This window comes from Erinaceus europaeus, chromosome X (assembly GCF_950295315.1).
Source record: "Erinaceus europaeus chromosome X, mEriEur2.1, whole genome shotgun sequence".
In the NCBI taxonomy this organism is placed as follows: domain Eukaryota; kingdom Metazoa; phylum Chordata; class Mammalia; order Eulipotyphla; family Erinaceidae; genus Erinaceus; species Erinaceus europaeus.
In genome coordinates this window covers 117,481,717-118,635,149 of record NC_080185.1, presented here as the reverse complement: position 1 = coordinate 118,635,149, position 1,153,433 = coordinate 117,481,717, and the positions used below count along the sequence as shown (strand labels likewise).

General features: G+C 42.6%; 7 protein-coding genes, 1 long non-coding RNA gene, 2 other non-coding genes and 2 pseudogenes across 31 annotated transcripts in view; 5 read left to right on the top strand and 7 right to left on the bottom strand.

Moving 5' to 3' along the window:
- The window catches only part of PHKA2 (phosphorylase kinase regulatory subunit alpha 2), a 61,466-nt gene extending 7,537 nt beyond the window's left edge, over positions 1-53,929 (bottom strand). For 2 of the 3 annotated variants that reach the window (XM_016195147.2, XM_016195151.2), the window contains exons 1-29: positions 53,828-53,929; positions 53,247-53,569; positions 41,044-41,202; positions 36,584-36,631; positions 36,251-36,419; positions 34,513-34,595; positions 32,229-32,309; positions 30,426-30,524; positions 29,825-29,971; positions 28,269-28,322; positions 27,375-27,497; positions 24,829-24,924; positions 22,203-22,310; positions 20,689-20,767; positions 17,415-17,549; positions 16,073-16,182; positions 14,763-14,907; positions 14,242-14,320; positions 10,776-10,954; positions 10,481-10,639; positions 8,672-8,760; positions 7,051-7,184; positions 6,513-6,669; positions 5,744-5,823; positions 5,133-5,211; positions 4,917-5,046; positions 4,255-4,356; positions 1,151-1,269; positions 86-115 (exon numbers count right to left, since the gene is read on the bottom strand). In XM_016195147.2, the coding sequence (XP_016050633.1) occupies positions 86-115; positions 1,151-1,269; positions 4,255-4,356; positions 4,917-5,046; positions 5,133-5,211; positions 5,744-5,823; positions 6,513-6,669; positions 7,051-7,184; positions 8,672-8,760; positions 10,481-10,639; positions 10,776-10,954; positions 14,242-14,320; positions 14,763-14,907; positions 16,073-16,182; positions 17,415-17,549; positions 20,689-20,767; positions 22,203-22,310; positions 24,829-24,924; positions 27,375-27,497; positions 28,269-28,322; positions 29,825-29,971; positions 30,426-30,524; positions 32,229-32,309; positions 34,513-34,595; positions 36,251-36,419; positions 36,584-36,631; positions 41,044-41,202; positions 53,247-53,324 (3,051 nt within the window). In that variant the 5' untranslated portion in view covers positions 53,325-53,569; positions 53,828-53,929. The remainder of the gene's footprint in view (positions 1-85; positions 116-1,150; positions 1,270-4,254; positions 4,357-4,916; positions 5,047-5,132; positions 5,212-5,743; positions 5,824-6,512; positions 6,670-7,050; positions 7,185-8,671; positions 8,761-10,480; positions 10,640-10,775; positions 10,955-14,241; positions 14,321-14,762; positions 14,908-16,072; positions 16,183-17,414; positions 17,550-20,688; positions 20,768-22,202; positions 22,311-24,828; positions 24,925-27,374; positions 27,498-28,268; positions 28,323-29,824; positions 29,972-30,425; positions 30,525-32,228; positions 32,310-34,512; positions 34,596-36,250; positions 36,420-36,583; positions 36,632-41,043; positions 41,203-53,246; positions 53,570-53,827) is intronic. The other variant, XM_060182941.1, reaches the window with a different exon arrangement.
- On the top strand, positions 53,846-399,024 carry LOC132535790 (uncharacterized). 3 transcript variants are annotated; one of them, XR_009547499.1, is made up of 5 exons: positions 53,871-53,978; positions 275,932-276,062; positions 290,658-290,795; positions 334,132-334,225; positions 398,915-399,024. It is a non-coding gene; the product is annotated as an uncharacterized LOC132535790 (long non-coding RNA). The 3 variants fall into 3 exon arrangements; XR_009547498.1 differs by lacking the exon at positions 275,932-276,062 and having other exon boundaries at positions 53,846-53,978; XR_009547500.1 differs by lacking the exons at positions 53,871-53,978; positions 275,932-276,062 and adding an exon at positions 290,350-290,495.
- Positions 55,300-195,646, bottom strand: ADGRG2 (adhesion G protein-coupled receptor G2). 11 transcript variants are annotated; one of them, XM_060182942.1, is made up of 30 exons: positions 195,513-195,646; positions 194,750-194,883; positions 146,323-146,370; positions 135,400-135,518; positions 105,998-106,033; positions 103,337-103,384; positions 103,205-103,228; positions 101,187-101,225; positions 98,371-98,412; positions 95,771-95,824; positions 91,651-91,706; positions 89,978-90,033; positions 86,968-87,007; positions 86,482-86,519; positions 85,440-85,534; positions 83,074-83,140; positions 78,806-79,188; positions 75,565-75,733; positions 75,230-75,386; positions 74,120-74,263; positions 73,375-73,515; positions 72,491-72,536; positions 72,263-72,366; positions 71,107-71,228; positions 69,520-69,788; positions 66,197-66,296; positions 65,427-65,710; positions 62,356-62,457; positions 61,026-61,178; positions 55,300-57,023 (listed from the first exon to the last, which is right to left on the bottom strand). In XM_060182942.1, the coding sequence occupies exons 4-30, from the start codon at positions 135,515-135,517 to the stop codon at positions 56,839-56,841; spliced, it is 3,072 nt and encodes a 1,023-aa protein (XP_060038925.1). In that variant the 5' UTR covers position 135,518; positions 146,323-146,370; positions 194,750-194,883; positions 195,513-195,646; the 3' UTR covers positions 55,300-56,838. The 11 variants fall into 11 exon arrangements, with proteins under 11 accessions (XP_060038925.1, XP_060038929.1, XP_060038936.1 ...); XM_060182946.1 differs by having other exon boundaries at positions 103,346-103,384; XM_060182953.1 differs by lacking the exon at positions 61,026-61,178.
- Positions 160,941-161,067, top strand: LOC132536060 (small nucleolar RNA SNORA3/SNORA45 family). Its single transcript, XR_009547743.1, has one exon. It is a non-coding gene; the product is annotated as a small nucleolar RNA SNORA3/SNORA45 family (small nucleolar RNA).
- Positions 170,644-172,738, top strand: LOC103128311 (elongin-C-like; annotated as a pseudogene).
- Positions 280,130-280,578, bottom strand: LOC103127934 (small ribosomal subunit protein eS12-like; annotated as a pseudogene).
- Positions 399,025-421,895: 22,871 nt separating the features above from the next.
- On the top strand, positions 421,896-435,603 carry PDHA1 (pyruvate dehydrogenase E1 subunit alpha 1). Of its 2 annotated transcripts, XM_060182932.1 has the most exons (12): positions 421,976-422,057; positions 427,025-427,084; positions 427,242-427,342; positions 427,834-428,007; positions 429,102-429,228; positions 430,257-430,348; positions 431,111-431,203; positions 431,662-431,817; positions 432,220-432,291; positions 433,210-433,277; positions 433,715-433,823; positions 434,118-435,603. In XM_060182932.1, exons 4-12 carry the CDS (start codon positions 427,915-427,917, stop codon positions 434,280-434,282), a joined length of 975 nt encoding a protein of 324 aa, XP_060038915.1. In that variant the 5' UTR covers positions 421,976-422,057; positions 427,025-427,084; positions 427,242-427,342; positions 427,834-427,914; the 3' UTR covers positions 434,283-435,603. The 2 variants fall into 2 exon arrangements, with proteins under 2 accessions (XP_007538894.1, XP_060038915.1); XM_007538832.3 differs by lacking the exon at positions 427,242-427,342 and having other exon boundaries at positions 421,896-422,057.
- A 436-nt stretch (positions 435,604-436,039) lies between these two features.
- Positions 436,040-555,793, bottom strand: MAP3K15 (mitogen-activated protein kinase kinase kinase 15). Its single transcript, XM_060182930.1, has 26 exons — positions 555,379-555,793; positions 532,488-532,627; positions 523,527-523,550; positions 503,542-503,735; positions 500,552-500,720; positions 498,259-498,365; positions 479,613-479,783; positions 476,657-476,769; positions 475,742-475,901; positions 471,687-471,837; positions 470,065-470,172; positions 465,239-465,288; positions 462,719-462,814; positions 458,644-458,725; positions 456,036-456,169; positions 453,485-453,612; positions 450,989-451,119; positions 450,392-450,497; positions 445,131-445,288; positions 442,115-442,295; positions 441,547-441,706; positions 441,059-441,233; positions 439,778-439,963; positions 439,185-439,290; positions 438,450-438,651; positions 436,040-436,212 (listed from the first exon to the last, which is right to left on the bottom strand). The coding sequence occupies exons 1-26, from the start codon at positions 555,704-555,706 to the stop codon at positions 436,095-436,097; spliced, it is 3,678 nt and encodes a 1,225-aa protein (XP_060038913.1). The 5' UTR covers positions 555,707-555,793; the 3' UTR covers positions 436,040-436,094.
- EDDM13 (epididymal protein 13) lies at positions 546,388-548,037 on the top strand. The gene is given in 3 exon segments (XM_060183420.1): positions 546,388-546,450; positions 547,719-547,882; positions 547,884-548,037. Coding segments are annotated over 3 exon segments (381 nt in total).
- Positions 555,794-574,617: 18,824 nt separating the features above from the next.
- SH3KBP1 (SH3 domain containing kinase binding protein 1) lies at positions 574,618-1,022,252 on the bottom strand. 5 transcript variants are annotated; one of them, XM_016195163.2, is made up of 20 exons: positions 1,021,874-1,022,252; positions 942,258-942,415; positions 830,002-830,125; positions 774,652-774,755; positions 754,752-754,881; positions 754,197-754,256; positions 744,140-744,226; positions 739,944-740,149; positions 690,918-690,993; positions 676,440-676,534; positions 652,202-652,309; positions 640,109-640,160; positions 635,764-635,844; positions 633,037-633,196; positions 618,157-618,242; positions 589,010-589,119; positions 587,743-587,871; positions 577,776-578,044; positions 576,863-576,926; positions 574,618-575,684 (listed from the first exon to the last, which is right to left on the bottom strand). In XM_016195163.2, exons 1-20 carry the CDS (start codon positions 1,021,875-1,021,877, stop codon positions 575,643-575,645), a joined length of 2,145 nt encoding a protein of 714 aa, XP_016050649.1. In that variant the 5' UTR covers positions 1,021,878-1,022,252; the 3' UTR covers positions 574,618-575,642. The 5 variants fall into 5 exon arrangements, with proteins under 5 accessions (XP_016050649.1, XP_007538913.1, XP_007538920.1 ...); XM_007538851.3 differs by lacking the exons at positions 744,140-744,226; positions 754,197-754,256 and having other exon boundaries at positions 1,021,874-1,022,249; XM_007538858.3 differs by lacking the exons at positions 744,140-744,226; positions 754,197-754,256; positions 942,258-942,415; positions 1,021,874-1,022,252 and adding an exon at positions 898,663-898,817.
- Positions 811,119-811,244, bottom strand: LOC132536062 (small nucleolar RNA SNORA3/SNORA45 family). The gene has a single exon (XR_009547745.1). It is a non-coding gene; the product is annotated as a small nucleolar RNA SNORA3/SNORA45 family (small nucleolar RNA).
- A 34,715-nt stretch (positions 1,022,253-1,056,967) lies between the features above and the next one.
- BCLAF3 (BCLAF1 and THRAP3 family member 3) lies at positions 1,056,968-1,136,903 on the bottom strand. Of its 3 annotated transcripts, none has more exons than XM_060182925.1 (11): positions 1,136,522-1,136,903; positions 1,117,381-1,117,452; positions 1,101,688-1,102,260; positions 1,100,659-1,101,324; positions 1,087,323-1,087,435; positions 1,085,141-1,085,255; positions 1,084,418-1,084,493; positions 1,082,865-1,082,980; positions 1,069,280-1,069,394; positions 1,063,415-1,063,564; positions 1,056,968-1,058,015 (listed from the first exon to the last, which is right to left on the bottom strand). In XM_060182925.1, the coding sequence occupies exons 2-11, from the start codon at positions 1,117,419-1,117,421 to the stop codon at positions 1,057,986-1,057,988; spliced, it is 1,995 nt and encodes a 664-aa protein (XP_060038908.1). In that variant the 5' UTR covers positions 1,117,422-1,117,452; positions 1,136,522-1,136,903; the 3' UTR covers positions 1,056,968-1,057,985. The 3 variants fall into 3 exon arrangements, with proteins under 3 accessions (XP_060038908.1, XP_060038910.1, XP_060038909.1); XM_060182927.1 differs by having other exon boundaries at positions 1,087,323-1,087,432; positions 1,136,522-1,136,901; XM_060182926.1 differs by lacking the exon at positions 1,136,522-1,136,903 and adding an exon at positions 1,136,157-1,136,351.
- Positions 1,136,904-1,153,433: the final 16,530 nt, after the last annotated feature.

Here is a 1,153,433-nt window from a genome sequence, read left to right as displayed (position 1 = left end):
ACACACACATCCCTGCTTTCCACATCTAACCAGAATGACATGAAACACATGCAGTAAAGAATGAGGCAAAGCAAAGCTGTTTCACCTGCTCATCAGCACTGAACCGCCTCGTCATCTGAAAGAAAAGAAAAATAGTTCAGGAAATAAAACCTAGCTTTGCAATCGCCCACAACCTCTCCAACATTTGTTGTTACAATCCTTTCTGATATGTGACATTCTCACAGTAGTGAAGTGGTATCTCATTGTTTGCTGTGTTTGCAAAGGACTTTGGGGATGAAGAGGGAGAGGGCTGGGGGAGGGGGGACTGAGGTCCTGGTGCATAGTGATGAAAAAGGACCTAAGTTGGCAGTGACAGTGTTTTGCAGACATCTGTCATGGCGAGATGAGAAATTATACCTATGTGCCAACAACTGTACTGTGATCTATTAACCCCTCCTCCCAATGAATTTTTTTTTTTAAAAGCCCTAGTTTTGGATCAAGAATGTCCTCCTACTTCTTCTACAGCCTCTAGATGTGCATGACGTGTTGGTCCAGCTGACCCACTGGTGCCTCACAGACTCACTCTGCTGAGCCATCATTTGAAATGGACAAGAAAACCCAAGTCCAATTCTCACTGCGGGTCATGGCCAGAAGGAAACTTATTTCCTACTGCAGATCATGGTCAAGTTCGCACACAGCAGATGGCACATTAGGACTAAAACGCCGTCGGCTTGCAGTCTTATGGGGTGAGTTCCAAAGAAATTTCTTGTGAATTAAATAAAGGTGGGCAAAGGAGAGAGAGGCCTGTGAGGAAGCAGCTATCAGGAGCACTGAATTTGGCTTTCAGCTTCTCTCCCTCTGGCGAGCTGGTTGGCTACTGTGTTGCATGGCTCTAATTTTGACATGGCTATTGCTCACTCCAAAGAATGGCTCTTGGCAACAGAAGTAAATATGGGGAAAGGCATTTTCCAGAATGTTCACATGAAATGCTGAGGTTAAGGATGAGCATGTGGATGGCTCTATGATATCTGGGTCCGGGGATGTGTTCAGATGCCAGGCCAGGAGGGGCCTCTTGTCCCCACAAACAGTGGGCTGCACCTGCGTAGTCCAGGTTTCTATCGCTTCTGGCATAAGCTCTGGCCCCCTCGCCTACACCCTTGCTGACTCTTACCTGTTGCATCTCACTCCTCAGTCTGCTGATGCCACTCCTCTCGGTTTTGGTGACACCAGTATGGCCCACCTCATGAATGGATATGGCAGGGCTGGATGTAGAGGAATGGATAGGTCGCACTAAAAGGGAAACACACACACAGATGTGGTTCTTAGAAACCGTTTGGCATCCACCTGGAGGGAGGACAAGCCACACGCTTGTTTTTATCAGTGTCCCTGGCCCTCCGCTCTATTGCCAACTCCCTTAGAGGGGGCCAGTGCCCCATGCCCCGCACCCAGAACAGGACCTGCTATGTAGCCCAGGCTCAGTCTGCAGATGAAAGAGCAGAGGTCACTGAGGTTGTCTGCAGAAATCAGAGTGACCAGAACCCCTGGGATGAAGTAAGTATATTCTCTGATAGTTTCTGCTATTCCAAAAGCAAACATTCTTTGTAGAAAACTGACACCACTCAATTAATTAAGGAAGTCAGAGTAATATTTTAACGGTCACTCTTCCAGGGTGTCTTTTACAACTGTACATTCTTTTACCTTATAAACAGAGTTGCTATGTGTGCAACAAATGAACAACCTAAGTGTTTGGTTCTGTAACCTGCCTTTCTTTTTTTAAAACCGTCTCCTATGGCATTAGTCTATCCAATCAAGCTTAATGACTGCATGGCGCTCGAGTTCCTGAATGGCTAGCAATAGGCCCGATCTTATTTTTATTTTTCCACAGGTTTTGTTAGACCTACTGTGTGGAGCTCACAGCTGACCTTGCTAGCTGTGTCCCCAGTCAGTGTGACCAGCACATCATCGTGGGGAAATAGCAGAACCGCTGCAGCTCACTAATGGGGTGCGGGGGGTGGTTGGCAGCCCCTGAGTCTGTGGTCACTGGTTGATGACCCGGGAAAGTTTTCCTGTGCCACCCATCTGAGTGCCAAGTGTGAGCCCTAATGCCAGGCTCCTTGTTCTCAAAAGAGCAGAAGCAGGTCCTGAGGAGTGCCCCCACTGGGCCTACGGCTAAGGGAAGTGAAAGGGAGCCCAGCACAGCAGGTAGCACAGCAGGACTGAGTCCAGTAGGTTGAGAGGCATCCTGGGAGAACAGCACAGCAAGAACTGGCACGCTGATGCATGCTTATACAGGGGTCCTCCATCACCTACTTCTGTGCCTGGTCCCTCTATCACTGCCACCCTCTGAGGGCAGACACAACAATTACTTTACAAGGAATTACTGCCCATTCCTGATCCTTCCATGCCTAACTCTTGTCTTCAGGATAAAGCCTCATGAACCCTCCCTGAAGCCCACAAAGCTCCGCCATCCTCTTCCCTCCACTCCAGCCTGCCCTGGCACTGAGCACTGCCCCTGCTGCTCCTGCGGCCCACCTGCTCCTTCCACCACCAGAAGGAGGCGCCAACTTTAAAAAGTCACTTGGGGGGGGTCAGGCGGTAGCACAGCGGGTTAAGCGCACGTGGCGTGAAGCACAAGGACCAGTATAAGGATCCTAGTTCAAGCCCCCAGCTCCCCACCTGCAGGGGAGTCACTTCACAAGCGGTGAAGCAGGTCTGCAGGTGTCTCTCTTTCTCTTCCCCTCTCTGTCTCCCCCTCCTCTCTCCATTTCTCTCTGTCCTATCCAACAATGATGCCATCAACAACAGTAACAATAATAACTATAACAATGAAACAACAAGGGCAACAAAAGCGAAAATAAATAATAATAATAATAAAAGTTATTTGGTCCAGGAGTGTCCCCCACACCACACCTTCTCACCCAACTCACCACTGAAACCAGGGGAGTGAAAGATACTGTCTGGAGCAAATATGGATCCAGGGAACAGCAACATATAAAGGACAGCAGGGAGGGAGGAGCACCAGGAAAGTGGACAGCAGAAGCCCAAGAGATCTGGGAGGTGGCAGTGAGGGCTGTGTGCAGAGAGCACAGCTGGAAAGATTCCTCTCCCCCAACATCTCAGAAGTGAAACAGGATCTAAGATTGTGTAGTTTCCCAATCAATAACAACTGAACAAGGACAATCAACGAGTGACATCCTATCTGAAGACAGGAGCTCTTCTGGCCTTGCTGGCAAGCGGACAGATTTAGGGCTCTCAAGTGACGTCATTCTGCTCCCAATTCCCCAAGCACCCATAGCTTTACATCAGATCACCCATTTTTCATAATTATCTGTGTCAAACCGCGTACCCTATTCTGAGGAGCAGAGTACATTAAATATTCAGCTTGTATATTTACATTTCAGGGACCGAGCATTTGAAAGCACTGCAAAGTACTTCTGGAAAAGGATCTTGAGCAGTCTTCCCTCAGCAAAGGAGCGGAGCCGCCAGAACACATCTGATCGCTTGCCGCCGTCTTTGTTTGCTGGCTGGCGCACATGCTGGGGAACAAACACTAAGTACCCAGTGTCCTTCTTACTAAAGAAGAAGAATGGCAGCCCACACTGCATTTCTCTGGCTTGATGAAATAAATTCACAAATGTGTCTGCGAATCTGTTAGCTTTATTATGAGGAGGAGAGATGGCTAATGGCTTCAATTATAATTAGAGAGCATTTGAAAACGGAATTCCACCAGGACCTGAGTGATTCAATTTGCTAGCACTGCAAAGGGGGTGCCGGCAAAAACTACAAACTGAGCAAGTTAGATGGGGCTAAAGTCAGCTCGCTCATCGTCTAGAAGGTGTTTTGGGGCTGTGTGGGGCTTTGCTCCTTGCCCGTGCCAGAACAGGCGAGGAGGGTCTGGCTGAGAAAGCTCCTGCCCAAACTAAAGGACAGCTGCTTCATCCTGACACCTGGGGCACCTTACCCCTCCAAACACCTGTGCACAAGTGGCAGCACCTACATCCACAGTCAGAAGAGAAAGTCAGCACGTCTGAGTGCACGTGTGCAAGCCAAGCCCACTCGACCCCCCAGCATGCCTAGGTGGCACCCGAACCCTGAATCTGAAACTAATCTGGGTCAAGTAGGAACCTCCCACTCATATGTTCAGTTCTGAATAGCAATTACTGATGTCAACTTGTCCCTAAACAGAGCAGCTCCAGGCAGCACTGGACAGTTAGTTTAGTCAGACCTTCGGAGGTCCCCACCCACCCAGTAGAGGTAAAAGGAACATTTACTTACTGCTTCTTTCAACACCAAACTCTTTCCCACTTAGAATATGGTGCAGGAGACTTTTCATATCGAAAGGGCTGAGGTTCATGAGACTTTCAGAAGCTTCTTCTCCTAAAAAGAAACATCTTACAAGTGTCTTGAGACACAAGGCTGGCAGTAGTGATGGTGGTGGTGAGGGGGAGAGTGATGAGGGGTGCTGGGATTGGGGGTCCTCCTCTTCAGGACCACCTCACCACTACTTTGGGGCTCAAATGTACTGATCCTGGGTGATTCTCTGTGCTGTTGTCTACAGTGTGATTTTCTTAATTTCGAGATGCATGCTTTTCCACACTGTAATGATCCCCAATGTTGAAATGCATCTTGCTGTTGATTTATGGATGTAAAAGGGTAGGAAACCTCCCTTTGGAAGTGCTGTTAAATGGGGAAAGGCATCTTGCAGCAAGGAAGCACAGTAACGAAAGGAGATGTTAGGAGCAGGGCAGAATATTCTAGTGCCTCCCTTCTGCACAATGAGATTCAACATCCTTAGCTGGGTGGCTTGGCAGAAGGTTCTCTAAATGAGCTAAGGTACTAAAGCAAGAGCAGGCACCAAGGATTCGAAGCCCTGGTTCTGGAAGGCTAGGCCAGGGTCCCTCTGGGTGGGAGTCCTTCCCTATGCATGTGTGCCGCACCTGAACAGTTGAGGCTCTGCGCCAGCTCTGTGGCCATCACCTGAATGATCAGCCCGATCCGGAGTCGGAGCATCTCCACAAAGAGGCCGGGCTGAGACCTGACATACATTGCCAGGTAAACCACAATCTCCTGGTGGGGACACAGGAGAGGCAGTGTTTCAGAGACCAGGGGTGGCGGCCCTGAGGAGGGACTGCCCTGCTGCCCCACCTGCTGACCTGTGTGAGGACAGCTATGCTGATGTCCTCTCCACTGGCTTCATAGATGAGTTTGGTGAGCTCTTCAGGCGGGAGGGGCCTAGGAAGGAACAGCAGAACAGAGATAATGAGAGCTGCTGTGGAGTGGCAGCACCCTGGCCCTCCCAGATGAATGAAGCCTAGTTTTCTGTGCTAGAAGCTCCCAAGCAACAGTGTCTTTAAAAAGACCCTCTTCAGCAAGAGAGGTGGCTCAGTGGGTAGAGTGCCTGACTTCCACACATGAGGGTCTGGGCTCCATCCCAGGCACCACAAGAACTGGAACTCCATGGCCATAAAGTAGTGCTTTGGTGTCTCACCCCAAGCTCCCCCTTTCTCACACAAAATTATGAAATAAAAACAGGGCTAGGGAGGTGGTTCAGCAGTAGAATATATGTGTAAGGCCCTGGGTTTGATTGTTGGCACAATATGAAAAAAAGAAGAAGAGAGGAGAGGAGAGGAGAGGAGAGGAGAGGAGAGGAGAGGAGAGGAGAGGAGAGGAGAGGAGAGGAGAGCCCTCCTGCTGAGTGTGGGTGGTACTGATGGCTTCCTCCCATGGTCTCCAATAGCTCGGCGGCACCAGGTCAGTGGCTTACGCAGAGATCGTCTTCTCCCGGGGCTCAGGTGGCAGGCCCACTGTGAGCTGCTTCTGGTGTGACAGCAGGTCTGTGCAGGCCTACCCAGCCAGAAAAACAGAGAGAAGTTAACAGAGAAAGTGGGGAGTGGTCACCACTAATAAAATCATAGCTTTATCATCTATGTGGCCCTTTATCGAAAACATATGTGGCCCCAGGCTTGTTTCTGCCCACTGGTGGGTGTTTAATTCCCACTCACTGTAGCAAACACATTGCATTGCCTGAAACGTCACCAGGGGATGGGCTGTCCTGAGTCTTAGGTAGTGATATAAAGGGCTAACAATCAGATCCTAGCCCTAGGGTACCAGCTTCTCCACTATTCACATATTACAGATACCGTTGTTTACCCATAATACTGAGCTGGAATGCTTTGGAAAGCAGTTGTGGGGCATGCAGGGTGTCAGGGTTGGAAGTATTAATGACGATTGTACTCTGGATATACAGAAATGAGAAGGAGCTGCGAGGGTGCCAGGCCACAGAATATTTCGCATTCCATTTCTTGGTAAACCTTTTTCTGCAGCTGAGGAGGAACGAAACTAATCAACTTGAATTTAATTTCCTCTCCTGGCCTTCCAAGAGCAGCAGGAGGTCAGGCGAGGCCGCCTGCTCCATCTAGCTAGTAAGTAACCAGTTCCCTCTACAAGTAAGAGGTGTTTGATCCTGCTTTTCCACCAAGGAGAAGGAATGGGGCTAGACAGGACAGACAAACAAAGCACCCAGTCCCTCTCACCTCAGCCAGAACCTCCACTTTCTTCCTGAGCAGACCCGAGATGTAGCGGATCAAACCCCACTCCTGGTTCAAGCCTGCTTTCCCGTAGAGTTCGCTGAGGAGGCTGTGAACAGTGACCCCGTGCTGGCCGGAGAGATTTGTGTCCCAGCTGGGCCCCCTGTCAAGAGACAGAAAACCGCAGAAGCATGGTGTTCAAGGATTGGATTCTCTCATAACAGAGCAAGCCTGGCTGGGAGGGGAATGAATTACTGTGACTTCCACCAAGTGTTCAGGCCCTCCCAGCACCCTGGATCTCTACCAAAGCAGTCCCCTCTTCAGTTGACACAGAAGTCTCACAGGAAGCTGAGAAATCCTGGCCTCATCCAGTCTTCTTGTCCTGGGAGGCCAGCATTACCAGGTGCATAGAGAGAGAAAGGAGTGGAGATGCCACTCATGGTGATGTGGGTAACTACTACCATTACCCAGGCTTCCTGGAAGGCCAGGAAGACTAGGATAAGGGAACAGAGAAAGTCCAACCAAGGAAAGGCCACTGACTTACTTTAATACATACAGAATGTAGAGAATGTCTGCTTGGTCCTGTAGGTTAGAACAGTCTTTCAACTGCTCAACCAGCTTTTCACAGTCCAAGTCACCATGGTCATCTGTGGGCCACTGGATGTCATCTTCTGGAGGCTGGCCACACAAAAGCCAAGAAAGTAAAGGGGTGAGGTTGAGCATGTGAACTTTCAGATCTAGAAGTGATGCACTGACCTGGTCTTGAAACTCTGCCACTGGCCTGTGCTCCAGGTTTTCATAAGCCCTTTCTTTCATAAATGTTTATTTACTTTATTATTTTTGATCAGTGAATCATTATGTCAGATTGTTGATGTTTGCAAGAGACTAAACATTAAAATGAGAGTAACTTTTATTTCTGTAGAAGTGAAAAACAGGTACACTAAGCCTTTATTTTAGGTGTTAGAAATCATGTTAGCAGCTACCTTTGGAGTGGAGGAGCATGAGGGGATCAAGGGGCTGCAGGACATTCCCACTGGTCTCTCAGCTTGGTGAAAATTCATTGAGCTCTATACTTACATGTGGTATAACTTATGTTGTACCTCAATAAAATGTTTTTGAAAGCAAAACAAGGGGTGAATGTAGATAGCATAATGGTTCGGCAAAAAGACGCTCATGCCTGAGGCTCCAAAGCCCCAGGTTCAATCCCCGCCCTACCATAAGCCAGAGCAGAGCAGTACTCTGGTAAAAGAAAAAAAGGAAGGAAGAAAGAAAGGAAGAAAAAAAGAGTTTACACAACCTAAAATTGAGGCTAAATTAGAATATTCTTCAATAGACACTGAATCTACTGTGTGATAAAGTCAAGGGGAAACTTCTGGAGAAAATAACACATTATAGCAACAAGTGGGGAATACTCTAAGATTTTTTTTTCCTCCTAAGGAGTCTTTCTCCAGTTTTGTATCACGCCCTGCAAGTAGCCCCACCCCTCTGGCCCCCAGGTATCTGGCACAGACAGGACAGGGAGAGAGAGTGGGCTGGTTCATCTCTTCTAGTGCGATACAGATTCTGATGAGTGAGCAGACAGCCAGTGACCTTTTCTTACATGGGAAATATAAAGGTTTGTGTCAAACCAATGTGCATACTGACATAGCAGATTCCAGACAGCTAAATGGGCCAGTTCATATAAAAACCCAGAACTTCTGATCCCTGAAGTCCTGCGTTAATAAGGACTTCCCTGGACAGACGACCCCACCAATGTGTCATGGAGCCCTGCTTCCCCAGAACCCCGCCCCAGTAGGGAAAGAGAGAGACAGGTTGGGAGTATGGATCGACCTGACAATGCCCACGTTCAGTGGGGAAACAATTACAGAAGCCAGACCTTCTACCTTCTGCATCCCATAATGACCCTGGGTCCACACTCCCAGAGGGATAAAAAATAGGAAAGCTATCAGGGGAGTGGATGGGATACTGAGTTCTGGTGGTGGGAATTGTGTGGAGTTGTACCCCTCTTATCCTATGGTTTTTGTCAGTGTTTCCTTTTTATAAATAAAAATTAAAAAAAAATAACTACACTCATTCTTTTGAGTGAAGCCATTTCAAAGAGTTCTATAACATTATAGTTTGCATGACATCACACTTTTTAAAATGAGTAGTTCTAAATATTTTACCTTGTTCAGAAGATGCTGAGTAGAATCAACAAGATTCAGTGATTTACGGTGGGCACTGAGCATACTGACTGGCAGAGTCATGGGAACAACTGGAAAACAAAAGAATCAAGAGCTCTTCTAAAGGGCAGGAAGGAGAAAATACTACTTTTTAGAGGTACAGCGGACACTTATTTAATGCAAACTAATGAAAAGGATGATGACTTATTTAGTTTGATTAACTTCAACAAGAAGTTGCCATGTAGTCAGCATCGTGTTCCAAAAGTGGGAACAAAGAAATCAGCAGAACATGGGTTTTGATCTAGGAGCAAAATTTCACTCTTCCCTCCTGAAACCTCGGGAGATCTACCTGGCATCTTAGAATGTGAAGGAGCCTTAGAAACAGCGTAGGGTGACATCTTTTTCTTTCAAACGAGGAAACTGAGAACCAGAGAGGTGACCATCTGTCCAAGCTCAGTGGCCTTCTTGGAATCAAGGCGTGTCTCAGTTTCCTGCCCAGCGTGCACTTCACCTTGGCACTGCCAGGTGTCAGGCTATTTGTTTTCTAATGGCTTTTGGGTGTTATCATTATTCATATTTATTCAGTAAGCCATCTCTGCCTTTCAGGTGATAACTTTTCATTTGGGGAGCACAGGAAAATTTTAAGGTAAAGACGATGCCTATTTAGAAAGTATTTATAGACCTCCAGGCTACACCAGTGAATTGAACACACATTTTAATTTTACCTCCTCACCCACCCCCCACTAACACTACAGAAACTATTCTTTGCGGAGGGCAGGAAAGCAAAAAAAAAAAAAAAAAAGAGAGAGAGAGAGAAGACAGAAAGGTAGCAGAGCAGGGAGGGCTAGGAGACCAGTCTATCTGAGTCCACGTGCCCACGCACATGCTTGGAAATTCTCATGCACAGCAGACCTACAAGTAACACCCGGCAGCAGAGAAAGGACTCTAATGTAGAAGACAGAAATCAAAGCAACAGGAGAACAGTGACTTGAAGGAAGTGGAAATCCCTTCAGGGAGAGGAAACTATAAAAACATAGAAAACCAAAAAGCTCCGCTGTTTATATTCTTAGAGTATAAGAAATTAAACTGCAAGGCCAGTGATGGCGCACCTGGTTAAGCACACACATTACGGTGTACAAGGATCCAGGTTTAAGCCCCTGCTGCCCCACCTGCAGAGTGGTGAAGCAGGGCTGTAGGTGTCTCTTTGTCTCCTTCACTCTCTATCTCCTCCACCTCTCAATTTCTCTCTGTCTCTAGCCAATAATAAAAATATACATACATTTTTAAAAAAGAAATTAAACTATACACACGAAACCAGAGGAGATGCATTCAAAGAACAAAGATTTAAAATATGGTAACAAAAGCAAAAGTACTTGACTGAGTGAAAGTATTAGCCCTCAGAACAGGGCAAGAGACAGAGACAGGAGACCTCAGGAGGTCAACACTGGTATAACAGGGCACCCAAGAGAGAACAGAGACCCCAGTTCTGCTAAATAAATAAAGTGGTCTAGTTCTCATTTGAGTAAGAAGTCAACAGATACTGAACAGTTAGTGCACCAAAAGATGGCGGTATACACATGATTTTAGAAATATGGTGCTCGGCAAGTGCCAGAAGAACCAAGGAAAAGACTTGAAAGTAGCTGCCTCTGAGAAAGACTGAGGGCGGTGGGGAGGAGTGGAAGAGGAAACACCTCCATCTGTTGTCTTCTAGGACTCCCTGGCATTTTGATGGTGGCCAGGCTTTGCTCTGACCAAGGGAGCTGCTCTCACGGGCAGACAAACGACTAACTAACATACAGGGGATTTCCAGACCTTTTGCTTTTGCCATCATGGAGAGTATATCCCGGGTGCAGTGAATGGTGCTGAAGACATGGGTGTCTTCCGTCTTCTTCCGTAGAGACGGCAGGTAGCACTTCAAGGATGTGCTCTGCAGGAGGTGGTTGATATACTGGTCCAGTTCATCCTGGCTTTCTGATATCGGACAAGCAAAAAAAAAAAAAAATCCAATGAGTATGAGCTGCAGAAATGTTCTGAATGTGCATGTTACCTACACACACACACACACACACACACACACACACACACACACGGGCATCCCAAGCCTCACCTTGATTACCCTGATTATATATGTCTTCCAAATAGGCACCCAAATCTGACTCGCTGTCGGGACTTAAGCTCCGTTCACTAACATCCTCGAACAATTTCTCATCACAATCTGGGTCCAGGAAGGTCAGGTACGTGTAGAAAGACGTGGTGAGAAATTCCGAAAGGTTTCCTAATTTTACTCTGCCAAGGAGACATTATGTTAGAGTCACAAGATGTGTGTGGACAAGCTTCCACTATGAATCACAAGAAGGATACGGAAACACACAGCCCAACACAAAAGCATCTAGAGTGTTAGCTCAGGGCTGGGTGGTGGCGCACCTGATTGAGCACACATGTCACAATGAGCAAGGACCCGGCCCCCACCTGCAGAGAGAAAGCTTTGCGAGTGGTGAAGCTGTGCTGCAGGTTCTGTCTCTCTCCCTCTACCCTCTCAATTTCTCTTTCTTTCTTTCTTTCTTTCTTTCTTTCTTTCTTTCTTTCTTTCTTTCTTTCTTTTTTTTTTTTTTGCCTCCGGGGTAATCTCTGGGGCTTGCTGCCTGCACTACAGATCCACTGCTCCTGGTGGCTATTTTTTTCACTGTTGTTGTTGTTATTATTGTTGTTGTTGCTGTTGTCGGATAGGGCAGAGAGAAATTGAAAGAGGAAGGGAAGATAGAGATGGGGAGAGAAAGATAAACACTTGCAGACCTGCTTCACCACTTGTGAAGCGACCCTCCTGCAGGTGGGGAGCCGGGGGCTCGAACCGGAATCCTCGTGTGGGTCCTTATGCTTCGCACTATGTGTACTTAACCCAGTGTGCTACTGCCTGGTCCCCACCCTCTCAATTTCTGGCTGTCTCTATCCAATAAATAAAATATAATAAAATTTTTTTTAGAATATTAGCTCAGGAGGCAGGAAAGGTCTCCCAGAGCTACCAGCAGCAGCTCAGGTTTCAGGACACTGAAGCCGCGATGCAGACGAATTCTCATAGGTGCTTGTGCTCCAAACGGTCAATGGGCTGCCTCGTAAAACATGAGGGAAGGAAGGTCAGCCCTGAATAAAGTCAAAACCACCTCCCAGAGGCCAGTGGTAGTGACCGAGCTTGGAGAACAGGAGGGGGTGGGGGGTGGTTAGAAAAAGGCCCTTGAAAAGTTTCTCCATGATGAAGATTAAAGGAGTCAGGTTGAAGGCAGAAAGGCAGAGATGTTAAAAAGTTTCAGGCAGATGAACTCAGGGGGTAGTATGGAGTGTGTGGTGATTCAGCTTTTTTTTCTTTTTGGCGGTGCCAGGGATCAAACCCAGAACCTCAGACATGAAATGCATGTCCTCTACCACTGAACTACATCCCTGAGTTCAGCATTTTAAGGGCCCTTAGATTAAGGGAAAGGCTAAAGTGAGGCTGTGTGGTGTATTGCACCAAAGCAAAGGATTCTGGTGAGGAAGAGAGTGGATAGGAAGACAATTCTGAAGGCCTATTATATAATGAAATGTATGCATACATCAGTGATTGCACTATAAAGCATTAACCCCCTCACTAGAAAGAAAGAAAGAGAGAAAAGAAAGAAAAGAAAGAGAGAAAGAGAGAGAGAGATAGAGAGAGAGAGAGAGATAGTCTGGGTCTTAGCCATTAAGAACTTAGTAGGAAAGGTTGCAGTGAAGCCAAAGAATTTGCTCTGGTTTCTTGTCACATGTCAAGTGACAGTGGAGACTAAGTGAGGCCACACGTATGAAGCACCCCAGAACACATGGCAAGTTCTCCATGAACTGCAGGTGGTCTCTTTCTGACAAGGTTTAGACTGCAATTACAGAATGCCCTCTGGAAAGCATTTGATTGTGGGCATGCAGTATTTTCTTGTTTGACGCCATGTACCTGTGGAGGCCTCCCCAAGCTGGAGGTAAGAAGTACGGAAGTGGGTGCCCATTGCAGTTAAGGCACCACCCTGGGGACAGTCTCAGTGACACCAAGACTGAGAGGGGCCAGGAGAAGCTTGGAGGGAGGGTCACGTCAAGTCTACAGCAGCCCCGGTGTTAGGTAGCCCGGCAGATGTCCGCTAAGTGAAGTAAGCCAGCTCCAAAGTGACAGGTACTGAACCCACTGACATGAATTGTTAAAGACTGACAGACAGACAGACAGGCAGGCAGGCAGATGCCAGGATTGGGTGTGGTGAGGAAAGAAGAGTTGCTCGATGGAGCTGGAATTTCTGTTTTGCAAGGTGTAAAGGTTCTAGAGATAGTCTGCACAACAAGGTGAGTATACTTCACTCTGGACACTGAAAGGGTCCAGGTGGAAAACTGTATGTCATGTGTATGTCCCCACCTTTCAACAAAAGTGACGATGGCAGCAGTGTCCATGGTGTGAGGGGATGTGAGGAGAAGGGCTGACTTCAACTTCCAAATGCTTTTAGCAAGTAGCATTCCGTCAGGGAACAAAGGGATGGGTCACTGAGCCAGGGAAAAGCCACAGCTCACTCAGGACAGCTGCACTGTGAGTCTCCTTGGGGCCCTTCTGGAGTAACTGCAGAGGCTCAGAGACCAGGGCTCAGGTGCTACCAAGAAAACCTCTGCCTTGTGCCAGTCAGCAGGTGTAACAACAAAAGGCCATTTGCTAGGAGTTGAGCCCCTGCTAGGGAGCATCCACCTAGCCGAGGCCTGCAAGGGGACGAAGACCAGTTCATGAGAGTGTTGGTCTAGGCAGGTAGGTTCAGGTGCTGTGCTCTGAGGGTTGCCAAAGCACAGCTTGCTTTGAGGCATAGGGGACTTTCTTCTGCACCACTCAGGAGAGACAGATACAGTATCCCACACATGCATTCTCAAAACTCCATTTCAGAGACTGGTCACAGTTACTTCTCTATGCCCCAGGCTTCCCAGCTACTGCAGAGCTTAACAAATGCCCACCCAACGCTGCTCTAGAGATAGTTGCAGTTTCACATGGGTGACTGGCTCATATAACTTCTGATTTCTTCCTTCCTTCCTTCCTTCCTTCCTTCCTTCCTTCCTTCCTTCCTTCCTTCCTTCCTTCCTTTCGCCTCCAGGGTTATTGCTGGGGCTTGGTGCCTGCACCACGAATCCACTGCTCCTGGAGGCTATTTTTCCCCTTTTGTTACTCTTATTGTTTTATCATTGTGGTTATTATTATTGTTGTTATTGATGTCATTGTTGTTGGATAGGACAGAGAGAAATGGAGAGAGGAGGGGAAGACAGAGAGGGGGAGAGAAAGACAGACACCTGCAGACCTGCTTCACAGCTCGTGAAGTGACCCTTCTGCAGGTGGGGAGCCAGGGGCTCGAACTGGGTTCCTTATGCTGGTCCTTGTGTGTTGTGCCATTGAGCTTAACCCGCTGCACTATTGCCCGACCCCCCTGACTTCTTTCTTACACTAAAGCTTCATGTTTCTGTGTTCTGCAATTGATAGGGAAATGGGACAAGGGAAGGGAAAAACTTCAAGAAAGATCAACATCACTTTTCTTTTTAAAAAAATCACAAATTACCTAGCTCCTCCAAAATATCCATCCTCGAGTTTTCTAATTGTAGACAGGACTGCGGAGTGAATGTCTGTGCCATCATTTGCTAAGGGTGGGGGAGAGGGAGAGAACAATGATTTCCTTTACTTAATGTGGTGCCATGCAAAGAACCCAGGGCCTCACACTCGAATGGTACTATCTCCTCCCCAGACCTATTTTTTTGGCCATCAGGGTTATGACTGGGGCTCCATGCCTACATGATTCCTCTGCTCCTGGTGAGCTCTCCCTCCCTCCTTCTTTTCCTTTCCTTCTTTCCTTTCCTTTCCTCTCCTCTCCTCTCCTCTCCTCTCCTCTCCTCTCCTTTCTTCCCTTCCCTCCTTCCCCTCCCCTTCCCTTCCCTTTCCTCCCTCCCTCACTTCCTTTTTTTTTTCCTCCCTTCCTTTTGTGAGAGGAAGACTTCAGGACTTCACTCTGTCCACAAAAACCACTTGACACATTTGGGAAAGGGCCCAAACCAACAGAAGGGAGGGAGTCGGCTGATACGCTACTGAGCATGGTGTGGGTAATGGGGAAGGTGAGTGTAGGTCTCCCCGTCATCCTCCAGCAGGTGCAGAGGTGGGCCAGCTCTATCCTCAGCATCTCCACCATCATCTCGTTGTCCAGGGCCAGGTAGAAGTGATGCTGGTCGGTGAACTGCAAGTCAGAGCAGGTCAAAGGCTGGCCTTCGCTTCTCGCCCCACAGCCATCCCTCATGGCACCACTAATCCTGCATTTTGTCTCCAGGGAAGAGGCTCCAACCTAGCAGTGAGCCACCACCCCCCAGGGTCTCCCCTGCCATCAGACATGTCTGTGTGTGGCCTGCCAGGGACTGTGTGACATCGGCGAGGAATGAGAAGAGGCACGGCTCCATCTACCCACAGCTGCTCAGGTGGGGATTTAAGCAGCTCTGCTCTCTCTGAAAGGAAGTCAGTCCTTGAGGGCTGCTGGGTGCTGGGTGCAGTGAGATGGGGAGACTCCCTCTGGCTAGCAGAGAGCCTGCTGAGTGTGGACTAAAGGTGCTACTGCTTTCTTACCAGTGGAAATAACTCTTGAGACTTAAGTGAACAGCATGGGACAGGGTGAAAAGGAGTATTTGGGGGCTACTGACTTGATGGCCAAGTGTGTTTAGGAAGTGGCCCTACTGCTGGCCCTTCTAGCTGCTCACACAGGTGATATTTTATAACTTCTTTTTAATATTTTAAAAATATTTTTATTATATTTCATTTATTCATTTATTTATTGGATAGAGACAGAGAAGTGAGACTAAAGGGGAAGACAGAGAGGGAGAAAGAGACAGAGAGACTTGCAGCACTGCTTCACCGATTGTGAAGCTTTTCTCGTGCAAGTGGGGACTGGAGGCTTGAACCAGGTCCTTGTGCTTTGTAGCATGTATACCCAACCAGGTGCACAACCACCCAGCACCCTGGGATGCATTTTTCCCCCTGTGGATTCTAGAGGACTAGTTTCCTTTAGAAAGAAAGTCTCTTAAGTTCCATAACGTGTGTGTTAAGGATCCTGCCAAGACAGCTAGGGGCACCGGGGCTGTGAATCAAAGACGTCACTAGCAAATCGGTGAAGTGGTACGAATGTCATGACTGCTCATGATGGGGAGTGAGGACAGAGTTGGTCTGCTCAATTCATGCTTCCTGAGTACTTCTAGGAGGAAAGAATGCGCGGGGCCCTTGCTGTCACCTGCTGTGTCTCTATTTGAACACATTCATGCAGAATCCTGCTACATTAGTAGCACCCACACAGAAGAGAGAACGGGAGGAAAAAAAAAGGTTAGAGGATGTTTGTTGGTTTGCTAGTGCTTGCTCACCTGGGGTGTGAAAGTAAATATCTGGTTTCGAATCACATACAGTTTAGATGTTCCAAGGACACCAATGTGCCGATATGGTCGCCCACTCAACTTCATGTTTTTATTTCGTCCTATTTGAACAAGAAAAGAAAAACTGGAGTTAGAACAAATACAGCGACATCTAATCCAAGTGACTCTGGCTAACGCTGGATTTATTTTTATGTTAAGCAACCCACTTTGGGGTTTGGTTTTTAGTGCTGTTACCTTTCTATAAAATGGAACAAGGAGGGTTGGGAGAGAGCTTACCCAGCAGAGCACATGTCTTGGTGTGTGTGGAGCCTTGGGTTTGAGCCCTAGCACTAAATGGGAGCACCCTGGACTACCAAGAGGACTCCATGGGTGTTGAGGTGGTGCTTTGGTGTCTCTCTGATTCCTTCTCTACTTCCCACCCTCTCAAAAAAAAAGATAAAAAATTAGAATGAAGAGGCTGCTTATTGGTGTCTCAAATGTGAAGCCCTGGGTTCATTCCCTGGCACCACCTAAAAATAAACAGATAAATAAAATGGGACAAGGATGAATTAAAAACAAGCCCCCTCCCCTTTTTCATTCCTGCATATGAACAGTACCTGGTTAAACACCTATATGAAGTAAATTTATGAAAAGGACTTTATTACTATTCACTTTTAGTATTAAGCAATAATGCTGAATAAAAGTCATATTTTTAAAAAGTGAAAAGGTGTGCTGACATATTACATGTGTGAGGACCAGGGTTCAAGGCCCCAGTCCCCACCTGCAGGGGGAAGCTTCATGAACTGCAGTACTGACTGCACATATCTTTTTTTTTCTGTCCCTCTCTCCCCCTCCCTCTTTCTTTTTTTCTGTCGTATACTTAGAAAGGAAGAAAAAATAAGGGAAAGGAAGGAAGGGAGGGAAGAGAGGAGGAAGGAAAAAAATGGCTTCCAGGAGTGGTGGAGTCATTATGCAGGCACTGAGCCCTAGCAAAACCCTGTATAATTGAAGGAAAGAATCCTCTCCCATCATACTGGATAAATGAGCGTTTTGTGAGTATGCAGACTAAAGTCAGAAACAGTCTCAAGTTAAAAGTGACTGATGCAGTTGAACTTATCAAAGCAACAACAAAGCTGGTGAGTTATTTAGCCCACCTGTGGTGACACCCACCGAAAGGAATGAGAAGCCTTGCCTGGTCTCCCCTGCCCAGCATCGAAGCAGTCTAGCCAGCTGCTTCAATGTTTAGTAGCCCCATTCTTCAGAATTGACACCTATCACAGTCTCCCCCAGACCCTATACCTAGAACGGACATGCCCCCTTGGCTAAAAACACCCTGCAATTTCCCCAAACCTACCAAGTTTGGCATACAGATGACTAAGGATGCGGCCTGGCTGCACTCGGATTGGATGGATGTCAGCAATACTCTGGACATTTATCCCGTGTTTCCTTAACAGCTGTTTAATGTGGCTGTTTTCTGCCAGAACAGTAACTGTGAATAAAAAAACATATTTGGCATTAGCTTGCAACCCCAGCTTCCTCGGAGGGACATCCATCACTAACTGATCTCTGTGGTCCACGAGACACACCTCAGCAGGCTCTCCATGTGCTGGGGGACTGAAAATGACAGTCTGCGCTCTGTTGCTCTTCCTGGTTCTCTCTAGTCTCCCCTCCTCTCTCTTCTCCACTCATGACACATACTTAGCAAATACTTTTAGTGTTCAGGAGAGTCTAATAGAGAGTTCTAGAAATGGTCTTCAACAAGTCTTGAGCCAAATAAACCCATCTCAAAGAACTGCTTTTGAACATTATTAATTCATGTGCGTGTGCGTGTGTGTGTGTGAGAGAGAGAGAGAGAGAGAGAGAGAGAGAGAGACTGAGACAAGAGCACCACTCAACTCTGGTATACAGTGGTGCCAGATCAAACTTGGGACTTTAGGGCTCTGGGACCTCAGGCTCAAATAATGTCTTGTCTCCCTCTGAGCCTGCAATTTTCTGTATCTGTCCTGTGTTCCTTTCACACACACACAAAAAAAAAAAAGAAAGAAAAGAAAAGAAAAAAGAAAGAAAGAAAGAAAGAAAGAAAGAGAAAAAAGAAAAAGAAAGATGTCAGTAGTAACCTGTATGCCGCTCCTAGAGCACAGCAAAGAAGAGTGTCATGGTGGCATGTATTAGCAGGGCTGCTCTGTGTAACACTCTATTGGATGTTTGTGGGGCCACCTGTCCTGCCCAGGACCACAGCACAGGCTCCCCCCCACCCAATGGCAGAGAAGAGGCACCTCAGAGCTGACCCTGTGCCCTCAATGGTCCAGCCAGGGCCCCATCTCCAGTGGGTGAGGCTGGGCATCTGGCTCTCTGTCGGGCAGAGAGTTCAGATTGCCTGGGATGTAAGGTCCCAGTATGTGCTCAGGTCTCCAAATCTGACACACCAGTATAGCTGGTCTTTATGAGAAGGGACAACTCTGCAATAAAGGGCAGAAGTTCAGAGTAATGGCCACAGAAGTGTTATTTCCAGCTGCAGAGAGTCTGCTGGGAGCTTGAGGAGACTTTGGGTCATTCTCAAGCCAGGGGAAGAATTATGGGCCCCACCAACGTACCCACAGGCTGGAGGCACCTGAGCATACTACACATATAAGCGCCAGAGACTTGAAGGCCACCTCCTCCTATTTACATTCAAGCTTCACAAGTAGGCCCTGAGAGAGGCCTTGCTTATATAGCTGGACCACTGTGACCCCCCCCCAGCCTCCCAGTAAATGGGAGTACCAGTTGGGCAGTATTGGGCTTGTGGTTTCTCCTAACACCGTAACACCTGTCTCTTCTGACATGCCTGACATCACACAGAGATCTGTGAAGCCCGGAGTGTGCAGTGGCCACGCTCTGAGGAAGTGACTCTTCCAGATGACTCCTTGTACTGGGACCTGAGCCTCATGATCAGAGACAGCTGTGTCTGGAGAAGTTTCTGAAGCTGAGCTTCCCCTTCTGCCAGGTCAGTCCCTTTGAGATTTTCTACTCTGTTCTTTTCTATTACACTAAATATATATATTGCTCAGGACCTGCCACCCCATTCCAGCCTGCTGTTGGAAAGTGGCTTGTGGATTCAGGAGGTGTTTTGTGATATCAGCTTGTGTTCTGCTTAAGGACAGGAGACTATGGAGTCAGGCTAGTGCAGTCTGTCTGAGTTCATACCTCTGCCTGTTAGTGCTGGGTCCTTGGGGTCCTTGAGTAGGCTAACTTTTAAACCATGTGTAGAATGGGGATACCAATTATAATCATAATTATGATCTTTGTAGTGCTCAGTGGCCATGGAGGTGGCTCAGTGGTAGAGTAGGTGCCATGCATGCAGAGGCCCTGGGTTCAATCCCTAGCACTGCATAAAATGGTGAAGCCGTGTTCTGGTCTTGCTCTCTCTTACTCTCACACAGTTAAAAATAAAGAAAAAGATACAATCTAGTGGTCCGGGAGGTGGGGCAGTGGATAAAGCACTGGACTCTCAAGCATGAGGTTCTGAGTTCAATCCCTGGCAGCAAATGTACCAGAGTTATGTCTGTTTTTTTTTTTCTCTCTCTCCTCCTCCTATCTTTCTCATTAATAAATAAATAAAATATTTTTTAAAAAAATGATACAATCTGTACAGGTCAGAGTATTGTGACTGCTTCGTGTGTGTCTCATGGGAAGCCTGTCTGGTGCATAGTAATGACTGAGGAACAGCCAGCCAGCAGATGCAAAAAAGCAAGTCTGTGACCACAAAGAGGGTCACATTTGTTCAATAATTACTTTGATCATATTAAGCACATGTGTTTTAATCGATAGAGAAGCTACAAGAATGAGACTCAGGGTGTTGTCCTTGAGAAATACAGTGTAATTTGGAGGAAGTCAGGTGCCTACATAGCATGCTATGAAATCAGGTGGTATATAAATTGCCTATGAGGCATGTGGCATGTGACAGAGTCCCCTCCCCAGGTGTCCTCCCTAGGAGGGAAAGGAGAGAGAGAGTTGCAAGTCACATGCTTGCCAGGCAAGACACTGGGCTTGGGCTCTGCCTATTGCAAAGAGAATACCTGCTTCTGTCTCAGGCTCTGCAAGACTTGCTGTGGGAGTGGAGGGGAGGCAAGTATAGATGTCTCTGCAGCCCTGGAAAGAGGTCATATCCCTGAGGGAGGAATGGAAGGCCACGCTGTCTCTCCTTGGACTCCGAGTTTGCATCCAAGACTTGCTCAGTGAATCACTTGTGGCCCAGTTAAAAAGGGTGAGGCTCAGGGAAATAACTGCTTTGCAGAAAGTAACTGCAGGGCTAGGGAGATAGCATAATGGTTGTGCAAAAAGACTTTCATGCCTAACCTAAGGCCTCAGCCTTAGGTTCAATCCTCTGCAGCACCATAAGCCACAGCTGAGCAGTGCTCTGGTAAATGATGATGATGAAATTAAAGAAAAAGAAAAAGAGACTGTGGTTAGAAAGACTATTGTTGCCTTTGAGAACTACTGAGTTACTGAAAGTATTTCAAGAACTTAAAATGTCATACATACATACATACACACTTAAAAAATTTAAAAAGAGATCAGGGAACAAACTGCATCCAAAATAATATTGGTTTTTATAAAGTTAAGTGTGAATAGTATACACGATCACTGACCTTGCACTACGACATCAGGTTTGACGGAAGTGGAAAATCTCCTATTTAAGGGGTCAATTTCACCAGTGGCGAGGAATCCCTAGGACAAGAAGAACATTAGCGCTGTGCAACACTGATCAAAACTTCACCTTAAACCGAAGAACATTAGCGCTGTGCAACACTGATCAAACTTCACCTTAAACTGAAGAACATTAGCGCTGTGCAACACTGATCAAACTTCACCTTAAACCGAAGAACATTAGCGCTGTGCAACACTGATCAAACTTCACCTTAAACCGAAGTCTGAAAACAAATCATTTGGGGACCTAAGCCATTCAGTATTTTAAATAAATAAATCTAAAAAAAAAAAAAAAGAATTCAAGAGTTGTGGAGAAGTTATAAGGCTGGCTTGAGTTTACAAGGCTGGCTAGTCAGAGGAAGGGCTGGCTTTTCAAGGGAGATAAAATGTGCATCGAAAGGCAGAGGTGCAAGGCGCATCCTCCACCCTGAGATAATGCATGACCATGAAGTTGGGGGAGACTATGAAACTATGAAACACCTGCCCTGTGGGCAACTATAACTCCCAAGGGCCATCTTCACTTTCAGACTCTCTTTATACACCGGGAACCCCAGTGCTATTCTGACACACTGCTCAGTCCCCAATTTCTAGAGCTGGACATAATACACCGGACTAGACCAGGGTAAAAGACTGAAGCTCCAGGCCCTCCTGCTTGGGTGCTTTCTCCACTGCTCTCTCCAAGGTCACCTCCCAGAGAGTTCAGTTGGATAGGACCCTCCTACCCCCCCAAAAAAAAGATGATCCCATCTGATAAAGCCACTCACACCTGGAACTGGCAGGGACTTGTTCTTGAGCTGGCGTGAAAGCATCTACATTTATTATCTTATCTTTTTTTTGAATAGATAAACAAATATAGAGACAGACAGACAGACAGACACACCACAGCACTGAAGCTTCCTTCAATGTGGTGGGGGCTAGGCTTGAATCTGGGTCACACACATGACAAAGCAGCGCACTAAGTGAGCTATTTTGCAGACCCAGAAAGCATCTACATTTAAAAAGACTTGAACCTTTTGTGAGACAGAATGAGTGAGAAGCAGCAGGCCTTCAGCCTATGTGGGGCTGTGGTGGGCTGAGGAGACAACACGTGACTGAGCATGCCCCTGCTTCCAGTGCTGGCTCAGGACTGTGCCAGGAATGGCGGAAGCAGACTGAGTAGTTTTTCAGCCCCTCTATCTTGCACACATGCTGATCCCAGCTTCTGGCCTCCTGCTGCCCGTTCACACTGCCAGGTCCCACTGCAGACAAGTGATGGAGAGTGCCAAAGCATGTGGCCTGCAGCCTACCCTGAAGTGGGTCCCAGGTATCAAGCCTCAGAGCCCAGCCAAGGACTTTAAAGTCATAAAGATGTACAAGACATTCACAACCACTGAGGGCAATGAGGCCCTCCCCTGTGCTTCTCTGGGTGCCATCTCTCAAATATGGCGGCTTTGGCCCACAGCGCTTAGGCACCTACCTCTGCCAGCAGTGAGCCAAGGATGTACAGGGACTGACCCCACAGATGGGGCAGCTTCCCCAGAGGAACTCTGTCCACTGTGTGAGGATTCTTATACTCTTCGTCTACCTGCAAGGAGAGAAAAGCCAAAGTCAGTGTGTCAGGGTGGGGAAAGGCCGCCATCACAGTACATAGGGAGAATACTGAGGCTTTATAAAGATGTGCCAGGCTGTTTCTGAGTGAGAGCTGAGAGCCGGGGGCCCAGGAAGCTAAGATCTCTGCAAGGAGGAGTCACGTCCACTAAAAGCAAGAGGTAGCAATAGGATCTAGGCCTGGCTCCAGGCCAGAGCTCTTTCCACAAACACAGGGATGGCTCCGGGGTCCTGGCCTGCCTTCTTGGTGCACAGCTCTGGGCAGCAAAAAGTTTCCCAGTGTGTCCTGCATACAGAGGATCACAACAGCTGGCAGTGGACAGCGCAATACTGGATGCTAAGCTTCTGTCTCGTTCCTCCAAGGGTTCAGACACCGCTTTAGTGCCAGAAGGTGGCACTATTTATTGAGGAAAAGCAAGGGTACTACTAGATTTTCTACCAGAGCCTCAAAAAGGCTGAACCCACATAGGACTTCTGACTCATTGAAATGAGCTACTGCTCTTTCTGATGTATTGCACTGGCTACATGTTGGCGTTAGTCTGCTACTTTCTCTGCTGTAAAGTCTATGCTGACCTCTAGGTTTTTTTCTTAAATAGTTATTACATTTTTATTTCGGGGGGGGGGGTTAAGTAACTACTTTTTTTTTCTCTATAAAATACAAGCCAATCAAAGGAAATAGGAAATATTTATCCTTTTCCAAAGGAGAAAACCACACCCACAGGGAGTCCTCTGCTTGTGGATTAACCAGTAATAGTATTCATTGATTAGGGAGCATTTTACATTTTACAGTAGCAAATGTTCAGAAACCTGGGGCCGGGTGGTGGCACACCTGATTAGTGCACACATTGTCATGCGCAAAGACCTGGGTGCAGGCTCCCACTCCCCCGCTGAGGGACAGCTTCACGAGTAGTGAAGCCAGTCTATAGCTGTCTGTCTCTCTTTCCCTCTCTTTTTAAAAACAAACTTATTTAAGACAGAAACTGAGACGAGAGGGGGAGATAGACAGATAGCTAGAGAGAGAGACAGAGAGACACCTGCAGCCCTACTTCACCATTCATGAAGCTTCTCCCCTGCAGGTGGGGATCAGGGGCTTGAACCCAGGTCCTCGCGCATTGTAATGTGTGTGCTTAACCAGGTGTGCCACTGCCTGGCCCCCTCTCTCTTCCTCTCTATCTCCCCCTTCCCTCTCAGTTTCTCTCTGTCCTATCATATGAAAAAAAAAACAAAACTGTTACCAGCTGACCACCGGGAGTGGTGGATTAGTCATATAGGCACTGAGTCCCAGCAACGACCCTAGTGGTACATACATACATGGGTGTGTGATTTTTTTAAAAAAGTTTATTTATTATTAGAGACAGAAACTGAGAGGGAGAGAGAGGGAGACAGAGAGATGCCTGCAGCCCTGCTTCACCACTCGTGAAGCTTTCCCTCTGCAGGCGGGGTGTGATTGCTTTTTTAATGTTAAGAAAATCTTGGGGGCAGAGAACTAGCTCCATTAGTAGCGCACCGACTTTACCGTGCTCTCACATGCCCAAGCATCTGGGTCTGAGCCCCGGACGCCACACAGGAGCACTGTGCAAAGGGGCACTTCATGGGGTGAGGAGTCTTGCCTTCTTTCTCTGTCTCTCCCTCTTTCTCTCACCCTCTGTCTAGAAAAAAAGTCTACTAGGAGCAGTGGAATCACACAGGCGTGAAGCCTTGGTGACTAAGATAGAAAAAAAAAAAAAAAGGAAAAAAGCCTTAAACATGTAAAGTGGACAGAATTAACCATCACTTGTAATGAAACAGGGTAACAGCATGGATGGCACAGTGGTTATTTTTGGATAGTAAGATTACAGAGAAATATATCTTCTCTCTACAGACTCCTGGATATTTTGCAGTGTGTCGGATAGCCAAAGGTCAGTGTGAAGTTCAGGAAAGAGAAAGTTGTAGAGTAATGTTTTGCAGCATGTGATCAGTGGGGGTTCCTTAAAGAAAAGCACAACATCTAGCATTTACCACTGTCAGGGAAATGTGCCTTTTAGTGAAACACAGATGGATGGTTCTTCTCATTACACTGCAGGTAAAATACCCCTGAAGTTACTTCGTTTCCTTTGCTCTGTTTTTAGGTTTCAAATGACCTCCCATTACGAATTTTGTTTCACCGCCTATGAAGTGACTCCTCTGCAGGTGGGGAGCCGGGGCCTCAAACCAGGATCTTAATCTGGTCCTTGTGCTTTGTGCCGTGTTTTGCGTTTTTTAGGGCTCATCCAGTTTAGGCTTTGGGGAGGGGCAGACACTCTTGGAAGGTCCTCTACAAACACCTACTGAGGGCACCCCTCATCAAGCCTAGTTCCCAAACCAGAGCTTCTGGGATAGACCGGAACAACTACTCAGGCTTTAGAAACCACTTCTCTTGGGAAAAATGAATGCGGTAGCTTGGAGGGTGGGGTGGGGTATAAAACAAAAAGTTCAAGTACCCACACACTTCCCTCCAGAAGGGCAGCACAAGTTACCTTGTGAGGCGGGATGGCATAGAGTTCTGGCACCAGGTTGATTCCATTCGTGCTTCTGATTAATATTCCCTCCAGGGCCTCTCGGTATTCTTGGACCTGGAAAACAACCCCACCTTGGGGTTAGTAATGCTGCGATGGCAGAGAAACGTAGAAAAATAGCTCTCCCGGTAACACAGAGATTAGACGTCGGGCACACGGCCAAGAAATGCACACAGCCCTCCTGGTAGAAGACTGCACAACTCCCGCTCACTGCAAACTTTAGGGGGAGCCTGATGTCTGATGTACATTTTCTCTCACTGACTAGATCAGAAGCTCCTGGGAATAGAGGCCAAATCTTTTTATTTATTTATTTATATATTCTCTTTTGTTGCCCTTGTTGTTTTACTGTTATAGTTCTTATTGTTACTGATGTCATCGTTGTTGGATAGAACAGAGAGAAAATGGAGAGAGGAGGGGGAAGACAGAGAGGGGGAGAGAAAGATAGACACCTGCAGACCTGCTTCACTGCTTGTGAAGCGACTCCCTTGCAGGTGGGGAGCTGGGGGCTCGAACCGGGATCCTTTTGCCAGTCCTTGTGCTTTGCGCCATGTGCACTTAACCCACTGCGCTACCGCCCGACTCCCTGGAGGCCAAATCTTAAGCAGCATGGTTCATTTCCACCTGTTGGGAGTTTTCTAACCCAAAGGCCTTCATTTAACCATTTAGTGAAATCTGCTAATTTTTAAGAAAAATCTGCTAAAGGGATCTGAGATGAGGAAAAGGAAGTACAGCCACTATGATCCATGTACCTGATTCTTAGGATGTTGCACACAAAGAAAGCTGATGATGCAAACACTTCCATTAAATTAAAAGGGCAGTGATAGAAGCCTTTTTGTTAAAAGGGAAAAGGGAGGGGGACCCTTGACCTGTCATTCAGATAGTTAACAAACACATTTTCATCTTTGGAGAACCCAGTCAAACCCCTTCCAGATCCCATCTGCTTTTCTTCTGAAATGTGGGGATGGCAAAGCATGTCTGGGGACAGAGAATCATCTTGTAAGTGTCAGTGGGCAGCAAGTGGAAGACAGCCTAGGCGGAGAACAGAGGGCTCTGTGAGACCTAGAAACTGAGGCACTGTGATTATACAGTCTTTTATCTCCTTAGCTTCTTTGCTTATTTCAGATTAATAGTCAAGCCTGTTCACAACTGAAATTCACACCCAATTTTCTTGAGATCTCCCAGTTCTGAGGTACAAAGACAGAAAACATAAAGAGCTAATATAGTCATGGAAGCATAAGAGAAGGAGTAAAAAAAAACGAGTGCATTAACATTTCAAACTTACTGCCTCTTTCAAAAGCCGAACTACTTCAGGTAGAGCTGAACTATACCCCAGAACCTATGATCCAAACAGGTTTTAAAAAGCGAAGCATTTGAACTTGTCAGCCAGTCACATAAGCTTCAGTAGGACAGATTTGTTCTGCCCAGCAGAATATGCTCAGGGCTCAGTACAAGGTGTGGCAGCAAATGTTAAAGACACTGGTGCTAAACACCAAACACTACACGGACCAACCAGTATTTCCTGAGCTCTTCTGTGCGCCTGGCCTGGGGACCAGATCAATGACGTGGATAGACTACCACCAGCAGGGTTCTCTGGCTGCTAAGTGAGAATTTCAAAACAGTGTGCCCCGGTCTGGAACTAGTGCTGTGGGGCTGATGACAGGGACACCTGACCCAGCTTCGAGGGTCAGAGGTTTTCTGAAAGAAGAGACACTTGCAGTGGCTCAAGCAAAGCAGGGAAGGACATCTGTGAGACCCAAGAGTGTCCTGGGCATTTGACCTACTTACTGAACCATCTCTCTGGCCTGTGTTGGGCATTAGAGGAGATGGAAAAGGAGGCATGGTCTGTTCAAAGGACTGTACTCAAGAAAGGAAGGAAATGGTAAGATACGAAGCTACAGTGGTGAAAACGAGAACCAGACCTTGTGGGACACAACAAAACACATGAAGAGTTTGTTCTTCATCCTGAAAGCAATTAGGAAGCCATGCAGAGCTTTATAGCAAGGCAGTGGCATAATCTAATTTGCCTTTTAATAAGATCATTCTAGCAGTTGGAGAATGGAAACAGCAGGGAACTGGGAGACCAGTTAGGAGACTGTGGTATTAAATAAGACATGAGTAGAGAGCACCCTAAAACTAGAGCTAGAAACAGCAAAACTACAGGCTGCTCTGAAAAGAACAGCAGCAACAACAGTCTACCTGCGATAGACTGCTTTATAGTGGCCCTCGATGGTCGCACCTCCCTGCAGTCAAGCCTTTGAGTAGTCCCCTTGCCAGTGGAGAAGCAAACACAGCCAGGTCTCTCACTACTGAGCCTTGGCCAAGTTGTAGGATCATGAGCAAATAAACAAAACAGTTGTTACCTTAATTCACTGAGTTTTGGGTTAAGTGCCAACAGAGAATCCGAATGGTGCCCTTACTTCCTACCAAATCTTATGTGTTGATAATAACCAGCGTGGGAGGGGGAGGAAAAACACAGACTATTGACAGGATGCCTTGCATTTTCTCACCTGAACGGTGTCGTTGTTGAAAACCCCGTCAATTATGAAGTATGTCCAGAACACAGGCCATTCACATTCAATATTCTCAAACAGCTTGAGTTCAGCAGGATCATAATGCAATCGGTTTGGGTCCTGGAATCCAATAGGGCAGAACTTCTAAGAGGTGATGTCAGATTATATGCATAATACCACTATCCCTCACTGGGAAATCTCTTACTTATCTGATTCAATACAATTGTGAGGCTGGGATAATAAGGGCTGTACTATAATGAGATGCTATTTCTAGCAGTTTTCCATGGTGAAATTTCAGAAAAGTAAATCAGAAACATACACAAACCCTTGGGAAGCTTATTCTATTAGTCTTTTTTAAAAAAATTATTTATTTATTTATTCCCTTTTGTTGCCCTTGTTATTTATTAGTCTTCTATACCGTTAACAAATAAACCACAATTTGCCTATCGCAGTGTCTGACAGATTGTTTGAGCAAAAGCAGGGTCCCTACCAGTCACTGTGGCAGAGAAACCCCAGGAAAAGGTCTGTAAATGTGTGAGCTGCCGAACTGTCCTTATCCACATGCTGATTTCTAATTTTATTTTACCAGAATAATGCTCAGTTCTGGCTTGAACCTGGGACTTCAGAGCATCAGGCATGAAAATATTTTTGGATAACCATTATGCTAATGCCTCAGCCCCACAAGCTGGTTTTAAACCACCAGTTTACTGTATCTGTGGATGCTTTTACTATTTTACTGCTTAATTAACTCCAGGCTTGCCGATTCCAGAATTAAGACTTCCCTTTCCAATATAACAACATGTAATGACAACCAATAGAGGGAGAAGAACATAGTGGCAGCTGAGATACGAAGCAATTAATAAATCAGGAGAAACATTATGTAAATACAACCTCTCTCGGAGTTTTATATCCGTCTCGAAGGAAGCGGCAACATCCATAACGACCCTGGAAGGTAAAGACAAAGAAGTGTGTTTGATGAAATCTGAAGGGCTTCTTTGCTTTTTGATTTTGATTAAAGTCACCCCTCCCCACCACTCCCCATGAATCTTTTAGCATGTACTTTATGCTATCAGTACAAAAAAGTCTTTAAGTAGCAGTCATTGTGAAGTTCAGGTTTAATCAGTGTTTGGAAAGCAATGCCAGCGCTTCCCCTTGCCATCTTAGGACAATGTGCAGCATGACTGGGAGTTTGGTCAATGGCTGTTCCTTCATTCTGGCTGGCTGTGTCACGACAAGATGCAAAGGGACTCTTATAGCTTGGAGATGCCTCCAAGGTGGATACTTAAATGGACTATTCCCACTTGAAAGACTGGAAAGCTGAAAGGGCAGTCCCCAAATGCCTTGCAACTAAACCTCCGAAGGCAAAGGACTCTGCATCCTGCAAGGTTAGGGCAGCACAGCGAGACGGGGGCTTTGTGTGCTTTGGGGTCGTCACTGCTGGTTTCCCTACTACAGACTCCAGTCTGGCTCTCTCAATGCATCCATAACCTCTTTAGTGCAGTTCTGGGTGTCCATTTCCCAGTTACTTGGGTGTCTGGGGGCTGTTTCACTGCTGGCTGCCTGAAGAGGCAGACACGCCCCTAGTAGCCAGTTCCAGAATGTTCTGGAAGTACCAGCTTGGAACCTGCCCCTCAGTCAATACTTTCATTTTCTGCATAGTCTTCCTGCCATGTTCAGATCTGCAGAGGTTCCTACTTCTCCCAAGAAACCTGACGGAGAAGCCAACTTTGTTAGTCTGTTAGGAATACAGTTGGAAACTCTTCTTCTCCTTCTCCTTCTCTACTCAACTCTGACTCTTGGTGATGTGAGGAATTGAACCTGGGACCTTGTAGCCTCAAGCCTGAGAGTCGGTTTACATAACCATTACGCTTTCTAGCCCTGCCAGTTGGAGACTTTTCAACTCCTTTGTTTTCCAGAGTTAAAAGCACTTTTTGGCCTTTCTCTCCCCCCCCCAATCTAAATGGTATCATCAGTATTCAGATTTTGTTTAAGAAATGGAATACTAATGATTTTATAGCTAACTTCAGTTGACTAGAGTCAACTGCTTTAGTGTGCATTTTACCTCAGAACAGGGTTATTTCACTTTGAGATCTCCAATCCCCTGTGTGTAAAGTTTGAGGGTATTAGAATATGTGGACTTTTTTTTTTTCAGGTAGGGACTTTAGAACTTTGAAGAAATTCTCAAAGGAGTCTGCTGGTGCTGTCTAAAGGGTTGAGAGTTCTGGCTCAGGGGTAAGCTCAGACTTAGAGGCACAATGATAAGAAACGGGGTTCAGAAGTTCAAGTTATACCACTTAGGATGTGAGACAAGTCACTTTAGCCTCGGCTGTGGACACCTCATTCTAACCCACTTAGAGAAAGTGAGACATGGCTGGGCAGCTCCATGCCATCCTGTGAAAGTGACATTGAACACAAGACAGACTGGTGCCAGGTTGACCAATACTTACCTGGAGCTTGGAGATAATTTCATTTTTGGTCACATTCACAATATTCACATCTTCCACTGCAAAAGCCGGGAAAGAAATGATGGATAGAAGTCCAGCATCGATCTCTTTAGATGTTGATGCTCTTGGGAGCATGGAGAACAGGATAGACTGAGTGAAAAACAAAGAGATGACATTAACCTGGGGTGCATGAATAAATACTATATCAAGAAACCATGACCACAGTCCCAAGGGAATAGACATTCAAGTTTGCCTATCTTGAGTAGAGATTTGTCCAACCAACAGGGCCCCTGTTGAACATCCCTTCCTACCCAGTCACTGACTCCTGCTCTCCAGAGGAATGGAAGGGCCCAGAAGAGCACAGATAATGAGAATGGCTGGTCTCCCTTCCTTCCACGCCTCCTGCTGGGTTTACTGGGCCTCTAGCACATGTAAGGGAGAGACTATAGATTGCCCATTTTGTGGATGGGGAAGCTGCAGCCCAAAGAAGCCAAGTACCAGCCACCCACTGGGAAGATGAGGAACTATAGACTGGGTCTGGCGCTGGGTCTGGCGCTCTAGGAGTTTTCTTCCCCATTCTGTGAAGAGGAAGGCCAAGTATTACCTGGCAGTGCTGGACCTCATCGGGCAGAACATGAATCACTGACTTGCGTCCTCCATGGACTCCAAAAAGATCCAGCTCATCAATGGCTTCAAGTGCTGCCTGTGAACACAGGTACGACTCACTTTCTCTTTCTAGGGAACAGACACTCCCCTATGTGGCACCCCTTTCTCAGTAAGCAGTCTAGCACACGTTCTCCCAGAGAGGATGAAGCACATCTTTAAGATTGTCCAGCTAAAGAATCCTCTAGTCATGCCCTGTCCTGGTTTTCAGTGGATTAGAGCTTTCCTGTATGTTGCTGCTCATTGAAGGAACAAAAGAAAACAGAAAAACATTTGCCCAAGTGAAATTAGTATTCTAGTGATAAGGGAAATAATCATAGGTTCATAATGTTTTGTGTGCCTGTGGAGGAAGGATATTAAGTTCATTGTCAGTTTTTCAGCTTTCCTTTTACCCTTGGCGATGAACATCTCAGGTGCTTCTAACGGTAGTATATCTGGCACTTAAGAAGCTAATTATTTTCATCTAAGAAATATGCCTTCTGTCAGTTGACCTTAACAATGTATATATATTGTTGCATTTAAAAAATTAGCTCTAGAGTCATGAGCAGAAGGACAAGAGCAGAAGGACAAGGAGGAAGACATGCTGAATGCCTAGACAAGAGAGCTAAACTGATGGCCAGTAGATGGACTCCAGCTCAATCATGGATTTTGTTTGGCCCAAGGAGTTTTTTAAAAAAATATTTATTTATTTATTCCCTTCTGTTGCCCTTGTTGTTTTATTGTTGTAGTTATTATTGTTGTTATTGATGTCATCATTGTTGGATAGACAGAGAGAAATGGAGAGAGGAGGGCAAGACAGAGAGGGGGAGAGAAAGATAGATACCTGCAGACCTGCTTCACCACCAGTGAAATGACTCCCCTGCAGGTGGGGAGCTCAGGGCTCGAACCCAGGGAAGTTTTTTGAATGAATCTTAGTTGTGATTTCTTTAGAGAAAGTTCCCAGTGTCCTATACCCCTGATATTTTCAATATGACTGATGCCATTTGTTTGTTATTTGTCTGGCCCTACAGACTTTTGAACTTGGGAGCCCTGTCCTACAAAGTGGTCATATTCTTCAGTCCTATTTATGATTGATTAAAAAAGACTGGATAGCATACGCCCAGCTTCTTAAGAGTTTGAACACACTGATGAGAACAGTGGGCAGTGGAAGGAATACACAGATTTTAAGGCACATACAGATTTCATTCTTAGCCTAAAATTTCAGTTGGTTGAAGAGAAAGCATAATGGTTATGCTTTCAAGCCTGGGACTCTGAGCTCCCATATTCAATCCCCAGTACCATCATAAGCCAGAGTTGAGCCGTGCTCTAGTTTTTTAAATAATTAATTAATTAATTTTAATATTTATTTATTTCCTTTTTGTTGCCATTGTTTTTTATTGTTGTTGTTACTGATGTCGTTGTTGTTGGCTAGGACATTGAGAAATAGAGAGAGAAGGGGAAGACAGAGAGGGGGAGAGAAAGACAGACACCTGCAGACCTGCTTCACCGCCTGTGAAGCAACCCCCCCTCCCCCGGCAGGTGGGGAGCCAGGGGCTCGAATTGGGATCCTTACGCCGGTCCTTGCCCTTAGTGCCACCTGTGCTTAATCCACTGCACTCCCTAGTGCTCTAGCTTTTTTTTTTTTTTTTTAAATCTAATCAGATTAGATCCCAACTGCTAAAAAAAATTGTGATCCCAATTGCGAAAAGCAATCCAAAGCTGTAAAAACACACAGAAGAAAGAGTAAATAAGACAAGACCATCACCTTGGCCATTCCTACGGAGCTTGCATTCAATTCAGGAATGCCCTGATTTGTCTTATCACCACGTTCCCACATTCCATAATCCTGTGGACAAAAAGAGAGAGCAATCAGAGTAGAAGGAAGGGGCAAAGACAAAGTGCTATGAAAAAGGATGCCTTTATGTCATGGCAGGCATAATGAAACATGAGTAACCTTGAAGGCTACCAGTTTCATAGCTTTCCATACTCAGGTGGCACTCTTCCTTGGCTTCAGTTCATGCAACCTCTGTGCAAACTTGTGGAAGCAAATACCCCAATGGAAGCAAAAATGCTCTCCATTTTCTTGTTCCGAAAAGTCATTACTTTTCTTGATTTATAGAGAACAAAATAATTCATTTACCTTAAAATCAAATAAAGCACTGGCCCTCTATTTAGCTAATAATCCCTTTGAACTTATATTGAATCCTGTGATGGGATAAGTAAAGTTTAACAAATGGGTTATGGCTAGTTGATGCCAACCAAACCATTTGAGACCATTCAATATCCATTTCTAGCATTACCTCTTGGGAAGGAATTGTTCAGCAAGTAGTGGGAGCCAAAGTCAAAACTGAGGCACAGAACACTAGACTTTACTTGGCATTTTAGAACTGGTGAATATGAATCACCTCAGAACACTCAGTCCACAAAGAACTTGATACATACATACCAAACTTCTATAACAATCCATATTCTCATTTATAAGCCCAAACACTAGGTTAACTGTTTTTGCAATGCTACGTGTGTTATTGAGAGTGTGATCTGACTAGAACAGAATCAGTGCCAAAATCTCAGTGTTTATTTTTTCATCTCTACAGATAAACATTTTCAAAACATGAAAAGTGAGTCTTCCCTGCCTTAGCAGAACCCCAGGACTTTGCCTTCAGTGCTCCTCACATTCCAGCCTTTATTAATCCAACCTTTCTTCACTCCAATCCCAAAGCCAAGTGGCTCATTCTCAAACCCTGCTTTGATGAATTCATGCCCTGCGTCAGTCTGAAATGAGTGCGTATTCCCTAGTGAAGAGTGTGCTCAAATTTCCCTGGGTGGCTACATCTCCACTGTCTGCCCTCTGCCCTCTGTACATTCACATGCTGGCTTTCTCCTCTACAGTCTCCCATGCTCACCTTTCACCCCAAGCCTACTTTGTTCTGCAACCCCTTCCCCAAGGACCCCGCTTCCCTACCTACTACACACATGCACATGCACACGTACACACAGTCTGTACCTGCTTCTGTGACTGCTCCTGCTCTTCTTGTCCCCAAATGGCATCCTTTGCTCCCTCTTGCTTATCTAAACCCAGCAAGTCCTCCAAGACCCAATGAGAGCTCCACCCTTTTCACCAAGGTTTCTCAAGTTTCTCTAGGCAAGGGTTTGAGCAGCTCATTCTAGGCTATAGGGCTGCCCTGTGTTCTGCAGGAGGCTCAGCGGCGAGCTCAGCTTTTTCACCCCAACCAGACAACCAGAGTTGCCTCCAGATACTGCCAAATGTCCCAGTGGAAGGAAAGACTGCTCCTGGTGTCAATAGACTGTGGCCCTTGGACCACATCTAGTTTGCCACGTTTGGGCAAAAACAGACTATCTGGGGGACAGCCAGGCTCCTGTGCTCACCAACTATCTAAGGCGGCCATCCTGCTACCAGGCTGAAGTAGCAACAACAGAGGTTGTGGGGTCCCAAAGCTGGAAATATTTACAGGCCCTTTACAGAAAAGCTTTGCTGATCCTTGTTTTAGGCCATACTGGCTCCTTTTATTCATTCATTCATTTTAAAACCAAACACTACCCTTCCTTTATTGCCATTATAATTAGTGATGCAATTTAGCTGTTCTCTACATATATGTGAGATCCCACCATCCACACCAGACAAACTTCAGAGGAAGTAGATTTTATATTCATTTAGACCTGGGTATACCTGGTCCTGGGTAGGACTCAGTGCTGTCTGGATACCTGACTTGGACCCCTTCACCTGTGGGTCTTCTGAGTCAGATTAAAATAAGCCCAAAGGATAAAACAAAGCATACAGTGTGTTCTAGAAACAGAAACTCCCCAACAATATCCTAGGACAAAAAAGTTTGTCTTATGGTTCTAATCTTGCTAACCTTCTAGTGAGTCCCAAATAGCTTGACCTTCAGAAAACCACTTAAAGAAATCACCAAACTGGGAAATGTTATGCATGTACAAACTATTGTATTTACTGTCGAATATAAACATTAATTCCCCAATAAAGAAATTTAAAAAATTAAAAAGAAATAATCACCAGGGTCAATACTTACAGCGACTTTATATGCAGCCTCTATGTAAAAGACAAGATTCTGTATGAAGGCTACCTCATCCAAGGTGAATATAATTCTTAAGCCTAGTAAACAAACAAAATGAACAAAACTATGATGTTATGTCAAAGAGAGTTACCAATCTCAAAGAACTAGTAAATAAACCCTTCTAGCCCCATTTTAGTTTTTCTTAGGCATCAAAACTTTCATCTGAGGTTAAGTCGCAACAGTTAATATCTAAACTCAGAAAGTGGAAGGAAAGGAGGGAAATAGGAAGGGGGAGGGAGGACTGGTTCCACTTCCCTGTGTGTGTGTGTTCCTGTGACTAGAGAGGACCTAAAGAGTAAGTGAGGGTCCTCTAGAACATAGAAAGCTCCAACAAAGCAAGGATCTCAGCCCAGAGCAATCAGACATAATCTCTCTGCTTAAGTGAACCAAAGGGTGGGTATTTATCCTCAGTGACAGACAGAGAAAGTACAGACCATACAGACCGTTCCCCCCTCCCCTCCAAGAGATGTCTCCACCTCATGGGAAGGCCCTGGAGGCAAAAATAAAAATAAAATAAAAAATTCGTATATCACTAGAGGTAACTTAACTAGTCAGCTGTTCTGAGAACAAGTTGGCAGTAAGTAAGTAGCTCTTAAGCTAGAGGAAAGAAGCAAATAGAGATGGGGTTAAAGCTGGTATTGCAATATTAGTTATAATAGCAAAATAAACAGCATGGAAGGATCTGGGCTGTGGCATACCAGGTAGGGTATACACATTAAATGCACAAGGGGCAATGTTTAAGCCCCCAGTCACTTACAGGTGAAGCAGGACTGCAAGGTTTCTCTCTCTCTCTCTATCTCTCCTTCCCTTGCTATCTCTCCTTCCTCTCTCAATTAATTCCTCTCTGTCCTATCAGGTAAATAAATACAATTAAAAAATAAAGACAATAGTCAATTCATTGTTAAATTAACCATAATCTATGTATTGACAAAGTCACTAAAATTATATTTATGAAGCACTTGTAAAATCATGGGGAAAATGCTTAAGGTATAATGCTATGTAATAAAAAGACTATTTGTATGCATACAGATATGTTTAAATATGTTAAAACACACACACATACACACATACAGAGAGAGAGAGACTAGAGGAAACATACAGGTGAAGAATGGCAATAAGGTTTTTCTCTTCATATTTTGTTACTTTTTCTAATATATCTAGAGTTCAATATTCATATTCGCAAATATTTTTTAAAGAAATACCTACTTTATTCACAATGCCATCACTATCACTTACTGATTTTCCTGTTTTTAGAGATTCACATCTACAGTCTGGGATAAATGAGAAGCCTCTAACTCAGGAGTGTCCACTCACTGAACCTGTGAAGAATTCTCAAACACAGCAGCTACATGACCTCAGCCTCGGTGGAGCCTCGAAGTTGACTCCACTACGAATCCTGGAGCAGGAAACTCCAAGAGGAGGTACGACACTTGTCTGTACATATCTGAACTGCCAAGGGTGGGGCTGATCTACATTGCTCCACTAACTAGGTGACAGTGGCAGCAAGGAAAACTCTGGGATCAACCAGAGAGATGCTAGTCAAGCTGGTTTGGCAGCTCTGGCCCTGCAGGCGAGGCTAAGTCTGGGCATCCTTTTTCCAGAAACAGCTTAGTTTGAACACTAATCAATGCCCCTCCCCACCCCAACACACACCCCAGTGTCACTTCCATGGGTTTAAGTGGCCCTGGCTCACCAGAGGCAGTCATCTGGGCTAGGAACAGGAGGAAGAGGGAGGTGGCGTCCACCTGGAGGTGTCCCCACTGGTCATCACCCACCACAGTGCTACAGGTGGCAGTGTTGTACTTGGCATGCAGGCTGTCCTTGGTACTCTGGGTGTGCTTGAATTTCTCCACTTTGTTCACCTGTGAGAGAAGGCATGTTAGCACCCTACAGATAAGGGGTTCATGGTGGGCAGGCCATGCCCTGAGCCAATCTTTGGCTCCAGATGTACCAGAAAGATAGAAAGTGATCAATGGTCACCAGTGAGACCACACGGGGGATGGGGGAATGGCCACTTTGCACTTACCTGTCTCATCATGCATTGAAGCAGGCCCCGCATCAGTTTCACCACGTTCTGTTGAAACAAAGAGAATGAGCAACAGGCTGGCTTCCCACTCCCTGAAAAGCATCTCTACACACATTTGGCTGGGCAGCCCTGAGCAGTCACAGGGATGCGGACTGTTTCCATGAGTTGTTTTAGGAAGATAATTTTGGAATCCTAGTAACTTGGTTTTATTTTATTTTTTAATTGCCACTGGAGTCATTGCCTACACAATGAAATCTACTAATCCTGGTGCCCCCCCCCCGTTCTTTTTGATAGGACAAAGAAAAATTGAGAGGGGAGGAGGTGAGACAGGTAGAGACAGAGAGATACCCACAGCACTGAATCACTGCCCATGAAGTTTCTCCCCTACAGGTAGGGACCAGGGGCTTACACCCACAGCCTCAAGCATGGTAACGTGTACGTTCTACCAGGTGTGGCATTACCTAGCCCTATAATATGGGGCTTTATGTCACGATTCTTGTTAACTTATTTTTGTCTCCCATCCAAGTACTAACCAGACCTGAGCCTGCTTAGCTTCGGAGATCAGATGAGATAGGGTGGGTTCAGGGTGGTATGGCCGTAGACCTTAACTTATTTTTGTCAGGCTAAAGTCCAACCAACCATTTGTGACACTGTTACTGGACAGCTGAGTGAAGTTTTTATAAAATGCAAGAAACTGCTAAGGCCTCTTACTAGCAATTGATCGCAACCAATTCTTACGATGATGATGATTGTGATAAATAATAACAATAGTACTGTAATAATCAGACACACTATGGGCACTGTCCAAAACATTACACGAGGATTCTCTAGAATCTCATAAAGATTATGAGTTGGGTCTGCCATTGCCCTACTTTATAGACGGGGAAGCTAAGGCTGAGAGAGATGAAGCCACACTGCTCAAGTCTTCCAGCCAGCAAGAGTGAAACAAAGGCAGAATCCGGGCCACCTGACTCCAGAGTTGGAGTTCTTAGCACATTATGCTCGGTGGAGGGTTGCTGGGGCTTTGGAGATGGGTGTGGTGTGGTAATATAATTCTAAAGAGCTGTGAAACTGGACTCCTAAAAGATACTCCGTCTTGCAAACTTCACTTATGTAAATTCCATTATGATGCCTCCCACTTCCACAATTCAGACCCACTAAAAACTACTCTAATTATGTACTTTTCCCACTACCACAAACCCACACCACTAGTGGCAGGAAAATGAGACATTTTCCTGTAGGTCAGAGTAGCCTAGCTGAAAGAAACATCCTCTCTTTACAGAGAGGAAGGCAGCTGGCAAGGGTGTAGTGAAGAGTCATGAAAGTTAATTTCCAGTATTCCAAGAGGTGGTGCAGTGCATGAAGCACTGGACTGTCAAGCATGAGGTCCCAAGTTCAATCCCCAGCAGCACATGTACCAGTGTGATGTCTGGTTCTTTCTCTCTCTCCTCCCATATCTCTCATTAATTAATAAATAAAATCTTATTTTATTTAAATTATTTATTTTTTAACTAGAGCACTGCTCAGCTCTGGCTTCTTGTGGTGAGGAAGATTCAACCTTGGACCTTGGAGGCTCAGGCATAACAGTCTGTTTGCATAACCATTATGCTAACTTACCCCCCCATAAACAAATCTTTAAAAAAAAGTTAATTTTCAGAGAAAAGTATGGAATGGATCAACCTTCAGAACCTTCTACCTCTAAAACCCTAGAATTCTAGACTATAGCCTTACTTTGTATCATAAAATTATTTTATTATTATTTTTTATTGCTATCAGGGTTATCATTGGGGCTCGAGAGTGCTGGCACTACAAATCCACAGCTCCCAGTGGCCATTTTGCCATGCTTATACTTCTATATTTTTATTGGGTAAGACAAAGACATTGAGAGGGGAGAGGGAGGTAGAGAGGGAGAGAGAAAGACAGACACTGGCTGCTCTGCTTTACTACTTACTCATGAAGTTTCTCTCCTATAGGTGGGGAGCAGGGTATGAACCCAGGGCCTTGCATATGGTAATATGTGCACTCAACCTGGTGTGGCACCACTGCCTAGCCCCCTCAGAAACTTTTTTGAGGCAGAAAAGTATACCTTGTAACTAAAAGCCAGAATTAGGTTTTCCTATTATGCATAACAAACATTTTCATTTGACGTCCCCACACAAAAAGAAAAGTGATTTTTTTCCAATATGGAGAAGTGCTAGGGTACCCAACATGGCGTGACATTGCCTTTGGCAGTGCAGGGCAGGAGGCATTTTTTGTTGCTGTTGTCATCATGATTCGGGTGGGGGTGCTGGCATTTAGTGAGGAAGGACCAAGGACCCCAAGTGTTCTGCATCCTGCAATGCATGCTACAGTCTCACTCAATGAACATCTGGGCCTCCCAAGTCCAAAAATCAAAGAATTTCCCTGTGGAGAATCATGGGAAGATCCCACGTTATTTTCCACAGTCACGGGAGTTATCTCCTTTGGTTGTTAACCAAACTCAACAAGTAACAAAAGGCCTGGGGAATAACGTGGCCTACCTAACCTTGCCACTTTTCTAACACAGTAGCAACTATAACTTGGGCTAGAAATAACTTACAAGGGAGAGGCAGAAGGGTGTGTGTGTGTGTTTCTTTTATTTTTTTTTATTGCCACTGTGTGTGTTTCATTTATTTATTTATTTATTTATTTGTTTATTGCCACTAGGTTTATCATTGGGGCTTGGTGCTGGTACTATGAATCCACTGCTCCTGTGAGCCATTCTCTTCACCTAGATTTTTTTTTTCCTTTTGACTTTATTGGATAGGACAGAGAAGAATTGAGAGAGGAAGGGGAGACAGAGAGAGAACGATAGATATCTGCAGACTTGCTTCATCACTTGTGAAGCGCCCCCGCAGATGTGCCACACTTGACCCCTTAATAAATTCTAATTAAGACAAAACAAAGCTACCTTCCCTCTAACACTGGTTGATTTCATCGCTACACACTCAGCATGTCCTGTCAAATTCAAACTGCTGTCCCCCTGCTCCCACAAATGGACTTCTCTGACCTCCCTCACAGCTGTCTGGGCTGCCTGGTACTCACGCTCACTTTAGTTGCTATAAATAAGCACAGACTGGGCCAAGACAACTCTTCTTGAGCAGGCCATCCACTGGCTGTGATGATCAACTAGCAATGAATTAATTCAAAATAAATCCCAAAGACTCTCACACCAAAAGAGTTAGAATTTTATATGCCGGTACTCCCTGCTTTGACGCCATCACTCAAAGTACTCTAAAAATATTTCCTTTCCCGGGGCAGATTATTTTCTTCCATACTCACTGATGGTGAATCTTTTATTTCGTGGGCATTTTGGTTTCTGATTTTAGGAAACCATAAGGGACTTCATTGTGCCATGTAAACATAGGTATGAATACTAGAGAATACAGATATGGTTCAAAAATGAAATAGTGACTATAAACTATTACTAAGACTGCTTTGCAAAGGCTCAGACTAGAAAGGCATTTTCCAGAGACATTCCAAACATGCATTAAGCAATGGCAGTATTCTGGATAAATATCCCTTCAGCGTGACTGCTCAGAATACACTTTGGAATGTGTATTCTGGGGTTGCTGACATTTTAAAAGCAATTGTATGCCCTTATAATGATACCTCACATGGGAGTCGGGCAGTAGCGCAGCGGGTTAAGTGCAGGTGGCGCAAAGCACAAGGACTGCCATAATGATCCCAGTTTGAGCCCCTGGTTCCCCACCTGCAGGAGAGTCATTTCACAGGCGGTGAAGCAGGTCTGTCTATCTTTCTGTCCCCCTCTCTGTCTTCCCCTCCTCTCTCCATTTCTCTCTGTCCTATCCAACAATGACGACATCAATAACAATAATAACTACAACAACAATGAAAAACAACAAGGGCAACAAAAGGGAAAATAAATATAAAAAAATTAAAACTTTAAAAAATAATGATACCTCACATATAAATATACAGATAATGAACAGGGTGTCTGTAAGAGCAATGTAGCAAATTTGAAATTTGAGTGTTTTCTTTTCCTACTGAGTGGGATTTTTGTTGTTTTCTATAGATGGAACAGTTCTAAGCAATTTCATCTTTCTCCTTTTTTTCCTTCCTCCCTTCCTCCCTTCCTTCCTTGCTTATTTCTGACACAGAGAGGTAGAGAGGTAAAGAGGCAAATAGAGAAAGTGAAAGAGACCACAGCATCAAAGCTTCCTTCAATGTGGTGGGGGCCAGGCTGGAACCTGGGTCATGGACATGACAAAGCAGGATACTATCCAAGTGAGCTATTTAGCCAATCCTCTAAGTAACTTCTAAAACCTCTAAGATGAAGTCAAATGAGCTATTGAGATCAACTAAGTGCCTTTCCCCTGTATTCCATAGCAGAAACAAGAGGTGGCTCTGCACCAAACTGCTTGGCACACACAGCTACTTCCCTGTAGGCTTTTTTGGTTTATGGGAAAGGGCCCAAGTACCTGCTCCAGCTCATAAGCCTTGGCCTTGTCCTCATCACGGTCGGCATTCTTACGGTAGGCCATACCTAGGCCCCAGACGGCCAGGATGCTGTAGATGTTATCCCGCACCCAGGCATCTTTCTGCTCATGACTGGCTGACAGCAGCCCAGTGACAGGATTCTGTTAGAGAAGAAACACAAAATCACTTAGACCCACCATTCACCCAGCTCCTGGACACTGGATGCCTGCCGTATAGAGGATACAAGAAGGGCTGAGAGGAGGAGTAAAGAGCCCTTATTCCAATCCTTGTTTTGCACCAACACTGAGTTTTTTTTTTTTTTAGTTTGCTTTTGTTTTCTAATCCCAAACTTAACTACTGATAGCCCGTAGTTGACTTGAAGTCTTACCAGTAACATAAACAGTTGATTGACACATATTGTTATATGCTGACTTCTTACAATAACTAGAGAAAATATTCTATTAAGAAAATGACAAGGGGGAGTCGGGCAGTGGTGCAGCAGGTTAAGCACAGGCGGCGCAAAGTGCAAGGACCAGCGTAAGGATCCCGGTTCGAGCCCCCGGCTCCCCACCTGCACTTTAAACCTGTGTCGCTCAAGGGCTGCTATAGTTTTCAATTTTGATAAAACCCAATCTGCCTATTTTCTCCTGTTGTCACCTGAGCTTCTATTATTGCACTAGGTTATAATTTGTATAATGATAGGGAAGCTTTGATTACTCAAAACCAGAGCCCACTGTTAGTTAAATTTTGTCTATAGTGTACAGTGTATAGTGTAGTGTATTCTTCTGTTTCAGTACTATTTATTGGAAAAAACTTATTTTCTCTATTGAAGTGTTTTGGCACTTTGGAAATCAACTGACCAGAAATGTAATGGTTTATTTACTATCTGTCAACTGTTTCATTCTGCTCCATTGATCTATCTGTATCTCTACCCTTCTGCCAACACCTGTCCTCATTACTATTAGCTTTCAGGTAAATCTTGAAATCAGGAAGCATCAATCCTCCAATTTTGTTCTTTTTCACGATTCTGGTCCCTTCCACTTCCATATGAATTTTTAGATCAGCTTGTCAATTTCTACAACAAGGCAGCCTGGAATTTGACAGGACTGTGCTGAACCTGTAGATGAGTTTGGTGAGTAGTGACATATCAGTCATACTGAATCTTCCATTCCACGAATGTGGTGAAATCTTAAGCATTGTTTCCATGCTTTAAGCTTCCTAAGGGCAAAGTGTGCTTTTTTTTAAAAACTTCTATTATTTTTTTTATTTACTACTCGACTCAAGGTCCTGGTTAGTGAGGTGCTAAGCAAGTAACTGAACATATGTATCATAAAGGTATATTTTTCTTGACTGCTAGTTGAAATATCTTTTTAAAAATACTTAAAAGTACTGTGTAGATATTGCCTGTTAATACATCTGTATTTACATTATGCACAGCCACACAAATAATTTTCCCTTTAAGAGTAAATGTTTTCTCAGTATGCACTTTCTTTTGTTCAGTCTTTGCTCAGGAAACTCTAAAGAAGCAAGTTGGGCATGCACAACATGAAGCTTGAGAATGACTCAAGCAGGAGAGAAAGCCTCACTAGCAGGGAGCTGCTTTGAACACAGGAAACAGCTTACTGCTCGACTCAGCAATGAGGAGTGGAACTGAGCGTAGGAGCCACCCAGGACAGAAGTGAAGCTGCAGGCAGCAAAGGTGAGGGCACTGGATCTCAGTGGGGGGCTCCTTGGGGTGGTATGTGCCTTTAAAAAATAACAGATAATATATCATCTATATTCATATTCAATGTGATATTTAGCTACTTGAAAAAAATTAAAGCACCCCCAGGCGGTGGCGTGCCAGATTAATCACACATAGTATGAAACACAAGGACGAGCACAAGGATCCTGGTTTGAGCCCCCGGCTTCCCACCTGCAGGGGGGTTGCTTCACAAGCAGTGAAGCAGGTCTGTAGGTATCTATCTTTCTCACTCCCTTTCTATCTCCCCTCCCCTCTTAATTCTCTCTGTCCTATCTAATAAAAAATGGGGGGGAAATGGCTGCCAGGAGCAGTGGATTTGTAATGCTGGCACTGAGCCCCAGCGATAATCCTAGAGAAAAAAAATTAAAGCAGGAAAAGCTAAAGTCTTCATCATACCAGTTTAAGAAACAACACTTACACAATTTTTGGGGCTGGTGGCAACACAAAGACGGTTCTCAGAGGGAGCAGGGGCTGGGCAGATTTTCACAACGGCAGAGAGCTGAGGTGTTGAAATGGTGACACCCCCTGCTTCTCAGAGTGTGTGTGCAAGTGTGTGTGTGTGTGTGTGTGTGTGTGTGTGTGTGTGTGTGCGCGCGCGCATGCGCGCGCAGGTAAGGGCTGTCAGATAGACACTGAGCCACTATTAGAAAAGCAGAAAATTGAAGAATTTGAACAAAAGGCTGAACCAAACTAGAAAAAACACAACAAAGATTTATTGATGGAGCTCACGTGTTTAATTAAAAAAAAAAAAAAGAGCTCACCTACATTTATTAGTTGTAACTCCCACACAGTTGCGCTGAATTGGCTCCCTTTACACAATCACTCCCACCCTCAGAGCTCATACCTTTAAATCTTTAGACAGAATCTCTTCTATTGTCCAAAATCATCCCGCATCTCCTGCCCCAGTAGCTGCCACTGATCTAGCCACTTCTTGCCCCATTGTTCAGGCACAAGGAATTTCAACTCTATACCACACTGACTGAAGTTCTAACAGCAACCCGCTGACAACATGTAAGCAGGATAACAAAAAGCCAATGCTGTGTTAATGGAAGTGGCTTCCAGAACAAAGGAAATGAAACTCTCATTGAACTGCAGAGCACATTGGGCATACTTTGTCTCTGTCAAAAACAGTGTTTCAAAAGGACTGTTTGCCACTAGGACCCACCTAGAGGATGATCAGAGCAGCCCCTACCTACAGTGGAGAAGCTTCAGTAGTGATGCTGAGTAATTCCGTAGATGCACAACTGCTTGTTCACGATTTTGTTCCAAAGCATATGCTCAGAATGGTGGCTAAGTTGTTTTTAATGTACTATTACAATAGCAAGAATTGCCTGAAAGTCCAACAACAGAGTTTACAAAATAGATACACTAATAGAGATCTAATCAAGAAGAATGCTTTATTTCTGTGTGCACATCCAGGCTCAAGTCTGGCGCCACATGGCTTGTGCTGTGGCAGTGGAAGGTGCTTCAGTGCAATGGTCTCCCCTTCTTTCTTTTATATATATATATATGTATTTAAAATTTTTAAATTATCTTTATTTATTGGATAGAGACAGCCAGAAATTGAGAGGAGGAGGGGAGATAGACAGGGAGAGAGCCAGAGAGACACCTGCAGCACTGCTTCACCACTTGCAAAGCTTTCCCCCTGTAGGTGGGGACCAGGGGCTCGAACCCGGGTCCTTGTGCACTGTAACATGTGCGCTTAACCAGGTGCACCACCACCCGGCCCCACCGTTCTGTCTTTCTATCTCTGTCTCTTTGAGAATGAAAAAGCATGACCTAAAGCAGGCCTCGTTACACACACACACACACACACACACACACACACACACACACACACACACACACACGTTGAAATACCATGGATATCCAAGACGTAAAATGTCTCTATCTTCAAAGTGGATAGGATTGCTAGAGGACATTTATAGTGAGTTTGCTTCATTTGAATGTAAATTTCCCCAAATTAATATTTATTTCAGGACATGTATGCTTATGTATTCACTGCATACATGTAACTATGCATGTATGTTAGAAAGTCATTGTCAAGGATTTTTTATTTAATTAAAAAACTCACTATAATTCATGAAAAAAAAATCCTTATTACAGACACTGGTTCATTTCATAAATTGTACTAGAATTTTGTTCTGGCAACTACTGCTTAGAATATTAAAAGGAGTGGAAAGGTAATTTCTGACCTTGAAATTTTGGGGGGAGTTGGGAGGTAGCATAGCGGGTTAAGCGCAGGTGGCGCGAAGTGCAAGGACTGAAGTAAGGGTCCCGGTTTGAGTCACCCGGCTCCCCACCTGTAAGGGAGTCACTTCACAGGCGGTGAAGCAGGTCTGTAGGTGTCTATCTTTCTCTCCCCCTCTCTGTCTTCCCCTCCTCTCTCCATTTCTCTCTGTCCTATCCAGCAACAACGACATCAATAACAGCAACAATAATAACTACAACAATAAAACAAGGGCAACAAAAGGGAAAATAAATTAAAAAAAGATTTTTGGGGGGTAGGGGCGACTGCCCAGGGATGGAACTCAAGGCAAAACTGAGCTACATCCCTGGTCTCATGAGACTTTTTAAAAATTTATTGTAACCATGGTTACTGTTGGGGCTCCATGCCTGTACTAGTCCACTGCTCCAGGCAGACTATTTTTAAAGATAGGTGGTTAGAAACAGGGGGGAGGAAAAGGGGGTTGGGAGGGAGAGACAGAGGGGGGAGACAACAGAGCACCTCCCCACCACTTATTTGTGAGGCTTCCCCCATGAAGGTGCTGTGGCAGGGAGCTCAAACCCGGGCCATCGAGAACGGTAAAGTGTGCACTCTGCCAGGTGAGCCATCCCTCAGCCCCTAAGACCATTCTTAAAAGTGGGAACTATAACATTTTCTTTAAGTGATTGGAATTACTACAGCCTCTGTCTTTAAACGACTGCACCTGTAACTGAGCTTTGTCGGCATGCTCTGTAAACCTCAGGTGTGCAGAGAATAACGTTGAAAACAAGTCCTAACAGGCATCAGCTTCCTGCTGTACCTTAGGAGACCACGAGTGTGTAATTCTCACTTCTGAATGTTTTTTTTCTAAATTGCTGCTTATTCGATTTGTCCCTTCTGGGTTTTCAAATATTGCAGCAGCTGCCAGCTGGCCCGGGTCTAGGCACCTGCACCATCTCCCAGGACTGAATAGTGGCTTAGAGGGGGAATAAATGAGATTGGGAGCCAAGCATTCCAGACACCCACTTCTTCCCAGCATTGTCTCAGCTTCATTCCAGACCCCCACGGCTCATCTGAAAGCATCCAAAGCTCACAGAAGCCATTCTGGGTGCCCGTAGCTACAGGCAAAGGTGCAAATGGCTTTACCATTCATTCTCCTAGGAGATTTTCTTTGCCTTTATCCCCAACAGGATGGGGATACTTTAATTGTCGGTGTTTTGGAGATGTAGGGAACATAGCCCAGTTCAGGTGCTCCAGGCGCCTGAGGGTTTTGATATCTTGAGTGTTACGGAGTGTTGTGCTAGTGATATTTCATCTGAACAGGAGAACTGCGGGTGGGTGTCACTATCTGACAACTTGAAGTCTAGGACTGACTTTAATTCCACTCACATTTGAGTTCTGAGCACAAGATGTTATACATCTCACTCCACATCTAGGCTCTCCTGACCTTGGTCAAGATTGCAGTCATCTAGGTGCTTAACTAGGACTGGTGTGCTGACTTCCAAGATGAGCTTCAGAACTTTTCTCCAGCTGCTGGGGAGGTGACTCAGTAGGTAGAGTGCAGGGATTGCATGTATGAGGCCCTGGGTTGCATCCCCCCGCTGCATATTGTCAGAGTAGTGTTCTAGTCTCTCTCATTCAACAAACCTTAAAAAATATTTCCCACTCAGTAGCTTGTCCTTTAGCCTTGTATATTAAGCTTCTTGTCATATACACAGGGTTCTGGTTTTGCATGTACTTAACTTTATCCGTAAAAATCATTTGTCTATGCAACAAGGGCAACAAAAGGGAAAAAATAAATAAAATAAAATATAAAAAAATCATTTGTCTATGCAGGTCTTCTATTTTATAATTTCTGATTTTATATAATTTTCAATTTTTTCCCTATCTTAATCATAGAAACCTTTCAAGTTTTATGACTTTGTTTTTCATAGCTAGGTCTTTATTCCTTCTAGAATTTATTCTTGTATCTGTCCTGAATGATATTTCTGTTTTTCTGTGTTGACAGGCAACACAGCATTTTTTAATTGAATAACTCTATCTTTTCTATTTTTAAATTATTTATTTATTCCTTTTGTTGCCCCTGTTGTTTTATTGTTGTAGTTATTATTGATGTCTTCATTGTTGGATAGGACAGAGAGAAATAGAGAGAGGAGGGGAAGACAGAAAGGGGGAGAGAAAGACAGACACCTGCAGACCTGCTTTACTGCCTGTGAAGCAACTCCCCTGCAGGTGGGGAGCCAGGGGCACGAACCCGGATCCTTATGCCTGTCCTTACACTTTGCGCCACCGTGCGCTTAACCCACTGCACTACCGCCTGACTCCCTATCCTTTCTATTTATGGGCTCTTTATTTCTTCCTACTGGTCTATTTATTTACTGCTGTGTCAATAACCCATGATTTTAATTATCACAGACTTACAAGAATTGAAATCTGGTAAAATATTTCTTCCCCTTTTCCTTACTTAAAATATGTCTCAACTTTTGCAACAGCTTATGAATTTTAGGATCAATTTCCTTGAAGTCACTTTTGGATTGATTTACCAATCCACTAGATTTGCAATTTGAGGAGAATATACCTTTCCAGTACTGAACATTCCCACACAAAACACAGTGTTAAGTCCTCTTTTATACAGAACTTTAATAAGTTACACATTTATAACTACACACACACACACACACACAAACACACACACACACACACACACACACACACACGAGATGTATTTAGAAGTGGGCTTAGTAAGATCCTAAACACAGGGAGCGACTTTAGCAGTTGTTTGCTATTGCTTCCTAATTTTCTTGTATTTTTGGCCAAAAAGAAAAGGGGAGTGGGGAGGGGTGGCATGAATGAAGTGGACTCCAGGTTTTTTTTGGTTTTTTTTTTTTGAGATCTCCCTTATAAAGTCATTTGTCATCAGTTTTTGGAGAATATATTTTGCAAGGCTGAAACATATTTTCTATAGGTTGGGTGCAGAGTTCTGTATATATGTACATTTAACCAAATCTGTCTTGTGGAGCTCAAATCCATATGTCCTATCTATACCTCTACTTCATCTACTGGTATCTGAAAGAAGGGATTTCAAACCTCCTATTATGATTATAGATTTGTTAATGTCTCCTAAATTAGGCAGTTAGGTCCAAGTATACTTGATACATTCTGAAGCCAGAGCGTTAGTTTTCTGTGGGTGTATAGTTTGCATTGATAGTGAATTGTCTTTTTGTTATCTAGTAATAACATTTTTTTCCACCAGGGTGTTACTGGGGTTCAGTGCTCGTATGACTCCATCATTCCTGGCAGTCATTTCCCCCTTCCTTTTCTTTCTTTTCTAAAAATATTTATTTTCCCTTTTGTTGCCCTTGTTGCTTTTTTATTGTTGTTGTAGTTATTACTGTTGTTGTTATTGTCATTGTTGGATAGGACAGAAAGAAATGGAGAGAGGAGAGGAAGACAGAGAGAGGGAGAGAAAGAGAGACACCTGCAGACCTGCTTCACCGCCTGTGAAGCGACTCCCCTGCAGGTGGGGAGCCGGGGGCTCGAACTGGGATCCTTATGCCAGTCCTTGTGCTTTGCACCACGTGCACTTAGCTTGCTGCACTACCGCCTGACTCCCTCTCCTCCTTTTTCTTTTTCTCCTTTCTGGAAAGGATGAGAGACTAGAAAAGGAGCAAGAGAGAGGAAAGATAGGTGTGACACTATTCCAACACCTGTAAAGCTTTCCCTCTGCTGGTGGGGGCATGATAATGTGTGTGTCCTACTGGGGGAGCTACCAGCAAGCTCCAGTAATAACATTCTTAATCCCTAATAACATAATTTTTAGAAGTATGGTGCTAATATTGCTATGCCAACTTCTTTTTGGTTAACATTTGTCTACTACTATATTTCATTCCAACACATTACTTTCGACCTTTCAGTAGCCTCTGTTTGGGGTTTTCTCTCTTATAAACCACATAACCTTTTTTTTTTTTAACACAGAGAAGTTAAGAGAGGATGGGGGAGACAGAGGTGGGGTGGGGCAGGGAGGGAGAAAGCGAGACACCTGCAGACCTGCTTCACTGATTATGAAGTGTACTCCCTGTAGGTGGGGAGCACGGGCTTGACCCAGGTCTTTGCTCTTGGTAATATGGCTGCTTAACAGGGTGCACCACTCACTGTCCACCCCCCCCCAACATAAACATTTTTTTTGCCTCCAGGGTTATCGCTGGGGCTTTCCCCCCATTTTTCTTGCCTTTGTTGCAGAAGGATTCTTTTATAAACATAGTTGTTTCCTTCTTTGCCTCAAAGACTCAGGGGATATTTATTAGCATATACATTTGGCAAATGACTGATGGGAAGAGTTTTACTCTTTCATAGACACAAGAACAGGAGTTGGTTGATATGCTAGTCTGTCTGCAAAACTGTTGCCTCTAACAGAAGAATGATTATGACCTTGACATCTTTAACACTGAATGGTTTCTGACAAGTGAAATCTATGTAAGTAGACTGACACTGGTTTGAAAAGCAAATCAGAAACAGAGATAAGAGCTTGTACTGGTTGACATTGAAAAATGCCTCACCAGGAGACAAAGCACAAACATTAGAAACCACTAAGCCAGTGCATCCACTTTTTATTGTGGCAAAATAGGCAGAATGTAAAGTTGCTCAAGCACTTTCACAGAGTGTCTAGGTGACCTGACAAAGATCACTTAGAGATGAGGCACTCAAAGGGCCAAGGCTCTACAACTGTGAGGGCAGGGCAGGATGCGTGTGTGTGGGTGCGAGTCACGGGGCTCCCCGGGAATCATGCTGGGAGCGCACTGCTTACCCAGAAGAGCTTGAGGGTGCACTCAGGATGGTTACAGAGGGCAACCCTCGGAGTTGCACAACCCCCAACCCCCAAAATAAACACAACTAAAAGCCCAGACATTTTTTTTTTAATCATTAAAATGTTGGAGAGGAAAGTCCAATGCTGCAAGTGTGCTTTCATGAAAAGACAGGCTCTTCCGCTCCTGGGGGAAGGCAGGCCTGGCTCAGTGGCTGGTCATTAGGTTGGCTCAGAGTTTGCAGGAAATATTCACTAACAAGGACTTAAAGTTGCATGCACGCATGCATCAAGCCATGCACCTGGGGCACTGCTTGATGTAACGGCTGAAAGTGACGAGATCTCACCACACCGATGGGAGAATGGGTTTGTGGAGAGACCTGAGTGCAGTTGGTATTGGGATCTGGGCCAGGGTGTGAGGCAAGGGCATGTGTGTGTGGACCAGGTGTGCGTAACTTCAAAGTTGCAATGCCACTGACATCACTCACTAGCTATTTACTGACTGCCTTCTTGGCACTGATTTTGTCTTCAAATACCTCAGTGCACTGTCTTCACTTTACAGAGGAGGGCACAGACTCAGAGAGGTTGAGCAAAGTTGGCCTATATTCTTGAAGGCACAGCCAGGAACTCAAGCCTAGAGTGACACAAGAACTAAGCTTCGTCTCTTTTCATAAAACCCTTCCACCACAACAGTGAAGGGAAAAGCCTTTCAACTCGGACTTTTACATATTTAATACTTTGTACATGTAATCATGATCTGTTCCAAAGAAGGCAAACAACAACAACAACAAAACAAAAAACCTCCATGTGTCTGCCTACTGCTGCTTCAGTTCTTGACCTGAACACCATTTTTTCCAGGACTCTGAATTGCAAACTGGGTCAGACTCCCTAAAATAATGACCACAATTTTAAGTGCACAATTTCAAAAGCCAGTAAGCTCTGAGAATGTAAATTTTTCTTGTAGGTTTGCAGCAAGTCTGTCTGATGGCAAACCATGACTTGAACCTGTGAAGCTGTTTTCAGTCCTTACTGTTGCTACTCAGTGTGAATGTGTGTATTGTGACAGGAAAATAAGTGTCTGGTTAAAGAGCATTTCAGTCATTATGGAATATGGAGTATTTATAGCTTACCTCTCTAAAATCCAAATGTTTCTCACCTACAAACCACACAAAGGGTTTCACACAGGTGACACTGGACCTTTACGTGTAGATCTCACTGGAGGATGTGTACCTATTATTATTATTTTTTAAATTTCTTTATTGGGGTATTAATGTTTTACATTCGACAGTAAATACAATAGTTTGTACATGCATAAGATTTCCCAGTTTTCCACATAATAATACAACCCTCACTAGGTCCTCTGTATTATTTTCTTTTTTATTGTTTTTTATTATATTTATTCATTTATTGGATAGAGACTGCCAGAAATTGAAGGAAGGGGGTGATAGAGAGGGAGAGAGACAGAGAGACACCTGCCACACTGCTTCACCACTCGCAAAGCTTTCCCCCTGCTGGTGGGGTCTGGGGGCTTGAACCGGGGTCCTTGAGCATTGCAACATATGCACTCAACCAGGTCTGCCACCACCACCCCCCATTATTTTCCATAAGCCCAACACCACAGCACTCCCTGCACATAGCAAGCACACAATAAACAGCCCCTGAGTGGGGAAACAAGGCTGAGAAACAGGTTAGCAAGGGGACCTGGGCAGTGACTTGGGGGTACCCATGGTTCCCAACTTTCAGGACAAGCCTCTTATCATGGGATGCCATTTCCGTCTTGGACATGGAGATCCTATAAATAGTGGCTGTTGATTGAGGGCCAGACAGCAGCAGCACTGCTCTCTTCACTAGGAACAAAAATAGATCAGTGGTCTTACATGATGAGCCCACAAAGAACTATAGTCCCATTATACAAAGCAGTGAGCACAGGCAGACTTCAAGACCACACTGGCAACTTCACTGCTCCCCTTGAACTTGGGAGCAGAAAGACCAGCAGTACAACTCACCTGGGAAGGTACATGCATTGCCTTACAGGCAACCCAAGTTCAAACCCAACCCCCAGGACGCTTGAGTGTTGTGGAGTTTTTCCTGCTCTTCCTCTTTTTTTAAAATTTTTTAAATTTTTTATTATTTATTTTCCCTTTTGTTGCCCTTTTAAAAAAAAACAAAAAAAAAACCCTCTTGTTGCAGTTATTATTGTTGCCGTCATTGATAGAACAGAGAGAAATGGAGAGAGGAGGGGAAGACAGAGAGGGGGAGAGAAAGATAGACACCTGCAGACCTGCTTCACCGCCTGTGAAGTGACTTCCCTGCAGGTGGGGAGCCGGGGGCTCGAACCAGGATCCTTAAGCTGGTCCTTGTGCTTTGCGCCACGTGCGCTTAACCCACTGCGCTACCCGACTCCCCGCTTTTCTTTTTTAAACCTTTAAAAATATTTCTGTCTTTAATAAATAAAATAATTTTAAAAGTTTAAAAAAGGAGAGAAATTGAGAGGGGAGGAGGGATAGAGAAGGAAAGAGACATACACAGCCCGGCTTCACCACCTACAAGCTTTCCCCCTACAGGTGGGGACCAGAGGCTTGAACCTGGGTCCTTGCACACTGTAATGTATGCTTAACCAGATGCACCACCACCTAGCCCCTATTTAAAATTTTTTAATTAAAAAATTTATTGTCTTTATTTATTAGATAAGGACATCCAGAAATTGAGAGGGGAAGGGATGATAGAGAGGGAGAGAGACAAAAAAACACCTGCTTTCCCCTGCAGGTGGGGACTGGGGGCTGGACCTTGGGTCTCTGTGCATTGTAACATGTGCGCTCAACTAGGTGAGCCACCAACCGGCCCCTTCCTCTCTATCTTTCATATTAGTTTGTTTAGTTTTTAGGAGAGATATATATAGAGAGAGACCAGAGCACTGCTCAACTGACATATAGTAGTGCTGGGGATTGAACCTCTCTCTCTTTATCTGAAAAAAAAAAAAAATCAGCCAAGAGCAGGGAAGTCCTGGAAACGATTAAGTAAATATTTACAATGAAGCCTTAAAAAAACATTTTTTTTTTCAATGAACTTGGGAGAAGACCAGCGATGGGTTCTTACCTTAATATCCACACACATCTTTTTGGAAAACAGTCTTCCCATCTGATTGCAAAACCTTAACCAAAATAAGTCCTGATGCCCTCGGGGGTGGGTGTCTGACAAGGTAACTGGAGGGAGCCGCAGCAGTGGGCCCCCACACTTGGGAGTGGGGTACAACCCTGGTTACTGTCCTCGGTGGTGGGGTGTGCTCTCTAAGTTACTGGCACCTCCTGTGCCCCCCGTCCCAGGGGGCTTTCTGCCTTCCAGCCCCGGCAATGGTCAAAGAGCCCACGGAGAGGAAGTGGGGACATCTCACGTGTAGTGTTGGGAGGCCTGAGTGGAGAGTGGGGGGTGCAGAGAGAGGGTGGTCCCGCTTTACCTGGTAACACAAGATGGTCTGCTGCACCAGCCGAGCATAGCCGTCCAGGCGGACTCCGGAGTTGCTTCTGCTCCTCATGGCCGCGATGTACCCCCGATCTGCTCCCGGGAAGTGGGCCACCACGGCTGCAGCCGTTAGCGGGTCTGGCTGTCAAACGCTCCGGGGCCCCGCCGCTTCTCGGGCTGGAGCTGGGCAGGAGCGGGCGGGGTTTTTCAACCGAGCGCGAGTCCGATCTCGAAGCCGGCCGACCGGAGTGGGACCGGGCCAGAAGGGGCAGGCGCGGGCGCGGGGCCACCTGGACTCGATGTTCACGGGGGCGGGTCCTGAGGAGAAGCGGGGAGAGGGGTTCCGGGAGTAGATCGACGACGCCCCCAGAGTCGCTTTCGTCGCGGGGCTGTGGTGAGGCGGCCCGGGGGCCGGCCACGACCTCCCCCCAGCTCCGCCCCGCGCCCCGCCCCCGCGCGGAACTGAACCCTCCCGAGCCGCAGTCCGAGGGGGAAGGCAAAAAGGGGCGGCCCGCGGCGCACGGTCCAACTCGGCCCCTGGGCGGGGGGCGCCGGTTTCCGTCCAGAACACCTTACCTGTCTGCGGGACGCCTGCCGAGCACTGGAATAGAGGCTGAGGCGACAAGATCTCCCACTCAGGCCAGCTGGATGTCCTGAACCCGCCCCGAGCCCGCCCCCGACCCGCCCCCTGCGCTTCAGGAACCGCGGAGCCCGCCTGCCGAACTCGGTAAGGGGAGCGCGGGGCCCCAGCTCCGTCATCAGAGCGGCGGCCCCGCCCCTCTCAGTGAGCTCACAGACGCGCCGCTTGGCCAGCCCCAGGGCGGAGGTCGCGTTAGGCGTGCTCCCGCCTAGCCACTTGCCACCCCGGCGTCGGGAGTGGGGGCTTTAGGGCACCGGGCCCACCCTCAGCGGCCGGGGAGAGGGCACCCGGCTGCGCGCTGAGTCCCGTCGAGGCTCCGCCCCACTTCCCCTGCAGCCCGGCGCTGGGCCGCTATCTTCCCGCCCCGCGCTCCGGTCCCACCTGAGCTGGTGCCCTGGGCGCGAGTCCTTCCCGCAAGAGCCTTGCCAGCTTGCTGGGGGCGCCGGGCCCGCCTGGCTCGGACCATGGGTCCTAAGAGCCCAAGTTTTGGAATCGGTTGACATTGAGTTCCATAGTGGGGTGGTTTTGCCATTTCCAAGCAGTGTGAGGTTTGGCATCCTTGTTCTGCCCTGTCAAATGGGGATGACAACGGCACCAACCTCCCAGGGTGGCTATGAGTCAACCGGGTGACTGTAAAACACTCAGCACTGTGTCTGGGCTGTGAACACTTGCGTGAAATGGCAGAGCTGGTCTCATCACTTGACAGTGACTTACTGCTTTAGATTTGTTGTTTTTGTGTGAAACGGCATTTTCCTAACTGGACTCTAAGTGCTCATGGAAACAGTTTTCTTTCCCTTACCAGGCCTAGTTCAGCTTGAGCATGTAGTTGTGGCTTAAGGAAGGAAGGAATGGATGACTGGATGGAGGGACGGATGGACAGATGGATGAATGAATAAAAATCAGTCTTGCTCACCTAGGTGTCCCTATGTAAACTTCTTAACCAAGTTCATTTAGTCGTTGTTTAAAACGGTGTCATTCAACTAAAGCATCTTGGCATTTCACATGCTTTTTATTTTACTATTTATGCGTCAGTAGTGCAGTGATCCATGCAGTCTAGTTCCTTGCAGAATTTTCAGTGGCCTTACGGTAAATAAAACTAGATGTGAAATGACTATCACCGAGCCTCCTTGGAATCTGAATATTCTAACTAGAACCCTCATGTATTCTGCTGCTGCATCCCAAAGCTGAAGTCATTACTGTACTTTCAGGACTGCTTTTGTTTACATTGCTTGGTCCCTCCAGCGTTCATGAGGCAGAGCAAGGCTGGCTTCTTTTCACAGCCATGATGTGCCTGTTATTTGCCAAAGCTACCACTGCTGGGTTTGAGGTCCAACCCCCCTACCACCTCCATGGCACACCATCAGGGAAAGCTATCACGAATCGTCTCTCTTTGTGACAGTTCTCAAACTTAAAAGCTTTAACTGCAAATTTATTTTGTTGATTTTAACATGTAAATACAAGACAAATAAGTAGAAGAAATATTGCAAAGACAAATTAGCACTCACAGAAATGCACTACATTGTTACTGTGGTTAGTCTGGTATACAACATTCACTTGAAATATCACTATATGCAAGGGAAATTTACTTAAAGACCTAACTAGAGGCTTTGAAAATGCTCCAAAGACATACTTGAAGTGCTGCTCAAGTAGTTGGAAATGGGAAGCAAGCTAGACTCTCTAATTAGAAGCAGTCAGGGTTTGAGACTTCTGGAAACAATGGCAGGATAGTTCACCATTCCCGACAGCCGTTCCCCCGCTCCCTTGTCACTCACTCTGCACTATTCAAGATTTGACACCTTTGAAAAATTAAGTGTAGCTCTGGCCAGGCCAGAGTGTACCAGTCAAAACAGTCATAGTACCATGCATTTACCTTTTAAATAACAGCAATAGGATTTCCCCCTCCCCTTTATATACATCTAAAAAAATTTAAAAACCTATTCTTCCCATTTCTGACCTGTTCCAGGGATTTGAGAAGTGGCAGTGTTTGTCTCTCCTGCACAGTCACAATTTTCCTGACATATGGTCTACAGGTCTAGCCCTCTGAACCAACATATCAGGTCACTCATCTTAGCACAGATTCCATAATCTGGTGGGTAGGGATGAGGTCAAGAGATGGATAGGTAGCAGATGCCATGTATGACTGTACAGGTTGTGCCCTGCATAGGGGGTACACCCAAGAGGGCAAGTGGGACTGAAATAGGACCTTCATTCTATTTGTCAACTGACGAGCCCATGGGGGTGTGTCTGCCCACCAGGGGCATCTTCTTGCTAACTTGCTCAAAGGCACTGTATGTGCTAATTGTGGCACTGTCTGCTTCCATTTTCCCAATCTGGCTGACATAATCATTTCTTGATTTCAGTGAAGTTTCTGTATTCTGCATCTCATATAATCTCCAAGAGGAGTTTTAGAGTTCACTGAACCAGCAAGGATTTTCCGAATTATCACATTAGACACAACAACACAACCACAGTTCTACAAAGAAATAAATGTACACAGTAGAAAATAAATACAAAAAACATAGAATTAAGATTTTTGACATATGGGCCACTAGAATTTAGCTTATTTACAACAAAGGCATGCACAACTAAACTCACCAAGACTAAAGTCAGCAGCTGCTTTACATGATGTTATCACAGAGAACCTCCTCAAAAGTGTGGCAGTAATGGAACTACTTTTATTCTTAATGTCTGAGTCTTATTCTTAGTGTGTTGTTTAAAACCAATCTTCTTTTAAAATGAAGGATAAGACACCAAATCACAAATGTCTACAAACCATGGCAAAATGTCTTAGTTTCCTTTTCCAATAGTAACTACTGCCCTCAGATAGCTTATGCTTCTCCAGAGGTTGCTGAGTATAAACTTGTTGATTTTCATATATCTCACATTGTGTAAAAGGTAAAACTGGACTTTTTCACACTGTCAAGCATCATGATTTCAGAAATAGGAATCACATTTGTTCAATAAAGTGTAAGCTTCCCCGCTTTGAAGTCCTTCTGAGAGCAATTCGACTTTTACCATTGCAGGAATCTTCTTTCTCATTAAATATGTGCTGTTTTCCAGTAAAATCATGAAGACACACATCCCCATTCTGAACACTGAAAGAAACACCATTCTTCTCGGTAGAAGCATTCCCTGTATAAGGGAAAACAGTATAGTGTCAGGCAGTATCTACAGAAGGCATTCAAAAATAAGCAAGAATGTTATACTTAAGAATACACAGGTTGGGAAAGATGGCATAACGGTTATGCAAAGAGACTCTCATGCCTGAGACTTTGAATACCCCTGTTCAATCCCCCTGCACCACAAGAAACCAGAGCTGGACAGTGCTCTGGTAAAAGAAACAAAACAAAACCAACAATAACAAAAACAAATAAATCAGATAGGACATGTAAAATATTTATGATTGGGGAGAGATAGTGTAGTGGTTATATAGAATGTCTTTCATGCCTGAGGCACCAAAGGTCCCCGGTTCAGTCCCCTGTACCACACTGTAAGCCAGAACCTCAGAGGTGGTCAGATAGTAAATACAGTATTCATGTTATATTATCAGATTTTATTTACTTTTAATTTCTTCCCCAAGGCCACTCAAAGTAAGCAAAAAATGGAGACTGATTCAGAAACCAATTATCTATGGCAGCTTTTTAAAAATAAAATTATCAAAATAAAGCTAATGTATATCTATATGTGTGTGTGTATATATATATATATATATATATATATTTTTTTTTTTTTTTTTGCCTCCAAGGTTATCGCTGGGGCTTGGTGCCTGCAATATGAATCCACTTCTCCTGGAGACCATTTTTTCCATTTTGTTGCCCTTGTTGTTGTTATTGTTATTGCTGATGTTGTTGTTGGATAGGACAGAGAGAAATTGAGAGAGGAGGGGAAGACAGAGAGGGGGAGAGAAAGACACCTCCAGACCTGCTTTACCACCTGTGAAGAAACCCCCCTGCAGATGGGGAGCCAGGGGCTTGAACCAGGATCCTTAAGCCAGTCCTTGTGCTTTGCACCATGTGCGCTTAACCTACTGAGCTACTGCCCACCTCCCTGAAGCTAATGTATTTTAATATTAAAATATTTCTTAATATTTTACATTAAGAGGTCCATTTCCTAATTCAGGCTGAACATATATTGATGTCAAGTAGCAGAACATATGTAATACAATGTAATGCAATAGTCTGGTCTCCTTGAAAGGTTAAGGTCAACAGAAATCCCCGCTAAAAGGTTCTGGGTTCCCAATGACTCCTAATACATACTTTTTTTTTTTTTTTGCGGGGAGGATGGTACAAAGGTAACCCACTACGATAATCATGGAAAGAAGAAATCATCTCTGGTTAGCCTCTCTGACTAAGTCAGGACTGATTCCTAAGAGGAAACCACCAGTTCCAACCTAAGAGTTCACCCCGGGGAACAGCTGGCATTCTAGAGCAATTATAGTTTGGACCGGAGCAGATCCTGAATTTATGGTGGTGATAGTGGTGTGCATGTGAGTGCATGCTTGCATGGTGGTGGTGATAGTATTTGTGGGGGTTCATGGCTACAAAGACCCTTGGTTAATTGCCACCATCTTTCTGGCCATTGTACTGTTGGGAGACAGTAGAGAAAGCTGAATAATCCATTTGTTAGTTAATGCCGTAATTATAATGATGATAATAACAGTGCTGAGAACTTTTGAAGCATTAACTCATTTAGAGCCCTACAGGATGGCTGCTATTATTATCCCCATTCCAGACATTAGTTTCAGATACTAAGAGCTTTGCTCTAGGTCATGTGGCTCAGAAGTGTGGAGTCAATGGGCTGTTATTTCATTCATACCATGAGCTTGTGGCTGGTTCAGTGCATCAAGCAAGAAGGCTGCTGGTACGCAAGCCTCGAGGGCAGCTCCTAATTGAAATAAGGAGTATTCACACAAATGAGGTGATGGGCATGGTTTAGGAAGCTCCCTCTCTGACACAGCTCAAATAAGGTATGTGACTATCTGCAGCAGCTGTTATAACGTAGGCATTGTGATTTGAGGATGGTGTTGTCTAAGAACAGTTTGAAACTTCCAGATTCCTTATCCAGTTTGCCTCGTCCATCCCTGGCCCACCCCAGGGATCCTATCCCAGATCCTGGTATGGATTGAGGAGTCAGGAATGTTTAACTGTGTTGTGCTGTTATACACCAGAACATTTTGATAACCTAAAATGCATCTTCACTGGCAGTCAGCAGAAATAGTGGTGTCCAGTTAGCTTTAAGAAACCAGTCATGTGGCTTACCCAAGGATTGCAGCTTACTGACAGACTAGGCAAGTAAGGCTTCCTTTCTGAGCTCTTCCTAGAAATATGGAAGACTCCAGGCTTAAGAGCACAGCCGCTTCTAAGTGAGTAGACTTTACTGATTGATAAACGGTGGTTCTGAGCATTGCTGGTAACTCACCTCACATGTCCGATTTCTCTACTTTGGACTTGCTTTCTCACACTACCCGATTAACCAGTCTCGATCGCCACTGCCTCTGCTCTTTACCTACTGAGTCACTTTTGACATAGCCATTTGGTATAGAGCCCAGAGCTCTACCCTGGCATCTGGAAGGAGCTTCAGCTGTACAGCAGCTGCTTCTCATCTTATACAGCTATGGCTCTCAGTGAAGGGGTGGGGCTCACATACCCACCAGGGGACATTTCAAAATGAAGACATTTGTATTGTTACAAGTGGGGGGAAGTGGTGAGTGCTTACAGATTGGTGGGCAAAGACCAGGGGTGTTGCTGAATGTGTGCAAATGCACACCCCCCATAATAAAGAACTGCCTAGCCCCAAATATCAACTGTGCTGAGGCTGAGAACCTGTGACCCAGAGGCACCCCACTGGAGCTCATAAGCTGTGCAAACCAGCAGGGGCCTCTCAGCTTTGAGAGGCTGGAAACTGTTTGGCTGGTGTGTGACTCTTCTTGCAAATTTATCATGAATATAACTAATATCCTGAAAAGATGGTTAAAAGAACATTCTCCAGAGAAGGAGAAAATGTATTAGCCAACATGACATTTTTATAAACATGCAAAGGATGCATTAAGAAATCAGAAAATATAGAGGTTTTTTAGATAAGCTTTTGAGTAGTGAACAGCCAAGTCTTATAAAAGAAAGAAAATGTGATGAAAGTTTTAGCCAGAAATGTCAGGATTAATGAGCAAAAGGAGGGCGGCAGCCACACTCTGTTCATATCTCAGTGACATCTGTCACTGCCAATAGTGGTCACAATTCATCTTGTGCTGTCTGACACTGTGGGGATTTGGGCACTGTCACAAGGCAGCCACACTGTGGAAAGCATATACAAACATCACAAGGAAAAAAAAAGTTTAATTTAAAAGTGTCTTTTTATTTATTTATTTATTTATATTTATATTTATTTATTTATTTATTTTAGCCTCCAGGGTTATTGCTGGGGCTCAGTGCCTGCACCATGAATCCACTGCTCCTGGAGGCCATTCCCCCCCCTTGTTGCCCTTGTTGTTGTAGCCTTGTTGTGGTTATTATTGTTGTTGTTGATGTCATTCATTGTTGGATAGGACAGAGAGAAATGGAGAGAGGAGGGGAAGACAGAGGGGGAGAGAAAGATAGACACCTGCAAACCTGCTTCACTGCCTGTGAAGCAACTTCCCTGCAGGTTGGGAGCTGGGGGCTCGAACCGGGATGCTTATGCCGGTCCTTGTGCTTTGCGCCACATGCGCTTAATCTGCTGTGCTACTACCCGACCCCCTAAAAATGTCTTAAGATGCGCATGACTATAGATGAATGCAAAATCAAAATCAATATAGTATTATCAACTATTTTAAGTACTGCTTGTACAGAAATAGCACAGCACTGATGTCTTTAGCAATAACTTCTATCAGAATTTGCAACATTACAACTTTTAGTGCATCATCAATCCCTACCATGAAAAAACTAAATCCTAAAAAAAAAAACTTAAAAAAAATAGTTTCTCGCATTTGGCCTAAAGTGCATTAATTGGAGTTCACAAACTTCCTCGTCAATAAGAGAATCATGCTGATCCACTGATCGTATGATTTAATCACTTTTCTGAGCACAAGTGCCACTAAAGGATAGAGCTACTTTCATGAAACACACTAGCATGAGAAATACTGGGTGGAGATGTACATACCATTCCCGCTTGTGAGTCCTGAGCAATCATTATTCACTAGCAGCGTGCTGGAGTGGGTGGAGTTACTGTTTGACTGTAAGGAATTTGAAGAGCTGGACACTCCTTGGTTTACTGTGTGCTTCTTTAAGCCATTAGTAGCGGTTTTACTCCAGTCTACAGCAGAATAAGCATTATAGAGAAACAGGGCAGTATGTTGGAGCTCAAATGCAAGAGACAGATCCCAGTGTGCCCTGCTCTAGCAACTCAACTCTCAGGCTCACAGAGGGGTCTCACATTTTCCAAGCTGGTGTGACTAAAGTGTATTTCCACTCAAGGCTGTGTACATGTGCCTTTTAAGTAACCATCTGGTTGGAAGTAACCCATATTTTCTGGGAATACTACAAACCAAATGTATTTGAGGGTGCCTGTAAATGGATACAGATTTAGATAGTACTTGAGAACCAAGGACCGTCTTAAGAATAAATTGGCAGTGATGTGATTGATGACTGATGGTTCCTAAATCCATGGGAGTGACTGAACTATACGTATTGCTGTTTGCTGCGTGCAGACCTTATGCAACGAGATTTCTGTAACACTACAGAGGTTGTATTCACTGACGGTACTCATGCAACAGAAATTGAGTTTTTCAAAAAAGTATTCCACTTTCCTTATTTTCGTAAAAGTGAGCTACTTGCTCTATCGGCCAGCAGGGCATACATGCAGGTAACTAAATGTACATTATGAACAAGTAATCAAATGCTGAGTACAGCTTGTGTCAAGTCGGGCGCACTAACAAATTAAGAAGCCAACGTCCAGGACCTGGGGAGAAAGGGTTAGACTTAAAAATTATTTGGGGTAAACGGGAAACATGAGTATAAAGTAAAGAAATTCTAAAAATTTTCACAACTGCTTTACTCAAAATGTGAAGTTATTTTTTAGTTTACTAGATCCCCCCCCCCCGAATGTTCACAATCAGCACTTCCTGTGCAGTGGGCTCCATTCATTGATATCCAGGATCCAGTTGTCCCTTGGCATTGATTGCTTTAGATCTTTTTAAAATTATTATTATTGTAGTTATTCTTGTTGTCGTCGTTGTTGCATAGAACAGAGAGAAATGCAGAGAGGAGGGAAGACAGAGAGAGGGGAGAGAAAGACAGACACCTGCAGACCTGCTTCACCGCCTGTGAAGCGACCCCCCTGCAGGTGGGGAGCCGGGGGCTTGAACGCCGGTCCTTGTGCTTTGTGCCACCTGTGCTTAACCCGCTGCGCTACCGCCCGACTCCCGATTGCTTTAGATCTTAACTTAAACAATTTTCCCCCTAACGTTTAAGAGGAAAAGAGAAATCTTTACCAGAATTTTCAGCCAGCCGGAGCTTTCCACAACACAGATACCGTCTCCATTGCTTTCTGACATTCTCTTTTGCTACACAGTAAAAGATGAATATGAAAAATCCTATGGAGGAAAAAAAACAAAATCAAATCTATACATAATGAATTTCAAACTAAGTCTCGATCTTATGAACTTACTTTGCACAAAAAAAAAAAATTGACAGCTTTACACAAAGTGAAACTCTAAAAATTGAAAAAAAATTACAAGTTGTCAAAAAGATTGCTATAGAAGGGGCCGGGCAGTGGCACTTCTGGTTGAGTACACATACATATTGCGATGAGCAAAAACCTGGGTTCAAGCCCCTAGTCCCCATCTGCAGGGGCGAAACTTTGAAAGTAGTGAAGTGGTGTCTCTTTTTCTCTCCCCACCCCCTTTTTCTCTTGATTTCTCTCTGTGTCTATCCAATAAATAAATAAAATATTAAAAAAGAAAGTTTCAAAAGCCATTATAAAAAAGATTGATATATAAAAAAGCACCCTAAAGGAACTCTCTTTGTAAGATAAAAATACCTAGAAAAGGAATGAGAAGTCCATAGTTCCAAGATGAAACTCTCCTCTCACACCCTGTCATTGGTCTTCCCTGTCTTTGGAAGTGTAAGTGCTCCCCACTACCCCAGACCAGCTCAGACTGAGGCTCCTAAGGAGCCCCATCACTACCACCCTGTCCCTCTGCATTTCGAATCTAAGTACTATAGAAGGCATCCTCTCAGTCAGTTTCACACCACCCTCCTTTCCTTCTCTCCAGCCCACCACCTTGGTCCTTAGCTGGCCCTTGCCCCTTCCTCTGAGGCCTGGGGCACTACAGTGACACTCTTCCAGCCTCCCTTTAACCCTCCCTTGCGTGGTATCCTGGTCACCAAAAGAGCAACATAATATGCTTGAAGTGACTCTCAGACTCTAGGCCCTGCCTCCTACCCACCTTCCCCAAGTTAGGCAGGCACAGGGCTCCCCACACCCCCCCACACACACACCAGGGCCCCACTGCTGCTACTTCTTAAGTCTTTTGCCAATAGCATTTGCTGAATTAATTGATGAATTCTGGGAATCATACCACCTGCCAAGCTTGACCCAAGAAGAAGTAGCAAGCTTCAACAGGCCAATCACTAGTTTAGAAAGTGAAACTAATAAAAAAAAATCTCCCCGAGAATAAAAGCACTGGTCCAGATGGCTTTACTAACAAATTCTCTGGTATCTCTTCCCTTCTCTCTCTCTCTCTCTCTCTCTCTCTCTCTCTCTCCATGAAAAAATGAACGTGGGTGTGGTGAAACTGTGTATACTCAAGACACAGACTCTGCATGTGTGTGTATGCACACGTACTAAAATCCCAAGCCAGAGCTGAACACATCTTTCCTAGTAGACATTAGTTGCCTTTTATAAATGAGACAGTAAATTTCTCCTCACCATTCACATGCTGATGAGAAGTCACTGAGGAAATGAAAAGAGGTAGGATCATTTCCCACATTAAATATGTGAGGGTAGGTTTATGAGCAGTGTGATTTGAGCAAGCAGTTTTTTCTCTTAAAAGTTAATGTCTCCTTTCTTAAATAAAAAAAAAGTGGGGAGTCGGGCTGTAGCGCAGTGGGTTAAGCGCAGGTGGCGCTAAGCTCAAGGACCGGCGTCAGGATCCCGATTCGAGCCCCCGGCTCCCCACCTGCAGGGGAGTCGCTTCACAGGCGGTGAAGCAGGTCTGCAGGTGTCTGTCTTTCTCTCCCCCTCTCTGTCTTCCCCTCCTCTCTCCATTTCTCTCTGTCCTATCCAACAACGACATCAATAATAACTACAACAATAAAACAACAAGGGCAACAAAAGGGAATAAATAAATAAAATAAAATAAAAAATTTAAAAAAAGAAACAAGAAAAAATAAGCAACCCCAAAATAAAAAAGTGTTTCTTATTTTAACATGCCACTAGTGGTTGGCAAATAAAACTTTCTATTTAATACGATGTAGTACAAAGCCCAGATAGAGCAATTCAGGAGCAGGGATATTGTATCAATATATCAATAGGTAAGACTGAGCAACTGTATGTAACCAACAAGCATATTACTGATTTCCTCCAAAGCAAACAAGCACTCACAGCCAAACTGGACATGGGAGTCCAATCTCAGGTTGGGGTTTCTTTGAAAACCAGTAAATTGATTGTAGAGCCTGATAGGATTACAGGAGGATGCTGTGGGCGTTAAAAGCATCAGGGAACCCTTGGCAGGTAGAATGCAATGTAGATGTATCCCAAAAAAGGAAACCAAGGGACATAGATTACTGTTATTGTAGTATAAACCTATTAGCCTGTTCGGCTTCTAATGCCAAAGCACTCCCATTAAAAATTAATCACAGCTGACTAGACTTTTTTTATAACATTGATTTAAAAGCATTAGGAACTCTAAAGAGAGTTTGAGAGGACTGCAGCTAGCTTTCATGAGCCATCGGGAAGCTCCCAAGTAGACATGCAGAGCTGTCCCTTTCCAACTGTGTATCCCAGCAGAGCAACTTCTGGGGATTAGTCACTGCATCAGGCTACTGTCACTGGGCTCTCTCTGGGGATGTCACACTTACCACTTCTCCAAATCCAGCAGGGACCCAGGTGGTCGGAGCAGTTTATATGCCCTCACAGGCATATTTATGGTATGTGAGACTTCCTATGTGCATGTCTACTTCAGTAAAAAAAGGTGCAAAAGAGAAAAGGAACAAAGTAATGGAAAGCAATTGATGGGTGAGGGTAGATAGCATAGTCGTTATGCAAACAGACTCGCATGCCTGAGGCTCTGAAGTCCCAGGTTCAATCCCCAGCACCCCTATAAGCCAGAGCTGAGCAGTGCTCTGGTAAAAAGCAAACAAATAAAAACACTTAAGTTTTCCAGAAGGAGCTCCTGGCAGGTGCCATTTCTTAAATTCAGTGAAAGCCTTTCTTCCAAGATCTCAAGTCTGGTTTTCAGTCAATAGCTCTTAAGGTACTGAATAATCTGCTTGGTATATGCTGTCTTAGTATATATTCTAAGTTCATGTGTGATCATTCAGTGCTCTAGATAGCTCTTACCTTGTAATGTATTGAAGATGGCAAAGAGATACATGAAGGTGATGTTAACTGGCCCCCAGGCAAAGAAGGCAAAGCCCCAAGTGATTCCCAGCAAAAATGTAAGGCCGGCAACACTCCTGAGGTCTTGAATACTGGTTTTTCTCTGGGCCCCCAGTTGCTTCTTCTTTTTAATTCGACAGAGTTGAACCAGGACCACGATGAACATGCTAATGTTCAGCAAAAATATCACACAGAAATATCCCACAACCGTAATGTAGAATACAGCATTGCTGTTAATCCAGCAACTGGAATGGGGCGGGGGGGGGGGAGGGGAGAAAACATTAGTGATGAAATACAGCTCAAAATGGTGAAATGCTTCTGTAAAGTTTTACTGAAACCTTTCCTACAAGCACAAAAAGAAGAAAAATAAAACCTCTATAGGGAAAAAAAATCTAAGGATTAATTGTAGTGTACTTGGTGATTAAACGTATTTAAGAACATTTAGGCTTCAAATATTAATGACTATTCTGTGACTCCACTAGTATAATGTAATTAGTACTGCACTTTTATCAGAGGCTTACTGAAGTATTTCAAAATACTTCTCACTTTTTTTAAGTGGTAGAAGTGGCATTTCCAGCTAGGTTATCCCACCACACATATATAACTGCAAAGGCTGAAGTAAATATTGCCGAACTTTAATAGAAGCAGAGCCAAAGTTAATTTTCTGATTAGATCCTGAAGAAGTCTGTTTTCCAGTTCACTTAGCACTCCGTCTGGAGGTTTGTACTCACAAGTCATCAGGTGAGCCATTGGGAAATTTCCCATAAGATCCAAGGCCGTAGTTCTCTGGAGATATAGTCAGGACAATGATCACCACCACGGCTGGCACTCCTGGGAGAAGGGAAACTCTGGTCAGCTACGGCTGTAATAGTCAAAGACGGTGACGGCGGCGGCGGCAGGAAGAACAGATATGGCAGCAGATACTCCTAAGCCTGTCACCGAGCCTGTTTTCTTTGCCTCCTTGGCACATGACTGGCCACCTCCCAGTCTCTCTTGCAGCTAGGTGTATTGGTGACCACATGACTAGGTCTTAGCCAATGGGATATGGGTAGAAGGGATTTGCTCCATCTCTAGGCCTGTTCCATAAAAACCTCCGGAACCCTTGGATAGGGCCCACTTTCCCGTATGCCTCTCCCAATCCATATCAAATAATATTGCATCCGCCGATCACAACCTAACCAAAGCAACGATTGCCACCTCAACATGCTTCACCTCAGACTATCCAGAGACTTCATGTGTGGAATGACAACCCTTCAGCTTCATTACTCGGGTGAGACCTTTCCTTTTATAGTACACTCTAATTTCATCTCAGGTAGTTCACTTTCTAACAAAGTCCCATAACCTAGATATACACCAGTTTCTGTGAGAGAGAGCTTATGTGCACACGTATCCATAAACTACTGCAAAATATATACCTGAAAGCAGAAGTACACTAGAGTTTGCAGTCAGTACCCCCCTAACACTTCCTCTCCACTATTCCAAGCTTGGGATCCATGATTGCTCAACAAATTGTTTGGCTTCATATGTTAACTCTCTTTTCAATCACCAGGTTCCAGATGCCACCAGGATGCTGGCTAGGCTTCCCTGGACTGAAGACCCCACCAATGTGTCCTGGAGCTCAGCTTCCCCAGAGACACACCTTACTAGAGAAAGAGAGAGGCAGACTGGGAGTATGGACCGACCAGTCAACGCCCATGTTCAGCGGGGAAGCAATTACAGAAGCCAGACCTTCTACCTTCTGCAACCCTCAACAACCCTGGGTCCATGCTCCCAGAGGGCTAGAGAATGGGAAAGCTATCATGGGAGGGGGTGGGTTATGGGGTGGGTGGTGGGAATTGTGTGGAGTTGTACCCCTCCTACCTTATGTTTTTGTTCATTAATCCTTTCTTAAATAAAAAATTAAAAAAAAAAAAGAATATGACCACCACCAAAAAAAAAAAAAAAAAAAAACCTCCTGTGGATCCTTTTCGATCAGATTAAGGGTGACCTTAATGCCTGTCTTGAAGCAGACTCAATCACTTAGCCCTTTAAATAATCTGCAAGACCCAGACCACTCCCCCCTGAACTGGACTGTACATGAATCAGCTATTTTCTTCTGAGACGTCAGGGTCTGTTTGCTATGCAGCTAATGTAACCCTTAACTCGTGCTTATCTGAATGTTTAAGGAACAGGTGTTAGGTTAAAAAAAAAAAAAAGACTGAATGTGAACCATGTGAGGCACGGGGAACCTTTTAGTGTTACCATCAACTCCTGGCAAATGTTTCATCACAAGCCCCAGTGTTCTTGACTGATAATCTGGAATCCATTGAGGGATGGAAGAGCCTTCCTTGGGATTGGTGACTGCCACTGTGCTACCTTTGGCATGGGCTCATGTGCACTTCTGCTAAAGAGAAGGCACAGTGAGAAAGCTCCTCCCAGTTTAAGATACGGTTTTTTAAAAATTTTATTTATTTATTTAGTTTTAGATAGACACAGAAAGAAGTTGAGATAGAAAGGGAGAGGTAGAGAGGGTGAGAGACAGAGAGACACCTGTAGCCCTACTTCACTCGTGAAGCTTTCCCCCTGCAGGTGGGGACCAAGGGCTTGAACCTGGGTCCTTGTGCACTATAATGTGTGTGCCTAAGCAGGTGTGCCACCACCTGGCCCCAAGATATGTTTTTTCTGGGAAGGAGTCCTTACCATGCCACCTCACCTCTCTACTACTCCTTCACACCTAGATTCCCCACACCATGCTCAGATACCAGCCTGACAGCCAATCCTAAGGCTCTTGTAAATAAAAAGAAATTCTTTATCATACACAGGCTGGAGTGTTACCATCCAACATAGTATTTCATTTAATTCCTTTATATCTGGATCTTTGGGAGACACTGACTTATGATGCCATCCTAAGAGAAGCATTTTACTAATGGTACAGAGCTTGTGCTTAACACAGGAATATAGTCTTTCAGCCTTTACAAAAAAATTGGAGTTCATGGTCACTGTCAACGGCATTCTGGAAAGGGGGGGGGGGAGACATCGTTCTGTTGTTCTTCATAAAGTTGTGAAGAACAGATGGGAGAATATTTTGTTGTGTAGGAACTATTCGAACCAGTGGAAGGAGCAGGTGCTTAAGAAGTCAGAAAGCCAGGCTTGCCCCAGGCTGTGTGAATTGAGAGAAAGCACATTATCACTCTAGTCCGTTCACCCTGGTTAGCAATACCTGGTTGCTAACCTCACTGGCCTGTTTGTCACAGGGTTACTTGTGTTAAGATGCATTGAAAAATAGTGCAGTATGAATGGCTTATACAGTACTTGTAGGTTATCAAAAGGACTCTTTGGTAGAAGAGGTATTAGCTTATCATATTTGGCCTGAAAGAGAAAAATGCAGACCATTTGCCAAGTGCCACCAAAGAGCCAACTGATTTTAGCAGAAAATGAAACCATAGAGCTCCAGAAAATCATTACTGGCTGCCTTGCAAGTTAATGAACATCCAGTAACGGAAGTGTTCATGAAGAAGTTAGGTTCTCTTTAGCCAGGAGAAAATGACGTAGAGTTGAGGACGTACCTGCATTTATGTGGGGGCAGAGAGATCTTTGGGGTGTCTGAGTGGCATGATCTGAAACACTGTGCTGGTCTCCTCTGTACATCCTCTCACTCTGCCCATCTAAGCACACTGTTACACATGTGAGATGGACAGGGCACAGACAGACGGGACCTAGCTGGGAGCCCAGGGCTCACTGCCTGCACTATCACCAAGTGAGTTGCTTTTTTAAAATTTAGCAAGTATGCTATATGTGCCAGTCCTAATTCTAGATGTTAGAGATACAAAGAAGATTCCTAGGCCTAACCAATGATAGTTCATATTCATAACCAATCTGGGGGAATACATAGGTGTTCTAGCAAGAAACTTGTCAAAGTTTTCTTTGGGGGGTGTGGGGGGAGCAATGCAACACATAAGCAAAATAACCCGTCAGGTGTGGCTGGCTCCATCACTGCCTCTACCTCGTTCAGAACCAAACTCCCGGAGAAAGGAAAGAGAAAGCCCACGCAACATGCAAGCAAAATTATACATACCCCAGCCAACAACGCAGAACTTCACGATGTATTTTCGGATGTAAGTATTAAACACTTTAACCAGGGCCAGGTACATATGGAATGCTTCCAGGCCCATCCACGTGAAAGAGACCAAGAGAAAATAGTGCAGAAGTATAGCCACTGAGATGCACAGGCCTCGAATGTCATACAAAGCAATCCACGAGTCCAAGAGGAACACCAGGTTGAGCAGGAGCAGAGCCGCACACAGCTGGATGAGAATTTTGGAAGGGTAGTCCCTCCGGATCTTTCTAATGGGAAAGGATGTGACAAGAATCAGCATCACATCTTGCTAAGCTTTCTATGAGCATATCTGCTGGGGCTGCTCCTGAGTTCTAAGCAGTCTTTTTATTCTTTGGTAAATGTCTGTATGCATAATTCTTCTCTGTGTATGCCAACGTCAGAGCCAACAACAATAAAAACCCAGACAGAATCATCCATGACAAACATGTTTATATGAAATATGAAAATCGACATTCATATCTCTGTAGAACCTTTTATATGCTGTTGACCTGTCCTTTGAAATAGTCTGTAGTGGACTCTATTGGCCACTTCTCCTAAACTATTTCTAGAAACACTGCTGCTTTTCATACAATGGACTGCTTATCTTCAGATCTTCAAACTATAGCCCGATTCCCCTATTACAGTATGTTATTAAGATGAGGTCATAAGAGGAAGTTTAAGCTATAGCTAAATGTAACAGACATAGGAAAATATAGCTAAATGATGACGTGTTCATGGCGCGCGCGCGCGCGCGCGTGTGTGTGTGTGTGTGTGTGTGTGTGTGTGTGTGTGTGTAATTAGATCTAGTGAAATCATTCTGAGTAATGGCTGGCCTTATGGTAATTTAGTCTCATTAATACTATTTTCAAAATCCCATTAAAAGATCTGTAGTGACAGCTGGACCCCAAGTTTGGTACTGAAAGCAAATTTGTACATTTCTTGATCAGTGTCCCAAATCTAAATCCCAGAACCTACATATCGTTTCATTGAGCCAATGTAATAAAATATACCCATTTTCTTCTTTTCCAACAGAATTTTTGGAACCCCTCAGCCCCTTGCCCCAGCCAAAAATGACCACAGAGCCCCTGTCAGTAAGCCAAGGAGATACTTGGACGTACAAAACCTTGCTCAACAAGTGTTTTGTTTGTTTGTTTTCAGCAAGGCTTTATACCCTTTAGACTTCTTCATCTCCACACTTAAAGTATTTAATCCTTTGTGTTTGTTCAGTATACATTAGAAACGTCATATATTAAACATGGAACTATGGTCTCTTTTTGATTGTGATTTCTTGAGTTTCACAGTCTGCATCCATCTTTCATTTCATACTTAATGCTGACTCGGTACTAGGCATTGTTTTGGCATACAGAGATGTCTGAGATAGCAGCCTGCCATCAGTGAGTGCACAGACCATGGAAAGAGCAAAGTATTCGGTGAAGTTTTACATGTAGGTGGCCCCACTGCCTGGTTTACAGGGTAAGGCGGGCTGAGAACAGTGCTGAATCAGAGTTTGCTAATGGCAGTGAGCACTGCCTACTGTCATCCAAGTGACCAGTTGTGGATACTCACTCAAAGGCTATGTAGGTCACAAGAGTAACTGACAGGAAGATTGATGAAAACCCGCAGCCAATATATGTGATAAACGTCAGGGCCATCATCTGAGCAGGTGGTAAGGATGTTCGAGAGAGGTCCTGAAAAATACATTACTTTGAAGATCATGTGTTTTTAAGTGATATATATTTATTGAGTGTACTGAATGCCCATTCATAGTCTGCTTAAATAAACCTATAAGGAAGGCACAATTACAAAATAAAGATAATGAAGCCGAGAACCAGAAGGGTCAATACTTTGTCCAAGGTTAAACAGCTAAAAAGTGGAAGAGCCAGGATCTACATTCAGGTCTTGATGGCTCTAACACATTGGGGTGATCTGGAAAAGCACTGGGCTAGGAGTTCAAAGACTAGAATTTTGCCCCTGACTCTATGTTTCTTATTCTGTGACTACAGACAATTACCTAACAAATAAATCTGAATTCTGACCTCATTTAAAAGAACAGTAACGGGAGTCAGGCGGTAGCACAGCGGGTTAAGGACCAGCATAAGGATCCCGGTTCGAGCCCCCGGTTCCCCACCTGCAGGGGAGTCGCTTCACAAGTGGTGAAGCAGGTCTGCAGGTGTCTATCTTTCTCCCCCCCTCTGTCTTCCCCTCCTCTCTCCATTTCTCTCTGTCCTATCTAACAATGACGACATCAGTAACAACAACAATAACTACAACAACAATAAAAATCAAGGGCAACAAAAGGGAAAATAAATATATATATAAAAAGAACAGTAACAACATCATATTACTCTTTTTATTTTATTTTATTTTATTTTATTTATTCTGTCTATCTTACAAGGATGATAGGCAGATTAAGTAAAATCATTTATGTCAAAGGATTTGTAAAAACTTTGGAGTGTATTATAAATTTAGCTATTCTGATTAACCTTTTTAATCTGAATTCTCAACTAAAAGAGAAAAATGTAAATTTAAAAGTTAAATGGGAAAAATAGTTCCACATTCACTTATTTTCCTTCAAATACATTTGTTTCTTGGAAGGCCCATTTCAATGGTCTATAACTTTGCTGCAATATAATGATAATGTCTAACAAATTGGACATCATGGTCTGATGCCCAGCTATCCCTCAGACCCAGAATCTAAGACCACACAGTACGGGCTTATTACCAGGAGAACGCCAAAACTTGTAAGGTGGCTGCAGGTACAGATGGTCTCATTCAGCCTCCTGTCTTGGACGGAGCAGCCATTGGATGACCAGCCTCCTCTGCCACCTGTTGGCATCAGGAAGAGCATATGCCTATCAGCAAAGCCACAGCACCATGTACTACACTTCCCTGCCCACTCTTCCTCCCTCTGACCACTCAATACTTTGAAAAACGTATGGCAAGAACCTACCATTTCTGCCCAGATCCCAAAATACACATCTCACTGTTAAGCCATCCTGCAGGAGAAATGTACATTAAAATGATTAAATTGCTGAGCTAAAAAAGGCATTTGGAAAAAACATTGAGTTAACAATTTAGAATATCATTTTTGATTTTTGGAGAGGTATTATTTTATGCTGGTCCCTAGAAGTGAGTATTGTATAGGTCATTATTTTTTAAATTTAGCAACTGTACATGGAAATCATCTAGGGGCCATTTTAGAATACACATACTGATTCAGTGGGGCTGAGGCAGGGTCTGAGAGTCTGCATTTCTTACAAGATCCCAGACTAGGCATTGGGTGGCAAGATCATAGGTGACATTCTTTGTCATGTCATTGAGCTGACCTGAGATCTCTTTGGAAGTGAAAATCATACCTGTAGGGCAGGTGGTGATGCACCCAGTTGAGGCCACACTTCACCATGTGCAAGGACCTTGGTTCAAGACCCTGGTCCCCATCTGCAGGAGGGAAAGCTTTACCAGAGGTAAAGCAGTGCTTAAAGTGTCTGTTTTTCTCTCTCCCTATCCCTCTCAGTCTCTCTCTGTCCTAGCAAATAGGAAAGTGAGAGAGCGAAGAGAAGAGAAAAGGAGAGAGAGAGAGAGAGAGAGAGAGAGAGAGGAAATTCTCTTTGGCCACAGATCTAAAAGCACTGAAATATGGCCATTGAGAAGAGATTGCTTTTGACTTCCTTCTGGGAAATGAGGTGGTCTACTATTAAGTATGCTAAAATACAATGGACTGACTGTGTATTTCTAGTCTTGTGATAAGTGAGCTTAAGGCTCTGCTGGATCTGTCTTTCAGGTCAAGTCTTAGGGGCCTTGTTTTCAGAAGGTGTTTCTGGTCAATATACATACCAGATTGGCATCTCTCGCCGGGCTTGGATTGATGTGCTTTAATGTAACTGTCACATTTTGGGTCAAATTCTTGATGGTTAGGTTTGCAACACTTGATGATATGACATAGCTAATCAGAGAGAGGTTCTCCAAGGCAGGATCCTAGCACATCAGAGAGTCAACGAGATGACAGGGAAAATGAAATGTTACCATTTTTATAGCTAGAAGGGACTTGAAGTACTAGTCTGCATTATGTATTTTATAGCCTACATCTGAAACTGAGAGTTGAGGAATAAAGTGGCTTTCCCAAGGACCAGATAGAAGCAGGACTTGTTCCACTACATAGGGCACTGGAAAATGAGTTAAACCCCACATTTTGACAAAGTGGGACCCCCATGAATCTTAAAGATAACATATCATTAAACCAGTTAAGCTATGTATTTGAGCACGTGACTTAATCTCTCTGTAACTGCCATGCCCTCATCTGTAAACTGGGGATAATATTTAATAGTTTATCACAGGGTAGCTGAGAGGACTAAGTTAACATGTAAATGCTTAGGATATTGCTTTGTAATTGGTAATTATTATATAATTGTCAGTTATTGCTCTTTATCAGCCTCCGTAGATCCTGTTAAAAAAATAAACTTCAGATTTTTGGCAGTTCATTTAACTTACAACAGGTTTAAAAGTATGTGAGGATCAAAAGAAAAAAAATTCTCCCATTCCCAAAGAAAAACAAACCAAGAAAAAGTTGTGATGATTTTACCTGAAACAGGGCAGGTGTTTCAAAAAAGTTGAACTGAACCCTGGAAGCTAGCTCCACATCATGAGCTGGTAAATTACTCATCAGCGAAGAAGGTAGAGTAATAATGCCAATACTATTCTCAGGAGCCTGGGTTTCCAAAGAAACCTGGAAATCAAATAAAAGATAATAAAAATGTCTGTGCAAGTATAATGGGGAAATGGGAAACACAGAAACTAATTAAGCCAGAGTCCTATGAGGGCATTTATCTGTGACGCCTCTATGTAAAACCCACTCTTCTATTTCTCTGATTACTATGAGATTAAAGAGCGTACAGTAGGGAGATATGGGCCTCCGAGAACAGTGGGAATCATTGTTAAGGAGACACAGGAACAGTCAGAGATATGATATGTCAATTATATCTCAGTAAACTGGGGGGTAAAAGTATAGGATAACTGTAGACCCAGGGAGAACATAGCAGCTGACACACATGCACATGTTATGATTAAATTAAGAGGCAAGGCTCCCTTTTACTAGGGTGTTTCTAATTACTGATCCCTCTAATAGGTGGATAGAGAACACCAGAAGCAGGACTGGAATTCAGCACCACTATTCACACTAGTGAAGTCATAACACTTGCTAAAATACAGGCCTTTCCCCACTATACAAAAATAGAATGTTCCTATTTGGTAGGTTAATTTTTGTGTTTAGGAATGCTGTTCTCTTTAACTTACATGGAGACATTTGTAAGAATCCCCAAACCCAGACAATAAAATGCCAAATAGGAATATTTTACTTTCAAATGATGGAAGAAGCTTGTATTAGAATGGGCTAATATGTAGCTGATGTCCCTCCCTGCACTTTTCCAACTGCTTAGGACCATCCGTCTGTTGGATACTCCCACCCCACCCCCAAACTCCCATATCTTGCTGCTAAAGGGTACAACAAAGACTTCTAAGCTCACACTCCAGGGAAGAACCTCTTTTTCTCATTCTGTGGTTCCCAGTGTTCTCGGTGTTACATATTTTTATCACTACCCTTTTCTGTAAGCACTAATGCCTCAGTCATAAAGTACACAAGGACTGCAATCACACACAGGAAAAAGATTGTTTTCTACAAAAATTCATGATGTACCTGAAGATTTTCAGGGTCTTGGGCAGCAAAGGTAGTTGTGTCAAAATTACTGGCATTCACGCTGATCACAGCCAAAGCCAGAGAAGGGGAGGTCAAACTTATGTTCTTGCTTGAAAATTTCAGCTGTAAGCCAATGTCATCTACAATTTTCAGCAACCTGTAAAGATTAGGTGGCAGCTCAAATTCAGAACTCTTGCTGCATAATCCTCATTCTAAGCAGAATCCAGAGTAGCAACTTGAAAAGACATTAGGAACCCCAGGTGAGGGGGAAAATATTTGGCTATGATTAGAGGATCCCCTCCCATAGTCACTTCGTTTGGCTTAGTCAGTCATACCTCTGGGCCAGAGGGGCCAGCAAAACTGGTGGGGACCGGAGGAGTCTGCTGACTTGATTGATCATATTTTCTGCAAGGTTAGGCTCCAGGCTGCCCAGGGATAGAGTCTTCTCCATCTGAGATACCTGGTCCTCAAGATCCAAAATATTGATGTCCGTGTAAACAATTTCTGTAGCAGAGAGCCAAATCACTTTATAAATGCGTGGAAAGTCACTGATAAAGAACTGCAGATCAATTCTGTGACCCTGCAGGTCCACTCCTAGCCATTCACTCCAGAGAAATGAAAATATACCTTTAGAACACTTGTTTGTGGGGGTGGGTGCTGGCTAACTCCACAGAGCACACACACACTTTACCACACACAAGGTTCACCTGCAGAGGAGAAGCTTCACAAGCAGTGAAGCAGTGCTGCAGGAGTCTCTCCTCTCTGTCTCTTTCTGTCTCTGTCTTTCTCTCTCTGCCTCTCTCTCTTTCTCTCTCTCTCTCTGTCTGTCTCTTGCCTCTATCCAAAAAAAAAGAAGAAGTGTTATAAATGTCATGGTAACCTTTTTCCTAACAGTCCCAAACTGGAAATAACTTACTAGAGAATGGACAAACTGGTTAACCCAGACAGTGGACTGTTGTTCAGTAATTGAGTTGCTAATTCATGTAACAGCAGAGATGCTTCTCCTTCCAGTTCTCCAATGGACTGTGCTAAATGGGAGAAGCCAGACTCAGAAGCTGCATACGGTACATTCTCTTCATGTTACATTCTAGAAAATCTGCAGCTATGGGTAAAGGAACAGACCAGTGGTGGTCAGGGGCTGGGAGTCATGGGTAGGAGTTGACCACAAAAGGACACGAGGGGACTTTGGAGTTAGTGGAAATGCCACAACCGTGTAGGTGGTTATGTGACCATGTTTATCCAGTCTCACAGAACTGGGGAAAAATTCTCTTATCCATAAAATGATGAATTTTGCTATAGGTAATTATATTTCAAGAAAACTAACTTTAAAAATGTAGGACCAGAGAGAGAGCTCATCAAATAGGGTGTGAGCCCCAACACCACAGAGGAGGCGCCATGGTGGTGGAAGAAGCCACAGTGCTGTGCTGTCTCTCTCCTTAACCCCATCTCTGGGTATCTCTATCTGAATGGAAAAAGGAGTCCAGGGGTGATGATATGGTGCGTGTACCAGGCCCTGACACTGCAGAAAAAACAATATAATAAAATACAGGGCTAATAGTGGTGCACTTGATTCAGAGCACAAAGAACACTATGCAAGGACCTGGGTTCAAGTCCCCAGTCACCACCTGCAGAAAGGAAGTTTCACAAGTGGTGAAACAATGCTGTAGGTGATTCTCTCTCTCTAACCTCCTTCTCCTTTCAATTTATTGCTGTATCTGTCCAAAATAAAATTTAAAAAATAAAAAAGTAAAATCACATCAATGCACTTAGTCTATGTTCAAGTAAGCACAAATGCACTTGCACTGAGTTTGATAGGATTTTATCTGGGTCAGTAGAATCTCATTGTGGAAATTAAAATGTAAAAATAATGGCTGGACTAGCAGCTGTATTGTTTTCAAAGGGAGAACAATGACATAAACCTAACAATAAAACTTTCTCAATTCTACCACCAACACCCTATTTCTGGCTTTGTATATTCCCTTCTAATCTTTTATCCCTTCTTATAAAAGAATTAATTAGTGTACTATGTAAACTACTTATTGCTGTGTTATTTTCACTTCATACAAGAGTTGAAAAATGCCCCCCAAGTTTCTGTGTAGCTGTTGTTGTGCATGGCTGCATAATGGTCATTGTGTTGAGGAAGCTGGTTAAGTTAGACCTGCAGACTACCAAGTAATCGCCCAACACAGTATGCACATGTCACTTTGCATCTCGTGTCTCCTTGACTAAAACGAACATCCTGGAAGCAGGAGCACAGGTACACACAGGAGCCCACCAGGGTGGCTGTTCTGTGTGTCCTGATAACCCGATTCTCAGGATTGATGGGAGGAGTTTGAGATAGGTGACTACTTGGGCCCAGGCTAATGAATTTCAGGTTTCCTTTCGTCTCCATCAGCCATTGAACATGCTTTGATAATCTGGTCTAAATTGCCTATTATTTATTTTTAGAAATTACTGAAGAGATAAAAGTGTGAGTGTAAAGAACTACAGAGTGGGTTGAGAAAAGCTCCAGACTGCCTGGGGTTGCTGACATTGTAAAGGGGGAGACGGCCCCACAGCTTGCACTCCACTTCGTGTCCCCAGGGACTTGCCTTGCTGCCTACTCTCCAAGTCCTAAAGGGAGGCCCGCTTCCCATTCACTGGATGGAAACTCTGATTCTGCTGCATTCCTTCTTCCCCTTGGCCAACTTTGTGTCTAGGGAGTCCTTTGCCGTTTCCAATGGTATTTATTGTCTCACACACCATCATGTGCGTCTAGTACATCTGTGGTTTGTCCATCTTTATATGAAGCCATCTTTAAATGGAGCCAAGTCAGGAGGAACAAAAGACTCAACCAAGCTCTTGCTAACTGGGAGGATCTGTGTAGAACCCCCTTCCTAGGGGTTTCCCCTCCTTCTGGCTACCTTGGTTCAGTCCCACTCCTCCAACTCTATGACTGACTTTCTCTCTCTCCAGGGTTATTTCTGGGCTTGGTGCCTGCATGATAAATCTCCTGCTTCTGGTGGTCCCCCCTCTCTGTCTTTGATAGGCAGAGAAACTTGGGGGGGTGGAGAGGGAGAGAGAAAGAGAGATACCTGTAACACTACTTCACTGCTGGTGAAGTTTCCCCCACTGCAAGTTGGGGCCAAGGACTTCAGCTTGGCCTCTTGCACATGGCAATGTGTGTGCTCTATTGGGTACACCACACTAGGCCCTAATTCTGTGAGTTTCAACAGCAACTTTTTTTTTTTATCTACCATGTAATATTGTCACTGTACTTGATAGTTCAAAAAAATTGTCTTCTGGATATTGTGAACAGTTCCCAACAATCATTTGTAGGAAACAGAAACCTATAAAATCACTCATCTGGATGAAATGTGATTTGTGCTTGCCTCAGAGCTATTTCTCTACTCTCTTGGTCAAAACCATCAACCATATCTGCTCCATGAATGTCTGAAAGCAATTTCTCAAAATCAAGCAAATATGGTAAAAAGAAAGTTTCAATGCAGCCTTAGTAGATATCTCTCAATAGGCAGGCTGACAGTTTCAGGTTGCTGGGAGCTACAAGCATAGGAGCAGCGGGTTCCTTATATTTACCTGTCTTGTCAGGAGATGTGCCGATTGTGATGGCATTCACAGGGGCAGATGTGGTGGGAGAAGTTAGCGAGGGTTTCATAGATGGCTGGATGTTGGAGAGACCAGTTTGGGGGACAGGAGAAGAGAGAGTTCCATACTGGGGGGGTATATGAATGATGGGGCTGGAAGATAGAGAAACTGAAGGCGGGGGAGAAGAAAGGTGAATCCCCCCTGTTGGAGAAGGGCTCTGGGTGACAGGTGTACGATCTGGAGGATCAACTAAAGAGAAGGCACTGGAGACCTGGGAAGAAATGGTGACTTGAGGAGCAACTGAGATGGAAGTTCCGGAAGAAAATGGTGAGCCATGTGGATAGCCAACACAGATAATGGGGTCCTGCAGGTCACTACAGGGAAAATCAGAGAGATGCATGTTAGGGACAAAGGAGCTGTAGAGGTGAATCCTATCCTCTGATAGCACACAGTGATGTCGCTCCATCGAGGCCTGCCACACCCAGCCTCTCCACTGCACAACTGCTGTGCACCTACCACTGGTCCCCACCCCTGCCCACTTCCATCACTTCTTCTGAATGAGGAGATAGCCGGGCAGATGCTCTCTTCTAGATTCCTCGTTCTGGCTCACAACCCCATTGTTGCTCTAAGGTTCTCTTCCTTTCCACTCACCCTCAGAGGAAGCGATCACATAGCACTTTCACATGCTTCCAGGACGGAGCTATAAAAGCCCTGTGACCCAACTAGTACTTTTCGTGTTATAGGAATTCGGCTTTCTTTTCTTTTTCTTTTTTCAGATTTTACAAAATTTACTTCAAAAAGGTAGAATTACATAACCAACTGGTTGCTTATGTACTTAAAAGTCTTCTAAGATCTTAATAAAACATCAAAATATATTCCTGGGCAAAGGGCGGTGGGGCAGCAGGTTAAGCGCACATGGCGTGAAGTTCAGGGACCAGTGTAAGGATCCTGGTTCGAGCCTCCGGTTCCCCACCTGCAGGGGATCCCTTCACAAGTGGTGAAGCAGGTCTGCAAGTGTCTGTCTTTCTCTCTCCCTCTCTATCTTCCTGTCCTCTCTCCATTTCTCTCTGTCCTATCCAACAACAATAATGATAACAGCAATGATAAACAACAAGGGCAAAAAAGGGAAAAAAATAGCCTCCAGAAGCAGTGGATTCATGGTGCAGGTACCCTGCTCCAGCAATAACCCTGGAGGCAAAGAAAATAAACAAACAAAAAAACCCCAATAAAATATCTTCCTTTAATATTAAAATCCACATTACTGATTTTAGATCAAGTCAAATCCAATTCAAAACTTCATCATTTTTATAATTGATCTGAAGTTAAAGCATATCCACTTCAAAATTCTTTCTGTTCATAATAGTTTTACTAAAAATGTATATCAATAAAGTATAACATTTGGGTTCAAAATGGTATGGGTACAAGATGAAAAGCAGTTCTAAACTTAACAATAACATAAACGCTCCATGACTATATGAAAAAGAAGTGCTTGGTCTTATAAGACTGAGGAAAACAACATTGAGATGCTTTTTTTTTTTTTTTAACTAGAGCACTGCTCAGCTCTATCATATGGTGACACAGGGGATTAGAGATGCTATTTTGTATCTACCACACTGGGAAAAGAACCTTTTAAAATATGGCACAGTTGATGAGACTGTATGGAGCCAGAATTTTGTAAAATTATTATTGATTTAACATTGGTTTTCAAAATTATAAAAGATTTCAGGAGTAGTTCCACACCTGTATGTATATGTAAGTATGACTCATGCACCCAACACTGAAGTGCCTGTGGGCTCCTTTCCCCAACCACCTGAGTTTTCATAGAGACTGTTAGGTTGCTATTCTTTTTGGCAAGCTTGTTTGCTTCAGTTATCTATATTTCCCAAGAGTGAAACTATCTTATTTCACTGAGCATTGGGGTCCTGGCACACAACACAATGGTGGAGAAGCACCTAAGTTGGAAGTGTCACTTTTTTCTCCTTCTGAAATTCCCATTATCCTTATTTTCTTCTCCAAGGGGTCTGACATTTCTCATAGAACTGCTTCATTTATCTTAAACTTTATTTCTAAAATTCTTCAATATTAGAGCTTGTGATCATTTTTTTTTCTCTAATACTGATATTTTCTCCTCCTGACTGAGTGTACACTGGCTGCCTGCCTGCTTTCTGTTCTTTTCTCTCTTTCTTTCTTCCTTCCTTCCTTTCTTTTAATATTTATTCCCTTTTGTTGCCCTTGTTGTTTTATTGTTGTAGTTATTATTGTTGTTGTTATTGATGTCATTGTTGTTGGCTAGAACAGAGAGAAATGGAGAGAGGAGAGGAAGACAGAGGGAGAGAAAGATAGACACCTACAGACCTGCTTCACCGCTTGTGAAGTGACTCCCCTGCAGGTGGGGAGCCGGGGGCTCGAACTGGGATCCTTACACCAGTCCTTGTGCTTTGCACCACCTGCGCTTAACCCGCTATGCTACTGCCCGACTCCCATCTTCCTTCCTTTCTTCCTTCCTTCCTTCCTTCCTTCTTTCCTTCCTTTCTTTCATTGCCACCAGGATTATCACTGGGGCTCAGTGAGGGCACTATAAACCCACTGCCTCAGAGACCATTTTTTCCAGTTTTTTTTTTCTTTCCTATTTTATTTCTAATAAGACAGAGAGAAACTGAAAGGGGAGAGGGATATGGAGAGAGAAAGATAGACACCTGTAGGCCTGTTTCACCTCTCATGAAGCTTCTCTGCAGGTGGGGAGTGGGAGCTCAAACCTGGGTCTTTGTGCATCATAGTGCGTATGTTCAACCGGATGTGTCATCAGCCAACCCCGTAAGTTTTCTAATTGAACCTGAATTCCATTCAAAGCACTCATCATCCTGAATGTGTTGGTAATTTTACCTGCAAACCTTCACTCTGTTTGGTGAATAATCCTTAGTGTTCCTATAGCACTTTAGTGGTCTGCATCTGTGCTCTAAATTAAGGCTTTGATGTCTTTAACAGTCCTCAGGATGACTGTTCTAAATTCATTCTCTGACAAGCCCTCCAATTCTGTATCTTTATGGATTTCTACTATTAACTCACTTTCTGTAGGAATTTTATCAGTGGATCCCTGAGGCTTTCATGTGTTTGTGCACTTAGTTTGTCTTCTGTTGCTGATCATCAGGTGGCCCTGTGGCTGTAGTTTAGGGGTTCTGCTTTGTGAAGTGTAGTGGGAATGGAAGCTAAAAGCTATGTAGGAGCGATAAACCTTAGTAGTGTCTGGTTCAAGAGGTCTACAGCTGAGTAGAAGGGCTCCAGGTTGCACCCAGGCTAAGCCACAGTCATTAGCTATTCTCCTGTCCACCTTATCCACTCCCCAAGTCTGCGGCAGCTCATCAGCTAGCTCATAGTTCTTCCTGTGGCTATTTGCATCCAAGCAGTTTTGCCTTGGGGGCAAGGAGCTGGGTAGGACTGACTACAAGGCTCAGCTGCCATTTGTCAGATGGGTATCTTTTCTGATACAAAGGTGAATTATTCTGGGAAGTTCAGTATCTTGGCTCCCTCTGGAAATTCCATGTGCTCAAGGCTTAAAAGCAGGTAGGTATTCTGTCCCACCACTCTGGGACAGTTTAAACAATGGTGGCTGCTTCAGTTTGGATAACGGTGACTAGAAAACACCAAATCTTCGACCCTCAGCTGTCTCTCCCCTTCTCCACCAGCCATCCACATATTCACCCCAGCTCCAGAGAATTGTTTCTTTCAGGCTGTCCCAGCTGTACTCTAGTGACGTTTTCAGTGGAAATCTGCTATATATGTGGTTTTCTTAGGGCAGGGGTGGGGGACCTTTTTTTCTGCCAAAGGCCATTGGAAATTTATGACATTCACAGGCCATACAAAATTATCAACTGAAAAATTAGCACTGATTGAATTTCATGTCCTACCTAACATTGCCTTGGCAGGGTCAAACCAAATGATCTTGTTGGTCACACATGGCCTGTGAGTTGGACAACACCCTCCCCCCCCCGTATTAGGGAAAGCAGTTTGCTAGCATCTATTCCTTCATGGCTCACCTATGGAAGCTGGAGTCAGAATGATTTTAATGTTTCCTCAGGTGACTTAGATACACAACTAGGATTGCAAACCATTAGTTTAAGGCAATGGCCCTAATAAAAATACCATGAAACAGGGACCTACATTATCTCCGTGCCTCTAAAGCACATCACTGTTAAAATTGCAAAATTCCTTAGCCAGTTCAGTGATTACATACTGTTATTTTAGAAAAAGGGTTACCATACCACTGCAGTTTTTCTAACTCTTCTGGGGAGGAAGGGCAGGGTATCTTGACGGAACAGCAGCACTGTTCTGGAGGAGACAAAAAGAAAAGAAAGAAGAGAATGCATAGTCAAAAAATAAGGTATGGCAGAAGCACAGTTCTATCAAGTATTCCATTCTAACACTGAATTTTAAATAGCATTGGTCTCAAACAGATGATAGAACTAATGGGGGGTGGGTGTCGGGAGGTAGCACACCGGGTTAAAAGCACGTGGCGCAAAGCACAAGGACTGGCATAAGGATCCCTGTTCGAGCCCCGGGCTCCCCACCTACAGGGAGGTCACTTCACAAGCGGTGAAGCAGGTCTACAGGTGTCTATCTTTCTTTTTTTTATATATATATATTTATTTTATTTATTTATTCCCTTTTGTTGCCCTTGTTGTTTTATTGTTGTAGTTATTATTGTTGTTGTCGTTGTTGGATAGGACAGAGAAATGGAGAGAGAGAGGGGAAGACAGAGAGGAGGAGAGAAAGATAGACACCTGCAGACCTGCTTCACCGCCTGTGAAGTGACTCCGCTGCAGGTGGGGAGCCGGGGTTCGAACCGGGATCCTTATGCCGGTCTTTGTGCTTTGCGCCACCTGCGCTTAGCCCGCTGCACTACAGCCCGACTCCCAGGTGTCTATCTTTCTCTCCCCCTCTCTGTCTTCCCCTCTTTCTCAATTTCTCTCTGTCCTATCCAACAACAATGATAGCAATGACAACAACAATAATAATAACAATTGCAACAAAAAGGAAAATAAATAGCCTCCAGGAGCAGTGGATTTGTAGTGCAGGTACCGAGCCCTAGCAATGACCCTGGAGGGAAAAAAAAAAAAACCTTATGGGGGGGGGGTCAGGGAAATAGCATAGTGGTTTAAACAACAGACTTTCATACCTGAGGCACCAGGGATCCCAGGTTCAATCACTGGTACCACCAGCTGAGCAACAGCTGAGCAGAAAACTACATATACATAGTATACACATGGTATATACCTACATATAGTATGCAAAAAGTATGTAACTGAATAACTATATACATTGAATAAGACAATAAAGACTAAAATAAAGTAGAGCATTAGAATAAGAATGGTGTAGGGGGCCAGGCGGTAGCGCACTTAGTTGAGTGCACACTTTACCAAACACAAGGATCTGGGTTCGAACACCCACTCCCCACTTAGAGGAGGGAAGTTTCAAAAGTGGTGAAGCAGGTCTGCTGGCATCTATCTTTCTCTCTCCCTTTCCCCTCTCAATATTTCTTTTTTTTCCCTCAATATTTCTATGTCCTATCAGTAAAATAGAAAGGAAAAATAAAAGTGGTGGGTGAAATGCTGCTGGGAGCAGTGATTTCTAATGCTAGCACCAAGCCCCAGTGATAACTCTGGTGGAAATAAAAAAAAAGAGAGAGAGAGAGAAAAAAGAACAGTGTTTTAAAAGTCTAATATTTTCCACATTATTTTATGGTTTTTTTAAAGTTACTATTGGTGATTTATCAGTGGTCTAGAAAATCCGAAGATTTCAAGGATATGGTTTCTCGCTTATATGGATATATATCAGCCACTACACCCTCACCAAAGTCCTGTGTTCACCCACCTCCACCCCCAAGAACCACTATAGTTCTCACAAAATCTAAGAGGTTGGTTATTGTTTTTCACAAGTTTTCTTGCTTTAGTTATCTATATTCCACATGTGGGTATGCAAAAAAAATATTGAGTGACTCATTTTGGAGGTTTTTTTTTTTAATTTATTTTTTTTTATTAAAAGTCTGTATTTTAAGAAGTTCTAGACATATGATCAATTTTTCGCCTCTCATATTAATTAAATAGTGGTTTATATGTTTACACTTTCATAGGATTGTACATAAACACCACTCCCACCACCAAAAGACTGTGTCCCATCCCCTCAATCCACCCCTGCCCCCCCACCCTCCGCCGTGCTGGGAAGCCCAATGACCACCCTCCCCTTCACCACAGTGTTTTTACATTGGTGCCCTGCCATTGGTGCCATTGGAGGTTTTTATGCATGCAGTTATCAGGTGCTCTTCAGAAACTCTAAAGAGGAATTCCAAAATAAATATTAATATACCCCAGGAGCAGTTGATCCAACATTCCAAGTAGACTTCTTCCTCTCAAAAAGTCTGTCATGTTTTCAAATAGAGTATACTGAAACCTTATTAAGAAAGTGCGTGTGGGAAGGGGTCATCTTTTAGAATGCCCTAAAAAAACTATCTGAGGATGACAGAGTCAAAACAAAAAGCTATAGCCTCGAAATGTATCATGTTCTTAATTTTTAAAAAGTACATCAAAGCCATGTAAAAATTACTATAGCAATGAAGATAGAGAATACTTACCCATTGGTCGAATCTTTACTGTTTTCAGAGCAACGATCATAGTACATATGTTCATTGTCTTACTCAGTTTTACTGTGAATGTACAGTTTAATGTGCTATAAAAAGAAAGATATACAATCAAAATGTTATTAAATTGGAAATCAGAATTGCTTTTACAAGATTAGGGTGAGGAAAGGGGAGATTAATGCTGTTAACTTGTGATACTGTACCAACAAGCACAAACATCTGCCACTGGTCTGAACTTTATCAAAGACTTCATGTGAGGAGACAGTTCTAGAAGTTTACAGTCATAGAAGCTGCAAACCAGAGACTGTCTAAACACACACAACTGTAGTTTTACCTACCTGCACATACAGTTTAGGTTAGCATCAAAGTTGCTTTAATCCAGAAACCTCTCTGGTAGTTCAGTCTAGATTATCAGATAACTAAGAATTTTTAGACATTCTCTTATTTCTTGGTTTACCTTAGTCTTGGTTTAGGTGAAAGAATCTTAATGTCACAAATAATCAAAAGAGGCAAGTGAAATAAACTAAATACATATTGGGTAGGAATTCAATCTGCAATTCCATGAAAGCCTTGCGTACCAATGAATAGTTGCATGAGTAGAAGCTGTCAGTTTCTAGAGCTTTACTGTCTTGGAAGGCCAGGATTCATGTAGTGAGGTAACTGCCCTGGAGAGCCAATGAACACAATTTTGAATGATAATCTGTCTAAACTCAGATATTTGGCAGGCCATTTCTGATTTGTTCCTGCATTCACTTTGAAATAAATAGTCTCTTTCCTTTCTTTCCAATATTTTCCTTCCCTCTCAAGCCCCGTATTTGCTCTTTTTTCTCCATCTGGTCTTCACCTTCTCTGAACCATTGTGGGCCATAGTGGTGGCCTGGGGACCAAGAACACCAATAATCCTTAGTCTTCCCTCTGTACTTCATAAACAAACCAGATGGATGTGACTGAGTGAAGAGCATTTGGGAAAACTACAACTTACATATTCCTCGTGAATAGAGAAATGATATTTAGACAAATATTTAAAAAGACTGACCTTTGAGCCTCTGCTGTAGCACACACTATAAAATAAGTCTGAAACAAAAAATATATATACATTATTTTCACAGTTGAAAATGTCAAGCAAGACATCTCAGAAGTAACGACAGAATCTTGAAGATCATCCAATCCCCATTCCTACCAGATCCCTAATGTATCGTTAGAGTTACTCCAGTACTCAAGCTGCACGTGCTGTGCTCTGATACCTCCAATGCCAGGAAGCTCGCTACCACCAAAGGGAGTTCACTCTCCTAGAGCCCTAGTTTTCAGAAACTTTTGGTTTTACATGAAAAAAGAAACGACCTCCATGTAACAATCACTAGTAGTGCCCAGTTCTGATTTTTGAAGTAATGGAACCAGTCCAATCATTCTTTAACACTACAGATCTAGGGGTATTTGAATACATATCACCTCAGGCTTACAGTACTCTCAGCTTTCCCTCAAATAATGACACTAATTATAAACAAGGGCATATTATGATTACCTCACTCAGGGCTTGCAGGGTCTTGTTGAGCTCTGATCGTCTGGTAATGAAAGAAATTGACATCCAAATCATTAACAATGTTACTTTCAAAACAATTAAGATTTTTAGCCGCCAAACTAAATATATTATTTATTGCTTGCAGTGTTCACTCTGAAGAAACACTAAATATAGGAAGAGATTCCTTGGTGGGGAAAATTAATTATTTATATGGTAAGAGAAACTAACCAGACAGATATTATATTGGTTCCATGCAACACAAGACAGAATTCTGGTTGAGCTATTTTGCTGTTCGTTAGGCTACTGCAACCTCAGATGGCTTCCTCTAGCAGAGGGCCAGAGGGCCACAGGAAGAACTGGCCCCTGGCAAAATTTCTGACAGCTTGAGGCACTCACCCTGGGAGTCCAGTGTCTCTTGATTTCTTCCTTTTTCCTCTCTCACTGACACCTGCCCACCCTCTGGCACTTGTCAGCCTTGCCTTCCCCTCCTCAAAATTCCTTTTTAGGAATCCCCACTCTCTGCCGCCTAGCCCATTCCAGTCACACTTTAATTTCTTCAGTGTGGCACAGCTTCACTTGAACCTAAGATGAAAGAAATCTAGTAGGGGCCTGGTGGTGGTGCACTGGTCGAGTGCACACATTATAGTGCACAAAGACCTGGGTTCAACCCCCAGCCTCCACCTGCGGGGGGGCTTCAAGAGCAGTGAAGCAGAGCTTGTGGCTCACTCCTCCCCTCTCAATTCCTTTGTCTTTACCCAAAATAAATAAAAGAAATATTTTTAAAAAGAAAGAAATCTAGTCAAACAGTTCACTCTAAAGCAGTGGCTCTGAACTGGGGAAGGGAGTTCTGTCTTCCAGGGACATCTGGCAACATCTGGAAACGTTTTTGATAGTCACACTTGGGGTATGTGTTTTTGGCATTTAGTGGGTAGACAGTGGGAACATCCTACAGTGCACAGAACAGCCCCACATAGCAAAGAACTATCCTACCCAAACTCACTAGTGCTGAGGTTGAGAACTCTGTTCCAAGGAATGGGCAAGAAAAAATTCTGAGTGGCTCCAGAGATGGGCTGGAGGACAGAAGGATGGTGACAACAGTATCACCATCTGCAACCAGCAGGAGACGCCTCTCCATAACTGTTCTCAGAAGACACCTTATTTGGGGAACAGGGGATCCAGGCATCTCTAACCACTTCCCTGCTCTACACTCATCCTTTGGTATCCAGGACACGTCTCCTTCATTGTAGGGACTGTACCATATTGTCATCATTTGGGTGTGTTCTACATCTTTCCAACAAGACTCTAGACTCCTGGTTCTCCGAACTGACTTGATATATGGAGAGGAGGAACATTCCAAATTACTAACTGCTATCTGTGTTTCGATCCCCAGATGTTGATTTCACTGATAGGGAGTGTGCCTGGGCATCAGGACTGTTAAAAGCATCCCAAGTGGCAGCAGATATGTATCCAGGGTTGAGAGCCACTGCTCCAGTATCAGTTTTCCATTTCAGAGAATTGGTTTTATTGCTTTTTGTACCTCCACCCAGCACACATAAGATACTCAACAAACGGTTGGTGCTTTTGAATGAATTCATCTATAGTTCAAGACTAGTAATTATGATGAAGTACTAAGATGTATGCTCAGTTGTGTTCTCTTCATAAATTTGGGAATTAAAAAAGATGTTTTCTATCATTCTTATTGCTTATTAAAGTACAAATTCCTCTCAGGACACTGGTGTCTGCTGTGATGTATTTCACACATATACTTTTGACAATTAGAAAAGCTCGGTTTTCATCAGGTCAAAAATTAGGCATAAAGAACATGCACAGGGCAGGGATAGATAGCATAATGGTTATGCAAAGAGACTCTCATGTCTAAGGCTCTGAAGTTCCAGGTTCAATCCCCTGCATCACCATAAGCCAAAATTGATCAGTGCTCTGGTAAAAAAAAAATATATATATATACACACACACACACACACACACACACACACACACATGGTGAGGGAGAAAGCATAAAGGTTATGCAAACAGACATTCATGCCTGAGGTTACAAGGTCCCAGGTTCAATTCTGTGCACCACCATAAGCCAGAGCTAAGCAGTGTTCTGGTAAAAAAATAAAAAAGAAGAAGGAAGAGGAGAAGAAGAAGGAGAAGGAGAAGAAGCACAACACCCATCCCTCCATTCCTGCTCATCCCAACTCCAACTCACACTAGTTTTAATTTTTTGCCACTATAAAGTCCATAGAGCTCTAGGGATGTTTGCTGCCCAACAGATGGAATCATGATGTTTTTCCAGGCAGTGCTGAATCATCAGAAGTAACCAAGTCAAAATGCTGATTTAAAAAGGAAGGCCATTAAGAGCTTTGTTTTGATCTAGTATTTTTCTCTTCATTGTCACCAAAGTTATCTCCCCAAGCTTTTGAATTTATTTTAAATGTTCACAAAAATAAACCCTCACTTTGAGAGGCAGTAGCAGGGTGGAGAGCAGATGACTTTCATCTCTGATGCCACAAGGGTAAGGACATGGCTTCCCTTCCCAATACAGTCAGGGTAAGACTGTCATGGTCTAGGCCAACCTGCTAGCTAGCCTGTGAATTCTCATCTAATTGGTGGCATCTATTTGCAATAGATTGCTTGTTGTCTAAGTCTGTCCTTCAAAGCTCAGACTTCTCTTAGACTTATGAATCACTGGTGTTTCATGAAAGACTAAGCATGTGGGATACAGTCCTACCTTAAACTCTTCTGTCAGCCTGCTGTCTACCAAATCATATGAGAACACAGATATTAATTCAATGAGTTATTACTTAAATTCCTACCCTCAAATAGAATAGCCTTAGGGGGTTTAGTTGATGGTAGATGGCTGTAGTTAATTTGTGAAGAACCCAAGGGCCAGTTCTCTAAATCCTTTGGATCTGTCTCTTTCCTGCTTTTGGATGCCAAAACCAAAGGCAATTCAAGTGTCTTTCCGTAGTTGAAGTCTTAAATTTTAAGTCAAAAGCAGGTTACTTACTTCAGTTCACTTAGAGACAGGACTTTAGTCAAGGTGCCATTAGCCATGTTTTGATTCTGTTAGAAGCACAAAGTCATTAAGAATAAATAAATAGTTTCCATTTTTAGACATTCCATTACAAAAAATGCTTTTAATAGCTACCCAAAGACTATGAATTCTAATTGTGTAGAATACTGTCTAGCAAGTCATCACACCTATACTGACTGAGCCTGTTTTTGCTTGTATGTTTTCTTTAAAAGTATTCTGGGGCAGGGGAGACAGCATAATGGTTATGCAAAAAGACTTCCATGCCTGAGGCTCAAAAATCCCAGGTTCAGTCCCATGCACCACCATAAGCCAGAGCTGAGTAGTGCTCTGGTGGTGTCCTTTTGCTCTCATTAAAGTAAAATAATTATATTATAATATATATAGTCTGAATCAGCTTTGGTGGCGGTGAGATTTACACAAGTATACAACTGTGATGTACTTTCAAATTTTTATAGTACTGCAAACGAATGCTAACTTGATAGAAAAGCAATTAAACATTTTTGTTTGTTTTTTGCCTCCAGAGTTATTGCTGGGACTCTATGCCTGCACTATGAATCCACTGCTCCTGGAGGCTATTTTTTTGCCCTTTTGTTGCCCTTGCTGTTTATCATTGTTGTTGCTGTTATTGCTGTTGGATAGGACAGAGAGAAATCGAGGAGGGGAAGACAGAGGGGGAGAGAAAGATAGACATCTGCAGACCTGCTTCACCACCTATGAAGCAACCCCCTGCAGGTGGGGAGCCAGGGGCTTGAACCAGGATCCTTATACAGGTCCTTGCGCTTTGTCTCATGTGCACTTAACCTGCTGCGCTACTGTCTGGCTCCCAATTGTTTTTTTTAACTTTAGAGCTTAATTGAGTAATGGTTTATAGTATAGTCTTTTTTCCCTCAAGACTCTCAGTGATCTTAAAATTTTGAATCAAGTCGGATGTGCTATTCTCTATCTTTCAACATTCAAGAGGTCTCCCTGTCCCCCCCCCCAAAAAAAAAGTATCTTTAAGTTCTCTAAATGAAAGGTCCTCAATTTAAGGAGCAACCACCTATCTGAAAGGAGACACTGGCTAGAAGTCACTACTGCATTTCCAGCACTCAGCTTGGTATATGGCACATAGTGGGTAGTTGGGAAATATGTGCTGGATAAACATACCATTTTATTATGATATCAATCTAGGGTGGGCGGGTGGCTGGTATTACAGTATAAAATCCCCCATAGGGTGAACAGGGTAAGACTCAGATGACTATTCTAAATTAATATATTATATTTCTTACTGAAAATAGTTTCTAATATAATTAAAAATTTTACTGGCAATAGAATTGTATCATAATTAACATTCTCATTCAATAGCAAACTTAGTGAAAGCTAGCATTTGAGTTGTTGGAAAAGTAATGACACATTTTTGCATAGAAGAATATATAAAAATCCATCATGTCTTTTTCAACAACTCAATACAATTATCAGCAGAACACCATGATCACTATGAAGTCAAACCCTGCTGACAAAGTTAGGAATTTGACAACATTTACTCTATTCAAATTTGATTTTAGAAGTAAATATGCCAAAATCAACAAGTAATCTGAACCGTAAAATGTTAAATACAACTGAATTCACTTTTTGAGATTGCAATAAGAAATACCTTTAAAACATACCTGGGTAACATTGCTTTCTTCGTCATACTGAAAGATTATCTCACCTCTAAAAAACACTAAAAACAAATTTTCAAAAACAAATTTGAGACTTGTATCTTTAGAGGTCAGGATTAATACAACATAGAAAAAGATTATCAAATCATCAATCACCCTATGAAACAGTCCCATCAAATTCTTTTATTAACATTTACTCTTTTTTCTTACTGTGGCATCTCTTTTTAAAAAAATATTTTTATTATCTTTATTTATTGGATAGTGACAGCCAGAAATCGAGAGGGTAGTGGAGATACAGAGGGAGAGAGAGAGGGCAGGGGTAGATAGCATAATGGTTATGCAAAGAGACTCTCCTGCCTGAGGTTCCAAAGTCTAGGTTCAATCCCCCGCACCACCATAAACCAGAGCTGAGCAGTGATCTGGTAATAAAAAAAATTAAAATAAAACAAAGAGAGGGAGAGAGACAGAGAGACACCTGCAGCACTGCCTCACCAATTGCGAGGTTTTCTCCTGGCAGGTGGGGACCAGGGGCTTGAACCCAGCTCCTTGCACATTATAACATGTGCGCTCAACCAGGTGTGCCATCACCTGGCACCAACATTTAATCTTTTCTGTCAGATGTTTACTCAGTGGTTACCAATATAATTCTCAGAAAATATAAATTATACATTTTACATGGGGATTCAGAAATAGAAAACTTGTCCCTATGCCAGGAAATTTTATCTCTACATGCTGCTCTCATATCCTTTTCTCTTCAGAGACCAGCTGGGCATGACTGGGGACAGAAAGCAAGGCACTGGAGTAGCACGCTTAGGCCCAGTTAACATCTCCAGGCACTGCAGATGATAGATAGAGTGGTGCTCTGAAGCCCTCTCCCTTTCATAAAGTTAAAAAAAATTAAGATGATAAAATAGGGAACCTATGACTTTAGCCAGTGACACTAAAAGTCTTAGGGCTGAAGGTGACTCACTTGGATAGTGTGCATGCTTTGTCAAGGGCACAACCCAGGTTCAAGCCCAGCCTCCCCCCCTACCACCACCGCACTGAAGGAAGAAGCGTCAATGTTGTGATTTCTTTATCGATTTCTGTCTAGTTTCTATCTGAAAACGTTGGCCTGGAGCTGTCAAGCCCAAGTGACCACAACAACCTTCTAAAGCTATTGAGGGGCCAGGCGGCGGCACAGCACCTCTCCCTTCCTATCGCCCTCTTCCCTCTCAGTTTCTCTGCCTCTATCCAATAAATAAATTTAAAAAATTTAAATGGTCAAGAAATCCATTAGAACAATGCTGAGCATGTGTGGGGTCTCATAAATGGGCTGGGAGCACAGCAGCAGCAGAGCAACCAGGAAAGCACCCTCCTGACTCTCAGTCTAACTGCTTGATCAGTTCCCAGTTTCTTCACTGGCCTCAACAGACCCAGATTGGAACCTGCAAGGAGTGAAGGTTTCGAGTTTCTGGCAGCATATCATGGAATTTCTGGTGCCAAAAGAGTTGGTCCTCTGATGAAGTTGTTTTCACTAGACACTAAAACAAATGGTCAATTCAGCCACTTAATTAGGGAAAACATTACTCCAACCAGCTTCCTGGCATCTGTTATTCAAAATGACCAGGTATTTTTTTAAACTAAATGTTCAATTTTCAAATAGTTATCAAACATCATGTAGACATAACACTAAAGTAGACATTAGTCACCAATCCAAAACAAAGATGAAGCACAAACATAACAAAATTATGGAGAATTTTGCAGAGAAGGGTAGGAAAGGAAGAAAGGAAGAAGAAAGAGCAAAGAGAGTTACATAATAAATGAAAGCAATGTATCCAAAAAGGCTGGGCTTTTTCTTTAATCAATACCAGCTAATTTGTTCTTACAATGTTCTATCTGGAGCATAATATAAGCAGAAAGTTCATTTGTGAGCATGGAAGCTAGGATGTTTATGCAGAGACTTTCATGCCCTGAGGCTCCAGGTCCCAGGTTTAGTCCCCACAAGTCAGAGCTGAGCACTGCTGTAGTATAAAGAAAGAGGGGAAGGGTCAAGCAGTGGCACACCTGGTTAAGCACTCCTGTTACAGTACACAAGGACCCAAGTTCAAGCCCCTGGTCCCTACCTGCAGGGGGAAAGCTTCACAAGTGGTGAAGCAGGGCTGCAGGTGTCTCTCCATCTCTCTCCGTCTCTCTCCATATCTCCCCTCCCCTCTCAATTTCTGTCTCTATCCAATAATAAATAAATGAAAATATTAAAAGGGGAGGGAGAAAGCTCATTTGTAAGCAAATCTCACATCCAAATAAAGACAAAGTATTGGTGGAACATTCTTTTAAATGAAAGTTTTTTTTTAATATTTTAAAAAATATTTATTTATTTTCCCTTTTTGTTGTTTAACATTGTTGTGGTTATTGATGTCATTGTTGTTGGATAGGACAGAGAGAAATCAAGAGAGGAGGGGAAGACAGAGAGGGGGAGAGAAAGACAGACGCCTGCAGACCTGCTTCACCGCCTGTGAAGCGACTCCCCTGCAGGTGGGGAGCCGGGGGCTGGAACCGGGATCCTTAAGCCGGTCCTTGCGCTTTGCACCACGTGCGCTTAACCCACTGCACCACCGCCCGACTCCCTAAATGAAAGTTTTCTTAACTATCTGGCCTTAACTTATTTTACTTGAAATGTTTCCTTGTGGTTTTCAAACTCAGTGGTAGAATGCAGGACTCGCACATGCCAGGTGCTGAATCTAATCTCTAGCTCTGGATATGCTAGCACTGAGCTGTCTTTGGGTATATCTCTCTCATTAAGAAAAGAACAGAGATAAAGATAGTGAAAGAGGCTACAGCCTCAAAGCTTCCTTCAGTACAGTAGGGGCTGGGCCTGAGCCTGCGCCGTATACATGGTAAAGCAGCAAACCATTCAAATGAGCTGTTTTGCTGACCCTAATAAATCATTGGGAAAGGAAAGTATTTCTATAGTGACGTTTCTATTCATGGAGTCATATTAAGACATATTATAAAGTACCTGCTTACATTCCTCTTCTTTTAGCCTATCATCTCCTGGCCATTCCAGACCTGCCACACCATGTTTTTCTGTTTTTAACATCTGCTTTCATTAGTTTTAATAAGGACAGGAGACCAGAGAGCCAAAACAACGTGAGAAAAGTAGTTTTTTCATTCCTTCTGTCCCATGACAGAAGGGAAAATATTCCCATTTAAAAATGGCATGTTCTCAAGAGATTTCCATCTCAATTTTAAAAAAGAGTGGACAGTTTTAGTTAAACAGGGGGAAAATGAACTATTGACACTCCTAGAATGTCCAGTTAAACTGGATACGTGAGATTTTCAACATTCTAGTAGAGTGGTTTTTTTTTTTTTTTTTTTTTTAGCAATAATATAAAACCCTATTTCTAAGCTAGAGCCACTTAAATTTCTATGGAAAATCTTGAAGGATTTATATACAAGAAGTATCTTTCAATAATTAAGTTTATTATTTATAAGTTCATGAATCAACTCTAAATAAAATTTTATGTACTTAAAGCTATGATGAAAAATGAATTGGTGGGGGCCAGGTGGTGATGCGCCTGGTTAAGCACACATGTTACAGTGTGAAAGGACCCAGGTTTGATCCCCCGGTCCCCACCTTCAGGGGGAAAGCTTCACAAGTGGTGAAGCTGCAGGTGTCTCTCTGTCTCTCTCCGTCTCTATTACCCCCTTCCCTCTCAATTTCTGACTGTCTCTCTCCAACAAATAAATATTTTTAAAAAGTTAAAAAAAAATAAAAATGAATTGGTGTAGAATTTCATGTTCTCATATTCATGAAGTTAACCATCATCTTACTAGAGTGCATAAGTTACCATGCACAAGGACCCTGGTTTAAGCCCCTGGACCCTATGTGCTGGGAGGAAGCTTCAGGAGTGGTGAAGCAGGTTTGTAGGAGTCTCTCTCTCTCTCCTTTATTTTCTTCTTCCCTCTCAATTTCTCTGTCTCTATCCAAAATAAAATAAGAATAAAATATTTTTAAAATAATAATTTAAAAAAGTTAGTATGAAAAGAGATCAGAGGCACCCCTCACATACTCAGAGAAAATCCAACCCTTTTTAATCTATGGAGTTAGTTTATCTAGTAATGTGTAATGCACATAAAAACTAACCTGAGTCATTGCAAATAGATGACAAATTGCAGAAACTTCCCTGGGGTTTGACTCCTACAAAGAAAATACAACCCAGTTGATTAAGCATGTCAACACCGACACTTAAATACTGTATTGTCAAGAAAACGTATACATTTAAGCTCAAACATGGACCATGAATATGATAAGTTAGGTATACTTGACTTGGTGAATATGATAAGTTGGATATACTTGGCTTGGTGAATTCCAGACTAAAGTAATGAGTTTTCATTTCTTAGTTTGTTATCTATGGAATCTTTACTTTTCTTCAGTTATATCATTGTCTGATCCTCAACTCCTTCCCTACAATTCATTAAATCCATTCCCCAGTAATCCCTGTTCTGTCCAATGTAAACACAACAGCATGAATATAGTCTCAGTCTAGAAACTTTGAATAGAACAGCTCACTCATAGATCTTCCTTCCTTTCCTGGGAGGGGAGTACATGAACACGCAGACCTGACCTTGTATAAATGTATATAAGAAGTAACAGTGTCATACTATCATTTCAAATGTGAAAAAAATATGGCTCTAAAAATATTTGCTGAGCAACTAAGATATTCTATAAGCTTTGGGAATTTTCTGGCACAGGTCCTGCCCTCAATGAGCTTACAATCTACTTGGTGATGTGCACCAGTAAAAATAGATATAATAAGGCAAAATGGAGTGATGTCTAAGACAGCAGAGGACACGGGCATAATAAGAGGTAGAGATGAATGGGAGATGAAGCAGGCCATGTCAGAACAAAAGCCACCATGGGTATTGACTTGAGAGACACTTTCTCCTTTGGTGAAAGGTAAACTTACTTCTTTGACTTGATAAGAGCTCCTATTTTTAAAAGTTCTCTAAGACTCTTTCCTTCACTAAATTGCTTTTGAGTAAGTCTAAGAAATGTATAGTTAAAGAGAAGGGCCAGTTCTATTGATAAGCAAACTATCAAGAGGCAAATAGATACTAAGAAATATTTTGATCTCTTTAATTTGGTTTGGTCAGAATTATGTATGCAATATTTGATTGCTATTTTATTTCCAATTATACTTTCACTAAGAGAACGAGTTTGGACAATCCAACTTGAGTGTATGTGGGGTCATTTCTGCCAGAATAGCTTAGTTGATGTCTGATGCAGAGGCATCATGTTTCAGCTAAGAGTTTTCACACTAATCACACTGAATTTAGTTGCCCAAATTTACCTAGCACGTAGGCTTCCATACTGTTCTATAGCAATGTTACTCACAGCAAAGAAGAAAGACTTCATGTTAAATAGACTTGCTTCTGCTTATAACTCAATAGAAATTTGCACCATGTAAATATTAAAGGATATAGAAGTATTGAGTTGTTCTTTACAACTAAGCTTTAAGCAATTCTATAATCACTTATCTGTCTCTAAATTTTATTTTTCTTTTTTTTTTTTCTTTTTTTTTTATTAAAGAAAGGATTAATTAACAAAATCTGTCTCTAAATTTTAGCAGCACTTTAATTCCAGTCATGCACGACTTTTGCTGCTCATTCATATTGAGAATTTTCTCCCCTATTGCAAGAGCTGTGGGTTGTAATATCCCCACATATGTGACAATTAGACATCCTTCAATTCCAAGTGAAAAAACTTTGTAAAGGTTCAACTAAGTAATACTTTAGGCTTTGTGGGTCATACGGTTTTGGTGGTAACTATTCATCTCTACTGTTTGTTGTACTGGAAAGGTAGCCATTGACAATATGTAAGCAGATAGGCATGGCAGCATTTTATTTATTAATGAGAAAGATAGGAGGAGAGAGAGAAAGAACCAGACATCACTCTGGCACATGTGCTGCCGGGGATCAAACTCAGGACCTCATGCTTGAGAGTCCAATGCTCTATCCACTGCGCCACCTCCTGGACCACAGCATGGCAACATTTTAATAAAACTTTATTTATAAAAAGTAGGTGGTGAGTCATATTTGGCCTGCAGACCAGTTTCCTAGCCCCCTGCTTTAAATCAACTAGACACTGAGCATAGTGTATATCCCTACTTCTACACTAAGGACTTAAAATTACAGCCATTTTCTATTTTAAAAAGAATCTGAAGACTGGGAAGATAGCATCAATGGTAGCACAACAGAATTTCATGCCTGAGGCATCTGAGGTCCCAGGTTCAATGCCCAATACCACCAGAGAGTTGAGCAGTGCTGTGGCTGAAAGAAAAAGTCTGAGGTGCACTCCTCTAAAAAACTTGCCATCATTAATTATATCCTGTTGTAAACCGATTAGCACCAGTCCTTTTCTCTCCTATGCCTTATCGCCAGGTCAGAAGCGCTTGTGCAAGCACTGCCTTTATTAGGATGCATGTCCATGCTAGTTATCTATCTGCTTGCCTTGTCTCTCCATAGCCTAGATTCTTGAAGCTGTGCATCATGTTTGGTCATTATTATCGAGTCCCAATTACAGTACAACTTCAGGTACCCAGTGCATCAATATTTGTTCATTAGGAACAAATTTTATTTCTTTACAGAGCAAGGGGAAAAAGAGGGGGAAAACATGAAACACCAGCCATTTGTTTAATTTATTTCAGTTATAAAGAAGAAAGTCTTGATATTGATAAATCATACCTGATACATTGAAGGTTTTTACTATAGTGATTTTAGCTTTTTCTGCAAAGAAGCAATTTAAATATTAGAGCAGAATTGTTGCTTGTTTTTAAAAAAACAGTTTGCCATGAGCATCATCTTAGAGAGTGCTAAGAAAACCACACTGTTGACACCTTTAAGACATCTTAGCAGCAGAATGAACGGGATTCGTATGGCTATCAGACAGCATTTAGTATAGGATGGGTGTGGGAGCTGGCTTCTCGAGTGTATACTCACTTAGGTCACAGGCATTACACTCCCCACTGCTTGTTCAGTTCTACTTCTATTTTCATGTACTGCTGCTTGACAAATGTGGACTTACACTCAGAATTAAGTACTATCAAGATCTTCAAGTGATAGGTTGTAAAGAACACATGACTCAGAATAAAAAGGAAATAGTAAATATGGGATCTCATATATTTCTACCCAGGGCCAGGCGGTGGCACACTTGGTTAGTGCACACATTACAGTGTGTAAGGACCTGGGTTCAAGCCCCTGGTCCCTACCTGCAGGGGGAAAGCTTCACAAGTGGTGAAGTAGGGCTGCAGCTATCTCTCTGTCTCTTTCCCTCTCATCTCCCCCTCCCTTTTCAATTTCTCTCTGTCTCTATCTAATAAAGAAAGAATATATATATATATATATATATATATATATATATCTTTAAATCATCATTAATGTGCCCTGCTATTTTCTTTAGAAGTTAAAACAGTATTATTCTCCATTGAATGCATAAAGTATTCTCAGAGAGGTTCAAACTATCAGATTAGAGTCATACAACAAATGCACAGCAGAACCATGCAGGCAAATATCAGCACACTCTGAAGAAACAAACCTTAGAAAATACCTCCCTAACATTTTGGGAACCGAGCACATAGTTCATTTCTCAGATAATGGAGACTCGGGTTCAGAAATCATAGTCTCCTAGGGTGGATGGACAACTTCTGAAGGTAACAGAAACCTCAGATTTTCAAGAAGCACATAGGAACAGTGACAGTATACTGACAGTTTCATTGTATCCGTTACTGATGAGTTTCTATTTCAATGTGTGACTGATCCCTGAGCAGTGATTGGTGGCAATTACAGAGGCTGATAGTATTTTGCGTTATCATTAGTACCCTTTAATATTGCTTGTCTGGAAATGTTCCTTTTAAAGCAAGAAAAAGGTGCAGGGGTAGACAGCATAATGGTTATGCAAAGAGACTCATGCCTGAGGCTCCAAAGTCCCAGGTTCACCCCTCTGTACCACCATAAGCCAGAGATGAGCAGTGCTCTGGTTTAAAAAAAAATAAAGCAAGAAAAACACAACTGTGAGATGAACTTCTTGTTCTGGTGTTTTTAGGGGGAAATGTTCATCTTCACTAATAATCCAGAATACAAAGAGAATTAATAACATATGATATAGTCTTAGCTCTCAGCAAAATGACCATGTCCCATACATTCTTATCCACTGCTAGAAGAAAGGCTGTGGGGTAAAACCTTTGCAAAAGATAACTGGGAAGAAGTTATCAAAGGCCTAGAATTATTCACAGTGCTGACCCATTAAGCCCAGTTCTTTTTTTTAAATATTTTATTTTATTTATTTATTCCCTTTTGTTGCCCTTGTTGTTTTATTGTTGTAGTTATTATTGTTGTTGTCGTCATTGTTAGATAGGACAGAGAGAAACGGAGAGAGGAGGGGAAGACAAAGAGGGGGAGAGAAAGATAGACACCTGCAGACCTGCTTCACCGCCTGTGAAGCGACTCCCCTGCAGGTGGGGAGCTGGGGTTCGAACCGGGATTCTTATGCCGGTCCTTGTGCTTTGCGCCACCTGCGCTTAACCCGCTGCGCTACAGCCCGACTCCCCATAAGCCCAGTTCTTGTGAGTGCATCCTATAAAAATCAGGGGTGAGTGCAAAGATGTTGGCACAAGGTTGTTCATTGCACCAACTTCTAATAAAAAGTAAAAATTACCTTAATGTTCAATATATGATAGCCTTTGGATTTTATTAAGCCATTAATAGTTAGGAGATTGGAAAATACTATTATAAGTTAAAAGGGCAAGATAGAAAAATCTGTACAAACCAAAACTATTTGTAGGTGTGTATGGAGAGGGGGTGCGTGATGTACTGAATGGAAATATACCAAATTATTAACAGTAACAATGTTAGAAGGTAACTTTAAAGGTAATTTTATTTTATTTTTTCTACAATTGTTTTTTTGCTTTTCTAGACTTCATTTTTATGAGCTGCCATGTATTTCTGTTAGAGTGAAAAAAATTAAACATTGTTTTATATGAAGTACTAAGACCATAACAGTCTGTCTGTTTCAAGAATGTAGTGGCACTAGATTTATCTTAGGTTGTCAGAAAAGTCATGATGTGTTTTTTTCTGTTCTTCTATGTGAAAATGTGCCCTGGCTTTCCCTACAACCCAGTATTTCAATGTCGAAGTAAAATGGATAACAAATCAACAATTAAAGACACAGAAAGTAGAGAAGGAGATACCCTTTACTAACCCAGTAAACTACACAAGTAAGAAACTCAAGAAGGGGGCCAGGTGGTGGCACACCTGGTTGAGCACACATGTTACAATGCACAAGGACCTGAGTTCAAGACTTTGGTCCCCACCTGCAGGGGGAAGCTTCACAAGTGGTGAAGCAGGGCTGCAGGTCTCTCTCTCCCTCGCTACTTATCCCTTCCTCTCAATTTCTGGCTGTCTCTATCCAATAAATAAATAAAGGTAATAAAATGTTTTTTTTTAAATAAAGAAACTCAAGAAGTAAAGACAAGCTATTATACTTATACATAACTTGATATTACCTGTTCTGTTTAAAGTAGTTAGTACACTGGAAGTAGCATCTGAAATAAAATGAGAAAAATTAATCTAATAACATGGCTAAGCACATGTGTCTTCCTAAATTCCTTAAAATGTCTCACTTATCCCCAAACCCCAGATATGTTAGCTTTGCGAAAGCCAGCTGACACTATTAGATGTGTTTATTACACCCACACCGCTATCCACTATTCTCCAACCTCCAGAGACAAGTCTGAGCAAGTGTTTATCTACTTAGAATGTACTTCCTGAACATGAGTCCAGAAAAGTTTTAAACGGATAACAAGTTTATCTGTTTAGACTACAAGTTATGAGTCGGAGGAAAAGCAGTAATACTCCTAAACATGATAGATTTAAATAAGGTCACTCATGCCAATTAATATTCCCCTCTGTTTCTAATATAAGGAAAGTATCTAACGATTATAGCCCTGTGGATACTTAATATACTTAACCGAATGACACACTCTTAGAACAACATCTTTAAGTAATTCTGGTTTAAATTTGGTGTTCTTGAACACTGTCTTCAAATAACTTTTGCTAAATCTCATTTTCACTTTGCTTCATTTAAGACTATCTTATTGATATTCCTTTAAGTGATAAATCATTCTTGAATTTACTATACTGGAAGAAACTTTAGGTATAAAAAATGATGTATTACATATCACACTTTAAAAAATACATACAATTGTATCCAAGGACCACTGCCAAAGCTATTTTGAAAATGTTCTTTCATTGTAGAAAGTAACTGCACATAAAAATAATCATTTTTGGCCCTTCTCACTAAACCAAATATGAATTTAAACCAGTTTTGATCAGTGTGAGCTGCATCTATGATTGTTCAGCTTCTTTTTTTTATTGTTGTTCTTATTGGTGTCATCATTGTTGGATAGGACAGAGAGAATTGGAGAGAGGAGGGGAAGACAGAGAGGGGGAGAGAAAGATAGACACCTGCAGACCTGTTTCACCGCCTGTGAAGCGACCCCCCTGAGGTGGGGAGCCAGGGGCTCGAACCGCTTAACCCGCTGCGCTACCGCCTGACTCCCGATTGTTCAGCTTCTTAAGCATCAACTCCGTGGTGAGGTTTTATTTTAATGGGGTCGGTAGAGGACGCTATGAGAAGTGTTGGTTTGGGACTGTACTATGGGTTGGCTACCCAGAGAGGGGAAGGAATAGAATGTCTTATTCTACCTACCATCCCTGACTATAGTGCTGTTCTCTGCCTTCCCCAGCATGAAGAAACCAGTTTCTTTTTATACTATTTAAAATGATATAACCATCTACAAAAGGGGTCATTGAACATTGTATACCTCCAAATCATACTGAAGTCACTGGACATGCTTGTCACATTCACATAATCTGTCATGTAAAATGTATTGTGTTGGAGAACAAGTAAAACAGGATATCCAATATGTGATGTCTATATCTGTGCATCTGTCTCTCTACCTATCTGAGACAGAGTGGTGGAAGATTGTCCTTCTGTGATAAGAATTTTATGGGCTGGAAAAATAGTTCACCTGGATAATGAGCTACTTTGCCGTATACATGACCCAGGTTTGAACCCAACTGCCACCACACTGGAGGAAACTTCAGTGCTATTCTCTCTCCCTCTCTCTCTCTCTACCTCCAATATTTATCATTCATTCATTCATTCATTCATTCATTCATTCATTCATTCAAAGAGGGAGAGAGAACCAGAGCATCACTCTGGCATATATGGTGCTGGGGCTCAAACTCAGGAGCTCATGATTACAAATCTAATACTTTGTATACTGTACTACCTCCCCAGTTGCTGTCTTTCTTTGTATCTGAAAAAGTCACCCAGGAGTGTGGAGCCTTATGATGACCAAATAAATAAGAATTTTGCCATTTAGTCTAAAAGTTAAGGTCACTCCTTAGGATTGACTTTTTAAAAAAATCTGAATATGGAAACCTTCAACCCCACTCATTATATATATTTTCATATTAAGGGACATCAATTTTCACTTGCTTCAAAAAAAATCCTTACCATTGAGACTTGTAGTTTCAACCTCTTTTGTCCCAAGGGAGAAGGGAAGGGAACAATACAAAGGTATAATTAAATCAGAAGCTTAACAAATTGGGTTAAATCTAGGTTTAAATTTTTTTTTCAAAATCTTGCCTGGAATACCATTGGAGTAGGGAACAAAACCAACAATAGGCGATTTAGCTGTAGGAGAGAAAAAAATTATACAAATTAATTTTTGAAAATTTCTATTTATCATATTAAACAGAAGATGTGCTCTCAGGCCAATATGTAGTCTAATCTATGGGCCCCATATCACTTAGTAAGTATATGTTTAATCGGAGAACTGTCGAGAAGAGCCCCAGAGATAAAATAAGTGCAGGGCCAAGAACTGAGATTCATGGTCACGAAGCCTGCTCCTACCTATGGAATATTATGCCAACCAGCTAATGAGCACACCAAAATATAAGGCACACTGCTTTCAAAATTTTAGACAGCCAGTTCCTCAAAGCATTTTATACTTGAAGTAATTTGTTGAACTACAGCTATGAAATATACTGGCACATCAGCTCTCTTCCGCTATAAGGGCACTTGGCAACTCTCCCCACGATGGGTTTAGGGCTAAAAGAGGGGGGAAAATTGCTACCATTCAGTACTGTATTACCTAACACAATTTACAATTTCCTGGTAAGTTATTTTTAAAATATGACTGTTATTAAGACAATCAATCAAGTTGTAAATTTCTCATGGGAAAATTCCACTTACACTAAGAGGTCAGTCGACTACACACATTTTACATGTTTAAATATTAAAAGATGCAATGACTTGACCTCCAGGTAAACACAAGAAAAGTAAGCTCAAATGTTTGATGACTAAAACAAGTTTTGCAGGAGGGAACCTGGTATTCAGCCTGTAAGGACATTTGGGTGTGTCGACTTGCTTGGCTGGCCAGTCTGTTTTAAACCACTCATGCACTGGCTGAAACACACACCCTGTCTGTCTTACATTACTGCTTCCATATTTTCTCATTTACTGAATCTTTTAATTACCAAGGATGTTTCTTGAGAACATAGTTCCTGATTTAAAGGGTGAATATGGAATCCTTTGCTCTTGGGGCAAAACAAACTGAATGGCCAAAGCTGGTTCGAATTAATGACTCTCAAATGTACTAAATGTTGATGTCACTGAAGAAGAGGCCTGTGGGCACAGCTACCCGTCTGACCCAGGATGTACTTTCTAGTTTGTGCAGCTCTACCCTCCCTAGGACACCCCCAAACCCAGCCTATAACTGGAGCCAGTGTGTGCTCACCAGAGTCTAATTCCCCATTCCACAACAGCAGGATTTTTGCAAAGAAATGCCCATGATTAAGTATGATAAAGGCTCTTAAACCAGAAGAAAAAGCCAAAGGTCCATTTTACTCCACCCCCACCCCCCCAATTTTACAGGAGTTTAACTGCGACAGGGCAAATTGGCATAGTAAAAAGAGCTTGGGCTTTGGAGTTTGAATCTTTGCCCTGTTACTTATTAACTCATAATAGTGATTATTATTGAGAGTTTTCTCTGTGTCAGGCACATATGTCATCCTATTTCATCTTCACAATTAGCCCATAAACCAGGTACTCTTCTGATTCTCAGTTTAGAGATGAGGCATACGAAGAGTTAGGAACTTGCTCAAAGTCACATATGCTATAGCATTCGGGGTAGGAAAGTGGTGACCAAGTTCAAATCCAAGTAGTCTGGTTCTAGAGAGTGTGTGAACATGAGTAAGTCTGATCGATCACCTTTGAGCCTCAGTTTCCTCATGATAAGCATAAGAATTCCTCTGCAGCAGGACTCTCAGGCAGGTAGCATGTGTGTGAGGAGTGCTAAAGATAGAATGTAAACTGACTCTCTCCAATGCAGGTTCTGTTCCTGGTTCCTGCCAAGTGGGTCCCAGCAATACATTTCTTTTTAACTTATTTGCCTTCTCATTCACATGAGTGCTAAGCAGTGAGAAGTCTTTTGAACAATATTCATTGAAGAGGGGTGGGAGATAGCCCACCCAATAGAGTGTACGAGTTACTGTGCATGAGGCCTGGGTTTGAACCTCACCACCACATGGGAGCACCTTAGACAGCTTAAGGAGAGCTCCATAGATTGTGACACAGTACTATGGAGTCAGTCTCAGTCAGTCTCTCTCTCTCTCTCTCTCTCCCTCCTTTTCACTTCAAAAAGATATATAAACAAAAATATGGGCCAGGCACAACCTCTTATCTCCCCTTGAGTGTAAGTACGGGACTAGAAGAAGAATGTAAGAAAAAAATGGGTCAGGAAAGCTATCAGAGGTATCTCACATGCATGAGGCTCTGGATTCATTCCCTTGCAGGGGGAGAGCAAGGGGAGGGGGATTTGTTCAATAAAGTTCTCGAGTATATTTAAGAGAATGTCTCATCCCACAAATAGAAGATCCTTTGCATTTTTATGTTACTGAAACAAGAAAACCTGTGAACTAGAATAAAAAAATAACACTGAAGAATGTAAGCAGTTAGTGTAATGAAGACTCCCAATTTACTACCTGGCTTTGTCAGGCAATATGAGGGATTATTATGCCTGTCTTCCTGGCTGTGTCTATTGACTTTTCAGTTGCAGATTTAATACCAGATTTAAACTAAGCTTTGTGGAACAAAATGATTCTGTTGTATCTAACTACATGTCAGACCTGTGAGAGAGCTCAGCTTATTAGAGGATGGACTTTGTATGCCTGAGACCTGACTACATGTCATATAGTACATAGAGAACTTTTAGAACCTTTTCCTGATACTCCCCCCAAATCTTACCAGATGGTAGTGACACACTGGAATTATCAGCATTGTCTGTTGAGAACAAAAGATATTGTAAGTTAGTTAAGTTTATGAATGAATTTGTATATTAACATCTGTAGTGGGAGAAGGTAAAATAAGTTTTGCAAAGTCACCAAAAGAGGGCAGTATGTCAATTTGCTGTTATTTTCAACAACCAAATCAGTACTTTTTAATTCTCTATAAAGACATAGATCTCAGGTAAAATAATTCTTTCAACTTTCTTTTTTGGTCGTTGCCAGGGCTTTACCATTCCTGATTGGCTTTTTCTGATGGAGAAAACCAGAGACAGAGAGTCAGGAGCGGGTGTTGGGGTGAGGGGGAGACATCACAACACAAACAGCTCCCCCAGTGCTGTGGGGTCACACACATGACGAAACAGACACCTTCCCTGGGGAGTTATCTTCCTGGCCTCCTTCCAACTTCTAGCTGTTGACAGTGCTCTGTATATTTTGTTATACAATGGTTTAAGCATATTTTAAACTAAAAAAAAAAAAAAAGGATGACTAAGACTTTTAGCTGGTGACTAGCAGTTATCAGAATTTGTAGAAATAAATGTACACATCAGTAGGGATCTGGCTCACCTGATGCTCCTGAAATAAATGTATACGTAAGTGGTGCTGTACCTGTTTGAGCACACAATGCCATGCACGAGGACCTGGGTTCGAGTCCCCACCTGCAGAGGGATGGGGGGAAGCTCCACAAGCAGTGAAGCAATGCTGCAAGTCTGATTTTCTCTCTCTCTCTCTGTCCCTCAATTTCTCTCAGTCCTATCAAATAAAATTATGCTTCCCTTTACACCATATTAGCACAGATTTTTATACCTATGAAGTTGCTTCTTTCTTATGACTTAAACTAGATCATTTGCCTTTGGGTATATAAACTACAAAAACTGCTGTACTGTTTATCTTGGGAGGCTTCTTAGATTCCTTAAAAGAAAAGTAATTCTGTTTTTGTTTTTTCTTTCTCTGTGAAAAATAATACACACTGGAGAAACTTCAGGAATTAAAGATGAGTGAGAGAGAAAGGAACATTAAAACCACCTATAATTTACCTCCCAGACAGAAGTAACATTTTAGTAAATATTTTCTTTCTCTCTGTATATACATATATGTGTATATATTACTTACATGAATGATTAACAAGGATGATGTCATATACTCCACATAAACTACTTATAACTGAGTTCTCCTCATGACATTATATTCTGAACATTATGTCATTAAACAATTTTCCACAACATCATTTGTAATGACTGCACAGCATTTTATACATTGGTGATACCATTAATCTATATAATGGATCTATTTCTGATTTGGTATATAAAATTTTTCATAATTATAAGAAGTGCTGCACTAAAGCTTTTTTCAATAAGATTTTACCTCCTTACTTAGCTATTTCCTTCAGAAATTCTGTGGTTTGACTTTCAAAATATCATGCAGAAAATCTAAAACAGTTAGTACCAGCCTTACATTATATGAGAATGTTATTTCCACAAGCTCTCATCCATATGATGTGCTAGTCTGTAAATTATATTTTTAACTACAAAGAGATTATTGTTTACATAATGGTATCTTGAGATGCAGTTATAAGGAAAAAGTAAGTATGCCTGGAAACGAAGATTGCACAGCGAAACATACTTGGTAGCTTCTAGGAACCTATTTTCCTGAAATGGTGGGAGGGTAGTGATTATTCGGGGAAATAATTAAAACATAGTTTTGCTTGAAAGCAGGACTGAATGAATAATTCATTTTTCAGTTACCCTGCAGGCAACAACCCGTGTCCTGCCTTGATCCTCTAATTTAATTGAAATAGCCTCTTCCTTAGTTTCTGTCCTTCTATGGATCCTTTAGTGATCCATCAACCAAAAAGGTTTGCTGAGTTAGCAGAAGTTTAATTTTTAAATACTCCTGGGAAAGCTAAGAAGCAATCAGTCATTCACACCTAAGCATGAACTAATTCTAGTTTAGGCAGAATTCCTCTGCTTATTTAGCAAAGACCTACTCTTGCTGGACCATCAGTCTTCACTGTGGGCTGCTCTGAGAAAGACACTTATCACTAGGGGCAGAGAAGGTGTTGTGTAGTGGGATCATGGCACAGGCAGGGAATTGTATGAAGGCAGTGCAGAAGATGAATGGAGGTATGGACACTGATGGTGAAAGGCAACAGAGGCTAATAATACTGCTTCCTTTAGAGTTTTTCCCAGTGGTTGACTGTAGCCAGCAATGGTTCCAACCTTCTCCACCACTATACAAACCCATCCTTGAGCACAGAAATATGGCCACAGCGTTTCACCGTTTTTTCTGAGATATCAGTAGAAATGGACCACCAAGGGTAATAGGAGAGCCAGAGAAGTTTTCTGGGAACCCTACACAAAACTGGTCAGCTGTCTCTGGGTAGAGAGGTTTGGTAGGCATGAGCTCACAATCAAGAGGGAGAATGTGATCAACATGTAGATCAAGGGCTAGATCAGGCCAGCCTGTAGGCATAACTGGCCTCTTCCATCATGGAGCCCACAGCACTGTCAGCAGTGATGAAAGCAGGAGATCTAATAAATCAAAGCTAGAGATTTAAAAATTGCTTTTGTCCACTTTTTTCTTTTGGCATTTTTTTTTCTTCCAAGGGCCTGATTGCTCAGTAACTTTTTCTGTCTCTCATTACATTGCTCCATTCACTCATGGTCCACCTTAGAGATGTTCCCACAGGCCTTGCTTTTTCCTGAGTATCAGTCTGTTTCTCTTGGTCTCTCTCCTAACTCAGATCCCATTTGTTACATTCAAAGAAGTGGTCGTCATTTCCAATGAGTCATATATCTAAGCTCCATGCTGCTCTTAGGAAACAAAACATTTCCATTGTTAAAAAGATTCATAAACAAAGAAAGGAAGAACATTTAAGTTTTTCAGATTTTCCTTTGGAAACCTACAAATAACACATTTTAAAGCATTATTCATGTGCTGAAGTCTTGATTTAAGTCAATAAATGAAATTATTGTGATCTGTTTATAAAATTTACTCAGTATGACTCCCTAGTGATTTTTTAAAAGTCCATATATTCCCATCATGATGAGCAGGGGTTTGGCTTGCATATCCTCAGGATGGAAGCCAAAGAGAACTAGAAACTTCAACAAACTGAGCTCTTCAATGGACTTTATTTCCCCACATTGCTTCCCAGGCGCTTTCTTTCCAACTTAGTGCCACCACCTCCCAAACTCCAGTCCCACAGGGCCAAGTGTGGTCCAAGCATCGCCCTGTGAATGCTCTTCATGCTCTTCATGTACTCTGTTGCTCCGAACACTCAAGAGCCTATCCCTCTGCACCCTTCCCCTTCTATTTTTTTTCCTTTTCCCTTTCTTTCTTCCTTCCTTCATTCCTTCCTTCTTTCCTTCCTTCCTTCCTTCCTTCCTTCCTTCCTTCCTTCCTTCCTCCCTCCCTCCCTCCCTCCCTCCCTCCCTCTCTCTCTTTCTTTCTTTCTTTCTTTCTTTCTTTCTTTCTTTCTTTCTTTCTTTCTTTCCTACCAGGGTTATCTCTGGGACTCAGTGTTTGCACAATGAATCCACCACTCCTGGTAGCCATTTTTTTCCTTTTATTCATAGGACAGAGAGAAATTAAGAGGAGAGGGAGAGATCCAGTGGAAGAGAGGGAGAGGGAGAGAGACCTGCAGCTCTGCTTCACTACTTGTGAGGTTTCCCCCCTGCAGGTGGGGAGTACCCGGATCTTTGCACACGGTAATGTGTGTGAGGTTTCCCCCCTGCAGGTGGGGAGTACCCCGGATCTTTGCACACGGTAATGTGTGTGAGGTTTCCCCCCTGCAGGTGGGGAGTACCCGGATCTTTGCACACGGTAATGTGTGTGAGGTTTCCCCCCTGCAGGTGGGGAGTACTCCGGATCTTTGCACACGGTAATGTGTGTGAGGTTTCCCCCCTGCAGGTGGGGAGTACCCGGATCTTTGCACACGGTAATGTGTGTGCTCAACTATGTGTACTACTACCACCTGGCCTCCCACACCTATTTTTAAGAACTTCTTAAGCACTCATATGATTAGGCCAGGTGCACTCAGGTACCCATGTGATCTCCATGATAATCTCCCCATCTTGTAGTTCTTAAGATCAATCTCTCTTACTGTCCTTTCCTCTAAGTAAAGTAGCATATTTACAGATTCCAGGAGTTAGATTGTGGGCATATTTGGGGACCACTGTTTGCACTACTATACTTAGAAATCCAGATTATTTTTAAAATTATAAAGACTATGATTTGGGGGGTGAGTGGTGGGGCACCTGGTTGAATGCACATACTACAGTGCACAGGGACTGGGGTTCCAGCTCCTAGTCTCCACCTGCAGTGGGAAAGCTTTGTGAGTGCGGAAGCAGTGTTGCAGCGCTCTCTCTCTCTCCCTCTCTGTCACCCACTACCCTTTTGATTTCTGGCTGTCCCTACTCAATAAAGAAAATACAAAAAAAATTCAAGAAAAGACTAAGTTGCAAAGAACCACTCTTTTTTTTTAATTTATAAAAAGGAAACATTGACAAAACCATAGGATAAGAGGGGTACAACTCCACACAATTCCCACCACCAGAACTCTGTATCCCCTCCGCTCCCCTGATAGCTTTCCTATTCTTTAACCCTCTGGGAATATGGACCCAAGGTCATTGTGGGATGCAGAAGGTGGAAGGTCTGGCTTCTGTAATTGCTTCCCCGCTAGAACCACTCTTTATGAAGAAAAATTTCACAGGAGTTAAATTAAAGGCCCACAATAAGAACAGAAGAGGAAACACAAAGCAGAACTTGGACTGGATTTGGTATATTTCATCAAAATAATAGACTCTGGGTGGGAGCAGGGTGAGTGTTCAGGTCTAGAACATGATGGCAGAGGAGGACCTGGGGGGTGTTACATTGTTATGTGGGAAACTGAGAAATGTTACACATGTATAAACTACTGTATTTCACTATCAACTATAAACCATTATTCCCCCCACCCCATAAAGGAAAAAAAAGGGGGGCTAGGGAGATAGCATAATGGTTATGCAAAAAGACTTTTATACCTAAGGAACCAAAGGTCCCAGGTTTAGTCCCCCACACATCACCATAAGCCAGAGCTCAGTAGTGCTCTGGTTAAAAACAAACAACAACGACAACAACAACAAAAAAAACCCAAAAACCAGAAAGTAAGTTAGTTTTAGCAGCAGAGCTGAGTGTACAAACCAAATGATCACTCTGTCCACTGCTCCTGCTTCCTTCCATCCACCATTACCTACCTCCATAGCTAGTCAGACACCCACCCAGCATCAGGAGGGACAATGAATGTGTAATAATAGTAATAGCAAACAGTGTTTGATACTTCTTGTAAGCCAGGCTTAACACACTAAGGGCTTCATATATTATTGAATCAGTCAACAGTTCTTTTAATTTATTAGCATCAATGCTTTCTGGTGCTTGATAAACTGGATGTTTGGAAACACTTAGTGCCTTATTCAAGATCTTACTGGTCATTACTGGTAATCATAGTGTTGATATTTCAAGCCAACCAGTCTGACTACAGAGCCTATTTTGTGATCCTTTGTTCTGTATTGCTCTGAAGGACAAACTATAGAGGCTATAAATGTGTAAGTCTGTAAGTGTACGGTACTATTATTGTTATAGTCCCTCCCCTCATTTCACTCTCATCTTTCCCTTCTATGGTCACTGCCCCCATCTAAGGCCAGGTCTTGATAACCTCATGTATGAGTAAAATATTAGCAGCCTGTAATCTTTGAAACACAATGGATCTGGACTTTTGCCTTTGTCTTCCACAATGCAGTAAGCCATTGTCAAATGCACACCACTAGCTTACTGTCATAGTTCTACCTTTTACACACAGTGGAAATCACTCTAAAGTTTTTAAAAGTGTGAATTATTAGGGCAGATGAGATGGTACAGTGATAGTATATAAGATTTGTATGCGGGAGTCAGGCAGTAGCTCAGCGGGTTAAGCTCATGTGGCATTAAGAGCAAGGACTGACGTAAGAATCCCAGTTTGAGCCCCCGGCTCATCACCTGCAGAAGGGTTGCTTCACAAGTGGTGAAGCAGGTCTGCAGGTGTCTGTCTTTCTCTCCCCTCTTTGTCTTCCCCTCCTCCCTCCATTTCTCTCTGTCCTATCTAACAATGATGACAACAATAATAACTACAACGATAAAAGAACAAGGGCAACAAAAGGGAATAAATAAATATTTTTTAAAAAGATTCGTTAGCCTGAGACCCCAGAGATCCCAGATTAAAAACTGAGCAGTGCTCTAATCTATGTCTCTCTCAAGAATATAAACAAATAAACAAACATGTATGAGTCACTAATTAAAAAGATAGCAGGCTTTACATGAGATTCTTAATTTTCACCCTTCCAAAATTAGATTTTTTTTTCAACCCTGGCTATACCCTTCCCTGACATTTGGGCATATACTGTTAGGAAAGTTCTTTAACTTTCCACTGTATTCTTGTTTTCGCAATTAATTTGCTTTGAGCTTTACGTTTTCTGCTCTAGGAATCCAACCTAGTGTCTTGTATCTGGTAGATGTTCCAAACTATTTTTTGGATTGATGGATGACATCATTACAGAGTCTCAGTCAAGGATAAGTCAGGAGCAGGAATTTAATATAGATATTACAAGGAGTCAGGCCTTGTGATTCAAAGCAGAGCAGGGGAAAGATGGGGAACCAAGTAAGGAAGTCTCTGAAAGAACAATGAGAATGCTTCTCCAACAGCTATTATTAGGTTGTGACATTTAATGTTGTACTTAGAAGTAACGCTCATGTTCAGCCGGGAAGCAATTACAGAAGCCAGACCTTCCACCTTCTGCACCCCATAATGACCCTGGGCCCATACTCCCAGAGAATTAAAGAATAGGAAAGCTATCAGGGGATGGGATGTGGAGTTCTGGTGGTGGGAACTGTACCCCTCTTATCCTATGTTCTTATCAGTGTTTCCATTTAATTAATTAATAATTAAAACAAAGAAGTGCCAGTTGAAGATGCATCACACTTCCAGATCCCAAATTGTATTTTAGGGCCATTGTCATCAAAACTGCTTGGTACTGGAACATGAATAGACACACTGACCAGTGGAATAGAATTGAGAGCCCAGAAGTAAGCCCCCACACCTATGGACATAACTAATCTTTGAAAAAGGTTCCCAGACTATTAAATGGGGAGAAGGGAGTCTCTTCAACAGATGGTGTTGGAAAAAACAGGTTGAAACATGAAGAAGAATGAAACTGAACCACTATATTTCACCAAACACAAAAGTAAATACCAAGTGGATCAAGGACTTGGATATTAGACCAGAAACTATCAGATACTTAGAGGAAAATATTGGCAGAACTCTTTTCCATATAAATTTTAAAGACATCTTCAGTGAAACGAATCCAATCACAAAGAAGACTAAAACAAATATAAACCAACGGTACTACATCAAATCAAAAAGCTTCTGCACAGCAAAAGAAACCACTATCCAAACAAAGAGACCCCGTATAGAATGGGGGAAGATCTTTACATGCCATACATCAGACTAGAGGCTAATAACTAAAATATTAAAAAGCTCACCAAACTCAACAACAAGAAAACAAATGACCCCATCCAAACATGGAGAGAGGATATGGACAGAATATTCATTACAGAAGAGATCTTAAAAGCTGATAAACATGAAAAAATGCTCCAAGTCATTGGTTGTCAGAGAAATGCAAATCAAGACAACAATGAGATACCACTTCACTCCTATGAGAATGTCATACATCAGAAAAGGTAACAGTGATTCGACTTCCGGAGGCGGAGCTACAAGCAGCAGATCGCTTTCTCTCCTCTCCTCTCCTCTCCTCTCCTCTCCTCTCCTCTCCTCTCCTCTCCTCTCCTCTCCTCTCCTCTCCCGGATCAACTAGGAATACCAAAGGAAACCACCCGGACCGAAACAAGACAGGAATAGAATGACCACAGGAACCCAGCAAATCACCCGTGAGTACAAACACGCGTGGCTGGTGACAGAGAGGAGAGAGGGGCCTAAGGAGAGATTAAGTGACTGCTAACAGTTCAACAGTTTATCAGTGGAGACACCACCTCCAGTCTGCTCCACAACAAGGGGACAGCTGAAGGGAGGAAAGGACTCCCCAGAGACTCACCAAGTGCAACTCTGAGTCTCCATTGCTACTACCCTCAGAATCTGGAGCAGCAACAGGGAGGGACACCAGGGGACACCAGGGGACAGAGATCTAACCGGGAAACTCAGGAGAAGACCTATACCTTGGTGGCATAGCTGAGGGGCTGTGAAAGTCTCTTTGCATAACCACTGGATTATCTCTGCCACACCCTGCTTTATCTCTTGGTCAGGAATCAGTGATTAAGCTAAGAAGCCTATTGATAGTTTAAAAGCCCTCAGGCTCCCATAGCCTACAGGGAAGAAAAAAAAAAGAGGCTTTTACACCACTGAGCTCCAACTCAGGGATTGAAAAAACTGTTAACTTCCACCATGGTAAACCCTTTAATTAAATTACTTAGACACAAGTCAATCCAGGCAATAGTAATCAATAATTTGAAAAGTACTGATAAAGGGAACTCATAACATAATATATAAAATGGTTAAAACAACAAGAAAAAATATTGGAGACTCGAACCAGGACAAGAGTCCAGCTAAAAGTCCTCCAGAGGGTGAAGCACAAAACAACGAGTTCAACATCCAAACATTAGCTAAGGAAATAATAACAGGAGTGAGTAAAGAATTTGAAAAAATTGTAATCAGAAATGCAGGAACAACAAATGAGAATATGGAAGAAAATACTAATTATCTCATGGTTATTAGAGAGCTGAAAGCTGAAATCGCTGAGCTAAGAAGGCAACTAGCTAAACAAGCTAAAACAGTATCAGAGCAGGGCAACAAAATAGATGAACTCCAGAAAGCAGTAGAGGGCTGAGAGAATAGAATCTATGAGGCTGAAAACAGAATTAGCAAGATTGAAGATGAATTAGAGACAACTAAAAAAGAAGTAAGAGATCTCAAAAAGACATTAAGAGATGCTGAAAACAACAACAGAGTCCTATGGGATGACTTCAAAAGAAACAATATACGCATTATTGGCTTACCAGAGGAAGAAAGAGAAGGAGAGGAAGAAAGCATTCTCCAGGCCATAATAGCTGAAAATTTCTCTAGTCTCGACAACACCAAAGACATAAAGATTCAAGAAGCCCAGAGGGTCCCAAACAGAATTAACCCAGACCTAAAGACACCAAGACATGTCATACTTAGAATGGAAAGGAATAAGGATAAAGAAAGGATCCTCAAGGCTGCAAGAGAAAAACAAAGAGTCACCTACAAAGGAAAACCCATAAGATTAGCAGCAGACTTCTCCATACAAACACTACAGGCCAGAAGAGAATGGCAAGATATCTATCGAGTGCTCAATGAGAAAGGCTTTCAGCCAAGAATACTATATCCTGCTAGACTGTCATTCAGACTAGATGGAAGCATCAAAACCTTCTCAGACAAGCAACAGTTGAAGGAAGCAACCATCACCAAGCCTGCCCTGAAAGAAGTTCTGAAAGGTCTCCTATAAACAACCAGACCACCAAATTGGACAAATATCAAAACACTCTAAAACTCTTCAAGAATGGCGTTAAAATATCTTCAATCTTTGATATCAATAAATGTCAATGGCCTGAATTCACCTATTAAAAGACACAGAGTAGGAAGATGGATCAGAAAACACAACCCAACAATATGTTGTCTACAGGAAACTCACCTAACTCAACAAGACAAACACAGACTTAAAGTGAAAGGATGGAAAACTATCAAAAAAGCCAATGGCCCACAAAAAAGGGAAGGAACAGCTATTCTCATATCTGACATGATAGACTTTAAAATAGATAAGATTAAAAAAGATAGGAATGGACTTAATGCTCAGAGGATCAGTCAATCAAGAGGACTTAACAATTATTAATATCTATGCACCCAATGAGAAGCCATCTAAATACATCAAACTTGTACTGAAAGACCTACAGCAATATATTAACAGTAACACAATCATAGTAGGGGACTTCAACACCCCACTCTCTCAACTTGACAGATCATCCAGGAAGAAAATCAGTAAAGACATAATGGAGCTAAATGAAGAGATAGATAAACTAGAACTATTGGACATTTTCAGAGTCATTCATCCCAAGAAACTGGAATACACATTTTACTCAAATCCACATGGATCATTCTCAAGGATAGACCATATGTTAGGCCACAAAGACAGCATCAGCCAATTCAAGAGCACTGAAATCATCCCAAGCATCTTCTCAGACCACAGTGGAATTAAACTAACACTTAACAATCAACAAAAGATTAGTAACAGTCCCAAAATGTGGAAGCTCAACAGTACACTTCTTAACAACTTCTGGGTCAAAGAGGAAATCAAGGAAGAAATCAAAATGTTTTGAGAGTTCAATGAAAATGAAGACACAAACTATCAAAATATTTGGGACACAGCTAAAGCAGTCCTAAGAGGGAAGTTCATAGCTATACAAGCACACATTAGGAAACAAGAAAAGGCACAAATAAACAGCCTGATTGTACATCTTAAAGACCTAGATGAGGTCCGGGAGGTGGTGCAGTAGCTAAGGCACTAGACTCTCAAGACCTAGAAGAACAACAAGAAAGGAATCCCAAAGCAACCAGAAGGACAGAAATCACTAAAGTTAGGGCAGAAATAAATAACATTGAGATTGTATTGCTAAATGGGAATCTGGGGAATGTTATGCATGTAAAAAAAAAAAAGAAGTAGAAACGCAAAGCAGAAATTGACTGAGTTTGGAGTATGGCACCAAAGTAAGAAAGCAGAAGTATACTAGAGTTTGCAGTGAGTACCTCCCTAATACTTCCTCTCCACTTTTCCAAGCTTTGGGTCCATGATTGCTCAACAATTTGTTTGGCTTTGTATGTTAACTCTCTTTTCAGTCACCAGGTTCCAGGTGTCATCAGGATGCCAGCCAGACTTCCCTGGATTGAAGACACCACCAATGTGTCTTGGAGCTCAGCTTCCCCAGAGACCCATCCTACTAGGGAAAGAGAGAGGCAGACTGGGAGTATGGACCGACCAGTCAACGCCCATGTTCAGCGAGGAAGCAATTACAGAAGCCAGACCTTCTACCTTCTGCAACCCTCAATGACCCTGGGTCCATGCTCCCAGAGGGATAGAGAATGGGAAAGGTATCGGGGGAGGGGGTGGGATATGGAGATTGGGCGGTGGGAATTGTGTGGAGTTGTACCCCTCCTACCCTATGGTTTTGTTAATTAATCCTTTCTTTAATAAAAAATAAAAATAAAAAAAATAACATTGAGAATAGGAAAACCATACAAAAGATCAATGAAAGTAAATGTTGGTTCTTCGAAAGAGTAAACAAAAATCGACAAACCTTTAGCCAGACTCACAAAACAAAAAAGGGAGAAGACCCAAATAAATCGGATAGTAAATGAAAGAGGAGATATCACAACAGACACTGCAGAAATTCAACATATCATGCAAGGCTTCTATGAACAACTATATGCCACCAAGCTAGAGAATCTGGAAGAAATGAATGATTTCCTAGATACCTACCAACTTCCAAAACTAAGTAAAGAGGAAGTGGATAACATGAATAGGCCGATCACAGCTAATGAAATTGAAACAGTTATCAAAAATCTTCCCAAAAATAAAAGTCCTGGACCAGATGGTTTTACAAATGAATTCTACAAAATTTTCAAAGAAGAACTAATACCTCTACTTTTAAAAGTCTTCCAGAAGATTAAGACACTGGAATACTCCCTGCCAGCTTCTATGAAGCCAACATCACCCTGATACCAAAAGCAGACAGGGACACAACCGAAAAAGAAAACTGCAGACCAATATCTCTGATGAACGTAGATGCTAAAATATTGAACAAAATTCTAGCCAACTGGATACAGCAGTATATCAAAAAGATTGTTCATCATGACCAAGTGGGGTTTATCCCAGGCATGCAAGGTTGGTTTAATATACGTAAATCAATCAATATGATCCACCACATCAACAAAATCAAGACCAAAAACCACATGGTCATATCAATAGATGCAGAGAAAGCCTTTGACAAAATACAACATTCCTTTATGATCAAAACACTACAAAAAATGGGAATAGATGGAAAATTCCTGAAGATAGTGGAGTCTATATATAGCAAACCTACAGCCAACATCATACTCAATGGTGAAAAACTGGAAGCATTTCCCCTCAGATCAGGTACTAGACAGGGCTGCCCACTATCACCATTATTATTCAACATAGTGTTGGAAGTTCTTGCCATAGCAATCAGGCAGGAGCAAGGAATTAAAGGCATACAGATTGGAAGAGAAGAAGTCAAACTCTCCTTATTTGCAGATGACATGATAGTATACATGGAAAAACCTAAGGAATTCAGCAAGAAGCTTTTGGAAATCATCAGGCAATACAGTAAGGTGTCAGGCTACAAAATTAACATTCAAAAGTCAGTGGCATTCCCCTATGCAAACACTAAGTTAGAAGAAATTGAAATCCAGAAATCAATTCCTTTTACTATATCAACAAAAAGAGTAAAATATCTAGGAGTAAACTTAACCAAAGAAGTGAAAGACTTGTATACTGAAAATTATGAGTCACTACTCAAAGAAATTGAAAAAGACACAAAGAAGTGGAAAGATATTCCATGTTCATGGGTTGGAAGAATTAACATCATCAAAATGAATATATTACCCAGAGCCATCTACAAATTTAATGCTATCACCATCAAGATACCAAGCACATTTTTGAGGAGAATAGAAAAAATGCTACAAATGTTTATCTGGAACCAGAAAAGACCTAGAATTGCCAAAACAATCTTGAGAAAAAAGAACAGAACTGGAGGCATCCCACTCCCAGATCTCAAACTGTATTATAGGGCCATTGTCATCAAAACTGCTTGGTACTGGAACATGAACAGACACACTGACCAGTGGAATAGAATAGAGAGCCCAGAAATGAGGCCCCACACGTATGGACATCTAATCTTTGACAAAGGGGCCCAGACTATTAAATGGGGAAAGCAGAGTCTCTTCAACAAATGGTGTTGGAAACAATGGGTTGAAACATGCAGAAGAATGGAACTGAATCACTGTATTTCACCAAATACAAAAGTAAATTCCAAGTGGATCAAGGACTGGGATGTTAGACCAGAAACTATCAGATACTTAGAGGAAAATATTGGCAGAACTCTTTTCTGCATAAATTTTAAAGACATTTTCAATGAAACGAATCCAATTACAAGGAAGACTAAGGCAAGTATAAACCTATGGGACTACATCAAATTAAAAAGCTTCTTCACAGCAAAAGAAACCACTACCCAAACCAAGAGACCCCTCACAGAATGGGAGAAGATCTTTACATGCCATACATCAGATAAGAGTTTAATAACCAACATATATAAAGAGCTTGCCAAACTCAACAACAAGACAACAAATAACCCCATCCAAAAATGGGGGGAGGACTTGGACAGACTATTCACCACAGAAGAGATCCAAAAGGCCGAGAAACACATGAAAAAATGCTCCCAGTCTCTGATTGTCAGAGAAATGCAAATCAAGACAACAATGAGATATCACTTCACTCCTGTGAGAATGTCATATATCAGAAAAGGGAACAGCAGCAAATGCTGGAGAGGGTGTGGGGTCAAAGGAACACTCCTGCACTGCTGGTGGGAATGTCAATTGGTCCAGCCTCTGTGGAGAACAGTCTGGAGAACTCTCAGAAGGCTAGAAATGGACCTACCCTATGACCCTGCAATTCCTCTCCTGGGGATATATCCTAAGGAACCCAACACATCCATCCAAAAAGATCTGTGTACACATATGTTCTTGGCAGCACAATTTGTAATAGCCAAAACCTGGAAGCAACCCAGGTGTCCAACAACAGATGAGTGGCTGAGCAAGTTGTGGTATATATACACAATGGAATACTACTCAGCTGTAAAAAATGGTGACTTCACCGTTTTCAGCCGATCTTGGATGGACCTTGAAAAAATCATGTTGAGTGAACTAAGTCAGAAACAGAAGGATGAATATGGGATGATCTCACTCTCAGGCCGAAGTTGAAAAACAAGATTAGAAAAGAAAACACAAGTTGAACCTGAAATGGAATTGGAGTATTACACCAAAGTAAAAGACTCTGGGGTGGGTGGGTGGGTGGGGAGAATACAGGTCCATGAAAGATGATGAATGACATAGTGGGCGTTGTATTGTTAAATGGGAATCTGGGGAATGTTATGCATGTACAAACTATTGTATTTACTGTTGAATGTAAAGCATTAATTCCCCAATAAAGAAATAAATTATTTTTAAAAAAAAGAAAAGGTAACAGCAGCAACAGATGCTGGAGAGGGTGTGGGGTCAAAGGAACCCTCCTGCACTGCTGGTGGGAATGTCAATTGGTCCAACCTCTGTGGAGAGCAGTCTGGAGAACTCTCAGAAGGCTAGAAATGGACCTACCCAATGACCCTGCAATTCCTCTCCTGGGGATATATCCTAAGGAACCAAACACACCCATCCAAAAACATCTGTGCACATAGTATGTTCTTAGCAGCACAATTTGTAATAGCCAAAACCTGGAAGCAACCCAGGTGTCCAACAACAGATGAGTGGCTGAGCAAGTTGTGGTCTATATACACAATGGAATACTACTCAGCTATTAAAATGGTGATTTTCCCATTTTCAGCCCATTTTTGAATGGAGCTTGAAGGAATCATGTGAAGTGAGATAAGTCAGAAAGAAAAGGATGAATATGGGATGATCTCATTCACAGGCAGAAGTTGAAAAACAAGATCAGAAGAGAAAACACTAAGCAGAACCTGGAGTGGAGTTCGTGTATTGCACCAAAGTAAAAGACCTGGGGTGGGTGGGGAGGAGGGTTCAGGTCCTGGAACATGATAGCAGAGGACCTAGTGGGGGTTATTTTGTTATATGGGAAACTGGGGAATGTTATGCATGTACAAACTATTGTATTTACTGTTGAATATAAAACATTAATCCCCCAGTGAAGAAATTAAAAAAAAAAAAAAGGGTATAAACCTTTAGACAAAAGAAAAAAGTGTTAGTAATGTCCCAGAAGGTGGCACTGTAGGTAATGCTTTGGACTTTCAATGATGAGATCTTCGGTTGGAGTCCCAGTATCACATGCACCAGAGTGATGCTCTGGTTCTCTTTCCTCTCCCTTTCTTGCACTGATGAATAAATCAAGAGAGAGAGAGAGAGAGAACTGCCAATTACAGCAGACTGCAGACTTTCCAAATGTATGCTAAAATGCCCATTCAAATACCTATCACAGACAACATAAACATTCAACAGTCCTGAGCCCCACAGCAGTGACCTTAGTAATCTGTCCTGTATTCACTTCCTCTTTTCCAAGTACCTTCTCTTTGTCTCCTCACCTCAGATTCCTGGGATCACCTCCCAAACAAACTACTTGTGTACAAATCAAACAAGGTCATGTTGGGGTATTTGTGGTGTTTCCACTTTGTTCCCCTGTCAATTGACAGACACTGTGGGGTGTGTGTGTGATGCTTAAATATGAGATAGCTGCTGCTCTGAAACCCGTGACTGTGGGCATACTAACGAGTGTTTGCTTCCAGTGCATTCACTCACCTTCTAGCTGGATGGGCAAGCTAAAGGAGCGGGTCTAGAAAGGATAATGCTAGCCCTGCTGCTTTTGTAGGAATGTTTTAGACCAACTGTAATTTGTAATCTGGTGGCAGTGCTCCTCTGGATTGAATTACTGTCCCATAGAGAGATGATTCAAAACAAGGTGCCACGCCTAGGCACTCTTATATGGGAACCCCAAACAAAATAAGATTGTTTTGTTGTTATATTGGCACTTCAGGGCTTGAGACAACAGACACTCTTCCAAGAACTGTATTTTCAGACTTCACTATATTACCAACAAAATGAATGAAAACATTTCTGCTCTGGCACAGCTGAAATGTGTTTACTTGAACTGGGGCCATCTCCTGTCACACTGCTTAATAAGTACTCTGACATAACGTTTCTGTTAAACAACTAATAATGCTGTCATTCATCTCCTAGCTGGTGGAACTTCCCAAAAGTGCAAACGACTACAAGTCTAGGTTAGTCATGGACACAAGGAGGAGAACGTGAAATTGTTCATTCAACCATAATAGGCTATATAATGAAACTAAAATGGGATGCTTGCTTTATTTAGAAATGTAACATACCAATATTCTACTGCTGATAACAAACACTGAATAAAGACATATATTTTTTTCAGCACAAAAATAGATAAAATCACTTAAGTAAATCAGTTGAAAGACAGTATGGTATTTTTTAGGACTTGGACTTCACTGGAAGAATCACAGAGTAGATTATAAGTAGACAGAACACTTGATATCAAATTAAGCCAACCCCCTCAGCCTTCCAGTGAGAAGGAAAACTCAGAAATATGGAGGGATGTGCCCAAAGTGTACTCGTTTGTCCATTTTTGAAGGTGAATTATATGTACAAGCTGGGGTTATAGCAGAAAATCAAACAAGGCCCATGGTTACAAAACAAGATTTACATTCTAGACATACCATGCAACTCACTTGAAAATTTCAAAATTGCACTTTGGAAATGTCCTATAACTGAAAATTCTTCACCAATTCAAAGTAACTCCCTCCTACCTGTATATCCTAATCTTGAATGCATTCAGTTTTACTTGGCATTCAAATCAGTGTAATAACAAATAATTTTTTGTATTTAGGAACAAGGCAAAGCTGTCTGTGAGAAGTGAAACACAATACAGCTATGTGTGTAGTTCTTTCTCAGTCAATCAGAGTTTTCTGAGCATATCTAATTTACTCTCCAGAGCAAGATGACTGCCCATTTTACATTTCTCTCTTCTTTATACAGAACACTGTAGCTATGGGAGAGTAACTTCTTCATATTGTGTGCATTTCAAAAAGAAAGCAGAGGAGATAAAACACCAATGTTAAGGACTAATCAATGTGGCAGCATCCTGAGTTTATCTTTGAGTTCTTGTGATCCTCTGAACACAAGCCTTCTCACCAATATCAGTGTGCTGCTTGTTATTTCTTTGAAGTAAAGATACACCATCAAGGTGCATTACAAAGGTTCCTCTTAGATCATTAGCTTACTCCCTAATAGATTAAACCAGTGAAACGATGACTATCATCCTTCATATCTTTCTCAATCTTCATTTAGTCCGGGGGGGGGGGTACAAATCCATTCTAGAATGAATAAATGTGGCAAAGCTCTGGTCCAACCAAATTAAAAGTAATCTTCTTCCTTCCATCCTTCTTTCCTTCCTTCCTTCCTCCCTTTCTTTCTTTCTTTCTTTCTTTCTTTCTTTCTTTCTTCCTTCCTTCCTTCCTTCCTTCCTTCCTTCCTTCCTTCCTTTCTTTCTTTCTTTCTTTCTTTCTTTCATTGCCACCAGGGTTATCACTGGGACCCAGTGCCTACATGATGAACCCACTGTTCCTAGTGGCCATTTGTTCCTTTTCTTTTTTTAAATGTTATTTGATAGGACAGAGAGAAATTGAGAAGGGAATATAAGGAGAAAGAAAGAGAGACACCTGCAGCTTGTGAAGCTCCCCCTGTAGGTGGAGACCAGGGCTTGAACCCAGAGAGAGAAAGAGAGACACTCGCAGCTTGTGAAGCTGCCACTACAGGTGGGGACTGGATCCTTGCACACAGTAGCCTTTGTTCTCAACTGGGTGCAACACTGCCTAGCCACTAAAAGTCATTTTCAATTATTTCATGGACTGATACTTAAGAAGTGGTTACAGTGGTCCAGGAGGTGGCACAGTGGATAAGGCACTGGACTCTCAAGCATGAAGTCCTGAGTTCAATCCCTGGCAGCACATGTACCAGAGTGATGTCTGGTTCTTTCTCTCTCCTATCATTTCTCATGAATAAATAAATAAAATCTTTAAAAAAAGAAGTGGTTACAAACACAAGTTCTAGAATCCTGCCTCCTCCAATTTCTGGCTGTGTAAACTTGGAAGTGACTCACAGTGTTCAATGCTCAATTCCCCATCTAGAAAATGAGAGGTTAACAAGAGAAAGAAGAGGAACTGTGTGCTCTAGAGTGTCACCTTATGTATAGGAAAACTTGACCTAGAAGTCCTCTGGCAGATTCTCCTATGTAACTCAGGGGTCAAAAGTGGATAATGATAACTAAAACAAACTTGCTTTCAAAATAATAATTATAACCAAACTGACTCTTAGGCTCTGTGAAAGTATGGTGGATACCAGAGGGAATAAAGGGTTGAGGGGTCTCAGGGATGTGATAGTACTGGAACATTGGTGGAGGGAGTGGAGAGTGTGTGCATGTGAAAACCTCAAAGTATTGATACTATAAACCAGTGTTGAATCAGCTTTTTTAAAATTGTGAAAAATAAAAGTGGGTTGCATATATACTCCTAAATCAAATACTGGCAAGGAACAGCATTTCCATGATTGGCTTAGAATAATCAGCATCTGTTTCTGAGTCATGTGGAAAGGGGTGAATGCCTCATGAAGTCAGGGCTGAGCCAGTAAATAAGAAAGGAATGGTTGTCATATAAATGCTCAGCAGCAGAACTACTTTGGGAACCCACCAAATCACCGATGAGTGCAAACATGTGTGGCTCATGGACAGAGAGGAGCCTAAGGAGAGACTCCAGGGGCTACTGCCTTCAGAGACTGGAGCAGCAGCAGGAGGGAGATCCTGTGCTGACATCAGGGGGCAGAGAACTGACCAGGAAACTCAGGATATCTACACCCCAGTGGTCTAGCAGTGGGGCTGTATAGTGGGAGCCTTTCCACATTATTCTCCTGATGAATTGGCGAGACATGGTGAATAACTGCCACAGAACCCACAGAGTATCAACAGGACTTGTTTGAAAACTCACAGGGTCAAGTAGTACTTCCAGCTTGGCTTTGGCTGCTGGAAGAGCAGCTGAATTGAGCCCAGAGCTTTGGATCCTCAGCGCATGGGAGTCTCTGTGAATAACCACTGTGCTATCTCTCCCCCATCCTGATTTATCTCTTGGTCAGGAGTGAGTGATTAAGCTAAAAAGCCTACTTATAGTTAAAAAGCCCTAAAGTTCCAATAGCCTACAGGGAAGAAAAAGAACAAAAGAGGCTTTAAAAGCCACTGTGCTTCAACTCAGGGATTGAGATAACATTGAAACAACTTTTGGTTTCCACAACTATGAACTCTTTAAGTACCTTACGTAGACACAAGTCAATCCAGGCAAGAATGATCAGTAGTTTGAAAAGTACTGAGAGAGGGATCTCATAACATACTATATACAATGGTTAAACCAAGAAGGAACATTGGAGAAATGAACCAGGACACAAGCTCAGCTAAAAGCCCCACAAAGGTAGAAACACAGAAGAATAAGATAAACATACACATACTAACTGAGGAATTAGTCACAGGAGTGAGGAAAGAGTTTTCAAGTAAAGTCAGCAAAAATGGGAAAACAATAAATGAGACTCTGAAAGAAAACACGAACTGTCTCAAGGTAATCAGAGAACTGAAAGCTGAAATAGCTGAGCTAAGAGCACAACTAGCTAAATAAGCTAATACAATATCAGAACAAGGTAACAAAATAGCTGAACTACAGAAAACAGCAGAGGGGAGAGAAAATAGAATAAATGAGACAGAAAACAGAATTAGCAAGATCAGAGACGGATTAGAGAAAACTAAGAAAGAAGTAAGAGATCTCAAAAAGAGATTAAGAGATACTGAAAACAACAGCAGAGGCATGTGGGATGACTTCAAAAGAAATAATATACACATTATTGGCTTACCAGAGGAAGAAAGACAGGGAGAGGAAGAAAGCACTCTACAGGACTACTAGATGAGAACTTCTCTAGTCTAGATAATATAAAAGACATGAAGGTTCAAGAAGCCTAGAGGGTCCCAAACAGAATTAACCCAGACTTAAAGACACCAAGACACATTATATTTATAATGGAAAGGAATAAGGATAAAGAAAGGATCCTGAAGGCTACACGAGAAAAACAAAGGGTCACCTACAGAGGAAAACCCATTAGATTAGCAGCAGATTTCTTCACACAAACACTAAAGGCCAAAAGGGAATGACAGGGGCTTTCAACCAACACTACTTTATCCTGCTAGACTATAATTCACACTAGATGGAGGCATAAAAACCTCAGACAAGCAACAGTTGAAAGAATCATCACCAAGCCTGCCCTGAAAGAAGTTCTGAAAGGTCTCCTATCAACAGTCAGACCACCATAAATATGCCATATATCAGAACACTCTAAAAATCTACAATAGTGGCATTGAAATATCTTCAGTCTTTGATATCAATAAATGCCAATGGCCTGAATTCACCTATTAAAAGGCACAGAGTAGGAAGATGGATCAGAAAACACAACCCAACTATATGTTGTCTGCAGAAAATCCATCTAACTCAACAAGACAAACCAGACTCAAAGTGAAAGGATGGAAAAATACTATACAAGCCAATGGACCACAAAAAAATGGCAGGGACAGCTATTCTCAATCTGACATGACAGACTTTAAAATAAATAGAATTTAAAAAGATAGGGATGGACATTAATTCTCAGAGGATCAGTCAATCAAGAGGACTTAACAATTATTAACATCTGTGCACCCAATGAGAAGTCATCTAAATACATCAAACATCTCCTGAAAGTGCTACAGCAATATATTAACAGCAATACACTAATAGTATGGGACTTGAACACCTCACTCTCTCAACTTGACAGATCATTCCGGCAGCAAATCAATAAAGAAATGAGGGAGCTAAATGAACAGATAGTTAAACTACAACTATTGGACATTTTCAGAGCCATTCACCCCAAGAAACTGGAATGCAAATTCTAATCAAGTAGACATGGGTCATTCTTTTTTTTTAAAATTTTTTAGTATTTATTAATTTTCCCTTTTGTTGCCCTTTTTATTGTTGTTGTAATTATTATTGTTGGTGTTATTGATGTTGTTGTTGTTAGATATGACAGAGAGAAAGGGAGAAAGGGGAAGACAGAGGGGGAGAGAAAGATAGACACCTGCAGACCTGTTTCACCGCCTGTGAAGCAACTCCCTTACAGGTGAGGAGCTGGGGTCTTGAACCAGGATCCTTATGCCGGTCCTTGCACTTCACGCCACCTGTGCTTAACCCTCTGTGCTACTGCCCAACTCACCACATGGGTCATTTTAAAGGATAGACCATATGTTAGGCCACGAAGAGAGCATCAGCAAATTCAAGAGCATTGAAATCATCTCAAGTATCTTCTCAGACCACAGTGGAATTAAACTAACACTTAACAATAAACAAAAGATTAGTAATAGTCCCAAAATGTGGAAACTCAACAGTATAATACTTAACAACTACTGGGTCAAAGAGGAAATTAAGGAAGAAATCAAAATGTTTTGAGAGTTCAATGAAAATGAAGACACAAGCTATCAAAATATTTGGGACACAGCTAAGGGAGTTCTGAGAGGGAAGTTCATAGCCATACAAGCACACATTAGGAAACAAGAAAAAGCACAAATAAAAAACCTGATTGCACACCTTAAAAACCTAGAAGAACAAAGGAACCCTAAAGCAACAAGGACTGATCACTAAAGTTAGGGCAGAAATAAATAACACTGAAAATAAGAAAACCATACCAAAGATCAATGAAGCTAAATATTGGTTCTTCAAAAAAGTAAACAAAATTGACAAACCTTTATCCAGAATCACAAAACAAAAAAGGGAGAAGACCCAAATAAATCGGATTGTAAATGAAAGAGGAAATATCACAACAGACACCACAGAAATTCAACATATCATACTGAGGCTTCTATGAACAATGATATGCCACCAAGCTAGAGAGCCTGGAAGAAATGGAGAAGTTCCTAGATAACAACAAACTTCCAAAATTAAATAAAGAGAAACTAGAAAATATGAACAGGCCAATCACAGCCAATAAAAGTTCTGGACCAGATGGTTTTACAAATGAATTCTACAAAACCTTCAAGGAAGAGTTAATACCTCTGCTTTTAAAAGTCTTCCAGAAGATTGAAGACACTGGACTACTCCCTTCCAGCTTCTATGAAGCCAACATCACTCTGATATCAAAAGCAGACAGGGATACAACCAAAAAAGAAAACTACAGACCGATATCTCTGATTAACACAAGTGCTAAAATGTTGAACAAAATTCTAGCCAACTGGATACAGCAGTATATTAAAAAGATTGTTCATCATGACCAAGTGGGGTTTATCCCAGGCATGCAAGGTTGGTTTAATATATGTAAATCAATCAACATGATCCACCACATCAATAAATGCAAGACCAAAAACCACATGGTCATATCAATAGATGCAGAGAAAGCCTTTGACAAAATACAACATCCCTTTATGATCAAAACACTACAAAAAATGGGAATAGATGGAAAATTCCTGAAGATAGTGGAGTCCATCTATAGCAAACCTACAGCCAACATCATACTCAGTGGTGAAAAACTGGAAGCATTTCCCCTCAGATCAGGTACTAGACAGGGCTGCCCACTATCACCATTATTATTCAACATAGTGTTGGAAGTTCTTGCCATAGCAATCAGGCAGGAGCCAGGAATTAATGGCATACAGATTAGAAGAGAAGTCAACCTATCCCTATTTGCAAATGATGTGATACATAGAAAACACAAAGAATCCAGTAAGAAGCTTTTGGAAATTATCAGGCAATACAGTAAAGTGTCAGGCCCCAAATTAACATACAAAAGTCAGTGGCATTTCTGTATGCGAATACTAAGAAGAAGAAATCCAGAAATCAATTACTTTTACTATATCAACAAAAAGAATAAAATATCTAGGAGTAAACCTAACCAAAGAACTGAAAGACTTGTATACTGAAAATTATGAGTCATTATTCAAGAAAATAGAAAAAGGCAGAAAGAAGTGGAAAGATATTCTATGTTCATGGGTTGGAAGAATTAACATCATCAAAATGAATATACTACCCAGAGGAATATACAAATTTAACGCTATCCCCATCAAGATCCCAAACACATTTTTTAGGAGAATAGAACAAATGCTACAAATGTTTATCTGGAACCATAAAAGACCTAGAATTGCAAAAACGATCTTGAAAAGAAAGAACAGAACTGGAGGCATCACACTCCCAGATCCCAAATTGTATTTTAGGGCCATTGTCATCAAAACTGCTTGGTACTGGAACATGAATAGACAAACTGACCAGTGGAATAGAATTGAGAGCCCAGAAGTAAGCCCCCACACCTATGGACATAACTAATCTTTGAAAAAGGTTCCCAGACTATTAAATGGGGAGAGGGGAGTCTCTTCAATAGATGGTGTTTGAAAAAATGGGTTGAAACATGAAGAAGAATGAAACTGAACCACTATATTTCACCAAACACAAAAGTAAATACCAAGTGGATCAAGGACTTGGATATTAGACCAGAAACTATCAGATACTTAGAGGAAAATATTGGCAGAACTCTTTTCCATATAAATTTTAAAGACATCTTCAGTGAAACGAATCCAATCACAAAGAAGACTAAAACAAATATAAACCAACGGTACTACATCAAATCAAAAAGCTTCTGCACAGCAAAAGAAACCACTATCCAAACAAAGAGACCCCGTGTAGAATGGGGGAAGATCTTTACATGCCATACATCAGACTAGAGGCTAATAACTAAAATATTAAAAAGCTCACCAAACTCAACAACAAGAAAACAAATGACCCCATCCAAACATGGAGAGAGGATATGGACAGAATATTCATTACAGAAGAGATCTTAAAGGCTGATAAACATGAAAAAATGCTTCAAGTCATTGGTTGTCAGAGAAATGCAAATCAAGACAACAATGAGATACCACTTCACTCCTATGAGAATGTCATACATCAGAAAAGGTAACAGCAGCAACAGATGCTGGAGAGGTTGTGGGGTCAAAGGAACACTCCTGCATTGCTGGTGGGAATGTAAATTGGTCCAACCCCTGTGGAGAGCAGTCTGGAGAACTCTCAGAAGGCTAGAAATGGACCTACCCTATGACCCTGCAATTCCTCTCCTGGGGATATATCCTAAGGAACCCAACACATCCATCCAAAAACATCTGTGCACACATTATTTTCTTAGCAGCACAATTTGTAATAGCCAAAACCTGGAAGCAATCCAGGTGTCCAACAACAGATGAGTGGCTGAGCAAGTTGTGGTCTATATACACAATGGAATACTACTCAGCTATTAAAATGGTGATTTCCCCATTTTCAGCCCATTTTGGAATGGAGCTTGAAGGAATCATGTGAAGTGAGATAAGTCAGAAAGAAAAGGATGAATATGGGATGATCTCATTCACAGGCAGAAGTTGAAAAACAAGACCAGAAGAGAAAACACTAAGCAGAACCTGGAGTGGAATTTGTGTATTGCACCAAAGTAAAAGACTCTGCGGTGGGGTGGGGGGAGAGTACAGGTCCTGGAAAAGATGACGGAGGACCTAGTCGGGGGTTATTGTTATGTGGAAAACTGAGAAATGTTATGCATGTACACACTATTGTATTTGCTGTCGACTGTAAAACATTAATCTGTAAAACATAAAAATTTATGTAAAATATAAATTAAAAAAAATAAAGTGGGTTGCTGCTGCCCTTGCTACTTTAAATGTTTAGTGTTAAGAGCTCTTGCTATTTGGGACTTTCCTAACAATAGTGAGACAAAGATCGCACCACATCTTGGGGATTTACCACTCAGCAAAAGTCACTCCTGGAGTTTTGATCAACACTGAACCACCATCTCTCTTCTCCACCGCTGCCTTGTTGATTTACAGGCTCCTGTGAGGCATTCTCACCAGGAGTTCCCAGTAGAAAGTGGGACACAAGGTCCTCTTCTTTTATTTGTTTCCCTCAACCTAGCTAGAGTCTCTACCACTTCTAAAGGCTGTCACAGAAAGAGTCAGGGCCCTACAGAGGTAACTTCATGCCTCTTTCGGGGGAAGTGTGAAGAGACATTGAACTTCAGACCAATGCCATGATAAGCATTTGTAGATTCATTTTTACAAATGGGAACTGAGAGAAGAGACAAGCACTGAGTTTGGCATTGGAGGCTACCATCAAACAAGATAAGTTCCTGGTCTTTCAGGAACATATCACCTACCTCCTACAACTCTAGCATTTGCTGCATAAGGAAGAACAAAGACTTGGATGGACAAAGCTTAAGAGTGAAATAGGAAATAAGGCAGTGAGGATTCAGAAAAGGAGAAATAGAGAGGAATTATCACTGGAAATGCCTGTAGCAAAGAAGGATCTAGGTCCAGCCAAGAGAGAGGAGGGGGTGGGGGGAGCACAAGTTGGGAATTATAACTCATGAGATCACCAAACTGGCTCAAATGTGTAATTGTTTCCAAATGGGGACGACAACTCTGCAAGAATGAAATTATAACCATCTTCCACTATTATGTCATCTCACCCTCACCCTCACCCTCTGGAAAATAGAATCGTTGTACCTAAAAGAAGACCTCCTTGGAAGACAAAAAAAGAAAAAAGAAAAGAAAGAAAGAACAGAAAAGAAAAAGGAATAATACAAAGGTATTGGCACAGCCCAGGAGAATTAGAGATTAGGGCAAAATCAGTTACCTGGCAAAGTTCATTGAGTCATCTCTCAAGCTTCCAGAGCAAAGCTGCTGTCTCTGCAGTCCACCTCCCCCAGAGTCCAGCAATGACTGCTCTTAGTGGCAGACCCCAGGCTCCTCCTTCATCTTCTCCCAGTGACTTATTTTTTCAATTTTCAAATATGTACTGGGCAGCCTGGATGGTACAGGTTACATACAGACCCCACAGGGGCCTCCTCTGATCTGTATGACTATGGAAAAATGGCTTCATTTCCTTGACACTCACTGTTTCTATGAAAACTGAGCCTAAATATATCTATCATGAAGATGTTCTGTGAGAGGGGCCAGCAGTCAACTCACTCTGCAGGATGCATGCCTTTTGCAGGGGGCTCTAGGTTTGATCCTCAGCATTACTTGGAAGCACCATGGACAGCACCAGGGGAAGCTCCATGATTGGTGGACTGGAAGCGAGGTTTCATTCTTCTGAAGAGTCCAAGGCAGGTTTCTTATAAGTAATGATATTAGGCTGGCTCTTGGCATCTAAGTGTTTTCATATGGGGATCACCCCAGGAAATAGAGAGAAGGAGCAGGGAAGGGAATAAAGCAGCAGGGGCCAGGCAGTGGTACATCTGGTTAAGCGCACACACTACAGTGCACAAGGACCCAGTTTCAAGCCCTTGGTGCCCACCTGCAGGGGCAAGCTTCATGAGTGGTGAGGTAGGGTTGCAGGTGTCTCTCTGTCTCTTTTCCTCTTTATCTTCCTCTCCCCTCTCAATTTCTCTCTCTGTCTCTATCCAAAAGTAAATAAAGAAACATACATTTTAAAAAGTTTTTTAAAAAGCAGCAAAGAAGGAAGGATATAAATGATAACGGGAACATTAATGAGCTTTTGAAAGAGCTCCAACCTGGGAACCACTAAGAATTAGTTCCTCCCTGAGCCAGAGCACAAAGGCCATTCAACACTGTAGACAGCCACTCTGGCTTGCCTCAGAGCCCAGCACTTTCCTCTTTACCTGACGCCCACCCCTCATCATTTTGTAATATCCTTTTTTGAAAAACATTTTTTTCTGCCAAACAGCTTTCATTTTGATTTTTACCCCTCATATGTTCCACTTTCCTACCCCATCTACACTGTGGTGGAAAAAGCATGGAAACGTGAGACTGAAGATCTAGTATCTAGTCTGGGTTCCACCATTTGCTAACCAGTAGCCTCTCTGGGAACATTTACTCATCAGTTAAGTGGGGACATTTGATTTGTGCCCTGCCAATCCCACAGTGATGTTTTAATACTCCACGGAGATGATGTGTGTGAGCATAGTTTACATGGCGTGTGGCCACAACAACACAATGCATCCCATGATAGCTATCTGGAATGTTCTTTCCCTACTTACATCTTCTGCCCGTTGTGTAAACAGGGTTTCTCGAAGGGTGGTATCTGAACCAACTGCACTGACATCAACCAGGGAGCTTGTAAGAAGTGTCCATTCTCAGTTGAACCACCACCACCCAGACCTACTAAGTCAAACAATCTGGGACAGGTCCAGCTTTCCAGGGGATTCTGATGAATGCTGAAGTTTGAGAACTATGGTCCTGTAGTTACATACTCAGAACTGGGTACAAATCCCAGCCTGGCCACTTCCTAGGTACTAATGATCTTGAGTAAGTTTCTTAATCTCTTAGAGCTTTGGCTGCTGGATCTGGAAAATGGGGCTAAGATGAGGATCTTCCCTCCATAGATTTGGTTGAGAAGCTTAAGAGAGTAGATGTATGGAGAGTGAGGGTCTTGGCACATTATAAGCATTATGTTCCTTTTACTCTTTTAATTTCTTTTTGTAAAGTACCGAGGCTTCTCGACAGTTTACCCTAGTGCCTATTTGTATGAACAGCTGTCAACTATGTTTTAGCTGCAAAGTTTTCCATCGTGTCAGAGGCAAGGGGGAGTTATGTGTATATGTCTGTTTCCATATATTATTGCTTGCTACTAGTAGACATATGCTTTATCAAATGAAGATTTCTTTGCCATCGTCTTCTAAATAAGAAAAATGTTTCTGTGAGTCCTTAGTAATGTCTTAACATCCCCGATGAGATTCCTTCTTTGACAGTTACACCCATAGACAGGACAGCTTAAAGACTGTTGGCCTTTACTGCCTCCTCGGGGTACCGTTCCTTCTGTATTTCATAAGCTTCTGAAAATTTTCTTTTCTTAAAACCATGCTGCTTCATTTGAATGTCTCTCTCCTTTAAATTTTTCAAAGAATGAACATGTGGCCTGGGAGCTAGTGTAGTGGGAGAAGTGTTGAGCCCTTGAGCAGGAGTTCCTGAGTTCAGTCACTGGAAATGTATGTGCCAGAGTGATTTTCTGGTTCCCTCTCTTTCTTTTCTCCCCCCCTTTATAAAATAAAATGATTAGTAAGCACCTGAAAAGACAATCAGCCTCACAGATCACTAAGAAAATGCAGATCAAAAACCACAAGGAAGTGGTACTTCACATTCATTATCAAAACAACAGAAAAATAACAGTTGCTGATGAGGGTGTAGAAAAACTGAAATTTCTGTGACTTGCTGGTGGGAATATAAAATAGTGGAGCCACTGTGGGGAAGAGTTTGGTATATCCTCCTCTAAAAGTTCAATGGAATTACCATGAGACTCAGCAATAGTCCATTCCTAGGTATTTCTCCCCAAAGAACTGAAAGTGGGGATTCATGCAGGATACTTATACACCGTGTTCATGGTAGCAACATCTACCATAATGAGAAGGTAGAAATAACCCAAATGTCCATCAGTGATGAATGGTAAACAGGAGGTGGTAGATACATACATTGATATCTTCCAAAGGAATACAAATTTGAACACATGTTACAGCATGGATGAACCTTGAAAAGATTGCACTATGTGACCTAATCTGTATACAGAAGGACAAATAATGTATTTCATTTACATGAGATGAGAAATATGTTAAAGATCAATACTAGTGAGGGCAGGGGTGGATATCATAATGGTTATGCAAAGAGACTCTCATGCCTGAGGCTCCAAAGTCCCAGGTTCAATCCCCTGCACCACCATCAGCCAGAGCTGAGCAGTGCTCTGGTAAACAAAAAAAAAAAGAAGGAAAAAGTGTGTGTGTGTGTGTGTGTGTGTGTGTGTGTGTGTGTGTGTGTGTGTGTGTGTGTGTGTATTTATAATTTCTCTATTGGGGGATTAATGGTTTACAGTTGACAGTAAAATACAATAGTTTGTACATGCATAACATTTCCCAGTTTTCCACATAACAGTTCAACCCCCACTAGGTCCTCCTCTGCCATCATGTTCTAGGATCTGAACCTTCTCCCCCACCCCAGAGTCTTTTACTTTGGTGCAATACACCAACTCTAGTTGTGGATATATTTAATGCCAGTGAACCGTTCACTTCAAGTGGTTTAAATAAGTTATTTTTAATTCTTTTTAAAACTATATTTATTGGATAGAGATAGCCAGGAATCGAGAGGGAAGGGGGTGACAGAAGAGAGAGACAGAGAGACACCTGCAGCCCTGCTTTACCACTTGCAAAGCTTTCCCCCTGCAGATGGGGACCGGGGGCTCTAACCTGGGTCCTTGCACATTGTAACACGTGCACTCAACCAAGAACGCCACCACCCAGTCCTTAAATGATAAGTTTTATGTTATGTTTACTTTACCATGTTAAGGAAAATCCTAAATAAACATGGGGTTGTGTGTGGGAAGGAGAGAGAGAAACAGAATGTAGGAGAATAGGTACCTTACCTTCCAGGGATGTAACCAAAACGACATGGAGACAAATAATGACAAGAAATATCTTGAATGTCAGTAAAAACTCTTCAGGTCTGGCAGCATGGCCACACTGCCCACCAGAGAAAAACATCCTGGAACAAAATAAGGGAAAAACAGGTCATCACAGCTTGCCATAATCCTGGCAAAGATACAGCGATAGCCAAAAGAACAGGTCCACAAGTAAGGCAACCTGCAGTCCTGATTCCTGTAAATTACTCTGGTTCCAGAAAATCAGCCAGGCAATGTCAGCTGGACACTGGGCACACAAAGCAATGGTTATTATGGGTGGAACATACAGTGGGACTGGTTATATTATGCTGTATACTATATTACATTAATTATACATCACATTATAGTTGATTTTATTAAAAATGACAAGTAAATTGGGAACGTAGCTCAATGGTAAAGAACTTGTTTCACATGTGAAAGGTCCTGCGTTCAATCCCCCAAACCTCTTCCCAAAATGTAAAAATGGCAAGTAAGGTATGGAAGACATCAACATATACAAAATAGAGAGAAATAAAAAGCACAAAACACTATATATATATCACCCTCTAGCTGGGCAGTGTCACACCTGGCTGAGTGCACCCATTACCATGTGCAAGGACCCGGGTTTAAGCTCCCATTCCCTGCTTAAAGGGGGGAAGAAAGTTCATGAATGGTGAAGATGCTGCAGGCGTCGCTCTTTCTCTCCCTATCTGTCTTTTCTTCTCTCAATTTCTATCTGTCCTATCAAATAAATATTTTTTTAGAGTATCACCCTATATAATGGCTATATTATATAGAGACTATGCTAAGAATTAGAATGAGTCATAAGATTTCATAATTATTCCTATTTATGTCTTATACTGTAAAAGGTTGGGCACATTGCATTTCCTTTTCAAATTTATTATCACTGCTTCCATTTGTTAGTAATCAAGAGGTAGAAATAACATTTTTAAAAAAGCAATCTTAGTGGCCTGGGAGGTATTCCACTAGTTAGAGTATTAAACCTAAAAGCATAAGGTCCTGAGTTCAATCCTCTGGCATTGCATGTGCTAGATTAGTGCTCTGGCATTCTCTCTCTCTCTCTCTCTCTCACACACACATACACACACAAATAAATAAATGAATAGATATTTTTTAACAGTATTTATATCAGAAGTGAATTTAGGCTCAGGAAATAGCTCAGGACTCCGGCAGAACACAAGACTTGCATGCCTGAGGTCCATCCCTCAAACCATCTTATGCCAGAGTTGAGCAATGTTCCTCTCTCTCTCATAAAAATAAATAAATATATCTGAACCAGAAAAGACGTAGAATTGCCAAAACAGTCTTGAGAAAAAAGAACAGAACCGGAGGCATCACACTCCCAGATCTCAAACTGTATTATAGGGCCATTGTCATCAAAACTGCTTGGTACTGGAACATGAGTAGACACACTAACCAGTGGAATAGAATCGAGAGCCCAGAAGTGAGCCCCCACACCTATGGACATCTAATCTTTGACAAAGGGGCCCAGACTATTAAATGGGGAAAGCAGAGTCTCTTCAACAAATGGTGTTGGAAACAATGGGTTGAAACATGCAGAAGAATGAAACTGAACCACTGTATTTCACCAAATACAAAAGTAAATTCCAAGTGGATCAAGGACTTGGATGTTAGACCACAAACTATCAGATACTTAGAGGAAAATATTGGCAGAACTCTTTTCCGCATAAATTTTAAAGACATCTTCAATGAAATGAATCCAATTACAAGGAAGACTAAGACAAGTATAAACCTATGGGACTACATCAAATTAAAAAGCTTCTTCACAGCAGAAGAAACCACTCTCCAGACCAAGAGACCCCTCACAGAATGGGAGAAGATCTTTACATGCCATACATCAAACAAGAGGCTAATAGCCAGAATATATAAAGAACTTGCAAATCTCAACAACAAGATAACAAATAACCCCATCCAAAAAATGGGGGAGGTAATGGAGAGAATATTCACCACAGAAGAGATCCAAAAGGCAGAGAAACACATGAAAAAAATGCTCCAAGTCTCTGATTGTCAGAGAAATGCAAATCAAGACAACAATGAGATACCACTTCACTCCTGTGAGAATGTCATACATCAGAAAAGGTAACAGCAGCAAATGCTGGAGAGGGTGTGGGGTCAAAGGAACACTCCTGCACTGCTGGTGGGAATGTAAATTGGTCCAACCCCTGTGGAGAACAGTCTGGAGAACTCTCAGAAGGCTAGAAATGGACCTACCCTATGACCCTACAATTCCTCTCCTGGGGATATATCCTAAGGAACCAAACACACCCATCCAAAAAGATCTGTGTACACATATATTCTTGGCATCACAATTTTAATAGCCAAAACCTGGAAGCAATCCAGGTGTCCAACAACAGATGAGTGGCTGAGCAAGTTGTGGTCTATATACACAATGGAATACTACTCAGCTATTAAAATGGTGATTTCCCCATTTTCAGCCCATTTTGGAATGGAGCTTGAAGGAATCATGTGAAGTGAGATAAGTCAGAAAGAAAAGGATGAATATGGGATGATCTCATTCACAGGCAGAAGTTGAAAAACAAGATCAGAAGAGAAAACACTAAGCAGAACTTTGACTGGTGTTGTATTGCACCAAAGTAAAAGACTCTGGGGTGGGTGGGTGGGGAGAATACAGGTCCAAGAAGGATGACAGAGGACCTAGTGGGGGTTGTATTGTTATATGGGAAACTGGGGAATGTTATGCATGTACAAACTATTGTACTTACTGTAGAATGTAAAACATTAATTCCTCAATTAAAAAAAAATCAGTCAAAAAAAAAAGAAAAAAACATTAATTCCCCAATAAAGAAAGAAAGAAATCTTTTTAAAAAATCTAAACAACCAAGTTTGAAAGCACCATTTATCCTTCGTGTATTCATTCATCCAACAAATAATTATTTTCATTTATTGTTTTTAATTATATTTATTTATTGGATAGTGACAGTCAGAAATCCAGAGGGTAAGGGGAGATAGAGAGGGAGAGAGAGAGAGAGACACCTGTAGCACTGCTTCTTCACTCGTAAAGCTTTCCCCCTGCAGGTGGGGACCAGAACTCGAACCTGGGTCCTTACACGTTATAACATGTGCACTCAACCAGGTGTGCCACCACCCAGCCCCCCAACAAATAATTCTTCAGGACAGCTATATGCCAGGCAAGCTCTGAAGGCTGAAGAGGAGCTAAGTGGGGGAAATGTGTGAGGAGACAGACAGGGACTGGGGGAGGGTGACAAGTGTTGATTGTCCACCCACAATGAGGAGCTGGCCAACAGAACTTCATAACAGACAGCAGCACCAGCAGCCAAGAGAGAACCCTGAACAGGCCCCCTCTACGCACCCACAGGGGAACTGACTGGGACACTTCAAGGTGTGCTCAGTTGGCAGAGCTCCTGGCCATGAGGTGCCCCCCAAACACAGCCATCACTATGTTCTGCTAGCCCAAGGGAGACAAGGCATAGTCACCAGTGGAGATGACTAAAGGTCATGGGTTCAAATCCTGGCTTTGAGCAGCCTTGGACAAGTTATTTCTGATGGTTAAGCTTCCCCATCTGGTGTTGTACGAATGAGTATGAAATCTTCATGCTGTGAATGCACTGCAAGTGCCGGCAGTACTCTTCACCCTTTACTAAACAAATATCTATCCAGAATGTGCAGGGAGTCAACACGCAGGGATCACAGGGACAAAAGTGTGGAAAGATGGCGACCAACCCCCATTTCTCAGTCTCAAGGCAGAATGGGCAATCTTGAAGAATCCTGTCATTTAATAGCCATCACCAGTAAGGGGGTGGGATGGGGGTGAGTCTTTCTTTGGACAGGATCTGATGACGTCTTAGACTAGGGACTGACTCTTCCTTTCAAAGGGGACTTAGGTTTGTTTGAATCAGTAAGTTGAATTAGGTATCAGAAATACACTATATCAGTAAATTGTAAATTGCCTCTGGTTTGTCCCTCCTCTTCAGCACTCTCATCCTCTCTGTTCATAATAGTAGATAATTGACCCTCCCAAATGAGTCACTCTAATGAGGTTAATTTGATCATGTAAAGATGCAGCAGTGTCTCTGGAGGAAAACGTAAGAGTCTGCTACAGCTACACACAGGATTGATGAATCCTGCAAATACAGTGTTGGATTAAGACACCGGACGTAAATGAGTGCATAGTGTACATAATTCCGTTCACATGAAGAATAGAAACAGGCAAAATGAGTCCTTAGAGTAAAATCAGGAGACTAGAGGGGGAAGAAAGGGAAATAATCACGAGCTGGCTTCTGAGATTACAGGTACTATTCCCATGCTGATTACATAGATATTCAGTACTTTAAAAAGTGTTTGGTTTTATTTTTTGCTTTGCTTTGCTTTTTTTTTTTTTTTTGCGACCAGGGTTATCGCTGGGGATCTGTACCTACATGATGAACTCCACTGCTCCAGCATCATATTTTTCTTTTATTTGCTAGGACAGAGAGAAATAGGGAGGAAGAGATGGAGAAAGAAAGAGACATCTGCAGGACTTTTCCACCACATGTGAAGCTCCATCCCTCCCTCCCCCAGGTGAGAACTGGGGCTTGAACTTTGGTACTCATGCATGATAACATGTGCAATCTACCTGGTGAGCCACTGCCCGGCCCCCTGAAAGTCTTTTTAAGGCTATATTTAGTGAACAAATCTCTACCAAACAAACAACAACAAAAACCTATCACCTAAACAGATGCCTTGGGTTTGACTCTACCTGGAATCCTCTAAGCTGACATGGAAGAGGTAATGCACAGGCATTTAATTGTGGTTGTAGAAAGAGCATCAGAGCAGTTCCTTTCTGGAAAGGAACTCTAACCTGGCCTCTAACCTTCATTCTCCAGTTGGAAAAAAGAAGTCCATGATGCTTTAGTGAATGTTCTAGGAGGTGGGTCAGCATCACTTGACTGTTTGATGGGACTTCTACTCTTTCTTCCAGACTCCAATACCACCCTCCTGAGAACCTGTGTCTTTAGAAGTAAACTGTTTTGAGTCCATCAGGTAAAATGAATTAACAAATTCTAAATGCTATTATGCAATTTGACGATTTCTGCAAACTCATTCTTAGCTTTGCCAACTTCTAGGGCAGGACCTAAGTGGTGTACAGATATGGTCAAATCAAAATTAGTCATTGTACACAGTGGCTATTATGTGCCATGACTTGGACTTCTGATGAAAATAACCCATACCTTTTCTCTGAAGGGAACTTCTCCCCAATGGGGAAGGAAGAGCCAGACTGAGGGGTGACTCTGTCAGTCATCTTGGAAAGAGAATATGGATCACGTGGTGGCACAGTGGATAAAGCACTGGACTCTCAAACATGAGGTCTTCAGCTCGATCCCTGGCAGCACATGTACCAGAGTCATGTTTAGTTTTTTCTCTCTCCTCCTATCTTTCTCATCAATCAATAAATAAAATCTGAGAGAGAGAGAAAGAGAGAGAGAGAGAGAATATGGATCATGAACTCACCAGAGTCTGGGTTCTACTAAAAAGACTTTCAGTTGTCAAGTCCAGGCTTCATTTCTTTGCGTCAGAATTATGTTGTATAATAGTAGAAGTTTTATGGTATTTGCAAGAATGCAGTTCCTATTGCCTTCTGCATAAACTAAAGAACATTCTGCTAGGTCTTAAGGTCTCTAGGATCAATGATCAGAGAGGGGAGACTGGGTGTTGAACCCCTTGCTTACTATACACAGTTCTTTTTGTCTTTTCTTCATATTTTGGTGTAAGCAAGGTTAGCTCAGTGCTATCTAGGTCATCAACAAAGATAAACTGAATAACCACTGGCTTTGAGCAAATTTTCAAGGTGTCTAGGATGGCAAGTGAGATAGCATCAATTACAGAGAAATTTATTTACTAGCATTTCAGTGACATAATCTTGATCTTTACACTTGAAAACCACTCATTAAAAATGATCTCGAATTCATCTTGGTCCAGGACCCCCATTTCTGGCTTTGGACTCTGTACAGCACACAAGTGACATGGCTGCATGCCACAGTCCTGCCTGTCACACTCCTAGGATTGTTCTAGATCTTTTCAGTTTCACTAAATATTGTCTTTTTTAAAAAAAAAAAAACTGACCATCAGTCTAAGCTTTAATGATAACAAATGATAAATATATCTCTAGCTAGAAGGAATAATACTTAAAGGACAATATGAAAGTATGAGAAGTTGATGCCCCACAGGTATCAACGCACCTGGGTGTATGCTATTCTCCTCTACATCTGGTTAACTGTGTCGTGAATATACCTTGAATGCTATGATGTATACAGTGATCAGAATATTGACCTGAGGAACTAGTGTATGATTATTGTTCCTCAAGCCTCCTAGAAAACTTTATGCCTAAATCAATATTTATACTGATATCAAACTATAGATTAAAGCAAAAACCATTACCTATAAATGACTTCTTCATAGAAGGCTTAATTCAGTAGGAAGACTGAGCAAATTTATATGTGAGCACAACTAATAATAAAACTTCAAAAGATACAGGGCAATGTTTTCAACAGAAGATAGAGATATAGAACAGACCCACAATCATACTGAAATACTCTCATATCTCTGTAAGCAATTGATAAAATTCAAATAAGAAAGTCATTAAGAGTCATGTAGTACATAAAGCATTGAACTTCCAAGCATGAGGTCCCGAGTTCAGTCCCTGGCAGTACATACACCACAATGATGCTCCGGTGTTCTTTCTCTCTCACTTTCTCTCCCTCCCATTAATAAATAAAACCTTTTTTATATAAAAAAGACATCAAGGATATAGAATATCAGAATGTCTTTTTCTTTAACCAGGGTTATCTGCTTGCATGATGACTCCTTCACTCCCAGCAGCCATTTTTTTCCCTTTTCCTCTTTATTTGTTTCTGATAGAGACATATAATAGAGAGAGGGAGAAAGTGGGAGACACTTGTAGCACTGATCCACTGTTTCTGAAGCCTCCCCTCCCCTGTGCAGGTGGAGACCTGGGACTTGAACCAGGTCCTGGTGCATAGTAACATGTGCACCGTCACCCAGTCCCCTGAATGGCACACTTAACCAACCTGACTTGGGAGTCGGGCGGTAGTGCAGCGGGTTAAGTGCATGTGGCACAAACAGCCTGACTTAAGCCCATATATGAAACACCCGCTCAACAACTACACAGTATATGAGCTTTTCAAGTACACGAGGGTATTTATGGAATTCATCCAGTCCATAAAAGTGGTCTCAAAGACATTTTACAAAATTGGGGAAAAAGGAAAGAAGCATGTCTTCTGGACCTCAACACAATTAAATGGTAACAACAACAACAACAACAATTAAAGGTGTTACAGGTCAAAAGAAAGTCATAATCTGTATTAGGAAATAATTTACTTGTGTAATTACAAAAAACTAGACAAAAACTATGGACTAGAGAGCAAAATGAGTCGACTGAATACTGTTTCAAAGTAGGCCTGTGGCATCTAGGGAAGAGGCTGAGCAGGTAGAGCGCAGGACCTGCATCAGTAAGCCCCCAGGTGTGACACTCCACATCACACATGCAGAGCAGGGTCATGCTCTGGTCTCTCTCCCTCAGTCTGTCTGTCTCCCTCTCTCAGAAATTAAGTAAATAAGATCTTTGAATAAGAAAAGTGAGTATAAACAACCTGGAGAAAGACTTTAAAAAGCAGGATAGCTGAAGATATTATAAATATAAAGAAAAAAGGATCTTAGAGTCAACTTTATTCAATAATTTGGAAAAATCTAGAAAAAGTGGGAAAATCTCTAGAAGGACACACATGTTACCAAAAAAAGGGTATAGAAAAGGAATGACATGCCTGAGATGTATAACCACTGAAAGTCTGACATTTTTCCCACGAAGAAAATTCCAGGCCCAGAAGTTTTCACTGGTGAGTGTATCAAATATTTTTAAAACATAAAATCCAGCCTTACAAGAAGTAAAAGAATAGAGGAAAAGAACAAGGCCTAACTTATTTTTGCCAGGTCAGCATCACTCTGCTCCTGCGGCTCCAGACAGACTATGACCCACATAGTCAACGACTGCCACCTCTCCAGATTCAAAGGAGGTCTCGAAACTTTACATCAGGCTCAACCTGACGCTGTTGACTGGCTATGGAAGAAGGGCAAACGCTAGAAGAAGAAGCATCACCCTAGTGCTAAAATCTGATAAGGAAAGTCTTAACGTTTTTGCCTATTTTACAAATCAAGTGAGACTATTTACAGAAGTCTCTGGAATGCTCACAAAAATGTCAGTAGAAATTTCAAATCTGGTAAATTGAAGTAACTTGAATAAATGTAGGACAAAAGGAATCATCCTGAAATTCAGCAACAAAATTTTTTTAAGATAAAGTCACTGAGTGCCAAAGCCAGAAATACTGTAATAAAATGGCATCTATATGCATAAAAAATGTCCCAAAGACGACAAAAACTGGGTTAACTGATAAGTACCGAATATGAACTCTAAAATGATAGCTTTGTACATCATTTGTCATAGCACAAAGTGAAGTCATTTGTGAAGTCTCATGCCACGAAGAGATTGAAGGAAAATGACTTCTTTATGCTGCAAAATGATTTTGTCAATAAACATAAATACTTTATTTTTGAAAGTGCATGCTAATTCAGGAAGAAGGAGCTTACATTAAATATGTCCTTACAAATCCATGTGAAAGGTTTTATATCTTTCAACCTCATTTCCGGAATTCTCCACTATTCTCCCATCTGCAATCTGCTAGCCTCCTGATTACCCATGAGTAACTTTATCCAAGGGAAATGGAAGCCTCTGTCATCTCTCTTCCCTTATTCTTGGGGCTTCTCCCTGAAAGCTCACAGTATATATTCAGCACACACACACATAAGCTGACTAGCATAGGGTTCATGTGCATGGATGCATCGGCCTGCCCTTGAATCCAAGTTTACCATTGACAGTGTTACCTTGGCCTGTTCCTCAACCTCACTGAATCTTAAATTCCACATCTAAAACAATGAAGTTCATGATAGGATATACCCACAGGGTTTGTTAGCGGTGAAATAAGGTCATGGAATGAAGGTCTTCATCTTGTCAGAAGGTGTTAGCTAAATTCTTGTCACTGCTTTTGATTAACATGACCCTCATCAAGAAACACTATAGAGTTGAGACTGTCAAATATTTAACATCATTATAAGTTATTTTCTAATACTGAATTAACAGAATAAAAGTTTTGTAAAATAAAAAAGTGTTAGATATTATCATAAGCATAATTAGAAGCTAAGCTTATAGTTTGTTCAGTGCTAAATGTAAATTTCAAAATGATTCCCTCCACCCATTCATCTAGTTTGCAAATATTTATTGGGGTTCTATTACATACTAGGGTCTCGAGATACTACAGTAAACAAGGCAGAAATTTTTCCTACCCCCAAGAGCTTACAGACACTACTTAGATTCATTAGTCACCGGTGTAACCAAATAAATAGTTTTAAAAAAATTAGCTTAAAAGACACTCTCTTCATGGTCCATGAGACTCAACTTGGCCTAAAAACAAAAATTAGGCCCCAGAAGAAAATAACCTCTGCTATGTAGACTCATCTCTGCCTCTCCCCTACCCCCGTGGCAAGCAACTAACTCCACCCACAGCAGGCACTCATAAAAATCTCTTAATTGATTTCATCCTGAATCTGTTGCAGCACAATAACTGTCAATATGCAGAGGAGACAAATAGAAGACTCTCCTTGAAAACTTCCTCAGGGTGTTGATCAGCTTCGCCACTAACTAGTTGACTGTGTAACCCTGTTCAAGTTATTTTCAGCTTGACAATAACTAATTAGTAGTTGTTATAACTATTATTATGTGCTAGTATTATCTAGATTATATAGGGTAATTATATTCATTATAGTGAATGTTTGCTCTATGCAAAGGGGAGGAAGGGAACAGAAATCTTTGGAAGCCAGTCTAGGGAGAAGGAATGGGGAGAAGTAATGAAAGAAAGTCCCAGGGGTCAGGCGGTAACACAACGGGTTAAGCACACATGGTGCAAAGTGCAAGAACCAGCGTAAGGATCCCGGTTAGAGCCCCTGGCTCCCTAACTGCAGGGAGGTCACTTGAAATTAGTCTGCAGGTGTCTATCTTTCTCTCTTCCTCTCTGTCTTCCCTTTCTCTCTTGATTTTTCTCTGTCCTATCCAACAACAACATCAATAACAACAATAATAATAACCACAACAACAATAAAACAACAGGGGCAACAAAAGGGGGGAAAATAGCCTCTAGGAGTAGTGGATTCCTGGTGCAGGCATCGAGCCCCAGCAATAACCCTGGAGGCACTGGAGGCACTGGAGGCACTGGAGGCACTGGAGGCACTGGAGGCAAAAAAAAAAAAAAAAAAAAAAAAAAGTCCCAAAGAGTTCTAAAACTCTGTTAAATCACTAATAAAGAAATAGAAAAAAAAAGTGATCCAGGAGGTGGGGCAGTGGATAAGGAGCTAAGTTCTCTAGAATTAAGGCCTGAGTTTGATCCCCAGCAGCACATGTACCAGAGTGATATCTGGTTCTTCCCTCTCTTTCCCTCTCCTTTTCATTAATAAATAAAAAAAATATTTTTTAAAGAAAGAGAAACATTTTTTAAAATTTTTTAAAAAAAGAAAAAGTATAGACTATTTGTATCCACTACTGGAAATTCTTTAAACACAATTTGATTACCAAGAAGAAATGGATCCTCAATAGAAATCCCAAGGAAAACAGTCTGCAGAAAAGAAGACTCTAAAGTGAGAGTAAGGAGCCAAAAATGAACAAACAAAAGGAACAAAGTAGTTACAGGGATGAGGATTTGGAGCTTATATAAGAGTTCATCTGAAAGAGAAAACAAACAGAGAAACATGCTAATCATTTAATCACGTGGAAGTAGCTTTACTCACCTGACAGCAGTTCAGAAAGAAAAGAAAAGATGGAAAAACAGTACAAATCTGAAAAAGAAAAAAAAGTTTGGATTAGTGGGAAATGGGCCTTCTTGGCACCATAACGCTTCACGTTCCAATACTACAGTCAGTTCTGTAGTTGAGACCCCCTGCTGTATACCAAGGCTAAGACTTGGCAACAGAGTTAACAAAATAAATGGAGGAGGCAAAGCCTTCTCATATGGAACTTATTATAAGCCAAAAAACAATACCAAGCGTCAGTTGAGAGGGTGGGGGGGGGTCTGCCTTGTTAATATTTCAGCAGCACTGTGTGGCTCTCAGTCTCATTAATAGCATAGAGGCAGTGGACAGTGATGTGATCAGATATGGGGACGGATAGTTCCTTCTAGAGATCATACTTTTTGTTAGCTTTTTATGTTGTGGGTGTCTGCCTTAATTCTCCAGGAATCTAAATTCTATAAAAATTAAAGACTGAATTATTTAAGTCCTATATGCCCTCAAAGCTGGAGGCAGAATAATTTCTCCAAGAAGGGCTGAGTAAATAATTCTTGACTGTTAAGTTTACTCAGAATAGAAAGGAAAAGATGGGGGCACTGACAGTGACGTGAATGGGGGATAAGGCAAAGCACACTGGAGAAAAAAAGTCAGGCTGACAACCTGATTTGTATCTTTCAGAACATTTCCTCATACTCTACTTCAAAATGACAATTGTAGAATGGCTACTAATTAGAGGATGACAGCTGCTTCACAGTGGCCTCCCCTCTTGTTGACACACTATGACTTTTTCCCTGCCATCTTGTATTTGTGGTTAACAGTGGGTTACAGTGTAGAGCTCCACACCACACCCACCACTAAAGTTCTGTATCCTCACCCTCACACCTCTCAAAGAGAACCACTGGAGTTCTCAGACAACAGTTTGCTTGCTTCTGTGTTTTGTTTTGTTTTGCAAGTTCATATGTATCAGTTCTCTAGATTCCACATATGAGTGAAACCAGCCCATAGTTGTGATGACTTTTAAATAAAGATTTGCAAAAGGAGGTGGCCTAGAAGGTGGCACAGTGATAAGGTATTAGACTCTCGGGCATGAGATCCCAAGTTCAGTCCTCAGAATCCCACGGACCATAGCAATGCTCTGGTTTGTCTTCTCCACACCCCACTCCATCCCCACCATTACTAAATAATTTTTTTAAGTATTTGCAAAAGGAAACAATCTATAGGGTGATCTTGGAACTCATTGACCTACTCTTGGCTTCAGGCAACAGGCTGTTAAAACAGATGTTCAGTGCTCAAGGAAGAATCCAGAATACAAATTTCAAGGAGCCACAGTGAGTTTCTTTTTTAAAAAATATTTTTAATTTATTATTTATTCCCTTTTGTTGCCCTTGTTTTATTATTGTAGTTATGATTGATGTTGTTGTTGTTGGATAGGACAGAGAAAAATTGAGAGAGGAGGGGAAGACAGAGAGGGGGAGAGAAAGATAGACACCTGCAGACCTGCTTCACCGCTTGTGAAGTGACTCCCCTGCAAGTGGGGAGCTGGGGGCTTGAACCGGGATCCTTATGCCGGTCCTTGTGCTTTGCACCATGTGCGCTTAACCCGCTGCGCTACCGCCCGACTCCCCACAATGAGTTCCTAATGATTGCAATGTTCTTTTGTATTTTTAAAAATTTTTATATTTATTTATATATTTTCCCTTTTGTTGCCCTTGTTTTTTTCATTATTGTTGTAGTCATTATTGTTGTTGTTATTGCTGTCATTGTTGTTGGATAGGACAGAGAGAAATGGAGAGAGGAAGGGAAGACAGAGAGGGGAGAGAAAGAAGCGACTCCCCTGCAGGTGGGGAGCCAGGGCTTGAACTGGGATCCTTAAGCTGGTCCTTGTGCTTTGCGCCACGTGCGCTTAACTCACTGCACTACTGCCAAACTCCCTTGTATTTTTTTCTTTCATTTTTCATTTGTGATTAATGGTGGATTACAAGATTTTAAGACTGCAGTATATAGCTCCATACCACACCTCCCAAAGATAATCACCATTGTTCTCACAAGTCTTAGAAACTGTTGGCTTTTGTGGGTTTTTTTTTGCAAGTTAATATTTATCAGTTCTCTAGATTCCACATATAAGTGAAATCATCCAGTACTTGTCTTTCCTCTCTTTACTTACTTCACTAAGCACAATCACCTTTAGTTCCATCCATTTTGTCCCAAAGGACACAACATCATCTTTCTGTGCAAGTTCTTTAAGAGAGGGAAAAAGTAGTTCTTAATAAATACCAATGTATCAGAAAAACTTCATTAAGCAATGTTTAAAGACACACACACACACAAAAGGACCAAGTATGCCTTCCTGTCCTAGGATGAAGAAATTACAAACACATGTCCCAGTGCTCAATGTGAAATGAATGTAGGATTAACAACTGAAAAACATTAAAATAATCAAAGAAATAAATTGCTTGTGACTTGAATATGGAAATAATTCCATTTAACATTTGTGCAAATGAGGATTTTCTACATAGGGAGGTTTGATTAAATTTCACAACTCAAGCACATCGGCTGTTCCAAAACCTTATTGATAACCACAAGAAAGCACACATAACAACCTCACCAATGTGTCCAGGAACCCCACTTCTGCAGAGCCCTACCCCACTAAGGAAAGACAGAAACAGGCTAGGGGTATGGATCGACCTGCCAATGCCCAGGTCCAGCAGAGAAGCAATTACAGAAGCCAGACCTTCCACCTTCTGCACCCCATAAAGATCTTTGGTCTGTATTCCTAGAGAGATAAAGAATAAGGACACTTCCAACGGAAGGGAGAGGATATGGACCTCTGGTGGTGGGAATTGTATGGAATTGTACCCCTCTTATACCACAACCTTGTCAATCATTATTAAATCACTAATGAAAATTATTAAAAAATAAGGCACTCATAAATGTTCTCTTGTAATCCGGTTTGTTAATAAATAACTTCAGGTTCATTTAGAATGTTTTCAGGCAGAAAAATAGGGAAAGTGGTCCAGGAGGTGGCACCTTGGATAAAGCTTTGGATTCTCAACCACGAGGTCCCGAGTTCAATCCCCGGCAGCACATGTACCAGAGTGATGTCTGGTTCTTTCTCTCTCTCCACCTATCTTTCTCATGAATAAATAAGTAAATTATTTAAATTAAAAAATACTGAAAGTAATAAAGTTTGTTTTGTACACTGACTAAAAAAATGTAAAACCCAAAACAAGATCCAAAGCTGGAGAAAATGTGAAGAATTTATCAGTTGGACAAACCATTGGCAAAAACATAGACTTGGCAAGAAATGTTTAGCTTTATTTTCAAATTTTAAATGTGCATTTTGATTCAGAAATTATAATTCCAGGAGTCGGGTGGTAGGGCAGCAGTTAAGCACATGTGGCATGAAGTGCAAGGACCGGCATAAGGATCCCGGTTCGAGCCCCTGGCTCCCCACCTGCAGGCGTGTCACCTCACAGGCAGTGCAGCAGGTCTGCAGGTGTCTATCTTTCTCTCCCCCTCTGTCTTCCCCTCCTCTCTCCATTTCTCTCTGTCCTATCTAACAACAACATCAATAACAGCAACAATAAAAAACAAGGGCAACAAAAGGGAAAATAAATATAAAAAATATTTTAAAATTAAAAAAAAAAGAAATTACAATTCCACGGGACTGGGCAGTAGCACACCTGGTTGAACTTACATGTTATGCACAAGGACCCTGGTTCAAGTCCCTGGGCCCCACCTGTGGGGGAAAGCTTCATGAGCAGTGAAGCAGTGTTGTAGGCATCTCTCTTTTTTTTCTCTCTCTCTCTATATATATATATCCCCCATACCTCTCAATTTCTCATCTCTACCCAATAAATAATAAATAAAGTATTTTTAAAAAGAAATTATCACTCCAGAGATTCCCCCAGACAGAAATATTAATGCACATACACAAAAATATATACAGACACTAAGTATCCATCCAAAGATTACTAGTTTGTTGGACCACCTGTATTATGGGATAATATGCAGTGCTTAAAAATGAAACTGGCCTACCTGTATTGACATTAGGGATTGTCAATACACGTGAGGTGAAATAGATCGTTTCCTTTTTTTCATTTTTATTAGTGATTTAACCATGTTTACAGAATTATAAGATGTCAGGGGTGTACTTTCATGCCTATGCATACACCCTTCCATAACATCTGTAGTGCTCCATAACTACTACAGTGCTCACAAAGTTCAGGAGACAGTCTGTATGCCAGCTTCTGTGAGTTCCTTAGCTTTAGTCATCTATAGTGTGTGTTTAGAATACATTAAGAAACAGGAAAAGCTACATTCATGTGTGTATGTATAGATGTATGTTTTTTAAAAAGTTTCACATAGTCTATACATCTAGACTATTTTAAGAAATAGTAGCTCTGGAAGTGACTCAGTGGTGAGGTACAGGACTTGCAAATCGGATCCCCAGTATTGCTCTGGATCTCTCTCTCTCTCTCTCTCTCTCTCTCTCCTCCCTTCCTTCCTCTGTCTCTCACAGTAAATAAGTTTTAAAAATAAACAAGCTAAGTTGTTGTGTGCAAACACCCTTATTTCTACAGTGACAAGAGTGAATGAATGCATACTATAAAACCTGGACTGGATGGAACCCCCACCCCAGGCCTCTCATACAGAATAGTGATAGGGTGGGGGCGGGATGAAATCATATTGTACTCCACAGAAGACAGACACAGAGTCATGCATTGCTTAGACAACCACAATAAACGTGTTTCTTCTAGTGGAGCAAAGCAGAAGGGTGGGCCAAACCATCCTGGTATTCCAAACAGAGCTTGAGACTCAAGCTCTGAGGGAGACTAGCTGGGAAGTAATGCCATCAGCTCAGCTGAATGCCATCTCCAGCCCTGCTCTAACCCAATTAGAAAGGCCCCAGCAAGAGCACAGAGACTGCGAGTCTGGGAGCCAAGAAACCAACTTCCCGGAGGGTGAGCATGGACTCACTAGAGAGAGTTGTGGAAAGCAATGTTAAAGTGAAGTGGAGGCCTGCAGGTGATTAAAGAGCTGCACATTCCTCAGTCTTTGTGTCCCCCCCATGACTGTTGTGACTGCCTCTGCCACCCACCCCCTAGTCTTTATCCTCCCCCAAACTAAAGAGGATCAGGATCCCTTCAGCACCAGCCCTCCAATAACAAAAAAGAGCAGCTGCCAATGTTTGGGCTTCTTACATCATTGAAAGGAAAGGGCAAATCACAAAAGAAGCCATAGTGACTTATGTAAGACATGGCACGGAACAGAGAAGCTTCTTGGGGAAGAACGGCAAACTCAACAATCGCTTGGATTAGCTGAAACCTCCCGCAGTTGTAGACTGCCCCAGCCATGACATCAGGAGGGCTGGAAACACATCCAACTTCCTCTATCAAGCTGGCTGAAATCCAGGGTAATACCAGTGTGACCAGAAAAAAAGGGGGTATTGATTGCACAAGTGGTTAGGGAAAGAAATGATCTTTGCAAGGACTTAGACTCTTGCTCTAGAGCAGAGGATGCTCTCCCAGAGGGTGGAACCAAGTAGCCCCATTCCTGGACTGCCCAGAGACCCTGGGTGCCAGTCCCAGGTTCCTGGCTTCCTGGGGTGGGGGGTGATCAGCAAAAACACAGGCCGAGTGCACAGCAGCCCCAGGTAGAGAGCAGTGTGGTGCTAAGGGCCAACCAAAATAAAAAGGGCTGGGGGGTAACTCACCCCACCTTACCTTGTGTGAGCACCAGCACCACATGGGAGCACCATGGTAGTACTGTTATGTCTCTTCCTCTCAATCTGTCTCTCCCCTCCCTCCATATAAAAAGTGAATATATGAGCCAAGAAAGCTGCTTGGCGGTGGGATCACACATCCTCGAGGCCCTGAGTCCAGTCCCCAGTGTCATGTTTTCAACAAAAACCACCACCACCCCAAACTCAGTGATAGGATCCCACAGGGCTCAGGGCTCAGGACTTTCATTTGGAAGCTGATGACTCATTAGTGGTCCAAACCAAGGGCAAAGAGGCCCTGATAGATTGAGACCAGGCAAAGAAGCAAGCAAACGGGAGCTTTTTCATACCAATAAGAAAAGCAAATTGCAGCAATGGAAGTGATGTGAGGCATGTAAGCACAAGCAGAAGGATATGGATATTGGGGTTCTGGGCTCTGGGGTGATAGATTTTTGTCCTCAAGGAACAAGCAAGAGTGGTTCTCTACCAACTGTCATGGTGGCTCCATTCCTGATGGGACCCTGTCTAGCAGGATATTTCACCTGGCACATCTGGTTACTTCCATTCTAGATGCCACCATTCAAGAAAAGTTACATTGTGGGATGACTCTAGAAAACTCAAAAGCAAATTCACTCAACATTTATTGGATACCTACACTATGTGCCTTAAACTGGAGGTACTCTGTATGGTTATCCAGGCTGTGCAGTGCAGTGGGCACCTGACCAAGAGCACCCTTCAGGTCTGCTTTCTGGGGTGCCATCTGAGCCAGCTGCAGGCTCTGCCACAAGCCTAATGGAGCTCCAAGGTAAGACATGGAAGTTGATAGAGGGAAATGGATCCAGAAAAATTTCCTTGAGGACCTAATGGTCCTGCAGCATCCTAGGGTTAGTCCTCTTTTCTATCTATGAAGGAACAGGAGAGAACATGCCAAAGAGAGGAAATAGCCTAAACCAACACCAAGGGCCAGAGAGTAGCTTAGAATGGGTAAGATTTACAGCCAAAGCACAAAGGCGAGAGCAGACAGTGACAAGAAGGAGCCCTGGAAAGATGGCCAAAGTATCAACAATATTACATGTGAAGAGGCTGGGAAAAGCCACACTACTTATTCCAGATGGAGACCATGAATAACTATGAATAACAAGGTACTTCAACAGGAAGAAGAGTGTGCTGGTACTAAGAGAGCTTTAAGAATTGCTTTCTGAGACATGGGGAAAAATGGCCACTAGGGAAGGGGTAAATAGCATAATGGTTATGCAGAGATATCATGCCTGAGGCTCCAAAGTCCCAGGTTCAATCCCATGCATCACCATAAGCTAGAGCTGAGCAGTGCTCTGGTAAAAATAAAGAACTAAAAGTAAATGAATAAATAGTAAAGAAAGAAAAAGATGGCTGCTTAGTTACTTGGGTTAGGCTGTATGCACCAAGGTGAAATGACCCTGGTTGAGAAAAGTAGCTTGTGCATGTTACTATGCAATTTCCGCCACAGCCCTGAAAACTCTCCAGTCTTGTCTTCCTCTGTGGCCCTCTTGTTTGATTTTTCCCTCATCCTTTGCTATCCCTTTTTTCCTTCCCTCCCTTGCCCTAGACTGAAGCTTGCTGGATGTATTCCAGGAACCAAAAAGCCACTGGTTCCCTCTGCCCAACGGTGGGTATAGTGGAAGAACATCCTCCAGAAAATGCCCTGATCACCAGACCCACCCTCTGGGTAGACAACTGCAGACCCCTAGGGCCACTTCCGCAAAGGTGTGACTAAAGGTGTTTCTAAACAGGGCAGACTTTTCTTTGGGGTGTAAACAATTACTACCTTAACAGTAAATGCATATGAGGATGAGAAGCGGCTCAGCAGGTAGCACAGGACTTACCCCAGACCCCAGGTTCAGTCCCTACCACCAACTATGCCAGAGCTGAGCAGTACTCTGTTATCTCCCCCACCCCAATAAATCTTTAAAAAAAAGAACCTTATCTTTTGGGGGGAAAAAGTGAGTATATATGTAAGGATATATCAATTATCAGAAGCATCACCTTACTGTTTCACAAAAGGAACATTTACATGCAACACTGGATTTTTTTTAAGTGGGAATCTTTGGTTAATTAAGCTGTATTCATAAAAAGCTTTCTCAAAGTGAATATTCTTCCATTTGTATGAAAACACCATACCAAAAAAAAAAAAAGAATTTAGCACAACCTTAGATCAATCCCAATTGCTCTGCTAAATCTTTTCTTTTTTCTCTCTCTCTTTTTTTTTGCCTCCAGAGTTATTGCTGGGGCCTGGTGCAGGCACTAAGAATCCACCACTCCCAGTGGCCAATTTTTTAAAAATAATTTTATTTTATTTATTTATTTATTCCTTTTTGTTGTCCTTGATTTATTGTTGTAGTTATTATCGTTGTTATTGATGCCGTCGTTGTTGGATAGGACAGAGAGAAATGGAGAGAGAAAGGGAAGACAGAGAGGGGGAGAGAAAGAGAGACACCTGCAGATCTGCTTCACCACCCGTGAAGCGACTCCCCTGCAGGTGGGGAACGGGGGGCTCAAGCTGGGATCCTTACGCTGGTCCTTGCACTTCGCGCCATGTGCGCTTAACCTGCTGTGCTGCCACCCGACTCCCCCCCCCCCTGTGGCCTTTTTTTCCCCTCTTCTTTCTATTTTGTTTTTACAGAGATAGAAATTGAGAGGGCAAGGGAGATAGAAAGGGGAAGCAGGAGAGGGAAAGATAGAAACCTGCAGACCTCCTTCACCACTTGTGAAGCTCGAACCTGGGTCCTTGTGTGGGTACTAGTAAATATTTTCTGATTACCTCATAACTTGTCATTTTGTTAGGTGACAACAAATACTGGACATTTCCTGCTATTTAAACTGTTTTCATACTGCATTTTAGTAATGAAAAATATGACTAAATGATACATAGATTTTAGAAACACAAACAATTGTTTAAATAAAAGTGCACATAGGATAGGTCCCACCAAGTAACTAAGAAAAACACCATACAAATGCTTCCTTTGTTAAAACTGTGTTTGTATATTTGACTCTGGGGCTAGTGCATTAAGCTATTTGTTTCCAAATATATTTTCCACTTGAGATGTACTAAACACTTAGCTGCTCCTTAGTTCAATTCCAGGGAGTAAAAGCCAGGGGAACACTTACACATAAAGTTGTTATTGCTCCCACTGGACATGAATAAGAAGTTGGATTATTATGCCGTCTTTTTGAGAGATATACTGTGGAAGATAGGATTAAACTTTTTTTCATTCAATTGTGAGGGCCTCAGACTCAACCTCTAGTTGCTGTGTCTCTGAAAACTTTACCAGCATAAAACCTTTCTAGTCTTTCCCTTCTGTGGTAGATTGCAAAACCGACAATAGAAGTGCCCCCCAATCCCCCCCCCCCCCCCGTCTATTTCCAGTGCGGCTTTGCAGCTCCTCCTCTCAAAATGTGGGCTTATGGGTGGGGGTAGTTAGCATAATGGTTATGCAAAGAAACTCTCATGCCTGAGGCTTCAAAGTCCCAGGTTCAGTCCCCCGCACCACCATAAACCAGGGCTGAGCAGTGCTCTGGTTAAAATAATAATAATATTTTTAAAATAAAAAATATGTAAATAAAATGTGGGCTTAGAGCCAGGAGACAGCCTGCCTAATTGAGTGCATATGCCTTGCCATGTGTAAGGCCCTGGGTTCAGGCCCTGACACCCCATGGGGATGTCATGGGTGACACCAGCTAAACTCCATGGATAGTTCTGTGATGTCTCTACTCTCTCTCTATTTCCTTCCCTCTATGTAAAAAGAATAAATAGCTGGGCCATGGAGGTCACTCAGCAACCTGTAGTGCACATGCCAGGGCCTGGGTTCATTCCCTGGCGCTACATAAAAAGATCTGTTTCCTTCCTTCCTTTCATGGTTGCCCTTCTACACTTCATGCTTTCTTCTTACCTTTCCTTCGACAAGTGTGGCAGGTACCCAGGTTAGGGCCACTGGAAGGCACTGGCCCAGACTAGCTCTAATCCATGGCCTGCCCTGATTCTTTGTAAACCACTTCCTGTGAAGCCCACTTAAGCTTACTCAGCAGACTGTGTCTGCCCCCCCCCCCCGGGTTAGTGAGTCAACACACTGTTTCTGTGGACCAGCAGACCATAATATGACCTCTTTGAAAAAGAGGTATCTATTTATTTATATGAATACTCACCTGCCTGAGAGAAACAGGGGAGAGCACTGCTTCTCTCCCGGCATTTGGTGGTACCAGGGATCAAACTGGAGACCTCTGGTCTAATGCATGCAAGTCCTGGGCTCTGCTGCTGTGCAGACCAACCCAACCCAAGATTCCTAGTGGAATCTGCAGCCAACCTCAGGGCTCTTGCTGGGGCCAGTCTTCCTGGGAGAGTCCTTTGTCACTGTGACTTGCTGACTGGACTACTGAGGCTTCCTAACTCTCCCCTCTCTCCAGTCCTCCTGCCACCAGAAGGGAGGCATAGTGAGAAATTAGGTCTTCAAGCCAGACACTCAAGGCTTAAAGTCATGGCCCCTCCCTCCTGCCCAAGCCAAATAAACATAAAATGCATCGATCACTACAGGAAACAAAGTACTATGAGTGGTCACACCCACAGATTGCCATTTGTTTACTACATGAATAAACTAAAAGCAATAGGATCATCTCACTGATGACACTAGACATTTGCTTGGTACAACTCAGAAGTCAGAAGGTCATTTCTTAAAATTGCTTTTCTTTCCTCCTCCACACTGCTGGTCTGGACTTTATTTCCACTCTTTCTCCTGAAAGATGTTTTTTATAGACATTTTAAAAGCTACCCCCCCTGGTGTTCTGGAACCTACCATTTGTTTGTGGTTAAAGCAATAATGTTCAGAAAGGTCAAGTTAGATGTCAGGGTTGGATTAAGTGCACTCTCTCTTTTTTTTTAATGATATTTTAAATGGACTCTTTCCTCCTTTAGGAGTCCCTAGAGAAGTCCTCTCCCTCTCTGGGTGCATGTGTAAATAGACTTTGAAACTGACCTCCAGCATGTCAGATGGACAGAGACTTTAATAGTTCCCATCAACATGTATAAATCACAGAATACCCTCTGGAACACACTTCTATGATGCCTCTCCAGTTTTCAAGACTGTCTTCTAGAAGAGCAAAGGAAGACTTTATTTCATGTTTCCTATGTTCCAAAACTGTCTATAGAAGCTCCCTGTTCTGACTTCTCTCCCGTCTCATCTGTTCTTGAGAACAATAATGTCTCCCATGATTTATGGTAGATCAAAATTTTCTGCCTGTGATGTAGCTCCCAGCTGACACACAAATGTTACAGAGTCGCTGCCAGACAAATCCCTGGCCTCCTCTGCTTGCTACTGAGGATCCACTGAGAAGTGCAGTGAGTCCTGCCTTCAGGGAGCTTGTTAGCTAGTGGCTAGTGTGGCAAGAATGCAAAACTGTGACTATTAGACGTGTCACCAAAAAAAGCATGAGGCAGCCAGGAGGTGGCCCAGCAGACAAGAGAGCAGGACTTGTGTACATGGAGCCCCAGGTTCAATTCCTGGCACCACTACATCTAAACAAACCTCTGAGGGAAGAGAGTGGAATTTTTCAGTACAGCTTAGAAGCCAAAAGAAAACCCTTTCTTAAAATGATTTTCCTAGAGGATCAGGGAGAAAGGGAAAGTGAGAAGGAGAGACAGAGAGAAAGAGGGAAAGACACCTCAACACCGCTCCATCATCCATGGAGCTCCTGGTGCCATGCATGGTGCTCCCATGTTGCGTTACAGATTGAACCCAGGGCCTCATCAACAAGGCATGTCATCTGCTGGGCTGACCATCTCACAGCATGGAGAGATCAAGTTCTGAGGAGGGCGAAAGGCAGAAGGAGGAATTCTGGGATCAAAAGGACTAGACTGAGGAGGGAGCACACTGGGCCAGGTGGGGAGAAGTCAGGTGAACTGGGATCCAGTCTTCACATGCCCTAAGGGGCAGATGGGAAGAGAAACACTTGAGCTCCCCAGGGAAGGCACAGATGGGGCAGGAAAGTAGTCCTGGAGCTGGGGGAGGGGTCACTGATTCTTCTTTTCTGCTCTTGCCTTCCAGCCTCCCCACTCCCCTCCCCCATGCTTCCAGAATCTTCCAGGTCTCCCTTTGGCCCTGTCCTCAGAAATTACACAAACCCATCACAAGCCAGGATCTGGCCAGGGCATCTCTGGAGAAGTAGAGGAGGAATTTCACCTTTGACCTATGTCTTAGAATTTTCAGTTTTACAGATGGTCCTTGACCAACACAGTAGGGGCACCAAGCCCCTCACACACACACACACACACACACACACACACACACACACACACACACATACCCTAGAAACTTAACGACTGACAGGCTGGTGTTAACTGCATTGTTACCATCTGTCCACAATTCTCCACTGGGTATGGCCTATCAAATGTTTGTATGCATAAGTTTTGATAAATTTTAATCTTATATAATAGATTTGAATCTATGATAGTAAGTGACAAATCAAACAATTCTCTTCTATATTTTATGCATTCATAGCATAGCTACTGGGTTGTCAGAAAAGTCATGATGCATTTCTTGCATAGAAAAAATGTCACTACTTTTCCAACAACTTTAGAAAGTTAGAAATTAAGTTTAGAAAGTTAGAAGTTAAGTTTTCTCTTAATTTCTGCATTATTTCTAGGCTATACAATGTCTTTGAGTTTTTTTTTAAGATTTATTTTATTTTATTTATTCATGAGAAAGAACCAGATACCACTCTAGTACATGTGCTGCCAGGGATTGAACTCAGGACCTCATGCTTGAGAGTCCATGCTTTATCCACTGAGCCACCTCCCGGACCACTCTGAGATTTTATGTTGTCAAAAATCTCAAGACATTTTCACAGTGTATTCATTGAAAAAAAATCTATGTATCAGTGGACCTGAGTAGTTCAAGTCTGTGTTATTCAAGAGCCAAGTGCACTTTTATTTCAGATCCTACTTGTTTCTTTTTTGTTAGTTTTTCTTTTTTATTGGCGGGGGTGGAATGGGGTAGGAATGGTGGCCTAATGGATTACATATGGTTGTTGACACATGGGTGTAATCTCTCATCTCCCTGTGATAGGTATCTGCAAAACACTCAGTCCAACATAGGTCCTTTTCAGAGTACCAGGACCCCAGACCCTATTTGTTTCATGAAGACCAAGTCCAGAGTTGACAAAATGGTACTCTATTCCCCTCCTCCAACAAGGAAAAGCTGGCTTAAAGAGAATATAAATTATCAGTAGAAAAGGGAACCAGCCAGGGCTGGGGACCTAACATAATGGTTGTGCAAACAGCTTCCATGCCTGAGGCTCCAAGGTCCCAGGTTCAATCCCTAGCACTACCATAAGCCAGAGCTGAATAGTGACTGTAGTGTTCATGTGTTTGGAGAGATTAAAGGGACTAAAGTAAATGATGGTGACCTAGATAGTCTGTAAAAGCACTTAGATTGAGGCTCCTCACCTACCCTAAGAGTTCTTCACTTTTAACTGATGTCCAGGAGGCTTCTTATTGTTGTCGTTCTGGGTAAAACATCATATTCAGGTAAAGACTGTAAGTTTCAGGGTTGGAGAGATCGTTCAGCAGTAGAACACAGGGCCTGCACTCAAGAGGTTCCAGATTTGATTTCCAGAACTGCATAGTGCCCGAGCTGAGCAATGCTCCGGTGTCTCTGTCTCTCTCAGAAAGGAAGGAAGGAAGGGAGGGAGGGAGGGAGGGAGGGAGAGAGGGAGGAAGAAAGGAAGAAAGAAGGAAACTGAACGTCTACCATGCCAAGCAGTTCTCCAACATCCAGGAAACCTCCCATGTGCTGACCCACTGTCTCATTTTCTTTTTTCTTCCTTCACCAAGATGATCTCTGAAAGCATACATGCTACCTAGTCCATTTGTTTAGTTGCTTCCAAATGAACCAGAAGTGGTTATTTTTGAAGACTAGCTGGTGTAAAACAGGGTGGAGAAAGCCTCCTTGGTGGAAACTCCTCTCTCACTGGGGAACGTGGCTACAGCTCCAACCCCTGGCCTCCCGGCAGAGCAGGGTCATCCTTGTTCCTGGTCTTTTTTTAGTCCTTGCCTTTTTGACCCACCCAGTGCTAGAATTGTTTAGGTTTTCCAGAAGACCTGGCAAATACGCTGACATGTTCAATGGCTTTCATTGACAGCTCGAGTGGTGTTCTCTGAAGACTGTGAAACTGGACAGACACATCAGCAGCCTGTAAAAATCCTACCTCCCACAAGCGTCTGATGTGGCCTTTCCCAAATGGCCCTCCAGCACTGGTGCAGCACGGGTGGCTTTGCAGTATTTTTTTTTTTAATGATTTTTCCGCAACTGAGGTGTTCCAAGTGGTGTGGGAGGATTATTTTCCCTTGCTATGAAAGACTCTCCCCGGATATTTTGTAAAGGCATGGGCAGACAGAATGAGTGAAGTGACTCCCAGGGCCGATGGCTTCCTTCCATACCCCAGTCTCCATGAACCATGAGCCACACTGGGCCTACCTGTGGCAAGGTCTGTAGCTCAGTTTAATGTTCTGCAGGGGGAATCAGTGGGATACAGTATGCTGGCCACTTGGAGCTGGAATTCCACAAGGGGTGAGTAAACTTGCTGGCAGAAAAGCCACTTGCTTTTTCACAAAGAAGGAAACCCCTTCCCCCTCCCAAAGTCAAAGCAAGAGCAAAGGCTTTGAAGGCCAAGAAAGCAGTGCTGAAAGATGTCAACAGCCATAAAGAAAGAAAAGAAAATCCACATGCCAAACACATTCTGATAACCCAAGGCATGGTGGCTCAGAAGACCACATAGATCCTCAGAGAAACAAACTTGACTGCTACCCCCTCATCAAATTCTACTGACCATTGAGTCAGCCACAGAGAAGAAAGAAGACAAGAACATATGTGTGGGCGAGGCTAGAGTCTCGCCCGGGCATGGTGTTGCCCCGATGTGCTGGAGTCCTCGGAGAGTAGCCCCTGGCCTTATTCGCTGGCTGTGGCCCTGTGGCCGAGCCAGTCACCAGGCCAGGGACAGGCAGACGGGGGGGAAAAAAAAAAAAAAGAACATATGTGTGCTCATCATGAATGTCAAGCCAACAAGAGCCAGGCTTAACAGGCTGTGCAGAGGCCAAGGTCACACCCTGGTCAGTGCCAATGGAGAGAAGGCATATGTTCAACTGACTGGCTTTTGACTCTGATGCCTTGGATTTTACTAACCAGTAAAACTGGGATCATCTAAATGAAATTCAGTTGGCTAATTCTAGATATCAATTTTTTAACCATGAAAAAAAGAAAGATCACTTTCCAAAGGTAGCTCTTACACAGTCTTCTGCCACCCAGACCTAACCAACAGTCTCCATGTTGTTAACCAAAAACATGTCTACAGGTGCTGCTAGTGATCCGACTCCCTAGCCAGAATGCTGAGGGAGAAGCAGGCATTATTTCTCTCATCCAAAGTCTAACAGTCATAGGTTAGTCTCAGGGACAGATAAGAGATTTTATAGAAATCAGTAAAGAAATGGTGTAGACTGCTCCCATCCTCATAGCAGTACTAGTCACAACAGCCACAACCTGGAGTCAGCCTAAATGCCTATAGACAGATGTCTGGATCAACCAGCTGTTGGATGTATACTCTGTGGAATACTACTCTGCCACTAAAACAGTGAAACCAAGCCTTTTGGGATAAACTGAATGGAACTCAAAATGATTGTAAAAGACAATTACCATTACTAGATGGCTTCAATTATATGTAGAATATAACTAAAACAAATGAACTGGAAAAAAAACTAACTTAAACTTGGTAAAAAAAATATATATATATGGTGGTTACTAGAGGGAATGGGGAGGGTAGTAGTAATAGACAGGAGGGATCATCAGTGGGATGGCATTGAAACTTTGGTGGTGGATGAAGTGAATCTTACCCATCCATTCAGAAGTTAAAATTATGGGGCCAGGCAGTGGTGCACCTGGTTAAGCACTCACATTACAGTGCGCTTGGACCTGGGTTCAAGCCCTAGTCCCCACCTGCAGGGGAAAATCTTCACAAGTAGTGAAGCAGGGCTGCAGGTCTGTCTCTCTGTCTCTTTCCCTCTCTATCTCCCCCTTCCCTCTCAATTTCTCTCTGTCTCTATCCAATAATTAATTAATTAAAGATAAATTGTTTTTTTCATTCTCCAGTGGCAATGCCAGATTATTGACAAAACTGCCAAAGCATTTTCACATACACAAAAGGGAGGTGTGGGAGGCAGTGAGATGTTTCTTACTGAGTCATGAAAAGAATGACCAATGCTTAATTTTATTCTACTACAAGTTTCAGAAGGAAGGAGTAGCATATATTTAATGCCTCTATGTGAGATTCCTTACTCATTAAATGGGGATAGCCATCATATTCTTGTCCTAAAAATCATGTAAAGGAGTAGGAAGTAAGAAAAAAGGAAAGTGCAAAGTGCTCAGCAAAGAGTTGGGCTGACAGAACAAGTTCACAAATACTAACTACTCATGTTGTCAAAATCACTAACTGCTCAGTTGTACCAGGTACTCCACTTCCTGTGGTGGGCTCTAGGTGACATCTCGTGGGTTTCTGTAGAAGAGACTGTGAGTGGGGACCCACCACCCTTCTGGCACTCTGCTGCCAGGTCGTTCCACCTTGCCCAGCTCCTCTGTCTCCTTTCCCTGAGCTCCTCTCTTCGTTGCCACCCTATCACAACTGCTCAGGAAACTAGCTAATATCTGATAAGCAGCTAGAGATCCCTGGGTCTAAAGGTTCCAATGAGCTTCTGGTCTTGTAGAAGCACTGGCATTTGAAGCCTACTGGCAGAAATGAATGAATGACTTTATCACTTGTGAAAGGAATCTGAGACCTGGTAGACAAGGTGAGGATGATACCTGAAGGGTCAGGATCACCTTTTAGGGCTTCATTCTCTAAGTCAAAGAGCTAGATTCTTATTTATTTATTTATTTATTTTCCCTTTTGTTGCCCTTTTTTGTTGTTGTTGTTATTATTATTGTTGTTACTGATGTCGTCGTTGGTAGATAGGATAGAGAGAATTGGAGAGAGGAAGGGAAGACAGAGAGGGAGAGAGAAAGATAGACACCTGCAGACCTGCTTCATCGCCTGTGAAGCGACTCCCCTGCAGGTGGGGAGCCAGGGGCTTGAACCGGTATCCTTACGCCGGTCCTTGTGCTTCACGTCACATGCGTGCACATAACCCACTGCGCTACTGCCTGACTTCCAGGACCTAGATTCTTAACATTGGTCTTCTGTCCCCATCCCTGCCCAAGTAGAGACCATCCCCCCCTGCATGGGTGGGGGGGGTGTAATACCACTTCATTCAGGCTCCTTCCCATTCAACAAATATTTAGAGAGTTAGATATGCAAAGAGACTCTCATGCCTGAGGTATTTGGGCCAGGTGGTGGTGGTACACCTGGTAGAGTGCACGTTGCAATGTGCAAGGATCGGGTTCAACCCCCTAACCCCCACCTGCAGCAAGAAAGCTTTGAGAGTGATGAAACAGGGTTTCAGGTGTCTCTGTCTCTCTGTCTCCCCTTCCCCTATCGATTTCTGACTGTCTCTATCCAATAATAAATAAAGATAAGTGGTCTTGGAGGTGGAGCAGTGGCTAAGGCACTAGACTCTCAAGCATGAGGTCCTGAGTTCAGTCCCTGGCAGCACATGTACCAGGGTGATGTTGGGTTCTTTCTCTCTCTCTCTCTCTCTCTCTCTCTCTCTCTCTCTCTCTCCTATCTTTCTCATTAATAAATAAAATCTTTAATAAATATATAAATAAAGATAATACAAAAAATTTTAAAGAGAGTAAATACCATCTGCCAGGCACTAGGGGAGGCACTAGGAGTACCTCAATGAGCAAGACAGATATCATGGTGCTCTTCAGGAACTTACATGCCAGACTAAACTAATAAAAAGAGCAATATGTGATTACAAAACAAGATCAGAAGAGAAAACACAAGTAGAACCTGAACAGGAGTTGGTGTATTGCACCAAAGTAAAAGTCTCTGGGGTGGGTGCTGGGGGAGAGTACAGGTCCTGGATAAGGATGACAGAGGACCTATTGGGGGTTGTACTGTTAATGTGGAAAATTGAGAAATGTTATGCATGTACAAACTATTGTATTCACTGTCAAATGTAAAACATTAATCCCCCAATAAAGGGGGGAGATCAATATGTGAAACAATTCCACATTTTAAAGAAGAACTGACTTCTATTTTTTTTATTTTTCCATCATTATTTGTTGGATAGAGACAGTCAGAAATTGAGAGGGAAGGGGGTGTTAGAGAGGTAAAGAGACAGAGAGACACCTGCAGCCCTGCTTCACCACTCATGAAGCTTTCTCCTGCAGGTGGGGACCAGGGGCTCGAACCTGGGTCCTTGCACACTGTAACATGTGCACTCAACCAAGTGCGCCACCACCTGGCCCCCTGACTTATATTTTAGAGGAGACAATGGCGCACCAATTGTGACATGCAAAGTACTCCACATCACAGAGAAAGTCAGCAAAGCAAAGGTATGGTCCTGTTTCCATTTCTATTAAGACGTGCATGTTGGTAACAGTCAGCCTTGAACTCCAAGTGGGGACATTCCTATTCACTCAGCTGCTCCTCCATGCTTTGAGCTTCTAGACATGGGTCTAGGCCGGGCCAGGGCTCTGCTGTTCCTGATTGGTTTCAGGTGTAAACACAGAGGAAAAACGTTTATCTTGAAGGAATCCTAAGTATAATACTTAGAGAGCAGAGTAAATAATCATCGCTTGTGAGCTGGTCAACTAAAGTTATATGGTTCAAGTAGAAAGTGCATGCTGTCTGAAGCTACTATAAAATCGTTTTCTTTTTATTATTATTTTTATTGGGAAGATTAATGATTTACAGTCAACAGCAAATATAGTTGTTGGCTCATATGCAAAATTCCTAAGTTTTCTACAAAACACTCTTAACCCTTCACTGAGGTCTTCCTCTACCACAGAGCACCAGGACCTGAGCACCATACACACACACACACACACACACACACACACACACACACTCCCCCCCAAGTCCTTTACTTTGGTGAAATATGTTCTACTTTGTGTTTCCCCTTTCTGTTCTTATTTCTCAACTTCTATTAGTAAGATCAAATTTTTAAAAAAATTTACCCATATTCCTCCTTCTCTCTCTGGCTTATCTCACTTAACATGATTCCTTCAAGTTCCATCCAAGATGAAGTGAAGAAGCTGACTTCATCATTTTTTAAACATATTTCATTTATTTATTCATGAGAAATAACAGGAAGAGAGAGAGAACCAGAGCACTCTGGTACATGTGCTGGAGACTGAAGTCGGGACCTCATGCTTGAGTTCAATGCTTTACCCACTGCGCCACCTCCCAGACCACTGAATTCATCATTTTTCATAGCTGAGTAATTGGGGTTTTTTTTTGAAAATTGGCTTTTCCTTTTTTAATATTTTTTATTATCTTTATTTATTTATTGGATAGACACAGCCAGAAATGGAGAAATGGCCAGAGAGACAACTGTAGCATTGCTTCACCACTTGTGAAGCTTTCCCCCTGCATGTGGGAACCGGGGACTCAAACCTGGGTCCTTGTGCACTGTAACGTGTGTGCTCAACCAGTTGCGCCACCACCCGGCCCCAATTGTTTTCTTTTTAATAAACCTTACAGCACCAACTTAAATACACAAATATTAACTATATAAATGAACTACACTGAAACTATTCTTAATTGATCAATAATAAAATCTGTATGTTAATTAGGAATAAGGATCTAGTAGAAAACTAAAGACGGGAAGTAGATGTGGCTAATAGTTTTTGAGAGGTGACCTATGCAAGCTTCCAGAAATGACATGAACTATTGAAAGGAGGGAAGACCCTCTCGGCAGGGGGCGCTGTGCCTTGGAAGGAGCTGGGATTTCTGCTTACACCCACATGCAGACACAGCCAGTCTGGGTCTAATGGCAAGTGCAGGTCAGAAGGAAATGAAGCATGGCATTGAGATAAGATAAATGACAACAACCGACCTCTAGTCAATGCAGACTCAAGTGCTTATCTACTAACTTAGTCCCTGCCAACAATCTTAGCTAGGGTACTTAGAAACTAGAGTGCCTGAAAGTAAAATGAAGCACTATTAATGAATGGGGAGGAAATGGGCGTAAATCAGGGCTGCCTCAAGCAAGCTGAGCTAGTTTACCACCCTGCCCTATTACAACAAGGCGGACTATTGATACTGTAGGTGTCTTATATAAAGGGGTTGGATGGTGGAGCACCCAATTGAATGCATACATTACCATGTGCAAGGACCCAGGTTCAAGCCCCCAGTTTCTGCCTGCAGGGGGAAGCTTCACAAGTGGTGAAGCAGTGCTGCAGGTGTCTCTCTCTTTTCTTTAAGATTTGAAAAAAAAATTCACCACTTGCAAAGCTTTCCCCCTGCAGGTGGGGACTGGGGGCTCAAACCTGGGTCCTTGCACATTGTAAGATGTGCACTCAACCAGGTGTGCCACCACCCAGCCCCTTCTCTCTCCCTATCTTCTAGTTCCCTTCTCAATTTTTCTCTGTCCTGTCAAATATATATATATGGAAATTGAGGTGCAGCACAGAGGAAGTAAGTGACAGAAGATTTGAACTTCAGAGCCCACACTTTGCTGACTCTTTTTCTTATATCAAAGGATTTAATTTTCTCAGACACCGAGCACTGCTTAACTCTGGCATATGTGGTGTCAGGGATCAAGCCTGGAACCCCAGGCATACAAGTCAGGCTTTCTACCCTAAGCTAGCTCTCCAGGCCCAGAGTCCACACTGCTCATGCCTACGCAGTATTATCTTTGTTTCACATGTTAGGAAGCTCCTGGTGCTGAAAACCTGGGCAGTGTTCATCATCAGGACTAGATTAGGCTGGAAAAAAGCAGCAGATGTAAGAGTATAATACCACCACTTCATAAGGTCAGCACCCCTGGGCTATCAGAGGAGTGTCCCCAAGACTCAGTGCCGCCCCAATAAAGCAGAGCTACTGAGGTCTCTGGCACAGTCCCAAAGCCAACCTCAGATGAGGCCACACTCTTGAAAAAGCTTAGACTGACTCTAAAGGGTCATCACGTGTAAAAACCTGTTTTTCATCTGTGAAGAACCAAAGATTTTCTGTAAAAGACCAGAGAGAGGTAGGGGTAGATAGCATAATGGCTATACAAAGAGACTCTCATGCTTGAGGCTCTGAGGCCCCAGGTTCAGTCCCCCACCACCGTAAGCCAAAGCTGAGCAATGCTCTGCTAAAAAACAAACAAACAAACAAAAACAAAAAAACAGAGAGTAAGTATTTTAGGCTTCGCAGTCCTATATGGTATCTGTTGGAACTAATGAACTCTCCTGTGGTGTCAGAAGCAACCAATAGAGAAGTGAATGGGTGTGGCTCTATACCAATAAAACTTTATTTATAGAAACTGGTGGAGGGCCACGGGCCCTAATCTGCCACCCACAGCCTAGAGAAACAAGTGTTTAAAATCGCATCCCCTTGCAGCCCAGGAAGTGGCACAGTAGGTTAAGCGTTGGACTCAAGCACGAGGTCCTGAGTTTAATTCCTGGCATCACATATGCCAGAGTGATCCTCTAGTTCTCTTTCCTTCTCCTCCTCCTCCTCCTTCTCTCATAAGTAAATCAGTCAATCTTTTTAAAAATTAGGGAAAAATTTTAGCCCCTCAGTGTTCTCAATTTTGGGGTTCCCCCACCCCCCAGCAGGGTTATTGCTGGAATTCAGTACCAACACTAAAAATCCACCACTCCTGGCACCATTTTTTTCCTTTTCTGTCAACTTTATTTGATAGGACAAAGAGAAATTGAGAGAGAAAGGGGAGATAGAAAGCGAAAGAAAGGGGCTGGGTGGTAGCACAACTGGTTGAGTGCACATATTACAATGTTTGAACCCAAGTCCCTACCTGTAGGGGGAAAGCTTTGGAAGTGGTGAAGCAGTACTGTAGGTCTCTCTCTCTCTCTCTCTCTCTCTCTCTCTCTCTCTCTTCTCTCTCTCTCTTTAAATACCAAAGCACTGCTCAGCTCAGGCTTATGATGCTGCAGGGGATTGAACCTGGGACTTTGGAGCCTCAGGCATGAGAGTCTCTTTGCATAACCATTATGCTCTCTACCTCTGCTGAGGACCAAAATTCTTTATGGGATGCAGAAGGTGGGAGTTCTAGCTTCTGTAATTGCTTCTCCACTGGACTTGGGTGTTGACAGGTAGATCTCTACCCCCAGCCTATCTTTCCCTAGTGGGGTAGGGTTCTGGAGAGGTGAGGTTCTAGGACACATGGGTGAGGTCGTCTGCCAGAGAAGTCAAGATGGACTCATGGTAGCATCTGCAACTTGGTGTCTGAGGTTTGTTCCAGAATAACGTATTATTAGGAGAAGGAGGAGGGGGAGGGAAGAGGAAGAAGAAGAGGAGGAGAGTTTAATGTCTCTTCCCACCGCCTTAGAAATTGCGTTGGTCCATTTGTTCACTGTGACTGGTCCGAGGAATCATAAGGAACTGATTGGGCAAAATTTGTAGGGAAACATGTTCATTTGTGCCTAGTTTAGTTCAAAACTTGGAAAATTGTAGTGTCATTCATTCTACTTGAAAAACTTTATTAAAATTAGAGGTAACATGAAAATCATCCCATACGTAATTTAACCTGTGGCCATTCAAAAGGTACTTTAGTCCAACAGCAAATAAAAGCCATCACTGCAAGCATCTTCTTCTGTCATGATACATAGTTTGCTAGTTAATAAAAAGTTCATGCTTATAAAAAGCAGGATAGGGCAGGCTAAATATTTGTTCATTAGACAGTGCGTTGCCTTGCGGTGTGTGTGACCCAAATTGGAGCCTGACCTCACTACATTAAAGGAGGCTTCAGTGCTGTGATATCTATCTATCTATCTGTCTGTCTGTCTGTCTATCTATCTATCTATGTGCTTTTTTCCAGAGCACTGCTCAGCTCTGGCTTATGGCGGTGTGGGAGATTGAACCTGGGACTTTGGAGCCTCAGGCATGAGAGTCTGTTTGCATAACCATTATGCTATCTACCCTCCACCTCTATCTGTCTGTCTGTCTGTCTGTCTATCTATCTATTAGAAAAAAATTAAGCCAGCAAGATGAACCTAGGAGAACAAGTCTGTATCTACTACTTCCTTTGCACAGTCAGCTAGACTCTTTTAAAAGGTAATGTCTTTCAAATCACCCATAGATCAGAAAAACAAGGTTAGTTGATTCTTTGATGTTAGGGGTTCCTTTGCAGGAACTGATAAAAATAATTCAGAGCACTTGAACAGGTCACCTCCAAGGCTAAATGGAGTCCATTCTTAGGGTGACCTCCTACTGTTAAAACCCCTTACCTCCTCTCAGCAAAAAGTTTCAAATGGGGCACAGGGTCTGCCCTTTTACATTGTAGCAACTCATTAAAATAAAGGAATAGATCTCTAAGTGTACAATTTCGGGATTCACGTAGAGGAATAGATGAGACGCAAGGATAAGGGCAGTGTGTATATGTGTGGTGGGGACACTTGGGCAGTTACTCCTGTAGACCGGACTGTCCCCCCTCTAAATTCATATGTTAAAGCCCTAAGCCCCCAATATGACTTTATCTGGAGGGAGTTTGGGAGTTCATAAGGGTGGGGCCCTAGTCCACTAGGACTGTGCCCTTATAAGAAAGATTTCACCCCTTTTTCTCCATCCTCAAGTTCCCCCCACCATCTGAGGGCACAGCAAGGAGGCCATAGACTAAGTCAGAAGCCCAAAGTCACAGGGAGCCATTTATCCTTGATGTTTTCATTATAGCCCTGTAGATACAGCAGGTCCCCTTAAAATATCAAATCCAGCGGGTCAAAAGTCTCTAATCAGGAAATTCAAGGACATAGGTGTCTAGCCTGGTGGGCAGTGCACTGACTGCAAGGACCCCACTTTATTTTTAATTTTTTTGTATTTATTTATTTCCCCTTTTGTTGCCCTTGTTTTTTATTGTTGTTGTAGTTATTATTGTTGTTGTTACTTAGATAGGACAGAGAGAAATGGAGAGAGGAGGGGAAGACAGAGAGAGCGAGAGCAAGATAGACACCTGCAGACCTGCTTCACCCCCTTGAAGCGACTCCCCTGCAGGTGGGGAGCCTGGGGCTCAAACTGGGATCCTTATGCCGGTCCTTGCACTTCACGCCATGTGCACTTAACCTGCTGCACTACTGCCTGACTCCCAGAGCCCCACTTTAGAGTGCTAAGCTGGGTCAGCCTCCCAAACACCCCTCCCAGGTATGGGCTCCCAACACCTGAGAAACACACAGAAGGGAAGGGGAGATCTGTACTCAAGGAAGGTCTTAAGGGAGAAGGACAGATTATACCACAGTTCTGATCATAGAGAAGGACAAAGAAGCCCAATTTGGGTCGAAACAGCCTGAAAAGGCACTATTAGGCTTAAATTGTGCACAGGTCCACTTCCAGCATGGGGGAGCCAGCAGAAAAGGAGGAAAAGGTCCTGGAAACCTATTCTCAGGGGCCTCTGAGGAGCAAAGTGAAGACCCCAAAGGACTCCTCATGTGGCGGAACATAAGAGAACCCAGTGAGGAGGCCACAGGAAGGGGGCTGGAGGCAAGATGAGGATTATAGGGCCACAAGCTGTGCTCAAGAGCTCAGAGGCAGAACTCCTCCAGGTAGGCCTCCCTCCTGAGTGGGCAAGGGTGCAGAAAGACCAGAACCAGCTCTGCTGGGGAGCACAGAATAACAGCTCTGTTGACACAAGCCCCAAAGGGCTGGAACACGGAAGCATGCTGCCCATTTAGCAGGCTGCTTTCCAGCCACTTGAAGGGTTGGTATCATGCCCAGAAAACAAGCAGACACTGGTGAACCCCTGCTTGGGACAAACCCCAGGGAGCTCTGCTGTTCTCTTATTTTTGCCCATTGGCCTTGAAGAGCCTCTGCTTAGTGTGGATCCCTCCAGGTTAACTGGATCAGAAAGTGAGTGGATTACGTGGGGTGTGGCCCCAGGTGGCTGCTGGGAGGGTGGAGGCAGAAATAGGGGCTTTATCCAGCAGTTTCCACCTGGGGAGACCAGAGCTCAGTGCAGAGACCTGGGGAGCCCTCTGAGGACTTGGGCTGGGCTGTTTTTTAGTCACCAGTTGAGGGATACCCCCGGGTGTGGTGGTGGGTGATTTCTTGGCACTGCCAGCTTTCTAACTGGATGGGCAGAGAAGTGTTCAGCTGGGGATTGGAGGGTGGCCTGCACTGGAATGGTCAGGCCAGGGGTGTTGAACAGGTTGCCCAGCGTCTCTGGAATGAATGAGGAAGTGAGAAAGTGTGATGCCTGAGAAGGGAAAAGATTTTTTAAAAAAGTGGTTTCGTGGCTGCCACACCCACTCCTTTCAGCAGGTCACTCCCTGGGCTCCACTGTGCGTGTTTGGGTTTGGCTTGCCCCAGTTTGCACTCAGTAGCTTTTCTTCAGGGGTTTGGAATGTTTGCGGAGAGGCCAGGGGAGGGGGGCTGGAAATTAGTGCTGCTTGAGGTTGAAAGAAGCTCTCAGAGCACTGGGCTGTGCCCCTGCTCCAGGGCAGGGGACACCCGTGGGCTTCTCAGCACTGAGGATGGGTCCAAAGTGCCCCTTGGGCAGGGATGTTTAAGGTCCATACATGGGCACGGAGGTCACACAGATTCCCCAGCAGTGCTCTGAAGGGCAGCTTTCCAAGTGCATTCCCCCACCAAGAGGCATCAGAACCACAGAACCATCTCTGCATCTTCACAAGACCCTCTGCTGGTGGGTCTGTCCTTCTAAAAAGCTCTGTGTACACACTGGACATAGCAAGCACTACGTAATCGTCCTCTGCATAAAGACTGCTTTCAGAGTCACCTACCAACGTCTAGTGGAAGGGGTTATTTGCTCACTCTCAGGTTGTGTCTGTCTATCCACTTGGTGTGACCAGCTTCAGATTTGCTGAATGGAGTGAGTGTAACATGGAACAAAGGAAGACACACTAGTGTCAGTCTGCTGACCTGGGTGTGATCACAGCAAAGGAAAGTATAGTTTAATTTATCTACTACCTCCTCCACTTACTTCTCTCCTTTCCTTTTCCTCAACAAGATTAGGAATCAGCATTTAATAAACCTGTACCATTCCAAGACTATTCAGGTTGCTAAAGCTTTGCCTCAATATCTGCAAAAGACATTCAACAACAGTAGCAGAAGTTACCCTGTTAAAGAGATGTTTTAAAGAGATGTCCAACAACAGATGAGTGGATATGAAAATTGTGCTGTATATATGCACAGTGGAATACTACCCAGTTGTTAAAAATGATAGAACCATTTCCTTTGCTTCATCTTGGATGGAACATGAAGACATCATATTAAGTGAACGAAGAAGAAGGAGAAGAAGGAGGAGGAGGAGGAGGACAAATACTGAGTGATCTCTGATCTCACTTATGTGATATCATCTGATGGCTATTGAATTTATTGTGAAAAGAGAACATGCATTAACATCAGGAACTATAAAAGCCATATTAAGTGGCCCAGGTCAGTTACTAAAATGAAACCAACGAAGTCAATTTTAGAGAGATCCCTTCACATGTGCTATCAAAAGTATGCGTGTATTTTACCTACAAGGTTCACTACACTAACAGTTCTACCAAGATGCTTGAATGCCCGATTGCGCCAGAAATTGCACTGGAACTGCTGATAGCTACAAACTTCCTAGATTGCTAAATAAAATAAATTATAATAAACTGTTAAAAATAATTTGCTTAAAAAAAGATTTGTGTGTTACACAAAAAGAAAAGGCAAGCCTACATTCTTAATATTTTAAAATGGCATTTTTGCAGCCCAGGAGGTAGTACAAAGGCATTGAACTCTCAGACATGAGCTTTCAAGTTTGATCCCTGACATCACATATGCCAGAACTCAGGTTCTCTCTGTGTGTCTCTCTCTCCCCTCCCCAGAAATAAAGAAGAAAGTTTTTTAAAATTAAAATTGGGTGGCACAGAAGATAAAGCATTGGACTCTCAAGCATGAGGTTCTAAGTTCAATCCCCAGCAGTATACAGTATATGTACCAGACTGATGTCTGGTTCTCTCTCTCTCTCTCTCCCTCCCTCCCTCCCTCCCTCCCTCCTTCCCTTCCTCCCTCCTCCAATCTTTATCATTAATAAATAAAATCTTACAAAATAAAAAAAAGAAGGGGCGGGCGGTGGTGCAACTGGTTGAGCACACAGGTTACAAAGTGCAAGGGGGAAAGCCCCCAGTCCCCACCTGCAGGGGAAAACTTTGCAAGTGGTGAAGTGGTGCTGCAGGTGTCTCTCTGTCTCTCTCCCTATCTCCTCCTTCCCTCTCAATTTCTGGCTGTCTCTATCCAATAAATAAAGGTAATAAAAAATTGAAAAAAAATTTAGAAAAAGAGAAATAAGGCTATACAAAATTAAAATAGGGCCAGTGAAATAGCTCACTTGTATAATGTGCTGTTTTGCCATATATGTGACCCAGGTTCAAGCCCTGCCCCCACCGCACTGAAGGAAACTTCTTTGGTGCTGTGATCTCATTCACTCTTTCTCTCTGTATCTCTAAAATAAATACATAAATAAATATAAAACTAAAATGAAAATGGTATTTTGATAGCTGGTAAAGGAATAAACATAGAAATAGACTTGTAGAAAAAAAGTTAAAGTAGAAAAACACCTGATGCTAAAACTTAACTCAGATTATGGAGGGTGGGGGTCTAACACTGTATACAGATGCAGATGTCAGAGAATGTCCAAAGCTGGCTATGAATCCTAATTGTACTCGGGAGAAAATAACTGAAGATTATGAAAAGGTCTAGAGGTAAATTTAAAGCATTCTTTTTGGTATTTACCAGGCAGTAGTGCACACAGGTGTTCATCAAAATATATGTACAAGAGTGTTCCTCTCAGAACTGCTCAGACAAGACAAACGCTGGAAACATGGGCAGAAGCAACTGTGATAGTCATTTAAGGGAGCAACATATGGTGGCTACAGTATACACCACAATGTGCCTGGCTCAACCGTAATCAAAGAATCCACAGGAGCCAGCATGTAGAAAGGGGGGGCAGGGGTAGATAACATAATGGTTATGCAAACAGACTATCATGCCTGAGACTCTGAAGTCCCAGGTTCAATCCCCCGCACCACCATAAACCAGAGCTGATCAGTGCTCTGGTTAAAATAATAATAAGGGGCGGGCAGTAGCACAGCACACGTGGCGTGAAGCGCAAGGACTGGCCTAAGGATCCTGGTTTGAGCTCCCTACCTGCAGGGGGGGTCACTTCACAAGCGGTGAAGCAGGTCTGCAGGTGTCTATCTGTTTCTCCCCCTCTATGTCTTCTCCTTTCTCCATTTCTCTCTGTCCTATGCAACAACGACATCAATAACAACAATAATAACCACCACAACGATAAAACAGCAAGGGCAACAAAAGGAAAATAATAAGAAAATAAAAAGGAGAGGTTATTTGCTTGAAAAACAACTTGAGGGGCCAGGCGGTGGTGCACCTGGTTAAGTGTACACACTACAGTGTGCAAAGACCCAGGTTCAAGCCCCTGGTCCCCACCTGCAGGGGAAAAGCTTCAGGAGTGGTGAAGCAGGGCTGTAGGTGTCTCCCTCTCTATCTCCCCCTTCACTCTTGATTTCTGGCTATCTCTAGCCAATAAATAAATAAGGATAATAAAATTTTTTTAATTGAATTGGGAAGCTGGGTGGTAAACTTCTAAGATGGGGAGGGGTTCTGATTTTCTACAGAGTACAGTTAGGATGGCAGTAATTATGTATGCATACATATTTAGGGGGTGTTCAGGAAAAGTCATGCGTATTTCTGGAGGGGAGGGCCAGGCATGCAAAGATGAGGAACCAACAACATCTCTCAGAAGCGCTCATCAGTGAAGAAGGTTGAACTTGGGTCTGCACGCCTTTACCTTTTTGTGCCTTTCAGTAACCTTCCTAATTGATCCTCCCTTTCTGCTTTCTAAAGTCCTCTGCATTAACTAAAGGATTTCTGTGTTAACTTAATAATTTGAAGGTCATGTGAGTTACTCAGAATTTCTGAGTCTTCCCCTATGTGTACAGGAGGACAGGTTACTAATACAGTCCTCTTCATTTTGTTTTTCTCTTTTATCAATTTGCCTCATGCTTCTTTCTTTACTTGTCTAATCTCTTAAGGATCCTCAGAAGATAGGATGGCTTATGTCCAACCAGTCACTTTAATTAAAAAAAAAAAAAAAAAGCCCTGGGGCCGGCAAAATAGCTCACTTGGATAGTAGACTGCTTTGCCGTGTGTGCTACCCAAGTTTGAGATTGAACCCCACTGCACTGAAGAAAGTTTCAGTGCTGTGGTCTCTTTCACTCTGCTTTACTCTCTCTCTAAATAATAATAATTAATGATAATAGGAAGTAGTAGTAGCAGCAGCAATAGTTTAGTTTCAGTATAGGAATCAGATTATTAAACTCACTGTAACCATCCAAGAAAGAGATGGTGGCAAAGTGAAGTATGCTGAGGGATGGGGTTAGGAAACAGGAAGGGGAAGCCAGGTGGTGACACCCCTAGTTGAGCCTACATGCTACCATGTACAAAGACTCCAGTTCGAGCCTGCCTCCCCACCTACAGAGGGGACGCTTTACAAGTGGTGAAGCAGGTGTCTTTTTTTCTTTTTTCTTTTTAAGTTCCTTCACACTAGTTTATTTAAGGATCCTATTTTCAATTCTCAGTAGTGTTTTTCATAAGCTTTTTCCTCATTAGATCATCTAGCTATTATTGTTATTATTTAATTCATTATTATTTTTTATTTCTTTATTGGGGAATTAATGTTTCATATTTAACAATAAATAAAATAGTTTGTACATGTACAGCATTTTCCAGTTTTCCATATAAGAATACAACCCCCACTAGGTCCTCTGTCATCCTTCTTGGATCTGTATTCTCCCCACCCACCCACCCCAGAATCTTTTACTTTGGTGCAATATGCCAATTCCAGTTCAGGTTCTACTTGTGTTTTCTTTTCTGATCTTTTTTTTTTCAAAGTGTCTCTTTTTCTCCCTCTCTCTGTCTCCTCCTCCCCTTTCAATTTCTCTTTGTCCAATAACAAAAAGGAAGGCTGGCTGCTGGGAACAGTGGATTCATCATGCAGGCACAGAGTCCCAGTGATAACCCTGGTAGCAAGAAAAAGAAGAAAGGATGGGAGAAAGGAGAGGGAGGGAGAGAGATAGGGAGGGGAGGAGGAGAGAGGGAAGGAAGGAAGGGGGAACAGGAATGCTTAGCTATACTTTGGAACAAATCTACAAGATTCACAGATGGGGATGATGAACCTTATAGGCCTGGGGCTTGTGTGAATAGTGGTGTTACATATAAAAATATATCACGGAGACAGAGAAACATTTGCTATGGGGATGGCAGGGAATCCCAGATCTTGAGTGGAGGGTAGATAGCATAATGGTTATGCAAACAGACTCTCATGCTTGAGGCTCCAAAATCTCAGGTTCAATCCCTGTACCACCATAAGCCAGAGCTGAACAGCACTCTGGTAAAAAAACAAACAAACAAAAAAAAACAACAAATCTTGCTGTGAAAATAAAGAGTAAGACCTCTCCAGAGCCCTACCCCACTAAGGAAAGGGAAAGACAGAAACAGGTTGGGGATATGGATCAATCTGCCAACGTCCCTGTCCAGCGGAGAAGCAATTACAGAAGTCAGAACTCCCACCTTCTGGACCCCAAAAAGAATTTTGGTCCATACTCCCAGAGGGGTATACGATAGGCGAAGTAAACCAGAGGGCTCTGTACACCTATTCCACCAGGACCTCAAGTGTTTGTCACCAGGAATCATGGTGCAAATCTGGAAAATGCCAGAGGAAGCCAGGCACAGTTTCACTTATCTGAGATAGAAGAGGAAAAAAGGAAAGACACTTGGAAATAGTGACAAGAGTAGGGGTGAACTAGAAAGAAAGTGAAGTCAGGACCATTAAAAATAGGGGAGGGAAAATAGATCATACATACATACATACATACATACATACATACATACATACATACATACATACCTACAGGTAGTTAGTTATAGAATCAGCCTGTATTGGTGGTCATGGGAGAACTACTGCAATTTCCAATGGAGAGGATGGGCACACAGAGCTCTGGTGGTGGGGACTGTATGGAACTATACTCCTATTGTCTTACAATTTTATAAATCAATATTAAATCACTAATTTTAGAAAAGAGATGCCTATTAGATAGCCACATGAATCAAAAATTATCCTTTTTGTTTGCTTCATTATTAGATCACAGAACTTGTATGTCTGAGGCCCTAGAGGTCCCAGGTTCAATTCCCAACACTACATATGCCAGAGCTGAGTAGTGTTCTGGTGTCTGTCTCTCCCTGTCTCAAAATAAATCTTTGAAATATTTAAATGATGATTTTCCCTATGCTTTGTTCCATTGCTAATTTTGACCTTTTTAGTGTTTCACGTTTTCCCCTAGACTTTTAACATTCTTAAGAGTTAGTCAATGTATGAGCTGGAGTTATGCAAAAAAAGACTTTCATGCCTGAGGCACCAAAAATCCTAAATTCTGTCCCTGGCACCACCATAAAGCATATGATTCCCTTCAGAGCTGAGCAGGGCTCTGGGAAAAAGAAAAAAATGGAAAGAAAGAAAAAATGAATTAGTCAAATTATTAACATTGTTTTCAAGTATTTCTTTAGCTAATATAAGGATCTCAAAGATGTCTTTATAATTTGCCCTTCAATAATAACATCCACCTATAATAAGATCAATTGTACATTTTAATCCCTCAATGGCAGTGCAGTTGAATTCAACACTAAGGAACAGAATGAGTTCTGAGATCTAATGTACAGCTTAGTAACTCCTGTTAATAACATCATATTACATAGCCTAGGTGGTGCAGTGGACAAAGTGCTACTCTTTCAAGTATGAGGTCCTGAGTTTGATCCCTGGCAGCATATGTACCACAGTGATGTCTGGTTCTCTTCCCCTCTCACCTCTTATCCTTCTCATTAATAAATAAATAAAATCTTTTAAAAGAAAACAATAGGGGGCCAGGGTGGTAGTGTACCGGGTTAAGCACACATGGCATGAAGCACAAGGACTGGCAAGAGGATCCTGGTTTGTGCCCCTGGCTCCCCACCTGCAGAGGTGTTGGGCCTTAAAGCCAGCCGACCCCTCCGCTCTGCTTACACAATCATTGTTTTGCCTGAAAGATCCCCACCATGTTATCCCCCCAGGGTATTGCTAATTCAGTTAAAACCATTGCGACAGTTGCTAAGGACACTTTCACCTTCCCAGCATGCCTTTTGCCTCTTTCCACCCCCTTTCCTAGCCATTTCCATTTCTAACTTGCCACTTCTGGTTTTTACCCTATAACACCCGCTGCTATTCCAATTTCGCCCCTTTTTCTCTTCCATGTCCTGACCCAGAGAAGACCTGGAGAAGGGCTGGTGGGCATAGTGGGAGGCAACCGTTTTGCTAGCTCCATGTGGCCTAAACCGCTGTGCTCACACCCAACTCTGGGGCACCCATGTGAATAAAGATTTGCGTTCCCGCTCCGCCACAAGTTCCTGGTCTCTTCTCTCTCCCCCACAACACAACCCAACACAGGGGTTACTTCACAAATAGTAAGGCAGGTCTGCAAGTGTCTATCTTTCTTTCCCCCTCTCTCTCTTCCCCTCCTCTCTCGATTTCTCTCTGTCCTCTCCAACAACAGCAGCAACAACAACAGCAATGATAACAGTAACTTCTGGGAACAGTGGATTCATGATCCCCAGCAATAACTCTGGAGACAAAAAAAGAAAAAAAACAGATTGTTTTTTTAAAAGCTTGCTAAAGCAGCAGATCCTAAATGTTCTCACCATGCTAAAACAAAAGGTAACTGTACAAAGTGATGTATATGTTAACTCAAGTGTGATGATCATTTCAACGTATACATATACATAAAAAAATTCTCAAAATATAGGATGGGGGTAGGTAGCATAATAGCTATGCAAAGTGACTCTTATGCATAGCCTCTTTGAGGCTCCAAAGTCCCAGGTTCAATCCCCTGCAGCACCATGAACCAGAACTGAGTAGTGCTCTGGTAAAAAAAAATACATACATACATATATATATATATATCAAGACCGCTCACTTGGATAGTGTGCTTGCATTGTCATGCTTACAACCTAGGTTTAAGCCCAGCCCACACAGCACCAAAGTGTGTGGCATTTTTCTCTGTTTCTGTCTTTCTTTCTATGTGGAAATGTTGACCTGGAGTAGTGAAGCCCCAGTAATAGCCAAAATTATATATATGCAGTTCCTGTTTGTTGATTCCACCTCAAGAAAGATAAAGGTGGGAGGGAGCATATACAGAGCTTTTAAAAAAATGGATTACTAAATCTTGCATGATGGATAAAGGTCATGGTGTCTCAATGGAATGTAGACTCACAGACTGGAAATAGCCATCTTCAGGGAACAAGTAGCAAGAGAAGAGAAGGCAGTCACAGGGCTCTGGAGATATACCAACCTCTCTGTAGGTAAAGCCAGAAATGAAGACTTAAGAGTGACTTGATAGCAAGAGGGAAAGCAGGTGTATGGGGCTCGGGAGCCAGCATAATAGTGATGCAAAAGACTTTCCTGCTTGAGGCTCCAAGATCCCAGGTTCAATCCCTAGCACCACCATCAGCCAGAGCTGAGCAGTCTCTCTCTCTCCCTCTCCTGCTCCCACTCTCTTTCCCTCTGTATACACTATCTCTGATTATCTCTGTATCTCTCTAATTAAAATAAATTAAAGTCCCTGGTCAGAAGGTAGGTCCATTTCTAGTGTTCTGATGAATTTTCAGTCTGTTTTCCATAGGGGCTGAACAAATTTACATTCCCACCAGAGGTATTGGAGAGTCCCTTTTCCCCTGTCGCCTCTTCAGCAGTAGATGTTTCTGTCTTTTCTAATGTATGACATTCTCAAGGATGTAAAGTGCTGTCACACTGTTGTTTTTGTTTTCATTTCCCAAGTCAACAGTAATTTTCAGCATTTTTTCTTATATATATGCTGGTATATATATTATATATTATAATATATATTATATGTAATATATATTATATATATTGTGGGGAGAAATAGCATAATGATTACACAAACAGACTCTAATGCCAAAGTCTCCTAGATCCCAGGTTTAATCCCCCATGCCACCAAAAGCCAGAACTGAGTGGTGCTCTGGTTAAGAAATTAACTAATGGGCCCAGCTGGTGGCGCACCTTGTTAAGAGCACGCATTACAGTGCTAAGGGACCCAGGTTCAAGCCCCTGGTCCTTATCTGCAGGGGGAAAGCTTCACAAGTGGTGGAGCAGGGCTGCAGGTGTCTCTTCCCCTCTATGTCTCCTCTCCCTCTCTCAACTTCTCTCTGTCTCTATCCAATAGTAAATAAATTAATAAAATATTTTCAAAATTAACTAATTAATTAATAATTAAAGTTTTAACAGAGGCATAAAGCCTAAAGTTCTAACTTAAAAAAAAAAAAAAGGTGGTTTGGGAGGTGACGCAGTTGATCAGGCTTTGGATTCTCAATCATGAGGTCCTGAGTCAGTCTCTGGCAGCACATATATCAGAGTGATGTCTGGTTCTTTCTCTCTCTTCCTATCTTTCTCATGAATAAATAAAGGAAATTTTAAAAAATAAGAAGAGGAAAAAAAGGAAAGCATGAATGTGTGAGATAACGGAAGCCACAAGAAGCAAGTGTACAGAACAAGCAGGCGAGACTCACTGTGCCAAGGGCTGCTACCATGGTCAAGTTCTTAAGTCTGAGAAGTGGTGGCTGCAGTTTGGCAGCGCAAGTTCACTGAGCATTGACAAGAGCCTTAGGACAGAACCCTGAGTAGACTGGTAAGAGAAGAATGGGAGTGGAAAAGCAGGAGCAGCCAGTCATTCAAGAAGTTCCTCCCAGAAGGGGTGATTGCAAAAGCGGGGTAGGGGGGTTGACAAATGAAGGGGAGTCCATGGAGCTATGAGGGCATGATGGTAAGCTGATGGAAATGATCCAGAAGAGAGAGAAAGAAGAAAGAGAGGGTCGGGCGGTAGCACAATGGGTTAAGTGCACATGGTGTAAAGCACACTAACTGGCATAAGGATCCCGGTTCGAGCCCTTGGCTCCCCACCTGCAGGGGAAGTCGCTTCACAGACTGTGAAGCAGGTCAGCAGGTGTCTGTCTTTCTCTCCCCCTCTCTGTCTTCCCATCCTCTCGATTTCTCTCTGTCCTATCCCACAGTAATAACAATGATAATAACAACAACAATGATAAACAAGGGCAACAAAAAAAGGTGAAAAATAGCCTCCAGGAGCAGTGGATTCATAGTGCAGGCACCGAGCGCCAGTGATAATCCTGGAGGCAAAAAAAAAGAAAGAAAGAAAAGAAAAGAAAGACGAAAGAATTTAAAGTCAAGTCCTTTAAAATACGAGCACCAAAATAACTAAGTACAGTAATTAATTACAAAACATTAAGAAATAGGAATTCCTACATCTATACTGATAGTAAATAGATAAATAAATACATAAATAAATTACCAAATGGGAGAGAAGGTTGGGCTCTTGCTGAGGGCACACTGGTTAGGGTGGAAGGAATACCAGAGTTAGAAATTTTCAATCGTTATGCTAATGATGGGCTCTGGCAAAAATCCTCACTGTGTGTGGTCTCAAGGGAAGTGCTGATGAGGAGCAAGGTCTTCATGTCCCCCCAAAGACTGCTGACTAGTGGAGAAATCAAACAGCACCTTGAGCAGGTGGTCAAAATGAACATCCCAATGGGGAGGCGGGGGGGGGGGGAGAAGTGTGGCCTTTGTGGACCTCCACATGTGAGAGCCTCAAGAATGTGTTGCAATCTGGTTGTTGAAAAAGTCATGACATAGTTTTTTATTTGTTTGCTTTTTTTAAATGAAAAAGATAGAAGAAAGAGAAAGAGCCAAATATCACTCTGGCACATGTGCTGCCAGGGATTAAACTCAGGACCTCATGCTTGAGAGTCCAGTGCTTTATCTACTGCGCCACCTCCTGGACCATTTATTTTCTGTTTTTCTATGCAAAAATGTGTCACGATTTTTCTGACAACCCATTATTTGTGAAACAAGCAGAGTAAAACCTACTCAATAAATACCAGCTCGTAGGCTTCCTTATTATTACAGTCAGAAATAGAATGGATAGAAGATGTCTGTTGGGCTGAGGAGAGAGTATAATGGTCCTGGACTTTCACTTCTGAGGCTTTGAGGCTCAGGTTCAATCCTCAGAACCACCAAAAGCCAGAGCTGTGCTGGGGTCTCCCTCCCTCCCTCTCTCTCTCTCTCTCTCTCTCTCTCTCTCTCTCTCATTCTTTCTCATTAAAATAAATAAATAAATTTTAAAAGAAAAATTCTGTTGTTTAATGAACTGCTTATATTAAAATATGCTCCAAGTTTAACACAAATGAATGTCCACACTAAAACAGCAGAAAGGCAGCGTGCACTAGATCACTCTTGGGATTAGTGCCTGATTTCTTCTAGATTCTAGGCTTACTCATTCATCCAGTGGGCAGATATTTATGGATCATCTATTCTGTGCTACTGTGCTGGGTTTTAAGAATACAAAAATGAGCAAGATACATAAAGTCCTTGCCCCCTTAGGGCTTACAGTCTAGTGTGTGTGTGGGGGGAGTGGGGTGAAATCAATAGACAAATAATTCATTAGTATAACTGCATAGAAGATGCTGGGAATACTGTGATAACCAGGTTGAGTGTGGTGAGGTTTTTTCCATTGAAAAATGGGGAACTGAGGAAACGAATCTCCCTGTCAGACTCTCTCTTTCTGAGGTTGAGCTTGGGAGAGAAACGGACCTCAATTTTCTGCCTCCCTGTTAGCTTACTCCCTGTCTCCAGAGACCTTGCATTTTTCTGCCTCCGGGGGCTTGGCATTTCTTAAAACATTAAGCCAGTTCCCCTGCTTCACCCTGCATTCCTTGATACAATAGCCCACTCTCTTATTATCTACATATCAATGTTTTGCTTTGTCAAAAAAATGAGTTAAGGTCTCCTCCCTATTTCCCCACCTAGTCTGCTCATTTGATATATTCTTTTGCTACCCTCAAGACCCTCTCTGCCTGTAGAATATTATTAATCCTACCAGTTAAACCCCTAGCAACAGTTGCTAAGGAAGTTCCTACCTTTCCTGGCCCACTTTTTCCTTTCTCCACGCCTTTCCTAACCACGTATGGTATTGTCAAGCCACTTCCATTTGCAACTTGCCACTTCCATTTTCCAGCCTTTAAGAGCTTGGGTGTGGGGATGAATAAAGATTTTGAACTGCCTCACTACCACCAGCTTGGTTCCTGGGTCATCTCTTGCATCACTGAGTGAGTAGCAGCCCCAGCTGCCTCTGATCGCATTCCCTCCAACCCAGAGAGTACACACGCGAGAAGAGGCACCCCCACACTAGCCTGGCAAGAAGACAGAAGGGGGGCAGGCGGTAGTGCAGTGGGATAAGCACACATGGTGTGAAGCAAGAGGACCGGCGTAAGGATTCCGGTTCAAGCCCTTGGCTCCCCACCTGCAGAGGGGTCGCTTCACAAGTGGTGAAGCAGGTCTGCAGGTGTCTATCTTTCTCTCCCCCTCTCTCTCTTCCCCTTCTCTCTCGATTTCTCTCTGTCCTATCTGACAATAACAACAATAAAAATGACAACAACAAGGGCAAAAAAATGGGGGAAAATGGCCTCCAGGAGCAGTGAATTCATAGTGTAGGCACCGAGCCTCAGTGATAACCCTGGAGGAAGAAGAAGAAGAAAGAAGAAAGAAGAAAGAAGAAAGAAGAAAGAAGAAAGAAGAAAGAAGAAAGAAGAAAGGAGGAGGAGGAAGAAGAAGAAGAAGAAGAAGAAGAAGAAGAAGAAGAAGAAGAAGAAGAAGGAGAAGGAGAAGGAGAAGGAGAAGGAGAAGGAGAAGGAGAAGGAGAGGAAGAAGAAGAAGGAGGAGGAGGAGGAGGAGGAGGAGGAAGAAGGAAGAAGGAGAAGAAGACAGAAGTGAAACAAGGAGATGATGGTCCTTCAGTGGGAAGTGGGGTGCTGTTTTAGAGTGAGGGTCAGAGCAGACCTGAATGAAATAAGAGCAGAGGTTATGTGCATATCTGATGAGCCAGTGCCCCAACAGATGGTGCAGCAAGTGCAAAGGCTGGGAGGCCGGCAAGTGGTGGTTTGGGAGGCTGGTGTGCTTGGAGCAGCAAGGACAGGGGTCAATCCCAGAGAGGCCCTCAGAGACTACAGTGAAGAAATGGGGCATGATTCTAAACATGGTCGAGGTTCTTAGGGGTTTTGAGCAGTGAGTTTACCAAACTTCTTTCACTGGATATTCAGAGGGTGGAAACAGGGACACTAGTTTAGAGGCCATACCAGTGGACAAATTTGAGAGAGATAAATGGGTAGCTCTGACTGATTCGGGGTATCAAAAATGAGCTCACTTTGTACTGTAGCAGGATCTGATAGAAAATGAATCTGTTGGGCAGGGGATACAGCATAATGGTTATGCAAACAGACTCTCATGCTTGAGGCTCCTAAATCCCAGGTTCAAGCCCCCGCACCACCATAAGCCAGAGCTGAGCAGTGCTCTGGTGTTTCTCTCTTTGCATCTCTCTCAAAAAAATAAATAAATAAATATTTTTAAAAAGAAAGAAAATGAATCTGTTGGAAGACGGGGTGGTGGCACACCTGGTTGAGCGCACATGTTACAATGCACAAGGACCTGGGTTCAAGCCCCTGGTCCCCACCTGCAGGAGGAAAGCCTCACAAATGGTGAAGCAGTGCTGCAGGTCTCTCTCTCTGCCCCTCTCTCTCTTTATCTATCTATCTCCCCCTTCACTCTCCATTTCTGGCTATTTCTAACCAATAAATAAATAAAGTTTTTTTTAAAAAAAAGAAAGAAAGTGAATCTGTTGGGCTGGAGAGGCAGCAATAATGGTTCGGCAAAAGACTTTCATGCCTGAGCCTCTGAGCTGCCTAGGTTCAATCCCCAGCACCACCATAAACCAGAGATAAGCAGTGTTCTGGTCTATCAGTATCTCTCTCTCCCTCTCATTAAAATAAAGTATTCTAAAAGAAAAAAGGAAAGAAGGAAGGGAGGGAGGGAGGGAAGAAAGTTAATCTGTCCAAGGCACCAGTTTGGTAGACTAGGGACTTATAATCAGAACAAGCCATTTTATGAGAGTGTGGCCAAATCATTTCAGAGGACCATGATCATTATTTAAAAGTGAAATGCAACAGATGGAATAGAACTAAAAATGTATCAGCGGGCCAGGTGGTGGCACACCTGACTCAGCACACACATTACATTGTGTAAGGACCCAGGTTCAAGCCCCCAGATTCAAGCCTTCCCCCCACCCCCGTCCCCACTTGAGGGGGGGAAGAAGCTTCACAAACAGTGAAACAGTGCTACAAGTGTCTCTCTGTCTCTTTCCCTTTTAATCTCCCCCTCCTCTCTCAATTTGTCTGTATACAAAATAAATCTAAAAGAAGTATCAGAATGCAGTGCACAGAGGAAAAATTCACAATATTTTGTGAGATTGTGTTTCAGGTATGCATAGGGAGGTCCATACAGGGTTCAAGTATGAAATACACTTTCTCCCTCTGAATGGAGAGCAAAAAGGCTTGAAAAACACCAAAGAAAAAACTGTTAAGGCTGGGGGTAGATCACATAATGGTTATACAAAGAGACTCTCATGTCTGATGCTCCAAAGTCCCAGGTTCAATCCCTCACACCATCATAAGCCAGAACTGAGCAGTGCTCTGGTAAAAAAAAAAAAAAAAAAAAAAAAAAAAACATGTTACATGGTCCAGGAGGGGGTGCAGTGGATAAAGCATTGGACTCCCAAGCATGAAGAGTTTAATTCCAAGCAGCACATGTACTAGAATGATGTTTGGTCTCTCTCTGCCTGTCTTCTTCATGAATAAATAAATAAAAATATTTTTAAAAATAAATAAAATTTTAAAACTACTTATTAAAAGGGGAACAAGCAGTGGCACACCTAGTTAAGTGTACACACTATAGTGCACAAGGACCCCGGTGCAAGCCCCTGGTCCCCACCTGCAGGGGGAAAGCTTCACAAGTGGTGAAGCCATGCTGCAGGTGTCTCTGTCTCTCCCCCTCTATCTCCCCTTCCTCTAAATTTCTGTCTCTATCCAATAAATAAAGATAATAAAACTTTTTTTAAAGAAAAGAAAAAACTGTTGCCTATACACAAGTAGGTTATGAACTATCCATTTATTATCTCTGTTTTTCACTGCATGCCTGTCATCTCCCCCAAATGAAAAAATGATTAACTCAGAGAGACTTATGCTACACTATCTTCTTCTCCAGGAAAATCAAAATACAACCTCCAAAGCCAGAAAGGCTGACTCACCTTAAATCTGTTAGGCTTTTAGTGAAAAACAAATCCAAACACAACAAGAATTTTTTTTTTCCTCCAGGGTTATTGCTGGGCTCGGGGCCTGCACCATGAGTCCACCGCTCCTGGAGGCCATTTTTTCCCCCTTTTTGTTGCCCTTGTTGTTGTAGCCTCATTGTGGTCATTATTGTTGCCATTGTTGATGTTGTTGTTGGATAGGACAGAGACAAATGGAGAGAGGAGGGGAAGACAGAGAGGGGGAAAGAAAGACACCTGCAGACTTGCTTCACCGCCTGTGAAGTGACTACCCTGCAGGTGGGGAGCCGGGGGCTCGAACCGGGATCCTTACTCCGGTCCCTATGCTTTGCGCCACCGCCCGACCCCCAACAAGAATTTTTTTAAGTGAAAATTAAATTTGAGCAGCCCAGAGGATAGTACAGTCAATTGGTTGGTCCTTGGGCTCTTAAATGTGAGGTCCTGAGTTCAATCCCTGGCATCAAGTGTACTAGAAGAATGCTTTGGTTCTGTCTCCTCCTCTTTCTCGTTAATTAATTAATCTATAAAGAATTAAAGGGGCCAGGTAGTGGCACACTGGGTAAAGTGCACACATTGTCATGCATGAGGACCACGTGTGAGGGCCGGGCTTCAAGCCTCTGGCCCCCACCTGTGGGGGGAAATTTCATGAGTGATGAAACAGTATTGCAGGTGTCACTCTCTCTCTCTCCCTCTCTTGCTCCCCTTCTCTCTCAGCTTCTCTCTGTCTTAGCAAATAAAAGAAAAGAAAAAATGTGGCCTCCAGGAGCAGTGGAACCATCATACAGGCACTAAACCCCAGCAATAACCCTGGTGGCAATTTAAAATCATAAATTAGGGCAGAGGTAAATAGTATAATGGTTATGCAAACAGACTCTCATGCCTGAGGCTCTAAAGTCCCAGGTTTAATCCCCCGCACCACCATAAGCCAGGCTGACCAGTGCTCTGGTTAAAAAAAAAAAAATTTCAAATAAATTAATTAATTAAATAAAGTTGAGATGTTCACAAGTTAAAAATTGATAGAAACTTCCTGAATATAATAAGGAAATCTCTACGGGGGGGGGGCAAGTATGTAGCTCAGTGGCAGAAAACATGCTTCTCATGTATGAAGTTTTGGGTTGCATCCCCAGCACTGATGATGATGGTGATGAAAATTATGGTATCAACCAGAACTCTACAGCAAGTATAATACATAATAGTAAACTATGGAAAACTTTCACTCACACATAACAAGTTCACAGCATTGTTCTAGAAGAAAGTCTAGCCACTAAAACAAACAATAATATAGGGGAAAAAAACAGTAAATACACAACTGAGGAGTCCCTATATATTGACATTTGCAGACATAGTTTGATTGTTTAGTTTGAAAAATCCAAGGAAGTCAGCCAAAAGACTATATGAAAACTAATAAAAATTCAGTAAGATATCTTAATATAGAATTGATCTGCAAAAAATTAAATACTTTCTACACTGTAGCATAGCATTTACACAGTGAAATGAAGGCAGGAGGCAATAGAAATGACACATAGCAAACAGCCTAGGAATTCACCTCGCAAGTGTAGTACGTAAGAGCTCAGTGTGCTATTGGTGTCAAAACAGACACACAGATCAATGGAACAGAATAGAGCATAGTTTTCAATTATTTTTAAAAAGAAGCCCACACGTTACAACCAGTTACAATGAATTTTTGTCAAAGAGGATGTGATGGGAAACAAAGTCTAGTCTTTATATATAATTTACTTATCATGAGAGAGAAGGAGAGAGAACCAGAGTATCTGTGTGGCACACGCAATGTCATCAGTGGAACTCAGAGTGTAACCTCACATTTAAGAGTCCAACACCTTTTTACAGACCTCAAAGCCTAGATATAGACCAGGGCCCATGAGATGGGGCGTATGTACATGTATCCATAAGTTAGGGGAAAACATATACCTTAGTTTGCAATGAGTCAATAAATGTAGCAAGCAAGCACAAAGACCTAAAAAGACACCATAGTGTACCTAATGAGATAGTTTCTACTTAGACTTAGATACCCTCCTCACCTACCTCCTATTGCACGTCCCTCAGTCACTCCAAAGCTAACCTTGTCAGACAAAGCAAGGACTACAAAAGCTGAGTAAGGGCAAAAGACTGGCATACTCTAATGGTGACTCTTTAGTCACTACCAGGCCCTGATCAGGGAGTCCTGGGATTCCCACGCAGACATGGTGGGCCTAGACCTCTAGTTGGATCTGTCTCCCCACTGTCACTGGTTATCTCTATCAGGAACAACAAAATGGACCCCTTTTGGGGTCCGTATAGGACCTTTCCCTCAATGTGGATAAACAAGGGTAGGGAGTGTTCTGTTATCAGAAGGAAGGTTGGATAACATAACCTATCACCTGAGGATGATGGGTCCTGAACTTAGTGCGACCTGGAATGCTCCTAGCCCTGACCACAGAATGCCAGCTCAGGCCTACAGATGCAGAGGTTACATAGGCTCTTGTGCTGACTATGGGCCTCAGATCAAATCTATGGGGTTCACACTTAACAATATTTATATACTTTTCCCATATTTGGGAGCTACTCTCTTCCCTGATCCAGCTTTCTAGTCTGTTTTCCCACTATGACAACATCTCCCAATAACTTAGGTCACCTGTATGTTAGATGTCAAGCTCAGACAAAAACTAGTTGGGTCATGAGCCCCTTGGAATATACCTAAGATAGACCTACTAGCTTTTTCCAAAACAGAAACCCCTAATCTTCATCTGCAATATTCTTGCCTTTAGGTTCATGATTACTCAACAATTTGTTCTGCCTTATATCTTAACTCTTTTTCAGCGACCAGGTTCCAGATGCTACCATGATGCCAATCTGACTTCCCTGGGCAGACGACCCCACCAATGTGTCCTGGAGCCCCTCCTCCCCAGAGCCCTGCCCCACTAGGGAAAGAGAGAGACAGGCTGGGAGTATGGATTGACCTGCCAATGCCCATGTTCAGTGGGGAAGAAATTACAGAAGCCAGACCTCCCACCTTCTGCACCCCATAATGATCCTGGGTCCATACTCCCAGAGGGACAAAGAATAGGAAACCTTTCAAGGGAGGGGATTGGATATGGAGTTGTGGTGGTGGTAATTATATGGAACTGTACCCCTCTTATCCTATGGTCTTGTCAATACTTCCATTTTATAAATAAATAAATAAATAAATAAAATTTACTCAGATTTAAAAAGAAAAGAGTCCAACACCTTATCTACTGCACCACTTCTCAGGGCTTGACAGTGTACTCTTTCCAACAAATGGTATTAGAACACCTGGCTATCTATATGAAAAAAGTGAACTTGGCTCAAACAATAATTAACTTGTAAAGAAGTTATAAACTTCCATATAAATGGCAAAACTTTAAAATGTATAGGAGAAGGCATGAGAGAAAATCTTGATAAACCTGAGGTAGACATAGTTTTATTAGACAGGTAAATTAAAATGCTATTCAATTGTACCTATGTGTCAACAACAGTACTATAAACCATTAACCCTCCCAATAAAATAATGAAAAAATACTATACATATAAGGAAAAGCCTGATTAGAGTTTGTGAAGATTTTGAAATCATGGTCCGGGAGGCAGCACCAGGCTTGCAAGCATATATAGGTCCAGGTTCAATCCCTGGCATCAAATATGCCAAAGTGATACTCTAGCTCTTTCTCTTTCCCTCTCTCCCTCTCTCCCCCAACTCTCTCTCTCCCCTCTCATTAATAAGTAAATATTTTTAGAAAATATTTCGAAATTCTGCTCTTAAAAAAAAAATAGGGAGTTGGGTGGTAGTGCAGCAGGTTAAGTGCATGTGGCGCGAAACTCAAGGACCGCCATAAGGATCCCGGTTCAAGCCCTTGGCTCCCCACCTGCAGGGGAGTCGCTTCTTAGGCGGTGAAGCAAGTCTGCAGGTGTCTCTCTTTCTCTCCCCCTCTCTGTCTTCCCCTCCTCTCTCCATTTCTCTCTGTCCTATCTAACAATGACGACAACATCAGTAACAACAATGATAACTACAACAACAATAAAAAACAACAAGGGCAACAAAAGGGAAAATAAATAATCATTAATTCAGGGGCCAGATGTTAGCGCACCTGGTTAAGCGCATGTATCACCATTGGCAAGGACCCAGGTGCGAGTCCCCGTCTTGCCATTTGCAGGGAGCATGCTTCAGGAGCAGCAAAACAGGTCTGCAGGTGTCTATCTTTCTCTCTCCCTCTCTATCTCCCCTCTCCTCTCAATTTCTCTGTCCTGTCAAATAAAATAGAAAAAAATAAAAGGGGGTGTCCACCGGAGTGGTGGATTTATAGTGCTAGCACTGAGCCCAGCAATAACCCTGGTGGCAATAAATAAATAAATAAATAAATAAATAAATAAATAACCATTAATTCCACTTACATGGCATAAATGGAATCATGAAGTCACTAACTCAAACCACTGGAAGCTGGGCCTCATCTGTGTATCATAAATATTTTCTTTTAGTCTGTGACCTGCCTTTTCATTTGCTTTCTTTCTCTTTTTTGTTTTATTGTGGTGAGAACACTTAACATGAGAGCTGCTCTTCTAACAAATTCTGGAGTGTACTTAGAGTATTGTTAACTCAGGGCACAACATTGTGTCACAGATGTTGGAACTTACTCATCTGCATAACTGAAACTACACCCATTGAGCAGTGCCCTCCCCATTTCCTTCTCCTCATGGTCCCTGCAGCCACCTTTCTCTTCTGTTCCTAGGAGCTTGACTGTTTTATTTGGCTCAGTGAATTTGTGCTCAGACCACGTTGATCGGCATTCAATAGGAACCGAACTGTTGACAAGTGACATGCAATACTACTCTCTGAGGATGCCAAGCAGCTACGGTGACCTGAGGTGGTACCTGTGGCTCCACAAAAAGAAAACAACTGCACTCTACACTGTACCCAGTGTACTGTGGGGTCAGCGGGTTGTGGGTACTGTGCTCTGGATTTTCACGTCCCATCCTGTCTGCAAAATGCCCACCTGTGTCTCCGGATTCCTGTGCAGAGAAGGCAATTACTCACGGTCACATTTGAGTCGAGGAGGCTAAGGGATGCTGAGGAGCTTAGGTGGAGTAAATGGGTTTTCCCTTTCCGATGGGATGGAACCCCATCATAATTCAGGTAGCCTCTGTCTCTGACAGATTTGTTGTTGGGCCAAATATATGTCGCTGTATCCAGATGTGACATAGGAAGGGTTCAATGTGAAGACAATCCAATAACAAAACTAACATTTCATAGAAGCTATACAAATGACCAAAAGCACATGAAAGAAGCTCAACATCATTAGTCATCAGGGAAGCATCAACTAAAACCACAAAGAGATGCCACCACCAACCCGCTGGTATGACCAGAATAAAATTAACCAGTATGGGCATGGGTAGATAGCACTCTGGTTATTCGAAGAAACTCGCATGCCTGAGGCTCCAAAGTCCCAGGTTCAGTCCCTGGCACCACAAGCCAGAGCTGAGCAGTGCTCTGGTAAAATAAATAAATAAATAAATAATAAAGTTAACCAGCACTACCTAGTGCTAATAAGGCCAAGCTGGGCCTGCCCTACCCTGTTGGGGACTCACAGTGGTGAGTCCTCTTGGGGCAAATCTCACAGCTTCATCTGACCATGCAACACAGAAACCCTACTTCTACATATTAATTAATCCTAGTGACATGAAAGTATATATGCAAGCGCGCATGCGCTTGCGCACACATACACACACACACACACACACACACACACTGCCTGAAAATGTTTACAACAGTTCTACTCATAATCTTCGAAAGTTGGTAGGTAAACAAACTGTGGATTATTACTCAGCAATATAAAACACATACACAAAGCATTGATTCCCACAACAGGGAACAATCTCAAATGCATTAGGTTAGGTGAAAGAAGCCAGCTTCAAAAAGCTTCATTGTGCATAAATCCATTTTCAGGACATTCTGGAAAGGACAAATTTATAGGGACAGAAAACAAATCAGTGACTGCCAAAGACTGAGAAGGGTGGGAGGGGTGGACTGCAAAAGATCAGCAAGGAATTTTTTTTACAGTAATGAAAATTTTTTATATTTTGACAATGTGGTAGTTATATGACCATATGTATTGGCCAGAATTTATAGATCAGTATATTTTAAAGGGATGAATGTTATTGTAAGTTTTTTTTTTTTTACCTAAAATTTAAAAGCATGGAGTTGGCTTGGGAATTAATTAAGTAGATTTATAAACTGGAACAGAGTGTTCACAAAATCTTATTTTGATTCAGGGAGTTTCATTTATGGTAGTTTCCCTTAAATAATTAACTCATACCTTAACTTCTAATGTCTCCCATCTCCAACCAAGCGCCCCCAAATAAATTTCATGTGGATTAAAGACCCACATGCTTTTTTAAAGTAGGTATTTTTAAATAAGGTTTTCTCCTCTATCTTGAGTTACAAAGGACCTTTTGGTATAAGGCATTCGCCCTGCTTCCCAAGTGTCTCCTAAAGGCAGTCTATCTTTGGAATTATTAACACCACAGAAACACATTTCTTTCCCCCCCACCATTTTTCTCTTTTAATGGTGCTCTTCCCAGTTCATAACATGTATTTGAAAATGAATTGGCACTCTTGGGCAGCAAACTGGAAAAATGTGTTTGTCCATTTCATTTGAGCAACGAAAGCACCAAGAACCTACTCAGTGCTGTCCTCTTTAGAATCCCAAGGCAGACTCCCAGAACCACCATGCTGGCCCTGGAAATGCAGTTTCTTTTCTGACTCTTCATAACACCTGAGCAAACTCACTTTGCCATTTGTGGAAAGCTGTTCATGGTGCCCAAGACACAGTGGCTCTCTTTTTCCTGCCAAACTCATCAATGCAATTCCATTTCTTGAATTTTTTTTCTCCCTGTGCTGAACAAAATCAGAGCCATAATTAAAGTCATATTTTCCCCCTTTAGTATATGTTCAACAGTTTTTTGTTGTTTGTTTCTTCTAGAAAAGCACACACACACCTGTAATCTGCACGTCTTGGGCAGAAATTATCCACAAAGGGTGGGAGTAGATAGCATAATGGTTATTATGCAAAGAGACTTTTGTGCCTGAGGCTTCAAGGTCCCAGGTTCAATCCCCCACACCACCATAAACCAGAGCTGAGCAGTGCTCTAGTAAATAATAATAATAATAATAATAATAATAATAATAATAATAATAGTGATAATAAATTATCCACAGAGAAAACACTGGCCCAGTGTTTCTTCAGAGAGAGAGAGGTGGAGAGAAAGTGTGTGTGTGTGTGTGTGTGTGTGTGTGTGTGTGTGTGTGTGTAGAGAAAATTCCTCTATTCTCTTTTAATGAAAGTCACCTTGCAGGGATGTAGGAATGATAAAAGCAGAGGGAATCTGATCACTGCTGGCATTGAGCTGAAGCCCTGTAAAACAATACCCCTGAACAGCTACCAAATTTGGCCACTTTTTTATTTTCCAGCTTTGCATTTGAGCTGTAAAAGCAGCCAAGTGAAGCAATACCCGGCTCATTTTATATCTTAACGAAGCAAAATTTGGAGACACTAAGGAATCCCCCCTCAAATCCTTTGAAAATGTAACCTACTTTTGTCACCTGTAATTTATAAACCACTCTAACATTAAACTTAATTGTATTGACTACAAATAATAAAATCCTTAAGGAATCGTTCATTATTAATATTAACCAAACTGCACATTGGCATGCCATGTGTAAGTGAAGCTATACTCCTACGTCTGCGGTTTAAAACAGCACAAGGTGAGAAAGATAGGAGGAATGGTAACACCTAGATAGTTTTGCCTTAAGAAGCCTTCATTCTCCATTACTCACCAACTCTGAACCCAGAGGGGAGATATGGGTCTTTGTTCTGCCTATGGTGACTATTGGAAAGGGTCGGCCACACAATTTGTAGCAAAACGAAAATACTCTCAGTGCAAGATGAAAATGTAAGACCCCCTTGTTCAATAATTGCGACAATGACAGGAGAGCATTAAATCAAACACAAGATGTATGCCCGCGAAGCCACTTCTGCTGTCAAAGAATGCATTTAGCTAGCTGATTAGCTAGTTAATGTGAGGCGTTTTGTTACTACAGGAGTAGGGATCTCCTTCTCTTCTCCTCCTCCCCCCCTTTTTTATGTGTGCTTGGGGTGAGGGTGGGATTGTAAAATCTCGCAGCCTCTGTTATATGGGAAACTGGGGAATGTTATGCATGTACAAACTCTTGTATTTACTGTTGAATGTAAAGCATTAATTCCCCAATAAAGAAATTAAAAAAAAAAATCTCGCAGCCTCTCCCCACCTTCCACTTTTTCGAAGATTTTCAGACTGCCAGACCAAAGGTACTTCTTGTCATCTCAAGGAGGGTCCACCGAGCAGCAGCTGCAGTTTCAGGGAGCTGGCTAGCAATGCAGACTGCCGGGCTCCACCTCAAACCTACTGAATCAGAATCTGTTTTAACGCAGGGTTCCCGGGGGATTTGTGTGGCCGCCGCAGACTAAGAAGTGTCACTGTCTGCGAAGCCGCGGAAGCGCTCTGCCGCCGGCCTCGCCTGGTTTGGGGGTGACCCGCCAGCTCCCCTTCCCCGCCTCACTCGCTATATCCATACAGTTCAGGAGCCTCCAGAGACCCGGTCCCCTTCAAATGCATTAGCCCGAGGCCTCCGCCCTCCTCCCCGTCCATCCCCGCTCGGGCCACCGCTCCCGGGGCCACCTGTCCCGGTTCCCTCCAGGCGCCGGTGGCGTTGCAGACAGTGGGCGCGGACGGGCGGTGTGGCTCGGCCTCCCGGCGGGGTGGAGGAAGCCTCCGGGTCAGTCGGAAGCCTTGGGATCCGTACACTGTCCCCGACCCCTTCCTCTGGGCGCGTCTCCCGAGCCCCCTCTCCCATTGGGGCAGCCCGGAGCTGGGCACTTTGCTGCCGCCTGTGCGGGCAGCCCGGGCCGATTCCGAGCTGCGGCCGCTGAGGGAGCGCTCGCCCGCCGCCCCGTCGCCTCGGGGCCAGGCAGCGCCGCGTCTCGGCGGCCACCGCCAGCTCCCAGGACAGAGACCGCTGGCGGCGCGCTTACCTGCGGGTCCGCCGACCGGCTTGCGGCTGGAGCGCTCGTCCAGCTGGACCCTATACTCCAGCCGGGTCCCGCCTCCTTCCTCAGTGGGCTGGGCGCCGCCCCCACAGCTCCCCCAGCGCTCGGCCGCCTGCTCCCCCGCTGCCCGGCTCCGCGTGGCGTCCCGCGACGGGAGGCTGGGCGCGGAGGTGGGAGCGGGCGGGGCGTCGTCCGCAGAGGGTGGGGACGAGCCCCGGCTCGGGTCCCGAGGGGAGCTCAGGGTCGGGGAGCGGGGCGGGCGAGCCCCGCAGCTCTCCTATACAGACCCCTGGGGCCCGAGGTGCTCTGGGGCTCCCCGTTGCCCAGTGTCCGCATGCTGGCGTGTTCTCGGAACCCCAACTTCGAGACACTCACCTTTAGGGGTCGCCGTGGGCCCCAGGGAACTGTCCCGCATTAAATGCGAGGGTGGGGACTCTAGGAGTCGCCCCTCTACCAGAACATCCCAGATGCAAAGGTCAGACGTGAGATCACCTTGGAGGATGGATTTGGAGAGACTGTGAAAGAGAAACGCCCTGGGAAAGGACTCGGGTCCACAGTTTTCCGGTGAACTCCCTGTTACGCCGCCGAGTGCCTGAAACTGGGGTCCCAGGTGCCTATTGGGGGTGTTGTGGAGCCGGTGCTGGAATGGGTTGGGGTTGCTGCTGGTGTATGAAGCGAGCTGCCCCTTGTCCACTCTCTGTCAGTATCTCCTCTGCGGCATCTCCTAACTACATATGGATATTTTCTCAAAATACCCCATGTTACAACTGGGGAAATGGAGGTCTAATTGGCTGGATTCTATTTAATTCAGATTAATCAGATACTAATAGGATCTAGGTAGGGTGGGGTGGGGGACAAGAACTCTGAATTCTTATTCTGGCTTCTTCTACCACCACCACCCCCATCTTTGTTGTTAAATAACTCCTTTTTTTTTTTTGTTTGTTTGTACCAGAGCACTACTCAGCTCTGGCATAAGGAAGTAAGTGCAGGGGATTGCATCTCCCAATACTTTAGTATTTCAAAAGCCCCATTCTCTTGCATAAATTTTGCGATCACTCAAAATTCTGGTTTCTGAATCGCATTTAGGCTCTGGAGAGGATGGTAATAAAGATTATAAAGCTTGCCCTAGCTGCATTAGACATAATATGTGTGAGTTACACTCTGTTTTGCAGGAGGGTGTGAATTTGTTTTGCAAATACCAATTTATTAACACTCACAACATTCTAGCTTGATAAATGAATGGAAAGTGTTTTCACAGAGACTTTTGACTGGTTGGATTAAGGGGGAGTGGAGATCAGGAAGCTCATCCACGTTACATAACAAGTGCAAGGCAAAATTATGATGAAGGGGGGAAAGAGCATATATGAATAAACGCATTCATTGTTGCTCTACAGGGTTAAAGTGTCTCTATTTGATTAGTACTTGTATTTGGCTTAATACAACATAGACGTTATATTGTGTAGTTACCAGAACTCTCATACACTGTTAGTGGGAGTGTACATTGCTGAAAGCATTTGGGAAACTTTTGGCAGAATCTGTTAAAAATGGAGCATACAACAACCCTATGCCTAGCAATTCCCCTTCTAGGTGTGCGCTCAACAGAAATGAGAGCATATGTTTACCCAAGAACATGAAAGAATGTTCACAGGAGTGGATCTGAAATAAGCCGAGATTGGAAGCTACCCAAATGTCCATCAACAGTAGGCTGTATTGAAAACACTGCGGTGGTATAGCCACAAAAAGAAGTAGCAGTCAGCAGTGAGGATACGTGAACTACCCTTCACTGAATATAGATGACCTCATAAACAATACTGGCTGGAGGACATCAGAGTCTTGTTTTCAGACCTGAGCACCACTTACAAGGATTCATTAAGTCTATAAAAATGCACTGAGCAGCTTACCTACAACATGTGTACTTTGTATTTTACTTATATCAAAAGCAAATGTATATGGTCTGAAGGTGGCGCAGTGGATAAAGCACTGGATTCTCAACCATGAGGTCCCAAATTCAATCCCCGGCAGCACATGTACAAGAGTGATGTCTGGTTCTTTCTGTCTCTCCTTCTATCATTTTCATGAATAAGTAAATAAATTTTTTTAAAAAAATTTTAAAAAGCAAATGTATGGGGACCAAGTGTTGGCATGCCTGTTAAGTGCATACATTACCATGCACAAGGACCCAGGTTCAAACCCCTGGTCCCCATCTGCAGGGGAAAGTTTCACAAATGGTGCTGCAGGTATCCCTGTCTCCTTTTTTCTCTTTACCACCCTCTCAATTTCTCTCTGTTCTATCAAATAAAATAAATAAAGTTTAAAAAGAAAAAAGAAAGTCTTTAAAAGATCAAATACATGGGGGTCGGGTGGTGGCGCAGCGGGTTAAGCACACATGGTGCAAAGCTCAAGGATTCCGGTTTGAGCCCCCGGCTCCCCACTTTCAGGGGAGTCACTTCACAAGCGGTGAAGCAGGTCTGCAGGTGTCTATCTTTCTCTCCCTCTGTTTCCCCTTCTCTCTTCATTTCTCTGTCCCATCCGGCAACAACGATATTAATAACAACAACAATAATAACCACAGCAATGATAAAAACAACAAGGGCAACAAAAAGGGAAATAAATAAATAAATAAATAAAATATATATCATATGAAAAGTTGCTGGAATTTCTATAGTAAAAGTGATATCAGAGTAAGTATGCTTGTCCTTTAGACAGCTTTGCTGTTAAAAGAAAATCACTTGGAAAAAAGAAAAAGAAAGAAAATCACTTGAAGAATTGTCTAGAAAACAAGAATGAGACTGTCCTTCCCTTAAAATGAAAATGAAGATTTTGATGTACTTGCAGCCACCCATTCATTCTCCTCAATTCCCTTCAGTCTACAGAAATGTGTCATCAAAACTGACAGAGAGGACAGAGTCTGGGACTGTGGAGGTGGCCCTTCCAGCCATGAGACTCTCTACAGAGGGGCCCTGGTCATGAACCTCCTACACAACACCAGTTGCCTACATCAAGAAGGCCATACGTGTCCCAGCAATTGGAGAAGGGTGACTCCCCACACAGGCTTTGAGGGTGTGCTGGTTTGATCTGCACAGGGCATGAGTGGGTCAGGAAACACACAGAGACTGAGCCCGAATGGCAGAGGTCTGGGTCACCTGGCCCTCCTCCTACCTCTGTGCTCCTTATTAAAGGTAGATGCCCCCAACCCTCACCTTGGAACTTCTGATACCAAGGGCCAGTTAAACTAAAATACACCACACAATGGTCTCCAACAGAGGCTTTCTTTCCCAAAGAAAATGAGTACAGTGGGCTGGCCCAGGAGGTGACATAGTGTTGGACCCTCAAGCACAAGACCCCGAGTTCAGTCCCCAGCAATGTGCCAGAGTGATGCTCTAGTTTGTTACCTCTCTCTCCCTCTCTCTCTCCCTCTCCTTCTCTCTCTCTCTCTCTGTGTCTCTCAATAATAAATAAATATGTTGTTGGGAGGGGAAGAAAGAGAGAGAAAGGAAGAGAGAACATAGGACTTAGGTGCAAGTCAAGACGGTGGAATGAGGAACTGGAATGATGGTGGTGATAGTAATTAACATTTACTCAATACATGTCAACCATGTTTGGTTTTTATATACTTTATACTGTCACCCTGAATCCTCACAGTAACCCGCTGTGGGTTGTCCAGTTGAGGAAAGTGAGGCATGAAGAAACTAAATAGCTCCTTCCAAGGTACTAGTAAGTGGCAGAGCCAGGGTGGGGATCAATAAATGAAAGGTAGAAGGTTAAGATGGTGAAAGCACCAGACAGAGAATCCAGAAATGAGGAGATTGGTGTCTTCCAATTTTGCCACTAACTAATCCATATAATTACAGACTACACTGAGTCTGAGTCTGTTCCCACTTGTAAAGTGTGTGGGGGGGGGCAACTAGGTCAAGTTAAATGCCAGTGGGAATGCCAAAGAGTGATTTGGGGTGTATAAGGCTCCTGTTAATCTCCATCAACATCCAAGATCCCAGATGAAGACATCTAACAAAAGTAGTGTATCATGCAAACAAAAGAAGAAGAGTCCCCTACCAACATAGCTCCTATTTCCACACAACTGTAGTTTGACTACCACATTCAAATTTCTTCTTAGGAATTCTAGAAGTACCCTGTTCAGAAACCCTTTTTGATTTAAGTCATTCATTCATTCAACAAATCTGTATTTTACACTATTGTGCCAGTGAGAGTGGCTTGGGTTATGCTGCAGTAACACACAACTCAAAATCTCCATGGTTAAGAAAATCAAAGCTAAGGGTCTTGGGAGTTCAGTCTTGCTCCCAAGACATGTCCATCATAGATGGTGAGGGGGGAGGGGAGCTGGAGGGACTGTCTGCTCCCTGCAGTCACTCAGGGGCCCAGACTGGTTCTCAAAGGAAAATAGAACTGTGAACCACAGCACATGAATGCTCTGACCTCAAAGTGAAGTGAGTGCAGCACTTCCCCTCCCACTAGTCAGTGGGAACTCTTCATATGACTGCACCCCCATTCAGAAGGCCAGGAAAGGCAGCCCTCCCAGGACTCAGGAAGTGGACAGGCAGAATTACTTGGTCTTGATGAACAGCACTGATCACTACACCCACTCTGTGCTGGACCCTGAGCAGAATAAGATGGACAAGAGACAGTCCCAGACCTCCAGGGTTGAGCAATCTGCCAGAGAAGTCTCTGGAGGCACCATTGCAGCCCCTGAGGTCTAGGCTTTGGAGGATGTAGCAGACTAGCCCTTGACAATTCGAGTGATGTCACTGTTGTGATACAGCAAGTTTTTTCTCCAGAACATTGTGCTCGTTGTAATGGTGGTGAACCTATTGCACAACGGAGGAGGTAAATAAATCACACATTCTCAAGGGAGGCACAAAGGCCCTTTCTTGTGAAAATACTGAATGAAGACAGTTGGACATGTTGTCATTCTGTTTGATGAAAGTTACACATGGCAGTTTAATGAAAAATGAAACCAGACTTTGGCCTCCACCAGGATGAGATGGTGGGACCAGCCCTTTCTGAGAATGTGTTCCAACGGGAGAAGAGCTGAGTGTGGCCCCTTGCCAACACAAATAGCGGAGAATCAGGAGGAAAGGAAATGCATCCCACTAGATCAGCATGCTGGCATTTGCTTGTGCAACTTACCCTCCACCCCCGGCCTACAGAGAGATTGGGAGCAGGAAGATGAACCCATTGGGTTCCTCTGCAGTGAGACAGACTGAGACCAATGGCAGGCTCTTCAGTAATGGTTCACAGAGTGCTGAATCTTGGTGCCAGGTGCCATGGTTCAGTCCTAACTGAAGGTCTCTGAACAGCATAGTGACCCTTTTTGGTTTTTGGAGGGACATATAAGTCCTGGACATGTAATTTTATTTGTTTTGAATATTTTAATTTTTCTTGAATGTGGTGCTAGCACATGAAGCCAGGACCTCACACATGTACAATACCACTGTAAAATGGTGAATTTATTTCATTCTTTTTAATTTATTTATTTATTTATTTATTTATTATTATTATTATTATTATTTTACCAGAACACTGCTCAGCTCTCTCTGATGGTGATGCAGGGGACTTAATCTGGGACTTTGGAGCCTCAGGCATGACAGTCTCTATTTCATTCTTTATTAGAGAGAGAAAGAAAGACAGAAAGGATGGGGAGAAGGGGGACAAAAACCACCCCCTCTCCCCCACCCATGGAGTTCCCCAGGAATCACCTATGAATCTTCCCTGTGGTACTGGGGTTGAAACTCAGAGCCTTGCATGTGTTGAGATATGTGCTCTAGGGGGCCCAGCAGTGGCACACCTGGTTAAGTGCACAAGTTACCATGCATAAGGACCCAGGCTCCAGCCTCTGCTTCCCACATGCAGGAGGGAAGCTTCATGAGTGGTAAAGCAAGTACTACAGGTTTCTCTCGTCTCTCTCCTCTATCTCCCTTCCCCCTCTCAATTTCTCTCTCTCTTTTTTAATACTTTATTTTATTTTAATGAGAAATGGATAAATAAATACCAGAGCATGTTGTTGTGGTGGTCTGGTGTCGGGCTGCACCGCGGAGAAGAGAGCGGACATCCAGAGCCAAGGGGTACACAAATCTTTATTATAGGATGGGGGGGGTTGGTTCAGACCACGTGGAGCCAGCCGGCAATGGCCGTCCCCACTACCTGACCACGGGGGGGGGGGGGGGGGGGGGAGCAGGGAGCGAGACCTCAGAAAGGGAGAGCTGAGAGCCCAGAGAGAGGGGGGGGGTGGGGGTGAGGGGACTTTTTATTGGGCGACAACCAGGGGTGACGTGTAGGGCCAGGATTGGTTGAAGGGGGCACTCTAGGATTTTGCGGGGTGTAGAAAAACCTGGGGGCGGAGACTGCATCAGAATAACTCCTCAGCAACAAGAGCACTTCTCAGCTCTGGCTTATGATTGTGCTGGAGACTGAACCTGGGACTTCAGGGTCTCAGGCAAGAAAGGTATTTGCATAACCATTATGCTGTCTCCCCAGCCCCAGATAATTGTTTTTTTTTAAATGAAAGAGATATATAGAGAAAGATACAGAGAGAAAGAGACCAAAGCATTGTCCAGCTCTGTTTTATGATGGTTCTAAGGAATGAACCTGGAACCTAGGAGCCTAAGGCATGAATGAGTCTTTGGCATAACCATTGTGCTATTGCCTCAGCCCACTCAATTTCTCTCTGTCCTATCAAATAAAGAAAAAAAAATGGCTGTCAGGAGTGGTGGATTCATAGTGCAGGCACCAAACCCCAGCAATAACCTTTGTGGCAATAAATAAATAAGTAAATGTGTTTTCTACCAATTAAGCTATCTTACCAAGTAAGCTATCCCCTGGGTCATGCAATTTCAAACCAAATCGCTAGGTTTCTGGGTCTCTGAAACCAGAGGATATATATATCAGGAGGAAACACTGGACAGACACACCCCCATAGCCCCCCATTTTTCTACCCTGGAGAAGATACTTTGAGAGTATGCAAAAGATCCCATTTGCCCCTCAAACCTTCTCCTGTAGTTTTAGTATCTCTGGGTGGGCCATACCTGTGACAGTGATTGTTGTGGTGTTCTGCTGGGGGTATTCTCTTTCCCTCATTCTTCCTGTATTCATTCAGTGGGATTCTTTTATAGGCTAGAGTTGTGGGTGGAGGTAGATAGCATAATGGTTATGCAAAGAGACTGTCATCCTTAAGGCTCCACAAGTCCCAAATTCAATCTCCTGCACCACCATAAGCCAGAACTATGTAGTGCTCTGGTTACAAGGAAGGAAGGAAGGAAGGAAGGAAGGAAGGAAGGAAGGAAGGAAGGAAGGAAGGAAGGAAGGAAGAGTTGTACCTACTCTCCCATTTTTGACTCAAGAATCTGTGTCAGTATGGACTCATGGGTAGTTATTTTCATTTTGGGGCTGTGATCTAGTGCTATCCTGATCTCAAATTGTCTCAGCTTTAGTCACTGAGAGTTCTTTCAGGTTGATTTCTGTGACCTCATCATCCTTTTCTGACCAAAAATGTGATGAGCAAAGACTTGCCCCACATGTCTTTAACAAAAGGTCAATGTCGTGGGAGGGGCTGTGAAGGATGCCTTTGAACAAAAGACATTTGCATATGCAGTGGAAGAGCTCTCACCAAAAGAAAACTTAATCTCTTTATCTCTATTCTCTAGAGTAGGAAGTTACATCTCTCTGATTTACTTTAGGCAGTACCCCTTTTGCATAGCCCTACTTGCTGACCCCCACCTTCTTCCCAAAGCCAAGGATAGTGTCTAAGGCCACTTGAGGCCTCTCCCATGTATACAGGAGGTATACCAGTTATTTATTAATTTCTCTTTACTTCTATCAATCTGCCTCTTGCTTGTTTGATTATTGGCCCAGCTTCTGAAGAGCCCAAAAATGAACTGAATGATTTTGGGCACTCTTTCTGGAACCTCCAGGTTCATCTAGACCATAACTCCATTGTGTTTAGTTATTTATTTTTTACAAGATTTATTTATTTATTTATTTATGAAGAAGATAGGAATAGGAGGAGAGAGAAAGAGTCAGACATCTCTCTGGTACATGTGCTGCCAGGGATTGAACTCAGGACCTCACACTTGAGAGTCCAATGCTTTATCTACTGTGGCACCTCCCAGACCATATTGTGTCTATTTATTACTTTGTTGTTGCTATCTCCAGGGCTCTTTTACTTTGGTGCAATACAACAACTCCAGTCCAAGTTCTGCTTTGTGTTTTCCCTTCTGATCTTGTTTTTCAACTTCTGCCTGTGAGTAAGATCATCCCATATTCATCCTTCTGTTTCTGACTTATCTCACTTAACATGATTCCTTCAAGCTCCATCCAAGAAGGTGAAGGTGAATTCGCCGTTTTTAAAAGCTGAGTAGTATTCTGTTATATATATATTCCACAACTTACTGAGCCACTCATCTGTTGTTGGACATCTGGGTTGCTTCCAGGTTTGGGCCATTACAAATCGTGCCACTATGAACATAGGTATACACAGATCATTTTGGATGGGTGTGCTTGGTTCCTTAGGATATATGCCCAGGAGAGGAATTGCAGGGTCATAGGGTAGGTCATTTGTAAGCTTCTGAGAGTTCACCAGACTGCTCTCCACAGGGGTTGGACCAATTTACATTCCTACCAACAGTGCAGGAGGGTTCCTTTGTCCCCCACAACCTCTCCAGCGTTTTTGATTATCCATTTTAACAAGTTCCAGGTGATACAGATGCCTAGGTACCACACTTAGAGAACCACACTTAGAGAGAGAACCACACTTAGAGTACCACAGCCTAGGTACCACACTTAGAGAACCACTGGGGTAAAATGGTCAAAGTGAGTCTGCAGCTGCAAGGGGCTCAGTGCACACTAGGTCCGGGGGCTACATCAAGGAATGCCTGTGCTATCTCCTTCCCTCTCAGTTTCTGACTGTTTGTATCCAATAAATAAAGATAATAAAAATTCTGGCTGGGGGATAAATAGCGTAATAGTTATGCAAAGTTATTCTCATCTCTGAGGCTCCAAAGTCTCAGGTTCAGTCCCCTGCACCACCATAATCTGGAACTTCTGGGGCTCCAGGCACACAAGTCCTCTGCTTTTATGATTTATTTACTTATTTGCTGATTTTTAAAGTTGCTGTTGAGTTTCTTTTTTTAATTTTTTTATTATCTTTATTTATTTATTGTATAGAGACAGCCAGAACTTGAGGGGAAGAGGAAAGTAGAGAGAGACAGACAGATAGACAGAGAGACACCTGCAGTACTGCTTCACCATTCATGAAGCTTTCCCCCTGCAAGTGGGGGTTGGGGGCTTGAACCCAGATCATTTGGCATTGTAATACATGTGCTCAACCAGGTGCACCACCACCTGGCCCCTTTATTTATTTATTTTACCAGAGCAATGCTTAGCTCTGGTTTATGGTGTTGCAGGAGATTGAACCTGGGACTTTGGAGCCTCAGGCATGAAAGTCTCTTTGCATAACCATTATGCTATCTACCCTCACCCCAAGTCCTCTTCCTTACACACCAAGCTGTTCTTTTCCTATGTGAAGATGATTTTGTTTACCTGAAATGGAATTGGCGTATTGCACCAAAGTAAAAGACTCTGGGGTGGGTGGGTGGGGAGAATACAGATCCATGAAGGATGATAAATGACATAGTGGGGGTTGTATTGTTAAATGGGAAACTGGGGAATGTTATGCATGTACAAACTATTGTATTTACTGTTGAATGTAAAACATTAATTCCTCAATAAAGAAATAAAATTAAAAAATTTTTTTAAAAAGATGATTTTGTTTTCTTCCTTCCTTCCTTTCCTTCTTTTTCCCAGAGCACTGCTCAGCTCTGGCTGATGCTGGTGGTGGTGGTGGTGGTGGTGGTGGTGGTGTGTGTGTGTGTGTGTGTGTACCTGGGACTTTGGACCTGAGGATGTTTTTGAAACTACTTTAGTTGCTGCCACTGCCATGTCCTTTTGTCTAGACCCATGGCTGACACATAGTTGATACTCACTAAATGACTGGTGAATGCATGAGCGTGTGGATCATGGATCATGGATCATGAATTTATATGAGAATGACCTCTCCCTATTATACGATCCCAAACAGCCAGGCTCTTTTCACAGTGCTAGATGGAATAAAGACTCGTCACCCGACCTGTGCTGGATTAGCACAGTCAACGGCCAAGCCTTTCCCGCTACGAGACACGTTCTCAAGATCTTCCCGCACAGTCATCACCGCCCAGCTATCATCCACATTGGTCTCCAGCTCCCACTGATTCTGTGCTCGGAGAAACTAAGATGGAACTTTCGGAAAGCAAACTGGCGTCTGTTCAGTGATCTTACCAACAAATCTATTCCTGCAATTCCAATTAACTCTATCCCCTCTGAAGATTCCTACAGGCGCTTCCGCCAAGCCATCTTCAAAGCAGCTTCCCAAGCCATTCCTCGTGGGAGACGTGCTAACTATACGCCTTGTCCTGATGCTGAATGCGAGCAACTACTAAAGCAGTATGATGAGTCGGGCGACCCAGGTGTGGCTGACCATCTCATTGCCTCCCTGGATGCAGCACTCCAAGCCCACTGGCAACAACTCACGGAAAGTCTGAACTTCACCCACTCAAGTAGGAAGGCCTGGAAGCTTCTTCACAGACTGGGTGCCGGTAGCCAATCCCCTCCCGTCTCCCATCCTCCCGTATCTCCAAACTCAGTGGCCAGTCACCTAACTCAAGTTGGACGTTCTAAGATCGACCCAGTCTGGAAAAGAGAAATTTCCCATGAGTGGTCATCCCACTTCCGGTTATCTTGTCCATCTCCAAAACTCTCTCCCTTTACACTGTCTGAACTGGAAGATGCTTTGAAGAGGGTTAAACCGGGAATAGCTGCTGGCTATGATAACATCACCCCAGAACTCATTCTTAACCTGGGTCCCGCGGCAACGAAGTGGCTCGCTTCATTCCTGTCCCACATCTTGGAATCTGAGTCTATGCCCAAAGTTTGGCGTCGTGCGAAGATTATAGCGGTTTTGAAACCAAAGAAAGACCCAACACTGGCCGCCAGCTATAGACCAATTTCTCTCCTCTCCGTGTGTTACAAACTCCTTGAGAGGCTGCTTCTGTCACGTATTTCTCATCTTACAGAGAAATTCCTATCACCCGCCCAAGCTGGTTTCCGCCCAGGAAGATCTACCTGCGAACAAGCCCTGGCCCTCTCAACTTACATTGAAAATGGATTCCAGAAGAATTTAAAGATGGGTGCTGTCTTTGTTGATCTCACAGCAGCCTATGACACGGTCTGGCACCGTGGTCTCCTAGTCAAGATCTCAAGATGCCTGCCTCCATGGGTGGCCAACACTATATCGTTTCTTCTCCAAAACAGAAGATTCCGGGTGCATCTGGGTGACAAGTCTAGCAGATGGAGACTTGTCTCAAGTGGCCTCCCCCAGGGCTCTGTTCTGGCTCCTATGCTATTTAATATTTACATCAATGACCTCCCAGAAACTTCTTCAAGGAAGTTCATCTACGCCGATGACATCTGCTGTGCAACTCGGGCATCAAAGTTCGACATCCTTGAGGAAACACTCACGAAAGACATGTCTCTGATATCTGATTACTGTAAAAAATGGCGACTAATCCCTAGCACTGCAAAAACGGTATCATCTGTTTTCCATCTACACCATGCCTCGGCCTTGCGTGAGCTTAATGTGCAGCTTGGCGGTACGAGAATCCGGCATGAAGCCCAGCCAGTCTATCTTGGCGTTACTCTCGATCGCACTCTGTCATTTCACAAACATCTCATAAAAACTGCAGCAAAGGTGGGCGCGAAGAATCACATCATTGCAAGTCTGGCCAGCTCCTCATGGGGCGCGAGTGCTTCCACACTACGATCATCATCTCTGGCATTATGCTATTCCACTGCAGAATACTGTGCCCCAGTATGGTTCCGTAGCCCCCATGTCCACTTGGTCGATTCCAAATTATATTCCTCCATGAGGATCATTTCTGGAACCATCCGTTCCACCCCGGTTCCATGGCTGCCAGTTCTTAGCAACACCGCCCCGCCAGATATTCGTCGGGATGTGGCATCATCTAAGTTCATTTCCCACATCTACGCTCGACTGGACCTGCCAATATACGCGAACATCTTCGCCCACCCTGTCCAACGCTTGATGTCTCGTCACCCAATCTGGTCTCCTATGCCTACACTGAACTTCTCTGTTCCAGTCTCTTGGAAACAGAGCTGGCAGTCAGCTGAGGTAAAGAACAAACACCTCATCACTGACCCCTGCAAGCGTCAACCTGGCTTTGACCTAGCACGTTGTGATTGGGCCCTCCTCAATCGCTATCGAACAGGCCATGGCCGTTGCGCCGCTATGTTCCACCGCTGGGGAGCCAGAGACACCCGAACTGCCCCTGCGGCTACAGACAGACTATGACCCACAGAGTCAACGACTGCCACCTCTCCAGATTCAAAGGAGGTCTCGAAACTTTACATCAGGCTCAATCTGACGCTGTTGACTGGCTACGGAAGAAGGGCAAACGCTAGAAGAATGAGAAGAGGCGATGCCTCTTTTTTATATATTTTATTTGTTTATTTTCCTTTTTGTTGCCCTTGCTCTGATTATTGTTGTTGTTGTTTTTATTGATGCTGTCGTTGTTAGGACAGAGAGAAATGCAGAGAGGAGGAGAAGACAGAGGGGGGAGAGAAAGACACCTGCAGACCTGCTTCACCGCTTATGAGGCGACCCCACCTGCAGGAGAGGAGCTGGGGGGCTCGAACTAGGATCCTTACTCCAGTCCTCAAGTTCCGCACCATGTGCGCTTAACCCACTGTGCTACAGCCCGACCCCTGATGCCTCTTTTTTTTTTTTACCAGGTCCCTTCTTGGATGGTATTGGTGTTGCTGGAGGGACATGAAAAGTGCATGTGGACAATTGAAAATGTTTTCAGGTTTCTAAAAAATATTATTTATTTACTTATTTTGGATAAAGAGAGAAAAAATGAGAGGGAAGGAGAAGATAGTGTGGAAGACAGGGAGAGAGACCTACACTACTGCTTCACTGCTCATGAAACCTCCCCCTGCAGGTGGGGACTGGGGACTTGAACCCAGGAGTTTGCATGGTAATATGTGTGCTCAACCAAGTGTGCCACCACCCAGCCCCAAACAATGGAAAGTTTACACCCTCTCAAATGGGTCAGTGCCAATCATTTCCCTAGATCTTTCGCTCTGCTCCTAACTCTCCCATTTCCACATGAGCGAGGAGGAGGAGGAGGGACTCTGAGAAGTTCAGGAGCGGGTCTGGGTGGTGGTGCACCTGGTTGAGTGCATGTGTTACAATGCACAAGGACCTGGGTTCAAGCCACTAGTCCTGACTTGCAGGGGGAAAGCTTCACAAGTGGTGAAGCAATACTGCAGGTCTCGTTGTCTCTCTCTCTCTCCCCTCCTCCCTCCCTCCCTCCCCGTTCTCCTCAATTTCTGGCTGTCTCTATTCAATAAATAAAGATAATAATAATAATAATAATAATAATAATAATAATAAAGAAGAAGCTTCAGGAGCCTTGGCTCCAAGGCTTGTCCCCTCTTAGGTTTGCCTCTGAGTAGACCATGTGCCCAGGGCAGGCTGAGCAAGTCCTCAGAAAGAAAGCGGGCTACTAAATCGAGTTTCCAGGGACAGTCTGGAACACTGCTGCTCTCTCCCTCCACCTGAAAAAAAAGTGCAAAAAACGCAAGTTCTATTCCAAGTCATCAGGTAAGGTGCCCAGTTTCCCTCCGGGGAACTTCTGCCCTGGCAAGAGCAACAATACAATCCCTTTCTTTCAGCTGGAAAGGTGGGGCCTTCAGGAATAAGTGCAGTCCCTCGCCTTGTGTTTCAGTCTCTTTATTCCTTCACTCCATAAAGCGAAATGTGATAGTAGAGTAATTTCTGTAACTTTTCTAAGAAATTCCTCTTTGCTGGCACATCAAAAGGACTCTCCTGGAGTCCTGCCATTGGCCATGGAGCTTTAACACATTGTTGTTGGCTCAGCTGGGGAGCCAGGATGAGTAAAATCTTCTCTAAACTCTGGTGGAAACACACAGCAAGTGTTTCCAACTGTACTGTATTATTTGATCCAAAATACTTTTCCCTTTCTTATGTGCCAACCCATGTGTGAGTTAGTTCCCTCAAGACTCCCAGTGACCCTCCTCTCCCAAGTCCCCCAGGGGGTTACTAAAAGGGCCTGGGACCACGGATGAGTTTTGTGATCTTCAGCAAGTTGCATCTCTTTTCTGGACTTCAAGTTTCGTGTTGCAGACAAAGAGTTAGAACAAGAGTTTCTCAAACTTTCCCGAGGATCCGAGTCAGCTGGAGAGTAGGTTAAAAAAAGTGATAGCTGCTCAGGGACATTTGGAGCCATACCTTTGTGACAACAAACATCCTGAAAATTAACATTTCCTCAATAAAGTGATGCTGGAGTTGGGAGAACAAAAAGTGGCAGCTGGGCTCTACCCCCAGGGTTTTGTGACTTGGTTGGTTTGGGGTGGCATTCTAGGATTTCCATCCCTATTAAGTTCCTGGGTGAAGCCGAGCCTTCCAGGTCAGGGACCACACCTTGAGACCCACTGGAGTAGATGAATTCAGAGGTTCTTGTGGCTGGTTCATTCAGTGAATCTTTAAGTATGAGTCAGGTTTCTTGCAGTTGCAAGGGACAGAAATATGACTCACAGAGTTTAAGAAAGGGGATTTATCAACTCACTTATCTGGGAAGGACAGGGAGGTGGAATGGATTCTGGATACAGGAATTCAAATTATGTCATCAGATTTCTCTATTCCTCTCTGTAGTTGGTCCCAATCTCCTTCTCCTCCCCTTTCTTCTTTCTTTCTTATCAGAGTACTGCTCAGTTGGGGTTTATGATGGTGTTGGGGATTGAATTGGAGCCTCAGCCATGAAAGTCCATTATGCTGTCTCCCTGGTTCCCCAGCCTCCTTCTACACAGGACTCCAGGCATGAGGCATGGCTGTAGATAGCTTTTAATAGCCCAAACAACACCCCCAGAGAAGACATAAGAGTCCTCTTTCTTGTGGCCTGGGAGGTGATGCAATGAATAAAGCACTGGACTCTTAAGCATGAGGTCTTGAATTCAATCCTCATGTACCAGAGTGTTGCTATAGTTTGTTTGTTTTTACCAGAACACTGTTCAGAGCTGGCTTATTGTGGTGCTGGGGATTGAACCTGGGACCTTAGAGCCTCAGGTATGAAACTATTGTTGGATATTCATTATGCTGTCTCCCCAGTCAGAAAGCTTCAGTTCCCTCTCCTCTATAATGAATGAATGAATGAATGAAAGAATGAATGAATGAATGAATAAAAGGGAAAAAAGAGGTCCTTGTATCTGCAGGTTTCACATCTACAGATTTAACCAACTGATGATGAAAAGTCAGCACTATGTGTACAGGCCTACCAAAGTTATTTCTGTACTGAACCTGTGAAGGCTTTCCCTCTTGTTCCCTGAATAATACAATATAACTGTTATTTGTGTAGCATTTCCATTGTGTATGTATTATAAGTTACCTAGAGATGATTTAAAGTAAACAGAATGTATGTGGGTTATATGCAAACACTACACCATTTGATATAAGAAACTTGAGCATTCATGGATTTTGGTATCTGTAGGCAGTGAAGGTGGGTTCTTGGAACCAGTCCTCCAAGTATAATGAGTGACAACTGCAATAGTTTCAGGGACAGCTTTCGTTGGCCTGTCTAGGACCTGCCTTAAGTTCTAGCCTATGGTCAGGGGCTAGAACTTAAGGAAAGGCAGCACTGCCTCTGACTGCAACCTCTCTATCTGTCTGACTCCTTGCCATAATTCCAGGACCTAATGCCTAGCATATAGGAGGTGCTTAAAAACAAATGTTCACTGGATGAATGGATACGTTACTTCATGCATAGTGTAAATTTCTTCTTTCTTTTTAAAATTTTTAAAATTTAATTTTTAATATATATATATATATATACACATACACACACACATACATACACACACATAGAGAGAGAGTTTATCAGAGCACTGCTCAGCTCTGGCTTATGGTGGTACGGGGGACTGAACCTAGAATTATGAAGCCTCAGGCATGAGAGTCTCTTTGCATAACCATTATGCTATCTAACCTTGCCCTAAACTTTTTCTTTTTTTAATATAATTTTTCTTTCTTTTTAAAATATTTATTTATTTATTCCCTTTTGTTGCCCTTGTTTTTATTGTTGTAGTAGTTATTATTGTTGTCGTTGTTAGATAGGACAGAGAGAAATGGAGAGAGGAGGAGAAGACAGAGAGGGGGAGAGAAAGATAGACACCTGCAGACCTGCTTCACCACCTGTGAAGCCACTCCCTTGCAGGTGGGGAGCCGGGGGCTTGAACCGGGATCCTTCCACTGGTCCTTGCGCTTTGCATCATGTGTGCTTAACCCACTGAGCCACTGAGCTACTGCTCGAATCCCAACCCCCCCCTTTTTTTTTTTTTTACCAGAGCACTGCTCAGCTCTGGTTTATGGTGGTGCAGGGGATTGAACCTGGGACTTTGGAGCCTCAGGCATAAGTGTCTCTGCATAACTAAACTTTTTCTTAGTGAATTCAGAGATCTTCAAAATCTGTTATCCTTGCAGATTTCTATGCAATTTCACTGCAACCAAAGTACAAACTGAACTACAATTTGTTGTGTTTCTGTTTTTTTTCTCGCAGTAGATACTAAAGGAACTATGCAAGGAACCACTGTACTCACTACCACTTGCACGATTGTTGGGGTGTTCTGCGTCTTTGGAATGCACCTTTAGCTCTCCAACAATATAAATCTCTTTAAATTTAGGTAGTCTTTAGTCTCTTTTAGTAAGAATTCTATAAGCTTTTGTTGATAATTTAAGAAGGTTTACATTAGTTTGCCTCCCCCCCCCCACTTCACCTCAAGAGAGATATCTGTCCCCATCCACACCCCCAGTCTGTATTTTGGGGCTTGCTCCTTTTTCAGATATAGATATTGACTGAATCAGGGGACTGACTGGGGGCGGGAGCTGCAATTTCCTTACTTGTAAAAGAATAGGGCTCACCCAGATCAATTGTATTTAAACTCCATTGCCCTTTAGAACCACCTGGGGAGTTTGAACTAAACACTGAGGCTTAAGCTCTATCCAGAGAGAATCTGACTTCGGTGATGAGGCCATCCACGTGAAATATTAATAGATTGTACTTCTCAGCTATTGCTGCATTTAAAAACAAAAAACAGGAGGGATCTGGTGGTGGCACACCTAGTTGAGCACACGCATTACAAAACAATAGGGACCAGGTGGTGGTGCACCTGGTTGAGCACACGTTACAATGAGAAAGGACCCAGGTTCGAGCCCCCGGTCCCCAACCTGCAAGGGGGAAAGCTCTTTGAGTGGTGAAGCAGGGCTCCAGGTGTCTCTCTGTCTCTCTCCCTCTCCATCACTCCCTTCCCTCTCGATTTCTGGTTGTCTCTATCCAATAAATAAATAAAGATAATAGAAAATTAAAAATAAACACAAAAAAATCAGAAGGTTAGCCATAAGCCAGCTTCCTGCAAGTCTGCAGAAGCACTTTTTCTCCAACAGCACATGCTCACTTCATGTCTCTGTGTGGCATTTAGTTGTGGTGGGCACATTTGTAGAGCTATTTCCATCAGTAAATATGTGATGGTCATTGTTTTTCACTGTTCTCTCCAGTCTTGAAATGTCTATTCTGGTGCAATTTCCATTTAGCTATATTAGCTCATCATATATTTTCACAGATAAGAACACATTACAGTGTAAGGCTTTGAGTGTATGAATATTTCTTTCTTTTTTCTCTGATCAAGTAAAACCTCAGAGGACATTCCTGGAAAGATAACTAAGGTATGAACGTTTTAAAGACACTTATGTTATTATAATGGATAACAGTATAGTGTAGATATGACATATTCTTTTATTTAAAAATATATTTATTTTATTTATTTATTCTGGATAGAGACAGAGAGACTTTGAGAAGGGAGGGGGATAGAGAGGGAAAGAGACAGAGAGACACCTGCAGACCTGCTTCACTGCTTGTGAAGCAACTCCCCTGCAGGTGGGGAGCCGGGGGCTTGAACCGGGATCTGTATGCTGGTTCTTGTGTTTTGCACCGTCTGCGCTTAACCCGCTGCGCTACCACCCGACTCCCGACTTATATTCTTGTTTATACTTTTTAAAAAATTTTTTTTATATTTATGTATTCCCTTTTGTTGCCCTTGTTGTTTTATTGTTGTAGTTATTATTGTTGTTATTGATGTCGTTGTTGGATAGGACAGAGAGAAATGGAGAAAGGAGGGGAAGACAGAGAAGGGGAGAGAAAGATAGACACCTACAGACCTGCTTCACGGCTTGTGAAGCGACTCCCCTGCAGGTGGGGAGCCAGGGGCTCAAACTGGGATCCTTATGCCGGTCCTTGTGCTTTGTGCCACGTGCGCTTAACCCGCTGTGCTACTGCCTGACTCCCACTTTATCTATTTTTAATGAAAGAGAGATACAGAGAGAAAGATACAGAGAGACCAGATCACTGCTCAGCTCTGGCTCATGGTGGTACTGGGAATTGAACCTGAGACCTCACAGCTTCAGGCATGAAAGCCATTTGCATAACTATTATGCTGTCTCCCCAGCCCAATTTAAAATATTCTTTAGATTTATTTATATGCTGATAGAGAGAGAAAGGGGTGGGGACAGGACACTACTCCAGCATCTATGATTATATATGATGCTGGGGATTGAACCTGGGGCCTCAGGCATGCAATTCCTGGGCTCTACTTGCTGAGCTACCTACCCAATCATGTAAATATTATTTTTAAATAATTGATGGGGGTGAGAAGATGGCAAAATAGTTATGCAAAAAACTTTCATGCCTGATATACCATCCCACGTTCAGTCCTCAGCACCTGGTTTATGGTGTTGCTGGGGATTGAGCCTGGGACTTCTGTAGCCTCAAGCAGGAAGGTTGTTTGCATAATTATTGTGCTGTCTCCCAGGCCCTAAACATTACTTTTATATGTAGTGGGAAACCAAGAAAAATCAATAAGACTTGCTTTATTGTGATAATAGCTTTAGTCAGGTGGTCTGGAACCAAATTTGAAATATCCAAATGGTGTGCCTATATATTTTTTAAATTAAAAATGTTTTAAAATCTATTTTTATTATTTAAATCATGAGAGACAGCGAGCACCACTTCAGTACCTGAGACATCAGAGATCAAACTGGGAGCCTTAGGCATACAAGTCCTATGGTCTGCCTGCTGAATATCTCCCTGGTACTCTGTAGCCAGAGTTGAGAACTACTACTGAACAGACCATTCTAGTTTGAAAATATAAACTGGGGAGGTGGTTCCCTGGTAGTATTAGGGAGTTGCTTAGAGGCAGACTCCTCTGGAGGAAGGACATTAGCATCCCCTCCCTCTGCACCCTACAGGGAGCCAGGAAGAGGGCCCAGACACCAAGGTGTCTGCATTCTGCACCAGCATCTTGCTTCCTAGCAGATCAGTGGTCTGGCAAAAAAAAAAAAAAAAAAAAAAAAATCAAAGTCTTGGGCTTAAAGGGAGACAGCTTAATAGCTTAATGGCTTAATGTGTCTGCAAAAGACTTTGATGTCTGAAGCACTGAAGTCCCAGGCTCACTCCCCAGTACCTTCATAAACCAGAGCTGAGCACTAATCTGGTTCATCACCCTATCTCATTAAAATAATAAACAGATAAAAATTTTAAAAGTGCAGTCTTTGGTGAGAGCACAACCTCAAAGAAACAGAATCTACATTTCGATAAGATTTTTATCCCATGTACTTTGTACTTTGAGAAGCATGGTGTTGAAGGTTATTTTTATTTATTTTTTTAATTTTTTTCCTTTTTTTAATATTTATTTATTCCCTTTTGTTGCCCTTGTTGTTTTATTGTTGTAGTTATTATTGTTGTCATCATTGTTGGATAGGACAAAGAGAAATGGAGAGAGGAAGGGAAGACAGAGAGGGGGAGAGAAAGATAGATACCTGCAGACCTGCTTCACCACTTGTGAAGCGACTCCCCTGCAGGTGGGGAACTGAGGGCTCCAAGATCCTTACGCCGGTCCTTGTGCTTTGTGCCACCTGAGTTAAACGTGTTGTGCTACCTCCCAACTCCCTATGTTTTAATTTTTTTAACTATATTTATTGGATAGAGACAGCCAGAAATTGAGAGGGGAAGGGGTGATGGAGAGGGAGAGAGATAGACACCTGCAGCAACACTGCTTCACCACTTGTGAAGCATTTTACCACTGCAGGTGGGGACCATACACCTACGAACATAGGTCCTTACACATTGTAACATGTGCACTCAACCAGGTGCACCACCATCTGGCCCCTTGCAGGTTGTTTTTAAAAGAAATATTTATTTATTCATAACAGGGGTGCCACCTTCGATGCAGGGAAGTCTAACTTGGGATCTCATGCTTGAGAGTCCATTGGGCCACCTACCAGGTCGCTGGTATAGAGGTTTTAATAGACCATCCAGCAGTAAGTAAGTATCCAGTATGCATTTGTTGCTACCAATATTTGTACTAATAATTCTCCAAGTGAGTCATTCTACTTGCATCGCAGCCTTTCACATTCTATTTAGATCCAACATTGCTATTTTAGTTTCTGAACTTTTCTTTAACAGAAGCATATATACCCACAATTATTCATTATTAAAGATGTAAACTATGAATATATTATCATTTAATACCCTATAACCAAGTTTGATGGGTTATTATTTTATTGTAAATTAAATAAGATTTTTCTGCACTGCTTTAAAAAGTTTATTTATTTTAATGAGAGAGACACAGAGAGACACACATTGTGCTATCTCTCCCCCCCCCACACTCCATTACTTTTCTTGAGGGCCCTTGACAGCTCTTTTCTTTCCTTTTCTTTCTCTCTCCCTTTTTTGCCAGAGCACTGCTCAGTTCTGGTTTTTGGTGCTGCAGGTGATTGAGCCTCAGGCATGAGAGTCTCTTTGCATAACCATTATGTTATCTATCCCTGTCCCAGCTGTTTTCTTTGGTCTAGAAAATTTTATTAGTATTTGGTGGTGAACTATATACAGATATATGTGGATGTGAAAATAGACTCTTAAAATTTTGTAAACCACAATTAAATCACTATTTAAAAAAAAAAGTATTCCAGGGCTGGGAAGATAGCATAATGGTTATGCAAAAAGACTTTTATGCCTAAGGCAGCAAAAATCCCAGGTTCAATGCCCAGTACTACCATTAGCCACAGATGGAGGTGGGGGGAAGTAGTATTTCACCTAATTAAGATGTTCTTTAAAACTACTATGCTTCCAAGTCTAGAAAAAAATGGCAAAGGTCACTTTTAAGAAATTTAAAATGATATGAGCAAATATAGCAGAATACACAATAAATTAATGCTCAGTGATTAAAAGTTCACTATATCTTTAGAGTTTTACTTTATACTAAGTAGTGTTTTCAACCTGTGTTTAAGCTAAATAAAAGCCCAAATATTTTTTTAAAAACATTTTTATTATTTTTATTTATTTCCTTTTGTTGCCCTTGTTGTTTTATTGTTGTAGTTATTGTTGTTGATGTCATCATTGTTGGATAGGACAGAGAGAAATAGAGAGAGGAGGGGAAGTCAAAGAGGGGGAGAGAAAGCCACCTGCAGACCTGCTTCACCACTTGTGAAGCAACTCCCCTGCAGGTGGGGAACCGGGGGCTCGAACCGGGATCCTTACTCCAGTCCTTGCGCTTTGCACCACTTGTGCTTAACCCAGTGAGCTACCGCCAAAAAGCCCAAATATTTAAAATATATTCTTTTAACAATAAAATTCCCTTTGTAGTATTTTTTTTAAAAAAAAAAAAACTACCATGCTTATTTTATTTATTAATGAGGGAGGGAGAGAGGGGGGGGAGAAGGAGGAGGAGGAGGAGGAGGAGGAGGAGGAGGAGGAGGAGGAGGAGGAGGAGGGAGGAACCAGAGCATCACTCTGATGCATGCAATGCCTGGTCAGGTAGAACTGCAGACAGACCTCATGCTTGAGAGTTCAACACTTTGTCCACTGTGCCACCTGCCAGGCCATGGTATATTCCATTTTAAAAGAGTTTGTTCAGACAGCAAGAGCATCATTCAATTTTTAACTGTTTTAATTAACTAACTTATATATTTATTTATTATTGGATAGAGAGAGAAATTGAGAAGGGAGGGGATATGGAGAAGGAAAGAGATGGAGAGACACCTGCAGCCCTGTTGAACCACTCGTGAAGCTTTCCCCCTGCAGGTGGGAACAAGGGGCTTGAACCTGGGTCCTTATGCACTGTAATGTGTGTGTTTAATCAGGTGTGCCACCAATCTGAGAAACCTCAGATGCTATTCCTGAAAGAGGTTGAAATTGGAATGATGTTGAACATGAAGTCTTTGATTTGGTGACATGAGTCTTAGCACAGTGTCTCCATTTGGAGCTACTTCTCCCTGTCTTTTAACATCATATCATCAAAATGTAAACTGGACAATCGCTGCACAAAAGCCATGGCACCCAGGGTGGAGAAAACAGAATTTATTGGCACTGATACAGTAAATTTGCTCATGCTACAAGTTCTGGGCCCTCAAACTTCAGCAGAGTTTCTCTCTCTCTCTCTCTCTCTTAAAGTTTTTTTTAAATATATTTTATTTATCAATGAGAGGGATAGGTAGAGAGAGAGAAAGAATCAGACATCATTCTAGTACATGTATTGCCAGGGATTGAATTTAGGACCTCATGCTTGAGAGTCCAATGTTTTATCCACTGCACCACCTCCGGGACCACCGGAGTCTCTTTTTTATAGTAAAGCAGTGACCAGGAGATGGGCAGAGGTAGTAAAAGGCTTATAGCTCTCAGGGCCATACAAACACCAGGAGATGGAGGGGGATTAAGCTTGGAATTTATTCATGGCCTAAAAAACCTGGTACAAATATTTGCTATTAAGTTTTATCTGTTACTTCAAAACAGAGGCAGAAGTCAAATCAATACAATAATCTTCCTCCTCCCCTTCCTCCCTCTTCCCCTCCCCCCATTCTTCCTCCCCCTCCTCCCCTCCCCCTCCTCTTCCTCCCAGAGCACTGCTCAGCTCTGGTTTAAGGTGGTGCAGGACTTTGAACCTGGGACTTTGGAAAGCACAAGGACCAGCGTAAGGATCCCGGTTGGAGCTCCCCGCTCCCCACCTGCAGGGGAGTCACTTCACAGGCGGTGAAGCAGGTCTGCAGATGTCTATCTTTCTCTCCCCCTCTCTGTCTTCCTCTCCTCTCTCCATTTCTCTCTGTCCTATCCAGCAACAATGACAACAATAGTAACTACAACAATAAAAAACAACAAGGACAACGTAAGGGAATAAATAAATATTAAAAAAAGATGTGCAACTTGTTTGTTGGTTTGATACACTTATATATTGCAACATGATCAGCACCATAGCATCAGCTAACCCCTGTGTCCCATAATCTAGCAGAGTTGGCATTTTTAAAAAAGAATTTATTTATTCATGAGAAAAATAGGCAGAGAGAGAAAGAACTAGACATCACTCTGGTACATATGTTGCCGGCAATTGAACTCAGGACCTCATGGTTGAGAAGCCAGTGCTCTATCCACTGCGCCACCTCCTGGACCACCAGAGTTGGTCCTCACATACACATTAAACTTTAAGAAACACAGGGGGCCAGGCCATGGTGCACTTGGTTAAATACGCATATTATCATGAGCAAGGACTTGGGTTTGAGCTTCTGCTCACCACCTTCCCCACTTGGGGGGGGGGTGTGCTTCACAGCAGTGAAGCAAGCCTTTCCCTCCCCCTTTCTATCCCCTCTCAATTTCTTTTTGTCCTATCCAATAAAAACGGAAGGAAGGAAGGAAGGAAGGAAGGAAGGGAGGGAGGGAGGGAGGGAGGGAAAGAAGGAAAAGAAAAGAAAGAAAGGAAAAAATGGTTGCTGAGAACAGTGGATTCACAGTGTTGGCACTGAGCCTCAATACAGTAATAACCTAGTGGCAATAAAAGCAAAAATTTATTTAAGAATGGTTGGGGAGACAGCATAATGGTTCTGCAAAAGACTTCCATGCCTGAGGCTCAGAGGTACCAGGTTCAATGCCCAGCCCCACCATAAACCAGAGCTGAGCAGTGCTCTGATCTTTCTCTCTGTATCTCTCTCTCATTAAAGATAAAATAAAATATCTTTATATATATATATATATATATATATATATATATATATATATATATATATATATTTAAAGAAACACTATTTGAGTTACTTTTACACAATACCATCCTACTCCATTTTCTTTTTTCTCTTCTTAGGAGAGCACTGCTCAGCTCTGGTTTATGGTGGTATAGGGGATTGCACTTGGGGCTTCAAAGCCTCAGCCATGAGAATCTCTGCAGAACCATTATGCTATCTCCCACATCCTTCTATTTTCTTAAAAAAAAAGAAAAAGAAAAAGAAAAGAATTTAGGAAAGCACTGACAGCTTAACTTGTATCTATTTTCCATTCACATAATGGTTAGAAAAATAAACGGGGGGCCTGGAGTAGCGCAGAGGGTTAAGCACACGTGGCACGAAGCGCAAGGACCTGCTTAAGGATCCTGGTTTGACCCCTGGCTCCCCACCTACAGGGGAGTCACTTCACAAGCCGTGGTGAAACAGGTCTGCAGGTGTCTGTGTTTCTCTCCCCCTCTCTGTCTTCCCCTCCTCCCTCCATTTCTCTCTGTCCTATCCAACAACAACGACATCAACAACAATAATCACTACAACAACAATAACAATAAGGGCAACAAAAGGGAAAATAAATAATAATGAGAAATTAAAAAAAACAACAAAAAACCCAAAAACATTGAAAGTGTTGAATGTCTTCTATTTCCTCTCATTTTGAAGGAACACTTTTCCCCACATTGTCCCCCTTGATTTTTCTCATTTTTAGTCATACATTTTATTCATCATTCCAGAAAGTGATTCGGTGAACTAAGAGGACCTAAGACTGTTCCTTAGTTCCCCCAAGGATTATGTGTAAAACCCTCGGTCACACCCCATATGAAGCAACTAACTTCTCATTGTCAATGTGAAGTTCTTTTGTGTCTTCAAGGATAGCTTTTGCACACAGAAAATGTTATTCAAAGTCTAATTTAGTTCTTGGAAATAATATCTGCTTCAAATTAAATTAACAGATTAAAAAATTGAAACAAAAAGTCCTTCAATTTTAATCTACTTACAAATCTTGTTAGTTTCTTTATAAATATAACTGCATATTACTGCTAACTTTAATTTTTTCAGAAAATTTTAAACCACAATTTTATATTTGGCACATTTTAGTTTATGTTTATGAGCATCACTTGTTTCCTAACAAAAAGCTTCCCCAAGAAAGTCACTGATTCTAATGAAGTTAATATATTAAACTTCCAAATAATGTTCTTTCAAATGTTCTAGTACTATTTACAAACTTGGTGAACTGCTTGTCACAAGCCTAAATTGTATGTAGCCGCATCTTAAATTATAAACAAAAGGACAAACTATTAGATAATCAAATCCTCCAAGTTATTGTGAGCATTACAACTAGATAGCCACAGAAAATTCCCATATATAACAGGAAAATATTAATACTGTGGGCTTGGTTTGTTTCTCTGTGCCCATGTGTAGCTGGTAACCTTGGGTTAAAGCAGTGATTCTCAACAGAGAGTACTTTCACCTCCCAGCACGCATTTGCTGAGGTCTGAGGCATTTTTGGTTGACCAAGGAGAGGGGAGTACTGCTGACATAGAGTGGGTGGAGATCAGGGGTTATGCCAAACCTCTTACGTTGTACAGGGCTGTCCCCACAACATCGTTATCTGCTATCAATAGCACTGAGCTAAAGTAATCCTGAGTACCATGTAAGAAAGCAGGTAGGACATCCCAAACAATTTGGAGTTACTTCCCAAGGGAATTTGGGGACTGCCAAATTCTCGGTTGACTTAATGGGTTAGGATGAAAGACCCAGAGCTCCAGACATCCACGGGATTCTTTCCTACAACTGTTTTCCAGTGACACACCCACTTTTATAGTGACTCCCCTAATGGGTACATCCGATTCACATCCTCCAAACGAGTTTTGCTCTCAAACTCCTCTGAGTAGGTTCCAGTCAAGGCCCTTCTACTCTGATAACTTCTATCACCTTTTTCACTAGATAAGGAATCAATAAAAATCTGAAGGCCTTCAGTCCAGATTGTTTCAGCATCTGATTGCGTTTACCTGATCTGTTTATAGCCTCACTTTGTTATGAAATCTGATCCTATCTCAGGAGGCTGAAGCACTTAAGTGCCTCCTAATGCAGTCTGTATATTGGTCAAGTTCATTCTGGCTAGACAGACAGGCAAGTCCTAAAGTCATTTCAATGCCAATTATGAAGAACATATATGTTCATGTAAAGAGACTAGTAAAATTATGCGATTTTAATAACAATATAATATATAATACAGGTTCATATATGTTATATGTGTATGTTACATATTGTATCCTTACATCATATATATCCCTAAGGTTTCATGCATATAAGTCTTGAACTTTACTCACTGAACCACCTACCAAGCATTTTAAGTTAATTTCTTTCATTCTTTCTTTTTTTAAGACTTATTAATTTATGGGAGTCGGGCAGTAGCACAGCGGGCTAAGTGCAGGTGACACAAAGCACAAGGACCGGTGTAAGGATCCCGGTTCGAGCCCCCGGCTCCCCACCTGCAGGGGCATCGCTTCACAGGTGGTGAAGCAGGTCTGCAGGTGTCTGTCTGTCTGTCTCTCCCCCTCTCTGTCTTCCCCTCCTCTCCATTTGTCTCTGTCCTGTCCAATAACAACGATATCAATAACTACAACAATAAAACAAGGGCAACAAAAGGGAATAAATAAATATATATATCTATTTTTAAAAAGACTGATTGTGTGCTTAAAAAAGATTTATTAATTTACTACACATGAGAGTTTGACATGAGGCGGAGAAGAGAGTGGGGGTGGTGGGGTAGTGGAGATAAGCCAGGGCACCAATCTAACATGTTTGATGCTAGTGATAGAATCAGGAATCTCAGGCCAAGGTCCCATGCTCTGCCTTTACTGTAACAGACCAATCTATCCCAACTTGCACCTTGTGTTCTTTTGTCCTCTCTCTTTCTCTCTCTCCCTTTCTTTTTAAATTTTTAAATATATTTTTTAAAATATTGATTTATTTATTGGATAGATACAGCCAGAAATTAAGAGGGAAGGGAGTGATAAACAGGGAGAGAGACAGAGAGACACCTGCAGCACTGCTTCACCACTCATGAAGCTTTCCCTTTGCAGGTGGGGACCGGGGACTCAAACCTGGGTCCTTGTGCACTATAATATGTAAACTCAACCCGGTGCGCCACCACACAGCCCCCTTTCTTTTTTTTAAAAAAATTAAATTGGTTTATTATCTTCATTTATTTGTTGGATAGAGACAGCCAGAAATCAAGAGGGAAGGGGAGATAGAGGAACAGAGAGACACCCGCAGCCCTGCTTCACCACTCGTGAAGCTTTCCCCCTGCAGGTGGGTATCAGGGGTTCGAACCTGGGTTCTTGTGCACTGTAGCGTGCACTCAACCAGGTGCACCACCAGTCGCCCCTCTCTTTCTTTCTTTCTCTCTATTTTATTTATTTATCAATGAAAGAGAGAAACAGACAGACAGACAGCCAGAGAGATCAGAGCACTGCTCAGCTCTGGCTTATTGTGGTGTGGGAGATTGAACCTGGGACTTCAGAGCCTCAGGCTTGAGAGCCTTTTTGCATAAGCATTATGCTGCCTCTCCAGTGTTTTTTCCTTGTTTTTTAAGCTCTACCTGCAAGTGAGATAACCCAGTATTTGTCCATCTTCTGCTTTATCTCCTTCAAGTTCCATTCAAGATGTGGCAAACAAAGTGTGTAGACACCTGTCACAAGGAGATAAGAAATTGTACCCACGTGACAACACTATCTTGTAAATCTTTTTTAAAAAATAAATATTTGGGGAGTCGGGCAGTAGCTCTGCGGGTTAGCGCGCATGGTGCCAAGCGCAAGGACCAGCATAAGTGTCCTGGTTCGAGCCCCCGGCTTCCCACCTGCAGGGGAGTCGCTTCACAGGCAGTGAAGCAGGTCTGCAGATGTCTATCTTTCTCTCCCTGTCTTCCCCTCCTCTCTCCAACAACGATGACATCAATAACAGTAATAACTACTACAACAAAATCAAGGGCAACAAAAGGGAATAAATAAATATTTTAAAATAAATAAATATTTGATTGGCACTTTGGAAGTAGGTATGGTGTGATCATTGACGTTTGAAAAATTGTGAAATTGTACCCCTAAAGCAGCCTGACTTTGGAGCTCCCTTATGCAAAGTGGGCTGGGCCCACCAGAAGCTACCTATGTGAAGTCCCACATGCTAACCTCTCTCCGCATTTATTTATTTATTTACTTATTTATTTTTACTACCGCCAAAGTTATCACTGGGGTTGGGTGCCTGCCTGCACTATGAATCTACCGCTCCTGGTGGCATTTTATTTTATTTTATTTTAAAAATGTTTTTATTGTCTTTATTTATTTATTGGATAGAGACAACCAAAAATCGAGAGGGAAGGGAATGATAGAGAAGGAGAGAGACGAGAGACACCTGCAGCCCTGATTTACCACTAGCAAAGCTGTCCCTCTGCAGGTGGGGCCTGGGAGCTTGAACCTGGGTCCTTGCACATTGTAACATGCGTGCTCAACTAGGTGCTCCACCACCCAGCCCCCTGCTGGAGGCATTTTATTTATTGATTTATTTTTAGAATTAAAAAAAAACTTTATTTGTTGGATAGAAACAGCCAGAAATTGAGAGGAAGAGGGAGATAGGGAGACCGAGAGACACCTGCAGCCCTGCTTTACCTCTTGTGAAGCTTTCCCCTGCAGGTGGGGACCGGGGGCTTGAACCTGGGCCCTTGCACACTGTAACATGTGTGCTCAACCAGGTGTGCCATCACCCAGCCCTGGAATTTTATTTTTAACCTTTTTCTTCTCTCTCTCTCTCTCTCTCTCTCCCTCCCTCCCTCTCTCTCTCTCTCTCTCTCTTTCTTCCTTTCTTTCTTTCTTTCTTATTTATTTCTCTGTTACTAGAAATAGTACTCTGAGCCTGGAAGACAGTATGTGTTTATGCAAAGACTTCCGTGCCTGAGGCTCTGAGGTTCCAGGTTCAATCCCCAGCACCACCATAAGCCAGAGCTGAGCAGTGAATGCCCTGGTTAAAATAAAAATAATAATTAAAAAATATAAAAAGAAGAGAAAACAAAAAGTGAAAAACACAAGTAGATCTATAAGTAAGGGACTAAATAAGTAATCCAAAAGCACCTGCAAGTGAAAGCCTGGGCTTTATTGCTGTATTCTACCAGATATTTAAAGAAAAACTTTCAGTGGTCTGGGAGATGACACAGTAGATAAACCATTGGACTCTCAAACATGTGGTTATAAGTTTGAATCCTGGCAGCACATCTATGAAAGTGATGCTTTCATTTCTCCTTCTCATTTCTCTTATTAATAACTAAATCAATACAGATCTTATAATAAAAAAACTTTTACCAGTTCTGAATTCTTCTAAAAAATATGTAAGTGGAAGATATACTTCTCAGCTCATTCTATGAGGCTACTATTTCTCTGATAACAAAACCAAAGACATTGTAGGAAAGAAGATCACATACCAATAACTGTCCCAAATACTGCTCAGCTCTGGTTTATGGTGGTGCGGGGGACTGAACCTGAGACTTTGGAGGCTCAGGTATGACAGTCTCTTTGCATAAACATTATGCTACCTACTCCCCACTCTATAATACACTATATTAATAAAATAAGTGACAAAATTAGTTGATATATAACTGCAGTAAAAACATTTAGAAATATTCAACACCTGTTTTTGATTTAAAAAAAAAAGTTCATCGAAGGACTATGCACGTTAGCTGACTGCAGGGTGGCTCTTTTGCTGTGCATGTCAATCAGATTCAAGTCCAGCTCCATTGCACTGGAGGAAGCTTCAGTGTTGTGATATCTTTTCATCTTTATCTCCCTCTTTCCTTCCATCTTTCTCCCCCCCCACCCCCAGAGCACTGCTCAGCTCTGGCTTGTGGTGTGCTGGTGCTCATGTGGGTGGCCTCGCAACCGAGGTAGCCGCTGACTTTCCTGTCACTGATTCTATTGATTATGTGATGCAAAGAACAGCCAGGAGAAATTCAGGTATGAACTTTCAGTTTTATTCTGAGAAATGGCAAAGCTTATATAGCAAGGTGGAACAAAGAACATTTTTCACATATGACAATAATCATAGGTTTTCAAAAGGTCAGTACCCCTATGGTGGGGAGGGCTAGGAGTGACGAGAATTGATGAGATACCAAAAGGTCAAGGCAATTAGTTTCCATGATGCAAGAGATCTTAATTATCTACAGGTATTAAGAAAAACATGGTGGTTAAACCAGCAGAGTAAGATAAAGCAAAGAAAGGCAGAATTTGATGTAAATCATGGTGATCAAAGAATCCAGAAAGTGAGGTGTGGGGTCTCACTGTTAAGTTACTGGCAAGGCAGTGTGATGAAGTGTATACTTTGTATGTGATCAAAAGATGGTGAACTTATAGTGAACTTTCAAGCAGGCAACCATTTGGTCTGCAGCAGGGGAATGAGTTAAGTGTGAGAAGTTGCAGGCCTCTGTGAAGTCTGGGAGTCTGACAAAGGGGAAACTGAGTCTGGAAAAGGGTTTCTCTCTGAGCTCTATCCTTGAAAGGGAGAGACTGACAGGTGGGGTGTCTTCTCAAAGATGGGGGAGTTCCCCTATGCTCTATCAAGCTTTCACATAATCCTACAAGGCATTAAACCTAGAACTTTGGAGCCTCAGGTTCGAGAGTCTCTTTGCATAACCATTATGCTATCTACGCCACTCATGTCTCTCTCTCTCTCTCTTTTTTTTTTTTTTTTTAACCAGAGCACTGCTCAGCTCTGGTTTATGGTGGTGTGGGGGATTGAACCTGGAACTTCAGAGCCTCAGGCATGAGAGTCTATTTGCATAATCATTATGCTAACTTCCCCCACCCTCTCCCTCTTTCTATCTGAAAAAAACCATTCCAGAGTAGTGAAGCCCTGATGATGGGGGGAAAAATCAACAATTGGACAGTACACTGCTTTGTCATGTGCATAACCCAGGTTTTAGCCTGGCCCTGCCACATTGAAGGAAACTGGTGCTGTGATCTCTCTCTCTCTCTGTCTCTCTCTCTCTGTTTTTTGTCTCTATAAAAAAAAATCAACAAAGTACAAACAGAAGGAAATCTTCTGACCCATGAAGACCATCTATAAAAAAATCACATAGCTGATATCATACTTTAATGGTGAAAGACTGAATGGCTTTCCATAAAATCAAGAACAAGATAAAGATGTTTGCTCTCAATATTTCAACTCAACCCTATACTGGAGGATTTAGCAGGGGGAATTAGGTAAGAAACAGAAATAAAAAGCAGTCAGATCAGAAGGAAGTTGAGCATGTAACATGACTGAAGATATATATATGTATGTGTGTATATATATGTATGTTACATGTAACAGAAAATCCCAAATAATTATCCAAAATCTACCAGAACCAAATAAATTCAGAAATATTTCAGTATATAAAAGAACACACAGGAATCCATCCTGTTTCTATATACTTACAGTGAATCCTCAGAAAATGACATTAGAAAATGAACTGCATTTCTAGGAGCATAAAACACTCAAAATTAAAAAAATACAAAAAGAACTTTGAAAGTTATATTCTGAAAACTACAAAAACTGTTGAAAGAAATTAAAGACTTAAATAAATGGACATATATCTGTGCTTACGATATTATTAGGGGCCTGGTGGTGGCACTCCTGGTTGAGCACACACGTTACAGTGTGCAAGAACCCAGGTTCAATCCCCCAGTCCCCAAATGCAGGGGAAAAGCTTTATGAGTGGTGAAGCAGTGCTGCAGGTGTCTCTCATCTCTTGTCTCTCTTCCTATCTACCCCTTCCCTTTGGATTTCTCTTTGTCTCTATCCAATAAATAAATATAATAAAAAGAACTGATAGTATTATTATTATTTTTTTAATAAGAAGAAAGGAGAAGGGAGAGAAAGAACCAGACATCACTCTGGTACATGTGCTGCTGGGGATTGAACTCAGGACCTCACGCTTGAGAGTCCAATGCTTTATCCACTGTGCCACCTCCCAGACCACAAGAACTGATATTATTAAGATGGTTGTAGTCCCCAAGCTGATCTACAGATGCTATTATGGAAGAAAAAAAAATGAAGAAGGCTTTGGTTATCTCCCTATCAAATGGAATAATCTAAACTGATTTAATAAAGGAAAAAAGACACACAAAATATTTCTTTTTAGGTTATTTCTCTAAGAAAAATAAAAAAAAAAAACTTTGGCCTGATTGGAGAAAAAAAAAATGTGTGGTCTAGGAGGTGGCAGAGTGGATAAAGAATTAGATTCTTAAGCATGAGGTCCTGAGTTCGATCCCCGGCAGCACATGTACCAGAGTGATGTCTGGTTCTTTCTCTCCTATCTTTCTCATGAATGAATATACTAAATTCTTAAAAAAAAAAAAAAAAAAAAGCATTGGATTTTCAAACATGAGGTCCTGAGTTCAATCCCTGGCAGCATATGTATCAGAAATATACTCTATTTCTCCTTCTCTCTCTCTCTACTTCTGTTTTTCTCTCTACTTCTGTTTCTCACTAATCACTAAATAAAACATCAAACAAACAAACAAACACATGTTGTGTGTGTGTGTAGCAGTGTTCAATCTGCATATCAAAACTCCCCAAATCTTGGGAGCCACTGTTTCCAATAACACTATATCTATTGTGAGAGATAGCTTTCATATTTCCCTTAATGTTCCAAAAGACAAATGATTATTGAAGTTTCAGTGTGTTTCTGTCTATTGACTCAGAAGTAAGAACTTTTATAAAAGGGGAAAATGGGGGTCGGGCTGTGGTGCAGTGGGTTAAGCGCATGTGGCGCAAAGCGCAAGGACCGGCATAAGGATCCCGGTTCGAGCCCCCGGCTCCCCACCTGCAGGGGAGTCGCTTCACAGGCGGTGAAGCAGGTCTGCAGGTGTCTATCTTTCTCTCCCCCTCTCTGTCTTCCCCTCCTCTCTCCATTTCTCTCTGTCCTATCCAAAAATGAACAACATCAACAATGGCAATAATAACCACGAGGGTACAACAACAAGGGCAACAAAAAAAGGGGGAAAATGGCCTCCAGGAGCGGTGGATTCATGGTGCAGGCACCGAGCCCAGCAATAACCCTGGAGGGAAAAAAAAAGGGGGGGGGAATGTTAAAATGGAACAGAGAGGAAACAAATGAAGACGCAGATGGGGACAGAAAATCGACTCCATTCCCCCTTTGACCTTTCTTCTTCTCTTCTTCTGATGCTTCTAGAATTCATCTTTCCCCCTCCCTTTCTCCTGCTTAAATGTTGCCTTCATCTCTGATCTTTTTTAGTAATTATCTTTGTTCTGACTTTTTTGTACATTCTGAACAGATGGAGTTCATTTGGTGTCTGGCATCTTTGGTGAGAGTAGGGGTTAGAGACGGTCTGAATTGTGCTATTAATAAAATATTTTTATCTTTGGACTCTTCTCTATTAAGTTATCCCTCTGGACATATTTTTAATGGATCCAATAAACATTCATTTACCTACTGGGTACCCGGTACCTTGCTATATTTCGGGGACTCAAAACAAATGAGATTCCTCTGTTCTTTTTTTTCCTACCAGAGCCCTGCTCAGCTGTGGTTTATGGTGGTGCAAGAGATTGAACCTGGGATTTTGGAACCTCAGACATGAGAGGCTTTTTGCATAACCATTATGCTATCTTCTCTGTCCGTAAGATTTCTTTCCACACCACAAAGAACTCATAGTAAAATGTTTTTTTCTACCATTTTTTCATTCTGCTCCCTTCTGCCACCCCCCACCCAAGCCTCTGTTGACCCACTTATCCCTAATAGATGCCCTCTGCCCCCTCCTTATGAAATTTCAAATTCATTTGTTTATCAGATTGTGTATTTGTGGCCTTTTGTGGGTCATAAATTATTATCGTATCTAAGGTTTGGGGCCCCTGGAGCACCACTTTATTCCCATTGAGAATGCATAAGTTAGTAGCTCTATCAGGGTAGAATAAAATATATCAGATCTCAATGAAAAGAGAGATCTTATTATACAAGAGGGGAAAATTGTCTTCTATCTGTTTAGCCACTGCTATTTTGAGTTTTATGTTCCATGCAATTAAATCTAATACAAACCATTGCTTTGTAGTGGTGGTATTTGTATTTCAGTAGTCATTAAGAGTAACTTAAAAGAATAAAACACTATCCCAAAGTTTCAGGCAGAAATAAGCAGGTAGAAATTTTTAAATTAAAAATGTTTAAAATTATCTTTATTTATTTATTGGATAGAGACAGCCAGAAAGGGAGAGGAAAGGGGAAGGTAGAGAAGGAAAGAAACAGAGAGACATTTGCAGCACTGTGTCACCACTTGCAAAACTTTCCCCCTGCAGATGGGGACCGGGGGCTTGAACCTGGGACCTTGTACAGTGTAAGGTATGCACTTAATTAGGTGCACCACCACCCGTGACCCCTCAGGTAGGATTTTTTCATTAAATATTTATTTAATTAACTACTAATGAGAGAGAGAATACCATAGCATCACTATGTCACATGTGGTGCCAAGGATCAAACGCAGGACCTCATGCTTCATAGTTCAATGTTCTATCCACTGCACCACCTCCCAGGCCACAGCAGGTAGGATTTTTGAAATCTTACGTCTTCTTTAATTTTGGGATCCTTTATGGAAAGAAAAGATAGTATCTATTTTTCAAAGTTATGTTTTAACTTCTTTATTATTTTACTTTATTTTTACTAGAGCACTGCTCAGCTCTGGTTTATGGTGGTGCAAGGGATTGAACCTGGGGCATTAGAGCCTCAGGCATGAGAGTCTCTTTGCATTAATACTGTACTATCTACCCCTGCCCTCAAAGTTGTGTTTTATAGTTATTTTTATCTTACTAATTCTGAAATGTTAGTGAATCAATAAAACAACATTTAAAGTTCCACTTCATTAGTCAAAAATTCATTTACTTATTAATGAGCAAGTGATCAAGCAAGAGAGAACCACAATTCTGGTTTAGGCACATGCATTGTTGGGAATCAGACTCATGTTTGAGAGTCCAGTGATTTATCTACTGTACCACCTCCCAGGCCATATATAGTTCCACTCTCTTCTACAATAATTCATTTAAATGGTTGATGATTAATTTAAGTTGTTAAGTGTAAAAATCAAAAGCTGAAACATATATTTATATATGCTTTGCAAGCCTGAGGCTGAAGGCTTTCTTCCTGGCACCACATATATCAGAGCTGGGCAGTGCTCTGGTCTCTAACTCTCACTAAATAAGCAAACACACAGATAAATAGCTTAAAATAGGTAAAGAAATGTTTAATTACCAAATAGATAGGTCTTGATGGACAAAAAAAAATCCCGTCTCTTTCTAAAGATGCATTTCACACTTGTCCACAATTACAATCTGCATCTTCTGTTTGTTTCCTGGATTTGTGCAGAGGAATTAAAACTCTGGGATTGGACTTTGATAAGTCACAGTAATCTTACCATGTGCACAGTCATGGCAGGACATAGCCTCATGGAGAATTGGTGCCTGGAGCAACATAGTTCCAACCAGAAGCTATCTCTGTTTAGTCACTCCACCATTAGAAAGTCAGTCCTATCAACTTGGAAACTATATGTAAGAATTCCAGTGGTTAAGAAAATATGAATCATGAGGGTTGGGAAAAGGAAAATTGGATTACATTTATGTGTTATTTAAAATCTACTATGTGTGTGGTTGTCTTACACACTATTTGATACTGAGTTATGTCTAGAGGTCTAGGTCCCAGGACAAGTTTTTAAATATATATATATATATATATATATATATATATATTTTTTTTTTTACTTAACCTCTAAGAATTTGGAAGCCAGAGTGGAGCTGCAATTCAAGCTTCTATTTCCAATCTCTGCTCTGATTTTAAAGCATTTTAATTTGCCCAAAGACAACATTTATCCACCTATAAAATTATATCGTAAATATTCAAGTTTTCCAAAGAGTGAAATTAAGCTGCTGAGTCCCCTGAGCCACCAACCAATAAGAAAGCCCTTCTTCACACAGACCTCTCTGAAGACATGAACAGCAGCTTGCTGAAATTGGCCTAATCATATTTTCCAGCAATGCCCCCAAATATTTATTTTGGTTTATATGGATAAAAAATTTCTAGCCAGTTACTATAATGTGTGCTTGTGTCAGACAGAACATCAGCCCCTGAGACCTTCTAATTACACATTTATGAATAAGAAGCAGCAATCCCCTAGAGAGGACTGAGGTCTGTGAATATGTGGACAAAACTAAAGAAGATGGTTCCTACAGACAGGGGTCAAAATATCCAATGCTCTCTTAAAAAAAAAAAAAGCACTTTCATGTGAGAAATCAGCTCCCTTCAAGTAAAGCAGAGCAGCATTTAGAAGAAGGCAGTAGTAAAGTGAAATGGGCAGCATCTGGAGCAGATAGTTCTGGTGTTAACTTATTTGTCAGAGTGGCAGCAGGAAGCAGAAAGCACACTCAGCCAGGCTCCATGAAGAGAACTGATTGAAGAGGCAATTATGGTGGTGCACACAGGGTGAAGCACACCAAGGAGAGAGGGCAGGGCACCGAAACTTCCCTCCCTCCAGCTGCAGAGGAAATTTCTTACTACTCCTGGTTGAAAAGCAGAAGGCATGACTTTTCCAAGGCCAAGGGGGGAAGGGTGGGTGGACTGGAACTCTGGAGAGGGAGTGACGTTGTGAAGGAAGTTGTTGCGAAGGAAGGCAGCTGCTACCAAAGTAAAATAGATGAGGAAGGGGAGGCTGGGCAGAAATAATCCAACTCCTCCCTGCCCCCCCCCCCCCAGTCTGTGATCACTCTCATTTTGGGGAGAGGAGTGCGGATCCAGAGAATTTGGAGTCTGGGGCACACAGCAGAACCCCAGTAGGCCAACAATGGAAGGAGGATTCAAGCAGAGAGTACATTGCATGCTGTGAAATGTGTCAGTGTGGATAGGAACAACACCTACCTCTTATATTTGTCTTAGGATGAAATGTCTGGCATCGACAAAGCATCCATGGAAGAAGCTGGCTATTATTTTTATTGTATGAGCTATTGAAGGTAAAGGCAGATGGATTTGTTTCAAGTTATGGTCAGATTATCAATGTTAAGATTTATGACCTCTTAAAGAACATGATTACTGGTTTACTTGGTTGTCTTTCCAAGCTGTCTTTTTCTGTTCAGCTACGTGACATTACATCCCATATTAGTCCATATCTTCATCCTTTAAGTTGTACACTCAGATGATCCATTCAAATAATAATAATGCAGAAACCAACTAATGTAGAGGAATTTCTCCTTCCCTCTCTGGAAAAGTGATGTGTTAAATAAAAGTCAAAAAATATGTTGAGAATAATATATTAAAAGTCCAAGTTTTTCATTTTTGATTCACAGGGGGACTCATAAAACATTAGTATTCTAGATTCTTCAACTTCCCAAATTCTTCTCCACCTGCCTTTGATGCTTGAAATTCTTCTCTAGGGGAATAACATTTTTCCTTCTGCAACTGAAGTTAAGACACGAAAGGAAAATGTCCTTTGGGAAAAGAGCCTGTTAGCCAGGAGTTCAGATACTCTGGGCAGCAAGTTTGGGTCCCCGCAGATAGGAAATGAAAGAACTTCCTTTCACCCCCAGGCCCAGCAGAGACTGACAAAGGCAAGATAAGTGGGAAAGCTCCCTACCGGCTGTGCCAGGGAAGGAAGGTTCTCCAGGCCTGGGCTGAATTAAGAGGGGTGTGACTCAAGGCCATCTGAGGCAGTGCAACCAGCTGCAGGAGAGAACTCGGATAGCTCTTGACCAGAGCCAGGGTGAGAGCTGGGAAGTTAATTTCATGTGTGCCATCCAAAAGGTGAGACCAGGACAGAAAACTAGCATGGAATGTGAGTTGTGCCTAGGGGTGATGGTCAAAATATTTAACAACAGGCTGGGGGGATAGTATAATGGTTATGCAAAAAAGCTCAAGCCTGAGGCTCCAAAGTCCCAGGTTCAATCTCCAGCACCACCATAAACCAGAGCTGAGATTGATTGATTGATTGATTGATTGATTGATTGATTTTAGTTAGAGTCAGAGAAGTAGAGAGACAGGAAAGAAGAGACCACTGAACCTCCCTTCAAAGCTCTGGGAGCTGGGCTTGACTTTGGGTTGTGCACATAGCAAAGCAGTACGCTATCCAAGTGAGGTATTTCATCAGTCCCTGAGTAGTGTTCTATTTTTTAAAAAAAATAATAAATGGAAAAGTTAACAACAGGTATAGTACTTTAGAGATGCAGTTATAGAAATACATGTGGATGGGGAGTCGGGTGGTGGCGCAGCGGGTTAAGCGCACGTGGCGCAAAGCACAAGAACCGGGGTAAGGATCCCGGTTCGAGCCCCCGGCTCCCCACCTGCAGGGGAGTCACTTCACAGGCGGTGAAGCAGGTCTGCAGGTGTCTGTCTTTCTCTCCCCCTCTCTGTCTTCCCCTCCTCTCTCCATTTCTCTCTGTCCTATCCAACAACATAAATAATAACTACAACTGTAAAACAACAAGGGCAACAAAAGGGAATAAATGAATAAATATTTTTTTTAAAAAAAGAAATACATGTGGAGGGCTGGGCAGTGGCATACCTGGTTAAGTGCACATAGCACCATGCTCAAGGCCCAGATTTTGAGCCCCAATTTCCCACCTGCAGGAGGGACACTACACGAGCGGTGAAGCAGGTCTGCAGGTGTCTGTCTTTCTCTCTTTCTTTCTCCATCTCCCCTCTCAAATTCTCTGTCTTATCAAGTATAATAGAGGGAAAAAAGAAAAAGGAAAAAAAGGGCTGGGAGCTGTGGGTTTGCAGTGCTGGCACCAAGCCCCAATGATAACCTTGGTGGCAGAGAGAGAGAGACAGAGAGAGAGAGAGAGGAGAGGAGAGGAGAGGAGAGGAGAGGAGAAGAGAAGAGAGAGTGAAGAAAAGAGAAGAGAAGAGGAGAGAGAGAGAGAGAGAGAGAGAGAGAGAGAGGATGGTGGTTTGTGTAATGGTTATGCAAAGAGACTCTCATGCCTGAAGCTCCAAAGTCCCAGGTTCAGTCTCTGCACAACCATAAACCAGAGCTGAACAGTGCTCTGGTAAAAATAAAATAAAATAAAATAAAATGTAGGTGGAGCTCCAAGACATATTTAGGTATATTGATACATATTATATATTTATAACAAATGGAATGTGTGTAATTCATTTTATTCTTTAACTGTCTTTATATACCATAGAATTACTCACTAAATCACTCTCCAAATTAGTATTAATGACTTCTAACTTGTTGATTTTTTTTTTTAAATCTGGGGTTTTTTTTGTTTGTTTGTTTTTACATGAGTTTTTACTAAAACACTGCTCAGCTCTGATCTGAAAATGCCAGCCAGGCATTTGGAACCAGGAAGCCTCAAGAATAAATATCTTCCTGAATAACCATAATACCCTCTCCTCACCTCAGAAAAATATTTTTAGGAGTTGTTTGCTAACGAGAAAGAGAGTGAAAGAACCAGAGCATCAATCTGGCTGGTGCTGGGGATCAAACTCGGGACCTCATGCTTGTATGCCCTGCACTGTGGAGGAACCACCTCCCTGTCTGCTGGGAGATCTTGCTGCAGTCTCTTGCTTGACGCGGGCTGTTACTGCCTCATTCAGTAGTGCCTGGAGGGAACGTTATTTGATACAGTGAACAACATCAAATTCTTCAATTAACTATGCCTTTAAGGTGGTAGTCATTAGATAAGAGTGTTGTCTCTGTTGGTAGATAATTAATTCTATTTATTTGTTTTAAAATATTAATTTGATGAGAGATACAGAGAGAAGAGGTCCTAGGTTCAATCCCCAGCACCACCATCAGCCTTTTGCAGAACCATTAAGCTTTCTCCTCAGCCCAATAATTCATTTTTATATGTTGTTCATGGTGGTTCTGCTGAACTTACTGACATTTGAAGACTTTCTGGCTTTTATAATCCTGTCTGAGAAATTTATAGATCTGATATCTTTTTCATTTTACTGTCAAGTTCTGAAAATCACTTATTGGAATTCTTATTTATTTATTTATTTATTTATTTCCAGAGCACTATTCAGCTCTGGCTTATGGTGGTGCAGGGGTGTTGAATTTGGGACTTTGGAGCCTCAGGTATGAGAGTCTGTTTGCATAATCATTATGCTATCTGCCCTCCGCCCAAAATTAGTTAGCTTAATTAAAAAAATTTTTGTTCTCCCTCAATCCAAATAGATTCAAAAACATTATTTGGTCAAATTTTGGGTTTCCAGACTATGCATTTTTTTTCCTCAGGTGTTTCATGTGATGATACATTTATTCTTTTGCTTGTTGATTTTTTATGTTTTTATATTTATTTATTTATTATTGGGTAGAGACAGAAATTGTGGGACTGAAGAGACAGCATAATAGACTTTCATGCCTGAGGCTCCAAAGTCCCAAATTCAACACCCCTGCACCACCATAAGCCAGAGCTGAGCAGTGCTCTGGTAGCTTTCTGTGTGTATCTTTCTCTATGTGTCTCTTTCATTAAAAATAAGTAAATAAAAAACCTGCAGGGGGAAAGCTCCACGAGTGCTGAAGCAGTGCTGCAGGTGTTCCTCTCTCTCTTTCTCCCCCTTACCTCTCAATTTCTGACTCTCTATCCAATAAATAAAATTAAAGATTAAAAAATAATAAAATTGTTAAAATAAATAAATAATTTTTTTAAAAGAAGTGAGAAGTTGAGAGGGGAGTGGGAGGTAGAGGGAAAGAAACAGACACCTGCAGCCCTGTTTCAACACTCATGAAGCTTTCCCCCTGCAGGTGGGGACCAGAGGCTTGAACCTGCATCCTTGTACACTGTAATGTGTGCATTTAAGCAGGTGCGCCCCCACCTGGCCTTTTTTTTTGTGCCCATCTGTGTGCCCACTGCGCTCAGCAGAATTTTACTTCCATTTTGACCTCACACAGAGAAAGAGATGAGAGGGACCAAGGAGAAACACCATGGCTCTATTCCACTGCAACTTGACCTTCCCTCGGTGCCACACATGGTGTTCCCACATAGTGCTGGCGCTTAAACTTGGTACTTGAGCATGGGAAAGCATACATTTACCGGATGTGCTATCTCCTGGCCCCTAACACATTCACTTTTAAAAAAAAAGAAGAAGAAGAAGAATTTATTTATTTATTTTTGAGAAAGATAGGGGAAAGAGAGAAAGAGAGAGAAAGAACCAGATATCACTCAGGTATATGTGTGCTGCCAGGAATTGAACTCAGGAATTCCACTGTGCCACCTCCCAGACCACACAGATTCACTTTTTAAAAATTTATTTATTTATTTATTCCCTTTTGTTGCCCTTGGTTTTTTGTTGCTGTTGTTGTGATTATTATTGCTGTCGTCATTGTTGGATAGGACAGAGAGAAATGGAGAGAGGAGGGGAAGACAGAGAAGGGGAGAGAAGATAGACACCTGCAGACCTGCTTCACTCGCTGTGAAGCAACTCCCCTGCAGGTGGGGAGCCGGGGACTCGAACCAGGATCCTTATGCCGGTCCTTGAGCTTTGCGCCACCTGCGCTTATCCCACTGTGCTACTGCCCAACTGCCACATTCACTTTTAAATAAAAATAATAAAAGTATTAGGATAGCATAATGGTTATGCAAAGAGACTCTCATGCCTGCGGCTCCAAAGTTCCAGGTTCAATCCTCTGCACCACAATAAGCCAGAGCTGAGCAGTGTTCTGGTATCATAAAATAATAATAAATGTAAAAAAAAATAGTGTTTCTTCTTGGAATTGATATTTGTTTAGCTTCAAAGGGTTCATTATAATTATCTTTAACAATATCACCTCTCGAATTTACTTTACTTAATGCACTTAATAACTTTTTCTTTTCATCTAGTTAATCTGCCAGCTTTAAAGTCCAAGCATGTCTTTCTTAGAGAGCTAAAGAGAGTTTTTAACATCACAATTAGAATATCCTTGATTTAACCTGCCTTCCCTGGGCAGAGGACCCCACCAACGATTTCTGGAACCCACCCCCCTCCCTAGAGCCCTGCCCCACTAGGGAAAGATAGAAACAGGTTGGGAGTATGGATCCACCTGCCAATGCCCAGGTCTAATGGAGAAGCAATTACAGAAACCAGACCTCCCACCTCTGCACCCCATAATGATCCTAGGTCCATGCTTCCAGAGGGATAAAGAACAGGGAAGCTTCCAGTGGAGGGGAGGGTATATGGAACTCTGGTGGTGGGAATTGTACCCTTGTTATCCCACAATCTTGTCGATCATTAATAAATCACTAATAACAATAATAAGAAGAATATCATTGACTTAGGTAGAGTACACATGTTAACGTGGCCAAGGTAGCCAGTTAGTTCCACCGTGAGACTCACTTTGACAGTTGCTTCCTGACCGCAACCATCCCTCAGCATTGGGCAGAGCCACCCAGACCTGTGCACTCATTTTGTGCCCTGGCATGCCTCTGACCTGCTTCCTGGGGATGCTCAGGGACCCAGCCAAGCACAGCTCGATGATACAGGTTTAATTAATAATAATAAAAAATTAATAATAAAAAGTGGGGGCCAGGCGGTTGCGCAGCGGGTTAAACACACATGACACAAAGCGCAAGGACTGATGTAAGGATCCCGGTTCAAGCCTCTGGTTCCCCACCTGCAGGGGAGGAGTCGCTTCACAATCGGTGAAGCAAGTCTGCAGGTGTCTGTCTTTCTCTCCCCCCTCTGTTTTCCCCTCCTCTCTCAATTTCTCTCTGTCCTATTCAATAACAACAACAATAATAATAACAATGATAAACAAGGGCAACAAAAGGGAAAAAATAGCCTCCAGGAGCAGTAAATTCGTAGGGCAGGCACTGAGACCCAGCAATAACCCTGGAAGCTAAGAAGAAGAAGAAGAAGAAGAAGAAGAAGAAGGAGGAGGAGGAGGAGGAGGAGGAGGAGGAGGAGGAGGAGGAGGAGGAGAAGGAGGAGGAGAAGGAGAAGGAGGAGGAGAAGGAGAAAGAGAAGAAGAAGAAGTGACACTGGAGGGAATCAAGTTGAGTGAACTAAGCCAGAAGGAGAACAAGGAGTACTCAGTAATCTTAGGTAAGAACTAGCATAATGGTTCTGCAGAAGACATTCATGCCTGGGGGTCTGAGGCCCAAGCTTCAATTTTAATCACTACCATAAGTCATACATAGCTGGGCAGTACTCTGGTAATAATAATAATAATAATAGTAATAATAATAATAATAGTCTGGGAGGTGGCACAGTGATAAGGCTTTGGACTCTCAAGCATGAGGTCCTGAGTTTGATCCCCGGCAGCACATGTGCCAGAGTAATGTCTGGTTCTTTCTCTCTCCTTCTATCTTCTCATGAATAAATAAAATAAAGTCTTTGAATAATAATAATAATAATAATAATAAGTTAAAGTATTGGGAATGTAACCTAGTGGTAGAATACAGGCTTTGTACTAATAGGCTCTGAGTTCAATCTCCATGCCTTCCCCAAAAATATATATGTATTTTGTGGTAGGCAGTATAGTTATTAAGGGTGTGGGCTCTTAGGCAAGAGTAGATAGCATAATGGTTATTCAAACAGACTCTCATGCCTGAGGCTCCATAGTCCCAGGTTCAATCCCCCACACCACCATAACTAGCTGCGTGAACTTGGCTAATGCTTTAACCTCTCTGTTCCTTCCTGTCCACATGTGTAAGATAATACAGCAATAACACCCGCAGAGTCTAAACTACTTCAAGTGCTCTATAAGTGGGTTGCATTCTTCTTACTGTTGTTGTAGGATTGCTTTTTTTGTTGGTTTCTTTGTTTTTTCACAAGTACAAGTGCAAAGGGAGTTAGAACTCAGAGGGGCCTTGTCTCCTTGACTGAATTCGAAGGTTCCCTGGGCAGACTTGGATTTACAAACCCTGTAGTGTTTAATGAGCTCAGTAGGTTCTTACTATGTGTCTATCCAGTCTAATGGACTTGAATTTACCGGGATTTGGCTCAGCCCTCAGGCTACCCTAGTTGGGTGTAAAGGTTGTAGGAGCTACCCCCTGCCTTCCAGACCAGACCCACAGGGCTGGGGCTCCAGGAGAGGAGCAAGCCCATGTTACTCCTGGCTTAGCTTTTACTTGCTCTCAGGAAGGTCAGCTAGGATGTGGCATTTCTACTTCAGTGGTGTTAACAGATTTTCAAGGGTTTGTTCCTTGGCTCTGGAGCTCACTTGAATGGGCCTCGAATGCCCCATCTGCCTGGAAGGCCAGCCCCACAGTGACTGGTGAAGCCACACTCACCCAGCGTCTTGCCATTGTCGAGGAGCTGATCATTCTTGTACAACCAGTACTCGTCAGGCAGCCACTTGAGGATGCCCTAGACGATGCACTGTGGCTTGGCGTCCGTGAAGACGGTGATCTTGTGGTGCCAGATCATGAGGAACATGTCCTGGGGGCCTTGGGCCGGCATGAGCTCTCTGCCCGCCCCCGCTGCCCCTACCCCAGCCCACTCACCCTCTCCTTCCTTTTTTCTTTTTCTTTTTTTTATGTGCCTCTGGGGAATGAGCTGAGGGTCTTGCACATGTACAATATCAACAAGTGGCTCCTCGTCCATTTTAAAAAACATTTTTTAAATTCTTTTTCGAAGTATTTTTTAAAAATATTTATTTATTTATTGGATAGAGACAGAGAGGAATCGAGATTGAGAAGAGAGAGAGAGAAGAGAGAGAGAGAGAGAGAGATTCAGAGAGACACCTGCAACACTGCTTTATCACTTGTGAAGCCTCTTCCTTGCAGGTGGGAACCAGGGGCTTGAATCCAGGTTCTGCACATTGTAACATGTGCACTCTCAACCAGGTATACTAGTGCCGGGCTTCCATGTTTTATTCTGTGTACTTTACAGGGAGGAGAAAAATAGGCACAGAGAGTGAGGGAGAGTAGAGAGAGGAAAAGACACTTATGCAGGGCTCCTCCATCCATGAATCTCCCTAAGTGCTGTCCATGGGGCTCCCATGTGCCATGGATCAAATCCAGAACCTCACACATGGTAAGGCTCGCACTGACCTATTTCCCAACCGTAAGCCATTAATTTCCAAATTGCTTTTCTATTTTGTTTACATCCTGATAGATGATTAATGGTAAGCATTTCACAAAGGCAGAGGGGGGAGGACAGTGGTGGTATGCTGTGTTGGACTAAGTAACCTAAGAAGTTTCAGCTGTATCCCAGATCTGCTTATCACAGGTGGGGTGACACTGAAGAATTTGTGTAACTTCTCTGAACCTCAGTGTTCTCATCCATAAAGGGAGGGGGTTGTCTGTAAGGCCCATTTGGAAGCTAACTTACTGCTAACAGGCTGCTATGATTTGTAAGCAGGGGTTGCTGGGAGTAGACACGTGGGGAGATTCAAAAGTTCAGAGATGCATCAGAACTTGTTGACACAGCCCATAGTTTGGCTCAGTTAGTCTAAAACCCCCTCAAAGCCCCTCTTTTTTTTTTTTGAAGGGGAACTGCTATTTATTTCTACTCTGTTGTCTTGCCATGCTGCCTAAGGCAAATGAGTACAGTCAAAATGTCCAAGAGAAATCAAACTGAAACTCCAAAAGAAATACTAATTTTTAGGCAAAGACCAAAGATAGCAGTCTGCTCATATAAATAATTGGGGTATCTCCCTTTTTAATCTCTCTATCTAGGAAGATTGGGAATAAATTTAGAAAAGAGAGATTTAAAAGGGGGATACCCCAATTATTTAAATAATTCAACATAAATTTCATGCAGCTTAACACATGTACATTAAGAACACAATATGGCTTACTGTTTGCAAAAAAAAAACAAGCAAACAATCTTGGCTCTTGGTATTATGTTCAGAGATGGACAATTTGTTGGGTTTTTGTTTATTTTTTGTTCTTTTCCCTTCTTTTTGCATCCTCTCCTCTCCTCTCCTCTCCTCTCCTCTCCTCTCCTCTCCTCTCCTCTCCTCTCCTCTCCTCTCCTCTCCTCTCCTCTTCTCTTTTCTTACCAGAGCACTGATCAGCTCTGATTTATGGTGGTGCAGGGAACCTGGAACTTTGGAGCGTCAAGCATAGATTCTGAACTAGAACAATTTTTTCATGTCTCCTCTTCTACAGGACTTCGGTATCAAAATAAAGCCCCTCTTAAGGGAAGGCCACATAACTGATCAGTGAGTATCAGCACCAGGACATGAACTAAAGTCTGCTTGCGTGAATCCCCGACCTCTCCGCTGGTCTTCAGGCAGGATGACTGGAACACGCCTAGCTTGGGCCTGGATTGCTCCTGAGATAAATAAATATCCAGTGTGGAATGAAAACCACACATGTAATAATGCTGGGATTAATTAGGTGCTGAATTGTATTCTTACTTTGTTATTGTTGGCAAGTGTGGTATTCCACCAGGTTCAAAACTCTGGAACCATTTGTAAAACAGAAATGTTAGTCCAAAGCTCTGTGTTCACCATGTGGCTCATTATCCTACTAAAGTGGCCATGACATCTGGGAAGCAAGGTAGGCACTGCTGGCCTGGTGTAGTCTGGGGGTTCTGGGGAAGTCCCTCTCCCCAGTCTCCATGATTACCCAGATAGGAAAAGGGAGAGAAGGCAAGGGAAAGGAAGCCATTTCCATTTACCTGGCACTGAAGAGGGCTGCTGGGAAGGAGTGCCTGTTAATTAGGCCATTACAGGTCTTTGAAATGCAAACTCTCATGCAGTTCCAAGATTAACTGGTCTCCAAGAAGAGCTGAAAGGGGATGTGAATTATATCTCGTGCTCATGCATGTAATTTTGGACATATTTATCCCAACATATCTTTGGGAAGGTGCCAATGAAGAGATGGAGTCTTTTTTTTTTATTTCTTTATTGAGAGAATTAATGTTTTACAGTTTGTACATGCATAACATTTCTCAGTTTTCCACACAACATACAACCTCCATTAGGTCTTCTGCCATCCTGTTCCAGGACCTGAACTCTTCCCCTGCCCCCACTCCAGAGTCTTTTACTTTGGTTTAATATACCAATTTCAGTCCAAGTTCTGCTTGGTGTTTTCCCTTCTGATCTTGTTTTTCAACTTCTGCCTGTAAGTGAGGTCATCCCATATTCAGCTTTCTGATTCTGACTTATCTCACTTAACATGATTTCTTCAAGCTCCATCCAAGATGGGCTGAAAATGGTGAAATTATCGTTTTAAATAGCTGAGTAGTACTCCACATTGTGTATATAGACCACAACTTGCGCAGACACTCATCTGTTGTTGGACACCTGGGTTGCTTCCAGGTTTTGGCTATTACAAATTGTGCTGCTGTGAACAATGGTATACACAGATCTTTTTGGATGGGTGTGTTTGGTTCCTTAGGATATAGCCTCAGGAGAGGAATTGCAGGGTCATAGGGTAGGTCCATTTGTAGCCTTCTGAGAGTTCTCCAGACTGTTCTCCACAGGGATTGTACCAATTTGCATTCCTACCAGCAGTGCAGGAGGGTTCCTTTGTCCCCACAACCTCTCCAGCATTTGTTGCTGCTACCTTTTCTGCTGTATGACATTCTCACAGGAGTGAAGTGGTATCTCATTGTTGTCTTTATTTGCATTTCTCTGACAATCAATGACTTGGAACATTTTTTCATATGTTTCTCGGCCTTTCAGAAGAAGCAATGGAGTCTTAGTAAGGCATGTGACCCATTGAAGTCATATAGTTGATTTTCTGGGTTTAACCCAAGACTTGATGGTGGTGACTCCAGCAGTCAGAGCAGCGCCTTCCATACTCTTAGAAACACCAGAGTGAATCCCTTAAGATAGCCTTCCTGCCCCCAAACGTGCCTACTCTACAGTCCTGTGGGGCAGGTGGCAATGAAAGCTGGAGATAATTTTGTGACAAAGCAATTTGCGTTGTGTGTGTGTGTGTGTGTGTGAGAGAGAGAGAGAGAGAGAGAGAGAGAGAGAGGGAGAGGGAGAGGGAGAGGGAGAGAGAGAGAGAGAGAGAGAGAGAGAGAGAGAGAGAGAGAAAGAATATGAGGGATATCAGAGCACCACTGAGTTCTGACAATCTTGGTGCCAGGGATTGAACCTGGGGCCTCTGAGGGCTCTGGCACGGAAGTCCTGTGCACTAAGACAGAGCTGTCTCCCTTCACCTACAGTATTCTTCATGACTGTGAGAGGCTCTAGAATCCCCTTCACTGCAGCAAAGGCCGCTATTTAGTCTAGAACAGAAACTCGGATCCATGTTGGGAGTCCTTACTCTTTGACTAGAGGTTTGAAGAAGCTCATGGGCACTGAAGCAAAAGTGATCACCCGAGCTGGACTTTAGACATATACAGGATGTCTCATAGAGTCAGTGGGGAGGAAGAGCATGACAACAGAAGCTGACTTGGTGGGAGAGACTATGGCCCCTCTGCCCCCAAAATAACCTATCTTAGGAAAGAAGGGATTATTTGTCCAAAAAGTAGAGTAAGAACTTAGCTTGAGACTCCAGGAGAAGTAACTATTCTCACTGCCATAGCAAAGACAGTTACCTGGGACAAACTCTCCCTCCTCCAGCATCCTACCTCATGGCTTATTATTATCCCGCAGTTTGGGACCTGTTTCTGTTTGCTCTCCTGAGAGTCACCTTGACCCATTGACACCTCACTCGTCTGTCTTTGGCTTACTTTTGGACAACCAGTTTGGTTTGGATCCCACCTTGGATGACTATCTCCCTATTGCCATTGGATGCACTCAAATATCTAGAAGTTATGAAAAACAAAAATAAACAAAAACAAAAAAAAGCTGGGTGAAGGTAGATAGCATAATGGTTATTCAAAGAGACTCTCATGCCTGAGGCTCCAAAGTCCCAGGTTCAATTCCCTGCACCACTATCAGCCAGAGCTGAGCAGTGGAATGGAGATAGTGTTGGATATACTCTTCAGCCAAATAATGCGAGGGGTGGGGGGCTGTCTCTAATGGATAGTTTTCATTATAAAAATACCTATAAAATATTAGAAAGAAAAATGTCGGGGGGAGGAGACAGAATAATGGTTATTCAAAGAGACTCATGCCTGAGGATCAAATAGGTTCTATTCCCTGCACCATCATAAGCCAGAGCTGAGCAGTGCTCTGGTAAAGAGAAAGAAAGGAGAGAGAGAGAGAGAGAGAGAGAGAGAGAGAGAGAGCCTTAAAGTGGATTGTGGGGTTATGGATGACTTATGTTTCATTTTATTTACCTTTTCATTTAAGACAGTATTATTTTCTACTTACAAAAGAGGATATTAAAAATGGGTTCTTCTCCCCCACCCACTTGCCACAAAGGCTAACAAATGAAAACGGCAGTCAGTGTACAAATCTATTAAATTTGGGTTGAAAAATAGATGGAATTGGCCTGGAAACTGCTAAAGCAGCCCATCTGGTTTAGCTGAATTGGATGTGAATCAGTTGATTGCTTAATTTAGCACTAGCTTGGGCCACTGGCGCTTTTATACAACCTCAGGGACAGAACTAAGCTGTTCCATATCTGGAAACCTGAGCTGGTACCATCCTCATATATGTGGCTCAAGGAGAATAATTTTGTATGATGTGGCAAGTACTGTTTGCAAAGACGATGCTGTTCTGTTCTCCAGGTGTTCTCAAAAATAGCTTACTGAAACTAGACAGCCTCCCTGTCCAGTTGCAAAAGAACTTGCAGTTCTCATTTTTGATAAGTGAACCTTGAACCGATCATTGACCAATAAGCCAAGTGTCATCATGAGAGTACTTCTCAGATATTCCCTACTTGAATATTCAGATATGCAGGCAGTGAATTCTGAAGGTAAGTTTGGAATTTACTACTTGAATTTAACTTTTCATGAAGAAAGCAACATTGTATTTCTAACATGCTTCATATTCTTATTTTTCTTTACATTAAGAACTATAAATGCTCATGCATTAAGTTGTGTATTGTTACTTTGCACAGAGTTAAAATTATGTTATTTCCCCTCTCCAACTCTTATTGTGATCATGGTTTTAATTATACATATTTGTTGTTATAACTGGGCTTCACCAGTCTGGGCCAATTTTTTAAAAATTATTTTAATTATTGGATAGAGTCAGAGAGAAATTGAGAGGGGAGAGGGAGATAGAGAAGGAGAGAAACAGAGAGACACCTGCAGCTCTGCTTCACCACTTGTGAATCTTTCTCCCTGCAGGTGGGGACCAGGGGCTTGAACATGGATCCTTGCGCACTGTAGTGTGTACGATTAACCAGGTGTGCCACAACCTAGCCCCCCAATTTTTGTTAATATTAATTGAATTTATTATAAGCTACTAAGCTCCACGGCACACTAAAGCATTTTATTACACTACAGAAAGGTATAAAGGACAAGCTAAGCAGATTCTCCCTGTCTAGCGTTTTGCTCTACTGTTCAGAAGGCAATCGAGCATCAAGAAAGCAAGAAAGACACGTGGAGATCCAACACATTCAGCTGGAAGGGAACCGACCCCCAAAACAAAACAAACACAAACCTCAGAACCAGTTCTTCACAAACTTGCAGCAGAAACACCCTATCCCCAACACCCTCTGACTATTTCTTGCAAACAAAACAGAAAAACAAACAAAAACCAGCTCTGCAAAACTAGGTGGAGCTTTCACCATCTGCTAGTAACCTGGGGCTTTGTCTTGAGGCAACACGGGCCTTGGCAAAAACCAAACCAAACCAATTTCTTTCTCTCTTTCTCTCTTTCTTTCTTTCTTTCTTTCTTTCTTTCTTTCTTTCTTTCTTTCTTTCTTTCTTTCTTTTTCTTTCCTTTTGGATAGAGAAACAGAGAGAAGGAAAGATGGCATCAAAACTTTCCTCAGTGTGGTCCCCACCACTCGTACCTGGGGTTGGACTTGTACCTGGGCTGCATGAATGGCGGAGAAGGTGTCTTCCTAGCTAAGCTATCTTGCTGGTCCCAGTTTTAACTTAATTTTATTATTTTTAAAAATTATTTTATATTTATTTATTTATTTTCCCTTTTGTTGCCCTTGTTGGTTTTTTGTTGTTGTTGTTGTAGTTATTGATGTCGTCATTGTTAGGACAGAGAGAAATGGAGAGAGGAGGGGAAGACAGAGATGGGGAGGAGAGAGACAGACACCTGCAGACCTGCTTCACTGCTTGTGAAGTGACTCCCCTGCAGGTGGGGAGCCGTTGGCTCGAATCAGGATCCTTACTCCAGTCCTTGTGCTTCGCGCCACGTGTGCTTAACCCTCTGCGCTACTGCCCAACTCCCCTTATTACATATTTAAAACAAAAGAATTGGGGCCAGGCCATGGCACACCTGATTGAGTGCACATGTTACAATGGCCAAGGACCCAGATTCAAGTCCCTGGTCCCCACCTGCAAGGGGAAAGTTTTGAGAGCAATGCAGCAGTGCTGCAGTTTCTTTCTCTCTTCCTATTTCTCCCTTTCTCTTGATTTCCCTGTCTCTATCAACTAACTAACTAAATAAAAATGAAAATTTTAAAAGCTTAAAAAAAAGATTTCAGATTCCTAATCAGTATCTCTAGTTATGTGGCTCCACTTCCCCTCCCTGAATCTTTTTAAAAATTATCTATATTTATTTATTGGATACAGACAGCCAGAAATCGAGAGGGAGGGGGGAGGTAGAGAAGGGGAGAGAGAGAGACACCTGCAGCACTGCTTCACCACTTTGTAAAGCTTTCCCCCTGATAATTTGGAGCGGGGGCTCAAACCCAGGTCCTTGAGCATTGTAACATGTGTGCTCAACCAGGTGTGCCACCCCCCACCCCCCTGAATCTTTATTTTCCCTCATTTCTCCATTCCCAGTCTGGTCCATTTGCTATAGTTTGAGTCTCTGATTAAGAAAAGCTATTTAAATTACAGAAGCCAGACCTTCTGCACCCCATAATGACCCTGGGTCCATACTCCCAGAGGGATAAAGAATAGGAAAACTATTAAGGGAGGGGATGGGATATGGAGTTCTGGTGATGGGAACTGTGTGGAATTGTACCCCTCATATCCTAAAAAAAAAAAAAAAAAAAGAAAGAAAGAAAGAAAAGCTATTTAAAAAAATTCTCACAGACCAGGCCCTTGTTCCAGCATACAAACACATTTATCTCTACCACCATACAGCAACATTAAAACAAAACTGTTCTGGATTAAAATAATGACCAGATATTGATAAACTGATGGCAAAAACGTTGTTCCCTACACTTCCAAATCTCCAAGGGTAGAAAGGAAGAGGAGCCCCAAAGCTCAGAGTACCCCTAGTGAAAGTCACCTTCCCCCTCCACTCAGAACCTCACCATCACTCTGGCCTTGTACTCTCAATCAAGATCTCCCCCCCATCTCTCTCCTCAAGGAGTGAATTATGTCTCATCCCCAGTCTTATGTTGAAGCCCCCCCCACATGACCATATTTGGAAATAAGGTCATTGAAGAGGTGATTAAGTTAAATGTGGCTTGCAGTGTAGGACCCTAATCCCTTATGTCTGGTAGTTTTTTTTTTTTTTTTTGGTCTGGTAGTTTTTTGTTTTTTCTTCTATTTGTTTATTGGATAGAGATAGCCAGAAATTGAGAGGGAAGGGGGTGATACAGAGGGAGAGAGACAGAGAGACACCTGTAGCTCTGCTTCACCACTTGCAAAGCTTTCCCCTTGTAGGTGGGGGTCAGGGTCTCAAACCTGGGTCCTTGAGCATTGTCACATGTGCACTCAACCAGGTACGTCACCACCCGGCCCCACATCTGGTGTTCTTATAAGAAGAGGAAGAAGGAAAAGAGCACTAGAGTGGTGATTGTGTGATCTGTCGGGATGGCGACATCCACAGGGCAAGGAGGCAGACCTCAAGAGAAACCAACTTGATTTTGAAATTCCAGTTTCCAGAATGTAAAAAATAAATTATTTTCTTTTGGTCCCATCCTGTCCCATTCCCATCCCAACCACAGTCACTCCCACCCCCGCACCCCCAGTCTGTGTTGCTTTGTTTTGGCAGCAGGAATAGACTGGAGCAGCCTCCATCTGTTGCTTGTTTGGATTGATTGATTGATTGATTGATTGATTGATTGATTGATTGATTGATTTCACAAGACAGACCAAACCATCACTCTGGTCACCTTGGCATATGTGCTGCCAGGGATCAAAGTTAGGACCTCATATTCTCAAGTTTAGTGCTCTACTGCTGTCCCACCTCCCAGACCAACCCTCCATCTCTTTGTGTCTGAAGCTGCCCCCTCTTCACTCCAGCTCTCAAGCCCAGGTGGTGTCAGACAGCAACTGGCTCGGAGTTTCCAAACTGCATATTAGAACACAGCAGTGGATCATGAAGGCAATTTAGTGAACCTTGACCAGCATATGAAAATTAAGTAGAATAATAAAACACAACAGAGAAGGATAGATTAAAATAGGAAATGAACACACTACGTGTAGTAAAGGTCACTGCTGTTCAAACTTAAACTGAAAACCATCCTGCCTGCCTGCCTGTCTGCCTGTCTGTCTCTCTGTCTATCTATCTATCTATCTATCTATCTATCTATCTATCTATCTATCTATCTATCTACCTACCTATCTATCTATCATCTGATAGAGACAAAAAGAAATTGAGTCACCTGCAGCCCTGCTTCACCATTCCTGAAGCTTTCCCCCTGGAAGTGGGGACTGGGCTTGAATCCACATCCTTGCATATTGTAACATGTGTGCTCTACCAGGTGTGCCACGACTCAGACCCAATCATAATTCTTATTAATGTGATCTAACTGTGACAAAGATAGGTCTTAGGGGATCTTGAAGCAGGAACACCTTACTGCACCTTGACCTGCATCATACTAATATAAACAACTATGTATTCATTTTTGAAAGAAAGAACACAATTGGAAACCATGTATAAAAGTCTGGGAGTATATCATAGAAATTTATGTCTAACATTAAAGTGCAAATTTCATCATCACGATTTTTCAATGAATTTCTACATTTCTGTGAGGCCATTCTTTGTATGGGAGGGGGCATTCATTTAATAATAGTCTCTCATGGAAAAAACCCTATAGAGTTGAGCTGTCCAGTATGTTGGTCACTGGTCACAGATGGCTACTTAAATTTAAGTTCATTGAAATTGAAAACCCAGGGGCTGGGCGGTAGCACAGTGGGTTAAGCGTAGGTGGCGCAAAGTGCAAGAACCGGCATAAGTGTCCTGGTTTGAGCCCCCAGCTCCCCAACTGCAGGGGAATCGTTTCGCAGGTGGTGAAGCGATTGGTCTGCAGGTGTCTTTCTCTCCCCCTCTCTGTCTTCCCCTCCTCTCTCCATTTCTCTTCGTCCTATCAAAAAAAACAACAACGACATCAATGGCAACGATAATGATAACCGCAACAACGATAAAAACAACCAGGGTAACAAAAGGGAAAAAATTAGGAAAGCTGTCAGTGGAGGGGATGGTATACGGAGGTCTGGTGGTGGGAACTGTGCAAAACTGTACCTCTCTTATCCTATGGTTTTGTCAATGTTTCCTTTTTATAAATAAGAAATTAAAAAAAAAAAAGAAGATTAAAAAAAAAGGGAAAAAATGGCCTCCAGGAGCAGTGGATTTGTGGTGCAGCCACTGAGCCCCAGAAATAACCCTGGAGGCAAAAAAAAAAAAAAAGAAAAGAAATTGAAAACCCAGCCCCTTAGTTTCACTAGGTTCATGCCAAGTGCTTGGCAGCTACATGTTCTATATTACAGAACATTGCTATCATCACACAAAGTTGTACTGAACTCCACTGTTACAGAGTTTTGGCCAACTTTTTTTCATTCAGATAGAGAGACAAAGATACAGAGACAAAGAGGGAGGGATAGCACAGCACCAGACCTTCCCCTGGTACCATGGTACTCCCATGTTGTGTCAGGGTTCACACCTGGGCTCTAGCCTGGCAAGGCACATGCCCTCCTACCTGGCGAGCTATCTCTCCAGCTATACTACAGAATTTGAGGGATAAGAGGGAAGAAGGTTGAGGGCAGCTGTGGCTTGTGAAAAAATCAGCAAACAAGCCACTTCAGAGGAGATGGCTTTGAACAAATGGTATGTATGGATTATAGTTGAATCTTTACTTCAAGGAAGTAAAAATCAGAATTGCAGAAAAATGGCCCCCTACACAACTGGCATATCAATATAAAACAAAAGTTATAATGATTCTTATTGAGAGCTTGCTGTCATCTACCACCAGGCTAAGTGCTTTATGGATCATCTGTGATTACACTCCCAGAAGTTAATTAATCATTTTTACAGATGAGACCATTGAGAGTAACTTGTTCAAGAATGGACCAAGGCAGCTGTGAAGGGGGTGGCTCGGCAGAGAGAGTGCAGGCCGTGTGTGTATGATCTATGACTTTGACTCCTGGCACCGTGGATGATGAGTTAGTCACTGCTCTGATCATGTGCTCCTTCTCTCTGTGTGTCTCTCTTTCATAAAATAACACTTTTTTAAAATCTCAATTACATATTTGCTTAAATGAAAACGATGGTGTAAAGATGCTTACAAAATCAAGTGCAAAATGCAAAGCAAAATCTGGAAAAATATTTGTGTAAATGTAGCAGAGTAATTGTCTGAGGTTTTGGGGCCCAGATTACATTAGTAAAGACAGAAATTTGTGGGGAGTAAAAGCAAAACAAAGGAAACCAAAATACAACCTGTTTAATTGTTAAATGGATTATGGGAAAAAATACTCTTTGACCCTTTATTTTGACAACTAGAGAAATCTAAGTTCAGGAATACACTTAGTTAATACACTTAAGGGTAACCACTACTAGAATTAAGAGCTGCCTTCCAAAATACCACTGAAGATAATGAAAACAAAATGCAAAAAGCCAGAAAATAACATGTAAGACTAAAAGAGAGCGTGAAAAAGATGCCAGAAATCAGAGCAAGGGCTTCAGTTCTCATGCTAATTGCAGCTGTTTCACACTCTATAATAGCAAGTAGAGATGCTCAGTCAAAGTAGGCTATAAACAAATCTGAATATGTGTTGCTGATAAAAGTTAAAACGGTACTGAAAAGTTAAAATTAAGAGTAAATGAGACATATCAACCAAATGGACAAGAGAAAGCAACAGTAACAGTATTTCTAAGCAGAGGATTCAAGGTAAAAGCACTATCCAAAATGAATATTTAGAAATATAAATGATAAATGGGATGAGGGAGAGAAACCCTTGTAAACTTAAAATACCAAAACCAGCAACGTCTCCAAGATCTTTTCAAAGTAAAAAAGCTAGGTGGACTTAACTATATAAAATTCAATGCTAGTGTAGCTAAAAGCAAACTAATTGGCTGAAAAGGTAAATAAAAACTGGGAAAATATTTTCAACAAACATCCAATGAAATGCTTATACCATTGGTGTGTAAGGAACTTGCCCAAATCTTTGAGATGGATATTAATGCAAAGACAGACAATGTAAAAAAAGAGAGTGAATCTATCTTAATCAGAGAAATTGAGAGTAGCAGTGAGTGACTTGCTTCTTTCATATTAACCTTTTTAAAGTCCCATCAAGAGCATTTGGAAAAATAAATTGGCATCTTATTATCTGGAGATGATTTTGGCACTAGCTCTTAGAGCTTTTAAAATGCTCATTCCTTTTGAAAAAGTAATGTTCCTTCTGGGACTCAAGCCTACAGACAGAATCAGAACTGCCAAACCAAGACTTATGAACAAAGATGTTCAGGGAAATATCCTTTACAATAGAATATTGAGAGACTCAGAATATTCAATGATGGTGGGTTTTTCGTTTTTTAGATAAGTATGGTATCTCCAGATGACTGACTACTCTGAAACATCAAAATTATATTTGAGAAGTTGTTATTAAAATAAATGATGTATGGTATAAGGTTAGGTCAAATTTTTTTTTAAAGCATGCCATGGTCTGTAAGCTGGCTACTAAATTACATTCATATCATTTCAAATAAATGAATAGTGTTTGCCTTCGAGTAATTGGATTATAAGGGCTTTTTTTTCTGCATCAGAATACTTACATGTAATTTCTCAGCTTTCTACAATGAGCACAGGTTACTTTCACAATCAGAAAAAAAATCTGAGTGATCTTTTCAATCAATAGCATTGGGAGAATTATATATTCAATGCAAATGAACAAAATCATACCCCTGTTTTATTCTACATGTGAAAATTAACTTGAAATGGAATAAAGATTTAAATGTAAGCTCCCAAACCATAGAACTCTTAGAAGAAAACATAGGGGGAAATCTCTTTGACAATGATTTTGATATTTTGGATGACAGGAAAAACATAAACAACAAAAATTAAAGTCAATAAATGGGTCTACATCAAGCTAAAAAGTTTATATACAGGAAAAGAAGCAATCAACAAAAAAATGAAAGGAAATTTACAGAATGAGAGAACATATTTGCAAACTATGTCTGATAAAGAGTTAATATCTGAACTCATACAATTCAATAGTTAAGAAAATAATAATCTGATTAAAAATGAGCTAAGGAACTAAAGATGCATTTTCTCAAAGACATACATACGAGCAAGTGTGTGTAAAGGTGCTGGACGTCACCAGTCATGGAAGAAATGCAAAACAAAACCACAGCGAGATACCACATGACATAAGCTGGAGTGGCTGTGATCCAAAAGACAATCAATAATTATGCAGGTGTGGATGTCAAGAAAAGGGAACTCTTGTAATGGTGGACACTTCAATAAAGAACTATCACAGAATTGAGCAGTCCCATTTCTGGATCTGGGTCTGAAGGAAATAGAATCGCTATCTCAGAGAGATATCTGTACCCTCCTGTGTGCTTCAGCACTGTTCTTAATAACTAAGATTTGGAAGATGCCCATCTGCAGATGGATGGCTAAAGAAGATGCGATGGGGGGGGAGAGGGTGGTGGGTAAATAAGAGATGAATAGAAGAGAAACCATGGAGAGGACTTTCAAGGAAAAGGTACCCACAAACATATAAGATAAGTAAATAGGATTACATTTCATAGCTCAATAGGATTTAATCCGCTTCCTAGCATAAAAAGTTGAGACTACTCATGGCTGTAAATTACCAGTGTAGCATTTGTGGCCCCTCCAATAGCCCTCCCCTCTGTTTTACTCCCTTCTGTAGGCTCCAAAGGGTCAGGGTACTTTTATCCCTGTCACCCACACTAGTACACTGGTAGGGAAATCACCTTACAACAGTTGAGGAAGGGCCCATGCCAACCTATTGTCCAGGGGCCCAAGGCAGGATTGAAACAATACCTATAAACAGAAAAATGTGCTTTTTATTGGGATTTGACCCCAAGCTACATAAAGGTGGATAATACAATTAAACTTCTGGACCTATCCCTTAAAGTCAACAATCACTAATACTTTGTCACTTTTTCTTTATCAAGTGCCACCCTTCCAATACACACACTTATTTTTTTGCCATTTTTTTTCTACAGATAATTTCACTTCAACATATATCTCAAAAGAAAAGAGGGAGGAGGAAGGGGAGGGGCAGTTTTATTTATATGGCCTCAATGATATTATCACAATAATAAAATAACAATTGAAAAATATCACCTATCACTCAGTCTGTAGTTAAATTTGGAGGCAACTGGGAAAACAGAGGATTTCTTTTTTAATGGACTATTTTTACAACATTAGATCAAGATTGTATGAATAAGGTAAAAGAACAGGGATTCAGGTGGGGGTAGATAGCATAATGGTTATGTAGAGACTCTTATGCCTGAGGTTCTAAAGCCCCAGGTTCAATCCCTGCACCATCTATAAGCAAGAGCTGAGCAGTGCTCTGGTTAAAAAAAAAAAAAAAAGTAAACAAACAAAAAAGACCCTTTTAGAACATCCAGTTGACCCAAACTAAGATGGTGGAGTCCTGGTAAGCTGAAAACACAATTTTTCTCCTATACATCCTCAAGATTTAGTAAAGCAATAAAAGGTTTCTTCCGCCCACCTCAAAGGGTTCATGCCGTCTCCTTTTGAAACAATGTGAATAAAAGATTCCTGGTACATTCCAAAGAGGGACATTACAGTGACACTTGTTCTCAGTATCAAAGGCTGAGGGGAAATGATGAGGACCTGTTCATGAGCCAGGAATTGTCTGTTAACTTTCTAAATGATTTGGTCATAGTCTACTGAATTTGGAAGAATTGCCAAGGATGAAACAGCTTTTTTCTGCTCAACTGGAACAGAGGGAAAGTGATTTGGGACAGACAGTGACAAATCAGAGAAAGATAAAAACCACTGCAACTCCTGCAATTGCCTTGAAGAGAGTTTGCTTTCATCTTATCTGATGTAGCTACTCCTTGCTTGAAGATGGGGGTTTTATAGTGATAATTAAGATTTTTGAGTTTTTATTATGTCTAGGCTCTATTCTGAGAGCTCAATTATGCCTTAGGGCATTTTATCTTCACTACCCTATGAAGTAGATATGATTATTATTGTCACTTTTACAAATGAGGAACTGGAAGAGCAGAGAAGTTAAAGGATAACTTGTTCCAGATTACACAGCTAGTGATTGAAAGAGACAGAGCTTGAACCCAGGGCATCTAGCTCTGGCCCACACTCGTGACTACCAGACTAGAAAACCTTGGGATGAAATGCCGGGGGTTCATTTTTATATACACAGCCTTGTCTGTTGTCATGCCTTAACTCTGCTCCAACACTTTTTTACACTGTCCTAATAATTCTCTGCTTACTATCCCATTTTTCTTTTTTAATTTTTATTTATAAAATGGAAATACTGACAAGACTATAGGATAAGACGGGTACAATTCCATACAGTTCCCACCCCGAGAAATCTGTATCCACTCCCCTCGCTTAATAGCTTCCCTATTCTTTTTATTTCAATATTTATTTATTCCATTTTGTTGCCCTTGTTTTATTGTTGTTGTTATTGATGTCATTGTTGGATAGGACAGAGAGAAATGGAAAGAGGAGGGGAAGACAGAGGGGGAAGAGAAAGACAGACACCTGTAGACCTGCTTCACTGCTTGTGAAGCAACCCTTCTGCAGATGGGGATTTGGGGGCTCGAATTGCTCTGGGGGGGGTGGGGCTCCAGGACACATGGTGGGACTGTCTGCCTAGGGAAGTTAGGTTGGCATCATGGTAGCATCTGGAACCTGGTGGCTGAAAAAAGGGTTAAGATATAAAGCAGAACAATTATTGATTAATCATGAACCTAAAGGTAAGAATATTGCAGATGAAAATTTGGGGTCTCCATTTTGGAAACAGCTAGTAGGTCTATTTGAGGTATATTCCAAGGGGCCCATGACTTTACTAGTTTCTTCCCGAGCCTGACAGCTAATATGCAGGTGGACACAGGTGACATGATGGGCCTAGACCTCTAACAGATCCCTCTCACCACTGTCACTGGTCATCTCCATCAGAAACAACATAATGGACCCTTTTGTGGGCCCCTATAGGACCTTGCCCTCAATATGGATCAACAATGGTAGGGAATGTTCTATTCTCCGAAGGGAGGTTGGACAACATACTCTACCTACTACCCAAGGAAGATGGGTCCTGAAATTAGTGCAGCTTGGAACGTCCTTTTTCCAACTACCCTGTTTTTCTAGATGGTGCTATGAGCTCCTTCGAAGAAAGGACTAGTCTGCTCCAACCTTGCCTGGCAGAAAGCAAACATTCATTAAATGGATACTACAGACTAACCCAAGACATGGTGAGGAGAACAAAGCACTCACCTCAGGAGCAAAATTTAAGGGGCTTCAAAAGGAAAAAAAAAAAAAAAACCAAAAATGCTCAGCAATCAAGATAAATAACAAATGTTTTAATACAACAGCTTTTTTCCCCCTTTCTTTCCTTTTTTTTTTTCTTTTAACCAGAGTACTGCTCAGCTCTGACTTATGGTGGTTCAGGGGAATTGAACCTGGAACTTTGGAGCCTTGGGCATGAGAGTTGGTTCGCATAACCATTATGCTATCTCCCACACTCAGTGGAATGGCTTCTTTAAGAGAGCATAATCAGGGTAAGCAGCCATGGGGTAGTGACCTGTGCTGGAGTCTCCAGCACAAGGGAAAATGGACAGTAGTGATCCTGTCTTCTAATGGAGACATTTTCATCATCTTGTATTTTTGCATTGGCTTTGGATTTTCTTTTATTTATTTTAATTATTTATTAATAGAGACAGAGAGAAATCAAGAAGGAAGGGGGAGATAGAGAGGGAAAGAGAAAAAGACAACTGCCGAGCTAGCATGGGGGTGCCTCTTCCCAGGTGCATACTCTCTGGGTTGGAGAGAACGCAGCTGGAGCCAGCCTGGGCTGCTACTTACTCAGCGACACGAGGGAGATGACTCAGGAACCAAACACATGGCACGAGGCAAATGCAATGTCTTTATTGATCAGAGAGCCAAAGCTTTTAAAAGGCAGACCTGGAAGTGGCAAGTCAGAAACAGAAATGGCTAGGAAAGGGGCAGAGAAAGGCCAAAGGGGCTGGGAAGGTAGAAACTTCATTAGCAACTGTTGCGAGGGTTTTAACTGGTAAGATTAATACTACCCTGCAGGCAGGGAGGGTCTTGAGGATAGAAAGAAGATAGATCAAAGGAATGGAATGGGTGGGGGATCTTTCAAGCAAAACAATGTTTATGTAGATAGGCCATAGTATCAGGAATGCAGGGTGCTTTGTGAACCCTGCCAAGCTCAACCACATCTGCACAATTTCCCTACAGATAACTGCAGCCCTGCTTCAGCACTCATGAAGCTTTCCCCCTGCAGGTGGAGACCAGAAGCTTGGATCCAGGTCCTTGCACATTGTAAAATGTACATTCAACTGGGTATACCATCACCTAGTCCCAGTTTATCTCTCTCTCTCTCTAGGTTTGGTTTTATTTATTTCATGAAAGAAGAGGGAGGGAAACTGATTTCAGGATGAGATAGGCCAAAGCAGCATTCTGGCATAGGCCATGCCAGGGATCATACTTGGGACTTCATGTGTGCAAGTTCAATACCCTACCTCCTCCTGGACTGCAATTATGAATTCTTAAGAATATTGTATTAAAATAGTTTCCCCCCTTTTATTGGTGACATTAATAGTTTACAGTAAATATAGTTGTTGGTACATATGTAAATTTCTCAGTTTTCTGCAGAACATTCTTACCCCCAGTCTAGGTCTTCCTCTACCATCATGCACCAGGACCTAATAACCCCCACTCCTCCCAGAGTCCTTTACTTTGGTGCAATACACCATAAAATAGTTTTCTTGAGTCTTGAGGTTTTTGGTGCTTCCTCTTGAATTTTTCTCTTGAGGTGAGTGTCCATCTGTTCCATCGTGGTCTGTCGGGTTGTGCTGGGAAATTGTGCCGATGCAGTCACATCTGCCATGTTGTCCCCTCAGGCTACTGCTAGTTCCCGTGAGAGTTGGGACATTCTCGGAGTGCCTGTTCAGCCATGTTGTGCCCTCAGGGCATTGTCTAGATCCCGTGATATCTGGAGTGCTTTGGTTACTCCTCCCCCCTCCCATTCTCACAAGAGTTATCATCCTATCCTGGAGTGCTATGGTTACTCCTCCCCCTTCCCATTCTCGCGAAAGCTACTCCTACAAAAACCCTTCGTTTTCCGCACCTCACTCTCTTGCCAGCGCTTCACTCCAGTGTTCAGACGCAGGAAAGGTTACTGCGTGAGGCGGCCATTTTCGCTACCTCCATGTGGCCCAACCTGCTTCTCTAGCACCCAACTCTGAGGTGCCAGCGCAAATAAAGATTTGTGTTTCCTCTTCGCTCCGGACCCCCTCTCTCTCATCTCCGTGGCCCGCGCTCAACAAGATCTGGCTCAACAACAGGGTTGCATCACGGGGGAGAGAGAAGAGACCAGGAATTTGTGGCAGAGCGGGAATGCAAATCTTTATTCATGTGGGCGCCCCAGAGTTGGGTGCGAGTGGGCACAGCGGTTTAGGCCATGTGGAACTAGCAAAATGGCTGCCTTCCACTATGCCCAACAGCCCTTCTCCAGGTCAGGTCGCAGAAGAGAGAAGAGCAAAGAGAGCGAAAGCAGAAATAGAGGTTTTTATGGGAGGATTCCAGAAGTGGCAAGTCGGGATGGGATTGGCTAGGAAAGGGGGTGGAGAGAGGCAAAAGGCATGTTGGGAAGGTGGAAGCATCCTTGGCAACTGTTGCAATGGTTTTAACTGAATCAGCAATACCCTGAGGGGATAAGGTGGTGGATATCTGTAAATAATACTTGCATGGAAATATAGTGCTTTGTGGGCCCTGCCAATGTTTGACCACATTTGCACAATTTCCCAATGCTGGTCCAGACCCCCAGGTATAAGTGAAGATATGGTTATGTTCACAGGCTCATATGTACATTTCACAAGGGGAAAACAAATCCAAGGTGCAGAGAGGTAGAAAGATTTAAGCAAGGCCACATAGGTAATTGGTGTTGAGTATTTTGGAATTAAATCATAGACTTCATAATTTCTGATAACCCAAACTTGGAATTTATGTTTAAACTAATAGCAATGGGTAGCACAAATAAATGAAATTCACAACTAGGACAGAAATGTGAGCCGTGGCAAGACAAGCATCCTACCTGATGAGCCTTCTCTCTGCTGGCCTATGAATGATGTTTAGAAGGCAAATTGACAAGATCCAGTGTTTGAGTGAATGGGTATACAGATTGGAGTGTTTGGGCAGCTGTAATGGAATACTATAGACTATGTGGCTTATAAACAACAGAAATTTATTCCTCACAGTGGTGGAGCCTGGAAGTTCAAGATGTAGGCACTGTTACATTCAATGTCTGGTGAGAGCCTCCTAGCTCATAGTCGTCTTCTCACTGTCTCTGCACATGGAAGAAGATAGCAGAAGCTCTGTAGGGTCTCTGTTATAAGAGCACTAATTTCAGGGACCAGGCAGTGGCACAACTGGTTAGACACACACACTACACTGCACAAGGACGCTTGTTCAAGCCCCTGGTCCCCACCTGCAAGGGGCAAGCTTCATGAGAGGTAGGTGTCTCTCTGTTTCTTTCCCTCTCTATCTTCCTCTCCTCTCTCAATTTCTCTCTCTGTCTCTATCCAATAATAAATAAATAAATAAATATTTTTTTAAAAAGAGCACTAATTCCACACAGGAGGGTTCCACCCTCTTGACCTAATTGCCTCCCTGAACCTACTTTCCTTCCTTCCTTCCTTTCTTCCTCCCTCCCTCCCTCCCTCCCTCCCTCCCTTCCTTCCTTCCTTCCTTCCTTCCTCCCTTCCTTTACTTTTATTGCCACCAGGGTTATGGCTGGGGTTTGGTGCCTGCACCATGACACTCCTGACCACCATCTTATCTTTCTTTCTTTCTTCCTTCCTTCCTTTCTTTCTCTCTTCCTTTCCTTCTTTCTTTCTTTTAATATTTTATTTATTTACTAATGAGGAAGATAGGAGGAGAGAGAGAGAGAGAACCAGACATTCACTCTGGTACATGTGCTGCTGGGGATTGAACTCAGGACCTCATGCTTGAGAGTCTGTCGGGCTAGCGTTGAGAAGAGAGAGATGACCCAGGAACCAAGCTCATGGCAGTAGCAGTACAAATCTTTATTCATGCGGACGCCCCAGAGTCGGGCATCAGCGCACCTGGTTAAGCTATGTGGCGCCAACCGCAATGGCCAGCATCTGCCTCCGGGTCTGCACGCCTGCCCTCTTCCAGGTCAGCACACAGAAGAGAGAAGACTGTAAGGGAAGTGGCTTGACAACCCATACATAGTTAGGAGAGGGGTGGAGAAAACTGGAAGGGGCTGGAAAGGTAGAATCTCCCTAGCAACTGTTGCTAGGGGTTCAACTGGTGAGGCTTAGCAATACCCTGCGGGGATATAGGGTGGAGCAGGCTTAATGTAATGCCAGCTGCTCCAGTGGGAAGATGCATTTTGTGGGGCGGGGAAGACTTACATGGCCGCCAACCTTGTGAGGTTTATGCGTTCCCCTATTTTGCCAAAGCCCTCTGGAGAGGAAGAGACTTACCAGGAGAACTCATCTCATAGGTTAAGCTCTGCCAGGCTTCACCACCTCCCCATAACTTCCCTGCAAGAGTCCAGTGCTTTTATCTACTGCACCACCTCCCGGACCACTCTTTTTTTCTTTCTATTTTATTTGATAAAGATAGACAGCTGCAGATCTGCTTCACCACTTGTGGAACATCTGTCCTGCAGGTGGGGAGTCAGAGCTTGAACCCAGGTCCTTGTTTATGGTAACATGTGTACTCAATCCAGTGTGCCACTGTCCAGCCCATAAGCTTTTATTTTAATTGTTAATAATTGTGAATACTTGAGATGGACCCATGTGAGCTAATTTTGCACAGATTGGTGATTTGTTTCTAGATTAAAAAATATTTCTATGTATTATTGGATAAAGATGGAGAGAAATTAGAGAAGCTGGGTGGTGATGTACCTGGTTGAGAGAACATGTTACAATGCACAAGGACTTGGGTTCGAGCCCCCAGACCCCACTTGCAGGAGGAAGCTTTGTGAGTGGTGAAGCAATGCTGCAGGTGTCTTTCTGTTTTTCTCCCTCTCTATCACCCCCTTCCCTCTCAATTTCTGGCTGTCTCTATCCAATAAATAAAATAAAGATAATTTTTTAAAAGGGAGAGAAACTGAGAAGGGAGGGGAAGATAGAGAGGCAAAGAGACAGAGAAACACAGCCCTACTTCACCACTTGTGAAGCTTTCCCCCTGAAGGTGGGAATCAGGGGCTTGAACCTGGGTCCTTGCACACTATAATGTGTGTGCTTAATTAGTTGTGCCACTGCCTGGGCCTAGACCTGTTTTTTCGTTTTGTTTTGTTTTTCTCTTTAACCAGAACACTGGTTTATGGTGATACAGGGGATTGAACCTGGGACTTTGAAGCCTCAGGCATGACAGTTTGCTTGCATAACCATTATGCTATCTACCCCTGCTCACTGCCTGGCCTAGAATGGTGATTTTTTTTCCCAGTTATTTATTGGGGCTGGGAGGTGATGCACCTGGTTGAGCTCATGTATTACAATGTCCATTTTGTGTAAGGACTTTTTTATCTTTATTTATTTATTGGATAGAGACAGCCAGAAATTGAGAGGGAAGGGGGAGATAGAGAGGAAGAGAGACAGAGAGACACCTGCAGCACTGCTTTACCACTTGCAAAGCTTTCCCTCTTCAAGTGGGGACTGGGGGCTCGAACCTGGGTCCTTGTACATTGCAACATGTGCACTCAACCAGGTGCACCACCATCCGGCCCAGGACTTTTTTTAGAGAGACATAAAACAATTGAGAGGGGAAGGGGGAGATAGATAGATAGATAGATAGACAGACAGACAGACAAACCTTCAGCACTGCTTCACTGCAGTTGGAGAGCAGGGGCTCAAACCCAGGTCCTTACACATGATAACGTGTGTGCTCAACCAGGTGTACCACCCCCACTCGTGAGCCCCCAAGACCCCACCTTCTTTAGGGAGTAGGTTTCAGCACATGAATTGGAGAGGAGGCACAAATATTCAGTCTATAGTGGGGGTGGGGGAGTTGTAGTGTCATTTCCTTTTTCAAAACATACAAATAAGTACAACTTCCTTAGCCATTCGTCTGTCATTGGACATCTTAATTGCTTTAAAGTTTGGACCATTACAAACCGTGCTGCTTTGAACATTGGTGTGCATAGGTCTTTTCCAATAGGTGTTTTTGTTTTCCTTGGGTAAATACCTAGGAGAGGGAATGCTGGGTCATAAGGCAGGTCCATTTCTAGAGTTCTAATGAATCTCCAGACTATTTTCCATAGAGGTTGGACCAACTTACATTACCACCAGCAACGCAAAAGAGTCCCTTTCCCCCCACAGCCTCTCCAACAGTTGGTGTTTCTGTTTTCCTAATGTGTGACATTCTTGCATGGTCAGAACTCGAAGGCATCATGTTAAGTGAGACAGAAAGAGAAAGAGCTTAAGAACAGAGGACAGTAAGGGAAAACATAAGGTGAAACCTGGACTGGGTGTGGAGAATTGCACCAAAGCAAAGGACTCTGGGGAAGAAGGGGAAGAGACAGGATGAGGAGACATTGGGGTTCTGTTGTGTCTCCTAGACACCAGTCAAAGGGAGATAAGGGGTTGTGGCTATGTTTTATTTATTTATTTTTAAAAAAATTTTTTTGTGGCTATGTTTTAATGACTATACTGTAAACCATTAACCTTCCAATTAAAAAAAATACACAAGTAAGTACAACTCAGAAAAAAGTATTCTCCCTGCAGATATTCATTGAAACACTTATATGCAACTAGTAAATGTATAGCCACAACTATAAGCTGTAGATTGCATTTTCACAGATGGCTGCCACAAATACAAATTTTCTAAAGTCCTCTCTGTACTATGTATACAGTATCCAGAAACAGAAGTGCCTTAATATGTGTTTCTTGTGTTCAGTAAACCTCTTCTGCTTGAGCAGTACCTGGCATGTGATAGTTTCTCAGTAAACACTTCCAAATAGAACTTTGGTGGTGGGTGAGGTATGGAACTATACTCTGTAAGATTATAGTCTTGTAAACCACTATTAAATCACTTGGTGAGTCTCAGGGATCCTATTCTAAAAATATGTGGGAGACTATTACCCACAGGCCTCAGCTTCTTGTCATATGAGCCTTTCCTTGGAGCTGATCACACGCATATTGCAGTAGACTTGTCCCAGAGCGGGTAAAGATAGTGATGATGATGATGGTGGACTCTAAGTATATAGTATATAGGTGGTGATGAGGGGTCTGGGAGGTGAGATGGCACAGTGTCTAAAGTTCTGGCCTGAGTCTTGAAGTCATGAGTTAGATCCTCAATATTAAATGTGCCTGTGTAACCTTGTAACCTCTATCATTAATAAATGAATACTTTAATGATGATGGGGTTAAGCACACGTGGCACGAAGTGCAAGGACAGGCATAAGGATCCCGGTTCAAGCCCCGGCTCCCCACCTGCAGGGGAGTCACTTCAAAGGCGGTGAAGCAGGTCTACAGGTGTCTATCTTTCTCTCCCCTCTCTGTCTTCCCCTCCTCTCTCCATTTCTCTCTGTCCTATCTAACAATGTCGACACCAATAGCAACAATAATAACTACAACAACAATCAAAAGCAACAAGGACTGGGAGTCGAGTCGAGCAGTAGCACAGCAGGTTAAGCACACATGGCACAAAGCGCAAGGACTGGTTAGGATCCCGGTTCGAGCCTCCGGCTCCCTACCTGTAGGGAGTCGCTTCACCAGCGGTGAAGCAGGTCTGCAGGTGTCTCTCTGTCTCTCTTCCTCTCTATCTCCCCCTTCTCTCTCAATTTCTCTCTGTTTCTATCCAATAAAAAATTAGTAAATAAAATATTTTTAAAAACAAGGACAACAAAAGGGAAAATAAATTTTAAAAAGAAAAATATGATGATCGTGATGATACTGAGAGAAAATAAAATCACACAGCCTCTTCTGATCAAGTCTCAAGTCACCATCACTTGTACCTTCTATTCATGAGAAGAGTGTCACTACAAATCCAGTCACCACTCTGAAGTAAGGACTACAGGATATTGGAGGACCCTCCCGGAGAGTACTACCACGTTTAGCGAATTAGTAACTGACTAGGCAAACACAGCCTCCAGCTGCGCAGATCGATGTGTTCCTTGCTGTGAAAGTGGTTATAAATCCTCCTTTGACCCTCCTCTCATAGTTTTGCAGACATGGTTACACTATCACCTCTTTGTTCTTCAGCTGCACAAGTTAAGCCAGCAGGTAAATCCAGAGTGAGAAGCAGCCACCTTTGCTTTGGGGACATTCCTAACAGGCTTAGGTGATTTGCTTTGAGACATGTTTTAGTTTGGACCTTTTAGAGCCCCTGTGCTAAAAGTTTTGTGGTGCTGTCACTCTCATCAGAAATTTTTGAACGACAGTATCAGTGTTACCCAAAGAATGAAATATGCACTTGCTCCAGAAAGGAAAAACTCACATTTTCATGGTTTTTCAAGCACACAAAATTTTCCATAAAAAAAAAAAGTCAAAGTAAGAAAAACTCAATGCTTCCCCTGTTAATGAATTTATTCAGTGGTGATTTGGGGCTGAGTTTGCAAAGGGCCAATGCAATCTGTGAGTGTTTTCTACTTGGTAAGCCGAAATGGGCATTTGATGAGGTCAAGATATGGGCCCAGGGTCTATTTTTAGCCTTTTATTTCTGCAGTTGAGCCAGTGCCTGCGCAACTTCATTCCGTGGGCTGTCTCCTTGTGCCAATTCCAGATAAGTCTCGGAATCAGCAATTAGATATTCACAAGGAACACCCATGGAAAAAACAGTTTTCCTCTCACAGGCCTTTCGAATAAAGCAACCCCAAAGAGTGAAATGAAAAGTGAACATTTTCTCAAAGGAAATTCTCCCAATTATGCTGTGGGTGTGAACACTCACACAACCTCCCTTTCCCCCCACCCCCAACAGTTGTGCAGAGTAGCTTCCAAGCCAGGCCCAGATGTTTCACATCAATCAGTCTTTGCAGATCGTATCTTCCTTCACCAGCAGAAGCTCATTGTTTGCTCTGGCTGGATTTTCCCAAACTCTTCACTTTCAAGACCAAGAGCATCTTTGTCTTTAGAGCTTTGTGCCGCTTTGGCAGGCTCTGTGTGGCAGGTAACCTTAGCCATTAAAAAACTCTTTAAATCATTTCTTGGTCATAATTAGATTAAGGTTTGTCCTTTGTAGTTGGCCTCCAGTTGGCATTTTGAGTATCACTTAACAAACTCAGACTCAAGGCAACAAAAGGGAAAATAAATTAAAAAAATTAAAAACAAAAACCAAACAAACAAACAAAAAACTCAGACTTAGGGGCTGGGTGGTGGTGCACCTGGTTGAGCACACATGTTGCAACACGTAAGGACCCAAGTTCGAGTCCCCGTCCCCACCTGCAGGGGGAAAGCTTCACGAGTGGTGAAGCAGTGCTGCAGGTCTCTTTCTGTCTCTCTTCCTCTCTATCCCCTCCTTCCCTCTTGATTTCTGGCTGTTTCTATCCAATAAATAAATAAAGATAATAAAAAATTAAAAAACAAAACAAACTCAGACTTAGTTTTTGTGCTCAGGCATTGGGCCACATAGCCATAGGCATCATTAAGCTTTTAATTTGAGGCTAGATGGGGGATAGAAGCAAGTTTATCAGTACCAACACATCTAAGGGGTGCGGGGAGGGGGGATGCTTTTATCAGGTAGGCTTTCTCCTTTTCATAACCAGCTCTTTTCTATCAAATGTTTAAATAACCATGCAGGCATCTCAAACACAAATATGCCTATGAATCTCCAGCTATCTGGTTAAAGTGCAGGTCCTGATCTGATTAGATCTGGCTGGGTCCTGATCGTGCTGATGTTGCTAATTCCAGCACTATTTTGAGTCTCAAGGGCTAAGAAATTACCTGGTAGTGACTGTCCTAGTAATGAGAAACACAGCTTCTCCCCTAAAGTTTCAGGGTAAAGAAACTCTTGAATTTCCCCTTAGCTTAACAGGTTTGATAGGGAAAGTAATGTTTGCACTATGTTAGATCAATGAACACATTTCTTGTTTCTAATGACTGGAGCAAGTAATGGAAATTGGATGGACATTTTTAGCGATTGTCTTTTCTCTTTAAAAACATCAGCACATTAGTTGTGGTTTATTTTACTTTGTTTGAAGTGACCTCCGGTGCTGCTCAGGAAACACGCTACAAGCTACTTGATGATAATTAATCATATTGAATTAGTGATTGGTTTTTAAAAGCCTTTCTGCTGCCAGTGCATTCTCAAGGACTCTTAGTGTCATTACATCTCTCCCTCTCCTCCTCTCCTCTCCCTCTTCTTCTCCCTTTCTCTCTTCTCTAATCTAACACATGTCCTACAGTCTCCAGAATACTTTCACATCATTGGAAGTAACAAGATGAAAAGCCTCCATTTCTTTCAAGATGTACCAACTAGCTCCAAGAAGCAAACTGGTGATGCAGGGCTGATAGCATAATGGTCATGCAAAAAGCCTTTCATGCCTGAGGCTCTAAAGTCTCAGGTTCAATCCCCTGTACCACCATAAGCCAGAGCTGAGCAGTGTTCTATTAAAAAGAAAAAAGGTAAAAAAAAATTTTAAAAAAGAGGGAAAAAAAGCATCAGCCGAAAATTGGTTAAGAGAGATGAGCAGGGCACCAGCTATTGGAGGACTGGCAGGCTAAAAAGAAATTCCTTTTCTACTCACTCCAAACTGTTCCTGAGGGCTGGTCTCCCACAGTTTGATACATGGTATTTAACTTCAGAGGCATTCCTTTCTAGGTCTTGTCAGTTGAAGAATGTGGGGTCTGCAGAGAGAGAGAAAAAAACATATGACTCAGATTAGGGTGGGAGTAGGTAGCATAATGGTTATGCAAAGAGACTCTCATGCCTGAGGCTCTGAAGTCCTAGGTTCAATCCTCTGCACCACCATAAACCAGAGCTAAGTAGTGCTCTGGTAATGGTCGCTTCACAAGTGGTGAAGCAGGTCTGCAGGTGTCTGTCTTTCTTGCCCCCCCATCTCCCCTCCTCTCTTGATTTCTCTCTGTCCTATCCAATGGCTACAATAACAACAAGGGTAACAAAGTGGGGAAAAAATGGCCTCCAGCAACAGTGGATTCGTAGTGCAGGTGTGGAGCCCCAGCAATAACCCTGGAGGCAATAAATAAATAAATAAATATATTAAAAAAAAATTCCAGCCCATGAGGACTTGAGTGAAAATCTAAGCAACAAAAAATGCTTTGGGCGGAAGTAGACAGCATAATGGTTATGCAAAGAGATTTACATGCCTGAGGCTCTGAAATCCCAGATTCAATCTACCCCCCCCACCCCCCACCACCACCATAAGCCAGAGCTGAGCAGTGCTCAAAAAAAAAGAAAGAAAGAGGGGCCAGGTGGTGGTGCACCTGGTTGAGCACTCACTTTACAGTGCACAAAGACCCAGGTTCAAGACCCTGGTCCCCACCTGCAGAGGGAAGGCTTCATAAGTGATGAATCAGAGCTGCAGGTGTCTTTGTCTCCCTCTCTATCTCACTCTCCCCTCTCAATTTTGCTGTCTCTATCCCAAAATATATAAATAAAATAAATTAAAATAGAAAAAAGTAAAAAAAAAAGAAAAGTAAAAAATGCTTTGAAGGGTTGAATGCCCCCCAACAAAAGGACACACAACAATAGATGCTATTGTTAGCTCTGCTCGCTAACATATTATAATCCTGGATTTTAGTTTTAGTTTCTGGTTTTCTGAAAGCTAAGTGGTAAAAGTCTACCAATATTCAAGTGTGTGTTAGGCTCATTGCTCTGAACTAGGTGCTAGGAGAACTTAAAAGACAGTGTAATTCAAAGCTTCTGTTACCCTCAAAGGTTTGATGGTCTACCCTGGAGAGATCAATGCCTCAAATTCCCTCCAAGGGCAGGGAGAGTTGCTCCAGTATAGATCTGAGAGTCTTGGGGGGAGGGGGTTTGAAATGCCATCACAGTAATGAACTAACAGTGGAGACTAGCTATCATAACAATGAAATGGCTTTAAAATGAAATGTCTTTAAAAATTCGGGTTCAGGGCCAGGCAGTGGCACACCGGGTTAAGTACACATATGCGTTAAGACCCAGGTTCAAGCCCCTGCTCCCCACCTGCAGGGGGGATGTTTCATTAATGGTGAAACAGGTTTGCAGGTGTCTCTTTCTCTCCCCATCTCCTCTCTCAATTTCTCTCTGTTCTATCCAATAAAAGTAGGAAAAGAAAAAAAAGAGGAAAAAAATGACTGCCAGAGCAGTGGGTTCATAGTGTTGGCACCAAGTCCTAGCAGTAACCCTGGTGGAAAAAGAAATTGGATTCATCCTGTAGAGAAGCAAAAATGCTGCCATCCCCTAATTGTCTTAGGCAAAAGTTTCATTTCCTGAGAAGATCCCTAAAGGGAGAATAGAGATTATCTTTGAAAGAGATTTACATGCAAACCTTTCCCACAAGGACTTATCCCAGAGAAGATCTAACCAATGGAGGAGAAAGAATTCAAGTCTACATATCTTTTACCGTGCTGTGCCCTTTTTTGGGTAACCTTCCTAACTGACCTTCCCTTTCTTCTTAAAGTTCCCTGTATTAGCTAAGCTATTTAAATATAGTATCTGAAATGCAGTACTGAGACCATACGGTGAGTTGTCAGCTTTGCTGCTTCGCTCCCATGAATGCAGTAGGTATACATGGTATTAATACACGTCTCCTTGGTATTTCTTTCATCAATCAGACTGAAGCTTGTTGAATTATTTGTCTAGCTTCTGAAGAACCCAAAGGGTGTAAGATGGTTTCTTGTGCACCCTGTCAGTTATCACAGTAGCCAAAAGGTGTGTATACACACACACACACACACACACATACACAAACACACAAATTTGCTGCCCTGTGCAGTCTAAAGCCTCTATTTTTTTTTGCTCCTACCTCCATTCATTCTACAAATACTGACTGAGAACTTAATGCATGTGCTAGTAGTTGCACCCTATTTATTCTATCACAGCCATGTATGCACAGGTTGACACATCCACACAGTAGTCTTTTTTTTTTCTCCCAGGATTATTGCTGGGGCTTGGTGCCTGCACTATGAATCCACTGCTTCTGTGGTCAATTTTTTTTCTTCGATTTTTCTGCTAGGACAGAGAGAAATTAAGAGAGGAGAAGATAGGGAGGGAGAGAGAAAGAGAGAAAGAGAGAGAGAGAAAGATAGACATCTGTGAACCTGCTTCCCTGCCCGTGAAACAACACCCATGCAGGTGAAAAGCCAGGGGCTTGAACTGGGATTCTCGCACAGATCCTTGTGCTTTGTACTATGTGCACCACTGCCCAGCCCCTTGACATGGGTCTTTACTAAAATAACCAAAGCACTATTCAGCTCTGGTTTATGGTGGTGTAGGGAATTGAACCTGGGATTTTGGAGCCTCAGGCAGGAGAGCCTCTTTGCATAACATTTGTGCTATCTACCCCCCCCCCCATAAAACTCTTTCACTCTTCACATAAGGCAGACAGCCATGTAGCCCAGTTTAAGGCATAAGTTAGTTTTAGGAGCAGGCATCAAGATGCTGATGGAGAAACTCAGAGCTTAATTATGCATAGATGTGTGCCAGACCCAGAAACAATTCTCAGTGCCTTTTACAGTAAAAGTGGAGAGTTTGTTGCCAGTCTGAAGGTTCCAGTATTATTCCATTGATACTCATTTTATTTTTAGAATATTGAAAATGACTAAAAGAAAATAGAATCAGGTATCAGAAGAGGTGGCTCAGTGGGTCAAGTGAAGGACTTAAGTTTGTGAGGCCTCAACTTCAATCTTCAGCACAGCATGTGCCAGAGTAGCACCCTGGCCTTTCTCTCTTGTTCATGAAATAAATCATTAAAATAAGAGGAAAAAAGAATCCAGTTACAGTCAGATCCTAACTTGAGGAGCACTGCAGTAGTACCCCAACATTTGAGATGATGAGGGTAAAATCATAGGGTAGCCCAATAGATGGGGCCGCTTTATGTTTAGTTTTGAGCCACTTGCCTTTGGACATTAGGTCTCTTTATGAACCAGGAAATGTTAGCTTCCACCTCAGAGCTTCTTTTTTTTTTAATTTTTAAAATTTTTTTTTCTTTTTTTTTTTTTATTTAAGAAAGGATTAATTAGCAAAACCATAGGGTAGAAGGGGTACAATTCCACACAATTCCCACCACCCAATCTCCATCTCCCACCCCCTCCCCTGATAGCTTTCCCATTCTCTATCCCTCTGGGAGCATGGACCCAGGGTCATTGTGGGTTGCAGAAGGTGGAAGGTCTGGCTTCTGTAATTGCTTCCCCGCTGAACATGGGCGTTGACTGGTCAGTCCATACTCCCAGTCTGCCTCTCTCTTTCCCTAGTAGGATGGGTCTCTGGGGAAGCTGAGCCCCAGGACACATTGGTGGGGTCTTCAATCCAGGGAAGCCTGGCCAGCATCCTGGTGGCATCTGGAACCTGGTGATTGAAAAGAGAGTTAACATACGAAGCCAAACAAATTGTTGAGCAATCATGGACCCAAAGCTTGGAATAGTGGAGAGGAAGTGTTAGGGGGGTACTCACTGCAAACTCTAGTGTACTTCTGCTTTCAGGTATATATTTTGCAGTAGTTTATGGATACGTGTGCACATAAGCTCTCTCTCATAGAAACTGGTGTATATCTAGGTTTTGGGACTTTGTTAGAAAGTGAACCACCTGAGATGGAATTAGAGTATACTATGAAAGGAAAGGTCTCACCCGAGTAATGAAGCTGAAGGATTGTCATTCCACACGTGAAGTCTCTGGACACAGTCTGAAGTGAAGCATGTTGAGGTGGCCATCGTTGCGTTGGTTAGGTTGTGATCGGCAGATGCAATATTATTTGATATGGATTGAGAGAGGCATACGGGAAAGTGGGCCCTATCCAATGGTTCCAGGACTGGGGGAAGTAGAGGCTCTATAGTGGAGATGTGAGGTTCCTGCTGTCTTAGGGTTCAAAAAGACAATCGATAGTTAATGTTATCATCACATTATTTGGTAATTGGGTTAACTTTGAAAAGTCCTTTTGTTAGGGTTTGCTGTACAGTACCCAGTATTTTGTATATAGCTATGCTATTGGTTGCTTCTGATCTACTTGATCTAGGCTTTTGAGAGAGTCTGCATATCAATTACACAGCCTATATATTGAAAAGATTCAGTTTGTGTTTTGAAAAACTTTGAGACATACAATTAATTTTCCCCCTCTCGTATTAATTAGTGATTTATATGACTACATTTTACTAGGAGTGTACATAAACACCATTCCCACCACCAAAAGACTATGACTCATCCCTCACACCCACTCCCACCCCCCACTGTCCCAGGAAGCTGCATGTCTACCCCTCACCACAGGGTTTTTACTTTGGTGCCCTACTTACAATTTGGTCAGGTCCTGCTTTTAGTTTCCCACCTCAGAGCTTCTTAAGCTCTTGACTTCCCTGGAAAAATGCTGGAGAAGATGTTGAGGGGAAGATTTTAGGAAAGTCTAAAATAGAAATAAATGGTTGGTGAATATATCCAAACTTTTGACATTTCAGCTCCATTGGTCTGGGAAGATCTTGCCATTTTCAGAGTAATTTTTTTTCCCCTTGAAATCACTTTGGAGGGAACTTTTTTCCCCTTGCCACTCAAAAACTATCTTTACTTGTCATAAAACGGAGTGAAATAACTTTGAAACCAAACACACGAAAGCTTGAAATTCATGAACCTTATCTGTAGCTTTCCTGCTGTCATTCTTTCTGTTAGGCCTTGAATTCCATACTACTCAAATCGTTCTTTTTAAAAAGCATTTCTTTTCTGAATGTTTCTCTCTCTGAGCCATGGTTATTGGAACCTTTTAGAATGACCTGTATTTGCTAGCTAGATGAAGACTAGGTAAAGGAGGAGATTGCTGTCAGTACCGCAATGACATCCTTAATCTGGGAAGCAGATATTCCCTTTGTGCATCTTGGCACCCAGTGATCACAGCAAAAAGGTTTCAGGGTATTCCATATGATTTAAGTTCATTTTCCATACAGCTGGAATCAGGAGACCATTAAAAGGAAAGTCATGGATCTTGCATATAATATGAGACTGACCCCATGCTACCGAGGCCCCTGATCTTGCATGTAATAAATAGGAGGTGAAAGAAGGTGGAAAAGGGAGGAAGAAGTCCATAGATTTGTTACTTGTTTTCTAGGTTTCTTTCAGCAGCTTTCAAAATCATTCTCCAACTTAATTCATTTACTTCAGTTCTTAATGCTTTCCATTACCCCATGCACATAGATAAAAATACTACCATATACTTTCTAAGCAGAAAATGAGAGTTAATTCTTCCTTAATTGAGTATACCACCCTTTAGTATAATCTGCATTATACTTTTCTGTATAACTTAGATACAGAAAAGGGATCAGGGAGCCGGGCAGTAGCACATCCAGTTAAGTGCATGTAGTACTAAGCACAAGGACCCCGGTTCGAGCCCCTGCTACCCACCAGCAGAGGGTCGGTCAGAGAGCTGTCCTCTTTCAGTTTCTCTCTATCCTATCTAATAAAAATTAGAAAGGAAAAAAATGGCCACTTGGAGCTGTGTATTCCTAGTGCTAGCACTGAACCCCAGCAATAACTTTGGGGGCAATTAAAAAAAAGATCAGAAAAGGGCTCATTAACAAAATAATAGAGAAAGCCTTCATTTATCTGTGACAGTGATTAATCTGGTATTATAAAAAGTCTCTCTCTGAGAGCTTATGTTCACATGTATCCATAAACTACTGCAAAATATATACCTGAAAGCAGTACACTAGAGTTTGCAGTGAGTACCCCCCTAACACTTCCTCTCCACTATTCCAAGCTTTGGGTCCATGATTGCTCAACAATTTGTTTGGCTTTGTACGTTAACTCTCTTTTCAGCCACCAGGTTCCAGATGCCATCAGGATGCTAGCCAGGCTTCCCTGGATTGAAAACCCCACCAATGTGTCCTGGAGCTCAGCTTCCCCAGAGACACACCCAACTAGGGAAAGAGAGAGGCAGACTGGGAGTATGGACCGACCAGTCAACGCCCATGTTCAGCGGGGAAGCAATTACAGAAGCCAGACCTTCTACCTTCTGCAACCCTCAATGACCCTGGGTCCATGCTCCCAGAGGGATAGAGAATGGGAAAGCTATCAGGGGAGGGGGTGGGATATGGAGATTGGGTGGTGGGAATTGTGTGGAGTTGTACCTCTCCTACCCTATGGTTTTGTTAATTAATCCTTTCTTAAATAAAAAAAATTTTAAAAAAGTCTCTCTCTCTTTTTTTTTGCAAGGGACTCAAATCAAAGACTTGCAGGGTATTTGCCTACATTTGTTATTATGCAAAAGCCTTAGTAGACTTAAAAATAGAGTCTTTCAGGAAGATTCCAACTCATTGATGTCGTGCATGGGAGTTTGCATTTTGAACAAACAACTGTAGTTGATTCTGATGTTGGTCTGGTGACCACTCCAGGGGTAAAGTGTTTTGATAGCTCAGTCATCCTGAGACAGTGACAGTGCAGACTGAGGAGGGCCTGCCACCCTCTGCTCACACAGCAGAGCTAATGTCTTTCTGCAAGTGACATCAGGCAGAGAGCTTTAAGACATTTAAATATCTTGAAACATATTTTTTCTTTCCTTTTGTCTTTATCAGTAATTTAATATTGATTTACAAAATGATGAGATAGCGGGGTATAATTCTACACTTGTTCCACCACCAGAGTTCTGTGTCCTTATTCCCTCCATTGGAAACAGCAGTAGTTCTCCCAAGGTCACAGATGTGGGCTAACTATTATGTATATATTTGCCCATTTTTTTCTTTCTTTTTCTTTTCATTTTTTCTATGGTCCTGTCTTCTCTTTCTTTCTAAGTCACACCTACATCTGTTACTACTTCGGAATGTTCTTCTGTTTTTTTTCCTCTTCTCTCTCCAGGTCCTGATGGAATCAGAGTTCAGAGCTCTCTGGTTATCTTCCCCTAACATTTCTCCCCCTCTGGGGTATGGACCAAAAAAATTTGTTTTAATTATCTTTATTGGATAGAAACAGTAAAAAAATAAATCAAGAGGGATGGAGGAGATAGAGAGGAAGAAAGAGGGAATCGGGCGGTAGCGCAGCAGGTTAAGTGCAGGTGGAGCAAAGCTCAGGGACCGGTGTAAGGATCCTAGTTTGAACCTTCGCCTCCCCACCTGCAGGGGAGTCGCTTCACAAGCAGTGAAGCAGTTCTTCAGGTGTCTATCATTCTATCCCCTCTCTGTCTTCCCCTCCTCTCTCCATTTCTCTCTGTCCTACCCAACAACGATATCAATAACAACAACAATAATAACTACAACAATAAAACAACAAGGGCAACAAAAGGGAATAAATAAATATTAAAAAATATATTTAAAAAAGAGAGAGGAAGAAAGACAGAGACACCTGCACCACTACTTCACCACTTGAAAAGCTTTCCCCCTGCAGGTGGGGACAGGAGACGGGGGCTTGAAGCTGGGTCATTGTGTGTTGTAGCTTGTGCATTCAACCAGGTGCGTCACCACTTGACCCCTGAACCAAAATTCTTCTTCTTCTTCTTCTTCTTCTTCTTCTTCTTCTTCTTCTTCTTCTTCTTCTTCTTCTTCTTCTTCTTCTTCTTCTTCTTCTTCTTCTTCTTAAGCAGAGCACTGCTCAGCTCTGGTTTATGGTGGTGTGTGTTGGGGGTGGTGGTGGGGGGGATTGAACCTGGAACTTTGGAGCCTCAGGCACAAGAGTCTCTTTGCATAACCATTATGCTCTCTACCTCTGCTGAGGACCAAAATTCTTTATGGGATGCAGAAGGTGGGAGTTCTGGCTTCTGTAATTGCTTCTCCACTGAACATGGGCATTGGCAGGTCGATCCATACCCCCACCCTGTTGAAACATGTTTTGAATTTTTACTTAAACACCTTTTATATGCTCACTAATATGCCCCTGCAGTTGGTAAACATGCAAGGGCATATCTGGTAAGTGGATGTAACCATGTTTGGGCTGGGCACTCAGCTTAGTTAACAGAGGTGGAACTGCCTACTCAACCAGCAAGTACTCATAAGCCACATCTATACATCGCAAAGATTAAAGGGCAAAGCGAAAGGGTGGTGACTGATTCATAGAGTAGTCTGCTTTTCTGAATTTCACCAACTGTTGCTTCTGTTGATGCATGAGAAAATTTCTGGAGAATTCTAGACTGCCTCAGAGTAGTGTATTGTCGGGCTTCAAGTCCTAACATCAACCTGAAGTGAAAAGAAGGACTTACACACATAATACAGTGAGCAAGTAAGCCCAGAGGGCCTGAATCCAGGAAAGTCCCCCACAGACAGGGAAATATATGAATGCAGCCCTGAACCAAATTTTGGGCTCCTTTTATTGATGCTTGGTATAGTCACATCAGAGAAAGCAGAAGTTCAAAGCAAGTTAGCCATTTATAAACAATTCAAGTAGCAAGCATGTCTTATGTGACTCCTACAGGTTATGTTATGACTCCCATCTTGTACCTGGACCCAGCCATACAGACCTTATGTCATCATCCCTACATACTTGAGAGTTTAGTGCCTTAGCCACTGCGCCACCTCCGGGACCCCACCCCTACATACTTATTGTCCACCCAGCTGTGGTAACCTTTTGCTTAGGGAGGCATGGTTGTCATCAGAAGGTACATTCAGACTTTTGCTTATGGGAACTTTTGCTCCAGATCCTCCTTTCCATAGCAAACAATGTGCACCTGCCTTGCTCAAGGCCATAAGAACTAGAGTGGAGTTCACACTTCATATCCACAATTCAGTATACTTGTAGCCATTCTCTGTGCATATTGATTTCTAAGGTTCTTTCATTCCTTGTTCCCAACAGTGTACCCCTTGTCACAAGTACCTGGAAGTGATAAGAACCAGGATGTTAATGCAGGAGGAAACAATTTTCTGCCCCAGCAGGAGTGCTGGACCACCTCTACAAAGAAGGCCAGACGAGTGCTTGCTAATGAGGTATAAGAGTCTCTCTGGAGGGGAGTCAGGTGGTGGCGCAGTGGGTTAAGCGCACGTGGCGCAAAGCGCAAGGACCGACGTAAGGATCCCGGTTCGAGCCCCCGGCTCCCCACCTGCAGGGGAGTTGCTTCACAGGCGGTGAAGCAGGTCTGCAGGTGTCTATCTTTCTCTCCTCCTCTCTCTCTGTCTTCCCCTCCTCTCTCCCTTTCTCTCTGTCCTATCCAACAACAATGACATCAATTACCACAACAATGTTAAACAACAAGGGCAACAAAAGGGAAAATAAATAAATAAATATTAAAAAAAAAAAAGAGTCTCTCTGGCATACATGAGACTATGGGTTCAATCTCTGGCACCACATATTTGAGAGTGGTACTCTGATCTTTTGCTCATAAAATATATGGGGTGTAAGACAGAGTTTCCCTGGGAACTAACTAATTCCTCTTACCCTCCTTATCCTCTCTTTTCTTCCATTGGCACTCTGCAGAGAGGAAGGGAAAGGTAGTAGTATATGGTGCTTGTTCACAATTCTTCCTTCTAGTCCCTTCACTGTGTTGTGGCTTCACTGGGTAAAGTATGCTTCTCTGTCCTGTTGACTTTGAGTTTGGTCATATGACTTGTTCTGGTCGAGGAAAAATAGACAGGAGTGACGACGAATGAGGTCTCACCTGAGATGTCCAAAGGCATTGCAAATTTCTCCCAGGATTTTCTTGTATTTATGTCATCTACTATGGAAAAACCATATCCCAGGAAGCTGGCTGGTTCCAGAATGAGACCCATGTGGGAGCAGGCTTCAGTCTGTTTCAAGGCCTTAAACAGAGCTGCCATAGCCAACATAGAGACAGTGAATGAAAATGATCAGTGTTTTAGTAAACCATTATGATTGAGGTGGGGTGTGTGTTATGCAGTAGCATCATAGCATTAGCTGACTAATGCAGGAAGAGAAGTACCATTTAGTTAAGACTCACTCCTTGCCAAGCACTATAAAATTTCATCTATAAAATTTCCTTCTAGGGAATTTTAGGTCCACTAAAACTCCCATATCTCATGAAACATTTACCTAGAGAGGGCAAAGACCTGCAGTTAATAAAGTAGCTGAGCCCCAAATTAAAGTTCATGTGTGCTCTTGTTAAAATACAATGATTATCCCATGGGATTTTCCTACAGTTCACACAACAGGTGAGACTAAGGACAATGAAAACAGTCTCACACATTCATGAAAGGCTCTACAGTTCAGTACACTTTCAGGTATCATTTTCCTCAATAAGAAAACATCCAGTTACCAACTAGTTCAGTTAGTTCTGTTCTGGATTAAATCATAACCCATGGGATTTGAAATGGTAAGTCTTCAGTTTGGAAAGTATTGTGCTTTAAAAACCACAGAAGGGCTTAAAATAGACTGGAATATTCATTCCTGAGGTTATAGGTATTGAGAAAAAATGTACCAGATGAAAACCAGTTGAGCCAGCATTAGGACTTTTTCTTTCTTTCTCTCTCTCTCTCTCTCTTTTCTCTTTCTTTCTTTGTCTCTTTCTTTCATTCTTCCTTCCTTCCTTTCTTTCTTCCTCTCTCTCTTTCTTTTTTTTTATTAGTGATTTAACAATGATCAACAAGATTGTGGGACAAGAGGGGTACAACTCCACACTATTCCCACCACCATAGTTCTGCACCCCATCCCCTCCATTGGAAGCCTCTCCACTCTCTATCTCTCTGAGAGTATGGACCAAAGATTTTTATGGGGAGCAGAAGGTGGGAGGTCTGGCTTCTGTAATTACTTCTCCACCAGATATGGACACCAACAGGTAGCTCCATACCCCCAGCCTGTTTCTATCTTTCCTTAGTGGGTAGGGGTTTCTCTTAACAGGCTTCAAAGAAACTACTTAGCACTCTTCCTCTGACTCTGCTGGGAAGACAGATGTGTAGAGGACACCACTAGCATCATCTCTCTTGATACTCACAAGGAATAGTCTTCAGTCTTTCCTAACTCTGGCTGCACTTTAGAATACTTTGAGGGGGGGCTTAAGAAAAAGAAATATCCGGATCCTGTTATTGACTGATCAGAAATCCTGGATGAGTAGCAGGTATCTGTATTTTTAAAGCTTCCTCAAAAGATTCTGATACACAGTCAGAGTTGTGTCCTACTAAATTAGAATATGGGATGCAGAAAAAAAAAGTATTTATCACCATTTAGTATTAAAAACCAGCTCCACTAACCCCCTCCCCCCACACACACACCTATACCTGCTTAACTCACAGAGAGAGGACAGATTAGTGGTAGCCAGAGATAGGGATAGTGGAGCACATGCATGTGTGTGTGAGAGAGAGACAGAGACAGAGAGACAGAGAAAGGTGGGGGAGCATGTGGTGATGCACCTTGTTGAGCGCACATGTTACAATGCATAAGGACCTGGGTTCAAGCCCCCAGTCCCCACCTGCAGGGGGAAAGCATCACAAGTGATGAAGCAGGGCTGCAGGTGTCTCTCTGTCTCTCTTCCTTTCTATTTTCCCTATCTCTACATTTCTGGCTATCTCTATCAAATAATTTATTTAAGAGAAAGAAATAGGTGAAGATTAAGGTACAGCATGGTAACTATAGTTAACAATATTGTGTTGTATATTTGAAAGTTACTGAGAGAGTAGGTCTTAAAGATTCTTGTTGGGGGGCCAGGTGGTGGCACACCTGGTTAAGCGCACATAGTACTAAGATCAAGGACCCATGCAAGCATCTGGGTTCGAATCCCTGCTCCCACCTGCAGGGAGAACACTTTACGAGCAGCAAAGCAGGTTTGCAGGTGTCTATCTTTCTTTCTTCCTCTATATCTCCCCCTCCTCTCTCAATTTCTCTCTATCCTATCCAAAATAATAATAATAGTAATAATAATGTCTCATTAGGGATGGAGAGATAGCATAATGGCTATGCAAATGGATTTCATGCCTGAGGCTCTAAAGTCCCAGGTTCAATCCCCAACACAATAAGTAAGAGCTAAGCAGTGCTCTGGTAAAAATAAGATAACAGGGGGTCGGGCAGTGGGATAAGCACACATGGTGCCAAGCACAAGGACTGGCATAAGGATCTCGATTCAAGCCCCCGCCTCCCCACTTGCAGGGGGGTTGCTTCACAAGCGGTGAAGCAGGTCTGCAGGTGTCTAACTTTCTTTCCCCCTCTCTGTCTTCCCCTCCTCTCTCCACTTCTCTCTGTCCTATACAACAATGACAATATCAGTAACAACAACAATAATAACTACAGCAACAATAAAACAAGGGCAACAAAAATAATAATAAAATAACAGGGCCAGGCAGTGGTACAGGTGGTTGAGTGCATACATTACAGTGCACAAGGACCCGGGTTTAAGCCACTGGCCCCGGGGGCTGGGTGGTGACACGGCAGGTTAAGCACACATGGCATCAAGTGCAAGGACCAGCGTAAGCATCCCGGTTTGAGCCCCGCTTCCCCACCTGCAGGGTGGTCATTTCACAAGCGGTGAAGCAGGTCTGCAGGTGTCTATCTCTCCCCCTCTCTGTCTTTCTCGCCTTTCTCGATTTCTCTCTGTCTTATTCAACAGCAATAATAATAACAACAACAACAACAAACAACAAGGGCAACAGAAAGGGGAAAAAAAGCCCCTGGCCCCCACTTGCTGGGGAAAAGCTTTGAGAGTGGTGAAGTAGTGTTGCAGGTGTCTCTCGGTCTCTATCCCTCCTATCACCCCCTTCCTTCTGGATTTCTCTGTTTCTATCCAATAAATAAAATAACAAAATAAATGTCCTCATTATATAGGGAAAATGTAAATCAGTGAAGTTGAATGTTAACTAAACTTATTGTGAAAATCATTTTACAGTATATCCATACATCAAATAATTTTGTTATATAATTGAAACTAACACAATGCTATAAGGGAATCATATTCTTTTTGTTATTGTTGTTGTTGTTAAGAGCCAATTATTTCCTTTTTTTTAAATTTCATTATTGGGGAATTAATATTTTACATTCAACAGTAAATACAATAGTTTGTACATGCATAACATTCCTCAGTTTCCCATATAACAATACAACCCCCACTATTTCTTCATTTCTTGCATTTGAAGTATTCCTTGGTGGCATCTTTGGCCTGAGATTCTTGGCCATAGTCCTTAACTACTACACAACTGCAACCAACGACTTTACGAGGCTTGCCCTCTCTGTCGGGTTTACAGAGGCCTACCCATTCTCCAAGTTTCTTGTTGTCATCAACCTTAATTGGGTTGATCTGGTGTTCAGCATAAAGGGCCTCTACCAGCTTGACATACATAGGCTCATTACAGTTGGATGCAAGCACACAAAGGTGGGCTTGGCTCTTGTCTAAGGCTTTGGCAGCTTTGCGAATGCCACGTCCTAGGCGGTCTTCAGCACCTCTTGTAAAGTGGTATTCACGTTCATTACACCTCCAGGAGCAATGCCTTCCTTGGCCATGGCAGTGGGTTAAAGGTAGAGCCGAATCTTGAATACACTCGAGCCTCCGCCTCCACATGTCCTGGCGGTGGCTGCGAAAGAGGGGAATCATATCTTAATTAAATAAAACTGTAAACAATATTACAGTCAATGACCTACACCTGGCAATTCGGAGCGAGGTTCCATTTTGCATGTCTTTGAACTTGTTCTCCAGTGACTCTCTGCTCCTCATTCCTTTTGTTATTTCTCTTTCCTCCATGGAATATTTACTGAATCCTCATTTGTGTAGAGGAATTCATATTGATGTCAATTCCTGTAACAGTGTTTGCCAAGGGTGCTTTGTAAGGAATTTACTAAAACTGAAGGCCCCTAATAAGCTAGCTTAATAAGAGACTTGGCACTGGAATCATTAATGGAAAACATAAGATAAAAGCAAAGACTATCATTTATATTAATTCTATGTATAGCTCACATTCTCCTATAAAGATTTTAGGATACTGGCTTTCTGGTTTCATTTGTACATTGTTGTTCCCAAGAATCTGCTTTAATTTGCATAGCCCAAGATGGAGACTTTGTATGCTGACTTGCTCCTGAATACAGAGACCCCTTGTGGCACTAATCTGATTTCTTCCCTGCTTATGTCGAACTCTTTTTATGCACAACTCCCTTACTGCACTGGTGGCGATCCACTCTAACATATTTGAATGAAAATCTCATATAATATTTATGGGGTACTTTCTATGGGCCAGACACTATTTTTAATGTTCTATTATGCACTAACTCATTTAATCCGTAACCCTGTGAAATAGGTGATTATTAGCCCCATTTGCAGATGAAAAGACTAAGGCACACATAAATCATATAAAGTGCCCAATCAGCCACTTGAAGAAGACTGGTCCTGAAATGAGTGTAGCCTAGAATGTTCCTACCTGTGACTTGGACTGTGACAGGGATTCAGAGGTTATAGAGGCTTCTGTGCTAAATATGAATATATATGGACCTTAGGTCAGATCGATGGGGTAGGCAGTTAATTCTATTTATATACTTTCTTCAAGTTTGGGAGTTACTCTGTGCTCTGATCCAGCTTTCTAGCTCTATTCTCAACTCTGACACCATCTTCCCAGACTATATTTTTAGTCCACCTACATGTTAGCTATCAAGCTCAGGCAAAAACTACTAAAGTCATGGGCCCCATGGAACATAACTAAAATAGACTTCCTAACATCTTCCCACCTGAAGACCCCAATTTCATGTACTCTATTCCTACTTTTTGGTTCCTGCCTATTAAGCAATTTTTCTTGCTTTATATCTTACTGCTTTTCAGCCACTAAGATGCAAAAGCTACTATGATTCCAACCTGACTTTCCTGGACAGATGACCTCACCAATGTGTCCCAAAGTCTTACCTCTCCAGAGCTCTACCTCACTAGGGAAAGATAGAAACAGGCTGGAGGTATGGATCGACCTGCCAATGCCTATGTCCAGCAGAGAAGCAATTATAGAAGGCAGGGCTTGCATCTCTGCACCCCCAAAATAATTTTGGTCCATACTCCCAAGGGATAAAGAATAGGGAAATCTCCAATGGAGGGGATGGAACACAGAGCTCTGGTGGTGGGAACTATGTGTAACTATACCCCTATTATCTTACAATCTTGTAAACTATTACTAAATCACTAATAAAAATTTAAAAAGAAAAAAAAGAAGCATTACAGGTCATTCCTTTACAAAATTATAAGATAATAGGGGTATAATTCCACATTGTTTCCACCACCAGAGTTCTATGTCCCCATCCCTCTGCACTGGAAACTGCAATAGTTCTCCCAAGGTCAGAGATATTGGTCATATATATATATATGTCTATATGTACATCTACATCTATTTTTGCCCATTTTTGCCTATGGTCTTCCCTTCACTTTTTTAATAATTTTATTACCTTTATTTTATTTTATAGAGACAGCCAGAAATCAAAAGGGAAGGGGGTGGTAGAGATGGAAAGAGACAGAGAGACACCTGCAACAGTGCTTCACCACTTGCAAAGATTTTCCCTTGCAGGTGGGGACCAGGGACTCGAACCTGGGTGCTCGAACATTGTGATGTGTGTGCTCAAACAGATGTGCCATCACCCAGCCCCCTCTAAGTCATACCTATAGCTGCTACTGCTTCTGGGTATCCATCCTTTTTCCGCTTCTCTCTCAGATAAGAGAAATGGTGCTTGACTTCCTCTGATGTTTTACAGATTCTCTTCCCTTTCAGTGATGGTATAAAAGCAAAGATTCCTGGTGACAAACATTCTGGGTCCCCATGGAATTGGGTCCTGAGCCCTGTGGTCATCTTCCCCCATCTGGGGGTGTGGACCAAAATTCTTTCTGGGGTGTAGACAGAAGGAGTTCTGGTTTCTGTAATTGCTTTTCCACTGGACATGGACATTGGCAATGACCTGTAATGTTTATAGCAGCACTATACCTCTTGGCACTGCACTAGAAGCTACTCAATTGTCCATCGACAGGAAAATAGATAAAAAAGCAAATGGCATTATGCAGCAGTGAGAATAAACAATCTATTACTATTGGACTAATAAGGATAAAACTCAAAACATAGTGTTGATTGAAAGAAATCAGGGGAGTCGGGCGGTAACACAGGGGGTTAATTGCACATAGTGAAAGAAATCAGGAAGAAAAAGCATGTACTTTTAGGATCTTATTTACATAAAGGCCAAAAGTTGGGCAAAAAACTATCTCTGCTGCTCAGGGTGAGGCTGTTCATCACCCTTGGAAGCAGGAAGGAGTATTTGGGGAAGGGGTCTTTGGAGCGAGGGTAAATCTTCTCTCTTCTTTTTTTGTCTCCAGAGTTATTGCTGGGACTTGGTGCCTGCACTATGAATCCACTGCTCCTGGAGGCATTTTTTTCCCTTTTGTTGCCTTTGTTGTTTATCGTTGTTATTGTTATTGTTGTTGCTGCTGTTGGTGGTGTTAGATAGGACAGAGAGAAATAGAGAGAGGAGGATAAGACAGAGAGGGGGAAGAGAAAGATAGACACCTGCAGACCTGCTTCACTGTTTGTGAAGCGAAGCCCCAAAGGTGGGGAGACCTGGACTGGAACCATATCCTTAAGCCCGTCCTAGTGCTTTGTGTCATGTGTGCTTAACCCGCTGTGCTGTCATTCCAACCCCCGAGGGCAAATCTTGACCATTTGCTTGTTTTGAAATTTCAGTGAAGGGAATTGGGTGGTAGAGCAGCAGGTTAAGCACACGTGGCGCGAAGCACAAGGACCAGCTTAAGGATCCCGGTTCCAGCCCCCATCTTCCCACCTGCAGGGGAGTTGCTTCACAGGCGGTGAAGCAGGTCTGCAGGTGTCTATCTTTCTCTCCCTCTCTCTGTCTTCCCCCCTCTCTCCATTTCTCTCTGTCCTATCCAACAACGATGACATCAATAACAACAGCAATAATAACTACAACAATAAAAACAACAAGGGCAACAAAAGGGAATGAATAAATAAATAAATATTTTTTTAAACTTTAAAATAAAAAAAGGAAATTTCCAGAGTAGGGCGGTAGCGCAGAGGGTTAAGCGCACATGGCACAAAAAGCAAGGACCAGCTTAAGGATCCCGATTCGAACCCCAGCTCCCCACCTGCAGGGGCATCGCTTCACAGGTGGTGAAGCAGGTCTGCAGGTGTCTTTCTCTCCTTCTCTCTGTCTTCCCTTCCTCTCTCCATTTCTCTCTGTCCTATCCAACAACGACATCAACAACAATAATAGTAACTACAACAGCAAAAAACAACAAGGGCCACAAAAGGAAATAAGTAAATATCAAAAATAAATAAATAAATAAACTTTAAAAAAAAGAATCCTGGTTCCTCGGCTCCCCACCTGCAGGGGAGTCGCTTCAGAAGTGGTGAAGCAGGTCTGCAGGTGTCTTTCTCTCCCCATCTCTGTCTTCCCCTCCTCTCTCCATTTCTCTCTGTCCTATCCAACAATGATGACATCAAGAACAACAACAACAACTACAGCAATAAAACAAAAAGGGCAACAAAAAGGAAACCAAATAAATATTTTAAAAAAGAAATTTCAATGAACTGTACACCTGCATTCTATACACTCTTCTGCACAAATGCTATATGTCAATAAACACTTTGAGAGAGTGTTCTTTATGATCAAATATCAGAGTTTGGAGATGCAGGGGGAAATTTTCAAATAAACAAGACAAATGTCAGGCAGACAGACATTCCAGAACACCAGACAGCGCGTATCTGATATCTCTAGTTCTCCTTGCTTTCATACTTCTGCCCACAAACGCCAACCTGCACAATTAGTAGCAGCAATTAGAGGAAACCATAGGCTTGCTCCTTGACTCAGTCAGGCATGAGGGATGGGCTCAGTGTACTAGTGCTCTCCTCCAGTCAGGCCTTCAGAGGTGGCTGGTCCATGACTGCTGTCCAAGGGTGCAGTTGGCAGGATCAGAACAGAGTGTCCCTGACTTTTTTCATCACCCACTGACAAGGGTGTGGTGAGCAGATGAAATCAGGAGATTTGTTTATTTGGTAGAATCTTCATGGACGAGGGCTGAGAGATGGTTCATCTGATAGAGTGCACACCTAACTTTTGTGAGGTGCTCGGATTGAGCCCTTGCACCATGTGAGGACACCACTGTGGCTGTGTCCACTAGCACTGAATGACACTGGAGGAGCTCTATGGCCTATTGATGGTGGAGTGAGCAGTATTGTGGTCTACCCCCTCCAAAAAAAAAAAAAAAAGGAATAGAACAGAGGACTGGGTAAACCACTCAATGTTATTGCATATGGAGGAGACCCTGGGTCCCTTCCCTGGCACTGTATGAACATAAAAACGAGTAAGCAGAATGAAGAACTTGAGCTCTGGGGTGAACAGTGGCTCCACAGAATATCTTCCCCTCTTAGGAAGGATTCATTGCAAGTGGGCCGGCAGGAGTGGCTTACCCTAACAATCCTCCCTACTTCTGCAGTCCTGTGGAATCAGTGAGTCAATGCTGCTTCCCTCCCTGCCCCATACTTTTGACAAAGCTATATAGCCCATCCACACTGTCCTTTTATCCCCCCCTCTGCCTCTGAGAAAGACCTCGCCAGCTATCATAAAAACGTTTCCAGTGAATGCATTAAGTTTTGTTAGCAAAAGCCTTTCACTACTCCAGATGCCTATGACCAAGTTCTTTAGAGTCAGAGAGTAACTTCTGACCCCAGATCAGAAAGGATCATCAGAACACCCACAAACCTCACTTCTCATCAGGCAAAACAAAGGCTCTCACCTGGTCCCAGCCCAGCATCCTGGCCAAGCATCCCGGTCACCTCACCAGATAAATAGCAACTGTGAAGCCCAAACCTCCATTATCCTTCTATCCCTCTCTGTGTTGCACAAAATTATGTATAACTAAATAGGAGGTGGCTTTGGAAAACACTTTTCTGGGGCCAGCTGGTGGCACACCTGGTTGAGCACACATGTTACAATGTGCAAGGACCCAGGTTCAAGCCCCGGTCCCCACCTGTAGGGGTAAAGCTTTTCGAGTGGTGAAGCAGTGCTGCAGGTGTCTCTCTGTCTCTTTCCCTCTCTATATCCCCCTTCCTCTCTATTTCTGGCTCTCTCTATCCAATAAATAAATAAAGGTAGTAAAAAAAAGTTAAAAAAACGCTTTTCTTAAAACTCTGCTGATTATTCACGGCGGGGGGTGGGGGGGCTGAGGGTGGGGGGGTGGAGAGAAGCATATTCCAAGGAGCCAGGTTAGTTTAATTACTGAAGTCACTCATCAGTTTGCCTCCAGGCCTGGTTTCCAGTTGCACTGTAAATCTCAAGCTACTTTCAGAATTATATCCCTTTCTTTTTATCATGAACTCTTCACTATCCACGTGGAGTCTTTCCTTATTTTTTTTTCTCCACCTTATTTTTTAAGATTCCTTCCTGCTTTCCTTCCTTACATCCTCCTTTCCTTCCTATCTTCCATTCTTTTTCTTTCTATTTCTTGTCAAGCAGATCACTGCTCAGCTCTGGTTTATGGTGGTGCTAGGGATTGAACCTAGGAACTCAGAGTCTCAGGCATGAAAGTCTTTTGCATAACCATTATGCCATCTCCTTTTCTCTTATTTTTAAAACTGTAGTGTTTTGTAATTGGTTTAACATTGGCTTACAATATTAATACATTTTATGGGTATAGTTTCACACAAACACAGATATATATATATATATATATATATATATATATATATATATATATATATATCACCTTACTTTCCACCAAATTCTAGTATCACACCAAAAATACCTCTTCTCTATCCCCCACCTCCCCTTTCTGTTCCTTCTGACAACTATCACCATAGTTTTCAGTCTAAGAGTTTCTTTTGTTACTAATTTTTGCAAGTTCATTTGCCTTAGATATTTATTTCACTTGGCATTTTCACCTCAAGTTCTGTTCATATTCTTTCAAAAGACATGATGCCATCCTTTTAATGGTCAAGGCCCACCACTGAAACCATCTTGGAGTCTTTTCCATGAGAATTTAGTGGGACTGAAGCTAAGAATCCCAACATGGCTTCAGTGGTGGCAAAAAAATATCAAATATTTTCCTGTAGATACATTTGGAGAGACCTCAGCTCCCTTTTAGGTGACTACCTGGGGACGTTGTTCACCACTGGAGCCTACTTATTCAGTCCTCTTGACCATGAGAACCATCAGTAACAGCCAAAGGCTTTTTTCCATGCCCTATCACAGCAGAATCCCATGACCACCACAGACTGGACTTTCTGAGGAGCTACAGTGGGGCACAAAGGGTTCTCATGTAGCAAGTGTCCCAGTTGAGTCCCAAACTAGGAGTTAGTATAGGAAGATCACGGAGTTGAAGAGGTCTGCAGTCCTGGCTTGATCTGAGTTAAATTGAGGTGCTTTCCATTTGAGGGCAAAAAAAGGGGAGAAAAGAACCCTGGAGACAGAGCCAAGAGGAGTCTAAGCTATGGCCTGATGTCTGCCCTGTATCAGACTGGATGAGGCCCAAGAATGAAAGGGCCAAGGCCCAATGCCAAAGGGGCTCTGCTCATCTGAATCCACTCATTGTGTGTGTGTGTGTGTGTGTGTGTGTGTGTGTGTGTGTGTGTGTGGTATGAAATAAGAAGTCATCAGTCATCCTGTCTAATTTTGGGTCATCTACACAATGACAGAGAAACCTCACAAGAGGGAATAGATTTCATTATTCCTTCTGTTTTGTTGTTGTTGTTTGTTTTTTGTACCAGAATACTGGCTAGTGGTAGTGCTGGGAATTGAACCTATAATCTTCAAACCTCAGGCTTGAGAGTCTGTTGTGAAAACTGGTATACTATCTCCCCAGCCTTTTTCTAGTTTTAAATAATGGTGGGACATGTAAGTGAAGGAAGACACCTTTACCAGAAGAGTGTTCTGGGAAAACAACCTTCTTAGTAAATTTTGCAAAATAGTATCAAGCATTTCATTACCAAGTTGATATTAATTAGACAAGTGCCAGAGAATATATATATATAATATTGCTAAACTGAAATGATTTTTACAAGGCAGGAAATAGACATACTCTGGGCTAACAATATTCCAGATGAATGCTATGCAATGTCATGGGGCATTTCTCCGATGATAAAGGTTCTTTCTGTCAAGTTCAGTTCCATTGACTGTCAAATGCATAGAGAAGAGTAAGCCAGTAGATAAACAGCATGGTTTATTTTAATCAATAATTTACTCATTACAAAATTCTATCAATACTTTTAAAATGTCTCTGATAACGATATAGACGATGGCGGTGTTTGAGAACTTGCTAGGGCCCTTGACAGGGATTGAGTATGCTATGAGGCAGAGGTAGACCGGAGTATAGCCCTGTGGTCCTAGTGCCATGTCTATCCCAGAAACTGGGCTGGGAAGTGAGCGGACATGCAGGAAACTTTGAGCTGTCAAAACTGTCTATAATTCAACGTAGTGAAAACCCAGAACTCAGGGCATGGAGGTGGTTCAGTAATAGAATGCATGCCTTGTATGTGTGAGGTCCTGGGTTTGATCCCTGGCACCGCAGATGAGGAGGAAATGCTCCTGTCTTTCTCTGAAAAGGGAAAGAAAAATAAATAAATAAACAAATAAATAAATAAACGTCATGCTCCATTTCAAAGCCTATGGAAACTGTTAATTAGGGTCTAGAAATTTCTACCAAAGGAGTGCTCAAAACATTAAGTCAGTGGATAGTAATTCATTAACGCTCTAATAAATTTTTTTAAAGTAAATAAATTGGGAGTCGGGCAGTAGTGCAGCGGGTTAAGCATATGTGGTGTGAAGCATAAGGACCGGAGTAAGGATCCCGGTTCGAGCCCCCGGTTCCCCACCTGCAGGGGCGTTGCTTCACAGGCGGTGAAGCAGGTCTGCAGGTGTCTCTCTTTCTCTCCCCCTCTCTGTCTTCCCCTCCTCTCTGTCCTATCTAACAACGACGACGACGACATCAGTAACAACAATGAAAAAACAAGGGCAACAAAATGGAAAATAAATAAATATTTTAAAAATTAAAGTAAATAAATCCTTTCCTTTTTTTTAATTGTGTGTGTGTGTGTGTGTGTGTGTGTGTGTGTGTGTGTGTAGCTGTGGTTTGTGTCTTATTTATTTATTTTAACCAGAGCACTGTTCAGCTATGGCTTATGGTGGTGCAGGGGATTGAACCTGGGACTTTGGAGCCTCAGGCATAAGAGTCTGTTTGCCTAACTATTATGCTGTCTACCCTCAGCCCAATCCTTTCCTTTTTTATTATTGTATAGAGACAGAGAGAAATTGAGAGGGGGGCGCTAGATAACTCTACTTCACCACCCATGAAGCTTTCCCCTTGCAGGTGGGGACCAGGGGTTTGAAGCCGGGTCCTTGCATACTGTAGTATGTGGACTTAACCATGTGTGCAACCACCTGACCCCCAATAAATCCTTTCTTAAAGAATTTGGTGTGTGCAGGTTTTTAGAACTCTTTGTGAAAGATATAGCCCCCTACCTGCTAGAAGTTTATTCTTCCATTAGTCAGACAGAAAAAAACACGTCTGTGGTAGAAACTTAGGAACAAAGGAAATGGAGTTACACCAGGACCTAATAGTTTCATCTTTGAACTTCAGCTCTGGCTGCAAGTTGAGGAGCTAAGAACTCGGAGAATGGGGTTAGTATCACCTGTAGAGCACTTCCTTTGGGATTTTTTTTGGAGGGGTACAGGGATGGGGGACTACAGCTTCAGTGACTATTACCGGTTTGCGATTAGTGCTATCATAGTGATCTGTGTCCACAAGATCTCTGGCTGTGGTTCAGTGTTCTGTTGGCACATTGAAATTCTTAATCATTTCAGCTTTGAATCTGTGTTTTGGAAATGAAGTCCTCTGGAAGAGTGGAGACTGGGGGTGGGGTGGGGGGGGTGTTTGGAGCCTGGATTACCCAGATGCTACCTCCCCTCATGCAGTCTTGCTCACTTCCCTTTCTCCTCCCACTGGAGCCCCAGCCCTGCCAAGCATCCCCTTGCTGCTCTGGGCCCACTGTTCCCCTCTACCCAGCAGTGCACAAGTAACATTGGGCAGAGGGACTGAGTGTTGTGGGTCGGGTGGGATAGGAGATGGGAAGTGAGGAGACCAGTGTTCTATTTGGCACTGGTGCCAGCAATGCCTGGGTGGCAGGTAATTAGGCCCGTGACCCATGCAGTGTCAGATAGGGCAGGAACCCTCCTCACCAGGGGTGGCAGCAGCATGATGGGTTCAGCAGGCCACTTAGTGAGTGTGAGCCTCTCTTTCAGCCCATCCAGATATGAAAGTTGCAATCCCTGGAGGGTTAGCCATTTGCAGAGGGCTGGGAAAGCGGCCTTGGGAAGGGGGAGTGCAATTTTGGTCAGGGCACATGGGGCTGGTGATTGGTAGAAGCAGCTCCTGCCAGCCAGTGGACCATGTCAGCCTGTGGACCACCAGCCAGTGGATGTGTGCCCCATCACAGAAGGGGATCTCTGGGCACTAATGAAGGTTTAAGGTAACGTTACATAGTAAATTGAGGGGAGGGGGAGTACTATGACAGGGGGAAGGGGGCGTCTTAATATTTTAGTGTAACCTGGGAACAAGGATCCAGAGTCAACTTGATGCTGGTTGGGATCCTAAAACCTGTAGTTCTAAATTTCACCCTTTGCCTTTTCAGCCATTCTGGGCTCCCAGCTCCCACGGTTGCCCTGAGTTCAGCATGTACCTGCCTTGCTCACTTTCCAAGCCAGCTGGAGCAGCCCACACACTCAGGCACAAGACGAACTTTCTCATTCTCAGTGGGATCACCACACAGGTGGGTAATGGCAGGAAAGAAATGTTCTGAGAATCACCCCACCACCACCACCTCCAGACCATAACCATGATGCTTCGGGGAAGTAGCTGGAAAGAGTAACATGATTGGACTGTCACATACATTTATGATATTTTTTCCATTTTCCTTTCCCTTATGATCTCCCCCCCACCCCACCTGGGTAAAGTGGAAGCCCAGAAACTAATCTAACTATTTAAATTTCAGTGGACAAGTCTGAGGGGGACCTGATGATGTCAGATAGTGGGAAGAAAAGCAAGCAAGCAAACAAAAAGGCTTTCTGCTTTGAGGAACTCCAATTGAGGCTGGGGTAGATAGCATAATGGTTATGCCTGAGGCTCCAAAGTCCCAGAGATGATCAGTGTTCTGGTATAAAAAAAAGAAAGAAAAAAAGAAAGAAAGAAAGAAAGGAAGGAAGAAAGAAAGAAAGGAAGGGGAAAGGAAAGGAAAGAAACTCCAATTGGAGGCATTTCACAGTTCAAATAATAATAATAATAAAATCTCCAAAAGAGCTTCAGTTTCAGAACTCATAAGCAGCTCAGGAAAGAAGAGCTGGGTTATCTCAGCTATGCAGAACATTTTCTTCGGTTACTCCCATCAGTGGTTGAGCTCATCGGCTTTGGAAGACATCCTAGTATGTCTCATTAGGCCGTTTGAAACCTCTGATGGCAGACACAGCACTCTTCCCCTGACTGTTTTTCCTTGCTAATGAACAGATGAAGAGTACACTGTCACAGTGCTAGGGGGCAGAGCCCTGGAAGGTGGTGGTCCTGGACTATTGACCCACCATGTCTCACCTCACTATGGTAGCCAGTGACCCAGCAGTAAGAGTGTTTTGGGAGAAAGATAACCAACCCCCCCCACAACACCCCACCCCCATCATACCCACCATGCCTCTGCAGTGGTTGCTAAGTTTAGGGGCATCCACTAGTGGACTTTTGTTTTCAGTGAAATGGAAGTTTGTTGTTTTAAAATTTGGTTTTGAATTATTAATTTATGGAGAAAGTAGAGATGCTTGGGTTCTTAAGCAGGATCAGCTTTGGTCCACAAAGTTATTCAGTCTATTTAAAGCTGAGAAAAGGCCATCTGCTTGTCGAGAAGAGAATTGACTAGCTCCTGAGTACCTTGTAAAATAGCAGATGGTGGGTCATTGCAAGTGGGTTTGGTTCAGTTAAGTCTGCAACCTACTCAGTATTTTAATTCTCTCTTTATGGACTTAGCCCATAATATTGTGAAAGGAGCATAAAGCCTATTTTTGGTGGTATGTGGCTGCCCACCACCCTCTCTTGGTGCCTTTAAATCTATCAGTAATGGCTTCCACTTCCCCAGTGCTTGCTATGATCTAGAGATCATGTCAAATGCTTTCAGCATGCTGCTTTATCGTCACAGCCATCTTATGAGCTAAGTATCATCATCCCCATTTTATAGATCTGGAAACTGTCTTTTAACAAAGTTACATAAACTACCTGGGGTCTCACACACAGGCAGAAAGGAACAGAAACCTCACTCTAAGTCTGCAAACTCTTAAATCCAGTACCTGGGGATCGAGAGGAAAAAGGAAAGGTCAAATCAAAAGTACTGAGCTTTAAATGCTCAAGCGGCGAGACTTAGACCAATCCTGCTACCATAGTTCCAAACCTGGCAGGATCCACCTTGTTCAGGAGGGACATGCATGCAAACATACATGTAGAGGGATAAATTTTCATACAGATGCACACACACACACACACACACACACACACACACACACACACACACACACGTCATTGGCCATTATTCTGGGATCTACTCTTCTCAGAGACAAGTCAAAAGGTAGATCAACTGTAGTGTGTGTGATGGGACAGGGGGATGCATCATGACCAAATGACTTTACTTACTTACTTATTTTGTCACCAATACTTCACTGGTTCACTAGGACTTCTCTGGTGCTTTGGACCTATGTGATTCCATGACTCCTGGTGGTCAACCTCCATCTCTCTTTCTCTCTCTCTCTGGTTAGAAAGGGAGAGACAAAGAGAAAAGTACCACCCCAACACTCATGAACCTTTTCCTTTGCATGATGCTCTGACCAGATGGCTGGGAACTTGAACCCACTAGCTGAGTTATCTCCCGGTCCCATAAATGATATTATTATTATTATTATTTAAAGTACTATTCAATATATTCCTTTTTTATTATTCCTTTTTTTTTCTAACTGGAGCACTGCTCAGCTCTGGCTTATGATGGTGCTGGGGACTGAGCATGGGATGTTGGATCCTTAGGCATGACAGTATTTTGGTTTTTAGTTTATCTTTATTTATTTATTGGATAGAGACAGCCAGAAATCAAGAGGGAAGGGGGTGATAGAGAGGGAGAGAGACCGAAAGACACCTGCAGACCTGCTTCACCACTCATGAAGCTCTCCTCCTGCAGGTAGGGACCAGGGGCTCGAACCTGGGTCCTTGTGTTCTGTAACATGTGCACTCAGCCAGGTGTGTCACCACCCGGCCCCCATAAAAGTGTTTTTATGTAGCTATTATACTAAATCCCCAGCACCGCTGCCCCACTACCCATAAATGACTAATTTGGTGTGCTTGTGTGAAAATTCTGCTGCCTTTAAGTTTTTAAAATTATTTTCTTTTATTAAGCTCTACTTAAAAATATTTATCTATTTATTTTATTTGATAGAGACTGAGAGAAACTGAGAAAGAAGACGAAACAAAGAGAGAGAAAGAGAGACACCTACAGTACTGTTCCACCACTCAAGAAGCTTCCCCCTGTAGGGACTGGGTGCTTAAACCCAGGTCCTTATGTATGGTAACATATAAGGCTCAACTGGGTGCACCACCATCAAGCCCCCTAAACTCTATTTTGTCAATGTCCTTTGCTTTGAGTCAGACTTACTTTGCAAAATGTGAAACAAAAAACATTCTCAGAAGGAAGTTCAGTAGCAAACAGTGTAAATCATGGAACGCTAAGAGATGCTGACCTATGGTCCGGGAGGTGGTGCAGGGGATAAATCATTGGAGTCTCAAGCATGAAGTCCTGGGTTCAATCCCCAGCAGCACATGTACCAGAGTGTTATCTGGTTCTTTCTCTCTTTATCCTTCTATCTTCATGAATGAATAAATAAAATCTTTAAAAAGAGAGAGAGAGAGAGAGAGAGAGAGAGAGATGCTGACCCACCCCTGCATTTTGTTTCTGTGGTTATTATATCAACTTCTAGGCCCCATCAATCTGGAAAATCCTTCTTCTTAGGGAAATGTCTCTGCTGACAAGTCACATTCTGCTTCATCACAGGTCAGGTATGTTTAAAATGTGTCCAAAAATGTAACACTTAAGACGGGTTATTCAAAGAAAAGCCAATTTACTTCTCTTGCAACATATTTTGCTAGGCTATTCAAATACTATTTTATTCAGCTGGAGTTAGGTGTTCCTTGCTTGCCCCAGCTGGTGTTTCTGAGAGAATATTAGGGTGTTGAGGTAGTTCATACTCACTGCTTTGAAACACTAGAAGGAAAGTAGAAATTTGAAATCAAAGGCTATGTTTTGGGAGGATCACTTGTAACTTGCATATTTCTCCTGAAATAACAAGTTTTGAAATGGTATTCATACCTTATTGAGCTAGGAGTCTTTAACTTTTGCTAGAGACCAGACTCCTGAGCTTTCTAAAAAACAGGACTATAAATGAAAAGCAAATATGACAAATATTCCAGCTTTCTGTTGCTGCATAACAAATAGTGGGGAAGGCTGAACTGAATGATTCTTTCGGGTGTTTCTCCAGTGGTTGAAGTCTGAGATTAGCTGTACCTGCAGTCTTCTGAATTTCAACTGGGTGGGACATTCATGATGGATCCTTACAAGGTCCTGACTTTTGATTGGGACTTCAGCTGGGACTGTTCCTTGGCATCTCCCTGTAGCCCCAGTTTCTCACAGCATGCTGGCTGGGTTCAAGAGAGAGGAATCTAAAGAGGAAATTTTCAAAAGATAGCTAGAGGGACAAGGGTCATTCGGAGGTTGGTAGGGGGTACCACATCAAGCGCACATAGTACAAAGCGCAAGGGTCCCAGCGCTGGAACCCCGGTTCCCCACCACCCTCTGGTCACTTCACAAGCGGTGAAGCAGGTCTGCAGGTGTTTTTCTCTCTCCCTATCTTCCCCTCCCCTCTCAATTTCTCTCTGTCCCATCCAATAAAAAAATGGAAAAACTGGGGGCTGGGCGGCAGCGCAGTGGGTTAAGCGCACATGACGGCAAAGCACAAGGACCAGAGTAAGGGTCCCGGTTCGAGCCCCCTACTCCCCACCTGCAGGGGGGGTCACTTCACAAGCGGTGAAGCAGGTCTGCAGGTATCTTTTTGTCCTCCTCTGTCTTCCCCTCCTCTCTCGATTTCTCTCTGTCCTATCCAACAACAATGATAGCAATAACAATAATAACAACAAGGGCAAAAAGGGAAAAAATGGCCTCCAGGAGCAGTGGATCCATAGTGCAGGCACCGAGCCCCAGCAATAACCCTAGAGGAAAAAAAAAAAACTGGCCCCCAGGAGCAGTGTCAGCAAAGAGTCCCAGTGATAAACCTCTGGCACACCTCATTAAATGCACACACTACAGTGTGCAGGGACCCGGGTTCAAGGCCTTGGTCCCCACCTAAAGGGGGAAGGTTTTACAAGTGGTGAAGTAGAGCCACAGGTGTCTCTCTCTCTCTTTCTCTTCCTCTCTGTCTCCCCATCCCTCTCAATTTATCTCTGTTTCTAGCCAATAATAAATAAAATTAAAAATAAATAAGTAAATAAATACTGCTTAAAAAGAGAGAGAGAGAACTAGGTGGATGTTGAAAGGCCTTTTCTGACAAGACCTTGGAAGTCACATAGCATTGGTTCCATTACATTATATCACGTCCAAGTATAGCCACCCCAGATTCAAGATGGCCAGAGGGGAGAATTTGCAACAGGAGTGTCAAGGAATTTGTAGCCATTAATTTTTTTTTCTTTGGGGGCCAGGCAGTAGTGCACCGGGTTAAGCACACATAGTGTGAAGCACACGGACCCATGCAAGGTTCCCCGTTCGAGCCACCTGCAGGGGGTCACTTCACAAGTGTGAGACAGGTCTGCAGGTGTCTTATGTTCTCCCCCTCTCAATTTCTCTCTGTCCCATCATCCAACAACAGTAGCAACATCAACAACAGCAACAACAACAATGGGGAAAAATGGCTTCCAGGAGCAGTGGATTCATGGTGAATCCGAGCCCTAATGATAAACCTGGATGCAAAAAAAAAAAAAATCTTCAGGAGTCAGGTGATGGCACACCTGGTTGAGCACACATGTTACAAAGTGCAAGGACCCAGGTTTAAGTCCCTTCCCCCGCCCCCCAGCTGCAGGGGGAAAAGCTTCACAAGTGGTGAAGCAGTGCTGCAATGCCTCTCTTCCTTGCTATCTTCCCCATCCATCTAAATTCTGTCTCTATCCAATAAATAAATAGCAATAAGCATTTAAAAAATTCTTCAGCAAAGTTAACATAAGATGAATGAATGAAACCCAGTTAAACATGCTTAGAAGTCTTGCTCCTCTATCCACTTCTATCCTATAAAAATAGCTTTTTCACTGAACTGGAGTTGGTGTATTGCACCAAAGTAAAAGACTCGGGGGGGGGGGGAGTACAGGTCCAAAAAGGATGACAGAGGACCTAGTGGGGGTTGTATTGTTATGTGGAAAATTGAGAAATGTTATGCATGTACAAACTATTGTATTTACTGTCGAATGTAAACCATTAGTCCCTCAATAATAATAATAAAAAAAAGCTTGTTCACCTTGAAAAAGCGAGAAGAGGGGTCGGGAAGTGGCTTAGCAACAGAGCACCCATCTCCTGTGTGTGCGTGTGGGCGCTCCATCCCTAGCACCACACTGGAGCAGCACAGGAATTTCCACGGATGATGGAACCGTGCTTGGCTCTCACTCTCTCTCCTCTTTCTCTGCTTCTCGCTATCTCATAGTCTCTCTCATTCTGAAAACAGAAAAAAGTTGGGCCAGGGAAGTGACTCAGTGGTAATGTGCATGCCTGAAATCCTGGGTTCGTGCTCTAGTACCACATTCTTAAGACGTTAATTTTGATAATAGATCTTATGTAATCTAGTATATTCAAAATATTATCATTTAACATGCAACTGATCTAAAATTACCAGTGAACTATTTTGCATTCTTTTTTTCTTTTGTCTTTGAAATCCCATGTGTGTAGTGCATTCTAGCCTCATTGTTCCTGCTCACGCCACCAATAGGACAGCACAATTCTCTAATCTCAATGAAAATCTACATAACAGGTGAAACAAAATCTCCTTAATGGACTTGTTGATAAAACATGCATTTGTTCTTATGTGACTGATCAAACTTCCGAGCAGATGCAAACATTTACAAGAAAAAGAGCATGGTTACTGGAATAGAGTATTCTTATATTTGTCATCCTAGAATAGTTATATTTCTGAACTGAAGCTCCCATCCCCTCTTAATGATTCACTAAATCCCAAAGCAGTGTCTAGATAAACAATAAGTTGCATCTCAAAAGCATGAGTAAACCGTAAAGGAGAATAGATGAGCTCAATTTATCATCTACATACGGAGACCACTGCTCTCTCCAGTATCTACTGCTTCTTAGCTCTTGAGGTAACACCTTCAAATCACTAGTTCTTTTCTATTTTTAATGTCCTTCTGCCATTAAACTATTCTTGGGTCTATTTTTCTTGCTCAAGAAAGACTTGTGCAGAGGTCCGAGTATTTTTTCTAGATTGTCCTTCCCCCCCCCCACATAGGAGCAGATTGCATTTCACATGGAGTATGTTGTCACATTCCAAATGGAGGTGTAATGCCAATCTTTAAATCACTGAACAAAAATGTAAATGATTTAAAGACTAGCATTGCACCTCCATTTTTGACCAAAGGAAAATAATTCTCAGGTCTGCTGCATTAAAAATAAAGCTTGATCTAAAACAACAAGGGCAACAAAAGGGAATAAATTTTAAAAAATAATAATGCTGTTACTAGAAAAAAATAAAGCTTGATCTTACATACATTTCCCCCCCAGGTTTTTTTTTTTTTTAACACATTGATCTCACCACTTTTAAGTGTTACAGTTTAGAAGTGTTAAATATATCTACATGACTGTGAAACCGTATGTGGCTTTGTGTACTTTGAATTGTTGGAGAATCTTAGACAAGCAGACGCTCCTCCTTGGGAACAGGTCAATTTGCCAACCCAGGCTTCCTTCCAAAATGGTGGGATCGGGAAGTTAGAATCTGGTCTGTAAAGAACCAAAGAATGTTGTTAAATGGGAATCTGGGGAATGTTATGCATGTACAAACTATTGTATTTACTGTTGAATGTAAAACATTAATTCCCCAATAAAGAAATAAATTATTTAAAAAAAAAGAAAGAACCAAAGAATGTGAACTCTCTGGACCCTTTTAATGTTAGGAGGTTTCGGGATAGGGCATTCCCTTTTCTTTTTCTTTTTTTAAATTCACTTCCTGGCAGGTTTTTTTTTAAATTTTTATTTATAAAATGTAAACACTGACAAGACCATAGGATAAAAGGGGTACAATTCCACACAATTCCCACCACCAGAACTCTATCCCATCTCCTCCCCGATAGCTTTCCTATTCTTTACCCTCTGGGAGTATGAACCCAGGGTGATTATGGGGTACAGAAGTTGGAAGGTCTGGCTTCTGTAATTGTTTCCCCACTGAACATGGGCATTGGCAGGTTGATCCATATTCCATGCCTGTCTCTCTCCCTCATGGGGCAGGGCTCTGGGGAAGTGGGGCTCCAGGACACAGTGATGAGGTTGTCTGCCCAGGGAAGTCTGGTTGGCATCATAGTAGTGTCTGGAACCTGGTGGCTGAAAAAAGAGTTAACATACAAAACAGAACAAACTGTTGACTAATCATGAACCTAAAGGCTGTAATATTGCAGATGAAGATTTGGGGTCTCTGTTTTGGAAATAGCTAGTAGGTTTATTTGAGGTATATTCCAAGGGGCCCATGACTTTACTAGATTTTTCCTGGGGGCATTCCCTTTTCTGTATAACTGCTGTGTTCCTGAGTTTCTTGTGACACTCTCAGTCAGTTTGCATCCTATGGTTTTTAGCCATCACAAGATGTGTAAGACTCATGTGACTGTGACAAAACCAGAATATACATACCTAGTTTCCAAAACCCTGATCTTTTTTTCACTTACACAGCACACTAATGCCTCCTGTTCCAAGGTAGTCAGCACATGTATTTTCAGGCACCAATGTTCAAAAATGTGCATCTCAGTAGACTCCCATATTAAAGATATTGATTCGGGACTCTTTTAATTTTAATTTATTTAATAATGATTGACAAGACCATAGGATAAGAGGAGTACAATTTCACACAATTTCCACTACCAGAGTTCCACATCCCATCTCCTCCATTGGAAGCTTTAATATTCTTTTTTTAATATTTATTTATTTATTCCTTTTTGTTGCCCTTGTTTTTTATTGTTGTAGTTATTATTGTTGTTGATGATGTCGTCATTGTTGGATAGGACAGAGAGAAATCGAGAGAGGAGGGGTTAGACAGAGAGGGAGAGATAAAGATAGACACCTGTAGACCTGCTTTACCACCTGTGAAACGAACCCCTGCAGGTGGGGTACTGGGGGCTCAAACTGGGATCCTTATGCCGGTCCTTGTGCTTCGCACCACGTGCGCTTAACCACTGCACTACCTCTGAACTCCCAGCTTTCCTATTCTTTATCCCTCTGGGAGCATGGACCCAGGATCATTATGGGGTGCAAAAGGTGGAAGGTCTGGCTTCTGTAATTGCTTCTCCACTGGACATGGGTGTTGACAGGTCGATCCATACTCCCAGCCTGTTTCTCTCTTTCCCTAGTGGGGCAGGGATCTGGGGAGGTGGAGTTCCAGGACACATTGGTGAGGTCATCTTCCCAGAGAAGTCAGGTTGGTGTCATGATAGCGTCTGAAACTTGGTGGCTGAAAAATCATTAAGATATAAAGCAGAACAAATTGTTTAATGATCAGGAACTTAAAGGTAAGAATAGAGCAATGAGATTTGGGGTCTCCATTTTGGAAAAAGCTAGTAGGTCTATTTTAGGTGTATTCTAAGGGGCCCATGACTTTACTAATTCCTGCCTGAGCCCAACAGCTAACATGCAAGTGGCTAATGGTACTGTCATAGTTGGAAAAAGGACTAGAAAGCTGGATCATGGAAGAGAGCAGCTACCAAATATGGGAAAAGTATATAAATACTGTTAACTGTAAACCCTATTGATCTGATCTGAGCCCATACAAGACCACTTTTTAAAAACCACTTATTTATTTAGTCATTTACATGAGTGGGGGGTGGGGAATCAGAGTGTCACTCTGGAACATGTGATATTAGGGACTGAACTCAAAATCTCATGCTTGAGAGTGCAACACCTTACCCATTATTATTATTTTAAAATTAAAGTTAGGGGCCAGGTGGCAGTACATCAAGTTGAGCACACATATTACTATATGCAAGGACCAGGGTCCAAGCCCATGGTATCCACCTGCAGGGAGGAAGCTTTACAAGTGGTGAAGCACTGCTGCGGGTGTTTTATCTCCCCTCTTTATCTCCCCTCTGCTCTCAATTTCTCTATGTCTCTATAAGAAGGAGAAAAGAAGAGAAAAAGAAAAGAGAAAAAAAGAAAAGAAGAGAAAAGAAAAATTGCCATCAGGAGTGGTGGATTCATCATGCAGACATCAAACCCCAGTGATAATCCTGGTGAAAAAAAAAGAAGAGCAATTGTAGACTTCAGTGTAGGTAGGGGCAATCATAGAGATAGAGAATACTTATATGGAGTTAAGGAAAATCTAGAAACTTCTGTGTCTTCTTTCCTTGAAATACAGGTCCTCTGATAAACAGGGTGCAGCATGGAGTTCATCAGGTCACCTCCAGGTCAGCCATCTGGAGGAAGGGCATTTCTTCTTTCTAACTGTTCTTCAGTTTTTCTGGCTGCCCTGAGACTTGAGACTCTTCTAAAAAGTGTTTCCACTGTTAGGAATCTTACTAGCCAGTGAAGAAAGGTGTGTGTGTGTGTGTGTGTGTGTGTGTGTGTGTGTGTGTGTGTGTGTGTGTGTGTGTATGTTTGATATTTTTAATGCCAGTGACCAAATAAATGATAGACGTTAAACTGGATAAATTTTACATGGCAACTGCTGGTCTCAGTTTAGCAAGCTTACTAAACTGTTGTTTTGTTTTCTAGAGATAGCTTTCTTTTCATTTTCATTTTTTTTATTTTGAAAAAAATGTTAAACCTAGCAAGAATGTTGCGAGAATAGTAAAAACAATCGCCCAGCAGCCTGGATCCAGATCCACCAATGGCTAACTCATTCGCCACAGTTTTTTTTTTCTTTTTTCTTTTTTTTTTTTTTTTTACCAGAGCAATGCTCATCTCTGGCTTATGGTGGTGCTGGAGATTGAACCTGGGCCCCTTGGTGCCTCAGGCATAAAGATCTTTTTGCATAATCATTATGCTGTCTCTCTCAGTCCTGCTTTTTCTCTCTCACTGAGATGTAATTTCTTTGTTGAAGTGAGGCTTATATAATATTTGATTAACCATTTTACTTATGTATATTTTGCCACCAGGATTGTTGCAGGGACTCAGTACATGACTCCACTGCTTCTAGTGGCCCTCCCTTCTTTCATTTTATTCTCTTTTTCTTTCTTTTTTTTTTTTGAAGGGTCAGAGAGAAATAGAGAAAGAGATTGAGAGGGGAAAGTAATGGAGAAAAAGAGAGACATCTGCAGCCCTGTTTCACCTCTTGTGGTGCTTCCCGTCTGCAGATGGGACAAGGGACTTGACCCATGGTTCTTGTGCATGGTAATATGTGCACCACTGCCCGGCCCCTTAACTATTTTAAACTGAACAATTTAGTGACACTTAGTGCCTTTACAACATTGTGTAATCACCATCTAGACCTAGTTCCAAAACGTTTTCTGTATCTTGGAATAAAACACCAAGCCCTGGTGGCCAGCTGTCTGCTTTCTATCTCCGTGAGTTTGCCTATTTCGGGCATTTATACCAATGGAATCACACAATGGCTGACTTTTCCTTGTGTTTTATTTAGCACAGTGATATGGAGGTTTATCCACAATGTGGCATCTCTGAACATTTCAGCCACAGGTACTTCTCACTGATATTGTGAATTGAGTGTGGGGGAGCATCCCATCATCTCCCAGTCCCCAGTCCCACTTTACTGCATGAACAGGCTGGCACAGATGTCAGTCTGCTAAATCCCTTGCTTCCTTTCAAATAAAATATTTCCTGGGGGGGTGTTAAAGCATATGTATGCTATATCCCATAAGCTTTTAAAAATAGTTTAAAATGGACAAAGAGAAGAAAATATTCAAAGAGAACCATGTTAACTAGCCACATACTCTGGTTACATTGCTTAATTTCATCAGCCTTCTGCAGAACCACCAGACTGGATGGATCCAAGCCCTAAGAGCCATTGTAATGAAAATTGCATGATTTTATTCCCCAGACAAGCATTTTCCTAAATCTATTATTTCAGAGAGCTACTTTTTCCTCTGTAGTACATCAGTTAAAAAAAAATGATATTGATGAACCAGTGTGTGTGTGTGTGTGTGTGTGTGTGTGTGTGTGTGTGTATGTGTGTGTGTGTGTGAGAGAGAGAGAGAGAGAGAGAGAGAGAGAGAGAGAGAGAAGAGTGAGACCCTGGAGGTTATAAGCAAGAGCTGGAATAAATCCATCTGAAGCTAAGAGACAAGCATATGACAAGAGATATTCATGCCCCAGGACAAATCTTGCTAAGAGAGATTAAATGGTTGAACCACCCATATAGCCTGTAGGGGAATTCATAATAAATGCCAAAAGAATCAGTTTGCCTGAACTCTTCATGTGTCACTGATTCCTTTGATATGCCCAGTTGTCTGTGGGTCAAATGATCACAGAATACTTTTGAAAGCAAGATCAAAGTTAAACTTGCTGGTACACCAGACAGAACATTCTCTCTTAAATTTATTTTTAGTGCTGCATTTATTTTTATTTGTTCTAGTATTGTTTTGAAGAAATGTTCAAGTACACAGCAAAATTGAAATTGTTTTACAGTGAACCCCTCTAATGCACACTTCCTGTGCTCTGCTGTCAACCTTCTATCATATCTGCTTCATCACCTGCTTTCATACCCTTCTATCCATTCCTCATCTATCTTATTTTTTAAAAGATTTCCAAGTAAATTATGGAGAATTTGAATTCAGTGTTTATTTACCAAGATTTTCTTTTTGATGAAAATTTTACATATAATAAAATCAACAAATTTTCATGCACCAGGACCCAGGTTCAAGCCCCAGTCACCATCTGCAGAGGGGAAGCCTCAAGAGTGATAAAGAAGTGCTGTATGTAACTTTCTCTCCCTCTCTATCTCTTTCTCCCCTCTCAATTTCTGTTTCTATCCAATAAATGGAAGTAAAAATAAATCAACAAATCTTAAAGTTTACATTATTGAAATTTGACAAATGAATGCATCTGGGCATCCTATCAAAGTGGTTAACATAGCTTATAGTTTTTCTTTCTTTTTTAAATTTTTTATTATCTTTATTTATTTATTGGATAGAGATAGTCAGAAATTGAGGGGAAGAGGGAATTAGAGAGAGAGGGACAGAGAGAAACCTGCAGTATTACTTCACCACTCATGAAGCTTTCCCCCTGCAAGTGGGAACCGGGGGCTTAAACCTGGGCCCTTGGACATTGTAACGCATATGCTCAACCAGGTTCGCCACCACCCGGCCCCCATGGCTTATGTTTTTAGATTAATTTTTAATGTAAATACATTGCTTTACTTTTTCTTTTTTAACTACCAAAACACTACTCAGTTCTGGCTTATGGTGGTGCAGGGAATTGAGCCTGGGACTTTGGAACTCCAGCCATGAAAGTCTTTTCTGCATAAGCATTATTGTATTTCCCCTGCCCAATACATTGTTTTAAAAAGACAGAACAGCTGTGACTTGAGAGCTGGCATAGTGACTAGTGTACCAGACTTGGAAGCAAGAGTTTCCTAGTTCAGTTCTCGGCAACAAACTTGCCAGAATGTTGCTCTGATTCTATCTATTTCTCAAATAAATAAATCTTTTTTTGTTTAAAAATGCAATAGTAGGGGCTGGGTGGTGGCACACCTGGTTGAGCTCACATGTTACAGTGCACAAGGACCCAGGTTCAAGCCCCTGGTCCCCTCCTGCAGGGGGAAAGTTTCACAAGTGGTGAAGCAGTACTGCAGGTGTCTCTCTGTCTCTCTCCCACACTATCTCCCCCTTCCCTCTCAATTTCTGGCTGTCTCCAGTGAATAAGTAAAGATAAAAGAAATTTTTTTTTAATTTATTTTATTTTTTTATTTAAGAAAGGATTAATTAACAAAACCATAGGGTAGGAGGGGTACAACTCCACACAATTCCCACCGCCCAATCTCCATATCCCACCCCCTCCCCCAATAGCTTTCCCATTCTCTATCCCTCTGGGAGCATGGACCCAGGGTCATTGAGGGTTGAGAAGGTAGAAGGTCTGGCTTCTGTAATTGCTTCCTCGCTGAACATGGGCGTTGACTGGTCGGTCCATACTCCCAGTCTGCCTCTCTCTTTCCCTAGTAGGATGGGTCTCTGGGGAAGCTGAGCTCCAGGACACATTGGTGGTGTCTTCAGTCCAGGGAAGTCTGGCCGGCATCCTGATGACACCTGGAACCTGGTGACTGAAAAGAGAGTTAACATACAAAGCCAAACAAATTGTTGAGCAATCATGGACCCAAAGCTTGGAAAAGTGGAGAGGAAGTATTAGGGAGGTACTCACTGCAAACTCTAGTATACTTCTGCTTTCTTACTTTGGTGCCATACTCCAAATTCAGTCAATTTCTGCTTTGCGTTTCTACTTCTTTTTTTTTTTTTTTTACATGCATAACATTCCCCAGATTCCCATTTAGCAATACAACCCCCACTATTTCATTCATCATTTTTCATGGACCTGTATTCTCCCCACCCACCCACCCACCCCAGAGTCTTTTACTTTGGTGTAATACTCCAATTCCATTTCAGGTTCGACTTGTGTTTTCTTTTCTAATCTTGTTTTTCAACTTCGGCCTGAGAGTGAGATCATCCCATATTCATCCTTCTGTTTCTGACTTATTTCACTCAACATGATTTTTTCAAGGTCCATCCAAGATCGGCTGAAAACGGTGAAGTCACCATTTTTTACAGCTGAGTAGTATTCCATTGTGTATATATACCACAACTTGCTCAGCCACTCATCTGTTGTTGGACACCTGGGTTGCTTCCAGGTTTTGGCTATTACAAATTGTGCTGCCAAGAACATATGTGTACACAGATCTTTTTGGATGGATGTGTTGGGCTCCTTAGGATATATCCCCAGGAGGGGAATTGCAGGGTCATATGGTAGGTCCATTTCTAGCCTTCTGAGAGTTCTCCAGACTGTTCTCCACAGAGGTTGGACCAATTGACATTCCCACCAGCAGTGCAGGAGGGTTCCTTTGACCTCACATCCTCTCCAGCATTTGCTGCTGTTACCTTTTCTGATGTGTGACATTCTCACAGGAGTGAAGTGATATCTCATTGTTGTCTTGATTTGCATTTCTCTGACAATCAGAGACTTGGAGCATTTTTTCATGTGTTTCTCGGCCTTTTGGATCTCTTCTGTGGTGAATATTCTGTCCAATTCTTCCCCCCATTTTTGGATGGGGTTATTTGTTGTCTTGTTGTTGAGTCTGGTAAGCTCTTTATATATGTTGGTTATTAAACTCTTATCTGATGTATGGCATGTAAAGATCTTCTCCCATTCTGTGAGGGGTCTCTTGGTTTGGGTAGTGGTTTCTTTTGCTGTAAAGAAGCTTTTTAATTTGATGTAGTCCCATAGGTTTATACTTGCCTTAGTCTTCCTTGTAATTGGATTCGTTTCATTGAAAATGTCTTTAAAATTTATGCGGAAAAAAGTTCTTCCAATATTTTCCTCTAAGTATCTGATAGTTTCTGGTCTAACATCCAAGTCCTTGATCCACTTGGAATTTACTTTTGTATTTGGTGAAATACAGTGATTCAGCTTCATTCTTCTGCATGTTTCAACCCATTGTTTCCAACACCATTTGTTGAAGAGACTCTGCTTTCCCCATGTAATAGTCTGGGCCCCTTTGTCAAAGATTAGATGTCCATAGGTGTGGGGCCTCATTTCTGGGCTCTCAATTCTATTCCACTGGTCAGTGTGTCTGTTCATGTTCCAGTACCAAGCAGTTTTGATGACAATGGCCCTATAATATAGTTTGAGATCTGGCAGTGTGATGCCTCCGGTTCTGTTCTTTTTTCTCAAGATTGTTTTGGCAATTCTAGGTCTTTTCTGGTTCCAGATAAACATTTGTAACATTTGTTCTATTCTCCTAAAAAATGTGCTTGGGATCTTGATGGGGATAGCATTAAATTTGTAGATGGCTCTGGGTAATATATTCATTTTGATGATGTTAATTCTTCCAACCCATGAGCATGGAATATCTTTCCACTTCTTTGTGTCTTTTTCAATTTCTTTGAGTAGTGACTCATAATTTTCAGTATACAAGTCTTTCACTTCTTTGGTTAGGTTTATTCCTAGATATTTTATTGTTTTTGTTGCTATAGAAAAAGGAACTGATTTCTGGATTTCAATTTCTTCTAACTTAGTGTTTGCATAGAAGAATGCCACTGACTTTTGAATGTTAATTTTATAGCCTGACACATTACTGTATTGCCTGATGATTTCCAAAAGCTTCTTGCTAGATTCCTTAGGTTTTTCCATGTATACTATCATGTCATCTGCAAATAAGGAGAGTTTGACTTCTTCTCTTCCAATCTGTATTCCTTTAATTCCTTGCTCCTGCCTGATTGCTATGGCAAGAACTTCCAACACTATGTTGAATAGTAATGGTGATAGTGGGCAGCCCTGTCTAGTACCTGATCTGAGGGGAAATGCTTCCAGTTTTTCACCATTGAGTATGATGTTGGCTGTAGGTTTGCTATATATAGACTCCACTATCTTCAGGAATTTTCCATCTATTCCTATTTTTTGTAGTGTTTTGATCATAAAGGGATGTTGTATTTTGTCAAAGGCTTTCTCTGCATCTATTGATATGACCATGTGGTTTTTGGTCTTGCTTTTGTTGATGTGGTGGATCACATTGATTGATTTACGTATATTAAACCAACCTTGCATGCCTGGGATAAACCCCACTTGGTCATGATGAACAATCTTTTTGATATACTGCTGTATCCGGTTGGCTAGAATTTTGTTCAATATTTTCGCATCTATGTTCATCAGAGATATTGGTCTGTAGTTTTCTTTTTTGGTTGTGTCCCTGTCTGCTTTTGGTATCAGGGTGATGTTGGCTTCATAGAAGCTGGCAGGGAGTATTCCAGTGTCTTCAATCTTCTGGAAGACTTTTAAAAGTAGAGGTATTAGTTCTTCTTTGAAAGTTTTGTAGAATTCATTTGTAAAACCATCTGGACCAGGACTTTTATTTTTGGGAAGATTTTTGATAACTGTTTCAATTTCATTAGCTGTGATGGGCCTGTTCATGTTATCCACTTCCTCTTTACTTAGTTTTGGAAGTTGGTGATAAAAGAAATTTTGAATGCAATGGTATTACTAGTTTTAAACTGAAAGACTGCAGTCACCTGCCCCTTCCTGGTAATCCTATTTTCTGCTTCCCTGAGATAACCACTTTTAAAGGATTATTCTGGTAATTTGTTATATAACTCTGTAGAGAATGGCATTACTTCTAGTTCTTATCTTTTCAGTTATGAAATTATGTATTTAATTACTCATTGGGTAGTTGCCACTGGAAGAATAGAATTTAATTATTTCAAACAAATCCTTAAACATATAGTTCTTCCTCCCACCCAACCCCTAATATAACTGTAACCTAGATTTTGGTTCAATCAATAGTAAGTTTATATCATTTTAACTACTGATGGTGTTCATAGTAGATAGTAGAAAATGATCACATTTTATATTCTGTCTAAACCTGATTTTTTCCAGTCACTAATTACCTGGGGGTTTTATTTGCTTTTTAATTACACCACTCATCAATTCATCTCTAAGCTATTTTTAAACATTTTTAAATTCTTTCAGCTTTCAATGCTTAGCACCACCATAGTCTAGAGCTGAGAAGTACACTGCTTACAAAACAACAACGCCTCCTAAATTCCTTTCACTGTGATTTTATACAGTAAGTAGTACATCAGTTCCATTTTCTCTTGAAACTATCATTACAGTTTTATCATTTGTTCCCTGAGCCTGCAGCACCTCTGCCCCAGGGTATTGAATCTCTAATATCTGCCTCGTAGTTTCTTCATTCCATGGAAAACATTACACAGTTGTTTCTTGAGCTGGGAGACTTTAAGAAGCAAACCTTTTTGAGATCTTGCTTTTCTAAAAGTATTTCAATTCTACCATCATGCCCAAGTCATCCTTTACCTAGTTTTTAGCACTCTATCTTGGTCAGCACTTTCCTTCAGAAATTTGAAGATGATGTTACACTGTCTTCTACTTTTCAGTACTGGTTTCTGAAGCTATCTTTTTTTCTAACACTTTGCATATATTTTTGGACTTTCTCTGTACTCTACTGTTTCTGTTTTGTTTGCTTGTTTATATGCGTTTGCATGCTCATTCATTCTAGAAACTCACATCCTTTATTCCTTGGGTGGGGGATCTCTTTGTTTTCTTCTAAGAATATTTTCTCTGTTCTCTCTGTAATTTTTATTAACTTTGTGTTTGAACACTGTATTAATTTTCATATACAATTTAAGTTTGAGTTTGGGTGGCAGCATGCCTGGTTAAGTGCACACATTACAGTGTACAGGACCCAGGCTTAAGCCCTCAGTCCTGCATGGGGGAAGTTTCATGAATGGTGAAATAGTGTTGCAGGTATCTTTCTCTCCCTCTCTGTCTCCCCATCCCCTTTCAATTTCATTCTATCTCTGTCCAAACTAAATTAAATTTCTTTTAAATTTTAGAAAGTTTTAAATTTTGAGTAGATTAAGAATTATCTTTATCAGTTGTATATCAATTCTGAAGAATGACTCAGTGCCGCCACCAATTTGAACAAGAGTATCACCAATGAATTTGAAAATTCTGTGTGACTCTGCTGGATTCAATGGCCTCCTTCCATCTTAGAGGGAGTCTGTATTCTGAATTTTGTGTTTGCAATGCACACTTCTTTGTAGTTTTGTCACATGCTTCCATATCTCTAAAGAACCTATTAAGATTTTAATCATTTTTTAAACTTTATGTGAACAAAGTCATACTGTATGATTTCAGAGACTTTTCTTTTTTCCATTTTCCATTGAATGCCTGGGACTCACGCAGGCTGTTGTAGAAGACAGTGGTTTACTTTTACTCTATTTATGCATAAGCCAGAATTTTATTAGTGTATGATTGTATTAGTGTCTTCTCTCAAATTTTTGCTATTAAAATTATTGCTACTACAGGCTAACAAATCTCCTAGTTCTCATGTGTATACCCTGAAATGACATTGCTAAACTACCCTTAGTCGTCTTCAACTTCAGTAAACTATAGTCAAGTTTACAACCCAGTAAAGTGCCTCTTCAACTTTACTAGATAATGCCAAATTGCTTCTCGAAGTTTATAACAATTTATGCCCACAATGACAGTATAGAGGAGTTCTGATTACTTCACATGCTGGCCAACTCTCAATTTCATTTCCATTTTTCCCTTTTGTTGCCCTTTTTAGTATTGTCGTTGTTGTAGTTATTATTGTTGTTGTTATTGATGTCGTCATTGTTGGATAGGACAGAGAGAAATGGAGGGGGGGAAGACAGAGATGGGAGGAGACATATAGACACCTGCAGACCTGCTTCACCACCTGTGAATCGACTCCCCTGGAGGTGGGGAGCCAGGGGCTCAAACCAGGATCCTTACGCTGGCCCTTGCACTTCGTGCCATGTGCACTTAATCTGCTGCACTACTGCCTGACCCCCTTCATTTCCATTTTAACTACTGTAAATTAGAGGGATGGAAGTGATATATTGAGGTTTTCATGTTCATTGTGAACCATTGGAAACTCAAAGAAATTAAGAAATTTATCTGAGGGCACACACTTAATAAAGTGATGGAGCAAAGATTCAAGTAAGACTGTTACTTGGGTCCATACCCCCCTCCCCCATACCACAGCTTCATCACACTGGGTGTGGCTAGGTTCGAACCTGAGTCATGCAAATGGTAAAGCAGGCACACTCCTAGGTGAGTTATTTTGCTGGATAGAGAATTTCCCTCCGCCACCATCCTTTTTATAGAGGAGAAAACAAGTAAGTGGCTTTTCAGAGCCACGTGGTCTACTGGAGTCAGAGCTGAAAGTAGACCCGTCTCTGTGATGTTCCTTTTATTCTTTCCACTGCATTTATGTGTGCTCTTCAGATTGTTTGGATTATGTGGAAAACAGTTGTCAGAGTGTTAGCACACCAGTCTGGTGTGGACACAGACACAGACACACACACCTCATCCACACTTGATTTAGAGGTAGTAAAAACTAGCAAGCAGTAAGTGCCCACTATGCACCAGGCATTGTGTTGTGTGGGGAGATAGCATAATGGTTCTGCAAACGATTTTCATGCTAGAGGCTCATCTGAGCTCCCAAGATCAATTTCTAGCACCATAATAAGCCAGAGGAGAGCAGTGCTCTGGTCAGAAGAGTAGGAGCATATTCAAATTTGCAAATAATACCAGTGTGGAGTCGTGCCAAGTCTGGGGACAAACTGAACAGCTAGGAGATTGTTGCAGGTTGAGCATCAGGCCTGTCCAGGTGCACCTGATTTTAATCTTGGGCGGGTGCCGCCATCACTGAGCTGAAGCCACACTGGACAAAGATCGGTGGGGTTGAAACCTGACCAATTACTGCTTGGCAAACTTTCCACCAATCAGAACTGCCAACTAAAAACATCTTTTGCACACAAGTCCCACATTTTGGCTACTTAAGAGTGCCACCATGTTTTCTGAACTAGGGCTCAGAAACCTTGGCTAAACACTGAGCTGTCACAGCCAAGCTGTAACTACAAAACCGCGGAAACTGGAGCTATAAAGACCAGCATTGTAGTGTGCTGTGACTTGATAAGGCTTTGGTTTCTCCAGAGCTAGCTAGCATGAGGGCCTGATTCTCTTGCCTGCCTGCCTGCCTGCCTGCCTGCCTGTCTACCTGTCTGCTCTACCTCCCTGCTCTGCGAAAGAAATGGGTAGGCATCCTGACACCATCGGACCAGAGGTATAAAGCTTTCCTGTTTACGTGTGACTTAGACACTACTGTCATGGCCCTGGCTGAGGCTCCAAAGCTTTTCTCCAGCCCAATGTATCTCTTCAGGAAGGGTTCCAAGTCCTCTTTACAGCCTGCTTTGGACACTGTTTTTCTGTATCTCCAAGCCGTCACAGTAAGGATGGAAAAAAGCTATCCTACTCGTTGTCACAATCCTAGCCACACCTCCACCCCATAGTTCCAGTATCTAAAGCTCTGGTTATTGGATTCTTGGGTTCTCAGTTCACAACGAAGCTGGGTAAGATTAGTCTTTCCTGAAAACCTTATCATTCGGTGGATTTGGGAAATGCATCCGCTGGAAGAAAATGGCAAGTTTTCATGCCTTTGTATTCAGTTTGATAAATACCTAGGGTACCTTTCAATTTTTTTTTAATTGGTATAATCTACATTTTAGTCTTTGGGATTAAGCAGGCATTTTTTCAGAAAAATTGAAATTATTGTGTTTGAATTCATATGTAGAGAGCTTAGGATAATGTATGTGCATGCACACAAGGAATTGGTGAAAGCCTTTTAATTAATATATTGTGTTCAGAATAAGCTGTAATATTTTTCCACTTCTTAAAAGTATGAGGACCTTAGAACAAACATAATTTCCTTTCTCTCTCTCTCTCTCCCTCCCTCCCTCCAGGGTTATCACTGGGGCTCCCTGCCAGCACCACAAATCCACTGCTCCTGGCAGTCAGGTTTTTGGATAGGACAGAGAGAAATTGAAAGGGGAGGGGGAGATAGGGAAAGAGAAAGGTAGACACCTCCAGACCTGCTTTGCTGCTTGTGATGCATCCCCCCTCCCTGCAGGTGAGGAGCCAGGGGCTTGAACCCAGATCCTTGTGCTGGCCCTTGTGCTTAGTACTATGTGTGCTTAATCAAGTGACCCACCACCTGACCCTCTAAGCAAACACAATTTCTACCCTTCACTCAATCCTAATATTTGAATGGGTAAAATCTGGCTAAAATTACAGTGATAATTACAACTGACCTTATGAGAAAAAGAAAGAACTGACTTGGGCCCGGATGGAGGGACACTCCAGGCCAGTGACTCTCGGGCTATGTAAATGCACTGTCCACAGGCCATTAGCCTCCAGGACAGACCAGCTGCCTCAGTATCACTGAGAGCTCATTAGAAACATAAATTCTTGGACCAGCAAAATAGCTTACTTGGATAGTGCTCCTGCTTTGCCATCCAAGTGACCCAGGTTCAAGTCCAGCCCCCATTGAGTTGGAGGAAGCTACCTTGCTGATGTGTCTTTTTCCCACTCTTTGTCTATCTTAAAATGTCAGTCTGAGGCAGTGAAGTTTTGGCCACCATAAAGAAAAAAAAAAAAAGCAAGTGATTGCCCCCACACACACACACACACCTACTGCGTAGCTGGGGATGGGGGAGGCAGAGAAGATCTGACAATTTTTGGCTGGGGTAGGGAACATCCAACCACAAGCTGTGCAAGGCCTGAGAAATCATTTATTCTGACCCTGCCAAAGTAACCATGGCTTTTTAATAGCATTAAGTGCTAGCGCTTGTGTTGATAATTTTGTGTTACCCTTGAATGATGTTAATGATGTTATCCAGATGGCCCTTGGCAGAAAAAATAAAAAAGGTCCCCACCCCTGATCTGTGGTTTAACCAGCCCTCCAGGTGATTGTGATATTACAGGCTTATTAAACTTGTCCCGTGGGGAGTTAGGGGGGTGGGTCTAGGGGAAGAATAAGAGCCCGGTACCCTGCCTCTGAGATATTCCCACTTAATCAGTCTGTGGTGAAATAGACATGTGTGTATTTAAAAATGTCCCGGGGTCACTTTCTTTTGCAGCCGAGATGGAGGAGAATGGGGTCCCAGATCCTTCACTCAGTTCCCCAGCTCTGCCCTCACTCTCTTTTCTGCCTTGCCTTTTTCTTTCATAGAAACAGAGAGAGTGAAAGAGACCACAGCACTGAAGCTTCCTTCAATGGGGTAGAAGCAGGGCTCAATCCTGGCTCCTGTATATGGCAAAGCAGCGCACTATCCAGGCGAGCTATTTCCCACAGACAATTTTTTTGTTTGTTTTTACCAGAGCATTACTCAGCTCTGGTTTTTATGGTGGTAGTGGGGGGGGGTTGAACCTGGGACTTTGGAGCCTCAGGCATGAGAGTCTCTTTGTATAACCATTATGCTATTTACCCCCACCCACGAGCTATTTCCCTATCCTCACTTTCTGCCTGACCTTGGATACTTGATGTCTCTGTGCCCCAGTTCTTTGATCTGTCTGAAGCACTGGGAAACCAGTTGTCACTAGTCAGACTTCTAGGGCACCTTCCCGCTTTAATAAGCTTGGGAGCAGCAGCTGGTGGTCACCCCTAAAGCATCTAAGTCCGTTCTCAGTGTCAGTGACTGGGGAGTTGTGGGGTTCAAGGGCAGGATGCAGGGCATGCAGCATCCGAGAAAGACAGGACTGGCTGACTACTGGGAAGTGACATCCTCAAGATGCTGATGTGACCTACAGAGAACCATCTGGAAAGCCCCCAGTCTAGTCTTGTCTAGAATGCTAAATCAGTGGGGGAATTTCTCCTTTTTTTATTATCTTTATTTTTATTATCTTTATTTATTAGATAGAGGCAGCCAGAAATCAAGAGGGAAGGGGGAGATAGAGAGGGAGAGAGACAGAGAGACACCTGCAGCCCTGCTTCACCATTCATGAAGCTTCCCCCTGCAGGTAGAGACAGGGGCTCAAACCCGGGTCCTTGTGCACTGTAATACGTGAGTTCAACCAGGTGTGCCACCACCCGGCCCCTGGAATTCCTCTTTATTTCAGTAAAACTATTGACAAGCCACTTAAAAAAGACTCAAAAAATAAAAGGTCTGTATTGCTGGGCAAGGCTTGCCTTCCCACTCAGTGTGGTTTGTGAACAAGTAATTCAGCTGATCAGAGCTTGCTAGAAATGCAATCTTAGGCTCCTGCCTAGACCTGCCAAATTGAAATCAGTAGCTCAGCCAGGTCTTGGGTGGTTGGGGTCCATTATGGACTGAACTGTGGTCCCATAAATCAAAGTCCTTACTCCCAACACCCTGAATGTGACTGCATTTGGAGATGGGAGCTTTAAAGATGCAATTAGGCATAAATGTAGTCTGAAGGGTGGGACTCAGCCTCTGGCACTCTCTGCCTTGTAACACTCAAACCCGAAAGCCATTATTGGTGTCACAATCACACCTGGTCACTGTATTGACAACAGTATCCTTTTAGCTTCTTTTCAGTTGATCCTTTGGCCAATGTTGTTTTAACTCCCATAGAAGTTTAGGGCTGTAGGATTGGAATCATTAAAAAGGAGTCTAATATTAACCACCATCGTCCAGTAGTTCTGTCACTCCCATGCTTAACCTCTAGCTTGAAAAACTACATTTTTGGTTTGTTTTCCCCTCTTCCTAAAATCGGTGTGTTTAAGTCCTTCTTTTTCAGAAGAGAAGTAACATATCTTCAAGAGTGAACAGTGATCAGAGGGCAGCTGCTTGGCGGCCATCCCCCACCCCAACCACAGTGTCCTAAACATGGAAAATAGCAACTATAACTATTGGTAAAATACCTCCAAGCCCTGGTCAATTCTGGTCAGCTCTGGACTTTATTCCTTAAACCAAAGATTCTCAGGCATGAGCACACATGAGAATAACCTGGAATGTTAGCAAAACACAAGTAGCTGGGCCCCAGCCTCAGTTTCTGAGTCAATAGATCTGGAGCAGGGCCCAAGAAATTTTCTTTCTACCAAGTTTCCAGGTGTGGTTGCAGGTTATGATGTGGGCACTATACTTTAAAAACAAACAAACAAAAACTTTATTTATTTGGTAGAGATATTCGAGTATCAAGAGGGAAGGGGGGATAGAGAAGCAGAGAGACACCTGCAGACTTGCTTCCTCCCTGCAGGTGGGAACTGGGGGCTTGAACCCGGGTCATTGCTCATTATAACATGTGCGTTCAACCAGATGTGCCACCACTGGGCCCTGGCACTATACTTCAGATCTGGAAATTCTAAGGAATCAGCCTAAAGTGTTGCCCTTCACTAAAATCTTCACTAACTCTCAAAAATGTCATTCATAATGTCATTTTCATAAAAGTAATGCAGATTCATTAAAGGACATTTGGTTTAAAAGTGAAAAGTAAAATGAAAGCTCTACCAGCCATAGTGCTAACATCCAGACCTAACAAGTTTTTTGTTTTTGTTTTTTTCTCTATGGGGGCAGGGGGGGTTAGTGGTTTACAATCAACAGTGAAATACAGTAGTTTGTACATATGTATTTCTCAGTTTTCCTCATAACAATTCAACCCTCTCTAGGTTCTCTGCCGGCATGTTCCCAGACCTGAGCCTTTTCCCCCACCCCAGAGTCTTTTACTTCAGTGCAGTACACCAAACCCAGTCCAAGTTCTGGTTTGTGTTTTCTTATTTTTCAGTCTCCCCCTTGCCCCCCACGCCTCTCTTTCTCTCTCCCTTTTACTATTAGTGATTTGATACTGATAGACAAGATTGTGGGATAAGAGGGGTACAATTCACACAACTCCCACCACTAGCATGCCATATCCCACCCCCTCCACTAGGAGCTTCCCCATTCTTTATCCCTCTGGGAATATGGACCAGAGATCTCTATAGGGTGGGAGTTCTTGCTTCTGTAATTGCTTCTCTACTGGACATGGGCATTGACAGGTTGATCCATACCCCCAGCCTGTCTACCTTTCCCTAGTGAGGTAGGGCTCTGGGGAGGTGTGGTTCCAGGACTCACTGGTGAGGTCGTCTGCCCAGGGAAGGCAGGTTGGCATCATGGTAGTATTTTTCAACTTCTGTCTATGAGTGAGATCAGCCCATATTCATCTTTCTCTTTCTGACTTATCTCACTTAACATGATTCCTTCAAGCTCCCTCCAAGATGGGATGAAGAAGGTGAATTCACATTTTTTAATAGCTGAGTAGTATTTTATTGTATATATACGGACCTAACAGTTTTAACACTTTGTTGGCTCTGCAATTCCTAACAAGCCTAGCTGTCCAGTTACCCAGGCCAGCACAAATTGGCTGCTGCTCTCCAGAAAGGAAGTCATGGGAGTGGGGGACCATTGTGAAATGTGACTTGGTAAGAGGCAACTGAGAGTGAAAGCAGGGAGGGGGAAATGAGGGTAGACACTGCACTGTACCCCCACATGATCAATTGAGTGCATTCTTCACCTGACCTTGCCATACACTCAGGGTATTATAGGAGCCCTGTAGTTGGGCATCCCTTTCAGTGAGCATGGACCGGGAAGGAAGACTTTCCGAAATAAGAGGCCAGAGCCTCCACTGTATCCTAAAGGGAGAGTTAGGACTAAATGGTCCCAGAAGGGCATAAGAGGTTCAAGAAACAGGATGGGTGGCATGGGAAGTGGCACAGTGGGTAAAGCACCAGACTTAAAAGCCTGAGGTTCTAAGTTTGATCCCTGGCATCTCGTATGCCAGAGTGATACTCTGGTTCTTTTTCTCCACCTCTTTCTCATCAATTAATATTTTTTTAATTTTAAAAAGAAACAGAAGGAACAAGTCCTGAGGTTCCTTTGTGCAGGAGCCTCTACTGTTCAGTCAGAACAGCAACAAAAAGGTGGTGTGCTTAGAGGGAAATTTCAGGATTCATATGCTATGTCGCAGAAGGTGTCATGTGCTGTCTTACCAAGATATTAACCCACAGTCAAGGGGAAGCCATTGGCAAGTTCTCAAACACCATGACTTGAGCAGTCCACAGTGTGTGAGGAGTGCAGGTGGTGGTAACAGGGATGAGATGAGGCCGGGAAGTACTCAGGTGAGGAAATTAGCAGGACTTGGGGTTGGAGAGAGAGCCATGTAATTGGTGCTACCTCCATTTGAACAGAAGGTGAAGTGAGCTACTGAGGGGAAGGTAGGCTCAGGCTGATCGTAGGAGCTAGAGGTCTGAAATGATCTGCCCCTCAACTAGATCATTTCCACTGTCTCTACTAAAGGAGCAGCTGGTGTAGATCACACTTTAGAACCTGTTCATTTTTTTGAGGGTTAAAATAAGAGTTGAGCAGCCAAAGCAACTAGCTCCAAATGACTGAAAATTGTAAGGCATGTGACCCTCCTCACTCCCTGCAAAGTCAGACATATGAGGCATGGCTGTGAGATAAGCATGCCTCCTCATGAAGGGGGTCACGTGACTTCGGCAGCTTGCCCGTCAGTCATTTCTGAGTCTCTGGGTCTCAGAAGTTGACTGTTTTATGCAGCAGAACTGCTACAAAGCTGTTTTGGAGCAACTTTGGCTGTTGATCAGCTTTTCAATGACTTACTCAGGGGCAGAGGTGAATGTAATCATCTTCTCAGTACACAAGTGGATTTCCTAGAAAAAGAGCAGCAGGGAACACCATGAGCAGAATTGCCTCATGCTTTTGGGACAGTCTTATTCACCACCCAGGTCACTTGAGAAAAGAAACCAAACTCCATGTCCAGGAAGTGAGGAGGGGAGAGCAGAATTGTCAGAGCCACCAAGTGCTTTTGTTTGGAGGGGTCACATCAGCGTTTGTCACTAAGCATGATGCAAACCCACGTGGGGCTCACATAGTTACAGTCGTAATATTACGGGATGTAGGGAATTTGCATGACTTCCTTAGCATCCTTATTGGTGTTTTTTACACTTATTCACCTTTAGGAGGTGTTTGAAGGGTCAATCTTCCTGTTGAGAGAGAGGAAAAGACACCCTGTAGGTGGGGACCAGGGGCTTGAACCTGGTCCTTGCACATTGTACCATGTTTGCTCAAGCAGGTGCACCACCACCCAACTCCTTTTTTTCTAATTTTTAAGATTTTTTTTTTTTGGTTTTTCTTTCATTTGACAGGGCAGAGAGAAATTGAGGGGAGATAACCTGCAGACCTGTTTCACCACTTGTGAAGCTTCTCCCCTGAGGGTGGGGACTGGGGACTTGAACCCAGGGCCTTTGCATATGGTAACGTATGCAAAGTACTAGGTGTACCACTGCCTGTCCTCTAATACTGATGTATTAGTGGTGGGCCAGAGGGGACACACACACAGAGAGAAAGAGAGAGAGAGAGAGAGAGAGAACATTTGAGCATCACTCTGGCATATGTGGTATCAGGGATCAATCCTAAGACTTCATTCTGTACAACTACCCTGACCATCCCCTCAGGTTATTTTAATGTTTAGCCAGCATTGAAAAGCAGTGCATTCAAGTCATACTGTGGACAGGGTTTTTTTTTTTTTCCACAATAGGTATGTCTTTAAAAACTTACATATTTGCATAAAAGAGAAAGGGTGCAGAGCACTCCAGATGCACCATCGCATATGGAGGTGCCAGGGATTGAGCCTGCAACTGCTGGACCCTCAGGCATGAAAGTCTGGTGTACTACCTTTATGCTATCTCCTTGGTCCTAGATGCCTCTTAATGTCTCCTTGGCATAAAGTACAGAACTGCATTTGCAAGATCTGAAAATATTTGAGTTAAGGCAAAAGTGAAAGACTGGAAGCTATGCCAAGCTCACTGGAAACAAGAGTGCCACTGGCTCCCAGCATGAACCCCAAAGTTGACAGAGCAGGATGTACACTAAGTGTGGAGCACCTGTAACCTCGCGACTTGTGCTTCTCTCTTGTTAGATGAGCTGAGCCTCAACTAGATTTCAAAAAGGAAGATTCCACCCAATTGTCACTTATGTGCATGAACAAGTTACTAAAGTGCTGGGTGGTGAGCTCAGTCCTTTATACCTGCTAGCTCATTTCACAGAAGAAGGTGTTCAGACAAAGAGTCGGTGTAGTTGTCCAAGGACATGGCCAAATAGATGAACTGATATTCAAATCTAGAAATCAGGGACCTGCTTTCTTACCACCACCACCCCCAATATATAGCCTCTGCCACATACCGGAGACAGAGGAACCTAGGAACGGAGCTAACCCACTGCTTTGGGACTGGGATTCTGCCTGGCACTGGACAGGCATTGTGAACACTACAGAGATGAGCCAGACAGGAGCTCACAGGTCTGTAAGAAAGAAGTAGGCAACACTCAGCACCTCCAAAAAGGAGAGAAAGAAAAATGCCCTGAGAGAACCACTAAGTGGATGTGAAGGCAGGATCAAGGAGCAATGACTCCTTTTTTTAACAGTGAAAGCTCCCAGGAAGAGGCAGCGGTAGATGGTAATTCCTCCCGACAGCAGCAGAGCAGGCAGAGGTGGGAGAGGAGGGAGAGGAGGGGTGGGAAGAGCCAACAAGTAGGCTGAGTCCCCAGGTGGGGACCCCTCTCTACAACAGAGCTGCAGAGCACAGGGAACCAGGCTGAGCTCTGCAGGGAGAATTTCCAAAAGGGAAGGGCTTCTGTGCCTGCCTCCCAGCCCCCAGTCCTCCTTCTGCTGTGTAGTTTTTCACATTAATGTCCAGTACTGCCCCTTGTTCAGTCCCTTCTGCTTGTCAGTCCCTTGCCCCACCCCTCCCCCCTTTGAAAAACTAGCCAAGCAGGCTGGCAAAATAGTTCACTTGTATAGTTCACTGCTTTGTCATGTGCAGGACCCAGGTTTGATCTGGGCCCCGACCCCAGCCTCCCAACCCCATCTTTATCTGAAAAGGTCATCCTGGAGCAGTAAAGCTCCAGAGATTAAAATACTACTACTACTACTACTACTACTACTAATAATAATAATAATAATAATAATAATAATAGCCAAGCTTAGAGAAAAGCTACTTTCTTGGCTTCTTTTGTCAAATTGGGACTCACTGTCAAACTAAACATGGATCATAAAGCAAAATTTTTTTAAACTTTGGCTATTATTCAGGGAAGATAAAAGAAAATAGTCCAGCTTAAGTAATACATCAGTGAGGCAGTAGTTATCTTCTAAGTGCCAGGTTTCTGAACTTGTATCCCAACAGAAGGAACCATATGGACCACAAAACTCCTTATCCTTAGCGGACAATCTGGTGTTTGTATCTTCTTTAGCTTCTTTCCCTTCTGGCTTCCTCTGACTTGCAACAGCAACTAGCACTTAGCTTCTTCTCCTTCTTCTTCTTCTTTTTTTTTTAACCAGAACACTTTTCAGCTCTGGCTTGTGGTGGTGCAGGGGACTGAACCTAGGACTTCAGAGCCTCAGGTATGAGAATCTCCTTGTATAACCATTATGCTATCTACCCCCAACCCCTGGTGTTTAGCTTCCATCATGCCATTCTTCCATCTGCCCTCTCATTCATCCACCACTGAACACCTACTAGGTGACAACCACTATGCTAAAAACCAAGTCCTTAATATCTTTCTTTGCCTCCCCACCTACAGGGAGAAGTTTCACTCCTGGCAGCCATTTTTCCCTTTTTATTTTATTTGATAGGACAGAGAGAAATGGAGACAGGAGAAGGAATACAGAGGGAGAGAGAAAAGGATACCTGTAGCACTGCTTCACTGCTTGTGAAGCTTCCCTCCTACAGGTGGGGGCTGGGGGCTTGAATTGATAGTATGCCACTATCAGGCCCATTATTTCTCTCTTACTCTATCTATCTATCTATCTATCTATCTATCTATCTATCTATCTATCTATCTCACCAGAGAACTACTCAGTTCTGATTTATGGTGGTGCTAGAATTGAACCTGGAATTCTCAGGCATGAAGGCTTCCTTCCTTCCTGGGCATCCTGGGTGTGGGGAATGGGCCAGTGGGAGGAACTATAGACTCAATGTTACGTTAAAGGAAGTGGGACCTTTGGGGACTAACTTGTGCATGTAGAACCCTCATGAATCAGTGCCCTTAGAGAGACATGAGAGAACTCGCTTATGCTATTCTCTACCATGTGAGGGTGGCCATCTGGAAACTAGAAAGAAGACTCTGCCAGAATCCAACGACATTGACATCTAATCTTAGACTTCAAACCTCCAAACTTTAGAAACAAGTTCTGGTTGTCTACAAGCCATACAGTCTATAGTGTTTTGTTAAAGGAAGCCAAAAGAATTAAGACAGGAGACCATCAAATTAGAGGCTATGCTTGTCCATACTCATTGCATTGAATAGAATGTGCTACCATTGGCTGAAGACTAGATAGTTGGTTTGGGGGAGTTTCTCATTGCTGAGGCATTTGCTATAGCAAGATTTTAATTAGTTATTTTATTTTATTTTATTTTTTTGCCGCCAGGGTTGTCACTGGGGCTCAGTGCCGGCACTATGAATCTATCGATCATTTTTCCTTTTTTATTATTCCCTTTCTATTTTTAGATGACAGAACAGAGATAAATTGAGAGGAGAGGAGGGAGATAGGGAGAGAGAGAGAGAGACGCTAGGGCCAGGTGGTGATGCACCCGGTTGAGCATACATGCTACCATGGCAAGGACCTCGGTTCAAGCCCCTGCTCCCCGCCTGTAGTGGGGACACTTAATGAGCAGTGATGCAGGTCTACAGTTGCCTAGCTTTCTCTATCTCTCTCATTTTTTAAAAAAAATATTTTTTTTATTTATTTATTTGTGAGAAAGATAGAGAGAGAAAGAACCAGACATCACTCTGGTACATGTACTTCCAGGGATCAAACTCAGGACCTCATGCTTGAGAGTCCAGTGCTTTAGTCACTGCACCACTTCCCGGACTACACTTTCTCTACCTCTCTATAAACTCCTCCACTCTCAATTTCTCTCTGTCCTATCAATGATATAGGAGAGAGAGAGAGAGAGAAAGAGAGAGAGAAATATCTGCAGACCTGATTCACCGCTCGTAAAGCATTCCCTGTTGCAGACAGGGAGCAGGGTCTTGAACCCAGGTCCTTGCCATGGTAGCATGTGTGCACAACCGGGTGCATTACCTGAATTCTTCTTAAAGAATAGGGTGGTGCCCATGTAAATGAGATGTCAAGACTTGAACAACTGCCTCTAGGAGACCCTCTTGACTGCCTTATCAGCTTTGTCGCCTCCTTTTTTGATTTTGATTAGTGTTCAAGTATCAGATAGCTGTGTGATTTCAGGAACGCCTGTATACTTCCCAGCCGCCACCCCCCCCCCCCCCCCGAGTCTTGGGTTGCCAAAAGCAATCAAAACAATTCTTGCTGGTGATTGGTTTAGGAATGAACTTGTGACACACAGTTCTGGTGAGTTGAACATGAGGAAAAGTCTTCTAGGGGTGGATTGTGATGTCTTCTGGGAAAGGGATTTCTTTACTCAGAGATATATAGGGACACACTGGTCTTTCTGATTCTGTCTATGACTGGGTGAACTGTTGAGAGCAGGACTTGGTGCAGCCATGAGGGGCCAGCCAATCAGGGCCCAGTGTTAATGTGCTGAGAATGGCAGAGCAGAGAGAAAGACTTGGGTTCTTAATGATATCATTAAACTTCTGAATGAAACAACTCTAGAATGAACCATCTATAGAACTTCCTTCCTCTGAACTTCTTGCCAGAGACAGTGAAGTTTTTACTGGTTAAGCCTTGGCTGCTCAAGAAGCAGTATGATTGCCAATAGTGTTGGCATGCCTGGGAGCTTGTTAGACATGCAGGATCTCAGCCTGCTTTAGATCCACTGAATCAGAATCTGCATTTTAGGACAGGGGTAGATAGCATAATGGTTATGTGGTTATGCAAAGAGACTCTCATGCCTGAGGCTTCAAGGTCCCAGGTTCAATCTTCTAAACCACCATAAGCCAGAGCTGAGCAGTGCTCTGGTAAGAAAAAGAAAAAAAAGTAAAAGTAAACTGATTTCCTGCCTTATAAGCCAATAATCAAGATCTATCACCACCAAGGAAAGGATGCCAGAGAAAAACAAAAATGTTTTTTATCTATGCATGTCTTCAAGATATATTAGAAGAGTTCCCAGGTTCTTTAAATTGCTTTATTTCCAATGCTGAGAGGAAACATCACATAGTGAAGGTACTTTTTAGTTTAGAGGACAGTAAAAACAGTTCTTAAACACACGAAAAAGTGCAGGCTGCAGGAGAACCTCGAGTAACACCTCCATATAAATGAAGATTAAAAAGGGCAAGAAATGGAAAGACAACAAGGCACCAAAAGGAAAAAAAAAATTGTCCTGAACCATTTTCTCAGTTTAGATCAGTAAGACATCTCAGATTTCCTCATAAATTACTCCAGAGTGATGGTAGTGTTCCTCCAGATTGCAAACATGTGAACAACAAACAAGATCATGACACCAGATGAAATAACACTGAGAAAACAAGATACTCTCATAGCTTTGTTATTCCTGAAAAGACTGCTCGAGTTTCTTGAGGTTGCTCAAATCAAGTGATTTCTTAAGTTATTCCCTGTTTACACTGAGTTTAAGCAGCTGTTATAATAGAGGCCACTAAATATGATAACTTAATGGACTGGTGGTAGACTTCTCACCAAAACAAGACTTTGGTAGCTTTTCTTTTATGAACCTTCTCTGTTCAATCTTAATTGTCTTTAAACAACAAACTATTGGGAAATCATTTGTGTTGGTGCTTATTATGAAAGCTGTTGACTGGCTACGGAAGAAGGGCAAACGCTAGAAGAAGAATGAAAGCATTGTTATTAAGAGTATTTCACTTTCCCTCTCTGTCTCCCCTTTCCCTCTCAATTTCTCTCTGTTCAAATAAATAAATATAAAAATTATTTGGCTATGAAGCAAAAAGGGTGAAAATGGACATCCTTTTATTTTAGGCTTAAGGCAAAAGTATTAACACTTTCAGCATTAAAAATGTTGGCTGAGGGACCAGGTGGTGGCACACCTGGTTAAGTGCACACATTGTAGAGTGCAAGGTTGCCGGTTCAATCCCCTGGTCCCCATTTGCAGAGGGAAAGCTTCACAAGCAGTGGAGCAGGGCTACAGGTGTCTCTCTGTCTCTTTCCCTCTCTGTCTCCCCCACCCCTTTCAATTCCTCTGTGTCTCTGTACAATAATAAAAAAAAATTTAATTAAAAAAAGCTTTGAAAATGTTAGCTGTAGGTTTTTCACTGATACTTATTACCACATTCAGGAACCTTTCTTCTATTGTTAAATGGCCATAATTTTTTAAAATTTCTATTTACAAAAAGGAAACACTGACAAAAACCATAGGATAAGAGAGGTACAACTCCACACAGTTCCCACCACCAAAACTCCGTATCCCATCCCCTCCCCTGATAGTTTTCTTATTCTTTATCCCTCTGGGAATATAGACCCAGAGTGATTATGGGGTGCAGGAGGCAGAAGGTCTGGCTTCTGTAATTGCTTCCCCGCTGAACACAGGCGTTAGCAGGTCGATCCATACTCCCAGTCTGCGTCTTCCGTTCCCTAGTGGGGCAGGGTTCTGGGGAAGCAGAGCTCCAGGACACATTGGTGGGGTCCTCTGTCCAGGAAAGTCCAGTTAGCCAACTGGGCATGTTAGCATCTGGAACCTGGTGTCTGAAAAAAGAGTTAACATATAAAGCCGAAAAAAATTGTTGACTAATCATGAACTTAAAGGCTAGAAAAGTTCATATGAAGAGTTGCGGGGGGTGGGGGGGTGTCTCTGTTTTGTAGATAGTAGCCCTATTTTAGTTATATTAAGAGCCCATGACTATACTAGTGTTTTTTTGTTTGTTTGTTTTTTCCTGAGCCTGACATCTGATATGCAGGTAGATCTAAGTTATTGTCTGAGGAGATGATGTCATGGCTGGAAAAAGGACCAGAAAGCTGGATTAGGGAAGAGAGTAGCTCCCAAATATGGGAAAGATGTATAAATATTGTTGACTGTATGTGACCTCTGCATCCCTATAGATCTGAGTTCACATTCTGTGATCATGAATAGGAATGTTCCAAGCTGCCCCAATTTCAGGACCCATCTTCCTCAGGTAGAACATAGAGTATGTTGTCCAGCCTCCCTTCGGAGGATGGAACATTCTCTACCGTTGTTGATGCACATTGAGCACAAGGTCTTATGGGGGCCTAGAAAAGGGTCTATTGTGTTGTTCCTGATAGAGATGACCAGTAACAGTGGAGAGAGGGATCTATTTGAGATCTAGGTCCATCATGTCTCAGGACTCTCTGACTAGGGCCCCAGCTGATGGGGTGGCCTGATAATGACAGAAGAGACATCGTTAAAGTATGCCAGTCTCTTAAAATGGCCAGAGTTTTAATTTGAATGACTGTTGAACTTTGTCAAATAACTTTTTATGCAACTATTAGTATGATAGCATTGTTTCATTCCTTTTTAAATTAATGTGATTATTTTTATTGATATGTAATTATTTTTAAAAAATTTGTTCCTAGAATAAAAAAATTATTTGGCTGTCAGAAAAGTCATGACATGTTTTCCTTCCTTCCTTCCTTCCTTCCTTCCTTCCTTCCTTCCTTTTTTTACCAGAGCACTACTCAGCTCTGATTTATGGTGGTGCAGGGGATTGAACCTGGGACTTTGGATGCTCAGGCTTGAGAGTCTCTTTGTATAATCATTATGCTATCTACCCCCACCCTATTTTGCATTTCTGAAATCTCATTCCCTATTTCTAAAAAGGAAACAGCTGAGAAAAAATTATGCTGAGGATTTAAAGTTAAATTAATGTACTGTTTAGTGATATTCATAAAAAATTAAGGCCTTGGGCATGGGGTAGATAACATAATGATTATGCAAAAAGTCTCATTCCTGAGGCTCAGGTTCAATCCCCTGCACCACCATAAACCAGAGATGAGCAATGCTCTAGTAAAATCATCATCATCATCCTTAGGTTTACAAATTTAATACTATAGAATCACTGGGAGGGAAAAAAAACAGATAACACTGCTCTACAGTGTTCACAAACGTAATCCAGTGGTGTGATGTAACTTCAAGGAAGTTTAAAAACAAAATAAAACAAAAACTGTTTCATATTTTTGCCTCTGTCAGGGAAATAAATGATAGCCAAGACAATCAGAAATAACACCTGAATTGGATATTTTCAGCACATTTCCCTTTAATGACCTAATAGAAACAACCTCTGCTAGTCAGTCACTTAGAAATTCATGCCCCTATAGTACTTTTGTCTCTATAACCCTTTCCACTCAGGAGGCAGCTTTGCTTTCCTCTTTTAGCATCTGCAGCGAAGGAAATGAGCCAGAAAAAGGAAAGGGTGAGATAGGGGTACATCCTGGAGAGGGGCTTCGAGGTTTGACTGGAATTCTTGCCTTAAACCTTCACTCCTGTGTCCTCCCTGTGCCATTCTCTATTCTGTCATCAACAACTCTGACCCTCAGAACTCAGACAGAGGAGGCTGGACAATTCCATATGGGATCAGCAAGCATTTGCATTTGCTGTATACCTTCTGTAAGAGCCCCACGCACTATGTTACAGCTTGGAGAGCTTTTGGATCATTGGGCTTGGTTGTCCCTTTCTACAGATCCACTCTTTGGGTATCGTTGTTACTTAGAAGTTGTTTTTCCAAAATTCCCAGAGATGGTGAATGAAGTCTGTGGCACGTGAGACTTTTCTGTTCACAGGGCCATGTTCCCTTTCTGTACCCCAGTGCCTCTCAGTGAATAATCTCCTGGAATTACTTGTTTCATGCAGCTTGGAGGATGCTAAAGTCTCTTGGTTTCCCTCTTGATCACCCCTGTTGGTTCCTTTTCAACTCTCCAGACTCTCCAGGTTGGAGGCCCCAGGTCTTTAGTCCCACACCGCGACTCCATTCACACTCCTTTCCTGGGACTCTTAATTCAATACAGAACTCTAAGGCCCATCTGTGTGCTGGTACTTCTCCCCTCATTCCCAATTTTACATACCTATCTCTGCCTACCTGGCACTTCTATTTGGATACCTAGGATGCACCTCTAACGTCACATGCACCCAAACTTTTTTTACTTTTATTTATTTATTTATTCTTTTTTATTTTTTATATAATTTTTATTTATAAAAAGGAAACACTGACAAAACTCCTTCCCTTTGTATCTGCTTTGCAAAGAACTCCCCCACCCCAGTTCTATGAACACCAACTGCAATCTTCTAACTTTTCAAGGCAGAAGCATCACCCACCTCCAAAATTCCACCAAGATCTGGCCACCAAGCTGTCATCAAGTCTCAACTAGATTATTGAAATTGCTTTGTAACTACTCTTGCACTTTTACCCTTGATCTGCTAGAGTATGTCTTTAACAAGGAAGCAATCAGGATCATACTGTGGCTCAGTGCTCCACAGTGGCTATCGTTCCTACTTAAAGGCAAAGTCCTCATTGGGACCCACCAAAGGCCATTTGTGGTCTACTTCTTGCCTTCCTCCTACCTTCACCACCTCTGCAGCTGAACTTCTTCCCAGTCTCTCCTCACTCTGCTCCAGCACATGACCTTCTGTTCCTCAAATATGTTGGGCACAGCAACAGGTCAGGTGACTCAGCAATAGAGGGCAAGACCTGCAAGCATGAAGTCCTGACTCTGACCCCTGACACTGAGTATGCCAGAATGATGCTCTAGTTCTCACTGAATTTTAAAAATTCTCTAGGGCTGTGGAGACAACATAATGGTCATGTAAAAGACTTTTCATACCTGAGGCTTTGATGTCCCAGGTTCAGTCCCCAACCCCATCATAAGCCAGAGGTGGACAGTACTCTGGTGTCTGTTTGCCTGTCTGCCTGCCTTCTTTCCTTCCCCCCTCCCTCCCTCCTTCCCTTTCTTTCTTCTTTTCTTTCTTTTTTTCCTCACTTTTAAAATTATCTTTATTTATTTATTGGATAGAGACAGAAGTCAAGAGGGAAGGGGGAGGTAAAGAGGAAGAGAGATAAAGAGACACCTGCAGCACTGCTTCACCACTCGTGAAGCTTTTCCTCTGTAGGTGGGGACTAGGGGCTCGAACCAGGGTCCTTGTGCATTGTAGCATGTGTATTCAGCCAGGTTTACCACCACCTGCGACTTTCTTTCTTTCTTTCTTTCTTTCTTTCTTTCTTTCTTTCTTCATCTCTATATCTCTCTTTTACTAAAGTAAATAAATATATTTTTTAAATTGCATTTCAAAAAGCCATACATACTCATGCACACATATAGTTTTACTAGGGGGCTAATTATTTATAGTACAGTTGTTAAGTCGGGTGGTAGCGCAGCAGGTTAAGCACACATGGTGCAAAGCACAAGGACCAGCTTAAGGATCCGGTTCGAGCCCCTGGCTCCCCACCTGCAGGGGAGTTGCTTCACAGGCGGTAAAGTGGGTTTGCAGGTGTCTGTCTTTCTCTTCCCCTCTCTTTCTTCCCCTCCTCTCTCCATTTCTCTCTGTCCTATCTAACGACAACATCAATAACAATAAAAAACAAGGGCAACAAAAGGGAAAATAAATAAATAGTACAGTTGTTGACACATGACAACAGTATCTCATCTCCCCGTGATAGATGTCTGCAGAACAGTCTTACCCCCAACTTAGGTCCTTTTCCACCATCATGTACCAGGATGCCAAAGCCCTGCCCCCAGCCCCCTCCCTCCCTGCTTTCCTTCTCCAGAGCCCTTTGCTTTAGTGCAGTACTCTAAACCCAGTCTAAACTTTACTTTGTGTTTGCCATCTCTTTTTTTAATGATTATTTTCCCTTTTGTTGCCCTTGTTTTTCATTGTTGTTGTAGTTATTGTTGTTATTGATGTCGTCGTGGTTAGATAGGACAGAGAGAAATGGAGAGAGGAGGGGAAGACAGAGAGGGGGAGAGAAAGATAAACACCTTCAGACCTGCTTCACTGCCTGTGAAGCGACTCCCTTACAGGTGGGGAACCGGGGGCTCGAACCGGGTTCCTGACGCAGTTCTTGCGCTTTGTGTCACGTGTGCTTAACCTGCTGCGCTACAGCCTGACTCCCTGCTATACATATTCTTACCTCGTGGCTTTTGCACTTGCCATTTTTTCTGCCATTAACACCCTCCCCCAGGTAGCTGGACTGCTGAATTCTCAGATCCTTCTCACCTTTCCTCAGATGTCATCTCAAGTGAGTCCTCTTTTGATAGCTTTATATATATATATATTCCCTTTTGTTGCCCTCGTTGTTTTTTATTGTTGTTGTAGTTATTGTTATTGATGTCATTGTTGTTAGGACAGAGAGAAATGGAGAGAGGAGAGGAAGACAGAGAGGGGGAGAGAAAAACAGACACCTGCAGACCTGCTGCACCACCTGTGAAGCAACTCCTCTGCAGGTGGGGAGCCGAGGGCTCCTTGCACTTCGCGCCACGTGCGCTTAACCCACTGCACTACCGCCCAACTTCCCTTTTTTGATTTCTATATTTAAAACTGCTCCCCATCTTGATGTTTTCTATTCTCACCGCTTTTATTTTTCTTCATCATATCTATTTCATCTGATGTCATGTTTTTACACATTTACATGCCTGTTATACTAGTTTATTACCAAATGGCCGTAAGCAAGTATCCTCAGAATACAGTGACTGGAGGAATATAGAAGCAAACAGGCTAGGCCAGTGGGCTATCTGCTTGAGATAATTAGGGCTATGAAGACTTTCCACTGTTTTGTTCATGCCTTCTTCTTGGGTTGAAGCTGCATGGTTGAAGCTAGGTCACTACCAGGTCCAGGTTCCAGTTGGCAGGAAAGGGGAAGAGAACATGAAAGAAACACAAGCACAGCCTGAAATTTGACCTTGCAAGTAGTAGAAATCAGCGCCACATGTATTTCTTCAGTAAGAACTTAATCACATGACCACACCAATTGTAAGGAAGGCTGGGAAGTATAGTTTTGTCAAGCATCCCTTTCCCAAGGAAGAAATGGAAAATGGACTTTTGTTGGGCCATCCTCAATACTGTCTGTATCTTCCACGCTAGAGTAGGAGCTCTATGAAGGTAGAGATTTTTGTCAGTTTTCTTCATTTCAGTATTCTGAGCAGTCAGAATAGCTCCTGACTCATGAAAAAAAGCTCAATAAATATTTGTTGAGTAAGTGAAAGAATGGTAACTGTGAAGGTTTTCCTCTGGCAATTAACAACAGCAGACATATTTCCTTTAGACAACCTGGCACTGATGTCACTTTTTGGCTATCACAACAGAGTTCATTACAGTCCTTCCCTGAGGGAAATGGGAGTCTACGATTTCTCTTACTGCACCTGCCAGTAAAGCAGTTACAAATTTTATATCCATTAATGTCATATGAAACAACCTCATAAAGGGTCCCCTGTATATTGATAGATGACCTTGGTCATTGGAAGAGGTCAGGTCATTTGAATGTAGATGGAAGCAAACATTAACCATAGATACTAGGTCTGCTAAGTTGTGTGTGTTTAATTCCCCCTTAAAAACCTCATCTTAGGTCTATTTGCTGTTGCTATCCTCTCTAATATATTTTTTTCAGTGTCGTAGTACTTTTATTCTCCCAGTTCAACAGGGGGCCCTAGATAGCAGGAAATCAGAAGAATTTTTTTTTTTGCACCAATGAAAAGCTGTTGTTAAAATCTTTAGCTGTTGGGACTAGGAGGTGGCCCACCTGGTTGAGTGCACATATTACAGTGCACAAGGACACTGGTTCAAGTCTCCAGTCCCCACCTGAAGGAGGGAAGCTTTACAAGTAGTGAAGCAGGGGGACAGGCGGTAGCACAGCGGGATAAGCGCACATGGCGTGAAGCAAAAGGGACCGGGCGTAAGGATCCTGGTTCAAGCCCCTGGCTCCCCACCTGCGGGGATGGGGAGGTAGCGCTTCACAAGCTGTGAAGCAGGTCTGCAAGTGTCTTTCTTTCCCCCCTCTGTCTTCCTGTCCTCTCTCGATTTCTCTCTGTCTTGTCCAACAGCAACGACAGCAGTAACAACAATAATAATAACATAACGATAATAATAATAACATAATAATAACAATAAACAGCAAGGGCAACAAAAGGGAAAAAGTATCCTCTAGGAGCAGCGGATTCACAGTGCAGGCACCAAGCCCAGCAATAACCCTGGAAGCAAAAAAAAAAAAAATAGTAAAGCAGTACTGTAGGTCTGTAGGTCTCTCTCCCTCTCTCCTCCACCCCTCTCAACTCTCTCTGTCCAATTAAATAAATATTAAAAAGGAGTTCACCACTATAGAATTTTTTCATCACTATAGAATTTTTTTTTGGGGGGGTGGGTAGGACCGTTTAGCTGTTCCATTTTTCCTAATGTGACAATTTTGTATTCAAAATACACTTTCTTGTCCTTAACTATAGGGGAAATTAAAAGGATTCAGAGAATCTGGAGAGTGGCCAGAGAAAGCCTCTGATGGTCTCCCACACTCCCTCGATTCCCCTGGCAGATAGATCCCTTCCTCAGCTCACTCCCCTTCCCAGACAGGACACACATTCACACTACAGTTTTCTTCCACATGTTCAAAATACAGCCTTTTAAAACTGACCAAGCAAGCCAGAGGTCTTTGCAACAACCTTTTAGTTGTATTTTACCAAAAGTTTCCTACTGCAAACAGATGCCTCTGATGTAAGGGTTGGCTCCAGTGGGCTCCAGTGGTGGAAGAGAGGAAATAACCATGAAGCCCATGACAGAAAAAGTTTTTTCCTTCAGGAAAAAAATCAACACAATTTTCAGTTTAAACTAAGTCATGGAATGAAACATGGGATCAAAAAATGTGTTTATCTAAGACTTGTATTAACATTTTCAGTGGGTTTTGTTCTTGTGTATGAGTTCAAATCCGAAGAACCAAACTCCAGAATGTTAAGCTAGCTAAAGTCATCTGAACACAAAACAAATAATAGTGAGGTGTTTGGGGGTTGTTTTTTGGTTGTTTTTGTTTGTTTGTTTTTTGCTTGTCACATCTCAAAGTGCAAAGACTGAAACTCCAAACCCTCCCAAGTGCTTTTTATAAAGCTAGTCAAGATTGAGGCCTCCTTTTTGGGGAAGGTTGCTAAGTCACAACATGTAGATGAGCTCTGGTGTAGAATCCACTACAGAAGAGGACCAATTGCACATTTGGCTGTGGAAATTATTCTGAGATACTGATCTGTGGTTTCAAAGCCTTCTTTTTCAGGTCCTTAAAACTCTCTGAAGATACTGTCATCTTGAGTTGTGTGTTTCCCTTGTTAAATATTCTAGGGCACAGAACAAAAATATTAGAAAGGAAGGCAGCAGTAAATGGATTTTAGATGGGTTTTTAAAGAAAAGGGAAATTAAACCCACAACTCAGTAGACTATCTGTGGTTAATGTTTGCTTCCATCTGCTTCCAAATGGCTGTCTTTTGGCCTGCTTTTACATTATGCTTGGTTATCTAACATGATTATCATTTTTGATCTGTACTTTTAGATGTTTAAAAACACCATGCAATTTTCTTGAATGAGAATATTGCTTCATTTGTCTTCTCTCTGTTTTCAATTTTTTTGAAAGTCCTAGATAGCACTCCCCAGTTCTCAAACACTGCTTAGTTCGGGAAAGCTGGAGGCAAACGTGCTGTGAAGAGCAACGTGATGGCACTGAACATCAGCTCCTTGTCCAGTCAGGAATTTGTTAAGTCTAGTCTGAAGGGAAAAAAATTTAAAGGCTTCTATTGGACATACATATTTCTATATCCCCCATGCAAGTACAATTAACATTACCCTTCTAAATTTCTTTCTCACACTTGAGTTTAGGTTTTGAGTGGTTAAGGCTGAGTGTTAGCCATTAGCAGAAAGGTGAAAGTCCCCAATTTCCAAAGAGCACCTAAAAAGTTGAATCATAACATATAAAACCTCTGTCATGCAGTGTCCAGAATGGACATATCTATAGAGATAGATTAGTGGCTGCATAGAGCTCAGACTGAGGTGCTGGAGAGCCAGAGGTGGAGGGCAGGAAAAGAGGGCTGATGGTGGCAAGTTTCTGGGGGAGTGTTGATGAAAATATACTAAATTAGTAGTCCGGGAGGTGGTACAGCCTTGGACTCTCAAACATGAGGTTGTGAGTTCGATCCCCGGCAGCACATGTGCCAGAGTAATGCCTTTCTCTCTCCTCCAATCTTTCTCATAAATAAATAAAATCTAAAATTTTAAAAAAAGATTTATATAAAAAAAGAAAATATACTAAATTAGATTGTGGTGATGGTTGCACAACTTTGTGAGTATACTGAGATGTCTCTGTCTCCGTTCCTCTCTATTTCCCCCTTTCCCCTCTCAATTTCTCTCTGTCCTATCAAATGAAAAATAAAGCTAAATTTTTTTAAAGAGGTCTTACAGCAGCACTACACACAAGTACCTAGTTAATAAAGAACCTTCTGAGGGTGAAAATACCTAAAAATATTTACTCACTAATTACTCTGGCAGACCATTCACAGGGGACTCTGTGAAGGGCTTGCCAAATACAGCTCTCGTCATATGTTAAAAACAGTTGTCAGAACACCATTCAATAAATACTGCAGCTTTTATAGTCTGAAGAAATGGTAAAAAAAAAAAAATGGTTTAGCCAATATATGGAATAAACGTGTTCAAATATAAAAGCAGAACTATCTTTGCTCATTCTAAAAGTCAATCATCAGATGCTTTCAGTAAGCAAAAGTTCAACTGTCAATATTTGGTGCAGTGTACAGACCCTCTGCCAGAAAGGAGTTCCTTAAAAATCTTGATATGTCTTAATTATGTGTGTTTTTAGCATTTTATAGAACTTAAGAGAACAAGAATAGCTAATGACCCAAGGGCACCAAAAACAAAACAAAACAAAAACTACCCAATGCCAAACCAGAGAAAGGGAATCTCAATCCCATTTGGAGGCCCACAACCACTAACATGTTCATTTGTAGTGTTCAATGAAAACAAATCGTTCCCTCATAGAGAACTTCCATTATCTTGGGGGAAAATAGTGACAGATCACCTCTGAGTCATTTTTCTGTGATTTGTCTGAATATCAAAATCTACCCCTCAGAATCACTTCAGACACACACTTATCTTAACCCAGAAGAGCACCCCATGTGGAGGGAGCCTTTCAAAAGCATACAAATTTCAACACAGATGGCTTTTATGGCAGTTCATATAGAAAGGAATTCTTTTCTCTGAAGAAATTTATTCCAACTACTAATAGCTTTCTCCTTCTTCATCCCTAGGGCTTCTCGTGTGTGTGTGTGTGTGTGTGTGTGTGTGTGTGTGTGTGTTTTGAATTCTCCACTTCAGAGTCAATCCTTAAAATGAAACTGACTCATGTACCCCATGATTAACTGTAACTTCTTTTCCTTCCTTCAGATCCGTTCCACGATTTTGAATATTTCCTGTGGCAGCTAGCCAAAATTCCTCAACCTGCCAAATGACCGACAAGGAAGATGAACACTTTTTTTAAGTAAGTGAAAGATCTTTGAATACAAGTCTCTGATGAATTTGGAGATAGTGGGTCTCCAGAAGTGGTACACTGAGTAGAGTACTGGACTTGGAAGCATGGGGACTTGGAGATTAGCTGCTGTCTAATCACGTGTTTAAAAATCTACTTCCAATGGCAATCAAATTAGGCAATACAAATGGAGAAAATGACTGTTTACTTACCTAGCTAATTAAGTCTTCATCAGAATGTTTGATGATCTACTTATCAGAAAATATTTGTAAAATATAATCAAACATTATCTGATGCCCAGGGCATGAATGCTATTTGAGCAGACTCCAAAATTTAAGCCTTTAGAGGGATAGATAGCAAACATAAAAGAATGTCATTTTACTGCTATGAATAGTGAACAATTTGTTCCTTTTTCATATTTATCATTTGGTCCATAACAGTATTCTGTTCTTGTTTCTTTTTGCTTATACATGTGTTTAGAAGTTTGTAATTCAAAAACAAAACGAAACAAAAAAAAAAACTTTCTAGTGATAAATATCCACTGGCAGTGAGAACAAAAAAAATGAACCCCAAATACTTCTGATGAGAACTAGAATAGTCTTTCTACTATTGGCTATAATGTATCAAAAGCTTTAAAACTATTGATACATATCACCATTAAACCAGAAATTCTATTTCTTGAATTTTATTCTAATAAAACCATCAGCAAGGCTCAGGAAAATGTATAATTTTATATAAAGAGACTAATCACAGTATTGTTTATAATATCAAAAGCCTAAAAACAATAAGGCCTCAAATAGCGAATCAATTAAAGTATAACATATGTCCATTATATGTAACATATAACATATAAGTATATGTAATCTTTTTTTTTTATTTAAGAAAGGAGACATTAACAAAACCATAGAATGAGAGGGGTACAATTCCGCACAATTCCCATAACCTGATCTCCACATCCCACCCCCTCCCCTGATAGCCTTCCCATTCTCTATCTCTCTGGGAGTATGGATCCAGGGTTGTTGTGGGTTGTAGAGGGTGGAAGGTCTGGCTTCTGTAATTGCTTCCCCTTGAACATGGGCGTTGACTGGTTGATCCATACTCCCAGTCTGTCTCTCTCTTTCCTTAATAGGATGGGGCTCTGAGGAAGGGGCGCTCCAGTACACATTGATGGGGTCGTCTGTCCAGGGAAGTCTGGTCAGCATCCGGAACCTGGTGGCTGAAAAGAGAGTTAACATATGTAATCTTATGCACATATTTATATTTTATATACATAGTTTATATACATATACTAGGCCATGGCATACCTGATTGAGTGCACACATTGCCATGCATAAGGACCTGGGTTCAAGTACCTGTTCCCCACCTGCTGGGGGTCACTTCATGAGTGGTGTAACAGATCTGCAAGTGTCTCTCTCTTTCCCTCTCTACTCTCAGTTTCTCTTTGTCCTATCAGATACAATAGAAATGATTTTTAAAAAAAAGTTTAAAAAATGTCTGTCAGGAGTAGTGGATTCATAGTGTTGGCACCGAGCCCCAGCAATAACCCTGGTGCCGATTAAAAAAAAGCAAAAGGGTAGATTGCATTCAACTTGTACAGTATGGTTATAATATGTTTATTTATATGTGACGTGTGTGTAGTTAAGGGATGAAATGAAAGGATACATCACCAATATACTGAAAATAACAATAGCAATGATCTTTTAGGTTCTATTTTCTATCCTTTATACAAGGAAGAAGTAATCCCTCTTGGGTGAAGCTTGGCAGACAGTAATCTTTTTTATTATTATTATTATTTTAATGAAAGTAACCTTGGGGGGCTAGGCAGTGGCACACCTGGTTAAGTGCACATATTACAGTGCACAAGGACCCAAGTTCAAGCCCCTCATCCCTAACTGCAGGGGGAAAACTTCATGAGTAGTGAAGCAGGGCTGCAGGTGTCTGCTTCTTTCCTTCTCTCTCCTCTAAATCTCTCTGTGTCTCTATCCAATAATAAATAGAAATTATTTTTATAAATATATATATTTTGTCTCCAGGGTTATTGCTCGGGCTTGGACAGAAAGAAATGGAGAGAGGCGGGAAAACAGACGGGGAGAGAAAGATAGGAGAACCCCTGGGAAGCCAGGGGTTCCAACCAGGATCCTTATACTGGTCCTTGCACTTAGCGCTTAACCCATTGTGCTACCACCCGGCCCCCAGAAATATTTTTTAAATATAAACAAAAATAAAGTAGCCTTAGTTGATAACATTATGTAGGTTTCAGGTATATAGCTGTTATAATTTGGTATCTATATAAATTACATCATGATCACCATCAAAAGTCTAGTTTCCACCAGACACATTACTGTTGACCTCTTTTGCTCATTTTATCTACCTGTCATCCTCCTTCTCCTTTGGTTACTACCATTCTGTTAGTTTCTGAGGGTTTGCTTTTGGGTTTTGTTTGTCTATTCACTTTATCATCCATGTATGATTGAAGTCATATGGTATTTGTCTTTCTCTATCTGACTTATTTCATTTAGCATTATCCTCTCAAAGTCCATTCATGCTGTTGCAAATGTAGAGCTTTCATTCTTTCTTATAGCTGAATAGTGTTCTGTTTTGTATAATGTACTACATCTTCTTTGTCCACTTTCGTGTCATTGGGCATTTGGTTTTTTATATATTGGGGGTATTGTAAACAGAGTTGCATTGAACATAGGGGTGCACATCATCAGCCTACTGAAGAGAGAAGAAACGTGGAAATCATGTCTCTGATGGGACTGGGAAGACAGTCTAATGATTATTGCAAGAAACTTTCATGCTTGAGACTACAAGATCCCAGGCTCTATCCCCAGCACCACCATTGGGCAGAACTGGTAAAGTCAATCATCTATTTGATGGATTAGCATCTAAAAATATATAAATGACTTACACAATTTAACAACAAAAAAAGCCCAAACAACACAATTAAAAAATGGCCAGAGGGTCATAAATAAATGTTTTACCAAAGAAGACATACAGATGACCAACAGATCTTTAAAGAGATGTTCACCATCATTTATCACTGGGGAAATGAAAATGAAAATCAAAACCACAGTGAGATATCACCTCACTTCGTTTAGAATGGCCATTATCAAGATGTCAGCAACAAGCATTGGAGAAAATGTGGAAAAAAGAAAAACCTTGTGTACTGTTGAGGGGAATATCATTGGTTCAGCCTCTGTGGAAAGCAGTATGGAAAATTCTGAAAAACTAAGACTAGAAATACCATATGAGCCAGCAATTCCACTTCTGAGTATTTATTCAAAGTATATGAAATTACTTATTTGATAAGATACATTGGGTTGTTGGAAAAGCTATAACACATTTTTGCATAGAAAAAAATATGTCATGACTTTTCCAACAACCCAATTTTACTTTTTAAAATCATGATAATGCATGCCTAATGTTCTTATTTTAGAAATCGGCTTCTCTGTGAAGCAATCTTTGTTTTTAATCTTCTTTCACAAGGGCCATTTATCTTATTGCTTAAGTAATTATAGTGTTTGGTCTTGTGTACATCCCGACAGTGGTTGAGGATACTGGTACACTAGGCGATAGGAGCAGTGGCCACCAGAGGAGGGACTTCAGGGGCAAGGAAAGGAGGGGTGAGTATTGAAAGAGAAGCAGCAGCTGTGATGCAGAGTTGAATGGTTACTTCGATCATGTCTTTTCCTGTGTCACAGTTATGTAAGACCCAGGGGATGCCAGAAGGCAGGACATGAGAGGAATGCAGCCAGGGTATCAAGTCAGACACTGTCCTGACAGGCATTGCCACTTCAGGCCTGGTCCCAGGGATGACCTTCTAGTCATGCGGAGAGTAGTAGAGAAATCTGTCTGGGAGACTATCTCACTCGCTGGGCTGGAGTGAACTCACATCCTAGAAAGATGGAAATAACAAGGTGGAGGAGGCGTGGTAGCTGAGTGTCCAGAGTCCACCTACAACTACAAGGAAGTCGGGGAGGGACTTTTAGACTCTAGCAGAATGCCCATTACCAGAAACAGAATGTAGAGTTGAAGCTAAATTAGTTCCTTTGGTGACCTGATGCTGAATTACAGAGAGGTGTGCTACTGTGATTTTCATTCAGTTGACCCAAAGTACATTTTTCCATATATACATATACATATATACACATACACATATATATTGTTCTTCATTCACAGTTACAGACTCACAACTTACAAAAGCCTTGAAATTTCTGGCTGGGGAGTTAGGTTTCAGCCAGGCAGTCTCCAGCACCAGCATAAACCAGAATTGAGTAGTGCTCAAGTTAAAAAAAAAAGTCTTGGAATTTCCTATGGAGAGTGATTAGGGGGTCTCTTGTTATGTTAAAGAAGGTTAATTTTTGGAAAACAACTGAGGTTGAGGACTAGTTGCTAGGGAAGCCAACCTGCATTGAGAGCAGGACTTCCAGTCCCATTTCACCCCTTATTTCCGGGGAGGGGCTGGAGATTTTTGCTCAATTGCCAGTGGTCAGTGAGTTTATCAATCCTGCCTTTGTAATGAAGCCTCCGTAAACATCCTAGAGGAAGGACTTGGGAGAGCTTCCGGTTTGGCACAGTGACACGTTGGAGATTAGGGAGAATGGCCACTGGAGAGGCATGGCAACATGACACCCTTCCCCTATACCTTGCCCTGTGCATCTCTTCCATCTAGCTGTTGCTGAGTAATATCCTTTTTAGTGAACTGGTAAACTGGTGAGTAAGTCGGTTTCCTGAGTTCTGGGAGCTACTCTGAATAGTATCTGAGGGGAGGGGAATCATGAGAGCCTCTGAACATGTCTTGGTGTGGGGAAACCTCCATACTCACATTGGAATTGGAACCAGGAGCCCTACACAGCTATACTTCCTTAAATCTTCTGAAGACAAAAACGTTAGAGGAGACATTGAGCTGGTCTGATAAAAAGGAGGGACAACTGACCCAAATGGTGAGGAAACCAAGGTAAACATAAATATGAGCTCTGGTGTCAGCGTTGTGCTTGTTGTGGCTTCTGATCTGGAAAGGGTCGTTCCCATCCTCCAGGTGGCTAAACAAGAGACCCTTACCAATACGATTGCTAGCCATGCCTTAAACAAATTCCTTCCTAGTGCCCCTACAAAATATGGAGGCAAACGAGAGTGCATCTTGGTGAGGTCAGCAGTGTTTCAAAAATACAAGAGCAGTCAATAAGTATTTATTCTTCACTTTGTCAGACAAAGGAGAAATCTGTATAGTTAGAAGTCATAGGGTTGCTACACCAGTACTTATAATAAAAACCTACTGAGAGGTCCCAGGTTCAGCACCCCCAGCTGTATGAGTTCTTTATAGATGTTTGATAACAACCACTTGTCTGTTGCCCTTGTTTTATTGTTGTAGTTATTGTTGTTATTGATGTCGTCGTTGTTGATAGGACAGAGAGAAATGGAGAGAGGAGGGGCAGACGGAGAGGGGGAGAGAAAGATAGACACCTGCAGACCTGCTTCACTGCTTGTGAAGCAACTCCCCTGCAGGTGGGGAGCCGGGGCTCGAACCAGGATCCTTACGCTGGTCCTTGCGCTTTGCACCACTTGTGCTTAACCTGCTGTGCTACCGCCCAGCTCCCAACAACTACTTGTCTGAAGTGTAGTGTGCAAGTAACTTTTCCCATTTGCTAGGTTTCCTGTTTATCCTTATAGAACTTTCTTTTGAAAAAAAATAACTTTCTTTTGATGTGTAGAAGCTTTTCAATTTGATTTCATTCTGTTCATGTTTTTGTTTCCATTGCCCATGAGGTGGAGTCTTTGGTGTTATGGTCCTGAAATGTTTCATTGATGTATTCTTCTATGTATTTTGAAATTATCAACATATTTTATTTTTTTAATTTGATTTGTAAAATGGAATTTATCAATATTTTAATTAATCATGATTTGTAAGTTAAGTTGAATTAACATTCTCTGCTCAACCTCTTGGAGCTTTTCTCTAACCTCCGCCCTAACAATGACCAAATAGAGGACCCAAGTCTTTCTGGTTCCTCACCCCACTCCCCAAATGAAGCCATTGGAGCACTTGAATATGACTAGATGAATCTAGAAGTGATCATTCAACATTTAATATTAAATGTCTTTGTCTGACAAGTCCTTCAGCCCTTTATGCTGCCTGAGGCTCTAGTCTCTAGTTTCTAGCACATTTCCCAGCTCTTTATCTTTTATCATCTACTTTCCTGAATCCTTCATTTCTTTCTTCAGCTTACCATTTCCTCAGTGCTTCCTTCCAACCCATGACTTTAGGGCTTCCCCAGTCACCCAGAGCAACTTGTCAAAGGCCTTTCTCAAAGAAATCTTGTTGTTGAGAAACTCAGGTACCAGTTGGAAAACAACATTTTTGCTCACTTCACTGAACAGAATCCTTTGCAATATTTTTGACAAGTACAGTGGGAAACTGACTAAATCTCAGGTCACCAAGGCAATGCATGTATTATAGGGTCACCTTTACATTTTTTAAAATACTTTAGTCTTTATTAATTTATTTCCTTTTATTGTCCCTGTTGTTTTTTTGTTGTAGTAGTTATTGTTGTTGTTGGATAGGACAGAGAGAAATGGAGAGAGGAGGGGAAGAGAAATACACCTGCAGACCTGCTTCACCACTTGTGAAGTGACTCCCCTGCAGTTGGGGAGCCGGGGCTCCAACTGGGTTCCTTATGGTGGTCCTTGAGCTTTGCGCTGCCTGCACTTAACCCACTACATCACCACCCAACCCCATCTTTACATTTTATTTTATTTTATTTTATTTTATTTTATTTGCCTCTAGGGTTATCACTGGCATTCAGTGCTGGCACTATGAAACCACTGCTATTCCTGGAGGCTATTTTTTCCCTTTTTGTTGCCCTTGTTGTATTTCATTGTTGCCCTTGTTATTATTCTTTTTATCGCTGTCATTGTTGTTGGATAGGACAGAGAGAAATGGAGAGAGGACTGGAAGACAGAGAGAGGGTGAGAAAGATAGACACCCGCAGACCTACTTCACTGCCTGTGGAGCGACCCCCCCCCTTGCAGGTGGAGACTCAGGGGCTCAAACTGGGATCCTTACGCCGGTCCTTGTGCTTTGCGCCATGTGCGCTTAACCTGCTGCACTACCACCTGGCCCCATCCTTTACATTTTTTTAAGAAAACATAATAGAACATCTTCATCTGTACCATTCCTTCAAATAAAGTACTTAGGTATTGGGGCCTAGCAGTGGCACACCTGATTGAGTATACACATTACAATGCGCAAGCCCCTAGTCCCCCACCTTCACTAAAGGTGAAACAGTGTTGTAGGTGTCTCTTTGTCTCTGTCCTTCCCTATCTCCCTTTCCTCTCTCAGTATTTCACTATCCTATCAAATAAATTAATACATATTTTAAAATAAAGTAATTAGATATCAAACTAAAAATATATAGACCTCCCAGGAACCTGATAGACTAAAAATCAAACTGACTGACAATACCAAGTGTTGACAAGGCTATAATAGAAATTCTCGGAAGCTGCTAATGGAAGCATAGGGTGATAAACCAATTTAGAAAGCTCTTGAGTTCCAATAAAGTTAAATATACTTCTGTCTTATGATTCACTAGTTCCATTACTAGGTATTACTCAACTCAAGAGAAGTAAAAACATGTTCCCAGAAAGATTTGTACAAGAATGACCATAGCAGCCTTAAAGAGCCTCACTGGAAACAGCCATGTAATTATCAACAGGAGAGCCTCACTGGAAACAGTCACGTACTTATCAACAGGAGAATGAATAAAACAAATTGAGAAACAACTGTATGAAGAAATGCAACTTATTCATAACATGAGTGAATCTTACAGACTTTATACTAAGTTTAAAAAGCTGGACATGCCAAAAAGGATGACAGACGGCCTAGTGGGGGTTGTATTGTTATATGGAAAACTGGGAAATGTTATGCATGTACAAACTATTGTATTTACTGTGGAATGCAAAGCAATAATTCCCCAATAAAGAAATTTTTTTTAAAAACTGGACATAAGGATATATTGTACAATTTTATTTCTATGAAATCCTAGAATAGAATGAATATATATTGCTTGACATAAGAAAGTGAGACAATTACAAAAAAATTTCTGTATCTTATGCTGGTTGGTAGTTACACAGGTGAATATAGTAGAAAAGCTTAACTAGTGGCACACTTCAAACTATTATAGGTAGATTATATCTCTATTTGCTAGGACACAGTTGAAACTTTCACTTTCATAGGAAGAAGTGTTATGTTATGTACCAGACTCTGTGACATGGCACATAAAATAATCAGAGTTCTCCCTGAAATATACTAGGTAGTCTCAGAAACCATATGCAGTTCTGTGTTATTTCTTATCAGGCCCTTTCAAAAAGCAAGCATTTCGGGTATTTTAATAGCAGGTGGAACTTTTAAGGAATTTTCATTTCTCAGTGGACTAATATAATATTTTTCCCAATAGTTCATCTTGAAAATGATGGTAATAAAGAATTCCATAAGGGATTTCTACATGAATGCCTGATGAATTTTACTTACACCAACAGGATTGTATTCGTCAGTTAAAGTGCTCCAATTAGGATTGAAAAACTAAAGCTACAGGTAATTGATAACAAGTGTCCCATCAACTCAAAGGCACACCAAACAAAATAATAAATTTTCCTTTGAACCACAGCACATCTTTTAATAGAGTTTTATTTCAAGAATATAACAATCCATGAAAATTCCAGATGTTCATTTAATAAAGCCAAAATGAAGAATAGAACAAGAATAATCTATAAACCAGAAGTTGCTGGCAGAGGGTGGCGTTAGCTAAAATATTCAGCAAAGAAAAATGAACTCAGGCTTTCTTAAGAGATAAACACGAGATAAAAGGCTGTGGTTGAGTGGAGTTTATCATTATACTTGTTTACTAATAAGACCCATGGCACTTTCACTTAGTGCAAAAAGATGCCTATGATTTCAAGGAATTTACTTTTTATTGTCATTTCATATTTATATGATATCTCCTGGAAAGAAATTGAAAACTCTTCTTTCAACTGCCAGTACCTGTTATCCATAAAAGAAAGTCTAAACTTTAAGCTTGATATTTCTATTTTAAAAAAAAGCATCTTACCCAAAGCTATCTAACGTATTTAACTGCCTATCAACTCCCTGGTATCCTACTACCTTTCTACACTTACTGTCTGGTCCATTCAGCCCTGGCCACAGAAAGATTCCAGAGTGACTTAGCAATCATCACCTCCAACTTTGTTCATGTTGTTATCCTTGGTAGGATAGTAAAGTGGAAAGAGCACAGATTATAACTCTCACTCTCTAGGCATTAATTAATCACACAAGTGTAGGCAGATCTCTCAGTCTTTTATAACATTTATTTCCTTCTCTTTAAAAGGAAAAAAACTAGCATCATCTCTATTGCTATTTTAGTTTTCTATCTGGAGGACTGAGTGATGACTGATCTATCTGACACGTCTACATGACAAATACTGCTTTCTTGTCAGGGATTGTTCTCACTTCTGGTTTGAATTCCCTTCTGTTTTTATACCTTTCTATAACCCATCTTCCCTGTAGAGTCCAGCTCAAGTTCCATATCTCCAAACCTTGTCAAATTCTCCTTTTACTGCTCTATTGACCCATACCATATTTCTTTATACTCCTCATAGTGTTAATTAACCCTTAAAATGTGATTTCTGGGAGTCGGGCTATAGTGCAGTGGGTTAAGCGCAGGTGGTGGCAAACGCTAGAAGAAGAAGAAGCGCAGGTGGCGCAAAGCACAAGGACCGGCATAAGGATCCCCACCTGCAGGGGAGTCGCTTCACAGGTGGTGAAGCAGGTCTGCAGGTGTCTGTCTTTCTCTCCTCCACTCTGTCTTTCCCTCCCCTCTCCATTTCTCTCTGTCCTATCCAACAACGACAACAACAATAATAACTACAACAATAAAACAACAAGGACAAAAAAAGGGAATAAATAAATAAATAAAATAAATATTTAAAAAATGTGATTTCTTCCTTTTTTGAATGGACTTTTTAAAAACATTCACTTATTTGAGAAAGAGAGGGACCAGAGCACTGTATAGCTCTAGCATATAATGGGAACTGAACCTTTGGGGACTCAAGTCATACAGATCTGGGTTGCTACCTCTGTTCTGTCCGGGTAAGCAGTGTTGCCGTACCTCCCTTCAGTGTTGCAGGCCCTCCCCTGTGGAATAAGTAACTTCTGTGAAATTTAAAGGTCTAATGCCCTTTTCCCCTCTTTCATGTTTCATTTTTCTCCCCTTTTGGGATCCAGGTACTAAAGACTAGAACATTCAAAATAAACTGCCTATAAGGGGAAATTAGAACAACAAACAAACAGGGGGCCTGGTGGTAGTGCAGTGCTTTAAGCACAAATGGCGCAAATCACAAGGACCAGCTTAAAGATCCTGGTTGGATCCCCTGGCTCCCCACCTGCAAGGGGGTCGCTTCACAGGCGGTGAAGCTGGTCTGCAGGTGTCTATCTTTCTCTCCCCCTCTCTGTCTTCCCCCTATTCTCTCAGTTTCTCTCTGTCCTATCCAACAACAACAACAGCAATAACAACAACAAGGGCAACAAAAATGGGAAAAATGGCCTCCGGGAGCAATGGATTCACAGTGCAGGCACCGAGCCCCACCGATAACCCTGGAAGCAAAAAAAAAAAGAAAACAAACAAAAAACTAGCTAGCCCTAGAGAGAGGGGAAATATGATTTCTAGATTTAACTACATTAATTCAGCTGCCCAGTTTTCAACAAAAATTATAAAGTATACAAGGAAACAAAGACCCATACAATGGGGAAAAAATAAGTCAAATGTCCAGGGAGATGACTCAGCTAGTATAGTGCAGAACTAGCATGTGTGAGGCTCTAGGTTTGATCCCAAGCACCACATGTGAGTAGATATTCTTTTTATTATTGTTATTTTTTAATATTTATTTATTCCTTTTTGTTGCCCTTATTGTTTTATTGTTGTAGTTATTATTGTTGATGTTGTTGGATAGGACAGAGAGAAATGGAAAGAGGAGAGGAAGACAGGGGGAGAGAAAGATAGACACCTGCAGACCTGCTTCACTGCTTGTGAAGCGACTCCCCTACAGATGGGGAGCCGGGATCCTTACGCCAGTCCTTAGGTGGTCGCTTTGCAACACGTGCGCGTAACCAGCTGTACTACCACCGGACTCCCTAGAGCAGATATTCTGACCTCATTCTCTCTCTCTTTCTCTCTCTCTCTCTCTCTCTCACACACACACACACACACACACACATCCAAAAAATAAATCTTTTAAAAATATCAGTAGAAGTTCCTCAAAGACCTGATGTCAGATATACTGGATAAAGATTTTGATTTTTGTATATTTTTATATTTATGTGTACATTATTTTCATCTCTAAGTCTGTTTTGCTTTCTTTTACCAGAGCACTGCTCAGCTCAACTCCGGCTTATGATGGTGCAGGGGATTGAACCTGGGACTTTAGAGCCTCAAATATGAGAGTCTTTGCATAACCATAATGCTATCTACCCCTTCCCAGATGAAGACTTTATTTTATTAATGTATTTTTCTTTTTTAAAAAAAATCTTTATTGATTTGATAGAGACAGCCAAAAATCAAGAGGAAAGGGGGTGATAGAGAGGCAGAGAAACAGGGAGACACCTGTAGCCCTGCTTTACCACTTGTAAAGCTTTCCTCCTGCAGGTGGGGACCAGGGACTTGAACCTGGGTCCTTGCACACTGTAACGTGTGTTCTCAACCAGGTGTATCACCACCCAGCCCTCCAGATGAAGACTTTATGGCAGCCATCTTAAAGATACTAAAAGAAATAAAAGATGTGGGAAAAAGTCCAAAAGACTATGTATGAGCAAAATGGCAGCATTGATAAGGAGATAAACATCCTAAAGAAAAGCCAGGTAGAATTTCTGAAGCTGAAAAGTATAATTTAAGCTGAAATAAAAGTAGAAAGCAAGGGGAAATGAGAGATTTTTAGAAGGAAAATATTTGATTGCTAAGATTATCTGCCCTGCTGCTCCTAATTCTTCAGAAGTTGTTTTTATAAAGGAAACAGAAGGTTCTAAACCCTTGTACTGCCTGGTCCATGCAATAGGAATCTTCCTAATTAGTAGGTAAAAATCACAGAGTAGACTTGCTTTCAGATATTTGGATTTAAAAAGGACTTTGGCAATTCTGAAAGAATTAAGTAAGTTTGACCAGTTTGCTAGCCCAGTAGGAAAGATTATTATTTTTTGGTAGCAAATCACAACTCTCTAGCAATGAAAAAACATAGTTGTTTGTTCACACAATACAAATAATATTTAAACTGTGTTAAATGTTAAAACTATTGGAAGCTTAAGTTTCTAGTCTCTAGGCTTTTAAAAAAATTAGTTTTTCCCCTTTGTTGCCTTTTGTTTACTGTGATTGTCATTGCTATCCTTTGGATAGGACAGAGAGAAATGGAGAGAGAGGGGCCAGACAGAGAGGGGAAGAGAAAGACATCTGCAGACCTGCTTCGCTGCCTGTGAAGCGACCACCCCACCCTGCAGGTGGGGAGCAGGGGCTTGAACCGGGATTCTTATGCCGATTCCTTGCACTTTACACCATGTGTATTTAACCCACTGCGCTACTGCCCAGCCTCCAAATTTAAAAAATTTTAAAAAGATTTTATTTATTTATTCATGAAGAATGATAAGTGGAGCGAGAGAAAGAACCAGATGTCACTCTGGTACATATGCTGCCAGGGATTAAACTCGGGACATCATGCTTGAGATTCCAGCGTGCCACCTTCTGGACCACTCTCTAGGCTTTTTACGTCTTACTGAAAATATTACGAACAGAGTATCTTCTGTTTTGAGGTTCACCTACCAAAATTATTGAGTGTTTTTGGTGCTTTTAAAAAATGGTTTGGATGTGATCTTGTGACATAAATTAGTGTGGGGGCTAGAGATAGTTCACGTGGTAGAGAGCACGCTTTACCACGTGCACATGTGGGAAGCTCCATGAATTCTGGAGTGGTACTGTAGTATCTTCTCTTTCTCTCTCCATTCTTCAGTATTGGTGCCTATTGTTTGAGAATTAAGGTGTGTATGCTTGCTTCTAATGTGGGACTGTTTCTAATGATTATTTTGGTGGGCTGGGAGATTGAGGGAGGAAGGTGTCAGCTTTGCTTGCAGTAAAGTCAAAGGAGAAGCTTTTTCTCAGTGTGCGTAAAAATCAGTATGTCCAGGTGCCAGGTGGTGGTGCACCTAACTGAGCGCACATGTTATAATGCACAAGGACCTAGGTTCAAGCCCCTGATCCCCACCTGCAGGGGGAAAGCTTCACAAGAGGTGAAGCAGAGCTACACGTGTGTGTGTGTGTGTGTGTTTGTGTGTGTGTCTTGTCTCTCTTCCCCTCTATCTTTCCCTTCCCTCTCAATTTCTCTGTCTCTAGCCAATAAATAAGATTTATTATTATTTATTTTTATTATTTTTAAAATCTTTATTTGTTGGATAGAGACAGTCAGAAATTGAGAGGGAAGGGGGTGATTGGGAAAGAGACAGAGAGACACCTGCAGCACTGCTTCACCACTTGTGAAACTTTCCCCCTGCATGTGGGGACCAGGAGCTCGAACCTGGGTCCTTGCACACTATAACATGTGTGTTCAACCAGGTGTGCCACCACCTGGCCCCTATTTTTTTTAATTGCCACCAGAGTTATTGCTGGGGCTTGGTGCCAGCAGTACAAGTCCGCCGCTCCTGATGGCCTTTTTTTTCTCTTTTTTTTTCCTTTTTAATTGGACAGGACAGAGAGAAATTGAGAGAGGACAGGGAGATAGAAGGGAAAGAAAAATAGAGACCTCGAGACCTGCTTCACTGCGTGTGAAGTGGACCCCCTGCAGATGGAGAGCGGGGGCTCGAACCTGGGTCCTTGTTCTTGGTAATATCAATACAAACTTGCTTTAAAAAAGTCAGTCTGTCCATTCACTTCAACTTTTAAACTGCATTTAAGTGAATAAGACAAAAGTACATGTACTCGCAGGATATAGGTAATGATTCATTGTACTCAGTAGTGTAGCACGTAATTTACACATCTATACTTGAACTACAAGCTGTTAAACACTGAATCTAAGTGGTTTCTTTTCAATATTTACAAATATTTTATTTACTGAATAGAGACAGAAATTGAGAGGAAAGGGGAATATAGAGAGGGAGAGAGACAGACACCTGCAGCACTGCTTCACCACTCATGAAACTTTCCACCTGCAGGAGGGGGCTGAAGACTTGAACTGGGGTCTTTGTACTTTTTAACAAGTGTGCTCAACCAGATGGACCACAGCCCCGGCCCCTCTTTTCAGTTTTTGTTTGTGAAGGCTTCACCCAAAACCCTTGCATATCTGTCTTAATCCTCTCAGCTTTCTTCTCTCTACTATGAAGAGAATTTGGGCAAATCCCATATATTTGCCCCTCCTAATTCTCATGAGTTGGTGGGCTTATTCATCTTAAAACTACTGCCACCACACCTACTCTGCATGGGACCCTAACCCAAAGTTTAAAAAGTGCACATGAGAGAGGCTGGGTGATGGCATACCCAGTGAGTGCACATGTTATCATGAACAGGGATCCAGGTTCAAGCCACCAGTCCCCACCTGCAGGGGAAACCTTTTGTTTTTTGTTTGTTTGTTTTGCCTCCAGGGTTATTGCTGGGGCTTATGCCCTCACTACAAATCCACTGCTCCCAGTGGCCATTTTTTCCATTGTATTGGATAAGACAGAGAGAAATTGAAAGGGAAGGGGGAGACAGAAAGGGAGAAAGATAAACATCTGCAGACCTGCTTCACCTCTTGTGAAGTGCCCCCCCACACCTGCATGTTGGGATCTGAGGGCTCTTGTGCAGGTCCTTGTGCTTAGTACTAAGTGCGCTTAACCAGGTGCACCACCACCCGGCCCCCTGAAAAGTTTTTGAGCAGTGAAGCAGGCCTGTAGGTGTCACTTTCTCTACCCCTCCCTATCTCCTTCTCTCTTGATTTCTGTCTATCCAATAAGTAAATAAATAATATATATATATTAAGTATATGTGAGATGTTCTCAAGCTCCTTTGACTCCCAAATCTTTCTGTTTTATTATCATTATTTTACTTGAGAAATATTCTACAAGACTGTTGTCACAGGGGTACAGTTTCACATCTTCCCAAAGCACACCTCACCCACCACCAAAGTGTGATATCCCTCCACCATAGAGCACGGGGTCTCTGGCCTCCTTTCATCTCCCACCTACCTTCGCTTTTTCAATCTTTGGATCTACTACAACAGATCACTGTTTTGTTAATGTTCCGCCCTGCATTTCCCCGCTTGCTCTGGCTCTTAAATCCCCCTGTGAGTCAGATCATCTAGTATTTGCCTTCTTCTGGCTTATCTCACTTAGGGTGATCCCCTCCACTTTCATCCATATTATAGCAAAAAACAATGTCATCTTTTCTGGCAGCCAAATAGTGTTCCATTGTTTATATAGACCACAGCTTCCTTATCTGTTATGGCTGATAACATCTTTTATGGCTGCTTTGACAATTTGGGGCCTCTTGTGGTTCCAGACAAAATTCCATAGCATTTGTTTATATTTCCTTTAAGAGATTTATTGGGGGTTTTGATAGGAATTGCTTTGAATTTCTATATTGCTTTGACTATGCTGGTCATTTTAATGATCTTAATTCCTCTAATCCATAAGCATGGAACAACTTTTTATTTCCTCTAATAGTATTGTACAGTCTTCAGTGTATAAGTCTTTCACTTCCTTGGTTCAATTTATACCTAACTCTGGATACTAGTGTAAACTGGATTTTTTCTTTTTTAGATCTCTTCTTCTGGTTCATTACTTGCATAGAAAAATGCCACTTTTTTGTATGCTAATTTTGTATTCTGCCACCTTACTATATTGACATTTTAAGAGTTTTTTTTAAACTGAATCTTTAGAGTTTTGTATGTATGCTAACGTGTCATCTGTGAATAGTGATAATTTCATTCTTTTTCAGTTTTCAGCAGTAAATTTCTTCCCTCTAAAATCCAAGTTACCCTGATTATTGCTCTCCTGATTGGGTTGGTGGAAGCTCTTCAAAAGCTGAGTGTTTGTGCATTTCTGTGTGGATTTGTCATGCCGTGTGATCATGGGCATCTTTTCTTCTAACACAGTTAGTTAAGTGAGAACTGTCTCTGGCATAGAGCCTTCAACTTGATTTTTCCATTTTAACCAACACATTTTCTCACCTATCACAGTTTGTGTGCTGTTTGGCTATGGCAGAAACACTGAGTCTGAGAAGAAGCAAAATCAAGGAAATTCTGTGTCGTTTCCTTGGTGTGCCACCTCCCAGCCCCCACCCTCTGTCTAGACATTGCTGCAAGCTTCGCAGTTACCACCCTTCTTCTTTTTCCACATTTCATTAATAATTGTATAAATCAAACAATAGCTAATCTGGCAATTATGTGAACATGTCACCCTGTGTTGCCTGCCAAATCACACTAAAATTTGGATCAATAAAGGTGCTGAAAGATTATTATTATTTTTTTTATCCTCTAAAGTTTTGTCTTGCCTTTCTTCCTGCTTTTGGAGTAGACTTCACAAGGGACCAGAGTTCTTCTTTCTAGCAGCAAATCAACTAAAGCAGCAGGAAACCCGTCTGCCTGTGTCTATTTTTCAGTTAAGCCAGAGCTTGGGGAGGGGATGGAAGAAAGAAGAATGAGGCCGGATTGTCCCTACACTCTGAGATAATTGCATCTGGGGGAAAGAATGAGCACCACACTCCAGGCGGTCAGATTTCTGGGTCACTTACATAATTAAGCTCTGTATACCTGTGCTGGGCGCGCAGACACTGCTGGACTAAGGGCTCCACACTCCTGTTCCCGCCATATTGAGCTACTTCCAAACGTCCAATATTAGCCACAGGACTTTTGAGGCATGAAGGAAAGCAAAGGCAAGACTAGGTTTGCTGTGGCTCTTCCAGAGTCGGTTTGGAGCCAGAGCTTTGCATCCCCACTTCATTAACCTGTTCTCATACTTCCATCTGCCTGCAGGACGTCAGTTCCCTGTAGCTGAAGGACATCCTTCCGCTGTTGTTCCTGCAAGGGTGGGCAGGACCAGAAGGGACTCCAGCCTCTAGAAGCCCCTTCAGAATTTAGGTTCTAATCCTAAAAATTGCATCAGTTCTCCCCACCCCCAGTTTCCTCTCCTCACCAGCACTCCCAGTAAGTACTGCTGTAGCCGCAAATGCTCGGAGGAAGCAGAACATCGATCATTCTTCATTAGAGATTTCTTTTTTTTTTAAATAATTTTATATTTATTTATTTTCCCTTTTGTTGCCCTTGTTGTTTTTCATTGTTGTAGTTACTATTGTTATTATTGATGTCGTCGTTGGATAGGACAGAGAGAAATGGAGGAGGGGAAGACAGAGAGGAGGAGAGAAAGATAGACACCTGCAGACCTGCTTCACCACCTGTGAAGCGACTCCCCTACAGGTGGGGAGCCAGGGATTCGAACAGGGATCCTTATGCCGGTCCTTGTGCTTTGCGCCAAGGACCCCACTGTGCTTAACCCACTGTGCTACCGCCTGACTCCCCATTAGAGATTTCTATAGAAGGCCAGGGGAAAAAAATGGAAATAAGTCAGCTGAAAAACTGCTATAGGCTTGAGGCCTGATTCTTCTGTTTCAGGGAACCTCACTAAGCCATCTTCAGTTACCTGCCTACCTGACTGCGGTTAGGATCAGGATCAGGGGCAGAAGAACTATACCCAGGTTGTGCCAGGCTCTGTGCAGGCGATGGAGCCTGACTGCTGGACTTCCTGGCTTCAAGGGACATGGTTGTTTGCTAGTCTAGGCTAGAAGGCTGGGCTAGCTCATAGCTAGAAGCAAAAATTAAGCGTTTGGGTAGGAATCCTGGAATGGTGCTGAGATTGCCAATGATTATCTCAAAATCACCTTGAAAGGCTCTAAAAAGACTCATCTGTTCTCAAGGACACTTCGAGAAAAACCTGAAGTTTCCTGAAGCCCCTGGAAACAACAGCAGAGCCCTGCCGTGGGAATCCACTTCACTCTTTCTGCTCACTTAGGATTGGCACAGATGATAAAGTAGAGTTGCTTCATTTTCTTGTATTTCCTTTTAGAGGCCACACCCCATCTTGTTCATTCTCTCTCTTTTTTGATTTAGTTTTTTTTTTTAATTTTTTAAAATATATATATATTTATTTATTTTCCCTTTTGTTGCCCTTGTTGTTATTTAGATAGGACAGAGAGAAATGGAGAGAGGAGAGGAAGACAGAGGAGGGAGAGAAAGACAGACACCTGCAGACCTACTTCACTGCCTGTGAAGTGACTCCCCTGCAGGTGGGGAGCTGGGGGCTTGAACCGGGATCCTTATGCCGGTCCTTTGCGCCACGTGCGCTTAAACTGCTGCGCTACCACCCGACTCCCGATTTAATTTAATTTTTTAAAAAAGATTTTATTTATTCTTGAAGAATGATAGGCAGAGAGAGAGAAATAACCAAACATCACTGTGGTACATGTGCTGCTGGGGATTGAACTCAGGACCTCACTCTTGAGAGTTCAATCCGCTGTACCGCCTCCCAGACCACTTCTTTCTTTTTTTCCCCCTTGAACCTCCTATAGTCCATTTTCTGCTCTATGAATATAAACTTCCTAGGCTCTAGTCTTGCATAAAATTTTTCATTCGCTTTGAGTTCTTTTAAAAAATATTTTATTTATTTATTAATGAGAGGGATAGGAGAGAAAGAACTAGACATCACTCTAGCATGTGTGCTGCTGAGGATTGAACTCGGGACCTCATGATTGAGAGTCCAACACTTTATCCATTATGCCACCTCCCAGACCACCGCTTTGAATTCTATAACCATTTCTGTTCTCAGCCTTCATACCTGCTATTCTTTTATTTATATATATATTTCAGTAGAGACAGATAAATCAAGAGGGTGTGAGGAAGAAAGACAAAATACCTGCAGCACTGCTTCACCACTTGCGGAGCTTTCCCCCTGCAGGTGGGGGAGTCAGGGGCTTGAATCCCGGTCCTTGTGCACTTAACCAGGTATGCCACCACCTGGCCACCCTGCTATTCTTATTTCTGTCTTTGTTCAGGCCACCTTTTATGTGGGCCCACTTCTGATCTGTCTCTCCTCCATCAATTTCCCTCATGTCCACAGGCTGGGTTATATTCTCTTAGAAATGCCACCTGTGCACTCCCAGTCACAGGTCTGTATCATTGAGTGGTGGGGACCTATTCTTGCCTCTGCACTGAAAATTCCAAGGACTTGACATGTTTCATTCATCACACTCTATGGCTGTGCTTAGCACATTTAGATGAATCTCACTATCATACCCTTTGGCTGGATATTGCATGAGGAATAATCATCCCAAAGAATGTTTCCACTGTCGGGTGGCCGCATCACCCTTTTTAGCACCTTGTCCTGAGAAGTAGGCACTTGAGGTCCAGCTTAACACAGCGGCGTAGCAAGTTGGCAGGGTGAAAACTTCCAGCCTCTTCTCTGGTTATTTCTCTCTACTATGAAAGAAAGAAAGAAAGAGAGAAAGAAAGAAAAGAAAGGTGTTGTTTTAGTTGGCAAATATATAGAGACTTAAAAAATTATTTGTTTAGTTGAAATTCAGATTTTGGCTCATCACCCAGATTTTCCTCTGGCCACCCTAGTCTGAGTACCGACTTTGGGGGAAGTACCCATTCTGAGTTAAAAAAAAAAAAGATTTCTTTGTGAGATAGAAAGGGAGAGGAAGAGTCAGACTCATGAAGAGAACCAGAGTATCACTCTGGCATGTGAGGCGTCAGAGGTTGAACTCAGCACCTTGTGCTTGTAAGTCACATGTTCGACTTACTGTACCATGTCCTGGGTCACAAGGCTTTCATTTTTAACAAGATCATTGATCAGTTCTGGCTTGTGATGGTGAAAAACAGCTGTACTGAAGTGTGAGAAATCTGTAATGGAAGTATGAGCAAAATGTAGAAGTCAAGAGGGAGAATGGCTGATACGCATGGTGAGACTGGAAAGGATGTCACACAGCAAGTCTCTCATGTTCCTGCAAACTTCTATTTAGGCTACAAATCAGTTACCTCATCCCTTCTCTCCATTCCTGTCTGAAGTTCCCAAGGCTCTCCACAAAAAGGACTCAAACATGGCCCCACAGAACACTTTTATAATGCCTACCATTATCTTTGATTCTGAGAAAATGTCTGCAAGTAGAGCAAAGCAGGAGTTGGGCCCACCAGACGCCTGATGTGTGATAAAGGGGCTTCCTGAGAAAGAACTTACTCTTGAACACAGCTTGAGCCAGTGGAAAACATGGGGCATCAGTTTGGAGAGTCTATCCAAGTGTCAAAGCAATGCTGAGAAGATCATGATGTCTGTCACTCAGATTTTCTCACATTATTATTATTATTATTATTATTTTACTTCCAGGGTTATTGCTGAGGCTCAGTGCCTGCACTACTAATCCACTGCTCCTGGAGGCCATTTTTCCCATTTTCTTGTCCTTGTTGTTAACCTTGTTGTTGTCATTGCTGTTGTTGTTGTTATTGGATAGGACAGAGAGAAATCAAGAAAGGAGGGGAAAACAGAGAGGAGGAGAGAAAGACAGATACCTGCAGACCTGTTTCACCACCTGTGAAGCAACCCCTCTGCAGGTGGGGAGCCAGGGGCTCGAACCGGGATACTTGTGCTGGTCCTTACACTTTGTGCCATGTGCACTTAACCCGCTGCAGATTTTCTCACTTCTCCCATCGAAGCACCCAGCTTTTTTTTTTTTTTAAGAAAGGATAAATTAACAAAACCATTGGGTAGGAGGGGTACAACTCCACACAATTCCCACCACCCAATCTCCGTATCCCACCCCCTCCCCTGATAGCTTTCCCATTCTCTATCCCTCTGGGAGCATGGACCCAGGGTCATTGTGGGTTGCAGAAGGTGGAAGGTCTGGCTTCTGTAATTGCTTCCCCACTGAACATGGGCGTTGACTGGTCGGTCCATACTCCCAGTCTGCCTCTCTCTTTCCCTAGTAGGATGGGTCTCTGGGGAAGCAGAGCTCCAGGACATATTGGTGGGGTCTTCAGTCCAGGGAAGCCTGGCCAGCTTTTTAAGCTAGGGGACTATGCATGAAAGGCAAAAGAACTGCTTCAATGAGAAGTGGGAAAGTACTTGAGTATCAGTGGCATACTCTAGAAGCCCCTCCTGCAGACTGAAACAAAAAGAGGTGACAATCATTGTCCCCTTCATTGCCGTGGACCACAGCTTGGGTGCCACAGGACCTCTGGTGAGCTAGGCTGAGCAGCAGTAACCCAGAAAAAACTTCAGCTCCTCAATTAGAATGCAGGCACCCCACAAGACAGGACAGCTCCACAGGCTACTATAAAATAGAGTATATAACTTCCCATGGGCCAAGATCTAAATCACAAAAGATTGTATGTGGAACAAAAGGAATATATGATAGAAATTCTTGGGCTGGAAAGATAGCATAATGGTTATGCAGAGAGACTCATGCCTGAGGCTCTGAGATCCCAGGTTTAATCCCCTACACCACAATAAGCCAGAGCTGAGTTCTGTTGAGAGAGAGAGAGAGGGAGAGAGAGACAGAAGGAAAGTAGTTATAGTTAACTTGCTTCTCAAATGCACCCAAGCAGGGTTTGCAAGGACTAACTACACTGTCCTTTATGGCAGTCATTAGAACGTGTGGCTACTTGTCATTGTTGGGGCATTACCGCTTTAGGCTGACTTTTTCAGGTAGAGAGGAAAAAAGATATTACAGCACCAAAGCATTCCTTAGAGGCTTCTCTCAGTGCTGTAGTACTCCCATGTAGTGTATGGGGGACTCAAATATGAGTCATGCACATGGCAAAATAGATGACATGGGTGGGGGACACAGCAAATTAATTAGGTAAAAATTCTGTCCCTGGCTGATACTAGCTGTGTTTTTGGTTCTCAATAGACACTTGTGGTTACTGCGACTACTCTCTTGGACAGTGCAGATGTGGTACATTTCCAGCATCTCAGAACCTTCTAGTAGGCAGCACCAGGCTTGCTCTAAGACTAATGAACTTCTAGGGATGGGGCATGGACCTGGATGCTTATAAACGTCCATAGTGATTGTGAGGTCCAATCAACATTGGTTCTGTTATTGGCTCTAGATAGCAGAAAATCCAAGTGTGAATCTTGCTTGAGAAATAAGTGAAGCTGGTGGTCTGGGAGGTAGCACAGTGGATAAAGCATTGGACTATCAAGAGTAAGGTCCTGACTTCAATCCCTGGCAGCACACATACCAAAGTGATGTCTGGTTCTTTCTCTCTCTCGCTCACTCTGTCATTCTTCATGAATAAATAAATAAAGTCTTAAAAAAAGAAAGAAAGAAAGAAGTGAAGCTGGAAATTGGATCTGAAAGCCATCAACATATAAACTGTAGTTTAATCTAGAGGGATGGATGTGTTGATTCATAGAGGTTGGAGGATAAGAGGACCAAGTGTGCTTTTCAATACAAACAAGAGCATATCCTAGCTGTTAATCAGCTTAACTAATAAGGGAATGAATTATGGCATGTTAGAGGAAGTTGAGAAGTAGCATGGGTTCCTGGTACATGATACATCAGGGCTCCAACTTCACATCTCTTTAAATTGTCCAGAATAATATTGACTTCCTCTTCAGGCTGGAAGGAAAATGGCCACAGAGATTCTTAAGCAGTCACTCATTGCCAAGAAGAGTGATCCTTGGCATGATCACCTCCTCAGAGTGGTCTCCCCTATTTGGGTTTGTATGACTGTTGAAGTGTCATTTGTTGTGACCACACCAAAAGGGAAACAGGAAAGATGAATGTCAAAGAAACCTCAGAAAGTAGGGTTCTGGGAGTCGGGCTGTAGCGCAGCGGGTTAAGCGCAGGTGGCGCAAAGCACAAGGACCGGCATAAAGATCCAGGTTCGAACCCCGGCTCCCCACCTGCAGGGGAGTAGCTTCACAGGCGGTGAAGCAGGTCTGCAGGTGTCTATCTTTTTCTCCTCCTCTCTGTCTTCCCCTCCTCTCTCCATTTCTCTCTGTTCTATCCAACAATGACGGCAACAACAATAATAACTACAACAATAAAAAACAACAAGGGCAACAAAAAGGGAATAAATAAATAAAATTAAAAAAAAATTAAAAAAAAAAAAGAAAGTAGGGTTCTGCATTAAGGTCAAAGTACATATCGTCCCTGTTGCAAAATTGAATTATCTTTGATAAAATGCATTATTTGGTGGTTGATCATCATGGATTTATTTACCTTATCCAGCAGGAACCATGTGCATAGCATGTCAAAATTGTAGCAGGTTACTCAAAGGTAAGAGATCAATAACAAAGAGAGTAAGGAAAGAAAAAGAATTCTAGTAAAAGAGTAGAGAGAAAGAAGAAGTGAGGTTGGGCATAAGGAGAAATTTAAAAAAAACTGTTTCTTGAGTTGCATTAACAACATAGAAAACACACACCCACCCCAACATGCAGCCAAGAGAATAAGTTAATCAACCGGAGAACATATTCCAAAGATCTAGATTTAAGAGTGGCTGTAACTTGTGACTTATGGTAAATTTAAAGAACTTTAGTATCTTGTTTTACTTAGTGTTGCCATGGCAATGCCATAGCCTTGAGAATTTTGGCAGAGCACACTTTGGCCAATGGAGAAACCATCTCTCAGAGGCCTCTGTTGGCCATGGCCTACTATGTAGATCAGCTCCTCTCAGAACAAACTTTCCAGCAGATGCTGTCAATGAAAACATACTGAAAATTGTAAAATAATTCTTTTTCCATCTGTTTTTTTTTTAAACCTGTACTCAATTGAGGCTACTAGTTTACAGTCCAGACAATATATATAACAGAGGCCAGGAGACTCACTCCACCCATGTTTTATAAAGTGCCTGTGGTGCCAGTTTTATCTTTGCAGCTGTAAATTATAAGTCACGGGAGAGTCACGGGGAATGAGCTCATTCTCCAATGTATAGCCAGAGCTTGAAGAAGGGCAGTGTGTCCTTGGATCCTTGTGTCACTGCTGTTGCTGAGCTCCCAAAGCTCATGTACTCAGCTTCATCTCCTCAGGGCTCCTCTGTGCATCCCCTGCCATCTGGGAATTACATCCACTTTCCCAGGCACCAAAATCTGAGAACCATGCACTTGGAAATTTGGGGAGCCACATCATCTCCGCTGGCATAGTCTGGTAGTTTCATTTTTCTGTTATTCAGTGGGAAATTTAGCAGCAATTCTCCCTAAAACCAGCTTCTCATGGGAAGTTTCCCATGTCAACATCATCCCATGGTCCCTGAAACAAAAATTAAATTGCTGGTGAAACCCTCAGAGTCTGCCAGCCCCTCTGGTACCCTTCAAGCTATCTATCATGTTAACCCTCTCCCAACACCCCCCCAACACACACACACACACACACACACACACACACACAGAGACATACTTCCCACTATTTGCTGTTTTGCTGAGAAGACCCAGCTCCCTCACTGAATTCCTTTCTACTTCACACCCAGTCTTCTTCTATCAGTCGTTTGTTCTTTATCTCCAAGAACTTGACTCTAAGCACCACTTCTCTCTCTTTCCAGATCGCACTGGGGTTTTCCATTGTACCTATTACTACCAGTTGTATTTTTCTCCTGAGGCAGTGACCAGTTGTGTGATTATTTATTTAACTTAAGTCTTTCCAGCATACTCTAAGCACTGTGAGTGTGGCCAGCACACTTATCTTGTTTACTGTCCTCACCCCTCAAGCCAATGCTGCCAGGTGCATAGTAACTCAAATATCTTGCAAAGTGATTAGCAGCTGGAATGGACTGCCATTCCTTATATCCATTAGTGTGAGGGTGGGGTGATTCTAAGTTCTCATCTGTTAAATATCAGAATAGCATGAGCTTGCCTGCCTGCCTGCCTTCCTCCCTCCCTCCTCCCTTCCTTCCTTCCATATATACCTCTTACTCATAGATTTTAATTTTTTAATACTTTATTTATTTACTTATTTATTTTTATGAAAGAGACACAGTGAGGAAAATACTCAGGAAGAGGCTAACTCTGGCTGATGGTGCTGAGGATTGAACCTTGGGCTCTGGAGCCTCAGGTGTGAAAGTCCTTTGCTTAACCATTATGCTGTCTCCCTAGCCCCTATTAAATTTTTTAAAACATTTATTTCAGGGGGGGGGGGCGTCAGGCGGTAGCACAGCAGGTTAAAGGCTCATGGTGCAAAGCACAAGGACCAGTGTTAATGATCCCGGTTCAAGCCCCCGGCTCCCCACCTGCAGGGGGTCGCCTCACAGGCAGTGACAGGTCTGCAGGTGACTATCTTTCTCTCCCCCTCTGTCTTCCCCACCTCTCTCCATTTCTCTCTGTCCTATACAAGAACAACAACATCAATGGCAACAATAACAACAACAACAAGGGCAACAGAATGGGAAAAAATGGCCTCCAGGAATAGTGGATTCTTAGTGCAGGCACTTCTTCTTCTAGCGTTTGCCCTTCTTCCATAGCCAGTCAACAGCGTCAGGTTGAGCCTGATGTAAAGTTTCGAGACCTCCTTTGAATCTGGAGAGGTGGCAGTCGTTGACTATGTGGGTCATAGTCTGTCTGTAGCCGCAGGGACAGTTCGGGTCGTCTCTGGCTCCCCAGCGAGGGAACATAGCAGCGCAGCGGCCAAGGCCCGTTCAATAGCGATTGAGGAGGGCCCAATCATAACGTGCTAGGTCAAAGCCGGGTTGACGCCTGCAGGGGTCTGTGATGAGGTGTTTGTTCTTTACCTCAGCTGACTGCCAACTCTGTTTCCAAGAGACTGGAACAGAGAAGTTCAGTGTAGGTGTAGGGGACCAGATTGGGTGACGAGATGTCAAGCGTTGGACAGGGTGGGCGAAGATATCCGCGTAGATTGGCAGGTCTGGTCAAGCGTAGACGTGGGAAATGAACTTAGATGATGCCGCATCCCGACGAATATCTGGCGGGACGATGTTGCTAAGAACTGGCAGCCATGGAACCGGGGTGGAACGGATGGTTCCAGAAATTATCCTCATGGAGGAATATAATTTGGAATCGACCAAGTGGACATGGGGGCTACGGAACCATACTGGGGCACAGTGTTCTGCAGTGGAATAGCATAATGCCAGAGAGGATGATCGTAGTGTGGAAGCGCTCGCGCCCCATGAGGAGCTGGCCAGTCTTGCAATGATGTGATTCCTCGCGCCCACCTTTGCTGCAGTTTTTATGAGATGTTCGTGAAATGACATAGTGCGATCGAGAGTAACGCCAAGATAGACTGGCTGGGCTTCATGCCGGATTCTCGTATCGCCAAGCTGCACATTAAGCTCACGCGAGGCCGAGGTATGGTGTAGATGGAAAACAGATGATACCGTTTTTGCAGTGCTAGGGATTAGTCGCCATTTTTTACAGTAATCAGATATCAGAGACATGTCTTTCGTGAGGATGTCAGACTTGGATGCCTGAGTTGCACAGCAGATGTCATCGGCGTAGATGAACTTCCTTGAAGAAGTTTCTGGGAGGTCATTGATGTAAATATTAAATAGCATAGGAGCCACAACAGAGCCCTGGGGGAGGCCACTTGAGACAAGTCTCCATCTGCTAGACTTGTCACCCAGATGCACCCGGAATCTTCTGTTTTGGAGAAGAAACGATATAGTGTTGGCCACCCATGGAGGCAGGCATCTTGAGATCTTGACTAGGAGACCACGGTGCCAGACCGTGTCATAGGCTGCTATGAGATCAACAAAGACAGCACCCGTCTTTAAATTCTTCTGGAATCCATTTTCAATGTAAGTTGAGAGGGCCAGGGCTTGTTCGCAGGCACTGAGCCCCAGCAACAACCCCAGCAATAACCCAGAAATAACCCAGGAGGCAAAAAAGAAAAGATTTATTTCAGTGGTCCTGGAGGTGACTGAGTGGATAAAGCATTGGATTCTCAAGCATAAGGTCCTGAGTTCAATCCCTGGGAGCACATGTACCAGAGTGATGTTTGGTTCTTTCTCTTCTCCTATCTTTCTCATAAATAAATAAATATCTTTTAGAAAAAAATTTATTTAATGAGATAGAGTTTCATGTAAGAGAGTGATACCAGCATACTACTCCTATACATATAGCACCAGGGAGTTAACCAGAGCCCCCAGGAAAGCAAGTCCTATACTCTACCAGCTAAGATATTTCCCTGGTTACTGTGAAAATATTTCAATAACAGTTTTATTGGATGTGAGGACGATCTGGCTGCAGCATCTGTCACCCCATTGATTGCCAGGGTTGATTCGGCTGACCTGGCTGGCTAGGCAGGTGTCCCCTTCCTCTCTCACCGCTCCATGTGCATCCCTCCTGAAGCTGCGTGCTCTCTCGAAGAGGACGGCCTTCCCCGAATAGAGACGGACTGGTCTTCAGTCGAGGGTATATGAGTAGCTGCGCTCCCCTGCTAGAACCTCCAAACAAGCTCTCAATAACAGTTTTATTGAGATGTAATTCACATACCATTCAGTTCACCCATTTAAAGAGTACAGTTCAGTAAGTTTTAGTATATTCACAGAGTTGCAGCTCAACTCTGGTGGTGTGGGGGATTGAAGTTCATACTTTTAAGCCTCAAGCATGAAAGCCTTTTTGCATAACCATTATACTCTCTTCCCTGTCTTGTTTTATTTATTTATTTAGCCTCCAGGGTTATCACTGGGGCTCATTGCTGGCAATATAAATCCACTGCTCCCAGTGGCCATTTTCCCTCCACTCTCCCCCCCCCCACCCAATTTTTACTAGATAGAACAGAGAAATGGGAGAGAATGGGGAGATGGAGGGAGAGAAAGATAGACACCTGCAGACCTGCTTCATCACTTGTGAAGAGGACCCCCTGCAGGTGGGGGGGGGCTTAAACCCGGGCCCTTGTGCTTGGTAATATGTGCACTTAACTGGTGAGTCGCAGCCCCACACACACACACACTTGCCCTGTTTCTATCTTTTAACTATTCTAAATACTGCTGTAAACATTTATGGACAAGATTTTATGTGGACATATGTTTTTCATTCGTGTGTGTGTGTGTGTGTGTGTGTGTGTGTGTGTAGAAGTGGAGTTTTGCATTATATGGCAACACTGTATACAACCTTAGAGTTTTGCCAGAAGGATTCCCAGAGCAGCGATACCATTTTACATTCCCACTAGAAGTATATGAGGATGCCTCTTTCCACATCTTCATCAGCACTTGTTATGATCTGACTTTTTTTTCTAACAGAGCACTGCTCAACTCTGGTTTATTGTGGTGTGGAGGGATTGAATCTGGGGCTTTGGAGCCTCAGGCATGAGAGTCTTTTTGCGTAACCATTATGCTATCTACCCCTGCCCATGATTTGACTTTTTGTCTCTAGCCATTTCAATAGATATAAAATGGTCCTCATCGTTATTTTGATTTGCATTTCCTTGATAACTAATAATATTGACTGTCTTTTCACGTTTATAAAGTATTTGTACATTCTCTTTGGAAAGATGTCTTTCAAATCCTTTGTTCATTTTTAAGTGGTTTTTTTAATTTAATAAATGTAAGAATACTAGAAACAAGTTCCTTATCAGATATGACCTGCAAAGAACTTTTCTCCTGTTCTTTGTCCTGTTCTATCGTCTTCACTGTTCCTTGAGTCACTCAATTGTGATGGAACCAAATTGTGCATTTATTTTGTTGCATGGTGGGTAAACTGGCACTCTGGAGTCTCTCTTGTAGGGGCACAAATCCCTTTTGCCTGTGCTCTGCTTTCACTACTCAAAGATTTTACCTCCTAATACCATTACCTTGAGCATTAAGTTCCTTTCTTTCTTTCTTAGACATTTTTAAAGGTCTTTTTAAAAAAATTTCAGTATTTTCTTTTTTTTAATTCATTTTTATTTAAATTTTTATGTATTTATTTATTTCCCCTTTTGTTGCCCTTGTTGTTTTGATATTTCTTTTCTAACAAAATACTCAGGTTTTGGGGCTGGGCAGTGGTGCACCCAATTGAGCTCACACATTACCATGCACAAGGACCCAGGTTTAAGCCCACACTCCCTACCTATAAGGAGGAAGCTTCATGGCTTATGACACAGTGCTACAGGTGTCTCTTTTTCACTCTCCCTCTCTATCTCCCCTTCCCCTCTCAGTTTCTCTCTGACCTATCAAATAAAAGGAGAAAAAGGGGTGGGGAGGGGGAATGGCCACTGGGAGTGGTGGATTTGTTATGCAGACACCAAGCCCCAGCACTCAATCTGGTGGAAAAAAAAATACTCAGGTCCTTTCCTTGATTTCCTCCCTTAGGGTTTCTTTTCTTATTTCCCTCTAAGTTGAGGGCTTCTGGTGAGAATTTGGGTTTCTGTCTGCTTGTTTCTTGTTTTTCTTTTTTTAATTTTTTTAAATTTACTTTTAATTGGATAGAGACAGAGAGAAGTTGAGGGGAGAGGGGAGATGAGGAGGGACAGAGAGACACCTGCATCCTTGCCTCATCACTTGTGAAGCTTTCCCCCTGCAGGTGGGGACCAGGGGCTTGAACCTGTGTCCTTCCTCACTGTAATGTGTGTGTTTAACCAGATGTGCTACCCCTGGCCCTGCTTCTTGTTTTTCTTTCCTTAGTGCCACTAGTGCCACTAGTGTCGGTGGGGGTGAGGTTAAGAGTAGTGATGTGGTAATTTTTTTTTTTTTACCTCCAGGGTTATTGCTGGGACTCAGTGCCAGCACTATGAATCCACTGCTCCTGGCGGCCTTTTTTAAAATTATTATTATTTTATTGGATAGGACAGAGAGAAATTGAGAGGGGAGGGGAAGATAGGGAGAGAAAGACCCCTGCAGACCTGCTTTACCACTTGTGAAGTGACCCCCCCCTTCAGTTCAGGGCTTGAACCAGGATCCTTGCACGGTTCCTTGCACTTGATATGTGTGCTTAACCTAGTGCACCATCGTCTGGCCCTATGATGTGGTAAACATTTAACAATGGAGACTCTAAATCAATCTCAAATGCATAGAGTATGCCAATTACCATAGTACATATTCAACCACCATAGCCAATTCCAGGCTACTGACATGTTAGTAAATGCGGAACTGGAAGACCCAACATTATATAGTGTTTCCACCATATAGGTACAATAGATATTAATAGCTTCTGGAGCATAAGTGTGGCTGGGAGATAGCTCAGCAGGTAGAGTACCAGCCTTCCCACATGAGAAGGTAGAGTACCAGCTTCCACATGGGAAGAGTAGAGTACCAGCTTCCACATGGGAAGATAGAGTACCAGCTTCCACATGGGAAGCCTTCCCACATGAGATTGTGGCTTTGATCCTTGGCACCACATGGGAGTACCATGAATGGGACAAAGGGAACTTCATGGATGGTGAACTGGTGCTTTGGTATCTCTCCCCTTTTAAAAAGAATGAGGTCCTCTTGCATTTGGTTGAGTGCACGTTACAACCCAAGGACCTGGGTTCAAGCTCCCAGTCTACACTGCAAGGGTGAAGCTTCATGAGCAGAGAAGTTGTGCTGCAGGTGTCTCTCTCTGTCTCCCCCTTCCCTCTTGATTTCTATATCTATTAAAATAAAGAATGAAAAAAATGGCTGGTAGTCTGCTCAATAGTATCACACATGCACAAGACCCTCAGTTCATCCCCCATACTACATTAAAAGAAAGAAAAAAAAAGAGCACAGGCAAAAGAGAAAACAGTGAAGTGAAATAAAGCAATTAGGAAATGGTGTTTTTTTTTATTAATTAATTTCAGTGAGGGGAGTGGGGCCCAGACCATCACTCAGCTCTGGCTGGCCACAGGTGGTGCCGGGAATAGAAGCCTCTGAGGTATCCGTGCATCCAAGTCCTGTGTCCACTGAGATAGCTCCCTGGTTGGATTTTTGTTGTTGTTGTTGTTGCCGCTGTTGTTGCTGTTGTTTTCTTTTTAAATTTTATTTTTGTGTATGATAATAAATTGTAAGCTTACAAAATATAATCCTTAATGATTGCTGTGTTTAATGTCTGGCTTGAAAAAAAATCCTGAAAATGGGCTTATCAGTGACTGAACCTGTTCCAGCATACCTCTGAGTGAGACTCAAGTCCAGATCATCTAGCTCTTATTGTAGATGCACCAGGTCATACTTCATTTGTGGTTACTATTAGAGGTGTTTTGTTGTTGTTTATTTAGTTTTTGCTATATTTTATAATTCCAATTCCTTTGTGTTAAGGGAAAGAGAGCTTCATCCCAAGTCAAGATCTCCCTCTTCCTCTTTCTTACAGAAAGTTTCTTTGGTCTACTTTCTTTGGTTTTGTGAGTGATTTAGAATTTTTCAAAAATATTTGAAATCACTCTGGCACATGCAATGCCAGAGATCAAACTTGGGACCCATGCTTGAGAGTACAATGCTTTACTAGCTATACCACCTCCCAGGTTGCAAATGATTTAGAACTGAGAAGCAGATGATAGAATCTGAGACAGTGATCATAAGTCTTCCTCTAATACAAACATTACTGCCTGGAGCTGGTAAATAGGCTGTCTATTGAGGATGTTAATAAAAAAGCAATGACATAACAGGCCAGGGTTGTTTCTTTTTTGTTTGTTTTGTTTTGTTTAAATATTTATTTATTTTCCCTTTTGTTGTCTTTTTTTATTGTTGTTGTAGTTATTATTGTTGTTGCTATTGATGTCGTTGTTGTTGGATAGAACAGAGAGAAATGGAGAGAGGAAGGGAAGACAGAGGGGGAGAGAAAGATAGACGCCTGCAGACCTACTTCACTGCCTGTGAAGCGACTCCCTTGCAGGTGGGAAGCCGGGGGCTCAAACCGGGATCCTTACTCAGGTGGGCTTAACTGGCTGTACTACCCTCCAACTCCCGGGTTGTTTGTTTTTTTTACCAGAGCACTGCTCAGCTCTGGTCTGTGGTGTTGCGGGGGATTGAAGCTGGAACTTTGGAGCCTCTGGCATGAAAGCCTCTTTGCCTAACCACAAGGCAGTTTTTAATAGACAACATTTAAGCATAGTGAGGGACATAATTCACACTGAAGGAGGAAAAAGTGATGTCACAACAGTTGGGAAGCAGGCAGTCTTTTGCATTCCTTCTAGTGAGAGAGGTATCTCAATATAACCTTAGAGCACAAGTCAGTTGCTTGAATTTTTCTAACATATTTCATGCATGTATGAAGTACACATATGTGTCTGCACACACATTTTAATACCATTTTGAGAGGTCAAGGGTGATCTTAAAGGATTCCTTGTTAAATAAGTCTTTATTGAAGCAAGTAATAGATTCCGGTCAATATTTCCAATAATGCAGTTGTTCTCAGCAGTGGTTGGACATTAAAATTACCTGGGGAGTTTTTAAAAGACACTGATGCCAGATCCCTACTCCCAAAACCTTGGATTCAATTGGTCCAGGGTGGAGCAGTGTCATTAGAAGGTTTGAAAAGCTCCCAGGTGATTCCAGTTGGCAGCCAAAATTGTGATTTCCAGTCATAAGATAGCATTTAGTGTCTTATTAATACTCCAGAGAATCTACTAAAATAGATATATTAATCCCCTAAGATGGAGGGAAAGGCAATAGGAATTTGTAAGTGCCGGAAGCTGTTTAAAGAAAAGAAAAAGAAAAAAAAATATTACCATAATGTTGTTAAGGCCTCCCCCCTTTTAATTAACTATGGTTTGTCTTCAGTAATTTCTTTTTTTTTAATTTTTAATATTTATTTATTTTCCCTTTTGTTGCCCTTGTAGTTATTATTGTTGTTGTCCTCACTGATGTCATTGTTGTTGGATAGGACAGAGAGAAATGGAGAAAGGAGGGAGGGGAAGACAGAGGGGGAGAGAAAGATGGACACCTACAGACCTGCTTCACCAGCTGTGAAGCGATTCCCCTGCAGGTGGGGAGCTGGGGGCTTGAACCAGGATCCTTACTAAGGTCCTTGCGCTTCGTACCATGTGCGCGTAACCCACTGCGCTACTGCCTGACTCCAGTAATTTCTTTTTTTTTTAAGATTTATATTTATTTATTAATGAGAAAGATAGGAAGAGAGAAAGAACCAGATATCACTCTGGTACATGTGCTGTCGGGGATTGAACTCAGGACCTCATGCTTGAGAATCCAGTGCTTTATCCATTGAGCTATCCCCAGACCACTTAAGGCCTTTTTTGACTGGGCTTTCAAATATTTTATAATAATAAAAAAAAAACTTTCCACCGAAAAATTAGACTTCTGGTCTAGAAGGTGGTGCAGTGGATAAAGCACTGGACTCTCAAGCATGAGGTCCCGAGTTCAATCCCTGGCAGCACATGTACCAGAGTGCTGTCTGGAGTCTTTCTCTCTCTCCTCCTCTTTCTCATGAATAAATAAATACAATCTAAAAAAAAAATTACTGACTTCAGATCCCCCAAAAGACTCACAAATAATATTAGAATAGAAATAATGTGTAATAAGTATTTGCAAATCATACGGCAGGAAACTTTTGTTTAAATTTTAAAGTAAGGAAAAACCTAACAATACAAAAACAATCCCAGAGAAAGAAAGTACTGGTAAACATAGTAAAGATGTTGAACACTACTCATAGCTGAGAAAAATGAAAATATTGTTTATCTGACTTATAGTTAAGTATTAATTAGTACAAATGAAAAGTAAGATATTTTAAATTTACTTTTGGCAATGCAAAAATTGGTGCAGAGTATTTGGATTTTATTTTATTGCCAGAGCAGCTCAGCTCTAGCTTATGGTAGTGCTGGAGAAAGTTAAAATAATAATAAAACAAATAAAATGGTCCAGGAGGTGGTGCAGTGGATAAATCATTGGACTCTCAAGCATGAGGTCCTGAGTTCAATCCCCGGCAACACATGTACTTGAGTGATGTCTGGCTCTTTCTCTCTCTCGTCCTGCCTTTCTAACAAATAAATAAATAAATAAATAATCTTAAAAATAAAATAAAATAAAATAAAACAAGTAAATGAACACACACAAAACTTTGTAATGATTCATGGAGTAAAAGTTTATGGAAATGTAATATTACCTTGAAGCTGGAGATTTAAAAGCTAACATATTTTCAGTTCTTCACGTGAAAGTCCAGGATTGTCCAATCCAAATTCAGGATCCCAGAGTGTGCAATTAGTCACCAGGTTGAGAAAGACATCATGAGTTTTCTACAATAAAATCCCACTGCTTTTTAGTTCAGTTTGTTTTAGTTAAGATGGAGATCTAAATGAATCCTTTCTGAGCAAAGTATTTCTCAAGAGCACAAATTAAAATCATAAATAAGATTATAAGAAGAGATCTCTAAAATATTTAAGCAAATAAACTCCCCCCCAGGGATTGATTACAAGGAAATTAATTAGACTTATTAGATGCCATAATTATCTGCTCATTGAAATGGGGTCCCTGAAGATCTCTTCTACTTTTTAGCTTAGATTTAATTATTGAATATATTTAAATTAATACAGATTATATTTCTCTGTTAATCAGGACTTCTTTGGTTACAAATAACAGCTCCAATTAAAGTAAAGAAAAAAAGGAATTGTTGGTCAAATAACTGTTAAAAGTCCAGTGACAGACTTTAAGTAAGACTTGACTTGTGCACTCAAATAGAAATTGATCTTGTTTTTTTTTTTCATTTCTCTTCTGTTTTTCTTCTAAGTATACCCCATTCTCCAGTAACTGTCTCCTCATGGTAGCAAAATAGCTGCCAATAGATTTAGGTTTTCATGCAACTGTTTGCAACCCCAAGGAAGCATCTATCTCCAGAACTCCAATTGAAAACCATGGAATTGAATCTTACTGATTCAGAATAACTGAGCTCTGGTCACATGCCTTTCTGTGGGTCAATGCCCATATACACTGGAATGCATCAGTCTCATGTAAAAATCCAATGTAAAAATTCTGCTGCACCTGAATTTCATGACTAAGGATGGAGGAGAGTGGTCACCCAGAGTTGAGCAGTGCTCTGGTAGAAGAAAAAAAGAAGAAGAAGAAGGAGGAGGAGGAGGAGGAGGAGAAGGAGAAGAAGGAGAAGAAGGAGAAGGAGAAGAAGAAGAAGGAGAAGAAGAAGAAGAAGGAGGAGGAGGAGAAGAAGAAGAAGAAGTAGAAGAAGAAGAGGAAGAAGAAGAAGGGGAAGAAGAAGAAGAAGAAGAAGAAGAAGAAGAAGAAGAAGAGGAAGGAGAAGGAGAAGAAGAAAAAGGGGGGGAAGCTATTTCAAAGTTAACTTCCTTTCTACTTTTTCTTCCAGTTTCCCATTTAGCCATAATCAACAAGGTTTTATGGCATTTTAGAGAGTCTCTTGTTTACAGAATTCAAACGTGCTGTCCTTGTGATAGTATAATTTATAATAAGAAACCTATACGTGGCCTTTGTCTTCATTTTTGTACAGAGCTCCTAAAACCCCTTGGGATTTCCTAAATTAGGAGGGCAGGAAAGGTGGTTTTTATGTTAATGAAGTAACTGCCAGTGGAGCCTAGCTGGTTAGAACTTTCAGTCTCATTCCATAGTCTCCAGACAGGCGAGAGAGGAAAGGGGCTGGGAGTTGAGTCAGTCTCCAGCAGCCATTGATTTCTTATCAGTCATGCCTGTATAATGAGACCTCCGTGTAAAAATCCAAAAGGACAGGGTTCAGAGAACTTGATTTGGAGAACAAACACATGAAGATTTAGGAGTAGTGGCATACTTGACATACCTCTCCCCATCCCTCCCCCACACTTCTCTTTTATCTAGATGATCACCTGTGTTCTTAATCATATCCTTTTTTTTCTACTTTTTTTTTTTTTAAAAGAATTTATTTATTTGGGAGTCGGGCAATAGTGCAGCAGGTTAAGCGCAGGTGGTGCAAAGCGCAAGGACTGGTGTAAGGATCCCGGTTCAAGCCCCCGGCTCCCCACCTGGAGGGGTGTCGCTTCACAAGCGGTGAAGCAGGTCTGCAGGTGTCCTCTCTTCCCCCTCTGTCTTCCCCTCCTCTCTCCATTTCTTTCTGTCCTATCCAACAACAAAGACATTAATAACAACAATAATAATTACAACAATAAAAAAACAAAGGCAACAAAAAGGGAAAATGAATAAATAAATATTTTTTAAAGTCTTTAAAAAAGAAATAAAAGAATTTATTTATTAATTAATGAGAAAGATAGGAGGAGAGAGAGAAAGAACCAAAAATCACTCTGGTGCATGTGCTGCCAGGGATTGAACTTGGGACCTCATGCTTGAGAATCCAATGCTTTATCCACTTCGGCACCTTGCAGACCACAATCATATCCTTTTCTTTAAACTCATGATCCAGTTGGTGAGATGTTTCTGAGAGCCACTGAGAAGAAGGGTATGGGATGTTCTTATTTATGGCCAGTGGGTTTGCAATTAGCATTTGAACTATGGAAAGGGGACACAGTTTGTTATACTGAACCCTTATCCTAGAGGACCCATTGCTGTCTCTGGGTAGATAGTGTCAGGATTGTGTTAGACTATAGAACAAGAACTGGGAGGAGGATAACACCTGGTAAAGTGTGCCCTCTGCTATGTGAGGACTTGAGTTCAGCCCTCCCCGCCCCACACGGACACCACATTGAAGTATCATGCACAATATACTTCCCCCCATGAGCAGTGAAGTCACCTCAGCACAAAGCCTTAGTAGAGGAGAAAAAAATTATTGAAGACTGCTCGGGTGTCCTGAGAAGTGTGGGAGACACCTGCCTATTTGAAATTGGTATCAGAACCCCTAGAGTCCTATATCCCATCAGTAATATGAATAGGTATCTTATGGTAAGAAATAACATGTAATAGATACTGTGTCAAGCCACTAATAAACTTCAGCACATAAATGTCTTTGTTTTTTCCTCAGCCAAAGCTAAAATTCATTTAGTATGGTAAATGCACATTTTAAACGATTTGACTAACATAGCTGGAGACTGTGCCTTCTAAGTCATTCCTTAGGCACAAAGACCAAAAAAAAAAAAAAAAAAAAAGCAACAAAGACAAAACCCATATGTTTAGTTTCCCTTGAAGCCAAATCAGATGTCTACAGACCACTTTCAAAGTAGAAAGAAGAGCCTTCCAGAGTGAATGAGGAAATGAATCTATACTCCTTCAGAAACACCATTACTTTCCACAGTCATGAAATGGACTGCTAGAAGCTAGTCAGTGACCAGTATTGAAAGAGTTCATGGTTTGTATTTTGTTAGTCCTGGTCATCATGGCAACCAACTGGTTCTACATAAAGCCTGAAGCCAACAGACTTGTAATGGAATACATTCCTCTGAGTGAGTCAAAGCCTTGTTGAAAAGGAAGCAATCACACTGTTATGGAAATAAGTTATAAACTCTATGAACTGCTGAGGGTTGAAATAAGCAACTTTTTTGGAATCATATTTCTCCCTCCTCCCACATATTTTTTATGATAAGTAACTTGGCAAAGGCTTCATTTCAGATGGGACTGTCCATCACAGCTGTGAGAAGCAGCATGATAATGTGTTGCCTGCCTGCCTGCCTGCCTTCCAAGATTTCATTGGCTACCGGAGGAGAAAGTATGTGCGAAGGTACTATGAAAACTGACAGACACTCAAATAATAGTGCTATTGGTTAAGAGTCCTTAACACTCAGATGGAAGTTCCATATATTATTTTAACCCACCCCTGAGCCATTAGAGATGACTTCCTATGTCACATATACTAATATTTTGTTCAATCTAAAACTCAAGTAATGAAACCACTACTGTTTCCCTAGGGCATTGCATTCTACCAGTCAGGAAGGTTAGTTATACCAGTAGAATATTAGTGTTCAATAGTTTGGATGACCACAGGATAGAGCTGAACAGTACTTTAGGGAGGAAAAAAAAAACTAACAAAACAAAGAAAAATGTCTTCAATAGCTTGGACATTAGAGGCAGACAGATTTGATTCAGTTCCCTGCTTTGCTGCTTGTAACTATGGGAAGTTGAGCATGCGTTTCAGATTCTCACCCACAAAATGGGGGTGATGATATCTACTTTAGAGAGCTATGGGGAGATATCTACTTTATAGAGCTCTCTATTTAGAGAGCAACTTGTGATCTCTGACTCAGTAAGAGGCAAGTCAGTGTAAGGCGCTATTGACTAGCTTTATCCCTATTTCTTTCTGTCCTATCCAACAACATCAACAATAGCTATAACAACCAGGGCAATAAGGGCAACAAAAAATGGCCTCCAGGAGCAGTGGATTCATAGTGCATCTTTACTTTCTTGCAAATCCTTTTTGGAATTGTTTGTACAATATTAAGTTCTTTTTTTCTTTTTTTTTTTTTAATTCTTTTTCTTTTTGACTTTGCTGCTTTCAGATACAGGGTTCTCAGGAAAGTCATGACATTTTTCAAAGCAACAAGGCATCATGATTTTATCAACAACCCAGCACTTCTTCAGTTCAGTCCCCAGGACTACATATGACTAAGCAATGTTTTGGTCTCTCTTTCATAAAAGGAATATTTTTTTGACTTTTAAATTCTTTGTTATTTATTTATAAAGTGGAGATATTTAAAAAGGAATATTTTTATTTATCTGCTACTTTAATTCCCATCTTGTGTTATCTTTCTGAGTAGGGTAAGGTATTCAAAACCAATTGCTTTATCTTCAAAGACTAGATTCTATAACAAAGATTGTTAGCACTTTTTGTTGTTATTATAATTCATTGTCCACTATTGTTGACTTTGCTGGAGCATGCTAGCCCTAACTCACCAATTTATTTATTTATTTATTTATTTATTTATTTATTGCCTCCAGGGTTATCACTGGTGCTCAGTGTCTGCACTATGAATCCACTGCTCCTGGAGGCCATTTTTTGTTGCCCTTGCTATTATAGCTATTGTTGATGTTGTTGGATAGAACAAAAAGAAATTGAGAGGGGAGAGAAAGATAGATACTTGCAGACCTGCTTCACCTCTTGTAAAGTGGCCTCCCCTGCAGGTGGGGAGCCAGGGCTCGAATCAGGATTTTTATGTTGGTCCTTATGCTTTGTGCCATGTGCGCTTAACCCACTGCACTACCGCCTGGTCCTCTACCAATTTATTCTTGCCAGACCTCATTGGCTCAGAAATAAGAATATTGCTTTTTTAAAAATCATTTTTTTAATTTTTATTTATTTATTACCTTTTGTTGCCCTTGTTGTTTTATTGTTGTTGTTATTGATGTCATCGTTGTTGGATAGGACAGAGAGAAATGGAGAGAGGAGGGGAAGACAGAGAGGAGAGAAAGATAGACACCTGCAGACCTGCTTCACTGCTTGTGAAGTGACTCCCCTGTAGGTGGGGAGCCAGGGTCTCGAACCGGGATCCTTAGGCCAGTCCTTGCACTTTGTACCACCTGCGCTTAACCCGCTGCGCTACCGCCCGACTTCCTTAAATCATTTATCAACATGAGAGAGAGAAGAAAGAGGAGGAAACCAGAGCATCACTCTTGGCACATGTGATGACAGGCATTGAACTCAAGACCTCCTTGCTTGAGAATTCAACACTTTATCCACTGTGCCACCTCCTGGGTCTCAGAGATGAGAACATTCTTAAATTGCTAGTGGGAGAACCCACTTATAGAGGACTGTGAGTGGTGGGTCAGCTGTGGCTGTCCCAAACTCCGCAGTATCCTCAGCTAGCAGAAACAGCTGTTCTGCCAATACCAAGCTGCACAACTTTGGCACCGAGTTTCACCCACTACTTATGCATTCTAGAACAACCTGGTTAAGTCTCTACACCTTCAGCCTATCCGCGTTCTTCAACATTTTTGTGCTGTCAGTTTGAACAGACCAATTTCTTTTTCTAGGAATATTCCTTTAGACAGAAGCAGAAATTGCAACTAACTTTCACGCACTCTTCAAACTCCTGAATTGGTTAGGCTCTTGAGACAATTCTTCTAACAGACTCAGGAGAATGGTATTTGCATCACAAACTTGCAGAGGGTTAGTTTTCTCCCCCCCCCCAGGTTCATTTTCTCCAAGAAATGTCATCCTCCTTTTTGGATAATTGATTCGGAGAGTTTGGCATTTCCTTCTACCTGGCCATATTTCTTTTTCTCCATCTTAAAAATAATAGATGACCTTAAAATAATTTCTCTCTCTCCTTCCAGGATGTTCATTTGTGCTCTTCTAGCCTCTTCATTAATTTTAATACCAGGCTGACTTTTCTTTGCCACCAAAGACTTTTTGGTTCTCTAATAGTTCTTAGATTCTTTCTGAATCTGCATTTCCAATACAGAGTAAGGTCTAACAGAAGAGGTTTGCTATAAGCATACTGTGTCCCTTACTGACAAACAATATAAGCAAAACACTCTTGGCCTCTCTCTTTACCAGCGAATTTCAAGAATACAGTAGTCAGTTCCCAGAACAGATTTTTTCCTCCTTACTTGAAGACACCTTGAGGACCTCATGTTGAAGCCAGAACTATTTTGGGCAAAAATGAGGCAGAACATTTGATATCTTTGTGTCTGGTAAAACCTTTTTCAATAAATTCTTGATTCTCATTTTTTCTGTGCAGTTCGCTGCTGATGATTAAGATGATAATTCCACTATCCCTGCCTTGCTCTGTGCTCTGGTCCTCAGACCCCCTTCCCTTTGAGCCTGGGATTTCTTTACTTAGATACGCAATCTGAAGGGAAAATGCTTTTGATTAGAGAAGCAATTGGAAAAAGAATTCATATGGCCTGAGAAATTATTTTATTCCATTCAACCAACTAGCCTGATTTCTATTTTGAAAAACATCAATCACGTACCAAAACATGTAATAAAATTCCCATATTAAAAATACCACACACTCTGAGACAATACTTAAAAAGTTATAGTAATACCAATAACTTGGGGGACCTTTGGGGTACCTAACTTCATTTGAATGTGGTGTTTTAATTACATAGTTATGAAGGTTATTTAGCACTAATTTCCTTACTAATGAAGCTGTAATTTTAATGCAGAGAATGACTTCTATGATCCAGGAGGTGGCACCATGGATAAAGTATTGGATTGTTAAGCTTGAGGTCCTGGGTTCGATCCCCAGCATTGCATGTTGAGAGTGATGCTCTGATTCTCTCTCAAAAGTACATTTTTTTTTTCTTGTGAGAGAATGACTTCTCTACCTCAAATCTATAGACATTTGGGGCTGGAAAATTCTTTGTCTTGAAGACTATCCTATCCATGATAGAATGTTGAACAGCACCCCCAGTCTAGTCTAGATAGAATGTTGAACAGCACCCCCAGTCTAGTCTAGAAGCCAGTACAATGCCTACTGCTGTGGTGCTAACCAAAAATGTCTCTGGAAAGAAATGTCTAAATGTCTCTGGACAAGTGTCCTTTGGTGAGCATGATCGTCCTCGGTTGAGGACTATTGCTGTAGAGGGCCTGATGAAACCATTTTTCCCTTGCTTGCTTTTCTGGACTATGAAAATTTTAGAGGCCAATGAAAAATAAGAACACATTAGGTCTTGGAATGAACTATTTTGACTCTTGCTATAAAATCCTTAACTTCTCTGAATTTAGATTTTTTAGAAAAACAATTAACTTTCCAAATATAGCTGTGATGTCTAAACACTGGTCCTTGGCACGTCTTACCTTTCTGCTAATGGGTCAACAAGAACAGGACTTTTTCATGAGGTCTTCCAAGAGTTTGAAGGGCCCCACTCTGGTGAGTTCACTGAGGCTCAGGATAAAACTACTCATTAGCAAACTGACTAATCCAACAAAACTATTAGTTGAAATACTCAGCAAGGGGGAAAGGAGTGTAATGTTTCCTGTGTGCTGTTTTCTCTTTAAAAGTAGAATCAGTAGTCTAGAGAGTGGCCACATCCAAGTTTGTCTTACAAATCATCAAGTTCAACCACTGCTGTCCACTGCTTGATTCCAAAGTAGTCAGGATTTCCACAGACCCTGAAGTAAAAGGAAAATGGTGGCATCCCAAGCATCCTGTGCTCTAATAAGATACCTCTGCCTCACTTCTTCCTTTCCTTATACTTGCTAACCTAGGATTTATTGCTATTGTTGATAGAAGAAAGCTTTAGTGAATTAGAATCGCATGAAGAGGGCTGGGCAGTAGCGCACTTGATTGAACACACATGTTACCATGTGCAGGAACCCAGGCTCAAAGCCCCCAGTCCCCATCTGCAGAGGGTAATCTTCAGAGTGTTAAATTAGTGCTGCAGATCTTTCTCTCCTTCTCAATCTCCCTCTCTCCTTGACTCGGTTTCTCTCAATTTGTCAATATAAGAAAAATAAAGCAAAAATAATTTTAAAAAATCACCTGAAGAACTTCACCTCAATAGAGACACTGGTAGACAGACACACACATGCCAGTCAATCATCCCACCCAGCACCCACCAACTGAAAACAAAGTGCAAACTCAGGAGAAACTGAAGAAAATTCAACAAAATTCAATATGCAGAGGTGCTTAGGGAAACCCCAAAGGAGAATGCAGTATCACAGGGCAAGTAATAGAATGCAGAAGGCAGCCATTTTGCGGGAGCTATTTGCCAAGTCATGTTGACCTAAGAGGGGGGAGGCCTAGAGAATAAATCCCCCCAACCTCACTCCCCTACCTTCCAGTTCCCTACTACTACTTCTCATTTACCAAAGCCAACCAGAAGAGGGAGGACTACGAAGACTGATGGGGCAGTCCATGTAGGCATGGACTAGAGTGGAGGAGGACAGAGCATGGATGTGGGAACAAAGAGAATATATCCAGCCTGCAGAGCAGCTCCAAGGAACATAATAGGACAAGTTGTTACTTGAAAATTGTCCCCAGTAGTTCCTGTATGTCCCCACCAGATGGGACCAGCTGCCTTAAAACATGATGAACTTTTGCAAAGCTCTCCAGTACCCTCCAAAGCTTCCATTGCCAAATTACTCAGAAATAGACCTAACTTCTGGGAATGGAATAGTGACTACTATTCCATTCCCTGCCTTTTCCATGAGCCTATTGTTCTTGTGATTTATACATATGTCTGTAGGGAAATAATCTTTTATTCTGTTTTCTCTTCACTGTACTGTTCAGTCAGTTAAACTCCATGCAATACCTTGTATAGCACAAGCATTTTATGTCACACTGGAGGTCAAGAATATTCTGAAGATGCTTCCAAGGTGGGCTTTGGGAAGTGGTACTTTCTGAGTATAAAGCAGGCTGGGCAACACTTGGAGTTGGGTTTTGGTGACAATCAACAAGGACTAGCTGCTTTTTTTTTTTATGGCAAGCACAAAAAGGCACTTGCTTCTGGAAAAACTACCACTTCCATTTCAAATTAGCTCTACAAATACAAACAGGAGAATTCTGTTTTGTATACCCCCTCAAAATTTGAAAAGTGTCTCCCAAAGCATCCTACCATTCAGAAATATCAGTGACAATATAGTTGCTTGTAGGCTACTATGAAAGAGTCTCAGGGCATGACTTACAAGCTAATTCAAACACAGCAGAATTCTCATAAAGCAAAATACAAAAATCTCAAGGAAAATGGATATGGGGAACCACTGTTCATATAATCAAAACACAACAGGGAAGAACAATGGAGTGAGTGTAAGAACTACCCACTTTTCTATTTACACTTGGACTTACCAAAGAATTTACTTTGTGATGGCTAAGTCTTAGTAAATCATTAATGTCCATTGATAAATAAAGCATATATAGGGGCCTGGGTGGTGGCACACCTGGTTGAGCATACATGTTAAAGCGTTTATTTCACGACTATTCTATGTAAAACAGAAAACCAAGTTCAACCAGTTTCAATCCTTTCTATTTTAAACAAAATTGAACTAACAAATAATACACTTTTACGGTTGAAATGTAAGCAGAGATCATTCTTTTGTCCCTTTAATTTCAGATAGAAACCATAAGTGCACTGCTTTGCCACGTGCATGACCCACATTTGAACCTGGCCCCCACCACATTTCAGAAGCAGTGGTGCTGTGATCTCTTTCACTCTCTGTCTCAAAAAAAGAAAAAAAAAAAGGAAGAAAGAAATGAAAAGAGAAGGAGGGAAACCACAGCACCACTCCATCATTCATGCAGCTTCTCCTGGTGCTGTGTATAGTGCTCCCATGTGAAGTCAAGGGCTTGAACTTGGGTTCTCATGCCTGGTAAAGGGTATCCCCTACCAGGTGAGCTATCTTCCAGCCCCAGAGATAATTCTTAATTGTTGTCTCTATTTGATATTAACTTTTTTTTTTGAGCACTGCTCAACTCTGACTTAACAGTGGTGCAGGGGACTGAACCTGGGACATCAGGGCCTCAGTCATGAGAGTCTGTTTGCATAAACATTATGCTATCTCCCCCACTTTTTTTTTTGTAACCTTGTTTTACGGACCTATAAATGTTTTAGAGGTACAATTTACAATTTCTCACCTCCTGAAAAACATATTACTCCACTACCATCAAAGCCTCAATATTCTACCAAGTTCACTGGACCCCCCCTGCACTTCCCCCAGTCTCCTTTGTTAACCTGAGTTCTACAGTTTTATATGTCCTGCTAGTATTTCTTGACTGTCTAGTTCCTTTAGCTGTTGTTTGTCAGAAAAACTCTTCATCCCTCCTTCAGACCTGATTGGTAACCTAACAGAATAAAGTGTTACTGGGTAGAGATCTTTTCCATCCAAAAGACTGAGTGCATCCTATCAGTCCTTTCTAGCCTTTAGGGTTTCTGTAGAAGAGTCAGCTAGTAATCTTATGGGGTTTCTCTTATAGGTGACTCTAGCAGTCTTCTGAGTACCTTTTTTTCTTTACCAGAGCACTTATCAGCTCTGGCTTATGGTCATGCAGGGAATTGAACCTGGGACTCCAGCATAAGAGTCTCTCTGCATAACCATCATGCTATCTACCCCGAATACTCTATGTCTTTGATTTTGCCACTTTACTTATCATGTGCCTTGGTGAACTTAGGGTTTAGATTCATTTTTGGGGAGCCTTTCTGAGCTTCCTGTATCTGAGCGTCTCTCTCTCTCTCTCTCCCTCTCTCTCTCCCTCTCTCTCTCCCTCTCCCTCTCCCTCTCCCTCTCCCTCTCCCTCTCCCTCTCCCCCCTCCTTCCCTCTTGATTTGGGAACAATCTCAGCTAATATGTCTTCAGATACGAATTATTCTCCATGTATTCCTGTGATGCAGATGGAATTCTCCTTGATGTCTCAGCTCTAATATTATCTTCATTTGTCTGAGTGCTTCCCCTCCCCTTTTTGTTGTGTTTGTTTTATTTGTTATTGTTTTTTGGTGACTTTCTATACTTTATCTTCCTTGTTCCCCACTTATACTTTTGGCATCTGTCTTTCTGCAGGTGTCTCCTCTGCTACAATCTTTTGTTGTTATTGTTCCTTGGTCACATCCTTGGCGTCACTGCTGATTTTTCAGGTTGATTTTTTTCAAATAGAAAGAGCAAGACAGACTGAAAGAAAGAAGCCACAGCATCAAAGCTCCCTTCAGTGCAGTGACGTCTGGTCTCAATCCTGGACTTTGCACATCGCAAAGCAGAACACTATTCAACTATCTTGCTGCCCCACTCTGCTGTATTATTTATTTATTTATTTATTTATTTATTTTAGCCCAACCACTGCACTCTTCACTCCTGATCACTGTTATACATTTTTCTACACTTTTCCATGGAGACCAGGGTTAACATTCTGTGTTTGAGCAGGTCTGGGCAGTAACTAAGGACAAGTGCCTGGCTAAGGCTATATTGTGCAGGTTTTGCTAAACCAGAAGCCTGAAGTTGCAGGTATATCACAGACTGGTGGGAGGATTCTGGCAGTCTGCACCAACAAAGTGTTTCTCTGGTACATATGGTGCTGGGAATGCAACCCAGAAACTCAGACAGGCAAATCTGCTGTTTTCCTTGTCGCTTGCTACGAATTTTTCATTTCTGGGTGGGGCTCCAGCCAGTTAGAAATTGCTTCTCACACAGACCCTTGAAGCTGCCATAGGTGACAGAGAGAGGGGACTGTAATCTCAGCCACTGCTGCCTGGGAGAAGAGTGCTCTTAGTGTCCTTACCACAGGTTGTGTCCCCACAGCATCTGCTTCCATGCACTGCTGGCATTCAGATCAGAAGCATCTGACTGATGAGAAATAGCTGCAAGAATTACATGGGAAAACAGATTTACATTTATAGTCCTTGAAAAGTTTGGCAGTGACATAGGACGTTCTTCAAACCTAAGTGTTGGAAACGCTGAGAAGTTACTCCCCTCCTGATTTCTAGCTAACAGCTTTGAACTCTTATGTCCACCAGCAGACACATCCAAATATATTCATGCTGTCATTAGTTATATCAGTTCAAAACTAAAAAATAACACAGATGTCATTAGTAAATGTCAAATAAATGCCGTGATGGATATTAAATGGCAATCAAGACAACAGTAAAGTAGCCCTACACACAATTATGTGTGTAGGGCTACAATTATGTGTGTAGGGCTACTTTACATATAATAATATGACCAGACACAAAACTCACATCCTATATGACTCCATTTATAGGAAATTCATGAGCATGCAGGAATAGGCAGGTATACCAGAAGAGCAGTTATTCTTTTTTTTATTTTTATTTATAAAAAGGAAACACTGACAAAAACCATAGGATAAGAGGGGTACAACTCCACACAATTCTCACCACCTGGGTACTGAGAACAGGGGAATGAGAGAGCCTGTTAGGGTTGTGGAAATGTTCTGTCTTAGTCTAGTACAGGTATCATGGATGCAAACCTATTAACGTTCAAGCTATGCACTAAGATTTATGGAAGTTATACGCCAATTTTAAAAAGTAGAATCGCAGTGACTAGTGGTTACATAGGCTTTATAGAGCTCAGGCCTCCCATGCATGAGTTCCTGGCACCGCATGGAAACACAGAGAACAGAGACCATGGATCTCCACGGATGGTGGAGCCGGGCTTTGGCTTCTTTTTAAAGACTTTCTTTTTTAAAAAAAATTTATTATTTTTTAATGATATATATAGAGAGGTGTGTGTGTGTGTGTGTGTGTGTGTGTGTGTGTGTGTGTCACCAGAGCACTGCTCAGCTCTGGTTTATGATGGTGGGGATTGAATCTGGGACTTGAAAGCCTCAGGTATGAGAGTCTTTTGCAGAGCCATTATGTGTCTCCCCTCTCCTTCCCCCCTTATTTGGGCTTTTCATCGATCCTCTCTCACTCTCATTTTCTTCTTCTAGCGTTTGCCCTTCTTCCGCAGCCAGTCATTAAAACAACCAAAAAACACCATGCAATAGAAAAACTGGGCTGGGGCAGAGGGTAGATAGCATAATGGTTATGTAAATGAACTCTCATGCCTGAGGCTCTGAGGTCTAGGTTCAGTCCCTGCACCACCAAAAGCCAGCTGAACAGTGCTCTGGTTTTAAAAAAAAAAAATGGGCTGAATGACTCAACAGTGGGGACACATACATGAAACCCTGAGTTCATTCTCCAGCAACACATAAAATAAAAGAAACACATCACAGATTCTTAGAGCTTTAAGTGACCTTTTCAATTAAGAAAAAAGAAGAAGGGTGGAAAGAATGGTCAACTGAGGGGTAGGGAGATAGTATAATGCTTATGTAAACAGACTTTCATGCCCCAGGCAGCAGAGGTCCCAGATGCAATCCCCAGCACCACCTTAAACCAGAGTTGAGTAGTGCTCTGGTAAGGAAGGGAGGGAGAGAAGAGAAGATCTTGTAGCAAACCACCTTGGGAGGTGGGCAAGGTGTATGTGCATCGCTACAGTGATGGCCCCATGCTCAGAGAAGCTTAAAGAGTCAGCACTTCTGGCTACTAACCTAATACTTTGTTAATGGTGTTTCTAAGTGCTGATATCAGTACAACAACTAAATACAGTATGTGACCTTGGATTGAATTCTGAAAGGAAATAATGCTACAAGGGACATTACTGGGACAATTGGTGAGATGTGAATGTGGAAAATAATGTTATATCCACCACTTCGTTATTTTATTTTTCTATATCCACATTTTAAATGTTCTTGATATTGGTAATTATATTTCAGTCTCATGAGAGATTTTCCTTGTTCAAAAGATACATATGCTGGCATCTTCAGGGTAAAAGGTCATCACTTTTATAACTTATTCTCAAAAGGTTTATTTAGAATTAAATATGTAGCAGCCTGAGATGTGGCATAGTGGATAAAGTGTTAAGCCCTCAAGCATGAGGTTCTAAGTTTGATCCCTGGCAATGAATATGCCAAAGTGATGCTCTGGTTCTCTTTCCCCCCACCCCCCTTAATACATCTAAAACAGTTTATTCCCTTTTGTTACCCTTGTTGTTTTATTGTTGCAGTTATTGTTGTTATTGATGTTGTCATCGTTGTTGGATACGACAGAGGGAAATGGAGAGAGGAGAGAAAGACAGAGAGAGGGAGAGAAAGACAGACACCTGCAGACCTGCTTCACTGCTTGTGAAGCAACCCCCCTATAGGTGGAGAGCCAGGGGCTCGAACCAGGATCATTACGCCGGTCCTTGTGCCTTGTACCACCTGTGCTTAACTCACTGTGCTACCTCCCGAGTTTCCTAAAAAAAAAAAAAAGTTAAGTTAAATATGCAGGGGTCAGATGCTAGCTCACCCAGTAGAACACACATTTTACCACGAACAAGGACTCAGGTTCAAGCCCCCCAGCCACAACACAGAGCACCAAGCAAAGTGGAAGCTTCACAAGTTTGTGAACAGTGCTGTGGTGTCTTTCCTTCTTTCTTTATCCCTCCTTGTGCATGTATGAAGCCCCAGTGGGGGGAAAAACTGGCAGAAGGTAATTACAGTGTGTGTGTGTGTGTGTGTGTGTGTGTGTGTGTGTGTGTGTGTACACATATATGTATAAAGAGTCGGGGAGAGAAAGCTAATGTAGCAAAATGTTAAGAGTACATGTTATCGTGATGTACAGGTATTTGTTGCATTGTTCTTTTAATGTTTTTTGAGGAGTTATATTTTTCTCAGTCAAAAAAAAGTTAAAATATTGCTTTGGGGTATAATTTAGTTGTGCACATCTCATAAAACCGTAGTTACCTTGGGCAGTGTAGAAGAATGTGACAGAATTGTAATCCCTAAGAGATTTATCAGTCACTTCAGTTCATGACCATACTGGCAAAATATCTTTTCTCCTAGTTCGTGAGACAGTCTAGTGAACTCTTGGTTGAGTGTACACGTTACCATGCACAAGGACCTGGGTTTGAGTGGTGAAGCAAGTCTGTAGGTGTCTTCTCTTTCTCTCCCTTTCTAGCTCCTCCTTCCTCTCAACTTCTCTCTGTCCTGTCAAATAAAATAGAAGGGACAAAAACAATGTCTGCTGGGAGCAGTGGATTCATAGTGTTAACACCAAGCCCAGACAGTAACCCTAGTGGCAGTTAAAAAGAAAAGGATAAAATGATGTTTTTATATTTGAATTTTGGACCTAAGAGTCATCCCTGTTACATGAATTGAAATGCCTGACACACTAAGCATTCCTGATAATTGCTGTGACTTGGGTGAAATAACCCCCGTTTTACAGGTGGGAAAACTGAAACGTAAAAGGATCATTAAGTACTTGCCTGAGGTCGCATGGCAAGTGCCTGGTGGAGGCAGCCAGATGCTGAGTCTAAGCTTTTAGCTCCTTGACCACACGTAGTATGGAAGAATCACCTGCCTGCTCACGGGGCCGCCTTCCCCGCTGCAGTGCCCACTGGCTCCCACCCTGCACAATTCAGGCCTGTGAGTTATTAAAGGAAGATGCTACTCTGTGGTACAGCAGAAATGTAAGAAGTCTATCCCAGCTCCTTAGAGGACATGAAAATCATTAATTCCATCCCTTTCGGTAGACAGCCAAACTTTCCAACAGCAAATGACTAAAAGATACTGCTGATTGTGCCCAGGAGGGTGTGACTCACTGCCAAATGTCCTGGCTGGTGATGCTCTCTCCTGCAAAGAATAGGGCACTTCCAAATGACACTGGTATTCTCCACCTCCCCACCCATCCCCCATGAATGTGAAATTTAGTCCGAGAGAGTTGCCAAAGTCACACACTGTGCCTCGTCCAGGGCCTGTGAAGAGCTGATCCTTCACTAAGGGCAATTTGTGAAGCATAATTATGCCGGGATAGCCTGAGGGTACTTATTCCCGAGCTAGTGCTCTCTGGCTTGGAGAGAACTCAACTGGAGCCGATCTAGGCTGCTGCGTGGGAGAGGGATCAGGAACTCGTGCCGCACTAACTTCCGCAGGAGATACACTCTGGAACTCTCGGAGCCGGAAAGCAATTTCCAAGTGTCTTTAATCAGAAGAGCAGCTGTTTTTATACTCTCCAAGTAGGGTGGAAACAGGATGTGATATAGAGAGGGTGGAGAGAAAAGTGACTGGTGAAAATCAGAGTGTGACAAGGAGGGGGCGGAACAGGCGAGAATCCTATCACTGAACCACCAATGCCCTGGAGGGAGTGCTTTATGTAAATGTAAAAGTGATTTATGTAAATAGACCAAAGCTTTGGATCAGTAAATCCCTATATAGGCATATGGTTAAGCAGAAGCCAGGGGAAGGTGGCATACTACCCAACATAATTACTTACAGATTCTTTCTGGAGTTGTTTAAGCTCCTTGATGTCTCAGATGTGTGGCCAGGATGGAGCTCTTGATGGCAGCTGAAGTTTCTGCAGCCTCTAGCTGGAGAGGATGTCCAAATGACAAAAACCAAGGGCATCATTCAAGTGGAGTTTGGCTTTCCACAGGTTTGGTGGGGCCGGCTCAGATGCATGAATGGGGTTTTGAGGGACCTTCCCTTGCAGCAGATCCAAACCACATAGATCACAGAGATGTGTGGAAAAGATTATCTTCTTCCTGAGCTGTTAGTGATAGTCTCCATTTGACTTGAGATGGCATTCAGGGATAGGAAATGATGCGAAGAACTATTTCTCTTAAGAAAGTAGCAATGTGATCATCAAAAGACACACCTAACACCCTGATAGAAAGACTTTCCCAAGACAACATTTACTTTTATTCAGAGAAGTGCAACAGATTTCGTTCATTCTGCTAATGTAATATTTCCAAATACCTTTATGATCTATTAGTATGAAATCACAAAACCAATAGAACAGGTACAACTGCCACTGAATCTGATTATTCCCCAAACCTATCGCATGACCCTCATGTATTCCATTTTATAAATTAGTAACCAAGCAAATATTAGTCAGAAATCATTTTGATTTTAGTCAAGCTCAAATGAAAGAATGGAAGGATACTCAACAATATATATGTCTCTCAAATATTAGACTGAAGGAAAGAAACTCAATAAGAAAGCACATACTGGGAGTCGGGCTGTAGCTCAGCGGGTTAAACGCAGGTGGCGCAAAGCACGAGGACCGGCGTAAGAATCCCGGTTCGAGTCGCTTCACAAGCAGTGAAGCAGGTCTGCAGGTGTCTATCTTTCTCTTCCCCTCTCTGTCTTCCCCCTCCTCTCTCTATTTTTCTCGGTCCTATCCAACAACAACAACAACAATAATAACTACAACAATAAAACAACAAGGGCAACAAAAGGGAATAAATAAATTAAATATTTTAATAAAAAATTTTAAAAAGAAAGCACATACTATAAGATTCCATTTACATAACACTCAAGAATTGGCCAAACCAGTCTATAGTGACAAAAATCAATGCAGTGGTTACTTCTGGGAGGGCAGTATTGATGGTATAGGACATAACAGGGCCTTCAGGGATGTCGAAAAAGTTTTAGGGTTTTTTTTTTTCCAGAGCACTGCTCAGCTCTGGGTTTATGGTGATGCTAGGGATTGAACCTGAAAGCTCAGAACCACAAGCTTAACAGTCATTTCATAACCATTAGGCTGTCTCCTCATCCCAAGTTTTAGATCTTAATTTCAGTGGTTGTTCTACAGTTGTATGAAGCTTCATCAAGCTGTACTTTTAAGATTTATATATTTGGGACCAGGTGGTGGCACACCTAGCTAAGTACTCACATTACAGTGCACAAGGACCCAGGTTCAAACCCCTGGTCCCCACCTGCAGGGGGAGAGCTTCACAAGTGGTGAAGCAGGTCTGCAGGTGTCTCTGTCTCTGTCCAAAAAATAAGTTAACTTTAAAAAATTAAGGGGGTTGGGCAGTGGCACATAGGGTTAAGCACACGTAGTATGAAGCACAAGGACCTGTGCAAGGATCCTGGTTCGCCCTGGCACCCCACCTGCACAGGGGTGGGGGGGTCGCTTTATAAGTGGTAAAGCAGATCTGCAGGTGTCTTTCTCCCTATCTCCCCTTCCTTCTCAATTTCTTTTTTCTTTTCTTTCTTTCTCTCTTTTTTTTTTAATATGGAGTGCTTCATGAATTTGTGTTATTGTTGGTCATTACGCCAGGTCCCCTGCATTGCTTGACTCTGTGGTCTATTTACATAATCATTGTTTTGCCTGAGACCCGCCCTGCCTGCAGGGTATTGGTTTAATCCCCACTGGTTAGAACCTTCGCAACAGCTTCTATGGAAGCTTGCTACCTTCACGCTCTTTTTTTCTCTCCACCCCCTCTCCTAGCCATTTCCTTTTCCGACCTGCCACTTCCATTTCAGAAGTTATAAAGACATTTTCTCTGATCAATAAAGGAAGTTGCATTGCGTTCCCACTCAGCCATGTGTTCCAGAGTCTTTCTCTCCAGTGGCACTAGCCCTGCATGTTATCCTTGTGCAGGGATAATAATCTTCTTTTTATCTTTCCAATTTTTGTATATGTGCTGCTGAATCAAGCACTCCCTCTCAGTTTCTCTCTGTCTCTCTTGTCCTAGCCAATTAAAAAAACAATTGGAAAGGAAAAAAAAAGAGGCCACCAGGAGCAGTGGATTCATAGTGCAGGCACTGAGCCCCAGAGATAACCCTAAAGGCAAAAAGAAAAATATATATAAATTTGAGCAGGGAAGATAGCAAAATGGTTATGCAAAGAGACTCTTATGCCTGAGGCTCCAAAGCCCCAAATTCAGTCCTCTGTACCACCATAAGCCAGAGCTGAGTAGTGCTCTGGGAAGAAAAATAAAGAAGAAAGTTTTGTACTTAACAATACTTAAGTTATATCTCAAAAAAGACATCAGAATTTACAAAAAGAAAAAAAAACTAAAATTATACAATGGAGAAGGATTTTTCTCTGCCTTTAATAAAGCTGGAGAAACTGGATATCCTTAGGACAAAAAAAATGAAATTGCCCCCCCCCATTTTACACTGTATACAAAGCTCAACTCAAAATGGATTAAAGGGTGGAGAAGATAGCATACAGGTTATACACAAAGACTCTCGTGCCTGAAGCTCTTAAGATCCCAGGTTCAATGCCCGCACTACCATAAACCAAAGCTGAACAGTGAGTGCTCTGGTTAAAAAAAAAAAAAAGGGATTAAAGATGTAAATGTAAGAACTGAAACCATGAGCCTTCTGGGATGTGCATAAGCAATAAGCTCCTTGGCATTGGTCCGGTGATGGTTTTTAAAATTGGACTACAGGGACCGACATGAGGATCCCGGTTCGAGACCCCGGCACCCCACCTGTAGGGGAGTCGCTTCACAGGCGGTGAAGCAGGTCTGCAGGTGTCTATCTTTCTCCCTCCCTCTCTGTCTTCCCCTCCTCTCTCCACTCTGTTCTACCCAACAACAACAATAAAACAACAAGGGCAATAAAATTGGACTACAAACAAAATAAAGAAAAAAGAAATGGGCTGCAAACTAGAAAGCTTCTTTGTTGACAAGGAAATCATCAACAAAGTGAAAAGATAATTTATAGAATGGGGAAAAAATGTCAGCAAGTCATATCTAATAAAGGGATTTAATATCCAAACCATGTAACAGAAATCAGAGAAAATTTTAGCTGTTGACATTGGCGCTTCTGAAATTGCATTGCCCCCAAATTAACAATCAACCCTTATTTAGAGAGCTCTGAGCAAGTAGTTTTATAGCAGTTACCCTAAGCATTCAGTTACTCTATACTTATCTTGTTTGTTGACATCATACAGTTGCCCTTAAAGAGAAAAGAATAGTATGAATCCACACAAGTATCCTGAAACTTGGAAAAAAAATTGCATTGCTGGTTCCAAACACTGTTAATTTGTAGATTCAGAGCTATGAATGTTCATTTTGGGGAGTTGTATTACTTAGAATGTTTATTTGCTTCAAATTGTAGTCTCTGATTGCTGTGAGTGGCTGATTATGCTCAAGCTCATTTGATTACCTGGATGGACATGACTTGGGTATAATTCTAAATAATCCAATCAGTGCAAAAAAGACTGCATTTCATGGAATTAAGATGATAGTTCAACTGGGGTGGGGCTGGGGGCTCAACAAGCCTTTGTATAGGTGAAGCCCCAGCTGTGATTCCTGACACTACCTAAGGCAATTCTCTCTCTCTCCCTCCCTCCCTCCTTTCCTCCCTCCCTCCCTCCCTCCTTCCCTCCCTCCTCCCCTCCTACTCTCTCATTCTTGAAAAGAGATTTTTAAAGCAAGTAAAGTGTCACAATAAATTCACTCACAATACAAAGGCTCCAGTTGCTGAGGGGCAGGTAGTTCTGGGTTGGATGGTCACCCCAGCCTCCCAGCTCATGGTCCTCATTCTGTTGTCCCGTGGAGTCCTGGGGGTTTTCATTCCTGTTTTATATTTTAACTGGATATGTACAATAGTAAATGGTACTAACAAGAAAAATATGTCTTTTCTCACAAAAAAAGTTTCTCATCTGGCAGTTTCAAAACACATTTTTATCAAAAGCTTAAGTTGGGAGTCAAGCGGTAGCACAGCCGGTTAAGCGCACATGGCGCAAAGCACAAAGACGGGTGTAAGGACCCAGGTTCGAGCCCCCGGCTCCCCACCTGCAGGGGAGTCGCTTCACAGGCGGTAAAGCAGGTCTGCAGGTGTCTATCTTCCTCTCCCCCTCTGTCATTCTCTCCTCTCTCCATTTCTCTCTGTCCTAACAACGATAACATCAACAATAACAGTAGTAACTACAATAAAAAACAAGGGCAACAAAAGGGAAAATAAATAAATAAAAAGCTTAAGTCACTGTTACCTGAAGAAATTTTATTTAAAGACCACATTTATGTTAATTCTTGGCTAAAGAAAGTCTCCAAATGGAAACAGTTTTTCTAGCTGAATAGAAATACTGCCCAGGGGCTAGGGAGACATCAGAAATGGTACTGCAGAAGACTGTCATGGTGGGGGGGGGTAGCATGATGGTTGAGCAAGGAGATTCTCATACCTGAGGCTTCAGAGTCTCAGGTTCAATCCCCCCCACACCACCATAAACCAGAGCTGAGAAGAGCTCCGGCTAAATAAATAAATACATAAATACATAAATAAATAAATAATCTTACAGATCACTCTAGTTTTTTAATGAATGAGAGACACAGAGACTGGAACATTGCTCAGCTCTGGTTTATGATGGTGCTGGGGACTGAGCCTGGACCTTTGGTGCCTCAGGCATAAAAGGCTTTTTGCATAACCATTATGCTATGTCCCCCAACTCCCACCTACTTTAAAAAAAATTATAGACAGCTTTGTTAAATTTAATTACTTAAATATTAAGGTCACAAACTAGCAAACAGAATTTTTTATAATTCTTTTTTATTTTTATTTATAAAATGGAAATATTGGGGGGTTGGGCTATAGCACAGTAGGTTAAGCGCACACAGTGCGAAACTCGAGGACCAGCACAAGGATCCTGGTTTGAGCCCCCGGATCCCCACCTGCAGGGGGTTTGCTTCACAAGCGGTGAAGCAGGTCTGCAGGTGTCTATCTTTCTCTCCCCTTCTCTGTCTTCCCCTCCTCTCTCCATTTCTCTCTGTCCTATCCAACAACAATGGCATCAATAACAGCAATAATAATAACCACAACAATGGTGAAAACAAGGGCAATAAAAAAGGAAAATAAATAAAATATTTTTAAAATGGAAATATGGACAAAACTATAGGATAAGAGGGGAACAATTCCCACCACCAGAACTCCGTATCCAATCCTCTCTCTTCATATAGCTTTCCTATTCTTTATCCCTCTGGGAGTATGGACCCAGGGTCATTGTGGGGTGCAGAAGGTGGGAGGTCTGACTTCTGTAATTGCTTCTCCACTGAACATGGCTGTTGGCAGGTCAATCTATACTCCCAGCCTGTCTCTCTATTTCCCTAATGGAGTAGGGATCTGGGGAGGTGGAGCTCCAGGACACATTGGTGGGGTCATCTGCCCAGGGAAGTCAGGTTGGCATCATGATAGCATCTGGAACCTGGTAGCTGAAAAAGAGTTAAGATATAAAGCACAACAAATTGTTGACTAACCATGAACCTAAAGGCAAGAATATTGCAGATGAAGATTTGGGCTCTGTTTTGGAAAAAGTTAGTAGGTCTATTTAAGGTATATTCCAAGGAGCCCATGACCCTAATGTTTTTGCCTGAGTCTAACATCTGATATGCAGGTGATCTAAGTTATTGTCTGGGGAGATGGTGTCATAGTTGGAAAACAGAAAGCTGGATCAGGGAAGAGACTAGCTCCCAAATATGGGAAAAGTATATAAATATTGTTAACTGTAAATCCCATCGGTTTGATCTGAGGCCCATAGTCAGCACAGGAGCCTGTGTCACCTCTGCATCTCTGTAAGTCTGAGCTCGCAGTCTGTGGTCTCGGCTAGGAACATTGTAGGTTGCACTAATTTCAGGACCCAGCATCCTTGAGTGATAGGTAGAGTGTGTTATCCAACCTCCCTTCAGAAAATGGAACATTCCGTACCTTAGTTGATCTACATTGAGGACAGGGTCCTGTAGGGGCCCATAGAGGGGTCCATTATGTTGTTCCTGATGGAGATGACCAGTGGCAGTGGAGAGAGGAATCTGTTAGAGGTCTAGGCCCATCGTGTCTATGTGGGAATCCCAGGACTCCCTGACTAGGGCCCCAGGTAATGGAGTGGCCTGGTTGTTGGTATGCTTCTAAAAACCCCTTCTGTTTCATTAGTTTAATCCCCCCTGCTTAACACTATTCTATTTACATAACCACTTCATTCTATTTACATAACCTCTGTTAACAAGCACCACCTTCCCTCCAGGGCATTGGTGGTTTAGTGGTAGAATTCTCACCTGCTCCGCCCCCTCTCCTTGTCATACCCTGATTTTCACCAGTCACTTTTCTCTCCACCCTCTCTGCTTCGCATCCTGTTCCCACCCTACTGGGCTAGTATATTTATAAGGACAAGATTGTTTGTAGGTTAGTTTAGCTTAGCTTGGTATAGATTGCGCTGCATCCTGCATGAATAAAGAGATACTGCATACAGCTCAACCATGAGTCCCTGGTCGTCTGTTACCCGCCTGTGAAGCCAGCCCGGCGAAAACAACACCTGGTAGTGACTAAAGGGTCATCATTAGAGTATGCCAGTCTCTTTCCCTTTTTCAGCTTTTGTAGTCCTGACTTTGTCTGACAAGGTTAGCTTTGGAGTGACTGAGAAACGTGCAGTAGGCAGTAGGTGAGGAGGGTATCTAGGTTTAAGTAGAAACTATTTCATTAGGTACACTATGGTTTCCTTTTAGGTCTTTCTTCTTGCTTCCCACCTAATTTTGATCTTTGATGTGTAATAAATATTTTAATGTATTTAAAAAAAATGAAGATGGTCATACCTGAGGCTCTTATGTCCCACCCAGGTTTAATCACCAGCACCACCATAAGCCAGAGCTAAACAATGCTGGCTTCTCTATATCTTCCTTTCTCATTCAAATAAATAAATGATTATGTATATATATATATATATATATATATATATATATATATATTCTGCCCATCAAAATCTGGCCAAGATTAAAATACAATATTAAAAATAAAACTATAAGGAGGTTTATAATATTTACAACTTGGGAAACAGGGGAATAAAAATACACTTGAAAAGTGGTGGGGGTAGATAGCATAGTGGTTATGCAAAGAGACTCTCATACATGAGGCTCCAAAGTCCCAGGTTCAATTCTGCACCACCATAAACCAGAGCTGAGCAGAAATAAAATAAATAAAATGAAAATGGAGAGAAAGACATTTTTAAAAATAAGCTATAAAATATATACTTCTGGGAGTCAGGCAGTAGCACAGCGTGTTAAGCACACTTGGGGCAAAGCGCAAGGACCGGTGTAAAGATCCCAGTTCGAGCCCCTGGCTCCCCACCTGCAGGAGAGTCGCTTCACAAGCAGTGAAGCAGGTCTGCAGGTGTCTATTTTTCTCTCCTCCTCTCTGTCTTTCTCTCCTCTCTCCATTTCTTTCTGTCCTATCCAACAACAACGACATCAATAATAACTACAACAATAAAACAACAAGGGCAACAAAAAGGAATAAGTAAATAAATATTAAAAACATCTTTAAGTGGTCTGGGAAGTGGCACAGTGATAAAGCTTTGGGTTTTCAAGCATGAGGTCCTGAGTTCAATTCCCGGCAGCACATGTGCCAGAGTGATGGCTGGTTCTTTCTCTCTCCTCCTTTCTCATTAATAAATAAATAAAACACTAAAAAAATCTTTTAAAAATTTATATATTTCTGAAGAAAAACAGGAGAGGAGAAAAAATCAAGTTGAGCATAATAAAAATGGAAATAAAAGAGAATAAGGCAAAAAGTTGTTTTAGAAATTCAGTGGGGGTGGGGGTAGATGGCATAATGGTTATGAAAAGAAACTCTCAAGCCCGAAACTCCAAAGTCCTAGGTTTAATCCCTCGCACCACTGTAAACCAGAGCTGAGCAGTGCTCTGGTTAAGGAAAAAAAAAAAAATCAAATGGAAGAGGCTTTTCTAAAGGGGGGGTGGTGGTGGAGAAGGAACCAATTTGCAATACTAAATAGAGATGAAGACTACTTAGAGACTGTAAATTTGTGGGGCCAGGCTGTGGTAAACCTGGTTAAGCACTTACTTTATAGTGTGCAAGAACCCAGGTTCAAGCCCCTGGTCCCCACCTGCAGAGGGAAAGCTTCACAAGCGGTAAAGCAGGGCTATAGGGGTCTCTCTGTCTCTCTTCCTGTCTGTCTCCCTCTCCCCTCTCAATTTCTCTCAGTCTCCAATATAGTAAATATATTTTTTAAAAAGAACTACTAGATTCTATAGTGTAAATAAAGTAAATACTTATTGGAAAAATAACAGCAAAATTTAGCTCTCAAGAAACAGGAGCTTTGGTGTTGCCCCAAAGGAGGGAGCATTTGATTAGTGGTGGTGTTGGCACTGCCAGGGCCTGAGGACGATACAGTGTGGACTGTCTGGAGTTCCCAGCAGACCTTGCAGCCCACTGCCTCCTGCACCCAGGACAGCTGGCCCAGGCAGTCCCACCTGCTTTCTTCTCTACCACTTAGCTACTGAAAGAAAACTGAAAGACCTATCCCTCAAAGAGAGATTAGGCCTACATGTTGTTTGTTCATTTTACCAGAGCACTGCCCAGCTCTGGTTTATGGTTCGGGGGATTGGACCAGGAGCTTTGGTGCCTCAGGGTTGAAAGGCTCTTTGCATAACCATTGTACTGTTTCAGCAGCCCCTGTGCGCTTTCAACAAATCCAGTGTTAATGTGAAGTGTTCTAGAACACACACACACACACAAACGTCAAAACAAAACAAAACTGTACAGTAGTCATTTGAACAACCAGAAATTGTATAAGTATTCTCAAGGAATGCAAAGATAGTTGAGAGTAAGATGCTGTATGAATATGGTTCACAATATATTAGTAGCAAAAAGTACAACCTCTCAATAGTTGTTTAAATTAGTAGGTACAATTTAACACTCACACATGAGCATAAAGAATCTACTCAGGAAAACGCTACCGGCATATCGCTAAGTGGTACATGCTTTGCATGGCTGAGGCCCTGGGTTTGATCCCCAGCATCAAAATAAACAAAAACAGTTTTTCATAGTTAGAACACTGTGGTGAGAATGAAATGGTCTTAACTTGGAAAAGAACATATACATGGACCTACAGGCAACATCACACCCAGACAGTGTTATATTACAAGTCTTCTCATGTTAGCAGTTGTGATGCTTTTGACTTCAAATAAGGAAATCTTGGGCAGGGGAGACAGCATAATGGTTATGCAAACAGACTCTCATGCCTGAGGCTCCTAAGGCCCAGGTTCAATCCCCCACACCACCATAAGTCAGAGCTGAGCAGTGCTCTGGTGTTTTTCTCTGTGTGTGTCTCTCTCTCTGCATCTCTCTCAAAAATAAAATAAATAAAATTTTTTTAAAAAAGAAAATCTGGTTCACTATGTTTCTAAAAGGTACAGAAAGTATTTTTGCCTTTTGTATTAGTCACTGCTACAGAGAAACAACAGCAGAATGTGTACATACCTTGTAAGGGGTTTATTTTAAGGAACTGGTCCACACAGTCGCAGCGGCTGGCGAGTCTGAAATTGCAGGGTGGGTCATCAGTCTGGAAACTCAGACAAGAGCCAACGTTACAGTCACGTCCAAAGGTCATCTGCTGGCAGAGTTCCTTCTTGCTCAGGGGAGGTCAGCCTTTTGTTTCACTCAGACTTTCAACTGAGTGAATGAAGCCAGGGCAATCCATTTTCTACCGTTTAGATGTAAATCTCATCCAAAAACACACTCAAAGAACCATCCTGAATAATGTCTGACTAAACATCTGGGCACTGTGGCCAAGCCAAGTTGACACAGAAAATCAAACATCTTAAGTCCATCCCCTTTCAGCTTGGCACCCGTTTGCCACTCCTCAGACTATACTTAATGTCTTAAGTAAAGACAATAAAGGTTGTGAGTCTTCCTAACATATTGCATCCATGACATAGAGAACGGAAAAACACTAACCCTCCCCCCAAAAGAGGATGCAAAATACACAGGGTGGTTTTAACTCTTTTCCTTAATTTCTCAGGACTTAAATACAAAGATATGTAATGTAAAGTTAGCTATACTTGAATATTACATGTCACCTGATAAGAGGAGGAAAAATATCTGCTAAACAGAAATACACTCATAGCCAAATAAGATCTGTTTGGGACAGTGGCAGCCCTCTTTTAGAAAGAAAGAAAGAAAGAAAGAAAGAAAGAAAGAAAGAAAGAAAGAAAGAAAGAAAGAAAGAAAGAAAGAAAGAAAGAAAGAAAGAAAGATCTATTTATCATTAAATAGGACAGCACTGCTCGGCTCTGCCATCAGATGGTGCCAAATACTGAACCTGTGGCCTCTGGGACCTCTGGCATGCTCCTACTTCTAAGAGGCTGAACTAGCTGGTATTTGTAACTATCTTATTCTGGGGGGGACTGGGCAATAGCCCACCTAGTTGAGTGCACACGTTATAATGTTCAAAGATCCAGGTTCCTGCGATCCACCTTCTGGGGAGAAGCGTCACAAGCAGTGAAGCAGTGCTGCAGGTGTCTCTCTTTGTCTCTCCCTCTCTGTCTCCCCCTGCCCTTTCAATTTCTCTTTCCTATCAAGAAAAAAAAAGGGAGGGTGGCTGCCAGGAGTGCTAGGTTTATTGTGCAGTCATCAAGCCCCAGTGATAACCCTGGTGGCAACAGAAGGAAGGAAGGAAGGGAGGGAGGGAGGGAGGGAGGGAGGAAGGAAGGAAGGAAGGAAGGAAGGAAGGAAGGAAGGAAGGAAAGAAGGAAGGAAGGAAGGGAGGAAGGGAGGAAGGGAGGAAGGAAGGGAAAAAAGGAAGGAACTTATTCTGCTATCCATTCCATAGTCTCTTCACTTTAAGAATCCCATCCCTTGGACCAGGGGAGTAACACAGTGGTTTACGAAACAGACTTTCATGCCCAAAACACACAGTCCCTAGCACCACCATAAACCAGAGCTGAGCACTGCTCTGGTAAGGAGAAAGGCAGGGGAAGGGAAATAGCATAATGATCTGCAGGAAAACTTTCTTGCCCGAGGCTCTACTGCCCACTGCTAAACCTCTCAGTAGCACCAGAATGGGACCATCATGACTACACCCTCATGTCTGAGGCTCTAAGGTCCTACGTTCAATCCCCAGCCCACTATAAACCAGAGCTGAGCAGTGTTCTGGCCTCTCTTTCTCTTTCATTAAAAGTAAATAAAATATTTTTTAAAAGTTAGATACCAGACTGTTCTTCTATCCTCAACACATTGAGAATGATAAATAAAATCAGGAAACATGAACACCTGATGGCAGGGGATAATTAACAGTATGGACAGTCCTTAAACAAATAAAAATGGAATTACCTTATGGCCCAGCAATACCACTCTTAGGCATTTATTCTGTGGACACTCAAACATTAATTCGAAGAGATACATGTGTTCATAGCTGTCTTTTTAAAAAATAAATATTTTATTTATTTATTTTCCTTTTTTGTTGCCCTGGTTTTTACCATTGTTGTGGTTATTATTGTTGTTATTGATGTTGTTGTTGCCAGATAGGACAGAGAGAATTAGAGAAAGGAAGATAGAGACGGGGAGAGAAAGATAGACACCTGCAGATCTGCTTCACCACTTGTGAAGCGAACCCCCTGTAGGTGGGGAGTCAGGGTCTTGAACCAGAATCCTTATGCTGGTCCTCGAGTTTTGTGCCACGTGCGCTTAACCCGCTGTGCTATTATAGCCCGACTCCCCATAGCTGTCTTATTCATAATTGCCAAAGAGTAGAAGCATCCTAGATACCCATCAACAGATGACTGGGTGAAAAAGTTATGGGATATATATATTCCATGGAAGACTACACTGCAATAAAAAAGATGATTATGCTTAAGAAAATAAGTAAAGAGATGAAAGACAGCTACCAGATGGGTTCTCTCATATGTGGAATCTAGAGATCTGATTTATGTGAAATTGTGGGGGGGGAAGGAGAGGGTGGAAGTTAGATAGCATAATGGTTATGCAGAGAGACTCTCATGCCTGAGGCTCCAAAGTCTCAGGTTCAGTTGCCTACACCACCATAAGCCAGAGCTGAATAGTGCTCTGGTAGAAACAGAACAGAAGCAAGCAAAGTGTAAGACTTGTGAGGACTCCGGTGGTTATCTTTGGGAGGTGGGAGGGTGGAGACACAGTGCTCTGGAGATGAGTGTGGTGTGGAGCTATACACTATAATCCTACAGTCTTGTAAATACTTTTAATCACAAAGAAGTAATAACAGTGCATCTGGACTTGAGTGATGCACAGTGGATATGCAACAGACTTTCATGCCTGAGACTTGGCAATCACAGGTTCAATCCCCAGGGCTCCCACAAGCCAGAGCTGAGTGGTACTCTTGTCAAAACAGAATTTTTAAAAAGTAATAACAGTAAATCCATACAACAGATTGAAGGCATTGAAAATCATGTGGAAGAGTGGGTCTGCTCTCATGGGTCTGGGTCTAATACCTAACAACAGAAATGTGGACCATGAGGCCCAGTTAAGTACAGATGAACGAGAAAATACTATCTCTAGCACAGTTAACTTTTGTTACTAGTAATAAATGTGCAAGACAGGTCCGGGAGGTGGCACAATGGCTAAGGCACTAGACTCTCAAGCATGAGGTCCTGAGTTCAATCCCCTGCAGCACAGGTACCAGAGTGATGTTGGGTTCTTTCTCTCTCTCCTATATTTCTCATTAATAAATAAATAAAGTCTTTAAAAATAAATAAGTAAATAAATAAATGTGCAAGACATGCAAGAAAGCTCCCACCCCGAAAGATCAATAGTTCCTAGCAATTTCTTTTTTCTTCCCTTTGGTTTTATTTTATTTTTTTATTTTTATTTTAATTACTATTATTATTTTAACCAGAGCACTGCTCAGCTCCGGCTTATGGTGGTGCAGGGAATTGAACCTGGGACTTGGGGGCCTCAGGCATGAGAGTCTTCTTTTTTTCTTTTGCCTCCAGGGTTATTGCTGGGGCTCAGTGAATCCACTGCTCCCAGAGGCCATTTTTTTCCCTTTTGTTGCCCTTGTTGTAGCCTTGTTGTGGTTATTATTGTTGTTGTTGATGTCGTTGTTGTTGAATAGGACAGAGAGAAATGGAGAGAGGAGGGAAAGACAGAGAGGGGGAGAGAAGGATAGACACCTGCAGACCTGCTTCACCGACTGTGAAGTGACTCCCCTGCAGGTGGGGAGCCGGGGGCTCGAACTAGGGTCCTTACGCTTTCCGCCACGTGCGCTTAACCCGCTGTGCTACCGCCTGACCCGGAGAGTCTTCTTACATGACCATTATGCTGTCTACCCCCACCCAGTTCTTAGCAATTTTTCATCTCTGCGCTTCTCTGTAATTTCCAAAGCTTCTACAAATAGCGCATATTCTCTTAATTTTAAGGCGGTGTGTTATTTGCTCACATAGCCTAAGATAGAATTTCTCAATCTCAGTCCTGTTGGCATTTTGGAAGGGACCATGGGGGGGTGGGATCCTGTGGACTGTAGGATGTTGACAGCACCCTGACCTCCACCCACTAGAAGCCAGGAACCCCACCCCCTCCTCCTAAACCAAGTTGTGACTACCCAGAATGTCCCCAGACCTTTGCCAAGCTTCCCCTTGGGAGCAGAAACCATGTCCACTTGGGAAGCCCTGGACTAAGAGAATCCACAGTCCTGCAGTGATTGCACTACAAGTGACCATGAAGTGAGTGAAGTGTGGTTAGCCCAAGTCTGTCTGAACTGTATGGATTTGCTTCATTTCAAAGAAACTGATACCACATTAACATCTACAGTAATAGTTATCCCATGGCTGAGGTACTTCCTTCAACGTGTTCACTGCTAAGAGGTTTAGACTTTCAAAGACTGAAGCCAACTTCAGGAGGCCTTTATTTCCCACCTGCCCTTAGCCTAGACAGGAACTTGAGATTAACAGAGTTCCTTGAAAAGTCCCGTAGCAAAAACTTCCTAAGGGCCATAGTTTGGGGTGATTAACTATGGTTGTGTGTACTTCCACAGATGCAATAAGCACAAGAAAATTCCCCAAGCGCTTGTGATGCTTACAATATTAGCATGGCTGGAGACCACCTCATCCAGTGTGTGTGTGCCCTGCACTGTTCCAAGATCTGTTTGAGATGCCTACCTGGAGGGCTCCCCCATTCCCGTGAGGGATTCAGACACAGGTTTTTGAAATGGTGATTCTGAGGAAGGAGAAGTGAAGCTGGATCCTGTGGAAGAGGCGCAGGGAGGCGGTGTCTACCGAGCATGGATGAGGGGACACCTGTCTGAAGACCTGGGCAGAGACTGCAGAAAGCATGACTGCCGGGCCCGAGCTAAGAGTGTGTGGGAAGGTTGGAGGAACAAAACAAGAAGAGGCTGAAGCGAGCAGGCAGAAGGCCGGTAACAACAAGGTGGGAGTCAGGTCAGTACCCCTGCATAGCTCTCGTGAGGAGCTGGGGTGGGCACTCCTCGCACAGGGAAGGGCCGGGGGGTGTAAGGGGTGTAATGCTCTTGACCTCCACAGAAGTCAGGTGAGCGAAGCGCACTGGTGGCCCAATGTGTTTGAGGGACAGAAGTGCTGACAGACTTGGAAGAAGATTCTGGGAGAAGGGCTGAGCTCTGCACATCTGGAGAGCCGAGCCAGCTGTGGGCGAGGAGAAAGCAGAGCACTTGGGCTGCCTAAGCTGAACCTCCAGGGAAAGAAGCAGTGACTAATGACAGCACACATGCCAGGGTCTTGTAAACCCGTTTTTATTTTTAAATAGGCTAGCAGCCAGGAAATAGGGCATCCTGTAATGTCCTTGGAGTCTGAGCCAGGGGACGCCAGGCGCTTCCAGCTGTGTGAGCAGCAGAGGGCCTAGGCCGCTGCTGGGCAGCTTGGGGTGGGGGGACCCCAAAGCCTTTTTCAAAGCACCCTACACCCTACGTACTGATGCCTGTAACTCCACCACTTGACTTCTCATTTTGGTCTAGCTTTAGCTTTTCATTTCAGGACACAAGTGAAAATTCCTTTCCAATAGGGCCGAGTAGTGGCACACCTGCTTAAGCACACACATTACAGTGCACAAGGTCCCGGGTTCAAGCCACCGGTCCCCACTTGCAGTGTTGCAGGTGTCTCTGTTTCTCTCTCCTTCCCTTTATTTTATTAATGATTGAATATTGATTTGCAAAATTATGAGATAAAGGGTAAAATTCCACACCATTGCCACCACCAGAGTTCCCTCCACTGGAAACTGGAAACTGCAGTAATTCTCCCAGGGTCACAGTTATGGGTTGCCTGTTATTTCTATTATTATTATTATCTTTATATATTGGATAGAGAAAGCCAGAAATCGAGAGAGTAGGGGAGATAGAGAGGGGGAGATAAAGAGAGACACCTACAGCCCTGCTTCACCACTTGCAAAGCTTTCCCTCTGCAGGTGGGGACTGGGGGCTTGAACCTGGGTCCTTTAGCACTGTAACATGTGCGTTCAACTAGGTGCGCCACCACCCAGTCCCAGGATGACTGTTATTTCTATGACTATGTTTATATATATTTGCCCATTTTCTCTATGGTCCTGCCTTCTCTTCTTTTCTAAGTCACACCTACATCTATTACTACTTCCAAATAGCCTTCATCATTGAGAGTGATGCAGAGAGAGAGACACACACAGAGAAACACCAGAGCACTGCTCAGCTCTGGCTTATGGTGGTGCGGGGGATTGAACCTGGGACTTTGGAGCCTCAGGCATGAGAATCTCTTAGCATAACCATTATGCTATCTACCCCTGCCCTCTCTCTCCCTTTTTATCTCCCCTTCCCTTTCCATTTCTCTGTCTCTATCCAAAATAAATAATATTTCTTGGGGCCAGTTTGTGGCACACCTAGTTAAGTACACATATTACCATGCACAAGGACCCAGGTTCAAGCCCCCTGCTCCCCATCTACAGGGGAGACACTTCACAAGCAGTGAAGCAGGTCTGCCAGTGTCTTTCTCTCCCTGTCACTTGGCGGCGGCGGGATGCAGAAAAAGGAGGTTTGGAGCAGAAAGGGAATACAATCCTTTATTGCTGGGTCAGGTGCGTGGTTCAGGCCATGTGGAGCCAGCCAAAATGGCCATCCCCCGCTACTGCACCACCGGGAGGGAGAGAGAGAGAGAGAGAGAGAGAGAGAGAGAGAGAGAGAAGGAGCGGAAGTGGGAGGGCTTTATAGGGCAACAACCAGGAGTGATGTGTCAGGACAGGATTGGTTGGGGAAAGCACCTGAGAATATAGCAGGAAGTGGCAAAACCTGAGGGCAAAGACTACATCTGTATAATTCCCCAACATCTCCCCCTATTGCCCCTCCGCTCCCAATTTCTCTCTGTTCTATCCAATAAAATAGGAAGAAAAGAAAAAAGAAAGGAAGGAAGGAAGAATAGCTGCTGGGAGGGGTAGATTCATAGTGCTGGCACCAGGCCCCAGTGATAACCTTGGTGGCAATGAAAAAAAAATTCCTTTCCAAAAGGCAAAATGGAAAGGAAGGCAGCAAAAGAAATCAGCCAGGCCAGCCCGGGTGTGCTGGCTGAGAAATGGTCTCGGGGCTATGGGTAGAGCTGTGGTGACCACGAGGCAGAGGCTGCAGGCCCCTTACCTTGTACCTGCCTGCTGGCTCGCCCAACCTCCTGTAGTGCAAGATGAATCCCGAGGGAATGCCAGTGCACTTTGTCCAGACCCCAGGAGCAAAAACCAAGTTGCAGAATATTTAAGTGCAAGTTTCTAAGACTTTTGAAAACACAGTCAAACCTGATCTTCTCAAGGAACTTCTTTCTTTTAAATAAGCTTTGCTATTTTTTCTTGTCTCTTATTTCACTTTCTTTGAAAGTCTCACCTTAGAAAATGTTGAAATGACTGTCACTATTTTGGTCTCAGCCCCGTTTTCTTCTACATTTCATCCCACCTGTGCAACTGGGAAGGCCTGGGACTAGATCTGAAAGACTCTTCTTTTTTCTTCTGTTTGTGTTCTTCAATTATCTGACCTTCACTGACCTCCCCACTTTTAACACGTATTTGATATATTCCAGCTACTGTAGTAGATGCTGAGCAATTAGAAAGTCTGTATTTGGTCTCTACCTGAGAGAGCAAATATTAGGGGAAAGTTACAGGGAAAAGCAGCAAGGGGCCAGGTGGTGTCGCACCTGGCTAAACACACACATTACAGTGCGCAAGGCCCCGGGCTCAAGCCCCTGGTCCCTATCTGCAGGGGGGAAGCTTTACAAGTGATGAAACAAGCTACAGGTGTCTCTCTGTCTTTCTCTCTCTTTTTAAAATTTTTTGTTATTATCTTTATTTATTTATTGGATAGAGACAGACAGAAATTGAGAGGACAGGGGTGATAAAGAGAGAGAGACCTGCAGACCTGCTTCACCACTTGTGAAGCTTTCCCCCTGCAGGTGGGGACTGGGGGCTTTAAACCAGGTCCTTGTGCACTGTAATATGTGCGCTCAACCAGGTGCGCCACCACCTGGCCCCTGTCTTTCTCTATTTCCCCCTCCCCTCTCAGTTTCTGGCTATCACTATCCAATACAAACATACATACATACATACATACATACATACATACATACATACATACATGAGCAGTAGGGGGGTAGATAGCATAATGTTTATGCAAAAGAGGCTTTCATGCCTGGGGCTCCAAAGTCCCAGATTCAGTCCCCTGAATCACCATAAGCCAGAGCTGATCAGTGCTTGTGGGGGAGGGGGGGAGAAAGAAAGAAAAAAAAAAAGAAAAAGCAGCACAGGTTCTTTAAGATTATTTGTGCTGGAGGGTCAAGCGGTAGTGCATTGGGTTAGGCACACATGGTGTGAAGCGCAAGAACAGCGTAAGGATCCTGGTTCAAGCCCCAGGTTCCCCACCTGCAGGGACTGGCTTCACAAGTGGTGAAGTAGGTCTGCAGGTGTCTATCTTTCTCTCCCCCCCACTCTGTCTTCCCCTTCTCTCTCCATTTCTCTCTGTCCTATCCAACAACAGTGACATCAATAGCAACAATAATAATAACCACAACAATGCTAAAAAAAAAGGGCAACAAAAGGGGAAAAAATGGCCTCTAGGAGCAGTGGATTCATGGTGCAGGCACTGAGCCCCAGCAATAACCCTGGGGGCAAAAAAAAAAAAAAGATTATTTGTGCTAGGATTACAGAAGCCAGACCTTCCACCTTTTGCACCCCATAATGACCCTGGGTCCATACTCCCAGAGGGATAAAGAATAGGAAAGCTGTCAAGGAAGGGGATTGGATACGGAGTTCTGGTGGTGGGAATTATACCCTTCTCATCCTATGATCTTATCAATATTTTTATTTTATAAATACATTTAAAAATTATTTAAAAAACAAAAGATTATTTGTGCTGGGGGCCAGGCAATGGTGCCCCTGGTTAAGCATGCATATTACAATGCACAAGGACCTGAATTCACAAGTGGTGAAGCAGGGCTGCAGGTGTCTCTCTCTATCTCCCATCCCCTCTCAATTTATCTCTATCAAATAATACATTTTTTTAAAAAAGATTATTTGTACTTCAATGAAGTAAATTTAAAATAAATTCAATTTCCCTGTATTTCTTATGTTTGCCTGCCATCTAGTGGACATTTTCTATATCGCAGTAGGTATAGAGTTCCATTTCTTATGTTTTATTGCCATCTTGTGGAATGTTTATGTAATTGCATGTTTATTATTTCTTGTGTAGGAGCGACATCTTGTGGAATTTTCGTGTAATTGCAGATTTGTTTTCTTTTCTGTGTTAGAGTGCCATCGTGTGGAGATTTGTGTAACTGCAGAACAGTTTTTTGTTTGCTTTCAAGGTTATCTTTCTATATCTGGACTTGGAATCCACTGCTATTTTTTCCCTTGTTGTTGCTACTGTCGTTGTTGTATTGGACAGAGAGAAATCGAGAGAGGAGGGTATGACAGAGAAGAGGAAAGATAGACACCTACAGACCTGCTTCACCGCCCATGAAGCAACCACCCCCCACTCCGCAGGTGGGGGGCCCCCCCGGGGCTCCAACCAGGATCCTTACACCACTTTGCGCCATGTGCGCTTAGCTAGCTGCAGAACAGTTTTTTTTAATTTATTGTGTAGGTTATAGTGCCGCCTACTGGACTCCTCATATAGTTGCAAAGATGTCTTTCCTACTAATCTGGTTACAATGTCACTGGGTAGAATTTTCATGTAATTTCACATAGATACATATTTTCCATATTGTTCTGGTTTAATGCCACCCAACAGTATTTTCCTGTAATTGCAGATCAGAGAATTTTTCCCCTTTATCTCAAATTAGAGTGCCACTCTAAGGCATTTTTGTGTAATCACAAATCATATATGTTTTTGTTGTTAGTTGCTTGGGTTAGAATGCCAGTAGTGGTTCATCTTCTTTTGGCTTACTTTGGCTTACTTTTTTTTTCTTACTTGGCTTACTATCTAAGAAATCTTAACCCATATTGATGTGAATGTGAATCAGTTTATTTTGCATTATAAAATATCGTTCACCTAATGAATTGTCCCTGTAAATGACACATCAGGTGTGCTTTGTGTACTATTCAAGTTAAACAGTCACCTTGCGGAACTGTCATGTAATTGAAAAACAGATGTTTTACTAGTCCTCAGATTAGGACTCCAACCTGTGGGGTTTTCCTGCAATTACAGAACCAATTCCCTTACAGTTTCCCGTGTTAGAGTGGCACCTCACAGGGTCATATAGCAGTTGCAAAGCAAATATACCTCTCTCTGGTGTGGAAAAGTGCCGCTTGGTGGAATTATTTTTCATTATAAAGGACACCCATAGTCCTCAAAACTGGAATCCCAATCATCTTTAATTTTTTTAAAAAAACATAGATAGCAGGGCCAGACCTCCCAGACTCTCCTATTCATAGTTTTGGGCAGAATCTGGGGATTTGTATTTCTAACATGTCTCCCAGGTGGTTGTTGTTGTTGTTATTTACCGATACTACATTTGAGGGCCATTTCACACATAACTGTATGCTCCCCTCCCTCTTTTTCCCTCCCCCTCTCTCTCCACCCCCTTATTTTCTATCTTTTTGAATTCAATTATTTTTTTATTTTATTAGCTATAGAGAGAGAAATTGAGAGGAAAGGGGAGAGAGAGGGAGAGAGAGACAGTGAGACACCTGCAGCCCTGCTTTACCATTTGTGAAGCTTTCCCCCTACAGGTGGGGACCAGGGGGTTGAACCTGGTCCTTGTGCACTGTAATGTGTGCGCTTAACCAGATGCGCCGCTGCCTGGCCCCTACTTTCTATCTTATCAGCAGGGCTTTAGTGCTCCAAATTTACTTTTTTAGTTAAAAAGAAAAAGAGAAAAAGACACTACAGCACTGAAGCTTCCTTTGTTGTGGTGGGGGTCAGGCTTGAACCTGGGTGGTACGTGGCCAAGCAGGCACCCTCCCGGGTGGGCTATCTTGCCAGTCTCTTTCCTGTATAACTTCTACCATTATTTCATTTTTGAAGAGTTGTGGAGACTAGAAACCTTTTATTTCATCAGTCTTTCCAAAGAGTGTGGGATACTTTTTGATTTTCTCTACCAGTTGCTGTCTGTACATTTTTTGTAACTTATCTAAGCCTCTTTACATTGTGGTGTTGTGTTTGTTTGTTTCCCCAAATTCTAGATCAGGTGCTCCCTAAATATCATTTGGATGCATGAAAAATGTGGGCTGTCAACATCACCAGACTGCTTGAATGAATGTGGCAGCTTGCCACAAAGCAGAGTGTCTCCTTCCTTCTCCACAACTTCACTGTCACTTCCCGGTGAAAGGAACTATAGGCCCAAAGTTCTCTAGACCATGCATGCATTGCCCCCCACCCCAAACACGGAACCCACTGTGCAGCCTATTCCCACGTCAGGGACGGGCCTGCATGTCCTTTTAGGAACCGTAAAAGCTTCTTTAAGTGCCATAAAAGTCTGGCTCAGAGTGTTGACCCGAGGCAGACGCCAAGAGTTGTCCCAGAAAGTCTTCCTCAAGCGGCAAACACAAGGCAGCTCCCCCAAGCATGGCAGACCTTCATCAGCTCTTCATTTTCTGTTCAGTAGAGGCGAGGATCTCTCACAGTTTTCTCAGCCAACCTCATGTCTTGGAGACCAACAGTTAAAATTTATTGCTAACATTTCTTCGGTGAATAAGGTCTTTGGTATAAATTTATTTTACTTCTTTATTTTTGCCTAGTCTTTTGCTTTAGTTTTTTATATTTCTTATATGAGTGAAAGCATCCAATAATTTTCTTTCAGTTTATTAATACAAATTTTATCTATCTTATAGTATATGTAAAGATTCTCAGCAGGTGACTGTTTCATATTTTAAATATTTATTTCAGTTGTTAGGATAGAGTGAAATTGAGAGGGAGAGGGGAGAGAAAGAGAGAGAGAGAGAGAAAAGAGAGAGAAGAGAGAGGCAACTTCAGCTCTGCTTTACCTTTTGCAAAGCTTCCCCCCTACAGATGGGGACTGGAGGATTGAACCTAGATCGTTGTGCACCACCTCCCGTCCCCGTCATTATTCTTTTAACTAAATATTATCTGCTCCTTCCCCTCCCCCTCTTACTCATCCTCCATTTCTTTCTTTTTTTTAACCAGAGCACTTGTCAACTGTGGCTTATGGTGGTGCTGGGGTTTGAATCTGGGGCCTCAGAGCATCAGACATGAAAGTCTTGTGTAAACCACTGTGCTGTCTTCTAGCCCAAAGTTTTTACTTTTAAAAAACAATTTCAAAAGGCAATGTGTGGGGGGCTGGGGAGACCTCATAATGGTTCTGCAAAAGACTCTCATGCCTGAAGCTCCAAGGTTCCAAGTTCAATCCCCAGCACCACCATAAATCAGAGCTGAGCCACGCTCTCTGTATTTCCCTCATTAAAATAAATATTTAAACAGAAAAATATAGATATTTAAAGGCATATATGAATAAGAAAAAAGTTAATAATATATGCACATGAAAGAAAAAAATAACATCAGTAAATAAACCAGTTCTCCCACCCCTTACAAATAAGCTAAGCTGGTGTTATTTTATCTAATATATGTGAAGGAACTTGTCACTCTTAAAAAAAAAAAAAGTGAAATTCAACCAAGTAAATGTGGAAGTCTACTTGGCCCGATTAGATAATTCATGAGTTAGGCATCCTCCTAGCTAGCTAGTGGGAGCTATCTCCAGGAGAGGCACCAAATGGAAGGTTTTTGTCAGTACAGAGAAAGAAGGTAAGGCAAAGTGATTAGCAAAGGAAAAGAAGGGTTGTCCCTGGCAAGTCACGTTCCCCAAGAGAAGATCAGGGAGCTTCAGAAGCAGATTTCTGTGGTGAAAAAAAAATCCAAAGCGCGTCTTCAGGTGAGTCCTCCAGAACATGACCTCCGGATTAGGATCCTTCAAATAGTAACAGCCCCCCTCTCCAAGTCTGGCTCCCTAAGCTGGGGAAATTCACAGCTTAATGCACTTCCCTGAAGGTAGAAAAGATGTTTCCAGAGGCTTGTGTAGTGCTGTGTTGACTGTGGATCATGTTGGGGTTTTAAATTTTTTTTAATTATCTTTATTTATTATTGGATAGAGACAGTCAAAAATGGAGAGGGGAAGGGGAAGATAGTGAGGGAGAGAGACAGAGAGATACCTGCAGCCCTGCTTCACCACTCATGAAGCTTTCCCCTGCAGGTGAGGACTGGGGGCTCGAACCTGAGTTCATGTGCACTGTAACACATGTTCTCATCCAGGTGCCCCACCACCCGGTCCCACCGTGGCTCATGTTGAAGGACATTACAGGCAATATAAATCCAGGAAATAAAGCCTAAGCCTGGTGCAGTGTGCAAAAGGTACATACAAAGTGTGGCCACCAGGGGGCAACACCTCCCCATCTTCAGAATCAACTCAGCTTCCAGATCCAGTGTGAAAGAAACATAGAAAGTGTGGCTGGGGGTGGTGGCACACCTGGTTGAGCACACATGTTACAATCCACAAGGACACGGGTTCAAGCCCCCCGCCCCACCTGTAGGGGGGAAGCTTTGCGAGTGGTGAAGCAGTGCTACAGGTGTCTCTCTGTCTCTCCCTATCAACCCCTCCCCTCTCGAAAAGTGTGGCTGCAAACAGTCCCATTTTCAGAACCAATTTTGCACCCAGGTGCAATGTGAGAGAAAGTTAGAAAGTGTGGCCACCAGGGGGCAGCAACACTCCATCTTCAGTATTGATTCTGTTCCCACATGCCAGGTGCAAGGTGTGCATAGATGGTGTAAGAAACTCCCTTCTGACTAGGCATCCTCCATGGGGAAGGGGTGATAGGTAAATAATTAAGTAAGTAGGTAAGTAAGTAAGTAAGTAAATAAATAAATAAATAATACTATAGGGACTAGGCGTACCTGGTTAAGCACACATAGTACTAAGTGCAAGGATCCAGGGTTCAAGCCCTTGGCTCCCCAACTGTAGGGGGAAGTTTCACAAGTGCTGAAGCAGTGCTGCAGGTGTCTATTTTTTCTCTCTCAGTTTCCCTCTCTTTTTTAAAAAATATTTTTTAATATTTATTTATTTCCTTTTGTTGCCCTTTTTATTGTTGTTATTGATGTTGTCGTTGTTAGGACAGAGAGAAATGGAGAGAGGAGGGGAAGACAGAGAAAGGGAGAGAAAGACAAACACTTGCAGACCTGCTTCACAGCCTGTGAAGGGACTCCCCTGCAGGTGGGGAGCCGGAGGCTCTAACCGGGATTCTTAGGCTGGTCCTTGTGGTTTGCACCACCTGCACTTAACCCGCTGTGCTACCGCCCAACTCCCTCAATTACTCTCTTACCAATTAAAAAAAAATAGAAAAAATAGCCTTCAGGAGCAGTGGATTCGTACTGCTGGCACTGAGCCCCAGCTCTATCCCTGGAGACAAAAAAAAAAAACAAGAGAGTTAAAATATATATATATATATATATATATATACCTGTCTATGGCCATACCACCCTGAACATGCCCGATCTGCCACTGGTTGGCAGGAGTGTATGTGAGCTATATCAGTGTGTAATATATTCATTTCTCACTCACTTTTTAATATTTTATTATTTTGATGAGAGAAGTACAGAGGTGAGACTCCAACTGAGACCAGATCTGGCTCAGCTCTGGCCCACGGTGCTGTGGAGGATTGAACCTGGGACTTTGGAGCCTCAGGCATGAGAGTCTCTCTGCATAACCATTATGCTATCTCCCCAGCTCAAGTATCTTCATTCTTAAAATTTGGATTTACTTTTATTTCTGGAATGTTGACTATGGTTCCTAAGGAGAATGCTCAAGCCAAGAGGCCCCTCGCCGCCATGCCGTGCAGTCTGTCTGTCAGTGTTTCCCACCTGGTCAAGCCTGAGTTGAGTTTCTCTAGCGCTGGTTTAGCCAGTGGGCTCATGGGAGCTGCAGACTAGAGAGCTTGACCCTGAAGCTATGAGCTCTGGGTCAGAGTGAGGGTCACTGCCACACCCTCCCCTTCTCTCTAGTGGCCTCTGCCTTTGGACAGTTGTCTGTCGTTGTTTGGCCTGGTTGTTCAGCTCATGGTGTCACATGCTTCTCTTTGGCCAAGTGCTACAGAGACTTGGAACTCTGTCCCTTTAGTTAGTAGCAGTCGACTATTGATCATAAATACCCAGCTTTCCCCGGGGCCCCCTGGTTCATTCTCAAAGCACACCTAGAGGCTGGATGCTTCTGAAAATCTCTTTTCTGATGGGGATGGCCAGGCTCCAAGAGGCGTGAAGATATGTGCATCTGTAGTTACTGAGTGCAGCGCCCAGTCAGATACTGTTCTGAGTCCTTGACAAATAAAGCTTCATCCCAGGAGATGAATGTCAGCTTTCTAGTTGTTTGAAAGATGAGGAGACCGGGTCACAGAGAGGTTAAGCCGTTGACTCAAGGTTGTCACACAGCTAAGAAGTGGTTGAGTCAGGATGGAGACCAGGTAGGCCCATTCCACAGCCTGGGGACAAGGCTGTTTCAAGAGCTTGGCTCTTGGTTTCCTACAGGCTACTTTTCTGGTAGAACGAGATACAGAAAATGACAGACTTAAGGCCCGGCTTAAAGTCTCTGTGAGTGTGATGGGAACAGGAGGCCAGATGTGCAGTAATCTGTGGTGTGATGAAAGCAGCCCACAGTGGCGGCAGGGCTGGTCCCTAGCATTCTGTGCTAACATGCTTTCCGGCCTGGGCACACTTGGGCGAGGTGAATGGGTGGGCTTGGAAGCCATTTTCCAGCCTTCTACTGGCTCGTGTGAGGACCCTCCGCTAGTCACACATCTTACCTGCCCCCAGGAAAGCCAGGCTTCCCTGAAGACACTGTGGATCCTGAACCAACTCCCCCCCATTCCCCCCCCATATGTGCAAGGGGCAGGCTCCTCTGGCTTGGCATTGTTCTTAGGACAAATGTCGACTTCTAGGTGAGGGCTGGAAGGACCACATGATCTATGGTTGACCTGGCTTCCCTTTCTCAGCAGTACCTTCGGCCTGGGCCAGTGTGGGGCCGCCTTCCTGCTGGGCTCTGCTCGCAGATTGTCTGGAAAAGGCTCATTCCTGGGCCTTCCCCACCTGCCCACCTCCCCCCTCCCCAGCCCCTCTGCACCCACAGTACTCAGCTCAGTGGAAACATAGTGATCACAGGATGATCACAGTGATTTATCTGCTTGAGATTTGCCTCCTCCCTTTCATCCTGCCTCCCCACAGCAAGTCCAGAGCCTGCTTTGCAGGTGTCCATTGTGGTTTGTGGAATGAATGAATGAATGAATGAGTGAATGAATGAATGAATTAATGAACATAAGTGCTTGTGACTGCCTGCCACATGCCAGTCTTTCGCCTAGGAGTGTCAAGGAGTATGTATGACTGGGAAAGGAGTGACTGGAGCCAGAGATGGGTGAAAGGGAAAGCAGCTTTATTTCAAGGCCTGAAGTTCAAGTCACCTCGTCAACTTCGGCCCTGAGAAAGGCTGATTTCTAGGTTTTATACTCTCGGGCAAGCAAAGTGACACACAGAAGCAGATTTGCCAAAGCGGTTAGTATGGTTTAGTATCTGATTTTTATCTTAGCTGCTTTGGTTCTATTTCAGGCCTTTGAACCCCTGTCTGTATTCCCCTAGCCTACCTGGCCTGACATAGTCAGCTGTGGCTGTTGTTGCCTTGACATCAGCTCCTCCTGGTGGTCACTTTGGGCTGCAGGTATACTCGGCTGGGAATCCCTGAAGCAGGGAGGTAGGGGCTTTCTCAGTACCCACTAATTTTAACCATATATATGTCTCCAGGGTTATTTCTGGGGTTCGGTGCCTATACTATGGATCCACTGCTCCTCAAGGCCATTTTTCCCCATTTTTGTTACCTTTGTTGCCTTTGTTATTGTTGTTGTTGTAGTTGGGTAGGACAGAAAGAAACCAAGAGAGGAGGGGAAGACAAAGAGAGGGGAGAGGAAGATAGACACCTGCAGACCTGTTTCACCACCTGTGAAGCGACCCCACCCCCACCCCCCCCATGCAAGTGGGGAGCTGGGGCTTCGAACCGGCATTCTTAGGCCGGTCCTTGCACTTTGCACCATGTGCCCTAAACCCGCTGCCCCTCTGCCCAGCCCCCAACCTACTATATTCTTAACAAGCTTGTTTCCAGTGGCCTTCTAACAGTCCATGAGTTTATTAATCGTATTATACTCAGACATTATAAGCACAAATCTTGAGGTTCCTTCTCAGGAGCTGTAGCAAATACTGCAAAGTGGGAATGTCGATTGTCATCAGCCAGCAAGCACTGACTCTTCAGTATGTAGCCCCTGAGATCCAGCATCTAAACTGCTCGTTCTGAAGAGAAGTAGTCAAACAGATACCAGAGTCAAAGGCAGGGTGGCTGCCGCCGTAGCCACCATGACCAGCTCGTGCTCTCTCTCTCTGTTCCACAAAGACCCCGGCAGCACAGATAACCCCAACACTCCCAACACTGGATTGAAGCCACCCCCGGCTTTCCTGTCATCTCAGCCAGAAAACTTAAGTAGGTGTCTGTACATGATGAGACTCTTTGTTACTAGTATTTTAATGAGGGAGATACAGAGAAACATGGAGAGAAATACCAGAGCCCTGCTCAGTTCTGGCCGTTGCTGGAGCTGGGGACTGAACCTGAAACCTTGGAGCTTTAGTCAGGAAAGTCTTTTGCAGAACTACTATGCTTTCTCCTCAACCTATGATAAGACTTTTTTCAAAATTAGTATCAGTTGCACACCTAAACAGTTATTTTTCTGATTACTATTTCTACTGAGATAAGACTGGTGTACAAATTTCACGTCTACCCTATCTGATACCTGCATATAGATACTATATTATATATATGAGACCCATCAGGTGTCTACCTAATATCTGTCACTATACTTAGTTACAACTTTTTTTTGGTCACCACTGGGTGGTGACTATTTCAGATAGTAAACCAGAAATGGGGGTGGGGGCAGGTCAGTAGTGCAGCAGGTTAAACACACATGGTACAAAGTGCAAGGACTGGCATAAGAATTCCGGTTCAAGCCCCTAGCTCCCCACCTGCAGGAGGGTCGCTTCACAAGTGGTGAAGCAGGTCTGCAGGTGTCTGTCTGTCTCTCCTCTCTGTCTTCCCCTCCTCTCTCCATTTCTCTGTCCTATCAAGCAACAATAACAGCTATAACAACAATAAAAACCACAACAAGGGCAACAACTAGGGCAACAAAATGGGAAAAATAGCCTCCAGGAGCAGTGGATTTGTGGATTCGTGGATTCATGGATTTGTGGATTCGTAGTGCTGGCACCGAGCCCAGCTATAACCCTGGAAGCAAAACAAAAAGAGAAAGAAAGAAAACCAGAAATGAGACAGATACCAGATCACCAAAGCTCAAACCTGGTTCACACACCTGACTAAGCAAACACACTATCTAAGTAAGCTACCCTGGCTGCTCTGTCGTGGTGAGGGTGTTTGAGATCCACTCCCAGCTGGGCAAAGTATCAGTAGCTCACTTGAGTAGTGAGCTGCTTTGCAGCACAAATTCGAAACCAGCCCCCCACCTTATGAATGTAACCTCGGTGTTGTGGTCTTTTTTTCTTCTCTGGTGTGTGTGTGTATGTGTGTGTGTGTGTGTGTGTGTGTGTGTGTGTGTGTGTGTGCGCGCGCGCGCGCGCGCTGTCTTCCAGACTTTCAGATACACACTGCTTTGTGAGGTCTTACCTGGCGTCAGCATGCCCCTCTGTGTCATCTCTCTGACTTTGTTCTCAATGTATGGGGCAGGGGACCAAAGCATCACTCTGTGCGACGATGGACCGCTCAGGCAGAGGAGCAGCAGGAAGGATCAGGGAACTCTGAAGGTGACCACTTGGGTGGGTCAGGAGTCGGCGCAGGGGAGAGCAGAATACACCACACTCTGTTGGAGGGGGAATCTGAACTCAAGTTTTATTTAGCAAGTGAGAGTTTATATATCCTTCAGCCTTACATAAACAATATCTGAATACAGAAAGTAATGGCCTTGCGGTTTTACAGAAATGTCGTACTTCATGGGGTGATGGATTTTTGAGTAATAGGCTTAGCAGATAGTATTTTACATAGAGTTTTAACATATTTCATAAGAGGAGGTATTATTAAGAATTTTTTCTAAAACTTTACATATTTAATGACCCATAACTTTGTCCACCTCATTTCTTGTTCATCTGTATCTAATCTGGGAACAGGTGCTCTTCATCCCCAATTACACAGCATCATTACCATGTACATAATGAAAACAATAATCAGAGTTTCCTATTTAGATCTGCTCAGGATGCCAAAACCCACTCCCAGAATTCTTCTTCCTTGAAGAGAGTTTTCCTGGGTGCTGACTCTGTCAGACCCATCATTCTGGAGTTGAGTGGGGCGTGGCAACTCTGGCACGTGCAGTACTGGGACTCCAGCTTGGAGCCTCACGCTCAGGAGTCTAGTGCTTTGCCTGGCGTCGCCCCTCCCAGGCCACACTCATTGTGTGATGAGAGGAAGAGTCTACCTCTGGACTTCCTTTGCCATTGTTGCCCCCCCCCATCTCTGCCATCCCATAGTCATTTCTCTGTATCTTCTGAGCCTGATGTTTTTGGTTTTGGATTTCACATACAGGTGAGATCATAAAACCTCAATAAATTAGGGGCCAGGTGATGACGCACCTGCTCCCATGCCCATGAATCCAGGTTCAACCCCGCAGCCCTCACCTGCAGGGGGGAAACTTCATCAGAGGTAAAGCAGGGCTGCAAGTTTCTTGCTCCCTATCTCCCCCTTCCATCTCAAGTTCTGTCCAATAAAGAAGGATCTAAAAACATTTTTTTTTTCCTTCAGGGTTATTGCTGGGCTCGGTGCCTGCACCATGAATCAACCGCTCCTGGAGGCCATTTTTTCCCCCTTTTGTTGCCCTTGTTGTTGTAGTCTCGTTGTGGTCATTATTATTACCATTGCTGATGTTGTTCGTTGTTGGATAGGACAGAGAGAAATGGAGAGAGGAGGGGAAGACAGAGAGGGGGAGAGAAAGACAGACACCTGCAGACCTGCTTCACCACCTGTGAAGCAACTCCCCTGCAGGTGGGGAGCCGGGGGCTCGAACTGGGATCCTTACGCCGGTCCTTGCGCTTTGCACCACGTGCGCTTAACCCACTGCGCCACCGCCCGACCCCCTAAAAACATTTTTAAAAAGAAGAATCTAAATAATTCCCCAATCTCACTAATTATTCAGTTAGTGCTTTTTCATTTTTGTTTATATTTGCGGCCATTTTTTCCTTTTTCTTTCTATTTTATTTGGTAGGACAGAGAGCAATTGAGAGGAGAGGTGAAGATCTGGAGACAGAAAGATAGACACACCTGCAGACTTGCTTCACCTCTTGCCAGGTGCCCCCTGCAGGCCAAGAGCAGGGGCTTGAACCCAGGTCCTTCAGCATGGTGATGGTGATATGTGTGCTTAACCGGGTGCACCAATGCCCAGACCTGGCTTTTTTTTTTTTTGTAGTTATTATTGTTGTTATTGGTGTCATCATTGTTAGATAGGACAGAGAGAAATGGAGAGAGGTGGGAAAGTCAGGGCGGGGAGAGAAAGATAGACACCTGCAGACCGGCTTCACCACCTGTGAAGCGACTCCTCTGCAGGTGGGGAGCTGGGGGTTCGAACCACAATCCTTAAGCTGATCCTTGAGCTTCACACCACCTGCACTTAACCCACTGTGCTACCGCCCGACTCCCTTCTTCTTCTTTTTTTTTTTTTTAGCTGTGGCACCAGTGATTGAACTCAGGGCCTTCCGTGGGTGTGATACCTCTGAGTGTCCTCTCAAGTCCAGTTAAAGATATTTATTTAGCTGGGTGGTGGCATACCGCTTTGAACACACAAGTTACCATGCACAAGGACCCAGGTTCGGGTCCCTGGTCCCCACCTTCGGGGGCAGTGGGGGTAGGGGTTGGGGGAAGCTTCACAGGCAGTGAAGCAGGGCTGCAGGTGTCTCTCTCCATCTCTTATCTCCCCTTTTCCCTCTCAATTTCTCTTTGTCTCTATAGAAAATAAATACAGCATTAAAGATGTTTGTTTGGAGGGAGAGAGTGAGGAGAACACCACAGCACCTGCCCCCATCCAGAGCTCCTGGTGCGGTCCACTGTGCTTCACGTGGTGCTGGGGCATCAAAGCCCGGCCCCGAGCAGGGCAGGCATGCCCTGTCTCCTGACCCCAGTTAGGATTGAAGTTGCCCAACTTAGAAGGTCTCTTCTTGTTAACACTAGTTCAGGGATGGGGAGACAGCATAATGGTTCTGCAGAAAGGCTTTCCTGCCTGAGGCTCTGAGCTCCCAGACCAGCTCCTGGTACCACCATCAACCAGTGCTGAGCCGGGCTCTGGTCTCCCTTTCTGTGTCTGTCTCTCTGTATCTCTCTCTCATTAAAATAAAATATATAAAGTATTTTCTTTTTTTAAATATTTTATTTATTTATTCATGAGAAAGATAGGAGGAGAGAGAAAGAACCAGATATCACTCTGGTACATGTGCTACTGGGGATTGAACTCAGGACCTCATGCTTGAGAGTCCAACGCTTTATCCTCTGTGCCACCTCCCGGACCACCATAAAGTATTTTCTAAAGATTTATTTTTACAATGTGGAGGAGATAGCATAATAACAGTAGTAGTAGTAGTAAGGCATTTGGCTCATTCGGAATCTACTGGTTGCATTTGGACTTCGATCTTTTTTTTATAATTTTATAAGAGATATCTGTAACCCTGCTTCACCATTCATGAAGTTTTCCCCCTGCAGGTGGGGACCAGGACCTAGGTAGGTACCTAGGTCCTTGTGCAATGTAATGTGAGCGCTTCACTATGTGTGCCACTGTCTGGCCCCTGTTATTAACTATTTTTTAAAAAATATTTTTATTTCTTTTATATTTATTTATTTTTACCAGAGCACTGCTCAGCTCTGGCTTATGGTGGTGTGGTAGATTGAACCTGGGACTTGAGAGCCTCAGGAATGAAAGTCTGTTTGCATCACCATTATGCTATACCCCCATCCTATTTCTTTTATTTTAATGAATTAGAGATACAGAAAGATACAGGGAGAGAAAGAGAGAGAGATTGAGAGTGAGACCAACTAAGATCATAGCTCAGCTCAGTTTTGGCTTATAGTAGTGCTGGGGATTAAACTTCGAACTTGGGGTCCTCAGGCATGAAATTGTTGTTTTAATAAACATTATGCCTTTGGTCTTAAATCTTGAGAGATAGAGCGGGGATAATTACATAATGGTTTTTGCAAAAAGACTCTCCTGCCTGAGGCTTCTACGTCCCAGGTTCAACCCCACGATGAAAAAAAGTCTTGGAGATAGTTCTCCCATGATCTTTTTTTGTACCCTGTCACTTATTATTCATTCATTTATATATTTTATAAATTTTATTTATTTATTTATTTATTATTTCTTACTGGTAGAGCACAAAAGAAATCACAGCCCAGTGGAGGGGGCGGGCTTGAGCCCTGGTCATACACATGGCAAAGCAGTGCGCTATCCAAGAGAGCTATTCCACAGGCCCACCATTTGTTTCTTAAAGGAAAGAGGCCCTCTCTCCTACAGTTATCGCCCCACCCTGCCCCGCCCCCGCCCTGCCCTTCTTCTTCTTCTAGCGTTTGCCCTTCTTCCGTAGCCAGTCAACAGCATCAGGTTGAGCCTGATGTAAAGTTTCGAGACCTCCTTTGAATCTGGAGAGGTGGCAGTCGTTGACTATGTGGGTCATAGTCTGTCTGGAGCCGCAGGGGCAGTTCGGGTCGTCTCTGGCTCCCCAGCGATGGAACATAGCGGTGCACCGGCCATGGCCTGCTCCATAGTGATGGAGGAGGGCCCGATCATAACGTGCTAGGTCAAAGCCGGGTTGACGCTTGCAGGGGTCTGTGATGAGGTGTTTGTTCTTGACCTCAGCTGACTGCCAACTCTGTTTCCAAGAGTCTGGAACAGAGAAGTTCAGTGTAGGCGTAGGGGACCAGATTGGGTGATGAGACGTCAAGCGTTGGACAGGGTGGGCGAAGATATCCGCGTAGATTGGCAGGTCTGGTCGAGCGTAGACGTGGGAAATGAACTTAGATGATGCCGCATCCCGACGAATATCTGGAGGGGCGATGTTGCTAAGAACTGGCAGCCATGGAACCGGGGTGGAATGGATGGCCCTGCCCTGAGTTAGCAGATAGCCTGTAAGGCCCGCCCCCCTCAACTGCAGGGGAGGCGGTGAAGCAAGTCTGCAGGTGTCTGTCTTTCTCTCCCCCTCTCTGCCTTCCCCTCCTCTCTCCATTTCTTTCTGTCCTATCTAACAATGACAACATCAATAACAACAATAACTACAACAACAATAAAAAGGGAAAATAAATAAATAAATATAAAAAAAGTAAAAGGAAAAAGGCGCTGCTCAGAGTGCAACACCGAGCTCAGTGTCTCACAACCATTTATAGGGGTAGGTGCAGAAAGCAGCTAGGTCACAGAAGCCAAACATGGGGTGGTTAAGGCAGTCTTTTACTGTGGTCAGGACAACCCGTTATGGAAACTATCAACAATCAACAATTAATCAATAATTTCAGAACATGAAGATCTACTTTTTTTATATTTATCTGTTCCCTTTCGTTGCCATTGTTGTTTTATTGTTGTAGCTATTGATGTTGTTATTGTTGGATAGGACAGAGAGAAATGGAGAGAGGAGGGGAAGACAGAGAGGGAGAGAGAAAGAGAGACACCTGCAGACCTGCTTCACCGCCTGTGAAGCGACTCCCCTGCAGGTGGGGAGCCGGGGGCTTGAACCAGGATCCTTATGCTGGTCCTTGCGCTTTGCACCATGTGCGCTTAACCCGCTGCACTACTGCCTGACTCCCTAAGATCTGCTTCTTGCTGGCAAGTAAAGCGGTTGCACAGGTTCAGGTTCAGATCAAGATGAAGTCAGTTATGCTAAGGAAGTAGGGACCCTGTCACACTGGCAAGAATGTGCCACAGGTGGTGAACCTGACAACTTGGCCCACATTATAGATTTTATGTCCTGTTCTTGGCTACATTACTTTTCAATTTTTTTAAGAATTTATTTATTTTATTATTTATTTATTTATTATTTATTCATGAGAAAGATAGGAGGAGAGAAAGAATCAGCCATCACTCTGATACATGAGCTGCCGGGGATTGAACTCGGGACCTCATGGTTGAGAATCCAATGTTTTATCCACTGCACCACCTCCCAGACCACTTTTTAAAAACAAATTTTAATTATCTTTATTTATCGGATAGAGACAGCCAGAAATCAAGAGGGAAGGGGGGGGAGATAGGGAGAGAAACAGAGAGACACTTGCAGTGCTGCTTCATGACTTGAAAAGCTTTCCCCCTACAGGTGGGGACTGGGGGCTCAAACCTGGGTCCTAGTGCATAGTAACATGTGCGCTCAACCAGGCATACCACCACCCACCCAGCCCCTCAGCTGCATTCCTTTTAAATGGCCTGAGATGGGAGCCAGGCGGTAGCGCAGATGGTTAAGCACATGTGGCGCAAAGCGCAAGGACTGGAGTAAGGATCCCAGTTCGGAAACCCCCCACCCCCGTTCCCCACCTGCAGGGGAGTCAATTCACAAGCGGTGAGGCAGGTCTACAGGTATCTATCTTTCTCTCCCCCTCTCTGTCTTCCCCTCCTCTCTCCATTTCTCTCTGTCCTATCTAACAACGACGATGACATCAATAACACCAACAATAATAACTACAAAAAAAAAGGCAACAAAAGGGAAAATAAATAAAATAAAATAATTATATAAATGGCCTGAGATTATGCTCTGTAAGGTGAGAGCAACAACTCAGTATGTGCTTGAAGTCATTTGTCGTACTTCAGCTCCATTGCTTAAGAAAATGTATGTTTCAAAATATTCTTATTTATTGTATTTTAATGAGAGAGTAGATACAGAGGGAAAGATACCGGAGAGAGAAAGAGACCAGAACACTGGGGATCGAACCTGGGACCTCTGATCCTCAGGCTTGAAAGGCTTTTGCATGACCATTATGCTGTCTCCCCAGCCCCCAAAAAACCCTTTATGTCTGTGTGACAGAGAAAAAGAGAGCAGAACGCACTCTGCTCACTTGCTGTGTCAGGGATCAGACCTGCAGCCTGGGGCTCACAAAATCTGTCCCCAGCAGCTAAAGGCTCAGCATTCATTGATTTTTTTTTTTTTGGACATCGGTTCATGGTTGTTCTATGCTAGTGGTGCCACCACCACCCCCAAAAGCCAAAGGTATCTGGAAGAAAGGCCCTGGTTTGCCCCTCTAGCTCCACTTCATGGAATTTCATTTTTTTAGAGAAAAAGTGTTTTTTTTAATCTTTATTTATTGGATAGAGACAGCCAGAAATCGAGAGGGAAGGGGATGATAGAGAGGGAGAGACAGAGAGACACTTGCAGCCCTGCTTCACCACTTGCAAAGTTTTCCCCCTGCAGGTGGGGACGAGGGCTCAAACCCAGGTCCTCGCGCACTGTAACACGTGCACTCAACCAGGTGCACCACCACCCAGCCCCACTTCATGTAATCTTTTTTAAAACTTTTATTTATTCTTATTTTATTGGATAAAGAGAGAAATTGTGAGGGAGATAGAGAAGAGAAAAAGAGAGTGTGTCTACAACCCTGCTTCACCCCTCATGAAGCTGTCGCCCTGCAGGTGGGACCCAGGGCTTGAACCCGGGTCCTTATGCTTGGTAATGTGTGCACTCAACAGCATGCACCCACCACCCAGATCCTCATGGAGTCAGGGTGGTTAGCAAGGGAAAGCTAGCAATTTCAGGGTCTCTAACCAAAGTCTAGTTCTGCTCCCCAGGAAGGTGAGGGAAGGGGCAGAAGGGCTGGAGACCGCAGGAGGAGTGGGTCCCTGGCCTCCAGGTCCAGCCCAGCTCTGCAGTCCTCCTGCTGGGACTTTCTCTTCCTCGGGCCTTTCCTCTCTGCAGTTGCCACCCCCCTCCACCAGATGCAGCCCAGGGCCAAGGCTTGCTCAAGCAGTGACCTTCAAAGTCATTTCAGACTCTGGCTTTGGAATTTCTGATTAACAAGTGGAGGGGCATAATGGTGATGCAGAAGACTCTCATGCCTGAGGACTCTGAGGTCCCAGGTTCAATCCCTAGCACCACCATAAAGCAGAGCTGAGCAGAGCTCTGGTGTCTCCCTCTGCTTCTTCCTCTGAATCTTTCTCTCTCTCTTTAAAATACATAAATACAGACATACATAACATATGAAATATGAAAAAGGGGGACAGAGAAATCACACTGGTTAGTACCGAATGGCCTAGCCAGTGCTCCTCCCCTGTGAAGTCACCTCACCTGCACATCTGGCCTTGCAGGAGGAACTTGGCGTCCGTGCTCTGGAATCTTAGGCTCTTCTGACCCAAGACAATTATTACCACAGTCTTAAGCAGAGGGTGGCCTTTCTGTCTTTTATTTTTTAAACCAGAGCACTGGTACGGGGGATTGAACTTGGGACTTTGGAGTCTCAGGCATGAGAGTCTCTCTGCATAATCATTTTGCTATCTACCCTGGCCTGCTTTTTTTGTCTCTATTTCCATCATCCTACATTATATATTGGAATTCTACTGGAAGATAAAGTTTTTGGTCCCTTCTCCTCCACTTATTTATGCAGTTACATATTTGCCAATATAGACTCATGAATATTTGCTCTGTGTGTTGCAACCCACTGCTATTGCTGTGTATTTCAACTGCTCAAACAGTAAGGGGTTGGGGAAGGAGGAAGAGACAAAGACCAAAGATAAAAGAAACAAAGGAAAATAGATAGAAGCTTTTTTAAACCAGAGCACTGCTCAGCTCTGCCTTATGGTGGTGCGGGGGATTGAACCTGGGGCTTTGGAGCCCCAGGCATGAGAGTCTGTTTGCATAACCATTATGCTATCTACCCTAGGCCAGATAGGAGCTTTGACCCCACCCAATAGAGAAATATGTGGGAGGGAGGGGCATGGCTTGAGCTGCCATTTTATTTATTTAGTCTTTTTTTTTTAACCTAGAGTACTGATCAGCTCTCATTTACGGTGATGGATTGAAATTGGGACTTGGGAGCCTCAGGCATGAGAATCTCTTTGCATAACCATTATGTATCTGCCCCCACCCCCTGAGCAGCCTTTTTTTAAGGAGTTGTGTCTGAGAGAAGGGGCCCGGCAGCCCAAGCATCTGAGCACCTCCCCAGACCTTTCCACGCTCTCTTCTCTGCTACGTGGCCCAGGAAGGTCCAATACTGAGATACTGGGCCACCTGTTGTCCTGGACTCCTGGGTGACATAGAGGGTGTCCCCGGCCTGTCTATGGTGGACACATAACAGGGATACTGAGCCGACTTTACCACGCAGGCGCCTTCCGATCTCCAATCGTTTGCAGGCCTGCCACTTGCCAGTGACTGTAGGAGCGCTTGGCCCCGCCCCCTGGTCGCACCCAATAGGAGGCCGCGCCCCTCTCAGCCGGGCGGGGCATTCGCCGGCCACTGCCTCGGTTGGCCTACGGCCCGGCGTAGCGCGTGACGTTTGTTCGTCTCCGTTACGTCGCGCACTTAATAAGGCGTGGTGCCTCTTGGGGCGCTTGAAGGAGACTTAGGGACGCGGGGGTGCACGGTTCCGGTAGTTGGGAGTCTCCGCCGCTTCTGACTACAGTTGATGAGGAAGATGCTCGCTGCCATTTCACGTGTGCTGTCGGGCGCCGCCCAGAAGCCGGTGAGGCGGCGTGAGCGGGTTGGGGTGGCGCTGGGCTCTGAGCGGCCGGGCCCGGGTCCTGCAGTCTCTGTGTGTGTAGGAGGCCGGGGGCCTTTGTTTTACCACCCGGAGCGGTGGGGGGGGGGGTCGGGGAAGCGGCACCGACTTGAGGGAGGGAGCCCGTCGGTGCCGACTTGGAGGCTGGGTGGGTCAGGCCCCCGCCGTGGGCCCGGAGTGTTGGGGGCAGTTGGGGTTTGTGGGACTGTCCTCCCCGAAATAGAGGGAGGCGAGCGGGCCGCGGGGCGGAATGGGTCTGCCGGGCGGGGTTGGCATGTGACTTTCCCGGCCCCCGAGCCGCCTGCCTGTCCTCCGGCGGCGGGTGGGGCTCGGCAGAGACCGAGCCACCCGGCCGGTGAGCAGCCGGCTCCACGCGGGGTCAGAGCGTCGTGTGGGCGACTCCAGCGTGTGGATGCCGCGCACCTCTGCGGCGAGCTAGCCAGCCTCTGGGTTGCAGTGGCCCAAATGACCCCCTGGAGACTTGCGAGCGCCCCCGGGGTCTGCTCTGCCCGGGAGTTTGTAGCGGGTGCGAGCAGTGCCTCCGATGCAGCCGGTGTGGTCCCGGTTGAGTTAGAGCAATGGGAGCGGGCTGTCACAGCGCGGGGCCAGAGCTCTCGCTCAGTTAACTTTGAAGGCTCCCAATGAAGGACTCTTCAGTAACAGCCGTGGTGGCTCACGGGAAAGGAAATGCTTGTCATCTTCCCCCCCCCCCCCGCCCCAGCCACTTGTGTGTCCCAAATGGCCACAGAGGGGCTTTAACATCATAACTTCATTCATTCATTCATTCATTCATTCATTCATCCATTCATTCATTCTCTCTCTCTCTTAAACTTTATTTGATAGGACAGAGAGCAATTTAGAGGGAAAGGGAAGAGGGAAGGAGACGGACATCTAACAGCACTTCACCCGCCGCTTGTGAAGCTTTCGCTTCTCACTCTGGTCCTGAGTGTCTTGGCTTTGTCTCCAGCCAACACCTTTACCTCAGTAACACTTTGGCCTCTACAAGAATCAAAAATCATGTCTGGAGTCGGACAGTAGCACAGCAGGTTAAGCGTACGTGGCGGCATAAGGATCCAGGTTCGAGCCCGGGGCTCCCCACCTGTAGGGGAGTCGCTTCACAGGCCGTGAAGCAGGTCTGCAGGTGTCTTTCTGTCCCCGTCTCTGTCTTCCCCATCTCTTTCCATTTATTTCTGTCCTATCCAACAATAACGTCAATAACAAGAATAATGACAACAAAAAACAAGGGCAACAAAAGGGGCGGGGTCGTGTCATATGTCCCAAACCAAGTAGAAACAAATTGCAACTTGCACTGGTCTGCTAATTGGATGAAACCAGTGGAATATAATTTTGTTCAGTCTAAATAAAAATTCAGGCATTACAATAGCAAGGACCCAAGTTCAAGCCCCTGGTCTCCACCTGCAGGGGAAAGCATGAGTGGTGAGGCAGTTCAGTAGGTGTCTGTCTCTCTCTGTCTCTCCCTCCTCTCCATGTGTCTCTATCCAATAAAAAGTAATTTAAAAAAATCTTAAGGAAAAGACTGCTATAGTGGAACCTCGTTCCTGGTTTATTTTATTATTTTAGTGAGAATGAAAAGTAGTGAGCTAATACCTCTTATTTTAAACCTCTACTTTTTCTCACTTTTTGCATGTCTTTCCTGTGTATGTGGCATTAACTACACTAAGGCATAGTGAAAAATATTTTGAATTCTGTATTATTCAATGATTTGTGTCTGTAGACTAAAAGCCTCTTTAAGAACTTTCCCTTTGGGAGCCGGGCTGTAGCACAGCGGGTTAGGTGCAGGTGGCACAAAGCACAAGGACCGGAGTAAGGATCCTGGTTCAAGCCCCTGGCCCTCCATCTGCAGGAGATTCGCTTCACAAGCGGTGAAGCAGATCTGCAGGTGTCTTTCTCTCCCTCTCTGTCTTCCCCTCCTCTCGCCATTTGTCTTATCCAACAATGACAACAGTAACTACAATAGAAAACAAGAGCAACAAAAGGGAATAAATATGTTTTAAAAAAGAACTTTCCCATTGGCTACAGAGCAAATCAGCTTCAGTACTTAACAAAAGCTTCTTGTTAATTGAGACAGATGGAAAGAGTCCAACACAACACTAAGTGTCCCCCAGTGTGAAACGATGGAGGGCAGAGCAGGAGCTACCCAAGGGAGCTGAGTTGTTGGTCCTCTTTCATCATCCTTTCAGTGACTCTTATGCTTGAGCTACAGAATTAACTTTTTTATTATTATTTAAAAAAGGAGACATTAACAAAACCATAGGATAAGAGGGTTACAACTCCACACAATTCCCACCACCAGATCTCTGTATCCCATTCCATCCCCTGATAGCTTTCCTATTCTTTATCCCTCTGGGAATATGGACTCAAGGTCACTGTGGGATGCAGAAAGTGCAAGGTCTGGCTTCTGTAATTGCTTCCCCGCTGAACATGGGGCATTGACAGGTCGACCCATACTCCCAGCCTGCCTCTCGTGGGGCAGGTCTCTGGGAAAGTGGAGCTCCAGGACACATTGGTGGGGTCGTCTGTCCAGGGAAGTCTGTTTGGCATCATGCTAGCATCTGGAACCTGATGGCTGAAAAGAGAGTTAACATACGAAACCAAACAAATTGTTGACCAATCATGGACCTAATAAAGGCTAGAATAGTGCAGATGAAGTGTTGAGGGGGGTCCTCCATTTTTTAGATAGCTAGTAGGCATATTTTAGTTACATTTCAAAGGGTCTGTAGCTATACATTCTTTTTCTCTGAGCCTGAAGTCTGGTATACAGGTGGATCCAAGTTATTGTCTGGGTGAGAAGACTTTCTTTTTAGCAGTCATGTCTTTGACCTACCTTTTCATCTTTTAAAATTTTTTTTTTTAATTTATTTATTCATGAGAGAGATAGGAGGAGAGAAAGAACCAGACATCACTCTGGTACATGTGCTGCCGGGGATCGAACTCGGGACCTCATGCTTGAGAATCCAGTGCTTTATCCACTGCGCCATCTCCCAGACCACTATTTTCACCTTTTATTATATATTGAAGGGACTATCATTGTTTTGACTACAGTTTTGCCCTTTTTTCCCCTCCAGGATTATTGCTGGGGCTTGGTGCTGGCACTATGAATCCACTGCCCCTGGCACCTTTTTTTCTTTTTTCATTTTTATTGGCTAGGATAAAAAGAAATTGAGATGGGAGAGAGACACCTGCAGACCTGCTTCACAACTTGTGAAGTTACCCGCCCCCAGCAAGTGGGGAGCCAGGGGCTCGAACTGGGATCCTTGTACTTCACACCATGTGCGCTTAACCCTGTGCACTACTGCCCACCCCTGAAAATTTTTCATTTTCTTGTTGCTTGGCTTGGCTGGTTTGGTCTCTAGCTTTAAGTATTTTCAGAAACCAGTTTCTGTAGTTGGATCTGAATATTTATTTTGCAATGCAAGAAACATTTCTGGCCCTGTAAAACAATTTAATTGCCGAAAATAGCATCTATTTCCTGATTGTGAAATAGAACCTTTTTTTGTTTTGTTTTTAACCAGAGCACTGCTCAGTTCTGGTTTACAGTGGTGCCAGAACTGAACCTGAGACCCCAGCTGTTAGATATACTATGGAAGCCCTCTTCCTCTAATGTGCATTTATTTCAATCATTTAAGCCTTTTTTATTCTAGTAGTGTAATGTCTTTACATTGTCTTTACAATAGCTTTTTTTAAGCCTTTTTTATTCTAGTAGCGTAATGTCTTTACCTTCTGGCTTTGTCAGGATGGCATATTAATGGGTGAAGAGAGAAGCAGGTAACTGGCTTACATCCACTTGGATGTACACATAGTAGACAGGTCAACCTTTACCCTTCTCACCAAAATTAAAGATTAGTCCTGTGCTTGAATTATGAATACATCAAAGTCTTTTGTGTGGGATCTGATCAGTGCAAGTCATGATTCAAAGAAGTCATATTGGGTCATGTATCAACGTGTGAAAACCTTGCAGAATGTAACTAGAATAGCACAGTGATGCCAACTGTTTACATATTTTTGATTTAAGTTGAATCTAACAGAATACTTCTGCTGTGAGCATTATCACTGAGCACCACATACAAACCCAACAGTCCCAGTGGGTTTTTTTTCCTTTCCCCTCCTCTTCCTATTATACTTGATAGAGAAGGAGAGAGAAAGATAAGACACCTGTAGTACTGCCGCACCTCTCATGAAGCATCCCCCCCTACCGGTGGAGAGCTGGGGCTCAAACCTGGATCCTTGCACATGGTAATATGTGTGCTTAACCAGATGTCCCACCACTTCTATAAATGTCTCGCATTTACTTGTAAATATGTAGTTTGGATCAATTTTTCTTTTTTTTGTTATTTTAAGATTTTATTTATTTACTCATGAGAAGTGATAGAAGAGAAAGAAAGAACCACACATCACTCTGGCACATGTGCTGCTGGGGATCGAACTCAGGACCTCATGCTTGAGAGTCCAAAGCTTTATCACTGCGCCACCTCCCGGATCACAAATATTTTTCTTTAGAAATCTGTCCATTGAAAAATCAAATTTTCCTGATGTTGACTATATGAAGTGTAATTCTGAAAGTGGAGCTTTCTGAAGAATGGCTTAAAGAAAACCCACAGATTATCTGGTCTCTTCAGTTTGACCATAACTCATTATATTCTCACTATATTGTCTTTGGAAATAAAGGTAACTAAGTGGGTGGGTTTGGCTTTTGTCCCATTTCTTTCCTGTTTGCCTCCCTATGGAGGTGTACTTCATTTACCAAGTCATAGATTCATTTTGGAAGACAAGATGACCACACAGTAAACAGAATGGAAGATTAAGCCCATGAATATGTTGTTTGTTTATATCCAGTGACTGGTCTCATAATTAGGATTTTCAAAAATGATTAACAAATCACTAATTTGTTTTCTATATTGTGATCTCTTAAGGCAAGCAGAGTGCTGGTTGCATCTCGTAATTTTGCAAATGATGCTACATTTGAAATTAAGGTAAGCTTTTTTGTGTTTACTTTCCCACAGATACACTTTGAAACATAGTTTTGCCTTTGGAATGGAGCAGTTTTATTTTTCACCATTTTCTTAAAATGTTTAGAATCAAAGATTCAGAGTTTAACAAAAGTTAGAATTTACCTTTTTTTTTTTTTAGCATCTTGCTGACATTTGGGGATAGGCATGAAAAACAAGACATTTTAAGTAAACGCTTGAATAAGAAGATTCTTGCAATGTTTCTTTGAATTCAGCTGACGTGTAAGGGTTTTCACTGAATGTTCTCTTCAATTTTCAGATTCCACATCCCACCCCATTACTGTACAGTGCTTTTTTATGAGTTAAGGAGTAAGGTGTGATATGCAGAATTTCTGATGTGCTCTTCTGTGTGTGGTTTTCCAAATTAAAGATTTTATTTATTTTTTAGAGAGATGCAGACAGCAACACCAGAGCACTGCTCAGCTCTGACTTAACGGTGGTGTGGGGGATTGAACCTGGGACTTTGGAGCCTCAGGCATGAGAGTCTGTTTGTGTAACCATTATGCTATCTCCCCCACCTCCAAATTAAAAACTTTATTGATTTATTATTAATTGGCTGACGAGAGAGAACCAGAGCATCACTCTAGCACATGATACGGGGGACTGAACTCAGAACCTCATTATTCAGTTTTTTAATTCAGTATTTGTGGTAGAGTCAGCAGAGTGATTTTGCAGTGCAGTAAGTGGAAGATAACTGCCTGACTTCATTTCAGAAATGTGATCTTCACCGGCTGGAAGAAGGTCCTCCTGTCACGACAGTGCTCACTAGGGAAGATGGGCTCAAGTACTACCGCATGATGCAGACTGTGCGCCGAATGGAGCTCAAGGCAGATCAGCTCTACAAACAGAAGATTATTCGTGGCTTCTGTCACTTGTGTGACGGTCAGGTGAGTGACAGTTTCATAATAAAATTGTGTTATTAGTGGAATTTAAGTATGGGTTACATTTGGGTTTTTACTCTGCCTTATATATCGGGATTCAGTCAAGGCTGGTACTTTATGATAGGATGTTTGGATTAAACTGTTTTCATGTCACATTGCTGGTTTTCTGTATCTGTCTTTGGAATTTGACTATTGGACTTTATGGCACTGTGATCACTTGTATTGAATACACTTTGGGGAAAGAGGTTCTAGTTTTATTGTTTTGTGGGTGTAAGTTAAGGGCCCAGCTAGGTAGAATGAGTGAGTGGAAAGATTGATGATGGGGCCTCTTGGTAAACTGATACAGGCAGACCTCCTCCACACTGCTGCTAGTTCAAGTGAGTTGATGCCATGTATAGTAGAAACATAAGCCTTCTAGTCCTTGTTCAGGAGAACACAGAAGTCTGTTCTCATCTGAAGTTCCCTCGGTCTTAATGTTGACATCAGAGTGGGGTTTTTTGGGTTTTTTTCCCCCTTTTCCTCAAACCACTTTACAGGCTAAGGAAATAGCATGTCTGTGTACTGCTAGTTTATGACTTCTGTCCTGGACCTTATACTCTACTCTGCTTCTTTCTCTTCCCAGAGCACTGTTCAGCTCTGCCTTGTGTTGGTGCCAGGTGTTGAACCTGGGGTCTCAGAGCTGAGAGCTGTATCTTCCTAGCCCTTCACTTTTATTACTAAGAGCACTACTCAGCTCTGGCTTATGGTGGTGCTGGGGACTGAACCTGGGGCCTTTGGTGCCTCAGACATGAAAGGCTTTTTGCGTAACCTTTATGCTCCCCAGCCGTCCACTCTTTATTACTGGGTAGAGACAGAGAAATTGAGAGGAAAGGGGAGATAAAGAGACAGAGACCTGCAGGGCTTGAACCCAGGTCCTTGTGCACTGTAATATGTGAGCTTAACCAGGTGTGCCACCTCCATCCTGTTTCTAATGGGGGGGGATGCTTTCTGGGGTTATTAATGGAAGAGTTCTAGTAAGCTAAATGTTTCGTAAAAGTTTGGGAAACCCGTTGTCCAAAAACGGTGTGTTATATTGAATCACTGCTGCTGCTTTAATGCAGGAAGCTTGTTGTGTGGGTCTGGAGGCCGGAATAAACCCCACAGACCATCTCATCACATCCTACCGCGCTCATGGCTTTACTTTTACTCGTGGGATGCCTGTCCGAGAAATTCTTGCTGAACTTACAGGTTTGCATTTGATTTATAAAAAGGGGAAATCAGTGAACTGTTTTTTTTTTTTAAATCTCCTGTTAAGATGCTAGCTATTATGAGGCAATCAACATTAAGATACTTTTGAGTGGGGACCAGGTGGGAGTACTCCCCGGCTCCCCACCTGCAGGGGAGTCGCTTCACAGGCGGCGAAGCAGGTCTGCAGGTGTCTACCTTTCTCTCCTCCTCAGTCTTGCTGTCTTCTCTCTGTCCTATCCAATAACAACAATGATACACAGGGGCAATAAAAGGGACAAAATAGCCTCCAGGAGCAGTGGATTCCTCGTGCAGGCACCGAGCCCCAGCAGTAACCCTGGAGGCAAAAGAAAGAAAGAAAGAAAGAAAGAAAGAAAGAAAGAAAGAAAGAAAGAAAGAAAGAAAGAAAGAAAGAAAGAAAGAAAAGAAAGAAAAGAAAGAAAAGAAAGAAAAGAAAGAAAAGAAAGAAAAGGAAAAGAAAAGAAAAGAAAGAAAAAGAAACTTGAGTTTAAAAGAAAAGCACCTCCTGTTGGGTGCTTTGGTATTCATTGGTTTGAAAGTCATCTGGCTCCTCAGGTAAAAATATTATGGGCCCAGTAGCCAGCCTGCCTGTTTAGCGCACACATTTCATTCACAGGATCTCAGTATGAACTGCCAATACCTGGGGGAAAGGATCCTTCTGAAATAAGCCCCAGCAGCAAAAATCAAAGTTTTAGAGATTAACTCTATAAGACCAGACAAGTATCATGCTATTAAGCATAACAGCTGAAATCTGGTTGTCATAGAAAGTAAATCAAGATGAAGTATTTAAGACTTCTCATTGTCACCTTTGCCTATGCTCCCCTTGATTCTTGGACTATTAGTTCCTGGTACCACACTAAAATCAGGAGGAAACCAAGTGATTAGAGCAGGAAAAGTCAAGGGCAGGGCACTTCAGCTCCAGTGGCTGAACCTCTAAGTACTTGTGGTGTGGCTCTGTGTTTGTATGTTTGACTTTTGATGCATTTCTGTGAGTGTGTTGCCATTTCTAGGACGAAAAGGAGGCTGTGCTAAAGGAAAAGGAGGATCGATGCATATGTATGCCAAGAACTTCTACGGGGGCAATGGCATCGTGGGAGCACAGGTAGTATCTCATGCATAAAAGCTTTGACCCAGGGTGTTACTCTGTCATGTCCTAGAGAAGTGCTTTGGATGATTAGAACCATCCTTTCAGCTGTTCAATTTACAAAAAAAAAAAAAAAAAAAAAAAAAGCAGGAGTGTCTTAACAGCTATAGCTGAGTACATTAAGTATTACTGCCCAAACCAGCTTTTGGAGTTCTGTGATCCTTGTTCTTATCAGTTAATAGTGAAGTAACAGCATCACATCTGGGTTATTTGATTTACTTCCTAATATATTAGGACACTAGTTTTGTTGCCACTGGGGCTTCACAGCTTTGAGTTGACCGTCTCAGAGACAGATGGGAAAGACAGCTCTGAAGCTCTCCCCAGTCCTGTGGGGACCAGACTTGTGTGCATGATAAAGCAGGCACACAGTACTCTGCACAAGGACCCGGGTTCAAGCCCTTGCTCCCCACCTGCAATGGGGACACTTCACTAGTGGTGAAGCAGATCTGCAGGTGTCTATCTCCTTCTCTTTGCCCTGTCGCATAAAATAAAAAAGGATTGGTAATTGAATCTTTGAATAAAATTGCTTAATATTTACTGGTTTAAAATACTAGTGGTTGGGGATCAGCCAAGTTCACGGCACCTGCAGGCCCTGCTCAAACTGGCTAAAAAAAACGAGTTGATAAAATGATAGTGTCTGGCTAGAAGTTAAAAATTTAGAAAATAAAACTTCTCCTCTTGGAATTTAGTGGTTTATATTTTGGTTGTCTTTAATGCTAGGTGCCTTTGGGAGCTGGGGTTGCTCTGGCCTGTAAGTATAATGGAAAAGATGAAGTATGTCTAACTCTATATGGCGATGGTGCTGCTAATCAGGTGAGTGCGGACTAATTCCTAGTTCGTGTTGTAAAGTAGTACATGGCTTACTAGTTGGCGTAGCAATTTACCTCTTAGCATGTTTCACAAGTCCCTAGACCGGTACTGTAATGTACAAGCTTATTCTTTTGGATGCCATGGCATTGTCAACTTCTGGTAGTTTGAGACCATGCACTTTGTGTGCTTCTATCATTGTCTAGGTCCACCAGACTGCACAGTGATACTCTTTGAGGCTCTGTTGCTGATTGTCAGAAAAGTGTAGTGTTCTGTGCAGAAATAAATGACTCATACAGGTGGTAAGCCCCAGTGGAGAAAAGATTTAAAAGCATAAAGCTTGGTAGTCAACATTTTGCCAGTTTAGTCTATACAAATTGCTTTGGCCCCAACCAACAAGTGTTTAATGTGATGTTTCTAGAGATAAATAGCAAAGTGAAATCACTGCTTATACTCATTTTCAGGGCCAGATATTTGAAGCTTACAATATGGCAGCTTTGTGGAAACTGCCTTGTATTTTCATCTGTGAGAATAACCGCTATGGAATGGGAACATCTGTTGAGAGAGCAGCAGCCAGCACTGATTACTACAAGAGAGGCGACTTCATCCCTGGGCTGAGGGTAAGGACACTATCAGTCAGGATAGGCCCTTGCAGCCCTGCTTATGAAGCTCTTCTCCCCACCCCCCACCCGGAGGGAGACCAGGGACTTAAAACCTGGGTTCTTGCTCACTATAATGTGAGCATTATTTAACCAGGCGTGCTGCCACCTGGCAGCACAGCACAATATCTTGTGCGTGCTCTCAGCAATCTTGCAGATTGAAATTTTCAACCAGAGCTCTGGTGTATGTTGGTGCTGGGGATTGAACCTGGGAACTTTGGTGACTGGCATGAAAGTTTTTGCAGAACCACTGTTAACTCTCCAGCCCCAGACTGAAAAAAAAAAAAAAAAAGTATTAGCACCTCAACAAAAATGATTGGATAGGCAGTTCTGTTTAAACTCTGCCTCCTTGTGTATTAACAGGTAGATGGAATGGATATCTTGTGTGTTCGAGAGGCAACAAAGTTTGCAGCTGACCATTGTAGATCTGGAAAGGTAAGACTTATCTGGAGTAGAGATTTCTCCAAACCTCATTAATCATAAGTGTGAGTGAACAGACTGGGAGCTATATCTGCTTATATAGTAGACTTTTGGTAAAGGGTTATTTTTTTGTAAATTACTTGTCATGGTGAATCTTGCTTTCTCATGTGTGGTTTGGGACAGTCTCAAGTCTGAGTGGTGGCTATCATCTCTTTCCTTGGGTTCCAACTGTGGAAACAGTTATTGGGGTAGTGATGTTTTTCTCACCCCAACTAAAGCCTTTGGGAAGGGTAGAGAATGAATGTCCTTTAGCTTCCAAATGCAATTTTGCATGATAGCAGAAGAGGTGAGGACCTGATTTCTGTAAGACAGCATGGTGAATGCTTTATCACTTTATTCACTATAAACAGTGCTATCATACTTACTAGACTCATGAGTTGTTGAAACCCACACACTTAAAAGGATGTCACTAGCACCACCTCAGTGATCAAAGTCATCTTTTAGGTGTACTAGTTACAGTAGCCAGACTGTTTGTTACATTCAGTAGTTCCAGTTAAGAATAAAAGACAAGGGAGTTGGGCAGTAGTGCAGCGGGTTAAGTGCAAGGATCCCAGTTCAAGCTCCCCATCTATAGGGGGGGTTCACTTCCCAAGTGCTAAAAACAGATCTGCAGGTATCTGTCTTCCCTTCCTCTCTGTCCTGTCCAACAAGGGCAACAAAAGGGAATAATTATTTTTTGTTTGTTTAAATTTTATTACATTTATTTCCCCTTTTGTTGTTTTTTTATGTCGTCGTTGTTGGATAGGACAGAGAGAGAGACACCTGCTTCGACTGAAGTCAACCAGTACATTCTGGACAACTCACCTGGCCAGAGCTGATGAGTGTGTATTGTACCCTTTGTCATACTGTCTTCCTATTTGGGTTTTGTCTTAGGGGCCCATACTGATGGAGCTACAGACTTACCGTTACCATGGACACAGCATGAGTGATCCCGGAGTCAGGTACTGACAAGGTTATGTCAAGTGGGTATGTTCTGAATGGTTCCACTCATGAAAAAGTATTTACTTTTGAACAGGTGGTTAAGTCTTAGCCTGAAAGGAACACCTAAAAATCGGTACCTTTTAGTTTGTTTTTGGAAAACGAGATTTTGGTATTCATATTCTCTGGGGTCATGGTAGAAAGGTAAAACCAATTTCTACCGCCTCCAAGTAAAATGTAGAAACTCAAGCTGATACACAAGTAGGGCTCCTTCACACTTAGGTCAGAATACCAGATGAATTGTCAGTTATATCCAAAGCAGTAGCCTAGTGCTTGCATTTCAAAAATGCCCTAGGCATTGATTTCACCTCACTTTATCAGATTGGACCTGCATTATATTTGCATAGAACCGTCTTTGTTACACTCGGAGCTGTTCTCATGACTGTTTCCCTCACTGTAGTTACCGCACAAGAGAAGAAATTCAGGAAGTAAGAAGTAAGAGTGATCCGATTATGCTTCTCAAGGACAGAATGGTGAACAACAACCTTGCCAGTGTTGAAGAGCTAAAGGTACAGTGCCATAATGTGTGTGCTCAACCAGTTTCCCTGCCACCACCTCAGAAAAAAAAATGTGAAAGTTTGTATTGAATCAGCATGTGGCATGCCTTTGTGGTTTTAATTCCTAAATGTTTCCTTGCTGGGCTTCGCCACTCCAATAAAGCAGGTACATGGAGAGATGCTTCACAAGCAGTGAAGCAGGTATCTGTCTTCTTCCTCTCCCCCATCAAGTTTAAAATATAGGGTGTGGAGAATGGGAGCAGTAGACTCTAGTGCCAGATCTTTGAACTGTAATCTGATTTCTAGGAAATTGATGTTGAAGTAAGGAAAGAAATTGAGGACGCTGCCCAGTTTGCCACTGCTGATCCTGAACCACCCCTGGAAGAGCTGGGCTACCACATCTATAGCAGTGATCCACCTTTTGAAGTTCGTGGTGCAAATCAGTGGATCAAGTTCAAGTCTATCAGCTAAGGGGAAATTGCATCTAATCTATGGTTATGCCTTTACTGGGCTATTCAGCTGGGAGGTGGTCTTGTTTTCTCAATTCTGTTGAGGAATTAAACGTTTAAAAAGAAAGCCTGAACTTTCACTAAGTAGCATGCAGTTTGTACTGTGTTGCATTACAAAGATAATTTTTAGATGTGTGTAGCTCTAAGAACAGGTAGAGAACAACTCCATGTCTGTCTGGCCCTTGCAGTGACATGCATACACTGAAGCCTATTTAAATTGACCATCCTTAGTAAAATATTTATTATAACCAAGCAGGAGTGGAAGGACAACTCCACTTTAAAATGGTTTCTAGTCAAATAACTTAGTTCTCCATATATATGTTCATATCAAACATTACATACAAGGCATATCTTTTTCAAATTTAAGTTCACTGTCACCTAATGATCTATACTCTATACAGTTTCACTTTTCTTTGTCGAGTAAATTAAAACTCACTAGGACTTTCCTAATACTCTGGTGTCACAAATCCTTCTCACCTTTAAAATCAGCTGATTAAAAGAGTAGTCTTTGAAACTTCCAGAAGAACAGTTCAAGCACTTGACTCTTTAGCAACACAACAAAGATGTCAGCTCCTTGTTCTCTATCTAATCTTGAGCTCCAGGAGACCCCTGAGTCCGTCTTCTGTGCTGAGAAACTGCAGTCCAGAGTCTGCAGAGGTGGCCACCACTGCAAAGCAAGCATCACAAGAGAGAGGTTTGCACAGGAGTACTGACATCTTGTGTCCTTCCTTACTCTGCCTCTAGGCAGGGAAGATGGCTCCACTTCTCTCGATTTTTTTTTTTTTCCCCTGGGAAAACTCAGTTGCGGTAAAGTTGGATGCTGTGAAGTCATAGGAAAGCAAATTAAGGGGTGCGGAGGAGCTACCTGCACTTTGTTTTCTGCTTTGCTTAAAAGCATAATCCATGAGAATCACTTTGTTTTACGGCTGTTCTTACCGTAGTTTTAGGTATCTTAGATCTTCTTTCGTTATATCATTAAGGATATCCGAGAGTGTATAACCCTCTTCCACAATCTGAAACAGATCAAGCATGTAAGAGCCAAGCAGCTTTGTAGTAAGTACAGGAACGAGTTTGCTGGTTATACATTTTACCTTTTCAATTGTATTTGCGTCCACTCCTTGCAGCTGCAGCCATTCGACAAGCTCTTTATCTGCTCTCTGCCCATGAGACCTAGGAGGGTATGCCGGTTTCTCTGTATTCTCTGTAACAGAATTTTGTTGTTGTATATTAATGTGTAACCAAAAGCAACAAGCTGGATGAAATAAACTATCCCAGAGTATAAATGTGAAAAGGAGATGAATTATACGTCACACTGAGCTGCCCTAATTTCACACAAGGAGTCCACAATTCTTGGATTCACCTAGAAAGTAAACTAACTCTATTTTATGTACAGCACAGTGCTCTGAGTTTGGGATTTGGATGTTTTCTCTCTCCAACTTTTTTTTTTTTTTTTTTTTGCCTACAGGGTTATTGCTGGGACAACATCCACTGCTCCTGGGGGGTTTTCTCCCTATTGTTGCCCTCGTTTATTGTTGAGAAAGATAGACACCTGCTTCACTGCTTGCGAAGGGATCCCCCCCTGCAGGTGGGGAAAAGGGATTCTTATACCAATCCTTGCACTTCACGCCATGTACACTTAACTCACTGCACTACTGCCGGGCCCCCTCTTTCCACCCCTTTAAGTATTTGTTTGAAAGCTTCCTTTTCTTAAGAACTGCCTCTAAATCAAGTGAGGAAATAGTTAAGTATTGAGGTAAGCCAGAGCAAGTAGTAACTAACCAGTAGATTGGAATTGTAGCTGAAGGTGATATAACTCTTGAGTTTTCTGTTTTAGAGTTTGTCGTAGAAGAATTTGGTATTCTCTTTCTTTTTCAAGTAGATGTTCCAAAAGTCTGGGTAAAAGGAAAGGCCATTATCCAGGGAGAGTCTAACATACCATTCAGTTCGCGCATTTGTTGGCTACTAACAATTGAGAAAGAGCAGCACAATCCCAACAGCAGTCTGCATACGGCCCCTTCCTACTCTAACTACATCATGAACCCAGAAACCTTGCTTTTGATGGAAGGGGTGTGTCTGAAGAGACTGCTGTGCCCACTCAGTGCCTTACAGCACTTGGAGGAAGCAGGTACCCCTTTTTCACTTCCAAGTTTTATAACATAACCAAAATACGGAGAAGTAAAGTGTTGCACTCAAAGTCACACCAGCAGGCTCCTGACGCCTAGTCTCATCCATGGTCCCCTTGGCACACCTGAGTCTCCTTGTGCTAACCTGCAGCTTAACTTAGGAGAGGAAGCAACTGGGATGCCCACAAGCCAACTCTTAGCTTTCACCTCATTTACCACCCAGTACATGGGGTTCCTTTGTTTCTAACTGTGCTCTTAATGAATCACAGTGATCCATGCTGGTAAACCAAGGAATGTGGAACTAGAACTTGGGTCGTTGCCATTAATGATTCAGTTTGCCTTCAGAACTCATTCTATAATCATGTGTGCATTGTAGAACTGGGTAGCAGGTCTGAGAAGGAAGACACAACTGCCTACCTTGTCCTGGACTTGGGAACTGCTCCTCACATCATCAGGAGATACTAGGGTCCCTTACCCCTATACTAGAACTGGCCCTAATCTGCTCTGAGTTCACTGAAAGGATTCTTGGGACAGGATGGTCACACACTGCCATCACTCTGGACAGTAGGTACCAGCCTTGTGTCCTACCCAACAACAGCTGAGGTACAAGGACAGCAAGGATGGGTGTGCTCAGTAGTGGCTGAGAGCCATTCCCAGCCCTGTGATGACTGCTACTTCCTGATTCTGCTGAGCTGGAGGGTAGCCATGCCTGGGGGGGGGGGGGGGGAGGGGCTTTGAATCTATATCTAATATTGGATCGACCTTCTCGTGGTGCATCCTGTGAGTACCCATTCATTGGGGACACTGACGATCCTTCCTAGCCGACTGAATCCACATGGATCCCAGTCACTTTCAAAGCCAGCAACAAGCAGCTCCTGACAGCTTTCAACCTGACCTGTTGACTGGCTACGGAAGAAGGGCAAACGCTAGAAGAACAACTTGATTTTTGGTGACATCAAACCTTGCCCGAGAAAGCACTGACATTACCAACTATTGCTATTGTCATATTTTTTAAACTAAATATTTTTGAAACTATTGTCAGTTAACTTAAATTAGGCCTTTAAAAAAATGAAATCTACCTCAAACTTGAAACGTTGGGGCTGTGCACTTACTAAAAAAAAAATTTTAATCTATTTTTATTGGACAGACAGCCAGAAATTGAGAGGAATGGGGAGATAGGGAGAGACACCTGTAGCCCTGCTTCACCACTCATGAAGTTTTCCCTCTGCAGGTGGGGACTAGGGGCTTGACCCCAGGACCTTGTGCAGTGTAACGTGTGCTTAACCAGGTACTCTACCACCCAGCCCCACACTTTATCCTCAGCATGCACCCCTGCTGCCTCTAAAGAGCAAACAGGCCTAGGGACAGCTGTCAGCAAGCATCACCTAGTTGTGGGTATAGTCTGTCTTTGGAATCATTCTAGAATATAACTTACTCCATGCCAAAACAGACCAGCACTCTGGGGAAGTGCACAGCAGTGTTAGGGCCCCCAGCTGGCAAGTCTGCCCAGGTAAGACTTGTGAGTCTGGGAGTCGGGCTGTAGCGCAGCGGGTTAAGCGCAGGTGGCGCAAAGCACAAGGACCGGCATAAGGATCCCGGTTCGAACCCCGGCTCCCCACCTGCAGGGGAGTCCCTTCATAGGCGGTGAAGCAGGTCTGCAGGTGTCTATCTTTCTCTCCTCCTCTCTGTCTTCCCCTCCTCTCTCCATTTCTCTCTGTCCTATCCAACAACGACAACAATAATAACTACAACAATAAAACAACAAGGGCAACAAAAGGGAATAAATAAATAATAAAAAAAAAAGACTTGTGAGTCAGCAAGTGCTAACTAACAGGTGAGCAGGCTGGAGGAAGTGCCAACTGACTGCCAGCTGGGTTCCTACACGGACAGGCTGGCATTTACCCACTGAACTCTTAACTCCACGCTGCTTCAAGATAGGCACTTTCCTAGTTGCCCAGTGAAGCCTTTTCTGAGACCTGGGCTGGGCACCCTCCCCCTCCCCTTACCTGTTGGTCTCCTGACGCAACTTGCCCAGCTGGAGGCTCAGGTGCAGCTGGGCCTCCTGGACAACCTCGGAAGAGGGTCTGTTCCCTCCAAACGCTGCTTGTGCTTCACTTCCTAGCAAGTCTGCTAGGACACAGTCTTCTTCCCCTGCATCCTTATCCACACCTTCAGACTCAAAGGTAGGTTCAAAGTGGGGTCGGAGCTCTGCAAAATCACCAGAGGAAGAATGGCAGAGGGTTGGGGGCTTGTGTCCTGGGACAGGAGAAGAGGCAGTGTGAAGATGACTGCCCAGTTTACATACACATGGGGAGACTTGGGCTTGGAGATGGTATGTTTATTAGCCAGTTTTCAAAAGGCGCAACCAGGCCCGAGCTTCTGCCTACCTGGAGCCAGAATCGTTACATGCTGGAGCTGAGCCTGGGCTCCAGGGCTCAGGGAAGCAAAGCAGCAGTAGCCAAGTCAACAGGAATGCTGCAGTTAACCTTCGTGGGAGGAAACTGCCTCCAGAGGAGAACCAGCTTGGGAATGAGGCTGTGCCCCTTCATTTCAAAAAACTTGACACAAGCAAGACAAAGGTTTCTCCAACATCTGCTAGCAGGGGCTTCTGAGTGAGCAGGGAGGCACCTGCCAGGGCTGCAGGCTCAGGCCCTGGGGTGTGGGGACCCAGCACTAGGCAGTGGCAGACTCCCACAATCTCCAGCCTGCAGGTGAAGGAACTTGCTGTAAAGCGGGCTCACCTGGCGTGAGGATGGTGACTGCTGCCTGCACTGCTCGTCGTATGATGCTATCCATAGCAAACATCCAGTGGGGCCTAATCAAGTGATTCCTCAAAACTTTATTTACCTAAAAAGTCACAGAAAGTCAGATTTCTGACCCATTACACTTTCAAGAAAGAGTCCTTAGTAATGTTCACGCTTCTGCTCTGCTGCCCCGGGCACCAGACTGTCTCCCTCTTCGCTGGGGATCTGGGGTTCGGGTATACCTTCTCCCTCCCCAGGCCTCTCTGTTTATTCAAGTGTTGACTGAGCACCTATGAAATGCAGTTACTGTGGGCACTTGGCACACAGAGATAAATCAGACATGGTCTTGGGCCTAGAAAAACTCCTGGGCAGACCCACGAGGTGGAAACCTCGGCTGGCAGGTGCCGTCTGTCCCCAGACCATGCATTGTTCCTAGCCAAGTGCACTCTGCCTGTCCACCCGCATGTGGACACTAAGTACTCAGAAGGGGTTGCTGAAACTAGGGACCGGGTAGGGTAAGCTGGGCCCCTCCTCAGTGGACTGACTCCCTGCCTCCGGGCACATTCTCTGAGGTCAGGTGGAACACTTACAGCATCCTGAAAGGCAAAGAGTACCAGGTGAAGCTGGTTGATGGACGAGCTGTCGAAGTCCAGGTCTACCTTGAGCTGCAATATCGTGGAGGCCATGGCACGGGGCTCCGGGGAGCGGATGAAGTCCCGCAGGACCCCAATTATCTGCTTGATGTGGCCATCTGAGAGATGCGGTTCTTCTGAACTCTGATCACCCCACCCCCCCAAAAAAAATAATCACACTTTCACTGAGAAAGTCGGAGGGAGGGAAATAACACAGGGAACTGGAGTATTACAGCACATAGGTACAATTTTTTTTTTTTTTTTTTTACTAGAGCACTGCTCAGTTTATGGTGGTGCAGAGGACTGAACCTGAGACTTTGAAGCCTCTGGCTCGAGTCTCTTTACATAACCATTATGCTATCTACCCCTGTTCCATAGGTACGATTTCTCATCTCACCAAGATAGGTATCTGCATAACACCGCCAAATTAGGGCCATCATCGTGTAGCAGGCCTGGAAAGCCTTGCCCCCCATTATCTGTTACAGGGCTACTTGGTCCCTTTCTTCTCTACCCCACTCCCAACAACTGGCCTTGTAAGAAGTCAGTTCATACTAGGGCAGTGCCCTCTTTCTAAAAGGATCTTCCCTCATCCAAAACTTTTTTTTGCCTCCAGGGTTATTGCTGGGGTTCAGTGCCTGCACCACAAATCCATTATGTTGCCTTGTTTTATCATTGTTGTGGTTATTATAGTTGTTGCTATTGATATCGTTGTTGTTGGACAAGACAGAAAGAAATGGAGAGGAGGGGAGGACAGAGAGGGGGAGAGACAGACACCTGCAGACCTGCTTCAGCGCCTGTGAAATGACTCCCCTGCAGGTGGGGAGCCGAGGGCTAGAACTGGGGGTATTTGTGCTTTGCGCCATGTGTGCTTAACCCACTGCGCTACCGACCGACCTCCCCAAAGCTTTAATATATATATGTGTGTGTGTGTATATATATATATTCATAACTTTTCTTTCTGAAGGGGCTGTTCTCTTAGCTTCTGGGGCAACTCCATTGTGGCCTCCAGCTGGAGGTTAACTTAAGGAATAAGGAGGAAAAAAAAAAAAAAAAAAAAAAACGCTCTGTACTTGTCATTTGGCCACCTTGGCACCAGGGGGCAGCATCGCCCCACAATGCTCTGCAGATGTGGCTTTCTGGAGTCTTTTGTTACAGAGGAGGATATTGGGAAATGCTTGTGGTAACAACTGTAACCAAATGTGCCAGAGTAACAGGAGCTCAGTTCCCCTCAGTCAGTACCTGCACCAAACACTCCTGCAGGTTGGAAGCCACCTGGCTCTGCTCCTCCCAGAGGATCTTGTACAGGATGGCACGGCGCTCGCTGTCCTTGCGCAGCAGGAAGAGGCCAGAATCCCTGTCCTCAGGGGACGAGGCAGTGCTCCGGTCCTCAGGGGCCAGGCTCTCATCTGGAACACTGCCCACAGACACACACACACAAACACACACAATGCCCTATACATCCCTGAGTCTCCAGATAGGATATGAGAGGGAGAGGAGCCCACCCTCCCGGGCAGAGAGAGGGAAGGCCCCAGTTATCTGCTTCATGTGGCTACAGAAAGGCCGCTGTTGGAGCGAGAGGGAGAGAACATGAGACAAGGAGCAGAGGAGAAGGGGGCGGGGAGAGGAAGAAGGAAAGAGGAAGCAAGCTGTGCAGAGCTGAAGGGAGTTAGAGCTGTTCTGCCCCCCCCCCCCCCCATGCAGGTGCAGAGCAGGGCAAGGTAGCATACCTGAGCAGATGGCCAAGGCGGTGCTTGGGCAGCTGGGCCTTGTCAAAGAACATGTCTGGGTGGGCATCTGAGTCAGGGGACACTGAGTTGTGCTCACTGCTGTTGCTGCCCAGGAGCTCCCCCGACAGGGGCAGGGACAAGACTGAACTCCGGGTCCCCTCTGTGTGTGGACAGACAGGGAGGGAGGAAGGGAGGGGGAGACTTGGGCAGGTGGAACACCCAGCGCGGAGGCCCCTGGGAGAAAACACTGAACCACCAGGCCTGGCTTTTGACCCAGAGTGGCATCAAGGAAAGGAGAACAAATGGGTTTCCTTGGCAGGGGCCACTTCCGTCATTGCCTGAAAAGGGACGGCTTGGCTCGGTGGCCTGTAGGAGTCACCCAGGCCTGCCATCCATCCCCAGAGATGCACCTTACTCAGAGTCTGGGGCAGCACTAGGGGCAGACCAGGTGCAAACCCCCTGCACCAAGGCACCTCTCGCCTGCCTCTGTCCCTCCCTTCTACTGGCAGCCCCAAGGCAGGTGGCCCACACACCTGCCTGCCTTGTTTGTTGGTCCATTGGGCCTCACCTGCCGGCTTGAAAGCAATTCGGTTCTTGCCCTTGTTCGCCTGCCTTAGGAAACCCTCTTTGAGCAGGCTGGCAGCAGTGGCACGTCTGTGAGGGTCAGGCTCGAAACAGGACAGAATGAAGGCTCTGGCTTCAGCCGAGAGGGCTTTGGGAATCTCAGGGTGGATCTTGAACATTCCCACCTGCATCCAAGAGAGTGGACCAAAGTGGCGCCAGACCGTGGGGGAGTCCCATCCCAGCAGACAGGCCTTCAATGTAAAGTGTGTGGGGTTGGCGGCTTGCGGGGCAGAGGCAGCTCATCCAGCAGAGCAAAAATCTGAAAAGGCACAAGGCCCAGATTCAAGCCCCATACCACATGGAGCATCATGGACAGCAAAGAGAGAGAGAGAAAGAGAGAGAGAGAGAGATGCTCCATGGAGTGGAACAGTGTCCTCTATTTCTTAAAAAAAAACAGCCCAGTGAGGCCAGTGAGTGGCACCTCAAGCACTGTATTAAAAAACAATGCCAGGGGCTGGCTGGTGGCACACCTGATTGAGCACACGTATTACAATGCGCAAGGACCCGGGTTCGAGCCCCCTGTCCCCACCTGCAGGGGGAAAGCTTCACGAGTGGTGAAACAGTGCTGCAGGTGTCTCTCTGTTTCTCCCTCTCTATCGCCCCCTTCCCTCTTGATTTCTGACTGTCTCTAATAAGTAAAGATAATAAAAAAAATTTAATTAAAAAAAATGCCAGACCAAAGCTGCTGTCCCTGTTGTCTTACTCCTGGCCATGTCACAGAGGCCTAGAGGACTTAAGGCGCACTATGACCAAGCTCCTAGCTGGGCTCTTGGGAATTTGCTTTGCCAACAGACCAGGAAGGAAGTGGTAGTGGGGAGTTTCAGAACCAAGGTGTAAGAGGCCGTGGGCCTTCCACTCCAGCCCTCTTGGCTCCTGAGACCACTAGCCATGTTGCCACAGGTACTTGGCCACACAGGGGTCCCAGAGGAGACCACAGGATCATGAAACAGTGACAGTAAGACTGGCATGGCGTGGAGCAGGGAGCCTGCTGCCTAAAGGGTAGAGGGAGCAGTCCCTGAGCCCTGAAAGCTCCCCTCTTTAAGTCACCGCAGCCCAAGCCCTCAACCTCTCTGGTGCTGCAATGAACAAGAATGAGAAGAAGAAATGTGACTGGTCCACAGTCCCCTGCATTTTGCCAGGGTGGCCACAGCCAACCACCAACTGGGCAGCCTATGTCGGTGGAAACACATCCTCTCTCCAGAGCACAGACTGCACATCTACAATCATTGCGTCAACGGGCCAGGCTCCCCAGGGAAGCTGTAAGGAGCCCAGCTGTCCCTGATGCTCAGCTTGGAGGCCCACCACCCCAATTTCTGTGGCCACACAGCATTCTGTCATTGTCCATCCTCTGAGTCAAAGTTTCCCCTTGTCACAAGGAAACTCATCGAACTGGATCAGGACCAGTACAATGGCCCCAGTAGAGCTGGATTATCTCAGTAAAGGCCTTCTTTCCAAACACATTCATGCTCTGAGCTACCAGGGAGCTGGATCCAGCACATTCCTTTTAAGAGACACAGTTCCATCCCTCACCCTTTGTTCCAGATGCCAGCCAGAAAATCCTTGACATTTTCCTGAAGGATCTGGAGGTCCCAGAGCCATTTCTAGAATCTTCACAACAGAACACAAAGAGTGCTTCATGGTTTCACATGCCATCTCCCAAAGATACATCTTCGGAAGAGAAATAGGAAGCAGAAGAGGGTTTCGCTCACCCACGGGGGGTGGAGGGGAAACCAGAGTTCCAGCCCTTGCACAGGTCTGCTAAACTTTGGGGGAGGGGCACCAGCAAACCAAAGTAACCAGTCACTTATCAGATGGGCACCAACTAGTGATCTGTTCCCAGTTCTGTGACTCAAGTGGCAGGTGACATCCTCAATGACCTTCAACAACAGCCAGCTAAGGGCTGGGCGGGGTGTTCACTGCCCTGAGTGAGTCTCCTTGGCACCGCTGTGAACTTGAGGTCTTGAGGCTGCCAATCACCAGGAGAGTGAGAAGTTCTGAGAACCTTCTGCAGCAGTGGGGGGGGGGGGGAGCCAGGCCCAGCTGGCATTCATCACAGATGCGCATGTAGCCACAGAAAGCCCCGCATCTTACACCTCCCAAGTGAACATGGAGCTGAAAGCCTTTTGCGCAGGGGCTGCACTCTGCTGGCTGACAGTGGGGAAGAGGAGCCCCACTCCCCACCCCCTTTCCTATAGCATTTACTTTAGAAAACTGATAGCTGGACCTGTCCCTCTTGGAGAGTGGTATGAATCATTGTAAAAGCCTCTCCCAGGGATGTCCTCCTCAAGGGCTGGGGTTATCTCTGCGATGCAATCCTACAGAAGGCAGCACCCCATTTCCCGGGTTTGGGGCAGGGAGCCTAGCTGGGCGACACCTCCCTCTAAAACTACCTGATGGAGTTGAGAAGATCACCTCCCTTCAGGTAAGTGGATTAGGGGCTACCCCAAAGTCGACAGGTGCCTCTTGGATGAGGTACGGCCATCCAGAGGATACCTGGCTCTTCTCAGAACCTGGATGGAGAGGGTGGCAGATGTTCAGTTCTACAGGAGCTGCCTATTCTGGTCCTGCTGGACTGCTGACTTGAAGAGAAAACCAATCATCTCCTCTAGCTCTGTGTGGAGTTTCTGCACCAGGGAGCAGAGTTCATTCTTTTAAAATTTTATTTTTATTGCCACCAGGGTTATTTCTGGGGCTCAGTGCCTACACCACATATCCCTGCACAACTCTTGGTGGTCACTTTTTTTCCTTCTTTTATTTGACAGGACAGAGAGAAATTGAGAGGAGTAGGGGTGGAGGGAGAGAGACCGACCTGAAGCTTCCCTCTCTGCAGGTGGGGAGCAGGGGTTTGAACCTGGGTCCTTATACATGTCAATGTGTGTGTTCGACGGGGTGTGCCACCACTCAGACCCTGCAGATTTCATTCTTGATCCCACCCCCACACAGCACCACGCAGGTCCCACCTTGAACATCGCTGCTTGCGGCTCGCCCAGCTCATGGAACGGGGGCCAGCTGGTAGCCATCTCAATGATGGTACAGCCCAGGGACCAGATATCGGCTGGAGCACCGTAGCCTCGAGGTCCCTGGTCGATGATCTCAGGTGCCATGTACTGCAGAGTGCCTGTGGGGAGATGGGAGGTGCCCCAGTCACAGGGAGCCGTGCATCTTCTCTCTGACCAGACAGGCAGCAGCCTCAGTGCGACAGGTCTGCCCAGCCCCTTACAAAATGGATCCAACTTCAGAATCAGGCGGTAGTGCAGCAGGTTAAGCGCAGGTGGCGCAAAGTGCAAGGACCAGCATAAGGATCCCAGTTCGAGCCCCCGGCTCCCCACCTGTGGGAGGGGGGTTGCTTCACAAGCAGTAAAGCAGGTCTGCAGGTGTCTTTCTTTCTCTCTCTCTCTCTCTCTCTTTTTAAAGAATTTATTCATGAGGAAGATAGGAGAGAGAGAAAGAACCAGACATCACTTTGGTACATGTGCTGCCAAGGACTGAACTCAGGACCTCATGGTTGAGAATCCAATGCTTTATCCACTGTGCCATCTCCCAGACCACTCTTCCCCTCCTCTCTCCATTTCTCTCTGTCCTATCCAACAGCAACAACAGCAATAACAACAACAATGAAACAACAAGGACAACAAAAGGGAATAATTTTTTTTTAAATTTTAAAAAGAATGGATCAAATTCAAATCAACGAGCACCTATTCTAAGTGTGGACTAAGTGCTGTGTCAGTTACAACTACGGGGATGGGCATCTGGGGTGCATGCACAGTGGGCGGGGGGGGGGGCATTGTGAAGAGAGGCAGTACATGCCTCTGAGCCAGGACAAGCTGTTGCGAGGGCAGTTGAGGGTCTCTGAGAATAAATGCCAAGACAGGACTGACATACGAGAGATCAGCTCAAAGGCGGGGGAAGAGGGAAGGAGCAGGGTGGCTGGAGAGTCAGAGACTGACTTGGGGGAGAGAGGGGAAGAGAATGCCTGGTGATAGAGACCTGGGACAGTCCTGGAACCCAGGACGCCCAATGGGAATGCCCACAGTGGTGCCTGACTCACTTCCAAATTTTCATCCCCACACCCCAATAATTTCCTGGCCAGCCTCTTCAGATCTACCTGCTATAGGCTCCCCTGCATCCTAGAAATAGGCTGCCTTCTCACAGCTCCATCCCAAGAAAAGGTCCTTACATTTTTATATATATTTATTTATTTATTTATTGAAAGATGCAAACACACACACGGGGGAGGTGGGGAAGAGAGAAACACCAGAGCACTGCTCAGTTCTTGCTTATGGTGGTGCAGGGGATTGAACCTGGGACTTTGGAACCTTAGGCACGAGAGTCTGTTTGCTTAACAATTACACTATCTCCCCCACCTTCCTTTTTTTCCCCCTTTATTGGGGTATTAAAGTTTGACAGTAAATACAGTAGTTTGTACATGCATAACATTTCTCAGTTTTACACATAAAGCACAACCCCCACTAGGTCCTCTGTCATCCTTTCCCAGAACCTGTGCTCTCCTCCCGACCCAAAGTCTTTTACTTTGGTGCAATACACCAGTCCTTTTTATTACAGTCTGTCTGTAAAAACAACGGGACTGATTTCTATCTTTCCTGCCTGCACTACAATCACTAAAAATCATATTCTGTAAGAGGATAAACTGTGACCAAGTTGTTTATAGAGCAGAAAATAGTCCTGATGGGCACCACTCACTGACCCAGGGCGCTGCCCCACCCCTCAGAACACAGTGCCCAGCAGGGCTTTCAGACTCCCTGTCGGTCACTGAGAAGTTTCAGGCCAGGGCCAGGGTGTGACAGAGACCACCTGTGCATATTTCTAGAGGTGTGTGTCACAGCTCTGGTCTTCCATCCATCGAGGGGCTTAGAGGGGCTGGGGTCACAGAGAAGGGGAGGTGCTGAGCTATGCGGGGGTCTTTCCTCTCTTGACAGGTGGTGGGAAGCACTATCTCCAGAAACTGGGGGCCCATGCAGCTCAGCACCCACTTGGAACCACCACACCTGCTGGACAGAGGCTGTTCACTAGCACCCTCCACAGACAGACATTCCCAAAGTTCCATCACTTCCTATTAGCGAAGCACAAGAGAAACAAGGTGCAGCCTCCCAGGCCAGGTGGGTGGGGCTCCCCAAGCTTCTGGAGCCAAAAGCCCTTTGGCCCACAGCATAGAGGAGGGGGACCCATGAAAGCAGAAGTGGCTTATGGGGGTAGGGGTTGTCTGGGGCTGTCACCACACCCTCCTGAAATGGTACCACCCCCACACCAGGAGCAGGACACTGCCTTCTCTTTGGGGTCTAATGGAGACTGGGAAAGTCATGGGAAGGGCTGTGGGGACAAAGACTAGCTGGCGGTTGTGGTTAAGCCCTCAGGAGATGACAGTTTCAGCAGGTGAGTCACATCTCAGTGGCCCCCACAGGGACTCTAATAACTGGCTGATGGAAAGCACAAACTAGCACTTTCTAAAAACTAATTGACAAATACTTCAGTTATACTTGTTTTGAACCAGGAAGTGACCAAAGAACTTCATCAATATTAACTCATTAATTCTCATAAAAACCCTAGAAGCTTCTCTGCAACTTCTGAAGAAACTGAGACAGAGAGATTAGGTAACATGCCTAAGGTCACATGACTTCATGACTGTTAGCTGGCAAGGGGACAAACCAAAACTGGGTGTGTGGGCATCAGGATGCCCGGCAAGCATGGCTTGGCCTTGAAACAATAACATGCAAAGTTCCACATAGCATGATTCACAGACTACACAGTGTTGTGTGTATGAACACTCCACTCAGGACATGCACTGGAAACCACTGGATGGCGTATTCAAACATCAATAAAGCTTGCTGTGGGCGTCCCCCTCCCTATGAAGGTGGCTTACTTCTAGGGTGAAGCCCTTCTGAGGAACACAGGAAGGGGCTTCCTTTGGCCTCTCCTCCCAAGCCTCACAGCCACTGGAGTATCTGCATGAAAAAGGCCCACACTGTCCACCCAGCCCCAATCAAATTCTGCACTGACCAGCTCAGCTTTCTTTTTTTTTTAATATTTATTTATTTATTTATTCCCTTTTGTTGCCCTTGTTTTATTGTTGTAGTTATTGATGTCGTTGTTGTTGGATAGGACAGAGAGAAATGGAGAGAGGAGGGGAAGGTAGAGTGGGGGAGAGAAAGACACCTGCAGACCTGCTTCACCGCTGATGAAGCGACCCCCCCTGCAGGTGGGGAGCTGGGGGCTCGAACCGGGATCCTAAAGCCAGTCCTTGCACTTTGTGCAGCGTGCACTTAACCCGCTATGCTACCACCCGACCCCCTTCAGTTCAGCTTTCTACAGAACTGCTGTTTTACATATAGTATATGCAGGGGAATTTCTTACCCCAAATGGTGCCCCAAATGCCCCTATATTATTTTGCAATGCAAAATTCATGCCTCCTCAACCCCAGTAGTTGGAAAAACATGATATGTGATAATGAATTATGCATACATTTTCTTTGTGATTTTTTTTCCTCCTTGGAAATGCTAATTACGAGATAAATTGTAGGGGGTTTTATGTTTTGAAGACACCCTTGTCATATCAGAGTCCCTTCCTGCTACATATTGCCAAGCTAATTGGTGGCTTTTAAAGAGGAGGACTCAAGTCATTTTCAGTTAAGTCCTACAAACTGCATCAGTCATAGTCACAACTACATACATTGGTCTGTATGTAGTTAAGTATCAGAAATGACACACAACCATTCAGGACACTCTTCTTTGGGGGGTTCTGGGGGATGTGTGGCCCAATAGTTTCCCATTTCAAGATGAACGTTCGTCCCCTAATGTCACAACTGAGAAGTTATTTTGGTGCAGGACATAAGCTTTCAAAAGGGACTGTCTCTTGGGAGTCGGTGGGTAGCGCAGCAGGTTAAGTGCACGTGGTGCAAAGCGCAAGGACCAGCATAAGGATCCTGGTTTGAGCCCCCGGCTCCCCACCTGCAGGGGAGTCGCTTCACAAGCGGTGAAGCAGGTCTGCAGGTGTCTCTCTCTCCCCATCTTCCCCTACTCTCTCCATTTCTCTGTCCTATCCAACAGCAACAACAACAATAATAACTACAACAATAAAACAACAAGGGCAACAAAAGGGAATAAATAAATATTAAAAAATTCTTATTGACCAAGAGACAATAACACTGTAACTGAATACAAGTCTCTTGGGGGCTGGGAAGAGGCAGACCAAGCAGAGAGCACAGGTTATTATGTTCAAGGACCTGGGGGAAGCTTCACAAGTGGTGAAGCAGGGCTACAGGTCTCTAACCCCCTTCCCTTTCAATTTCTCTGTCTCTATCCAAAATAAAGATATAAGATTAAAAGAGGCAAGCCTCTCAAAGTGAAGGCGATGCTCACTGAATCTAAAGCTGCATCTGGCTAGTCTACAGCTTGGTGCTACAGGGAAGGAAAATACCCCGCTGTCCCACAAAGGTGACTTTAGAGTGGTAATAAGCTCTCTCAGCACCACCCAGAGAGACCTCTGGGATTCCTTATCAACCTGAGGGGATGATGAACCTTGGCTTATTCAAAACTTTCCAAAGATAAAAAAAAAAAGTGTTAGCAGAAGCTTTTAACATGGATTTCAAAGAGTCACAGGTAACTCTGAGCATCCTTCTACTCACTGGTCTTATAAGTGTAAAGCAAGCTGCCATCTTTGTCTCACTCAGAATCTAGATCCTTTCTTTAACACTGGAATGATCCCATCAGTGACACAGGGCAAAGAGAACTCAATCCCTTGGACCCACCGTAAATACTATATTCTCTGAACAAATTAGTCCCTCTTGGAGTCATAAGCATAGAAAGTCACAAGGTACCAGAATTCATTGCAAATCTAAATCTATTATCATGGTAGTGGAATGTCCTTCCAAGTTGTCTGAGGAATACTGTTATTAAAACTGATCTGAGATTCTGAACAGTGTTACCCAAGAGGTGGGGGGGGGTGATTTTGTCGACTAAGTAGAAACTCTTGGAAGATTTCAAGCACGGCACTACACCAATCCAACTTTTGAAAAACAAAGAGGAAAGGAAGGTGGTCTTGTCACAAACTGCTTGCTCAATGCATCACTATGACAAAGTCAAAGCAGTATATATATAGCTGGGGTGGCGGAACGTCCAGTCTGTGCTGTGGGGGTGCTAAGCACCTCTCCCGTCTGTGCAGTAAGCGGACTCCATGATGCCTCCCCACACTAAGAAAGTCTGCTTACCAGCAAAAGTCTCTGTACTCGGATTCACTCCAGCCAGACGCTTAGAGGTGCCAAAATCAGAGATCTTCACCACACCACTATAGGTATTTACTAGAACATTATCACCCTGTGGACAAAAGATAACAAGTGTTTACAAGACAGATCTAAACAAACTGGCACACACAGCATGCTGAGGAAGCAGCCACAAGTCTTGAGGCCAGCGACGAGGAGGGTGGCTCAGTGGCAGGGTATAGGATGTATAGGTGTGAGGTCCTGAGTTCAACCCCCAGCACTGCTGAAGCCACAGTGATGCTCTGGTTCTCTTACCCTCTCATTAAACAAATCTTAGGGTTGGATAGATATCACAATGGTTATGCAAAGGGACTTTTATGCCTGAGAAACCAAGGGTCTCAGGTTCAATCCCTCGTACCACCATGAACCAGAGCTGAATAGTGTTCTGGTTAACAAATAACAACTGAAACAAATCTTTGAGAATAAAAGTAAAGAGTCAAGTCTCTAGAAGACTCTATTTTGCACTGGGAGGACAGTCACAGTCTCAGCCAGCAGCTTGGTGTGAGTCACACACAGGAAGCCTTGTTGGCTCAGAGGATCAAGTACCTTTATGTCTCTGTGCACGATCTGGTTTTCGTGGAGGTACTTCAGGCCTTCCAGGATCTGCTTGGTGTAAAACTTGATGGTGGGCTCCTTCATTGGCCCCCATTTTGATCGCAAAAGAGCAGATAGGCTTCCTGAAGAGAGGCACAGCAGAAAACTCATCAGGGAGATGAAGACTTAACCATGAAAGTTCAGGGAAGCAAAGATGTGACAATTCAAACCTAATGTTGCCACTCTAGCCAACATCACTGCTTCTGTTCTTGATGCTCTTTTTCCTCCTGCTGTCACCTGCTTCCCAGATGTGCAGGGACAGGAGGTAAATTGACCTGAACAGATGTGGAGCGGGAACAGGCACCACTGCTCTGTGCCCCTGACATTCCATGGGGTCATTCTGGGGCTATCTCAGCTCAGCTCTTGTCAGGAAAAAGCTACCCGAGGTTGCAGGCCCCACGCCAGTGTCTCTCCGCCATTTGGCTGGGTCAAAGGTATGTTTTCTACCTTGCACTGAAATCAGAGATAGACAGGACCAGATTAGGGGGTGAAAGAGGAGTGGATGGAGATAAGGATGTGCTCTGAGGCTACAGTGCTTGGATAGGAGGAGACCTACTTGCTCTGTCCTCACTGAGAGAAGGCCCCAAAGCCAGGCCTGGGTGAGTGAACTGCCCATTACACTGCTAACGCCAAACATCTGGGTCTAAAGAAAACTTCTGTTTGCTCCACTCTGCCCATCTGATTCAGGGGACCTATTGTGTGAACAGCAGGTGGGCCTGCCCATTGAGAAGTACATGCTCCGGGCTTCAGCCAGCTGGGGTTATACTGCAGGGCCTCAGAGCACACATTCATCTCTAGTTCTGCCATCATCCTAAACCTTATGCCTGGCATATCAGTGGCAGAAAAGCATGTATTTTCTACCAGACTCAGGAATAAGTGGAGGGAAGACATTATACTACAGAGAACCCTCAATGTAGCCCACTGCCTGGCTCTTTTTTTTTTTTAAAGATTTTATTTATTTATTCATGAGAAAGATAGGAGGAAGAGAGAGAAAGAACCAGACATCACTTTGGTACATGTGCTGTCAGGAATTGAACTCTGGACCTCATGCTTGAGAGTCCAAAGCTTTATCCATTGCACCACCTCCTGGACCACCTAACTTGGCTCTTAACAGGTAGTTAGACTCTCAATAGAATATTTTTTAATGGCTGCTGGATGAATAAATCAATCCAGATTCTAACTGAACTTTCTACATTTGTATCCAGATTATAATTACTATTAAATAATTAGCTTAATACGTCTACCTAAATTAATGCTTACTAAATTCTCTGCCAGGCAACCTTTTTTTTTCCACATAGAAACATCGACATGGGTCACATAATGGCTTCGCCCATTACAGCAAACATGTCACCATGCGCAAGGACCAGGGTTAATGCCTCCAGTCCCCACTTGCAGGAGGAAACTTCACAAGCAGTGGGGCAGTGTTGCAGATATCTGTCTCTTTCTCCACATGTGTCTCTGTTTCTCACCCTCTGTAAGAAAATGGTCACTGAGAATGGAGTCTAGCAGGCAGCAAACCCCAGCAATAGCCTGGTGACAAAAAAATAGGGGGTGGAGGGGAAGAGGGAGTTAAAGGCGGAGGAAGATTAAGACAGGGAAGGGAAGGAAGGAACCGCAACACTGAAGCTGGGGGGAGGGAGGCTTCAGACAACACTTTAAGAACTTAACCGACACTACCTAGCTTATCTAATGACTCACTAAGAGAGGGTCACTATCAGCTCAATAATTATCATCACTCCAATGACCAATTACTATAATAATTACTACTACTCCAATTTTATAATTCATTTATTCAACTAGAAAAAAGAGGGCACACGGGGTGCCTAAGACCAACAGCTTGCAGGTGGAGGGACCAACTACAAGTAGATAGTCTAGCACCACACCTGACGATTAAGTACTCCGTGGGAAAAGCACTGGAGATCAATATCACTGTCACTGTGTTTTTCTGCCATGTCACTCTAACCACCTTTGCTTTCTCCCCCAGCCTTCTCCAAACCATCGTTAAAATCCTGAGTAGGAAAACTTCAAGATGGGATACTGTCTTCTGCAACTGTCTGTCCATTGCCTGGCGCAGAGGTGGGCACCCAGGAGGACCTCCATAAAAAACAAGAAACCAGTGGTCCAGGATGTGGCAGTGGTAAAGCTTTGGACTCTCAAGCATGAGGTCCCAAGTTCAATCCCCAGCAGCGCATGTGCCAGAGTGATGTCTGGTTCTTTCGCTCTCCTCCTATCTTTCTCATAAATAAAATCTTAAAAAAAAAAATCAACAAACCGAATTGGAGGAAAAGATAACTGTATAGGAGAGAGCCAAGTCTTCTGAGAACCCAACAGTCTCCCACATCTCGAAGCCCTGCCATCATTTAAATGGCAAGACAGAAACAAAGGCCCCATATGTGTTCTCCTTCATGATTTCCAGGGCGCAAGCCCTAAAGACTAGTCACAACTCACCTCCAGGTACCTGCTCCATGAATATCTTAATGTAGCCAGCCTCAGACACAGAGCCCAGGTACTGAACAATGTTGCGGTGCTTGAGGTACTTGTGCAGAGCGATCTCCTCGTGCAGAGGCTGAGAGTACCTAGCAGGGAAAGCAGAGCTAGTGTCAGCTGCCAAGCCCCAGGCTTAGGAGTCCACAGCACCAATCATAGTGCAGCTATCTCCCTTCTACCCACAAGACGAGATGGGGCAGTTTTCTGCTCATACAATGCGCTCTGTGGGGCTGCTGGAGTCTAGTGTGGGGTGTAGAGTCACCGCCTGTCTGCTGTTGTTATCATGCTAGTGTTAAGGTGTGAGCTCACTCAACAGTCCCTCCTCCTCTGAATACCATTCTAGAAGGTTCTGCCTTGAGCTACCTTCCAGTCTTTTCCCACAACTTTATTCTGGACAGCCTTCAGAAAGACTTTCTACCCTGTGGCCTCTTTAGTTAATTTTCTCCATGGTCATCACATTCCTTCTTCCTAAAACACACACCTCACTGTACCACGTTCTGTCATGAAGTCCTCAGATTACACATTTAAATGTATCAGCCTTACTTCACCCCAGGTGTCCCCAGTGCCCCAGACTACAGTTAAGTCCCAGCAAACAATTTGCTGTTCTCTGGATAGGCTCTGTGCTTTCTCGTTTCTCTTCAAACCTCCTTTTCTGCCAGTCAACTCCTACTTATTCCTCAAAGACCAACTAAAACACAATTCATTGTCTCAAACTTTCCACAGCTCTCAAGAAAAAGTCAGTCATTCCTTTCCAGTGTTCTATAAAAACCATTCTGACAGTTGTCACTTGGACTCCCAGGCAAAGTCCCTGCATTCCCTCCTCAGGAGCATGCTGGGATAAAAGAGGATCCTAGTCACCTTCTAGTCCCCAAAGCCAGCCCAGAATCTGGCACAGAGAAGGAACCCAATATACTAAGCTCACTCCACAATTTAAGAAGTGGTACAGGTCCCATCTAACTTCTGAAATCCTAGGAACAACTACCAGTAGCAAAAAGCTGAAGCTATGAAGCTACTATTATAGCTAACAGAAGGAGGTGGTGTTAGCTAGTGATTGCCATATATATATTACTTCAATACCTTAGCCATCATGAGAGTGAGAGAGAGAACTCTGGACTGGGATCCTAGTATGGTTTCTGGGGAGATAATTTAATCTTTCTCAGACTTGATTTCCTCTCCTTTCTTTCTCTCTTCCTTTTTCTTTCTTTCTTTCTTTCTTCCTTTCCTTCATTCCTTCCTTCTTTTTTCTTTCTTTTCCTCCCAAGATTATTATTGGGGCTCGGTGCCTGCATTATGAATCCACTGCTCCTGGCAGCCATATTTTTTCCATTTTTGTTGTTGTTGCTATTGTTGTTGTAGGGTAGGACAGACAGAAATTGAGAGAGAAGGGAAGACAGAGAGGGGGAGAAGTCAGCTCCCTGCAGGTGGGGAGCCAGGGGCTCGAACCAGGATCCTTATGCTGGTTCTTGTGCTTCACACTATGTGCACTTAACCCGCTGTGCTACTGCCTGGCCCCCTCAGCCTTGGTTTTCTTATTCACAACATGAAAACGTTGGACCAGTTCATTTCAGGCTGGGTCTTGTCATTCAAGTACTATAACAAGCTGTGCCAGTTAAAATGAGCAGAGGAATGAATAGATGAGGAAAGGGCAGGGTGCTGCAACCACTGTGACCCAGCCCCAGTAAAGCTCTGGCCACATGGATGGAGGGGTGCTGGAAGGCGTGCTCTGAGGGCCAGTGAGATCTCTTATGCTGTGGACTACTGTCTTCTCTATGACGAGGCTTTTGCAATGTCATTATTTACAACTTAATGGGAGGTAAGTGAAGAAAGGAATGAACACTTAAATTCTAAAGTGTCCAATAAATAAATTACTATGGGAGGTCACAAAAAAAAGAGAAGAAAATAGCTTGAAATCCAAGGGTGGGGTTGAATATATTAAAAGTTAAGTTTAAATTGATTGAAATCATACATCTGAATAAGTAACAGCCTTTAAAATTCACATTACAATGGGGAAGCTTCATGAGTAGTGAAGCAGTATTGTAGGTCTCTATCACTTCCTCTATTTCTCACTGTCTCTATCATAATAATAATAAATTATCTTTAAAAAGACCGCTTGGGGTGGTAGATTCATCATATAGATCACAAGCTCCATCATTAACCCTGGTGGTAATTTTTTAAAAAGTGGAAAAAAATTCACACTGCAATGTGAATTAAAGCATTAAATCAGATTTTTTAAAATGTCAATCATCAATCTACATAAATATGTACAACTTGAGACCTAGTCAATTGAGTAGAAATCAAACCACACTTTTTTTCTGACCCTCCGCAATGTACATGAATCTAAGTGAAGCTGCTTCACTTTCTCAGTCTCTAGTCTACAGGGACCAAAAGCAAGCCCCCTCAGCTGCCTGTTTGGATCGTGTGATACCTTCACACTCCCACTCTCTGCACAGTCAGTGGCGGTGTAAGGTTGGGGTGAGGAAGTGGTGAGGAGGTGGAAGGCCTGCCCCCTTACCTGCTATCTCTCTCTGGGATTTCTTTGATGGCAATTCGCACCTGGTTGCTCAGGTCTCTTCCAGCGTATACAACCCCATACTTGCCCTTTCCCAGGATAATTCTCTCACCATTGGTGTCATGGTCATATTGATACTGAAGAAGGAAAAGCAAGTGGGTTATAAAGCACACACTCTCAGTCAGGTGTAGGGAACTGTGCCTTGTGATGGAAGGGTGTCCTGTCAGAATAAACTCTAGTTACCCTCCACCCTGAACATGAATAAGTGGCTGTAAAATGAATGAATGAATACAAATGATTATTTTAAAGTATAAATGTGTTTGGGGTCTTTAAGTTAGAAGGTTGGTGATGTTTCTGTGACTAGAAATATGTCCTGAAAGTTCACCCTTGTTGATGTCAATTAACTTGAGGTCAAGCTGGTTTTGTTACATGTTGTTATGCTAAAAGTTGCAATTTCCAAGAACCTATCAACAGTATTAAGTGAGCTAAGTTACTGTACTTTAATGGAACAGAGTTCTCAGTTATTCTTGCACTCATAAGACTTTATGAAATAAAATTCAGAAATTTAAAAATAAGACCGAGTGATCTGGGAAAATGGGGAAGTACATAAAATGTTGGACTTTTAAGTTATGAGGTCCCTTTATGCCTTAGCCATGCAAGTCATTTGCGTAATTATCATGCTACCTCCATAGCCCTTATTACTGCAATTTAGGGTGGGGGTAGATAGCATAATGATTATGCAAAAAGACTCTCCTGCCTGGGGCTCTTAAGGTCCCAGGTTCAATTCTCTGCACCACCATAAGCCAGAGATGATTAGTGCTCTGGTTTAAAAAAAATACTGCAATTTAAAATATATATATTTTTTATTATTGTCACTAGGGTTATTGCTGGGGCTTGGTGCTTGTATTAGGAAGCTATGGTTCCTGGTGGCCATTTTTTCCTTTCTTTTCTTTCTATTTTATTTGTTAGGACAGAGAGAAATTGGGGGGGGATAGAGAGGAAGACACCTGCTTCACTGCTTGTGAAGCATCCCCCCCATGGGGAATGAGAGCTTGAGCCAGCTCCTTGCATGTGGTGATGTGTATACTCAACTGCCCGGGCCCAAATGCTTTAAGACAGACAGAGAAAGGCAGAAATACAGACTGAAAGAGACTACAGAACCAAAACCTCCTTCAGTGAGGTGGAAGCCAGGCTCGAACTGGGACAGTACACATAGCAAAGTAGCACAGTATCCTAGAGCTGCTCCAGAAATGCTTCTATATATGTCAAGTACCCTCAATAGGTGCCTTCCCTCATGAAACCTAACTTTTAACAGGGAAGTCCAGAAAAGAACTGAAGGTCAATTAAATTTCAATTGTCTTAATACAAAGTACATCTGCTGGGCTCCCGTTTTTAGATCTAGCATGCAATACATTCCATACAAGTTTGACCTATAATTAGGGTTGGTATTTTGCTCCCCCAAATTCATTAACCCAAGTTGTTGAATGACTGTATTCCATTGCAGTTTCTACTTCTTCATGATTAAGACAAAGGCAGGACCGGGGAAACAGCTCAGTGTTAGAAAACAGGACTAGCATGTCTGAGGTCCCAGGTTTAATCTCCGGCACCATATATGCCAGAGCTGAGCAGTCTTTGGTTTATCTCTTTCACTCACAAAACAAATATGTTTTTTTAAAGATGTTTAAAACGAAGGGAGTTGGGTGGTGTCTGCACCTGTCCTCTTCCACCAACTTCTAGGGATGCCTGTGACGACAGGGTTCCTTTCACTCTAAGATTGAGCCAGACGTTAGTCTGCTCCAGAAAAGGCTTTCGCCTCATACCTTTAATTTCCTTCATACCCCTACCTTCAAAATGCACCACTCTATTCATTTCTACAGTAAGCTTTGATTTTATGCTAAAAACTAGCATACTTATTAAGACGAATCTCTTTGAAATCTTCTGGGAGAAACTTGTAGGAATCAACTTCAGTCAAACTGAAAGTATAGTAAAACTTCATGAAATTGTCATTGCTGTGAGGGACAGATCTGAGTAGCTGTGCAAGGCTGAAATCTCTGCATATTTATATACAAACACAGGAGGTGCTGGGGACTACAAATATGCCATCCCAAAGAGCTCATGATGATGCTACTTTACAAAAAATTGTGGGTAATGTGTGATTTAAGGTTAAAAAATTATTATTTCAGGCTCTAGGGAATAAATACATCTCAGGGCAGAATACATGCTTTGCATTTTACAAGGTCCTGGATTTGATTCCCAAACACCAAAACAAACAAAAAACCCCGAAGTTCAAAATGGTTATATTAAATATGTGAGTAGATATAACTAAAGCTATGCTAATCATAAATTAGTCCTTTCCAGTTCATTTCTCTCAAGTACCAACAACTAGCATTAAAAGTTTTTTCATAGGTTGTGCACAGAAGGAAGTTTAGTCAAGTCCTTGGCAATGTTTTTCCTAAGCAACCAGACTCTAAGGGCCCCAAAGCAATGGACAGTGAAGGCTGGTTTGTTCATGAATGAAAGTTTCAAAACATACCTGAAAGGAACTTTCATACAAAGTATCCAGGACACAACGTACCACTTTCTCCTTGTTTCTAAGCCCTCTGAGACTCACCTCTAAGGTGTAGCCCTCGGTCTCGTTCTCCAGTTCCACCGGAGTTCCCACGGTTATCATCTCTTTGACTAAAGAACAAAACCTACAGCAGCAAATACCACACAGATGACATTAGTTATGACCACTCTTGTTCTTTACCTTACTAGATTAAGCTGGGACTCAAGGAAACACAGCTTTTACTAGTTTAGGGAACGAGCCTTGATTTGGTACAGTGCTCTAAGGGTTCTCCTCTAGCTCCAGTGCCCCTAGATATTTAAATTCCTTTTGTACAGAACCCCCACAACTGGTTAACCTAACTGATGCTTGAGTGAGTCACTCCTTGAGTCTCTCCTTGGAGAACTCTATTTAGAAAGGCTTCACTGATACGGAGAAAAAGATGTGGGTGCCATTTGTGAACTGGTTAGGATTAATCCCTTTTCTACACAATAGCCCCTAACAAATACACGTTAGAGGCCATGTGGCAGCACACTCAGCTGAGTGTAAACACTACCAAGGGCCACCTGCAGAGGGAAAGCTACACGAGAGGTGAGACAGGTCTGCAGGTGTCTCTTTTTCTCTTCTCTCTCTCTCTCTTTTTTAAAGATTTCATTTATTAATGAGAAAGATAGGGGAGAGAGAGAGAGAGAGAGAGAGAGAGAGAGAGAGAGAGAGAGAAGAAGCAGACATCACTCTGGTACATATGCTGCCAGGGATTGAACTCAGGATCTCATGCTTGAGAATCTAGTGCCTTAGCCACTGTGCCACCTCCTGGACCACTCTTTTTCTCTTCTTTCCCTGTCTCCTCCTCTCTTCAATTTGTCTCTGTCCTATCAAATAAGATAAAATTTTTAAAAAAGGATAAATGGCTGCTAGGAGCAGTGGATTCGTCCTGCTGGCACCAAGCCTCAGTGATAACCCTGGTACCAATTAAGAAATAAATAAAATAAAATATAAAGTAAAAAATTGGGCAAAAAGGCATATGAAGGGGCTAGGTGGTGACAAACATGAGCGCACATGTCGTAATGCACAAGGACCTGGGTTTGAGCCCCCAGTCCCCACCTGCAGGGGGAAAGCTTTGCAAGTGGTGAAGCAGTGTTGCAGGTGTCTCTCTGCCTCTCTCCCATCTCTACCACCCCCTTCCCTCTCAATTTCTGGCTGTCTCTATCCAATAAATAAAGGCTTTTTTTAAAAAAGCATATGAAAAAAATTCCCAAAATCACTGATTAGCACAGAAATGTAAATTAGGACAACAATGAGCTAATACCTCACCCCTGTGAGAATGACCTACATCTGATAGACAGAAACAAGTGTTGGTGAGAGTGTAGAGAAAAATCAACCTTTTTAAACTGTTGCTGGGAATGCAAATTAATGCAGCCCTTGTGGAAAAATAGTTTGGAGATTCCTGAAAAATATTTTAAAAAAAAACTACCACATGACTCAGCAATTCCTCCCCTAGGCATGTACCCAAGGAATACAGAAACACTGATCTTAAAAGGTCTATGTACTCCCTTGTGCTGGCAGTAATATCTGTAATAGCCAACATCTGGAAATAACCCAAGTGTCCAACACCAAATGGTTAAAGAAGCAGTGGCATATATACACAATGGAATACTACACAGCTCTAAGAAATGACAACATATTTCTTTTGCTATAGTAAGGATGGAACAGGAGGAAATCACGTTGAATGAAGTAAGTAAGAAGAAGGATGAATACTGGATGATCTCACTCACAGGTGGGCTCTAAGAAAAGCAAAGGACGACATAGGCTGAATTCTCAATGAAGTGCAGTCTGTTGCAGCAGACCTGGGGATTCAGAAGAGGAGGCGAAAGCTGGGGAGGGGCACTAAGGGGAGGTTGGGGACCGAAGTCTCCATGGTGGAGCAGGACAATGGTTTGGTGGAGGGTGAGATGTACTGATACCTATTTTGGGGAAAAGTAGATGTGCACCGGGTGACAACACAGTCCTGTAAACCAACATTGTCTCATTCAAGTCATACTGGGCAAAACAAAGTTTGGCCAGGGAGGAAGCTTATCAGTAGAGTGCATGACTTGGAAGCATGAAGCCCCAGTGATAATCCTGGTGGCAATAATTTAAAGAAATAAATGTGAAAGATGCTGTTAGAACTTTCATACCTTTCTAGAGAAATTATAAACTGAGACAACTACTCTGGAAAACTCTAGGCAGCATCAAGCAAAACTGAAAATAAAGCTACTCACATCTAGACATGGACTAACAGAAATCAAGGTACATGTTCTCAAAGGCATGTGCAAGTGTTCATAGCAGATTATTTCATAATAGCCCCAAACCAGAAACATTACTAATGCTCACTGACAGAACAGATACTGAAGTAGTGTACAGAACGTAATGGAACTGCATGTCCCAGGCTCCTTTAAGCTACCCCTAAACCTAACCTCTTCCTCCTCCTGGTGTTTGTAAAAGCCCTGGAAGATTTAAAGCCAGCTCCTGCTGTTTGTAAAAAGCCATGACAACCTTTGACCTTCATGACCTCTACCCATCTCTTAGTCCTTGTATGCATAATTGTGAATCATTTTTGTATAAAAGGGAAATCTTATAGCCTACCAGGGCCCAGAAGCTTTTGGCATCAGCCAATTCTGGGTTTGGTGTGCCAGAAATAAAAGCTTTATTTTCCAGTAACCCTGAGGTGTCATGACATTGTTTACCAATTCCTACTTTTACAATACATCCTTGTATATTCACACAACAGAACACTATACAGCAACGAAAAGGATGAACTGATAAACAGTAAACAGCTGAATCTCCTGGGTGCTATTTTCAGAGAAGAGGGTAGGAATAATTCATACAGATTCATATATAAATTGAATCCATACGCTTCTGCTTATCTGAAGCATAAAAACAGGCAAAACTAACCTCCTGATAAAAATAAAAAATAATTGTGGCCAGGAGGTGGCACACCCCGTTGAGCAAATGTGTTGCCATGTAGAAGATCCAGTCTAAGCCCCTAGTCCCAGCCTTCAGGGGGCAGCTTCATGAGCAGTGGAACAGTGTCAATATTTCTCATTCTGTCTCTCTCACCCTCTAGAGAGGGGTGGGGAACATGTGACCCACGAAATCATTTGGTCTGGCTCTGCTAAGACAACTTCAGGTGGGAATTAAAATTCAATATAAGGTTTTTTTTAAAAAAAAACATATCAGTATTAGGTTATAATCTTAAATTTTTTTTACTGTCTATTTATTGGATAGAGACAGTCAGTCAGAAATTAAAAGGGAAGGGGGGGAGATAGAGATCTGCAGCCCTGCTTCACCATTCAACCACCTGGCCCCTATTTTTTTTTAAGTTATAATCTTTGTTTTATATTTTTTATTTATATATTAGTGGATAGAGACATCCAGAAATCGAGAGGGGTGGGAGAGATAGGGAGAGAGACAGAGAGACACCTGCAGCCCTGCCTCACCATTCATGAAGCTTTCCCCCTGCAGGTGGGGACCAGGGGCTTGAACCTGCATCCTTGCACACTATAATGTGAGCACTTAATCAGGTGTACCACTGCCTGGCCCCTTGAGTTATAATCTTTTGAGCTGATAATTTTGTATGGCCCATGAATAATGTTATAAATATCCAAATAGTCCTTGGCAGAAAAAAGGTTCCCTTTTCCTTATCCAGAGGAAAAGGAGGAGAAAAAGAGAAGAGGAATGATGATTGCTAATGGGATTCTGGGTTTCACTTGGGGGGTGATGAAAATATTCTAAAATTGGATGTTGTGGTCCAAAGGTGGCACAGTGGATAACACACTGGGCTCTTGAGCATGAGGTCCAGAGTTCAATCCCTGGCAGCACATGTACCAGAATGGTGTCTGGTTCTTCCTCTCTCTCCTCCTTTCTCATGAATAATTAAATAAATTCTTTTAAAAAAAAAAAGACGTACATCCTAAATGGTCATATTGCATGCTATGTTAACTATCTCAAAGTGGTAAAAATAATTTTCTATAGGTCAAAATTTCAGGAAAGAAAAAAATTCAGGAAAGGCAGTTCAGCAAATATTTTTCAGAGTAAAAAACCCTTTAAAAATGATTCATCACAATAACATTGAAAAAATATCTGATCAGCTATAACTCACCTACTACACTGGCCTTCAGTGGAAAAGTAGACTTGAAAGTCATCAGAATTATCATGGACATAAAGAAAACAACACCGTTCATCAAATTTGGATATGCTGTAAAAATTAAAGGCGTAAGAAAGCTTATTATACATTAATATTACTTTTTGAGAAAAATTTAATAACAGGTTTCCTTCCATTTCACAAATCTGAAAGACTGATTAATGTTTTAACAAATACCCTCAAATTCCACTTCTATTTCTCTATGAAATTTAAATAGAAGAGACATTTAACTTGCTCCTGTTAAGAATCTGTGTTTATCAACCGACTTCAATATGTGTCAAGAACTTATTACATTCAGAGCTAAGCAAAGTGCAGCAGGAGGAAAGGGAATAAAGTATGATCTCTGCCTTCAAGAGTTTATAATTTCACTGAAAAAAGAAAAATGCTTTTGTGAAATAATTTATCATGGTATCAAGTGAATTTATAGACTTGAAAAAAAAATCAGTATATAGTATTGTGCCCACACCAAGGAAGTAGAAACAGACAAGACACTTTAGCTCAAGAAAGGTCTTTAAATGTTATCTGGTTCATTTTCACCCAAATTCTGGATCTGATTCTACAGTTCCTTCAGCAGGCAATAGTCAGCCTGCTTGGATACATCTGGTGACAGAAAGCCACCAAATTCCATCTGCTAGATTCCATTGCTAGTAAGTTCTTCACTTACAATGGGCCAAAGTCTATGCAGTGGCCCTCCCTTTGCAGGTGGCTTTATAGAAGACTAGATTCATTTCTATAACTAGTCCTTCAAACAAAAGAAATCACTTAATCTCACCCTTTCTAAACCATCTCTACCTGAGAACCATAGCTTCTTTGAACATTCTTCAAATGCAAAGAGTTTACACGACAAATACTGACTTGAAACAACAATAATATAGGGTGACTAAAAACAACAACAACAATTAGGACTACTTTCCACCAATATACTGAACTACCAGTTCATTGGATAGCATTAGGAATGTTCAACACACATTCTTCCTGTCATGCTGACCCCAGGGCCTATTCACTCCCAATCCCTTTGTACCTCTCCAAGGTTAGCTGGAGGGTGGTGTGGGGTTGTTTCCCTGACCTGCAAGAGGTATCCTGATAAGTTCAAACACAAGTAAAAACAATGAGATGAGATACTACTTTATACCTGTGAGAATGTCACACATTAGAATAGACAAAAAATATAATGGTTATGCAAACACACTGTCATGCCTGAGGCTTCAAAGTCCCAGGTTTAATCCTCTGCACCACCATAAACCAGAGCTGATCAGTGCTCTGGTTAAAAAAAAAAAAAGACAAAACAACACCAACTGAGGCTGTAGGGGGAAAGAAACTCTCACATTGCTAGGGAGAATGTAAATTAGTCCAGTCCCAGTAGAAAAACAGTCTGGAGACTCATCAGCAATTCTTTCCTGGGGCTATCGCCAAAGCAAACAAAGACACTGATCTGCTGAGACCTATACACACCTATGTTCATAACAGCACATTTTGTTATAACCCATACTTGGAAGCAGTCCAACAATAACATCATCATCATCATCATCATCATCATCATCATATTTATTGGCTAGAGACAGCGAGAAATCGAGAAGAAAGAGAAAGTGAGAGATACCTGCAGCACTGCTTCACCACTGGCAAAGTATCTCCCTTACAGGTGGGGACCAGGCGCTTGAACCCGGTCCTTCCACACTGTAACATGTGCTCAACCAGGTGTGCCACCACCCGGCCCCTCCAACATTATTCTAATGTGAGCATTGATGTGTCTAGGATAGGAACAGATTATGTCAGAGATAACCACATTCATTCAGGTCTGTGGTCTCAGAATCTAAGGGGGGCGGAATCTCCACCCAGTAGATTACATTTGATAGATTCAATCAGAATCAAAGAACTTTATTTGATGGGAGTTAGGAAGAAACAGATCTAGATGCTGAGTTTCTTTCCCAAAATCAGAGAGCAGAAGAGAGATTAGAACTCATGACTATTCCAGAGCTGCTCCCTATCCTTGGAAGTGCTGGCAGGATGAGACTCCAAGTCAAATTACCACCACTAAGTGCCACGCCTCTTCCAGAAACATGGCACATACTTCCTCTGCCCAGGGAAGCCCAGCCAAGTGTCACTGCCCATTTTCAGTCTCAGCTCTACAGGTCTCCTGACCCCTTGAAGATCACCAGCTCAAAGGAGAAATGCTTTCTCTTTCTACAGATATGACTTGAATTTATCTTAGTTTAAGAGAGTTTGGTCTGCTGGATATAAGAAAAGCTGTTGTTCTAACAAGAAGCCTTTACTAGCAGCACATTATAAATGACCTTGGGTGGAACAACAAAGCAGGTTATAGTCCATTTCAGATTCCACTGAAAATGAGAACAACATGTTAAAAATAAGTAGATAGGTAAATAACATACTAAGAATAAATAAAATTAAAGGGCATAAAGCATTCTCATCATTTGAGTAACTACATTGTAACATTAACTACATTTTCTCTCATGTTCTTACCTTATTCCCCTAATGGAAGATGCTGTAAAATTCCATTCATGAATTTGTTTCTGCAGGGATCAAAGAAAGAAGTCAGTAGTTTGATGCCCCCCATATGCAACTATCTCTATTTTGTTGTTGCTTATTTCATGCTATAATAAATAACTTCTATTTTACTGGCACTAGAGATGTGGGAGTAGTAACTATAGGGGGTTGGGCAGTAGCGCAAGGACCTGTGTAAGGATCCCAGTTCGAGCCCGCAACTTCCCACCTGTAGGGGAGTCGCTTCACAGGAAGTGAAGCAGGTCTGCAGGTGGTCTCTTTCTCTCTCCACCTTCCCCTCCTCTCTCCATTTCTCTCTGTCTTATCCAACAATGACATCATCAATAACAACAATAATAACCACAACAACAATAAAAACAAGGGCAAAAAAAGGGAAAATAAATAATACAAAATTTTTTTAAAAAAAAAAGAGTAGTAACTAACTATACGGGGCTAGGCTGTAGTGCAGTGGGTTAAGTGCACATAGTGAGAAGAACATGGACTGGCACAAGGAACCCAGTTTAAGTCCCCGGCTCCCCACCTGCAGGTGTCATTCTCTCCCCCTCTCTATCTTCCCCTCCCCTCCCAATTTCTCTGTCCTAGCCTATTAAAAAAAAAAAAAGGAAAAAATGGCCACCAGGAGCAGTGGATTCTCGGTACTGGCACCAAGTCCCAGTAATAACTCTGGAAGCAAAAAAAAAAAAAAAAGTAAATATATGCTGCAGAATTTGGAACACTTTTGGTGTTTCTTTTTTAAATTAATTAATTAATTAATTATTGACTAGAGACAGAAACTGAAAGGGGAAACGGAGAGATAGAAAGGGAGAGAGACAGAGAGATACCTGAAGCACTGCTTCACCACTTGTGAAGCTTTCCCTCTGCAGGTGAGGACCAGAGGCTTGAATCTGGGTCCTGTGTACTGTAATGTGTGTACTTAGCAAGGTTCACCACCGCCTGGTCCCCACTTTCAGTCTTTCTAACATTAAAAAAAAATTTTTTTTAAACCAGAGCATTGCTTAGATCTGGCTGGTGGTGGTACAGGGGATTGAACCTGGAACTGTGGAACCTTTGGCATGAAAGTCTTTCTGCATAACTATTGTAGTATTTTCCCTATCCCCTAATATTTTCTGATGTATTGGGGAGCAGCATAATGGTCAAATTGCTTTCCTGTCTGAGGCTCCAAGTCATAGGTTCAATCCCTGATACAGAGCCAAGCAGTGCTATGATATATGCACCATATATGTATATATATATATATATATGTATGTATATATATATATATATATATATATATATGATTAAGACTTAACAAGTTAAATTAATTTGCACCTCAAAATCCAGTCAAGAGCAAATGGTCTAAACTTTGAAAAAAATGCTCTGATATACAAATGGTAATGAAACAGTAAGAACACAGTTCCTTTCCCTGAGGCACACAGCTATCCTGCCTTGCAGCCAGGAGGGGCCACAGGATGGGTTTTGAGCATAGGGTATTTGCAAGTGTTCTGCACAACCAGAGGGGCTGGGTTAGAGAAACCTCCACAGCAAATCATCTATATTCTCTTTCTCTACCCACCATCAGATGTAATTGTTATGGAAATGTTTAGGGAAGGCCTCCTGAAGGAAGGACATTAGCACCTCCTTCCCCTGCACCCCACAGGAAACCAGGAACAGGGCCCAGATGCCAAGAAGTCTACATCCTGCAGCAGCATCTCCCTTCCTCCTGACTGCTAAGGCCATAAAATGCAGGTGAATGTAGATGTGAGCAGCTGGAAACAATGGCTGGAGTTACTCCCCTAGGGGTCCCGGAACCTCTGTGTCCTTTGCCCTGCCCTGTTTCCTCTTAATCCTCTGCTACAGAACAGGGACTCTGTAGCCAGTCAACAGCGTCAGGTTGAGCCTGATGTCAAGTTTCGAGACCTCCTTTGAATCTGGAGAGGTGGCAGTCGTTGACTATGTGGGTCATAGTCTGTCTGGAGCCGCAGGGGCAGTTCGGGTCGTCTCTGGCTCCCCAGCGGTGGAACATAGCAGCGCAGCGGCCATGGCCTGTTCAATAGCGATTGAGGAGGGCCCAATCAAAACGTGCTAGGTCAAAGCCGGGTTGATGCTTGCAGGGGTCTGTGATGAGGTGTTTGTTCTTTACCTCAGCTGACTGCCAACTCTGGCAATATTCTTTTCCATCTAAATTTTAAAGACATCTTCAATGAGACGAATCCAATGACAAAAAAGACTTAAGGCAAGAATAAACCAATGGGACTACAGCAAATCAAAAAGCTTCTGCACAGCAAAAGAAACCACTACCTAAACAAAAGAGATCCCTCACAGAGTGGAAGAAGATCTTTACATGCCATACACCAGACAAGAGGCTAATAACCAAAATATATAAAGACCTGACCAAACTAATGACCCCATCCAAAAATGGGGAGAGGACATGGACAGAATATTCACCACAGAAGAGATCCAAAAGGCCATGAAACATATGAAAAAATGTTCCAAGTCTCTGATTGTCAGAGAAATGCAAATAAAGACAACAACGAGATACCACTTCATTCCTGTGAAAATGTCATATAGCAGAAAAGGTAGCAGCAACAAATGCTACCTTTTCTAGGGTGATTAATGGTTTAGAGTCAAAGGAATCCACCTGCACTGCTGGTGGGAATGTCAATTGGTCCAAACTCTGTGGAGAGCAGTCTGGAGAACTCTCAGAAGGCTAGAAGTGGACCTATCCTATGATCCTGCAATTCCTCTCCCAGGGATATATCCTAAGGAAACAAACACACCCATCCAAAAAGATCTGTGTATACCTCTGTTCATAGCAGCACAATTTGCAAAAGTTGAGACCTAGAAGAAACCCATGTCCAACAACTGAGCAAGTTGTGGTCTATATACACAATGGAATACTACTCAGGTATTAAAAATGGTGATTTCACCATTTTCAGCCCATCTTGGATGGAGCTTGAAGGAATCATGTTAACTGAAATAAGTCAGACGCAGAAGGATGAATATGGGATGATCGATCTCACTCTCAGGCAGAAGTTGAAAAACAAGATCAGAAGAGAAAACACTAAGCAGAACTTTGACTGGTGTTGTATTGCACCAAAGTAAAAGACTCTGGGGTAGGTGGGGGGCGGGCAAGAATTCAGGTCCTGAAACAGGATGGCAGAGGACCTAATGGGGGTTTTATTCTTTTTTAAAAATGTATTTAATTTATTTATTCCCTTTTTTTTTGCCCTTGTTGTTTTATTGTTGTCAGCATTGTTTGATAGGACAGAGAGGAATGGAGAGAGGAGGGGAAGACAGAGAGGGGGAAAGATAGACACCTGCAGACCTGCTTCACCGCTTGTGAAGTGACTCCCCTGCAGGTAAGGAGTGGGGGGCTCGAACTGGGATCCTTACGCCAGTCCTTGTGCTTAACACCACATATGCTTAACCCGCTGCGCTACCACCTGACTCCCGGTAGCTTTATTCTTTTTTTAAAATTTGTTTATATTTATTTATTTTCCTTTTTGTTGCCCTCTTTTTTAACTGTTGTAGTTATTACTGCTATTACTGATGTTGTTGATAGATAGGACAGAGAGAAATGGAGAGCGGAGGGGAAGAAAGAGGGGGAGAGAAAGATAGACACTTGCAGACCTGCTTCACCACTTGTGAAGTGACTCCCCTACAGGTGGGGAGCCGGGGGCTTGATCTGGGATCCTTATGCCGGTCCTTGCGCTTCACACCACGTAAACTTAACCCGCTGCACTAATGCCCAACTCCCGGGTTTTTACTCTTATATGGAAAACTGGGAAAATGTTGTGCATGTACCAACTATTGTATTTACTGTTGACTATAAAACATTAATCCCCAATAAAGAAAAAAAAGAAAAAGAAAAACTGTCTATGTACAGGGATGGCTTAAACAGAAAAAGTTGCAAACTAACACGCATTGTATGATCTCACTGTAATGCAAAGTGAGATGTGGGCGGGTATGTTTATATTAAAGTGAGTTTAGGAAAAGGTACAGATAGTTACACACCAAATCAGGGCCAGGTTTGGGGGATTTGGACAGACATTCCCTTTATTCTTTTTTTTTGCTCAGCTCTGGCTTGTGGTGGGGGATTGAACTTGGGATGTTGGAGCCTTAAGGCACAAGAGAGTCTCTTTGCATAGAACTATGCTATTTACCCCCCAGCAGTAATTCCTTATCCAGCTCCTTGTGCTTTAACTAAGAAAGTCTATATCCATTCATCATCTCATTCATTCATTCATTCACTCATTCATTCATTCAAATGTGTATATATGCAAATGTCACGCACATAGATACAAAATATACATAAATATACTGTATACATACATATGCACATGCACACACAATGGAAAAAATGTCTGCTCTTTCAAATACAACAAACTGCCCTACTTAAAAATTAAATCACGGGGGTCGGGCAGTAGTGCAGCGGGCTTAGGGTACTTGGCACAAAACGCAAGGACTGGCATAAGGATCCTGGTTTTGAGCCCCCGACTCCCCACCTGCAGAGGGGTCACTTCACAAGCGGTGAAGCAGGTTTGCAGGTGTCTTTCTCTCCCCCCATCTTCCCTTCTCTCCATTTCTCTCTCCTATCCAACAACAACAACATCATGAACAACAATAATAGTAACTACAACAAAGATAAAACAACAAGGGCAACAAAAGGGAAAAAAATTAGCCTCCAGGAGCAGTGGATTTGTGGTGCAGGCACCGAGCCCCAACAATAACACTGGAGGCAAAAAGAAAAAACAATTAAAAAATTAAATCACACAGAATAGAGAGAACTGTAACTTTTTTCTTACCATTTCTGTGGGTGAGACATGCCACAGAGAAACTGTCCTTTCCTCAGCTTCACTGTTTATAGAGACATATGAAGGCTGGTATACTTTGGTTGGTTCTATCACCAGAACCTAAAGGAAGAAGAGTTTTCTGTAAGGTATAGAAGCTATTGCACAGGGTCCCCAGCCACATGAGGGGGGGGGGGAGTTCTGTGCTCTGGCTGCCAGCAGCAATGCTGCTCCACTTTGCAGATACTAAGTGCTCACCATATGTCAACAGTGTTTGAGTGTTCATGGAAAAGACAGCCAGTTCTTCCGGTGGAGGCCCAAGGTACCCCAGGGCAGGCCGAGCACCAGACAAGCAGGGCAGGAAACATGATACGACATCAAATAGTGGCAAGAAAGTAAAGGCAAGAGTGGGATAGATCAAGGAAAACATGGCTGAGGAATTGACAGAGAACAAAGGAGGAGGCTATACCTCTTGAAATGAGGACATAAGCTGGAGACCTGCACTTGGGCAACAAGTCTGCGAAAAGTGTAGAGGGATGAAAAGTGAGGGATATTTCATCAGTATTGTTGCAATGTGCTGAGGGGGTAGGTGGGGAAGGCAGGCAGTTGGGAGGAAAACAAATAAAGCAACATGTTTAAGACTGCTCAAGCTGGGTAGAGATTACTTCTGAGGGCCTGCCCCATCATCTTTGGGTGGGTTTTTTTTTTTTGTTGTTGTTGTTGTTTGTTTTTTGGTAGGTTTAAAATATTTCATAATTAAAAGAAGATTTTAGGACTTATTACTCAGAAACAAAATCTTTCTCATAATCATTTCAAACAATTTAATCTTTTAGTAGATATTTCATGAAATTCCTTAATACTGCCTATTCACAAAATCTCCTGGCATAAAACAAAACATTCTCTGAAGTTCAATTTCCAGAATGCTTAGACATCTTGTATCTCCTTATAAGATAGCTACAACAAACAAACAAACAAACAATGTAAAGCTCAATTCAGCTTTGTTTTTCAACAAAGTTTTTAAAAGTTTTTTTAGTGGCAGTGGAGACAAACTTGTTTCAACAGGTAAGAGCTTTGAATTCATTCTGAATTCTCATTGGCACTGTTCTAAGAGCAAGGTCTCTTGACCTAGACCCTATCCACATCTGGAACTGGATACATGTGGGTTGTGAAGTCTGTCCATATACTGTGTAAAGTATGGCAGTATCACGAGTCTCCAACCCACTAATGGACAGTAATACCACCTTCCCCCATAGTGTTGACAAGAAAAAGTGACTTCAGATTGAGCCAAATGTCCTCTGGGAGACAAAACCAGTCCCCGTAGAGACCCACCAATTTAGAGGACAGAGTCAACTCTTCGCAGTGAGATCTATCATTGGCTACTTCTAAGTAAGACAGAGGGATGTCCCAACATTTTCAATAATGTTGAGAGGTCAGTGCCTCTCTCTTTCTCTCTCTCTCTTTTCTCCCCTTGTATCTCAATTTCTCTCTGTCCTGTTAAGCAAAATAGAAAAAAAAAAAGGGGGGGAGGGATGACCACCTGGAGTGGTAGATTCATTGTGCCAGCATTGAGCTCCAGCAATAACCCTGGTGGTAATAAAAAAAATCAAATGTACAGAAACAGATTGAATGTATCTTACTGGAAATCTGAGTCCGTCAGTAACTTCATTTGCTGCCTCAAAAATGATATCCAGCCAGAAGCTAAGTCGTTCTTGCCTGGGTGAATGTTCAATAATAGGTTTCTTGAAGCGCTGAATTAATAACAAATTTTGAACTAATGATCGCAAGTACCTGCAAAAAGAAATCATAAGCACTAATAAATCAGACTCCCAAAGAAATCAAATAAAATTCAATTCCCTTCAAAAGAACATTCCCCCAAATTCTTACTTACTTAGATTCATATTGTGTATTGAATGCTTCACAGCCACTTGGCAGTCACATACTTAATTAAAAGAAACCCAAACAGTGGGAAAAATCAGTCAGTCTGACAAACTCAAACAATATGGCTTTTTACCAACATTGGGCTAAGCCTCAATTTTGGTACAAAGTGTTCAAAGTGTAAGGCTGGCAAGCATTTGATAGCTGTCTTAAATAACAAGAACAAAGAGTTTGAAACTACAAAAAGACAACAAATCAAGCTCATTGTCTCTTTTCTTTTGAAGTGTTTTGAGATAGCATATTTACATACAGTTGTAAGAAGTACAGAGAGGCCTCATGTACCCTTGCCTTATTTTGCCTCAACAATGACATCTTGTGCAATTCTAGATCACAGTCAGGATGGTGATATTGATACAGTAGAGAGGAAACTTTCCTGGCAACACAAAGACCCCCAACATGTTTCTTCCACAAACATGTCTACTTCCATCCTCTTCTAGACCCTGGCAATTCCTAACGTGAAACTTTTTTTGTTTCCTTTTCAGCAAGTTAGATTCCCAGCAGGCAGATTTTGAGTTCATGAAGTTTTGAATATGACCACACCTTCACCGTCTTCAGACGAATCAGAGTTTTGAAGACCTTGTTGCCCACACAATGATGATCATACTTTCTGGTAGTAGAAGAGATGTTTCAGCTGAAAATATCAAGTATTGTCCTTTGAGAATAAAATCTACAACTATGCTGGGGAAGACAGATTTTTCTTGGGCACTGTGCAACAAAGTACTAACTCAGTGCTGTTCAAGCTCTGTACATTGCAAAGAAAGGTCTAGCTCTTGACGAGCTTTAGGAGATCTATTCTAGAGACAGGCTGCCTGTTAAGAGTCTCTGCCTGGGCCTGGGCATGGGCATGTGCTGATGGTTTATGCTGATTCGCAGCAGGGCTCTTGGTTCATTCAGTATCAACGTGCCCTCCAGAAAGGCCGGGGGCTCAGGGACAGGGGTCAGCTACACAGGTGCTCCATACTCAGTACTTGGACACCAAGGCATGGTGAGTTTCCCAGATTGGTTGTCACACACCTTTGAAGGTGTACAAACAGCTCCCCTGGGAAAAGACAACTGGAAACTTGGCCCTGCCTCCCACTGAATTTTGTCCATGTACCTTTGGTCTCTACTCATTTTAACCTATTTACTTGTACTATAATAATCTATAACTATGAGACTAACCACTACTGAGAGTCCTGGAGAATCATGGGCCTGAAGGTAGCCTAGGACTCATAAGCTGCCAGGAGCCATTTCTCTGCTTTATAGATGATAAGCTTTGAGACAATGGAACCCCTCAAGACAAGTGTTAATTCCCCCCTGGGCAGGCCATTTCCCCTTAGGTAAACCATTTATCAGTAATCAAGTGAGTCAACACAAGTGAGTCAACACACAGTTTGGTTCCCGCCATTTGTTGCAAGGAACATTCCTCTTTGAAGTTTGCTCCCCCTTCCCCCTCCTTCAGCATTCCCTCTCCTTCCCCAAAGCCTTATAATGCCTGTGTTCACAGTAAAATTTTGCAGCTTGATCAGAAACCTGTCTTGCTGTCATTCTTCGTATCTCTTGTCCCTATCATTTCAGGTCTCATTGGGTTCCTAGCTCCTGTTCACCACCCTGCTGGTCGGGGCAATAAGCGTAAATAATCATTAATGCCCTAGGCAGCTAGCTAAATGTTGATGTAATGAGGATGCATTCAACACTGTGTCTTCTCTTCAGAGAGTCAGCTGTCTTGCCCAAATGCAATAATACACTGTATTCAAAGTGAGATTCTAGAAGCAGCAGCCACTCTGGGAAGGCTGGAGGCTCAGCCCAGCTCTGATTTCTCCTGGTTTCAGGGAACTTTCAGAGGTTTTGGGAACCAAATTTAAGTCCTTCAGACCAGGAAGAAATGGTGTCAAACCAGATCAGATAGAAGAGAGTCTGACCTCTTAAGAGTCCAGAGAGGTCCACTAAGCTAAGAAATGAGAGGGCAGACAAGGATGATTAGCAATAAAATTGCTTAATTATGTAAACAATCCAAAATTTAGAGGCTGGGGAGGTGGCTTAGAGGGCAAGTACAGGACTTGGCTTGCTTGTGTGAGACACCAAGGTTGATTCCCAGCACTGGAACAGTGGGTTCTCTCTTCAAATAAACAAACCTTAAAACATTTTAGAAAAAAAAGGGGTGAAAGTCAGATTAGAAATTTCTTTTAACGTGGTCTGGGGAGTGGCGCAATGGATAAAGCACTGGATTCTCAAGCACGAGGTCCCGAGTTCAGTCCCCGGCAACACATGTGCCAGAGTGATATCTGGTTCTCTCTCTCTCCTTCTATCTTTCTCATAAATAAATAAAATCTTTAAAAAAAAAAGAAAAAATAAATTTCTTTTAAGCCTAGCCCCTCCCTTTAGATAACTAACATAAATGTTTTGGAGAAGATTTATCATTCCATGGTTTGATCATGACAAATATTTGGGCAGCTATTGTAAGACTGTAGCCATCAATAAGATGATGTAGCCCAGTGCCTACTAGGGAAGCCAGGCATTATTCAATCCATTAAGGCTTCCCCTTAATCATATGCCCAACACCTATTTTTGATAAAATGAGCACATATGGGGGGGTAGGCAATGGCACACTTGGTTAAGTGCACACATTATCACGATCAAGGGCCCAAGTTCAAGCCTCTCCTTTGCTCCCTACCTGCAGGGGGGAAGCTTCATAAGTGGTGAAGCAGTGTTGCAGGTGTCTCTTTTTCCCCCCCCCCATTTCCCCCTCTCCTATCGGTTTCTCTCCATCCCATTTTAAAACATAATAAAAGGCCATCTTGTAGGCACTGAACCCGTGATAACCCTGGTGGGGGGGTGGAGAAAAAAATCCAGGCCCTCCTCCTTCACCAAAAACAAACACCCATGTAGAAAGAACAGTAGTTCTAAGTGTGGGCTCTAGACCAGAGGAACCAGCTTGTAACATGTAAATGCAAATTTCAGGTTCCATTCTACTTCCACTGAGCCAGAAACTAAGACTGGACTCATCAATCTGTGCTTTGATTAATACAGCTGATTCTGATAGATGCCAAAGTTCCAGAGCCACTGCTACAGGGAAGAAAGTGCCTTGCAATTGGCTTTCCTTCCTCTGTGATACATCACTCATACATTTCCTTATCTCTAAGCATTCGTTCTTACACATCTCGATGGCTGTCTAGTACACTATCTTAGGCTCACTGTGATGCCCTTACTTTCCTGACCATATCCCATCAGTGGGCTTTTTCTTTCTAGTTTTCATTTGTGCTGATCTTCATTTTCTTGGTGTGCTTTTTGGGTTTCTTTCCCACAAATCCACACTGGCACCAAACAGTGCTTCTAGGGCTCTAGATTGCCTGAAGAAATACTGAGGAGTGAGACCAGAACCCTGGGAATGGAGGAACAGACTCTCTGGGTGCATGCACCTGTCTGTCTCTTCCTCATGCACAACCAAGCCCCCCAAGGAGACATTCCTCCATCCATCCATGCTTCCTTCCTTCCTTCCCTCTTCTTTTAAAGATTGATTTGAGAGAGAAACCAGAGCATCTCCCTGGCATCTGTAGTGCTTGGAATCTCACTCGGGACCTGATGTATGCAAGCCTTGTGTTCTGCTACAAAGGCAATCTCCCAGCCTCAGAGCTGACCTTCCTGCTCCGACCTTGTTTTAAGGAAGGGTCAGAAGGAGACACCACAATCAATACTGTCACATCTTCCCTCTCCAGGGGAAACATTTCAGAACAAGATCACGCAGTAGACAAGTGCTGACCTCAAATGGACGACTCACCAGACTGGAGGTTTCAGCTTGAACAGTCTCTCTGCTGCCTGCACAGCCTTCCCCACATCACTGGCCAGCATGCTGACGGTGAAGAACTGCCCCACGTCCCAGTAATTGTTCATTTTCTCCAAGCTCCCTTTTCTTCCCAACAAACTGTTTAGGCGGACACCTTAGGAGGTGAAATTTTAGATAAAGGTGTGAGAAATCATTCTATTTTATATTGTACTATGCAAGCCTTTAGCAAGGGAGAAGTGGGTATTTCACTTTGGCTACTGTCACTTCTTTTTAAAATATAATGCTAGTGGGAGTTGGGCAGTAGCACAGCGGGTTAAGTGCACGTGGTGCAAAGCACAAGGACTGGCATAAGGATCCCGGTTCGAGCCCCCAGGCTCCCCACCTGTAGGGGAGTCGCTTCACAGGCGGTGAAGCAGGTCTGCAGGTGTCTGTCTTTCTCTCCCCGTCTTCCCCTCCTCTCTCCATTTCTCTCTGTCCTATCCAACAACGACGATATCAACAATAACTACAACAACAATAAAAACAACAAGGGCAACAAAAGAGAATATATACATAAATTAAATAAAAATGTTTTTAAATTCATACATATATACATACATATTGCTAGTTACTTTTTATGCAGTGCTGGGGGATGAAATCAGGGCCTGGTATCACATGCCTGGTATCACTGAGCAGTCTTCATAGAGATCAATTATTTTAGAGAAAGAAGAGAAAAAAGATAGAAGAGAAACAATTCATGCTGCTTCACCATCCATGGAGCTTCCCCAGTGCTGGCCATGGTGTTCCTATGTGGTACTGGGGCTTGAACCTAAGACCTAAGAATGGTAAGGTGAACTATCTGAACATAAATTATCAGCACTAACCTTGTGCTAACAATACAGAAACATCTGCATTAATAAACAGCTTTACCTATTTTTCTTAGTTCTATAGAAGTTTCAAATTGTTGTCCAGCAACTATCAGCAAAACCGCAAGGTTAATTCCTGAATAAAGTGATGGCTGGAGCTCAAATCCTTTGTGATACCTGTAATTAAAGAACCATCAAATGCTTATTATCTCAGATTATGGCAGGAAAAAAAACTGTGTAAATAATGAAGCCAACCTTTCTCATGAAAACATCCAAAACTAATCTATGACATTCCAGTTTTCCCCATAGCTTTACAAATAACTACATGCAGCACTCAAGCTACTTAAAAAAAAAATGTCCTCGTGGTAATTCATATTTGAATATGAAAATCTTCCCCCCCTTCCTGAATACAAAAATCTTTTTACAAGGTTTATATTGGTATTATAAGAACCCATACTTATCAATAAAATTAAGGAACTATATCGGGATGCATTGGATCGACCTTCTCGTGGTGCATCCCGTGAGTACCCATTCATTGGGGAAACTGACGATCCTTCCTAGCCGACTGAATCCACATGGATCCCAGTCACTTTCAAAGCCAGCAACAAGCAGCTCCTGACAGCTTTCAACCTAACCTGTTGACCTGCTACGGAAGAAGGGCAAACGCTAGAAGAAGGAACTATATTAAAGTGGATACAAAAATTTAAAACTTATTATAATCCTGCCCCCCCCAAACACACCTCATTTTAAAAGACTTCAGGGCCAGACAGTGGTGCATTTGGCGAAGCACACAGGTTACCATGTGCAAGCACTTGGGTTTGAGCCCTTGCTCCCCATTTGCAAGGGGAGGGGACGCTAAAAGAGTGGTGAAGCAGGTCTGCAGGTGTCTATATTTCATCCCGCTCTTCCTCCCCTCCCTTCCCAATTTCTCTGTCTCTACCCAAATTATAAAAAATATTCCATGTCCTATTCATGTTTTTCCCTCTTGTTTTAATATGACAAATTATCTAGGGAGACAAATAATCTAGATGATCTCATCTGAAGCCAGGGGGGCGTGACTGGAAGACTAAGCTTCATCTGCTCCTGTAGCCACTGCCACTATCGTCTGAAGTGAACAGAAAAAGGTTCCTATGGTTTTTTTTGAAGGAGTCACTGGCAGTCATTTTCTGACCTGGAGGTTGAATTCTTCACCACTGGTGGGAACACAGCTACCTACTCTGGCTCTAGCCAACACTAATATCCCAGCCTTCCCTTCCCTTCAGCAACCAGAGTGACTCCTCTCTATCATATAGCACAACAGATTCGATTGGGGATTTACTAAGAAAAACACATGGTCTTATACTACTAATACTTTGGTGAAGCTATAAGATTCATACACACAAATATTGATTGTAAAAGCACAAGTGTGTTAAGTATTCTAAAACCACACAAGTCTACAGGAACTCACAAGAGAGATGTAGAGCCAATTTCAGAGACTTGGGATATGGCATGAAGATGGACAAAACTATAATGACAGTGACTAGGAAGGGCACGCCCCTGGCCCCAAACATAGAAAATGGCAGATGCAGAGATGGGAACTTGGGGAACTCCTAAGAAACTTCCACTCTGTTGGACATAGAACATGTAGTAGAGGTGGTGCACCTGGCTGAGCGCATGTTACAATGTGCAAGGACCTAGGTTCAAGTCCATGGTCCCCACCTGCAGGAGGAAAGCTTCATGAGTGGTGAAGCAGGGCTGCAGGTGTGTCTGTCTCTCTTCCCCTCTATCTCCCCCTTCTCTCTCAATTTCTGGCTGTCTCTATCCAATAAATAAAAGATAATAAAATAGTTTCTAAAAAAAGAACATGCAGTAGAAAAGAGGGTTGTGGGTAGAATGGGAAAAGTTTGTCAAATGCAGGGAACAGGGAGACATGGTAGATCTCTCTGCTTTAGGAGGAACAATCTTTTAAGGGTTGATTTTAGAAATACCACTCAAGAGTCTACTTGGGAAACTGTTAAGAGAATTCCTGGAAAGAAAGTTTAAAACATGGGAGTAGCATTAAGAGTGATGATGTAGAAGGATCAGCAGGAACAGAGAGGAGAATTATAGAAGGGCTGGAATTGGGAACTGACTGCATGTCAGGGGAATCACATTAGTAGACATTAACCAAAGAGGTAAGCCAGGGAACCAGTGAATTTGAGTAAGTAGGCAAGACTCTGGCAGCCATGTTTTGTGGAGAAGAGAAAATGACTAACACATGGAGTCTTAAATGCCAGCACCTTTAGTCAAAGCAGGTGGACAGAGTGGGGCCAAAGTGGGCCCACAGCTTAGGAAGGGCGACAATTAAGGATGGGAGTGACTAGAATGAGCAGGTGAGAATGTGAGTGGAAGAGAACAGAGGCTCCAACAAGTGTGGAAGGAGATAACAGGAGCACTTAGAATTCAATGAGTAGAACAAGTAATGCCAAGAGCTCTTATGAGTGAACTGGACACGGTGGGCTATTTGTCCTTATCTCCACTGTCTAGAAAATAATGTTTCCAGCCACAGTAACTTCTCAATAATTATTTGTTGAATAAGTGAAGTGACAAAGGGATTAACAGTTCACTGAGAAGATCTTGGTGGCAGTCAAAAGGGATTCTGGAAGGCATAGCTCGGGAAGGACTATGTTGAATCTTTCGTATGCACTCTATTAAATAAATTGGGGAACTTAAAGGAAGAACATTCCCATTAGAACCCTTCTGATGTATGGAGCTGGAGAGATAATAGAATAGTTATGAAAATGACTTTCATGCCTGAGGCTCGAAAGTTCTAGGTCCAATCCCCAGCACCATCAGCCACAGTGGAGCAGTGCTCTGGTCTTTCTCTTCCCTTCTGTACCCCTAATTGAAGTAAGGAGAACTTAAAGAATTATATATTTTTTAAAAAAACCTGATGCCTGAAGATTTGCCTGTGGTAGAAGGGATCTAGAAAGAGCAGGAGAGCTTGAGAAAGTGTGCTCTTTGGAGAGAGGCAGGAGCTCGAGTAGGGTGGGGGTGTTTACCATTCAATGGCCCTGTCTCGGCTGGCCTCCTCTTTGCAGTCTGAATCCAAGAAGATATCCTTGTAGATCCTTCCACACAGGCAGAACATGTCGGGGGCTGGGTGGTCACAACTCTGCAGAACCTGGAGCATAGCCTGCAGAGCCTTCTGACGGTCACCTGCATGGTTTCGCCTGGAAGATTAGAGTCATAATATTCCAAGTGCCAGAATCAAGGCATGCATTCATTCTGTCAAAGACTAGGTATAAGGACATCGTACTTCAGCAAGATAAAAACAGTCTAAGTCATCTTAATTTTTTTTTTAACAACTTCATGCAGTCACTTTCAGGGACCTTAGTGGCCCCAGTGTTATTTAGGCTTGTAACATGGCTTTACTACTGCCAGCTTATTCAAAAACACAATCAGGGAAGCAGATTCATGGACTGGCTTCAAATTCATTTTTACTTTTCAAACAGAATAGCTACACCAGGACATCTCATACTATTATATGTAGCCTCTGCTTGAGCCTTTTTCTTTATATTAGACTTGAAGTGGAGATGAAAGCATTCGCAGATCAATGTATTTGGACAAGACTATGGCAGTCTTCTGTGGTTGAAGGGAGACAAAGATTTCAGAAGCTAAGCCTTAATCAGGAGAATGAAACTGTCTGACAAAAAATTCTTTTAAAAAAGTGGTAGGGTTCCCATATTCACAAAGCCTAGATGACTCTGGAAATGTATCTTCGCATTTCAACTGATGGCAAGTGAATGAGACAACAGGGAAAATGTGAACACTGATACTAAGCAATGATTATTCATTTTTAGGTATAACAATTGTGATTAAGTTTTATAAAAGTATCCTTAATTTTTACAGGTATATACTGAAATATCTATGGATAAAATACTGTTTTCAGTTCATAGTCATTATAATATTATGGGCAACGAGAGGGGTATGAAGGAAGCAAGACCAGCCATGCCATGGTAGTTACTGAAATGGATAATGGCTACATGAGGGATTCATTGTACTATTCCCTACTTTTCAATTAATTTAAAAGTTATATAAGAACAAAAAGGTAAAAGTTACCCATACCAACTCAGCAATTCTATTTCTAGATTCTATAATACAGAAGTATTTTTTTCAAGAACCTTTGAGAGTGAAGGTGTCATACAGCACAGTTCACAACAGTGAAGAAAAATCCTAATGTCCATTAGGAAAAGAATGGTGACATGTTTTCAAACAGCAAACTTATAGAACACCATAAGATGCTTAGAAAGCAGCAGCTCTATATATAATCATATAGAAAATATCCCTAACAGTTCAAAGAAATACATTGCTGAACCAAGTGAACAGGATCCTATTTGCAGTAAACATTATTTACATATGTGATTATGTGCATAGACAAAATCCTGGAAGAGATACACATTAAATGTTCAAAAATCGTCACTAGGGTTTGTACAAGGTGTTCCTGTGTAGCTTTTGCTAATAACTATTCTAATAAAGGAATCAAGAGATAATTCTTTTTAATTTCTTGAAAACAGGCTCTACTGTACTTTCTTTCCTGAGGGCCTGGACTTGGACCTAAAACAAAAACAGAAAAAGAAAAATAAGTCAACCTACTGCATCATCCAAAAAGACAGATTAGTGCCTAAAGAGCCTTACCCTCCTAGTGGAGTTCTGAACGAGATTCAAGTCCTAGAAAATTACTTGATTATTTTCTTTATCCCCAAAGATGGAAAAGAGCTAGACCTATTAGAGAGTTTGTTCGATTGATACCATGGGTGCTAGAGCAGTATGTCTTTATTCTCTTAGTGTTCAGTACAGGGCTAATCTAGACACTAGAATGCACAAGGACCCAGGTTTGAGTCCCTGCTCCTCACCTGCAGGGGGGACCTTTCATGAGTGGTGAAGCAGGTCTATAGGTGTCTCTCTCTCTCCCTCTCTAACGCCTCCTCCTCTCTCAATACTATCATAGAATAAAATAGAACAAAAGGAAGAAACAGCCACTGGGAGAGGTGGATTCATAGTGCCGGCACTGAGCCCCAGTGATAACCCTGGTGACAAAAAAAAAAAAAAAAAAAAAAGTCCTAGAACTGAAAACTACAAAAATATAGAAGCAACCACTGAATGGGTCTAACACCAGATTAAAAGAATTAATCAATGAACCAGACTACAGGCCAATCAAAAGAATCTAAAATGGGGCTGGAATCATGGCAGGATGGGGATAAAATATTGGAAATATCTTCAATGTGGTTATAGTTATAAGAATATACTTGAACTTACTCAAAGTGTTCACTTAAAATAGGTGCATTACAGGGGCTGGATGGTGGTTCAGCAGGTTAAGTGCACATAGTATGAAGCGCAAGGACCCACACAGGATCCTGGTTTGAGCCCCTTGCTCCCCACCTGCAAGGGGTCGCTTCACAGGTGGTGAAGCAGGTCTGTAGGTGTCTATTTTTATCTATCTTCTCCTCCCTTCTCAATTTCTGTCCTATCCAATAAAATAGAAAAAAAAAAAAAAAGGCCACCAGGAACAGTGGATTTGTAGTGCAGGTACAGAGCCCCAGTAATAACCCTGGAGGTTTAAAAAAAAAAGTGGGAGTCGGGTGGTAGTGCAGCAGGTTAAGCGCAGGTGGCACAAAGCGCAAGGACCAGCAGAAGCGGAAGGATCCCGGTTCAAGCCCCCTGGCTCCCCACCTGCAGGGGAGTCACTTCACTCCCCCCCCATCTTCCCCTCCTCTCTCCATTTCTCTCTGTCCTCTCCAAGAACAACATCAATAATAACTACAACAATAAAACAAGGGCAACAAAAGGGAATAAATAAATATTAAAAAATTTTTAAAAAGTGCATTTCCAAAGCAAAGGACTCTGGGGGAAGGACAAGGAGAGAGGTGAAGGGAGGGGAGCTTTCAGGTCATGGTACGAGATGGACATAATTTGGGAGTGTTTTACAAAGGGGCCAGGTGGTGGCACACCTGGTTGGTTAAGTGCACACATTACAGTGTACAAGGACCCAGGTTCAAGTCCCTGGTCCCCACCTGCAGGGGGAAAGCTTTACATGGTGAAGTAGGGCTGCAGATGTCTCTTTCCCGCTCTACCTTACCCTCCCCTCTCAATTTCTCTCTATCCAATAATAAAAATATAATTTTAAAAAGTTTTGGAAGGGTCTGGTGGTAGCACAACGGGTTAAGCTCACATGGCACAAAGCTCGAGGACCAGCAGAAGGATCCCAGTTTGAGCCTCCAGCTCGCCACCTGCAGAGGGGTCGCTTCACAAGTGGTGAAACAGGTCTACATGTGTCTTCTATCCCCTTTCTTCCCCTCCTTGATTTCTCTCAGTCCTATCCAACAACAACAGCAACAACAATAAACAAGGGCAAAAAAAGGGGAAAAATGGCCTCCAGTAGCAGTAGATTCTACCAATCCCCAGCAACAACCCTGGAGGCAAAAGAAAAAAAAAAAAAAGGAAAAAGAAAAAGTGTTTGCAAGACATTTGGTGAGGTGAGAAATTGTACCCATAGGCCAACAGCCATACTCTAAACTGTTTACCTCCCAATAAAAAAAATTTTTAAAGGGCACATTTTGCTGTAAGTTGTACCTTAATGACATCTTAATAAAGTTTATTTAAAATATGTAGAAACTGGGGCCAGGTGGTGGCGCACCTGATTGAGTGCTCATGTTACAATGCTCAGGAACCTGGGTTCGAGCCCCCCCCAGTCCCCATCTGCAGAGGGAAAGCTATGCGAGTGGTGAAGCTTAGTGCTGCAGGTGTCTGTCTCTCCTTTCCTTATGCGCAAACGCCATGTGCGCTTAACCCGCTGCTCTACCACCCAACTCCCTGTCTCTCCCTTCCTATCTCTCCTTTCCCTCTCGATTTCTGGCTGTCTCTATCCAATAAAGATAATTTTATGGAGTTGGGCAATAGCGCAGCGGGTTAAGCACACATGGTGCAAAGCACAAGGACCTGCGTAAGGATCCCAGTTCAAAACCCCCCCCCCCCCGGCTCCCCACCTGCTGGGGAGTTGCTTCACAGGCGGTGAAGCAGGTCTGAGGGTGTCTATCTTTCTCTCCCCCTTCCCGTCTTCCCCTCCTCTCTATATTTCTTTCTGTCCTACTCAACAACATCAATAACAATAAACAAGGAAAACAAAAGGGAGTATTTATTTTAAAAAAAGATAATTTTAAAAAGGTAAAAAAAAATATGTAGAAACAGAAGTGTTTCTAAAAGTTATGTGTCCTGCTGGGCTAGTGAATGCTGTCTGTCTGTCCTCAGATGCATTCCTGGCTTCACTCCGCTTTGTCTTAAAAGGCTGCGGACTCCCAGGCTGGAGCTGACAACCAGCAAGGTGCTGCCAGTGGGAGGCACTGATGGACAAGCACCTGGAGAACGGGAAGAAATCTGAATATTTTTTCTCCCTTTTTTGTGTGGAAGTTCCAGCTCCAGTGCATCTCTTCTACAGACATAGTTCCCACCTGCAGGCTCATAATAGTTCCAGGTGAGCCTGGCTCCTAGGTTCTGTTATCATTACCTCTTTCCTGTGTCTCTCCAGTCAAGTGAGGGATGGTGGCAGCTTCCTATCGATGCTAATTTCTATGCTGTCTCAGTTTCCTGTTTGCCTTTGTAGCTCTTCCATCAGCTGTATGACCAATTTCCTACATTAAATTTCTTCTACTTGAAATGCATAGAGTGGCTTGTTTCCTGACTGGAAGCTGACAGACACAACTGCCACAAGAAAGCAGGTGCTCTATTCCTGCTAGATGTCTCATAATTAGACAAGAAAACAGGGTGGGAGACAGTTCACTGGACAAGGTACTCACAAGTTCATGTTTGAGACCTGGTACTATATGGGTGATTCTATGGCACTGGCGAAAGCTCTGATGCAGTGATTGAAAAAAAAAAAAAGTGGCCTGGAAGTAATGAAACCCTGTGAATGTTTTCAAAGTTCGTCCACGCTGTATATTGTATCAGTGTTTCATTCCTTTTTATGGCAGAGTAACATCCATTGAATCTATAGGTGACACCTGATACATTCATTTACCAGTTGATGAAATTTGGGCTATTTCCTCTTCATGACCATACCAGGGAGGTTTCTATGCGCCTGACTAGGGAGTGATGCACATCACTTAGTGCATTTCATTGGGCAACACTGTATTATATTAATATGAGGTGTCAGAATAGGCAAATCCACAGATATAAAATCAATGGGTGACTTTCCAGGGCTAGGAAGTGAGATGGGGGAGTAGAGAATAAATGTTAATGGGTTGTCAAAACAGATTAGTGGTTGGTGAGGGCCAGGGGACACAAGGGTAAGTGTCTAGAAATGGGGATGAGCTTAGAGGAGGGAAAATATCCTAAAATGACAACTGTGATGGTTCTCTGTGGATATGTTTAAAAATGACTGACTTGTACATTTTAAATGGAGGAATTGTGTGCTATGTGAATTTTATCTCACGAATTTTTGTTTCCAAATTACACATACAAAACTTCCCTGGAAATTGACCATGGTCTAATTATCTAGCTGAAAGGAGGTCTAAGGAGGAGAGGGCAGAGTCTCAAGATGAAGAGACTGGATCCTCGAACAATCACCTAGAGAAGACTGTCCATGATAAACCAGAATAAATAATGTATGAGTGATAATAAAATTTCAGTAATGCTAAGCCCCTGATTCCATTTGAATATTTGTTATAGCAATAATCTCAACCCTCAACACCACCAAAGGCATGTCCCTTCTGTAATTTTTTTTTAATTCTTTTTGTGTGTGTGTGTGTTTGCTGTTAGGTATTTTTTATTATCATTTATAAAAAGGAAACATTGACTAAACCATAGGATAAGAGGGGTACAACTCCACACAATTCCCACCACCAGATCTCCGTATCCCATCCCCTCCCCTGATAGCTTTCCTATTCTTTATCCCTCTGGGAGCATGGACCCAAGGTCATTGTGGGATGCAGAAGGTAGAAGGTCTGGCTTTTGTAATTGCTTCCCCGCTGAACATGGGCGTTGACAGGTGGATCCATATTCCCAGCCTGCCTCTCTCTTTCCCTAGTAGGGTGGGACTCTGGGGAATCAGGGCTCCGGGACACATTGGTGGGGTTGTCTGTCCAGGGAAGTCTGGTCGGCATCCTTTTAATGGACACCTAGAATCCCACACTGGTGTGCAGCTGCTTCTGTGCTATCCCCGACCTTTGCTTATTTAATTGATTTTGTGTGTGTGTGTGCTATTGAGGTGTATGAAATCCTTATCTATTTTGGACATTTATTTATTTTATTCCCTTTTGTTGCCCTTGTTTTATTGTTGTATTGTTGTTATTATGTCATGGTTGTTGGATAGGACAGAGAGAAATGGAGAGAGTTGAGGAAGACAGAGAGGGAGAGAAAAAGATATGCACCTGCAGACCTGTTTCACCGCTTGGGAAGCGATTCCCTTGCAGGTGAGGAGCCAGGGGCTCAAACCAGGATCCTTACACTGGTCCTTGTGCTTTGCACCACCTACGCTTAACCCACTACGCTACTGCCCGATTCCCTATGTTGGACGTTTCTTATCACATATATGGTTTAAAAACTTTTTTGTCCCATTCCACAGTTGGCTTTTCCTTTTTGCTCATCATTTCCTTGGCCATGCATAATTCTGTAGTCCCACAAAATTTTGCTATATTTTCCCATGCTCAGTTTCAAGACCAATGTCAAGTGGCTTTCCCCATTTTCTTCTACAAGTTTATGGTTTCAGGTGCTATATTTAAGTCTATTGTCCATTTCCAGTTCATTTTCTTGTTCAACTTAAGATAAAGGCCCAAATTTGATTTGTTTGCATGTGAAGACTTAGTTCTCCCAATGGTACGAAATTTGGGCCCTTGCCCAATCAAATGACTGTACATGTACGTTCATTGCTAGCCAATCTATTCTGTTCTGCTGGTCTGTGTGTCTGTTTTATGCCAGTGTCATATTTCTGATGACAGCTTTGTGATAATACAGCTTCAAATCAGTATACATGACACCTTCAGTCTTGCTGCTTTTTGTAATATTGTTTTTACTATCTGGAACCTTTTGTGGCTCTACATGAATTTTAGGGTTTTTTTTTTCTCTCCCTATTACTGTTAGAAATTTCACTGGGATTTTGACAGTGATTTTATAATCATTTTATATGGCATAAGGCAACCTCCCCATCTGAATTAAGTCCAAATAGGGGGACTAATGCAGGAGGGACTTTATTTATTTTTAGAGACAGGCATAGAGAGAACAAAAGAAACCACAATACCAAAGCTTCCTTCAATGCAGTGGGGACAAGGCTCAAACCTGGGTCATACATAAGGCAAAAAGGACTGAACTTTTAACAACTGCCTTCCTGCTGCCAAGGGTTGTGTAGGCCATTTGCATATAGTGTCTGATGTAATCACACCATCAACATCAGCACCTCTACCTGAAAATGAATAGACTCAGGCTCCAGTTCATGAGTCAATTACCTGGTCACCATCATGATGTTGGCCCATGACTGGACCATCAATCAAAGCACCATGGTTGGACCATCTTCTCACATGCTCACTGCCCCCTTGTACAGCAATGGTTTCAAAGAAGGCTAATTTTGTCCTCTGGGGAAGTTAGTGTCTGGGATCAAGTGTGTCACAACTGAGGGGAGGGGAGGGGAGTACTGGCCTTGAGTGGGTAGAGATGGTGATCTTATTGCCAAACACCCCCTAGTGCCTAACCTCCCAACACAGAAGTCAACGGCCCCAAGCCAATAGCACCCATTGAGAAAGCTGCTATGGAGTAATCAACAGGGAATTTTTGACAAACTTGCTTTTGCACAAATATCTACATCAATAACCATTCAAAAAACTTACCTCAGAGAAACAAACTTTTTCCAGCAATGTTTGTGAGCTAACATTACTCATCATTTTTCTTCTTTATGGAATTTCTTCAGTTATTTTCTCTGGGGCTGGGGGAATGGCTGATTGGGTAGGATATGGGACTTGCACCCTGAGACACAGGTTCAATTCCCAGCTCAGCTGAAGGGTGCTCTGGGCATTCTCACAAAATAAATGAGTACTTAAAAAAAAAAAAAAACACAGGGAGTCAGGCGGTAGCGCAGCGGGTTAAGCACAGGTAGCGCGAAGCTCAAGGACTGGTGTAAGGATCCCAGTTCGAGCCCTTGGCTCCCCACCTGCAGGGAAGTTGCTTCACAGGCTGTGAAGCAGGTCTGCAGGTGTCTATCTTTCTCCCCCTACCCCGTCTTCCTTTCCTCTCTCCATTTCTGTCCTATCCAACAATGACTACAACAATAAAACAAGGGCAACAAAAGGAAATAAAAACATTTTAAAAAGATAAAAAAAAAACCTGGGCTGCCAAAATATCTCACATAGACCCAGGTTCAAGCCTGGCCCTCACTACACTGAAGGAAACTTCAGTGCTCTCTCTCTCTCTGCCTCTCTCTGTCTGCAAAAGTCAGCCTTAAGTGAAGCCCCAGTGATGGAGGGAAAATAAAAACTTCTGTGGTGGCAAGTCTCTATCTTGCTAGTAGTTGATATTTGGAGATGGTCAGAAGTTCTCTCATACTTGTTAAAAATGTGGGTAGTGAATCTACACAGTGACACTCACAGCCAAGCATCTGCTTCACACCAGAATATTTCACTCACCTTCAACCACGTGGTTGGTGTCAGCAGATGAAGAAACGAAAGCTTTGACAGGTTTAGCACACTGACTCCAGCCCCAGTACTTTAGTAAAGGATCTGGAAATTCATATTCAAATGTTTGCCTCAAAGTCCACGGCGATGATGCTTATTGGATGCCATGGAAGCTGGCTCTTCAAGACAATTCCTCATAAAGGGTCCCCTCTCCTCTGGCACTGTAATAGCCTGAATAGCAGCAGTGCCAAAAATCACTAGAAGTCCAATGCGCTATCCATTGCACTACAGAGCCACCTAGCAGTGCCAAAAATCAATGCAGTCTACTGCAGCACAATTTGTCTGAAGGTCGTTGGTAGTGTATATACATGAGTGAATGTTTTTTTTTTTAAAGATAGATTTATTTATTATAAGGGGAAGGAGAGAGACGACCAGATCACTGGTAAGCTCTGGCATAAGGTAATGCTGGGGATTGACCCTGTGGTCTTGGGAGGTCTCAGGCATAAATGTCTGTGCTATAGCATGTTCAACGATCACCCCAGCCCTGAATGTTTTTTTTTTTTTGCCTCCAGGGTATTGCTGGGGGCTCGGTAAGGAATCCACTGCTCCTGGAGGCTATTTTTTTCCTTTTGTTGCCCTGCTTGTTTATCATTGCTGTCGTTGTTACATAGGACAGAGAGAGATGGAGAGAGGAGGGGAAGACAGAGGAGGAGAGAAAGACAGACACCTGCAGACCTGCTTCACAGCCTGTGAAGCAACTTCCCTGCAGGTGGGGAGCTGGGGGCTCGAACCGGGATCCTTATGCCGGTCCTCGCGCTTTGCGCCATGTACGCTTAACCCACTACGCTGTTGCTTGACCCCTGAATGTATTTTTTTAACCACTCACTGACATCAGTTACCTGTCTTGAATTCACTCTTAGCACAAAGCCTTTTCACTGCCACGTGATTAAGCCAACAAATGCAGGAGGGATGAAAGGAGGAAGCTGACCTGGGAAATACACAAGAAAGGGCAGATGGAAATGCTTGAGAGTCAGTGTTTTATCCACTGCACTATCTCCCAGACCAAGGGCAGATGGAAATGATTAGTCCTTAGGATAAATCTTTTTCAGGCACAAATAATTCATTTCTCAAAATGTTTTTAGGGGGAGGGGAGTAAAATTATGCATTATAGCTTGGGGATAATGCACCTGATAGAATGTTACTTTACCACGTTTGAAGCCCAGAGTTTAAGCCCCTCCACCACATGGGAGCACCATGGATGGCACCAGAAGGAGCTCCATGGATGGTGGAGTAGCACTGAGGTGCATTTCCTCTTTTGTCTCCCTCCCTTAACTATGAAGTTGGACTAAGGAGGCTGCTGAGTATGACCCAGGTTCGAGCCAGCCTCCACCACATTGAAGGAAGCTTGGGTGCTGTGGTCTTGTTCATATTCTCTCTGCTTTTCTACCTCTATCTAAAGTAAACTAATTATCTATTATGGAAGTGGGTTGTCTTTCAGGCAACTGAACTTTCAAAAGGCAGAGTTTTAGGGGAAGTGGTTTAATGAATATGCCACAATATTGTTAAATTTGTGCACACAAAATACTATGCTTAAATTAGAGGTTTCTGCTCCCAGATGTCCTTCTTATCAGCTATTATATTTTGTGTCCTTGACTTCATTTTTTAAAATATTTTTTTCTTTATTTATTGGCTAGAGACAGGCAGAAATCAAGAGGGAAGGAGGTGATAGGGAGAGAGACAGAGAGAGACACCTGCAGCCCTGCTTCACCACTTGCAAAGCTTTCCCTCTGCAGGTGGGGGCCAGGAGCTCGAACCCAGGTCACTGAGCATTGTAACTTGTGCGCTCAACCAGGTGTGCCCCGACTTCATTTCTTTTCTTTTTTTTTTTTTGCCTCTTTGTGATCTGCTATTGTTGGTTCTGGGGGGTTCATGGTAGAGTGCACAAGTCACCCTGCATAAAGACCTAGGTTCAAGCCCCTGGCCCCCACCTGTGGAGATGTGGGGAGCATCACAAGTGGCAGAACAGTGCTGCTGGTGTCCTCCTCTCTCCGTTTCTCTCTGTCTCTAACAATAAAGAAAAAGGAAAACAAACAAAAACAGGCCACCAGGAATGGTACAACTGACATGCAGGCACTGAGCCCTGGTGATAACCCTGGTGGCAATAAATAAATAAATAAATAAATAAATAAATAAATAAATAAAAATAAAGACTTAGAGAAAGGGGGAAAGGCACCATACCACTGAAGCTCCCTTCAATGCAGTTGGGTGTTGGGATGAACCTGGGGGTCCATTCTCACAGGAAAGCAGACCTACCAGTCAGGTCGTGTTCCTGCTGGCTCTGGCCTCTTTTCCAAAAGAAAAGGTTTGGATTAGAAGATTTCCTCAATGGCCAGAAAGTAGCACACCCAGTTAAGCACATATTGTACTGAATGCAAGGACCCGTGTAAGGATCCAGGTTCAAGCTCCTGGCTCCCCACCTGCAAGGGGAAGCTTCACAAGTGATAAGGCAGGTCTGTAGGTGTCTCTCTTTCTCTCTTCCTATTTCTCTCTTCCCTTTCAATTTCTCTATGTCCTATACAATAAAATAAATAAACAAATAAATAAAAAGAAAAAATGGCCACCAGGAGTGACAGCACTGAGCTACAGTGATAACCTTGGAGGCAAAAAAAAAAAGAAAGAAAGAAAGAAAGAAAAAAGGTTTCCTCTAAGTCCATAAGTTCTGTGTTTCTTTTCGCCCCCAGTATAACAATCAGTACAAATGCAAATCCTCCTCTTACAACACACTTTTAGGTCTCTAGAAACAAATTCACCAAAGTGGGGAGGTGGCATATTTTTTCTACTTTTGACAAATATGTCGAAAGAGTGAGACCATGTAAATGTACAAATTAAGACAGCAAGGGGCTTGGCAATAATAGCTCAGTGGGTACAGTGCATGTCTTATGGTGCAGAAGGCCCTAGAAGGCCCTGGGCTCAACCTCCAGTACCACATGTGGGAGCACCACGGCTAGACAGCACTAAGGGAACTTCATGCGTGGTGGTCTCTGTCTCCCTACTCTTCCCTCTCAGGTACAGAGAACTATTTATTTATTTATTTATTTATTTATTTATTTATTTATTTATTTTTTGCCTCCAGGGTTATCGCTGGGGGCTTGGTGCCTGTACTATAAATCCACTGCTCCTGGTGGCCATCTTTCCCATTTTGTTGCCCTTGTCACCCTTTTTGTTGTTGCTGTTATTGCTGTGGTTGTTGCTGGATAGGACAGAGAAAAATTAAAAGAGGGGAAGACAGAGAAAGGGAGAGAAAGACAGACACCTGCACACCTGCTTCACCACCACTGAAGTGATTTCCCCCCCACCACAGGTGGGGAGCTGGAGGTTTGAACCAGGATCCTTATGTGGGTCCTTGCATTTCGTGTCATGTGTGCTTAACCCATTGTGCTACCGCCTGGTCCCCAGTACAGAGAATTTTTAAGAGTTTGGGCTTGGGAGTCTACTCAGCAGTAGTACACATGCAAAAGACCCTGGGTTTATCCCCCAGCACCACATAAAAGGATCAAGACAGAGCTATGGAGCAGTGAACATCAACAGAAGAGACAAGTGGAAGCCAGTGGTCATTCCAGGGACAAGGAGCTGAAGGCGTGTCCCCCCATCAGGCTGGTGACCTACTAGGTAACTGAGACTGAAGTGACTGCTGTAGCTTCTGGAACAGGCCTGCACCCCACTGTCTCCAGCAGGATCCAGAAACTGTCTCCTACTGCCCCCCTGCACCCTGCACATGTTTTGAGGGTATCTGACACCAGTCACCCATCTTGAGTTCACTCCTAGCACAAAGTATCTTCCTTTACCACTTCCCTTAATTTACAGAGTGACCACATCAAATATTCCAATAAGTCTCTCATGCAGTCCGTGTCCCCTCTCCTTGCTGAGTAAGTCAATCAGTTAAATTTTGCTAGGCTTGGGAGGCTTGACCTCAAGTGGCAAGGAGCAGGGTGTGAGTACGCACCAACTCTGCAACAGGCAAGTTTTGTTTTCTTGTTTTTAACCTAAAACTCTGAGTCTAATATTCTTCTTCCAGACCATTTGATCCTTCTGCCTGCTGCCTGAATCCATGGTCAGAATCTTCTGACTACATTAGCATATATAATAAAGTTCTGTCTGTGACAGTAACAGCTAGTAACAACTGCTCGGAAAGGATTCCCTACCATTGACAGGCCAACAGTGAAAATAAACTGTTGCATGGAAACTTGAGGTAGCTTTGAATGGCCTTCTGAATGCAGTGAAGTGCAAGTTATCAGGAAAAAACGTGTCAACTCAGCCAGCGTCCCCAATAACAAGGAGCCCCTGCCATTCGAGGGTCACTCAGCACGCATTACTGCCAACCTTTTGTAACTAATTGATGGCCATGTTTTGCTCCATGCTCCCTAAGAGTTAAAGGTCAACTATAAAGTGGGAAAATCCATTATTTGTCTACCACTTTATTCCTCTTTATAGACATAAGGTAACTCTAGAAACTTCCTTAAAAGTGTACTTAATACCACACACCCTACTGTGACTCTGCTGACATCTGGTCAACTTATGCCCAAGGCAAAGATGTGAAATTGCACATACTGCAATTCTATAGAAGGTCCCAGATGGCTGGAGAAAATGAGGTTCTCAATGCAAAGGGCTCTGCTTGGCTTACAATACAGAGTCATAGTCTAGGAGACACGTAAAGACTCAAAGGAAAGGACCCATCATCAAACAGAAAGGAGGCTCTCTGGTTTGCAGTCCCAGGAGTTCTACCCTCCTGGAAGGAGGAAATGTCACCAACTCAGAATTGCCTCATACCGCCACACCCATCTAACTAGTGACTTTCCATTTCAATTTTTGTTTTATTCTTTTATTGCTTTGAGTGGAGGATAACTGAATTGTTTGTTTTCACTGAGCAACTGTTACCTCTACTCCATCAGGGAAAAGACAAGGCAAGGAGTGATTTAAATGGCCCTCTTAAATTTTTTTTCTTTTGGCACTCTTAATTTTACAAACTTTTTTTTACAGCAGGTGTGGCGTGTGAGGTAGTCTTCTAGGAACTTCACCATTTAATGAGATGGAATTCAATGGCATCTACTTGTCTTTATCCTTTATCCTAATGACACTCGAGTGTTACAGGTTTTGTTCTTTCTTTAGATTTTCAGGCTTAATGCAGATGCCCTAATACATTCTGCCTTGGGCTGCTTAGCTTCAAGACCACTAGAGACATGAGAGGCACATTTTCACAAAGACCGTGTTACCAACAGAACAGAAATTCTGACTGCCCCAATTTTCAGATGTCTACTAGAGTCAGTGTATGCATGTGTCCATACAGACACAAACATTATGCACAGTAATGTTCACAGAAGCACCAGCTCTTAGAATCACCAAACTAGGGAGTCGGGCGGAAACGCAGCACGTTAAGCGCACAAGGCACAATGCGCAAGGACTGGCGTTAAGGATCCCGGTTCGAGCCCCCAGCTCCCCAACTGCAGGGGGGGGGGGTCACTTCACAGATGGTGAAGCAGATCTGCAGGTGTCTATCTTTCTCTCACCCTCTATCTTCCCCTCCTCTCTCCATTTCTCTGTCCTATCCAACAACAACGACATCAACAACAATAACTACAACAATAAAACAACAAGGGCAACAAAGGGAATAAATAAATATCTTTTAAATCTTTTTAAAAAATCACCAAACTACAAGTTATCTAAAAGATCTAGCAGTCATAAAATGGGCGAGCAAACAGCAGCATATTATGCAATGAAATATTCTTCAGTTGGGTGGGGAGAATACAGGTCCATGAAGGATGATAAATGACATAGTGGGGGTTGTATTGTTAATGGGAAACTGTGGAATGTTATGCATGTACAAACTATTGTATTTACTGTTGAATGTAAAACATTAATTCCCCAATAAAGAAGTAAATTTAAAAAAAAAGAAATATTCCTCAGCAACCAGAATGAATGAATAATACATCCCTGGAAAAGGATGACAGAGGACCTAGTGGGGGTTGTATTGTTATGTGGAAAACTGAGAAATGTTATGCATATACAAACTATTGTATTTACTGTCAACTGTAAAACATTAATCCCCCAATAAAGAAATTAGAAAAAAAGAAAGAAAGAAGAATACACCCAACAGCATGACTCCATCTCCCAAACTCATTATTGACTGAAGGAAGCCGGACACAAAGGGGCACCTCATGTGTAGTCTGTTTCCATGAAGTTCAAGGACAGAAAAACTGATCTGTGGAGACAGATGTTGCAACCGTGGTTTGTTGTGGAGGGGAGATGGCTGAGGGATTGTCTGCAAAGGGGCATAGGGGGACTTTATAAAGAGGTGGAGATACGTTTCTATTGCGATGGGGTGTTTATCAAGACTCACAGAATTAACTCCATCTCTCCTTAAGCCCAAGGGAGCAATTAATTCCAGGACTCCTTGCAGATGCCAACATTAGCAAATGTTGGAGTCTTAGCATATAAAATAGTCATTATTTACCTATAACCTATGTACATCCTCATAGATACTTTGCCTCTTATCTAGATTACTTATACTAAGTAAACAATGTACATGCTAGTTACATAGCAGTGATACCTTGTTCAAATAACAAGAAAGTCTATACATGTTCACTACTAACACAACCACCACAGACCTACTACACTGTATGTATTTGTCATCTGTGGTTGGTGGATTTCAAGGATATGCAACCCACAGATAGAGAGTGCCGATGGCATGTGATTGTCATCTATGCATTTCACTGCCTGTGCATTTTACTTCAATACAAAAGAAAGATGTGATTTCCTATGTGTTGTGAGAATCCAGGAACCAGGGCCTATTGTTGTTCTCCTGCAGGTGTTGCCAGTGGCAAACCCACAATCTGAAGACCAAACCAGCTGCTGAAGAAAAGCCTCTGTGAAATGGAAATATTAATTTAAAAAATAGCTCAGGTAACCCCCGGCTCCCCACCTGCAGAGGAGTCACTTCACAAGCAGTGAAGCAGGTCTGCAGGTGTCTATCTTTCTCTCCCCTCTCTATCTTCCCCTCCTCTCTCAACTTCTCTCTGTCCTATCCAACAACAGCAGCAATGACAACAATAACAATAACAGCAACAAGGGCAACAAAAGGGAATAAATATTTTTTAAAAACCTGAAAAACAAAAACAGAAAATGAATCCCCTTTTGCAGGTCCATCTGCAACCCTTGCTTTATGCATTCCCTGTGAATACAGTGGCCACAGAGGGCTCAGGAAGTCAGAACCCCCTTTGCATGGCCTCCTGGAGATTTTTTTTTATTATTGGGGAATTAATGTTTTACACTAAACAGTAAGTACAATAGTTTGTACATGCATAACATTCCCCAGTTTCCCATATAACAATACAACCCCCACTAGGTCCTCTGAATCCTTCTTGGACCTGTATTCTCCCCAACCACCCACCCCAGAGTCTTTTACTTTGGTGCGATACGCCAATTCCATTTCAGGTTCTACTTGTGTTTTCTTTTCTGATCTTGTTTTTCAACTTCGGCCTGAGAGTGAGATCATCCCATATTCATCCTTCTGTTTCTGACTTATTTCACTCAACATGATTTTTTTCAAGGTCCAAGATTGGCTAAAAACGGTGAAGTCACCATTTTTGATAGCTGAGTAGTATTCCATTGTATATATAGACCACAACTTGCTCAGCCACTCATCTGTGGTTGGACACCTGAGTTGCTTCCAGGTTTTGGCTATTACAAATTGTGCTGCCAAGAACATATGTGTACACAGATCTTTTTGGAATGGATATGTTGGATTCCTTAGGATATATGCCCAGGAGAGGAATTACAGGATCATAGGGTAGGTCTATTTCTAGCCTTCTGAGAGTTCTCCAGACTGTTCTCCACAGAGGCTGGACCAATTGACATTCCCACCAGCAGTGTAGGAGGGTTCCTTTGACCCCACACCCTCTCCAGCATTTGCTGCTGTTACCTTTTCTGATGTATGACATTCTCATAGGAGTAATGTGGTATCTCATTGTTGTCTTGATTTGCATTTCTCTGACAATCAGAGACTTGGAGCATTTTTTCATGTGTTTCTCGCCTTTTGGATCTCTTCTGTGGTGAATATTCTGTCCATGTCCTCCCCCCATTTTTGGATGGGGTTATTTGTTTTGTTGTTGAGTTTGGCAAGCTCTTTATATATGTTGGTTATTAAACTCTTATCTGATGTATGGCATGTAAAGATCTTCTCCCATTCTGTGAGGGGTCTCTTGGTTTGGGTAGTGGTTTCTTTTGCTGTGAAGAAGCTTTTGAATTTGATGTAGTCCCATAGGTTTATACTTGCCTTAGTCTTCTTTGTAATTGGATTTGTTTCATTGAAGATGTCTTTAAAATTTATGCAGAAAAGAGTTCTGCCAATATTTTCCTCTAAGTATCTGATAGTTTGTGGTCTAACACCCAAGTCCTTGGTCCACTTGGAATTTATTTTTGTATTTGGTGAAATATAGTGGTTCAGTTTCATTCTTCTGCATGTTTCAACCCATTGCTTCCAACACCATTTGTTGAAGAGACTCTGCTTTCCCCATTTAATAGTCTGAGCCCCTTTGTCAAAGATTAGATGTCCACAGGTGTGGGGGCTTCTGGAGATTTTTTTGGCTACATAATTTGATACAACTAATTCCCGGCTCTGGCAGAAGACAGGGCCAATCAGAAGAGTACCTGGCCACAGTTCTCACCATTCTCACCTAATGTGTTCCCCTTCTCAACGTCCTATTCAGGGGGAGAAGAGAGACTGAAGAAAGACAACATGTAGGCAACTTGAGATTTTGTAAGGTCCAATACAGCAAACTCCTAGTTATCCTCCAAATCCACAGTTGGAGTTTGGGTGAGCAAATGGTTGTCCAGCCATAGACTACAGTTACCGCATTTTCTTATATCTGGTTGGGGTTTTGTGGCTGAGGTCTCCCCAGCAGAAAATGTGTCTATGTGGCACTACCAGTTCTACCTGCTTTAAAGGCATTTCCTTGCCCTGAGCTCTTGTCTTTCTCTGTTTCAAAGGCCAGAATACAGAGTACCAGGAAACCAGCTGAACTATGAAAAGGATAGCACTCAGAAATGAAAGAGCTACACAACAGTCCAATGTTGGGTCCCTCAACAACTAATGCTATGCCATCAACCTGACCCACTCACTTCTGGACAGCAATGCATTTGGGGTCTCTTAGTTACAGCATCTTAGCTAATACCTCTAAGTTCTTGAGGTTCATGGTTTGCTGGCAAGAAATTCTCAAATCTCAATTTGAGATTATACCAGTCTGTGGATATAATACTCTCTTTTCCTACTAGATAATGCCAACCCTAATTGCTCAAAATAGTCTTGTATGGCCTAAAGGTACCAACAAGCCCTTAGTCATATATTCAAGGTCTTTCCAAAACATGATGCCACCCATTGCACTTACTCTCAGTGTATATACTGAGGTCATTTGCACCTCGTGTTCTAGTCACATAGGATGTTCCTTGAAGGTATATGAAGGGTTCTATGCTCATGCTTCTGCTCTGGCCAACTAGAATGGTCTCACCACCATCATGTGACACTTTCTTCTGCCCGTAAGACAGTTCTGACTAATGCTTCAAAACCTAGTCCCAAAGGCTCCAGAGATGCCTCTTTAAGACTCTCAAGCAGAATGACTTTCACCCTTGGCTATGCTTCTGTAGCACTTTGGATAAACTTTCATTAAGATATCCATGGCTGGGGAGATCTCTCAGTGTTATAGCACAGGACTTGCATGCCTGAGGTCCAAGGTCCAAGCCCCAGCACCACCACATACCACAGGTGAGCAGTGCTCATAGAAACAAATGAAATCATTACAAAAAATTATCATTTGAAGCTATTAGAATTTAGTTACAGGCTTGACCTCACAGTTAAATATATTCCAAAAAGACCCTGAAGGCCCAAATCATGTCTTAATCATTTGTCAACTTGCCATTTAACACACAATCTTGCTTGTACTCCATGAAGACTAGATGAAGGGTGTGGGCAGCATTTACCAGGGACATGTTTCACCATTCTTACCTGTTCAGTGCAAAAGCATAGTGGAATTTAATATTGTGCTGGTCAGCCAAGTCACATGTAGGCAGCATTTTCAGTGTTTCTACCAGCTTTACCATTGCATCATAGTCCTGTTGGCAAGAGGTCCCATGATAAGAGGAAACTGCTTTTCTCAGATTTTTTTTGAAACAAATTATAAACATGAGACAACTGCAGTATTTAAGTACAAGCCTTTCCCTACCAACAGTGCTTCGTCAATTTACATATAGACCTTAATAGAAACAAGCCGGTTTTAAAAGACAAGAAGAATGAGAGAGGAGAGAGAGGAGACAGAGAATGAATCCCTGGCAGCAGAGGCTACAAAAGGACCAAGGGAAAGACGTTCAAGTCAAAGACAGTAAGAGAAATTGAATAAGCCCAGCAGGTAAGGAAACACTACTGGATTTTGAGTGCAGGAGAGTTCCCACCAGCAGCAGAGCTGTAGGTTAAAGGAACTGCACATCAACATAGCAAAAATCTTTAAATCACTTCCTGCAGAAAAGGTGGGCACATGCCAGTCTGTATTTTGCAAGATGTCATCAAGTCAGTCTAAAATAGTGTTTCTCAATTGTGGGCTGTTGGCATTCTGGGGTCAGATCAGCCTTTGCTGTGGGGACCTTCCTGGGCATTACTATAAGTTTCGCCTGCACCCACTAGATGCCAGTTATACTCCCCACAGTCCTGAGCTGTGACAACCCCAAATTCTCCAGGCATTGTCACATGTACCCCAGCTGAGAACCACTGCTTCCCACTGTATAACCATGCAGGGAAAAACTGCTGAGGAGTCTATCTCAGACAGGGTCCCTGTGAACAGTGACCACCTGCCCCCCTGACCGACAGCTAATAACGGTCAGTGGAGGAGGATTTCCCACCAAACCCCCACACCTCCTTTATGTACCTCAATGCTGCTGCCCCAAGAAAGGGAAGGCAGTTTATCCAAGAAGCTGCTGGTTCACCTCTGAACCCAAGAGTGGACAGCTATAAAAATGAAGTGCTTGGAGGCAATGACAGAAGGAAGTCAGCAATGCAGGAAGAAAAACTTCATAGAAAGCCATTCTCTAAGGCTGGGATATGGCTCACTGGGTATGGCACATGTCTTACCATGCATGAGGTCCCTGGTTCCATCCCTGGGACTACATGTGAGCACCATGGACAGCACCAAAGGGACCTCCATGAGTAATGGAGAGGTGCTGTGGGGTCTCCTTCACATCCCACCCCTCTTCTCTTACTTTCTCTTTACATATACGTACACATGCACGCGTGCGCACAATTGTAAAAGTATGCTGCAGAAGTGGCTCAGTGGTTCCACAGTTGTGTACGGTTCTGGGCTGAGTCCCAGCACATTAAAATTATAGTTGTTCTCATTACCTTGTCCCATGGAGCTTGACTTAGTCATGATAATCCCTAATAGCATCTGTTATTAAAATCAATCACCTGTGTCTGTTCTTCACTGGGGCATTAAGTTCCTCTGTGGTTGTCTCTGTTCTCAGCCCAGCTCATCAATGGATGATTGTCTCACTTATATTTAAAGACCAGGGCCCAGAAAGCCCCAGTATGGCTTTTTAGAACTGTGCAGGTAAGGTTTATATTACCCTGTGCTTCTCCAAAGGAAAAGAGGGCAAAGCCCTCTTAGAAATGGTTGAAGGCATTACACTTGGAGAGTGGCAATGCATGGAACCTCTTGCCACATGCCTGTTTTAAAAAAACTCTCCAGAAGCCTCTGGCAGCTGTCACAGAAGAAATGCCTGCATCCCTGGGTCTTGGATGTGCCTCTGACATGTCCACTCTCCCTACCACTGATGGGCAGTAACAAACAAAGAAGTGTCAAAGGCCTAAAGTAACTAGCACAGCAGAAGAGTGGAGAGCAAGGACGATGGGAGCAGTTGCCTTAGTCTGAAGCCTGACTTTCCCAAGTACAGTGTGACTGCAAGAAGGCTCCTTAACTTTTCTGTGACTCCGTTTCCTCATGTGGAGCTTGTGGAGATGAAAGAATTTAGGCTCTGCAAAGGACTTTGGGAAATGGCAAGAATAGAGTGCACGTAAGACTTGTTCAATGTTTAAGTTCCCTTTACTGTGAGATTCTGTTAGAGTTGTCTTCTAGTATGAAAAGGTCTTCAACAGCGTCATCACACTGTGTGTGTATACTAGGTGACCGATGGCATCGCCACACGCCTTTCTCGTCTGTTAGTCAGCTCCCTCACACCTAGGCTGAGAGCACTCTATGTGAGGAGTCCCTCATGCTAAGGAACAGATTTAGTCTCGATTCGGAATTTCATACCTGGATATCTCGGTAGGAGAGCAGTAGATTAATGATGATGTCTGGGCTTAGAACCTCCGTGTTGTCAATGCGTAGTTTGATCCGAGTGAGTTCCTTTGCCAGTTCGTCACCCTGGTATTTCTCCCTGGCTTTCCGGATGTCATTTAACAAGGTTTCTTTGTAGTAAGTACTGGGGAAGGGAAACACAAGACACACTCTGGTCACATCTAAAGGAACAAATGTATTAGGAGTTGTCACTGATGTGAGTAACACAAAGGGGCTTCAATCCAAACCTGAGCCCCCCAGCATAAGGCAAGAGAGAGACATGTTCTACTCTGTAGTCACTTCTTGAAAAGCTGAACACGAAACAGTAACAGAGAACTATCTCTTCACTACAACCTTGAAAATATTTTCAAAGCTGACCCCACCTGTACTTGGATGACACAGCAACTGGCTATCCACCCCCTTCCTCTGGTATTTTCAAATACAGAAAGCAAGAGGGTACCAGTCCTGATAGTCATCTCCCCCTCTTGCTACTAACTTAATAATGAAGTCGAATAGAACTCCAGAACTGATGAAACATAGTAAAATGGCAACATCTTGAAAATGAATCTATCACCTTTTCAGCTAGTAGCTATGAAGCTTTTCCCAGTTGGTTCTAGAGTCGGAAACTGGATGTGTTACCAGTACGACCCAAGCACCTGGAAGCTTAAGGAGCTTTTGAGCCTTTGAGCCCCTCCCTCTTCTGGTCATTTCCGACTCCCAGAACACTTCCTCATGTAAAAGATAATGCTTTCTTCATGTGGACATCTGGATGACAATGGGGATGTATGAAAGCAGTTCAAGCACTTTATTCACACTTGTTTCTTTTTTGAAACTCGTTAGACCTAAAAGGTTATCAGTAGAGCTTTCCTCTTAAACTTCACTGAGATAATCATTCTGCAGTACTAGTTAGCAAGGTGTAACTGAATGAGGCTTTCCAGAAATATGTCACAAGAGGTCCTTCCCTCTCTCACCTTCCTTACAGAGAAAGAGAGGAGAATCGTGGGGGGTGGGGAGGAGGACACAAAGTGTGGCATATGTGGAACCAGGTATCAAGCCCAGGACCTTGCATATTAAGTCCTTCACTCTACTCACTGAGCCGTCTCCCTGGCCTCCCCTCCTCTTTGTTTTCTATGTTGGCATGTGGTCACATATGTATGGCTTTCCACTTTTCATTTCTAATTGAAGTCTGTAGAAGAAATTTAATGCATAATTGAGGTGATGGGAAAGAACAATAATAGACTGCTAACAAGTGTGTACCTCATCCAATACCACAACAGCAATGCTCCACAGCTCAGTAGGCCATGGCTAGTTAAAGAGGGATGCATGGTCCTTTACTTTTCACTAGAAATCACTTCTCCAGAGCTTTGGATTTTCATTTGTTTCGCAAGGACAAATCCTTCTGCTTGTGACATAGTTACAGGAGTAAATCCTTTAAATTGGCTGTACACAAAATGGCTAGATCCTTTGGTTAAGTAGAATAGTTTTTATAAAAAAAATAAAATAAAATAAAATAAAATAAAAAGAATAGTTTTTATGCCTTCAACTTTTAGATAGCAGCATTAGAAATATGGTTTCTGGAGCTGGGCGGTAGCACAGCGGGTTAAGCGCACACGGTGCAAAGTGCAAGGACCAGTGTAAGGATCCCGGTTCAAACCCCTGGCTCCTCACTCACAGGGGGGTCACTTTACAAGTGGTGAAGCAGGTCTGCAAGTATCTTTCTCTCCCTGTCTTTCCCTCCTCTCTCAATTTCTCTCTGTCCTATCCAACAACAATGATAGCACTAACAACAACAATAAACAACAAAGGCAATAAAAGGGGAAAACAGCCTCCAGGAACAGTGGATTCAAGCCCCAGCAATAACCCTGGAGTTAAAAAAAATAAATAAGAAAGAAAAAGAAAAAAGAAATATGGTTTCTTTTTTTTGTTTTGTTTTTTGTGTTTATGTGGTGCCGGGATGAAAGCCAGGGCCTCATTCATGGAAGGCATGTGCTCTGCTGTTGAGAGACAGACCAAAGATACACTTTCCTGAGCTCCGAGGTTCAAGGAGGCGAGTTGAATTTTACAAGGCTACACAGCAAGAAGTTGTGTAGCCAGGACTCCAACCCAAACATGTGCACCTCTGAATCAGCATTCTATATTGTGGCTGGCATAAGTGTGCCAAGAACACAGCACACTCAAAGTTTGGGTGGTTCAGCTTGACTTAATGCATACAGACTTTCCTAGAATAATAATTTATGGTCAGACTGACCTTGTTGAGGCACTTCAACAATATCATCTACTGATAAGGGCCAGGTAGAGTACACAGTACTCAGAAATGATCTTGAAACAATGTCTCAGGATTGAAAGAGTGTTAAAAAAAATTCAGTGATTCTACTTCATTGTGTTTCAGATGAGAAAGCTAGAGAAGACCCATTATTTATCAAGGTCACACAGGGAGTCAGCACCAGACACAGGCTCTCTCCTGACTCCCCAATGCCTCAATCATCTGAGTGAGGTAGCAAAGGGCAACAGAGGACGACTTCAAATGATTAGCTGTGTGGCTGGAGAGGTGTCTCAGTGGCAGCACACAGGACTGCATGAGGTCCAAGTTTGATCCATGGTATCACATATGTCAGAGTAACAATTTGGTTTTTCTTATTAAAGAAATCTTACAAAAGATTGGCTAGAATTGACCATTCTCTGGACAATATGACTTTTTCACTGCTGGGGCTTCACTATTTTGAGCTAATTTTTTTTTTTTGACAGACGGGGAGGAGGGGAGGAAGATAGCACATCACGGAAGCTTCCTCCAGTGAGGTGGAGGCTGGGCTTGAATCTGGGGTCAGGTGCACGAAGCAGGCACACTGTCCCGGTGAGCTATTTTGCCCACCTCACACTGGTCCCTGGAGGGTACACTGCCAATATGAACGCTGAGGGGAAATTTTTTGGTGAAGCTCCTATGGTTGCTGGTAGCTAGTGGGGATTACCAGGAAGTCACGTGGATGTCCTTGAGGAGGCTTGCAAACCTGTCCACCAGTGGCACACATAGGGGGCCCAGGATGCTATCCCAGTTGGGCTGCATGTACTCTGAAGCACGCCTCTGGGCATCACTCTCGCAGCAAAAATAATCAGCACATGGAGTCACGATGTATGGGATGAAGTAATAATTTCCACTAGATGCCTGGGGAGGAGGGGTAAAAAAGAAAGAAAGAAAGAAACTGTTCTACAAAACACTTGCTTCAGAAGTATAGCTGCAGATTTGGGCAGGTGGATGGACCCTGGTGGGACAGGGGAGGAGAAAATGTTTGAGTATGAACAACAACTTGTGCAATCTGAATATGAGCCTATCAGACATGAACAGGAAACCACTCAATTTCACAAGCTTAACCTATAGCTGTACAGCAACAGTTAGGTCTCCAATGCTGAAGCAATCCATCTAGGTCTCTGCACATCACTGGCAGAGATTTCAGGCTTTGAAGGGCTTAGAAATCACACAGCTTCCTTATGTGCCCTTCAGATCAGAGGGTTTTATACCCACCAATAACCAAGGATTGCCATGCAAAGGCTTGTTTTCTTTTGGCACAGAAGGAAAAGAGACATTACCTAATAATTTAATTGTGTGGGAACTGTTATAAATTTTGTTTTTTTAGTCAAGATGATCAGAAAAGAAAACACAATTAGAACCTGAAATTGACATATCGCACCAAAGTAAAAGACTCTGGGGTGGGTGGGTGGGGAGAATACAGGTCCATGAAGGATGATAAATGACATAGTGGAGGTTGTATTGTTAAATGGGAAACTGGGGAATGCTATGCATGCACAAACTATTGTATTTACTGTTGAATGTAAACCATTAATTCCCCAATAAAGAAATTTTTAAAAATTTCTTTTAGTGAAAAATTTTTCATGGAACAATAAATATGATTAGACTTGGAAATACTTTGAAAAGTATTTGCTTTTTCTGTTATCAGATAATACTTGGGTAAAATAGTATTTTTCTACGGAACAATTATTAATTTGATTATAAACTGTGATCCCTTGTAAAGCATAAATAGCCTTTAAAGGTCATTAAGTTCATGTTCAACACTTAGTACCTTGAAGGGTTAAAATACATTCTTATGAGAACATCATCATCATCATCATCATATTATTATTATGTCTCCAGTATATGGCTGGGGTTCAGTACTGCACAGCAATGTCACTGTTCCTGGTTATGATTTTCTTCTTTTCCTCTTTCTTTTCTCATAAAGAAGAGAAATAGAGAGGAAGAGAGAAAGAGACAGCTTCAGCATTGCTCCACCATTTGTGAAGCTTCCCTCCTACAGGGCTTACTAGGTCCTTGTACATGGTAACATATGCTTTCTTCCCCTAATTTTCTAAACTAAGCTAAGCTAAACTAAAAGACTTATTTAGACATTTTGTCATAATGCAGATATAACTATGAAATGCACACTTTATCCAATAATGAGAAGTCCAATAAGAGGTAAGGCTTCTTCTAAGTTGAAGTAAAAAAAAAAGGAAAAAAAACTCATTAACTCAGAAAGATAGGTTGTGCCTTCATTTTCATTTGTTTCCAGGAACATTTGAATTTCCTGCTTGAGTGAGTCTCTGACCCAGTGGTTCTTAAGGAGTATGTTGTTTAGTTTCCAAATTCTGTGACTTTTAATAATTTTCTGTTTGTTGTTAAATGTTAGTTTTACTCCACTGTGGTCTGAGAAGATACTTGGGATGATTTCAATGCTCTTGAATTTATTGATGCTGTCTTTGTGGCCTAACATGTGGTCTATCCTTGAGAAGAAGCTCAAATGAACGACCTTACTGCACACCTCAAGGACTTAGAGGAAGAGGAACAAAGGAACCCTAAAGCAACCAGAAGGACAGAAATCGCCACCTGTCTTTGTATAAGCAAATCTTATTCCAAAGGAAAACATCTTTAAAATGCATGTCAGTATGTATTTGAAACAAGTTTCTCAGTATGGTAGTTTTCCCAAAGCTTCTGTTTGTTCTGAGATAGTGGCATTCTGAAAATTCTCATCCACAAATTGCTACAGAAACAATTCATCCGACTTCTTCCTGTCCTTTCTGGCATATCTTCAGATTCTCAAAGCCAGATTCCAATTGCCCAGCAAAGTAAGATTCTGACAAATTTAGAGTCCAGTTTCTTTCTCATCTAGACAAGAAAGCCATGCTACTGAAATAAATCTAAATTATGCAGAAGTTAAGCTGCTTGTTTTGTCTGAAACTGGTTAATTTTATAGTTAAAAAGTCTTCCTATCTGTGGTTCAGTGATTTCTAGAAAATTAATTATCTTTGAAGAATTAAGGTTTGCCATTTTCAAAGGGTCAAATACTAGACTTCAGGCATAAGGAGCCTCCTCAGATCCCTTTGCCAGAAAAACAATCAATAATAGGGAAATCTTTTAAAAACATTTGAAGTCTGAAAACTATCTTATGAGCATATAGCACATGGAGAACAATATACTCAAGAAAATCAACTAAATCTTGGTGAGCAGAGTGAGATGCTGCAGCCTTTGAGCTAAACCTGTTTCCCTTGACCACCCCCCTCAGCCCAGAATGACATTAGTTCTTCTCTAGGTGGGGAGAAGCTGAGACACCAGGCTTGCCTTTTACCCCAACCTCCAGTCTTCTGGAGGGTGGGGGTTTCTCCCTGGGGAGCCAGGCCAGCAACAGCCCCCTTCACTACAACCCTGTGCTGCAAGTCCCACTCTAGGCAAATGCAATTACCTAGCCTTCTTTACTCCAGCCAACTCCCCAGAAGCTTTACTGAGGTCAACAGGCCAGGAATACTGATACCATGACCTTTGCTCCAGCCCATATAGAGTGAAGAGGCCAAGAGAGGCAGACTTGAAAGATCCGAGGCTGCCACCCCTGGCCAGTACCCCCCTCACAGAGCAGGCTACCACTTCAAAAAGTAGCTTTTCTCTCCACCCTCTGGCTCTAGAGCAGTGGCACAAGAGACTGCTGAGAAGTAGAGGCACACGGTAGGAACAGAGAGCTCTCCAGCTCTCCCAAAGTGGACAGGCTATGCAGAACGCAGCAGGGAAAGTATCCCCATGGACACCGTCAAGACCAACAGATTTTTGTAGAAAGAAAGTAAGAGGCTGGTAGGCCCATTACAGCAACAAGTAAACCAGCTAGAGGACTAACAGAAAGAACTAGGAAAAGAAGAAGACTGCACTAAGAAGAGTGTCCCTGAGGTTCCAGTAAAGTTGAAAGCCTGAAAGACTGTCCCTGCAAAGGAGCCCAACTTGTGGAGTGCTTCGTCTTTTAGAGCAATGTCAGAAAGAATAAAGCAAGCAGTTAATTAGGAGAAACTAACACCTGGATGTAATATCAGTAAAAAAAGACCAGTCAGAAACTTCATGTTGGCATCAGGGAACGAGACACTCAAAGACAGTCCATCCACAAGCATCTTCATCCCTGGGCAGTTTGGGGACAGTCAGAGTAGCTGTGCCCATACTTTGCGCCAAACTGTCTGAGGAGTGCTATCAGAAGCTGTACACTGTGGGACACCAGATTTCACTGAACTAGCCCAGTGAAGCTACTAAACAAAGAGCAAACAACAACAAAAACAAGCTCCAAAAGCAGAAGGAAGAGATCAATATCCAAAGTTCTACATCCTTTTATCTAGAAATGTCCAGTTTGTAACAACAAAAACCATTCAGAGCAATAGGGCACTATGACCCATATATAGGAAAAGTACAGAACTGTGAAAGGACTTAAAGATGCAATTTAGCAGACATAGTCTAATAAACTGAGACTATACAACCTTAAGACCTGAGATTAAAAATGACAAAATAGAGAGACCCTGAAAGGAATATGGACACCATTGACTGCAACAACTACACATGACACATCATGGCAGTTCCTATAGAGGAAAGGAAGGAGCAGAAAAAGTACTAAGAACTGGGCCGGGCGGTGGTGCACCTGGTTGAGTGCACGTTACAATGCTCAAGGACCCATGTTCAAGCCCCTGTTCCCACCTGCAGGGGGAAATCTTCATGAGTGGTGAAGCAATGCTGCAGGTGCTGTCTCTCTCCCTATCACCAACTTCCCTCTCAATTTCTGGCTGTCTCTAGTCAATAAATAAAGATAATAATTTAAAAAAAAAAAAAGCTTCATTACCCAGCCACCAGGTACCAGATGCCAGCATGATGCCGACCAGACTTACCTGGACAGACAACCTCACCAATGTGTCCTGGAGCTCCACTTCCCCAGAGACCCACCCTACTAGGGAAAGAGAGAGGCAGACTGGGAGTATGGATCCATCAGTTAACACCCATGTTCAGCAGGGAAGCAATTACAGAAGTCAGACCTTCCACCTTCTACATCCCACAATGACCTTGGGTCCATACTCCCAGAGGGATAAAGAATAGGAAAGATATCAGGGGAGGGGATGGGATACGGAGATCTGGTGGTAGGAACTGTGTGGAGTTGTACCCCGTCTTATCCTATGGTTTTGTTAATGTCTCCTTTTTTAAATAAATAAAAAAATACTAAGAACAACAACAACAAAAAACTCCTGAAACTTGCCAAACAACCAAGAAGTTAAAAAAAAATTCCAAGATAAACTCAATAAGATGCACATCTAGATATACTAAACTTTTTTTTTTAAATAAAAAGTCTTGTGGGTGGGTAGGGAGAATACAGGTCCATGAAAAATGATGAATGAAATAGTGGGGGTTGTATTGTTAAATGGGAATCTGGGGAATGTTATGCATGTAAAAAAAAAAAAAAAGAAGTAGAAACACAAAGCAGAAATTGACTGAGTTTGGAGTATGGCACCAAAGTAAGAAAGCAGAAGTACACTAGAGTTTGCAGTGAGTACCTCCCTAATACTTCCTCTCCACTTTTCCAAGCTTTGGGTCCATGATTGCTCAACAATTTGTTTGGCTTTGTATGTTAACTCTCTTTTCAGTCACCAGGTTCCAGGTGTCATCAGGATGCCGACCAGACTTCTCTGGATTGAAGACCCCACCAATATGTCCTGGAGCTCAGCTTCCCCAGAGACCCACCCTACTAGGGAAAGAGAGAGGCAGACTGGGAGTATGGACCGACCAGTCAACGCCCATGTTCAGCGGGGAAGCAATGACAGAAGCCAGACCTTCTACCTTCTGCAACCCACAATGACCCTGGGTCCATGCTCCCAGAGGGATAGAGAATGGGAAAGCTATCGTGGGAGGGGGTGGGATATGGAGATTGGGCGGTGGGAATTGTGTGGAGTTGTACCCCTCCTACCCTATGGTTTTGTTAATTAATCCTTTCTTAAATAAAAAAAAAATAAAATAAAAGACAAAAAAAATAAAAATAAAAAGTCTTGAAATCAGCAAAACAAAGATATTTAAACACAAGGGAACAGCAAAGGACTGGGATGACATATTGGCTGTGTGCTAAAAGAAAAAAAAATCAACCAAGAATCTTCTAACAAAATTATCTTTGGAAAATGAAGGCAAATGAATAAATAAAGGGAAAAAAGAAACGAGAAGGTGAAATAGACATTTTCAGATAAACATCACCTGAGATAATCTGTTGCTGGCAGATCTATCTTACAGAAATCCTACAGGGAGAGCTTCAGGCTAAAAGTTAGTGATGCCAGACAGTAATGCACAAGGCAAAAGCAAAATATGCCAACAATTCTAGAAATACATCTTTATCCTGCTCTCAGTTTCTTTTAAAGATATAATATTATATAGAATAATAATCAGAACTAAAGTATTTATAAGCATTATGACAATGAACTGGAATATTAACAAGTTGATTAATATAAGGTACAAGAATCCAACCTGTATGCATAGCATTGTCAAATGTCAAATATCTTAGAATTATTTCTAAAACAAGTATTTCTGCTACCTTGTTTATACTTCCAGGCATAAGAAAAAAAAAAACTATGCCCAGTCCTATTCAATTTCTAAGTAACAAAGTGTGTGACAAGAACCCTTGACACAAACACCATAATCACAAATATTGCTCAAGCAGACAGAGAAGTAGTCTTGTCCACACCGAGGATGGCATCTAACCCTTTGGGCAAATATCTAGCCACAGAGAAAAGTAAGGAGGAAGAGGGAGGGAGGGCAAGTGAGTATGAATTCTGGAAACAAATGAACAAATTTAATGAATTTGTAGCCTTGGGAAAGTAAAAACACTTTGAGAAAAATCTTTCATAAAGTGGATAAAAGAGAAATTCTGCAGAAAGAAATTTGGGAATAATGAGTACATTTTTAAAAAGCAATTGGTAAACTTTCAAATGAAAGCACAAGTTGTTGAGTGTAGGACTTTTGTTCACATAAAGAAGAAGTAAAAACATCAAATGATGAAGCACATTCAGACTTCTTGATGGGGAGATCAGAAATTAGCAAGAAAAGCAATTATTAGAATAATATAGGTTCAATAGGGAGGAAAGCTAGGATTTTTATAATTATGACATTTTTTTACATTTATTTCTTTATTGGGGAATTAATGTTTTACATTCAACAGTAAATACAATAGTTTGTTCATGCATAACATTCCCCAGTTTCCCATTTAACAATAAATTATGACATTTAAAAATGAAAATATCTCAAGGATTCTGCTCATCAAAATAAATTCAACAAAGGTAGCTTAGTTCTCTACATAAAAGGGGCATCAGAACCAGTTTGCCAGGCACACCAATATGTTAACTTTTATTCCCAAAGCTCTTCAAATACTTTCAAAAGGCTGATTCTGATAGAATAAATGAGGTCAGAGAGCAGAGTAAAGCCACTGGTCTCTGACACCATGGGGGTAGGGGGGGGATGACTCTGTTTTAAGTTGTCTGTTCCTAACTTAGCAAGTCAAATATCTCAAACTACTACCACCTCTAAATATCACTACCACGAACAAATTATCCTGTATCACTAGGAGACCCCAGTTTTCATCTGCAATATTCTTGCCTTTAGGTTCATAATTAATGAACAATTTGTTCTGTGTTATATCTTAACTCTTTTTCAGTCACCAGGTTCCAGATGCTACCATGATGCCAACCTGACAACCCCACCATGTGTCCTGGAGCCCCGCCTCCCCAGAGCCCTGCCCCACTAGGGAAAGAGAGAGGCAGGCTGGGAGTATGGATCGATCTGCCAATGTCCATGTTCAGTGGGGAAGCAATTACAGAAGCCAGACCTTCCACCTTCTGCACCCCATAATGATCCTGGGTCCATACTCCCAGAGGGATAAAGAATAGGGAAGCTGTGGTCCGGGAGGTGGCGCAGTGGGTAAAACATTGGATTCTCAACCATGAGGTCCTGAATTCAATCCCTGGCAGCACATGTACCAGAGTGCTGTCTGGTTCTTTCTCTCTCCCTTATCTTCCTCATGAATAAATTTAAAAAATTATAATAAAAAAATAGGGAAGCTATCAAAGGAGGGAAGTAGATACGGAGTTCTGGTGGTGGGAACTGTGGGGAATTGTACCCCTCTTATGCTATAGTCTTGCCTATATTTCCATTTTATAAGTAAAAAATTTTTTTAATGGGTGCTTAGAAAAAGTCATTTACTTTAAAACAAAAACTTGATTATATAGCCTCAGATGCCATCATTTTTATGTCTGCCTAATATACCACCTAATGAATAAATAAAGCATATGTTACTATTTGGCTTACAGCTTATTTTCATTTTAAATAATATGTATTAACAAAACAGAGAGAGAGAACAAGAATCACTCTGGCATATATGATGCCTGGGATCAAACTCAGAATCGCATGCATGCTGGTCCAGTGCTAACACCTACAGCACCATTTTCTGGCTCACTTTAATTTTTTTTTTTTTTTTTTGCTGGGAGTTGGGTGGTAGCACAGTAGGTTAAGGGCACGTGGCGCAAAGCGCAAAGACCAGGATAAAGATCCCGAGATCCCGGTTCAGGCCCCCAGCTCCCCACCTGCAGGGGAGTCATTTCACAGGTGGTGAAGCAGGTCTACAGGTGTCTGTCGTTCTCGCCCCGTCTTCCCCTCTCTCCATTTCTCTCTATCCTATCCAACAATGACATCAGTAACAACAACAATAACTACAGCAACAATAAAAAACAAGGGCAAAAAATGGAAAATAAATAAATATTTAAATTTTTTTTTTCTTTGCTATATACTGAAAGAAATACCTTTGCACATGGCTTCTTTACATAGTGGCTTTTCCTTAAGAATAGTTCCCCAGGGAGTCTGTGAACTTCACTGAGAAAAAAAAATTACTTGTTTGTCACAATTCGCTTTCAAGTGAAATGTACAAGATCTTCAATTAAGAATGTAGAAATAGGGGTTCGGGTGGGTAGCACAGCGGGATAAGCGCACATGGCGTGAAGCGTAAGAACTAGACTAAGGATCCCAGTTTGAACCCCCAGGTCCCCACCTGCAGAGGGATCTCTTCACAAGCAGTAAAGCAGGTCTGCAGGTGTCTCTCTTTCTCTCTGTCTTCCCCTCCTCTCTCAACTTCTCTGTCCTATCCAACAACAAAGGCATCAATGGCAACAATAACAATAATGACAACAACAAGGGCAACAAAATGGGAAAAAATGGCCTCCAGGAGCAATGGATTTGTAGTGCAGGCACTGAGCCCAGCAATAATCCTGGAGGCAAAAAAAAAAAAAAAGAAAGAAAGTAGAAATAGGGGGCCGGGTGGTAGCGCAATGGGTTAGCTCACGTGGCATGAAGCACAAGGACTGGCTAAAGGATCCTGGTTCGAGTCCCTGGCTCCCCACCTGCTGGGGGGTCACTTCACAAGGGGTGAAGCAGGTCTGCAGGTGTCTATCTTTCTCTCCCCTTCTCTATCTTCCCCTCCTCTCTAGATTTCCTCTCTGTTTTATCCAACAACAACAGCAACAATGATAATAATAACAAGGTCAACTAAATGGGAAAAATGGCCTCTAAGAGCAGTGGATTCGTAGTGCAGGCACCGAGCCCCAGCAATAACCCTGGAGGCAAAAAAAAAAAAAAAAAAAAAAAAGAATTAGGAAAACACTTAATGCTTTCCTTTATTAAAAAGCAAAGAAAAGAATATAGAAATAGGGGCCAGGCGGTGGTACACCTAGTTAAATGCACATATTACCAGGCAAAAGGACCTGAGTTCAAACTCCTGGTCCCCACCTATAAGGGGAAAGCTTCACAAGCAGTGAAACAGGTTTGCAGATGTCTCTGTCTCTCTATCCCCTTCCTCTCTCAATTTCTCTGTCCTGTCAAATTAAATAAAGTTAAAAAATAAAAATAAGGAAAAGTCATAAAACACAAAAAGTGAGAAAAGTGTTAAGAAATGAATGGAGAGCCCCAGACCAAATCAAATCAATGGCGTTTACAGTCAACAATATTTATACCCCTTTCCCATATTCGGGAGCTCCTCTCTTCCCTGATCCAGCTTTATGGTCCTTTTCCAGCCATGACATCATCTCCCCAAACAATAACTTGGATCCACCTGTATACCAGATTTCAGGCTCAGGGAAAAAACAAAAAACTAGTATAGCCACAGGCCCTTTGGAATATAACTAAAATATGTCTACTAGCTATCTACAAAATGGAGGAATCCCACCCCCCAACTCTTCATCTGCACTATTCCAGCCTTTAGGTTCATGAGTGTTCAACAATTTGTGTTGATCATTATGCCAGGTCCCCTGCATTGCTTGATGCTGTGGTCTATTTACATAATAATTGTTTTGCCTGAGACCCGCCCTGCCTGCAGGGTATTGGTTTAATCTCCACTAGTTAGAATCTTCGCAACAGCTGCTATGGAAGCTTTTTACCTTTGTGCTCTTTTCTTTTCTCCACCCCCTCTCCTAGCCATTTCCTTTTCCGACCAGTCACTTCCATTTCAAAAGCTATAAAGGCGTTGTCTCTGATCAATAAAGGCATTGTATTGCATTCCCACTCAGCCACGAGTTCCTGGTCTCTTCCCTCTCCGGCAATGCTAGCCCGGCAAATTTGTTTGGCTTTGTATGTTAACTCTCTTTTCAGCCACCAGGTTCCAGATGCTACCATGATGCCAACCAGACTTCCCTGGACAGACAACCCCACCAATATGTCCTGGAGCCCCATTTCCCCAGAGCCCTGCCCCACTAGGGAAAGAGAAGCAGGCTGGGAATATGGATCTACCTTTCAACGCCCCATGTTCAGCGGGGAAGCAATTACAGAAACCAGACCTTCCACCTTCTGCATCTCACAATGACCTTGGGTCCATACTCCCAGAGGGTTAAAGAATAGAAAAGCTATCAAGGGAGGGAGGGAATGGGATATGGAGATATGGTGGTGGGAACTGTGTGGAGTTGTACCCTTCTTATCCTATGGTTTTGTCAATGCCTCCCTTTTATAAATAAAAAAAATTAAATAAAGAAATGAATGTAGAACTAAATTTCAGTAGGACCTGGGACTTTGTCACTAGTAAGAATCAGAGTTTTTCCATATTACATTAAAGTTCCTGCAGCGATCCCAAAATGGCTTACAGCTATCACTACAATAATTCTTTTGGATCTACTAATTAATCAAATTATTTAGGTATTAATGAAAAATCATATAGGTTATAGTACAAAACTTTTAGAAATATCTTAGCTGAGTAGAGAGATATCTCAATGGACAGAGCCCAGGCTTGCAGGCATAAAACCCAGTACCACATACCACCAAGTCATATACTGCTTGGTCAATCTCTCATGTACACATTAAATAAATCTTTGGCTGGGCTGGATGGTGGCATAGCAGGTTAAGCGCACACAGTATGAAGCACAAGGACTGGCACAAGGATCCCAGTTTGAGCCCCTGGATCCGCACCTGCAGGGGTGGCTTCACAAGCAGTGAAGCAAGTCTGCAGGTGTCTTTCTTTCTCCCTTGCTATCTTCCTCTTCCCTCTCAATTTCTCTCTGTCCTGTCCAACAAAAGGAATGGAAAATTTGGCCGCAGGGAGCAGTAGATTCATAGTGCAGGCACTGAGCCCCAGCAATAACCCTGGAGGCAATAAAAAAAAATAAGTAAATAAATAAATCTATCTTTGGCCTGAGAGGTGGCACAGTATACAAAGCGTTGGACCCCCCCCCCCCCCCAGCACAGCTTATGCTTATGCTAGAGTGATGTTCTGGTTTTCTCTCCCTCATATAAATAAATAAATCTTTTTTTAAAAAACAAAAACCTTTAAGAGCCTTTAATTTGATAACTTAACCAGCTCCACTGAAGGTAGCCCTCTCTGCACAGGGACAGAGACAAGGGGCCTTGTTATCACAGCACTTCTTTTCATTCCTAGTTAGCAGCCAGGGGAAAAGTTGGTCAACACATCACACGTATTTCACACACTTTTCTTGGGAGCAAATAAAATATTTAAGACTTTACCACAGCAGTTTCTTTAAAACAATTATTTATTTATTATTGGATAGAGACAGAGAGATGGGGAGAGATACAGAGAGGGGTGGGGTAGAGGGAGGCAGAGGGAGAGGGAGAAGGAGAGGGGAAGGGAGAGAGAGGGAAAAGGAGAGGGGGAGGGAGAGAGAGAGGGAGAAGGGGAGAGAGAGAGAGAGAGAGATTGCTTGCTTGCTGTAGGCCTGCTTCAGCACTCATGAAGCTTTCCCCCTGCAGGTGGGAAAATGCACCCAGGTCATTGTGCACTGTAATGTGAGTGCTTAACTAGGTGTGCTACTGCCTGGCCTCTACCACAGAAGTTTCTTTTCCTTTTCTTTTCTTTTCCTTTCCTTTCCTTTCCTTTTTTTAAAAAGTATTTATTTATTTTTTATTTTTGAAAGAGATGCAGAAAGAGAAAGACACAGAGAGAAACACCAGAGCACTGCTCAGCTCTGGCTTATGGTGGTGGGGGGGGGACTGAACTTGGGACTTTGGAGCCTCAGGCAAGAGAGTCTCTTTGCATAACCATTATGCTATCTAACCCCCCCAGTTCCCCCACAGCCGTTTCAATGAGACTTCTCAGCTTGACCTTCCAGAGGACTTCTTAAATAATGATACAAATAGCCTCTTCAAGAGAGGGGAGGCCCCTAAGTCAGTTGGGAGGTGGTTGAACAAGACAAACCCAAGACAAACTGATTTCTGAGCACTTGCAGAAGTCGTATCTTGATTACTGGCTGAATGGAATACTTTGGAGCTTGTGTCTTATAATGCTAAAGGGTTGCAATTTCCTGGCAAAAATGCAAACTAAAAAAAAAGCACAGAAATTGTTTCCAAGAAAATTTCGGAGTCAAATGAGCAAACATGGGAACAATCTTTTATAGAAATAACATGGTCATCTGTGAGCAAATCAACTTATTAAGGAAGAAAACCCAAGTCAGACACTGCTCCCCCAAATTTAAGCCTAATTGAAGTATTTCTTTGTCTGAACAGCTAAAGAACCTTAAAAATCAGCACATCGAGGGAAAGGCAGTATTTTAGAGATCAGTGTGAATAGCCTTCTACATTGCTCTCTTTCTATATGTGTCTGGTCATAAAGGACAAATATACAGAAACTAAGTAATAACTTCAACTGGATAATCAGGATACTGTACCATTTAAAGGTGAATTAAGATTTCCTTGCTGGAAACACGCCAGGTAGCACCAACTATGCTATTCCAATAATCCATCTGCTTTCTTCAAACAACTCAACGGCCACCATAAAGACACATATTTACTTCAAAGCTGGCAGGTATCTCAGTAATCACTAGATTAACCATCTCATTTTAGATGGGAGGAAACCGACATCCAGCAAGGCTAACCCAAAAGCCCAGGGGTGACCTCCCCTAATCCCCCCGGGTTCCTGACACTGTCATTCCAGCTTCAATTCTGAAACAACTTTAAAGAAAGCAAGCTATGATTTACAAAACAAAATGCCCAACACAACAGACGGGGGAGTGGCAAATCTTATGCTGTATGATTATCACAGTTTAAAGTGAATGGGTATGGTGGATACCAAAGATGTACTCCACTGGTAGGCAGAATTAAATATTTAGATTTTGCTTTTGACATTGGCCCTGTGAAGTGTGATGTTACTGCTGTTACTTACGAAGTACACAGAAAACTTTTGTAGTTTTCATTTCCTGAGTGCTACAATTAAAAACACAAGGTCACAGGGGAAAAAGTATAAAAATATTTGTGTATAGAACTTTAAATGAGGTAGAAATGGCAAATAGTTACACAAATTAGAATTCAAAGGGCAAAAGTTCAAAAAAAAAAAGAACAAACCTGGGCGGGGGGGGGGGGGGGGGGTAGATAGCATCATGGTTATACAAAGAGAGTCTCATGCCTGAGGGCTCCGAAGTCCCAGGTTCAACTCCCACCACCACCACCACCACAATAAGCCAGAGCTGTGCAGTGTTTCTGTGTCTTTCTCTCTCTGTCTCTCTCTCAAAAATAAAATAAATAGGGGGTCAGGCAGTAGTGCAGTGGTTAAGTGCACATGGCGCAAAGCACCAGGACCGGCGGAAGGATCCCTGTTCGAGCCCCAGGCTCCCCACCTGGAGGGAAGTCGCTTCATAAGCAGTGAAGCAGGTCTTCAGGTGTCTATCTTTCTCTCCTCCCCCTTTGTCTTCCCCTACTCTCTCTATTTCTCTCTGTCCTATCCAACAACAACATCAATAATAACTACAACAATAAAACAACAAGGGCAACAAAAGGGAATAAAAATATTTTGAAAAAATCTAAATCATTCTGTGCATAAAATTCTTCCTCTTTATATACAATGGCAAATAACCTCATTTGAAATTAACTCTTCACTATTAAAACAAGCGGAAATTCTGACTCAATTCAATAAATCCAATACATAAGAAAAGGAGAAAAGAAATTTAATTGTCTTTATTTTTATTTTTACCAAAGCACTGCTCAGCTCTGGTTTATGGTGGTGGTGGTGGGGTTTGAACCTGGGACTTTAGAGCCTCAAGCATGATAGTCCTTTTAATTGTCTGTTTACCAAAATGTCCTTGGTCCTTTTTCCCAAATGTCCCTATGCAATCTGTAAGTATTTTAATGAGAGAGATACAGAAAAAGAGACAGAGGCACACTAGAACACTGCTCAGCTCTGGTTTATGGTGATGCCGGGGATAGAACCAGGGACCTCAGAGCCTCAAGCATGATAGTCTGGTGCATAACTATTATGCTGTCTGCCTGGCACTTCCCAAAGCAAACTGTATATTTGTGGATTTTTTTAAAACCTATTTGACAACCCAATTAACAGACATTTCACTAAGTAAGACTAAGCATGAATAATAAGCATCTGAGAAAGTGCTCAACATAATTCATCGCCAGGGGAATACAAAAGTAAAACCACTCCAGCCTCACTAGGATGGACATAATAAAAAGGCAACTGCTGGCAAGATAGTACCATTGGCATCAGACTCTCATGTCCGAGACACCATAGGTCCTAGGTTCAATGCCTGGCACCACCAAAAGCCAGAATTGAGTAATATTCTTAGTAAGGGAGGGGGGAAACGGTAATAATAAATAAAAAGGCTGGTGTATTGCACCAAAGTAAAAGACCCCTGGGGTGGGTGGGGAGAAGAGTCCAGGCCCTGGAAAAGGATGACAGAGGACCTAGTGGGGGTTGTACTGTTATGTGGAAAACTGAGAAACGTTATGCATGTACAAACTACTGTATTTACTGTCAACTGTAAAACATTAATCCCCCAATAAAGAAAAAATAATAAATAAATAAATAAAAAGGCAAGCGGCTGGAGAGAGAGTTCCCTGGGTAGGGTGCATACGTGTGGATACATGGACATACATAGCCAGCCCAGGTTCAAGTCTCAGCACCACAGGGGAGTGCCACAACACCAGAGGAAGCTCTGGTGTTTGGTGTCTCATCTATCTCTCCATCTGAATGGAATAATAAGTCCAGAAGTGGAAAAAAAATACATATGCATGAGACCCTAGCTAAACCAAAGGATCCAGAGGACTGGTGAAGATGTGAATAAGCTAGATCTTTTTCACTGCAGGTGGAAATGTGGAAATATGAGTATTATAGCCTCTCTCCATTATCATTTTGCTAGTTTCTTAAAATGTTAAAATTATTTACTGTGTGACCTATCAACTAGGGATCAGGAAAAAAAAAGGTTGCATATTCTATGATTCCATTTGTACAACATTCTTGAAATGAAGCAATTTATAGAAATGGAGGGTTGGAGAGATAGCATAGTAGGTTTAAAAAAATTTTTTTTAAATATTTATTTATTTATTTTCCCTTTTGTTGTCCTTGTATTTTTATTGTTGTTGTTATTGATGTCATCGTTGTTGGATAGTACAGAGAGAAATGGAGAGAGAAGAGAACGGGGGGTGGGGGGAGAAAGAAAGACACCGGCAGACTTGCTTCACTGCTTGTGAAGCGACTCCCCTGCAGGTGGGGAGCCAGGGGCTCGAACCACAATCCTTCCGCCAATCCTAGCGCTTTGCGCCACCTCCAGACTCCCAGCATAGTGGTTATACAAAAAGACTTTAATGCCTGAGACATCAAAGGTCCCAGGTTCAATCCCCAGCACCACCATAAACCAGAACTGAGCACTGTTCTGGTAGAAGAAATTAATTTTAAAAAATTCTGAATGCTTAAAAATTATCTCTATATAAAAATAATAAAATGGATAATAGATTAGCAGGTGTCTGAAGTTAGGGATGGGAGTAAAACTATGAGAGGGAGGACAGGTGTCAACAGCAGGGATCCTTACTATGAGGGAATATTCAGCATCTTCTGTGGTGTATACTCAGATACACATGTAATAAAATTCCACAGAACTCTCACACACAAAGAACAATATAAGGGGGAAATAGGAAAAAGACAAAGTAAACTAGTGGCTGCTTGAGGCTGAGGGTGGAAACAAAATGGCTGCAAATATATATATTTTTAAACATGAGAGGGGGAGGGCTTGCTAGAGAGGGAGAGAGATATGGAGAGACACCTGAAGCTCTCCTTCACCACTTGTGAAACTTCCTCCCTGTGCAGCTGGGGATCAGGGGCTTGAACCTGTTTTGTAATGTGTGAGCTTAACCAGGTGCACCACCGCCTGGCCCTGCAAATAATTTTTAAGTATGATGTAAACCTGCTAAAACTGGATTGTGGTGATGGGTATACATCTCTATAATTGAAAGCCAGTGAATTGTTATGTATCCAGGTGAATATTACGACAAGTAAAATCAAATTATAGCTAAACAAACAGCTTCAGATAAAATCTAGCACAAGAGAAGGTGAGCATCTTTTTAAAAAGAGGTGTGGAGAAAAGTTGAGCCTGTGTTTCCACAGAACAGGAGGCCCAGAGCTATGGGCCAGAGTCAACCCCACACCTAAAGATCAACTCGCCATCCTTTATCACACCTCAGCAAAGCTCCGCCCCTAGAGAGATGCAGCATACTCTAACAATGACTCTTTAGTCACTATCAGGCCACCCCATCAGCTGGGGCCCTAGTCAGGGAGTTCTGAGATTCCCAGACATGATGGGCCTAGACCTCGAATAAATCCTTCTCGTCAATAATTACCAGTCATCTCTATCAGGAACAACACAACAGATCCCTTTATGGGCCCCCATAGGACCTTGCCCTCAACGTGGATCAACAATGGTAGAGAATGTTCCATCCTCCGAAGGGAGGCTGGGTAACATACTCTATGCTACACCTGAGGAAGATGGGTCCTGAAATTGGGGCAGCTTGGAACGTTCCTACTCATGACCACAGAATGTGAGCTCAGATCTACAGGGATGCAGAGGTCACATAGGCTCCTAAGCTGAATATGGGCCCCAGATCACATCAATTCGATGGGGTTTACAGTCAGTAATATTTATATACCTTTCCCATATTTGGGAGCTACTCTCTTCCCTGATCCAGATTTCTGGTCCTTTTTCCAGCCATGACATCATCTCCCCAGACAATAACTTGGATCCACCTACATATCAGATTTCAGGCTTCGGGGGGAAAAAAAAAAAAGAAAAGAAAAAAAAACTAGCATAGTCACAAGCCCTTTGTAATATAATTAAAATATGCCTACTAGCTATCTATAAAATGGAGACCCCTCCAACTCTTCATCTGCACTATTCCAGCCTTTAGGTCCATGATTACTCAACAACTTGTTTGGCTTTATTATGTTAACTCTCTTTTCAGCCACCAGGTTCCAGATGCTACCATGATGCCAACCAGACTTCCCTGGACAGATAGCCCCACCAATGTGTCCTGGAGCCCTGCTTACCCAGAGCCCTGCCCCACTAAGAAGAGAGAGACAGACAGGCTGGGAGTATGGATTGACCTGTCAATGCCCATGTTCAGCAGGGAAGCAATTACAGAAGCCAGACCTTCCACCTTCTGCACCCCATAATAACCCTGGGTCCATACTCCCAGAGGGATAAAGAATAGGAAAGCTGGGAGTCGGACTGTAGCGCAGCGGGTTAAGCGCAGGTGGCGCTAAGCTCAAGGACTGGCGTTAGGATCCCGGTTCGAGCCCCCAGCTCCCCACCTACAGGCAGGTCCCTTCACAGGCGGTGAAGCAGTTCTGCAGGTGTCTATCTTTCTCTCCCCCTCTGTCTTCCCCTCCTCTCTCCATTTCTCTCTGTCCTATCCAACAACAACGACATCAATAATAACTACAACAATAAAACAACAAGGGCAACAAAAGGGAATAAATAAATTAATTAATTAAATTTTTAAAAAAACTAAAAAAAATTTAAAAAAAGAATAGGAAAGTTATCAGGGGAGTGTATGGGCTAGGGAGTTCTGGTGGTGGGAACTGTGTGGAGTTGTACCCCTCTTATCCTATGGCCTTGGTGATCATCATTAAATCAATCAATAAATTTTTTTTAAAGTGTGGCTGCATGCATCTGGCTGTACCTTCAGTGTGTGGCATTTGATCTGTGCTCCTCACTTGCAGGTCTCTACCTCAGTGAGGACTCTGAGATCTTCAAGACTGCCCCAAACAATTACAGACCCAAAAATTCATCAGATTTTCTCTCAAAACCTCAGGACTCATGTGGTCCAGGTCCCTACTGCTAAGCAGCATTACCCCAGCCCATATGAAGAGGACAACCGAGCAGACTACCAATGTCTCATGGCTGAGATGTCCATTTAGCTGGTCCTAGCATTTTGTTGTTGTTCTTGTTTTGTTTTTTAGTTTGCCCTACCTCCATGCCATCTGGAGAAGAAGTGACTGTCCCCCTGCTTTTTGAAAGAGGATGACATCTGAAAATAACCAGGAGTTGGTGCCTCTTGTTATTTCCTACCTTTCCAGCTACCTCTGGTACTTTACTTTGGCCTCCTGAAAGATTTTTTTCAGAATCCACCAACTGTACTGGGCACATAATTCTAAAGTAATGACAAATACAGCAGAGAGATTAGGTGTAAAATCCTTTAGAATAAAGTAATTCCTAACAAAAAAAATCACAAAGAATAGTGCTATGGTATACTTGGGATTACCAAAGAAAGAAATTCCTGGCTGTTTAGGGGAAGGAGGGAGGGTGTACCAGAAAGATGGCTATGTAACATGAGGGTAATAGAGATAAAAGATTTCTAAAATCTGATAGACCCAACAGTAAGGATAGCACACCTTGCTTGAATGTGGCTCTTATTTTAAGGAATACGTATTTCCTGCATTAAATTAAAGTAAATCCTTTCATCTGTATATAAATAAAGAACCACTAGTGTTGAGTGCTAGAAATTATCTCTGAAACAGACAGTTCAATCTTCTCATTTTATTGACTCAATTCTGAGAAGGAGTGGGGCAGTAATTACCCAGAATTACTGAGAGACAGGGCTGGGACTACAAACATGTGGTATGGGTCTTGGACCCAATTTCCTTTGACTCAATTCTCACCCCACCACCAAAGGAGGGAATTAAAGAAACCAAGATCTAGCAAGATCAGAACACACACAAGTCAACAATATCAGTATGTGAAGGGGATAAAATGGAATGACACATATCCTATTTCTTCTCCAGAGAGGAACTCAAATTCATCCTGATGCCATCTTTTATATGTGGAGTGGAAATGACATAAAACCATGTCACCCTCTAGCGCGATGGACCGGAAGCTCCAGGGTGGGAACTCTCGTAGAGAGTAAGCTTCCACTACTCTTTGGAGGACACCTTGGTAAAGCTTTACCTCCTGGGCCCTTTTATTCCTGTCCCTGTACTAACTCCAAGTGGAGCAGGAAAAGGTGCAGGAGGCCTTCCCCTTCTAAAAGGGCCTAAAGGAAAAAGACAGAGGCCTAAAGGAAGGGGTAGTGGGCCTATCCTTAGTCTAGCCACAATTTCCAAACCACAGTGTCATAAGCCTGGAGGATGGGCAGCTAGGCCTGGGGTAGGGAACGGTTGGCATTCTAAAGTAGAAGATAACCAAGTACAATTTCAAAGGGCATGATCTTACTAAAATGTTTTTAAGGGACTAGGCAGTAGTACATCTGGTAGAGCGTACGTATTACTGTGCACAAGAACCCAAGTTCAAGTCCCCATCCCCATTTGCATAGAGGAAACTTCATGAGTGGTGAAGCAGTACTGCAGGTGTCTATCTCCCACCCTTGATTTCTCTGTCTCTATCCAAAAATAGGTAAATACAATATAAAAATGGTTTTAGGGTGGTAGTTTCACTATCCAATTCAAACCAACATGGCAGTATCACAGACTCACTGCAGAGACTTTGAAGCCAAGTCAGGAGATGTAAATAAATGGTCAGAAGAAATGGAATTCCACCCCATTTCTTTTCAGCTTGTGAGGTAACAGTTCCTATTTCTTCATCATTAGAGAAACATTGGTGGGGCGTAGGGATGCACCCGCAGAGAGAAGCTTGGTGGTCCAGGGTAGGGGGTTCCTAGTCCTAGTGACTAAGGAAGAAAGGACACTTGCCTGGCCCTGTCTTCAGCGCCCAGTCCTGTGAGCCTGATCAGGGATTGGGCTAGCTGGTGGCTAAGGGACAGGGGTCACTAGCTGTCCTCCTTAGAAACATAACCAGCAGCCACAATTAGAAACCACTTTGCCATCTGTGGGGTTTTTAGGCAAACATTTTCTCTGTTCACATTTACAAAGTTAAAAACAGAAAGCATACTTACTGTGTTTTTTTGAGTAACCATGTCCTGAAAAGAAAAAGAAAAGATGAAAATTGTTTTTTTCCCCCTAAAGCACTTCACCTCCTATGCACAAGCAGGCACTCTGTCTCACCCCTCCCCTCAGCTCCCCTCCTCCAACCATACAACACCCTTAGGGCAGGGGTCAATCATTCAAAACCTTCTTCTGGCAAAACCCAACAAACAGGATGAGCCTCTGAACACTGTCAGTTTCATATTCTAAGGGAAACTGAGCATCACGGTTTGCTCTAGAACTATGGAGGCAGGGATCTAAGGATGCTCACATAGCTATGGCAACATTCCTATGCAAAGACGCTGAGCTCCAAGTTTGAACATCAAGCACCCTGTTTTTCCAGGGAAGACTGTCAGCACAGAAGGATATGCAAAGGAAGCATCATGCTAGCCTCCTTCTGGAACCATTTATGTTTATAATATTTTGTTCTCCTATTTGTATATGTATGTATTTATTGGATAGAGAAACTGAGATGAGATGGGAAGGGGGAAAAAGAGAGAAAGAAAGAGAGAGAGAGAGAGAAAGAAAGAAAGAGAGAGCTGCAACTCTGCTTCACCACTTGCAAAGCTTCCCCCACTGCAGGTGGGGACATGCGTCCTTGCATATGGTAGTGTGTATGCTCAACCTAGTGCACCTCCACGTGACCTCTGTTTTTTAATCTCTACCCAGTGCACTGTTCAGTTCTGGCAACTGGTACCAGGGACTGAACCTGGGACCTCTCACAGTCAAGTCCTATGCACCACTGACTGCTGTGTGATCTGCGGGTATGCTCAGCTCCGGAAGATGGTGATGCTGGCGGCTGACCTGGGAACTCAGAGCCTCAGGCATGAGTCATCTACAGAACTATTTCTCTGTCTACCTGGCCCTGGAGCCACAGTGTGCAAACTAACCCCACTCAGGCTGCTGGGGACATTCCTGGCACCTCACTATTAGTGTCTCGGCAATTTCAAATTGCTGCCCTCTAATAAATCATTTATGCACTTAAAGGTAACATTTGTTGAAGTAAAAGAATTAAAAAGCTATCCATGTCTGGTATGTTTTGTAAGTTCAGTTCTGAGGTTCCTGTTTCTGATTTCAAGTGCAGTCTGCTTCTTTTGGCATCAGATACAATTTACTACCATTTCCATTTTAGGAAAATGTTTCTGTGCCATTAACAATTGTAACATCTAGATCACGGAGCCTTCCACAGGAGTTCACAAAAGCACAATTGAGGGGGAAAAAAGTGACTTCATGCATATGATTTCCCATAGCCTAGTAGGGACTGGGAAATCACCAGCAGGTAGAGCACACACTATAAAGCAGTGCTGTATCCTCCTCCTCCCCCTCCTCCTCCCACCCTCTAGCTGAAGAAAAGAAACTGAGTCTGCTGGAAGCAGTGGAGTCACGCAAACACAAATTCCCAGCAAAGGCCTGGTGGTAAAATTTAAAAATATGGCTTGGGTTGTATTGTTATGGGGGAAACTGGGAGATGTTATACATGTATAAACTATTGTATTTACTGTCAACTGTAAAGCATTAATCCCCCAATAAAGAAATTTAAGTAAAAAAAGAAAGTAAATAAATATGGCTTAATATTTGACTTTTTCTTCTAGTGTTTGCCCTTCTTCCGTAGCCAGTCAACAGCATCAGGTTGAGCCTGATGTAAAGTTTCGAGACCTCCTTTGAATCTGGAGAGGTGGCAGTCGTTGACTATGTGGGTCATATTTGACTCATTTACATTCTCAAGTATTTCTATGAATATACCTACTGCTGACGTCAGAAATGACAGGAAGTATCTAGGGGAACACAGACACTGCTGCGCCATGCAAGAACACATGTTCCTCAGGCACACCTATGTGCCTGGGGGAGGGACACTGTTGCACAGGAAATAGTAGTAACAGGTGTGTGTATGGCTTAGAAAGAAGGTGAAGGCGTGGCTTGGATACTTATAAGCTAGAACTGTGGGTGTGGCTTACACTCTGCCTATGTGAGCCTGCTGCCATCGTGTGAGTAGAGGGGTCTCATGATTTCTCTCTCTCTCTCGGCTCACATGTACTCCAACATGGTGTTCTCAATTTTCCTGAATAAAGTTTAAAATTCCTAAATCATGCTTTCTCCTTAATTCTTTGTAAGGATTATGTTTGGCAAACCTTTAAACATGTGAGGAATGAACTTGGTCCAAATTCCCCTAATACATCTACCTTGGTGCAAAATCAATAAAATAAAATTAAAAATCAATATCTAAAGTAATTAAGATTGGCCTATAGACTTTGGGAAAACTATTCTACAATGTTAAGTTATGATATTAAAACATATCCTTGTCTCACTGTCATAACTGCTGTGGCATAAAAACATAAATAAGGCTTTTGTCAGGCTGAGAAAAGCAACAGTTTAAGTTTGGCAAGCGAAAACCCTCCAGGCTTAAGACATTTACAAGCACACACACAAATAAAACAAACTAACAAACTAGCGTCTGAATATCAAAATAAAAAGCTTCCACACCTGGTAACTGAACAGGACAGAAATCTGCCCAAGGACAAGGTGGCTAAGACCCTTGCCCAATTTTCATCAAAACAAATACAATCCACGTAACTCCTGCCCAGCAGCAAGCAGTTGGCTCTCTTCTTGCTGATAGGCTTCCCTCTGTCTCAGCTTTGAGGCAGCTGGCTCCTATTTACTATCCACCTTTCTTTTTCTCTTGGTGACTATTTCTATTTCTTAACTTGTTTATTGCAATAAATTTTCTATAACCTTTGTTGCATGCTGCCTTACTCTCTCCTAGATGCCCTCCCTGTGCATTGCCAACTCAGGCCCTCATGCTAGAGAGTCTAGTGCTTTATACACTGCACCACCTCCCGGACCACAAGTCAGTGGTATTTCTATCAGGCAACAATCTCAAATGAAAAAGGAATCCAGAAACACCTATTCAATATTAAATATCAGCACCAATTCTGCCATCAAAAAATTGTGCTATTGATTTTGAATGCTAAGGGAGCTGAGCACTCAGATGGTGCCCACAAAGGCTAACTCTGAACCACACAGCTCTGGCTGCACAGTTGGAAGGTTGGAAACAATCTTCCAGAGAGTAATGTGATTGGTCTAAGGTATGGACTGAGTACCAGGATATTTAAAAGCACTGCAGATGATTGTCGAGTGCAGTCAAGGTTGAGTAATACTTTGCGAAAAAGACTAGTCCTGAAGTGTTTTAACACAGACCAGGCTTTGCTGACTAATGCTAAGACAGTCAACATTAATGTTAGCTGAATTTTATAATAATCTACCTCAGACATTCACATTTTGTAAATACAAACATGTTTTAAGTCCTATGTTATCCAAAAAAGCTCTCATCAATTTTACCAAAATAATTTATTTTTATTTATTTATGTATTTATTTTTTGCCTCCAGGGTTATTGCTGGGGCTCGGTGCCTGCACTCATGAATCCACTGCTCCTGGAGGCTTTTCCCCCCTTTTGTTTAATGTTTTTGTGGTTATTATTGTTGTTGTTATGTTGTTGTTGTTGGATAGGACAGAGAAATGGAGAGAGATGGGGGAAGACAGACACCTGCAGAAGACAGACAGAGAGGGGGAGAGAAAGACAGTCACCTGCAGACCTGCTTCACTACTTGCTCCTGCAGGTGGAGAGCCGGGGGCTCGAACCGGGATCCTTACGCCAATCCTCAAGTTTCACACGATGTGCGCTTAACCCGCTGTGTTACAGCCCGATCCCCCACAAAAAATATTTAAAAAATTTCAATTACTGAACTGTTCATCAACACTTGGGTTTTTAGGTCTGTTTTTCTTTTTTCTGATTTTGTGTGTGTGTGTGTGCGCGCACAATAGCTCACACAGTAAAAGCATGTGCTTTCCATGTGTCAGATCCTGGGTTCAAATGGTAGCATCACATGGGAGCACAATGGATAGCACCACGCATAGAACGTCCACCCTCTTTCTCTCTCGAAAAACTTCAGATAAAAGGGCAACTTAATGACTGGGAGAAGATATTCACACATTATACATATGACAAGAGGTTACTATATAGAGAACTCATACAACTCAACACCAATCCAAAGCAGGAGGAAGATCTGAATGGAGACTTATCTGAAGAAGACATACAGATGGTCAACAGGCACATGAAAAATATTATTAGGGGCAAGGGAAATAGGGTAATGGTTATGCAAAGAGACTCTCATGCCTGAGTCTCCAAAGTCCCAGGTTCAATCCTACACACACACACACACACACACACACACACACAGAGAGAGAGCTGAAGAGTGCTCTGGTAAAAAAAAAATACATATATATGAAAATACAAAACCAAATCTCACTGTGAGAATGGCCTTTACCAGAAAGACTAAAAAAATTATCGATGAGGGTATGAACAGAAAGACAAACTCTTATAGGGGGACAGGCAGTGGCACATCTGGTTGAGTGCACATGATACCATGTGCAAAGGCCTGGGTTCAAATCTCCACTCTCCACCTGCAGGGGAGAAGCTTCACAAGTAGTGAAACAGGTCTGCAGATGTCCATCTTTCTCTCTCTCCCTCTCTACATTTCCCCTCTCAATTTCTGTCCTATAAAAATTAAAAAAGGAAAAAATGGCCCCTGGGAGCAGTGGATTCGTAGTGCGGGCACCAAGCCTCAGCAATAAACCTGGGGGTGATAAAAAGCGAGCTAGAGCTACAGCAATAGAAACACCTGTACATTATTGGTGAGAATGTAAATTGGTAAAGCTCCTATGGTAAATGTCACAGAGGTTCACTCACATGTGGAATATAAATAGCCAAAGCATGTGAACAGAAGACTTACAGATTCTACAGGACAAAAGAAAGGTTACCAAAGGAGAAAAGGAAGGTGTGAGAAGAAGGGAAGGGTCAGTCTGATCATAGACTTGCACTAGAACTTGGGGAGTAGGTGTGGTGAGACTTGTTACACAGAGGTGTGAAGCTGCACTCCTGAAGTGTTATAAACCAATACAATCCTAACTTTTAAAAAGCTGAGACTTGTTAAAGCTATATACAAATAATGTTAAAGGACATAAATTATGGTGATGTTGTGTATGACACAGCAAATCCTAACAAAGGGATATTTCAAAGTTAACCCAATTGCCAAATAATGTGATTATAGCAATAACTATTGTCTTCTTAAACCCTAAGACAGCAGGAACCTCCAGCATCCTCTGTAGAGCCTATATTTCCCCCAGTCCTGGAATCTCTAGGGTGGGGCTCACTTTCCTGCATGCTTCTATCAATTCATACCAAATGATATTGCATCCGCCGATCCCAACCTAATCAACACAAGGAGTACCACCTCAGCATGCTTCACTACAGACTGTGTCCAGAGACATCAGGCATGGAATGTCAACCCTTCAGCCTCATTACTCGGGTGAGACCTTTCCTTTCATAGGATTCTCTAATTCCATTCCAGGAGGTTCACTTTCTAACAAAGTCACTAAAGATATAGGCCAGGTCCCATAATATAGAACATATGTTTACATGTATCCATAAATTAGGGCAAAATATATACCTGAAAGCAAAAATATGCAATAAACTGTAGTGAGTCAGTATCAAGTTCATAATGAAATAGTGTCTACTTAGACTTAAGATACCCTCCTCACCTACTTCCTATTAGAGCGCTCTCACTCCAAAGCTAACCTCATCAAAGCAAGGACTGCAAAAGCTAAATGTGGGCAAGAGACTAGCATACTTTAACGATGACTCTTTAGTCACTATCAGGCTACCCCATCAGCTGGGGCCCTATTCGGGGAGTCCTGAGATTCCCAAACAGACATGATGGGCCTAGACCTCGAATAAATCCCTCTCTCCTTTGTTACTGGTCATTCCTATTAGGAACAACATAATAGAATCCTTTGTGGGCCCCCATAGGACCTTGACCTCAACTTGGATCAACAATGGTAGAGAATGTTCCATCCTCCAAAGGGAGGCTAGACAATATACTCTATGCTACACCTGAGGAAGGTGGGTCCTGATATTGGGGCAGCTTGCAATGTTCCAACTCATGACCACAGAATGTGAGCTCAGATCTACAGGGATGCAGAGGTCACATAAACTCCTAAGCTGAACATGGGCCTCAGATCAGATCAAATCGATGGGGTTTACAGTCAACAATATTTATACACCTTTCCCATATTTGGGAGCTACTCTCTTCCCTGATGCAGCTTTCTGGTCCTTCTGCCAGCCATGACATCACCTCCCCAGACAATAATTAGGATCCACCTGCATATCAGATTTCAGGCTCAGGCAAAAAAAAAAAATCCATTAGTATAGCCACAGGTCCTTTGGAATATAACTAAAATATGCCTACTAGCGGGAGTTGGACGGTAGTGCAGCGGATTAAGCACAGGTGGCGCAAAGCACAAGGATCCCAGTTTGAACCCCCAGCTCCCCACCTACAAGGGAGTCGCTTCATAAGCAGTGAAGCAGGTCTGCAGGTGTCTTTCTTTCCCCCGTCTTTCCCTCCTCTCTCAGTTTCTCTCTGTCCTATCCAACAACAATGACATCATCAACAACAACAATAATAATAACTACAACAAGGGCAACAAAAGGGAATAAATATTTTTTAAAAACTTTTAAAAAATATGCCTACTAGTTATCTACAAAATGGAGGACCCCCCCCCCAACTCTTCATCTGCACTATTCCAGCCTTTAGGCTCATGATTGTTCAACAAATTGTTTGGCTTTGTATGTTAACTCTCTTTTCAGCCACCAGGTTCCAGATATTAGCATGATGCCGACCAGACTTCCCTGGACAGACAACCCCACCAATGTGTCCTGGAGCTCCGCTTCCCCAGAGCCCTTCTCCACTAGGGAGAGAGACAGGCTGGGAGTATGGATCGACCTGTCAACGCCCATGGTCAGCGGGGAAGCAATTACAGAAGCCAGACCTTCCACCTTCTGCATCCCACAATGACCTTGGTCCATATTCCCAGAGGGTTAAAGAATAGGAAAGCTATCAGGGGTGGGGATGGGATACAGAGTTCTGGTGGTGGAAACTGTGTGAAGTTGTACCCCACTTATCCTATGGTTAAGTCAATGTTTCCTTTTTATAAATAAAAAATTAAATTAAAAAAAAAAGCTGAGACTTGTGAAGACAGTGAAGAGGGAATATACAAGATTTGCATTCAAGACGTACCAGTTCAAACCCTGGCACTTCATAATGCTAAACATGAGCAATGGTCTGGTCATTCTCTCTCATGAAAGGAAGCGAATCATAAAATATGTTTAGAGGGAGTCGGGCTGTAGCGCAGCGGGTTAAGCGCAGGTGACGCAAAGCACAAGGACCAGCATAAGGATCCCGGTTCGAACCCTGGCTCTCCACCTGCAGGGAAGTCACTTCACAGGCGGTGAAGCAGGTCTGCAGGTGTCTATCTTTCTCTCCCCTCTCTGTCTTCCCCTCCTCTCTCCATTTCTCTCTGTCCTATCCAACAACGACAACAACAATAATAACTACAACAATAAAACAACAAGGGCAACAAAAGGGAATAAATAAATATAAAAAAATTAATAAAAAAAGGAATATACCTTTAAAAAATATGTTTAGAAAATTAAAAGAAAGACAACTACTGGATGGTTTCACTCACGCATGGAACCTAGGGAACTGATAAACATAAACTTGCAAAAAACCCAAACAAAGCAAGCAAGCAAACTTTCTAGGACTTGTGAGAACTATGGTGGGAGGTGGAAGGGCGGTGACACAGAACTTTGGTGGAGGGTATGTGCCGGGATAGCCTGAGGGTGCTTCTTCCCGAGCTAGTGCTCTCTGGGTTGGAGAGAATTCAACTGGAGCCGATCTAGGCTGCTGCGTGGGAGAGGGATCAGGAACTCGTGCCGCACTAACTTCGCAGGAGATACACTCTGGAACCCTCGGAGCCGGAAAGCAATTTCCAAGTGTCTTTAATCAGAAGAGCAGCTGTTTTTATACTCTCCAAGTAGGGTGGAAACAGGATGTGACATAGAGAGGGTGGAGTGAAAAGTGACTGGTGGAAGATCAGGGTGTGACAAGGAGAGGATCAGGGTGTGACAAGGAGAGGGGGCAGAGCAGGTGAGAATTTTACCACTAAACCACTAATGCCCTGGAGGGAGTGTGGTGCTTTATGTAAATGTAAAAGTGACTTATGTAAATAGACCGTTTTGAATGGGATCAACCCAATCCCTTATACAGGCATACTGGTGTTTGGTTAAGCAGAAGCCAGGGGGAGCTGGCATACTACCCAACAGGTATGGTGTGAAGCTATACAATTTAAATCTTACAATCTTATAACCCACTATTCAGCCTAAATAGGAAGTGGGAAAAAAAACTGAGGGTAAAGTAACATTTAATTCTGACTATACCTCTGCTAAAGATTTTGTCTATTTTGGTAACCAATGAATATACAAAACCCAAACTGAGAACTGATTTTTTTTTCTGGATAGGTTTGGATCAAATTAATTTCTTTTAAAAAATATTTTATTATTGGATAGAAAAAGTGAAATTGAGAAGGAAGAGGGAGATAGAGAGGGAAAGAGACAGCGATACTTGCGGTCCTACTTCACCACTTATGAAGCTTTTCCCTTGCGAGTGGGGACCAGAGGCTTGAACCCTGGTCCTTGTGCACTGTAATGTGTGCACTTAAACAAGTGTACCACCACCTGGCCCCCAAATTAATTTCTTAAGGACTCAAGAGTGGTGTGTTTGCTTCAATAGAAACTAATAGGAGCTCTGCCTTCGTCTCCCTACATTGCCTGGGAGTGCTCATGTTATCCGCAAACACACATCTGAAGCTTGCGTGCACTCAGCGGTCTGGAGGCATCTGTGTGAATGAGGACCTGGTATGAGGAGGGCAGGACTGCATGTGAAGCTGCACTGTTTCTTCTCCAACCTCCTCTGCGGGACTTAAATTTCCATCTGCCTTCCCCCTAGTAAGCATGCAGGGGAAGGTGGGCAATTCCCACTACCTTCAGTGAGAGAGCAGTGTCGGCATCAGTGTCATGGTACAGGATCACATTGTTGGCCATGTCGAAACTCTCCCGGACTCCAAGGTGATAGAAGAGTGAAGGCTGTCTGGAGACATCACTCATGTCCACCACGGCAACATCTGTAATGACCAAGGTGAGAATGGGCTAGAGCAAGAGCTTGTAGAAATGAGGAATGGTCTGATCAAAACTACCAGACCAATTATGGAGGAAAAGCCACAAGGATCTCTTTTTCTAAATTCAAACCCTCATTCAACATGCTGGGAATGTAGCGTTTTCACCTGCAAACTGCTTATGGGCTTATGTTATTTCTGTTAGGAACTATATCATGTGCAAAGAACCCAACTTTACATACAAAGTATAAAGTAGCGGGGGCTGGGTGGTAGTGCAGTGGGTTAAGCACACATGGTGTGAAGCGCCAAGGACTGGTGTGAAGATCCCGGTTCGAGTCCCTGGCTCCCCACCTGCAGGGGGATCACTTCACAAGTGGTGAAGCAGATTTACAGGTCCCTCTCTCCCTCCCACTCCCTCTCTTCCTCTCTCTCTCTTTCTCCTTCTCTTCCCTACTTTTCTCGATTTCTCTCTGTCCTATCCAACAACAACAGCGATAACAAGGATAACAAGGGCAACAAAAATGGGGAAAAATGGCCTCCAGGAGCAATGGATTCGTAGTGCAGGCACCAAGCCCCAGCGATATCCTTGGAGGCAAAAAAAATAATAATAATAAAAGTAGAATACCACTCACCCATCACACAACTCAAAAAAGAGTAGTAACTACATACAGTTCCCAGTCACATCTCTCTTGCCGCCAACCCAGAAAACTTCTCTATCCTGGTCTCTGAGTCTAATGGTTGTGTGCGTAGTACGTATTCTGGCATATGAATTCCTAAAAAGTTTACAGGTCATTTAAGTTTTACATAAATACAGTCGTCTTTGAATAACAGCTTTGAACTGCACAGGCCCATTAACATTCGGGTTTTTTTGTTTGTTTGCTTTTTCCTTTCCATTCCAGATTCCCAGATGGTGGGTGGATAAGGGAAGGGAAAGGGTGTTGCAAATGATCACTTCAATCATTTCACAGACAGACCCAGAACAGCAGAGAAGATGGCCCTTGAAGGGTTAGTAGGTGACAGGGGGCAAAGGGTTCTTGAGGTCACATCTAGAAGACTGGCACTACCTTGAAGCAATGAAATAGTCAATGGTAGGGATCTTAGTTTCCTCTTATTATGAAAAAATCAAAAGTGTTCTTAATAAAAACTTGTATAGTTGTGCATCTTGTAATGAGGGGGATATGTTCTGAGTGTGGTAAGTCATTTCATCCTCGTGCAAACATCCTACAGTAGAGCTACACCAAGAGTGAGGAACATCTGGCCCATGCACTGGGTCTGACCCACAAAATCATTTGGTTTAGCCCTGCCAATGCAACTGGAGTTTTTTTTCATAGTAACAGTAAGTGCTGAATTTTAAATTTATAATTTTGCATGGCCTGTGACTGACATTATAAATATCCAAATGATCCTTGGCTGACAAGTTTCCCTACATCTGAACTATACACTCTGAGACTCTGACAATAGTATTTGTGTGCCTGGACACATTTCTAGGTATGAGGGGAAACCTACAGTAAAAATATGGCATAAGGATCAAATACAGTTTAAGGATAAAAATGGTACACTGAGGCTAGCCTTGGGGCCACTGTGGTACATACAGCCTGCCATCGCTGGCCAGCACCTGACTATAGTATCTTCCAAATAATGGTTGTGTTACTTATTTTCATGACCCAAGAGGAGGCAAATTCTTCAGAAATAAGGCAGATTCTTCAGAAATAAGCATTTTTCATTATCTGGCTAAAAGCATTTCAATCATTAATTCTACAGTGACCCATCAATTTTTCTTAATTCTGTTTTTTCCCTGCCATCAAGGTTATTTTTATTTTATTTCATTATTATTTTTTAATATTTATTTATTCCCCTTTTGTTACCCTTTTTATTGTTGTTGTAGTTATTATTGTTGTTATTTATGTCATCCTTATTGGATAGGACAGAGAGAAATGGAGAGATGAGGGGAAGACAGAGAGGGGGAGAGAAAAGAGACACCTGCAGACCTGCTTCACCGCTTATGAAGCGACTCCCCTGCAGGTGGTTAAGCACACATGGCACGAAGCACAAGGACCAGCATAAGGATCCTGGTTCCGAGCCCCCGGCTCCCCACCTGCAGGGGAGTCACTTCACAGGTGGTGAAGCAGGTCTGCAGGTGTCTTTCTCTCCCCCTCTGTCTTCCCCTCCTCTCTCCATTTCCCTCTGTCCTATCCAATAACGACGACATCAATAACAACAACAATAACTACAACAAAAATAAAAAACAAGGAAAAAAAAAACAAGGGCAACAAAAGGAAAAATAAATAAATATAAAAAAATTTTAAGTTAAAAAAAACACAAGGACCAGCGTAAGGATCCCAATTCAAGTCCCCCGCTCCTCACCTGCAGGGGAGTTGCTTCACAAGTGGTGAAGCGGGTCTGCAGGAGTCTATCTTTCTCTTCCCCTCTGTCTTCCCCTCCTCTCTCCATTTCTCTCTGTCCTATCCAACAATGACGACAACAATAAAACAAGGGCAACAAAAGAGAATAAATATTTTTTAAATGCATTCATTTCTTTATTTGATAGAAATGGAGGAATTGAGAGGGATGAGGTAAGGGAAAGAGACAGACACACCTGCAGCACTGCTTCACCACTGAGGGAGCCTCCCTCTTGCAAGTGGGGACTAGGGGTTTGAATCTTGGTCCTTGTACATTGCAACTTGTGCACTAAACCAGGTACACCCCTGCCTGCCCACTGTGTGTGTTTCACTTGTTCTCTTCTCATATGAAACCCAATCTCACAACAGACTTATCTGCAGTTCATAAACACTACCGTGTTCCCATTCTTTGTCAAAGATGAGTATGCAAACAGCTCCTGTGTAACAAGATCAGGTTTTGTCAAACTATTAACTGATTTTATGTCCGATTTTATGGGATTGACAGTGCTTTTGACTTTCCATAATTTCCTTTCCCAGAAACCAGGGTCTAACACACTTTCATGGCAAGTCTTTCCCTACCTGGCCTAAGGCAGACCCAAAGTCTGAGCTAGCAAATCAAACTCCAATGCTAAAGACACCGGAGTTTTCAGTAGGAGACTGTCATATCCATATTCATCATTTAGAGGTCCTTGCTAAAGAAAGGACAAACCTAGGGGGCCGGGCGGTGGCGCAGCTGGCTGAGCGCACACGTTACAGTGCGCAAGGACCCGGGTTCAAGTCCCCGGCCCCCACCTGCAGGGGGAAAGCTTCACGAGTGGTGAAGCAGGGCTGCAGGTGTCTCTCTGTCTCTCATCCTCTCTATCCTTCCCTTCCCTCTCAATTTCTGACTGTCCCTATCCAATCAATAAATAAAGATAATAAAAAATTAAAAAAAAAAAGAAAGGACAAACCATCCTACAGAGTGAACACTTCATAGCTCAGCCTGCTTAAATGATCTCAAATGTGTAACTATTCCCCACAGACATTTGCTCAGAGTCAAAAACTCACACCGCTGCTGAGCAAATTAGACATTCTGTCTGTATGATTGTTCCCTGGGCTCAATGACGTGCTCAAATTAAAGAGTGTGTTCATGGTGCTGCTGTGAAGAAGGCAGCTCCAAGGGCAGGGGACCACTATAACTAGTTAATAAAGGAAAGGAAGCCAGCAGAGGAAGAGAAAGGAGGAAGGACAGCCACCTCTTAGTCACCTGCACCTTGGCAGAGAAACTTATCACTGAATAGATTTTTAATCTGGTGATATGAGTTTCTTCTTTATCTTTTTCAGCATTCTCTGCGGGGATCTGTACACTGGTTTCACCCTCTCTGATAGGAATCTCTCCTTGGCTCAGCCAAGGGACAGGAAAGACATTAGATAGGGCCTAATTAACACAGGACAGACTGATATTGCTACTCTAAACTAAATTCCTGGTGATTCATGTCAGTAGGAAAATTCAAACTCAAAGATAGAGTTTGTCATTGACATATGTCACTCAAGCCAGTAGACTAGGTGTACTTTGAGGGTCTATGTACAACCATAATCAACCAGTTCACTCATTCATTCATTCATCCATTTATTCATCCATTCATCCATCCATTCATTCATTTTAATCAGAACATTGCTAAATTCTGGCTTCTTGTGGTACTGGGGTTTGAAACTCTGATGCCTCAGGCATGAAATTCTAATTGCATAACTGCTCACACCAGCTTATTTTTTGAAAACTTCTAAGATACCAACTCAACTATCATATTTACATATACTAAATATTATGAAAAACCAAATTGGGGGAGTGAAGTGGGTTAAGCACACGTGGCTCAAGGCGCAAGGACCAGCATATAAGGATCCTGGTTCAAGCCCCCGGCTCCCCACCTGCAGGGGAGTTGCTTCACAAGCGGTGAAGTAGGTCTGCAGGTGTCTATCTCTCTCTCCGTCTTCCCCTCCACTCTCCATTTCTTGCTGTCCTATCCAACAACGAGAACATCAATAACAACAATAATACTAACTACAACAAAAAGAAAACAACAAGGGCAAAAAAAGGAAATTAATTAATTAATAAAAAAATTGGGACCAATACAGCTCACTTATTTATCAAGATAAACCCTAGGCATAGAGATCACTGGTGGAAAAAAAAAAAAGGAATAAAATTCAGATGTTCATTCCTGAATACATCCTATGCACCTAGCAACCTTGACTCCTGGTTGAGGAACACACACACACACACACACACACACACACACACACACACACACGACCCTGCCTCCCTCTTTAACAAACCACAAGAAGAGATACCACATCAGAGACCATAAAAAGCCAAAGCTCCGGGAGTTGGGCAGTAGCACAGTGGGTTAAGCACACATGGCACAAAGTGCAAGGACCAGTATAAGGATCCCGGTTCGAACCCCCAGCTCCCCACCTGCAGGGGAGTCACTTCACTAGTGGTGAAACAGGTCTGCAGGTGTCTATCTTTCCCCGTCTTCCCCTCCTCTCTCTATTTCTCTTTGTCCTATCCAACAATGATGACAACAACAACAACAATAATAACTATAACAATAAAACAAGGGCAACAAAAGGGAATAAATATATATATTTTTAAAAAGCCAAAGCTCCTATTAAAATATACCCCTAGCAGGTAAGTGTTTGAATTAAAACCTACCAGACAACTTAAGAAGCAAACACAATTACCTCACTACAAGGTAAGGAATGAGATGAATAATGATACGTAAGGTTTTAGACAAAAAACTTTTGATGGCATGGCTGAGTGGTGGCATACCCTGTAAAGCACAATCATAATCATGTGCAGACTTGGGTTCAAGCCTCCAGTCTATCTGCTGGGGTAAGCTTCACTAGCTGTGAATCAGAGCTGCAGGTCTCTCTCTTTATCTCTCCCTCCTATCTCAATTTCTCTACCTCTATCAACAAAAAGTGGCTTCTGGAAGAGGTAGATTTATCAAGCAGGCACTGAGCCCCAGCGATAACCCTGAAGGCAATTACACCTCAACTTATTTTTTAAATGTTTATAAGCAAAAAATAAACTTGTAATTTTCTGATACCGCTTAAAAGTATCTGATTTCCCAGGCAAAGCATCATTAAATGAAATGATGACAAATGACTGTTAGCACAGGGTTTTGTGTCAGTATTTAAATAAGTGTCTGGTTATCTGTAAGTATATCCCTCTCCCAGCAGCAAAAAGAAATAATGAGAATGGTGGTGTCTAAAGAAAGAGAACTGGATCTTAGAATAAATTTCTCTACAGGAGATATTTTTAAAATATCGGATTGGACTTAACAGTAACAAGGGCCATTCAAATGCCGTCTGAGAACAGCAGAATCCAAGTTCACTGGACAGAGGCACCTGCTCTCCTAACTCCTGCAGTAGTTCAAATCTCACTCCAGCCACTGTTGCTCGTTTTCAAAATACTCAGTCAGGTCGGGGGGGGGGGGGGAGAGATGCTGTAAAGTGTCCTTTAAATGCAATGCTCTAGTCTTGAAGGGGCTGGTCAATCTAGCAATCCTTACCAGAGCGCCAATTCCTACAGGTACCACTTGTCGAGAGTATCAAGTTGCAACTGGAAGAGGGGCAGCAACAAGCAAAAAACCCCAGGAAGCCATATTGGGTGCTCTGTATTCTGCTTTCCTTTTGGTAAGAATGGCCAAAGTTCAATCGTTTTTATAACTGTTCAAGTATGATCAAGCTATGCCTGTTTTTTTCTTTTTTCTTCATTGCCACTAGGGTTATTTCTAGGTTAGTCCCTACACAACAAATCCAGTAGCCATTTCCCCCTTTTCTTTCTTTTCAATAGAGACAGAGAAACAGATCTAAGGGGAAGACAGAGAGGGAGACATAAAGAGATACCTGCAGCACTGCCTCAATGCTTGTGAAACTTCTCTCCTTGCAGGTGGGGCCCAGGGGCTTGAACCTGAGTCCTAGCCTATGGTAATGTGTGTGCTCACTGGTGTGAGCTACCACCTATCCCCGTTTTTTTATTCAGAGAGAGAGCTGCCATCTATAAGCAAATTATATTATTCATGGGGGACTCGCCGCACCTCATTTCAGACCATTCAGTGAAATATCTGCAAGCTGAAAGGTACCGTGATATAAGCCACTCTCACATCCATTTGTATATGTCGCTCTTCTAACTAAGAATGCAGAGAAATGTGTAGTGTCACACCACATGCTAAGGTGGACTGGTCACTTTATTCTTTTTTTCAATTAATTTTTTAAAGAAGTTTTTTAAAAAACATTTTCTTTTATATATTTATTTATTATCTGATAAAGACAGCAAAATTGAGAGGGAAGGGGGATATAGAGAGGGAGAGAGAGACCTGCTCCACAGTTTGTAAAGCATCCCTCAGTGCAAGTGGGGACTAGGGGGACTGAACCCAGATCCTTGCATGTGGTAACATGAGCGTTCAATCAGGTGTCTCTCTGCCTGACCCCAACTTGTATCATCATCATCTTCAGAGATGCTCAACTCTAACTTCCGGAGAGACTGGAGTTTGAACTTGTCACTTTTATTTTATATATTTATTTATTTATTTATTTATTTTGTCTCCAGGGTTATCACGGGGGCTCGGTGCCTGCACTATGAATATACTGCTCCTGGTGGCCATTTTATATTTATTTTATTTTATTTTATTTTATAGGAGAGAAATTGAGAGGGGAAAGGAGGAGGAGAGAGGAAGAGAGAAAGATGGACATCTACAGACCTGCATCACCACTTGTGAAGTGACCCACCACCACCTCCCCCCGCAGGTGGGAGCCAGGGGCTCAAACCAGGATCCTCGCGCTTCATACTACGTATGCTTAACCTGCTGCGCCACCACCCGACCCCCTCACTTGTCACTTTAAATGGTACCAATTCATCATCACTGTCATCCAGGATGCCACACATCGCAGTTCCAACTCTTGGCTTCCAGGCAGCCTCTGAACGACTCACCACAGTATTGGAATCGCCTGAAGGCTGCTTTTTAGCTTCCTACAACCCTTCTCTACAAGGATCTACTGCGACGTGCTTCAGCTGTGTGAGCATTTTGAGGCATTTCTCAGGCAGCTCTTGAGACCAGCAGACAATGACCTCTTCTCCCCAAAAGCCTGTCTCAGGCATTGCCTTCAAGATGTGCACTACTGGAGAGCTGAGTGGGGCTGGGGCTGGGAGGACTACTCCCACTGAAAACTTAAGAGGCTACTGAGGAGTATTTGTTACAATGACCGAATTGTAGGAAATGGTCCCTCAGCCTTTCTTAATCTGTCCTGTCTCACTAAGATGAATACCAATCAATACAAGAGGATTCATGAATTTTATATCAACTTCAACAATAACACCCTCTTTTTCGACACAAAAATCAACTGTTCCTTCATAATCATCACTGGGTGCTAGGACTTTTGCATGCCCTGTGTTCATCATGCATCCAGCGTGGTGTCTGCCTCGCTCTGGGGGGGGGGGAACTGAGTTCACATGGTGATAGTGGTGGTGACTCAGTACTGGACATGGGGACATTTTGCTTCACCCTTATCCCTTCTGCTTCCCTGGGCTATTTCTCTCCGCTGTACCCATTTCATTTTTCTTAGACGGTTCTTAGAGAATGAATGGACAGAGTCTACTTCCTGGCAAGCGTACAGCATCAGCTGCAGGCTTTACACAAGCTACCTACTTGCTCTTGAATGTAGAGCCAGGGAATGTGTAATACTGCTAAGCTTGCTTCATTTTTTTTCCTGTTTCATTTTTTCTATGCTTTTTTTTTTTTTTTAGAGGAGTAAGAGAAAAAGAGAGGAGAGACCAAATCAATGTAGCACCATCTATTAGTACCCTTCCCAATGCTGTCTTTGGTGCTTCAAGTGGTGCTAGGGATCGCACCCAGGGCCTCATGCATGAGGTATGTACTTGACCCTCTGAGCCATCTTCCAGCATTCCTATTTGCTTTTCACCAAGAACAAGTATTATGGATATAAGATTCACATTCTCAGAACAGAAAAAAAATTTTATTTTTTGACATATATATATATATTTTTTTTCTTTTCTTTTACCATAGTACTGTTCAGCTCTGGCTTATGGTGGTGTGGGGGATTGAACCTGGGACTTCGGAGCCTCAGGCACAAGAGTCTCTTTGCATAACTATTATGCTATCTACCCCTGCCATTTTGGGATATTATTATTATTTTACTGGATAGAGACAGAAACCTACAGGGAAGTGGGAGTTAGAGAGAGACACCTCCAGCACTACTTTACAGTTTGAAAAGTTTCCTCCTGCAGATGGTGGCTAAAGGCTTGAACCCAGGTCCCTGCACATGTGTGCCACCACCTGGTCCCAAAGCCACTTTATTAACTGAGCCTAACCAATAAGACTTGAAACTTTCACCTTGTGGGATCCAATGACAGCTTGGCGATCACTTTAAGCACCAACATGGCCTTTGTTCCCTGTTCACAAGCAAGCTGTCTGGTGGGGTTCAATGGAGGGCCACCAAGCACCTTTTTTAAAATTTCTTTATTGGGGAATTAATGTTGTACAGTCGACAGTAAATACAATAGTTTGTACATGCATAACATTTCCCAGTTTTCCATATAACAATACAACCCCCACTAGGTCCTCTGTCATCCTTCTTGGACCAAGCACCTTTTTTTTTTTTTCTCCAGGGTTCTTGCTCTCATGTCTTCAGGACTCCCACTACCCACAGACATGACAGCAGAAAGAGTCAATGGCAGTGGTGGCCTTCAGGTGCCTGGAAGCTGAGAGAGGCCCCCTTTTCTCTGACTGACCCCCAGTGCTCTGGCTTCAGGGAAGAGTGGTGAATCGGGATCTTTACGTAGGTCCTTGCGCTTTGCATGTGTGTAACCCCCTGCACTGCTGCCCAACTCCCCTCTTCTATGTTTTAAAGTTAGAGATTTCATCCTAACTCCATCCCTGTGCTCAGGAATGGAAGAGAGGAAAAGAAACCCTGCTTTGAATCCTTTTGATTGAAGTATAGTGCATGGACAGACCAGGGTCAGTCTTAATGTCCACTGCCCTGACCTCACAGACGGTGCTCACGAGGTACCCGGCATCAGGGGCAAAGAAGCCAGCAGCAGCAGTGCCTCCTGTGTAGTTGCATCCTTTCCTAGATCCCTTCCCCCATGGCCATAATTTCTCACCACATGGATTAACTAGGATCAAACAACCTGTTTCTGTACTTCATAATTGGAACAGCACAGTTTGTACCTTTTAACATCAGGCACCTGTGTTCGCCACCTTGCCTCGGTGTTGCTAACAGTGACCGCTCTCCTTCCTAGATGATATTTCACTGTAAGACTAATCCCACAGTTGGTTTTCTGTGGAATGTTTGAGCCATTTTCGGTTTCCGGCTATTACGGACAGTGTTGCTGCTACGACTGTGGCAAAACTGTTTTCCCCCTCCCCCTAACAATCTTATTGAGGTTTAGCCACTGAAAGTGTAGTTTGGTGGGTTTAGTGTATTTATGCAGTTGTGCAGCTCTCAGCATGCATACAGCATCACACACCCAGTCTCCAAGAACCCTGAACCCATGAACAGACACTCTCCATCCCAGCCACTTCTTCCCTGACGCTGGCAACTGTGCCAACCCTCTGTGTAGGCTCGCTTATTCATATAAATCCAGCTAGAGTCATATACGGTTTTTTTGTGACTAGTTTCTTCCACTTAACATGTTTTTAAGGTTCATCCACAGTGTAGCATATACCAGGACTTTTACTTTTGCCACCAGGATTATTTCTGGGACTCAGCATCTGCACAGCTCCACCATTCCTAGCAGCCATTTCTTCCTGTTTGTTTATATTGTGCTCTGATGAACATAGGAGTATCTGGATGATTTTTATAATACTGCTTTTAAAACATCCTTGAGTATTTCTGATGTCTGTATTATCTTGCTGTTGGATTCTGTTAACTGTTCATTCCCATGTGAACTGAAACTTTCCTGCCCCTTGTATGCCAAGTAATTTTGGATTGTATCTGAAATGTTACATGTGAGATTCTGGGTCTTGTTTATATCTCACGGGAATCTGTTGATATTTTTGCTTGAGCAAGCCAGGTGGGTCCAGGGTACCCTGTTCATTTCAGCTGCGGTGTTGGTTGTGATTTCAAAGTCTTTTCAGTGCTGCTTGGATCGTCTCGCCTATGTCCACCTAGTGGCCATTTTGATACTCGGGCAGTGATTTATCTGTCCCTGTCTTGGGTCTATTAATTTGGATTAGATTCGTGCATGAATAGCTCAGTGTGGGGAAGCTCAGGAGTTCATAAACAATTATGTGGGTGCTCTTTCCAAGTTCTTCCTTGTCCACACACTCCTTCCTATATTCCTACTTGTTGGGGCTCCTACGTTCCATCTATGATGAGAGCACAGGGGCTTTAGTTCTCCTACTCTGCCTACCACTTCCCACAGCTGTGACCAGGTCAAGGCCAGGAGTTCAGAGAGTGAAAAAGTAGCCAAGATTCACCACTCTTCCCTGAAGCCAGAGCACTGGGGGTCAGTCAGAGAAAAGGGGGCCCCTTTCAGCTTCCAGGCACCTGGAGGCCACCACTGCCATTGACTCTTTCTGCTGTCATGTCTGTGGGTAGTGGGAGTCCTGAAGACATGAGAGCAGAGGAAAAAGCGGACAAGGTCCTTTCTGAGCACGAGAAAGTCCCCTTTCCTGATTCTGGTTTTTGAACCCAAACTAGAGGATTTCTCTTGGCACTGTGTCCACACTTATCCCCAGTCCTGCTTTTCACACTTGCTTGCTCGCTCTCTCTCTCTCTCTCTCTCTCTCTCTCTCTCTCTCTTTCCCTTCTTTTCTTTCCTGTAGGGTTGAGGAAATGAACCTTGGGCCTCACACATGCATGATATTACTAGGTGGCCTCCTCAGTACAGTACTGTATGCTTGATATTTTTCAGTGAGAGAGAAGAGAGACAAACAGTAGAGACCACAGCAGTGCTCCTCCATCTATGGAGCTCCCCTGGTGTGTTCATGGTTCTCTCATGTGGTGCTGGACTCCAACCCAGGATCTCATGCATAGTCGGGTGAGCTGTCATACAGCCCTCTCTGTGCACTGAATTCTGAGATGTTGTGCTGGGCAACAGTGGTAATCAGAATATAATAAAATAGCTTTGCATTTTATTGAGCAAGCTTACCAATAAGCAGAAATAGCATACTGCCAGCTGCATTCTGAGATCGGCTCTGTGTGACTGTTACAATAAAGAGCAAGAGAAGTTGGATGAATGGGACTGGTTGGTGTCAGAAAGGTGCTTCGGGACTTCCAGAGGCGGAGCTACGAGCAGCAGATCTCTCTCCTCTCCTCCCCCCTCCCCTCCCCTCTCCCCTCCCCTCTCCCCTCCCCCCTCCCCTCCCCTCCCGTCCCCTCCCCCCTCCCCTCCCCTCCCCTCCCCTCCCCTCCCCTCCCCTCTCCTCTCCTCTCCTCTCCTCTCCTCTCCCGGATCAACTAGGAATACCAAAGGAGACCACCCGGGACCGAAACAAGACAGGACTAGAATGACCACAGGAACCCAGTAAATCACTGGTGAGTACAAACACATGTGGCTGGTGACAGAGAGGAGAGAAGAGCCTAAGGAGAGATTAAGTGACTGCTAACAGTTCAGCAGTTTATCAGTTGAGACACCACCTCCAGTCTGCTCCACCAAGGGGACAGCTTAAGGGAGGAGAGGCTTACTGTGGTGCAGGGGACTGAACCTGCGACTTCAGAGCCTCAGGCATGAGAGTCTCTTTGCATAACCATTATGCTATCTACCCCCACCCCCATCTAGAGACTTTTTAAAAGAGGTTCAGAGGTGGGTTGGGTGGGTAGTGCAGCAGGTTAAGTGCACATGGCACAAAGTACAGGGATTGGTGCAAGTATCCCGGTTTGAGCATCCGGCTCCCCACCTGTGTGTGGGGGGGGTCGCTTCACAGGTGGTGAAGCATCTCTGCAGGCATCTATCTTCTCTCCCCGTCTTCCCCTCCTCTCTCAATTTCTCTCCATCCTATCCAGTAACAACAACAATAGCAACAAGGGTAAAAAAAAAAAAAAGGGAAAAAATGGGCTCCAGGAGCAGTGGATTCATGGTGCAGGCACTGAGCCCCAGCAATAACCCTGGAGGGGGGGAAGTTCAGAGGTAACTACGTTATTCAGAATTACATGTCTACAAGTGAAAGGGTAGAAACTGGAACTTGATCCACAAACGCCAGTGTCCCTTTCCCTCTACCACTTGGATTTCCAGTGGCAGTGGGACAAAACAATGGGACATAAATTGGTAAACTTCCCCATGGGTCTGCTGTGGCCATTTTTTATTCCAGAAGGATAACCTGCGCTTCCTACATCTTCCTGGATGGTTGTGATCCTGCCATCTCGACTCCAAGCATCTGGAGGATGCTATGGCATCCCATATTGTCCCTCCCTCCCTCCCCCTCTATATAAATTAAATTAAAGAACTGGATCTGGAAGGATGCTCAGCAGTTTTACTGCAGATGCATAAGGCCTTGGCTCATTTCCCAGTACCACATTAAAAAGAAAAGAAAAGAAAGTAAATGAAAAAAGTGTCTTGGAGGCAAGGCAGTGGTGCATCTGGTTAAAAGCACACATTACAGTGTGCAAAGACCCAAGTTCAAGCCCCTGGTCCCCACCCACAGGGGAAAAGCTTCACAAGTGGTAAAGCAGGGCTGCAGGTGTCTCCGTCTATCTCCCCCTCCCCTCCCAATTTCTTTGTCTCCAGACAAGAGAAGGCTAATTCAGTAAGATGAGAAACACCTGATTACAAAGAACTCGTACAAACCAGATGATGAATGGGCAACTGGCTTATCAGAGCCCTCACCAAGGAAGAACTCTGCATGGCCAAAGAGCACATGAAATACTCACCACCATTAATCATCAGGGAGAGCTGTATTAAACCACAAAGATAAACCACGGCTAGTAAGGTCAGCAATGAAAAGCCCAATGGTACAAAGTGTTGTAACAGGTGTGAAGCAATCAGAATGTATGGGCACTAGTGCTATGGATGTCAAGTGGCACAACCACTTGGGAAAGTTTTCAAGTTTCTTTTACTAAAATATTTTATTTATTTATTAATGAGAAAGATGGGAGGAGAGAGAAAGAACCAGACATCACTGGTATGTGTGCTGCCGGGGACTGAACTCAGAACCTCATGCTTGAGAGTTCAATACCTTATCTATCCACTGCACCACCTCCCGGACCACCCAAGTTTCTTAGATCACTTAACACATGCTTGCCCTTTGGTTCAGCCATTCTGCTCCTTGATATTACCCCAAGAGGAGTAAAAACATTTGTCCACAAAATACCTACATGTGAATGTTCATAGCAGCTCTGGTTGCAATAGCCCCAAACTGGAACAAGCCCATGTCCTTCAACAAGAGCAAAGCTACACCAACTGTGTATATTCACACATGGGACCACCCATTGGTGAGCAAAGAAAGTCAGACACTCAGGGCCGGAGATAGGACAATGGTACTGCAGAAGACTTTCATCCCTGAGGCTTTGAATTCCCAAGTTCAATCTCTAGCACCACCATAAGCCAAAGCTGCACAGTGCTCTGGTCTGTATCTCTCTCTCATCAGAATAAAATCAATATTTTAAAAAAGGAAAAAAGTCATCTTTTGGGGGCAGAATGGTGGTGCACCAGGTTAAGCGCACATAGCACCAAGCGCAAGGACCAGGATTCCAGTCCACGCTCCCCACCTACAGAGGGCTTCACTTAACTGTGAGCAGTGAAGCAGGTCTACAGTTTTCTATCTTTCTCTCCCTCTACTGCCCTGTCCTCTCTCAATTTTTTCTGTCCTATCTAATAAAAAAAAAAAGGATGGGAATCAGGCGGTAGCTCAGCAGGTTAAGCATAGGTGGCATGAAGTGCAAGGACCGGTGTAAGGATCCCAGTCGAGCCCCCAGCTCCTCACCTGCAGGGGAGTCACTTCACAGGTGGTGAAGCAGGTCTGCAGGTGTCTATCTTTCTCTCTCCTCTGTCTTCCCTTCTCCTCTCCATTTCTCTCTATCCTAACAATGATGACATCAATAACAACAATAATTACAACAACAAAAAACAAGGGCAACAAAAGAGAAAATAGATAAATATAAATTTTTTAATTAGTAAAAAAGGGGGGGAGAAGGCCATCTGGAGCAGTGGATTCGTAGTGCAGGCACTGAGCCCCAACAATAACCCTGGTGATGAAAGAGAGAAAAAAAAAGATGAAAGAAAGAGGAGAGATACATAGTGGGGGTTGTATTGTTATATGGGAACCTGGGGAATGTTATGCATGTACAAACTATTGTATTTACTGTTGAATGTAAAACATTAATTCCCCAATAAAGAAATAAATTATTAAAAAAAAGAAAAAGAAAAAGAAAAAAAAAGAGGAGAGATGAGAGAGAGGGGGAGAGAATATGAATCTCTAGAGCCCTGCTCAGTTCTGGCTGATGGTGGAACTGGGGATTGAACCTGGAACCTCAGAACCTCAAGTAGGAGAGTATCTTTGCCAAACCACAATGCTGCCTCCTCCTGGCTCATGGTTTGATTTTTTTAAGACGAGCTTATTAAAGAATCAAATTGAACACTCACTCAAGTCCAGGAGAGACTTGAACCCAGGATTGGTCCTCATACTGCTCTAAGAAACTGGTCCAAAGATCAGGTAGGTCCCTGTGCATGGGGGCAACTGACTGCTGTTGTGAAGGCACAGGCAACAGGACTATCCACGACTCAGGGTGCTCTCTGCATTGAGACAACCAATGAAAGTTCTGAAACAGACTTGGGTCTGCCGAGCCTCCGGGTGCTGAATGAAGAGAGTACGAATGACTGCAAAGAAGAGGTGAAGCCTCCCCCTGGTGACCAGCCTCATGTTGAAACCACACAGGAAGAACAGCTAGTGGCACGTGCTCAAGTGCGCCTACATGATGGTCACCTTCCTCTTCGTGCCCTACAATAAAGCGGACTTGTGTTACTGCCACTACTGCAGTTCAGAAGTGGACGTCAGAAGTGACCCCTGCTGTACCTTCTAACTGCCCGGCTCCCTCTCAGCTCTTGCCCAGCAATTCTCGCTGGCAGGCCGGTCTCCCCAGAAGGCTCTGTCCCCTGGTGGTCCTGGGGCCTGGAGAGTAGCTGGTGGGCATGTGCAGGAGTCCCCACGCCACCCTGCTTCTCTTCCAGGCCCTTTTCAACCTTTTCCTGCTGTTTATAGACTAAAGTGTAAGCTGACAGGAAGGAAGGAAGGAAGGAAGGAAGGAAGGAAGGAAGGAAGGAAGGAAGGGAGGGAGGGAGGGAGGAGGGAGGGAGGGAGGGAGGAGGGAGGGAGGGAGGAAGGAAGGAAGGGAAAGACAACAAACAAGCCAGACATGCAAGAGTACAAGCTACATGAAGCCATACACAGAACACTAGAAATGGCAGATTTGCGCCTGAATAAAAGGGGCAGAGAGGGGGAATGAGTGGGACAGCAGAGGCCATGACTTTCGGCGAAGGCAGAAACTATATTGTGATGGGATTTTGGTGACACGGGTTTAGTCAGTTTTGGGAGCTGTAGAGCTACGATCCGTACATTTCTTTTTAAAAATCTCTTTCACTATATTTTAAAATATTTATTCACTTTTGTTGCCCTTGTTGTTTTCATTTTTATTGTTGTTATTGTTGTCAGATAGGACAGAGAAATTGAGAGAGGAGGGGAAGACAGAGAGGGAGAGAAAGACAGACACCTGCAGACCTGCTTCACTGCCTGTGATCCTTCCGCTGGTCCTTGCTCTTTGTCGCCACCTGTGCTTAACCCGCTGCACTACTGCCCAACTCCCACTATTTTGGGGTCTTTTGTTTCTTTGTTTGTTTGTTATTGGATAGAGACAGAGAGAAATTGAGAGAGAAGGGGGGAGATACAGAGGGCAGCGAGATGCCTGCAGACCTGCCTCACTGCTTGTGAAGCGACTCCCCTGCAGGTGGGGAGCTGGGGGCTCAAACCAGTCCTTGCGCTTTGTGCCGTATGCGCTTAACCCACTGCGCTACCGCCCGACTCCCCACTATTTTTGTTTTTTAAAGAAAGTATATTAGCTTGATTGTTTATTATCCTAAGGTTTAGGAGAGCAGCATTCCAGTCTGCCTCAGAGTGGGCAGTGGCAGTGACAATGGCAGGATGGTAATAATGGTTGAAGCTGGGTAATACACATGCTTGATGTTTTCCCTAATATTTAAGAAAAATAATCATCTCCATCTGTTCTTGCTTCTCTTCACCTGCTCTCTCCTTCTACTTCTGTGTGGCAATTCTGTTTGGACTGTCTTCTCTCAAACCCTGATTCCTGAGTAACTGCCAAGGTCCACCTCTTAACTCCTTGCAGCTCCAGCTCCCCACAGCCAAGCAAGCCCCAATGATCACCAGCCATTTCTGCTGAGTCTCATCACACCCAATCGCCCAGAGCCTGTGAAAAGTAACAGGAAACAAAGTTTTCCAGCTGGCTTTTTCAGGTCAGTCCGACCCCACCTATAGTATTTGACTAGGATTTAAACAGCACTTATCTCAAAAGCCTGGCATATAGAACAATGTAAAAAAAAAATTGTGGGGGCCAGGAGATAGCTCAGCAACTCGAGAGACCATGCACCTTGACATACATCAAACTCTGGGCTTGAGCCCTGGAACCACACGGGAGCACCATGGATGACACAGCAGTGCTGCATCTCTGCCCGGTCACTATTTTAAATGTGCTTTTGACAGGGTACCCACTTCTGAGGTACCAAACAAGTTTTGCTTCACCTCAACAGAAGACCAAGTGCCATCTGTGCCTACTGGTAGATATTCTAAAAAGGAGTTGGATACTCCTAGGAATCACTCAAAAGAGAAAACCACCATCTGGCTCTCTGCCACTGAAGCATTCCATCTGGCAGAATACCAATCAGTACTGAATTATTACTGTGCTACTTGCTAGTAAAGAAAGCCTCAACATGCAGTCCTTCCTTAGAGGATAGAAATGAAAAGTTGACTGGGGAGTGGGGGGCAGGCGGTGGCGCATCTGGTTAAGCACACACATTACAGTGTTCAAGGACCCAGGTTCGAGCCCCTGGTCCCCACCTGCAGAGGGAAAGCTTCACGAGTGGTGAAGCAGGGCTTCAGGTGTCTCTGTCTCTCTCCCTCTACCTCCCCTTTCCCTCTTGATCTCTGGCTGTCTCTATCAAATAAAGATAATAAATAAATAAATAAATAAGAGAGGAAGCAAGATTGTGTTATTTCTTTAAAAAAAAGTTAACTGGGTTGTGGCCAGAGAAAGCTGAGGGGTGGCAGAGGGAACTGAGGCATAATGTGTGTAGGAGGGTGAGGGTGGGTGAGAGGGAGGTTTGGTTTGGAGTAGTAAAGTCCTGTGAATTAGAAAAATAAAATAATAAAATAGCCCACCACCATCACCACAGAGAAGTTAGATTATCACCCACAGAAGGGACAACAAATAGAACCACCGTCAGCTTTATTTTAAACCATGACATGCCCTATTTTTGCACTAAGTCCAGTGTTACTGTTAGATAAGGGCTAACAGAATCACAGCAGTTTCATTTAACACAAAGGGGGAAAAAATCACCTGCCCTCCAGACTCCGTGAAATGGTGCGGGCCGAGGGGAGAAGTTTGAATGTCCCTTCCCCAGCATCTTTTCTCACCCTAGAAATCGTAGCATGGGGCTCCATGAGGGGCACACAAGATACCAGTGACGCGCTAGCACACGACCTGACTTGCTCTTGGAAAAGAATAACCCAGGGAGGGCGCGTGGGCAGTAGCGAGGCGGGTTAAGCGCACATAGCGTGAAGCGCAAGGACCAGCGCAAGGATCCCGGACGGTTCGAGCCACTGCTCTCCACCTGCAGAGGGGTCGCTTCGCAAGCAGTGAAGCAAGTCTGTAGGTGTCTATCTTTCTCTCCCCCTCTGTCCCCCTCCCCTATTTGTTTTTCTGGTAAAAAAAAAAAACAAATAGCTCCTTTGGGGGGAGATAGATAGCATAATGGTTATGTAAAAGAGACTCTCATACCTGAGGCTCCAAAGTTCCAGGTTCAATTCCCACCCCACACACACCATAAGCTAGAGCTGAGCAGTGCTCTGGTTTTAAAAAAAAAGATGATGATGAATGAAACAAATCTGGGGAGTTGGGCGGTGGCGCAGCGGGTTAAGTGCACGTGGCGCAAAGCGCAAGGACCGGCCTAAGGATCCCAGTTCGAGCCCCCGGCTCCCCACCTGCAGGGGAGTCACTTCACAGACGGTGAAGCAGGTCTGCAGGTGTCTGTCTTTCTCTCCCCTCTCTCTTCCCCTCCTCTCTCCATTTCTCTCTGTCATATCCAACAATGACGACATCAATAACGACAACAATAATAACTACAATAAAAACAACAAAGGCAACAAAGGGAATAAATAAATTTAAAAAAAAATCTGAACCCTCTATGGGCCAAAGACATGCAGAGATAACCATCATCTCCGCTAAAAGTGAAAGCAATGTTCCACGAAAAATTCCACACAAGGCTGGGTAGTAGCACACCTGGCAGAACACAAATGACTATGCTGGAGGACCTAGGTTCAACCCCCTTGGTCCCCACCTACAAGGGTGTGGAAACTTCACAAGCAGTGGGGCAGGGCTGTAGGTGTCTCTGTCTCTCTCCCACCCCATCTCAATTTCTCTGTCTCTCTATATTAAAAAAAAGGACACCAGAAGCAGTGAATTCATTTTACAAGCACCAAACCCCAGTGATATCCCTGTGCAGACACACAACACATGACATAGCAATCCCACCTGTGGACAGAGATCCAGATGAAGCGAAAGCAGGTATTTATATACCTACAATCATCACGGTCTATTTTCAATTTCAATTGCCCAAAGCGGAAACAATTCAAGTACCCATTGTACTTGATATATGGATATATGGCAGATATATGGACTGTCATAATGTGGTACAGACACACTGTGAAAAGTCATTTAGTCAAAGAAATTCTAACACACAGATGAACCTTGAAGACACAAGGGGGGAAGGGAGGGGAGAGGGAGAGGGAGAAGTGGGGAGAGAGAGAGAGATGCATAGTGATTACCAGGAGCTTAGGGAAGTGAGGAATGGAAGTCATGGTTTAAGGGGTACAATATTTGTTTGGAATGATGAGGACACTGGAGAAGGACCTGAGAGGTTCTGCAGTGGAAGTTGGTGTTGAAGGACTGTGTGCAAGAGGTCTTCAGGTCTGGCCCCCAGGCGTCATCAATAATCAGAAATAAACAGCACTCTGGGGTAAAAAGAAAAGAAAAGAAAAACTTGGAGGGAGGATACTGCTGCTGACTTCACAACAATGTGAATGTACTCAATGCACTAAAACTCACATTTAATAAGTCTTATGTGTGTTTTCCCATAATTTTTTAAATTATCTTTTGCTACTGGGTAAATCTTATTTCTCGCTGGGGTTGGGTGTCTGCACAATAACCCCACCAATCCCAGTGGCTGTTCTTTTTTCTTCATTTTTTTAGAGAAAGAGAGAGGAAGGGAGCACAAAGAGACACACCTATGGTGTTGATTCATTTGTGAAGCTTCTCCCTTGCAGGTGGGGACCATGTACTTGAACCTAGGTCCTCAAGCATGGTGTTATGTGTGCTCTATTGGGTGTGCAATCACTCAGCTCCCTTTATTGTTGGTAGCTTGATACTGTTGTTGGGGGGTGTATCACAGCACAGTTAACACACAGGTACAGTTTCTCATCTCCACGTGAAGAAGTGTCTGCAAAACACTCTCATCCCCAACTTAGGCCCATTTCCACCATCATTTATCAGGACCCTCAAAGCACCCCCCCCCCATCGGCCCTCATTTCCCACCTTCCTTTGTGTGGCACAATACGACACACTTAGTCCAAGTTTTATTTTCCCTTTTCCCTTTTCCCTTCCTGTCCTTGTGTACGGTGTACCTATCTACACTGCTAGTAGGAATGCAAATTGGTCCAACCGTGTGGAAAACAGTCTGGGGATTTCTCACAACAACTAGAAACGGACCTATTCTATGACCCAGCAATTCCTCTCCTGGGGATATATCCAAAGGAAGTAAATACACCCATCCAAAGAGATCTATGCACACCTATGTACATAGCAGCACAATTTGTTATACCTTGATGGAATCAAGTTAAGATTAAGCCAAAATGAGATGGACGAATACCAGAGGGCCCAGTAATTTTGTTTCTTTAAAAAAATTTTTTTTGTTTCTTTTCTTTTAATGAGGGGGGAGGGAGAAAGAGAGAGAGGGAGATAGAGAGAGATACCAAGACAGAGAACAGAGCACTGCTCAGTGCGGGCGTATGGTGATGCTGGGGGTTGAATCTGGGAGCTTGGAGTCTTAGGCATGAAATACTTTTGCACAACAATCATGGTGTCCCCTCATCCCATTCCATAATATCTTTTAAATGCCAATGAAACACTTGCCTCTAGTGAGCCATGGTAGTTTTCTCTCACAATAGTGCCCACCAGTTCTTGCTTAGTTCTTGTTGGTCTGTGGCTTTTCTGTACCCTATAAAATCTGGGCTGTGGTGACAGCCTCCAATTTAGGACTGCATAAAAGTGGAAAAGGAGATGGAAAAACAAACCCAACCCTGAATTATAAGAGCAAGAGAGAGGATGCCCGGTTTACATCTATGACCTCCCCATAAACATAAACATGCTTAGGGCTGTTCTAGGATTTCTTTCTCCACAAGCATTTTTCTGGAAGAGCACTATGCTGTCCCACAAGCCCTTCTGTGATGAGAAAAAAGCTCTACATCTTTCCTGTGCCTGGAGAGCACTTCAAATGTGTCTAAGAGCAACTAAGAAACTATTTTCTTGCATTCGAAACCAGGCCAACTTAAATAGCCAGCTCTGGCTAGTAGCAAGCAAATTACATTGCAAGGTTTTATAAAGAACTTTCACAAAGAACCCAGAGTGACAGACTATCTTTTTTGGAGGAGATGCCAGAAAGCTGTGAGTGGTAAAGATTGAGACAGAGTTGGTCATCTGTTTAACTCATAAACCTACTTTATTGGACTTATGTGTAACTTGTCAAACATTAATAAAAGGATTTGTTTATAGTGTCGTGAGGAATGATTCACTGAACACCAGGTTAAGGTCAAGCAGTGCAGATACATGGTTCAAACAAAAGGTCTAGGTTGTGAAACTTCACCTGGACCTCCTCCACACTCAGGGGTCCAGTTAGTAGGTGAAGGCTTGTAGCCACCACACCCAGGCCCAAGAGAAGTCAAACCATCACACAGCAGTTTTCCCCATCAGCACTAGCAGGCAGGAGGCTATACAGCAAAAGGGTCAATTAGAGGTTCGGGAAAGAACCTATTCAAACTCCCAATTTTGGAGCTGAGTGAAAGGGAGTGGAGAAAACAAGGTGATTGTGGGAGAAGTGGGCTCCTGCACACGTTTTCAAAAACGACTGGAGAGTGTTTTCAGTAGTCAGAAATGTCAGGAGAGTGTTTGCAAAGCGTCCAGCTGCCTCTTGTTTGAACAGGCCTCCAGCTGGGGAGGATTTGCTCTGCAGCGAATGGACCCACTGGCTCCCAAGGAGGGCGTAGATCAGCCTCCCCCCTCGACCTCGCGGCGGCGGGCGTGCGCTATTCCGTCTAACCTAATCCCGGGCAGCACTGGGACTTCCTCTTGACCCCCGGAGAAACCGAGGCAAGACTCTGCCTCCACAAAGGGTTTATGAGGGGGCCTCAAGTGCGGCCGGCGAGTCGCACAGAAACCGAAGGATCAGCGGGGAAAACAGCCAGGCTACGACTAACTGCACACACCCGGGCAAACTCTGGCTGCGCCGAGTCACGGATTCTCCATTCTGGTTCCTGAGCCCGGAGGCCTAGAGTCAGCTGCATCCATGCACTTCAGCACCAGCGCCCCTGGCCGGCGCCCCGTCCGCGCCTGGCACAGCTGTCACACCGCGTGCAGCAGTGGAAGCGCGCGGAAGCCAGGCGAGGCTCAGTCACGCGCGCGTGTGCCCCGCCGACCCCGCGCGGCCGCCCCTCAACACCCGGGAAGCCCAAGCCCAGCGGCCGCGCACCTGGACTCAGCCTGGACGGGGGGGGGGGGGGGGGGCGGCCACACTCCCCAGGAGCCTCCAGCGCGCGCCCCGCGCGGCACCCCAGGCGTGAGGGCCGGGCCGCTGGGAGCTGGGGGCTCTTCACTGCGGGCTGAGGTCCGGAGGACCCCGAGGGCTCTTACTTTCCGCCACCTCCGCCTCCCCACCCGTGAAAGGGGACACTGCTGCCCCTCCGACTCTTACCCCTGCTCTCCTGGCTGGGCGCTAAGCCTCCACCCTCCAAACAACGGGCCGGAGCCGGCCAGAGCACCCACGGGGGGCAGGAGGTTGTCTCCGGGTGAGGGGCCTCTCCTCACCTGCGTCGTAGAAGGCGTCCAGCACGGCCGTCTCCCCGAAGTCGAGCCCCCCGAAGGGCACTGAGGTGAGGTGGGCGCCCTCAGCCTCGCAGGCCCGCTGCAGGCACTGGCAAGCCCCCGCCTCGGGACTGACGGCCGCGCTGCCCTGGGCGCTCTCGCTGCGCACGTATACAGCCCGCAGAGCCCTGCGCGGCCCGCCCTCGCCGCCGCCCGCCGCGCCGTCGGGCTGCTCGGGGCCCTGGTTCGCGGGCGGCAGCGGGCACGGAAGGGCCTCGCCCGCCACCCCGGGCGCCCCGGCAGGGCTGGGTCCGCCGCCGCCGCCGTCCATGTGGCCGCGTCGCCCCCGCGAGCAAGCGAGCCAAGCAGACGAGCGCGCGAGAGAGCGAGCGAGCCGGCACCTGCTCGGAGGCGCGGAGCCAGGCGCTATGGCCCCACGGCGGCAGGGGGCGGCCAGGCCCCTCCGCCGGGTCCGGAAGCGCCGTCCCGCAGCCCCGAGCGCCCTTTGAAGGGCCGCGGAGAGGCGGGGACGCGAGCGGGCGGAGGGCGCGGGGAGGGCTGGGAAGGGCGGGGGGGGGGGGGGGCAGGAGCGCGCGGGGCGCCCCCTGCCGGCTCCCCTGGGTAGTGGACACAGCCCTGCTAATTGGAGGCTTTCCAGCCGGCAGCGCTCTGGTGGGCGCTCGTGGGTGTATTCGGTTCCCAGCTACGTCCCAGCGTCTTAAGCAGCAGTGAGGGAGCAGATGCTGACTTCAACGCCCCCACCCCCCACCCCTCGACTCCACACTCTCGTCCCCGGCGCATCCTGACCGCCACTGCTGTGATCCTGACACGCAGTTCACTTCGTTTGCCTGAAAAGACTCCACTGGTGCCGGGTGACGCACCTGGTTGAGCACACATGTTACGGTGGCAAGGACTCGGGTTCAAGCTCCGGGTCCCCACCTGCAAGGGGAAAGCTTCACAAGTGGTGAAGCAGTGCTGCAGGTGCCTCTCTGTCTCTTTCCCGCTCTATCTCCCCCCTCCCCTCTCAATTTCTGGCTGTCTCTATCCAATAAATAAAGATTAAATTTAAGAAAGAAAGGAAAGAAGAAAGAAAGGGAAAAAGAGAGATTCCACATTGACAGACCCTCTCAATTATGAAGTGTGAACCCACCTCACGACTTTAGGCCCTAGTATTCAGACACAGTATCACTACTACAAGCACTACTGGCATGACAGTTAGGGTCTGGGGATCAGGAGCTAGCTCATCGGATAAATGAGTGAAACTCTGGGGTTCAATTCCTGCAACAAGAGTACTATAGGTGGTAGAGCTGTACTGTGTGCTGTCTGTCTCTGTCTTGGGAGAAATGCCCATTTGGATCCTTGGCATTTTTTTTTTTTAAGATAGAGAAGCAGAAACAGAGTAGAAGACACCACAGCACTGAAACTTCCTTCAGTGCAGTGATGGCTGGGCTCGAAGCTGGGCTGCACACATGACAAAGCAACACACTATTCAAGTGAGCTATTTTTTTGAGTGATAAAGGTTATTTATGTATTGTGCTACAAGTCCTTTATTAGATAGGTTATCTGCAAAAACTTTCTCCTATTATGTTTTGTCCATTCATTTTCTTTTTTTTGCTTTAAATTATTATTTTTAATCCAGAGACCAGAGTATCATTCACTATTTTATGCACTGCCAGGAACAGAATACAGGGCCTCACAATCCCACTGAGCCATCTCCATAGTCCAACTTTTTCTTATTTTAAAATCAGAGAAAGAAGGAGAGCAAAGCACTACTCCACTATTGGTGGAGCTAGTTTTCCTTAAAAGGTGGGGATTAGGAACTTGAACCTGGGACCTTGCGCACTGTAACATGTGCACTTAGCCAGGTGCGCCACCACTCAGCTCCCATTTTCATTTTCTTGATGATGTTCTTTGCACCCATTATAAACCATTTTGACAGGATGGTACTTACCTTATAAAACAACACTTGCGTTTCTCTACACAATTCAGTAATACAGCTCATCTCTCTGCCCTACCACAAAGAAAAGAGAAACTTTCAGCATAAATCCTTGAAGAAATCCTGTCCTAACTCTAGCCCTGGTAGAAATTAGGAACTTAACAAGTGACATCATGTACATTCTCTTTTCGCCAATAAATAGATAATAGACTTGGAGGAAATTGGTAAGAACAAACGGTCCAGAGTTGGGAAGAGAAAAGCTAGGGGAAACTTAATACCTCTGTTCCAAGATTTTAAAAAATATGATGCTATATAGGGATACATTTTCTTGGTAACCTTGTAAGGCATAATAGTGCTAATTTTCCTAATGCACCTGTTCATTGGAGATTATCCCAATGGCCAGCACAGCTCCAGAAGGGCCAAGATGCCTGCTTCCAGACTGCTTGCCAGGTTCCTTTTGTTGCCCCACTTCAATCTTCAGCTCTCACCAGGGCCCTGCTGGGTGAGTGAGACACACAGGAGCTGTAAATTCAAGCTGGAATAATGCCTTCCTCTTCAACAAAAACCCTGCCGAGTCCAGAGTCCAGCTTTTGCCTGGCTAACAAGCATCTTCCCGGCAGTTGGTACATACAGCCCCCTTCTCCGTGTCTCTGGTAATTTCCACACCTGAGATGTGTTCCAGCCCTTTCTCCCCATGGCCTTCCTCCCCTCCACTCTGCCCCATAGAAGGAGACATTGCAAAATGTTACTTTGGTCACTTCTGTTGAGCTGACTCACCCGGCCTTGCCTCTGACTAAGTCAATGTCCTGGAAGCCACTTTTCCCCACCACAGAGGTGTTATTTGGACTGAGATGGGGGTTGAAGAGTGGAGCAGTTGCAATACAGCTAAAGAAGATTCAACAGCCAAGTTGGCAGTTTAGTGGGTAGAGCATGGGCGAGGCTCGGGTTTGATCCCTGACACCCCATAATACTGAGCAGGGTTCTGGACTCAATCTCTCGCTCAAATAAAACTTTTAGGGGCTGGATGGTGATGCACCTGGTTGAGCGCACATGTTACAGTGTACAAGGACCCAGATTCGAATCCCCAGTCCCCACCTGCAGGGGAAAAGCTTCACAAGTGGTGAAGCAGGGCTGCAGGTGTCTCTATTTCTCTCTCCTTCTCTATTACCCCTTCCCTCTTGGTTTCTGGCTGTCTCTATCCAATAAATAAATAAAGATAATAAAAATTTTAAATATATATATTTTAAAAGAATCATATTAAGTCGAGGAATTTTCATTTTCTTTATCTAATTTTAGGCCAATTTTTGTCAAACTACTGGGCTGTCAGAAAAGTTATAACACATTTTTCTATGCAAAAAATGAGTCATGACTTTTCCAACAACCCAATGGCTAGTTCTCTGACTTATTCAAGAGTGCAAAAACTATTTTAGTTACCATTAGAGTGTTGTTACTTTTTTCCCCCTTGTACCCAAGGAACAGGGTGAACAGTGACAAAAGAAAAACTGTGGCACAATACCATATGCACAATACTATATGCACTTGTTGTTAACACATCAGCATATATTCTAACTCAATGATGACTTGTGGAGCACCTTTTACGTGTCAGACAATGTCCTTGGTACTGAGAAGGTCACAGTCAACAGGTCAGCCTGTCATGGTGGGGGTGGGGGGTAGAAGTGCTATAAATCTTGTGTGGCTATAAATCATTATAACATCACAAAATACAGGAAAAACAAGATGGCTGAATCTCCAAAGAAGTATTAAGCATAAATTCTACATACAATGCTTATGAAATATAGGTGAAACTGGGGCCAGGTGATGGCACGCCTGGTAAAGCATACATGTGCCAATGCTCAAGAACCTAGGTTGGAGTGTACATACCGCAAATACTCTAGCCTCTTTCCACCCTATTTTCATTTGTTCTATTCCTACTTTTTGGCTCCTGTTTATTAAACATTTTGTCCTACTTTATATCTTACTCCCTTTCAGCCACCAAGTTGCAGATGCTACCATGATTCCATACTGACTTCCCTGGGTAGATGACCCCGACAATGTGTCTTGGAACCTTACCTCTCCAGAACCCTACCGCACTAGGGAAAGATAGAAACAGGCTGGGGGTATGGAAGTGTACTACAGCCCAGTCCCAAAATCTTTGTGATATATATATATATATATATATATATATATATATATATATATATATGATTTTATGTTAATGAGAGAGAGACACCAGAACACTGCTTAGTTCTGGCTTATGGTGGTGTTGGGGATTGAATTTGGGATATTCAGGCTTCAGGCAGAAGAGTCGTTTGCATAACCATTATGCCTTCTCCCCAGTCTGGAATTCTTTGTTGTTTTTTTTCCTTTATTCATATTTTTATTAGTGATTTAACAATGATTGACAAAATTGTAGGATAAGAGGGATACCATTCCATATGAGTTCCATATCCCACCACCAAAGTTCCATTCTGACTACTGAAGTGAAACAGCCAGGCCCTCTGGGACCTCCAGGGGTGATTCCCTCTAAGGCCTGCAGGCTGCAGGCTGCTCAGGACCCTGCTGAGGACTCCTGGTCGTTGCTCTCTGGATCCCTGTGCTGCTTGCTCCTCTCAATGCTATATCTGCAGGCGCCTCAGCCTCTGATCTTGGTCTTCTTGGCCTCCTGATTCCATCTTCTCAGCTCTGGATGCTAACTGGGATCCCCCAGGTTCCCTCGCTCAGTTCTGTGGCCCGAAACTCAAGGGAAAAATCTGGGGAAATTGTTCACTTCACTTTTCTCAGGGAGTTCTGTTCTGTCATGTGACCCTAATATGTTTTTCTACAGCTTCTTCCTACATCTGAGATTCATTTAAGGTGAAACTTTGGAATGTTTGAGAGAAGAGCCTTTCTCTTCTCCAGTGCAGGCCTGCTACAGGGTTAAGGGGGGATGTTGGGGGGGAGAGGGTGGGCTGCGTTTCTGCTTTCTCACCTTGCTAGTCACTTCTCCAAGGTGGGGGTATGCAGACAACCCCACTAATGGCTTTCTTGGGCCACGGTCACATCCATTTCAGAGGATTCACATACCATCATTGCCCCACAATTCCTAGGGCTCTGGCCTTTCCCATCTAGCTGCTCTCTTGCTAACCATCTGAGCATCCAGCCAGCCACCTTCCCCTCTGGAGGTCTCAGGAATAATTCAGGCCCTTGTCCCCTATGTCCTGAAATTTTGGGGGGACACAGCTACCAAGCTATCTTCGAGTCCGTGCTCTAGGTTTATGGTAAGTGGCAAGTAACCCTCCAACATCTCCTGTGGCAGGGAGTTACAATTCACCAGCACATCAATCCCTCTCCACAACTCCCTTCTTACTGCCAGTTCCCTTCCACACCATACTTCCTTACCCAGCCTCTCTCTGAAAGGAGGCCTTCTGTTTCTGGTGCTCTCTTTCTGTCACCAACTTGCTGCTACTAGTATTGTTCCAGATGGCTCCTGCTTCATCAGCATAGGGCTTACAATGAGGAGGAGGATAATAAGATGAAGCAGAGTCCCCCACCCCCATTTGACTTACAGTAGACATTAAAAATGTGAAAGGGCAGGAAAACAACTCAAAATGTTAGAGCAAAGAGTTTGCTTGCCTGAGGCCCCATGTTCAATTCCTGGCGCCACTGTAAGCCACAGCTAAATAATGGTCTGACCTCTCCCTCTCTCCCTCTCTCCCTCTCTCTCTCTCTCTCTCTCTCTCTTGATTTTTATTATCTTCATTAATTGGATAGAGACATCCAGCAGTTGAGAGGGTAGGGGGAGACAGAGGGGAAGAGAGATGAAGAGACACCTGCGGCACTGCTTCACCACTTGCAAAGCTTTCCCCCTACAGGTGTTGGGGGGAGGGGCTTGAGTCCTTGTGCATTGTAACATGTGCACTCAGCCAGGTGCGTCACTCCGCAGCCCCTGGTCTGGTCTCTATCTGACTCTGTATCTCTGGTTTCTACAAAGTTCTTCCATATATTTAAATGAAATCACTTCCACACAGTAGCTTTCCAAGTACTGCTCATAGGCCTCATTCTCAGGTGCAGCCCACTTCCCAGACCCTTCCATCACATCTCCATGGCATGATTTCCAGACTATTCATCACTTTGTGATTCTCTTTTAGAAGAGTCCCAGATTCTACTCTGTGTGCGCAAAAAGACTTCTTACAATTAAACTTTTAGGTTTTTGAGCTAATTGTATATTTACATGCAGTTGTAAGAAATCAAAGAGACTGGAGTTTGCCCCAGTGGTGATATGCTGCTAATCTACAGGCTACCACTGCCACAAGGCCATTGCTGTTGTATATCTGCACAGGAGGGATCCATGGTCTCTGATTGCCACACCCAACTCCCTCCTCACCCCCATCCCTAACTGCTGGAATCCACTAATCTGTTCTCTATTTCCATAAAATTTGCCATTGTAAGAATGTTATATAAATGAAATTTTACATATATAGCCTTTTGGGATTTTTTATTTTTATTTATTTATTTTTTTTTTAATTTTGGTGGGGGGGTGGAGTCAGGAAGTCCAAGGATTTAGATCCCTTGTCAGCTCTTGGTCTCTGGGACCTCAGAAGGTAATAGAATAATATCTGAGGGTTCCTTCTCAAAACAGTGGACCAGAGAGATACAAAGAGATAAGGAGGCAGAGAAAAAAGCTAAGGCTAGTTGAGTGCTCACATTACAATGCACAAGGGCCCAGGTTCGAGCCCCTAGTCCCCACCTGCAGGGAGGAAACTTCGTGAGTGGTGAAGTACTTCTGCAGGCAGCTCTCTGCCTCTCACTCTCTATCTCCCCCACCCTCTCCACTTCTCTGCCTCTAATAAATAAAAGAAAGAAGGGGGGAGAGAGAGCAGATAAAGGAAGATACAGAGAGAGAAGACACAGGAGATGGGAAGGCATACAAAAGTCACAGACTTAATATGACTAATTATTGGAAGTGGCCTTCATCTCTTTAGCCCCCTTCTACTCAGTAGGGCCCAATCTGAAAGTCAGTCCATACTTGTGTGACCAGAAAGAGGTCACACACAGGCCGTCTGAACAGGAACCCTGAGATCATTGTGGGGTAGCCCTCTACACAGGCTGAGATGAGTTACTTGCACCAGATTCTGTGTGTATGTTCAAGAAATTCTGAGTTTCTACTATGTAGGATATGAAGGTCCACTGATAAACAAAACAGATGTAGTTCTGTCCTCATACATTCTAGCAAGGATGAGGGTTATAAAAAAAGCTACTATCCAGAAGACAGAAATTACACCTGCTTCTGCAGCAGTCATGACAGAACCTTGGCCCCCCTCTGAGGGCTAATGTTCAGAGAGCAAGAGAAGAATGAAATGTAGTTTTAATGTGACTCAGATTCCTTTTTGCAGAAGAGGCCAGCCATACTACACTTGATGGACAAATCACCACTGCTAGTGTGTTAGCAGAGAATTTCTCAAGAGGAGAAAAATTCAGACCAGAGGACTCTTCTCAGGTAGAAATTTTTGTAGAGTGACCCAGACTAATACACTCTCCTAATTTTGGTGTATGTCCTGATTCCCACTCAGAGCTGCTGAGGAAGCAGATACTTCTGAGTCAGATCCCAGTGGAATCCAACTTGTGGGGCTGGTGCTGGCTACTTCCAGTGCTCACCAAAGATTGGGAGAATAGGTGAATGTATTCACACTAAACACTAAACAGTTACTTTTTTCTTCACTTCCTTTTTTTTCCCCCCTCACTTCTCCATTCATGCCCCAATGCTCCTCTCTGACATATGGATATTTGTCAATGTCCAGTGACTCGGCATCAAGCCCTCGTACATGGTAATGTGTGTTCTCTATTGGGCACACTACCACCCAGCCTCGTCAGCTATTTATTTATTTATTTTAGTCAGAGCAATGCCCCACTCTAGTTTACTCCGTTAAAGGGGGATAAGCCTGGGACCTTGGAGCCTCCAGCATGAAAGTCTTTTGAATGCAGGGGGCTGAACCTGAAACCCTGAGGTCTTTTGAATAACCATCATGCTGTTTCCAAGTCTCCTTACTATTGTTTGCATATTCAGAAGTGTGATGACTAGATTGTATGGCTGCTCTGTTTTCAAATTCTTGGAGAAGCTTCATGTTGTTTTACAAAGTGGTCACATCCACTTACATTGACATCAGCATTCCACAACAGAGTCACACCCTCTCTAATATTTGTTGTTCCTTTTGATGTCAGCCATTCTTTTTTCCCTTTTTTATTGGGGGGATTAATGGTTTATAGTAAATACATTTGTTGGTACATGTGTAAAATTTCTCAGTTTTCTGTGAAATACTTTCAACCTCAGCCTCAGTCCCTCCCCTACCATCTTGCAGAGGTGAGAGCTCATTTTGCAATTAATGTGCATTTCACTGATAATCAGTGTTGACGGTGTCTTTTTCATATGCTTTATTGGCCTTTTGTCCTCTTTGGAGACTTGTCTATTCAAATCTTCTGCCCACTTTTTGACTGCAGGTTTTTTTGTTTGTTTGTTTGTTTTTTGCCACAAGGGTTATTTATCCCTGGGGCTCCTTGCCTGCACAATGAATCCACTGCTCCTGGCAGCCACTTTTTCCACTATATTTGAGTAGGACAGAGAGAAATTAAGAGGGAGAGGGGAGGCAGAAAAGGAGGGAGACAGAGAGACACACCTGCAGTATTTGCTTTACTGCTCGTGAAACATCCCCTCAACTCCAGGGGCTCTTTGTGCTTGTAAAATTCCACTGTACCCGCTGGACTCTTTTCCTTTTAATATTGGAGACACAGAAAGGAAGAGAAACAGGAGAAAGAGAGAGAGAGAGAGAGAGAGAGAGAGAGAGAGGGAGAGAGAAGAGACACTGTACCCCCACAACACCACTTGCGAAGCTTTCCCTGTGAACGGTGCTCACATGTGGTGCTGGGAGGTCCAACTCAGGTCCTCACACACAGCAAAGCGTGTGCTTTACTGACTATATAAAAGCGTCCCTATCTAATGTAGTCCCAATCATTTACCTGCACTTTCATTTCCCTTGCTGCTAGGGTTGAGTCACCAAAGATAGCTCCAATGCTGATGTTATGAAATAGTTCACCTATGTTATTGTCGATATAAGTTCTTTTTTAAAAATTTTTTTATTGGAGAATTAATGTTTTACATTTCGCAGTAAATACAATAGTTTGTACATGCATAACAGTCCCAATTTTCCATATATGTAAGTTCTTTTGGATGCAGTTGTAAATGGAAATTTTCCTTAATTTCTTCTTTTTCTCTTTGCATATAAGAATGGAACAAAGTTAGTGTATTGATTTGGTAACTGACCACTTTGTTGTACTCATTGTTTCTAATAGATTTTCAATGGAGTCTTTAGGGTTCTCTCTATATGAACATTATTTACCTTACCATAAATAATGACAGTTACACTTCTTTTCTAGTCTGAATTTCTTGCTGTAGTCCAATTGCTCTGGATAAGATCTCTACTAACCTAAGAAAATAGAGTAGGCAACTTTGTCTTGTTCTCAGTTTTTAAGAAACAAACTTTCAGGTTTTCATCATTTGTATATTAGCCATAAGTTTATTACAGTATATGGTTTTTATCATGCTGAGATATGTTCTACCCACAGTTTTAAAAATATTCATGGGAGTCGGGCAGTAGTGCAGTGGGTTAAGCGCACATGGCGCAAGGTGTAAGGACTGGCACAAGGATCCTGGTTCGAGACCCTGGCTCCCCACCTGCAGGGGAGTGGCTTCACAGGCAGTGAAGTAGGTCTGCAGGTGTCTCTCTTTCTCTGCCCGTCTTCCCCTTCTCTCTCCACTTCTCTCTGTCCTATCTAACAATGACGACATCAGTAACAACAACAATAACTACAACAACAATGAAATGTTACTATTTTAATTACTGCATCTAGACTCAGAGAAACTAATATGTACTTTCATTTCTCCCCTTTTCTGGATTTCCTTTGCCTTGTTTTGGTATCAGTATAATATTAGTCTCCTAAAATGATTTGGGGAAAGTTCTGTTATATTTTATTTTCTAGAAATGACTGTGTCAAATTGGTGTCACTCTATTACATGTTTGGTAGAATTTTCCAGTGAGGCCACTTAGACCTTTTCTTTTTCAGGGCCTTTTAGTTACAAGTTTCATTTTTTTCCCTATTGGTTATAGGACTATTAATATTGTCTCTTTTAGTTGATTTCTGATGGTTTATATTTTTTGAGGAACTAATTGGTCCACTTATTTTTTAAGGTACTGGATTTAGGATTACAAAGTTTTTTGTTTGTTTGTTTGTTTGTTTTTACAGTATTCCCTTATCTTTTTCAATGGTTTCAAAATCTGTAGTGACCTCCTCTGTTTACTTCTTTTATTCTAGAAGTCGAATGCACTATGCGTTATGGGACAAAGCCCCAGCTCTTCTGCTTCCTTCTTCTTCTTCTTCTTTTTTGTCTTTATTTATTTATAGGAAAGAGACAGCCAGAAATTGAGACGAGGAGGGAAGCTAGAGAGGGAGAGAGACAGAGAGACACCTGCAGACCTGCTTTACCATTTGCAAAGCTTTCCCCCTGCAGGTGGGGACCGGGGTCTCGAACCCGGGTCCTTGTGCACTGTAGCATGTGTGCTCAACCAGGTGTGTCACCACTCGGCCCCTACTTCCTTTTTTAAAAAAAGTCTGGTGCAGGTAACCAACCCAAGGCCTCTTACATGCATGATACCTCTGAGCAGCCAGCCCTACAGAGCCCCCTTTTTACTCTATACTTTTAGAGACAGATAGAGAGGCAGAGGAAGAGACACTGAAGCACTGTTCCACCATCCATGGAGCTTCACCTGTTTTGGTCTTTGGTGCTCGAATCCAGACCCTCATGCACAGAAGGCATGTTCTCTACATGCTGAGCCATCCCATTTCATTCTTGATTTGTGTCTTCTTTTTACTAACCTTTGTCAATCTTGCTATTTAGCCAAGGAAATAAATTCATGTCTGCTGGGGAGGCCATCAAAGACATATTTCAGTTCTATTGCTGTGTTTTTCATTTCCAGCTATTTGATTCTACCTTAGAGTTTTCCACTCATGCTGAAAAAATACCTGCATTGTCTTGTTCTTTTTTTTTTTTTTGCAGGTGTCTGTCTGTCTTTCTTTCTTTCTTTTTTTTTTTTTTATTTAAGAATTAACGAACAAAACCATAAGGTAGGAGGGGTACAACTCCACACAATTCCCACCACCCAATCTCCTTAACCCACCCCCTCCCATGATAGCTTTCCCATTCTCTAGCCCTCTGGGAGCATGGACCCAGGGTCATTGAGGGTTGCAGAAGGTAGAAGGTCTGGCTTCTGTAATTGCTTCCCTGCTGAACATGGGCGTTGACTGGTCGGTCCATACTCCCAGTCTGCCTCTCTCTTTCCCTAGTAAGGTGTGTCTCTGGGGAAGCAGAGCTCCAGGACACATTGGTGGGGTCTTCAATCCAGGGAAGCCTGGCCGGCATCCTGGTGGCATCTGGAACCTGGTGATTGAAAAGAGAGTTAACATACGAAGCCAAACACATTGTTCAGCAATCATGGATCCCAAGCTTGGAATAGTGGAGAGGAAGTGTTAGGGAGGTACTCACTGCAAACTCTAGTGTACTTCTGCTTTCAGGTATATATTTTGCAGTAGTTTATGGATACGTGTGAACATAAGCTCTCTCTCACAGAAACTGGTGTATATCTAGGTTATAGGACTTTGTTAGAAGGTGAACCACCTGAGATGAAATTAGAGTGTGCTATAAAAGGAAAGGTCTCACCCAAGTAATGAAGCTGAAGGGTTGTCATTCCACACGTGAAGTCTCTGGACACAGTCTGAGGTGAAGCATGTTGAGGTGGCAATCGTTGCGTTGGTTAGGTTGTGATCGGTAGATGCAATATTATTTGGTATGGATTGGGAGACGCATACGGGAAAGTGGGCCCTATCCAAGGGTTCCAGGACTGGGAGAAGTAGGGGCTCTATAGTGGAGATGTGAGGTTCCTGCTGTCTTAGGGTTCAAAAAGACAATCGATAGTTAATGTTATCATCACATTATTTGGTAATTGGGTTAACTTTGAAAAGTCCTTTTGTTATGGTTTGCTGTACAGTATCCAGTATCTTGTATATAGCTGTGCTATTGGATGCTTCTAATCTACTTGGTCTAGGCTTTTGAGAGAGTCCACATATCAAATACACAGCCTATATATTAAAAAGATTCAGTTAGTGTTTTGAGAAACTTTGAGACGTACAACTGATTTTCCCCCTCATATTAATTAACTACTGATTTATATGTCTACATTTTGCTAGGAGTGTACATAAACACCATTCCCACCACCAAAAGACTGTGACCCATCCCTCCCACCCACTCCCACCCCCCACTGGCCCAGGAAGCTGCCCCTCACCACAGGGTTTTTACTTTGGTGCCCTACTTACAATTTGATCAGGTCCTGCTTTTAGTTTCCCTTTCAGATCTTCTTACTCAACTTCTGTTGATGAGTGGGATCATCCCATACTCATCTTTATCTTTCTGACTTAGTTCACTTAACATAATTCCTTCTAGCTCTGTCCAAGATGGGTCAGCGAAGGTGGGTTCATTGTTCTTGATAGCTGCATAGTATTCCATTGTGTATATATACCACAGCTTTCTCAGCCACTCATCTGTTGTTGGGCATCTGGGTTGCTTCCAGGTTTTAGCTATTATTAATTGTGCTGCTATGAACATAGGAGTACATACCTCTTTTTGGTTGGGTGTTATGGAGTCCTTGGGGTATAACTCCAAGAGAGGAATTACTGGATCATATGGAAGGTCCATGTCTAGCCTTCTGAGAGTTTTCCAGACTGCTCTCCACAGAGGCTGTACCAATTTACATTCCCACCAGCAATGTAAAAGGGTTCCTCTGTCCCCACAACCTCTCCAGCATTTGTTGCTGCTGTGTCTTGTTCTTTTTAAAAAATATTTTATTCCCTTTTGTTGCCCTTGTTGTTTTATTGTTGTAGTTATTATTATTGTTGTTATTGGACAGGACAGAGAGAAATGGAAAGAGAGGAGAGGAAGACAGAGAGGGGGAGAGAAAGACAGACATCTGCAGACCTGCTTCACTGCCTGTGAAGCAACCCCCCTGCAGGTGGGGAGCCGGGGGCTCGAACCAGGAACCGAGATCCTTAGGCCAGTCCTTAAGATTTGTGCCACCTGTGTTTAACCCACTGCGCTACCCCCTTTTTACTTTTTTTTTTTAAAAAAAAACATTTTATTTATTATATTTATTTATTCCCTTTTTGTTGCCCTTGTTTTTTATTGTTGTAGTTATTATTGTTGTTGTTATTGATGTCATCGTCGTTGTTAGATAGGACAGAGAGAAATGGAGAGAGGAGGGGAAGACAGAGAGGGGGAGAGAAAGACAGACACCTGCAGACCTGCTTCACTGCTTGTGAACTGACTCTCCTGCAGGTGGGGAGCCAGGGCTCGAACCGGGATTCTTACACCAGTCCTTGAGCTTCATGCCACATGCGCTTAACCCACTGCGCAACAGCCTGACTCCTTATTTTATTTTTGAGAGTGAGAGATAGAGACAGAGACAGATAGATACACAGACACACATAGACACACACCAGAGCACTGCTCAGCTCTGGCTTATGGTGGTATGGGGGATTGAACCTAGGACTTTTGAGCCCCAGGCATGAGAGTCTCTTTGCATAACCATTATGCTATCTCCCCCACCCTTGCATTGTCTTTTTCCATTAGAGCCTTTAATATAGTAATCACAATTATTCTAGTTTCCTCCTCTGATTCTTCCAATAACTGTGCTGTGCTTAGGCCTGGTTCTAATGATTTTCATGTATTTTCAGATTGCTTTTTCCCTACCTTTTGGCAAGCCTTTTTTAAAAATATTTTATTTATTTTATTTTTGAGAGAGATGCAGAGGGAGAGAGAGAAACATCAGAGCACTGCTCAGCTCTGGAATATGGTGGTGTGGGGGATTGAACCTGGGATTTTGGAGCCTCAGGCATGAAAGAGTCTGTTTGCATAACCATTATGCTATCTCCCCCACCCTGTTTTTTTTCTTTTTGAAGCAGGACAATATATATTAGTCTAACTGGTTTGTGTTGAAGTTTTCTACTCCTGTGAACATCACCCTCAGCTGTGCCTCCCCATGTGGTCTCCCTCATCTCTCCCCCCCTCCCAGATTCTCAGCACTTGGTGGGTCCCTATAAAAGTAAGTCAGATCTACCTCCAAGTCTGAAGTTTCCTCTGAGATTTCTCCCTCCTTCAATCCATGTTTTGCTTCTTCCAGATTCACTTCCTCTAGGGAGACTGCCCTGGTTGAGAACAAACAAGAACTTGTCTCAAGTGCCCCCCACCACCACCAAGGGAGCAAGGTAGGGCCTGTGGTGTTTGACACCAAAGTTTGGTCCCAATTCATCTACCTCCCCTTTAGCATTCAACTGCAGAGCTTCACTTCAGTCCCCAGTGACGTTCTTGGTTCTCTCAAATTGAATCCAAGACTAAGAAATCAGCATGAAGTTTGAAGACACTCCGCTTCATTTGTTTTCCTTTTGGGATATGATCTTGGAAATGTCATTGTGTAGGGAAATTGTGAAGATGTGGTTGAACTTGGCAGGGCTTGACCTGAGGAGTGAGTCTATCCTGTCAGTCTCTGTCTCTACCAAGAAGTTGAGCAAGGAGGGACAGGAGTAACCCTAAAGGTGTGCCTTGTCTTATCAGACTCCCTGCCTCACAAAGCACCCTGCATTCCTGATACTATGGCCTATCTACATAATCATTGTTTTGCCTGAAAGATCCCACCCATTCCATTCCTTTGACCTATCTTCTTTCTACCCTCGAGACCCTTCCTGCCTGTAGGATTAATATTAATCCTACCAGTTAAAACCCTCACAACAGTTGCTAAGGAAGTTTCTACCTTCCCAGGCCCCTTTTGCTTTTCTCCGCCCCTTTCCTAGACGTTTTTGTTTCTGGCTTTCCACTTCCAGGTCTTCCCTTTAAACAGCCTGGGTTCTCTGATCAATAAATATATTGCATTGCCTCGTGCTACGAGCTTGGTTCCTGAGTCATCTTCCTCACATCGCTGAGTGAGTAGCAGCCCAGGCTGGCTCCAGTCGAGTTCTCTCCAACCCAGAGAGTAAGTGCCCGGGAAGAGGCACTCCCAAGCTAGTCTGGCATCATTGATTTCTTGGTTTTACCATTTGGCTTCAGAATGGACTTACCAACTTATTGAGTTTAAAAATTGGGTTGTTACCCTCTTGAAACATTCTGAAACTAACGGCAACTGTAATGAAATTTTGCAAATCAGGGGCACTTTTCCATCAAAGAACATAAAACTGGCCAACTCTTTTAGACAACTAGTCACAATTCTATAGAGCCAAGAGAGAAAAAGGAAGAACCACTGACTTAAATTGCATCAATTTACCTGCATGATATAAACCTGTCATTTAAAGATGCCTGCCCACATGAGGTTGATTCTTCAGGATTCAACTCATTTTAAAATTTTATTGTATTATTGGATAGAGACAGAGAGAAATTGAGAGAGGAGGAGATTGAGAGGAAGAGAGACAGAGAGACACCTGCATCCCTTCTTCACCATTCATGAAGCTTTCCCCCCTGCAGGTGGGGACCAGGGAGTTGAACCCATGTCCTTACACACCACCGCCTGGCCCTGGCTTTAACTCTTCTTTAGACAGAACAGGGACAAGTGCACTGCTCAGCTCTGGCTTATAGTGATACAGGGATTGAATCTGGGACCTCCACTATATAAATCTTGCATTTTAAAAAAGACTTTAAAGGGTGGGGGTAAATAGCATAATGATTTTGCAAAGAGACTCTCATACCTGAGGTCCCCAAGTCCCAGGTTAAATCCCCCACACCTCTGTCAGCCAGAGCTGAGTAGTACTCTGGTAAATTAAAAAAAAAAAGATTTTTTAAAAACTTTATTTAATTTGATAGAAATTGAAAGGATAGATAGATATAGAGAGGCAGGGGGCCAGGTGGTGGTATACCTGATTGAGCACACATGTTACAATGAGCAAGGACTTGGGTTCAAGCCTACAGTCCCCATCTGCAAGGGAAAAGCCTTGTGAGTGGTGAAGCAGTGCTGCAGGTATGTCTCTCTCTTCTCTCTATCTCCTGCTCTCCTCTCAATTTCTGGCTGTCTCTACCCAATAAATAATTTTTTTTTTTAAAAAAGGAAAGAAATAGAGGCAGGCAGGCAGAGAGACAACAGCAGCACTACTTCACCACTTGTGGAGCTTTCCACCTATAGATGGAGATGGAGGCTTGAACCTGGGTCCTTGGACACTGTAATGTGTGCACTTAACCAGATGCATCACTGCCAAATCTTACTTCTAACAGGTTGAGCTATCACTCCAGCACTCACTTCTTTTAAGTTTCCCCCCTTTATCTACCCCCCTCCAAAAAACAAAAAAGGGCTACAATCTATTAGGTTCCTTTATCTACTTGTTTTGTTGAAATATTTTCTTCTTCACTGTTTCAATATTAAAAAAGTGCCCATCTGGCTGAAAATTGTGAAGTCACAAATATGAGGAGCATGCACTGTCACTTATAGGAAGGGGCTGCCTCTGTAGCCATTCCAATTGGAGATGGATTAAAAGGACATGAAATAAAACCACACTCTGGTGTGTGTGGGGGATACATGGGTAGAGCATATGCCTGGCTGTCTCTGAGGCCCAGGTTCAATCCCAGACACCATGTGGAAGCAACACGGACAGCACTACAGGCGGTGCCCCTCCTTTTATTCCCTAAGCACATAGGATTTAAAAATTGAGCTGGGGAGGCTACTGAGTGGGATTATACATGCTCAAGTTTCTTGGGTCATTTCCTGATGCCATATAATAAACTGAAAATTAAAGTTAGGGAAAAAAAAGCACCTTTCAGGGTTCAGCATCTACTTCATGGATTTTTCCTTGAATTCAGGGGCTTGACTTCTTCTGCATGTGCTGCCAACCAAGCCTCAGTGACCCTAGGGACAGAACTAAGAATGACAGCAAAGGTTCATCATTTTAAGAGACATGAGCCTGTCTCTGTCTGTAGAACACTGACAAACATCCATTTTTGGTTGGGAAAGATTTTTCTCAGGCAGAGACATCGTGTTTCTTCAAGAGAACTAGTTCTGGGAATGGTACTGTCCCTCCCAGGCTTGAAACAGGGTGCCAAGCCCTCCCACTACTACCCACCAATCTGAATATCTATCCCCCATGGTGCATTGCTTTGGGACAGTTCTCACCTGTACAAAACCAAAGAGAAAAGCTTTTCCACAAGTCCTGTTAATGCTAGAACATCTTGATGTTAATTTGTGCACAAATAACCAGAGTTCTAAAACCTAATCTAGTACAAAAAGAGACCATAATGACCCCAGCTTACAATACAAAGGCCTTTGTGGGACCTGGGGACTATTTTTATACAGACCTTGGCAACAGTGAGTAATAAATCACACACCCTGCAGTTCTCCCATCGGTGAGCCAGTTATGAAAGGGAACAGACCTCACCATACACACACACACACACACACACACACACACACACACACACACACACGATGGACATGGGCTGTCTTTATGGGGAAAAAATAAACCCTTTACTGGAGTACGCTGCCTGGAGGTTCTGTGAGTACACAGAAGTGGCTTTCCACAATTCTCCACAGAAGGATAACTGAGTGATTTTCACACTACAAAAGAATTTAGGCCTAAGTAGATATTTTTTCTGCTTAAATATGAATGTAGGACTGAGTGATTAAAAAAAATTCAAAGCCACAGATTTGAATGGATTATTTTGGTTCGCTGAGGCAAGTGGGAGGGTCCCCCATTCCAGGTTTTATGAAGACATCTGTGAGAGAAAACTTACATTATGTAAAGTGGGGATTGGTCTGAATTCCAGGAACTGATTCCTCTTGGACCATGACAACTTTGAACCAAAGTATTTTCACAAAATTTCATTTTAATCATCTTCTTTACAAAGCACAATACTTAAGACTTTTCTAAATACAACTTTAGAAAATGAAGCAAAAAAAATAATCTCCATAGATGCTGGTCGAGTCTATGCTGAATGCAAAAGAATTTTTCTTTTTCAGCAGTGAGACTTTCAAGCTTTGCAACACTCTCACCAGGTCCATCTTGAAAGGGTAAAGATGATGTCTGTTTCGGGCAGTGACTTGTCCAGTTCCATGATGTGACATTCTCCAAAGGGAGTAACGAAAGCTGGATACACTAACTTCTTCTAGAATCACCCCTCCTTCTCTTTACACAAAGAAAGCCCACGGCTCTTCCCAGGGCAAGATGACAGCCCTCTACATTCCAGGTTGCCAATGCCCTGTGAGGGCATTCCAACCTTTCAATTTGATTAACAATCCTACTCACTATACACATTATAGAAAATTATATTGTTAGGGAATTTCATGATGAGTAAATGGGAAATCTAAACATCAAAGAATGCTATCCTGATTCTTATATTAGGTGGTGGGAAATCTGAAGTCTTCAAGTTTAAAGTAGAAATGCTTAGAGCAGTCAAGGGGTACAGGAATGTTTTGTGCTGCCTTTGGAAACTTCGTGCTTCTGGCCCCAAGTTCACTGAGAGTGAAGCAGCTGAAAAGGCAACGTGGAGACGGGAATGAAGGGTGGAAGGCTTCTTTCTTTATGCATGCCCTTCCCTGAACTGCATCCCCACCCTGGGAGACCAGGGTGCTGGGGCTCAGTAAATACTCTGGGGAAGTAGCAGCCTCAAGCTATGAGGATGAGCTTATGAGCAAGAGAAAGGTGGGGAAGAGAGAAAGGGAGAGAAAGGAAGGAACAATTTGTTTGCAATACTTTTGATGATCAAGATAGGTCTTTTTTTGCATTGTTCTTTCAGTGTTATCAATTCTCATTCTTTATGGTTGTGCAAATCTATTAATGCTTAGTAGCTTCACTCCAAATCTCAGGAAATAGACAAAGCAGCTTTTTAGAAACACAGAAAACATCTTTAGGGGCCATTAAGGGACCACCCCCACCCCCCAATTCCCAAACATTCCTGCAATATAGTGTGCCCCTTATTTTTAGCTAAGGATGAGAAAACAGTTACATAGTCTAAGGCTGAACTGTTCATTGGCTACAAAGATAAGCAGACAAGCAAACACCAGTTTCCTTGGGAAGGAAAAAGCAATCCCATAAATACAAGAAAGATCCAGTGGCTACACTGCAATAATACCCCTCCTCCCTTTCTCTTGGATCTGAGGAAGGAGTTACAAGAGAGCAAGGCATATGACATTATGTGAGTACAGCTCAAACAATAACACACACGGACAACCCAGTGCAGGAAATAATACAACTTCCCCCCCTTGTTTTCAATTGCATTTTACTTTTATTTATTTTTGCTTTAATAACGCATATTCAGTTCACGCAAAAAGGTGCAAAGGACAGGAAGCAGGGGTTTAACTTGGCTGATGAAAAATCAAGCAGGGGTGACATTTTTCTGGTTCCATGAACAACCTAAAACTAGAACTTAAAAGTCGCAGCTGGTACCACAGAGCACTCCCAACTTCACAGCTGTCTCTTCTTAGGATGTGGGCTTGGTAAGAGAAGCTTTGAAGACAGTGACCTCTAGTGGACTTTGCTCAGTGGCTACAAAAACATTTTTTTCTTGTTGGTTTTTGAATCATGGTAGCTGCATCACAAAAGCTCCAATCAAGAGGGTGGTAAAAAGAAGGCACAGATCATTGCAAATACCAGATTTTCTTTCTCTCATTTTGTAAATATACCATCATATAAGAACTAAAATTGATCTTAGGGTGGTGGGGGTTGCTGGCAGGGGAAGGGGAAGGGGAAGGTCGGACCTAAAATTGGATATGTAATAGAATCCTAGAGGGAACATAAAAAGAGGCAGCTTGCTGCCTGAAGCAAAAGAACGGGGCGGGGCGCTCGCTGCGGACTATGTGTAATACAAACACTGGGGGAATCTGTGACAAAACACGATTAAAAAATCATAAAATTATAAAGCTTGTAAACGGATAATTGGAAATTACATTTTATTAATGGAAAATATCATCAAAATAGTACCACTATGGACTAAACTGCCTGAGTTTTCGTTTCGCATGAGATCTCATGGTAGAAAAGCCTTTAGCACAATTTGCTCTGTTTAAGTCACAACCAGTGCCAGACCCAGGGCTACGGCTAGACCCTGGGGAAGATTCTCCTCTTGGATGGAATTTGTGTTGTGCTATCAAGACTTTTGTGCTAATCTTTCAAACAGGGACGTGTTGAGGCAAACCTTTAATCTTTTGGCACAAGGTTATTTTGGCTGGGGCGGAAAATTTGAGTCTTGGACTCAGGATGAATAATGCAACACATTTCATTTATCAAGTATTCATTTTGATTGAAGAGCTTTCTTTATGTCATTAACTTCCATCTACAAAGGAAAAACAAGAACCAAACAAAGTAATAATGAACTGACTGGCTGCAAGAAGCTGAGAAGTAATCGACCTGGTTGACTGAAAAAAAATAATCCAGCTGATGATTTGAAAGGTGAACTGGGTGAAATGACATCCAAATGAAGAATTGATAATGGTGCCAGAAATGCCAGGAACCTACACACCGGGCTTGCAAACATGATGCGCTAGGAAATGGTGGGTGTTTTAATTCTGAGGGGATCAGAATTCAAAATCTGTCACAATCAATGAGAATTCCAATTTCCTGGCCAGAATGCAGAACAAGCTGTCCTGACACACACTGGACCACCTGGCTGTGCTGGAAGGTAGCTCTGGCTGGACCCAAAGAGGTGTCTGTAAGCACCCCCAAAGTGATGCCAAACAGCTTTCTAGCCTTTCTCTAAGCAGCCTGGGTCCCAGTGTATGGAAGGATGCTACGCGAAAGGAAGCAGAGTCTGTCTACTATGGGCCATTTTGTAAACCAGGCATATTCTCTGCCATTGGTGAAGATCGAGTCAGATCAGAGGCTTGAGGGGAACAGAGCTCTGATGTCCTGGAAGGACTGATGTGGCCATAAGGGAGCAATAATGGGACAAAGAGCAAGTGACTGTGCACAATTAGGGATCTCCAAGTTCCAATGACTATATGACAGCAGCCAGCTGGCTATGGACTTGTCTCAGCCTTCTGCCCTCTGGCAGTTACTGTATTGAGGGCTCAGGTGATCTGGGAGGTGGCACAGTGGATAAAGCACTGGACTCTCAAGCATGAGGTTCCGAGTTCACTCCTCAGCAGCACATGTACCAGGGTGATGTCTGATTCTTTCTCTTCTCCTATCTTTCTCAATAATGAAACAAACAAAATCTTAAAAAAAAAATAATAATGAGGGCTTGGGAAACCAGGGATGAAATTTCCAGAGGAGATGTTTCAGGTCAATATCAAATGAGAAACCCAAGTGGGACCACATTTGTTCATTGTCTCCCTCTCTCAAGACTTTCTGGGTCCCAGGAAATGGTGTGAAGTGTCCTACACATGTCTGAGAAAACTGCCAGACTGGAAGTCTATCTAAATCTGCAGAGAAGTAACCAGCACTCAGATTCAAAGAGAAGTCTTGCTGCTGCCCCCACCCTCAGCTGAGTTTCTCATGGGCAGCCAGACCCACCTGCAACCGAAGCCGGATCTTCTTCTCTTCATCCAACTCCAACAGCAACTGCTTAATCTCTCGTCTGTAAAGCAAAATGCAGTGCAATGAAACCAAGGCCCAGATCCCCCCCAAGTGTCTTATCACTGCACAAAATCTATCTGACCCCTTTACAGAGAAAATGCAGGCAGAACATTAAATTTGGTTCACACTGCTATAAGCATGAAATTATTGGAGACATAAAACCTTCACTTTTTTTCTGGATTATTGTGGTTATTGGCTGGGAATGGGGGGGGGGGGGAAAGTGCAGAGATCTCTTTGGTGACAGCACTGGGCCTTTGGTGGTGGGTGTGGCCACCTGCACACGCACACACACAGGTGTGAACATGCACCACTAAGACCTTACAATAGTGTACACCAATGTTCAATCACACCTCAAGTCTTATGGTGAGAACATCTTAAGATGACAGCCTATGTGGGGGTGGGGAAGGGTGGTGGCGTATGAGCAAGAACCTGAGTTCGAGCCCCTGCTCCTCATCTGCAGCGGGGATGCTTCACAAGCAGTGAAGCAGATCTGCAGGTCTCTCTTTCTTTCTCTATCCCTCCCTCCCCTCTCAATTTCTGTCTTACTGAGTAAAACAGAAAAAAGTTTATTAAAAAATATTACAGCCTGGGGTCTAAGGCTCCCTACATCTTTTCAGACATTATAGCCGCTAAATGTTAGTCTTCCTTGGGCACTTAAAGATGACCATTTTTCTGACACTGGAGGAAAGCTTTCTGCTAGGCCTCGCAGGTAGCAGCGTATGTGCGTGCTATATTTAAGGGGACTAAAAGGCCTTTCTTGCAGCCTGCTGGGCCTGTCAGTCCTTGCAAGCGGCTCCCTGTGTGTTTGACCTTCCTATGGACAGCCCCTGGAGCCACCTCAGACACTCACTTCTGCTGATCCTTCATGGTCTCGATGATGCTCCTCAGCTCACGGACCTGTGTCCGGAGCTCTTCCACGGCCGCCTGGCTGCTGGCCACAGGCTCCATCTTTGGTTTGCCTTCTGTGCCGAACAGAGATGGGGAGTTGGCTCGGTGTCCGGCTGTTCCCAAAGAGGATGACAGTGGGGAAGGTGCCGCTGGAGTAAGAGGGGCTGGCCCACCACTGCCTGCCGCCATGGTCCCCGGCTTGGGTGGCAGGGATGCCTTGTTGTCGGACACCTGTGATGAGGGAAGGCAGAGAAGACTCAGGCCAGGGACCTGTGCTATGCCTTCTACTGGTCCATCTAGTCACTACCACTCCCATACACACTATCCTGGCTCGCTGCACACACTCCCCTCAGGGGTCTACTTGGTGCAGGTGTCCCCTCCTCAGAGTGCCTTCCCCATGTGATTTCAACTTGACTGTGGACATACACAGAAGCCCATCTGCTCACAAGGCTCCAGTGGGAGGGAAAGTACTAGGAGGAGGGAATGCTCAGGCAAAGGCCTGGAAACATGGATCCCTGGGAAGCAGTCCATTGGCATGACTGGAATGTCAGAGCAGGCAGGGGAAGGTAAGGTGAGAGATCACAGGCTGGGAAAAGTGAGGGGCTGTGGCCAGGGTTTGAAAGATTGCCTGGGGCCCTGAGATGGGGCTCAGCAGGTGGAGCAGGACCTTCCATGCATGAGGCCCTGGGTTACATCCCCAGCCCTACGTGAGAGCCCCAAGGACTGCGCCAAGGAGAGAAAGAGGTGCAACTCCACAGATGGTGGAGCAGTGCTTTAGTGTCTCTCTCTCTCTACTCTATCTCCTCACCTCCCACCTCTGCCTGAGAGAAAGGAAGGAAGGAAGGGAAGAAGGCAGGCAGGCAGGCAGGCAGGAAGGAAGGCAGGAAGGAAGGAAGGCTGGCTGCTTGGGTTGGGGAAGTGGCTCAGTAGTATCAAGCATGTGTTGACCACTAGTATCCACCCCCCCCCAAAAAAAAAACAACTGTATGCCTTCAGGGGCTTGGCAGTGGTACACCCAGTAGAGTGTAGATGTTACCATGCATGAAAACCTGGGTTCAAGGCCCTGATCTACAACTGCCAGGAGAAAGCTTCACAGGTGGTGAAGCAGTGCTGCAGTTGTCACCCTTTCTTTCTTGCTCTTTCTCCCCTATCTTTCCCTCTCTATTTCTGTCAATCTTTATAAGATAAAGGAAAAAAAAAAAGGAAGAAACAAAATGGCCACTGGTCTTGTATTCATCATGAGTCACCAAGCCTCAGTGATAATACTGGTGGCAGAAAAAAAAAAGTAAATTTATCAAAAGAAAATTTGTTGTACTGAGGAAATAGGATAATGATTATGCAAGAGACTTTTATGTCTGAGGATCTGAGATCCCAGGTTCAATCCCCAGCACCACCATAAATCAGATCTGAGCAGTACTCTGGTCTCTCTGTCTTTCTCTCTCATTAAAGTATTTTGAAAAGACTGCATGCCCACAAAATTCATTTACTAAAGCCTTACTTTCTGATGTGGGACATTAGGAGAGGTAATTAAGAATAGATAATGGTCCTAAGGATGGATCTGTGCATTTAAGTGCCACAGATATCTCCCCCCCATCTCTCTCTGCCCTATGAGAATACAACAAATAGATGCCAGTCTATTGTGAAGACCACAGAAGGGTCCTCACTAGAACCAAGCTGACACTCGGATCTCTCAGACGTTCAATCTCTAGAACTGTGAGAAATACAGTTGTACTCATAAGTCAGAAAGCAGAGTCCATGCCAAGGTAGTGCTCACCCTGACTGCAGAGGGGCTGGAATCTGAGAGAACTGTGGGGAGATTCTCAGACATGAGAGCCATGGTCAGGGCTTGATTGAGGTAGTGGCCAGGCAAACAGAGAAGGCAGCTTTGAAGACTCAGCCAAGGTACTCAACCAGAAAAGGTATGCACCCCTCTAAATCCCCCCTCCCCGTCCCATGGAGCAGCTGGACTGTAACCAGGAGGACTTGGTCTTGGCCAGGCTGTAGGGGAGGGGGAGGGGGAGGGCGAGGGGGAGGGGGAGGAGGAGGAGGAGGAGGAGGAGGAGGAGGAGGGGCAGATTAGGGCCATGACTGGTGTGGAGGAAGTGGTCATTGAGGTTGGACCTTTCACAGGAGAAAGAACAGGTTGGAGGCTCAGATAATGATTTTGAGCACAGCGAGTTTGAGGAGCTGAGAGGACAGCGCAGGGGACATGTGTGACAGGCTGAGATAACAAATGAAAGAGAGATGGGTCAGAGAAGTTGCCAGAGGCAGTGGAAGTGCTGGAGGTGGATGGCACAGAACTGGAGGAGAAGAGAAGAGGCTGGGGATGAGAGTTGGGGCTTTGACAAACTGATGAGGTGGGGACAGAAGGTAGAGCCCCCAGGGACTGGGACAGAGTAGGGAGAGAGAGGATGAGGCATGGGCTGTGGGAAGTTTCCAGAGAAATGGAAGGAAGCTGAGAGGAAAAGCAGTCCATTGGGTGATACGGGGATGGGAATCTGATCAAGGCAGGGGAGAGCTTGAGTGGGTGGTGTATGGTGTGGTCTCCAGGTTCAGAACTCTTTCCAGAAACTTGACTGAAGTAGGAAGATTAGAGAGTGAGAATGTGTCCACACAGAAGCCTCAGGAAGCAGACAAGGTCAAAGAAAGGTTTAGTTTGCTTTCAAAGATGGGGGAGGCCCCAGGAGGTAGCTCAGGAGCCTGCCTTGCATGCATGAAGTCCTGGGTTCAAACCCTGGCACCATGTGAGAACGACAAAGACAAAATGAGTAGAACCCCATGGATGGTGGAGTAGTACTCTTCATCCTTTCTCTGTCTCTCATGAACCACCAAGATGGGGGTTTCTGGGTGATATTCTAAGGGAAAGCATCTGTTCAAGATGGAGGAGATGGCAGGGAAAGCCCAATAGAGAAGTCTCCAGAAGTTGCCAAAGGACACAGGCAGTGGGGTCCCTGTGGGCAGGAAGGGACAGAAATGTGGCCAAGGACAGGAAGTGATGTCAAGGGAAGGTGAGATGGGAGGTGTTGGGTGGGGAGCAGAGCATGCAGCAGACAGCAGGTGAGGAGGCCTGGGACCATGGCGACCAGGATGGAGTCGAGGCTGGTAGGCCATCTTGGCAAGGCCTCTGTGGGATTGCCTCCAGCAGCAGGAGCTAAGGGCGGGAGCCAAGAAGGGGTCTGGCTGGCATGGTGAGGAGTAGAATGTGGATTCAGGCTGAGTGACAGGAAGAGACTGGGCAGACTGAGCCAGAAGCAGATGGGCCATCATTCCCAGTCTCTGCTCGCCTTTTCTCTGCCAAGTTGCCATTGAGGAAAAGTGTTCACTGCTGTCAGTGAGAGCGTTTCCTCCATGCCAGCCGCGTTAATTATCTGCAGGATCCTAGTGAGGAAGTGGGGCTGACACTTAGGGAACACAGTTTCTTTTTCTTTCTTTCTTTTTTTTTTTTTTTTTTTTGCCTCCAGGTTTATTGCTGGGGCTCGGTGCCTGCACTATGAATCCACTCCTCCTGGAGGCTTTTTTTCCCTTTTGTTGCCCTTGTAGTTCATCGTTGTTGTTGTTGTTGTTAGTATTGTTACTGTTGTTGTCATTGTTGGATAGGCTTGAGAGAGGAGGGGAAGACAGAGAGGGGGAGAGAAAGATAGACACCTGCAGACCTGCTTCACCGCCCATGAAGCGATCCCCCCTGCAGGTGGGGATCTGGGGGCTCGAACCGGGATCCTTATGCCGGTCCTCGTGCTTTGCGCCAAGTGCGCTTAACCTGCTGCACTACTGCCTGGCCCCTGGGAACACAGATTTTATTTTATTTTATTATTTTTATTTTCCTTTTTTGTTGCCCTTGTTGTTTTCATCATTGTTGTGGTTATTATTATTGTTGTTATTGATGTTGTTGTTGCCAGATAGGACAGAGAGAAATGGAGAGAGGAGGGGAAGACAGAGGGGGAAAGAAAGACACCTGCAGACCTGCTTCACTGCTTGTGAAGCGACCCCCCTGCAGGTGGAGAGCCAGGGGCTAGAACCGGGATCCTTAAGCTGGTCCTTGCATTTCGTGACACATAGGCTTAACCCACTGCACTACAGCCCGACTCCCAGGGAAGAGTTTCTAAGTGGATGTTGGTGAGGTGACTGAAATCAGCACCAGCTGGCATGCATGCTTGACCAGCTAGGGGGCTGAGGAGGCAACTGAGGAAGTCCCCAAGTCTCACAACTTGAGGGCAATCTTATTACTTTTAAAAAGATATTTATTTGCTCAACAATTTGTTTGGCTTCGTATGTTAACTCTCTTTTTCAATCACCAGGTTCCAGATGCCACCAGGATGCTGGCCAGGCTTCCCTGGATTGAAGACCCCACCAATGTGTCCTGGAGCTCAGCTTCCCCAGAGACACACCCTACTAGGGAAAGAGAGAGGCAGACTGGGAGTATGGACCGACCAGTCAATGCCCATGTTCAGCAGGGAAGCAATTACAGAAGCCAGACCTTCCACCTTCTGCAACCCTCAATGACCCTGGGACAATACTCCCAGAGGGCTAGAGAATGGGAAAGCTATCAGGGGAGGGGGTGGGTTATGGAGATTGGGTGGTGGGAATTGTGTGGAGTTGTACCCCTCCTACCTTATGGTTTTGTTCATTAATCCTTTCTTAAATAAAAAATTAAAAAAAAAACTTGCTAATAAAAAAAAAGATATTTATTTTACTTATTTATTCCTTTTGTTGCCCTTGTTGTTTTATTGTTGTAGTCATTACTGTTGTCATTGTTGTTGGATAGGACAGAGAAAAATGGAGAGAGGAGGGGAAGACAGAGGGGGAGAGAAAAATAGACACCTGCAGACCTGCTTCACCGCTTGTGAAGCGACTCCCCTGCAGGTGGGGAGCCGGGGCTCGAACCTTGCGCTTTGCGCCACCTGCGCTTAACCTGTTGCGCTACAGCCTGACTCCCAATCTTATTCCTTTTTTAATATTGTTTTTTATAGAGAGAGAGCAGTGGAGGCCGGGCTATGGTACACTCGGTTAAGCACACATAGTATGAAGCACAAGGACCTGTGCAAGCATCCTGGTTCCAGTTCCTGGTTCCTCACCTGCAGGGGGACACTTGACAAGTGGTGAGGCAGATCAGCTATCTTTCTCTCTTTTAAAAATATATACTTTTAATTTTTTTGAATTATCTTTATTTATTGTATAGAGACATCCAGAAATTGAGAGGGGAGGGGGTTATAGGGAGGGGGAGAGAGAGAGAGAGACAGCTATAGCCCTGCTTCACTACCTGTGAAGCTTTCCCCCTGCAGGTGGAGACTCGAACCTGGATCCTTGCGCACTGTAACATGTGTGATCAACCAGGTGCCCTACCACCCGGCCCCCTCTCTATCTCCCCATCCCCTCTCAATGTTTCTCTGTATTTATTTATTTGTTTATTTTACCAGAGCACTGCTCAGCTCTGGCTTATGGTGATGCGGGGGATTGAACCTGGGACTTTGGAACCTCAGGCGTAAGAGTCTGTTTGCATAACCATTATGTTATCTACCCCTGCCCTCAATTTCTCTCTGTCCTATCCAATCCAATAAGATGAAAAAAAAAATCCGGGGGGGGGGGTCTGGCGGTAGTGCAGCAGGTTAAGCGCACATGGCACAAAGCACAAGGACCAGCATAAGGATCCCAGTTCGAGTCCCCAGCTCCCCACCTGCAAGGGAGTCGCTTCACAGGCGGTGAAGCAGGTCTGCAGGTGTCTATCTTTCTCTCCCCCTCTGTCTTCCCCTCTTCTCTCCATTTCTCTCTGTCCTATCCAATAACAATGACATCAATAACAACAACAACTACAATGATAAAACAACAAGGGTAACAAAAGGGAAAAAATCAAAAAAAAAAAAAAAAAGAAAGAAAGAAAAGGAAAAATAAGTGGCCATCAGGAGCAGTGGATTTGTGGTGCTGGCACCAAACCCCAGTGATAACCCTTGAGGCAAAAAGTAAAAATAAAAAAGAGATAGAGGGGTAAAGAGAGAGAAGAGAGGAAAGAGAGAGAGAGTATGTGTAAAAGAGACCACAGCACCAAAGCTTCCTTCATCCAGTGGGAGCTAGGCTCAAACCTGGTACTCCCACATAGCAAAGCAGCGCATTATCCATGTGAGCTGTTCCACTAGCCCTCACAGCTTAAAACTAGAAGAACAACCCCCTCAACGCCCCCCCCTTAACTGGATAGCTAGACTGTGGCTGCCCAAACTTGAGGAGCCACACTCCCTGTTCTCATTATCTATCATGACTTCCTATTTTGGGGTTCATACAGTCCCCACTCCCCTTCCCCTGAAGCTTTCGGTGTCCCCCAAGTCCACCCATGTCTTCCCACTGATTGGCCCCAGGTGCTTCTTGAGCCAATGCCTCGCTCACTTCCCATATGATTCTTCCTCTCAGTCCATTTTAGGTGCTCACATGCTCTGACCAAACTCGTTCAAGTGTAGTTTTTTTTTTAACAGCTTATTTATTTTAATTAATTAATTAATTAATTAATTAGATAGATAGAGACTGAGAGGGAAGGGAGAAATAGAGAGGGAGAGAGACACTTGCAACTCTGCTTCAACAAATGTGAAGCTTTTCCCCTGCAGGTGGGGGTCAGGGGGCTTGAACCTGGGTCCTTGTATACTTGCAATGTATGCACTTAACCAGGTGCACTACTGCCTCAAGTGGAGTTTCTAGCAGTTGTAAACAAAATAATATGACAACTCCTGGGAAGTGGGATACTATGCAAAGTAGCCGTGTGAACAGTCACTGCCAACCAGCAGATGTCACTGCAGACAAACCCCAGGGATGCCAGAGAGACAACTAAATCCAATTTCTGCAAATGGAGTCCTTTTATAAGAGAAAGATGCTTTTGTTGTTTTGTTTCGAGAATTATTATAGTTGATCTGTTTTGTAGGATTATATTTTTGTTTACTGTATCAGATCTCAAAGAAAGACTATATGCACATAAATTGCTAAGTCTGTAAGGAAAAATCCCACACGATCTTTGATTCCTGTTTTAAGTGCCTTAAAAAGTGAACTCAGAAACAAAAAAAGTGAACTCAGCCTTTTGGTTTTAGACAACAGCAGTTGAAATAATTTTCTGGGGAGTCGGGCGGAAGCGCAGCAGGTTAAGTGCACGTGGCGCAAAGCTCAAAGACCGGCAATAAGGATCCAGGTTCGAGCCTCCAGCTCCCCACCTTCAGGGGAGTTGCTTCACAGGTGGTGAAGCAGGTCTGCAGGTGTCTATTTTTCTCTCCCCCTCTCTGTCTTTCCCTCCTGTCTCCATTTCTCTCTGTCCGGTCCAACAATGACGACATCAGTAACAACCACAATAATAACTACCAACAATAAAACAACAAGGGCAACAAAAGGGAATAAATAAATAAATATTGGGAGTCTGGTGGTGGTGCAGCCGGTTAAGTGCACGTGGCGCAAAACGCAAGGACCAACATAAGGATCCCAGTTCAAGCCCCCAGCTCCCCACCTGCAGGGGAGTCGCTTCACAGGCGGTGAAGCAGGTCTGTAGGTGTCTATCTTTCTCTCCCCCTCTCTGTATTCCCCTCTTCTCTCCATTTCTCTGTCCTATCCATCAACAATGACATCAAATAACCACAATAATGTTAAACAACAAGGGCAATAAAAGGGAAAATAAATAAATATAAAAATTAAAAAATGTATTAATAAAAAATTAAAAAATATTAAACAAAGAAATCATTTTCTGTAAAAATTAGCAAGTGACTGGGTTCTTTTAGCATGAGAAAACTGGAATTTTGGAATCTCACTTCCCACTCTCAGAATTTGTACAAGGTGCTCTTCAGGACCACACACTGTTGCTAAACAATGGCTTTTTGCTCCTCACAAACCAATCACTTAAAAATAGCAACACCGGGGAGTCGGGGGTAGCGCAGTGGGTTAAGTGTACATGGTACGAAGTGCAAGGACCAGCTTAAAGATCCTGGTTCAAGCCCCTGGCTCCCCACCTGCAGGGGAGTTGCTTTGCAAGCGGTGAAGCAGGTCTGCAGGTGTCTATCTTTCTCTCCTCCTCTCTGTCTTCCCCTCCTCTCTCCATTTCTCTCTGTCCTATCCAACAACAACAACATTACTAACAACAACAATAATAACTACAACAATAAAAAGGGCAACAAAAGGGAAAATAAATAAAAATAAATAGCAACACCATTTCCTGGACATGCAAGGAGATGAAACTGTTTCTAGGTCATGTGTTTATCCTACTAAATGAATACAAATCATTCTTCCTTCCTTCCTCTCTCTTTCTTTCTTTGGCCGAGGAGTACAGTGGTAGAGCACAGGACTTACAGGTGAGAGGTACTGAGTTGACCCCCAGCACTGTACATGCCACAGTGCTGCTTTGGTGTCTCCTCTCTCTCCCCCCTTTCTCTCCCTCAGTTTCTCTTATTAATGAATAAATCACATTTAAAAGACAAAAGCTTTATTTACTTATTTTCTATAAGGGAGTTAGAGATAGAATGAGGGCGAGAGGATACTGCTTAGTTCTGACATATGGCAATGCTGGAGATTGAAGCTAGGATACCAAGGACCTCATGCATACAAATCCTAGGTTCTGATGGTAAGCTGTCTCTCTAGTTCGAAATCTTTTTTTTTTCTTTAAGAGGCCCTCCCCACTAGCTATTCAAAATAATGAACTGCCAAATATAGTTTGTGACACCATCTGTTTTGAACATAAAAGTTAAGATTTGTAGACAAAGGGTACTACATTTAGTATTTTTAATGTATTTTTTGTAGACATTGCTAGACCTTTTAAGTCGTTTTAGTTGTGGTGGTGGTGGTGGTGTGTAAGGACACTGTATATAAATGGTTGGTGATATACAGAGATCAAACTTCAAAAGAAAGACACAGGAAATCAACAACTGAACTTGTATGTCAAGAATTCTGCCCAGTTTGGAGACTTTACAACATGCCTCCAGGATTCTGGTGAGCTAAGTAATCACTGTAACTAAAGAATGACACACAGTAGCACTATCTATTACAATGGACTGAATATTTGTCCTCTCCCCAAAGCCTAACCTCATGCTGATCGGGACATGGGGCCTTTGTAGGTAATGAAGTTCTGAGGGTGGGGTGCTTATGAATAGGATTAGTGCACCTACAAGAAGAGACTCCTTAGAACTCTCTTGTCCTTCTTCTTCCAAATGAAGATTTAACGAAAAAACCTCCAGCCCCCTCAAAAAAAAAAAAAAAAAAAAAAGGAAAGATACTCGGAAATAGCAATAGGTGTAGGGATGACTTAGTAAGAAAGCGAAGGCAGGGACATTGAAAACATGGGAATAAAAATATATATGCATCGATAGATATAGAATTGGCCCGTACTGATGACTGTGGGAGACAGACTGCAGTTTCTAATTGTGGGGATGGGACACAGAACTCTGGTGATGGGAACCGTATGGAATTATACCCGTTACCTTACAGTTTTTTATATCAATATTAAAACAATAATAAATAATAATAAATTCAGGGCCAGTTGGTGGCACACCCAGTTAAGAGCACATATCACCATGTGCAAGTACCCGGGTTCGAGCCCCCACTCCCTATCTGCAGGAGGGATGCTTCACAAGTAGAGAAGCAGGTCTGCAGGTGTCTTTTTTTCTCTCCCTTTCTCCTCCCCTCTCAATTTCTCTCTGTCCTATAAAATAAAGTTAAAAAAAAAGGAAAAATGGCCACCAGGAGCAGTAGATTTGTAGCGCTGGCACTGAGCACCTATAATAACCCTGAAGGAAAAAAAAAAAAAAACTTCAACCCCGAGGAGGGTCTTCCCCAGAATTTCACCGTGCTGGTACCCTGATCTCAGACTGCTGATCTTCAGAACTACTGTTGATTCTAGGTTGGTCTGTCACTCATTGTCAGAGCATGTACACAGAGGCAGGGACCCTTTACTGTTGGGACCACCTAACCATGGGGTTACTCACTTGGGATATGGTAACAGTCTTTGAAGTTTTCTTTGATGAGTCCAATCCTCTGTGTGCAAGCGACACGTGTTCCTCTTTATCTTCTTCAGGACTTGGGGAGTCAAAGATATCAGGGCTTGAAAGGGAAGACTGGAGAGAGCACGAAGAAGATGCTTTTGTCAGAATTACACGTCAGTTGACATACTTGAATAGGACGCTGCTATGCTTTGCAAGACACCTGCCACCTTCATTTTGTTTGTCTCCTCAATGTACCTTCAGGAGGCGGTGATTATGCTGTTATCCATGTACTAGACACAGTAGCACAACTGGCACTAAGAAGCAAGGTTTCCCATGCTGGGGCTCTTTCTATGGGGCTGTCCCACTGGTGCTCACTTGCAGCTCATCTGTGCAAGCATCCGCTAGCCACTCTTTCTATAAACATCGCCTTTCAATCCCCTGCACTAGCATAAGCCAGAGCTGAGCAGTGCCCTGGTCTTCTTCTCTATATGTCTTGAATTAAAATAAAACACATCAAATACATTTTTAAAATAGACATTGCCTAGTGCATGCCAAGCACCAAGAGTAGGACTGTATTTAATGGTGTCGTGTCCCACCTGTTCTCCCCCCCCCCTTTTTTTTTTTTTTTTTTGCCTCCAGAGTTATCGCTGGGGCTCGGTGCCTATACTACAAATCCACTGCTCCTGGGAGCCATTTTTTCCATTGTTGTTGCTGCTTTTGGATAGGATAGAGAGAAACTGAGAGGACAGGAGAAGATAGAGAGGGAGAGAGAAAGATAGACACCTGTAGACCTGCTTCACCGCTTGTGAAGCGACCCCCCTACAGGTGGGGAGACGGTGGCTCGAACCAGGATCCTTGTGTGGGTCCTTGTGCTTTGTGCGCTTAACCTGGTGTGCCCCTCCCTGGCCCCCTGAAAGAAGGATTCTTTTCCAGGTCTGATAATTCTACTGCTTGCTGAAGCACCGAAGAGGGCCTATCATAGAAGAAACACTCTGCAGCGACCAGGGCTTCCCAGGCCTGTGGGCCAGCGACCAGTGCTCCTGCAGCCCCAGAACACACACCCCTGCCTGCTGTTACAGCAAGCTCGGCTCTAATTTGGTTCCTGCTGTTAAATTTCTGCCTTACTTGCCCTTGACAATCAATCTCTATTTGAGATTCTCTCTCTACTCAGGTAAATGTACAGAATGGCAGCATCTATTGGAAAAGCAAGGGGGTGCCACTCCTCCCCTCCCTGGTTCCCTGCAGCTATAGAAAAGGAGGAGACACTTACAGATGTGAGGGACTGAGATGGAGGTCGCCTCCCTGTGGCTTTTGGTCTGCTTGTGGTTGGGTGACTGAGTTTCTCAGTAGATGATACCACGGAGTCGAAACCTTCTAGGTCTAAAACAAAAGTAAAGCAGATGTTTTAAGAGAAAAAAAAGTCTTCAAACAAGTAAAAGAGGAAAAACCTTATGATCCTGCAATAGCACTTGTAGGCATATATCCAATGGACATGAAAACACTAATTGGAAGGGACATATGCGCCCTTGTATCCCTGGCTGCATTGTTCACAAAGATGGTTTACATTCTCTAGTTAGCCAATACATGTGATTCAAATGGAAGGAAGCAGTCATTTCCTCTTGGATTTAGCAAGCAAACATGAAGGACAAAGTTTTCTTTCCACCTTTCATAGTCACATCCATAAATCTTTAAAAGCTACAGAGAGGAGCAAAGGAAGAATCCTCTTTCTTCACCCAAACTAGGCATGGCCAGGTGTTTTGGTAGATAAGATATTCCTGCAGACACGACACAGACAGCAGTCAGAGCAATACCCACACAGCACTACAACCACAGGAAGGTGAACACTGGCGGTTGACTCCAAAAGACAAGAGAGGGTTCCTCCTCCAGTTGCACCGCAGTATTCTGTCCATCAACTTGCACCCTAACAGTTGATGATACACTCCTTGGAGACTCCACTTTAGAAGTGGAGACCCCACTTCTAAAAATAAATCATGGGGTTTGTGGCACCAGAGGCATCATTCAACGAGGTGTTCTCTCCTTCAGTCTTTGGTCTGCCATTCATTCACTCCATGACCTAGCAGTTCCTCTGTTCCAGATACTGAGCTGCCACCAATGAGCACAGCAGAGACCAGCTGGCCAGAGAGCTTACGTCTAGTCACTGGTGTCTGAGACAAAAGTAGACTTGTTCAGCTGGGCCATCCATGCATCTGGCACGTGTCCAGCAGGAAGGACACATGTCCAGTCTTTACATTGTCATCCTCTTCATCAGACGATCAGCTGAAGGGACTATCTGACTCTCTAGAGTTTGGGGATGGTGGTTATGAATCTAGTGCAGGCCTGTGTCCAATGCCTTAAGGTGTGGCTGGCTGGAAGGGGCTGAGACCCATTACTGCTTTCAGCTAGAGCAACACGATCTCTTCCTGACAGACTCTCTTATATGCCATGACAGATACTGCCATCCCAAGCCACTCCCTTCTTCTTCTTCCCACAGAGCCCATTTTGTTTCAGGACGACGTGCTCAGTGCATAAGGTCTAAACTACTGACGGCAATCTGCTCCTCTTTGCCTGTGACTGGTCTAGAGGTGCCTAGTTAGCTCTCTATCTGGGGCATGGAGATATGAAGGGGAATCTATGGAGGGCCACAGGCTAGGGGCTTTCCTCTCAGGCTAGTGAGCAAAGGGCTGTGTTGCTTGCCCTTTTTCCTTTCTGCTTGAGGTGCTGTTGTGTATGGAGGAGACGGTTGGAGCTGAAGAAGTGAAACTATCATTATTTATAGACGACATGATAATATGTATAGAGAATCCTAAATATTTTATCAAAAAACTACTGGAAATCATCAAAAACTTCAGTGAATCATAAAGATACAAAATCTATATAAACAAATATTTGGAATTTTACACACAAATTATGAGTCAGAGCAAAGGGAACTGAAGAACGTAATCTTGGTTCCAACTGAACCCCAAAAGATAAAATACCTTGGAGTGAATATAACAAAAGAGATGAAGGAAGGGCCTTTACAATGAAAACTATAGGAAACTGTTAAAGAAATAGAATTCGTGGATTAGACGAATACATAATCAATATAGCCATCTTTCCAAAAGCAATTCTCTTCTTTTTAAAATTTTATTTATTTATTATTGGCTAGAGACAGAGAATAACTGAGAGGAAAGTGTGAGAAACAATGATAACTGCAGTAGTGCTTCACTACTCATGAAGCTTTCTCCCTGCAGGTTGGGGACCTGGGACTTGAACCCGGGATCTTGCACACTATAGTGTATGTGCTTAACCAGGTGTGCCGCCACCTGACTGACCCCTTCCAAAAGCAATATATAGATTAAATGCAATGCCTATCAAAATCCCAATGACATTTTTTCAAGGAGAGTGAAAAAATTATCAAAAAAAATTGCGTGGAATTACACACACACTCACACATACACACAGCCAAAGCGTTCTTGAGGAAAAAGAGAGAGAATGGAGACGTCACACTCCCCGACTTCAGATTCTACTAGAAAGCAACAATAACTAAAACAGTATGATATTAGAACAAAAGTGAGTACTTGGGTCAATGGATCAGAACAGAGCCCAGAAATAACCTATACATAAAATGGACACCTTGTATATCATAAAAGGACCAAAACTATTCAGTGGAGGAAAAAGAAGACCTCTTCAATAAATGGTGCTAGGAAAACAGGACATACATATGTAGAAGAAATGCAACTAGACCACCACTTAACAACATCATCTACCAAAATTAACTCAAAATGGATCAAAGACTTAGATATTGGACCTGAAATTATAAAACACATAGAAGAAAACATTGGTGAAACACTTTAGGGTCTACATAAAAAATGTACTTGGAGATTAATTCCTGTGGGCAAGTGAGACTAAAACAAGATTAAATTTATGGGGTAACTATCTTAGTAGCATGAGGAGAGACATGTCCAGTGCTCTTGGAGATCTTGAAGATGGAAAAACAGAAAAATGAAAAGATCTTTGGTGACTAACAATCCTAATACGACACCCACCAACTCTGGAGTGAGCTAGTCCCCAGACTTCCTATCTATGAAATAAATAACCCCTGTTATTCCAGCCACTTTTAATTACATACTCTTTTATTTGTAATTGAAAGTGTTCTAGATGGGAGTCAGGCTGTAGCACAGTGGGTTAAGCGCAGGTAGTGCAAAGCACAAGGACCGGCCAAAGGATCCCGGTTCGAGCCCCTGGCTCCCCACCTGTAGGGGGGTCGCTTCACAAGTGGTGAAGCAGGTCTGCAGGTGTCTATCTTTCTCTTCCCCCTCTCTGTCTTCCCTTCCTCTCTCCATTTCTCTCTGTCCTATCCAGCAACGACGACATCAATAATAACTACAACAATAAAACAACAAGGGCAACAAAAGGGAATAATAATAATAATAATAAAGAAATTGTTCTAGCTGTCAGAATTGTAAATATGTTGGATGAGGGCAGAAACAATAAAATTATGTGTGGTTTTGCCCTCTACTTATGTTGGAGAGCTCTTTCAATGGTGGTTATAGTAAGTGGTCTGGCTACATGACAGTTTACTGTATTCGTGAACAGGTAGTTGCTATTTGGAAATTACTTCCTTTACTGGAATATGCAAAACCAAGCACAAGACACTGGCCAGGAGAAGTCATTAACCTGGGTTTCTATTATACTTAGTAACTTTATTCTAGTATTTGGCAAGTAAATGAACCTTAACCAAAGGCTAATTTTTCTTCAGATATAGCACAAAGAAAAACATCAGAGGTCTAAATTATATAAGCCATGGAATACTACTCTGCAATCAAAAAGATGATATTGTTTCCTTTGGAACAAAATACATGGAACTGGAGGTGATTATGCTTACTGATTTAAATAAAGAGATGAAAGAAAACTACTGATGGTTTCACACATGTGTAGAATCTAGAGAACTGATACATATGAACTTGCAAAACACAAACAAGCAACAATAATAACCCAGAAGCAAACAAACTGTGTCTAAGACTTTGTAATAACTATAGTGGTTGTTGTTGGGAGGGTCAGGGCCCGGAACTTTGGTGGTGGGTGCGGTGTGGAATAGAGCTAAAAAGATCCTGTCCCACTCCATCCAATGACTTCTTCTAGCGTTTGCCCTTCTTCCGTAGCCAGTCAACAGCGTCAGGTTGAAAGCTGTCAGGAGCTGCTTGTTGCTGGCTTTGAAAGTGACTGGGATCCATGTGGATTTGTGGATTCAGTCAGCTAGGAAGGATTGTCAGTTTCCCCAATGAATGGGTACTCTCTACTAACTCCTTGTCTGAAATTGACATTTCCCATTACACACCTGGATTAAGGCCAAAAGGCAGTATCTAACATTAACACTCCCACCCCCACGTAATTTTCTTGAATCACTTGTTATTGCAAAAACAATTCTGGGGCTGGGGAGACAGCATAATGGCTCTGAAAAAGATTCATGCCAGGGCTGGGCAGTGGCGCACCAGGTTAAGCGCACATAGTACTAAGCACAAGGACCTGCGCAAGAATCAGGGTTCGAGCCCCCAACTCCCCATCTGCTGTGGGGTTGCTTCATAAGTGGTGAAGCAGGTCTGCAGGTGTCTATCTTCCTCTCTTCCTCGCTATCTCTCCCATCTCTCTCAACTTCTCTCTGTCCTATCAAGAAAAAAAAGTGAAAAAATGGCCACAGGAGCAGTGAATTCATAGTGCCAACACTGAGCCCCATTGATAAGCCTGAAGGAAAAAAGAAGAAGACTTTCATGCCTGAGGCTCTGAACTCTCAGGTTAAATCCCCAGCACCACCACCAACCAGAGCTGAGCAGTGCTCTATCTCTGTCTCTCTCTTTGAATCTTTCTTTCTGTATCTCCCTCCCTAAAATAAATAATAAACAATAGTAAAAACAAGGCACAGAATTGTCACAGCAAAAGAAAGTCAACTGTACTCTTAGCATACAGACAATATCACTATAATTTTTTTTCCTCCAGGGTTATTGCTGGGGCTCGGTGCCTGCACTGCAAATCCACTGCTCCTAGAGGCTATTTTTTTCCCTTTTGTTGCCCTTGTTGTTGCTATTATTATTGTTGTTATTGATGTCATCATTGTTGGATAGGACAGAGAGAAATGGAGAGAGGAGAGGAAGACAGAGAGGGGGAGAGAAAGATAGACACCTGCAGACCTGCTTCACCACTTGTGAAACGACCCCCCTGCAGGTGGACAGCCAGGGGCTCGAACTGGGATCCTTACGCCGGTCCTTGTGCTTTGAGCCACGGGCGCTTAAGCACTGCGCTACCGCCCGATTCCGTTTTTTTTTTTTTAATTGTTGTAGTTATTATTGTTGTTGTTATTGATGTCATCATTGCTAGACAGGATAGAGAGAATTGGAGAGAGGATGGGAAGACAGAGTGGGGGAGAGAAAGATAAGACACCTGCAGACCTGCTTCACCGCCTGTGAAGCGACTCCCCTACAGGTGGGGAGCTGGGGGCTTGAACCGGGATCCTTACACAGGTCCTTTAGCTTCACACTACGTGTGCTTAACCACTTTGCTACCACCCGCTCCTTTTTTTTTTTTTTTAACCAGAAAACTACTCAGCTCTGGTTTATGGTGGTGCAGGCGATTGAACCTGGAATTTTTTTAGAGTCTCAGGCAGGAGAGTCTGTTTGCATAACCATTATGCTATTCCCCCCCACACACTCCCCAAGAAATCTTTGGAAATATTTTGATTGCTGCATAATCTTCAACTGCATTACAGTACATGACTCACTGAATTCCCTATTAGATAACTACTTTCCAAATCATCTCCCCCTTGTGATTTTTAAAAAGATTTTTTAATCAGAAAGACAGTGGCCAGAACAATGCACATGCAGTGAAATCTGCCTTGTTCTTATTTATTTATCCAGTCTCTGAAGAACCCAGGAAGTGGGGGTGTGTGAGGGGAACAAGAGGCTCCAGCTGCAGAGAAGGGTTTGGGACCCTCAGTATGTTTGAGTGGCTGAAGCATTAAAAACCAATCACTGGGGCCATGCGGTGGCGCACCTGGTTGAGCGCACATGTTACAATGTGCAAGAACCTGGGCTTGAACCCCTGGTCCCCACCTGCAGGGGGAAAGCTTTGACAGTGGTGAAGCAGGGCTACACGTGTCTCTCTGTCTCTCTCTCTCCCTCTATCACCTCCTTCCCTCTCGACTTCTGGCTGTTTCTATTCAATAAAAATAATAAAAAAAATTTTAAAAATCCAATCATTGAAGCCTGGCCACACTTGGACATTCCAGAATAGATGGCTAAGAAGACTCTCATATTTATGTCCCTCAAAAGGAAGAGGAGGGGGTCAGAGAAAGCTCACTTAGTAGAGTGTATGCCTTGCCATGCATGCAACCCAGGTTCAAGCCCTGGCACAACCTGGGAGGGACTATGGCACTGGAGGAGGGTCAGTACTATGACGTCCCTCTCTCTGAATGAAAGTGTGGCCCAGAGTGGTGACACGGCACATACCCAAGCCTTAGTTCCACAAAAATAAACAAAAAGAGGAAAAGGAGGTCCTTAGTCTTGTGAAGGGGGACAACTCTATACCCTTCATGCATACCCAGCAACACTGAACTTTCTAGTTTGAGCTTATAAAAAGCACTTGCTGGAAACAACAATCAAGTCAGACTGCCAGTTGGAGAAGGCCACACCAAACATGAGGTCACTTGCTGAAAAGGGGATATCTTGGAGTTTGGAGGACAAGGCACTTCTGCTTTCTGACAGAGTGGAAGGAAGCTCTTGGGGCCTGGAGTGAATCTTCAGAGGCACCCAGTGCACTCCCATGACTGCGGCCATGGAAGCTGCAATTAAGGCAGAATTTCCATGACTAACCCACTGTGGTGTGAAAAAAATGTCCCCATTTGCATGGTGGTTTTGAAATGAATCAGGCTGTAACGTGATATGAGCTTTCTCAGCCTGGCTGAGACATTTTCCTCTTAATAACAAATGGGTTTAATACCCATGAGCCAATCAATCCCAATAGACTGAACTGGCAGATGGAGCGGAGTTTTTTTTACAAGTTAACTCCCTATGGATGAGCAGCTCTTGGCTCCTGTGATGCCTGGAGGCTGAGCCAGCTGCAGACATCTGGGGGATAATTCACATGGCCCATGGAGTCAGCCTGGAAAGGTCTCTGACTCTTTATAGCACATGGTGGTGCCCATTTTCCAAGAATTTCAGTCACACCTTATGGAGTTCAACAGGAAAATGGAGCCCAGTTTCCATGGAGGAGAGAGATGGCACCCGTGACTTCTCCTCCATACCCTGTCAAGGGTCATTAAGGCTGCCACAACTCCTTGCCTGGAACTGCTGTGACAGATTTCTCACTCAGAGCCCCTTGGCACCCTGAGTACAGCCAGCAGAGAGATACATGGAGTGCACAGCTTAGCTTCACTGCTGGAATTCCTTCCCATGGTGCATGGGGTGTCTCCATGTCAGCAAGGTCCTCATAGGTGGGTGGGCAGCGGGGGCTCTTGCCTATCCCTCCCTTGGTTCAGCAAGGTTTGCTTCTGAAAGTGGGAACTCTTGGAAGAAGTCAGACCAGCTCCTCTGGTCACCATCACCATACTCTCAGCCTCTTGAACACACATTCCTTGTTGACTCTGTTTCCTGCGTGGCCCAGTGTCATTCCTGGCTTGCAGTATGTATGAATAATCACTGGATAAATTAACAAATTTTCCAGGATCCAGTTTTTACCATGAGGAGAGAGGGAAGAGAGGGAAAGGAAGGGAAGGGAGAGGGAGAGAATTTGATCCAAGCTATCAGCTTCACAGGGTTATTCTTTTGAACATGAGAGATTATGTGAAACCCTTTGGAAAGACATGGCAGAATTCTGTTTCTGCACACTATCAATGGACTGGGAACAGAGATTTAAGAGCAAAGCCTAAGTGCTTAAAAAGCTTTCTTTTCTTTCCTCTCTTTGAGATTTCAGCTGAGGAAGTCCTAACTCCACAGAGCCGCAGCCATCTTCTCTACAAGGAAGCAGCGCCTCCAGGCAGTCTGAACGGAAGGAAGAAGTCCTTACTAATGAGGACACTCTGTGCAGAATACAAAGCCGGACCCATTTCTAGGTAGGGGTCACACAGCACCCGTGTTGGCTGAGTCACCAGCTCAGAGCTTCTCACTTGAGCAAAACATCTGTAGGAAAGGGAGCCCCCTCAGACTAGCTGCCCTGTGAGGTTTGCTGCACCCTCTTCAAAGACTCATGCTGCTGAGGTGCCCCCTGTTCCAGAAATATTAGAGTCAGGGAGTCCAGAGGTGGGACAACCAGGAAGCAGAGAGTGGTAGAACCCACATTCAAAAACTCTGAATTTTGTTCTCTGTCAACTATCATTATTGGCTCTAAAGACCTGTATACAAATTGAAATCTAGGAATTTTCTTTTTTAAATTTCCTGAAACCATATACCCAAAGTATCAGCATTTCTGTTTTCTGGGTTATCTTAAGTATCCCAGGGATCTAAACATTTACTAACACACATGCCACACATTTTAGTGATTAGTTTGTAAGTATGAAAAGGTAGGAGTTGGAGGCCTTGAATATGACTCACTACTATGAACCTGTGTTGAGACTGTTTGCCTGGGGGAGTGGATTCTGCCTTCACAAAGGTCAGGACTGAGCCCCCCCCACACCACATGGGAGCATCATGCAAAGGGGAAACTTCATGAGTAGTGGGGTGGTAGTGTCTCTCCTTCATCCTCTATCTGGTAAAAAGGAATCAAAAAAAGAGTCTGCTTGGAGAGGTAGAATCATGCAGGCACAAAGCCTCAGATGCAAATAAAAATTAAAAAATGAAAAAGGAAAATTTTATTGGACTTCCCATTCTGAATTTTGTGTATACAATGATGTCTATCACCACCAGAGGGAGGTGGTATGGTGCTCATTCTAGTACATTTTTTTCCATTTCATAAATGTAAGTGTCCAGATACCCTGTTTACAAAAACAGAGCTGAGAATGGAAACGATGTGTCACAAAATTATAAAGATTTTGCCAGGCTGACAAGGCCAGTAAAACCTCTAGGCTTAAATACAACAATGAAATGCCACTTCACTCCTGTGAGAATATTATACATCAGAAAAGGAAGCAGCAACAAATGCTGGAGAGGTTGTGGGCACAAAGGAACCCTCCTGCACTGCTGGTGGGAATGTCAATTAGTCCAACCCCTGTAAGGAGCAGTCTAGAGAACTCTCAGAAAGCTAGAAGTGGACCTATCCTATGACCCTGCAATTCCTCTCCTGGGGATATATCCTAAGGAACCAATCAATCACACCCATCCAAAAAGATTTGTGTATATGTTCATAGCAGCAGCACAATTTGTAATAGCCAAAACCTGGAAGCAACCCAGGTGTCCAACAGCAGGTGAGTGGCTGAGAAAGTTGTGGTCTATATACACACAATGGAATACTACTCAGCTATTAAAAATAGTGATTTCACTTTCCTCACCTTATGTTGGATGGAGCTTGAAGAAATCATGTTATGTGAACTAAGGTCAGAAACAGAAGGATGAATATGGGATGATTTCACTCACAGTCAGAAGGAAAATAAGATCAGAAGAGAAAACATTAAGTAGACTTGGACTAGAGTTGGTGTAAAAGACACCAGAGTAAAACATGATGGCAGAGGAGGACCTAGTGGGGGTTGAATTGTTCTGTGGAAAACTGAGGGATGTTAAGCAAGTACAAATTATTGCATTTTACTGTAGACTATAAACCATTAATCCCCCAATAAAGAAGTTTAAAAAAAAACCTCCAGGCTTAAGACATTTACAAGTGTGAAAACTCCCGTAGTCATTCTGAATATCAAAAGATAAGACTTCCAAGTTGAATGGGAAACAACTGATTAGGACAGAAAGAAATCTGTTCCCAGGTCAGGGTGGGTACCGATACAACCCTACCCCCTGCTTTCCCACAGACCCAGAGTCACTGAAAAAAACAGAACCCAGCCCTCCGGCCCAGCAGTTGGCTCTCTTCTTGCTCACCTGCCTCTCTTCTGTCTTTCCTATGAGGGATCTGGCTCTTCTCTAAGTCCACCCTGCCCTTCTACTGGTAACTATTTCTTTACATCTTTATTCCAATAAACTTTATAAAACCTCTGTTGCCTGCAGCCTTATCTTTTGATATTCAGAATTACTATGTGAGTTTTTGCACTTGTAAATGTCTTAGGCCTGGGGGATTTTACTGGCCTTATCAGCCTGGCTAAAGCTGTATAATTTTATGACACACAAGGAAAGAATTCTGTTATCACAACAGCACTCAATTCTTTGAGCTCCTTTTGAGTTACTGGCACCATCAGGATGTGTTTTATTTGTTGTTGTTGTTGTTGTTTTTATTTTATCTTCTTAAATTTTATTTTTAGCAATCTAGCAATGAAGAACTTAGTAGGTACCCCCCCCCCATTTTGTTGGAAGCATAGGATTAGAAGCCAACTGACTTGTAAATGGATTTTTTTGGTCAGGTGACAGTCAAACACAAACCTTAGACTTCTCTCTTAATTTGCACCTGGGAATGAGCAAGAGCTTGGCCTTGCTTGGCCTTGCTGTGGGCAGGCAGCAAAAGGAGAGGTGGAAGTAGGAAGCAGCATGATGCCGAGCTCTCTGGAGATGAGACTGAAGAGAGCACAGAAGAGGGGGCGCCGCCTGTATGGGAAGAGGTACCCTGCTCGCTGGTCCCTGCCTTAGGGTGCTCTCTGCACCACGGCCCCAGCCTAGTGATTCTGGTGAAGGCATACAGTGGGATATTGGACAGCCTCTCGAAGTATGAGGTTTTTGCTTTGTTTGTTTTCCCTGGGCACTGCTTAGCTCTGGCTTTCTGTATGTGGAGGACTGAACCTAGGACTTCAAATCCTCAGGCAAGAGAGTCTTTTTTTGACATAACCATTATGGTATCTTCCTTGTCCTCAAGTATAAGGTTTTTGATTTAGGTGACTTAATTGGAAAGATGCCAAACAGGTAATTTAGCCCAGAAAGCAGCTGTGGATTGGAATGGCAGATATAATATGATCAAAATACACACTGTCTGTCCGTCCATCCATCCATCCATCCATCCTAGACTTCTACATTCATATAAAGCAAATCAACAGGAGTTATTTCAGGGAGAAACTGAGGTATGACACACCCTTTCACTTTCTTTTTATTATTTTTTTAATATTTATGTATTTATTTATTCCCTTTTGTTGCCCTTGTTGTTTTTTATTGTTGTAGTTATTATTGTTGTTATTGATGTTGTTGTGAGATAGGAAAGACAGAAATGGAGAGAGGAGGGGAAGGCAGAAGGGGAGAGAAAGAGAGACACCTACAGATCTGCTTCACCGCCTGTGAAGTGACTCCCCTGCAGGTGAGGAGCCAGGGGCTCAAACCTGGATCCTTACACTGGGTCTTGCACTTTGCGCCACGTGCGCTTAACCCACTACGCTACCACCCTACTCCCACCCTTTCACTTTCTAACTTCCTGTGATAGAAATCTTTCCGTCTTGATTTTTAAAGTGAGTACCTGGTTTCTTTGTAATGGGGTCAGAGAGGAGCTCTTCAAAATAAAAATACAACCAAGTAGATCATGTAGAAAGGAAATGAATTTAGATATGGCTGTTGAGATTCCAGTCAATTGACTGATGTTATGTGTTTCCTGACTGCCAGTAAGAGTAGACAAGGTGAATGTGGTCAGTCACAATATCTTAGAAAGTCTCTGTCAATGATGGACTGCGAATATCATGGTGGGCCCAACAGGTGCTACTATCTGGTCCAAGTGTGTGGTAGGCCACACCACCTAGGACTGTGTAAGCACACTTCGATGTTTGCACAACCATACCATCGCCTGATGACACACCACCCAGAACATGGCTCTCTCATTAAGCAACGCATGATTAGACAGGCTTCTTCTTCTTCTAGCGTTTGCCCTTCTTCCGTAGCCAGTCAACAGCGTCAGGTTGAGCCCGATGTAAAGTTTCGAGACCTCCTTTGAATCTGGAGAGGTGGCAGTCGTTGACTATGTGGGTCATAGTCTGTCTGGAGCCGCAGGGGCAGTTCGGGTCGTCTCTGGCTCCCCAGCGATGGAACATAGCGGTGCACCGGCCATGGCCTGTTCGATAGCGATGGAGGAGGGCCCAATCATAACGTGCTAGGTCAAAGCCGGGTTGACGCTCGCAGGGGTCTGTGATGAGGTATTTGTTCTTGACCTCAGCTGACTGCCAACTCTGTTTCCAAGAGACTGGAACAGAGAAGTTCAGTGTAGGTGTAGGGGACCAGATTGGGTGACGAGACGTCAAACGTTGGACAGGGTGGGCGAAGATATCCGCGTATATTGGCAGGTCCGGTCGAGCGTAGACGTGGGAAATGAACTTAGATGATGCCGCATCCCGACGAATATCTGGCGGGGCGATGTTGCTAAGAACTGGCAGCCATGGAACCGGGGTGGAACGGATGGTTCCAGAAATTATCCTCATGGAGGAATATAATTTGGAATCGACCAAGTGGACATGGGGGCTACGGAACCATACTGGGGCACAGTATTCTGCAGTGGAATAGCATAATGCCAGAGAGGATGATCGTAGTGTGGAAGCGCTCGCGCCCCATGAGGAGCTGGCCAGTCTTGCAATGATGTTATTCCTCGCGCCCACCTTTGCTGCAGTTTTTATGAGATGTTTGTGAAATGACAGGGTGCGATCGAGAGTAACGCCAAGATAGACTGGCTGGGCTTCATGCCGGATTCTCGTATCGCCAAGCTGCACATTAAGCTCACGTGAGGCAGAGGCATGGTATAGATAGAAAACAGATGATACCGTTTTTTGCAGTGCTAGGGATTAGTCGCCATTTTTTACAGTAATCAGATATCAGAGACATGTCTTTCGTGAGTGTTTCCTCAAGGAGGTCGAACTTTGATGCCTGAGTTGCACAGCAGATGCCATCGGGGATGCATTGGATCGACCTTCCCGTGGTGCATCTCGTGAGTACCCATTCATTGGGGAAACTGACGATCCTTCCTAGCCAACTGAATCCACATGGATCCCAGTCACTTTCAAAGCCAGCAACAAGCAGCTCCTGACAGCTTTCAAGCTGTTGGTCCTGCTCTTCGAGTCCTCCAACTTAATGTTGAGGGGCTGTCCTTTGCCAAACGCGTTCTTATTGGTTAGACAGGCTGATGCAAGTTAACATGCAGCTACACCAGCTGACCCTCAGAAAGGCCTGTTTTGTGTCGGTTACTTTCCATCACTGCAACAAACCTCTGTGGTGGCGGGGCATTAATAATGCTGCCATGGAGGCAAGGGAGCTCAGTCACTCACCCTGCAACCTGCTATACTAGATTCAAACCCAAGTTCGACTATCTGAAAAGCCACACTTTATCTGACACCACACACTTTCTTCAGCGACTTCAGGATTTTCTTGCTTCTATGTAAGAGTTTGTTATGGGAACTCAAGTGAATTTAGAATGGCAAACAGCCTTTTACATTTCTCTGTAAGAACTCGTATGAAAAAACAATGCTCATTTTTTTTTTTTTACAAATTAAGTATATAATATATATGTATATATGGCTTTGAAAAGGTGAAAGATTTAAAAAATGCTTCTAAACTGAACTAAATTCTTCATCAAGTTCTGCCCTTTCTGCCCATCATTATTAACTTCTCAGGTTTCCCATATGGTCAACAAATCTCTTTGAAGCAACAATCTTTAGGCTAAAGGAAACTCTAGATTAGATCTCAGAAAGGGCTAACTGATCAATTCCAGGTTAAAAGAACTAACAGAACTAAAGCAATTTCAGTAAAGAGACAAGTAAAAGAGTAAGCTATTTAATTGTAAAGAGGATTCAAGGGTTACCAAAAGGGCAGCTTCCTCAATGCCTAGCAAAGTCACTTAAAAGACACAGCTGGAGAAACAGACTGTAAGGCTCAACTGTGCTCTTTTGATCATTTCTTTCAAGCCCCTGGTTTAAAGATGAAAACTCAGGCTCCTAGGGGGTCAGGCGGTAGCGCAGCGGGTTAAGCGCACGTGGCATAAAGCGCAGGGACCGGTGTAAGGATCCTGGATCGAGCCCCTGGCTCCCCACCTGCAGGGGAGTTGCTATAGGTGGTGAAGCAGGTCTGCAGGTGTCTATCTTTCTCTCCCCCTCTCTGTCTTCCTCTCCTCTCTCCATTTCTCTCTATGCTACCCAACAATGAAACAAACAAAAATAATAACCACAACAAGGTTACAATAACAAGGGCAACAAAAGGGGAAACAAAATGGGCTCCAGGAGCGGTGGATTCATGGTGCAGGAACTGAGCCCCAGCAATAATCCTGGAGGCAAAAAACAAAACAAACAAACAAAAAACTCAGGCTCCAAAGAACTCTAATGCCAGGGGCTGGGCAATGGCACACCTGGTTGATTGCACATATTACCATGTATAAAAACCCAAGTTCGAGCCCCCCCTCCCCACTGGGGTTAGGGGTGGGGAAGAAATGCTTCACAAGCAGTCAGGCAGGTCAGCAGGTGTCTCTATTTTTCTCTCCCTCTCTATCATCCCCACCCCTCTCAATTTCTCTCTGTCCTGTCAAATAAAAGAGGAAAAGAATTTAAAAAGGGGGCAAACTGGCCACTGGGAGCAGTGGATTGGAAGGGCTGGCATCAAACTCCATCGATAACCCTGGTGGCTGCTAACAATAATAATGCCTGACGCCATGTCCATGGCCTGCCACAGACAGAGGGTGTGTTTTCTTTCAGGGAGCACAGCAAACAGGAACTTCCTCTGGTTCCTGAGTGTTCTACTTAGAGGGAAGGGGTGAGCTTTGAGTCTGGCATTCACAACAGAAAGTTTTAATGAATGTGTGAAACAACCTCAGGTTATTATGTTCAGAATTATGCTGAGAAAAATACCCTGAGCCCCCCAAATATAGGTGATATAGATAGTTATACAGTCAGCCCATAGCTATGACTGTGAGAGAACTACTGCAGTTTCTAATGGAGGAGGTGGGGACACAGAACTCTTGTGGTGGGGACAGTGTGGAATTATACCCGTTACCTTTTTTTTCTTTCGTTTGAATTTTTTATTTCTCTATTGGGGAATTAATGTTTTACATTCAACAGTAAATACAATAGTTTGTACATGCATAACACTTCCCAGTTTCCTATATAACAATACAACCCCCACTAGGTCCTCTGAATCCTTCTTTGATCTGTATTCTCCCCACCCACCCACCCCAGAGTCTTTTACTTTGGTGCGATATGCCAATTCCATTTTGTAAGTCACTAATAAAAATATTGAAAAAAATAAAGAGAAGAGAAGGGAGGGAGGGAGAGAGAGATATCTAGATAGAGGGAGTTGGGTGGTGGTGCAGTGGGTTAAGCGCACATGGGCAAAACGCAAGGACCGGCATAAGGATGCTGGTTTGAGCCCTCTGGCTCCCCACCTGCAGGGGCATCGCTTCACAAGCAGTGAAGCAGGTCTGCAGGTGTCTACCTTTCTCTCCTCCTCTCTGTCTCCCCTTTTCTCTCCATTTCTCTCTGTCCTATCCAACAACATCATCAATGGCAACAATAACAATAAAGACAAAATGGGGGGGAATGGCCTCCAGGAGTAGTGGATTTATAGTGCAAGCACTGAGCCCCAGCAACAGTCCGAGAGGGAGAGGGAGAGGGAGAGGGAGAGGGAGAGGGAGAGGGAGAGGGAGAGGGAGAGGGAGAGGGAGAGGGAGAGGGAGAGGGAGAGGGAGAGGGAGAGGGAGAGGGAAAAGCACCATAGCTTCCTCCCTGCAGGTGCTCCCAACTGGTGGCTTAGGGGACTCAGATGTAGATCCTTGTGCGTGGTAATTCACTCACTCACCTTCTCATCCCCAGAGACAAGATTTTCCCTCCTATTTTTCTTTTTTTAACATTATTTTTTAAAACATTTTATAGCACAGTGGGAAATTGAGAGGGGAAGGGGAGATAGAGAGGGAGAAAGAGAAACACCTATAGCTCTGCTTCACTGCTCGTGAAACTTCCTCTTGGAGGTGGTAACTGGGGGCCTGAACCTAGGTCTTTGCACTTGGTAATGTGTACCTTCAACCTGGCCCCCTATTTGTTTTTCTATAAAATCAAATCATTAACACCTCAACAAAACTCCATATTCCTTTTAAAGTAGCATTCACATCACACCATCTTTAAGAAAGTAAATGGACATAACTTTTTTGTAAATCATTATTTCCCTATAAATCAATAAAGAAGAAAAGAAAAATTCACTGCCCTGAATTCACTCTGCATACCACTCAGGGAGGAACACAGCACTCCAGAACCACTCAAGGACTGGCGCGGTCCCCATACTGAAGTAAAAATCTGACTTTGCCATTGTTGACGTTGCTTTGTTGTTGGATAGGACAGAGAGAAATGGAGAGAGGAGGGGAAGACAGAGAGGGGGAGAGAAAGATAGACACCTGCAGACCTGCTTCACCACTTGTAAAGCAACTCTCCTGCAGGTGGGGAGCCTGGGGCTTAAACCAGGATCCTTATGCCAGTCCTTGCGCTTTGCACCACCTGCCCTTAGCCCACTGCGCTACCACCCGACTCCCTGCGACCCTTTATTTGTTTCCTGGCATTTTTCCTTTCCCCATGCTCTCACTTTTGCTGACATGCTTGGGGCCTATGATTTCAGAACCTCCCTAAGAACTGCTGTGCATCCAAGACAGGTAGTAGGAGCTCCATGTTGTGAGTGACCCAGTCAGTCAGCGAAAGGGGCTCAATGTTTACACTTGGAGCTATGTCCTTTCTAGCAGGAGACAACATTTTATTTTATTATTTTATTTTATTTTGCTCAGCTCTGGCTGATGGTGGTATGGGGGATTGAGCTTTAGAGCCTCAGGTACTAGAGTCTCTTTGCATAACCATTATGCATAACCACTGTGCCTCTCCTACCAGCTGACAGCATTACTTTTTAAAAAGTATATTTACTTTGCATAAAAAGCAGCAGTCCCTCAAGATGAGAACCCCCCTCCCCATTGGTAGATGAATTTGTGAAATTGCAGAGTTAACAACCTCAGAAGAGATGACTCAGGCCTGGGGAGGGGGAGAGCGCCTCTACAGGTCACCTCTCAGCTAAATAAAGAAGCTTCTTTTGGCTCCAAGTCTGGGTTCCCAGTTCACTTCCACTTCATCCCTAGCTTGTCACCACCAGATCCAATGACCTTCTGATGAGGTGGCCAACCTTCTAGTGCGAGAGCTCGACACTTTCTTCATGCAGTGAATCAAAGGCAGCAGGAGGTGAAGTGGGTCAAGGATTATAGAACATGTCTTTACAAGAACCTGTGGCTAGAGAAAGACTTTGCTAACTAAGCTCTCCTCCCTGATAATGTCATCTAGAAGGTTCTTAGTATATATAACATGGGACACTTGAACAGGATGTTCTGCAAGTTATATAGCCTTCTGGATAGTCACGAGTCAAATGAAGCCTTGATTAGGCCCTGCCAATCTGTGAGTCAGTGGGCAGAGGGAGGCACTGCGGGCCAAATAAGTGCAAGGTGCCATCTGGGTACAGAGTGTCACCTGTCCCCTTCTAGCCACCACATTCATTTGCAGCTCTGTGGTGTCAGCTGAGAGCACTGCAGATGTAACAAAGATTGCTATATCTGGCTCTTCCCCGCATGCAGACTGCTTTGCGCCCACTGGGCGTCTCTCTGCAGTTGTATTCTAGAGCTGAAAATGATCTCAGTGTGCAACAAAAGCAGAGGTGCTCAAGCTGCTGGGATGAATGAAGAATGCAAAGGGCCTGGCCACAGAAAGGCAGGTGACCAAAATCCAGGGGTGTTTGTGTGTGTGTGTGTGGGCACATGGCTTCTGCACATAGGTGAGCCTTCAGGACTAGCATTCAGCTGCCAGGCACGGCGACCCTCTCAAGGGCACTATACTCAGCTTACTTTACGGCTCCCTCTCACTGCAGGCTGGTGAAGTAGGTGGCTCAGAGAGAGACGGAGGGAGGGAGGGAAGGGGGGAGGGAGGGGGAGGAGGAGAGGGTGAGGGAGAGGGAGAGGGAGAGGGAGGGAGGGAGGGAGGGAGAGAGAGAGAGAGAGAGAGAATAGGATGGAGAGATGACAAGAGTGAGCAGAGCTCCATCACTTATGATGTTCTAATCATTTGTTTTTGTCTTCCTTGTTACGCACTGCCAGGGACTGAATCCAGGGCCTCATGCATGCAAGGCATGTGCCCTTCTGCTAAGCCACCTCCCCAACTCTCACTGTTTTTACTTTACAAGAATTCACACCCCCAAATACACCACCCCCCTGAGGCTGTACATTTGTCATGTCTCCTCCCCACTGTGCCTAGGTTAAACCCCATCTGTGTTTCTCTGGTATTTTCAAGGCTTTCCCTGCCACTACTTTGCACGCTCATTGTTTTTGAGCTTCTTGAATGTGATAAGGTGCAAGATGTTTGTGGGCCCCATCAAAACTAACACAAAGCCAGCTAAGACAAGGGCAGGCAAAGGCTGGGACAGGCCGGGGCGGGGAGCAGTTTGAATTGGGCACCAGGGTTTTGGGGTGGACTGATAGTAGAAAACCCTTGATTTACACCTAGGATCAAACTCTTGGAAGCACTGAGGACAAGATCTTGACACCAATTCATCTCCCATAAGACCATGACATGAATCTGAAACCAGTGCTGGTTGCTAATTTGATCTCATATACTCCCCACGAATGGAGGCTGTGAACCTCAGAGTCTTAGGAAGGAGTCAGGAATCTGGAGAGGAGTACTGCTGGAAGAGGTCTGAACACAGTTCCTCTTTTGAATTATCTGGGATCAAGATTCTGTTCCCCAAAGTGAGGGGTGGAATTAAAAAAAATACTTAAGAGGACCAAATTCAAGACCCACTAATCAGAAGGCCCACCTGTTTCACTTCTCTGGCGAGAGGAGCATGACCCTGAGCTCAGTGTCCTTTACTGTAGGTCACTACCACATGTGAGAAATACAACTTGCTTCTCAAATGCTCCTGACCTAAGCTGAAGTTTGACAAAGACTTACACACCCCAGGGCCTCCATGCCGACCCAGCAACGACATAAGGAAGGCCACATCTTTCTCTCCCCAGATGGACAATGTCCCCATGGCTGTGTCTGAAGGTCACTGGTAAAGAGACACTGTCTGAAGGAGCGAGCTGTAGCTCTCACACACAGGTTCTCGTGTCAGAGCTACTGACCTCAGGAGAGCTGAGAGGGACAGCTCATTCACACGCAGCTCAGCCAGCAGTCTGTCAGGAACAGTCTAAATGTCACTTGTGGTGGTGCTAAAGGCAGGAAGGAACTAGTTTATACTGTTCTCTCAAAAATCTCAAACTAAGTCCAAAAAGGGCCATTTCGAATATTTTAAAAAGAGGCCAGTGATGTAGCTCAGCTGGGTAGGTATCTGCTTTGCCATGCACGTAACCTCAGGTTCGACTTTGGTGCTGTGGCCTCTACCCAAGCCCACCCCCCTACTTAAAAAGTGATAACAGAAAACATTTTTAAGAGGACAGAAAAAACAACAGCCTAAATCCATGGATCTAAGTCTTACTCCACACCTGGTTCAAGTAACCCCCCCCAATTATTTCTGACAGTAAAGGGCATAAATTTCAGAATAAGAATTTAATTACTAATTTATAGGGATCTGGTGTCATATTGACAAAAATACTGTGCCAATGGTTACAACTCAACTCTTCTATACATGTCTTGAAACACTTTACTAGACAGAGCACACATTTATGACTTAGCTCTAACTGAATTTCGAGTTTGTTGTTCTTTTATTTAATACCCACTTAAATATTGAGTTCTTAATCTTAGGATAATAGTTAATCCCAAATAGAACATTTTTCTCTTTCTATGTGAAAATCAGACTCAAATTGTATCGTGTTTTCTCAAGCAAGTAACTTGTTACAGGTCTTGGGGGAAGCAGTCTAGAAGGTTCGGTAATTCTTTGGTCATACTTAAGTTAATTACTTTAAAGTCATTTACTTTTTTTGTTTATAAAGTCAGTTTCCAGAAGCTCTGACATAATTTTCTTTTTAAATTTTTTATTATCTTTATTTATTAGAAATAGGGAGGAAGGGGGAAGTAGAGAGGGAGAGACACAGAGAGACATTTGCAGCCCGGCTTCACCACTCATGAAGCTTTCCCCTTGTAGGTTGGGACCAGGGACTTGAACCTGGGTCCTTGCACATTGTAACATGTGCACTCAACCAGGTGCACCAACACCTGGCCCTGTGTGACATCACTTTCAAACTTTGTTTTCTACAGATTCTGAGAAAACCAGTGGCACTAGGATGGCAAGGCCACTCTCAAGGGGACACTACTGCTAGGTCAGCAGCTCTTAAATTCCCATGATCCCTCAGCCCTGACAGGGCTTCCCTGCCCTCAGTTCTATCCACACTGGGGACTGGATCAGCCTCTGTGGGGACAGTCCTGTACATTGTGGGGTCACAATCCACAATGTGCCTATAGCCTACCATCCTCCACACTGTGACAATCACAGATGTCTTTAGACTTCACCAAATATCCTTTGGGGAGAGTGACTGAGAAGCACAGGTGCAGACCTACCTCATGCAACAGAAAAGTTTGGGCTCCCAAGCCAGGGAAAACCCAGTTCAAATCCAACTGCCCTTTTCACTATCCAGTTAAATGTACCCAAATTACCCAGCTTGGAAAGAATATTTATTTATTTATTTATTTATTATGTGGCACCAGAAAATGAACTGAGGGTCTTGAACACACTGATATGGTTGAGAAGTCTCTCCGGGACAATTCACTATTTTAAATGTTTATTTTACATAATGAGAGGGGGGTGGGAGAGGAACAAGTGAAAGATAGAAGCAACAGCACAGCATTATTCATGGTGCTCCTCTAACCATGGTGCTTTTTGTTTTTTTCATTGCCACCAGGGTTATCACTGGGGCTCGTTGCCTGCATGATGAATTTACTGTTCCAGGAGGCCATTTTTTCCTTTGTCTTATTTTATTTGATAGGACAGATAGGAATTGAGAGGGAAGGGGGAAATAAGGAGGGAAAGAGAAGAGAGACACACCTGAAGCTGTGCTTCACCACTTGTGAAGCTTCCCCCCTGAAGGTGGGGAGCAAGGGCTCGAACTTGGGTCCTCATGCATGGTAATGTGTGCACTTGACCAGGTGCGCCACTGCCCAGGCCCCCCATTATGGGGTTTCCATGTAGTACCGGGGCTCAAACCCAGAGCTTCACACATGGTAAGGTATATACTCTACCTGCCAAATTATCTCCTGACCCTCGTCCAACTTTTAGAAATTCCCAGGGCCGGGCAGTGGTGAACCAGGCTAAGTGTACATACTGCCAAGCACAAGGACAGTGGGTGGAGCCCCAGATCCCCACCTTCAGGGGGTCTGCTTCATGAGCAGTGAAGCAGGTCTGCAGGTGTCTATCTATCTCTGCCTTTCTCTATCTCCCGATCCTCTCTTATTTTCTCTCTGTCTTACTTAACAACAACAACAACGAAAAAAAATCACAGAGAAAAAAATAAAAAGGGAAAAATGGTCACCAGGAGCAGTGGATTCACTGTGCCAGCACTGAGCCCTAGCAATAACCCTGGCGGTAATGATAATAACAACAATAGAAATTCCCTGTTCCTCTCCTATAAAAATCAACGTCATCAGACCTCCTTCACAGGGCTGAGACTGAGAAATATACAAAGTATGCAAAACATGTAGTAGGCAGGCACCAATGTCTATATCAGTTCTTTCTTTCCTTCCCTTTGCTTGCTCTCACTGCTATTGTCACACTGTAATTCAGGAGCATGGCAGGAGAAGAAAGGACTCTTGTGCTCTGCCCTGCGCTGAGGGATGACCTGACTCAGAGACATTACACACACAGCCATATTCCTCAGAAGCGGTTATCACAAACGGTTCCTCAAAGACAAGTCACAGATCTTCAAGGCCCCCCTGGGGTGCCAGGGGTCAAACCCCAGACCTCACACATAGAAAGCGTGTGTTCTACCTCCTGGGTTCAACACAACTATCTTACAAGATGGGCAACAAGGTACTTCTAACTCCAAACTTATAAATTAGTGGCATGTTTCTCTTGCCCTCAAAGCAAATACTAGGAAATTTTCAATTAGCTCTTCTTAAAAACAAAACAGGTTTTCACATTCCTCATCAACAAGGTGGAGAGATGATTAATTTAACTTGATTTATCTCAAGAAGATATTTACAAATTATAAGCATGTACAACTATTTTAATGAAGCCATGTTGTCATGATCTTTACAAAATACCCCAGCTAACTAAGTTCCCATTTCCAAGTTAGAGTGGACAACCAATTATCTCTTTCTTCTCATCTTTTTATTACATGAATACCTTACTTATAAGAGCAAAAAAATGTTTTCAGGGTATAACTTATATACCCTAAAAGTTAATGATTACAACTTAAGGAGAATATTTAGTAAATTTATAGAGTTGTGCAACCATCCCCACAATCCAGTTCCAGTTTCCAGTGGAGGGGAAACATCTCAGTAGGTAGAGAGCATTGCCTCACCGTGTGTGAGGCCCTGGTTACATCCTGGTACCACATGGGAGCGCCAGGGATGGAAATGGGCAGAACCTCATGGATGATGAAATGGTGCTTTGGTGTCTCTCTCATTCTCTCTTTTCTTTTTCTCTTTCTTGTCATCGGTCTTATCTGTCTCTTTCAGGATATAAAATTAAAATACATTTAAAAATAATAAAAGAATTATTTTCCTCTCCTGCAACTGAAATCAAGTAGCTTATAATAGTATTCCTAGGGCGTAAGGAGGTGTTTTTGCATTTCATGGTCTAAATGAACCACAGTTTGGAGGCATTTAAAGCTTGCAACACTTGGGGTGGGACAGTGGCATACCTGGTTGAGTGCACGAGTTACCACACACAAGGACCCAGGTTCAACCCCCCGGGTCCCCACTTAAAAGTGGAGGAGGAGGGTTCCTGAGTGGTGAATCAGTGTTGTCCTTCTCTATCTTCCCCTTTCCTCTTGATTTCTCTGTCTCTATCCAATAAATAAATAAAATATCTAAAAAAAATTAAAGGCAGCAACTGACTACAAAGTAGGTCTGTGGATGAGGTTGGAAAGTGGGAGGAGAAATCCTCAGCTTCCTCAAATGAGAGGGGGTGGTGTCCATATCAAGAGATGGAAGTGGGAATAGTTTAATGAGATTCCAATAGAATGGGAAAAACAGTCAAAACCAAAAAGGCAAGCAACTGAGGGAGGAGAAATAAGAAGGTTTTCTTTTCTTTTTTTTTATTTAAGAAAGGATAAATTAACAAAACCATAGGGTAGGTTTTTTCTAAGTCAATTAGTTGCAACAAGATGGCTTAGTTCCCAGGCTGCTTCCCACCTGGAGGCCCGTTGCTATGTGCTTTAATGGGAGTGGACTGGAAAATCTCCCTAGTATAGAAGTGTGACAATAAATCCTGCCATGCGGTGGAAACTACAATATATGGCACAATAAAAGTAAATGTTATGGCACTTGACTTCACGGCCTATAATCTTCCATTCAATCAGAACAAAGATTCTTCCGTCAGCAAGAGAAAACTGGACAATTTGATTTTCATTTCTATTCCTGTGCAGGCCTGTGTCGGAGCTCATCCATGTTTTCTATTATGTTACTTGAAATATGGCTGTGTAGTTTGATACAAACAATATCTCAAACTGACATCAACAACTTAGATTTGGAGCAGCTGATTTCATTCTAAATTATCGTGAGCTGACAACACAAGATCTAAAAAAGCCATGCTCTCTAATATTATAACAATTTAAAAATTATAGCTTTATTAAGAAGATCCACAGATTTATTTATAGTGAATACTGGTAATTTCTAATGGCTTTCAGGGCTCTATCCTGCTACTCACTGCCGTTTACATTTGAACAGCTTCAATTGCCTGAATCACTAACAAAATATTCTGGTACAAATAATTTCCTTTTTGATTCAAAGCAATGGACAAATGCTTCAAAAGCAAAGATAAAAAAGGAGCCCTGGAATGAAAGGCAGGCCCTCTGCAATGTTCTATTTCCTTAACCCACTTCAAGGAGCATTCTTGCACTCGGGTCTAAAGACATTCTACTTGCAAGTCTCCCTTCCCTTGACCCCTTGATGTTGAAGGAGTCCACTTGGCCTTTAGATGTGGACTTGAGTAGGGTCTGGATTGCAGCTCCAGGTTCTTTTTCTCTTTTCCCACGGTAAAGACATTGTTTATCTTCCTGGCTTAATGCTTCCAAGAAAATAATAATATTAATGAGAAGTACCTCTTTCTTTCTGTAGCCCACCATGTGCTTTTACATAATTCTGGGAGACAGAATGAGAAAATTACTAGATATGAAAGAATTTTTTAAGTTTAATTTTTAAAAAATATTTATTTATTTATTTTCCCTTTTGTTGCCCTTGTTGTTTTTCATTGTTGTTGTAGTTATTATTGTTATTGATGTTGTCATTGTTAGATAGGACAGAGAGAAATGGAGAGAGGAGGGGAAGACAGAGAGGGAGACAGAAAGATAGACACCTGCAGACCTGCTTCACCGCCTGTGAAGCAACAACCCTGCAGGTGGGGAGCCGGGGGCTTGACCCTGGATCCTTACGCTGGTCCTTGTGCTTTGCGCCATGTGTGCTTAAGCTGCTGCGCTACCGCCCGACTCCCTGGAAGAATTTTTTTATAGATAAAGTAGTTGAAGCTCAGAGAGCCCTTGCAAATTACAGGTAACCCAGCCAGGAAACAGCAGTCTCGCTCAAACCCAGATCTGTAGCCAATGGCACCTTTCTAATTTCTTTCTTTCCCCCCTTTTCCCCCCAGAGCACTACTCAGCTCTAACTAAGAGTGGTATGCAGGGGGATTGAACCTAGGACCTTTAAGTCTCAGGTATGAGAGTCTGTCTTGCATAATCATTATGCTATCTCCCCCGACCCACCTTTATAATTTCTTTAAAATTCATTCATTCATTCATTCACTGAACAGAGTATTATTCCAGCATACGTAGTGCTTGGGATGGAGCCTGGAGCTTCACACATGTAAGTCCTGTGCTCTACTATTGAGCAACCTCTCTGGCTGCCTCTTTCCTAATTTCTGTATGTAATCCCTGTCTGCCTCTCTAGCCTTGGACTTTTCAGTTGAGGGAAATCCAACCAAATCTCCAAGTCAACAGTTTTCTCCCAAGCCAGTTCCTCCTCCAAACATAGCTTATTATTTTTTCTTTTTTCTTTTCTTCTTTCTTCCTTTCTTTCTTTCTTTTGTTCTTTTTACCAGAGTACTGCTCATCTCTGGCTTACAGTGGTACAGGGGGATTGAACTTGGGACTTTGGAGCCTCAGGCAAGAGAGTCTCTTTATATAACCATTATGCTATCTACCCTCCACCCCCATAACTTATTTCTATCCAAATCATTTCCCGAAGCCACATGACACTAAATCCTCACAGCTTACAAATCCTTCTCTCCTCACCACTCCACAGTCCAATTCGTTACTGACACCCAACAATAACTCTTAACACTGATGCTTCCACATCTCTCCGTTCCTCCACAATCCTGTGAGAAGCTTGATTCTGGCTCTTTCTCATTGCCTCACTACCGACCCATAAAATAACCTGACTCCCGGACATCCATCTTTCCTTCACCTGATGGGTCCCACATAGCTCCATCAGCTACTATCTGATGTTTTAGACCTGATCATGTCGCTTCTGAGTCAGCCAACAATGGTTCCCACTGCTTGATGGACGAGTCACACATCTATTTGCTTGATGTACCCTGACTTGCACGGTCAGGTCAGCAACCCCTCCCGGCCCACACAGGCAGTCCAGTGTAGAGCACTAGAGGTTCAGTTACAGCACTCCCCATGTGACTGTATCCACCTACTTTACCTCAACCTATGTGAACCCCACTTCAAGATCCAGACACATCTGGACCAGTTTATGGAGCCTGCTCCTTCGGGAGCATCCCAACTCTGGCCAGCATTACTTCCAACCACACAGTAATCATTCAGATTGACCATTAAGGTTACCTTACTTTCCATGTGCTGTCTTAGGGATCCAGACCTATCCCAAGCCACTGGAAGGCAAGGTCTATGTGTGATGGTCTTGTTACCCATTCAGCCTTGAACTTGAGCACAGGTAATCAAGGATTTATTGGTTGGTTACATAGCTGCCAGGTGCTGCTTCTGGCAATGCAAATGATAAATACATTAATGTACTGTCTTAGAGAACAGTGATCCTCTGGAATGAATGTCTTCTTAGAAAACCTTGGCATATATTTCTGGTCTCCTAAGGACACACAACTGGTATTTAGTTCTCACAATATGAAAAGCTTCCAGAAACCAACGGTCCTCCAATGCAAAACCCATGGGTATTTCGGCAATAGCCAGTTTAGTCATCTGGTGGTGGGAATTGTACCCCTCTTATCCTATGGTCTTGTCAGTGTTTCCATTTTATAAATAAATAAATAAATAAATAAATAAGAAAAAAAGAGAAAAAAAAAATCCAAAGTCAACTCTTCACCAGCAAGGCAGAGCCCGCTGTGTACCTTGCAGGTTTGAGAATCCCTCCCTTTTCACTAGCTAGATGCCTGCTTTGAAATGGGGCCCAGAGGTAGGCCCAGAAGATAATCAGGCTCATTCTGGTGATTGGTCCTCATTCAGCTAACCACTGATTTGCTCCTTCCTGCCCTTTCACCAGGCCAAGAACTCCAGTAGGCTGGCACTTTTATTCTAACTGCATCAGCCCAAGTAGTCAGAACTATTGGTTATATATCTTCACTGGGCTTCTCAAATCTAATCAAGGATGGGAAATAGTTTCTGGGACAGAACAGGCACTTTTGCTGTTTCCAGTCACAATGACATAACCTATCTCCAAACCTTCCCAAGATTAGGCCGGAGACAGCGGGTGAGCAGTTGCCAAGATGCAACTCTATTTGTGGGTTCAAAGAAAAGAGCACCTTAAGACAGGAATAACACTGAGGTGGCAAGAATGTTCATATTAGCCGGGTACTCCTGGTGCCCCTGAGGAGCCCTGCCAACTGTCAGACACTGGTTTCTAAATCAAGCAGCCAATACAAAGGATGCTGGAAACCTTCCATGGCAAATCAATCCCAGATACAGGCTGCCAGAGATCTGGTAAAGGGAGGGGACAAATGGGAAGTGAGTGTGGTTATGCAAGAGCAGCAGGAAGGAGCCTCTGGTGATGGAATGCACAGTCTCTTAACTGCAGTGGTGATGAAACCCACGCAGGTGGCACACACATACTACCACCAGGTACAAGTAAGTAAACTGGGGAACTGGATACACAGTTAGCTGGCTGCCACTTGCACTGAAGTTTCATAACTTGTGTCCACTGGAGAAAACTGAGTAAGGTACACACAGGTATCTCTGTATCTCGCCTCTCTCTCTCTCTCTCTCTCTCTCTCAACTGAATTGTTGTGCATGTATGACTTCATTCTGAGCCACTTTTTTAAAAATAGTGTTTTAAAAGATTTTATTTATTTATTAATGAGAAAGATGGGAGGAGAGAGAGAAAGAACCAGACACCATTTTGGTATATGTGGTGCCAGGGATTGAACTCAGGATCTCATACTTGAGAGTCCAATGCTTTATTCACTGTGTCACCTCCTGGACCACCTGGGCCACTTTTTTCATTCCAAGAGAAAGAGACACCACAGCGCCAGAACTTCCTCTGTTGCCATAGCTGAGACGGTACCAGGGCTGGACCTGGACTGCATACATAGCAGAGCACATGCCTAGCCCTGTGAGCTTACTCTCCAACCCTCTGGGCATTATTTCTTACAATTTCATGGGACTCCGCCATAATATCCAAAGAAAAATTGTAATTAAAAAAAGGTAAATTGCAAAACATAGCCCTGGCTCTTCATCAGACCTTGAGAGCAGTGGCTGTGGAAGGCATACAGGACATATGTGAAGATCCAATAAAGTCAGACCCTAAATCTGGACTTCTCCAGAGGGCTGTCACCCATGTCCAGCATACACATGACTTCACAGCCCCCCACGCACCTGCCCCAGATGCGCCTCTGTGCCTTGTTTACCCAGCGGCCACAGTTTCTTCTCCATTGATCCTATAGTGCTAGCTGACCTTGGGGATCACACTCCTGCTCTGACCTAAGTGCCAGCTACCATACCAAAGCCCATTTGAAACTCCAAGTCAAAACATTTAGTGCCACGTCTTAGGCACCATGAGCTGTGGCATTCTGCATTTCTGTTTACTCACCTTTTTACACACAACACAGAAATCACAGGAAAATACAAAGTGCTAATGATACAGGGAAGCAGAGGTCACAGAGGCTCCTAAGCTGAATATGGGCCCCAGATGGGGTTTACAGTCAACAGTATTTATACACCTTTCCCATATTAGGGAGCTACTCTCTTCCCTGATCCAGCTTTCTTGTCCTTTTTCCAGCCATGACATCATCGCCCCAATAACAATAACTTGGATCCACCTGCATATCAGATTTCAGGCTCAGGGGAAAAAAAGAGAAAGAAAAAGAAAAAGAAAAAGAAAAAGAAAAAAACTAGTATAGCCACAGGCCCTTTGAATATAACTAAAATATGCCTACTAGCTATCTACAAAATGGAGGACCCCCCCAACTCTTCATCTGCACTATTCCAGCCTTTAGGTCTATGATTGGTCAACAATTTGTTTGGCTTTGTATGTTAACTCTTTCATTTTATTATATATATATATATATATTTATTTATGTATTAATGAGAAAGATAGGAGGAGAGAGAGAAAGAACCAGACAGCACTCTGGTACATGTGCTGCCAGGGACTGAACTCAGGACCTCATGCTTGAGAGCCCAATGTTTTATCCACTGCACCACCTCCTGGACCACGTTAACTCTCAACCACCAGGTTCCAGATGCTAGCATGATGCCGACCAGACTTCCCTGGACAGACGACCCCACCAATGTGTCCTGGAGCTCCACTTCCCCAGAGCCCTTCCCCACTAGGGAAAGAGAGAGGTAGGCTGGGAGTATGGATCGACCTGTCAACACCCATGTTCAGCGGGGAAGCAATTACAGAAGCCAGACCTTCCACCTTCTGTATCCCACAACGACCTTGGGTCCATACTCCCAGAGGGTTAAAGAATAGGAAAGCTATCAGGGGAGGGGATGGGATATGGAGTTCTGGTGGTGGGAACTGTGTGGAGTTGTACCCCTCTTATCCTATGGTTTAGTCAATGTTTCCTTTTTATAAATAAAAAAATTTTAAAAAGTGCTAATGAATGTCCTCTTTCAAAAAAGGCTTGTCATTTAATTTCCTTGGACCTTGCAAAGAATGTCTCCTCAGGTCAGAGAGTGAAAATCCTAGGCATTCTGTTTTTCACATGGAAACTACCCTCACTTCCCTTCTTTACCAACCCACGACATGGGAAACTGAGGCAGGGCTGGTAGCCTGGCGTTGTTTAATCGGCCGTGTTAATTCTCAGCAGGCTGCTCCAAGAAGCAATCCCGGCTGTTCTTACTCACCGATGTCATTGCTGCGGTCCGAGAGGTCCTTGTCCAGGATGCCAGAGATGGAACTGCCCACCAAGTCGATCTTTGGACCGTCACCTCTATATCAAAAGCAAAAGGCCAGGAATTTAATAAGTGGTGTGTGTCCTTGTCATGTTGTTGACTGTCTTACTGCACACACACTCAGAGATGTGTTGCCCATAGGGCGGGTGACAGTGCCGCCTGCCAGTAAACTGGCCAACCACAGGGGCCTCGGTACAAACTGGCCAACAAGCTGGGTGCCCCCCTTGCCAGACACATTTTCAAAGATGGCTATTTTAATAATGACAGTTCAGCAAGGCACCTCCAGCCACCAGTCCAGCTGCTGGTACGCACAGTGCCACACATAGCCAAATAAGCACCAGTAAGTGAGAACTGGGAACTTCCTTTTTAAGGGACCAGGAGTTTAGCCAACCGTGCTTGTCAAAGGTCAGCTACTTATAACCTTGAAGAAAGAAAAAAAAGGTTTTCTGGCATAGGGCTGAGACATTGGCTGGGCTGTTGACAGGCAGAAGGTGTCAAGTGGAGATCTGGCAGCCCAAATTTGGCACTGGGCTACAGGCCTGTAAAATTAGATGGCTCTTGGGGGGATGCCCCCATGCCCATCAGGACACAAGTAACTTCTCTACATGCCTGGCTGTGGAGCAGCCCTTTGGGAGGGGAACAGATCTCTGTGATGATAAGAGAATCAGTTTCTACATGAGCAGGAGGTGGCTCCAAGTTACTACAAAAGGGCAGCTCTTTAGATCCTGTGGGGAGATCAACCCTGAGATCATCCAAGGATTTAGTAGCAATGACACAGGCACAAATCTTTGCCCATAAAATGTGAGGGAAAAGTCAAACTGTTATGCCTGGCTCATATAATAATGCCTATACTTGGGGCAATGGTATTGACAATGCCAAGCTGGAGGTACCTAGACTATAGGGGCCCACAATGGAAGTGGGGGGAAGAGACAGACAGACAACCAGCAGTCCACCTAGCACAGGCTGTGTGCTGGGTTAGTGTATCTACCATCTAACTTGAGTTCTGTGAGTTTGGAGGATGAGAGCAGCAAGTCATTCAGGCTCTGTAGGTGCCAAATAATGATACTCAGGGCCCACAAGGCCTTAGAAAAAGAAAAATGGCTTTCTATTATTAAAACTATATTTCCCTGTGGCCTGGGAGGTGGCTCAATGGATAAAACTCTCAAGCATGAGTTCCCAAGTTTGATCCCTGGCAGTGCATGTACCAGAGTTAGTTAATTATTAATTAACCATTTAAAATAAATTAAATGTTTTTTTCCCCCCTGAACTGGAGCTGGTGTATTGCACCAAAGTAAAAGACTCTGGGGTGGGGGGGGAGTACAGGTCCTGGGAAAGGATGACAGAGGACCTAGTGGGGTTTGTATTGTTATGTGGAAAACTGAGAAATGTTATACATGTACAAACTATTGTATTTACTGGCGACTGTAAAACATTAATCCCCCAATAAAGGAAAAAATAAATTAAAAAAAAAGTTTTTTGATAGATACCTTATTTCCCAAACATTGTATTCAGAAGGTTGCATTTAATTCAGTGGATACTGGGGTCCTGCCAATAGAATGTTTTGAAATAACTTTTTCCTCAGTCCTACTCCTGTTGACTGAGGATATGAGCAAGGGGGTGTCCCCTTAGAGGCCTGAACTTTGTTATCCAGAGGACAGACAGGACATCTGATATGTCAACCCAGCCTTGGGAGGTTGAGGTGAAGGCAGGAAGTAAGGGCTCTTATTGAAGTCCAAGTCACTTCCCCCTTCCAAATACAGTAGTCCACTTTCTCATTGAACTTGTACTTCAGCTGAATGCTGAAGAGCCCCGCAAGTCTCAACACACCACCGTCTGTCTTGGAGCTGGATTTCCCTTTTGATAGATAATGAGCTGTTTAGCCCAGGCCTGGATCCCTGCTTTTTCTCCTCTGCTCAACCTCTGGTTAAGGATGCTTTAGGTTAAGAGTCAGTCTTGGACCTGTGAGGTGACTCAGTGATAGAGCATCATCTCTGTACATTGAAACCCAAACTGTATCTCTGACACTGCACATGAGGGAGCAGTACTGTTCTCTCTCTCTGTCTCTCTCTGTCTCTCTCTCTAATAAAAATTAACTGCCTGAGAAATGATTCAATGTGTAGAGTGCCTGACTTGCAAACATGAGATCCTGAATTCAATCACCAGTACTACCAGCCTGAGTAATATTCCGGTTCTCTCTCTAATTGATAAATAAGTACTTGATATTGGAAAACATTTTAATTAGAGGAAAGAGTCAGGGATCTGAAGATAGTTCAATGGGCAGAGCTTACTCCTTTACTGTTTGTGAGCCCCTGGTTTCAACTCCTTGCACCACATGGGAACACAGTTGGAATGTTAGGACTCAGCCCAGCACAAACCGGCCTTCTCCATTCTTCTGGTCTCACTACTCTCTGGGAGTCTTGGGATTTAGCCCTGGGACCAGCAGACAGACTCCCCTCCACAGTATATACTAAGAACCAAAACTTATGAGAATATATGTTCTGCACTGTGGAGAGGTCACTTAGGCAACAAAGGTCCAGTTAATTCCATTGGGCCTTTTTATGCCAAAAAGAAGGAGGGTTAGAGGTGACACCCTGGTGGGCATCAGGGAGGAGGGGGTGTTGATGTAAGAGAAGGAGCCGCACACAAGTGCCAATCACCTATCCCTCAGAACAACACAGCTGCCTCTCAATATGTGTGTTTTTTCCCCCGTTTTTGTATTTGTTTTTGTGGTATTTTTTTTGTGTGTATGTGCCTTTTGGTTGCTGTAAATCTGGAAGCTGCCATTTCCCTCTCTGGCAGTGAAAGCTTCTAGTCCAATGCAAGTCTGCCCTGACAGAGTGTAGAAACCCTACAGCATATTACAGGGCTCATTTTCCCTCAAGCTATAGTCTTTCTACTATCTGCCACCTACTGGTTTCATTCTCTATATGCATTTTTGAAACTTACTTCCAATCCTATGTGGAATGGTGCAGTGTGAAAGAAGTAATTTTACAGAACAGGGTTTATGCTGCTGATAACATTTAGAATATTCCTGTGCTGTGGACCAGTGCTGGAAGTCTACACTAGAAAGACCTGCTTGAGCTTTGTGAATCATTATGTTGTAATGTGGAATAAAGAAAAACTGAAAAAAAAAAAAAAAGCCTGATCTCTTTCATAAGTAAGGGAGCAGCTGAATAACCTATCATGTTTGATGAACTTTTATATAGCTATTAAAATGATATTTATAAATATTTTATTAAAGCAAAGACAAATGCTTATATTACAATGTCAAGGGACAAAAGGAGGCCATAAACTAATTGTACACACACACACACACACCATTCTTCTATGTTAGGAAGATTTTTTTTTAAGTCTGGGAGAATATTTCCAATGGTTATTCCAAGTAGTCTCAAGGGTGATAGGGTAATTTCCAGCACCCAACTCAGCATCTGGAGCAAGGACTCAAAAAACATTTTTAGAATGAACACTTTCCTTTTTTTCTTCTTCCTGAAATTGAACTTACTACAATGAGAGGATTTTTTCCCTAAAAGACAAAATTGTGTGAAAACATCTATGTAAAACAATGGAAAAAAAATCAGACACAGGAAACAGTTGGGTAAGAAAGAATTCAAAATGTTAATAATGGTTATCTCTGGGATAAGACTATAGGTTACTTTTGTTTTCTTTTTAAAGATTGCTTTGTGGGTGGGGGTAGATAGCACAATAGTTATGCAAAGAGACTCTCATGCCTGAGGCTTTGAAGTCCCAGGTTCAATCCCCTGCACCACCAAAAAGCCAGAGCTCATTAGTGCTTAAGTAAAAAAAATAATTCCTTTTTTTTTTTAATTTTCACTTTTAATAATGGAGACTCTTCTTTTTTGGATTTATTTTAAATATTTATTTATTTATTATTGGATAGAAACAGAGAGAAACTGAGAGGGGAGGGAGAGATACAGAGGGAGGGAAACAGACACCTGCAGCCCTGCTTTATCTCTCCTGAAGCTTTCCCCCTGCAGGTGGGGAGATAACCCAGGTCCTTGTGTGCTCAACTGGGTATGCCATGAGTTTTAATGTTACACATCTGAAACTTACATAATGTTATAATCCAATGCTATTTCAACAATAGCATCATCAACAAAAGAATTTTAATTACAGATGGAGAGAGAGAGAGAGAGAGAGAGAGAGAGAGAGAGAGAGATCACAAATCTGAGACATAGTGGTCCACCCTGAAATATAAGTAGGAAGTACTCAAACCTGAGTCACCCTTCTCAGAATTTAAAGCACTAGATTTCTTTCTGTCACGAAGAAGCTTGGGATCCCCCCTTCTCTCCAACTGAGCCCTGATCCTTTATGCCAAGAGTCAGACATAGGCTTTCAGCTGAAATTATCTTCTCTACAGGGCCAGAAGCAAGCCTATTTTGAAAACACAGTAGGTGTAGTTTAAAAAAGGTTCTGATCCTTCCAAGTAGGGAAGCTGCAGCTGGTGTTTTGACAGTGTTCAGACTGTGGGTGTGGAAGCATTTTACAATATCTATTTGTAAATGCCTTTCACTGTATTTATAGACTGTTACAACAACGCTAATGAATTTTGGTTCTGAAAAAATGCCAGCATTTCTGGAAGTCTCCAAGCACATGTTTAGAACTATGGACACCCAACAAGCCTGCAGACTTTACGAGTCCCAGTTCTTCTCCATCCATCCAATGCATGGGTGAGATTTTGGCAAAAAGAATGTTACTAAGTTCAACAAAAGAGGGAAGGAGTCATTTTCATAATTTCCTAGCTCTGGTGAGTACTTCTGTACAGTATGTTTCTATGCCCACAGCTGTTAAATGAGAGGAGGAAATAGAAGAAAAAGGCGTATTGCCACAGTCAAAAATATCAGAACAAGGTTGCCCTTCTGATTTTTAAATCAGAATAGTGTTTATTTCCTGTATTTTTCCCAGCAGTTTTGGCTGTGGAGACTTAAAATACACAACCTGGATAGGCAATGAGTAGCTTACTGTCTCTTTGATTTACTGGACAGGGAACCTAGCTGGCAGAGGAGGGACTGGCCAGTCCAAGCACACAAAGCAGATATAAATAAATAGGACCTATGCTCCAATAAAATTAACAGCAGCAGTCACCATATCCTGATTGATTGCCATGCATTAGGCACCAGAATAAACTCCCTTTCACATACAATCAGTAGTCATAACCACTCATGAGGTATTTACTCATGGCAGACCTGGAGCCTTGCCACCCAAAGCCCTCTGCAGTGAAGGGCTGGTTGCCCAGCTGGTTGGCTTCTCCAGGGACCACCTCAGCTGCAGAGAGTCTTATTCTATAAAAGGTCCAGGACTGGTGCAGTAGACAGAGTATCAGACACATGTGTGTGTGTGTGTGTGTGTGTGTGTGTTTGTGTGTGTGAATGTTTGTCAAAATGATGCTCTAGTTCTCAGTCTCTCCTGTCCTCTCTTATGAGTAAATAATTTAAAAATATTTTATTTATTATTTATTGAATAGAAACACGGAAATTGAGAAGGAAGGGGAGATAGGGATGATAAACCCATAGTACAGCTTTATGAAACTCCCCCCAACAGGTAGGGACTGGGGGGCTTGAACCCAGGCCCTTGTACATTGTACCGTGTGTGCTTAACCAAGTGTGCCACTTCCCAGACCCTAAACAGTTCTTAAAACACAGTCCCACATATGCACCCCTATGTTCATAGCTGCATTATTCGTAATAGCCAGAGCAGAAGCAGCCTAAATGTCTATCAACCGATGACTGGCTAAAGAAGTTATGGGATATATATCATAGAATACTCTTCTGTGATCAAAAAAGACAATGTTGTGTCCTTTGGGACAAAATGGATGGAACTGGAGATGATTATGCCTAATGAAGTAAGTAAAGAGATGAAAGACAGATGGTTTCACTCATATATGGAATCTAGAGAACTTATATACACGAACTTGCAAGAAAAAAGAAAAGAAAAAAAGAAAAGAGAGAGAAGCAAGCAAACTGTTTCTAAGACTTGTGAGAACTATGGGGGTTGTCTCTGGGAGATGGGAAGGTGGGGGACACAGAACTCTGGTGGTGGGTGTTGAACTGATTATACACTGAGACCCAGCGGTAACCCTGGTGGCAATATAACAGTGTAAAGGTGGCAGATTCTGGCAAGAAAAAGAATGAAAACAAAACAGAAAAGTTGTGGCCAGGGAGATGGCTCAGTGGATTGAGCACAGGAATTGTATGTATGAAGCCCTGGGTTCTATCCTTGGCACAGCATGGAACCCAGCAGTGCTCTGGTCTCTCTAAACCATAGATAAAATTTTTATAAGACAAAGTCCCATCCATCTCCTGTACTCTGGAAACTACTGGGGTGCACATGGTGACCCACTCTTGACCCCCTAGCTTTCATCCCAGCTGGTGACAGGCAACTTCTAAGGTCAATGAGCGATGTCAAATGTGGTGATTCTAAAAAACTAAGTCACCCAGCTTCCCTTCTTTTTCCAGCTCTTCAACCTTGTATTCTGACCACCTCCAATTGCCCAACCACCATGTTTATAGTTGGAAGGATAGTCACAGGTCCATCACATTCCAAGGTGAAATGCATGGAAGCCAGCCACCACTCTCTCCACCTTCCTCACTCACTTGCAACCTCTCATACTGGGGTACTGACTGTTGAAGTGGGGTACAGATTACCAAGCTCCACCTCCCCCAAGGGCCCTGTGCTCCTAGGACTAGCTGACTAGCTGACTGGTAGCAGAGTGGAAATACGATGGAAACTGGCTGGTGGCTGGGCCAGTCTCCGTCCACCACTCATAGGAGGGCAGTGAGGGCATGAGAAGCCAGTGCACATTCTTTATGCTTCTTTTTTTTTAAATTTTTAAAAAATATTTATTTTATTTATTTATTCCCTCTTGTTGATTCTTTATGCTTCTGTAGATGCTTTGCTCTCTCAAACAACTAAAAGAAGGCTCTGCTCATGAGGAAGAGTCATTCTGTACAGGGATGGCACCCAGTAAAGGACAACCACTGGACGCCGGTGGCCTGGGCTTCCTGTGTTCAGCAGTGGGAGGGCAGGAAGAACCTGCCTCCCCTTTCCAAAAATGCAGATCAAAAGGCCCTGCCAGGATATATGGTGCCACTTTCTAATCCTACCCAGTGGCTCACAATATCCCACGAGTCCCATGAACTTCACATTCAAATGTGTGACAGCCTGAGTGAGGCCAGGGGAAGAGTGCTTTTTCTGGCAGCTCTCCCCTGCACCGTACTGCACTGCACCTTCTGTGCAAACCCAGCTCTCAAGCAGTGCCCAGAGCAGGAGGACTGCACTGTGACCCAACTGAGAGAAAAGTTTGTGGGGTGTTACTTAGAGGATCAATATTCAAAGAAATAGCCAGTGGAGGAGTTGGGTGGTGGCACACTTGATAGAGCACACACATTACAGTGTGACTAGGACTGGGGTTCAAGCCCCTGGTCCCCACCTGTGTGGGGAAGCTTCATGAGTATTGTTTTCGCTGGGCTGGCTTCACGGGCGGGTAACAGACGACCCGGGACTCATGGCTGGGTTGTACGCAGTATCTCTTTATTCATGCAGGACGCGCAATCTATACCAAGCTAAGCTAAACTAAAAACTACAAACAATCTTGTCCTTATAAATATACTAGCCCAGTAGGGTGGGAACAGGATGCTACGCAGAGAGGGTGGAGAGAAAAGTGACTGGTGAAAATCAGGGTATGACAAGGAGAGGGGGCGGAGCAGGCAAGAATTCTACCACTGAACCACCAATGCCCTGGAGGGAGGGTGGTGCTTGTTAACAGAGGTTATGTAAATAGAATACAGTGTTATGTAAATAGAATGCAGGGGGGATTAAACCAAATGAAACAGAAGGGGTTTTTAAAAACAGAATTAGAAGCATACCAACACATGAGCACTGAAACAGTACTTGTAGGAGTCTCCCTGTCTCTTTCTCTCTCTCTCCCTTTTCCCTCTCAATTTCTCTATCTAAAAGTAAATAAGTAAATAAACAAATATTTAGAATAATCAGTGGAGAATGTGTTCTATAGGTCAGATAGTTCTGCACACATGCAAAGTCTCTACTTCACCCTGTTTCCACCCCAGATTCTGGCCACCACTGGTGGGAACGTCAACAGGGCCCTATGGCTATGCTCTCCAAGGAGTAAGGGTGCTTCCAGGTGTGGGTAAAGAGAGGAAAAGAGAGGAGATGGGGCACGCAAGGGAACTGCGGTCAGGAAATAGTACAGACACCCCTCTGACACCACAGGCATCATCTCTCGAGCCCTGAGAGTGTCCACTGTCCCCCCACCAATGGTCTCCCTCAGCTGCTGACCTTCTCTGAGTACTGATGGGGGAGTCTGCTGGAGCTTCCACCCCCTGGGGCCCTCCCAAAGAGTCCCCTCACTCCCCTAAGGCTACGGAGCATGAGCTGCATGCCACCATATGGGCACGCCTCGGCGAACCAGTCACCCACTGAGCTGGCGAAGGAGGAGAAGCAGGAGGCACAGACTGGCTAGGTGCCAGCCTCTCGAGTGCCAAGGGATGAGCTTGGGCCTGAGGCGCAGCTTCTCGTTTCCATCTGCACATCTGAGGGTGCCACTTTGCACAGGTGGAAACTGTGCTGCAGGGAGGTGTCTATCTTCCCCCAAATCACAGGAGAAGTAGGCCGGGGGCTGCCGTGTGAGCCTGGCAACCCTGGTTCCAAGGCCCAAGTAAGTATTGGGTAGGCAGGAGCCACATGTGCCCTGTTATTATAGTCAATTCCTGTCTAGAAGAGGGCCTGACCAAATAAATGCAGGCACTTGATAAATACCTGCAACCAGGGAACGAACACACACACACACACACACACACACACACACACACACACCCCACTACTTAATCCACACCTAGCACCCATTTTTCACTTTTTTTTCCAAACTCAGTGCATAAGACGAGTCTATACATGTGGCTGCACGTTCATTCTTTCCTCAACAAGCCCAAGTCTGCCTCGTATCCCCAAACCGCTGCACAGAAACGGCTCCCTGGCATATCTTGGTCCCAACTTGCATGAAAACAAGGCCAACACTCTGGAACCAAACCCAGGCTGAGCCAATGAGCACTGCCTGCCCTCAGTCTGCCCAGTGACGGGGAGCCCTCCAGTGGAGGCAGCTGGTCAGCAGCAGGCACTTGCTAGAGATGCAACATTTCAGGCTGAAATTAGAAACCTGAGCAAGCAGCCATCTTCATCTTCAACAAGTCCCTCAGGTGACCCCAAAGCTCATGAGAAACCTGGGCCAGAGTGTTCCATACTCCCTTCTAGCTTCCAGCATGCCATCTTCTAGCTGCCCTCTGAATAGCTCCATGTCTTTTTTTTTCTTATGAAACTTTTTTAGTATATTTATTTATTTATTTATTGAATAGAGACAGCCAGAAATTGAGAGGAAGGGAGAGACAAAGAGGGCGAGAGACAGAGAGACACCTGCAGCCCTGCTTCACCACTTGTGAAACTTTCCCCCTGCAGGTGGGGACCAGGGGCCTGAACCTGGGTCCTTGCGCACTGTAACATGTGCGCTCAACCAAGTGCGCCACCACCTGGTCCCAATAGCCCCATGTCTTTTCTCTCCCCTGTGGATCCTGGCTTCTCTGCAGTCGTCTCCACTGGACCCTGGTGCCATCATGGCCAGGCCATGCTGGGAACTGCCATCCAGGGGCCAAAAGCCTATAGCTCTGACCCCCAAGCCTTTTCTCCTGAACTCTCCAAAGGCATATCTTGGTCCCAACTTGCATGAAAACAAGGCCAACGACACTCTGGAACCAAACAATGTCTTCTCAGTAGGCAGCTTTGCAAAGAAACTCAGAATACAGGAGATCGCCAAGCTCCAAGAGGGCACCTAATCACCCAGCCACAAAAATGAGACCCTCAGAGCATGGTCTCAGGAGAGACAGCTGCCCTTCCTGACATCTGGCATATAAATGTCTACTTCATCTTGCCTCAAACTCAAATGTCTCAGCTTAACAGTCACTCACTCCCAGTGTTTCTCTGACATCTGCAATTCCAGTTTTTACGCTGCAGTGTTAGTCTTCCTTGCTGGTCCTCACTAGGCCCCCTGCGACTGTTCCTGCAGCAGCACCTCCAGCCCTGGTGTGTTAAATCTGAGGGGATCTTGGCCAGCTCCAAGTGCTATGCATCTGAAAAGCCACTAGATGTCCTGCCTACAGTCTGGTGTCCAAGACCCACCTGCCCGTCTTCTCCCTGGGGCCCCTCCTCTGCCACTGCCTCTTCCACTGCTCAAGTCAGGGGCAGTGCTCTCCAGGACACAAGAGCCACAGTTACTGACTGCTGCACAGCTAGGACCTCCACACTGACGGGCGCTCCACCACCTGACTAGAGAGCTTTTCATTTTCATGCTACATTTTTTTCATTTTTTAAAATATTTATTTATTTATTCCCTTTTGGTTCCCTTGTTTTTTTGTGATTGTAGTTATTGTTGTTGTTGATGGCGTTGTTATTGGATAGGACAGAGAAATGGAGAGAGGAGGGAAAGACAGAGAGGGAGAGAAAGATAGATGCCTGCAGACTTGCTTCACCGCTTGTGAAGGTGGGGAGCCGGGGGCTCGAACTGGAATCCTTAAACAGGTCCTTGCACTTTGAGCCATGTGCACTTAACCCACTGTGCTACCGCTCGACTCCCCATGCTATATTTCTTAGAGAAGGGGAAAGAAGGGAGTTAATGGTGGAGAGAGAGAAACCAAAGCACCACTCCACCATCCACAAATGACCCTTCATTCAGTGCTGTCCAGGGTGCTGCCACAGGGTGCTAGGGATTGAACGCAGGGTCTCACACAGGGTAGTGTGCATTCTACTAACTGCGCCACCTCCTGCCACTGTGAATCTCTCTTACCACTTACTGTCAGTAACTCCCTGAATACTTTGATGTCCATCTGGGACAACTAGAACATCAGCCTCACTCTACTTCAGCTCTTGCCATCTTCCTGAGCCTCTGAAAATCATGTGGTCACTCTGTTCCCAGCACCTGCCCCCCTCCTCCCCCGGTCCCTTCATTCATCTTCAGTCACTCACATTCACAGCCCCCTCTCTGTGGACCTATTCATCTTCAGACCCCCCCCACCTTGGAACTGGAAGTAACCCTCTCTCCTTCTGGCCATTATCTCCTAGACACACCTGCAGACCTGCTTCACTACTCATGAAATATCCCTTCTGCAGATGGGGAGTGAGGGCTTGAACCCTGGTCCTTGCACATGGTGATATGTCCACTTAACTGGGTGCACCACCATTTGGTCCCCTCTGGTTTCTTTCTTCTCTCTCTCTCTCTCTCTCTCTCTCTCTCTCTCTCTCTCTCTCACACACACACACACACACACACACTAAGATAATAAAAAGTAAACTTTTTTTTAAAAAAAGAAATGAATTTCTTCTGGAAGCCAGATTTAGCAGTGAACTTTTTGGCTGGCTGGAGAGGTCAGGCCTGGTTCCCAGCAAGAATGGCAAACAATGGCTGTATATCCATTTGTTCAAACATCCATCCACTCATCCACCCATCTAGCTATCCAGCTGTTCAGGAGAATCCTGGTGATGACTGGGTTCCACACAGCCTATGTCCCCTTTTCTCCAGAGAACCACAGGTACTAAACTGTTTGGACAAAATTAACAATCTCATTTCAATTAATCTGGCAAAATAAAACAGGCTCATGAAGCAAGATACGGCTTCTTTGTCCAATGCAATCATTTAGCAAACACCAAGAAGTGCACGAAGTACTGGGAAACAGTACACCTTTCCCTGATTTTCAGAAATGTCTTTCTACGCAAACCTGTGGTTCATCCAGAGACCGGGAAGGACAAAAGGAGAGGCTAAAGAGAGCAAGACGCAGGCCTGGCACGCACACCTCTCTCTTTTCAGGAACCATGACACTCGACAAGTGTGTTAACTGAGCCACTACCATATGCTGCAGCCTGTAAAGCATGTGGAGATGACAAAACACATCTTGATCTGCTTTAAATCCAGTAAAGCAGTCCGGGGGTGTGAGCATCCCAAGTGGCTCAGCATGGGGCCCTGCACTAGGCTAAACATGGGGTGTTAGGCATTTGGAGGAGAGAGTGATTATGAGAGGGAAGGGCATGCTTCCAGAAGACGAGTGTGCTGAGCTCTGAAGTTGGGGCGTTTTAACAGGTGCGTGAGAGATGAGGCACAGCAACAGCTGTGGCCAGGGGAGGAGGGGGCACTGTCAATGGGCGAACGCAGATCAGGGGTTCTCACAGTTTTGGGTGGGGCCAGCAGCAAGGGTAGCACCTGGCAGCATGTTGGAATGTAAATTCTGGGCAGAGCTAGCTCAGTATGAACACTCACACATTGTCATGCATGAGGCCCTGGGTTTGATCCTTGGAACCATGTGAGAACCATGGATAGCACCAAGGGAACTCCATGGACAGTAGACTGCTGCTTCGGTGTTGTTCCCTTTCTCTCTCCTTTTATTCCTCTTATTCTTTTTTTTTAATATTTATTTTCCCTTTTGTTGCTCTTGTTGTTTTTCATTGTTGTTGTAGTTATTGTTGTTGTTATTGTGAAGCGACTCCCCTGCAGGTGGGGAGCCGGGGGCTCGAACCGGGATCCTTAAGCCAGCCCTTGCACTTTGCGCCATGTGCGCTTAACCTGCTGCGCCACCACCTGACTCCCCTTTTTCCTCTTATTCTTTCAAAGGAAAGGAAAGCTGGTTGGGGAAGCCATTCAACAGTATTATGCTTGGGCAAGGACCTCAGTTCATTCTTTCTCTCTCTCTCTCTCTTTCTCTCTCTCTCTCTCTCACACACACACACACACATACACACACACACACACACAAATTCTGTAATACACATGAGGACTTAGGTTTGATCCCCAGCACCATATATGACTGAGCAGTACTTTGGCATCTTTTTTTCCCCTCTCTTTCAATATTAAGGGATCTATGTTCTCAGGTCTATTCCAGACCTACAGAGTCAGTAGTCCCAGGACTGGGGCCTAGGGATCTGTTTGGAAAAGTCTTCCAGGTGACTTGGACACATGCTCAAGTTACAGAACCATCACACTACAGGAAACACTGTCCTCTCAATGGGCGAGGAAGGGCACTGGCTTCCCAAATGGCTCCCAGACTTCCCAAGTCTGCCACTGCCAAGGATTGGCAGGCAGGAGGCCCAGGGCTACCCTCCCCCTTCCCCCCTTTCTGCAAACAGTGCCTTGCAGGACTGTACAAGCTGCCACCTACGGGTGTGTAGGAGCCAGGCTTCCCAATCTCTGTCCGGCTGCATGGAAGCCACACACCTCATGAAGAATGGCTGCATTTCCCACCGGCAGACTTCTGTGTAAACCCCTGCCAAACACTGTCCTCACTCCCCATACTTTCCATTGGTCACTGGATGGGGGGGCAAGCTGGAGGCAGACACAAGCTAAGCAGAGACATGGTCTTTCCCTGGGCCTGGAGGTTGGCATGGATCTGATGGATGGGTTCCCCAGCCTGTGCCTATCCCATAACGAGGCTAAAGGTTAAGAATCCATCATACTGGCACTTATGCTGGGATTCAGATCTTTAGAAAGAAAAGCAGGGATAGTTTGGGAGCTGATTTAATTGCAATGTCTGCAGTCCCTGTCAGACTGATGAGATCTGGCCACATGGCCTCTGCTTCACCTTCACCTACCACAAAGGGATGTCCAACCTTGGCTGCTCTTCTTTCCCCGCTTGTCTGTTTCATGCCCCCCCCCCCCAGCAGTGTGTATGAGTCTACACAACCTTCTTCTGATTGCTAGGTTCTGAGCTGACCATGTTACTGAAGTGGTACTTACTATGACTTTGGGCTTTTGTCACATGGCCATGTCTTGCACATGTGCAAATAGCCTTCAGAAGAAGACACAACACATAAGGGGACTGGCCAACTCAGTGGCAATCCTGGTCCCATGAGCTTCACCAGGGAATGTTACATGGAGGCAGGTATTTGGACCCTGGGAAATGTCTGCAGAATGAGACTTCCTGTTATCCAAAGGGCTGCCCTGATCCCGAGGAAATGGCACCCCCACAAACAGTCCAAAGGAAGAAAACTCTAGTAAGTGACTGTGTGTTGACAGGTATGGGTAAAGACCTCCAGGCCACTGACTTGTTTGGAAACATTAGAACATCCCGTGTTATACAGAGACAACTGCAGAGAGTTCTGGCAAAGCACTTGTGAAGAGAACAGACCATTTCCTTGCCTTGTGGTGGCCCTCTCAGGCCTGGAAGGTGCAACTTCTCACTCTGATTTCACATTCATCCAGTCAACAAGTGAACAAATGAATTCTGTCAGGCACAACCTGGAGTGTGAGCCTGACTAAATAGTGTCCCTTGCCTTTAAGGGTCTCACAGCTCAGTGACAAGCATACCAGAACATCTGCCAAGCTGGATCCTGGGCTCCACACAGGACAGTGTAGTCAAGGACAGGAAGGGTCGTGTGTGTCTGTGTGTGTGGGGGGGGGAGAAAGAAGAAGAAGAAGGAGAAGGGGAAGGGGGGAGGAGGGGGGAGGGGGGGAAGAGGAGGGCCTGCAGAATAGGTAGAGGGTCAGGGGATAGGGCCAATTTCTGGGCATGGTGCCCATAGTTCCAGACTGAAGGACACGTGGATGCTGGGTATCTGAGTTTCATCTGCTACTCTTGTAACCTATGTTCTGTCTCCCAGTCTCATGGCCACTTCCCTCTGAACACAAGGATAAGGACCAAAGTGGCAGAGTCTTCAGACAGCCCTGCTAGAGGCGGCAGGATAGCCTGGTTCCCTCCCCACAGCCTATGTGCTCCTTACTCCTTGCTCGTGGCTGACACCATCCCATACCCAAAGCAAAGGGAGCAGTACCTGGTAAGGGTCAGGGGACCCACTGGTCGTTCAGGCCTCCTCGGGGGTAGTGCGCCTGGTCTGCTGAGAGAATTGGTCTTAGGTGGCCGTGGTTTTTTTGGTGGTATGGCAGGAACTGAAGGCTTCTGTAAATCCAGTTTTGGCTCTCTTTCTGGCCTTTCTTTAAGTTGTTTAAAAAACAAACAAACAAACAAACAAAACAGAGAAGAGTAAGTGATACATCTTAGGAACAGACTGTTTCCTGCTTTAAAACAAAAACAAAAACAAATCAAGCAAACAAAAGGTTTACAGACTGCACTTGTGACAGTAACACCGGAAGGCACAGAGTATCATTTAGTTGTGTCTGTCTGAGAAGAGAAACCTGCAGAGCCACAGCTCAGTGTCACTTTTGCTCATCTAGAGGGTTCTGCCATTCACTGCACCCAAAGCCCCAGCAAACTCCTATCTACTCTTCACGGGCTTATTCAGCAGGCCCAGTAGGTAGGTGACAATGTAGGGATGTGTCATGTCTGTTTGTCACATGTTAATGCCATATCCACACAAGTGGTGGACCCTCCCTTGGGGGCAGACTTGAGCCTGGCAAATATGAACCTGCTGGGCATGGGGAGGAAGAAGACTGCTACCACTCAGGAGGACCTGTGTACAAGCCTATGCACCAACCCGTAGGACGCAGGCGCAGAGAGCATGCATGCCTCACATGTACAAGGTCCTGAGCTTAATCTCTGCAGCTTGAACTTAAAACAAGACACAACAAAGGGAAGGTAAGTATTTCCATGAACAACTAGCTCTGGAATACTTTCTGTGGACAGCTGGAGCTTTGCACGTAATCAGGGATCTGGAATATAAATGGCAAAAAGGAAGGGAAGTGAAAGGTTTTAACTGTTCACTATGAAAGAAAGAGGTATCACTCCTTAAGAGCTTGTGATGCTGGTGAAACTTTTGACACATTGACATAAAATATTAAATTTCACAATAAGATTTCATGAGGCCACCAAGGAGTACTGCCAAATACTTACATTCATTAATTCAGTGTTTTCCATGTGACTTATGAATAACTGCTTTTTAAAATGGCATTTTCTCTGCCTCCCTTTCATAATAATAACAGCACTTGTGCCATAAAATATGTGATCAATCAACTCTCAGACACCTATTAAAATGAGTCCTTCCACAGCATGCAGATTTCTTTGGGCAAAATACTGGGAATAGTAGGAGGCAAAAGGCATTGTAAAACTGACAGGATGCAATGTGTTAAGCTACTTCCCTGCAAGTGACCGTCTTTAGGAGACTGTGGGCACTGAGCTGCAATTCTGAGCTTTGTCATGAACCCGCCTTCTGAGCATTATTTGGGTGGGGGTACTCAGGGGTTTCATGCTTTCACAACTCCACTGCTCATGGTGGACTCTTGATTTTCCAATTTAAGATAGCGACAGAGAGAGGAAAAACAGTACAACACCTGCTTGTGTGGTGCTCCCCTATGGTGCTGGAAGCTTGAACCCAGGAGAGGTCTTTACATGTGGTGAAGTGAAAGCTCTGGCCCCCTCGCCAACATTCTTGACTGAGGATATATGTCCATAACATAGCAGAGGCTCAGCAGTGTCTGAGGAAGAGGGCTTCCTTTGGTTTGGATGGGAACTGCCCTAAACCATGTTCACCTATCAATAGACACTGAGCACTCTGGGAATTAGGTATGGGAGAGGGCTGGATGGAAACAGTAGCAGATACATGTGGCCCTTCAATGAACTCATAGTTGTGGCCAACATTCCGATGTCAGGATAGCATGGGGAGGGCAATGGCAACGGGAAGACGGGGATAGAGGAGCCTTATGCGCTATGTCATTGGACTGGTCATTTTCTATTTGCTGAGAGATTCTGGGCCAAAGAAGTACTACACTAATGCCCATACTTCATTAGAAATGGGATATTTAAAAACAATCCAACATGAGTGGACAAAGAAGTTATAGGATATAAACTCCATGGAATACTACTCAGCAATAAAAAAGATGATATTGTGTCCTTTAGGACAAAATGGATGGAATTGGAGGTGGCTATGCTTAGCAAAATAAGTGATGAAAGATAATTACCAGATGGTTTCCCTTGTAAGAGGAATCTAGAGATCTGATACACACAGACTTGAAGAGAAAAAAAAAGAAATAGAAATAAACTGTCTTTAAGACCTTCTGAAAACTTCTGAAAACTGTGGTGGGAGGGTGGGGGGGCACAGAGTTCGGTAATAAGTGTGATGTGGAACTATTTTGCAATGTTACAATTTTGTAAACCATTATTAATCACAAATAAAAAAGGCCTGTGGGAGTCGGGAGGTAGTGCAGGGTTAAGCGCACGTGGCGCAAAGTGCAAGGACTGGCTTAAGGATCCTGCTTCGAGCCCCTGGCTCCGACACTTGCAGGGGAATCGCTTTATAAGCGGTGAAGCAGGTGTCTCTCTTTCTCCTTCCCTCTCTGTCTTCCCCTCCTCTCTCCATTTCTCTCTGTCCTATCCAACAATGACAACATCAATAACAACAATAATAACTACAACAATAAAACAACAAGGGCAACAAAAGGGAATACATATTTTTTTAAAAAGCTTGTAGAAATTAAAAGCAATAAAAATCATAATCAACATGTCCAAAAAAAGAAAACAAATCCTGTGGGTGACATTGGCTAGCCCTGTGATGGCTAGGCTCTCCTGTTGCTACTCTGGAAATGCCAGGGAAAAATTAATTCCATACCTTTTTCTTCTGTTCTGTTTGGGAGTGTTTCCGGTCTTTCAGGAGGTATCTTTTTCATTTCATGTTTTCTCTCAGTGGTACCTAGGGGGTAAAGGATAACAGTGATCAGAAAATGCTTTCTTTATTTGATTATCAGACATAGCAGTATTTAAAATATTTATCAAGTATAGGAAAATTAATAAATTTTCTCCCTGAAGCTGAATGCTGCTATGGCCTGGCAAACATAATCAGCTTAAAAACAGAGCAAGAGCTGTTTCTGGTCCATGTCGTTAAGTCTGCTGCCTATATAGCCTTCATTTATCAGAATACCACTACAGTTGTCTGGTATGTAACCAGTCAGATTAGGCATCAGAAGAGTCATAGGAAATTACTTTGTGGGGATAAGACATGTGTACAAATAATCAGCCATCAAAATATATGAATGAGGGGGTGTCATTGGATTTTGTACTCCACAAAAAATTATGAATTTTACAGGGACTTGGACTCCATTTTGCTGAGTTTTAAAATATGGCTTCAGTGAAAAGAGAAGAATGAATATCAGATGATCTCACTCAAGGTGGAACTGAAGAAACAAGAACAGAAAGGGAAAACAAAGTAAAACTTGGACTGGGTTTGATGTATTCCATCAAAGCAAAGGACTCTGGGGAAGGAGGGCAGGAGTGAGTGAGTGTGTGTGTGTGTGTGTTGGGGGAGGTTAGGGTCCTAATGTAAGATGGTAGGAAAGGATCTAAGTTGGAGATGACAGTGTTTTGGAGACACCTATTATGATGAGATGAGAAACTACTCATGTTCCAACTGTATGGTAAACCGCCCCCCCCAACACAATGGTAAAATATACGGCTTCAGAGCTGGGTAGTGGCTCACCTGGTAAAGCACACACAATACCATGCATGAGAACCCAGGTTCAGTCAAACCCTGGGCTTCACCTACAGGAGCGTAGGCTTCACTAGTGGTGGAGCTGTGCTTTAGGTATCTCTCCCTCTTTCTGTCTCTCTCTCCCTCTATTTCTGTCTCTTATTCTTTATCTAAAAATGGATGCTGGGAACAGTAGGGTCATGAAGGCACTGAGCCCAGCAATAACCTTGGTGGAAAGGAAGGAAGGAAGGAAGGAAGGAAGGAAGGAAGGAAGGAAGGAAGGAAGGGAAGGCTTCAAACTGTTTGCCACCCCTGCTGTCAGAGGTTAGCTCTGTATCCCCTTGTCTGGAATGTGGGTACACTTGTGATTATTTTCAAACCAAGGCTGATATGATATCACATCATTCCTGAGGCTAGGTCCTAAAAAGTCATGCTATGGGGTACTGGACTCCCATGTAAGAAGTCCTGAGGCTGCCACACTGAAGAGGATACACACTGAACATCTGGATCCGCAGCCTTCTTGCCACTCTTGCCAAGGGCAGCCAGACCTGGCTGTGGAGCAGGCACCATCACAAGGAAGATGCAGCATGCCCAGCTGAGGTCCCAGACATCACAGGACAGAGTGGCGAGATATCCCAATTCTGCCCTGTTCTAGTTCACAACTCACGGGCATACGATTTTATGACATCAAATTCAGGGCAGCTTGTTATGTAGCAATAGTAACTAGAACAGACTTTGAAGTGGAGGGATGCAGAGACAGTGCCTGATAGTTTCCCTTAAGTTGTTTCTTTTTCTTTTTTAAACACTTAAAAAAAAATTTTGTTTATTTCCTTTTGTTGCCCTTGTTGTTTTATTGTTGTAGTTATTGATGTTGTTGTTTTGGATAGGACAGAGAAATGGAGAGGGGAGGGGAAGACAGAGAGGGGGAGAGAAAGATAAACACCCACAGACCTACTTCACCACTTCTGAAGCGACTCCCCTGCAGGTGGGGAGCCGGGGGCTCAAACCGGGATCCTTACGCCGGTCCTTGCGCTTTGCGCCACGTGCGCTTAACCCACTGCGCCACCGCCCGACTCCCCCGTAAGTTGTTTCTATTTGTGCCTGAATCCCTCAAGTATGAGTTTATCCCAAATATACCAATTAGCTGTCATCTTCACCCGCAGGGATCAGAGCTGTTCTCTTACCTGGGGTGCGAGTGGCTTCAGACACATAGAAGCACTTAGAAAATAGTTAAAGTACAAAACCAACCGCAGGTACGACAATGACTTAGGGACTTGGTTGAGTGCTCTACAGACTTTATGACTAGTCCAATGGGAGTGTGTTTGGAGAGAAAAATCACAATTACACAGTATGGGAGGCCAAGGGACTGGAAATAAATTCACTGATCATACATTGATCCAACTCTCCTTAACAATTCACTCTAAGTTAAACACAGTATCTGGTTTCTGTCCATTCCATATCTGATCTATTGGCCAAACAACGAAATACAAAGAAAACTGTTAATGGGAAAAATATCTACAGCTCTGTCACAAACGTCTTTCAGCAGGATACAAGTAAGGAGTCCCAGGAAAGCCATAAGATTAAGTACCAGCTTGCTTTCCCTGCAGAGAGCCAGCATAAACTCTGATAAAAACTGCTATGGTCCATGATTGCTCAACAATGTGTTTGCCTTTGCATATTAACTCTCTTTTCAGTCACCAGGTTCCAGATGTCATCAGGATGCCGGCCAGGCTTCCCTAGACTGAAGACCCCACCAATGTGTCCTGGAGCTCCGCTTCCCCAGAGACCATCCTACTAGGGAAAGAGAGAGGCAGACTGGGAGTATGGACCGACCAGTCAACGCCCATGTTCAGCGGGGAAGCAATGACAGAAGCCAGACCTTCTACCTTCTGCAACCCACAATGACCCTGGGTCCATGCTCCCAGAGGGATAGAGAATGGGAAAGCTATCAGGGGAGGGGGTGGGATATGGAGATTGGGTGGTGGGCATGTACCCCTCCTACCCTATGGTTTTGTTAATCCTTTCTTAAATAAAAAATTTTAAAAAATTAAAAAAAACTGCTAAGAAAGGTTAGGAATTTGCCTACCATGTTACAGTCTAGTCTCCTAATGATCCAGAACAACCTTAGTTGTCAGTCTTGGAGGCACAACTGATAACCTACTCCCCCTAAGAGTGGAGTCTGAGGCGACCTGAGTCTCCCCTCAGACCACTGCACTCCTTGTCCACTGTGCCACTGCAGGGCCTTAGGCCACTGCACTCCTTTCCTTGGTTTCTTATCAGAGACCAAGGCCTCTAGGGAACCCGGTGTTCAGAGTTAAGAAAATAGTCAGCTGTAAGAACATATTTACCCAGCCAGAACCACTAGGTGGCAAAATTAAACTGCTCAATGCCAACAAGGATGGGGGCAGAGCAGGAGAGGCAATTAATATCCCATTACAGTGCTTCATCTCTCTAACACTCAACTATGCTGAAGGGAATGGGAAAGGAGTTTGGGGTTGAGCTGACGGCCTGCCACTGGCCCCATGCCCTCCAACGTGGTGGGCCAAAATGACTTGAAATCACTCTTTAGTAAATTTATGAACACACCAATCTGGAAATTTCTTCATATTTTAAGTCCTGTAGAAATAGCATAATTATAAATACTTAGAACTAAAAATAGCCCTACTCTTCTGTTTTAGTTGTTAATTTCTAAAAATGCCACTCAACTTATTCATGTAGGAATTCCTTCCCATAATTCATTTTTAACAATCATGAAGAGGAGTTCTGTTGGGAATGATGAATGATCATCTTTATGTATGAGAATCCATGGGGGCTGGGCGGTGGTACACTGGGTTAAGTGCACATAGTACAAAGTGCAAGGACCTATGCAAGGATCCCAATTTGAGCCCCTGGCTCCCCACCTGCAGGGGGGTCACTTCACAAGTGGTTAAGAAGGTCTGCAAGTATCTCTCTCTATCTCTCCTCCTCTCTCAGAGTCTTATCCAATAAAATGGGAAAAAAAAATCCAGTGTGCAATAAGTTACCAAATGGCCAACATCATTCAACCTTAATATTGGAACTCCACAGAAAAAGTAAACCGAACTCTTCAAGATTGAAAAGGAGTCAGAGGAAATGCATTCATTGCTGTAAAAACATCTTTTTGTCTGGGGTAAGTGAAGTGACAGGTGACGCTGACCTGTGGAGGTATTCTTGCCCCAAGCAGACCCTCCATTGGGCAAAGTAGGACAATCATATTCTTCTCCTCAAGTGCAGGTCAAACAAGCAAAACTTGTTTATTTCAAAAGTCTTTCTCTTTGAGAGGTTGAAATATTTTGCTGCATCAGGAATAGATTCTAATGATATGTTTATGTTTGTAGGAAAACCAGCAGTATATTTTGAGCCTGGCAGTTAAGACCAAATCGGAGATAAAATCTACAATTTTTATCGGAGAATATAGAACTCACCCAGTGATGATGTAAATATATGCAGAAAGAACTGAAAGGCACAGTACCTGCCCCTTGCTTGATGACAGGAGCTGACGGAGGAGGTGGCTTCTTAGGTCTCTGAAAAATGAATTAAAGCGATAACAAATGAGATTGTTGGCAAGTCTGGTAATTCATACAAGGACCACAGTTTTCTAGATGGAGTTTAGACAATCCAGAGAAATTCTGAACACACACACACACACACACACACACACACACACACACACACACACACACGCCAGTCTTCCTCTAGGGACCTTCAAACAAATACTAAAATAAATTCACTCTGCAAAACAAAACTCTGATGGACAAATGAAATACCATTTCCCCCTTTCTAAATCTGTAACAGCTTTCTGGAAAAGCACAGCTCAGCAAAAAAAAAAAAAAAAAAAAGCCTGAAACCAGTAAGCACAATGGTACTCCTACGCTGAAACTACATTTGCAATTAAGATTTAATCTGCTGAATAACCAAGCAATTCAGAAAGAGTCACTGGGATGGCCCTCAATCAGGTCTGCTCTGGATGTGGGACTTTCAACAAAAGGAGGCCAAGGGCTGCAGCTGGGGAAGGCTGGAAGCCTCTGGCCCCCCACCCCCCACTCCCACTGAGTTGTACCCTGGGAAGTAAGATGCAGTTTTCCTCTGATGTCTGTCACTGTATAGGTGATGAGGGCAGAAATGCAATCGGTGACATTCATCCCTGACCCAGTTCCAGGTCACCTCCTTGCTCAACTGGCAAATGACTCAGGGGCTGGGGGAGCAAGCCTGGGCACAATTTTCAGACACCATCTTAAACCAGGGCATAGAAACATCTCAGTGTCAGGATCACTAAAGAAAGATGAGGTGAGGAGGGCGAAGCATATGATCCAGGTTACTGATGAAGCTTTTTCAGACCCTCTCTTGAGTCTCACATACTTGTCTTCTTCAAAAACTTCCACAGACTGCCTTGCACCCTGAAAACATACTGCTGTGGCATTGTCACATGGGCCAGCAAGAGGGTCCCCACCCTCAGCAGGTGCCCACAGGGTGGATGCAGTTCAGAGCACAGGGAGAAATGGGTTTGAAACAAAACCTAGAGACTGAGACCCACAAATCATTCTCTCAGAGCGTGTCACAGTATGCTTGCTGGCTCTGGACTAGTGACATCCATTCAGCTCTGTTCTTCATTAGCTGGGTGACTGACTCTTGTGACCCTGAATAAGCAGCATAGCTTGGTGGGCAGGAAGTGGGGCTTCAGAGTAAGACTTCACTCCCAATCTTCTCTTTGCATTATTTGTCGTGGCTACTGAGACCTTGCCCAGCTGACCCTGTCCCCTGTGAGAAGCGCTAGCTGACAGTATCGCCCCCTCTCAGGAGGCAGAGGTGAGCACTGCCTTGTTCAGTCCTCATGATAGCTTTATAGTAGGGATGTTATTATCTGCATTTTGCACATGAAGTAACAGAGGCTTTGAGCAATGATGCCATTTTTCAAGGTTATCTGGCTACTAATTGATGGGGATGGGAAGGGGATCCTGTGAGCCCAACCCAGGACTGTCTGATCCACAGCCATGTTCTTAACCACTGTGAAGGCTCCATACTGCCAGAAAACATCTAAAAGACACAGATAGCATCATGAGGCTACAAACCACATACAGTTGATAAAAGTACTATGGTAGAGTAAAAAAAAAAATGGCATTAAGCTGCAGCTATAGTATGTATGAGCTCAAGTATGTTGAAATACATGCAGAAAGCAAAAAAGATGGCAAAGAAAGATAGTTACATGGTGTCCTCTGACTAGTAGGATCCATGGTGCAGACGTGGATGTTTCCTTCAAATTTTTCTCTAAGCCAATTTTCCATCTGAGCCAAGCTTATCAGAGAGCAAGCCAGCCAGCCATATCAGGCCACCTCCCTTGCATACATGCCTCCACCAGATGGGTTTCTTTCTGGCTCACAGATCCTCCACTACTCTCTCCCCTTCCTGATAGCCTCTTCTTGCTTGCCACCTCAACTCCTTCCCTTTTCTCCCTCCCTTCCTTGTATAAATGAGACAGGGGATAGATGTGAGCTTACCTAATGAAGTTACTGTCGAAACTGCAAACTCATCCTCCTTGACCCCAAGCTTAGAATAGTTTCTTATTCGAGAAACTGCCAGCACTCTGCGGCCTGAGTCTATCTCCAGCCAGGCCCCACAATGCCCACTCCAGCCTCTTCCTCACTCCCTTCTGGTTTTAACATTTTTATAACTAATTTCACAGGCATCTCCACTTGCTGAAGCCTTTGCCCTGGTAACTTTGCCTCAAACCACAGGGCCCCAAGCACAAAAAGACAATTGCGAGTCATTGTATTTGCCAAGATCACTGTACAAAGGAAGAAAACATTCCTGACAGATTTGGTATGCACAACAGTGTGTGGTGCTGAGCAGCACAGCCCCAAGAGCCTGCAGGAGGGAGGCATCATGCTGTGGCAGCGTGTGAATACAAAGCCCGCTGTTTTGACCAGGGTGTGCTGGAACATGGCGGAGGAAGCAGCCGGAGGTGAGAGCAGTGTCCTGCCCCAGAGGGGATGCAGGTGGGTGGGGCAGTTGGGAAAGGAAAGGAGCAGTCTGGGAGCTGTCTGTCATGCAGCCACCATGCTTGAGCACTGTTGGCTAGGAGCCTACCTTGCTTATCAGCAGAGTACGTTTACATGCTGTGCTGCTTTTTTTTTTCTGCCTTGACTGACTTCACTCTCTGACTCCAACAAAATCAGTCTTCTTATCTCAGATGAAAAATGATATCCTGTGTTCAAATATGTCACCTTCCCCCATCAGTTACAGCATACCTTTTTATAAAAATTTATTTATTTATTCATTTGTTCATTTATCTATCTATCTATCTATCTATCATTGGATAGAGACAGAGAGAAATTGAGAGGGGAGGAGGTAGAGAAGGAAAGAGACAGAGACACACCTGTAGACCTGCTTCACCACTTGTGAAGCTTTCCCCCTGCAGGTGGGGAACAGGGGGCTTGAACCTGGGTCCTTGCAGACTGTAATATGAGCGCTTAACCAGGTGCACCGTTGCCTGGCCCCTGCGGCATATCTTTACTCATAACCTTGGTCATGTGTGGAACTTAAAGATTACAGAGCAATGTTTTATACCTTGTGTGGACTATCAAGGATGACCACACTATTTTCTTCATTTGTGAGAGGTAAAGCTGAGCCACGAAAAACAAACAAATTTACAAGGACTTGAGGCTCACCAAATAAATACTTTCACTGACTTTTCAAAGCTAGAGAAATACAATGAGATACAAGAGAATACTTCTCTTTCTACAAGAGAATGCTTCTCTTTCTTTCTTTCTTTCTTTCTTTCTCTCTTTCTCTCTTTCTTTCTTTTTTTTAATAGGAGCACTGATCAGCTCTGGTTTATGGTGGTACGGGGGATTGAACCTGGGTTGGGACCCAGTGGTGACTCACCTGGTTGAGTGCATATGTTACAGTGCACAAGGCCCTGGGTTTAAGCCCCCAGTCCCCACCTGCAGGTGGAAAGCTTTGTGAGTAGACTGCAGGTGTCTCTCTGTCTCCTTCTCTATCTCCCCTTACCCTCCCAACTTCTGGCTGTCTCTATCCAATAAATAAAGGCAGTTAAAAATTAAGAAAAAAAAGAACCTGGGACTTTGGAGCCTTTGACATAAGAGTCTATTTGCATAACCATTATGCTATCTACTCCTGTCCAAGAGAATACTTTTAGCAGTAATAAGCACATACAGAAAAAGTCTAAAATGTTAAGGCCACAAATGCGTTAAGTTTTTGATACCTGTCCAATGGGATTCTTTATATTCCCGCTACATCCTCGAGATACCAAAGTCAGCCTTCTAGGTCAGTGTACTGAAGGCAGAACTGAAACCGAGACCGAAGATAACATCAGTACTGCCCTCATGCCACGGTCTGGCACTGGGATAGGAAGATTATCTGTCCTTTTTGGTCCTCTTAATGCTGTGGTCTTTCTCTGTCTCTGTTTCTCTCACTTTGAGCTGCCAAGTAATGAACCCAGGGTCTCATACCTTTGTGATACCACTGAGTTGCCTTCCCAGTCCAATTTTATTTTTATACTCTTTTTTTATATTTATCTATTTATTGGATAGAGAGAGAAATTGAAGGGGAAAGAGGGGCTAAAGAGAGAGAGAGAGAGGGAGGAAGAGAGACTCCTGCAGCACTGCTTTACCACTTGTGAAGCTTCCCCCTGCAGGCAGAGATGAGGGGGGCTTGAACCCAGATCCTTGGGCACTGTAATATGTGTACTCAACTGGGTGTGCCACCACTTGGGTATTTATTTTTATATTCTATACTTTTAGAGACAGGGAGAGAGATTTTAAAAAGAAAAAAGAAGAGGGGGAAGGAGACACTAAAGCACCATTCCACCATCCATGGAACTCCCTTGGTGCTGCCCATGGTGCTCTTGTGTGGTACTGGGGGTTGATCGCAGGGCCTGATGCATGGCAAGGTATGCACCCTACACACTGGTCTACCTCCTGGGCCCAATTCTGGGCTCTTTCATCCTGCTCCAACAGCACTGGAAAATTATTTCCCTTTTTGTGTTCTTTGGTCATTTGCTACTGTTGCCAACACAGTGATTGCCTGCTTGCCTTCCCTTAGTGAGATTTGAGTGTCTGCCACATGTAGAGAAATCTCGAGTCTTGTGATCTATCACATGAGCACAAGTCCTGTGTTCTGTCACACAGTTGAATCCCTGGCCCTGTGCTTCTCCCTTCTAATGCAATAGGAAGAAAGGGAAGCAAGAACTGAGAAAGCAGATTGGGTAAACCTGCAGCAAAATATGACAGCAAAAATTTGCCATGGGAGTTTATAATTCTGAAATAAAAAGGTGGCTCACATTTAGTTGACCCCCCCCCACACACAGAGACATATGCAACTGTGACTGGCTAAGGAATATGGGACCAGAGAGGCCTCCAGACTAAGGTCAATGTTTTCTCTTTCCAGTTTACTAGCATTGAACAGTTCCTGTAAATGTAAGGTAGAAACAGGCTTTCAACTCAGGAGAGCATTTTATGCAATGGATTTTAAGAGGCATTTCTTCTATTTATTCGCTTTATCTCTCCCTCTATGGTGAAAATTGAGAGGACCTAGAAATGTTTCTCAAAGTCCAAACTATAGCAACTCATTTAAAAATAAAAGGGCCAGGGGCCAGGCAGTGATGTACCTGGTTAAGTGCACACATTACAGTGTGCAAGGACCCTGGTTCAAGCTCCTGGTCCCCACCTGCAGGGGGAAATCTTCAGGAGTGGTGAAGCAGGGTTGCAGGTGTCTCTCTGGCTCTCTCCTTCTCTATCCCCACTCAATTTCTCTCTGTCTCTACCCAGTAATCAATAAAACTAAAAAATAAAAATAAAGGCTCAATACAAAAATGTTCATAACAGAATCCACCATCTAGCCTTTTCTGAATCCTGAGAATGCACAAGCCTCAAGGTCTTCACATAAACATGGCACTTAGGCCTGTGTGTGCCTGTGTATGTGTCTGCCAGCATGTAGAACTGTTGACTTGGACAGAGAAGTAAACACCATCCTTCGAAGGGTGTTTTAATGAGAGTTGATTTCTTTTCCTTTCTTTCCTCCTGGGTTTTTGCTGGGACTTGGTGCCTGCACAAATCCACTGCTCCTGGAGGCTATTTTTCCCTTTTGTTGCCCTTGTTGTTATTATTATTGTTGTTATTGCTGTCGTCGTTGTTGGACAGGACAGACAGAAATTGGGAAAGGAGGGGAAGACAAAGAAAAGGAGAGAAAGACAGGCACCTGCAGACCTGCTTCACTGCTTGTGAAGCAACTGCCCTGCAGGTGGGGAGCCGGGGGCTCGAACTGGGATCCTTACGCCAGTCCTTAACCTGCTGCGCTACAGCCCGGCCCGAGAGTTGATTTCTTACCATCATCACCAGGAAGGAACTAGATGCTAATATTCTGGAGTAAAGTTTGGCATCCTCCTGAAGAATTGCAGAGTTGATTCTGCTCAAGTGAAAGAGCTTATTGGCTGGCCTTATCATCCTGCCTGGCAGGGATTTTGATTTGCCACTTGACCTCTTAAGACAGTATGCCTTCAGAGCTCTGACCCCAGACACACAGTCTGCTGGCAATACACAGAGGAACATGCCCCTCATGTCTGTTGACATGTGGGGGCCTCTGGTAGATGAGTATAGTAAGGTCCTTGGAACAAATCTGAGCTTGCTTTTGAGAAACTGTCAGAAACCCTCCTCCATGTATCCAGCAAAGTTCTCTGCAAGCGTTTGAATGTGAAACTGGGGAAGGGATGTAAATGCAGTTACTGAGCAGGTTTCCCATCAGAGGTACCCCTTCAGAGGGCTTTAGAAATAGGTGAGGGGGGACACTGTTCTGATTCCCCCTCCCTAGACCCAGGAACAGTCACCACACTTTTGCAGTTTTCTAGGACTATGCTCAGGGTGGTATCCGCATCTGTAACTAGTCTTCACTACTCTACAGAACCTCGAGTGGCTCCTGCCCTGGGAGGCATATGCTATCCACTCTTGGCAAGTTATCTTTAGCTTCCTCCCCCTGGCCTCTGGCCTGGGGGGCTATAACTCTGGTCTCCCTCTAGTCTGCCCAGGATTTGGTTGTTTAGCTTCTCCTTAAGGTGCTCCCTCAGACTACCCCCTGGCTAACTCCCTTACTCCATTCATCACATCTGGGGCAGTGGTGCTTAGACGCCATGTCCAGATATCATGTTCACTTAGAAGGGCCTGGATTCCCTTCTTTGTCTGTCTGGGAAGAGGAATCTGACAAAGGTTCCTGCTTACCCCAAACTAAACCTCTATTATTCTTCCTCCTTCATACTAGTGCAGAAGAGAGCAGAAAGGATAGAGGAGAAGGAAGAGAGAGAGTATCTTTTCATGAAATGACTAAGGATAAAAAATTCCTGAATCCTAATTGTTTATCATGTACACTATTGTAAAATTTTGTAAGCTGTAAAACTCCTATGTGATTTAGAATTATCTTTTTAAATTAATTATTTTTTTATTTTATTGGATAGAGGCAGAGAGGTCAAGAAGGAGAGACAGAGAAGGAGAGAGAAAGAGAGATACCTTCAGCACTGCTTCAATGTTTGTGAAGCTTTTCACCTGTACATGGGGACTGAGGGCTTGAACCTGGGTCATTGTGCACGGTAAGGTATGCACTCAACCAAATGTGCCATTTCCTGGCTCAATCTAGAATGATCTTGAGTTAAGGTTAGGGTAGGTTTAGGTTAAGGTTGGGGGTAGATAGCAGAATGGTTATGCAAAGAGACTCTTATGCCTGAGGGCCCAAGACCTCAGGTTCAATCTCCCACACCACCATAAGCCAGAGCTGATCAGTGCTCTGGTAAAAGAGAAAAGAGAACATGGGAACTACTTGGTTGCACTACAGTCTTTGTAGAAATTGATGCTGAACTGAGAGGATCTGGTCATGAAAATGGAGAATGGAAAGTTGCTGAGGCCAATAGTGCTATGCTCCCTTATCTAGACTTGGCTGAAGTCAACACACAACCCCTTCCCCACTCCAGGCAAACCTTTCCCTTGTGTGAGGAGACTTCAAACTGCAGCTGCCAGATCCTTAGGGAGAACAACTAGTTCTTCCTGTTTTCATGCCTTGCTCTTCAAGCAAGCACTGAATGAATGTGGCTTCCTGTAGAATCTAATAACTCATGTCCACAAAGAGCAAATGTCCCAGGAAGGCAGACACATGGCATCCAGTCTGGCTGGCATTTTGGTCTTTACAGAAATTACTAAGCAGGCTGCTTGCTCTCTGGGTATATCCCTGAGTGGGCAGAAGATGAGCCTATGGCACTATCAGGCACCTTTTAGAAATCTTTGAGGGCTTGTGTCCCTGACTCCTTTTGCTGAGGAGCCTGCATCAGGGAAACATCTAGAAGAACCTTGACAGTGTCCCATTCTTGGCATGGCACAGTCTGGGAAGAGTCCTCCTAGTCAATGCACAGCAGAACAGGAATACCTTCTGCTGCTCTGAACCGTTTCTCTAAAAAGAATGGTAGTCCAAGACTTTCTTAAGATAGTGTCATCTTTGAGAAACACTAGCTTTCAGAATACTCCTTCTAATTTATCTCAATGACGGTAAGAAGTTGTTTTTACAGTTCATGAGAGACCACACTCCTTGTTTTTCCTTCAGTAATAATGATAGACCCATGAGTTGCCTAATTAGAGCTCTCAGAATATTTAATCTTTCCATTCTGATATTCCCCTTTACTCTCAAGATTCAAAATCAAAGAAAGCCATTAAATCTAGGTTCTCTCATAAACAGTTTACATAACTGCTCTAAAATATGCACCAAGAGATTATCGAGTGCATTTGGTGATATCTTAAGGAGAAGCCCCAGTGTTGTCCCCTGTCACTAGGCAGTCTGCTGAGCACTCTCTCAAAGAAGGACCACCAGGAATTCCACAAGTCCCCATGGTAGCGAGCTGAAGTGCCGACGTCAGCTTGTTGGGGACGTCTTCTGATTCCAGAGCTCTGCTGTTGCGGAAATGCTATTTCTGCTGTCTACCTGAATCACCGAAGATTGGCCTCTTTTCTGGGTGAATGACTGAAACCCCAGCCACTGGCAAGACAAGATGACATCTACTGAAACTGGTGGCAGAGTAGTGTTGCAGACTCTGTCGTTCACAGAGTGCCTGTGTGCTAATGACTCTAATCATCTTTTACACAGTCAGCTCAGGAAAGGCAGCCCCTTCTCTAGTCATGCTGCCGTCACCTCACAGAGACTTCAAGAGAAGTAATAAAGGCTGGTCTAACAAGCAGGTGAAACTGCTTGGCTGGTTTTATAGGCCAGATGGGGATGAAAAAGGATGTGATACTTTGAATTTTCTGAAAGTTAAGTGTCACATTATACAATCACTTCCCAGCTGTAGGTACTACTTTGACAGGTATGACTATTGTTTCTCTAAAATTGAGTTTTCTGATTCTCAGGGACAAAGCTAAAAGACCTATCAAATAGATGGCTGCGCCTGTGTGGGGTTAAAGAGATGCCCATGGGGGTCCCAAAGAGCGTGCATGCCTCAATGAGCAAGTTGAGAAATGTCTACTCATCACTGACAACTTCACTCTCTCTGGGAAAGTAGCACTTCATGCCTATGTAACAGAGTGGAACTTCTAGAAAACTGTCATGAAGTCGCTCTCATTCAAGCCAATTCATTGCCTCACTAGAGTATGACTGGGAGCTACAAGGCAGGGTGCCACAATTTAGGCAACCATAGGCTTTGTCCAGTATTTAAAGAATGGTCTAGGTTTGGTCTTGGCCAAACCTTCAAGGTCATACCATCTCTATCAGAACCAAGAGAGTGGCAAAGGTCTAGGAGGATGGCGAGCTTGCTAAGATTCCTTGGCCAGAGGAAAAGGTGTAACCATGAAGGCATCTGAGCGGTTCAGTATAAGACCACCTTTTACCTAGAGGTAAAGACCCTTTCCCAATAGGTGACATGGCCCCTTTGGGAGCGGTCACACTAAGTGTCCTTGTACAAAGATCTGTCAGGTCTCTATAACCCAGTACATCAGAACTTTAGCTAGAGGTAAAGACCCTTTCCCAATAGGTGACATGGCCCCTGGGAGCGGTCACACTAAGTGTCCTTGCACAAAGGTCTGTCAGGTCTCTATAACCCAGTACATCAGAACTGCTCCAGAACTCTTGCCCAAAGTGCAGCAGCCGTACTGCTCATTAATAAGCACAGTGCCAGCCTGGATAAGGGAGCCAAAAAACTGAGTGAAATAATGGCTGAATGCGAAAAAGTGCCAGAGGGCCAGGGAGGTGGCTCAGCAGTAGAGCAGCTGCCTTGAGTCTGTGAAGCCCTGGGTCTGATTCACACATGACAATTCCATGGATGGTGAAGTGGTGCACCACTCTTTCACTAGTTCTGTCTCTTTCACACACACACACACACACACACACACACTCTCTCTCTCCCTCTCTCTCTCTCTCTCTCTCTCTCTCTCTCTCTCTTTGATAGGACAGAGAGAAATTGTGAGAGGAGAAAGATATCTACAGACCTGCTTCATGGCTTGCGAAGCAGACCCCCTGCAGGTGGGGATCTGGGGCCTCGAACCAGGATCCTTGTGCTTTGTACTATGTGCTCTTAACCTGGTGCACCACTGCCTGCCCCCCCCCCATTCTTTAAATGAAACATTTAAAAAAACTGGGCCAGGGAGGTGGTTTAGTGGTAAATCATATGCATGAGACCCTGGGTTTGGTCTCCAGCACTATATACAAAAGAAATAAGTGCAACAGATTCCTCAGAGTACGAGAAAGAAAATGAAAATTGCAACATTCTGTATTCATTTGTCTCTACAAATAATATTTTATAGAGCACTAGATTTCTTTTTGAGTGACTTTTCATCAAAGTCCTTAGCTGTATTAGAATTACTAGGGAGGCTCACCAAGATATCAAGATGGCTGGCTGATCTGACCAGATGAAGCAAACAGAATCAGGGCTAGACTCACAGCATTCCCCAATCGCTGCTAATGCCATCAGCAAACAGGGCTCAAGAAATTTCATATGGGTAAAGATTTCTTAATTAAATTCTGAACTCTTCTCTAAGTGAATTATTCACCTCTTAAAAATATGGCTGGGAACTGGAAGGTGTCATTGTCATCACTTAGAGAGATACCTGCTAGTGTTGCCTGAACTGTAAGGTGTGAAGACCTGCAGGCTCAGATGTGTTAGGGCTCTTAGTTCCAATGAGCTCTAGGTACTGCTGTTGCTGCTGCTTCTAGTTCATAGACTGCACTGTAAATAACAAGAGTCTAGAAACTTCTGCTAGGAAGCAGAATCCACATTCTCTGGACTCCTAAATTAGTTCTAAGAGAGAAAGACAAGTATGGAACATAACACCTTCCAGATAAACAATCAAAGAAAGGAAACTGTCAAGAAGGTGAAAAGGCATGACCTTAGGCTTCAAATCCATCTAATGCTCAAGGGGGGTTGCTCTGGGAGGGCCCAGACACCACGGAGTTTCTAGAACAATTACATCTGTTCCTTTAAGCAGAGGGTACAGGGTCCTTGGCACCGATCTGCCAGTATTTTCATTAGTCTTCCTGTGCTTTAGCAGAATGGGATTGTGGCAAATGAATGGTCAAGGTCACGTTCACTGTCCAGTGACAGAACCCCCCTGTATATGAACATGAGTAATGCCAAGAAAAGCAGGCAGAAGTTATTAGAAAGACTGAGCAAAGAGCCCTAAGGTGAGAACAAGATGGCTAGGATCAAATCATAGCCCCCTTAGGATATAAAGTGCATTTAACTCTTCAACATTGCTTTGTTATCTTATTGGCAGAGAAGCAGGCCACTTGGAGTGAGGCAAAGGAAGACAGCCAGGCTCAGCTAAGCAATGGCATCATAAGATGGATTCCCATAAAGGGAGAGGCAGTGCAGATCACAGGTGCAGAGCGCACACATGCGGAGGATCATAGGCCTCAATGCATCTGCAGCCTCTCCAGACACTTCTACAACAATGGCCACCTGACAACCCCAAGGGCATGCAACACAGGATGCAGCAGTCCACCTTCTACATGGAGCGCCTGAGGGTTCCTGCTGTTTACTTGTGAGCTTCAGTGTTCCAGGAATGGCACTAAGATATCACAACCCAAGAATAAAGATCGGGAGTCAGGTGGTAGCGCAGTGGCTTAAGCGCACATGGAGCGAAGCGCAAGGACCGGCTTAAGGATCCCGGTTCCAGCCCTGGGCTTCCCACCTGCAGGGGAGTCACTTCACAGGTGGTGAAGCAGGTCTGCAGGTTTCTATCTTTCTCTCCCCCTCTTTGTCTTCCCCTCCTGTCTCCATTTCTCTTTGTCCTATCTAACAACAACAATAACTACAACAATAAAAAACAACAAGGGCAACAAAAGGGAAAATAAATAAATATATATTAAAAAAAAGAATAAGGATCACTGTTTTCCGTGGACAGATGAGGAAACTGAAACTCGTGGAATCCAAAGGACTGGCTCCCAGTCATAGAGTGGGCAGCCCACAGCTGAGAACCTAGGTCTAGTGTTAACAACAGACAGCTCCACCCCACAGCCCAAGCTCCCTCCTGGAAGCCACAATTCTGACAGCACATGGATCACTGAGACCCAAGCCATGGAGACTTACATTCCCTTCCTTTTCAAAGTCCGGGGGCAGTAACTTCACAAAGTTATCAGGGAATACACCCCGTCTGCCGTTGAGCTCTCCTTCCCACCAGCCGATGTCGATGCAGTCCTAGGAGGTAGGAGAGAAGAGGGTGAGCAATGGGTACAGGCCTCTGGAGAGGCTGGCATTTTCTGTAGGGGGCACGGAGGCCTCCTCCTCCAGGCCGCTATCACTGAGACAATGGCTACTAAGACCAAGGCAGCACAAACACAAAGTTCAGATGGGAGAACAAAGGCTAAATAAAGCATACAACAATAGCTGATTGGGATCCAAACCCCAGAGCTGCTTTTAGAAGCCTTGAGCCAACAGGATCATTTTTCTTTTTCCTTAAAGATGGGGTAGATAGGTATTTTCTTTATTTTAATTTTACTGAAATAAAATTGTTTCATTAACTGCAAACGTGGCTTAGAAAATACCACATGCACAAATACCCCCTTTGATTAGCCCGTCACAGAGCTTGTCAAAATTAAAGAGGGCTTTGCCACAGTCAGCCAAGCATTAAAAATAAAATCACACTTTCATACAAGCGCATTCATGCATTTCTCTCCTTCACCTCCTTTCTGTGTGGCTGAGGCACGGCTGTCACCAGGAAAGGCCCTCCTGCCCCTCCCCTTGCAGAATCAAAGCTCGCTTACAAACTAAATGAATAAATCGATTCACTCTTCCCAATCAAACCTGCTTTCCTTTGAATAATATCCATTCTGTTCATTCATTTATCGAGTGTCTGCTTGGTGCCAGGTGCTAGGGAAGGAGCAAGAGCCCTGCTGAGCTGCCACCCTGAGCCTCCCGGTTCTCCTGGGTATCAACTTCATGCCACTTCTGTTTGTCCTCAAGTCCAATAGGGTTGGAAGTCTGATTTGCTCTCCTTTTATAAGAGGTCCTGTATGTGTATGTGCTCCAGGTCCAATCCCCATGTTCAATCCTTAACCCAAAGCTCATCTGGCATGCGTGGGCATTTCTCCCTGCCCAGTACATGTGCATTAAATGTCAAGTCTGCATTAAAGTAAAATTCAACTATATATATATATATTTTTAAATTTATTTTTTATTTTATTTATTCCCTTTGTTGCCCTTGTTGTTTTATTATTGTAGTTATTATTGTTGTTGTCATTGTTGGATAGGACAGAGAGAAATGGAGAGAGGAGGGGAAGACAGAGAGGAGGAGAGAAAGATAGACACCTGCAGACCTGCTTCACCGCCTGTGAAGTGACTCCCCTGCAGGTGGGGAGCCGGGGCTCGAACCGGGATCCTTATGCCGGTCCTTGTGCTTTGCGCCACCTGCGCTTAACCCGCTGCGCTACAGCCCGACTCCCTCAACTATATATTTTAAGATTTATTTTTATGACAGAGAGACAGAGAGAGATTGAGACCCATGTCTTTATCTGGCACTGCTCTGCTCTGACATATGTGAAACTGGGGATCAAATTTGGGACCTCATGCATGCAAGTCCCACTGTGACCAACAGTTTCCAGCTATGTTCCCAAATGAGTTGAAGGCTCCCCCACCCAAGTGCTAGTAACACAGAAGACTTTTAATGTTGTATCTGAAGCAGGAAATGCTCAAGAAAGTGAGGGGTCATGTTCAGGGTCTCTTGAGAGAAATTTTAATAAGCAAAAGCTTACCCAGAAAAATTTTAGTACACATACCCACACCCACATGGAAGAGAGCCAATGACATTGTACATATTGTAGCCCTCCTCGCTGTTGACCCACTGAGTTGTACTCAGCTATACATTGAGTTACTAACAATTCTAGTCACTGCATGATCCCAGGTAAGAGAGGCAGAGCATGGTGATAAAACTCAGTCTGTGCCACTGTTCTGATTAGTCTAAGAACAAACACAAGGTCTATGCATGAGATAAGCACACTGGAATGGGAGGACTGTGGTCTGAATTGCCATACTATGGATAGTGAAGAAAGGGACTTGGTATAGGACAGGAAATGGCTACAAGATCAAGATACCTAGAGAGAGATGATTTACAGAGAATGAGGCCCCTTTTCCCTCTAGCAATAGAAGCTAATTTAGGGGAAACAGGAACAATTCTGACAGCACAATGAGGAGTGAAAATAAGTCCTCTTCAACAAACCACACAAAAGAACTAGCCTTTTGATAGCAGAGATGAATAGAGAATTATTTCTATGAGGGCTATGCTTCCAGAAGTGTAAAAAGAGCTGCAAATTCAATTTATTTATTGAGGAACTAAAACACTCAGGAGAGGAGGGGAATTCAGAGGAAAAGAAAGGCATTGTGTTTTCACAGGGCTCCCAAGTTCAGAGCCAGGGAGAAAAGAAGTGCAGAGAGCAGATATGGCACAGAATCAATGGCAGAGGTGCTAGACCAGACTGATCAACAAAGGGGACCAAAGGAAGCCAGACAGCCCAGATGGAGAGAATGAGGGCAAGGGTAGAGGTGACAAGGAAGGTCAAGGGCAGAATCAGGAGCAGAAAGGAATGGAAGAGGACGATCAGGAAGCTGGGGTCATGGAAGAGAATACTCAATAGTTAGCACTTAGCATGAAGGCAGTCATGGCTCTCAACCACAGGGGTATGAGGTGTGTGGCAAAATGGCACCAGGAGAGAAAGGGACAGAGAGGAGGGCAGGTCAAAGTAGAGGTCCCCAAGGAGGATGTAAGGAAGTGGGTGAAGGCAGGACTATGAGGCAGGACCTGAGGAGAGAAGCAGTGTGACCAAGTTACAGGGCAGTCTAGGGGCAACCACACATTTGTTTCCAAACCAGGACACCATTACTCATTTCAGGAGCTGGGGAGGTAGCTCAGCAGTAGAGCATCAGGCCATCTGCCTGCCTGCAGGAACAAGGCCCTGGGTTCAGTTTCTAGCACCACATGAGAACATAAAACCAAAAAGCAAGTAGAACTTCAGGGATGAGAAGACAGTGTTTTGCTTTGCTGCACTTGCTTTACCCCCCACCCAAACTGCACACATGTATTTTATTTCATCCTCATTAAAAATAAAATAGGGGCCAGGGAAGGTGGTTTAGCAGTACAGCAAATGCAGGAGACTAAGTTTGATCTCTACCCACACATTTAAAAAATAACAATAATTGCACCAGGACCAAAGGTGTAAGCCAAGACTATGACCAACCCAGTGGAATTTGTGATTCTTATTAGGATGAAGAAAGGAAAGTATAAGCAGATGAGGGCTGACCTTTGAATGAGGCAGGAATTTTTAGTGGAGTCAAAAAGGGGCCAGGCTGTGGCACACCTGGTTAAGCACTCACATTACAATGCACAAGGACCCAGGTTCAAGCCCCTGGTTCCTACTTGCAGGGGAAAAGCTTCCCAAGTGGTGAAGCAGGGCTACAGGTGTCTCTCTCTGTCTCTTTCTCTATTTCTCCCTCCCCTCTGAATTTCTGTCTGTCTCTATCCAATAATGAATAAATACAATATTTAAAAATTATATAAAAAAGAGTTAAAGACCTACATATAGATGAAATCTTGAAGGAAAAAAAAATGACCCAAACTAAGCTCTACTGGTATAAAAGCAGAGGAAAGTTGAGTGTGGAAAATGATTCTATTTCTTATATTAGAGTAAAATATATTTTCCTTATAAAATATAAATGTTGCTCTTCACCCCCCTCCCTTTTATTCTTTTTTGGTGTTAGGGATAGAACCCAGGGTCTCACATATGTAAGGCATATCCTCTACCACTGAACTACAACCCCAACCCCATGCTGAGTCTCCTCTTATGGACTGAATTCACAGAGCCTTGGGTGAGCTGTACTCCAACTTCTCGAGTCATGCACTATCTTGGTTATCAGAGAGAAGGTTAGAGAGCACGTGAGGGTCATAAGGATACTACTTAAGGGGCTAGCTTGTGATAATGCTGGGCCTCACTGTCTTGACACACAGGACAAATCTTTGGGAGGTGAAAAAAAGCCCCACAGCTACTGACAGTTGTTATGGTCATTGTGATTCTATGGACTGGCCCCAGTGACTATGAGGGACGAGGCCAGAAAAGCCTCTTAATTAAGTTCACATGCATCCACCACCCCCACCCCCACCCCTGCACATACATTTTTCACTTGACTTGGAATTCTCCTGTAGAAGAGCTGATAGGGAGTGGTGTCCAGCCCCCAGAGCCATGTGTCTGTCCACTCAGTCCCACTAGAGGAGGCCTGGCTAACATGGTAAAGCAGCTTGCCACCCCAGATTGCTAGTGTACCAGGGACTAGCTGAGGCCACCAGGGTTATCCCTGGGGTTCGGTGCATGCACTACCAATCCATTGCTCCTGGAGGTCATTTTCCCTATTTTTGATGCCCTTGTTGTTGTTATCATTATTGTTGTTATTGCTGTTGTTGTTGTTGGGCAGGACAGAAATTGAGAGAGGAGGGGGTCCTGTGGTAGTGCAGTGGGTTAAGTGCAGATGGCGCAAAGTGCAAGGACCAATGTAAAGATCCCAGTTTGAGCCCCGGGCTCCCCACCTGAAGGGGAGTCACTTCGCATGGGGTGAAGCAGGTCTACAGGTGTCTTATCTTTCTCTCCCCATCTCTGTCTTCCCCTCCTCTCTCCATTTCTCTCTGTCCTATCCAACAACAACAACATCAATAACAAAAACAAGGTCAACAAGGGGAATAAAAAGAAATTGAGAGAGGAGGGGAAAACAGAGGGGGAAGAGAAAGATCACACCTGCAGACCTGCTTCACCGCTTGTGAAGCGACGCCCCCCCCCCCGAAGGTGGGGAGCTGGGGGCTCGAACCGGGATCTTTCCACATCTTTGTGCTTCACGCCATGTGCACTTAACCCAGTGTGCTACCACCCTGCCGCCCTCATATCAGTATTTCTCAAACTTGGCTTCACACTGCAATCTCCTGGGGGAATTTTATAAAATCCAAATGCCCAAACTAAAACCTACATCAATTAAGTCATAGTTTGGATTGTAGGGGGAGAGAATCAGTACTTTTTAAATGTCCCTGCATCCTTCTAATGTGCTGGTTGAGAATCAGTGATTAAGACCAAGGCTTCTTTTTTTTTTTTTTTATTTAATTTTTTATTTAAGAAAGGATTAGTGAACAAAAGCATAAGGTAGGAGGGGTACAACTCCACACAATTCCCAACACCCAATCCCCATAACCCACCCCCTCCCCTGATAGCTTTCCCATTCTCTATCCCTCTGGGAGCATGGACTCAGGGTCGTTGAGGGATGCAGAAGGTAGAAGGTCTGGCTTCTGTAATTGCTTCCCCGCTGAACATGGGCGTTGACTGATCGGTCCATACCCCCAGTCTGCTTCTCTCTTTCCCTAGTAGGGTGTGACTCTGGGGAAGCTGAGCTCCAGGACACATTGGTGGGGTCTTCAATCCAGGGAAGCCTAGCCAGCATCCTGGTGGCATACATCAAAAAGGACAGCAGCAACAAATGCTGGAGAGGATGTGGGGACAGAGGAACCCTTTTACATTGCTGGTGGGAATGTAAATTGGTACAGCCTCTGTGGAGAGCAGTCTGGAAAACTCTCAGAAGGCTAGACATGGACCTTCCATATGACCCAATAATTCCTCTCCTGGGGTTATACCCCAAGGACTCCATAACACCCAACCAAAAAGAGGTGTGTACTCCTATGTTCATAGCAGCACAATTCATAATAGCTAAAACCTGGAAGCAACCCAGGTGCCCAACACCAGATGAGTGGCTGAGAAAGCTGTGGTATATATACACAATGGAATACTATGCAGCTATCAAGACCAAGGCTTCTCAGGGCCTGGGGATGTAGCTTAGTGGCAGAGTGAATACCTTGCATGTATGAAGCCCTGGATTTACTCTCCAGGACTCCCCTACCCCACCCAAAAGTTCCACGTTCAGCCTTAAGAATGACTACTTCCAGACCAGTGCTTTTCAAATTGTAATGTGTATACTACTTACTTGGAAATCTTGTGAAAATGCTCACTGATTTGCTAGGTCTGGGCAAGGTGTGAGATTCAAATTTTCTTTTTTTCTTTTTATATTTTATTTTATTTTGCCTCCAGGGTTATTGCTGGGACTCAGTGCCTGCACTATGAACCCACTGCTCCTGGAGGCTATTTTTCCCTTTTGTGGCCTTTGTTGTTTATCATTGTTGTTATTATTATTACTGTTGTTATTGCTGTCATTGTTGGATAGGACAGAGAGAAATCAAGAAAGGGGGGAAGACAGAGAAGAGGAGAGAAAGACAGACACCTGCAGACCTGCTTCACCGCTTGTGAAGCGAACCCCCTACAGGTGGGGACCCAGGGCCTCGAACCGAGAGGGATCCTTGAGCTGGTCCTTGTGCTTCGCACCATGTGCACTTAACCCACTGCACTACCGTCCAGCCCCCAAGATTCAAATTTTCTTTTTTTCTTTTTTTAATGTTTATTTAGTTATTCCCTTTTTGTTGCCCTTGTTTTACTGTTGTAGTTATTATTGTTGTTGTTTTTGGATAGGACAGAGAGAAGTGGAGAGAGGAGGGGAAGACAGAGGCGGGGAGAGAAAGAGAGACACCTGCAGACCTGCTTCACCATCTGTGAAGCAACTCCCCTGCAGGTGGGGAGCCGGGGGCTCAAACCAGGATCCTTAAGCCGGTCCTTGTGCTTTGCACCACATGCGCTTAACCTGCTGCGCTACACCCGACTCTCAGATTCAAATTTTCTAATGGGTTCCTAGTACCATGGTTTGAGTAGCATCTGCCAAACACCTAGCACTGTGCCTGGCAGATATCAATTCTGAAGAAATGCTGGCAGAATGGATGGATAGATGGATGACCTAATCTTCCCCCAGACTGTTGTGATGTAGCATACGGGTCAACCATCGGAAGTCGAGCACAGCGTTCAGCTGACATCAGCCTTGGTGACAGAGCATAGAGTGATCTGTGCAGATGCACAATGAACTGTGGGTGAATCTGGTCTGTGCAAATGCACAAAGCATTGCAGGTAGACTGAATAGACTTAAAAGTACAGCGAGCCAGAAGTCCACTCTCTTTGGCTGCTGCTGCTTCTCCTGGTCAGATGCACATGAGGCTGTTCGAGGTGCCCGCCATGGCTACTTCTCCTGGGAACTGAACACGTGTGGCTCAGCTAGCTGGTAAACTCCAAGACTCCTCTACATTCATGAACAACCTATACCTTGGCTGATGATTGTTTATCTCATGGGACTGAACTTTTGATAACTACTCAAGGACCTAGCGTATATTTAACCCCTGCTGATAATTGCTTATTTTGCAGTACCTAAAATAATGTCTTATTCTTTTGTACTGCCCTAATAAAACCTTGATTCATTTAAACCTACTCCAAGCCACCCCTCAGTTGAATCCTTTATGTGCCACAGCCCCTTTTAATTTTTAATTACAATACCAGACTATTCATCTATGTCTCCTAATTTTCAAACATCAGAAGTGAGGTTAAATTCAGTGAGGAACAGACAGGTATAGGTTAGCTACACAAAGCTTCATCTCTATGACAAAAATCAGGTGCATCTGTTGAACTGAATTCATAATTTACTCATATAAAATGTATTCCCACAATAACAGCTATAACAACAATAACAACTACAACAAGGGCAACAAAATGGGAAAAAAAAATGGCTTCCAGGAGCAGTGGATTCATAGTGCAGGCACTGAGCTCCAGCAATACCTCTGGAGGCAAATAAAATAAATAATAGTATTCCCAAAAGTTAGGTCACAGTTTCTCAGGCACTTTAAGTTCCCTATTGGAGAGTTTAGATGGAAGTATATCTCTTAGAAATGAATCTATCAAGCTGAAAAGTGAAAAGATGACAACAGGTTCACCAAATAGTCCCAATAAAGCCTTCTGCTGATTACCTCTTCTGGAGTTCAACTGCCTCTCCACTCCATACTACTAAGTTCCCACAAGTTAGCCAGGGCGACTACTTTTCACAACTTTCTCTGATGACTCCATGTCATTCAAGGAGAAAGTGAGTGTTATACAATTTTGGTAAGGCTGTCAAGTGAGCGTCAGAGTGCCCCAAGGGGGTCCCACATCCTCAGCACCCCACCAGCAGGACAGAAAGCACAGTCTTAATATTTACTAATGAATGCTTTCTGCACAGAGCTTCAGGGGGGCTGCTGAGAGAAAACTCCGTGGAAGCCTGAGCCCAGGAGCACTCAGAGCTGCCTCTGCTTGTTAACACCTCCCCAAGAGATGCAATTATTCTGCATGGCTGGGATTTCTGCTCAGAATTTCCAACATTCCCATAAGTCACAGTAAAGCAAGCTCATCAACATCACAGTTTATGAAGCAACAGGAGGGAAAGGGAACTGCTAAGGCTCTCTGTGTCAAAAAAAAAAAAAAAAAAAAAAAAAAAAAAAAGCCTGCCAGGCCAGAGTTAATGAGGGACATTGAGGAGACAGTCCCAGGGATAATCTCACTCAAGAAAATGTCACATGCCAATTGCCAACATCCTAGGATCATCAAAACTTAGTCACTCAATCATTGTTATTATAGTGGGGACAGAAGTAGGGATCCCAAGAAGTCATGACCTCAAAGAGTTTATCTATTTGTAAAAAGCCTGTAACAACAACTTGTAAATGCTTTTTTATTTTATGTAATTGGAAACAAAAAAATTGGATCATAACATACACAAAAGCAGCAATCAAGTTTTCTTTGTTTCATGCCCATATTAACTGAAAGATGTGCTGGTGCCTGAACATTATTCAGAAATGTCCCCAGTGCAGCACATATAATCTTTTACAAATAATTCATACCATCTCTTTCATTTCCCTCCTTCATACATGAAGCAGTTTGTGACTGCATGCTTTCAATGACTATGCATGCTGCATTACTGACAGTCTGGATTTTGTTGTTTTCCTTGCAAGAGTGTTGAGTTTTATGATAGTGGGCAAGTTATTTCCAGATTGGCTTGACTTGTCAAAGGCTGCTTTTAGGAGTTATTGGTGTAGATTTAGGTGAGCACTAGCCTATGGAAGGCTTCTCTAGGATTTCAATTGGATTAGTGGTGCTCAGCGAGGTCTTTCTTTCATTTTTATCCAGCACTGAGGAATGAATCCACAGCTTCATGCATGTGTGAAAGCACTGAGAGGCCTTCCTGGCTCCATTTTTTAATTCTTTATTCTTTTTTTCAGTGAGAAGGAGAGAGTGAAGGAGGGTGGAGGAGGAGGAAGAGGAAAGACAGAGGAGGCCACTGCTCCATCATCCATGGAGCTCCCTTAGTATCATCCAAGGTGCTTCAGTTTGGTGCTGGAGCTCAAACTCAGGACACCTCAATCACAGTAATACATGCACACTATTGAGTGAGCTATCACCCCACCCCAGCAGGTTTTTCATCTAAAGGTAGGTGTATAAGGTTACCTGCTCAAGTCAGAACTACAATGCCCATCACTGATGACCTTTAGGAAATTCATTAAGCTCATGGTCCATCCATCTGTTCATCTGCTATACTTATTTTCTGCTGGGCTTGATGGAATCTTGTCTTACTGACATACAGCTTACTAGTTGGCCAAACACTCAATGGATCCCCTGTATAGACTTGGGAAGCTCTTATTTTGCATGGCTTGCTCCTCTGCGGTTCTTTGCCTAGAGAATTCCAGCTACTTCTGCAATACTGGATTACATTTTTTTTTTTAACCAGAGCACTGATAGCTCTGGCTTATGATGGTGCTGGGGACTGAATCTGGGACTTCAGAGCCTCAGGCACAGGGATCTCTTTACATAACCATTATGCTATCTACCCCTGTCCTGAATTACAATTTCTGTTTTTTCCACCTAAGGAGCTTTTGTTTTCTTAATATTTATCTATTTATTTCTTCTTGTTGCCCTTGTTGTTTTATTGTTGTAGTTATTATTGTTGTTGTTATTGATGTCGTCATTGTTGGATAGGACAGAGAGAAATGGAGAGAGGAGGGGAAGACAGAGAGGGGGAGAGAAAGACAGACACCTGCAGACCTGCTTCACCACTTGTGAAGTGACTCCCCTGCAGGTGGGGAGCCGGGGGCTCAAACTGGGATCCTTACACTGGTCCTTGCACTTAGCGCCACCTGTGCTTAACCCACTGCACTACCATCCGACTCCTTGGGCGTTTTCTACTTTCCCTTTGGGTTCCATTAGCCTGTGCTGCAATTTGAAAAGTGCTCCAGGCAAGAGGACAAGGTTGATGCAGAACTCACTTTCTGTTTCCCTTCTCTCAAGGATCATGTCTCCATGCTATGCAGTGTCCAGAACTGAAAAACAGCTGTTTAATAACTGTCTCCAGTTTCATAGCTGTCTATGGCAAGAGGGTAAGCCTAACCCCCTTACCCCATATCCTACACCATCATAAGAAATAGTGATTGATTCTTTTTTTTTTTTTTTCCTTCTCCAGGGTTATTGCTGGGCTCGGTGCCTGCACCATGAATCCACCGCTCCTGGAGGTCATTTTTCCCCCCTTTTGTTGCCCTTGTTGTAGCTTCGTTGTGGTTATTATTATTGCCCTTGTTGACACAATTCGTTGTTGGATAGGACAGAGAGAAATGGAGAGAGGAGGGGAAGACAGAGAAGGGGAGAGAAAGATAGACACCTGCAGACCTGCTTCACCGCCTGTGAAGCGACTCCCCTGCAGGTGGGGAGCCGGGGGCTCGAACTGGGATCCTTACACCGGTTCCTGCGCTTTGCGCCACATGCACTTAACCCACTGCGCCACCGCCCGACCCCCGATTGATTCTTTAATTATAGTGAATTAATTTTACTCTAGCTAGAATTGAACTTTAAATTCTTTTATTTATTTATTTTTTAATTTTATTTATTCCCTTTTGTTGCCCTTGTTGTTTTATTTTTGTAGTTATTATTGTTGTTGTCGTTGTTGGATAGGACAGAGAGAAATGGAGAGAGGAGGGGAAGACAGAGAGGAGGAGAGAAAGATAGACACCTGCAGACCTGCTTCACCGCCTGTGAAGCGACTCCCCTGCAGGTGGGGAGCCGGGGTTCGAACCGGGATCCTTATGCCGGTCCTTGTGCTTTGTGCCACCTGCACTTAACCCGCTGCGCTACAGCCCGACTCCCTGAACTTTAAATTCTATCTTTAAAAGCCTGATCTGAACTGTTTCAAGGTCTAATTACCAGAAATCCTAGAGAAAGAATTTCTGAAATGAAGATATATACAAGGGCTTTTAATTATCCTGGAATTTCCTTTGCTAGTCCTATGGACCTTTCACTAACAAGGAAGATGAGTTATTCCCTATGGAAAGTCAAGCCAGCACTAAACATCTTTATATGGAAAAGTTAAACACTCACAGTAACTTAGGGCCACATGCCTTTTTCAGATAATGGCACATATATAAAGTGACAACATTTTGATGACATACTGCTGGAGGCTATATCCCAGAGGAGGAACCCAACCATCTGAGGGTCTTTTCATCCACCCTGGGTGACTGGGGAGATCACTATCCTCCATGCCTAGAACCCACGCAAAGCACATGGCTTAGGAAATGTTACAGAAGTAACCTCAGAGTCCAGATGCCACTTAGAAATGAGAATAAAGCTGAAACCAAATATCAGTCGCCAGAAAGAGAACAGGCCTTATGAGAGGCATCAGGCAGGAATCAAGAAGGGCCAAGGGGATTCTAGCAGGAGACAACATAGAGCAGAAGTCCCAGAGGTCTTAGTGCTCACAGCCTGTTTTTCCTCTTAGTAAAAGATGCTTCTATCTGGAGGCTCTTTAGAGAATAGCACTCAGATACTGCTGTGCTGGCCCAGCTCCAGGATCACTATTCATGCTGGGCATCTCCTGGAACTCTGGGATGGCCAGATAGTTTATACACAACAAATATGCAATAACTGCTTCCTGATTTCATTACTTCAGTTGCAGCTTCTATAAACTTAAGTTTATCAGGAGATGTTTGTGCTTCTAGCTCTCCTCCCTAATAGTAGAAAGACTTTCTGTCCCCATACATATGCTATGCTTTAAAATTCAGTAGTCATGTGAACAGGAGTTATTTTCAGAGAGGACCTACCTAGACTGTGTAATCAGGTTTTGCACATGATAGCATGAGCTGTATTTCAGGGAACAAGGGTAAGTCAGACACAAGACTCAAGTCAGGAAGGTGGCACTTTTACATCTTTTGTCCACTTAAACAGAAACAAGTATTCAAAATTGCATACCTAAATATTTCCTCAGCAACTTCCCATTTTCTACTAGTTCGACTGCTTATATTGATTAAAATAAAAATCATTATATTAGTGTTTTAATAATAGTTTACAAGATTATATTGAAGATCACAGGGGAGTAGTTCCACGTTGCACCAACCACCAAAGTTCTGTGCCCCTTCCTCCCGCGCTTAGAAGTCTTAGAGAGAGCTTGGCTATCTTTTTTTTTATTATTATTAGTGATTTAATAATGATCAACAAGATTGTGGGATAAGAGGGGTACAATTCCACACAATCCCTACCACCAGAGTTTCACATCCCTTCCCCTCCATTGGAAGGCTCCTTACTCTTTATCCCTCTGGGAGTATGGACCAAAGATCATTATGAGGTGCAGAAGATGGAAGGTCTGGCTTCTTTAATTATTTCCCCTCTGGACATGGGCATTGGCAGGTAGATCCATACTACCAGCCTGTTTCTGTCTTTCCCTAGTGGGGCAAGGCTCTGGAGAGGTGGGGTTCCAGGACACATTGGTGAGGTCGTCTGCCCAAGGAAGTCAGGTTGGCATCATGGTAGCATCTGCAACTTGGTGGTTGAAAAGCATTAAAATAACTATCTTTTTTTCCTCTTAGAGTTCATGTGAACAACATTAAATTTTAAAAAGTGTTCCAATGACAACTTCAGCTAATTCAGGGCACGGGGCGAAAAACATAGTTTACCACTAAAGGAAGTAAATCGTATAGCTGAGTTCACTTTCTTTTTTTTTTTTTTTTTCCTGAGTTCACTTTCATTTATGTTTAAAGAAGTGTACTGTTTAGGCATCCAAATGCATGATTTTCTTCCATTAAAAGAATAGTAATGGGACTATGAAGATGGCTCAGGGGCAGAGCACATGCCTGCCATGAATGAGGCTCTGGGTTTGATCCCCAGTACCACATGGAAGCACCATGGATAATGCCTCCATGGACAGTGGAGCAGTGCTTTGGTGTCTCTCTCCCTACTCAAAAATATTATAGGAGAAAAAAAGGGCCAAGAAGGCAACTAGGTGGTATCACATATGTGTGAGACCCTGGGTTCAATCCTTGGCACCACATTAAAAAAAGGATAGCAGATACATTAAAAATAACTACTTTAGTGACAGATACTAGAAATTTATAAAGCAACTGTCATTATGTTTTAAGAGATTTGGGGGGCTGGGTAGTGGCTTACCTGGTTAAGCACACATATTACACATATTACCAAGTGCAAGGACCTGGGTTTGAGCCCCTGCTCCCCACCTGCAGGGGGTCCACTTCACAAGTGGAGAAGCAAGTCTGCAATTGTCTATCTTTCTCTTCCTCTCTCTATCTTCCCATACTCTCTCAATTTCTCTCTGTCCTAGCAAATAAAAATTGGAAAGAAAAAAAAGGGGGGAGAGGACTCATAATGTCAGCACCAAGCCCCAGCAATAATCCTGGTGACAAAAAAAAAAATTTTTTTCTTGGCTTCTCTACCACATATAAGAGATACAGAGATGGCTGTAAGGATGAAGGTTGGGATTATCTCCATTTCCTAGTGCTGGGAAGGATGAGGTGAAGGGTGTAACCAGGACTATTATGAAGGCCAAGAATATCTATGCCAGCTGCTGGAGCAGCTGGCAGATTCCTAATTTTCTACTTTTTCTCTCAATAGTTCACCAAACAAATCTACATTTATGTTTTCCTAGCAGGAAAACTTACTCCCTTGCAAAACATTTTGTCTGGGGCCATTTTCTCTATTCTCAGCAAACTGAGCTTCTAGGTCTAGGCAGTGAGAGAATAAATCAACCCCCAAGTCAAATCCAGGCCCTCAGGTGACTCAGCTGACTCTAAGCCTGACTTCCCTCTCACCTCGGGAAAGAAGGGGCACAGGAATAAGAGAGGGGAGAGGGAAACGCTCTTATGTGGGAGAGTCATGGCCTTCTATTACAAAGCATATTTTCAGGAAGATTCAGGACAAAACAGATGCCCTTAAAGTACATGCACTTGGTTATTAGGTTTTAGTAAATATTGAGGCTCAGACACTAGGGCTCAGACGGCCTTATAAGAAAAACAGACACAAACATGTTCTTACTACTATTTTTGTAAAGCAAGAATTAAATTTTGTCAAAGTCAAATTTAACATTTTAAATTATACACACACACACACACACACGCACACACACACACGCACACACACATACATTACTGGATAGATACAGAGAGAAAATGAGAGGGGAGGAGAGGTAGAGAGGGAGAGAGACAGAGAGACACCTGCAGCCCAGCTTCACTACTTGTGAAACTTTACTGCAGGCGGGGACCAGAGGCTTGAACCTGTGTCCTTGTACACTATAATGTGTGTGCTTAACTAGGTGTGCCAACACCTGGTCCCCAATTTAACATTTTTATGGGCTAATTTTTATGTTGTTAATAATTTTGATTGTTAAATATTTATTTATGTATGAGGAGGAGGAGGAGAGAGAACACTAGAGCATCACTCTGGCACGTGATGATATGATGCCAGGGATTGAACTCGGAATCTCACACTTGAGAGTCCAGCGTTTTATCCACTACACCACCTCCCAGGCCACTGGTACATGTCAATCTAAGGTCCATTTTGAGCTAACGTTTGCTCAATGTATTAGGTTTAACTTGAGGTTCACTATCTTTTGCCTATGAAGGTCCAATTGTGCCAACACACCATTTCTTGAAAAGCTTACACTTTCTTATTTTTTTTTATATTTCTGTTGAAATTTAATTGGATGTATTTTTATGGGCCTGCATATTCTATTTCCAGGGCCAGAAAACTATAGTCCATGTGCCAATTCTGTTCTGCTATTTCTATATAGTCCACAAGAATAGTTTTTATATTTTAAATGTTTTCTAAATCAAAAGTATAATATTACAGATTGTGAGAATTACATGAAATTCAAGTTTAAGTGTCCATAAATAAAGTTTTATTGAAACTCAACCATGCCCATTCACTTAGAACTATGACTGCTTTTGCACAGTTTCCACAGATTCTATAGCCCACAAGGCCTAAAATATTTATTTTCTGGCCCTTTACAGAAAAGGTTTGCCAAGTCCTGGATCTGAGGGTCTAGGATCTGAAGGTCCTTCTGTACATTCATGCAGAGCCTCAGGGATTCTCTGAATGCCATTATTAAAAAGGTATTGTAAGGATAGCGGCTTTAACTAGAATTTCTGAAAGTCCCAAGGAAGAAGGGAAAGTAATGCATTTAATAGCTGGCTGTCCTTTCCAGCCAGGGCTAAAACATAAAAAGCCTTTAGGTAAAATTATCTTTTAAAAGATGATTTTTACTGCCTAATGTTTATTTTAATGCCATTTTCTTAAATATTTCCATGAGTCATAAACTAAGAAAAAAATTTGCAATGTGAAAGATGTCAGATTCATGTCAGGAATATAAGGCATTAGTAAAAACCAATTGGAAAATGAGACATGAAGTTTTCAGCTTGAGTAATCATTTATAAATGCAAACACTTCTCTGATTAGCAGAGATGAAAGAAAATGGTAATATTTAGGGGCGGCAGAGATAGGGAAACAGTCTCATACACTCTTGTGGGGAGGCTAAATTGACATCATCTTTCAGAACATCACTTAAATGTCCTTCAAAGGCATGGGGGAAGCATTACACTTAGCAACTTATCAGGAAACAATAACAACTGAACTTCTACTATGTTTACAGCAAGGACAATGAGGCAGACATTCCATTCTAAGCACCTTATCTACTTCAACTGGTTTTTTCCTTATAACGACAAAAGGTAACTTCTATTATCAGTCCCATTTCACAGATCTGGAAACCAAGGTACAGAGAGATTGAGCAACCTCCAAAGGTTACATGAGTTACAAGTGGCAGAAATAAATGTATGCACAAGAATTTACAAGCAAGGTGATGACCACATGCAACATGCTCTAAAATAAGGGGAAACCGGAGAACTGACTAAATAGAAGAGGATTATGATATTATAAACATTAGGATGCTAAGGAACCACTCAAGCATACTTTTTTTAAAAGGAGGATAACACAGTAATGTAGATGCTACCTTGCTTTTTGAAATTTTTTTTGTCTTTGTTTATTGGATAGAGACAGCCAGAAATTGAGAGGGAAGGGGTTGATAGAGAGGGAGAGAGACAGAGAGACACCTGCAGCCCTGCTTCACCACTTGTGAAGCTTTCCCCCTGCAGGTGGGGACTGGGGGCTCAAAACTGGGTCCTTGCGCATTGTAACATGTGCGCTCAACCAGGTGCGCCACCACCTGGCTCCCGCTACCTTGCTTTTATTTTGCACTGAAACTGTGTGTTTATGAATCTTAAAAGTCTGGAACAATTCTCTTAAACATTAAGAGATGGTGGTAAGCTCAGAGATGATTTTTGTCTTTGTATTTGCCTATTAGTGGGTTTTTGTTCTCATTGAGTAAATATGACTTACGTAATTTAAAATTTTACTTAAAAGTGCATTCCATGCCATTTTCCATCTCAGGAAGGTATATTTTAATAAAATGCAAATTTGAATGCAAAGAGCAAGGGCTACACACACCTGCAGCAAATTTATTTCTTTCTAAAAGTCAAAATAAATAATAAGAGAGGATTTCAGGGAAAGCGCTGACCTTAACTTCAGGGCAATTCAACACACCAAGAATTAACTTGCAGTCACCAACCATTTGTCACTTCTTCCTACTTATCATAGTAATAACCATAATTTCGCTTTTTCCTTTCTATACAGCTTTCAGCTACAACATCTCTTTTAATCCCCACAATAGTCCACTCAGAGTACTACAAATAGAAAGGTTGGAAATAGAAAATAGGAACGAGAGAGAGAGAAAGAGAGAGATTGACTCTCTAATTTCTTAAGACACCTGCAGATTTTCTTGTGTACAGGAGGAAGAAAGTGTTCCGAGATGATGTTCCAAGGGTTACTGATGTGCTCCCATGAAAACACAGCACTCTGGAGAGGGATGGCAACTGGACTGAACAACACAGCCTACCTTTCAAGACTTTTATCTAATCTGTGGAGGCAAAGAAAAGTTAAGATTGTAAATCAACTGCAAATCATCTGTCTACAAAATTCTGCAATTCTGACCGTCAAAATTTGGGGGTGGCACTATTTTGACTGTTGGTCAACTAAAAGGTCATTTATTTACCCCACCCTGAAGTCAAAACTCTAGAATCTCTATTTAACTTATGACTGTGTTTGTGGCAGTATTTAAGGTCACTGAGAAAGAGGTTTGACTGAATGCCTTTACATGGCAGGGTTCTTCTCAACTGCGTCAGTGTCCTCATTTTTTACTTTTACAGAGAAAGACAAAATAGCAGTAAGATGCATTCCATGGGGTTTCTAATGCTCAGAGAAGATCTATTATGACTTCTGTCATGCAAAGGGATATACACAGCCTAACAAGACAGACTATTCCACAAGAAACATATCTGATGACATAAATGACTCATTTGCTGAACACTGACATTTTTCAAATGTGCATAGACCCAACAGTCCCAGACCCATGCTTAACTTCTTCATCCACTCATAAAACATGCCCTTCTAATGGGTCTGTCAGCATGTCATCATTTTTAACACAACACCTGCTAATTTACTCTTCACCCTTGAAACCACATTTAATTCTGCATTTTAGCTCTGCTGAAAGCTTCAGCAGTTCAGAAAGAGAGAGTCAAGGACATCAATCTATTTAGCTGATTGGCTTTCTAATACCAAGCTGAGAACCATTCTTGAAATTCCCATAACTAGTCTTTGAGGAAAGATCTTTGTGTCCAGTGGGACAGACGGAAATCAAGGAAGTCTAAAGACATTCTCCTGATGAACAAATATTCCAATCGGTGACTTAATGACAGGAAGGGAAGATAAATATTAGAACAAACAAAAGCACATATAATAAAAGAAGAAGCTTAGGAAGGAAGGAGCTTAGGACTCCCATATTTCTTTCTTGTTCATGGTAATAGCAAACAGAAAACTAAGGAGCATTAGAAGGGGAAGGCAAAATACACCGAAAAGAAGTAAACCCAGAAAGTTCTGCCACTGGACTCACATTTCATTTTAGGAGAGGAATTACAAAGCCATGACTGATTCTGACCCTAAGAGGTCAGAAACACGGACACCACAAAGCCAGTGTCAGAAGCAAACAGTTGGGATAATGACACAATAACGTCATTTTCCTGATAAAATAATGGTAATGTTATGAATTTAGAAAGAAACTCACAGCATATATAGCTAGCAACAAAAGGTGATTCAGGGGGCTGAGAGGTGGTGCACCCGGTTAAGCACACACATTATCCAAAGGTGCTCAAGTAATAATGGCAGTTTTGGTTAATATCATACCACCTCACCATCTGGGGCCCTAATCAGGGAATCCTTGGATTCCCACACAAATATGATGCATCTAGACCTCTATCAGATCCCTCTCCATACCACCACTGATCACTTCTATTAGGAACATCATCACAAGCCCTTGCAGGCCCTCTCAGGACCTTGCTTCACCACAGAGCAGCGATGGTAGTAGGGACTGTCCTAGTCTCTGAAGGGAGGCTGGGGTGTCCTGACTTGCCACTCGATGAAGATTGTCCTGAAATGAGTGCAGCCTGCGCTGTTCCCAGCTGTGACCATAAGCTGTGGGCTCAGATCAACAGGGACTTAGAGATTACACAGGCTCTGGTGATATATATATATATATATATATCCTGGATTGGGTGAGTAGAGGTAAATAGTTAATTCTATCCACAGAATACTTCTAAGAATAGGAGCCACTCTCTGCCCTAATCCAACTTTCTAGCCCTTTTTTCTACTCTGACACCATTTTCTCAGACAATGTTTTTTATCCAACTTCATGCTAGCTATCAAACTCAAGCAAAAACTACCATAGTCTTGGGTCCCGAGAAAGATGCCTAGGGGGCTGGGTGGTGGCGCAGCTGGTTGAGTGCACGCGTTACAATACACAGACCCAGGTTTAAGCCCCTGGTCCCCACCTGCAGGGGGAAAGCTCTGCGGGTGATGAAGCAGTGCTACAGGTGTCTCTCTGTCTCTCTTCCTCTCTTATCTTCCCCTCCCTTCTCAATTTCTGACTGTTTCTATCCAATAAAGATAATAAAATTAAAAAGATATTAAAAAAAGAAACATGCCTAAAATGGACTTCTGAGCTTTCTTCTACCCTAAGATCCCTAATCTCATCTGTTCTGTTCCTACTTTTTGGTTCCTGTTCATTAACTATTTTGTCTTATTTTATGTCCTGCCGCCTTCCAGACACCAAGTTGCAGACACTACCATGATTCCATCCTGACTTCTCTGGGCAGATGACCTCACCAATGTGTCATGCAAACCTCACCTCTCCAGAGCCGTACTCCACTAGGGAAAGAAAGAAACAGGCTGGGGGTATGCCAATGCCCAAATCCAGTGGAGAAGTAATTACAGAAGCCAGAACCTTCTGCACCTCAAAAACAACTCTGACCCATACTCCCAATGAGGAAGAAGTGATAGGACAAAGAGGGTAAGTGGGCTCTGAACTTCAGCTCCATCAAGTCCCAGAGAGAGAGGATGAAAAGGAGAGAAATATTTGGATGTAGTAATAGGATTATGTGTGGCTTGGAGGGGAAGAGAAGACTGGATCTGGAAGAAAACGGGGGCAATTATGTACAAATCTAGACAGTTGTAGAGAGGACAGTTACTCCTTATCTGCAACCTTGGGAGAACCACGGTGGTTTACAATGGAGGGACTTGGGATTCAGAACTCTGGTGGTGGGAATGGTGTGGAATCATACCCGTTGACATGTAATTTTGTAAATCAATATTGAATCACTAATAAAATTAAAAAATTAAAAATGGTGCTTAGATAAGTCACCTCTGATAGAGACTGAGTTTTCACTGACCACACGCCCCCCCTCCCCCTCCCCAGGTAATACAGGTAGAACTGCCGTGACTAGCCCCCAAGTTCAAGGTCAGAAAACCCTGCTGTGACCCTGCCAGTGACTTGCAGAGAGTCTCCTGGAAAAGCTGCTTCTGTGTTGGGGCCTCTGCTCCTCCTTTGTAATCTTGACTGAAGACCCATGGTCTCACCTCACTCCCAGGGCTGCTGTGAGGGTGAGTGGGGGACTCTTGAGGCTTTGTGTGGTGATACAAGGTCATGGGCTTTACGTGCCAACATCCCAGGAAGGGCCTGCACCGTGCAGGTAGATGGACCTGTGACTTGTTACTAAGTGAAATGTTCACCCATTGTCCTAGAAAGGATGGACAGAAACACATTTCCATAGAGATGAAATGAGTTGGGTGTTAGCATTTAGTCTAGACTCTGCCCTCAAGGCAAGTCTAGCTCTAATTCTTTGGGGTCCCTGGATCAACAGATTCCTAGGAAAGCACACTCCGAATCTGTATTTTTGGCAGTAGTTACTTTCTTTATCTACCTTTAAGTAATCCTCTAGGCTCCCTTATTTTTCCTCATTGCAGGGGCTTCACTGCTCCTGGCAAAATTTCCAGATCTATATCTTTATCTATAGAGAGACAGACTCACAGGGACAGACATCACAGCACCAAAGCTTCTTTCAGTGTAGAGTGGGACAGGGCTCAAATCAGAGTACCATGCATGGCACAGCACGCACAATCTTACTATGGGATGTGTCCACTGAATGCAGCTATCTGATGACGCCAAGTGGACTTCTAACCACGAAGAAACGGAGCTTGTGCCTGCTTGGTTAAAGGTCAAAGACACTGCCACACAAGGAAGCCTTGCTTACAGGAAAACCCTAAAGATGATTGCTTACAAAGCAGTTATGTGGGAAATACTTACTCCCAGGTTAGGGGGTGCTGGGAAAAAAAGAAGCACTATGGACCGACCAGTCAATGCCCATGTTCAGCGGGGAAGCAATTACAGAAGCCAGACCTTCTACCTTCTGCAACCCTCAATGACCCTGGCTGGGTCCATGCTCCCAGAGGGATAGAGAATGGGAAAGCTATTGGGGGAGGGGATGGGATATGGAGATTGGGTGGTGGGAATTGTGTGGAGTTGTACCCCTCCTACCCTATGGTTTTGTTAATTAATCCTTTCTTAAATAAAAAAATTTTTTAAAAAAAGAAGCACTGTGTTTTGAGGGCAGGAGGCTGGCAGTTAAGGGCAAGTCCAACAACCCTCTCCACAGCTAGGCCAGGGGAAAAGATAACCACCCACATTCCCACCACCAATGGTGGCCTGGCTCCCACCCAATACTCTCAGCCCTTCTCTATGGAGCTTCTGTGGTTAGAAAGCAGACCCAAAGGCTTCTGAACATTTCCCAGCATTCCCTGAGCACAAGTCAGGGATAGGGGTGGTAGGAACACAGATGAGGCAGCTATTTTTGAGTGACTGGAAATAAAAGCTAAACACAGGTGTGTTCCACTAATGGAAATGTTCCCAAATCCACAAGAAATCTTTATAAATAGACTCAAAAACAAACCATTCAGATTGCCACATTTCATCCCAGTTTCCAGGGACACACACATAAATAGTCCGGGCTTTTGCACATTATTTCAGGATGTGCAGAGGGCTTATAGGCTTCTACTAAGGGTGTCTGACTCGTTTTCTAGAAAGCTACATGAACTGACAATCTAGGGCTAAAAATGAGGGTAATGCCTGTTCTGTGTCTTTTGCCACAGCACAGAAAAGCAGGGCAAAGGGAAACCACCATCACTGATTACAGAAGAAAAATACCACCAACATTTGGGGTCAGCTGAAAACCTCTAACAGCCAAAGCCATCCAGTTTAGAAAACAGCTTATTGAGATTTTCAGTTCATCCATACAAAAAACAAATGAGAATGCTTCAGAAACAGATCCTGGTGAAGTAGTTTGCTTTACAGTATCATCTGTGTGAACATTGGGGCAATTCTTTAAACTCAAGAAGAACAAGAGGTAAGGACTTCCTAGGATGGAGCTGGGGAGATTGGTTAGCAGATGGACACAGGACTTGCTACCTGAGGGCCCAGATTCAATCTCTGGCACCACATATGTGGGTGCTGAGAGGTGTTCTGGTTCAACTAACACTCTTACTCTCTCTTCCACATAAAAATAAATAATCAAACAAACAAACAAACATATTCAAGACTTTTCTAGGGTTTCAACAGGGTTTGATAAACTCAGGCTCCACTTTTCTAATTTCCAACAGGGAAAATATTTGCAGCATGTTTTCTTTCCAAATTCTTGCTAAAATCTCACCTACTATAAATTCTGGAATATTTTAGGTAGGCTTTTCACCAGTTTGTGATACTTCTTGTCATGGCATTCCAGCCCTAGAAGCAGTGTTTGTGGGGAGTGGGCAGGATGGCACAGGACTGTGTTCGTATAGTATTAGGATCTGTAAACTGCTTCCCAGTTTCTAAACTCCTCTCAATTATTGACTTATTTAAACTCTGCTTCACACCCGCTTAACAACTTCCTTATTCCAGCTGTCTGCTTAGGGTCTGATTGAAAGCAGGCAATGCACTGTGCTTAAGGAATACAAAGGAGGTGGCACAGATAGCTAAGGGCAAGGCTGGTAAAGAAAGAAGTGTTCCTCTTCAGAAGAACCACAAGACGGCATCTTCCCTCAGACTTTTTCCTGCCTTCTCAGCACCTACAGATACACTGAAGCACGACCATGGGAGACTATTTTTGTAAAGTGATGGGCAAGTTCTGGGGCTGTCAGCAGTGCTGGAAAGACAGCTGTCAACCCCAGAAAGGTGCCTCAGCAGTATCCCACACACCACTTTGATATGGATTGGGCAAGAGGGCCAGCCAGTCAAAATCATCTCACCTTTTGGCAAGCTACTTCATCTCTGGGATAGAAATTTCCTGGCACCTGTGGCTCAGGTTCTTTAAAAAAACAGGACCTTTTGGGGGAGGAGGGTGCTGGTGGGCTAGAACCTAGATGCTCAGGCATGCACACTACCACTAAGCTCTATTCCTGAGTTCTCCACAGGCTTTTATTCAAGGAAAATATCCTAGCTTCTAAGGTTATAAAGGTAAATCCTACCTATTAGTTTATAGGCAAACTTGGGGATGGCGGACAAGAGACAGGCCATGCATGCCATGTTATGGTCCTTTCCTTCTCAGTAAAGGCCTCCCCAGAGCCTCCTCTCCCACACTCTGTCCCTCTATCCTGAACCCTCCACTCTCCCAGTGTTTTCTAGTCCCTTGTGGATCATGGCCCCTGGTCACGCTTGTACAAAGGGCATCCGTCATTCTCTGCCATTCACTTGCTTATAAGAAAAAAAATTTGCCTTCTATATCTTTAAGACAGTTCAGCTTTTTTTTCCCCTCTTAAACATTTTATTTGTTTGTTAATGAGAACGATAGGAGGAGAGCAAGAAAGAACCAGACATCTTTCTGGTACATGTGTTGCTGGGGATCAAACTCAGGACCTCATGCTTGACAGTCCAATGCTTTATCCACTGCACCACCTCCCGGACCATGACAGTTCAGCTTTTCATTATATTTGAACATCACAAAAATGCTGCACTTCAGAGAAAAAGTTGTATATTCCAGGAATCCCATAAATAATACATCCTTTAGCCACCTACTTGGTGTGTAGTACTGCATGAAAGCACAAACAGGACATGGCCCAGGCTCTGTTAAGCTTTGTTGCTTCACACAGATCTTTGGAGCTCTCTAAACGTTTACAGGACTCTGCCAATAATGATAATATAATCTTTCAAACTTAGCTCAAACAAGATAGGCAAAATTCTCTTAGGCACACCACCTGCCTTTGATCTGAACAGCAAACACCCCTTGGAGTGTTTGCTGCCTATGAGGCATGACCTTCCTCTCTAAGGGCTCTCCCCAATAAAGAGAATCCCTGGCAGCCAGTGAGACTCTGTAGGGCAGGGCCTCCAGTCAAACAGGCTGCTTTCCAGGTGGGTCTTTCTGAGACAGACCATTTCTGCAGGGTCATGCTAGCTAGCTCCAAGGTCACCAGAATTAAGCGAATCTTTAAGTTTATTCACTCACCTGGATACAGAGGACTTGAGTCTAACTAAGAGCCAATGTGCAAGATCTTTCCTCAGGATTTCAGTACCATGACAACCATGTATTTCAATGGCTGACATGAAAGCCTGTATTACCCCTCCAATGCCCCAGAGCAGGTCACAGGTTGGAAGGCCGGAGTGAACCTTTGTTTACCTTATTGATGAGGGTGACTATATCTCCTTCTTTGATTGTCAACTCGTCGTCATTCTGTGCCTCATATGGAAATATTACTTTGCAGTAATCCTTGGCTGTAAGAAGAAAAGAAAACACAATCTTTAAAACGTTTTATCTAATGAGTGGGCCCAGGACAGTATTACCACATTAAGAAAGGGGGACCCTCAGGAAACTGCCTAAGAATGCTCAACTTTCAACTCCTGCAGATTTATATTCATTTTCCCCTCAGAAATCATGTGAAGTCAGACAATGCTATTGACTGCATATCAGTCGAAAAGCAGGTAAGTCTATCTGGTCTCAGGAAAAAAATGTATGTATAATTTCTTTCTATTTTATTTACTCTTCAAGTGTACGCATTATCTACAAGACTTTAAACCCCTCACCTTCTTCCACCTATCACTATATCGGAAACTGGATATCTGTATGTTACAAAGTCAACATGGTGGGGACAGGCGGTGGTGCACCTGGTTAAGCGCACACATCACAGCGTGCAAAGACCAGTGTTCAAGCCTCTGGTCCACGCCCACAGGGGGAAAGCTTCACGAATGGTGAAGCAGGGTTGCAGGTGTCCCTCCACTCTCAATTTCTCTCTGTCTCTACCTAATAAATAAAATTAAAACAAATAAAATAAAAACAAAGTCAACATGGTGCTCAAAACAATGACAAAGACTCCATGATGGTATATCTTAAGAGAGATGTTCATGCATTTGTGTGTGAACAGATAATCAATGGCAAACAACTAACAAATATGGACCAAATGTTCTACACACACACACACACACACACACACACACACACACACACACACACACTACAAATATGTCCTGTAGTGTGTTTCTGTAGAAAGAAATATGTTTCTGTAGAAAGCTGCCTATTCATAGATGGGGCTATTTATTACCAAGGATCTGTACCAACATTCACCAAAGAGGGGAATATACTAAGGCCATTCAAGATCAGTTCAAATATGCCCTGAATTATATGCTTGTGAAAGTCTAGCTGAAATCAACTCTCCATTCACACAAAAGCTCCAGTTTAGAAGACAACTCAAAATATTTATAAGAGGGCCAGGGGCAAAACTCCGTATTAGAGCACCTTACTTGCAAACCTGAAGTCCATGGCTCAGGTTAGACCCCCAACACCACCACATGACAGAGATGAGCAGTGCTATGATCTTTCTTGCTCATGAAAATAAATGTCTTTAAAAAGAAAATATTTGTAAGGGATTTGTAGAGCTATGACTTGAAAAACTGGAGTCTAGTGACTCAAGATAGCAGGTGGAAAGAAAAATTCAGTAGAATGAGTATCTACTATGAGAGAAGTCAACAATCCTAATGGCTTTGAGTTACCTCAGATATTTTCCAAGGAGTAGGCCAGTTTCTGTAGGACAATTATAACACAGATATATATATTACATAGTGCCTAACATGATATCAACGAAATGTGCTTTTTAAAAACAGTGACTGGAAACTTCTGGAGAAATAGCCATGAAGTAGCAGCAATGAAAAATAACCTGAAAACTTGCCAAATTACATCTGGGATTTCTCTGGACATCCACTAAGCCTCAAGTGGGTGCAGGTATGTATGTTCAGTAGATGGGAGAATGGGTGAGGAAGAGATTTTTAGGACTTAAGAAGCCACTCTTAGGGGTAACTGGTGCCATCTTGGAGCACACTGTTGGAGGGAGGAGGGTGGGGAATTTCTGGGCACTTGTGAACTCAGGAGCAACAGGATATTGAACTGCCTACAAGGACTCACCAGTGCTTAAGGAAAAAAGCTGGTGGAGAACTAAAGCCCTATGGAGGCCCCCATTCCTAGGCATTTATCCAAAGGGCACTCAGACACTAATTCAAAGGGACATATGCACCTTATGTTCATAAATGCATTATTCATAAGAGCTGAAAAGCAGAAGAAGCCTAAATGGCTATCGACAAATGACTGGCTAAAAAATTATGGGATAGTCATTCCATGGAATAGTACTCTACAATAAAAATGAGACAATTTCGTGTTCTTTGGGGGGAAATAGATGGAACTGAAGGTGATTATGCTTAGCAAAATAAGTAAAGAGATGAATGACAACTACTGGATAGTTTCACTCATATGTGGAATCTAGAGAACTGGAAAAATAAATGAACTTGGAAAAAAAAACACCCCGAAGCAAATTGTTTCTAAGACTTTGTGAGACCAATAGCACAGCTATATACAAGATACTGGGTACTGTACAGCAAACCCTAACAAAAGGACTTTTCAAAGTCCTTTTACCAAATAATGTGATGATAACATTAACTATCCATTGTCTTTTTGAACCCTAAGACAGCAGGAACCTCACATCTCTACTTCTTCTTCTAGCGTTTGACCTTCACATCTCCACTATAGAGCCTCTACTTCCAAATTACCAAATTATGTGATGATAACATTAACTATCCAATTACCAAATAATGTGATGATAACACAATTAGCAAATAATGTGATGATAACATTAACTATCCATTGTCTTTTTGAACCCTAAGACAGCAGGAACCTCACATCTCCACTTCTTCTTCTAGCGTTTGACCTTCACATCTCCACTATAGAGCCTCTACTTCCCCCAGTCCTGGAACCCTTGGATAGGGCCCACTTTCCCGTATGCGCCTCTCCCAATCCATATCAAATAATATTGCATCTGCCGATCACAACCTAACCAACGCAACGATGGCCACCTCAACATGCTTCACTTTCAGACTGTGTCCAGAGACTTCACGTGTGGAATGACAACCCTTCAGCTTCATTACTTGGGTGAGACCTTTCCTTTCATAGTATACTCTAATTCCATTCAGGTGGTTCACTTTCTAACAAAGTCCCAAAACCTAGATATACACCAGTTTCTGTGAGAGAGAGCATATGTTCACATGTATCCGTAAACTACTGCAAAATATATACCTGAAAGCAGAAGTACACTAGAGTTTGCAGTGAGTACCCCCCTAACACTTCCTCTCCACTATTCCAAGCTTTGGGTCCATGATTGCTCAACAATTTGTTTGGCTTCGTATGTTAACTCTCTTTTCAGTCACCAGGTTCCAGATGTCATCAGGATGCCGGCCAGGCTTCCCTGGACTGAAGACCCAACCAATGTGTCCTGGAGCTCCGCTTCCCCAGAGACCCACCCTACTAGGGAAAGAGAGAGGCAGACTGGGAGTATGGACCCACCAGTCAACACCCATGTTCAGCGGGGAAGCAATTACAGAAGCCAGACCTTCCACTTTCTGCAACCCACAATGACCCTGGGTCCATGCTCCCAGAGGGATAGAGAATGGGAAAGCTATCAGGGGAGGGGATGGGATATGGAGATTGGGTGGTGGGAATTGTGTGGAATTGTACCCCTCCTACCCTATGGTTTTGTTAATTAATCCTTTCTTAAATAAAAAAAGAAAAAAAAAGGCTTTGTGAGAACTATGGTGGTTATCATTGGGAGGTGGGAGGTTGGGGACACAGAACTTTGGTGGTGGGTACAGTGTGGATCTATACCCTATAATCCTAAAATTTAAAAAAATTCTTTATTTCCTTTTTGTTGCCCTGGTTGTTATTATTGTTGCTGTAGTTATTACTGTTGTTGATGTTGTCGTTGTTGGATAGGACAGAGAGAAATGGAGACAGGAGAGGAAGACAGAGAGGGGAAGAGAAAGATAGACATCTGAAGACCTGCTTCACTGCTCGTGAAGCGACCCCTCCCGCAGGTGGGGAGCCAGGGGCTCAAACTGGCATCCTCAAGCCGGTCCTTGTGCTTTGCACCATGTGCGCTTAACCAACTGTGCTACCGTCGGACGCCCTAATCCTAAAAATTTTAACCCATTACTAATAAATATATAAAAATACAAACAGTGGCTAATGCTATATCAATGAGTGTGATAAAAAATAAAGGTAATATAAAATCTATAATACAGACATACTGTGGCCCAAGGTTGGTATAGATATGATGGGAATATAGATATGATGGGAGGGGAAGAAGGAGGATGGGGGGAAGAGGGAAAGAGAGAGTCATTTTGTTTCTGTACAGATGCTTCTGCTTTCTGTACAGTGGTTTGAAGATATCATTAAATTCCCCTGTCCTAGGGTTAGAAACTTTCTGTCTCAGGATTTCTGGGCTCCCGATACCTTTTGCTCATTAGTCCATGCTAAGGACATCAGTTTTAAATCCATTAATCCCAATCTGTTTAGATATCCCTAGATCCACATCATTACCAACTTCCATCTCTCTGAAATTAGTAATAGCAAAACTCTGAATTCTTAATCTTCCAAATGTTCTAAAGTGAGAGAAGAAAGTTAAGCATCTTTAAATTGGATAATGATAGCCCCTTACAATTTTCCTATTGACTGTGCTAGTGAAATATGAGTATCCAACCTCAAAATTTACAACACTGAAACAAATACAGGCCCAGCAGAGGCTAAGTTTTAAGAATAATTATTTGGATCAAAAAGCAGAGATGTTCAATAAAGAAAATCAGGTACCAGTGGTCAACAAAGAAAAGGAACAAGTCATATTTCTACCTATTTCCATCAAATAAAGTTAAATGAGGGTGGCAGACATCACTGTTTAAATTCCTAGCAGTCACTCCTCAGTTCATGGAAACCTCATGTGTTCAGGCATTACATTCAGGAATAGGGAACCCTCCCACAAATTTGAAGAAGAGTAAACTAGGTCTAGGCAAATAATATGAATTTCACTCTTCTTTGTGCATGATTGATTTACAGTAGTGTTTGGCACTGGCACGAACACGGTCTTATCCAACCATGAGAGGAAAGCAGAGAAAATCAGAGGAGGCAACCGAGTCCCGAGACTGTCCAGATGCCTTTTGAATTAATCAACTTCAGAGGGCCTGTCCCTGGATCTTTCCTTCCTCGACTGAACAAAACTCGATCGTTCACCATAACTTTGTGGTCAGGTAGGTATTTATTTCTCTTGCAGAGCAGGATAGGTTGTTATCCTGAAGGAACTCCTAAAAGAAGACAAATACTTCTAGTTACCTCTTCTCAAACACTGTGATTTGCCTCTCTCCCCAAAGCCTCTTCCTATGCACCTGTGCCATTCCCTTCCCCCAGGTATTCCCTTGCTACCTCATAACTTGATCCACAGTAGGGGCTAATAAGTGACTATGGAATTGACCTGTAATTGCTATAGTGGGAGAAAACCATTTACAAGAAAGTACTAGCATGCCTTTAAAAATATTTCACAGTGCCATTCTGTTTTATGCCAAGTTTCCCTCTAAGCTAAAGGGGGCAGATGCCCCCTCTTTTCAAAAATAACTTTAATGATGTATATACCAGAAAATCCACTCATTTCAATTGTGGAGTTAGAAAATACATATATTGCCACCAGGGTTATCAGGGTTATGGCTAGGGCTTAGTGGCTACAACTCCATCACTCCTGATGGTCACTAATTTATCTTGTATCTCTCTCTCTCTCTCTAAGTGAGAAAGAAATAGAGAGGGAGAGGGAAAGAGAGACACACCTGCAGCACTGTTCCACTACTTGTGAAGGGGGCCTGAATCCCTGCAGGTAGGGAACCGGGGGCTTGAACCAGGATACTTATGCTGGTCCTTGTGCTTTGCGCCATGTGTGCTTAACCCACTGTGCTACCGCCTGGCCGCCTAGCTATGATATGTTTTAAAGTAAAAATCAGTTTTTACTTCTAAATCACTTGAGTCCTCACTTAACAGCACTGAAAAATAAAAACAATATATTGGTTTGGATGTTTAGCAATAGTTTTAAAAAATTCAAAAATAAATGATTCATTCTGAGACTGCAATTTTAACTTCATGGTACATGGGATGAAGATACTCTCTACTTTAATTCAAACGCTTAATGAGTCATTACCATGAAAAAGTATTGTCAGATTTTGGGTTTGTGACATACGAGAAAGTTCGACCACCTCCTCCTTCCTTCACATGGAAAAGAAAATCTAAAGTCTGAAGAAATCAAGGGGGAAGGGATGACAGAAAAAAAAACAAACTCCAAATAAGTATAAATGCACAATGAACGAATATTGTCACGTTTCAGAGAAAGGCAAGATTACATTCAGGAGAGAGCTCACAAAAGAGGAGGGGATTGATATGTCTTCAAAGAAGAGTATAATTCCAAATCCTTTTTGAACATAGGAAGATTATCAATTTTAAATGAGTAACAGAGATGGAGAGGAAGGGAATAAAATTAATTTTTGGAGGCAGGCATTTTCCATCTTTCCATCAGCTAAAGGGGCTTAATTAGTCCAAGATCAAAAAGTAATATACACATACACAGAAGGAAATAAAGTTATACTTTTCCAGTGATTGAGATGATTTTGTCTTTTTCTTTAGAAAGAAAAAAAATAAATCTAATGAATTAGCATAAGACTGAAATCCTCAGTCAGTTCTTAGTGCTTTTTTCCCTATTTTAGAGTCCCTTAAGATGCTGATAAAAAGAAATGACTGTTCTTGCAGAAAAGGGGGGGTAACAACGATACACATTTAAAGGTACAAAAATTGTCACATACACTCTAGGAGGTTTAAGGTCCCTGAAACCCATGCCTACTTTCAGATCAAGAGTCCTGCACCAAATAATATTTTAAGACATTTCTCTCTCTTTTTAAAAAGATTATTAGAAAGATAGGAAGAAAGAGAAGAAGAACCAGATATTACTCTGGTACATATGCTGTCAAGGATCGAACTAAGGACCTCATACTTTACCCACTGTGCAACATCCTAGACCACAAGACATTTTCTCTATCAACATCATCAAGTTTAGTTATGATTCACATCTTCCCTCCAAAAATCACTTCTATCTATAAACTTCTAGAAATGTATATGAGATTAAAAACAGTCAGTTTAAGGAATTTAACTCATATACCCACATCCCATGTCTCTTCATTTGGTTTTATACTCTATTCACATGAAGGACAAACAAACAAAAGCAAACTTAAAATCTTCTCAGCTTCAAAAAATAAAATCATAACAAACAGAATATACATATCAGCAAACAGAACATAAAAAAACACTGAACCCATCCTCTAGCTTCCATTTTAGGGTATGTATCCTAAAACTCCATGGGTCAGAGTCCTGTAGGCAGACTGTGGATGCCTGGAGACAACTGTGGCTGTCACATTGAGGGGAAGAGATGGTAAGTGTCGCTGGCATCACATGAGAGGAGGCCAGGATGTTATTCAACAACCTACAGTGGACACAGGACAGCTTGACAACAAAGAAGGCTAGATCCATATGTGAATGGCATTTACCTGATGTCAGATAGGGAAAAATGCCGCAATGCAGACTTCACTAAGCTGCCAGCCCATCCAATGCATTCCTTCAGGCAAAGGTGACTGGGAAGCCAAACCATAGTAGCTGCCTCTGGTCTTAAATGTGATTGGGGAGCTGACTGTTCAAAATTATTGGGTTGTCAGAAAAGGCATGATGTATTTTTGCATAGAAAAAGACATGATAACTTTTCTGACAACCCAATATTTCGTAACAATGAAGACTGATTTTTTTTTTGCCTTTTATTTAGAAAAGGAAAAAAAATTAAAGAAGCAAAGTCTGACAAGCAAAGTTTTTTTTTTCTTTTTGCCTCCAGAGTTATTGCTTGGGCTCAGTGCCTGCACTACAAATCCACTGCTCCTGGAGGCTATTTTCCCTATTTTTGTTGCCCTTGGTATTGTTGTTGTAAAGGACAGATAGAAATGGAGAGAGGAGGGGAAGACAGAGAGGGAGAGAGAAAGATAGACACCTTCAGGGGATCGGGCGGTGGTGCAGTGGGTTAAGCGCATGTGGTGCAAAGCACAAGGACCGGCGTAAGAATCCCGGTTTGAGCCCCTGGCTCCCCACCTGCAGGGGAATCGCTTCACAGGTGGTGAAGCAGGTCTGTGGGTATCTTATCTTTCTCTCCCCCTCTCTGTCTTCCCCTCCTTTCTCCATTTCTCTCTGTCCTATCCAACAACGAACAACACCAACAATGGCAATAATAATAACCACAATGAGGCTACAACAAGGGCAACAAAAGGGGAAAAAAATGGCCTCCAGGAGCGGTGGATTCATGTTGCAGGCACCGAGCCCAGCAATAACCCTGGAGGAAAAAAAAAAAAAGATAGACACCTGCAGACCTGCTTCACCGCTGTGTAGTGACCCCCCCTCCTGCCGGTGGGGAGTCGGGAGCTCGAAATGCAATCTTTCCACTGCTGATCTTTGAGCTTCAAGCCATGTGTACTTAACCCACTGTGCTACCACCCAGCCCCCCAGCAAAGCTTTTCTATGAAGTGGCTTGCAGCTCCTCTCCAGAGCACTTTGTCTGCTCAGGTGTATAAAGGTGTCTATCTTCGAGAGAAAGGCGATCTGCCAGGGTAAGATGAAGGGGAGAGTTTTCTCCAAGAGGACTGTGTTTGAATTCCAGTGAAACACAGCTTTTTGGCAACCTGTCTTATTGAGGCTCCCTGGTGAGACACCCCTGCTCTGAATCCAGACACAGAGTCCTCCCTTGTTGGGGGCACCTGGTGAATGACATGTCTGTGGAAGGGGGGGGGGCTTGAGACATGGGTGCTAAGGCCCCCTAGAAAAATCTCCTGTGGCAGTGGACTGGTAAACGTGACTTTTGGACAAGTTGGCTTTGTCCCATACCCTTGGCCTGACCAGGCTAGACAGATGGCTAGAAAGAATACAGAATCTGCCAAGTCCAATGGCGCATTGGAAACATTCTTAAACCCACCCTTAATCCCAAAATAAATTCAATAGTTTAATGGAAAGAGCTTTCCAGTAAATGGAAAGAGTGAAATAAGTGTGCCTTTTCCCTCCAGGTAGCTATGAACTTGGCTAAAACGTGGCTTTTTAGAACATTTTATTCAAGACCGAGCCTGGTAAATTAGAAGCCAGCCCTGAGTCTCCAATGTGCTTACTGACTATTTATTTCATGCCCACTGGGCCCACCACAGTGCTCTGGACTGGGCGGTAGGGATACCCAGGGGAAGACAATGTCTCCACTTTGAAGAGCCAATGCTACCATGAGGTACCACATGTCACCCTCCTAAGGGACAATACCCAAGAAGTCAGTCAATGAACACATTTTCAGTGATCAGAGTGAGGCACATATGCCCTGTTCTGAGCACAGGGTTGGTTCTGATGCACAGGGAGCATCCCGCTTCTGCCCCATAGCCATCATTTATTTAGATGCCTGATCTGCCTCTGGACAAATTCTGTCAAGGACTGTTTTTTATTCCTGACCTGCCTGCTCAACTGGTCTAAGACTAAGCTATTTGTTCAGAAAGATGTAACACAGCCCTTTCTAAGAGGCATTTTTCTACACCACCAAGGCCACAAATCTCTATCAACTGTGGTAAGAAAGATGGAAGCACCAGATGCGGTGTGCTGGAGGAACCTTAGGCACTTCATTTATGAATATTTAGACAGTTTTTCTCTTGTTATGAAAATTACGGCAATCTGTTTCTCAGCATGCATTTCAGACAAATTTCAATATCAGACAAGTTTTCTTGGGGGTGGGGGGATGATGTTAGTGATTCAAATAAGTCCTGATGAGATGAGCTTCATTCTCACTCAGAAGAGAGCAGTTCACAGAGACCTCTTCTGAATTATCAGAACTCTTAACCCTGATGCGGGCTGTCATTTTAGCATGCAGGGGAGACAGCTGCACAAGGTGCTTCTCTCCTCTGTTCTCACTCTGTACGTTTTGTCATAGACTCCTCTTCCAACCTGAAGGGAGAAGACTGAGAGACCTTGCTAGATGCACAGCTCAGGTTTGAGGCCAGGTGCCACACCATTTGGGAAGTGTTCTCTGAATGAAAGGGTAAAGCAATGAAGCCATGCAAGTGAGAAGTGAGAGAGAAGAAGAAGGGATGGAGAAAGGAAAAGAAAGAGAAAAGCAAGGTCAGAAATTAAAATAAACTTTTTATGAATTGGGGGCTGCTGCATAAATGATTTCCATGTTCCTGGAATACATTTTTATACAAAGAGAGAACAGACACCATAACACCAGCACTCCCATGTGGTCCTGGAACTCAGAGCTGAACTGTACGCATAGCAACACACATGCCCGGCCTGAGAAATAAACTCATTTGCCCAAGGTCACACAGTTCATCACCAACAAAGTTGGTCCCAGAGTCTGTGCTTCCTGGCTCTTGGCTAAAACCCAGTCTTTGTAAAATGGCTCTTCATCAACCATTTTCCCCCTCACTGTGGTGTTTATAGAGCCAGGTGACTTTTGCAGTCAACAGATATTGTGGAATGAAGAAGGGTTTGACTAGAGCCAGGGTCCTCTGGGATGTTTAAGGGAACTAGACATCAGGAACTGTTTTGGGGACCCAGGGAGGCCATCTTACACCCTGGAATTACTCTCAGATTACAATATTCAATGTGGCAGTCACTGGGCACAGGAGGTTACTGAGTACTTGAAATGTGGCTATTCCAAGTTGACATGCACTATTTACATAAAATCTACACCAGACTGTGAAGACCTCGCATGAAACACATCTCATTTTATATTCTTATAGAACTACATGTTTAATTGACAATATTTTGTCTGTATCACACTGAATGCTTAAAATTTTCTTTTGTTATTGTTTGGTTATTGGGGTTTTTGTTTGCTTGTTTGGTTTTGGTACTAGGAACAAACTCAAGCTAATAAATTATGCATCTCTTTTCTTTTAATGTGGCTACATGAAAGTGTAAAATCACATGTGTGACTCAGATATTTTTTAGTGGCTAACAGCACTACAAAACACAGCCAACTCCCCACCCACCTCCTAACTCTTTCAAAAAAAAATTGAACCTCCTGCCTGCAAACATTACATAGAGTGAAAACAAAGAGAGAGCATCAAGAACATGCTGTGATCCTGAGGTCAAATCTTAAGTCCTTGAGAGTCAGTACTCAGCCACGCCCTGCAGACTGTCCTGTTTTGTGTCATACTCTTATAAATGGTGCCCAGGGCCTTCCTGTTCAGTCTCCCCAAAAGCACCCAAATTACCCAAGGTCCTGTTTATTCTGGAAAGAATTACATAGTCTCACTTAGTTAAAACTCTTTTCTATTAACATCAAGATTATCTTGGGGCTGGTTGAGCGCACATATTATAATGTGCAAGGACCTGGGTTCAAGACCCTGGTCCCCACTTGCAGGGGGAAAGCTTTGCGAGTGGTGAAGTGGTGCTGCAGGCATTTCTCTGCCTCTCTCCCTCTCTGTCTCCCTACTCCTCTCAATTTATCTCTGTCCCTATCCCATAAGTAAACAAAGATAATAAAAAACTAAAAAGATATTTTAAGATTATTTCATGCAGCCTCTAGGATAAATAGTGTAAAAAGTCCTTAAAAAACTCAAAGTAGAAATGCCAAATGACCTATCATTATCAGTCCTAAATATTCATCTGAAGAATATGAAGAGGGCTGGGTGGTGGCACACATGGCAGAGTATACATGTTACCATGAGCAAGGATTCAGGTTCAAATCCCTGGTTCCCACTTGCAGGGAGGAAGCTGCATGAGAAGCAAGGCAGTGTTGTGGGTGTGTCTCTATCGCCTTTTGATCTCCCCTCCCCTCTGAAATTTTCTCTGTCCTATCAAATTAAAAAATAAATAGATAAAAATAAAGATTATGAATACACTAATTAGAATAGACAATATGCACCCCTATGTTCATAGCAGTGTTACTTATAATAGCTAAGCAACAATCTAAATGCCTATTCACTGATGACTCGATACAGCTGTGGCTTAAAAAGAGAAGGATGAATATCATATGATCTTACTCATAAGTGGAACTTAATGACACAAGGACAGAAAGGGAAAACACAAAGTGAAAGGTCGACTGCACCAAAAGCAGAAGACTCTGGGGAAAGGGGGTTGGGGGTGGAGGGAAGTGGGGTCTTTGTGTATGATGATGGGAAAGGACATAGCTGGGAATCAGAGTGTTTAGCAGATACCTATTACGGGGAGATGAGAAATTATACCTACATGCCAACAGTTGTACTGCATTAATCCATTAGGCCCTGAATAATATCAACGTTATGACTTATATACTCAATGAAATACTATTCAACTATGAAAAAAAGATGATACCTTTTACAACAGCATGGTTGGGACTGAAGATGGTTATGCTAAGGGAAATAAGTCAGAAAATTAAGAGCAAATACAGGATACTGGAATATAAAACATCATATACTCTATTGGAATGGGAAGAAAGAGTAGAGGGGTCATTGTGATACCATGAATGGAACCAGAACTTTGGTGATGGGTGTGGTGAGGTTAATACACAAATCTAGGTGTGATGCTGTATTCCTGACACAAAGCCTTCTAAGTCAATCGAAAATAATAAAATTTCATTGAAAAATTGTCTACATCACCTCCTCAGACTATTATGTCTGCAAACATAAATCAGGTTGGTGGTCACATGTCCTGAGTGTCACATTCCAATGACCTTTGAGGTTTCAAGTGCTTTCTCTTTTTTTTTAAAATGATTTTTAAAATATTTATTTATTCTCCCTTTTGTTGCCCTTGTTTTTTCATTGTTGTTTTAGTTATTATTATTGTTGTTGTTATTGATGTCGTCATTGTTAAGACAGAGAGAAATGGAAAGAGGAGGGGAAGACAGAGAGAGGGAGAGAAAGATAGACATCTGCAGACCTGCTTCACCACCTGTGAAGCAACTCCCCTGCAGGTGGGGAGCCGGGGGCTCGAACTGGGATCCTTATGCCAGTCCTTGCGCTTTGCACGATGTGTGCTTGACCCGCTACACTACCGCCCGACTCCCTCAAGTGCTTTCTCTTTTCCCTTCTCCTGCATATTGACTGTTCTAGCTTCCAAGAAACTTCCTAATTACCTGGATCTTTATAAGTGTGTTAATAGCCATAACTATAGAACAAGAAATTGGTTAGAAGGAAGCATGGATAAGCTACTGTCTAGTTACAGAAATGGTTTTAGAAATTATTTACCTTTCAGTTCTTAGGAAAAAAACTGGGCTTTTTAGGAATCATGAAAGATTTTAATGTCTAAAGATAGGTTCCACATGATAACCTTATAACCTGCAAGCATAAAGGCAGGACCACTTTCTGTACTGGAACATTCGGAAGCTCTAAAAAGTGTTTCTGGAAGAGTAGGACGGACAACAAGGGCAGAAGCAGCGGGGAGTCTAGAAGAACAGCTAGAAGAACAATTGTTCTTCTAGCAGCTAGAAGAACAATTTTCAGGCCCCACCTCAGACCTACTGACTCAGAAATTCTGGAGGTGGGGCCCAGCAATCTGTGCTTTAACAAGCTCTCCAGATGACTGGAGCACAGTCAACTTTGAGAAAGCCTGGGTTAGAGTGCCAGCCTAGTGGCTTTTCTTTCAGCTTATGATCTGGAGTCTGATTATACCATTAACAGAAGGAAGGCATGTATCTCTTCTGAACCATAAACATTAAGGCAGAGCTTTAGCATCTGTATTTATCTCGTCCAGGAATTTATTTATCTCAATTGCTATTTTTTGGCTTGGCAAGGCCCACAAATTCATTTTCTTATGTGGAAGGCAGTGCCCTTATTTGCTCTCCAAACTACTTATTTTCCACTGCAAAAGAAGTTCCTATTACTGTCCCCTGCAGTCAGAAGTATACATCTATGTTTGTTTTCATATTAACCATAATAATCTATGGAAGAGCTATCTCCTCACAGTCCCTGGGTTTCCAAACTATCTTAGTCGTCTGTCCACATGACCCTCACAAAGAAATCTGGAGCTGAAAACAAACCAAAATGAAATCCCCAAAAGCAACTAAAGTACTCATTTCAGGGAAAAGACACACTGGAGCACATTCAGAATGCCCCAGTTAGTGGAGGAATAACTAAAAGAGTTGGAGAGTTGCCAGGTCTAGTAAATACAAACAGAATGCCCAGTTACATTTGAATTTCAGATAAACAACAAATATTGTATGAAACACACGTACAACCAGAAATTATTCATTATTTGCCTGAAATTCAAATGTAAATATCCCTTCTGTTTTATTTGGCAACTCAAGAACTGAGAATTCTGACCTCTGGAAAGGTTTTGGGGAGACAACTGTTCTTAAATGCTTAAAGGGCTTTTATGAGAAAAACAGGCTAATACCAAATAGGCTCAGAGACTAGAATCCAAGGGTAAAATTGACAGGAACAGTATAACTGGCTCAGCAGCAGAAAGACATTTATAGCTCTAGGATTCAAGAAGAAATGTGTGAGGAGGCTGGAGGGGTGTCAATGGTTGGGAGCAGTGACTGAGCAATTAGGCCCTTCTGACTTGAAGTCTGCAAATAACTGTGCTGCCTGAATTGCTACACTATAGAATCTAGTGGATGTCCACTGTAATGGTAGGACCTGATTAAATACATTTATGTGCATTCTCCTGACAGTCTATAAACACTAGAAAGATTGCAGAAGGATTTTTAAAAATCATTTCAATTACTGGAAAACGCCTCAAGTGCTTTCAGACATAATATGGATAAATAAGGAAACTCACTTTTGGTTTTGCTGTCCATTTCTGATTTTGATGAGTCTGGAGTTGCTGTGGTTGGAGGCAACTTCTTTCCAATAGTCTGAAGAAGAAAAAGAAACTTTGACTTATTACGCTCATCCTCTCCATTAGGCAAAGGAGTGAAATCAAACTCACACTGATGAAATGATCACAAGTGCTTCTACAAACTGCACACTTCAGATTTGTACACTGCTCTGTATATTGGCTGCCATCCAAATAGAGCCCCAATGCAAACAAGTAGGAAGGCTAGGTCCAAGAGGCCTGGGTCTTGGAGGCACCCAGCACCTTTTATTCCCATTCTTCTTTGACATTTGTAGTGAAAGGCTGATTAATCTCAGCAGAGAAAATATCGGTAGTTATGTTTCCCTTCATTTTACGAGAAGTGACAAAAGGCCTACAGACTCCAAAGTATCTGAGGAGTGGAATGGTAAGGGAGGAAAGAAAAACATTGAAAGAAGGAAGGGAAGAGGGAATGAAGGGCTAGAAGGACAGACAAATGGGCAGGCAGGTGAAAGGATAGGCAGAAGTCAAGGTGTACAGTGCAACGGTGTCTTATTGCATTTCCTTCCAGCCATCTACAGTTCATACAGCCTCACAGCATCTGGGCATCCATGCCTATGTTCTCTGGAGAAGTTCCCTCTGTCCCAAAGGTGTTCTCCCTAGCCTTTTAAATAGCCAGAGTTGAGAGAAAGGCCAGCGTGGCAGACTCTGGGAGCCTATTTACTTTTTTTCTTAAATGTATTATGAGTTTTTCTTTGAGTTAATTTTCTTTCCTTTATTCAGAGATAATTCTATTATCACTTATTATTTATGAGCCATCCACAGAAAAGACTGGATATTGTTCTGACTGAAGATCTTTCTTTCTGAAAAGACCAGCAATCCAATGGGATCAAAGAAACAAAAACAAACAAAAAATAAGACAACAAAACAAAAAGTTGATTCCAAAGGTGAGGTCTAAATTGCCAAATGGTTTTACTCTTAGATGGAGTCTAAATAACCAAAGAGAAAGAATTGTCAAACAACCGTAACAGAACTACTTTGTAGAATCTATGGGGGGGAGGGGTGGCTACTGAGGGAAAGAGGTTGGGAAGAAAGGGCAGGAGGGAGGTCGCTCTGATAAAGGAGTGGCACAAGAAAAGGTATACACAGACATGTGACTCTGGAAATTCTCTAGTATTGGAAACCAATGATAAATCAGAAACATTTTATTTTTTATTATTTTTTTACAGGGAAGTCTGTTCCCACATGACTGATGTTCAGGGAAAATGCCTACTGATACCAGGGAAACAACTGTCAAAACCAAGTAGAAGGCCAAACCAACAATGAAGTGCTTACCTGGTAAGAACTGCAGCCACTAGGAAAACCAAACATCTCCCCCCACCCTGCCCCGCCCCAGCACAGGCCAAGGAATGAACATAATTCAAAAACTCTTATAGTGGAAATGTTTCTTCAAATAAAACTATCCACCACAGTTTTTAATTTGAAAAATTTCTGCATGCTTCACATGTTGGAACCAACATTAAATATGAATAAATCACAGAAAGAGGATAAGATAAATCAAACCCTCAGTCCTTCATGAATTTTTAAAGCCATTTGTGACAAAAACCTTTACATTTTACATGGTGACATTTTTATTTAGTGCCACAGGGCTTCCTATATTGGATAAAAAATGAAACCCCAAACATTATGCCACCCCTCAACTCTAAATATTCAAACTAATGACATTTTGTGATTCCAAAGAAATACCAAGCAGAAAAAAGGAAGCGTGTTGTTATTTGACCATAAGGTCAAATCTGATGGAAACCTGTTCATAGAATTATCTTGAAAGATCAGGAATTGACAATTAAAAAGAAAAAAGCATTCACTCTCAAAGTGTCATTCACATTCCTATTCACACTTTTAGCAGCATCCCTGCCAATCTCTTTGTTTCTCCCCTTCGTGGAATGGAATAAAGCACTGTTATCGCTAACACATTAGGAAGAAAAAACGATTGATAGTTTAGTTATTACTGACAGTGAAGAGAGGAATCAGGGAACTACCATAGTAAACACTAAGTCACATCCTTGCTGTGCTTCCTGAAAAAGACAGGAGACCCAATGGCTTCAACCTTAATCCAGAAATCTTCCTAAAGAAAGTTTGGCAGGTTGTATATTTTTATAACTCCCGTTTATTTGCTAACAAAGGAAGCATAGGACATTTTAAACTTTTTAAAAATATATATGACAGAGAGAAATTGAGAAGGAATGGAAGTAGGGAGGTATGGATAGGGGAGAGACAGAGAGAGAGGCGGGGAAGAGGGGGAGAGGGGGAGAGGGGGAGAGGGGGAGAGAAAGAGAGAGAGAAAGAGAGAGAGAGAAATAGACAGACTCCCACAGAATTGTTTCACAGGAAGTTTCCCCTCCTGCAGGTGGGGAGCAGGGGTTTTAACTCAGATCCTTGCACATGGTAAATATATATATATGTGCAACCAGGTACACCACCGCCCATGTCCTGGAAGCACAGGTGATTTATATATGATGACCTGGCTTATCCCTTTATCCAAGCCAGAAGACATCAAGAAAGGCCATAAGGAAGGAAGGAAGGAAGGAAGGAAGGAAGGAAGGAAGGAAGGAAGGAAGGAAGGAAGGAAGGAAGGAAGGAAGGAAGGAAGGGAGACACTTAATACATAGTAAGCAAGCCATATACTTACTTCTGTACAGAATGACACTGCTTTTTTTCTTGATATTTCAGAAAATACAGGAAGGACACTGGCTTCTGTGTAGACCCCAGCAACAAGACTGATGGTGAGATTTATAACTACTCTCACCATCTGAGGGAACCAGGCCTAATTCTTCCCTTCTTCATGGATCATGACTGAAGACCTAGAGCAAGGTCAGTTCTCTCCTCACAGCCTGGAGCTCTAGGAGGCGGGAACTGTTCAGCTGTGTCTCCCTTCTCTAAGACCTACATCTTGAGAAGTATGATCCCCAGACTATGGCAGCAACATCACCTGGGAACTTGTGAGTAAAGCAAATTCCCAGGCTCTGCCCCAGACTTTCTCAATCAGAAACCGGGGAAGGTGCCCAGCAATCTGTCCTAACACACCCTCCAGGGAATTCTGATGTAAGCTCAAGTTTGAGAACCACTGACCTCTAAGTAGGAGGAATTCCATTCATGCTAATCAAATGCCTTTTCTTGGATTAATAACTCAGGCACCTACTCTCATACCTACATGAATTGTAGACTATCTTTTCATCTTTTTCACTTCTCTTCTTCTCTCTCTCCTTCTACTAATAGACTTCTCTACCTTCTTACTGTTACTGGAAAAAGAATGTGTCATTGATACTAAATGAATCAGTTTATAAAGCAACTGCAGTTTTTAGTAGAGCAGAAAATGTGACCACATCACAAAGGGACAGAAGGGGAGAACACAGAGGGACATGAGACCTCTCACCAAAGGGGTACTAAAAGGAGAGACAGATAGAATGGTTGGATGGTTTTGAATAAAAATCAGAAGGCTGTACCTGGTCTTTCTGGGCAGAGACTATCCCAAAGGTCAAGCAGATTAATTCCCATGACCTTACCAACCATCATGGAGGCCCAAGCCTGGGTGCCCTTCCACAGTGTCATAGAACTAGTCTGTAGTGCTCCTCTGGCAGTGTGTCTACTTCAAACACCCCACGTCATTTCAAATACCACAGTCAAGAACCTGTATTTGTTACCCTTCCTCTAAATATGAGATTGGTCCAAGGATAATACATTTCTGCTTCCCTGCCAGCCACAGATTTCCCTACCTATGAAAATAGCGCTGGTCCAGCAGTCTAACATGAACAGCATTCCAACATTTAAAGGGAATGCAGGGTCTGAGATATGGTATACTGAGTAGGGTGCTAGATTTGGAAGCATGAAGTTTCGCATTCAAGTTCTGGAATCCCATGTGCCAGAGTGCTCTGGTGCTCTCTCTCTCTGTCTTTCGTTTTTTGTGTGTTTTTTTTTTTAGAATTGAGTATGTTTAATGTTGTATGAAAAGTGAAAGAAACTAATTAAACAATGTTAACTCACAGACGTGTGACTCAAACATGCAACGGGGCCAGTAAGACAGCTCATTTGGATAGAACACTTGTCATGAGCACAAAACAGGTTTGAGCCCAGGTCCTATTGTACTCTCCCCCACCGTCCCTTCTTCAGTAATCACACAGTAAATACCAGGTTGATGTCAACTTTTATCTCTCCTACTATATCCTAATATCCATTTAAAACCTGGTGTTTTGAGCCAAGAGATAACTCAGCAGATAGTGTGCGTGCCTTATTGTGCATGAGAGCCTGGATGAGCACCTTGGACAGCACTGGGGGGGGTGAAGGAGGAAGTTCATGGATGATGGGATGGTGCTGTGGTATCTCTCTCTCCTCTATGGATACAGAATTTAAAATAAATTGGGATGAGGTGGCTTCTCAGTGGCATTGTGAATGTTCAAGACCTCCATTCATTTTCTGGTAACATACTTAAAAAATCGTTCTTTTGAACACTGAATATTGGAAAGTCGCATTCCCGTTAGTTCTCCTGACAAAAATAATAAAGTTCTGAGAGGTTCATACATAGTAGGCATCATTCATATGCAGCTTTACAAGTTCTGGTAGTATAGCACAGAACAGATAACCCCCACATGAATTTGGTTAGTGGAGCAAGTAATCTTTTTTTTTCATTTCTGTGCCAAAATGAAGAAACAAATGCTTGTCAGAAAGCCAACCATGAGATTCAAGTCCAGTGGAATCCAGTCCCCTAATGACTAATGCATGTTTCTCTTCACAACTGCAAGTGTGAGACCAGGATCTGGCTCAAATCAAGTATAAAATCACTCCTCTGACTATACTCTGATTCATATGCAGCCTCATTTGAGTGTAAAATGTGTTTAATTATAGTGTTCTGCTACAGAGAAACAAGTTTTAAGTTCCATCTCTTAAGTCTCCTCTCCAAGAATACCACTCACAACTCTTGAATTACAAACGCAGCCCGTGGGACCAGGCACTGAACAGCATGGGGAAGAGGGAGAGACTCCTTGCATTCTAGCAGCTGTGGAGGCCCCTTTTTCAGCAGACCAGGCTCTCTTCTGGCAGCTCTAGGAGAGAGTTATTGGAGATATTAATCCAGGGTTCACAGAAAACCAAACACAAGAGATGGTTTTTCAAGCAGCTGGCAAAATACAAAATAAAGGATGGCTTCTTAAGGCATTCATTTTGCCACACTAGCTTCTAACAGTGCTCCTTCCCTTTCTGTTAAGAGCTTGTTCACTGTGAGACAGGGAGGCAGACAAAAAGGCAGGAAGATGCTAAACATTATTGCAGACACAGAAAACAGCACTTTGCCAAGTTCTCCAGAATGGTATGCTGAGGGAACCCAATCCTTCAGCGTGGTTAACTCCAACCCTGGCTCCACACAAGATATGGAGAGAGACGGTTTCCTGGGCACAGGGCTAGGAGAGGGACAAACCAGTCTATGACCATATCCACAACTGGTCAGCTTCTGTTTACCACCACGACTCAGAAACAGACACAAAATGCTATTTAAACCCACTGGAAACCTTTAACATATATTTTTTACATGCCCTGTTTGCGAACACCTACGAATGATGGATTTATGAAGTCTGCTTGGAGCTCAGCAGGGAGTGGCAGGAACAGAGCAGGCAGAGCAGAGCTCTTGCCAGAGCCAGGAAAGAAGCAGCAGTCCCCTACAATAGAGTGCCTGTGCACTTTCAATGGGAGGCTCGCTTCTCGCTGGGAAACTTATTTCAGCGACTGTCCATTTGCCCACCTTTCGTTGGCCCAGCTTAAACTATTGCATTGTTTCATGACTTTTCCAACAGCCCAAGAGTTAACAGCTACATGATATATGCCAAAGGAACATACAACTCTAAAGTCTAAAAGTAGAATGCATGGCCCAGTTAAAAAAAAAAAAAAAAAGATTTATTTTGCTCATTTTCCTGGTTGTCCCAGAAAGTTACCAGTAATACTTTAAACCTCTTTGCCCCATAACTGTTCAAGACCTCACCAGACTCATGGCTGCTTTAGAAACATTCAGTTTAACTCTTTTCCTTCTTCTCTCCAGAAATAGTACTCTTCTTGAGAGCTGAACTAAGTGTTAAATTATTCTCTCATCTCCACAAAGCAAAGGGCCAATGTTTATAAAATAGAGCAGGGAGTTTTCGGATGCCCATATACCTTTACTTTAACATTGGAAACTCACAGCACAGCCAAGACAGATACCTTCCTTGACTAAACAAGCCAGGAGGAGGGGCCAGGAGGCCTTTCTTAGAGATCTTCTTGGAAGCACTTGTTATGTATGAGCTCTTTTCAGCCCGGTCTTGGGATACAGTACATTGTTCAGGATATCTTCTAGATGTACACTGTCCCTGCCTGACTTCCTTGTTCCCAGGCAGATGTCCTCAACCTCCCAATTAGCCATTGGTCATAGTAAAGAAAAATCTAACCTCAGTGATTTTTTTAAATATCTCTTTGCCTATAATTTCTTAATACAGATCCCAGCTGCCCACTCATGTTCTCTGAAGTTCCTATCTTTTATGATCAAAAGACCATCACTTGGATGGGTTATTACTGAATCAATCTCTCTCTCTCTCTCGTTCTGAAATTATTTTCCAAATTGTGTTCCAAAGATGTTCTATCAACTAACCATCAAAACATCTAGTCCTGAATTTAGATACTTGGTCTGATTTATATATAATTGCAAATCACAGGCCCTGAGAAAGCTTGTAGTTACTACTTTATTTCATCTCAGTGTTTTTTGCAAACTTGCCTGACCACAGAATTCCTAATTCTTGTGATATGTACTAATAAATTACAACAACAAGTAGTCTACGGAATAGCTAGCTGAACACCACCACCTCCACTTCTTTAAATCTCTTGTTCGTCTTGTCTCTTAGATTCACAACTTGGAAGCTATCCTTGATTGCCCTTTTATTGTGCCTTCATATATAGAATCTACCATGTAGGCCATGTTTTCAGATTCTTTGCTTCCTTTCTGACCTGCCTTGTTACCATCAAAGGGACTACTTCAATAGTTTTCTAGACAAGCACCCTATTCCCTGATCTAAGCTGCTTCATTTAATTTCCCCATAGACTCAAATTCTAATCCACCTCTGCCATCATTTCTTACTGCAGCTACTTCAAATAACTCAGAATATATACTGCTTTTTAATGGATAACCATGCAAGTTCTCAAAATCCTTTTAATTTTTGTAAATTATCACATCTCTCAACCACTGGTATCTTCCTTTTGTGCTCTAAAGACCAACCAAAAACTTTGTCTGAATGCAAAACACCTCATCCTTTCTTAGATGTTTCTATTAAATCTTCCAGGGTTTACACTTTACACTTTCCATTGGTCCAATAAAAACTTTACTGTCTACCATTCTACTAAAAACCAAATATACTCTTGACTTGTTTATTATATACACTCTTAAATTTTTTAGGTTAGTATTTTTTTTCTTTATTGGGGGATTAATGGTTTATAGTCAACAGTAAAATACAGTGGTTTCCGGTTTGAGCCCCCAGCTCCCCACCTGCAGGGGAGTCACTTCACAAGTGGTGAAGCAGGTCTGCAGGTGTTTATCTTAAAAAGAAATACAGTGGTTTGTACATGTGTACCATTTCTGTTTTCTGCATAACAATTCAACCCCCACCAGGTCCTCCTCTGCCATCACGTTCCAGGACCTGAACCATCCCCCTAATCCCAGAGTCTCTTACTTTGGTGCAATATACCAACTCCAGTCCATGTTCTGCTTAGTGCTTTCCCTTCTGTTCTTATTATCCAACTTCTGCCTATGAGTGAGATCATCCCATATTCATTCTTCTCTTTCTGGCTTATCTCACTTAACATGATTCCTTCAATCTCCATCCAAGATGAGGTGAGAAGGTGAATTCACCATTATTCATAGCTGAGTAGTATTCCATTGATATATTCTCTTAGAGACATACATGTCCACTTATGTGTGTTAGTAGAGACATATCTGGGAATTTAGTCAAATTCCATCATTTATCATATAGAATTCTGCCAAGATCTGATCACTTGGTTCATATGTTAGCATTTTGAGTACCACCGGAGACCATGGTCTAAAAAACTGGAAAGAGCCACATAACACCTTGTAAGGGGGGAAGGTACAATTTCGTCTTGATCAAAGCAACCTGTGACAATTCAGTGGGGGCTTCTGTTCACACTGGGGAAATGCAATGTTAAAGGATGAGCCTACTTATATACTCAATGAGGTGGAAGGTACATTTTAGCTACATTCAAATCATAGATGACAACTCTTCAAATATCTGACAGCATATTTCTATCTGACTCCCCCATTCTCAAGAGAGGAGCCTGCATTCTGTTTTGTTGTAGGATCATCTTATTCACAGAAGACCAACAAGCCAAAGTGTATTTTCACTTTCTGTACCCCGATGGCAAAGTATGATTTGCCATTGTACTTTAAAGGGACAATATGATAGAGAAGTAGAAATCTTAACCCACTGCGCTACCGTCTAGCCCCCCTCAAGAGAAGTAGAAATCTTAACTCTTCCTTCTACCAGAGGATTAGCTTTCTTTTGATTAACAATGCCTTATTTTATGCATTTTGAGAATTTAAGAGTACAGGTGGGGGAAAGAGAAGGATGGAATGGCAGAAGTAAGTATCATGGGGTTGGTTTGAGTTTTGTATACCCAGTGCCTTAACAGGAAACTTATTGCATATATGCATGAACCAAGTTATCATTTTCCTGTAAAGTAGCTATGTGAATTCACTTATAATAAATACAGGTCAATTCCTCTCCTGGGGATATATCCTAAGGAACCAAACACACCCATACAAAAAGATTTGTGTATACCTATGTTCTTAGCTGCACAATCTGTAATAGCCAAAACCTAGAATCAATCCAGGTGTCCAACAAGTTGTGGTATATATACACAATGGAATACTACTCAGCTATTAAAAATGGTGATTTTACCATTTTTAGCCCATCTTGGATGGAGCTTGAAGGAATCATGTTAAGTGAGGTAAGTCAGAAACAGAAGGCTGAATATGGGATGATCTCACTCATAGGCAGAAGTTGAAAAACAAGATAAGAAGATAAAACACTAAGCAGAACCTGAACTGGAGTTGGTGTATTGCACCAAAGGAAAAGACTCTGGGGTGGGGGCAGGGGGAGGGTTCAGGTCTTGGAACATGATGGGAAAGGAGGACCTAGTGGGGGTTGTATTGTTATGTGGAAAACTGGGGAATGTGATGCATGTACAAACTACTGTATTTACTGTTGACTGTAAACCATTAATCTCTCAATAAAGAAATTAAAAATAAATAAATACAGGTCCTGGGTCAACAAAACAACTCACTTGGGAAGACATCTATCTTCTTTGCCATGAGCACGAGCCAGGTTCGAGCCCACAGTGGGCGAAATTTGGTGCTGTGGTGTCTGTCTGTGTGTGTCTCTCTCTGAAAAAGTCAGCCTAGTGAAACCCTAGTAATGGCACATATGTTCATACAAAGAAACCTATATTCCAACCAATTCATAATCACAGATACACCCCCATGGTGACTACAAAGAAGGGCAAGTAGCTAGTCTAAATATTTCTCAAACCACTCTCCTACGTCCTTAGTTTGACTATCTCCCTGAAATTTGTTATGTTTACTGTCTTAGTGTCCATTTAACTCGTGCTTCCACTTTGTTGCTCCAGTACTACTAGAATGTGGGCTTCAGACTTGATTTTGCACATCCTTGCTTGGCTGTTCATGGCTATCACTTGCCTTTAAGATAAAGTACAAAATGTAGGATCGTAAGCAGTTCTTCCTGCCTTCACCCTGACAAAACCTCCAACTCCTGCCTCCTTCTCCATGAAGCAAAGTCACCACTGTCAGAGTATATTCTCACCTTGCTTCTAGTATCCTTTCCACTACTGTGTCTGGCAAGTTCATCCCTATCCCTCTATATTTAACTCAAGTCTCATTGTGACTATGAGGCTTATTTCCCATGAAGAACGCATGGGTCCTCTTTTCTCTTCTATACATATACTTATTGGAGTGGTCAGCCCTTTGACCTTTAATGTTCTGCTAGTGAGTCTGTCACCACTGTTAACTTTCGGACTCATTAAAGATCCAGGATGCTCCCACACCTATGGACACCTAATTTTTGACAAGGGGACCCAAACTATTAAATGGAGAAAGAGAAGTCTCTTCAACAAATGGTGTTGGGAAAACTGGGTTGAAATGTGAAGAAGCATGGAACTGAACCACTACACTACATTTCACCACACACAAAGGTAAATTACAAATGGATCAAGGACTTGTATGTTAGACCAGAAACTATCAAATACTTAGAGGAAAATATTGGCAGAACTCTTTTCCATCTAAGTTTTATAGGCATCATCAATGACTCAAGTTGAATTGCAAAGAAGAAAAACAACATTGGGATGCAAATATATTGAAAAGCTTCTGCAAAGCAAAAGAAACCACCACCCTGGATGGATGGGGAGAATACAGATCCAAGAAGGATGACAGAGGACCTAGTGGGGGTTGTATTGTTATATGGAAAACTGGGAAATGTTATGCATGTACAAACTATTGTATTTACTGTAGAATGTAAAAACGTTACTTCCCCAATAAAGAAATTAAAAAAAAAAAAAGAAATCACCCACACAAAGAGACTCCTTACAGAATGGGAGATCTTTACATACATCAGACATAAAGCTAATAACCAAAACATATAAAGATATCATCAAACTCAGCAAAAAAAAAAAAACTAAATAAAAATGACCCCATCCAAAAGTGTGTAGAGCATATGAATAGAATATCCACCAAAGATGAGATCCAAAGGGTTAACAGACATGAAAAAAATGTTTCAAGTCAGAGAAATGAAAAAGACAAGGAGATACCACTCCACTCCTGTAAGAATGTCACACAACAGAAAGGATAATAACAACAAATTCTGGAGAGGTTTGGGGGGGGCGTGGTGGTGGTGATGGTGGTAAAGCAACCTTCCTATATTGCTGGTGGGAATGTGAATTGGTCCAATTCCTATGGAGAACAGTCTAGAGAATTCTCAGAAGGGTATAAATGGACCTACCCTATGACCCTGCAACTCCTCTACTGGGGATATATTCTAAGGAAACAAACACACTCATCCAAAAAGATCCATGTATACCTATGTTCATAGCAGCACAAATTGTAATATCCCAAACCTGGAAGCAACCTAGGTATCCAGCAACAGATGAGTGGCTGAGCAAGTTGTGATATAGGAGGGGCTGGGATATGGGACTCTGGCAGTGGGAGTTGTGAGGATTGTGTCCCTCTTATCCCATAATTTTGTCTATCAGTGTTAAATCACTGATAATAATTTTAAAAAATCAAAGCTGAAAAAATAGGAAAACACAAAGCAGAACTTGGACTAGCGTTTGGTATATTGCACCAAAGTAAAGGACTCTGTAGGGGAAAGGGGGCTTCCAGGTCCTGGTGCATGATGGAAGGCCAAGACTTAGGCTGGGGGGAGGGGACAGTGTTTTGCAGAAAATTGAGGAATTTTACCCATGTATCAACAACTGTACTTACTGTAAACCATTAATCACCTCAGTTGAAAAAAAAAAGAACCAATATAACACGTTTCATCTTCAGATATTCAGCCTTAGCATGATTCATGGTAATTGCAGAAAAAGATGCTGTATGAATGACTGGATGAAAAGAAAGAGAGAAAGATAAAATGAAATAAAGAGAAGGGGAAAAGGGAAGGAAGTAAAAAGGGAAAAGAGTGAGGCACTATTTTTTAGAAAATTTACTTTCACAGTGCTGGCATAGTAATTAATTCTTACTATTTAAATACAAGCCTACCATTTGGAAACTAAGATATCTTTTAAAAACACAGGCACCCAAATTTGGAAGCAACCCAGATACCCAGTGATAGATGGATGTCTAAGAAAACTATGGTTCATATACACAACTGAGTAGTATATGGCTGTTAAAAATGATGAAGTCATCTCCTTTGCAATATCATGGTCAGAACTTGAAAGCATCATGTTGAGTGAGACAAGCCAGAAAGAGAAAGACCAGTAGCAAATGAACTCACTTATAGCTGGACCTTAAGAATAAAGAGTAGTAAGGGAAAACATAAGGTGAAACTTGGACTGGATGTGGTGTACTGCTGCACCAAAGCAAAGGACTCTACAGAAGGAGGGAACGGGACAGGATGAAGAGACACTGGGATACTGGTGTAGATACCAATCAAGAGGATATAAGAGGATGTGCCTATGTGTTAAAGACTCACAACCCCTCTAATAAATTTAAGAAAAACAAAACAAAACAGATACATAAGAAGCTCTTGATACCTATAAAAAAAACATCTTTGTATTCTGACAAATAAGTAAGCAGTTTAGTCAAATTTATCTACAAAAATACCTTAACCTAGAGGCAAAAATGGAAAATTTATTTTCCCAAAATAAACTTCCAGAGAGGCCTTTCTGTCCTTCAGAATAAGAAAGGGAAATAAAGTTGTTTGGAGAAATATTTTTATTTGACGTAAAACTGCTATTAAAAAGACTAGCATACACAACGAAATGTTCTACAACCTTAAAAAGGAAGGAAATTCTGACCCATGCTACAACATGGATGGACCTTGAAGACATTATTCTCAGTGAAATAAGCCAGACACAAAAGGACAAATGTTGTCTGATTCCACTTACATGAGGCATCAGGACTAGTCGAATTCATAAGACAGACTGTTACTTTCCAAGTGTTAGGGACAAGGGGGGATGGGGAGTTGTAGTTTTGTAAGATAAGAGGAGTTCTAGAGATAAAAGGTGTGGTGGTTGCATAACAATGTGATTGTACTAAATGTCACAGAAGTATACGCCAAAAATACTTATAGGGTAATTTCAAGTTATGTGCATTTTAACACAATTTAAAAGAAGGATCAGGGTATACTCTTCTTTACCCACAAGTCTCTCAGTATAAAATTAAAATGACTAAAATGGGAAGAAATTGCTCATGAGGCTCTGAGACCCTGAAACTTAATATTTAACTACAAGGTACTCAGGGGTGCAGACATTACCTAATGAGGTGACTTAGAGGACAACCATTTCTGTCCAGAAACTCACCTCAGTCTTATGGGAAACACATCTTCCAGCTCTTTGAAAGACAAACCTACCAGGGATGGATTGACCTGCCAATGTCCATGTCCAGCAGTGAAGCAATTACAGAAGCCAGAACTCCTTCCTTCTGCACCACAAAAAGAATTTTGGTTCATGCTCCCAGAGGCATAAATGATAGGGGAAGTAAATCAGAGGGCTCTGTACCCCCATTCCACCAGGACCTGAAGCATTTGTCCCCAGGAATCTTGCTTTTATACCATCACTAAAAGGGAAGCGAATCTGGAAAATACCAGAGGAAGCCAGGCACAGTTTCTCTTATCTGAGAGAAAAGACGAAAAACAGAAAGATACCCCAAAGTAGTAATAGGAGTAGAGGTGACTTAGAAAGGAAATGGGGGAGGGGAATAAAAAAAAAAGAAAGGAAATGAAGGGGAAAAACTGGACCATGTATATAGATATATAGCTAGATATAGATAGTTACAGAATGAACCCATTATCAGTGACCTTGGGAAAACTACTGCAGTTTCCAATGAAAGGGATGGGGACACAGAACTCTGGTGGTGGGGATCGTATGGAATTATACTCCTACTATCGTATAATTTTGTAAATCAATATTAAATTACTAATAAAAATAACCCACTAGTACCTACATAAAGATCATCTTGGGGCCAGGTGGTGTCACATCTGGTTGAGTGCACACATTATAGTGTGCAAGGATCCAGGTTCAAGTCCCTGGTCCCCAACTGCAGAGGGAAAGCTTCATGAGTGGTGAAGCAGGGCTGCAGGTATCTCTCTTTCTCTCTCCCTCTCAACTGCCCCTTCCCATTTCAATAAAAATATAAAAATGATTAAGATCATCTTTAAATGTCATTAATGCAAAAATAGTTCTGACTATAATACTTTAGAGTTAATTCTTTAAGCACCTTCTTTCCATAGGTTCCTAAAGAATAGCATTTACTTCTTTTATTTAACCATCTCGGTTCTCCAGTTTTTATAGAAGAGAAGCTGCATCAAAAATTAAAGGCTAGATCGTGCCTAGAGATATCCAGAAGTTACACAATAGTTATACCTTCTAGATTTACAATGACATGTTTAGAAAGGTGACTCGGAGTCGGGCAGTAGCACAGCGGGTTAAGTGCAGGTGGCACAAAGCACAAGGACCAGCGTAAGGATCCCGGTTTGAGCCCCTGGCTGCAGGGGAGTCGCTTCACAAGCGGTGAAGTAGGTCCGCAGGTGCCTATCTTTTTCTCCCCGTCTTCCCCTCCCCTCTCTATTTCTCTGTGCTATCCAACAACAATGACATCAATAGCAATAATAATAACTACAACAATAAAACAAGGGCAACAAAAGGGAATAAAATATTTTTAAAAAAGAAGGATGACTCGAAGGTTTTTCAAAAATGGAGAAACACTAAGCTAAGGACATGTTAGGTACTAGTTATTAAGATACACCCAAAATGTGTGCCTTCCATGAAAAAATCCTAGATGCCCACCACTGAAATTTTCTCTCACAACACCCCATGTTCCCACTGATCTTTGCTTTGAATTTCTAGAGCTGTACTTCTCTACCTTCTTCCATATCTATGGCACGTATGTATGCAACTGACTGGGCAGGACTTGTGTCACTGTATTATTTGATGTACTTCCCATAGTTGGAGGTACTAAAAATTCATTCTCTACTTCAGTCAGAAATAAACTCAGGGACTCCAGGTAGCTCATCAGGCAAAGCACACACAACCTTGTGTGAGGCCCTGGGTTTGATCCCCAGAACCATGTGAGAGCCCCAGGGACAGCAGTAAGGGAACTCCACATAATACTTTACTGTCTGTTTCCCTCTGTCTCTCTGCCTCCCCCCACCTTGACCCCAAATTGAAAAGAAAGAAAGAACAAACACTGGGCTAGGAAAAGGCTCTGTAGTATCACACATGCATGAGGGTCTGGGTTCATTATCTGACATTGCATTACAAGAAGTCAACATTCATCAAAAGCATTTAGATTGGTGGAAAAATAACTGTATGTGCTATATAATGCCATAGATTTTCTATTTTCCAGATGCTAGTACTCTAACAAGATGATGACTATAACAGTACTCTCTTTCATGGACAACATCCAACTCTTAGTGGATTGTAGCCAGGGAAATAGTTCAGCTGGTAAAGCTGAGGACTTATATACCTGAGGTTCCCAGTTTGACCCCTAGTACCTCATGTACCAGAGTGATGGAAAAGAGCAATCGCCATAATGCCTCCTCAATCCAGTTGAAAAACAAAAAAGGACTTTTTTTGACTACAACAGCCTTTGAAAATAGTAGATTAACTGCCCCACACCTTTACTTGAAGAATAGAGAGACTAGAGCAATTTTTGCAAGACAGTCCCATAGCAGAGGCAAACATGGAGGAAAATGGTAATTCTAAAAAATGAGAAGGGAAGAAAATCAACAGCCGGCATCCTGCAATCAACGCCAGGGAGGAAAGCAGACAGAACAAAGGGAATAGGAGTGACAACCCAAAAACCAAGATCAACGCAGGCTTGCATTAAAAAAAAAAACTTTGGCTAAGGAGGTGTTCTGCAGCAAATGACTGGAAGACCAACCTAGAAACCCCTCAGCTCGAATCCATGCCAACTGCTTCTGGCTGTATCCAAACTGGTATCTACTGTTAACGATGGTGAAACAACAAGGCGTGTGTCTGGGAAAAACGGCCTGTTGTCAGAGAACAAAAAGCCATTTATTGAGAACTGTGATACTCAGGAGCAAACACACCACTATAGAAAACTATGCCACGCCATCTTTTTATAAAGCTTGGCATCAGTTCCATAATGGGTGAAGAAATCCCAAATTGCTAGGTCAAACAGATACATCTTCCAGTTAAGAAACCGGGGCCATATGAGACAATAAATTCTAAAGCCTCAAGGGAAAATTAATGGTAGACACTTCAATGTGAAAAGCTGAATTCATAGCCCACTACCTGGAAGTGGCCAGGGCTCCTGCCAAAGGCTGCTCTTAAAGACTTCTTTCAGTATCAGCAAGGAAAGGACCACTGCAATTCTGTCCAGGTGCTATAGGTGGGCATTCAATTCAATAAACCTGTGCAGAGTGCTTACCTTTATGCAGCCCACCATGCCAAATTCTTCCCCTTTTTCTTTCGTATATATATATATATATATATATTTTTTTTTTTCTTTTTTGAGAAAGTATCACAGTCTCAGCTCTAATAGGGAGATTTGTTTATTTATTTTTGCCTCCAGGGTCATCATTGGGGCCCAGTGCCTACACTACGAATCTACTGCTCCTGGTGGCCATCTTTTTTTCATTGTTGTTGTTGCTGTTGCTGCTGCCACTGTTATTGGATAGGGCAGAGAAATAGAGAGAGGAAGGGAAGACAGAGGGGGAGAAAAAGGCAGACACCTGCAGACCTGCTTCACTGCTTGCAAAGCGACTCCCCTGCAGGTGGGGAGCTGGAGGCTTGAACCAGGATCCTTGAGCTGGCCCCTGCTCTTTGTACTATGTGCGCTAAACTTGGTATGCTACTGCCCAGCCCCCAACAGGGAGATTTACATGTAATGTTGATGGGAATTAATGCAGCCACCAATTCCAGTTTTCCCAAGCCCTCTAGGTATGTAGAGGGTTAAAACTCAACATTCCACTAGAAATGGACCTATCCTATGACCCAGTAATTTCTCTCCTAGGGATTTATCTAAAGCTAACAAAACACCAACTAGAAGAGATCTGTGTAGAGCTATGTTCATTGTAGTACAATTTTTAATAGCCAAAACCTGAAAGCAACCCAGATGTTCAACAACAATAAGGAAACTGTAATATTGGGAGTCGGGCAGTAGCGCAGCAGGTTAAACGCATGTGGTGTGAAGCACAAGGATCAGCATAAAGAAAACTGTGATATATATACACAACAGAATACTACTCAGCTGTTAAAAGTGATGAAGTCATCTCCATTGCCCCATCTTGTATGGAACTTCAAGACATCATGTTAAATGAATTAAGTCAAAAAGGGAGGAAGAAAAACCAAATGACATCACCTACAGTAGAACTTAAGAAATAAGAACAGAGGGAAATGACAAAGTGAAATTTGGACTGAGTGTGGTGTGTTGCACCAAAGCAAAGGACTCTGAGAAATAAGATGGAAGGAGGGAATGGAGGGAATCTTGAGATCCTGTTGCTTGATGCACACGGAGATGAGTAATTGTTCCCATGTGTCTACTGTAAACAATTAACCCCAAATAAAAAATTATCCTATACTAAAATTTGGAAGCAACCCAGGTGTCCAACAACAGATGAGTGACTGAGCAAGTTGTGGTATATATACACAATGGAATACTATTCAGCTATTAAAAATGGTGATTTCACCATTTTCAGCCTATGTTGGACGGAGCTTGAAGGAATTATGTTAAGTGAGGTAAGTCAGAAACAGAAGGCTGAATATGGGATGATCTCACTCATAGGCAGAAGTTGAAAAACAAGATCAGAAGAGAAAACACTAAGCAGAACTTGGACTGGAGTGGGTGTATTGCACCAAAGTAAAAAAAAAACCTCTGGGGTGAATGGTGGGGAGAGTTCAGGTCCTAGAATATGATGCAGAGGAGGACCTAGTGGGGGTTGTACTGTTATGTGGAAAACTGGGGAATGTTATGTACAAATTATTGTATTTACTGTTGACTATTAAACATTAATCCCCAATAAAGAAATTTTAAAAAGACAAAAAATTAACCTACAAAATAAATAAAACAAAAATTTAAAAAACCTCAACATTCCACAGCCATTTAGAGATGTTTACAAATTTTTTGTGATGGCATGCGGAACATTATTAAATGCTCAGTGAGGAAAACAAACTATTGTGTATGGGAAAAAGAAATGTTGAAAATGTATGGCTAAAGGACTTCAGAAAAGTAACTACAGAAAAGTCAATAGTGGTTTCCCGCAGGTGCTATCACTATACTTTAATAAAGATAGTGCTTTTTATTTTATATTTGTTCAACTTCCCAGTGTTATTACAGGCCAGTTCTTTTATAATCAGAAAAAATTTCAATAAAATGTATACTAACCTAACCAAAAAGGATGGCACCTCTCCATACTATTGATGCCTCTCAGAGTCTGACTAGATTTGCAACACCTCTTAGCTAGATATCTCATGCAGCTTTCATCAGTGTGTCATCATACTTCCTTTTCCAAGTCATTAATAAGGATATTAAGACATCAGATGTAAAATGAGTCATGACAGTAACTCACAAGACACCACCCATATAGAACATTCCCTGCCATTTATCAACACCCTTTACTTATAGTTATTCATCAGCTCATATCCTTGGTGACTAAGTAGATGATATAAAATCATTCCCAATTAATGCTAATCTAAATAAAGCATGAAGGCATTTCATCACATGTTTTCATAGTCAGAAAAGATATTGTCTGCTGTTCTAACTAAACCCATGAATTGCTATAATGTGGAAGGGACTGAAAAAAAGAGGTGAGCTTTCCTTGTAACTGTTTTGCATGTGGTATAAAAGACGATGCTTAAAGATTCCTCATTTCTCAATATTTTAATAAGTACAGATTTATGGGAAGTGGCCTATTTGCATTAGCCGATTTGTTCCCAGTTTTCCAACTAAAAACTTGTTTCAACACAAACTGAAGTAATTATTATAGTTTCTCAATGAGGAGGAAAAATATGTGAGGGAAGACAGGTCCCCTAAATTCTGATGTTTCGTTTTTTTTCTTGCTGTTCCTAGAATTTCCTTCCTTCCTTCCTCCCTCCCTCCCTCCCTCCCTTCTTTCCTTCCTTGTTTCCTCTCTCCCTCCCTCCGTTCCTTCCTTTTTGTCATCACTAGGGCCTTACCGTTCTGGGCCTACTTTTCAGATATAAAGAGGAAGGCAAAAAACAGAGAGACAAAGTGAAAGACACAGCAGCACCAAACCTTCCTCCAATGCAGTGGGTGCCAGGTGAACCTGGGATGTAGGCAGGGAGGGCAGGCACACTATCCAGGGAAGCTATTCTGCTGACCTGATACTCTTTGAACCATTTACTTGAGTCTGTCATAACCTAAAAAGCACAAAGATGTCAGTTTTCATTTTTAAAAAATTTTTAATATTTATTTATTTTCTCGTTGCCCTTGTTTTTTTATTGTTGTAGTTATTATTGTTGTTGTTATTGATATCATCATTGTTGGATAGGACAGAGAGAAATGGAGAGAGGAGGGGAAGACAGAGAGGGGGAGAGAAAGATAGACACCTGCAGACCTGCTTCACCGCCTGTGAAGCGACTCCCCGGCAGGTGGGGAGCCGGGGGCTCAAACCGGGATCCTTACACTTTGCGCCACGTGTGCTTAACCTGCTGCGCTACCACCTGACTCCCAGTTTTCACTTTTTTTTTTTTTTAGTCATCTGACAACTGTCTCTACTTAATGTGAGCATACCTTGATTTGTTGCCTTTCAAAAACAATTCTGATTTAAAAAAAAAAATGATTCAAACCCCTGGCCCCCACTTGCAGAGGGGAAAGCTTCACTAGTAGTGAAGCAGGGCTACAGGTGTCTCTGTCTCTCTCCCTCTCTATCTCCCCCTTCCCCTCAATTCCTGGCTGTCTCTATCAAATAAATAAAGATAATAAAAATTAAAAAAAGAAAAGTCAGAAACCATCAATCTATTAAAAAAAATGAGATTCAAGATCATGGTCAAGCTGGATAGAATAAATGTACATTTAAGAAGAGTTTTTTTGTAGAATGATTTGCAGTCTGCCGAAGCTAAAGTTTAATTTAGTCTGTGCTGAACTGTCATTCATATTCATTCATTCATTCATTTTAACTTCTATTTATTAGCAAGTCTCAGGAGGAAAGGGAGAGTTCTCATAAGACTGTAAATTCTCTTTAGGACACCTCAGGAGTTCTAGGTAAATAAGAGCCTCATCATATGAACAAATGGTGAGTCTCATTTACATGTTATCTTTTTCCTAGACTGAAAATATTTCCCCATTATCTTCTCCTTTCTTGGTGCTATACAAAAGACATGAAATCACACAAAACTGAGGGGAAGAAAACCTTCATCAAAACAAACAGAAAATAAGGAGTCAGTAAAAGAGCTCACCAGAAATAGCATGTGAATTGCTCAATGCCCACTGTCTCAGGGGAGACTTGAGTGATGTGGCGTCTTTCCCAGTCTCTTTCTCTGTCTCTCTTCCTAGCTCTATCTATCTGAAAAAGTTGGCTCAGAGTGGCGAAGCATCGGTGAAGACAAATAAATAAATATGAAACATGAAATCACCTATTTTAATCATGTGATTTCTTTTTAATTTTTTTAAGAAAAATTGTGGCTAACAGTAGGTTACAACATTATAAGATTATAGGGTATCCTTCCATGCCACACTCACCACCAAAGTTTTATGTCTCCACCCTCTCCCATAGTTCTCACAAGTCTTAGAAATAGTTAATGATACGCTTTCTTAATTCTTTTAAAAAATATTTTATTTATTTTATTTTTGAGAGAGATACAGAGAGAGAGAGACACACACACAGAGAAACACCAGAGCACTACTCAGTTCTGGCTTATGGTGGTGTGGGGGATTGAACCTGGGACTTAGGAACCTCAGGCATGAGAGTCTGTTTGCATAACCATTATGCTATCTCCCCTGCCCTGCTTTCTTTATTCTTAGGTATACTGTTTTGTAAAGCTTCATGCACACACTTGTGTGTATATGTATATATGTATATATGTATTATATATTATATAAATATATATTTTTAACCAGATCACTGTACAGCTCTGACTTATTGTTGTACTTGGGATTGAACCTGGGACCTTGGAGCTTCAGGCATGGAAGTCTTTTTGCATAACCATTATGCTGTCTCTCCAGCCCTAGTCTTATTTTTTATGGTAGCTGGGGCATAAAATATTCACAGCAGGATACTCTAGCTAATACACATTCTGGTCTTGAGAAGTTCTAATGTTAGTGCTTTCTACTTGTGAGTTTCAAAGAGCAGCCACTCCTCCTTGTGCCAGATTCACTGTAGGTTCTGCCCAGGGAAAACAACACAGGCTCACAGAAGATGGTGACAAAGAAGTACAGGAATCATTTATAGCCCATCCCCTACCCTGACTTATTATACTTAGTATATCTCATCCTGGCAGGTTTGGGCTGGTTAGCTATCTATTCATTTCAACAGGGATTTTCAGTGAAAAGTTTCCACCTCTTCCCTGACAAGGGACAAAGAACAGGCTATCAGTCCTCAATACTAGCTACTTTCTTATTTCCAACCTGATCATCACACCTTAAATTAAGAGATACCTTCCCCTTTGCAGTCATCAGTGGGGCCAAAGAATAGTCACCTGACCCACCCCACACAAATCTCCATTTCCTCTTGGACTCTGTATAGTAACTAAGGTGACCATCATTTCTCCTGATGTCTTTGCTCTTGATTATCTTCAATCACTGCTTCTGAGGATACCCCTGCCTCTCTCTCTCTCTCTCAGTGATTCAATTTCTTGAAAACACGTTTGTCCTATTTGTCCTATATCCAAAACTTTATTTCATCTCAAGTTTCTAATTAAAATCAGGATTGGGTTCTACAAAGGCATGCTGCTCAACAAAAACCGAGTTAGCCCATTCGTGACTATGTTGTATCTCTTCTGACCCCCTGTTAATTTCCTTAAGACTTCCTGTTACTTCATATCCATACCCCTTTCCTCTACGTTTGCTTAATGGTCTTGGACTGAAGGCTCTAGTTGGAAAAAACATGGAGTTTTTGAACTGTTGAGTAACAAATACAAAAATTATGCTGAAACTTCAGGGATCCTACAACCTTAAGTGGGGATTACAGTAAGCACACTCATCAGTTATGTTCTATTCACTGCTACAAATAGACAACGTAACATACATTACTTAGATGGATTATTTACATATGTGCGCAGCCTCATAACATTTCAATCTCTTAGGAAACAAGAAAGTCAACAATGTTTGCTGTTGTATTCCCATCAACTGAAAAAGTAGGATTCTAAATTAGGAGCAAATACATTTTCTTTACTTTCAACAGTGACTGAAGGTAGAGGTGGTACTGGGGTTGAACATAAAAGAAAACAAATCTAAAATTGGGCCTAAAAAGCATATACTAATTCCCCCAATACAGAAATCTTGTAGTCCTAGACACTATACCAAGAGGACAAACTCGGACTAAAATCTTTTACACTTTACATCATTTCTCTTATTACTGACTGTGCAAATAATCTAGAAAAAAGTACCCCAGAAATTTCAGAAAAAAAAAACTGCTTCTAGCAGAGATAGAAAATGAGAAACCCAACTAAGAAGTCAAAATAAAGAGAACAGACTGAGCAGATGCTACAAAACAAATGGAGCAAGACATATTAAACTCACTGGTGGGTGAAAATGCTTAGCAAGTAAGAAAAGAAAACAGAGACTGTGACAGTAAATCCATCTTCACTACTTCTACATTCCTCATCTTAAAGGAGCAAAACAAAAGTATACTTTCTAAATGATGGAGATCTCAAATATCTGCCTTCAGTTTTCTAAAAGTTCAAGAACAAGTTTAACTGAGGGGATATTCCTGAGTCAAAGGACATCCACAAAATGGCTTAATGATGGTCTTTTGATGAAGAAGTGGCTTTTAAAGCAATTTGGCATATTCTTCATTTGTGAACTGCTCCTTTTATAGCACAGGTTTAGAAAGAGAGAAATCTCTATTAGAGGTATAAGCAGGGATTATTGTATGCATGCTTCCAATTGTTCCTAGAACATTTATGAGAACAAATCATGTGGGATCTGACCTCCAACATTAAGAACCTGAATGACAACAAGGCTTGTCATCTTGTACTTTTCACATGTCCTCTGATGGCACAAAACGTTAAAAAAAAAAAAAAAAAAAACTGGCTGCTGAGTTCACTGAACAATCTGTGATCTAAATGCTTTCACAGTAAGAAAAGACACACACACCATCATGTAGTCAAAGTAAGCTGGAGAGCTTGTGTAATAAATTGCCAGGTTTCATAGAGCATTAAATTTACTCCATCCCACTGAAACTCAGTTGTCCAGAATATTTTACAGTTAGTAAGAGTATCAGGGAGAAAAACAGACAGTCAATTTTAGAGGCACATTTAAATGATCACACAGAAAACTTTAAGACCTTAAGTTTCATGGACCAAAACTATCTGCAAACTTCAGGAGTATGAATATTATGAAATAACCACTAAGTAAAAAATAAGAGACAGTCACAATAAGACACTTAGGGATACTCCAGTTCACCCCACTGAAGAGTGTCACCTGAATCAAATGAATGAGTCAGCAGCAGATCATGTACAAAAGGAAGAATTTTTATTTCCTTTTTCCCAGGGAATTCCAGAGCAGAAGGTAAGGGTAAACAACAACAACAACGACAACAACAACAAAACTAGTCATAGAGTCGGCTTTCCCCACTATGCAAGTGGAATCAAATACTATCATTCAGTACTAACTGTGCAAAAAAGAAATCCCTCTTTTATCTAAAGAACTACTTTGAGTCTACTCTCTGTAAGCCTTTGGGTGGGGCAAAGTGAGAAGCAGGGGCCCTGGTCTGCATTAAACCTTTGAAAGGATGATGTAGGTTCTCTACCCATCCTTTTTTCGGGGGATATGGGAACAGGGGGGCTAAAGCAAGTTGTAATATATTGGAATTGTGCAACCAATGATACAGTTAATGGAGATTCTCCTCAACTCAATCGTACTAAGGTAAGAAGAATGTTCTTTTCTCTTAGTGTTAGATAACACAAGCACTCATAAGATAACTGAAAGGAGCTTCCTCTTCACATAAACTCTTAATATGGAGATAGTAATCAACAAAAGAAAATGGTAAATGTTGATAAGGATGTGGAGAAACTGGAACTTTTGTGTATTGGTGGTGGGAGTGTAAGAGTACAGTCACTACAGAAAACAATGTGACAGTTTAAAACATCAAACAAATAGAATTACCATACAATCCAGCAATACTTTTCCTGGAGACTGAGCCTCAAAGAATCAAAAATAAAGACTCAAACAGTTATCTCAAACAGATATATTCAAATAGGTATGCCACATAGGAGAAACAACCTAAATATCTACTAATGAATGAATGAATAAACAGATTGTGACATAGTTATACAACATAGGATTATTCAGTTTAAGAAGAAAAGAAATTCTCCAACAGGGGCAACAAAAAGGGAAAAGAAAGGAAGGAAGGAAGGAAGGAAGGAAGGAAGGAAGGAAGGAAGGAAGGAAGGAAGGAAAGAAGGAAGGAAGGAAGAATTTTTTTTTTGCTTTAATTTTTTTTCTTTTTTTTACTGGGGAATTAATGTTTTAAATTCAACAGTAACTACAATGGTTTGTACATGCATAACATTCCCCAGTTTCCCATATAACAATACAACCCCCTCTAGGTCCTCTGAATCCTTCTTGGACCTGTATTTTCCCCACCCACCCACCCCAGAGTCTTTTACTTTGGTAAAACTACAATGGTTTGTACATGCATAACATTCCCCAGTTTCCCATATAACAATACAACCCCCTCTAGGTCCTCTAAATCCTTCTTGGACCTGTATTTTCCCCACCCACCCACCCCAGAGTCTTTTACTTTGGTGCGATACGCCAATTCCAGTTCAGGTTTTACTTGTGTTTTCTTTTCTGATCTTGTTTTTCAACTTCTGCCTGAGAGTGAGATAATCCCATATTCATCCTTCTGTTTCTGACTTATTTCACTCAACATGATTTTTTCAAGGTCCATCCAAGATCGGCTGAAAACGGTGAAGTCACCATTTCTTACAGCTGAGTAGTATTCCATTGTGTATATATACCACAACTTGCTCAGCCACTCATCTGTTGTTGGACACCTGAGTTGCTTCCAGGTTTTGGCTATTACAAATTGTGCTGCCAAGAACATATGTGTACACAGATCTTTTTGGATGGATATGTTGGGTAGAAGGAAGAAATTCTGATACCTGCTACATACAACATGGATGAACTGTGAAGACTTGATGCTCAGTGAAATGATTGTCACCAAATGAAAAATTGTTATGATGCAAAGTTATACAAGGAGTCTAGAGTAATAAAATTCACAGAGACAGAATGTACAACAGTTACTGCCAGGGATCGGGGGTGTAGACTATGGGGAGTTAGTGTTTAATGGGTATAGAGTTCAGTCTGAGAATATGAAAATGTTCAGGAGATAGAATGGTGATAGTGACTCACTAACTATGTGAATGTATTTTAAATCAAGAAATTGTATAACTCAAAATGGATAAAATAGTATTATGCTATGCATATTTTACCACAATAAAAGAGTCTACTCTTCTACAAGAGTATATAGGAAGCTTTTATGGGGATTTCCACTGGGAATTAAAGCTGAGTGTGGGATTGAGAAAGTTTTGGTTTTGTTCTGTTAGAATTTTTGACCATACACTTGAGCTGTTTTCATTAAAAACAAAACCAAACAGGACTAAGCCAGCCTTTAACCTGGAAACTTTTAAAAATTCAGCCTAGGGACCAGATTGTAGTGCGTCTAGTTGAACACACACATTACCATGGGCAAGGATCTGAGTTCAAGCCTCTGTACTGGGTGGTAAGTGGTGGTGGTGGGGCTTCATGAGTCTCTCTATGTCTCTACCTCTCCATCTCTCACTCCCTTCTCAATTTCTTTCTGTCCTATCAAATAAAGGAAAGAAAAAAATAAAGAAAAAAATAGCCACCAGGAACAGTGGATTAGTTATGCAGGCACTGAGCCCCTATGATAACCCTGGTGGCAAAATAAAACAAATAACAACAACAACAAAAAACCTACCAAAAACAAAGACCAGACTAAGATTTATCAAGAAGACATGAAAACATTATTTTCAAAGGGACATATACACCCTTATGTCCAAAGCTCCATTATTCACAATAGCCAAAATATGAAAGCAACCTAAATGCCCATCAACAGATGACTAAATAGATGATAAAGAAGTACTAGTTGAATATGGGCCCCCTGATCAAATCGATGGGGTTTATAGCTAACAATATTTATATACTTCTCCCATACTTGGGAGCTACTCTCTTCTCTGATCCATCTGTCTAGTCCTGTTTCCAACTCTGACACCATCTCCCCAGACAATACCTTTAGCCCACCTACATGTTAGCTGTCGGGCTCAGGCAAAAATTAATAAACTCATGGGCTTCTTAGGATATACCTAAAATAGACCTACTAGATTTTTTTCTCTAAAATAGAGACCCCAAATCTCATCTGCTATAGTCTTATCTTTAGATTCCTGACTATTAAAACAATCTTAGCCACCATGTGGCAGATGCTACCATGACGCCAACCTGACTTCACTGGACAGATGACTTTACCAATGTGTCCTAGAGCCCAACCTCTCCAAAGCCCTGCCCCACTAGGGAACGACAGAAACAGGCTGGGAGTATGGATTGACCTGCCAATGCCTGTGTCTATCGAGAAGCAATTACAAAAGTCAGGCCTTCCACCTTCTGTACCCCATAATGATCTTGGGTCCATGCTCCCAGAGGAGATAAAGAACAGGAAAGTTTTCAAGGAAGGGGATAAGAATACAGAACTCTGGTGGTGGGAACTGTGTGGACTTGTACCCCTCTTATCCTATGGCCTTGTATATTTTTATTTTCTAAATAAAATTTAAAAAGAAGTACTAGTTGGTGATTTAAAAAAATGATATTGTGTTCTTGGCACAAAATAGGTGGAATTGAGAATGATTATGCTTAGTGAATTAAGAAAGTGAAAGAACTACTAGATAGTTTCACTCATAGGTGGAATACAGAGAACTGAAACACATGAACTTTCAAAAAGAAAGTAACCAACCTTTCTTTAAGACCTTGAAGAACTATAGGGGTTACTCGTGTGTATGTGGGGGGGGTGGGGGGGTGGAGGCACAGACCTTTGGTGGGGGGAGTGATGTGTAACTACACCCTATTATCCTATAATTGTAAATCATTACTAGATCACTAATTTTTTTCCAGTTAACTATTGCTAAGGTCATGAAGTCTGGTCCCTAGAGGGTCAATTAATGACTTCCAGAGGGGAGGAGACGTCAGGGAGGCTGGTAAGGGGTAGGGCAGGGCCTAAACCAGGACAAAAGGATGTGTCTATTGATCCCTTTTCCTCTTTCCTCTTCCCTCTTCCCTCTCCTCTCCTCTCCTTTTTTCTCTTTTTAACCAGAGCACTGCTCAGCTCTGGGTTATGATAGTGCAGGTGCAGGGGATTGAACCTGGGACTTTGGAGCCTCAGGCATGAGAGTCTCTTTGGATAACCATTATGTTATCTACTCCCACTACTTACTAATTTTCAATCATGCACACAGAAACCTTTATAATGTAACAGTGGGATGACACTTAAATAGTCAAATAAGTTTTGATTAAAATAAAATATTCTTTTTTAAAGAGGCATTTTTTCTTAATTTTTTATAATTAATTATTTATTTATTTTCCCTTTTGTTGCCCTTGTTAACATTGCTGTGGTTATTGATGTTGTTGTTGTTGGAGAGGACAGAGAGAAATGGAGAGAGGAGGGGAAGACAGAGAGTGGGAGAGAAAGACAGACACCTGCAGATCTGCTTCACCTATTGTGAAGCGACTCCCCTGCAAGTGGGGAGATGGGGGCTCAAACCGGGATCCATAAGCTGGTCCTTGAGCTTCGTGCCACGTGTGCTTAACCCGCTGCACCACCACCCGACTCCCAAAATAAAATATTCTAGGGGCCAGGTGGCGGCGCACCTGGCTGTTACATGTTCCAATGCACAAGGACCCAGGTTTGAGCACCTGGTCCCCACCTGCAGAGGGAACGCTTTGCGAGTGGTGAAGCAGAGCTGCATGTGTCTCTCTGTCTCTATCACCCTCTTCTCTCTTGATTTCTGGCTGTCTCTATGTGATAAATAAATAAATAAAGATAATATTTTAAAAAATATAGTATATATAATGTTTTTTAGCTTATAACAAAATTTCATGAATGTTAAATATAAGGATAAATAAAAATCCAGCCTAAGACAGTCAGGAAAATAGCTCAGCTGGGAGAGCATGTACCTGAGGCTCCCAGTTTGAGCCTCTGTGACTGCATGTGCCCAGAGTCATGCTCTGACTTCACTCTCGTATGACTTAAATAAATAGATGAAAAAAATAAAATAAAAACAAACACAAGGAAGTAATTAAAGAAAGTACAATGATGGATACACAAGAATGTTGTTTACAATATTTAAAATATGAAAACAACCTATATAGTTGTCAAGTGGGTATTGATCTGATTAATGGTGGGACAAATTTATTATGGAGGCAGAACCTAAAGATAATTATGCAACTATCTGATAGAAAGGAGGAGGAATAATATTCTATGTTTTAAAAAGCAGGCAGTGTTTCAAGTAGAACCTGAACTGGAATTGGCATATTGCACCAAAGTAAAAGACTCTGGGGTGGGTGGGGGGAGAATACAAGTCCAAGAAGGATGACAGAGAACCTAATGGAGGTTGTATTGTATATGGAAAACTGGGAAATGGTATGCATGTACAAACTGTTTTATTTACTGTCGAATATAAAACATTAATTCCCCAATAAAGAAATAATAAAAAAAGAATTGAAAGCAGCAAAAAAAAAAAAAGCAGGCATGTATTTAATATGATTTCACTATTGTAAGAAGGGTGACACAGCTACTGCATGTACTTCTGGCCTAGGAACAATCTAGAAGGATACATATAATAGAAGGTACTAACTATGGTTGTTACTAAACAATAGGACTAAGGACAAACTACGTATTTCCTCCTATTAGAGCTTTATAATTATAATACTTATTATAAAAAGCTCCTGTAACCACAGAAGTAACAGAACTATCTCCATTTTGAGAAAGGATCAATCAAAAGGTTCAGGGAGCACTCAACAGTGCAACAAGTCAGAATCTTGAAAAGACCACGAGTTTTCTCCTCTGTTCCATCTCCAAGCCTTGGGGAATCCCAGAAGGTCCTGAGATAGAGCCAAAAGCCACCACTGAGACACTGCCTGGTTCAACAGTTTATAATGAATTTGGTTCATTCATTCCCCCAAAGATGAGCCACCTTCTGAATTTTGCATTTAAATATCTAATTTCCATTCCTACTTTATCAGAACTTAAATTAATCACACCCAGCAAGAAAATAATAGTAATAAAGATAACTTCCAAAGAGAAGATATCCTTCAGCTGGAAAAAAAAATTCAAGCCATTGGAAATTGAATATATTTTTATTTAGCCCACCTCTACCGATCCTCACCTCTGTGTGGATACTGTGCCTGCTTTGTTATGGGCCCGACCCAGGTTCAAACCTGGCCCCCACTGTACTAGAGGGAGCTTCAGTGCTGTGGTACCTTTTCTCCTCTCTTTTACTTTCTTTCTATTCAAAAAAGTCAGGCAAAGCAGTGAAGCCCTGGCAACAACAAAAAAAGAAGCTCCCCTACTCTTAATGTGTTAAAGCAATATGTTTCCTTTTGTCATGCTATTTTCCTTTTTAATAATTTTGAAAATATTATAAATTAAAGTCACTAGAACAAAACACAAAGAGACATGTTTTATAGGTCTCATGAACTCCTCCTTAATCCTTTTTTATTTAGACAGGAGACAGGACCATGGAAGACTATGACACACTGTATGCCGTACTTATCCTGTGGTTTATTTAGGGAAATTTATTTTGTGTGTGGAAAATTACAGACTTCTGCTTTTAGGTAGAAAAATATGAACAACTCACAGGGAGAAATGCTGCTACCAACTTTCAGAAAACCAAGTAACTTGGTGTCTTTCTTTTACTCTCTATAGGAGCAAATGAATAGAATGCCCAGTATTACAAAACCAGCCAATTGCCTTTACTTACACAAAGAACCGCTCAACAGCACCTAGAAATTACTACTCATGGCTTCTTCATTCATAAGGGAAACTCCAAATACCCGTGGCCCACAACAGCAAGATTCTTCACAGCTAACTCGCTGTGTGAACATATACTTTCCTTCTACGCTAACTTGAAGAGCAACTGCATTTGTTTACCACACAAACATCTGTAATTGCTAAACATCTCAGTGACTTGGTGTAACAGTTACTGCGTGTGCAAACTGCCCATTTAAATAACTCTGGAGCACGAGCACATGAAAACCCAAGACATGGAGAAATTGGAAACATACGTAAAAATTAATAGCTGAGCTGACTAAAGGAGGAAAGGGGGTGAAAACAGCTAAATAGTTCTAGCGCCAACACTTGACTTTAGAAAATAATCCTCCACTTTTAAGGTTCCTCCTTTACAAGCCCACAGCTCTTACTTTGTGGGGTACTACATCTGGCACCCACTTCACTTTAATCCACCAAGCAGTCCATTACATTAAGGAGATCTATTACATCTCTAAAAAAGCAACAAAGAAGAAATACCTCTTCTCCCATCATGCAGCCAGCCTCCTCTCTTCAGCTTGCAAAGGTCCCAGGACTAGCCTGGAACCCTCCTACTTCCTTCCAGCAACCAAAGACACAGAGCCTGAAGGACCCAGCCTAAGCCTGAGTCATACTTGGGACCAAATGAGCAATGGGGAGAACAAAGCTGACATTTGTTTATGGTTCAGGAAGCCAGGGCCGATTCACAGTTTGGATGGCTTCGAGAGAAGTCCTCCTCCCGTGCCTGCCTGCATAGCTACAGAAATCCAGGCTGCCTCCTGAGACCACAGGTGTGACCAGCCAAACAAGGAACATACTGAATGCCCTGCTGATTTGGCAGGACCCATGACTATGTCTATTTAAAAAAATGTCAGAGGGAAAAGAAAAAGCCCACTATCTCTTAACAAATAACATGATTAGGGAGGGACAGGTATCTAGAACATGGTGTGTATAAAGAAATGTCAATCACTATATTTTAACGAAATAAAATTAGCTGTTCTAAAAAAAATAGTCATTGAAAAAAGAAAAAGAAAAAAATATCTGAAGAAAGATAAACCAGCCATATCTTTACAGGAACACTTCCCCTAGGAAAAATACAGCAGGAGGGCTATCAGCCACGCCACCAGTAGGAGCCTATCAAAATGTTTAACTAGCAATATTGTTTTTTTCTCCACATTTTAAAAACCATTTCAATGAATTTAGAGCCCTATGGTTCAGAGATCAAAACCCTAGAGCCAGAGTGGCCAGGAACAAAATTGAAGCTGTATTACTCCCCAGTTGTGTACTTTTGAACAACTTATTTAACTTCTGTTCACCTCAGTTTCCTTCTCTATATAGTGGGGATCAGACCTATAGGGCTGTTTGGGTGAGTCCATAAGTAAAAGATGTGAAATTCTTATAAAAGTGTCTGGCACACAGTAAGCACTTGATTAGCCACCATTATAAAGTCAGGATGACTTCACAAGCCACAAACCAGGATACATGGTCCTCATATACTTAGATTCTGAGGTACTGTTTCACTTATTAACTACAGTTTTTAGTGTCTAAATGAAGCTAACTTATAAGCTATTTATTCAATATTTATTAAGTACCCACAGTGGGCCCAGTTCTGTAGGGAGCTTTTTTTATTAAGATGCTCTTTCAGTCCTGAAGAAATCTCCAATATGCCTGGGTAAACAAGACAGAGACATGGTTATATATCACACAAGAAAACAAATGTAGACGATGCCACTGGGCCGTAGATGGCAAGTGTGATACAAGTGCTACAGAATTAGCATTTGAAACTTAAAGGACAGATAAGAAATCACTGAATCCGAAGATAATTATGATGGGAGGGAAGAGACAAATTCCTTGTGGAGGAGAGTTCTAAATCATTTACGTAGATACTCCTCTGCTAAGGATGTGAGTTTAACACAACATTCCTATAAGGTGCACACCAGACTCCTTTCCAAAGAGTTGAATGCATAATAGAAAGGGGGAGATAGAGTGACTAGATGGTGGAAAAATCAGCAGGGATGAGTCACACTGAGAGCATGTACCCTTGCTATGCTCTCAGAGGACATTGCATGTAGGGTATATGGGAACTGCATCATCTTCACTACTTTTCTTTTTTTATTATTATTTATTTTCCCTTTTGTTGCCCTTGTTGTTTTGTTGTTGTAGTTATTGTTGTTGTTGTTGGATATGACAGAGAGAAATCGAGAGAGGAGAGGAAGACAGAGAGGGGGAGAGAAAGACAGACACCTGCAGACCTGCTTTACCGCCTGTGAAGGGACTTTCCCTGCAGGTGGGGAGCCGGGGGCTTGAACCGGGATCCTTACGCCAGTTCTTGTGCTTTGAGCCACCTGCGCTTAACCTGCTGCGCTACTGCCCGACTCCCTACTTTTCTATAAGTCTAAAACTATTATAAACAAGGAGATTTATTATACTTTGGTGAGAATGCAATCTAGTGCAACCTCTATGGAAAACAGCTTGGGGAATACTTAATACACAGAAATACCCTATTATCCAGAAGTACCATCCCTAGGCATACACTTAAATGACATGGAAGCACAAATCTGAAAGGATATATCCACTCCCTCATCCACACTGCATCATCTGCAACAGCTAAAGTATAAAAACGATCTAAATGCCCCCAAATAGACAACTGACTAAAAAGAGCTGTAGAAGTTATAGAAGTACAATGGAACAGTACCCTGATTTAAAAGGATGAGACTGTAACATTTGGAACAAAATTTAGGTGATTATGCTGAATGAAGTAAGTAAGGAGGCGAAGAACAGCTACCAGATGGTTTCATTCACGTGTGGAATATAAATGGCTAAAACAAAAGCGCTTAGGGGGAGGAGCTGACAAGATAGTCTCTTGTATAATATGAGAATTAAGATGGTTATGGGGGCAGGGAGTATATATAGGACCTTGGCAGAGGGTGTGGTCAGTTACACACAGCATGTGTGGGCATGAAAATACACCTGAAATCTAATTTGTAACAGTGTTAAATTACAAATAAAGTGAATAAATACGTTGATTTTAAAATTGTGAAGATAAGCCTGCCGAATGGATATGTGTATGTATATATATATATATATATATATATATATATATATATATATATGGATGTATAATTTGAAGACAAACATCATTATGCTTATTCATATATATATAAATATATTTAACCAAGTACTCCCAACTTACTAGTCATAAAGATTTATTTTATGAGTGAGAGAAGAAGAGCTCAAAGCTCTGTTCTGTCAGATGTAGTACTAGGATCAAACCTGGGACTTCAGGTATGTAAGTCCTGTGTTCTACTCACTGAGGCACCTCCCTGGCTGCCCAACTTAATTTTTAAAAATTATCTCTGTATCCTTAGTCTATCTATAAACAAAGAGTGTCAAATGCTGCTGACTCCTGGATTTTTGCTTTCCATAATACACAAGAGTTTTCTTTGAAAGGAAACTTGGCTCTTGTGTGATTTTTGCTGCCAACCCAGGCAGGCTTTGGCGGCCCAATTCAAAGAATGTGTGCATGAGGTGGGCCCATATGCCCCTTTCCAAGAGCTACTAGAAGTTCCTGGTGCCTGGCCAATTAGTCATCAACCACGGAGCCCCAGGCCTGGCAACTCTCCCAGCTATTTTCCACGCCCATCTCCAGTCCACATCGCCCACAACCTCCCCAGTTATCTCTCGAAAGTGTGAATCTGGATGCTTCCACCGACTTGCCAGGCCACCCAGAAGTGTGGGCTGGCAGACTCTGGGGGAAGAGGGTCCAACTCCCCTCCCATGCCCTACTTCCACCACCACCACCACCACCACCACCACCACCACCACCACCACCACCACCACACCTTCCCGCACTCCAGCCAAACTCACTACTTTTCCTAAAGTATACTCCTTCATCCACGTACACACTGCTAGTAACACAAATTCCCATTTATCTTTTGATACTTCTGCTCAAATACTACTTTCTTTGAAAGAGCTGACATTCCACCCTATCCTTCTGAACCTCTAGAAAAGTTGTTAGCTCCTTCCCCTCTATTCTCTCTGATGCTTTGGAATTATCTCCCCAGTCATTTTTTCCTAACTCATAATCACTTTTAGCTACATCCCCTCCCCTCTCATACACGAACATGAACAATTAGAAGCACTAAACAAGAGGCCTGTATGTGATAGGTGAACCAAGGTATGATGTGTGGGGGAGGTATTAGCTCTATGCCAAATGACTACACCAGACCCAACCAACCCAAGATAAAGAAGCTTCCAGGTGCATAATATGCATGTGTTGTGCTAATACAGCATCCAGAAATGCCACTTAGGTGATCCCTTTCCAAACGAATTACCATCTTTAGCTCATTTATCTAAAAATTTCAGAGCTGCCACCAGTGATCCATAAAAAGGCATTCAATAAAGCTTCAGTCAATGAGTGGGTCAACTAGTAAGCAAAAGGAAGCATGAGACTGTAGGCAGATCACAAGCAGGACCCAAACAGAGTGAGAGCTCCTTTTTTTTAAAAAAATTATTTTATTATTACTTTTAAATATTCCCTTTTCTTGCCCTTGTTTTTTTTTATTGTTGTAGTTGTTGGATAGGACAGAGAGAAATGAAGAGAGGAGGGGAAGACAGAGAAGAGGAGAGAAAGATAGACAGACACCTGCAGACCTGCTTCACCACTTGTGAAGCGACTCCCCTGCAGGTGGGGAGCCCGGGCTTGAAGCGGGATCCTTATGCCAGTCCTTGCGCTTTGCGCCACCTGCGCTTAACCCACTGCGCTGCTGCCGGACTCCCGAGAACTCCTTTTTAATTTTCAATGGATTTGGACAAAGCATTGTATTCGCTCATCTGGTGTACAAAGCTTGAGGGCCAACTATAGTTAAGTTGTCCTGTCCTGTTCTGTCATTCATTCATTCTTTCTTTATCTCCTTTTTCCAGTAAGGTTACTTCTGGGGCTCAGTGCCTGCATGAAAACTCCATCATTTTTATTGGGTTGTTGGGAAAAAAAAAAAACCCACATTTTTGCATAGAAAAATATATCATGACCTTCCCAACAACCCAATATTTATTTTATCTACTTTTATAGAGGTGAGATGCAGAGACAGAAAGAGAGAGGGAGAGAAAGACAGAGAGAAGGAAACATAACTGTAATACTGCTCCACTCTTTGTGAAGCTTATTCTCTGCATTTGGAGACTGGGGGCTTGAACCTAGATCCTCATGCATGGTAATGTGTGCACTCTACCATGTGATGCCAGATGAGCCTCTCAAGCAGTCATTTTCAAGTAATTAATAAATGCTGATGAGTAGCACAGATAAGGTTCCAAATCAAAGCACTTCCTTAATACTATCATTTAAATAAACTAGGTAATGCCAAACAAATAACTACCATAGATGCAAAATCCTGCTTCTCTGGGTTTAAAGTTTCCACGATAAAACGTTGAAGAAGTGACACTTGAAGCTGCTTTGCTATTTATTTATACACCGCCAGGGTCATTGATGGGGCTTGGTACCTGCACAACTCTACTGTTTCTAATGGCTAAGTTTTTCCTTTTTCTTTGTTTTGATAGAGGGCAAAAGAGAGAAAGGGAGAGGGAAGGGGGACAGTGAGAAATCTGTTGTACTGTTCCACTACTAATGAGGCTTGCTCCTCACAAGTAATGGAGCTTGTGATAGAGCTTTAACCTGCAGCATCTCACATGGTAGTGTGTATTCTCCCACTACCTGGCCCCTGCTCTGACACCTAAAGGCACTCCTTCTGTAATAACCAGAAATATTACAATAACTCCTAACCACTAATCAAAGATTATTATTTGCCAGGCATTCTTCAACTACTTTAACCACTTTTAAAACGGTTTCTTTCCCTCCCTCCCTCCCTCCCTTCCTTCCTTCCTTCCTTCCTTCCTTCCTTCCTTCCTTCCTTCAAGTATTTTATTTATTTGATAGAAACAGAGAAATCAAGAAGGGAAAGAAAAAGAGCCACCTGTAGCACTGCTTCACTACTCATGAATCTTCCCCCTGCAAGTGAGACAGGAGGCTTGAAACTGGACCATTGTGCATTGTAACAAGTGCACTCAACCAAGTACACCACCATCCAACCCCTCCATCCATTTTTCATGTTATTCAACCATCATATGGGACATATCCTTTTGTATTTATTTATTTGTTTGTTTATATTGCCACCAGAATAATTACTGGGGCTCGGTGCCTACATGACAAGTCCACTGCTATTAGTGAGATTTTTTTTAAAGAGAGAGACAGGGAAAAATTGAGAGGGAAGGAAAGAAAGAGAGAGAGAGAGACTGACTCCTGCACTATTACTTTACCCTTCATGAAACTTGCACATAATATGCACACTCTACCCAGTGTACCACTGCCCAGAAGAATAGATTCTTCTGCTATTTTAATTTTAAAGATGAGGAACTGAAAACACCAAATGCCTACATAGTTTTTCTAAAGGAGAGGAAGAGCTGGGATCTGAACCAACACAGTCTAGCCGGGACCAGCAGGTGGCTCACCTGCTATAGCAGACATATATATCAGTCTAGCCTGCAGATTAATAATCATAACACTGAGCCTTCTCAAAATATGATTCTTGACGATGATCTAGGTGTGGTTAACTTTTTATTAGAATATACACTATAACGAGTGTCTTAGACAGAACATATATATATATATATACATACACACACACATACATATATCCCATATGAAAACTAGTATGTGGCACCTGACATATCAAAGAGTTACTTTAACAATATTTCTGGTTCCCTTTCCCTACCAACTGCTCCTCTTTACTTTTCCCAGACAAGGAAACTTAACAGACATACTCTGAGGAAAAGATAACAAGTAAACTCAACTCTGAAACAATTTACTCACCCCAGAAAACCAGTGGGGTCTTAATAACATATGCTCAAAAGCCATGGATTTTCCAACTGCTTGAGAAATGTCACATAATCTTATCTTTCTTCTGGGGGAAAGCTTGGATTGCCCTTTTTTTCCTTGTAATTAGGGAAATTATTATTTACAAGATAGTTGTTATCACATAGGCAGAAGTTCCCATCCTACCATAATAGGGATCTGCACACTACTCCCACCACCAACTTCAGTCTTCCTCCACCATCGTGGTGCCCCCACATACACTCAATAATCTTCTTGGTCAACTAAAATGAAGGGCCTCCAATACTGTAGGTCTCCGAGAGTCCCATAGTTTTAATCCAGTTGTGTTTCTTTTTTTTTTAATTTCTTTATTGGGGAATTAATGTTTTACATTCTATAGTATATACAATAGTTTGTACATGCATAACATTTCTCAGTTCCAGTTGTGTTTTATTAGTCAGACTATCTCACTGACTCCTGAAGATCCCCAGAACTTACTGGTTTTCAACAGATTAGTGCCACAAATCTAGCTCTTTTTTTTTAGAAATATATATGTATATATATTTTAGATTTTATTTATTTATGAGAAAGATGGGAGGAGAGAGAAAGAACCAGACATCACTCTGGCACATGTGCTGCCAGGGATCGAATTCGGGACCTCATGCATGAGAGTTCAAAGCTTTACTACTGCACCACCTTCCAGACCACCACAAATCTAGTTTTCTAGGAGCAAAGATCATCATGTTGGTGTTTACATATCTTAATTTCATTTAAGTGTACAGCTTGATGAACTGTGACCAGGGTGGAAAAACCGACAGCTTGTGATATGTATGAAAATAGGAAGATGTCCCGTTGCAATTTGAGTGATTAGAAAATGGATTCACAGCTTAGTTATATACGATTTCAATTCTAATACTCTGTAACAAGCAAAAGCTACAATGTTATTATAAATGGTATTAATTTGGGTGATTGTGATTGTATAAATGAGATTCAAATTATCTTTTTTTTTTAAGAGAGAAAATCACAATGCCTGGCTGGGGAATACAGTAGGAAATGTAGGATGAAAACAAAGGTTTTAAGAGAGATATCTGGGCCTAGGAGATAGCAGAATGGTTATGCAAAAGGCTTTCTTACCTGAAGCTCCAGGATGCCAGGCTCAATCCTCTGCACCACCATAAGCCAGAGCTGAGCAGTGCTCTAGTCTTCATATAAATACATATCATAAAAATAAAAATATTTTTAAAAGAGAGAGATCAGAAGTCACTAATGGAAATCAGCTTAGACAGGAAGACCACAGGAACAAAGTTTCTTGAAGGACTTCTTTGTAAGGAATGCAGTGCATAAACAGCAAGTTTGGCAAACCATAAGGTTTCAAAATATCTTTTCTAGTCTGGCTGTTAAATGAACGCTGGCCCAAAACAACTGCCTTTTCCCCAATAACTGAGGTGGCCAAGACTGGTGGTACTCAGATACCATATTCATGGAATGGGATGGCACCAAAAGCTGAGTTATGCCAGATTAGGTCCTAGGCCTCACCCGAGTATCGTCATTTTCCCATATATGTGTAACACCTGACACTCAGTTCCCTAAGTGTCCATCCAGGGATGATCATCTGAAAGACTCTTGGGAAGAGAAGGACCGGGACCAGACTGGGTCACAGGGAAGTATCCTGATAGGCAAAGTCCCTCTCAGATCCACAGGTGGGGGACAAAGAAGGGACCAGTCATATTCAGGAGAACAAGATCCTGTATGGGCTTCCTTCTTGTGTAGAGACTTTCAAACTGATCTCTAAGCTGATGATCCCAAGGCCTACAGCTCTCTCTGTGGATCATCATCACATTTACCCATTGAACTATCTGTTGAATGTCTTCACTTGATGGTCCTATGAACAACTTAAAATCCAGCTAGTATGAGACTAAACACATGACCTTCTTCCCAGACTACCTTTCTCCTCCAGTGACCTCATTTTAGGAAGAATTTCATCAGCTACCCAATCATCCAAAATAACACTTCTAGTTCTCCCTTTTTTTTTTTATTCCCCCATGCTATTGAATACTAAACCTACTCATTCTACCTTCAAAATATTTTCTGAAACTATGACAGTAGTTAAAAAAAAAAAACACTGCTAGAAATAAAGCTACTTTTCTTATCTAGATATTTTTTCCCATGGAAAGGGAAGTCTGAAGGGATAATGTTTGGCCTGTGGAAACAACCACTCTGCAGCTTTACTCATTCTCTCTCTTTACTCATTATCTGACAGATGAACCCAGGAGAAATAAACTGGACACAGTCATTTTAGCTCTTCTCTTTTCTCTGCTTAGAAGCTGACTACTCCATGGCCCCCCAAGGGAAAGCCCTTCTATCTCATATGTGTCACCCTAGTCCAGTGTTGCTGAGACTGGGGGGGGGGGGTTGTTGGGGGTCTGTTGAATTCTGGGAGCAGCTCAAAGGCCCATTTGGCTCTCATGATGGCCTGTACCACCCCATTAGGCTCCATAAATAACAACACTGCAATAGTATATAGACATAGTAAAATGTAAAAATCATACAAGTATAGCTTGAAAAGTTTTCACAAAGTGAAATAAGACCTACATAAATAGATAGTACGCTCATGATTTGGAAAGGTCTCAGTTCTCCCCTAAGGTATGATGAAATTCCAGTCAGAATCCCAAAAGGCCATTCTTTGAAAGAGGGTAGACTGACAAACTGATTCTAAAATATATATATGAAACTGCAAGGAGCCAAGAACAGCCCGGGCAAACTTAAAGAAGAAAGATCAGAGACTTGCGCTGTGAGACAGTGAAACTCATGACAAAGCTTTAGCCATTAAGGCTGTACAAAATTGGCACGGGGAAAATAAACCAACAGAGCAGACCACACATACAGAGACACATAAATTATGACAAAGGTGATTTGGCTGTACAAAGCAGAAAGGACGTTTTTGGTAAGCAATGCTGAGTCAACCAGATATCCATACTGGAAAAATGAGCAAAAAGAATTTTGTTCTCCATACCCTGACTCAGCTTCATTTTTAGGTTTGGAACCTAGGTCAAGTGAGTCCATTTATCAGGAAAGCTGGTGTTAATCCCTTCCTGACTTTCAGTTGCTGAGTTCTCCACCTTTCTCTAAACTACCTACTTGAGCATATCATCCTCTTGCTTAAAACAGCTCCCCATCACTCTGATTATCAAATCCAAACTCCCTAACAAATCTCTCCAGGAATCTTTATGCCTCCTTCTCCATATTCATCTCTGCAAATTTTCTGTTGGTGCCTTGGCACACATGCTACACTACTTTTCCTTCTGTGGCATCTGAACATGCGGTCCCCTCACTTTGATAATGTTCTTTTACTTGGTGCGTGCTTCAAGGTTCTCAGCCTATACACCACCTCCTCCAGGAAGTGGTACACATGTACATGAACATGCACTCTTTATTTTCTTAAATTTTATTGGAGGGTTATGGGTTTACAATATAGTCTTTAATACTCCCCTTGATTGGTGTCTAGGAGACACAACATGATTCCACTGTCCCTTCATCCTGTCCCTTTCTCTGTTTCCCCAGAGTCCTTTGCTTTGGTGCAGTACGCCATATCCAGTCCAAGTTTCACCTTCTGTGAAACTTACTACCTCCTTTATTTTTTATTTACTTACCTCCTCCCTTACTACCCTTTATTCTTAAGTTCCACCTATAGGGGAGATCATTTGGTATTAGTCTTTCTCTTTCTGGCTTGTCTCATGCTACAGGATATCTTGGGAGTTCTGACCATGATACTGCAAAGGAGATGTCCTCATCAGTTTTTAATAGCTACATAGCATTCTATTGTGTATAAGTACCACAACTTCCTTAGCCATTCATCTGTTGTTGGACATCTGCTTCCAAAGACAGGCACTCTTTAATCTCCCTGATGACCCAACACTTCCTGCCATACCAAAAGGTCCTATGGCACAGAACTGGCTGCCCACCCCAGTGACAGTTGTCCCCTCACTGTATTAGAATCATTGATCTCCTGCATGTCCTTGAGGGCAGGGACATGGTTCTGTTTCCCACTAGATCCCCTAGTGCCAACACACAGGGAAACACTCAGAAAATGCCAGCTGAATCTCTATATAACACTAAATTTTCTTTGAACTACTTTTCTATTTGTTATCTCAAGGAAATTAATAAAATATGGTAAAATACTTACAATTCTGGGGCCGGGTGGCAGCACACTGGGTTAAGTGTACATGGTGTAAAGCGTAAGGACCAGCCAGCATAAGGATCCCAGTTCGAGCTCCCATCTCCCCACCTGCAGGGGGGTTGCTTCACAGGCAGTGAAGCAGGTCTGCAGGTGTCTGTCTTTCTCTACCCCTCTCTGTCTTCCCCTCCTCTCTCCATTTCTCTCTTCCTATCCAACAATAATAACAACAACTATAAGAACAATAACAACAAAATGGAAAAAATGGCCTCCAGCAGCAGTGGATTTGTAGTATAGGCACTGAGCCCCAGCGATAACCCTGGAGGCAAAAAACAAACAAACAAACAAACCAAAACAAACTCCTGCAATTTTGAGGTCAGTTTCTTTTAGTTGAGGATTAGATCACGTCTTCTGTACAAAACACCATCTTGTACCAGGGGGTTTCTCACAGAGTCGAGCACAAGACTTGCATGTGGGAGGCCCTGGGTTCAATCCCCTGCACTGCACATGCCAGAGTGGAATGGTTCTCTGGTCGGTCTCTCTCTTTCTCTCCAAATCTTTAAAAAATAAAACTTATCTGGGCCAGTGGTGACACACACCCAGTAGAGCACATGTGAATATGTGTGAGGCCCTGGGTAGGGAAACTTCAGGTGTGGTACAGCAGTGCTACACATATCCCCCCTTTCTGTAGCTCTCATCTTCTCTGTCTCTGTGTTTCTCACCCTCTATCAAAAGCAGGGGAGGGGAAGGCCACTGGGAGCAGTGGAGTCATGTAGGCACTGGCCCTCAGTGATAATCTTGGTGACAATAAATAAATAAAAAAAAACATATCAACTTATTTAATATCCTTACAACTCTGCAAAAGAAATGCTCCTTTTTCTCCCTCTCCCCTCCACCTTTCTTATTTGTCATTGGGGTTATGGCTGGGACTCTGGGCCTATAAGACTTTACTGTTTCCCAGTAGCCATTTTTTTTTTCATAGAAGGTGACTGAGACAGAGTGATAAGGAGAGACACTTGCAGCACTGCTCCACTGCTCGTGAAGCTTCCCTCTGCAGGGGGTACTGTAGGCATCAGCCTGGGTCCTTATGCTTGGTATACTGGGTGAATGGCCACCCAGCCTCCCATTTTCTCTGTTTAACAGATGATCAGACTAGGTGTTAAAGAACTTGAGTAACATAGTTTGGGGCACAGGAAGTTCCCTCGCCCCTCTAGGATCTTCTGAGGTTGTACAAATAAACAAATCAACACTAGAAAGAGTAGAAGAAAAAGCCACAGTCTCGCAGCATGCATACAGATTCTTTACATGTCTTTAAATTCTAAAATAAAATGGGCTAAACCAGGAGTTTAGAGCCTGTGTTAAGAAGGGACCTTAGGGATTCATGAGAGAGGAAGGGGACTTCACATAACAGGATGACTTCATCCTGTTTCTGAGAGTAAAGATGAGTTTCTCAGAGAGGCCACACTCACTGACAACCTTCAGCTAGATGATACCCCTCAAACCTGCATATTTAAAAGTCATTAAAAAGGGAGCTGTGGTCATGTTTTTGAACAGGGTATAACAAAGGGTAAAGGTTTTGATCACTTTCTACATTAAGAAGACAAAAGGATCAAGGGAGAACCAAGAACATCCAGGAACTTGATTCTCCTCATCTTAGAATCACCTGCATTTATTAAGCAAAGGTAACAGTTTCTCCCAAGATCCAGAGGGCCTCAACTGACCTGTTTCACATACCAAAATGACATGTATTGGAACAGGCCAGTTCCAGACATACTGAGGTCTCTCTGATCCTTCTGGAGAGACTGATTCCACAAAGAACAAGTACAAAAAAGTAAGTGTGGAGGTAAGGGTCAAACCCGAATCATTTGTCTGTATTACCTACAATGCTAACACCACCAGGAATTCCCTCTATAAATTAGACTAACACAAACAAACAAACCCCAATCCTATCCCATAATAAGCAAAAGCTATCATAATTCAAATGTTTAAAAGAAATTTCATGCTCTTTTTCTCCAATAAAAAGGGTTGTAAAGAATATTAGTTGAAATGCATTGCACTCAAAATTTCAAAGTATATTCATCTATATGACATACTTTCAAAGCCCTATGAGGTAGGGTGTGTATTGCTCCCAGGCGAGAGTCCAACATCACTTGGGAGCATCACAGTGTGGGCACTGAGGGAAGTTCTGGGGACAGTGGAGTAGAGTGGCGCTAGAAAGGGTGGCGAGAGATGGAAGTTTTTAAAAGAATGAAAAGGAAAGTCAGTCAGGGAACAGTGGGGTCAAGCATGTTTGAGGCCCTAGCACCATAAAATAAATTAATAATAAAATAAATAAATAGTGGAAATCCTCTCACTTAAGAAAGGTATTGAGAGTATTCTCTTGGCTGGTAAAGCTTAGGACTTGGATGCTTGAGATTTCTGGTTGAATCCCTAGCACTGCATGTGCTGCCATCCTGATTTCTCTTTCTATCTCATGTGAAATTAAGAAAATAAATAGTAAGAGAAACCATTCTCATTTCACAGTTGGCCCGATCAAGGCTAAATGGCTTTGTCAAGGTCAGTCAGTGAAGACAATTATACTATGTCCTTTTAAACTTATGATATTTAACTTGGTTCGTTTTTAGCCATGCTGTTTTTTATTTTTGTTTTTTCTGCCTCTGGGCTTAGGTTAAGTGGTAATTTTTCCTATAAGGTCCTTTTTTTCTTTAGCCTTTTATCAAGGAAGATCTCCAACATTTGCAAAAACAGAATCCCCCCTGTATGCATGATCTAGTTTCAACAGTCATCAACCCATGATAATCTTATTTCCTCTGGTGCCCTATCCACTCTTCCATCTTTCAAATCAGTAGGAACAAAACCTCAGACATTAAATCATTTCATCTGTAAATGTCTCAGCTAAATGGAACATTAAACAAAGCATTCAAAGGCATATCTAATTGGTGAGCTCTTCTACACTGCTGGTAAAAATGCAAATTAGCCCAACTCCTGTGGAAAACAGTCTAGACTTCTCAGAACTCTAGAAATGAGCCTGCCCTATGACCTAGCAATTCCTCTCCTGGAACTGTATCCAAAGGAAGCAGACACACCCATCCAGAGAGATCTATTACAACTATGTTCATTACAATACAATTTGTAATAGCCTAAACTTGGAAGCAACCTAGGTGCTCAAAAACAGATGCCTGGCTAAGAAAGCTGTGATGTATACATACACAATGGAATAATATTCAGCTGTTAAAATGATGAAGTCATTTTCTTTGCCTCATCTTGGATGGAGCTTGAAAGAAGAATCTTGTTAAGTGAGATAAATCAAAATGAGAAGGACAAATAAAGGATGATCTCACTCACAGGTGAAACTTTTCCCCTCAACATTATTTATTTAATATTAATAGACTATAAGATTACAGTGTATAGTTCCACAGTACACCCATCACCAAAGTTCTGTATCCCTACCCTCCCACCTCCCAAAGATAACCACCAGAGTTCTTACAATTTGATTGCTTCTGTCTTTTTTTTTGGCAAGTTCATGTGAATCAGATCTCTCTAGATTTCACATGAGTGAAACCATCATAGGTGGAACTTAAGAAAGAAGGAAAGAAAGGAAAAACTCAAAGTAGAGCCTGGATTGAATTTGGTGTATTACAACAAAGTAAAAGACTCTGGGGAAGAGAAAGAGCTGGGATGTAGGATTGGCTTTGAGGTCCTGATGCATGGTGGTGGAAAAGGACCTAAGCTGGGCATGAGAGCATTTTTCAGACACCTATCACAGGGAGATAAGAAAGTGTGCACGTGATCTCGGAGGTGGCATAGAGGATTAAGTGCTAGACTCTCAAGTATGAGGTCCCAACTTTGATCCCCAGCAGCACATACATATCAAAGTGATGTCTAGTTCTCTTTGTCTCACTCCGCCTATCTCTCTCATTAGTAAATAAAGTATTTTAAAAAGAAATTATATATGTGTCAACAATTGTACTGTAATCTATTAGCCCCTTTCTAATAAAGAAAAGAAAGATTCATGAGCAGGACCTTTTTTCCTTATGGCTCAATAAATGAAGCAAGAACATCTGTGCTAACAATTCTCTTATCCCTTATTGGGGAAGGCAACATGCAATACCTTTCGTGGCATATAAACTAATCACCAACACTCACTCACTCTGCATCGGGTGATCTGGATTGAAGTGTAGGTGAAATACGTATAATATTTCCTACTGTCTCCACATACTATGATTGCCAGGCTCCTTTTTCCTTCCTCCAAATCATAAAACCAGCCACGTCAGAAAGACAAGTGCCCTGGCCTGGATGGAAGAACTCCTTGGGCCTCACCTAACAAATGCAGTCACATGAGATCCAATGTGTGTGTCTGCAAAATCCAAATAGCTAATTCAAGTCTCAAAGGAAACTTTCTTCCTTCCTTCAACATAAATCCTGGATATAAAACCATCCCCAAAGTTATGAGAACCAGGTTTTACTCTAGTAAAATATTATCACACTCATCAGTCAGGACGAGCAATAACATAATGGATCCATTAATCTATGTGACTATCCATGGCACCAACAACAGGGGTGGAGAGACTTCTGAATTCTCTGAGATGCTGTAAAAACTGCAGTGAGCAGAGCAGATGAGGAAGCTTACATTTCCCCTAGAGACGTCACAGGAGCTGCCAACACAAGTTTTCATTCTGCAGACATCCTGTCTGCAAATCAAGACACACAAATCTATTAACTATGACTCTGATGAAGTTAACATATCACAAGGACTAGCCAATAACCTCTGCTTCACAGGAATGCAGAAAAATCACAATCACTGCAAGTTCAACTATGTGTTATGTCAACCCATCTAGTCCTCTCACTTTACAGATACCTATAATCTCTAATGTGCTATATAAATACAGTTCTACTAAATGGTTTGTTTATTTAATGAGAGAGACCAGAGCACCACTATGGGTCTCACACAAGTAACTCCTGCTCTTTACCCTGTTGAGCCACCTCTTAGCCACAGTACAGTGTAACAGTTTTAATTCAAAGAATGCCAAGCAGTGACACACCTTGTAGAGTGTACATATTACCATGCACACGGTCTTGGGTTCAAGCCCAAGTTTTACGAGCAGTGAAGCGGTGTTGCAGGCCTCTCTCTGTTTCTCTCTCTCCTCTTTCCATCTCAATTTCTCTGCCTCGATAAAAGAAAAAAATCCCTGCCACACATTGTTATAAGCACAAAACATACATCAGTGGAAAAAAGTCATTGATAAACAGAATTTTTAAAAAGTCACTGTAATGCTAAAAGAAAGTACATGTTATGGAGAACAAAAAGTTCTGTAGACAGGATGAGCCAAGGGCAACTTCACTGAAAAGGTGAGTTGTAGAACTTGTAAGCATGAGGGTTAAGGTTCAGTTCCTAGCACCACATATGCCAGAGTGAAGCTCTGGTTCTCTCTCATAAATAAATAAATAAATAAATAAATAAATAAATCTGGAAGAAAGGAAGGAAGGGAGAGATCTGAGCAAGTTTCCCAGCAGAAGGAGGAAGAGGAGGCAGGTGGCAGCAGAGGGAATAGCTGAGAGCGTTCCTGGTATGTCTGAGGAGGAGTAAGGGCACTAGAATGGAGGCAAGAAAGGAGAGTGGGGAGGGGAGATCCCAGCAGTACTGGGACTCAGATCTTCTTGGCTCTTGGCTTTGGAAGGACTTTACTCAGGGGGTGCTCTGTAGTGGTGCAGACAAAGGAGTGGCATGCTGTAAGTAGGATTCAGAGGACTGTCTGGCTGCACTACTGAGCCAGTCTGAAGGGCCAGGAGAAGCAGGCCGCTCCACTGAGAGGCCACTGCAGCAATGCTGAGAGAGCAGCAGGGTGGAGCTCTGGGGGTTCTAGGCCAACACCATCACGAGGCAGAGCGCATGGGGGTGCTCGACGGCTGGATGTGGGGCATGAGGGAATGCCAGGTGTCAAGGACAGCTAGCGGTAATAGAAAGGATGATGGCACTACTTCCTGCTCTAATGAGGAAGGTTGAGGCTGCTTGGTTTGAGGAGATGATGGCCAGTTCATCCTTGGCCAAGCCAATCAGAATTTAGGAACTGTAAGTTCCCCTCTCTCACATACGGAATTTTTTAAAAAGCAAGTATTACAAAAATACAATAACCAAATGCATTAGCAGTTAGAATATTAGTAACAGCAATAAAAGTCATGCACACGATGTGCTTCTGCACAGAGAAAAGACCTAATAATCCTAAATTAAATGAAAGGAGTTAACTGTTTGCTGCCCAAGTCAATGATAGTTTTTATTCTTTATTTTTGGTAATCTCAGGGGGCTTTACTGCTCTGGGATATATTTTAGAAAGAGGCAAAAAGAAGTGGAAAGAGACCACGGTACCAAAATTTCCTCCAGTGTAGTGGGGACTGGGCTTGAACCTGGGTTGCATACAGGCAAAGCAGCACACTATCCAGGTGCAAAGCAGCACACTATCTAGGTGAGCTATTTTGCTGGCTCTCAACAGTCATATTCACTTCAAGAGCATGTGTTAAATAGAGAAGAACCACATTAATCATTCCTTCCTTTCCAAGATGTGGATTTGCTGTTTGGTAAATATTTATAGGAATGTGAAAATGACCGTGTCAAATGGGAATGAGCTTAAAAGCTGGGGCACTGACTAGGTGGTTTTCAGATCTTGAGAAGAAACACAGCCTACTGGTTACTGAAAGAAAGAATGTTGGCTCTGGGAAGTCTCAACAAAAAGCAGAGTTTAAGCCAAACAGTTTAATTTCTACCTATCCTTTCTGCCTTAGTCATTTCCAAAGTCTTAAGCATCCAAAAGTTTCCTTTTCAGAATCTATTTCTAACGCATGATCACACTTGGCATAACTGCTCGGAGGTAGTGGGGAGAGAAGAGGTGGGTGAAGATTCTACAACCACAAAAGATGATGTCACTTTTAAAAATCAGTTGCACCCAGGAGGATGCCTGCTTTGCTATGTGTGGAAGCCAAGCTTGAGTCCCAGCTCCTACCACCCTGGGGGGAGCTTCAGTACCATGGTGACTCTCTCTCTGTCTTTCCTTGACAAATGGAGCAGTACAATCCTGGCAAAAACAATAAACAAACAAATAAATAAATTCACTGCACTAAACAAGTGGAAAACATCGAAAAGCCACTATTAAACCTACACTCAAGATGCAGCCAATGTCCCTGACCGCAGGCATGCTGGCACTAATGTCAAGGCCAAAGTTTCAACACTCGATCAAATGAACAAATAATGCCTTCAGCACAGCACAAGTGTAGCATCTCACTATCTGGAAAATTCCTTGGGATTTATCCAATGCTAAGCAAGGCCCTAATGTTCAGAAGTACACGACAGCCAAAAGCGTGGTGGCTCTGTGTGTTGCCATAGAAACCGCATACTCAGCAGCATTGCACTGTCTGCCTCTCACCAACCCAGATCCAGAGGCAGCAGTAAACAGCCAACTTCCTGATGCTGACAACCCAGGAATCACAGCGTGAGCCATCTCCATCATTCACACATGCTGGGAGACTTCCTCTCAGTAGTCTGAAAGTGTTCCCACCAAACTCCCAAAGACAAAAGCCACCCCCCACCCCTGCCTCTCCTCCACTGCACAGACAGTCAGCACTCCCCAGCACAAAGCACTGGAGAATATTGAGGGTAGGAGAGACCTGATGCATACTTGGACAGTGTCAGGGACACTAGTGCTATGTAAGTGCAGGCAGGATAGGCTTTTTCTGGGGAGGAAATGAAGAGGGCCAGCCCACTGGAAAAGTCATCCTCAGAAACATTCTAGAGAGAGGAGATCAGTGAGGAAAGAAGCATCCAGCTAAGGCACAAGCCTTTCGAGGGAAGCTGCAAGGGGACAGGCAAAGTTAGCATGGGAGGACACTGACACCCACACCTCCACCCCTAAAACGACAAGGCAAGTCTCTGACAGCAATGTGCTTTTGGATACTCCACATTAGACTGAAAATAAAACAGAAACTGTCTGGCATACCTTTTCCACTGGGAGAAAGTCATTCTCTACTTCAATTGATCTCGGTCTTAGTTTTATTGGTTTGTCTTTGAAAATGTCTCCAAAGCCCACTCCCTTAACTTTCTTCGGCTGGATTGCTGCAGTGGCGACTGTCCCGTTGGCACCTTCAGATTTGGTACTGCTTGAGTCACCCCCGTCACTCTCAGAGCCAGTGGTCTCCCTTAAACCTGTCGAGGGAGGACGGGGAGAGAAGCAGCTTAGAAATCAGTCACAGCTAGGAAACACCTCGTGGTCAGTCAGGAAGCACCTCTAGGAGAGTTACTGGGTGTTAATGTGCTGAGTCTGAGTTCAATCTCGCACCTGCAAGACCTGAATCAAAACTTTTCAGAAATCTCATTTCAAAGCAGAGCTCTTGGCACACGTGAAGTTTCACCTCTTGCCAGTCTAGTTGGGATCCACACTTTGTTTTCTGGCCTGGGTGAGAATAAATTTTCTGTGCCCTCCTCACCTCCCTGCTGGGTCAGTACTATATACTGTACCTCAAGTCTCCATGACTCATACCAGTCAGCAATTAGCAATGAAAGTAACATTTTCTAAATGGAAGCTGGAGACCTAAAAGCCATTTAAACAAATTACCAATTAAGGGAAGCACACAAAATTATAACTGCCAAAGGATTAAATCTTCTTGGATGGCGTCACAAGAACTAAATGCATGCAGACATTTCTCTCTAGGAAAATATTAAATCAAACTTGACATTGAGACACGTTTACTGGCAAGATGATTGTGTTAGTTAAAGAGGGAAAGGAAGCTGCCCTTCCAGAAGCCAGAACCCCCAAGCTCCAGGATGCTGCTTCTTTGCTCCAGTAACACCATTATTTTCCCAAAACCGAACCCCTTTCCAAAGAAGAATACTGGGGGTGTGATACTTTCCTCCAGACCGCTAATGGTATGTGTTGGAAGTCATCAAAGTATTATCAACAAGACAACACAGACACTTACCTCCCCAGATTCTTTATTCCCTAGGCTCAGCCCACAATCATGTTCCTAAAAGGAAGAGCCTACTTGTTTCTAGTTTAATTTTGGATGTACATTCTTCCTTTGATGGTCAGTACATCAGCCATACCACCAAAGGGTAGGATTCAAAGGATGTTTAATGGGACACTAAGGTCTGCCATGAAAGCCATCTCTAGAAGACTCTAGACATACGGGGTCAACTTCTTCTCTACTTCTCTTGCTGACAACCCCCGGGGATGAAAACACCCTATGATGTCTTGTTCTTGAGCAGCTGATCATACATAAGTGGGGGGGGGTCCTCCTAGTACATAAGAATGATATGCCAAACAACTGCTTACAGCAAATGCTGAAGTCATTCAAAAAAAAAAAAAAAAAAAGGAACAACATTCAGTTTGCAGCCAGGAGGTAGCACAGTGGTTAAAGCACTCACTGGCATGAGGTCCAAGTTTGATCCTGGGCAGCACATATACCAGAGTGATAGCAATACTCTGGCTCACTCTCTCCTCCTCCCTCTCATTAATTAATGAATCTTTAAAATAAAAAAGTAGTCTTGGGGGCTGGGCAGTAACACAACAGGTGAAGCGCAGGGACTGGCATAAGGATCCCAGTTGGAACCCTTGGTTAGAGCCTCTGGCTCCCCACCTGCAGGGAGTTCGCACTGCAAGTGGTGAAGCAGGTCTGCAGGTTACCTAACTTTCTGTCGCCCTCTCTGTCTTCCCCTCCTCTCTTGATTTCTCTCTGTCCTATCCAATAACAATAATAACAACAAAAATGGGAAAAAATGGCCTCCAGGAGCGGTAGACTCGAAGTGCAGGCACCCAGCCCCAGCAATAACCATGGAGGGAAAAAAAAGTAGTCTCCCTTCAGGAAGAAACTGTTAAATGAAAACAGATACATTGTAGGAAAGAGGAAAGTCGTCATTTTATATTGCTAACAAGCTTCCAAATCAAATCCTGAAAACAACAGTGGTGTTTGTTGTAGCTGCTGTTTGCAATATAATGGTGTTTCTAAGCTTAAAAGGAGGGAAGGAGGAAGATCACCGATGCACATTTTAATTAACTTAAGAACAGCATCTGTGAGCAAGAACAGAGAGCAGAGCATCTAGGAGCCTGGGGGTTGGCCGCAATCTACAGGACTGGATTGGAGTGTGCAAACATGGAGAAGCCCCCCAGATTAGCTATCCACTGCTATGTTTATCTGTTCATTGTTTCTGGAAATACCCTTGCTGGAGATATAATTTTGGAGTCTAAATGTTGTGTCATCTCTGCTTTAACATGTTCTCATTTCGGTGTATGGATTCTTTCTATGTGATAAGTGGCTTGTATATTCTTTTCTGGTTTGTAAAGAAGCATTTTAGGGTGGAATAAAGAAACAGTTAATGGAAAGGACATCAGTCTTCTCCCCACCACTACCATCATCACTACCACCAGCAGAAGGCAGCAGGGCAAATGGATCTTGGGAAAGGCTGGTTTAGTTCTTCCAAGAGGAACTGAAAGGATTCTCATTAGCTAGAGCTTTCATATTTTCAAGCAGGATAGCAGCAGCAGCCATCCTGATTTCACTGAACTTTGGTTTTAGGGACTTACTGCCTTCTGGGTTTATTTTAAAAACTTTACAGTGATCACTGTGAGAAATACAGGGAAGTTTGCACAGTCATTCAACCACATAAGCATAGACTGGGAAGGAAACACATGGCAGATTTTTTTTCTCCCAGAAATTCTGGCAGCCTGCTTCTACTACTTTAAGTATGTGAATTAAACATCTGAATATCTGGGTGAGTTAAATAACTCAAAATCTGGTTCTTTCCCTCTGGAGGGAAAGATAACTTTTCATTTTTCGTGTCTGTTTGGGCTGCATCTTTCAGCTCCTGGTGCCAACCCACACTATCCCATAAAATGCCCCCATATCATATTTAGAATGCCAGGTGACACCCCCAACTATGGTCTGTGGACTGGTACACAATCTGGTGCCCAGTAACAAGTCTACTTGCTTGGATTGTTTGTTTTTACCAGAGCACTGCTCAGCTCTGGCTCATGGTGGTGCTAGGGATTGAACCTAGGACCTTTGGTGCCTCAGGCATGAAAGTCTTTTTGCATAACCATTATGCTGTCTGCCCAGCCCCAGGTCTACTCCTTACTGAAAGTGTGTTTGGAAAAGCTTATAGATGTGTGACTAGAGGATTAGTCTGGGTGAACAAAACACAGACCAAACTTGGCCTGCCAGATACCAGCAGGGAAGCAGAGGTAACACACTGCAGGAAGAATAAGTTTCAGTCAGCAGGACCAGGCATGTCTATGGGGAATGACAATAAGAGCAAACTACACAGCAGACAGTTTGAGAAGCACAGTTGAAATGTTCATGTCTGCCCCTTCTCCATTACTTCTTAATGTGGACACATGTTTACATGCATGTATTGTGTGTGCCTGTGTGTACACATATGGATACAGGCATACTAGGGTGGATGTGTTCCCTTCAAGGTGAGAATATCACAGTCAATGCTCACTTTTGTGTAATTTATCTTTCTGTTCTGGCACCAAGTAATACAGACCTGCCAGACCATTTTTATTTGTTCTTAATTAACGCTCACATGTATAGTGCTTACAGTGTGGCAGGAACTGCTATAAGGACCTCATTAATCTCAATTCATTTCCTTCCCCTCAACTTTTGGCAGCTTTATTTCGCACCACAAAAGGCTACATGTTGGGCCTGCCAAAAGAAGTTTGCCGTGTGGTGATGGGCTGAATGGGCAAAGCAAAACACCCTTTATGGCATGGGCTTTCATGTCAGATCTTCTTTCTTGGAACCATGCAATAAAGAAATGACCCAACAGAGAAAAGCAGTAGCCATGAGAGCTTGCCACCACTGTAGGAAGCCCTGGTCTGCCACCCCAGAGGCACAGAGATACTGGTGCAGATCCGTATGCCATGACCAGTGCTGCTGTTCCCTGCTCTGCACGCATGGTTCATGCACACATGACAAAGGTACAAAGCAGACAAGAAAGTGTCGGGGGAGGGAGTGCTCTCATAGCACACGCCAAGGACACAGCACTTATCTCAGGCAAATAAGTCCATGTCCTTGGATGTGGAACTCACAGAGACAGTTGGCAGAAGCATGAGCAGCTCAGGAAAGTGCAGCTGCATCAAAAAACACAAGTACCCAGATCTTATTTTTACAATTGCCTCCTGTGGTTAAGGTCACTCACTGTAATAACGTCTGTGGCCCTCCGTCTTTCCCTCCGCTTTTCCCGGTGCAGCTCGGTACAGAATTGTCCCTTCAAAGGTAGTCTTTCCTGACAGTGAATGAGAGAAGAGAAGGGGAGAGAAAAACAAGAGAGAGGGAAGGGAGCAAATGATGGCAAAAGAAGGAAGAGGAAGAATCTTTAACTGAACTTGCCGTCAATGAATCTGCTGTAAGAGCTTCATCCACAAAACTCATTAGAGACCATTAGTCAGAATTTAAGAAAGTTACAGACTGAGCCCAGAGCCCTCCCTCCTCCCCCCTCCCCCCTCCATGCAAACAAGGCAAACAACATAGAGAACCTAGATCCAGGGCTTGCCCCAGGCCAATGGCTAGCATGGAGATTATGCCCCATTTAAACCTGGAAGCCAGGTCCATGTTACAACTCAACAACAGGAAAACTTCAATGAACTAGAAGGAATCCAATTAATCAGATTCCTGATTAACTCAGTTTTACAGCACAATATTCTCTTTGAAGAGTATGACCCACACATTATATAAGGATTCAGGTTCATTATCCTTTACCTTCTACCCCTAAAGTTCTATATGATAAAAATTGATAATCATGACCCCGAGACTATAAACAAGGCATAGAATTTTCTTTAAAAGATGTTACCATCTTCAATAAATCAATAATGTTGCAAAGGGATCATCAATGAGGTTTGAAACCAGCAGTGGCATCTGTACCAAAGATACCAGGTTGCTGTATCTCTTGGAACACGTTAACTGAGGTTTTGCCATATCAACCATGAGACTGTCTTAAAGCATGAAGGAATAGGACTTACCCAGTCAATCTGTCATTGTTACAATTAGAGGTTATCGATGGTATAAGACTGGACACATAGCTAAAATGCAAATCTCTCTAGAACCATGGACAAGTACATAGAATACACACATACTGTTCTAGTTTGAGTGTATACACACACACACACACACAACCACCAGCAGATAAAATGGTTTGCTAAAAGCAATTCAATTAACACACACATTATATTAAATTACCTAGGAAATAAGTTCTATGATGACTTGTGAGCTAAGTATCAAACCAGAAGCTAGTAGCATAGCTTCATAGCAAACCTGAGCAGTGAAAAGGGAGGCTACACTGACAGAGGGGCAAAGACTGGAACCAAGAGGGGAAAGCAGCTAGTCTCACTTTTCAGATACATTTGATAAGAAAATGGGGAAGCACATTAGGAACCTTCTGGGCCATGTCATTTCCTGTAACAGAGGGAACTGTGGATGAGGAGATCAATATAATAAAATAATCAGTTAATTCTAATTCCTGTGTCCTATAAGCAAAACAGCAAAGCTTTTGTCCAGAAATCTGTCCTTACTTATGTCTTCCATCCATTAAAGCAAAGACTTAGTTGTTCAAATCACTGGCTATCAGAGAATAACCCATAGAAATGAGTGTTCCAGGAGTCGGGCGGTAGCACAGTGGGTTAAGCGCATGTGGCGCAAAGCATATGGACCAGCGTAAGGGTCCCGGTTCGAGCCTTTGGCTCCCCACCTGTAGGGGAGTCACTTCACAGGCGTTGAAGCAGGTCTGCAGGTGTCTCTCTTTCTCTCCCCCCGTCTTCCCCTCCTCTCTCCATTTCTCTCTGTTCTATCCAACAACGACAACATCAACAACAATAACAACTACAACAATAAAGCAAGGGCAACAAAAGGGAATAAATAAATAAATAAATAAATAGGAAATGAGTGTTCCAAATATTATTAGACTTTCAGCTCTTAAAGAACTTAATGACAAAAGCAGAGCAAATAACAGTGGCAAGGTTTTTATTTTAAATATTTTACTTATTGGATAGTGACAGAGAGAAATTGAGAAGAAAGGGGTGATAGATAGAGAGACACCTGCAGCCTTGCTTCACCATTCACGAAACTTCCTCCTTGCAGATAGGGACCAAGGACTTGAACCCAGCTCCTTGTACACTGTAACATGCATGCTCTACTGGGTGTGCCACCACCCAGTCTGACAGTGGCTAGTATCTATATGAGAATTCTTTTCTTCATTTAACTTGATTCATTGAACTAACATTGCTTCATAGTAGGAAGTACCTCTTTTTTATGAGGTAGGCCCTCCCAAACTGGACAGCAGGAGTCTTTCAAGTGGCAGAAAAAATGAGAGTAAAATAAATAAATAAATAAATAAATAAATAAATCACTGTGTCAATTAGAGTTCTTCCAAATACAAGAGAAGCTCCATGTGCTCTTTCCCATGACCCAGTCTGAGATTCTGAGATTCACTGAGGCAGACTAATTGTCTCTGAATGGTCAAGTGTTTCTGCAGTCTCTGTAGGCCCAGACAATGTGAGGTGTAGTCTGGGCTGAGGTGGATAAAGGCACACATAGATATCTGGAGAACAAATGAGGGGCTCAGCACAGAGCACCCAGCTCACAGGGTGAGGCTCTGGGCTTGATCCATATCCATATCCATATCCATATCTCAATCTCTCTCTCCCTCTCCTCTCCCTCTCCTTCCCCCTTCCCTCTCTCTCTCTCTCCCCCCTCAAAATTAAAAAAAAACTAATGAAAGAGACAGACAATTGGAAAGCCCATGAATATGAGTGATATTTATTTTTATTGGAGGAAACAGTGTACTGTTACTATTAAATATTAGTACTTGAAGGCAGCAAACACTGTAGAAGGGAAGAATTTTTAAATTTCAACACAAAATCATATGCTTATGCTAGCATCTAATTTTGCCTGAAAATCTAGTCCATTAAATTGTTAATTACTTATTACTGCTGATAGAATGTCATACACACAATGAAAATTATCTAATATTAAAAAGAAAAAAATCTAGTGAGGCCACAAAGAATGGGAATTTGTCAGCTTGACTTTGGTTTTTATAAGTGAGGTATTCTGAGCAATCTATTTCTTTTTTTTTTTTTTCCTCCAGGGTTATTGCTGGGCTCGGTGCCTGCACCATGAATCCACCGCTCCTGGAGGCCTTTCCCCCCCCTTTTTGTTGCCCTAGTTGTTGCAGCCTCTTTGCGGTTATTGCCATTGTTGACGTTGCTTTGTTGTTGGATAGGACAGAGAGAAATGGAGAGAGGAGGGGAAGACAGAGAGAGAGGGGAAGACAGAGACAGAGAGAGACTCCCCTGCAGGTGGGTAGCCGGGGGCTTGAACCGGGATCCTTACGCTGGTCCCTGCGCTTTGCGCCACGTGTGCTTAACCCACTGCGCCACCGCCCGACTCCCGAGCAATCTATTTCTTACAAGTAACAAAATGAACAAATTTCTACATCATGGGAGTAGGTTGTTAATCTTTAAAAGACCATCTCTATCTTTGTTTTATCTTGACAACTCACTGGAGTATCAGAACCTAAAATTAAAAAATATATATACAGAAGATAAAGTTGATTCAAAATGCAATCTCATTTTTATTAATGGCTATAAAAATAAATGGAGGCGGTGACAGGTGACTCACCAGTAGAGCTCACACGTTACCATGTACCAAGACCTGAGTTTGAATCCCCAGGCCACTACATGGGAGTGCCTGTTGAGGCTAAACTTCATGAGTGGTGGAGTGCTACTGTGGTGTCTCTCCTCACTCTTTCTCTGTCCCTCACACTCTACAGGAAAGGTAAAAAAAAATGATCACCAAGAGTGATGAAGTCATTTAGGCACTGAGCCCCAATGATAACTCCAGTAGCAAAAAAAAAAAAAAAAGTAAACTTTATCTGAATATTATGAGTAATAACAAAGTATTTCTGTAGATAACATTATTTAGAGAGACATGGGGGGGACCAAAACCCTATATCACTAAAGCTTCATTCAGTGCAGTGGGGACTAGTCTCGAACTTGGATCGCACACATGACAAAACAGAACACTATCCAACTGAGCTATTTCACCAGCTCAGCTATAAGACTTTTTAAAGGTTTGCTTTGCCACTAGGGTTATCACTGGGGCTCAGTGTCTGCACAATGAATCCACTGTACCCAGTGGCCATTTTTTCAAAAAAATTGAGAGGACAGAGAAATTGAGAGGGAAGGGAGAGGTAAAGAGGGAGAGAGACAGAGAGACACCTGCATCCCTGCTTCACTGCTCATGAGGTTTCCTCCTTGCAGGTAGGACACAGGGGGTTAAACCTGGGTCCTTATCCAGGACAAAGTGTGCATTCAACCAGGTGCACCACTACCCAGTCTTATGATTTTTATGGAATACTTTTAGCCTTACAGACCAGAATCTAAGAATTTCAATGACATCAATAGACATTAAAATGTAAAAAACATTTATGTCTCAAATGTGAAGTAAGAGGGACCAAAGAGACAGCACACCGGTTTATGCAGCAGGCTCTCATGTTTGAGCCACATGAGGCTCCAGGTTCAATTCCCAGCACCACCACAGGACAGAGCTGAATAATGCTATGGTAAAAAAAAAAAATGTGAAGCAATATATATATGAAATTGAAATAGGATAATAGTCACATCTGGATTTCTTTGCCTATAAGTCTAAGTAAATCTTACAGTCAGAATACTGTCCAATTCAAGCATTTGATCATAAATTCTATTTCATATTATTCAATTACAGCATGTATAAAATCATAACTTGCGGGGCCAGGTGGTGGCGCACCTGGTTAAACGCACACATGGTGCAGAAAGATGCAGGTTCAAGCCTCTGGTCCCCACTCGCAGGGGAAAAGCTTGACGAGTGGTGTGGTAGGGCTTCAGGTGTCTCTGTCTCTCTCCCTCTTTATATTCACCTACCCTCTCAATTATTCTATGTCTGTGTCCAATATTAAGTAAAAAATAAAAAATATAAAATTGTAACATAAAAAGGTAACTGATTAATCACGATGTGTGATGGCAATAAACTAAATTGTAGCCAGGTCTAAGATTTGCCAGATCCTCTGTGAAAGGGTAAAATACAGGCCATGATGAGGGCAGCAGCAAAGCATGCTTGGAAAGCCTGCCTGAAATTGTGGCATTGACACAATAAGCCAGGTCATGTTTGGGACTTTATTCCATGGGGTTTTAGTGTTCTCATCTAACACAAGAATGATGACATCTAAATGCCCTCCACTACCTAACAATGATTTTACCTCCACTCTTATTGCAGCTACCAGGATACCTTATTTTCTAAAAACCCAATTTACCCAGCTTTTTTCACTATTAACCTGTTAGGTGGGAGCCCATTTAATTCTTTTTAAAAATTCTTTCTGGCCCTGTTTTGAAGTCCTAATAAATGCATCGATCTGGGTGATAACCATTAGTGGCTGCTAATTTTAAAAAAAGATAGACATCTAGACATTATAACCCTTACCTCCTGTGAAAGAATTTTGAAATATGTGTAGCAAACCAAGCCCCTAGATCTAATTATTAGGTAGGTATAGGCATATAGAGTAAATGACAGCAGAAGTTGGACTAGTTAGAGGTAGACAGTGAGAAGATAATAAACAAAGGACCTCAGTTTCCTCAGTAAAACTGGCAAAGAACAGAAGAAATGGAGGAAGAAACCAGGGATTTAGATATTTTGAAGTACATCAACCAATCATAATGTATGTGCCTTTGGATGCAGATTCTTTGGATGCAGATTCAAACTAACAAATTGTATTTAAAAACTGAAGACTGTTAGAGAAAAGTGAATACTGACTATATATTTAATTGCATAGACGATTTGCCATTTTTGGTGTGAGAATAGTATTTTAAGATACCTTTTAAAAATTTATTTATTTATTTATTTATTCCCTTTTTGTTGCCTTTGTTGTTTTATTGTTGTAGTTATTATGATGTTGTTGTTGTTGGATAGGACAGAGAGAAATGGAGAGAGGAGGGGAAGACAGAGAGGGGGAGAGAAAGATAGACGCCTGCAGACCTGCTTCACCGCCTGTGAAGTGACTCCCCTGTAGGAGGGGAGCCAGGGGCTCGAACTGGGATCCTTATGCCGCTCCTTGTGCTTTGCGCCAAGTGCGCTTAACCCACTGCACTACCGCCCGACTCCCTAAGACACCTTTTTAGTGACACATTCTGAAGTATTTATGGATGAAATTATCTGATATCTGAAGTTTGCTTTAAAATCATATGAGGGGGGCCAGGCAGTGGAACACTCAGTTGAGAGCACATGTTACCATGCACAAGGATCTGGGTTCAAGACACCAGTCCCCACCTGTAATGTGTAAGCTTCATGAAGTAGTACTGCAGGTGTCTCTCTCTCCCTCCCTCTGCCCTTCTCTCTTTCCCTCTCTCCTTTCCCTCTCAATTTCTCTGTCCTATAAAATATAAATAAATAAGTAATTAAAAATAAAGCAATATGAGGGAGTTATGTCGTGGTTTAATGAACTGGCCATAAACTAGTAGCTACTGTAGTTGGGTTGTCCTCTTAAGGGGCTGAGTGGTGGCACACCTGGTTGAGCACATATATTATAATGCTCAAGGGCCCAGGTTCAAGCTTCAGGTTCCTACCTGCAGAGGGAAAGCTTTTCAAGTGGTGAGCAGTGCTGCAGGCGTCTCTCTCTGTCTCTCTCCCTCTCTATCTCCTCACTCCTCTCAATTTCTGGCTGTCTCTATCCATTAAATAAAAGTAATAAAAATTAAAAAGAAATATATTATCTTCTTGACATGTATATTTGTCAGAAGTCATATGTAATAACATTGCTATAAAAACTCTTTTGGAAAATTACCCTTATGGCTTCATGAGTTCTGTGTAAATTAAAGATGTTTTCAAATTTAAAGATGCAGAGAAAAGCTTCTGATACTTCATAACAATGGATTTTTCTTATTCAAGAGAAAATGATTAAGTCAAAATATCAATACAATTGCTGTTACTGTTTCTGTGACAGATTAGATTTTCCTGAAGATCTCAAGCTTAAAGATTTCCATTACCTATCACCGCCACCATCAAAAAAAAAAAATTTCAAAAGAAAAAAAAAAGATTTCCATTACAACTACTATATTACAAAAATGCATCAGGGTAAAAGAAAAGTAAGTATTAGCAATTTGCATCTGTCAAACGAAAAAGTACCTTCTCAGGGTAATGAGGGATTCAGAACACATTTATTGAACACCTAGCCAAGTGTCAAGTTATCTTGACACACTTCCTTATCAATATAACGCTTCTATCAAAATCATTCATTGGTTGACAAAACAACAGAATAATTCTTCTCAGATAATCTGTAGAAATGTGAGAGGTATAAATACTAAATAAGAGACCAGTAAAATACCTCATTTGGATAGTGAGTTGCTTTGCCATGTACATGACCCAGGTTTGAGCCCAGCTCCCACCACATTGAAGGAAGCTTCAGTGCTGTGGTCTCACTCATTCTCTCTCTTTCTGTGCTTCTCTGTCTCTATCTAAAACAAACAAACAAACAAACAAACAAACACAAATAAGGACGTGCACAGCCAGGGAGGAGTGAAGGCGGCACATCAAAGAGATGTTCCCAGACATGCTGCACACAAGTGTTTCTTCATGTGTGCTAGGATACATTTATATTTTATCTGTCTTTAAATACCATACCCTAAAATCTTTAAATTAAGAGGGTTTTTTAAATATGATGTCACTAAGGTATCTAGAAATTACTAAAATGGCATAAACGGTAGAAATTTAACTTATTTCCAGAGCCACACACTGATTAAGAGATGTCTTCAAAAAGTAATTTATAAAGGGTATTAAGTGAACTGGTCCAAAAAGACCTGACTATATACAGCTTAACTCATACCCAAGTAAAACTTTACATGTCTTTTGTGCATTAACTACATTTGCCTTTTTCAATTCTGGGATAAAAGTAAATACGCAATTAGGATAGGTGCGTAATACATTGCTTTCCCTGAGGAAAATGGTTGCATGAAACATGTTACCTCCCTATGTAGTTTTAAGTTTCACATAACTGTAATTAGGTCAAAATAAAAAGTTTTTTTAAAGGATAGTACACTGAAACTGACTCTCTGGAGACAGTGGGTAAGCATATTTATTCTAAAACCAAAAGTTCCACTTAGAAAAATCCTACCAGTATGTATACATAACTTTTGCATTAGAATGTAAACAGTTAATGCAAAGTCTCTCTGAATAGTCAGAAATGCTACTTCTTAGGAGGGGTTCCTTTGATTTAGCAACCCATGAGGACAGTAGTGTCACATCTGCTCTTTTTGGAAGCTCTCTGTGACCACCACTGTCTCCATGTCCCCATAGAACTGAACTCTGCCTCTGTTATTAGACCCTCACTAGCAAGGCACTTGGGCCACTCTCCCAAACTCCTGTTGGCTTGTATGGACCCTTCTGCAATGTGAGTTTACAGAGGACAGGGGACCTGCCTCATTCGTCTCTAGGTATCTTCAGTGCCTTAAATAGAATCTCTGCAACAAAGCGGGAGGAGGGGGTGTCAGTAAAGGTTGAATGAATGAAAGAGGAAAGAAGGAATAATGGATTAAAAAGACAGATGAGCCCTGTTCTATTCAACTCTACATACAGGAAGATTACACAAGTCATATAATTCTTTTTTTTTTTCCTCCAAGATTATTGCTGAGGTTTGGTGCCTGTACCATGAATCCACTGCTCCTGGAGGCTATTTTTTCCCTTTTGCTTCCCTTGTTGTTTTATCATTGTTGTAGGTATTATTGTTGTTATTGATGTCATTGTTGGATAGTACAAATAGAAATGGAGAGAGGAGGGGGAGACAGAGAGGGAGAGAGGAAGATAGACACCTGCAGACTTGCTTCACTGCCTGTGAAATGTCTCCCCTGCAGGCGGGGAGCCAAGGGCTCCAACCAGGATCCTTGCGCTTTGTGCCATGTGCACTTAACCCACTGTGCCACCACCCGACCCCCAAGTCGCATCCATTTGTGTTAGGAGGTGTGCCTCTCCAGGAACCTCAAAACGCCCTCAGTACGGGACAGACTTTGTGGTAACTAAATATGACTACTTGGCACTACTGGGTTCTCCTGGTCTTCAAATCACAGACTTTTGAATTGAAAGAGTACTTGCGAAGGTAGTCTCTATAAGAGAAAACTCCCTTTGGAGTATGTGAACGAAGGAAGGCTAAGTGGCTGAGGAGACCATTCCACTCAGTCTCCTAACCTACTAGCTCAGGAGGCCCCAAACCATTGAAGGATTGTGCTGGGTCAAATGTTCATGCATTGACTCAGAGGGGGAGAAACTTTATTTCAAAAGCTCCAAAAGATAAGAGGCATTGCTGCTCTGACCCTCCAGTTCTGAGAGCACAGCTCAGATGGTAGGACACTGAGAGGTCAAAGGCTCTCCCAAGAGACTGTGCCCCACACTTCCCCAGATCTACTGGACTGCATCAGTAGATGAATCTCACAGTAATTCCCAAATGCAGAGATGAAGCCTCACTGAGCACACTAGCAATTGGTGTGCATGCAGCTTCACATACTAATTGGCCATGTCCCAAGAGTTTACTGTGACTATACCTGAGAGCAAACACTTATAGAGGGCCCTCTACAGGTGAGGTGCTGTGATATATTATCACTACTGGAATTCATAATGTGCTTCCCCCATGGAAATAACATTATAATAACCGATTAGGTCCTTCCCAGAAAGGCCATTTACCCACAACATCCCTGAGGCATAGTGCTATTATTATAGAACCTAAATATTAGCATACAAAACAGATACCAGGGTGGTTTGAATTCTAATGTGCAATTTGGAAGCTACAACAATTCCTACTGTTTTGGGGTCAAGGACACTGTCTATCCTGGTCATACTCATTATCTAAGCCAGTTAGCACAGAAACTGCTTGCCTCAAGCAGAGAAGGCAGCAGCAGCTCCAACAAGCCTCATTTGTTCCCAAATTCCCTTTCTTTCTCCCTACAATGTAGCCCAGGATGGAATGGAGTTCTGCAGTTGGAGGGTCCTGGGCTTTAGCAGTGGAGGGAGAAGGAAGGTGTAGCTGAAGCCACGGAACCACTAAGCCGACCCCAGGCAGCGGCACACAGTTGAGCCTCTTACAACACTCACACCCATGACCTTGGCTCAGGACTGGCACAAGAGATACATAGACGCCCACGAAGGAAGTTGGGTTAGAGACTGGGAGGACAAAGCTTCCCGGTCCTGACCTTTTGCTCCATGAGCTGGAAAGGGCAGCAGAGAAGCTGGAGGGAGGAGAACTTCTGGCCCTGGAGAAAGAAAGACCTGGAGTTCGTTCTCAACATCACAGGGATACACATGCTCACTTACTTCAGGTGGGTGGGCTCTCAGCTGTCTTGTTTTACTTCCCTTGTGTATGAAGTTTTTTTGTTTGTTTTTTTAGCATTGTTCTCCAAATTCTACAAGGGATGCTGAGAAATAGTGGCAACTTGATTTGATCTGTTTGCAAATAATTGTCAGCTTACAGTGGATACATCAGAAGTATATGGAGGAGGAACATCAAAGGGACCTCCTAGGGGATGGTATAACCAGCATTAAGGCTCAGATACAAAGCAATGTGGCTGCAGGTCACACCTTTATAACAAGCCTACTAAACTGAAGTGGGCTAAGGCAGCATAAGCTGCCTTAAGAAAACACGTGTGAATTTCTCTCACAGCCATTCAGTGTAGGCTAGGGAAGGGGGTGGGGTGGACCAGACCTCTGGGGGCTGCTCTCTTGCCTACGCAATGTGGAAACTTTCTTACTTGACTTGGACAGCTGCTCATCCTGGGAAACACCAAGGTCATCCGACTCCCCGGAGAGCTCCTTGATGAAGTTGGAAGGAAACATTCCAGTCTTTCCATTGAGAACTCCTTCCCACCATCCTTCTTCCACCTGCAGGTGCAAACAGAAGAACAGAGATAATGGGATAAGTAAGGGGTACAGAGTGTAGAAGCCAAGTACGGAGGGCTAATGGACCCAGAGCTGAAAAGCTAACTGGAAACCACAGAGAGACCTCAGAGATAAGATTCACATTTGCTCCAGTGACACAATCAGTTAGCGCGCGGTACTTATACAAGATTCACATTTGGGCAAATGGAAAAGAATTCACACCTTACATTCCTTAGCCTGGAACTGAAATTCAGCATTTTCTCTGTTTACAAGTGTAGATAACACACCACAGTAATAAGAGAAGGACCTACGACTCATCAGTCAAGAAATTACAGACATTTTCATATCACATTGTCAGTGCTATGGTTATCTGAAGATATTATTCACTCACTGCTACTTTGACATGGTAGTGACTATCACTCCTGATGAGAGACTTTTTTTCTTAATGTAGAGCAAGGAATTGTTTATTATTTATAATATGGAACTGCTCAGAGATATCCATATCAAAATTTGCTTTTTATTGTTATTAATTTATAAAATAAAAACTATCAACAAGACCATAGGATAAGAAGGGTACAATTCCACACAATTCCCACCACCAGAGTTCCATATCTCATCCCCTCCCTTGTAAGCTTCCCTATTCTTTAGGTCTCTGGGAGCATGGACCCACGGTCATCATGGGGTGCAGAAGGTGGAAGGTCTGGCTTCTGTAATTGCTTCTCCAATGGATGGGCATTGGCAGGTCGATGCATACTCCCAGCCTATTTCTATCTTTCAGTAGTGGGGCAGGGGTCTAGAGAGGTGGGGTTCTAGGGTACATTGCTGAGGTCATCTGTCCGGGGAAGTAAGGTTGGTGTCATGGCAGCATCTGCAACTTGGTGATTGAAAAAGCATTAAGATATAAAGCAGAAAAAATTGTTTTAATAGTCAGGAATCTAAAGGTAAGACTATAGTCAATGAGATTTGGGGTCTCTATTTTGGAAAAAGCTAGTAGGTCTACTTTAGGTATATTCCAAGGGACTGATGACTTCACTGATTTTTGCCTGAGCCTGACAGCTAACATGTAGATAGCCCTGGAATTATTAACTGCTCTTCTCAGATTGTCCAGTTTTGATTGTGTAGGGAAGCCATTCCCAGTTTTTAAATAATAGGTTTCAATACGTGAAGTAAAATATAAAGATTAAAAAGGAAATGATTTATATTGAAGTAAAGCTGTTTTAAAAGAAATTTTTTAAGTATCATTTTATCATTTTATGTTATGTTTTTTTTTTTAGGTCTTACTACTTGCTTGCTGTTTGGGGTCACTGAAGACTATTGTGTACTTTTGCTTTAAGGTGCATATTTTCCCCTAACTTATGGATACATGTGCACATGTGTTCTTTCTCATGGGCCCTGATTTATATCTAGATTCTGTGGCTTTGTTAACAGGTGCAACACCTGCTATGGAATTGGGGAGTCCTGTGAGCCAGAAACGGTCTCACCAGAGTTCTGGAGCTGAAGGGCTAACATTCCACGCCTGGTGTCTCTGGACTCCATTCGAAGTGAAACCTGTTGAGGTGGTACTGGTTGCACTGATTTGGTTGAGCTCAGCAGATGCAGCATCAAATGGTATGGATCGAGTGAAGTGTAACAGGAAGATAAGCTATGCCATGAGTTTCCAGGACTGGGAGAAATATGGGTTTTACAGAGAATGGGGAGGGTTTCTGCTGTGTTGGAGTTTAAGAAGGCAATAGATTGTTATTATTGTAGCCAAGTTTTTAGGGAATTTGGTTTACTTTGAAAACTTCATGGTTAGGATTTGCTGTATCATACAAGACCTTATCATGATTTATGGCATTTGATGCTATTTACATATAGTGGTATCTTATATAGTGACACAAGCAGTTGCTTATGGTCTCCCTGGTGATTTAATATTTCAATTAAAGTCATTATTAGAAATGTATTAAAAATTTGAGCCCACTGTTAAAATTCAACCAGGTTACTGATTTGCAACCTTAAGTGCTTAGATTGAAGGAATATATACTCAGAACTGGGGTCTATGCATATATGTTCGAGATTTTCAATAGATTTTCCCCTCACATATTGATTAAATAGTGATTTCTAAGATTATAAGTTAATAGGAGTGTATATTAACACCATTCCTACCACCAAAGGTCTGTGTCCCCACTCCCACCCCCCTATAGTGAAGTTAAAAAATCTACCCTCTCACCCCACCCAGAGTTTTTTTACTTTGGTGAAATACTCCAAACTCAAATTCTACTGTTTTTCCCTGCTGTTCTTCTTTCTCAATTTCTGTTTATGAGTGGGATCATCCCATACTCATCTTTCTCTTTCTGACTTACCTCATTTAACATGATTCCATTAGCTCCATCCAAGATGGGTCAGAGAAGGTGGGTTCATTATTCTTAATAGCTGAGTGGTATGCCATTAAGTATATATACCACAACTTCCTCAGCCACTCACCTGTTGTTGGGCACCTGGGTTGCTTCCAGGTTTTGGCTATTATGAATTGTGTTGCTATGAACATAGGTGTAGATGTATCTTTTTGCATCGGCCAGGTGGTGGCACACCTGGTTGAGCACACGTTACATATATCTTTTTGGATGGGTGTGATTGTGTCCTTAGGATATATCCCTAGGAGAGGAATTACTGGGTAATAATGAAGGTCCATTTCAAGCCTTGTGAGTGTTCTCCACAGGGGTTGAACCAATTAACATTCCCACCAGCAGGGCAGGAGGGCTCCTTTGTCCCCACAGCCTCTCCAGCATTTGTTGCTACTGTCATTTTTGATGTATGACACCATAAAATGATACTATAGTTTCCCCATATTTGGGAGCTACTCTCTGCCCTGATCCAGCTTCCTAGTCCTATTTCCAACTCTGACACCATCTCCCCAGACAGTACCTTTGGCCCACCTGCATGTTAGCTGTTAGGCTCAGGCAAAAATCAGTGAAGTCATCAGTCCCTTGGAATATACCTAAAGTAGACCTACTAGCTTTTTCCAAAACAGAGACCCCAAATCTCATCTGCTATTGTCTTACCTTTGGATTCCTGACTATTAAAACAATTTTTTCTGCTTTATATCTTAATGCTTTTTCAATCACCAAGTTGCAGATGCTGCCATGACACCAACCTTACTTCCCCGGACAGATGACCTCAGCAATGTACCCTGGAACTCCACCTCTCTAGACCCCTGCCCCACTACTGAAAGACAGAAATAGGCTGGGAGTATGGATTGACCTGCCAATGCCCATATCCATTGGAGAAGCAATTGCAGAAGCCAGATCTTACACCTTCTGCATCCCAAATGACCCTGGGTCTATACTCCCAGAGAAATAAAGAATAGGGAAGCTTACAAGGGAGGGGATGAGATATGGAACTCTGGTGGTGGGAATTGTGTGGAATTGTACCCCTCTTATTCTATGGTTTTGTTGGTCATTATTAAACCAATAAAAAATAAACATAGAAAAGAATTCCAGGGCTGAGAACTGAAGTGGAAGGTAGATGTGTTCTAGATTTCTCTGATATTAAGTTTAAATAGGTTGAGGGAAGTTGGAGGCTGTCTGACTACAGTAATTTGGGCTGGGTGGGTAGCAGAGGCTAGACCTGGGGGAGCAGTGAAAATGGGCAAGGAAGGTATAAGTTTGAAGACTTTTGGGGTCTGAGCTGGTCTTGAGTAACAAATTAACTGGGACAAACAAGAAAACTTACAAAAACAATAGTAATAGCTGATCTCAAGATTCTGTGATGGAACCAGTAGCTGAACTGTAAAAGTCAGAACAACAAACTGGATTCTTAGAGGAAAATAACAAGGCACTTTAAAAGTAAGCAAGAATGATGTAACAATAAAGATACCTAGAGTCTCTGGGATTTTCCTTCACACATGTACTAACTGCCTAGTAACTACAGTTCAAAAGATTAAAAGAAAGTTAACACGGGGCCAGGCAGTAGCACACCTAATTAAGTGCACATATCATCATGTGCAAGGACCCAGGTTTAAGTCCCAGCTCCCCACCTGTAAGGGGACACTTCATGAGCAGTGAAGCAAGTCTGTAGGTGTCTCTTTCTCTCTCCTTCTCTATCTCTCCTCCCCTCTTAGTTTCTCTCTGTCCTGTCAAATAAAAATAGCAAGAAAAAAATGGAATAAGTGGCCACCAGAAGCAGTGAATTCATAGGACAGGCACCAAACCCCAATGATAACTAACCTTTGTGGCAAAACAAATAAGTAAACACAACAAAGAAAGAAATCAGAATTTTAGAAGCCCAACTGAGACCCTATCCTGAAATTTAACAGTTGTGTGACCTTATTAAAATCTCCTATCCAACTGTACCTTCATTTTCCAACCTGGACTATGGGGACAATTAATACACTCAATTGGTATCAGAGATAGATGCATTCTAATTCTACTGGACTTGTCCTTTCTTATCCTTCAGTAAGCTGACAATCTACAAAGTAGAAAGGGCACATGGTTTAAAGAGAGAAGATTTGGTGGTTATGACTAGAAACTAGTAATGCAAGAACAATAGGTGAGACAAAGCCAGGACTCAGCACAGATTGGACTGGTGACACTAAGTTGAGCTCACCAAGATCTTGGATGGATGCAAAAGGAAGACTTTGAGCAAAAAGATATCAAAATCTAGACTGGCTTTGAAGCAGAGAACCATTAGATACAAGTAAGGGTGTGTCTACCAGAGACATTCTAGAGATTGGTGTATATGGGTGGGTGACAGAGCCTATGGAATAACGACAACCAAAATGCTATGTTTAGAAGATTTGTTAGGGAACTCATGGCTTTTCAGAGTAGTAATCTATCCATATGATCACAGAACCTTCCGGAAAGAATCCACACAATGAGGTCCATGCACACATGCCCAATGACTACTCAAGACCAAATAGTGGCATTTAATAGTATTTCAGCTGAAGTCATTTCATGTTTCTATGCTGACTCCACGGATGCATATTATTTCTTTTAAGGAGCTTTTTATAAGATTAGAATGGTTAGGAAGATTTGCCATAAGCCTGGATAGATATAGCAACAGGCTTTGCAGCATCGAGGCCTTTACGCTTGTCCTAAATAAGGAAGCAGAAAATGACCTTCTGTCTCCCAGACAGGGCAGGAAGGAAAAGCCAAAGGGACAATGAGTGATCCTTCAAGTAACCCCAGCAACACACGATGGCAGGACCAGTTCTATTTGAATTGGTTAGTTTGTGCAGTTCCTGAAACATTCCTGTTCCCACTAATAAGCAGCTCCAGCCTAAGATCTACACAGTCCCTAATGTGGGAGGTCAGCAGGCTGCCCACTGGGAAAAGAAGGGTATTTTCATTTCCCCATACCCAGTGCCACTGTCAGCACATAACCCGAGAGGAGTGGAAAGCAGGGGTCCAGCAGAGGTGTCTTTATCATTAGCCAGCCAGTGAGTGGAAGGGCAGAACATAAAGCCACTGCTCATTGCTGGGGGTGGGGTGCACTGCCCTTTACTAGCAGGGTGTAGGAGGGCACGTCTGGCATCACTGAAAGCTGTTCAGTACTATTTCTTCCTTTGGCCTGTTGTTTTGGGCATGATATTTGGCCTGGAGATATGAGGGAAACGAATTTCTGCTTACTTAATTCCTTCTTCAGTAGTATTCTAGGTTAACTTCCGGAGTAAATCTAGGGCAATGAAGCTTAGAGTGACCACATTCATTCATCCAAAAAGTAAAGTACAGAACTTTGTGCACCGACTCACTGAATGAATGAGAAACCCTTCACAGAGGCCTATGAATACTACAGAAGGATTCCTCCTTCTCACGAGCAAAAGGGACCCAGAGATTCTAACTATATTGACCTGCCCAGGAAAATTTTTTATACTTTAAAGACGGAGAGAAAGGCAGAAAAAAGAGGGAGAGACAGACAAAGAGGAGAGAGACCTCAGCATGGCACTTCCAGCCATGGAGCTCTCCCTCTACCATCCACGGCATCCCCACGCTGTGTTGAGGCTCAAAGCCAGGGCCTAGTACCTAGTAAAGTGTGTGCTCTACCGGATGAGGAATCTCCTAGGAGTCTTATCATTTTAATGCAGGCCCGGGGTTGAACACAGGTTTTCACACATGCACTGTCACTGAACAACCTCTCTAGTGTAATTATTTACTTTATATTTTTATATTTTTATGGGAGGGAGTTGGAGAAGAAACACCAAGGGCCTACTCTACCATCCATGGAGCTCCACCCATCTCTGTCCTTGGTGACAGGATCCAGAGCCTCATACATGACAGTTAGGCCTTCTACCCTCTGAGCCATCTTCCTGGTCCATGGTCATGGCTCTTAACTGAGTACTACCACACCTGAGTCTGGGTACCCCTCCCCTTTCCACTGACAACTTTCCACCTATTCCTGAGAGACAGATTCATTGGTGAACAGATAAAGAGCCTGTCTTCAAAATGCTTCTGCAACAAGAGAAAAACATATATATCCTATATACATTTCTTGCTTAGAAATCAAGCTTGCTCTGTATGTTTCTACATGTATATAGAAATAAGGGCCTGGGGGAGCCGGGCTGTAGCACAGTGGGTTAAGTGCAGGTAGCGCTAAGCGCAAGGACCGGCATGAGGATCCCGGTTCGAGCCCCCGGCTCCCCACCTGCAGGGGAGTTGCTTCACAGGTGGTGAAGCAGATCTGCAGGTGTCTGTCTTTCTCTCCTCCTCTCTGTCTTCCCCTCCTCTCTCCTATCCAATAACGACGACATCAACTACAACAACAATAACTACAACAACAATAAAAAGACAACAAGGGCAACAAAAAGGGAAGATAAATAAATAAAAATTACAAAAAAATATATTAAAAAAAAAGAAATAAGGGCCTGGGAGATAGCTCAGCTTGATAGAGCACCAACTTGCATGACTGAGATCTCAAACACCATAGGTTTAACCCCCAACACCACCTTATGTCAGAACTGAGCAGTGCTCTAATCTCTCTCTCTCTCTCTCTCTCTCTCTCCTCTCCTCTCCTCTTGTCTCCTCTCTCTTTCTCTCTCTCCTTCCTCTCTCTCTTCCTCTCACATGGCACATATAATGAGAGAGAGAGAATAGCCTAATGTGTAATAGTATAAGGATTATGTGTGAACAATTTCTGTCCCAATCAAAGTAATAAGGGAGGGAAGACACCCACTGATTTCTGTAGGCCTGAAGTCTAGGTTGTAGATACCCAAGCACCTCCAGACCAACCTGTTCTAGAGGTCACAGCTGCGTTCCAAGAGGAAACCTCACCTTGGGTCCAGAGCAAAGAGCAGGGAGGCTCACACCTAATGGAGCTTAAGAAAGAAAGTTGGAGTAAAATTACTTAACAGTTTGTATCTGCATGTCCCACACTTCCAGTGTCTTTACAATTGCCAGCATCTAAGTGGGTTCAGGGCCTAAGGAGGTAATTTCTAGCTCTTAGCCCTGTTGGAAGTTGAAGAGGCAGATGCGTGAATTACAGCCCCTCCAATTTTGTCCAATCATACAAACATTATGTCCTTTTGTAAGGCTCGGAAGAGGATGCCTGTGAATGCAAAGAGGACTGCTCTGTCTTGTGGGTCATCACTCAAGTTCTTATGTGTCAACTGTACTGAGATGGGTGCCAGGGAAGGGAGGGAGGGGGAGAGAGGGGAGGGAGAGAGAGAGAGGGAGAGAGAGAGGGGGGAGGGAGGGAGAGGGAGAGAGAGAGGGAGAGAGGGGGAGAGGGAGAGAGAGAGAGGGAGGGAGAGAGGGGGGAGGGAGGGAGAGAGAGAGAGAGTGGGAGAGGGAGAGGGAGAGAGGGGGAGAGGGAGGGAGAGAGGGAGGGAGAGAGGGAGGGAGAGAGAGAGAGAGGGAGTGAGAGAGGGAGGGAGAGAGGGAGAGGGAGAGATAGAGGGGGAGGGGAGGGAGAGGGGGAGGGGAGAGAGGGAGGGAGAGGGAGAGAGGGGGAGGGAGAGGGAGAGGGGGAGGGAGAGAGAGGGAGAGCACCACAGTATGCTTCACTGTGCAGGTTGAGGCCTAGCCTTGAACCTGAGATCTTATGCATTATAACAAGTGTGCTCAACCAGATATGCCAATACTGGCCCCCTCAAAGTTTTTAATTAATTAACTAATTCATTAATTAATACCAGAGCACTAATCAGCTCTGGCTTATGGTGGTGCGGGGTATTGAACATGGAGCTTTGGAGCTTCAGGCATGAAAAGTATCTTTGCATAACCATTATGCTATCTACACCCGCCCTCCCCTCAAAGTTATTTTAAGAGAGGCCAGCAAGACAGCTCATTTGGATAGTGTACCCACTTTTCCATGGGCACAACACAGATTTGAGCCTGGCCCCCACCACATTGAAGGGAGTTTACGGGCTGTGGTGCCTTTCTCTCTGTTTCTCTATCTTTGTCTCTTTCTATTGGAAAAAGTCAGCTTAGAGTAGTAAAGCCCCAGTGATGACAAAAAAAAGGGGTTATTGTACGAGAGAGACATCAGAGCATAGCCCCACCATTTACTGTGTTGTATTTTGGTTTTTGTCTTAGTTATGAAGTGCTAGGCATCAAACTCAGGGTATCACATATGCAAGGCATGTTCTCTACTGCTGAGCCACCTCTCTAGTCCTAATTTTTTTAAACTAGAAAAACATTAAGATAGCATTTTAAAGTTTTTTCAAATGAAATACAACTAAGATACATTACACATCTTAATGGTGTGAGTCAATTAGATTTGTCAAATACAAACATCTGTGCAACCGACATCCCTCAGCACAGTGCATTTCTGTCATTCTAGAAAATTCCCTTGTACCCACTGCCTGGTCAGTACAACTCCAAGCAATCACTAATCTGATTTCTTTTAGCTATTATTAGTTTTTCCTTTGGTAGAACTTTATGTAAATGTGTTCAGACAGTTTTATCCTTTGAATACTGCTGAAAAGGCACAAACCATTTTCAGAAAACATCTTTTTTTTCTAATAGTGGAACTACTGATGAGATTTTTTAAGGGAATCACTTCTTGAAATTCCTATTGCATGAATTTCCATACATACCCACATTCATTTCCACTTTAGTTGCTTTAAATAATCATCTCTATTTATTTGGGGACGTGGAAAGCTGGTTGTGTTAAGTGAGTAAGTATTATCTAAATTCCAAATGCCTAGGTCAGTATTGTTCCCCAGTTCCTACTGCAGCTCATCCTGATGACCTCTTCCTGGCAGGACTAGAATGTTCCATATACACAGGAAGTTGATTTTTATTCCCTCCCCTTATTTTTATGAAAGTAAAATCTATTCCACATGACATAGGTCCCCCAAAAGAGAAATCTGTCAGGCAATTTAGAGGAAAAGGATTTAAAGAAATATAACTTCGATTAAGACTTAAGCAAATTATGCCCAGTGAGACAGAACAACATTATTATTTTTCCACACCATGGAAAGGGTTTCTGGAAGGGCTTTCATAGACATCTTGAAGCAATACATGTAGTCCTATTTTTCAAAGTAGCCACAGGGTATCCCACAACCCTACCACCCCGCTTCCAAAATATGCCATGCTAAGGCTTTACTATCATTCCAACTTGAAAATATGAACAATGGAACATCAAGCCAACAAAAAACCTTTCTGATGAATCAAGATCTTAAAATTTGACCTGCCACTATTCCCGGGTAAGAACCTCGCACAATGGTATATTAATATTAGAAAACCCTACACAAGGAGGGGGAAAAAAAAGAAAACCCTACATGTCAGGAGTCTCTCAACTTTAAAAGTATTCCTTTAAAAAAGTCCAGTGTGAACAGCCCTGTAACTTTGACCTCAACTCCAGCTGACTGCATCTGCCAGCTGTGCTGACTACTGGCTGCGCCTGAGGTTCGCAGATCACCCCCACTTCAGAGCCCGGAAATACTGACATCTGCCCTCCTTATTCCAGACTAGCCCAGCACCTTGCACAATACAGCCTGTGCTTGCTGAATTAATCCAAATATGTCTCATCTGCCACAAGCCCAGATGAAATGTCGCCTATTCTCACAGGAGTGCTGCAGTCCCAGCACAGCAGCCTTCCCCCCACTTTCCAATGGGGGGGTGTGTGTTCCAAGATCTGCAGTGGGTGCCTGAAACCTTAGACGGCAACAAATCCAATATAGACTTTTCCTCTAAACGTGTACATAGGAGAGCTTCAACACAGAAAGCAAGGTCCCATTATAGTTATCTTAGCGTCAGTCTTAGCAAACTCATACAAAGAGACCTAAACTTTATTTACAGATCAGTTTATTGGATTAAATTCAGTTTTAAGACATAGTTGTCTTCGTGGAGGACCTATAGGACTTCCTGTAATTTGCTTAAGTGCTCTTCTCCCTAAGCAGCCTGACTCAAATAGCATTGGACTGCAAGTATTTTCTCTTCAGAAATCCTTTCATGCCTGTATTAAAAGCTATTGTATTTACTGTTGACTGTAAAACATTAATCCCCCAATATAGAAATAAAAAAGCTATTTACAAAAAAAAACAACAACAACTGCACAGTAAGAAATTTACAACAATAACCAATAACACAGGGAAGTTATAACAATAGACTATGATAACAGTTACGTGGATATGGTCTCTCTCAGAAACAGTACTGTGACATAAGATGATACAACGCCTCTGTGATGAGAGTAGGCGAGGTGAGTGGCGTGGGCTCAGTGAGGTAGCCTTAAGCTACTAACCTTCTGATCATAAACATTCAAGTTTCCATTCAAATGGCTTATGGGTAACAAACACCATGAAAAGTGAAGCTGTGGATGGGGAGGATGACTGTATCTCAGAGTAAGTCCTCTCCATTTGTCAATACCATCATTTGCCACTTTAATAATGTCTTGAGTTATGAGTTATTTTTTAACGGTGTATATAACCCTCCTTGACTACACCAAGCTTATTTCAAGGCTTTTTTTTTTTTTTTTTTTTTTTACCATCAGGGTTATTGCTAGGGCTCAGTGCCATTATGACCGCACTGCTCCTGGCAGCCATTCTTTCCTTATGACTAGAGAGTTAAAGACAGAGGGGAACAGAGAGGCAGAAAGAAAAGTGGAGATTCTGCAGCACCATTTGTGAAGCTCCCTCCACCCCCACAAGGGCTCCCATGTAGTGACCCAAGGCTCACACCCAGGTCCTGACCATGGTGATGTGTGCACTTTACCAGGTGAGCTACCTGCTGGCGCCTTCAACCAATTTTTGAATCTATAAACACCATTCTTTCACTAAGTAGGCAAATATTTGAAGAAAAAAAAACCAGCCTTAGCTAGACATGTTTAACATGGCTATAGACTGTTTTGTCTAGAGCAGGGAGATAGTGGTTATGCGAAGAGAATTTAATGCATGAGGCTCCAAAGTGGCAAATTCAATCCTGCACCACCATAAGCCAGAGTTGAGCGGTGTTCTGGTAAAAAAAACAGGGGTTCAAGTCCCTTGCCCCCCACCCAAAGAGTGTGGGGAGCTTCACAAATGGTCAATCAGTGCTGTAAGTGTCCCTCCTCCCCTCCTTTCTATCTTCCCTTTCCCTTTCAGTTTCTCCCTCATTCTATCCAAAGTAAATAAAAGAATAGGAAAGCTATCAGGGGAGGGGATAGGATATGGAGTTCTGGTGGTGGGAATTGTATGGAGTTGTACCCCTCTTATCCTATGGTTTTTGTCAGTGTTTCCTTTTTTACAAATAAAAAAAAAAGAATAGGAAAGCTTTCAAGGAAGAGGATGGGATATGGAATGTTAGTAGTGGAAATTGTATGGAATTGTATCCCTCTCATCCTATGATCTTGTCAATAATTTTTATAAATAAATTTTAAAAAGAAACACAGAAAGAAAGAAAGAAAGAAAGGAAGGAAGAGAGAAAGAAAGAACATTTACAAAAAAATGGACTGTTTTGATGACTTATTTGACAGGAAAGGGGAGAGGTTAGAGAGCAGGAGACAAGACAGAATCCTATGCCCACTGTCTACAGAACTCCCCCTGCCCAGTGCTGTCCATGGTGCTTCTATGTGGTACTGGGAATCAATCCCAGGACCTCCCATCTAAGTCGTGTATTCTAGTCACTGAGATATCGCCCAGCCCCCTACAGCCTGTTCAGTATGATAATGGTCCTAATATAACCACTTTGTTTTGTTGTCACAAGGGATTTACCACTCTGGGTTGAGTTTTTCAGACAGAGAGATAGAGAGAACTGAGGGAGGGAGGGAGGGAGACTGAGGCTTTCCTCCAGGTGGTAGGGATGGGGTAGGACTCAAATCTGGGTTGCATCAGGGCAATGCATGAGCCCTCCCAGATAAGCTATCTTGCTAGCCCATGGCATTTCCCACTTAATATAAATGTTCTACCATCTCTGCATGTTAGTCAATCAGCAATCAATTCCAAAGCTGCTTGGGGAAATAAAAGCAGCCTGAGCTCTTAGGATTTAAAAATAGCAATAAATAAAATTTTATATTCATTTTTTCCTTTCAATCAGAGATACAAACAGGAAAGGGAGGGAGACAGAGACAGAAAAAGAGGAAAGACACCACAGCCTCTTGTGACTCTTCCTCTTGTGCATGATGTTCCCCTTTGGAACCAGAGGCTTCAGCTCAGGTCCTTGTACATAGTAAAGTATGTGCTCTACTGAGTGAGCTATCTCTGGTTCAATGTGATCTTTTTGGGGAAAGATAAATTAACCCTTCTAAATCAAGAGATGTCTTAACAGGTAAGAATTTAGATATACTTTGATCACTTATTTTTTTAAATCTTTGTTTGTTGGATAGACAGTCAGAAATTGAGAGGGAAGTGCTGGGATAGCCTGAGGGTGCTTCTTCCCGAGCAAGTGCTCTCTGGGTTAGAGACAACTCAACTGGAGCCAACTTAGGCTGCTGACTGGGAGAGGCATCAGGAACTCATACAGGGCTAGCGTCACTGGAGAGAGACTCTGGGACTCTTGGAGCCGGAAGGCAATTCCAAGTGTGTTTAATCAGAAGAGCAGCTATATTTATACTCGCCAAGTAGGGTGGAAACAGGATGTGACGTAGAGAGGGTGGAGCTAAAAGAGAGTGGTGGAAAATGGTGTGACTAGGAGAGGGGGCAGAGCAAAAAGACAGCCTAAACCAGTGGGGATTAAACCAATGCCCTGCAGGCAGGGCGGTTCTTAGGTAACTGGTTATGTAAATAGACCACAGAGTTAAGCAGGGGGAAGCTGGCGTACTGCCCAACAGGGAAGGGGGTAATAGAGAGGGAGAGAGACACAGAGACACCTGCAGCACTGCTTCACCACTTGTGAAGCTTTCCCATTGCAGGTGAGGACCAGGGGCTCGAACCTGGGTCCTTGCGCACTATAACATGTGCGTTCAACCAGGTGCGCCACCAGCTGGGCCCCCTCTTTGATCACTTATTAATCAACAAACTCTTAAATGAATCTGACTCTTTAATAAATATTTTACTTTAATGAGAGAGATACAAAGAGAAGCAGTGAGGGAGAGAGAGAGAGAGAGAGAGAGGGAGGGGGGAGAGACCAGAGCACTGCTCATTCCTGGCTTATGGTGGTAAAGTGGTGCTGGGGATTGAACATGAGACCTCAGAGCATGAGAATCCTTTGCATCCTATACTATTTCCCTAGCCCATGAATTGACTTCTAATGGGCAAATACAAAAGGCTTTTTTCTTATATGCATATTTTAAAGTCCTTATGTTAAAACTAAAATGAAGATAAATTGCTCATTACATTCACAAAGTTTGTGCTTGAGTTGAATGCCACATGCCTCTAAAAGGTACAAGCTGCACCTGTGCAAACCCCAAGGTCAGGTTAGGCTTTATGTCAGAAACCGAAGCCATCTGTCTCTGCCAGAATGACCAAGGATTAATGAGAAACACCTTAAAACTAGTCACAAAGAACAAATACCAACAAGAATCTCTGAACAACTCTGGGGCTGTCACTAAGAGAGCCTGGTTGAGGACAAGCTCACTCCAGCACAATGCAAACTCACTCGGTAACAGAGAGGAAAATACGAAGAGTTCAACTCACTTAAAAAAAAACAGCAACAAAAAAAAAGATCAACAAGTAAGTTTCAAAACCCCCAGAAACCTTTAACAGACATTTCTCCTGATAAGTTCGTTCACGTGTCAGCTCTGTTTTTATAGTTAGAACTTTGTCTGCATTATCAGTCTTTGCCACTCTGGACAAAAATGACGCAAGTGTTCTTTGAAAACACCGACCCAGCAGTCCAGTCTGCTACTTATCCCCTTTCCAGCTAGCATCAGGACTACTAAAGATGACAGCATAGTCGCTGCCTTCCAGTCAGGAGGCAGGCACCTGTGAAGCACTTTCCTCAGCACCCCTTTTTAGTCACCTCTGCTCCCCTGGACTGCCCCAATCTCTCAGCTCTTCTCTAAGGCATGCTTGGGGGTCCCATCACAGCTGCACACTCAGCTCAGGTGAGGGGTAGGGCTGTGTGCCACAGCCTGCTGCTCTTATTACTGGCACATGCTTTAGTTAAAAAGCACAGAAATGGAAGTCGGGCGGTAGCACAGTGGGTTAAGTGCAGGTGGCGCAAAGCGCAAGGACCTGTGTAAAGATCCTGGTTTGAGCCCCCTGGCTCCCCACCTGCAGGGGAGTCGCTTCACAGCAGTGAAGCAGGTCTCCAGGTGTCTTTCTTTCCCATTCTGTCTTCCCCTCCTCTCTCCATTTCTCTCTATCCTATCCAACAATGATGACAACAATAATAACTACAACAATAAAACAATAAGGGCAACAAAAGGGAATAAATAAATATTTAAAAAAGAAAAAGTACAGAAATATGAGCATTAAGAGAAAAGAATCAGTACTGAGAAGGGAAATTACAGCAATTTGAAGGTTTGAAAATTGCCTGCTGGGAGTCGGGCTGTAGCGCAGCGGGTTAAGCGCAGGTGGCGCAAAGCACAAGGACCAACATAAATATCCCGGTTCAAACCCCGGCTCCCCACCTGCAGGGGAGTCACTTCACAAGCGGTGAAGCAGGTCTGCAGGTGTCTATCTTTCTCTCCTCCTCTCTGTCTTCCCCTCCTCTCTCCATTTCTCTCTGTCCTATCCAACAACGACAACAACAATAATAACTACAACAATAAAACAACAAGGGCAACAAAAGGGAATAAATAAATAAAATAAATATTTTTAAAAAAGAAAAAAAAAGAAAACTGCCTGCTGCCAATTTAGGTGTAGATAAGGGAACTAAAAGAGACTGAGGTGGGGGCTATAGAATGGGAAGATTGTGTACTTCAGTTGTTTTACTCATGCTCTTGCCAATCCACTTTGAAATAGCACAGCGGGAATTGCAAAGGTGCATTCTGGATGCACAAACAGTGAAAATCAATCAGTAAACTCATATTTCAGGAAAATGCCTGAGCCTCGTGAGGATGTATTGAAAAACAGCAAATGAATATATATATATACTGCTTTCTATTTTAGGCTAAACTGAAATGTTAAGATACATTTATATCGTCTCTTAGGATTTTCCATTTGATTCAACTGCTTAAAACAAACAAACAAACAAAAAAAGCCATCTCATACTGCCTGCCGAACAAAAGTTATTCAAAGAAGACTGCGGTGGGGAGGACTTGGGTGCAAGGATGGAGGGGGTCCAGGGGCCTTTGGTGGAAGGACAGTGGTGCCTCGGTGGCGGGCATGGTACAGTATCATATACTGAAGAGGTGAGAAGCTATTCTTCAAATACATTTCTAGGAGCCAGAAGGTGTTTCTGAGTGTGTGAGGGACCTGGGTCCCAGTAGCCAGAAATGCATGGAGCACCATGCACGGCACCAGAGGAATGGCAGAAAAGTACTGTGGTATCTCTTCTTCTCTATCTCTATCTAAACTAAACAATAGAAGAATCCACTGGGAGCAATGAAATTACATAGACAAGAAGGCCCAGGGGCCAAAACCAAACCAAACCATTAATAAGCCCAGTCCCTACCACACTAAAGGGAACTTTGGTGATGTAGTATCTTCCCTTTTCTCCATCTCTGTTTCTCTTTCTCTGAAAAAGTTAGTCTGGAGTAATGAAGCCCTGGTTATAACGAATGAATGAATTTAAAAATGTTCAAAGCCTTCTAAGTCAAGGTTACCTCACCTCATCAACAACCTTAAAATATGTGGGAGAAGAAATAATATATGCATTCAAAATCATCCTGACAGTTATTTGATACAGAGGTGCTAGAAGTAGGGTAGCTATGCAAAACAACTCTCATGCTTGATGCTCCAAAATCTCAGGTTCAATACCCCACAACACCATAAACCAGCACTAAACAGTGCTTTGGTAAAAAAAAAAAAAATGCTGTGTGTGCATGTAATGTGTAGCTTTACAATACTGTAAAATCAATCTATTACTCAATCAATAAAACAATGTGTAATCCAGAAAATTATACTGTATATGTGTACTGTATATACATATACATATGTTATATTTTATGACCAACTGAAACTATTTCTATATTATATGAGTCTGTCCCTGTGATTTAAAGGTTTTTGTTTATTACAGACTTCTGTTCCTTTCCTGTCTTTTCTGTTACTTTTCTTTATATTCTTCAGTTGAAATTAGCATTTACATGTCATCAATTCTAAGAGAAAAAAAGTGTATACAATAAGAATGCCCCACTATTACAAATAAACTGCAATGGAGGGAAATCACTAGCCTTTACATAAATAGCATCAGCCACATAGCTTTTCCCTATGTGAAGCAAGCTCCGAATGGAGTTGAGCACTGACCTGCTAGAGAGGGTAGAGAGTGGGAAGGAGATGGGACGGGACAGGATAAGATGCTGGTGGAGGAGAGTAGGAGTGTCCTCTCCCCTGCAGCCATCTCTTCTTGGTCTCCCACAGCCAGCAGACAGGGGAGAGGGCGCACTATTTCCCAAACATTTATTAGCAACTTTCCTTATCTTGATTTGTATTTCTTCTTAAAACATCACAACATTTAAAGTGGGAAATTCATCTCTGACAGAACCATTTTCAGTCCAGTTCTGATATGTTCATTTGTTTTGCAAAAAATAATTTTTCATTCTTCCATCTATTCATTTACTTATTCAGCCCACATTCAATAAAGTGCATATAACATTTTAGGCACTTCTCCAAGCATCATAAATATAAAGACAGGAAAAAAACCAGATCTGTGCTGTTTAAATGACCTCAGGTTAGTGAGCTATAACAGATAATTAATTACATGCACGGTATTGTCATAAATACAGATTTAAAGACCTCTGTGTTTTCCATCATAATGGCTTCACACTCTTCTGGCTGGATAATATAACTTGATTCACAGAACTATTTCCTCAATTATTTTCATTATCACAAACACAGCAGCAATTAGCATGTTTCAAATACTTTTTTTTTTCTGTTAACCATTTTCTGTGTGTGAATTCCTAGGAGTGGGGTTACTAGGTCAAAAAGATGTTAGTTAAGATTTTTATAGCTCCTGATATGCCATACTACATAGCTTCATGCAAGGCTCATAAAGCCATACAAAGTCACCAGAGCATTACCAATAGTCTTACCACTACTTTTTTTTTTTTTTCGGATTTTTCAAAAGCAGAAACCCAGTATTGTCTTCATCTGCATTTATTTAATTAATAGGAGGGCAAACTATTTTCTCATAGTTAAGTTTTTATTTCCCTGATGGGGTCTGTGTTTATAGCAAATTTATTACTTTTACATTGGTTTCCTATTATATTTTAATGTTAGATACATAGTGTCTTTTCACCATAATTCACTGCTTTTTTGTTGTTGTTATTTGTTGCCATTTATCTATACTCACTTCAAATCAAACCAAATTTTTAACTTTCTAAATTATTAATCACATTTGCTTAATTTCCCCTGACACCATCCTTCCTTCCTTCCTTCCTTCCTTCTTTCCTTTCTTTCTTTCTTTCTTTCTTTCTTTCTTTCTTTCTTTCTTTCTTTCTTTCTTTCTTTCTTATACAACACTGGAGAACAAATCTAGGACCTCACACCTGCACAATAATGCTGAGCTGACTCCCTGGCCAAATTTTTATTCTATATTCTCTGGGGTGGGGAAGAAATAAGAGAGGGGAGACACCAAGACAGTATTTTACTATCCATGGAGCTCTGGTGCTGGAGACTGAACCCAGGGTCTCATGCATATAAGGCGTGGATGAGCTTTCCTTGATGAGCCACCTCACTGGCCATTCCTTTGGAATTTCCTCCATGGTTTCAGTCTTAAGACGTTTGTCCTTCATCAGAGAGATAGTTCACTGTGTAGGGCATTTGCCTCACCATGGATACAGCCCAGGTTCAAGCCAGTACTGTGGTGTCTCTCTTGCTTTCTATCTGAATGGAGAAATGGCCTGGGAGTGGTGAGACCGTGCGTGCACAAAGTCCTGGCTCTAGAGAAGGCAGGGGAGGAGAAGGAGCTTGTCCTTCTACCATTGATATAAATATTCTACTCTGTTGTTCATGGCTTCATTTTTTTTTTTTTTTTTTACTCATTCAACTTTAAAGAAATGTCTCCTATGTTCCTTGCTCAGTACTAGGGAGAAAAAGTAATAAATGAAAGACCTATTAACAAATTAGATGAATTAGTCTTGTCAGATAGCAATTAAAATAAATTTTGACCTGCAGAGATGCATGTGAATTCACCCTAAAAATGATGACCTCAAAGGCTATAGTTTCTCTGTCCTGTAGGACACTATGCAGTTTCCCATCCAACTTAGTCATCTTAATCAAATGCTCTTTCTCTTTCAGTCATTATAAGTACTCTGCTCTTTCACAGTGTTCTTTAAGCGAGTCTTGCCATCTTGCAGGGCCCTTCAGTAATGAGTTGAGTAGAGTTGTGACATGTTCACTTAATGCTAGTATTAGAGTCGGGAAATTGGTTGCTAGCATTAGCCCTGCCATTTCCACCCATATCTGAGGTCATTAACTTCCTCCTTGACTTTTAGCGTTCTTTGTGGCACACTGTGGGCTAAACGGTATTAGGAAACCAAAGTGATCCAAAAATGTGATTTCTATATGCAGAGAGGTGTGGAATCAGAATGATCAGGTTCTATGTCTGAAGCTCAGGGTGCCATGGGGCTGAGGAGTAGATCCTGAGGAACATGTGGTAGGGAGACCCACCAGGGGGACCAGTTCTGAATAGCCAGAACCAAGGGAATATGATATGAAGGAAAGAACCAGGGTCTCCAGTCAGGTGGACCTGGATTCAACCTTCAACTCGGTCTCTCCCAGCATCCCCTGAGTCTTTCTCTTCATCTATAAAATGAAGTGGTTAGAAAAGCAGAAGTGTGTGTGTGTGTGTGTGTGTGTGTGTGTGTGTGTGTGTGTGTGTACATGCACTACTGGGTTCTGAACCCAAGGCCTTGTACTTTCAAAGCATGTGCTCAAACACTGAGTTACTTCCCTAGCCCCAAACTGAAGTGATTGGAATGAGTCAATGGGTCAGTGCATAAAGAATCATGTCGTATACATTACACACTAAGTCTTCTTATAAACACCACTCATCTGCCTTCCCTATGAAGCTGTGGTGTTCCCCACAGGGAATACTAAGTCTACTCTGTAGCAATGGCCATGTTCACTCTGCATACTCAAAGTTGACTAGGAATTGAAGCAGAGGGAAAAAAAAACTGTGGTACTGTGGGCTGGGTTTTCAGATGTATGTAGTACAGTGTGTGGTAGGAAGACAATGATTTTCAATAGTCCTGCACTGCATCCCCCCACCACACACACACATCACCCCCAAAATGGCTTGGAAGCATTCCTCTCTGGGAATCCACTTTCTCTGAGAGAAGATACAATTAGATGATGTCTTAGGTCTCCTTTGGGTCTAACATCCACTACCAGGCCCTTACCTCTCCTACCACCTCTATGATGTCACCGACTTTCAGCTCCAGCTCATCATCATTCTGGGGCAGGTAGCTGAATGCCACCTGGCATCGACGCCTCCGCCGCTCTCCTGGGTGGAAAAAGCAAAGTGTTTAGAAACAGCTCTTCTCTCACAATTCAACTTTAAACAGGGGATCCCTAGGCATGCAAGCAAAGTAAGCTGACTTGTCTCAAATACGCTCTGTGGGACATGGCTAGAGGCATAGCAGCCCTGGTCTCTTACAAAAAGGCAGTAGAAAGCAGAGCAATGCTTCTTGGTCTCTTAAAAGCTGCTGGATCAGAAAGGCATGGATATGAGAAATCGATCTGTTGGTGCAGAAGGCAAAACCCGCACCCTGAAGCGCTGGAGCACAGTGTTGCCTTAAAGTTTCCCATGGATGGGGCTCTGTATTTGCTGCTGTTGGTTTTAATGAAATCTGACTGATGTGGTACAGGGGAAATAAAGAAAGAATGGTCTGCTTCTAATGCTAGTGGGGCAGGGGCGATTTTCCCCAAATGTGCAAAGGAAAAGATAAAGTAGCCTGGCCTTTTTCTTACCACTTATCACCCTTTCAACACATCAGGCCTCAGGCCAGAGAGCAAGGCTGATTAGATTTTAGCTTACCCTGGGGGCCCTGGCAAACATCCCAAGGGGCTCAACAAATCCACTTCCATCCTCTCCCCTCTATCCCAGGGGATCCATTAGCATGATCCCTGGCTGCTCACACAGAACCAACAGAGCCAAAGTAAGCTGAAAGCCAAGGCCACATATCACTTGCCCAGAGGACAGTCCAGGTTCTCATCTCACTCACCCTGAGTGGGTCCAACAGGGAGGACCCGGTAGAGCTGGGTCAGACACAGACACACTGCTCATAGCACATCCACACCACAACTGTGCATTTGGGGAACAAACCACGTAAATGTGGTACATATGAAAGAGACAGATGGGTGTAGAGGGCCCAACTAGGGAAGACTGGCTGGCAGACAGGAGCTTAGATGAGCATGGCTCTGAAGTTCGTCACTCCAAGCTCGCCACCTCACACCCTTGCTTCCCACCACGGCCTGGCCTAGAAAACTACAAGGCAATGACTTCAAGGAAACACATGTAGAAATACCGACATTATTTTTGGATCCTGCCTGCAGGGACTCTTTTTCTTTTCTAAGGAAGCCTCTGCAGGTCTAACACAGGCCACAGGAAGGACCCCCAAGCAGTGTGACATCATACCACAGGCAAGGGCTTTGCTATGTCTGATGTGCTCGCTGATCAATGTTTTTCAAAAGCCTGTGGCCTAGTTCTCTCTGTTCCATTTGGCTCTGTGTGAACCTCCCAAAGGAAGAAGAGAGTTAACAGAGGGAAAAGGGTACAAGTGCAGAGTCAATATCCTGTTTAATGACATCTTTGGTGCTATAGGAGCACACACTCTGTCCTCTTGTGCAGAATCACAGGCTTCCTAGTGTTGATGGGAACAAGCCCAAAATCCTCAGGCCAGTTCCCAGGTGCTAATCCCCCCACACACATACACCCGTCAGCAAGCTGACGAGGGCAGCCCAAGAAGCCTGGCTCTGCCAGCGACAGAAGGCCCATCCCAAAGGGCTCTTCCCAGGCAGAAAGCCAGGAAGAGTGGCACTCCTATGCAGAGAACTCCATTGCAATTCTTGGCTTCCTATACAGCATGAGGCAGAACAAGTAAGTACTCTGCACCACCAAGGAGACAGGCCTCTCATTCAGGTGAGATGATCTTGGCACTCCTTTCTAGCCCCCCATCGCACACACCCCCTGAAGGTGAAGTTTTCCTACCAATATTTAAGAGCTTCATTTGCCAGATGTTATACTAAAAGTCCGGTTTGCAGATACAAGTCTGAACATGAAACAAGTGAACACGACAAATGTATGAGATCCTATGCTCACAACCAGAGAAGTCACCAAACTCCTAACCAAAGTGACTCAAAAGCATCTGAACTCTAAACTTATAGCTTATTACAACACTTTTTTGCAAAAAGTAGCATCCAACACAACACTACACAAATGGTAAAGCAAAAATGGTAAAACTTGACTAAGCCAAAAGATCTGAGCCCTAGAATCTAGTTTCTTTTGAACCAAATAATCAGATTTCTCTTCAACCCAACCTAAAACCCTGTCTAGAATCAGAAAAAACACATTTATTAACTTCTCTCTGTCTGGGTACTCAGTGTTTCCTAAAAACTTCTGGTAGAGTTCGTGGTTGGTGGCCTAAAGTCATGTGTGAGCACACTGACACATACAGGGCTGAGCAGTGTGATCACTATGGGGAGGTGGGCTGAGGACACCTGACTGGACCCTGAGCAGAATATTAGTCCCCCTGGCCCTAGGAGAGCCCGTGGTAGTTTCTAAAGAGCTTCTGATACCCCTCACCTACCTCATTCGGTGAAACACCTGACTGAAAAAGGATCCAGAATGAGCAACCATTTTTTGCAAATGAGAAAGCTTAGGTGCACTGACTTTTGGAGTAGTATGTCCTGAGCCTGACTTCAGAGAACTCCCTCCAATGCCAGATAAGCTGCTTCAGTTCTCAGCCTGTCCCCAGTTCTCTGCAACCTGTATTGAACTGCTTCCCTCACCACTGCACAGCACGACCCATGGTCTTCACCTGGGCACCCTCATTCCAGACGACTCCCAAACTCCTAGACTGCTGCTTTTCCAGATGTTAGCTTCTGCCCATCACTGCTTCCATCTTGTCTGTCAGTTCTACAGCCTAAAATCCACTTCAGGGAGATATGTGGAGTTGGGAAATACTGCAAATCTGTAGCCCCCATTCATCTTAAATTGAAGGAAGTTGGAAGAGGCCACTTATCATTTCTCTTCTCCTGGCATTTCACTGATGTTTCCTAGTGAGTCTCGACCCTTCTTAAAGTGACAAGCAACTGACAAAATCACCCCCTTTAAGAACTGCTAGAAACTGGAGGAAACACATCTGATTTGTACACACTCAAGGTTTAGAATCCCTCAGTCTGAGCTTCTATCATCACACACACAGCCCAATCCACCAGGACTCAAGTTTCCATACATTCCGTAATTTGTTTCCCAAGTAGCTGAGACTAGGGTTTCAAGGCAGTAGAGACAACTCCAGAGACATATGTCTAACTGTTGCTAAAAACTCTCAGCAATGGGCCTTGAGAGTGCAGAAATGACTTGGTGGGCTCACTTGGCATATGGTTAAAATATGAAGCCAGGAAGTAGAAAACACCCTACAAAATAAAGAGTGTTTCCTTATAGCTGCTGGGAACTGGGGCCTTTGTTCTAATGAAGTAAAGCTGGTAAGTGGAAGGAAAGGCAATACATTCATACTGTCTAAAAACGAAACAGAAGAGACTATGAAGGGTGCTGTGATCCAGCCTCAGAACCAGCATACCCACCTAGAGTTCATAGCCTTCCACGATCTTGTCACATGTGAATGCTTTACTAGGCCAACTCAGTCAGTGATTGCAAAATCATAAAAACAAATAATGCCATGGTTTAAAAAAGTTACTGGGCCAGCTGAAAACTCCTGATACATACACAATTTGTTATTTAAATTCCATATCCCCCCTTGACAGAGCTAATGACTAGGGTATCAGTCATGTAATATTTTCCAGCGACCTAATAAATGAATCAAACGAATCCTCACCACATGCCTGGGGAATGTGGCAGTATCCTAAAGTTGCACTGTAAGAGAGGAAATGTGGATAAAAGTCAAAAAGGAAAAGCATAAGAGGCCCCAGATTCCTAGATACTTCTGGTATTTTCTCCAGAAGTGAACCAAGGACCACCTGAATCTGATGGTTGCCATGCAGGGCAGACCAACAGGACCACATTCTCTGGGGCCAAGGCCAGCTATCTAAACTGAAACTTGGCCTGAATAACAATGCCCCTGAGAATGTAAACCTCAACAACCAACCAGCACCACTAACTGCAGGTGACAATGGGAGACAACAGGAAAGCACCTTGTGGAAATAGGCAGGATGCCAACCAATGGCTCTCCATCTTTGCTGCACACTGAAATTACCTGGGGAGCTTTCATAAACCTAGCAATGATTTTCACAGTGCGGTCTCTGAGAAAGTAGGTTTCCATAAAGAAATGACTTCCTCAGTCACAAAGTGAGACTAGAGTATCTGGTTATCCCAGAATTAATGAAGTGCTCACACATGTGAGGAGGAATTTCAAAAGAACCTAGGGACTGGTTTGATGGGACCCCCACTGGCCAAATTTGGGAAAATAATAACATCAAATTAACTCATTTCAAAAAATTATGAGCTCACATTGGTACATATAATAGGTAGCTTGGCTGATTGATAGATAGATGGATGGGTGGATGGTTGGGTGGAGAGATGGATAAAATTAAGTAAGTAGGGGTCAGGCGGTAGCGCAGCAGGTTAAGCGCACATGGCACGAAGCACAAGGACCGGAGTAAGGATCCCGGTTCAAGCCCCCGGCTCCCCACCTGCAGGGGGGTCACTTTACAAGTGGTGAAGCAGGTTTGCTGACGTCTATCTTTCCATCCCGCTGTCTTCCCCTCCTCTCTCCATTTCTCTCTGTCCTATCCAAAACAACAACATCAACAACAATAATAATAATAACCACAACAACGATAAAGCAGCCAGGGCAACAAAAAAAAATAGCCTCCAGGAGCAGTGGATTCATAGTGCAGGCACCGATCTCCAGCAATAACCCTGGAGGCGAAAAAAAGTATAGAGTAAAAAAGTATAAGCTCTTAGATATATATATTTATATATTTATTTATTATCGGATATAGAGAGAAATTGAGAGGTACAGTGAAGATAGGGAGGGAGAAGACAGAGAGACACCTGCAGCCCTGTTTCACCACTTATGAAGCTTTCCCCCTGCAGGTGGGACTAGGGGCTTGAACCTGGGTCCTTGCGCACTGTAATGTGAGCGCTTAACCACGTGCACCACCATCTGGCCCCTTAAAAGCTCTGCTTTACAGAAACAACAAAATAGACCCCTTTGTGGACCCCCACAGGACCTTGCCCTCAACTTGGATCAACAACGGTAGACAATGTTCCATCCTCTGAAGGGAGGCTGGACAACATACTCTATGCTACACCTGAGGAAGATGGGTCCTGAAATTGGGGCAGCTTGGAATGTTCCTACTCATGACCACAGAATATGAGCTCAGATCTACAGGGATGCAGAGGTCACATAGGCTCCTAAGCCAAATATGTGCCCAAGATCACATCAAATCAGTGGGGTTTACAGTCAACAATATTTACACACCTTTCTCATATTTGGGAGCTACTCTCTTCCCTGATCCAGCTTTCTGGTCCTTTTTCCAGCCATGACATCATCTCCCCAGACAATAACTTGGATCTACCTGAATATCAGATATCAGGCTCAGGGAAACAAACAAACAAACAAACAAACAAAAAACTAGTATAGCCACAGGCCCTTTGGAATATAACTAAAATATGCCTACTAGCTATCTACAAAATGAAGACCCCCACCACCAACAACTCTTCATCTGCACTATTCCAGCCTTTAGGTTCATGATTAGTCAACAACTTGTTTGGCTTTATATGTTAACTCTCTTTTCAGCCACCAGGTTTCAGATGGTAGCACGATGCCAACCAGACTTCCCTGGACAGACAACCCTACCAATGTGTCTTGGAGCTCCGATTCCCCAGAACCCCGCCCCACTAGGGAAAGAGAGAGGCAGGCTGGGAGTATGGATCAACGTGTCAATGCCCATGTTCAGCGGGGAAGCAATTACAGAAGCCAGACCTTCCACCTTCTGCATCCCACAATGACCTTGGGTCCATATTCCCAGAGGGTTAAAGAACAGGAAAGCTATCGGGGTAGGGGATGGGGTAAGAGTTCTGGTAGTGGGAATTATGTGGAGTTGTACCCCTCTTATCCTATGGTTTTGTCAGTGTCTCCTTTTTATAATAAAATAAAATAAATAAAAAATAAAATAGCTCTTCTTTATATGAGAATGTCAACTAAAAATATAGAAGTGATGAAAACAGACCACTGACATTTTATAGCTGCAGCAGTAACTGATTCTGGCAAGAATCAACAGTTGCTAAAAACCACAGCATGAAATCTTGATGGGGATTAGGATGTTTATAAAATATTAAAGTATCTTATCACAGATTATTAACTTTAAAGGAGGAGCGGTTCCCTTAAAAAAGAAAAATCTGACAGAGCCTTACATATGCAATCAAAATTCATACCAAGAAGGATGGACAGACAGATATCAGTGCCTTGTTCTGTGTTCAGAAAATTTCACCTAAAAGTACCATAATGAAAAAAAAATTATGCAAATCCAAAAAAGTAACAGTTATAAAAAACTGACTTAAAAATTTAAATCCACCACCATACAAAATCTTTAAAAGGTTTGGATGCTGTTTCAGATCTTAAGAGTAAATATATATGACAACTGAATATAACATGAACATTAATTGGATCACATTAATAGAAGAATTAGGTAAATTCCAATATGGACTAATTCCAGGTAGTAACATTATATTAATGTTACATTTCATGAGTATATTACTCTATTGGGATTGTATAGGAGAGCCAATGGCTTTTTTCCCTTCTTGTTTTATTTGATAGGATAAAGAGAAATTAAAAGGGAAAGGGAAGATAGGAAGAAAGAAACACCTGCAGATCAGCTTCACTGCTGTTGAAGCTTCCCCCTGCAGGTAGGGAGCAGGGGCTCAAATCCAGGTTTTTGTGTATGATCACATGCGTGCTCAACCAGGTACACCACTGCCCAGCTCCTTCTCCCCCCCCACACACACACCTCAAAGATCTTTTTTCAAAGAGTTTAAGAAAGAAGTGTCCTGGTGTTTGTCACTGGTCTGCTGTGTATCCAGGGACAAGAAACATCTAAATAGATACACTATACAAAAATAAATGGGACTTTTGCAGGACCATGCTATTTAGGTCCTATATTCAGTTTCTTTTCCCCCAAAGGGAGAAAAATCAAGAGTTATTTAGCAAACTTAGATATACAATATTACCCAATACATAACACAAGTGAACACTGATGTGCTGTGATTTTTATTCCTCAGACATTTTAGAACAGTTGCACTAAGCAATCCCTAGCTCTAGAAATGTGTTCATCAGCAAATACTACTGGGGTTCAACAACTCCCCTAGTTATTGAAGAGCCTTCTGGCATTTTGAAAAAGCAATTCATAAGTTGGATACCTCATTTTACACAAGCGGCCAAGTTTTCTACTTATGTGTGTTAAATCAATACAAACTAAATTAAATATAAGCAGAGAATCCCACCTCCCGACTTGGGACAGTCAGTGAATTCTGGATGTGAGGGAAAAGAGAACTGAACTGCTGATATTGTGGAACCAGTGTCATATGTTTAACTGGGAAAAAGTTATAATTCTCCATGCATAACAAAGGGAACCATCACCAAAATTAAAAGACATCCTACAAAAAGAGAGAAGGTCTTTACACACTATATATCATACAAAGATCTAGTAACCAAAATCTATACAGAGCTCACCAAACTCAGCAGCAGCAACAACCACCTCAAAAAAAAAAAAAAAAAAAAGGGACATGGACAGACTCTTCACCAAAGAAGAAATTCAGAAGGCCAACATACAGAAAAAAAAAAAAAAACTACTCAAAATCACTGATAATTACAAAAATATAAATAAAGACAACCATGATATATATATATATCACAGCTGTTAACATGATGACATCATCCCTTTTGCATCATTTTGGGTGGAACTTGAAGAAAGCATGTTAAGTGAGATAAACCAAAAAGAAAAGGGTAAATACCAGGTGATCTCTTATAGATAGAACTTACAAAACAAAGACAGAAAAAGAAAACACAAAGAAAAACTTAGACTGGGTGTGGTGTATTGCACTCAAGCAAAGGATTTTGGGGAAGAAGGGGCTGGAGAGGATGTTTGGGTCTTGATGCAGTGAGATGAAAAAGGAACTAAGTTAGGGAGTGAGAGTGTTTCGTAGACACGTAGCATGGAGAGACAAGAAACTGTACCTAAGTGTCAACAATTGTACTATAAACCACTAAGTTCCTAATAAAATGATAAAAAAAAACTTCTCACCCTGTTTTAATGTAGTATATAACTCAGAGGAAGAGGCCACTTAAGAGGCAGATGGCACTCAAGAAAAAAAAAAAAGGAACTTGTGTTCTTTGTAAACCTCTCTTGATTCTGCCTGTACTGTGGCAGTGGAAATGTGAACTATTTCCTTAGCCAGCACTGTTTGGTCCCTGGAGATAGGCTTACATGAGTCTGCTGGGGTTGTGTATAATCAAAATCTTTGCACAGCAGAAAACAAGAAATCCATTTGCCATTACTTCCAAGACAAGGATCATCTAAAAAGAAGTGGTAATTATGCCAAGTGTTCATTTGCTCCCAAGTCCCACCAGAATATGGGAAGAGAATGTAGATCCAGTGAGGAACCATTTATTAGAGTCTCTGAGTGAAGGGGAGTGCACATAGGAGGGAAGTGGGTAAAGTCAAAAGTCACAAAAAGAAGATCAACTGACACTTGCTGGAGATAAAGGAAACACTAAGTTGCTGTTTACTCCATGGATGAATGAATGTGCCAAGAAGGCTGCATGCCTTCCCCAGACCCTCCACCACCCTAGAGGCTAGAGGTACCAATCCCATCTTTATGGATGGGCTAAGAAAGGCTGGTAAACTTGTCCAGGCCACACAAGTTCATAGATTGTGCTCTGTGCCTCTACTTTCACCAGCCCAAGATAAAACTAGAAAGACAGACTGTGTGTGTGTGTGTGGGGGGCAATTTCTCTCTGTCTCTGTCCAATAAATAAATAGAATATTTTTAAAAAGAAATATACTCATCTTAAAAGGTAGAAATTACTTACAGAAGCAGAGATGTGTCTCTAGACTGTTCAGGCCAGCCTTGTTTCTAAGAGCAAATTTGCGCATGCACAGAGACCTACAGAGGGCACATGCTGAAATTCTGCTGAGAGGGGACAGTTACATAAGCTGTGGGTTTGCCAAGCATTGGGAAACTAAGACGCCATTAAGCAGAGCATGAGCTCCTGTGTGTAGTGACATGTAAAGAGGTTCATATCACTTGACATCAAGGACCAAACCACACCCTATGTACTGTCTGACCCAGACAGTGCGCATGCACACATGCATACAACGTGCACGTGCACATGCCCTCTAGAACTGTAAGCACCATGAACTGTTTTTTTACATGCTATTTATTTACTCATCTTGGATAGAAATAGAGAGAAATTAATAGGGCAAGAGGAGATAAAGAGGAAGAGTGAGAGAGACACCTGCAGCACTGCTTTACCACTTGTGAAGCTCCCCCCCCCCCAAAGATGGGGATGGAAGACTTGAAAAGGCATGAAAAGGTACATCACAGTAGCAGCGGTATTTTGGAATAGGGAACTAGAAGTGAGTACACAAAGAGTCACTTAAATGCTTCTGCACGCCAATTTGCTTTTACAGAGCTCATTCTTCTTCTTTGCCCCTCTTCCGTAGCCAGTCAACAGCATCAGGTTGAGCCTGATGTAAAGTTTCGAGACCTCCTTTGAATCTGGAGAGGTGGCAGTCATTGACTATGTGTGTCATAGTCTGTCTGGAGCCGCAGGGGCAGTTCGGGTCGTCTCTGGCTCCCCAGCGATGGAACATAGCGGCGCACCAGCCATGGCCTGTTCAATAGCGATTGAGGAGGGCCCGATCATAACGTGCTAGGTCAAAGCCGGGTTGACGCTTGCAGGGGTCTGTGATGAGGTGTTTGTTCTTTACCTCAGCTGACTGCCAACTCTGTTTCCAAGAGTCTGGAACAGAGAAGTTCAGTGTAGGCGTAGGGGACCAGATTGGATGACGAGACATCAAGCGTTGGACAGGGTGGGCGAAGATATCCGCGTATATTGGCAGGTCCGGTGGAGCGTAGACGTAGGAAATGAACTTAGATGATGCCGCATCCCGACGAATATCTGGCGGGGCGATGTTGCTAAGAACTGGCAGCCATGGAACCGGGGTGGAACGGATGGTTCCAGAAATGATCCTCATGGAGGAATATAATTTGGAATCGACCAAGTGGACATGGGGGCTACGGAACCATACTGGGGCACAGTATTCGCAGTGGAATAACATAATGCCAGAGATGATGATCGTAGTGTGGAAGCGCTCGCGCCCCATGAGGAGCTGGCCAGTCTTGCAATGATGTGATTCCTCGCGCCCACCTTTGCTGCAGTTTTTATGAGATGTTTGTGAAATGACAGAGTGCGATCGAGAGTAACGCCAAGATAGACTGGCTGGGCTTCATGCTGGATTCTCGTATCGCCAAGCTGCACATTAAGCTCACGTGAGGCCGAGGCTCATAATACACTGTGATGATTTCTTTAGAACATCACAGATACCTATTAAGATAATTAGCTTGCATTATGAAACTTACCCTTCTGATCATGCTTGGATGCCAATAACAGTAATGTTAGTCTCCATTCTCCAAGTGAATAAAGAAATACCCACTGAATCAAGCAGAAAGGCACAGTCTCTGGAGCAATGACAGGGAAGCTGGCCTCCCAGTGAGAAGTGATGGTGGCTGCTCAGTGAAGACAGTGGTAGGTGTGTGTGCAGCACAAAGGCTTCAGGTCTGGAGTTATTATGCTGCTGTATCCCTAGTCTCAGCCCCAGCCCCAGGCCCACCCCCAGCCCCAGCCCTAGCCCCAGCCCCTAGGAAGAATCCCACAGTTACCAGCCCAAGGTCCTTTCCTTTCTGTCCTGACTGTACAGCACAGGGCCCAGGCAGCCAGCTTCCTCTAGCTTCCACTCACTCACAGGAACTGCACACTCAGCCCCAGGAGCCCCTTCCAGGTTTCCCTAACAACCATTGCCTTGCCCCAGCACTGCCCTCATCCTGCGGTGTTCCTAATTATCTTTGAATGTCAACCTAGATGTCTCCACACTTTCAGCTCTGACACCTCTCAGCTCCTCCATGCACACCTGAACAGATGCAGCTTATTTATCCAAATGTAGCCATGGGCACACCATCTCATTGAAAGTGCCCAGTCCAGCAACCAGTGAGTCCAGGTGCCAAAGTAGAAATAGTGAGGGGGTACATCCCTGTTCTAGTTCTCTCTAGGTTCTAAAAACACCAAATTCTAATGCCCTATAGTCACTGAAAGATGGTTTCAAGTTAGTAAACGCATGACAAAAAACTTGGGTTTCTATAGTCAGCATAGTGCAGAAAGGGGCCACCCACTTACTAAACAAGCTGCAGTGTCAACAGTGTCACCTAGTTACATGGAAAACTGGGAAATGTTATGCATGTACAAACTATTGTATTTACTGTTGAATGTAAAACATTAATTCCCCAATAAAAATAATAATAAAACAGTATCACCTAGTATCTCCTTAGAAGTCACATCAGTAATTTTGATGCCATGGATATGAACCTCCAACCATAATGTCTTCCACAATTCAACCATCTCATAAAACAGAGTATGCAACTGAACACAACTCAACTGCAAAAAAGATGAAATAGGAGTCAGGCAGTGGCATACCCAGTTGGGCACATGTTACCACATGCAAGAATCAGGTGCCCAATCCCTACCTGCAGGGGGAAGCTTCTTGAGTGAAACAGAGCTACAGGTGTCTCTCTTTCTCTCATGTTCTCTCTGTCTTATCAAGTTAAAAAAGAAAAGAAGAAAAAGGAAAAGAAAAGACAAGAAAAGAAAAAAGAAAAGAAAAGCTGGCTACTGGAAGTGGTGAATTGCTCATGCAGGAACCAAGTCCCACTGATGACACTGGTGGCAATAAATAAATAAATAAATAAATAAATAAATAAATAAAATAAAAATATGAAATCCTTCCATTTCCAACAGCACAGATGGACCTAGAGGGTTTTTATGCTAAGTGAAATTAAGTCAGAGAAAGACAAACACCATGTAATTTCATTCAGATGTGGATGATAAAATAATAAAACTAATGAACAAAGAGACACAAGGAAACTGTTAGACTATTAGAACAAAACAGTGATTGCCAGAAGGGGAGAGAGAGAAGGACGGGGAGAATGGTAAAAGGGGACGGCTGTGTGGGGGACCAATGGGAAATAAGACTTCCTGTGGCGAACACAGGTACAGCTGCATGCCTGAGACCCATAGAATGTTACAAGCCAATGGTACTTTATGTTTTCAGAAAATTTAACAGTGTGTTAATTAGGCATCTGAAAGGCTACATAAACTCTGACTTCTGAGTTTACAGATATGTGGGCCCCACTGTAGAACATGAAAGTCCAGAGAGAAAATCCTAGGTCTCACAACACAGAGGACACAGCTGATGGAACACTGCAACCACCTCTTGCCTCCTAGCTCATTTCTCAGTGTATAAACTCTCAATGTGCCCCAGACCTACTCACATGGGTTTTTGCTACCAGTTTGCCCCCTGCCATTCCTCAGTCTTACACCCATGAATAACCTAAAAGGCAGCTCTGTTAATTATTTATGTTAGTCCAACCAACTTCTTTTCACCAGCCTTCCCTTCACATCAGAATGAGATAAAGGAATCACACTGGAACACATCAGCAAGGGCTCTAAACAACCTCTGCTTTTCCACTTGCCTTAGACTGATCCCAGGGGTCTGGGCCTTGCCATTCCGCACACTCCTCAATCCAGATGGCCCAGCCCACAACAGACCCTCCTTTCTTTTCCAGTGTCCAGGCCTGACTCCCCCAGCACAGGCTCCCATCTCTCTGGGGGAGGGGTGTGGATGTTCAGAGGGAAAATTTGACATAAAGCACATTGCTTTTCTTTGCTTTAGTAAGGCTGATTTTGGCAAAATGCCTAAAAGAACTCAACATATTTATAGAGTTTTGTTTGATCTACTTTTAAATGCTCCATGCAGAGTCAAGTGAAATAAGAATACAAAGTTTCAGAGGAAAAACTGAAGGGAGAGTCTAAATATAAGCTATTTGTTGAGCATAAACAAGATTTCTCCCTTCTATCCAACATAATGCTCCCTCTAACATATCGATTTTTATAGGGATTCTAAACTATGCTGCTAACAAATGTATCTATCAGACCCCTCACTTGTACAGACATGTAGGGAGGGAGGGAGGGAAGGAGCAGAGTGGAGATAAAAGGAGGGTCCCCCACATGCCTGCCTGCACATACTAGGAACTGCACGACAGCCTAGAAAATCCTACAGACCCTAAGCTGGGGTTCATCTCTCTTGCTTGTTCTTATGGAATTCTCAGGGGGAAAATACCCACCACAAACAAATCTAGAGCTTTGCAGTTTTTAAAATCAGCACACAAGTCCCCAAATGATCACTGCACTAGGAGATTTATAAAGGATGACAGAAGACTCCACAGAGGGGGGTGGGTGGTGGTGCACCTGGTTGAGTGCACATGTTACTATGTGCAAGGACCAGGGTTCAAGCCCCCAATCCCCACCTGCAGGGGGAAAGCTTTGAGAGTGGTGAGGTAGTGCTGCAGGTGTCTGTCTTTATCCCTCTCTATCACCCTCTTCTCTCTCGATTTCTGGCTGTCTTTATTCAATAAATAAATAAAGCTAATAAAAATTAATTAATTTTTTTTTAAAAAGTAGGACACCGAAGTAAAAACCCTGTGGTGAGGGGGAGGGTGGACATGCGGCTTCCTGGGCTGGCGGGGGTGGGGGTGGGTTGGTGGGATGGGACACAGTCTTTTGGTGGTGGGAATGGTGTTTATGTACACTCCTATTAAATTGTAGTCATATAAATCACTATTTAATTAATATGAGAGGGGGAAAAATTGATTGTATGTCTAACAAAGGGACTTCTCAAAGTTAACCCAATTACCAAATAATGTGATTATAACAATAACTATCCATTGTCTTCTTGAACCCTAAGACAGCAGGAACCTCACATTTCCACTATAGAACCTAAACTTCCCCCAGGCCTGGGACCCTAGGGTAGGGCCCACTTTCCTGCATGCTTCTCCCAATTCTTATCAAATAATATTGCGTCCGCCGATGGCAACCTAATCAACACAACGACTGCCACCTCAACATGCTTCAGCTCAGACTGCGTCCAGAGACTTCAGGTGTGGAACGACAACCCTTCAGCTTCATTACACGGGTGAGACCTTTCCTTTCATAGTATTCTCTAATTCCATCCCAGGTGGTTCACTTCCTAACAAACTCCCAAAACCTAGATATACACCAGGTTCCATGAGATAGAACATATGTTCACACATATCCATAAACTAGGGCAAAATATATACCTGAAAGCAGAAGTACACTAGAGTTTACAGTAAGTACTCCCCCAACACTTCCTCTCCACTATTCCAACCTTTGGGTCCATGATTCTTCAACAATTTGTTTGGCTTTGTACGTTAACTCTCTTTTCAGCCACCAGGTTTCAGATGCCATCAGGATGCCGGCCAGGCTTCCCTAGACTGAAGACCCCACCAATGTGTCCTGGAGCTCCGCTTCCCCAGAGACCCACCCTACTAGGGAAAGAGAGAGGCAGACTGGGAGTATGGACCGACCAGTCAACGCCCATGTTCAGCGGGGAAGCAATTACAGAAGCCAGACCTTCCACTTCTGCAACCCACAATGACCCTGGGTCCATGCTCCCAGAGGGCTAGAGAATGGGAAAGCTATCATGGGAGGGGGTGGGATATGGAGATTGGGTGGTGGGAATTGTGTGGAATTGTACCCTCCTATCCTATGATTTTGTTAATGTCTCCTTTCTTAAATAAATAAATAAAAATCCCCCAATAAAGAAGTTTAAAAAAGGGTTTGCAGTTCAGTTGTTGACACATGGGTACCCCTTTTCTTTCTTTCTTTCTTTCTTTCTTTCTTTCTTTCTTTCTTTCTTTCTTTCTTTCTTTCTTTCTTTCTTTCTTTCTTTCTTTCTTTCTTTCATCACCAGGATTATTAGTGCTGGGGCTCAGTGCTGGCATTGCATATCCACAGCACCCGTCTGACCTTTCTTTCCACTGTGCACAGAGGCAACAAACCATACTGCTATTTGCAGCATGTGTGGATTTTATTTATTTCTCATTACATGGAGATAGCTATTTTCCTTTCATATTACAGTTTTCCTGAAATATCACTCATTCTGAATTCCAAATTATGACATTTTCTAGACAACCACTGGATATTGCTATTGAGTATATCAAAAAGAAGCTATATCACCTTAACAAGATCCAACATCCATTCATGATCAAAACACTGAAAAGAATAGAGGTAGGTGGGAGATTCTTAATCTAGTGAAGTCTATATACTGCAAACCTACAGCCAACATCATACTCACTAGTGAGAAAATGAAAGCATTTCCACTCAGACCAAGTACTAGATAGGGCTGCCCATCATCACTGTTACTATTCAACACAGTGTTGGATGTCCTAGCCACAGTAATTAGGCAAGAGAAAAGAAATAAAGGAATGTGGATTGGGAGGGAACAAATCAAACTGTCACTATTTGCAAATGACAGGATAGTATACATAGAAAATCTTTAAAAAATCAAGCAGGAAACTCCTGGAAATTATTAAGCAATGCAGTAAAGTGACAAGTTACAAAGTTAATACACAAAAATAAGTGGAATTCTGCTATGCAAACACTTGAGAGAAAAAAAAGAACAAGACTTGAAGGCATCACACTCCCAGATGTTAAGCTATAGTATAAAGTTATTGTAATTAAACTACCTAGTAGTGGAACAAAAACAGACACAGTGGCCAGTGGAATAGGACTGCCCACCTGCAAGGGGTCTACTTCACAAGTGGTGAAACAGATCTGCAGGCATCTTTCTCTCCCTCTATCTCCACCTCCCATCTCAATTTCTCTCTGTCCTGTCAAGTAAAAATAAAATAGAAAAAAAAAGAAAAAGAAAGAAAGAAAGAAAGAAAGAAAGAAAGAAAGAAAGAAAGAAAGAAAGGAAAATAAAGAAAAAGGCTGCTGTGGATTTGCAATGCCAGCAGTGAGCCCCAGCACTAATAACCCTGGTGAAGAAAGAAGGAAGGAAGGAAGGAAGGAAGGAAGGAAGGAAGGAAGGAAGGGAGGGTACCCATATGCCAACTGAACTGCAAGCCCTTTTTTTAACTTCTTTATTGGGGGATTAATGTTTTACAGTAGACAGTAAATACAGTAGTTTGTACATGCATAACATTTCTCAGTTTTCCACATAACAATACAACCCCCACTAGGTCCTCTGTCATCCTGTTCCAGGACCTGAACTACCCCCCGCCCCACCTCAGAGTCTTTAACTTTGGTGCAATACACCAACACCAGCCCAAGTTCTGCTTAGTGTTTTCCCCTCTGATCTTGTTTTTCAACTTCTGCCTGAGAGTGAGATCATCCCGTATTCATCCTTCTGTTTCTGACTTATTTCACTTAACATGAATTTTTCATGGTCCATCCAAGATTGGCTGAAAACAGTGAAGTCATCATTTTTTACAGCTGAGTAGTATTCCATTGTGTATATATACCACAACTTGCTCAGCCACTCATCTGTTGTTGGGACACCTGGGTTGCTTCCAGGTTTTGGCTATTACAAATTGTGCTGCCAAGAACATATGTGTACACAGATCTTTTTGGATGGGTGTGTTGGGTTCCTTAGGATATATCCCCAGGAGAGGAATTGCAGGATCATAGGGTAGGTCCATTTCTAGCCTTCTGAGAGTTCTCCAGACTGTTCTCCACAGAGGTTGGACCAATTGACATTCCCACCAGCAGTGCAGGAGGGTTCCTTTGACCCCACACCCTCTCCAGCATTTTCTGCTATTACCTTTTCTGATGTATGACATTCTCACAGGAGTGAAGTGGTATCTCCTTGTTGTCTTTATTTGTATTTCTCTGACAGTCAGAGACTTGGAGTATTTTTTCATGTGTTTCTTGGCCTTTTGGATCTATTCTGTGGTAAATATTCTGTCCATGTCCTCCCCCCCATTATTGGACGGGATTATTTGTTTTCTTGTTGTTGAGTTTGGTAAGCTCTTTATATATTTTGATTATTAAACTCTTGTCTGATGTATGGCATGTAAAGATCTTCTCCCATTCTGTGAAGGGTCTCTTGGTTTGTGTAGTGGTTTTCTTTTGCTGTGCAGAAGTTTTTTAATTTGCTGTAGTCCCATAGGTTTATGCTTGCCTTAGTATAGACCACAACTTATTCAGTCACTCATCTGTTGTTGGACACCTGGGTTGCTTCCAGGTTTTGGCTATTACAAATTATGCTGCTATGAACATAGGTATACACAAATCTTTTTGGATGGGTGTGTTGGGTTCCTTAGGATATATCCACAGTAGAGGGATTGCAGGATCACACTGTTGGTCCATTTCTAGCCTTCTGAGAGTTCTCCAGACTACTTTCCCCAGAGGTTGGACCACTTAACATTCCCACCAGCAGCACCAGAGGGTTTCTTTGAGCCCACAACCTCTCCAGCAATTGTTGCTGCTACCTTTTCTGCTGTATGACATTCCTCACAGGAGTGAAGTGATATCTCATCACTGTCTTTATTTGCATTTCTCTCACAATCAATGACTTGGAGGATTTTTTCATGTTTCGCGGCCTTTTGGATCTTTTCTGTGGTGAATATTCTGTTCATGTCCTCTCCCCATATTTGGATTGGGTTATTTGTTTTCTTGTTGTTGAAATGGTGAGGTCCTTATGTATTTTGGTTATTAGCCTCTTGTCTGATGTATGGCATGTAAAGATCTTCTCCCATTCTGTGAGGGGTCTCTTGGTTTGGGTGGTGGTTTATTTTGCTGTGAAGCTTTTTGATTCGGTAGTCCCATTGGTTTATTCTTGCTTTAGTCTTTTTTGTAATTGGATATGTTTCACTGAAGGTCTTCAAAATCTATATGGAAAAGAGTTCTGCCAATATTTTCCACTAGATATCTGATAGTTTGTGGTCTAACATCCAAGACCTTGATCCATTTGGAATTTACATTTGCGTTTGGTGAAATATAGTGATTCAGTTTCATTCTTCTGCATGGTTCAACCCAATGTTTCCAACACCATTTGTTGAAGAGACTCGTCTTTCCCTATTTAATAATCTGGGCACCTTTGTCAAAGATTAGATGTCCATAGGTATGAGGGCTTACTTCAGGGCTCTCAATTCTATTCCACTGGTCAGTGTGTCTATTCATGTTCCAGTACCAAGCAGTTTTGATAACAACAGCCCTATAGTACAAGATCTAGGAGTGTGATGCCTCCAGTTCTGTTCTTTCTTCTCAAGATTGTTTTGGCAATTCTAGGTCTTTTCAGGTTCCAGATAAACATCTGTAGCATTTGTTCTATTCTCCTAAAAATGTAATTGGGATCTTGATGGAAATTGCATTAATTTTGTATATGGCTCTGGGTAGTATATTCATTTTAATGACGTTAATTCTTCCAACCTATGAATATGGAATACCTTTCCACTTCTTTATGTCTTTTTCTATTTCCCTGAATAGTGACTCAATTTTCAGTATACAAGTCTTCTACTCCTTTGGTTAGGTTTTTCCTAGATATTTTATTGTCTTTATTACTATAGTAAAAGGAATTGATTTCTGGATTTCTTCTTCTTCCAACTTAGTGTTTGCATAAAGGAATGCCACTGGCTTTTGTATGTTAATTTTGTAGCCTGAAAGCTTACTATAGTGCTTGACAATTTCCAAGAGTTTCCTGCTAGATTCTTTAGGTTTTCCTATGTATACTATTATATAATCTGCAAATAGGGAGAGTTTGACTTCTTTTTTTTAATTTCTTTATTGGGGAATTAATGTTTTACATTTGACAGTAAATACAATAGTTTGTACATGCATAACATTTCCCGGTTTTCCATATAACAATACAACCTCCACTAGGTCCTCTGTCATCCTTTTTGGACCTGTATTTTCCCACCCACCCACGCTAGAGTCTTTTACTTTGGTGCAATACACCAATTCCAGTTCAGGTTCTACTTGTGTTTTCTCTTCTGATCTTGTTTTTCAACTTCTGCCTGAGAGTGAGATCATCCCATATTCATCCTTCTGTTTCTGACTTATTTCACTTAACATGAATTTTTCATGGTCCATCCAAGATTGGCTGAAAACGGTGACACTGTTTTTAATAGCTGAGTACTATTCCATTGTGTGTGTGTGTATATATATATATATATATATATATATATATATATATATATATATATATATATATATATATATATATCACAACTTTCTCAGCCACTCATCTGTTGTTGGACACCTGGGTTGCTTCCAGGTTTTGGCTATTACAAATTGTGCTGCCAAGAACATATGTGTACACAGATCTTTTTGGATGGGTGTGTTGGGTTCCTTAGGATATATCCCCAGGAGAGGAACTGCAGGATCATAGGGTAGGTCCATTTTTAGCCTTCCAAGAGTTCTCCAATTTACAGTGTACCAATTGACATTCCCACCAGCAGTGTAGGAGGGTTCCTTTGACCCCACAACCTCTCCAGCATTTGCTACTGCTACCTTTTCTGATGTATGACATTCTCACAGGAGTGAGGTGGTATCTCATTACTGTCTTTATTTGCATTTCTCTGACTATCAAATACTTGGAGCATTTTTTCCTGTGTTTCTCAGCCTTTTGGATCTCTTCTGTGGTGAATATTCTATCCATGTCCACTCTCCACTTTTGATGGGGTTATTTGTTTTCTTGTTGTTGAGTTTGGTAAGCTCTTTATATATTTTGATTATTAAACTCTTGTCTGATGTATGGCATGTAAAGATCTTCTCCCATGCTGTGAAGGGTCTCTTGGTTTGGGTAGTGGTTTCTTTTGCTGTGAAGAAGCTTTTTAATTTGATGTAGTCCCATAGGTTTATGCTTGCCTTAGTCTTCTTTGTAATTGGATTCATTTCATTGAAGATGTCTTTAAAATTTATGTAGAAAAGAGTTCTGCCAATATTTTCCTCTAAGTAGCTGATAGTTTCAGAGTTTGACTTCTTATCTTCCAATATGTGTCCCTTTAATTCCTTGCTCCTGCCTGATTGCTATGGCAAGAACTTCCAACACTGTGTTGAATAGTAATGGTGATAGTGGGCAGCCCTGTATAGTACCTGATCTAAGGGAAAATGCTTCCAGTTTTTCACCATTGAGTAACATGTTGGCGAACTGTAAACCATTAACCCCTGCCCACCAATAAAATGTTAAAAAATTTTTTAAGTTAACATAGAAAAAAATAACCTGTATAACATGCTGTAGAAGTGTTTTTACAGCTGTATCTTACTATAATCAGTTTTTCTTTCCAATGCTATAAATCTGATCTTATTTGTTCATAAACAGTATTATTACAAGGGATCCACAAGCTTCTCCCAACTGACAAACAGTTTCCTTAGCAATATTTTTAAAGTTTTTTTTAAAAAAAATCCTCAGGTTAGCAACATAGCTCACTTGGATAGTGTGCTGCCTTGCCATGAAGTGACCCAAGTTTAAGACCGACCTCACCTCATTAAATGAAACAAAAATGCCACAAAAATGTGTGTGGGGGGGGTATGTGTTTTGCTTTCTTTCTCTAAGTCTCTCTCTTTCTCTTTCTATTTAAAAAAGTGAGCCTGGGAGTTGGGCAGTAGCACAGTGGGTTAAGCGCACGTGGCGCAAAGCGTAAGGACTGGAGTAAGGATCCCAGTTTGAGCCCCCAGCTCCCCACCTGCAGGGGAGTCACTTCACAAGTGGTGAAGCAGGTCTGCAGGTGTCTTGTCTTTCTCTCCCTCTCTGTCTTCCTCTCCATTTCTCTCTGTCCTATCCAACAACAACAACAGCTATGACAACAATAAAAAGCACAAGAACAAGGACAACAAAATGGGAAAGATGGCCTCCAGGAGCAGTGGATTCGTAGTGCAGGCACCAAGCCCCAGCAATAACCCTGGAGGCAAAATAAATAAATAATAAATAAATAAATAAATAAAAGCTTTTAAAATAAATAAATAAGTGAGCCCATAGCAGTGAAGTCTCAGAGTTGACTAAAACAAGCAAGGAAAATGAAACAAACAAAAATAATCCTAGTCAATTCTATTGTTTGCCAGGAAACCCAACCATGCAAAGGAGAATGACAAATATCAAACAAAGCAGTCAACATAACATCTGGATTCTTTTCATTGGAATGTTCTACAGGCCTTTGAGCAGGACGTGAGGAGAAATGAACCAGACTGGGCAACTTCACAGGCGCTGATCCACAAATGGTGATGTGGCACAGTATTTGGGGGTTCTTGCCAAGTGTCCCCTTATTACCCGGGTCAGTGGCTGGCGAGAGCTCTGCTCTGTCATCTGGCACCTTGGCTCAGCAGAGATGAGTGCCCATGCTCCCTCTCATGAAGGTCAGCACAGCTCATTTGCAGGCTGACACCTGCCACTGTCTCAATGTCACCCCTCCAACCAGGACCCACTCTTCTCTACCTTTGAGAAGTAGTGAAGCTCTAGAAAGCACTAAAGTTCCCGGGCCCCAAGGATAAGAAGTTATATGGATTTTTCTGCACCCACACAGCTTTGGGCATACCTCTTCTCCTCTTCTGACTGCACAGGCATCTCTGCCTGTGTCCCCAAGGCCTGCTGGGCAGTGCAGGCACAAATGTTCTATAAAGGGAGAGAAATTCATGGCAGTGCTTATAGCTGCACAGGATAAGCATGGAGTGACTACTTCACTTCCACCAAGGTGCCTGCCAGCTTTGTGGTTTCACTAGAGGATGAAAGATCTAAGGTCAGCAAATCCAGCTGACACCTGTGACATCTAATTCTCCCAAAATTAAAAAATCAAGAAGACAGTACGTCTACTTTTAGGCAGTTAAACTCCAATTAACTGGTATGAAATGTGCAAAGATACATACACAATATTTGCTGCTGCATCATTCTGGATAATCAAGAAGGAAGCCTATCCTAAATGTCCTTGAACTTGGGCACTGGCTAGTCCAATCATGGGCTATTCATACATGGACTAAAATTGGTGGAGTTACAAATGAACTGGTTCAGCAAGACTTCCAAGACCTTCTTCCACCTAACACAATGGACTGCAAAAGAGCATAACAGTATAACCCATCGTGTCGTTAACAAATACCTGCGTGTGTTGATTTTACTCTGTGCCAGCAGAAGGTGATGCCATTTGAGACTGGCATGTGTATGTTGGTAAAGATATGAAGTTTCTTCTGTCACTCTAACATACTCACGGAGATGTTCTCATAACCACTGGCCTGGTCTCCCCTGGGGAGTATGGCCTGGGGGAGAGTTGGCTGCTGTTCATTATACCGTGACTTTCCTGATTAGTATTTTTACTAAGCATGTATTACTCTTATAATAACTCCAAGAAAAATTAGGGTGTCTATGAAAGGAAAATATACAACTCAAACAATAAACAATAAACAATAATAAGCCCACTGCCCAGAGCTTCCTCTAGGGACTGCAGATGGTTTTGTTGCCAAGACCCCTCTAGATGAAGTTATCCAGAAAACAATGGGATTCGAAACAAGTGAAGCAGTCCAGGTAAAGGCACTGGGCTGCCTTTTTTTTTTTTTTTTAACCAGAGCACTGCTCAACTCTGGCTAATGGTGAAGGGATTGAACCTAGGGCTTCAGAGCCTCAGGCAGGAGAGTCTTTTTGCACTGGCATTATGCTATCTCCCCCTCGAATAGGCATTATGCTATCTCCCTGTCGAAGATGCATTTTTTTCCAATGGTATTTCACAATCAGACTTTTCCTTTCCCAAAACTGCTTTGCACCTTTGCTCTCCCCCTAGGAGGGAGGGAACTAAATGTCAACTAAAGTGTAAATTTGGAAAATGTAAATCTAGAAAGTGTCAAGCTAGAAATCTTGAGGCAAGAAAATATAGATTCATTCATGGGCTACAGCAAACAACACCAGAAAGGAGAAATGGAGAGAAATAGATGTGTGCGGGTCCCTCCCAAACTTGGACTTCCATCTGTAATACCCATTTCAGCATTTAAATATCTTTAGCTCAACAGGCTTAATTCTCTGCACACTCCAAATAAATGGATATCTCCTTTGGAAGATGAAATCTCATGGAGAACGGGAATGTTGTTTTTTTGTTGTTGTTGTTTGTTTGTTTGTTTTCTACTCAAGGGTTGGCAAACATGTTTCATAATGGGCCAGAGAGGGAATATTTTGAAGCAGCAGCACAGAAGTAGACACAGGCAATACAGAAATGAATGGCATGTCTGTGTGCCAATAACCCCTTTGATTGTCAGAGAAATGCAAATTAAGACAACACTAAGATACCACCTCACTCCTGTAAGAATGGCATACATCAAAAAGGACAGCAACAACAAATGCTGGAGAGGTTGTGGGGACAGAGGAACCCTTTTACATTGCTGGTGGGAATGTAAATTGGTACAGCCTCTGTGGAGAGCAGTCTGGAAGACTCTCAGAAGGCTAGACATGGACCTTCCATAGGATCCAGTAATTCCTCTCCTGGGGTTATACCCCAAGGACTCCATAACACCCAACCAAAAAGAGGTGTGTACTCCTATGTTCATAGCAGCACAATTCATAATAGCTAAAACTTGGAAGCAACCCAGGTGCCCAACAACAGATGAGTGGCTGAGAAAGCTGTGGTATATATACACAATGGAATACTATGTAGCTATCAAGAACAATGAACCCACCTTCGCTGACCCATCTTGGACAGAGCTAGAAGGAATTATGTTAAGTGAGCTAAGTCAGAAAGATAAAGATGAGTATGGGATGATCCCACTCATCAACAGAAGTTGAGTAAGAAGATCTGAAAGGGAAACTAAAAGCAGGACCTGACCAAATTGTAAGTAGGGCACCAAAGTAAAAACCCTGTGGTGAGGGGTAGACATGCAGCTTCCGGAGCCAGTGGGGGGTGGGAGTGGGCGGGAGGGATGGGTCACAGTCTTTTGGTGGTGGGAATGGTGTTTATGTACACTCCTAGTAAAATGTAGTCATATAAATCACTAGTTAATTAGTACGAGAGGGGGAAAATTAATTGTATGTCTCGAAGTTTTTCAAAACACAAACTGAATCTTTTTAATATATAGGCTGTGTAATTGATATGCAGACTCTCTCAAAAGCCTAGACCAAGTAGATCAGAAGCAACCAATAGCACAGCTATATATAAGATACTGGGTACTGTACAGCAAACCCTAACAAAAGGACTTTTCAAAGTTAACCCAATTACCAAATAATGTGATGATAACATTAACTATCGATTATCTTTTTGAACCCTAAGACAGCAGGAACCTCACATCTCCACTATAGAGCCTCTACTTCCCCCAGTCCTAGAACCATTGTATAGGGCCCACTTTCCCGTATGCCTCTCCCAATCCATATCAAATAATATTGCATCTGCCAATCACAACCTAACCAACGCAACGATTGCCTCCTCAACATGCTTCACTTCAGACTGTGTCCAGAGACTTCACGTGTGGAATGACAACCCTTCAGCTTCATTACTCGGGTGAGACCTTTCCTTTCATAGTATACTCTAATTCCATCTCAGGTGGTTCACTTTCTAACAAAGTCCCAAAACCTAGATATACACCAGTTTCTGTGAGAGAGAGCATATGTTCACACGTATTCATAAACTACTGCAAATTTATACCTGAAAGCAGAAGTACACTAGAGTTTGCAGTGAGTATCCCCCTAACACTTCCTCTCCACTATTCCAAGCTTTGGGTCCATGATTGCTCAACAATTTGTTTGGCTTTGTACGTTAACTCTCTTTTCAGCCACCAGGTTTCAGATGCCATCAGGATGCCGGCCAGGCTTCCCTGGACTGAAGACCCCACCAATGTGTCCTGGAGCTCCGCTTCCCCAGAGACCCATCCTACTAGGGAAAGAGAGAGGCAGACTGGGAGTATGGACCGACCAGTCAACGCCTATGTTCAGCCGGGAAGCAATTACAGAAGCCAGACCTTCCACCTTCTGCAACCCACAATGACCCTGGGTCCATGCTCCCAGAGGGATAGAGAATGGGAAAGCTATCATGGGAGGGGGTGGGATATGGAGATTGGGTGGTGGGAATTGTGTGGAACTGTACCCCTCCTACACTATGGTTTTGTTAATTAATCCTTTCTTAAATAAAAATAAATAAATAAATAAATAAGAAAAAAATTTTTATTTACAATAGCAGGCAGTACCAGATTTGGCCCCTGGATTGTGGTTTATTGACCTCTGGTCTATAGGAATGAGTTAATAATGATTAGAATCAGAAACCAGTGGCTGGAGAGGTGGCTCAACAGGTGGAGTGAACATCTTACCATTCCTGAGGTCCTGGGTTCTATCCCCAGCATGTCATGGAAGCACCAGGAACAGCAGCACCAAGGGAACTCCATGAATGACAGAGTGGTGTTTTGGTGTCTCTCACTTTTCTCTCTCATAAAGACATGATAAAACTACTCAGAGACCAGGCATGCCTCTTTTTGGTTTTTTTGTTTTTCTGAAGAACAGGGGACATTGCTGTGATTGAATCATCAGCTTGGCAGCAACTCCCTGCTATACACATTCCCTGACTGTCTGTGAGGTGGGGGAGAAGGTGCCACCACCACCATCGAAGGACAACATAGCACACTGTGCAGAATGCTCTAGTAACCCTGCTGACACTGCCCAGGACTACTTCATCTGCACATCCTAGACACCTGTGAGCAGAGAATGATCCAGGCTCCTTGTGTATTACTTCAGTAACGACCTCAAAAACAAAGGAAATAAACAAATGGTGATGGGGTGAAGGAGAAGAATTAGAACAACAACAACAACAATCCCTGAAGGCTTGACAGAAGAACTAAGAGTTTGGATGCCTCCAGCTAAAATGCAGAAATGAAGTGGCAGATACCATCCAGGAGAATCTGCTGCTCAACCATGTGGTACAGCTATGGACACAATAGCAGTTTCCCATCAGCCATCCTACTGCTATCCAGACAGCCATGGAGAAATCAGTCAGGAAAGGGTTTAAGGACAGGGAAACAGCCTCAAGTCAGGGTGTCACAGTGAGAGACAGAGATGGGTCTGCCCAGGGCATCTCACATAAGAGAAGCACCACGCCAGGCCCGTTCTTGCTCAACTGGTTGTAAACAGGGAGGTCCCTCACCCCACTTGCTTGCCACAGCAACTCCATGAGAGGCTGAGCAGAGAGATGAACCCTGGGCCCCCAGGGGCCTGCCAGCCTCAGACTTCCTGTTGTATAAGATAGACACATCTGTTAACACCTAAGTCAGGGGGAGCAGGGGTGTCTGTGTCTTGCAACTGAGAAGCTATCATCCAACACAGAAGTCTGTGCAAGGGGAGGTGAAGGCAGAGGGGAGCAGCTAGGGAGGCCAGCCCAGACAACTGGGGGCTGGTGCGTTTCGTGGAATTGACTGAGCTTGGGAGCAAGAAGATAAAACAGATGGCGCCAAAGATGGAACCAGAAAAAAACTCTTTTACTTAATAAGTTGAAGAGGCATCAGGACTATTAGAGAAAAAGGTTGTAAGACCTGGGAAATAACTCACCTAGTAGAGCACAGGATTTGTACTCCTGAGGCTCCTGATTCGATCCCTAGCACTGAATGTACCAGTGGTGTTCTAGCTTCTCTCTCTCTCCCTCTCCCTCTCCTCTCCCTCTCCCTTTGCCCCTCTCCCTCATTCTCTCCATATCTCTATATCACATAAAATAAATAAAATAGAACTGCATAAAAAGAGGGCAAATACAGAGGCAGATACTTCCAGTTAGAAGCAGTAACCCAAAATGCTGCTTGGGGTTGGGCAGAAACAGCATTAAGGAAGGCATGCACTAGAAGTGTGAGCTTTTGTCATTCACACAAGTTCTCTGGGCCTCAGTTTTCCTGACTAAAGTGGGTACAATGCCACCATCTCAGGGTGATTTAGAGGATTGTTCTGATGGAAGGAATTGGATGTACTAAAACCCCCCCCAGACCCTAATTCTTTACCCCTCCCAACAACCATGCCCTTTTTCACCTGATTTTAGAGTGCCTCCCTTAAAGACAGAGTAGATTTGCCCTCTTTGCGTGACTTGGGGAGTCTTTGCGTGACTTGAGAGTTTGAAGCCAGGCCTCCAGAGAACCCAGATGTTTCCACTTGCTCTGCAGCGCCTCTAATACCCTGTGAACATGCTCTAAACAGCCTACTGGAGCCTGTAAGACACACAGAGCAGCTCAGAGATGCCCCAGGCAGGCAGCTGAGACAAAGCCAGACTCAAGATGGCCTCCAGCTGAGCCCATATTCAGAAGCAATAAATGCCTTTTGTGGTGGTTTGCTATGTGGCATTATTGCGGCAACCGATAACTGATATAATAATGCCTGGCACAGGGCAGGTCATTGAAAACATGATTGCAAAAAAACATGCTGAGAGGATAAAAGCTGCAAATATACTATGCCATGCTTCTGTCCTGAAATGTGTCATTTCTTTTGACTATTTATCCATATTCATCAAGACTCAAATGGTAGATAAAGATTTCTAGAACGACCTCTTTCTAGAAGTTTCTAGAAACACTAATTTTAAAGACCAAGGAAAGGCTATTAAAATCCTACCTGTTGTAACATCTTTATTTTTAGTTAATAGATGCAAAAGGAAAGTAAAACAGAAGGGAAGTTCTTCTGACACAAGATTCTCTTAACCCAAATCATTCCTTATTTCTCAAATACAATGCAATGGAGACAGGGTAACATTGTATGTTGATGCTAAGATTTTTTTTTGTCATTGCTGGGATTTCTCTGGTCCAGGCCAACATTTTTTCAGAGAGAAAGACAGAGAGAAGGAAAGTCACCACAGCACTGAAGCTTCCCCACAACTCCACAGCTCCCAGTGGCCATTTTTCTCCTTTTTCTTTGATAAAGAATGAAAACGAAAGATGGAGAGGAGGAAAGACAGAATGAGAGACACCTGCTCCATCTCTCATGAAGCTCCACCCACCCACCCCACACAGATGGGTGTTGGTATGCTTCTAGTTCTGCTTCTGGGATCCCTTCTGTTACATTGCTTGACATTGTGGTCTATTTACATGATCATTCTGTTACATTGGTTTGGTCTCACTCCCCCCACCTCCCGGAGATTGTGGTTTAGTCCTGGCCTTTCCCCGCTTCTTCCTTCTCCCTGCCCCCTATCCTACATACTTCCGGAGTTCCTTACTCTTCCGTCAGAGGAGAGAGATGCAGGACAGAATTGTGTTGTGATTAGAAGAGATTAGATTATTGAACCGCATCTCTGCTCATCAATAAAGAGATACTGCTTTCCAGTTCAGCCATGAATCCCTGGTCTCTGTCTCCCACCCGCGAAGCTAGCCCGACATACTGGCGCCCCAACTTTGATGACAGATGGGAACTGGGGGCCTGAACCTTATGCATGGTAAAGTGTGCGCTCTACCAAGTACACCACGTCCTGGTCCCCAAACTTCTTCCTTTTTAAGGCTAATATTCCATTGTGGGAGTCCGGTGGTAGCGCAGTGGATTAAGCACACGTGGTGCAAAGCACAAGGACCGGCAATAAGGATCCCAGTTGGGGCCCTCGGCTCCTCACCTGCAGGGGAGTCACTTCACAAGCAGTGAAGCAGGTCTGCAGGTGTCTCTCTCTCTCTCTCCCCTTCTCTGTCTTCCCCTCCTCTCTCCATTTCTCTCTGTCCTATCTAACGACATCAATAGCAACAACAATAACTACAACAACAATGAAAAACAACAAGGGCAACAAAAGGGAAAATAAATATAAAAAAAATATTTCACTGTATATATATGCTGCATTTTGTTTATCCATTTATCCACTGGTGAATATTTGGGTTGCCTCCACCTGTTACATATTATGAAAGATGCTGCTATGAACATGGGTGTATAAAGATCTGTTTGAGTTCCTTCTTGATTCAGTTTTCCAAATCCGTATTAAATCTTTACAGGCAAACTTTGTTTTACCATGCTTCATTTTACTGCATTTCCTAGGTAGTGCATCTTTTAACAAACTAGAAGATTTGTGGCAGCCTTAGTCAAACAAGCCTATGAGCGCCATTCTCCTAACAACATGTGCTCACTTTGTGTCTCTGTGTTATATTTGGGTACTTCTTGCAGTAAGTCAAACCTCTTCATTATTATATCCACCGTGTGATCTTTGACTATTGTAATTGTTTTGAAGCACAACGAACTGTGCCCAGGAAAGACAGAGAAGCTCAGCAATGGTGTGGGTGTTCTGACTAGCTGTTGCCCAACCCCCACCCCCACCCCAATCTCCCTGTTCTCTGAGATTCAACAATATTGAAATGAGGCCAAGTACTGATTTTACAGTGGCCTCTAATGGTTCAAGTAAAAAGAATAATCACGTCTCTCACTTTAAACCAAGAGCTAGAAATGATTATGCTTAGTGTAAAAACAATGTCAAAACCCAAGATATATAAAAAGTTAAGAGCTCTTGGGCCAGACAGTCGTTTTGTAAATACAGAGAAAAATTTATTAGAGAAAGTACAAAGTGCTACTGCAGTGAACATATGAATGATAAGAAAGTAAAACACTCTTAACATTGATTTAGACAAAGTCTGAGTCGTCTAGGTAGACCAAACCAACCACAGCATCCCCTTAAGTCAAAGTCTAACCCAGAAGTTCTCTTCAATTCAATGAAGAGAGAAAAGTGAGAAAGCTGCAGGAGAAAAGATGGGAGCCAGTAGAGGTTGGTTTGTGAGGTTTAATGGAAGCAGCTTTCTCTATAATATTAAACAAGTGCCAAGTGAAACAGCAAGCCCTGCTGGAGAAACTGCACCGAGTTCTGCAGGAAGTCTAGCTCAGATCACTGATGAAGGTGGTCACACTAAAGAGCAGATTCTCAATGTGGAAAAAACATTCATCTGTGGGATGAAGATGCCATCTAGAACTTTCAAAACTAGAAAAGGGAAATCACTGGCTAACTTCAAAGATTCAAAGGACAGGGTGATTCTTGTTAGGGGCTAACACAATTGGCGACCCAAGTTGAAATCCATGCTCATTTGCCATTCTGAGACTCTTAGGCTCTTGTGAATTATGCTAAATCTACTCTGCCTGTGCTCTAGAAATGGAAAAACAAAGTCTGGATGAAAGCACATCTGTTCACAACATAGTCCGTTGAATATTTTAAGCCCACTGTTGAGACCTACTGCTCAGGAAAGCATTGCTTTCAAAATATTACTGCTTATTGATAATGTACCGGTTCACTTGAGCTCTAATAGAGAAGTAGAAGGAAAATAATACTGTTTTCATGTTTGCTAAAAACATCTTTCATTCTGCAGACCATAGATCAAAAATCCATTTTGACTTAAAAGTTTCATTATCTAACAAATAACTTTCATAAAGGCTACCACTGCCATATGTAGTGGTTCTTCTAATGGATCTGGGCAGTCAACTGAAAATGTCCTGGAAAGGCTTCGCCATTGTAGATGCCATTAGGAACATTCATGATTCATGGGAGAAGGTCAAAATGTCAACAGTAACAGGACTTTGAAAGAAGCTGATTGCAGCTCTCACGAATGACTTTAAGGATTTTTTTGTGGATGAAATGACTGCAGGTGTGACAAACAGAGCAACGTGACTGAGTTGCTGTGAACCTCTGATAAAACTTTCGTAGATGAGGAGTTTTTATGGATGAGCAAAGAAAGTAGTTTCCGGAGACCAAATCTACTCCTACTGAAGATGCTGAGCACTGATGAAAAGACAACAAAGGATTTATACTATATAAACTCGACGTACAAAGCAGCAGGATTTGAAAGAATTGACTAATTCTGAAAATTCTACTGTGGGTAAAATGCTATAAACTGGATCACAAAAATTGTCTGTGAAAGGAAAAACCAAGTAATGAGATAAACTGGTGCCTTAAAAATAAAAACCGCCCCAGGTATCCCCCCATTCTATGATTTTGTTCATGTCTCCTTTCTTGAATAATAATAATAAAAAAAAACCAAAGGGGGTCAGGCAGTGGCACAGCGGGTTAAGCGCACGTGGTGCAAAGCACAAGGATCAGTGTAAGGATCCCGATTCCAGCCCCCAGCTCCCCACCTGCAGGGGAGTCACTTCAAAGGTGGTGAAGCAGGTCTGTAGGTGTCTCTCTTCCTCTCCCCCCCTTTGTCTTCCCCTCCTCTCTCCATTTCTCTCTGTCCTACCCAACAATGACATCAATAGCAACAATAATAACCACAACAACGATAAAAACAACCAGGGTAACAAAAGGGGGAAAATGGCCTCCAGGAGCAGTGGATTTGTGGTGCAGGCACCGAGTCCCAGCAATAACCCTGGAGGCCTAAATAAATAAATACCAAAAATCCAAACAAACAAACAAACAAAAAACGGTGCCTTATTTTAAGCTAATGCCACAGCCATCCCGATCTTCTGCAATCACCACCCTGGTCAGACAGTAGCTAGCAACATGGAGGCAAGAACTCCCACCAACAAAAACTAACCACTCTCTGAAGGCTTTGTCATCAGTACTTTTTACCAATAGAACATTTCAATTAAAATATATGTCTACTTTTTAGACATATGCCTTTTCACACTTAATAGACTGCAATATGGTATACTGAGAAACAAAGAAATCATGTGGGTCTTTATTGCACTTTTTGCTTTAACACAGTGCTCTGGAACTCAATCCACAGTATCTCTGAAGTGTACCCTTTTTTGAAGTATTAAACATGTTATATGAAACACATCAAATAGCCATCAATTTTTAGGCATTATCCAAAAAAGTCAAGGGGGGTGGAACTGGAACCTAGTACTTGCATTCAACCCAGTGACTGATTTTATCCCATGCTTACTGAAATAAACAACACACACACCTTTGAAGAAGATGGAATTCTGAAGCATGCTCAGCTGAATGCAAAATGGGCACACATCTCATTACCCACCCAACCCAAAAAAATCAAGCTGAGTAAAGAACCAGTGCTACCATGCACTGAGCAGGATGGGTGGGCTACCAAAGGCAGAAGCATAGGTTAAACTTCATGAGTCAATAAAGTCATCCGAGGAATTAGTCAGCAAAGAAGCAGAATTCTCTAAAAGCTTTATGAAAGCCTAAGTCATTTCATATCTGTTGTGGGAACAACAGATATTCACAGGCTATAGGAGCATGAATGGATGGTAGGCAATATTAGGATGAACCTCAATAAATTTTCCTGGGGGATCCTGGAAAGGATTCTCAAAAAGAAGAGTCTAAATGTGAGTATACAGGTTAAAATGCTTTGCAAGACTATATAAACAGTACCATGACTCTAACTGGGGGTAAAACTAGCTAAGTGTGAATGAAGACAGCTGAATTCTTAGTTGTTTTTTTTCCCCAAAGGGTCTTCATATTTAAAAACACTGGGGGAGGGAAGGGTAGGTGGTGGCTCACCTGTTACCATGCTAAAGAACTTCACTAGCAGTGGAGCAGTACTGTAAGTGTTTCTATTTCTTTCTTTTTTTAATAATTATTTATTCCCTTTTGTTGCCCTTGTTTTTTTATTGTTGTAGTTATTGTTGTTGTTGTTATTGATGTTGTTATTGGATTGGATAGAGAAATGGAGAGAGGAGGGGAAGATAGAGAGAGGGAGAGAAAGATAGACACCTGCAGACCTGCTTCACCGCTTGTGAAGCGACTCCCCTGCAGGTGGGGAGCCAGGGGCTCGAAACAGAATCTTACGTTGGTCCTTGGGCTTTGCGCCATGTGCACTTAACCCGCTGTGCTACTGCCCAACTCCTGTTTCTATTTCTGTTTCTCATACCCCATCAAAAAGAAAGCAAAAGAATAAGTGGATACCAGAAATGATGGAGCTGTGCAAACACCGAGCCCCAGCAATAATCCTAGTGGTAAATACATACATGGATGCATACATACATACATCAGAACTGCTCAATCAACCTTTTAACTTGAAGGTAAAGAAACATATGCTCCAGGGACCAGGCAGTAGCACACCTGGTTCAGCTCATGGTTACAATGTGCAAGGACCTGGGTTCAAGTCCGTAGACTCCACCTGCAGGGGAGAAGTTTCACAAGCGGTGAAGTAGTGCTGCAGATGTCTTTTTTCTCTACTTCCCCTCTCAATTTCTCTCTATCCATTCAAATAAAAGAGGAGGGAGGGGAATGGCCATTGCATCAGGTGGATTTGCCATGTAGGCACTGAGCCTCAGAAAGAAAAAGGAACTTAAATGAGTTTCCCAGCCTCAATGAACATACAGGGAAGTTCTAAGTCACTGAAAAGGGACAGAATGCTTACCAGCTGTTACCAAGTCCCATTGGTTACTCAGGGCCTATTTGCTCCCAACCATATGCAAGATAAGACCATTCAGGTCTATGTGGTTTTGTTTTGCTTTGTTTTGTTTCACTATAAAACTTGACACTCATTAATTCTAACAAGTGGCTACTTTCCATTTTCTGCTTCAACTCAGGCTTCTGATAAAATGAGTTCATACATCAATATGAATGGATCGATATAGTTTGTAATTTATGAAGATGTAGAGAGAATGAGAGATTGATCCTTCAGAACCATGCAAGTGATGCTTGCTTGCTTCTCTTTCTGTCTTCCCTTGCTACCTGGGGGTGGGGGGATGTTTTATAGTCAAAGAAAACAGAGAGATCACAGCACCAAAGTTTCCTCCAATGTGGTTGGGACAGGGCTTAAAACTTGGTTGCACACATGGCAAAACAGAAAACTATCCAAGTGAGCTATTTCACTGGCACTGGTCCTGTTTAAATTTTTTAACACCTCCATCTGAGAGAGTCACCAGGGAGTGAGGGAAGTGAAACAGCATCCTAGATAAGCTTTTCTAATGAAAGATGCATAGTTAAACTGTGAGAGGGCTTCTGTGGCTCATCCCTAGACTTCAATGATTCACGTTATTCCTGTCAAACTTGCACAAATGTAATAAAGAGTGAATAACACGTGTAACGCACACACGTCACACACACATGCACATACACACACACTAGGGGGAACCCCTCTAGAAGGAATAAAGCTTTAAGTTTTAAGGTAGTGTATCTCAGAGAAAGGGATACAGAGGAAGTCAGAGAGAGAGAGAGAGAGAGAGAGAGATAAGGAAGAGAAAAAAAAAGAGGAATAGGACATTAGCCATGAATGTGAATAGCACAGAGTCTGTGAGAGGTCAGAGCAACAAGGCCAGTGCTTAGGAGGGAGTGTAAAGTATTTTTCAAGTGTACATGCATGTACCAGGCAGAACCAGAATATCCCTTCCTGATTCATCTTGGTTGGCTGCCCCTGTCCATTCATTGTCATTAGGCACATGGGTACTGCAAATGCTTTTTCTTTTTATATGTAACTTTAAGTGCCTTACCTATTAGCTCAATTAATTTAGCCAAAAGTCTGGAAAAGAGAAATTTCCCATGAGTGGTCATCGCACTTCCGTTTATCTTGTCCATCTCCAAAACTCTCTCCCTTTACACTGTCTGAACTGGAAGACGCTTTGAAGAGGGTTAAACCAGGAACGGCTGCTGGCTATGATAACATCACCCCAGAACTCATTCTTAACCTGGGTCCCGCGGCAAAGAAGTGGCTCGCTTCATTCCTGTCCCACATCTTGGAATCCGAATCTATGCCCAAAATTTGGTGTCGTGCGAAGATAATAGCAGTTTTGAAACCAAAGAAAGACCCAACACTGGCCGCCAGCTATAGACCAATTTCTCTCCTCTCCGTGTGTTACAAACTCCTTGAGAGGCTGCTTCTGTCACGTATTTCTCCTCTTACAGAGAAATTCCTATCACCCGCCCAAGCTGGTTTCCGCCCAGGAAGATCTACCTGCCAACAAGTCCTGGCCCTCTCAACTTACATTGAAAATGGATTCCAGAAGAATTTAAAGATGGGTGCTGTCTTTGTTGATCTCACAGCAGCCTATGACACGGTCTGGCACCGTGGTCTCCTAGTCAAGATCTCAAGATGCCTGCCTCCATGGGTGGCCAACACTATATCGTTTCTTCTCCAAAACAGAAGATTCCGGGTGCATCTGGGTGACAAGTCTAGCAGATGGAGACTTGTCTCAAGTGGCCTCCCCCAGGGCTCTGTTCTGGCTCCTACGCTATTTAATATTTACATCAATGACCTCCCATAAACTTCTTCAAGGAAGTTCATCTACGCCGATGACATCTGCTGTGCAACTCAGGCATCAAAGTTCGACATCCTCAAGGAAACACTCACGAAAGTCATGTCTCTGATATCTGATTACTGTAAAAAATGGCGACTAATCCCTAGCACAGCAAAAACGGTATCATCTGTTTTCCATCTACACCATGCCTCGGCCTCGCGTGAGCTTAATGTGCAGCTTGGCGATACGAGAATCCGGCATGAAGCCCAGCCAATCTATCTTGGCGTTACTCTCGATCGCACTCTGTCATTTCACGACCATCTCATAAAAACTGCAGCAAAGGTGGGCGCGAGGAATAACATCATTGCAAGACTGGCCAGCTCTTCACGGGGCGCGAGCGCTTCCACACTACGATCATCATCTCTGGCATTATGCTATTCCACTGTAGAATACTGTGCCCCAGTATGGTTCCGTAGCCCCCATGTCCACTTGGTCAATTCCAAATTATATTCCTCCATGAGGATAATTTCTGGAACCATCCGTTCCACCCCGGTTCCATGGCTGCCAGTTCTTAGCAACATCGCCCCGCCAGATATTCGTCGGGATGTGGCATCATCTAAGTTCATTTCCCACGTCTACACTCGACCAGACCTGCCAATATACGCGGATATCTTTGCCCACCCTGTCCAACGCTTGACGTCTCTCGTCACCCAATCTGGTCCCCTATGCCTACACTGAACTTCTCTGTTCCAGACTCTTGGAAACAGAGTTGGCAGTCAGCTGAGGTAAAGAACAAACACCTCATCACAGACCCCTGCAAGCATCAACCCGGCTTTGACCTAGCACGTTATGATTGGGCCCTCCTCAATCGCTATCGAACAGGCCATGGCCGGTGCGCCGCTATGTTCCATCGCTGGGGAGCCAGAGACGACCCGAACTGCCCCTGCGGTTGACTATGACCCACATAGTCAACGACTGCCACCTCTCCAGATTCAAAGGAGGTCTCGAAACTTTACATCAGGCTCAACCTGACGCTGTTGACTGGCTACGGAAGAAGGGCAAACGCTAGAAGAAGAAGAAGAAGCCAAAAGTAAATTATAATGGAAGAAGCAAAACACTTTCGAAAAAAGTTTTTAACTTTTTCAAAGTTAAATAGAACCATAAAACAGACAAAACAGCTTTTCTTGGATAGTGCCCTGCTTTACCATGCATGTGACCCAGGTTCAAGCCTGGTTCCCCACCACAATATGTTTTAATTTTGTGGTCGGTCCGTGTCTGTTTATCTCTCTCAAAAAAAGTATTAAAAGTATTAATCATAAAACAACTGATATCAAATTTTTCCTAAACACCGTTTAATGATTTTTTAAATTTTTATTTATAAAAAAGGAAATGATGACAAAAAAACATGAGGTAAGAGGGGTACAACTCCACACAATTCCCACCACCAGAACTCCATATCCCATCCGCTCCCCTGATAGCTTTCCTATTCTTTTTATTATTATTATTATTATTTTCTTTCTTTTTTTTTTCTTTCCCACCTGCCTGTCCCTGGCCTGTTGACCAGTTCGGCCACGGGGTCACAGCCAGTGAATAAGGCCAGTAGCTGCTCTCCGAAGACTCCAGCATGTCGAGGCAACAGCATGCCCGGGCAAGACTCTATCATGGCCACTTTCCTATTCGTTATCCCTCTGGGAACATGGACCCAGGGTCATTATGGGGTGCAGAAGGTGGAAGGTCTGGCTTCTGTAATTGCTTCCCCACTGAACATGGGCATTGGCAGGTCAATCCATACTCCCAGCCTATCCTCTCTTTCCCTCTTTTAATGATTATTAACAGCATGCTTGTGTTTTTTTCTATCCCTTTAATATGTCAAACAACATCACCTGGAAAAGGGTTAAGAGAAATAAGCAAATGGCAAAACATCTGGAGATTTGATTTTCCTCTGAAAGCAATGACAATACTGAAGAATCCATTAAGACTGGCTTTAGAAAGAAGGGAAGCAAAGAGAAAGAGGAAAAGATAAGAAGAGATTAAGGAGGAGAAGAGAGCTTCTTGGGTCATCCCCTACAGAACTGACCCATCAAGAGGCACATCTTCCCTGCTCCAGAGTTGTAGAACCTTCACCAAAGACAACCAGGTTAGTCCAGAGAAATTCTACTTAAATTGAAATCTGAAAACACAGAACTAACCACTATTAATTTATAATCAAGAGTTCCTAAGCAAAATTATCACACAACCACAGTCCAATAATCTCTTTGCATTAATAGCTTCAGTTTCTCTCTCTGGTTCTAAAAATGGTAATGATGTATACTCACACAGCAGAAAGGGAGAAGCTCAGAAAGGCAGGAAAAGTTAAGTCTGGCCTAAGAACTCTAATAAAAAGGGAGAAGCAGAAACACTTTTTCTACGTAAAATAAACTGAACTCTATACACACTTATTTAGAAAATTTTGGAGAAAGGTGTAAAATTAAATAGAGGTTAAAATGGCCTCATCTTCTCTTGCCCTGCACAGAGGCTCCCACTTTCATCTCAGATTTTATGAGGAAATAAGAACAGTTTAGGAGCCTTCTCTCAAACACAGTTAACAATCCTGTTATTCAAGATCTGGTTCAAATTTCCTCCTTTGGAAACCTATTTCACTTTCTCACTTTCTACTAATGGTCCACTATCAGGCCTCAAGCTAGATTCAGCACTTAGTCTCATAATCCACTTTCCAAAACAGACACTTAATAAGTTCTCTCTCTCTCTCTCCCCCCTCTCTCTTTCTCCAGCACTCAGTAGCCAAAGACAATTTCTCTGAATCACATTTTTACAGCTTTTCCTGATCTATATAACTTCAAACACCTGTTCTCCCTCTGGTAATTTTCCTTTGGGGAACTCATTTTTCAAAAACAGCTAGGGCATTCCAGTATATACTTCCATCCAATTAATAACATTAAGGTCAAGACAATAATATGTGACTTCTAGAAAACACAAGTAGAACCTGAACTGGAATTGGCGTATTGCACCAAAGTAAAAAACTCTGGGGTGGGTGGGTGGGGGGAGAATAGCGGTCCAAAAAAGGATGATGGAGGGCCTAGTGGGGATTGTATTGTTATATGGAAAACTGGGAAATGTTATGCATGTACAAACTATTGTATTTACTGTCAAATGTAAAACATTAATTCCCCAATAAAGAAATTTAAAAAAACTACAACAATAAAACAACAGTCACCAGGTTTCAGATGTCATCAGGATGCCGGCCACGCTTCCCTAGACTGAAGACCCCACCAATGTGTCCTGGAGCTCCGCTTCCCCAGAGACCCACCCTACTAGGGAAAGAGAGAGGCAGACTGGGAGTATGGACCAACCAGTCAATGCCCATGTTCAGCGGGGAAGCAATTACAGAAGCCAGACCTTCTACCTTCTGCAACCTACAATGACCCTGGGTCCATGCTCCCAGAGGGATAGAGAATGGGAAAGCTATCAGGGGAGGGGGTGGGATATGGAGATTGGGTGGTGGGAATTGTGTGGAATTGTACCCCTCCTACCCTATGGTTTTGTTAATTAATCCTTTCTTAAATAAAAATAATAATAAATAAAGTAAATAAAAACAAAAAAAAATTAAAAAATAAAGGGAGTCGGGCAGTAGCACAGTGGTTAAGCACAAATGGCGCAATTTCAAGGACCGGCGTAAGGATCCCGGTTCAAGCCCCCGGCTCCCCACTTGCAGGGGAGTCGCTTCACAGGCGGTGAAGCAGGTCTGCAGGTGTCAAAAAAATTACAAATTAACATGTGATTTCTTACTTTAAAAAGTTTACAATCTAGTAAAAAAATCTGAACACACACAGAATACAAGTGTCTTAATAGAATAAGACAGTCACAAGTATTCAAAGCAATCATTTGTCGTTAAAGTTCGGGGCTCTAGTAGGCTGGGCTAGTTTCACGGCGGTAGACAGAGACTCGAGGACACACGGCTGGGCAGAGAAGCTGTATTTCTTTATTCACGAACAATGATTCAAAAACTAACCCAAACCAATCACCACACAGATCTGTCCTGCATCCTTCTCCTCCGGCGGCAGCGGCAAGAAACACTCTGGAAGCCTGTTAGGGGCAGGGGGGCAGGGAGAAGGGGGCCTGCGAAACTAGCAGGGGCCAAACCACAATCTCCCAGAGGCGGGGGGTGGGGGGGTGAGACCAAACCAATGTGAAGCATAGCAACAATCATTTATGATGAGCTGTTCACCAAGACTTCTGAGGCACTCTTCTTCCTATTACTACTCCGACTACTACAGACTTTTGTGACATGAAGATAGTAAAAGAGCTTTGCAAGTCAGCCTTCACTGGTGCCTTGGATAAGTCATTTTTTAAATTTTCTGTCAACGTGTCTTCCTTATATTTAAAATGGGGTGATCATGGTGCTTCTCTTACCTTTCTTCATGGAGTCATTCAAAGAAGTAGATAAGTCAAGTCTTTCAGTCTCTCTCTCCATCTATATATCTATAGAATATCTCTATCCAAGTTCAGGAATTTTTATTTATGAAAAACTATGTGGTCAAATATATCATTTTACAATTACCACTCACCTACCTTCTCAAAGCTAAGGACTGACAAGTACTAACAATTCTCTTAATATTAAAGGGGGACATTTTTTAAACTAACACAAATATTCCACAAGGGGCTTATTCTGAAAGAAATATTCAAAGGCTAGATTCTTCTGTTCATCGGCATTAGGAAAAAATAGGCAAGAAGGAAGATCATATTTACTAAAGCCAACAATGATGGTAATCTATAAAGAATAACAAGATGGCAAAATAAAAACCATAACTGGCACTTGACTAGACAGAGTAAAAGTCTGTCACTGGATGATTAGAATTGGCATTTCAGAATTCAGAATAGAATACATGTTTTAATCTGGTGCTGTATTTGCATAAATTGGTCCACTGATATGTTTGGGAGTATTTGGGAAGGATGGGCCAGGGGAGAAATAAGTGTATACAAGTACACTTATGTACATGTACATAAAGACAGTATGCATAACACAATATAAAACTGTAAAACAAAAAGGTAGGCAAACAACAATTCTTCCTAAATTGATCATTTTAATGTAATTCAAATCCAAACCCCAGTGGAATTTTTCAAGATCTTGATAACATGATTTTAAACAAATGAGAATAGCTAGGTTATATCTGAAAATGAATCATAGTCACAGGAATGACAGAAGTCATACAGTATAGTAAAATACATTATAAAGTCATAGTAGTTTAACTATATTGATGTAAGATCAGAGAGACAAATTAGTATCACAGAATAACTGAAAGTCCAGAGGGAAATGCCCTGACAGAGAAATAACAACATTAGATGATAAATGAGGTATTACAAATTAATGAAGGGCCAGATCATTCAATAAATGACCTTGGAAAAGTGGTTGCTTCAAAATAAAAATCAATTTGCATACTAACCTAGTACTATACATCAAAATTCCATATGGATTAAAATTGGAAATAAAAAATGAAGTCAGTATAAAGGAGAAAATCAGGTGAAGATTTATTCAGATAAATCACAACAGAAAAACTCCAACATACTAATCTGCATAAAATGTACTATTTCTGTATATCAAAAACCATTGCAAACAAAGTGAAAGCTACAAACTAAGAACCACAATTTGCAATGAGTAACAAAGAAATAATACCCTAATCGGTAAGAAAAATGTATGAATCTCTATATTAGATCAGAAAATAAGAACAAGTAACAGAATAAAACAAGTTCCAGCACTCTATTAATCAAAGAAATTCAAGCTTAAAACACTAGAAAGCACTCTCTTCACTTCTGATAGTGGTATAAATTGATTGCAACCTTCAGGAAATCAATTTGATGATAATGACGTAAGTCATAAAATATATAAATTCTTTTTTTGTCTGGTAATTCCACATCTAAGAATCCTTCCTAAAGAAATCATCAGAACCGCAAATAAAGATTTATGGGCAAAAGAAGCGAACCCAGAGTTACAGACAATGGCAGAAAAAAAAAAAGGAGCCATAAATGGATCTTTCCTTTCTAGCAAAGGCTTTCTCTATAATAAAGCAGAGAATTTAGAATAGAAGAGGTTTGGCATTTGATTTACGGGCAATCTCATTTTTTCTCAAGAAATGAACAATAGAATGCCACAGTCAGCTCTCATCCCTTCTCAAATCGATTATCTAATATTTAGGTCATCCCTAGCAAAACAGTGTCTTTTTGATCCCTCAGACTCACTATCTCCTAGGCAACTGACTGAATGAAGAAAAATATAAAGCTTCACTGATAAGTATATAATTTTAAAGGTTTGAATAACTAGAATGGCTATCTCATCCCTCAGCTGGGAAGGTTAAGTAGAAGAGACAGACAGACAGACAGTTAGGCGTAGTCAATGCATTTAAACACCAACTTCTATGGTAATTTTTAAGCTTTATTGACACATAATTTAAATATCATAAAATTTACTCATTTTAAAATTAAACAAGTTTTTATACATTTACAGAACTGTGCGATCATCACAACAATCTATTTCAATCCCCACCCCCCAAGAAACCTTATGCCCATTATCAATCACTCTCCATTATCACACCCAGATATGGGCAAACACTAACCTGCTTTCTGTCTCTGGGGATTTGCCTACTCTAGATATTCAGATAAATGGGATCATCCCCATGTGCGATTCTTTGTGTCTGGCTTCTTTCACTTGGGATAATGTCTTCAAGGGCCACCCATGCTGTAGTATTTCACTACATGTGGTATTTCACTTCTCTTTGTGGCCAAATAGTATTCCACTGTGAGGATAAACAACTTTGTTCATCCCTTTATCAGCTGAGGAACATCTGGGTTGTTTCAATTTGGTGGTTATTACGAATCATGCTGTTATGACCATTTATGTTCAAGTCTGTTTGTGGACATGTGTTTTCATTTCTTTTGGGTGTGGAGTGTTGGGTCATATGGAAACTCTATATTTAAGCTTAAAATGCAAGACTGTTTTTCCAAAACAACTGTACTATTTTACATTCCTACCAGTGTTATAATGATGTTCCCTCTTTAGTTCCTCATTAGTAGTTTCAATCTTCTCTCATTTCTTCTTGAACAATGTAGCTAAAGCTTACTAATTTTGCTAACCATTTCAAACAGCCAGTTTTTGCTTGTTTGTTTGTCACCAGGGTTATTTCTGGGGCTCAGTGACTGTACTTTCTTTTCCCTTTAATGATAAAGACAGAGAAAAAGCAGAAAGAGTGAGAGAGAGGGAGAGGGAGAGAGAGAGAGACAGACAGAGACAGAGACAGACAGACAGACAGACAGACACTGACTCGCATTCTTTTCTCCTGATCATGAAGCTTCCCCTCTGCATGTACTCTACAGGTGCACCACTGCCTGGCTGCTATGTACGTATACATTTATTGATGGATTTTATGTATTATTTTTAAATTTAAATTCACTTCTACTCTAACCTTCACTAGTTTATTCTCCTTGCTTGATTTTAGTTTGCTGTTCTTGTTCAAGTTACCTATAGTAGAGAGTTAGGATATATACAAAGAAAATGAAACTATCTCAATGAAACATCTGCACTCCTATGTTCATTGTAGCATTATTCATAATAGCTAACACATGAAAAAGGAATACAAATGTTCACCAGTGGACAAATGTATAAAGAAAATGAGAGGGACACACATGCAGAGGAATATTATTCAGCCATAAAAAGGCAATTCTGCAAACTGTGACAGCATGAGTGAACCTGGAAGGCACTGTGCAAGACAATTATAATACATTCTCACCACAATAACTAAAAAAGTGGTAACTATATGGCATAAAAGATAAATTAACTCTCCTTACTCAGGTAATCGTTTCACAATACAGTGTATGAGTATGTCAAACTACAACACGTCACTCTAAATGTGCATGTTAAATGTCAAATATATGTGAATAAATGGAAGGTGAAGCTACTGACCTGAGATCTCTTTTCAAATATAGATATTCACAGCTTTAAGTTTCACTCTAAACATTGCTTTAAGCTGTGGGTAGTATGTTTTTTAATGTTGTGTTTTCATTCATTTCAAAGTATTGAAAATTTCCCTTGTGGGTTCTTCTTCAACCATGACTACTTAGGAATACCTTGCTTAGTTTCCATATATTTGTGAGTCTCCCTAGTTTCCCTCAGTTGTTGATTTCCAGCTGAATGCCACTGTGCTTGGAGAACACATTACTGCTCTGATGCTAACCCTTTTAAAGTGACAAGAGACTTCTCTTATGGTCTAGCATCGGCCTAGCCTGGGAAATGCTCCATGTGTACCTGACCACTGGTTGCTTCAGGGAAACAGTGCTTTATTATTCATTTCTATAAGTCTTTAATTTTCCCTCAAATGTCTTACCAGCAGTGAAACAATTTTAATAACAATTACTACTCTATTCAGTAAGTGACTTTACATCAGGGAAGTTTTTTTTTTTTTTAAAGATACATTTTTTAAAATCCTATTTATTGGGAGTCGGGTGGTAGCACAGCGGGTTAAGTGCACATGGCACGAAGCTCAAGGACCAGCATAAGGAACCCAGTTCGAGCCCCTGGCTCCCCACCTGCAGGGGGGTCACTTCACAAGCGGTGAAGCAGGTCTGTAGATGTCTATCTTTCTCTCCCCCTCTGTCTTCCCCTCCTCTCTCCATTTTCTCTCTGTCCTATCCAACAATGACACCAATAACAACAATAACTACAACAACAATAAAACAAATAACAAGGGCAACAAAAAGGAAATATATAAATAAATAAATAAGCATTTAAAAAATCCTATTTATTTATGTTTTATTGCCACTAGGGTTATCGCTGGGGCTCAGTGCTGGCACTACAAACCCACCACTTCCAGCAGCCATCCCCCCTCCCTCCCTCTTTCTTTCTATTTTATTTGATAGAACAGAGAGAAATTGCAGTGGGAAGGAGGAGACAGAGAGAAAGAAGACAGACACCCGTACGCCTGCTTCACCACACAAAAAGCATTTTGACCCAACAGGTGAGTAGCAGGGGCTTATACCCAGGTCCTTGCACAAGGTCATAGGTGTGCTCAGCTGGGTGCACCACCACCCAGCTCCTATGTATGTTTGTGTTCGTGCATGTATACATACATGTATTTTTTATTTTTATGAGAGACATAGAGAAAAGCCAGAAAGCTGCTCAGCCCTGGCATATGGGGGTACTGGGGATTGAACCTGGGGCTCCTGAGGACTCGGGAATGAATATCCTGTGCCCTTAGCACTCAGCTAGCTCTACTTTCCCAACCCACATAAGGAAGTTCTGAGAATAAAATTGAAGGAAAATATGTTCTTATCCTCCTAATTTCCTAAGGGAATTAGCATCAGCAGTCTCCTTACTGTCAGAGTGAGAGCTGGATTATGAAACATGTCTAAAACCCCATAGAAATTTTGCAGTGGGGGGCAGTCAAATTGGGCCTGGATGCGCCAACAGCTATTCTCCCTGCAGCGAGGCCCTGCTGCTACTAAGCGCATTTAAGTCTCCGGAGAAACCCAGATGGAATAAGCAGTTCAGCTCTCAGATGTGCTTTCTCATGCACATGCACACACAGGGAAGTTTCTGACTAGTCTCTTGCCCTTCACTGGGAGCTGGGGACAATGGGGGGGGGGGGTGGCCCACTCAGCACTGCAGCTGGTCCTACTATCAGCTGACCATGACTTAGGGAGCCGGGCCTTGAAGTTTGGGCCACAATAGCTTCTAGGCTCTGCCAGCACAAAAAGTCAGGAAGCCAAAGACTAAACTGAGGTTTAAATTGGCCTCAGGAACTCAGGCTATGAAATAAACCAACAGATGTGAGTAGAAGAAACAGAGGTAGTTACAGAAAGAAAAAAAAAAAAAAGCCCCTTTTCCGGGGCTTATAATATGTGAGGGCAGCCACTGTTTGGACAAAACACCTCCAATTAATTATCAGCTCTATACCCAGAACACTCTCTCTTGGGAAGGAGGACTCCATGTGGACTTAGCAAAGGTCAGTGCCCCAGAATTAAGAAGGGCTCTAGGGAGAGATGGGGCTCCAGGACACCTTGGTGGGGTCATCTGCCCAAGGAAGTCAGATTGGCATCATGGTAGCATCTGGAACCTGGTAGCTGAGAAAGAGTTAAGATATAAGGCAGAACAAATTGTTGACTAATCATGAACCTAAAGGCAAGAATATTGCAGATGAAGATTTGGGGTCTTCATCTGGGAAAAAGCTAGTAGGTCTGTTTTAGGTATAGGGAAAGAGAGGCAGGCTGGAAGTATGGATCGACTTGTTCAGTGGGGAAGCAACTACATGTTCAGTGGGGAAGCAACTACAGAAGCCAGACCTTCCACCTTCTGTACCCCAAAATGACCTTGGGTCCATATTCCCAGAGGGACAAAGAATAGGAAAGCTAACAGGGGAAGGGACTGGATACGGAGTTCTGGTGGTGGGAATTCTGTGGAACTGTACCTCTCTTATCCTATGGTCTTGTCAATACTTCCATTTTATAAATAAATAAATAAATAAATAGAAGGGCTCTAGGTAGCGGTTCCATGTCCTCTTCAACATGGTAAACCTGCATCAAGCTGAAGGTTGGGCCACCTCTGGAAATATCAGTCACTTCAAGAATGCTAGGATTCCAGAATTCTAAAATGGCAGGTTGTGTAAGTCTGCCTCATGACCACACATGTGGGTTCTTTACCCAAATTCAAAGTGACAGCCTCTTTGACAGGTAGATTAAAGAACAAACAAAGCCCTTCTTCATGCCTATTCTGAGCACTAATAATAGCAAGAAAAACTAAGATTCTCACTTTTTTAATGTGGCACTGGGGAATGAACCCAAGGCCTCATGCACAGGTCATCTCACTAACTGACCTCCCAGGCATAATTTTCTATTCTTTACTATTTGTGTGTGTGTCGGGGGGCTGTTATAACTAGGGTTCCACACACACATGTGATTTTATAACTCCAGGCCAACATTTGAATTTACAGATAGAGATCAAATGGGAGAGACACCACAGAACCAGAGCTTCCCCTAGAACTGGGGCACTCCCATGACTTCAGAAAACTCCAGTCACTCTCAATTCCATGAATGCTTGAATTTTTTCCATGATACCTATGGCTTCGTGTCAGCAATAACAACAAACAAGAAGTTAGATTTGCAGTGAGTTATATGCTATGCAAAGTGTTCAGAACTCAGAATGGTTTGACCTATAAAATCAAAGCCTTAAATGGTGACGAAGTCCCCAGATTAATCATAATGTACAAAAATATATTTCACTTATCAAGAATATGTATGCTCAGTGGTATGGGGGAGGGGTAGCACTGGAGGAGGCCCAGCCTCAGGAAGGAAGATCTAGCAGACAACTGAGAAATGATAATGAAGACAGCAAAGTCACTTCACTGCCTGTTGACAAGTGAAAACAGAATCACTAATATAATACTGCTCCTCTGAGCGAAGCCAGGAGCAAGACAAGAAGCAAAGAAGTAGCAAGGGGGTACCTGAAGTTATCCAGGAGGAGACTTTGGCTTACCTATGTGGATTTTAGCATAATTCTCTATTGTAAGCAAATTAGCACCCAGACCAAGAATCATGCCACTGGGAACTTTTTTTTTTTTTTAAGACATTCATCAACAGTGATCCTGTTTTGTGGGAATGCAACAGATGATGATGCAAAGGTGGGAAAACAGATCTTATGAGTTCAGTGAGTAGATACTGCAGAAGAAAGGAGGTTAAAAAGAATATGTAAAAATAAAGAAAGGAAGGAAGGAAGAAAGGAAAAGGAGGAGGAGGAGGAGGAGGAGAATGTGCATGCTATGTGAGAAGCTATGGGTGTGATATAGAACTGCATGAATTAACAACATCAAGCCAGGCTGGGGAGAGATAGCATAGTGGTTATGTTAAATGTCCTCCATTCCTGAGGCACCAAAGGTCCCAGGTTAAACCTCCAGCACCACCTTAAGATGAAACTTAGAGGTGGTCAGGCAAGATAACAACAAAAAGAAAACTAACAAGACTAAACCAGGGAGTCTAGCACAAGATTCCCCTCAAAAAAAAAAGGAGAAGGAGAAGGAGGAGGAGGAGGAGGAGGAGGAAGAGGAGGAGGAGGAGGAGGAGGAGGAGGAGGAGGAGGAGGAGGAGAAAGGTGGGGAGGAGAAGGAATTTCTTAGAAGAACCACCAGGTGGAGCCACCACCCCAAAACCCTCTCAGATGGTCTTCTTGGCGGAGTTGGGTAAAAGTCAGCTGGAGGGCTGTGGGAATCTACATTAAAGACTGTTCCATGGTACACCCATAAATCTAATGCTAGTGCCTAATTAGCAGGATATAGAGAGTGGAAGGAGAGAAGTATAACAGAAGTCTAAAAATAAGTTTGTCAGTGACCAAACACATGAAAAACTTTAGAAAAAGGATGACAGTTCCCCAGAATGGCTTCTTCCCACCCATATCACCACCTCCACCCCCACACCACAGAGCAGAACTACTCACTAAGAAAAGAACACTTCTGGATGGGGTTATTTATTTTTTATTATCTTTATTTATTGGGTAGAGACAGAAATCAAGAGGGAAAGGAGAGATAGAGAGGAAGACAGACAGAGAGACACCTGCAGCACTGCTTCACTTCACTAATCACAAAGCATTTCCCCAGCAGGTGGAGACTGGGGGCTCGAACCTGGGTCCTTGTGCATTGTAACCTGTGTGCTCAACCAGGTGCACCACCACCCAGCCCATGGATGGGATGTTTTGTTTTGTTGTTGCTGAGTTTAATGAGCATATTGTCTGTTTTAGTTATTAAACCTCTGTCTGATGTTCAGCATAAAAAGATCTTCCAATTTGTAAGGAATCTCTCTATTTGGGTGGTGGTTTCTTTTTCTGTGAAGAAGCTTTTCAATTTGATGTAATCCTATTGGCTTATTTTTTAATTGCCATTTTTATTTAACAAGAAAAATGCAGAGAAAAAAATACAGAGAGCTTAGAGCACTGTTCAGCTCTGGCATATGCTGGTACTGGGAATAGCAGCAACAAATGCTAGAGAGGTTGTGGGGACAAAGGAACCCTCCTGCACTGCTGGTGGGAATGTCAATTAGTCCAACTCCTGTGGAGAGCAGTCTGGAGAACTCTCAGAAGGCTAGAAATGACCTACCCTATGACCCTGCAATTCCTCTCCTGGGGATATAAAGGAACCAAACACACCCATCCAAAAAAAAAAATCTATGTATACCTATGTTCATAGCAGCACAACTTGTAATAGCCAAAACCTGGAAGCAACCTAAGTGCCCAATAATAGATGTGTAGCTAAGAAAGTTGTGGTATATATACACACAATGGAATATTATTCAACTATGAAAAATGATGAAAAAAGAGTTATGCTTCTTTATCTCATCTTGGGTGGAGACTTAAGGAATCATGTTAAGTGAGATAAGCCAGAAAGAAAAGGAAGAATATAGAATTATCTCACTCAGGCAGAACTTAAGAAACAAGACCAGAAAGGGGAAACATAAAGTAACTTGGATTGGTTTGGTGTATTGCACCAAAGCAAAGGATTCTGGGAAAGGAGGACAGTGGGTCTTTGTATATGATGGTGGACCTAATTTGGGAGTGCAAATGTTTTGCAGACACCTATCTTGGTGAGATGAGAAATTGTACTTTTGTGTCAGCAACTGTACTGTAAATCTTTAACCTCCCAGTAAAAAAAGGGGGGGATGGGAACAAAATGAAAAAGGAAAACATGCTTTGGTACCTATCACTAGTCTTAACACAGAGTCCCAGTAAAACTCCTCTGCAATTTTGAAGACCATTATTTGGTCCCTTTACTCTGAACCCTTCTAAGACAAAGACCCACTGGGGGGGGGCAAATTAACAAAACTATAAATGCATGTACTGATGCAGTTACACAGACCTATATGTTACTGAATGATGCCACAGTATAAGCTTTTATTTTCACTGCCAGATGATCAACTTTCTTTTCATCTCTCCATGGAAAAGACTAGCTTAAACCTCCTATACCACAGTAATTATCTTCTCTTAACCCCTACTCTTCTATCTGTAAAGTTTAGTAATTTAGCCAAAATTGACAGCTGATTTAGAAACTTGAAGAAAAATCTGACCCAACAGGATGCATTTCCAGATTCTAAGTTAATAAAGGAGCAATTCACACTTGTTTCTCTAAAAGGAAGCTTGAAAGGAAACTGCCTTAAACAGCAAGGCACTAGAAAACCAAATTGGTTGCTATTTGTTAGTAAGGACATACCTTCCCCATCCTTTGCTTACAGTTTCATTTCAAAAAGCCCACAGCCTATCAAAATCTGGGCTGCTTCTGTTGAACCAGCACAAAAGCATCATGCTAGTACATGAACGCACACACACACATGCACATACTCATGTTCCCATAAACAAGCCTACAAATATCTTGGGAATAATATCCTGAATGACCAAGTAAGTGCTAAAGAAATTAAAGATCAAACATATGTTTTCCCTGAATTTTCAGTGGAGACTAGGGAGGGAGGTCACTACAGGCTGATCTGCTTGGTACTGGAATGACTAGTGCTGATACTGTGAGGAATACAAAGATAAACACTGGGTAAAAGTCTTCTAACAGCTTCAAGCAGCAGACCAAAATTGGAAAGCCCTTCCATGTGGCAAACACTTTGTTGAGGGGCATGTATGTCTCACCCATCCACACTCTGAATGAATTCTGATAAATTTCTGCACTTTTTAAAATTCCAATTCAGCTGTTTATTAAGAAGTTATAACACACAGCTCTCCATCACATGGGGAGTCCTAATCTGCACTAATTTTTAAAGCAACAGTGTGTCACCAGAGGCAGAGCAGCTTTTGATCTCTCTGTTAAGGAAATTTTTTAATTAAACCTTTCTGAAGGACTAAACACACACAAAAAATGAGTCCACAAAGTCATGTTCACACATCAACTCAGAGAACATCCTGCCCCCATCTCAACTTGAACCTCATCTTGTAGCATCAGTGTTACAAATCACATCTTTGAAACCATCAGATTTTTCAGCATTGATCTCTGGAAGGGGCAATAAAATGCAAATGCATAACAAACCTTAAATAACATGGTAAAAGCAGTTTATCTCTTAGAAGGCAGGTGCCAAAGTAGCAGAGCAACTTGAAAGGATGATTATAAAACACATTTTATATCAGGAAAGCATAACAATATCAATAATACTAGCAAAGAATAATAAATGTGCAAACATACAATAGAGACTTACCAAACACTGAATTCATGATACACTGGAAATAGAAACAAGGACATATGAAGCCAACCAGAAACCTGTGGAGTGGCTTCACAATCAGAATGACAGAAGTTAAGAATCAAATATCCCCCACCTGGCCATAAAAAAGAGATAAGAAACGTGTAGCACTTTGTCAACACTTCCCAAGTGACATGACAAACTGGAACTGTGCACAGGCAGGGCCAGCTGGTGCTTTTCTCATTTTTTTTCCTTTTGTTGCCCTTGTTGCTTTTTTATTATTATTGTTGTTGTAGTTATTATTGTTGTAGTTACTGATGTCATCATTGTTGGATAGGACAGAGAGAAATCGAAAGACGGGGGGGGGGAGGCAGAGGGGAAGAGAAAGTTAGACACCTGCAGACCTGCTTTGCCACCTGTGAAGTGACTCCCCTGCAGGTGGGGAGCCGGGGGCTAGAATTGAGATCCTTACGCCAGTCTTTGCGCTTTGTGTCACATGCACTTAACCACTTTTCTCATCTTTATGCTTGTCCCAGCATGCAACACAGGGCCGGACCCATTGTGGACAAGCAGCAAATATGTGCTGCAGAATGTTCTTCAGTACCTGCTCAAAGTGAGGAAGGACAGGATCTAGTGTTGAAGCCAGCAGGAGGAGTTCCCAGAGAAGCAGCCTCCCCATGAGGTGTACCAGCAATGCAAAAATGGAGTGAACCTGAGCCCTGACACAGAGGCAGCAGGGTATTGGTTACAGCCTGGATGCTTAGCCTAGCACATGGGAAAAGGTAGGATATGCATCCTTTGCAGGATGAAACCAAACAACTTTTATTTTCACTTTTGTCAAAGCAGAAAAAGTTCATTTTCAAATTGACAATATGATTCTTGCTCATTTAAAAGAATATATGAAGGGCATTTGTTGTTGACTGTTAAAACACCCATTTTGTTCAATCTGGCTTCTAAACTAGAGGCCTGAATAGTCTCTAGAACATTCCTGGGATCCAGGCAGTGGACTTAAACCAACCACTCCCCACCTACAGCAGGGATGCTTCACAAGCAGTGAAGGAGGCCTTGCAGGTGTCTTTCTCTCTGTAGCTCTTATCTCCCCCGCCTCTCTCAATTTCTCTCTGTCCTATCGAATAAAATAGAGGGGGGGAAAAAAAGAGGGAAAAATGGCCGCTGGGAGTGGTGGCTTCATAGTGCCAGTATGAAGCACCAGCAATAATCCTGGAAGTGAAGGAAGGAAGGAAAGAAGGGAGGAAGGGAAGAAGGGAAGAAGGGAGGGAGGAAAGTAGGTAGGTAGGTAGGTTGGTTTTAAAGTCAACAGTAAATACAACAGTTTGTACACGCATAACATTTGGAGTCTGGGTTAACTTTAGGATCTACAACACCCTTGATGCAAGTTTAAAGGAACACTGGCTTGTTGTTCTTAAAGAAAGGTTTGCCTTAAAAGAAGTCTCCTTCTCTATAACTCAGATAATGACCAGAGAAGTTGCCAGGGGGAAGGAGTCACAACTGTTCCTTCAGGTGCTAGGTGGTGGTGCACCTGATTGAGCGCACATGTCACAATGTGTAAGGACCGGGGTTTGAGCCCCCAGTCCCCACCTGCAGGGGGAAAGCTTTGCAAGTAGTGAATCAGTGTTGCATGTATCTCTCTGTCTCGCTCCCATCTCTACCACCCCTTTTCCTCTTGATTTCTGGATGTTTCTATCCAATAAATAAATAAAGATAATAAAAAAGAATTTTTTTAAAGTCCCAACTATTCCTTCAGACGCCCTGCCTAGAATGCAGAGCTGACGGCTTCCCCGATAGCTGGGGGAGCTGCTCACTCACTCTCAAGTTCAGTCACATGTTTCCTCAAGTGAACAGCCTAGAGAGTCATTCCAGTACCTCCCTAAATCAACTCAGTAGAAATCTGCAAAGGTTAAAGCTGAAAACTGAAACTAATTGGTCCCCAAACTAACGTTTGCACAGTCCTAGCCTTTCTGCAAAACCATGAATAGCTTTCTTCAAGTCTAGGGTTTTCTTTTGACCTTATTCAGGTGCCTGGGGAGAGCGAGCTCATCCCACACTGCGGTATTACAATCCATTACCACTGTGCGAAATACAGCATGTCCTGAAATGCTAAGATGGCAGGACACAATGGGCATTATGTCTTCTCAAGTTCAGGACCTAGGAAAGTGGTTCAATTCCAGGCTTATTATACAAACACTTCTTTTTCCCTTTATTTTCTTTTCTTTAAAAAATATTTATTTATTTATTTTCCCTTTTGTTGCCCTTGTTGTTTAACGTTGTGGTTATTGATGTCGTTGTTGTTGGATAGGGCAGAGAGAAATGGAGAGAGGAGGGGAAGACAGAGAGGGGGAGAGAAAGACAGACACCTGCAGACCTGCTTCACTGCTTGTGAAGCAACTCCCCTGCAGGTGTCGAGCCAGGGGCTCGAACTGGGATCCTCACGCCAGTCCTTGCACTTTGCGCCACATGCGTTTAACCTGCTGCACCACTGCCTGACTCCCGTTTTTCCCTTTCTGAAATGAAGTCTAAATCTGTGTCAAAGGATAATGTTCATTTACAGTTAACAGTCTTATCAATTTTGATTTAAAAAAAATAAAGAAAAAAGCTTGTGTTAATTATATTGAATTCTCAGAGTCCAAGGCTGAATCACAAGGTGGACTCAGATCTCATGTCAGAGAATCAAAATAGGCTGCTCCCACTCTGAAAGCAATTTTCCTTCATAACAACAGCAGCAGATTAAAATATGCAAGAGCTTTCTGGGAACAAAGCTTGATATGAACAAAGGGAATGAGGAATCTTCAGTCATTTACAATAACTCATAAAACTTGAAAAATTAATAGGAAGGAAGTGTTTACAAGCAGCTAGAATCAGCTCACAGAATAGCTTCTGATTCTCATTTGGAGGGAGGAAAGTGGGTTTTCATTGATTTGGGGTGGGAAAAATGTAGCTTTTGAGTTTAGTACAATGAACTATTTATCTGGCCTGACAGGGCCGATCAATCTGCCCCGCTGTTTATTATAAAGAGTAGTAGGATACTGTTAGTCCTGATGGGTGGGGGGCAGGGCCAAAGAAGGCACCAGCCTTAGTACACAATGCTTTCCTTCGACTGGAAATTTATGTTGGGTCCAGGTGACCAGGGGTCAATGTAAAGCCTAGGAGAGAATGAGGATGACTTGCTGTGTGTTTCATATTTACAGAACACCCCCATGTGCGAAGAGCCACTGGCATATTCATTCAGTCCAATGCCTGAGAGTAAGAAGTTAGACAAAAATCAGACTGCAGATATAAGCAGAGGCTTAAAAATGGAGTATAAGGCAGTAAGCCATTATATCTCTTCTAATACTATTATTTTATTCCTTAGTAAAAAAAATCCCATGGGACCCTCAAAGGTCATATTTTCAACTATAAAGAGACAATTATCTGAAAAGTTAGATTCCTCTGTTGAGTCAAAGTTCTCAAATAATTGTACTAAACTCATAGAGATAATTACCTTGATTCCATAGCTTAATTAATTACCTACCTTGCTAAATTAATTAAATACTTTCACTCTCTTATTTACTTAAGAAAATACAGGATTGATCAGAGGACTTGCTTCTGATCACTGTGTCTGTGATTCCTCATCTCAACTGATCCTAGAAGCATCGGGAGGAATGAGAGTATAGGAAGAGACTGGAGAAAGACATACTGAATGCTAGCTCTTCAAATCCAATGAGGGCAGGCCTCAGGAGTTATGAAGCTTATTTGAAAAACTTCAGGAGGCACTTGGGGGACAATTATAGCCAAGTACATTTAATTTTTTAAATGGGAAATCTCCCTACCTTGGTAAGATGGGATTGAAAAAAAAAAAACCTGCTAACCAGCTTAGGCTTCAATCCAACAGTGAAGCTGAATAATGAAAAAAGTAAGGAAAGTAGGAAGGAAGGAAGGAAGGAAGGAAGGAAGGAAGGAAGGAAGGAAGGAAGGAAGGAAGGAAGGAAGGAAGGAAGGAAGGGAAGGAAGGAAGGGAAGGAAGGCGGGGAAGGAGGAAGCAACCAACCCAGGGTAACTGAAGGAGGGTAGAAGAAGCAGGAAGTGAGACACAAAGATAATGTCTCAAGCATCATAATCAACGAAGCAGGTTCTTTTTTCAAAAAAAGTTTTTTTATTATCTTTATTTATTGGATAGAGACAGCCAGAAGTCAAGAGGAAGGGGAATACAGGGAGGGGGAGAGACAGAGAGACACCTGCAGCCCTGCTTCACCACTTGCAAAGCTTTCCCCCTTCAGGTGGGGACCGGGGGCTTGAACCTGGTTCCTTGTGCACTGTAACATGTGCACTCAACCGGGTACACCATCACCCGGGCTAACGGAGCAGATTCTTATGTTGTCTCAGTTTTATGAAAGATGAACTGTTCCTCTCCATGGTTATGTAAATCTGCTTTCCTTTTTGTATAAAGTGAAACTCTTTACTAATCCATTTCCTGTACCTGCTTTTAAACAGCTCTATGTTCCTCTTTAAGGAAGTAATAAACCCATGAGAAGCCTGCAACTGAAATGGTCCCCTACATGGGCACACTCAGGTTATGTCTGGCTTGATTCTTAGCGAGGGCGAGCTTGGGAAAAGCTCAATGAAACTAGTGTTACCAGTGTAAAAAACTGAGTCATGGCAACCATACAATCATTTATTTTCTCTCTCATCATTTCAAACAACAGTATCACAGAGAGAGTAGAAGTGAGAAAGAAATAAGATGATAATCTATTGGAGTTGATGCATGAATGAGCTATATCTTCTCACATGACACTGCCACATAAACCAGGAGATACAGGGTATCTGCTTGTGGTTTGAGAAGAAGCCCCTGCCAAAATTTGTTCTTAATTAATAGCACACTCAGACATGCACAGCTCAGCCTGTACCCCAGCATTCTCAAATATCACCTTTGACACATACAAATAGATGTGAAAGTGAAAGCTAAAGTCCTAGAGAAATCATTTCATCAGGTACACACTGAGTTCACTTTCCCACTGTTAAAAAATATTTGTATTAGTTTCCCTCATTAGAGTTACTGTATTATACTTTTTGTGTCTGTACACATAGGCACATGTGTGTATTAAAAATTTTACAACAAAACAGAAGACAAATACCATTCAATTTTCCAGCAATTCAAAACCTTAAACAGTTAACTCAGAAGTTTCCAGGGCTTCTGAGTGGAAAAGTGGGGGCTCTTTCTCTTTTTTCCATACCTCTCTTGTTGGTTCTTAGAATTGTTTCAGAAGACAGCAAAGCATTTCCACTGGCTACTTCATGCATGGGCTTTTCTGGAGCTTTGCTGGTGAGAGGGTCTTTCTTCATCTCCTTCTTTATTTCCTGTGAGTAGAGAAGAAAAAAGATAGCAAGATTGTAGTTTGAAATTTTAGAATGCCTCTTTAATGACTATTTTAAGCTTCAGCTTTCTGGAAAAGATCTCCACTCAGCATAATATCATGTTCTAAAAGCACACCATTTCCTTTATTTTTCTAGCTTGCTTTCCTCACATTTATTAGAAAGTCCTATAAAATGGAATAATGTTCCAGATGTGATGCAACCTCATGTGACTATGGTCATTTCAACTGACCAGAATGAGAACGATTGACTCACAAAGGCCACTATCCAGCTCCAACGGAGAGCCTGTTCTAGTTTTTGAGTAATGACAAGTTTTGACAAAGCACACCAACCTCTTAAAAACCTTCTGGTTTCTATTCTTCCCAGCAGGGGTTGAGAGAAGTATATTCCCAAATCAGCAGAGTGCTCAAAATTATGCTAACCCCAAAAGATGACTCAAGTTCATTTACGGTCACCAACTGGCTTTCTAGCTCTTGGCAAATAAAAACATAAGGAAAACAAACTAAAATAAATACTATCATTTTTAGACCAGGAGTCAACAAACTCCTACCTATCAACCTTTTTGTAAATAAGTTCCACGGGAGGGGGGGGGAGCAGTGGCGCACAGGATTAAGCACACATAGCAGATAAGTTTCACTAAGAACAAAACTACCGTCGTTCACTTAAACCTCTTTTGTGGCAACTTTGATGCGTATAGCAGAGTTCAGTAGATAGAACCAAGGCTAAAATACTTAATAGAAAAGGTTTGCTCTGGGTGGTCTCTTCTAAAAGCTCCATTAATACCTGGATTCTTAGTCACTACTCAAGGAAATTGAAAAAGACACAAAGAAGTGGAAAGATATTCCATGCTCACAGGTTGGAAGAATTAACATCATCAAAATGAATATACTACCTAGAGTCATATACAAATTTAATGTTATCCCCATCAAGATCCCAATCACATTTTTTAGAAGAATAGAACAAATGCTACAAATGTTTATCTGGAACCAGGAAAGACCTAGAATTGCCAAAACAATCTTGAGAAGAAAAAATAGAACTGGAGGCATCACACTCCCAGATCTCAAATTGTATTATAGGGCTGTTGTCATCAAAACTGCTTGGTACTGGAACATGAATAGACACACTGACCAGTGGAATAGAATTGAGAGCCCAGAAGTAAGCCCCACACCTATGGGCATAACTAATCTTTGAAAAAGGTGCCCAGAATAATAAATGGGGAAAGAGGAGTCTCTTCAACAAATGGTGTGGGAAAAAATGGGTTGAAACATGCAGAAGAATGAAACTGAACCACTATATTTCACCAAATACAAAAGTAAATTCCAAGTGTATCAAGGACTTGGATGTTAGGCCACAAACTATCAGATACTTAGAGGAAAATATTGGCAGAACTCTTTTCTGCATAAAATTTAAAGACATCTTCAATGAAACAAATCCAATTACAAAGAAGATTAAGGCAAGCATAAACCTATGGGACTACATCAAATTAAAAAGCTTCTGCACAGCAAAAGAAACCACTACCCAAACCAAGAGACCCTTCACAGAATGGGAGAAGATCTTTACATGCCATACATCAACTCAGTCAAGAGTTTAATAACCAAAATATATAAAGAGCTTGCCAAACTCAACAACAAGAAAACAAATAACCCCATCCAAAATTGGGGGGAGGACATGGACAGAATATTCACCACAGAAGAGATCCAAAAGGCCGAGAAACACATGAAAAAAATGCTGCAAGTCATTGATTGTCAGAGAAATGTAAATAAAGACAACAATGAGATACCACTTCACTCCTGTGAGAATGTCATACATCAGAAAAAGTAACAGCAGCAAATGCTGGAGAGGTTGTTGGGTCAAAGGAACCCTCCTGCACTGCTGGTGGGAATGTTAATTGGTCCAGCCTCTATAGAGAACAGTCTGGAGAACTCTCAGAAGGCTAGAAATGGACCTACCTTATGATCCTACAATTCCTCTCCTGCGGATATATCCTAAGGAACCCAACACATTCATCCAAAAAGATCTGTGTACACATATGTTCTTGGCAGCACAATTTGTAATAGCCAAAACCTGGAAGCAACCCAGGTGTCCAACAACAGATGAGTGGCTGAGCAAGTTGTGGTATATATACACAATGGAATACTACTCAGCTGTAAAAAATGGTGACTTCACCGTTTTCAGCCGATCTTGGATGGACCTGGAAAAATTCATGTTAAGTGAAATAAGTCAGAAACGGAAGGATGAATATGGGATGATCTCACTCTCAGGCAGAAGTTGAAAAACAAGATCAGAAGAGAAAACACAAGTAAAACCTGAACTGGAATTGGCATATTGCATCAAAGTTCAAAAAGGATGACAGAGGACCTAGTGGGGGTTGTATTGTTATATGGAAAACTGGGAAATGTTATGCATGTACAAACTATTGTATTTACTGTCAAATGTAAGACACTAATTCCCCAATAAAGAAAATTTTTCCCCTCCAGGGTTATTGCTGGGCTTGGTGCCTGCACCATGAATCCACTGCTCCTGGAGGCCATCTTTCCCCCCCTTTTGTTGCCCTTGTTGTTGTAGCCTCGCTGTGGTTATCATTATTGCCATTGTTGATGTTGTTCGTTGTTAGATAGGACAGAGAGAAATGGAGAGAGATGGGGGAGACAGAGAGGGAGAGAGAAAGATAGACACCTACAGACCTGCTTCACTGCCTGTGAAGCGACTCCCCTGCAGATGGGAAGCTGGGGCCTCAAACCGGGATCCTTATGCCGGTCCTTGAGCTTTGCGCCACATGTGCTTAACCCACTGTGCCACTACCCGACCCCCCAATAAAGAATTTTTTTTTAATTTTTTAAAAATTAACTCAAAATAAAGACAAAAACATAAATAAAATGTATTTTAACATAAAAACTGATACAATTATTTCAAATTGCTTCAATAATTTATTGTGTAATTCAATTGAAAAGCAGAGTTTTATGGACCCAGGATCGTACTGACTAAGGAACAAGAAATAATGACCCTGGGTCTATGCTCCCAGAGGGATAAAAAAATAGGGAAGCCATAGGTAAGGGATGGGATACGGAACTCTGGTGGTGGGAACTGTACCCCTCTCATCCTTTGGTCTTGTCAATATTTTTATTTTATAAATAAATTAATAACAATAAAGAAATCTAAAGGTTTAGACTCAAAGCATGACTGTGATGGAAATGGTTCATGGACAAGAAATACATTCTTAGGGGTCAGGCGGTGACACATCCAGTAGAGTGCACTTGTTGCCATGTGCAAGGATCTGGGTTCAAGGGCCTGGTCCCCACCTACATTGGGAAAGCTTCATGAGTGGTGAATCAGGGCTGCTAAGTGTCTCTCTTTCTCCTACTCTCTCCCTCTACTCTCAGTTTCTCTGTCTCTATAAAACAATAAGCTATACACAAAATGGAGGACCCCCCCCCTCAACTCTTCATCTGCACTATTCCAGCCTTTAGGTTCATGATTAGTCAACAACTTGTTTGGCTTTATATGTTAACTCTCTTTTCAGCCACCAGGTCCCATGCTAGCATGATGCCAACTAACCCCACCAATGTGTCCTGGAGCTCCAATTCTCCAGAAACCCACCCCACTAGGGAAAGAGAGAGGCAGTCTAGGAGTATGGATCGAACTGTCAATGCCCACGTTCAGTGGGGAAGCAATTACAGAAGCCAGACCTTCCACCTTCTGCATTCTAAAATGACCGTGGGTCCATACTCCCAGAGGGTTAAATAATAGGAAAGCTATCAGGAAAGGGGATGGAGTATGGAATTCTGGTGGTGGAAATTGTGTCGAGTTGTACCCCTCTTATACTATGGTTTTGTCAGTGATTCCTGTTTATAAATAAAATAGAAATGAAAAAGCTAAAAAAATTAATATATTTAATTTTTTTTTATTCTATAGAAGGAGAGTGGGGCCAGAAATGGGGATTGGCCCCTTCCTTGCTGTGAACATGAAAAGGCAAAATAGGGCAGGGGTTCACGGTTCAGCCAGGACAGAGGGAGAAAGAAAGCAACAAAAGTTTGTCAAAACATTGTCCCTGCCCAGCAGCTTCCTACATATGGACTGTTAGTGACCACTTCCAATTTCCTGATACTGACTATGCTCACAACAGCCTCAGCCTCCCTCCCTCCCCCCAACCTTCCTCGACAAGGCCCCACCGGAAACCAGCAACTGTGGCTGGTGCTTTGCTGGGTTGAAACTTTTAGCTGCTATCCCAGGTCAACAAAGCACAAAGCTGCATTCAAGTGTGTGTGTGTGTGTGTGTGTGTGTGTGTATGTGTGTGTGTGTGTACACTTGTGTGTGCAAGCATACATACAACACCTCAGCCCAGCACCTGCTGGAACAGCAGTTTTAGCAGTCAGGGGTTTCTGTACTCTCCTACCAGATGGCATCAGGGGACAATCTGTAAACATAACCCAAACCACCTGAGCCACAGGATGGGATGTTTAGTGCCAGCTGCCAGCCTGCTATGGCTCTAGAAGCAAAGCATTCAAGCCACCAAAGGGGCCCATTCTCCGACTGTTGCTTCTTTAAGGGATAAACAGTTGCTCAAACCTCACTTTCCACCACCATGTGGATATGATGATGCATACATGGATTTTCCACCTGGATACAACATGAAGCAATGATACAACCACTGACTTTACCAAGGGGTAGTTCAATGGGGTGTGGGCGACCTGGCAAGCATTTGCTTAGCACTATCTGTTAGTGGCAAGTGGTAGGGAAAACTGAAGGAGGAAAGTGCTAGGAAGACAGCACAGTGGTTATGCAAAAGGCCATTCACACCTGAGGCTTTGAGATCCCAGATTCAATCCCTAGCACCACCATAAACTAGAGCTGAGCAGTGCTCTGGGAGGGAGGGGAGAGAAGTGGAGAAGAAAGAAAACTAAAGGAAGGGCAAGCATTTGTGAGACTACGGTGGCGATGAGAGGAAGCCTCAAAAGCCATAGTTGTCAAGAATGCTCATACCCAAGGCTTCAGAGTGTAAATCATCAGTGCTGTTACTTACTTAAAGACACAGATAGTCAGGGTATAGACAACCTTTTTCAGAGGTTTAAAAAAAAAAAAAAACTCCTGTATCTCAAGACTGATGGAGGCTTGGCATGGACAGTAAGGTGGATGCCATCAACGCTATACTGATGTTGCAACAACACTAGAGCTGTGTGTGTGGAGGGTCCCCCTGAGTGAAGGGAGAGAGCTCACACCAACCAGTCCTGCTTCCCCCAAAATACTACGATGATCAGAATCTAAGATGGCCCATCTGTATCTAGAGATCCCTCAAAGTCCCACTAAAGCCACTCTAGCAAAAATTTTCCAAGATACATTTAGGTGGCTGCCTCTATAACAGCTTTATTGGATAAATACATAATGTGTCCACAATGCAGAGCAGACTAGCACATTCTGCCTTCTGGTAAGCTAAACTGTCTGGGTGTGGTTGCTGGATAGGTGGAGCTCCCCCTGTCTCTCTCCTCACCTGTTATAAACTAAATGTTTGAGGTTGGCCGGACCAACCAAAGTACTACACAGTGAGACATCAACAAAGGTCCAGTCTAGAGACATCTCCCTCTTCTCAGGTCCTTGTATGTTTTCTCCCAACCCTGACACCAGTTAGGATGAAGACTTTTTGGGAAATGGGGAGAATGATACTATGAGTCAAAGGTCAGAACTAGTCTTGGCATCACCATTTATTAGGTGGGTGATCTTGGGAGCAATACTGAAAGCCTATGAGCAGCTCTTTCATTGTCTCTAAAAGAAGTCAATGTTTTGGCACCATCACAGAGAGGTGTCTTCAGGATTAAGTATATTAAGTAGTGGACAGGAGAGTGATACACAATTTTTTTTGTCATCACCATTAAGTAATAAATACTATAGAAAAGAAATGTCCATAATTATACAAATGAACTTCACAGTTATAATGTGGAATGAAATAAGTCAGACTTAAAAAATTAGATACTGTATGATTCCATTAATGCAAAGTGTAACAGCAGGCAGAATTAATCAATAGTGTAGCAGTTACACTCAGGAAGGTACTAATTGGAAAGGGCCCATGGGAGCCTTCAGAAAGGGCAGAATGGTTCTAGAATTTGGTCTGGAGGATGGTTACACAGGTGTACACATACCTACAACCCCCTTCAACTGTATTTCTAATATCTCTGCACTTAACTGCATGCTACCTCTGTTAAAAAGATCAGCATACCAACAATGACAACATGAATAACAACAGCAATAATAACTACAACAACAATTAAAAAACAAGGGCAACAAAAGGGAAAATAAATATTTTTAAAAAAAGGTCAACATGGGGGTTAGGCAGTAGTGCAGTGGGTTAAGCGCACATGGCGCAAAGCACAAGGACCAGCACAAGGATCCCAGTTCGAGCCCCCAGCTCCCCACCTGCAGGGGGGTCGCTTCACAAGTGGTGAAGCAGGTCTGCAGGTGTCTATCTTTCTCTCCCCCTCTGTCTTCCTCTCCTTTCTCAATTTCTCTCTGTCTTATCCAACAACAGCAAGAGCAGCAACAACAACAATGAAAAGAAGATGGCCTCCAGGAGCAGTGAATTTGTAGTGCAGGTGCCGAGCCCCAGAGATAACACTGGAGGGAAAATATCAACGTGAAGGGCTGGGTGGTGGTGCACCTGCTTGAATGCACATGTTACAATGTGCAAGGACCTGAGTTAGAGCCTCCGGTCCTCACCTGCAGGGGAAAGTTTTGCAAGTGGTAAAGCAGTGCTGCAGGTGTCTCTGTCTTTCTCCCTCTCTATCTCCCCTCCCTCTGGCTGTCTCTATCCAATAAATGAATAAACATAATTTAAAAAAATTAAAAGATCAACATGAATATCTAAAGCAGAAGGCAAGTCTTTCAAATTAACATGCATCCATATCCTGTCCTAGGTCAAGACATGAACAACTAGTGTTTGAGTGTTTTAATATGCATCCCAGGGGATAGAAAACTCTCTGGAATCAACATTAAGGAGACAGACTGGCAGCATGTGCCAGCTGCAGACCACCAAATGGAGAAGGCATGGGGCAGCTGCTTTGCTGAGTGGACCTGCCCCCTCTGCAGTGCTCTTCCTCTCCACAGCTGCTTTACTCCCATCTGGCAGTGTTCCCCCCCTCTGCCCCTCCCTCCCTCTCCCACTACCAACAGTCTGAGCACACAGAGCAGGCTGTTGCCATTGACACCAGGGGGAGTTGAGTTCACCCTGACCTGCAGGAAATGCAGGCATGGACTTTGCTCTGTAGCAGAGGAAGGCTGACAGCTTAAGGCAAAGTTAGAGCCCAGAGAGGAGGTGCCAACTCCAACTTCCCTCAAACCTGCTCTGCTTCGTTCTGGAGGAGAGGTTTCCCTTGGGGCCAGATGCAGCTGTTGTAGCATCATAGCTGTGCCCTCCATGTTCGTTCATGGAAAACCTTCTTCCAAAATTACTACTGGGAGAGATAAAAAGAAGCCACTAGAAGCAAACTCGTATGCTGTCTCTACTGTTTGAGAGTGCTGAATAGATGAAGAATCCTAAAATAGCACATATCTACCCCCACACACATGCCTGCTATCTTGCTCCCTACCCCCAAAGTGAGTTTGAGGAGCAGCCGCCCATGGATGTCCCCTATGTGCACAGTCTGCGCATCCCTGGCACTTGGCTCCATGCACAAAAGACTAGTCAGTCTCAGAAGTGACAATCTCAAAACTGCTAGGGAGGCAGCAAACTTTCTGAAAGCAGTAACAGACTTACAGGGGGGAATTTCAGCCTTATCTGTAAAATTCTGTTTCTTAAATATACATCTATATTAAAATAACCTATGTTTGGGGGCTGGGCAGTGGTTCACCCAGTTGGGCACACACACTACCATGTGCAAGGACCTGGGTTCAAGCCCTCATTCCCCACCTGCAGGAGGGATGTTTCATGAGTAGTCAAGCAGGCTTGCATCTTTCTCTCTCCCATTTTACCTCCTCCTCCCTCTCAATTTTTCCTTATCCTATCTCATAAAATGGGGGGGGGGTGACTGGCTGCTCAGAGCTGTGGATCATAGTGATAACCCTGGTGACAAGTAAACAAAAACTATGCAGCTGAACCACAACATGTACCACTACCATTGTTGTTGAGCGTGGGCCGCGGAGATGAGAGGGGGTCCTGAGCGAAGAGGAAACACAAATCTTTATTTGCGCTGGCACCTCAGAGTTGGGTGCTAGAGAAGCAGGTTGGGCCACGTGGAGGTAGCAAAAATGGCTGCCTCAGGCAGTAACCTTTCCTGCGTCTGAACACCGGGAGGGAAGCGCTGGCAAGAGAGAGAGGTGCGGAAGAAGAAAGGCTTTTATAGGAGCAGCTTTCGCGAGAATGGGAAGGGGGAGGAGTAACCATAGCACTCCAGGATAGGATGATAACTCTCGTGAGAATGGGAGGCGGGAGGAGTAACCAAAGCACTCCGGAAATCTCGGGGATACAGACAATGCCCTGAGGGCATAACATGGCAGAACAGGCACTCTGAGAATGTCCCAACTCTTGCGGGAACTAGCAGTAGCCTGAGGAGACAACATGGCAGATGTGACTGCATCGGCATAATTTCCCAGCATACCATTAGAGAATATATATGATATAAATATGACAAAATATGAGAATATGGTGATGGGCACACTAGCATTTGGCTTGTGCTGTTTTTTTCAAAGTTTGAGAGATTTCATTATTTCCATTAAAATTATAGACTGAAACCATGTTGATGCCAACTACAATGGCTTTCCTGTATCTACAAAATATTCTGCCTGCCTAGATACTCTCCTCACCTACCTCCTATTGCATATTCCTCAATCACTCCAAAGCTAACCTTGTCAGACAAAGTAAAGACTACAGAAGTGGAATAAGGACAAGAGACTAGCATACTCTAATGATGACTCTTTAGTCACTACCAAGCCACCCTATCACCTGGGGCCCTGGTCAGGGAGTCCTGGGATTCCCACAGAGAAATGGTGGGCCTAGACCTTTAGCGGATCCCTCTCACCACTATCACTAGGCATCTCCATCAGGAACAACATAATGGATCCCTTTGTAGGTCCCTATAGGACCTTGCCTGCAATGTGGACCAACAATGGCAGGGAATGTTCCATTCTCCGAATGGAGGCTGGGTAACATACTCTACCTTCCACCTGAGGAAGATGGGTCCTGAAATTAGTGCACAATGGAATGTCCCTAGCCATGACCACAGAATGCCAGCTCAGACCTGCAGGGATGTAGAAGTTACACAGGCTCCTGTGCTGAATATGGGCCCCAGATCAAATTGATGGGGTTTACAATTAACAATATTTATATATATTTCCCCATAATTGGGAGCTATTCTCTTCCCTGATCCAGCTTTCTAGTTCTTTTTCCAACTATGACACCATCTCCCCAAACAATAACTTAGGTTACCTGCGTATTAGATGTCAAGCTCAGGCAAAAACTAGTAGGGTCGGGGAGTCGGGCAGTAGCGCAGTGGGTTAAGCACACGTGGCGCAAAACACAAGGATCCTGGTTCGAGACCCTGGCTCCCCACCTGCAGGGGAGTCACTTCACAGGCGGTGAAGCAGGTCTACAGGTGTCTATCTATCTCTCCTCCTCTCTATATTCCCCTCTTCTCTCCATTTCTCTCTGTCCTATCCAACAAGGACAACATCTATAACAACAACAATAATAACTACAACAACAATAAAAAAAAACAGCAAGGGCAACAAAAGGGGAAATAAATATAAAATAATAATAATAAATTAAAATAAAAAAACTAGTAGGGTCATGGGCCCCTTGAAATATACCTAAAATAGACCTATTAGCTTCTTCCCAAATGGAGACCCCAAATCTTCATCTGCAACATTCTTGTCTTCAGGTTCATGATTAGTCAACAATTTGTTCTGCTTTATATCTTAACTCTTTTTCGGGCACCAGATTCCAGACGCTATCATGATGCCAACCTGACTTCCCTAGGCAGATGACCCCAACAATGTGTCCTGGAGGCCCACCTCCCCAGTTCCCTACCCAACTAGGGAAAGAGAGAGAGAGAGGTTGGGAGTATGGATTGACCTGTCAACACCCATATTCAGAGGGGAAACAATTACAGAAGCCAGACCTTCCACCTTCTGCACCCCATAATGATCCTGGGTCCATCCATACTCCCAGAGGGATAAAGAATAGGAAAGCTTTCAAGGGAGGAGATTGGATATGGAGTTCTGGTGTTAGAACTGTGTGGAATTGTACCCCTCTTATACTATGGTCTTGTCAATATTTCCATTTTATAAATAAAAATTAAAAGAGACATAAAAATAGTCTGCTACTTAGCGCAGTGTTATTGCATATCACCTATGATACACCTATATTTTCAGTCCAAAGGTAACAAGACTCATTTTGATTTTCAGTAACAGAATACTTCTCATCATGGTTCTGTGCAAATCCCCAACTGCATATTTAGAATATGATATGACTGCAGAATTATTTCCCAAGAATCACAAATGACACACAAGTCCAGACAAGAAGTTCTTGACCTGCAGAGTAGGAATGAATTCCTCAAAGAGATCAGCAGGCTAGATACTGAACAAAAATGAGAACAGCTACTTCTATGTCCCAAAGAGATAATATGGCTTCCTGGCAAACAACACAGTTACCTTCATGACTGTCGGTGCCTTAATGTCTAGCCAAGCCCTGAATATCTAGACTGTTTCCACTGGATCAAAAAGTGTCAATACCAACCAGTTACCTGGATATGCTTTCATGGGCATTTAACAATTATCTGTCAAGTAAATGGCCAATTGAACAGACAGTTGGGTGAGAGGGACTTATTTTCAATTCAGCCCAAAGTTGCAATAACATGGAGCTCCATATTAACCTGACACTAACCGAGTGATGGTCACAGGACCACAGCTTCTCACTTTATGGGATGCACATCTGGTTTAGGAATGACACGAAGAAAATATAGGAATAAAAGTCCTGTGTTGTTCCATTTTCTTATCCAAGCAATATTTACTTGTAACACTTCTTTATTAGACTGGTAATACTAATTTTTTAATTTCAATTTATTCATTTAAAATTTAAACCTTAAAAGTACTATAAGAGAACTGAGAGAAAGATTTTATAACCTCAGAGTAGGAAAAACTATTTGACACTCTGACAGGAAAATCCAAAAGCCACAGAAGGGCTGATAAATTCCAGAAAAGTAATAACATATCCAAATAAGAAAGAAATGAAGAAAATTCATCTACTAAGACCACAGTCAAAGTGTAGGAGTATGACCTGTTACCATGGAGAGAACTCTATAAAGTATCAGCGAAGAGATTTTTTAAAAATCATCAAATAGAAGGAAATGTCACAGAAAAAAAACCAAACATACAAAAATATGCTCAACAGCATTCATAAGAGAAATATAAATTGTAGCAGAATTCATTTAATAATATCTGTGCAGTAATCACCACTTCACCAATAGAAAGATTCTGAATCCTTTCTTATACCTAAAACTGTAACACTTATACCTATTAGATTATAATGTTTACACAATTTTCTCTCCATAGTTTGGGTTCTCTCAGAATATCTGTCTGTTTTCATAGCACACAGTTGGTATCCACACAGAATAAGTATGAGATGTGGAAAGACAGAAGCACAAAAACTTCCCAGAAATAGGCACATGATTTTTAATTACAATGAAATCTCAGTCTTTTTAAAAATATAATTTATTTATTTTAAACACACACACCAGAGCCCTGCTCAGCTTTGGCTTATGGTGGTAGTATGGATTGAACCTGGGACCTTACAGTCTCAGTCCTAGAAGTCTTTTGCAGAACTATTATGCTGTCTCCCCAGGTCAGTATCAGTCTTCTTAATAGTAGATACTATAAAATTTCTCAGTGAACCTCTCTGAGACCTTGTAAAATATATTAGTTCTATTGATGCAAAATATAATTTTTTAAACTTTTTATCTTTATTTATTTGATAAAGACAGCCAAAAATCAAGAGGAAGGGAAAGGGAGAGGGGGGAGGGGAGGGGGAAAGGGAGAGGGAGAGAGAGATGGAGCTGCTTCACCACTCCTCAAGCTTTTCCCCTGCAGGTGGGGTCAGGGGGCTCGAACCCAGTTCTTTGCACATTGTAACATGCACTCAATCAGGTGCACCACCACCCAGCCCTCAAAATACAATCTTTTTTTTAACCTGTCAGCTTCAAAATAGGATAATAAAGTCTTGGCAATAGTGTAGAGAAAGCTGCTCCCTCCTATTTTCCAATGAGAATATAAATTGATATATAAATCAGCGCAACTGCTCTGAGAGGCAAAGTGGCCATTACCTATAAACATGTAAATGCCTTTTGAATCAGTAATTCTACTCTAGGAATTTAAGCCACAAACATACTTGCACACATGCAAAATGTCATATGCATAAAGTTAATTGTTACAGTACTGCTTAAATTAGCAAAAGACTGAAAGAATATAAACATGTGTCAGTAGTGGATGCACGAATTATCGTAAAATCCATACTATACAAATCTCTTCGAGAATGAGTCAGGTCTTTAAGTACTAACAAAGATAATCACCAAGACATGTCACAATTTTTGTTTTTTGTCATCAACAAGACTTCACTACTTCGGTCAACTTTTTTAGAGAGAGACAGAGAATGGGGCCGGGTGGTGGCACTCCAGGTTAAGTGCACATAGTACAAAGCACAAGGACTGTCGCAAGGATCCTGGTTTGAGCCCCTAGCTCTCCACCTGCAGGGCTGTCATTTCACAAGCCATGAAGCAGGTCTGCAGGTATCTTTCTCTTCCCTTCTCTATCTCCCTCTCCCCTCTCAATTTCTCTTTGCCCTATCCAACAACAACAAAAAAAGAAAAATGGAAAAAATGGCCTCCAGGAGCAGTGGATTTGTAGTGCAGGCACCAAACCGCAGCGATAACCTGGAGGTGAAAAGACAGAGAGACAGAGACAGACTGAAAAAGAGAGGGGGAAGGGACTACTTCACCAGTTTCCTTCAGTGCCATGGAGGCTGGGCTGGAAACTGGGTTGCATGAATAACAAAGCAGGCAGAAACTAATGACGTTGGCTAGCATTTGTGTGCATCCACAATATGTAATGCAGAACAACAAACTGATAACTAAGGCTGCCCCCAGGGACAGGAACATGGTGGCTGAGAGACAGATAAGCATAGATTTTGTCACTTTTCATTGGTATCATGGGCCTGTTAACCAATACAAAAATGTACTTAAAAATTAGTAAGTGAAATGTGTTTGTTATTCTCAGTCACTAGACTATTGATGACTACTTCTGCAAATAACAAAGAAGTTGACACTATTCCCTAATGTGGTTTGGTCATAATATTTCTACTGTTGATTTAAAAGATACCAACACTACCAATCACAAGGATGACAGAAGAAATAACACATACAAAGTTTAAAAGAAAGCTCTTCAGCCTATGTATTTCATCAAGAAGAGGGAAAAGGTAAATTAAGATGAGGATGAAATCATGTAGGTCCAATTATCAAATACTCTTTCAACTATAGGAAATAAAAATTGAAATACAAGTATAACTGATGGCATTACAAACTGAAAATAAATATGGGGGCACAATACCCAATCTTATTTGTAGATTTATTGTAGGTAGAATAGTTTGCAAAGACTCATTGACTACAAGCACGAGGGACTACAAGCACGAGGAGTAAAATAGCTGGAATGGGATTGGCTGATTATACTCAAAAAGGTTAATTACATAATTTTAAAATCAGCTCCCCAAGGTGTGGGCACTTTTTCCACTAAAGTCTCTTCTGGAGAAACTACAATGTGTTTCTTACAGCATCATAACTACTCCAAGAAGTAGTATTACTTCACTCATTGGAATTGTTAGATCATTTGCTCTTGGAGAAAGACAAGGGATACCCAAGGTCTAATATCCATTTTGACCATCTTCTTTAACAGCTTTGATGGTGATTAAGAGTCTGTGCTCTTATGGTCTTTTTGGAGTCTCCATGAGAGCATGGACCCTGTTCTCTGTGAGTCCGTAAGTCTTTTTCAGATACTGCATGAGAGTAAGTAGTGGGGCTCACTCAGACTCTGTTCTCAAGCAATCAACGTTGGCCATCAGGCATCCAATAAATGTCAGACATTCTCATTAACATTTGAAAACAAATAATATATGCCAGGTAGAAATGAAAGCAGTGCATGTATGAGTGCAACAATAATTTTTAGTCACAACTGTACCTAAGATTAATAATAGAGGTATGTAAATGCACTAGGGTTTTTTTAAAAATTAAAAGAAACTGAACATATTCTTTATTTTCCTAAGGCTTCTTAAATGTGGAAATGGCTTGCAACTGTAAAGAGTATACTACAAGTAATGTACTATTACAAGGGTTTACATGGAGTGACAAATTTTCTGCTCCTAACTACATTAAGAAGTGGGGAGCACTATTAATCTCTTTTGGACAGATGGGGGAGGGGGCCCCAAGAGGGGACGAGCACACAGGCAATAAAGGGCTGAGTGAGGTCTGGAGTCAGTCAGGCAGCCAAGCGGTGCTCCTGGCTCTCACATCAAGCTCCACCCACACAACGTGCACACTACTAATGTTGTTTTCCTTTTGCTTTGAAAACCAGCTGTCATTTAGAAGAGCAGAGACAAGGAAATGAACTATAAAAGAAACTTCCAGAAGTGGCCAGTGTGAGAGCCAATGTTTGTAAAAGTCACTCCAAAGTAGAAAAATTCTTGAATTTTTGCCAACCCCCTTCCAAAAAAAAAAAAAACCACCTGTTTACTGGTTGTTGAAAGAATGTTTATATACATTTTCATCTAGGACAACTTGGTTGTCAAGAATAAATTATTCCAAGCCCATGACAAAACAATGTCGTTTCATGCTCATTTCCTTTGAGACAGCTGGGCATTTTCATTTCTCAGAGCTGTAGGGTGCTATGCAAATTTCACCGCAACAACTCTAAGATCATTAATCTAAAGAAAGCATGTGCCAACAGAATACCAGATTTTATATTGTTTCAGCAAAGAAGAGGAGGGGCAGGTTAACCTAATTACCCTATGTGTGGTCACCTGACTATGGTTAACGAAAAGATCAAGTGCTAAACTGTACAATCAGCAGAAAACTGCCAAGTAATGAGGCATTCATACCACAAAATGGGGGTGAAATTCTTGCATTGCTTGAAACCAGATACTGTAGCAATGAAAATAACCAGGCAGAGCATTTTAATTATCATAAGAAGCTAGGAGCATAACTATAAATCAGTCTCTCTCTCTCTCTCTCAAACACACGCACACATGCACGCGCGTGCACACACACACACATACACAGGAAATATTTCTAGCAAAGGATGGCTAACTAGAGCTGAAGTCATCAGGAATCAGACACAGGTGGGCACTCATGAGATTTTCTCTAGAGCCATGACTGTGCACTTGGCACTTAACACTTAGGGACCCACTGCTGTCATTTCCCTTTCCCATAAGGAGCAGCTGGCTATGGAAACAGCAGCAGTGGCATGTGCAGCTGACACTTCAGTTCAATCTCTGCCTCTGACACCGCAGAGACTATAAGCTTGGTACCACACTTTTGGTGGTTGCAAAATGAAAGATTAAAATATTTTGAAGATCAAAGGAAATCCTGCTGATGGTGCAGCACCTATGTCAGGGCAGTCAGGATCTAGCAACAAGAGTGGGTACCCCCACTTGCCATGAAACACGGAGCAGGTACTGAAGGGTATTGGACTACTTAAAGAAAAAACTTCCTAGTATAAGACTCTTACTATGGTGAGTCTGGCAGAAGTCTCAAAAATGTTCACTTCTACATACTCTCAGAAATCTACTGGAGAGAGGGTATTTCACCAAATCAAGTGAGTGAAACTGAAGAAGAGCTGGCCCCCAGAACTACCAGTAATGAGAGGAATTTTCCAGGTGGGCTGCTAGGTGGCAGCTTCTAGGGCAGCCAGTTGAAATTAGAAGGCATTCATATTTTTCAGGAGAGAGGAGGAGAGAGAAACACTAAGAGACATTTTATTTTATTTCTTTTCCCTCTTGCTGCCCTTGTTGCTTTTTTTTATTGTTGCTGTAGTTGTTATTAATGTTGTCATTGTTAGATAGGACAGAGAGAAATGGGGAGAGGAGGGGAGAGAAAGACAGACACCTGCAGACCTGCTTCACTTCCTGTGAAGTGACTCACCTGTAGGTGGGGAGCCGGGGGAGGGGGGCTTGAATCAGGATCCTTACGCCCATCCTGGCGCTTTGTGCCTCCTGTGCTTAACCCACTGCACTACCGCCCCACTCCCTAAGTGGCATTTAATAGAGCTGTTTAGTTCACAGTATGAGATCTTTATGACCTAAGATAACTCAACAAACAAAAAAGAGAGATATTATCTCTAGGGTAGGCTGAACAAAAACTTATATAAGGAAATTAATTATAGTGTTTTCTTGCTTCAATACTCACCAACAGTGCTATAGGAATGAAAACATCAAATATAGATTATTCCCAAACCTAAGGTATAAGTATGTGGGGATGAGGCATAGGGGAATTGGGTAAAGGAGGTAAAATCCCGAACTACTATAATAGGGAAGAGAAATGTCTAGAACTGACAAAGCAAGAGATAGCAGAGCATGCATATTCTTCAGAAGCACAGCAACAAATATTAAAAGTAAAAATTTAAACTGAAAATGATTATCTCCTAAAAGTAACACAAGGACATGAGGAGAAGGGATGAAGACACTTGGTTAAAAAAAAAAGTAAAGCATACATATAAAGCGGTATTAATCAGAAGGTAAAGTGTGCCCATTCCCCAGTGAAATCCCATTAGGAATCATTAGTGAGGGAGGGTGGGAGAGGGTGTGTGTGTTATTTGTTAGGGTGTATGTCTGTGTTATTTCCATAAATTGTATGAACTCAATAAATATGTGGCATCTGTGTGTCTCTGTTATTTGATAGGGGGTGTGTGTGTGTGTGTGTGTGTGTGTGTGTGTGTGCGCACGCGCACGATTTCCATAAACTGTATGAAGTCAATCACTATGTGGCATGTTGCATCTTGCTTTCTTTCACTTGACAGTATACCCTAGACATCTCTCAGAGCTGTGCTGCCATTGCTTACAAAGGCACACAAGTGGGAGTTTGGGCAGTAGTAGCACAACGGGTTAAGCACATGTGGTGCAAAGCACAAGGACCAGCATAAGGATCCTGGTTCGAGCCCCTGGCTCCCCATCTGCAGGAGGATCGTTTCACAAGCAGTGAAGCAGGTCTGCAGGTGTCTATCTTTCCCCATCTCTGTCTTCCCCTCCTCTCTCCATTTCTCTCTGTCCTATCCAACAACAACGACATCAATGACAATAATAATAACCAGCACAACGATAAAACAAAAAGGGCAGCAAAACGGGAAAAATAGCCTGTAGGAGCAGTGGATTCATGGTGCAGAGACGAGCCCCAGCAATAACTTTGTAGAAAAAAAAAAAAAGACACACAACCCCTGTGGAGGCTGTAGCAATATCAGACTAGACACATGAGTAGTGTTGGGGGAGAGAGAGAGAGAGAGAGAGAGAGAGAGGGAGAGGGAGAGGGAGAGGGGGAGGGGGAGGGGGAGGGGGAGGGGGAGGGGGAGAGGGAGAGGGAGAGAGAGAGAGAGAGAGATTGATTCATGTGAGAAACAAAGAGGCAGGGACAGAAACCATAGCGTCACTTTTGCATTTAGGGTGATGGGATTGAACCTGGGCTTCATACATGCAAATCCTCTGCTCTGCTTGTTGAGCCACTTCCCTGGCAGCTGGAAAGGATATTTCAGAACAAGGAAGTTTGCATAATCAGAACCACCTAGATTAAAGGGAACTGAATCAGAGCTCAAGGTAGGAGACCCTGAGCAAACGGAAGAGTGGAAAATTCAGAACAGAGACATCTCCTTCAGAGCCATGTGCCACTGTCTCTGCCTTTTTTTTCCTCTGCTGAAAGCAGAGCCTTGTTGTAGTGGAATTTGGTTCAAGAGCCGGGGAAGCTATATGCTTGTCACAGTACCATAAACGGAAGTGCACCAGCTGTTATCACTGGCTTTTCTGGAATGCTGATGGGGGCAGGGCTTGTGATACAAACTGTGGCCACCTTTGAGATTTGGCAGTACCCCTGCAGAGACCATGGGGCCCAGAGGTGGAGACCAGTGTGTGAAATACACCTCTGCTCCTGCTCCTGATAGGGGGCTATATCATTCCCCAGGTAGAAACTTTGCACAGATTCACAAGCATCACTGAGGAACAAATCTCAAAAGTGAGATTTCCAAATCCAACACTTGGTGTGTCCTGACTTCTACCAGATAAAGCAAATTTGGCCTCAAAAGACTTAATCTCTCTCTCTCGTTTTTTTCTTCATTTTATTGGGTAGGACAGAGAGAAATTGAGAGGGGAGGGGAAGGTAGAGAAGGGGAGAGAAAGACAGACACCTGCAAACTTGTTTCACTGCTTGTGAAGTGACCCCCTTCCCGCATGTGGGGAGTCCGGGGCTCGAACCCAGATCCTTGCACTTCATACGATGTACACCTGGTTGAGTGCCACCTCACAGCCCCTCAAAAGACTTAATCTCAATTAAACTTATAACAACTCCATGAAAGAGCACTGTTTTTCACTGAGAATCATTGAATTTTTTTTTTTTTGCCAATCCGATAACAGACAGTGGTGTTTTATTTCCTTTTTATTCGTAACAATGACTGATGAGCTTTTACTAGGCTTACCCTCTATCTACTTTTCTTTTTCTGTGATCTGCTTGTTCATGTTCTTTGTCAACTGTCCGGGAAGCACAGTGCCTGTTTCCTTTGTCTTTTAACTATGTTGCAGGATTTCCCTTCTTTTTAAAATGTTTCTATTAATTCTAAAAATTCAAGTTCTTTCCATACAGAAGTTTCTCGATGTTGCTTAGTAAGATCCATCCATCTTTTCCATAAGATCTTAGGTTTATGATATGAATGCAAAGCTTTTCTCTAATCAAAGATTCTATTCCTAGATTCTGTTTCAGGTGGTGGCACAAGGACACAGGTTCAAGCCTCTGGTCTCCACCTGCAGGGGGAAGCTTCATGAGAGCTGAAGCAGTCCCAATTTATCTCTGTTATATAAAAATAATCATTTTTAAAGCAATGATTTATTTTATAACAGAGACCATACTGTTTCCCTTTTTCTTTTTTTTTTCCTTCTTCCCCCACCCCTGCCCTCACCCTTCGCACCCCTCGAGACCATACTGTTTTCAATAGCAGCTATAGTATTTTACACTCCCACCAATAGGATATAAGGGCTTTATCTGTATTCTTACAAACACTTATTATTTTCCAGTGTTTGTTACCGTAGCCATTCTAATGGGCATGAGGTGATATCTATCTCAGAGTCCACAGGCAGAGCAACTACTCCAGCCTGGCAGTGTATGAGGTGATAACCAATCATGGTTTTGACTTGCATTTCCTTCACAATTAATGATCAAATATAAATCTTCTTTGGTAAAAAAATATATATATGCTCAGGGGGAGTCAGGCAGTAGCGCAGCGGGTTAAGCGCACATGGTACAAAGCGCAAAGAACAGCTTAAGGATCCTGGTTAGAGCCCCTGGCTCCCCACCTGCAGGGGAGTCGCTTTACAAGTGGTGAAGCAGGTCTACAGGTGTCTGTCTTTCTCTCCCTGTCGTCCCCTCCTCTCTCCATTTTTCTTTGTCTTATCCAACAACGATGACAACAATAATAACTACAGCAATTGGGTTAACTTTGAAAAATCCCTTTGTTAGGATTTTCTGTATAATACCCAATATCACCATAATTTATGTCCTTTGACATTATTTGTATATAGCTATGTCACCAGTTGCTTCTGTTCTCCCTGGTCGAGGCTTTTGATAGAGTCAACATATCAAAGACTCAGCCTATGTATTAAAAAGACTCAGTCTGTGCTTTAAAAAGTTTGAGGCATACAATCAATTTTCCCCTCTCATATTAATTAGAGATTTATACAAATTAATAGGAGTGTACATAAACACCATTTCACCATGAAAAGACTGTATCCCATCCTACTCCCCACCTCCCCCCACCGCTCTGCCAATTACCAAACAATGTGATTATAACAATAACTATCTATTGTCTTCTTGAACCCTAAGACAGCAGGAACCTCACATCTCCACTATAGAGCCTTTATTTCCCCCAGTCCTGGAACCTTAGGGAGGGGCGCACTTTCCTGCATGCTTCTCTTAACTCATACCAAATAATATTGCATCCGCCGATCACAACCTAATCAATGCAACGAGTGCCACCTCAACATGCTTCACTTCAGACTGTGTCTGGAGACTTCAGGTGTGGAATGACAACCCTTCAGTTTCATCACTCGGGTGAGACCCTTCCTTTCATAGTATCTTCTAATTCCATTCCAGGTGGTTCATTTCCTAACGAAGTCCCAAAACCTAGATATAGACCAGTTCCGTGAGATAGAGCATATGTTCACACATAACCATAAACTAGGGCAAAATATATACCTGAAAGCAGAAGTACACAATAGTCTACAGTGAGTACCCCCCAACACTTCATCTGCACTCTTCCACCTTTAGGCCCATGATTCTTCAACAGTTTGTTTGGCTCTTTTCAGCCACCAGGTTCCAGATGCTAGCATGATGCCAAACAGACTTCCCTGGACAGACAACCTCACCAATGTGTCCTGGAGCTCCACTACCCCAGAGACCCACCCTACTAGGGAAAGAGAGAGGCAGGCTGGGAGTATGGATCGGCCAGTCAATTCCCATGTTCAGCGGGGAAGCAATTACAGAAGCCAGACCTTCCACCTTCTGCATCCCACAATGACCTTGGGTCCATAATCCCAGAGGGATAAAGAATAGGAAAGCTATCAGGGAGGGAATAGGATATGGAGATCTGGTGGTAGGAATTGTGTGGAGTTGTACCCCTCTTGTCCTCTGGTTTTTTTTAATGACTCCTTTTTAAAATAAAATAAATAAAATTTAAAAATAACTACAGCAATAAAAAACAAGGGCAGCAAAAGAGAATATATATATATATATATATATATGCTTACGTGGTGAAGCAGGGCTGCAGGGGTCTTTCTGTTTCTTTCCCTCTATCTCTTCCTATCCTCTCAATTTCTGTCTCTACCCAATAATAAATAAATAAATAAATAAATAAATAAATAAATAAATAAATAAGATTAAAATAGAAAATAGGAAAAAAAATCTCAGGTTCTTTGCACATTTTTAATCAAATTATTTTGTTGTTGTTGGAATACAAGAGATTTTTTTTTAATTTATTTATAAAATGGAAACATTGACAAGACCATAGGATAAGAAGGAAACATTTCCACACATGGCCCAACCCCAGAGCTCCATATCCAATCCCCTCCCTTGATAGCTTCCCTATTCTTTATCTCTCTGCAAGTATGGACACAGAATCATTGTGGGGTGCAAAAGGTGGAAGGTCTGGCTTCTGTAACTGCTTCTCCGCTGAACATGGGCATTGGCAGGTTAAGAGATTTTTTATCATACTGGATATCGGTCCCTTATCTGCTACATGATTTACAAATATATTTTTCCCATTCTACTGTCTATTCACTCTGTTGATTGTCCCCTTTGAAGCCCATAAGTTTTTGATTTTGATGTAGTTAAATTAATCTTTTTATTTTAGTTGCATATGCCCCCTCCTTTTTAAAGGAGTCTAGTGATTATCATCTCCCTACTTTAAGAACCTTTCCTTTAATCCCAGCTGCACAATCAATTTTGTCACATAAGGTAACACATTCACAGAATCTGAGAATTAAAATCAGGACATCCTTAAGGGGGCATAATATGCTCTATCTCATCTTTAAAACAAGAATATTAACAGCATCTAACGTAAGAGTTATTGTGACAACACAATAATGCATGGACTGAGCTAAGAACAGTACTTGATTTACAGAAAAGTTAGCAATCATGATCATACAATACAAAGTGTCACAGGAGAGAGTGGAGTGTGACTGAGTCAGGTAACGGTAAGAGAGAACGCAGCGACTGTTACTGTTCAGTCAGCCTAGGTGGATGAAGTGCTTCCCCCCAATCACTATGGTGATGAGAAATGAGTAGGATCGGGAGGGAGGTCTGACTAGAACAAGACAGAAGAGCAAAGTCTAAATTTTTTCCAAATTCTGACACTGGTATTAAGATCGTGAAAATCCTGTTTTCTTCCTAAGAAGTCATGTCTACTTTCAGATAGTAGCTGCAAGGTGGGGTTGTTTTTCTTCTTCTTCCTCTTCCTCTTCTTCTTCTCCCTCTCCTTCCCCCTTCCCCCTCCCCCTTCTTCATTTATAAAGATACATATTAAGTTGAATTTCTGGGTCTCTTTAATAAACAATCACAAACTTTCTCCCAGCAAACTATTTTTAGACTACAAAAGGGACTTTTTTGTTGTTTAAGGAGCAGCAGTAGCAGCTCATATTTATAAAATTTATCCTCAGAACTTAAAAACAGATGCAAAAATTTGGTGACAACTGTCCCACTCTCATCCCTCAACAGCAAAAAAAAAAAAAAAAAAAAACATGCACAGCATACACTGAGGCTCTGTTTCATCTGTCTGCTTTGTCTTGCTTTGCTGTTAGTCTCTGCATCTCTCTTCTCCTTGGGACATTCACAGTGAATAGAAGGTAAATCCAAGAAGGAAAAGAATTACCACTGGCACCAATCTCATATCTCCCTTTCATACATGCTGAGAAATTGCAATTATTAACTGACTTGCAATGTAGAACAATTTCTCAACTTGCCCTTGTCCTCATGCTAAACCTTCTCCCTTCCCCCACCCCAAGAGAGCCTCAGCTCCTGCAGTGCACTGTCTTTTCTGACTTAGAGGTTAATTTGCTCTGAACCCAGAAAACACTGGGGAGCCTGACAAATGGGTGGTGTGGTTTTAGGTCACACACAGGAGACATGTTGATAACAATGCCCTGCAATGGTATTAATTTTCCAATCGGCTACAATCAGACATACAACATGCAGACAGACAAAACACACATGCTGGTTGCAATTTATGAGATTTATTTTACCAAACCATAAACACAGATAAAGAGAACTGCAGGATTTATTATCCTCCACAGCTATCTTGTTGCTCTGAGTCCATTTAGGCTACGCAGCTGTAACAAGCCCAGTTTAACCAAGAGAGACACTCCCAAAAGGTTAAATAGAGAAAGGACACACCAGTGACTCTGTCTTAGAACACACTAGTGACTGTCTGAAAGCCCAGTGATATGTAAGAGAGAGAAAAACACACAGTAATATCTGGGGTTCTACAAAAAACACAACACCATCTTATAATTCATACTCTATCAATGTGAGCTTTAAATTCATTACTTCTTGCCTACAACTCCAAAATTCACTCAGGGTGAAGATAAAATTCACCTAACTCTGTCTTCCCTGATCCAACTTCCTAGCCCTTCTTCCAGCTATGACATCATCTCCCCAAATAATAACCTAGGTCCACCTGCATATCAGATGTCAGGCACAGGCAAAAACTAAAAAAGTCAGGGGCCCTTTGGAACATACCTAAAATAGAACTACTAGCTATTTCGAAAATGGAAAGCCCAAATCTTCATCTGCAATATCCCAGCCTTTAGGTTCATGATTAATCAACAATTTGTATGGCTTTATATGTTAAATCTTTTTCAGCCACCAGGTTCCAGATGCTACCATGATGCTAACCGGACATCCCTGGACAGAAGACCCCACCAATGTGTCCTGGAGCTCTGCTTCCTCAGAGCCCTACCCCACTAGGGAAAGAGAGGACAGGCTGGGAGTATGGATCAACTTGTCCATGCCCATGTTAAGCAGGGAAGCAATTACAGAAGCCAGACCTTCTACCTTCTGCACCCCATAATGACCCTGGGTCCATACTCCCAGAAGGACAAAGAATAGGGAAGCTATCAAGGGAGGGGATTGGATACAGAGCTCTGGTGGTGAGAATTACACCCCCTTATCCTATGGTCTTGTCAATGTTTCCATTTTATAAATAAATAAATTTTAAAAATTTTGAATGAAATTTAAAAGAAAAAAAATTCACCTAACACAGTTGACTTGTTCACATTTGCCAAAGGGTGCATGTCATGGTCACTCCTAGACACCTTGAACAATTTCAATTGGCATCTGTCTCGAAGTTTAGATAATATGGACAAAGAAAGCATATTTTCAGTCCAGGAGGTGGTGCAGTGGAGAAAACACATTTTCTTTGAATAAAAAAGAGATATGGACATTTATTTGTAAATCTGCTTGAAAGAAATAAAATATGCTGAATTTTCAAAATGAAAGACATTCACAATAGAAAGACTAAAATGAAGTCAAAAGTTTCCATGTCTGATTCTTAATTCTGCATTGTGTGATGAGCATCCCCATAGTCTGACTTATAAGTCAACATCTAAGTAGAACATGAATTATTTCAGACTTGTCCTACATCCACAAAAGCCTAGATGGGGCTATTAAAGGCATTTAGGCTAAACAAAGAAAGGGAAATCAACATAGCTTGCTTTCCTGTCTGCCCAAATTCAGCACAGGTATTTTTTAATTAGTAAGATCCACTTAATGTTTCCTTTCTGGAAGCAGAGATACTTCCTCTGAAGCAGAGACTCTCAACTTCACTTATGAGATCATGATGAGCAATAGTTTATAGCTGTATTATAATTCATCTCCATTACAAAAAGTCACTGCATGTTTTTGCTCCTTTTCAAATCAATATTATGATTGATTCAGCATCAGGTGCCAAACAGAAGACATAGACACCCAGAGCTATGGTACTTGTTGGAAGTCTGACTACACTTATGACATAAGTGCCAAAATGCACATGGGTCACTTCTTATGTTTCTCTAGTAGATGTTTAATGCTATATGTGCATGTAGTGAGTCAAAGGACTGGACTGTCACATTCCTGATTGAGTCTAGAGTACTAAAGCTAAGAAAACCCCCTAGAGATGTCTCTGAATGTAATGTGGTCACTGTCTTTAGCCTTCTGTCTAATCAGTAGTATGAAGCATTTCTAAATGGCAGAGAGCACATCCAACAGCATGTCATCAGAGGTCAAAATGTAGAATGTTATTTTTACCATGCTCTTATGCTGTACTCTGACTAAGGATTTGGACCACGATTCGCTCCCATTTAAAATGGGTCTAGGGCTGGCAAAATAGCTCATTCAGAAAAATGTACCTGCTTTGCCTTGCAAACAACCCAAGTTTGAATCCAGGACCCCCCCCCTCATTGGAGGAATTGTTGGCTCTATGGCCTCCATCTCCACCTACCTGTTTGAAAAAGTCGACACAGAGCAATGAAACACCAATGACAACACAAACTAATAAATCACAAAGTAATAAATAAATAAGCAAACAAACAAATGAGTCTATACAGTGTATAAACCAAGTATCCTCACCCTGGGATTCATGAACAAATATTTAAGTTTTTGGTTTTTTAAAGATCTATTTCCTGGGGCCAGGAAGTGGTGCACACAGTTGAGCCAACCTGCTCCCTCATCAAGCAATACTATGAGTTTTGAAGAGCTGAAAAGCTCCAAAGACCTCCATGGAGACACAAGCAACATGGAAGGCTGCATGCCATCACAGGCAGATGTGGCAGTGTTTGAAGCAGTCTGTCCCTGCCACCTGCCAACTGGTAGCATGTCCTATGTTGCTATAATTACATTAAGTCTTATGAAAGGGAAAGGCCAGCCTGCTGGGAGTAAAGAAAGCAACGGGCAAGTACAGACCTGCTAATGTGGAAAAGGCTACAGGAGGTGGAGCTACCGACAGTAAAGATGGTAATGGCATTGATCTCTTTACATCTCATGAGGAAAAAATGAAGAAGCAATAAGACTAAGAGAAGGATGGCTTCATGTGCAGTTGTAAGTCAAAGCAAGCCCTCAATGCAGCACTGTTGCCAAGCCTTTGGGGGATGCTGACTCAGATAAGGCAGGAGTGTGCATAGAAGCCATTCCAGCAGATGGCTTGGTTTGGAGCACTTCTAAACTACTTCTAGAGAGGGATGATATACAAAAATTCAAATGAAGTGTGTGGCTAAAGACAGAAAAGTCTGAACAGATATATTGAAGGGGTAGGTCCCTACTTTTGAGGATTATGTGCAATGTGTGGACATGGCTGTGTTCAATGAGACCTAGAATCCATCTTGAATCATGCCCTTACATTAAAAAGAAAAAAAAAGTTTGCATTCATGTAAAATCAGGTTGTTTCTCTTAAGAATGTATGTTTTAGGGTCCAGAGACACCAGGCCTGGGATGTCAACCCTCCAGCTCCAATACTCTGCCACCAAATTGCAGATGCTACCATGATGCCAACCTGACTTCCCTGGGCAGATGATCTCATGAATGTGTCCTGGAACTCCACCTCTCTGGAGCCCTACCCCACTAGGGAAAGATAGAAACAGGATAGGGGTATGTATCAACCTGTCAACACCTATTTCCAGCAGAGAAGCAATTACAGAAGCCAGAACTCCCACCTTCTGTTCCCCATAAAGATCTGTGGCCCATACTCCCAGAGGGATAAAGAACAGGAAAGCTTCCAATGGAGGGGATAGGATATGGAACTTTGGTGGCAGGAATTGTATGGAATTGTGCCCCTCTTATTCCACAATTTTGTCAATCACTATTAAATCATTAATAAAAAAGAATGTATGTTTTATTGAATTATTTTAAATATTCTCCTTTATTAAACATGTTTTATTTTCACTATTTCATTTACTTGAAAATAAAAATATTGAGATACTGAACACGTAAAAATTGGTGATAGTTTCAAGAATATTTTATCACAATTAAAGCTTAAAATTGGCCACAAAACACCATTAACAATATGATTTCTGTATTTAAAAATAAAAATAAATGCCTATTCATATTTAAGAAAAGTGACACATTAATTCTCTCCCCAGAAGTTGAAGTAAAACATTATTTTCACCTCAAGCTTTTCTTTATCTTATAAATTTTAAATATATACAATATTTAAGAAAGAAGATACTGGGGCTGGGTGGTGGCGCAACTGGTTGAGTGCACATGTAAAACTGCTCGAGGACCTAGGTTCAAGCCCCTGGTCCCCACCTGCAAGGGGGAAGCTTCACAAGTGGTGAAGCAATACTGCAAGTGTCTCTTAGACACATAGAAAACTCTAGATACTCCACACACAAAAATAAAATACTAGACATTATTAACAATGTCAGTAAAATGGCAAGATACAAAATCAATGCACATAAGTATGTGGCATTTTTACACACAAATTATGAGAGGAAAAGGAAAGAAACTCCATTTGCAATCAAACCAAACAGATACTTTTGTAGTATATCTAACTAAAAAGTGAAAGACCTCTACAATGATAATCATAGAACATTATTAAAGGAAAGAGACACACATACACACACAAAGAAATGGAAGGACGTCCTGTGTTCATGAATTAGAAGAATAATTATTCTTAAAATGACCATTCTAGCTAAAGCAGCTTACAGATTCAGTAGAATCCCTACCAAAATATCAAAAGCATCAGTTAAGGAAACTGAACACAATTCAAACAATCCTAAAACTTGTGTAAAACCATAGAAGACAATAAACATCCAAAGCAATTCTGAGAGAAAAAGGGGGAAAGAGCACCACAGTTCTTGACTTCCAACTATACTACAAAGCAACAGTTATTGAAACAAAAGCAGGTGCTCATATTAATGGAACAGAATAGAGACCCCATAAATGAATCCACTTATATATATGAAAATATAATAAAGGAGAAAAGATCCAAAACCATTCAATGGGAGAAAGAAAGCCTCTTCAACAAATGAAATCTGTCACATGTAGAAACATAAAAATAAGCAGGTTCAGCGCACGTGGCATAAAGCGCAAGGACCAGAGTAAGGATCCTGGTTCAAGTCCCCACCTGCAGAGGAGTCACTTCACAAGCGGTGAAGCAGATCTGCAGGTGTCTATCTTTCTCTCCATCTCTCCATCTTCCCCTCCTCTCTCCATTTCTCTCTGTCCTATTCAACAACAACGACATCAATTACAACAACAATAAAACAAGGGCAACAAAAGGGAATAAATATTTTTTAAAAAAGAAACTTAAAACTAGATTATCGCTGGACACTGTACAATAAAATTAACTTAAAATTCATTAAAGACCTGGATATTAGACCTGAAACAATAAAATACATAGAAGAAAACATCAGTGAAATACTTCAGGACCTTAACATCAAAGATATATTCAGAGACTAACCCCTATGGGCTACAGAAACTAAAGAAAGTATAAACAAATGCAAATAAATCAGACTAAAAATCTTCTACACATCAAAAGAAACTTTCTGGGGCTGGGCAGTAACACAGCTGGTTAAGTGCACCAGTGTAAGGATCCTGGTTTGAGCCCCCAGCTCCCCACCTGCAGGGGGGCCACTTCACGGGGGGAGGGGTCGCTTCACAAGCGGTGAAGCAGGTCTACAGGTGTCTATCTTTCTCTCCCCTTCTCTGTCGTATCCTCCTCTCTCCATTTCTCTCTATCCTATCCAACAACAGCAACAGCTATAACAACAATAACAATAGTAACAACAACAACTAGGGCAACAAAATGGGAAAAATAACCTCCAGGAGCAGTGGATTCATAGTGCTGGCACCGAACCACAGTGATAACCCTAGAGGCAAAAAAAAAAAAAAAAAAAAAGAGAGAAAAGAAAAGAAAAGAAACTTTCACAAAGGCGACCTAGCATTTGGGGGTAGATATTTGCACATCACACATCTGACAAGTAATTGATAATCTAAATTTTACAAAGAAGTCACACAGTTCAGTTCAACACCACCAAAATAAAAATCACCTAGTGAAAAACTAGTAGGTAAAAGAGCTGAATAGACAGCTGTCTAAAGAAGGCATTCAGGCAGCACATAGACGTGTGGGGAAACAGCATAGAGGAGCTGGCAGTGCTCTGGTAAAAAGAGGGGGGGAAATAGCCTACATACATACAAAATAATGTTCCATATCACTTATCATTAGTGAAATGCAAATTAAAACCACATGAGCTAAGACCTCACACCTGTGAGATAGGCCTACCTTCAACAAAACAGGAAATGACAAATATTGTTGAGGATGTGGAGAAAAAGGAACTCTGGTACACTATTAATGGGAATGCAAACTGGTGTAGCCCCTGTGGAAAACAGTATGGAGAGTCCTTAAATAATAAAAATGGAAATACCTTATGATCCAAAACACCACTACTCATAGGCATGTAGTCAAAAGGCATGAAGACACGAGCTGAAAGGATATATACACCTCTATGTTCACAACTGAATTATTCACAAGTAAGGTATGGAAGCAACCTAAATGCCCACTGACAGATGACTGGATAAACAAGTTGTGGGACATATAGTCAATGGAATGTTGCTTGCAAGTTTAAAGGGTGAGATTGTATCATTTGGGACAAAAGCAAAGTAAGTAAAGAGGTGAAAGATAAGTATTGCATTTTTTTCTCATGTGTGAAATATATTGGGTTTTTGGAAAAGTCATGATGTATTTTTGCATAGAAACACATAGGAAAATATGTCATGGTTTGTCGTCCAGCAACCCAATAGGTAACTAAAGCAAAGGAACTAAACTGTCTGTTAGACTTTGTAAGAACTCTAGTGGTTATGGTAGAAGGGTAACACAGGGCTATGATGAAAGTGGTGACTTAACATCCACATATGAGTGTGAAACAACACCCCTGAAATCTTCTATAAACCACTGTTAAATCACTAATAACAAAACTATAATAAGAATTTAAGTCTCTTCTTAAAGTGATGCTATAAGAAATCCTTTATTAAGAAGCTGAAAAATAAGAAAAGGCAGAATGTGGACTGGGTTTGGTGTGTTGCATCAAAGTCAAAAGACTCTGGGATAGGGGAGGGTTCCGGTCCTGGAACATGATGGCAGAGGATCTAGAAGGGGTTGAACTGTTATGTGGAAAACTGAGAAATGTTATATATGTACAAACTACTGTATTTTATTTTTATTACTGTATTTTATTGTTGACTGTAAACCATTAAAAGGGGGGGGAGGAATCCCTTACTAAATGAAGACACGAGCTATCAAAATATTTGGAACGTGGCTAATGCAATACTTAGAGGGAAATTCATAGTCATACAAGTACACATTATGGAACAAGAAAAATCTCAAGTAAGCAGCCTGACTGCATGCCTTAAAAACTTAGAAGAGGAGGAACAAAATAACTCTAGAGCACCAGAAGGACTGAAATAACTAAAATTAGGGCAGAAATAAACAACATCAAAAACAAGAGAACCATACAAAAGATCAATAAAGCTAAATGTTGGTTCTTTGAAAAAGTAAACAAAATTGACAAACACTTAGCCAGACTCACTAAAAAAAAAAAAAAAAAAAAAGATTCAAATAAACAGAATTGTAAATGATAGGGGAGCTATAGTAACGGAAATCCAAAGTATCACGCAAAGCTTGTATGAACAACTATATGCCACCAAGCTAGAGAACCTGGAAGAAATGGAAGAATTCCTAGAAACATATAACCTTCCAAAACTGAACTAGGAAGAAGTACAAAACATAAATGGACCAATCACAGACAAAGAAATCAAAACAGTTATTAAGAACCACCCCCAACAAAAAAAGTCTAAGACCAGATGGCTTTACAAATGAATTCTACAAAACCTTCAGGAAACAGTTAATACCTCTACTTTTAAAGTTATTCCAAGATTGAAGATACAGAAATACTTCCTTCCACCTTATTTTTTAAAAAGGTTTTTTTATTTATTAATGAGAAACATAGGAGGACAGAGAAAGAGCCAGGCATCACTCTGGTACATGTGCATCCAGGGATTGAACTCAGAACTTTATGCTTGATCCACTGTGCCACCTCCCAGACCACTCCCTTCCACCTTCTATGAAGCTAACATCACCCTGATACCAAAAGCAGATAGGGACACAACAAAAAACAAAACTACAGACCAATACCTCTGATGAACATAGATGCTAAAATACTGAACAAAATTCTAGCCAACTGGATACAGCAGTATATTAAAAGGATTGTTCATCATGACTAAGTGGGATTTATCCCAGGAATGTATGGCTGGTTCAATATATGTAAATCAATCAATGTGATCCACCACATCAATAAAAGAAAAATAAAATAACTATATGATTATTTAGACAGATGCAAAGAAAGCCTTTTACAAAATCCAACATCCATCCATGATCAAAACACTACAAGAAAATGGGAATAGACGGAAAATTCCTCAAGATAGTGGAGTCCATATTTAGAAAACCTACAGCGAACATCATATTTAATGGTGAAAAACTGGAAGCATTCTGCCTCAGATCAGGTACTAGACAGGACTGCCCACTATCACCATCACTATTCAACATAGTGTTGGAAGTTCTTGCATCAGGCAGGAGCAAGGAATTAAAGGGATAGATTGGAAGAAGTCAAACTCGCATTATTTTCAGATGATATGATAGTATACATAGAAAACCCTAAAGAATCCAGCAAAAAACTTCTGGAAATTATTAGGCAGTAAAGTGACAGGCTACAAAATTAACATACAAAAATGAGTGGCCTTCCTTTATGCAAACACTGTCAGAAGAAGAAGATATCCAGAATTCACTCCCATTCACTATAGCAGAAAAAACCAATAAATTATCTAGGAATAAACCTGACCAAAGAAGTGAAAGACTTGTATACTGAAAACTATGAGTCGCTATTCAAGGAAACAGAAAATGATACAAAGAACTGAAAAGATATCCCATGCTCATGTATTGGAAGAATTAACATAATCAAAATGAATACTCAGAGCCATATACAGATTTAATGTGATAATCAAGGTCCCACCGATTTTCTTTAAGAGAATAGAACAAAATTATAATCAATTATCTGGAACCAGAAAACAACTAGAATTGCCAAAATAATCTTGAAAAAAAGAAACAAAAAGAGATGCATCACACTCCCAGATCTCAATTGATATTATATGGCCATTGTAATCAAAACTGCCTGGTACTGGAACAAAAATAGATACACAGGTCAGTGGAACAGAACTGAAAGCCCAGGAGTTAACCCTCATACCTATGGACATCAAATTTTTCATAAGGGGGCCCAAAATATTAAATGGAGAATGGAGGGTCTCTTCAGTGAATGGTGCTGGGAAAACTGAATTGAAATGTACAGGTATAGTTATTTATAAATAGCATTAAATGGCATAAATCATGAGAAGGTCTTCTATGGAACCTCTTGGACTTTGATCGTTTTCCTTCATGCTTCTTTTGATCAATACTATTTAATACTACATCTGCTAATATCAACCAAATCAATGCAACCAGTGCCATCTCAACATGTTTCACTCCAGACTATGTCCACAGATGCCAGACCTGGATGTCAGCCCTCCAGCTCTGATACTCAGGTGAGACATTTCCTGCCTCATAGGACTCCTAAGTTCCATTTAAGGGGGCACAATTCCTAACAAAGTTCAGAACCTAGATATAGACCAGGTATTATGCACATGTATCCATAAGTTAGGGGAAATATATATACCTTAAATTAAAAGTGTGCAATAGTCTATAGTAATTCAGTAAGTGCAGCAAGCAAATAGACGAAAAAAGACAACATAAAGTACCTAATCTAATATTTTTGTGGTCCGGGAGGTGGCACAATGGATAAAGCATTTGACTCTGAAGCATGAGGTCCTGAGTTTGATACCTGGCAGCACATGTACCAGAGTGATGTCTGGTTCTTTCTAGCTCTCCTCCGATTGTTCTCATTAATAAATAAATAAAATATTTAAAAAATGTATTTTCTGCTTAGACCTAGATACCCTCCTCATATACTTCCTATTTCACTTCCCTCAATCACTAACTCAAAGTCCAACTGTGTCAGATAAAATAAGGACTACAAAAGCTGGGCAAGAGACATGCACACTTTAATAATGGCCCTTTTAGTCACTACCAGGCCACCCCATCATCCGGGGCCCTAGTCAGGGAATCCTGGGATTCCCACACAGATATGATGGGCCTAGACCTCTAACAGACCCCTCTCTCCACCATCACTGGTCATCTCCATCAGGAACAGCATCATAAACCCTCTTGTGGGCCTCTACAGGACCTTGGCCCTCAATGTAGAACAAGAATTGTCCCACTCTCTGAAGGGAGGCTGGGTCAACATACTCTGCCACTCAAGGAAGACGGGTCTTGAAATGAGTGCACCCTAGAATGGTCCTAGTTGTGACTAGGGTATGTGAGTTCAGACTGACAGAGATGCAGAAGTTATACACACTTCTGTGCTAAACACAAATAGACATGGGCCCTAAGATCGATGAGGTTCACAGTTAATGGTATTTATACTCTTTTCCTATATTTCGGAGTTACTTTATGCCCTAATCCAGCTTTCTGGTCCTATTCCCAATTCTGACACCATCTTCCCAGACAATAGTTTCAGCCCACCTGCATGTTAGCTATTGGGTTCAGGCAAAAATTAATAGTCATGGGCCCCCTTGGAAAATACCTAAAGTAGACTACCCAATTTCTTCCAACAATGAAGACTCCAAATTTCACCTGCTATATTCATACCCTTAGCATCCTGATTATTAAACACTTTGTTCTGCTTTATATCTTAATGCTTTTCAGCCACCAAGCTGCAGATGCTACCATGACACCAACCTGATGTCCTTGGGTAGACAACCTCACCAATGTGTCCTAGAATCCCCCTTCTTCAGAGCCCTGTCCCACTAAGGAAAAACAGAAACAGGCTGGGGGTATGGATCAACCTGTCAATGCCTATGTCCAGCAGAGAAGTCTGACCTCCCAACTTCAGCACCCCATAATGACCCTGGGTCCATACTCCCAGAGGGATAAAGAATAGGAAAGCTTCCAATGGAGAGGATGAGATATGGAGCTCTGGTGGTGGGAATTGTATGGAATTGTACCCCTCTCATCCCACAATCTTCTCAATCATTATAAAATCACTAATATAAAAAAAAGAAAAGAAAAGAAATCCTTCACTAGGGATGAGTTCAAATAGCTGAAGGGTAATTTTTCAGTAGAGGGAGTTTACATCACCTCTAACAACTTTGGGGAAGCACTGGACTCCTTGAGGCAAAAAGGGGAAAAAAGAAATTGGAAGGAGAGAGAGGGTCAAAAGGAAGATGTCAATCAGAAAATAAAGGCCAGAACAGCCTGAGGACAGTTTTTAAATATCCAAGGGGGAAATTCTAGGCATAATAGGGATATTTCCCCAGTTTCCTGAGTCACCACCCACACTCTCTCATTTCCTCTTTTGCAACACTGAACACTGAACATGAAAATTAACAGGAGCTGTAATAATGACTCTGGAGAGGAATAGCTTCTGCAAAAGAGAAAGTCAAAGGGAGCATTCAGAATTCTGGGAAAATCCCATGGAGATGAAAGCAATGCAAAAAAAGGGAAAATGTGTGGGTGGTTTATCAGAGAAAGGGTGGGGCAAAGAATGTCAGCCCCAAGTTCAACAAGATTTCCAAACTTCCAGCTCTCTCTTCTTCATCTTCCCGATGCTTGTGACAGGTCTCATATTGCCATGATGAAACCTGCTCACCAAGTGGGTTTGAAGTGCATCCCTTTTTGTCTGCAGGTAACATTTGTGCATTGATCAGAAATCAGATGTAGAATCAAACCAGTCCAGCCCACTCTGCCATCGAGGAGTTCCTGTGGCTGAGAGACACTCCTGGAATAAAGACTCTCCTGGAGTAAAGACGGATAGATGCACACACATACATATGTACGGACATGTGTACACACACACACATATGCATAGGAATACAGACACACAGAGTCAAGAAAATACAAATATACAGAGACAAACACACATAGACATGCAGATATATGCACAGACAGATGCAGAAACAGATCTGTAGACAGATCTATAGAAGCATAGGCATTCACAGAACCCCACAGAGAAATACAGACAAGCACAGAGGGAAGAGACATCCCATGAGAATAGATAACCCCAACTCTAGGGGTGAGGTACCTTGAAGGTATCCTTAACATTAAACTGTTTCTTTCTATTGTCCACCTCTAGCTATCAAGCTATCACTCATTCCAAGGACTCTTCTGTTCTGGATCATAACTGGCTGTTTGGAATTCTACCATATCTCAAATTATTCAAGTTGAACAGAAAAAATTTCTTTTCTCTAACTGTAAATCCACAGGTTCATGAACATATCTGAGTCATTCACATTCACTAGCCTCTTACTGCTTATACGGATGCCAACTCCCCTCTCTGAACTCAAATGCAAATTTCACTGGGCAATTAACAGTCTCACACACACAGACAAACATACACACACACACACACACACACACCTTTAAGAATCATCATTTTGAATTAAGAGCCAAGGTCTAAAGTGACATTTCCTCCTAAGGACCCAGCTGAAGGCATGTGGTGTTGGGGGTGGGGGGGGTGGTTCGTGGCCTAAGAACACCTTGTCGGGAGTCGGGCAGTAGCGCAGCGGGTTAAGTGCACGTGGTGCAAAGTGCAAGGACTGGCTCAAGGATCCCGGTTCGAGCCCCCAGCTCCCCACCTGCAGGGAAGTCACTTCACAGGCGGTGAAGCAGGTCTGCAGGTGTCTGTCTTTCTCTCCCCCTCTCTGTCTTCCCCTCCTCTCTCCATTTCTCTCTGTCCTATCTGATAATGACATAAATAACAACAATAATAACTACAACAAGAATAAAAAACAACAAGGGCAGCAAAAGGGAAATAAATATAAATTTTTTTTTAATTTATTTTTTATTTAAGAAAGGATAAGTTAACAAATCCATAGGGTAGGAGGGGTACAACTCCACACAATTCCCAATCTCCATATCCCACCCCCTCCCCTGATAGCTTTCCCATTCTCTATCCCTCTGGGAGCATGGACCCAGGGTCATTGTGGGTTGCAGAAGGTGGAAGGTCTGGCTTCTGTAATTGCTTCCCCGCTGAACATGGGCGTTGACTGGTCGGTCCATACTCCCAGTCTGCCTCTCTCTTTCCATAGTAGGGTGGGTCTCTAGGGAAGCGGAGCTCCAGGGCACATTGGTGGGGTCTTCAATACAGGAAAGCCTGGCCGGCATCCTGATGGCATCTGGAACCTAGTGACTGATTTTTTTTATAAAAAAAAATAATAATACCTTGTCACCCAGTACTATTCTTCTATATAAGATAGACCAAAGCTGTCTGTCAGCACAACAAATGGCACACAACTTGAAATGGAAGGATCCTGGGATATTAGTGGCTTCAATGTCACCAGAATAAAATGATTCTACTCATTTTTTCTGATATAAATAAAATTATTTGATTTTCTACTCTGTAATGTGTTTTAGTTTTTTATTTTAACCCCTACAAACAACTGCTTGAATAAAGTAAAAATAAATTTCAGCATGCATTCTTTTGTTCGTCTTCAGAGATGCTGACATTTAAGAAATCTGAGGGCATTCTAAATTATACTATCCCTCCCCCAACAAATAGAAAATTTATTAAGACACTGAAAAGTAAATTTACAGCTTCACATTTTAAAATGTAGTCCCAAATTATGATAAAATCCAGAAAAGCTTTGACCAAAGCAAATCATTACAGAGGCCACCCTAGTTTCCAAAGGTAGGCCAAGGTCACCTAAGAGGCCATCTGATAGGGTGCCTCACGTGGGATTCTCAGAGTGGGAGTGATAAGTTATAGTGCTACTCCCACCATCCTCCCTGAAAGTCTTTCTAGCTGTAGTGTTACACAGAATTTTCACCAAGAATTTGTCACCAGTCCCCAGAGCACATCTTCGGTGGAAATCCCATCTGTGGTCTGACATTAGGGGATTTTATCAGATCAAATCAGGGAAGATGTGATCCACCCTGACCTGAGGCAAATTTCTTCCCCAGGTCTTCAGAAGTGCATTGCCAAAAGACTGAAATCGGCCAGGCTGGGCAAGGTTCCCTCCTTTCCTGTCAGCCTCACTGAGGTAGAGCACCCACCAACCACTGTCAAAAGCTCCACAATGAGCCAGGAAAGTGATGATGTCATGGAACTAGAGAAGGCTTTCTTTTCTTTCACATTCACTTGGCTTCTAAACAGTCCAAATATTGGGCAGGCTTGATTTCTTTCCAATTAATGACTCTCATTTCACCTAAAAGCCTTTTCAGGAAAGTTTTATCTCACATTTTCAACTACTGACTCAAACATCATGCCTCCTTCAATTTTTCTCATGAAATATTAGCACTATGTTTCAAAAAGACAAGCCATCTTATTCTAAATCATTCATTACAGGCACAAATGTGGTGTAAACATTGACTTCAAATGGAAGAATTAGCTGTATTAGTCGAGCGTTGTCTCCATGCACTATCAGGAAATACAACAAAGGAGTCCTTGGTCAATGTGGAATCCTTGGGTCCCCAATGCTGTTATTCTGCACTCTCCACACCTTTTTTTTCTCAGAGACTCACCCCCATTCATGCTTCTTAATGATCCCAAAGCACTAAAGATCTGGCTTGAATGGCCTTAAAGAAAATTACCTCCCCATTTATGGCTACAAAAGTATCTTAGCAGCTGTGTTTTCACTGAAACAGCTATAATATCGAAAGATTTGCAATCTACTTCACATTTATTATCCCCCATTGATATTTAATAATTTCACTCTCAAGCACTGTGGCCTAATCTACCACTTACTCACTGGCAGAATGAGAGAGTGTCTTCTCCCATGGTGCCAGCGTGGAGCTCAGCTGAGATCTAGCAGGAATGTGATGAGCACCAGGAAGATAGAGTATGCCAAGACTCCATGCCCCAAAAGGACCTGACTGTTTCTACCAGTTTACAAACAACAAAGACCTCCAAAGATTCAAAATGATCTACAGTCTGAACTCTTAAAAGACCATCCACTGGTAAGTGTTCACACTTCCACAGGGGGTGGGGCATAGGATGATACAAACATGCTTTATGACCGAGCCTCTATACTTTTGCTCAGGCTGAGAGGAGCCTAAGAGGAGACGCTAGGGAGGAAGGAAGCAGGTGAGAAATACTGCCTGCTAGATGCAGCTCTCAGGAGGAAACTGCCAAAAATGGGAGCAGAGGCAGAGATGGGGCCAAGGTGCCCCCCAGGCATGATGTCCCCAGGTCAACAGATGCAAGAAATGTGTGTATCTAGCTTGACTGGCTGGCTCTTAATACTACTTCCTCTCTTAGATGTCACAGGAGCCCTTGCCATCCTAAAGAGCTTAAAGTACCTCTGATTTATACCAAATACCCATCCACCTGCCACCTGAATCTGTATTGAAAAAGCATGCAGTCACCACCAAGATTGGAAAGGCCCATTACAAGATAACTGAGCGTTCCAGGGCAACTTAAATCAATGCTCTCCTATCTCCCTGGGCCTGCTCCAGCTGCCATCAGCTGTCTTTAAGCTTTTGGATTAAGCAGGGGAAGTCAACCCTCAAGGCCTCCAAATGACAACGGAATTTGAGGACCTACAGCTGGCTCCTTATTTCACTAAGGACTGGGGCTGTGTGGGGAGAGAACCTGCAGCCACTGGGGATCTTCCTGAAGAAGCTACTTTCTTCTTTCTCACGGGGAAAGTCCTATGTGAATGAAGGACAGGAAGTCAACAGAAAAAGTGGGTTCGAAGGTGACAATGTGGTGCTGGATGTTGATGTACCCAGTAGAACACACACATTATCATGAGTGAGAACCCAGGTTCAAGACCCCAGTCTCCACCTGCAGGGGGAAAGCTTCAGTCTATGAAGCAGCAATACAAGTATCTCTTTTTCTCTCTTCCTATCATCCCCTTCCCTCTCAATTTCTCTGTCTCTATCAAAATAAAGAGGAAGGAAGGAAGGAGGAAGGGAGGGAGGGAGGAAAGAAAAAGGGCTAGGGAGACAGCATAATAATATGCAAAATACTCTCATGCCTGAGGCTCTGAGGTCTCAGGTTCAATCCCTAGCACCGCCATAAGCCACAGCTGAGCAGTGCACTGGTCTCTCTGTGTAGGTATCTTTCATTAAAAAATAAATTATTAAAATATGTATGTTAAGAAAAGGAAAGAAAAGAAAGAGGGTCCCTGGGAGCAGTGAGTGGTGGATGTATCATGCAAACATTGAGCCTCATCAATAACCTTGGTAGCGACACAATTTTTTAAAAATCTTAAATTAAAAAGAAAGGTTACAACATTTAGCTCAGTCCCATGTCCATGGAAATACAAAGGCACAAAGCAGACAAAGATCCTCAGGAGATCCATACCTGCTGGCTTTCTGGATCAAGATCTCATGAGGCCTGAAGAACATGGGGCTCCTCTTCTTACCCCCTGAATCCTTCATGTTTCTAAATGACTCAGTTGCCCCAGGCCTGCTTCCTGGAGTAATGTGAATGAGCTCCTTATACACTTGATGTAGAGCCTATATAAAGCCTCACTCATTAGCTAAGTCTTGCACTGAAGGAGTGAGCATACAGCACTGCAACACGCTGTATCCTGGGTCTGGCCAGGCTATCTGACCACAGGAGCCTCAAGCACACCAGTCCATCCAAGCCCAGATTCAAGGACTCAAGAGAGAGTTCAAGGACAGACAGGAGAATCAGGGCAGTGGGGTTCCACACCACTGTCAAAAGCCTGTTAGAAATGCAAATTCTCTGGCTTCCACCCCCACCAGATCTACTGAACCAGAAGCCTCAGGGATGGGCACAGTACTGCGTTTTAGCAAGCCCTCCCACAAGACAGGTACAGCATCTTGTATGAAAATCACTGTCTGGAGGACAAGACAGAGGACCTGCAATTAGGAGACAGAAGCACCATGGCCCTCCCCTCCCCCTCGAGACAGCAAGCTGAGTCTGAACCCACTTGAAGGAATGCTTTTGTCACCTATACCACTTGGGAGAAAGAAGAGCTAGTTCTTTTCTAGAAATAGTAAATACACCAACAGCAAGCTCAGAGAGCATAGCAATACAAAAAAAGGAATATAAAAATTCAGACAGCCCCTTCTAGACACTCAATTCTTCCTCAACCTAATGAACCTGGCAAGTTTTGTGACAAGAGATCTGATCTTACACATTCCCTAAGGAGCCAGGAAGTGGGGAGACCATAACAGCTTCAGAGCTACAGAGGAAGAGACCATCCTTCCCATGACAACAACTCCCCACCTAAGAGCAACAGTGAGCTACAGACTGTTTAAGAAACAGGGGCATCATAAAATGGCATGGTGGGCTGTTTACAAGGTACACTGCTCAACGGAGAATGGAAGGCCAGTGAGGACAGGTTTACAGCAGATGAGAAAGTTACTAAACAGTGACCTGGCTTGTTGCCCCTTTTGACTTTAATGCCGCTTAGCAGTAACTTGTACTTGACTTGTTGGCATCATTGTCATTTTTTTCAGTTATTGATCTTATTCAGCAGTAAAGGTAATATTCAAGAAAGTGGAAGTGAGAATTATCAAGATGTTCTAACAATATAGGTTGGGAGTCTGAATTTCCCATATCTGCTTGCTTTAGAACCAGTTTCCAGAAAAACTGCACTAAACTACCAACTATATAGTTCAGCGGTTCCACGCAATTTCTAAATTTTAACAGTATATCTATAATGCATTAGCATATATTCCTAGAATGGAATTTTAGCATAAGTGATAATGTGGTATGAAACTATGTACAAAGATTTACATACATAGATAGTCCTTGTAGTTTTTGTTTTCAATGACAAAAAGACTGGGAAATCAGATGTCTGTCTTGAAGTGGCTGGTCAAACAGGTTGTGGTATGTTCTTACAGTGGGAATTTAAATGTTCCCAGAAGAAAAGATTTTTATGGAAATGTTCCTAATATACCACGAGGACAGAGGATCAATATAATAGAATGAGATAGTGCTTCTGTAAGTCTAATATCCATAAGAATTCCCTGGATTTTGTTAAAATGCAAGTTTAGACTCACAGGTCATGCACAAGGCCTGAGATTCTGCATTTCCAAGCTCTCACTTGATGGGATTATATTTTCTGCATTTTTACTATCATAAAAAAAGTATGTTAAGATTTTAAATAAAAATTTATCTGAAACATTAGAGATCTATATAGACAGACAGTGAGGATGGGAAAGAGAATTAACTCAATATGGACATGAAAGATTTTATTGGGGTGATGAAGACTGTTCTAAGCCTTTTTATGGTGCAGCACATGTACTAGAATGATGTCTGGTTCGTTCCTTTCTTCCTCCCCTACTCCCTTCTTCCCTTCCCCTCTCCCTTCCTCTCCCTCTCCCTCTCCCCTCCTCTCTCCTTCTATCCCTCTCATTACTAAATAAAATATTAAAAACATACTGTCTAATTCTCAGAAGAAACATGACTTTAAATATCATGGAAATGAATGAATGGTGTGGTATGGAAAACGTGACTTAACAAAGCATTTTTTGTTACCACCAGGACTTAAACTGTTCCAAGCCAACTTTTTCAGAAAGAAATTGAGAGACAGAGACACAGAGACAGACACCATGGCACCAAAATTTCCCCCAGTGTAGTGGGGGCTGGGGATGGTACCTGGGCTTCGTGCATGGAAAAGCTGGTGCACTATTCAGGTGAGCTATCTTACCAGCCCTTAAAAAAATTAAATGACTAGACAAACTTGTTAAATAACACAGCACCTTTTTAAAAGTAAAATAACTCAAAGCATTTTAACACAACAATCTGAGGAAAGCGGAAGTGGGATGTTAATGTGTCATGGGTACAGGGTTTCAGTTTGCAAAGAAAATGCTTTGCTGATGGATGGTTAGTCAGTTGCACAACAACATCACTGGACTTAATGCCACAGAGCTCACACAAACATTAAAACAGCCATGTTAATAGCTGCTTTAAAGCATTACCAAAGAAGGCTTTCTTTCTCTTTGCTTCCTTCTCAAGGGTGCTTCCTGTAGGGGTTCTCATCCCAGTTTTGTAGGCCCAGCATGGGGAGTTGGTGACCCACCACACCCCAAATAAGAATGTCTATCTTCTCACTTGCAGAATGTGTAGGTATGAACTCATTTTGGGAAAAGGGTATTTGCAGATGTAGCTAAGGATCTTGAGATAACAAGACCATTCTGGATTACTGAGTGACAAAATGTCCTCAGAAGAAATACACACACAGAAGACAGACATGGGAAAAGGCTATGTGAAAATAAAAGCTGAGACTGTATGGCCACTAGTCGGGGAAGTGAAGCCCTCTAAAGTGGGAAGAGGCAAGAAAGGGATTTTCCCTAGAGCCACTGGAGGGAACATGGCCCTGCCAATTCCTTGATTTTGGACTCATGGTCTCTAGAACCTTGAGACAATAAGCTTGTGCTGTATTCAGCGACTCAGTTTGTAATCAGTTGTTGTGGCAGATGCAGGAAATGTATCTATATACCAATGAGGTGGCTGTGTCTGGTACCAGTGGAGCCCTACCCCTGTGGGACTGATTGCAAGTTCCACTCTGATCCCAGGAAACTGCACAAGACAAGCCAGTGTGGTGACAACAGGGAGGAGAGAGGGGGAAAGCCTTGTATATGCACACTCCAAAACCAAGCCTGGGCCATGTTTTTCAAGATGGGATATTTCTGGAAGCACCTAGTGACATTCTAAGGAATATCAACTAATTAAAAGGGCATCTGGTAGAATGCCTCTCTGCAACACAGCTGTTCTCTGCTATTATCTTGTCACCACTCTGAGAGGCCACAGTGTTGAGGGACCATCACCACTATCATAGGTCATTCAGACATATCTCAACTCCCCTTTAAACTGTTTTCAGGAACATGGTTACCAGCACCTTCCAAAGGTCACTGATGTGTTTCTCTATGTTTAAAATGGACTTTTGAAACTTGTCAACCATGTAGGCAACTCAATACCCTTTTGTTCATTGCCCACTTTCTTAAAAGAATTTTTTTCTTTGAAAGACATTCAATAAGAAGATAGTACAGCAGACCCTAGAATTTTGAGCAACTCTCTGAAAATGAGGAATAAAATTTTATGACTATATTTTTAATGTCTATGTATATTCCTTAACTTTAAGTGTCAATGAACAAATGGGAAAAATCTTTAACTGTAAGAAATAATTCTCTGATTCTACAAATTTAACTTCTATGCTGTACATTTACAACTGAAATAAATTGCACCCACATCCTTAACTTTCTATTCCAAGTACATCATGCAATCAGTTCACTGGTTCAAACTTTCCAGGGGTTACTTCCAAGACATTAGAGAATATGGTTTCTAAAAAGCAAAAGATTAAAAAGAGTAAAAACCCTGTTGGCATTCAAGGACCAACAAAATCACTAAATCTTTCTACTGGAAAATCCAGGCCACTGTTTCCCAAATGGGCTTAAAATGAACATATATCAATTATTGTTGACCATCTGGTTGCTAACAAGAGACTCTTGGAAACCAGGCTTAAAACAAAAATACAGAAACCAGCACAGAATTCAGAAAATCAACAAGATTCCATACTCAAATCCCATCTCCCTCCATGCTTTCTTATTAGCTTTTTTAGCTCTAATTCTGAAATCTTTATTTACCTCAGCTGTTTATTGCTTTGACTTCTCACAGTGACTTGCTGTAGGACTCTTTGTAAAGATGATGATGTCTGGGGGTCAGGCGGTGGCGCAGTGGGTTGAGCACATGTGGCGCAAAGCACAAGGACCGGCGTAAGGATCCCGGTTTGAGCCCCCGGCTCCCCACCTGCAGGGGAGTCGCTTCACAGGCGGTGAAGCAGGTCTGCAGGTGTCTATCTTTCTCTCCCCCTCTCTGTCTTCCCCTCCTCTCTCCATTTCTCTCTGTCCTATCCAACAATGAACAACATCAACAATGGCAATAATAATAACCACAACGAGGCTACAACAACAAGGGCAACAAAAGGGAGAAAAAATGGCCTCCAGGAGTGGTGGATTCATGGTGCAGGCACCAAGCCAAGCAATAACCCTGGAGGGAAAAAAAAGATGATGATGTCAAGAGATTTGTTTTCTATCTGCATCTAGAAAATGTGGTACATAATCAAGCTAAACTTAAAATAGTATTTTCAGTGGTGGCTTTTTGTTATTCAAAGAAAGTTACCACCATAAAAGGAGGAAATCTCAAATCTCAATGTTATTTTAAGAAATACTGAGTCTGGGGTTTGAAGGTGACCACTTCTGAGTTAAAATGTGTGGGGCACTGAAACCATATTACCCCCAAAATCCCTCCCCTCACTCTGCAGTCTTACAGAGTCTGAAGTTTTCATGATCTAATAATAAACCCCAACAATGTCAGAACCAAAAGCCACCTCAGAATTCATCTAGTTCAACACTGTGATTATACAATATAATTATGTGCCTTATCCTAAGTAAGGCTCATTCTGTTACGAACACTTTCTGAGCATCCATCTAGCATCAAAAATACTAACAGGCAGCAGGAAAAGAAAGCTATCCCCTCACCCTATGTTCTGCTCTGTCTAGATTCATAATCTACTTTAGTGAAAAAACAACATTGAATGCAAGAGCTTTGCATGAAAAAGATGCCCTTAGTCATAACACAGAAAGTAAGGTTCACTGGTCTTTTCAAGTCAAAATACTTGGAATTGAAATTTCACAAATTGCTCGGAACTACTCTCTTAAATGGAAGACCATGGCATATTACTATATCCTGGCATGCTAAATATGAAATTATTGTGAATCAGAAAACCCTATTCCCCTCTCCTTCCCTCTCCCTCTCTGATACAGAGAGAAACTGAGATGGAAAGGGAAAAGAGAGATAGACCTATAGCACTGTTTCACACTCATGAAATTTCCCTCCTGCAGGTGGGGACCAGGGACTTGAACCTGGGCCCTTACACATGGTACCAAGTGCATTCAACTGAATGTGCCACCAGCCAGCTCCTGTATTGTAAGGTGGGGGCGGGGTAAAGTGAATCTTGGAGACCACTGACAGAAGAATGAGTAAGAAAAGCATGGGCTATCCCTAGAAGATATTCAACTTTAAATGGGGGAAAGATAATTATTTCTCAATAAAATGGGAGGACATTTTTTATTTTTTTTTAAAAAGAAGGAAATTCTGATATATACAATACAGGTGAATGCTGAAGACACTATGCTAAGTAGAAGAAGCCAGCCACGAAAGGGCAAATTTTGTCTGATTCCACTTCAGAGGCACCCACAGTAGTCAGAGTCACAGAGACAGAAAATAGAATGTCGTTGCCAGGGGTTGGGGGAAGGGTATTCGGTATAGAGTTTCAGTTTTTCAGGCAAGAAAGTCCTACAGGTTAGTTGCACTACAATGTGAATGTACTCAAATGTACCCTTAAAAATGGTTAAGGTGGTAAATTTTGTTATGTGCACTGTATCATAATTTACACTTCTAAAAAGTAAAATAAAATGCAGCTAATGAGCTGAGTCAATCTGAGTTTATAAAGAGTTTATTTCTCACCTCAGTTTCCTCTGCATGTCTGACACCATGGTGGGATTCTGGAGGAAGAGTATGATCTTAAGTTAAACAATCAGAAAAGATACTATCTTTGGAAGAACCAAAGTCAGGGAGGTGAGAAGGGAGGTGGAGGTAGAAGCAATGAACTAAGACTGGCCAACAGCTGCTCCATGCTGAAACTGGAGGACGGGCACAAAGGGGTTCGTTATAGTAGCTCCTCTGTTTCAAATATGCCTGAAACATTTCTAGTGACAGCTGATAAAAGCTAAAGGCTACTCAAGAAAATTGAATTCTCTGGGCAAATGCCAAGAACTTATCCTTTACATAAGTTCTGGTGTAGCTGGTTATCTTCATTGCATTCTGATAAGACAAAGAATCTGAGACACTTTTATCAATGTTAGTAGCAATAGTGTGACCATACGCATGACTGTAGTCATGCCTATCTTTTCAGCTTTTTGAACAGGTTACATTTACACCTTTCAGATTTCTAAAATACATATACACAATCAAATTTACCAGTTCCTCATAATTACCACTCTTAACTGTAATACATTTATTTATTAACTGTAATACATTTATTGAGCATCTTCCAGTTTCTGGAAGCAATTATCATGGAAGTGAGTGTTGCATTCACACTTTCCTGCCCATTGGTTTTCTTTGTTTGCCACCAAGGTTACTGATAGTGCCTGCATGACAATCCACTACTCCCAGGAGCCATTTTTTCCTTTATTTTTAAAAACATTTTTATTTATTTGTCTATAATTGGATGCAGACAGAAATTGAGAGGGGAGGTGGAGATAGAGATAGATAGACAGACAGACAGACAGACAGATAGATAGATAGAGACAGAGAGAGACCTGAGCCCTGCTTGACCACTTGTGAAGCTTTTCCCCTGCAGGTGGGGACCAGGAGCTTGAACCTGGGTCGTGCACACTGTAATATGTGTGCTTAACCAGGTATGCAACTGGAGGCGGGGCTATGGAGCAGCAGCAGCTGTATTTCTCTCCTCTCCTCTCCTGGGTCAACTAGGAATATCAAAGGAGATCATCTGGAACTGCAACAAGACAGGACTAGAACAACTTCAGGAACCCAACAAATCACCGGTGAGTACATACATGTAGCTCATGGACAGAGAGGAGCCTAGGGAAAGATTTAAGTGGCTGGTAACAGTCTGGTAGTTTACCAGTTGAGACACCACCTCCAGACTGTTTCACCAACAAAAAGATGGCTGAAGGGAGGAGAGGACTCTGCGAAGACTCACCGAATGCAACTGTGAGTCTCCATTGCTACTGCGCTCAGAAGTTGGAGCAGCAGGGGGGAGGCCCTGGTGCTGACACGGGGGGGGGGGGCAGAGAACTAATCAGGAAACTCAGGAGAAGATCTATATTCGGTGGCCTAGCGGTGGGGTTGTGAAAGTCTCTTTGCATAACCACTGGATTATCTCTGCCACACCCTGCTTTATCTCTTGGTCAGGAGAGTAAGATGGAGATTAAGCTAATAAGCCTACTTATAGCCTACAGGGAAGAAAAAGAACAAAAGAGGCTTTTAAAGCCACTGTGCTCCAACTCAGGGATTAAAATACTATTGAAACAACTGTAAATTTTCACAACTGTGAACCCTTTAATTACATTACTTAGACACAAGTCAATCCAGGCAAGAGTGATTAGTAATTTGAAAAGTACTGAGAGAGGGACCTCATAACATACTATATATAATGGTTAAACCAACAAGAAATATTGAGGAAATGAACCAGGACAAGAGTCCAGCTAAAAGCCCTCAAAAGATTGAAGCACAAAATAATGAGGTCAACATACAAACACTAGTTAAGGAAATAATAACAGAACTGAGTAAAGAGTTTGAAAGAATTGTCATCAGAAATGCAGAAACAACAAATAAGACTCTGGAAGAAAACACTAATTACCTCAAGGTTATTAGAGAGCTGAAAGCTGAAATAGCTGAGCTAAGAACACAACTAGCTGAACAAGCTAAAACAGTATCAGAACAGGGTAACAAAACAGATGAACTCCAGAAAACAGTAGAGGGGAGAGAAATAGAATAAATGAGGCTGAAGACACAATTAGCAATATAGAGGATGAATTAGAGACAACTAAAAAAGAAGTAAGAGATCTCAAAAAGAGATTAAGAGATACTGAAAACAACAACAGAGACCTACGGGAAGACTTCAAAAGAAGTAATATCTGCATTATTGGCTTACCAGAGGAAGAAAGAGAAGAAGGGGATGAAAGCATGCTTCAGGATATATAAACTGAGAACTTCTCTAGTCTAGACAACATAAAAGACATAAAGGTTCAAGAAGCCCAGAGGATTCCAAACAGAATTAACCCAGACTTAAAGACACCAAGAACATCATATATAAAATGGAAAGGAATAAGGATAAAGAAAGGATCCTTAAGGCTGTAACAGAAAAACAAAGAGTCACCTACAGAGGAAAACCTGTAAGATTAGCAGCAGACTTCTCCACACAAACACTACAGGCCAGAAGAGAATGGCAAGATATCTACCAAGTGCTCAATGAGAAAGGCTTTCAACGAAGACTACTGTATCCTGCTAGACTGTCATTCAGACTAGATGGAGGCTTCTCAGACAAGCAACAGTTTAAGGAATCAACTATTACCTAGCCTGCCCTGAAAGAAGTTCTGAAAAGGTTTCCTATCAACAGTCAAATCACCATAAATATGTCATGTATCAAAACACTCTAAAAATCTACAAGAACGACACTGACTAGAAGTATTGGACATTTTCACAGTCATTAATCCCAAGAAACTGGAATACACATTTTACTCAAGTCCACATGGGTCATTCTCTTTTTTTTTAATCTTTTTTCATAACCTTTTTTTATTTTTATTTATTCCCTCTTGTTACACTTGTTGTTTAATTGTTGTAGCTATTACTGTTGTTGGATAGGACAGAGAGAAATGGAGAGAGGAAGGGAAGACAGAGGGGGGAGAGAAAGAGACACGTGCAGACCTGCTTCACTGCCTGTGAAGTGACTCCACATGGGTCATTCTCAAGGATAGACATATGTTAGGCCACAAAGACAGCATCAACAAATTCAAGAGCACTGAAATCATCCCAAGAATCTTTCTCAGACTACAGTGGAATTAAACTAATACTTAACAATCAACAAAAGATTAGTAATAGTCCCAAAATGTGGAAGCTCAGCAGTACACGAAACAACTACTGGATCAAAGAGGAAATAAAGGAAAAAATAAAAATATTTTGAGAGTTCAATGAAAATGAAGACACAAGCTATCAAAATATTTGGGACACAGTTAAGGCAGTACTGAGAGGGAAGCTCACAGCCATACAAGAACACATTAGGAAAAAAGAAAAAGCACAAATAAACAGACTGATTGCACAACTTAAAGACCCAGAAGAAGAAGAACAAAGGAACCCTAAAGCAACCAGAAGGACAGAAATAACTAAAGTTAGGGCATAAATCAATAACACTGAAAATAAGAAAACCATACAAAAGATCAACAAAAGTAAATGTTGGTTCTTAGAAAGAGTGAACAAGGGAGTTGGGCGGTGGCTCAGCAAGTTAAGCGCATGTGGTGCAAAGCACAAGGACTGGCCAAAGGATCCCGGTCCAAGCCTCCAGCTCCCCACCTACAGGGGAGTCGCTTCACAAGCAATGAAGCAGGTCTGCAGGTGTCTATCTTTCTCTCCCCCTCTGTCTTCCCCTCCTCTCTTCATTTCTCTCTGTCCTATGGAACAATGACATCAGTAACAACAATAATAACTACAACAATAAAACAAGGGCAACAAAAGGGAATAAATAAATAAATAATAAAAAAGAAAGAGTGAACAAAATCGACAAACCTTTAGCCAGACTCACAAAACAAAAAAGGGAGAAGACACAAGTAAACCAGACTATAAATGAAAGAGAAGATATCACAAAAGACACTGCAGAAATTCAACGTATCATGTGAGGCTTCTATGAACAACTATACGCCACCAAGCTAGAGAACCTGGAAGAAATGGACGATTTCCTACATACCTACCAACTTCCAAAACTAAGTAAAGAGGAAGTAGATAACATGAACAGGCCCATCACAGCTAGTGAAATTGAAACAGTTATCAAAAACCTTCCCAAGAATAAAAGTCCTGGACCAGATGGTTTTACAAATGAATTCTACAAAACCTTCAAAGAAGATCTAATACCACTAGTTTTAAAAGTCTTCCAGAAGATTGAAGACACTGGAATACTCCCTGCCAGCTTCTATGAAGCCAACATCACTCTGATACCAAAAGCAGACAGGGACACAACCAAAAAAGAAAACTATAGACCAATATCTCTGATGAACATAGATGCTAAAATATTGAACAAAATTCTAGCCAACCGGATACAGCAGTATATCAAAAAGATTGTTCATCATGACCAAGTGGGGTTTATCCCAGGCATGCAAGGTTGGTTTAATATATGTAAACCAGGTGTGCCACTGCCTGGTCCCCCCCCCCATTTTTTATTTTGACAGGACAGAGAGAAATCAGTAGGGGTAAAGGGAGATAGATAGGAAGAGAGAAAAAGAGGCACCTGTTGCACTGCTTCACCACTTGTCAAGTTTCCCCCTGCAGGTGGGGACTGGAGGCTTTAACCCAGGTCTCTGCACATGTCAAGCATACCACTGCCCAGTTCCATGCGACTTGTGTTCCTTTTTTTTTTAATTTCTTTATTGGGGAATTAATGTTTTACATTCAACAGTAGATACAATAGTTTGTACATGCATAATATTCCCCAGTTTCCCATATAACAATACAACCCCCACTAGGTCCTCTGTCATCCTTCTTGGGCCCACCCACCCCAGAGTCTTTTACTTTGTTGCAATATGCCAATTCCAGTTCAGGTTCTACTTGTGTTTTTTTTTTTCTGATCTTGTTTTTCAACGTCTGCCTGAAAGTGAGATCATCCCATATTCATCCTTCCATTTCTGACTTATTTCACTTAACATGAATTTTTCAAGGTCTATCCAAGATCGGCTGAAAACAGTGAAGTCACCATTTTTTACAGCTGAGTAATATTCCACTGTGTATATAGACCACAACTTGCTCAGCCACTCATCTGTTGTTGGACACCTGAGTTGCTTCCAGGTTTTGGCTATTACAAATTGTGCTGCTAAGAACATATGTGTACACAGATCTTTTTGGATGGATATCTTAGGTTCCTTAGTATATATCCCCAGGAGAGGAATTGCAGGATCATAGGGTAGGTCCATTTCTAGCCTTCTGAGAGTTCTCCAGACTGTTCTCCACAGAGGTAGCACCAATTTACATTCCCACCAGCAGTGTAGGAGGGTTCCTTTGACCCCACACCCTCTCCAGCATTTGCTGCTGTTACCTTTTCTGATGTATGACATTCTCACAGGAGTGAAGTGGTATCTCCTTGTTGTCTTTATTTGCTGCCACTTGTGTTTCTTAGCAAATAGATATATGGGAGTCTTTCTGTGTTAGTAAAAAGAGTTTTTCAACCTTCCTCTGGTTGTAGGATTGTATGGATGTATCATAATTCATTCTTTCCAGTTGATGGGCACTATGGTTGTCCCTAATATTGTCCCATTATAAATCATATCATACTATGTTGTGAACAAAATCAACTTTATTATAACAAAACAGCTCAATACACACTAAGACCACTACAGAGCATTAACATTAGGATGTCGCTGTGATCTAGGTTGGGGTACCCCTTCTTCTTGGATTGCCAACCTTTCTAGGTCCAACTCAAGCTCATCCTGCTGCACCCCACAGTTTTCAACTGTCTGGCCCATAGTGAGCATTCCTTTCTTTTTTAATTTTTGTACTATGATTCTCACAGAACTTTGCTTGTGTTTCTGTCTATCCTTCAACTGTTCGATGTGAACCATGTGGCCCTGAGGCTGTGAGGGGTGCCTATACTGTCTGCATACCACATGGTGGTGAGCTCGGCTTTAGCAAGCAGAATGTGCTTGGCAAACATTAAGTGATTAACTGGTGTGAGTGAATGCTTCCCTTCCTCATGACTCAAGATTTTTCTAAACCTGAGAAGTACTTCAGAGAAGGGCTCTAGCCAGTTTTTCTCTCTAAATTATTGTAAAATCATAATCACGTTATGATTCATTGCAAGAAAAACAACCCAAACCCAATGAACTGAGTCCTCTTGGCATGCTTCTCATACAGAACAGGAAGCCTGATTTTCAGAAGGTGCCCAATATCTCAATTCACAGGCGCAAAATGAGAACTGAATGGCATCTGTAGTGGTGACACAGCCAACATATACGAGAAAGTTGCAAGGGGCATCTATGTGGGGGTAGACAGGAGCTCTCACACACTTTTAAGGGCAACTTGTACTGAGCATAATTCTCATAATCACATTTTAATTTTACTCTGTGATATGTTTTGGCACTCAATCTATTTTGAGAGTGGCCGTGCACTGAAGGCCTCTGAGGAGGTGACGTTTGAGCTGAAACCTGCTTGAAGAGTGAGCAAAAGAGTGCCCAGGCAGGGGAGCTTCTCCCAGGACGCTGCTGGCTACAGGCAGAGGTATGCACATGGAGAACTGGATTCCCATAGTAAATTGGATTCCAATATAACACCAACTGCAGGGTGCTGTGGCCTGGAAGGCAAAATCTATTAAAGTCCTGCAGCAGGGTGGGAGCCAGCAGTACAGGGCAGAAGCTGCATGCAGGAGGCCCCAGGTTTGGAGCCCAAGAAAACACATCCAGAGCAGGTCTGTGCTCTGTCCTGCCCCCTCCCCAAATATATATTTCTTAATTTTCCTCAACTGTTTAGCTCAATTATTCCAGATTCATCATTATCATAAAAAACTACTACCTATACTTAAGTTTCTAAAAAATATTTATTTGGGAGTTGGGAGGTAGTGCAGTGGGTTAAGAGCAGGTGGCATAGGGGGTCGGGCGGTGGCGCAGTGGGTTAAGCGCATGTGGCGCAGAGCACAGGGACCAGCGTAAGGATCCCGGTTCGAGCCCCCGGCTCCCCACCTGCAGGGGAGTCGCTTCACAGGTGGTGAAGCTGGTCTGCAGGTGTCTATCTTTCTCTCCCCTTCTCTGTCTTCCCCTCCTCTCTCCATTTCTCTCTGTCCTATCCAACAACGAATTGCATCAACAAGGGCAATAATAATAACCGCAACGAGGCTACAAGGGCAACAAACGGGGGGGGGGGAAGGCCTCCAGGAGCAGTGGATTCATGGTGCAGGCACTGAGCCCAGCAATAACCCTGGAGGAGGAAAAAAAAAAAAGAGCAGGTGGCACCAAGCCCAAGGACCGGTGTATGGATCCCGGTTCAAGCCCCCGGCTCCCCACCTGCAGGGGAGTTGCTTCACAGGCGGTGAGGCAGGTCTGCAGGTGTCTGTCTTTCTCTCCCCCTCTGTCTTCCCCTCCTCTCTCCATTTCTTTCTGTCCTATCAACAACAACGACATCAATAATAACTACAACATTAAAAACAAGGGCAACAAAAGTAATTAAATAAATATTTAATATATTTTTTAAATATTTATTTATTCCCTTTTGTTGCCCTTGTTGTTTTATATGTTGTAGTTATTATTGTTGTCGTTGTTGGATAGGACAGAGAGAAATGGAGAGAGGAAGATAAGACAGAGGAAGGAGAGAAAGATAGACATCTGCAGACCTGCTTCATCGCCTGTGAAGCGACTCCCCTGCAGGTGGGGAGCCGGGGGCTCAAACTGGAATCCTTACGCCAGTCTTTGCGCTTTGCGCCATGTGCACTTAACCCGCTGTGCTACTGCCCGACTCCCTACTTAAGTTTTTTTTAAGATGTATTTATTAGTGAGTGAGTGAGTGAGTGAGTGAGAGAGAAAACACCAGAGCATCACTCTAGCACATGTGAGTGCCAGGGTTTGAACCCGGTAGCTCCTGCCTGAGAGTACAACCCTATCCTCTGTACCACCTTCCGCACCACAAATGTTTTTGTTTTTTGTTTTTAATACTTTTCTTCTTTTAATTTATTTTACTACTCTAGATAGAATCAGAGAGAAACTGAGAGAGAAGGGCTAGACAGAGAGGAAGAGTGAGAGAGAGACCTGCAGCATTACTTCACCACTTGTGAAGCCCCCTGTCCTGGCAAGTGGGGACCAGGAGCTTGAACCCGAGTCCTTGAATAACTGTAATGCATATGTTCTACCAGGTGCACCAGGCTGGGAGTATGGATCAACCTGTCAACACCCATGTTCAGTGGGGAAGCAATTACAGAAGCCAGACTTTCCACCTTCAGCATCCCACAATGAACTTAGGTCCATACTCCCAAAGGGTTAAAGAATAGGAAAGCTAGGGAGTCGGGCGGTAGCGCAGTGGGTTAAGCGCAGGTAGTGCAAAGCACAAAGACCGGCATAAAGATCCCAGTTCAAGCCCCTGGCTCCCCACCTGCGGGGGGTGGGGGTGTCACTTCACAAGCAGTGAAGCAGGTCTGCAGGTGTCTCTCTTTCTCTCCCCCTCACTGTCTTTTCCTCCTCTCTCCATTTCTCTCTGTCCTACCTAACAATGACGACATCAGTAACAACAACAATAATAACTACAACAATAAAACAACAAGGGCAACAAAAGGGAATAAATAAATATTTTTTAAAAAAGAATAGGAAACATATCAGGGGATGGGATAGGATACAGAGTTCTGGTGGTGGGAATTGTGTGGAGTTGTACCCCTCTTATCCTATTATTTTTTCAGTGTTTCCTTTTTATAAATAAATAAAAAGAAAAGAGTTACTTGGAAGAAAATGCTTTACTGCTTGTTAAACCCACGAAGTATCCACCTTGTGTGTGTGTGTGTGTGTGTGTGTGTGTGTGTGTGTGTGTGTGTGAGTGATGGTTTCTATCATCATGGTATTAAGTCAACATTGTCATCAGTGCCATTTGTGGGTACTGGCTATGTGCCAGGCATTGTGTCTGCCCTCATATGGACCCTGAGAGCTAGGAACAGCATCTGTGTTGTGTTTCCATCTGGAAAACGGCATACATGTTTGTCCATGCACATAGGAAAAGGCGAGAAGGAGGTAGAGTATGTCAGATGTGGATTTATTTCTCTGGGTCATAGGATTACACAAGTAATTTGTATGTGTAGATTTCAGAACACTATTGCACCTTTTTAAAAATATATATGTATCTTACGTATTGCATATGAGAAAGTTTCACCTGAGGCAGAGAAACGGAGAGAGAGGTAGGCCAGAACATCACTCCTGTACATGTGAAACTAGGGATCAAACCTCAAGCATGAAAGTCTGATGCTCTACAAGCTGAGCAATTTCTTCAATTATAACTTTTCTTTTTTTTTAAATTTATTTATTTTCCCTTTTGTTGGCCTCGTTTTTTATTGTTGTTGTAATTATTATTGTTGTTATTGATGTTGTCGTTGTTAGATTAGACAGAGAGAAATAGAGAGAGGAGGGGAAGACAGAGAGGGGGAGAGAAAGACACCTACAGACCTGCTTCACTGTCTGTGAAGCAACTCCCCTGCAGGTGGGGAGCCAGGAACTCAAACTGGGATCCTTATGCCTGGTCCTTGCGCTTCACACCACGTGCGCTTAACCTGCTGCACTACTGCCCAACTCCTAGTTATAACTTTTCTATAAAAATATGTTTACTGGGGCTGGGAGGTGGTGCACCCAGCTGAGCACACATGTTACTATGTTCAAGGACCTAGGCCCAAGCCCTCCATCCCCACCTGCAGGGGGAAAGTTTCACCAATTATGAAGCAGTGCTATAGATGTCTTTCTTTCTCTATCTCCCCTCCCCTTTCAATTTCTCTCTGTCTCTATCCAAGAAATAAGTAATTTTTCAAAGTTAAAAAAATGTTTACTTGTGCGATTTTTTTAACCTTAAAATTTACTGGATATCTTATCCTTCTTTAGGAGACCCAGTGTCTTTTCATGAAAGTGGATTCAATGTGAAACAAGCTGCTAATTCTCTTTTCCCCTTCTTTGTCGGGTTTTTAATGTTTTACTGATAGTTTAGAACCAAACGAAGGGAAAATGTCATGTCTATCATTTTCAGACACCTGTATATTATATCTATCTGTCTGTCTGTCTGTCTCTCTCTCTCTTCACCAGATCACTGCCCACCTCTGGCTTATGGTGGTGTGGGGAATTGAACCTGAGACTTTGGAGCCTCAGGCATGAGTTTGTCTCTGCTTAACAATTATGCTGTCTCCCCCGCCCCCAAGTCTACCATTTTCAAGGTTATTTTTCCCCCTCTTTTAAATATTACTTTTAAATGTTAAATGTTACTTAGGTCATTGGCAGCTCACCGAGGGCAACTGCATTCCAGGAGATGGTTGGCACTATCTGGAGACATTTTTCATTTTCTCAAGTGGATGGGGGGTGGTGTTAGTGCTGTCCAGTGGATGGAGTTGAGGGGTGCCCAGGACAGTCCCCATAAGAGACTCAAGTAGCTCAAAATGCCCCTGGTGCCGAGGTGGAGAAGCCCTGCATGAAGACAGTGAGTCTTGAGATGACGCCCTAAGATTCCTTAAGCAGCTTCATGAGAACATCTAGCTGGGAGGCTCCCCTGGTACTGTGGCTAATGACCTGATGACAGAGGCAGCCTGTCTGAGATGAATCTGGAGCAGCTCTTTTTCTGGGTCTAAAAACTAGATGCGGACATCATCCTGTTTCATAAGACGGAAGTATCACTGGGAGCACAAAAAATCCTAACACAATAATGTAGGAGAAAGGGCTTTGTAAACTAGAAAGCACTAGGTACATGTGAATGTTATCATCATCATAGAATGCTAACAGTTTCGGTTTATCAGTGAAAACATAGTTAAAAGTTTCAACATAACTTAGGGGAAAATATATACCATAAAGTAAAAGTGCACAATAGTTTGCAGTGTCTCAATAAGTGCAGCAACCAAGTAAAAAGACCTAAAAAGAAGATGCCATAAAGCACTTAATCAAATAGTTTCTAAGTAAACTCAGTTTAAGTAAACTCAGTTTAAGTAAACTGAGATACCCTCCTCACATACTTCCTATTTCACTTCCCTCAATCACTAACTCAAAGTCCAACTGTGTCAGATAAAATAAGGACTACAAAAGCTGGGCAAGAGACATGCACACTTTAATAATGGCCCTTTTAGTCACTACCAGGCCACCCCATCATCCGGGGCCCTAGTCAGGGAATCCTGGGATTCCCACACAGATATGATGGGCCTAGACCTCTAACAGACCCCTCTCTCCACCATCACTGGTCATCTCCATCAGGAACAGCATCATAAACCCTCTTGTGGGCCTCTACAGGACCTTGGCCCTCAATGTAGAACAAGAATTGTCCCACTCTCTGAAGGGAGGCTGGGTCAACATACTCTGCCACTCAAGGAAGACAGGTCCTGAAATGAGTGCAGCCTAGAATGTTCCTAGCTATGACTATGGTATGTGAGTTCAGACCGACAGGATGCAGAGGTTACAAAGGCTCCTGTGATAAATATGAATAAGCATGGGTCCTAAGTCAGATCAATGAGGTTTATAGTTAATGGTATCACTCTCTACAGAAAAGGAGAATTCTGGTGGCCGACATTCCCCATCGAGACAGACATGCAGCTTTTTATCCCTTGGCATTTTCTTCCGTGGTCATCTACTTTGAACTGACACTTCCATCGGACTTACTGGTACACGCTGCTGTGTTTCTCAAAGACTAACTTCAGCCAATTGCCTTGAGACTTTATAGACCATGTCCCCTCGCCTGCAGGCTCTGCTCCAGAGGCAGAAAACTCCCCCTCCTTATTAGGTTATGCCCACAGAGGCATGAAGCGCCCCAAGAGGCAAGAGATGCCCACAGAGGCAGGAAACACCCTTTGAGGCAAGAGATGCCCCCAGAGGCATGAAGCGTTCCCAGAGGCAAGAAATGCCCTTTCGCCTGCTAGGCCTTGCCCTTTGAGACAAGAAATGTTCCCCTTGGCATCACACTGGTTATTGCTGCTCGCCTATTTTGTTTTCCATGTCTTATGCCAGTTCTTTTGAAAACGCCTGTACGATATAAGTTTCTGTTCACCCCACAATGGCCATTAGTTAAAAAGAAAGGGGGAATTGTTGGTATGCATGAGACCCCTTCTGTTTCATTTGGTTTAAATCCCTATATAGGCATATGGTTAAGCAGAAGCCAGGGGGAGGTGGCATACTACCCAACATTTGGGAACTACTCTCTACCCTGATCCAGCTTTCTGGTCCTATTCCCAATTCTGAAGCCATCTTCCCAGACAATACTCTCAGTCTACCTGCATGTTAGCTAGTGGGCTCAGGCAAAAATTAATAGTCTTAGGCCCCTTGGAATATACCTAAAGTAGACTTCTCAACTTCTTCTAACATGAAGACCCCAAATTTTACCTGCTATATTTTTACCTTTAGCTTCCTGATTATTAAACACTTCATTCTGCTTTATATCTTAATGCTTTTCAGCCACCAAGTTGCAGATGCTATCATGACACCAAATTGATGTCCCTGGGCATCACGCTTCACCAATGTGTTCTGCCTGGAACACTACTTCTTCAGAGCCCTGCCCCACTAGGGAAAGATAGAGGCTGGGGGTATGGATCAACCTGACAACGCCCATGTACAACAGAGAAGCAATTACAGACCTCTCACTTTCTGCATCCCATAATGATCCTGGTCCATATTCCCAGAGGGATAAAGAACAGGAAAGCTTCTAATGGAGGAGATAGGATATGGAACTCTGGTGGAGGGAATTACATGAAACTGTACCCCTCTTATTCTACAATCTTGTTAATCATTATTAAATCAATAAAAGTTGCCAAAAAAAGTTTCAACAGACCTTGACTTAACATCCTCCTGCCTGAATCAACATCAGTAATTTTTTTTAGTAATTTTAGTAATTTAGTAATTTATTTTTACTAAATTTTGAGAATGGGAACCAAGGAGTACCCTCTTATTCTTCTTGTCTCTTGTTTTAAGATCTGGCTAGGTAGTCTAATGATAAGCTCTGATGAGGGACTGCTAGAAAAGATTCTCAGCATTACCTGTTACACATCAGTGGCCACAGCAAGAGACACAGTCACCATGTGCCTCAGTTGCCTCCACCCAAACCCAAGCATTACAGAGTGACATTATTTAACATCTGAATGAGGACATTTTGGGGTAAATGTGGTGCTATCAATGTCAATGCTAGGACAGTGGACATACACCCCAACTGTACCCAACCAAACAGGGACATGAGGTCAATCTTGAAATAAGAGTATTAACAGTCTCTGCTTTACTAGCTTGTTGCAATGACTAAGTCTGCTAAAAGAGGCAAAGTACACAGTATACACTATTAAATGCCAGCTGTGATTTCCCTCCTTTCTCCTCCTTCCATTCATTCAGCAAGTACTTGGTGCCCTGGTGCAATGCTGGGTGCCAAGAACAGAACAGAATGTCAGATACACCCACTCCCTGTCCCCAGCGGGGAGCTTCCTCTAATTCCCCTGTGTCTGTTATAGTCCCAGGACTTTCCTTACACATACACAGTCATAACTCAGACAAAATAAAGTACAAAACCCAGTGAGTTCTTTTGGTCAAGAGCACCAGAAAATATACTAGGAGTGTAAGAGTTCAAAGTCCCATTTGCAAAAGTGGAAAAATGAAGAGCTTAACTAATTGTAAAGACGAAAGGATTTATGATTATCTCAAAAAAACCCATTCCAGAGCACTATTATAGACTCAGTAAAGTCAATTATCAATGTAGCTCACAAGTAGCACTAATTAGGAAGACTGTAACCTGGCCCATAATATCTGAAAGCAAGTGAAAGTATCTGCTTCCTTTCACTTCCACACATCTCCTATGTGCACAAGAATGCTGTGCAGCCTGGCCCCCAAGATAGCTTAACAGAACCCATACATTGTGAAAGCACTTACTCTGACATAATTACAGAATGAGATGCAGTTATGTCATTTGCCAAGAAACAAGCAGTTTGATTCAGTATGTGAACATTAGCTCTCTCTGAAAAGTCAATACTCATGGCAAGAGGCGGATGTTCCTTATCTTACACAACAGTTTACTGACTTCTAGAGGCTTGGGACTCCAACCCACAAGTTTTCTCTTCTCTTCTCCTCTCCACCTACCCCATTTCAGGAAATGGTCTCAATTACCCTCACCATAAATCCTCACACTCCAACAATTCCACACCCAACAACTGGGCCTTGCCTGTTCCTCCTCCTCACTCATGTTTGACCAGACACATTCTCAGGCTCCTTAGCGCCCATTTATGATGGGTCACAGAGAAGCCTCTTCCTCCTCCTCCTTCAGTGGAGAAGAAGAGCTAAAAAGCCAGTCAGGGCTCAAGGAGATAGCTCATTGCATCGAGTTATCCCTTGTGTGAGGTCCTAGGTTTAATCCTTGGCACTATGCATGAAGCAGTACCCTCTCTCCCTTTCTCATTAAACAAGCAAATAAACAAACAAACAAATAAATCTTTGATGCACCAGTAAAACACAAGAAAGATTTCATCACTGCAAATACAAAATACAGATCTCTGGAAAATATTCTTACAAATTATAAGCTGCAAGCACGTAATTCAGAACAAACCAAGGACACTGGTTTCTATTGTACTTAATACCTGCCTTAACTCAAAGAAGTTTAAATGATACTGGTTGCACAATATGCTCAGCTTGCAAAAACTCAACAAGTTGTATTCTAATGTACGTTTCATATATGTATACTTCATACAGGTTTTAAAAGTAGCTTACACCATATAAATTTATATAAAGCACAAGTTATTTTTCTGTTATTTCAAGGCTTCACCACTCCAGGCCAACTTTCCCAGACAGAAAGAGACAGAGGAAGAGAAAGAAAAGTACTATAACATCAAAGTTTTCCCCTCTGCGGTGGGAACTGAGTTCTCACCTGGGTTGTGAGCAAAACAAAGGAGGTACTTTCCAGGTAAGTTATCTTGTCAGTCCAAGTAAGTACATTTTACGTATTATCACTCACTTGACTGTTTTCCAAACTATAGTAATTTTAAGAAACATGGGTTTTAACTGCACAGGCCCACTTAAACATGAATTTTCTTATAAATAGATAATATAAACTTATGGAAGCATAAGTACAGTATTAATGTACTTTCTCTCCCTTATCATTTTCTTAATGATATTTTCTTTTTCTCTACTTTTATTATATATAGTCCATGTAAAGTACAAAATATGTGTTCACTGGGTCAAAGACCTAAATATTAGACCTAAAACTATAAAATACAGAGAAGAAAACATTGGTAAAGCATTGTAGGACTTTAACATCAAAGATGTACTTGCACCCTAGGGGTAGACAGCATAATGGCTATGCAAACAGACTCTCACGCCTGAGGCTCCAAAGTCCCAGGTTCAATTCTCCACACCACCATAAACCAGAGCTGAGCACTGTTCTGGTAAAAAAAAAAAAAAAAAAGATGTAATTGCAGACTCAACTCCATGGGCATGTGAAATGAAATCAAGAGTAAATAAATGGGACTGTATCAAACTAAAAGCCCTATATACATACAAAGCGAAGTATACAAAGATAAAAAGGAAACCCAGGTATTGGGAGAAGATATTTGCACATCACACATCTGGCAAGTGATTGATATCAAACATCTATAAAGAACTCATACAGCTCAACAAAAGAAAAAAAAATAACCCAGTAAAAAAGTGTGCCAAAGAACTAAACAGACCTTTATAAAGAAGAGATACAAATGGGTTACAGACGTGTGAAGAAATGTTCTGCTTCATTTACCATTAGAGAAATACAAATTAAAACTATATTGATACACCACCTCACATCTGTGAGAATGGCCTACATTAACAAAACAGGAAATGACAGGTGTTGGCAGAGTTGTGGAGAAGAAAGGACTCTACTACACTGCTGGTGGGAATGCAAACTGGTGGAGCCCTTTAGAAGACTGTATGGAGAGTTCTTAAGCAAAGAAAAATGGAAATATCATCAACAATGGTAGAGAATATTGTCCATCCTCCAAAGGGAGGATGGACAACATACTCCATGCTACACCTAAGGAAGATGGGTTCTGATATTGGGGCAGCTTGGAATGTTCCTACTCATAACCACAGAATGTGAGCTTAGATCTACAGGGATGCAGAGGTCACATAGGCTTCTAAGCTGAATATGGGCCCCAGATCACATCAAATCGATGGGGTTTATAGTCAACAATACTTATACCCCTTTCCCATATTAGGGAGCTACTCTCTTCCCTGATCCAGCTTTCTGTACATTTTCAAGCCATGATATCATCTCCCCAGACAGTAACTTGGATCCACCTGCATATCAGATTTCAGGCTCAGAGAAAAAAAAAAACTAGTATAGCTACAGGCCCTTTGACATAACTAAAATATGCCTACTAGCTATCTACAAAATGGAGGACCCCCCCCCAACACTTCATCTGCACTATTCCAGCCTTTAGGTACATGATTCTTCAAAAATTTGTTTGGCTTTGTATGTTAACTCTCTTTTCAGTCACCAGGTTCCAGATGCTAGCATGATGCCAACCAGACTTTCCTGGACAGAAAACACCACCAGTGTGTCCCGGAGCTCCGCCTCCCCAGAACCTCGCCCCACGAGGGAAATAGAAATGCAGGCTGGGAGTATGGATTGACCTATCAACACCCATGTTCAGTGGGGAAGCAATTACAGAAGCCAGACCTTCAACCTTCTGCATCCCACAATAACCTTGGGTCCATACTCCCAGAGGGATAAAGAATAGGAAAGCTCTCAGGGGAGGGGATGGGATACAGAGATCTGGTGGTAGGAACTGTGTGGAGTTGTACCCCTCTTATCCTATGGCTTTGGTAATGTCTCCTTTTTTAAATAAATAAAAAATTAAAAATTAAATAAAATAGAGATAGTTTTAAAAAATGGAAATACCATATGATCCAGCAATGCCACTCCTAGGTGTTTATCCAAAGGTCACGCAAGCACTAATTCGAAGGGACGTATGCACCCCTATGTTCATAGCTGCATTACTCACAATATCCAAAGAGTGGAAGCTGTCTGCCTATATGTTCATGACAGATGACTGGCTAACGAAGTGATGGGATACAAACCCTCTACCTGTGGAATACTACTCTGTAGTCAAAAAGATAATATTGTTTCCTTTGGGACAAAATGGATGTAACTAGCAAAGAAGAGGTGAAAGAGAACTACCATTGGTTTCATTCATTTGTGCAAACTAGTGAACTGAAATACATGAACTTGCAAAAAAAAAAAAGAAAGAAAGAAAGAAAAAAGGAGGAGGAAGAGGTGAAGAAGTAGGAGAGAAAAAAACAGAGGTGAACAACTGTTTCAAAGACTTTGTGAGAGCTATGATGGTTCTCATTGGAAGGGTGGGGGAGCACAGAACTTTGGTGGTTGATGTGCTTTGGAACTATACCTTATAATCTTATAAATCACTATTAATCAGAAGTTAAAAAAATGATTTGAAAAAATATGTGTTTGTTAACTATGCTATAATTAATGGAACTATCAGTAAAAACTAACTGTCAGTAGTTAAGTTTATTAAAGATAGAAAGAGTGGGAGAGAGACATAGAGAAAGGACAGATAACACAGCATCACTCATGGAGCTCACCCAGTGCTAGCCATAGTGTTCCCTTGTGGGGCCAGGGCTTGAACCCAGAGCCCTGCACATAGCAATATGCATGCTTTTCCAGGTGAGTTATTTCCCAACTCCAGTAGTCCATTTTCTGATGTCAAAAGTTATACCTGGGAGCAGGCAGTTAGCACAGTGGTAACACAGAGAATTTGCAGGTGAGAGGTCCCAGGTTCAATACCCAACACTACTTATAGCCAGACCTGAGCAGTTCTTTAATCCCTCCCTCCTAATATATATATGGACTTTTCACTGTCAAAGGGTCAACAACCATAAGCCCAAAATTGGTGGGTTTTTTTAAAGATTTTATTTATTTATTAATGAGAAAGATAGGAGGAGAGCGAGAAAGAGCCAGACATTACTCTGGTACATGTGCTGCCAGGGACTGAACTCGAGACCTCATGTTTGAGAGTTCAATGCTTTATCTACTACGCCATCTCCCAGATCAATAAGCCTCACATTGTTCAAGACTCAACTTTATTTTTAATGTACGGATTACCACCTATTAAAAGGCCAGCATTTATCTAACTGTAGTAAGAGTGCAGATCATGAGATAATCCTCTCAATTTTTTTTTTTGCCTCCAAGGTTATTGCTGAGGCTGATGCCTGCACTATGAATCCACTGCTCCTGGAGACCATTTTTCCCATTTTGTTGCCCTTGCTGTGATGTTATTGTTGCCATTGCTGTTGTTGTTGTTGTTGGGTAGGACAGAGAAATAGAGAGGAGGGGAAGACAGAGGGAGGAAAGAAAGATAGACACCTGAAGACCTGCTTCACCTCTTGTGAAGCGACCCCCTGCAGGTGGGGAGCCGGGGCTCGAACTGGAATCCTTATGCTGGTCCTTGCCCTTCGCACCATGTGTGCTTAACCCACTGTGCTACTGCCCGGCCCCTTCTTCTCAATTTTTTTAAACTGTACAACACTAGGCCCAAAGTTGGTCTCTAGAATGTACTCACCTTGTTTAACTGGAGCTTTAAACCTATAGATCTGCAATTCCCTATCTAACCTTCCCCCCAAACCCTGACAACCAGGACATGGAAACAACCTAAATGTCTATTGATGGGTGAATGTTAAAGAATACATGGCAGGGCTGGGGAGAGAGCATAATGGTTCTGCAAAAGACTTTCATGCCTGAGGCTCCAAGGTCCCAGGTTCAATCCCCAGCACCACCATAAACCAGAGATGAGCAGTGCTCTGGTCTTTCTCTTGGTGTCTCTGCATTTTAATATCTCTTTATTTAAAATAAATAAAATATTTTTAAAAGAATATGTGATACACACAGGTAGTCCTCACTTTATAACTGGGAAATGATTCATCAATAAACAAGGAATTGCTCCATACTGGTATTTCAGGCACAGTGCACTGTACTAGTAGTGGATTTCTCAATAATCTTTAGTTTTAATGCCACTTTCACATCATCCACAGCACTTAAACACATTTTTAAATGTGTATTCAGTAGTGTGCTATTGTACTGTAATAAAAAAAATAGAGGAAGTAGACTGTAATATGGGGTACACAGTAAAGTACAAATAAGCAGATGAAAAGCAACTGACTGCAAGAGCTAGACCGAAACTGAGAATTGTCATGCAAGGTGACATGCTTGAAGTGGAGCCACTGCACTGCCATTTTCCATGAGCGGAGTTCTCAGAAATCACCACAACAGGGACTCACCAGAGCCAGTCAGAACATAAGCAGATAATCAATAAATGGGCCACGATAGAGAACTAGCTATAGATGCAATGGAATTACTAGTCAGTCTTTTAAAAAAGTAACCCTGCCATATGCTCACCAGTGAAACAGAATGTAAGAGTACATGATACCCAGTAAATCTAACTACTACTCTGAGAAATTAGTGCAGTGATGAGTATTTGTGCAGATACTATGTACAAATGTACTCAACAACCAGATTCTCATCTTGCTGCAGAACATTTTCTACTGCAGGTTTTTTTTTTTTTTAAAAAAAGGCCTTTTAAACACTGAAGATCCAAACAAAAAAATGCACAGATATGGAGGCAATTCAGCAGGTAGAACACATGCTTTGCATGTGTAAGACCCTGGATTCCATCCCCACAATCACATATATAGAGAGCAGTGCTCTAGTCCGTCTTGTCTGTTTCTTTCTCTTTCATAAAATAATAAAGAAATAAAATAAAAACAGACAGAGACACAGGAGGTTACACAGTGGCTAGGCAATGGACTCACAGACACGAGGTCCTCAGTTTGATCTCCAATATCCCATGCACCAGAGTCATGGTCTGATGTGTCTCCCCACAGGTAAATAAATATTTTCTTTGATAGGACAGAGAGAAATTGAGAGGGATGGGGGAATACAGAGTGAGAGAGAGGGATACTTGACAATAAGTAAATCTTTAAGAAAAAATATAGATTTGGGAGCCATAACAGATCTAGAACCCCTGTGAGCCTTCACATAACCATCTCTAAAATGGGGATAAAATTATCCACTCCCCCAAATTGGTGTAAGATGGGAATGAGTTGGGAAACAGCCACCACAGAGCCCTACTTAGACACTGTCCTCACCCCTGCTCCCTGGACTAGGTTTTCACCGGTTGGAAGACAGTTTAGAGAAAACAGACCAAGGGAAGTGGGGCTAAGCCCCCACAGGTAAACCCTCCACGGCCCTCAGGAGAACAAACCACTGAGAGCAGCAGGGAGGGAAAAATTATTACCCAGCATACTTGGTGATAAATCATACAGTTTTGGATTCTGAACAGAGGGAGACCCACTTTCCAAGATAAGAGGGTTTTCCCATTTTTCTTGGCAGGAAGTGGGGACAGGCAGAAGAGGAAGAAGGCCTTGGTAAAGGAACGGACATTTGTTTTAAGCAAGTCACATTCAAGACAGGTGGTTTTCATTTTCAGAACAAAACTGGTGCTTCAAATCAGTTTGAGAGTTACTCAGGATACTGGCTATGGACCTGCCAGGGAGGGAAGCGGGGCCCTGGGGTCTGGAGAATAGGAGAGCAAGAGAGGAAGAAAGAGGAATGGGGACACAGAAAAGATGGCAGTGTCTTTATCAGTGTGCAGTCATGAACTGCAGTCTCTGTAAGAGTCATCCACTATATCATTGAAAGCCATTATTCATTCTGTGAATATCTGCTGAGCAGCTACTATGTGTCTAGAACTGAGTCAGGACATTGTGGCACAGTGAAAGATGGTAAACAAGTTTTCTATCAGCACCAGGGCTGAAACTCTAGCAACTGCCAAGTTGTGGGACCTGCCAGTTGTGATATAAGTGCTCTGGGAAATCAGACATGGTGATGTGACAGGAAGAAAAGAAACTTGGGATGGAGAAGCCTCTTCAGATGAGATGGTTCAAGAGAGCTCCCTGAGTAACACCTGGATACAGGGGGAGCACGTCAGCCAAGAAAGAGTCACAGAAAGTGGGCTCCTGGGAGGGGGTGCTGCAAATATCTGGCATGCAGCAGGAAGGCTCGGAGCTGGGGCTGCCCGGGTACTGGTGTGGCCAAAGGTGGTACCAAGTAGGAGGTGAGCACGAGGAGACACAGTCCAGCACAGGGAAGAAAGCGCTTCAACAAGCAAAGCTACCGAAGGCTGCGATATTGTGACCCAGGATTTCAATGACTGGTTAAAAGTTATTCTTAAATTATTGCACACAAAACAGTGTGTGGATGACAGATGTCTCCCAAGTCCATGATGGAAATTAGTACCACACAGTGAGACAGGTTTGAGCCCCAGAGAGGCCACCTGGAGAGACTATGGCACTGGGGGGACATTTCGGCGCTACGGTGTCTCAGCCTTTCCCTGTCCCTCTTTCTCTAGCTGAACAATTTGGCCTGGAGCAGTGAAGCCCTGGTGACAATGACAACAAAAAGGAATGAGCACTGTATTAGAGCTCACTGATACAATTACTGAGGAGTGCTGCCAGCTACTGACAACCAATGTGAGCCTAAATATGAGGTGAAATATAAGGAATTCAAGGGGGGAAGAGGTGGGAGCAACTGTGACTGACAAGAGAGCACTATTATTAGCAATTAACTCACAGTTGGCAAATATGAAGCACATAGTGAAGCTAATGAACAAGACAGGCTCAGGAAAGTTCCCAAAACACATATGCACATGACAGGGAAAGGCAGCTGAGAGCAAGCAGGCCGACGTGCATGGCAGCTGGCTGAATCTACATGCAGCTTCACTGAAACAACCCAATGGAAAGCCACTATGGCTGTGTCTGACACTGACTTCTGAATCATAAATCGGATGAATTCCTGAGCCAGAGTTCCTATCAAGATTCATCTTTCTTTTTTCTCTCTTGTACCACTGTATTCAGAATGTGGAAGCTCAAAGCTGAACCAGAAATGGCTCCTCAGTCTATGGCCATACCACCTGGAGCAGGTCCCACCTCATTTGGTCTCAGAAGAAACAACACTTGGGTTCCCACTCGCCCTGTAGGACTTGCAGGCAGCCTCCTAACTGGAGTCTCTATCCCCTACAATCATGAACTCCAAGTTACCTGTGAGACATAAGCATAGCCCACTTGTGCCTTCTCCCTAGGACCTCCATTTCATGGGAGAGTGACCTGGTCATGATGAAAAGAGCAACCTGGGGCCACAGACTCGAGCCAGGCCAACTAGCTGAGCCCAAAATGAAACCTATGACACCAACCAAACAAGCCGGGAGCAGTAAGGCAGACAGTGTCCCAGGGCACAGCACTACGGGAGGAGCAGGGTAAGGCGAGCAAGCACTCATTGCCAATTAAGCACCACACAAGTACCTGTGCTTTCACTCCAGCAGTCCTGAGCCGCAGTGATGCTGATTTCCAGATGAGAAAAAAAGGCCAGATTTTTGTTAGTGACACAAGGCTGAGGGAGGACTTGAACCTTGCCTGCCACCACTGGCATCTGGAGGGTGCTCTGAGCAGAACCTGACCAATTTCTATATGCTACCTCCTGTCTCATCCTTATCTCCTTCCTTCCCAGCACAGGAAAACTGGATTCCACAGCTGATTCTGTCTCAAACTGCCAGTGGCCTCAGAAATGTTACCTGATCCCAATCCCTGACAAGGACCCCTGACAGACAAAAGGGCTGCCTGCAGGGAAGGGGGCTTGACTGGCTGAGGCTGTCTGTGTGGGGTATCCCTTGGGGCGGGAGGACTCTTCTACAGCTGTCTGAGCAAGAAAAAAAGCCATCACACAGATTTCAGGGATGTTCACAATCTTTAGAGATGCTACTACAAAAGGGGATCAGAAAGAAAGAAAGAAAGAAAGAAAGAAAGAAAGAAAGAAAGAAAGAAAGAAACAGAGAGAGAGAGAGGGAGAGAGAGAGAGAGAGAAAGAAAGAAAGAAAGAAATGGAGGGAGGGAGGGAGGGAGGGAGGGAGGAAGGAAGGAAGGAAGGAAGGAAGGAAGGAAGGAAGGAAGGAAAAAAAAGATACTTCTGTCACAGGAGTGGCGGGGGGGGGGGGGGGCAGAAAATCCCTCCCACCATAAACAAGAAACCAAGTGGAAGTGGTGCTGCTCTTCACCTTAGGAAAGACAGAACTGGGATCAAATTCCCCATCCTGCCTCCCTCCCAGTCCACCAAGTCCTGGAGCAACAGGCTGGAGAAGATGCGGACATAATAACAATCAAACCAGATGTCCGGCCTACTTACAATCTCAGGCGCCTCTGCGGCTCCCGGGGCTTTGGCTGTGGCGAGCTCCATTCTGTGGAGTATGAAATGGTGATTTCAGGCTGACTGTGTCTGAAGTCTGAACTCAGGGCAGGAGTGTGAGCCGTGCTCACTGCTGAGAACTGCAAGTCTCTCTGATTCACTTGGCAGCAGAATTATTCTAAGCATCCTGTCCCATACCCAACCCGCCTGCCCCTCCCACCACACACGCACACACTGGGTGGTTTTTTTTTTTCTTTCTTTCTTTCTTTCAATTCTCTGCACTTATTTCTGTAACAAATCAAGTGGAACTCTTTTTTTTTTTTTTTTTTTTTGAAATGAAGCCAATCTCTGGCACTTGAGAGTGTGGAACGTTTCTGACTGAAGAGGAAGAGGAAGGAGAGTCACCTTAATTAAGCAAAAGTTATAACTAACATAGAAGAGAGTTGGAGAACCACAAAGTCTGCAGTAACAGCAAAATGGAGATTATTTGAGACAGCTGAAACACTTCACCCAGCCTCCAGGAGGGGACATGCGCGGGGAAACAAAGGGCATATGGTGTTTGCTTTCTTCAACATCCGTTCTCACCATTAAGGGCTGCACCAGCAAACTCTCATTACTTACACGAGGGCAAGTCTCACTCCAAAACAGACTCAAGAATATAGTCCATACATAAATAAATGGCTCTACCAAAGCAGAGGCCTTTCCTGACTATTTTTTTATTAAACATAAAGCAAAATATAATAACTTCCAAAATAGCTGGCAGAATGGCTGGCTTAGTGAAGCATGAATTATACTTGAAAGAAAGTCCATTTTTGTTCATTTCAATTTTACACAATACAGACATATTCAGGATAAGTCTTCCCATAACGCTGAGGAGAGATTCCAAGGGGCTAAAGTAATAATTAGATATGAATAGTCTTCTATTATTTACTGCTAGTCATATATTTAATATGTCTAGCTTAAAACAAACAGGTTTTCCTAACATGATGGGATCTTTTATTTCCCACATATGTTAATGCTATCACCATCCCCACCACTACCCATTCAAGCTTTGCAAAGAAAACTTCCACACACCACCTGAGCAGCATTGAACCCACTGCTATTACTCACAGAGCCGCCCCCCACCCCAGCAGAGCTGTCTCCCTTTCTCCTTCCCCAGCAGATCAGGCTCAGTGCCCACCCAGCCATTCCCTGCAGAGCCCATGCTCAGCACTAGAGGCAGCCTAATTAATTCTGGACCAATCACTGGCTCTCATGGGCAACAGGAACTAAGCTCATCCAACCAGCTCATGGGCAAAGATTCCTCCTACACAGCAGTTGTGAACAAGACTGCAGGGGCCCTACTGCCCATGGATGCCATGCTCCAGTCAACCACCTGACAACCACAGAGAAACCAGCCCTTGAATGATGCCAGCAACTGGCAACTACTGGTAGAATGATGCTGTGGAAAGAGAGAGAAAGAGCTCTGATGTCACCTTGAGCAACTAATCACATTGCCCTTGGGGCCCACCCTGCCTCCAGCCCCCCAATTAGGTGAGGGAGCAAATATCTAGGTTAAGATGGACTTCTGGCAGGAATGGGCTGGACAGTAGCTGGATAGCCAAGAGCAAGAGTCTGTGACCTGACAAACAGGCTCCTTAAGGTAAATAATACAGCCCCAGAAAACATTCCTCTGAATGTTCAAGAGAAAGGAGAAATTACAAAGGAAAGTGGTTTCCTAGGGCTGGGTATGGGATTGGAACGGATTTTCTTTTAATTTCTTTACTAGGGGATTAATGGTTTACAGTTGACAATAAAATTCAGTAGTTTGTACATGTATAACATTTCCACATAGCAATACAACCCTCACTAGGTCCTCCTCTGCTGTCATGTTCTAAGACCTGAATCCTTCCCCCACCCAGTCTTTCACTTTAGTGCAATACACCAGGCATAGATTCTTTTGGGGGTGGTGGGCAGGTTTATTGGGGTGGGTAGGTTGTGGTAATGGTCATACAACTATATGCTAAAATCCACTGTGTGGCACACTTCAAATTATGTGGTATGTAGATGAGATGCCGATAAAGTTGTTTTTGAAGAAGCTGCGTTTGAGCAGATGCTCAGTCCATCAAAACCACAGACTGAAGGAACTTATTCCTCCATCCATATCTGATCAGCTCTGGAACCTGGGAGCTTGCAGTGCAAGTCCCCTATATTACTACTGTGCTATTCACCTCAGCCCTAAAATTGCTTCCCACTCCAAAAGATTGTTGTTTCTTTCATGGAAGAGAGAGGCAGAGAGGCCAGAGCACTGCTCCAGTATATGTGGTGCCAGGGACTGAACCTGTGCCTTTCTACCAGCCAAGCCATTTCCCTGGCCCACATTCCTGCTTAAAATCCTTCAATGCACCCTGGTTACCTCTATGGTCTGAAGACCCTACAAAGGTATGCAAGATCCCTGTCACCTCCAACTTCACTCAGTTCCCCTAAATCACTGGCAAGGCTGCCTTCCATATGCTCATCAAACCTTCCCCTCATACATCTGCTCACACTACAGCCTCTTCCTCAGCACTTGGACAAGCCTCTCCACCTGATCACATGGTCAGGCTATCCTATCCCAGGCTCATACATCCTCTCCCTTTGTGTTCCTTTGTGCACCACAGTGGGTGGACAAGTGTGTTTCTGAGTCTTCCTCTCCCACCAGGTCCCCTTGACCAGCACTAGGGAGATGGCAGAGACCCAAAAAAATGCCCACTGGACATCTAGTTCTCTTTTCAGGAAGCTTCGCCTGCAAGTTAGTTTTGTCATCAAGGTCGGGGGTAGGACAGGCCAGGATTTCAAGTGGCTCTAACCCACACTCACCATAGGGACTTCAGGTTCGGCAAGAGACACAGGTTCCGTGACATGTAAATGGATCCTGCCAGAGGCCAGCACTTGTGCACTTCTGGGTCTCTGCTCCAACCTCCCTGGTGCAGAAGGTGACAGTGGCATAGTGCATCTTCCTTTGCATAAGTTTCAGAAAAAGCAAGATCCAACTTCCTTGTGTGAGGAGTTTCCCATACTCTTTTAACCATTAAGCTAAGGAGCTGGGGTACAGAAAGTCACAACTGTGACAAGAATGGGAAACACTTGGCTTTGAGGAAAGATATTTTAAAAGGGATACAATAGATTGAGTCTTATCTCAATCTCCACCCAGCCTCTAATCTTCCTGCATGACCTCAGGGGAACAGATTATCAGTGAGATTTAAGAAATGTTAAAACAGTCAGTGGCTGGAAAGTCTCAGTTGAAAGAAAGAAAGAAAGAAAGAAAGAAAGAAAGAAAGAAAGAAAGAAAGAAAGAAAGAAAGAAAGAAAGAAAGGAAGGAAGGAAGGAAGGAATAGAACAACTGGGAGCCCTACCACCACTGTGGGACTGGTGCTTTATCCCAAAGAAATCAGCAAGCCTTCCTTCATTGTCCCAGGAATCTCAACACCACCAGAAATGAAACCTCAAACCCAGGCGACTTGGAAAGAGCTGAATTAACACTTGAAATTTCATTTGCAATGGTAATTTCAACCCTACCTTCTAACTCTGACTCCTCTTTTCCTTATTTGGGCCCTGGTTCCTCCTCCAGCCTTCACAGACTTTATCTAATGCTAAGCAGATCAACAAAAACAAAGTAACCATTAAGTACTCTCCTTTTTCACTTTGCACTCTGCTTTAAACCAGCCAAAATGGACTGGTCAGTTCCCTCAGGGTAGGGATGACAGGACAGTTAAGACTCAACTTGTAGGACAAAGGGAGTGGGGGGCTTCTAACCTATCTTAGGTCAAGCAATAACTTCTTAGGAAATCAGAAAGTTTATCTGAAACATCTAACTCTGATCCCACAGTAAAGTTTTTGAACTTGTCTTTACCTAATCCTCCCCCACCTCCCAAAAGCTGGCAAATTATCAACTCATTTCAGTAGATACTTCTTCCTTCCTTCCTTCCTTCCTTCCTTCCTTCCTTCCTTCCTTCCTTCCTTCCTTCCTTCCTTCCTTTCATTTTTTCCCCAAACACATACCTGGCCTGAGCCCTACTGACTCTTAATTCAATCCATTTGCTGTGGGGAGTTATCTGTTTTTTCATCTCCCTCAAGTGACTCAAATAGTCAACCTGGCCCTAAGGCTGGGTGGAAAGGAGTCCCTAATCCTTACACCTGGGAGCATGTTAGACTGTATGTAGACTCTCAGCCTCTCCACACCACCTGCCCCTAACCCAGACCTCCAGAATTTAAATCTACATTTTAACAAGATCCCCTGGGGAATCTCATGGTATATTACAGTTTGAGAAGCCATCATCGGGCTTCAGAATCCCCTAGGTTGTGTTGTTTCCCCTTCACAAGAGGGAGAAGTGGCAGTGGGAGGTGGTCACCAGCAGACTTCACATTCCAAAAATTTTCGATGGACAACAGGGCCAAATCCTGCTTCCTCCCTCACCAACTTCCCAGAAACTCTGAGGAGTCAGATGAAATGTAAAGGGAGTCAAAGACTAGACACAGCCTGGTTTTTAAATTAAAGTAATACATTTTTCCGTTTTTGCTGACAGCAGCAACGCTTGCATTACTGCGCATGACTAAAGCTGCTAGCCACCTTCGACTCATATCTTTAAAGCAGCAGAGCCTGCAAAGTCTGTTAGTACTAAAGAGCTATATGGGGTATGAAAATGTGCCAGAATAAATAATTCTTGAAACTAATGAGAAGTGCTAATTACACCTATTCTTAAAAATCAATATACTTTCAGAAAAAAATTTAAAAATTGATAGGTTGGGAGTCAGGCAGTAGCTCAGTAGGTTAAGCACTTAATGGCACAAAGCACAAGAACCCGTGTAAGGATCCCGGTTTGAGCCCCTGGCTCCCCACCTGCAGGGGGGTCACTTCACAAGCGGTGAAGCAGGTCTGCAGGTGTCTGTCTTTCTCTCCCCCTCTGTCTCCCCTTCTCTCGAGTTCTCTCTGTCCTATCCAACAACAATATGAATGGCCCCCAGGCCCCACCTGTAGGGGAATGCTTCACAAGCAATGAAGCAAGACTGCAGGTGTCTTTCTCCCTCTCAATTTCTCTATTTCAATCAAAAAGAAAAAGAAAAAGAAACGAAAAGAAAAAAAAGAAGAAGAAAAAGTCCACTAGGAGCCTTGGATTCATGGTGCAGCCAGAGAGCCCCTGTGATAAACTTGGTGGAGAAAACTAAAAAAAAAAAAAAAAAAAAAAAAAAGCTTTACTGTGTCCTAATACCCAGTTCAGCCCAAACTGCCAACAGGTTCTTAGAACCTGACAGAAGTAGTAGGTGTAACTTAGAAAGGAAGAGAAAGGGGGACTGGGAAGTGAGGCACCAGGTTAAGCACACATAGTACAAAGCACAATGACCTGGGCAAGGATCCTAGTTCGAGCCCCCAGCTCCCAACATGTGTGTGTGTATTGGGGGGGGGGGTCCGCTTCACAAGCAAGTCTGTATCTATCTCCTTCCCTATCTCCCCATCTCTCTCAATTTCTCTCTGCCCTATCCAATAAAATGGGGAAAAATGGCCACCAGGAGCAGTGGATTCGTAGTGCCAGCACTGAGCCTCAGCAATAACCCTGGTGGCAAAAAAAAAAAAAAATTTAAAGAAGTTGAAAAATACTACCATGATGCCAACCTGTCTTCCCTGGGCAGACGACCTCACCAGTGAGTCCTGGAACCCCCATCTCCCCAGAGCCCTACCCAACTAAGGAAAGGTAGAACCCTACCAGACTAGGGAAAGGTAGAGGGGGTATGGATCAACCTGTCAGTGACCAGGTGGTGGGAGCTGTATGAATTTTACCCCTCTTATCCCACAATCTTTTTAAAAAATTTTTTTATTATTTATTTTCCCTTTTGTTGCCCCTGTTGTTTTTTTATTGTTGTTGTAGTTATTATTATTGTTGTTGTTGTTGTTGATGTTGTCGTTGTTAGATAGGGCAGAGAAATGGAGAGAGGAGGGGAAGACAGAGGGGGGAGAAAAAGAGAGACACCTGCAGACCTGCTTCACTGACTGTGAAGCGAATCCCTGCAGGTGGGGAGCCAGGGGCTCGAACCGGGATCCTTACACTTGTCCTTGAGCTTCGCACCACATGTGCTTAACCTGCTATGCTACCGCCCAACCCCTTCTTATCCCACAATCTTGTCAACCATTATTAAATCACTAATAAAGAAAAAAGAAGTTAAAAAATAAGAAAACACAAAACAGAACTTGGACTGAGTTTGGTGTCTTGCACCTAAGTAAAAGACTCTGGGGTGGGATGGAGGGTTCAGGTCCTGGAACATGATGGCAGAGGAGGACCTAGAGGGAGTTGAATTGTTATGTGGAAAACTGGGAAATGTTGCATATGAACAAACTGCTGTATTTCACTGTTGACTGTAAACCATTAATGCTCCCTCCAACAAACGGGGGGGGGGGGGGAGAATGACAGAGAAGGCAGGGACACAGTTAGAGAACTAACAGTCAACCTATATCTGTATTCTTGGGAGAACTACTGCTGTTTCCAGTGGAGGGAATGGGGACACAGAACTGTGGTGGTGGGAATGGTGTGGAATTATATACTTGTTATCTTATAATTTTGTAAATCAATATTAAATTACTAATAAAAAAAATACAACTTCTCAAGAAGCACAGACCTTGTTAAAGCTATTCCTAAAATGTCCCATAAGGCCTTTTGGCTGCTACTGCTTCTCCTGGTCAGAAGCATCTCAGAAGAAATGTTCCAGATACCCGCCATGGCTACTTCTCCTGAAAACTGAACACATGTGACTCTGCTAGCAGGAATACCAAAGGAGACCACCTGGGACCACAACAAGACAGGTCTAGAATGACTACAGGAACCCACCAAATCACCGGTGAGTGCAAACACACATTGCTGGTGCCAGAGAGGAACCTAGGGAGAGACTAAGTGGCTGGTAACAGTCCGGCGGTTTATCAGTTGAGACACAACTTCCAGTCTGTTCCACCAACAAGGGGACAGCTGAAGGGAGGAGAGGACTCCCCAGAGACCCACCAAGTGCAACTCTGAGTCTCCATTGCTAATGCGCTCAGAATCTGGAGCAGTGGCAAGGAGGGACACCAGGGGACAAAGATCTAACCAGGAAACACAGGAGAAGACCTATACCTTGGTGGCATAGCTGTGGGGCTGTGAAAGTCTCTTTGCACAACCACTGGATTATCTCTGCCACACCCTGCCTTATCTCTTGGTCAGGAGCCAGTGATTAAGTTAAGAAGCCTACTTACAGTTTAGAAGCCCTCAGGCTCCCATAGCCTACAGAGAAGAAAAAAAAAAAAGAGGCTTTTAAATAACCTGAGCTCCAGCTCAGGGATTAAAATACTATTGAAACAACTGTTAACTTCCACCACTGTGGACCCGTTAATTAGCTTACTTAGACACAAGTCAATCCAGGCAATAGTGATCAGTAATTTGAAAAGTACTGAGAGAGGGAACTCATAACATAATATATATAAAATGGGTAAACCAACAAGAAGAAATATTGGAGAAACTAACCAGGACAACAGTCCAGCTAAAAGTCCTCCAAAGACTGAAGCACAAAATAATGGGGTCAACATCCAAACATTAGCTAAGGAAACAATCACAGGAGTGAGTAAAGAGTTTGAAAGAATTGTAGTGAGAAATACAGGACCAACAAATGAGACTCTGGAAGAAAACACTAACTATCTCAAGGTTATTAGAGAGCTGAAAGCTGAAATAGCTGAGCTAAGAACACAACTAGCTGAACAAGCTAAAACAGTATCAGAACAGGACAACAAAATAGATGAATTCCATAAAACAGTAGAGGGCAGAGAGAATAGAATCAATGAGGCTGAAGACAGAATCAGCAAGATCGAGGACAAATTAGAGACAACTGAAAAAGAAGTAAGAGATCTCAAAAAGAGATTAAGAGATGCTGAAAACAACAACAGAGACCTATGGGATGACTTCAAAAGAAACAATATACGCATTATTGGCTTATAAAGGAAGAAAGACAGGGAGAGGAAGAAAGCATTGTTCAGGCCATAATAGCTGAAAACTTCTCTAGTCTTGACAACATCAAAGACATAAAGATTCAAGAAGCTCAGAGGGTCCCAAACAGAATTAACCCAGACTTAAAGACACCAAGACACATCATATTTAGAATGGAAAGGAATAAGGATAAAGAAAGGATCCTCAAGGCTGCAAGAGAAAAACTAAGAGTCACCTACAGAGGAAAACCCATAAGATTAGCAGCTGACTTCATTATACAAACACTACAGGCCAGAAGAGAATGGCAAGATATCTATCGAGTGCTCAATGAGAAAGGCTTTCAACCAAGAATACTATATCCTGCTAGACTGTCATTCAGACTAGATGGAGGCATCAAAACCTTCTCAGACAAGCAACAGTTGAAGGAATCAACTATCACCAAGCCTGCCCTGAAAGAAGTTCTGAAAGGTCTTCTATTAACAGTCAGACCATCATAAATAGGACATATATCAAAACACTCTAAAACTCAACAAGAATGGTGTTGAAATATCTTCAATCTTTGATATCAATAAATGTCAATGGCATGAATTCACCTATTAAAAGACAAAGAGTAGGAAGATGGATCAGAAAACACAACCCAACAATATGCTGTCTACAGGAAACCCACCTAACTCAACAAGACAAACACAGACTTAAAGTGAAAGGATGGAAAACTATCATACAAGCCAATGGCCCACAAAAAGGGCAGGAACAGCTATTCTCAGATCTGACATGATAGACTTTAAAATAGATAAGATTTAAAAAGATAGGACTGGACACTACTTAATGCTCAGAGGATCAGTCAATCAAGAGGACTTAACAATTATTAACATCTATGCACCCAATGAGAAGCCATCTAAATACATCAAACGTCCACTGAAAGAGCTACAGCAATATATTAACAGCAACACAGTCATAGTAGGGGACTTCAACACCCCACTCTCTCAACTTGACAGATCATTCAGGCAGAAAATCAATAAAGACATAAGGGAGCTAAATGAAGAGATAGACAAACTAGAACTATTGGACATTTTCAGAGTCATTCATCCCAAGAAACGGGAATACACATTTTACTCAAATCCACATGGGTCATTCTCAAGGACAGACCATATGTTTGGCCACAAAGACAGCATCTGCAAATTCAAGAGCATTGAAATCATCCCAAGCTGCTGGGAAATTGTGCAGATGCAGTCACATCTACCATGTTGTGCCCTCAGGGCACTGTTGATTCTCCACGATAGTTGGAGTGCTTTGGTTACTCCTCCCCCTTCCCATTCTCACAAGAGTTATTATCCTACCCTGGAGTGCTATGGTTACTCCTCCCCCTTCCCATTCCCACAAGAGTTATTATCCTACCCTGGAGTGCTATGGGTACTCCTCCCCCTTCTCATTCTCGCGAGAGCTATTCCCATAAAAGCCCTTCTTCTTCCGCACCTCACTCTCTTGCCTGCCTTTCACTTCGGTGATTAGATGCAGAGAAGGTTGCTGCGCGAGGTGGCCATTTTTGCTACCTCTACGTGGCCCAAGCTGCTTCTCTCACCCAACTCTGAGGTACCAGCGCAAATAAAGGATTGTGTTCCCCTTTCTGCTACAAACCTCCTTTTCCTGCGTCCAACCACAGCAAGTGACACCAAGCATCTTCTCAGACCACAGTGGAATTAAACTAATACTTAACAATCAACAAAAGATTAGTAATAGTCCCAAAATGTGGAAGCTCAACAGTACACTTCTTAACAACTTCTGGGTCAAAGAGGAAATCAAGGAAGAAATCAAAATATTTCGAGACTTAAATGAAAATGAAGACACAAGCTATCAAAATATTTGGGACACAGCTAAGGCAGTACTGAGAGGGAAGTTCATAGCTATACAAGCACACATTAGGAAACAAGAAAAAGCACAAATAAACAGCCTGATTGCACATCTTAAAGACCTAGAAGAAGAAGAACAAAGGAACCCTAAAGCAACCAGAAGGACAGAAATCACTAAAGTTAGGGCAGAAACAAATAACATTGAGAATAAGAAAACCATACAAAAGATCAATGAAAGTAAATCTTGGTTCTTCGAAAGAGTGAACAAAATCGACAAACCTTTAGCCAGACTCACAAAACAAAAAAGGGAGATGACCCAAATAAATCGGATACTAAATGAAAGAGGAGATATCACAACAGACATTGCAGAAATTCAACATATCATGAGAGGCTTCTATGAACAACTATATGCAACCAAGCTAAAGAACCTGGAAGAAATGGACGATTTCCTAGATACCTACCAACTTCCAAAACTAAGTAAAGAGGAAGTGGATAACATAAACAGACCCATCACAGCTAATGAAATTGAAACAGTTATCAAAAATCTCCCCAAAAATAAAAGTCCTGGACCAGATGGTTTTACAAATGAATTCTACAAAACCTTCAAAGAAGAACTAATACCTCGACTTTTAAAAGTCTTCCAGAAGACTGAAGACACTGGAATACTCCCTGCCAGCTTCTATGAAGCCAACATCACTCTGATACCAAAAGCAGACAGGGCAGGGACACAACCAAAAAAGAAAACTACAGACCAATATCTGTGATGAACATAGATGTGAAAATACTGAACAAAATTCTAGCCAACTGGATACAGCAGTATATTAAAAAGATTGTTCATCATGACCAAGTGGGGTTTATCCCAGGCATGCAAGGTTGGTTTAATATACGTAAATCAATCAATGTGATCCACCACATCAACAAAAGCAAGACCAAAAACCACATGGTCATATCAGTAGATGCAGAGAAAGACTTTGACAAAATACAACATCCCTTTATGATCAAAACACTACAAAAAATGGGAATAGATGGAAAATTCCTGAAGATAGTGGAGTCTGTATATAGCAAACATACAGCCAACATCAAACTCAATGGTGAAAAACTGGAAGCATTTCCACTCAGATCAGGTACTAAACAGGGCTGCCCACTATCACCATTACTATTCAACATAGTGGTGGAAGTTCTTGCCATAGCAATCAGGCAAGAGGAAGGAATTCAAGGGATACAGATTGTAAGAGAAGAAGTCAAACTCTACCTATTTGCAGATGACATGATAGTATACACAGAAAAACCTAAGGAATCCAGGAAGAAGCTTTTGGAAATCATCAGGCAATACAGTAAGGTGTCAGGCTACAAAATTAACATTCAAAAGTCAGTGGCATTCCTCTATGCAAACACTAAGCTAGAAGAAATTGAAATCCAGAAATCAATTCCTTTTACTATAGCAACTAAAACAATAAAATATCTAGGAGTTAACCTAACCAAAAAAGTGAAAGACTTGTATACTGAAAATTAAGAGTCACTACTCAAGGAAATTGAAAAAGACACAAAGAAGTGGAAAGATATTCCATGTTCATGGATTGGTAGAATTAACATCATCAAAATTAATATATTACCCAGAGCCATCTACAAATTTAATGCTATCCCCATCAAGATCCCAAGCACATTTTTTAGGAGAATAGAATAAATGCTACAAATGTTTATCTGGAACCAGAAAAGACCTAGAATTGCCGAAACAACCTTGAGAAAAAAGAACAGAACCGGAGGCATCACGCTCCCAGATCTCAAATTGTATTATAGGGCCATTGTCATCAAAACTGCTTGGTACTAGAACATGAATAGACACACTGACCAGTGGAATAGAATTGAGAGCCCAGAAGTGAGCCCCCACACCTATGGACATCTAATCTTTGACAAAGGGGCTCAGACTATTACATGGGGAAAGCAGAGTCTCTTCAACAAATGGTGTTGGAAACAATGGGTTGAAACATGCAGAAGAATGAAACTGAACCACTGTATTTCACCAAATACAAAAGTAAATTCCAAGTGGATCAAGAACTTGGATGTTAGACCACAAAATAACAGATACCTAGAAGAAAATATTGGCAGAACTCTTTTCCACATAAATTTCAAAGACATCTTCAATGAAACGAATCCAATTACAAAGAAGACTAAGGCAAGTATAAACCTATGGGACTACATCAAATTAAAAAGCTTCTTCACAGCAAAAGAAACCACTACCCAAACCAAGAGACCCCTCACAGAATGGGAGAAGATCTTTACATGCCATACATCAGACAAGAGTTTAATAACCAACATATATAAAGAGCTTGTCAGACTCAACAACAAGACAACAAATAACCCCATCCAAAAATGGGGGGAGGACTTGGACAGAATATTCACCACAGAAGAGATCTAAAAAGCTGAGAAACACATGAAAAAATGCTCCAAGTCTCTGATTGTCAGAGAAATGCAAATCAAGGCAACAGCGAGATAGCACTTCACTCCTGTGAGAATGTCATACATCAGAAAAGGTAACAGCAGCAAATGCTGGAGAGGATGTGGGGTCAAAGGAACCCTCCTACATTGCTGGTGGGAATGTTAATTGGTCCAACTTCTGTGGAGAATAGTTTGGTGAACTCTCAGAAGGCTAGAAATGAACCTACCCTATGATCCTGCAATTCCTCTCCTGGGGATATAACCTAAGGAACCCAGCATATCCATGCAAAAAGATCTGTGTACACATATGTTTTTGGCAGCACAATTTGTAATAGCCAAAACCTGGAAGCAACCCAGGTGTCCAGCAACAGATGAGTGGCTGAGCAAGTTGTGGTCTATATACACAATAGAATACTACTCAGCTGTTAAAAATTGTGACTTAACCGTTTTTAGCCAATCTTGGATGGACCTTGAAAAAATCATGTTAAGTGAAATAAGTCAGAAACAGAAGGATGAATATGGGATGATCTCACTGTCAGGCAGAAGTTGAAAAACAAGATCAGAAAAGAAAACACAAGTAGAACCTGAAATGGAATTGGTATATCTCACCAAAGTAAAAGACTCTGGGTTGGGTGGGTGGGGAGAATACAGGTCCAAGAAGGATTCAGAGGACCTAGAGGGGGTTGTATTGTTATATGGGAAACTGGGGAATGTTATGAATGTACAAACTATTGTAGTTACTGTTGAATGTAAAAAATTAATTCCCCAATAAAAAAATAGTTCTAAAAAATAAATAAATAAAAAGTAAAATAAAATAATCAAACAAAAAAAAATGTCCCATAAGATGACATGTGGCATTCAATGAATGAAGGTCTGTAACGTATATACAGTTTGATAATTCCAACTACTGTGCCAGATTGACTGCTCTGTCTTGCCTTTTGGGGTTCCCTATAATTTGGGGTGAATGCCAGACATTGCACACAGTAGACACTGAGGTAAACAAGCCCTTAGGATGGGGATTTCTGTTAGTCTATCCCGGAATTAGGCTGTCTTGAGGTCTGCTTTTCCAACAAACATCAGCAGTGTTGACTTCTCTTGGTACCAATCCCCCAGAGCACCCACCTGCCTCTTGCAGCTTCCCCTGCTGGAATCCACTGTTACTAGTCCTGGAGGCTTGTTAGAATGGGATGTTCTCGAATGTTACAAGGTTCAGTTATGGGAGTGCACTGTGAGTCTGTGTCTGGGAAGTAGCCTTCACAGATGTTTCTGCCCCTCCTCCTGGGACAGAGCTCCCCTAGGCACAGGGAGTGACCATCAGTGTCAGTCCACCTCTGAGCCCCTTGCCCCTCAGATGAAGGCATTTTTTGGCAAGGTGGAGGGCTAGAACTGGGTGGAGTTCTCTTCCTCCAGCTGCAATATGTTGCTATTTCACCATTTTCCCCCAGACCAAATCCTTCTTCATACAGAAAAAAACTTCTCTTCCTTCAGGAGGGAGGAACTGAGAGTTTTCAATGGTTCCTGAGCTAGGACCCCCAGCCTACACTGAGTTTTCTCCAGACACTGTAAGAGTTGGGTGGGGCCCCTGGAGGTAAAGCTTCCTCCCAAAGGGTCTAAGCTGTTGTTCCCAGGCACTTCACAAAGAGCCTGGAGCAGCTGATCAAGCCTTCTAGCTTAGTCATCCTACCTGTGAATGGTGGCTGGTGGATTCTGACTCTGGTAAGGAGATAGTCAGAACGTTCCCACCTCTTCCTAGATTTTGAAATGGTTGTTAGACCTGAGAACTCAGTTCTCTATTCATTTCCAGTTTTTCCAGACTGTTTTATTGCAAGTGGAGGAGGGACATCTTTGCAGCTCTTTCCATCTCTGAGCAGAAACTAGAAGTCTATTGATTCTTTTTTTTAAATTATTTTTTAAGTCTATTGATTCTTAAAGAATAAGATGTATCCTTTAATACATAAGAAGTATGAGAAAATAGTAACATTTGATAAAGCTGGGTGGTAAGTAGTAGCTGTTGTTTATATCCTTGTACTCTTATATATTTTAATAGTTCAGTAACATTTTAAAATATAAAATCAATCTGTGGGTGGCTATTGGAAATAGTGCTGTAATAGAAATAGACTGAAAGATTTGTACAGCACTTGCATCTTCAACAGTCCATAGAGACCCTCTGAATTTTAAGAAACAACCATCACTCTTGGCAACACTCTGGAAATTGTTCTGGAAAAATACATCATTGAAAAGATACAACAACACACCATTAAATTTCACTGTCAAAGAAGTGAAAGAAGTGGAACATAAAAACTATGTTCTAAAAGAGAACCACTTATTTTTAAAATGTGTATGTTTATAAATCAGAAGTATATGACAATCTTACATGTTAATTGATTCACTGTCCTTTAAACTGATCTCCAATCATTACTATTAATACTTATGGAAATTTGAAGTTACCAGTGTGCATGCTGAGAACCACAGGCTTTCCAGTGAGAGTTAGACCCCAGAATGCACTATTTCATGCAATACCTAGTGACCTAATATCTCAAACCACTTCTCCTCTTACCCACATTCCTAAACTAATATAATCCATGATTGTACAGAAATGAAAGCAGCAGCAGCTTAATAATATCCATCTCATGGGAAGAACTTCCCTTCTCACTTTAATAATTTACTATCTTCAACAACAGCAAATAAACTGTACACTAGAAATAGATAACCATTAATGTCTCCAAAACTTCAGATTCATCTTAGACTTGTACATTCAATTCAGTTAACTGGATGAATTTTTAACACATTCTATAAGACCACTGTAGCCACTCTGGAGGAAAATGGGTAGCCATGAATGACCTCCCAATTCTCATCATCATGATAGACACAGCAAGGGGGGAGCCTGGTGACCACACAGTTCTGAGGATAGCAAATGCACGCCACAGTCCAAGGATGGCCCGCTGATAAATTTCACAAACAGATTATCTTTCAATTATGTTTATTCACTTACACCTTCCAAGTGAAGTGTGTGCACAATTTTGTGTGCATGATGAAATCTTCACTTGACTTTCCTTATAATGAATGAAGACAGTTTGTCTGTAATAAGACTAGAATAGATGACTCCCCTCATGATGAGTCTGTAGCTTTAATTACCATGTGTGGTTCTGTGAGAGACGCATTCCAGGTAGAACTGCAATCAGGGTGACCACTGAGACAGCTAAATAACACACTGCTCCCTGCCTGAGAGCCATCACTTATCAACTGTGCTGTGATGTTACAAGCGCTGTTTACAAATAAGCTACATCCCTGCATTGCAACAGACCTGAAATTAGATTTCATAGTCATCTGGAGGGCTAGAGACTGTGTTTAGCTTAAAGTTGGCACCTTAGACTTGACTGTCATCTTAAAATGTCTGCTAATAGAATCCATTCAAATTCAAGGTATAAAATGAAAGGATGCATTAAATTGAATAAAAAAAATCAGAGACTAAAAAAGAAGTCAGGTACATGTATCTTTAACCACCACTGACAGGAGAAACACACTATCATTGCAAGGATTATATGTAGCAGATATCATCTGTCATGTGACGTTTTGAACCAAATAACGCAACAGTCCCTGAAAAAAATATGTATCAATAAGCACAAAGAAACTGATGTTTCAACATTTGAAACCACATAAACCTGACATGTCCCGTAATCAAATGTGTGCCAAAGTTCACATTATATGCAGAGCTTAATGTCATAATTAGTCATCTAACACAGAACTGTTGGAACTACTCTCACATGGCAGATTTTTTTTTGCAGTCAGGCTGGCAATTATTCCAGTTATGAGAGTTGGGTAGAAAAAAACTGTGCACATACTTATGATTTTGCAGCTGAGAGAAGCAGTTAAGGACTGGATTATGAATATACACCCAACTATTACACAGCAGCTACAGAATGATAGCAATAAACCTGGTTCTTTTTCTATTTGTGCCCAGGAAGGTCCCAATATTACAGTGTGGCTATAGGCTTAGCAATTAGAATTTCTTAATGATTTTTTAAAAAAAATTTTATTTTATTTATTTACTGGATAGTGACAGAGAGAAATTGAGAGCGAAGAGAGAGACAAAGAGACACCTGTAGCCCTGCTTCACCACTCATGAAGCTTTCCCCCTGCAGGTGGGGACCAGGGGCTTGAACCCGGGTCCTTGCACATTGTAATGTGTGCGCTTAACCAGGTGCGCCACCACCTGGTCCCAGAATTTGATAATACTGATAGTTTTAAGCAAGGTATCCTTTGCCCATAATCTGCCAACCTATTGATTTGGACATCATTTCTTTACTGTGAATCATCTGTGGTCAGGATGTAAACCCTATGTGACCAAAGAGTTGAGCAGTTGGTATCATCATATTGTCGTCTTGCTAAGACTGTATCCACATTTTAATACTTAAATCAATGTCAATTATATTTTACTATAATTATGGCTAAAAATGCACCTCTTTAGTAAATATGATTTTGTTTTTTTCTTCCATGATGTGTAAAAATAGTTGTACTTACAGTTTTAACTGCCCCCCCCCCCCATAATGACTCCGCCTAACCATGGCCTTATGTTAAGGTCAGGAATACTACAACTTTGAGAGCTTCAGCACAGTCACCAATACCTGCGCTTCCACCTTAGAAAAAATGACCAAGGAAGAGATGCAAGCCAGGGTATTCTCATATCACCTGGAAAATGAGTAGGGCCTGGAGTCTGCTTGTCTTAGTTGATCCAGGCCTTTGAGGAGAACAGGGTTCCCACGGTTTCACACACTCTGGGCCTCCATCTGGGACCACCTGTCTCAGGCAAGGCAGGGCAGGATGTGGTTGGACTTGGACAACTTCTCAGCTTACAAATGCAGGCAAGCCCACTTTGTTTCTCACCCAGACTCCTAGACACAGCATATCATCTTTGTTGGTTTTCTTTAGAAAAACTGGGTGGTCCCAGAGGAAGTATGAAAAGTGAAACATTCCTTTCTTGATGAACAGCAAAACAGGCAGCAAAAAAAGTAAAATGGGCTGATTTCATGTATTTAGTTCCATAAAAAGTTAAATGCATGTGTGTGAGTGTATGTCTGTGCGTGTGTGCACGCACGTGTGGCTTTTCTGTTGATGCCTGTTGTGACCGCACATTAAAGAGACAGTCACATTTTCACTTTTATTCTCCTTGAACTTCCCTCAAGAATTTCTTGTTTAATCTTCCTCAGAGGTAGAAAGATGACAAATTTAACTCTGAGTCTGGGGTGAAGGGGACTATGCTATTTCAAGTCCCATGTGAGTTAAGAAACCAAAGTGAAACAAAAGACCATGTTCCTCCCAGGCAGCCCCTGGCCAGTCACTGGTGGAAGGCGGGTGGGTGGGTAGTGCGTGCCTTGTGTATGCATTTTTGTCTCTTCAGTTAAGCAGCCTTTTTTCAGGAGCTTTTGCCCAGGTTGGCTGAAGCCAAAGGACATAGCAGCCCAAGGCTCTCCCTGCCCTGACCCTTCACCTCCCACGGGAGGTATGCACACCCATAAATAAACCTCTTGCACTTTCACATGAATCTCTGCATCCATGACCCACACTGACAAGCACCATTTCCTCACTGCCCCAGTATCACCAGGGTAGCTAATGGCCACCATTTGGTGAATATGCAGCAAACACTACTATGGCTCAGGAAGTCAGCTCAGCTGGTAGAACACAGCACTTGCAAGTCTGAGGCTCCCAGTTCAATCCCTATATCTACACACAGTAAAATGGCACTCTGGTTTCTATCATATGAACTCAATTAAATGTTATTTTTAAAAACACTGGGGGTGAAGGGGCTAGGGAAACAGGATAATAGTTACACAAAAGAACTGCAATGCGGGAGTGAGGCGGTAGCGCAGCGGGTTAAGTGCAGGTGCAAAACGGAAGGACCAGCATAAGGATCCCGGTTCAAGCCCCCAGCTCCCCATCTGCAGGGGAGTTGCTTCACAAGCAGTGAAGCAGGTCTGCAGGTGTCAATCTTTATCTCCTCCTTTCTGTCTTCCCCTCCTCTCTCCACTTCTCTCTGTCCTATCCAACAACAATGACATCAATAATAGCAATAATAACTACAACAATAAAAAACAAGGGCAGCAAAAGGGACTAAATAATTTAAAAAAAAAAAAAAAGAATTGCATTGCATGTCTGAGGCTCTGAGATCCCAGGTTCAATCTCCAATACCACCATAAGCCAGAGCTGAGCAGTGAGTAGTGCTCTAGTCAGTCTCTCTCAATATCTCTCTCTCTCCATGTGTGTATATGTATATGTGATTTTTTGTATCTCTCATTAAAAATAAATAATAAAGGGCCAGGAAGTGGAGCACCCGGTTAAGCACATATATTACCAAGCACAAGGACCTGGGTTCAAGCTCCTGCTTCCCACCTACAGGGGGTTCTTCTACATAAGTGATGAAGCAAGTCTGCAAGTATCTATCTTTCTCTCCCTCTACCTCCCTGGCTTCTCTCAATTTCTCTCTGTCCTACCTAACAATCAATCAATCAATCAATATTTTCTAAATTTAAAAAAATACTACAGGGAGCAAGGGGGGAACAGCCTAACGGTTCTGCAGAAGACTTTCATACCTGAGGTTTCATGGTCCCAGGTTCGAGCCCCAGCACCACCATAAGCCAGAGGTGAACAGTGATCTGGTCTCTCTCTTTCTCTCTGTACCACTCTCTCAATAAAATAAAATATTAAGGGGGCCAGAAAGTAGTGCAGTGGGTTAAGGGCACATGGTGCAAAGCACAAGGACAGGTACAAGGATCCCAGTTCAAGCCCCTGGCAGGGGGGTCACCTGCAGGGGGGTCACTTCACAGGTGGTGAAGCAGGTCTGCAGGTGTCCACCTTTCTCTCTCACTCTCTATCTTCCCATCCTCTCTCAATTCTCTCTGTTCTATGCAACAACAATGATAGCAATAACAATAAACAACAAGGGTAACAAAAAGGGAAAAAATGGCCTCCAGGAGCAGGCACTGAGCCCCAGCAATAACCCTGGAGGCAAAAATAAAATAAAATAAAATATTTAAAAAAACACTATTGAGCTGCCCTATATTCGTGGCCTCATGAATACTTCCTAGTAAGCCGGCAAAGAGTATATCATTGGTGCTGATGCTTCCATTTTTTATAGGAGGAAGAAGTAAACGGATTCTCAGAGGCATTGAATTACTACCACATGGTCTCAGTCTTAATAATCCTGGACTCGCACCCAGAAGGTAGTACAGTGGATCAAGCCTTGGGTGCTCAAGCATGAGGTCCCAAGCTCAATACTTGAGACGGCATGTGCCTCAGTGGTGCTGTTTGTTTTTTGTTTGTTGTTTTTTTACCAGAGCAATGCTCAGCTCTGGCTTATGTAGTATGGGAGACTGAACCTGGGACTTTCCTAGCCTCAGGCCTGAGAATCTCTTTGCATAACCATTATGCTATCTACCCCCCACACTTGGTTCTCTCTCTTACTCATAAGTAAGTAAGTAAATAAATAAATAAATAAATCTTTAAAATAAACAAATACATAAACCTGGAATCAGTCTTCTAGGATCATTAGGTCCTATTGTTCCTGGTCACAGGCTAGGTACCCCAAAGGCAGGGCTTGGTCCATGACCACCCTCATCCTAGGAGCTGGCACAACACCTCAATAAAGGTATGCTGGGTAAGACTCAATCCGGCCAGGTGGCAGGTCATAGAGGAAAAGGTCAAACATCACGTGATAGAAAGGCAAAGGCACAGAACACTTTCTTTCCATGCGTGGTGTACATGTCTCTGGGGATGGGGAAGACGGCCTTTTCTCTGATCTCCATGCTGCAGATTATACCCGTTTCACTACACTCACCCTGGGAAATGAAACCAAATGGGACATTAATTGGAACCATTATTTTTAAAAGGTCACCATTAAGAAAAAGTTGAACAGCTAAGCTAAAAATCCACAAAGTAAAAGTTCAATTATTGTGTAACCTGTTCACATAAGAAAACTTTTATTTCGGGAGTCGGGCTGTAGCACAGCGGGTTAAGCGCAGGTGGCGCAAAGCACAAGGACTGGCAGAAGGATCCCGGTTCGAACCCCGGCTCTCCACCTGCAGGGGAGTCCCTTCACAGGCGGTGAAGCAGGTCTGCAGGTGTCTATCTTTCTCTCCTCCTCTCTGTCTTCCCCTCCTCTCTCCATTTCTCTCTGTCTTATCCAACAACAATAATAACTACAACAATAAAACAACAAGGGCAACAAAAGGGAATAAATAAAATAAATATTAAAAAAAAAAAGAAAACTTTTATTTCACAAATGACTATTTTTATTTCAAAAAACTGCCATTTGTTTTATAAACCCAGGACGATGGCATACACTCGTGGGCTTCCTTGAATAAAGATTTCATGCAAGGCATCACATTTATTCTCTACTACACACTCAGCACATGATGCTTCCTATTTTTAGAGACACTGACTTTTTTTCTATGTCAAAATTTACCCAGCCTGAAGAATGCATACATTTGGCGTGTGTGTGTGTGTGTGTGTGTGTGTGTGTGTGTGTGTGTGTGCGCGCGCGCACGCCTTATTTTTTAAAATTCTGATTCTTACAATGTGGTTTAAGAGCTCCAATAATACTGATCAGATGGGGAAAAGAGTCTTGGAGATATTCCTATACTTAGTGAATGCATGAGTATAATAGAAGATTACTGCGCCTTTTAATTAATAATAGGAGCAGTTTTCATTTAACATAGTAGCATTTCATTAGTGCTATGACCAACTCTGAAGAGAAAAGCCCCTACTATGAGCTCCCCTTAAACCAGGTGCTCATCGTCATAAATAATAACAATGTGTGCTTAGACTCAACATGTGTTGCTGTCTCTAATCCCACATTGCTCAGTACTTGGCACATGAAGAAAAATAACCCCAGTACTTGAAAAAGCCCTGCCAGGATATTTACAGTCTCCTTTCATAGGTAGAGAAACTGCTTGTTTCGGAGAGGGAGTGGGAACTTCCCAGGCTGCGTAGCTGCTCATCCTGAGCAGGGATCTGAGCCCAAGCTTACAACCCAACTATTCATGGTGGACAGTCCATGCCTCATGCCAGGAGCTACCAGGGAGGAGGGTCTGGACCCAGTTGATCACATCCCCTGATACTCTTCAAGCACTCTCTCACCCCCCAGAACATTCACTCCCAAAATGCCTTGCTGAGGGTTCACTTTTCATTCTCCTGCTGGCTTTACTCTTCATGATGGGATCCCCAGGGCTCTACCTGGTCACACCCCCTCCCTGGTGATGTCATCCAGCTCTGAAGGACTCCCAAATTCCTATCTCTCACCTGGCCCCTGAATCCCAGACCCCACATCCTTACTTAATCTGTTTCCCAGTGCTCAGTACAAAACCCTAATAGACTCCCTCCTTCCTCTCACCCTCACCACATATCCCAGTCTGATAACAAATCTGGTGGTGCTACCAACAGAAACATCCCAAATTTCTCCCTATTCCCACTGTCACCCCTCATGTCTCTTCTGCACTGCCTACAAGATGCTCTTCCTGCATCCACCTCTGCCTCTTGCAGTCTGTTCTCAACTTGGCAGTTAGAAGGAACCAGCTGAAGCATCCCTAGTCACCTCATTCCTTGCGCAGGACTCCCCCATTACTTCCCATGCCAAGATAGGGAGGCCCACAAGACCCCCTGAGCCCTGATCCTCTTCTGCCCCTGATCTCTTACCTCCAGCATTTGTCTCTATTGTTCCTCCAACATACCCAGAACTATGCCTCCTCCTCGGGGCCTTTGTAAGCCTGTTGCCTCTGCCTGAAGACCTTCATGCAAATCCCTTGGACTCCCCTGCAAACTTCCTCAAGGCTTCACTTAAAGGTCACCTTTTCAGCTGGCCTAACACAAATGGCGACTCTACCCAAACTTTCCTATTTCCCTTCTCTGCTCTCTACCTCCAACATACTATCTAACTGACTTAGTATGTTTGTGGTTTACCATCTGTCTGTATTGCTGGGATGAAGTTTCCTGAGGAGAGTTTGCCTGAGGTATTCATTCACTCATCTATCCCATAGTACCTAGCACACAGAAAACACTCAATAAAGATTTAGCTGAATGATAGAAGGAATATTGAAGAGCTTAATTAGCCTGCCCAAGATGGTTATGTTTGGTTCTAGCTTCAAAACCAGTGCTTCAAGTCACTAGTTTGTGACACAATAAAAACACTTGGTCATTACACATTCAGGTATCCACAGACCCTATCAAAATACAAACCAAATTACATACCAGGAGCTCAATCCGCCCAGCTCATTTGGTACTTTCACTAACTTCATATTGACTTGGAGACAAGGGTGATTAAAGAGAAACAACCAAGAAGCTAGGGACAACTGCAATCACAGGAAGCTGGAGAATGACTCCACCTCAGCCCCTGAGGACAAGTACATGAAGCACATCAAAATGACTTTCAGTGGAAAATAAACATGCTAAAATCTTAGAAATAAAGAAGGCTTGAAAAATTCTAGAAACAGCCTTGGCTTTTTTTTTTTTCCCTACACCTAAATTTTGGTAGTTTGTATATCATTCTGCATATACAGTTATGCAGCTTTTTTTCTCTTTTTAAAGCAAATATATTTTTCTCATCAGTAAGCAATGATGTCTAAGCTGGGAAAAGGAAGAAGAAAGAGACAGAGAGAGAGCTCACAGGAGGCTAATATAAACTAAAAAAGGATGCCAATGAGCCACAGGTGACATGCCATCTTCAAATCCACTGCTATCTCCACTACTGATCCTGGTGCATTTCCTATGAACCAGGAGGACTAGTTCATCTGGGAATCGTCAGGCTATAAGACTTCTGGAAGTCACAATCCAACACAATGCCACCACCATTCAAAGAGTAAAGTCTAAGTTCCCAGTGATGTCACCAACCACAAATCTAAGAAGACAAGCAACAAAATGGCCACTCAGTCAACACACAGAGAGCACTGTTTTGTGTCAGGAGACAAAAGGACATGGTGCTGCACAGGGATCATGGGCCCTACAGTCCAATAGTGAAAAGAGATCTTCGTCCAGTAGCCACAAAACGGATTTAGTGTCCTAAAAGCAACGAGTTACATTATTTTCAGTATTACCTTTTTTCAGTCATCTTTGTGTTTATTTTGCTTTTTTTTACTCTAGTTTCTTGAGATGGTAACTTACATTATTGACTTGAGACCTTCTGTTCTAATATAAATATTAAGTGTTATACATTGTCCTATAGCTGTGTTCCACAAATTTTATTATGTCACATTTTCATTCAATTTGATTTTTTCTGTGTATTTACCCCTTTCCTCTTGTGGCCCTTTTTTTGTTTGTTTGTTTGATTGGTTTATTTTTCTTTTTTTGAATTTCTTTATTGGGGAATTAATGTTTTACATTCAACACTAAATACAATAGTTTGTACATGCATAACATTCCCCAGTTTCCCATATAACAATACAACCCCCACTAGGTCCTCTGTCATCCTTCTTGGACCTGTATTCTCCCCACCCACCCAACCCAGAGTCTTTTACTTTGGTGAGATATGCCAATTCCATTTCAGGTTCTACTTGTGTGTTTGGTTTTTTTTTCTTCTGATCTTGTTTTTCAACTTCTGCCTGACAGTGAGATCATCCCATATTCATCCTTCTGTTTCTGACTTATTTCACTTAACATGAATTTTTCAAGGTCCATCCAAGATCGGCTGAAAATGGTGAAGTCGCCATTTCTTACAGCTGAGTAGTATTCCATTGTGTATATATACCACAACTTGCTCAGCCACTCATCTGTTGTTGGACACCTGGGTTGCTTCCAGGTTTTGGCTATTACAAATTGTGCTGCCAAGAACATATGTGTACACAGATCTTTTTGGATGGATATGTTGGGTTCCTTAGCATATATCCCCAGGAGAGGAATTGCAGGATCATAGGGTAGGTCCATTTCTAGCCTTCTGAGAGTTCTCCAGACTGTTCTCCACAGAGGTTGGACCAATTGGCATTCCCACCAGCAGTGTAGGAGGGTTCCTTTGACCCCACAGCCTCTCCAGCATTTGCTGCTGTTACCTTTTCTGATGTATGACATTCTCACAGGAGTGAAGTGCTATCTCCTTGTTGTCTTTATTTGCATTTCTCTGACAATCAGAGACTTGGAGCATTTTTTCATGTGTTTCTCGGCCTTTTGGATCTCTTCTGTGGTGAATATTCTGTCCAAGTCCTCCCCCCATTTTTGGATGGGGTTATTTGTTATCTTGTTGTTGAGTTTGGCAAGCTCTTTATATATGTTGGTTATTAAACTCTTGTCTGATGTATGACATGTAAAGATCTTCTCCCATTCTGTGAGGGGTCTCTTGGTTTGGGTAGTGGTTTCTTTTGCTGTGAAGAAGCTTTTTAATTTGATGTAGTCCCATAGGTTTATACTTGCCTTAGTCTTCTTTGTAATAGGATTCGTTTCATTGAAGATGTCTTTAAAATTTATGCAGCAAAGAGTTCTGGCAATATTTTCCTCTAAGTATCTGATAGTGTGTGGTCTAACATCCAAGTCCTTGATCCACTTGGAATTTACTTTTGTATTTGGTGAAATACAGTGGTTCAGTTTCATTCTTCTGCATGTTTCAACCCATTGTTTCCAACACCATTTGTTGAAGAGACTCTGCTTTCCCCATGTAATAGTCTGAGCCCCTTTGTCAAAGATTAGATGTCCATAGGTGTGGGGGCTCACTTCTGGGCTCTCAATTCTATTCCACTGGTCAGTGTGTCTGTTCATGTTCCAGTACCAAGCAGTTTTGATGACAATGGCCCTATAATACAATTTGAAATCTGGGAGTGTGATGCCTCCGGTTCTGTTCTTTTTTCTCAAGATTATTTTGGCAATTCTAGGTCTTTTCTGGTTCCAGATAAACAATTGTAGCATTTTTTCTATTCTCCTAAAAAATGTGCTTGGGATCTTGATGGGGATAGCATTAAATCTGTATATGGCTCTGGGTAGTATATTCATTTTGATGATGTTAATTCTTCCAACCCATGAACATGGAATATCTTTTGTGGCCCATTTTTTAAAATAATTTTATCGGGGGAAGGTTAATGGTTTACAGTATAGTTGGTGACATATGGGTACAATCTCTCATCTCCCTCAGATAGGTGCCTGCAAAGCACTCTCACCCCCAACCTGGGTTCTTTTCCACCATCATGCACCAGGACCCCAAAGCTCCCCCCATCAGCACCCCTCCTCGAGCTTGAAGGAATAATGTTAAGTGAGATAAGCCAAAAAGAGAAGGATGAATACCTGATGATCTCACTCATAGCTTTTTAGTTAAGGTATGTAATATGCAACCAATCTTTATGCATGTTTACTCTGGGGAGGAGATAGTGAAGATACAAGGAGAAAAAGCTACCTGTGAAGCAGAAGTAAAAGAATGATTTAATAATCAGGAGTTGTGGTCCGGGAGGTGACACCGTGGATAAAGCATTGGACTCTCAAGCAGGAGGTCCCGAGTTCGATCCCCGGCAGCACATGTGCCAGAGTGATGTCAGATTCTTTCTCGCTCTCCTCCTATCTTTCTCATTAATAAATAAATAAAATCTTAAAGAAATAATTAGGAGTTAGTAAATTCAGGAACCCTGAACCAGAAGTGGTCATGCAAATGTAGATTAAAAAAATACACAGGAACATGAAGGCAGTGTATCTATTCTGTCTGGTGACACAGTAAATGAAAAGACTCTCAAACATGAAATCCCAACTTCACTCCCTGTCATCGCATGTGCCAAGTGATCCTCTCTCGGGTTCTCCTTCTCCTCCCTATCCCTCATTAATAAATCTTTTCAAAACAAATTTCTAGAAAGGCTGTTTTAAAATCTTTGTCACTGTGTTGGGCATGTGTCTTGCCAGGCCTGGACTCAGGCTTGAACCCTGACACCACATGGAAGTACCATGGCAACTGAAGAAACTCTGGTGCTGTGGTATTTCTCCCCTCTCTGTCTCTCTTTCTTTCTCTACTCTTTCTCTCTTTCTGAATGTATCCACATGAAAATGTCAGCTACAAGGAGTGAAACCGTGTGTGTGTGTGTGTGTGTGTGTGTGTGTGTGTGTGTGTGTGTGTGTGACCACGGTTCCACAAAAAAACAAAATCTTTGTCAGATAATTTCAACATCTGAATCTAATTTGTGTTGGCATCTGTTGACTATCTTTTCATTTAAGTCAGAGTTTTCCTGGCTTTTGTATGTCACGTGGTTATTTTTTATGGCAGAGAGAGATCAAGTGATCTTTTTTATTGTGTCCTGTGTGTTTGGGCTACTATAAAATTTTGCATCATATTTAAGCTGTAGCAGGAAATTACCCCATTTAGATTAAGCATGCAGGTTCTGAACTGCTTTCATAAGCTGTGATTCTTATCATGATTTGGTCTCCAGAGTCCTTGCAGAGCTATTCCTCATGTGTGTTTTCTAGAGCTCTCTCTGAAAATGGGTGGTATTCTCCATGCTTAAGTTCTGCTGTCAAACTCTGGAGCACATTAATCCTAGTAAAATTCATGGGTGGGTCAGTCAGGAGTTTTCCCAGGACTTCCTGTACCAGTTTATGAACCCCTTTCTCCAGCTTCCTCCTCTCTAAGTTCTTCCCCACTCTCTAGTAGGGAGGATGAAGGAGTCACCTACTAGTACTGAGCTGGGGACAAGAAGTGCAAGTCCAATTCCCCATTTGGTCTCCACTGACAACATGCCAATGGGTGAGAGGAAATCTGCCATGGGTTGTCTGGTACCAACTGGGACTCAGAATCACAGATACCCCAGTCAGTCTCCAATGGCAACTAGCCAGTAGGGAAGGAAAGGTCATTTGCTATCTGTATTTTGTGTCATACAATGAATTGCTTCAACAACCATTTATTACAGTACTATACACTAGAAGTACAGGTAGGCTGGACTAAGTTTTCTCCTCAAGGATTTTGTTTGTTTGTTTGTTTGTTTGTTTTTCGATAGAGGCAGAGAGGCAGAGGGCGTGGCTGGGCGGTGGAGCACCGGGTTAAGTGCACATAGTATGAATTACAAGAACCCCAGTTTGAGCTCCTGGCTCCCCACCTGTGGGGGAGGGGGGTGCTTCACAAATGAAACAGGTCTGCAGAGGTCTCTCTGTCTTCCCCTTCCCCTCTCAATTTCTCTCTATCCTATCCAATAAAATGGAAAAAACAGCCTCCAGGAACAGTGGATTCATAGTGCTTGCACTGAGCCCCAGCGATAACCCTGGAGGTAAGAAAGAGGGGGGAAGGGGAGGGGAGTGGGAGAGGGAGACCACAGCACTGAAGCTCCCTTCAATGCAATAGAGACCCTGCCTCAAACTTGGGTTCTCATATGGCAAAGCAGTTCACTATCCCAGTGAACTATTTCACTGGGCCTTGCTCAGGGTTTTACAAGGATGCTATCAAGATGTCAACAAGGCTGGACTATTTATCTAGAGGCTCAGAAGGATCAGTTACTTCCACACTTGCTCAGACTGTTGATGGACTCCAATACCTTGTAACTGACAGGTCTCAGCGCACTGTTCCCTTACTGGCAGGTAGCCAACATCTATTCTCTGTTCCACTAAACTGTCCATCTTCATTCTCACATGACCACGCCATCTTTAAAGCCACAAGTCCTCTTCCAATGGTGACTTTCTCTGACTTCCTCTTCTTCTAGTAGGCACAGAAAGTCCCCTGCTTTGGCTACCCAGTCACCTGAGATCCTAGACAAAGAATCTTTGGATTTCCCCATAGATAATATGGGTCTAGACCTCTAGTAGACCCCTCTCTCTACCATCACTGGTCACTTCCATCAAGAACATCATCATAAGCCCTTTTATGTTTTTTTTCAGGTTTATATCCCACTATGAACTACCAAAGGTAAAGGCTACCCCACTCTCTGAAAGGAGGGTGGGCCATCTTATTCTGACACTTGAAGAAGACTGGTTCTGAAGTGAGTACAGCAGCCTAGAATGTTCCCTCCCAGCTGTGACCATGGACTGTGAGCTCAGTCTGACTGGGACCTGGAGGCTGTACAGGCTCCTGTGCTAAATATGAATAGATATGGGCCCCGGGTTAGATTATTGTCATAAACAGTTCATTGCATTTATATATTTTCTTCAAGTTTTCAAGCTACTCTCTGCCCTAACTCTGCTTCCTAGTTCTACTCTCCATTCTGATATCTTCCCAGACAATATTTCTAGTCGACCCCCTCGTTAGCTATCAAGCTCAAGCAAAGATTACTAAGACATGGGTTCCTAGGAACATTTCTAAAATAAACTTCCTAGCTTCCTTCCACCCTAAGGTCCCTACTTTCATTGGCTCTATTCCTTCTTTATGGTTCCTGTTTAGTAAACATTTTGCCCTGCTTACCATCTCACTACATTTCAGCCACTAAGTTGCAGACACTACTATGATTTCATCTTACTTGTTTGTTTGATGATCCAAACAATGCTTCCTGGAACCTCTCCCCACCAGGGAAAGACAGAAACAGTCTGGGGGGGGGGGCAGAACAGCAGGTAGCGCAGTGGGTTAAGCGCATGTGGCACAAAGCACAATGACCGGTTTAAGGATCCTGGTTCGAGCCCCTGGCTCCTGCCTGCAGGGAAGTCACTTCACAAGCGATGAAGCAGGTCTGCAGGTGTCTGTCTTTCTCTCCCCCGTCTCCCCTCCTCTCTTCATTTCTCTCTGTCCTATTCAACAACAATGGCAACAATAAAAACAAGGGCAACAAAAGGGAATAAATAAATAAATATTTTTTTAAAAAGAAACAGCCTGGGGGTATGGCCCAACCTGCCAGTGCCTATGTTTATCGTAGAAGTAATTACAGAAGTCAAAGTCCCACCTTCTATACCACAAAAAGAAGTTTGGTCCATACTCCCAGAGGGGTAAACAATAGGGAAGTTTCCAATGAAAAGGATGGGACACAGAACTCTTGTAGTAGGAACTGTATTGGAATTGTACCCCTATTTCTTACAACCTTGTAAATCATTATTAAATCACTAATAAAAAATTAAGAAAAAGAGAGGATTGGGTGGTACCACAGCGGGTTAAGCACACATAGCGCAAAGCACAAGAACCGGCATAAGGATCCCGGTTCAAACCCTGGCTCCCCACCTGCAGGGGAGTTGCTTTCACAAGCAGTGAAGCAGGTCTGCAGGTGTCTATCTTTCTCTCCCCCTCTCTGTCTTCCTCTCCTCTCTCCATTTCTCTCTGTCTTATCCAACGACATCAATAACAACAACAGTAATAACCACAACAATGATAAAACAACCAGGGCAACAAAAGGGAAAAAAAATAGCCTCTAGGAGCAGTGGATTCGTAGTGCAGGCACCGAGCCCCAGCAATAACCCTGGAGGCAAAAAAAAAAAATTAAGAAAAAGAAAGTTCCCATTTTTTTAAGGGATCATGTGATAAGATTAGACTTTCCTAGAGACATCATCATCATCATCTTCTTTTTTTTTTTTTTGGTCATATAAATAACACAATTTCTTGAATTCCAGCTCATCATATTCATAGGTTCAGAAGGGAAATGCTGAGGGCCATTCCTAGAAATGCTGCCCATCCCACCACACTGGGTAAAGTGCAGGACAGAGCTCACTATTTAGTTCAGAGTTTATGCAATTAGAATGCATTAATTCTAATGTACTTGAATTGAGCATTATTTAGATACTGTTATGTTCTTTGTATATTTCTAGTGAACCTTTTCTTTACAATTAACAGCATGACTGGGGTCAGGAGATAGCTCACTCAGTAAAGCACATGCCTTACTTACCATGTGCAAAGCCCTGAGTTTGAGCCCTAGCACCACTTGGAAACACTGTGAGTGGCACTAGGGAGATGCATGGGTGATGGAGCAGTGCTTTGGTGTCTCTCCTTACTCTGGCTCCCTCTCCCCCATCTCTCTCAAGTAAATCATGAAAAACTGCCCTCAGGTAGCAGTAGTACAGTATATCTCAATACTTGGCACAGCATAAAAAAAAAAAAAAGCAGAACTGCAGAGATACCTCACTGAGGAGGGAATGTGCCTTTCCATGTATGTAGCCCAGGGTGAACCCTAACACCACGTGGGAGCTACTACAGCACCAGAGGAAGTTCTAGTGCTGGGATGTCTCTTCCTTCTTTCTGACTGTCTCTCTTAATGAAAAACTGGCCTGGAATGTGAAATTAGAAAAAATTGTCAGCATCATTATGAACACATGCATTCAAGAAACTTCTATAGAATAACATTATTAAAGGGAAACTAAAAGTAGGACCTGATCAAATTGTATGTAAGGCACCAAAGTAAAAACCCTGTGGTGAGGGGTAGACATGCAGCTTCCTGGGCCAGTGGGGGGTGGGAGTGGGTGGGAGGGATGGGTCACAGTCTTTTGGTGGTGGGAATGGTGTTTATGTACACTCCTAGCAAAATGTAGACATATAAATCAGTAGTTGATTAATATGAGAGGGGGAAAATCAATTGTATGTCTCAAAGTTTTTAAAACACAAACTGAATCTTTTTAATATATAGGCTGTGTATTTGATATGCGGGCTCTCTCAAAAGCCTAGACCAAGTAGATTAGAAGCATCCAAAAGCACAGCTATATACAAGATACTAGATACTGTACAGCAAACCATAACAAAAGGACTTTTCAAAGTTAACCCAATTACCAAATAATGTGATGATAACATTAACTATTGATTGTCTTTTTGAACCCTAAGACAGCAGGAACCTCACATCTCCACTATAGAGCCCCTACATCCCCCAGTCCTGGAACCCTTGGATAGGGCCCACTTTCCCGTATGCGTCTCCCAATCCATACCAAATAATATTGCATCCGCCGATCACAACCTAACTAACGCAACGATTGCCACCTCAACATGCTTCACCTCAGACTGTGTCCAGAGACTTCACGAGTGGAATGACAACCCTTCAGCTTCATTACTCGGGTGAGACCTTTCCTTTTATAGTACACTCTAATTTCATCTCAGGTAGTTCACTTTCTAACAAAGTCCCATAACCTAGATATACACCAGTTTCTGTGAGAGAGCTTATGTTCACACGTATTCATAAACTACTGCAAAATATATACCTGAAAGCAGAAGTACACTAGAGTTTGCAGTGAGTACCCCCCTAACACTTCCTCTCCACTATTCCAAGCTTTGGGTCCATGATTGCTCAACAATTTGTTTGGCTTCGTATGTTAACTCTCTTTTCAATCACCAGGTTCCAGATGCCACCAGGATGCTGGCCAGGCTTCCCTGGATTGAAGACCCCACCAATGTGTCCTGGAGCTCAGCTTCCCCAGAGACACACCCTACTAGGGAAAGAGAGAGGCAGACTGGGAGTATGGAGTCAACGTCCATGTTCAGCGGGGAAGCAATTACAGAACCCAGACCTTCTACCTTCTGCAACCCTCAACGACCCTGGGTCCATGCTCCCAGAGGGCTAGAGAATGGGAAAGCTATCAGGGGAGGGGGTGGGTTAAGGAGATTGGGTGGTGGGAATTGTGTGGAGTTGTACCCCTCCTACCTTATGGTTTTGTTAATTTATCCTTTCTTAAATAAAAAAAAAACTCAAAAAAAATTAATAAAGAATAACATTATTAAATTATTTAGTGTAGAGCCACAGGTCACAGGATACCAATCTACATGTCTGAGAAAAGATACTAAATTAAAAGCATGTCATGTGGCCCAGGAGGTGAATAGAGCACCCAACTTGCAAGCATAAGGTCTTGAGTCCACTCTCCAGCACTGCATATGCCAGAGTTCCATTCTCTCATTAAATAAATAAATAAATTTCATACTACGACCCCCTCATTATATTGTACAATATAAATTCCTAAGTTTTATCAAGCAGCAGAACGGTCTGAACTTGAGGAGAATATACTGAGTTCCTATCCAAACTCCTACCCTCATTCCCAATTTCTGACCCAATTTCGGACACTGTGGTGTGGAATCCCCTGTGGGAACCCAATAATCAAAAATTTAAATATCTAGTAATGATGTTTCATGGCAATGTGGCAGGTGGTTTAGATTCTGATCTGCTAGAAAGTTGAGAGTTGAAACACATGATTTCAAAGTCCTTTTCTAAACTAAGATTTAATAATCCGGTCACTAGGAAAATAAGACTCCATTATGCATAATTACCAAGATCAACTCCATCAGGGGACAGCTCTCCCGAGTCACAAGACAGCTAGCTGCCCCACTCCCCTGCCAACTCCCCCCATGCCATCCCCCAAACACAGTTTCTGCACTGCAACAATGACAAAGACTGGGGAATCCATCAAATGGCTTTCATGTATAACACACTTCATTACTCTAGACCCTTCTCAGTCGTATTTCTCACAATGGCATCTAGAAGATTCCAACTAGTAAAGGATTTTATTATCTAAAACAAAACTATATGTTTAAAGCTTATAGGGGGCTGGGCAGTAGTGCAACAGGTTAAGTGCACATAGTGCGAAGCTCAAGGACTGGCACAAGGATCCCGGTTCGAGCCCCAGCTCCCCACCTGCAGGGAGGTTGCTTCACAAGCAGTAAAGCAGTTCTGCAGGTATCTATCTTTCTCTCTGTCTTCCCCTCCTCTCTCAATTTCTCTCTGTATTACTATACAACAACAATAGTAATAATAACAGCAACAACAACAATGGTGGGAAAAAAGATGGCCGCCAGGAGCAGTAGATTGGTACCAAGCCCCAGCAACCCTGGAGGGAAAGGGAAAAAAAAAAAACCTTACAGGAAAAACTACATTGTAACTGGCCACTTTGGTAGCACCCTAGATGAGGAATAACTAGAGTGAATTTACTCCTAATATTAAAGTCCGTCAAGCTCCTTTGTGAAGTGCAGATCCTGACTACTTACCGCCAGCTAACAAGTTTTCTTATAAGTTTGATTTTTTTCCCCATTTTTACCTGCCTTACCTTCAGAATTTGTAGGAAAAATAGCTCAAGTCCATAAATCTAGGAAAATACTGTACTTTTGGGCTGAAACAGTGGATTTCGTGTTCTTTTTTAACTTTATCACTTTATTGGAGAAAATGAGTTATATTGTTGTCAGACGAGTATAACTGCTTATCTCCCATCACCAACCTAAGTCCTCCTCCATCACTGTGCACTGGGCTCCCCTTCAAGAGTCTTTGGCTTTGCTGTAGCAACTTACTTCTAGATCAACTTTCACCCTGTGTTTTCCCTTTCCCTGTTCTTAATTTCCACCTATAAATCATATCATCTGGGGGAAGGAAGAGGTTGGAGAGGGTGTGGGGGTCTGGTATATGCTGGTAGAAAGGAACTAAGTTGCAGGTGGAGGTATTTTTCTGACACCTACGATGGGGAGATGAGAAATTGTACCTATGTGTCAACAACTATAATGTAAACCATCACCTTTCCCTGATAAATTGATGAAAACATTAAAAAATCTGCTCCCCATAAAGATCTTTGGTCCATACTCCCAGAAGAATAAGAATAGGGAAACTTCTAATAGAGGAGAGAGGATATGGAACTCTGGTGGTGGGAACTGAATTGTATGGAATTTTACCCCTCTTATCTCACAATCTCATCAATCATTGTTAAATCAATAAAAAGGAAAAAATTTAAAGTTATATCGGGGCCAGGTGGTGGTGCACCTGGTTGAGCACACATGTTACAGTATGCAAGGGCACAGGTTCGAGCCCCCAGTCTCCACCTACATGGGGAAAGCTTTGTGAGCAGTGAAGCAGGGCTGCAGGTGTCTCTGTCTTTCTCCTTATCACCCCATTCTCTCTCAATTTATGGCTATCTCTATTCAATAAATAAGTTAATACAGTACAAAAAAAGTTTAAAGTGAGATAATGCAGTATTTGTCCTTCTCTTTCTGGATGATCTTACTTTAACAGGATTCCTTCATGAGTAGTGTTCCACTGTGTATATATACACCATAGCTTTCTTAACCACTAATCTGTCACTGGGCATCTGGGTTGATTCCAAGTTTGGGCTATTACAAACTGTTCTTGCTGTTACAAACATAGGTGTACATATATCTCTTGGGATAAGTGTTGTTTTCTTTTTAAATTTTTATTTTCATTATTTAATAATGGTTTACAAGGTCAAAATGGTGGTATTCTGTTTTCTTTGTGTTTTTTTTATTTTACTCTTTTAATTTATAATTGGATAGAAAGAAATTGAGAGGTGGGGGAATAGAGGGGAAGGAGACAGAGAGACACCTGCAGCCCTCCTTCACTCATGAAGCTTCCTCCTGCAGGTGAGGACAGAGGCTTGAACCAAGGTCCTTGCACACTATAGTATGTGCATTTAACCAGGTGGCCACCACCTGGCCCCCATGTTCTGTTTTCTTTGGATAAATCTCTAGGAGAGGAACTGTCAGATCATAAGGTATATCCATTTTCAATGTTCTGATCTCCAAATTGTTCCCCAAAAGGGCTGAAACAATTTACATCTTTATTAAGTGTGAAAAATTCCTCCCCCCATCCTTTCTGATTCTCACGGGTGTGAAGTGGTATCACACTGTTGTCTGTATTTGCATTTCTCTGGTAATAGTTAGCTTGAGCATTTTTTATATGTCTGTTGACAATACAGATATCTTCTTTGGTGAAGATTCTGTCCATGTTCTCTCCCCATTTTCTAATGGATTTATTTGTTTTGTTACTGAGTTTTATGAGGTCTTTGTATGTTTTGGCTACTAGTCCTTTGTCTGACATATGTGCTGTAAAAATCTTCTCCCATTCAGTAGGGTATCTTTTTGCTTTGGTGATATTTCCTTTTGCTGTACAGAAGGTTTTCAGTTTGATATAGTGTCACTAGTTTTTGCTTTTGTTTTCTTTTTTTAATTATCTTTATTTATTTATTGGATAGAAACAGCCAGAAATTGAGAGGAAGGGGAGATAGTGTGTGAGAGAGACAGAGAGATACCCTGCTTCACTACTTGCAAAGCTTTCCCCTTGCAGGTGGGGACCAGGGACTTGAACATTTGTCTTTGCACACTGTAATATGTGCACTCTACCAGGTGCACCACCACCTGGCCCCAGCTTTTGTTTTCTCTGTTGGATTTGAGTCTTCAAATATGTTTCTGAAGCAAACATTGTATTCTGCCAATGTTTTCTTATTTTATGTATTTGATGGTTTCAGATCTAGTATCCAAATCCTTGGTCCATGTAAAGTTGACCTTTGTGTAAAGTGTTATGATGTGGTCGTGTTTCAACCTAAATTTCCTAGCACCACTTATTGAAAGGATTATGAATTCTCTATTTAATATACTGAGTCTCCTTGTTATAAATTAGTTCTCTGTAGGTGTGAAGGTAAAGCAAATTTTTAAAGAGAGAATCCTTTCAAATTCAGAAGACAACTTAAGGACCATGATTCTGAATACAGAACAGATCCTTCATAAATCAAGAGCAGCAAAGTAAGAGAGTTTTAACTCAGAGTAGTTAATGCAAGTGAGCAAACTCCTCATTAGACACTTGGGGAAGGCATAAAACAGCAGGCAACCATGGCAAGAGGCTTCATCTCTCCAAGACAATACAGACAAACAGATAGCACTGCCTTCCTGAACTCAGATTTTACAACCCCATGCCTGTACTTCAGTGGGTTTTATCTGCTCCAGCCTAGCTTATGTGGCCCTGGGCAAGTCTTTGAACCTTGAGATAACTCTGTCACCCACTCTGGAAAATGGGCCTGATGAAAACAGTACATATGCATTAAGTGTCATAACAGTTTGAAGAGATAATGCATGTGAAGTCCTCAGCCTCCTTCCTGCCTGGCATATAGTAAGAGCATGATAAATATTAGCCATTGTGCACAGACACAAATAGGTTATATTCTCAATGCCAGGCAGTGAGTAGGTCTAGAACAGAACACAGCCATTATTATTCTATAAAGTAATGCAGCAACCAGAGCCAAGAAGATAACTGCAGATTTCAAAGAGCTGCTTGATGAATCCAGCTGAAACTTTCTCAAGTGGCATGATAATCAAGGACATCTTTGCAGAACAATGTCTAAGGTGTACTCTCTAGAGTGTAAAATGGTTACAGGAACTAAAACTGTCTTCCTGTAGAAGATGTGACATTTGTAACAATATAGTGCTACGTAGACTGCGTCTCCTTTGTGCTTATAAACTTTGGTGCCTAGTACACAGCTGATGCCCAGTAAATGTTCCTGGGTGAGCACAGCAGACACACACACCCCAAGCATGTCATAACTAAATCTTATGAGACACTTCACAAGTTATAAAATATACCTGGAAAAATTCTTATTACTCATTCAAGACAAACAAGTATCATGAAAACAAATCTTTCATATAATTCACAAAAACAATGGCTGTTGGGTTGCATATTGTTTTGGACTTGGGTTTTTTTTTTTAAGAGAAATTTGATTTAAAAAAAAAAAAGATGCCCTTTTAGGTCTTTGAATACAAAATAGCAACCTGGAAATTTCTACTTTATGCTACTTGCCAAAGGAAATCTGTGACTTTCTTAAATGAAGAACAGCAAAGTAACTGTGAGCTCTTTGAGTGGCGCAAGTATGCAAAGCCCTGACCTTTCACCCCACTGGCTAAAAAAACAACTGTGTTCACCCACCACTTTCCACAAATAAAAATATCTCTAGATATCCCAAAAAACAATCCAAAAACCTAGCAAATGAAAGCTCGGGCAACGGGAAATTCAAGCTGAAAGCTGTTCCCTCACCATAAAACATGCAAGTTACAAGCAAACACACCTCAACCTTTGCCAGTGGGGCCTGCTGTGTGTAAAATGTTCTGTTACCCAATACATACACAAGCAAGCAGAGAAAACAGCTCACTTCCTCACACACAAGTGTCAGATGAACTTAAAAATCAACAGAATATTCTTTTAACCCTACCACAACTTCCTGCTTTCTACCTGTTTATTTGTGAACGATAAAATGTCAAGGGTCTGAGTCCTGCAGTACTTCCCCAAGGGCCCCTCCCAAAGCAGGACAGTGCGTGAGTGCTGCCCAAGCTATAGCTTCAAGGTTTTTCTTCTTTAAATTAATTTGCTGGACTGTTTTAAAAAAACTCTGTTAGTCAATTATCTGCATGTAACTAAAACTACATGGAAATAGAAAAGAATAGAATTTGAGAACATCAGTGTTGGTCAACACTGAACATCTGGAGATACTGGGCAAATGGCACACCTGGAGAGCCTGCGAGATCTTCACTCTCTCCTATACTTTGTGTTATATATTTTTCCCATCTGCCTATTCCGAGCTTTGTCCTTTTATAATAAACTGATGATACAATAAAAAAGATAAAATGAAAAACTTTCTAACTGTGGCTACATGTCAGGAGAATCAAGAAAAGGCTGGTTAGAAACCATTTGCTGGACCAAAGGGCACCATTATCTGGTTGGAAGGGCTGGGTTTTTAAAGGAAGATGCTGGTAACTAAATCCAACATGGGAAAAATGAGCCCCCATGAAAGGACCCATGTCTGCCTTTAACAGTGGCTGGCTGTCTTTGTGTCTTTTTTATATATAAAAAGGAAACACTGACAAAGCCATAGGATAAGAGGGGTACAACCCCACACAATTCCCACCACCAGAACTCCATGTCCCATCCCCTCCCCTGACAGCTTTCCTATTCTTTAACCCTCTGGGAGTATGGACCCAGGGTCATTCTGGGATGCAGAAGGTGGAAAGTCTGGCTTCTGTAATTGCTTCCCCGCTAAACATGGGCATTGACAGGTCAATCCACTGCAACAGTCTGAGGTCCCAGAAGGGCAGCCATATTTTTAAAAATAAATGACTAGGAGATCTGATCCTATGGTCTCCTATTGATCCTTCATATTACAGTCGGGTCAGAAAAAATAGCCAAAGCTTGAAAATTATGCCAAAAAGATGGTTATGTGACCTTTTCATGCCATGCTGATATTCACTATAAGAAGACCCCAAGAAGGGTCCTCTGATTCTCTCTGGATATGTTAATTTAACTTAACTGATACTCAGAATATTTTAGAACCCTATAAAAGCATCTAGAAAAACAATAAGGTAGAGGGCTTGGTGGTGGTGCACCTGGTTGGGCGCACGTTACAACGTGCAAGGAGCCAGGCCCAAGCTCCCGGTCCCCACCTGAAGCAAGGAAGTTTCACAAGCAGTGAAGCAGTGCTGCAGGGGTCACTCTTCTTTCTCCCTATTACCTTCTTCCCTCTCAGTTTCTGTCTCTATCCAATATAAAAATAAATAAGAAAATCCATCATACCCTGACATTTGAAACGAGAGGAAAGAGAGAAAGAAAAACAATAAGGTGTATTTTTTATCTCTCTTTTTTTTTTTCTGATAGAGACAATAATCCCGAAAGTCAATTTTTTGTTATCCTTTAATATATGAACCTGTGGGAGCCAGGCAGTAGCACACCGGGTTAAGCGCACATAGTACAAAGCACAAGGAACAGTGCAAGAACCCCAGTTCGAGCCCCCAGCTCCCCACCTGCGGGGGGGGGGGGAGTGTCATTTCACAAGCCGTGAAGCAGGTCTGCAGGTGTCTGTCTTTCTCTCCCCCTCTTTGTCTTCCCCTCCTCTCTCCATTTCTCTCTGTCCTATCCAACAACGACAAAAATGGAAAAGACTGCAGCTAGAAGCATTGGATTCATGGTACAGGCACCAAGCTCCTTTAATAACCCTGTAACCAAAGAGGGGGGGGATGGAGAGAGAGAGATTATTTGATTATTTGGGGCTAGAGAGATAGCTCATCAGGTAGAGTGTGTGACTTGTGATGCTCACAGCCCAGGCAAAACCCTGTCACTGGATAAAGCACCATTGCTGTAGTGTTTCTCCCTCTGTTTCTATTTCGCTGTCTTTCCATACATACGTGAATGAATGAAAAAAGTGGCCTGGAGAGAAGTTACATATATAATAGGACATGACTCCAAAATTAGATCATTCCATATGCACAGTAAATAAATTACCTAGGAGTCAACTAAATACAAGGGGAGTCAAGTTCAAACCTAAAAGGTCATGAGTCCTACCTTGGTACACTTACGTGTGCCAATACATTTCTACCCAAAGCTGGCAAAGCCCAGGTATTTCCCTTTCTTGTCCCCATATCTATGGGGGCTCAGCTGGTGCCTACACAACAAATCCACTGCTCCAGGAAACAGGCTTTCTTTCCATTTTCCTTTCTTTCTTTCTTTCTTTCTTTCTTTCTTTCTTTCTTTCTCTCTTTCGTTGTTTCTCCCTCTCTCTCTTATAAAGACAGTGATAAAATAAGAGGTGGGGAGACAGAGAAAAAGAAAAAAACACCTACAGCATTGCTCCACCACTTGTGAAGCTTCCCCCTTTCATCTGGAGGCTTAAACACCAGCCCTTTTTAAACATACATTTATATTTATATGTAGATGTATATTTATATTTATTGGATACAGACAGAGAGAAATCAGGAGTTAAGGGGGAGACAGAGACAGAGAGACACCTGTAGCACTGCTTCACTGTTTGTGAAGCTTTCCCCTTTCAGGTGGGGAATGGGGGCTTGAACTTGGGTCCTTGTGCATGGTAATGTGTACGTGCTCTCTATACCAGTTATACCACTGTCCACGGCCTAGACATCTTAACATGGCTGATATTTTCTTTTGAGAATCTGAGGTACTGTGAAGTTGAGGGTGAGTAGTGAACCCCTACACTTTGGGAAACATGTTCAGATCAAACACTGATTAAGTATCTAATAAATAAATCAAGAAAATGCTTAAAGTACACTATCTGACAGTAGGAAAATTGGCATGAAGGGCTACAAATAACAGTGGGATTCCACAATGTTACCCAATTCAGTCTGGGGACAAACTATTCTAGAACTCAACATGGTTAAATAGTAAATCTACTTTCAAACTTCAGAACTATGCCAATGTGATTATTATTACTTCAAAATGTGTTTTCAGCTTCTAGAGCTCTCTAGAGCAGTTTTCCTTATTGTTAAACTCTGCTGCATCCACCTACTGCATTTTCAATAATAGTGCTAAACCATTCCCAGTGGGTGAAGATTTGAAAATAGACTCAGCCATCTGAAAGAATAGCAGTTTCTTTTTCTGCCCAATGTGACAGCCTGAATTGGCGCAGCTCTAGCCGTTCCTGCCACATCCTTTCCAATCCAGGTGGAACAAGTATTTTCTACAAGTGAGACCTCCCTCACTGGGAATGCTCGAGCCCAGGTGAGGTGACCAGCAACTAGGCAAAGGTGGGTCATCAGGGTCAAGGGAGAGAGTCCCTCCCTCACTGGCTACACGGACATGAGCACACTGGGTAGGTGGCCAGACACATGCTGAGCGACTACAAGCACTATCTCCTCTAGTCCTAACAGCAGCTGATGAGATAGTCTGACTCTCAAAAGGAAACAGATAGCACAATCAAATTAGGATAGTCTGAGGCAGGATTAATAGGCATACAAAGTGGGTGAGATGGGGGCCAGGCAGTGCATACCTACTAGAGCATATGGGTTACAATGCTCAAGGACCTGGGTTCAAACCCCTGATCCCCACTTGTAGGCGGGAAGCTTCACATCCAGAGACAGTGCTGCAGGTGATTCTCTATCTCCCTCTCTCCCCTTCCCTCCCATTATCTGTCTCTGCCAAATAATTTTTTTTAAAGAAAGTCCTGGGGCCAGGCGGTGGTGCACCTGGTTAAGCACACACATTATAATCTGCAAGAACCCAGGTTCAAGCCCCTGGTTCCCACCTGCAGGAGGAAAGCTTCATGAGTAGTGAAGCAGGGAGCAGGTGTCTCTCTGTCTCTTTCCCTCTCTCTATCTCCCCTTCCCTCTCAATTTCTATCTATCCAATAATAAAATAAATTCAAAAAGAGAAAAAATAAAAAAATAATAATAAATAGTTTGCTTGAAAAGAAAAGAAAGTCTTCCTTAAAAAAAAAAAAAAGAGTGAGACACAGGAACTCTATGGCAGGAACCCAGGGCCAGAAGCAAGGGAAGGAAAAGTACAAAAAGACAACTTGATGAGGGACAAACCAGGCAGAGGCAATTTCTAGGGCAAAGGTCCAGTGAGCTAGCCCTTGACCCCTGCTATCTGTCACCTTTGGCTACTGCCCCCCCCCCCGGAAACTCCACAGGAAGGCAGTGGGAAAAGCACATTGCAGTGGCCCACATGGGCCTGACCCAAAGCTGAGCAAGTGGAGACGGGTGGAGAGAGGACCCAACAGCCAGGACTATGTCACCCCATTTCACAGTAAGGAGCTCCTCTGTTCCCCAGAGCTCTCTGGATGAGGAAGGTTGAGGAAGTTTGGGTTCCCAGCCCGCCTGGGTTCTCCCTGCCCTGTACTTCTTGCCCTACTGCCTGCTACCCTCTATGAACATTTCCGGAGCACCAGCCCTAAGTCCTGAATCAAGAACCCAGAGGTTCTCTGAGTATGAGGGTTTGTAGTTGCTAATGAGGGGGTATGAAGCCAACAGGATATGTTCAAGGATTTCAAAACTGGAGCCAATCTTTTTTTTTTAGGGTAAACTCTTTTACTATGGATCTGATACAACTGTTATCATTTATATGATTTAAGTAGTTTGGTATTTTTTTTCTTTTTTCATTTATAAAAAGGAAACCCTGAGGGGTACAATTCCACACAATTCCCACCAGCAGAACTCTGTATCCCATCCCCTCTCCTGACAGCTTTCCTATTCTTTATCCCTCTGGGAGCATGGACCCAGGGTCATTATGGGGTACGGAAGGTGGAAGGTCTGGCTTCTGTAATTGCTTCCCCGATGAACATGGGCATTGGTAGGTCGATCCATACTCCGAGCCTGTCTCTCTCTTTCCCTAGTGGGGCAGGGTTCTGGGGAGGGGGGCTCCAGGACACATTGGTGGGGTCATCTGCCCAGAGATGGAGCCAATCTTATAGCCACTTCTTGTTTTTCAGAGTCCTCCCCTTGTTTTACCACAACCCAACCTCCTTCTCCAGCGTTCTCTTTTCTCTTTCCCAGGACCTCCTTTCTCTTCCCCAGGTCTCCTCTTCTCATTCCTTCTTCATCTTCATCCCGCACTTTGCCTCATTTATCTGGACAAACTCTCATTTCCCACCTACCCTTCAAGGGTAGTCCTGGTATCAAAACTGGGGGAGTTTGGCAGGACAAAAGAATTAAACTTCATTTACACATCAATATGATCCAGGTAAAATGCTTTCCTACTCTTAAAATGGAGAAAGGTGCTAGGTTCAACTGTAATTGAAAAAAAAAAAACTATACTCCCATGACTATTTACAGAAAGCTATTTTTAATCAGCATATTACCAACAAAACTACCCAACATCCTACAAACCAAATGAAAAAAAAAAAAAAAAAAGACTAGCAGGATCACATCAATGCAAGCTCCTAAAGAAAGGTGCTTTCCTATATATGCAGAGGACGACAGAGGACATCCATCACTGTTTTCATCAACAATTCCTTTTCATAACTTTTCCCATGTAGCCCTCAAGGCTCTCTGAAGGCGTCCCTGTTCCTCTAGGCTCAGTGTTCCCCACACCTCCTTCCCACCACAGCTGCAGGTCTTCGGCACAGTCTAATATCACAGAAACTAGAACAGGGGTCCTGGGAACTTCTGTGCCCAGGCCTTCCTACTGAGAACAATCTAGTCTTCTCTACTGGCAAATAGAAGCTCGTGCTATAGCGACTTTTTAGACTTACTTGGTATTTCCCACAGGGAACAGCCTCTAGGTGATTTCTATTTTTCACCTAATTTAAACTATTATTTACAATTGTGTGTCATGTACTTTCTTAACATGAGTGACCTACATTTTTGTAATTAATCCCTAGATGACTTCTGTAAAGGGCATAATTTTCAAAAGAAGCTTGCTGAAAAAAAGTAAATTTTATTCAATGATTTATAGCCAGTAGAGTAAAAAGAAACATAATATTGCTTTATTTATTTTCTTTTAGCAAAGCACTGCTCAGCTCTGGCTTACGATAGTACAAAGGATTTAACTTGGGACTTTGGAGCCTCAGATATGAGAGTTGTTTTTTTTTCCACAATTATTATGCTATCTCCCCATCCAATCATACTGTTTCTATCAAAAAGTTGATGCAATTATAAAGATAAAAAAATTGGAATTCTTCATTTAATTTGCTTGTTATTTGACTTAAAGGGTCAAAACTGAGTTTCACCTCCATTTTGAATAGAATAATAAAAATTCTTGTCAGTGGCGAAGCAAATAAACAGGTAGATTAAACAATATAACAAGTTTTACATCTTCCCAGCATTTTGTAAGTGATACACTGCTTGGAAAGGGAACATTCTAGGCCTTGTGAACATGATTTCCAAACAGATACCCCAGATATCATGGGCAAAGCTGTGTACACTCGTCTTGAATGCACAAGCCATCAACTCATCCCCCAAGAGAGTCCCATGAAACCCCTCCTCAAATGCCCCCCCCCCCATTTTGGCTTATAGAACCCATAAGAGACAGAAAAAGGGTTTTGCTTTGTACTCACTCTTACAAAGTTGTCAGGGAACAAACCTCTCCTGCCATTGATCTGTCCCTCCCACCAGCCGCCATCCTCCTTCCTGATGTTGGTGATGATGTCACCCACACTGATTGTCAGCTCATCGTCGTGCTGGGCCTGGTAGTCAAACTCCACTATGGCCTCCACTGTAAGGAAGAGGAACAGAAAGCAGCACTTTAGATCAGATGTTGGGGAAGTCTGAGGAGGAGCAGGCATGGAAGATGAATAAAGTCATATAAAGGGGATTTTCCCTCTACCAGTACTCAACAGGGTCACATATAGCAACCCAACCTGGGTAAACATTAAGCCAAGTGCCCAGAAACCACGAAGTGCTGGTCAGTGGTCAGGCACAAGTCTCAGAGCCAGCAAGGACGTCAGAGGGAAAACCCCACACTGACAGTGGGCTACCAACATCTGTTCCCTGCCTAAGGGGCATTCTGCATCATTTCCCCAAGTGTGGAGATAGCACACAACAGATGCAGGCCTGGCTCTTGGATATCCCATCCCTTGCCAAGACTGTGTGACAGTAACTTCCTTGGGCCTTGGTTATGAAAAATGTGGGTGACAATATTACTATTCTACAAAAAGAATGTCCATCTCTTAGCAATATGTGTAAAGACAGCTGATACAGAGGGCTCTGCTGACCAACCAACATCTCAGATTACTTATGTTTGCAGACACAACTGCCCTCTCAACAGATGGTTCCTGAGGCATTTTCAATTGTTCTTCCAATCTATCGAATTACCCTATACTTGGTCATATGTGGGGAAAAGAGATGAAACAGATGGGTCTTCTTGGTGATGAAGTACAAATCAGCAGAGCTGGTAAATACTCATAGATGGATTGTATAATTCATTTAGACAGCACAAATACAAAGATGAAATAAAACTTTTACAAGGAAGCACAGGAGAAAAATCTTAGTCATCTTGGGTTTGATAAATATTTTTAATAAGAGACCAAAAAAATCACAAATGACATTTTTAATTCAGTAAACTGTAGTTATTTTTCCAGAGGGGGGAAAAAGGTTGGCAGGCAGCACACTGTCAAATGAACTTTGCATATCCATTATAGGTAATTCCAAAAAGCTCTAGCAGATCAGAAGACCTTGTCCAATCTGGGGCCCTAGTCAGGGAATCCTCGGGTGCTCACATAGATTAAAAAAAAAAAAAAAGATACTTTTTTAATTATTTATTTATAAAATGGAAACACTGACAAAACCATAGTATAAGAGGGGTACAATTCCCACCACCAGAACTCCATATCCCATCCCCTCCCCTGATAACTTTCCTATTCTTTAACCCTCTGGGAGTATGGACCCAGGGTCATTATGGGGTGCAGAAGTTGAAAGGTCTGGCCCCTGTAATTGCTTCCCCACTGAACATGGGCATTGATCCATACTCCCAGCCCGTCTCTCTTTCCCTAGCGGGGCAGCTCTGAAGAAACTGGGTTCCAGCCTTTAGGTTCATGATTAGTCAACAATTTGTATGGCTTTATATGTTAACTCTTTTTTCAGACTAATTTCAGGCCAATTCCATCAGGAAAGTCACCAGCCCTCTTGTGGGCCTCTCCAGGACCTTGGCCTCACTATAAAGCATAAATGGTAGGGACTGCCCTACTCTCAGAGGGAGGCTGGGTCATCCTACTCTGCCATTTGAGGAAGACTGAAATGAGTACAGCCCAGAATGTTCCCAGATGTGACCATGGACTATGAGCTCAGACTGACAGGGACTCAGAGGTTACACAGGCTCCGTGCTAAATGGGAATATATATATGGATCCTGGGTCAGATGAATGGGGTAGATATTTAATTGTATTTATATACTTTCTTCAAGTTTGGGAGCTACTCTCTGCCCTAATCTAGCTTTTTGTCCCTATTCTCAACTCTGACACTATTTTCCCAATTTTTAGCCCACCTGCATGTTAGCTATCAAGCTCAATCAATAATTACTAAAGTAATTTTAGTAAAGTAAATTTTAGAGCCCTACCCCATTATGGAAAGATAGAAACAGGCTGGGAGTATGAATCGATCTGCTAACATCCATGTCCATCAGAGAAGCAATTACAGAATCCAGAACGCCCACCATCTGCACCCCAAAAATAATTTTGATCCATAATCCCAGCGGGGGATAAATGTTAAGGGAAGATAACCAGAGAGCTCTGAATTGACCTAGAGAGAAAAGAGGAAAAAAGGAAGGACATTCATAAGTAGTAATAGGTGGAGATGTGACTTAGAAAGGAAGAGATGGCAGGACCGTAAAAAAATGGGCAAATATATATAAATATAGATAGTTATAGAAATAATAGCCAACCAATATCTGAGACCTTGGGAGAACTACTGTAGTTTCCAATGGAGGGAACAGGGACACAGAACTCTGGTGGTGGGAATGGTATGGAATTATACCCGTTATCTCATAATTTTATAAGTCAATATTAAATCACTAATAAAAAAAGAAGGTCACCCTGTCCATCCAGACTGGTGCATTTTTCGCATCCACTCATGTCAGCTACACCAGATAGTTCACTGGCAATTCAACTGGCAAGTGAAGTTTCATTCCCCACATCACTGTTTCCTTCCAAAATTAGCCGGTTGATTCTGCTGTCATAACTCTTTCAAGGATGAATTCTGAGTTTTGAACCACTGTCAACACTTATCAACAGAAAGGAGGAGCATATCAGAATAAACAAAGCAACTGGTGTGCAGATTTCTTCTGGATCCTGACAGGTATGAAGGCAGAAACTCTGATTTTCTCATAGCATGCTCTGCTCCTTAGCAGTTAAACTAAACGGCCATAACAATCTGGATCAGAAAACAGCTAGAGATGGATCTACTGAAACTTTACTATCAGAACTGAGATCACAGACACTGCTATTTGGGTGTCAGACACTTTTTCCTGTATTAAATCATTTCATCCACATAATATTATGATGTTCAACATCCCAATTAAAGGACCTGAAGCTCAACACAGCAGCCAAGCTTATTTTCTGAGCGAGTGCTCTCCAAAGTAGGATACTCTCCTCAGGGATTAGTTGAGATGAGTGCAGAGAAAAAAGAAAAAAAGGAATATCTATTCATTGTATTTTAATTTTAAAAACATAAAATACAACTTCTCAGGGGGAAAAAAACTAGTATAGCCACATGCCCTTTGGAATATAACTAAACTATGCCTACTAGCTATCCACGAAATGGAGGACCCCCCCAAACTCTCATCTGCACTATTCCAGCCTTTAGGTTCATGATTGCTCAACAATTTGGCTTTGTATGTTAACTCTCTTTTCAGCCACCAGGTTCAGATGTTAGCAGGATGCCAACCAGACTTCCCTGGACAGACAACCCCACCAATGTGTCCTGGAGCTCCACTTCCCCAGAAACCCACCCCACTAGGGAAAGAGAGAGGCAGGCTGGGAGTATGGATCGACCAGTCAATGCCCATGTTCAGCGGGGAAGCAATTACAGAAGCCAGACCTTCTACCTTCTGCACCCCACAATGACCTTGGGTCCATTCTCCCAGAGGATTAAAAAATAGGAAAGCTATCAGGGGAGGAGGTGGGATACAGAGATCTGGTGGTGGGAAATGTGTGGATTTGTACCCCTCTTATCCTATGGTTTTGTCATGCTTCCTTTTTATAAATTAAAAAAATACAACTTCTCTCTGATGCCATTTTCAGAAAGACACTAGTCCCTTCTTCCAGCCTCTGGGCCAGTCGCAGCCTAAGGAACAGTAGCAACCCTGGAAATGGTGACTGTCACTGGCAGCTTTCAGCTCCACAGGGTGCCTGCAGTTCTGTAAGGCTTCCTAATAAAACCTCAATACAGCTATGACTCCTTTTTTTAAATTTCTTTATTGGGGGATTAATGTTTTATGTTCGAAAGTAAATACAATAGTCTGTACATGCCTAACATTTCTCAGTTTTCCATATAACAATACAACCCCCACTAGGTCCTCTGTCATCCTTTTTGGACCTGTACTCTCCCCCCACCCACCGCAGAGTCTTTTACTTTGGTGCAATACACCATATGACTCCTTTTAATTAGAATCACCTGCACATATCAGATGAGGCGCTTGAAAAAAAATGTGTAAACAAAGGTTTGTTGACAATATTCAACAAGAGACCAAGCAAACAAGGAAATGATGGACTGTTCACTACCTCTCCTTGGGGCCTCTTTTCCAGCCACATTGGGACGCAGATGCAATGATCTCACAGGGAGATGACCAACAAACTATAAATTATCAAGACAACTTACAGTATGGATTGTCTTCTACCCTTAATATAGCTACGTATTTCCTAATTACATATGGGACTACTGGGGATAGGAAAATACTTAAAGATATGTGTCTGAACCATGAAGATAACTGTTTTCATTTTTCCACACAATGTCTAAAGTCATACACCAATGTCTAATGGTCTAATGTCATAAAGTTCCATATTACATTTTTCTGAATGTTAATAACTCTAATAGCAAACACGTTAGGGACATCTTTTGAGTTTTCTTTTTTTTTTTTTCTTTTTTCTTTTTTCCTCCTCCAGGGTTATTGCTGGGCTCGGTGCCTGCACCATGAATCCACCGCTCCTGGAGGCCATTTTTCTTTCCCCCTTTTGTTGCCCTTGTTGTAGCTTTGTTGTGGTTATTATTATTGCCCTTGTTGACGCAATTCGTTGTTGGATAGGACAGAGAGAAATGGAGAGAGGAGGGGAAGACAGAGAAGGGGAGAGAAAGATAGACACCTGCAGACCTGCTTCACCGCCTGTGAAGCGACTCCCCTGCAGGTGGGGAGCCGGGGGCTCGAACCGGGATCCTTATGCCGGTCCCTGCGCTTTGCGCCACATGCGCTTAACCCACTGCATCACCGCCCGACCCCTTTGAGTTTTCTTAATCAACTAATATAATAATATATACACAATATCTATAAAAAGATGCATATGGGTACACCCAAATCATTTGTAATCATAGGTATTTTTCAACAAAAAAAGAACACCCTTGGAACATTGGCATTGGGTCTCCAAGTTTAATTCCACATGGAGAAGAAAGCTTTTTCTTGTGAGAAGAGGAAATCATGGAAGGTAGAGTTGAGAGGAAGCAGTACCAGAACAAGTGGGGGGGGGGTGGAGAGCAGGAAGGCTGCTAAGGAGGAATCTGCTCAAGGATTCATCTTGATTCTGAACTTTACCCTGTGTGTTTGGGGGGACTCAGGTCAGACCAACTTCCAGAACACAACCTTGCTGCTTCTTACCTAAAGAGCAGGGTTTGGTGCCTCTGTTATCTCCATGGGCTTCACCTAGGTAAATCTGGAAGAGGACAAAGGAATCCACTTCAAGAAGATGGCTACTACGAAGTAAAGAGCATTTGGCAGTTGTGGCATGGAACTATACCCTGTAATCTTATAACCCTATACACCACTAAATAATAAATAGTAATAAAATCTTGAAGAAAAAGTGAAGGGCATATTCTCAAAAACTGGAGAGAAGACATTGATCTGTCTCTGTTTCAATCCCATCTCCCAGGAGTCCAAAGGACACACCTGGCTTGAAAGCTGCTGTGAATTGGGCTGGGCCTTAGGAGTTGGGGGTTCAGGGGAAGCTAAACCCACTCACATCACTTTTCTAGTCTTTCCAATATGCTACTGAGCTGCTTTTTCCTAATTTATCCTCAAGTGATTGCATGTACCCCATCAAATTTCTGACCCCAACTGGACCTGGTTGCTGACCATACCTTCCTGACCTATTCCCAAGGCCTTCATGGCCCTCAACTTTGAGATGGCCCCACCATGCATCAGTTGCACATATGTGGCCTCCTCCCAATAAGCTTCTAAATGCTTTCTGGGTCCAGAGCACCCTGAGTTCTACTGTGGCCCCTCTGAGTACCCATAACCTGGAGTAAGTAGGTGCTCAGTAAGGCTCAGCTTGCATGTGATAATAGCAGATGCTATGAAAATGCCAAATGTCAATCACATTTTTGCAAACTGAGTCAAGTTCTTTAGAACACTAAGGAACTTGCTATTTAAAGGATCCTGTGGTTAATTCTTTTGTAACATGAATAATGACTTCCTGCTTTACCTTTCCTGTGAAAATGAATTTTTACATCTTGGGTTTTCTAAGAGGAGGAACCTATGAATGGCTTTGTTAAGAGCTCACGGGGCTCTGTCTCTACTACCCCCTTTAAGGACTCTTTCCTTTGTCTTATCGAAACCTTTGAAACGTTTGGGATTTTGTTGTCTCCTACTGTTATCACTCATCACATGGCTCCTGAGTATTTTTTTCTTTTATTTCTTTATTAGGGAATTAATGTTTTACATTCAACAGTAAGTACAATAGTTTGTACATGCATAACATTCCCCAGTTTCCCATATAACAATACAACCCCCACTACGTCCTCAACATCATTCATGGACCAGTATTCTCCCTACCCATCCACCCCAAAGTCTTTTACTTTGGTGAGATATGCCAATTCCATTTCAGATTCTATTTGTGTTTTCTTTTCTGATCTTGTTTTTCAACTTCTGCCTGAGAGTGAGGTCATCCCATATTCATCCTTCTGTTTCTGACTTATTTCACTCAACATGATTTTTTCAAGGTCCATCCAAGATCGGCTGAGAACAGTGAAGTCACCATTTTTGACAGCTGAGTAGTATTCCATTGTGTATATATACCACAACTTGCTCAGCCACTCATCTGTTGTTGGACACCTGGGTTGCTTCCAGGTTTTGGCTATTACAAATTGTGCTGCCAAGAACATATGTGTACACAGATCTTTTTGGATGGATATGTTAGGTTCCTTAGGATATATCCCCAGGAGAGGAATTGCAGGATCATAGGGTAGGTCCATTTCTAGCCTTCTGAGAGTTCTCCAGACTGTTCTCCACAGAGGTTGGACCAATTGACATTCCCACCAGCAGTGTAGGAGGGTTCCCTTGACCCCACACCCTCTCCAGCATTTGCTGCTGTTACCTTTTCTGATGTATGACATTCTCACAGGAGTGAAGTGCTATCTCGCTGTTGCCTTGATTTGCATTTCTCTGACAATCAGAGACTTGGAGCATTTTTTCATGTGTTTCTCAGCCTTTTGGATCTCTTCTGTGGTGAATATTCTGTCCATGTCCTCCCCCCATTTTTGGATGGGGTTATTTGTTGTCTTGTTGTTGAGTTTGGCAAGCTCTTTATATATGTTGGTTATTAAACTCTTGTCTGATGTATGGCATATAAAGATCTTCTCACATTCTGTGAGGTGTCTCTTGGTTTGGGTAGTGGTTTCTTTTGCTGTGAAGAAGCTTTTTCATTTGATGTAGTCCCATAGGTTTATACTTGCCTTAGTCTTCTTTGTAATAGGATTCGTTTCATTGAAGATGTCTTTAAAATGCATGCGGCAAAGAGTTCTGGCAATAATTTGTGGTCTAACATCCAAGTCCTTGATCCGCTTGAAATTTACTTTTGTATTTGGTGAAATACAGTGATTCAGTTTCATTCTTCCGCATGTTTCAACCCATTGTTTCCGACACCATTTGTTGAAGAGACTCTGCTTTCCCCATGTAATAGTCTGGGCCCCTTTGTCAAAGATTAGATGTCCATAGGTGTGGGGCTCACTTCTGGGCTCTCAATTCTATTCCACTGGTCAGTGTGTCTATTCATGTTCCAGTACCAAGCAGTTTTGATGACAATGACCAATAATACAGTTTGAGATCTGGGAGTGTGATGCCTCCGGTTCTGTTCTTTTTTCTCAAGATTGTTTTGGCAATTCTAGGTCTTTTCTGGTTCCAGATAATCATCTGTAACATTTGTTCCATTCTCCTAAAAAATGTGCTTGGGATCTTGATGGGGACAACATTAAATTTGTAGATGGCTCTGGGTAGTATATTCATTTTGATGACGTTAATTCTACCAACCCATGAACATGCAATATCTTTCCACTTCTTTGTGTCTTTTTTAATGTCTTTGAGTAGTGACTCATAATTTTCAGTATACAAGTCTTTCACCTCTGTGGTTAGATTTACTCCTAGATATTTTATTGTTTTTGTTGCTATAGTAAACGGAACTGATTTCTGGATTTCAATTTCTTCTAACTAAGTGTTTGCATAGAGGAATGCCACTGACTTTTGAATGTTAATTTTGTAGCCTGACACCTTACTGTATTGCCTGATGATTTCCAAAAGCTTCTTGCTGGATTCCTTAGGTTTTTCTGTGTATACTATCATGTCATCTGCAAATAGGGAGAGTTTGACTTCTTCTCTTACAATCTGTATCCCTTTAATTCCTTGCTCCTGCCTGATTGCTATGGCAAGAACTTCCACCTCTATGTTGAATAGTAATGGTGATAGTGGGCAGCCCTGTCTAGTACCTGATCTTGGTGGAAATGCTTCCAGTTTTTCACCATTGAGTATGATGTTGGCTGTATGTTTGCTATATACAGACTCCACTATCTTCAGGAATTTTCCATCTATTCCCATTGTTTGTAGTGTTTTGATCATAAAGGGATATTGTATTTTGTCAAAGTCTTTCTCTGCATCTACTGATATGACCATGTGGTTTTTGGTCTTGCTTTTGTTGATGTGGTGGATCACATTGATTGATTTACATATATTAAACCAACCTTGCATGCCTGGGATAAACCCCACTTGGTCATGATGAACAATCTTTTTAATATACTGCTGTATCCAGTTGGCTAAAATTTTGTTCAGTATTTTCACATCTATGTTCATCACAGATATTGGTCTGTAGTTTTCTTTTTTGGTTGTGTCCCTGTCTGCTTTTGGTATCAGAGTGATGTTGGCTTCATAGAAGCTGGCAGGGAGTATTCCAGTGTCTTCAATCTTCTGGAAGACTTTTAAAAGTCGAGGTATTAGTTCTTCTTTGAAGGTTTTATAGAATTTATTTGTAAAACCATCTGGTCCAGGACTTTTATTTTTGGGGAGATTTTTGATAACTGTTTCAATTTCATTAGCTGTGATGGGCCTGTTTATGTTATCCACTTCCTCTTTACATAGTTTTGGAAGTCGGTAGGTATTTAGGAAATCGTCCATTTCTTCCAGGTTCTTTAGCTTGGTGGCGTATAGTTGTTCATAGAAGCCTCACATGATATCTTGAATTTCTGGAGTGTCTGTTGTGATAACTCCTTTTTCATTTAGTATCCGATTTATTTGGGTCTTCTCCCTTTTTTGTTTTGTGAGTCTGGCTAAAGGTTTGTCGATTTTGTTCACTCTTATGAAGAACCAACATTTACTTTCATTGATCTTTTGTATGGTTTTCTTATTCTCAATGTTACTTATTTCTGCCCTAACTTTAGTGATTTCCGTCCTTCTGATTGCTTTAGGGTTCCTTTGTTCTTCTTCTTCTAGGTCTTTAAGATGTGCAATCAGGCTGTTTATTTGTGCTTTTTCTTGTTTCCTAATGTGTGCTTGTATAGCTATGAACTTCCCTCTCAGTACTGCCTTAGCTGTGTCCCAAATATTTTGATAGCTTGTGTCTTCATTTTCATTTAAGTCTCGAAACATTGTGATTTCTTCCTTGACTTCCTCTTTGACCCAGAAGTTGTTAAGAAGTGTACTGTTGAGCTTCCACATTTTGGCACTGTTACTAATCTTTTGTTGATTGTTAAGTGTTAGTTTAATTCCACTGTGTTCTGAGAAGATGCTTGGGATGATTTCAATGCTTTTGAATTTGCTGATGCTGTCTTTGTGGACTATCATATGGTCTATCCTTGAGAATGACCCATGTGGACTTGAATAAAATGTGTATTCCAGTTTCTTGGGATGAATGACTCTGAAAATGTCCAATAGTTCTAGTTTATCTCTTTATTTAGCTCCCTTATGTCTTGATTTTCTGCCTGGATGATCTGTCAAGTTGAGAGAGTGGGGTGTTAAAGTCCCCTATGATGGTGTTGCTGTTAACATATAGCTGTAGCTCTTTCAGTAGAAGTTTGATGTATTTAGATGGCTTCTCATTGGGTGCATAGATGTTAATAATTGTTAAGTCCTCTTGATTGACTGATCCTCTGAGCATTAAGTAGTGTCCAGTCCTATCTTTTTACATCTTATCTATTTTAAAGACTATCATGTCAGATATGAGAATAGCTGTTCCTGCCCTTTTTTGTGGGCCATTGGCTTGTATGATAGTTTTCCATCCTTTCACTTTAAGTCTGTGTTTGTCTTGTTGAGTTAGGTCGGTTTCCTGTAGACAGCATATTGTTGGGTTGTATTTTCTGATCCATCTTCCTACTCTGTGTCTTTTAATAGGTGAGTTCATGCCATTGACATTTATTGATATCAAAGATTGAAGATATTTCAACGTCATTCTTAGAGTTTTAGAGTGTTCTGATATATGTCCTATTTATGATGGTCTGACTGTTAATAGAAGACCTTTCAGAACTTCTTTCAGGTCAGGCTTGGTGATAGTTGATTCCTTCAACTGTTGCTTGTCTGAGAAAGTTTTGATGCCTCCATCTAGTCTGAATGAAAGTCTAGCAGGATATAGTATTCTTGGTTGAATGCCTTTCTCATTGAGCATTCAATAGATATCTTGCCATTCTCTTCTGGCCTGTAGTGTTTGTATGGAGAAGTCTGCTGCTAATCTTATGGGTTTTCCTTTGTAGGTGACTCTTTGTTTTTCTCTTGCAGCCTTGAGGATCCTTTCTTTATCCTTATTCCCTTCCATTCTAAGTATGATATGTCTTGGTGTCTTTAAGTCTGGGTTAATTCTGTTTGGGACCCTCTGGGCTTCTTGAATCTTTATGTCTTTGATGTCATCTAGACTAGAGAAGTTTTCTGCTATTATGGCCTGGAGAATTCTTTCTTCCTCTCCTTCTCTTTCTTCCTCTGGTATGCCAATAATGCGTATAGTTTCTTTTGAAGTCATCCCATAGGTCTCTGTTGTTGTTTTCAGCATCTCTTAGTCTCTTTTTGAGATGTCTTACTTCTTTTTTAGTTGTCTCTAATCCGTCCTCGATCTGTCCTCGATCTTGCTGATTCTGTCTTCAGCCTCATTGATTCTATTCTCTCTGCCCTCTACTGTTTTCTGGAGTTCATCTATTTTGTTGTCCTGTTCTGATACTGTTTTAGCGTGTTCAGCTAATTGCCTTCTTAGCTCAGAGATTTCAGCTTTCAGCTCTCTAATAACCATGAGATAATTAGTATTTTCTTCCATAGTCTCATTTGTTGTTCCTGTATTTCTGATTACAATTTTTTCAAATTCTTTACTTACTCCTGTGATTATTTCCTTAGCTAGTGTTTAGATGTTCAACTCTTTATTTTGTGCTTAACCCTCTGGGGGACTTTTAGCTGGACTCTTGTCCTGGTTCGTTTCTTCTTCTTGTTTCAATCATTTTATATATTATGTTATGAGTTCCCTCTCTCAGTACTTTTCAAACTACTGATCACTATTGCCTGGATTGACTTATGTCTAAGTAAGTTAATTAAAGGGTTCACAGTGGTGGAAGTTAACAGTTGTCTCAATAGTATTTTAATCCCTGAGTTGGACCTCAGTGGTTTAAAACCCTTTCATTTTCTTCCCTGTAGGCTATACTATCAATAGGCTTCTTAGCTTAATCACTGACTCCTGACCAAGAGATAAAGCAGGGTGTGGCAGAGATAATCCAGTGGTTATGCAAAGAGACTTTCACAGCCCCTCAGCTATGCCACCAAGGTATAGGTCTTCTCCTGAGTTTCCTGGTTAGATCTCTGTCCCCTGGTGTCCCTCCCTTCCACTGCTCCAGATTCTGAGGGCAGTAGCAATGGAGACTCAAGAGCTGCACTTGGTGAGTCTCTGGGGAGTCCTCTCCTCCCTTCAGCTGTCCCCTTGTTGGTGGAGCAGACTGGAGGTGGTGTCTCAACTGATAAATTGCTGGACTGTTAGCAGTCTCTTAATCTCTCCCTACGCTCCTCTGTCACCAGCCACACGTGTTTGTACTCACCGGTGATTTAGTGGGTTCCCATGGTCATTCTAGTCCTGTCTTGTTTCGGTCCCGGGTAGTCTCCTAGTTGATCTGGGAGAGGGGAGGGGAGGGGAGGGGAGGGGGGAGGAGGGGAGGGGAGGGGGGAGGAGGGGAGGGGAGGGGAGGGGAGGGGAGGGGAGGGGAGGGGAGGGGAGGAGAGGAGAGGAGAGGAGAGGAGAGGAGAGGAGAGGAGAGGAGAGGAGAGAAAGAGATCTGCTGCTGCTCATAGCTCCGCCTCTGGAAGTCCGGCTACTGAGTATTTGAAGCATGACTAATCCAAGATTGAGACGTGCCATGAAATATGCAGCAAGTTGCAAAGACTTGCTAGGGGAAGTATGGGAATGTAGATAGACATAGATATAAACTCAATTTTACATTGAGTGTACATTAAAATGATAGTATTTTAGATATGCAGGAGCATTCTGAAATATGTCGTTCTGATTAAGTTGACTCCTTTTTACTTTGTTAGTGTGGCTAAAGGAACATTTATGTTACATATGTGGCTTGCAGTGTATCTTTTGGCAGATAGGAGATCAAGACCTCAAAGTACACAAAGTCCAATTTTTCACTAGAAAGACTGTGCACCCCAAACCCATTTCCTTGCCTGCAGGAAGCTGCAGGTGGCTAAGCAATGATAAACCATCACCTCTGGCATTTTTTCAATGGCATCCCATAGGAAATCATCACTGGGCCTGAGCACAGAATGAAAACATTAAGTAAATGAGATAGTAGTATAATCAAAGTAACAGTAAACAAAACCTCACCTATAAAGACACCATAAATTACAAAACTTAAAAGAGTATTTCCCTGTCAGAGAAGTACCACCCTCCAGCTGCCTACTGTGCCCAAAGCCAGCCTCTTCAAGTTCTCCATCTACTGTTGCTGTGAAAGCCAGAGCTACAGTAACCCCTATGAGCAAGATACAGACAGGGAGATAAGAGATCTGTTTCAGAATGCAAACTGCTTCAACCTTCTCTAACTCTGCCTTCAAACTTGCTTGAATGTCTCGTACCCTCAAAGATGAGATGGGTGATATTTAAGTACTGGTTGGCCAAGGCAGTTGCTGAGCTACTTCTCAAGGCAAACTTCTCACAGTGACAGTTGGAGGCAACACTGTGACCCAACCCCCAACCACCCACCTAGCCCTTCCCTCTGTGCACTCAACTTCCTCTCTTCCAGTACGCACCATCCTGCAAGGTCAAGGTGCCGTACCTCATTAGATTGCCAGCTACATCTGAGAAAACCCCAGGATTCTACCTTCCTAACCTAGTGTCAGGTCTAACTCAATGGACATTTGAGTAAACCAGAAATCATGAAGGAGAATGAGTACCCAATTAATTTTCTACCTTTATGTATATATGCAGCAGATCCTCAAATAACATCCTTTCTTTCAACATCTCTGTGCTGGATGAGAAAATGAAATGACATCATTTGAGGAGCTGGCTTTGCTATATGTTATCTTGCTTAAAGTCACTTTCCAGGAGCCTAAAAGCACAATGCCAAACAAGGACTTACTGGAAATACAGTTGCATACATCTCAGTGCAGTTTTATGCTTTAAGAATGTCAGAAGTAAGGACCAGGTGGTGGCACAGCTGGTTGAGCACACGTTACCATGTGCAAAGAGCTGGGTTCAAGCCCCCTCTCCCCACCTGCAGGTGGGAAGCTTCATGGGCAAAGCAGGGGGTTGTAGGTGTTTCTCCTCTTTCCCTATCTCCCCTCCCCCCTCTATACTCAATTTTTCTCAATTATTATACAAAAGAAAGACACAGAGAGAGTAAGGAAATATAGAATGGAGCAGGCTTAAATGTTTTCAAGGAATGCTGTGCTCACGTGGGAAGATGTAGGACGTTTCTGTGGGGGAGGGAAGGCTTAAATGAAGGCTTAAACCAACCTTGTGAGATTTATGTGTCCCCCCTGTGCTCAACCCCTCTTTAGAGAGAGAGACTTACCTGGAGGGACTCATCTCATAGGTTAAGCTCTGCCTGCTCAACCATCTCCTCACAATATCTCTACATCTTTTTCTATCTAGTCATCACATAAGATGGTTCAATGTCTGTAAAAGACTATCTATGACAGAGGAATAGTAGTGTAGGGGTGAGCAGAAACCTTTTGGGCATAAACCTAAATGATATAATAAAACAGGAAAGGACAAGTAGGGGAGCAGTAAGAGCCAGTGTGATGCCAAGGGGAGGCTTGGTGCGCAAAGGGGCATTCCCTGTCTCTGGGGGCAGGGCCTACTAACGAGGTGGGGGGTTCTGCCTCTGGGGGCATCTCTTGCCTCTGGGGGCATTTCATGCTTCAAAGGGCATTTCCTGCCTCTGGGGCCAGTATCTAGTAAGGGGGGTTTTCCTGTCTCTGGGGAAAGGGCTTGCAGGCATAAGGTCATGCCTGCCAAGCGAAGGGGCTGCTCAGCGCTGTACAGTCCCCAAGGCAACTGGCTGTAAGCTCCATGAACTACTGCAGGTCAGTCTTTGAAAAACCACCAGCGTGAAGGGAAGGAAGCTGCTTTAAAATTGTGTAAAGTGTCCAAAGGGTATACCAGCAAGTCCAATAGAAGTATCAGTCCAAAGTAGATGGCTAGGGGAAGAAATGGCAGGGGATGAAACACTGCACTTCTATCTCCATGAGGAAGGTCAGCCACTGGAATTCCACTTTTCTGTAGAAAGTGAGCTGGAACCGCCAAAACATGACAGGCAAAGCAGAAGCAGGAAAGGCAGACAGGCAGTAAAAAAAAGTTCTGTCCTTGGAGTCTGTGAATCAGGTATATCTGTATCTGTGAATCAGGTATATCAGGTATCTGTATAATTCCTCAACAATCTGAGTTGGGAGTGAGAGTGATTTGCAGACACCTATCATGGGGAGATGACAAACTGTGCCCACATGTTAACAACTGTACTGTAAACCATTAAGCCTCACCCCCAATAAAGTGCTAAAAGAAAAAAAAGTGAATCTCAGTATCCCCAATGAAGACAAGCTTAGAACACAGATCCCAAGGAATGAATTTGCTAGGCCTGAACTCTCTTCCAGGGCAGCAGGCAGCAAACTAGGCACGGTTGGCTTCCTTCAGGGTCACATGTTGCCAACAGCATGCCCAGTAACAGCTCCAAGGACTGGTATCAGCAGGGAAGGCACGGAAAAACTAAATAGACAAAGCAAAGAAAGCACAAAGCCAGCTGTGAAGCCTCCACTGGCTGCCTCTGACACCACGAAAGACAGCTGTCACTCACTGCTTTCTAGGACCGTGAAAAGGGATCAGGCTTTCCAGCACACTTCTCTCCTTTTTTCCTACCAGGACTTCAGTAGGGCTCATACCTGAGTATTTCCACCACTCCCAGAAGAATTTTTCCTTCCAATCACAGATAGAATCAGAGAGAGAGAGAGAGAGAAGACCATCTGAGACCACAACACAAATATACCTCTTGTGAAGCTTTCTCTTATCCATGGCGCTCTCATGCAGTGCCTCAGACTGAGCTAACTCCCAGGACCCCACCCTTCTCTTGTTGCCTCTATCTTTGAGAGGGTATGGGGTGGAAGAGAGAGAGCACAGGCTTTGTACCCAATGAGAAGCCATATAAATACATCAAACATCTACTGGAAAAGCTACAGCAATATATTAATGGCTACACAGTCATAGTAGGGGATATCAACATACCACTCTTTCAACTTGACAGAGCATCCAGGCAGAAAATCAATAAAGAAATGAGAGAGCTAAATGAGGAGATAGATAAACTAGAACTATTGGACATTTTCAGAATCATTCACCCCAAGAAACTGGAATACACATGCTACTCGAGTCCACATGGGCCATTCTCAAAATAGACATGTTAGGCCACAAAGACAGTGTCAACAAATTCAAGAGCACTGAAATCATCCCAAACATCTTCTCAGAACACAGTGGAATTAAACTAACACTTAACAATCAACAAAAGATTAGTAATAGTCCTAAAATGTGGAAGCTCAGCAGTACACTACTTAACAACTACTGTGTCAAAGAGGAAATAAAGGAAGAAATCAAAATGTCTTGAGAGTTCAATGAAAATGAAGACACAAGCTATCAAAATATTTGGGACACAGCTAAGGCAGTACTGAGAGGGAAGCTCACAGCCATACAAGCACACATTAGGAAACAAGAAAAAGCACAAATAAACAACCTGATTGCACACCTTAAAGACCTACAAGAAGAAGAACAAAGGAACCCTAAAGCAACCAGAAGAACAGAAAAAACTAAAGTTAGGGCAGAAATCAATAGCACTGAAAATAAGAAAACCATACAAAAGATGAACATAAGTATATGTTGGTTCTTAGAGTGAACAAAACCAACAAACCTTTAGCCAGACTCAAAAAACAAAAAAGGGAGAAGACACAAATAAATCAGATTGTAAACGAAAGAGGAGATATCACAAAAGACACCGCAGAAATTCAACATATCATGCAAGGCTTCTATGAACAACTATAGGCCACCAAGATAGAAGCTGGAAGAAATGGACAATTTCCTAGACATCTACAAACTTCCAAAATTAAATAAAGAGGAACTAGATAATATGAACAGGCCCATCACAGCCAACGAAATTGAAACAGTTATCAAAAACCTTCCCAAGGGGAGTCGGGCTGTAGCACAGCGGGTTAAGCGCAGGTGGCGCAAAGCACAAGGATCGGCATAAGGATCCCGGTTCGAACTCCGGCTCCCCACCTGCAGGGGAGTCACTTCACAGGCGGTTGAAGCAGGTCTGCAGGTGTCTATCTTTCTCTCTTTCTGTCTCCCCCTTCTCTATCAATTTCTCTCTGTCTCTATCCAATACAAATTTTTTAAAAAGTTTTAAAAAAGTCTTCCAGAAGACTGAAGACACTGGAACATTCCCTTCCAGCCTCTATGAAGCCAACATCACTCTGATACCAAAAGCAGACAGGGACACAACCAATAAGAAAATTACAGACCAATATCTCTGATGAAGATAGATGCTAAAATATTGAACAAAATTCTAGCCAATCAGATACAGCAGTATATTAAAAAGATTGTTCATCATGACCAAGTGGGGTTTATCCCAGGCATGCAAGGTTGGTTTAATATACGTAAATCAATCAGCGTGATCCACATCATCAATAAAAGCTAACCAAAAACCACATGGTCATATCATAGATGCAGAGAAAGCCTTTGACAAAATACAACATCCCTTTATGATCAAAACACTACAAACAATGGGAATAGATGGAAAATTTCTGAAGATAGTAGAGTCTATATATAGCAAACATACAGCCAACATCATGCTCAATGGTGAAAAACTGGAAGCATTTCCCCTAATATCAGTTACTAGACAGGGCTGCCCACTATCACCATTACTATTCAACATAGTGGTGGAAGTTCTTGCCATAGCAATCAAGCAGGAGCAAGGAAGTAAAGGGATACAGATTGGAAGAGAAGTCATCAAACTCTCCCTATTTGCTGATGACATGATAGTATACATAGAAAAACCTAAAGAATCCAAAAAGAAGCTTTTGGAAATCATCAGGCAATACAGTAAGGTGTCAGGCTACAAAATTAACATTCAAAAGTCAGTGGCATTCCTCTATGCAAACACTAAGTTAGAAGAAGATGAAATCCAGAAATCAATTCCTTTTATTATACCAACAAAAATAATGAAATATCGGGAGTCAGGCTGTAGCGCAGTGGGTTAGGCGCAGGTGGCGCTAAACTCAAGGACCGGTGTCAGGATCCCGGTTCGAGCCCCCGGCTCCCCACCTGCAGGCAGGTCCCTTCACAGGCGGTGAAGCAGGTCTGCAGGTGTCTGTCTTTCTCTCCCCCTCTCTGTCTTCCCCTCCTCTCTCCATTTCTCTCTGTCCTATCCAACAACAACGACATCAATAATAACTACAACAATAAAACAACAAGGGCAACAAAAGGGAATTAAAAAAAAAAACTTAAAAAAAAATTTTTAGGGAGTCGGGCTGTAGCGCAGCGGGTTAAGCGCAGGTGGCGCAAAGCACAAGGATCCCGGTTCGAACCCCGGCTCCCCACCTGCAGGGGAGTCGCTTCACAGGCGGTGAAGCAGGTCTGCAGGTGTCTATCTTTCTCTCCTCCTCTCTGTCTTCCCCTCCTCTCTCCATTTCTCTCTGTCCTATCCAACAACGATGACAACAACAATAATAACTACAACAATAAAACAACAAGGGCAACAAAAGGGAATAAATAAATTAAATAAAATATTAAAAAAAAACTTAAAAAAATAATAATAATGAAATATCTAGGAATAAACCTAACCAAAAAAGTGCAAGACTTGTATACTGAAAATTATGAGTCACTACTCAAGGAAATTGAAGAAGACACAAAGAAGTGGAAAGGTATTCCATGTTCATGGGTTGGAAGAATTAACATCATTAAAATGAATATACTGACAACTTCCGGAGGTGGGGCTACGAGCAGCAGCAGATCTGTTTCTCTCCTCTCCTCTCCTCTCAACAACAAGACAACAAATAACCCCATCCAAAAATGGGGGGAGGACATGGACAGAATATTCACCACAGCAGAGATCCAAAAGGCCAAGAAACACATGAAAAAATGCTCCAAGTCTTTGATTGTCAATGAAATGAAAATAAAGACAACAATGAGATACCACTTCACTCCTGTGAGAATATCACACATCGGAAAGGTAGCATCAACAAAGGCTGGAGAGGTTGTAGGGTCAAATGAACCCTCCTGCACTGCTGGTGGGATTGTAAATTGGTCCAAACTCTGTAGAGAGCAGTCTGGAGAACTCTCACAAGGCTAGACATGGACCTTTCATATGACCCAGTAATTCCTCTACTAGGGATATACCCCAAGGACTCCATAACACCCAACCAAAAAGATATGTATACACCTATGTTCATAGCAGCACAATTTGTAATAGCTAAAACCTGGAAGCAACCCAGGTGCCCAACAACAGATGAGTGGCTGAGAAATCTGTGAGATATGTGTGTGTATATATATATACACATATACACACACACACACACACACACACACACACACACACACACAATGGAATACTATGCAGCTATTAAGAACAATGAACCCATCTTCTCTAACCCATCTTGGATGGAGCTAGAAAGAATTATGTTAAGTGAGCTAAGTCAGAAAGATAAAGACAAGTACGGCATGATCCCACTCATCAACAGAAGTTGATAAAGAAGAACAGAAAGGGAAACTCAAAGCAGAATTTGACTGAATTTGGAGTATGACACTGAAGTAAAAACCCTGGGTTGAGGGTGAGGGTGGATATTTGGCTTCACAGGGCGGGGGGGGGGGATGGGATGGGACACAGTCTTTTGGTGGTGGGAATCATGTATATGCACACTCCTACTAATTTGTAGTCATATAAATCACTATTTAATTAATATGAGAGGGGAAAATTGATTGAATGTCTCAAACTTTTTAATGCACAGACCATAGGCTGAGTCTTTGATATGTTGACTCTCTTAAAAGCTTAGACCAGGGAGAACAGAAGCAACCGGTGGCACAGCTACATACAAATAATGTCAAAGGGCATAAATTGTGGTGATGTTGTGTATGATAGAGCAAATCCTAACAAAGGGATATTTCAAAGTTAATCCAATTGCCAAATAATGTGATTATAGCAAATCTATTGTCTTTTTAAATCCTAAAACAGCAGGAACTTCCTGCTTCCTCTATAGAGCCAATATTTCCCCCAATCCTGGAATCTCTGGGGGGGGGCTCACTTTCCTGCAGGCTTCTCTCAATTCATACCAAATGATATTGCATCTGCAGATCTCAACCTAATCAACACAAAACGTACCACCTCAGCATGCTTCACTTCAGACTGTGTCCAGAGATGTAAGATGTGAAACGTCAACCTTTCAGCCTCATTACTCGAGTGCAACCTTTCCTTTCATAGAATTCTCTAATTTCATTCCAGATGGTTTACTTCCTAACAAAGTCCGAAAACCTAGATATAGACCAGGTCCCGTGAGATAGAGCATATGTTCACATGCATGCATAAATTAGGGCAAAATATATACCTGAAAGCCAAAGTACACAATAGTCTGCAGTGAGTCAGTATAAAGTTCATAAGGAAATAGTGTCTACTTAGACTTAGATACCCTCCTCACCTACATCCTATTACACTTCCCTCACTCACTCCAAAACTAACCTCATCAAAGCAAAAACTGCAAAGGCTGAATAAGGGCAAGAGACTGACATACTTTTTTTTTTATTCCCATCCCACCCACCCATCCCCACCTCACCCACCCGTCACCCCAGGAAGCTGAATATCTACCCTCACCCTCACCCCAGGGTTTTTACTTTGGTGCCCTACTCCAAGACTGGCATACTTTAATGATAACTCTTTAGTCAATATCAGGCCCCCCCATCAGCTGGGGCCCTTTTCGGGGAGTCCTGAGATTCCCAAACAGACATGATGGGCCTAGACCTCAAATAAATCCCTATCACCTTGATACTGGTCATCTCTATCAGGAACAACAAAATAGACCCCTTTGTGGACCCCCCATAGGACCTTGCCCTCAACATGGATCAACAACAGTAAAGAATGTTCCATCCTTCGAAGGGAGGCTGGACAACATACTCTATGCTACACCTGAGGAAGATGGGTCCTCATATTGGAGCAGCTTGGAATGTTCCTATTCATAACCACAGAATGTGAGCTCAGATCTATAGGGATGCAGAGGTCACATAGGCTCCTAAACTGAATATGGGCCCCAGATCACATCAAATCGATGGGGTTTACAGTCATCAATGTTTATACACCTTTCCCATATTTGGGAGCTCCTCTCTTCCCTGATCCAGCTTTCTGGTCCTTTTTACAGCCATGGCATCATCTCCCCAGAAAATAACTTGGATCCACCTGCATATCAGATTTCAGGCTCAGGGGGGAAAAAAAAAGCTAGTATAGCCACAGGCCCTTTGGAATATAACTAAAATATGCCTACTAGCTATCTACAAAATGGAGGACCCCCCAAATCTTCATCTGCACTATTCTAGCTTTTAGGTTCATGATTAGTCAGCAATTTGTTTGGCTTTATATGTTAACTCTCTTTTCAGCCACCAGGTTCCAGATGTTAGCATGATGCCAACCAGACTTCCCTGGACTGAAAACCCCACCAATGTGTCCTAGAGCTCCAATTCCCCAGAAACCCACCCCACTAGGGAAAGAGAGAGGCAGGCTGGGAGTATGGATAGACCTGTCAATGCCCATCTTCAGCAGGGAAGCAATTACAGAAGCCAGACCTTCCACCTTCTGCATCCCACAATGACCTTGGGTCCATACTCCCAGAGGGTTAAAGAATAGGAAAGCTATCCAGGGAGGGGATGGGATATGGAGTTCTGGTGGTGGGAACTGTGTGGATTTGTACCCTTCGTATCCTATGGTTTTGTCAATGTTTCCTTTTTATAAATAAAATTTTAAAAAGAAAGATAGAAAAGTCACTCAGGAGTGGTTAAGTTCTAGTGATGACAAGAAACATGCACACATAATTTGGCAGGTTAAAAAATAGCAAAAATAAAAACAAGTGATTACAACTGGATAAACTGGTATAGAGAATGGGTCATACAAAAATCAAGCAAAGAAACCAACTGCATCTTAGAAGCCCGATTAAATGTAACAGTCAGTTAAGTCAAAGTCCTTTAGCTGTTTAAAGAAAATATAGCCTTTTTATTTCAAGTAGGAAAGAGAAAGCACATGACTGGAGATTTACATAAATATTTAATGACTTTTATAATGAAAAGCCTAGAGATGGTTATTTTATGTTTTCTGGTTTAACAAAGACAGCTTGGTTCTCAGACTCAACAGAGACCCAGAGAGATGTGCCTGTTTAGAAGGTGCTCCCCTCAAACAGTCTCTAAGACTGTGTGAAAACTATGGTGGTCATTGTGCATGTGTGTGGTGGGGTGGGGTTTCACAGAACTTTGGTGGTGGGTGTGGTGTGCTAGTATATCCCTGTAATCTTTATTTTGTTTTTACTTTTTTATTTTTTTGCCTCCAGGGTTATTGCTGGGGCATGGTGCCTGCACTATGAATCCACTGCTCCTGGAAGCCATTTTTCCCATTTTGTTGCCATTATTATTGTCATTATTGCTATTGTTGCCATTGATGATGTTGTTGTTGTTGTTGGATAGGACAGAGAAATCGAGAGAGGTGGGGACACAGAGAGGGGGAGAGAAGACAGACACCTGCAGACCTGCTTCACCGCTTGTGAAGTGAGCCCCCTGTAGCTGGGGAGACGGGGGCTCGAACCAGGATCCTTATGCTGGTCCTTGCACTTTGCACCACGTGCGCTTAACCTGCGCTACTGGCCAACTTCCTTTTTTTTTTTGCCACTGGGGGAAGAGGAGGGAGAGGGAAAGAAGAACTGAGAGACAGAGAAAGAGAGACAGACCTGCAGCACTGCTTTATTGTTGGTATGCTTCTAATTCTGCTTCTAAAAATCCCTTCTGTTTCATTTGGTTTAATCCCCCCTGCTTAACAATGCATTCTATTTATATAACCACTGTTAACTAAGCACCACCCTCCCTCCAGGGCATTGGTGGTTCAGTGGTAGAATTCTCGCCTGCTCCGCCCCCTCTCCTTGTCACACCCTGATTTTCACCAATCTCTTTTTGCTCCACCCTCTCTACGTCACATCCTGTTTACACCTTACTTGGCAAGTATATATAAGGACAGGTTTGTGAGTTTTCACTTTAGTTTAGCTTAGCTTGGCTTAGATTGTGCTACTTTCTGCATGAATAAAGACTGATCTGCATACCACTCAGCCATGAGTCCCTGGTCCTCTGTCTCCCGTCAGTGAAGCTCAGCCCGACACTTTATCACTCATGAAGTTTCTCCCCTGCAGATGGTGAATGGAGGCTTGAACCATGACCCTACTCCATGTAATGTTATAATCTTGTAAACCACTACTAAAAGGGGGCAGGGGGTTGATCCTCTAATTTTTTCCATTGAGAAGATACAAAGATACAAAACTTTTATTTATTTTTAACATTTTTATTTATTTATTATTGGATAGAGACAGAGGAAAATTGAGAGGGGAGGGGAAGATAAGGAGAAGGACACAGAGAAACCAGCAGCCCTGTTTCAACACCCATTAAGCTTCCCCCCTACAAGTGGGGACCCAGGGCTTGAACCCAGGTCCTTGCACACGCTAGTGTACGCACATAAACAGGTGTGCCACCACCCAGCCCCACCTCAAAACTTTTTTTTGCCTCCGGGGTTATTGCTAGGGCTCAGTGCCTACACTACAAATCCACTGCTCCTGGAGGCTAGTTTTTCTCTTTTGTTGCCCTTGTTGTTTTAGTGTTGTTGTGGTTATTATTATTCTTGTCACTGATGTCATTGTTGTTGGATAGGACAGAGAAAAATGAGAAAGAAGGGAAAGACAGAGGGGGAGAGAAAGATAAACACCTGTAAACCTGCTTCACTGCCTATGAAGCGACCCCCCTGCAGGTTGGGAGCTGGGGGTTCAAACTGGGATCCTTAAGCCAGTCTTTGCATTTCATACCATGTGCACTTAACCTGCTGTGCTATGGCCCAACTCCCACCCTAAAACTTTTAAATGAAATAATAGACTGTCAACTGCCTGCTTATAATAAGTATTAATTTACAGATTTTGTAAAATGATTAGAAAACACTCCTTTTCTCCCACAGACACAGCCTCTCACATTTATCTTGAACACATTTTACTTGACAGGCACAGCATGGATGGTTGAAACATATCTGATTACAGATAAAGCACCTAAACGGTCTGCTTCAACTGGTTTATTCAAAATAAAGTTTTAGAGTATGAGATTTTTTTGAGGACTATATAAAATACAGCTCTGGCCCTGTCCCACCAGGGAAAAACAGAAGAAAACAGGCCGAGAGTATAGATCGACCTGCCAACACCCATGTCCAACAGAGAAGCAATTATAGAAGCCAGACCTCCCATCTTCTGTACCCCATGATGATCCTGGGTCCACAATCCCAGAGGGATAAAGAATAGGGAAGCTTCCAATAGAGGGGGTGGGACACAGAACTCTGATGGTGGGAATTATATGTAATTGTACCTCTCTAATCCTACAATCTTGTCAATCACTATTAAATCAATGAAAAAACAGACAACTTTAAAGTATGAAAGAGGAGGGGAAAAATAGAAGATGGTTGGTGTATTGCACCAAAGTCAAAGACTCTGGGGTTCGGGGGAGGGTTCGGGTCCTAGAACATGATGGCAGAGGAGGACCTAGTGGGGGTTGAACTGTTATGTGGAAAACTGGGAAATGTTACGTATGTACAAACTATTGTATTTTACTGTCAACTGTAAAACATTAGTCCTCCAATAAAGAAATTTTTAAAAAGATGTACAAGCAAAGACTAGTCAAACAAGTACAGTTTAAGAAAGACTTGAAAAAAGGAAAGACACTCAGAAGTAGTAATAAGTGTGACTGCTAAGGCACACAAGAAAGGCACTGTCTACTAAGGGAGAATGTAGACAGAGAGGTATCACGTAGCCACAGGGCACCTTCACTGCCTCCCAGGCAGATACAGAGCTGCTCTTTGGGATTTGTTCATATGCCCAGGTCTAAGGATCCTTCTCAAGGGAGAGCCCTGCAGGCAGAGAAGAAGTGTCTGTGCGCGGTGTGTGGGCCTCCTGGGAGCAAAGTCACATTGCCCAATGCATCTTTCTCCCTCAGATGCCGAACTAAGTGCTTGGCCCCATCGGGCACTTAAGAAGTGCTTGTTGTTAAGTGGGAAGTAACTTGCAAGGATGATTTTGACAAGAAGCTGAGAATCTAAGAAGACGGGATCTGAGACATATGCACAGAATGGAAATCTGAAGAGATTAAAGCAAAGGCTCTTCAAAGTCATCTAGAATCTCAAAACTATCACAAGCTTCTCAGCATTCAATCTGAAGAGAACACCTAGAGAGTGTGAAATACCATAAGGCGTAGGTCCTTAGGGATGGTGCAGTTGACTAGTTTCATGGTAATTTTTTCGAGCATAATATTACATAGTAATCATGAGTCTACCTACACTATACACACGATCTTTCCTAAGTCCTCCTGAATTTTTAAATAGCCACACAACCATTTGGACTAAAAGTTCCTAGTCAAGTAACTACCTCAAGAACATTTTCTTAATCAACTACAAATTATTTGTACATTGCTTTGTTTCAGTATAAAAAAACAGTAGTTTGTGTTAATTAGCTACTATGATTAATGGGTCACAGAAATAAAGTTAAAATCCAACATTTTTCTTTCCTTTGGGGATTATAATTTAAGATTGGACAAACAGAATAATATCTAAATAGACTAGTCTAGGGTTTTTCAGATTTCTGAAAGCTTTTCCAAAAATGAACCATGAGAGAAATAAAAATAAATTAAACAAAAAGGATAAATAATTATACATCAAAAGACTTAAAGGGTGGGGCCAGAAAAATAGTCCACTTAGTTAAGACTCAGGTTTGAGCCTGGCCCCATAGTATTGACAGTAATAATGGATGCTTCAGTGCTGTGATCTCTACCTATACCTCTATCTCAGAAAAAAGATTATTTGAGAAGAACAATGCATAATCTTTCCAAAAGTAATTTAGTCTCAAAATTTCATTTTATTGCAAATAAATACAACAATCAGATACTACTTCACTCCTGTGAGAATGTCATACATCAGAAAAGGTAGCAGCAGCAAATGCTGGAGAGGGTGTGGGGGTCAAAGGAACCCTCCTTGTACAAACTATTGTACTTGTTGTTGAATGTAAAACATAAATTCCCCAATAAAAAAAAATCAGAAAAAAAGGAACCCTCCTGCACTGCTGGTGGGAATGTCAATTGGTCAAACCTCTGTGGAGAACAGTCTGGAGAACTCTCAGAAGGCTAGAAGGCTACCCTATGATCCTACAATTCTTTTCCTGGGGATATATCCTAAGCAACTCAACACATCCATCCAAAAAGATCTGTGTACACATGTGTTCTTAGCAGCACAATTTGTAATAGCCAAAACCTGGAAGCAACCCAGGTGTCCAACAACAGATGAGTGGCTGAGCAAGTTGTGGTATATATACACAATGGAATACTACTCAGCTATTAAAAATGGGGACTTCACCGTTTTCAGCCAATCTTGGATGGACCTTGAAAAAATCATGTTAAGTGAAATAAGTCAGAAACAGAAGGATGAATATGGGATGATCTCACTTTCAGGCAGAAGTTGAAAAACAAGATCAGAAAAGAAAACACAAGTAGAACCTGAACTGGAATTGGCATATTGCATCAAAGTAAAAGACTCTGGGGTGGGGGCAGGGAGAATACAGGTCCAAAAAGGATGACAGAGGACCTAGTGGGGGTTGTATTGTTATATGGAAAACTGAGAAATGTTATGCATGTACAAACTATTGTATTTACTGTCGAATGTAAAACACTAATTCCCCAATAAAGAAAAAAATTTTCATTTTACACACACACACACACACATACATACACACACACACTTTTGAAGAAATAGATGGTTGTAGATATGGGGCAGGAAAGGTGATAAGCCTGAAACACCTTGACAAAAACAATAAAAACCTTGTCAAAGCAAATAAGTTATCTATACTAATAGAGTTGTGTCAAAAGAAGTAAACAAGAAAAGGTTCCCAGTGACTATAAATGTGACAATATGAGTATCAATAAAAATAACTTCAGTGGACTGAGACACAACAAATAGATCTGATGTCTCAAATCAATATGTTATATGTTCTATATTTCACAGTGACAGTTTGAAAGAATCAATGGCCACCTTTGAAGGATTCAAGTAAGCAACTCGTTCTGAAAACTGGGAAACTAGGGAAAAGAATCAAACATCTGTCCTGCCTTTCCTATATGAATTCAGGATAACCAAATTGTTAACAAGTAAAGATGAAATTAGAGAATTGGACAAATATCTAATATAATCAAGGACCTGAACAAATGATCACTAGCGATTATTAACATTACAAAAAGAGGAACAAGCAAGTAGGTCTTCTGGACCTCATGACAGAACACTGTTCCACCCTCATAAAGCATTCTGGTCAACGGGCTGGGTGTGGATCATGTCAAACCTCTGAATTTACTGCCAGCTTACTCAGAGAATAGAGGCAAAGAATGTGCCCGGTGGTATCCCAAGGAATTTCGTCAAGGTCAACAGAATTCAGACTACAGGAAACTATAGACAGATAACAGTTTCTCAAACCACACCAAAAATTGCAAAGGAGAAAGAAATGAGATGAGAGAGAACCTAGATCAAAACAGACTCTGAGATAACAAAACAATGACAGATTATGAACCTACCAAACCTTGATTCCAGCGATCATCTTTTGGAATATTTTAGCCCTCTGTAACAATTAAATATTTGAACTGGCTATCTGATGATAAGGAAGCATTAGGGAGTAGGACAGTAGCGCAGGGGGTTAAGTGCAAGTGGCGCAAAGCACAAGGACCAGCTCAAGGAAGCATTGTTAGTTGTTGAAGATGTGAGAGTTATATTGTGGGAGGAAATTGATTCTATGATTATGGCTTTGAGAGAAGCCCTTATCTTTCAGAAATATATGCTGAAACACTTCTAGATTATTAAAACAGTCTAAGTGCATGCAGGCATTGCATACCTAAAGCTCCCAGTTTAATCTCCTGAGCTTCATGCTGTGGTTCTCTCTCTCTCTCTCTCTCTCTCTCTCTCTCTCCCTCTCTCCCTCTCTCCCTCTCTCCCTCTCTCCTCTCTCCCACACATACACAACTCTACCCATATAAAATAGGGAAAAAAAGTTTTTCTGCACCAGGGCCTTGCATATTTGTGTTCCCACTGCACCTGGCTGACATTTTTTTCCCTTTTAATTAATTCAATAAGAGAAGGAAAGCTATCACAGCACCACTCCACCATTCACAGAACTTTACCCGCATAGTTCTTCTTTTTTCTTTTTTTCCTCCAGGGTTATTGCTGGGGTCGGTGCCTGCACTATGAATCCACCGCTCCTGGAGGCCATTTTTCCTTTTGTTGCCCTTGTTGTTGTAGCCTTGTTGTGGTTATTATTATTGCCATTGTTGATGTTGTTCATTGTTGGATAGGACAGAGACCATTGTTGATGTTGTTCATTGTTGGATAGGACAGAGAGAAATGGAGAGAGGAGGGGAAGACAGAGAGGGGGAGAGAAAGATAGACACCTGCAGACCTGCTTCACTGCCTGTGAAGCGATTCCCCTGCAGGTGGGGAGCCGGGGGCTCGAACCGGGATCCTTACGCCGGTCCTTGCACTTTGCGCCACATGCGCTTAACCCACTACGCCACCGCCCGACCCCCTGCATAGTACTTCTATGTGGTACTAGCAGCTCCAACCCAAGTCCCTGCACATGTTAAAGTGGGCACTCTACTGGCTGAACTATCTCCCAGTCCCAGTAAAAAATATTTTAAAGTAATGAAAGCACAGTCCCAGGATTTATCTTAGCCAGTAGATCATTCACTTTACCATATGTGAGGACCCTTGTTCGAGTCCCTGACCACTACACAGGAATACCTGCACAGGGGAGGTTTCACAGGCAGTAGAACAGTACTTTGATATCTCGCCTTCATTAGCTCTCTCACTCTCACTCTCTGTCTCTTACCCATTATCTAAAAATTAAAATAAAAATAAGAGCCCATTAGGAGCAAGTGGAACCGTGTCTGACAAAGTCTGAGGGTAAAATGTCAAACAATGAAAAGAAAATATAGAACACACTAAATGAGCAAGTGAAACAATAATGTTCTACATGAACCTAACATATAAAGAAAAAAAATCTTAAAAGCTGATGTGATCAGTAGTTTCACAAGTGATTCAGATAGGCATACAGTTAAAGAAAGGAAGGTTGGCTAGGGAGACAGCGCAGTGTTCTAGAAAAGACTTTCGTGCCTGAGTTTCAGAGGTTCCAGGTTCAATCCCCAGCACCACCATAAACCAGAGCTGAATGGTGCTTTGGTTAAAAAAATAAAAAGAGGGAGTCGGGCAGCAGCGCAGCGGGTTAAGTGCACGTGGCGTAAAGCACAACAACTGGCATTAAGGATCCCGGTTCGAGCCCTCGGCTCCCCACCTGCAGGAGAGTTGCTTCACAGGTGGTGAAGCAGGTCTGCAGGTGTCTGTCTTTCTCTCTCCCTGTCTTCCCCTCCTCTCTCCATTTCTCTCTGTCCTATCCAACAACAAATGGCATCAGTAACAACAACAATAATAGCTACAACAATAAAAAATGAGGGCAACAAAAGGGAAAAATAAAATATAAAAAAATAAATAAATATAAATACGTTTTTTGTAAGGCAGCAAGTATTAGGTGCATGTATGTGTACCTAAATTCTGTCCTAAGGCCACTAGGAATATAGAAATATTTTAAGCATATAATTGATCCAAAAGTATTTTTAAGCATATTTTAAGCATATAATTGATCCAAAAGTATTTTTCATCTGAATTTAGATGTTTAAGATGTACTTAATGAGAGAGAGAGAGAGAGAGAGAGAGAGAGAGAGAGAGGGAGAAAGGGAGAGGGAGGGAGAGATCCAGCATATGTTGCAGCAAGGATCAACCCCAAGGCCTCACATATGAAAGTTCTGCATTTTACCTACCGAGCCACCTCCCAGGCTTCTTTTTATATATAGTTTATTCTCTGAGAAGAATTATAAAAATGTACCTCCAGGGGCCAGGTGCAAGTGCATGCAGTAGAGTGCACACATTTCCATGTGCAAGGACCCAGGTTTGTGGTCTCCACCTGTAGAGGAGAAACTTCACAAGCAGTGAAGCTGTGCTGCAAAGTCAGTCTTTGTCTGTCTGTCTGTCTGTCTGTCTGTCTGCCTGCCTATCTCCTCTATTTCTTGGTCTCTATCAAATGAAAAGATGGCTTCTAGGATTGGTGGATTTGTTTTTCAGGCACCAAGCCCTAGCAATAACCTTGGGTTAATTTTTTTTTAAGTTGGGGCTAGGAGGTATTGCATCCAGTAGAACAAACAGGTTACCATGTGTAAGGATCTGAGTTCAAGCCCCCAGTCCCCACCTGCCTTACCAGGGTAGGAGCTTCACGAGCAGTGACACAGGGCTGCAGGTATCTCTCTTTCTCTCTCCTTCTCTACTCCCTCCTTCTCAATTTCTCTATCTCTAGCAAAAAAATGAACAAAGGAACAAACTCTACTCATTTATCAACAACTGTCCTTATTTCCCCCAATAAAATTATTTTTAAAAAAATATGCCTCAAAAACACAAGTAGAACCTGAACCGGAATAGGCATATTGCACCAATTGCAACCTGGGTCCCGCGGCAAAGAAGTAGCTTGCTTCATTCCTGTCCCACATCTTGGAATCTGAGTCTATGCCCAAAGTTTGGCGTCGTGCGAAGATTATAGCGGTTTTGAAACCAAAGAAAGACCCAACACTGGCCGCCAGCTATAGACCAATTTCTCTCCTCTCCGTGTTACAAACTCCTTGAGAGGCTGCTTCTGTCACGTATTTCTCCTCTTACAGAGAAATTCCTATCACCCGCCCAAGCTGGTTTCCGCCCAGGAAGATCTACCTGCGAACAAGCCCTGGCCCTCTCAACTTACACTGAAAATGGATTCCAGAAGAATTTAAAGACGGGTGCTGTCTTTGTTTATCTCACAGCAGCCTATGACACGGTTTGGCACCGTGGTCTCCTACTCAAGATCTCAAGATGCCTGCCTCCATGGGTGGCCAACACTATATCGTTTCTTCTCCAAAACAGAAGATTCCGGGTACATCTGGGTGACAAGTCTAGCAGATGGAGACTTGTCTCAAGTGGCCTCCCCCAGGGCTCTGTTCTGGCTCCTACGCTATTTAATATTTATATCAACGACCTCCCAGAAACTTCTTCAAGGGAGTTCATCTACGCTGATGACATCTGCTGTGCAACTCAGGCATCCAAGTTCGACATCCTCGAGGAAACACTCACGAAAGACATGTCTCTGATATCTGATTACTGTAAAAAATGGCAACTAATTCCTAGCACTGCTAAAACGGTATCATCTGTTTTCCATCTACACCATGCCTCGGCCTCGCGTGAGCTTAATGTGCAGCTTGGCGATACGAGAATCCGGCATGAAGCCCAGCCAGTCTATCTTGGCGTTACTCTCGATCGCACTCTGTCATTTCACAAACATCTCATAAAAACTGCAGCAAAGGTGGGCGCGAGGAATAACATCATTGCAAGACTGGCCAGCTCCTCATGGGGCGCGAGCGCTTCCACACTACATCATCATCTCTGGCATTATGCTATTCCACTGCAGAATACTGTGCCCCAGTATGGTTCCGTAGCCCCCATGTCCACTTGGTCGACTCCAAATTATATTCCTCCATGAGGATAATTTCTGGAACCATCCGTTCCACCCTGGTTCCATGGCTGCCAGTTCTTAGCAACATCGCCCCGCCAGATATTCGTCGGGATGCGGCATCATCTAAGTTCATTTCCCACATCTACGCTCGACCGGACCTGCCAATATACGCGGATATCTTCGCCCACCCTGTCCAACGCTTGACGTCTCGTCACCCAATCTGGTCCCCTACGCCTACACTGAACTTCTCTGTTCCAGACTCTTGGAAACAGAGCTGGCAGTCAGCTGAGGTAAAGAACAAACACCTCATCGCAGACCCCTGCAAGCGTCAACCCGGCTTTGACCTAGCACGTTATGATCGGGCCCTCCTCAATCGCTATCGAACAGGCCATGGCCGGTGCGCCGCTATGTTCCATCGCTGGGGAGCCAGAGATGACCCGAACTGCCCCTGCGGCTCCAGACAGACTATGACCCACATAGTCAACGACTGCCACCTCTCCAGATTCAAAGGAGGTCTCGAAACTTTACATCAGGCTCAACCTGATGCTGTTGACTTGCTACGGAAGAAGGGCAAACGCTAGAAGAAGAAACCAAAGTAAAAGACTCTGGGGTGGGGGGGGGGAGAATACAGGTCCAAAAAAGGATGACAGAGGACCTAGTGGGGGTTGTATTGTTATATGGAAAACTGGGAAATGTTACGCATGTACAAACTATTGTATTTACTGTCGACTGTACAACATTAATTCCCCAATAAAGAAATTTTAAAAATTTATTCCTCACGTAGCCAAAATTGCGATTATCTCCCTGTGAGAAATGTAATATAAAAGAAACCCAGAGGCCAATTGAACCTTGAACTGACTTTGGAATTTGTAAAGTGCTTAATCTGAACTCCTTTGTTAAAATACATTTTAACTACTTTTGTTAAAATATATCTTAGCTACTTAAAAATGCAATAGTAACAAGCATAATCAATTGTGTGTTCTATATCACATGTTCCTCAGCATGGACCTTAGAACAAAGCTGCAAGGTCACCTCTTGAACATTCTGAGTATGAATGGAATTATTTGTTATTTTTGAGAAGTGACAATGTAACTTTGCTTTTATCTGTCATGTTGTATTTTTTCTCCCAGGTTAGTGAGATATAACTGATATATGACATAGTGTAAGCTTAAGGAGTACAATTCTGTTACGGGATACATTTATATACTGCAATTTGACTATTACAATAAGGCTAGTTAAGTCATCATCCCACATAATGAAATAATTTTGTTGTAGTGATGATGGTGATGAGAATACTTCAAGAGCACTGTTAACTACAGACACCCCTCTGAAGAGCAGATCCCTTTGTGAGTGTGTGGGGGTGTATGCACACAGGCATGTACACATTTTGCTGCCAAGGTTTTGTCGGAGCTTTGCACACGAAAGTGGATTCTTTTTCAGTTTCCCTTTTTCCAGACAGAAGATGGAGGCAGGGGGAGACACTAGAGAACTGCTCCACCACTCATGGAGTTCACCCTTGTGCATGGTGCGCCCATGTGATACAGGGGGCTTGAAGCCCCGTCCTCACACATTGTAGAGTGCACTCTACTAGGTGAGCTACCTCCCAGCTCTTTAGAACTTATTCATCCTATACAGGTCTTTAAACAACATCTCTTCATATTCCCACCCCCACTTGCTGGTAACCACCATTCTGCTCTCTATATCTGAGTTTGGCCTTTTAAGATTCCACAGTTAAATACACTATTTGTCTTTCTCTCTGATAATGTCACAATGAACAGCTCTTCATGACAGTGATACCACTTCCTTTGGGTAAATACTCAGAGTGGGACTGCTGGGCTATATGGTAGTTCTATTTTTAATTTTCCCTCTATTTGGAAGGGGGGCCAAATCGTACCCCTCCTATTTTTCTTTTCTTTTTAAGAAACCTCCATACTGTTTTCTGCAGTGGCTATACCCATTCACATTCTGATTTTGAGTTTCCTAAGATGTATTCTGCTTAAGGAAGGTTGTGTAAAAAGTGTAAAAAGTGCTATCCTGATTAGGGTTTTGTAATAGAGGCCTCAGCTTTAAGAAATGTGTAGCATGGCAAAGGTGTGGCAGGTCACCCGAGCACTCTACCCTCTGACAAAAAGGCCACCGGGTTTGGTGGTGAGAGGGCTGTCACAGCCTGGCACCCCCATACCCCTGTGCTCAGCAGCAGGCTCTGACCCCACCAGACTGATGACAGTACAGTGTAACAAGATTCCCCAGGGCACTCCAATACCCTGTCATTTGGGAAGTGGGGGCCTATCCACCTGAGGATTCTCCTCCCCCAGGGTGAGAATCCCCTCTCCAGCTTCTCCTCCACCCCTTCACCCTGGTGTGGTCCACCTCAGAATGGGGTGGAGTCATGTCTAAATTGAAGGACATCTCCAGGTGACTCCACTCCTTCCTCACCTGCTTAAACTCCCTTAAAAAGAAGTTAATGGGGGGGGGGGAGCGGTAGCACAGCGGGTTAAGCGCACATGGTGCAAAGCACAAGGACCAGTGTAAAGAACCCGGTTCAAGCCCCCAGCTCCCCACCTACAGGGGGGTCACTTCACAAGAGGTGAAGCAGGTCTGCAGGTGTCTTTCTCTCCCCCTGTCTCCTCTCATCTCTCAATTTCTCTCTGTCCTATCCAACAACAACATCAATGGAAACAATAACGACAACAAGGGAAACAAAATGGGAAAAAAAAATAGCCTCCAGGAGCAGTGGATTTGTAGTGCAGGCAGTGAGCCCTATCAATAACCATGGAGGCAAATAAATACATTAAAAAGCAGCAGCAGCAACAGCTAATGTTAATGACTTCCCATTGGCCTGCAATGCTGTAAACATTCATGAGTGCAACCTCATACCTCTCTGGATGAGTAAGACCCAGACCCTTCTTTAGAAAAGGAACATAGTCGGGGGTCGAGCAGTAGCGCAGCGGGTTAAGCGCACGTGGTGCAAAGCGCAAGGACAGGCGCAAGGATCCCAGTTCAAGCCCCCGGCTCCCCACCTGCAGGGGGGTTGCTTCACAAGCGGTGAAGCAGGTCTGCAGGTGTCCTTCTCTCCCCCTCTGTCTTCCCCTCCTCTCTCAATTTCTCTCTGTCCTATCCAACAACAACAACAGCAATAAAAACAATAATAAATAACCACAACAACAATAAAAAAGACAAGGGCAATGAAAGGGGGAAAAATAGCATCCAGGAGCAGTGGATTCGTGGTGCAGGCACCAAGCCCCAGTGATAACCCTGGAGAAAGAAAGAAAGAAAGAAAGAAAGAAAGAAAGAAAGAAAGAAAGGGAGGGAGGAAGAAAGAAAAGAGAGAGAGAGGAAGAAAGAAAGAAAGAAAGAAAGAAAGAAAGAAAGAAAGAAAGAAAGAAAGAAAGAAAGAAAGAAAGAAGAGTTGGTCAGTACACCAGCTTAACCCTGTGGTCTATTTACATAACCTGTTACCTAAAAACCGCCCTGCCTGCAGGGCACTGGTTTAATCCCACTGGTTCGAACTATCTTTTTACTCTGCCCCCTCTCCTTGTCACACCCTGATTTCCACCAATCTCTTTTTGCTCCACGCTCTCTACGTCACATCCTGTTTCCACCCTACTTGGTGAGTATATATATAGCTGCTCTTCTGGTTGAATACACTTGGGATTGCCTTCCAGCTCCAAGAATCCCAGAGTCTCCTGCGACTCGAGTTCTCTCCAACCCAGAGAGCACTTGCTTGGGAAGAAGCACCCTCAGGCTATCCCCGCAAGAAAGAAAGAAAGGGAGGGAAGAAGAAAGAGAGAGAGAGAGAGAGAGAGGAAGGAAGGAAGGAAGGAAGGAAGGAAGGAAGGAAGGAAGGAAGGAAGGAAGAAGGAAGGAAGGAAGGAAAGAAAGAGAAAGAAAGAAAGAAAGAAAGAAAGAAAGAAAGAAAGAAAGAAAGAAAGAAAGAAAGAAAGAAAAGGAACACGGTCTGCACTGACTGCCAGGGTCAGGGGGTGCTTGCAGCTCCTGGACTGATGAGCTCAGGTACCTCGAGGCAATACATCTACAGGTCTTCAGAAGGAGCACTAATATGGAGCAGAGCACAGGTGCACAGAAACGCCCTCCCTGCTCATGCCTGAGGCGAACTTCACTTCCTCCTCACTCCAAATGAGATAAACCATGATGCCCGCTCCTTCGCTCTCTGAAAGGTCACATATCTATGGACACAGGACAGCTGTGTAGTTTCTCCACCAGAGAAAGTGGTGAGGGAAGGCGGAGGCATACTGCTGTGCTTGCCCCTCAGTGGGGGCCTAATACCTGGTATACAGTGGTGCCGAATAAATTTTAGCTAAAATAAAATATACTCTTAAAAACAAGAAGGAAAGAGGGAGTCTGGCGGTAGTGCCGCAGGTTAAGCCGCATGTGGCACAAAGCGCAAGGACCGGTGTAAGGATCCTGGTTTCAGCCCCGGCTCCCCACCTGCAGGGGAGTCTCTTCACAGGTGGTGAAGCAGGTCTGCAGGTGTCTACCTTTCTCTCCCCTCATGTCTTCCCCTCCTCCATTTCTCGCTATCTTATCTAACAACGATGACATCAAGAACAACAACAATAATAACTAAAACAAGGGCAACAAAAAAGAAAATAAATAAATTTTTTAAAAAAGAAGAAGATGTACTCATAATTTCTAGGTGCCAGGTGTCATTATCCTCAGCAGGCCATGTAACTGCAATAGCTACTCTGGCAGGTTCTATTTCTCCAGATGACTGTGGCAACCTTTCCTGTCCCTCACTTCCAAAGTAGAACCTCAACCACCAATAGAGGAAATCTGAGTTGTCTCCCTGGGCCTTTAAATCTGAACAGACTTTGGAACACTTTGACCAGAAGAGATAGAGAAGTGAGGCTGTCTGGTTTCTGAAGCTGGGGCACAAAAGGCTAATGTGACATCTAGTGTATCTCTACACTACAGGCTAGTGTATTTCTGAATACTTCTTTTCTATAGATGTTGCTGGGAATCCACTGCTCCAGGTTAACTTTTCAGACTGGAGAGAGACAGAAAAGGGAGGGGGAGTGGGCAAAGGCCACTATAGTACTGAAGTTTCCTCCAGTGCACTCAGGGCCTGGCTCAAACCCGGCACTTGGCAAAGTAGACATGTTTTCCACATGAGCTATTTTGGCAGCCCACCCTTGACTTTTTTTTTTTTTGCCACCAGTGTGATTGCTGGGGCTTGGTGCCTGCTCAATGAATCCACTGTGCCCGGCAGGCAGTCATTGTTTCTTGTTTTTGTTTTCTTTTTTGATAGAAACAAAGAAAAAGGGGGAGGGGGGAAGACAGATGCCTGCAATACTGCTTCACGGCTCATGAAGCTCCCCCCCTTGCAGGTGGGGACTAGGGACCTAGTCCTTGCACAATGTAATGTGTGTGCTCTATCAGTTGCACCATGGCCCACCCCTTAATGGCATTTCAACTAATAACAGAGTGCATCAACCCTACTGGCTCCAATAGGCAATACCATCTCGTCTAGGTGTGGAGTTGACTGTGTCATCTAGGTCTGTATGATTACACTCTATGATGTGCCCACAGGGACAAAACCACCTAACAGTGCATATCTCGGAACTTAGGTTAAACAATGCATGGATGTATGCAGTTTCTAACTCCCTTGATGGGATGCCCCTGAGGCCACCACAGTGTGGAAACCAGGTCACACTGAGAGTTCATTCCCAGGCACTCCAGCGGGTCGGAGAGTTCTGAGTCTTTCCAACCCTGCTCCACAAGTGAGTGACAGAGCTTCAAAAGATTCCAGCCCTCCCACTTCCCAGCCCCTTTGCTCAAACACCCCCAGTCTTCAGGTCTTTCTCTGAGGTCCCAGACTTTGTAGAGCTGAGTCACCACCACCATGCCCCATTCAAATTCTTGATCCACAAAACCTGTGAGCATAACAAACTGGCTGTTCGATGGTGCTAGGAGTGGAATAATTTCTTGGGAAGCACTTTTAATTGCCACATACTCTGTAAGGTGCCTGTTGCTGTCCCTAGTTCATGCTTCCCAGAGAAAGCAGATCACTGGGGTTCAAGGGTAAATCTACAATGCCAGATGACAGCCAGTCTGGAATCAAAGTCTCTTTTCTTGCCCTGGTTCCTGCTCCTATTTTTTTTTAATCAATCAATTTATCTAAATGTAAGTTCTTGATACTATGGTTGCACAAATAAAAATATGAAAAGTGCAAAGTGCATATACAGATGCAGGTAATGTGATCAAATAGGAAGCCAGGCTACACTAGGCTTGCTACCCTCATAAATTTTCAACTGGCACTTCTCAGACAGAGTGGGTCGCTCTGATCCAGTAGTTACTGCAAGGCTATAGGGACAGGGAGACTGGATTGGACAAAAGGAATATGAGTCAGAGCCCCATCACAGGAGATGTCAAGAAGGATGAAAAAAAGGAAGGATATTTCTTTCTCTGGTATTAAATAAAAAGAGGACAGAAGGGACTAAGTGTTCCATACCAATATAAAGATGGAAACATGAAAGTACACAGGGAAACTGACACTTCTCAGTTTGTTTGTTTTTTTTTTTTAACCAGAGCACTGCTCAGCTCTGGTTTACAGTGGTGCTGAGAGTTGAACCTGGGACCTTTGGTGACTCAGGCATGAAAGGCTTTTTGCATAATCATTATGCTATCTGCCCATCCTGCCACTTCTCATACAAAGGAATTGGGGGCATATGTACATGAGGGTAAAGTGGGAGAAGAGAATCTGAGGCTTATGAGAAAAGGCTCATAATTATGTAATTTTCCTTTGCAGTGTGTGTGTGTGTGTGTGTGTGTGTGTGTGTGTGTGTGTGTGTGTTGCTGTGGCATAAAATTACAAATAAGGCTTTTGACAGTATAGCGACAGTTCAGAGCTAGGCCAGTGAAACCCCCAGGTTTAAGACATTTACAAATGCGAAAACTAGCACACAGCTTCCAGTCATCCTGAGTATCAGGAAATAAGGCTTCCACACCTGGCATTTGAATAGGACAGAAATCTGCCCGATACCAGGGTGGCTAGGGACACAACCCTTCCTCCTGCTTTCCCAAAGAACTCAATCTTCCTGGAAACATATATAACCAGCACGCCCCTACCTAGCTGTGTATGCTGACAGGCCTCCCTCTGTCTCACCTTTGAGGCCCATGGCTCCTCTCTACTTCCCTTCTCTTGGTGACTACTTCTTAACTTGTTTATTCCAATATCCTCCCAATAACCTTTGCTGCATGCTGCCTTATTCTCCCCTAAGTCCCCAGTGCATCACCGGCCAGAGGAAGGACAGATACATCTTCGCCCAGTATATACCCTGGCATGGTGTGCTTTGACCCTCTGGATCTCTGGCCCTATGCAGGTGGTCATCATAACCTTTCTAGATGCCACCATCTCCTCCACTTGTGACCTCCCCTCCCCAGTCTGTATCCTGCTGTCTTGGCACCTGGCAATCACTGGACTTCCCATTCTCTGTCACTCTCTACTAGAGGCTCCTGAGCTCAGCCTTGAGACTGCTTTCTCCAACCTAAGCACAGCTTCAGGGTGCCCATGCAGCACTTGTCTCTGGCCCTACTGTGGCCTCTGGAGAGTACTGCGGGTGGGCTGATGTCATTGTATATTCCCATTCTACTGGGCCCTCAGCCACTCATCACTGTTTCCACTTAGAGATCACTCTGGTTTTCTTCTGTGAATTCACGCAGTCTTCACCTGGTGGCCCTGTATAGTTTGGCTTGTGAATCTTTCCCTGTCCTCCTGCCAGGCCTGTTTTACATTTTCAACTCCTGTTCTCTCTGCTATAGACTTTGAGCTGCTGCTAACCTACTACTGATATTGACTGATAACCTAATCTGCTACTGATAGGAACCTGGACTACTGAGACCTGCTTTGCATAAATCATCCTGCCAGAGAGGAAGGGAGAGAATCTGGCAGGTTTAAATTACAAGTGGCTAGCTCATTATTTTGTGTTTTATTCAATTTCACTGTACGTTAAGTAAGTCTAAGGTAAACTGTTCTTTCATATACATATTTTTTATCCTTTAAAGCATGGCTCTGATATACTAAATGCAACTGGGTTTTGTTTCTAGTCTTTAACTGTCACCTTAGTTTAAAAAGTAGATTGATGGGGGCAGGGCGGTAGCGCAGTGGGTTAAGCACATGTGGCGCAAAACGCAAGGACCAGAGTAAGGCCCCGGCTCCCCACCTGCAGGGGAGTCGCTTCACAAGTAGTGAAGCAGGTCTGCAGGTGTCTTATCTTTCTCTCCTCCTCTCTGTCTTCCCCTCCCCTCTCGATTTCTCTCTGTCCTATCCAACAATAACAACAACCATAATAGTAACAACACCGATAAACAACAAGGGCAACAAAAGGGGGAAAAAAGGTGACCTCCAGGAGCAGTGGATTCGTGGTGCAGGCACTAAGCCCCAGCAATAACCCTGGAGGCAAAAAAAAAAAAAAAAGTAAATTGATATCAAGCTGCTAGTTTGTGGGGTTTTTTTACTTGTAAATGTCATAAGCCTGGTATTTTTCACTGGCCAAACTCTCAACTGTTGCTATACTGTCAGCCTGGCAAAAACCTTGTTTATAATTTGATGTCACAGCACAGGGCACCTTGCAAACGCAGACAGAATGAGATAGGAAAGAAGTCCTAAAGGAAAGGAAGGGATAGACAGGGGTTAGGAGGGTCTCCACTTTCCTTCTCCATGTTCAACGTCTCTAATCTACACATCATTCCTTTCAGAAATTACTTCTCAAAAAGCATCTCCACCATGAAATGGGAGAGTGCCTATCCATGAGTCTTCCAGTGTTGGTGGCCATCAGAGGTTCTCAAGCATGTTGCCTGGAAAGAAATCCCACATTCAGGGGAAGTTCCTATTCTTGATCATGGAACTCAAAGACCACCATAATCTCAAGTGCATTTTGATACTTGACAGTGACAACCCTCAGTCCCACCTGGCTCCCAGAAAGGGGAAAACACAAAGTGGCACTTGGCCTTGGTGTGGTGTATTGCACCAAAGAAAAGGACTCTGGAGGAAGAGAGTATAGGAGGGGGTGGAGAAGGTGTTGGGTCCTAGTGCACGATGATGCAGATGGACCTGAGTTGGGGGGTGAGAGTGTTTTGCAGACACCTATCACAGGGAGATGACAAATTGTACCCGTGTGTCAACAACTGTACTGTAAATGATTAAGCACCCAATAAAAGGATTTTTTTTAATTTTTTAATATTTATTTATTCCCTTTTGCTTCCCTTGTTTTTTTATTGCTGTAGTTATTGTTGTTATTGATGTCCTTGTTGTTGGATAGGACAGAGAGAAATGGAGAGAGGAGGGGAAGACAGAGAAGGGGAGAGAAAGACAGACACCTGCAGACCTGCTTCACCACCTGTGAAGTGACTCCCCAGCAGGTGGGGAGCCGGGGCCTCGAACCAGGATCCTTACACCGGTCCTTGCGCTTGGTGCCACGTGAGCTTAACCCGCTGCGCTACAGCCCGACTCCCAAAAGGATTTTTTTTAAGTGCTGGTTTCCCTGTCATTGCACATGGTCCCCAAAGGGCACCAATTATGTTCTCATCCATGAAATCTGATTTTTTTATTCCTTTTTTAAAAAGCATGTTTTATTTATTTTAGATAGAGACAGAGATTAACTGAGAAGGGGGAGATAGAGAGGTAGAGAGACACCTGCAACATTGTTTCACTGCTCATGAAGCTTCCCCCTGCAGGTGGGGACCAAGGACTTGAACCCAGGTCCTTGCACACTTCCTTATTCCTTACATCAGAAAATGGGCCCCATCTTCACAGCCTAACATCAACATCAATCCCTGTCTTAGCCCAGCCACCATAAAATCTCAGGCTTACTGGTTTCCTTGTTAACTAAATCACTTCTATTACTTATTACACAGTCTTAGAATATCTTTTGAGTTATTGTTACCAAAAAAACATTAGAACATGGCTGTGTTCCAATAAAGCTGTACTCACAAAAATAACTGGCAATGGAGGTTATAACTCAGAGGAAGAACATCTGACTGCAAAAAACTCATTAGCAGACCAGATTCGGTCTAGCCCAGTCTTGAGCTGTTTTTCCAACTCTTATTACCTTTCCAGTTGTAAGTCTTACCGACCCTCCTTACGGGCAGGCACCAGGTATCATACGCATTCATTTATCCTTAGCCACAAGTTGGTGTGTGCTACGCATACAAATAATATGTACATGTTATGAATAAGCAGACTTTACAGTTTTTCTCAATAGAAAGAGAAAAAGTTCTCAGAAACTTCCTATGTAAGGGGCCAGGTGGTGGTGTACTTGGTAGGGCACATGTAATACATGTAATACCCTGTGCAAAGACCCAGGTTCAAGCCCCTGGTCCCCTACCTGCATGGGAGAAAGCTTTATGAGCAGTGAAGCAGTACTCTAGCTCTTTCTATCTTCTCTTTCTCTCTCAATTTCTGTCTCTATCAAGAAAAAAAAAAAAACACCAGGAGTAGTAGTGACGCAGGCACCAAGCCCCACTGATAACACTGGTGGTAGTAAAAAAAGGAATTTTTTAAAAGGAAAAGAACAATTTCCTATGTATTCTAACATCATATTCTATCACATTCCACATAGGTTGTGGTAGGTCACAGGAATTCAAAGAAGGTGGAGGAGATAGCATAATGCTTATGCAAATAGACTCTCAAGCCTGAGGCTCCCAGGTCCTAGGTTCAATCCCCAGCACTACCATAAGCCAAGAACAATGCACTGGTTTAAAAAAAATTAAAGAGACCAAATGCTGGTGTACCTGGTTAAGCACTCACATTACAGTGAGCAAGGACCTGGGTTCAAGTCTCCAGTCCCCACCTGCAAGGGGGAAGCTTCACAAGCAGTGAAGCAGAGTTGTAGGTGTCTCTCTGTCTCTTGCCCTCTCTACGTCTCCCTCCCCTCTCAATTTCTCTGTCTCTATCCAGTAAATAAATTTAAAAAATAAAATAAAAAGGTAAACTCAAAAAAAAAAAGCCTCCTAACAGATCTTTTGGGGCCCAGTGGTGGCACACCCAGTTGAGTGCACATTTTACAGTGCACAAGGATCCAGGTTCGAGGCTCCAGTCCCCACATACAGGAGGAAAACTTTGTGAGTGGTGAAGCAGTACTGCAGGTGTCTCTCTGTCTCTCTTCCTCTCCCTTCCCTCTTAATTTCTTGCTATCTTATCCAATAAACAAAGATAATAAAAAATGTTTTAAAGAATTCAAAGAACAAAGCAAAAATAGATGAATAATTCAGATGAGGAAAAATGCAGTTAGCAGGCCTAGTGCTGGGAAGTATAATGGCATTGGTGTGCACAGTACATGTGTATCAAATGGAGACTTATTGCTTAGTCAAGCCAAGTTGGCTTTGAGTTTCCTGATAGTGAAACCAAAAGGGAAAGATGGTTTATGTTACTGGAGGATATAAATCCTATGGAAAAGAAAAACTAATTGGAAAAATAAGCTTTCACATCTGGGTCCTCATATAGGGCTGTGTGCTTTCAAGCTCAGAACAGACCAGGTCATACTAATTCTGTCTTAAATGGAACAGAATTGAATATTTTTAAGTTATTTATAAAAAGGAAACATTGACAAAACCATAAGATAAGAGGGGTACAACTCCACACAATTCCCACTACCAGAACTCCGTATCCCATCCCCTCCCTGGATAGCTTTCTTATTCTTTAACCCTCTGGGAGCATGGACCCAAAGTCATTGTGGGATGCAGGAGGTGGAAGGTCTGGCTTCTGTAATTGCTTCCCTGCTGAAGATGGGCATTGACAGGTCTATCCATACTCCCAGCCTGCCTCTCTCTTTCCCTAGTGGGGTGGGTTTCTGGGGAATTGGAGCTCTAGGACACATTGGTGGGGTTTTCAGTCCAGGGAAGTCTGGTTGGCATCATGCTAGCATCTGGAACCTGGTGGCTGAAAAGAGAGTTAACATATAAAGCCAAACAAATTGCTGACTAATCATGAACCTAAAGGCTAGAATAGTGCAGATGAAGAGATGGGGAGGTCCTCCATTTTGTAGATAGCTAGTGGGCATATTTTAGTTATATTCCAAAGGGCCTGTAGCTATACTAGCTTTTTTTTCCCCCTGAGCCTGAAATCTGATATGCAGGTGGATCCAAGTTATTGTTTGGGGAAATGATGTCATGGCTGGAAAAGGACCAGAAAGCTGGATCAGGGAAGAGAGGAGCTCCCAAATATGGGAAAGGTGTATAAACATTGATGACTGTAAACCCCATCGATTTGATGTGATCTGGGGCCCATATTCAGCTTAGGAGCCTATGTGGCCCCTGAATCCCTCTAGATCTGAGCTCACATTCTGTGGTCATGAGTAGGAACGTTCCAAGCTGCCCCAATATCAGGACCCACCTTCCTCACGAGTAGCATAGAGTATGTTGTCCAGCCTCCCTTCGGAGGATGGAACATTCTCTACCGTTGTTGATCCAAGTTAAGGGCAAGGTCCTATGGGGGTCCACAAAGGGGTCTATTTTGTTGTTCCTGATAGAGATGACCGGTAACAAGGTGATAGGGATTTATTTGAGGTCTAGGCCCATCATGTCTTGTCGTTTTCGACGGGTTAGGTTGTTTTCGCCGGGCTGGCTTCACGGGCAGGTAACAGACGACCAGGGACTCATAGTTGAGCTGTAGGCAGTATCTCTTTATTCATGCAGGACTCAGCACAATCTAAGCCGAGCTAAGCTAAACTCAAGGTAAAGTACTCTAAAACTCACAATGCTGTCTTTATATATACTTGCCAAGTAGGGTGGAAACAGGGTGTGACATAGAGAGGGTGGAGAGAAAAGTGACTGGTGACAATCAGAGTGTGACAAGGAGAGGATCAGGGTGTGACAAGGAGGGGGGGTGGAGCAAAAACATATCATGAAACAGTGGGGATTGAACCAATGCCCTGGAGGGAGGTACTTGTTAACAGCGGTTATATAAATAGAATGAAGTGGTTATGTAAATAGAATAGTGTTAAGCAGGGGGGATTTAAACCAAATGAAACAGAAGGGGTCTCATGCATACCAACAATGTCTGTTCGGGAATTCAGGACTCCCCGAATAGGTGCCTAGCTGATGGGGTGGCCTGATAGTAACTAAAGAGTCTTCGTTAAAGTATGCCAGTTTCTTGCCCTTATTCAACTTTTGCAGTCCTTGCGTTGATAAGGTTAGCTTTGGAGTGAGTGAGATAACTGTGATAACTCATGTAGTAAAGGTAAATATTTTCTGTGGAAAGAGTATTTCAATCATAACTAAAGACGGATGTGTGTATCAGGTGGCAAAGTAAAATATATTTCTTGCTGGGAGAAGAGGCCACAAAAAGTCGAAAATGAGTGGGAAGAGAAAGCAAGTGAACTGACTTCCAGCCTGGCCCATGTCTAGTCCCACCTCCCGGCTCTAAGTGGTAAGGAGTGAACGACCTTGCTGCCCAGGCTGGGTTTCTGCTCCATACTCAGCCATCTGTGACTGCCCAGCATTCCTGCATTTGTACTTTTAAGGACCTCCTCTCTCCCATCTGGGACCCCTCTCTCCTCCAGTACCATCTCTGAGCCCACCTGCTGTCCCTATGCCCCAACTCACTCCAATCTCTCTCTCTTCTATGGCAGCCTTAGTCAGAGATGGGGGGGGGGAGACACAATAGTGCCTTTTCCTGTCCATTTCAGATAGTATCTTTATCCATTGTCTCCACATTCCTTTTGAAATGTGGGCCAGCTAGTTATATACCCATGTTCACAGCAACAGAACTCAAATAACTAGAAGGAGAAGATAACATAAATGTCTGTCAGTAGAAAAATAGATACATAAAATGTGCTCTATGCATAACATGGATTATTATTCACTCTTAGAAAGGAATGAAGTTTGCAGCCTGGAAGATGGTGCAGTGAATAAAGTGTCGCACTCAAGCATAATGTCCTGAGTTCAGTCCCCGATACCAAGTGTATCAGAGTGATGCTCTGGTGTTCAGTCAGTCTGTCAGTCTATCAGTCTGTGTCTGCGTGTCTCTCTCCCTCTCCCTCTCTCCCTCCCTCCTTCCCTTCCTCTCTTCTCCCCTCCCTCTCTTTCTCCTTCCTCTTAATGAGAGAGCTTTATTTTTTTTTTTTATCAAAGAATGCTCAGATCTGGGTTATGGTGGTGCTAGGGGACTGAACCTAGGACCTAGAGCCTCAGGCATAAAAGTCTTTCCCATGACCATCATGCTATCTTCCCCATTCTCCTCTTCTCTCTCACTAATAGATAAATCTTTCAAAAATGAATGAAAGGAATGAAGTACTGATACATGCTACAAGATGAACGAACTTCAAGGGCGTATGTTAACTGAAAAAAAGCCAGCTACAAAAAGGATAAGCATTATATGATTTCACTTATATGAGAAAATGCTTAGAGTCAGAATGTAGAACAGAGTTTACCAAGGCCCAGGATGAGGAGAAAGGAGAGTAACTGTCTAATGAGTACAGTTTCTGCTTGTGATGAGAAATGTTCCAAAAATGAGTAGTAGTAATGATTGCACAACATTATAAATGTATTTAATGCTAATGAAATCTACATTTTGAAATGGCTAAAATTTTATCACTGTAAAATTTCTAGGTTCAGCCTGATGGTGAAAAGACTCAAGCTCTTGAGATAATTTCAACAAAATAAGTGAGCAATAGTCTTCTAAAGAGTCAAGATTATGAAAAACAAGAAAAGCTATAAAAAAGACTACATACTGCAGGAGACTATGGAGAAATAACAACTAAATGTAATGTGGAGTCCCAGACAGGAACAAAGAACAAAAAAAAGGACATGAGTGGAAAAACTGATGAAATGAATAAGATCTGTAGTAAACAGCATTACATCAATCTTGATTTCCTGGTTCTGATAACAGTTCTGTAATTGTGTAAGATGTTAACATTAGAGGAAGCTGACTGAGAGAAATATAGAAACTCTCTAAACTATTTTTGCATCTTTTCCTTAATACTAAAGGAAAATTTGAAACTTAAAAAAACAAAAATCAATCCACCATAAAAAAAAAAAGCCCTGTGTAATATGCAAATGTATGTTGGTAAATCCCTACCCTGGAAGTAGTCAACTCACAGCTGCATTTTACCACATCAGAAATAAATGCTCCGATGCCAGTAAAAGGAAGGAAGAAAAGAAACAAGCACTCCAGGGATGTGGGTTGGAATTTGAAAGAAAACTTACACCAGGATCAGTTGACTAGCATAAGAGACTAAGCAAAGACTTCCTATCCTCTGGATTGGGTGAAAATATCCTGTTACCAGCTTGACCCTTGCAAAAATAAAGGATCTAGGAAGACCAAGAGTCCACCTCTCAGAAAGGGGCACGGGATGGTGTCAGGGCTGCCCTCCATGATGATTACTTGAATGATGCCAGTGGAATACGATCCCATTTTCCTTGAATGTCTTCACCAGCAACTGGCTTGGTGAGAAAGCCTGAGCTTGACTAGGTCTGAAGAACAGACTCTGGATTCTCTCTGTAAGCCCCCAAGTATCAGAGAAAGTGGCCGACCTTGGTCTGAGACCCACTCTCACTACAATATACCTTCTGGTTGTGGGACTGTGGGAAAGGACATAAAAGGTCCTCCATCAACTACTCCTAAAAGAATCTGCCAATTCTTTAAGAGCCAACTCAGTTTGGGTCAATTCACAATAACTTTTCTTAGGACCCCTAAGGATGTGTTCTGGCCCCATGAGCACATGCCAGAGATGGTCTATATCCCCCAGAGAGGACCCATTGGGACAAGGTTTCCAGCTGGGCTACAGTTCTCTCTAGAGAAAATAATTTTGGTAGAGATGAGCCTCCCTGGGGACCCTGAGTGTCCTCACTGAAACCTTCAGCCTTGTAGTGCCTTAAGTACACTGGATGTCCAAACTGTGACCCAATAAATGTATTTAGCCCAGAGTCTACATTGGCAAAACAGTGGGATCAGACACAAAGAACATAACATCCCATGTTTTGCTTTTCTTCAGGGCCAGATGTAATCAACCTCATCTTCTATTTTCTTTCTCCCAAGAGGCAGTGTCATCTGTCATTTCCTGCCTTGTCCCCTGGCTTCCTCATTCCTCTCCTGCTGGTTGTCAGCCCAGCTCTTATCAGCCATCCTGACCCTGCTCTCCTCCAAGGCCACCCTCAGGACGCTGAGGCCCAGGAAAGGTAGCCCTGGGGAAGAGTCCCAGCCAGGATCCTGGAAACTGCAGGATGGCCCTACAGAGAACCTCGGTCTCAGACAAATTTCATGGCCCACTGGCCTGAGAGAAATCTTGTCAACTACCTCAAACTCTGCAAAGATGGAATCTGACTTCCACACAAACTGGTACCAAAATGACTGTCCCTTTGGCCCTTCCTGGTATGAAGAGCAAGAGAAAGATGATGCTCCTAGTATGGTAGCTTCCCCACAGCCCCAACCCCATACTCATGCCCTATATATCCTTTAGGGAAAAAGCTTTGCTTGTTTTTTAATATTCTTAATAAGAGAGTTACAGAGAGAAACATACGCAAAGAGAAGAGAGACTGAGGAGACCAGAGAAGTAATCAGTTCTGGTTTATGGTGGTGCTGGGGACTGAAACTAGGACCTCAGAGCCTCAGGTATGAAAGTCTTGCATAAGGAGTCGGGCTGTAGCGCAGCAGGTTAAGCGCAGGTGGCGCTAAGCACAAGGATCCGCATAAAGATCCTGGTTCAAGCCCTGGCTCCCCACCTGCAGGGGTGTCGCTTCACAAGCGGTGAAACAGCTCTGCAGGTGTCTATCTTTCTCTCCCTCTCTCTGTCTTCCCCCTCCCCTCTCCATTTCTCTCTGTCCTATCCAACAACAATGACAACAATAATAACTACAACAAGGGCAACAAAAGGGAATAAATAAATAAAATAAATAAATTTTTAAAAAAAGAAAGTCTTGCATAACCATTATGTTGTCTCCACCTGCCTCGTGTCCTACATCCTATAATCCTAGGAATCTGCAAGTGCCTGGAAAAGGAAAATTAAAATTGTAAATGTAACTATAGTTGCTAATCAGCTGGCCTTAAAATAAGGAGCATAATGTGGATTATGCAGGTGGACCTACTGTAATCCTAAAGACCCTGAAAAGTCTCAGCTGGATAATGGACCCTTTGTGGGGCCCTACAGGACCTGGCTCTCAATGTGGATCAACAATGGTAGGACTGTTCCATTCTCTGAAGGGAGGTAGGGCAACATACTCTACCACTCAAGGAAGATGGGTCCTGAAACTAGTGCAGCCTAGAATGTTCCTAGCCATGACCACAGAATGCAAGCTCAGACCTACAGGGATGTAGAGGTTACACAGGCTCCTGCGATGAATATGGGCCCAAGATCAAATCAATGAGGTTTACAGTCAACAATATTTATACAACTTTCCCATATTTGGGAGCTACTCTCTTCCCTGATCCAGCTTTCTAGTCCTTTTTACAACTATGACACCATCTCCCCAGACAATACCCTGGGTCCACCTGCATGTTAACTGTCAGACTCAGGTAAAAACTAGTAAAGTCATGGGCCCCTTGGAATATAACTAAAATAGACCTACTAGCTTTTTCCAAAATGGAGACCGCTAAATCTTCATCTGCAATATTCTTGCCTTTAGGTTCATGATTAGTCAACCACTTGTTCTGCTTTATATCTTAACTCTTTTTCAGCCACCAGGTCCCATGATGCTACCATGATGCCAACCTGACTTCTCTGGGCAGAGGACCCCACCATTGTGTCCTGGAGCCCCACCTCCCCAGAGCTCTGCCCCACTAGGGAAAGAAATGGGCTGGAAGTACAGATCGACCTGCCAATGCCCATGTTCAGCAGGGAAGCAATTACAGAAGCTAGGCCTTCCACCTTCTGCACCCCAAAATGACCCTGGGTCCATATTCCCAGAGGGATAAAGAATAGGAAAGCTTTCAAGAGAAGGGATGGGATACGGAGTTCTGGTGGTGGGACTAGTGTGGAATTATACCCCTCTTAACCTATGATCTTGTCATATTTCCATTTTATAAATAAATTTTAAGAACGTTAAAAAAAACTTAGACTGAAAAGGAAAAAAGTCTCAGCTGGGGTCAAAGAGGTGAGAGTGACTTGATGTGAGGATTGGCCTCACTGCTGCAGACTCTGAAGATGGAGGCAAAGGCCACAAGCCAAGGATTCTGGGAAGTGTCTAGATACTAGAAAAAGCATGAGAACGGATTGTTCCTTAGCATTTCAAGAAAGAAATACACCCCTGTCAACACCAGTTTGGCCCGGTGAGGCCTATATCAGAGTTCTGACCTATAGAATACTAATAAGATTATATTCTTTTAAGTCACTAGCTTTGAGGTATTTTTGTTATGGTAGCAATAGGAAACAAATCCACCTGGTTATCAAATGACACAATAGCTTGTTTCAGACTTGATGAATGAATTACTCTTACTTAAGTAAAAGTATCTATGCAAAGTCCACACCATTTTTAAATCCTTCTCTGAAGGCTGGCTCCATACATACCACTGACTGCCACTCCCTCAGGGCCTTACCTTGTCCAAAAGAAACAAGTGCCCAGGGAACAGAAAACACACATGGTTTTGTGTCACAGGGCAAATCTAAATAGAACACTTTGCCTGTACCATTTTTATGAGGTATCTGCTTGACACAGATCTTTAAAAAGAAAACCCACTCAGAGTTATTTCTGTAACTGAAGGTGGGCAAGAATGAGGATAGTAAAATGAGATTATTACTTATGAAATGAGCAATGAAAGTTAAGCCTATTCTTACCCATCATGAAATGCACCAATTTGCAACTAAGTATGGTGATGGCAACTTCCATTTCAGACCACTTCAGCCTCAGAATGGGAGGGCCTGAGTCTGTGTTCTTTAATGGCCTCAAGGCTTATGTATGCCATGTGTTCTGGTTTCTGTTTGGCCTGTGCCATAAACTCATGGGACCAGAATTCTCTCTTTCCAATGTACTTTTTCTTCTTGTGGAGAGTGCCCTGAATGTACAGTGAAGCCATCTCCGGATGGGGTGGGGGAAGACATTGGTACTCAGTACTCCTTATTGCCACAGATGTGGATTCTCTTTTCACTAGCTGGGATTGAGGGTACAAACCCTCACACTGACCAACTGACAAAGGTCTTGCTCACTAATTGCTCCAATTCCTGTTACCCAGACTTGAAAGTAGTTAGAGTTAGCAAAGGTTAGCCGAACAAGTAAAAGCTGTAACTCCCAATTACAGAACAGTGGGATCATTTATGCTCTATTATTAGTAAGTCTCAGTTACCCATAAAGCAGCATAGGGTTCCTATAATCCTCCAAAGCATGGATGCACCTAAAAATTGGAATGCCAGGAGTCTGGTGGTAGGGTAGTGGGTTAAGTGCAGGTGGCACAAAGCGCAAGGACCGGCGGAAGGATCCGGTTCAAGCCCCTGACTCCCCACCTGCAGGGGAGTCATTTCACAAGCGGTGAAGCAGGTCTGCAGGTGTCTGTCTTTCCCCCTTTCTTAACAACAACAATAACTACAACAATGAAGAACAAGAAGGGCAACAAAAGGGAATAAGTAAATAAATAAATAAAATTGGAATGCCTGTGAGATCTGGGCAGGTCCCCCAAATGAGTGTTCACACATTGACTAAAGTAACAGTGACAGTTTGGTAGAGTCAACCCAACTTTCTTTCCAAGGGGATGGGCCATTTTGCAGCTATATCTTCATCACCAGGCAATGGTGAAAATATTAAGCCAAGGGAGTTGGACGGTAGCACAGCAGGCTAAGCGTGCATGACGCAAAGCACAAGGACCAGCGTAAGGATCCCAGTTCGAACCCCCGGCTCCCCACCTGCAGGGGAGTCACTTCACAAGTGGTGAATCAGGTCTGTGGTGTCTCTCTTTCTCTCTCCCTCTCTGTCTTCCCCTCCTCTCTCCATTTCTCTCTGTCCTAACAACAACGATGGCAATAACAACAGCTACAAGAACAATGAAAAAAAACAAGGGTAACAAAAAGGAAAAATAAATATTAAAAAAATTTAAAAAAATATTAAGCCAAATGACAGAGGCATTCCTGCTACCAATTTATGACATTAGAGACTGTATGCTTTTGACAAGAGGTATTCTTTAAGTACTTACACCCTAAAAGGGAAAAAAAGAATCTTGAAGCAAAGCACGAGGGACTGGTTCAGACTAAAGATAAAGCAAGAAGAAAAGAGAAGAAAAACATCATGCATTCAAGGGTGCTTAGTGATACTTCCCTAAAATGCAGGATGAGAACCCTAGAGAAGTGAGGACTGTGGCTCCCTTATCTCAAATCTACTCTGCACAACGAGGCAAACGCATGTGCTTCATTACGTACTAGGAGGAAATGTAGCAAGGCCAAAAGCTGGCCACAACTAAGATAGATAGAGAAGAACTCTTCTGTGGTGACCCATGGCCAGGAAAGTTTGGAGGATAGAGTAATACAAGGTGGTCTGCCAGTATATTCCACACAAATTCAATGCAAAAGAATGATTTGTTATGGCTGATCAAGGTCCACAGGGAGTTTTTTTATATGCACAACGCAAGTAGTCTGGCACAAATGCTATTCTGTAACCAAGATTCTCCTAAGATCACATCACAGATGATTTGACCTATCTCTTTAGGTCTTTCAGGGGAGAAATTCTTGTAAATATGTAAAAACACCTTATAGCATCAGGGCCTACAGAGTGCTTTGAAAAGCATTAACTTTCTCAGTTGTTCCTAGTCATAAGCAATATAAATAAGTGATACCATTAAATACCAATTTCCGGTGAGATTAGAGAAACTGACATTAGAGTCATACATCACGTACTATTTTCCCTCATTCAATAAACATTTTTCTCCTGCTGCCCATTTTGGCTGAGACACTGTGGCAGGTGCAGGGACAGCAGCACTGAAGAGATAGCTGCGGTCTCTGCCTCAGTATCAAAGGAACTACAGTCCACAGAGCATGGTGGGGCTTCCTATACCATCACATCCCCTGTGCCCTCTTCTCAACTGGAGGCCCTTCTCATATGCTTCCAGAAGCATCTGGCTACAACAAGTTGGATTTTCTTACATTCTCCAGAACACCAACTAAAACAAAGATAAGCAAGAGAACTGATGACTTGCCCTCCCCCCCCACACACACACACACACAGCCAATCCTCTAATAAATAAATAACATCTCCAGTGGGTGGTTTCTTCCCACCTGTGACTTATAAACCTACAGAAGTGAAATTATAACTGAAGTGTGCACGAATTATTTCAGTCAAACATGCTAGTCTCTTCTATCTCCTTAGTAACAATTTGTCAGCTCCAGGCTGAGAGTGAAACTTTCTCAGGTCACGACCTAAGACACTTTGGAAGGGAAGGATCATGCAGACTCACCGAAGGCAGTCAGAAGATGCACAGGACGATGTGGGAGCCAAGAAGGAGACTCCTGAGTCATCACCACAGAAAGCTTCCCTAGCTTACTATCAAAAATCACTGCCCATAAATTTGACAAATTACTAAGCCCCTCCCCATTTTCAGAAAGAAGTAACCTGTGGCAGAAGGAAAATAGATTCCTAAAGCAAACTGCCAGTTGAGTGGGGAAACTGAGCTAACAAAAACCAGATGAGGCCCTATTTCCCCTCTCCTTCCCCCGAAAAGTGCAGAGACTTGCTCTCCCACAACATTCCCCAAACTGGCCCTGGCTTTGCATATCTCTATCCACCCCTAACAGATACCCCAAATAGGGTGGGTTCAGAACCCTCAAGTCATGCCGTACCTTTAAATTTCTTTCCTGCCACTGCAGGCCCACCACCTGGGTGCTCTTGACAGGCCAATCTATTTAAAAAGAGCAGCTCCCAAGGCACATCCATCATAGAGTTCCACACATGTCAGCAGCCAGTACTGATGAGTTCAGCCTAGAGAAAGTGGTGGTGTTTTGATGTCCAGATTAAAGCTCAGAGGAGTGGGAAGCATCTAGGATGTTGGAACTATTGGTATTGCTTACTCATGGGTCAAACAGACACACGGTGGGACCGAGGTTATCAAGTGAAAAGCAACATACCAATTCTACTGGCGATGACTAGGACACTGGAATTAAACAGCTGTTCCACCCAAAGGGTTACCTAGTCTTTATGACCTGCAAATTCTCAGCAATTCTTTCTGGAAGAATGATTCAATCCCCTGAAAGAGTACAATCTGATAGTTATTTTGGGAGAAAATCAAGCAGTTTAAAGTAGGGTGTTTGGAAGCTGACTCAATAGGTTACTGCAGTAGGCAGGGCACCCAAGAGGTTGAGAAGATTTTAGAACCACAACGGGAACCTGACGGTTTCTAGCAACTGGTGGTCAATCATGGCTCATATCTGGAAATGATGGGAAGCATGGCAAACTAAACCCACATGGTTGTTCATCTGAACAGCAATGCCACGACTACAGTCCAGCATGAATGCCAGAACAAGGTTGTCAAAAAACCCAGTGTTGCATAGGGAAGATAGTGGAATGGTTATGCAAACAGACTCTCATGCCTGAGGCTCCAAAGTTCCAAGTTCAATCCCCTATGACCATAAGCCAGAGTTGAGCAGTGCTCTGGGAAAAGGAAGGAAGGAATGAAGGGCAGAAGGAAGGGAAATTTAAAAACTTAGTGTTGTACAAGGATCCGGGTTCAAGTCCCCAGCTCCCCACCTACAGGGGGGTCACTTGGTGAAGCAGGTCTTCAGGTATCTGTTTTTACCTCCCCCTCTCTGTCCTCCTCTCCTCTTTCCATTTCTCTCTGTCCTATACAACAACAATGATAAACAACAAGGGCAAAAACAATGATAAACAACAACAACAACAAAAAAAGGAAAAAATGGCCTCTGGGAGCAGTGGATTCATAGTGCAGGCACCGAGCCCCAGCAATAACCCTGGAAGCAAAAATATAATATAATATAATATAATATAATATAATATAATATAATATAATATAATATAATATAATATAATATAATATAATAATATAATAGGAGTCGGGCGGTAGTGCAGCAGGTTAAGCACAGGTGGCGCTAAGCACAAGGACTGGCATAAGGATCCCGGTTCAAGCCCCCGGCTCCCCACCTGCAGGGGAGTCACTTCACAAGCAGTGAAGCAGGTCTGCAGGTGTCTGTCTTTCTCTCCCCCTCTGTCTTCCTCTCCTCTCTCCATTTCTCTCTGTCCTATCCAACATCAATAAGAACGACAACAATAAAACAAGAAGGGCAACAAAAAGGAAATAAGTAAATAAAGAAAAAATAATAAAATAAAATAACCTAGTGTTAGGAGCTGCTAGGGATCTAAAGTGATACTTGTAATTACAGTCTGAGTCTCCAACATCAGTGATTTTAGACTTGTAAACCACCACAGGTCGCTTTGAGACAACTGGTGTGACTCTCACAGATCTGAGCACTCCCAGTCCAAACCCCACAAGGATCTCACTGCCCCTAAGTTCCAGGCACCCACTCTTAGCCCCTATGACTGAATCCAGCACTCCATCCTAAGACACTCTGAATTCATTGGCAAAATACATACAAATACAGTTTCTACATTCTAACAGAGGAAAAATTATAATTTCAGATTTATTCAAATTGGGTTTTTTGGTGTGTTTTTTTTTGGGGGGGGGCCTCCAGGATTATCGCTGGGGCTTGGTGCCTACACTCCAAATCCACTGCTCCTAGAGGCCATTTTTTCCATTTTGTTGTCATTGTTGTTCCTGCCCTTGGATAAGACAGAGAGAGATGGAGAGAGGAGGGGAAGACAGAGGGGGAGAGAAAGACACCTGCTTCACTACTTGTGAAGCCCCCTCCCTGCAGGAGGGGAGCTAGGGTTGGTTTGAACAGGGATCCTTACGTGGGTTCTTGTGCTTTGCACCATGTGCACATAACTGACTGCACTACTGCCCAGCCCCCAAATTGGATTATTTTCTAAAACTTCGACAACCCTATCAACATGAATGCAAACATTGTCAGTCTCCTTCCAAAGTGACAAATAGATCCCACCATAGTTCTCACACTCACCCTTCTCCCCCAAGCTGCCTTACTCAGGCTGGGTACTGTGACAAAGATTCTAGAGACTGGGTGACTGAAACAGCAAACAGGAATCCCTCACAGTCCCAGAGACTGGCAATCCAGCTTCAGTGTGTCAGGTTCTGATGGGGCCCTCCTGGCTTTTCTCATAAGGACACGAAGTCTGTCATGAGCATGCTACCCTCATAATTAGCTCCCCAGAGCTGCACCTCCAGATACCATCACACAGGGAACTAGGGTTGCTGCACATGAATGTTGTGAGGTTACACACATGCCGAAAATCTGTGTATGTTTGTCTCTCTCTCACACAGAGAAAACTATTGGACACACAAGATGGAGAACCCAATGGGAAACAGGAGTTTGGTCAGTACACCCACTGTGTGATGAGTGGGTCTTCATGTGCAGACCTTTCTGTTGCTGTTTATCTGAATTCACTGGGGTCCCTGCTGCCTGCCAAGCTCTTAACACACAACTTGTACTAAGTTCTAGTGAAGCTAGTTGTTCTGCTGGATCCCCTAAAAAAAAACTGAGTAGTGGTTGAAATGGTCTTCACTATAGGAATGTGGCAAAACAGAAAACTGACAGAGGACACTGTCACTGATGAGAAAGAATGCAGACCTCAAAACTATGGCTTGCTTTTGTGATTATTTGGATATATGAATTCTGAGAATCACAAAGTATAAGAACACAAAGTCCTATCTTCAGCAGGTTTACCAGCTCTGATGTTAAATGTTTAAAAAAATGATTTTAAAATTGAGTGACATGATTAGCAAAATGCAGTCATGTGGTAGAGACAAGACTGATAATTATACCTCAGGATCCTCTCCCTCCTTTCTGAAAGAGAATCCTTTCTTCCCTCCATGATAAATAGTATCACCCACCCATTCCCATATGTCTACATGCTAATTCCCAGAACCTGCGAAGATGGCCCTAACATGAAGATAGTGAGAAGACTGCAGGAGTAGGTAGTATAATGGCTATGTAAAGAGACTCACATGCTTGAACCTCCAAAGTCCCAGGTTCAATCCCCCACACCACCATAATCCAGAGCTAAGTAGTGCTCTGGTAAAAAAAAAAAAAAAAAAAAAAAAAAGGAGAGGAGGAGAAGAACAAGAAAGTAGTGAGATGACTCTGAATTATCTAGGCATAATGTAATCACAAGGGTCTTTAAAAGATAAAAGAGACCTCAACTGAGTGTTAAATGAGATATGTGGAGTAGGAGGAAGAGGAGACTTAGAACAACAAACAAGAGACTATAGTGAAATATTAGAAAATGTTGATAACGAAACTCTTTTGTGGGATATTATAGGTGATTGTATTGTCTTTGTGATTTTCCCCCTAAACTTTCAGCTTGAAAGAATGTCATACTATATTTCCCTAAATTATTCAGGCTGTGAGGTATGAGACACATGAACCTTCATCTTAATAGACATATTTCCCCCCCCCAAAAAAAAAAAAGATAAAAGAGAGAAGTGCCAGAGGAGACAGGTGATGACAGAAGTAGAAGTTGAAGTGATGCAAAGCTGGGGCCATGAGACAAGGGATGCAGGTCACCACTAGCAGCTGGAAGAGTGAGTAACTGGCTCTTCCTTTAGGGCATCCAAAAGAAATGCAGTCCATTTACCCATTTTAGACTTAACCTTCCAAACTGTGAAACAACTCTGTTGTTTTAAGCTATTATGTCTGTGATAATTCAGTGCTTCTTTGATAACACATATGTTAAAACTGGCACAATATAGGCGAGATTAACATCACAGGAGACTGGCCCCTGCACAAGGATAACATGCAAATCTGTGGACTAGGACATGGACACAGCACAGTTAAGCCAGCTCCCACCATGATGGCAAAGCAGCACCTCAGAACTAGGACAAGAGGGGCCGGGTGGTGGCGCACCTGGTTGAGTGCACGTTACAATGTGCAAGGACCCAGGTTCTAGTCCCTAGTGCCCACCTGCAGGGGGAAAGCTTTGTGAATGGTGAAGCAGTGTTAACAGTTATCTATCTGTCTCTCACTATCACCCCTTTCCCTCTCAATTTCTGGCTGTCTCTATCCAATAAATGAATAAAGATCATTTTAAATTTTTTAAAGAAAGAACCAAGATAAAAGAAAAGGATTCTGGCCCCAAATAACCCTGGAGATCATTTGACTACCCTGTTAAGTCCAGTGGTCCACAAGCAACCGTCTGAGAGGAAAGGAGATGGCTACATTATCTGAGGGGATCTCTGGGAGATGTTTACCCTCCACTGTGCCTTAGTACATCTGGTGTACCAAATGTTGGAGAGCTTGGGAATAGCAGGAATGCTGACATTCTGAGAATACACACTTGAAAGTCAAGTGGGCATTGTCTTCTAAAGTTGAACACCCACGAACTTCCCTTCAATGAAGACCTTATCTTACTCATTCATTATGTTAATTCACTCATTAGAGACATATACTGGCACAGCCTCTTTGGAAATCAGCAACTTGAAACTCAGTAAAATCACTCTTCACTATACACTTTTAGAAATCCTATAATGCAGTACCAGGAGACATTTATTAAATGTTGTTAGGAATTCCATTCATAGTAGCAAAAGACCCAAAAGCAAAGCAAAAGGCATTTTTGCATTGAAATGCAGAAGAAAGAATAAATACACACTGGGACCATGAAACAGTAGACTACCAGACAGGCAAAAAATAATAATAATAACTACAAAATGAGGGATAAGCAAATCACAAGTCTATGTGCAAGTTTTATAAAACAAAAAACAAGCAAAAGTAGTCAATATGTTTTTAGTAGATATCAATGGAAATGATAAACTAGCTTCTTCAAGCACTTGGAAAGACTGAAAGAGACTTCTGGTGACTGCTCCAGAAAAGGCTGGGAGTGGGGCTAGGGCGAGAGTGCACATCAAAGGATGGGGTCAAAGTCTGCATGTCATAATGTAGCGTGACACCATTCACATGACATACAGTTTGTGTGTGTTGAGTATACCAGCTTTCAGAACTGCTGGTAAAGAAGGGAACATGTGAAAAGGCTCTGGAAGCCCAGGAGCTGGTGCAGAGAATAAGGTGTTAGACTCTTAAGCATGAACTTGTGAGTTCAATCCCTGGCATTGCATATGCCTGAGTGCTAACTGACTATCTCTTTTAAAAAAAAAAAAAAAAGATTTATTTATTTATTTATTTATTCATGAGAACAATAGATGGAAAGAGAGAAAGAACCAGACATCACTCTGGTACATGTGCGACCGAGGACTGAACTCAGGACCTCATGCTTGAGAATCCAATGTTTTATCTACTGCACCAACTCCCAGACCACTCTGAAAATCAAGTTTTCAAAAGGGACTGGCTAAACAGTTCACTTGGATAGTATACTTCTCAGCCATATGTATGGCCCAGGTTTGAACAGGCCCCCACAGCATTAAAAGAAGCTTCAGGGAAGCTGGGTGGTATCACAGCGGGTTAAGTGCATATAGTGCAAAGTGCAAGGACTGGCATAAGGATGCAGGTTTGAGCTCCCAACTCCCCACCCGCAAAGGGGTCGCTTCACAAGTGGTGAAGCAGGTCTGCAGGTGTCTGTCTTTCTCTCCCCCTCTGTCTTCCCCTCCTCTCTCCATTCCTCTCTGTCCTATCCAACAACAAGGACAACAATAATAACAACGACAACAATGAACAACAAGGGCAACAAAAGGAAAAAAATAGCCTCCAGGAGCAGTGGATTTGTAGTGTAGGCACTGAGCCCCAGCAATAACCCTGGAGGCAAAAAAAAAAAAAAGAAAGAAAGAAGAGAAGAGAAGAGAAGAGAAGAGAAGAGAAGAGAAAAGAAAAAGAAGCTTCTGTACTGGCTCCCTGTGTATCTGTCTCCCCGTCTCCCCTTGCCTCCTCCTATCACCAGCTTTAAAAAAATGTTTTTAATTAAAAGACTCCACATAGCACCACAAGGACTGATCCTCATGGTTTAAGGAAATGGGATGAGAGAATCAAGTGAACACAAAAGACCACATTGGGGCAGGGCAGTGGCTCACCTGGTAGAACTCATAAGGACCCACTATATCGTTTCTTCTCCAAAACAGAAGATTCCGGGTACATTTGGGTGACAAGTCTAGCAGATGGAGACTTGTATCAAGTGGCCTCCCCCAGGGCTCTGTTCTGGCTCCTATGCTATTTAATATTTACATCAACGACCTCCCAGAAACTTCTTCAAGGAAGTTCATCTACGCCGATGACATCTGCTGTGCAACTCGGGCATCAAAGTTCGACATCCTTGAGGAAACACTCACGAAAGACATGTCTCTGATATCTGATTACTGTAAAAAATGGCAACTAATTCCTAGCACTGCAAAAATGGTATCATCTGTTTTCCATCTATACCATGCCTCGGCCTCACGTGAGCTTAATGTGCAGCTTGGCGATACGAGAATCCGGCATGAAGCCCAGCCAGTCTATCTTGGCGTTACTCTTGATCGCACTCTGTCATTTCATGACCATCTCATAAAAACTGCAGCAAAGGTGGGCGCGAGGAATCACATCATTGCAAGACTGGCCAGCTCCTCATGGGGCGCGAGCGCTTCCACACTACGATCATCATCTCTGGCATTATGCTATTCCACTGCAGAATACTGTGCCCCAGTATGGTTCCGTAGCCCCCATGTCCACTTGGTCGATTCCAAATTATATTCCTCCATGAGGATAATTTCTGGAACCATCCATTCCACCCCGGTTCCATGACTGCCAGTTCTTAGCAACATCGCCCCGCCAGATATTTGTCGGGATGCGGCATCATCTAAGTTCATTTCCCACGTCTACGCTCGACCGGACCTGCCAATATACGCGGATATCTTCACCCACCCTGTTCAACGCTTGATGTCTCGTCACCCAATCTGGTCCCCTACGCCTACACTGAACTTCTCTGTTCCAGTCTCTTGGAAACAGAGTTGGCAGTCAGCTGAGGTAAAGAACAAACACCTCATCACAGACCCCTGCAAGCGTCAACCCGGCTTTGACCTAGCACGTTATGATTGGGCCCTCCTCAATCGCTATCGAACAGGCCATGGCCGGTGCGCCGCTATGTTCCATCGCTGGGGAGCCAGAGATGACCCGAACTGCCCCTGCGGCTCCAGACAGACTATGACCCACATAGTCAACGACTGCCACCTCTCCAGATTCAAAGGAGGTCTCGAAACTTTACATCAGGCTCAACCTGATGCTGTTGACTGGCTACGGAAGAAGGGCAAACGCTAGAAGAAGAAGAAGGACCCAGGTTCAAGCTCCTGGTCCCCAATCTGCAGGGGGGAAGCCTCATTAAGTGGTGAGGCAGTGCTACAGATATCTTTCCCTTTTTGTTTTTTGTTTGTTTTATTTTTTCATATTTATTTATTCCCTTTTGTTGCCTTGTTGTTTTTTTATTGTTGTAGTTATTATTATTGCTGTTATTTATGTCCTTGTTGTTGGATAGGACAGAGAGAAATGGAGAGAGGAGGGGAAGACAGAGAGGGGGAGAGAAAGATAGACACCTGCAGACCTGCTTCACCGCCTGTGAAGCGACTCCCCTGCAGGTGGGGAGCCAGGGGCTCTAACCGGGATCCTCATGCCAGTCCTTGCACTTTGCGCCATGTGCACTTAACCTGCGGTGCTACCACCCGACTCCCTCTCTCTCCCTTTCTATCACCCTTTCCTCTCCATTTTTATGCCTACATAAAGTCTTTTTTAAGACTACTTCACATCAAACAGCATGTGCCTATCGCCTCACCAGCAATCACTTTAGTTCTGAAACACATCAACCATCCTGTCTCCAATTACTGTAGATTTGAGCTTTATTGGACCAATTTATACTTAATTTATTAATCTGTTTCAGGTTTCTTCTTACAAATGAGCTAAAAGTGAAAGAAGCTTCTATCTAATTAAGTGCCCATATTTTCAAATAGTGTTATTATTTAAACATTTGAGATAATTAAAAAGGAATGAAATTCTGACACATGCTCACATGGATGAACCTTGAGGACTTTATATTAAATGAAACAAGCTGGGAGTCAGGCGGTAGCACAGAGGGTTAAGCGCAAGGACAGGCATAAAGATCCCGGTTCGAGCCCCCGGCTCCCCACCTGCAGGGGAGTCGCTTCACAGGCGGTGAAGCAGGTCTGCAGGTGTCTATCTTTCTCTCCCCTTCTCTGTCTTCCCCTCCTCTCTCCATTTCTCTCTGTCCTATCCAACAATGAATTGTGTCAACAAGGGCAATAATAATAACCACAACGAAGCTACAACAAGGGTAACAAAAGGGGGAAAAAAATGGCCTCCAGGAGCGGTGGATTCATGGTGCAGGCACCGAGCCCAGCAATAACCCTGGAGGAGGAAAAAAAAAAAAAGGATAAATATTGTGATTCCACTCATATGAGTTGCCCGGAATAGTCAAAATCACAAAGATAGGAAATAGAATGGTCGTTGCCTGGTTGGGGGTGGACACAGCGTGAAGAGTTAGTACATAATGGGTACAGGGTTTCAGAAAAGGACAGTGAAAGGGTTCTGAAGATGAAAATGGTATAAGGGTTATAGTACTTACTGCCACTTAAATGCTTAAAATAAGGTAAATATTATGTGTATATTCCCACAATAGAAATAAGCACATGACAATAAACATTATTTAAGCTTAAAGCAAAACTGGGATTCTTGGGTAGTATTTTCTCATGGAGGGATCATCAGCATTATGTTGCTCAAGAAACCCTCTTCTGCTGTTTCATATGAAGGGGGCAGGCTCATCATCACTATCATTGAATCTTGAAATACGTGCATCGGAGGCAAGCACTTGCTTCTCTCTTGACTTCCAATAAGGAGGGAGTTTCAGAGACTAACACCAGAAAGTTCTCTTCTAAGCTGAAGTGTGTTCCCTAAAATAACATCTTCCCTTCTTTCTGGATATACAGAACTTGTTCAAGCAAACACCCTTTGGGTTTAACTGCTTATTTCACTGTGTCGTTCATGAAAAGATCACATCATACTCCCACCTCCTCGCAACTAGGAAAATGAAAGTTAACTAAAACGTGTCACTGGGTGGAACTTCAGATAGTTTTGAGTGCCTCTGGTCATCAGATCTTACACTTACCAAGCACTCAATAAACACTTGTGTCATTTAATTGAATTCCAATATATGGCTGTCTTGAGCCAACTATCTAGTTCATCCTCCAGGTGCTGGATGTCAGGTTTACAATTTTTAAATGTAATAAAGGGAGAAAGTGCATGGTACAAGCTAGTTACCAATGCTTTTTACACGTACTGTCATGGTTTTCAGAACTTGCATAGAAGCTCATCCCTGAGAAAGTATCAGAAGCATTCAACTAAATTTTTGCCAGGTCTGTGAGCTGACAAACAATAATAAGTAAATAATAGTAAATAAGTAATAAGTAAATAAGTGGCAAACACACTCAGTGGGTGAGGACTGAGCACTTTACACAAAACTGTCAACAAGAATGTTGCATGAAGTCTCAGGCAAGGATGCCAGTTCTAGCCCCCATTTTCTCACCTGCAGGGCATACCCTTCACTAGTGGTGAAGTGGTCTTCAGCTGTTTATCATTCTCTCTCCCTCTCTATCTTCCCCTCCTTTCTCAATTTCCCTCTGTCCTATCAGAAAAAAAGGAAGAAAGGAAGAAAGAAAGAAATGGCCACTAGAAGTAGTGAATTCAAAGTGCAGGCACCTAGTCTCAGTGATAATCTTGGAGGCAAAAATATGAAAAGATTTTCATGCCTGAGGCTCCAACACCGGAGGTTCAATCCCCAGCACCATCATAAACCACAGCAAATTTTTTTTTTTTTTTTTTACTCAGCTCTGGTGGTAGGTAGGGATTGAATTTGGGATTTTGGAAGCTCAGACAGGAAAGATCCTATGCACAACCATTATGATGTCTACGTGGCCCCACCCCCTTGCCTGTTGATAGCTAATCTAGCCTGCAGTCCTGGGGGACCTCCTGGTGCCTCAGGCATGAGTCTCTTTGCATAACCTTTATGTCATCTACCCCTGCCTCTGAAATGTAATTTTTCACACCAACAAAGAAAAAAAATGCCTGTTCTATGGTGGCCCAGGGGCTGAGTCATTGGATAAAGCTTTGAACTCACAAACATGAGGTCCCAAAAACAATGTTTAGCATCACAATTGCAAGAGTGATGATCTGGTTATCCTTCCCTTTTCCTCCCATGTATAAACAGTAAATACAAAAAAAAGAAAAAACTTGGGTGGAGGTGGGGGAGGGGAATACCATAATGGTTATGAACAAAGGTTTTTTTTTGTTGCTAGGTGGTGGCGCAGGGAAGTGCAAAAAAAAAAAAAAAAAAAAAGAATGGTGCATGAAGAAGGCAAGGCTCTCCTGCATCCCGGGGTTTTAGCCAGTCTTACTCAGTGCCCTGTAAAGATAAAAGCATGGCCGAGGCATGCCAAGTAGAGTGCACACATTACTATGCTCAATGACTAGGGTTCAAGCCCCCAGTCCCCACCTGCGGGGAGAAGCTTTGTGGATGGTGAAGCTGGGTTACAGGTATCTTTCTTTCTCCTTCTCTGTCCCCCTTTTCCTTCTCAATTTCTGCCTCTATCAAAAAGGGGAGGTAGGCCTCTGAGAGAGGTGGATTTGTCATATAGGCACTGAGACCCACTAATAATCTTGGTGAGAAAAAATAATAAAGATATAAACATATGTTTTTAAAGTAGTGTAAGACAATGACACAAAGCTGAGTTAGGAGACAACAGATAACTTGTCAGTACAAGACTTGGCCCCACTCGGGGGTCAGGTGGTAGCGCAGAGGGTTTAAGCACAGGTGGTGCAAAGCGCAAGGACCAGCATGAGGATCCTGGTTGAGCCCTTGGCTCCCTACCTGCAGGGGAGTCGCTTCACAGGCGGTGAAGCAGGTCTGCAGGTGTCTGTCTTTCTCTCCCCCTCTCTCCATTTCTCTCTGTCCTAAAAAAAAAAAAAAAAAAAAAAAAACGGCCCACATCCCACCCAAACCTGAAAGCATGGGAAGGACCCAGGGCTCTCAGGAAAGTTTTCCTAAAGTTCTTAGAAACAAAGGCATGTGATGAAGTGAAAGGAGGGAGAAAAAGACCAGAAAAAGAAAAAAATTGAACCCTCAAGGGTTTCACATTTCACTGTGCATCCCCTAGTCTGAATGACTGACAAACCAGATTCACCTCAGACTGGTGCAGTGAATCGGGGCACTTCTCTGGAACAGGAGTGTCTCATGGAACTCTCCTTTTATATATATATTTGCCCTTTTGATGCCCTTGTTGTTTTACTTATTATTGTTGTTGTTACTGATGTCATCGTTGTTAGATAGGACAGAAAGAAATGGAGAAAGGAGGGGAAGACAGAGGGGGGAGAGAAAGATACACTTGCAGACCTGCTTTACTGCCTGTGAAGCGACTCCCCTGCAGGTGGGGAGCCGGGGGCTTGAACCGGGATCCTTACACCTGTCCTTTTGCTTCGCGCCACCTGCACTTAACCTGCTACACTACAGCCCAACTCCCAGGCACTACTCTCCTTTTAAGAGTCCTCCCCTGCCCCCCTTCTCACTCATATACAGGAAGCATGTGTAATACAGCAAGGATGATAAGCTATTTGAGCACTGAGTTTCTTGAACTAAAACTGAAGGTGAAGAACACAAAGCAGCAGCCCACCAGCGGCCCAAGTCAGTGTGCCCATTAGAACCTCCCATCTCTTTGTCATCATCACGGGCCACTCCAGTTGTCTGTGAAGTGACAGAACAAACAGAAAAATGTCACCCAGGACACATCCTTAAAGGGTAAAAAGATAAATGATCTCCACCACATCTTTATTCTTAATATCATGATTATGGAAGTGAATTAAGCATTCAGATGAAAGGAAAATAGTCGCATAAACTCAGAATCAAGAACTCAAAATGTTCAACTACTAAAAATACTTTGTGGAGCCGGGAAGCAAAGCGAAGCGTCTGCATGCTTGAGGCTCCTGTTTAATGAAACCCCTGTATGTACTGCAGTGGTCTCAGTCTGTCTCTCTCTCTCCCTCTCTCTCTCATGAAACTACCTCATATGAAATAAATAATTTTTTAATTTATATAATTTTTATTTGTAAAATGGAAATACTGACAAGACCATAGGATAAGAGGGGTATAATTCCACACTTTTCCCACCATCAAAGCTCTGTATCCCATCCCCTCCCCTGATAGCTTTCTATTCTTTATCCCTCTGGGAGTATGGACCCAGGGTCATTATGGGGTGCAGAAGGTGGAAGGCCTGGCTTCTGTAATTGCTTCCCCACTGAACATGGGCATTGACAGGTTGATTCATACTCCCAGACTGTCTCTCTCTTTCCCTAGTGGGGCAGGGCTCTGGGGAGGTGGGGCTCCAGGACACATTGGTGGGGTTTTCTGTCCAGGGAAGTCAGGCTGGCATCATGGTAGCATCATGGGACCTGGTGGCTAAAAAAGAGTTAAGATATAAAACAGAATAAAATGTTGACTAATCATGAACCTAAAGGCAACAATACTGCAGATGAAGATTTGAGGTCTGTTTTGGAAATAGTTAGTAGGTCTATTTTAGGTATATTCCAAGGGGCCATGGCTTTACTAGTTTTTGCCTGAGTCTGACAGCTAACATGCAGGTGGACCCAAGGTATTGTCTGGGGAGATGGTGTCATAGTTGTAAAAAGGACTAGAAAGCTGGATCAGGGAAGAGAGTAGCTCCCAAATATGGGAAAGCTATATAAATACCGTTGACTGTAAACCCCATCGATTTGATCTGAGGCCCATATTCAGCACAGGAACCTATGTAACCTCCGCATCCCTGTAGGTCTGAGCTCGCATCCTGTGGTCACAACTAAGAACATTCCAGATTGCACTAATTTCAGGACCCATCTTCCACAAGTAGAAGGTAGAGTATGTTATCCAACCTCCCTTAGTACTTTAAAAAACATTAGCTTTGAAGATAATTATGAAGTAGGGAAATAAATGAAACATGTAATGAAGTCATTTATAATGCATGTACATATGTCCACAAATACATAGAAAAAAAAAAACTAAAACAGATATGCCAAAATAAAATAGTAGTAGCTACATTGGGTTTCTGTATAGGTAGTTCATTTCAAGTCTCCTTCTGAACTCTCTGGCACAATGACTGATTTATAACAAAAGAAATGCTTTAAGGTTAGAGAATACTGCCTGAAGATGCATCTGGCCCAGATCTGTTCCTCTTCTGGGTCAGGGAGGAGCCCTCCCCACCCCATCCCCACCCTCCAGCCCCTTCCTTCTGGACAGCCTGCCCATAGGGGTTCACTGCATAGAGCTCTGCTCCCACACACATCCTGAGGGGCCTGCGGTGACTTCAGACTGTGAAGCAATGGTGCTCTCATCTCCCTTCCTAGGCTACACCACCTTTTACTAAGCAACGAATGATGCAGTGCTCTTGATTGAAAATGCTGAAGCTGAGGCCTGAAACACAGAAACGAGAAAGTTGTGAGAAAGAGGCCAGACTGAAGGCAAGAGGGAGCACAGCCTTAGAGAGGGGAAGCCAGAGCTCAGTTTGGGGCGGGCGAGGGAGGAGATTTAGGGGAGAACACTGGTTGGAGAGAAACAAAGAGATGGGGGCTGAGCGAGAAGATGAGGAAGGAAAAAAGGACTTGAGTGGAGTTTGGGGTTGGGAGGGTGGGAGGAGGGAAAAAGAGAGGACAGGAAAACAGGGGTGTGGAGGAGAGGAAGTAGGGGGCTGACACAGGGATGGGGCAGAAGAGTGGGGTAACGGGACAAAAAAAGAGAGGGGTGGAGGGAGGGTTGTGGGAGACAGTGAGGGGAGAAAGCATACGTGGAAAAAGAACATTTGTAGGTGAAAAGGAGGTGTGGGGGAGGGGCTAGAGTGAGGAGTGAAGAGGGGGAGAAAAAGAAGAAAATCTAGGGGAAAAGAAGCTGACAGGAGGAGACGCAAAGCTACTGCCCCTACCCCCCTTCTCTGCACCTCTCCACCCCAGCAGTTGGCTCTGTTCTCTGGGCAGTGGCTGTTTTTCACAATGTCTTCATCTCTTCCTCCATTTAAAAACCCACAGGTTGCGTTAAAAGGCCAGACAATGTCCTAACTGCCTCACCCTTACAGCCTGCTATCACCAGCCCATCCAAGTGGCCCCAAAGTCGCATCAACACTTTTAAAATGCCACAAGTTCAGAAGGAGGAACACAATTCAGTTCAGTTACACAATATGGAGTCTCAAAGGCTAAAAGAAACCCCTTTGCTCAGTCAGAAACACAATGCATGAGAGGAGCATCCTAGAAGGCTCTAGCAGGAGCTCACACCAAACAGCTCTTTGTAAAGAGAAATCTAGGAGAAAAGGCACTTTCATGGCTCCTAGCTTCTGGCTCCAAGCATCCTCCTCTATGGTGCAAGTCCTAAGGGGCCCGTTCTCGGCACTGCTTCCAGAAACAAGGGTTCTGGTCACTGTCACCGCAGTGTCCCAGCACCCAGCACCCCCACCCCGGGCACTCCTAAGACATGACACAAGAGTGAGGCCCTCCCCTCACACTTATGGGCACAAAGCAGTCACCCTGCATGTCTCCAGAGAGGGGACACAGAGTCTAAGGGGCTCAGCGTCTCATTAATGAGAACTTAAGACCACTGGGATCCAATCAAGTGACTCTCCACACTTGGCTGGTGCTATGGCATGTGGCCTGTGAGTGAGGTGCAGAGAAAGAGAGAGAGAAAGGGAGAGAGGGGGAGCTGGGCGTTAGCACAGCAGGTTAAGTGCACATGGCGCAAAGCACAAGGACCCGCTTAAGAATCCCGGTTTGAGCCCCCAGCTCCCTTACCTGCAGGAGGGTCAATCTGTAAGCAGTGAAGCAGGTCTGCAGGTGTGTCTACCTTTCTCTCCCCTGTCTTCCCGTCCTCTCTCAATTTCTCCCTGCCCTATCCATAACAATAACAACAGCAATAAACAATAAGAGCAACAAAAGGGAAAGAATAGCCTCCAGGAGCAGTGGATTAGTACTGCAGGCACTGAGCCCCAATGATAACCCTGGAGGCAAAAAAAGAAAAAAAAAAAAAGAAGAAGAAGAAGGAGAAGAAGAGGAAGAAAAAGAAAAAGAAGGAGAAGGAGAAGAAGAAGAAAGGGAGAGATAAAAGGAAAGGGGCGAGGGGTGAGGGGCAGCGAATAGCAGTAGCCAACAGGCATACTGGGCAGCTGACCAGAAAGAACTTTTCTAGTTCTCATCCAAAACAAGATTCAAGCACCTCCTTCTAGCTCCAGACACAAAAATGAGAACTAGCTGGAATAATTAGAGAGGAGGACACTGAGCTAATTAAAGACTTTTCACATGGGGAGTGGGTATGTGATGGATAAAACTGGTAGGGCCTCACAGGACCAGACCTAGAACATAGCCCCAAGTATTTCCAACTCTAGAATAGTCCAGAAAATCTGGCAAAAACAAAAGGGCCAGTGTTCTCCTACTGACTGTGAAGAAGTTGAAGTTTAAGGAGATGGCAATTTAAATTGTCTATACATGCTATACTTAAGGACAAAAATGTTTTATGCAAATGGTAATTAAAGAGCATTTAAATATTTATAGTATTCAATCCAACACACTAAGGAAGAAACTGTGGTTTGAACTGAGTAACATGTCATCTTGCCACTCTGACTCCACATCTGGAGACAGACCTGCCTTCTGCTGTGGTGTCACCACTCCCATCACTGGAAGGAAATAAGCACAGGTCTTTTCTGGACTTTTCTTGGCAAGTGAATAGCGTTCAGTGAGGACTATTATCACAAGATATTTTATTATTAGTTTTTTCTTCTGGGATAAGCATCATTTATCACTGGGTTAAGGTTTATGAGCTACATTTTGCTCTAAGTGTCCCCTAATGAAAACTGTAGAACTGCCTGTGAGATATTATCTGTAAAACAATGATCAAGCTGCGGTAGTGCAGTGGGTTAAGCACACATGGCACAAAGCACAAGGACTGGCATAAGGATCCCGCTTCAAGCCCCCGGCTCCCCACCTGCAGGTGAGCCGCTTCATGGGCGGTGAAGCAGGTCTGCAGGTGTCTGTCTTTCTCTCCCCCTCTCTGTCTTCCCCTCCTCTCTCCATTTCTCTCTGTCCTAGCCAACAATGAATGGCATCAACAATAACAATAGTAACCACAACAAGGCTACAAGAACAAGGGCAACAAAAGGGGGTTAAAGTGGCCTCCAGAAGCAGTGGATTCATGGTGCAGGCATTGAGCCCCAGCAATTAACCCTGGAGGAAAAAAAAATGATCAAACTGAACACCAGAGCCACACTTGGCCAGGATGCCAACCACCTTTGCCTGCAGAAAGAATTTAAACAAAGAAACACAGAACTTTATCGGCTTTCTTTTTTTTTAATTTTTTTATTATCTTTATTTATTGGATAGAAACAGCCAGAAGTCTAGAGGAAGGGGCAGACAGAGAAGGGAGAGAAACACCTGAAGACCTGCCTCACCACTTGTGAAGCTTTCCCCCTGCAGGTGGGGACTAGAGGGCTTGAACCCAAGTCCTTGCACATTGTAACATATGCACTCAACCAAGTGCACCACCACCTGGCCACCTTTATTAGCTTTCTATGTATGAATTCCGGACACTGATCTGCCATTGTCATGTTTTCTCCTATAATTGAGATATTCATTTTTATGAATGAGGAGAGAGAGAAAACAATTCAGCTATGCCATATGGTGGTGCCTGGAATAGAACCTAAGGCCTTAGGCATTCAGGTCCTGTGCTCTTTTTTATTTATTTTTATTTATTTATTGGATAGAGATAGCCAGAAATCGACGAGGAGGGTGATAGAGAGGCAGAGAGACAGTGAGACACCTGTAGCCCTGCTTCAGCTCTTACAAATCTTTCCCCCTGCAGGTGTGGACTGGGAGTCTCAAACCTGGGACCTTGCACACTGTGATACATGTGCTCCACCAGGTGCGCCCCACCCAGCCCTGAAGGTCCTGTGCTCTAACACTGAGTCATCTTTCAGGCCCTTAAAATATTCTCAGTGAACCCCAGCAGTGACCCAGGAGTTGCCCAAGCAATTAACTCACAAATGCTTCAGGGTGTAAAAAGAAATTTCAAATACACACACAACGAGAAAAACAAAGAAAATGAATGGTATGTAAAGTGGGGATGAGGGCAGAGGGGGTTCTTGGGGGGGGGGGCGGAACAAAAATAAAGTACTTCCCAAAGAAAACAACAAAGCCAGACCTGGCCCTCTACATCCTTTTGAAATTATAACTGGGATCCTTAGGCTCCCACCTGGTGTTCGCCAAAACAATCCTGCCCAGGAAACACCAGTAGAAACTGATTCTAATCTTTAAGAAACTTGCCACAAGGGGGTGTGAAAAAGTATCCAAAATCCACACTGGTGCTAGTTGTACATCATAAATGAACTTAGTGCCACTAAATCATGCTCTCAGAAATTAAAATTAAAATGACAAATTTGGGGGCTGGGGCCAGTAGTGCAGCAGGTTAAGCGCACATGGCAGAAAGCACAAGGACCGGCACAGGGATCCTGGTTCAAGCCCCCCCTGCTCCCCACCTGCTGGGGGGTCACTTCACAAGCAGTGAAGCAGGTCTGTAGGTGTCTTTCTCTCCCCCTCTGTCTTCCCCTCCTCTCTCCATTTCTCTCTGTCCTAGCCAAAAACAGCAGCAATGGCAATAACAACAACAACAACAACAGCAAGGGCAACACAATGGGAAAGATGGCCTCCAGGAGCAATGGATTCATAGTGCAGGCACCGAGCCCCAGCAACAACCCTGAAGGCAAAAATAAAAATAAAAATAAAATAAATAAATGACAAATTTTGTTATAGATATTTCACCACAATGTAATATACCAAAACCATCGCTTTGTATACTTTTGATGGGTGAATCATATGGCATGTGAATAACTTGTCAATAAAACTATCGTTTTTAGACAGAAAGAGCTTCACTGGGTGAAGCAGGGGGCTGATAAATATTGAGCACATATCTTGGATTGCCAGTTCTTTCCTAATGAAAATAGAATTGGGATTGTGGGAAAGGGGTTGTGTCACTTTGCTCTCTGAGTCTCACTTTCATTGTTGGATGGTGGACGTGGCTGCCAAGAACCATTCTAGATCTTTAGTTTCAAACTAAAGATGTATGAGTGGCAGAAGGACCCATCATCTGTCACCTGACATGCAAAACACATCCCACCAGGAAGGTGACATATCAGGGGGGCCAAACACAAGAGAAATATGCTGAACAGCTTTGTATGTCAAGTGTTGACAGAGGTGCTACAGATGTGTTATATGCCCTTTCTACTCAAAGAACAAATGGTAAAAGAGGGTGCCAATGAGGCCTGCTCTCTAATCACTTCTTGGTTCATTCATAAAACAGACTGTGGCTACAGAGGAAAACTTTATATTCCCGAGCAGCTGATGGCAAAGGGAGAAAGCAGTACTTCAACCATCTGTGCAACACTTGGAGCAGGCTTCCCCAATATTCAGGGCCAGGTAAGTACTATGGGGGGGTGGTGTCAGTGTCCCTAGTCTCTGTCCACCAAATGCCAGAAGGCTGACAAGGCCCCTCCTCCAGATGTGGCAACCAAAAATATTTCCAGACCTTGCCAAATGTCCCCTTGGGAACCAGGGTTGCTCTCAGCTAAGAACCAATCACTGCCAGAGAAACTTTTCCATCTTCTAACATGTAGTTCTTTGTTGAAGCCATTGGGCAAGTGTGGCGTTACAGTTCTCATCCACCGCAGTGCGGGCCACCAGGAACTGTCAGCAGACAGATCTTGTCGGCATTCTAGAATTGCACACACACACACTCCTAGTGGCCAATAACCTCCGAGAATTCTGAGTAGTAATGTAGCAGGGGCAGTTACTCATTCATTGACATATGGCATTTACAATATGCCAGAGCAGTGGAGTTGGGGAAACCAAATTTGGGATAAATAGACTTGATATGAGATGAAATACTGTACAGCAACTTCTAGAGAAAGCTGCAAAAGATGAACATGGGGGTGTGGTATTTAAATAATGCCTTCCCCACCCCAAGATGTCCACATCCTAATCCCTAAAGTCTATGTATATGGTACTTGCCATGGCAATGGAGACCTTGCAGATACAGTTAAGGATGTAGGGATGGGGAAGATAGCCTGGATTATCCATGTGGACCAAACAGAACACAACAGTCCTTATAAAAGGAAGGCAAGAAGGTCAGGGAAAAAGAGGAGGGGTGTGGGCAGAAGCAGAAATGCGAGTGATGCTGCCACTAGCCAAGGAATGTGGAGAATCTCTAGAAGTTTAAAAAGTCAAGAAAAGAGCACACCTTGATATCCACCTAGACCTACTTTGAACCTCTGGCCCCCCCTAGAACTATAAGACCATATATATATACACACACACATATACTGTTTTGAGCTTCTAGATTTATTATAATTTGTTACAGTAGCAAGAGGAAATTTATTCAGAAAGATTATAAGGCTGAGAAATGAAATCCATTATCCATCAAGAGAACTATGTGGGCAAAGATTGAGAGAACCAGCATGAAACCAACCAAACGGGCTGGGCAGCAGCGCACCCAATTGAACACACATATTACCATGTGCAAAGACCAGGGTTCAAGCCCCCCAGTCCCCACCTGCAATAGGGAAGCTTCACTAGTGGTGATATAGTGCCGCAGGTGTCTCTCTGTCTCTCTCTCCCTTTCTAGGTCTCTCTCCCCAGAGAGTCTGTGTGGGTCTGGGCATGGTGTGGGCCTGGGAGTAAAGCCACATATGATTCTAATGGGTGGTCAGGGTCAAGAACACCTGCTTAAAGCCAGTGCACTCCAGGATCGGGTCCCACTCTATCTTCCCTCCCCTCCCCTCTCAATCTCTCTCTGTCCTATCAAATAAATAAATAAATATTTTAAAAAGAAATCAATCAACCAAACAAGTATGACATAACTGCTAGGCTTCATGAAGACTTTCCTAACACATACAGGCCCTACAACATTTTCAGAAAAGTAGTAAATTTCATATACATGTATAGTTTTGACTGTATGTTAGAAGGGGCTAAGAGAGGGAAAGGCAGAAAAAGGTAAGACAAGAAGCAGAATACCTTTGAGGTATCCTATATGGATAACATATGCCCAAGTCCTCTATAAGATCAGTGAGGTATTCAAAATGATAGCCCCACAAAGGTCCAGGTCCTAATGCCGAGAACATGGGACTGTCAGATTACTGTGAAAGGGGAATTAAAGGTGCTATCAGCTCACCTTAAGGCAGATTTTCCTATATTATGCAGGTAAGCTAACTGTATTCACGAGCTTCCTTCACTGTGGCAGACAGCAGTAGATGAGCTAGTACCAGAACGACTTGGTAGGACAGAGATTGGACCAGACATTACTGTAGGCTTGAAAGAAGGGAAACATGAATGAAGGCTATATGTTAGAAAAAGCCAGGAAAGGGATTCTCCCTGACAGCTTGCAGAAGCAACATAGCCCTGCTAACATCCTGATCTTAGTCTACAAAGATCAGTCTTGCACTTCTGTTCTCCAGAACTTTGAGACAATAAATTTGGTAATATGTTACAGCTGCAATCTGAAACCAATATAGGTAACAGGTAAAGATAATCATAAACAAATATGAAAACCCTTGATAATGCTAAAAGTATATATTTTGAATGGGCCTGCTAAAGAGGATGGAGGGAAAAGAAGTCTACTGGAAAAGACCTGTGTGATAGTCTGGGACAGCCAGTGTCACCAGTGTCCAGGTACTGGAGCTGGGGCTAAACTCATGGAAGAATCCACACTAGACTGTCTTGGTAACTCAGTCTGAACTGGGAGCAGTATTTTCTTCTTCTCTAAGGTCACTTGTTATTTTTAACAACATCTTCTGACCAACACATTCTGGACCTTAGCTGTCTCCTCAGTGAGACAATAAGGTTCTGCACTTGACCTTGACCATGCATGAGAACCTCCTGGAAGAGCCCCCAATGCAAATTGCTGGGCTCCACACCCAGAGCTCCTGATCCAGTAAGTTAGAGTTGGGATCAGAAAACCTGATTGTTGTTAAAATTAGACGGCTCTAGCCAGGCGGGTTGGCTTCACGGCGGGTAACAGAGACGAGGAGACAACGGCTGGGCAGGGAAGCTGTATTTCTTCATTCAGGAACAACGATTCATAAACTAAACCAAACTAATCACCAAACAGAACTTCGCTGTCTCTTTGCGGCGGCGCAAGCACTCTCTCTAACTCTGTAACTCTGGAACCCTCCAACTCAGGCACTCTCGAACTCAGGAACCCAGGAACTCTGTCACTCTGGAACTCTGGCGGGTTTCCTAGGGCCGGGGCCAAGCGGGCCCGCGAAATTAACTGGACTGATCTAATTCTCTTGGCGGGGGAGAACTAGAACCCAACATAAAGCATACAACACCTGATTTTTAATGGAATCCCATGGGAGGCTGATATAGCTGGTTAGGGGCCCGCACTGAGAACCACTGCAGTAGGGGCTCTCCTCTGAAAGACTGAAAGGACTCTAGTAATTTCTTGCCCTGCACATTTCCCATCCATAGCTGTCTTGACTTCTTGGCAGTTCTCAGCTGCTTGCTCTGTGTTGCTTTCTTTTTTTTTTTATTTCTTTATTGGGGGATTAATGTTTTGCAGTTGAAAGTAAATGCAATATTTTGTACATGCGTAACATTTCTCAGTTTTCCACACAACAATAGAACCCCCACTAGGTCCTCTGCCATCATGTTCCAGGACCTGCTCTGTGTTGCTTTCTATTTCTTCCCTTTCATCTGCAGCCACACCACCCGAATACAACCCATCCCATCTGTATTTCTTCCCTTTTCTAGCACTTCAGTTGTCCATTCTGCTTTATGCTGAACAATCCACACACTAGAGTCGATCAAGTGTAAGGCAGCAGCCATAGAACATACCTGGAAAGTCAGTCTCTTCTCCTACCATTTCCTATTCCCTTCCCCCACTCATCACTGTGTTAACTTGGAGATGGAGAAAAGCAGTCCCTGTCCAGCATGAGCTGACTGAGTGCTATCCTGGTGAAGACATACAATTCCCCAGAACACCAACATCAGATAATGACGCTCAGTGACCAGGAGGGGACAGGACAAAAGCAAGACTGCTCCACATTCATGTCTGGACACTGAGCATATGTGTGCCTTGTTAAAGCCACAAGTCATTGAGCATCCTCTCACCCTGGTTAATGTGAGTGACTTAACCACCTTTGTCTTTCCTCTTCCTATATAAGGTCTATTGATAACCCCAATCAAAGAATTACCACTGCTTTGTGACAACATCGGATCCACAGCAACACTAAGCTTCCTGAAAACACTTCCGCAAAACACCTGACACAGATCCACTCATGCGCCAGCACCTAACACCGTCTCACTATGATCTCATGGTTCCCCCACAGTGTGTGGTCTCTCTCACTGCAATGAGAAAAAGACCTACTTGGTCTGCTCGAGGTGTGTTGAAGGAATAGAGCAGGGATGGCTCCTACTCAGCTTTCAGATTTTAGCTCCAATGCAATCTCCTCACAGGCACTGTTTTGAACCCCACGTGACCACACACACACACACACACACACACACACACACACACACACACACACACTTTCTAGCCTCCTTATTGTCACGTACTCTGATAAGTATGCATTCAAGTCTACCTCTTCCATTAGATGGAGCTGCCATTGCCACAGTCCTTTCCCACCATAAGGCCTGGCCCAAATGATGGGTGGGTAGGTGGGTGGATGGATGAAGTAACCACTGTATGAAACATCAAGGCGAAATATGAGAACTGGTAACAGGCTGGCAAAATAACTCACTTGGACTGTGTGCCACTTTGCCACACCTATGACCCAGGTTGGAACCCTACCCCCACCACATTGGAGGAAGCATCAGTGCTGTGGTCTCTTTCACTCTCTGCCTTTATCTGCCTCTTTGTCTCTTGTCTCTATCTGAAAAAGTCATCCCAGAGTAGTGAAGTCTCCAAGAGAACCAATAAAGAAAAAAAAGAAGAAGAAGAACTGATGAAAGAATGTCAGTAAAACAGAAGGAACTGAAGTGGTCAGAGAAGAAAACCAAGTTCTATGCAACCAGACTGGTAGCAAAGGTTTTGAGCCTGCTGTGAAGGACAAAGAGAGCAAAACAAAGGCCATATACAATCAATGTGGCACCCTAACTCAAGACTGTGTGGGCCCACAGGCCACATTTATTTTAGCATAAAACACTCCACCGCCAATAGGATGCATCCTTAACCACTGCCCAAACTTTGTTGCTACCCTAGAACTCTTTAGGCAGAAATCATTTGCAGGGTTTACAAATCCTTCACTATTCACTGAGTTGGCTTGTCATATTTGTGTAACTGTAATTACAAGAGGCAGTTCCGGGACCTGACAGTGCAGGTATCCCTTGGCAAGTTCAGAGGGCACATTCTGAGTGGGCTTTTGTAAGAGGCCATTTCACAACTAAATGGTTTCATTTCAGGGTTAGGAACTAGATGCTTTTCAGTTAAAATTCAGGTCAGAGACAACAGGCTCACCTCAGAGATATTGCAGGTTTGGTTTCAGATGACTGCGATTAAAGTGAATATCATGGTCAAGTAAGTCACATGAATTTCTGAGCATCCCTGTACATATAAAGGTCATGCCTACACTGTACTTTAGTCTACTGACTATATGATAGTATTAGGTCTTTTAAAAATGATGTGTACACCTTAATTAAGAAGACTTTAATCCTGTAAGCTGAAAATGAAGTGAGCACATGATGTTTGGAACATGACACCAATAGTTCTGCCTGACATAGGATTGCCACAAACCTTCAATTTCAAAGAAGTCTAACAGCTCCTAAGCACAATCAGCAATGTGCAGTAAGATGAGCTGTGGCTATACAGAACAGTTTTACCATGTAATTCACCAACAGAGAAATCATCACAAGGCGAGATAAGAAATCAAGTATGACAAACTGATAAACTGGACAAATAGTTTGAAAAACAAACAGACTTGGAGAATTGAGGAAGAGGGATGTGCCTACAGCTGCTTCAGAAACAGCACTGTTAGTTCACTCCATCAGATGACACATGGAATGAAGTTTTTGGCATCTGTACTTCATAACAAATACCTACTGAAGATGTTCTGGAGGACAGCAGGTGATCTTTGGTCCCAAACTATGCATCTTAAATCTTACTGTAGGGAGCCGGGCAGTAGTGTGGTGGATTAAGCGCACATGGTGCAAAGCGCAAGTACTGGCATAAGGATCCCCGTTCAAACCCTGGCTCCCCACCTGCAGGGGAGTCGCTTCACAGGCGGTGAAGCAGGTCTGCAGGTGTCTATCTTCCTCTTCTCCTCTGCCTTCCCCTCCTCTTTCCATTTCTCTCTGTCCTATGTAACAACGACATCAACAACAATAATAACTACAACAGCAATAAAAAACAAGGGCAACAAAAAGGGAAACATAAATATAAATATAAAAAAATCTTACTATAAATACCTTAGTAAATTAAACAATAAAACTAAGTGATGGTTTCTCATTTAAATCTTATTGCCACTAGTATTAACACTTGAAATAAAAGCAAGCCACTTTCTGCTCCTGTCCTTTGTAGTGCTTACAGTAAAAAAAAAAAAAAAAGTGGAAAAATAAAGATGGAGCTTAAAAGGCCTGTAAACTGCAGAAGCACTCTCTTAATTTTCTTAGGAGGTTGAGATAATGAAAACAGTTCCAGCTTGAATGATAAACAGGTCTGTTTCTGCTGAAACAGGAGTCTTGCCAATGAACTATAAGGAGCACAGCCCAGCCCAGGGGAGAAGACATTTGGATCTAACTTCTGCATGTGGGCAAGCCTCAGTGACCTACCCAAAATGAAAGGTGATCAAAACAGCATTTTTGGTGAAATCAGGAGAAGTCAGTCTGTTAGGGGGGAAAAAATCCATGCTACTTAAAGCTAATGAACTATTGATACATTAGATGCCACAGCAAAACCAAGAGGCCAAGCGAAATATTTTGTTTTCCACAGAGTCGGAGGATGTCATATCTCCTCATTCATTCATTCATTCACTCAATATTTATTTTAGGCCTGGTCTGTGCCAGGCACCAAAGAAAATACTGGTGAACAGCACAGTATGATCCCTGCAGCCACGGAGCTTTTTCAGATCACGGAAGGGGAGATAACTGTTGAACAAACTCACATCAATATGTAGCACAGCTATGAAAAAAAAAAGGGGGGGGTGCTACCAGAAAGAGCATAACAGAGAAGCAAATTCAGACTGGAAGCTCTGGGAAGGACCAGAGAAGAGCACTGACCAAAAAGTCCCTGAAGCTAAGAGACTATCAGGCCACCACCACCTCAGAAAAGGAAAAAAAAAAAAAAAAAGACTTTTTTTTGCAAATGAGCACAAATGGAATTTTAACTTTGCCTGTCAACAACTGGATGGTGAATTCTCCCCTTTCCCAGAGCATCTGTCTTCTGGAGCAGCCTGTAACTGCTTGCCAATCACTGTCTAGATTGCCTCCCCAAATCCTATTACCTGCACACAGAAAGGTCTCCTTTTATTATGATTTCTTATAATCTACAGTTTTCCTATGCTTGGTCTTGAAACATGCAAAAATAATCTGCCAAAGGCATGAAAAACAGAGCCTGTAAGACTATCACCTGGTGGAGTCAACCATTTAACTCAAAGCTACCACAAGTCCATTGGCTGTAATAAAGTGCCAGGTCCTCTGGGCAGCAAGTGGGCTCCAGTGCTCAGGAGTCTACAGCAGCCAGAACCCAGGGGGCCGAGAGAGAGTCAGTCACTACTTGCAACTGCTGTCTGGGCAGTAAGCACAGAGTTGACACCCCTCCCCAGCTCCCAAGCCCGCAGGCTGAGAGGGTGCCGGGAAATGGCCTTCCAGCATCACGGACTGGACAGCTCGCCCGCCCAGAGGAAGGCGGGCCAGAGGGTGACGGTCAGCACCGGGAGGAAGGGGGGCGCCACGGGATGTGCCTCCGGCTCTCAGGACCCGGGACGGACCGCGCGCCAGGCCCGGTACTAGGTACTGGGGCGTTTCCCTCCCCTCCTCGAGTCAACCCCCAGCCAGGGCAACCGGCAGCTCCCCACGCTGTCCCGAACCTGGGACTGACAGCCTCCCCCGTGGATGGAGCAGGTGGGCGCCGCGAGCCGCGCGCAGGGCCAGAGCCCACCTGCTCCCCGCACCCGCGGCGCAGAGAACGGCGCGCCGGGGCGAGAAAATGGCCAAGACAAAACTCTCCCCGCCCACCCGAAAAGCCAACCACACCCCCAGAGCCCCTCAGCCCCGGCTGCCCCGCCCGACGTCCGCTACCCTCGCCCAGGGCCCCGCGGGCTTCCGCGGCGCGAGTGGGAGTGGGTGGGGTGCGCAAGGCAGAGGCGCCCCCCCGCGTCGTCCACCCGCCGCGCTCCGCAGTCCTGGGACGGGCGCGCCGCCTCCCGCCCCAGCCGAGGTGGGCACTCGGGCGCCGGCGTCCCCCTACTCACCCATTGGCGTCGAGCCGGGCCGGGCCGCCGAGGCAGCGTGAAAGTTGGCTGAGGCAGGCGCCGGGGTTAGGGCGCCGGGATGTGGGTGCGGGAGTCGGGGCACGGAAGCCTGGACGCGGTGGCGGTTGGGCCGGTTTCCTCCTCAGTAGCGGCGGCGACGGCGGCTCAGCGCCGCCCGCTGTAGCCTCTGTTGCTGCTGCTGCCCCGGGGCGACTCCTGCTGCTGCTGCTGCTGCATCGCGGCCGCTGCGCCCGGCTGCGCCGGGTTTCCTGCTCCCTGCCAGTGGAAATTGCGAAAAAAAAAAAAAAAAAAAAGCGCCGCCCAGCCCAGCGACCAGCAGCAGCAGCCCCGCCGCCCACTCCCCCTCCTCCTCGCGACCGCGGTCGCCGCTGAGATGCTCCTGCGGCTCCGCCTCGGCTCGGGCGGGGGCGGGGCCTATGAGGGGCGGGCCCGAAGGGCGGGGTCTGCGCCCTGGGCGTTCCTGCGGCGACGACGCTCGGGCGCCCCCTTCACCGCCTGCTGGGATGGGGCCCAGCTTAAGAGGTCGACCCCCACCCGTGGCGGTTCGGCTAACGCCCCAGGAAATGCCGCGAGACTCTTCGAGACCAGAGAAAACGGGGGGAGGGTCGTGGGAGGAAGGGGAGTCCAAGGGGAGCGAGGCGTGGGAGTGGAGGTGGAGGGGGCCCACCTCGACGGTGCGACGTGGTCGACAGGCTTGGGGGGGGCCCTGGGCTGGTAAAGGGCGGGACACGGGTGAGCTCTGGGGGAGGTAACGTTGGGGTGGAGAGGGAGGTCGAGGCACTGCAGAATAAAGCTTCATAGAGGCGGGTGCTGAGAAGGAAACAGATGGGAGGAGAGTATGGCACCGAATGGCAGGCCAGGTGTGAGGTCGCTTGTAAAAGGTAGTGAGTGTGATAGAGGTGTGGAAAGATCGAGAAGGGCGCGGAGGAGCTGGCGGTTCCTGCCGTCCAGCAGACCTTTTATCTTTGCAGGAGTCCTAACCCCCTCCACCTCTGTGCTTCAGTCAGCTGTGTTGGGTTGCTCAGCAGTATTCCCAGGCATCCCCCCCCCCACAGGCCCAGCGCCAGTCCAACTAGTCATCATACTGGCTATAGTGATCCCCAGACCTGGAGGGGCGCTGAAACAAGGAAATTCGTGGGAATTCGGGGGCAACTAACTCACAGGCTCCCCTTTGAGTCGGTCCACCACACCTTTCTTCACAGATAAGCTGGCAGCTACCACATTAATATACCATCCCTTATTTCCTTTTCCCTTTCCACCATCTGGTGGTAGAAAGAGATAGTGAAGCAGACAAGAGTTTTCATAAAATAAATTAAATCACTTGTCCCTAAAAAATAGAGGATGAGAATTCATGGACCTACAGGTGACAAAAGCTAACAACCCCCAAATGCAATAGGTCAGTAGGTGCTGTCTTTATACCTCACTACCATCTCAGTGTGGAGGATTTTGGCTGGGCACCCAAAGCATTCTCAGAACCAAGGTCCAAGGTCTCTGAACACATTGAGGACACCATGACCAGAATTCCTAGAACATGAAATCTGTACAAACTCTACAGGACTTGGATTAAAAAAAAAACAACAGTACTTTATCCTATGTCCTGCTTAATCTTATTCCTCTCTCTGACATGCAGAAGCAGACTTCTCATTTGATTTTTTTTTTTCCCCACAGATTCATAAGGGTGAATAAGAACAAGTGAAGTTTGGCATCCTGGCTTTGGTCTATATCAACCCTTATGTTCCCCTTCTTGAATCAGTACACTATGTCTCTACTCCTTGACCTGGTAAATGCTTTCTGCCATGGCCAAATGTGTCATTTTATCACACACAAAAAAAGCTGAATGTAGATTTAACACTTTGTTGAGAGTTCCTAAATTGTGCCCCATTTTAAAGTAAACTAAGTTGCATCAATTCTACTCAAAACACATTGCATTTCACTGATTTTAAGTCCCTCCAAATGGTAACGACAACTCCCCCCCACACACACACCTCAAATTACTGCTTGGTTCCTCCGAGCTGTTCCAATTGTCCTCTTACTTTTCCTTTAATCAATTTTTGTTGACCCGCACAAGGGAAGTTAATATAAACATTCAAATTCAGCTGGTGATAAGAGATGCAGAATTCCTTATACTGTCTCCATCTTACAAGAGTATTTTTAAATGAATAGTATAATATCCCAAATTATGTGACTTCATCTCATGAATATCGCTCAAGAAATAAAACAACTGCTTTTAGCACCACATCTTTGTCCCACTCAGCTCCCATTTCTACCAGAATAGGTCATGCACTTAGGAAATGAAGAGTAGCTGTCATACTTGAAATATCATATGACTTAAAAGGTCCCACTATGTTGCTCAGTGGTAGTAACATCCTAGATAAAAATAGAAAGAGGCTGAGCCTCTCTCTACCTGTGTAGCGCTTCCAGCCTTTCATGCTCTTTCCCAGGACTCAGACTTGCCATCTGTAATTTGCATGTAATGAGTGATGCTTTGCTTTGATAGCCTTTAATATCGTCTTTACATTAATTTAAATTACATGCAGAGTGCTTTACAAAAGACAGTCATTACTGGTGCTTATGACCAACTTTATGGAGAAATATAAGAAATCTCATGGTGCCAGAAAGTATGGAAGTGCCCAATCAAAATGGCTGCACAAGGCAGAGGCACAGGACTCAGCTAGAAAGAGCTCCTAAAGGTCAAAGCTGGAACAACTCAAGCAACTAAATAATAGCCCTACTGGACTATAACCCAAGGAATGCAAGTCAAAATCTTTAAATTCAGATGAATACAAATAAGTGACTATATAAATTAAGTCAAAGGGAGGGGGGTTTTTTGTTTGTTTTTGGTTTCTTTTTTTTTTTACAGAGGAATTCTAATTAATGAATATAGAAGAACTAGAGGAAACAGAACATCAGCACCAGAACACCACAATAATAACTGATGTAGCCACACTCCACCTCAAACTCTCAAGTGAAGGTGCAAGTTTAAGGAAAAACCCTAGCAGGCAGTCCTCTAACCAGGTAGTCAGTGTTTCGTGCTGACAGTTCAGAGTGGGCTTTTTCTCTCCTCCTCTGCATCTTGTGCATGGGGTTAAAGGTAACTGTCAGGGGGAGCTGGGCAGTAGCGCAGCGGATTAAGCACCCAAGGCATGAAGTGCAAAGACCAGCATAAGGATCCTGGTTCAAGCCTCCAGCTCCCCACCTACAGGGGAGTTGCTTCATAAGCGATGAAGCAGGTCTGCAGATGTTTATCTTTCTCTCCCCCTCTCTATCTTCCCTCCTCTCTTGATTTCGTTCTGTCCTATCCAATAACAATGACAATAAACAAAATAATAACAATGATAAACAACAAGGGCAACAAAAGGGAAAAATATAGCCTCCAGAAGCAGATAACCCTGGAAGCAAAAATAAAATAAAATAAAATAAAATAAAATAAAATAAAATAAAATAATGAAAGGTAACTGTCAGGACCAAAGCCTTACAGATAATATATGGGTTGATAACCTCTCTTAAAATGATTCACTCACTTCCCCTTTTATCTTTTTCAGTGAATCCTTTGCTACAAATTCAAGAGAACTGGTTTTACCAGCTCTGTGGAGACACAAACCAATTAGATCAGTGAAGTTAATCATTTATATGACAGCTTAACTATGATTATCCTTACAAGGCTTGTAGGAAAGACTTGCTTTATAAAGTAACAGAAAGGTGAAGTGTGCTCCAGAAGGCTATAAAACTGGAATGGGGTGTTCTTGTTTAAAATTCCAGAGAATGCCTCAGCAGTGAGCTTCAGAGTTGGAATATCACAGGAAGCTGCATCTGAAATGCAAGAAGAAATTAGGTACAGCTTATAGATTAACTTGCTATCATTTTGTAAAGTAATGCTTTATCTAAAAAATAGTAAACTAGGAGAACAAGCCTAAACATTAGCATTGGCATATTGCACCAAAGTAAAGCGCTCTGGGGGTGGGGGGCTTACAGGTGAAGGAGGAGGACCTATAAGCAGGGGATCAGTGTGTTTTGTAGAAAACAGAAATTTCACACATGTACCAACTCTTTTGTTCACTGTAAACTATTAACTCCTCCAATAAAAATTTTTAAAGAGAACTCTTTCAAGTCTATGTGCTCATAGAAATTATGTATATTGGGGCCAGGTGGTGGCATACTTGGTTGAGGCCACACATTAAAGTGCACATGGACCTGGGTTCAAGCCCCCTGTCCCCACTAGGTGTCTCTCTCACTCTCCCCTTCCTCTTGATTTCTGGCTGTCTCCACCAACTAAATAAAGACAGTGATTTTTTTTTTTTTTTTTTTTTTTTTTGCTTCCAGGGTTATTGCTGGGGCTTGGTGCCAGCACTACAAATCCAATGCTCCTAGCAGTCATTTTTTTTTCCCATTTTATTGGATAGGACAGAGAGAAGTTGATAGGAGAGGGGAAGATGGGGGAGAGAAAGATAGACACCTGCAGACCTGCTTCACCACTTGTGATGCAAACAAATTGTTTTTAAAAAAGAAAGTATGTATATTTAGTTCTTATGTGAAAAGAGATATATTTTGATGTGTGGCATTTGAAGGTTTCATCAATTAATTTAACATATAATCAAATTCAATTCTAAAAAATAAATAAAATTAAAAGCCCAAGGGGGCTGGGTGGTAGCACAGCAGGCTAACCACACTTGGTGAGAAGCACAAAGACCAGTGTCAATTCAAGCCCCCGGCTTCCCACCTGCAGGAGGGGGTCACTTCACAAATGGTGAAGCAGGTATGCAAGTGTCTATCCTCTCCCCCTCTCTAATTCCCCTCCTCTCTCAATTTCTCTCTGTCCCGTCCAACAGTAACAACAATAATAACAAAGGCAACAAAATAAAAAAAAAATGGCCTCCAGGAGCAATAGATTTGTAGTGCAAGCACCAAGCCCCAGCGATAACCCTGGAGGGAAAATAAAATAAAGTAAAATAAAAAGTGAATAAATAAGAGCCCAAGTCAAGATGGGTTTATTAATGAAATCTATAAGACTTTCAACGATAAACTAACACTGATGCTGCTCTAACTCTCCCAGAAAATTGAAGAAGGGGAAGCATTCCCAAACACATTCCCTGAGACTGATCTCACTTTGATCCCCAAAGCAGGAAAAGATGCTACCAGGAACGAAAACTACAGAACTATACCCCTAGTGAACATAAATGCAAAGATGCTCAACAGAAATCGAGGCACATCAAACCCAGCAGCATATCAAGAGAATAATTCACCAAGACCAAGTGGGATTCATCCCTGGGAAACAAGGATGGCTCAACATCAAGGGTGGTTCAAGTCAATCAATGTAATTCACCATATCAACAACAAAAAAAAAATAAAAATCACATGGCCATTATCATTGATACCCAAAAGACATTTGACAAGATCCAGCACCTATTTATGATAAAGGCACTTCAGAAAATGGAAATAGAAAGACAATTCCTCAACATAATAAAGACCACTTACAACAAACCCACAATTAACATCATTGTCAATGGTGAAAAGCAGAAAATTTCCCCCCTATAATCAGGAACCAGACAAGGATGTCCTCTATCTCCACTATTATTCAACATAGTCCTTGAGGTCATCACCAGTGCAATCAGACAAGAAAGAGATATCAAAGGCATACAGATTAGAAAGGAAGAAATCAAACTATTATTGTTTGCTGATGACATGGTCATATACCTAGAAAACCCCAAAGAATCCACCAAAAACTACTGGAAATAATTAACATGTTCAGTAAAGTAGCAAGATACAAAAATCAATACACATAAATCTGTGGAAATTCTTTATACAAGTGAGGAATAAGACAAAAGGGAGATAAAGGACTCAACCCCATTTAAAATCAAATCCCAAAAGAAGAAATACCTTGGGCTGAATCTCACAAAGGAGAGTCCTACCCCACTAGGGAAAGACAGAAACAGGCTAGGAGGAGTATGGATCAACCTGCCAACATCCATATCCAGTGAAGAAGCAATTACAGAAGCCAGACCTCCCACCTTCAGCACCCCATTAAAGATCTTTGGTAGGCATATGCCCCCAAAGAGATATAAAGAATAGGGAAGCTTGAAGGAGAGGGGATATGGAACTCTGGTGATGGGCACTGTATGGAATTGTACCCCTCTTATCTCACAATCTTGTGATCACAACTAGGGAAATATTTCCATTTAGGAAGATAAAAAAAGTTTTGGGTATTGATAGTTGTATCACAGTGTGAATAAACTTATGCCACTTATGGTTAAAATAGTACATTAATTGTTATATATATTTTGCCACAATAAAAAGAATATGGAGTATGAAGCAAGAAGTCACAGGTTCAATCACCAGCACCACATATGCCAGCACTGAAAAGAACTCTAGCTTCTCTCTCTCTCTCTCTGAATAAAATAAATCTTTTTTTTCTTTCCTTTATTAGGGGATTAATGTTTTACATTTGACAGTAAATACAATAGTTTGTACATGCATAACATTTCTCAGTTTTCCACAAAACAATACAACCCCCACTAGGTCTTCTCTATCATCCTTTCCAGGACCTGTATTCTCCCCCTCCCCCTAACCCACCCTAGAGTCTTTTACTTTGGTGCAATACACCAACCAAAATAAATCTTTGTAAGAAAGTGAACACATATTTGATTGGTGGATTATATGGGGTTTGGTGGGCATGTCTTTCTCTGTTTTCCCTACTCTTACAACAGCCCCACACTGTGTCACAAACAAGACCTCAACATTACAACAGCTGGGGGCTGGGCAGTGGCACAGTGAGTTAAGCCACATGGCGCAAAGCACAAGGACTGGCATAAGGATCCCGGTTCGAGCCCCCGGCTACCCACCTGCAGGGGGGTTGCTTCACAGGCAGTGAAGCAGGTCTGCAGGTATCTATCCTTCTCTCTGTCTTCCCCTCCTCCCTCAATTTCTCTCTGTCCTGTTCAACTACGATGACAGTAATGGCAACAACAATAATAACAACAATGATAAACAACAAGGGCAACAAAAGGGAAAAAATAGCCTCCAGGAGCAGTGGATTTGTCCTAATGCAGGCACTGAGTCCCAGTGATAATCCTGGAGGCACTACATTTACATACATACACACACACACACACACACACACACACACACACACACACACACACACACACACACACACACACATATATATATATATATATATATATATATATATCAACAACTGCTACCCCAGCACCCTCAGTGTCACCTCTTCAGGCTTCAGAGAAACCACATCCAGTGGCTGGACTGAGGGTGAGGAGGAGCCACAGACACACACACTCATGAAACTGTGGGTGCACACCCAGGTGGGTTATCAAGCCCCAGGGGCCACAGGACTTAACTGCAAGTCTCTGAATCAGGAGCTCACTTAATAAAACAGGACACAGCCCTTTTCTAGCAGGACTTATTAAGTAGTCACTCAAATCAAGTTTCTCTCTTCAAAAATAATTATAGGCCAGCCAGAGGCAAAAGTAGGATGTCAAGTGAAGTTCATCTTTGTTTAGTTTGACTCCCCTATTGAAGTGTTCTGACTGGACCACAGCGGTTCTTAAAGGGTAGTCCCCAGACTAGCAGCAGCTGCAGCAGTTCATGGGAACTTGCTAGCTATGCACATTTTTGGAGCCCATCTCTCATCTCCTGAATCAATAAGTCTGGGGGCGGGACCCTGTGGTCCACTTTTGATCCCGCCCTCCTGGGATTCCAATGCAGCTGAAGTGTGAGAACCACTGCTGAGTGATTTGGTTATCCACTGAATTGGTTGATACTCAGTAATGAAAAATAATTCAAGGGGGAAGACAGGCAGTGGCACAGCGGGTCAAGTGCACATGGTGCAAAGCGCACGGACTGGCATCAGGATCCCGGTTCGAGCCCCTGGCTCCCCACCTGCAGGGGGGTCACTTCACAGGCTGTGAAACAGGTCTGAAGGTGTCTTTCTCTCCCCCTCTGTCTTCCTCTCCTCTCTAAACTTCTCTCTGTCCTATCCAACAACAACAGCAATAACAACAACAACAACAATAAACAACAAGGGCAACAAAAGGGAAATAAAGTTAAAAAAATAATTCAAGGGAACTACACACATCTCTGAGTAGGTGGAACCAATTTGGTGTTTAATATCATTACAAAAGTAATGCCTGCTCATTGCTTTTAATAAAAGTATTTTTCAAAACAAAATTACAGCAAGAAGGTGAAGATCTATAATCTCACCAATGTCAATTACTGCAGAGATAATTAATCACTGCTAACATTTTGTTTAAGAACTCGGTATCATTTACTGACACATTGTTGACACAGTTTATGATGGCTATTCCTGTAGCAGGCTTTTTTAATATTTATTTATTCCCTTTTGTTGTCCTTGTTGTTTTACTGTTGTAGTTATTATTGTCGTAGTTATTATTGTCATCATTGTTGGATAGGACAGAGAGAAATGGAGAGAGGAGGGGAAGACAGAGAGGGGGGAGAAAGAGACACCTGCAGACCTGCTTCACCACCTGTGAAGTGACTCCCCTGCAGGTGGAGAGCTGGGGGCTCGAACCGGGATCCTTATGCCGGTCCTTGCGCTTTGCTCCACCTGCACTTAACTTGCTGCGCTACCACCCGACTCCCCCCTGCAGGCTTATTAATGCCAGGGATCAAACCTAAGACCACATACATGCAAAGCATGTGCTCTACCACTGAACTACATACCATTCTTCTAGATATGTTGTAAAGTGTGTACTGATACATACTCTATTTGTGTTCTTGTCTTTAGTGCTCTAATGGTGAAATCCAGGAACCTTCAAGAGCAAGATTCTCAAATTGTTTTTTCCCGTAAATTTGATGAGAAAATATTAGACCTGTCTGGAACAGAAATTTTTGAGAATGTCATTCCAAAACCTTCTAGGAAGAGAATTAGAGTTCCTGATAAGAATCATTAAGGAATTTTCTGGTATTTGTTAAAAACACTAAGCAGTTATAGGGAAGTTGCCCAGCTCTCTCAACTGACCTTGGCTTATATGTCTAGTGATTCTTAATTTGACATTCTTTTGCCTTGTGCCCAGTCAAATGTTGATCAACTAACCATTCAATTCCTCACACACAGTCTGAGCAACAGGGAAACTTTGATTGGTATCCACCATTAACTTGTCTGAGAAGGGTCATATATGCCTCACTCTGAACTGTGAAGTATACAGATAGCCTATGAAAAAGGAAACAGAGTGACCTTAGCACCCAAGTATAGGAGTTGAAAAGTTCGACCTTATGTGAGAGTACAGTATGTTACCTATCTTTTGAAAATCTCTGAGTAGTAAGGATGATCTTAAAATAATCAGTTATTGCCATTTATGGAGAAGCAGGGAGTTTCATAACATTCATCCTGTAATTTTCCATGGCAGTGTGAAATCAATGTTACAATCCTTTTCTTTTACAATTAAGAAGGCTCAAATTTGTAAGGTTGATAGCATAATGGTTATGCAAACAGACTCTCATGCCTGAGGCTCTGAAGTATCAGGTTCAAGCCCCTGCACCATCATAAGCCAGAGCTGAACAGTGCTCTGCTAAAAAAAAAAAAGTCTCAAGTTAAAAGAGGCTAAATGTCATATCCTTTAGCAGGAAACAGAGGTAGGCCTGAGAATCTAAGCCTAATAGACAGTAGAAACTATAGAGTCATTCATATGACATTGAACACATTTTTTTAATGGTTTAGAATTTTTATTCATGATCTTAATATAAAACTTAAATGGTCAATCTGTAGCACCAAAACTAAAAAGTGTTTTTTTTTTCTTATCACTAGGGCTTCATGCCCATAGGATTCTACCACTCCTAGCAGACTTTTTTTTTCAGACTGAGGGAGGGAAAGAGAGAGAGAGAGAGAGAAACTCCACAGCACTATTTCATCACTAGTGAAGCCTCCCTTTTGTGGGGCCAACTGGGTCTTGGAGCATGGTAAAGTGTGTGTTTTGCCAGGTAAGTCATTTCCCAATCCCCTAAGATAAAATTTAAATGAACCTTTGTATTTGCTTGGAATGAAATTTGTACACATATGGAAAGATCAAACACAGAATATACATTCACTTAATTTATACATACCTTATACTTTTGATTGTACTTTTTTTTTGCCCTTGTTTTTCATTGTTGTTGTAGTTACTATTGTTGTTGTTATTGATGTTGTCATTGTTAGATAGGACAGGGAGAAATGGAGAGAGGCGGGGAAGACAGAGAGGGGGAGAGAAAGATAGACACCTACAGACCTGCTTCACCGCTTATAAAGCGACCCCCTGCAGGCAGGGAGCCTAGGGCTCCAACCTGGATCCTTTCCAGGTCCTTGCACTTCACGCCACGTGCGCTTAACCCACTGCGCTACTGCCTGACTCCCTTTTGATTTAACAGAAAATACATGTACACTTTTAGAAGTAAAGAGTCTAAAGGGTGAAAAGGTAATCATGTAGCTGCAGTTGATCCTTTCTGCTGTCTGTCCGGCAGAGGGTGGGGGTGCAGGTCGTGGCCTGGGTTTGAATAATTCAAGCTTCACTGAGTACTAGTTAGCAGGCAGTCTTGGGAGGCTTTTTAATCTCTCAACTGGAAAATAAATTGACATGTAGCTTAAAAGTTGTAATTTGCCCTAAGCTCAACCCAGGTTCTCCCTGGACCCCTACCACACTGAAGAAAGCTTTGGTGCTATGCTGTGGTCTCTCTCTCTTTCTCTCTCTCTGTCCTTCTTCCTCGTCCTCTCTCCATCGAAAAAAAAAAAGTTGGAAAACTTCCAGACAAGCTCAGAATTCAAATAAACTAGCAACAAAAGAAAATCACCCAGAACTCATGACCACAGAATGTGAGCTCAGATCTACAGGGATGCAGAGGTCACATAGGCTCCTAAGCTGAATATGGGCCCCAGATCAGATAAAATCCATGGGGTTTACAGTCAACAATATTTATACACCTTTCCCATATTTGGGAGCTACTCTCTTCCCTGATCCAGCTTTCTGGTGCTTTTTTCCAGCCAAGACATCATCTCCCCAGACAATATTAACTTGTATAATATTAACTTGTAACCTGCATATCAGATTTCAGGCTTCAGGCCCTTTGGAATATAACTAAAATATGCCCACTAGCTATCTACAAAATGGAGGACCTCCCCATCTCTTCATCTGCACTATTCTAGCCTTTAGGTTCATGATTAGTCAGCAATTTGTTGGGCTTTGTATCTTTTCAACCACCAGGTTCCTAGCATGATGCCAACCAGACTTCCCTGGACAGAAAACCCCACCAATGTGTCCTGGAGCTCCGATTCCCCAGAACCTTGCCCCACTAGGGAAAGAGAGAGGCAGACTGGGAGTATGGATCGACCTGTCAATGCCCATGTTCAGCAGGGAAGCAGTTTCAGAAGCCAGACCTTCCACCTTCTGCATCCCACAATGACTTTGGGTCCATACTTCCAGAGGGTTAAAGAATAAGAAAGCTATCAAAGGAGGGGATGGTATATGGAGATCTGGTGGTGGGAACTGTGTGGAGTTGTACCCCTCTTATCCTATGTTTTTGTCAGTGTTTCCTTTTTAGAAAGAAAGAAAGAAAGAAAGAAAGAAAGAAAGAAAGAAAGAAAGAAAGAAAGAAAGAATGAATGAATGAAAATCACCCAGAATCCACACATCAAGGACAGAGAGATGTTCACATCAAAGGTAAAGCTCTACTGTCCACTTGGTTCCACACTACCAGGCCAGGGTCCCACCACTGCAGCCATCTGCTACACTGTGCTCCCATTGGTGTCAACCTACCCAGACAAGCCAGCCGCTCCTGCTACTCCGGCTTGCCCTGGCCAGGCCTTTACAATCATCACCTAGAGCCGCCCAGTCAGCCTTGCACTGGCTACTGGCACTTTCCTGCCACTGTCCACTACATTCTGGCCCCTGCTGCCTTCATGCCCTACTGCCTCTGGGGCTGCCCATCTGATCTGCTTTGCCCACTACAACAGTCCACAAATTCACAAAAGTGGGGGAGAAAAAAGAGGGAGACAAAAGATATAAACTGCAGCAATGGTTGGTAGTTGAAAGCTGTCAAAGCTGTCATTGCAGAACTCAGTCCCTATAGCAATGAGACCCCAAAGGTAAAACCACAGAGGAACACTCCATTGATACAGACTGCCAGACTCCTCCCATCAGTTTGTGATTCACATACAACCTTAGGCTTCTGGTTTGGCAGAACTTTGGCACAGCTGTTTTCCAAGTTATTCTTTTCTCTTATTTTTTTTTAAACCAGCTTTGGCTTATGGTGGTGTGGGGGATTGAACCCTGGACTGCAGAGCTTCAAATATGAGAGAGTCTCTTTGCATTATACTACCTGCACCCACCTCAATGGGGAATTTTTAGACATTCTTGAGAATTTTTATAGATTCTATATTAACTTTTGGAGCTTCAGGCCAAGACATTCATTGCCAACTCCTCTAACCTTTTGGACAGTGTCCCTGACTTCCTATTTTCATCAACCCTCTAGCTTTTCAAACATTCAAAATTATGAGGGTAAATGATCCTCAACCCAGTCATCAAATATGCAGGTGGGAAAATGATATTTTCAGACATGCAAGGATACTAACTCCAAACTCCCCCTGTATCTTTTCTTTAGAAATGTCAGGAGAACGTGCTCCAGTGAAAGAAATCAGTACACTAAGTAAAATGAAGTACACCAAGTAAGGGGAAGACAGAAAATAAAAGAATTCCATTGAAGTGAATAGTGAGAGAGAAGTTCCTAGGTGATCCCTGTGCAGTAGGAGCGGAAGCTCAGCTTGAGCAGCATGGAGGCGGTCTGCTTTAACAGAGTCTGTGGAGCCTATTGATAAGCTTTAGCAGATTTGGGTGCTGTCTTTGTTGATCTCACAGCAGCCTATGACACGGTCTGGCACCGTGGTCTCCTAGTCAAGATCTCAAGATGCCTGCCTCCATGGGTGGCCAACACTATATCGTTTCTTCTCCAAAACAGAAGATTCCGGGTGCATCTGGGTGACAAGTCTAGCAGATGGAGACTTGTCTCAAGTGGCCTCCACCACTCTGTTCTGGTTCTGTTCTGGCTCCTACGCTATTTAATATTTACATCAATGACCTCCCAGAAACTTCTTCAAGGAAGTTCATCTACGACGATGACATCTGCTGTGCAACTCAGGCATCCAAGTTCGACATCCTCGAGGAAACACTCACGAAAGACATGTCTCTGATATCTGATTACTGTAAAAAATGGCGACTAATCCCTAGCACTGCAAAAAACGGTATCATCTGTTTTGCATCTACACCATGCCTCGGCCTCGCGTGAGCTTAATGTGCAGCTTGGCGATGCGAGAATCCGGCATGAAGCCCAGCCAGTCTATCTTGGCGTTAGTCTCGATCGCACTCTGTCATTTCACGAACATCTCATAAAAACTGCAGCAAAGGTGGGCGCGAGGAATAACATCATTGCAAGACTGGCCAGCTCCTCATGGGGCGCGAGCGCTTCCACACTACGGTCATCATCTCTGGCATTATGCTATTCCACTGCAGAATACTGTGCCCCAGTATGGTTCCGTAGCCCCCATGTCCACTTGGTCGATTCCAAATTATATTCCTCCATGAGGATAATTTCTGGAACCATTCGTTCCACCCCGGTTCCATGGCTGCCAGTTCTTAGCAACATCGCCCCGCCAGATATTCGTCGGGATGCGGCATCATCTAAGTTCATTTCCCACGTCTACGCTCGACCGGACCTGCCAATATACGCGGATATCTTCGCCCACCCTGTCCAAAGGCTTGACGTCTCGTCACCCAATCTGGTCCCCTATGCCTACACTGAGCTTCTCTGTTCCAGTCTCTTGGAAACAGAGTTGGCAGTCAGCTGAGGTAAAGAACAAACACCTCATCGCAGACCCCTGCAAGTGTCAACCCGGCTTTGACCTAGCACGTTATGATTGGGCCCTCCTCAATCGCTATCGAACAGGCCATGGCCGGTGCGCCGCTATGTTCCATCGCTGGGGAGCCAGAGACAACCCGAACTGCCCCTGCGGCTCCAGACAGACTATGACCCACATAGTCAACGACTGCCACCTCTCCAGATTCAAAGGAGGTCTCGAAACTTTACATCAGGCTCAACCTGACGCTGTTGACTTGCTACGGAAGAAGGGCAAACGCTAGAAGAAGAAGAAGTAGATTTGATGGGGTATGTGGTAAGCAGAATCAAAGTCTCCCAAAGATATCCACATCCTAATGCCTGGGATCTGTGAGTATATATTAAGTCATGTGGTGAAGAAGAATAAATTCTGAAGATTAATTTAAGCTTTTTAATCAGCCTTGGGGTGGGAAAATTACCCTGGATATCCAGGTGGCTTCAGTGTAATCACAAGGGCTCTCAACAATACAATGAATAGGAGGGCAGAAGAAGGTATTGTGCTGGAGTGATGCAGTGAGAGGAAGATAGAACCAGCATTGCTGGGATTCGACTTCCGGAGGCGGAGCTACGAGCAGCAGATTGCTTTCTCTCCTCTCCTCTCCTCTCCTCTCCCGGATCAACTAGGAATACCAAAGGAGACCACCCGGACCGAAACAAGACAGGACTAGAATGACCACAGAAACCCAGTAAATCACCCGTGAGTACAAACACGCGTGGCTGGTGACAGAGAGGAGAGAGGGGCCTAAGGAGAGATTAAGTGACTGCTAACAGTTCGACAGTTTGTCAGTGGAGACACCACCTTCAGTCTGCTCCACCAACAAGGGGACAGCTGAAGGGAGGAAAGGACTCCCCAGAGACTCACCAAGTGCAACTCTGAGTCTCCATTGCTACTACCCTCAGAATCTGGAGCAGCAACAGGGAGGGACACCAGGGTACAGAGATCTAACCGGGAAACTCAGAAGACCTATACCTCGGTGGCATAGCTGAGGGGCTGTGAAAGTCTCTTTGCATAACCACTGGATTATCTCTGCCACACCCTGCTTTATCTCTTGGTCAGGAGTCGGTGATTAAGCTAAGAAGCCTATTGATAGTTTAAAAGCCCTCAGGCTACCATAGCCTACAGGGGAAAAAAAAAAGGCTTTTACACCACTGAACTCCAACTCAGGGATTGAAAAAACTGTTAACTTATATAAAATGGTTAAAACAACAAGAAAAAATATTGGAGACTCGAACCAGGACAAGAGTCCAGCTAAAAGTCCTCCAGAGGGCGAAGCACAAAACAACGAGTTCAACATCCAAACATTAGCTAAGGAAATAATAACAGGAGTGAGTAAAGAATTTGAAAAAATTGTAATCAGAAATGCAGGAACAACAAATGAGAATATGGAAGAAAATTCTAATTATCTCATGGTTATTAGAGAGCTGAAAGCTGAAATTGCTGAGCTAAAAAGGCAACTAGCTGAACAAGCTAAAACAGTATCACAGCAGGGCAACAAAATAGATGAACTCCAGAAAGCAGTAGAGGGCAGAGAGAATAGAATCAATGAGGCTGAAGACAGAATTAGCAAGATTGAGGATGAATTAGAGACAACTAAAGAAGAAGTAAGAGATCTCAAAAAGAGATTAAGAGATGCTGAAAACAACAACAGAGTCCTATGGGATGACTTCAAAAGAAACAATATACGCATTATTGGCTTACCAGAGGAAGAAAGAGAAGGGGAGGAAGAAAGCGTTCTCCAGGCCATAATAGCTGAAAATTTCTCTAGTCTAGACAACACCAAAGACATAAATATTCAAGAAGCCCAGAGGGTCCCAAACAGAATTAACCCAGACCTAAAGACACCAAGACATGTCATACTTAGATTGGAAAGGAATAAGGATAAAGAAAGGATCCTCAAGGCTGCAAGAGAAAAACAAAGAGTCACCTACAAAGGAAAACCCATAAGATTAGCAGCAGACTTCTCCATACAAACACTACAGGCCAGAAGAGAATGGCAAGATATCTATCGAGTGCTCAATGAGAAAGGCTTTCAGCCAAGAATACTATATCCTGCTAGATTGTCATTCAGACTAGATGGAAGCATCAAAACCTTCTCAGACAAGCAACAGTTGAAGGAAGCAACCATCACCAAGCCTGCCCTGAAAGAAGTTCTGAAAGGTCTCCTATAAACAGTCAGACCACCACAAATAAGACATATATCAAAACACTCTAAAACTCTACAAGAATGGCGTTAAAATATCTTCAATCTTTGATATCAATAAATGTGAATGGCCTGAATTCACCTATTAAAAGACACAGAGTAGGAAGATGGATCAGAAAACACAACCCAACAATATGTGGTCTACAGGAAACTCACCTAACGCAACAAGACAAACACAGACTTAAAGTGAAAGGATGGAAAACTATCATTCAAGCCAATGGCCCACAAAAAAGGGCAGGAACAGCTATTCTCATATCTGACATGATAGACTTTAAAATAGATAAGATTAAAAAAGATAGGAATGGACACTACTTAATGCTCAGAGGATCAGTCAATCAAGAGGACTTAACAATTATTAATATCTATGCACCCAATGAGAAGCCATCTAAATACATCAAACTTCTACTGAAAGAGCTACAACAATATATTAACAGTAACACAATCATAGTAGGGGACTTCAACACCCCACTATCTCAACTTGACAGATCATCCAGACAGAAAATCAGTAAAGACATAAGGGAGCTAAATGAAGAGATAGATAAACTAGAACTCTTGGACATTTTCAGAGTCATTCATCCCAAGAAACTGGAATACACATTTTACTCAAATCCACATGGATCATTCTCAAGGATAGACCATACGTTAGGCCACAAAGACAGCATCAGCCTATTCAAGAGCACTGAAATCATCCCAAGCATCTTCTCAGACCACAGTGGAATTAAACTAACATTTAACAATCAACAAAAGATTAGTAACAGTGCCAAAATGTGGAAGCTCAACAGTACACTTCTTAACAACTTCTGGATCAAAGAGGAAATCAAGGAAGAAATCAAAATGTTTCAAGAGTTCAATCAAAATGAAGACACAAGCTATCAAAATATTTGGGACACAGCTAAAGCAGTCCTAAGAGGGAAGTTCATAGCTATACAAGCACACATTAGGAAACAAGAAAAGGCACAAATAAACAGCCTGACTGCACATCTCAAAGACCTAGAAGAAGAACAACAAAGGAATCCTAAAGCAACCAGAAGGACAGAAATCACTAAAGTTAGGGCAGAAATAAATAACATTGAGAATAGGAAAACCATACAAAAGATCAATGAAAGTAAATGTTGGTTCTTCGAAAGAGTAAACAAAATCGACAAACCTTTAGCCAGACTCACAAAACAAAAAAGGGAGAAGACCCAAATAAATCGGATAGTAAATGAAAGAGGAGAAATCACAACAGACACTGCAGAAATTCAACATATCATGCGAGGCTACTATGAACAACTATATGCCACCAAGCTAGAGAACCTGGAAGAAATGAATGATTTCCTAGATACCTACCAACTTCCAAAACTAAGTAAAGAGGAAGTGGATAACATGAACAGGCCCATCACAGCTAATGAAATTGAAACAGTTATCAAAAATCTTCCCAAAAATAAAAGTCCTGGACCAGATGGTTTTACAAATGAATTCTACAAAACTTTCAAAGAAGAACTAATACCTCTACTTTTAAAAGTCTTCCAGAAGATTGAAGACACTGGAATACTCCCTGCCAGCTTCTATGAAGCCAACATCACCCTGATACCAAAAGCAGACAGGGACACAACCAAAAAAGAAAACTACAGACCAATATCTCTGATGAACATAGATGCGAAAATATTGAACAAAATTCTAGCCAACCGGATACAGCAGTATATCAAAAAAATTGTTCATCATGACCAAGTGGGGTTTATCCCAGGCATGCAAGGTTGGTTTAATATACGTAAGTCAATCAATGTGATCCACCACATCAACAAAAGCAAGACCAAAAACCACATGGTCATATCAATAGATGCAGAGAAAGCCTTTGACAAAATACAACATCCCTTTATGATCAAAACACTACAAAAAATAGGAATAGATGGAAAATTCCTGAAGATAGTGGAGTCTATATATAGCAAACCTACAGCCAACATCATACTCAATGGTGAAAAACTGGAAGCATTTCCCCTCAGATCAGGTACTAGACAGGGCTGCCCACTATCACCATTACTATTCAACACAGTGTTGGAAGTTCTTGCCATAGCAATCAGGCAGGAGCAAGGAATTAAAGGCATACAGATTGGAAGAGAAGAAGTCAAACTCTCCTTATTTGCAGATGACATGATAGTATACATGGAAAAACCTAAGGAATCCAGCAAGAAGCTTTTGGAAATCATCAGGCAATACAGTAATGTGTCAGGCTATAAAATTAACATTCAAAAGTCAGTGGCATTCCTCTATGCAAACACTAAGTTAGAAGAAATTGAAATCCAGAAATCAGTTCCTTTTTCTATAGCAACAAAAACAATAAAATATCTAGGAATAAACCTAACCAAAGAAGTGAAAGACTTGTATACTGAAAATTATGAGTCACTACTCAAAGAAATTGAAAAAGACACAAAGAAGTGGAAAGATATTCCATGTTCATGGGTTGGAAGAATTAACATCATCAAAATGAATATATTACCCAGAGCCATCTACAAATTTAATGCTATCCCCATCAAGATCCCAAGCACATTTTTTAGGAGAATAGAAAAAATGCTACAAATGTTTATCTGGAACCAGAAAAGACCTAGAATTGCCAAAACGATCTTGAGAAAAAAGAACAGAACCGGAGGCATCACACTGCCAGATCTCAAACTGTATTATAGGGCCATTGTCATCAAAACTGCTTGGTACTGGAACATGAACAGACACACTGACCAGTGGAATAGAATTGAGAGCCCAGAAATGAGGCCCCACACGTATGGACATCTAATCTTTGACAAAGGGGCCCAGACTATTATATGGGGGAAGCAGAGTCTCTTCAACAAATGGTGTTGGAAACAATGGGTTGAAACATGCAGAAGAATGAAACTGAATCACTGTATTTCACCAAATACAAAAGTAAATTCCAAGTGGATCAAGGACTTGGATGTTAGACCAGAAACTATCAGATACTTAGAGGAAAATATTGGCAGAACTTTTTTCCGCATAAATTTTAAAGACATTTTCAATGAAACGAATCCAATTACAAGGAAGACTAAGGCAAGTATAAACCTATGGGACTACATCAAATTAAAAAGCTTCTTCACAGCAAAAGAAACCACTACCCAAATCAAGAGACCCCTCACAGAATGGGAGAAGATCTTTACATGCCATACATCAGATAAGAGTTTAATAACCAACATATATAAAGAGCTTGCCAGACTCAACATCAAGACAACAAATAACCCCATCCAAAAATGGGGGGAGGACTTGGACAGAATATTCACCACAGAAGAGATCCAAAAGGCTGAGAAATACATGAAAAAATGCTCCAAGTCTCTGATTGTCAGAGAAATGCAAATCAAGACAACAATGGGATATCATTTCACTCCTGTGAGAATGTCACACATCAGAAAAGGTAACAGCAGCAAATGCTGGAGAGGGTGTGGGGTCAAAGGAACCCTCCTGCACTGCTGGTGGGAATGTCAATTGGTCCAACCTCTGTGGAGAACAGTTTGGAGAACTCTCAGAAGGCTAGAAATGGACCTACCCTATGACCCTGCAATTCCCCTCCTGGGGATATATCCTTAGGAACCCAAAACAGCCATCCAAAAAGATCTGTGTACACATATGTTCTTGGCAGCACAATTTGTAATAGCCAAAACCTGGAAGCAACTCAGGTGTCCAACAACAGATGAGTGGCTGAGCAAGTTGTGGTATATATACACAATGGAATACTACTCAGCTGTAAAAAATGGTGACTTCACCGTTTTCAGCCGATCTTGGATGGACCTTGAAAAAATCATGTTGAGTGAAATAAGTCAGAAACAGAAGGATGAATACGGGATGATCTCACTCTCAGGCCGAAGTTGAAAAACAAGATTAGAAAAGAAAACACAAGTCGAACCTGAAATGGAATTGGAGTATTACACCAAAGTAAAAGACTCTGGGGTGGGTGGGTGGGTGGGGAGAATACAGGTCCATGAAAAATGATGAATGAAATAGTGGGGGTTGTATTGCTAAATGGGAATCTGGGGAATGTTATGCATGTAAAAAAAAAAAAAAGAAGTAGAAACGCAAAGCAGAAATTGACTGAGTTTGGAGTATGGCACCAAAGTAAGAAAGCAGAAGTACACTAGAGTTTGCAGTGAGTACCTCCCTAATATTTCCTCTCCACTTTTCCAAGCTTTGGGTCCATGATTGCTCAACAATTTGTTTGGCTTTGTATGTTAACTCTCTTTTCAGTCACCAGGTTCCAGGTGTCATCAGGATGCCGGCCAGACTTCCCTGGATTGAAGACCCCACCAATGTGTCCTGGAGCTCAGCTTCCCCAGAGACCCACCCTACTAGGGAAAGAGAGAGGCAGACTGGGAGTATGGACCGACCAGTCAACGCCCATGTTCAGCGGGGAAGCAATTACAGAAGCCAGACCTTCTACCTTCTGCAACCCACAATGACCCTGGGTCCATGCTCCCAGAGGGATAGAGAATGGGAAAGCTATCGGGGGAGGGGGTGGGATATGGAGATTGGGCGGTGGGAATTGTGTGGGGTTGTACCCCTCCTACCCTTTGGTTTTGTTAATTAATCCTTTCTTAAATAAAAATAAAAAAATAATAAAAAAAAAGAACCAGCATTGCTGACAGAAATGGAAGGCACCATGAGTCAAGGAACAGGGGCAATTTCTCAGTCAGAAAAGGCATGGAGACTGGCTCTCCACTAGATCTTCCAGAAGGAATATAGCCCTACCAAGACCTTCATTTTAGCTCAGTGAGGCCCATTTTTTGGTTTTTGGCCTTATTACAGTAGCAATAGAAAACTAATACAAAGGAGATTAATGAGTGAGTGCCTAAAAATTAAGCAAATAAGAACATCAAGAGGCAAGGAGTTATCTCACCTGTTAGTGAAGTGAAGGCTGTCTACCCATAGTTCATAGCCCAGATTCAAGCCCCAGAACCACATGGAAATGCCAGAACCCTGGGAGAAGCTCTGGTAGTATGATGTCTGTCGCTTCCTCTCCCTATCTCTGTCTGGAAAAGTCAGCCCAGAGCATGAATTCACACATGTTCAAGGCACTGCCAAAACGATTAAAAAAAAAAAAAAGTCAAGGTAGTTATTAACATCAACAAAAACAATATTCAGGGGCCAGGTAGTGGTGCATACATTATACCATGTACAAGGTCCTGAGTTCACCCCCTAGCCCCCACCTGCAGGAAGGAAGTGGTGAAGCAGTGTTACAGGTGTGTCTTTTTTTAATTCTTTAAAAAAATTATTACTGGATAGAGACAGAGAAATTGAGAAGAAGGGAGGGAGAGATAGAGAGGGAGAGAGAGAGACACCTGCAGCCCTGCTTCATCACTCATGAAGCTTCTCCCCTGTGGGTGGGGACCAGAGGCTTGAACCTGGGTACTCACCACTATAATGTGAATGCTTAACCAGGTGTATCACTGCCTGGCCCTTACAGTTGTGTCTTTCTCTCCCTTTCTGTCCCCACCTCTCAATTTCTCTCTGTCCAATCAGATAAAAAGAAAGAAAAAATAGTACATAAAATTAACAAGTCTAGTAATAGCAGTAGAGGTACATTATCTTAATATAGGGAAGTAACTCCAGAAAAAAAAAAGGTATAAGAATTAGAAGTGGGGGGAGTCGGGCTGTAGCGCAGCGGGTTTAAGCACAGGTGGCGCAAAGCACAGGGACCGGCATAAGGATCCCGGTTCGAACCCCGGCTCCCCACCTGCAGGGGAGTCGCTTCACAGGCGGTGAAGCAGGTCTGCAGGTGTCTATCTTTCTCTCCCCCTCTCTGTCTTCCCCTCCTCTCTCCATTTCTCTCTGTCCTATCCAACAACGACAACAGCAATAATAACTACAACAATAAAACAACAAGGGCAGCAAAAGGGAATAAATAAATAAAATAAATATCTAAAAAAAATTTAAAAAATTAAAAAAAAAATAATTAGAAGTGGTTCCTCCTAGGGAGCAGAACTGACAAATGCAAAGAGAGAGACAGTATCACTGCAATTGGAGCTAAACCTTATTGGGACAACTGTTTCTATTGTGAATCAGTTATTTAGACTGCTGTAACAAGCTACCACAAATGCTGTGACTGTAAGCAGTACAAATTTATTATCTTACATTCTGGAAAACGGAAGTCCAAAATGGTGCTTTGTAAGCTAAAACAAAGGCATTGAGCTCCCTCCAGAGGTTCTAGGAGAGAATTGTTTCCTTCCCTTTTCCAGCTTCTAGAATCCAGACACTTTTGGGATCATGGGCTGTTTCTAGTCAGTGACCACATCACTATGAACACTCTTTCCATTTTCACATTCCTTTGTGTGGCCCTCATGTCCAATTTCCCAAATAACGACCTGTGTAGTTGTATGGATAACCCAGAAAACTTTCCCTGAGATCATTAACTTGATCATGCCTGCAAAATCCATTTTGTCAGGCAAGTTATGGTAATATAGTCATGGGTTCCAGGGGTTAGTTATGGAAAGTGTTGGGGGAGGGGCAGTGTTCTACTTCTATGTGCCTGTATTACATTTAAATAGTTTTTATGGACTATGGAGGTGTCATGGAGGTAGAGCACATGTCTTCAATATACGAGGCCCTGGGTTTGATCCCTAGCACCAAATGAGAGCACCATAGGCAGAGACAGAGCACCAGGGATGCTAGAGTAGTACTTTGGTGTCTGTTTCTCTCTTATAAATATACACAATAGGGGGTGGGGAGATAGCATAATGGTTATGCAAAGAGACTCACAAGCCTAAGGCTCCAAAGTTCTAGGTTCAATCCACTGCACCACCATAAACCAAATAAATAAATAAATATTGGATAGAGACAGCCAGAAATCAAGAGGGTAGGGGGAGACAGAGAGGGAGAGAGAGAGAGAGACCTGCAGCCCTGCTTCACCACTTGTGGGGACCTTTCAGGTGGGTACTGGGGGCTTGAACCAGGGTTCTTTTGCATTGCAATGTGTACTCAACCAGGTGTGCCACCCAAAGGGCCCCCACAAGTGGTGAAGCAGGGCTGCAGGTGTCTGACTCTCTCCCTCTTTGTCTCCCCCTACCCTCTCAATTTCTGGCTGTTCTACCCAATAAATAGATAGTTAAAAACAAATAAATAAATACAATAGAAAAATTGAACTGGGGTAGCTCAGCAGGTGAGTGCACATGCAAAGCCTTAGGTTTGTTTCATATCACATGAAATCTTTTGAGAGGGGCCAGGGGTGTAGCTCAGAGGTAGACTATATCTTCGCATGTATCAGGTCCTGAGTTCATGTTTACATGAAATGTTTATTGCTGAGAAATTATTAAAAAACTAAACACTCATGATAAAATGAGTGACAGTTTCGTTATAAAATATTCCCATTATGCTACAGAGGTCTATTATGAATAGAAGACATTCTCTGGGGGCCAGGTGGTAGTGCACCGGGCTAAGTGCACATAGTAATCAAAAGAGCCATCATTAAAGCATACTGGTCTCTTGCTCTTATCCAGCATTTGGAGAGAAGAATCTTTTTTTTCCATTGTTGTTGGCGTATGGCTCTTTTGGTTACTACCAGGCCACCCTATCACCCAGGGCCCTAGTCAGGGAATCCTGGGATTCCCACACAGACAGGAGGGGCCTAGACTTCTAACAGATCCCTCTCTCTACTGTCACTGGTCATCTCCATCAGGAACCACATAATGGACCCCTTTGTGGCCCCTATAGGACCTTGCCCTCAATGTGGATCAACAATGGTAGGGACAGCCCCATTCTCTGAAGGAAGGTTGGGCCAACATACTCTTACCACTCAAGGAAGATGGGTCCAGCAATGAGTGCAGCCTAGAATGTTCCTAGCTATGACCACAGAATGCAAGCTCATACCAACAGAGATGCAGAGGTTACACAGGCTCCTGCACTGAATATGAGCCCCAGATCAAATCAATGGGGTTTACAGTTAATATGTATATACTTTTCCCATATTTGGGAGCTATTCTCTGCACTGATCCAGCTTTCTAGTCCTATTTCCAACTCTGACACCATCTCCCCAGACCATCTCCCCTTTAGCCCACCCTTCTCACTCTTCTGTCTTTTCTTCTTTAAAGGAGTTTTGTAGTTATAGTGGGCCTGCTTGGATAATCCAGGATGATTTCCCCATCTCTATGTCAGTTGATTGGCAATTTTATTTCCATCTGCAATTTTAATTCCCCTTTGCCATGTAACCCAACATAGTTAGGGATCCCAGAGATAAGAATAGATAAATCTTTGGAGAGTCATTATTCTACCTACCACACTGATTTTTTTTTATTTTACCCAATAATAATTTTTATAGCATTTTCCCCTCCAATAAGGTCCAATCTAGAAACACATTTTTTCTTACCAGTCTCCTTACTTTCCTTGAATCTGGAATGGTTCCTCAAATATGTTTATCTTATTTTGTAAAAAGAATACAGGCTCTATTTTAAAACTACCATGATGCTTATTTGGGGGTTTTCTGATGCTTCCTTACTATTAGAGTCAGGTAATGTACTCCTAGCCAGGATACTGAATCAGTTACACTGTGTTTCTCTTTAGGTTCATTCCCATGTCCATCTGTCTCTCACTGGAGATGTTTATTTCCCCCCCCCCTAATTCCAGTAATCACTGATAGTGTGGTTATATCTTTCACTTGAAATACAGTTGAGTTTTTTGTTGTTTTTGTTTTTATTTTCTGCAACTTGATTTCAGTTTTAACTCCTTTCCTGTCCTTGTTGGGTTTTGCTGTTGTTTTGTTTTTAGATCTTGAAAGACAGGTCAAGAGAGAATATGAAAGAGACCACAGCATAAGAACTTCCTTCACAGAGGGTAGATAGCATAATGGTTATGCAAAGAGACTCTCGTGCCTGAGGCTCCAAAGTCCTAGGTTCAATCCCCCGCACCACCATAAGCCAGAGCTGAGCAGTACTCTGGTTAAAAAAATAAATAAAAACAAAAAAAAAATTTTTTTAATTAAAAAAAAAAAGAATTTCCTTCAGTGTGCTGAAGACCGGACTCAAACCCTTGGTCACACACATGGCAAAGCAATACACTATCCTGGGAGTCGGGCAGTAGCACAGTGGGTTAAGCACATGTGGCGCAAAGTACAAGGGCCAGCGGAAGGATCCCGGTTTGAGCCCCATGCTCCCCACCTGCGGGGGGGGGGTCGCTTCACAGGTGGTGAAGCAGGTCTGCAGGTGTCTATCTTTCTCTCCCCCTCTCTGTCTTCCCCTCCTCTCTCCATTTCTCTCTGTCCTATCTAACAACAACATCAATAATAATAACTACAACAACAATGAAAAACGACAACAAAAGAGAAAATAAATAAATAAATTATATACACACACTATCCAAGTGAGATATTTTGCCAGGCACTCAAATTTCTTCAACACCATTCCTTCCCATTTCTTGTAGGCAACCAACTTCTGACTTCTTCCCATATTTCTTTTGGGAAAGACAGATATATGCATTGGTCTTCTGATATCCTTTTGTTCCATACATAGATGATATCATGTTCTATGTTCTTATTTATTTATTGGATCTAGATAGAGAAAAATTGAGAGGGGAAAGGGAGAGAGAGAGAGAGAGGGAGAGAGAGAGAGAGGGAGAGAGAGAGAGACATAGCACTGCTTCACCACTCCTGAAGCTTCCCCCCTGCAGGAGGGGGCTGATGACTTGACCTCAGGTCTTTGTACATGGTAATGTGTGCTCAACTGAGTATGCCACTACCCAGCCTCTTTCTAGGTCCTCTTTTATACTTTGATTTTTCACTCAAGAAATCTTGAAAATTGCTCCATATAAGTGAATGGTGACCTGTTGCTAGAAGGTAGAGGAGGCACAGATTCTCCCCTACACCTGTCAGGGTAACATACTTCCAACAGTACTTGACTTAAGCTGGTCAGACTCATTTTGGATTTCTGATCTGCAGAAGTTGCATGTTGTTTTAAATCAGTAAGTTTGGGGTGCCAGGTGGTAGTGCAGCAGGTTAAGTGCACATAACTGAAGCTCAAGGACCAGCGTAAGGATCCTGGTTCAAGTCCTCAGCTCCCCACCTGCAGGGGTGTTGCTTCGCAAGTGGTGAAGCAGGTCTGCAGGTATCTTTCTCTCCTACTCTCTGTCTTTCCCTCCTTTTTCAATTTCTATCTGTTTTGAGTTTTCAATATCACAAATGATGTATACAACAATAACAAAACCTCTAAACTTTAAGATTATAATTTGGGATATCATGACATTTTTTTACTTTCTGGGATAGTATCTATCCCTTGTCCTCTAAAAGAGGTCAATTTGAATGTCATATGAATTTCAAACATACTTTAAACATATAATTGACTATCTTCAAAGTATGAATACACATTTATAATATATAATATATAAAAGTCTAATTTAACAAAAACTAGTGAAAGGTTCCAAATATCAGTATACACTACACACAAACAATATGATTTATGAATGAATTTTTCTTCCTTTTACATACTATTCTTTGTATTTTAATGTCAAAGGAAAATAGAATTTTCTTTTTAAAAAGAATAGCAATAAATGAATTTAATTTGTATCCAATAGTGTTAAATTTTATAAATCAAAATAGTTTTTTTTTGCAACCAGAGATAGAACTCATGCATGTGTACTTTCTGCTCTATCACTAAATTACAACACTGATCCCCTACAAACTGGTAATTTTTATTAAAAAGTCAACACAAGACATATTTGAAAAATTTAACTTACCTTTTATGTATGGGAAGAGGAATAATAGGGAGTAAAATCCCTCTGGACCATGGTGAAATAGGTAGCTCTAGGAGGTAACTTGTTTATAAGGATTTTAGTAATATACATATGTGATGAACAAAATATCTATGCCATATTTTTAAAAGAATGGCCTTATTTTATAAATTAATATAATATTCAGGATTAATCTTTAAGTTCTAAAGTGATATTTTTTGATATTTAAAAATTCTTTTGAAGCTGAATAAGGGCAAGAGACTGGCATACTTTAACGATGACTCTTTAGTCACTATCAGGCCACCCCATTAGCTGGGGCCCTAGTCGGGGAGTCCTGAGATTCCCAAACAGACATGATGGGCCTAGACATCAAATAAATCCCTCTCCCCAATATTACCGGTCACCTCTCTCAGGAACAACACAATAGACCCCTTTATGGGCCCCCCAGGACCTTGCCCTCAACATGGATCAACAACGGTAGAGAATGTCCCATCCTCCAAAGGGAGGATGGACAACATACTCTATGCTACACCTGAGGAGATGGGTCCTGATATTGGGGCAGCTTGGAATGTTCCTTCTCATGACCACAGAATGTGAGCTCAGATCTAGAGGAATGCAGAGGTCACACAGGCTTCTAAGCTGAATATGGGCCCCAGATCAAATCGATGGGGTTTACAGTCAACAATATTTATACACCTTTCCCATATTTGGGAGCTCCTCTCTTCCCTGATCCAGTTTTCTGGTCCTTTTTCCAGCCATCTCCCCAGACAATAACTTGGATCCACCTGCATATCAGATTTCAGGCTCAGGGAAAAAAAAAAAAACTAGTATAGTCACAGACCCTTTGGAATATAACTAAAATATGCCTACTAGCATATTTTTAGCATAAATGAAGACCCCCCCCAACTCATCGTCTGCACTATTCCAGACTTTAGGTTCATGATTAGTCAAAAATTTGTTTGGCTGTATATGTTAACTCTCTTTTCAGCCACCAGGTTACAGATGCTACAATAATGCCAACCTGACTTCCCTGGATAGACAACCGCATCAATGTGTCCTGGAGCTCCGATTCCCCAGAGCCCTGCCCCACTAGGGAAAAAGAAAGGCAGGCAGGCTGGGTGTATGGATCGACCTGTCAATGCCTATGTTCAGCAAGGAAGCAATTCCAGAAGCCAGACCTTCCACCTTCTGCACCCCATAACGACCTTGGGTCCATACTTCCAGAGGGTTAAAGAATAGGAAAACTATCAGGGGGAGGGGATGGGATATGGAGTTCTGATGGTGGGAGTAGTGTTGTATCCCTTTTATCATATGGTTTTGTCAATGTTTCCTTTTTATCAATAAAAAAATTCTTTTGACCACAGCACTGCTCAGCAATGGCTTATGGTGTTATCAGGAATTGAACCTGTTAACTCTGAGCTTCAGGCATGAAAGCCTGTTTCTGTGCTACCTCCTCAGCCCTCTAGGGTGAGTTTCATGCTGAAGGAAAAAAAAATAGAAAGGAAACTGGAGAGGCTGCTAAACTTTAGAAAAATGTTTCTTCACCAAAATAGACATATTCTCAGAATCATAGTAACTGCCAAGCTTAACACAAGAGGAAGTAGACTTAATAGACCAATTTCTAGAGCATAAATTGAAGCAGTGATCAAAAGTCTTCCCAAGAACAAAAGCCCAAGTCCAGATGGTTATACTAATGAATTCTACAAGATATTCAAAGAACAGTCATTCTCCTACAACTCTTCCAGAAAACTGAAGAGGATGGAAGACTCTCAAACAGATTCTATGAGACCAACATCACTCTGGGCCTCAAAGCAGGGAAGAAATCCACCAAAAAAGAAATCCATAGATCTATATCCATGATGAACAATAATGCAAAGATCTTCAACAAGGTCTTGGTAAATCAAATCCAACAACATATGAAGGAATAATCCACCAAGACCAAGTGGGATTTATTCCTTGGAAGCAGTGATGTTTCAACATCCACAAATTAATCAATGTAATATACCACATCAACAAAGAAGAAAGATAATATATGCTCCCAGAGGGTTAAAGAATAGGAAAGCTACCAGGAGGGGATAGGATACGGAGTTCTAGTGGTGGGAATTGTGTGGAGTTGTACCCCTCTTGTCCTATGGTTTTGTTAATGTTTTGTTTTTATAAATAAAAAAAAATCACATGGTCACATCAATTGATGCTGAAAAAGTATTTGACAAGAACTAAGAACTAACACCCATTCATGATAAAGACCCTCCAGAAATTGGGAACAGAAGGAAAATTGCTCAACATAATAAAAGCTATATATGATGACCCCATGGTTAACATGATACTCAATGGAGAAAAACTGAAGCTTTTTCCTTAAAATCAGGAACTAAACAAGGATATCCACTCTCATCATTCCTATTCAACACAGTCTGAGAAGTGCTTGCCAGTGCAATCAGGCAAGAAAGAGAAATCAAAGGAATACATATTAGAAAGGATGAAGTAAAATTATCATTATTAGGAGATGACATGATAATATTCCTTGAGAACCCCCAAAAAAATCTACCAAAGAAACTACTAGAAACCATCAATAAATTCAGTAAAGCAAGAAGATAGAAAATCAATATACATAAATCTGTGGCATTTCTATACACAAAAGATGAGTCAGAGGAAAGAAATAGAAATAGAAGGAAGTGACCCCATTTACTATTGAACCCCAAAAGATAAAATACCTGGGAGTAAATCTAACAAAGGAGGTGAAAGACCTACACAATGAAAACTATAGAACCTTGTTAGTAGAAATAGAAGGTGGCACAAAGAAATGGAAGAACATTCCATGTTCATGAATTGTGAGAATAAATATCATTAAAATGGCTGCTCTAGCAAAAGCATTCTATAAATTCAACACAATCCCTATCAAAATTCTAATAACGTATTTCAAGGAAAATGAACAAATTTTTCAAAATATTTTTGAAAAATCATAAAAAAAACCAAGAATACCCAAAGCACTCCTGAGGAAAAAGAAGAAAAATGGAGGCACGTTACCCAATTTCAGGTTTTTTAAAATTATTTTTATTTTTTATTGGATAGAGACAGAGAGAAATTGAGAGGGGAGGAGGAGATAGAGGGAAATACACAGGGACACCTGAAGCCCTGCTTCACCACTTGTGAAGCTTTTCCACTGCAGATGGGGACCAGGGACTTGAACCCGGGTCCTTGCGTGTATTTAGCCAGGTGTACCACTTACCTGGGCCGCCAATTTCAGTTTATACTACAAAACAGTAATAACTAAAACAGTGTGGTACTGGAACATAAATCAACACAAGGACCAATTGAACAGAATAGAGAGCCCAGAACCAAACCCACACATGTACTGCCACTAAATACATGACAGAGGGGGCCAAAACTGTCCAGTGGGGAAAAGAAGGTCACTTCAACAAATAGCGCTGGAAAAACTGGACTGCCACATGTATAAAAATGAAAGTAGACAACCACTTAATACCATACACTGAAATTAGTTAAAAATGGATCCGAGACCTGGATATCAGATCTGCAAGTATAAAATACATAGAAGAAAATATTGGTAAAACACTTCAGGACCTTAACATCATGTTCATAGCTTCATTTTCATAATGGCCAAAAATTTTTATCCAACAGATGATTGTATAAAGAAGTTAGCGGGGTTGGGTGGTGGCACACCTGGTTTAGCGCACACATTACAGTGTGCAAGGACCCAGGTTCAAGCCCCTGGTCCCCACCTGCAGGGGCAAAGCTTCAGGAGAGATGCAACAGGGCTGCAGGTGTCTTTCAGGCTCTCTCCCTTTCTATCGCCCCCCCTTCTATCAATTTCTGGCTGTCTCTATCTAATAAAGATAATAATAAAAAAAAAAGAAGTTAGGGAGAGGGTGGATGGTGGTGCACTGGGTTAAGCACACACAGGGCCAGGATCCTGGCTTGATCTCCTGGCTTCCCATCTGTAGGGAGACCACTTCACAAGTGATGAAGCAGGTCTGTAGGTGTCTATCTTTCTCTCCCCCTCTCTGCCATTCCCTCCTCTCTCAATTTCTCTCTGTCCTAGCCAACAACAACAATGGGAAAAAAGATGGCCACCAGGAGTAGTGGACTTGTAATGAAGGAACCAACCCCCAACAATAACCCTGGAGGAAAAAAAATACAAAAAAGTTATGGGACATATACTCAGTGAATTGGCAATTAAAAAAGATATTGTGTCCTTTGAGACAAAATGGATGGAACTGGAGGTGATTTTGCTTAGTGAAGGAAGGGAACGACAACTGGATGGTCTCATTTATACATGAAATATAGAGGATTAACACACATAAACTGCAAATAAAGAAAAAAAAAAGTAGCCAATAGGTCAATAAGACCTTGGGAAAACTTCAGGGTATAGGGCACAGACTTTTGGTTGTGGGAGTGGTGTGGAATTATACTGCCCTTATTATCTTATACACTTGTAAATAATCAACACATTTTTTAAAGAATAAAAAAATTACTTCACCATAAAGGTGACTGGCTCTGAAAAAAAGCTAGTGATTCTCTGTCTTATCAAATAAAAAGAAAAAGTGGCCACTAGGAGCTATAAATTTAACGTGTCAGCACTGAGCCCCAGCAATAACCCTGGTGACAAAAAATAAAAAAATAACAACAACAACAACAACAAAACCCTGCTGAGTCCTGAGATGAGTTTCCCAGTGAGTTTCCAGGTGATGCTAGTGTTGCCGGTCAGGGACTGCTTTGAGTACTACTATGTTAGGGTGAAGTAAAAGACTGAAAAACATAAGGTTGATAACTAAACGTTTTTCTATCTGACACAACTAGATGTCATGATTTGAAATGACATAGCCATAAAAGATGAGACAGTTGGTTATTAGTCTTTGTCTCACTGTCCCTCCCCTACATTCCAACCGGTGAATGTATAGCAATTTCTGCTAATATTTGTAACATTTACATTCTATTCTACACTGATAATTGCTCAGTTTAATATCTTAGATCTGTATTTTGATGAACTCAAACCTTGCTAATCATGCCTTTCAGAGGAACTCCACTGCGGAAGCTGGTATCCCCTCTCTTCTGGGTTCCAGAAATGGGGTTCACTAGAACCTGTCAAAGGCACACCTTAACCTATGGATTTTAGCTTTCCCAGGTTGCTCAGGAACTTGGAAATGTCTTGTGGCTAAGAGTCTTGTCTCTTCTGCTGAGATATTAAGATGGTAGTAAAAGCTTTATCTTCCCTGCTGGTACTTGTGTCCATACTGAGGGTCATAATTGCCGAGATAGAAGAGGGCTTGAAGTCATAGCTCAGCTTGATGCATTAGCATTTTCTCCCTGGTGACTACAGGCAAATTGGTTTCTTGTAGCCGATTTTGCTAAATAGGGAATTTCTGATCCAGCTTCACCTTTTCTGCTTCCATATGTATCTCTAGCCTTGTTTAAAAAATATACGTTCAGTAAGCCAAGTAGAAAGACCTAAAGGAGACACCATAAAGTACCTAATAGATATTTACTACTTAGGCCTAGAAATCCTCCTCTCCTACCCACACTTCACTTCTCTCAATCACTTTAAGTCTAACCTCATCAGATAAGAGCAAGAGACTGGCACACTTTAATGATGGCCTTTTTGTCAATACCACCCCATCATCTGGGGCTCTATTCAGTGAATCCTTGGATTCCCACAAAGATATGATGAGCCTAGATCTCTAATAGATCCCTCTCTCCACCATCACTGATCACTTCCATGAGGAGTGTCATCATAAGCCCTCTTGTGGGCTTTTCCAGGACCTTGCCCTCACTGTAGAGCAGCAATGGTAGGGACTGCCCCACTCTCCAAAGTGAGGCTAGGTCAACCTACAATGCCACTCAAGGAAGACTGAAAGGAGTGCAGCCTAGAATGTTCCTAGCTGTGACCAAGAACTGTGAGCTTAGACTGACAAGGACTCAGGTTAACATGTTCCTGTGCTAAATAGGAATATATATATGGGCCCTAGGTCAGATAGATGGGGTTAATAGTAAATGGAATTTATATACTTTCTCCAACTCTGGGAGCTACTCTCTGCCCTAGTCCAGCTTTCTAGTCCTATTCTCAACTCTGATACCATCTTCCTACACAGTACTTTCAGTCTACCTGCATGTTAGCTATCAGGCTCGGGCAAAAAGCCATGGGCCACATGGAACATACCTAAAATAGACTTCCTAGCTTCCTTCCACACAGAGACCTCTAGTTTCATTTGCTCTATTTCTACCTTTGGGTTCCTGTCTATATTTATATCTTACTGCCCTTCAGCCACTAACTTGCAGACACTACCATGATGCCATCCTAACCTCCCCAGGCAGATGACCTTACCAATGTGTCCTGAAACCTCACCTCTCTTGAGCCCTACCCCACTAGGGAAAGAACAAGCTGGGGGGTATGGATCTACCTTCCAATGTTCATGTCCAGTGGAGAAGCATTTACAGAAGCCAGACCTTCCACCTTCTGCACCCCATAAAGAATTTTGATCCAGGGCAGGGGTAGATAGCATAATGGTTATGCAAAGAGACTCTCATGCCTGAGGCTCCAAAGTCCCAGGTTCAATCTCCTGCACCATCATAAACCAGAGCTAAGCAGTACTCTGATAAAAAAACATTAAAATTAAGAAAAAAAGAATTTTGGTCTATACTCCCAGAAAGGGTAAAGAATAAGTTTCTAATAAATAGGGATAAAACATAGAACTCTGGTAATTGGAACCATGTGGAATTGTACACATGTTATCTTACAATCTTGTTAATCATTATTAAAACAGTAATAAAAATCAACTATATATTAAAATATAGAAAATGTTGTATAAAATAAGCTTCATATAATAATTACTGCAAGTGTAAATGCAGTCATGTTTCCAATAGAAAAAAATAAATCCTTCAAAATAGAATGTTTTTCTCTCTAAGAAGATCACGGGTGATTATTGAAAGAAATTTATATTAAAATTATGTATATATGCAGCTATTAAAGTACAGAGATTTCGCATAAACTTTATCCAATTTCTCCCAACTCATCAATTTTTAAAACTATCAAAGACACTGATAATAGTGTAGTGTCTTTTGAAGTTAGTTTCCACAAAACATACTCCACCTTTTACTAAATCACTCAAGTACGATTTAATGAGCTCCTAGTCATCGTAGTGTGGTCCTGTGGCTGCACAGAGCTCTCCAGGTTAGGGGGTGCCGCACCATGCTGAGACTCAGCCCAGGTCCAGTCACTGCCACGTGGGAAGTGCTATGGCACCAGCAGCTGCTCCGGTGCTGTGGTATCTCTCCCTCTTTCTGTCTGTCTGAGGAAAAACCAGTCCAAAGCGGTGAAATTAGGAATGTGTGAGCACACCCAGTTCTGCAAAATTAAATAAAATAAAATTAATAATAAAGTAGGGCGTTAAAAGTTGAGAATACTGTGGCAAGCAAGAGAAACATCATCTCTGACCTGCATACTCTAAATGATAACGTAAGCCTTCTTTTTTAAGGTTTTAGATGCTATGTATCCAATGTTTTCTGAATACAACCATGTGACAAATGAGTATTTTTCAAATAACTTAAAATGCCTTCCATTTTAAGACTGTCCCCAAAGCATATCTAGATATGTCTAAATAGAAAACCAGTGTTGCAATGATTAACCCTGAATAAGCATCTATACTTAAGTGCTATAATAAACACAGAACTGGAGAATCAAAGCTGTTTACCAGATTACGTCTTACATTTAATGTTCATTTTCCCTATCAGACATTTTTTACACATAAAGGCATGCTCCATGTATCTTATTTTGTTCACTGATTAATTTTAGCTCCAAATCTGTGCAGTAAGTGGTAACCAAATGGCTAAATATTCAGGTCTTGTCACTCTCCCAGAATACAAAAATAATGGAAATAGTTTATTTTAAAATCTAAGGCAGATATTATAAGTACCTAGCACAATATAATATTATCATATCACTGTGTGGGCAGCATATTTCTTTTTAACTATAGATGGAAAGTTAAATATGTTTGGAAAACCAGGCTTACCTAAATTATAAGATTTTAAAGAGCAAAATGCTTTCACTTTCTTACTGCTGACCCACTAAGGAAATGGCTGACCTAGCTTTTAAAGAGATGCAAAATTGACCATCTGTAGAAAGTATTTCTTAATAAACTTGTTATGGAAAATCAAGTACTTACCAGATTCTGATTGAGAAAGTTCTTTTTTTATAAGTATAGCATAGCATATCACAGCATACTAAACACCAACAGGTCTTACCCAGACCTGTAAGTCTCATGAAATTAAAATATTCTCACAAACTGACAAGTAATTTCTTAGCACAGAAGAGGCAATGATATTTTATTGTAATACAAATAAATATTTCACAAAAATTTATCTGGTAATGTATATGTGCTATGAGCACAACACACAAAAGCAAATATGGTGCTGGGAGCCAAAATTTCATTTAACATTTGATTTCATCTTACACAAAGTAGATACTCAATACACATCAACTGAATGGAAAATAAACATTTTTATAATATGTGCTTGCAAAATGTGTAATGCTGTAGTAGTAAATTAAAATTTCCAAATGAGTTTATCTGTCAGTTTTAAAAAGCCTTTAAAAATATGTTATCCATAAGCTTGCCCTGAGGGAAAATAAGATGGAATATAGATTTAAAAATCTTTACATATTTTCCACAATAGCATTTTGAAATTAGAAAAGAGCTAATTGTTGTGGAAAAACCTTAATGAACGAATTCCTAAAAACTCAGCACATTCACAACTGCACGATGGAAATTTTGAAGCACCTTCTCACTCTCCTTCTTATAATACGAAATGTATATGTTATGTAGGCCTTGATTTCCAGAAACTCAAGAAAACTTTAAGTTATAAGCCAGAACATCATTAGATAAAGAAAATCTGCTATAAAACTTGCTGCTGTAAGGCCACTGTACAAGGTCTTTCATGTATAGACACTATACAATTCATATACTTTTGTTTGTGTATTATTACATAAGCTAAATTTTCAACATATAAATGTCTGGACATAATTCAGTTTGCTCTATGGAACCATGCGCTGAGGGAAAAAATGCATCAGTAGATGCATTTGAGATTTTTTGCAAAAGAAACTAGTTAATACAACTTTTTAAGTTGAAGACTGTAATTTATAAGTAATTGCTAAGTTTTTAAAAGCTGCAGCATTCCACTACAGAAAAACACATTTTTGATCAAGAACATTACAATATTTATTAGTGCCTTTGTGTCGATTTTAAACTCATGACAAAAAGAGATGCTTCCAATTATCTTCCTGTAGTGCTTTTTCCATTTGTAACAATTCCAGATTAGACTGCTGTGACAGTGTTTTTATATTCCTATTGAGAGAAAACAAAATACACAGTTCAAGAGAAGGATCATTTATGACATTAGAACAAGAGTTTTGCTCACAGTGCAATTTTAAAATAGTTTGACTTATACAGTGCTACTTAAACGCCACACAAAAAGATATGGAACCCCAATGACCCAATGTAACAACAGAATACAACAAAGAGACTATCAAATGGTAACTCAGTAAGACAAATATGTGGGCATTAGTAAATAGCTGAAAGTAGCATCCTGCTACTTGAGTGAGTGTCACTAGAGACATTCCTGGCTAAAAACCAAGACTTTAAACTTTATCCCTTTCTCAAATAAGGATCCAGATGTGACAAAGCACAGCTTCAAACTGGTGTTTCACTTTTGTCATCATATAGAATCTTTAACTCTGAAACTATATAAATTTTTCTAGTTTGATAAGAGAAAATAAAGCTAATGGAGGGGGCTCTCATAATTCTGGACAGTTACCTATAACAATAAAAAAATAACGCTTCACTAAACATAGAAAAAGGAATTTCCTAGAACATTAAGCTTATGATTATAAAGTAACAAACACAGATTCTTCTGTGATGTTATGCAAAAGATTAAATTACCAACCACAAGCTGGACCATGAAACTAGTAAAAGAGTAAAAATGGTAGAATGGCATCTTTTACAGGGCCATTAAAATGTTACTAACATATCCTTACCATTTGCTATGATCTTATATTATTAAAACTGAAAGAAACTAAAAAGTTTATTTATTTTTGGCATTTTACCAGTAATGGAGACATTTAATTCCAAATTAAAAAAAAAAGTGCTGATAGAAAATTTTTATTCTGACTTCCAGGTCAGAGCTATGGCGACCCCCACAAAAAAACAAATATTACAACAGAATAATTTAAGAGAATAACTCAGGGGAGGGGTAGATAACATAATGGTTATGCAAAGAGACTCTCCTCTCATGCCTGAGGCTCCAAAGTCCCAGGTTCAACCCCCTACACCACCATTAACCAGAGCTCAGCAGTACTCTGGCAGAGACAGAGAGCGAGAGAGATAGAAAGAGAGAGAGAGAGACTGAGACTCAGAGAACAGCTGGCCTTTCTGGTAAAGAAAGGTCACTATGTGAAAGTTGGTGATTATGGGTGATCAAAGGGAAGGGAGGGAGAAGGACTCAAGCTATGCATTGCCTGGGGCACCACATTTGCAATTGCTTCAAATCCAGGTGGCAGATTTAAAGGGCCAGCATAAAACCGCTAGGGGACCAAATTGATGGAGGTGAGACTGCCCAGCAGTTGAGAATGAGACTTTGACCTCACAGAAGAGTTCCAACTTTCAGGAAACAGACTAGGAGGAGAAGGTCTAGGATCATCCTTCCTGCCCTTCCCAAACTAGGGCTCTGTTTGAGGGACATCAGGCGCCTTCTCTTCCTTTCTAAGTCATAACTACAACTGCTAATACTTCCAAATATCCTTCCTTTTTTTCCTCTTCTCTATCTGGGTTCTTATGGAACTGGAGTTCAGAGCCCTCTGGTCATCCTCCCCTAACATTTCTCCCCTTCTGGGTCTATATGGACAATTTTTTTTCTCTAGGGTTATTGCTGGGGCTCGGTGCCTGCAATATGAATCCACTGCTCCTGGAGGCCACCTTTTCCCTTGTTGTTTATCGTTGTTGTTATTATTGTTGTTGTTGTTATTGCTGTCATTGTTGTTGGATAGGACAGAGAGAAATCGAGAGAGGAGGGGAAGGCAGAGGACAGAGAAGGAGAGAAAGATTGACATCTGTAGACCTGCTTCACCACTTGTGAAGCAACCCCCGCTGCAGGTGGGGAGCCAGGGGCTCAAACTGGGATCCCTATGCCTGTCCTTGCACTTTGCACCATGTGCGCTTAACCCACTGTGCTACCTGGCCCACTGGACCAAAATTCTTTATGGGGTACAGAAGGTGGTAGTTCTGGTTTCTGTAATTGATCTCTACTGGACATGGTTGTTGGTGGATCCATACCCCCAACCTGTCTCTGTCTTTCCTAGTGGTGGAGGCCTCTGGAGAGGTGAGGTTTCCAGGACAGGTTATTGGTGAGGGTCATCTGCCTAGGGAGGTCAGGATGGAGTTATAGTAGCCTACAGAAATAATAGTCAACCCGTATCTGAGACCTTGGAGAACTACTGTCATTTCCAATGGAGAAAACAGGCACACAGAATTCTGGTGGTGGGAAAGGTGCAGAATTATACCCATCTTATCTCATAATTTTGGAAATCAATATCAAACCATTAATAAAAAGTTAAAAAATATGAGACAGCAACTTAAAACTTATAAGGACGTATTTTTTTTCTTTTATAAAAGGTTAGGATATATAAGCAAAAAATATCTGAAGAACACTGAAATAAGTAATGTAATGTAAAAGTTAGGGGTCTGCTCATGGAAGGACTTCTGGAGAAAGGACATTAGCACCCCCCACATACAGGTAGCCTGAAAGAGGGGCCAGAAGTACCAGTGTGTCTGCATCCTGCACCAGCATCTCCCTTCCCACCTGACTGCTAAGGCCATAAAATGCAGGTGAATGCAGATGTGAGCAGCTGGAGACAAAGGCTGAAGGAAATCCCCTCAGGATCCCTGTACACCCTCTGAACCCACTATAAAAGTTAGAAGATGGGAAGGGAATGGGGGGATGGCTCACTGCTCTGCTGCACTTTCTCTGGTCTGCATGCCTCTAAAGCACATATATCCTCTCTTTTGTATGCCTGCTTTTTTCAATAAATGCTTCTCTCCCTGAAACATGACTGTTTCTCTTATGATTATTCTAGTAGTCTAGAACCCTACTAGCTGAGCTTAGAGGAGGCCTCTAGGGGCCAGGATTAGAAAATGTAAGAAACAGAGGCCAGCGTGTAGTGTACCTGATTAAGTGCTCACTTTATAGTGCACAGGACCTGGGTTCAAGCCCCTGGTTCCCACCTGCAAGGGGGAACATACGATGGGCCTAGACCTGTAAAAAGGGTCCCTATCTCCACTACCACTGGTTGCTTCCATAAGGAACAGCATTTTGTGGGCCCTCCCAGGACCTTGGCTTTACCATAAAGCAATGACGGTAACCGGATAGCCCCAGTCTCCGAAGAGAGGTTCGGGTATCCTGCCCTGCCACTCGAAAAAAACTGGTCCTGAAATAAGTGCAGCCTGCAATGTTCCCAGTTATGACCATGAGCTATAAGCTCAGACCAATAGGGACTTAGAGGTTACACAGGCTTTGGTGAGATGCCCTGGAGTAGGTAAATAGTTCATTTTAGTCACAGAATTTTTTTTCAAGAACAAGAGCTACTCTCTGCCCTAATCTAACTTTCTAGCCCTTTTCTCTACTCTGATACTTTTTTTTTTTTTTGCCTCCAGGGTTATAGCTGGAACTTGATGCCTGCAATACAAATTCACTGCTCCTGGAGGCTATTTTTTTTTCTTTTGTTGCCCTTATTGTTTATCATTGTTGTTGTTCAGACAATATTCTTATCTAACCTCAGGCTAGCTACCAAACTCAAGTAAAACTACCATAGCTGTGTGCCCCCAGGAACATGCCTAAAATGGATTTCCTAGCTTTCTCCTACCCTAAAATTCCTAATCTCATCCATTTTAATCCTACTTTTTGGTTCCTGTTCATTAACCATTTTGTCTCAATTTAAGCTATACCACCTTCCAGACACCAAGTTACAGATGCTACCAAGACTCCATCCTGACTTTTCTAAGCAACATTGCTCACTTGGACAGTAGGCCTTCTTTACTGCACATGACCCAATTTCTAGTCCAGCACCCATCAAGGAGGGAGCTTCATCACTGCGGTATCTTTCCTTCTCTAGCTCTCTGTCTCTGTCTCTATTTTTCTAGCTGAGAAAGTTTATCTGGGTGGTCTGGGAGGTAGCAGAGTGGATAAAGCATTGGATTCTCAAGCATGAGGTCCTGAGTTCAATCCAAGGCAGCACATGTACCAGAGTGATAGCTGGTGTTTCTCTCTCTCTCTCTCTCCTCCTTTCTCATTAATAAGTAAGTAAAATCTTTTAAAAAAAATTGATCTGGAGTGATGACGCCCCAGTGATTAAAAAAAAATTGAATACAGAATGTAATTTTATGTCACATTCATAATGGGTTTTCAAATGTCAATATATTAATTACATAAATACCAATATATAACTAAAAGAGTCTGAGATTCAAATTATCAAGTAAATAATTTTTAATATTTATTTTTTCCCTTTTGTTGCCCTTTTTTTATTGTTGTAGTTATTATTGTCATTGTTATCATTATTGTCATCATTGTTGGATAGGACAGAGAGAAATGGATAGAGGAGGGGAAGACAGAGGGGGAGAGAAAGACACCTGCAGGACTGCTTCACCAACTGTGAAGTGACTCCCCTGCAGGTGGAGAGTCAGTGGCTCGAACCGGGATCCTTATGCTGGTCCTTGCACTTTGTGCCACCTGCGCTTAACCCGCTGTGCTACCGCCCAACTCCCGTAAAGAAAAATTTATTAGGAGTTTGCATATAGTAATGGTGGCTGGACAGCATTGAGAATATAACTAATGCCACTGACCTGTATACTTATATATGATAGAAATGGCAAATTTTATGTCATGTATTTTTTTTAAAGATTTTATTTATTTATTAATGAGAAAGATAGGAGAGAGAGAAAGAACCAGACATCACTCGGTACTGCCAGGGATCTAACTCAGGACTTCATGCACTTTATGCACTGTGCCACCTCCCAGACCACGTCATGTGTTTTTTCTTTTTTTTTTTTTTATCACAGAAGTACAGAGAAAGAAAAATTAGTGTATTTTGCTGTTATGCACACTTCTAATAAAGTTAGTCCAATATTTTTAGTACATAGATAGTTTATATTGTATATGGCTAAATTTTATTAGTTAAAAGTCATTTGTGAATTTTCATTTCAAAGTTTAATCACAGGGGCCTGGTGGTGGTGCACCTAATTAAGCACACGTTACAATGCGTAAGGACACAGGTTTGAGTCCCCCAGCCCCCACTTGCAGGGGGGAAAGCTCTGCAAGTGGTGAAGCAGTATTACAGGTGTCTCTCTGTCTCCCTCCCTATCAACCCCCTACCTTCTCAATTTCTGGCTATTTCTATCCAGTAAATAAAATAAAGATAAAAAAGTTTTTAAAAGTTTAATCACACAACAGAAATTCTAAAATACAAAGTTCAAACAGCTATTATATTCAAAGTATTTAAAGTATAATAGTTAAAGGCATTTTAAGATTGGATAGTTTCAACTCTATTATCATTTCTCCTTGACATTTTTCAATTATGTAATAGAATATTGTTTTAAATTTAGGTTAAGTCAAAATGAAAAAAACAATTTATTAAGCACAACTAATTAAGTAGTTCAAAATTTATTCAACATTTTGAAATGACCATAATCAAACTAACCTTTTTTTTCCTTAGTAACCTCTGTCTGTATTTATTAGTGATAAATCCTTTAGGACCAAAACGTAAACGCTGATATTTAGCCTGAATGTGCAAGCTCTTCTTTGCTAGGCCTGATTTATACTTGGGCTGGAACCTGCCAAGTCTAAGACTCTGTAAAAGAAAAATAATTAAATCTTTAAAATATAGTCTCTAAGATACTTTATTAGTACAAAAAAAAAAAGAAAAAATGTCCTACGAATTGCCCTTGATTCTAGGTACTACACATAATAAGAAGGAAGAGATTGATAATTGATAATTTTCCTCAAACTGGCTTCTAAGTTTATTTTATATAGTAATTAAAACATTTTGATAAAGCCTTATTTTATTGTTGACAGGAAACAAACCCCAGGCCTCATATAAATGGTCATGACTGAGTACCCCAGCCCAATTCCAATTTTTCTGTTGTGTATTTATATTTAAAGATTGTCTTTATTTATCAATGAGAAAGATAGGAGGAGAGAGAAAGAATCAGATACTACTCTGGTACATGTGCTACCAGGCACTGAACCTAGGCCCTCATGAGCTTGAGAGTCCAGTGCTTTATCCAAAGCCACCTCCCAAGACCACTCTGTTGTATATTTTTAAAGATTTATTTGATTTTTTAAATTTATTTTTATTTTTTATTTTTTTTTATATTTATTTTCTCTTTTGTTGCCCTTGTTGTTTTTCATTGTTGCTGTAGTTATTACTGTTGTTGTTATTGATGTCGTAGTTGTTAGACAGGACAGAGAGAAATGGAGAGAGGAGGGGAGATAGAGAGGGGGAAAGAAAGATAGACACCTGTAGACCTGCTTCACCGCCTGTGAAGTGACTCCCCTGCAGGTGGGGAGCCGGGGGCTCAAACCGGGATCCTTATGCTGGTCCGTGCGCTTTGCGCCATTGTGCACTTAACCTGTTACGCTACCGCCTGACTCCTGATTTATGTGATTTTTATGAGTGACAGAAAGAAAAGCAGAGGGACAGAGACTGGAAGGCTGCTGTTCAGCTCTGGTGTGTGGCGCTGGTATAAGGGATCAAACCTAGAGCCTCAAGCATGCAAGTCTTACGTTCTAATACTGAACTATCTGACTAGTCCTCTACTGTTTTTATTTTAATGAAATAGAGAGGGAGAGAGGGAGAAAACACTAAAGTGCCACTGTAGCATCTGTGGAATTCTCTGTCCTCCTTTGTGATACTGGGAATTGAACCTACAGAAAAAATTTTAAATGGTTAAGTTAAAAATCTTGAAATTTATCATATTAAGAAAAACAGTTTTGGGGGCCCAGGCAGTGGTGCATCAGGGTAAGGTATGGACCTTAGCCTGAGTTAAGTGCATATAGTACAAAGCACAAGGACCCACACAAGGATCCCAATTCGAGCTCCTGGCTCCCCACCTGCAGGGGGGTCACTTCACAAGCGATGAAGCAGGTCTACAGGTGTCTCTCTCCCTCTCTATGTCCCCCGCCCCTCTCAATTTCTCTCTGTCCTATCAAATAAAATGAAAACAAAATGGCCACAGGAGCAGAGGATTCGTAGTGCTGGCACCAAACCCCAGCTATAACTTTGGAGGCAAAAAGAAAAAAAGAAAAGAAAGAAAAACAACTTTGAAAACTTCTAATGAGCTAAAATTCACCCTTCTGATTCATAGTGAACTATATCAAATTCCAAATTAGGCGGGGGAAGTCATTAAGTATCAACATCTATTTAAAAATCAAGAACTCACTTAACTTCACTTCTTTTTTTAAAAAAGATTTTATTTATTTATTGATGAGAAAGACAGAAGGAGAGAAAGAACCAGACATCACTCTGGTACATGTGCTGCCGGGGCTTGAACTCAGGACCTCACGCTTGAGAGTCCGGCGCTTTACCCACTGCGCCACCTCCCGGACCACTAACTTCACTTCTTTCAACACAAGCAAGCCATGTTTTCTTACAATAACAATCCCAGTATTGGGCTATGGAGGTGGTTCAGCAGAAAAGCATTTGTCTCATATAAATGAGGTTCCAGTTCAATCCCCAGAGTCATATAAGTGCAACAAGGAGAACAACTTTATGAATGATGGGGCAGTATTTGGTTCTCTCTCTCTTTTGCTAGCTAGCTCACTCACTAAACAAGAACATCAAAAATTTGTTGGGGTGGGGGCCAGGCAGTGGCACACCTGGTTAAGTGCACACATTACAGTGTGCAAGGACCAGGTTCAAGCTCCTGGTGCCCACCTGCAGCGGGAAGGCTTCACAAGTCATGAAGCAGGGTCATAGCTGTCTCTCTTTCTCCCTCTCTATCTCTCCCTCCCCTCTCAATTTGTATCTGTCTCTATCCAATAATCAATCAATAACAATATTTTTAGAAATTTTGCTGGGCCAAGGAGATGGCTCAGTGCATGCATGAGACCTTGGGTTCTATCTCCAGTGCTATTAAAAATAAATACGATCACTGCAAACATTTTTAAGAGTTGTGGTTTTAAAAATGAGCAATTCTTGGCCTGCATACTGGCTAATATTACAATATACATAAAAGGACAACACATACTTGTGTTTCCCATGTGAACAGTGTACAGATGGCATATTGCAATGGAATAACCATAAAAACTAGTATTTTGTACTAATTAGAGTCCTCTCAATGAATATGTTATGCAAAAAAATTAAATAGCAGGTTAAGCCAGGTCTAATTTAGAATTATGTTCTTAAGACTACAAAACATTTCAGAATCTTAATAAGACAGTATAGTAGTGCTAAAACAACCTGTATAAACTTTATCAGAACTAATCTTGAGGTGGGTGGGTGGGGAGAATACAGGTCCATGAAAGATGATGAATGACATAGTGGGGGTTGCATTGTTAAATGGGAATCTGGGGAATGTTATGCATGTACAAACTATTGTATTTACTGTTGAATGTAAAACATTAATTCCCCAATAAAGAAATAAATTATTTAAAAAAAAAGAACTAATCTTGAATGTTACAATGTCCATTTCTACATAGTTATATGGGTAGCTACTATCTGGCTATAACTGAATCCAATTCATGGAAGAAGTAGATTTTAATGAAATATCTTCTATTTTAATGAAGAATTATTTCCTCCTACCATTTTACTGTAGAGAATTATGGTGGAGTGGTCTGAGAGGTGGCACAGTGAATAAAGCACTGGATTTTCTACCATGAGACCCTGAGTTCGATCCCTGGCAGCACATGTACCAGAGTGATGTCTGGTTCTTTCTCTCTTCCTATCTTTCTCATGAATAAATAAATAAATTCTTAAAAAAAAAACAATTATGGTAGAGGGAAGAGAAGGGAGAGGCAGGTGAGTGTGTTTGAAGCCCAAATTCAGTTGCCGGTACAAACTTATGCCAGAACTGATTCGGTGCTCTGGCCTCTCTGGCCTCTCACACTCTTTCCCTTTTTATCTCTTTCATAATAAATTAATCTTAAAGAAGGCACTCTGGGAGTGGGCAGGAGATAGCTCACTTAGTAGAGTATGATTCTGGGTTTGAACCCTGGAACCACATGACAGCAGCATTGGATCGACCTTCTCGTGGTGCATCCCGTGAGTACCCATTCATTGAGGAAACTGACGATCCTTCCTAGCCGACTGAATCCACATGGATCCCAGTCACTTTCAAAACCATTTAACTGGCTACGGAAGGGCAAACGCTAGAAGAAGAAGAAGCATGGATGGCACCAGGTAAGCACCACAAAAGGTGGAGTGGTGCTATAGTCTGTCTCCCCCTCTCTCTCCTCTCCACTTAAAAAAAAAAAAAAAGAAAGAAAGAAGTAGCCAGGGAAGTAGCTGAACTGCTAAAGCACTGGACATGCATGCTCTAGGTCCCGGTTGGATCCCTGACTCTTTATGTCCTACACTGGTTCCCTGGCTTGTCTCTTTTGTCTCTCATATGTAATAAATAAAATAAATCTTTTTAAATAAAAGAACAAAAAATTGGGCTGGGGTTAATGCTCAGCAGTATAGCACATGTGTGGGGCCTGACACAATATTAAAATGTATACTGTATAAATCTTGAAAAAAATTTTATTTTATTTTATTTCTCCTTTCTTTATTGGGGGATTAATGTTTTGCATTTGACAGTAACTACAATAGTCTGTACATGCATAACAATTCTCAGTTTTCCATATAACAATACAACCCCCATTAGGTCCTCTGTCATCCTTTTGAGACCTGTACTCACCCCCACCCACCCACCCCAATCTTGAAAAAAATTATAATTAATGTTTACAAACTTTCCTTAAAGGAGAAAGAGTAACAGAAAACATATAGAAATTTTAGAAAATACACATATTAAAAGGGATATCAAAAAGATATGAAGTATCTCTGACCAATAAGAAGAGAGATTTAGGAAGCACTTTAATCTGAAAATCTATATAAATCTATATAATCTATAAATCTATATAATCTATAAATCTATATAATCTATATAAATCTATATAAACTAAGTTATACAGCTATCACATTTTAGATGATTTTAGATCTCATTACACAAAAAACTGAAGATGGCAGAGAATATATATCTGTGTGATCTATGACCATAGCTATTTTTGAATACTTAATACCACATATATTTCTAGGTAGAACCATTGACTAAAATGTCAAAACAAACAAAAAAACTAAATAAAATGATGATGATGATGATGATGCCTGTAATGATAAAGAATCTGAATCTTTTGGTGGGAAAAGAAAAAAAGCAGGCCCCATTCTGAAGAAATTTTGTTTTGTCCAGAAACAATAGTCTTATAATCCTCTAAGCACTTCACTTGTATTTCTCAGATTTTTCTCTCTCACATCTTTATTTCTTTCCAGGGGGGGGGGGCATGAAAAACCCATTTCATATAGTAGCCATCTTGAATTCATACTGAGTCTATTGATTTGAATAAATACATAAAGATACATGTAATGAGATGAAACTCTGGGGACCTCAGCAGGAAGGGCATATGCATTTTGTATGTGAAGGGACATAAATCACTGGGACCAAGAGAGAGGACTATTAAGCAGCCAGCTTCTAATTGGGCTCCCAATGATTCCAGCCTGATGCTATGCAGGCTCCTATTTCCCCTTGTTTTAAGAGTGGGCTGGGTCTAATGACTCATTTCTTATAAACTATGGCAGAAATGATGAGAATCCACTTCTGAGATTAAGTCATAAAGAGACTGATTCTCAACTTCCTGTCACTGCTTTTCCCAGGTACCATTTTGCGAACTACCCTATGAAAAGATAAATCCTTAGAAACAGAAAATAGATTAGTGGCCAGCTGGGACTGGAAACAGAAATAACAAGCAAGAGGGCTCTTACTAGATTAATAAAAATGTTCTAAAACTGAATCATGGTGATAGTTACATATCTTGGTAAGTTTACATAAAATCATTAAATTGGATACTTAAAATAGAGGAATACTATGGTATGTTAAATTATACTTTAATAAAATCGTTCCCCTAAAATCTGAAGTCAGTACTGTCGCACATATTAACATCCTGATAAGTCAAACAATGAACATTTCTTCCATCACTAAGTCTCAACAGAATCTTGTAACATGTACTTTTTATTATCTTTATTTATTGATTGATTGGATAGAGACAGCCAGAAATGGAGAGGAAGGGAAAGAGAGGGAGAGACACCTGCAGCACTGCTTCACTATTTGTGAGGCTCTCCCACTGCAGGTGGGGACCGGGTGGGGTCTCGAACCTGGGTCCTTGCGCATTGGAACATGTGTGTTCAACCAGGGTGTGCCAGGTGTTAATGGGAAGTGACAAACATAAGCAATATTGCTCATCACTGTATATACACATATATGTGAGGACAATGGAATACACAAAAATGACACACAGAAAATGGCAATCTTACCATAGGAGGTTTCTCAATAAATTTCCTAAAATTAGATTTTATAAAATATGTAGGTTTTTTGAATCCATCATCATCAATATTCTCCAACTTTAAAAGACTGGATTGCTGGGCATTCCTAATAAAAAGATAAAATAAGACTTATTAGTTTACCTTAACAAATAAACAAGAGAACTCAAAATAATATTTTCTTCAGAGAGAATTAAAGCAGCACAATAGTGAGGAAAAAAAAACTTCCAGAAATAATTCCTTAATTATCTAATGATACTAAAATTATTATAAAAAGATAGCTATCAGAGCTAAAAACCTCATTTTTTTCTCATCACAGTAATTTTCCCCATTTTTATTGTCAAACTTTTTTTTTTAATTTTTAAAAAGGAAACACTGATAAAACCATAGGATAAGAGGGGCACAACTCCACACAATTCCTACCACCAGAACTCCTTATCCCATCCCCTCCACTGATAGCTTTCCTATTCTTTAACCTTCTGGGAGTATGGACCCATGGTCACCGCTTCCCCAGAGCCCCACCACACTTGGGAAAGAGATTTTCTATTCTTTATCCCTCTGGGAGTATGGAGTATGGGCCCAGGGTCAAGCTGAGTCAGAAGTGAGCAAAGGTGGGGAGGGGGACCCTAGGGCTCTAGGAAGGTGTGCTTTCTAAGCGATAGTAATCACTGCTCTTGGGCATTTGGCAGCACTAGAACACCTTTGCCAACAGATTTTTATCTGCAATGATGAGGTGTATGTACAGTTCAGGCATAACTGTTCCCTCTCCTGCTGTCATGAGATCCACAGACTACCTTTCCCAAGCAGCCCCACTGGGGAGGGAAGTCCTTCCTTGGGTTTCTCCTCTAACTCTGAGGTTTCTTGGGGAGTCCTCACCTCACCATACCCCACATTCCCTGCGATGCTCCTCAGAACACTCCTGCCCCATAATAAGCAAACTGCTCACTATCTCGCTCCTGTTCCAGTCTCTCCCCTGACGATGAGTTAAAATCACACTCCTCATCATGATCCCAAGGCCCATCACAAATGGCACTTGCTGCCTCTCTGCTGCTGCACTGTAATCTCCCCAATGTGTATACTGAGGTCTGAGAACATTTAACTATCTCCAGTTCCCCCACACACCACAATATTTCTTGCTTCTACATGCTTGCATATGCAGCTTCTCTTGTTGTAATTTCCCTCCAACTTACATCAGTTTCAAGATTTAGCTCCATTTGAACCTATTTCAGGAAAGATTTCCTAGACCCTTCTTAAGTAGATGAGGATTCGTGTTACACTCCCAGGTAGTATTTAGTATTTTACATGCAGCGCTCATATTTATAACCACTGGTGGGTCACTCACTCACTCTCTCTCACAGTAAGCTCTGACTACTTCAGAGGAGACACAATGGATGGTTTCAACTCTACCCCAGAAAATGACACAGAATAGTTATTCAGAGTTTTTCATGTTCAAAAAAAAAAAAGTTCATCTTATACCAAAGCGAAGGAGTCTTGAGGAGGGAGAACTGGACAGAGAGGGCACTGGGGACCTAGTGTACAAAGGCACAGAAGGAAAAGGTGGGCCTGGAAGTAGTATGCAAATATGTGCCACAGAGAGTTAGAAGTGACATCTATGTGTCAACAACTATACTGTAAACTGCTATCCCCCCCCAATAAATTATTTGCAAGAAAAAAATTCCATAAGAGTAGGTTTTTATCAAAATGGTCATGGCAATATATTCAAAAGAGAAGGGTGCAAAGTCATATACTGAGGGTAATTCCAGTTATTTCAATATACACATACGTGGTCAGCAAAAGTACTAACTACTAATTAACAGTAGTCTACTTTGACAAGTGAATTTAAGGGTGCCCTTGGAGAGAAAAAGGAGCTCATACACTGCTAATTGATGCAGTCTGTATAGAAAATAGTAAGGATATTTCTTTTTTAAAAATTATCTTTATTTATTAGATAGAGACACAGAACTCAAGAGGGAAAGTGGAAAGTGGTGATAGAGAGGGGGAGAGACAGAGAGACACCTGCAACACCGCTTCATCACTCGCAAAGCTGTCCCCCTGCAGGTGAGGATTGGGGGCTCAAAACCAGGTCCTTGCACATTGTAACGTGTGCTCAACCAGATGTGCTACCACCGGGCCCCCAATGATATCTTTCATCCTTCCTCCCTCCCGCCCGCCCGCCCTCCCTCCCTTCCTTCCTTCCTTCCTTCCTTCCTGCCTCCAGGATTATCGATGGGGTTCAGTGCCTACACTATGAATCCACTGCTCCTGGTGGCCATCTTTTTTCCATTGTTGTTGTTGCTGCTGCTGTTGTTGTTGAATAAGACAGAGAAATTGAGAGAGGAGGGGAAGACAGAGAGGGTCAGAAAAAGATAGACACCTTCAGACCCACTTCACTGTTTGTGAAGTGACCCCACTGCAGGTGGGGAGCTGGGGGGCTCGAACCAGGATCCTTGCACTGGTCCTTGCACTTTGCACTATGTGCACTTAACCCAGTGAGCTACCGCCTGGCTCCCAGGATATTTCTTAACAACAAAAAAAAAAATCAAAAATCTGAAACTAAAAACAGAAATACCAGGGTCATCAAAACAGCTCACATGGATAGTGTGTCAGCTTGGCCACGTATGCAAACCATTCAAGTTGGGAGCCCAGCACACTGGAGGAAGTTTCGTGCCATGGCGTCTTTCCCTTTCTCTCTGTCTCTATCTGAAAAAGTTAGCAGAGCAGAGAAGTCCCAGCAATGAAAAGACAAACCAGAAACATCATATTACTCAGCGACAATGCTCACAGTTATTTATCTGAAGAATATAAAAACCTTAATTTAAAAAGACATATGCACCCCTATGTTCATAGCAACATTACTCATAACAGGCAAGGTAGGAAAACAAGTTAAATGCCACTGACGATGACTAGATAAAGAAGCTGAAGTAGACATACTCAGTGGAATACTACTTAGCTATTTAAAAAAGATGAAAAGTTGAGGTTGGTGATGTAACACAGGGGTAGAATACTCGCTGTGCACATAGGAGGCCCTGGGCTCCATTCCAGACAGATAGACCGACAGACAGACTGACAGAAATCCAAAAAAGCCCACATTCTGCCTTCTGCAATAACATGGATGAAATGTAAAGTAGTTATGCTAAGTGAAATAAGAAAGACAAGTATAGGACAGTTTCCTTTGTATGTGGTTTATAAGTAAAGAAACTAATGCACAACAAAAATAACTCTTAAATACCGTAAAAAAAAAAAAAAGGCTATCAGTGAGGAAGAGGAAGATGGGTGGACAGAAAAGGGGGGTCAATATGATTTGGGAATGGCAGTGTAACTTTGGTGAAGGGTGCATTGAGGCTTATATACATATAGAGGTGTGAAACCGTACTCCTGAAATTTACATTGTATTGTAAGTCCATGATAAAACTTTTCTAAATTTGGTGTATTGCACTCTGGGGGCGGGGGTGGGCTTTCAGGCCCTAAAGCATGATGGAGGACCTGTACCGAGGGTGAGAGTGTTTTGCAGAAAACTGAGAAATTTTACAAATGGACCAACAATTATATCTATTGTAAATCATTAATTTCCCCAATAAAAAAATAAGAATTAGAAACTTTGCATCAAATTTGAATTGGCTGCTCACAAATCATGAATCCTTGAATCAGTAACTGAATTCTGTGAACCTCAATCTTTTCATCTTAAAATTGGAATCATACTAGATAGCTCATAAATTTGTTGAGATGATTAGTGAAGAGCTATATGTGAAAATATAATTAAACACTAAGATGTCATGTGGATTTAAATTCAGTAAATGTGTAATGTATACCTACCTACACGCAAACCACTTTGTTACAGACTCATAGATTAAGAAGAAAGTCTGACTTCAAGCAATTCTTCTTATGAAGGAAAAGACATATATATATAAAACCGTAATAGTGTAAGTCATACCACAAGCCCTCTAAGAAAGGATAGCAGAAAAGTTAGAAGAGAACGTGACAGTACCTGATGTTACTATGTTTACAAAAGAGGAAGACGCATTGAATTGGGTCTTGGAGATAATTAGGGTTTGGACAAGTCCAAAGAAAGATGATGATAAGGGGGTCAGGTGATGACGCACCTAGTTATGCACACACATTATAGTGCGCGAGGACCTGGGTTCAAGCCCCTGGTCCCCATCTGCAGGGGTAAAGCTTCACAACTGGTGAAACAGGGCTGCTGCAGGGCTCTCTGTCTCTCTCCCTATCCCCCCCTCCCCTCTCAATTTCTCTGTCTCTATCCAATAATAAATAAATAAATAATATTGAAAAAAGGAAAGATGATGACAACCCATTCCAAGAAAACAACAAAATCAAAATCATAGGCATATGGGCATACATGGCATGTTTGGGGATTAAAGCAGAAATGAGAGCAGAAAGGAATTATGTTTAAAAAGCAGAGTGTGGAATGAAAAGGAGTGAAGATTTGGGCACAATGGTTTGACCAGCTGGAGAATTACTGTCATAATTGTGTCAGAAGACCATAAAAGTATTAGGGTGTTTTGTAGATGCTGAACCTGAGTAATTTTGGAAATACATTTTGATTCTGAAAAAAACTTTTCTAAAAATTTATCCATTTATTTATTATGAGAGAGAGCAGATGTGGTGGGTGATGAGAGCAAGGTATACAGGGGTGTCTCTTTTACTTTCCCTATCTCCCCCTTCCCTCCAAAGTTCTCTCTATCCTATCAACATAATAAATAAAATTAAAAGAAACAAAATATAAATAAATTTTAAAATAAAGAAACAACAACAAAAACCCAGACAGTGAAGCAGGTCTGTAGCTGTCTCTCAGTCTCTCCCCCTACCCTCTCAATTTCTCTCTGTCCTACCCAATAAAATAAAATAAAAAATGGCCATCAGGAGCAGTGAATTCAAAGTGCGGGTACTGAACCCCAGAGATGATAACCCCGGAGGAAACCAAAAAAAAAAAAAAAAAAAAAAAAGGAGAAAGGGTGAGCATCTTTTTTCATTGCTGTTGTTGTTGCTGCTGCTACTGTTGTTGTTGGATAGGACAGAGAGAAATCGAAAGAGGAGGGAAAGACAGAAGGGAGAGAAAGATAAGCACCTGCAGACCTGCTTCACTGCTTGTGAAGTGATCCCTGGCTGGGGTGGGGGGGACTGCGGGCTTGAACTGGCATCCTTGTGCAGGTCCTTGCGCTTTGTACTTTGTGCGCTTAACCCAGTGCTTCACTAGCTGGCTCCCTTAGCTTTTTTTTTTTTTTTTAATTATTTATTTTATTGTCACAAGGGTTATCATTGAGGCTAAGTGCCAGCATGAACCCACTTCTCCCAGAAGTCATGTTCCCCCTCCCCTTTTTTTCTTCCTATTATACTTGATAGGACAGAAAGAAATTGTGAGGAGAGGGGACATAGAGAGGGAGAAAGACAGACACACCTGTAGATCTGCTTCATGACACCACTCTTTGTGGATGTGGAAACAGGGATCAAACCCATTTCCTTGCACATGGTAATATGCATGCTTAAGTGGGTGTGCTATCCTCCAGCCCCCCACCTCTATTTTTCATTATTAATATATTTTGACTAAACAGATGGAACCTCACTGCTCTGGGCTACTCTTTCATTCAAGCAGAAAAAAAGAGAGGGAAAGAGAGGGAAAGACACTTCTCCCAGTGCCGTAGCACCTCCCATGAGGTGCTGGGCCTCACACCTGGGCTGTGAGCTATGGGCACAGCAAGGCACACCCTACACCATCAACCAGCTCTCCAGTACTATTCAGTTTTTCTTATCTGGAGGGTGGGGTTAATGGTCTATATACAGTACAGTTGTTGAAATATGAGTATAATTCCCCATCTCTAAGTATTTTCTGACTCCAAATAAACTTTTGTAGAGGATATAGACAGAATATTGACCACAGAAGAGATCCAAAGGGCCAACAGACATATGAAAAAATGCTCAAAGACACTGATTATCAGAGAAATGCAAATGAAGACAACAATGAAATACAAATTCACTCCTCTGAGAATGGCATATATCAGAAAGGACAGTAACAATAAATGTTAGAGAGATTGCAAGGATAAAGGAGCCCTTTTATACTGCTGGTGGGAATGTAAATTGGACCAAATCCTGTGAAGAACAGTCTGGAGAATTCTCAGAATGGACCTACCCTATGACCTGGCAATTCCTCTCTTGGAGATATATCCTAAGGAAAAAAAACATCCATCCAGAGAGGACTGTGTATACCTATGTTTCTAGCAGCACAATTTGTAATAAAATAGCCCAAACTTGGAAGTAACCAAGGTGTACAACCATAGATGAGTGTCTATTTTGTTTTTTAAAGGGAATGCATTTTTGGGTGGGGGAAACAGTATTATGGTTATGCAAAAAGACTTTCACATCAGGCTCCAAAGTCCCAGGTTCAATCCCCTACACTGCCATAAGCCAGAGCTGAGCAGTGCTCTGGTGAAAAAAAAAAGGGGGGGTGCATTTTCTTCTTAAAGAATGGAGTTCTGATACATGATATGGCATAGATTATGCTAAGTATAATTAGCCAGACAGAAAGGGACAAATATTATATGGATCCTTTTATATATAAAAGGCTTCAGAATAGGCAAATTCACAGAAATAGAAAGAAGAGACTAGCAGGAGCTAGGAGCAGGGGGTTTGAGGCGTTATTGTGTAGTGGGTGGCTATCAATGTCAGCAGCCAGAGTGTATTTGAAAAAATGAAAAGAATAGTAAGTGGGTAATAGTGACCGTTATGTAACACTGTAAATGTACTCAATGCCAATAAATTGTATACTTTAAAAAGGTAAGATTTATGATAGGTATAATCTACCACAATCAAAATTTTTTACCTTTTTTATTTGATTTTTGACCAGGCAAAAGGGTACTCAGCTCAAAGAATCTGCTTAACTTGCCTGTAGCTAGGCATGCCAACACAACTAAATTCTGACTTCTGTTCCTAGAGTGTTATGTGTAAATTCCAACAAGTGTTTAAATGAAAAGCTAGAGCATGGGCCTGACAGCCCACCGACAACAGTGAAGCAGATACCATGTGCAGAGGATGCCAGAGAAGTCAGAGATAAGGGGCATGATTCCCTGAGTCCTCTGACACCCCACCTTCACTTCATCTTGGATAGAGCTTGAAGGAATCATGTTAAGTAAGATAAGCCAGAAAGAGAAGGATGAATATGGGATGATCTCATTCACGGACAGAAATTAAGGAGTAAGAACAGAAAGTGGAAACACAAAGTAGAACTTGGACTGGGTCCAAGTGTGTGTTGTACCAAAAAGCAAAGGATTCTGGAGGGGAGGGTGCTGGTGCATGATGATGAAGGGGGAATGTTTTGCAGAAAACAGAAATTTTATACATGTGTCAACAACTGTATTTAACACACACACACACACACACACACACACACACACACACACACACACAAATGGTGGACACATGGACTCATTCAGGCATTAAGCTCCAGTGCAAAAAAAAATGAACTTTTGGGAGTCGGGTGGGGTAATATTACACATATTACAATATGTGCACTTAAACAGGTGTGCTACCTCCCAACCTCTCAAATTAGTGTTTTCACGTCCTTTGCACATATATACCTAAGAGTGGTAATGCTGTATCATAAAACATTTCCATTTTTATTCGTTTAAGAACTCTCCAAATATGCCATTATGTCATTTGAAACAAAATGGTTGGAACAAAATGGAGGTGACTATGCTGAGTGAAATAACTAAACACATAAAGGACAACTATAGGGTTGTTTCATTAATGTGTGGAATAGAGATAACTAAAATAAATGAATTTGCAAAAACAATAGTAATTAAACTGTCTTGAGCTTTGAGAAAACTATGGCATTATGGGCAGGCACAGAACTTTGGTGGTGGATGTGGTGATATATATTTGACAATGTCTAGTCGTGACATTATACTCCAGGGGCCAGCAAGATAGTTCATTTTGATAGTGCACTTACTTTGTCATGGGTTTGAGCCTGGGTCCCACTGTACTGGGGGAAGTTGTGGCATGTTTCTCTCTGCCTATTTGAAAAAGTCAGCCTGGAGTGCTGAAGTCCCACTGATAAATAAAAAGGAGAGAAAGGAAGAAAGAAGGAAGGGAGGGAGGGAGGGAGGAGAGGAGGGAGGAAGAAAGGGAGGGGGAGGGGGAGAGAGAGGAAGAGGAAGAGGAAGGAAGGAAGAAAGAAGCATACCTCTGACATAAACAAATGGGACAAAAGGAATACATCTAGAGGTGATTATGCTAAGTGAAATTAGAGGTGAAAGACAACTACCAGCAGGCTAGGCAGTGGCAAACTGGGTTAAGCACACATAGTTCGAAGTGCAAGGGCCAGTGCAAGGATCCTGGTCCAGGCTCCCAGCTCCCCACCTGTGTGTGTGTGTGTGTGTGTGTGTGTGTGTGTGTGTGTGTGTGTGTGTGTGTGTGTGTGTGTGTGTGTGAGGGGGGTTGCTTCACAAGCAGTGAAGCAGGTCTGCAGGTGTCTATCTTTCTCTCCCCCTCTCTATCTCCCCCACCCCTCTCAATTTCTCTCTTTCCTATCCAATTTTTAAAAAATGAAAAAAAAATGCCTGTCAGGAGCAGTGGATTTGTTGTGCAGGCAGCCAGCTCCAGTACTAACCCTGGAGGCAAATAAATAAAAAAAAAATAAAAATACAGACTTCCAGAGGTCTGGCTATCGAGTAGTAGCAGCTACATTTTGTTGTCCCCAATCAACTACAAAAAGCAATGATAATCATCTGAAGGTTCAACAATTTAATACAGGATATCTTCAAGAACTCACCAAGCCACAGGTGAGTATGACAAACAAAAATAAATCAACAGGACTACATCAAATTAAAAAGCTTCTGCACAGAGAAAAAAAAACACCACCCAAATGAAGAGACCCCTCACAGAATGGGAAAAGATCTTTGCATGCCAGACATCAGACAAGAAGCTAATAACTCAAATATATAAAGAGCTCAGCAAACTCAGCAACAAAAAACCAAATGACCCTATCCCAAAATGGGGGGAAGATATGAACAGAATATTCACCACAGAAGAGATCCAAAAGGCCAACAAAGATATGAAAAAATACTCCAGGGGAGTCTGGCAGTAGCACAGCAGGTTAAGCGCAGGTGGTGCAAAACGCAAGGACCAGCGTAAGGATCCCAGTTTGAGCCCCCAGCTGCCCACCTGCAGGGGGGTCGCTTCACAGGCGGTGAAGTGGGTCTGCAGGTGTCTTTCTCTCCCCCTCTCTGTCTTCCCCTCCTCTCCCCATTTATCTCTGTCCTATCCAACAACGACAACATCGATAACAACAACAGTAATACCTACAACAATAAAACAACAAGGGTAACGAAAGGGGAAATAAATAAATATTAAAAAAAGAAGAAATGCTCCAAGTCATTGATTGTCAAAGAAATGCAAATAAAGGTCCACTTGCATATCAGATGTCAGGCTCAGAAAAGAAAGAAAAAACTAGTATAGTCATGGGCCTTTTGGAATATAACTAAAATAGGCCTACTAGCTATCTACAAAACAGAGACCCCCCCAATATTCATCTGCAATATTCCAGCCTTTAGGTTCATGATTAGTCAACATTTGTTTGGCTTTATATCTTAATTCTTCTTTCAGCCACCAGGTTCCAGATGCTACCATGATGCCAACTGGACTTCCCTGGACAGACGACCCCACCAATGTGTTCTGGAGCCCCGCTTCCCCAGAGCCCCACCCCACTAAGGAAAGAGAGAGACAGGCTGGGAGTATGGATTGACCTGCCAGAGCCCATGTTCAGCAGGGAAGCAATTAGAGAAGCCAGACCTTCTACCTTCTGCATCCCACAATGACCCTGGGTCCATACTCCCTGAGGGATAAAGGGTAGAAAAGCTATCAGGGGAGGGGATGGGATACGGAGTTCTGATGGTGGGAATTGTGTGGAGTTGTACCCCTCTTATCCTATGTTTTTTGTCAGTGTTTCCTTTTCACAAATAAAAATAAAAAAAAATAAATGCAAACAAAGACAACAATGAGATACTTCACTCCTGTGAGAATGTCATACATCAGAAGAGGTAGCAGCAACAAATGCTGGAGAAGTTGTGGGGACACACACACCTGCACTGCTGGTGGGAATGTCAATTGGTCCAACCACTGTGGAGAACAGTCTGGAGAACTCTCAGAAGGCTAGATAGAAGTGGACCTACCCTATGATCCTGCAATTCTTCTCCCGGGAATATATCCTAAGGAACCCAACACAGCCATCCAAAAAGATCTATGCATACCTATGTTCATAGTAGCATAATTTGTAATAGCCAAAACCTGGAAGCAACCTAGGTGTCCAACAACAGATGCGTGGCTGAGAAAGCTGTGGTATATATACACAATGGAATATTACTCAGCTATTAAAAATTCTTAAATTCACTTTCTTCACCTCATCTTGGATGGAGCTTGAAGGAATCATGTTATGTGAAATAATCCAGAAAGAGAAGGATGAGTATGGGATGACATCACTCACAGAGAAAAGTTGAAAATTAAGAACAGAAGGGAAAACACAAAGCAGAACTTAAGACTGGTATTGGTGTATAGCGCCAAAGTAAAAGACTCTGGGGTGGGTGGTGGGGAGGGTTCAGGTGTCCTGGTACATATTGGCAGAGGAAGACCTACAGGGGGTTGAACTGTTATGTGGAAAACTGAGAAATGTTATGCATGTACAAACTACTGCATTTTACTGTTGCCTGTAAACCATTAATCCCCCCCCAAAGAAAAAGAAAAACACTACCAGATGATTTTGCTCATATGTGGATATAGATAACTAAAGCAAATGAACTTTAAAAAATACCCAAAGTCTTTCTTGGACTTTGTGAGAACTATGATGGCTATGGATAGTGCTGAGGCTTTGGTGGAGGGTGCAGTGCCTCACACACACCATGCAGATGTGTGAAGCCACACTTTCAAAGTCTTTCAATTTTGCTAGCTGCTGTTAAATCACTAATAATTTTTAAAAAGTGTAACACAAAATACCATCTTTCTTGGAAAACTGAGTTTCTTATACTTGCTGAGTTAAGAATGGGATGACACAGGGCCAGGCAGTGTATTACCTGGTAGAGTGTACATTTTACAGTGCCAGAGGACCCAGATTCATGCCCCTGGCCACCATATGGGAGTGCCTGCAGGGGCAAGCGTCATGGGCAGTGGAGCAATGCTGTGGTGTCTTCCCACTATCCTTCCCACTCCCCCCCCCCAAAAAAAAAAAAAAGCAGGGAGGGAGGCTGCTGGAAGTAGTGGAGTCTCAGTGACATCCCTGGTGGCAAAAACATAAATAAATAAATAAATAAATAGGAAATAGATGACATACTGACATTCCATGTGAGGAAACTGGAGGCTTTTACTCACCAAGCTATAAATTAACGGTTTTGCTTAAAATGTTTTATATGTGTTGACATAGTTTCACATAAGTTTCAAATAGGTTTCAAAAAAGTCCCATGCATTTTGACTAAAAGCCAGTTATCCATGAACCCGCCTAAAAAGTAAAGTTAACCTCCATACCTATGGAAAACTAACTGTTTTTGACAATAAGGCCTAAAACATGGAGAAGGAAAGGCCGATGAAGCAGCTCACTTGGACACTGCTGTTTTGGTGGGCAAGAGCAAAGCCCAGCCCCCTCATACTGAAGGAAGCTTTGGTGCTGCGCTCTCTTTCACTACCTCTCTGCCTTCTCTGTCTCTACCTAGAAAATGGAGAAAGGAGAGTTTCTTCAACAAAGGGTGTTAGGAAAATGGTTTTGAGTCTATGGCCATACCACCCTGAACATGCCCAATCTCATCTGATCTCAGAAGGAAAATTGTTTTGAAATATGCAGAATGAAACGGGACTGCTACAAAAGTCAATTCCAAATGGATCAAAGACAAGGCTATTAGACCAGAAACCATCAAATACAATAGAAGAAAGCATTAGCAGAACATATCATGATCTGTGCTATAGAAATGTCCTTGGGAGCTGGGCAGTAGTGCATCGGGTTAAGCACAAGGGCCAGTGTAAGGATTGGGGTTTGAGCCCCCCACTCCCCACCCGCAGGGAGGTCACTTCTCAAGTGGTGAAGCAGGTCTGCAGGTGTCTATCTTTCTCTCCTCCTCTGTCTTCCCCTCCATTTCTCTCTGTCCTATCCAACAACAACAATAACAACTACAACAAGCGCAACAACAAGGGCAATAAAATGGGAAAAATGGCCTCCAGGATCAGTGGATTTGTAGAGCAGGCACGGAGCCCCAGTGATAACCCTGGAGGCAAATAATAATAATAATAATAATAATAATAATAATAATAATAATAATAATAATAGTCTTCAAAGAGTGGTTCGGGAGGAGGCATAATGGATAAAGCATTGGATTCTCAAGCATGAGATCCCGAGTTCAATTCCCAGAAGCACATGTACCAGAGTGATGGCTGGTTCTTTCTCTGTCACCTCATATCTTCTTGAGCTGACTACGGTGTATTGCACCAAAGCAATGGACTCTGGGGAAGGAGGGTCAGGAAGGTATTAGGTATTAGGTGTTAGGTCCTGGTGCATGATGGTGGGAAAAGACCTATACTGGGGTGAGAGTGAGATACCTTATCATGGGGAGATGAGAAGGTGTGCCCATGTGACAACAACTGTACCATTAACTCCTCAATAATTTTTTTAAAGGCAGCTAATCCTATGCCATGGGTGGGGGGGAGGTCTAGTCAACTATTTTAGCAATTTGGCACTAAGGACTATGGAAAGAGAACTAGCACTGACCCTGCCTACTTGTGCATTCTAGCTTTCTGGGAGATCCAAATAGTTAGCATACGTTTGAGAGAAGTGGAAATTTTGTCTCAACTGATGGTAACTTACAGTCATATGAGGGCCCCAGAGTTGCCATGACTCCACATAGCTTTCAGAAGTAGAGATCTCAAACTGGGGGCAATTTACAATTCAGAGAGCCCCCCAAAACAGGTCTACACTTAAGTAAAATAAGGATCTATTTGTCATTCGTAGCATCAGTACTTTGCACATAATCAGCTAATTTGCTATGCTAACATCTTGATATCATAAATTGGTTATTCTTATAGATAAAAGGCTCCAGAGATTAAGCAAATTTTCCCAAGATCAGAGAGATTATAAAGTAGTAAAAGTAATAATCAAACCCTTGTCTGTATTATCCACTACATCTGCCACTGCTTCATGAACAGATATCTACAAAGAATGCTGAAAGAGAAATGTACTGACCTCCGGAAATTTTGTACTATTCAAGGAGTCTAAAGGGCAGGATGTATCAGATTTTCAATCAGCTCAAACCAAATTGGTCCATAAACTTGCTGGTCCCTACTCTTGCTAATATTCAGAAAGCAATTACACTTCTCTCTACAATTATGACCCTATCCCCTAACTTTATTGTTTAAAGAGCACATGATGATGACTGAATGATTTTGAAACATTTTAATAGATTTCACATAAACATATATAATGGATTTGAAGGATCAAATCCCTAACACTAAAAGTAAAATCATAACATGAAAAATTCAAAAATATGCTGAAACCAAAAGCTCCCTGATAAAAGGATGTTTTTCATCTACTGATTACCTCTCTGCAGCACTAGCTACGTGAAAAATATGTTCGTCTTCATTCTGTAACCGTTCTTTTCTCCTTCTTTCAATGTCATGTCGTAGATCATTTGGATCTATTATTTTGACCAGAGTCTGAGGGATTTTGACAGAAGACAAACCATTCACATTACTGTTAGTTGCACAAAGACCATATCTAACAAGAATCTTAAGTAAAAGTCCTAAATAAATTATCTTGTACTCATCCTGTCAATGGTAGTGTTACTTGATAAAAATAGTTTGAAACATAGTTGACAATATAGTCAGAAAAGTTTATAACAATGAGCCAGGAGCCCCATACTACTGGGACTCTATCCCAAAGAAAAGACAATCTACCCAAATATGTTTAAAATGTTATATATTTAAAATAACAACAAAAAAGGATATAACATAAATATTAAAAAAAAACTAAAGGAAGGAAACCATGATTTTACAGTCACTTTAGTCAAAGAAAACATTCAAGCATTTAAATGATGGTAATATATCCTATATGGAAGTCAATATGCAAAACCAATTATTGAACAAAGTTTATTAAACTTAAAAAGCCTGAATCACAAGAAGGGATATACATAAGACTTATCTCAAAGTAATGTTTTGTGATTTAAGGAAAAACGCATCTAAAACTGCACATAGTATGACAACAAATACGTTCAAATGCCAGATGTAAGAATGCAAGAAAAGATGATCAGATAATATTTTCTGTTAACAAGTGGAATAAGACACGATTCTTTAAATATCATCAGATTTCCTGCAATTTGATTATAGTTCTTTGATAGACAGAAATTTTCTGAAAATAGCTTATTCACTAAACTAACCTACTGCTATAAGTTCAATAAAATCATAATTATTCACAAGTGAAAATTATTTATATATTCTATCAGAAATCTATTAAAAATTATACTCTACAAAGCTCTTTACTTTCAATGAACAAAATAAATCAGCATTTCTTTTTAGAATTTGATATACTTCTACATAACAGGAGCCAGTTTTTCTCTCTCTAGATTATGTAAGATCATGTTTCTAGTTAGCAAAGACATGATAGGATGGGGTGGAGAGATGCTGAGTGGGAGCTACCACACACAACATGTGACGATTAAAAATTCAGTATTATTTCCATTATTTTGTTCATACTTATAGAATCTTTTACGCATTCTACATTGACATAGAAGGGAAATAGTATATAAAACCTGGTTCCTCTGCATTCATTCATACACAATTTAAAATATATTCCACATGTCTATTTCGGAAAGAATAAGTATCAAACATATTCTACAGGTTTTACATTATGATTTTGTGTCAATTTTGCAAAACTGTTATCCTTAGGAACTGTTTCACTTAGGGAATATTTTTGTCTTTTGTTAGCATTCTCTCTGCAACCTGGCCAATAACTAGAACCTCTTGGAGAATTTTATAGATTTCAGATTCCTGGGTCTCAGTCATTCCTTATCTACTTTAACTCCCAATCACCAGATCCCTTTCCCATTAATAATCCAATAATAAGATAACTTCTCATCAAAAATTGTATTCACTTACCTGTTCTGATTCATATACCATAATTTGTTTGTGTGTTTGTTTACTCTGAAGCTCAGCGAAAGTCAAATCTATCCTCCTAAAATAATAAAGGCAATTAATGGAGTTTGAAACAAAGTTAGTATGTCTTAGAGGAAGCACAAGAAACTTGCTATTAGATTTTTTTTTTAATTTATATGGTGGTCTCCCTGGTTATACACTTCCAGTGAACAGTATCAGAGTGATACCTCAGTGGTTCTCAAATCACTAGTCTGTGTAACCATAAGCACAGCTCCTGTGATCTACTTCAATCTAAGAATGACTGAACTCAGACAGGGCACACCACCTGTCTGGACAAGAGCCAGAAGAGACGATGCATGTTTGGCTGCCTTCAGAACAACCATTTTTGACAAATGAAGTAACCCATGATTTCAATGACTACTATTATTTTTCATTCTTCCCGTAATAACTTCAGTGGACAATTACTACAGATATAGCAGAATCAATGCTATGTAATATCTCCAAAGTCCTATATTATTTAAACATTGCTAGTTGATGGCTTTAACACAATTTCACCAAAGCACACTAGTCTAGTATCTGGGATAGTTCTGTTCTGAGAGTAAAAAATACAGTTCTAGTGTCTACAGCAAATCCAAGTGAGTTAGCTCTCAGAAGGTAGTACCTTTTCTCATCTATTCTAAGTTTTATTCCCATGAGTTAAACAGGAATACAATGATCAGTCATTACCTGTGAACTTCTGGATATGAATTACATTTCATTTCAGTTACATCTGCACCTTCTTTATCTTTCCTTTTTGAAAAACGTTCATTTAGAGTCATGACAGGTAATGGAAAATAATTTGCTGAAAAAAAAAAGAAACAAATGGTTTTATTTCATTGTAAGACTCATCCCAATTAAACTGTTTTATACAAGCACAGGAGGGAGAGACTATCAAAACACATCCAGCTTTTTTTTTTTTCTCCATGAAAATCTAAGGGGTCTCGATTTAGTCCTTGGACAAATTTATAGTAATTACATACTTTCCTCAATCCCAAGTGATATATTTTTTAAAACCACCTGATTTATCAATTGAAGGATCCCATTCCTGTTTAATATGCTTGCTTGTTTGTAAAAGGGAAAAGATAATACTTTATCAAATATAAAATAAGATGAGGTTTCTTATCCAAGGTAAGACCTTATTACTATCTGGAAAGTAAAGATGATGCAACTCACCTAGAATAAAAAAATTAACTCCAGGGAGTTGGGTGGTAGTGCAGCGGGTTAAGTGCACATGGCGCAAAGCACAAGGGCTGGCTTAAGGATCCCAGTTCGAGCCCCCAGCTCCCCACCTGCAGCGGAGTCACTTCACAGGTGGTGAAGCAGATCTGCAGGTGTCTAGCTTTCTCTTCCCTTGTCTTCCCCTCCTCTTTCCATTTCTCTCTGTACTATCTAACAATGACGAATTCAATAACAACAACAATAACTACAACAACAATAAAAAACAAGGGCAAAAGGGAAAATAAATCAATAAATATTTTAAAAAATTGACTCCAACCCTGAAACATCAAAACAATTCTGAACAAATGCTAAATGTTATGTTTATATATAACAGAAGGCCTTCTATTGCCATGTTACCTTTGTTAACATGAACTGGTCCATGAAAATATTATGAAATCAGTTATGCTTCAGGATTTACAATAGTATATAGAGAACAATAAAATCTGAACCATCAGAATGCTGCTTAGGCGATCCTTTTACCGGACACAGGACAATCTCCTAGATTTTTCTGTAAATCAGCTCTCAATCTACAACGAATCACTTTTGTTTTTAATTCGATGAAAGGGATTGGACCTGGGGTGAAGTGTTTCAGACAAACTGAATACTTTAAAGATATACCTTAATTGGAGAGATACAGAAAACACTCATCTCTGAAATATGTTTTGTGAAGGAGGAAATACCAATGCAAGTATCTAATACAAAACATAAAGTAACAAATTTGTAAACTCTTAATAGTCTCTAGTTCATAAAACCCCAAACTGCCTGATTTATGCACCATAAATGAAGGAAGTTGTCCTTTATGACTAGATTGTCTAACTAACAGAAAATAGGCACAAGGGAAAATGAAACAATTTCATGCAAACCTCTAAAGTATTAATAAGCAACTTCTTGATGTCATAAAATATATAAAATCAAACAGGAACCTTCCATTGGTCACTTACCACCATCCTTATTGCATACAGTTCTAGTAAAGTCCTCAGTGGACTTTAAGAATATCATCAAAAAAAAAAAAAAAAGAATATCATCAAACAGAATTAGACTTGCAGATTTCTTGAGTTTCTTACCTGGATTTTGTTGCTTCTTCCTTCCCTCTTGATTAGCAGTTGCTATTTCTTGCTGCTTTCACTATGCCTGTCTTTTGCAGAATTTCTTATCTACTGTGACTTGGAGCATTAGGTTATTAGAATTACATATTAAGAACAACTAGGTTTCGGGAGTCGGGCAGTAGCACAGCGGGTTAAGCACATGTGGTGCAAAGCCCAAGGACCGGTGTAAGGGTCTCAGTTCGAGCCCCCGGCTCCACACCTGCAGGGATGTTGCTTCACAAGCAGTGAAGCAGGTCTGCAGGTGTCTATCTTTCTCTCCCCCTCTCTACCTCCCCTCCTCTCTCCATTTCTCTCTGTCCTACCCAATCACAACAACAATAATAACTACAATAATAAAACAACAACGGCAATAAAAGGGAATAAATAAATAAATATTTAAAAAAAATTTTAAAAAGAACTAGGTTTCAATTAATACTTGACATTCTCTTTGACTTATTTCCTAATTAATGATCTAAATTACAATGAAGTACTAATAACTTATATTCCATGAAAAGTCAAAACACAATTTTTGTGTTATCCCTAATGTATGTGCAAAATATACCAACCTTTAACTTGATGGATTATAGTTATGATTTCCTGAGCAAATTCTCCTGCATTTTCAGTATTCTGAGTTGAGTCAAGTTGTTCAAACACTGGATGAAAGTTCTCATTTTTCCTGCTAATAGCAATGAAATCATGTAACATATCTCTTTCTGTGGAATAGCTAGAAGCAACTCTAGAATAATTTGTAAATGTTTAACTAAAATTTAAACTACCTATTCTGAGAAAAGAAAATCAAGATAGCTATGAAACTAAAAGATGTCATTTTTTTATTATTAAGGCACTCAACTGTATGTCATAAAATACATATAATAATGAGTAGGAGAAAATAGCTCTAGATGCATGGTTGTGCATTCTTTTCAAATCAGAAATCATTAAGCATTTATACTTTAATAATAAAATACTCAAAAGTCTTGAGGCTGAGTGATGGCGCACCTGGTTGAGTGCATATTACAATGTGCAAGGACCCAGGTTCAAGCCCCCAGTCCCCACCTGCAGCGGGAAAACTTCTCAGGTGGTGAAGCCATGCTGCAAGTATCTCTCTCCCTCTCTATTTCCCCCTTCCCTCTGATTTCTGCCTGTTTCTATCAAACATAAAATAAACACTCAAAAATCTCAAAAAGTTTTACCCAAAATATAGCAAGTCATCAGAAATTAATATGCTAAAGTAATTAATTGGATTATTTTTACTCTCAAAGTTCTATAAAATTATAAATTTAGTAAGCTTATATTATTTTGATGTGTGATCACCCTTTAGAAGCTAATATTAAACATAATAACCCCTCTGGCTTAATAAAAATCCTTATATCCCCCCAAAAAATCCTTATACCTCTATACCAGCACTGAGAAGCTTAGACTAGTTTTGTGAAATTAAATCTTCTTGAGATTAATTTAATCACTTACAAAATCCAATTATACCCTCAGCAAACAGCTCCTAGTTGTTAGCAAGATTATGCTCATCAGAACCAATTACAGAGTTTACCTTAAATGTATCACTAAAGAAATGCTACCACTTATTATATAACCCCAGCTAACCTACCACTAACATGGTTTCTGAAATTTTAACTTTCTGTAAGAACTCTCTTTGTCTTTAGTACCATTATAGAGTCATGATTATGGGACATAACTAACAATTATTGAGGGCTGATCCCATTCCAAATGCAGAGCTTTGCAGTTGACAAACATTACCTCAATCTTTATAACAGCCGTAAAAGCACCTTGACATGAGGCAATATATATCTTGGTTGTTTTGCTTTACAAACTAGAAGGTGAGTATTCATATGAACATAATCCTTTCAAGTAACAAAATTAGAATTTATATCTTATTCCAAAAACGCTGCTGTTGCTTAATACAACACTTAAATTGTTGGGGGGGGGGGAGAGGTCGGGCGGTGGCGCAGCGGGTTAAGCGCATGTGGTGCAAAGCCAAGGACCAGAGTAAGGAGTTGCTTCACAGGCGATGAACAGGTCTGCAGGTGTCTGTCCTCCTCTCCCCCTCTCCTTTCTCCATTTCTCTCTGTCCTATCCAACAACGAACAATATCAACAACAACAATAACCACAAGGCTACAACAACAAGAGCAACAAAAGGGGAAAAAACAGCCTCCAGGAGCAGTGGATTCATAGTGCAGGCACTGAGCCCCAGCAATAACCCTGGAGGCAAAAACAAATATTCTTCTGGGGGAACCAGAGGTGCTGTATCCAGTAGAGTGCACATGTTGCCATGCACAAGGATCTGGGTTCAAGCTCCTGGTCCCCACCTGCAGGTAGCAAGCTCCACAAGCAGTCAAGCAGTGCTGCAGTTTGCAGTTGTCCTCCCTTCCCCCCCTCCCCTCCCTCTCAATTTCTGTGTCTATCAAAAAGAAAAACAATATTCAAAGGGGAAAATGGTTGTCAAAAGCAATAGATTCATTGTGCACTAAGCGCCAGCAATAAGCCTGGTGTCAATAAAAATTTTTTTAAAAATGTCTTATGCAGAAGGAACCAATAGCACAGCTATATACAAGATACTGGGTACTGTACAGCAAACCCTAACAAAAGGACTTTTCAAAGTTAACCCAATTACCAAATAATGTGATGATAACATTAACTATCGATTGTCTTTTTGAACCCTAAGACAGCAGGAACCTCACATCTCCACTATAGAGCCCCTACTTCCCCCAGTCCTGGAACCCTTGGATAGGGCCCACTTTCCCGTATGCCTCTCTCAATCCATATCAAATAATACTGCATCTGCCACTCACAACCTAACCAACGCAACGATTGCCACCTCAACATGCTTCACTTCAGACTGTGTCCAGAGACTTCACGTGTGGAATGACAACCCTTCAGCTTCATTACTCGGGTGAGACTTTTCCTTTCATAGTATACTCTAATTTCATCTCAGGTGGCTCACTTTCTAACAAAGTCCCAAAACCTAGATATACACCAGTTTCTGTGAGAGAGAGCATATGTTCACACATATCCATAAACTACTGCAAAATATATACCTGAAAGCAGAAATACACTAGAGTTTGCAGTGAGTACCTCCCTAATACTTCCTCTCCACTATTCCAAGCTTTGGGTCCATGATTGCTCAACAATTTGTTTGGCTTCGTATGTTAACTCTCTTTTCAGTCACCAGGTTCCAGATGCCATAAGGATGCCGGCCAGGCTTCCCTGGATTGAAGACCCCACCAATGTGTCCTGGAGCTCAGCTTCTCCAGAGACACACCCTACTAGGGAAAGAGAGAGGCAGACTGGGAGTATGGACTGACCAGTCAACGCCCATGTTCAGCGGGGAAGCAATTACAGAAGCCAGACCTTCTACCTTCTGCAACCCACAATGACCCTGGGTCCATGCTCCCAGAGGGATAGAGAATGGGAAAGCTATCGGGGGGTGGGGGGGTGGGGGGGTGGGATATGGAGATTGGGTGGTGGGAATTGTGTGGAGTTGTACCCCTCTTACCCTATGGTTTTGTTAATTAATCCTTTATTTTTAAAAAAAAAGTCATAATCTAACTGATCCAGACTTAGAAAGGGCTTACAGATTAATTACAAAATTCAACTCCTTAGGCAAGGGGGATAGCTGAGTTTATTACAGGACCGACTTGCCTGTCTGAGTCCCCAGAGGCTGCAGGTTTAATTCCTGGCACCACCATATGCCAGAGCTGAGCAGTGCTCTGGTGTTTTTCTTTCTCTCATTTTTTATTTTCCTTGATAATGGATAAGTCTTTATAAAATTTAATTCCTCTAACAAAATGTTTTTAAGATGCTATTATTTGCTGATCAGAGGAAAGCCTTCCACCTTACTTTCCATGTTCCCTGCTCTCAAACCAGCACTGTCAAGAGACTGCTGCCATGGCAAAAGCATGACAGGGTGATTATACAACAAACAGGCTGATGCCACTGCTGTGGCTTCCTTAATTCATTACAAGGACTTTCATTAGAAGGCCCATTCCCTTTCTTTCCTCCTAATTTGCTTCAACCTACCCACTGTGTAGCTGGTAACTAGCAAAGAGATATTTAGTGATGGCATACTAGAGGCTAGAATGGTTCTATAACAACCTCCACCAACAAAGAATTACAGATGCACTCCTACCAAAAACAGCCTTTAAAAACTTTTTTTTCAGGACATAAATAAGATGTTTAAGTTGAGTCGTAAAAATGATTATTCCATAAGGGGAAATCAGTTGATAACACAACACCTTTTATTGCATTATCTGTTTCTCCCAAGAGAAAAACAGCTGAGAAAGCACTGGGCTTGAAGACTTGAGGTCCTGAGTTAAATCCCCAGCAGGGCATATGCCAGAATGATGTTATGGTTCTCACTCTCCCTCTATCTTCTCACTACCTCTCATTAATTAAATATTTAAAACATAAAAACCAAAATAAAATTTACTTGCTATAGCAAACTTCAAAGCTATACTCAATTCCTAAAATTTTAGTGTTTAAATTTACTATCAGTAAATTTATCCTAATTTTCCCTACTGCAAGGTTTTTAATAAAGAACGTTAAAACTGCCATTTCCTAGAATGTGTACAGAAAGTATTGGGCTTCAGAAAAGTTGTGATGTATGTTTGCATAGAAAAAGACATCATGAGGGGGCTGGTCAGTAGTGCACTGGGTTAAGAGCAAGGACCTGCACAAGTATCCCAGTTCGAGCCCCTAGCTCCCCACCTGCAGGGTGGGATCGCTTCACAAGCAGTAAAGCAGTTCTGCAGGTATCTATTTTTCTCCCTCCCCTCAATTTATCTCTCTCCTCTCCAATAAAAAAGAATGGAAAGGGAGTTGGGGGTAGCGCAGCAGATTAAGCGCATGTGGCACAAAGCACAAGGACAGCAGTAAGGATCCCAGTTCGAGCCCCCGGCTACCCACCTCCAGGGGAGTTGCTTCACAGGTGGTGAAGCAGGTCTGCAAGTGTTTATCTTTCTCTCCCACTCTGTGTTGCCCTCCTCTCTCCATTTCTATGTCCTATCTAACAACGATGACATCAATAACAACAACAAAAATTACAACAATACAAAACAAGGGCAACAAAAGGGAAAATAAATAAATAGAAATATTTTTTTAAATGGCCTCTAGAAGCAGTGGATTTGCAGTGCCAGCACCGAGCTCCAGTGATAACCCTGGAGGCAAAAAAAAAAATGAATGAAAGAAAGAACACACAATCCCAACAACAGATGAGTGGCTGAGAAAGTTGTGGTATACAATGGAATACTACGCAGCTATTAAGAACAATGAACCCACCTACTCAGACCCATCTTGGACGGAGCTAGAAGGAATTATGTTAATTGAGCTAAGTCAGAAAGATAAAGATGAGTATGGGATGATCCCACTCATAAATAGAAGTTGAGAAAGAATAATAGAAAGGAAAACTAAACGTAGGATTTGACTAAATTTGGAGTAAGGCACCAAAGTAAAAACCCTGGTTGATGGTGAGGGTGGATGTTCGACTTCACAGGTTGGGAGGGGGGAGAGCATGATGCCGACCAGACTTCCCTGGACAGACAACCCCCCCAATATGTCCTGGAGCTCCACTTCCCCAGAGCCCTTCCCCACTAGGGAAAGAGAAAGGCAGGCTGGGAGTATGGATCGACCTGTCAATGCGGGGAAGCAATTACAAAAGCCAGACCTTCCACCTTCTGCATCCCACAATGACCTTGGGTCCATACTCTCAGAGGGTTAAAGAATAGGAAAGCTATCAGGGGTGGGGATGGGATACAGAGTTCTGATGGTGGGAACTGTGTGGAGTTGTACCCCTCTTATCCTATGGTTTAGTCAATGTTTCCTTTTTATAAACAAAAAATTTTAAAAAAAGAAAAGAAAGAACAAACACACCATAACTTTTTTAACAACCCAACAGTATAAGCTGAAATTTTAGTCTTTTAAAAACAACATGTGGGGCTGGGGATACAGCATATGGTTACGCAAAAGAGTTTCATTCCTGAGGCACTGAGCTCCCAAGTTCAGTCCTCAGCACCATAAACCAAAGGTGAGCAGTGCTTTGGTGTCTCTTTCCCTCCCTCCCTCTTTTTCATTAAAAAACATATAAATAATACATACATACATAACCATTTTGGTGGCCTGGGAGATGGTGCAGTTGCTAGAAGTTGAACAGAAAGCATGAGGTCCTGAATTTGATCTCTGGCATTATATGTGCCAGAGTGATGTTCTGGTTCTCTCTCTCTTGTTAATAAATGAATAAATCTTTAAAAACAACTATGATACTTCTACTACAATAAAATACTTCAGATTGGTGAACACAGAATGTTCAGTGCTATTGAAGCAAGCACACTACATTTGTAAATTTAACCTCCTTATAGTTCACAATTTCCTTTTTTACCATTTGACATGCACTGATTTACAAATTAGTGATTTTTAGAAACAAATTCTCTGAACACAAGTAGCTTTGTAGAAAAGACCAAATCTTTGGGATGCATTTTAGACATTTTTAAAATCAAAATAGTAGGGAGTCGGGCGGTGGCGCAGTGGGTTAAGCGCATGTGGCGCAAAGCGCAAGGACCGGCGTAAGGATCCCAGTTTGAGCCCCCGGCTCCCCACCTGCAGGGGAGTCACTTCACAGGCGGTGAAGCAGGTCTGCAGGTGTCTATCTTTCTCTCCCCCTCTCTGTCTTCCCCTCCTCTCTCCATTTCTCTCTGTCCTATCCAACAACGTACAACACTAACACCAAACACCAACAACAATAATAATAATAACCACAACGAGGCTACAACAACAAGGGAAACAAAAGGGGGAAAAATAGCCTCCAGGAGCGGTGGATTCATGGTGCAGGCACCGAGCCCAGCAATAACCCTGGAGGAAAATAAAATAAAATCAAAATAGTCAAATAGTTATATTTTGGGAATGGGTGGACAGGGCCTTGCACACTTTTTTTTTACATTTCATTTCGTGGTGGAGAGAGAGAGAGAGACAGGAACAGAGGCAGCATTGCCATGGCATTTGTGTTTCACCACATGCCACTGTGCCCCACGTGGTATCAGGCCTCAAGCCTAGGCTGGTATCTTCCAGACCCCAAAACATTTATATTCTAACACCACTTTTAATTAAATTTTTTGATATTACCTTTATTTAATGGCTAGAAACAGCCAGAAATTGAGAGGGAAGCTGGTGATTAAGAGGGAGAGAGACACCTACAACACTGTTTCACCACTTGCAAAGCTTACCCCTGCAGATGGAGACTGGGGGTTCAAACTCAGGCTTTTGCGCACTATTACCAGGGGTGCCACCACCCAGCCACCTCAAACACCACTTCTATTACTGGTCTGACTACATTTTTAAGTTTCCTGTTTTGTCCCCAACTCCATATCTGGTTTACAGCTCTTTCCCAACATCCTCCCTGAATGTTGTACATAGTAACCAAGAAAATAGCAAAAGCCACATGAAACCTTAATTTTCTCTTGTACATATTGAAGATTCATAAAACGAAAAGCCTAACTGCATGGCACAAAGCAACCAAAACCAAACTATAGTTTCCGACCCTGGAGGGACTTACAGTGTAGGACAAAATGCATATGTCACACACAAAACTTCTTTCTCAATTTTCTTCCAAATATTAACATTTTATATAGCATCCTACAGTTCATAAGTCTTTCCCAATTATTAAATTATTTGCCCCTGACTTCCTAATAACATGTTTAGAATTTTTAGAGTTGAGGGGGCAGGATTAAGGAAACTGCTACTCCCTTAATGCAGCATCTCCTTACTTTTTTCACAAAAGCCCCTCCCAAGGAAGTTCATCAACCCCATTTCCAAGTCACTTCATTGAAGAGTCCTCTAGAAGCCAGAACCAAAGACTGCCTAATCCTTACCTATGGTGGTTATCTTTGGGAGGTGGGAGAGTGTGATGTGGAACTATACCCTAAAGTCCTTTTTTTTTAATTATACTCTGTAGATCTTTTTTTATTTGATAGGACAGAAGGAAGAAGGAGATAGGGAGAGAGACAGAGAGATACCTGTAGACATGCTTAATTAACCATTGTAAAGCTTTCCCCCTGCAAGTGGGGACCACGGGCTTGAACCCAGGTTCTTGCACATTGTAATGTGTATACTTAACCAGCTGTGCCACCACTCGGCCCCTATAGTCTATAATCTTACAATCTTACAAACCCACTATTTATTACAAAATTAAAAAAATGGAATATACATCTCACCAGACAGTAACTTGGATCCACCTAAAAATCAGATTTCAGGTTCAGGGGGGAAAAAAACTACTATAGTCACAGGCCCTTTGGAATAGAACTAAAATAGACCTACTAGTTATCTACAAAATGGAGGAGCCCCCCCAAAAAAAAAAAAAAAACTCTTCATCTGCACTATTCCAGCCTTTAGGTTCATGATTAGTCAACAATTTGTTTGGCTTTATATGTTAACTCTCTTTTCAGCCACCAGGTCCCAGATGCTAGCAGGATGCCGACCAGACTTCCCTGGACAGACAACCCCACCAATGTGTCCTGGAGCTCCGCTTCCCCAGAGCCCCATTCCACTAGGGAAAGAGAGAGGAGACAGGCTAGGAGTATGGATCGACCTGCCAATGCCTATGCTCAGCAGGGAAGCAATTACAGAAGCCAGACCTTCTACCTTCTGCATCCCACGATGACCCTGGGTCCATACTCCCTGAGGGATAAAGGGTAGAAAAGCTATCAGGGGAGGGGATGAGATGCAGAGTTCTGATGGTGGGAATTGTGTGGAGTTGTACCCCTCTTACCCTCTGGTTTTGTCAATGTTTCCTTCTTATAAACACATTTTTTAAAAAAGGAATATAGGGTGGGGTAGATAGCACAATGGTTATACAAAGAGACTCTTATGCCTTTGGCTCCAAAGTTCTGGGTTCAGTCCTTTGCACCACCATAAGCCAAAGATGAGCAGTGCTCTGGTAAAAAAAAAAAATGTATATATATCACTAACATAAAACATCTTTCCTCTCATCTCAAAGCTTTGCTCACCTGCCAACTTCCAGAAGATGTGTTTTCTGAATCTCCACATTGGGATCATATATGTCACATACTACCTCCTCCACCACTCACTATGATACAACATTTTCAATGTCACTCTATTGTCTGCAAGACCAGAGAAGAAACCTAAATCTACATTAGTCTCTACTCCTGGGGTACCCTGCCAGGCTGTCTCACATACAGCAGGTCCTCAAAAAGGACTGCTAAATAAATTATAAGTGGAAAATGATCTGGTCAATTTGAAATGAATGTTTCAGATAAAGAGATAATAGATTTCAATATTCTAATTTGAGCCAAATTAATTTTGTTTTAACTTTCTTGGCTTACTTGTTATCTATTTTTTTAATTGTCACCAGGGTTATCACTGGGGCTTGACACTTGCATGACAAATTCACCACTCTTGGTGGCCATTTTCTTTCTTTGTTGGATAGAGACAGAGAGAAATTGAGAGGGGTTGGGGGGGGGGTGGTTAGAGAGGCACTGCTTTACTACTTGTGAAGCTCCCCTCCACACAGAAATGGAGACCAGGGGCTTGAACTTGGGTTTCTGTGCACAGTAATGTGTGACAGAGTAAAGTGTGACACTGCCTGGCTCTGACTTATTTAAAAAATCTCACTTTGGCCAGCAAAATAGCTCCCATGGATAGTATACCCATTTCGCCATGCACAGGACCCAGTTCAAGCCTGTTCCCCATTGCAATGGAGAAAGCTTTGGTGCTATGCTCTTCTTCTCCCTCTCTGCTTCTATCTGAAAAAGTGAGCTTGGAATGGTGAAGCCCAGGCAAGGACAATTTTTTTAATTAAGTAAAATAAAATTTTGAAGCTTTTCTTTTCTTTTCAAAGCAAATGGGAGGTAGCTCAGAGGCAGAGTTTGACTTGCATGTGCGAGATTCTGAGGTTGATCCCAACACTGAATATGCCAGAATCGTCCTCTGGTTCTCTCTCATTTTAATAAAATAGTAAAATTTTTTTTAAAAATGGTTGAACTTTCTTTTTTAATTATCTTTTTTTTACTTATTTCATTATTGGATAGAGACAGAGAAAAACTGAAAAGAGAGCAGGAGGTAGAGAGGGAAAGAGACAGAGTCTCACCACTCGTGAAACATTCCCCCATCAGGTGGGGACCAGGGGCTTGAACCTGGGTCCTTGTGCACTGTAATGTGTGCACTTAACCAGGTGCACCAACACTTGACCCCAGTAATAACATATTTTTTGAAAAATTTTATTTATAAAAAGGAAACACTGACAAAAACCATAAGAGGGGTACAACTCCACACAATTCCCACCACCAGAACTCTGTATCCCATCCCATCCCGATAGCTTTCTTATTCTTTAACCCTCTGGGAGTATGGACCCAAAGTCATTGTGGGGTGCAGAAGGTGGAAGGTCTGGCTTCTATAATTGCTTCCCCGCTGAACATGGGTGTTGGCAGGTTGACCCATACTCCCAGATAAAATATTTTTAAAGAGACACTAACAGAAGCTAGGATGAAAAATAGGAGTGAAAGGGTATATCTTCTCAAGTAATTTCTGATGAAAAATATATATGAAAATATCTGAGGAAAAGTCTTGATCTCTTGTTATACATAACAGTGAGGTAGCAGGATCCTCTCTCCCTTTATCTCTCTCTCTCTTTTTCTCTCTCTCCCTCTCCTCCCCCCCCCCTTACAGCTTAATTTGCTCCAGTTTAATAGAAACCATCATAGGTAAACTTGTGACCACTATTAATAGATTACAATCTTTAAACCTGGTGATGGTTTTTGCTCATTGTTCTCTGCTACCTGCCACCTATTCCCCTCCTCAGGGCATCAGGGCTCCAATGTCCTCTGGGGTCCATCAGCCACCGTTATCCCCATTCTGAATAAGGAGAAGCCTGATGGGGATAGGGAGGGCCTCTCCACCATCAACTCTGATAGCTAACCTTCCCATCTTTGCTAGAACCCGTCCCTGGGGAGGTCAAAAGTGCCTCACATCCATCTGTACCAGCTTGTTGTTCTCTTAAAACTGCCACCTCCCCCGGCCCCCATATCCTCTCTAGACTAAGGTTCTGTTCCTTCCCTATTCTGACCAGCATTAAAGCTCTCTTTATCTGCTCTAGGATTTCCAGATAAAACAGTATTTGGTCTTCAAAATAGCTTTAATACAAAGTTTCATACTATGACTCCTTAAATTAACATTTTGAGATATAGAATCGTGACTTACGTAACTTTTATCTCTAATAATGCATTTAATATTTAACAAAGTGGATTGCTAAAGTATATCTTTGGTAACATAAGTGAACATTCAAGTAATTACCTACTATTGTTCTAGATACAAAATGAAATCTGGAAAAATAACTAGGTGGTAATCTTACATTTTCTTCTTTGCAATTGTCACAAGGATTACTGCTGGGGCTCAGTACCTGCATAACAAATCCACTGCTCCTAGGGACCTTTTGTCCCCCCTTTTTATCTTTTGTACATAGAGACGGAGAGAAATTGAGAGAGGGAGAGTGCATCTCTGTTATTAAAGTTTCCCCTCTACAGGTGGGATCCGGGGGCTTGAACTTAGGTCCTTGCACACTGTTATGTATGCACTCCACTGACTGTGCCACTGCCCCATCCTGATAATCTTATTTTCAATCACATTAGTAACTAAAAGAAAATTAGTCTGGAAGGTGGCATAGTAGATCTCTGGATTTAAAAGCATGAGGTTAGGGAGATAGTACAGTGTCTTACACAGCATATTTTCATGCCTGAGGCTTTGAGGTCCCAAGTCCAATTCCCAGCACTCCCATAAACCAGAGCTGAGCAGTGCTTTGATAACAAACAAACATCAGGCCCTGATTCCAGTCCCTGGCAGGTGACAGGGTGCTGCTATAGCCTCTATCTCATGAATACAATTTTAAGAAAATAACTGGAAGAAAAAGTATCCATACTTGACCAAAACCAAGAAAATAAATGAATACAGAAAATGAACCACTGTAATCTCTACACAAAAGTGGATAAACTCTCTATACTTTAGCTTACAAATAATCTCTCTACATCTTTTCTATGACTGATTTTTAAAAATTTTTATTTATAAAAAGGAAACACTAACAAAAACCATAGGATAAGAGGGGTACAACTCCAATTCCCACCACCAGAACTCCATATCCCATCCCCTACCCTGATAGCTTTCCTATTCTTTAACCCCTGGGAGTATGGACCCAGGGTCATTATGGGGTGCAGAAAGTGGAAGGTCTGGCTTCTGTACTTGCTTCCCCGCTGAACATGGGCGTTGACAGGTCTATGATTGATTTTTAAGAGATCTATTTATGAAAAACATAGAAGAGAAAGAACCTTTCTGTAATGTAATCATATATATACTTTTGTAACCACAACAAACGGAAAGAAAATATGAGTAAGGGTGACTTCCTTGTATAACTTTAGGAAAAAATACATATTTTTTTTAGAAAAGAAAAACTGTGGGTTTACATTCCTCCCCATTACACCCTAACCTCCAATTTTGCTTTCTCTTTTTTTACAAGAGAAAATCCACTGTGAACTCAAATGCACCAAATTAACATGTTCTATCACTTTTTTTTTCTGCCTCCAGCCTCCAGGGTTATTGCTGGGGCTCAGTGCCTGCACCATGAATCCACTGCTCCTGGAGGCCATTTTCCCCCCTTTTGTTGCCCTTGTTGTTGTAGCTTTGTTGTGGTTATTGTTGTTGTTGTTGATGTCGTTCATTGTTGGATAGGACAGAGAGAAATGGAGAGAGGAGGGGAAGACAGAGAGGGGGAGAGAAAGATAGACATCTGCAGATACGCCTCATCGCCTGTGAAGCGACTGCCCTGCAGGTGGGGATATGGGGGCTCGAACCGGGATCCCTACGCTGGTCCTTGTGCTTTGCGCCATGTGCGCTTAACCGCCCGACCTATCTCTTTTTTAAATTTACATACTGATAGTGAATTGAGATAATGAACACACTTAGCTGACACAGTTGACTGTAGTGCCTTAATAGTCCCAGAACCCAAGATTAGAAAAGAAAACACAAGTCGAACCTGAAATGGAATTGGAGTATTACACCAAAGTAAAAGACTCTGGGGTGGGTGGGTGGGTGGGGAGAATACAGGTCCATGAAAGATGATGAATGACATAGTGGGGGTTGTATTGTTAAATGGGAATCTGGGGAATAAAAATAAAATAAAATAAATAAATAATAATTTTTAAAAAATATTTAAAAAAAAATAGTCCCAGAACCCATAAACAGAGATAACATTCACAGTGGAATGAAACTTGCAAGTCTGCTTTGGGAGCACAGAACCTATTACAACAGTTTTTTTTTTTTAACACTCATATAAAACAAGATCTTTTTAGATCTTTTACCAGATTCTAGTCTAATTTCCTCTACCTAGGAAAATCTATTCAGTTGAGCCCTGGTCATTCTGAGATGGCAACAAGAAACATGTGAAGTCACCCACCTCCTTGAGTCACAAAGGGATACAAGGATTAAGTTCCAGGTGCTATGACTCAGGCAGGTCTTCAGCTTCTAGGCCCTCGTTCTCTCTCTGTATCACGGCCTGCTAAGGTTCCTTCCATTTCAGAAACTCTGAGTTTCAAGCAACAGGGAAACTAGATGCTCAGAAACTGAACTCTACCCAGCCTATCCCTGGACAAGAAAAATCTGGCAGCATAAAAACAAACACCTGAATTCATGAAAAAGAACAACTCCTTAGAATGTCCTGCATTTCAAGAAACAATTTGGAGATAAGAAGACATGAAACCATCCTGTTTATCATGGACTTTGGAGGAGAATCCAGGCAACCCATCCCCCTTTGATACTCTCTCTATACACTTAACTATACTTTTAAAGTTTCAAATAAAGGAAACAGAAACATTTATTAACTATCATTAAAAAAAAGTAATACCTGGATATATTTATTGTTTTCTTCACATCTATTTTAACTGTAAATGATTTCTTCCTCAGATGGTCCAATGAAGATTTCATATTGGGAACTTTTTGACTTTTATCAAATTGGTAACTGGAAGAGTCGTTTTCTTTTTTGTCATCCCCTTCTTTCATTACTTTATCATTACAGGGTCTCAAACCAATGTCACTTTTATTTGAAAAAGCATCTGAAGGAGGATAGGCGGCACCGTGTTTTTTAGATGGTTTAACATGTTCTCTGACTTGCCCATGTTCAGTCTCTCTCCTTCTTCTAGCATTAACATAGCAGGACCCTCTATTTGCAGGACCTTTTTGAGAACTGTATTTTCTTTCTTCATCTTTACAGTACTTCTGAGTTCTTCCATCAGAAAAGCACTGGTCTCCATCTGAAGTCTTGTGATCTTTGTGGTGGTGATAGCCACAGGATACCCTGGTTGTCAAACTGGTCTCTGGGGTTTTCCTGTGAGGATGTTGATGAATTTGGGATCCAAGGGTCTGCTGTCCTTTCTTCTCTTGGTATGATATAACAGAATGCCCAGACTTCCATTGTGAATTTCTGGCAGGTTCTCTCTTCTCATACCTCTTCATATCTTTAGGTCTTTTTGATGTGTGTCCATGTTTTCTAAAATCACGATCCTCAGGATACCTGTGTTGACAATAAAGCAGTTTACACTTGTACTAGAGAGAATAAAGATTTTTAGGTGTAATGTTGGACAGTATGGCTTTAAATGCAGAGAGCTGTGACAAGCTAATCTATAATCCCTCAAGCCAATGCATAGAGGCAGGAAGCAATTAAAGAGGAAAATGCCATCTTTCGAAAATATTCTAACTACCAACATGATTTATTCTAAAAATAAATACTTCTCTAGTACTAGAAGACCATAACTATATTATAATGCTTTTTACATTTTTATACAAAAGTATTTCAAAATGGTTGTCTTCAACCATAAACAGACTTTCTCACTTGAGGCTTTCAATCAAATTACCCAGGTTTAATGTTTTCCTATACCTCTTCTGAAAAGAGCTCCTTTTTTCAAAATCGCCAGCGCCTCTTCTAAGTGACTGAGAATAATTTTCATCTTGTGTCCTCTGGTGCCTCAACTCATCTTCATTCCATCTGCCATCAAATCTAAAAGAATCTGTTATTGGCCTTTGAGGTGATTTCCCTCCTTTCCCATCTCCTCGCATTCTATGGTTATCTGGAATAAACCTTCCTTGTATATTCTGTAGAAAGCAATTCCTCTGGTGCTCTTGGGAAAGTATACTTTCTGAGCATTTAGGCATATACTGAGATCTTCTGCTACCCTCCCCTCTTACTGCTACATACACTCCATAAGATTTATAAGCATAAGCATTTTCTAAAGAGTTTCTTCTTATGTTTGGGGGAGGTAATCTATGTTCATAAAACCGGTGACAGGTATTTCCATGAAAAGGAATCCTTGGTTTGCACTGTGCGTGTTTCTCATCCTCAGTTCTCGAAGCAACGGGTCTTTTAGGATCCTTCCTATATTCACAGCCATGATGCCCATAAGCACGTCTTTGCCTGTAGTATTGAGAATTTCTAGGTAGTGGTGATAAAGACCTATGTAAACAAAGACAGACAAAATTTAGTCCATTTAAACATTTACTCTGTAACCTGCTTGAATAAAACAACTGTTTTCTACTGCTTCTTCTACCCAAATTTAACTCATCAATTTGCTAGATCTGTATTTTAAGCTATCCATTTGGGGCTCTCCTGGTTATGATCATTTCAATAAGCATAGCCTTTCCATCTGAACTATTGTATCTCATGAGCATACCAAAATGGGCTGAGCACGCCCTTCTCGCTGGAGGAGAACCTGCTTGGCTACACAGCAGGATTCATTTTGGAAGACTGCTGACAGCAAAGTTCTTGCTAAAGGCCCAGTCAGCAAAAACTTACATCAGGTTCAATGGTGACGTAAGAGACAAACAGGAAAGTTAGGTCCACACAAATGAACGTGTAGGTGAGTCTCTGGCCAACTGAATATAACCTCTGAAATCAAATTAGATTCTAAAAGTTTGTGATGTCATTAATCAGCCCAAATTCAGACCCAATATTGGCATCACAGTTCTTCCAACAGACTGTCTAAGGTCAAAGGACACACACATATGTACACACATACATATATACTTAAATAGGATGGGATGGAGTGAGGTCTTAGACTTGCATCTAATGTCTAGTTCCTACAGAAAGACTAACAGAGATGAGTTTAACCCATTCCAAGACCTGCTTCCTTACATATAGGAAAGACATGCTGTGCGGTGCTTGTAAGCTTCATGACCATGCACTTTAAAGCAGTTATAATGCTTTCCCGGAACAGCACATCCTTTCTATAACCATGTCCTCCAATACCTTAGCATTGTCAATGGAGAAGTTTGAATATCTACTGAGAAGTGATGGTAGAAGTAACTCAACTGGCAGAGTACTGGGGTCCCATGCCTGAGGTTCCTGGTTCAATCCTCAGCACCACATGTACCTGAGTGTATGCTCACATCTCTCTCTCTCCTATGTCTCTTGTGAAACTCTCTCATAGATACTCAATAAAACAAATATATTTTTAAAAAATTTCACTAAGATTCGTTAACTCTCTTTTCAATCACCAGGTTCCAGATGCCACCAGGATGCTGGCCAGGCTTCCCTGGATTGAAGACCCCACCAATGTGTCCTGGAGCTCAGCTTCCCCAGAGACACACCTTACTAGGGAAAGAGAGAGGCAGACTGGGAGTATGGACCGACCAGTCAACGCCCATGTTCAGCGGGGAAGCAATTACAGAAGCCAGACCTTCTACCTTCTGCAACCCTCAACGACCCTGGGTCCATGCTCCCAGAGGGCTAGAGAATGGGAAAGCTATCAGGGGAGGGGGTGGGTTATGGAGATTGGGTGGTGGGAATTGTGTGGAGTTGTACCCCTCCTACCTTATGGTTTTGTTCATTAATCCTTTCTTAAATAAAAAATTTAAAAAATAAAAAAATAATAATAATAAATAAATAAATAAAATAAAAATTTCACTAAGATTCATGAGTAGTGACACAGGGCTGCAAGTGTCTCTCTCTCCCCTTTCCCTTGCAACTTCTCTTTGTCCTATCAAATAAATAAACAAATAAATAAAAATTCCACTCAGGAGAAAGGCTTCTTTACCCAGGAAAAAGTCTGAGTTTCCCAGACTTCAAGCTAAGAGAAAGGAAGATAATGAGTTTTGCACTTTTCCTTGGATTTGATCTGTACAATTTCCCAGTCTTCTCTCTGAGAGTTAAATGTCTTCTTATCAAAGAGGAAGCTACTTTTGTCACTTTCCCCCTTTTCAGAAGTTGCTGTGCAGATGGAGCAAACACAGTAGAAATCCTGTGCCTTTGTTGATCCCAGAGTCACCCTTGTGAGAAGGGAAGCAGTTTACACCCCTCATGCACACGAGGACTCGTGAACTGGAGCTGGTAGCATCTCCCTCTGGAATTACCAAGTGACACATACAAGTGTGTCATTTAGCTGAAGCAGCAAGTCTGTAATCCACCTGACTGCATCTTATCACAGGAAGAAACAACTAGAGTCTCTAGGGACTTCTTAGAAGATTTTACCCCTTTCATCACGAAGGAGAAGAGGTGGCAGCATAAGGCAGATGTTTCCCAGACTGGACAGAATATGTTATCTCTTGCTTTAATCCTTACCTCATGCTGAATACTGCTCTGAGACTATATTTCATAACAGGGTCTAAATTATAAAGGGCCCCCTTTCCTCTATGGGAAATCGCTAGAATGGTTGTTACCATGTTTCAGTTCTCAAGAGACAAAGTAGACCCAATGAGTCTGCTGGGAGAGAAATCTCCATGGGTCCCTCACATTCTTCACGCCTTGTGAGCACTGTCAGAGGCACTGACAGCTTCTGTTCCAAAGCAAACAACCGAGAAAGATGAAGGTAGAACCTCCCTCAGGGAAGAGGGATGATTTGTTTGCTGTCCATGATAGTAAGAAAATGGCTGCTCCAAGGCAAAGTCTGAGTTTGCTCTCAATCCCTGGCAGGGCTGAGCTTCCCCATCTGGACTGTCACCTACTGTTTCCCTCTGTGGCACCTGCCCTTTGGAAATATAGATGACATAGGAACATGAAGTCCAGGCTGCCTGCCATACTATGAGTAATAAAGACTTTTATCTCAAACCCAGGAGTGCTTGTGGCAGCTAACTTGTTCACCTGCAAGTAGGGGAAAATACCAGAACCACTGCAGTTTTTGAGAGTTCTGACATGGAATCTAGGATTCAGATATTAAGCTGGCAATGTCTTGTATTTCGTCACCAGGTCCTACCACAAAAAGGTGAAACAAAACAACCTCTCTGATGCCCAGTACACTAAAACAACTCACTTCTTGGTCTGCCTTTTGTGTATATAGTTATGGCTCTTTTTTTATTGTACTATTTTTTTATTGGGGAATTAATGTTTTACATTCAACAGTAAGTACAATAGTTTGTACATGCATAACATTCCCCAGTTTCCCATTTAACAATACAACCCCCACTAGGTCCTCTGAATGCTTCTTGGACCTGTGTTCTCCCCACCCACCCACACTCTCCCCAGAGTCTTTTACTTTGGTGAGATATGCCAATTCCATTTCAGGTTCTACTTCTGTTTTCTTTTCTGATCTTGTTCTTCAGCTTCTGCCTGAGAGTGAGATCATCCCATATTCATCCTTCTGTTTCTGACTTATTTCACTCAACATGATTTTTTCAAGGTCCATACAAGATCGGCTGAAAACGGTGAAGTCATCATTTTTGACAGCTGAGTAGTATTCCATTGTGTATATAGACCGCAACTTGCTCAGCCACTCATCTGTTGTTGGACACCTGGGTTGCTTCCAGGTTTTGACTATTACAAATTGTGCTGCCAAGAACAACATATGTGTACACAGATCTTTTTGGATGGATATGTTGGGTTCCTTAGGCTATATCCCCAGGAGAGGAATTGCAGAATCATAGGGTATGTCCATGTCTAAATCTAGCCTTCTGAGAGTTCTCCAGACTGTTCTCCACAGAGGTAGGACCAGTTTACATTCCCACCAGCAGTGTAGGAGGGTTCCTTTGACCCCCACACCCTCTCCAGCATTTGCTGCTCTTTTTTTTTTTTTTTGCCATAGCTGCTGCTGCTGTTGTTAAATAGGACAGAGAGAAATGGAGAGAGGAGGGGAAGACAGACAGACACCTGCAGACCTGCTTCATTGCCTGTGAAGCGACCCCCCTCTTCAGGTGGGGAGCCGGGGCTCGAACCGGGATTCTTATGAAGGTCCTTGCATTTATTTTATTATTTATTTATTTATTTATTTATTGGGGAATTAATGCTTTACATTCAACAGTAAATACAATAGTTTGTACATGCATAACATTCCCCAGATTCCCATTTAACAATACAACCCCCACTATGTCATTCATCATCTTTCATGGACCTGTATTCTACCCACCCACCCACCCACCTCAGAGTCTTTTACTTTGGTGTAATACTCCAATTCCATTTCAGGTTCAACTTGTGTTTTCTTTTCTAATCTTGTTTTTCAACTTCGGCCTGAGAGTGAGATCATCCCATCTTCATCCTTCTGTTTCTGACTTATTTCACTCAACATGATTTTTTCAAGGTCCATCCAAGATCGGCTGAAAACGGTGAAGTCACCGTTTTTTACAACTGAGTAGTATTCCATTGTGTATATAGACCACAACTTGCTCAGCCACTCATCTGTTGTTGGACACCTGGGTTGCTTCCAGGTTTTGGCTATTACAAATTGTGCTGCCAAGAACATATGTGTGCACAGATCTTTTTGGATGGATGTGTTGGGTTCCTTAGGATATATCCCCAGGAGGGGAATTGCAGGGTCATAGGGTAGGTCCATTTCTAGCCTTCTGAGAGTTCTCCAGACTGTTCTCCACAGAGGTTGGACCAATTGACATTCCCACCAGCAGTGCAGGAGGGTTCCTTTGACCCTACACCCTCTCCAGCATTTGCTGCTGTTACCTTTTCTGATGTATGACATTCTCACAGGAGTGAAGTGATATCTCATTGTTGTCTTGATTTGCATTTCTCTGACATCACTTGGAGCATTTTTTCATGTGTTTCTCGGCCTTTTGGATCTCTTCTGTGGTGAATATTCTGTCCATGTCCTCCCCCCATTTTTGGATGGGGTTATTTGTTGTCTTGTTGTTGAGTCTGGCAAGCTCTTTATATATGTTGGTTATTAAACTCTTGTCTGATGTATGACATGTAAAGATCTTCTCCCATTCTGTGAGGGGTCTCTTGGTTTGGGTAGTGGTTTCTTTTTTTTTTATTTTATTTTTTTATTTTTTTTTAATTTATTTATTTTTCCCACCACCCAATCTCCATATCCCACCCCCTCCCCCGATAGCTTTCCCATTCTCTATCCCTCTGGGAGCATGGACCCAGGGTCATTGAGGGTTGCAGAAGGTAGAAGGTCTGGCTTCTGTAATTGCTTCCTCGCTGAACATGGGCGTTGACTGGTCGGTCCATACTCCCAGGCTGCCTCTCTCTTTGCCTAGTAGGATGGGTCTCTGGGGAAGCTGAGCTCCAGGACACATTGGTGGTGTCTTCAATCCAGGGAAGTCTGGCCGGCATCCTGATGACACCTGGAACCTGGTGACTGAAAAGAGAGTTAACATACAAAGCCAAACAAATTGTTGAGCAATCATGGACCCAAAGCTTGGAAAAGTGGAGAGGAAGTATTAGGGAGGTACTCACTGCAAACTCTAGTATACTTCTGCTTTCTTACTTTGGTGCCATACTCCAAACTCAGTCAATTTCTGCTTTGCGTTTCTACTTCTTTTTTTTTTTTTTTTTACATGCATAACATTCCCCAGATTCCCATTTAGCAATACAACCCCCACTATTTCATTCATCATTTTTCATGGACCTGTATTCTCCCCACCCACCCACCCACCCCAGAGTCTTTTACTTTGGTGTAATACTCCAATTCCATTTCAGGTTCGACTTGTGTTTTCTTTTCTAATCTTGTTTTTCAACTTCGGCCTGAGAGTGAGATCATCCCATCTTCATCCTTCTGTTTCTGACTTATTTCACTCAACATGATTTTTTCAAGGTCCATCCAAGATCGGCTGAAAACGGTGAAGTCACCATTTTTCACAGCTGAGTAGTATTCCATTGTGTATATATACCACAACTTGCTCAGCCACTCATCTGTTGTTGGACACCTGGGTTGCTTCCAGGTTTTGGCTATTACAAATTGTGCTGCCAAGAACATATGTGTACACAGATCTTTTTGGATGGATGTGTTGGGTTCCTTAGGATATATCCCCAGGAGGGGAATTGCAGGGTCATAGGGTAGGTCCATTTCTAGCCTTCTGAGAGTTCTCCAGACTGTTCTCCACAGAGGTTGGACCAATTGACATTCCCACCAGCAGTGCAGGAGGGTTCCTTTGACCCTACACCCTCTCCAGCATTTGCTGCTGTTACCTTTTCTGATGTATGACATTCTCACAGGAGTGAAGTGATATCTCATTGTTGTCTTGATTTGCATTTCTCTGACATCACTTGGAGCATTTTTTCATGTGTTTCTCGGCCTTTTGGATCTCTTCTGTGGTAAATAATCTGTCCAAGTCCTCCCCCCATTTTTGGATGGGGTTATTTGTTGTCTTGTTGTTGAGTCTGGTAAGCTCTTTATATATGTTGGTTATTAAACTCTTATCTGATGTATGGCATGTAAAGATCTTCTCCCATTCTGTGAGGGGTCTCTTGATTTGGGTAGTGGTTTCTTTTGCTGTGAAGAAGCTTTTTAATTTGATGTAGTCCCATAGGTTTATACTTGCCTTAGTCTTCCTTGTAATTGGATTCATTTCATTGAAAATGTCTTTAAAATTTATGCGGAAAAAAGTTCTGCCAATATTTTCCTCTAAGTATCTGATAGTTTCTGGTCTAACATCCAAGTCCTTGATCCACTTGGAATTTACTTTTGTATTTGGTGAAATACAGTGATTCAGCTTCATTCTTCTGCATGTTTCAACCCATTGTTTCCAACACCATTTGTTGAAGAGACTCTGCTTTCCCCATGTAATAGTCTGGGCCCCTTTGTCAAAGATTAGATGTCCATACGTGTGGGGCCTCATTTCTGGGCTCTCAATTCTATTCCACTGGTCAGTGTGTCAGTTCATGTTCCAGTACCAAGCAGTTTTGATGACAATGGCCCTATAATATAGTTTGAGATCTGGCAGTGTGATGCCTCCGGTTCTGTTCTTTTTTTTCAAGACTGTTTTGGCAATTCTAGGTCTTTTCTGGTTCCAGATAAACATTTGTAGCATTTGTTCTGTTCTCCTAAAAAATGTGCTTGGGATCTTGATGGGGATAGCATTAAATTTGTAGATGGCTCTGGGTAATATATTCATTTTGATGATGTGAATTCTTCCAACCCATGAGCATGGAATATCTTTCCACTTCTTTGTGTCTTTTTCAATTTCTTTGAGTAGTGACTCATAATTTTCAGTATACAAGTCTTTCACTTCTTTGGTTAGGTTTATTCCTAGATATTTTATTTTTTTTGTTGCTGTAGAAAAAGGAACTGATTTCTGGATTTCAATTTCTTCTAACTTAGTGTTTGCATAGAGGAATGCCACTGACTTTTGAATGTTAATTTTATAGCCTGACACATTACTGTATTGCCTGATGATTTCCAAAAGCTTCTTGTTAGATTCCTTAGGTTTTTCCATGTATACTATCATGTCATCTGCAAATAAGGAGAGTTTGACTTCTTCTCTTCCAATCTGTATTCCTTTAATTCCTTGCTCCTGCCTGATTGCTATGGCAAGAACTTCCAACACTATGTTGAATAGTAATGGTGATAGTGGGCAGCCCTGTCTAGTACCTGATCTGAGGGGAAATGCTTCCAGTTTTTCACCATTGAGTATAATGTTGGCTGTAGGTTTGCTATATATAGACTCCACTATCTTCAGGAATTTTCCATCTATTCCTATTCTTTGTAGTGTTTTGATCATAAAGGGATGTTGTATTTTGTCAAAGGCTTTCTCTGCATCTATTGATATGACCATGTGGTTTTTGGTCTTGCTTTTGCTGATGTGGTGGATCACATTGATTGACTTACGTATATTAAACCAACCTTGCATGCCTGGGATAAACCCCACTTGGTCATGATGAACAATCTTTTTGATATACTGCTGTATCCGGTTGGCTAGAATTTTGTTCAATATTTTCGCATCTATGTTCATCAGAGATATTGGTCTGTAGTTTTCTTTTTTGGTTGTGTCCCTGTCTGCTTTTGGTATCAGGGTGATGTTGGCTTCATAGAAGCTGGCAGGGAGTATTCCAGTGTCTTCAATCTTCTGGAAGACTTTTAAAAGTAGAGGTATTAGTTCTTCTTTGAAAGTTTTGTAGAATTCATTTGTAAAACCATCTGGTCCAGGACTTTTATTTTTGGGAAGATTTTTGATAACTGTTTCAATTTCATTAGCTGTGATGGGCCTGTTCATGTTATCCACTTCCTCTTTACTTAGTTTTGGAAGTTGGTAGGTATCTAGGAAATCATTCATTTCTTCCAGGTTCTCTAACTTGGTGGCATATAGTTGTTCATAGAAGCCTCGCATGATATGTTGAATTTCTGCAGTGTCTGTTGTGATATCTCCTCTTTCATTAACTATCCGATTTATTTGGGTCTTCTCCCTTTTTTGTTTTGTGAGTCTGGCTAAAGGTTTGTCGATTTTGTTTACTCTTTCGAAGAACCAACATTTACTTTCATTGATCTTTTGTATGGTTTTCCTATTCTCAATGTTATTTATTTCTGCCCTAACTTTAGTAATTTCTGTCCTTCTGGTTGCTTTAGGGTTCCTTTGTTGTTCTTCTTCTAGGTCTTTAAGATGTGCAATCAGGCTGTTTATTTGTGCCTTTTCTTGTTTCCTAATGTGTGCTTGTATAGCTATGAACTTCCCTCTTAGGACTGCTTTAGCTGTGTCCCAAATATTTTGATAGCTTGTGTCTTCATTTTCATTGAACTCTCGAAACATTTTGATTTCTTCCTTGATTTCCTCTTTGACCCAGAAGTTGTTAAGAAGTGTACTGTTGAGCTTCCACATTTTGGCACTGTTACTAATCTTTTGTTGATTGTTAAGTGTTAGTTTAATTCCACTGTGGTCTGAGAAGATGCTTGGGATGATTTCAGTGCTCTTGAATAGGCTGATGCTGTCTTTGTGGCCTAACATATGGTCTATCCTTGAGAATGATCCATGTGGATTTGAGTAAAATGTGTATTCCAGTTTCTTGGGATGAATGACTCTGAAAATGTCCAATAGTTCTAGTTTATCTATCTCTTCATTTAGCTCCCTTATGTCTTTACTGATTTTCTTCCTGGATGATCTGTCAAGTTGAGATAGTGGGGTGTTGAAGTCCCCTACTATGATTGTGTTACTGTTAATATATTGCTGTAGCTCTTTCAGTAGAAGTTTGATGTATTTAGATGGCTTCTCATTGGGTGCATAGATATTAATAATTGTTAAGTCCTCTTGATTGACTGATCCTCTGAGCATTAAGTAGTGTCCATTCCTATCTTTTTTAATCTTATCTATTTTAAAGTCTATCATGTCAGATATGAGAATAGCTGTTCCTGCCCTTTTTTGTGGGCCATTGGCTTGAATGATAGTTTTCCATCCTTTCACTTTAAGTCTGTGTTTGTCTTGTTGCGTTAGGTGAGTTTCCTGTAGACAACATATTGTTGGGTTGTGTTTTCTGATCCATCTTCCTACTCTTGTCTTTTAATAGGTGAATTCAGGCCATTCACATTTATTGATATCAAAGATTGAAGATATTTTAACGCCATTCTTGTAGAGTTTTAGAGTGTTTTGATATATGTCTTATTTGTGGTGGTCTGACTGTTTATAGAAGACCTTTCAGAACTTCTTTCAGGGCAGGCTTGGTGATGGTTGCTTCCTTCAACTGTTGCTTGTCTGAGAAGGTTTTGATGCTTCCATCTAGTCTGAATGACAATCTAGCAGGATATAGTATTCTTGGCTGAAAGCCTTTCTCATTGAGCACTCGATAGATATCTTGCCATTCTCTTCTGGCCTGTAGTGTTTGTATGGAGAAGTCTGCTGCTAATCTTATGGGTTTTCCTTTGTAGGTGACTCTTTGTTTTTCTCTTGCAGCCTTGAGGATCCTTTCTTTATCCTTATTCCTTTCCAATCTAAGTATGACATGTCTTGGTGTCTTTAGGTCTGGGTTAATTCTGTTTGGGACCCTCTGGGCTTCTTGAATCTTTATGTCTTTGGTGTTGTCTAGACTAGAGAAATTTTCAGCTATTATGGCCTGGAGAACGCTTTCTTCCTCCCCTTCTCTTTCTTCCTCTGGTAAGCCAATAATGCGTATATTGTTTCTTTTGAAGTCATCCCATAGGACTCTGTTGTTGTTTTCAGCATCTCTTAATCTCTTTTTGAGATCTCTTACTTCTTCTTTAGTTGTCTCTAATTCATCCTCAATCTTGCTAATTCTGTCTTCAGCCTCATTGATTCTATTCTCTCTGCCCTCTACTGCTTTCTGGAGTTCATCTATTTTGTTGCCCTGCTGTGATACTGTTTTAGCTTGTTCAGCTAGTTGCCTTTTTAGCTCAGCAATTTCAGCTTTCAGCTCTCTAATAACCATGAGATAATTAGAATTTTCTTCCATATTCTCATTTGTTGTTCCTGCATTTCTGATTACAATTTTTTCAAATTCTTTACTCACTCCTGTTATTATTTCCTTAGCTAATGTTTGGATGTTGAACTCGTTGTTTTGTGCTTCGCCCTCTGGAGGACTTTTAGCTGGACTCTTGTCCTGGTTCGAGTCTCCAATATTTTTTCTTGTTGTTTTAACCATTTTATATAAGTTAACAGTTTTTTCAATCCCTGAGTTGGAGTTCAGTGGTGTAAAAGCCTTTTTTTCCCCCCTGTAGGCTATGGTAGCCTGAGGGCTTTTAAACTATCAATAGGCTTCTTAGCTTAATCACTGACTCCTGACCAAGAGATAAAGCAGGGTGTGGCAGAGATAATCCAGTGGTTATGCAAAGAGACTTTCACAGCCCCTCAGCTATGCCACCGAGGTATAGGTCTTCTGAGTTTCCCGGTTAGATCTCTGTACCCTGGTGTCCCTCCCTGTTGCTGCTCCAGATTCTGAGGGTAGTAGCAATGGAGACTCAGAGTTGCACTTGGTGAGTCTCTGGGGAGTCCTTTCCTCCCTTCAGCTGTCCCCTTGTTGGTGGAGCAGACTGAAGGTGGTGTCTCCACTGACAAACTGTCGAACTGTTAGCAGTCACTTAATCTCTCCTTAGGCCCCTCTCTCCTCTCTGTCACCAGCCACGCGTGTTTGTACTCACGGGTGATTTACTGGGTTTCTGTGGTCATTCTAGTCCTGTCTTGTTTCGGTCCGGGTGGTCTCCTTTGGTATTCCTAGTTGATCCGGGAGAGGAGAGGAGAGGAGAGGAGAGAAAGAGATCTGCTGCTCGTAGCTCCGCCTCCGGAAGTCGAATCTGGGTAGTGGTTTCTTTTGCTGTGAAGCAGCTTTTTAATTTGATGTAGTCCCATAGGTTTATACTTGCCTTAGTCTTCTCTGTAATAGGATTCGTTTCATTGAAGATGCCTTTAAAATGTATGCGGCAAAGAGTTCTGCCAATATTTTCTTCTAGGTACCTGATAGTTTGTGGTCTAACATCCAAGTCCTTGATCCACTTGGAATTTACTTTTGTATTTGGTGAAATACAGTGGTTCAGTTTCATTCTTCTGCATGTTTCAACCCATTGTTTCCAACACCATTTGTTGAAGAGACTCTGCTTTCCCCATTTAATAGTCTGAGCCCCTTTGTCAAAGATTAGATGTCCATAGGCGTGGGGGCTCACTTCTGGGCTCTCAATTCTATTCCACTGGTCAGTGTGTCTATTCATGTTCCAGTACCAAGCAGTTTTGATGACAATGGCCCTATAATACACTTTGAGATCTGGGAGTGTGATGCCTCCGGTTCTGTTCTTTTTTCTCAAGACTGTTTTAGCAATTCTAGGTCTTTTCTGGTTCCAGATAAACATTTGTAGCATTTGTTCTATTCTCCTAAAAATGTGCTTGGGATCTTGATGGGGATAGCATTAAATTTGTAGATGGCTCTGGGTAGTATATTCATTTTGATGATGTTAATTCTACCAACCCATGAACATGGAATATCTTTCTACTTCTTTGTGTCTTTTTCAATTTCCTTGAGTAGTCACTCAAAATTTTCAGTATACAAGTCTTTTACTTCTTTGGTTAGGTTTACTCCTAGATATTTTATTGTTTTAGTTGCTATAGTAATTATGGTTCTTTTTAAGTCCTTGAATCTACTTACTTTCCAGTTCTCCATCTTTGTTCCTATTGTGCCTCTTAACTAGAATCTTACCCATCATTAAAAAACAAAGAAACATAAGTTCTCATCTCTTTTGAAAGCGTTCTTAGTATACCTTTTCCCCCTCCACAAAAGCAGAATTATTTCTTCACTGTGGATCTGGAATACTCTGGCCCAATCAGTAACACGGCTTTTTCTATTGTATCATACAGAGTGGGGTAAAGTGCCAATCTCCCCAGTTAGTTTAAGTGTTTGTTGAGGCCCATAAAATGTCATATCTGCCTTTGCAGTTCCAAAGCAGCCCAGAGTACATAGGCAATACATACTCACTGGCTTGTATCAGTCAGACTAGACATATGAAATAGAGCAAGATTTTCACATGACACAGAAGTCAGAGCACCACTCCAATACATGTAATGCCAAGGATCAAACTGTTAGTACCAGGCATGCAAGTCCATGCTCTCAACTGAGCTATCTTCCTACCTTCCCTGTCTGATTATATATGTTACTAAATCTATTAATAGAAAAGTGAGAGTTGAACTACAGTGGAAAAATTCAAAACTCTATAACCCAGGGGCAGGTGGTGGCACACCTAGTTGGGCGCACATGTTACAGTGCGCAAGGACCCACGTTCAAGCCCCGGGCCCCCACCTGCAGGGGGAAAGCTTTACAAGTGGTGAAGCAGTGTTGCAGGTGTCTCTCTGTCTCTCCCTCTGTATCACTCCCTTCCCTCTCAATTTCTGCCTGTCTCTATCCAATAAATAAATAAAAGTAATAAAAAAGAGAGTAGCTATTCAAAAAGAGAAAAATAAAAAAATTCTATAACCCTACCATGAAGAAAGATGAAACTTCCTACATTTTCTAACTCCCAATTTCTTCAAACATATTAACTATGAGAAAAATACTCACTGAAGAGTTCCAACCACCTTGACGTGAAAAATAGAATATTCTCAAAGATGATTCTCCCTTTCCTTTGTAGAGGCCATTGCATTTCTTGTTATTGTGGGTTAAATTTTTTTTTGCCTCCAGGGTTATTGCTGGGGCTCAGTGCCTGCACCATGAATCCACTGCTCCTGGAGGCCATTTCCCCCCTTCTGTTGCCCTTGTTGTTGTAGCCTTGTTGTGGTTATTGTTGTTGTTGATGTTGTCGTTGTTGGATAGAACAGAGAGAAATGGAGAGAGAAGGGGAAGATAGAGAGGGGGAGAGAAAGATAGACAACTGCAGAACCACCTCACCACCTGTGAAGCGACTGCCCTGCAGGTGGGGAGCCAGGGGCTCGAACTGGGATCCTTATGCCGGTCCTTACACTTCGCACCACGTGCACTTATCCCGCTGCACTACTGCCCAACCCCCACTGTGGGTTAATTCTACTTGCCTCCCAGAATTTAGACCATCAACAAGGTCTATCATAAAAGAGTGAAAGAAAACAACCCTGGGGGTTGAGCAGTAGTGCAGTGGGATAAGTGCACATGGTGTGAAGTTCAAGGACTGGCATATGGATCCTGGTTTGAGCCCCTGGCTCCCCACCTGCAGGGAGGTCACTTCACAAGCAGTGAAGCAGGTCTGCAGGTGTTAATCTTTCTCTCTCCCTCTGTATCTTCCCCTCCTCTCTTGATTTCTCTTTGTCCTGTCCAACAACAACAATAACAGTAAGGGCAACAAAATGGCAAAAATGGCCTCCAGGAGCAATAGATTTGTAGTGCAGGCACTGAGCCCCAATGATAAACCTGGAGGCAAAAAAAAGAGAGAAAGAAAGAAAGGAAGAGAGAAAAAAAGAGAGAAAGAAAAAAAGGAAGAAAGAAAGAAAGGGAGGGAGGGAGGGAGGGAGGGAGGGAGAGAGGGAGGAAGGAAGGAAGGAAGAAAGAGAACCTCAGTGCCTTCCTTTCCAGCTTTGCCACATATGTGACCCAAGTTGGAGCCTGGCCCTCATCACACTGAAGGAAGTTTTGTCACTGTGATTTTTCTTCTCCTCCCATCCCTCACCTGTCTCTTATCTAAAGCAATAATAATAATAATAACTGCTTGGGGCTGGGTGGTGGTGCACCTGGTGAGTGCACATGTTACAATGAGCAAGGACCTAAGTTCAAGCCTCCAGCCCTTAGCTGCAGGGGGAAAGCTTTGCGAATGGTGAAGCAAAACTGCAGGTGTCTTCCTTCCATTCTATCTCCACCTTCTCTCACAATTTCTAGCTGTCTCTATCCAATAATAAAGGTTAAAAACATTTTTTAACCATCCACTTTGTTACATACTCTTTAAATGGGAATACTGTCTGTTTTTTTCCCTTAAATAAGTAGATCTATGAGCTTCCAATAAATTAAATAAAACTTTCATCTCCCAGAGCCTAGAAATACAACCTCTATCACTACAAAATATCTAATATGAATAACCAAGTCTTGGGGCCAGGTGGTGGTATACCCACTTAGGCACACATAGCACTATGCTCGACACCCCACTCCCCACCTGCAGCGGTGACACTTCACAAGTGGTGAAGTAGATCTTCAGATGTCTGTATTTCTCTCTCCCTATTTCACCTCCCCTCTCAATTTCTCTCTGTCCTATCAAATAAACTGGAAAAAAATAGCTGCCAGGAGTGGCGGATTCACAGTGCCAGCACCAAGCCCCAGAGATAACCCTGGAGGCATAATATAATAATCAAGTCTCATGAGATGATAAAAGATGATTTTTTCTATTTTTATTTATAAAATGGAAATATTGACAAGACTATAGGATAAGAGGGGTACAATTCCACACAATTCCCACCACCAGAACTCTGCATCCACTCCCCTCCCTTGATAGCTTTCCTATTCATCTTTTTAAAAATATTTATTTATTTATTCCCTTTTGTTGCCCTTGTTTTATTGTTGTAGTTATTATTGTTGTTGTTATTGATGTTGTTGTTGAATAGGACAGAGAGAAATGGAGAGAGGAGGGGAAGACAGAGGGGGGAGAGAAAGACAGATACTTGCAGCCCTGCTTCACCGCCTATGAAGCAACTCCCCTGCAGGTGGGGAGCCGGGGGCCTCGAACGGGGATCCTTACGCCGGTCCTTGCGCTTTGCACCACGTGAGCTTATCCCAGCTTTCCTATTCTTTAACCCTCAGGGAGAGGGAGTATGGACCCAGCATCATTATAGGGTGCAGAAGGTGGAAGGTCTGGCTTCCCCGCTGAACACAGGCACTGGCAGGTCAATCCATACTCCTAGCATGTCTCTCTCTTTCCCTAGTGGGGCAGGGATCTTTTCCAAAAAGATGAACTTTTAAACAATACCAGTACATTTGAAAGCCAAAGACTATCTTAAGCCCAAGCAGATTTTGCTAAATCAAGAACTAAGAACTGCTCACCTGTGTTTCCACCTGGGAGACCGAGAGTGTGAACGTGCCATCTTGACACGTGAACCACTAGCCACTTGTAAACTGCAAAGAAACACAGGATTAGCAAATTTGTACAAAGAGCCTGTAGGCTGTTTTAAACGCAGTGAATACTACCAACAAAAAGTTACTTAAGATATCTGTGTCTGTTTCCTCACCTGCAAAATAAGGATGGTCATAGGAGATACATACTTGAAAGTTGTGAAAATAAAATTAACTAAATAAGGGGTCACCACACCTCATCTATAGAGTCAGATAGTTAAAATTATATAAGATTTTTGTTGACCATGTAAGATTTCTGCTACATTGTAATTTATTTATTTTGCCAGAGCACTGCTTACTTCTAATCTGTGGTGGTACCAGGGATTACATTTGGGATTGAGTCTCAGGTATGAAAACTTTTATGTAAAGCCACTGAACAATCCCCGGTCCACACACACTGCAATAGTTTTCTAAACAACCCTTTAAAATGTAACAGCTACTCTTAGCTCAAGAACTAAATGAAAATAGGTTAGAAGATCAAAAATACTGTAGCTCAAAGGTCCCAGAGGTGGGGGTAGAGGCTGAAGGTAAAGGTCTACTCTCAACCCCCAGGCTGGGGCAGAAGAAATGCTGCATATTAAAAAAGAAGGTCCATGTAAATCATTAACTGATCCATGTAAAGAGAAAATTGCCCAGAATTCCTGTATCAGAACATAATTATTACTACCTTCCTATCTTTCACCATGTACATAAACACTACAGATAATCACATTACAGATGTTATGAAATACTTGATGATATCATTTAAAATAATTATTAGTGGGAGTCGGGCGGTAGCGCAGTGGGTTAAGCGCATGTGGCGAAAACCGCAAGGACAGGCGTAACGATCCCAGTTCGAGCCCCTGGCTCTCCACCTGTAGGGTGGTCGCTTCACAAGCGGTGAAGGAGGTCTGCAGGTGGCTATCTTTCTCTCCCCCTCTCTGTCTTCCCCTCCTCTCTCCATTTCTCTCTGTCCTATCCAACAAAAATGACATCAATAACAACAACAATAATAACTACAACAATAAAAAAACAAGGGCAACAAAAGGAAATAAATAAATTAAATTTAAAAATTATTGGTGATTATACTGGTACCCATAATTTATTAAATCACTAATTAAAAAATGAAAAAATTGTTGTTGGGAACAGTGTTTCATGTAATGATTAGGAATCATTTGTATATAATAGAATATGTATGATATTAAAACTTATTTCAAAAAATAAAAAATTGCCCTTTTCCTCCTTGACATTTCTTTTCTTGTAACTGACATCTGATGGAAGGGTTATCAAAAGATAATTACTTTGTTTTAATTCTACAGTTATAAAAGCTTTGTACTGCTGAATTTTCATCTGAAAGAGTTTCAGTGGCATTTTAAAAATTAAAAAAAAAAGTACTTGAGGGGGTCGGGCAGTAGCGCAGAGGGTTAAGTGCATGTGACATGAAGCACTAGGACTGGTGTAAGGATCCCAGTTCGAACCCAGGCTCCCCACTTGCAGGGGAGTTGCTTCACAGGCGGTGAGGCAGGTCTGCAGGTATCTGTTTTTCTTTCTCCCTCTCTGTCTTCCCCTCCTCTCTCCATTTCTCTCTGTCCTATCCAACAATGGCGACATCAACGACAACAATAATAATAACTACAGCAAGGGCAACAAAAGGGAAAATAAATAATAAAAAAGATTTTTAAAAAGTGCAACTGTTTTTTTCTAAATCAACATTAGTTCTCAAAAAATCGCTGAATACTAAAAATTACAAAGTCTAATTATAGTGCTCAATTGCTTATCTTGTACTAAATAAATATACATAAAACTTTTTTCTTTTGGTTATCACAGAGGCTTCACCATTCTAGGATAACTTCTGGAGCGAGAGAGAGAGAGAGAGAGAGAGATATGCCACAGCAGGAAAGCTTTCTGCAGTGCAGTGGGGGCTGGACATGAAATCCTAACACCCTCTCCAGCCCCTTCCTTTCCCCTCTTTCCCCCAGTGTCCTCTGCTTTGGTGCAATGCTTCCTTGTATTTTGTTTCATTTGGCCAGAGCTTTATTAGTAGTACCAAGAACTGAACCTGGGATCTTCTGAGGATAAGACCTGTGCACTACCATTCTGTATGCTATCATGCTGACCCCATTCTAACCATTTTAATTTAAACTCAGTCTGTGAAAATAACTTAAAAGGTATTTATATCTATTTTATTTACAATAGGAGCAAACCCAGCTAGTTATAGCCCAATGCCTGGCAATCAATACAAGATGCTCACCAAATTTAAAATCCTTGCATCTACTTGCTTCTTATTTTTCTCTTAGTCTTACTATCTTTTCCTCCACATACTCTGCTAGTTCCCCACAACACACTACCCGCTTTCCCCTGTGCAGGCTAGACTGCTGCTGCCATATGGATGTCCTCTGTATGCTGACAAACACTTCTTCATTCAGGATGGTTTGAGCATAACCTCCCGTGAGACTCTGTTATCCACTGCCCTCAACCCCCAGTAAGGGGGGTGTATTTAGAACATATAAGACATTCTCAGGTGGCCAGAGAGGTGACTCAGCAAGTACAGCGTAGATCTCGCATTTGTGGGGTCCAATATCTGGCATCACATATGCTGGCGCAGTGCTCTAACTGGTTTCTCTGTTACTCCCTTTCCTTCATTAGTTAAATAATTATTTTGCTGTTGCCATCATCATCATGGAGCTTTACCACCTCAGATTAACCTTTTCAGAGAGAGAGAGAGAGACAAAGAGAGACAGAGAGAAATACAGTGAGAGGGAAAGATACTAGAACACTTCCCCAGTGCTGGAGGGGCCAGACTCAAACCTGGGGCACACACATGGCAAAGCAGGCTTTCTCCTAGAAGAGCTATCTTGCTGGCCCAAATAAATATTTTCTTAAGGACACTCTTACTAATTAATAATAAAGACAAATGATGCAATTAAAAAGTGGGCAAAGGAACCGAGCACACATTTCTACAAAGAAGATACACAAATGGGGCTGGGAAGACAGCATAATGGTTCCACAAAAGACTTTCATATCTGAGGCTCTGAGCTCCCAGCTTCAGTCCTCCACACTACCATAAGCTAGAGCTGAGCAGAGCTCTGGTAACAATAATAATAGCAACAACAACCATACACACACACACACACACACACACACACACACGCCAACAAGCATATGAAAAGATGTTCCACATCACCATGCACTAGGGAAAGCAAATCAAAATCACAATGAAATATCACTTTAGATCAAGTAGGAGGACTATAATCAAAGACTGATAATAATAAGCACTGAAACATATAGAAACAGCAGAACTCATATACATTGTTGACAGGGATTAAAATGGTGCAGTTGCTTTGGAAACAGTTTGGCCCACCTCTCCCTCCCTGCCTCCCTTCCTCTCTTCCTCTCCCCAGAAGAACACTAGTCAACTCTGGCTGATAGTGGTGCTAGGGAATGGAATGAACCTGGGACCTCGGAACCTCAGGCATAAAAGTCTGTTGCATAAGCACTGATACTTCCTAGCCCCTAGCCTGCCAGTTTCTTAGAAAATTAAACATAGGGGGGCTGGGCGGTGGCGTACCTGATTAAGCGCTCATGTTACAATGCGCAAGGACATGTGTTCAAGCCCCTGGTCTCCATTTGAAGGAGGAAAGCTTCACAAGTGGTGAAGCAGTGCTGCAGGCATCTCTTTCTCTGTCTCTTTCTCCCCCCTTCTCAATTTCTGGCTGTCCCTATCCAGAATATTAGCCAGCCACATAAAGTAATGAGGGAGGTTTAACTGATAAACAGTTAAACTGAGATGAAACTTGAAAAATTATACTAAAGAAGCTAGTCACAAAAGACCACAGGTTGTAGGATCACATTTATATGAAATGTCCAGAATAATAGGAAAACCCATAATAAAACAGAATGTAGATTAGTGGTCGCTGGGGTCAGAGAGAAACTGAGGGAAATGGGCCTGGGGTTCTTGCAGGGATGATGACTGTTCTGAAATCAGACTGCAGTGAAGGTTCACAAATCTATGAGTACGCTAAAAGCTTTGAATTGTACACTTTTAAATGGGAGAACAGAATGGCATATTAATCATATCTCAATAAAGCTTCTATCAAAGGAAGTGGCAGAGATTCCACGCTAAATGTGAACTCAGCATTTGCAAATACAACTCCTCAGGAAAACCTCTGCAGTACATGAGTCATGCTCCCAGGACAGAACTGCAGCAAGATAGAGCCCACAGAACAAGAAGGCAAAGCGCAGATCAGATGGAGGCAGACCTCAGGAGAGTAGAGCACGGATTATTCTCTTGGCCACAGTAGCTTGGTGTTATCACCAGTTCTCAGCTAGGAGAACTGGAAGTAGATATAGAACCCCACTGATACCTATCATTCCTCTACTTTGATTTCATGGATACAGTGTAATTTTCTTTCATACAAAAGGTTAAATAAAGAAGGGAGGAAGGGTCTTAAGAAAAGTATATGCACCAAGATTAATCATTAGAGCAAAATATAAAAACCCTCCTAAATACACCCTCCTCCAAGTTTTTTTAAATGAAAAAGGGAAAAAATAGGTCAGGGGCGATGGCTCAGTCACTAAGTTCCTCCCTTGCATATGGGAGGTCCTGAGTTTTATCTCCATATTTTAAAAAAAGGAGCAAAAGACACATCTCATCACAAAACACACAATGTGTACAACAAAACATAAAATGACAAAATACTACACAATAGAGTCAAAACCAAACATATCTGTCTTCACAGCAAAAGTGAATGGAGCTTACTCACGTAGTAAAGATCCAGTCTGACTTACAAGACAAAGAAATTTTACAAAAGGCAAATGTAAAACAAAATGATTCTGAAAGGCTAAAGTCTAGGCAGTCCAGGAGGTAGCACAGTGACTAAAAGCACTGGACCAGCAAGAATGTGTTTAATCCCCAGCACTGCATATTCCAGAGTGATGCTGTGGTTCTCTCTCTTTCTTCTCTGTCATTAATAAATAAATCCTTTAAAAAAAATGCCAGGGGTCTGGTGGTAGCGCAACAGGTTAAGCACATATGGTGCAAAGCGCGAGGACAGGTGTAAGGACCCCAGTTCGAGCCCCCGGACTCCCCACTTGCAGGGGAGTCGCTTCACAGGCGGTAAAACGGGTCTGTAGGTGTTTATCTTTCTCCCTCCCTCTCTGTCTTCCCCTCCTCTTTCCATTTCTCTCTGTCCTATCCAACAACGAAAGACATCAACAACAATAATAACCACAACAAGGCTACAATAACAAGGGCAACAAAAAGGGGGGGAAATGGCCTCCAGAAACAGTGGATTCATGGTACAGGCACTGAGCCCCAGCAACAACCCTGGAAACAAAAACAAAAACAAAAAATGCTGGGGGCCAGGTGGTAGCTTAGCAGTTTAAGTGCACATGGCACAAAGCACAAGGACCTGGGCAAGGATCCCGGTTCAAGGCCCTGGCTCCCCACCTGCAGGGGAATAGCTTCACAAGTGGTGAAGCAGGTCTGCAGGTGTCTTATCTTTCTCTCCCACTCTGTCTTTCCCCTCCTCTCTTCATTTCTCTCTGTCCTATCCAACAACAACGACAGCAATAACAAGGATGACGACAATAAACAGCAAGGGCAACAAAACCAGAAAAATAGCCTCCAGGAGCTGTGGATTCATAGTGCAGGCACCGAGCCCCAAAGATGACCCTGGAGAAAAAAAAAATGTTATCGGAGGCGGAGCTACGAGCAGCAGATAGCTTCCTCTCCCCTCCCCTCCCCTCCCCTCCCCTCCCCTCCCCTCCCCTCCCCTCCCCTCCCCTCCCCTCCCCTCCCCTCCCCTCCCCTCCCCTCCTCTCCTCTCCTCTCCCGGATCAACTAGGAATACCAAAGGAGACCACCCGGACCGAAACAAGACAGGACTAGAGTGACCACAGGAACCCAGTAAATCACCCGTGAGTACAAACACGCGTGGCTGGTGACAGAGAGGAGAGAGGGGCCTAAGGAGAGATTAGGTGACTGCTAACGGTTCAACAGTTTATCAGTGGAGACACCACCTCCAGTCTGCTCCACAACAAGGGGACAGCTGAAGGGAGGAAAGGACTCCCCAGAGACTCACCAAGTGCAACTCTGAGTCTCCATTGCTACTACCCTCAGAATCTGGAGCAGCGACAGGGAGGGACACCAGGGTACAGAGATCTAACTGGGAAACTCAGGAGAAGACCTATACCTCTGTGGCATAGCTGAGGGGCTGTGAAAGTCTCTTTGCATAACCACTGGATTATCTCTGCCACACCCTGCTTTATCACTTGGTCAGGAGTCAGTGATTAAGCTAAGAAGCCTATTGATAGTTTAAAAGCCCTCAGGCTCCCATAGCCGACAGGGAAGAAAAAAAAAGAGGCTTTTACACCACTGAGCTCCAACTCAGGGATTGAAAAAACTGTTAACTTCCACCACGGTAAACCCTTTAATTAAATTACTTAGACACAAGTCAATCCAGGCAATAGTGATCAATAATTTGAAAAGTACTGATAAAGGGAACTCATAACATAATATATAAAATGGTTAAAACAACAAGAAAAAATATTGGAGACTCGAACCAGGACAAGAGTCCAGCTAAAAGTCCTCCAGAGGGTGAAGCACAAAACAACGAGTTCAACATCCAAACATTAGCTAAGGAAATAATAACAGGAGTGAGTAAAGAATTTGAAAAAATTGTAATCAGAAATGCAGGAACAACAAATGAGAATATGGAAGAAAATTCTAATTATCTCATGGTTATTAGAGAGCTGAAAGCTGAAATCTCTGAGCTAAGAAGGCAACTAGCTGAACAAGCTAAAACAGTATCAGAGCAGGGCAACAAAACAGATGAACTCCAGAAAGCAGTAGAGGGCAGAGAGAATAGAATTTTGAATTGTTCCTTCGATCTAGTATTCTGTTTTCTTCTACATCCTCTTCATGTACTTTATCTGTTTTCCTCTTTCTGTCTGCTTTCTTTGGGGGTTACTTTGTTGTTTCTTTAGGTTTTGTTTTTTACTTTTTACTTTGGACATGAATTTACATTTATTCTTTCATTTTTATTAAATAAGTTTAATGCAGTGACATTCCTTTTCAAAAACATTGTGGGGGTTGTATTGTTAAATGGGAATCTGGGGAATGTTATGCATGTACAAACTACTGTATTTACTGTTGAATGTAAAACATTAATTCCCCAATAAAGAAATAAATTATTTAAAAAAATGTTATCAAAGTATACAAGGCAAATGAAAACAAAAAGAGCAGGTACTTAGGCAAAGGAGGATTTAAGTCCCAAAGCATTTATCATAAAAAAGGGCATTTTAGGGGCCAGGTGGTGGCGCACCTGGTTAAGTGCTTACATTATAGTGCTCAAGGACCCAGGTTCAAGTCCCTGGTCCCCACCTGCAAGGGAAAGCTTTACAAGTGGTGAAGCAGGGATGCAGGTGTCTCTCTGTGTCTCTCCTCTCTCTCTCTCTCCCCTCTCTCAATTTCTCTCTGTCTCTATCCAATAATAAATAAATAAATATATTTTTTAAAAAAGAAAGGACATTTTAATGCCAAAAGCCATACATTGAAGATAGAACACATAAAAATGCACCAGTTATATTGATATTAATATGATACAGCAACCACCTTTATGAAAGAAAACCTCCAAGGTTGCAAAGAGACATAGAAACACACCATTAACAGGAAACTTTAATATTCTACTCAGTGTTACATTAAACAGATCAGGTGAACCATAAATAAGGAGACAGATATTATGAGCAAAATAATCAACAGGGTAAACCGTTACCCTCTCAATAAAAAATAATCAATAGGGGGTCGGGCGGTAGCGCAGTGGGTTAAGTGCATGTGGTGTGAAGCGCAAGGACTAGCGTAAGGATCCCGGTTCAAGTACCCAGCTCCCCACCTACAGGGGAGTCACGCTTCACAGGTGGTGAAGCAGGTCTGCCTGCAGGTGTCTTTCTCTCCCACCCTCTGCCTTCCCCTCCTCTCTCCATTTCTCTCTGTCCTATCCAACAACAAACGACATCAAGAACAACAATAACCACAGCAAGGCTACAACAAGGGCAACCAAAAGGGGGGAAAATAGCCTCCAGGAGCAGTGGATTCATGGTGCAGGCACTGAGCCCCAGCAATAACCCTGGAGGCAAAATAATAATAATAATCAATAGGGTGAATCTAAGGATATTCATCAAAATCTACATCCTGAAACTACAGAATATACCTTCTTCTCAAGTGCCTATTTACCACAACAAAATATAGGTCACATAAGAAAATCAGCAATTGCCATAAGATAAAAATATTACAAATTATTCTGATCATAATGTAATGAATTATACTTTACTAACAAAGAAAAAACACAAAGGGCTTTCTATCTAAAAAAAAATTAAAGCTCTTATTAAATAACTCCTGGGTATCCTATAACTGAGACAAAAAGTTTCTAAAGAGATAATGACAATAAGGGGGCAGGGTGGTAGCGCAGCAGGTTAAGCGCACATGGCACAAAGCTCAGGGATAGGCGAAAGGATCCCAGTTTGAGCCCCCGGCTCCCCACCTGCAGGGGGGTCGCTTCACAAGTGGTGAAGCAGATCTGCAGGTGTCTGTCTTTCTCTCCCCCTCTCTGTTTCCCCCTCCTCTTTCCATTTCTCTCCTATCCAACAACAATGATAGCAATAACAACAACAATAAACAACAAGGGCAACAAAAGGGAAAAAATAGCCTCCAGGAGCAGTGGATCTGTAGTGCAGGCACCGAGCCCCAGCCATAACCCTGGAGGGAAAAAAGAAAGAAAGAAGGAAAGAAAGAGAGCGAGAAAGGGAGGGAGGGAGGGAGGAAGGAAGGAAACAAGGAAGGAAAGAAGGAAAAGACAGTCAATAAACAGGCTGGGGAGATGCACAGAAGCAGCACAAGAAACTTGCTTATATGAAACACCAGAAGTTCCAGGTTCAATTCTTAGCACCACCACAAGCTAGAGTTGAGAAGTGCTCTATTCTCTCTCTCATGAAAAATAGAACAAAAGCATTATCAATAGATTCCATGGAATAAATTAAAAGACATGATCAAAGGAACGTCAGTGAGTGGAGAGGTGAATCAGGTAGAGTACATGGTTTGCAAGCATTAAGACCCCACGTTCAATCCCAGACACTGCATATAGCTGAGCAATGCTCTGGTCTCTCTGTCCCACTCAAAATAAATGGATAAAGAATAAATGTTTTTGAAAAGGAATGTCACTGCATTAAACTTATTTAATAAAAATGAAAGAATAAATGTAAATTCATGTCCAAAGTAAAAAGTAAAAAACAAAACCTAAAGAAACAACAAAGTAACCCCCAAAGAAAGCAGACAGAAAGAGGAAAACAGATAAAGTACATGAAGAGGATGTAGAAGAAAACAGAATACTAGATCGAAGGAACGATTCAAAATTATGTAACTTTTGAAAAAAATAAGACAGATATGCTATTCTAGAATCTGATTTAAAAACAGGAAGGTGTCTTGGGAAATGGTTTAACTGGTAGAGCACTGAACTTTCATGCTTGAAGTTCTGGTTTGATTCCCAACACTATGTGTACTAGCATGGTGCTCTGGCCTCTCTCTCCTCTCTACTTCACGTGAAACTCTCTTCCTCTCATATGTAATAAATAAATCTTTTGGGGCTAGGTGGTGGCGCACCTGGCTAAGCGCACAAATTACAGTGTGCAAAGACTCAGGTTGAAGCCCCTGTTCCCCAGCTGTGGGGGGAAGCTTTACGAATGGTGAAGCAGGCCTGCAGGTGTCTCTCTTGTCTCTTTCCCTCTCTATCTCCCCCTCCCTTCTCAAATTCTCTCTGTCTCTATCCAGAATAAATAAGTAAATAAATAAAAATACAGTAATAAATCTTTTAAAAGTTTTAAAAGGAAAAAGTACACATACATAAAATTAGAAACAGTAGCAAAAAATATTCATTGAAACAGATAAGTTAGAATATTACACAGTTTTGTGCTGAGGTGATAGTTCATCAATAGCACCCCAGAGCTGCATGCCTGCATGAGGCCTCAAAAGTCCCAGGTTCACATATTCGGGCTGAGCACTGTTCTTTTTTTTTTTTTTTGAACACTGTTCTTATTTTTCTCTCTGTATATATGTGTATGTATATATCTTATGAAAATAAATATTTTAAAAGTCTTTAACAAAATTTTATTATAAATAAAATTTCAGATGTGAACTAATTAAAAATTTTCAAGGTTAAAGAGCCAAAATATTAATTGATCCAATTTGGTAATTCAAATAAATAGTCTGAATTTAAATATTACAGAGCATTAACTCTCCAGTTTATCCTTTTATTTTTAAATTAAGACAACACTGGTTTACAACGCATATTTTTTAATAATTTTTATTATTGGATAGAGAGAGAAATTGAAAGGAGGGGGGAGATAAAGAGGGAAAGAGACAGAGAGATACTGCAGCCCTGCTTCACCAATGCAGCTGGGGACCAGGGACTCGAACCTGGGTCCTTGTGTGCTGTAATGTGAGTGCTTAACCAGGTGTGCCACCGCCTGGCCCCCAATGCATATGTTTTAGAAATACAGGCTTGGGAGTCGGGCGGTAGCACAGCGGGTTAAGCGCACGTGGCACAAAGCGCAAGGACCGGCATAAGGATCCCGGCTCAAACCCCCGGCTCCCCACCTGCAGGGGAGTCGCTTCAAGGGCGGTGAAGCAGGTCTGCAGGTGTCTATCTTTCTCTCCCCCTCTCTGTCTTCCCCTCCTCTCTCCATTTCTCTGTCCTATCCAACAAAGACGACATCAACAACAATAATAACTACAACAATAAAACAAGGGCAACAGAAGGGAAAAAATAAATATTTTTTTAAAAACTTTAAAAAAAGAAATACAGGCTTATTCTTTTTTATAAAACAAATTTTATTTATTTTTGCTTTATTTTTTTACTGATAGAATTTATTTTTGCTTTATTTTTATTTTATTTTTCTTATATTTATAGGACAGAGAGGGGAGGGGCAAAGAAAGACCTGCTTCATTGCTTGTGAAACTTAGCTCCTGCAGGTATGGACCAGGGGCTTGAACATGGGTCCTTGTGCATGGTGATATGTATGGTCAACTAAATGTGCCACCACCCAGGGCCCAGGATTATTCTTCAAATGTTATGTCACCACACCCAGGCCTACCAAAGTAGCAATAACTCTCCACTGCAGTTCATTCGATCACTTCTACCCTTTCCCCTCCACCCCCACTCCTCCTCTAATAACCTCAGTTTTGCAGTCAGAATCTAAGGGCTTATTTTAGTTTGGCTTTTGTCTGCTCTTTTGGTTTGTTTCTTTTTTAAAAAAAGAAATTCTATTTTTATAGTTATTTTAAAGTTTTTTGTTTTCCAGAGCACTCCTCGGCTCTGGTGTGTGTGGAGGGTGGGGGGTGAACCTGGGACGTCTGAGCCTCAGGCATGAGAGTCTCTTTGCATAAGCATTATGGTATTTAATTCCACCTTTGCTTTGTTTCTTTATATTCCATGAGTAAAATCATTTGCTATTTGGCTAGAAGGAAAAAAGTGAATCACAAGAGCTTACTCTGTAGTTTTCTACCTGGTAATTCTAAAAATTCAGATAAAAGGGTCATTTGTTAAAAAGCATCAGGCCCAGATGGTTTTACAAAGGAATTCTACTAAATCTTCAAAGCCACATAGCTTCAGTGTTCTATAAAGTATTCCGAAGTCATGACAATGATCAGCCTTACAGGAACATCAACTTTTCAAGGTAGATGACCAACAAAGGAGACTAAGAAAGAACATCTATGATGAAGAAACTTGGGACCACAGTAACTCCAAAGCTAAAGAAGAATATTTCTATTAAGGAGACTTTCATGGAAAAGGCTGCTTAGAGATCTAACAAAAGCAACAAAAAGTGTGAACATGTGGCTTGAGACTAAGAAAATGGAAAAGCCAATTACTAACGACTTTCAAATTAGCTGGAAGGGGAGGAAAGAAATTGAGCTCTGGATTTATAATATGTATCTAGAGAGCGGGTTTTGAAATGAGACCAACTACAGTAGGTTTCCTGTTGATAATGAGGGGCTATGTGACTGACATTGAGGCTATACTATAGAATGATAGTCATCGTTGAGCGAAGTCTAGGTCCAATCAGTTCAGTGTCTTTTGATTCCTTAATAATATAGTCTTCCTATTGAATAGGGAAAGATATTCGCACATCATACATCTAATAAGAGGCTGATATTCATAGTATATAAAGAATTCATGTAACAACAACAACAACAAAAAGTAAAAATAGGTAGATCTGAATAGACATCTCCAAAGAGGATATGCAGATGTCCATTAGGCACATGGAAAGATGCTCATCGTCACTCACATTGGTTTTTGTTTGTTTGTTTGTTTGTTTGTTTTAACCAGAGCACTGTTCAGCTCTGGCTTATGAGGGTGCAGGGGATTGAACCTGGGATTTTGGAGCCTCAGGCATGAGAGTCTGTTTGCATAACTATTACGCTATCTACTCTCTGCCGGGTCACTCACATTGTTAGGGAGAAAGAAATCAAAACCAGTGATAATACTTCATACCTGTGAGAATGGCTAGAGATGAAGTCAGAGAAGTAGCTTACAGGGGCCAAGTTTGAGCCTAGCACCATCTGGGAGATGTTATGTCACCTGAAGAAGCTCTGGTGTTGTGATGTCTCTCCCTCTCTCTATATATGAAAAAGCAGCACAGTGTGAGGAAGTCACACACGTGCAAGGCCCCAGCCCCTCCCCCCGACACACTAGTGACAAATGTTATAGAGGGCGTGAAGCAAAAGAATCCTTGTATTATTATTGCTGATGGTAATGTGAGTTGGTACTAACCGTTTTGGAAATGGAAGACAGTATGGAGCTTTCTAAAAAGAACATTAAATAATTAAATCCAAAAGTTACATGCACCACAAAATGCAACATTATTTACCACAGCTAAGATATGGAAACAACCTAAGTACTAACTGATAAATTACTGAATAAACAAAGACGGTGCATACTCATAATGGAGTACTATTTAGCTACCAAACCACCATTCTGCCATTTGCAGCAATGTAAGAAACTTGAGGGGAGCCATGCAAAGTAACATAAGCAAGAAGTAAAAAAGACAAAAATATAGAATGATTTCACCTAAATGTGCAGTGTAAGGAAACAACACAAATTACTGGCAGAACAAAGTAAGCATAAATCAGTGGACATCCACAACAGAACTGAGGATACCAACTGGGGTGATAGCACACAGTAGTGCACCAGACTATAACGTCTGAGGCTCAGACATCCCAGGCTCAATCCCTGGCATCATCATAAGTCATAGCTGAGTAGTACTCTGGTCTATCACATTCACTAAAAATAAATTAAGGTGGGATGAGGGGACCTAATGGAAGGTAGTGGATATTTTTATGACAAGAAATGCAGTTGATTTCTTCCAATAGTCCACATTTACATATTACTTTCTTCACTGATCCAAGCTGCATTTTATTTTAATCTCTGGGGCTTCACCACTTCAGACTGACTTTTTCAGATCAAGGGGGGGGGGGGAGGCAGGGAGGAGAGAAGGAGAGAAGGGGAGAGGGAGACAGACAGACATATCATGGCACTGAAGCTTTCACCGATCTGTGTTTCTATTTTTATTCCAGTACCAGGCAGTTTTTATTACAGTGCCCTTATAATATAGTTTGAGATCTGGGATTCTGATAGCTCCATTTCTAGGTTTTTTCTTTTTTTTCTTCTCAAGATTGTTTTGGTGATTCTAGGTGTTTTCTGGTTCTAGACAAATGTTTATAATTTTAGTTCTATTCTTTTAAAGAAAACTGGTGGGACCTTGATGGGTATTGCATTAAATTTGTATATGGCTCTGGGTAGAATATTCATTTTGATGATGTTAATTCTTCCAATCCATGAGCATGGGATATCGTTCTACTCTGTATCATTTCTATTTCTTTGAATAGTGACTCATAGTTTTCAATATACAGGTCTTTCACTTCTTTGGTTAGGTTTATTCCTAGATATTTTATTGATTTTGCTGCTACAGTGAATGGGAGTGATTTCTAGACTTATTATCATTATTTAGTGTTTGTGTAAATGAATGCCATTGATTTCTGTATTGAAGCTTCCTTCAACACAGTGGGAGTCAAGTTTAAATCTGGGTGATGCACATGGCAAAGCAGCACACTAAGTGGCCAAGTTGAATTTTTAACAGAAGCACATTTTACATTAAGTTAGCAAACATTACCAAGTAACAGGCTAAAAGTTTTGGAACACAAAGTTGGCAGGTTATTAGTTTCTTTCCTAGAGAAGCTAAGTTTTAAGTGGGTAAGAAAGATCACAGGGGTATCACTATTCCCTGGTTAATAAGTGTGCTGAAGATACTATCTCATTTAATCCTCACTACAATCCTTTGAGGAAGATGGAATTACCTTCATTAAAGGTGAAGACACTAACCCTCTGAAAGGTCAATCGATGGACCCCAAGTGAAGGAGGTGAAACTAGAATTCAGGTTCTCAGCTCCAGTACTAACCTTTCAGCTCCTCGCAACTCTTACCTTCAGAAAGATGTTCTTGAAAAAAACAGTCTGGTCATTTGCACAGATGCTCAATCAGCAGAACTGGACTTCAGCACTCCTGAGAAGAGCCAATATCTCATCTAGAATGCTGTCTAAACTTGGAAAGCAGCTTGTATGCTCTTTGGCTGCTTGGTCATTCTATAGCCTGGAGAACACAAAAACTATGTTTTATTTATCATGATTCCGAGGATTGTATCTTATTTAGCTTTTTATCCTTCCCCTCAGCTTTATATTAATATATAGTGCCTCTAGATATTTGCTTCTTCAACCTTTGTGTAGATTCGTTCATTCACCTAATTTCATAAATTTGACACTTGAAATTTATTAAATAAAAGAGTGTAGGGGTAAAGAGTATCAAAGAATAATTTTTTGAGTTCGGAAATTTACTTTAAATATCATGATGTGTATGTGCTTTGAAATGTTTGTTGTTTTTAAATTTGCCACCAGGGTTACTGCTGGAGCTTGGAGCCTGCATGATGAATCTGCGGCTCCTGGCGGTCATCCTCCTCACCCCTATTTTCTTTCTTTTGTTGATAGAGACAGAGAGAAATTGAGAGTGAAGGGAGAGATAGAGAAGAAGAGAGGGATGGGCTAGGGAGACAGCATAATGGTTTTGCTAAAAGATTTGCATGCGAGGGCATCAAAAGCCCTAGGTTTAACCCCCAGCACCACCATAAGCCAGAGCTGAGCAGTGCTCTGGTCAGAAAAAAGATGGGGTGGGGAGGAGGAGGAAGAGAAGGAGAAGGAGTGGGGGCAGGAGGGAGAGGAGGAGGACGGGAGAAAAGACGGAGAGAGACATCTGTAGCACTGATTCACTGCTTGTGAAGCTTCCCCCTGGCAGGTAGAGATAGGGGCTTAAACCCAAGTGCTTTCACATGGTAAGGACTATGCAGCCCCAAATTTCTGAAATGTTTCTAATATAGCAATAATCATGGGGCCCGGCAGTGGTTCAGTGGGTAGAGGGCATGTCTTACCACTCCACAGGCCCTGGGTTAGATCCCCAACACAATATGGGAGCACCATGGACAGTATAGCAGAGGAGTGAGCAGGAAGTCCCAATGGTTAGTACAGGAGTGTTTTGGTGTATCTAGCTCTTTCCCTCTCTCTTGCCCCCCTCATCAAATAAAAGCAAAATAAAAAATTGGGCTGGAAGGCAGATATCTTACATATGTCAGAGCCTGGATTCATTCTCCATCACTGCATTTATAAAAGAGAATAATAATCAGCAACAAGACAAAGTTTGCTTAAATGTACTCTGCAGAAATGTACCATCTGACCCTTACCAGCGCTCTGTCAGTAACTGGGGACATGGCTCAGTAGCAGAGGGCAAGACTTGCAAAGGTGACACCCCAAGATCGACGACTGGCACTAAATATACCAAATGAAGCTTTGGTTCTCATTCTCTTTCATTTTCATCTAATAAACAAGTCTTGGGCTGAGGAGACAGAATAATTGGTTCTGCAAAAGACTCTCATGCCTGAGGCTCTGAGGTTCCAGGTTCAATCTCCAGCACCACCATAAACCAGAGCCAAGCAGGGCTCTGATCTCTCTGGTATTTTTCTCTCTCTCTAAAATAAAATAAGTAAAATGTTAAAAAATGATAATTCTTAAAATCAAAGTTAAATAAAAAAAAACAGTGTGGGGGGCAGGCGCAGTGCTAGTGGTTGAGCATACATGTTATTATTATGTGCAAGGACCTGGGTTCAAGGTCCCACTCCTCACCTGCAGGGGAGAGCTTCATGAGTGGTGAAACAGTGTTGCAGGTATTTCTCTCTTTCTCTCCTCCTCTCCCACCCCCACACCCCCATCTCAGTTGTTCTCTGTCCTATCAAAGAAAATAGAAAGAAAAAGGAAAAAATAGCCACTGAGAGTGGTGGTTTCATAGTGCTGGCACTGAGCTTCAGCAATATCCCTGGTGGCAAAAAGGGGGGGGCTAGAGGCTACCACCTAGTAGAGTTATATATATTATATACTCTACTATATATTATATATCTCCTATATATATAAAACAATATATGTTATATATAGATATATTAGATATAAATATATTAGATATAAATATATTAGATATAAATATATTAGATATAATATATACCTATATATTATATCTAATATTATATACATTGTTATTCATGAGGCCCTGGGTTTGAGCCCAAGCACCACAGGGGAGCACCATGGACACCATAAGGGAATTCCATAGATGGTGGTAGGGTTTTTTGATATTTCTCTCTGCTACTCCCTCTACTCCGCCCCTCTCTTGGGAAAAAATAGGCCAGAGAGACCACTTGGTGGTTTGTTGCATAAGCAAGGACCTTGACTCATTCCCCAGGACCACAGAAACCCTTCACACACACACACACACACACACACACACACACACACACACACACACACACTTGTTTAAGGTAATCATGTATTAAAACTCAATGGAAGTCTTTCCTGGCTTCAATCTCCTCCTACCTTGTAATGTTTTTGCATCATCTGCTTAGCCTTTATTCACAAACTGGCCACAGTGGAATAAAAGAGGAGAAACTGAACTGTTATAAAAAAGTTAAGGGAAAAAGTTATAGCTAGAGAAGGGTATCTGTATTTGGTTATTTGGTAGGAGAGAAGAATATAAATGGCCCATCTTTATAAGTGTTGTCTTTGGCTTGGATGTGAGAAAGGACAAGCACAGACTGTTGGTGGGAGTGCAAAGTAGCACCTCCTTTCCAGAGGGAAATTGAGTAGTTCACTTTTTTTTTTTTTTTTTTTGCATCCAGGGTTACTGCTAGGGCTCAGTGCCTGCACCATGAATCCACTGCTCCTGGAGGCCACTTTACCCCCCCTTTGTTGCCCTTGTTGTTGTAGCCTTGCTGTGGTTATTATTGTTGTTGTTGATGTCGCTCGTTGTTGGATAGGACAGAGAGAAATGGAGAGAGGAGGGGAAGACAGAGAGGGGGAGAGAAAGATAGACACCTGCAGACCTGCTTCACCACCTGTGAAGCGACTGCCCTGCAGGTGGGGAGCCAGAGGCTCAAACCTGGATCCTTAAGCTGGTCCTTGCGCCTTGTGCCACATGCACTCAACCCGTTGCGCTACCGCCAGACCCCGGGAATTCACATTTTTTAAGTCCTTTATGTGCATACTCTGCTCCCAAAATTCTAACATCTAGGAATGTACACAAAGGAATAACTGTGTGTACAGATTTTACAGTCAGTCAACAATGTGTTCAAGAAGTGAAAAACTGAAGTTATCCAATGAAATAAATTACTACAAAGTCATGTGCTGTAGTAAAAAAAAAAAAAAAAGGTTATGAACGAGAGTCTACTCTAGACAAATCCAAGCATTTACTTCTACACAGAAGACTGGAGTATATACCCAGCAGTGTAACTATATTCACAGTCTTTACTTGGAATGGTATCCTCTTCATGGTGGTTTTGTATATGTGAGAAAACTTCTAAATAATTGTGCTACAAAATGCATGCACACATTTTCTAATAAGACCTCGTAAAAAGCTTTTTATAAGACCAACTGACCAGATGACCATTCCATCATTTATAATGCTCTATTTGCTTTTGTCTTTGTAGTAAGGCTCATTATAACAATTTTTTTAGATTTATTTTTATGATAGAAAGGGGGTGAGAAACACCTGCAGGTCTGGCATAAGGGATCGAACCTTGGCACTAATATCTTTGAAAGATGGGGGGGCAGAGGATAGCGGAGCTTTCATGAGAAATATTCAGTAACCATTTGAAAAAAATACCAGTAAAATAATAATGAGCACTAATTATGCTGAGACCATGGAAATAGCATTGAAAAATAGCGCATCTGTTAGGAGAGCACCCTCAACCCTTCTCCAGTGAGGGAGTCCTCCTGCCTGGCAGCAGCTGGAGAGCCCCTTCTGCAGCCTATGCCTGTAGTTTCCACTTTCTTTCAAGGAAGAAACGCGGTCGCCTACAGGGCGGTTCGAAGAGCCCCTTCCTATGGACAAGACTTCGATCCCCTCCCGACCTCCTGGCTGACAGTCCCCACGGACAAACCAGATGGACAGTTTTGGCAGGCAAGTCCCAGTGAAGGGTCCAGACAACGACAACCCGGCTTCCGAAGCCCCGGGGGAGCCCGAAGGTTCGCCATCCGGTTCGGGAGATGCCAAGCTGCAGCTGGTGATGCAGCTGCCCAGCGTCTCCGCTCCTTACCGAGAAGGACAAAGCGGGGACGAGCTCCGCGCCCTGGACGACACGTCTGGAACCACCTTAGAAACGAGGGCACCACCGCCAGACACCACCCCCGCCCCTGACAAGCGCTCCGAAGCTCCAGCCGCCGCTGCCTGGTGACCGGGAAACCGGGCCGTCAGGGCAGGTGCTAGAGCGCGGCCGCACCCGAGAGACCGCACCGACCTGATCAGGGCAACTGTCTCCAGGGAACCCCAGCAGGGCGGCCGCATCTCCCCGCAAGCCCAACGCGCCTCCTCCAGGAGCCGCCCCCCGGGGCTGGCGGACACGCCCTCCCCACTGGCCGAGGCCGAAGCTGAAGCGCCGCGCCCGCCCACTGGGACGCTCACCCTGCTGGGAAGTCGCCGTCGCCACTGGCCGCTTTGGCCTCCGCTCAAGCCGCCGCCGCCTCTCAGCACAACGCCCTCCGACAGCCCGGACTAAGGCTGGAGGACCCGGAACCACTTCCTTCCGGAGCCGCCTCGCCCCGCCCCCGCCCGGCCTCCACTGGACCGCGGCCTCGCGCTGAGCCGGCTCTTTAGCCGCTGCCTACTCGCAACTATCCCCGTGACTGGCGCGCCCCGCCCTGGACAGAGCGTCTCACGCCCTCTGTCGACCGTTCCCACCTCTGTTGCCAGGCGCTAGGCGCATGCGCAGTTACTCGTTGCCAAGCTCCAGACAGGAACGCACATGGCGTTCCAGGTGCAAGGATCTTGAGGGTTAAGGACCAGGTGTGAGAACGTAGCCAACCGTCGGGACATTGACCCTCCAGGTCCTTCCAGAGTCAATGCACTGCAAGCTGCTCCACTGGGATCTCCGGGTCTCCTCAATCCCTAATCCACCCCTCTTGGCCTCAAATTAAAATTCTAACCTGAAAACTAAATCTACTTCCTGTATGTCCTGGATAAATTCATGGTACTAAAATCCAATTCAAAATAGTGGCTCAATTCTGTGTGCTCTTTTGATTTCTCCTCCCGCCCTCCCCCCATACTATCCACCAGTCCCAGGGATAGTATGTTCTCACACTGGGAGCTTTCCCCACAAGATTTCTTTCATGTTCCATGCCATCTGGTGCTGCCACTTCTTTGCCTTCTCCAACTGAATTACCACCATCATTCCAGCGAATTCAACACCCATGACTAAGCCATGCTTTCTGGAATTTTTCAACCTTAATGATTTTACTTTTATTTTACTTTACCCACCCATTCCCAAGCACATATCCTTAATAATCCAGAATTTATCACCCTTACTGCTTCGTCTCTAAAATCTTAAATTTACAAATCCTATTTACATAGGCTTTCAATCTTAATCCTTGTAATCTTTTCTCTCCCTTACTCCTGATACAGTTGTTCTTCAAGGACTGTAGAGATCTCATATCTCCTGAATTTCTACCTAAGCTCTTGTAAGCAGAACCCCTTTAACTGTCCTTTGACACACTAACATCAAATTAACTACTTAGAATATTGCTATTTGCATTCTCCATTCTAAGATATGTGCTTCTAAACATTGCTTCGGCAGAAAAAGCTACAAAAGTACAATAGCTCTCATTACAGATGTATGAAAGCCACCACAGTGGATACCGTTGCTGCCTCTTAGGAATTTGTTTTTAAGACATCTCTTATTTCTGAGGGTTGCTGCTGCAAACCCTTACCACTTTTTTGAAGTCCCATACCAATTGTCATTTTCCTGTCTTCATACATGAGTTGGCACAGAAAATTCCTCAGCATGTTGATTATGACCTTTCATTACCTCTCTAGCCTCTCTCTTCCATGCACTCGATGTTCTGGCCATGCTGAAATTTTACAATTTACGACAAATATTGTGTGTGTTTCCATTCCATTGCACATATTATGGCTTCTGACTGGTTGAAATGTGAGTCCTTTTTATCTGCATAGATAAGGATTTGGTTTCTTTTTATCTTCAACAATAGTTTTTGCTCCATTTGCTCTGGTCTTTTAGGAAGAGCAATTATCTGTGGTACTTTGATCATGTTCATTTCTGTCCTTTTTCAGTACACCAGTGCTGAAGTGTGCTTTCAAAATTATTTATGTTTCCCCAAAGTAGTATTTCTTTCTGTCTCACATAAATTCCATTACCAAAATGTTAATTTTCTTGAATTGTTTTCGTTTCTCTGGCTCTCCCCATCCCTTTCTTTCAAGTCACCCTATAGAATGCTCATCTCATTCCTTCATTTCCTTATGAATTTCTGTTCCTGTTTTATAAAAGCCCTAGTTTTTCAGAAAAAGAATGCTAGGTTGATCATAAAAACTTTTCTGTGGGGGGAAATTCCATACATCAGCCATTTTCGTAAGTGGTTTGTGTGGAAAAAAATATATATATTTGTTCTCATTTTTGAACAAGGAGATCTTTGTCCAGATTTAATTCTGGTTAGCAGACAGCACAAGTAGATCACCCTTGGCCCTATTTTCGGGGTAATTTTATGAACAGAGAGGTCAGTAATTTTCATAAGGCCATGTAGCTCTTAGGTTGTACAATATGGGGTGGTGGAGAGAACAAGCCTAAGAGAAATAGAATATCTGCCTTTTATTTCCTTTTTCTTTGGTTTTAATGTAAAGTCACACCTGTGGGGTCGGGTAGTGGTGCACCTGATTGAGCACACGTTACAATATGAAGGGACCTGGGTTCAAGTCCCCAGCCCTCACCTGCAGAGGGAAAGCTTCACGAGTGGTGAAGCAGGGCTGCAGGTGTCTGTCTCTCTTTCTGTCTGCCTCTTCCTTCTCTCTTGATATCTGGCTGTCTCTGCTAAATAAAGGTAATAAAAAATTTAAAAAACTATAAAAAATAGAAACAAAGTCACACCTGCCTCAGAATTTCAAGGATTCTGTCTTAGTAAAAATAAAATTTGCTACAATGCACAGTCCCCAAACCTCAATGGTATATGAATGTTTATTTCTCACTTAAATTTCAAGTCTACCACAGGACAGCTTTGGGTCTTTGGTCTGGGACTTATGCTGCAGGTACAGATTTTGAGGCTTTACTGGTTGTCGTATTAGAAAGAACGAGATCATGCATGTACAAACTATTGTATTTACTGTTGAATGTAAAACATTAATCCCCCAATAAAGAAATTTAAAAAAAGAAATTAAAAAAGATAGAATGAGAACTCAAAACTTTGGTATGAAGCTGAAGAAGGAACTACAGGCCCAGGAAACTGCTAGCAACGATTCAGGGGATCCTAATGCACTCACATTGGACAACCATTTCTCTGTGGCTTATGTTCCCTATAAATTTAGCAGGAGATGGGTGTAGAAGCTTGATGAATCCCAGTATTGTTTTAGCAATATTTCTTATGCAGTGCCAGGGAGAGATTCGAGAGTCTCACACACATGTGAGATTGCTGCACAGTTTCCCCAGCCAAATTTTTGAATTCCATACATTTATCGATAGAGAATGAATAGGGAAAAAACACCAAGGCACTGCTCCACACTCCATAATGGTCTCTCTGGTGCTGTCCATGATGCTCCCATGCAGTGTTAGGGGTTGAACCCAGGGCCTTGAGTAAGATCTGTGTCTGTAGACTCTTCTCAGTCCCTGAATATTTGAGACCAGAACACTGCTCTGTCCTAAAAGGTTCAGAGAATCATACCTAGAGTCTCACACATGTAAAACGTATGTTCTACTATTAAGACAACTTCCCAGCCCTCACTACTAGGTCTTCAACCAGGAAAAAAAAAAGATAAAACTAAAACAGAGGGGGGTCAGGTGGTAGCACAGTGAGTTAAGCGCACATGGAGAGAAGCACAAGGACCGGCTTAAGTATACCGGTTCGAGCCCCCGGCTCCCCACCTGTAGGGGTGTCGCTTCACAAGCAGTGAAGCAGGTCTGCAGGTGTCTATCTTTCTCTCCCCTTCTCTATCTTCCCCTTCTCTCTCCATTTCTCTCTGTCTTATCCAACAACAGCAATGGCAATAACAACAATAATAATAACCACAACAAAGATAAAACAACAAGGGCAACAAAAGGGGAAAAAATAGCCACCAGGAGCAGTGGATTCATAGTGCAGGCACCAAGCCCCAGCAATAACCCTAGAGGCAAAAAAAAAAAAAAAACTAAAACAGAATTGAATCCACCTTTAAAATAGACTTAGGTCAAGGTCTCTTTTTTCTTTTATACCAGAACACTCTTCAACTCTGGCTTATGGTGGTGAACCTGGAACTTTGGAGCCTCAGGCATGAACATCTTTTGCCTAACCATGATGCTACCACCCCTATCCAGAGATTTCTTTTTGAAATGGTAATGTACGATTCAGATAATTGAGAAGTAGATCAAATAGCTTTCTCATCCTTTAACACTGTTTGATTTCCCTCAAAGTTTCCATGTTGATGCTGTGTGTTGTGGCTATTCTTCAAGTCAGGGCTTAAGTGCATATATAAGGCCATTCTTCCTCTTCTTCTTCTACCCTATGATCTAGGTTGTTTTTCTGTGGATGTTGTCCTTTACTTTGACTCTTTAAACTGTTTGCTTTGTTAACAGCAGAGTGCAGATCAAAATGATATATGCTATTTGGAAGCAAATGTTGTTAGACAGGCTTAACCATACATCTTTTTTCGCTCATTCTAGTCACTACCTAGTGACTGTTTTGAGACAGGACAAATTCCTAAGCAAGACTTGGTAGTTGCTACTAGTCCTCTGGGCCCATCACTTGTTGCCAATGTACTTTTGTTATGTAATGTGTGAAGTGGCTTGGGCCTGGTTAGGAAAGTCATATAATATTTGAGCTTTGAAACAATGTGGTACAACTCAGCTACTGTCTTGGGAAATGATTTGATTGATGTGGGCTTTCTACACCGATGTAAGGCAAAAAAGAAATGATGAGTGCTGGGGTAGAATTTCATTTTCCTTCAAAATGATTTTTGTGAAGCTCATCACTCCTTTTCTTCTCAGTTTAATAGCAAATAGAGGCAAAACAAAACGACTTTTGGTCCATGTGTCTGTATAGTTAAAACAGATATAAGTTCTCCATGTGCTCTCCTTACTTGAAATCATCATTGCTCCATTGGAAGCCCTTCCTTAAAGCCTACTAATCTCTTAGATTAGTAGAAAAGAGAACACAGTTGGGAGTCGGGTGGTAGCTCCACGGGTTAAGCACAAGGACTGGCTTAAGGATCCCAGTTTGAGCCCCCGGCTCCACACCTGCAGGGGGATGTCACTTCATGAGCAGTGAAACAGGTCTGCAGATGTCTATCTTTCGCTCCCCCTCTCTGTCTTCCTCTCCTTTCCCCATTTCTCTCTGTCCTATCCAACAACGATGACAACAACAACAACAACAATAATAACTACAACAACAGAATAACAAGGGCAACAAAAGGGAAAATAAATAAATATTAAAAAAAAAGAAAAAATGTTCCAAGTCATTGATTGTCAAAGAAATGCAAATAAAGGTCCACCTGCATATCAGATGTCAGGCTCAGAAAAGAAAAAAAAACTAGTATAGTCATGGGCCTTTTGGAATATAACTAAAAAAGTCTGTCTTTCTCTCCCTCTCTCTGTCTTCCCCTCCTCTCTCGATTTCTCTCTGTCCAATCCAACAGCAACAACAACATCAAAACAATAATAATAACTACAACGATGATTACAAAAAGAGAACACAGTTGATTCTGTGCTAGGTTTTATAATGTGACCAAAACAAAGTCCTTCTTCCAAAGCCCCCTACTTCAAAACTGAAAGCATGGGACCCAGGTGGTGGCATACTCAGTAGAACACATGTCAGTGCACAAGGTTCCAGGTTCAAGCGGGGATTCCAATCTGCAGGTAGGAAGCTTCATTAAAGGAGTGATACAAGTGTCTCTCTTTCTCTCTATCTCCCCCTTCCCTCTGACAGTGATTAAATAGATATTTACAAAATTATAAGATAATATGGGTATAATTCCACATTACAGAAGTGGTGATTCATAGTACAGATAGTGAATCCCAAGAATAACCCTGGTGGCAAAAAAACAAATTAAAGCAAAAAATGTGTAGCTCCATGGGGTATCTCTGGCCTAAGTCAGGTGTGGCATGGCAGAGATACTGTTCCTTCCACAGTAAAGTACAATTTTGGTAAGAAGCAAGCCAGATAAGATCTAATGAGGCATGGCTTAATTCTTGCCAATGAACTGTGGTAGAAATAGTGTGTTCCTCAGAGACCAAAGTGATTGAAAAACTGTATCTTCTTCACACCTTCCCTATCCTTTTATTTAACAGTAGAAACATAATAAAATTTGAAGATGAGGCATTTACAAGGTGGAAAGTGTATAGTGCAAGTTGGAAACACTACTATGATCCTGTCCTCACCTCCCTGGGCAGATGACCTCACCAACAACCTATCCCAGAACCTCACCTATCCAGAGCCCTACCCCACTAAGGAAAGATGGGCACAGCCTGGGGGTATGGATCGACATGCCAATGTCCATGGCCAGTGGAAAAGCAACTACAGAAGCCAGAACGCCACAAGTTATGCACCCCCCCAAAATTTTTGGTCCATACCCCCAGAGGGGGGAAATGTTAGGGGAAGATGACCAGAGAGCTCTGAACCCCAATTCCACTAGGACCAGAAACATTTGCCAACAGAAATCTTTGTTTTTATATCATCACTGAAAGAGACAAGAATCTGGAAAACACCAGAGGAAGTCAGGCACTGTTTTGCTTAGCTGAGGGGGAAGAGGAAAAGGGAAGGACACTTGGAAGTAGTAATAGGTATAGGTGTGACTTGGAAAGGAAGTGAAGGCAGGACTGTAGAAAGAAATGAAAATGGGCAAAAAAAATTATATATCTCCCATGCCTACGACCTTGGAAGAACTATGGCAGTTTCTGCGGGAGTGGGTGGGGGCACAGAACTCTGACAGTGGAACGATTTTGTAAATCACTATGAAATCCCTAATAAAAATATTTTAAGATTGCATCATTTGGGACAACATGGAAGGAAATGGAGATGATTATGCTAAGTGAAATAGGTAAAGAGGTGAAGGAAAACTACAAAATGGTTTCTCTCATATGTGGAATATAGATCAATACAACAAATGGACGTGCAAAAATGGCAGCCAACTTGTCTCTTGGACTGTGAGAACAATGGTGGCTATGGGAAAGGAGAGCATGAAACTTGGATGGTGGGTGTGCAAGTGGTGACCTGCACTTGGCATGTATGGGTTTGAATTTATACCCCTAGAATCTTAAAGTTTTGTAAAAAAAAAAAAAAAAAAAACCTGTTAAATCACTAATAAAAATGAAAAGAAATGAGTGGGGGGAAAAGTACAATGGTGCTTGAATTCCCAGAGCGTTGCAATAAAAAACATCTGTTTGAGGCTTCATGTAAGAGAGAAAATTATAATATGTGAGACATTCTTCCTCTTGGGAGGAGGCTGTTCCAGAAGCTAGCATTACCTCAAGACACAAAGTCATCTCTTTTCCTGCAGCCACTGATCAGCAGCGTAGGACCACATGGTGGTCAATGAGAAGTGAAACTGGTGGGAGATTCCAGGAAAGTTTCTTCCCTGGTGAAGGTAAGGGGGGAGCCTATCACCAATTTCTTCCTGTCTTTGATCACAATGGCTTGAGGACAGGATACTGGCAACAAAGTACCCTTTCTAGATCTAAGACATTCAAAGTGCTTGTGGCCCCAGAATCCTGGTGTTACTGAGTCTTGATCTTCATGATATAGTATGCATGACGAATAAATGTCCTTAGTATTGAAATCACTTTCTGCAGTATGCAGTAGAACCATCCAAACCAGTAACAGTGTTTAGTGTAAATATATATATATGACTGAGTGGTGGCACATTTGGTTAAGCACATATGTTGCCATGCGCAAGGACCCAGGTTCAAGTCCCTGCTCCCCACCTGCAGAAGGAAAGTTTCATGAGTAGTAAGGGAGTGCTGCAGGTGTCTCTCTGTGCCTCTCCCTAGCTCTTCCATCTCAGTTTCTGTCTCTTTCCAATAAATTAATAAATATTGTTAAAAATTTTTAAAAAAGATAGTTTCTAACGGAGATATCAGAGCACTGCTAAATTCTGGCATAGGGTAATGCTGGGGATTGAACCTCAGACACACAAGTCCTGTATTCCAAACACTGAGTTATCTCCCCAGCTCTGTTCTCAATTATAGAATTTTCATTTGGGGCTGAGTGGTACTGCACTTGGTAGAGTGCACATATTGATGTACACAAGGACCTGGGATTAAGTCCCTAGTCCCCAACTACAGAGGGAAACTTCATGAGTGGTACAGTGATGATACAGGTGTCTCTACTCTCTCTCCTTCTCTGTATCACTCTGTATCACACCCTTTATCAAAGTAAAAGAAAAGACAACAAGGGCAACAAAAGGGAATAAATAAATAAATATTTTAAAAAGAAAAGAAAAGAAAAAGGACACCAGGAGCAATGAACTAGTCAGGTAGGTATAAGATCCCAGCAAATGGGAGTCCGGTGGTGGCGCAGAGAGTTAAGCTCACATGGCGTAAAGCGCAAGGACCGGCTTAAGGATCCGGGTTCCAGCCCCTGGCTTTCCACCTGCAGGGGAGTTGCTTCACAAGCGATAAAGCAGGTCTGCAGGTGTCTGTCTTTCTCTCCCCGTCTTCCCCTCCTCTCTCCATTTCTCTCTGTCCTGTCCAATAACAACGACATCAATAACAACAACAATAATAACCACAATGTTAAACAACAAGGGCAACAAAAGGGAAAATAAGGGAGTCGGGCTGTAGCGCAGCGGGTTAAGCACAGGTGGCGCAAAGCACAAGGACCAGCATAAGGATCCCGGTTCGAACCCCGGCTCCCCACCTGCAGGGGAGTTGCTTCACAGGCGGTGAAGCAGGTCTGTAGGTGTCTATCTTTCTCTCCTCCTCTCTGTCTTCCCCTCCTCTCTCCATTTCTCTCTGTCCTATCCAACAATGACAACAACAATAATAACTACAACAATAAAACAACAAGGGCAACAAAAGGGAATAAATAAATAAAATAAATATTTTTTAAAAAAGGGAAAATAAATAAATAAATATTTTTTTAAATTTAAATTTTTAAAAATAACCCTAGTGGCAAACAAAAACCAACTAAACAAAAAACATTGTTCATTCAACAAAGATATTTTATGGGGCAGGCTACTCTATAATAGATACTATTCCAGGTCCTGGGGATTCAAAAGCAAATGCAAAACCCAGAATCCTTGAGACTGTCACTGGATGAAAGAATGTGGGCTGACCAGAAACACAGGCAGATGAGCGGCCATGGATTTTGATCACTGATTTCCTCAGTAACAACTCATTCACTAGTATCTACTGAATAACAAGGTGGTAGGATATGACAGCCTGGCTGACAGGAAGTTAAGTGATGGGGAGACACTAATACACACGCACGCACACAGGCACGCACTTTTCCTCACAAACTCTTAATAACATCAAAGTCTAATCGCAGGCCTGAATTAATCACCCAGAACAACTGCAAATGGTGTAGTTGTTCACTGTCTCTCTTCCCTGATAGACTTGGCTCCAGGAGGGTGGGGTGGTATCTAGGCTTTTTATCTGTTCCATCCCCAACTTGAGTAGGAGTCCGTATTTACACAAATGTTACTCAACAACCGAGCATTGATGACATGTGTTTCCTTCTGGATGAGAAAAAGGAAAGAAACATCAATTGTCCTTTCGGGTGGTAGGATGGGTTAACAGGTGCCCTTCTAGCCTGAGCAATAGAAAGACAAATAATTAAATGTTCTAGGCCAGGTGGTGGCTCAGTTATAGAGTACATTCCTTGCATGTTTAAGGCTCTGGGTTCAATTCCAGGCAGTGCATAAAAACAAGTAAGACGGGGGGGGGGCAGGAGATAGCACAGCAGGTTAAGCATACATGGTGCAAAGCGCAAGGACCGGCATAAGGATCCGGGTTCAAGCCCCTGGATCCCCATCTGCAGGACAGTCGCTTCACAAGCAGTGAAGCAGGTCTGCAGGTGTCTATCTTTCTCTCTCCCTCTTCTCTCTGTCCTATACAAGAACAGCAATGGCAATAGTAACAACAAGGGCAACAAAATGGGAAAAAATGGCCTCCAGGAGCAGTGGATTCATAGTGCAGGCATTAAGGTCCAGAGATAATCCTGGAGACAAAAACAAAAAAGTAAGACAAAACCAAAAAGAACACCATAATGTCATGGCAATGCTCTGGTCTTTCTCAATTTAAAAAAAATGTTCTGGCTCTGAAGGGACGCTGGGTCATCCTACTCTGCCACTCGAAGACTGGTTCTGAAATGAGTGCAGCTTAGAATGTTCCCAGCTGCGACCATGAACTGCCAGCTCAGTCTGACAGGATTTGGAGGTTACACACAGGCTCCTGTGCGAAAATATGAATAGACATGGACCCCGGGTTAGAACTCTGTGGTAAACAGTTAATTACATTTATATATCTTCTTCAAGTTTGCGAGCAACTCTCTGCTTTCTAGTTTTACTCTCAACTCTGACACCATCTTCCCAGACAGTATTTCTAGTCTACTCTCATATTAGCTATCAAGCTCAAGCAAAGATTACTAAGACATAGGCTCCTAGGAATATTCCTAAAATAGACTTCCTAGCTTCCTTCCACCCTAAGGTCCCTACTTTCATCTGCTCTAGTCCTGCTTTATGGTTCTTACTTATTAAACATGTTGTCCTGCTTTCCAGCTTACTGTATTTCAGCCACTAAGTTCCAAATGCTACTATATGGTTCCATCCTGACTTCCCTGGGCAGTTAACCTCACCAATGCTTCCTGGAACCTCACCTCTCCAGAGCCCTATCCCACTAGGGAAAGATAGAAACAGGCTGGGGGTGTGGATCCACCTGCCAACGCCTATGTGCAGCAGAGGAGAAATTACAGAAGCCAGAACTCCTACCTTCTGCAGCCCAAAAAGAACTGTGGTTCATACTCTCAGAAGGGTAAACAATAGGGAACCTTCCAATGGAGGGGATGCAATGCAGAACTCTGGTGGTGGGGACTGTATAGAATTATAACCCTATTGTCTTACAATCTTGTAAATCAATATTAAATCACTAATGAAAAATAAAAATTAAAAATGCCTCGGGGCCTGGAGAGACAACATAATGGTTATGCAAAAAAAAAAAAAAAAAAGAATTATGGCTGAGCCTCCAAGGTCCTAGGTTCAATCCCCAGCACCACCATAAGTTAGCTGAGCAGTGCTCTCGTCTTTCTGTACCACTAAGATAAAAAATAAATAAAAATAGGGGGCTGGGCAGTAGCACAGTGGGTTAAGCGAACATGGCTCAAAGTGCAAGGACCGGCGTAAGGATCCTGGTTCGAGCCCCTGGCTCCCCACCTGCAGGTGAACCAGGTGTGCAGGTGTCGTCTATCTTTCCTGTCTTCCCCTCCTCTCTCGATTTCTCTCTATCCTATTCAACAACAACAGCAATGACAATAACAATAAATACAACAACCAGGGCAACAAAATGGGAATAAAATGGCCTCCAGGAGCAATAAATAAATAAAAATACGTTTTTTAAAAATGCCTTGGGCAGAAGATAGCTGGGGATTAGCAAAGTCAGAGACACTTCTGGTGAAGAAAGACAGCTGAGATGAAGCAGGAAACCTGCCAGCATGGCAAGGAGCCTGCACACCAGCAAGTGCCTCTAGCAGTGGAGTCTGAGATTTCCCAGGAAGGGAACTACCCATCCCCTCCCTCCGAAACCTTGCATTTCATTCCTATACCCTCCACTCAGGGCAGGGGACTTGAGTTGTCCAGGCCCTCAGGGTGAAGTGAGCACAGTCATATCAGTGTTTATCTCAGAAGGTCAGATGTTAGGAGACTGCCTGAAATCCCTGAGCAGTGAGGGCAGCACTGGGGAGTCAGGAAGGGGCAGAGGAGTCAGGAGCGAGATGGAGCTCTAACATGGGCTCAAGGAGGACCCAAGTGAACTCACAGAGAACTCTAATGCTGGGACAGGGCTTCTGAATTCTCACCTTCAGGCAAGTACCAGGATCAGCAGGTTGTTGAATACAGGCTGCCCATGTGAGGAGGTTCATCTTCTTGGGGTCACTTCCTTCAGACCCAAACAATTCTTGGAGAGGAGCACCACCAGCACACAGCCTCTGGAAGGAGACATATGTGAGGACAATCACCTTGATCCTAAAGGCCAGGTCTGAGCGGGTACACCAAAAATTTCATACAAACCTTTAAAGCTATGGTAGCAACTGATGGAAATGTCTGGAAGCCTGGGGACTTAAAGTTGTCTCATCACAGTGACACTTCTCAAGGGCTACAAGTCAAACAAGTCAAATTTGAAGTAACTACAGAGTGAGTGTGTGTTAAGAGGGCACTGCACTCATTACAGAGCAGGACGAAGCTGGCCTGAAGCAGGTAAAGGGAGGAGCATTATCTGTATGAAGACTGGGGAAAATAATTGTCCCATGCCCTGTAGGGGCAAATAAATAGAAACTTTATTTTTTAATCTGTGATTTTGTTGCTGTCACTGGAGTCTCAGCACTCCCAGTAAACTTTTTCAGTTAGAGAGATATAGAAAGAGGGAGACACAGGCAGGGGTAGATAGCATAATGGTTATGCAGACTGTCATGCCTGAGGCTTCGAAGTCCCAGGTTCAATCCCCTGCACCATCGTAAACCAGAGCTCATCATTGCTCTGGTTAAAAAAAAAAGAAGAAAGAAAGAAAGAAAGAAAGAAAGAAAGAAAGAAAGAAAGAAAGAAAGAAAGGAAGAAAGGAAGGAAGGAAGGAAGGAAGAAAGAAAGAAAGAGGGAGGGAGGGAGACAACACCACAGGACTAGTGCTTCCCCAGTGCTCTGGGTGGTGGACTGGAACCTGGGTGACGCACATGGCATAGCAGGCACGGACCCAGGTGAGCTATCTTGCTCACATGACATAACATTGCTTTATGCAGTTCCAGGCTGTGAACCTAAGGTCAACTGTGAAAGCAGACACCACTGTTGAGTGGCCTCTCCAGGACACTTCTTTCATTCTTTGACAGAGAGGGACAGAGAAAGAGGAGAGATACCGCTGCACCTCACCGTCCAGAGCTCTCCAGGTGCTGTTGATGGTCTCCCAGGTGGTGCCAGGGCATGAAGTCAGTCTTGAGCACAGCAAGGTGTGTGCTCTACTGGGAACACTACTTCCTGGTCCCAGACATGATGTCTAGCATTAGCCTTTCTTTTATTTTTAATTTTTTAAAAAATGTATTTATAAAAATTAAACACTGACAAAAACCATAGGACAAGAGAGGTACAATTCCACACAATTCCCACCACCAGAACTCCGTATCCCCTCCCCTCCCCTCCCCTAATAGCTTTCTTATTCTTTATCCCTCTGGGAGTATGGACCCAGGGTCATTATGGGGTGCAGAAGGTGGAAGGTCTGGCTTCTGTAATTGCTTCCCCGCTGAACATGGGCATTGGCAGGTTGATCCATAGTCCCAGCCTTTCTCTTTCCCTAGGGGGCAGGGTTCTGGGGAAGCAGGGCTCCAGGACATATTGGTGGGGTCGTCTCCTCAGGGAAGTCCAGTTGGCATCATGGTAGCATCTGGAACCTGGTGGCTGAAAAAAAAAAGTGTTAACATATAGAGCCAAAAAAATTGTTGACTAATCATGAACCTACAGGCTGGAAAAGTTCGTATGAAGAGTTGGGGTGTCTCCATTTTGTAGATAGTTAGTAGTACCATTTTAGTTATATTCCAAAGAGCCCATGATTATACTAGGGTTTTTTTTCTTCCTGAGCCTGACATCTGATGTGCAGGTGGATCTAAGTTATTGTCTGGGGAGATGATGTCATGGCTGGAAAAAGGACCAGAAATCTGGATCAGGGAAGAGAGTAGCTCCCAAATATGGGAAAGGTGTATAAATATTGTTGACTGTAAACCCCATCGATTTGATCTGATCCAGGGCCCATATTCAGCTTAGGCGCCTATGTGACCTCTGCATCCCTGTAGATATTAGCTCACATTCTGTGGTCATTCTGTAGGAACGTTCCAAGCTGCCCCAATTTCAGGACCCATCTTCCTCAGGTGGAACATAGAGTATTGTTGTCCAGCCTCCCTTCAGAGGATGGAACATTCTCTACCGTTGTTGATCCATGTTGAGGGCAAAGTCCTACGGGGGCCCACAAAGGGGTCTATTGTGTTGTTCCTGATAGAGATGACTGGTAACAATGGAGAGAGAGCTCTATTCGAGATTTAGGCCTGTCATGTCTGTTTGGGAATCTCAGGACTTGCCGACTAGGGCCCCAGCTGGCATTAGTTTTTCTACAGGACAAAAGTTATCTGGTACTTCCTGCCTATAAGCGAGTAATTTGGGGATGAGTCCTACTCTATTCATGAGGTTGGTCATATGAAGTCATAACCCCAAATTCAACAGCCCCTTGTGCTGCCTCATCAAGATCATGCTTTAGCAGGGTTTCTCTTCTAGCCCAATTTACACTTGCTTGGTAATTCCTTCTCATTGGTGGACATGCTACCCCTCATACCAGCCATCTGGGTTGTCACTGTACAGGGCTGGCCTAGAGAACCTTTCAGAGGTCAGGTCCATTGAGCAAATGGGATTTATACCTCCCACCCAATGGAACCAGTAAAAGTCAATTTGTTCCATGGCAACCTATGAGCCTCACTATGCGAACTTTCAATCCAACAAGTTCTCCAGAGTTCTTGCCCTTTCTTAGCTATCATTTCTTTGTTGACAACTTTCCAGTTGTTTCAAAAATCAACCCAGACTGGAGATGTACTCAGTAGAGTAGCAAAGTAGGTATTTTCCATGTATGAGGTCCTAGACTTGATCAGTGATACCAAAACAAGCAAAAGTTGATTCTGTACACAAAATTATGGTTAACAGAGCTCTAGTTGTAAAAAGAAAAGACTCCTTGCATGTTTACTTCCTTGAGACTTTTTTGCATTTTACGTTTTCTGAGAAGAGGTGGGATGAAAAAGCCTACCTTAATAATTTGTTGAAAAGTCCAGAAGGCAGTCCTCTATACATCTTTCCCTAACACCAGCCATCCCACATTTCCTAAATGTTGCACAGAAGCTTCTCAAGTAGATACTACAGAGTGTGAGAGGAGGGCATGGACTACTCTAGATGTAACATCTAAAGCCCATCAGATCTCTACATTTTTCAAGGTGACCCTGAGACTCTGGGTTATAGGTGTGATTTACTTCCATGTGCCCTGTATGCCCACTGATCTGAACATGAGCAGCATAGAAACAGTACTACTGAGATCCTCCCTCTCTCCTAGTTCACACAGATGATCTACCTCAGAAATTCAAGGGCCAGTAGACCCATCCTTCACCCACCCTATCAGATCTGATGGTCACTGTTCTCACTCCATCTTCTTATGTAATTACGTTGCCTGAACAAGGCTGAGGAATATGAACAGAGAGCCTGAGTGGTGTTCCATTCTGATGGGTGCATCTCTAGACGCAAATTCATTCTTCACTTCAGTTTTCTAGACTGATATTACAAAAGTATCTGACTAACAGAAAACTTGTTGATGGGGACATGGCTCAGGAGGACTTAGTGTGCCTAAGGGCTGGTTTGATCACTCAAGCTGAATGTGCCAGAATGGTGCTCAACGTTCTCTCTTTTATTCTATCTGAAATGAAATGAAATAAATCTTTTTTAAAATGGGAAACCTGTTCACAAACAGAATTTACTCTTAGGAGTGGCTGGCCACCCTAGCAACCCTCTGGCCAGAGATCATGATGACAGAAGCTACTTGTGATGCCCCTATCAGAGGCCAGCATGGGGAAGTTAGGATACTCACTTGGGTATCCCCCCAAGTGGTTTTGTCCCAGCAGAACTGGGAGGGGCAGCACTGATTGGGTCCTCAGCTTCAGAGGTGGTAGACAGCAGCTCAGATGTCTGCACAACCCCACTGCAGTCCTGTTCCACTTTAAGTAGGACCCTAGTCATGGCTATAGACTAACTATATGCATTAAACGCAAAAAACTGTTGTCTGGATTTGTTTCCTGGAAAATAGGGGCAACATTCTCATTAGAGTTGGATTTAACTGCCAGCTGGCTATGTGGAATGCCTTCACAGATTACACTGAGGTTAGCCACATGCACCTCAGCTAGTTGGAAACCCTTGGAGCAGTAGCCTGAAAGCATAGGCAACTCTCCAGTACTCACACGTTCACCATGTCCTAGGGACAGCTCCTCACTGAAGCTCTTTTCCACAGTTGGCTTCACTCAGAACTAACAATAGAGGAATCCTAATGAGACTGTCAGGGAAAGGACATTTACACAAGATTTTGGGTCCCCCTCCCCACAAAGATTTTTAAAACTCTGATTTTGTTTCAGCAGCACACTTTTTTAGCGAGCCTACAGAAACAAACAAAACACTGGCACACCATCAGACTCTTCAATGAAAATGTATTTCACATTAAACACAATGCACACACCATACAAATAGGCATCACCAGTCACAATGGTGCTGTGAGGTACGACAGGTCACAACCACACAGTTAGCAAAATAAAGCTGTAAGGAAGATAGTGAAGCATTTTTTCATGCCACACCATGCTAATATTTTCTGAATATTTGTAAAAGATATTTTCCCCTGATAGTCCCCAAGATCAATGGCACTGCATTATTGGAGGCATGTATTTTATTTAGTATATACACATACACAAAACACAAAGCTTCCATAACCAAATTGCAGCTGTTTTTAAAAGCACATGAACAAGATTACTATTAAGACTTCTTAATGTCTTCTGGTTGCAAACCTCAGAATTATCTTTTCAAACTCTTTATTGTCAAAGTTAAAAAAAAAAGTTTCAAAAGAAAGATTTATTTTAATCAGAAAGTCACACACACCCATACACCAAAAAAAGAAAAAGCCATGAAATTAAGAGAACACTTCTAAGTGGCATAAAGTGACATTCTAGTGTAATTTCCCCCAATTTAGTTTTTTTTTCAAGACTGTTAAGGTGAGATAGTGTGTTCAGTTTTGGATCCCCTGTGTCAGAGCACTATGATTTTCTTTTGTGCCTGGTTTTGTAAGAGTTGAACAAACACTGGCACAAACAAAAGCCTCAAGATCCAAGAAAAAAAATACAACATGGAAACCAATTACTTGTGCATGAGACACAGGATTCATTCCATCCGAGTCACTCAGTGGTTTGGAGTGACTAGCTTAGAGCAATTAAGGTGCAGGTTCAAATGCACATGTCTATAGGGATATGCAGAAGAGATCAGAAATCATTCTATAGTTTCTTGGCTTCCTTTCTCAACCAGATTTAAGACTTTTAACCCTACCACGAGTAATATAGGGTAAAGTATTTTGTAGGTGGGTAAGTATAATAAT

What these genes read in the sequence shown, in the direction of transcription:
- ADGRG2 (XM_060182942.1), bottom strand. Translation starts at nt 135,517, where the DNA reads ATGTTTTTCTCTGGTGGGCAGTGTGGCCATGCTGCCAGACCTGAAGAG. An exon ending in TTGGGATCTGGGCAGAAATG is followed by an intron (nt 72,367 to 72,490) that starts GTAGGTTCTTGC and finishes TGATGCCAACAG; the next exon opens with GTGGCAGAGGAGGCTGGTCA. An exon ending in CAAGTTTTGGCGTTCTCCTG is followed by an intron (nt 71,229 to 72,262) that starts GTAATAAGCCCG and finishes TGTATTTTTCAG; the next exon opens with GACCTCTCTCGAACATCCTT.
- PDHA1 (XM_007538832.3), top strand. Translation starts at nt 422,001, where the DNA reads ATGAGGAAGATGCTCGCTGCCATTTCACGTGTGCTGTCGGGCGCCGCC. An exon ending in ATGGCATCGTGGGAGCACAG is followed by an intron (nt 430,349 to 431,110) that starts GTAGTATCTCAT and finishes CTTTAATGCTAG; the next exon opens with GTGCCTTTGGGAGCTGGGGT. An exon ending in ATGAGTGATCCCGGAGTCAG is followed by an intron (nt 433,278 to 433,714) that starts GTACTGACAAGG and finishes CCCTCACTGTAG; the next exon opens with TTACCGCACAAGAGAAGAAA.
- MAP3K15 (XM_060182930.1), bottom strand. Translation starts at nt 555,706, where the DNA reads ATGGACGGCGGCGGCGGCGGACCCAGCCCTGCCGGGGCGCCCGGGGTG. An exon ending in AAGCTGAAACCTCCAGTCTG is followed by an intron (nt 471,838 to 475,741) that starts GTGAGTCGTCCA and finishes TTCTTTTTGCAG; the next exon opens with GTACTTGCGATCATTAGTTC. An exon ending in CTGACGGACTCAGATTTCCA is followed by an intron (nt 470,173 to 471,686) that starts GTAAGATACATT and finishes TTCTTCCTTTAG; the next exon opens with GTTCTGGTGATAGAACCAAC.
- SH3KBP1 (XM_016195163.2), bottom strand. An exon ending in AAACAGAACAGAAGAAAAAG is followed by an intron (nt 633,197 to 635,763) that starts GTATGGAATTAA and finishes AACAACTTAAAG; the next exon opens with AAAGGCCAGAAAGAGAGCCA. An exon ending in AGACTGTTACCATATCCCAA is followed by an intron (nt 578,045 to 587,742) that starts GTGAGTAACCCC and finishes CCCTCATCACAG; the next exon opens with GTGTCCGACAACAAGGCATC.
- BCLAF3 (XM_060182925.1), bottom strand. Translation starts at nt 1,117,421, where the DNA reads ATGGCACGTTCACACTCTCGGTCTCCCAGGTGGAAACACAG. An exon ending in AAAACAATAAATATATCCAG is followed by an intron (nt 1,087,436 to 1,100,658) that starts GTATTACTTTTT and finishes CATTGCTATTAG; the next exon opens with CAGGAAAAATGAGAACTTTC. An exon ending in TTATTGAGAAACCTCCTATG is followed by an intron (nt 1,063,565 to 1,069,279) that starts GTAAGATTGCCA and finishes TTTCTTTTACAG; the next exon opens with AGTCTTAGACTTGGCAGGTT.